The 1,153,433-nt window shown below is 35.4% G+C and overlaps 12 protein-coding genes, 1 long non-coding RNA gene and 1 pseudogene across 23 annotated transcripts; 9 read left to right on the top strand and 5 right to left on the bottom strand.

Moving 5' to 3' along the window:
* Positions 1-17,838: 17,838 nt before the first annotated feature.
* On the bottom strand, positions 17,839-19,932 carry LOC130455966 (probable E3 ubiquitin-protein ligase TRIML1). The gene has a single exon (XM_056808509.1). It carries the CDS (start codon positions 19,213-19,215, stop codon positions 17,839-17,841), a length of 1,377 nt encoding a protein of 458 aa, XP_056664487.1. The 5' UTR covers positions 19,216-19,932.
* A 28,879-nt stretch (positions 19,933-48,811) lies between these two features.
* On the bottom strand, positions 48,812-50,191 carry LOC100024056 (probable E3 ubiquitin-protein ligase TRIML1). The gene has a single exon (XM_056808508.1). It carries the CDS (start codon positions 50,189-50,191, stop codon positions 48,812-48,814), a length of 1,380 nt encoding a protein of 459 aa, XP_056664486.1.
* Positions 50,192-93,138: 42,947 nt separating this feature from the next.
* LOC103092160 (uncharacterized) lies at positions 93,139-97,736 on the bottom strand. 2 transcript variants are annotated; one of them, XR_471349.3, is made up of 3 exons: positions 97,535-97,736; positions 95,235-95,311; positions 93,139-93,376 (listed from the first exon to the last, which is right to left on the bottom strand). It is a non-coding gene; the product is annotated as an uncharacterized LOC103092160 (long non-coding RNA). The 2 variants fall into 2 exon arrangements; XR_471348.2 differs by lacking the exon at positions 97,535-97,736 and adding an exon at positions 96,057-96,228.
* LOC103106332 (probable E3 ubiquitin-protein ligase TRIML1) lies at positions 95,760-129,430 on the top strand. Of its 10 annotated transcripts, XR_008914204.1 has the most exons (5): positions 95,760-96,211; positions 100,913-101,035; positions 118,494-118,540; positions 121,014-121,092; positions 125,402-129,430. XR_008914204.1 is itself a non-coding variant. In XM_056808303.1 (3 exons), exon 3 carries the CDS (start codon positions 106,319-106,321, stop codon positions 107,723-107,725), a length of 1,407 nt encoding a protein of 468 aa, XP_056664281.1. In that variant the 5' UTR covers positions 95,763-96,211; positions 100,913-101,035; positions 106,244-106,318; the 3' UTR covers positions 107,726-113,351. The 10 variants fall into 10 exon arrangements, 6 of the variants coding, with proteins under 6 accessions (XP_056664281.1, XP_056664280.1, XP_056664278.1 ...); XR_008914206.1 differs by lacking the exon at positions 118,494-118,540 and having other exon boundaries at positions 95,761-96,211; XR_008914205.1 differs by lacking the exon at positions 125,402-129,430 and having other exon boundaries at positions 95,761-96,211; positions 121,014-122,688.
* A 42,369-nt stretch (positions 129,431-171,799) lies between these two features.
* LOC130455965 (probable E3 ubiquitin-protein ligase TRIML1) lies at positions 171,800-173,209 on the top strand. The gene has a single exon (XM_056808507.1). The coding sequence runs from the start codon at positions 171,800-171,802 to the stop codon at positions 173,207-173,209; it is 1,410 nt and encodes a 469-aa protein (XP_056664485.1).
* A 3,393-nt stretch (positions 173,210-176,602) lies between these two features.
* LOC130455964 (probable E3 ubiquitin-protein ligase TRIML1) lies at positions 176,603-178,655 on the top strand. Its single transcript, XM_056808506.1, has one exon. The coding sequence runs from the start codon at positions 177,252-177,254 to the stop codon at positions 178,653-178,655; it is 1,404 nt and encodes a 467-aa protein (XP_056664484.1). The 5' UTR covers positions 176,603-177,251.
* Positions 178,656-181,061: 2,406 nt separating this feature from the next.
* LOC100024306 (probable E3 ubiquitin-protein ligase TRIML1) lies at positions 181,062-185,328 on the top strand. Its single transcript, XM_056808505.1, has 2 exons — positions 181,062-182,201; positions 185,002-185,328. Exons 1-2 carry the CDS (start codon positions 181,062-181,064, stop codon positions 185,326-185,328), a joined length of 1,467 nt encoding a protein of 488 aa, XP_056664483.1.
* A 2,640-nt stretch (positions 185,329-187,968) lies between these two features.
* On the top strand, positions 187,969-189,946 carry LOC100024327 (heat shock cognate 71 kDa protein-like). Its single transcript, XM_056807317.1, is given in 4 exon segments — positions 187,969-188,315; positions 188,318-188,375; positions 188,377-189,761; positions 189,764-189,946. Coding segments are annotated over 4 exon segments (1,872 nt in total). The 5' UTR covers positions 187,969-187,996; the 3' UTR covers positions 189,874-189,946.
* Positions 189,947-225,942: 35,996 nt separating this feature from the next.
* On the top strand, positions 225,943-227,337 carry LOC100024381 (probable E3 ubiquitin-protein ligase TRIML1). Its single transcript, XM_056808504.1, has one exon. It carries the CDS (start codon positions 225,943-225,945, stop codon positions 227,335-227,337), a length of 1,395 nt encoding a protein of 464 aa, XP_056664482.1.
* Positions 227,338-234,582: 7,245 nt separating this feature from the next.
* Positions 234,583-254,940, bottom strand: LOC103092523 (probable E3 ubiquitin-protein ligase TRIML1). The gene is made up of 2 exons (XM_056808503.1): positions 254,815-254,940; positions 234,583-238,954 (listed from the first exon to the last, which is right to left on the bottom strand). The coding sequence occupies exon 2, from the start codon at positions 235,975-235,977 to the stop codon at positions 234,583-234,585; it is 1,395 nt and encodes a 464-aa protein (XP_056664481.1). The 5' UTR covers positions 235,978-238,954; positions 254,815-254,940.
* Positions 254,941-295,241: 40,301 nt separating this feature from the next.
* LOC100024442 (probable E3 ubiquitin-protein ligase TRIML1) lies at positions 295,242-296,864 on the top strand. The gene has a single exon (XM_056808502.1). It carries the CDS (start codon positions 295,470-295,472, stop codon positions 296,862-296,864), a length of 1,395 nt encoding a protein of 464 aa, XP_056664480.1. The 5' UTR covers positions 295,242-295,469.
* A 20,182-nt stretch (positions 296,865-317,046) lies between these two features.
* MYO16 (myosin XVI) lies at positions 317,047-1,044,438 on the bottom strand. Its single transcript, XM_001375684.5, has 35 exons — positions 1,043,700-1,044,438; positions 988,480-988,743; positions 927,558-927,628; positions 911,056-911,199; positions 835,802-835,910; positions 827,911-828,035; positions 812,985-813,110; positions 789,808-789,883; positions 784,146-784,299; positions 754,258-754,408; positions 729,838-729,948; positions 723,420-723,485; positions 719,674-719,801; positions 714,090-714,195; positions 696,671-696,788; positions 687,193-687,340; positions 633,551-633,662; positions 630,163-630,280; positions 628,946-629,017; positions 625,062-625,203; positions 600,716-600,788; positions 553,154-553,306; positions 548,232-548,432; positions 520,095-520,170; positions 515,038-515,213; positions 512,482-512,562; positions 511,997-512,202; positions 450,044-450,146; positions 413,117-413,213; positions 402,966-403,212; positions 400,268-400,575; positions 390,882-392,084; positions 354,951-355,109; positions 347,152-347,243; positions 317,047-318,545 (listed from the first exon to the last, which is right to left on the bottom strand). The coding sequence occupies exons 1-35, from the start codon at positions 1,043,725-1,043,727 to the stop codon at positions 318,315-318,317; spliced, it is 5,775 nt and encodes a 1,924-aa protein (XP_001375721.4). The 5' UTR covers positions 1,043,728-1,044,438; the 3' UTR covers positions 317,047-318,314.
* On the top strand, positions 524,103-527,778 carry LOC103098195 (eukaryotic translation initiation factor 3 subunit L-like; annotated as a pseudogene).
* Positions 1,012,809-1,016,435, top strand: LOC130455847 (serine/threonine-protein kinase H2-like). The gene has a single exon (XM_056807534.1). The coding sequence runs from the start codon at positions 1,012,923-1,012,925 to the stop codon at positions 1,013,937-1,013,939; it is 1,017 nt and encodes a 338-aa protein (XP_056663512.1). The 5' UTR covers positions 1,012,809-1,012,922; the 3' UTR covers positions 1,013,940-1,016,435.
* Positions 1,044,439-1,153,433: the final 108,995 nt, after the last annotated feature.

The raw sequence follows: 1,153,433 nt of genomic DNA, 5'->3' as shown, positions 1-1,153,433 counted from the left end.
GAAATAATGAAAAAAAACCACCTATGATGGGGGCCTTGCAGTCCCTGACCTCAAACTATATTACAAAGCAGCAGTCATCAAAACAATTTGGTACTGGCTAAGAAACAGAAAGGAAGATCAGTGGAATAGACTGGGGGAAATCGACCTCAGCAAGACAGTATACGATAAACCCAAAGATCCCAGCTTTTGGGACAAAAATCCACTATTTGACAAAAACTGCTGGGAACATTGGAAGACAGTGTGGGAGAGACTAGGAATAGATCAACACCTCACACCCTACACCAAGATAAATTCAAAATGGGTGAGTGACTTAAACATAAAGAAGGAAACCATAAGTAAATTGGGTAAACACAGAATAGTATACATGTCAGACCTTTGGGAGGGGAAAGGCTTTAAAACCAAGCAAGACATAGAAAGAATCACAAAATGTAAAATAAATAATTTTGACTACATCAAACTAAAAAGCTTTTGTACAAACAAAACCAATGTAACTAAAATCAGAAGGGAAACAACAAATTGGGAAAAAATCTTCATAGAAACCTCTGACAAAGGTTTAATTACTCATATTTATAAAGAGCTAAATCAATTGTACAAAAAAATCAAGCCATTCTCCAATTGATAAATGGGCAAGGGACATGGATAGGCAGTTCTCAGATAAAGAAATCAAAACTATTAACAAGCACATGAATAAGTGTTCTAAATCTCTTATAATCAGAGAGATGCAAATAAAAACAACTCTGAGGTATCACCTCACACCTAGCAGATTGGCTAACATAACAGCAAAGGAAAGTAATGAATGCTGGAGGGGATGTGGCAAAGTAGGGACATTAATTCATTGCTGGTGGAGTTGTGAACTGATCCAACCATTCTGGAGGGCAATTTGGAACTATGCCCAAAGGGCGCTAAAAGAATGTCTACCCTTTGATCCAGCCATAGCACTGCTGGGTTTGTACCCCAAAGAGATAATGGACACAAAGACTTGTACAAAAATATTCATAGCTGTGCTCTTTGTGGTGGCCAAAAACTGGAAAACGAGGGGATGCCCATCAATTGGGGAATGGCTGAGCAAATTGTGGTATATGTTGGTGATGGAATACTATTGTGCTAAAAGGAATAATAAAGTGGAGGAGTTCCATGGAGACTGGAACAACCTCCAGGAAGTAATGCAGAGCGAGAGGAGCAGAACCAGGAGAACATTGTACACAGAGACTAATACACTGTGGTATAATCGAACCTAATGGACATCTCCATTAATGGCGGTGTAATGTCCCTGAACAATTTGCAGGGATCCAGGAGAAAAAAAACACTATTCATAAGCAAAGGATAAACTATGGGAGTGGAAACACCGAGGAAAAGCAACTGCCTGAATACAGCGGTTGAGGGGATATGACAGAGGAGAGACTCTAAATGAACACTCTAATGCAAATATTATCAACAAAGCAATGGGTTCAAATAAAGAAAACATCTAATGCCCAGTGGATTTACGCCTCAGCTATGGGGGGTGGGGGGGAGGAAAAGAAAATGATCTATGTCTTTAACGAATAATGCTTGGAAATGATCAAATAAAATATATTTTTTAAAAAATTAAAAAATAAAGAAGGTATATACTCAACCCTGTTTTTTTCTGGCTTAATCTCCTTTCTAGATTCTTCTTCCAACTCAACAACTTCCTCCTTTCTTTCTTGTTCCCTCTCTGTAATCCCCATAAATGGAATTTTCTATTCCATGACAGAAACATTTGTTTCCTAGATGATGAAGGTCTACTGACCTGTGACCTCAGAGATAGAATACTATTTAGACCCTCTTGAGGACTTTTGCCCTCCCTGAACCACTTTGACCCAATAAGAACATCCTATGGTGCCCCTCAAGGGTCCTGAGCTGCACTGAAGCATAGACCCAGAATTCTTAATGAGAACTTAATGGAGGCATGTACCACGTCTGGGCAATACTTTCATCATGGCCTGTGATTGACTAAAACTATTGTTTCTGAGGCTACCTGGCCAAATTGTCAATCATTCCCTTTCCTTGCCTTGATTAAGAGTATGTTCTGCAGCCCTGTTGATCTGACTCAGCCATGTGGCAGGGGAAAGGGCACATGTTGGCACCCTTCTATGGAAAGGCACTTATATGGAAAAAGACTCATTAATTCTGGTAATGAGGAGGGAGGAGTTGAAGTCTCCAAGACTATCCCTTCAGTAGCCATTTACCCATCAGAAAAGTCTTGGGCTGTCTAGGGGAAGAACTGAATGGTGAGGTCACAAGAGGCATACAGGTACATATTCCAGATGAGTTTGACCTCCTTTTGCCCCACTCACTCTCATTGGCACTATGACATAGACCAGTCAATTAATAAATCCATTTAAAATTATAATGTTAATTAAGAAATGCTGCCTCTTGAGAACTTCAAGCATATTGCCAATGCTGGTTCTAATTCAAGTTTGTTTCTCTTCTGAGAAAGGACAAATTCTTAGGGTAATACTTTAAAAATGGATGATTCTGAGGTCCCTGGTTTAGAAGGTAGAATTTTCTGCAATGTGATCTAGTGATTCTTTAGTAGTCCTAAGTTTTATTTCCATTCTGGGGAAACCCAGATGCATGGAATAGAATGACCCTCTTCAATAAGTATAAGCTACTATTTTGTTTGTTTATTTTGCATGTGTTTTTTCCCAAAGTATAAACTTTCCTGTTTCCAGTATTATGAGAGATGGGTACATGCTTCTAGAACTGTGATTATAAGCCTACACCTATGGCCCTTAGTGCTTTCTTTTCGGGGAGTGGAGTATATTATACTTTATTCTGGAGACAATAGGAAGCTCCCATTGGTTCTTTTTCCCCCCCTCATAGTTTCTTTTTATTTCTTTTTTTTTAATTGTCATGCAAAACACACTTCCCTACTGGTCATTGTGGTAAGAGCACTCTCACCCATAACCAAAACTCCCCCAAATAAAACCCAAGACACACTGATGAGAAAGATAACTCCAGCTTTCCTGTCATGTCTGCTGGGATTGTCTCCAGCCTAAGTACTTTCAGAGACTGTCCAGGAATGAGAATGAATTTTAAGTTAGATGGCGGAGGAAAGGAGAAAAGGTTCCTGGTCCTGGAAATGAAAGCAAAGGTGAGGAGGACAGAATCTTCAGCACAGGGCAAGTCATGAGCAGGGAAGAGCAAATAGGTTTCTTCATTGAACTATTTCTTATTGCCTTTGTTGCAAGTTAAAAAATAAAAGAAGAAAGACTTTAAAACTCAAGTAAAGAGTCTAGATTTGATAGAAGGAATTATAATACTGATTTATTGTGAGTGAAAGTGTTAACTCTTAGTCAGAATGCAAAACCAAGTATCAAAACATCCTATTCCCCAATTCTGCCAATAAAGTTAGATGGCAGCTAGACACTTCCCAGGCTGTTTGTGTGAGGGAATGGGCATACCAGTTTTACATTACCTCCTACATTGAATCAAGGATTTGTCTCCAATGTATGGCCCATGCAGGTTTCTCCTTGTTTTGTTCCTAATCTGCATATGCTTCTTGGTAGAGAAACATACTCAATTTTGGTTAGTGTTTAAATATGCCCCACAGTGGAAATCATTCTCAAGTTAACAATTATCTTTGTACAATGATTATCTTATCAGGAGGAAGTTGGGCTGTTTGCCTGTCTTCCAGTAAGATCTCCTACAGAGCAGAATTTAGCACAGTTGAGATAAATGTTGCCTCTTCAGATATTACTACCAGAACTAGAAAAGAGTGAGGCTTACCGGGGATTTGGACCGCTGTCAGACAGTTTCTACAGGAGTACGCTTTTTTTAGCTTCATCTTTATTTTATTTCATGACAAATTTACACATAAGTTTTCCAAATGTATATGATTCATGTTATCTCTTTCCCTTCTTCCCGGAGTGGACAAGCCATTCAATCTGGGTTGTAGATGCATTATCACTCAAAGCATACTCAGGAGTGTGCTTCTAATCAGATCATTTTAGGCTTGATTTGGAGGGTCTAGAAATATACTTTTTTCTTTTTGGAGGGAAGAAGGATTGAGGGAACTAGAATGATATTTTCATTAAGATAGAGTTCCTTGGTAAGGAAACATCCTTTATCAAGAGCAGAGCTGGACTTGGAGTGTGGACGGAGGTCCATTTCTATAGTTTGGGAAGCTACAAAGGGGACTAAGAGAATAGGGACCTCGCTTGCCCATGTTCATATCTTAGAAGCAGGATTTAAAATCAGGTGTTCCTGATCTTCAAGGCCAGTTCTCTGTCCCAAGGCCTTTATTCCTCAGATACTGATGGGCAGACATCTGTATAGGTCCACATATGTCATATATGTGTTATATATTTATATTTTATGTATAATATTATATATGTGTTATGTGAGATATTATGGTAAACTACCATGATTTTCTCCACTAATTCTCTATGTCCAAAGATCTGGCACTTTTCCTGACTTGACTGGCTTGGCTACTTTTATCAAATGATCTAGGTATTTTCCAAATCTCCACTTCACTTTGAGCTGTATAAACAGAAGCATAGAAATACCCTAGGAACTGAGCAATAATACATTTAATACAAAAGTAACTAAGAGGTCTAACTTTTTGACTTCAGTTCCCAGAAACAAATGTTTATCTTAAAGTAACCACTGCCCATTATATGACTTTTCTTTTATCTAAAAGGAGAAGCTTAAAATAAAAGGGTTGGACTTGGTGGCCTTTCCAGCTCTAAATCTATGATCTTATGAATAGAAAAAAATAAAAAGGAAAAGCAGCTAAATTTAAAGAAAGAACCATGATCTAAAAGGATATGTTGAAATTGGTTCCTGGCTTGGGAACAACTAGAATTGGGTTGGGTTCTATGGAAAATACAAAAGAAATATTCATTTATTAGTCCCTGATGTTGAGCAATATATGATCTCATTGGGTGAAAAAGACTCGAAAGCTAGGAATAATTAAAGAATGACCTATTGTTACTTCTGATTCATTTTTAAGCCAGAGGGCATAGATTCAGATTAGGAAAGAAACATGAAGATTAAACTAAACTTCCATTCCACAGAATTGAAAAACAGATACCCAGAGAAGTCTAGAGACTTGGCCAGGTCCATACAGTAATTACATATTAGAGCTAGGATTTAATCCAGGGATCTCATTTCACCCTTACAACAACCCTATAAGGGGAATATATTTTTCTCAAGAGGTATCTAGATACAGGAAATAGAGTATAACATCTGGACTTGAGTTCAAAAACAGCATTAAATACTTATTGTTTACTCAGTTTCCTCAACTGTAAAATGGGGGTAAAAATAGCACTGATACAAAGTATTGATTCTAAGACTAGAAGTTAGGAGTTTATATATATATATATATATATATATATATATATATATGTATATATATATGTATATAATTATATATATGATAAAAATTATATTTATAATATATGTGACACAAATTGGTGAGATATATCACAAATAGATGAGATCGCAAATACAAGAATTAATATATTTGTCTCTATATATTCATTTATTTGTGATCTCACCTATTTGTGATTTTCAACTGAGATTCATTCACCCTGTTCATCCTCTTTACTCTTTACATACTCTTTATACTCTTCATATCCTCTACAATAGTTAAGTAGAGATAATCCTGTAGGCTGTATATTGACTTGGAAACCCACAAATAAACATAATCTATAATTGTATTGTATTTCTATTTATTTTATTAAATATTTCCCAATTTGATTTTTATTATGGTTGTATAGGGAGTTTTACCTGCCTCCTTTGCTCCACGACAACCAATAGTAGAAGAAAAAAAATATATAAAACAGGGTAAAGAGAGGTTGAAGTAGCCTTATTTATTTTTATTGTAATACCAGATTTGGAATCAGAAGACAAGTTCAATGAATAGCTCTAATACAATTATCCTTCTATCTGCTTGACCTGAGAAAAGTTATTTAACTTCTTTGGGTCTCCATTTGCTTATCTGTAAAATGAATGGTTGGATTAGGTCTCTAAATTCACTTGATGAATTATTTTTATCTTTCTCATTCTAGGTTTTATCATCTGTAAAATGAGTAGGGTTGGACTAAGATGGCCACCAAGATCCCTTCCAGATCTAAATCCATTGTCCTATGGCCTGATGTCTTATACTTTTTCAAAAATCCTCCAAAGGTACTCTAAAAGATATGTGTGTTTTTAGAATGTTGGAGAGGAGTATGACATGAGTACCAGTACAGTAAGTAGTAGGCTCTCCATCTGTTATCACTTGCTCTTATTAGATGGCTTCAAAGTGCATTCTCAAAATGGGACATTCTTTGAGTGCTAATGCTGCATGTGAAGATCTTTTTTTTAAAGATATTTATATAAAAAATAAAGCAAAAACATTAATAGTGTGAAAATGGCACTGATGCAATTAGGTTACAAATCCAACCCAGGAAAAGCATCAAAAGGGAAATTGGAAAGCAGACGTCAATACTATTAACACCTGTCATGGTCAAAAGCATGCCTAAACTTGTCATTTTTCCCTTCTCTATGTAATAATTAAAATAGTTGAGGCCATAAACTGTAGTGATTAAAATAGGGGAAGACCTAAATTGTAGTAAAGAGTGGATGAGTAAATTGTGACCACAGAAATATGTTTTTTATATTAAAAATAAAGTGGCTCCAGGGAAATATTCCCAATTATGAAATATACCCAAGTCAACTGGGTTTTATTGGGATTTTAGTTAATTAATACAATGAGGATTTAAAGAAGGAGAGAGAGAATAAAAGAGGAATAAGTATGAAGGGCCTTAGCCAACATGGCCTAGACCTGAGTCTTAAGAGAGAGATCAGTCAGTCTTTAATCACTCACCACAAGATCTGTCCAAGCAAGGATTCTAGTGATCAGAGAGGCACCAGCTGCAATTCAGACTTCCCAGCTGACTGTCCCGAGAGAGACCCGGGAGAGACAGAGTCTCCTTAGAGGGAGTTCCAGCCAGTCCTCCTCAAAGGGAGTTCCAGCCAGAGACCGTCTCCTTGAGACTGTCCTCAAGAGCCTGTTTCCAGAGCTCTCTCCCAACAGCCTCCTTAGAGACTGTTTTCAAAAGACTATTTTTTCCTTATATAGGGAATTTTCTCCTATGTCACCTCCCCTAAATTCTTATATCTACCAATCACAGTAGATGGTTTTTAAAGGACAGACCATTCTTAGTTCACACCTAAGAAGCTGTAAATTTTTGAGTAATTCACACCAGGAAAGCTCTGAGTAAGTTTCTCACCTCTTTGTTCCTTGTAAAATTCACAAGTTGCTTGACCTTTACAGGTACTTAGCAACCCTTTGTATTATATCTAAAAATAGGCACAGCTTTAGAATTTTTGTCCTACTATAAGTATGGGTTTAAGTATCTTTCATTGTTCATCAAGGAGTTTCTTCCCCTAAAGCAGGCTTAAGTACAGGTGGAGTAGAGGTCTTCCCATTCCTGATCTAAGTAGAGTTCTCACATTCCTGATCTAAGTACCTTCACTGCCCAAATGGGGAGTGGTCCCAATGGGGAGTGGTCCCAATGGGGAATTTTTATGGTTCACAATCCTAACCTTATGAAGTAGGGTCCGAGAATTTTTTAAGGTTCACATCTAACAACAAGACTCCTATGAGAAGCAATGTGATATAGTAAAAAGAACTTAGTACCTGAATGCCTGGATATGAGACCTGCCTCTAACAGCAATATGACCAAGGGTAAGTCATTTCCTCACTTTAGCCTTCATTTCCTCATCTTTACAGTGAGAGGGTTGGACCTCCCCTCTGACATTTGCTACCAGAGTGAACATAGGCAAGCTTTAATCTTCTTTAGCTTAGTTTCTTCAATTTTGAAATAACAGAATTGGACAAGACAGATAGTAAGGCCACCTTTAGATCACTTTAGTGATTCCAAATTAAAGTCTGAAGTTTCTTCCCACCTTAAATTTACACAACCTTTGTGTAAACATATTGTGGATTCTGAGGCCTTTATCTTTACATGTAAAACACCAGCCTTCCTTGCTAGGGTGGCATTGTCTATTTCTCCAGTTTTGTGTAAAGAAAAAACATAGAAAGTGAGAGAATGCCAGAGCTACGTGACAACCAACCATGACTGGAACTCAGTAACATGCCAATAGTTGTGACAAAGCGAAGGCTTCATCCAGTAAGTCGGTTGTTCATTATTTATCCTATCATAAACATTTCATTATTATCCCCCAAGTTCTGGAACTTTTACGAAGATCTAAATATTATTAAATTTATGTATTGCCAATTGAATCATGTATGTTTCTGAAAGAAAGCAAGGATACCTATAATCCAGATCAAGGCACAAAGCCAAAATCTGTTTATGCATCAACTCCATTATTCTTCTGCTGCTTTAACCTCTGTCACACTATGTGTTCTTAATAGATTTTTTTTGTTTTTATTTCCCTATAAGATTTTGGTGACTTTTTATTGATTAGGAAATAAAGTCTAAACTTCTTTACTTAGTATTTATTCAAAGCTCTCCATAACCTGACCCAAGACTACCATTACTACCATATCTTTTCTTTTCTACTGTACCTTGGCTGCCCCCCAAAGGTATCATTTGTGACTATATTCTGACTACTTCAGCTAATTTGGAGGTGAAGGAGAGTCATCCTATCTTATACTAAGTAAAAGGAAAATCAATTAAGAGAAGAGAGGAAAAAAGATGAGATGCATTTGAAAACACCAAGTTGAGAATACATCCAAACAAGTAGCAACATACTGTTTTCAGGGATCCTTATACACGTTAGGTGTTCATCTGCCACCAAGAGCTCCCTTGTGGCTCCAGGAAGCTGTAGCACATGTACAGTGGCCATACATTTGGTAAACCATCTTGGCACATGGACTAAAACAAGTTGCAGGTAACTGACAGCCTTCAAGTATTTTGGTGAATTGGGGGGATTCTACTCCAGGTATTTAAAGGGTAGATGAGAACAATTGGTTTCAATGAAGGTGGTGAAAGCAAGCTTTGAGGAGTGCTTTGAACTTGGTTAGGAAGAGAAAATGCTAAGATAATCCACTGCATCCCAAGCCAGATCTTGACTTTTCTCCCACAAGTGGATGACATACAAGTTCATGCAAATCTCTTTTACTTGGATGCAATCTATGTACAAATCAGAAGACAACACAACAGATGTCATTTTGGTCTTCTTTAAGTACAAAGACAATCATCTCATACCCTTTCCCCAGTACCATGGTACTCTATGCCAACTTTTTTTCTATGTGCAATAAGTATTTGTGGGACAAGGTGCCTCCTCTTTATGAAGGTGTTTTATAACTACTATTCTACTATGTCATTTGAATGAATGATTTTCTAAGAGTAATTTCATCTAGTGGTTGATTGTTAATGGAAAGCATACTAGCACACTGGTAGGGAATCATGAACTGATAGTAGGTAGGAATGAGGACCCATGGAATAAACCCTAGTACCAGAGGGCAGTCAGCCCTCTGAAAGTCCTTCCAATTTAAATTTTAATAATTATAGGGATTTGTGGAATATTGAAGAGGTATCAGGAAATAAGGAATGTTTTGTAACAAGGAATGGAGGAGTTGAAGGGAGAGAGGGAATATGGCTGCTGGTGAGGTAAAAAGAGAGAGATTCCCCCTGCTGAGAGGCTATCTTTGAAAAATCGGGTTCCCAAGAAATGGGCCACCTATGACAGCCTGAGGGGATGTCTTCTCTATTGATTGATGTTGAAGATACTCCAGAGCAGGTAAGCACAGACCCTCCTGAGGGACAAAACTACCCCCAGACCAAGGTTGCCCAGCAGGGGTCCAATAAGGACCATCTATGGTTGAATGGCTGTCCTGAGATTCAGCTCCCTCTATATCCCCTGAAATAATAGTTCTCTTATCTGACTGTGGTTATTTAAATAAAAATGGATTTAATAATTTTGATTGGGAAGTATCAGAGAAGAGGAAATATGGATTTCCCTAGACTGAGTGTGAGTCTCTCTCAGCTTTTGAGCTGAGGCCAGTCCTCACAGGCTGGTGGAGGGTTTCTTTTCTTCCTGTCTATGCTAATCTATGCTAGATTTCATAAATTCAAAGTCTTAGTAGTAGATAGCAAGAGGAAGAAATGGTTCTGACTTTCAGAGCTGGTTGGGCTTGTCTGTTCAGGCTGATGCCCCTAAAGACCGGCCTTACAGTTCAAACCTCTCCCTTTAAATCCTTTTGTCCAATGACACGATCATAGGAATCCAGGTACAGCTCATTTTTGGGAACAATCCAAGAATAGAGGTACTTCTATCCAGAGACAGGGAGAGAGTTCTCCTTCCAGTATGAGGGCCAGGAAGAGAGTCAGGAGACCAACAGCCACTCCCAGAAACCCCTTCCCCCATCAATTGTCTTGTCAATATCTTCTCTCTTAACATTTCAACTGCTGCTTGTTCCACTTGAGTGGCAGAAAGTCCAAAACGGCAATTCTTCCAATTCTTAGTGGAAGAGCATTCTCCTTTAACATAGATAGTAACTATTAAATAAACTTTGTTGTTTTATTATCCTCAAAAAGAATTATAATTGTCTAACTTCATGTGAGATTCAAGTATCTCCCTGAAATGGCAATATTTGCACCAGGTTCTTGAGTAATTCTAATATACAAAGAAAGATATAGAAATATAGATTATAGAAAATGACATATCTTACTATTGATATATTTTAGTATTTCCTGTCATTCAGCCAGTTGCTATTATCTCAGTTTTGATTAAGTAAGCAGAGTTAAAAATATTGGAAAGAACTTGAATCAGTTGGACCAACTGAGAACCTCAAAGGTACCTAGTCTATAGGTAGTAGTCTGACTTTCTCATTTTACAGATATAGAATCTCAGTCCCATAGAAGTGATGTGATTTACCTACAAGTAGGAGCTCAAGAATTTGAATCCAGATCTTCTAATCCAAGTCTATAGTGCCAACTCATCATTATTAATAACTTATTATTAAAAACTATATAATAACATAATATAATGTCATACTATTTATTATAATAATATGTAATAGGTATTAGCAATGATATAATTATATCAATAGTAATAATTATTAACAAGACATTATTAATAGAAATTACTAATGATTTTATAATTATGTGATTAGTATTAATGATTAATAATAACTCATTCACAATAATGAATGGCATTGTTGTACAGTGTTCTAGTCTCTCCTTTGAGTGACTCTTCTTCACTCCAAGCTGCAGAGACTGATCCTCCAATCCAACTCCTATTCAGAGTTCATTGATCTATATTTAGAATCCCTTCAGGCCTCTGTGTTCATCTATTTAAAGATATTTTTCTCTTGTGTCACCTCCCCTGAATTTCATAGCAGACACTCTTCTCCAGGACTGCCCATTATTTAGTTCACTCCTTTTTTGGTTAGATTATACCTTTTTTTTAGATCACATCTTTAGTAGTTAGTTTGCACCTTTTTGTGGTTCAAATAGATCGATCTACTTCCAATACTGAGTTACCACTTTTGGGGATTAAAATCTAAAAATAGACTGGGGATTACAATTTTATCTTCACTATAAAGGAAAAGCTAAGTACCTCCATTGCTACAATCTGGGGGGAGCTAAGTCCAGTCTTCATATTTTGTATGGAGATAGGTTGGACTCTTAGAAAAAAGGCTGAGTGCCATGAATGCCTGGTAAAATAATTTAAACATTATTCTTTAGATGCCAATGAGCTCTAAATGCATTTTGAGCAAAGGAAGCAGTATGGTAAGGTAAAAGGCAGGCTGGAAAGAAGGATGAAAAGAGTGCTAGAGTCAAAAAACCTGAGTTCAAGTGTCAGATATGCTATTCATCTGCTGTGTGAAACTTGGGCAAATAGTTTCATCTCTCTACCTCAGATTTCGCATGAGAGAAAAATGAAGTGGGGAAGGGGGGCAAGATTGCTGAATGGAGAAAATAACCAAATTCTCCCAGAATTCTCCTAAAAACTTTTTAAAATACTGCCTCAAAAAAGAATTAGAATTTGAGGGGATCATTCATTGGGGAATGGCTGAAGAAATCATGGTACGTGTTGGTGGTGGAATACTACTGTGCTATAAGAAATGATGAGCAGGATGATTTCAGAAAAAGCTGGGAAGATCTATAGGAACTTATACAGAAGAAAATAAGTAGATTTGGGAAAGCATTGTACATAGCAATACCAAGATTGTACAGTGATTATCTTTGAAAACTTGGCCACTCTCTGTGAAAGGAAATTATTGGTTCTCTTTGAGTTCACACTTGGGAAAAGGGAATCCTGTATTCTCTTTGCCTAGTTGGTGTTAACATTTATGTTAACACCATCTTTGAATCAACATAAATTTGAACTAGGTGGAAGAACTCACAAACCACTTAGTGAATTCACACCTAGTGCTAGGTGAGAAGTCAGAAAGATACTTGGAGAGCCCCACCCTTTTTTCTAACTTAAACAGTCAGAAACTTGTGAATTCTGTTAAGAGTTCACACCCTCCAGAGGGTGTGAACTAGTTCTCACAAATAGTACATCCTGGGCAGTGCTAGCCAATTTGGAACCTTGATTGGTCCTGAATTTCTGAGCCCAGGGAGAGTGGACTCCAAAAAGAGACTTACTCCAAGAAGGAAGTCAGCTTTGGGAGTCATCTTCAGCTCAAGTCATTGTGTTGTCCTGCCACCAAAAGGGAACTTGGGTGAGTGGATAGCTGGTTTTCCTTTCCTGTCTTCTGGAGATAGTTTAATTCTGGTTGAAGGTTAACAAGTACTGGCTGAGCCAAGAACTGGAACATTTTTTACTTAGATAGATTAATGTCTTCTCTACCCTTTTGTATTCCTCTGCTTGCACTCTTTCCATCTCTTTTGTAAATAAAAGATTTATAATTTTCATATATTTAGCCAAACCACTCATTTTAACACATATCTCAAAAAAGCAATGATCTGGAACAATCCTGAAAGACTTATGACTGGGAATGCTAACCACCTCCAGAAAAAGAACTGTTGGAGATGTCTTCCATATCAGTGTATTTATGGTTTTATTTTGGGAGTTTGGTCATGTATAAGTTTCCTCTTAAAACAGTGACCATATGGAAGTGTATTTTGCATGACAATAAAACCAAAATTTTAAACATAAAATGAGATAATGTCTCAAGCAAAATTCTGGAACCTGAAAGCCAACAAAAGGTCAGGATGAGACATCTTCCCAGTCCAAAACAACTTTGGGGAATGGAAAGGAAGGCAGGGAACCCTATGCTAGCATTGCAGACTGATTGGCAATTCCATTTCCTATATCCACTTTTAAGCCATGATTCTGGTTAGAGAAGAACATTTTTGGTCAAAGGGCAACAGGGACTCTGGGGATTAGGATCCTCTCCTGGTGTTAAGATGAAAAATCTATGGAGATTTTTTCCTTAATTTATAGTTACATATTATATAAAAATTGGGTCAAAGAATGAGTACCAGTCACTTTTGGCCAGTAGTCCCTTAGCAGTCTCTTCCAAGAGCCAGACTGAGAGCTAAGACCCAGGAACCTGACCTGTGTATACTTTCTTCCTTTGGATTCCCAGCTAAAAAGTTGCCTCATCCTTATACTGCTCCAATTTGTGCTCTTAGGGACAACCCTTTCCAAAGTTCTTCTAATGTGAGGACTCTAACCACACTCTGAATGAGAGGCAGGTTTCCTGCATGGCAGGAATCTTGAAACATTTGGCATTGATTGCAGAATATGAATGCCCACCACTATCTTTCCTCTATCCAAGTATCTTAAGAAGCTTGTTTACAGATAAACAACAGGCTTTGTTTGCATTCTTATTCATACAGAGGGTGGGGTAAGAAGCAGAGTTGTCCTTCAGTCATAATATTAAGCCTTTCTCCTTTTAAAAATCCAAAGTTTGTCTGGGAGTGTCAAAGAAAGAGGTATAGGTTTGTGCTAAAATTTCATGTTGGAAAAGACTAGAGCAAAGATGAGGAGAGTTGTGACCACACCTCTCCCTGGATCACTCTACTTTAGAAGCTCTAAAAACTTCCAAGCTCCCAGAATTAACTTTAAAAACAGCAGTGTAAAACACCCTAGCACTTGGGAAAGTAATATCCCTCTCCCACCTGAGAAGAGTCCAACTTTATCATAAATATCAAAGTCAAGAAATAATCTGGGAAAATGAGCAAACAACAGCAGCAACATCAAGAACCTGACCATAAAAATCTACCTTGGTGTCAGGGACAGCAAAATACAAATTAAGAAAAGATAACAATGTCAAAACCATTACAAGAAAGCATCAAAGGAGAAAAGAAAACCCAACATGAATTGAACCCAAAGACAACAATAATTCCTGGAAGAGCTAAACATTTATTTTAAAAATATCACATTCCATGCCTTTTGTTCCTTCAGTGTAGATTCAGCCAGATCCTGTGTTATCCTCACTATGGTTCCATGATAACTGAATGACTTCTTCTTGGCAGCTTATAATATTTTTTCCTTGCTCTGATAGTTCTTGAATTTCACTATAAAATTCCTTGGTATTGCCAGTTGGGAATTAAGTACAGGAGGTGATGTGTGGATTCTTTCAATCTCCACTTTTTCTTCTTTTTCTAGAATACCGGGGCAGTTTTCTTGAATAATTTCCTGTAGTATGACATCCAGGATTTTTCTTTTCTCATAGTCTTCTTATAGACGAATGATTCTTAAGTTGTCTCTCCTGGAACAATTTTCTAAATTTTCTGTTTTGTGAATGAGATGCTTCATATTTTCCTCAATTTTTTATTCTTTTCATTTTGTTTTATAGTTTCTTGCTGCCTTGTGAAGAATCACTTGATTCTAGTTGTTGAATTCTAGTTCATAAAGACTAGAATTCATCCCTGGCTTTTTGGTCATCCTTCTCCTTCTGGTATGATTTTCTTTGGAGATCACCTTTCATTCTCTTTACCTCATCTCTCATCTCCTTTGCCTCACCTTTCCTCTTCTTTGCCTTGTCTTTCATCTCCTTTGCCTCATTTAAAAGCTGGTTGATTTTAGCTTTCAAGACACTTTTTTCTGCTTCCAGATGATATATCTTAGTTTTTAAGTTCTTTCCCCAATTGTCTTCAGCCTCTCTTAATTGTGTTTTGAATTGCACTTTGAGTTCTTCCAAAGCCTGTATCCAATTTGCTGGGATTTCTGTTTTATTCCTTCATGCTCCCTTGATCTCTGTTTTATTTGTTCTTTGTTCATTGCCTGTATAGAATCTGTAGATTGTAATTTTTTTCTTTTTCTCTTGTTTGCTCATATTTATACCCTTCTTTACTTCCTGCAATTGTCTGTGCTCTTGCTCCTTTCATTTTCATTTTTTGGTTTTGGGTTTTTGTGTTAGTCTCCCCTCTTGGAGCTTTTTCAGGAGATTTCTCAGTGCAGTCTTCAGGGGAGAGGGTATTGAAGCTTGAGTTTCCCTGACCTTTGATGGGTTTAAGTCCAGCTGGCTTGGGCTGGATATGCTCTGAGGCCAAAACTTCCTGGAAGGCTGGAGCAATATGGAGGGTCTCTACCACTGTGACCAGGCTGCCTGCTCCATGCTCCCTCTCAAGCTCCTTCCCACAGCCTGTGTTTGATGCTCTGAGCCTGGCATAGCCCTATCCACAAGGTATTCCCTCCAGACCAGCACCTTTGTCTGCCCAGAGATTCCTGCTGCCTCTGGAAGCTTAGTGCTCTAGGTGGGGCCAAGGAGGGTAAGGATCATGGGACCTTACTCCTCCCTTCCCCTTAAACCAGAATGTTCTTGAATTCTGGGTTTTGGGGTTCATACCTTTTGAATTGAGTCCAGCAAGAAGGTTCCTTGGCTCTGTCATGTTGTTAGGTTTGATTTTCAGTCCGCTAGGAGCATTTAGTTTGTAATTGGTAATGAAGGATTTTCAGAGTTCTGAACTTTTCCTCACTCTATACCACCATCTTGACTCCAACTCCAAAAAAATCTTTTAAAAAATTAAGTTCTTTTTAAATAGAAATATAATTCTGATTCCTTTCTTCTCTGATACCCTAATCATCAAAGAAAAGACTAGATCTTTCCTCAGAGTTCTAGTCTAAAAAAGATTTTTTAACTTAGTTCATGCTACCCTTTTGTACAGTTTCACCCTTTAAGTTCTTCCATTTAGTGTTTTCTCCAAACCTGAGAATTTCTAGTTCCCCTCAGTGCTGTTAGTCTCTATAAAAGGACTGAGTTCTCACCTTCTCCCCCCTCCCCTTCTTCTTTTACTATAATGTGCCTGGGCATTCACAATGTTGTTCATATCCAGGCACTTTAAAACAAAGGTATGTACCTTTCAGTCTTTCTAGCCAGTGGAGATTGGGTGGGAAATATCTGTTTTTTTCATTAGAGATATAATGCCAGTGAAATATTTCCAAGGATGTCAAGAGCTCTCTGAGAAGGTGAAAGAGAAGATTTGAAGGGAGAAAACATCAAAACAGAAGTTAGTCATTAAGTTTATTCTGTAAAATATCTTATTTCAGTTTCCTACACTATCCTTATCCTTTGGGAATCTTATTTAATATAATTTTAGATAATACATGGATTTCTTTAGAGATCATATCTATCTTGATTCAGGAGAAGTCCCTTAAGTCTGCTATAATGCTCAATGTGTGTTGTGACTCACTCAAGACCATCACCTTACCATACCAATCTCCCTAGTAATTCATTGAAAGGAATCATTCTCATTCATTCATTTGTTCATTCATTCATTCAACATTCTTTCATCTCTTTCTTCCTCCTTCTCTACTTAAAAATGTTTTACCTCCATTTTTCTTACTTTATTCATTCTTTCCTGTTTTTTTCTGCCTCCCTTTACAGCTGATCTCCAGTTTAAATTCCTCTAAATTATCATAATGGTAATTAGAAAAGAAACCCAGTTTTTTAAAATTATCAAACATAAACAAGATAGACTTTATTTTAATTGGTTTGAATAATCATGCTCAACATTATTGACAATTTCAACATGAATTCAAATGAATATTTATTTATTCATTTAGCATTTTTTCATCTCCCTCATCATCCTGTGCTTGAAACATTTTGCCTCCTTTTTTCTCCCCTCAGTCCTTCTCACCTGTTCCTTTTCTTCCTCCCCTAATGCCCTCTTACTCCTTCAGCTCCCTTCCTGTTCTTCTCCCTCTCCTCCTCTTCTCCCTCCCGCTCCACATGTTCCTCTCATCCCCCTCCTCCTGCTACTTCTCCTCTACTCACCCCAACACCCTTTGCTTCCTCCTTCTTCTGCTACAAGTATAAACAAAATGAATTGTATTCATTTTTAATTATTACTTTTTTATTTTTATATATAACATAAGAATGATATAATACATGATTTGTTATAAATATGTAATAAATATTCTTATCCAAGAGACGACCAGCCTCAAAAATATAGGTAATATGATATAGGCTATTTAAATTATCATAAAGTACATATTTCTTTATTCATCATGTTGTTAAAAAACTTTGTTATTTTTACTGACACACTAAAGATAAATTCAATGAGGTAATAAAGTAAAGAAGGGTATTTTTCAATCTGCATTCAGACTGTATGGATTTCTTCTGTGTTAGTAAAAATCCTTTTTCATCATGACTCCCTTGAAGTTGTCATACTGATAATATTTAAGTCATTCTCAGTTGTTCATGGTACACTCAGTATTGTGTACATTATGCTCCTGGTTCTGCACTTTTCACTTTGTGTTATTTGATATGAATCTTTCCAGGGTTTGGGTGTTTTTTTTTCATCATCTTCATTTTCATTTCTAATGGCACAACAATATCTCATAGGTTCACATTCCACAACTTGTTCAGAAATTATTCTCATAGGTTTTGATAATTTTACATAATTGTATTGTCCATTTTAGCACTAGTTTAAAAGAAGAGAAAGTCATCTTCTTTCACTTCAAAGTAATTTTTCCTTTACCACTGCAAAAAGAGAAGTAAGGGCGAATAGGCCCTTCAAAGGCCATGTCTGAGAAACTACAAATTGAGGATCCATTAATAGCATCATAAAATGCTACATGTCTTTTATCATAATCCAGAAAAATGCCCACTTTCTTTAAAGGCTGGCTCATAAAAAAGCCATCTCGAGAATTCCAGAGGAAACAATCATTACATAATTTGAAGCTTACTAGGATCCAAAAATCCTCAGATAATGAGGAGTGTCTCCCTTTTCTCCTGATTGAATCTTTACAGACTCCCACTACCAACTCTGTCTTATTTCCTACCTTCACCTCCCAATAGTGTTTGCCTGAAGTGAAGGTCTGGGCCCCCAGTACAGCAAGAGCAACATCAAATCTTTCCTTATTGTCAGGAAGGTCCTGTGGAACATCTCCATACTTGACACTCTTCAGATCTTCAGACAGGATGAGATGTGGATTGGCTGATTTAGGATCAAAACTTATATCCCTCTGGAATCTCTTGAGCATCTTGGTCAAGCCAGTGATAGACCTGGTGACCCAGGCAAAGGAAGCAACCTCTGGTTCTTGGAGGAGCAGCTCCTTGTTCCTTGCCAAAGTGTCCTTCATATCCTGGAGCATTTCCAAGGGCTCCTTGTCCAAATTCTCCTCTAGTTCTATTTTCATTTTTTCCAGATTTTGAATTTGTTGTGACAGTTTTACCTTGTTGTGCTCTAGTTTTGCCATGTTGTCTGTGTATTGCTGGTCTAGTCTTTGTCGATAGAGCTCTTCTTCCTCACATAAAAATTCCCGTAATTTCCTGTATTCTAAAGTAACCGATTCATTCAAAGAATGTATATCATTCATACATTGTTCCTCTTTTCTTCTCACTCTGTCCAATGCAGCATTAAATTCTTCTTTTTTTCGTTGTAAGGTATTCAGGGTGTGCTTGATCTTGTCCTTACACTTGTGAGCAGCCATTTCCAGGGGAAGGACTGTGTGATCCTTGTGCCCTGGGGCTAATACACAGGAAGCACAGAGGAGCTTCTGGTCCTCTTCACAGAAGAGCTTCTCTTCTTCCCCATGCTGATCACACACATACAGGTCCACCATGCTCTCAAGCAGATGAGGTCTGAGCCTTTTGCCTGTGGTACACAGATTCTCCAACTTCCTATTAGGCACCACATCACTGTCTTCAATGACTCTTCTGCATTCTGGGCACTTGAATGCTGCATCTGCTTCTTCTCTGCACCTGAGAAGACAGACTCTGCAAAAGTTATGGCCACATTTGACAATCACTGGATCAGTGAAGTAGCCCAGGCAGATAGAGCAAGTCAGATCTGCCTTGAGGTTTTCAATTAAGTCTCTTGCATCCATGTTCCTAGGCTTCTGATTCCTTCCTTCTCAGATATTCCAACAGCCTTTACCCTTGGGGTCTGGCAGCCAAAGATGTCAGGACTGAGCTCTTGGGGTCTCTTTATGTTCCCCTCTAGGGTTGGCCCCTCCCTTGGCTCCACCCACAAAAGGTGAGAACTTTCAAGTTTTGATAGTGCTTCAGCCTCTGCTCCAGGGCTGAGTTCTCACCTTGCTTCTTATCCCATGATTCATCATTACCATCTCCTGAAGAAAACCTCTTGTCATCCTATTACTTTTACCAAAGATCCCCAGTTGAGCCTGCCTTTTTATATATTTATTTATTTTTACACCTTCATTCTTTGAGCTCTTCCCTTTACTCCTCTCTCTAAAGCTGAGAACTCTTGTGTTGGTCACTGCCCCTCTAGTCTGTAAAACAACTGAGACTGAGTTCTCAGCTTTTCCTTTTTTGTTAAACTGCAATAATGGACCTGAAGATTCACACTTGTGTTCACACAGAGGCACTTTACACCAAAGTCCTCTTGCACTTCTAGGCAGTGGGGATTGTGTGGAAATTATGTGGTTTTTATTTGGAAGTATAGGAATAGCATTGATATTGTTTTAAAACTTCTTCTTTGAGGTGATAGTTCTCTAAGAGGATTCAAAGGAAGCTCTACATGAGGAAAAAGATAAGACAACAGAAAGTAGCAATAATTTGTCTGGTGTCTCACTCATGGTCATCTCTTGGTTTGTTTTTTAATTTAATTTAATTTTTATTCCAAATTTTACAAAACCAAAGAAAAGAAGCATTTCTATGTGCAAAAAAGGATTTGGCTGATAACTGAAATCAGAAATCTCTCATATTTTTACTTACTTTCCTTCACATCTACTTAATGAATCCTATCCTCAAGTGTCCAAGCCCCTGCCTACCCTCCCCATATCACAGCTGGGAGACCAACTCATGATGGGACTCTTGTTGAAAAAGGACTTTTACTGACACAGAAGAAACTCATGGGGTCTGAATGCAGATTGAAACATACCCTTCTTCACTTTATTACCTCACTGAATTCTTCTTTAGTTTAATGGGCTTTTCTGATGAGATCAGTGATGAAATTAATGAATGTTATTTTTGAATATTAAATACCAAGATGCATCAATATTTAGAAGGTCTGCATACTTTGGTGAACCAATATTTTCCAAACGTCCATTGCATGATATAACAAAATCATGCATGAGTAAAAAGTCCATTCAAAATTGAAGAGGGACTACAAAGTATATTGATATGGTTTGGGATTTTATGCTACAACTACCATTTTTTTAAAGTTTGACATAGCATTAAAGAAAAATATCAACACTTATATGAAAAACTATTAAAATGCCTACCCTTTATCCAACTACTTCTCTGGGTGAGGCCTGAGTTTCTATATACATATATGTTATATGTATATATATATATATATATATATATATATATATATATATATATTTCTTCATATATAGATAGATACACACACAAAAGCCATATAATAGATTGAATATAGAAGCAGATATGAGAATCCAGCTAAACTAGAAATCATAGATTTGTAAAAAAATTTTTTTAAATGCTAGTCTTTTAATAATTTTTTCTTATGTTTTGGAAAATATAAGCCCCCCCCATAAAAACATATTACTTGGGTTAAAGTTATAATAAGTTCATCTTATTTTAAATAAAATATTTTAAAATTTCATTAATTTTAACTTCTAACATGGAAAATATCAATATCTTTGCCTCTTTCAAACAAAAGCTCTTCGTGCTACTCAAAATTTTTTAAAAGTATAAAGGGATTTCTGACCAAAAAAAATTGAGAACCTCTGATTTAGGCTTTTCAAACTCATCATCATCATCATCATCATCATTATTATTATTATTTTAAACCCTACCTTCCATCTTGGAGTCAATACTGTTTATTGGCTCCAAGTCAGAAGAGTGGAAAGGCTAGGCAATGGGGGTTAAGTGACTTGCCCAGGGTCACACAGCTGGGAAGTGTCTGAGGCCAGATTTGAACCTAGTACCTCCCATCTTTAGGCCTGACTCTCAATCCACTGAGTTACCCAGCTGTCCCCTCAATCCTTATTATTGAATCATCTTATCTAAACATTTTCCTCTGTTTTCATCTTTGCCCACTTTTGCATTATAATCAGCAACAATCCAAGTATAAATTCAAATAGAGGGTCTTACTAGGTTCTCTGTAGAATTTTTTTTTACCTCTTTAACTTCTACAACAACTGTTTACAATTCTTTTCATGTTGTTTTTTTTTTTGCAAGTATCAATCCCAGTTATTGTAATATGTGATGATTAAATTTCCCATGAAATAATATAGATTGTGTCTTAGGGGTGTACTATAATATCTATTCCACCCCTTTGGCTTTAAAAGAGAACTTGTTAAACTATCCTTATTCAAGTTACATTTTCTTTTTTTCCCTTAAGTCTTGTAAAGGATAATTTTAGTGTTTTTACCTAAAATAAGTTAATTTGATCTCCAAGGAATATCCCAAATAAAATACCAAAGTCAGTTTGGAAATTTCCAGTGGATTATTTAATATAGAGGAAAGGAATTAAGGAGAAGAGAGAGGGAGAGGGGGCAGGGTTTCTCCCACCTGGCCTGTGCCAGGGGAAGTTCAAAATCCTCTACCACAAGGACTTTGAAGATTAGACGCTTTCTCTAATAGGATATCATTTGGAAGGTAAAGGAGAAAGGAATCAGCATAAACTCCAAGAGATTTCAGAGAAGAAGCCTCACCAGAACTAAGTTACTTGACTTCCTTCAGTATAGTATCAAGGAAAACTCACCACTAAATGTGACAATAGGAGCTGCCAAGCAGAGATGCAATCCCAGCAAGCTGCTACCATACACTTCTCTGACATCAAAGAGGCCAGACAAGGAAATGCCTTGATATATATTGATGGTTTTACACCACTTCCCTGTGTCTCACATGTACCAATGGTATCTTAGGCTTGACTTAGGACAGTCCAGGGATCTGTCAGTTGTTTCTAATTTGTCATTTGCTAGCACATGTCTGTCATAGGCTATCCTTCTAAATACTTAATCCTTAAGTATGGGTGTAGACATTCCTGATTTTGTTATATTAAGTAGGGTGGAGTAATCTAAAGTTCACCATCCCCCCTGATGAATATTGGGAAACTAGTCTCCTCAATTGATCACTAAACATAATCTTCCTTCACCTCCAAATTTTCTAACTGCCGGTGCATAAATAATTTCACCTTCCAAGAGGAAATTACAATAGTTAGATAGAAGAAGGAAATGGAAGAAAGACAAACAGCCAAACTAATGTTTGCTGGGCACATTGACAAAATCCAATTAGGGGGCAGTCCCCCTTTGGCATAGGAGTATACATTCAAATAAGTATTCAATCAAACTTCAGTTCAATCAACCACATGGAAAGTTTGTTCTGGATCTTCTTGATGTAGTGTATTTTTTCTGGCATCTTTCTGCAACAGTTCATTCTCTGGATTTAAGAGTTAGCAAACTTCTTTCCTTGAAGACCTTTCTCGAAAAAAAATTCAAAATCTTGGATTTTCATTAAAATACTATCCCCCCTCCCCCGAAGTGGGTGTTAAGAAACATATAGTTCAGATCAGGATACAATGTTGAGTTTGGGGGTGTATGAGTAAATTTTCAAATGAAGAGAAAAAAACAAACAAAAAAAAGCAAAAGCAAACATAAAGTAAAAAATGGAAGAAAGTTAATCTTTTGGGAGAAAGAAAAAAAAATTCAAAATCAGAATCAAAATATCAAAATCTATGTATATAAAATGTTGAGTAAGCAAGAATAAATTCATAATAGGCCTTTGTACAGGTCCAATTTAAAGTAATTTCTATCCCACAAGTTTGTAGGCCAGAATGCAGTAATATTTCACTTACCCATTTGTAGCCAAGACTACATGAAGTTGCCATTTTATAAAAAGAAAGAGAACTAGAATTTTATTTTGATAGGGAAGTGTCATTCCCTGGTCTGATAGGATGATAGCCAACATTTGGTACTTGTCTGAGTACTTCATAAAGAGTGTAGATACAAGGAAGTCCTATGACTTAATATATGTCAAGCTTCGCAACATCAAGTCTCACACTAGTTTTTCCTATGTGCTCTTTTTGGCGCTATTCAGTTTATGCCTATGCTCCTTGTTTTTATCCCATTTCCTAGAATCAGACACAAACATTAATCACAGTCCCATAACATTTTATCAATAAATGGCAGGTTCCCACAGTTTAAAGCTTTTGGGTGTGCATTGATATTATAACAAGTATATGTATATGTATATATATTAAACTTGTATTATTGCAGAAAAAAATATTAATTGTATGTACCTTTAGTACAAGAAATGAGAAAAAGGAAAAAAATCAAATATTCTCATCAAAATAAAAGAAAACCAATAATAAATATAAGGGGGGAAAGAGAAAAAAATCAGGAATTCAATGTATTCTTGAAAAAACAGCATCCACTTGTCAACGGATTATTATCTCCAATGCATGTGAAAGGATACAGTCAATCAGTCTCAACAGAAGATGCTCTCTTCACATGTGAGCAATGTATCCAAGAGTCCTTGTCTTCAATCTTTATAGATGTTGGAGTAGTCAACAATATTTGGAATGGCCCTTCCTAGGAAGGCTGAGTTGCTCCAGTATGCTGGAAATTCTTAATATACACCTTGTCTCCTGGGTTCAGGTTACGAGGTGAAAAGTCTAGTGGTCCGGAGTGTACTACAGCTCTGGATTCATGTAGTTCATGCAGTTTGTACTATAATTCCTGTATATAGGAAGCAATAGTAGTATCTCTCCCTTATAGTGATATATATGCTGGGGAGAAAGGCTTATCCTATATAGGTGGTTGTCCACAAAGCATCTCAAATGGTGAGATGTGCAAGTCTCCTCTCGGCCTGCTTCTAAGATAAAATAGTGCCAGAGGGAGAATTTCAGGTCAGTATAAATGTGTCTCAGTGCATAATTTGCCAATTATACTTTTAAGTTCTCTGTTCATTCTTTCAACTTCCCCTGAGCTCTGGGGATGATATGGCACAGGAAATTTGGGAATTATCCCCAAGAATGAATATATTTGAATTAGCACAGAATCAGCAAAATGACTTCCTCTATCTGAATCAATTTGTGCTGGCAGGCCAAAGTAAAGAATAATTTCTTTTAAAAGCACCTTTGCAACAAACTCCACTGTGGCTAGAGTTAGAGGAAATGCTTCTGGCCATCTGGTCAGTTGATCTACTATGACTAGACAAAATTTATAATGTCTGTCCATTCGCATTGTTATGAAATCTCTCTGTAGGTGCTCAAAATGTATCTAAGACAGTGGACGCCCATCAAAGGCTTTTGCCTGACCAAAGACTACCATTATTACTTTATCTTATCTTTATTATTGTACCTTGGCTGCCCCCCAAAGGTATCATTTGTGACTATATTCTGACTACTTTAGCTAATTTGGAGGTGAAGGAGAGTCATCCTATCTTATACTAAGTAAAAGGAAAATCAATTAAGAGAAGGGAGGAAAAAAGATGAGATGCATTTGAAAACACCAAGTTGAGACTACATCCAAACAAGTAGCAACATACTGTTTTCAGGGATCCTTATACACGTTAGGTGTTCATCTGCCACCAAGAGCTCCCTTGTGGCTCCAGGAAGCTGTAGCACATGTACAGTGGCCATACATTTGGTAAACCATCTTGGCACATGGACTAAAACAAGTTGCAGGTAACTGACAGGCTTCAAGTATTTTGGTGAATGTGGGGGGATTCTACCCCAGGTATTTAAAGGGTAGATGAGAACAATTGGTTTCAATGAAGGTGGTGAAAGCAAGCTTTGAGGAGTGCTTGGAACTTGGTTAGGAAGAGAAAATGCTAAGATAATCCACTGCATCCCAAACCAGATCTTGACTTTTGTCATACAAGTGGATGGCATACAAGTTCATGCAAATCTCTTTTACTTCGATCCAATCTATATACAAATCAGAAGACAACACAACAGATGTCATTTTGGTCTTCTTCAAGTACAAAGACAACCATCCCAAACCCTTTCCCCAGTACCATGTTACTCTATGCCAACTTTTTTCCTATGTGCAATAAGAATTTGCAGGACAAGGTGCCTCCTCTTTATGAAGATGTTTTATAACTACTATTCTACTATGTCATTTGAATGAATGATTTTCTAAGAGTAATTTCATCTAGTGGTTGATTGTCAATGAAAAGCATACTAGCACACTGGTGGGGAATCATGAACTGATAGTAGGTAGGAATGAGGACCCACGGAATAAACCCTAGTACCAGAGGGCAGCCAGCTCTCTGAAAGTCCTTCCAATTTAAATTTTAATAATTACAGGGATTTATGGAATATTGAAGGGGTATCAGGAAATAAGGAAGGTTTTGTAACAGGGAATGGAGGAGTTGAAGGGAGAGAGAAAATATGGCTGCCGGTGAGGCAAAAGGAGAGAGAGGCCCCCCTGATAATGGCTATCTTTGAAAAATGGGGTTCCTGACTTCTGGTCAAGATGGTGGCTTAGAGAAAGCTAAAGTTCAGATCTCCGGAAACCTTTCCCTACCGAACTCAAACTATATGCTCCTAAGGCACTGAAATTCAAAACGAACAACAGCATAGACCCCGGGAATCCTCCTCCTGGACCTGGACCTGGATCAAAAGGTACGGCCCCCCCAGAAGCCAGAACACGGGATGACTCAGACCTAAGGGGTAGACAGAAGGAAGGTCCCAGGACCCATCCCCCCAACCCAGAGAGCTGAGTCTGAGGCAGCAGAGGGAACCTCAGAGCCTCAGGGCCGGCTATCCTGAAACCCACACACTGAAAACAACCTGACCCAGTCGAGGGGGCACCCAGACAACAGGGAAACAGAGAGAGACAGGAGGAGCCGGTAACCCCCTGACAAGATCCTTCCATCTGAGTCTCACCAAAGGTCCCTGCCTCACGGCATACTCAGTCTGAGGTTAATCCTATCACCAGCCCTCAGAGCTCTGGGAAGCCACAGCCCCTCCCCCATCAGAGATCAGGATCCTCAGAAACAACAGTAACCTCAGGGCTGGCAATTCTGAAGGCCGCTTCCTGAAAACAACATGACCCAGTCCTGGGGGCACCCAGACAGCAGGGAAACAGAGAGAGAAGAAGGGAGCCTGCAGCCGAGGAAAGGGCTGAGCCAGGCTCAGAGCATGGAAGTAAGGCAACAGAGAAGAATCAGGAGGGAACTGAGGAGGGCAGTAACACAGAAACACCAAAAATTCCTGGCTTCCCTGGGAAGACAGAACAACAACTGCATAGAACAGATAATCTGCCTAGGGCTAAAACCTCTGAACACCAGACAGAGATAAGAAAAGCTAGTCCTCCCCACTCAGATAGAGGTGGCAAACTCCACAGAAGCACAAAAGCCCCCAAATTCCAAGAAAAACAAGAAGAAGGGGGCGACTTTGGACACATTTTATGGAGCAAAAATACAAAATACAGAGGAGATAGAAGAGGAAACACAAGGAAATGCTCCGAAACCTTCCAAAGGAAATGGAAACTCTCCACAAACCCATGAAGAATTTGAATCGGAAAGGATCAAAAAGATGGAAGCCCTCTGGGAGGAAAAGTGGGAAATAATGCAAAAGAAATTCATGCACCTACAAAACCAGTTTGACCAAAGTGAAAAGGAAAACCAGGCTTTAAAAGTCAGAATCAGCCAACTGGAAGACAATGAGCAAGAATTAATAAAGCAAAGCCAAAAGACCAAGAAATTAGAAGAGAACATAAAATATCTCACTGACAAGGTGACAGACTTGGAAAATAGAGGAAGAAGAGATAATTTAAGAATAATTGGACTTCCAGAAAAGGCAGAAATAAACAGCAAACTCGACATTGTAATACAAGATATAATCAAAGAAAATTGCCCAGAGATTCTAGAACAAGGGGGCAATACAGCCACTGACAGAGCTCACAGAACACCCTCTACACTAAACCCCCAAAAGACAACTCCCAGGAATGTAATTGCCAAATTCCAAAGCTTTCAAACAAAAGAAAAATCCTACAAGAAACCAGAAAAAGACAATTTAGACATAAAGGAATGCCAATCAGGGTCACACAAGACCTTGCAAGTTCCACTCTGAATGATCATAAGGCATGGAACATGATTTTCAGAAAGGCAAGAGAGCTGAGTCTTCAACCAAGAATCAGCAATCCAGCAAAACTGACTATAAGACTTCCAAGGGAAAGTATGGGCATTCAACAAAATAGATTTCCAAGTTTTTGCAAAGAAAAGACCAGAGCTCTATGGAAAGTTCGATATTGAAAAACAAAGAGCATGGAATACCTGAAAAGGTAAATATGAAGGAAAGGGAAAAGGAGAAAAATGTTATCTTTTTCTTTTACTCAAACTCTCTTCAATAAGGACTACATTTATATCACTCTATATATACTAACATGTGGGGGAAATGTAATATATAAATAGGGGGAAAAGAAAGACCAAATAGAATAATCTTTCTCACACAAAGATTCACACGGGAAGGGGAGGGGAAGAAAACTCCTATAAGAAGGAGAGGAAGAGAGTTTTTACTTAAACCTTACTCTCAGGGAAATCAACTCTGAGAGGGAAGAACATCCAGATCCATTGGGATCTTGAATTCTATCTTACTCAACAAGGGTAGGGAGAAGGGAAAACCAAGGTGGGTAGGAGGGGAGGGAACATAAAAAGAGAGGGAAGAAGAGGGGGGTGGGGGAGGGGACAAAAAGGGAGGGACAAGAAAGGGAAACATATCAAGGGAGGGGACAAGGGGGACGGATTTAAAGTAAATCACTGGACTAAAAGGAAGACCTGAAGAAGAAAGGTTAGAATTAGGGAAGGATATAAAAATTCCAGGGAGTCCACCAGTGACAGTCATAACATTGAATGTGAATGGGATGAAATCACCCATAAAACGTAGACGAATAGCAGAATGGATTAGAATCCAAAACCCTACCATATGTTGTCTTCAAGAAACACACATGAGGCAGATAGACACCCACAAGGTCAGAATTAAAGGATGGAGTAAGACCTTCTGGGCCTCAACTGACAGAAAGAAGGCAGGAGTGGTAATCATGATATCTGATAAAGCCAAAGCAAAAATAGACCTGATCAAAAGGGATAGGGAAGGTAATTATATTTTGTTAAAAGGGACTTTAGATAATGAGGAAATATCACTAATCAACATGTATGCACCAAATAATATAGCACCCAAATTTCTAATGGAGAAACTAGGAGAATTGAAGGAAGAAATAGACAGTAAAACCATATTAGTGGGAGACTTAAACCAACCATTATCAAATTTAGATAAATGAAACCAAAAAATAAATAAGAAAGAGGTGAAAGAAGTGAATGAAATCTTAGAAAAATTAGAATTAATAGACATATGGAGAAAAATAAATAGGGATAAAAAGGAATACACCTTCTTCTCAGCACCACATGGCACATTCACAAAGATTAACCATACATTAGGTCACAGAAACATGACACATAAATGCAGAAAAGCAGAAATAACAAATGCAGCCTATTCAGATCACACGGCAATAAAAATACTGGTACATGGAAAACCAAATCAAAAACTAATTGGAAATTAAACAATATGATACTCCAAAATTGTTTAGTTAGAGAAGAAATCATAGAAACAATTAATAATTTCATCAAGGAAAATGACAATGGCAAGACATCCTTTCAAACCTTTTGGGATGCAGCCAAAGCGGTAATCAGAGGTAAATTCATATCCCTGAGTGCATATATCAACAAACCAGGGAGAGCAGAGATCAATCAATTGGAAATGCAAATAAAAAAACTCAAAAGCAATCAAATTAAAACAACCCAGCAGAAAACCAAACTACAAATCCTAAAAATTAAAGGAGAAATTAATAATATCGAAAGTGATAGAACTATTGATTTAATAAATAAGACAAGAAGCTGGTACTTTGAAAAAACAAACAAAATAGACAAAGTACTGGTCAATCTAATTAAAAAAAGGAAGGAAGAAAAGCAAATTAACAGCATCAAAGATGAAAAGGGGGACAGCACCTCCGATGAAGAGGAAATTAAGGCAATCATTAAAAATTACTTTGCCCAATTATATGGCAATAAATACACCAATTTAGGTGATATGGATGAATATATACAAAAATACAAACTGCCTAGACTAACAGAAGAAGAAATAGAATTCTTAAATAATCCCATATCAGAAAATGAAATCCAACAAGCCATCAAAGAACTTCCTAAGAAAAAATCCCCAGGGCCTGATGGACTCACCAGTGAATTCTATCAAACATTCAGAGAACAGTTAACCCCAATACTATACAAACTATTTGACATAATAAGCAAAGAGGGAGTTCTACCAAACTCCTTTTATGACACAAACATGGTACTGATTCCAAAACCAGGCAGGTCAAAAACAGAGAAAGCAAACTATAGACCAATCTCCCTAATGAATATAGATGCAAAAATCTTAAATAGGATACTAGCAAAAAGACTCCAGCAAGTGATCAGAAGGATCATCCACCATGATCAAGTAGGATTTATACCAGGGATGCAGGGCTGGTTCAATATTAGGAAAACCGTCCACAAAATTGATCACATCAACAAGCAAACCAACAAGAATCACATGATTATCTCAGTAGATGCAGAGAAAGCTTTTGATAAAATACAACATCCATTCCTATTAAAAACACTAGAAAGCATAGGAATAGAAGGGTCGTTCCTAAAAATAATAAACAGTATATATCTAAAACCATCAGCTAATATCATCTGCAATGGGGATAAACTAGATGCATTCCCAATAAGATCAGGAGTGAAACAAGGATGCCCATTATCACCTCTACTATTTGACATTGTATTAGAATCACTAGCAGTAGCAATTTGAGAAGAAAAAGAAATTGAAGGCATCAAAATAGGCAAGGAGGAGACCAAGTTATAGCTCTTTGCAGATGACATGATGGTCTACTTAAAGAATCCAAGAGATTCAAGCAAAAAGATAGTCGAAATAATCAACAACTTTAGCAAAGTTGCAGGATACAAAATAAACCCACATAAGTCATCAGCATTTCTATATATCTCCAACACAGCTCAGCAGCAAAAACTAGAAAGAGAAATCCCATTCAAAATCACCTTAGACAAAATAAAATACCTAGGAATCTATCTCCCGAGACAAACACAGTAACTATATGAACACAACTACAAAACACTCTCCACACAAGTAAAACTAGACTTGAGCAATTGGAAAAACATTAACTGCTCAGGGATAGGATGAGCCAATATAATAAAAATGACCATCCTACCCAAACTTATTTATCTATTTAGTGCCATACCCATTGAACTACCAAAATACTTCTTCACTGATTTAGAAAAAACCATAACAAAGTTCATTTGGAAGAACAAAAGATCAAGGATATCCAGGGAAATAATGAAAAAAAAAACACATATGATGGGGGCCTTGCAGTCCCAGACCTCAAACTATATTACAAAGCAGCAGTCATCAAAACAATTTGGTACTGGCTAAGAGACAGAAAGGAGGATCAGTGGAATAGACTGGGGGCAAGCGACCTCAGCAAGTCAGTATACGATAAACCCAAAGATCCCAGCTTTTGGGACAAAAATCCACTATTCGATAAAAACTGCTCAGAAAACTGGAAGACAGTGTGGGAGAAATTAGGAATTGATCAGCACCTCACACCCTACACCAAGATAAATTCAAAATGTGTGAGTGACTTAAACATAAAGAAGGAAACCATAAGTAAATTGGGTAAACACAGTATAGTATACATGTCAGACCTTTGGGAGGGGAAAGGCTTTAAAACCAAGCAAGACATAGAGAGAATCACAAAATGTAAAATAAATAATTTCGACTACATCAAATTAAAAAGCTTTTGTACAAACAAAACCAATGTAACTAAAATCAGAAGGGAAACAACAAATTGGGAAAAAATCTTCATAGAAACCTCTGACAAAGATTTAATTACTCAAATTTATAAAGAGCTAAATCAATTGTACAAAAAATCAAGCCATTCTCCAATTGATAAATGGGCAAGGGACATGGATAGGCAGTTCTCAGATAAAGAAATCAAAACTATTAACAAGCACATGAATAAGTGTTCTAAATCTCTTATAATCAGAGAGATGCAAATCAAAAGAACTTTGAGGTATCACCTCACACCTAGCAGATTGGCTAACATAACAGCAAAGGAAAGTAATGAATGCTGGAGGGGATGTGGCAAAGTAGGGACATTAATCCATTGCTGGTGGAGTTGTGAACTGATCCAACCATTCTGGAGGGCAATTTGGAACTATGCCCAAAGGGCGCTAAAAGAATGTCTACCCTTTGATCCAGCCATAGCACTGCTGGGTTTGTACCCCAAAGAGATAATGGGGAAAAAGACTTGTAAAAGAATATCCATAGCTGTGCTCTTTGTGGTGGCCAAAAATTGGAAAACGAGGGGATGCCCATCAATTGGGGAATGGCTAAACAAATTGTGGTATATGTTGGTGATGGAATAATATTGTACTAAAAGGACTAATAAAGTGGAGGAATTCCATGCAGACTGGAACAACCTCCAGGAAGTGATGCAGAGCGAGAGGAGCAGAACCAGGAGAACATTGTACACAGAGACTAATACACTGTGGTATAATCGAATGTAATGGACTTCTCCATTGGTGGTGGTGTAATGTCCCTGGACAATCTGCAGGGATCTAGGAGAAAAAACACTATCCATAAGCAGAGGACAAACTGTGGGAGTAGAAACACCGAGGAAAAGCAACTGCCTGACTACAGCGGTTGAGGCGACATGACAGAGGAGAGACTCTAAATGAACACGCTAATGCAAATACTAACAACATGGCAGTGGGTTCGAATCAAGAACACATGTGATACCCAGTGGAATCACGCATCGGCTATGGGGGGTGGGGTGGGAGGAAAAGAAAATGATCTTTGTCTTTAATGAATAATGCTTGGAAATGATCAAATAAAATATAAAACTAAAAAAAATAGAAATGATAAGCAAGATGATTTCAGAAAAGGCTGGAAAGATCTATAGGAACTGATGAAGGGCTAAATAAACAGAACTGGGAGAACATGGTACACACTAACAGCAATATTGTATAATGATTATCTGTGAAAACTTGCCTACTTTCAGCAATGTAATGATCTGTGACAATCCTGAAAGATTTGTAACAGACAATGCTATCTGCCTCCAGAGAAAAAACTGTTGGAGTCATCTTTCATGCATCAATGTATTTATGGTTTTATTTAGGGGTCTGGGTTAGGAATGAGTGTGCTCTTATAACAATGTCCAATATAGAGGGCAATAAAAATTAAAATTAAAAAAAATGAGGTTCCTAAGAAATGGGCAACCTATGATAGCCTGAGGGGATGTCTTCTCTATTGATAGATGCTGAAGATACCCCAGAGCAGGTAAGCACTGACCCTCCTGAGGGACAAAACTCCACCCAGATCAAGGTTGCCCAGCAGGGGTCCAATAAGGACCATCTATGGCTGAATGGCTGTCCTGAGGTTTAGCTCCCTCTATGTCCCCTGAAATGATACTCCTTTTATCTGACTGTGGTTATTTCAATAAAGATGGATTTAATAACAAGTTTTGATTGGGAACTATCAGGGAAGAGGGAATATGGATTTCCCTAGTTTGAGTTTGAGTCTCTCTCAGCTTTTGAGCTGAGGCCAGGCCTCACTGGCTGGTGGAAGGTTTCTTTTCTTCCTGTCTATGCTAATCTATGCTAGATTTCTTAATATCAAAGTCTTAGCAGTAGACAGCAAGAGGAAGAAAAGGTTCTGACCTTCAGAGCTGGTTGGGCCTGTCTGTTCGGGCTGATGCACCTAAAGATCGGTCTTATAGTTCAAACCGCTCCCCTTAAATCCTTTTGTTCGATGACACAATCATAGGAATCTAGGTAGAACACACAGTTGGGGAAATCTAAGAATAGAGGTACTTCTATCCAGAGACAGGGAGAGAGTTCTCCTTCCAGTATGAGGGCCAGGAAGAGAGTCAGGAGACCAACTGCCACTCCCAGAAGCCCCTCCCTTCACCAACTGTCAATTTTGTCACTATCTTCTCTCTAACATTCCAACTGCTGTTTATTCCACTTGAGAGGCAGAAATTCCAAAACGTGCTTCAGTTTTCCTTTCCACACATTGTAATTTGAGGGAATACCACAGAGGGGTAATTAATTAAATTAAAGAAAACATAATGAAAACTATTTGCTACTTTTTATAACTTTTACCAACTTAAAAATCACTTCTCTTTGAATTGGCTTCCTTTATTGATCCAGGGAAGAATATAGTCATTGAAACTCCTTCATACTAAAAGGCACTTGCTTATTCCCTCCATGATTTCTATATTTGATTTTTTAGAATATCTTCAGTTTTAGGAGGTGCCAGATAGCAAGGGCAAAAGGAATACTACTAATGCTTTCTGGCTGAACAAACTTGTAGTAAGCAATAAGATCCCCTACTGGATAAATGGTAGGTAAAATGTGCTAGGCAAGTCAAAACACTGCCATCACCTGTTCCTCCCCTTAGGTGCAGGTGGAGAAAGCTCAATACCTGGAGCCCAAGAGCCCCCTACCCCATCTCAAGTCTGACATTTAGCACTGCTTCCAACTTAATTTATTGTCACAGCATGGAAACTACTTTAGGTGCTCCAGTACCCATGGAGTCAGTAATCACAGACACTGTAGATGTAGCAAAGAAAGTTCTTGGGACAAAGGTTTTTAGCTCTTTCAAAAATAGATGTGTGTTTTTTAATCAGCTACATTACCTTGTTACTATACTCTAAGTATCATGGGTCCTTTCTATTTAACTTGGAGATGAAACCACCTGTCTGGGTTGTGGGACAGCTAGGTGGTGCAATGGATAGATCACCAAGATGGCAGTCAGAAAGACCCAAGTTCAAATATGGTCTTAGACACTAAATAGCTGTGTGACCTGTAAGGGGGAAGAAGGGTTGATTATAAAAAGTTTGGACTGGATTATTTAAAATAGGGTCAACAGGAATTTAATTCCAAAGAGATTTATTTACAAAACATAGAAAGAGTGAAGTTAGAAAATCAGAGAGTAGATATGGTAAGATATTTAGCCTAAGGACTAAGTATTTTGCTCTCACCCCTGGATCAAAAGCAGGCAGAGGAAATTAGTCCTTAAACGGAGAGGCTTGGCCCGTGTAGCCAAGGACCTGGGGATTCAGGGAACCTTTCTCAGGATAGGTCTCTCCTGAGTCTAGTCGCTTCAGAAAATCCAGGAAAGGAGTCAGCCTTTTTTTCATTTGCCACATGTCAGTCCAAAAGGGAGAAATTGAAGAATGGTCTCATTATGTACAGGGTCCCAGGTCTGTAAAAATGGACTCGAATCCAAGACTTCCATCCCCAGAAGTCCTTGCTCCACTTCCCCAGAGTGCTTTGTAATCTCACTGGGTTCTCACCTGGGCCAAGAGCAAAATCATTATTTAGAGGGTCTCCTCCCATGGCAGGGTCTTCTCTTCCTGGCTCTGCTGGCAAATAGATGCAACTCATGATGTGAGTGAAATTTGGGTGGGCATGTGCTTCTCTTGTTTGTATTTTCTTTAACCCTTGACCTTTAATAAACCTCATAAAAATAATACTCCTTGCAGAGAGAAACTAATTTCTACCTGCCTCAGTTTCCCCAAAAATTTAATCTTTACAGGCCCAGTAAGCAGATTCTTCACCAGCCTCCAACTCAAACTCAGAACTCCAGAAGAAGTAGAAGTTCTTTCCGAAGATCTCTCTGAAGATCTCCCCACAGGAAGTTGTAACTCCTTTTTAAAGACACTTTCTTTTGCATAACTTCCTGTGCCTTCCTCCACTTTTCACGTGGACAAATCATAGTCTAAAGCCTTGCTTAGGACTGCATAGGAGGCATTCAGTCAATTTGGATTCTTTACCCACTATTGCACATGTGAGGCACAGACCTCCCCACTCAACTGTAATTGGGATGTTTACACTTTTCGTGATTAAATTTAAAAATGGGCAGGGGAGGTAATTTTAAACTTCACAGTCAGGGGAGAGACTTAATTTAATCGTCACAGACCTCAGGCAATTCACTTAACCCTCTTTGTCTCAATTTTCTCATTTGTAAAATGAGTTAGAGAAGAAAATGTCAAAACACTTCAGTGTCCTTGCCAAGAAAACTCCAAATGGGGTCATGAAAAGTAGGATATAACTGAACATAAAATCTATGTTGTTCCCCCAATTAGAATGTGAACTCCTTGAAAATATTTGGCCCCTAGCACATTGCTTTTCACATAGTGTCTAATAATTTTTTTTCATTCATTCATTTTTTAAAAATGAATAGGCCCTTACCTTCCATCTTAGAATCAATATTGCATGTTGGTTCTAAGGCAAGAAGAATGGTAAGGGCTAAATAGAGAATGGGTGTTAAGTGATGTGCCCAGGGTGATACAGCTAGAAAATATCTGAGGTCAAATCTGAACCCAGAACTTCCCATCTCTAGGCCTGGCTCTCAATCAACTGAGCCACTTACCTGCTCCCTTCATTTATTCTTCATATAAGTATTCCTTTTAAAATGGAGATAGAACGAGATAGAAATCGGGAGAAAACCAAAAAGACTGGAAAAAATTCAGCTAAAATGAAGAAGTAGATGGGCACTGGGTTCAGTTAATAAACATTGTTTAGGTACCTCCTATATGCAAAGAGCTATAATAAATGGTTGAAAATCCTAAAGAATCTGCTTTCAATAAGTCTAAAATGTAATGGACAGAAAGACTTACATACAAATGACTTTGATTTCAAGATCAATAAAAGGGATCTGGCAGAATGGTATGAGGAATTGAGGAAGGGGAATCACTTTCAGCTATGATGGGGGAGCTTGGGGCAGGATGGGTCAGGATGTATTCATCAGAAATCATCAGAAAGTAATGATCAGGCTGGCATCTTGAAGATGAGAGGGACTTTAACAGGTTCTGGAGATGAGAGACAAGTCTATTCCCAGAGTGAAGAAAGACAGTGAACAAAGAATAGAAAGAACAAGTGACAGAATAGTTCTGTTTAGGAATAATGTAAAGTATATGCAGAAGACTTTCTTAAATTTAATTGTGTTTGGACTTTAATATATTTAATTGGTGGTCACCAGGGTTTTAATTTCTAAATTCCAAAAATGAATTATTAAAGTAAATGGAATTACTGATAGCTTATTTAATAATATAGGGAAGATTTTAAGGAATCAGAGAGATAGAGAGAGACAGAGAGAGAGAGAGAGAGACAGAGAGAGAGAGAGAGAGAGAGAGAGAGAGAGAGAGAGAGAGAGAGAGAGAGAGAGAGAGAGAGAGAGAGAGAGAGAGAGAACTCCCACTTCCTCTGATCCAGGTAGAAATTCTAAGGCCCTAGTCAGGGAAAAGACAATGGGCCTTTCTCAGAGCTTCACACCTCCAGAAAGGCAAGGAAACTAAGTCAGTCTTTCACTCACCACAGTGACCATCTAAAAGGAAAACAGTCTGAGGTCTACTGCACCAGCTCCTCCAGGGGTCCAATTCAACAGTCAAATCCAAGTGTCTGTCTTCCAGTCTCTCTTTCAGTGACTCTTCTTCACTCCAACCTCCAGAGACTGATCCTCCAATCCAACTCCTATTCAGAGTTCATTGATCTATATCTAGAATCCCTTCTGGCCTCTGTGGTCTTCTTTTTAAAGATCTTTTTCTCTTGTGTCACCTCCCCTGAATTTCATAGCATTTGCTCTTCTCCAGGACTGCCCACTATTTAGTTCACTCCTTTTTTGGCTAGATTATACCTTTTTGTTGTTGTTGTTAGATCACAACTTTAGTAGTTAGTTGGCACCTTTTTGTGGTTAAAATGGGTCCATCTACTTCCAGTACTGAGTTATCACTTTTGAGGATTAAAATCTAAAAATAGACTGGGGATTACAATTTTATCTTCACTATAAAGGAAAAGCTAAGTACCTTCATTGTTACAATCAGGGGAGAGCTAAATCCAGTCTTCATATTTTGTATGGAGATAGGTTGGACTCTTAGAAAAAAGGCTGAGTGCCATGAATGTCTGGCAAAATAATTTAAACATTATTCTTTCAATAGCAATGAGCTCTAAATGCATTTTGACCAAAGGAAGCAGTATGATAACATAAAAGTCAGGCGGGAATGATGGATGAAAAGAGTGCTAGAGTCAAAAAACCTGAGTTCAAGTGTCAGATATGCTATTCATCTGCTGTGTGAAACTTGGGCAAATAGTTTCAACTCTCTACCTCAGATTTCGCATGAGAGAAAAATGAGGTGGAGAAGGGGGGCAAGATTGCTGAATGGAGAAAATAACCAAATTCTCCCAGAATTCTCCTAAAAACTTTTTAAAATACTGCCTCAAAAAAGAATTAGAATTTGAGGGGATCATTCATTGGGGAATGGCTGAAGAAATCATGGTACGTGTTGGTGGTGGAATACTACTGTGCTATAAGAAATGATGAGCAGGATGATTTCAGAAAAAGCTGGGAAGATCTATAGGAACTTATACAGAAGAAAATAAGCAGATTTGGGAAAACATTGTACACAGCAATACCAAGATTGTACAGTGATTATCTTTGAAAACTTGGCCACTCTCTGTGAAAGGAAATTATTGGTTCTCTTTGAGTTCACACTTGGGAAAAGGGAATCCTGTATTCTCTTTGCCTAGTTGGTGTTAACATTTATGTTAACACCATCTTTGAATCAACATAAATTTGAACTAGGTGGAAGAACTCACAAACCACTTAGTGAATTCACACCTAGTGCTAGGTGAGAAGTCAGAAAGATACTTGGAGAGCCCCACCCTTTTTTCTAACTTAAACAGTCAGAAACTTGTGAATTCTGTTAAGAGTTCACACCCTCCAGAGGGTGTGAACTAGTTCTCACAAATAGTACATCCTGGGCAGTGCTAGCCAATTTGGAACCTTGATTGGTCCTGAATTTCTGAGCCCAGGGAGAGTGGACTCCAAAAAGAGACTTACTCCAAGAAGGAAGTCAGCTTTGGGAGTCATCTTCAGCTCAAGTCATTGTGTTGTCCTGCCACCAAAAGGGAACTTGGGTGAGTGGATAGCTGGTTTTCCTTTCCTGTCTTCTGGAGATAGTTTAATTCTGGTTGAAGGTTAACAAGTACTGGCTGAGCCAAGAACTGGAACATTTTTTACTTAGATTAATGTCTTCTCTACCCTTTTGTATTCCTCTGCTTGCACTCTTTCCATCTCTTTTGTAAATAAAAGATTTATAATTTTCATATATTTAGCCAAACCACTCATTTTAACACATATCTCAAAAAAGCAATGATCTGGAACAATCCTGAAAGACTTATGACTGGGAATGCTAACCACCTCCAGAAAAAGAACTGTTGGAGATGTCTTCCATATCAGTGTATTTATGGTTTTATTTTGGGAGTTTGGTCATGTATAAGTTTCCTCTTAAAACAGTGACCATATGGAAGTGTATTTTGCATGACAATAAAATCAAAATTTTAAACATAAAATGAGATAATGTCTCAAGCAAAATTCTGGAACCTGAAAGCCAACAAAAGGTCAGGATGAGACATCTTCCCAGTCCAAAACAACTTTGGGGAATGGAAAGGAAGGCAGAGAACCCTATGCTAGCATTGCATACTGATTGGCAATTCTGTTTCCTATATCCACTTTTAAGTCATGATTCTAGGGTAGAGAAGAACATTTTTGGTAAAAGGGCTACAGGGACTCTGGGGTTAGGATCCTCTCCTGGTGTTAAGAGGAAAATTCTCTGGAAATTTTTTCTTAATTTATAATTACATATTAAATAAAAATTGGGTCAAAGAATGAGTACCAGTCACTTTTGGCCAGTAGTCCCTTAGCAGTCTCTTCCAAGAGCCAGACTGAGAGCTAAGACCCAGGAACCCGGCCTGTGAATACTTTCTTCCTCTGGATTGCCAGCTAAAAAGTTGCCTCATCCTTACACTACTCCAATTTGTGCTCTTTAGGGACAAACCTTTCCAAAGTTCTTCTAATGTGAGGACTCTAACCACACTCTGAATGAGAGGCAGGTTTCCTGCATGGCAGGAATCTTGAAACATTTGGCATTGATTGCAGAATATGAATGCCCACCACTATCTTTCCTCTATCCAAGTATCTTAAGAAGCTTGTTTACAGGACTTCCAGTTAAGATGGCGGCTTAGAGAAAGCTAAAGTTCAGATCTCCGGAAAACCCTTCCCGACCGATCTCAAAATATAATCTCCTAAGGCGCCGAAATTCAAAACGATCAACAGCACAGACCCTGGGAACCCTCCTCCTGGACCTAGACCCGGTTCAAAAGGTACGGCTCCCCTCAAAAGCCAGAACCCGAGATCACTCGGACCTCAGGGGTAGGAGCGCAGAGTCCAAGGCTCCCGGAAGCCGCAGCCCGGCCGGGCTCAGAGAGCAGAACCCTCAGGGCCTTCTACCCAAGTCCCAGTGAAAGTTACTGCCTGGGGCTTCCTCTGCAGAGAGCTGGTCGAAACAACAGCAACCCTCAGGGTGGGCAAGACAGCCTCACGGGCTGGATCCTGCTATCCAAGTCTCAGTGAAAGTCCTTGCCCTCAGAGCTTGGGTTAGCTGCAGCCCATCCCCCCGCAGGCCAACGAAACAGCCTCACGGCCAGCAATTCTGAAGGCAACTTCCGGAAAGCGAGCCGGGGGGAGAGTGTGGCCTCGTGGTCCGACCCTTCCATTCCAGTTCCAGTGAGGCATATTCAGTTTAACCCAGGGAAAGCTCATAGAAGGGACAATCTGCCCCGGACTAAAGCCTCGGATCACCAGAGATAAGAAAAGCTAATCCTCCACATTCAGAGATGACAAACTCCACAGAAGCACAGAAGCCCCAAAATACCAAGAAAAATAAGAAGAAAGGGGCGACTTTGGACACATTCTATGGAGCCAAAATACAAAATACAGAGCAGATAGAAGAAGATACACAAGAAAATTCTCCAAAATCTTCCAAAGGAAATAGAAACTCTCCACAAACCCATGAAGAATTTGAATCAGAAATGACCAAAAAGATGGAAGTCCTCTGGGAGGAAAAGTGGGAAATAATGCAAAAGAAATTCATGCATCTACAAAACCAGTTTGACCAAACTGTAAAAGAAAACCAGGCTTTAAAGCAAGAACTAATAAAGCAAAGCCAAAACACCAAGAAATTAGAAGAGAACATAAAATATCTCACCGACAAGGTGATAGATCTGGAAAATAGAGGGAGAAGAGAAAATTTAAGAATAATTGGACTCCCAGAAAAGCCAGAAATAAACACCAAACTGGACATGGTGATACAAGATATAATCAAAGAAAATTGCCCAGAGATTCTAGAACAAGGGGGCAATACAGCCACTGACAGAGCTCACAGAACACCTTCTACACTAAACCCCCAAAAGACAACTCCCAGGAATGTAATTGCCAAATTCCAAAGCTATCAAACAAAAGAAAAAATCCTACAGGAAGCCAGAAAAAGACAATTTAGACATAAAGGAATGCCAATCAGGGTCACACAAGACCTTGCAAGTTCTACTCTGAATGATCGTAAGGCATGGAACATGATCTTCAGAAAGGCAAGAGAGCTGGGTCTCCAACCAAGAATCAGCTACCCAGCAAAACTGACTATATACTTCCAGGGGAAAGTATGGGCATTCAACAAAATAGACGACTTCCAACTTTTTGCAAAGAAAAGACCAGAGCTCTGTGGAAAGTTTGATACCGAAAATCAAAGAGCAAGGAATACCTGAAAAGGTAAATATTAAGGAAAGGGGAAAAATGTTATCTTCTTCTTTTACTCAAACTCTCTTCTATAAGGACCACATTTATATCAATCTATGTATGCTAATATGTGGGGAAAATGTAATGTATAAATAGGGGGTAAAGAAAGACCAAATAGAATAATCGTTCTCACACAAAGATTCACATGGGAAGGGGAGGGGAAGAAAACTCCTATAAGAAGGAGAGGAAGAGAGGGGGGGGGGGGGGTTACTTAAACCTCAATCTCAGGGAAATCAACTCTGAGAGGGAAAAACATCCAGATCCATTGGGATCTTGAATTCTATCTTACCCAACAAGGGTAAGGAGAAGGGAAAACCAAGGGGGGGAGGGGGAGAGGGAGAACAAAAAGGGAGGGAAAGAGAGGGGGGAGGGGGAGGGAAGAAAAAGGGAGGGACTAAAAAGGGAAACATCAAGGGAGGGGACAAGGGGGACTGATTCAAAGTAAATCACTGGACTAAAAGGTAGAGCCGAAGAAGAAAAGGTTAGAATTAGGGAAGGCAATCAAAATGCCAGGGAGTCCACAAATGACAATCATAACTTTGAACGTGAATGGGATGAACTCACCCATAAAACATAGACGAATAGCAGAATGGATTAGAATCCAAAACCCTACCATATGTTGTCTTCAAGAAACACACATGAGGCGGGTTGACACCCACAAGGTCAGAATTAAAGGATGGAGTAAGACCTTCTGGGCCTCAACTGATAGAAAGAAGGCAGGAGTGGTAATCATGATATCTGATAAAGCCAATGCAAAAATAGACCTGATCAAAAGGGATAGGGAAGGTAATTATATTTTGTTAAAAGGGACTCTAGACAACGAGGAAATATCATTAATCAACATGTATGCACCAAATAATATAGCACCCAAATTTCTAATGGAGAAACTAGGCGAATTGAAGGAAGAAATAGACAATAAAACCATACTAGTGGGAGACTTAAACCAACCATTATCAAATTTAGATAAATCAAATCAAAAAATAAATAAGAAAGAGGTAAAAGAAGTGAATGAAATCTTAGAAAAATTAGAATTAATAGACATATGGAGAAAAATAAATAGGGATAAAAAGGAATACACCTTCTTCTCAGCACCACATGGCACATTCACAAAAATTGACCATACATTAGGTCACAGAAACATAGCACACAAATGCAAAAAAGCAGAAATAATGAACGCAGCCTTCTCAGATCACAAGGCAATACAAATAATGATTAGTAATGGTACATGGAAAACCAAATCTAAAACCAATTGGAAATTAAACAATATGATACTCCAAAACCGTTTAGCTAAAGAAGAAATCATAGAAACAATTAATAATTTCATCAAGGAAAATGACAATGGCGAAACATCCTTTCAAACCTTTTGGGATGCAGCCAAAGCGGTAATCAGAGGCAAATTCATATCCCTGAAAGCTTATATTAACAAACAAGGGAGAGCAGAGATCAATCAATTGGAAATGCAATTGAAAAAAACTCGAAAGCGATCAAATTAAAAACCCCCAGCAGAAAACCAAATTAGAAATCCTAAAAATTAAGGGAGAAATTAATAAAATCGAAAGTGATAGAACTATTGATTTAATAAATAAGACAAGAAGCTGGTACTTTGAAAAAACAAACAAAATAGACAAAGTACTGGTCAATCTAATTAAAAAAAGGAAGGAAGAAAAGCAAATTAACAGCATCAAAGATGAAAAGGGGGACATCACCTCCAATGAGGAGGAAATTAAGGCAATCATTAGAAATTACTTTGCCCAATTATATGGCAACAAATACACCAATTTAGGAGAAATGGATGAATATATACAAAAATACAAACTGCCTAGACTAACAGAAGAGGAAATAGAATTCTTAAATAATCCCATATCAGAAATTGAAATCCATCAAGCCATCAAAGAACTTCCTAAGAAAAAATCCCCAGGGCCTGATGGATTCACCTGTGAATTCTATCAAACATTCAGAGAACAGTTAACCCCAATACTATACAAACTATTTGACATAATAAGCAAAGAGGGAGTTCTACCAAACTCCTTTTACGACACAAACATGGTACTGATTCCAAAACCAGGCAGGTTAAAAACAGAGAAAGAAAACTATAGGCCAATCTCCCTAATGAATATAGATGCAAAAATCTTAAATAGGATACTAGCAAAAAGACTCCAGCAAGTGATCAGAAGGATCATTCACCATGATCAAGTAGGATTCATACCAGGGATGCAGGGCTGGTTCAACATTAGGAAAACCATCCACATAATTGACCACATCAACAAGCAAACTAGCAGGAACCACATGATTATCTCAATAGATGCAGAAAAAGCCTTTGATAAAATACAACACCCATTCCTATTAAAAACACTAGAAAGCATAGGAATAGAAGGGTCATTCCTAAAAATAATAAACAGTATATATCTAAAACCAACAGCTAATATCATCTGCAATGGGGATAAACTAGATGCATTCCCAATAAGATCAGGAGTGAAACAAGGATGCCCATTATCACCCCTACTATTTGACATTGTACTAGAAACACTAGCAGTAGCAATTAGAGAAGATAAAGAAATTGAAGGCATCAAAATAGGCAAGGAGGAGACCAAGTTATCACTCTTTGCGGATGACATGATGGTCTACTTAAAGAATCCTAGAGATTCAACCAAAAAGCTAATTGAAATAATCAACAACTTTAGCAAAGTTGCAGGATACAAAATAAACCCACATAAATCATCAGCTTTTCTATATATCTCCAACACAGCTCAGCAGCAAGAACTAGAAAGAGAAATCCCATTCAAAATCACCTTAGACAAAATAAAATACCTAGGAATCTATCTCCCAAGACAAACACAGGAACTATATGAACACAACTACAAAACACTCTCCACACAACTAAAACTAGACCTGAACAAATGGAAAAACATTAACTGCTCATGGATAGGACGAGCCAATATAATAAAAATGACCATCCTACCCAAACTTATTTATCTATTTAGTGCCATAGCCATTGAACTACCAAAATACTTCTTCACTGATTTAGAAAAAACCATAACAAAGTTCATTTGGAATAACAAAAGATCAAGGATATCCAGGGAAATAATGAAAAAAAACACATACGATGGGGGCCTTGCAGTCCCTGACCTAAAACTATATTACAAAGCAGCAGTCATCAAAACAATTTGGTACTGGCTAAGAAACAGAAAGGAAGATCAGTGGAATAGACTGGGGGAAAGCGACCTCAGCAAGACAGTATACGATAAACCCAAAGATCCCAGCTTTTGGGACAAAAATCCACTATTCGATAAAAACTGCTGGGAAAATTGGAAGACAGTGTGGGAGAGACTAGGAATAGATCAACACCTCACACCCTACACCAAGATAAATTCAAAATGGGTGAGTGACTTAAACATAAAGAAGGAAACCATAAGTAAATTGGGTAAACACAGAATAGTATACATGTCAGACCTTTGGGTGGGGAAAGGCTTTAAAACCAAGCAAGATATAGAAAGAATCACAAAATGTAAAATAAATAATTTTGACTACATCAAACTAAAAAGCTTTTGTATAAACAAAACCAATATAACTAAAATCAGAAGGGAAACAACAAATTGGGAAAAAATCTTCATAGAAACCTCTGACAAAGGTTTAATTACTCATATTTATAATGAGCTAAATCAATTGTACAAAAAATCAAGCCATTCTCCAATTGATAAATGGGCAAGGGACATGGATAGGCAGTTCTCAGATAAAGAAATCAAAACTATTAACAAGCACATGAATAAGTGTTCTAAATCTCTTATAATCAGAGAGATGCAAATCAAAACAACTCTGAGGTATCACCTCACACCTAGCAGATTGGCTAACATTACAGCAAAGGAAAGTAATGAATGCTGGAGGGGATGTGGCAAAGTAGGGACATTGATTCATTGCTGGTGGAGTTGTGAACTGATCCAACCATTCTGGAGGGCAATTTGGAGCTATGCCCAAAGGGCGACAAAAGAATATCTACCCTTTGACCCAGCCATAGCACTGCTGGGTCTGTACCCCAAAGAGATAATGGACAAAAAGACTTGTACAAAAATATTCATAGCTGCGCTCTTTGTGGTGGCCCAAAACTGGAAAACGAGGGGATTCCCATCAATTGGGGAATGGCTGAACAAACTGTGGTATATGTTGGTGATGGAGTACTATTGTGCTAAAAGGAATAATAAAGTGGAGAAGTTCCATGGAGACTGGAACAACCTCCAGGAAGTGATGCAGAGCGAGAGGAGCAGAACCAGGAGAACATTGTACACAGAGACTAATACACTGTGGTATAATCGAACGTAATGGACTTCTCCATTAGTGGCGGTGTAATGTCCCTGAACAACTTGCAGGGATCCAGGAGAAAAAAACACTATTCATAAGCAAAGGATAAACTATGGGAGTGGAAACACCGAGGAAAAGCAACTGCCTGAATACAGAGGTTGAGGGGACATGACAGAGGACAGACTCTAAATGAACACTCTAGTGCAAATACTATCAACAAAGCAATGGGTTCAAATCAAGAAAACATCTAATGCCCAGTGGACTTACGCGTCGGCTATGGGGGGTGGGGGGGAGGAAAAGAAAATGATCTTTAACGAATAATGCTTAGAAATGATCAAATAAAATATATTAAAAAAAAATAAAAAAAAGAAGCTTGTTTACAGATAAACAACAGGCTTTGTTTGCATTCTTATTCATACAGAGGGTGGGGTAAGAAGCAGAGTTGTCCTTCAGTCATAATATTAAGCCTTTCTCCTTTTAAAAATCTAAAGTTTGTCTGGGAGTGTCAAAGAAAGAGGTATAGGTTAGTGCTAAAATTTCATGTTGGAAAAGACTAGAGCAAAGATGAGGAGAGTTGTGACTACACCTCTCCCTGGATCACTCTACTTTAGAAGCTCTAAAAACTTCCAAGCTCCCAGAATTAACTTTAAAAACAGCAGTGCAAAACACCCTAGCACTTGGAAAAGTAATATCCCGCTCCCACCTGAGAAGAGTCCAACTTTATCATAAATATCAAAGTCAAGAAGTAATCTGGGGAAATGAGCAAACAACAGCAGCAACATCAAGAACCTGACCATAAAAATCTATCATGGTGACAGGGAGAGCAAAATACAAATTAAGAAAAGATAATAATGACAAAACCATTACAAGGAAAGCATCAAAGGAGAAAAAAAAACCAACATGAATTGAACCGAAAGACAACAATAATTTCTGGGAAATCTAAACATTTATTTTAAAAATATCATATTCCATGCCTTTTGTTCCTTCAGTGTAGATGCAGCCAGATCCTGTGTTACCCTCACTGTTGGAGCTTGAGCTTCTCTGTCCTCTGAAGACTTTTGATGGGATTAAGTCCAGCTGGGTAGGGCTGGATATGCCCTGAGGCCAACACCCCCTGGAAGGAGCAATATGGAGTGTCTCCATCACTGTGACAAGGCTGCCTGCTCTGAGCTCCCTCTCCAGCTCCTTCCCCAAAACCTGTGTTCAACGCTCTGAGCCTTGCACAGCCCTGCCTGAAAGGTACTCCCTCCAGATCAGTGCCTTTGCCTGCTCAGAGCTTCCTGTTCTTGCTGGAGGCTGAGAGCTCTAGGTGTGTGTGGGGGAGGGGTCCTGATACCTTCCTTCTCCCTTTCCTTAAACCAGAGTGTTCTCAAATTCCAGCTTTCAGGGTTTGTACCTTTTGAATTGTGTCCAGCAGGAGGGTTCCTTTGCTTGTCTTGTTCTTAGGTTTGATTTTCAGTGCCCTAGAAGCATTCAGTTTGTAATTGCTAGGGAAGGGTTTTCAGAGGTCTGAACTTTCTCTGCCTCTATTCTGCCATCTTAACACCTCTTCTGAAAAAATCTTTTAAAAAATTAAGTTCTTTTTAAAGAAAAAATTAATTCTGATTCCTTTCTTCTCTGATATCCTAATCAAAGATAAGGCTAGCTCTTTCCTCAAAGTTCTAGTCTAAAAAAGATTTTTGGACTTAGTTCAAGCTACCCTTTTTTTACAGTTTCACCCTTCAAGCTCTTCCCTTTAGTGCTTTCTCCAAACCTGAGAACTCCTAGGTCCCCTCAGTGCTGTTAGTCTCTATAAAAGTACTGAGTCCTCCCCTTCTCCCCCCCCTTCTTTTTTTTACAATAATGTGCCTGGGCCTTCACAATGTTTTTCACATCCATGCACTTTATAACAAAGGCATGTGCCTTTCAGTCTTTCTAGCCAGTGGGCATTGGGTGGGAAATTTCTGTTTTTTCATCAGAGACATAATGCCTATGAAATGTTTCCAAAGATGTCAAGAGCTCTCTGAGAAGATGAAAGAGAAGATTTGAAAGGAGAAAACATAAAAACAGAAGTTACTCATTAAGTTTATTCCATAAAATATCTTATCTCAGTTTCCTACCCTCTCCTTACTTTTTGGGAATCTTATTTAATATAATTTTTGATAATATATTTATTTCTTTAGAGATCTTATCTGTCCTGATTCAGGAGAAGTCCCTTGAGCCTACTATGGTCATCATTGTGTGTTGTGTCTCTCTCAAGACCTTTCAATACCAATCTCCCTAGAAGTTCATTGAAAGGAACCATTCTCTCATTCATCATTCTTTTATTTCTGTCTTCCTCCTTCTCTACTTAAAAATATTTTTACCTCGATTTTTCCTATCTTTATTCTCTTTCCTGTTTTTTCTTCCTCCATTTACAGCTGATATCCAATTTAAATGCTTATAGATTATTATAATAGTAATTAGAAAAAAAACAAGTTTTTGTAAATTATCAAACATAATCAAGATAGACTTTATTTTAATCTGTTTGAATAATCATGCTCAACTTTATTGAAAATTTCAACATGAATTCAAATGAACATTTTTTATTCATTTAGCATTTTTCATCTCCCTCATCATCCTTCTCTGCTTGAAAGATTTTGCCTCCTTTTTTTACCCCTCAGTCCTTCTCACCTGTTCCTTTTCTTCCTCCCTTAACCCCCTCTTACTCTTCTTCTGTTCCTTCTTCAGTACCCTTCACTTTCTTCTCCCTCTCCTCATTTTCTCCCTCCCCTCCACAGTCTCATCTCATCCTTCTAATCCTGCTATTTCTCCTCTACTCATCAGAGCCCCTATTTGCTTCCTCCTCCTTCTGCTCCAAGTATAAACAAAATAAATTGTATTCATTTTTAATTAATTTTTTTATTTTTTATATAACATAAGAATGATGTAATACATGATTTGTTATAAATATGTAATAAATATCCTTACGTAAGAGACTACCACCCTCAAAAATACAGGTAATATGACATAAGCTATTTAAATTATCATAAAGTACATATTTCCTCATCATCATATTGTGAAAAAACTTCGCTATTTCTTATTACACACTAAAGAAGAATTCAATGAGGTAATAAAGTAAAGAATGGTATGCTTCAATCTGCATTCAGACGCCATGGGTTTCTCCTGTGTCAGTAAAATCCTTTTTCATCATGAGTCTTTTGGAACATTTGTCATACTGATAATATTTAAGTCATTCTCAATTGTTAATGGTACAATCAGTATTGTGTATGTTATTCTCCCGGTTCTGCACTTTTCACTTTGTGTCACTTGATACAAATCTTTCCAGGGCTTTGGTGTATTTTTTTTTTATCATCTTCATTCTTATTTCTAATGGCACAATAGTATCTCAGAGGATCACATTCCACAACTGGTTCAGAATTTAATCTCTTAGGGGTTGATAATTTTACATAATTTTATTGTCCATTTTAACACAAGTGTAAAAGAAGAGACAGTCAGTTTCATTTACTTCTCAGTGAGAATCTCCCATATTAATTACCAAAATTGATGCTGGAATTATCTCCTTTACCACTGCAAAAAGAGAAGTAAGGGCGAAGGGGCCCTTCAAAGGCCATATCTGAGAAACTACAAATTAAGGATCCATCTATAGCATCATAAAATGCTACATGTCTTTTATCATAATCCAGAAAAATGCCCACTTTCTCTAAAGGCTGGCTCATAAAAAAGCCATCTCGAGAATTCCAGAGGAAACAATCATTACACAATCTGAAGCTTATCAGGATCCATACATCCTCAGATAATGGGGAGAGTTTCCCTTTTCTCCTGATTGAATCTTTACAGACTCCCATTTCAAACTGATCTGCTACTTTTATTTCCCAATAATGTTTGCCTGAAGTGAAGGTCTGGGCCCCCAGTACAGTAAGAGCAACATCAAATCTTTCCTTATTGTCAGGAAGGTCCTGTGGGACATCTTCATACTTGACACCCCTCATATCTTCAGACAGGATGAGATGTGGATTGGCTGATTTAGGATCAAAACTTATATCCCTCTGGAATCTCTTGAGCATCTTGGTCAAGCCAGTGATGGGGCTGGTGTTCCAGGCAAAGGAAACAACCTCTGGTTCTTGAAGGAGCAGCTCTTCATTCCTTGCCAAAGTGTCCTTCATATCCTGGAGCATTTCCAAGGGCTCCTTGTCCAAATTCTCCTCTAGTTCTATTTTCATTTTTTCCAGATTTTGAATTTGTTGTGACAGTTTTGCTGTGTTGTGCTCCAGTTTTGCCACGTTGTCTGTGTGTTTCTGGTCCAGACTTTGTAGATAGAGCTCTTCTTCCTCACATAAAAATTCCCGTAATTTCCTGTATTCTAAAGTAACCGATTCTTTAAAAGAATGTATACCGTTCCCACAGAGGTTCCCTATCCTTCTCACTCTGTCCAATGCAGCAGTAAATTCTTCTTTTTTTCGTTGTAAGGTATTCAGGGTGTGCTTGATCTTGTCCTCGCACTTGTGAGCAGCCATTTCCAGGGGAAGCACTGTGTGATCCTTGTGCCCTGGGGCTAATACACAGGAAGCACAGAGGAGCCTCTGATCCTCTTCACAGAAGAGCTTCTCTTTTTCCCCATGCTGATCACAGAGGGCCAGAGTGATGCTCTGAAGCAGATGAGGTCTGAGCCTTTTGCCAGTCATAGACAGATTCTCCAACTTCCTATTAGGCACCACATCTCTGTCTTCAATGACTCCTCTGCATTCTGGGCACTTGAATGTTGCATCTGCTTCTTCTCTGCACCTGAGAAGACAGACTCTGCAAAAGTTATGGCCACATTTGACAATCACTGGATCAGTGAAGTAGCCCAGGCAGATAGAGCAAGTCAGATCTGCCTTGAGGTTTTCAATTAAGTCTCTTGTATCCATGTTCCTAGGCTTCTGATTCCTTCCTTCTCAGATATTCCTCCAGCCTTTACCCTTGGGGTCTGGCAGCAAAAGATGTCAGGACTGAGCTCTTGGGGTCTCTTTATGTTCCCCTCTAGGGTTGGCCCCTCCCTTGGCTCCACCCACAAAAGGTGAGAACTTTCAAGTTTTGATAGTGCTTCAGCCTCTGCTCCAGGGCTGAGTTCTCACCTTGCTTCTTATCCCATAATTCATCATTACCATCTTCTGTAGAAAACCTCTAGTCATCCTATTACTTTTGCCAAAGATCCCCAGTTGAGCCTGCCTTTTTATTTATTTATTTATTTTTACACCTTCATTCTTTGAGCTCTTCCCTTTACTCCTCTCTCTAAAGCTGAGAACTCTTGTGTTGGTCACTGCCCCTCTAGTCTGTAAAACAACTGAGACTGAGTTCTCAACTTTTCCTTTTTTGTTAAACTGCAATAATGGACCTGAAGATTCACACTTGTGTTCACACAGAGGCACTTTACACCAAAGTCCTCTTGCACTTCTAGGCAGTGGGGATTGTGTGGAAATTATGTGGTTTTTATTTGGAAGTATAGGAATAGCATTGATATTGTTTTAAAACTTCTTCTTTGAGGTGATAGTTCTCTAAGAAGATTCAAAGGAAGCTCTACATGAGGAAAAAGATAAGACAACAGAAAGTAGCAATAATTTGTCTGGTGTCTCACTCATGGTCATCTCTTGGTTTGTTTTTTAATTTAATTTAATTTTTCCAAATTTTACAAAACCAAAGAAAAGAAGCATTTCTATGTGCAAAAAAGGATTTGGCTGATAACTGAAATCAGAAATCTCTCATATTTTTACTTACTTTCCTTCACATCTACTTAATGAATCCTATCCTCAAGTGTCCAAGCCCCTGCCTACCCTCCCCATATCACAGCTGGGAGACCAACTCATGATGGGACTCTTGTTGAAAAAGGACTTTTACTGACACAGAAGAAACTCATGGGGTCTGAATGCAGATTGAAACATACCCTTCTTCACTTTATTACCTCACTGAATTCTTCTTTAGTTTAATGGGCTTTTCTGATGAGATCAGTGATGAAATTAATGAATGTTATTTTTGAATATTAAATACCGAGATGCATCAATATTTAGAAGGTCTGCATACTTCGGTGAACCAATATTTTCCAAACGTCCATTGCATGATATAACAAAATCATGCATGAGTAAAAAGTCCATTCAAAATTGTAGAGGGACTACAAAGTATATTGATATGGTTTTGGATTTTATGCTACAACTACCATTTTTTTAAAGTTTGACATAGCATTAAAGAAAAATATCAACACTTATATGAAAAACTATTAAAATGCCTACCCTTTATCCAACTACTTCTCTGGGTGAGGCCTGAGTTTCTATATAAATACATATATCATATTTATACATATATGCATTCATATATAGATACATACACACAGAATAACCATCTAATAGATTGAATATAGAAGCAGATATGAGAATCCAGCTAAGCTAGGCATTATAGATTTGTAAAAAAATAAAACAATACTAGTCTTATAAAAATTTTTTCTTATGTTTTAGAAAATATAGGGTCCCCCCATAAAAACATATTACTTGGGTTAAATAGGTTCATCTTATTTTAAATAAAATATTTTAAAATTTCATTAATTTTAACTTCTAACATGGAAAATATCAATATCTGTGCCTCTTTCAAACAAAAGCTCTTTGTGCTACTCAATATTTTTAAAAAGTATAAAGGGATTTCTGACCAAAAAAATTGAGAACCTCTGATTTAGACTTTTCTAAATCTTTATTATTATTATTAATATTTTAAACCCTACCTTCCATCTTGGAGTCAATTCTGTGTATTGGCTCCAAGTCAGAAGAGTGGTAAGGGGTAGGCAATGGGGGTCAAGTGACTTGCTCAGGTTACACAGCTGGGAAGTGCCTGAGTCCAGATTTGAACCTAGAACCTCCCATCTCTAGGCCTGACTCTCAATCCACTGAGTTACCCAGTTTCCCCTTCAATCTTTATTATTGAATCATCTTATCTAAACATTTTCCTCCGTTTTCATCTTTGCCCACTTTTGCATTGTAATCAGCAACAATCCAAGTATAAATTTAAATAGAGGGTCTTAATAGGTTCTCTGTAGAATTTCTTTACTTTTTTATCTTCTCCAGCAACTGTTTGTATATAAGCTACAATTCTTTTCATGTTGTTTTTTTTTTTGCAAGTAGCAATCTCAGTTATTATAACATATGATGATTAAATTTCCCATGAAATAATATAGATTGTGTCTTTGGGGTGTACTATAATATCTATTTGAGTAAATTATCAAAAGAAGAGAAAAAACCAAACAACAAAAACAGAAATAAAGTAAAAAATGGAAGAAAGTTAATCTTTTGGGAGAAAGAAAAAAAATTCAAAATCAGAATCAAAATATCAAAATCTATTTATATAAAATGTTTAGTAAGCAAGAATAAATTCATAATAGGCCTTTGTACAGGTCCAATTTAAAGTAATTTCTATCCCACATGTCTGTAGGACAGAATGCAGTAATATTTCACTTACCCATTTGCAGCCAAGACTACAGGAAGTTGCCATACTATAAGAAGAAAAAGAACTAGAATTTTATTTTGATAGGAAAGTGTCATTTCCTGGTCTGATTGTTGTTGTCCCATAGTGCCAGAAGTATTAGAGGTAGGAAGGGTATGGGAATTAAATTGGGCAGGGTGGGAAGGAGAGGCAAAGGAAGAAGTGTCAGTAGCTGGGGGAAATGATGCAGAAGTTTTAGGGTAGGAGGCATGAGTAGGGTGTGAACTTAAGTGTGAACTTAGGGTAGAGGGGTGGTGTAGGAAGCATGGGAAGGGTGTGAACTTAGATGTGAACTTAGGGTAGAGGGTTTGGGATGGTCAGTATGGGTGGGGGGAGGAATGGGTTGGGTAGTAGTAAGTTGTGTGTGGGAGGGGCATGTTTATGAACTAGGAGCCATATTTTCCAAAGCAGGGTGGGACAGAGATTCTGATAATGAGGAAGTATGGAGATATAAGTCACTCCTTATTCTGGGATGTTCTTAACTTCTTTTAATGCTTTTTATAGAAGCTATGATCTCCCCCAAACTTTCCTCTATAAGCTCATGCCAAGTATTTAGTTCTGCATTTTGTTGAATATTGTAAGAAGCAATCAGTTGGTTCAACTGGGAAATGGTTTTTCATGGAGAGACTGACCTGAATCTTTTATTTGATTCCATATCTTATGCATGGGATTTTTCAGGAATCTCTTAGAGAGATTTAGATACATTATAGCTCCAACAAGTAAAATCTCAACCAGAAACAGTGTGAAGTATAGCTATTGCCATACATAGTCTGGGATTATGAAAAAGACAAAGAACAATATGTACTGTAAAAAGAACAATATATTTACTGAAAAACATGAAAAGCCAGTTGTTAACTAAGTTGGGAACTGGCTGTAAGCCCATATTTCTATAGTCAAACATTAAGTTGCCTTTAAGTTTGCCTTTTGATGGTAGATGGCTTTACTGCCAAGGGTCTTATTTTGTTGTAACTTTTCCTAGGGACTTCACAAAACACATGGGGAGCAGGACAAGGCCAAAACTTTCTCCAGGTTTTGTAGCTAAACAGCTTCCCCAGGCCTGCTGCTTTTTGTTTAAAAAAAAGAAAAAGAAAAACAGCTGTATTCTATCTAAGTTAAGGAGAGAGGGGAAAAAAATCCAAATTTACTTGCCTCTACAGTTGATTAAAATAAGCTATTAAAAGCTGAACTTAGGGATAGTCACAGTGAAGAAAAAATTTAGGAAAGTTAAGAAGATTGAGGGTATTTCATCACAACCGTCATGGTCAGCCAAAACTATAAGGATAATTTTAGCTTTGTGACTGAAAATCTAAATTAATTGGTCACCATGCGACATCCCAAATAATAAAATACCCAAATTAGCTGGAAATTATGGTGATTTTAATTAATATAGAGAGAAGGAATTAGGGAGAAGAGAGAGGGAGAGGAAAGAATTAATTTAAACTGTTCCAGCTCAGGCTGAGTCAGGCAGGAGTTAAAGGCCTTGGTCAAAGGGACCTCCCTGAGCCCAAAGGAAAAGGAAGTCAGTTTTATCACTCACCATGAGACTGTCTCAAGGAAGCTGTCTGAGTGAGCTCCTCCAGGCTGAGTTCCAGGATGGAACTGGTGAAAAGGCTGCTTGCAGGAAGTGATCAGCCAGATCCACCTCTCTAAGGAAAAAGACTGAAGAGAGGAAGTAACATGTCCTATATAGACAGTTTTATGTCACTTTCCTGTGTCTCATCTGTACCAATGGTAGCTTAGTTTGACTTAGAACAGCCCAGGGGTCTGTCAAATGTTTCTGCACATGTCTGTTGAAGGCCATCCTCCTAGTTACTTAATATTTGATTATGAGAGCAGACATTCCTGACCCTGTTAAATTAAGTAGGGTGGAGCAATTGGAAGCAGCTGGGTAGCTCAGTGGATTGAGAGCCAGGCCTAGAGACAGGAGGTCTTAGGTTCAAATTTGACCTCAGACACTTCCCAGCTGTGTGACCCTGGGCAAATCACTTGAACCCCATTGCCTAGCCCTTACCACTCTTCTGCCTCGGAGCCAATACACACAGTATTGACTCCAAGGCGGAAGTTAAGGGTTAAAAAAAAAAAGGAGGCAGCTGGGTGGTTCAGTGGATTGAGAGTCAGGCCTAGAGACAGGAGGTCCTAGGTACTACAAGACATTCCTGATTCTGTAGAATAGAGTGTCTTCATTGTTACAATAAGAAAATAGCTAAAATCAAATCTTCTAAAGTACAGTCTGAGTAGGGTGGAGTAGTTTTGAAATTTACAGTCTATAGTTTACTTTCTCTGTTTTTGACCTGCCTGGCTTTGGAATCAGAACCATATTTGTGTCATAAAAGGAATTTGGTAGAACTCCTACTTTTCTTATTCCATCAAACAGTTTGTATAATATTGGGATTAGTTGTTTTTTGAATGTTTGATAGAATTCATTTGTGAATCCATCTGGATGTGGGGATTTTTTCTTAGGGAGTTAATTGATGGCTTGTTCAATTTCTTTTTCTGATATGGGGTTGTTTAGATGATCTACTTCTTCCTCTGTTAGTCTAGGCAATTTATATTTTTGAAATATTCATCCATATCACCTAGATTCCCATATTTGTTGCCAGATAGTTGGGCATAATAGCTTCTAATGATTGCCTTAATTTCCTCTTCATTAGAGGTCAGGGCTCCCTTTTCATCTTGGATACTGTAAATTTGGTTTTCTTCTTTCCTTTTTTAAATTAGATTGACCAGTACTTTGTTTATTTTATTTGTCTTTTTTTTCAAAGTACCAGCTTCTAGTCTTATTTATTAAATCAATAGTTCTTTGACATTCAATTTTATTAATTTTTCCTTTGATAGTTAGGCTCTAATTTAGTCTTCGTCTGAGGATTTTTAACTTGTTCACTTTCTAGTTTTTTAATTTGCATGTCTAATTCATTGACCTCTGCCCTCTCTAGTTTGTTCATACATGATCCCAAGGATATAAATTTCCCCGTGTGTACTGCTTTGGTTACATCTCATAGATTTTGAAAGGATGCCTCATCATTGTTATTTTCTTCAATGAAGTTATTAATTGTTTCTATGATTTGTTCTTTAACCAGATTTGGAGAATCATATTGTTTATTTTCCAATTAATTTTTTATTTATCTCTCCATGTACCCTTATTGATTATTATTTTCATTGCATTGAGATCTGAGAATGTTGCATTTATTATTTCTGCTCTTTTTGTCCCTATTTATTTTTCCCCACATGTCTACTAACTCTAATTTTTCCAAGATTTCATTCACTTCCCTTACCTCTTCCTTATTTATTTTTTGGTTTGATTTGTCTAGCTCAGATAGAGGAAGGTTCAGTTCTCCCACTAGTATAGTTTTTCTATCTATTTCATCCTTGAGCTCCACTAGTTCCTCCTTTAGAAATTCGGATGCTATGTCATTTGATGCATACATGTTGAGTACGGATATTTCCTCATTGTCTATAGTGCCTTTTATCAGGATGTAATTACCTTCTCTATCTCTTTTAGCTAATTCTCTTTTTACTTTGGTTTTTGTCAGATATCATGATTACAACTCTTGCCTTTTTTATCAGTTGATGCCCAATAGATTTCACTCCATCCTCTTACTTTTACCCTATGCATGTTTACCTTCCTCATCAGTGTTTCTTTTCTTTTGGATTGTCAAGGAACTAACTTTATTTTTACCAAATGTAGATTTGATGCAAATGACAAGGATTTCTTAGTTGTAGGTCCTAGGGGTAAACACAGAGGAAACATTAACAAAAATTAATGTCTCCAGGGAAAGAACACTAAGAAAACTAAGGCCCCAGGTACCTTAAGATGGGGAGCCAGTTTTTAGTTCTAGCCAATAAAAGAATCCAGCTGACTTCCCTTTCTACCTTCCTCCCTTCTTATTCCCTGCCTTATTTTCCCTGTAGTCTTTCTAAAATTACCCCCCTACCCTCTCCCTCCCTTGTACTGATTCCCTCCCCACCAGTCTGCTTGTTACCCTTCTACTCCCCTATAGGGAGAAAATCTATTCTCTGCCCCAATGGATTGGATTGTTCTTCCTTCTTTGGATCAATTTCAAAGCACGTACGAGTTGAATATTTCCTACCTCCAACCTCTTTACCCTTCCAGTGTATTGATGTTCCCCCTCCCACCATGAGCTTTGTGACATATAAATTTACCCCATTTGTTTCTTTTCCCATTTCTTTTAGTATTAATCTCTTTTTTAGCTCTAGTTGTGTGTGTGTATATATATATATGTATATATATATATATACACATGTATGTATTTATACATGTCTATATCTATATACCTATTTATGTCTTGGCATTTCATCCTATACATTTTCTCAGTGTTCCCTCTAAGTGTAATTCTTCTAGCTGGCCTGGTGATCACAACAGTTTTTAAGAGTTAACAATGACCTCTTTTCTTATAGGAATACATAAAATTTTAATTTATTGAGTCTCTTTAAAAGGGGGGGGTTGTTTTTCTTTTTTCCCTTTTTTAATTACCTTTTGATGATTCTCTTGAGTTCTGTGCTTGGGCATTGAATTTTCTGTTCAGGTCTGGTCTTTTCTTTACAAATTATTGTAATTTACAAATTCTATTTTGTTGAATGACATACTTTCCCCTGCAAGAATATAGTCAGTTTTGCTGGGTAGTTGATTCTTGCTGGTAGACCTAGTTTTTTACAGTTAAAAGAGTGGTTGCCTTAAACTGTGACCACAAAAATATGGTTTCAAGACAGTGTCTTTAGTTAATTCAAAAATAAAGTGGTCGCCATGGGAAAATTCCCAAATATTAAATATACCCAAGTCAGATGGGTTTTATGGAGATTTTAATTAATACAAATAAAGGAATTAAGAAAAAGGAGAGAGAGAGTAAGAGGAAATAATGAGAAAAGGGCTAGGCCAGCATAGGCCAGCCTAGGCTTAAGCCTTAAGAGAGAGATCAGTCAGTCTTTAATCCACTCACCACAAGATTTGTCCCAAGCAAGATTTTAGTGTTCAGAGAGACCCACCAGTTCAGCTCCTCAGCTCCACTAAGTTCAGCCACCAAGCCCTCCAATTCAGCTTTGGCAAGCTGCCCCCTTCAGAGGCCTTTCTGACCTCCTTTTAAAGAGAATTTTCTCCTATGTCACCTCCCCTAAGTTTTCACATCTACCAATTACACAGTAGACATTTTCCAAAGGACTGACCATTCTTAATTCACACCTTCTTTAGTTCTCAACTTCTCTGGGTAGACTAAAACTTCTGAATAAGTTCACACCTCTTTGCCCCTTGCAAGTTTGCAAGTTGCCTGACCTTTATAGGTACTTAGAACCTTTTTGTATTAGATCTAAAAACAGACCTAGTTTAAGGGTTTTAGCTTTTACTTTAAGTATGGGTTAAGTACTTTTCATTGTTCAGTAAGGAGTTTACAACTTTATCTTCCCCTAAAGTATGCTTAAGTATGGGTGGAGTAGTTAGAGTTCTCACATTCCTGATCAAGTACCTTCATTGTTTAAAATGGAGAATGGTCTTAACCAAATGTTCTAAGGTAGAGTCTGAGAATTTTTAACATTCACAAGTCTGAGAAATTTTAAGATTCACAAGTTCCCTTGCTCTCTGGAATATCATATTCCATGACTTTTGGTCCTTCAGTGTGGATGCAGCCAGATCCTGTGTTATCCTCACTATGGTTCCATGGTATCTGAATAACTTCTTGGCAGCTTATAATATCTTTTCTTTGGTCTGATAGTTCTTGAATTTGGCTATAACATTCCTAGGTGTTGTCAGTTGGGGATTAAGTATGGGAGGTTATGTGTGGATTCTTTCAATCTCCACTTTTTCTTATTGTTCTAGAATACCAGGGCAGTTTTCTTGGATAATTTCCTGTAGTATGACATCCAGGATTTTTCTTTTCTCATAGTCTTCTGGTAGACCAATGATTCTTAAATTGTCTCTCCTCACATGACTATCTAAATCCTCTGTTTTGTGAATGAGATGCTTCATGTATTCCTCAATTTTTTCATTCTTTTGGTTTTGTTTTAGAGTGTCCTGCTGCCTTGTGAGGTCACTTAATTCTAGTTGTTGCATTCTGGTTCTTAAAGACTGGATTTCATCCCTGGCTTTTTGGTCATCCTTCTCTTTCTGGTCTGATTTTCTATGGAAGTTATCTTTCATACTCTTTACCTCATCTTTCATCTCCTTTGCCTCATTTTCCAGCTGGTTGATTTTAGCTTTCAAGACACTATTTTTTCAACTTTAGTTCAAGTGCCTCTGTTTCCAAATGACTTATTTTAGTTTTTAAGTTCTTTTCCCAATGGTCTTCAGCCTCTCTTAATTGTGTTTTGCATTTCATTTTGAGTTCTTCCAAAGCCTGTATCCAATTTGCTGGGATTTCTGATTTATTGTTTGCTGATTCCCTCCCCCTCTGTTCCATTCGCTGTATGGAAGCTGTCTATTGTAATTTCTTCTTTTTCTGTTGTTTGCTCATATTCACCCCTTCTTTGCTTCCCATATTTGTCTGTGCTCTTGCTCCTCTCATTTTTTTCATTTTCGGGGCTTCTGTCAGCCTCCCCTCTTGGAGTTTTGACAGATCTCTCGGTGCAGTCTGTGGGGGAGGGTTGTTGGGTTTTGAGCTTCCCTGTCCTCTGGAGGCTTTTGATTGGATTCAAGTCCAACAGTCAATGAGGGAAGGGTGTGGAGTCTGGGCTTCCCTGAGTTCTGAAGACTTTTTATGGGATTAAGTTCAGCTGGGTTGGGCTGGGTATGCTCTGAGGCCAAAACCTCCTGGAAGGCTGGAGAAAATATAGAGGATCTCCACAGCTCTGGCCAGGCTGCCAGCTCTATTCTCTCTATCCAGCTCCTTCCCTGCCATCTGTGTTCGATGCTCTGAGCTTGACACAGTCCTTCCTGCAAGGTACATCCTCCAGACCAGCATATTTGCCCACCCAGAGGTTCCCACTGCTCCTGGAAGCTCAGCACTCTAGTTGGGCAGGGATAGGGGTCCTGGGACCTTCCTTCTGCCTTTCCCTTAAACCCGAGTGTTCTTGGATTACAGCTTTGGGGGGGGGGGTGTACCTTTTGAATTGAGTCCAGCAAGAGGGTTCCTTGGCTCTGTCTTATTGTTAGGTTTGATTTTCAGTCCCCTAGGAGCATTCAGTTTGTCATCGGTATGGAAGGGTATTCAGAGGTCTGAACTTCTGCTCTTTCTAGGCCACCATCTTGACTCTGCCTCTCCTCATCAGTGTTTCTTGTAGACAGCATATGGTAAGGTTTTGGATTCTAATCCACTCTGTTATTTTCTTGAGTTTTATGGGTGAGTTCATTCCTTTCTCTTTCAGAGTTATGATTACCAGCTGTGTATTTCCCAGCATTTTGATTTCTACTCTTAGTCCTGCCTTTTCTTCTTTCACTATTTCCTTCTACACCAATGTTTGTTTTTAATCAGTCCCCCTAGTCCCCACCCTTATTTTACTTCCCTTTCTACTCCCCCCTTCTTATTCCCCCATTTATTTTCTCTGCAGTCTTTTTAAACTACCCCTCCACCCTCTCCCTCCCTTGTACTGCTTCCCTCCCGACCAGTCTGTTTGTTACCCTTCTACTCCCCTATAGGGTGCAAATCTATTCTCTGCCCCAATGGATTGGATTGTTCTTCCCTCTTTGGGTCAATTTCAATGCATGTAAGAGTTGAGTATTTCCTGTCTCCAACCTCTTTACCCTTCCAGTGTATTGATGTTCTCCCCCTTCCTGCCATGAGCTTCTTTGTGACATATAAATTTACACCCTTTTGTTTCTTTTCCCATTTCTTTTAATATTAACCTCTTTTTAACCCTAGTTGTGTGTATATATATATACATATATGTATTTATGCATACATATATCTATATACATATTTATGTCTTGGCATTTCATCCTATACAGTTTGTCACTGTTCCCTCTAAATGTAATTCTTCTAGATGCCCAGGTGATGATAAAAATTTTTAAGAGTTACCAATGACCTCTTTTCTTATAGGGATATATATCATTTTACTTTATTAGGTCTCTTAAAAAAAGGTTTTTGTTTGTTTGTTTTTCTTTTTCTTTTTTCCCCTTTCTTAAATACCTTTTGAAGATTCTCTTGGATTGTGTTTGGGCATCAAATTTTCTGTTCAGGTCTGGTCTTTTCTTTACAAATGCTTGGAATTTTTTTTTCATTATATTCAATGACCATACTTTCTCCTGTAAGAATATAGTCAGTTTTGCTGGGTAGTTGATTCTTAATGGTAGACCTAGTTCCCTTGCTTTCCTGATATCATATTCCATGCCTTTCGGTCCTTCAGTGTATATGCAGCCAGATCCTGTGTTATCCTCATTGTAGTTCCATGGTATCTGAATGAATTCTTCTTAGTAGCTTGTAACATTTTTTCCTTGGTCTGATAGTTCTTGAATTTGGCTATAACATTCCTGGGTGTTGTCCATTGGGGATTAAGTACAGGAGGTGATCTGTGGATTCTATCGATCTCCACTTTTTCCTCTTGTTCTAGAGTATCGGTGCAGTTTTCTTAGATAATTTCCTATAGTATTATGTTCAGGCTTTTTCTTTTGTCATGGTCTTCTGGTAGACCAGTGATTCTTAAGTTGTCTCTCCTGGAACGATTTTCTAAATCTTCTATTTTGTGAATGAGATGCTTCATATTTTCTTCAATTTTTTCATCCTTTTGGTTTTGTTTTATAGTCCTCCTGCCTTGTGAAGTCACTTGATTCTAGTTGTTGTATTCTGGTTTTTAAAGACTGGATTTCATCCCTGGCTTTTTGGTCATCCTTCTCTTTCTGGTCTGATTTTCTTAGGAGGTCATCTTTCATTCTCTTTACCTCATCTCTCATCTCCTTTACCTCATCTTTCATCTCTTTTGCCTCATCTTTCATCTTCTTTGCCTCTTCTTTCATCTCCTCTGCCTCATTTTCAATCTGGTTGATTTAGGCTTTCAAGACACTATTTTCTGTTTCCAGATGACTTAGATTTGTTTTAAAGTTTTTTTTTCCCAATTGTCTTCAGCCTCTATTAACTGTGTTATGAATTGTATTTTGAGTTCTTCCAAAGCCTGTATCTAATTCCCTGGGATTTTTGTTTTATTGCTTGATGTTCCTTCCATCTCTGTTCTGTTTGCTCTTTGTTCATTGCCTGTATAGAAGCTGTCGATTATAATTTCTTTTTTTTCTTGTTCTGTTGTTTTCTCATATTTACCCCCTTCTTTACTTCCTGCAGTTGTCTGTGCTCTTGCTCCTCTCATTTTTTTTTATTTTTAGGTTTTCTGTCAGTCTCCCCTCTTGGAGCTTTGTCAGGAGATCTCTCAGTGTAGTATGTGGGGGAGGGGTATTGGAGTTTGATATTCCCTGACCTCTGAAGACTTTTGATGGGATTAAGTCTAGCTGGGTTGGGCTGGATATGCCCTGAGGCCAAAACCTCCTGGAAGACTGGAGCAATATGGAGGGTCTCCACCACTGTGACCAGGCTACCTTCTCTGACTCCCTCTCTAGCTCCTTCTCCACAGCCCGAGTTCAATGCTCTGAGCCTGTCACAGCCCTGCCCACAAGGTACTCCCTCCAGACCAGCACCTTTGCCTGAGCAGAGGTTCTTGCTGCTACTGGAAGCATAGCACTCTAGGTGTGTGTATGGGGGGGGGGGGGAGGTGTCCTGAGACCTTCCTTCTCCCTTTCCTTAATTCAGAATGTTCTCGAATTCTGGCTTCTGGGAGGTGTACCTTTTGAATTGAGTCCAGCAGGAGGGTTCTTTTGCTCTGTCTTGTTGTTAGGTTTGATTTTCAGTCCCTTAGGAACATTTAGTTTATAATTGGTAAGGAAGGGTTTTCAGATGTCTAAACTTTCCCTGCCTCTATGCCGCCATCTTGACTCCACCTCCTATTTTAAAAATAAAATACAAGTGGTGGACAAAAAAATGGGAAAAGAAATAAGAGTGATGGAATAAAACTTTAAAGGCAATAGCTTGGGGGGAAGGAATCACAAAAAATACAGAAGAAAACAATACTTTTAAAAATAAAATTGTCCAAGTGGAGAAAAAAATACAAATTTTGCTCAATAAATGAAATAATTCATTAAAAATTAAAATTTGGCAAATAGAAACTAAAGACTTTAAGAGACATCAAGAAACAATAAATCAAAATCAAATGGAATGGGAAAATAGAAGAAAATTGTAATAAATCCTTGGAAAAACAACTAATCAGAAAAAATAGTTTGAGGAGAGATGATTTAAGAATTATTTGGGGGGGCGGAGTCAAGATGGCGGCTTAGCAGGCAGCAAAAGTTCATACCTCGTGGAAGACCCTTCCTTAACCAATACAGACTGAATGCTCCTAGGGCACAGAAATTCAAGCTGAACAACAGGACAGAAGCGGGGAACCCTCCTTCTGTACTCAAATCAAAAGGTAAGCCCCCCAAAAGCCGGAATCCGAGAATACTCAGGGCTAAGGGGAAGGCAGAGCGAAGGTCCCAGGACCCCTCCCCCACAACCCAGAGGGCTGAGCCCCCAGCATCAGCAGGAACCTCTGAACAGGCAAAGGTGATGGTTTGGAGGGTCTACCTTGTGAGCAGCGGGGTGCCTGGCTCGGAGCATCCAGCTTGGACAGCAGGGAGGAAGCCAGGGATAGAAGGGATCGTGGCTGGGTCCCTCCATCGGGCTCCAGCCTCACCTTTGCCTGGGGCACAACCAGATCAATCCAGCTGAACCCAATTCAATCATAACTCGTCAAAGTTCAGGGAGGCTGTGTAAACCTTAAAATTTCTTAGACTTATAAATGTTGGAAATTTCACCATTGGGAAATTTCATACTTGGAAAATTTCTTAGTGATAGTCTATTGGAATGTGAACCCCATTGGCATGGGAGGTTCCTCCTCCCCCCTTCTTAAGATTACTTTAGGACAGAAACCTTTTGCTGAACAATGGAAAGGACTTTGACCTATGCTTAAGCATAGAACAGGAATTTCTTTGAGTCATGATTGATTTTAGAATTGATACAATGGAGATACTTGGAATGACAGAACCAAGTCTTGGAAATTGCAATCTCCACCCTACTCAGTCCTAACAGGATTTAGGAAGGGCTGCAGCATAGATCAAAATTTAATTATTCCAATCTCTACCCTACTCAGGGTAACAGGATTTAGGAAGGGTTGTAGCAAAAGATCAAGATTGAATTATTTGAGAATATGACCTCCAACAGACATGTGCAAAGCCACAGACCTCTGGGCGGTCCTGGGTTAAGCTAGAGCCACCATTGGCACAGGGAAAATGATGGACAGTGATTGGTAGATGTGAGAACTGAGGGGAGGGAACTTGGATGGTTTCCTTAAAGATAGAGGGGTCTGAAGACTGGGGGGTGGTTGGAGAGTTTTGGCTCTGAGTGGTTGGAGAGGTGCTCTGAGAAGCTTGCTCTGAAGGAAGCTGAAGGTGGGGGCCTCTGAGACTGTTTCTCCATTTTGGTCAAGTGAGTAATAGGGACTGATCTCTTTTCTTTGCCCCAGCTATCTAAGGGCTTGGGCCCTTTGGCCCAGCCTAAACAGAAGTGGTATTTAATCCCTATTCCCTTCTCTCCCCTTTCTCTCTCCCTCTCTCTCTCTATCTCTAATTCCTTTCTTCCTCCTGTCTGTAATTAAATTCTATAAAAGGTTGACGGCTGACTTGAGTTTTCATTTAGGAATTACATAGCTGAATTCCTTGGCGATCTTAAATTAATATATATCAGCCTTTTAAAAGTGATTTCCTTGTCACAGCTGGCAAAGGCACTTACAAACAGCAGAGAAGCAGCTGGAGAGAACTGGAGAGAGCGGGGCATGGCTGGGTCCCTCCATCGGGCTCCAGTCTCACCATTGCCTCGGGGCACATCCAGACCAACCCAGTTGAACCTAATCCCATCAGAACTCCTCAGACTTTAGGGAGGTGGGCAAAGGCACTTGCGGACAGCGGAGAAGCAGCTGGAGAGAACTGGAGATAGCCTGGGCAGCTCAGCCTTCCAGGAGTCTTCAGAGCCTCGGAGCTTCATACCACATACAGCCCGACCCAGTTGAACTCAATCCAATCAAAAGCCTCCAGAGGACAGGGAAGCTAACATTCCTCCCCTAGAGACTGTACCAAGAGATCTGACAAAGCTCCAAGAGGGGAGACTGACAGCCCCAAAACCAAAACAAAATGAGAGGAGCAAGAGCACAGCCAAATACGGGGAGCAAAGAAGGGATAAACTCGAGCAAACAACAGAAAAAGAAGAAAGAAATTACAATAGACAGCTTCTGCACAGGTAATGAGCAAAGAGCAAATGAAACAGAGGGGGAGGGATCAGCAAAGGAAAAATCAGAAATCCCAGCAAATTGGATACAAGCTTTGGAAGAACTCAAAACACAATGGAGAGGCTGAAGACAATTGGGAAAAGAACTTAAAAACTAAGATAAGTCATCTGGAAACAGAAAATAGTGTCTTAAAAGCCAAAATCAACCAGCTGGAAAATGAGGCAAAGGAGATGAAAGATGAGGCAAAGCAGATGAAAGATGAGGTGAAGAAGATGAAAGATGACCTCCAAAGAAAATCCTACCAAAAGGAAAAGGACGACTAAAAACCTAAGGATGACCAGTCTTTAAGAACCAGAATACAATAACTAGAATCAAGTGACCCCACAAGGCAGCAGGACACTATAAAACAAAACCAAAAGAATGAAAAAAATTGAGGAAAATATGAAGCATCTCATTCACAAAACAGAGGATTTAGAAAATTGTTCAAGGAGAGACAATTTAAGAATTATTGGCCTACCAGAAGACCATGACAAAAGAAAAAGCCTGGGCATTATATTACAGGAAATTATTAAAGAAAACTGCCCCAAAATCCTTGAACAAGAGGGAAAAGTGGAGATTGATATAAGCCACAGATCACCTCCTGTACTTAATCCCCAGTGGACAACACCCAGGAATGTTATAGCCAAATTCAAGAACTATCCGACCAAAGAAAAGATATTACATGCTACCAAGAAGAAGTCATTCAGATACCAAGGAACCACAGTGATGATAACTCAGGATCTGGCTGCATCCACACTGAAAAAAAGAAAGGCATGGAATATGATATTCCGGAAAGCAAGGGAACTAGGTCTACAACCAAGAATCAACTACCCAGCAAAACTGACTATATTCTTACAGGGGAAAGTATGGTCATTCAACAAAATAGAAGAATTTCAAGAATTCGTAAAGAAAAGACCAGACCTGAACAGAAAATTTGATGTCCAAGCACAGAACTCAAGAGAATCATCAAAAGGTAATTAAAAAAGAGGGGAAAAAAGAAAAACAAAAAAAAATTTAAGAGACTAAATAAGTTAAAATGATATGTATCCCTATAAGAAAAGAGGTCATTGGTAACTCTTAAAGACTGTTGTGATTACCTGGGCAGCAAAAAGAAGTATACTTAGAGGGAACAGCAACAAACTGTATAGGATGAAAGGACAAAACATAAATAGGTATATAGATATATGCATGCAAAAATACATACACATGAGTATGCATATATATATATATATATATATAACTAGAGCTTAAAATAGGTTAATATTAAAAGAAATGGGAAAAGAAACAAATGGGGGTAAATTTATATGTCATAAAGAAGCTCATGGTGGGAGGGGGGAGAACATCAATACACTGGAAGGGTAAAGAGGTTGGAGACAGGAAATACTCAACTCTTATGTGCTTTGAAAGTGACTCAAAGAGGGAAAAACAATCCAATCCATTGGGGGCAGAGAAGAGATTTTCACCCTATAGGAGAGTAGAAGGGTAACAAATGGTCTGGTGGGGAGGGAAGCAGTACAAGAGAGGGAGGGAGCAGGGGGTTAATTTTAGAAAGACTACAGGGAAAATAAGGGGGGGATAAATAGGGAGGGGGGTAGAAAGGGAAGTAAAATAAGGGTGGGAACAAGGGGGACTGTTCAAAAGTAGTTGGGGAATGTTTAAACAAATTATGGTATCTGATGATGATGAAACAGAGCTATGAGAAATTAGGAAGGGGATAGTATCAGAAAACCTGGGAAGATTTTTTTTTAATTTATGTAAAATGAAGTGAGCAGAACTAGAAGGAGCACCATACATAGTAAAAGCAATATAATAAAGATAATCAACTGTGAAAGACTTAGGTCCTCTGATAAGTACAAAGATCCACAATTCCATATAACTCATGATGAAAAATGCTATCCATCTCCAGGAGAATACTAATAAACTCTGAGTATAGATAAAAAAAAAGAATTATTTGATTGCCTGAAAGGTATGATCAAAGAAATAATATTTTAAGAAACTATAAAAGAAAACTGTTCCTATATCTTAGAAACAGAGAGTAAAATAGAAACTGAAAGAATTAGGGGCAGCTAGGGAGCCAGGTATAAATATAGGAGGTCCTCGTCTGAATCTAGCTTTGGTTACTTCCTAGCTGTGGGACCTTGGGTAAGTCACTTAATTCTCATTGTCTTTCCATTACCACTCTTCTACTTTGGAAGCAATTCAAAATAATGATTCTAAGATGGAAGGTAAGAGTTAAGGGGGAAAAAAAGATTCCATGAAAAGAATCCTAAAATAAATACTCCTAGTAATATTGTAGCCAAATTTCAGAACTCCCCAGTCAGATTTCTCATGAGAAATGAGGAAAATGATATTTGTCTACTTTACAGGATTGTTGTGAGTCAATGCTTTGTAAACTGTGAAAGGTTATTGTGTGTTATTATAAATAGTATATGAACGTTGGTCAGAATATCTATGATCAGTCCATTTCCTGATTCCAACAGTTGATGAATAACAGAAGAAGGTAGCATAGATAAGAATATATTTATATTTTAAACCAAGTACAAAGTTTTTGCTAACCCTTCTTTAAAAAAGCGATCTCTTTCAGAGAATAAGAGTGATGGTTTGCCATTGCCTGGGGGGATATACATATGCATACACACACACACACACACACACACACACATACACACACACACACATATATATATGACCATTCCCCCAGAGAAGCTTATTTAAAAAACAAAAACAACTAACTAGCTAGCTAGCTAGCTTTTGGAAATAGTGAAAGCATCTCATCTCTTCTTACTGGCTTCCCTACTTTCCTTTAAGTGCCAAATAAAATTTTTTTTTTCCTACAGGAAGCCTTTCCCAACCCCTCTCAATTCTAGTACCTTCATTCTGTTAATTATTTCCTGTTTATTCTGTATACAGCTTCTTTGTAAATACAGTGATCTCCCTTCCACATCAGGGCTTTACCCATTATGGTTTGTTGGCGTAAGAAATTAATCAGAATTGGGTGATTTTTTGAAGTCACAAATGATACACAAAGACCAACAAACAGTATAGAAAAAAAATTTGGAGGCTCAGAAATTCATACCTAACCCAAAATTTACAAGAAGGCACTTTAAAAACTCCATAAAAGAAAAAGAAAAAAAAATCCAAACTTCTTCTGAGGTATGAAGAAAGGGCCAAAAGATTTCATGTGGATTTCCAGATTCAGGCAAGGAGAGAACATGGGCCCCTAACCCCTGCAATGTGAAAGGGATAACTATGTTTGTTTCTTCATTAGATTGTGAGCTTCTTTAGGGTAAGGATTATCTTTTGCCTCTTTTTGTATACCCAGCACTTTGCATAATGCCTGTAATATAGTAGGTAATTAATAAGTATTTATTGATTGATTGAAATAGGCCCACAGAACCAAGCTGAACAATCTGTCCATTACAGATGATATACTTAAGAGGAAGATGCAGGAGGGCAGTACATGAGGAGAAAGGACCTTTGGGTCCTACAATTTATATATAATTTATCTATGTATCTATCTATATCTATATGTACATATATATATATAAATATATATATATATATATATATATATGGGGAGAGAGAGAGGTAGAGATAGAGATAGAGAAACAGAGAGAGACCAAAAGAGTAAGAGACAGAGAGAGGAGAGAAAGGGAAAGATAGAGAGACAGACAGATAGTGAGAGACAGAGAGAGGAGACAGAGACAGAGAGGAGAGAGAGAGGAGAGAGGAGAAAAAGGGAAAGACAGACAAAGACAAGAGACAGACACACACTGAAGAGAGAGAGGAGAGAAAGGGAAACAGAGACAGAGATAGAGAAAGAGAGAGAGGAGAGAGACAGAGATGAGAGAGACAGAGAAAGAGAGGCAGAGAAAGACAGACAGAGAAGAGAGAGAGGAGAGAAAGGAACCTAGACAGAGAGTCCCTCTAAGTATATAGCCCACTCCTCACTGATGATGAATTTCAGAGAATGTGCCCTGGGTTTGTGGAAGTGAGGGAAATATTTTGTAGCTATTGTCCTTACCATGATATCTTAGAAAATACCTTTGTTTCAAGCTACTTTTGTTTATTGACCTCTAACAAAGGTAAGGTTGGAGGGCAGGGGGTATTATTGTGAAATATAGTGTTAATAGTCTGGACCCCCACCATTTCTTGAACTTGGGATTCAATTTAAAATCAAGGAATGCCAAGTTAGGGAGGTTGCCCAGAGTGGGTGGTTTCCTATTATTAAGAAATAACATGACTAGGACAGAGTACTTAAAGAAGACTTCCAGGGTAAGAGAGTGGAGGAGAGGTGGTAGGGGGGAGAGACTGAAAATGAGGACTATCAGTGATTATTTTGTGCCTTTATATGCCTAGATCCTTGCATTAGCAGGTATTTAGTAAATGTTAATTGATTGAGAAACAAGAAGAAATGAGAGATTCTGAACTGGGGTGACTATAGGAGAACTGTTAAGGAAAGATGGCCAGTATAGTGACTAGAATGTAGCAAGCACCTAATTAATTTGGGTTGAACTGAATCACATTGAGAATTTAAAGGAAATAGGGGAGGAGAGATATCTATACCAATTGACAACATCTTGATTGGAAGACCTTCCAGCTGGTTCTGCTGCAGCAGTATAATTATTAAGGTCCAGTTCCTCTGAGCCGAGGAGGAATTGTTCTCTAAATGTCCTTCTAAGATTTTTTGGCTCTTTGTTTTTTGCTTCTCCAGCACTGCTCCTCCCTCTCATTGCCTACTGCAATGCCCCATGCCCATAAAAGCCCACATTGTGAGAGAATCACAGAAAACAAAGGATATATTAATTTTGTAAATTATAGGGATGTAGTTACTCATTACTTACTCCAGCCTGACTTGGCTTACAGCATTGCGCAGTCTCTTCTGGGTCCTTTCTGCTTTATCTAGGGCACCTAGTGCCTCCTTGCAACCTAACCATTAGGCATACTCTTGATTTTCTTTGCAATTTTTTTCTTTCTTTTATCACAGAATCACAGACTGTTGTTAGAGAGCCAAAGGACGCTAAAAATCATTTAACTTAGTCCTCTCACTTTGAAAATGAGAAAACTGAGGCCAAAGTTAATGACTAGATTTGTTCCAGCTGAACAAAAGTACCAGAGCCTATACTTGAATCCAGTACTTGGATTTCTATGTTTGGGGCACACTGTGTAGAACATATAAATGACAAAATCCATTTGTGTTCATGATGTCACCTCAGCTGTCACAATAACAAGTGGAGGTACACAGACCAGGTACAACAGGATCTCATAATATGTTTCAAGACCCTTTCTTTGAGTAAGTTAAAATCATATATAATAGCCAACCTCATTATTTAACAAATATTTCTTAGATGCACATACCAAGGTACTTTATGAGTTTTCTCAGGCCGATCAGAGATACTAGCTTCACTATTTTAATATTTAGTTAATTAATTAGCATTTAACTAATTTTAATTATTAAATTTTAATTATTTATATTCAATTATGTAATTATTTATGTTTGGCTATTTAATAATACTTAATTTTAATATTTAGTTAACTAACATTGATCTAATTAATTTGATATTTAATATATTAATAACTAAATAGCATTAATGAAACAAAGAGAAGCCATGATCTGACTTGTTACAAGCCAGAACTCTGGACAAAGACTGATGAAGGGGCTCATGTTTAGCACCAAACAACACAATGACCCACACTAAGGTTTTTCAGACTGAGAATGAATATACCTGGATGAACTTCTGGGAAACATGATGCCTCTTGGGGAAATGATGTAGATTTACCCTTTAATTACACCCTTTTCTGCCTTTTTTTTTTTAATTTCCAGTTGCAGATACCTGAATTCACATATGTTAAAATGAGGTTCTACTATATTCTTGTGCCCATTTTACACATGAGGAAAAGGATGCAGGCCCATTAAGCCAATAGGAAATCAGAGAGCCAGGAATCAAACCCAAGATGTCCCGTTCCAATTCCAAGGTTCCGGTCATCTTATCTCCAACAAATATTAGCACAGAGTGTGAGCACATCTATAGCTTTTTGATTATCTGGCCTTTGCCAGAATTCTCCTTGGGAAGGAATGTTTGTTTTGTTGCAGTTGTTGTTTGCTGTGGAGCATGACTGGGCCTTTGGAAATGGAACTGTTTTGTCTACACAGGGAAGGGATGACATCAGGATGTCTTTTTTCCATTTAAAGGTAATAGTACAGCATGGTAGGAAATCAGGATTAAAAAACTGATAGGTCCACATCACTGAGTTTGGCAACTTGAAAATACAATAGGAGACTTTTTCTGAAGAATAATGTTGAGACTAATTATGTAGCGCTTTTACAACCCTGAGATTATAGACTGTTTTCCAATGATCAGAATCTTTCATTTGTATGAAAATAAGATGAGAGGTTAGGGGAGAAATCCTGTTTTTTTTGTTTGTTTTTGTTTTTTTACTCTACCAAATTGAATATACTAGCTTCTTTAATATTACAATGAGAAGGACTTTAAGATTTAAATATTCTTTCATTTTATGAGATAACTAATTGGCTCAGGGGCTCAAATTAATAGCTCCAGAGTTGGGAAGATATGAATTGATATCCACTGTCAGTTGTGTGTCCCTGAGCAAGTCATTTCATCTCTCTCAACCTCAGCTTCCTCCTTGGTAAAATGAGGATAATAATAACACCTACCTCTCGGAATTGTTGGAAAGATCAAATGATATAGAAGCAAGATTATCATATTGTAAAGTGCATAGTAAACCTTAAAGTATTAAATGAATGCTATTTACTGGTATGATTTAATGTCCTTCATGTAGTGACTTAATAAATGTTTTCAACTTTAATTGAAATTCTGAATTTCCTAATGGCAAAAAAAAGATTTAAAATGTTTCTTCTTGCCTCCTCTACTATAAGTATCATACATGTTGTTAGATTAAAATTAATCTCCAATAAATCCAAGTATTATATTTTATAAGATTTATTAATAATCATTTGAAGTAGAGGAAATGGAAAGAACCTGAGTAAAGAGAAGTTTTCTGGACTGCAGAAGAGGGAGAAGAGAGAGGAGGGAGTTGGATGACAGAAACTTCATCTCCAAAATGTAATGATTTAATGTGAGGATGAAAGTGGAATTCTGGGAAATCGAGTCCTGGGGTACAAAATTCTAATTACACAATGTATCACAAACATGCACTCACACACAAAGACACATATACCTACAATACATTAAATCAAATGAGCTTTGACCATGATTATGGCCATCATTTTCATCAATAAAAAACATTTATCGATCACCCTTTAGGCTTTTTTATTCAAAAATACAATGGATTCTTAGGGCAGCAGGTTCCGGGGATCCAAAGACGCTCAATAGAATCTTATACTTATATAGCACCTTCAGCTTTAGAAAACCCTGTAAGTCAGATATTGAAAGATTTTTCCCAATTTAAAAAGATGAGGAAAGTGAGGCTGAGTAAGTTATAGCTAGTAAATACCAGTAGAATTTGAGCCCATATTTTATTTTTATTTATTTTATTCCAAAAACAAATTAACACATAGTTTTCCCAAAGTGACATGATTGATATTGTCTCCCACCCTTCTTCCTTCCCCTCTCTCAGACTTAACAAGCAATTTCCACTGGTGAATTCATATTTTAGACATGAAATCGTGTGCTTTCGTTACCCATACCACCAGAAATACAAGAAGACAGACTTCTTGCAGTTAGAAATTCTCTCCCCATTCCTATTTTCCTCTGTCTCTCTCTCCCCTTCTGTTAGTCTATCTGTCTTTCTCTGTTCTTTGTCTGTCTATCTCTGTGTCTTCCTGTCTCTGTCTTTCTCTCTGTGTGTAACTGTCTGTCTCTGTCTCTGCCTCTTTATTGGTATTCCCAGTGCCAGGCATGTCATAGATGCTTAATACTTCCACATTGATTGATTGATGTTCTTTAGGGGCTAATGATCTAAGATGTCTTTGCATTAGAAGAAGAATCATATATAATGGGAATTAGGAGACCTAAATTCTAATCTTGACTCTGCCACAAAGTAACTGTGTGGCTTTGGATAAGTCATCTAAACTCTCTGATCCTCATCTTTTTCATCCTATTCTCATCAAGATGATCAGGTTTCTTCTACATCTATTTTAAGGCACATGGATGCAAGATTCTATAATTAGTAACTTGTTTCAATAACATGATACATAATAGAAAGTACATTAGACAAAGAATCAGAATATCTGAATTCTAGTTCTTGCTACATTTTATTAACTATATTACCTTGGGTAAGTTACCTTCCATTTCTAGATAGCAAATATTTTACCTGCACAATGTCAGATTTTGTTTAGGTGGTTTGTAAGGTCCCAAATAGCTCTGGTTGCCCAATAATCATTAAGCAACCATGCTATTTATTCTAGTGACCCAGTAGCAACTCCTTCCTTGAGACAATCATACTATTAAAAGATGAATAGAGGCAGCTAGGTGCCTTAATGGATTGCGAGCCAGATCTAGAGATGGGAGGCCCTGGGTTCAAATGTGACCTATTTGTGTGACCCTGGGCAAGTCGTTTAAACCTTGTTTTTTAAAGGTTATTGATAAACTAGTCCAGAGGACAGTTGTCAAGATGGTAACAGCCCTGGAAATATCAACATACAAAGATCAGTTTTAGAAACTAGGGAAAAGGATAGGGTTGGGATGAGGGTGGTGTTTAATCTGGAGAAGGAAAGACTGGAAGAGGGATCCAATTTGTGATGGCAAACTATATGGTATCTGAAGTTTCCCTCAGTTCTAAGATCTTAACCAGACTTCTGTGAGGTTCTAATGTCAAAACAACATCCAAAAACAATGTACACATTCCTATAGCCATTTTCCAGTGAGGAAGGGGAGGAGAAGGTCAGAAAACTTCCCCTCCTGGAATCCTCTCTGGTCCTTTAAATCTGAAAGTCTGTGATCCCTCTATAAATGGTTTAGCTGCAGAAAGGCTAAACCTGAGCCATACTCAGTTCCGTGGTATATTTCCAGGTCATGACAGGTATTAAGAATGAGAAATCACTTCTGAGCCAACTTCTAGTCCTTTCTACTTATTGAATATGGAACTCCAGGGTCATATTCTTCCTGGAGATAATCATGACTTGCCAGAAGTATTCTGAAGCCTCATTTTGGCCCTACATATTTTTCTAGCACATAAAAACAGAATAATTGCTATGAGGTATACCTATTCCAAAAGGTTTTATGGCTAAAATGTACATGATTCAGTTTGTTAGTCACCTCTTTATTATAGGATGTGTCACTTCTTAATGTTACACATCAGTTCTTGAAATGACTTAGTAGGTTGTCCAAGATTAAAATCAAGGGTGATGCATTTAGAAAAGTATGTAAGTATGATGGACTATTGGATTTTGTTTTCTTTTTCCAGAATCTAAATTTTGCATTTTGTCAGCACAATTTCACTTGGGGTTATAATGCCCCATTACTCCTACATTTACTCTGGCCTTTGTCAGATTAATCACTGCACATTTTAAATATAGTTAGAAGTGGTATGGAGGTAATTTATTTTTAATAGGAAGCAAGCAGATAAGATATTTATAGCAGTTTTGTGTTAAAAATATTATTAACCCTTATTATAAATGCAACAGACCATTCCTGGATATGGATTGGTGGAAAATCAGCCATTAGCTCAACAAAATTACTAATTTCCCAGCACAGCTGTTTAAATTTGCTGTGGCCATAACATTTTAAATAAATAAATAAGATTATTGCTGTTAGAAATCATTGATTATTATTTATTACAAAAATAATTACCTTTAATCAATTATCATGGCTAACAAGTGATTGCCTTGGGATCATTATCTAATTATTATTAAACATCTGAGTGGAGATGACATATGCTATTCATTGTTTATTATTATTTTTACAAGCACAGATGGCTTAGTACAATCAGTAAGACTAATGGACAGTAATCTTTTTCCTTAATGTAATTGCCATATGAACATGTCAAATAATTTTTCTACTTTTGCTAAAGTGATAATGTCATTATAAGTTAGGATGCTGAGTGCAGGAATTTTTCTGCCTTACTGGACCGAAAATGGATGGGAATAATTGCTTCCACATAGAGACACAAAGCATGATTTTGAAAACTATGATGAATTTACTGAATATACCTTGCACTGAAATACTAGTTGTAATAATGAAATGAGCTTTTTACCCACCAACTCAAAACCAAGCAGTACATTTACTCTTCCCTGTCCCCAACCCCAACTCTAACATCTTGCAAAGTCTGCAACAGGCTATTCTAACAGCATGTATCAATACATTAAAATGCAGAGAATAGGGCTGCCAACATGGTAAAAAGGAAAAAAAGAAAGCAAAACATACCCACAAGAATGAGAGCTCTGAGGATCTTCATCAGATCATCAAAGTTTTCAAAAATGAAAATGAAGATTGTGAATCATTCTAATGCATATGTGATGTTGAAAAACAATTCCATATTTGCCTTTGAAAGGTGGAAATTCTCATAAATCTGCTTTCCATCATCAGTGATGAGACCTAATATGAATTATTACTGTGAGCCAGTAAAATTTGTTGTAGGGAAAAAAATTCGTTCATTCATTCAATTATGCCACTATTTTTTTTCAGAAACCATTTTTTAATGTCTATATAATTTGTAATTGACTATACTAGGTCCTTGAGGAGTTATAAATATTATGTAAGACCATGTTTGTGCCTTCAAAGAGCTTCCTGTCCAAATCAGTGCTTGCTCGGAGGCCCATACACACATATGTATACACACACACACACAAAAATATATATATATGTATGTATAAATATATGTGTATATGTAGATATCATATAGCATTGCTAGATGGTATGTATAATTTTTATAGAAAATGAAATCAGTACTCCCCTATACAAACTGAAGAATCTGCCAAAGTCTTTGTGGACCAAAATCAGCAATTTCATTAGTATGATGGCAACAAACAGGTCCTTGGAAGGTGCAAGTATTCAAATATAGGATGTTTAAAGGTGACAAGAAGAAAGGAGGAGGAGGAGGAGGAGAAGTACATAGTTACCATGAAAAATCAAACTGACACATATTCTGTACCATGCCAAAGAGAAGACCCACTTTCAGTCCAGAAAAAAAAAATGAGCTCTGGGATTTATATAGAAATTCCTGTTTAATTAACAGAATCTATTGAGATAGAATTGTCTCTTCAACAAAGGTAGACCATCAATGAGAAGATAAGGAAAAAAAATTTAGGGGAAAAATCAGAATTTCTTTCTCCTTATCTGTATAATAAGAACGTATCCTGACAAGGGATATTGAACCTTTTAGGTTACTGATATCTTTTAACTGATTCCAATTAAGGAATTTTATAACTTACTAAAGAAAATTAAATTAATTGCAATCATAAGCAAAGAAACATTTGTGTAAATATGATCACTATGATGAGAAAAACAAAGTGATCAAATTCTAAGATTTTCATATAATAATAATCTTTTATAGAATTAAGATTATTAAATGTCAGATTTTAAAATTACTAAATTGACTCTCATTCTTGTCCCTGGTTTCCTATCCAGCCTTAGGTTACATTATTCTATTCTTTGGCCTACTCTAACTTGATTAGTATATCTCCTTTACTCTGCTCTTACTTGATTATTAATTGTTCACATCATGAAGAACCACATTCAAATACTACTTCTGATGAGTCCTACCCATAGTATGAATGATAAAGAACTAGACTTAAAATTTGGAAGAATAGTTCACAGCCTCCCTCAGATATGTAATAGCTGTAGAATTCTGGGAAAGTCACTTAAACTCTCCATCTCAGTTTCCTCATCAGTGAAATGGCATAATAATAGGACCTGTCTTAAAGGGTTTTTAAAAATACTAATCAGATGAAATAACAGATATAAATACCTTGCAAAAATTAAGTATTACATTTATAACAGCTCTTATTGTTGCTATTATAGGCAACCCACTAGATCTGCTTGGCTCTCAGTTTCCTCTTATATGAAAATAAGGAGGATGGATTAGATGACCTGTGTACAAGGGACAGTCTAGGATTTAGGATCCTAGTCACCATTCAATTTTCATTCTTGAAGTTTTAAATTCATGAAATAAATGTTTTTAATCTTCATTCTTGTAGTTTTTAATTTTTTTAATTCATGAGTTAAAAACTTCAAGAATGAAATACATATTTAGAATGAATATATATATACATAAATATACATAATAAGTCCTTTGTCTTCCTCCCAGATACCACTTCCTCCTTCTTGATGCCTTCCCTGACCACAACAAAAAATTCTTTCTCCCCATTCACATTTTCTGATAGCCCTTTGGCTGACTCTGTCCATCATCCTTCCATGTTTTATCTTTTATCACATATTTGTACTGATGCCATATTCCAGTGAATAGATGTTAACTCCTTGAAGAAAGTCATGGGATTCTCTTTTTTCTCTTATCTTCGTAGTTTAATAAACTCTTAGTCAATGAAATACATTTAGTAACTCTCGATAAAGTTATGATTGTTGTGTAGCATTTACTTCTTTTCTAGAATGGAGTTTGTCAATTTTTGAGCCGTTAAAAAGTAGAAGGAATATTGAATTGGAGTTAAAAAATCTAGATTCAAATCCTAACCCTGCTACCTGCTATAGATGCAAGCATGGGCAAGATACTTCATCTTCAGGTCTCACTTTCTCCCTCTGTAAAATGAGGGGGTTGGACCAGATGGTTTTAAAGACCCCTTACAACTCACAATCCTATGAGAATAGTAATGTGTGTGTGTGTGTGTGTGTGTGTGTGTGTGTGTTTGGGGGGGGGGATCCCAGCAATTTTATTTTTAATGGAGTGAGTGAATGATAATACAGCATTTTGAATGAATGGAATTTTTATGACACTCTTATTTTATTTTTCAAAACCATAACCCTGGCAGGGAATAGAATCTTGCCTCTTTTTGTTGGAGTTTTGGTTGTTTTTTTTTGTCACTAAAATGCCAGAAAGTATTTTGTAATTCTCATTTACCAAGAACAAAACTACATTTATTTAAATTGTTGAAATGTGGACCTTGTCTTTTCCTGTGTAACTCCCCCTGAAATCCTGTAAATCCCCCAGAGCTCACTGGGAAGTCACACCCTCATAGTAAGTGTAGCAATGCTTACTTGGACTCTAATTCAACTAACTGATAAGAAAGCATACAAACTCAATTTCAGCTTGCTTTCAGATCTAAAATGTAGGCACATATCAGCCTGCTTTCATCTTACCAATGGGAAAAAACAAAAGGCAAAACAAGCATTTGGCCCCATGCAATTTAAAAATGTATACTTTGAAATATTTGAGTGAATGAAATTTCAATTTCATAGATTTACAGGGTAAAACTGCCCAGAAAAAGTGCCAGACATGCTCGTAAACAAAGCCGTCTGTTCTTCAATGGGCAACATAGGCCAAGCCTTACCATCCTGTGTTCATCCTATATATACTCTCTTCCAGCATTTTCCTTATTTCCTTGACTTTAAGTCCAAAGTGATGGCACATAAGCTCCGACTTACCTTTTTCAAATCCTTCCTCTCAGCTTGACTAACTGCCAGGATCAGTTACCAATAAACAGAATAATCAGGTACCCGCATGATGTGATTTAAGGGGTACCAAGAAATCCTTCTTCCCCTCTTCAATTATCTCCCCTATCAGCCTGTCATAGGGAGATTCATTCCTTCTTCAAGGCTTTTGCAGAAAGTCTATGGCTAATTAAAATGAAACTGCTCCTGGAAGAGATGGATAATCCAAGTGCTATTATCGGTTTCTGTTTCACTGGGGAAGAACTGACTCCTAAAAGTAATATTGAGGGTGCTAAGGGAGGGCTGAGTAGGGAAAATTGGGTTGAAAAGGAAAAACGGAGGAGGTCCTAAAACAAACTTCACTTTTTGTATTTTTCTAGAAATTATGAGAGAGTTGGATGGAAGAAGGAAGTTGCCTATTATCTAACCTTGGGAGTGTTTACCTGGCTCACTTTGAAGAAGTCTTCCAGCCCTGACTCAGGCAGTGATGGGGAATGACCCTATAAAGAGTGGGGTGAGGTGGAGCCTTACTGGCATAAATGCTAAAGTGTGAGGGAGTAGAGATCAAAATTTTAAACATAGAGGATTTGATGTAGCTCCTTATCAGTATTGCTCTTCTCCCTATTCTTCCCAGGAGCTCCAGGAATTACTAGTACCTTCTTCACCCCCAAACAACCATCTTTGCTTCCAGACAACACCTCATAGCCATTATACAGATGAGCAGCTCTCATGGAGACGTGACCAACTGCTACTGAAAAGATGTTATACCTCCTTGTCTACTCATTACTCATGACTTCTGAAGACCCAGAAAAGCAAGTTGTCATCATTAAAGTCCTTGCATCATTATGGGGTTCAAGGCATATGGCTTCATCAATGGAAATGACACTAAATAAGATGCACTCTCATATGCCTTGCCTCTGCACCTTAAGGGCCATTGGGCTTTTCTAGATGGTTGTATCACAAACTTTCTGCATTTATTGTCTTATCCTATTAAAATTAAAATTCCTTGAAATCAGAGGTTATTTTGATTCCCTCTTTGTATCCCCAGTTCCTAGTGCATTTCTTTGCACATAGTAAGTACTTAATAAATGTTTTGTCCTAACTTCCTATCTCTATATATTCATCAATTTATTCCAAGGCTGGCTTCCCCATCAGTCCTTTTATTAATTCTGTTGTGAAGATTAAAATTAACTCTCCCCTTATTATAAAAATGAAAATACTTAACTCTCCCCTGATTGTGAAGATTAAATTGTAACCCCTGCCTATTTTTAGAACATGGTACTTAAAGTTGAATAGGAAATCTGCCCATGTTTAGATTTAATCACCAAAGCTACAAACACCCCATTTCACACATTGAGTGGGGGAGGTCTGTGACCCACGTGTGTGATAGTGGGTGGCAAATCAGAATTGACTGACTGCCTTCTGGACAGTCCTAAAACAAAGCATCAACTGTGATTGGTAAACATAAAATTAGGGGAAGACCCAGGAAGTAATGCAAAAGAAGTGCCTTTAAAAGGAGCTGTTACTTCCTGTGAGAAGTCAATTCTTCATGCTTTCAAGTTGAGGCTGGTGAAAAGGGATAGAAGGATCTCCTGACTGGACCTGAGACCCAGTTTTTTTTCCTGGTGAGGCTGACTGGACTGACACTTGGTGAGTAAAAGGCTGACTCTTTTTTTTTTAACCCTTACCTTCTGTCTTGGAGCCAATACTGTTTATTTTTTGATTTGAACCTAGGACCTCCCATCTCTAGGCCCGACTCTCAATCCACTGAGCTACCCAGCTGCCCCCTGAAAGGCTGACTCTTAACTGCTGGTTTTTCTCTGAAGAGACCCACCTCAGGAAAGACCTACTCTTGAGAGAGACTTCCCTGGATCCTCAGCTTTTTTGAGGGTGGCTGAAACTAATTCTCCTTGCCCAGAAGGACCAGGAGTAAATCAGTGCTCAGGCTAGATATCTTACCTTATCCTCTCTCTGCTTTCTTGCTTTACTCTTTCTGCATTTTGTAAATAAATTGTAAATAAAATTTCTTTGGAATTAATTAAATCCCTGGCTACCACACTCTTAAAATATAAAATCCAACCCTTTTAAAATAAACCCAATTTCCCCTTTACACTGTACATCTCTGGTTCCAATTCAAGTTCTTTTTCCATTCTTAGAATTTAAAAGTATTCCTCCACCTTTTTTACCTAAATCAAGTAGGAATGGTTGCTTCTAGGTGCTAATGGGGTCTTTGTGTACACAAAAGAGTGAAATAAGACTCGGCTTCATTTCGGAGGAACAACAAACTCAGCCTTCTCTGAGCATTTAATCAAAGGAACTGGAAAAGGGCTCCTGGGACATTTATTGAACAGTGTTGAAGTAAGAGATAAATTCAGAAGTTTACCCTTCCTCACTCTTTTATCAACTCTAGTCTTGTCGGTACCTGAGACTGCACTTAGGAATGGCACTTGTGTGTTAGGCAGCTAACTGTAAAATGAGGACAGGGCTAAGTCATTCCTTTTTTTCCTCTCTTCCAATTCAAAAATGTCATGATCCAATGATCCTAGGCTTCAGAGAAAGAGCTAGCAGGCAATCTTGGGCAGTACTTGTCAAAAAAGGAGGGGAAAAAGGAAGGTAGGGAATACAAGCAGCAGCAGAGAGTATCACCAGAGGAGCAAGGCATAGGGGAGAAAACACTGGAAATGGGTATCAAAATACTCCATTTGAGTTCTGCTTTTGTTCTCTCATCAGTTGTGTAACCTTGAGCAAGTCAATTGACTCCTCTAAGACTCAGTTTATTCATCTATAAAATTAAGGGTTTGAGTTAGATCAGAAATCTTCAACCTGGAGTTAGTGAAAATATTTAAAAATATTTTGATTATTTTTTCCAACATAATTTTTTATCTCAAGTATTTTATTTTATATATTTAAAAACATTATTCTGAGCACCAGAAAATCAAGAGGCCAATGAAGCAAAAATGGCTAAGAATTCCTTGGCTAAATGATCTCTAAGGTCCCTTCAGACTCTTAATTCTGTAGAAGGTATTATAGTCTGCTGAGACAAATGTGAAAGTCCTAGGTATGTGACCTATATGAGTTAAGAACTAATTGGATTTATTAGTTAATATTTATCAGTTATTTACTAAGAGTATCAGCTAACTTCTAAGACTATGTATGCATTTTAATAAATAGTAAATCAGAAAAGAATACAGATAAAAATGTTTTTGGTATAAGGGAAATATATGTATATGTGGGAGGTGGAGGAGGTACAGATATTGTGGACAGAGATCAATCTTTAGTTTTAAGAATAGCTCATTATAAGTCCCACCTCTGATACACTGGTTGTGTCACTTAACCTACTATTAATAGTTCCAGTCAACTCTAGACATCTATAAGTTGCAGAGAAAGTACCAATCTAGGCTAAAGGGGTTTTTTTGGGGGGGGGTTTCTTTCACCAATAAAATCATAAGTCCACTCAAGTCATATACATAAATAAATAATGTGGAGGCTCCATTCATTGTTCCATTCAAAACTTCTCGCCATTGATCCTTATTTCTTTATCCTCTGAAAATCTTAAAGCACTCAAAAAGAATCATGGTACAAATATATGTCTTGTTTCTGGGAGGTGACGGAGAACAAAAACAGGAACCTATTCTTCAGGTAATACTCATCTTCATTCAGGAAAAAACAAAAACAAAAACAGAAAACACTCAGGAAACCACTTGAGAAACAATAAATAAGTTAAAAATTATCAAGACCTCTCAATGGTTCAAGGTCTTTCTAAGACTGAAAAACAGGGACATTCAGCCAAAATCCTATCACCGGGCTCCACATCAATGGCTTGGCTCCTTTCCAGGACTCCTACACCCCAGAAGAATTGCTGGAGAAATAATATTACAGCATATCATTAAGCCTCTTTCAAAAGTGAATTCTTTCTTTAGCCTATCCAAACAAGTGAAGCCCACAGGTTTTCCTAACAGACTATATAGGTCCTGTGAGTGGCTCAGAAATGCAGCTGAGTAGCTAGATGTTGGCTCTCCATCCCAGCTGAAATTGATTGTCTATTTTCTCATCTCTCCTCCTCCAAAGCATTTTAATTACTCCCAATCAACCCAGGAGAATATTGCATCAAGAATCACATTGGCTCTGAAGACATAGGCTGGAGCTAAATGTAGCAGAAGAACTGTACAATGGAAAAGATATTTCTGTCCATTGTGCCAGTCCATCCAAATTTCCCCTTGATTGATTCAACTGCAGTGCTTCCAGGTGGGAGGGTAGAGGCCTCAAGAATCAAGGCTGGTTGAAACAAGCCTAACCGGCTTATTATATCTTACCGTCCTCTTTTCAATGGCCTCGCTGCTCCTGCAAACTTCTATTCCTGGTGGTGGAAAACCATTTAGTCAGCTGACAAGATTTTGAAAATATCCTCTTAGGAAAAAATTTAAGGTGGTTTACAGTGCTTGTCTATATATTGATTTCTCTTGCAGTGTGGGTACATCCCTACTGGCATTTAATTAAAATATAATTGTTAATGTGTGCTATGAAACAGGAGATCTTAGACACTGGAAGACCCATACCAAATCCACAATGTCATACAAAATCTGAAAATCTTATATTTTGCCTTCATATCCTCTTTTATCCTGAAGCACTGACTCAATCACAATGATTTACTGATATAATTTAATTGCAATTTCTTTTGCAGATTCTGTAGCTCTTTACACTGCCTTTATCACTCTTTTTCAAAGGAAATTTGTTGTTTCATCTGACCCTCCAAAACATTCTATTCTGCCTGCAGATGTTGGTGGCAGGATGTTTGAAAATTCCCGGGCATAGGGACAGGGCTGTCTTTCTAACAAAAATAAACAAATCATTAAATGTTTCAGGGGGAGAAGAAAGTTTGAAAATAACTCTTGACTTAGGGAGAACTGATTTAAATCAGAAATCAGGAATTTCCCCTTTCTTATTGGAGTGAAGTCGTTACTGTTCCATATTTAGATAGGATTAGAAAGCCTTTTTTAACAGTTATGGGTAAGGGAAAAGACCAATTTACCATTGAGGCAAATGGCCTCCAGCTGCCTCTGAGAACTTTGAGAGATCAAATAAACAGAATCTGGAATTTGTTTTGTTTTTGATATTTTTATTTTTACCAATTGCATGTAATATTGATTTTCCACACGTTTTCCTAAGTTATATGATCAACCTTATCTCACTCTGTCACTTCCCTTCTCTCTCCCAGGACTAGCAGCCAATTAGATCTGGATTATACATATATTATCATGCAAAACATCTTTCCATAGTATTCATTTTTGTGAGTGAGTAATCTTCTAAAACCAAGACCCCAAAATATAAACCCAAATAATCATATGCTTTGATCTGTATTCTGACTCCAACAAGTTTTTTCTCTGGAAGCAGATGGCATTTTTTGTCATAAATCCCTCGGAATTATCCTGGATCCTTATATTGCTGACAATAGCAAAGTTTATCACAGTTGGTCAGTGTCACTGTTTACTGTGTAGGAAAGTTTTCCTGGTTCTGCTTATTTCACTCTGCATCAGTCAATTTAGAATCTAGAATTTTTACTCCCAATTTTCTTTTATTCTAATAGCTATTCTATCTGTAATTGTGTTATTGGGGGGGGGGCAGGCATATTGTTGTTTTGTTTTCCCCTTCTCAACTGGTGTTTTTAATCTCAAAAGGAAAGCAAAGAAAAACTAACCCAGAAAAGATTTTGTAAGTGATAGGAAAAAGGCAATGACATCAACCATTCCTGTCCATATCCAAGACAAGAGTAAAAAAACCACAGCCCTTCTATATCTCTGTAGGCAATGATTTAAATATGGAGTAGTAATGTTGTTTAGTCATGTCTAACTGTGACTCCATTTGGGGTTTTCTTAGCAAAGATATTGGATAGTCAGATCCTTCTCCAGGTCATTTTACAGATGAGGAAACCGAGGCAAGCAGGGTTAAGGGACTTCCCCTAGGACTTACAGCTAGGATCTGAGGCTATATTTGAATTCAAATCTTCCTGACTCCAGGCCTGGAACTCTATCCCCAGAATCATTCCTGAAATGGGAGGCCTGCTTTTTTTTAGCCACCTTCACAAAGGAGAGCATCACCTCATAGCACTGGAACACTTTATACCAGGACTCTCACATCTAATGTCTCAGAAAGCCAAGTACACCACTACATGACCTCCATCTCATTGCCACTACGAATTCTTATAGCTGCTCCCTGATTTTTTTCACCATTTCTACCTCTACTATCATTGTTGGTTAAAGATGGCTGAAATTGTGGATTTGGATTATAAGATCAAAGACTTTTATTTTTTTTTTATTATATCATATACTTTTGTGGATCTTAAAGACCAACCTCTCATTTTATAGGAAAGTAATTTCCTTGACTTGCCCAAATTCACATAGGTAGTAAATAGTAGAAATGAGATTCAAATGCAGATCTCCCTAAATTCAAATCCAGTGCTGATTCTATTGTACAGCACCATTTCCAAGTTCTGCCAAACATTAGCTCTGCGACCTCGGTTTGGTTCTGTAAGTTTGGGGGGCTTCCTTTCCTCATTAAAAAAAAATGATAGATCTCAAAGGCTTCTTATAGTTCTTTAATAAAGGTTATCGACTGGGGATGAGAGGATGATCAACATTCAATTTTACCCTTTGGTGGTTCAACCCCAACCCCAACACTATACAATTAAAGCATGTATCCTCAGATTTTGTACAAATTATGATCTGTTAAGGACTAAAGAAAGGCTTTCTTAATGCTTCAAAAAATTAAAATAATGAAAAAATACAATTATATTTTGTTGTTTAAAAAAAAGTTCAGGTCATGGAACCTGGGTACCCTCAGGAAGAGAAAACACAATAGCAATGGACTTTGGATAGCTGGCATCCAGAAGATTGGAGATTTCTTTGAGGAAAAGAACTATATCACCTTTATGTTTATTCAACACCACCCCCTCCCAACTTCCAGCTTCTGTGCTTTGGACGTGCTACTAAATAGGCATTAAATAAATGTTTGTTCAGTTGAATTAAAGCTGAAGGATTAGGATAAAACCCAATTGAGGGAATGGCAAAGGAAAGGAAGGCTCTAACCTAGGTATCCTATTGTCCTTTTCTTATAAAAAACAAAGGGGATTTTATAGTCTGGATTATCTTTAGGAATAATTTGAACTCAAAGACAAGGGAAAGGTTCCTCTCCTCCCTCACCCTCATCCCAACCCAGCTGGCTAGCTCCTGAAATTCTGTTTACTAGTACAAAGCCTTTAATTCTTAAGTAGAGATAGCTCTTAAAATGCAAATGGAACTGGGAGAGTTAGCACATTCATGTGAATACTATTGCTTCAAAATGTAAATGAGGGCATCTGTCCCTTTCTAATTTTGTTTGGTTTTGGAGGCTAGAGACCTGGAAGGCCTGGATCATTCAAGTGGAGCAGGAAATCCCTGTGGGGGATAAGGAAGAAGAGCAAAAGGATGGAGAAAGCAACTAAAGTCTCTGAAAGAAAACGTAAACCTCAGAGCTTTGCTCTAATACCCTCATTGATTCATCAACAGTAGAAGCTGGGGGGCATAATATACTTCAAGTCTTAGGTAGATCTAAAACTAGGAGACCAGCTGATCATTACCTTCTCTCAGTGGTACTGCCAGAACTAAGAATCTCCTAAACTAAACTACCTTGCTTCAGGATTAGTGTGAGTTGGGTCCTAAAGGAGGAAACATACCCAAACAGCAAAGAGAATTTTCTCAGACCTCTGGTCCTGAAGTAGAGTAGAAAAAAGCCCCCTGCCTATCATGGAATCATCTAATTTAGATCTTAAAGGGATCCTAGACACCATCTAGTACAATTCCTTCATTTTAGAGATGACAAAAATGAATACCAAAAAGGCTAAATGACTGCAAAGTTATGATAATATAGGAAGAAAAAGATCTGGGATCCAAACCAGATAATAGTATAACAAATTTGGTAATCTCTCATTTTGTCCTAGTGCTTAAGAGGCAGCTATTAAAAAACAAAAAACCAAAAACTCTCAGTTGTAAAGTGCACCAATAAGAAGGGTGATGGATTTAGAGCAATAGTACAAAATTCAAGCTTGTTATTTCTTACTGACAAGAAGTTATGACCAATAGATTTCAATTCAATAAATAAATGATCATGATTGAAAATGTTAACATTAGCTTACACAATGGATTTGTTTTGGGGTTTTTTTTTTTTTTTGGCTTGGCTATGAGTATTAGTTAGAAAGGTTACTTTCATTAGGAGAGGGAGCTAGTGATAGTATTGCCAGAAAGAAAGAAAAAATGAAAAAAGAAGAGGCACACTGAAACATCCTTTTTTAGTGCACAGACAACAATGGAAAGTGTATTTTAGAAGAAAACAGATTAACCAGTTTTGAAAGTACAATGTTGAAATTAATACTTTTTTTTTTTAAAGCAAGCTATAATACATTAGCAGTAAAATAGGATGATCAGCTGGGAATGACTTAATTGTTCTCAGGAATGCAAGGATTCAGGAACCTTCAAGAGATTCAAGACTAAAAAGGCTGTCCACTCCCGCAGAAGGAACTGATGAAGTCTGAGTGCAGATGGAAGCATGCTGTTCTTCACCTTATTTCCTCCATGAATTTTCCTCTAGTGTAAGCAATATGTGTCTTCTTTTATAACATGATGAATATGGAAATATGTATTATATAATAACACACGTACAACCTATATCATATTCTCTGCTGTCTTGGGGATGGGAGAGCAGTAAGACAGAAAGAACATAGATCACAAAATGTCAGGAAATGACTACTGAAAATTGTACTGACATGTAATCTGGAAAAAAATTAAATTTAAAAGTAATATATAATTAGAACAGCTAGGTAGATGAAGCACCAGGCTGAAGTTGAGAGGACCTGGGTTCAAATCTGTCCTTTCTTGTGTGAAGGAAGTTATTTAGGGAGCCTTGATCATGAGGACAGAGTCTAAACCCTGGCATCTCCTGGTGCCCCCATGAGCCCTGGAGGGAGATGTGAATGGGATTTAAAATGTGATCTCCGGAGGGAGAGGAGCTCCTGACTAGGGGCATGATCTATGTCAAGCTACTGGGCTGCAGGGATTAGGGGAAGGGGGGAGGCAGGTTTTAGTCAGCCAAATCTCTCTCTTCTTTCTCATTTTATTAATAAATGCTTATAACTCTGATCAGACCTCTAAAACAACTGAGGCAGAACATTTTGTAACCAAATACCCTATATTGGATTAATTTATAAACTTAAAGCATGTGTGATTGGATACGGTTACTTAGAGTCAATAGATGGTACGTACCCATTTTACATGAGAACAAATGAGAACAATGAATCCAAGAGTCTTTTTTTTTTTATTTTGATAGCAGTCAGAGTAGTTAGCAATACTTTCCAGTCTGAATTCCTCCAGTGCACTGAAAATTCTTTACATACACCTTGTCTCCTGGGTGTAGATTTGCATTATGATTTTTCACTAAAGGGAAGGGAACAGACTGAAATAATTAGCATCAATAAGACATTGGGGTCTGAAAAAGGAGTAAACTTCAGCTCCGGACTTCTTGAGGTCCTTTTTTCCCCTCCCTGGTGCAACCAGAAATCCTGATTTCTTTGGCCATACCTCTGGCCACTTCCTAGTCATCCCTCTGGGGTCCCCCACAGTGACTACAGGTTCCTTGAGGAACATTATGTTTGGGCTTGTACTTTACCTCATTAGAATTATTACCACTGCCAGAGGTACTATTATCCCTCCGACTTCTGTTCCTATTTTCCTGATTCTTTTCTTCCCCTACAATTCACAGCTATATGGACTTGCTTACTGCAAAAATAGCATTGTTTGACTCTGTCAACTCTCTGCTAAGGTCCTTACCATTTCTCTCAAAAGGGTATATCTTCAATTGCATTTGTTAAGACAGGGCTAAAATAGCTGTCTCATTTTCCTTGTTCTGTCCTTTCTTCTTCAAATCCCCTTTTTCAGCTCTTTCCAAGTCCTCCTCACAGCCTTCAAAAACATACTGCTGTTCTTTTTGATTGCTCTATGTCTATACTGAACCAGTCTGGACAATTCTACTGAAAATATTCTCTAAGTTCTGGGAAAGAGTAGTTTACAAAATGGTTTTTTATAACCTGAGAATCTGTCTGTTTCAAAATATCCTTCCAAGATATCTAGTTCCTAATTCTACAATCCTATCATAAAAATGGGTTGCCCTTTCATTTTTTTCCTGGTTAATATATTCAAATTTTACCTAGTTTTCTGGTCTTGAGGAGCAAACCTTCATATTCCTTAATAAAGTTCCTTGGGATTATCTGCTCCTATAGCTATCTTTAACTCCTTTAGTGCCTTATAGTCAAATGAACCCTATCTAGATGATGAGAAAACTCATTTTGACCAAGATTTATAGAAATTATTTACTTCCTTGTCATCTGTGACTCGAGGGAACATTCTTATCTTCCCATTAAATCAATCATCTATACCTGTGATGGTGAACCTATGGAATGGGTGCCAGAGAGGGCACACAGAATGCTCGATGTAAGCATATGGAATGTACCCACCCTCCAATCCCCCAGTTTGTTACTAGAAAGACAGAGGTACTCAGGTGGAGCTGCTCTCCTCCCTCTCTCCACATTCCCTGATGACATTTTTTTCCCATCCTCTGCCCCTCTGCCCAGAAACCAATGGGAATGCACAGGGGGTAAGGTGAGTAGCTCACCAGTGGCAGAACTGGAGGGGAGCAGAGTGCCTGGGCCACACACCCTTCCCCTGTCTATACTCACTTAGAACATTTCTCACTTCATCCACCCTTCCACCCAGCAGCCCAATGGGAGTGCTTCCTCCTTCCCCTGTGTGGGGTAAGGGCAGGACAAGGCACAACATGTTATCTCTAAAAGGTTTGTCAACACTGCTCTATACAAAAGATATTCTCTTGGAATTCATTTAGGAATCTTTTTTAGGATCCCAGTAGTATTTTTCATTATCTAAAACAAAAATTCCCCATAACGGGAAAAACTAAAAAATCCCAAATTTGGTTTTGTAGGACTCACCCTCTATATGTCACACTCTAAAGACTTAACTTTAAATTCATTTCTAAAGAAAAATCTACCTTCTTCCTCAAACTACCATGTGGTCTCTCTGACAACCCTAAGTACTGGCTAATTTAAAGTAAAAATTATGGAATTAAAAGGGAAAGTTATCATTTATCCTCTCACATCACTCTGATCCCTCCATTTCTGGAGCTGAGCTAAAAAAGCTTTCCACTTGGAGGGAACAGAGTGGGCTGTAATAGGGGACTGAATCTTGACCTAACGTTAGACTATTTTCTCTCCCTCTTTACTAATAATGCTTATAAATCTAGTAATAAGTCTCTAGATGAATTTTTACTTATAACAGAATGCTAGGCCTGAAGTCAGAAAACTCATCACCCTGAGTTCAAATTTAGCATCAGACAAATGTGACCCATAACCAGTCATTTAACCTTCCCTATTTCAGCTTCCTCATCTGTAAAATGAACTGGAGGAGGAAATGGCAAACCACTTTGATATCTTTGTCAAGAAAATGCCAAACAGTGTCACAAAGGCTCAGATACCACTGATCAACAAAACAATAAATCAGAAAATTTCATTATAGAAAAAATATTGGTCTGTGTAATTATTCTGAATAATAATTTTTGAAGTTCTTATTTTTATTTTTGGTAGCACGTTCCAAATAAATACTTGATAAAGAAATATTTCAATTCCATTACCTGAATCTTGAATTCTGCAAATGTCTTATGCATATTGTGCATATTGTCTTATGCATATTGTATATTGTGTAACTAATCTGTTACCCTAAAAACTATGATCCCCTGGCAAAACTACAATTCCCAGAACCCCACTCATTTCCTGTCATTATGTGCTCACTTAGACAGAATATAAATTGGGTGGAGGTCCATCTCTCTCTTTCCTTCCTATTGCAGCTTTGGTGGAGCAGGCTTTTTGAGTTGGTAGAAAAAACTTAGTCATGTGATTCTATTTTGTTAGATAATAAACTTTATCAAAAACAATACCTGAAGTATTGCACATTAATTTAAATCCTATAATATCATTTCTCATAACTTTTAAAAAATATATTAGTCTTCCTGTGACTTACTTTCATGAGTATTGATATTGAATTAAATTTGTGGCTATGAAAAGCAAGAAGATGATTATCTTTATCAGTCATACCTCATCACTCAACAGAAGCTACACCTCTCTAGTTATCAATAATCTTTTGATTGCCAAATCTAATGGGTCTTTCTCAATACTCTTCCTTCTTATATTCTCTGCAGTATTTGAAAATGATGCTTTTTTTCCTTTTACCAGTTTTGGTTTTCCTTCTTCATGTCTGAATACTGGATCATCATCCTTAGCACCCTAACTGTGGATGCACCCCAAGGCTTTATTGTAGTACTACTATGTTTTTCTCTTCTATCTTTCAATCAGTTCATCAGGTCCTGTTGATTCAATGATTCATTTAAAAAGTATTTATTAAGAACTTTACTGTGAGGTGCATATAGGCAGCTCAGTGGATAGAGAACCAGAGATAGTTTAGAGTTGGAAGACTCTGACTTCAAGCTCTCAGATACTTCTTAGCTGTGTGACCCTGGGCAAGTCACATAGCCCTATTTTCCTAGCCCTTACCCTTTCGACTTAGAGTTATTACTAAGACAGAAAGAGTTAAAAAAAACTCATTGAGTAATTTCTGGGTATACAAAGAAAAGGGGGAAAGTCCCCACCCTAAATGAGATAACATTCTAATGTAAATATAACAATGAATATACAAGATACCAAGTAGAAGGAATAGAAGCTTAATGGAAACTCACAGGCAACTAAGTGGGAGGACAGGAAAGGGGGAAGAAAGGACTAGGAAATGTCTTGTGAAGAAAGTAGAATTTGTGCTGCAACTTGAAGCAATTAAAAAATCCAGGGAAGTTAAAGAGTAAAAGATGTGAACATTAAATTTAACTCTCCCTTGATTGTGAAAATGAAAATAATTAACTCTCTCCTGATTGTGAAGATTAAATTGTAACCCCTGCCTATTTTTAGACTTAATCACCAAAAGTGTAAATACCCTACTTAAAAGTTGAGTAGGAAGATCTGCTCATTTTTAGATTTAATCAGCAAAGGTGTAAACACCCCATTCACATTTGAGTGGGGGAGGTGACTCACATGTGCAATATTGGGTGATGAATCAGAATCGACTGACTGCCTCCTGGCCAGTCCTAAAGTAGGGCTTCAACTGTTATTGGTAGATGTAGAATTAGAGGAAGGCACAGGAAGTGACACAAGGGAAAGTGTCTTTAAAAGGGAGTAACAACATCCTGAGTGCAGTTCTACTGGCAGTTCTTTATTCTTTGAAATGGAGGCTAGTGAAGAATGTGCTGACTGGACCTGAGACCCTGTTTCTTGGTGAGACTGTTCTAAAATATCTTCCTTTGAACTGACATGTGGTGGTGAGTAAAAAAGATGACTCAACTGCTGGATTTTTCTGAAGAGACTTCCCCAGGTCCTTGGCTTTGCCAAAGCCTAAGGACCAACTCTCCCTGCTCGGGGCCAGGAGTAAGTTACTTAATGCTTAAGTTAGATATCTTACTCTATCCTCTCTCTGATTTTCTTACTTCACTCTTTCTAAGTTTTATAAATAAATTATAAATAAATCTCTTTGGAATAAATTAAGTTCCTGGCAACCACACTTTTAAATTATCCAGTCCAACCCTTTTAAAAATAACCCCCTTTTCCCCTTACAAAAACAAAGCAAAACAAACAAACCAAGCCTGAAAGGATGCTACATGATGGATACCAAGAGAAAAGAATAGTGTGAATTCTTGAAACCAATTACCCTACACCTCAAAAAACCAACCCCAAACAATATTTACAATGTCCAAAATAGATCTTGCTTTCATTCTCCCACAAACTCATCATCTAAACCTTCTTAGTTTTGTTAAATGCCTCACCATCTTTCTAATCACTCAGGGTGTAACCTCAGTATTTTTCTTAATGTCTCACTTTAGTTGAATTAATTGCTGAATTTCATTGTTCATATTTCTACAAAATCTCATAAATATTTCTTTTTCTCTTCATTTACACAACCAGGATAGTTCAGGCCTATTTTCCCATCTTATCATTACAATTGTAAAGATGTGTTAATATTTATCCCAACATCAAATTCTTCCATATTCTAGTCCATCCTCCAATCAGGAAGCAAAATGACTTTTTGAAAGTGTTTATCTGACCATGCCACTCCTCTATTCAATTAATTTTTATGTTTCCTATACCCTCACTGAATGAGGAATAGCTATTGTTTAAATCAATGAGAGATTTTCAATAATTGTTGATTAGTATGGGTACTACCTAAGACATTCACATTCTCACAATTCATGCATAAAGGACATTATTATAATCTCTAATGAAGTTTCATTCTATCATAAAATGATAGAAATTTTAGGAATCTTAATGAATACAATCTAGCCTTAGACTTATAGTACGGTATAATCTTTTCCAAGTTTCTTATTAATTATACTATAACACAAAATAATGGGAGAAAGGCTGTCAATGATGTGATGAACCAATACTGTCATTATTATATCCAGTGACACTGATTTTCTGCTCTTACAAAATCAGTAGTCTTATTTATCTGCTTGTCAAATGGGGGAGGGGGTGGCTTTGGTCATACTCTTTCCATGTCATACAATGCAATCAATCAAACCATATTCACTTCACCGTTTTGGACACAGTTCAAAAATCAGCATCAGGTATCCACATATGCTTCATAGAAGTCCAGAATTTTAAATCTAAAAAGAATATCAGAGATTATCTATCCAATTTTAGGTGAAACAACTGAGGACCAGAGGTATTACAATTTGGTGAAGAGAGTAGAATTTGTAATTAGCTAGAACTTTAATTTCTGGATCCTAGTTCAATGATCTCGGCCCCACACTCTCTGCAAAGACCTCTGAATTTATCACTTGCCTATGTTGTCTTGTAATTATTCTTAGGTTACCTTTACCTGCATAATATCCCTGAACCCTTTACTCTACTATGGTGGTTCTTACACAGTCTCTCAATAAGAGACACATTTCTTAACTTTGAAATCTCTTGTCTCTAACCATCTAGTTTTTACCTCAAGTCCCTGTAATAGCTCCTTATAAACAAAGGGGACCCTGGTGGGGAGCTGAGTTTTCTGGGCCATCAACAGTGGAGAAAGGAAGAAAAATTTCTAAGATGTGTTCCTTTTCCCTTGTTGGACTCATGGTTCAAAGGAATCAAAGAGTTGGAAATGAACATTTAGTACACATCCATGGAGAAGAGGAAATAAAAAGTGGGGCTAAAACCCAGGAATCAGCACCATAGCTCTACTTTGAGTGACATGCAGGAGTATGTGTTATCTGAGCTGGTTTTGCTTTTCAGCTTAGAATTTTCATTTCTACTGTCTTCTATTCCAATTAACTTTTGCAGACTTATCCATACAGCAACCATGCTCATTGGAGTGCTTAAAAAATACTACTTAGGGATGATGACATTAAATACTTTATTCATATATATATATATATATATATATATATATATATATATATATATATATATATCAACTTGAACACTACATGTGTGTATTAAACTGGCTTACAAAGAAAATGGAAAATGGAATGAAGTTATATTGGAATACTAACTGCTTGACGATTTTAAAATTCATTTCTTTGTCTTTGATGTTTTTGTTTTGTTTTTGCCTTCCAGTTACCATTGGCCTAAAGACATGTATCAAAGAAACCTGGTATGTTACCAGAAATCAATATCTGTAAATGCTTCTTTTAACCTAAATATTTTGTGGCAATATTGAGATAATGAAGTGCTCCACATAAGAAATATCTTTTGAAAAAATGAAATCTCCCCCTCCTTCTAAGTGACAATCATTTAATTTTAACCAAATTTAATGGAAATCTTTGCAAAATGCATAATATGCTTTTTTGCCTTTACAAGCAGAGTGTACTGAATATAATTTAGCACTTTTTTGATGACTCAGAGTCATCATTCAAGATATGTTGGCATACTATATTTCAATATTAACCAAGAAATGTGGTAATGTTTGGGTGGAATAGAAGTAGGGATGGAACAAGCATTATTATATGCCCAGTATGTGCCAGGTTTTGTGTTAAGCACTTTACAAATCATTTCATTTGATCTTCACAGCAACTAAAAGGGAGGTGCAATTATTACTCCAATTTTACAGATGAGGACACTGAGGCAAACAGAGGGGTAAGTGATTTTCCCATGGTTATTCAGCTCATTTCTGAGGGCAGATTTGAAGTTCCCATTCTCTATTCACTGTACCACTTACACTGTTAGTGAAACTAATACTTTGGTAACAGTATAAAAAAATATCTTTCTCCATAAAGAACTTATGATATAGTTGATTATAAACAAGTTTATACATATACTGGGTGTCCAAAATTTCTTAGTGCTACTACACTAATATGTAGTACACTTAGGTGAACTCAGTTGTTAAATTTTCCGAGTGAGTATTTATACTCCGGAAAATGGCAAATGCTACAAATCAGGATTTGAATTGTTATTGTATTAATTGTGTAGGTTTAATGAAGTAAGGGAGGAGCATGTGAATAATTCAGAATAAACTGGAAAGAGTATTATGCTTACCCTTTTTTTGAGAGGCAGTTGTTAAACATTTCCAGTTCACAATTGGTGCACCATAGAGAGGAGAATAATATGAAACACTGGAAAGACAGAATTGAGGCAAGTTTGTAAAGGGCTTCAAAAGCTCAACAGAGGAAATTTATTTGATTCTTGAGGCAATAGAGAATCACTGGTATTTCTTGTTAAGGAAATGATATGGTCAGTCTTTATCATTCTGGCATGTTACAATTGAAATTAAGGTGAACTGTGGCTCAAAATTCCAAGTATAATCAATTTATTAACAAAGCCTTAATTTGCAAAAGAAGTTCTCAAACCAAACAAAACAGTCTCAGCTTCCTCAACTAACTAAGTTTCCAAAAGAGGGAAGAAAGATCATTTTTATAGACAAAAGGAAGAGTATCTAAAAAATGAAAGGAATATCACAAATGAAGAAAACAATATGATTGGTTACAAAGTCAGAAGTATCATAGATATGAGGGACTATATGATTGGCTGGAAATTTGGAATGCAGGGCTAGCAACAATTCCTCCTTCCATTTTGTTTCTATGGTAGTGTCCACCTGGATGATTAGTTAGTGATACCAGACAAGACTTTTCTTGAAGGACAGACAGTATTACAGATAACAGACCAGATTTCTTGGCATCCATTTGCATCTTTGAAGGATAGAAGATTTCTTTGACACAAGAATAGAACAGTGATTATCAGGAAACCATAAACTTAATTGAGAGGAAAAAATGAGTGATTTATAGGAAACCTGAACTTCCAAACTTAACTTAAAAATACATGAAATGTGACTTAGATATTTAAACAAAATGGCATACATACTAAAATCAATTACAGAATAGAATCAATCTGATTTTCTCAATTTTCAGGCAGGACGAAGGAAAGTGGAGGACGAAGTAAAATTAGGCAGCTAGATGGTGAAGCCAGCCTGGAATCAGGAAGACATGAGTTCAAATCCAGCCTTGGACACTTACTAGGTATATGATCTCATTTACTTTACTTCTATTTGCTTCCATTTTCTCATCTGTAAAAGGGAGGTAATAATAGCACCTCCTAAGGTTATTGTGAGGATTAAATGAGATAATAATTGTAAAGTGCTTAGCACATTGCCCAGCACATAGTAGGTGCTGTATAAATGTTAACTATTATTATTATTATAATTGTTATTGTAGTAGGCAGTGACTTGAAGCCATGATAGACCAATTATGAATAAAGTTCATTAATCTGGGTGAGAAGTAATGAAGGGCTGGATATGAGTACTAGGACATGAATGACCACAAAGAGTCTATAGAATAGTGAGCAAAATCACCTGACAAATAAGGAAAATGTGTATTGGACATTATTGGGAAAAAATTAATGAGGTCAAGTGTAATGACATTATAGAGAGCCTTCAAAGCCATTACATTGGCTAAAATACTAACATTTTGGCCTGTTTTGATGCTATTGAAAATAGAGAAGCGATGTGACATTGTGGAAAAAAAAATTGGATTTGGCACCTGATGACCTGAATTCAAATCTTGGCTTTGCCATTATCTACCATTACAACCTTGGTATGTCATTCAATTACCCTAGGCTTTGGTTTCCTCAACAGTAAAATACAGGTATAGTCTATATTATCTTGACATTTCCTTCCATAATTAAATCTATGATCCTATAAGGATCCATTAAATATTTTTGAGTGTAAATGTGACATGAAAAAAATGGTATTTAAGGCAGCAGCATGAAAAATGGATTGAAGGAGAGCAGAAAGTCAAGAAAAGAGGTATGAGACATTTTATAGTAATATATACAGAAATTGACAAGTTCCTGATACAAAAATGAAAAAGGAAGGATTTGAGAGACGTAACAAATCAGGAGCACCGCAGTTCAAATCTGGTTTTAGATACTCACTAGGCAAGTCACTTAACCTCTGTCTTACTTGCTTTCTTGTGTCTATAAATTGGGGATAACAATAGAACCTATCTCTAAAGGTTTTTTTGTGAACTTCTAAAAAGACAGTAAATGTAAGGTATTCTGAAAAAATTTAAAGTTCTATATAAATATCTATTAGTAGTATTAATACTAATTATAGTCCTAGTAGTAGCACCAGTAATTGAACCCTGATCTCTAACTCTAAAATCAATATGCTTCCCAATATATCATGCTGTTCCTTTAATGTTAAGACTTTAAAATAATGACAGCTAATTTATGTTTAAATAAGAATCTTCTGAAAAAATAAAGTGTCCCTGTTGGATACCAAAATAAAAGATAACCGAATAATGGAAATTCATCTAGAACAAAACTGAAATGAACACTTTTACCTTTGAATGGAGAAGTTGGCTGAAAGTCACCCTACTAAATAGAGTCATTGGGTGGGAAACCAACTGAAATCCTATGAGACCAGTTGAGTAATAGTTGACTGTGTTGTTTGTTTTGTCTACAGTCATTTAGAGAGACTTCAAAGCTAGCTTGGCTTCAGTGAGGTATGCCCTGTTAAATTTACTACTTTTCTTAGATTGTTCTGTTGTCCTTCTAAGTTAAAACAAATAGAAACCCTCAGTTCCATTCATCCAAGAATCACTATTGTTAAAGAAAGCAAAACATAACATTTCTAGGCAACCAATTTTAAAAAGAATTTTTAAAATTTCTTGTTAGCCAGACATGTGCCTGACACACTCTTTTGATTTTTGCAAAAGCTACATCTTTTTGTTTGCTTAAAATAGCTTGATACACCTTTCAGTAATACATTGATTTCAGTAATATATTGATGATTGTGGCAAATCCATATGAAATGTAAGCTTTCTTCCCTGGCTGACTACCTTTCTTGCTCTTCTATCTACTTAGTAGCTAAGACCTAAACATCTGGATGGCTATGCTTGCATAACCAAGAAAAGGAGAGTCCCTTGACTCCTATTGAATTCACACTAAGATTATAATATCACCAAGATGAAAACTCCTCTGATCTGTACTCTCTCCTTTTCTACGTATTCTATAGAGATATAGCCCCCATTTCTTTAGCCCAATATTAAAAGGAGGAACAGAAATGATAAAGGACAAATTCCATGTAGATCTTCACAATATCTTTCTCATAAACTTGGTGGTGAAGTGGATAGATCATTGGATTTTGAGTCAGGAAGAATGAATACTATGTGTATAATTCTGAGCAAATCACTCAACCTTTCAGAAACTCAGTTATTTAGTATTCCTCATGCAGTAACATTCCATGTTCAAAACTGTTGCACTGTCTGCCCTTGTGCCTAGAATAGACTTCCTCTTCATCTCTTCCTCTTATCTCCAGCTTCCTTCTAGATTAAGCTCAAGTCCCTGGTGCATGGTAGTGCTTAATAAATGAATACATAATTAATAAATGAATGATCATTTGTTTTTAAGAATCAAGTGATTATCTTTGTTAAGAGAGAATATATGAAGTGTTGCAAAGTGAAATGAGCAGAATCAGGAGAATGGTATACATAGTAACAATAATTTATGATAATCAAATGTGAATTTACTATTATCACTGAGGCAAGGATCTAGGATAACTCTAAGAGACTCTTGATGGAAAAGGATATCTACTACCATAGAAATAGCAGATGGAGTCTGAATGCAGATTGAAACATATCATTCTTCACTTTATTTCCTCCACAAATTTTTCTTTAGTGTAAGCAATATGGATCTTGTTTCACAACATGACTAACAGGCAAATATGTGTTATATGATAATGTATTTACAGCCTATATCATATTACCTGCCTTCTTAGGGATGGGGAAGAGGTAGAAGGAAGGGAGAGAAAATGGATTACAAAGTTTCATAAAACAAATATCAAAAATTATACAGACATGATCTAGAGAAAATAACAATTTAAAATAAACCTATTTCTTGATAAGACTAATCCATACGATTCCAGCGTGAATGGGTCCATACACCTGCTTGAATAAATTTAATCAAATTCATTGTGGGAGAGATTTGGTCAGTGTATGAAAAGGAGGAACTATTTGAACCAAAGAGAGAGATTCTAAGAGCCGTGAGGAGAGGGAAAGGACAGTTTTTCTTGAGACTTCTCTCAGTCCTCGAGTAGGTAGGCATATTAATGGCATCTACCCAAGTCCTCTGCTCTGCCAATAGCTCTCTTCAATAACTGCCTTCTCTGCCATAGCTCAGTTTTGTATGATACACTGTATGTACATAGATAACTTGGAAATGACTCCCATATTTTTAATCAATCATTTTCTGTCCAAATCAATAACATCCATTTCCTCCTTGTTGCCATAATTTGATGTTCAGTATGCACAGCTCCTCAAAGCTCTCTGTTTTTTAGATGAAAGGAGTTTAATAAACCAAAGGTCTAATATACTACTTTAATAATGAGACTTCTATTTCTTTTACAAGTATTTGGCCTCTCTTGTTTCTTAAACATTAAACAGAATAGATGTTTGTTGAATTGAATTGGAAAAGCTTTGTAAAAACAAAACCAATATTTAAATTTTTTTTATTATTCTAAAGGGATGAGAGTTCTAACTCTGAAATTAAATATTCTATCTACTAGCAGCAGCTAGGCAGCACAGTGGTTAAGAGTTCTAGAGTCAGACTTAGAAAGACCTGAGTTCAGTTCCTGCCTCAGACATTTACTACCTATGTGGCACTAGACAAGTCACTTATTATCTGTTTGCCTTAGTTTTCTCATCTATAAAAAGAAGATAATAATGCCATCTATCACAAAGAGTTATTGTGAAGATGAAATGATATATATGCAGTGCTTTGTAAACCTTGGAGCCATATGTAAGTGCTGACTATTTAATTTGCTTCATCTCTACTTAAGGATAGGTCAATACTAATCTCTCTGATGCTTAAAAACTGCCCAAAACTATGTTGCTGTGAGAAAACATCTAGACCCTTGAGTCCCAGGATTGATATTAATGACTCCATTGGCAGTCCTGAGGTAACTGGATACTATTACTTTTTTGCTGACAGGGACATCTACAGGTAGGCTACTGCCAGAATGCCATTGTAGAGTAAGGGCTCAACACAATGATCCAAAACTGTTGTGAAGGACTTGGGAGGAAAAATGCTATCCACATCCAGAGAAAGAACTGATAGAGTCTAACTGCAGATTGAGCCACACTTTTAAAACTTTCTTATTCTTGTTTTTTAATTGTTTTTTCTTTTAAGAAACAGTCAATACATAAATGTTTTACATGTATAATCTATATAAAATTGCTTGCCTTCTCAAGAAGGGAGGTAGAGGAAGGGAGGAATGGTTGAGAATTCACATTTGGAAATTAAATTTTAAAAAAGAATTTTGAAAAATTTTTGTCTACATGTAATTGGGAAAAAACTAAAAGAAAAATTAAATCTAAAAAGAAAAAATGATGCTAAAGTCATAATGTAAATAATTATCATAACTGATAAAGTTGAGGTCTCAGTGAGAAACAAGGCAAAAAGATCACAGTAACTTCCAGTATGAGTGATCAAGACAGATAAGTCATCTACAGAAAGAAATGTATTACCAAAGATTTTATTAAATAGGACCCCAACAGAGGAGTTGAGGGTAGGAAATTGAAGCAAGACATTTTTTAAAATAAACTTTTAAAACATGTTTTTATATCTCCCCACACTGTAGATCTTCTCCATCTTCTCAGAGAACTATCACATAAAAAACTTTTCAAAACAATATTCTCATTGTGTCTCCAATTATAAACTAGATCATTTCTACCCAATCCTTATTGGCTGGAAGGACTGAAGGGCAAACAACTCAGGTCAAAAGCCCTTAGGTGTGAGCACCATTGTGAACCTTGAGGCCCATTTTTGTGAAAACAGAAAAAAAGGTAAGAACTCATTCCCATTGAAGAAACTAGAAGCATTTGGGGACATCGGAATTCTAACCTTTGGAGGGAGGACTAAAGGGGAGAAACGATAAAAAGGACACAAAATAACTCAGCTAAAATTTTTTCCTGGTAGAACTTTGAGCAAAGAGCTAGCCTTATCTTTTTTCTGAGTCAAATCTCTGAAAAGACTGGCATCAGAAGTAAGTTTCTCTTGGAGAAAAAATGAAATCTTTATATTTAAAAAAGGCATCTCAATTCAATTAGTGAATCCTAAGTATGAGAGGGAAGAAAAATGAGAGACTAAGGGGAAAAATATTTGGATTGAATGCACATGTTGTTCTTAAGGGAAGGGAATTTGGAAAACAGAGATTATGACTTGAGTTTTTTTGTTTTGTTTTGTTTTTTGCCCAGTTGACATCACCAAACATCGGTAATGTGATTGTCCTGAGGCTTTGAAATGACTGGGTTGTTCCTAAATGACTCAATAAGGCAGGCAAAACTGGAGATCTTTGGTAATACTGATAGGAAGTAAAGAGGCTTTCTTCAAGAGATGGAAATGCTGAATTGTGGGATAAGAAGAAAGGTGAGAATTCAGCCCTATAGTGGAGTGGAAGCACTGTGAAAATGCAGTTCTCATCTTTTGTGAGTGGAGTCAAGGGAGGGCAAACCAAAGGAAGACACAAAACAATCCCCAATAACTCATTCCTAATAGCTTTTGCTGCCAGAGCTCAAAGGTAAGGGTTAGCATCTTTCCTGAGAGGAATATCTGAAAAGGAAGGAACCAGAGGTTTAGGAACATGGATGTAAGACTTAGGTTGAAAACCTTAAGGCAGATCTGACTTCCTCTATCTGCATTCACTACTCACTGAGCCTGACCCAGTGACCATCAATTGTAACTATAGCTTTTGCAAAGAATATCTTCTCAGTTGGAGGAAGGAATCAGATGCAACATAAAACTGCAGAGTGCAGAAGAGTCATCGAATTCAGCAATTTGGTGCCCAGTAGGGAAACTGCAGAATCTGTCCATCACTAGCAAAATGCTCTGACCTCATATGCTGCAAAGCATGGTGGGCCAGACCACCTGTGATCAACATGGAGGAAAAGAGAAACACTTCTGTCAGGAAGACCAGAAACTCCTCTGACACGCCTATTAACTCCAGAGCACAAGGATCATGGAATCCTTCCCTGGAAAATGGCTGCTAACAAGTCCAAGGACAAACTTTAGGAGATAAGAAATATGCTACATTGAAAAATTTTTTTAAATTAAAATTGTCTTTATTTCTCTCCTCAATTTCCTAATGAAGTACTCCTAGATGATTCATCATCCAGAAATAATCAGAAGAGTGCTGTCCAATATGCTAATTGCTATGAGACACTCTCAGTGACAAATGACTGACAATGGTACTGAAAATCAGCCTTTCTATTCATTTGAACTCTTATTGAAGTGTTCGATAAAGTTATGTATGATTATCAAAACCAATGAGAATAAAATCTATTACATTTGGTAGTAAAAACATACAATTGAAGGCTCCTTTTTAATGGTAGATCTGCAAACACCTAAATTGGAGATGAGCTAGAAGGAAAAGCAGAAAAGGAACTCAGGAGAGGATCAAAAGGAGAAAAAAGGGAGATAAAAAATATCAAGTAAAGAAGGATGAAGGAGATGAAAGAATGCTAAATGAATAAATAAATAAATGAATGAAAGGGAGAATAATTCTAATGAATGGAATACAGGCCAGTTGAGTATGGAAAGTTGATGGTAAAGAGTGAGAGACAAGAAAATTTGAGAACTATAGTAGCCTCAAGGTACTTCCAGTGAATCAGGACAGCTAAGACTTCTATAGAAATACATGTATTATGAAAGATTATTTTTAAAAGAAACTAACAAAAGGAGTAGAGATATGAAACTGAGGAAAGATATTAAACTTTTATTACTACCTTCTATTTTGATACCCTTTTATCCCCATGTAGACTTTTCTTTCCCTCTTCTCAGAGACCTGTGACATCAAAGAAGATATTTTAAAACAATATTGATACTATATGTCTCCAATAAAAAACCAGATCATCTCCTCCCTACTGGATTGAAGGGCAAGATATTTATGGTCTAAAATGCCTAGGTGTGAACACCATTGTGACCCTTGAGGCCCATTATTGTGAAAAAGGAAAAAGGTGACAACTCAGCCCTATAGCACTATCAAAACACAGGAGTTCTCACCTTTTGTGGGTGGATTAAACAGAGGGGCTAACAAAAGAAAGCCAAATAAAAAGACAACTCAATACTAATAGATCTTCCTGCCAGAGTTCAAGGGTAAAAACTAGTATTGTCTCTCCTGAGAGGAATATCTGAGAAGGAAGGATCAGAAGCCTAGGAATATGGATGCAAGAGACTTAATTGAAAGCCTCAAGACAGATCTCACTTGCTCTATCTGCCTGAGCTACTTCACAGACCCAGTGACTATCAATTGTGGCCATAGCTTTTGCACAGACTGTCTTCTCAAGTACAGGGAGGGAACAGATGGAACATTCAATTGCCCAGAATGCAGAGGACTTGTAAAAGACAGTGATTTGGTGCCCAACAGGAACTTGCAGAATCTGTCTATCACTGGTAAAATGCTCAGACCTCATTTGCTTCAGAGCATGGTGGGCCTGACCTTATGTGAACAACATGGAGAAAAACAGAAGTACTACTGTGAAGAAGACGAAGTACTCCTCTGTGATAGCTGCTTTTTAGAGTTAGAGCACAAGAATCATACAGTCCTTCCCTTGGAAATGGCTGCTGACAAATGCAAGGACAAGCTCCAGGACACACTGAATCTCATACAACGAAGAGAAGAAGAATTTAAAATTGCATTGCAAAGAATAACAAATAGAGAGGAACTCTGTAAGGAGGATATATATCCTTTGAAGCAATCAGTTACTTCTGAATATGAGAAAATGCATGGTTTCTTATGGGATGAAGAACAGATGCACCTAAATAGACTGGACCGGGAATACAAAGACAACATGATAAGACTGGAGCGCAATAAGGACAGAATTACATCAAAAATTCGAGATCTGGAAACAATGGTATTAGAAGTAGAGGATATTTTGGACAAGGGGCCCTTGGAAATGCTCCAAGATATGAAAGTCATTTTGGAAAAGAATGAGGAGGTACTACTTCAAGAACCAGAGGTTGCTTCCCCTGCCTGGGCCACCAGTCCCATCACTGGTTTGAGAGAGATGCTCATGAATTTCCATAGGGATATAACTCTTGATCCTGATTCAGCCAATCCACATCTCATCCTGTCTGAAGATCTGAAAAGTGTCAAGTATGGAAATGTCCCACAGGACCTTCCTGACAATAGGGAAAGATTTGATTATGCTCTAATTGTATTGGGGACCCAGACCTTCAGCTCAGGGAAACACTATTGGGAAGTGAAGGTAGGAGAAAAGACAGAGTGGGAAGTGGGCATCAGTAAAGAATCAATTAGGAGAAAAGGGAAACTCTCCTCGTTATCTCAGGATGTATGGATCCTAGTAAGCTTCAAATCTGGAAATGATTGGTTCCTGGGAAATTCTCGAGATGGTCTTCATCTGAGCCAACCTATAGACAAAGTGGGCATTTTTCTAGATTATGATAAGGGGCATATAGCATTTTATGATGTCATAGATAAATCCCTAATCTCTAGTCTCTCACACACAGCCTTTGAAGGGCCTCTTCGCCCTTACTTCTCTCCTTGCCGTCCCAATGAAGAAAGTTCCCCTGGGTCACTCATCATTTGCCACAAAAGTGATAAGTAGAAGGTTATCAATTATGCTAATTACCCTAGGAGACTTTCAATGAGAAGTGACTGACAGTGACTTTCTAGTCATATGAACTGATGTTGAAATGGTCAATAAAATTATGTATGATTATCAAACTAATGAGAATAAATTCTATCTTGTTTATCTTTTGTATAAAAAAATTTGAGGGCTGTTTAAGCATCTAAATTGGAGAACCACTGGCAAAAGAGGCAGAAAAGGAACAGGAGAGAAAGTCTGAGGGTAGGTAAAAGGGAGGTAAAAACTTTAAAGTAGAGAAGGATGAAGAGGGAGGTGAAAGAATGCTGAATGAATGGATGAATAAATGAGAGAATGGTTCCCGTGGATGAAATCCTAGGGAAATGGTCATGGAAAGATGATGGCCCTGAGGGAGACACAAGACAAAATAAGGACCACAGCACCCTCAAGGAACTTCCACTGAAGCAGGACAGATAAGACCTCTCAAGAAGTAAACATATTGGGTAAATAAGGCACCCACAGGAGAATTTGGATATATGTTTCCTCTTCTAGAGCTTCTTCTCCACCATCTCAGAGAAGCTGTCACATCAAAGAAGATATAACAATACTGATACTGTCACTGTCTCCAATTAAAAATCAGATCATTTAAATCCAATCTCCACAATCTAGAAGGACTGACGGGAAAAACAACTCTGGTCAAAAGCACTTAGGAATGAATATCATTGTGCAACTTGAGGCTCATTATTGTAAAAAAAGGGGAAAACTAGAATCAATGAAGGAAATCAGAGTTCTCAGCTCTGGAGGGAGGAATAAAGGGAAGAACTTAAAGAGCAAAGGTGCAAAAAGAAGAAAGCAAGAAACTCAATTGAAAAATCTTTTTTTTTTCCTAGTAGAGGACTGAGAAAAGAGCTGGTCACATCTTTTATGAATGGAATATAAAAGAAAAAAAATGAAAAGTAAATTTTTCTTTTAAAAAAGTTAAATTTATATATATAAAGAAATCTCAGTCTAATCAGGGAATCCTAACTGTGAGAGGTAAGAAAAATAAGAGGTTAAGGAGAAAAATGTCTAAATGTAATACATATATTGGTCATGGGGGGAGGCAGTTTGGAGGACAGAGATAATGAATTGGGGTTTTCCTTGCTCTTTTGCCATTTACAAATATCAGAAACAAGATGGTCCTGAGACATATGAAATGAGATAGATAAGGTTGGTTTAACTGAAGATGTTAAGTAATAATAAAAGGAAATAAAGAGGTTTTCTAAGAGATGGTGGTGTTGAATTATGGGATAAGAAGCAAGGTGAGAACTCAGCCCTATAGCAGAGGCTGAAGCACTATCAAAACCTGAGAGTTCTCACCTTTTGTGGGTGGAGTCAAGGGAGGGGCCAACCCTAGACAGACACATAAAAAGACCACAACAACTCAGTCCTAATATCTTTTGCTGCCAGATCCCAAGGGTAAAGGCTGGCATTATCTCTCCTGAGAGGAATATCTGAGAAGGAAGAAATCAGAAGCTTAGGAACATGGATGCAAGAAACTTAATTGAAAACCTCAAGGCAGATCTCACTTGCTCTATCTGCCTGGGCTACTTCACTGATCCAGTGACTGTCAATTGTGGCCACAGCTTTTGCACAGTCTGTCTTCTCAGGTGCAGAGAAGAAGCAGATGCAACATTCAACTGCCCAGAATGCAGAGGAATCATCAAAGACAGTGATTTGGTGCCTAATAGGAATTTGCAGAATCTGTCTATCACTGGCAAAAGGCTCAGACCTCATCTGCTTCAGAGCATGGTGGACCTGGCAGTGTGTGATCAGCATGGGGAAAAAGAGAAGCTCTTCTGTGAAGAGGACCAGAGGCTCCTCTGTGATTCCTGTTTATTAGCTCCAGGGCACAAGGATCACACAGTCCTTCTCTTGGAAATGGCTGCTGACAAATGCAAAGACAAGCTTCAGCACACCCTGAACACCTTACAACGAAAAAAAGAAGAATTTAAGATTGCATTGGACAGAGTGAGAAGTAGAGAGGCACTCTGTAAGGAGGATATATACTCTTTGAAACAATTAGTTATTTCGGAATACGAGAAAGTACATGATTTCTTATGGGATGAAGAAGAGCGACACCTACAAAAACTGGACGAACAATACACAGACAACCTGGCAAAACTGGAGCTCAACAAGGCAAAACTGTCACAACAAATTCAAAATGTGCAAAGAATGATATTAGAAGTAGAGGAGAATTTGGACAAGGGGCCCTTGGAAATGCTCCAGGATATGAAGGACACTTTGGCAAGGAATGAGGAGCTGCTCCTTCAAGAACCAGAGGTTGCTTCCCTTGCCTGGGCCACCAGCCCCATCACTGGCTTGACAGAGATGCTCATGAGTTTCCAGAGTGATATAAGTCTTGATCCTGAATCAGCCAATCCACACCTCATCCTGTCTGAAGATCTGAAGAGTGTCAAGTATGGAGATGTCCCACAGGAACTTCCTGACAACAAGGAAAGATTTGATTATGCTCTTGCTGTACTGGGGGCCCAGACCTTCAGCTCAGGCAAACACTATTGGGAAGTAAAGGTAGGGGGTAAGACAGAATGGGAAGTGGGCATCTGTAAAGATTCAATCAGGAGAAAAGGGAAACTCTCCTCATTATCTGAGGATGTATGGATCCTAGTAAGCTTCAGATCTGGAAATGATTGGTTCCTGGGAAATTCTCAAGATGGCTTTCATCTGAGCCAACCCATAGACAAAGTGGGCGTTTTTCTGGATTATGACAAAAGACATGTAGCATTTTATGATGTCATAGATGGATCCTTTATTTCTAGTTTCTCAGACATAACCTTTGAAGGGCCTATTCGCCCTTACTTCTCTCCTTGCTGTCCTAATGAAGAAAGTACTCCTGGGTCACTCATCATCTGCCCCAGGAGTAATCGGTAGAAATTTATCAATCATGTTAATTAGTATGTGAGATTCTGAGTGAGAAGTGAATGACAATGACATTAAAATACATTTCTCTTCATTTGAACTCATGTTTGAAATGACCAATAAAATTATATATGATTATTAAATCCAATGAGACTAAAGTCTATTTTGTTTATACTTGGTATCCAAGTAGAAAACTGGGGACATTTTTTTTTAACAATTAGATGATTCAGAGGCACTTAAATTATAGATTAATTGTTAAAGCAGGCATAAAAGAAAGGGGGAAAGAACTGAAGTGAGAAAAAGTGGAGGAAAAACTAGTAAGTAGAGAATGATTAAAAAGGGAGATGAATGAATGAACAAACAAATGAATGGATGAAAGAGAAAATGGCTCTCTTAGATGAAATCCATGGATGATGAGTATGGGAAAATGATAGTCATGAAAAAAGAAAGACAAAATGATGACCATATTAACCTCAAGCAACTTCCACTCTTAGGAACTCTTAGGAAAATATTTTACCGTATTATTTGATTCCCATTATTAATTTGTAATATTCCTTTTTGGGGTCTAAACCTTTGACAAGCTCAGAAAGAGATTTTTCATTAGTCCTATAAATATTCTTTATTTCTTGCCCTTAAAGCATATTCTAAATTTGAAATAATTTGAGAATCTGAGTTCTTCTGTCTATAAACAAGAAGTAATCTGTACCAGATACTATGTAGGGGTGGTGGGTCTGTGTTCTTGATACTCCTACTGAAATGGGGGGCATTTAGTTTGTAGAAAAGAGAGCTTAAGCAGATTGAGCTGGATCTTTCCAACTTGATCACCAAAGGCCATCAGAATTTTATGGTACAGGCTTTGCTTCTCATGATTCCCTCCTCCCCCCCCCCATGAAAAAATTGGAGAAATGTTTGGAAAATATTAGTTCCTCCTCATTTGAGGTCCACTAATTATAGTTGTTTTTGATTTTCAGGGAGGTTGGGTTAAGACCATTCCCCATTGGGACCATTCCCCATTTAAACAATGAAGTAATTTAGATCAGGAATGTGAGAACTCTACTTAGATCAGGAATGTGAGAACTCTACTTCACCATACTTGAGCATGCCTTAGGGGAAGATAAAGTTGTAAACTCTTTGCTGAACAATGAAAAGTAATTAAACCCATACTTAAAATAATACAAAAAGTTCTTAAGCTGTGCCTATTTTTGGATATAATACAAAAGGGTGCTAAGTACCTATAAAGGTCAGGCAACTTGTGAACTTACAAGGAGCAAAGAGGTGAGAACTTACTCAGAGATTCTAGTCTACTCAGGTGTGAATTACTCAAAAGATTAGTCTTCTCAGGTGTGAACTAAGAATGGTCAGTCCTTTGAAAAAACATCTACTGTGATTGGTAGATGGGAGAACTTAGGGGAGTTGACATAGGAGAAAATTCCCTTTATAAGGAGATGAAAATCTGAGAGCAAGAAACAGTCTCTTGAGAATAGTCTCTTGAGACAGTCTCTTGAAGACAGTCTGAGGGAGGCTGACTCTGGCTGGAACTCCCTGTGAGGAGACTCTGTCCCTCTGAATCCTTGCTTGGACAGACCTTGTGATGAGTGATAAAAGACTGACTGATCCCTCTCTTCCTAGGCTGGCTCATGCTGGCCTAGGCTGGTATAGCCCTTTTCTCATTATTTCCTTTTTCTCTCTTTCTCTCTTTCTTAATTCCTCATTTGTATTAATTAAAATCTCTATAAAACCCAGCTGACTTGGATATATTGAATAATTGGGAATTTTTCCCTGGCGACCACCTTATATATTGATTTAAAAACAAGACATTGTAATGAAAACATATTTTCTGCGGTCACAATTTACTCATCCACTCTTTTATCTACTACAATTTATATCTTCCACTATTTTAATCAACTACAGTTTATGACATCACTATTTTAATCATTGCAGTTTATGAAGGCCCAACTATTTTAATTATCACTCTACATACCTTCTGGGAAGTAAAGTACAGGAAGGACAATTGATTAGCTTACAATGGAAATAAATATGTAGGAGGACTATTTGGGAGAGGTCTCTGATACAATGGGAGAAACTTCTAAAACAAAGAGGTACTTGAGACATGATTATAACTAATAATTCTATCTAAGCTGAGATCATTGGGTACTTTAGGCTTTATTGTTCAGTCTAAGACAAGGGCCAGTCTGTGGCAAATTCCCAAGGGACAAAGGCAAATTTGGAGGTTCTATAAAACAAAATTGTCACTTCCCCCTTTTGGTCAGAGTGATTTTCACCATTGACCACAATAAAAGGACAAAGGAGTGTATGTCCAAGAGTGTCTGACACTCTGTTACTAAAGGTAGGAGACAAGGGGCATAAGTATGGACAATTGGCATCTGGGGACATTCCCCATCTACAGAAACAGCATTGACAGTTAGCCAGAAGACAGGCATTCTGCCTTTGGTAAAATCTTAACAATAAGAATGACCCCATTTCCCAAATCTGTCAGGTCTTTCAAGTCTTTTAGGTCATGATGTAGGCTTCAGTGTCCTTCTTTTATGGAAAATAAATAAAAATACAAGCTAATACTAAATAAAATTCAAATTGAGTATCCTATTATAAAACCTAAAGCAATATTAAGAATGCTTGAATGAAAATTTCATTTTCAAAACAATTTTAAAATAAAATTCAAAAACTCTCAAAACTAAAAATTAAATTCAAAAATTAAATTACTTACTTCCCTAAAATTCAACATTCTCACTTCCCCCTTTTGAAGAACGAGATTCTAAGAATCTAAAACAACATTGTTTAATTCACTTTAACTGTTTATTTAACAACCATGCTCAAATGGAGTAGACATTTTACTCATATTGCTATTATTTTTAAAAATTATTTCAGATTCCTTTTATTCTTGTGCACTTTTATGTCATGCTTCTTCTCTATAAATGTTAAATAATACTACATTAAAACACATCCCAGTAAATGGATTTCTGTCTGGGGTAACAATCTCATAGGCCATTAAAAAAATTATTTATCTGTTTAATTTTTTGAATGACTAAAATTCTATATATCTGCCTCTTCAATTCCTTAGCCTAGCTAAGACTATTTTACTCTTAATAATTACAGAAAACTTGTCATAGGAGAAAAGAGGGAAATAACTAAAATAAGGGAGTAATTCTCCCCTAATTTGGAGTATTAATGCCAGGTATAAGTTGTCAATGATACAGAGCCACATATAGAACCTGCCAGGTATAAAACTGTTCTTTCTAGGGACTCTAGCTAAGTATCCTCTCAGTCTTCCCATGATCTGGAACTTTACATTCAGTTACCAGAAGACAGCCAAAGGACAGCTTGCATCACAATGTTCTCCATAGCATTTCTTCCAATTACATTCCCATACAATTTAACCTCAAACAGCAGTTGTCTCCAATCATGTTTAGGGTTAAATATAACCATCTCCTGTTGTTAACAATTATATCCATAAAAATTATCAAGCTCTATTATTCTTTCCTAAAATCTTCTGATATCAGATTGAGAAATAATTACATTCTGCAATTATTTATAGATACTGAACATAGGATAAGTAATGCAAACTTAGAAAAGAACTCTGGAAATTTTGTTTTAAATCTTCAAATTAACAAATATATTAAACCTCAACAAAATAAAACATCACTGAGTTGAAATTTTCCTATTCTGGCTAGATATGGGGATTAGCTTTTTTTCCTTTCTAACTTCTCTACTTCTCATGTTAAAGTAATTGACAATCATAAAAAGGGACCTCAATTAGGGTAGGTACCATTAGAACTCCCAGAGGAATTAAAAATTCCAGCTTCTGGAGAGACTTCCAGGTAAACATGGTGGCAGTGTAAACACAGGAGTCTTCTTCTCCTTATCACCTACCGAGAAATATTACCTCAAAAGGCCAAAAAAAACCCCCAAAATCCACATGAACAAAGGGACTCCACAGCAGGGCACTGCATTGAAGGTATGTAGTATTTGGGCATTTCCACACTAAAAGGGGATGAAATAGCTTCCACCAAAGCACGAGATGATCAGACCTCCCCCACCCCACACACAGTGTGCTAGAATTAGTGAGTGAGCATGGGATATCTCTGAAGCAAGCAAGGGGCACCTCTAGGTCCTCAGTAGCTGACTGAGACCACCAAGGGCCTACCCCTGAGAGCAATTAGACTTGAGACCCCAGTAGGCTGAGGAGCACAGACCTTGGGCACAAAGATAGTGCAGGCAAGGGCAGGCAGCAAACCATAGAAGCTGCAGAGAGTCAAGAGGTGGCCTCAGGCAAAAACCACTCTCCTTAGCTCAATACACAGAGAGCCTGCCCTCCTCACTCAGACTTCTGACTGGAAAGGTAAGGAAAACCAACATACTGATGCAAAAAATGCCCAGGAAAAACACCCCTCCCAACACCAAGAGAAACAAGAAGAAGTCATTGACCCTGAATAATTTTTATTGAGGAAAAATCCAGAATACAGAGGAAATAGCAGAAGTGGACAAACAAATCAATACATCCAAACTTTCCAAAAACATGGAAATTGGCCACAAGCTCTTGAAGAATTTAAATCAGAGCTTATGAGAAAGACGGATGAACTTTGGCAAGAAAAGTGGGAAATAGTTCAAAAAGAAAATAACAGTTTAAAAGGCAGGAATTCACAACTGGAGACCAAAACTAAACAGCTGGAAGCCATGAAAAGCAGGATAGACCAAACCGAAAAGGAAAATCAAAAGATTAAAATGGAAAATCAAAAGATTATAGTGGAAAAATCAGTCTTTAAAGACCAGAATTGGGCAAATGGAAGCCAATGATCTTGCAAAACAGCAAGAATTAATAAAGCAAAGTCAAGAGACTGGCAAAATAGAAGGAAACATAAAATATCTCACTGACAAGATGATAGATCATGAGAACCAGTCTAGAAGAGACAATTTGGAATCACTGGTCTATCTGAAAATCCAGAAATAAACAGAAATCTTGACATCATACTACAAGAAATTATCCAAGAAAACTGCCCTGATGTTCTTGAACAAGAGGGAAAAAGAGACATTGAAAGAGTTTATTGAACACCTTCTACACTAAATCATCAAAAGACAACCCCCAGGATTGTAATTGCCAAATTCAAGAGCTTCCAAGCTAAGGAGAAATTTTTAAAAGAAGCCAAAAAGAGGAAATTCAGATATTAAGTAGCAAGAATCAGGATCACATAAGATCTGGCAAAATTTTCACACTAAAGGACTGCAAGGCTTGGAATATTGATATTCAGAAAGGCAAGAGAATTGGGGCTTCAACCAAGGATCACCTACCCATCAAAACTGACTATATACTTCCAGGAGAAAGTATGGACATTCAACAAAATAGAAGATTTCCAAGTATTTGTAAAGAAAAGACCAGAACTAAGTAGAAAGTTTGATATCCAAACCCAAAAATCAAGAGAAACATAAAAAAGGTAAATAAGAAAGAGAGGGGAAAGGGAAAACATTTTTAAATTTAATTTTTCTTCTTTAAGGGCTTCAATAAGACCAAATTTTTTATATTAATACATGAAAAATGTTATTTGTAAACTCTCAAAAATTATATTCACTACTATAGTAATAAGAATTATTCATAGGTAGAGTTTGGGGTAATAAGTGGTCTGAAGATATGCAAAAAAAAAAGAAAAAGGGAGGGGGGAATAGAAGAGGGCACCAAGAGAAACTTGAAGGAATAAGATAAATAGGATAATCTATATCACACAGAGATGTGCATGGGAAGGGGAGGAGAAGAATACTATTATAAGTAGGAGAGGAAGAGAGTGATAATAGGAAATGCTTAAACTTTACTCTCATTGAAATTAATTCTGAGAGGGAAGAGCATCCAGTTCCATTGGGGTATTGAATTCTATCAGACCCTACAGGAAAAGTGAAAAGGGAAAAACTAAGGGTGGGGTAATGGGGCAAGGAGTTCAAAAAGGGAGCAAAAGAGAGGAGAGAGGGAACTCAATAGACCCTAAAAAATAAGGGAACAAAAAGGGAGGGGGCAGAAAGGGAAGTATAATAATAGTGGGGATTAGGGGGACTGAGTAAAAGCAAACCATTGATTTAAAAGGATATAGCAAAAGAAGAAAGGGCAGAACTAGGAGGGGATATCAAAATGTTGGGGAATATACAAGTGGCAAACATAACTCTAAATGTGAATGGAATAAACTCATATATAAAACTAAAGCAAATAGCAGTGGATTAGAAACCAAAATCCTACCATATGTTGCCTACAAGAAACATATGTGGCAGATAGATACCCATATGGTAAAAATTAACAGTTGGCAAAAAATCTATTGGGCCTCAACTGAGAAAGAGAAGGGGAATTATGTCCTTATAAAATGCAGTATAAACAATGAGAAAATATCAGTAATCAACATGTATGCACCAAATGGTATAGCATCCAAATCTCTAAAGGAGAAACTGGTGGAGTTAAAGGAGGAAATAGATAGTAAAACTATACTAGTGGGAGGCCTGAATCTTCCTCTATCAAATCTAGATAAATCAAACCAAAAAATAAATTAGAAAGAGGTAAGAGAAGTGAATGAAATCGTAGAAAAATTAGAGTTAATAGATATGTGGAGAAAAATAAAAAGGGACAAAAAGAATACACCTTTTCAGCAGTACATGGTACATTCACAAAGATTGACCATATACTAGGGCATAAAAAATGGCAAATGCAAAAAAGCAGAAATAATAAATGCAACCTTTTCAGATCATAATGCAATAGAAATAATAATTAGTAAGGGTACAAGGAGAGCCAAAACAAAAATTAATTGGAAATAAACAATATGGTTAGTTAAAGAACAAATCATAGAAACAATTAATCATTTCATTGAAGAAAATGATAATGATGAGACATTTTTTCAAAATCTATGGGATGCAGCCAAAGCAATACTCAGAGGAAAATTTGTATCCTTCAGTTCATATATTAACAAATTAGGGAGGGCAGAGGTCAACGAATTGGGCATGCAAATCAAAAAACTTGAAAGTGAACAAATTAAAAATCCCCAGATGAAAACTAAATCAGAGATCCTAAAAAATTAAAGGAGAAATTAACAAAATCGAAAGTGAAAGAACTATTGAATTAATAAATAAGACTAGAAGCTGGTATTTTGAAAAAAAACTTAGAATAAAATAGATAAAGTACTGGTCAATCTAATAAAGTAAAGAAGAAAATCAAATTAACAGTATCATAGATGAAAAGGGTGACCTCACCTCTAATGAAGAGGAAATTAAGGTCAACATTTTAAATAGAAGAAGCTATGAAATATCAGAAAAACAAATTACCTAGAAAATAGTTTGAGGAGAGATCATTTAGGAATTTTGGGATTACCTGAAAGCCATGATCCAAAAAAGAATTGTAACACCATATTTCAAGAAATTATAAAGGATAATTGCTTCAATGTCATAGAACCAGATGGCAAAGTAGAAACTGAAATAATGCACTAATGACCTCATGAAAGAAATCCCAAAATGAAAGCTCCCAGGGATATGATAGTCAAAATCCAGAGTTCCTCGTTTAAGGAGAAAACACTCCAAATAGCCAGAAAGAAATAATTCAAATACCATGGAGCCGTAGTCAGGGTCACACAAGATTTAGCAGCTATCGTTTTAAAGGATTGGAGAGATTTAAATATGATATTTCAGAGAGGAAAAGGATCTAGGATTATAACCAAGAATAATGTACCTGGCAAAACCAAGTATAATCCTATAGAGAACTGAAGAAATGCTCATCAATTGAGAAAGGACTGAATAAGTTATGGTGTATTAATGTTATGGAATATTATTGTGCTATAAGAATTGATAAAGGGAATGATTTCAGAAAAATCTAGGAAGATTAACAGGAACTGATACAAAAAAATGAAGTGAACAGAACCAGGGAAAATCTACATTGTAAAGGTCTTCAGTTGTGAAGACAGTAATTCTGGACAATGCAATGATCTACCACAACACCAAAGGAGTCATGATTATAAAATTCTATCCACCTCCTGACAGAGAACTGCTGCACTGTTTTGGTTTTTTCTTTTCTTTTCTTTTCTTTTCTTTTCTTTTCTTTTCTTTTCTTTTCTTTTCTTTTCTTTTCTTTTCTTTTCTTTTCTTTCTTTTCTTTTCTCTTCTCTTTTTTTCTTTTCTTTTCTTTCTTTATCTTTCTTTTTTTTCCTTTTTTTCTTTTTTTTTCTTTTGTCTTTTGGGCAGGGAAGGGAAGCAGAACATGTCTAGTGTGGAAATATATTTTGTGTAACTTAAAAAAAAATCCTGCTTCTGTTATCTGGTTTAGAGAAAATCTAAAAGGTAATGAATGAAAGGGAGAGCAAAAGGGAACCTTAGTCAGTTCAGTAGTCTTCAGAGACTTTGTGAAGTCTTTCCCCTTTTGGCTATAAGCTTCCTTGTAGAGATGTCTTCTATGGCCTCCTTCATGTTCCAGGCTGTAGGGTAGCCTTTGTCTAGGATTTGGCTCCCTAGGAAGTGACTGAAATTATAGAGCTACATGGATTCTGAATGAATTCTCTTTTTACTCCACTCTCACCTGTGGTTCCAAGAAAAGATTACATTTGAATCAGCTACTACTTAAACACCCCTCTTTTGGTCTAAGGCAGAAGCTATTTTGAAAAGAAACTTTGTTTAAAAAAAGCAACACTCAGAGTCTTTTACCATTAATCACAAAATATTTTCTCAACTATTACTTACCCATTTGCAATAACCAATCAGATCTGCAGTTTACTAAACCCAAATTAACTTTCTTATACTCCAGAACACATGCATGTTAATCAGAAAAGTCCTATGTTCATCAGACAAAATAAGTAATAACTCAACAAAAATGTGAAATTATAGCATTCACAAGAGTTAATGCCAACAATAAAAATGTATCTCATTCCTAATATTTTAGATATTAACTGTTCTTGATATATACTATTTTCCACATTCACCATGCCAAAAGCTATAAGGAGAACACTAAAACAAAAAATTATGAATCCTGGACCTTTCTTTTGTGGCTCCTGCTAGAGATGTTGATATCCAGACCACAAGTTTCTGTATTTCCAGTTTTTGGTATAATCAACAATTAGTACAACTTCAAACATTATTGGCTAACATTTAAACTGTAAGCTTTTAAGGTTACTATTAGAGAAACTTCCATCTAAAAAAAATACATTAGAAATACAGTACAGAAAAAAGAACAAATCCAGAACTTTTCTCAAGCTTCTATGAGAAGATTCTTCACAAAAACCTACAACCTCTCTCTCTCTAAAAAAAAAAACAACCTTAAGTTATAGCATTTTATGCCATGAGGAACTTTTCTCCTTTTAAATTGTCCAAACCAGTTACCAGAATTTAAAACACTATTAGTTAAATAACCTAGGCTCCAATACTCTAGCTTTATTTCCATTCAAAGTTTCAGCCAACCATCTAAACAGATTCTTTTGTATTGCTCTTTGTATCTCTCATCTGTACCACATCATCCCTTCCCCTTCTTCCCATGGGGTAAGGATGGGGAGAGATCCAGCTGCCTTGCTTCATTTGCATACACACACAAACAAACAAATACATATGAGTACAGAGGTTGCACAGACAGGTTGAACTGAACCCCATTTTGGACAAAAAAAAATGCTTAGGGTCAGATTTAGCTAAGTTTTGCCAGTTATCTAAACATCTGTAGTCCAAATAATTACAATCCAAAAACCTACAAGCCTGGTCCACAATTTGAGGACATTTCTGGCAGCTGTCCTCTTCACAGAACTTGCTTGGCTAGACACATCTCTGTGATTGCTCATAGTTCAACAAACTTCTAATTAAAGAGTGGCTCAATCTCCCAAATACACAAGTTCATTGTCTGAGAGCTTCACTCACCCAGCCACCCTGCTAAGTTGAGTTTGGACTAGAATTCCATGGGTTCATGTGGACCTCACTCATCTGAGTTGCTCTAGTAAGTGGCTTAGGCAGCAACAACTTTGAATCTCAGTGAGTCCTCTATAAAACAAAGTTGTCACTTAAAAAAAGGATATTATACCTTGCTCCAGATTGTGAAAAGTAAAAGTAAGTAAACAGAAAAGAGAAGGAAGTATGATTTAATTTAGAAAAATGCTTTGTGTTATAGCAGACCTTAAGTGTTCATTGAGTGGTCCAAGTTGTTAAGTAGGCTAGGAGAAGTCAGAATCCCCAGTGTGCTTTGGATCTTCTGAGGATTTTGTAATTATTAAGATCATCTTTTTTAAGATTAAGATTTATTTATATTGTTTGTTACATTAAAATACCCAGCTAACTCTCCTGTCCCATTAAAAAGCCATCATCTGACAAAATAAGATCCCAATGGATACCTGACCTAGGCATAAAGGGAGATATCATTAACAAGTAAGAACAGGAAACATTACCTCTCGGATTTATGAACAGAGAGGAATTTATAAATAAACAAGAGACAGGAAGCACTGTGAGATGTAAAATGGATAATTTTGAATACAGTAAATTTAAAAGGTTTTGTACAAATAAAACCAAGGTCATAGTGGATTTTTGAGAGTTTGTCCTACACACTTCTTTATATATTGGGATTAGAGATCAAGCAGGTAAAAGGAAGTGAAAATAATTTTTTTTAGGAAAATTCGAATTTCCTTAAAATAAGCAAAGAAAAGGAAACAGGAGTAAGGGAATTCAAAGCTATACCTTCTCCCCACACCATACCTCATTCGTCACCCTCAGGCAACTAAGAGTAGGGACAATGTTCTTTGGGTGGTTTCAAAGGAAATACAAATTATTATCATTGTTATTATAGGTAAATGAATGAAAAGGGGTCACTGGATTGGAATTACATTTGGGAAGGTAAATTTTTGTTTGTCTGTTTTTTAAGGTAAAAATTAAAGTAAGTCATTACATTTTTGTTAGGAACAATTATGTTCTAAAATTATAAAAGCAATAGCCAACAAAGTGGACAAGAAGGAAGTAAATAAGATGAATTAAAGGAAGGTTTAAGAGAAGGATAATGAAAAAATAAGATCATTTCAGGGAAGGTACATGTATGTATATATATATATATATATATATATATATATATATATATATATATAAAGAGAGAGAGAGAGAAATTAAGAATTTCTAGCATATACAAGGTCTAAGGAAATGCTTTAAACTGTATGTACTTTGATCCATCAATACCACTCTTAGATTTGTTTCCCAAGGTAATCAGGGAAAAAGGAAAAGAAGCTATATGTTTTAAAATATTTATAGTAGCTCTTCTTTGGGGTGGCAAAAATTGGCAATTGGGGGGATGACCATCATCTGGGGAATAGCTAAACAAGTTATGCTATATGACAGTAATGAAATATTACTGAATCTTAAGAAATGATAAGGTTATTAAAAAAAACATGGAAAGACCTGCATGAAATTATGAAAAGTGAAGTGAATAGAATGAAGAGAATATCACATACAGAAATAGGAATATTGTTTGAAGAATAACTTGTATATGTTTATCTCTAAAGGAAGAAGTGATAAATAGAAACAAGCAAAATATAGTTGTATATATAGATAAGTGTTTTTTTGTCCAATGATGCCTTCTCTACTGCTATAAGGCAGGAAGGAAAAGAAGGAGAGAGATGAATTTCAGAATAACAAATTTTATAAATGAAACAAAAAATAACAGATATGAATTCAAACTGGTAAAGTTATATGTGTATTTCCTAGTACTGTTAACGCAATTTAAATGTGTTTATTTTTTTAGAACACCAGTATAAGTAGGAAGATGACTTTTTTTTTGACAATTTAGTTACTAGTTAAAAAGGTCTTTTTTTAAGTTGCTGTTCTTGGTTCAGTATATTTTTTGAGATTTTAATATTGGTTTCAAAAATTATTTGCTACTTTATTTGATATTTGAAACTTGTTATTGGACATGGGGATATAAGACTGTTTTAGCTTTGCTGATGAAATGGTTTAATTTTTGAAACCTGAGAACTGAGATTCAGGGATGAAAGACCTTGTCCCCCATCTGGCTAGAATGGGGAAGCCTATAAATTAGCTCATATCAAGTCATGTTAAGGAAACAAGTTCCACCTAAATTTTTTTAGCTGTAGTAAAGTTATGTGAGATAGGTTGAATAATTTTCTATGCAAGGTAATTTGGGAATACATCTGACTAAAATAAAGTCATCTGATAAGCACTGTCTTTTTAAAACAGGTTCTCTTTAATCTGCATATTGTTAGATTATGAACTTGATTTTTAAAAGGTGAAATATATATAGACATACATATTTAGAAAGCTATCCTGTTACTTTATCATCCCAGCTATGCTGATCGTGTATTGTAATATTCTGAAGCATTGTAGTCCTGAATTCTAATTCTAGCTCCAAGTCTAATTCTGAAGCATTAAATTTCATTCTGAAATTATTTGACTATTATGAAAATCATGAAACAACTGACAGAGATAATTGTACAAAATTGATTACATGGTAACATTATATAATGTACAATATTTATGAAGTATTTAGTTGACTAAATTTTTTTTTAAAACCCTTACCTTCTGTCTTGGAGTCAACACTATGTATTGGCTCCAAGGCAGAAGAGTGGTAAGGGCTAGGCAATGGGGGTCAAGTGACTTGCCCAGGGTCACCCAGCTAGGAAGTGTCTGAGGCCTGATTTGAACCTAGGACCTCCCGTCTCTAGGCCTGGCTCTCAATCCACTGAGCTACCCAGCTGCCCCCTTAGTTAACTAAATTTTAAAGGTATAAAACTTGTTTGCTTGAAAGTCACAAAGCACATGAAATTCATAACCTGTCCCTCATTATAATTCCTCCTTAACAAAAGAAGAGATAATTAATTACCAGAGGGAGGAGTTATTAGGAAATTGTTTACTTTGTAGAACCCTTTTATTGTGAATATCTGGAGTGAAGTAATAATCTGGATCTGAATATTGAAAATGTATCTTGAATCAACTTAGTCGTAACAGACTTCAGTCTTAGAAACTTAATTTAAGGAGTCAGTCTATGATATACTTGTGAGCTCTAATAACTGAATCTGCCCAAAGCTATGGTTATTGGAATTTTCTGTTCAAGAATTTTATAGGACTGTAATCAATATTATTCTGAGCTTGATTCCAGGTAGGATCATCAAGGGGTGTTATTAAGCTGGTAATTCATGGTGTCAAAATTCCTGTGGAAGTGACATCTGTGAACTGCAGGTGAGAAGTTCTGTCTCAAAGGAAACCTAGGAGAGAGGCTTTTTGCATGGACTGAATTAGAATTCTCCTAACCTGATTTCCTTCTTATGACATTTCCTACTTAATGGAAAATTTTCTCATCTAACAGATTCCAAGTCTAGCTGCAGCATTTTTGTCAATGCATTTGGCTGCCTGTGATTCTTGCCTGGAATTGACATCAGATTCAGGTACCATCTTCTCCTTACTAAAGCCATGTCCCTATTTTACCATTTATAGCAACTTTCTATAATAATGGCAGCTGATGAGTAGATAATATGAATACAATAATAAACCTTTATCTCATAGACTTATGCTGGAACATATCTAAGCTTCAAGTTTGTAAGATTTAAGATGTTCAGTCTCAAACTAAACTCTTTTCCCATACTCTAGAAACAAGTAAATGAGTATTTACCCTTGTCACCCATTTGTAGTTAATTATATATTCATATATAAGATAAGGGCCTTGAAATATATCAGAATGGTATAGGAATAAGTCTACTATTTAGTGGGGTTAAAGCAAAAGCATTTTCTATTCTATAAAAGAATTTCAGGACAATTCGTTATCTTTGAGAAGATCTCTTGTTACTTCACATATATCTAATTCTACTTAGATTTATTATTTAATATGAAACCAACACTTCTATGTAAAGCATGCTCTGAAATGCAAGCAATTTACACAAGACTTGGAAGAGGATCTAACAGCAGTGGTCTATGTGGCTATTTAGTTCATTTGAACAGGGATAGTAACCTAAAATATTTTACTATCAATACTATCAATTTCTTTGATATAATTTGGAGCAATTCACTCCATCTTTCTACATATCCCATCTCAAGTCTGTTGTTAAAATAGTAGTAAATAATAATGTATGAAAACGACCAAATAAAATAATGTTTAAAAAAATAGTAGTAAAATAATCATTGTGGAGTAAATTCATTGGTATGTCCATATAGAAATAACCTATTTTTACAGTATGTGCTCATGTGTAAGATTAGATCCTTAGCAGCAGCTCATCCTCCTGAGAGGTGAATGAAGTTAAACATGAATAACTAAAGTAAAAAATCAGAGTGAATTTTTTTTGAGAAAGTAGTAAAATCATTTTGTTTCTAATGGGATAACAAAGACCTTGAACTATGTTCAACATTTTTAACTAGAAGGATTCATTCTACAAGTTAGATTCTCATGAGTCCTTTTAAATTCTCCCTTTAGTCTGTAGGTGTTTCTAAATCAAATATCTGATTCAGGTAGAGATGAGTGGAAAGGAATATAGGACATTCAAATTCTGTAATGTAGAAGTTCCTAATTTGATGTTCTTTCTATCTTTTTTCCAAATTTTATGTTGGTACAATTTTCAGTAATAATTTTCTGACATTTTTCAATTCATGTTCTCTATTCCCTCCCTAAGACAGCATGTAATGTGATAAAAGCTGTGATGTTATTCTATAGTATATATTTCTGTGTTCATCATATTATATAAGAAAACATATTGTTTACACTAAAGAAAAATTCATGGAGGAAATAAAGAAGGAAAATGTCACGCTTCACTCTACATTCAGACTTTGTCAGTTTCTTCTATAATAGTGGATAACTTTTTCCCTCATGAATTCCTTTGGAATAGTCCTGGATCCTTGCAATGCTGATAATAAATCATTCACAGATGATCATCATACTGCATTGCTGCTACTGTGTACAATATTCTCCTGGTTCTGCTCACTTAATTTTTCATCACTTTATTTAAGTCTTTCCAGGCTTTTTGTGATCATCTTGTTTGTCATTTCTTATGGTGTAATAGTATCCCATTATAATCAATTTGTGAATATATATATATATGTGTATATATATAATCATATATTAAAAAAGCTACCCCTCCTTTTTTAACTTGAGCTGGAACATGGTAGAATCTGTCCCAGCCCTTTACTTTTATGCTGTGCATGTCTCCCAGCTTTAAATGTGTTTCTTATTATATTTTGGCTTTTAATCCACTGCATTTTGTGGGTGAGTTCATCCCATTCACATTCATAGTTATGAATACCATATATATGTTTCCTTCCATCTTACTCTCCCCCTGTTTGTCTTTATCTTCCTCTTCTTTCAGCCTTTCACGGTTTTGTTTCAGACTACCACCTCCCTGAGTTTATCCTGTCTTTTGTCTGTCCCTCCCTCTCTCCTTCTTACTTCCCTATACTGTAAATTAGGCTTCTAATAAGTAACTGCATGTGAATATTACTTCTATCATGCACCAATTCTGATGAGAGTAAGGTTCAAGTATTGCTTGCAACTCCCCCACAACTTCCTTTGACTTTTATGTGCTTCCTACTGTGAGATAACTCACCCCTCTCCATTTTCTCTCCTTTTCTCTTCCTCTTTCTTATCTCTAGATTTTGTTTTGTTTGGGGGTATTTTTAGATGTCCTCCCATCATATTCAACTGTTATAAATAAAAATTAATCTTGGAGACTTCATAACAAATATCTAAGAATTTATTAGTAAAGAGAGAAATATGATTTCCAGTCTTTCTAACTCAATGTCCCTAGCTGAGTTTCTTCTGTTTCTTCAGGTCCTAGATTTTCCATGGGTATAGCTAACCACATGGCCAGGCCAGACAAAATAAGGCCAGTCAAGGAGAGGGCTTGAGTTCAGAATGGGAACAAAATCCAAGAGACTGAGTTCCTGGATTCCCAGTCCAGTATGGTGCCTGCTGGACCAGTCACCTGCCTGAGATGGCTATAAAAGAGGTCCTTTTGCAAGCCAAAAAAAAAGGGGCAGAGAGAGAGGTAATTTCATGTGCTAGTTTTTTAATCTCAGACTAAACCCTCCCCTAAGATATTCTAATTGGTCAAAGCTTTACTTCAGTCCCCACACATCACATCCCCTGACTTCTGCCAACCAAAAAGCTCACCTGCCATGCTCACAAAATAAGACACATGACTCTCTGACCTCTATTATATAAGACTTTTGGGATCTGGGGGTCTCCTAGATATTTAATTCACATACTTACTCCCCACTCTCTTAGATACTTTGAGTATCATAGATATCTTAAGTATCTTAGTTGTCTTACATAGTAATTCAATCAGGTTAACCTCATTGTTTCCCTTGATTACTTTAAGAATCTTAAGTACTTTAAATATCTCTTGTATCACTTATATCTTAAGTATTCTAGTTAACACTTTCCCATGTAGAAATGTGATCAGTTTAACCCCACTAAATCTTGATTTTTTAATTTTTGTTTTACCTTTTAATACTTCTCTTGTCATATTTAAGATTTTCCTTTCATTTCATGCCATTTTGTTATGAATACTAGAAATCTCTATTTCATTAAATGTATGCTTCCTCCCCTACCCTACCCCCATTTTGCTCAATTTTGCTGGGTAGGTGTATTTTGGTTGTAGTCCTAGATCCTTTGCCTTATGAATTATTACACATCATGACTTTCAATGTAGCAGCTGCTAGGTCATGTGTAATCCTGACTGTGGCTACACAATATTTGATTTTTTTCTTATTGTTTGCAATATTTGTTTCTTGGCCTGGGAGTTTTGGAATTTTGCTATCATAGTCCTAGGGTTGTTAACTTTGGGATCTCTTTCAGCCATGATTGTGGATTTTTTCAATTTTTATTTTCCCCTCTTATTCGAGAATATCAAGGCAGTTCTCCTGATAGTTTCTTGCAATATGATGCCCATGTTTTTTGTTTGTTTGTTTGTTTTGTTTTTTATCATTGCTTTCAGATAATCCGTTGATTCTTAGATTATCTCTCTTGGATCTATTTTCTAGGTCAGTTGTTTTTCCAGTGAGATATTTCAGATTTTATTCTATTTTTTCATTCTTCTGAATTGTTTTCTCCTATCTCATAGAGTCATTATGTTCCATTTATTCAATTCTAATTCATAGGAAGGCATTTTCTTCTTTTTAAGCTTTGTACTTCCTTCCTTTTTTAGAGTTATTTTCAGGTGTGAGGCTTTGTATTTCCTTTTTGCCTGTTTTCTTCAGTGAATTTTTGCTCAAACTATTGACTTTTTCTATTGTTTTCTTTTCTAGTTTTTCTTCTAATTTTTTTAATTGTTTTTTTTTTATCTTTCAGAAAATTTCCAAGAGTTCATTTTTGGTCAGATGTGCCTTACAAGGTCCACACATTTCTGTTTTGGCTTTGCTGCTTTCTTCTGACCTTTAATTTTGGTCTTCCCTTTTGCTGAAATAGCTTTTCAGGGTCATGCCTTTTCTTTGTCTCATTTGGTGGGGCTTTTTTCATGATCTTTTCTATATGTTGAGGTTCAGCTCCACTATTTGAGTGGAAGGAGTACTGTCCTTGGGTTCCCTGAGGGCAAAACCTGCAGGGGATTTAGCTGGATTCTACGGCTCTGCTGCCAGCTCCCCCTGGTGTGTTGCTTGATGTTCTTTATATTTAATAAGACAGAAACTGTACGATTTGACCTCATGACCTGGCTATTGGCAACACAAAATTAAAGTGACCATATTAAATTATATTAAGATCTATTTTTCAAGAATTTCAGCAGAAAATGATATCTACCAATGAGCTGGACCAGGAAGCAGAGCTGCAAGAGAAAATGTTCTCAGATCAACCTATTGAAGATAGGAGATAGCAATTGGAGATTTCCTCAGCAATCAAGATACCCAGATGAAATATCTAAATTCTGATATAGTGGCTTGATGACCTGATCAAAGGAAATGTGTTTCACTTCTTCTGCATGCATCTTGTTTTTTTTTTAATTAATTAATTTATTTTTTTTTGTTAGGTCCAATCGACTAAATGGACTGCCCTCAATGATTATAGTCAGTGTTTGAAATGGTCAATAAAATTGTGTGTGATTATCAAAACCAATGAGAATAAAAGCTATCTTGTTAATACTTTGCATCCAAAAGGAAAAAAATACTAGGGGCTCTTTATTTAATGATAGATGATCTGCAAGTACCTAATTAGCAGGTTAGGTAAAAGAGGAGGCAGAAAAGAAACAGGAGAGAAGGATTGTGGGGAGGAAAGGGGAAGACAAAATTTTCAAGCTGAGAAAGAGAAAAGGGAGATGAAAATGCTAAATGAATGAATTAATGAAAAATTTAATTTATCAATGAAAGAAAGTGGTTCTCTTGGATAAAATCATAGGGATTTGGGTATGGAAAGGACATGACCATGAGTGAAATATGTAAAAATGGAAATTTGAACCCTAGACTTCAATCCCCAGAAGTCCTTGGTATTTCCCAGAATTCCCTATAATCTCACTTGAGTTTCCACTTGGGCAAGATCACAATTAGTATTTAACTGGCCTCCTCGCTCCCTCTCTCTCTCTGCTCTTCCATTGCAATGATGTAGTAAGTAAGCTTTGAATGGGCTAATCAACCCTGGGCATGTGGTTTATTATTTTGTATCCTTGATTTCTAATAATCCTTAATAAACCTCATAAAATATAATATTTTATTATTAGAGATAATTTAATTTTAACAAATATAAGACAAAATGAAGACATTATAGCCTTAACTTTCACTGAATCAGGACAGATAAGACCTCTACAAAAATAAATTTATTCAAAATACTGTAATAAGATACCAACAGGCGAGTAAAGGATAAGATATTGTAACAAGATATTTTTAAAAATGTAATGTTATTGCTAATTTGTTTTATATACTTTTTGTTCCCTAGTAGATCTTTCTCTCTCTTTTCTTGAAGATTTATCATATCAAAGAAAACATTTTTAAACAATATTAATGTCATTATCTATTCAATTATAAACCTGATCATTTCTATCCCATTGACTTGAAGGACTGAAGGGCAAAATAACTCTGATCTAATCTGCCTAGGTGTGAACACCATGGGAACCTTGGGACCTTGGGGACCATTATTGTAAAAAAAAAAGGAAAAAATGAGAAATGATTCTTTTTTTGATTAACAGAATTTATTTGCAAGTGATTCAGTCTTTTCCTACACTCTCTTTACCATAAAATGAATCATCCTGGAGACATATATGTATATGTAGATTATGTCTTTAATGCTTCCACCTTTCAGTTCATTCTCTTGTGGTGACATTGACAAGTTATTCTTCAAGTATTAAATCTGTACCTGTATATAATGTTCTCGTGGTTCTACTCATTTCACTGTTAATAATCCCAAGTAGTTCTTTCCAAGTTGTTTTTTTTTAACTAGGCTGCTCATCATTTCTTATGATACAGTGGTATTCCATTGAAATCACATACCACAATTTATTCAGCTATTCCCCAATTGTTGGGCATACCTTCAATTTCCATTTCTTTGCCATCACACAAATATTTGGAACATATAGACTCTTCCCCCCCCCCATATCTTTGGGAAACTAACCCAAGAAAAAAACATTTTTAATGAATAAAACTTAGGACATAGGAATTCTAAACTTGGGAGGGAAGATAAGAGGAGGAAAGAGGAAACTGTAAAAAAAAAAACCCAAAACCCAACAGTTCTAAAATCTGTTCCTGATAGACTTCTGAGGAAAGAGCTAGTCTGATCTTTTCTGAGTAGAATAGTTGAGAAAACAGGAAACTTAAAGTACATTTCTCTTCAAAGACACTTAATCATTATATTAATGAAAGAAAAAAGATTATCTCAGTCCAATTAGGAAATCCTAACTGTGAAAGTGGAGGAAAAATGAGAGCCTGAGGGGAAAAAAGCACCTAGGTTTAATGCATGTGTTGGTCATGGGGCTGTGGGGGTGGCATTTGAAGGATAGAAATAATGACTTGTCATTTTCCTTGGCCTGTTGTCATCTCCAAACATCAGAGATGTAATGGTCCTGAGGATGTGAAATGACAGATATTCCTAAATAACCCAATAACACTGGCTCAACTGGAGATCTTTAGTAGTAATAAAAGGAAGTAAAGATATTTTATTCAAGAAATGGTGCTGAATAATAGAGGTGATAATGGGCATCCTTGTTTCACTCCTGATCTTATTGGGAAGGCTTCTAATTTATCCCCATCACAGATGATGTTTGCTGATGGTTTTAGATATATACTGTTTCTTATTTTTAGAAAGGCCCTTCTATTCCTATGCTTTCTAGTGTTTTCAATAGGAATGAGTGTTGTATTTTATCAAAGGCATTTTTTGCATCTTTTGAGATAATCATGTGATTTTTGTTGGTTTGCTTATTGATATGGTCAATTATGTGGATGGTTTTCCTAATATTGAACCATCCTTGCATTCCTGGTATGAATCCTACCTGGTCATAGTGAATAACTCTCATGATCACTTGCTGGAGTCTTTTTGCTGGTATTCTATTTAAGATTCTTGCATCTATGTTCATTACAGAGATTGGTCTATAGTTTTCTTTCTCTGTTTTTGACCTGCCTGGTTTTGGAATCAGTACTATATGTCATAAAAGGAATTTGCTAGAATTCCTTCTTTGTTTATTATGTCAAATACTTTGTATAGCATCGGAATTAGTTGCTCCTTGAATGTTTGATAGAATTCACTTGTGAATCCATCAGGCCCTGGGTATTTTTTCTTAGGGAGTTCTTTGATGGATTGTTCAATTTCTTTTTCTGATATGGAATTATTTAAGTATTCTATTTCTTCTGTTAATCTAGGCAATTTATATTCTTGTAAATATTCATCCATATCAACTAGATTGCCATATTTATTGCCATGTAATTGGGCAAAATAGTTTTTAATGATTGCCTTCATTTCCTCTTCATTAGAAGTGAGGTCTTCCTTTTCATCTTTGATACTGTTAATTTGGTTTTCTTCTCTCCTTTTTTTATTAGACTGACAAGTACTTTGTCTATTTTATTTGTTTTTTCAAAATACCAGCTTCTAGTCTTATTTATTAATTCAATAGTTCTTTCACTTTTGATTTTATTAATTTCTCCTTTAATTTTAGGATCTCTAATTTAGTTTTCATCTGGGGATTTTTAATTTGTTCACTTTCAAGGTTTTTGATGTGCATGTCCAATTTGTTGACCTCTGCCCTCCCTGATTTGTTAATATATGAACTCAAGGATATAAATTTTCTCCTGAGTACTGTTTTGGCTGCATCCCATAGATTTTGAAAGGATGTCTCATCATTGTTATTTTCTTCAATGAAATTATTAATTGTTTCTATGATTTGGTGATGGAATACTATTGTGCTCAAAGGAATAATGAACTGGAGGAATTCCATGTGAACTGAAATGACCTTCAGCTATTGATGCAGAGTGAAAGGAGCAGGAGAACATTGTACACAGAGACTGATACACTTTGGTACAACAGAATGTAATAGACTTCTCTAGTAGTAAATGATCCAGAACAATTTGGGGGGAATTATGAAAAAGAACACTATCCACATCCAATGGAAGAACTGTGGGACCAGAAACACAGAAGAAAAACAACTACTTGATCACATGGGTCAATGGGGATATGAGTAGGGATATAGACTCTAAATGATCACCCTAGTAAAAACATCAACAATATAGGAATAAGTTTTGATCAAGGACACATGTAAAACCTAATGGAATTGCATGTTGACTATAGGAGGGGTTGAGGGGAGAGGAGGGAAATAGCATGACTATTGTAACCAAGGGAAAATATTCAAAAGTCATTAAATAAAATTTTCAAAAAATGCTCAGATTTTGCAATAAAAGTATGACTATAACAACAACAAAGAAGAAATTATGTTGAAAAATTGTGAAATAAGAAAGGTGAGATTTCAGCCTCATAGCATGAGTAGAAGCACTATTAAAACACAGGAGTTCTCACCTTTTGTGAGTATATTAAACAAAGGGGCTAACAAAAGACATATAAAAAGACCCAGAGGACTCAGTATTAATATTTTTTTAAAACCCTTACCTTCTGTCTTGGAGTCAATACTGTGTATTGGCTCCAAGGCAGAAAGAGTGGTAAGGGCTAGGCAATGGGGGTCAAGTGACTTGCCCAGGGTCACATAGCTGGGAAGTGTCTGAAGCCAGATTTGAACCTAGGACCTCCCGTCTCTAGGCCTGACACTCAATCCACTAAGCTACCCAGCTGCCCCCAGTATTAATATTTTTACTGCCAGAGTTCAAGGTTAAAGATAAGCACTGTTTCTCCTGAGAGGAATATCTGAGAAAGACAGAATCAGAGACCTCATATAGTATGACAACTTCCTTTAGTCTTGGCTGCAAACGGGTAAGTGAAATATTACTGCATTTGTCCTACAGACTTGTGGGTTAGAAATTACTTTAATTGGGCTCTGATTCAAGGACCTGTTATGGGTTTATTTTCCTTTACTTAGAATTTTTTCACATAAGACTGATAATCTATATTTCATCTAGAAGTTATCCTTTCTCTTTTATTTGGATTTTTAAAATGTTTTCTCTTGCCAATTGATTCATATGCCTCATAACTCAGCCATGCATCCCAAAGTGATCACTGTGTTTTTCAATACCCTGAGGGGAAGGGGGGTATAATTATTCTAAAAAACAAAGTTTAAATTTCTTTTTGAGAGGAACTTTAAGTTAAGAAAGATGCTATCACTGAGAATCCAGAAAATGAACTGTTTGGAGAAGGCACTATGAAGATACCTCCACAGACCACACACTGCACCTGAGGATTCAGAGTGAAAATTGGGATGTGGTGATTTGAACTGTGTAGGGTTGAATGAACTTTTTTTTATGTATACTCTTATGCTGAAGGGGAGTGCCCCCTAACTGGCTTTTTGTCAATGTGCCTAGCAAGCAATGATTATTGTAATTTCAAAGTTGGTTATGTTTACAAGATCCAATGGAGGGACTAGTCTTCCATGGATCTTGGGGGGGTGGGGTGGGGATATATAATTGAAAATCTGTTACCCTAAAAAAGAACTACATTTCCTAGAAGCCCACTGACTTCCTGTCATTATATACTTCCTGTAGACAAGAGATATTAGGTGAGGACATGAAAGGTCCACCCTCTTTTACTTGCAACAAGCATGGTGGCAGTGAGGTGGGCATTTGAATTGACTAATCAGCCATGGGCAGGTATTTTTTTATCCCTTTTATTCCTTTATTTCTAATGATAATAAATCTCCTAAAATATAATATTTTCTTCTTGAGGTTAAATTTAACTTTTACACAGGGAAAAAGGAAAAGAACTCATATGTTCCAAATTATTTATAATATCTCCCTTTGTGGTAACCCAAACTTAGAAAGTGAGGGATGGTCCATCAATTGGGGGATGGTTATCAAAATGGTGGTATATAATCATGATGGAATAATCTTGCTCCATGAGAAAAGATGTACAGAATAATTAGGAAAAAAATTGAAAAGAACTATATAGGATAATAAACAGGGAAATGAGCATAACCAAGAGAATATAATATACAGTGAAAGAATGAATACTGGAAGATTAACTTGTGAATGTTACCTTCAGAGAATGAACAGAAAGGAGAAAACATGAAGAAATTAATTTGCATAAACACCTTGGTCTCTCATCTGCAGTGTGGTGAACTTTGGGAGAGGTTTGAACAATTGAGGACAGGATTCATTAAGTAGAAGAGAAGGAAAATAAGTAAATATATAAGAGATTTATTATTTCATTTATCAGTGAAATTCTTATGTACATAAGGAAAAGCTTATTTTCTTTGGTTGTCTACAATTTGGAATAAAATTAAATTAAATTAACAAAAAAAGAAAGTGATGATAGTGAGTGAGACACCAGAAAAAATATTGCTACTTTCTGTTTCCATATTTATTCCCCATGTAGAGCTTCCTTTGAATCTTCTTAGAGAACTATCACATCAAAGAAGTTGTTTTAAAACAATATCAATGCTATCCCTTTACCTCCAAATAAAAAGCTGATAATTTCCATGCAACCCCCACTGCCTAGAAGGATGAATGTGCAAGACAACTTTAGTCTAAAGTACTTATGAGTGAACGAACACAAGTGTGAATTTTCTGGTCCATTATTGTAGTTTAAAACAAAAAAAGGAAAAGTTGAGAACTCTTTTCTTTTACAAAGATAGAAGCACTGACCAACACAGGAGATCTCAGCTTTGGAGAAAGGAGTAAAGGGAAGAATTCAAAGAATGAGGGTGCAGAAAAGTCAAGGTAAATTGTGGAGGGGGAGGTTTGATAATAGTAATAGGAAGAAAAGAGGTCTTCTTGAAGAGACAGTAATGATGAATCATGGGATAAGAAGCAAGGTGAGAACTCAGCCCTGGAGCAGAGGCTGAAGCACTATCAAAACTTGAAAGTTCTCACCTTTTGTGGGTGGAGCCAAGGAAGGGGCCAACCCTAGAGGGGAACATAAAGAGACCCCAAGAGCTCAGTCCTGACATCTTTGGCTGCCAGATCCCAAGGGTAAAGGCTGGAGGAATATCTGAGAAGGAAGGAATCAGAAGCCTAGGAAGATGGATGCAAGAAACTTAATTGAAAACCTCAAGGCAGATCTGACTTGCTCTATCTGCCTGGGCTACTTCACTGATCCAGTGATTGTCAAATGTGGCCACAGCTTTTGCAGAGTCTGTCTTCTCAGGTGCAGAGAAGAAGCAGATGCAACACTGAACTGCCCAGAATGCAGAAGAGTCATTGAAGACAGTGATGTGGTGCCTAATAGGAAGTTGGAGAATCTGTCTATGACTGGCAAAAGGCTCCGACCTCATCTGCTTGAGAGCATGGTGGACCTGGCAGTGTGTGATCAGCATGGGGGAAAAAGAGAAGCTCTTCTGTGAAGAGGACCAGAAGCTCCTCTGTGCTCCCTCTGTATTAGCCCCAGGGCACAAGGATCACACAGTGCTTCCCCTGGAAATGGCTGCTCACAAGTGTAAGGACAAGATCAGGCACACCCCAAATACCTTACAACTAGAAAAAGAAGAATTTAATGTTGCATTGGACAGAGTGGGAAGTAGAGAGGCACTCTGCAAGGAAGATATATACTCTTTGAAACAATCCATTATTTCAGAATACAGGAAAGTCCTCAAATTCTTTTGGGATGAAGAAGAGCTCTATCTACAAAGACTGAACCAGCAACACACAGACAACTTGGCAAAATTGGAGGTCAACAAGACCAAACTTTCACAACAAATTCAAAATGTATAAAGAATGATTTTAGTATAGAGGAGAATTTGGACAAGGAGCCCTTGGAAATGCTCCAAGATATGAAATATGAATAATTACCATCTCCTGAAGAAAACCTGGAAGTGATTGCTTCCTCTGGAATTCTCAAGATGACTTCTTCTGAGCCAGCCTATACTGAAAATGGGCATTTTTCTGGATTATGATGTGTTAATATAAACATCTGTGTGTGAGTTCTCTTTAGATTTATTTTACTTTGATATGTTTTTCCCCTTGCTTTGTAGCTCTTTTTTTAATGTAACCATTGTATTATTCTTCTTCTTTATTCTTCTCTTTTTATCTCTACATGTATTTTTCTTATTTTCTCTATATTTCCAAAATTCATCATTTCTAATAAAGTAATAAAATCTAATCATATTCAAATATCATAGTCTCCGAATCATTGCATCTGTGTTATCTCTCATTATTTTGTTCTTTCAAACAAACCTTCCAAGAGAATTTTATACATACACAACATTTTAATCTCACAATAAAAGCCTCACAGCCTAATCCTGGTAATAGCATCCCTAGCTCAATGAGCAAGAATAACTTCACAGCAATGTAATATTAGGTCAGGTTCTTCATGATTTGATTCCCATTTAATTTGATCAACATAACCTGATTGGTTCTCAGTTAACATACATTCCCAGGGCCATATTTAGCTAGACTGTTCCTTGGGCAGAAGGTATAATCTGTTGTGAGACCCATATTCTTTCCAAAACCAAGTGTTTCCAGCTTGGCCATACTAGTGGTTCTTTTGTTCCAATGCCACATTCCCTCATTAATACAGGATTACCTCCATTGTATGTTGAGTGTTGAAGTAAGACTTCTGGGGGCATCAGAGGGGCTCAGTGGATTGAGAACCAAGCCTAGAGATGGGAGGTCCTAGGTTCAAATCTGGTCTCGGATTCCTTCTAGCTATGTGACCCTGGGCAAGTCACTTAACCCCCATTTCCTAACACATACCACTCTTTTGCCTTGGCACCAATGCACAGTATTGATTCTAAGATGGAAAATAAAGTTTTAAAAATAAAATGAAATAAGTAAGAATTTTGGAGAGTATTTATACTCTCTAAACCACTATTATCTCACCAGAATCAATGTTTGGATTATGTGTATGATCAGGCTTAGATCAACTCCTACCCTCATGCAGATATGTGGGAGATGACCAGATAATCATCATATTCAACTCATCTCAGATACTATTCATTTCCGTAACTCCTTTCTGGAAGCTATAACTCTTGGTGCAGACAGGTCCAATATTGGTAATGCTTCAATATCTATAGTACTTCCTTACATAAAATAGTGATCCTTTTTATTCCTTCCAAATATTCCCATTTTGGCCCCAACTCTGCCAGAGATCAGATCTACTACCCCTACATTCTCTGGATCATCTGAGACAGAATATATTCTTCTCTAGCCCTAATCTTCACTCTATGTGTGTTTCTCACTTTCAGTGAGCTTCTTGTAAACAACTTAATGTAAGGTCCTGGTTTCTAATCCTTTCTGCTATCTGCTTTTTTCCCCCATGATTGAATTCATCCCATTTATACTCAATATCATAGTTAAGATCTGTGCATTTCCATCAAGTCCATTCCTCAACTATTTTCTTTCTTTCTGCTGTATCCTTCCTCAGGTATCCATTTTCCTTTGAACAACACTCTTCAATGCATGCTCTTTCCCCCAAATCCTCCATTACCATCTCCCCTTGTTCTCCTAGTTTTAAATTTGCTCACATTTCCAAAGTTCTCACTCTTGTCTCTTCCCCTTTACCTTTTAATTCTTAATCTATACACCTTTCAAAAAATTCTTTCTTCATCCCTCAACCATGCCCTCCTTGATGTATGAAAATTCCTCCCTTATCTTGTCCTCTAAGACTCTCTTATGCCCTCACCTTACCTCCCTTCCTCTTGATAGGTACTGCCCTTTAAGTCAACTCCCTCTCTTTCATCTCCTTTTTTAACCCCTTGCCCTCCTTTCCCTTTTTTTCTCCACTTTCTTTAGTCCACCAATGGGACACCTATTCTCTCCATTATCCAATCCTTTCTCCCTCCTGTTTCTCTGTATGTAAAGAAGATTTTTACACTCCAAATTATATATGTTGTTCTCTCTTTATCCCAGGCCTAAGTAGGGTTCTAATACTGCCAGTCATCCATCCACTCCTCTCATTCTCTGTGAAAATTCCCTCACTCATTCTTCCTCCAAATGAGATAGTCATCCTATTCTACTTCCGCCTGGTCTATTCTTTTTTTTCATTTCAGCTCATTCCATCACAACCGTATTGACCTGAAGTCTCTGATTCATAAATACCCCCTCAAAATACCCAGATAATAATGTCATTCACAAGGTCTATTGATGACATTTCCCTTCCAGGAATCAAACAATTTGACCTTTAAAACTCCTTATTTTCTTTACTTTCTTACTTCTTACTTTGCTTTCTTATTTTCTTTACCTTCGGATGTTTCTAATGAATAAAATTTTGGATTGACATTGAGTTTTTTTTGTTTTTGTTTTTGTTTTTTTGCTGAAATGATTGAATATCTTTAGTTCTTTAAATACATTAAACTTTTATAAATATGCTTATCTTTTCTGGATGTTATTCTTGGTTGTAAGCCCAATTCTCTCATTCTACAACATACTATATTCATTGTCCTGCATTCTTTGAATGTAGTAGCTGCTATAAATTATGTTATTCTGATTGTAGAGCCACAGGGGTTAAATTGTTTTTTCTCATTCCTTTGTACTATTTTCTCTATGACATGGGAGCTATGGAAGTTACCAATGATGTTCTTGTGCACTTTTATCTTTGGGCTCTTTGAGCTGTTGACTATTGGATTCCTTCCATTTCTATTTTACCTTCTGATTCTAGAATTTTGGAACAACTTTCCTGGATGATTTCTTCGAGTCAAATGCCTATTTTATATTTCATAATGCTTTTCATCTCTTTGGCTTATGAATTCATTTCTTATCCACATGTCTAATAGGTGATATGCTCCCCATTCTTCTAAATTACTTATCATATCTCCTTTTATATCTAGTTCATGTATCCATTTTGATCATATCTTAGTGGAATCAACCAGGTAACCCCAGAGGACAGGATTAGCAATCTCAATTTGTTTGCTGAGCCCCACAATTTATATCCCCAAGGATACCACTAGAATCTACAGACACAGTAGTTGTGTCTGCAACCTGATCTCCAGAGATCCCTCTCTACCCCCCTGCCCCAGTGGGTGATTAAAGGAGTGGACATCACAAAATCTATTGTCACCAGCCCCTAAGGGCAGGAACTCAAGCTTCACTGAGAACAAACTAGGGACTTTGGTGTTTAGAGGAATGTGGACTAGATCCTTACTCTATCCTAGGCTGTGGCAGTAGGAGAGGAAGAATTAGGAAGTAGCACACAGCATTGAATATGGTTCTGAGGAACTGAGGCACCATTAGCTATGTTGTCTCCCATGAGAGTGGACCCTCTGGTTGTTTGCATGAGGTGAGATCAACTATCTGCTTGTAGTTGCAGTGGCAGATCTGCCCAAGGGCTATGATTGGAAACCTAGGGGGCCAAAATGGCTTCTGGCCAGCTTGAGTCAAGAGTTTGTCTTCACATGGTCTGGATCACAAAGACCAGGAAAGAAAGATCTTCTTTGCCTCTTTCTCAATTGGTAGTATCTCTCAAATCACAGTCACACAGTCACTAAATGTTGATATTGGTATTCCCAAAATGGCACTGGAAAATGCCAAGAGGTCCAGAGGGAAAATCTCCTCTTTTGCAAACCTCCACTGGGTCAAAGCACTCAGGAAAGACAGTTAGCCCCCCCAAAACTATGTCAACATTCCACAGAACTATGCCTTGTAACTTCTACTGCCTGCAAATTCCAAAGCAAAAGGCAGTTTTGTGTGACTTAAATTTTTGAACCAAAAACCTAAAATCTTTTCTTAATAGTAGATGTAAAGGAAAGAAAGTAAACCTATAAGAGATTTATGATTTCATTTATCAGCAGAATTCTTTTTTGCATATGGGAATGCTTGTTTGATTTGGTTTTGTAAAATGTGGGATAAAATTAGATTAAATTTTTAAAAAAATGTGATGGCCCTGAATGAGACGCAAAGATAAAATGAGGAGCATAGCAGTCTCAAGGAACATGATATTAAATAAGATATATAATATATATATAATACATATTATTTATAATAATAAATGATATTAAATAAGACCAACAGATGAATAAATGCTAGGAAAGAGACAAAATATATTACAAAATAATTCTTTATTGTTACCTTCTGTTTCCATATTTTTTCCCCATGTAGAGCTTCCTTTGAATCTTCTTAGAGAACTATCACATCAAAGAAGTTGTTTTAAAACAATATCAATGCTATCCCTTTACCTCCAAATAAAAAGCTGATAATTTCCATGCAACCCCCACAGCCTAGAAGGATGAATGTGCAAGACAACTTTAGTCTAAAGTGCCTATGAGTGAACGAACACAAGTGTGAATTTTCTGGTCAATTATTGTAGTTGAAAACAAAAAAAGGAAAAGTTGAGAACTCTTTTCTTTTACAAAGATAGAAGCACTGACCAACACAGGAGTTCTCAGCTTTGGAGAAAGGAGTAAAGGGAAGAATTCAAAGAATGAGGGTGCAGAAAAGTCAGGGTAAATTGTGGAGGGGGAGGTTTGATAATAGTAATAGGAAGAAAAGGGGTCTTCTTGAAGAGACAGTAATGATGAATCATGGGATAAGAAGCAAGGTGAGAACTCAGCCCTGGAGCAGAGGCTGAAGCACTATCAAAACTTGAAAGTTCTCACCTTTTGTGGGTGGAGCCAAGGGAGGGGCCAACCCTAGAGGGGAACATAAAGAGACCCCAAGAGCTCAGTCCTGACATATTTGGCTGCCAGATCCCAAGGGTAAAGGCTGGAGGAATATCTGAGAAGGAAGGAATCAGAAGCTTAGGAAGATGGATGCAAGAGACTTAATTGAAAACCTCAAGGCAGATCTGACTTGCTCTATCTGCCTGGGCTACTTCACTGATCCAGTGATTGTCAAATGTGGCCACAGCTTTTGCAGAGTCTGTCTTCTCAGGTGCAGAGAAGAAGCAGATGCAACACTGAACTGCCCAGAATGCAGAAGAGTCATTGAAGACAGTGATGTGGTGCCTAATAGGAAGTTGGAGAATCTGTCTATGACTGACAAGTCTCAGACCTCATCTGCTTGAGAGCATGGTGGACCTGGCAGTGTGTGATCAGCATGGGGGAAAAAGAGAAGCTCTTCTGTGAAGAGGACCAGAAGCTCCTCTGTGCTCCCTCTGTATTAGCCCCAGGGCACAAGGATCACACAGTGCTTCCCCTGGAAATGGCTGCTCACAAGTGTAAGGACAAGATCAAGCACACCCCAAATACCTTACAACGAGAAAAAGAAGAATTTAATGTTGCATTGGACAGAGTGGGAAGTAGAGAGGCACTCTGCAAGGAAGATATATACTCTTTGAAACAATCCATTATTTCAGAATACAGGAAAGTCCTCAAATTCTTTTGGGATGAAGAAGAGCTCTATCTACAAAGACTGAACAAGCAACACACAGACAACTTGGCAAAATTGGAGGTCAACAAGACCAAACTTTCACAACAAATTCAAAATGTGTAAAGAATGATTTTAGTATAGAGGAGACTTTGGACAAGGAGCCCTTGGAAATGCTCCAAGATATGAAATATGAATAATTACCATCTCCTGAAGAAAACCTGGAAGTGATTGCTTCCTCTGGAATTCTCAAGATGACTTTCTTCTGAGCCAGCCTATAGTGAAAATGGGCATTTTTCTGGATTGTGATGTGTTAATATAAACATCTGTGTTTGAGTTCTCTTTAGATTTATTTTACTTTGATATGTTTTTCCCCTTGCTTTGTAGCTCTTTTTTTAATGTAACCATTGTATTATTCTTATTCTTTATTCTTCTCTTTTTATCTCTACATGTATTTTTCTTATTTTCTCTATATTTCCAAAATTCATCATTTCTAATAAAGTAATAAAATCTAATCATATTCAAATATCATAGTCTCCGAATCATTGCATCTGTGTTATCTCTCATTATTTTGTTCTTTCAAACAAACCTTCCAAGAGAACTTTTATACATACACAACATTTTAGCCTCACAATAAAAGCCTCACAGCCTAATCCTGGTAATAGCATCCCTAGCTCAATGAGCAAGAATAACTTCACAGCAATGTAATATTAGGTCAGGTTGTTCATGCTTTGATTCCCATTTAATTTGATCAACATAACCTGTTTGATTCTCAGTTAACATATATTCCCAGGGCCATATTTAGCTAGACTGTTCCTTGGGCAGAAGGTATGTATAATCTGTTGTGAGTCCCATATTCTTTCCAAAACCAAGTGTTTCCAGCTTGGCCATACTAGTGGTTCTTTTGTTCCAATGCCACATTCCCTCATTAATACAGGATTACCTCCATTGTATGTTGAGTGTTGAAGTAAGACTTCTGGGGGCATCAGAGGGGCTCAGTGGATAGAGAACCAAGCCTAGAGATGGGAGGTCCTAGGTTCAAATCTGGTCTCGGATTCCTTCTAGCTATGTGACCCTGGGCAAGTCACTTAACCCCCATTTCCTAACACATACCACTCTTTTGCCTTGGCACCAATACACAGTATTGATTCTAAGATGGAAAATAAACTTTTAAAAATAAAATGAAATAAGTAAGAATTTTGGAGAGTATTTATACTCTCTAAACCACTATTATCTCACCAGAATCAATGTTTGGATTATGTGTATGATCAGGCTTAGATCAACTGCTACCCTCATACAGATATGTGGGAGATGACCAGATAATCATCATATTCAACTCATCTCAGATACTATTCATTTCCTTAACTCCTTTCTGGAAGCTATAACTCTTGGTGCAGACAGGTCCAATATTGGTAAAGCTTCAATATCTATAGTACTTCCTTACATAAAATAGTGACCCTTTTTATTCCTTCCAAATATTCCCATTTTGGCCCCAACTCTGCCAGAGATCAGATCTACTACCCCTACATTCTCTGGATCATCTGAGACAGAATATATTCTTCTCTAGCCCTAATCTTCACTCTATGTGTGTTTCTCACTTTCAGTGAGCTTCTTGTAAACAACTTAATGTAAGGTCCTGGTTTCTAATACTTTCTGCTATCTGCTTTTTCCCCCCATGATTGAATTCATCCCATTTATACTCAATATCATAGTTAAGATCTGTGCATTTCCATCAATTCCATTCCTCAACTATTTTCTTTCTTTCTGCTGTATCCTTCCTCAGGTATCCATTTTCCTTTGAACAACACTCTTCAATGCATGCTCTTTTCCCCAAATCCTCCCTTACCAACTCCCCTTGTTCTCCTAGTTTTAAATTAGCTCACATTTCCAAAGTTCTCACTCTTGTCTCTTCCCCTTTACCTTTTAATTCTTAATCTATACACCTTTCAAAAAAATCTTTCTTCATCCCTCAACCATGCCCTCCTTGATGTATGAAAATTCCTCCTTTATCTTGTCCTCTAAGACTCTCTTATGCCCTCATCTTACCTCCCTTCCTCTTGATAGGTACTGCCCTTTAAGTCAACTCCCTCTCTTTCATCTCCTTTTTTAACCCCTTGCCCTCCTTTCCCTTTTTTTCTCCACTTTCTTTAGTCCACCAATGGGACACCTATTCTCTCCATTATCCCATCCTTTCTCCCTCCTGTTTCTCTGTATGTAAAGAAGATTTTTACACTCCAAATTATATATGTTGTTCTCTCTTTATCCCAGGCCTAAGTAGGGTTCTAATACTGCCAGTCATCCATCCACTCCTCTCATTCTCTGTGAAAATTCCCTCACTCATTCTTCCTCCAAATGAGATAGTCATCCTATTCTACTTCCTCCTGGTCTATTCTTTTTTTCATTTCAGCTCATTCCATCACAACCTTATTGACCTGAAGTCTCTGATTCATAAATACCCCCTTCAAAATACCCAGATAATAATGTCATTCACAAGGTCTATTGATGGCATTTCCCTTCCAGGAATCAAACAATTTGACCTTTAAAACTCTTTATTTTCTTTACTTTCTTACTTCTTACTTTGCTTTCTTATTTTCTTTACCTTCGGATGTTTCTAATGAATAAAATTTTGGATTGACATTGAGTTTTTTTTGTTTTTGTTTTTGTTTTTGCTGAAATGATTGAATATCTTTAGTTCTTTAAATACATTAAACTTTTATAAATATGCTTATCTTTTCTGGATGTTATTCTTGGTTGTAAACCCAATTCTCTCATTCTACAACATACTATATTCATTGTCCTGCATTCTTGGAATGTTGTAGCTGCTATGACTTATGTTATTCTGATTGTAGAGCCACAGTGGTGAAGTTGTTTTTTCTTATTCCTTTGTACTATTTTCTCTATGACCTGGGAGCTATGGAAGTTACCAATGATGCTCTTGTGCATTTTTATCTTTGGGCTCTTTGAGGTGGTGATTGGTGGATTCCTTCCATTTCTATTTTACCTTCTGATTCTAGGATTTTGGAACAACTTTCCTGGATGATTTCTTCAAGTCAAATGCCTATTTTATATTTCATAATGCTTTTCATCTCTTTGGCTTATGAATTCCTTTCTCATCCACATGTCTAATAGGTGATATGCTCCCCATTCTTCTAAATTACTTATCATATCTCCTTTTATATCTAGTTCATGTATCCATTTTGATCATATCTTAGTGGAATCAACAAGGTAACCCCAGAGACAGGATTAGCAATCTCAATTTGTTTGCTGAGCCCCACAGTTTATATCCCCAAGGATACCACTAGAATCTACAGACACAGTAGCTGTGTCTGCAACCTGATCTCCAGAGATCCCTCTCTACCCCCCTGCCCCCAGTGGGTGATTAAAGGAGTGGACATCACAAAATCTATTGTCACCAGCCCCTAAGGGCAGGAACTCAAGCTTCACTGAGAACAAACTAGGGACTTTGGTGTTTAGAGGAATGTGGACTAGATCCTTACTCTATCCTAGGCTGTGGCAGTAGGAGAGGAAGAATTAGGAAGTAGCACACAGCATTGAATATGCTATTGAGAGGCTGAGGCACCATTAGCTATGTTGTCTCCCATGAGAGTGGACCCTCTGGTTGTTTGCATGAGGTGAGATCAACTATCTGCTTGTAGTTGCAGTGGCAGATCTGCCCAAGGGCTATGATTGGAAACCTAGGGGGCCAAAATGGCTTCTGGCCAGCTTGAGTCAAGAGTTTGTCTTCACATGGTCTGGATCACAAAGACCAGGAAAGAAAGATCTTCTTTGCCTCTTTCTCAATTGGTAGTATCTCTCAAATCACAGTCACACAGTCACTAAATGTTGATATTGGTATTCCCAAAATGGCACTGGAAAATGCCAAGAGGTCCAGAGGGAAAATCTCCTCTTTTGCAAACCTCCACTGGGTCAAAGCACTCAGGAAAGACAGTTAGCCCCCCCAAAACTATGTCAACATTCCACAGAACTATGCCTTGTAACTTCTACTGCCTGCAAATTCCAAAGCAAAAGGCAGTTTTGCGGGACTTAAATTTTTGAACCAAAAACCTAAAATCTTTTCTTAATAGTAGATGTAAAGGAAAGTAAGTAAACATATAAGAGATTTATGATTTCATTTATCAGCAGAATTCTTTTTTGCATATGGGAATGCTTGTTTGATTTGGTTTTGTAAAATGTGGGATAAAATTAGATTACATTTTTTAAAAAATGTGATGGCCCTGAATGAGACTCAAAGATAAAATGAGGAGCATAGCAGTCTCAAGGAACATGATATTAAATATGATATATATATATAACACATAATATTTATAATAATAAATGATATTAAATAAGACCAACAGATGAATAAATGCTAGGAAAGAGACAAAATATATTACAAAATAAGTTTTTATTGTTACCTTCTGTTTCCATATTTTTTCCCCATGTAGAGCTTCCTTTGAATCTTCTTAGAGAACTATCACATCAAAGAAGTTGTTTTAAAACAATATCAATGCTATCCCTTTACCTCCAAATAAAAAGCTGATAATTTCCATGCAAGCCCCACTGCCTAGAAGGATGAATGTGCAAGACAACTTTAGTCTAAAGTGCCTATGAGTGAACGGACACAAGTGTGAATTTTCTGGTCCATTATTGTAGTTTAAAACAAAAAAAGGAAAAGTTGAGAACTCTTTTCTTTTACAAAGATAGAAGCACTGACCAACACAGGAGATCTCAGCTTTGGAGAAAGGAGTAAAGGGAAGAATTCAAAGAATGAGGGTGCAGAAAAGTCAGGGTAAATTGTGGAGGGGGAGGTTTGATAATAGTAATAGGAAGAAAAGGGGTCTTCTTGAAGAGATGGTAATGATGAATTATGGGATAAGAAGCAAGGTGAGAACTCAGCCCTGGAGCAGAGGCTGAAGCACTATCAAAACTTGAAAGTTCTCACCTTTTGTGGGTGGAGCCAAGGGAGGGGCCAACCCTAGAGGGGAACATAAAGAGACCCCAAGAGCTCAGTCCTGCCATCTTTGGCTGCCAGACCCCAAGGGTAAAGGCTGGAGGAATATCTGAGAAGGCAGGAATCAGAAGCCTAGGAACATGGATGCAAGAGACTTAATTGAAAACCTCAAGGCAGATCTGACTTGCTCTATCTGCCTGGGCTACTTCACTGATCCAGTGATTGTCAAATGTGGCCACAGCTTTTGCAGAGTCTGTCTTCTCAGGTGCAGAGAAGAAGCAGATGCAACACTGAACTGCCCAGAATGCAGAAGAGTCATTGAAGACAGTGATGTGGTGCCTAATAGGAAGTTGGAGAATCTGTCTATGACTGGCAAAAGGCTCCGACCTCATCTGCTTGAGAGCATGGTGGACCTGGCAGTGTGTGATCAGCATGGGGGAAAAAGAGAAGCTCTTCTGTGAAGAGGACCAGAGACTCCTCTGTGCTTCCTGTGTATTACCCCAGGGCACAAGGATCACACAGTGCTTCCCCTGGAAATGGCTGCTCACAAGTGTAAGGACAAGATCAGGCACACCCCGAATACCTTACAACGAGAAAAAGAAGAATTTAATGTTGCATTGGACAGAGTGATAAGTAGAGAGGCACTCTGCAAGGAAGAAATATACTCTTTGAAACAATCCATTATTTCAGAATACAGGAAAGTCCTCAAATTCTTTTGGGATGAAGAAGAGCTCTATCTACAAAGACTGAACCAGCAACACACAGACAACTTGGCAAAATTGGAGGTCAACAAGACCAAACTTTCACAACAAATTCAAAATGTGTAAAGAATGATTTTAGTATAGAGGAGAATTTGGACAAGGAGCCCTTGGAAATGCTCCAAGATATGAAATATGAATAATTACCATCTCCTGAAGAAAACCTCGAAGTGATTGCTTCCTCTGGAATTCTCAAGATGACTTTCTTCTGAGCCAGCCTATACTGAAAATGGGCATTTTTCTGGATTGTGATGTGTTAATATAAACATCTGTGTTTGAGTTCTCTTTAGATTTATTTTACTTTGATATGTTTTTCCCCTTGCTTTGTAGCTCTTTTTTTTAATGTAACCATTGTATTATTCTTATTCTTTATTCTTCTCTTTTTATCTCTACATGTATTTTTCTTATTTTCTCTATATTTCCAAAATTCATCATTTCTAATAAAGTAATAAAATCTAATCATATTCAAATATCATAGTCTCCGAATCATTGCATCTGTGTTATCTCTCATTATTTTGTTCTTTCAAACAAACCTTCCAAGAGAATTTTATACATACACAACATTTTAATCTCACAATAAAAGCCTCACAACCTAATCCTGGTAATAGCATCCCTAGCTCAATGAGCAAGAATAACTTCACAGCAATGTAATATTAGGTCAGGTTGTTCATGCTTTTATTCCCATTTAATTTGTTCAACATAACCTGTTTGATTCTCAGTTAACATATATTCCCAGGGCCATATTTAGCTAGACTGTTCCTTGGGCAGAAGGTATAATCTATTGTGAGTCCCATATTCCTTCCAAAACCAAGTGTTTCCAGCTTGGCCATACTAGTGGTTCTTTTGTTCCAATGCCACATTCCCTCATTAATACAGGATTACCTCCATTGTATGTTGAGTGTTGAAGTAAGACTTCTGGGGGCATCAGAGTGGCTCAGTGGATTGAGAACCAAGCCTAGAGATGGGAGGTCCTAGGTTCAAATCTGGTCTCGGATTCCTTCTAGCTATGTGACCCTGGGCAAGTCACTTAACCCCCATTTCCTAACACATACCACTCTTTTGCCTTGGCACCAATGCACAGTATTGATTCTAAGATGGAAAATAAACTTTTAAAAATAAAATGAAAAAAGTAAGAATTTTGGAGAGTATTTATACTCTCTAAACCACTATTATCTCACCAGAATCAATGTTTGGATTATGTGTATGATCAGGCTTAGATCAACTCCTACCCTCATGCAGATATGTGGGAGATGACCAGATATTCATCATATTCAACTCATCTCAGATACTATTCATTTCCTTAACTACTTTCTGGAAGCTATAACTCTTGGTGCAGACAGATCCAATATTGGTAATGCTTCAATATCTATAGTACTTCCTTACATAAAATAGTGACCCTTTTTATTCCTTCCAAATATTCCCATTTTGGCCCCAACTCTGCCAGAGATCAGATCTACTACCCCTACATTCTCTGGATCATCTGAGACAGAATATATTCTTCTCTAGCCCTAATCTTCACTCTATGTGTGTTTCTCACTTTCAGTGAGCTTCTTGTAAACAACTTAATGTAAGGTCCTGGTTTCTAATCCTTTCTGCTATCTGCTTTTTCCCCCATGATTGAATTCATCCCATTTATACTCAATATCACAGTTAAGATCTGTGCAGTTCCATCAAGTCCATTCCTCCTCTCTATTTGTCAACTATTTTCTTTCTTTCTGCTGTATCCTTCCTCAGGTATCCATTTTCCTTTGAACAACACTCTTCAATGCATGCTCTTTTCCCCAAATCCTCCCTTACCAACTCCCCTTGTTCTCCTAGTTTTAAATTAGCTCACATTTCCAAAGTTCTCACTCTTGTCTCTTCCCCTTTACCTTTTAATTCTTAATCTATACACCTTTCAAAAAAATCTTTCTTCATCCCTCAACCATGCCCTCCTTGATGTATGAAAATTCCTCCCTTATCTTGTCCTCTAAGACTCTCTTATGCCCTCACCTTACCTCCCTTCCTCTTGATAGGTACTGCCCTTTAAGTCAACTCCCTCTCTTTCATCTCCTTTTTTAACCCCTTGCCCTCCTTTCCCTTTTTTTCTCCACTTTCTTTAGTCCACCAATGGGACACCTATTCTCTCCATTATCCCATCCTTTCTCCCTCCTGTTTCTCTGTATGTAAAGAAGATTTTTACACTCCAAATTATATATGTTGTTCTCTCTTTATCCCAGGCCTAAGTAGGGTTCTAATACTGCCAGTCATCCATCCACTCCTCTCATTCTCTGTGACAATTCCCTCACTCATTCTTCCTCCAAATGAGATAGTCATCCTATTCTACTTCCTCCTGGTCTATTCTTTTTTTCATTTCAGCTCATTCCATCACAACCTTATTGACCTGAAGTCTCTGATTCATAAATACCCCCTTCAAAATACCCAGATAATAATGTCATTCACAAGGTCTATTGATGGCATTTCCCTTCCAGGAATCAAACAATTTGACCTTTAAAACTCTTTATTTTCTTTACTTTCTTACTTCTTACTTTGCTTTCTTATTTTCTTTACCTTCGGATGTTTCTAATGAATAAAATTTTGGATTGACATTGAGTTTTTTTTGTTTTTGTTTTTGCTGAAATGATTGAATATCTTTAGTTCTTTAAATACATTAAACTTTTATAAATATGCTTATCTTTTCTGGATGTTATTCTTTGTTGTAAGCCCAATTCTCTCATTCTACAACATACTATATTCATTGTCCTTCATTCTTGGAATGTTGTAGCTGCTATGACTTATGTTATTCTGATTGTAGAGCCACAGTGGTGAAGTTGTTTTTTCTTATTCCTTTGTACTATTTTCTCTATGACCTGGGAGCTATGGAAGTTACCAATGATGCTCTTGTGCATTTTTATCTTTGGGCTCTTTGAGGTGGTGATTGGTGGATTCCTTCCATTTCTATTTTACCTTCTGATTCTAGGATTTTGGAACAACTTTCCTGGATGATTTCTTTGAGTCAAATGCCTATTTTATATTTCATAATGCATTTCATCTCTTTGGCTTATGAATTCCTTTCTCATCCACATGTCTAATAGGTGATATGCTCCCCATTCTTCTAAATTACTTATCATATCTCCTTTTATATCTAGTTCATGTATCCATTTTGATCATATCTTAGTGGAATCAACCAGGTAACCCCAGAGGACAGGATTAGCAATCTCAATTTGTTTGCTGAGCCCCACAGTTTATATCCCCAAGGATACCACTAGAATCTACAGACACAGTAGTTGTGTCTGCAACCTGATCTCCAGAGATCCCTCTATACCCCCCTGCCCCAGTGGGTGATTAAAGGAGTGGACATCACAAAATCTATTGTCACCAGCCCCTAAGGGCAGGAACTCAAGCTTCACTGAGAACAAACTAGGGACTTTGGTGTTTAGAGGAATGTGGACTAGATCCTTACTCTATCCTAGGCTGTGGCAGTAGGAGAGGAAGAATTAGGAAGTAGCACACAGCATTGAATATGCTATTGAGAGGCTGAGGCACCATTAGCTATGTTGTCTCCCATGAGAGTGGACCCTCTGGTTGTTTGCATGAGGTGAGATCAACTATCTGCTTGTAGTTGCAGTGGCAGATCTGCCCAAGGGCTATGATTGGAAACCTAGGGGGCCAAAATGGCTTCTGGCCAGCTTGAGTCAAGAGTTTGTCTTCACATGGTCTGGATCACAAAGACCAGGAAAGAAAGATCTTCTTTGCCTCTTTCTCAATTGGTAGTATCTCTCAAATCACAGTCACACAGTCACTAAATGTTGATATTGGTATTCCCAAAATGGCACTGGAAAATGCCAAGAGGTCCAGAGGGAAAATCTCCTCTTTTGCAAACCTCCACTGGGTCAAAGCACTCAGGAAAGACAGTTAGCCCCCCCAAAACTATGTCAACATTCCACAGAACTTTGCCTTGTAACTTCTACTGCCTGCAAATTCCAAAGCAAAAGGCAGTTTTGCGGGACTTAAATTTTTGAACCAAAAACCTAAAATCTTTTCTTAATAGTAGATGTAAAGGAAAGTAAGTAAACATATAAGAGATTTATGATTTCATTTATCAGCAGAATTCTCTTTTGCATATGGGAATGCTTGTTTGATTTGGTTTTGTAAAATGTGGGATAAAATTAGATTAAATTTTTTAAAAAATGTGATGGCCCTGAATGAGACTCAAAGATAAAATGAGGAGCATAGCAAGTCTCAAGGAACATGATATTAAATATGATATATATATATAACACATAATATTTATAATAATAAATGATATTAAATAAGACCAACAGATGAATAAATGCTAGGAAAGAGACAAAATATATTACAAAATAAGTTTTTATTGTTACCTTCTGTTTCCATATTTTTCCCCATGTAGAGCTTCCTTTGAATCTTCTTAGAGAACTATCACATCAAAGAAGTTGTTTTAAAACAATATCAATGCTATCCCTTTACCTCCAAATAAAAAGCTGATAATTTCCATGCAAGCCCCACTGCCTAGAAGGATGAATGTGCAAGACAACTTTAGTCTAAAGTGCCTATGAGTGAACGAACACAAGTGTGAATTTTCTGGTCCATTATTGTTGTTTAAAACAAAAAAAGGAAAAGTTGAGAACTCTTTTCTTTTACAAAGATAGAAGCACTGACCAACACAGGAGATCTCAGCTTTGGAGAAAGGAGTAAAGGGAAGAATTCAAAGAATGAGGGTGCAGAAAAGTCAGGGTAAATTGTGGAGGGGGAGGTTTGATAATAGTAATAGGAAGAAAAGAGGTCTTCTTGAAGAGATGGTAATGATGAATTATGGGATAAGAAGCAAGGTGAGAACTCAGCCCTGGAGCAGAGGCTGAAGCACTATCAAAACTTGAAAGTTCTCACCTTTTGTGGGTGGAGCCAAGGGAGGGGCCAACCCTAGAGGGGAACATAAAGAGACCCCAAGAGCTCAGTCCTGACATCTTTTGCTGCCAGACCCCAAGGGTAAAGGCTGGAGGAATATCTGAGAAGGAAGGAATCAGAAGCCTAGGAGCATGGATGCAAGAAACTTAATTGAAAACCTCAAGGCAGATCTGACTTGCTCTATCTGCCTGGGCTACTTCACTGATCCAGTGATTGTCAAATGTGGCCACAGCTTTTGCAGAGTCTGTCTTCTCAGGTGCAGAGAAGAAGCAGATGCAACATTGAACTGCCCAGAATGCAGAGGAGTCATTGAAGACAGAGATGTGGTGCCTAATAGGAAGTTGGAGAATCTGTCTATGACTGGCAAAAGGCTCAGACCTCATCTGCTTGAGAGCATGGTGGACCTGTAAGTGTGTGATCAGCATGGGGGAAAAAGAGAAGCTCTTCTGTGAAGAGGACCAGAAGCTCCTCTGTGCTCCCTCTGTATTAGCCCCAGGGCACAAGGATCACACAGTGCTTCCCCTGGAAATGGCTGCTCACAAGTGTAAGGACAAGATCAAGCACACCCCGAATACCTTACAACGAGAAAAAGAAGAATTTAGTGTTGCATTGGACAGAGTGAGAAGTAGAGAGGCACTCTGCAAGGAAGATATATACTCTTTGAAACAATCCATTATTTCAGAATACAGGAAAGTCCTCAAATTCTTTTGGGATGAAGAAGAGCTCTATCTACAAAGACTGAACCAGCAACACACAGACAACTTGGCAAAATTGGAGGTCAACAAGACCAAACTTTCACAACAAATTCAAAATGTGTAAAGAATGATTTTAATATAGAGGAGACTTTGGACAAGGAGCCCTTGGAAATGCTCCAAGATATGAAATATGAATAATTACCATCTCCTGAAGAAAACCTGGAAGTGATTGCTTCCTCTGGAATTCTCAAGATGACTTTCTTCTGAGCCAGCCTATAGTGAAAATGGGCATTTTTCTGGATTGTGATGTGTTAATATAAACATCTGTGTTTGAGTTCTCTTTAGATTTATTTTACTTTGATATGTTTTTCCCCTTGCTTTGTAGCTCTTTTTTTAATGTAACCATTGTATTATTCTTATTCTTTATTCTTCTCTTTTTATCTCTACATGTATTTTTCTTATTTTCTCTATATTTCCAAAATTCATCATTTCTAATAAAGTAATAAAATCTAATCATATTCAAATATCATAGTCTCCGAATCATTGCATCTGTGTTATCTCTCATTATTTTGTTCTTTCAAACAAACCTTCCAAGAGAACTTTTATACATACACAACATTTTAGCCTCACAATAAAAGCCTCACAACCTAATCCTGGTAATAGCATCCCTAGCTCAATGAGCAAGAATAACTTCACAGCAATGTAATATTAGGTCAGGTTCTTCATGGTTTGATTCCCATTTAATTTGATCAACATAACCTGTTTGATTCTCAGTTAACATATATTCCCAGGGCCATCTTTTGCTAGACTGTTCCTTGGGCAGAAGGTATAATCTGTTGTGAGTCCCATATTCTTTCCAAAACCAAGTGTTTCCAGCTTGGCCATACTAGTGGTTCTTTTGTTCCAATGCCACATTCCCTCATTAATACAGGATTACCTCCATTGTATGTTGAGTGTTGAAGTAAGACTTCTGGGGGCATCAGAGTGGCTCAGTGGATTGAGAACCAAGCCTAGAGATGGGAGGTCCTAGGTTCAAATCTGGTCTCGGATTCCTTCTAGCTATGTGACCCTGGGCAAGTCACTTAACCCCCATTTCCTAACACATACCACTCTTTTGCCTTGGCACCAATGCACAGTATTGATTCTAAGATGGAAAATAAACTTTTAAAAATAAAATGAAAAAAGTAAGAATTTTGGAGAGTATTTATACTCTCTAAACCACTATTATCTCACCAGAATCAATGTTTGGATTATGTGTATGATCAGGCTTAGATCAACTCCTACCCTCATGCAGATATGTGGGAGATGACCAGATAATCATCATATTCAACTCATCTCAGATACTATTCATTTCCTTAACTCCTTTCTGGAAGCTATAACTCTTGGTGCAGACAGCTCCAATATTGGTAATGCTTCAATATCTATAGTACTTCCTTACATAAAATAGTGACCCTTTTTATTCCTTCCAAATATTCCCATTTTGGCCCCAACTCTGCCAGAGATCAGATCTACTACCCCTACATTCTCTGGATCATCTGAGACAGAATATATTCTTCTCTAGCCCTAATCTTCACTCTATGTGTGTTTCTCACTTTCAGTGAGCTTCTTGTAAACAACTTAATGTAAGGTCCTGGTTTCTAATTCTTTCTGCTATCTGCTTTTTCCCCCCATGATTGAATTCATCCCATTTATACTCAATATCAGAGTTAAGATCTGTGCATTTCCATCAATTCCATTCCTCAACTATTTTCTTTCTTTCTGCTGTATCCTTCCTCAGGTATCCATTTTCCTTTGAACAATACTTTTCAATGCATGCTCTTTCCCCCAAATCCTCCCTTACCATCTCCCCTTGTTCTCCTAGGTTTAAATTAGCTCACATTTCCAAAGGTCTCACTCTTGTCTCTTCCCCTTTACCTTTTAATTCTTAATCTATACACCTTTCAAAAAATTCTTTCTTCATCCCTCAACCATGCCCTCCTTGATGTATGAAAATTCCTCCCTTATCTTGTCCTCTAAGACTCTCTTATGCCCTCATCTTACCTCCCTTCCTCATGATAGGTACTGCCCTTTAAGTCAACTCCCTCTCTTTCATCTCCTTTTTTAACCCCTTGCCCTCCTTTCCCTTTTTTTCTCCACTTTCTTTAGTCCACCAATGGGACACCTATTCTCTCCATTATCCCATCCTTTCTCCCTCCTGTTTCTCTGTATGTAAAGAAGATTTTTACACTCCAAATTATATATGTTGTTCTCTCTTTATCCCAGGCCTAAGTAGGGTTCTAATACTGCCAGTCATCCATCCACTCCTCTCATTCTCTGTGACAATTCCCTCACTCATTCTTCCTCCAAATGAGATAGTCATCCTATTCTACTTCCTCCTGGTCTATTCTTTTTTTCATTTCAGCTCATTCCATCACAACCTTATTGACCTGAAGTCTCTGATTCATAAATACCCCCTCAAAATACCCAGATAATAATGTCATTCACAAGGTCTATTGATGACATTTCCCTTCCAGGAATCACACAATTTGACCTTTAAAACTCCTTATTTTCTTTACTTTCTTACTTCTTACTTTGCTTTCTTATTTTCTTTACCTTTGGATGTTTCTAATGAATAAAATTTTGGATTGACATTGAGTTTTTTTTGTTTTTGTTTTTGTTTTTTTGCTGAAATGATTGAATATCTTTAGTTCTTTAAATACATTAAACTTTTATAAATATGCTTATCTTTTCTGGATGTTATTCTTGGTTGTAAACCCAATTCTCTCATTCTACAACATACTATATTCATTGTCCTGCATTCTTGGAATGTTGTAGCTGCTATGACTTATGTTATTCTGATTGTAGAGCCACAGTGGTGAAGTTGTTTTTTCTTATTCCTTTGTACTATTTTCTCTATGACCTGGGAGCTATGGAAGTTACCAATGATGCTCTTGTGCATTTTTATCTTTGGGCTCTTTGAGGTGGTGATTGGTGGATTCCTTCCATTTCTATTTTACCTTCTGATTCTAGGATTTTGGAACAACTTTCCTGGATGATTTCTTTGAGTCAAATGCCTATTTTATATTTCATAATGCATTTCCTCTCTTTGGCTTATGAATTCCTTTCTCATCCACATGTCTAATAGGTGATATGCTCCCCATTCTTCTAAATTACTTATCATATCTCCTTTTATATCTAGTTCATGTATCCATTTTGATCATATCTTAGTGGAATGAACCAGGTAACCCCAGAGACAGGATTAGCAATCTCAATTTGTTTGCTGAGCCCCACAGTTTATATCCCCAAGGATACCACTAGAATCTACAGACACAGTAGATGTGTCTGCAACCTGATCTCCAGAGATCCCACTCTACCCCTGCCCCAGTGGGTGATTAAAGGAGTGGACATCACAAAATCTATTGTCACCAGCCCCTAAGGGCAGGAACTCAAGCTTCACTGAGAACAAACTAGGGACTTTGGTGTTTAGAGGAATGTGGACTAGATCCTTACTCTATCCTAGGCTGTGGCAGTAGGAGAGGAAGAATTAGGAAGTAGCACACAGCATTGAATATGCTATTGAGAGGCTGAGGCACCATTAGCTATGTTGTCTCCCATGAGAGTGGACCCTCTGGTTGTTTGCATGAGGTGAGATCAACTATCTGCTTGTAGTTGCAGTGGCAGATCTGCCCAAGGGCTATGATTGGAAACCTAGGGGGCCAAAATGGCTTCTGGCCAGCTTGAGTCAAGAGTTTGTCTTCACATGGTCTGGATCACAAAGACCAGGAAAGAAAGATCTTCTTTGCCTCTTTCTCAATTGGTAGTATCTCTCAAATCACAGTCACACAGTCACTAAATGTTGATATTGGTATTCCCAAAATGGCACTGGAAAATGCCAAGAGGTCCAGAGGGAAAATCTCCTCTTTTGCAAACCTCCACTGGGTCAAAGCACTCAGGAAAGACAGTTAGCCCCCCCAAAACTATGTCAACATTCCACAGAACTTTGCCTTGTAACTTCTACTGCCTGCAAATTCCAAAGCAAAAGGCAGTTTTGCGGGACTTAAATTTTTGAACCAAAAACCTAAAATCTTTTCTTAATAGTAGATGTAAAGGAAAGTAAGTAAACATATAAGAGATTTATGATTTCATTTATCAGCAGAATTCTCTTTTGCATATGGGAATGCTTGTTTGATTTGGTTTTGTAAAATGTGGGATAAAAATAGATTAAATTTTTAAAAAAATGTGATGGCCCTGAATGAGACACAAAGATAAAATGAGGAGCATAGCAGTCTCAAGGAACATGATATTAAATAAGATATATAATATATATATATATAACACATAATATTTATAATAATAAATGATATTAAATAAGACCAACAGATGAATAAATGCTAGGAAAGAGACAAAATATATTACAAAATAAGTTTTTCTTTTTACCTTCTGTTTCCATATTTTTTCCCCATGTAGTGCTTCCTTTGAATCTTCTTAGAGAACTATCACATCAAAGAAGTTGTTTTAAAACAATATCAATGCTATCCCTTTACCTCCAAATAAAAAGCTGATAATTTCCATGCAAGCCCCACTGCCTAGAAGGATGAATGTGCAAGACAACTTTAGTCTAAAGTGCCTATGAGTGAACAAACACAAGTGTGAATTTTCTGGTCCATTACTGTAGTTTAAAACAAAAAAAGGAAAAGTTGAGAACTCTTTTCTTTTACAAAGATAGAAGCACTGACCAACACAGGAGTTCTCAGCTTTGGAGAAAGGAGTAAAGGGAAGAATTCAAAGAATGAGGGTGCAGAAAAGTCAGGGTAAATTGTGGAGGGGGAGGTTTGATAATAGTAATAGGAAGAAAAGAGGTCTTCTTGAAGAGATGGTAATGATGAATTATGGGATAAGAAGCAAGGTGAGAACTCAGCCCTGGAGCAGAGGCTGAAGCACTATCAAAACTTGAAAGTTCTCACCTTTTGTGGGTGGAGCCAAGGGAGGGGCCAACCCTAGAGGGGAACATAAAGAGACCCCAAGAGCTCAGTCCTGACATCTTTTGCTGCCAGACCCCAAGGGTAAAGGCTGGAGGAATATCTGAGAAGGAAGGAATCAGAAGCCTAGGAGCATGGATGCAAGAAACTTAATTGAAAACCTCAAGGCAGATCTGACTTGCTCTATCTGCCTGGGCTACTTCACTGATCCAGTGATTGTCAAATGTGGCCACAGCTTTTGCAGAGTCTGTCTTCTCAGGTGCAGAGAAGAAGCAGATGCAACATTGAACTGCCCAGAATGCAGAAGAGTCATTGAAGACAGTGATGTGGTGCCTAATAGGAAGTTGGAGAATCTGTCTATGACTGGCAAAAGGCTCAGACCTCATCTGCTTGAGAGCATGGTGGACCTGTAAGTGTGTGATCAGCATGGGGGAAAAAGAGAAGCTCTTCTGTGAAGAGGACCAGAAGCTCCTCTGTGCTCCCTCTGTATTAGCCCCAGGGCACAAGGATCACACAGTGCTTCCCCTGGAAATGGCTGCTCACAAGTGTAAGGACAAGATCAAGCACACCCCGAATACCTTACAACGAGAAAAAGAAGAATTTAGTGTTGCATTGGACAGAGTGAGAAGTAGAGAGGCACTCTGCAAGGAAGATATATACTCTTTGAAACAATCCATTATTTCAGAATACAGGAAAGTCCTCAAATTCTTTTGGGATGAAGAAGAGCTCTATCTACAAAGACTGAACCAGCAACACACAGACAACTTGGCAAAATTGGAGGTCAACAAGACCAAACTTTCACAACAAATTCAAAATGTGTAAAGAATGATTTTAATATAGAGGAGACTTTGGACAAGGAGCCCTTGGAAATGCTCCAAGATATGAAATATGAATAATTACCATCTCCTGAAGAAAACCTGGAAGTGATTGCTTCCTCTGGAATTCTCAAGATGACTTTCTTCTGAGCCAGCCTATAGTGAAAATGGGCATTTTTCTGGATTGTGATGTGTTAATATAAACATCTGTGTTTGAGTTCTCTTTAGATTTATTTTACTTTGATATGTTTTTCCCCTTGCTTTGTAGCTCTTTTTTTAATGTAACCATTGTATTATTCTTATTCTTTATTCTTCTCTTTTTATCTCTACATGTATTTTTCTTATTTTCTCTATATTTCCAAAATTCATCATTTCTAATAAAGTAATAAAATCTAATCATATTCAAATATCATAGTCTCCGAATCATTGCATCTGTGTTATCTCTCATTATTTTGTTCTTTCAAACAAACCTTCCAAGAGAACTTTTATACATACACAACATTTTAGCCTCACAATAAAAGCCTCACAACCTAATCCTGGTAATAGCATCCCTAGCTCAATGAGCAAGAATAACTTCACAGCAATGTAATATTAGGTCAGGTTCTTCATGGTTTGATTCCCATTTAATTTGATCAACATAACCTGTTTGATTCTCAGTTAACATATATTCCCAGGGCCATCTTTTGCTAGACTGTTCCTTGGGCAGAAGGTATAATCTGTTGTGAGTCCCATATTCTTTCCAAAACCAAGTGTTTCCAGCTTGGCCATACTAGTGGTTCTTTTGTTCCAATGCCACATTCCCTCATTAATACAGGATTACCTCCATTGTATGTTGAGTGTTGAAGTAAGACTTCTGGGGGCATCAGAGTGGCTCAGTGGATTGAGAACCAAGCCTAGAGATGGGAGGTCCTAGGTTCAAATCTGGTCTCGGATTCCTTCTAGCTATGTGACCCTGGGCAAGTCACTTAACCCCCATTTCCTAACACATACCACTCTTTTGCCTTGGCACCAATGCACAGTATTGATTCTAAGATGGAAAATAAACTTTTAAAAATAAAATGAAAAAAGTAAGAATTTTGGAGAGTATTTATACTCTCTAAACCACTATTATCTCACCAGAATCAATGTTTGGATTATGTGTATGATCAGGCTTAGATCAACTCCTACCCTCATGCAGATATGTGGGAGATGACCAGATAATCATCATATTCAACTCATCTCAGATACTATTCATTTCCTTAACTCCTTTCTGGAAGCTATAACTCTTGGTGCAGACAGCTCCAATATTGGTAATGCTTCAATATCTATAGTACTTCCTTACATAAAATAGTGACCCTTTTTATTCCTTCCAAATATTCCCATTTTGGCCCCAACTCTGCCAGAGATCAGATCTACTACCCCTACATTCTCTGGATCATCTGAGACAGAATATATTCTTCTCTAGCCCTAATCTTCACTCTATGTGTGTTTCTCACTTTCAGTGAGCTTCTTGTAAACAACTTAATGTAAGGTCCTGGTTTCTAATTCTTTCTGCTATCTGCTTTTTCCCCCCATGATTGAATTCATCCCATTTATACTCAATATCAGAGTTAAGATCTGTGCATTTCCATCAATTCCATTCCTCAACTATTTTCTTTCTTTCTGCTGTATCCTTCCTCAGGTATCCATTTTCCTTTGAACAATACTTTTCAATGCATGCTCTTTCCCCCAAATCCTCCCTTACCATCTCCCCTTGTTCTCCTAGGTTTAAATTAGCTCACATTTCCAAAGGTCTCACTCTTGTCTCTTCCCCTTTACCTTTTAATTCTTAATCTATACACCTTTCAAAAAATTCTTTCTTCATCCCTCAACCATGCCCTCCTTGATGTATGAAAATTCCTCCCTTATCTTGTCCTCTAAGACTCTCTTATGCCCTCATCTTACCTCCCTTCCTCATGATAGGTACTGCCCTTTAAGTCAACTCCCTCTCTTTCATCTCCTTTTTTAACCCCTTGCCCTCCTTTCCCTTTTTTTCTCCACTTTCTTTAGTCCACCAATGGGACACCTATTCTCTCCATTATCCCATCCTTTCTCCCTCCTGTTTCTCTGTATGTAAAGAAGATTTTTACACTCCAAATTATATATGTTGTTCTCTCTTTATCCCAGGCCTAAGTAGGGTTCTAATACTGCCAGTCATCCATCCACTCCTCTCATTCTCTGTGAAAATTCCCTCACTCATTCTTCCTCCAAATGAGATAGTCATCCTATTCTACTTCCTCCTGGTCTATTCTTTTTTTCATTTCAGCTCATTCCATCACAACCTTATTGACCTGAAGTCTCTGATTCATAAATACCCCCTCAAAATACCCAGATAATAATGTCATTCACAAGGTCTATTGATGACATTTCCCTTCCAGGAATCACACAATTTGACCTTTAAAACTCCTTATTTTCTTTACTTTCTTACTTCTTACTTTGCTTTCTTATTTTCTTTACCTTTGGATGTTTCTAATGAATAAAATTTTGGATTGACATTGAGTTTTTTTTGTTTTTGTTTTTGTTTTTTTGCTGAAATGATTGAATATCTTTAGTTCTTTAAATACATTAAACTTTTATAAATATGCTTATCTTTTCTGGATGTTATTCTTGGTTGTAAACCCAATTCTCTCATTCTACAACATACTATATTCATTGTCCTGCATTCTTGGAATGTTGTAGCTGCTATGACTTATGTTATTCTGATTGTAGAGCCACAGTGGTGAAGTTGTTTTTTCTTATTCCTTTGTACTATTTTCTCTATGACCTGGGAGCTATGGAAGTTACCAATGATGCTCTTGTGCATTTTTATCTTTGGGCTCTTTGAGGTGGTGATTGGTGGATTCCTTCCATTTCTATTTTACCTTCTGATTCTAGGATTTTGGAACAACTTTCCTGGATGATTTCTTTGAGTCAAATGCCTATTTTATATTTCATAATGCATTTCATCTCTTTGGCTTATGAATTCCTTTCTCATCCACATGTCTAATAGGTGATATGCTCCCCATTCTTCTAAATTACTTATCATATCTCCTTTTATATCTAGTTCATGTATCCATTTTGATCATATCTTAGTGGAATCAACCAGGTAACCCCAGAGGACAGGATTAGCAATCTCAATTTGTTTGCTGAGCCCCACAATTTATATCCCCAAGGATACCACTAGAATCTACAGACACAGTAGATGTGTCTGCAACCTGATCTCCAGAGATCCCACTCTACCCCTGCCCCAGTGGGTGATTAAAGGAGTGGACATCACAAAATCTATTGTCACCAGCCCCTAAGGGCAGGAACTCAAGCTTCACTGAGAACAAACTAGGGACTTTGGTGTTTAGAGGAATGTGGACTAGATCCTTACTCTATCCTAGGCTGTGGCAGTAGGAGAGGAAGAATTAGGAAGTAGCACACAGCATTGAATATGCTATTGAGAGGCTGAGGCACCATTAGCTATGTTGTCTCCCATGAGAGTGGACCCTCTGGTTGTTTGCATGAGGTGAGATCAACTATCTGCTTGTAGTTGCAGTGGCAGATCTGCCCAAGGGCTATGATTGGAAACCTAGGGGGCCAAAATGGCTTCTGGCCAGCTTGAGTCAAGAGTTTGTCTTCACATGGTCTGGATCACAAAGACCAGGAAAGAAAGATCTTCTTTGCCTCTTTCTCAATTGGTAGTATCTCTCAAATCACAGTCACACAGTCACTAAATGTTGATATTGGTATTCCCAAAATGGCACTGGAAAATGCCAAGAGGTCCAGAGGGAAAATCTCCTCTTTTGCAAACCTCCACTGGGTCAAAGCACTCAGGAAAGACAGTTAGCCCCCCCAAAACTATGTCAACATTCCACAGAACTTTGCCTTGTAACTTCTACTGCCTGCAAATTCCAAAGCAAAAGGCAGTTTTGCGGGACTTAAATTTTTGAACCAAAAACCTAAAATCTTTTCTTAATAGTAGATGTAAAGGAAAGTAAGTAAACATATAAGAGATTTATGATTTCATTTATCAGCAGAATTCTCTTTTGCATATGGGAATGCTTGTTTGATTTGGTTTTGTAAAATGTGGGATAAAAATAGATTAAATTTTTAAAAAAATGTGATGGCCCTGAATGAGACACAAAGATAAAATGAGGAGCATAGCAGTCTCAAGGAACATGATATTAAATAAGATATATAATATATATATATAACACATAATATTTATAATAATAAATGATATTAAATAAGACCAACAGATGAATAAATGCTAGGAAAGAGACAAAATATATTACAAAATAAGTTTTTATTTTTACCTTCTGTTTCCATATTTTTTCCCCATGTAGAGCTTCCTTTGAATCTTCTTAGAGAACTATCACATCAAAGAAGTTGTTTTAAAACAATATCAATGCTATCCCTTTACCTCCAAATAAAAAGCTGATAATTTCCATGCAAGCCCCACTGCCTAGAAGGATGAATGTGCAAGACAACTTTAGTCTAAAGTGCCTATGAGTGAACAAACACAAGTGTGAATTTTCTGGTCCATTACTGTAGTTTAAAACAAAAAAAAGGAAAAGTTGAGAACTCTTTTCTTTTACAAAGATAGAAGCACTGACCAACACAGGAGTTCTCAGCTTTGGAGAAAGGAGTAAAGGGAAGAATTCAAAGAATGAGGGTGCAGAAAAGTCAGGGTAAATTGTGGAGGGGGAGGTTTGATAATAGTAATAGGAAGAAAAGAGGTCTTCTTGAAGAGATGGTAATGATGAATTATGGGATAAGAAGCAAGGTGAGAACTCAGCCCTGGAGCAGAGGCTGAAGCACTATCAAAACTTGAAAGTTCTCACCTTTTGTGGGTGGAGCCAAGGGAGGGGCCAACCCTAGAGGGGAACATAAAGAGACCCCAAGAGCTCAGTCCTGACATCTTTTGCTGCCAGACCCCAAGGGTAAAGGCTGGAGGAATATCTGAGAAGGAAGGAATCAGAAGCCTAGGAGCATGGATGCAAGAAACTTAATTGAAAACCTCAAGGCAGATCTGACTTGCTCTATCTGCCTGGGCTACTTCACTGATCCAGTGATTGTCAAATGTGGCCACAGCTTTTGCAGAGTCTGTCTTCTCAGGTGCAGAGAAGAAGCAGATGCAACATTGAACTGCCCAGAATGCAGAAGAGTCATTGAAGACAGTGATGTGGTGCCTAATAGGAAGTTGGAGAATCTGTCTATGACTGGCAAAAGGCTCAGACCTCATCTGCTTGAGAGCATGGTGGACCTGTAAGTGTGTGATCAGCATGGGGGAAAAAGAGAAGCTCTTCTGTGAAGAGGACCAGAAGCTCCTCTGTGCTCCCTCTGTATTAGCCCCAGGGCACAAGGATCACACAGTGCTTCCCCTGGAAATGGCTGCTCACAAGTGTAAGGACAAGATCAAGCACACCCCAAATACCTTACAACGAGAAAAAGAAGAATTTAATGTTGCATTGGACAGAGTGAGAAGTAGAGAGGCACTCTGCAAGGAAGATATATACTCTTTGAAACAATCCATTATTTCAGAATACAGGAAAGTCCTCAAATTCTTTTGGGATGAAGAAGAGCTCTATCTACAAAGACTGAACCAGCAACACACAGACAACTTGGCAAAATTGGAGGTCAACAAGACCAAACTTTCACAACAAATTCAAAATGTGTAAAGAATGATTTTAATATAGAGGAGACTTTGGACAAGGAGCCCTTGGAAATGCTCCAAGATATGAAATATGAATAATTACCATCTCCTGAAGAAAACCTGGAAGTGATTGCTTCCTCTGGAATTCTCAAGATGACTTTCTTCTGAGCCAGCCTATAGTGAAAATGGGCATTTTTCTGGATTGTGATGTGTTAATATAAACATCTGTGTTTGAGTTCTCTTTAGATTTATTTTACTTTGATATGTTTTTCCCCTTGCTTTGTAGCTCTTTTTTTAATGTAACCATTGTATTATTCTTATTCTTTATTCTTCTCTTTTTATCTCTACATGTATTTTTCTTATTTTCTCTATATTTCCAAAATTCATCATTTCTAATAAAGTAATAAAATCTAATCATATTCAAATATCATAGTCTCCGAATCATTGCATCTGTGTTATCTCTCATTATTTTGTTCTTTCAAACAAACCTTCCAAGAGAACTTTTATACATACACAACATTTTAGCCTCACAATAAAAGCCTCACAACCTAATCCTGGTAATAGCATCCCTAGCTCAATGAGCAAGAATAACTTCACAGCAATGTAATATTAGGTCAGGTTCTTCATGGTTTGATTCCCATTTAATTTGATCAACATAACCTGTTTGATTCTCAGTTAACATATATTCCCAGGGCCATCTTTTGCTAGACTGTTCCTTGGGCAGAAGGTATAATCTGTTGTGAGTCCCATATTCTTTCCAAAACCAAGTGTTTCCAGCTTGGCCATACTAGTGGTTCTTTTGTTCCAATGCCACATTCCCTCATTAATACAGGATTACCTCCATTGTATGTTGAGTGTTGAAGTAAGACTTCTGGGGGCATCAGAGTGGCTCAGTGGATTGAGAACCAAGCCTAGAGATGGGAGGTCCTAGGTTCAAATCTGGTCTCGGATTCCTTCTAGCTATGTGACCCTGGGCAAGTCACTTAACCCCCATTTCCTAACACATACCACTCTTTTGCCTTGGCACCAATGCACAGTATTGATTCTAAGATGGAAAATAAACTTTTAAAAATAAAATGAAAAAAGTAAGAATTTTGGAGAGTATTTATACTCTCTAAACCACTATTATCTCACCAGAATCAATGTTTGGATTATGTGTATGATCAGGCTTAGATCAACTCCTACCCTCATGCAGATATGTGGGAGATGACCAGATAATCATCATATTCAACTCATCTCAGATACTATTCATTTCCTTAACTCCTTTCTGGAAGCTATAACTCTTGGTGCAGACAGCTCCAATATTGGTAATGCTTCAATATCTATAGTACTTCCTTACATAAAATAGTGACCCTTTTTATTCCTTCCAAATATTCCCATTTTGGCCCCAACTCTGCCAGAGATCAGATCTACTACCCCTACATTCTCTGGATCATCTGAGACAGAATATATTCTTCTCTAGCCCTAATCTTCACTCTATGTGTGTTTCTCACTTTCAGTGAGCTTCTTGTAAACAACTTAATGTAAGGTCCTGGTTTCTAATTCTTTCTGCTATCTGCTTTTTCCCCCCATGATTGAATTCATCCCATTTATACTCAATATCATAGTTAAGATCTGTGCATTTCCATCAATTCCATTCCTCAACTATTTTCTTTCTTTCTGCTGTATCCTTCCTCAGGTATCCATTTTCCTTTGAACAATACTTTTCAATGCATGCTCTTTCCCCCAAATCCTCCCTTACCATCTCCCCTTGTTCTCCTAGGTTTAAATTAGCTCACATTTCCAAAGGTCTCACTCTTGTCTCTTCCCCTTTACCTTTTAATTCTTAATCTATACACCTTTCAAAAAATTCTTTCTTCATCCCTCAACCATGCCCTCCTTGATGTATGAAAATTCCTCCCTTATCTTGTCCTCTAAGACTCTCTTATGCCCTCATCTTACCTCCCTTCCTCATGATAGGTACTGCCCTTTAAGTCAACTCCCTCTCTTTCATCTCCTTTTTTAACCCCTTGCCCTCCTTTCCCTTTTTTTCTCCACTTTCTTTAGTCCACCAATGGGACACCTATTCTCTCCATTATCCCATCCTTTCTCCCTCCTGTTTCTCTGTATGTAAAGAAGATTTTTACACTCCAAATTATATATGTTGTTCTCTCTTTATCCCAGGCCTAAGTAGGGTTCTAATACTGCCAGTCATCCATCCACTCCTCTCATTCTCTGTGACAATTCCCTCACTCATTCTTCCTCCAAATGAGATAGTCATCCTATTCTACTTCCTCCTGGTCTATTCTTTTTTTCATTTCAGCTCATTCCATCACAACCTTATTGACCTGAAGTCTCTGATTCATAAATACCCCCTCAAAATACCCAGATAATAATGTCATTCACAAGGTCTATTGATGACATTTCCCTTCCAGGAATCACACAATTTGACCTTTAAAACTCCTTATTTTCTTTACTTTCTTACTTCTTACTTTGCTTTCTTATTTTCTTTACCTTTGGATGTTTCTAATGAATAAAATTTTGGATTGACATTGAGTTTTTTTTGTTTTTGTTTTTGTTTTTTTGCTGAAATGATTGAATATCTTTAGTTCTTTAAATACATTAAACTTTTATAAATATGCTTATCTTTTCTGGATGTTATTCTTGGTTGTAAACCCAATTCTCTCATTCTACAACATACTATATTCATTGTCCTGCATTCTTGGAATGTTGTAGCTGCTATGACTTATGTTATTCTGATTGTAGAGCCACAGTGGTGAAGTTGTTTTTTCTTATTCCTTTGTACTATTTTCTCTATGACCTGGGAGCTATGGAAGTTACCAATGATGCTCTTGTGCATTTTTATCTTTGGGCTCTTTGAGGTGGTGATTGGTGGATTCCTTCCATTTCTATTTTACCTTCTGATTCTAGGATTTTGGAACAACTTTCCTGGATGATTTCTTTGAGTCAAATGCCTATTTTATATTTCATAATGCATTTCATCTCTTTGGCTTATGAATTCCTTTCTCATCCACATGTCTAATAGGTGATATGCTCCCCATTCTTCTAAATTACTTATCATATCTCCTTTTATATCTAGTTCATGTATCCATTTTGATCATATCTTAGTGGAATCAACCAGGTAACCCCAGAGGACAGGATTAGCAATCTCAATTTGTTTGCTGAGCCCCACAATTTATATCCCCAAGGATACCACTAGAATCTACAGACACAGTAGATGTGTCTGCAACCTGATCTCCAGAGATCCCACTCTACCCCTGCCCCAGTGGGTGATTAAAGGAGTGGACATCACAAAATCTATTGTCACCAGCCCCTAAGGGCAGGAACTCAAGCTTCACTGAGAACAAACTAGGGACTTTGGTGTTTAGAGGAATGTGGACTAGATCCTTACTCTATCCTAGGCTGTGGCAGTAGGAGAGGAAGAATTAGGAAGTAGCACACAGCATTGAATATGCTATTGAGAGGCTGAGGCACCATTAGCTATGTTGTCTCCCATGAGAGTGGACCCTCTGGTTGTTTGCATGAGGTGAGATCAACTATCTGCTTGTAGTTGCAGTGGCAGATCTGCCCAAGGGCTATGATTGGAAACCTAGGGGGCCAAAATGGCTTCTGGCCAGCTTGAGTCAAGAGTTTGTCTTCACATGGTCTGGATCACAAAGACCAGGAAAGAAAGATCTTCTTTGCCTCTTTCTCAATTGGTAGTATCTCTCAAATCACAGTCACACAGTCACTAAATGTTGATATTGGTATTCCCAAAATGGCACTGGAAAATGCCAAGAGGTCCAGAGGGAAAATCTCCTCTTTTGCAAACCTCCACTGGGTCAAAGCACTCAGGAAAGACAGTTAGCCCCCCCAAAACTATGTCAACATTCCACAGAACTTTGCCTTGTAACTTCTACTGCCTGCAAATTCCAAAGCAAAAGGCAGTTTTGCGGGACTTAAATTTTTGAACCAAAAACCTAAAATCTTTTCTTAATAGTAGATGTAAAGGAAAGTAAGTAAACATATAAGAGATTTATGATTTCATTTATCAGCAGAATTCTCTTTTGCATATGGGAATGCTTGTTTGATTTGGTTTTGTAAAATGTGGGATAAAAATAGATTAAATTTTTAAAAAAATGTGATGGCCCTGAATGAGACACAAAGATAAAATGAGGAGCATAGCAGTCTCAAGGAACATGATATTAAATAAGATATATAATATATATATATAACACATAATATTTATAATAATAAATGATATTAAATAAGACCAACAGATGAATAAATGCTAGGAAAGAGACAAAATATATTACAAAATAAGTTTTTATTTTTACCTTCTGTTTCCATATTTTTTCCCCATGTAGAGCTTCCTTTGAATCTTCTTAGAGAACTATCACATCAAAGAAGTTGTTTTAAAACAATATCAATGCTATCCCTTTACCTCCAAATAAAAAGCTGATAATTTCCATGCAAGCCCCACTGCCTAGAAGGATGAATGTGCAAGACAACTTTAGTCTAAAGTGCCTATGAGTGAACAAACACAAGTGTGAATTTTCTGGTCCATTACTGTAGTTTAAAACAAAAAAAAGGAAAAGTTGAGAACTCTTTTCTTTTACAAAGATAGAAGCACTGACCAACACAGGAGTTCTCAGCTTTGGAGAAAGGAGTAAAGGGAAGAATTCAAAGAATGAGGGTGCAGAAAAGTCAGGGTAAATTGTGGAGGGGGAGGTTTGATAATAGTAATAGGAAGAAAAGAGGTCTTCTTGAAGAGATGGTAATGATGAATTATGGGATAAGAAGCAAGGTGAGAACTCAGCCCTGGAGCAGAGGCTGAAGCACTATCAAAACTTGAAAGTTCTCACCTTTTGTGGGTGGAGCCAAGGGAGGGGCCAACCCTAGAGGGGAACATAAAGAGACCCCAAGAGCTCAGTCCTGACATCTTTTGCTGCCAGACCCCAAGGGTAAAGGCTGGAGGAATATCTGAGAAGGAAGGAATCAGAAGCCTAGGAGCATGGATGCAAGAAACTTAATTGAAAACCTCAAGGCAGATCTGACTTGCTCTATCTGCCTGGGCTACTTCACTGATCCAGTGATTGTCAAATGTGGCCACAGCTTTTGCAGAGTCTGTCTTCTCAGGTGCAGAGAAGAAGCAGATGCAACATTGAACTGCCCAGAATGCAGAAGAGTCATTGAAGACAGTGATGTGGTGCCTAATAGGAAGTTGGAGAATCTGTCTATGACTGGCAAAAGGCTCAGACCTCATCTGCTTGAGAGCATGGTGGACCTGTAAGTGTGTGATCAGCATGGGGGAAAAAGAGAAGCTCTTCTGTGAAGAGGACCAGAAGCTCCTCTGTGCTCCCTCTGTATTAGCCCCAGGGCACAAGGATCACACAGTGCTTCCCCTGGAAATGGCTGCTCACAAGTGTAAGGACAAGATCAAGCACACCCCAAATACCTTACAACGAGAAAAAGAAGAATTTAATGTTGCATTGGACAGAGTGAGAAGTAGAGAGGCACTCTGCAAGGAAGATATATACTCTTTGAAACAATCCATTATTTCAGAATACAGGAAAGTCCTCAAATTCTTTTGGGATGAAGAAGAGCTCTATCTACAAAGACTGAACCAGCAACACACAGACAACTTGGCAAAATTGGAGGTCAACAAGACCAAACTTTCACAACAAATTCAAAATGTGTAAAGAATGATTTTAGTATAGAGGAGACTTTGGACAAGGAGCCCTTGGAAATGCTCCAAGATATGAAATATGAATAATTACCATCTCCTGAAGAAAACCTCGAAGTGATTGCTTCCTCTGGAATTCTCAAGATGACTTTCTTCTGAGCCAGCCTATAGTGAAAATGGGCATTTTTCTGGATTATGATGTGTTAATATAAACATCTGTGTTTGAGTTCTCTTTAGATTTATTTTACTTTGATATGTTTTTCCCCTTGCTTTGTAGCTCTTTTTTTAATGTAACCATTGTATTATTCTTATTCTTTATTCTTCTCTTTTTATCTCTACATGTATTTTTCTTATTTTCTCTATATTTCCAAAATTCATCATTTCTAATAAAGTAATAAAATCTAATCATATTCAAATATCATAGTCTCTGAATCATTGCATCTGTGTTATCTCTCATTATTTTGTTCTTTCAAACAAACCTTCCAAGAGAATTTTATACATACACAACATTTTAGCCTCACAATAAAAGCCTCACAACCTAATCCTGGTAATAGCATCCCTAGCTCAATGAGCAAGAATAACTTCACAGCAATGTAATATTAGGTCAGGTTCTTCATGGTTTGATTCCCATTTAATTTGATCAACATAACCTGTTTGATTCTCAGTTAACATATATTCCCAGGGCCATCTTTAGCTAGACTGTTCCTTGGGCAGAAGGTATAATCTGTTGTGAGTCCCATATTCTTTCCAAAACCAAGTGTTTCCAGCTTGGCCATACTAGTGGTTCTTTTGTTCCAATGCCACATTCCCTCATTAATACAGGATTACCTCCATTGTATGTTGAGTGTTGAAGTAAGACTTCTGGGGGCATCAGAGTGGCTCAGTGGATTGAGAACCAAGCCTAGAGATGGGAGGTCCTAGGTTCAAATCTGGTCTCGGATTCCTTCTAGCTATGTGACCCTGGGCAAGTCACTTAACCCCCATTTCCTAACACATACCACTCTTTTGCCTTGGCACCAATGCACAGTATTGATTCTAAGATGGAAAAAAACTTTTAAAAATAAAATGAAAAAAGTAAGAATTTTGGAGAGTATTTATACTCTCTAAACCACTATTATCTCACCAGAATCAATGTTTGGATTATGTGTATGATCAGGCTTAGATCAACTCCTACCCTCATGCAGATATGTGGGAGATGACCAGATAATCATCATATTCAACTCATCTCAGATACTATTCATTTCCTTAACTCCTTTCTGGAAGCTATAACTCTTGGTGCAGACAGCTCCAATATTGGTAATGCTTCAATATCTATAGTACTTCCTTACATAAAATAGTGACCCTTTTTATTCCTTCCAAATATTCCCATTTTGGCCCCAACTCTGCCAGAGATCAGATCTACTACCCCTACATTCTCTGGATCATCTGAGACAGAATATATTCTTCTCTAGCCCTAATCTTCACTCTATGTGTGTTTCTCACTTTCAGTGAGCTTCTTGTAAACAACTTAATGTAAGGTCCTGGTTTCTAATTCTTTCTGCTATCTGCTTTTTTCCCCCATGATTGAATTCATCCCATTTATACTCAATATCATAGTTAAGATCTGTGCATTTCCATCAATTCCATTCCTCAACTATTTTCTTTCTTTCTGCTGTATCCTTCCTCAGGTATCCATTTTCCTTTGAACAATACTTTTCAATGCATGCTCTTTCCCCCAAATCCTCCCTTACCATCTCCCCTTGTTCTCCTAGGTTTAAATTAGCTCACATTTCCAAAGGTCTCACTCTTGTCTCTTCCCCTTTACCTTTTAATTCTTAATCTATACACCTTTCAAAAAATTCTTTCTTCATCCCTCAACCATGCCCTCCTTGATGTATGAAAATTCCTCCCTTATCTTGTCCTCTAAGACTCTCTTATGCCCTCATCTTACCTCCCTTCCTCATGATAGGTACTGCCCTTTAAGTCAACTCCCTCTCTTTCATCTCCTTTTTTAACCCCTTGCCCTCCTTTCCCTTTTTTTCTCCACTTTCTTTAGTCCACCAATGGGACACCTATTCTCTCCATTATCCCATCCTTTCTCCCTCCTGTTTCTCTGTATGTAAAGAAGATTTTTACACTCCAAATTATATATGTTGTTCTCTCTTTATCCCAGGCCTAAGTAGGGTTCTAATACTGCCAGTCATCCATCCACTCCTCTCATTCTCTGTGACACTTCCCTCACTCATTCTTCCTCCAAATGAGATAGTCATCCTATTCTACTTCCTCCTGGTCTATTCTTTTTTTCATTTCAGCTCATTCCATCACAACCTTATTGACCTGAAGTCTCTGATTCATAAATACCCCCTCAAAATACCCAGATAATAATGTCATTCACAAGGTCTATTGATGGCATTTCCCTTCCAGGAATCACACAATTTGACCTTTAAAACTCCTTATTTTCTTTACTTTCTTACTTCTTACTTTGCTTTCTTATTTTCTTTACCTTTGGATGTTTCTAATGAATAAAATTTTGGATTGACATTGAGTTTTTTTTGTTTTTGTTTTTGTTTTTTTGCTGAAATGATTGAATATCTTTAGTTCTTTAAATACATTAAACTTTTATAAATATGCTTATCTTTTCTGGATGTTATTCTTGGTTGTAAGCCCAATTCTCTCATTCTACAACATACTATATTCATTGTCCTGCATTCTTGGAATGTTGTAGCTGCTATGACTTATGTTATTCTGATTGTAGAGCCACAGTGGTGAAGTTGTTTTTTCTTATTCCTTTGTACTATTTTCTCTATGACCTGGGAGCTATGGAAGTTACCAATGATGCTCTTGTGCATTTTTATCTTTGGGCTCTTTGAGGTGGTGATTGGTGGATTCCTTCCATTTCTATTTTACCTTCTGATTCTAGGATTTTGGAACAACTTTCCTGGATGATTTCTTTGAGTCAAATGCCTATTTTATATTTCATAATGCTTTTCATCTCTTTGGCTTATGAATTCCTTTCTCATCCACATGTCTAATAGGTGATATGCTCCCCATTCTTCTAAATTACTTATCATATCTCCTTTTATATCTAGTTCATGTATCCATTTTGATCATATCTTAGTGGAATCAACCAGGTAACCCCAGAGGACAGGATTAGCAATCTCAATTTGTTTGCTGAGCCCCACAGTTTATATCCCCAAGGATACCACTAGAATCTACAGACACAGTAGCTGTGTCTGCAACCTGATCTCCAGAGATCCCTCTCTACCCCTGCCCCAGTGGGTGATTAAAGGAGTGGACATCACAAAATCTATTGTCACCAGCCCCTAAGGGCAGGAACTCAAGCTTCACTGAGAACAAACTAGGGACTTTGGTGTTTAGAGGAATGTGGACTAGATCCTTACTCTATCCTAGGCTGTGGCAGTAGGAGAGGAAGAATTAGGAAGTAGCACACAGCATTGAATATGGTTCTGAGGAACTGAGGCACCATTAGCTATGTTGTCTCCCATGAGAGTGGACCCTCTGGTTGTTTCCAGGAGGTGAGATCAAGTATCTGCTTGTGGTTGCAGTGGCAGATCTGCCCAAGGGCTATGATTGGAAACCTAGGGGGCCAAAATGGCTTCTGGCCAGCTTGAGTCAAGAGTTTGTCTTCACATGGTCTGGATCACAAAGACCAGGAAAGAAAGATCTTCTTTGCCTCTTTCTCAATTGGTAGTATCTCTCAAATCACAGTCACACAGTCATTAAATGTTGATATTGGTATTCCCAAAATGGCACTGGAAAATGCCAAGAGGTCCAGAGGGAAAATCTCCTCTTTTGCAAACCTCCACTGGGTCAAAGCACTCAGGAAAGACAGTTAGCCCCCCCAAAACTATGTCAACATTCCACAGAACTTTGCCTTGTAACTTCTACTGCCTGCAAATTCCAAAGCAAAAGGCAGTTTTGCGGGACTTAAATTTTTGAACCAAAAACCTAAAATCTTTTCTTAATAGTAGATGTAAAGGAAAGTAAGTAAACATATAAGAGATTTATGATTTCATTTATCAGCAGAATTCTTTTTTGCATATGGGAATGCTTGTTTGATTTGGTTTTGTAAAATGTGGGATAAAAATAGATTAAATTTTTTAAAAAATGTGATGGCCCTGAATGAGACTCAAAGATAAAATGAGGAGCATAGCAGTCTCAAGTAACATGATATTAAATATGATATATAATATATATATATAACATATAATATTTATAATAATAAATGATATTAAATAAGACCAACAGATGAATAAATGCTAGGAAAGAGACAAAATATATTACAAAATAAGTTTTTATTTTTACCTTCTGTTTCCATATTTTTTCCCCATGTAGAGCTTCCTTTGAATCTTCTTAGAGAACTATCACATCAAAGAAGTTGTTTTAAAACAATATCAATGCTATCCCTTTACCTCCAAATAAAAAGCTGATAATTTCCATGCAAGCCCCACTGCCTAGAAGGATGAATGTGCAAGACAACTTTAGTCTAAAGTGCCTATGAGTGAACAAACACAAGTGTGAATTTTCTGGTCCATTACTGTAGTTTAAAACAAAAAAAGGAAAAGTTGAGAACTCTTTTCTTTTACAAAGATAGAAGCACTGACCAACACAGGAGATCTCAGCTTTGGAGAAAGGATTCAAGGGAAGAATTCAAAGAATGAGGGTGCAGAAAAGTCAGGGTAAATTGTGGAGGGGGAGGTTTGATAATAGTAATAGGAAGAAAAGAGGTCTTCTTGAAGAGATAGTAATGTTGAATTATGGGATAAGAAGCAAGGTGAGAACTCAGCCCTGGAGCAGAGACTGAAGCACTATCAAAACATGAAAGTTCTCACCTTTTGTGGGTGGAGTCAAAGGAGGGGCCAACCCTAGACAGGAACATAAAAAGACCCCAAGAGCTCAGTCCTGACATCTTTTGCTGCCAGACCCCAAGGGTAAAGGCTGGAGGAATATCTGAGAAGGAAGGAATCAGAAGCCTAGGAACATGGATGCAAGAAACTTAATTGAAAACCTCAAGGCAGATCTGACTTGCTCTATCTGCCTGGGCTACTTCACTGATCCAGTGATTGTCAAATGTGGCCACAGCTTTTGCAGAGTCTGTCTTCTCAGGTGCAGAGAAGAAGCAGATGCAACATTGAACTGCCCAGAATGCAGAAGAGTCATTGAAGACAGTGATGTGGTGCCTAATAGGAAGTTGGAGAATCTGTGTACCACAGGCAAAAGGCTCAGACCTCATCTGCTTGAGAGCATGGTAGACCTGTATGTGTGTGATCATCATGGGGAAAAAGAGAAGCTCTTCTGTGAAGAGGACCAGAGACTCCTCTGTGCTTCCTGTTTATTAGCCCCAGGGCACAAGGATCACACTGTCCTTCCCCTGGAAATGGCTGCTCACAAGTGCAAGGACAAGATCAAGCACACCCTGAATACCTTACAACAAAAAGAAGAGGAATATAATGTTGCACTAGATAGAGTGAGAAGGAGAGGGAGACTCTGTAAGAAGGATCTATACACTTTGAAAGTATCTGTTAAGGTAGAATACCAGAAACTGCATGACTTCTTATGGGAGGAAGAAGAGCTCTATCTAGAAACACTGGACCAGCAATATAAAAACAACTTGGAAAAACTGGAGCTCAACAAGGCCAAACTGTCACAACAAATTCAAAATCTAGAAAGAATGAAATTAGAACTAGAGGAGAATTTGGACAAGGAGCCCTTGGAAATGCTCCTGGATATGAAGGACACTTTGGCAAGGAATGAGGAGCTGCTCCTTCAAGAACCAGAGGTTGCTTCCCTTGCCTGGAACACCAGCTCCATCATTGGCTTGAGAGAGATGCTCATGAGTTTCCAGAGTGATATAAGTCTTGATCCTGAATCATCCAATCCACATCTCATCCTGTCTGAAGATCTGAAGAGTGTCAAGTATGGAGATGTCCCACAGGACCTTCCTGACAATAAGGAAAGATTTGATGTTGCTCTTGCTGTACTGGGGGCCCAGACCTTCTCTTTAGGCCAATACTATTGGGAAGTGAAAGTAGGAGATAAAACAGAGTGGGAAGTGGGAGTCTGTAAAGATTCAGTCAGGAGAAAAGGGCAACTCTCCTCATTATCTGAGGATCTATTGACCCTAGAAAGCTTTAGATCTGGATATAATTGCTTCCTCTGGAATTCTCAATATAGCATTCATCGAAGTCAACCTATTGAAAAATTGGGTATTTTTCTGGATTATGATAAAAGACATATAGCATTTTATGATGCTGTAGATGGATCTTTAATTTCTAATTTCTCAGAAATAGCCTTTGAAGGGCCTCTTCGCCCTTACTTCTCTCTGTGCTGTCGTAAAGGAGAAAGTGCTCCTGGGTCAATTATGCTAATTAATATGGGAGATTCTCAGTGAGAATTGAATTACAAAGACTTGAAAATTATTTTCTCTTTATTCAAACTCCTGATGAAATGGATAATTATGTAAAATTATCAAACCCTATGAACATAAAGTCTGAACAAGTTGTAGTATGAAATATTGTTTTGCCATAAAAAATGAGAATGAAGATGATAAAACCCTGAAAAGATTTGTATAAAGTGATGCAAAGTGAAGAGAATAGAACCAGGAGAATAACAAAACAATAACATTTAATTTACCATGAAAAACTGAGAATGATTTAAATATTAGCAATATGACAAAAGTTCCAGGACAACTCCAAGGGACTCATGACTAAAAAGGATTTTCACTGCTAGAGAGGAAGCCCATGGGGTCTGAATGTACATTGAAACATACCATTCTTCACTTTATTACCTCAGTGAATTCTTCTTTAGTGTGTAAGCAATACGTGTCTTTTTTTCAAACATGATGAACAAGGAAAAATGTACTTCATGATAATTCATGCCTTGTATCATATTATCTCTCTTCTTGGTTAGGATGGTAGAGAGGAGTATTAAAAGAATGAGATAAAGATTTTTGGACAGAGCTAATGTGAGAATTTGTTTCTCTTGGATAAGTGTATACATATTACTTTAATTGCATATTTATAATAAATTATGTATTATATTATTGTTCTATATAAAATAAAACATAACACATATATAAATACATATATAAAAGTGAATCCAGCTTATTTTGTTTATAGTTGGAGTAGAAGAAGGAGGAAGCAAAGGAGGCAGAAGTGAGTGGGGAGAAAAATAGGAGGGGAAGGGTGAGGGGAGGATGTGGAGGGAGAGGGAAAGTATGAGGTAGAGGAGAAGGCAGAGGAGGATATTAAGGAGGGGGAAACTTGAAGGAGGGAGAGGAAGAGAAGGCAGGAGAGGGGACCGGAGGTAAAAGAGGGCAGGAGGAGGGAGATTAGGGGAGGAAAAAAGGCAAAACCTTTCAAACAGAGCATGAAGAGGAGATAAAAAATGCTAAATGAATATTCATTTGAATTCATGTTGAAATTGTCAATAAAGTTGAGCATGATTATCAAAACCACTTAAAATGAAGTTAATCTTGTTTATGTTTGATAACTTTTAAAAACCGGGTTTTTTTTCTCATTACAATCACGTTAATCTGCAATCATTTCAATTGGAGATCAGCTGCAATGGGAGGCAGAAAAGAAACAGGAAAGAAGGAATTAAGGTAGAAAAAAAGGTAAAGAAAAAGAGATATAACTTCAGATTTCAGAATTTGTGTGTGTGTCTGTTTTCACTTCGACTTAGTGAGTTATTTCAGTTTTTAGAGTCCTAGTTCAGATATACTCCTGGTCCCCCACTAAAACCCCAGTCCATAAATGACCTCAGGTGTTCCAACCTTAGTCCTAGGGCAGAGTTGCTATTGCTATTACAAGCAGACAGCTGATCTCCCCCTGTGGCAACAACCAAAGAATCCACTCTCAAAAGACTGACCATAGGTGATGGAGCCTCAGCCCCTCAACAACCACATTCACCATTGTATGCTACTTCCTGAACTCTTCCTCTCCTGCTGCCACAGCCTAGGATAGAGTAAGGATCTAGTCCACATTCCTCTAAACTCCAAAGTCCCTAGTTTGTTCTCAGTGAAGCTTGAGTTCCTGCCCTTAGGGGCTGGTGACATTAGATCCTGTGATGTCCACTCCTTTAGTCACCAGCTGTGGGATAGGGAGCGATCTCTGGTGGACACACAGCTACTGTGTCTGCAGATTCTAGTGGTATCCTTGGGGATATAAACTGTGGGGCTCAGCAAACAAAGTGAAATTGCTAATCCTGCCCTCTGGGGTTACCTTGTTGATTCCACTAAGATATGATCAAAATGGATACCTGAACTAGATATAAAAGGAGATATGATAAGTAATTTAGAAGAATGGGGAGCATATCACCTATTAGACATGTGGATAAGAAAGGAATTTATAAGCCAAAGAGATGAAAAGCATTATGAAATATAAAATGGACAATTCTGAGTACATCAAATTGAGAAAGTTTTGTACAGAAAAAAAAAATCTTGCCAAGATTAGAAAGAAATCAAGTGGGGGAGGGGGGAATTTGATAGAAGGTCCTAGAGGAAGAGGCATTATATCCAAAAGATACTGAGAACTGTGCCAACTTTATAAGAATAAGAGCAATCCTCCAATTTATAATTGAATAGAAACAGACAATTTTTGGATGAAGAAATTGTGGTTGGGAGAAATGGAGGGAAAATATAGGAAAAAGGAAGGTTAGAAGGTAGACTCGATAGAAAGTAAGGTACGTTTATTTGGGATTTTAGGAAAGGGGAGGCTTGGGAAAGTATAGGAAAATTTTATCTCAGGCAGCTATGCATTGACCAAAGCTCTCCACCCAGGTTCAGTTCTGTCTAGAGTAATGCAAACCCAGAGAATTCTGGGACATCACCTCACACCCTCCAGTATAGCTAAAATGGGGGAAAAAAAAGAGCAAAACAACCAATGTTGGAGGGGATGTAGAAAAAAATAGGGCCACTAATACACAGTTAGGGGAGCAGAGAACTGATCCAACCATATTGGAGGGTAATTTGGCATTATACCCACCAAGTTATAAAATTTTGTAGAGCCCTGTTCCCAAGAATAGGTTAAAAGACAAAGAATGCATGCTTTCCAAAATATTCATAGCATCTCTCTTTGTGGTAGCCAAGAATTAGAAAGTGAGGGGATGCCCATCAATTGGAGAATGGTTAACCAAATGGTGGCATATTATCGTGATGGAATATTCCTGACCCATGAGAAACGATGAGCAGTCTCATTAGGGAAAAAATGGAAAGAATTATCCAGGATTATGAACAGTGATAAGAGCATAACCAGGAGAATATTATATACAGTGGAAGAATTAATACTGAAAGAATAACTTGTGAATGTTACCTCCAGAGAGTGAACTGAAAGGTGAAAACATGAAAGATTTAATTTGTATGAATATGTTGGTCTCCCAGCTGTGATGTGGGGAGGGTGGGCAGGGTCTAGGAATATTGAGAATAGAATTAATTAAAGAGATGTGAAGGAAAACAAGTAAACATATAACAGATTTATGATTTCATTCATCAGCAAACTTATTTTTTGCATATGGAAATATATGTTTTCTTGGGTTTTGTAAAATTTGGAATAAAAATTAAATTAAAAAAAGAAAGGTGATAGCCCTGATTGAGATACCAGACAAAATGAGAACCCTAGAAGCCTCAAGGAACTTCTACTGAATTAGAAAAGATATCTAAAGAACGAAATGTAACATGAAAAATATTATTAAAGAAGATCTATAGATAACAGGAAATAGAGAAGATATTTTACAAAATAAATTTTTATTGCTACGTTCTGCTTTTATATCTTTTTTCCCCAGGTGGAGCTTCCTTTGAATCTTCTTAGAGAACTATCACATCAAAGAAGAAACTTAAAACAATATCAATGCTGTTTCTATACCTACAATTAAAAACCTGATAATTTCCATGCAATCCCCACCTACTAGAAAGATGGAAGTGAAGGTCAGCTTTGGTCTAAAGTGCCTCTGTGTGAACACAAGTGTGAATATTCAGGTCCATTACTGTAGTTAAAACAGAAAAAGGGAAAGTTGAGAACTCAGTCTCAGTTGTTTTACAGATTAGAGAGGCACTGACCTACATAGAAGTTCTCAGCTTTAGAGAGAGGAGTAAAGGGAAGAAATCAAAGAATGAAGGTGCAAAAAAAGGCAGGATAAATTGGGGAAGGGGGAGGTTTGGTAAAAGTAATAGGAAGAAAAGAGGTTTTCTACAGAAGATGGTAATGATGAATTATGGGATAAGAAGCAAGGTGAGAACTCAGCCCTGGAGCAGAGGCTGAAGCACTATCAAAACATGAAAGTTCTCACCTTTTGTGGGTGGAGTCAAAGGAGGGGCCAACCCTAGACAGGAACATAAAGAGACCCCAAGAGCTCAGTCCTGACATCTTTTGCTGCCAGACCCCAAGGGTAAAGGCTGGAGGAATATCTGAGAAGGCAGGAATCAGAAGCCTAGGAACATGGATGCAAGAGACTTAATTGAAAACCTCAAGGCAGATCTGACTTGCTCTATCTGCCTGGGCTACTTCACTGATCCAGTGATTGTCAAATGTGGCCATAACTTTTGCAGAGTCTGTCTTCTCAGGTGCAGAGAAGAAGCAGATGCAGCATTCAAGTGCCCAGAATGCAGAGGAGTCATTGAAGACAGTGATGTGGTGCCTAATAGGAAGTTGGAGAATCTGTCTATGACTGGCAAAAGGCTCAGACCTCATCTGCTTCAGAGCATCACTCTGGCCCTCTGTGATCAGCATGGGGAAAAAGAGAAGTTCTTCTGTGAAGAGGACCAGAGACTCCTCTGTGCTTCCTGTGTATTATCCCCAGGGCACAAGGATCACACAGTCCTTCCCCTGGAAATGGCTGCTGGCAAGTGGGAGGACAAGATCAAGCACACCCTGAATACCTTACAACGAAAAAAAGAAGAATTTAATGTTGCATTGGACAGAGTGACAAAGAGAAGGAGACTCTGTAAGAAGGCTATACGCTCTTTAAAAGAATCTGTTATTTCAGAATACAGGAAACTACATGACTTCTTATGGGAGGAAGAAGAGCTCTATCTAGAAACACTGGACCAGCAATATAAAAACAACTTGGAAAAACTGGAGCACAACACAGCAAAACTGTCACAACAAATTCAAAATCTGGAAAGAATGAAAATAGAACTAGAGGAGAATTTGGACAAGGAGCCCTTGGAAATGCTCCTGGATATGAAGGACACTTTGGCAAGGAATGAGGAGCTGCTCCTTCAAGAACCAGAGGTTGCTTCCCTTGCCTGGAACACCAGCCCCATCACTGGCTTGACCAAGATGCTCAAGAGATTCCAGAGTGATATAAGTCTTGATCCTGAATCAGCCAATCCACATCTCATCCTGTCTGAAGATCTGAAGAGTTTCAAGTATGGAGATGTCCCACAGGACCTTCCTGACAACAAGGAAAGATTTGATAATGCTCTTGCTGTACTGGGGGCCCAGACCTTTACTTCAGGCAAACACTATTGGGAAGTAAAGGTAGGAGATAAGACAGAGTGGGTAGTGGGAGTCTGTAAAGATTCAGTCAGGAGAAAAGGGCAACTCTCCTCATCTGAGAATGTATGGACCTTAGTAAGTTTGAGATCTGGATATCTTTGTGTCCTCTGTAATTCTAAATATGGCACTCATTGGAATTACCCTATAGACCAAATAGGTATTTTTTTGGATTATGATAAAAGACATATAGCATTTTATGATGCCATGAATGGATACTTAATTTCTAGTTTCTCAGACATGGACTTTGAAGGGCCTCTTCGCCCTTACTTCTCTCTATGCTGTCCTAATGGAGAAAGTACTCCTGGGTCAATTATGCTAATTAATATGGGAGATTCTCAGTAAAAAGTGAATGACAATGACTTTTTCTTCATTTGAATTCACGTTAAAACTGACAATACAATTATGTAAAATTGTCAAACCCTATGAGAATAAAGTCTGAACAAGTTGTAGTATATGATTATATGAAATATTGTTGTGATGATTAAAAAAAATCCTGGAAAGATTTGTATGAAATGATGCAAAGTGAAGAGAGCTGAACCAGAAGAATATCATACACTGTAACATTTAATGTAATATGAACAGTTGAGAATGAGTTAAATATTATCAACATGACAAAGCTCCAGGACAACTCCAGGGGACTCTTGACTAAAAAGGATTTTTACTTCTAGAGAAGAAGCCCATGGGGTCTGAATGCACATTGAAATATACCTTTATTCACTTCACTGCCTAAATGAATTCTTTAATGTGTAACAAATCAGAGTCTTATTTTTCAGACCATGAAGAACAAGAAAATATATACTTCATGATAATTTATACAACCTATATCATATGACCCATCTTCTTAGGGAAGGATGGTAAAGAGGGAGATTAAAGAAATTAGGCAAAGATTTTTGAACAAAGTTAATGTGAGATTTGTTTCTCTTGGATCAGTATTTATTGCTATTTATTAAATATTTATAACAAATCATGATTTATATTAATAATGTTATACATAAAAATAAAAATAAGTGTTAGTTAAAAATTTCAGTTTATTTTGTTTATAAAAATAAAAGGAGTAAGCAAAATGGAGCAGGGATGTGTAGGGGAGTAGAAGTAGGAGGAGGAGAAGGATGAGGGGAGGATGTGGAGGAGAAGGGAGAGAGGGATGGCGAGGAGTAAGAGAGGGAAAAGAAAGAAGAGAGGGAGGAGAGCTGAAGTTCGGGGAAGAGGGGAGGTGTAGAAGGGAGTTAAGGGAGGCAGAAAAGGAACAGGTGAGAATGACTGAGGGGAGAAAAAAGGAGGCAAAATCTTTCAAGCACAGAAAGATAAAGAGGGAGATGAAAAATGTTAAATGAATAAATAAATATTCAATTGAATTCATGTTGAAATTGTCAATAAAGTTGAGCATAATTTTCAAGACCAATTAAAATAAAGTCTAAATTGTTTATATTTAATAATTTTTTTTAAATGGGAGGGTTTATTTTGTAATTACCTTTATGATGACCAACAAACACTTAAGTTGGGGATCAGGTATAAAGGGAGGTTGAAAAGAAACAGGAAAGAAGGAATGAAGGTAGGGAAAGGGGAGGTAAAATTTTTTTTAAGTAGAGAAGGAGGAAGAGGGAGATGAAAGAATGTTAAATGAATGAATTCCTAGGGAGATTGGTGTGGAAAGGTGATTGTCCTGAGTGAATCACAACACAAAATGAGGGCCATAGCAGACTCAAGGGATTTCTACTGAATCAGGACAGATAAGATCTCTAAAGAAATAAATTTTATTATCAATAATTATATTAAATAAGCTTCCCAAAAGATAAGGAGAGGAGAGGATACTGAAGCAAGATATTTTACAAAAGAAACTTCTGTTTTGATATTTACTCCTTTTAAAGCTTCCCTTTCATCTTTTCAGAGAGCTCTGACATCATAGGACACATATCACAGTCACTATGCTTCTAATGAAAAATCACCTATTTCCCACCCAATCTTCACTGACTAGAAGGACTGAAAGGCACACACCTTTGGTTTGAAGTGCCTGGATGTGAACAACTTTGTGAATGCCCAGGCACGTTAGTGTGAAAAAGAAGGGGAGGGAAGGGCAGGTGAGAACTCCATCCCATTATAGAGACTAGAGGCACTGAAGGGCCCAGGAATTCTCACAGGAGAAAGGAAGAGCTTAAAGGGTGAAACTGTGAAAAAAAAAGCCTGATATAAGTTCAAAAATATTTTTTCTGCTGGAGCAATGAGGAAAGTGCTAGCATTATCTTTGATGAATATGATATCAAAGAAAAAGGAATCAGAATTGCAGGTTCATTACTATAGTTTAAAAAAAATAAAAGGAAAAGCTGAGAACTCAGTCTCAGTTGTTTTACAGAGACAAGAGGGGCAGTGACCAACACAAGAGTTCTCAGCTTTAGAGAGAGGAGTAAAGGGAAGAGCTCAAAGAATGAAGGTGCAAAAAAAGGCAGGGTAAATTGGGGAAGGGGGAGGTTTGGTAAAAGTAATAGGAAGAAAAGAGGTTTTCTACAGAAGATGGTAATGATGAATTATGGGATAAGAAGCAAGGTGAGAACTCAGCCCTGGAGCAGAGGCTGAAGCACTATCAAAACGTGAAAGTTCTCACCTTTTGTGGGTGGAGTCAAAGGAGGGGCCAACCCTAGACAGGAACTTAAAAAGACCCCAAGAGCTCAGTCCTGACATCTTTTGCTGCCAGACCCCAAGGGAAAAGGCTGGAGGAATATCTGAGAAGGAAGGAATCAGAAGCCTAGGAACATGGATGCAAGAGACTTAATTGAAAACCTCAAGGCAGATCTGACTTGCTCTATCTGCCTGGGCTACTTCACTGATCCAGTGATTGTCAAATGTGGCCATAACTTTTGCAGAGTCTGTCTTCTCAGGTGCAGAGAAGAAGCAGATGCAGCATTCAAGTGCCCAGAATGCAGAGGAGTCATTGAAGACAGTGATGTGGTGCCTAATAGGAAGTTGGAGAATCTGTCTATGACTGGCAAAAGGCTCAGACCTCATCTGCTTCAGAGCATCACTCTGGCCCTCTGTGATCAGCATGGGGAAAAAGAGAAGTTCTTCTGTGAAGAGGACCAGAGGCTCCTCTGTGCTTCCTGTGTATTATCCCCAGGGCACAAGGATCACACAGTGCTTCCCCTGGAAATGGCTGCTGGCAAGTGGGAGGACAAGATCAAGCACACCCTGAATACCTTACAACGAAAAAAAGAAGAATTTAATGTTGCATTGGACAGAGTGACAAAGAGAAAGAGACTCTGTAAGAAGGCTATACGCTCTTTAAAAGAATCTGTTATTTCAGAATACAGGAAACTACATGACTTCTTATGGGAGGAAGAAGAGCTCTATCTAGAAACACTGGACCAGCAATATAAAAACAACTTGGAAAAGCTGGAGCACAACACAGCAAAACTGTCACAACAAATTCAAAATCTGGAAAGAATGAAAATAGAACTAGAGGAGAATTTGGACAAGGAGCCCTTGGAAATGCTCCAGGATATGAAGGACACTTTGGCAAGGAATGAGGAGCTGCTCCTTCAAGAACCAGAGGTTGCTTCCCTTGCCTGGAACACCAGCCCCATCACTGGCTCGACCAAGATGCTCAAGAGATTCCAGAGTGATATAAGTCTTGATCCTGAATCAGCCAATCCACATCTCATCCTGTCTGAAGATCTGAAGAGTTTCAAGTATGGAGATGTCCCACAGGACCTTCCTGACAACAAGGAAAGATTTGATAATGCTCTTGCTGTACTGGGGGCCCAGACCTTTACTTCAGGCAAACACTATTGGGAAGTAAAGGTAGGAGATAAGATAGAGTTGGTAGTGGGAGTCTGTAAAGATTCAGTCAGGAGAAAAGGGCAACTCTCCTCATCATCTGAAGATGTATGGATCCTAGTAAGTTTGAGATCTGGATATCTTTGTGTCCTCTGTAATTCTAACTATGGCACTCATTGGAATTACCCTATAGACCAAATAGGTATTTTTTTGGATTATGATAAAAGACATATAGCATTTTATGATGCCATGAATGGATACTTAATTTCTAGTTTCTCAGACATGGACTTTGAAGGGCCTCTTCGCCCTTACTTCTCTCTATGCTGTCCTAATGGAGAAAGTACTCCTGGGTCAATTATGCTAATTAATATGGGAGATTCTCAGTAAAAAGTGAATGACAATGGCTTTTTCTTCATTTGAATTCACGTTAAAACTGACAATACAATTATGTAAAATTGTCAAACCCTATGAGAATAAAGTCTGAACAAGTTGTAGTATATGATTATATGAAATATTGTTGTGATGATTAAAAAAAATCCTGGAAAGATTTGTATGAAATGATGCAAAGTGAAGAGAGCTGAACCAGAAGAATATCATACACTGTAACATTTAATGTAATATGAACAGTTGAGAATGAGTTAAATATTATCAACATGACAAAGCTCCAGGACAACTCCCGGGGACTCTTGACTAAAAAGGATTTTTACTTCTAGAGAAGAAGCCCATGGGGTCTGAATGCACATTGAAATATACCTTTATTCACTTCACTGCCTAAATGAATTCTTTAATGTGTAACAAATCAGAGTCTTATTTTTCAGACCATGAAGAACAAGAAAATATATACTTCATGATAATTTATACAACCTATATCATATGACCCATCTTCTTAGGGAAGGATGGTAAAGAGGGAGATTAAAGAAATTAGGCAAAGATTTTTGAACAAAGTTAATGTGAGATTTGTTTCTCTTGGATCAGTATTTATTGCTATTTATTAAATATTTATAACAAATCATGATTTATATTAATAATGTTATACATAAAAATAAAAATAAGTGTTAGTTAAAAATTTCAGTTTATTTTGTTTATAAAAATAAAAGGAGTAAGCAAAATGGAGCAGGGATGTGTAGGGGAGTAGAAGTAGGAGGAGGAGAAGGATGAGGGGAGGATGTGGAGGAGAAGGGAGAGAGGGATGGTGAGGAGTAAGAGAGGGAAAAGAAAGAAGAGAGGGAGGAGAGCTGAAGTTCGGGGAAGAGGGGAGGTGTAGAAGGGAGTTAAGGGAGGCAGAAAAGGAACAGGTGAGAATGACTGAGGGGAGAAAAAAGGAGGCAAAATCTTTCAAGCACAGAAAGATAAAGAGGGAGATGAAAAATGTTAAATGAATAAATAAATATTCAATTGAATTCATGTTGAAATTGTCAATAAAGTTGAGCATAATTTTCAAGACCAATTAAAATAAAGTCTAAATTGTTTATATTTAATAATTTTTTTAAATGGGAGGGTTTATTTTGTAATTACCTTTATGATGACCAACAAACACTTAAGTTGGGGATCAGGTATAAAGGGAGGTTGAAAAGAAACAGGAAAGAAGGAATGAAGGTAGGGAAAGGGGAGGTAAAATTTTTTTTAAGTAGAGAAGGAGGAAGAGGGAGATGAAAGAATGTTAAATGAATGAATTCCTAGGGAGATTGGTGTGGAAAGGTGATTGTCCTGAGTGAATCACAACACAAAATGAGGGCCATAGCAGACTCAAGAGATTTCTACTGAATCAGGACAGATAAGATCTCTAAAGAAATAAATTTTATTATCAATAATTATATTAAATAAGCTTCCCAAAAGATGAGGAGAGGAGAGGATACTGAAGCAAGATATTTTACAAAAGAAACTTCTGTTTTGATATTTACTCCTTTTAAAGCTTCCCTTTCATCTTTTCAGAGAGCTCTGACATCATAGGACACATATCACAGTCACTATGCTTCTAATGAAAAATCACCTATTTCCCACCCAATCTTCACTGACTAGAAGGACTGAAAGGCACACACCTTTGGTTTGAAGTGCCTGGATGTGAACAACTTTGTGAATGCCCAGGCACGTTAGTGTGAAAAAGAAGGGGAGGGAAGGGCAGGTGAGAACTCCATCCCATTATAGAGACTAGAGGCACTGAAGGGCCCAGGAATTCTCACAGGAGAAAGGAAGAGCTTAAAGGGTGAAACTGTGAAAAAAAAAAAAGCCTGATATAAGTTCAAAAATATTTTTTCTGCTGGAGCAATGAGGAAAGTGCTAGCATTATCTTTGATGAATATGATATCAAAGAAAAAGGAATCAGAATTGCAGGTCCATTACTATAGTTTAAAAAAAATAAAAGGAAAAGCTGAGAACTCAGTCTCAGTTGTTTTACAGAAACTAGAGGGCAGTGACCAACACAAGAGTTCTCAGCTTTAGAGAGAGGAGTAAAGGGAAGAGCTCAAAGAATGAAGGTGCAAAAAAAGGCAGGGTAAATTGGGGAAGGGGGAGGTTTGGTAAAAGTAATAGGAAGAAAAGAGGTTTTCTACAGAAGATGGTAATGATGAATTATGGGATAAGAAGCAAGGTGAGAACTCAGCCCTGGAGCAGAGGCTGAAGCACTATCAAAACCTGAGAGTTCTCACCTTTTGTGGGTGGAGCCAAGGGAGGGGCCAACCCTAGAGAGGAACGTAAAGAGACCCCAAGATCTCAGTCCTGATATCTTTGGCTGCCAGACCCCAAGGGTAAAGGCTGGAGGAATATCTGAGAAGGAAGGAATCAGAAGCCTAGGAGCATGGATGCAAGAGACTTAATTGAAAACCTCAAGGCAGATCTGACTTGCTCTATCTGCCTGGGCTACTTCACTGATCCAGTGACTGTCAGTTGTGGCCATAACTTTTGCACAGTCTGTCTTCTCAAGTACAGGCAGGGAACGTATGGAACATTCAAGTGCCCAGAATGCAGAGGACTTGTAAAAGACAGTGATGTGGTGCCTAATAGGAAGTTGGAGAATCTGTCTATGACTGGCAAAAGGCTCAGACCTCATCTGCTTGAGAGCATGGTGGACCTGTATGTGTGTGATCATCATGGGGAAAAAGAGAATCTCTTCTGTGAAGAGGACCAGAGGCTCCTCTGTGCTTCCTGTTTATTAGCCCCAGGGCACAAGGATCACACAGTCCTTCCCCTGGAAATGGCTTCTGACAAGTTCAAGGACAAGATCAAGCACACCCTGAGTATTATACAATGAAAAAAAGAAGAATTTAATCTTGCATTGGACAGAGTGAGGAGTAGAGAGGAACTCTGTAAGGAGGATATATACTCTTTGAAACAATACATTATTTCAGAATACAGGAAAGTACTCAAATTCTTTTGGGATGAAGAAGAGCTCTATCTACAAAGATTGAGCCAACAATACACAGACAACTTGGCAAAACTGGAGCTCAACAAGTCCAAACTATCACAACAAATTCAAAATCTAGAAAGAATGAAAATAGAACTAGAGGAGAATTTGGACAAGGAGCCCTTGGAAATGTTCCAGGATATGAAGGACACATTGGAAAGGAATGAGGAGCTGCTCCTTCAAGAACCAGAGGTTACTTCTTATACCTGGAACACCAGCCCCATCACTGGCTTGACAGAAATGCTCATGAGTTTCCAGAGTGATATAAGTCTTGATCCTGAATCACCCAATCCACAACTCATCCTGTCTGAAGATGTGAAGAGTGTCAAGTATGGAGATGTCCCACAGGACCTTCCTGACAACCAGGAAAGATTTGATGATGCTCTTGCTGTACTGGGGGCCCAGACCTTTACTTCAGGTGTGAATCTTAAAATTTCTCAGACTTGTGAATCTTAAAAAATTCTCAGACTCTACCTTAGAACATTTGGTTAAGGCTATTCCCCATTTTAAACAATGGAGGTACTTAGTCAGGAATGTATTGAGAACTTTACATTACTCCACCCATACTTAGGCATACTTTAGGGGAAGATAAAGTTGTAAAACTCCTTACTGAACAATGGAAAAAGTACTTAACTCATACTTATAGTGAGGCCAAAACCTTAAGCTAGGTCTATTTTTAGATCTAATACAAAAGGGTGCTAAGTACCTATGAAGGTCAAATTAATCATTAAAAGGTCAAGCAACTTGCAAGGGACAAAGAGGTGTGAACTTACTCAGAAGTTTTAGTCTACCCAGAGAAGTTGAGAACTAAAGAAGATGTGAATTAAGAATGGTAAGTCCTGTGAAAATATCTACTGTGATTGGTAGATGTGAGAACTTAGGGGAGGTGACATAGGAGAAAATTCTCTTTAAAAGAAGGTCAGAAAGGCCTCTGAAAAAGTTCAGCTTGCCAAAGCTGAATTGGAGGTTGGAGGTCAGGAGTCACAGGAGGCTGCTGAGTCTCTGTCTCTGTCTCTGTCTCTGTCTCTCTGTCTCTTTCTCTCTCTCTCTGTCTCTCTCTCTCTCTCTCTCCCCTCTCCCCCCACCCCCCCTTGGAAAAGATCTTATCTTGTGGTGAGTGGATTAAAGACTGACTGGTCTCTCTTAGGGCTTAGGTCTAGGCCATGTTGGCCTAGGCTATTCATACTATATTTCTCTCTCTCTCTCTCTCTCTCTCTCTCCTTTTTCTTAATTCCTTTATTTGTATTAATTAAAATCTCCATAAAACCCAGCTGACTTGGATATTTCATATTTGGGAATTTTTCCCATGGCGACCACCTTATTTTTTATTTAACTCAAGACACTGTCTTGAAACCATATTTTCATGGTCACAGTTTAAGGCAACCATTCTTTTAACTGTTACACAGGCCAACACTTTTAGAAAGTATACCTAGCAGATAAGACAGAATGAGAAGTGGGAGTTTGTAAAGATTCTATCAGGAGAAAAGGGCAACTCTCCTCATCATCTGAGAATGTATGGATCCTAGTAAGCTTCAGATCTGGAAATGATTGCTTCCTCTGGAATTCTCGAGATGGCTTTCTTATGAGCCAGCCTTTATAGAAAATGGGCATTTTTCTGGATTGTGATAAAAGACATGTAGCATTTTATGATGCCATAGACGGATTCTTAATTTCTTATACATGGCCTTTGAAGTGCCTCTTCGCCCTTACTTCTGTCCATGCTGTCCTTATGCATAAAATACTCTTGGGTCAATTTTGCTAATTAATATGGGAGATTCTCAGTGAGAAGTGAATTACAAAGACGTGAAAATTATTCTCTCTTCATTAAAACTCCTGTTAAAATGGACAATTATATAAAATTATCAAACACTATGAACACAAGGTCTGAACAAGTTGTGGTATGAAATATTGTTCTGCCATAAAAAATGAGAATGAAGCTGTTAAAAAGACCCCTGAAAAGATTTTTATGAAGTGATGAAAAGAGAGAAGAACCAGGAGAATAACATACACAATAACATTTAATTCACCATGAAAAACTGAAAATGATTTAAATATTATCAACATGACAAATGTTCTAGGACAACTCCAAGTGACTCCTGATGAAAAAGAATTTTCACTGCCACAGAAGAAACCCATGGGGGTCTGAATGCACATTGAAACATACCATTCTTCACTTTACTACCTCAGTGAATTCTTCTTTAGTGTGTAAACAATAAGTGTCTTTTTTCACTACATGATGAACAAGAAAATATGTACTTTATGATAATTTATACAACCAGTAACAAATTACCTGTCTTGTTGGGGAAGGGTGGTAGGCTGTTGAATAAGCATATTTATTAGATATTTATAACAAATCATGTATTATATTATTGTTATGGTATATACATAAATAAAAAAATATGTGTTAATTAAAAAGAATACAGTTTAGGGTCTACTCAGCACAGCAGCAGCCCTTCTCTTTCCACCGTGGTCATCTACGACCTCTGATGCCCCAGCAAACATATCGAAGGGACTCATGGTTGGCATTGATGTTGGCACCACTTACTCCTATGTAGGAGTCTTCCAACATGGGAAAGTGGAGATCATTGCTAATGACCAAGGAAACAGGACCACCCCCAGCTATGTCACCTCCACCGATACAGAATGTTTAATTGGTGATGCTGCAAAGAATCAAGTTGCAATGAACCCCACCAACAAAGTCTTTGATGCCAAAAAATTAATTGGTCACAGATTTAATGATGCAGTTGGAGAGTCAGACATGAAGCATTGGCCTTTTATGGTGGTGAATGACGAAGGCAGGCCTAAGGTCCAAGTGGAATACAAAGGGGAGACAAAAGTTTCTATCCAGAAGAAGTATCATCTGTGGTCTTGACCAAGATGAAAGAAATTTCTGAAGCTTGGGAAGACTGTCACAAATGCTGTTGTCACAGTACCAGCCTTCTTCAATGATTCCCAACGACAGGCCACCAGAGACACCGGAACCATTGCTGGTCTCAATGTGCTCCAAATCATCAACGAGCCAATTGCTGCTGCTATTGCTTATGGCTTGGACAAAAAAGTTGGTGCCAAGAGAAATGTGTTGATCTTTGACCTTGGAGGTGGTACCTTTGATATCTCCATCCTTACCATTGAAGATGGCATCTTTGAAGTCAAGTCCACAGATGGGAACACCCACTTGGGTGGAAAGGACTTTGACAACTGCATGGTCAATCATTTCATTGCTGAGTTCAAACAAAAGCACAAGAAGGACATCAGTGAGAACAAGAGGGATGTCTGCCAACTGTGTACTGCTTGTGAACATGCAAAGAGAACCCTCCCTTCCAGTATACAGGCCAATATTAAGATTGATTACGACTTCTATACCTCTATTACCTGGACCCGTTTTGAAGAGTTAAATGCTGACCTCTTCCATGGCACACTGGACCCTGTGGAAAAGGCCCTCAGAGATGCCAAGCTAGACAAATTACAGATTCATGACATTGTCTTGGTGGATCATTCCACTCGAATTCCCCAAATCCAGAAGCTTCTGCAGGATTTTTTCAATGGCAAGGAGCTCAACAAGAGTATCAGTTCTGATGAGGCTATTGCCTATGGTGCAGCTGTTCAGGCTGCCATCTTCTCTGGAGATAAATCTGAGAATGTGCAGGACTTGCTGCTGCTAGATGTCATTCCTCTTTCCCTTGGAATTGAAACTGCTGGTGGAATCATGACAGTTCTGATCAAACACAATACCACCATTCCCACCAAGCAGACTCAGATCTTTACTACCTACTCTGACAACCAGCCTGGTGTGCTTATTCAGGTTTATGAAGGTGAGGGAGCAATGACAAAGGATAACAACTTGCTTGGCAAGTTTGAGCTCACAGGAATCCCTCCTGCCCCAAGGAGTATCCCTCAGATTGAAGTTACATTTGACATTGATGCTAATGGCATCCTCAATGTGTCTGCTGTGGATAAGAGCACAGGTAAGGAGAACAAGATCACCATTACCAATGACAAAGGTCATCTGAGCAAAGAAGACATTGAGTGCATGGTCCAGGAGGCTGAAGATGAGCAGAGAGACAAGGTGTCTTCCAAGAATTCTCTTGAGTCTTATGCTTTCAACATGAAGGCAACTGTTGAGGATGAGAAACTACAAAGCAAAATTGGTGATGAAGACAAACAGAAGATCCTTGACAAATGCAATGAAATAATCAACTAGCTGGATAAGAACCAGACTGCTGAAAAGGAAGAATTTGAGCATCAGCAGAAAGAATTGGGAAAAGTCTACAACCCCATCATCACCAGAGTACAAGAGGCATGCCAGGGGGCATGCCTAGTGGGTTCCCAGGAGGTGGAGGGGTCCCATTTGGAGGTGCTTCTTCTGGACCTACCATTGAAGAGGTCAACTAAATGTGCCAGAAGAAAAAGCATTCCACACAGCTTTCCAAAAATTGAAGGACTCAAATTTGAAGCCAAGGCAGTAGCAGTATAAAAAGTTAACATTTAAGCTACTATGTAAATCTGGGCATTCTGAATACTTGAATGTGTGCAGAGGGAGAAGGGAACAACATTGCACTTCATCAGTACTGTATAAAAACAAGTGGAAATACAATTCTTGTCCTGGAGAATAAATATTTTAAATTGGCACCATAAAAAAAAAAGAATACAGTTTATTTTGTTTATACTTTTAGCAGAAGAAGGAGGAAGCAAAGAGGGCAAGGGTGAGTAGGGGAGAAGAAGTAGGAGGAGGAGAAGGATATGAAGGGGGAGTAGTAAGGGAAAATAAAGGAAAGCCTGCAAACTGAGGCCTATGCATAAGAAAAAGCAAAAGGTTTGCAGGAAAGAGCTGGCACATGCACAGAACTGAAAGGGAGTTCCAGAATCACGGAAAGAAATAAAAGATGGAACCTGAAGGAGGAAGGGGTCCATTGGTCCTGGACACTGAGGAGAGTGGAGGGTTACTTCCTATGGCCATCTTGAATATGCCTAAAGGAGATAACTGACCTTTCTCTACAAAAGTCAGAGGTTCCTGACAATTCCTGATATCCAGAGATTATCTTTCCTGTCCTTGTCTCCATTTTCCATCAACTAAGACCCTGAGAGCATCTATATTTCCTGTGAACTCTAGTTTGTGTGTGTGAAACTGCTAAGACCCAATGAGAACAGCCCAGCCAGCTCTGCTCAGGCCTCAAGGGTGAACTCACCAACAATATCTATCTAGTTTAATGAGATAAGCTGCTTAGTAACGACTATTTACTAGTGGACCAGAAGTTAGGTTATTTAGTTAGATTCCCTTGGATGATTGAGAGAGAGAGTAGTACTAGCATAGCCATCAACTTCTAAGAAGAGAGTCCAAGAGGGCTCATAGTGAGATTCGGGTAGAGAAATTAGAATACCTAGTTTAGGGAAACCTCCACCCTGGTCCACCATCCTATTCTGTGAGTTTGAGAAGAATAATAAACCAGAAACTGTTTTATAACAACTTCCAAACAGTCAGATTTTGTTATACCATCAACTATAAGTTAGGCCTCCCCAGGGGGCCTACATCCTGTCTCTAACCAGTTACTTCAACTCCATCAACAATTAGCTCAGCTATTAGTTAATTATTTCAGTTGGTGAGCCAGAAACAGAAAGAATTTGGGATTTTCTGATGAAAACAATCTTTTTCTGAGTCTGGTGGCTATTAAAAAAAAAATTTCCCAATAGTGAAATCTGGCTAGCAACAGAGAGCTGTCAATCAAAGGAGCCAGGGAACGTTCCAGAGGTTACTATGAGGATCAGGAGGGGGTTACAGGAGGCAGAAAAGGAACAAGTGAGAAGGACTGAGGGTAGAAAAAAAAGAGGTAAAAACTTTCAAGCACAGAAGGCTGAAGAGGGAGATGAAAAAATGCTAAATTAATACTCATTTTAATTCTTGTTGAAATTGTCAGTAAATTTGAAACCAATTAAAATAATGTCTATCTTGTTTATATGTAACAATTTTTAAAACTGGGGGCTTTTTTTTCCTAATAGCCATTATGATGATGTACAAGCCCTTAAATTGGAGATCAACTATAAAGGGAGACAGAAAAGAAACAAAAAAGAATGAAAGTAGGAAAAAGGAAGGGATACTTTTTCAAGTAGAGAAGGAAGGCAAAAGAGATAAAAGAATGCTGAATGAATGAATGAACAAATGAATGAATGAATGAGTGAATGATTCCTTTCAGTGAATTGCTAGGGAGATTGGTATGGAAAGTTGATGGTCCTGAGTGAGACTCAACAGAAGATGAGGACCATAGCAGCCTCAAGGGACTTATACTGAATCAGGACAGATAAGATCTCTAAAGAAATAAATTTTATCAAAAATTATATTAAATAAGGTTCTCAAAGATAAGGAGAAGGTAGGAAAATGAGGCAAGATATTTTACAAAAGAAACTTTATTACTACCTTCTGTTTTTATATTTTCTCCTTTTAAATCTTCCCTTTCATCTACTCAAAGTACTCCGACATTGGGACATCATAAGAGACACTTCACTGTCACTGTGTCTCCAATTAAAAATAGATATTTCCCATCCAATCTCCACTGGCTAGAAAGACTGAAAGGCACATACCTTTGTTTTAAAGTGCCTGGATGTAAACAATACTATGAATCCCCAACACATTATTGTAAAAGAAATGGGAAGGAAAGGGAAGGTGAGAGCTCAGTCCTTTTATAGAGACTAGAAGCACTGAGGGAACCTAGGAATTCTCAGGTTTGGAGAAAGCACTAAAGGGAAGAGCTAAAAGATGAAACTGTAAAAAAAAGGTAGCATGAAATAAGTTTAAACATATTTTTTCTGCTAGAGCTCTGAGGAAAGTGCTAGACTCATCTTTGATGAGAAGGATATCAAAGAAAGTAATCAGAATTAAATTTCTCATTTAAAAAAGTTAATTTTTTATATTATATAATTAGTAACCATCATCACCATCAAAAACATTTAAATAAAAGAATGCATGAAAAATTGTCTAAAATCAGAATTTTCACATTGTTCATGATTTGTTTAAAAATTTGTAAATTACATGTGTATGTTAATATAAACATCTGCTTTTGATTTTATTTACATTGAAACTTTTTTTTGTCTTTGTAGTTGTGTGTTATTTTTAATGTAACCATTGTATCATTCTTATTCTTTATTCTTCTCTTTTTATCTCCTCATATATTTTCCTTATTTTCTTTATATTTCCAATATTTATAATTTCTAATAAAGTAATAGAATCTCATTACATTCTGAAAGGGGGGAAATTTGGGTAACATGTGAAAGGGATAAAAATGGATGAAACTTGAAGTGGATGAGGCAATATCTTATGTCCCTATATTGCTGATGCTGGCTTATACACTGATCAAGATTTACTATGCTGGGGAAAAGATTGTAACCATGATTCTAGGAAAGAGGGTTGTGGCTGAGAAGGACAATGAGTTAAAGTTAATGATTTTAGCATTAAAGAAAGCATGCCAAACATGGAGAAAAAGTTGACTGGAGACATTGAGACACTAAGAAATAGTAAGATAGAGAACAAAGAAACTGATAAAGAGGGCAAGGCTGAGGAGCAAGATGCTGCTAATGCTTCCATTATGTATCTTGGCCAGCTTTCAGCCAGAGGCAGGCATCATACATATGAAAATGCATAAGCCCTTTAGTGCAACAGATTTAGAACATTTAAAGAAAAGAATGCCTAAATATTTTGAGCAACCTTTTAGTTGTGTGAAGGAGTTTAAATGATTGTATGATCCCATATTTGAGGATATTAATATTTTATGATCATAGCTTTTTACACAGAGGGAGAAGGAACAACTTATTAAGGAAACTTGTGAAAACCCAAATCTTAGTGGATGGCCACAATCCACAGATCATTTGGAATCATCTAACCTTGAGAATCATAAAATTTTAGACAGAGAAAGAAATTCCCTTGTAGATGCTATGAAGATCCATTGCACTAGACCAGATGCTTAGGGGATATTTGAATGGTTAAAATAAGAACCAGGGGGAAATCCTTCTATATTTTTTGATAGGATTGTAGAAATGGGAGAAGACTTATTGGGATTTCAGGAGTTAAGTGACCAAAATCTACAGCATATAAGAAGACAATTTATCAAAGGGAGTTGTTTGTCAGTTAGAAACTATTTCAAGTTACAGTGTCCAGGGTGGGAATCTTTGAGTTTGAAGGAATTGATTCAGAAGTGCAGTTCATATTGTTTCTGGAGTCAAAAATTAAAAAAAAAAAAAGAGAAAGATGAACAAATTCAGGAATGGAAAAAATCAGTTAAAGAAGGCTAACTATAAATTAACTAACTATAAATTAAATGAAAATGAGATAAACCAAGTGAAAATCATGACCATGTTGCAAACTGTAAGGGAAGCCTTGTTCAGAGAGAAGCTTTGGAATGTTAAGGAGAGAGACTTTGATGGACAGGAGTGGCAGTTGGAAGGAACAGAAAAGAACTCTGGGGAAGAACTGAAGGGGAAGTTGGTTTCCTGAACTCTGAGGAGTGAAATAGAAATAGTAAATTGAGGAAAACTATTACTTGGTGAAATACAAAAGGTAAACTGAGGGAACTGTTTCTTATTGAAATAACTGCTGTTCTCTGGCTTGTGACTAGATAGAGCTGCTAAGGGAACCTAAGGCTGCTTATTTGTAATGGAGGTAGGAATGAGAAATGCTGAGGGATGCTGATACACAGAGATGCTGGTACACAGGGGAACTACTTTGGGGAAAATGCTCTGGGGTCTGCCTACTGATCCCTACTGATGGCTGATGGATCAGTTTATCTTTCTAAACCTCCTCCCCCTTCACTCCCTCCTTTCTCCAACCCTCTTCTTCCTGCCACCCTCTCCTCCCAATTCTTCCCTCCCCCATGAGTGAACTATAAAGATACTCTTTTCTTTTCCTCTTTCAAGTCAAGGGGTTTATTGGGATAATAGGATAGAAAACTGAGGTGAGAGGGATGAGGATGTCCCTAATCTAAATGAGGGATTGAGAAAATAGTGCAGTCACAAGCTGTGACTCTAAGACATTTGGGGTGGGAGGACAACAGCTGTTAAAATCTTCTTTCTTCTTCACAAAATCAGCAAGGTCTCTCAGCTTAATTTCTGAAGTCCCCCCCCCCCCCCCACCTCCAAGGGTCCTTCAGTCTGAGACAACTCTCCAAGAGAGAAAACAAACTTCAAAGTCTCTCAGTTTCTCCTGGCCAGTTTAACTCTCAAATAGACCACCAACTTAAAAGCCAAGTTTCTCCTTCTTGTCAACTTCAACTATCCAAAGCCAGAGAAACCCAAAACCAAGTGAGCCTCACCAGTGTCTTTCAGCCAGGTTCTCAACCTCCAGAGAGAGTGACTCCAAGTCCAGTCCCCTCCCCCTGGTCAGCTCAACTGCCAACTCCTAGGAACATTCTGTTCTGGAAACTCCTTCTTTTGATTGACAGATAGGTCTCCAGGTTAGGCCCCCAGTTTCTTGCATCTTGGTTTAAAAGCTCTCTCTTTCTCCAGCCTCTACCATAGGAGGAAGAAGATGACTCCCTTTCTCAGGATTTGAAACCCTGATCACCTAAGGATTTTTCCAAGCTCTACTTTGAACTTTGAAAACCTAGGACTGTACCTATTTCTCTCAGAATAAACTAACAGGGCTAGCTGAAAATTTACAGTGGCTCGAAGGGCTGAGCCCTGAAAGCCTGCCGAGGCAGCCTGAAACACATTTTACTCTCTAAGGAGCAGCTGAAGAAAGATTTGAATCCATTCACTTAGATTAGGATAGCAAACAGAAAGAAGAAGAGAGGAATCTAGAAATTTGTGACTGGAGCCTTAGCTTTGGCTAGGCTAAAGAGACTCCATATTGCTATTTCATTAGTTTTAGGCTACCTGCTCCTACTCTCCATCCTCAGCCTCTGCCCTGTTCATTAAACCACTGTTAATTTATATTGAACTCAGTCAGAAAAGTCTTTGGAGTATATCAAAGAGAAAGAGGGTGATAGGGTTCAAATAGGGAATCAGTTCTAAGAGATTTCAGTTAAGTCAAACCTGAGGTTGGCCACCATTACTGACTCCCTGTCAGGGTCTGTAACAGAAAGGACAGCTAGTGCTGCCTGCCAGGCATTTTGCTAAACACTAGCAAAATGTATTTACTCTATAGTTGTCTCTTATCTGAATATGAGATCCTGTCTCTCCCTGTACAGAGTTTTCATCACAGGGACACCCCTTTGAGACGCTCTGGTTAAGAAGGAAGACAATCAATCCTGTTAGGATTCAAACCTCATCCAGCCTAGCTAAAATTATCATCATCAAAAGGGTTTTAATTCTCTGTCTCACAAAACTTATCAACCAAGACAACAATATGTACCAAGGTTACAAAGGAATAATCAATTAAGATGTTTCCTTTGTGACAAAGCCAGGACATTTTGTCAAGGAATACAGATTGAAAGCCCAGACAAATAACAGGAGAAGTTCTTATTCTAGCAATAATAATAGAGGTGCAAGGGGAAGTTGGAAAGATAATAGCACAACATACAATAACAACAAACAAGAACATGGCAGTGTTGTTCTTATGCGTGTAGTAACTGTAGTACAAGACTCTAATCTGGCAACAATGCAACAGTTTATTAAGAAAAGTGCAAGACCTAACTACTCTGCAATGGCAGCAGGTGGGTGGGGTGAAGCAAGGAACTCAGTTTTGAAGCCATATTGTGGGGAATGCAGGATTAAAAAACTTTGCCAAGAGAGATAAAGAAAATGGAAATACTACTAGAGAAAGGGAAAATATTACATTGACAAGAGATGTAGCAAATGAGAATAATGGAAATAATGAGGATGGGTTAACAGTACAAGAAAATTTTAGTGCACAAATTTGTGAGCAACTAGGGACTGATAATGAAATGTAAAACAGTGCTAATAAAATGACAGTGCAAGAAGATGTTATAGTAGCTAATGAACATGCAAAAAGTTTACTATTGAATAATACAGCAGCAGTAACATAATATAAGGATATTGAAACAAGGAATAGTGAGCTTGAAAGGAATCTATCAGTGAGCAAGCATGGGTTGGTTACTGAGTCTCCTGGGGAATGGAAAAAAAAATATACTAGGTGGAGAGATAGACAATGAATGGAATCTTGGGAAAATGGACATTGTAGCAACGATGGTAGAAACGTTTGAAACTCCGAATACAAATGAACCTCATGTTGCAATCAAAGTAGGGGATGAAATTTATTCAGTCTTGCTTGATACAGGGTTGAGTAAATATGTGCTGAAAACACCTCTTGGGAATAGCATAGTAGTAAGTTCTATAGAAGGGGTTGCAGCAACAGGGAGACCACAGAGAGTTCCAAAACTACAATCTAAAATTGTGTATTTGGAAAACCAGCAGGAAGTATCATCTGCAATTTGGACAAATTAGAAGCATCCCCAATAAGATGAGGAGTGAAACAAAGTTGTCCATTATCACCACTATTAACTTCGTACTAGAAACACTAGCAGTAGCAATCAGAGAAGAAAAAGAAATTGGCAATTAAAATAGGCAATGAGGAGACCAAGCTATCACTCTTTGCAGATGATATGATGGTCTACTTAAAGAATCCTAGAGAATCAACTAAAAAGCTAGTGGAAATAATCAACAACTTTAGCAAAGTTGCAGGTTACAAAATAAAACCACATAATTTATCAGTATTTCTATGTATTTCCAACACATCTCAATAGCAAGAGTTAGAAAGAGAAATTCCATTTAAAATCACCCTAGACAATATAAAATACCTGGGAATCTATCTGCCATGACAAACAAAGAAACTATTTGAACACAACTACAAAACACTAGTGTTTCACAACTGTGTAATGTGTCTCCTGAAGTTGACAAATCTGGAAGCAAGGTGGCAGAGTTAAGAGTTGTACGGCATTTTAAAGTAATATTTTCATTGCTTAACAGGGTTATTTCATACCTTATAGTTTGCTGATCAGAAAATTCCTGTGTTCTATGCCTTAACAACAATGCTTCTACCTCATGTGGGTACATAATTGTCAATGGGCATTCCAATACTAAATCAACAGTTTTTTGTCACTAGTAAAGCTGTGGCAGCTATGCCTTTAAGACATTGTGGTGTTCCTGAAGCTATTGGGTCTAGTTGGACTAAATAATAAGTAACTGGGTGCTGAGAAGATGCCAAAGTTTAATAAAACACCTAAAGCTACCCTTCTCCACTTATGTACGTACAAAGTAAATGATGTGTTGTAATCTGGGATGCCTAGAGCAGGGAGAGACAAGATAGCCTGTTTTTGATCTGGCAGAGCTGACAGGTGTTTTGACTCTAATTTAAGTGGTTCAAGGACTGAATCCCTTGTTAGTGCTATAAGGGGCTTAGGAATTTCCCCATAGCAAGGAATCCATTGTCTAAAAAACCCTGTTGCTCCTAAAATTGCTCTTAACTGTTTCTTAGTGGTAGGAGCCCTCAATTTTTGAATATTTTCAATTTGCTTGGAAGAAATAGAATGGGCACCAGCAGTTAGAATGAACCCAAAATATTCTACTTAGGGGAGACACCACTGAACCTTATCCTGTGAGATATTATGTCCTCTTTTGTGCAGTTCCAAAAGAAGATGTTTACTATCTTCCTGACATGCTTCACTGTCTGTTGAAGCCAAGAGTAGATCATCTATGTATTTGATTAATTTGCTGATTTTAAATTTTATATTTTCTGTGTCTTGGCTCAAAATTTGTGCGAATAAACTTGGACTTTCCAAGAACCCTTAGGGCAAACATACCCAGGTATATGAGAGCCCTTCTAGGTGAAAACAAAGATATGCCTGGAATCCTCATGTATGGGTATGGAAAAGAAGGCTGAGCACAAGTCCACTACTGTAAAGTATGTAGCTGTGCTAGGAATAGAAAAAATAATAGTATTGATGTTGGAAACTACAGTGTCTCTTGATAACATAATTGTTCACAGCTCTCAAATCCTGTACAAATCTATTGATGTGCTTGCCATCAGGCTCCAATTTTGGTTTTTAATAGGCAGGATGGGAGTATTGTATTCAGATTTACAGGGAATTATGATACCCTGATCGATTAATGAGTTTATTACTGGAGTAATGCCCTCTTTTGCCTCCTTTGAGAGGGTGTTGAGGAATGGAAGGAGGTGTGCTAGATTTAGTTTTAATCTTCACAGGAACAGCTGACTTAAGTAAGCCTACATTGGAATAAGATGTGGCCCAAAGACTCTGGTATATCTGCAAGTATTGCAAAGATGGGAGGCTCTTTCACCTCCTGGCTCTCTGAGACAAGTACAGGGAGTAATTTAAAGATTCCTCAGGAACTTACAATGATAAGGAACCATTTTTAGAGCAAGTTATTGTGGCTCTGAGTTTGCATAGAAGGTCCCTCCCCAGCAAATTTAAAGGGGAGTCAGGCATCAAGAAGAAAGAATGTTGTACTTCTAAGGGTCCTACAGACACCACCCTAGGGGAAAGCTTTTTAACTCTTTGGGGTATCCCCAACAGCCCCATTAAATTCTCTGAGCCAATGGAATTGCAATATAAATCAGGTGTACTCTTTAACACAGAACTGGAAGCTCCAGTGTCCAAAAGACAATCATAATAGATGTTACCTATCTTTAAGGTAACATGGGGCTCATCAGTAGGGGAGGCCATGGATAGGGACAATAGGGAGTGAGACATCAAGGTCCAGAAAATCAAAGGTTGTATCCTTTGATTCCTGCCCCCCCTTCACACACACACACACACACACACACACACACACACACACACACACACACACACACCTTCATAGTATTTGGGAAGTTCTTTGGGCACTCCCCTGAGGGGCATTAGCAACCTGAGTATTTTTTGGATGAGCTCCACTTAAGATATACTGTTGCTGGGTCATCCCAATTTCTATTTCTAGAATTTCCATTCCTAAAATTATGGTTTCTATTATCATTATTATAGTTGTTTCTATAATTATTATTTCTGTAGTTGTTATTAAACTGCGTGTTATTTCTGATTACCTCAAATAAAATTCTACATTCCATCACTTTGTGGCCCTTCTTCTCACAGAATTGGCAGGTAATGGATTGACAGTTAGATTCTTGGAGAAAGGCAAGTGCCATTGGTTGAGTATCATGCACTTTTTCCAGTTTTTCAATCTTATCTCTTAAATATTTCAATTCTTTCCTAATTGTCTCCATGAAATCATTAGCCTCTTCCTCTTTTTCTTTGTTTCCCTTTGGAACATGTACAGCAGTTTTCCTCAAATCATCAAGAGATCAATTTCAGGCCACATTGAGGAATTAGTTTTAAAATAATTTCTGATCACTTTGCAAGAGTTATTAACAAAATATCTTCTAATTTGTCTCATGTAATTTTCTTTAGAAAGATCAAAATCTAAGTATCAATCCCCAAACTCAATGAGCCTATCCATGAATCTGGAGAGTGTCTCATCATCATTTTGCTTAAGTTTTTCAAATTCTGTCCATTTGTCTGTGCTTTCAGAGCACTGTCTCAAAGTAGTTAGGATGACCTCCCTACAACAATATAGTTGTAAATAATCTTCAGAGTCGTTATAGTCCCATTTGGGATCTTGCAATGGCCAATGTGCTACATTGTGCTCCCAGACTTTATTGACATGAGAATCAAGTTCCACCACCAAACTCCTCACAGGAAGTGACACAAAATATAAAGGCAGATCTTTATGTCACTTCCTGTGTTTCACATGTACCAAAGGTGGCTTAAACTTGGCTTTGAACATCCCAGGGGATCAGTCAGTTGTTTCTGATTTGTCACTTGCTAGCACCTGTGGGTCATAGACCTTCCTCCTACATCCTTAAGCCTCAAGTGGGGGTGTATACATTCCTGATTGCTAAAATTCTAAAGACTAAGCAGGCTGGAGTACATCTAAAATTCACATGCAGATGATATGATGGTCTACTTAAAGAATTCTAGATCAGTGATGGGCAACCTTTTGAGCTTTGTATATCAAAATTTGCCAAAAGGGAAAAAAAAAACAAAGCAAAACTTGGTTGGTGTCACTTTGAGAAAAAAAGCCATAATTTCACAATATTTATTGTTCAAATAACAAAAATGTATAATTGTAATATATAACTGTATTTAATAAACCCAAAACTAATTATTTAACTTAATTGCTTAGTGACTTTTTTTCATCTGTCAGTTGATTTCTTTTGTTGATCTTCATATTATTTAACTTGTGTGGGGTGCCATGAACTAAGATAAGTGAGGGGGGTGGGGGGAATTCTATAACTGACCTGACTATTAGTGACTTTTTTGTTGCTGAATTTCATTGGCTAAATCTTCAGTTGAAGGTTGGTATTTTGTACACTCCAAGCCCAAGCAATCGCTACTAATTTCATGTATCAATCAGTTTCTTTTGTTGGTTTTGATATTACTTAACTACCCATGCATATACCTTCTGAATTCTCTCTCCTCTTCCCCGCCCCCTCGGGAGCCCCACTCAGTCCAGCTGCCTCCCTCTACTACTGGCTATAGTACTGGGGAAATGGGATAGGAATGAGGGTAACAAAGGAGAAGGGAAATTTCTTAATCTTATCCCCCAAACTATTTCCCCTTAATACTATCTTATTGGCTAACTTCCTAAACTAAATAAGTTAAGTTTTTCCCCAAACAAACCTCACAAACTAAGTCAAGATATGGGCCAAGATCCCAGAGGTAAAGTCCAAATCAGGTCCAGTAGAGATTGATGGTTCTTTTCTTGGTCTTAAATCTAGCTGCTAGCAGCCTGTCCAAACAATCTCTCTCCTCAAGCTGGTATTTCACAGAGGACCAGATATCTTGTAGATAGGTGGAAATCACAGCTACCTCCAAAATCTTCAGCAAGAAGTCTGTTTTCAGTTGAGACCACACCCCCTTGGAATCTTGACCCAGACTCTCATGTGATTCTGAGTTACATGCTCCTATGAATCATTTTTCAGTCTTTCTTTACTTATTACACTTCTAAGAGACAAGAGGAAGGATCAGTGGAATAGACTTGGGGTAAGTGACCTCAGCAAGATTGTCTATGATGAACCCAAAGATCCCAGCTTTGGGGATAAAAATCCATTATTTGACAAAAACTGCTGGGAAAAATGGAAAACAGTATGAGAGAGATTAGATTTAGATCAACTTCTCACACCCTACAGCAAAATAAACAGAGAATGGGTGAATGACTTGAATATAAAGAAGGAAACTATAAGTAAATTTGTTGAACACAAAATAGCATACTTGTCAGATCATTGGGAAAGGAAAGATTCTAAGACCAAGCAAGAGTTAGAAAAAAATTACAAAATGTAAAATAAATAATTTTGATTATATTAAATTAAAAATTTTTTGTACAAAGAAAACCAATGCAACCAAAATTAGAAGGGAAACAACAAATTGGGAAAAAAATCTTTATAATAAAAACCTCTGGCAAAAGTCTAATTACTCAAAGTTATAAGGAGATAAATCAAATGTAGAAAAAGTCAAGCCATTCCCCAATTGATAATGGGGAAAGGGACATGAATAGGCAATTTTCAGATAAAGAAATCAAAACTATTAATAAGCACATGAAAAGTATCTCTTATAATCAGAGAAATGCAAATCAAAACAACTCTGCATTATCACCTCACACCTAGCAGATTGACTAACATTACAGCAAAGGAAAGTAATAAATGTTGGAGTGGGTGTGGCAAAATTGGGATATTAATACACTGCTGGTGGAGTTATGAATTGATCCAATTATTCTGGAGGGCAATTTGGAACTATGCCCAAAGGGTGCTAAAAGACTGTCTGCCCTTTCATCTAGCCATTGCACTGCTGGGTTTGTACCCCAAGGGGATAATAAAGAAAAAGACTTGTACAAGAATATTCATAGCTGTGCTCTTTGTGGTGGCAAAAAAATTGGAAAATGAGGGTATGCCTTTCAACTAGAGAATGACTGAACAAATTATGGTATATGTTGCTAACGGAATACTATTGTGCTCAAAGGAATAATGAACTGGAGGAATTCCATGAGAAGTGAAATGACCTCCAGGAATTGATGCAGAGTGAAAGGAACAGAACCAGGTGAACATTGTACACAGAGACTGATATACTTTGGTAAAATTGAATGTAATGTACTTCTCCACTAGTAGCAATGCAATGATCCAGAACAATTTGGAGGAACTTATGGGAAAGAACACTATCCACATTCAGAGGAAGAACTTTGGGAGTAGAAACAGAGAAGAAAATCAACTGCTTGATCACATGGGTCTATGGGGATATGATTGGGGATATAGACTCTAAATGATCACCCTAGTGGAAATATCAATAATATGGAAATAGGTCTTGTTCAATGATACGTGTAAAACCCAGTAGAATTGCTTGTCAGCTATGGTTGGGGATAGGGAAAGGAAAGAACTTGAATCTTGTAACCATGGAAAAATATTCTAAATTAAGTAATTAAATAAAATTTTCCCTAAATAAATAAATTAAATGGTGTCTTTGGGTCCCTTGTCTGTAGAGCACACTTTTTTTGCTTATTCTAGAATGCCCAACAAATCTTATGGGTAGAGATTTACTTCATAATCTAGGCTAAAATTTAGGGTGATCCTTCTGGAAAAAAATTATGTTACAACTTCTTTTTTTTTATTTTTTTTTTAAACCCTTACCTTCCGTCTTGGAGTCTTGGAGTCAATACTGTGTATTGGCATGTAAGCCCCCCCCCCAAAAAAAAGAAGCTGGAATCTGAGAACACTCAGGTTTAAGGGGAAGGCAGAAGGAAGGTCCCAGGACCCACACACACACATACACACCCAGAGTGCTGAGCCCCCAGTGGCAGTGGGAACCTCTGGGCAGGCAAAGGTGCTGGTCTAGAGGGTATACCTTGTGGGCAGGGCTGTGCCAGGCTCAGAGCATCCAACACAGGTGGAAGGGAAGCAACCAGAGAGAGATCGAAGAGATGGCAGCCTGGGCAGCTGGGTCCTTCCATTTGGCTCTAGCCTTACCAGAGGTTTTTGCCTCTGGGCACATCTAGCCCAAATCAGCTGAACTTAATCCCATCAGTAGTTCTCAGAGCTCAGGGATGACAGCTCCCCCTGCCCCCCAGGAACAGTGCTGGGACTCCAGTAAGGACAGGAACCTCTGGGTGGGCAAAGGCACTGGACTAGAGGGCGTACCTTGTGGGAAGGGCTGTGCCAGGCTCAGAGCATCAAACACAGGTGGCGGGGAAGCAGCTGGAGAGAACTGGAGAGAGCCTAGGCAGCTGAGACCTTCCATTTGGCTTCAGCCTTCCAGGATGTTTTGGTCTCAGAGCACATACAGTCCAACCCAGCTGAACTTAATGCCATCAAAAGCCTCCAGAGGACAAGGAAACTCAAATTCCTCCCCCAGAGGCTGCATTGAGAGATATGACAAAGTTCCAAGAGGGGAGACTGACAGAAAGCCCCCAAACAAAAAAAAAAAAAAACAAGAGGAGCAAGTGCACAGACAAATATGGGGAGCAAAGAAGGGGAAATATGAGCAAACAACAGAAAAAGAAGAAAGAAATTACAATTGACAGCTTCTACACAGCCAATGGAAAAGAGGGGGAGGGATCAGCAAAAACAAATCAGAAAGCCTAGCAAATTGGATTCAGGCTGTGGAAGAACTCAAAATACAATTCAAAACACAATTGAGAGGCTGAAGACAAATGGGGAAAGAACTTAAAAACTAAGATAAGTCATTTGGAAACAGAAAATAGTGTCCTGAAAGCCAAAATCAACCAGCTGGAAAATAAGGCAAAGGAGATGAAAGATGAGGTGAAGAAGATGAAAGATGAGACAAAGGAGATGAAAGAAGAGGTGAAGAGGATGAATGAAGACCTCCAAAGAAAATCAGACAAGAAGGAAAAGGACAACCAAAAAGTCAGGGATAAAATCCAGTCTTTAAGAACCAGAATACAACAACTGGAATTAAGTGACCTCACAAGGCAGCAGGACACTATAAAACAAAACCAAAAGAATGAAAAAAATTGAGGAAAATATGAAGCATCTCATTCACAAAACAGAGGTTTTAGAAAATCGTTCGAAGAGACACAATTTAAGAATCATTGGTCTACCAGGAGACCATGACAAAAGAAAAAGCCTGGACATAATACTCCAGGAAATTATTCAAGAAGACTGTTCCAATATCCTAGAACAAGAGGGAAAAGTGGAGATTGACGGAATCCACAGATCACCTCCCATAATTAATCCCCAACTGACAACACCCAGGAATGTTATAGCCAAATTCAAGCATCATCAGACCAAAGATAAGATATTACAAGATGCCAAGAATAAGTCATTTAGATACCACAGAACCACAGTGAGGATAATATAGGATCTGGCTGCATCCACACTGAAGGACCGAGAGGCATGAAATATGATATTCTGGAAAGCAAGAGAAGTAGATCTACAACCAAGAATCAACAACGCAGCAAAATTGACTATATTCTTGCAGGGGAAAGTATGGTCATTAAAAAAAAAATAGAAGAATTCCAAGATTTATAAAGAAAAGACCAGACCTGAACAGAAAATCTGATGTCCAAGCACAGAACTCAAGAGAATCATCAAAAGATAATTTAAAAAGAGGGAAAAAAGAAAAACAAAACAAATAATACCAAAAAAATTTTAAGAGACTCAATAAGTTAAAATGATATGTATCCCTATAAGAAAAGTCATTGGTAACTCTAAAAAACTGTTGTTATCAACTGGGTGGTTAGAAGAATTACACTTAGAGGGAACAGTGATAAACTGTATTGCATGAAAGGACAAGACATGAATAGGCATATAGATACATGAATACATAAATACATATATGTGTGCATATATGTGCGTGTATACAACTAGAGCTAAAAAAAGAGGTTAATACTAAAAGAAATGGAAAAAGAAACAAATGGGGGTAAATTTATACATCACAAAGAAGCTCATGGCGGGAGGGCAGAGAACATCAATACACTGGAAGGGTAAAGAGGGGAAATATTCAACTCTTATGTGCATTGAAATTTACCCAAACATGGAAGAACAATCCAATCCATTTGGGGCAGAGAATAGATTTGCATCCTATAGGGGAGTAGAAGGGTAACAAATAGACTGGTAGGGAGTGAAGCACTACAAGGGAGGGAGAGGGTGGGGGGATAATTTTAGGAAGACTACAGGGAAAATAAGGCAGGGAATAAGAAGGGAGCGGGGTAGAAAGGGAAGTAAAATAAGGGTGGGAACTAGGAGGCCTGATTAAAAATAAATATTGATGTAGAAGGAAATAGTGAAAGAAGAAAAGGCAGGACGAGGAGTAGAAAGCAAAATGCTGGGAAATACACAGCTAGTAATCATAATTCTTTTTTCAGCAGCACATGATACATTCACAAAAATTGACCATGTATTAGGGCATAAAAACATTGCAAACAAGTGCAAAAGAGCAGAAATAATAAATGCGACCTTCTCAGACCAAAATGCAATGAAAATAATAATTAGAAAAAAATTGACCATGTATTAGGGCATAAAAACATTGCAAACAAGTGCAAAAGAGCAGAAATAATAAATGCGACCTTCTCAGACCAAAATGCAATGAAAATAATAATTAGGGTACATGGAAAGGTAAATCAAAAATTAATTTGAAATTAAACAATATGATTCTCCAAAACCAGTTAGTTAAAGAACAAATTGTAGAACCAATTTATAACTTCATTGAAGAAAATTACAATGGTGAGACATCCTTTCCAAACCTATGGGATGAAGCCAAAGCAGTACTAAGGGGGAAATTAATATCCTTGAGTTCATATATTAAAAATTAAGAAGGGCAAAGGTCAATGAATTGGGAATGCAAATTAAAAAACTAGAAAGTGAACAAATTAAAAATCCTCAGATGAAGACTAAATTAGGGATTCTAAAAATCAAAGGAGAAATTAATAAAATTGAAAGGCAAAAAACTATTGATTTAATAAATAAGACTAGAAGCTGGTACGTTGAAAAAACAAATAAAATAGACAAAGTACTTGTCAGTCTAATTAAAAAAAGGAGAGAAGAAAATCAAATTAACAGTATCAAAGATGAAAAGGGAGACGTCACTTCTAATGAAGAGGAAATGAAGGCAATCATTAAAAACTACTATGCCTAATTATATGACAACAAATATGGCAGTCTATGTGATATGGATGAATACTTACAAAAATATAAATTGCCTAGACTAAAAGAGGAAGAAATAAATTACCTAAACAACCCCATATCAGAAAAAGAAATTGAACAAGCCATCACAGAACTCCCTAAGAAAAAATCCCCAGGACTAGATGCATTCACAAATGAATTCTATCAAACATTCAAAGAACAACTAATCCCAATATTATACAAACTATATGACAGAATAATTCAAGAAAGAGTTCTACCAAATTCATTCTACGACACAAACATGGTACTGATCCCAAAGCCAGGAAGGTCAAAAACAGAGAAAGAAAACTATAGACCAATCTCCCTAATGAATATAGATGCAAAAATCTTATATAGGATACTAGCAAAAAGTCTCCAGCAAGTCATCACAAGGGTTATCCACTATGACCAGGTAGGATTCATACCAGGAATGCAAGGATGGTTCGATATTAGGAAAACCATTCACATAATTGACCATATTAACAAGCACACTGACAAAAATCACATGATTATCTCAATAGATGCAGAAAAAGCCTTTGATAAAATACAACACCCATTCATATTGAAAACACTATAAAGTATAGGAATAGAAAGGCCTTTCCTAAAAATAACAGACAGTATATATCTAAAACCATGAGTAAACATCATTTGCAATGGGGATATACTAGAAGCCTTCCCAATAAGATCAGGTGTAAAACAAGGATTAGGGTGATATACCCTAGACAATATAAAATACTTAGGAATCTATCTGTCGAGACAAACACAGGAACAATATGAGCACAACTACAAAACACTCTCCACACAATTAAGACTAGATCTACACAATTGGAAAACCATTGATTGCTCATGGGTGGGACGAGCTAACATAATAAAAATGGCAATCCTACCCAAATTAATTAATTTATTTAGTGCCATTCACAGTAAACTACCAAAAAATATCTTTAATGAAATAGAAAAAAACATAACAAAGTTCATTTGGAAGAACAAAAGATCTGGAGAAAAACTAGATGCATTCCCAATAAGATCAGGAGAGAAACAAGGATGCCCATTATCACCTTTATTATTCAACATTGTACTAGAAACACTAAGCAATTAGAGAAGAAAAAGAAATTGAAGGTATTAAAATTGGCAACAAGAAGACCAAGCTGTCACTCTTTGCAGATGACATGATGGGCTACTTAAAGAATCCTAGAGAATCAACCAAAAAGTTAATGGAAATAATCAACAACTTTAGCAAAGTAGCAGGATACAAAATATACTCACATAAGTCATCAGCATTTCTATACATCTCCAACACATCTCAGCAGCAAGAATTAGAAAGAGAAATTCCATTCAAAATCACTTTATACAATATAAAATACTTAGGAATCTATCTGCTGAGACAAACACAGGAACTAAATAAACACAACTACAAAACACTTTCTACACAACTAAAACTAGACTTGAACAATTGGAAAAATATTAACTGCTCATGGGTAGGATGGAGCTAATATAATAAAAACGACCATCCTACCCAAACTTATCTATCTATTTAGTGCCATACCCATTGAACTTCCAAAAAACTATTTTACTGAATTAGAGAAAACCATAACAAAGTTCATTTAATAGAATAAAGGATCAAGGATATCCAGGGAAATAATGAAAAAAAATGCAAAGGAAGGAGGACTTGCAGTCCCATATCTCAAACTATATTATAAAGCAGTGGTTATCAAAACAATTTGGTACTGGCTAAGAGATAGAAAGGAGGATCAGTGGAATAGACTTGGGGTAAATGACCTCAGCAGGACAGTCTATGATAAACCCAAAGATGCCAGTTTTGGGGACCAAAATCCACTTTTTGATAAAAACTGCTGGGAAAATTGGAAGACAATATGGGAGAGATTAGGTTTGGATCAACATCTCACACCCTACACCAAGATAAACTCAGAATGGGTGAACGACCTGAATATAAAGGAGAAAACTATAAGCATATTAGGCAAACACAGAATAATATACTTGTCAGATCTTTGGGAAAGACTTTAAAACCAAGCAAGAGCTAGGAAAAAATCACAAAATGTAAAATCAATAATTTTGTTTACATCAAATTAAAAAGTTTTTGTACAAACAAAACAAATGCATCCAAATTTAGAAAGGAAGCAACAAATTGGGAAACAATCTTCATAACAAAGACCTCTGACAAAGGTATAATTACTCAAATTTATAAAGAGCTAAACCAGTTGTACAAGAAAATCAAGCCATTCACCAATTGAAAAATGGCAAGGGACATGAATAGGCAACTTTCAGTTAAAGAAATCAAAACTATTAATAAGTACATGGAAAAGTGTTCTAAATCTCTTATAATAGAGAAATGCAAATCAAAACAACTCTGAGGTATCACCTTACATCTAGCAGATTGGCTAACATGACAGCTATGGAAAGTAATGGATGTTGGAGGGGATGTGGCAAAGTTGGGACATTAATTCATTGCTGGTGGAGTTGTGAATTGATCCAACCATTCTGGAGAGCACTTTGGAACTATGCCCAAAGGGCACTGAAAGACTGTTTGCCGTTTGATCCAGCCATAGCACTGCTGGGTTTGTACCCCAAAGAGATATGCACAAGAATAATCATAGCTGTGCTCTTTGTTCTGGCAAAAACCTGGAAAATGAGGGGATGTCCTTTAATTGGGGAATGACTGAACAAATTGTGGTATATGATGAAATACTATTGTGCTGAAAGGAATAATAAAGTGGAAGAATTCCATGGGGAATGGAACAACCTCTAGGAATTGATACAGAGTGAGAGGAGCAGAGTCAGGAAAACATTGTACACAGAGACTGATACACTCTGGTACAATTGAATGTAATGGACTTCTCCATTAGTGGCAATGCACTGATCCTGAACAACTAGGAGGAATCTATGAGAAAAAAACACTATCCACATCCAGAGGAAACACTGCAAGAGTAAAAACACTGAAGAAAAACAACTGCTTGAATACATGGGTTGAAGGGATATGGTTAGGGATGTAGACTCTAAATGAACATCCTAGTGTAAACAACAACATGGAAGTAGGTTCTGATCAAGGACACAAGTAGTATCCAATGAAATTAGGCGCTGACTGTGGGAATGGTTGGTTGTGGGGAGGGAGGGAAACAATGTGATTATTGTAACCAAGGAATAATGTTCTAAATTGACTAAATAAATTTATTCAAATGGGGAAAAAAGGAGTATTTAAGAAAAGAGGTTGTGGGGTAGGCCATTTTCATATATTCCACTTGAAAGCATTCAAATAGATTTCATAAACATATCTAAATGTGGGAAGTTCAAATACTGCTTAGTAATAGTAGATAGGTTGACAAGGTGGCCAGAAACATTTCCTGTGAATAAGAACAATACAGAGGTTGTAGTTAAAGCACTATTAAAAGAAATGATACCTTGGTTTGGGATGCCAAGTTTTTTGGATTTGGATAAAGGGACACATTTTTCAGAAGCTGTTTTAAAGAGGGTTTATGAAAATTTGGGAATCAAAGCCAGTTTTCATATTCCTTACCATCCTCAGAGCTCTACACAGGTAGAAAGGGTGAACAAGGGACTTAAGATGATGATCGGCAAGGTCTGTGCTGAGACTCATTTAAAATGGCCTTACATTTTGCCCTTAGTGCTCGTCTATATCTGAATTAGACCAAGTAGAGATTTGCACATCTCTCCATTCTAGCTTGTAACAGGGCATGGTCATACAATATTTCCTTATATGTCATAAGACCAGGAGACAAAGTTTATGTGAAAACTTTAATAGAAAATCTGCTACAGAGGAGAAATAGAAGGGACCTTATGAGGTTTTGTTAACAAGTCCAACAGCAATAAAAGTGGGAAAGACTCTTGGATTCACTGTTCCTATGTAAAAATTAATAAGACTCACAGAAAAAGCAAAGCTCACAGGAATAGATAAAACCAGAGTGAAAATAGTGATCAGAATGATAAGGAAGAAAATATTCAAACAGAAATAGATTCAGCAGAAAGAGATAGAGAAATAGAAGTACCTGAAAGTGATTTAGAAGAAGCAGAAAGCTGAGAATTTAATCTGGCAAGTCTAGACAAACTGCAAAAAGCTCATGAGTGAATGTTGCCAGTGGAAGAATAAGACCAATCCAGAGGAAAACTGAGAAGAAGAAGGGGGGGAGGGGGACTGTATAGCTAAAAAAGCCTATAGAGACTGCAAAGACTGTGAAAATTTGTAAATATGAAGAAGACAGATGGTAAACAGAACATGTTTAAGATGAAGTGCACTGAAAAATAGATACATATTCATATGTTAGGTCATGCAACATATACATACATGGGAGAGAGAAGAGATTTCTATTAGTCAACTTGAGAAGAGGAATTTTGATGATAAGAGTAAGTATTGCATCCAACACTACAAATACAGTAGAGTACATGGTTCACAATCTGATGTATATATGTAGATAAACAGGAGTCTTTTTGTTGAAAAAAATGATGGTAAATAAGTATATAGGTAGTGTCAACTAGAAAAAACACAGAACTATTAAATAGTCAAAATCACTCTTTAATCAAGGGAAAAGGGGTTAGCACTAATAATACGACAACAGAGCTGCTTCCCATGACTGCACAGAGTCAAGATGCCCTGGTCACTAGCCCCTGGGAGTGCCACCGACTCAGGATGGACTCCAGGGAACAAAAGAACTTGGGGAACCTATATACCCTTTGGGAAATCCAGGGGCAGGAAAAGATGATTGACATTACTATGGCTACAAGGAAAATGGGAGTGTTCAATGTAGTGTTCAAACTACACTGACAAGATACAATCAAGCTAGAAGCTAGGGTGAAAGAGAAGAGGCTGCTTGCAATGGATACTAAAGGATGGTTCATGCCCAGGTCTGACCTTCCTGAGAAAGGTTCTAATACAATAGGGGACGCTAGCTAAAACAAAGAATGTCCTTAGCATATGCTTATCTCACCCAACCAGGATTATCATTTCCCTTCAGGGTAGATTCTCATGGGAACAGGGAACAAGTACAAGCTTTTGGGGTCTCCAGTCTACAAGCTAAATCTAAAATTGGGGTTCATTAGATCCCATTAGGCCACAAGTTTGGGATTCCTAAAATCCATGTTGACAGTAGTATTAATTTTATAAGGTATTAAGTAAATAGAAATGCCTATAGATTTTCTATTTGATTAATATCAGGGCATAGATAGGAGTAAAATAATACCTATAATATCATTGTGTGTATATATGTAAATATAGATCTGTACATACTAGTAACATAGAATTCTTGTAATTATGTGCATATATTGTAAGTATGTTATCATATGGATAGAGACTAGGTATAGAATAGGATAAGAAATTTTGTTAGCAAGCTAATGTAACAGTTTAGGTATAGAGTTAAGAGTTAGCATACAGAATAGAATAATAGTGTTTGAATTGTTCAGAGAAGAATTTTTTTAAGCTGCAGTTGGCAAAAGTTTTTTTGTGCTCAATAGGAAGTTACGTGTGAAAGCTGAAGCTAATATTGTGTTGATATAAAAAATTTTTTAAGGTTTCCCATTTTTATAAAAGTTGATTTTGAATTGGGAAATTCTGTAGCAGGGCTAGTAGTATATTCAGATGTTTGTATTGTTTGGACTTTGCAAATGTTGTGTTGAATTGAAACTTTGTAATGATTTGCAAACCCTACCCTAACCCTTCTTTCCTTGGGGACATCCTGAAAATAGCTATAGTTATGATCTAGGAAAAGTATAGAAAGCATAGGGGCGGTTTTTTGTTTGGGGGTTTGATTATAGCACAGGGAGTTAAATTTATAGTAAGGTAAGTATTTAAAAGTTCACATATGGGAAACCCAGCAGGTTTCACAGATGTGAAAGAGGATGAATGAAAGGGGGGGAAATTTGGGTAACATGTGAAATGGATAGAGTAAGGATACAAAAGTGTGCATGGAATGAAAAGTGTCAGAGAATCAAGGAGAGTCAAAGAATGGAATTTTGGAGAGAGGACAGGATGAGAAGCTGACAGTTGGACTTTGGAAGAGGGAAAGAGCTGGGAGAGGGAAAAATGAAAGAGCAAGCTTGAGGAAGGAACTCTTGGACTTTCTTGGTCTCCTCTGAGCCTATCCTTGTTCCTATGAAGATGCCTTCAGTGATTTTATCTTCTGCATTGGCTGAAAGATATTTCTAGCAGTGCCTGATCTATAAAACAACAGTCTGATCTGCCTGAACAAGAGACTCATCTTGATTGGAGTGAAGAGCCTAAAAGACTCCCTCCACAGGCTTGTCTTATATCTGGAGTGACACAACCATTAGGGTCTCCTTTCTTGATCCAGAAACTTAAGTCTTTTCTTAAACTAAGACTGTCTGGAAGTGGCTATAGAGTTAAGAAGCTAGAAGCAGGAAGGGTTGGGATTTTTTAGTTAGCAAGGGAGTAAAAGTACGTTCAACTCTGTTGAACACTGAAGTGGATCTGTGAGGAGCCAGGGGGTTTTGGAGACAGATATCTAATTTTTAGGGAATTTCCTAGCCTTCCTACCTACCCTATCTTTTATTTGACTAAATAAACATCTTAGTATTTGAAATCAAAGTTAGATAGTGTTATTAAGAGATATAGGTCTGGGAGCAGCCATCATGGTCCCAGTGCTTGGGAGGAGTTTCTATAACCAGATTTGAGGTCCACCTACCTCAACCACTGGCTTAAATACCATCTTACAGTTCAAATATCACAATCTATTCAGCCATTTCTCCCAATCATTGCATTGGTGTTATCGCTAGTTATTTTGTCCTTACAAACAAAGCTTCCATGGATATTTTTATACATACACAGTATTTTAGCCTCTCAATAATGCCCTCAAGGACTAATCCAGGTAATAGGATCCTTAGCTCAAAGAGCACGAACAACTTTACAGATTTTAATGGATATTTCCATCCTGTTTTCTAAAAATCAAAATTCACAGTTGATATAGCAATGTAATATTAGATTTCATTCTCCATGGTCTCATATTTAATTTGATCAACTTAACTTGTCTGATTCTAAGTTAACTTACATTCTTAGGGCAATATTTATCAGGATTGGTCAGGCAGAAGGTATGATCTGTTGCCAGGACCGTACTCTTTCCAAAACCAAGTGTTTCCAGCTTAGTCATACCTAGTGGAACTTTTGTTCCAATGCCACAATTCCTCAGAAATATAGGATTACCTCCATTGCATGTTAAGTATTGAAGTAAGACTCTGGGGACAGCTGGGTGGTTCAGCAGATTAAGAGCCAGGCTTAGAGATGGGAGGTCCTAGGTTCAAATCTGGTCTCAGATTCCTCCTAGCTCCGTGACCCTAAATAAGTCACTTAACCCTCATTGCCTAGACCTTGCCATTCTTCTGCCTTGGAACCAAGGCACAGTATTGATTCTAAGATGGAAAATAAAGGTTTAAAAATAAAATGAAATGAAAAAGGAAGACTTTTGGAGAATATTTATGCTCTCTAAACCATTATTATCTCATCAGAAACTATATTTGGATTATGTGTATAATTGGGCTTAGATCTACTCCTAGCCTGGTGAGAGTGTGTGGGAGTTGACCAGATAGCCATCATATTTAACTTGTCTCAAATTCTATTCATTTCCTTAACTTATTTCTTATTTATTTTTTGGTTAGATTTATCTTGTTCTGAGAAGGGAAAATTAAAGTCCCCCACTATGTTTATTTTGTTATCTGCTTCCATCTTTATCTCATTTCATTTTTCCTTAAAAATATCTGGAAGCTATAATCCTTGTTTCAGACAGGTCCAATATTAGTAATACTTTATTATCCATAATACCTCTTTACATTGCATAGTGACCCTTTTGATTCCTTTCAAATATACCCATTTTTCCCCCAACTTTGCCAGAGGTCATATCCACAACCCCTATATTCTCTGGATAATCTGAGATATAATATATTCTACTCCAGTCCCTCATCTCCATTCTATGTGTGCTTTTCATTTTTAGTGAGCTTCTAGTAAACAGTGTATTGTAAAGTCCTGGTTTATAATCCTTTCTGCTATATGCTTTTTTTCCTCATGAGTGAATTTATCCCATTTATACTCAATATCATAATTAAGAGTTGTGCATTTCCAACAATTCCATTCCTCCTCACTATTTGTCATCCTCTTCCTTTCTGCTTTATCCCTTCTCAGTTATTTATTTTCCTTTGACCAATACTCTTCAATTCACACACTTTCCCCCAAATCCTCCCTTATCCTCTTCCCTTGCTCTCCTAGTTTATAATTGGTTCGCATTTCCAAAAGTCTTTTCCTTGTCTCTTTCCCTTTACCTTTTAATACTTATTCTATCTTCCTTTCCATAAATTCTTTCTTTATCCTACAACTATGCCCTCTTTCTTGATGTAAAAATCACTCCCTTATCTTGTCCTATAAGTATCCCTTATCCCCTTATCTTACCTCAATACTTTTGGATATGTATTGCCCTCTAGATAAACAATCTCTCTTTCATCCCCTTTCTTAAACCCTTGCCCCTCTTTCCTTTAACCCACACTTTTTTCTCTAATTCCTTCAGTCCACCAATGGGATACCCATTCTCTCAATTATCTCATCCATCCCCCTTTTGTTCCTCTGTATGTTAAGAAGATTTGTGGGCTCCAAATTATGTATTTTGTTCTCCCTTTATCCCAGGTCTAAACAAAGTGGGTTCTAGTACTACCAATCATCCACCCACTCCTCCCATTCTCTGTGACAATTCCCTCACTCATGGCTCCTCCATATTAGACTGTCATCCTATTCCACCTCCTCCTGGCCTATTCCTTTTTCATTTTGGCTCATTCCTTTACATTCACTTTGACCTGAAGTCTTACATTGCCAACCACCCCTTCAAAATACCCAGACAATAATGTCATTCACAAGGGCTATGGATGATATTTTGCCTTATAGAAATAAAACAATTTGAATTTTAGGACTGCTTATGATTAGTATAAAATTTTTAATTGAGTTTGGGATTTTTTCCCCCAGAGTGGTTGAATATCTTGAGTTCATTAAATACAATTTTTTTTTACCTTTTATAATTATGCTTCTCTTTTGTGGATGTTATTCTCAGTTGTAAGCCCAATTCCTTCACTCTACAAAATGCTGTGTTCATTGTGCTGCATTCTTTGAATTTTGTGGCTGCTAAGCCTTGTGTTATTCTGACTATAGAGTGTAATATTTACAGGAAAATGTAGGGGATTGAAGAACAGGCAATACTGAAGGTTTTGTAAGAGGGAATGGAAGAGTTGATGGGAGAGAGGGAATATGGCTGCCAGTGAGGTAAATGGAGGAAGATGCACCCTTCTGAGAGGCTATCTTTTAAAAATGGGGTTCCTAAGAAATGGACCATTTATGATAGTCTGAGGGGACGTCTTCTCTATTGACTGATGTTGAAGATACCCCAGAGTAGGTAAGCATGGACCCTCCTGAGGTACAAGCCTCCCCCCAGACCAGGGGTGCCCAGCAGGGGTCCAATAAGGACTGTATGGTTGAATGGCTGTCCTGAGGTTCAGCTCCCTCTATGTCCACCTGAAATGCTAATCCTCTTATCTTACTGTGGTTATTTAAATAAAGATGAATTTTAATAACAAGTTTGGATTGGGGAAGAGGGAATCTGGATTTCCCTAGATTGGGTTTGAGTCTCTCTCAACTTTTGAGCTGAGGCCAGGCCTCACAGGCTGGTGGAGGATTTCTTTTATTCTTGTCTATGCTAATCTGTGCTAGTTTTCTTAAGTTCAAAGTCTTTAGCAGTAGACAGAAAGAGGAAGAAAAGCCTCTGACCTCCAGAGCTTGTTGGGCCTGTCTCTTCAGGCTGATGCCCCTAAAGACTGGCCTTTCAGTTCAAACTGCTCCCCTTAAGTCCTTTTATTTGATGACATGATCACACTTATCCAGGTAGAACACACAGTTGGGAATCAGGAATAGAGGTATTTCTATCCTGAGACAGGGAGAGAGGGCTCCTTCCAGTCCCAGGGCCAGGAGAAAGAGAGAGTCAAGAGACCAACTGCCACTCCCAGTTGCCCCTCCCCCAAAAAACTGTCATTCTTGTCAATATCTTCTCTCTAACATTCCAAGTGCTGTTTGTTTTACCTGATTGGCAGAAAGTCCAAAACATGCTTAAGTTTTCCTTTCCACAGTAGTTAAATTGTTTTTTTCTTGTTGCTTTGTAGTATTTTCTCCTTAACCCTAGAGCTATGAAACTTAGCAATGATGTTCTTATGCATGTTCATCTTTGGACTCTTTAAGCTGGTGATTGCTGAATTTCTTCCATTTCTATTTTACCCTCTAATTCTAGGCTTTTGGGGCAACTTTCCTTGATGATTTCTTGGAGTAAAATGCCCAAGTCCTTTTGATCATAACTTTCTGAGAGTCCAAGTATTCTTATATGCTTTCTATCTTGATCTATTTTTCAGGCCAATTGTCTTGGGATGTTTTATATTCTCTCCTAATTATTTGATTCTTTTGTTTTCATTTATTATTTCTTCTTGTTTTAGGAAGTCATTACCTTACTCTTGTCCAACTCTAGTTCTTAAAAAATTATTTTCTTCCATGATTTTCTGGATATATTTTCCATTCAAGTAATCTTTCATAATTTTATTGTACTTTTCCCCCTAATTTTAACTCAACCTCACATTTTGTTTGTAATGTCTTTTTCAAGAACTTTCAAAAACTCTTTTGGAGCTTCTGGCCATTATTGTATTTCTATGCCATTTTAGAAGTAGGTATTTTAAATTCCCTGTCCTCTGAGTTTGAGCCCAGGTCTTCTCTCTTCTCATAATAGCTTTCAATTGCTCCTTTGCTTTCTCATATTTATTTATTTTTCAATTTTAAGGGCCAGGCCAATAGTGTTAATTATTGTTTTGTTGTGTTGTTGTTGTTGTAGTTTCAAGATTCCTAGTGAATGGAGATATTACTTATGGTTTCATCATCTTGTGTGTGTGTGTGTGTGTGTGTGTGTGTGTGTGTGTGTGTGTGTTTATCTTGGACTTACTGAGTTATTTCAGTTTTTAGAGTCCTAGTTCAGATATACTCCTAGTCCCCCACTCAAACCCCAGTCCATAAATGATCTCAGGTGTTCCAACCATAGTCCTTGGGCAGAGCTACCATTGCAATTACAAACAGACAGCTGATCTCCCCCTGTGGCAACAACCAAAGAATCCACTCTCAAAAGACTGACCATAGGTGATGGAGCCTCAGCCCCTCAACAACCACATTCACCGTTGTATGCTACTTCCTGAACTCTTCCTCTCCTGCTGCCACAGCCTAGGATAGAGTAAGGATCTAGTCCACATTCCTCTAAACTCCAAAGTCCCTGGTTTGTTCTCAGTGAAGCTTCCTGCCCTAAGGACATGGTGACATTAGATTCTGTGATGTCCACTTCTTCAATCATCAGCTGGGGAGTAAGGAGGGATCTCTGGAGCCCAGGTTGCATACATAGCTACTTTTCTGCAGATTCTAGTGGTATCCTTGAGGATACAAGCTATAGGGCTCAGCCAACAAAGTGAGATTGCTAATCCTGTCCTCTGGAGTGACCTTTTGATCCCACTAAGATATGACCAAAATGAATTCATGAACTAGACATAAAAGCGGATTTGATAAGTAATTTAGAAGAGTGGGGAGTGGGCTACTGGGTGGCTCATTGGATTAAGATCCAGGCCCAGAGGTGGGAGGTCCTGGATTCAAACCTGGCATCAGACATTTCCTAGTTGTATGACCCTGGGCAAGTCTCTTAACCCCCTTACCTACCCCTACTGCTTTTCTGCCTTAGAATCTATTCTAAGACAGAAGGTAAGGGTTTAAAAAAAGAAGAAGAAAGAGGAGCATATTATCTATCAGATGTATGGATAAATAAGGAATTTATGAGCTGAAGTGATGAAAAAATTATGAAATATTATATGGACAATTCTGAGGACATTAAATTGAAAATTTTTCATATAAATACAATAAATCTTGCCAAGATTAGAAGAAAAGCAGAAAATGGGGGAGGAAACTTCATAGACAGTCCTGAAAATATAGGCCTCATATCCAAAAGATATTGACAACTGTGCCAAATTTACAAGAATAAGAGCAATCCCCCAATTGATAATTGAATAGGAATAGACAATTTTTGGATAAAGAAATCAAAGCCATATTCAGGTACGAGAAAAACTGTACTAACTCACTAATGTCTAGAGAAATGTAAACATGAATGCCGGGAGCCTTCAGGCCATGATGTCTTGACAAAGTTACTTGTGGAAGCCAAAAGGTCACAAAGTGACTCCTTGGCAGGATGGAATTGCCCACTCAGCCCCCTCTGTATGACTTCTCTCATCTACGTCCCTTACTAATGGAATTGACATGATTGTTGTCCTCTCCCTAGTCTCAGAAAAGTAATATAAGAGCAAAATGCTTGCACACTTTCCCCCAAAATATCACCAAAAGATCAGACTCTCAAAACCAAACCCAAGAGACCATCATGGGTTAACCTTTGCTCAGGTATAAAATTCCCAGTGTGACAAGGAAATCACTTTAAAAGACTGATATATATTAATTTAAGGTCGCCAAGGAATCAGCTATGTAATTCCTAAATGAAAACTTAAGTCAGCCGTCAATCTTTTATGGAGTTTAATTACAATAGGAGGAAGTAATTAGAGATAGAGAGAGAGAAAAGGGAGAGAAGGAAATAGGGCTTAAATACCCCTTCTGTTTAGGCTGGTCCAAAAGGCCCAAGCCCTTAGATAGCTGGGGCAAAGAAAAGAGATCAGTCCCTATTACTCACGTGACCAAAATGGAGAAACAGTCTCAGAGGCCCCCACCTTCAGCTTCCTTCAGAGCAAGCTTCTCAGAGCCCACACGAACCACACCGACCAACTCCTCCAAAAATACCTCTGGAGTCTTCAGACCCCCTATCTTTAAGGAAACCATCCAAGTTCCTCCCCTCAGTTCTCCCATCTACCAATCACTGTTCATCAATTTCCCTGTGCCAATGGAGGCTCTAGCTTAACCCAGGACCGCCCAGAGGTTTCTGGCTTTTGCACATGTCTGTTGAAGGTCATATTTTCAAATTATTAAATCTTTGCTCCTTTGCTATAGCCCTTTCTAAATCCTGTTAACCTGAGTAGGGTAGAGATTGGAATAATTAAATTTTGATCTAGGCTGCAGCCCTTACTCAATCCTGTTAGGACTGAATAGGGTGGAGATTTATTCCAAGTATCTCCATTGTATCAATTCTAAAATCAATCATGACTCAAAGAAATTCCTGTTCTATGCTTAAGCATAGGTCAAAGTCCTTTCCATTGTTCAGCAAAGGGTTTCTGTCCTAAAGTAATCTTAAGAAGGGAAGAGAAGGAACCTCCCATGCCAATGGGGTTCCCATTCCAATAGACTATCAGTAAGAAATTTTCCAAGTATGAAATATCCCAATGGTGAAATTTCCAACATTTATAAGTCTAAGGAAATTTGAGGTTTACACCAGCAAAAGCTGTGCCTGCAAGCCAAGCCCAGAAAATCCCCTACTCTCCTGCAAAGGACCTTATTCTCTTAAAGCCAGTACATAAATCAATCAGAAAGACCTGTACAAAATGCTTTGGTACACCATGCTTCATCAAGACTCAGTGACTTGATTCTAGCAACCAAAACCCTCCTTGAAAAACTCCCTAACCCTGAAAAATGATCGGCCTAATATTAAATCTGAATTGTGTTCTTAGTACCCCTTTGAACTCTCAATTTCACTGTTATGATTGTTAATTGTATTTAGGATCTCTGATTGATTATCTATTTTTATTAAAGTAAATAAGTGATTTTCCTTGATTGTCTGGAAGCTCAAAGCTCCTCACAGGTTGATGAGAAAATTAAGCCACCTGTGACAAAATCATTTATGTTTGTGTAGAATCTTTCTGTATCCTGTCAGAATCAATAGTTACCATACAAATGTATAGAATGATCTCAGAATGTTAATCACATGATTTGTTTAAAGTTAATGTATCACTTATCCAATTATCTTTACTTGAACATGTATGTTGAATAATGTAAACCTGGGCATGGCAAAGGAGTCATTTCTTGCAGAGCCTGGCCCCTGGCAGATACACACATACAGATGCCTTCCTTCTCTCATGTCCGCCTAGCTGTACCACCAGCCAAGGACACCCTGCAGCTGTGGGCTCCACTGGATCAGAGACCATGGCACCTAAAAAATTCTGGGACATTACTTCACACCCACCAGTCTGCCTAACTTGACAAAAGAGTAAACTGATCAATGTTTGAGGGGATGTAGAAAAAAATGGGGCCACTAATACACAGTGATCTGGGGAGCTGGGAACTGATCCAAACATATTGGAGTGCAATTTGGAATCATACCCCCAAACTTATAAAACTCTGTATAGCCTTGTTTCCCAAGGAGATCAGAGGAAAAGGAAAAGAACTCATATATTCCAAATTATTTATAATATCACTCTTTGTGGTAGCCAGGAAGTAGAAAGTAAGGGGATGCCCATCTATTGTAAATGGTTTACAAAATGGTGGCATATTATCATAATGGAATAATCCTGCCTCATGAGAAAAGATGAGTAATCTAATTGGGAAAAAATGGAAAGAACAATATAGGCTAATGAATGAGCATAACCAAGAGAATGTAATATACAGTGAAAGAATGAATACTGGAAGAATAACTTGTGAATGTTACCTTCAGAGAGTGAACTGAAAGGTGAAAACATGAAAGATTTAATTTGTATATGTTGGTCTCCCAGCTGTGATGTGGGGAGGGTTGGGAGAGGTGTGGACAATTGAGGATAGAATTCATTAAGATGATGTGAAGGAAAGTAAGTAAACATATAACAGATTTATGATTTCATTTATCAGCAAAATTATTTTTTGCATTTTGAAATGCTTGTTTTCTTTAGATTTGTAAAATTGGGGATAAAAATTAAATTAAAAAGAAAGGTAATAGCCCTGTTTGAGACACCAGACAAAAATATGAATCATAGCGGCCTCAAGGAACTTCTACTGAATTAGAAACAATACTGAAAGAAATGAATGTATTGTGAAAAATGATAACAAATAAGTCCAACAGATCATTAGATGCTAGGAAATAGATAAGATATTTTGCAAAATAAATATTTGTTGCTGCCCTCTATTTTCATATCCTTTCCCCCCCTTATAGAACTTCTTTTGAATCTTCTTAGAGAACTATCACATGAAAGAAGAAATTTTAAAACAATATCAATACTGTTTCTATACCTCCAATAAAAATCTGATCATTTTAATGTAAGCCCCACAAGAGTTCTCACCTTTTGTGGGTGGAGTCAAGGGAAGGGCCAAGCAAAGGCAGAAACATAAAAAGAGCACCTAAAAGTCAGTCCTAATATCTTTTGCTGCCAGATCCCAAGGGCTGACATTGTCTCTCCTGTCAGGAATATCTGCGAAGGAAGGAATCAGAAGCCTAGGAGCATGATACCTACAAAGACAAAGGAATGAGGAGCTGCTACTTCAAGAACAAGAGGTTTCTTCACTTGCCTGGGCCACCAGACCATCACTGGCTTGACAGAGATGCTCATGAATTTCCAGAGTGATATAAGTCTTGATATAAATCTTATAGCTCTTTTGGAGCTTCTGACCATTTATCGTATTTCTTTGCTATTTTTGAAGTAGGTATTTTTACTTTACTGTCCTCTGAGTTTGAGCCCAGGCCTTCTCTGTCCTCATAATAGCTTTCAATAGCAGGGTTCTTTCTCGTTTGCTTTTTCATATTAATTTATTTTTAAATTTTAATGGCTAGGCCAATAGACTTAATTATTGTTTGTTTGTTTGTTTGTTTGCTGGAGTTACAGGATTCCTAGTGTAGTGAGATATATTACTTGAGGTTTCAGGATTTGTGTGTGTGTGTGTGTGTGTGTGTGTGTGTGTGTTTTTACTTGGACTTACCGAGTTATTCCAGTTTTTAGAGTCTAGTGCTATGCACTACTTCCTAACTCTTCACTTCTCTCTTTGCTGTCCTAATGAAGAAAGTTCGCCTGGGTGACTCATCATCTGCCCCAAGAGTAATCAGTAGACATTTATCAATCATGTTAATTAGTAAGTGAGACTCTTGGTGAGAAGTGAATGACAATGGCACTAAAATACCTTTCTCTTCATTTGAACTCATGTTTGAAATGACCAATAAAATTATACATGATTATTAAATCCAATGAGACTATTTGTATATACTTGGTATCCAAGTAGAAGACTGGGGACATTTTTTTTTAACAATTAGATGATTCAGAGGCACTTAAATTATAGATTAATTGTTAAAGCAGGCATAAAAGAAAGGGGGAAAGAACTGAAGTGAGAAAAAGTGGAGGCAAAAACTAGTAAGTAGAGAACGATTAAAAAGGGAGATGAATGAATGGATGAAAGAGAGAATGGCTCTCTTATATAAAATCCATGGAAGATAAGTATGGGGAAATGATAGCTGTGAAAAAAAAAAGACAAAATGATGACCATGTTAACCTCAAGCAACTTCCACTCTTAGGAAAATATTTTCACCAAATCATTTGATTCCCATTATTAATTTGTTCATAATTAATTAATTCCTTTTTGGGGACTAAACCTTTGACAAGCTCATAAAGAGATTTTCCATTAGTCCTAGAAATATCCTTTTTTTCTTGCCCTAAAGCATATTCTAAACATGGAATAATTTGTGAATCTGAGTTCTGCTGTCTCTATAAACAAGAAGTGACCTGAACCAGATACTATGCAGAGGTGGTGGGTCTATGTTCTTGATACTCCTACTGAAATGGGGGCATTTAGTTCATAGAGAAGAAAGCTTAACCAGATTGAGTTGGATATTTCCATCTAGATCTCCAAAGGCCATCAGAATTTTAAGGCACAGGCCTTGCTCCTCATGATTCCCTCCCATCCCCACCATGGAAAAATTAGAGAGGTGTTTGGAAAATATTAGTTCTTCTTCATTTGATGTCCACTAATTAGAGTTATTTTGGATTTTCTGGGAGGGATAGGCTAAATGAGCTGACATGGGAAAATCAAGGCATTGAAAATAATCCAGAAGGCTGCAGAATATCTATCTGTACCCCAAGATTGTTATCAGTACCCCCAGACCCTTATGAGAGATTTCCCTCTCACTTTCCCTACATAAAAAGCTCTCTGTTGAGGTAATCTGTAGTTGTAGTTTGGCTCCCTCCCTGTTCATGACATTCAGATATTTTCCAATAAAAAATATGTTCTGTGTATGTTTTAAGTGTTTTTATGTGCATAACCATAGCTTAAAAATAATTGGCTCTCTCACAATGAGGACCTTGAATAGAAGGTGGTTCTGTTAAAGTTGATCTCTTAAAGTGGACTAAAGAGATTAAAAAGCTCTAATGTTTGATCATTTGGAAATCTGAAATTGCATTGTGGAAATGATCTATAGCATCTATACTACATAAAACTGTACATCAGATTTTCATGATATAGTGCTTTCTCTAGAAGGAACATCTGGGTCATGAATGAATATTAAACAATGACTTCTAAAGAGTATAAATTCTGAGTACATCAAAATGAAAAGTTTTTGTATCAATAAAAGAAATCTCGCAAAGATTAGAAGGAAAGCAGAAAATGGGAGAGGAAATTTTATAGATAGCCCCTCAGATAGAGCCCTCATATCCAAAATATATTGAGAGCTATGCTGAATTTATGAGAATAATAGCAATTGCCTAATCAATATTTGAATAAGAACAAATACTTTTTGGATGAAGTAATCAAAGCCATATTCAGGTATGAGAAAAAATGCTCTAACTCACTACTGTCTAGACCTGCCAACCAAAACAATTCTGATATATCACTTCACACCCACCAGACTAGGTAGAATGAAAATAAGGCAAAATGATTAATGTTGGAGGGGATGTCGAAAAAATGGGGCCACTAATACACAGTTAGGGGATCTGGGAACTAACTGATCCATCCATATTGGAGTGCAACTTGGAATTATACCCCAAAACTTATAAAACTCTATAGACTTGTTTCCCAAGGAGATCAGAGCAAAAGGAAAAGAACTCACATATTCCAAATTATTTATAACATCACTCTTTGTGGTAGGCAAGAATTAGAAAGTGAGGGGATGCCCATCAATTGGAGAATGGATGGATAAGCAAATGGTGACATTTTCATGATGGAATAATCCTGCCCCATGAGAAACGATGAGCAGTCTAACTTGGAAAAAAATGGAAAGAACTTTACAGAATAATAAACAGTGCAATGAGCACAACCAAGAGAATATAATATACAGTGAAAGAATGAATACTGGAAGAATAACTTGTGAATGTTACCTTCAGAGAGTGAATTGAAAGGTGAAAACATGAAAGACTTAATTTGTAAGAACATGTTGGTCTCCCAGCTGTGATGTGGGGAAGGTTAGGATTCATTAAGATGATGTGAAGGAAAATTAGTAAATATGTAAGAGATTTATGATTTCATTTATCAACAAACTTCATTTTTTTATTTAGAAATGTTTATTTTATTTTGTTTTGTAAAATTTGGAATAAAAATATTAAATTAAATTTAAAAAGAAAGGGAGACAAAACAGAAAATGAGGATCATAGCAGCCTCAAAGAACTTCTACTGAATTAGAAACAATAAAGAGATAAATGTATTGTGAAAAATGATATTAAATGAGACCAACAGATGAATAGATGCTAGGAAATAGAGAAGATATTTTGCAAACTAAATATTTGTTGCTACTCTCTGTTTTCATATCCTTTCCCCTCCGTATAGAAATTCTTGAACTATCACATCAAAGAAGAAAATTTAAAACAATACAAATGCTCTGTCTATACCTCCAACTAAAAACCTGATAATTTCCATGCAATCCCCACTGCCTAGAAGGATGGAAATGCAAGACAACTTTGGTTTAAAGTGCCTCTGTGTGAACACCAGTGTGAATTCTCAAGTCCATTATTGTAGTTAAAACAAAAAAAAAGGAAAAGTTGAGAACTCAGTCTCAGTTGTTTTACAGAGACTAGAGGTCAGTGACTAACACAAGAGTTCTCAGCTTTAGAGAGAGGAGTAAAGGGAAGAGCTCAAAGATTGAAGGTGAAAAAAAAAAAGAAAAAGGCAGACTCAACTGGGGATTTTTGGTAAAAGTAATAGGATGACAAGAGGTTTTCTTCAGGAGATGGTAATGAAGAATTATGGAATGAGAAGCAAGGTGAGAACTCAGCCCTGGAGCAGAGGCTGAAGCACTATCAAAACTTGAAAGTTCTCACCTTTTGTGGGTGGAGACAAAGGAGGGGCCAACCCTAGACAGGAACATAAAAAGACCCCAAGAGCTCAGTCCTGACATCTTTTGCTGCCAGACCCCAAGGGTAAAGGCTGGAGGAATATCTGAGAAGGCAGGAATCAGAAGCCTAGGAGCATGGATGCAAGAGACTTAATTGAAAACCTCAAGGCAGATCTGACTTGCTCTATCTGCCTGGGCTACTTCACTGATCCAGTGATTGTCAAATGTGGCCATAACTTTTGCAGAGTTTGTCTTCTCTTGTGCAGAGAAGAAGCAGATGCAACATTCAAGTGCCCAGAATGCAGAGGAGTCATTGAAGACAGAGATGTGGTGCCTAATAGGAAGTTGGAGAATCTGTCTATGACTGGCAAAAGGCTCAGACCTCATCTGCTTCAGAGCATCACTCTGGCCCTCTGTGATCAGCATGGGGAAAAAGAGAAGTTCTTCTGTGAAGAGGACCAGAGGCTCCTCTGTGCTTCCTGTGTATTAGCCCCAGGGCACAAGGATCACACAGTGCTTCCCCTGGAAATGGCTGTTGACAAGTGCAAGGACAAGATCAAGCACACCCTGAATTCCTTACAACAAAAAGAAGAGGAATATAATGTTGCATTGGACAGAGTGAGCAGTAGAAAAGAAATCTGCAAAGAGGATATACACTCTTTGAAAGAATCCATTATTTCAGAATACAAGAAAGTACATGATTTCTTATGGGAGGAAGAAAAGCTCTATCTACAAAGATTAGACCAGCAATACACAGACAACATGGCAGAACTGGAGCTCAACGAGGCCAAACTGAAAAAACAATTTCAAAATCTACAAAGAATGAAATTTGAAGTAGAGGAGAATTTGGAAAAGGAGCCCTTGGAAATGCTTCAAGATATGAAAGACACTTTGGAAAGGAATGAGGAGGCACTACTTCAAGAACCAGAGGTTATTTCCTTTACCTGGGACACCAGCCCCATCACTGGCTTGACAGAGATGCTCATGAGTTTCCAGAGTGATATAAGTCTTGATCCTGAATCAGCCAATCCACATCTCATCCTGTCTGAAGATCTGAAGAGTGTCAAGTATGGAGATGTCCCACAGGACCTTCCTGACAATAAGGAAAGATTTGATGATGCTCTTGCTGTACTGGGGGCTCAGACCTTCACTTCAGGCAAACACTATTGGGAAGTGTCCCTAGGAGATAAGACAGAGTGGGAAGTGGGGGTCTGTAAAGATTCAATCAGGAGAAAGGGGCAACTCTCCTCATCTTCTGAAGATGTATGGATCCTAGTAAGCTTCAGATCTGGAAATGATTGCTTCCTCTGGAATTCTCAAGATGGCTTTCTTCTGAGCCAGCCTATAGAGAAAGTGGGCATTTTTCTGGATTATGATGAAAGACATATAGCATTTTATGATGTCATAGATGGATCCTTAATTTCTAGGTTCTCAGACATGGCCTTTGAAGGGCCCCTTCGCCCTTACTTCTCTCCTTGCTGTCCTTATGCAGAAAATACTCCAGGGTCAATTATGTTAATTAATATGTGAGATTCTCAGTGAGAAGTGAATGACAATGACTTGAAAGTGACACTCTTCATTTAAACCCATGTTAAAAAAATGGACGATATGATTACATAAAATCATCAAACCCTAAGAGAATAAAGTCTGAAAACGTTGTGGCTTTGATTTGTATGAAGTACTATTATGCCCTAAGAAATGAGACTGAAGATAATTTAGAAAAACTCTGGAAAGATTTGTATGAAGTGATGCAAAGTGTAGAGAGCAGAACCAGGAGAATATAGCACAGAATAACATTGAATGTACCATGAACAACTGAGGATTACTTAAATATTATCAATAAGACAAATGCTCCAGGACAATTCCAAGGGACTAATGATGAAAAAGGATTTTCACTGCCACAGAAGAAACACATGGGGTTTGAATGCAGATTAAAGTACACCATTCTTCATTTTATTATCTCAATGAATCATCTTTATTGTGTAAGCAGTAAGTTTCATTTTTTCTCACAACATCATGAGCAAGGAAATATGTAATTTATGATAATTTGTACAACCTATATCATATGACCTATTTGGGGGGGGAAGGGTGCTAAAGAGAGAGATGAACAAAATTAGATGAAGATTTTTGGACAAAGCTAATGCGAGAATTTGTTTCTCTTGGATAAGTATTTATTATTATTTATTAAATATTTATAACAAATTATGATTTATATTAATTTTATACATAAAAATAAAGTTATTTTAAAATAGTTTATTTTGTTTATACATGGAGCATAAGAAGGAGGAAACAAAGGGGTAATGGTAAGTGGAGGAGAAGATGGAGGAGGAGAAGGATGAGGGGAAGATATGGAAGGGGAGAGAGAGAGGTGGAGGAGGAGTGTGGAAAATTTGATGGAGAAGGAAGAGAGTGAGGGAGAGGAGGAAGACAATGAGAGTGAGGAGAAAGAGGGGGAGAAGGAGGAGGAAAAGGGAGGGGGGGAGGAAGAGGTTAGGAAAGGCAGAAAAGGAACAGGTGAGAAGGACTGAGGGGAGAAAAAAGAAGGCAAAATCTTTCAAACACAGAAGGATGAAGACGGAGAAAAAATGCTAAATGAATATATATTCATTTGAAGTCGTGTTGAAATTGTCAATAAAATTTGTGCATAATCATCAAAACCAATTAAAATAAAGTCTATCTTGTTTATATTTGATAGTTTTGAAAATCTGGGAGCTTTTTTCTAATTACCATTTTGATGATCTACAAGCACTTAAACTGGAGATCAGGTTTAAAGGGAGGCAGAAAAGAAACAGGAAAGAAGGAATAAAGGAGGTTAAAAACTTTTTTAAGTAGAGGAGGAAGAGGGAGATGAAAGAATGCTGAATGAATGAATGAATGAATGAATGAGTGAATGATTCCCCTTTAAGTGAACTCATAGGGAGATTGGTGTGGAAAGTTGATGGTCCTGAGTGAGTCACAACATAAAATAAGGATCATAACCAATTCAAGGGACTTCTATTGAATCAGGACAGATAAGATCTCTAAAGAAGTATTTTTTTTAATTTTCTATCAACGATTGTATTAGCTTCTGGTGGTGGAACCAAAGTGTCAGAGAAACTAGAGAGCAGTACCTTTTCCTGACAAAAATTTCTCTGACCAAGAGTAAAATATTACCACAAAACAAAGACAGGAGTGAAGCTATCAACATAGAGTGAAACAACCCTCAAAAGAGGACAAACCTAAAGGTAGGCAGAGAACATCTAGGGAATTGGGGTGAGAGGGGAGCAGAGCTAGCAGGAGGCATAACAATAAGTGAGGAGTAGGCCAATAGCAAACCACAACCCCACCCCCCCCACACATTTGCCATCACAGGTTCTGAGTTTGAGCTTAAAATCTGTCTAACCAGCAGACCCTGACATCCTGCTGGGGCAAGTAGTGGTCCATGCCAACTCACACCTCTTGAAATTTCAAACCTGTGGAGGAGTTTGGAGTCCCATCCTATGGCAATCTAGACTGAAGAGGGCCTATCCACATGAGCCCAGAGCAAAGCCAGGAATCCCAGTCTGGGTTTGGGGTCATGACATAATCCAAGATTTGGTGTGAGGGCACACTTCTCAGGGGAAGCCTCCCCAGAAATATTTTTGCCTAAGGGTAGAACTCTCAGACAGGGCAATCAAGGGTATACCTGATATAATCAAGACCACCTTGAGGCAGGAAAAAAATTGAGCCTAAGCCTGGGGCTAGAATTTGTTTAGCACCTGATCTGATCAAATGCTGAGTGAGATAAAAAGTTTACACCCCAGTCTGAGGGAAGCCTTTTAACTAGCAACATCTCAAGGGTCAATTGAATCAGCACTGGGAAGGGACTATCAGAGCTCTCATCCCTCAGATCATCTGGTAAACTGGTAACAACCCATAAAATCAGTAGAAAATAGCATCAAGGAAGGATTGAATTTCAAAAGGGTTCCCCAACTTCCCAGAAAATAGGCCCTACCTATAATTAAGTAGGAAAAATGACAAACCCCCCCCCAAAAAAAGGACCTAATTCTAAAGACTTTTCATGGAGACAAAGAGCAGGGTGCAGACACAGAAGGGGATAGTGAAAGTAAAGGAAACACACACACACACAAGGTCCAAAAGAAATATGGAATGGACACAGAGTCTGGACAAGTTAAAAACAAAAAACTTCAAAAACCAATTAAGAGAAAAGTGGGGTAGAGAAATGAAAGGGATCCAAGAAGAAATGGACCAATTGAAAAAAGGAGAACCAAAAACTGACAGAGGAAAACCAGATGTTAAAAATCAGAATCCATCATCTAGAAACTAAGTTCACACCCTACCTTTGCCTCCTGCCCCACCCCCTCCACCCTAAGTTCACACCCTGCCCCTGTCTCCTGCCCCACCCTGCACCCACCTCTGAATATTTATGTATGTGGTCACCAGGGATTTAATTTCTAAATCCCAAAGTGAATTACTAAAGTAAATGGAATTTATGGTAGTTTATTTATAATAGAAGGAAGATATTAAGGAATGAGAGAGAGAGAGAAAAAGTCAGTAATTCACTTTTTCTCTTCCTTCTAATATAAATAAACTACCATAAATTCCATTTACTTTAGTAATTCCTACCTATAATTAAGTAGGAAAAATGACCAACCAAAAAAAAAAAGGACCTAATTCTAAAGACTTTTCTTGGAGACAAAGAGCAGGGTGCAGACACAGAAGGGGATAGTGAAAGCAAAGGAAACACACACACACACAAAGTCCAAAAGAAAAATATGGAATGGACACAGAGTCTGGACAAGTTAAAAACAAAAAACTTCAAAAACCAATTAAGAGAAAAGTGGGGTAGAGAAATGAAAGGGATCCAAGAAGAAATGGACCAATTGAAAAAAGGAGAACCAAAAACTGACAGAGGAAAACCAGATGTTAAAAATCAGAATCCATCATCTAGAAACTAAGTTCACACCCTACCTTTGCCTCCTGCCCCACCCCCTCCACCCTAAGTTCACACCCTGCCCATGTCTCCTGCCCCACCCTGCACCCACCTCTGAATATTTATATATGTGGTCACCAGGGATTTAATTTCTAAATCCCAAAGTGAATTAATAAAGTAAATGGAATTTATGGTAGTTTATTTATATTAGAAGGAAGAGAAAAAGTGAATTACTGACTTTTTCTCTCTCTCTCTCATTCCTTAATATCTTCCTTCTATTATAAATAAACTACCATAAATTCCATTTACTTTAGTAATTCCTACCTATAATTAAGTAGGAAAAATGACTAACCCCCCCAAAAAAAAGGACCTAATTCTAAAGACTTTTCATGGAGACAAAGAGCAGGGTGAAGACACAGAAGGGGATAGTGAAAGCAAAGGAAACACACACACACACAAAGTCCAAAAGAAAAATATGGAATGGACACAGAGTCTGGACAAGTTAAAAACAAAAAACTTCAAAAACCAATTAAGAGAAAAGTGGGGTAGAGAAATGAAAGGGATCCAAGAAGAAATGGACCAATTGAAAAAAGGAGAACCAAAAACTGACAGAGGAAAACCAGATGTTAAAAATCAGAATCCATCATCTAGAAACTAAGTTCACACCCTACCTTTGCCTCCTGCCCCACCCCCTCCACCCTAAGTTCACACCCTGCCCCTGTCTCCTGCCCCACCCTGCACCCACCTGTGAATATTTATGTATGTGGTCACCAGGGATTTAATTTCTAAATCCCAAAGTGAATTACTAAAGTAAATGGAATTTATGGTAGTTTATTTCTATTAGAAGGAAGAGAAAAAGTGAATTACTGACTTTTTCTCTCTCTCTCTCATTCCTTAATATCTTCCTTCTATTATAAATAAACTACCATAAATTCCATTTACTTTAGTAATTCACTTTGGGATTTAGAAATTAAATCCCTGGTGACCACATACATAAATATTCACAGGTGGGTGCAGGGTGGGGCAGGAGACAGGGGCAGGGTGTGAACTTAGGGTGGAGGGGGTGGGGCAGGAGGCAAAGGTAGGGTGTGAACTTAGTTTCTAGATGATGGATTCTGATTTTTAACATCTGGTTTTCCTCTGTCAGTTTTTGGTTCTCCTTTTTTCAATTGGTCCATTTCTTCTTGGATCCCTTTCATTTCTCTACCCCACTTTTCTCTTAATTGGTTTTTGAAGTTTTTTGTTTTTAACTTGTCCAGACTCTGTGTCCATTCCATATTTCTTTTGGACTTTGTGTGTGTGTGTTTCCTTTACTTTCACTATCCCCTTCTGTGTCTGCACCCTGCTCTTTGTCTCCATGAAAAGTCTTTAGAATTAGGTCCTTTTTTGGGGGGGGGTTTGTCATTTTTCCTACTTAATTATAGGTAGGGCCTATTTTCTGGGAAGTTGGGGAACCCTTTTGAAATTCAATCCTTCCTTGATGCTATTTTCTACTGATTTTATGGGTTGTTACCAGTTTACCAGATGATCTGAGGGATGAGAGCTCTGATAGTCCCTTCCCAGTGCTGATTCAATTGACCCTTGAGATGTTGCTAGTTAAAAGGCTTCCCTCAGACTGGGGTGTAAACTTTTTATCTCACTCAGCATTTGATCAGATCAGGTGCTAAACAAATTCTAGCCCCAGGCTTAGGCTCAATTTTTTTCCTGCCTCAAGGTGGTCTTGATTATATCAGGTATACCCTTGATTGCCCTGTCTGAGAGTTCTACCCTTAGGCAAAAATATTTCTGGGGAGGCTTCCCCTGAGAAGTGTGCCCTCACACCAAATCTTGGATTATGTCATGACCCCAAACCCAGACTGGGATTCCTGGCTTTGCTCTGGGCTCATGTGGATAGGCCCTCTTCAGTCTAGATTGCCATAGGATGGGACTCCAAACTCCTCCACAGGTTTGAAATTTCAAGAGGTGTGAGTTCGCATGGACCACTACTTGCCCCAGCAGGATGTCAGGGTCTGCTGGTTAGACAGATTTTAAGCTCAAACTCAGAACCTGTGATGGCAAATGTGTGGGGGGGGTGGGGTTGTGGTTTGCTATTGGCCTGCTCCTCACTTATTGTTATGCCTCCTGCTAGCTCTGCTCCCCTCTCACCCCAATTCCCTAGATGTTCTCTGCCTACCTTTAGGTTTGTCCTCTTTTGAGGGTTGTTTCACTCTATGTTGATAGCTTCACTCCTGTCTTTGTTTTGTGGTAATATTTTACTCTTGGTCAGAGAAATTTTTGTCAGGAAAAGGTACTGCTCTCTAGTTTCTCTGACACTTTGGTTCCACCACCAGAAGCTAATACAATCGTTGATAGAAAATTAAAAAAAATACTTCTTTAGAGATCTTATCTGTCCTGATTCAATAGAAGTCCCTTGAATTGGTTATGATCCTTATTTTATGTTGTGACTCACTCAGGACCATCAACTTTCCACACCAATCTCCCTATGAGTTCACTTAAAGGGGAATCATTCACTCATTCATTCATTCATTCATTCATTCAGCATTCTTTCATCTCCCTCTTCCTCCTCTACTTAAAAAAGTTTTTAACCTCCTTTATTCCTTCTTTCCTGTTTCTTTTCTGCCTCCCTTTAAACCTGATCTCCAGTTTAAGTGCTTGTAGATCATCAAAATGGTAATTAGAAAAAAGCTCCCAGATTTTCAAAACTATCAAATATAAACAAGATAGACTTCATTTTAATTGGTTTTGATGATTATGCACAAATTTTATTGACAATTTCAACACGACTTCAAATGAATATATATTCATTTAGCATTTTTTTCTCCGTCTTCATCCTTCTGTGTTTGAAAGATTTTGCCTTCTTTTTTCTCCCCTCAGTCCTTCTCACCTGTTCCTTTTCTGCCTTTCCTAACCTCTTCCTCCCCCCTCCTTTTCCTCCTCCTTCTCCCCCTCTTTCTCCTCACTCTCATTGTCTTCCTCCTCTCCCTCACACTCTTCCTTCTCCATCAAATTTTCCACACTCCTCCCCCCCTCTCTCTCCCCCTCCATATCTTCCCCTCACCCTTCTCCTCCTCCATCTTCTCCTCCACTTACCATTACCCCTTTGTTTCCTCCTTCTTATGCTCCATGTATAAACAAAATAAACTATTTTAAAATAACTTTACTTTTATGTATAAAACTAATATAAATCATGATTTGTTATAAATATTTAATAAATAATAATAAATACTCATCCAAGAGAAACAAATTCTCGCATTAGCTTTGTCCAAAAATCTTCATCTAATTTTGTTCATCTCTCTCTTTAGCACCCTTCCCCCCCCAAATAGGTCATATGATATAGGTTGTACAAATTATCATAAATTACATATTTCCTTGCTCATGATGTTGTGAGAAAAAATGAAACTTACTGCTTACACAATAAAGATGATTCATTGAGATAATAAAATGAAGAATGGTGTACTTTAATCTGCATTCAAACCCCATGTGTTTCTTCTGTGGCAGTGAAAATCCTTTTTCATCATTAGTCCCTTGGAATTGTCCTGGAGCATTTGTCTTATTGATAATATTTAAGTAATCCTCAGTTGTTCATGGTACATTCAATGTTATTCTGTGCTATATTCTCCTGGTTCTGCTCTCTACACTTTGCATCACTTCATACAAATCTTTCCAGAGTTTTTCTAAATTATCTTCAGTCTCATTTCTTAGGGCACAATAGTACTTCATACAAATCAAAGCCACAACGTTTTCAGACTTTATTCTCTTAGGGTTTGATGATTTTATGTAATCATATCGTCCATTTTTTTAACATGGGTTTAAATGAAGAGTGTCACTTTCAAGTCATTGTCATTCACTTCTCACTGAGAATCTCACATATTAATTAACATAGTTGACCCTGGAGTATTTTCTGCATAAGGACAGCAAGGAGAGAAGTAAGGTCGAAGGGGCCCTTCAAAGGCCATGTCTGAGAACCTAAAAATTACAGATCCATCTATGACATCATAAAATACTATATGTCTTTTTTCATAATCCAGAAAAATGCCCACTTTCTTTATAGGCCGGCTCAGAAGAAAGCCATCTCGAGAATTCCAGAGGAAGCAATCATTTCCAGATCTGAAGCTTACTAGGATCCATACATCTTCAGATGATGAGGAGAGTTTCCCTTTTCTCCTGATTGAATCTTTACAGACCCCCACTTCCCACTCTGTCTTATCTCCTAGGGACACTTCCCAATAGTGTTTGCCTGAAGTGAAGGTCTGGGCCCCCAGTACAGCAAGAGCATCATCAAATCTTTCCTTATTGTCAGGAAAGTCCTGTGGGACATCTCCATACTTGACACTCTTCAGATCTTCAGACAGGATGAGATGTGGATTGGCTGATTCAGGATCAAGACTTATATCACTCTGGAAACTCATGAGCATCTCTGTCAAGCCAGTGATGGGGCTGGTGTCCCAGGTAAAGGAAATAACCTCTGGTTCTTGAAGTAGTGCCTCCTCATTCCTTTCCAAAGTGTCTTTCATATCTTGAAGCATTTCCAAGGGCTCCTTTTCCAAATTCTCCTCTACTTCAAATTTCATTCTTTGTAGATTTTGAAATTGTTTTTTCAGTTTGGCCTCGTTGAGCTCCAGTTCTGCCATGTTGTCTGTGTATTGCTGGTCTAATCTTTGTAGATAGAGCTTTTCTTCCTCCCATAAGAAATCATGTACTTTCTTGTATTCTGAAATAATGGATTCTTTCAAAGAGTGTATATCCTCTTTGCAGATTTCTTTTCTACTGCTCACTCTGTCCAATGCAACATTATATTCCTCTTCTTTTTGTTGTAAGGTATTCAGGGTGTGCTTGATCTTGTCCTTGCACTTGTCAACAGCCATTTCCAGGGCAAGCACTGTGTGATCCTTGTGCCCTGGGGCTAATACACAGGAAGCACAGAGGAGCCTCTGGTCCTCTTCACAGAAGAACTTCTCTTTTTCCCCATGCTGATCACAGAGGGCCAGAGTGATGCTCTGAAGCAGATGAGGTCTGAGCCTTTTGCCAGTCATAGACAGATTCTCCAACTTCCTATTAGGCACCACATCTCTGTCTTCAATGACTCCTCTGCATTCTGGGCACTTGAATGTTGCATCTGCTTCTTCTCTGCACCTGAGAAGACAGACTCTGCAAAAGTTATGGCCACATTTGACAATCACTGGATCAGTGAAGTAGCCCAGGCAGATAGAGCAAGTCAGATCTGCCTTGAGGTTTTCAATTAAGTCTCTTGCATCCATGCTCCTAGGCTTCTGATTCCTTCCTTCTCAGATATTCCTCCAGCCTTTACCCTTGGGGTCTGGCAGCAAAAGATGTCAGGACTGAGCTCTTGGGGTCTCTTTATGTTCCCCTCTAGGGTTGGCCCCTCCCTTGGCTCCACCCACAAAAGGTGAGAACTTTCAAGTTTTGATAGTGCTTCAGCCTCTGCTCCAGGGCTGAGTTCTCACCTTGCTTCTCATCCCATAATTCTTCATTACCATCTCCTGAAGAAAACCTCTTGTCATCCTATTACTTTTACCAAAAATCCCCAGTTGAGTCTGCCTTTTTCTTTTTTTTTTTTCACCTTCATTCTTTGAGCTCTTCCCTTTACTCCTCTCTCTAAAGCTGAGAACTCTTGTGTTAGTCACTGCCCCTCTAGTCTGTAAAACAACTGAGACTGAGTTCTCAACTTTTCCTTTTTTTTGTTTTAACTACAATAATGGACTTGAGAATTCACACTGGTGTTCACACAGAGGCACTTTAAACCAAAGTTGTCTTGCATTTCCATCCTTCTAGGCAGTGGGGATTGCATGGAAATTATCAGGTTTTTAGTTGGAGGTATAGACAGAGCATTTGTATTGTTTTAAATTTTCTTGCATTTTTTCTCATACCTGAATATGGCTTTGATTTCTTCATCCAAAAAGTATTTGTTCTTATTCAAATATTGATTAGGCAATTGCTATTATTCTCATAAATTCAGCATAGCTCTCAATATATTTTGGATATGAGGGCTCTATCTGAGGGGCTATCTATAAAATTTCCTCTCCCATTTTCTGCTTTCCTTCTAATCTTTGCGAGATTTCTTTTATTGATACAAAAACTTTTCATTTTGATGTACTCAGAATTTATACTCTTTAGAAGTCATTGTTTAATATTCATTCATGACCCAGATGTTCCTTCTAGAGAAAGCACTATATCATGAAAATCTGATGTACAGTTTTATGTAGTATAGATGCTATAGATCATTTCCACAATGCAATTTCAGATTTCCAAATGATCAAACATTAGAGCTTTTTAATCTCTTTAGTCCACTTTAAGAGATCAACTTTAACAGAACCACCTTCTATTCAAGGTCCTCATTGTGAGAGAGCCAATTATTTTTAAGCTATGGTTATGCACATAAAAACACTTAAAACATACACAGAACATATTTTTTATTGGAAAATATCTGAATGTCATGAACAGGGAGGGAGCCAAACTACAACTACAGATTACCTCAACAGAGAGCTTTTTATGTAGGGAAAATGAGAGGGAAATCTCTCATAAGGGCCTGGGGGTACTGATAACATTCTTGGGGTACAGATAGATATTCTGCAGCCTTCTGGATTATTTTCAATGCCTTGATTTTCCCATGTCAGCTCATTTAGCCTATCTCTCCCAGAAAATTAAAAAAAAAAACTCTAATTAGTGGACATCAAATGAAGAAGAACTAATATTTTCCAAACACCTCTCTAATTTTTCCATGGTGGGGATGGGAGGGAATCATGAGGAGCAAGGCCTGTGCCTTAAAATTCTGATGGCCTTTGGAGATCTAGATGGAAAGATCCAGCTCAATCTGGTTAAGCTTTCTTCTTTATGAACTAAATGCCCCCATTTCAGTAGGAGTATCAAGAACATAGACCCACCACCTCTGCATAGTATCTGGTTCAGGTCACTTCTTGTTTATAGAGACAGCAGAACTCAGATTCACAAATTATTCCATGTTTAGAATATGCTTTAGGGCAAGAAAAAAAGGATATTTCTAGGACTAATGGAAAATCTCTTTATGAGCTTGTCAAAGGTTTAGTCCCCAAAAAGGAATTAATTAATTATGAACAAATTAATAATGGGAATCAAATGATTTGGTGAAAATATTTTCCTAAGAGTGGAAGTTGCTTGAGGTTAACATGGTCATCATTTTGTCCTTTTTTTTTCACAGCTATCATTTCCCCATACTTATCTTCCATGGATTTTATATAAGAGAGCCATTCTCTCTTTCATTCATTCATTCATCTCCCTTTTTAATCGTTCTCTACTTACTAGTTTTTGCCTCCACTTTTTCTCACTTCAGTTCTTTCCCCCTTTCTTTTATGCCTGCTTTAACAATTAATCTATAATTTAAGTGCCTCTGAATCATCTAATTGTTAAAAAAAAAATGTCCCCAGTCTTCTACTTGGATACCAAGTATATACAAATAGTCTCATTGGATTTAATAATCATGTATAATTTTATTGGTCATTTCAAACATTAGTTCAAATGAAGAGAAAGGTATTTTAGTGCCATTGTCATTCACTTCTCACCAAGAGTCTCACTTACTAATTAACATGATTGATAAATGTCTACTGATTACTCTTGGGGCAGATGATGAGTCACCCAGGCGAACTTTCTTCATTAGGACAGCAAAGAGAGAAGTGAAGAGTTAGGAAGTAGTACATAGCACTAGACTCTAAAAACTGGAATAACTCGGTAAGTCCAAGTAAAAACACACACACACACACACACACACACACACACACACAAATCCTGAAACCTCAAGTAATATATCTCACTACACTAGGAATCCTGTAACTCCAGCAAACAAACAAACAAACAAACAATAATTAAGTCTATTGGCCTAGCCATTAAAATTTAAAAATAAATTAATATGAAAAAGCAAACGAGAAAGAACCCTGCTATTGAAAGCTATTATGAGGACAGAGAAGGCCTGGGCTCAAACTCAGAGGACAGTAAAGTAAAAATACCTACTTCAAAAATAGCAAAGAAATACGATAAATGGTCAGAAGCTCCAAAAGAGCTATAAGATTTATATCAAGACTTATATCACTCTGGAAATTCATGAGCATCTCTGTCAAGCCAGTGATGGTCTGGTGGCCCAGGCAAGTGAAGAAACCTCTTGTTCTTGAAGTAGCAGCTCCTCATTCCTTTGTCTTTGTAGGTATCATGCTCCTAGGCTTCTGATTCCTTCCTTCGCAGATATTCCTGACAGGAGAGACAATGTCAGCCCTTGGGATCTGGCAGCAAAAGATATTAGGACTGACTTTTAGGTGCTCTTTTTATGTTTCTGCCTTTGCTTGGCCCTTCCCTTGACTCCACCCACAAAAGGTGAGAACTCTTGTGGGGCTTACATTAAAATGATCAGATTTTTATTGGAGGTATAGAAACAGTATTGATATTGTTTTAAAATTTCTTCTTTCATGTGATAGTTCTCTAAGAAGATTCAAAAGAAGTTCTATAAGGGGGGGAAAGGATATGAAAATAGAGGGCAGCAACAAATATTTATTTTGCAAAATACCTTATCTATTTCCTAGCATCTATTCAATAGTATTCCATCACCAACATATACCACAGTTTGTTCAGCCATTCCCCAATTGAAAGGCATCCCCTCATTTTCCAGTTTTTTGCCACCACAAAGAGAGCAGCTTTGAATATTTTTGTATATGTCTTTTTCCTTATGATCTCTTTGGGGTACAAACCCGGCAGGGCTATGGCTGGATTGAAGGGTTGACAGTCTTTTAGCGCCCTTTGGCCATAGTAACAATTTGCCCTCCAGAATGGTAGGATTGGTTCACAACTCCACCAGCAATGAATTAATATCCCAACTTTGCCACATCCCCTCCAACATTCATTCCTTTCCTTTGCTGTCATGTTAGCCAATCTGCTATGTGTGAGTTGATAGCTCAAAGTTGTTTTGATTTGCATTTCTCTGATTATAAGAGATTTAGAACACTTTTTCATGTGCTTATTAATAGTTTAGATTTCTTTAACTGAAAGTTGCCTCTTCATGTCCCTTGACCATTTTTCAGTTAGAGAATGGCTTGATTTTTTGTACAACTGGGTTAGCTCTTTATAAATTTGAGTAATTAGACCTTTGTCAGAGGTCTTTGTAATGAAGATTGTTTCCCAATTTGTTGTTTCCCTTCTAATTTTGGATGCATTTGTTTGGTTTGTACAAAAACTTTTTAATTTGATGTAATCAAAATTATTGATTTTATATTTTGTGATTTTTTTTCTATCTCTTGCTTGGTTTTAAAGCCTTTCCCAAAGATCTGACAAGTATAATATTCTGTGGTTGCCCAATTTACTTATAGTTTCCTTCTTTATATTCAGGTCATTCACCCATTCTGAGTTTATCTTGGTGTAGGGTGTGAGATGTTGATCCAAACTGAATCTCTCCCATACTGTCTTCCAATTTCCCCAGCAGTTTTTATCAAAAAGTGGATTTTGGTCCCCAAAACTGGCATCTTTGGGTTTATCATAGACTGTCCTGCTGATGTCATTTATCCCAAGTCTATTCCACGATTCCTCTTTCTATCTCTTAGGCAGTACCAAATTGTTTTGATAACCACTGCTTTATATTTATAGTTTGAGTTCTGGGACTGCACGTTCTCCTTCCTTTTCATTTATTTTCATGATTTCCCTGATTTTCCTTGATCTTTTGTTCTTCCAAATGAACTTTGTTATGTTTTTTTTCTATTTCTTTAAAGAAGTTTTTTGGTAGTTCAATGGGGATGGCACTAAATAAGTAAATTAATTTGGGCAGGATTGTCATTTTTATCATGTTACCTCATCCTACCCATGAGCCATAAATGCTTTTCAAATTGTTTAGATCTAGTTTTAATTGTGTGGAGAGTGTTTTGTAGTTGAATTCATACAGTTCCTGTGTTTGTCTTGGCAGATAGATTCCTAAGTATTTTATATTGTCTAGGATGATTTTAAATGGAATTTCTCTTTCTAATTCTTGCTGCTGAAATGGGTTGGAGACATATAGAAATGCTGATGACTTATGTGGGTTTATTTTGTATCCTGCAACTTTGCTCAAGTTGTTGATTATTTAGGCTAGCTTTTTGGTTAATTTTCTAGGATTCTCTAAGTAAATCATCATATCATCTGCAAAGAGTGATAGCTTGGTCTCCTCATTGCCAATTTTAATACCTTCAATTTCTTTTTCTTCTCTAATTGCTACTGCTAGTGTTTCTAGTACAATGTTAAATAATAGAGGTGATAATGGGCATCCTTGTTTTACTCCTGATCTTATTGGGAAGGATTCTAATTTATCACCATTTCAGATGATGTTTGCTCATGGTTTTAGATATATATTGTTTATTATTTTTAGGAAAGGCCCTTCTATTCCTATACTTTCTAGTGTTTTCAATAGGAATGGGTGTTGTATTTTATCAAAGGCTTTTACTGCATCTATTGAGATAATCATGTGATTTTTGTCAGTGTGCTTGTTAATATGGTCAATTATGTGGATGGTTTTCCTACTATTGAACCATCCTTTCATTCCTGGTATGAATCCTACCTGGTCATAGTGGATAACCTTTGTGATGACTTGCTGGAGACTTTTTGCTAATATCCTATTTAAGATTTTGCATCTATATTCATTAGGGAGATTGGTCGATAGTTTTCTTTCTCTGTTTTTGACCTGCCTGGCTTTGGGATCAGTACCATGTTTGCATCTAAAAATTTGGTAGAACTCCTTCTTGGCTTATTCTGTCAAATAGTTTGTATAATATTGGGATTAGTTGTTCTTTGAATGTTTGATAGAACTCATTTGTGAATCCATTAGGCCCTGGGGATTTTTTCTTAGGAAGTTCTTCAATGGCTTGTTCAATTTCTTTCTCTGATAGGTGTTATTAAAGTATTCTATTTCTTCTTCTATTGATCTAGGTAATTTAGATTTTTGTATACATTCATCCATATTACCTAGATTGCCATATTTATTGCCATATAATAGGGCAAAATAGTTTTTAATGACCGGCTTAATTTCCTTTTCATTGATGATGAGGTCTCTATTTTCATCTTCGATACTGTTAATTTGGTTTTCTTCTTTCCTTTTTCTTATTAGATTGACCAATACTTTGTCTATTTTATTTGTTTCTCCAAAGTACCAGCTTCTACTCTTATTTATTAATTCAATAGTTCTTTTGCTTTTGCTTTTATTAATTTCCCCTTTACTTTTTAGGATCTCTAATTTAGTTTTCATTTGGAAATTTTAATTAGTTCCCTTTCAAGTTTTTTTATTTGCATGCCTAATTCTTTGACCTCTTCCCTCCTTAATTTTTTAATATATGAACTCAAAGATATAAATTTCCCCCTGGGTAAGCTTTGGCTGCATCCCATGGAAATTGAAAGGATGTCTCATCATTAGCATTTTCTTCAGTGAAATCATTAATTGTTTCTATGATTTGTTATTTAACTAACTGGTTTTGAAGAATCATATAGTTTACTTTCCAATTAATTTTTGATTTTCCTCTCCATTTACCCTTACTAATTATTATTTTTATTGCATTATGATCTGAAAAGTTTGCACTTATTATTTCTGCTCTTTTGAACTTGTTTTTCATGTTTTTAAGCCCTAGTAAATGGCCAATCTATGTCAATGTACCATGTCCTGCTGAAAAGGTGTGTTCCTTTTTTTCCCTATTCATTTTTCTCCACATATCTATTAAGTAAATTTTCTAAGATTTCATTCACATCTCTTACCACTTTCTTATATATATTTTTTGGTTTGATTTATCTAGATCTGATAATGGAAGGTTCAGGTCTCCCTCTAGTATAGATTTACTATCTATTTCCTCCTTTAACTCTACCAGTTTCTCCTTTATAAATTTGGATGCCATAACCATTTGGTGCATACATGTTGATTACTGATATTTCCTCATTGTGTCTATACTGCCTTTTATGAGGATGTAATTACCTTTCCTATATCTTTTGATCAGATCTATTTTTACTTTGGCTTTGTCAGATATCATGATTGGAACTCCTGGCTTCTTTTTCTCAGTTGAGGCACAATAGATCTTGCTCCAGGGCTCCAGGCTTTGATCCTTATTCTGTGAATATCTACCTACCTCAGGTGTGTTTCTTTTAGACAATATATGGTAGGATTTTGGTTTCTAATCCACTCTGCAATTTGCTTTTGTTTTATGGATGACTTCATTCCATTCACATTTAGAGTTATGATAACCACTTCTGTATTCCCCAAGATTTTGATATCCTCTCCTAGTTCTTCCCTTTCTTCTTTTGCTATATCCTTTTAAACCAGTGGTTTGCTTTTACTCAGACTACCTAATCCCTATCATTATTATACTTCCCTTTCTGCCCTCTCCTTTTTTGTTCCCTTCTTATTTTTTAGGGTCTACTAAGTTCCCTCTCCCCTCTCTTTCCCTCCTTTTTTGAAATTCTTGTCCTATTATCCCCCCTTACATTTTCCCTTTTTAGTTTCCCTGTAAGTTAAGATAGAATTCAATACCCCAATGGATCTAGATGCTCTTCCCTCTCAGAACTAATTTCACTGAGAGTAAGTTCGAAGTATTTCCTATTAGCACTCTCTTCTGCTACTTCTCATAATAGTATTCTTCCCTTCTCCTTCCCATGTGCCTCTTTGTGTGATATATATTATCCTACTTATCTTATTCCTTCAAGTTTCTCTTGGTGCCATCCTCTATTCTTCCTTCTTGTTTCCTTTTTTTTCTTTGCATATCATCTTAGACCACTTATTACCCCAATCTTTACCTGTGAATGATTCTTCTAATTACTATAATAGTGAATATAATTTTTGAGTTACAAATAACATTTTCCATATATTAATATAAACAATTTATATTATTGAAGCCATTAAAGAAGAAAATTTAAATTAAAAAAAACATTTTCCCCACTTTCTACTCCCTTTTTTATTTACTTTTTCATATTTCTCTTGTACTTTGTATTTAGATATCAGGCTTTCTGTTTATTTTTGGGTTTTCGGGTAGACTAATAATTCTCAAATTGTCCATTTTTTGGAAGGTTTAGATGTATTTATTTGTATGTCCTCTTCTGCTCTTTTCTCTGTAGTCTGTATTTTCCCTCCATAAACCGTGGTTTTTGCCTGAGGCCACCTCTTAAATCTCAGGAGCTTCTACTATTTGCAGCCCTTCTCTGAGCTATCTCCTCACCCAAGGTCTGCGCTCTCCTGCCTATTGGGTTCTCAATCCTAGCTCCTCTCAGGGGTAGATCTGTGGTGGTCTTAGTCAGCTGCCAAGGACCTAGAGGTGTCCCTCACTTGCTCACTGATTCTAGCACACACTGGCTCTGAGCCTAACACACTGGCTCTGTGGGTGGGGTGAGGGAGGGTAGATCAACTCATGTTTTGGTGGAAGCTATTTCACCCCCTCATAGTGTGGAAATGCCCAAATCCCATGTACCTTCAATGGTGTGTCCTACTGTGTAGTCTCTTCATTCATATGAATTTGGGTTTTTTTGGCCTTTTGAGGTAGTCTATATTCGTAAACACTGAGGAGAAGTAGATTCCTATGTCTAAAATGCATTCATATTTATCCTGAAGTCTTCCATTAGCTTCCTCTTGTCCATTTCTAGTTCTTAATTATTTTCTTCCATGAGTTTCTGGATATATTTTCCATCAGGTAATCTTTCTTTCATAATTTTCGTAATTTTGGTTTTTAAGATCCTTTTCATTCTCTTTTGGAGATTTGGACCTTTTATTGTATTTCTTTGCTATTTTTGAAGTAGGTATTTTTATTCACTGTCCTCTGAGTTTGAGCCCAGGCTTCTCTGCTTTCAATAGCAGGGTTATTTCTCCTTTGCTTTCTCATATTTATTTATTTTTCCATTTTAATGGCCAGGCCAATAGACTTAATTTTTGTTTTTGTTTTTTTTATTTATTTTTTTGTTTTTGTTGTTGCTTTTGCTGGAGTTGCAGGATTCCTAGTGAATTGAGATATATTACTTCAAGTTTAAGGATATGTGTGTGTGTGTGTGTGTGTGTGTGTGTGTGTGTGTGTGTGTGTGTGTTTGCTTGGAATTACTGAATCATTCCAGTTTTTAGAGTGCTGGTTTGTAAAGGGTGAATAGAGTCCTGGTTTATAAAGGGTGGAATAGGTTTGAAATTCACAGGTTCAGATATACTCCTGGTCCCCCACTCAAAACCCAGTCCATAATTGACCTCAGGTGTTCCAATCACAGCCCTTGGGCAGAGCTGCCATTGCAGCTACAAGCAGATAGTTGATATACTTTGTGGAAACAATCAGAGGGTCCACTCTCATGGGAACCACCATAGTTAATGGTGCCTCAGTTCCTCAGAACCATATTCAATGCTGTATGCTACTTCCTAATTCTTCCTCTCCCACTGCCACAGCCTAGGATAGAGTAAGGATCTAGTCCACATTCCTCTAAACTCCAAAGTCCCTAGTTTGTTCTCAGTGAAGCTTGAGTTCCTGCCCTTAGGGGCTGGTGACAATAGATGCTGCTGTGATGTCCACTCCTTCAGTCACCAACTGTGGATTAGGGAGGGATCTCTGGAGTCCAGGTTGCATACACAGCTACTCTGTCTCTAGATTCTAGTGGTATCCTTGGGGATATAAACTGTAGGGCTCAGCAAACCAATCCTTTCCTCTGGGGTTACCTTGTTGATTTCACTAAGATATGATCAAAATAGATACAAGAACTAGACTTAAAAGGAGATATGATAAGTAATTTAGAATAGGGAGCATATGACCTATTAGATAGATGGATAAGAAAGTAATTTATAAGCTAAAATGATGAAAAGCATTATGAAATATAAAATGGACAATTCTGAGTACATCAAGTTGAAAAGGTTTTGTATAAATAAAACAATTTTTTTTAAGATTAGAAGGAAAGCAGAAAATTGGAGGGGAAATTTTATAAATAGCCCCTCAGATAGAGACATATTGAAAGAGGGAAAGGAAGGGCAAGGTATTAAGCAGAAGGCAGATTCATGGTTTTGCAAAACAAGGTGGCTCATGCATGGAACAGAACAGGAAAAGTTTCCAAAGATTGTGGGGAAAAGATATAAAGAGATGAACAGAGTTCTGAAAGGGAGGGGGGGTGTTCCTGTCTCTTCATGAACTTGGAGAGAGCACTTCCTGCCAGGGAAAAACAGACTTTCTGTTGGAAGCCATTTGCCCTGATTCTGTGATTTCATCTATCAACCATCATGTCTCTGATATAGAGATTTTATCCACCTGCATTCCTATCAAACTTGTTTCTGTCTTCCAGTAGCCTAATAGATTTCATCTCTACTGTAAAGATCTGTCTGTCTGTCAGCAAAGTGAAGCTGTAGCACACCCTTGCCTTATCTATTCAAACCGAACTATAAACTTGTCTGCCTACAATATTGGGGGGGGGCAGTAGGTCAGGTAGATAGATAGGAATTTGGGGTTCAAGGCAGACAGTGTAGGAAAGGCAGCATCAAGATTAGAAGAGAGTTTAGTAAGAAATCTATAGTTTGGTGGGAGGAGAATTATAGAAACTAGGATTAGGGAATCCTACTCCCTGGTCCTCCTTCCTATCTCTGTTTGAAAGACTTAATAAACCCACATATCTTTCTATAACAGCAATAGCAGTCAGATTGCATTCCATCAGTCAAGCAGGTGCTGAGGCATACCAACCTGGCTCACAGCCTGTTACAAACAGAGCAGAGTACTTGATCAGACACCCATCAATCTATGTCAAGTTAGCAACTTATTGGAAGAATAACTCGTGAATGTTACCTTCAGAGATGAACTGAAACATGAAACCGTGAAAGAATTTGTATGAACATAGTGGTGTCCCAGCTGTGATATGGGGAGGGTAGGCAGGGGCTTGGACACTTGAGGATAGGATTCATTAAGTCGATGTGAAGGAAAGTAAGTAAAAATATGAGAGATTTCTGCTTTTATTTATCAGCCAAATCATTTTTTGCATATAGAAATGCTTCTTTTCTTTGGTTTTGTAAAATTTGGAAGAAAAATTAAATTAAATTGAAAAAAGAAAGGTGACAGCCCCGAGTGAGACAAAGCACCAAATGAGAATTATAGGAGCCTCAAGGAACTTCTACTGGATTAGAAGAGATACCTAAAGAATTAAATGTAATGCGTAAAATTATATGAAATAAGATGCACAGATGAATAAATGCTAGGAAATAGACAAAATATTTTACAAAATGAATTTTTATTGCTACCTTCTGTTTCCATATATTTTTTCCTTTGAATCTTCTTAGAGAACTATCACATCAAAGAAGAAATTTTAAAACAATATCAATGCTGTTTCAATGCCTCCAATTACAAACCTGATAATTTCCTTGCAATCTCCACTGACTAGGATGAAAATGCAAGACAACTTGGTCTAAAGTGCCTCTGTGTGAACACCAGTTTCAACCTTCATGTCCATTATTGTAGTTTAAATAAAAAAAGGAAAAGTTGAGAACTCAGTCTCAGTTGTTTTACAGACTAGAGGGGCAGTGACCAATATAGAAGTTCTCAGCTTTAGAGAGAGGAGTAAAGGGAAGAGCTCAAAGAATGAAGGTGCAAAAATAAGGCAGGCTCAACTGGGGATCTTTGGTAATAGTAACAGGAAGAAAAGAGGTTTTCTTCAGGAGATGGTAGTGAAGAATTATGGGATAAGAAAAAGGGTCAGAAATCAGCCTTGTAGCAGAGGCTGAAGCACTATCAAAACAGAAGAGTACTCACCTTTTGTGGGTGGAGTCAATGGAGGGGCCAACCCTAGAGAGGAACGTAAAAAGCCCCCAACAACTCAGTCCTGACATCTTTTGCTGCCAGACCCCAAGGGTAAAGGCTGGAGGAATATCTGAGAAGGCAGGAATCAGAAGCCTAGGAACATGGATGCAAGAGACTTAATTGAAAACCTCAAGGCAGATCTGACTTGCTCTATCTGCCTGGGCTACTTCACTGATCCAGTGATTGTCAAATGTGGCCACAGCTTTTGCAGAGTCTGTCTTCTCAGGTGCAGAGAAGAAGCAGATGCAACATTCAAGTGCCCAGAATGCAGAGGAGTCATCAAAGACAGTGATTTGGTGCCTAATAGGAAGTTGCAGAATCTGTCTATCACTGGCAAAAGGCTCAGACCTCATCTGCCTCAGAACATGGCCTTGGCCCTGTTTGATAATCCTGGGGAAAAAGAGAAGCTCTTCTCTGATGAATATCAGAGGCTCCTCTGTGCTTCCTGTTTATTAGCCCCAGGGCACAAGGATCACACAGTCCTTCTGGAAATGGCTGCTGACAAGTACAAAGCTCAGGGAGATGGGATACCTTATATACCAAAAAGAAGAATTTAATGTCGCATTGGCCTGAGTGAGAAGTAGAGAGTTACTCTGTAAGGAAGATATATTCTCTTTGAAACAACCTGTTATTTCGGAATACAGGAAATTACACGAAGTCTTATGGGAGGAAGAAGAGCTCTATCTACAAAGACTGAACCAGCAATACACAGACAACTTGGCAAAATTGGAGCTCAACAAGGTCAAACTGTTACAACAAATTCAAAATCTACAAAGAATGAAATTAGAACTAGATATTTGGACAAGGGGCCCTTGGAAATGCTCCAGGATATGAAGGACACTTTGGCAAGGAATGAGGAGCTGCTCCTTCAAGAACCAGAGGTTGCTTCCCTTGCCTGGAACACCAGCCCCATCACTGGCTTGACCAAGATGCTCAAGAGATTCCAGAGTGATATAAGTCTTGATCCTGACATCAGCCAATCCACATCTCATCCTGTCTGAAGATCTGAAGAGTGTCAAGTATGGAGATGTTCCACAGGACCTTCCTGACAATAAGGAAAGATTTGATGATGCTCTTGCTGTACTGGGGGCCCAGACCTTCACTTCATTATTGGGAAGTGAAGGTACAAGATAAAAGAGAATGGGAAGTGGGAGTTTGTAAAGATTCAGTCAGAAGAAAAGGGCAACTCTCCTCTTTATCTGAGGATTTATGAATCATAGTAAGTTCAGATCTGGAAATCATTGTTCCCTCTGGAATTCTCAAGATGGCCTTCATCTGTGCCAGACCCTAGAGAAAGAGGGCATTTTTTCTGAAATATGATAAAAGATATATAGTGTTTTATGATGTCATAGATGAAACCTTAATTTCTGTTTTCTCAGTCATAACCTTTGAAGAAGGGCCTCTTTGCCCTTACCTCTCTTCTAACTAATAGAGAAAGTACTCCTTGGTCAATTATGCTAATTAATATGGGAGAGTCTAGGTCAGAAGTGAAAGACAATGACTTTAAAATAACTTTCTCTTTTTCTCTTCATTTAAACACCTCTTAAAATGGACAATATAATTATGTTAAATTATGAGAATTATTCTGAACAAGTTGTGGTATATGATTGTATTAAATACTGTTGTGCCATAAGAAATGAGAATGAAGATGATAAAAAAAAACCCAACAACTCTGGAAAGATTTGTATAAAGTGATGCAAAGTGAAGAGATCAGAACCAGGAGAATAAAGTACACAATAACATTTAATGTGACATGAACAACTGAGAATGACTTAAATATTATCAACATAACAAATGTTCCTGAAGAACTCCAAGGAACTCCTGATGAAAAAGGATTTTCACTGCCACAGAAGAAACCCATTAGATCTGACTGCACATTGAAACTTATGATTATTCACTTCATTACTTCAGGGAATTCTTCTTTAGTGTGTAAGAAATTAGTGTCTTTTTTGCAACATGATGAACAAGGATATATGTACTTTATTATAATTCATACAACCTCTGTCATGTTACCTGTCTTCTTGGGGAAAAGTGGAAGAGAGGGTGATTAAAAGAATGAGATAAAGATTTTTGGACAAAGCTAATGTGAGATTTTGTTTCTCATGGATAAGCATATTTATTACTATTTATTATATATTCATAATAAATCATATATTATTTCATTTTTATGTTATATAGAAAAATAAGTGCTAATTAAAAAGAACACAATTCCTTTTGTTTATACTTAGAGCAGAAGGAGGAGGAAGAGATGGGGCAGGGGTGAGAGGGGGAGAAGTAGAAGGATGAAGGGAGGATGTGGAGGGAGAGGAACAGAGGTAGGGAAGGAGGAGGAGGAAGAGGGGGAAAGAAAGAGGAGGAAGAGGAGGAAAGAAAAGGACAGGGGAAGAAGGGGAAAATTGTAGGAGGAGGGGGAGGGGAGGATGTGAAAGAGGAGGAAGAGAGGGAGGGATAGGAGGAGGAGGAAAAGAGTAAAGATGGGGTGGAGGTGAATGGGGAAGAAGGGGGGAGGAAGAGGTTAGGGGAGGCAGAAAAGGAACTGGTAGAGAAGGACTGAGGGAAGAAAAAAAGAGGCAAAAATTTTAAGCAGAGGAGGATGAAGAGGATGATGAAAGAATGCTCCATGAATGAATGAATGAGAGAATGGTTCTCCTAGATAAGATCCTAGCAATACAGGTCTCGAAAGTTGATGGCAGGATTTGGGAGAGGTTGTAGCCATTTTTAGGACTACTTTTTAGGCTGGTACTTTTATGATTATTTTTGTTTCTCTTTCAGAATTTCTCAGAATGCAGGGGAGGGGAGGTGGGTGTTCTTAAAGCAGCTTCTGATTTCCTTTTGGAAAATTGCTGGGAGCCATCAGATCATGATGCCTTGACAGAGTCAGGAGTGGTAGCTGGGGAGAACACAGAGTGGCCCTTGGCAAGATGTGATTGCCCACCCAACCCCCTTTACATGACCTCTTTCATCAATGCCCCTTACCTATGAATTGGCATGATTGTTATTCCCCCTAGTCTCAAAAGAAATAATGCAAGAGCAAAACACCTGTACCCAAATTCCCCAAAATATCACCAAAAGATCAGACCCTTAAACTCAATCCCCAAAAGACTATCATGGGTTAACTTTTACTTAGGTACATATTTCCCAGCAAAACTGCAGCTACAGGCCAAGCCCAAAACTTTCCCACAGCACACAAGTCAGTCATAGAGGCCCAAGCGATAAGTACAAGTTCATCAAGCTTCAGTATGCCTCAGTGACTCGATTACACAAATCAGTAACTCAGGAACTCCCTAGAAGCCACCAGTCTAAATTTGAGTTGTGTTCCCAGACCCCTTAGTCCCTATGATATGATTGTTGAATTGTCTTCTAAGAACTGCTGATTAATTATTCCATTTTATTAAAAGCAATAAGTAATTTTCCTTGATTGTTCATAAGCTCAAAACTTCTCACAGGGTAATGAGAAAATTAAGCCACCTGTGATGAAATCATTTATCTTGTGTGTAACCTTTATTCTGTCTTAAATCACAATACAAAAATATAGAATGTTAATCAAGTGATTTGTTAAAAGTTAATGTATCACTTTTCTAATTATCTCTCTTTGATTTTGTGTACCTGCATGCCAAGAAAATGGGCATAAAAATAAAGATCAGACATCATGATGGTGGAGAAGCTTGGAGATACAAAGCAATCCCATGGCTGTAATGATTAAGCTATCTTCTATTATTTTTGTTGACTGATTGTTTGCCACCAGTCGGGATACCCTGGAGTCATGGGCAAGGGTGGACTTTGCCCAAAGCAGAAAGTCATCTGTGATGATCAAGAATGTCTCCCTAGGGAGCTTTACATCCTGGGACTATAAAAGGCTTCCTTCAAAACTGGCCTGGATTAGGCCTTAATTGCCTTAAGCCTTGAGAAGTCATCCCCTTTCACTGCTAACAACTAACAATAAGAAATCCATGGCAGACCTTGGCAGGCCAGGGTACTAGTTTGAGACCATAGTGGTGGGTGGAGTGAATGGAGAAGGAAAATATTGTTTTTCTAATGTTTATGGTAATAGTCCTGAGTGATGATTCAGAAGTGTATGTTGGCCTTCCAGAGAGCTGTCATTGGTAGATAGGGAATGCATATTTAGTACACAGAATGTTGTCAGTAGCCAAAAGTCCTCTTTCCCCTTCAGAAATGAATGATTAAGATTCCTTCCCCCTGCCTCAAAAAGTTGAGAATCTATTACAGCTCTGTGTACTTTAAAGCATAATTTCTTACCCTTTTTCATGTCCCTTGGCATAAAGGCAATGCCTACAAACTTTCAGAATGATGTTTTTAAAACCATGAAATAAAATACATAGAATTACAAAGAAAATGCAAAGAAAGTCAGTTATGATTAAATGCAGTTATTAAGTTAAAACAAAAAAAACTTCATTAGTCTGTCATTTGAAAACCCCTTCCGTTTAAAAGGGAAATTATTATTTTGTTCTTAGGACTCTTTAATCTACAGGATAATTCCCCTGTTTTAAGTCTTATAGGAATTCCTTTTGCCAGTCTGTGAAATAGTTGGATCGGACAATAGTTTTTTCCTCTGCCTTCTCAGGTCCTCCTTTCCTCTCCCCTCCCCTTCCTCCTTCATTAATAGCTTGATTTTGTCTGTCTTCCTCCTTATCTTTCCTTTCCCTCTTTGAGGAAAGAATTATTCTGAAATGTAAGTGGCATAGTCCTCTCCTAGGGAGTGTGAATGGTAAGTGGAATATTGCTACTGTTCAGGGCTATATTTAAATTGGCCAGTTGGACCTGTTCATTGATACTGGAGCTGTAGAGCAGCTTCTAATGAATGCAAAAGTGGGACTTGATCACTGAAAAATTATGTAATCAAAAAGAAAGAACACTTTACCTTGGATCTATTTCCAGTTATCTAGAGCCTTCCTACTTTCATTCAATTTTCTTTCCAAAAGGTATTTGTATTTCTTCACCAGAGAGGGAATTTCTTAGCTCTTCTCTTAGTTTTACCCAGTTTTGTATTTATTTGTTTCTTGGGGCTTTTCTGGTGAAAGAATCCTGCTTCAGAAAAATCTGTGATGATGGTATATCTCATTCACATTTGTATATAATCTCACATTTGTTCCTAACATGCCAGACCTAGGCTCCCTTTGGGATCTTCCAACAACTTTTTTGCTGTTGTTTTTTTGTTGGTGGTGGTGGCGGTGGTTTTCTGATTTGAAACTCTATGTTTGAGCATGTGTACATGAGAACATAAATGTGCCTATGTAGGTTTGTGAATATTTCTACTTGAATATGTTCATGCATTCTGGAAAAAAATCTTTCTTAAAGGGATTACTTATAGAGACTCCGACATATTTTCTTTTTCCAGGAATTGTTGATTTTGGTATTGTAATATAGAGGTCAAATGAATTTTGCTTACTTATATATAATAATGTAACACATAATAATGTAATATATTTATATATAATAAAGTAACAGTGATATATTTATATAAAATAATGTAACATTTATATATAATAATGTAACAGTGTGATATTTATATACAGTAACATAACATATAATGTAATCTATGTATAATGATGTAGCAGCAATGTAATATAATTATATATAATAATGTAATCTACATTTATATATAATGTGATCTGTATTTACATATTTAATAATGTAATAATAATATATTATTAGTGTTCCAAATAGTTGCAAGCTTTCTAAGCCATATTTAGATAGTCAGGAAGCATGCTCTGGTGGGGATTGTCACAGAAGAGCCAAATTCTCTTTTCAACTAAAGATGGGCAGGTGTGTTTGCACCTCCTTAGCCAGAGTTTAGGAGTTCAATTGTTCTATTAACCCCTTGTAGCCAGCTACAGATAATGACTTCCTAGTATCAGTCAATTAACAGAGTACTGCCTAAGGAAACCCTTGAGAATGTGTGTCTTGGTGGCCTGGGTCTCTCCTTTGTACTTTGCTAACCCCTTCTATCTGAGCTCAAAGCATTTCCACTTTTCAGTCTGTGAACTGATTAATCACTACAACTATCTCAGGAAGTAGAGAGGGGGTCCATTATCTCCTCTTCCCAGATAAAGAAGATTTAAAAGATTTGTCCCTGGTCACTGGAAAATAAGCTGCAGACCCAGAAAAGAATCCCACACCTCCCCTCCCCTCAAGAAGCCACCCCAGATATCTTATTCCCTGGATAATATTGCTTTCTCCTTATTTGTGTGAAGTTAACAAGAGCAATGGGAAATTATTCAACTGTAATTTGAAGGAATTTAACTTAGCTGCTGAAAGGTTATTTTAAAATGCATGCCTCAAAAAACAATATAATTAAGTACATTTGCATGCTTCTCCTTACTGGGTATATTGACCCGAGAAAAATGAATTTAGCCATTCATGATGTATATCATGGACAAGTCATTTAATATATTCATGTTTCTGAATCATGAAAACAATTATTCCCCCTTTTTGTTAGATTTCTGAAACATTATATGAACACTCTAACTCCCTTGTTTTCACAAAGAAAACTGAAGTGGAGTTAAGTAACCCAGAGAGGCCTAGATGATTCAGCAGCCACTACCAGAATTAGAACCCAGGTGGCCTGCCTCCAAATGTGATGCTCAAGTTATTTTGATTATTGGTTGCAATGCTTATTATGATGCTTCAAAGTCCTAGTTATTAAGAAATATTATTTATGTGGTGGTGGGGATGTCTCTGAAAGGCAGAGTGGTGAAATCTTCCAAGAACCAATAAGGGGGCAACCCTACAAGTTTTATTCAGAATGAAGGTATGCTTTTCCTCTTACTGGACTGTAACCCTAAAAAGACTGCAGATCATTTTTTGTCAGTTCAGTTCTACTTTCACTTCATTTAGCATGATCAGTTTAGAGGGGTTTATCTGAATTCTTGAGTGTTCATTGTCCTTGAATCTCCAGTGTTGCTCCCTGTTTCTCCATACCAGGCCACCCAGGGGACTAGTAAATAGACTCTTAAATGGATGGGGGCGGGGTAGGGTGGAGTTCACAATAAAGAGACCCCAGGGCAAGCCCTTTGTTGAGTAAGAATCCTTTGGAAATGCAAAAGCATTCTTTGAATTCCAGGTTCCACCCTCTGAGGGGCAGAGGTGGCATCAACTTCAGTTAGAGATGAAAGTGATAGTGACTCACATCTGGATCTGGAAGGGACTTCAGGAGCCATAGCCATAAGTCTCATCCCCTGGGTTTATAGACTCAGAAAATAGTTTAAGGGTCAGAGATGAGAATCAGACCCAGTTCCACAAATGCTTTCCACTCTACCACACTGCCCTGACTCCTTCCCTTAATCTGGAAGTCCCATAAGTACTCACCAGCCAGCTATTAACCATGTACCTAGTTTTAGCAGTATACAATAGTACACCAGCCATTTGTCTACAATGCATGTATATGTAGCAAAGGGGTGAATCTGGAGCTCACTTCTTGTTCTGATCCTCAACTATATGTATTTAAAACTGAGAATGTTAACTGCTCAGGGTGATTATGATGCTGAAAGGTAAGAGCCACCCTGGGGAAGGGGGGGGAGATACTCATCATTATTATTGTTGAGTTCTTTTTTGAGTTGATTATTAAAGAAAAAAGTGGACATTTTTTAATTTGGAAAATTGCAATAAATAAATGACATTTTCCATTTATCATGCATTTAACTACTGAAACATAATAAGTAGTTCAACTGATAATTATCAAACTTGAGTGTTCATGGAAGAAACACCCCCTTCATAAATTTTAAAAATTATGACACTTTGAAAGTGAGTCACATCTCATAGTTTGGAAATCATTACAAACATTTATTGACTGTTGGAATTTGACAAATAGAGAATAGAAATGTCACTTCTTTCATTAACATTATGAAAGTTAGACACCCCCACCCAATCCTGTCAAGTTTGCTATTCCTTTTGATGAATTGTGTCCATTATTTCCAATGAAATAGGTGCACAAATAGAGGTAAAAATGAATAATGACAACATGTCATTTCTATGGAATTTCATTCATTCAGTGCTTTGTAGGATCTCTCATCTTTAGGCATGTATTTATGCAACAAAATAATGGGTTTCTCAAAAAAAGATCACATTTCTAGAGGTATCTTTCTCATCCAAAATATAGTTATGTGTAAATTGGAAGACTTCTTTCATCAGCAATCAACCTGTTTCCCATCAAGGAAGAACTCTTTCAGTTGGTGAGATCCTTTATGCACTTGTACTTTGAAGTATGATAATTGTTACCTTATTTCTTGACTCATCTCACCTGAGTCTTGATCCTCTCTACACCAACTGATTGGTATGCTTATTTAAGAAGTTTTTATGTATCAGATATAGATGGGTTGGGGTCTTCTTCATCTAGTCTATACTGCATTTCTACATAAAATAATAGATGACAAGTCTTTTCTCTATTCACTGTGACTAAAAATAACTAATGCTATGCTAAAGGGATTAAGAGTCAAGCATGTAGTCTATAGTGCTTGCTCAGTTTCTTTGCCTCTATCATACTATTCCTTAACCCTGCTATACTGACATTTATAAAGATCTCTAACATTTGTAAAGTGCCTCACAGGATCTTATGCTCTCCTTTAAGCATTCTGCATGCTTTGAGATAGCTATTACATGAATTAGCATTAAAAAGTGAAGTAAATTTACCCGCAGTCACTCAGCTGACAAAAATCCAAATGCAGGATTTCAATTTAAGTCTTCTTGGCTCCTGGTCTGATACTTTCAGACTCTTTAACACATGTCTCCAATTCCTAAGAATGTACTCAAATGGAGAGGAATCCTGTGGGTTTTTTTTTAATCCTAAATTTAAATTCATAATCAATAATGAGTACAATGGGATATGGCATTCTCTATGTCTTTTAGTCAATTATGAGATAGTAAAGATGTGGTCTAGGGCACCTAGGTAGTATAGTGTATAGAGTGCTGACTTTGGAGTCAGGAAGACCTGAGTTCAAATCTAATCTCTAACACTTCCTAGCTATGTGGGCAAGTCACTTAACACTATTTGCCTCAGTTTGTTCATCTATAAAATGAATTGGAGAAGAAAATAATAAACCACTTCAATATCTTTGCCAAGAAAACTCCAAATGTGGTCACTAAATATTAGATACCACTGAAATGACTAAATTACCGCAAGAAAAGGTATGGTAGGCCATCTACATGGCACAGGTGATAGAGCAAAGGCCCTGGAGTCAAGAAGACTCCTCTTCCCATATTCAACTCTGGGTTCCCTCATTAGTTGTGTGACCCTGTGTGATAGAGGCTGGCACTAGAGGAGAAGTGCCAGACTGAAGAGTATATGAAATTGATCACCTCGATGGGGGAGGGGCTCCAGGAGTGAGATCTGGAGGAGAGAAGACTCTGGCTGGAGAACAGTGAGCATCTCTCTGTCTTGAGACATCGAAGAGAGAAGGGATAAAGACTTTCTCCTGAGGGTTACCCATTTTTTCCTGCTGGTAACTGGAAATCTTTCCCCCTAACACTTTCTAATTGAAGGAACTTTCTGAAGAGAAACCTGAGCTGACTTTACTTCAGCTCCTATTGCACAGGGGTGAGTCAACCTGACTTTCTCTCAGGGGGTTCAGGCTGCCCAGGCCTGAGTTCCCCCCAAACTCGAGGAGGGAGGGAAAGGGTTTAGATGGACAGGGACCCCTTTGCCCACTTTCCTTTTCCCATTCTACCCTGCCCCTTATTCCTTTTGTATTACCTGATTGAGTTAATATTAAAAGTTATCTGTTCCCCAAACTGAGTGTGAGTGAACGGATCAAGGGGAGACCTTTTGGTCTCAAATAGTGGAGGGGGACAAGAGGGACAAGAGTGAATTGGGGAGAACAGCTTTAGCTAAGGAGGGAAGACAAAAGGGGGAAAATCTTCAATACCCCCTCTCCTTTCTCTGAGCCAATCTGTTATATATGCTGTCTCCCCTGAACCCCACTTTGTGGAAAGGGGGTTTATTCTCTTTCCCCTTCTCTATACCAAAAGCCCAAGTCTTCTTTGGGGGTACTGCCCTTCCCTTCTGTCTTTTATCTTTTTTAAAGACACCTGGGCAAGTGTCAACCATGTTTATATTAGCTTTTTAATCTGAAAAGCTGGGGATGGATATGACAAACTACTCCAAAATGGACACTAGGAAACCCCAAATAGGGGTTACAAAATGTTGGATGTGACTGAAAAACTATTAAACAACAATAAAACAAAGATGTGTTTTACTACAGATTATCTTTCCTGAAAACTTGATTAATTTTATTTATACCTTCCTTAAGTACTTACAATATAGATATAAGGTATTGTCATAAACATTTGGGAAAGTAAATATATAAGTCATTAGTTTAGTGATAGACTACCGTACAAATTTAAATTTAGGTTTTATACTAAACATGAGAATTCTAAAGTAATATTGTCTTTGCCAATTTAAAAATATCATAGCTTAAGTCAAAATGACTTTTAGCAGCTTTATTTACAAAGAGGTGGAAAGAATGAAAGTGAAAAAATGTAGATAAAGAGACAGAAAGTACTGCCTAGGCAACAATACCTTACATTTAATCCTAATTTTTCCAGACCTCAAATGTGAATCCAAAAGGAAATCTCACCAGAATCCAAAATCCTAATTAGGAAGCCCAAATCCAAAGAACCAGGAAATGCTGAAGAATCTACCAAGAACCTTCAGTGCACATGAGGCTAAGATCTCCAAGAATCTCACCAGAGTTCATGCTGAAGGGAGTATCCCACTGAAGTCAACAAGCAGAGAGGGTCTCCTCACTAAAAAATTCCACCCCAAGATCCAAGGGACGTGTCTATTCAAGCATCTATGCAGGAATGATTCCAAGCCAGAAGATTCAAAGAGAGAAGAAGCCTGGAATCCAGGAAGCCATGACTTTTTTATAGTTCTTTTTTCACATCACTTCCTGTCTCTTCCCCTCTTCACAGGAACAAGTGATAGTTTCCAAACTGTTTAGCCCTACCCAGGTCTGGGCAATCCCCTTTGGAGGTGAGGGTTTTTGACTTGTGAACTCTTCTACCTAGTGACTGGTCAAGTGTTAAGTAGGTGTGTTTTCAGTTTTTGATTGATTAAACTAGTAACTAGCTTATACCTCTAAAGATCCTCTAGCTAAAGATGCACAAAATATTGCATTTTCTAAGAGGAAACAATAATAGTTGGAGATAAGAGGAAAATATAAGAAAGAGAGAAAAACCAGTGTTTGCTAGGTGCATTGACAAAAAGCCAATTGGAGGCAGTCCCCTTTGGCATAAGAGTTTACATTAAGAATAAATATGTTCAACCCCCTTCCATTCAAATGATTACATCCCAAAGTTCATTCTGGATCTTCTGATATAGTGTAGATTTCTTTATGACACTTTCTCCAAACAGATCACTTTCTTGATTCAAGGTGTAGCGAGCTTCTTTTTCTGAAATTTCTCTCAAAAATTTTTAAAACTTGGGATTTTATGAAAATTACACACTATTCTTGGTCACACTCCCCCCTCCCCCCTCTTTAGACATTTGGATCATAGAATATCAAATGATATACCCAGAACTACTAGGAATTTCAGTAACCATTTTTCCAACACCCTCATTTTATAAATGATGATATGACCATTACTGGAGGTTAAGCGACTTTCCTAAAGTCAGAGGCATATTAAGTTTTAGAGGTATCATTTGGACCCAGATCTATTAATTCCAGAGATAGTGTTTTGATGTCTTGATCTCTTTCAGATACCTTGTAAACTGTAATGATTGAAATTCTCAATACAGTATTTCATAATTTTAAGTTAATTTCTTAATTGACCACTAACGACAATATAAAATAGTAAACTCCCATCACAATCCTAATGGGCACTAGAGAAAGTGAGGAGCATGTATTAAGATTAAAATTCTCTGGAGAGTATATCTTATTTTACATGTATTTATTAAATATTTTTTAAAGTAGGTCAGAGAAAGAATAGGCACTAGCAACATTTGACTGGCTATTCCCTTCCCAAGCCTCCTCCCCTAGCCAGTGCTTCTTGGCCCTTTCCTGGATGGCTTCCCCCCAGCCGGCTCTGGAGTCACACTACAGGAATGACCAGGACTCTCCTGGCCACCTCCTCTCTCTGTGCTTCTGAGGCAAAAAAAACAAAGCAAAACAAAACAAAAACAAACAAACAAAAGAGCTACTTTCTTTCCCTGAGTCCCATTTATGCTACTAGTAAAGTTACTTTTCTGAGTCTCTCTAATGTGGAGGACTATGACCTCAGCCTGGATCAGAGGTGAGCAACTTCTTGGCACCAGGGAGCCAAGAGACCTCTGGCATTCCCCCCAGAGTGCGCATGCTGTCTGTCTCCCACTATCTAAAGTAGTTTGTTGCTCTTAATTCAATTGAAAGGTGATTTGAATTGCAAGTTAATTCAGAGAAAGGGCTATTTTCAAACTCAATATGAAACTTTTCCCTTTTAAACTTTAAAATCAGTCTTAGAGTACCAAGAAAAACGGTATAGGCCATTGTTAATTTCTCACACAAGGCAAAAGAGAGCCAGGGCGAAAAAGCCCTAACCATTGGAAGAAAGAGGTCCAGGCAAAAAAGGGCAACTAGGCAAGAAAGCTCCACTTCCTCTCACACACAGTGATATATACCCCTTGTGACTTTATCACTCAGTCCCTCAGGAAGAAGACAACATGCTCCTTCCTCCCTGCCATGGGGCTAGCTCAATCCAACACTGCTGCCCAGTTCACTCTCAGTCAGGGTTCACCATACTTCCCAACATGGTGGCAGAGCTTTCTGACTTCCTCTACCTAACAGAATTCTTGTTTATAAATAAATAAGAGGCACCTGCCTCTCACAAAAGCCAGTTCAGTGAGATACTCTGAGCCATGGGAATAAACTACTTGGAAGCTTGTTGACTTCAAAAGATTCACATACAAATCATAATTATAAATTATAAAGAACTATATAATTTCCTGCAAAAATCAATCCCTCAAAATCTTCATGATTGTATTGTCTCCAGCATGTAATTTTTCTGATACACACTTCTTCTAATCAAACTACTTTCTTATCTTTATCCTCATTAGTGATATTTCTCCATCTTTTTAAAGTATAGCTTCGACTTTGATTTAGTGTCTAACTGTCGGGGCTCTCTGGTCCTTGCTAACAAAATGTATCTTGTAAACACTTTTGCAGATCTTTTCTATTTTCATTTTTTCATTGCCATCCTTGAATACCCTCTGTGATTTTGTTTAATTGAGTCTCATTCTAAGTTTTCTTTAAAATGCTTTTTTTTTCCTCCTGCTTTTTGGTGAAGGTGAGACTTCATACATCACCTAATAAAAAGAACAATGAAAAGGAACAAAACTAAAGTCACTAAAATAAAAAACAACAGATAGAGAAACACAGAGACAGAGGCAGAAAGAAAAAGAGAGTATTTATTAAGTACTTATGTGTTAGGTACTGGCCTAGGCAAAATGAACAAAGAAATATGAACAATATGAACAAAGAAAACAGTCCCTATCCACAAGAAGCTTATATTCTAAGAGGGAAGAGGATACTAAAATTTTTTACAGAGAGTATCTATTGGGCATGGAATAGAGGGTGACAAGACCACAAGCCTTTAAGAAAAAGAAGAGCTAGGAGGCTTAAGGGGAAGTTTAAGTTTCCAGTGAGATAGAAATTGTTGGAGAATAAGATCATGGAGAGGATATATCATGGAGTAACTTAGAGATATGTGCTGGGGTAAGATAAGGTATGATAAACACCTATTAATGATATTCCACTAGTACACTCTCAATATGACGTCAAAGTCCAGAAAACCATCCAATGACTGTATTATAGCACATAGACAAAGGATGACAAACATAGAGTAAGATCTGTACTTATTAAAGGGTGAGTTCAATGAAATCACAGATAAGGACATTTGCATATTTTGAATTAAATAGTGGGAGTTGTCATTTAACTTCCTCACTCTTTTCTGTCTCTATCCAAATATATATTTCTTCTTAAATAGGCCACAGGTGGTAAATCAACATTAAAGAGCCTTTTTTTTTTTTTAATGAAGCAGGTGCTAAGCCTAGATAGACTCAACTAATGTATCTATTGCAAAAATCTAGTTAAATATTTAAAACCCAAAGTATCTACTACAAAGTTTCTGCTACAATGGGATTTTTCCCCACTGGATCATAGCTTGTTGTGTTGCATGGTTAAAACAGATTTTTTTTAGATCACATATTAAAATTATTAATATGTGACAAATAATACTAGTTGGAAGAATTTTTTGTCTACTTGTTCCTATCTCCTCCTCTATCTTCTTCCTTCCTTCTTTGTATCCTTCAATTTTTCCTTCCTTCCTCTTTCTCTCCTCTTTCTCTTTTCCTTCCATACTTCTTCCTCATTCATTTATTCATTTTTGGTTCATTCATCCCTTTTCTTTCCTCTCTTAATATTTCCTTCCTTCCTTCTTTTCTTCCTTCCTTGCTTCCCTACTCCTTTCCTTCTTTCCTTTCTTCTTTCTCTCTCCTATCTAATTCTTTGAGAATGACAGCTTGGGTATTAGAACATATTCTCAGTTTCAGTTACTTATAAGCTAGGGTACTCAAATAAAAGGGGGGAATTGTTCCTGTTATCTCTTTCCCTGAGGAAAGTCTATGAAGAAAGCATTATATATGATTTCGAGTCCATTATTTTAGGTACCTTGTAAATTGTTGCATAGAAGCTTGAAATTGTTTGAGGTAGGGTGAAAAGATGATAAACCTAGTCTCATCTTGAATATCCCAGATTAGAGAATGATCTTTAACAGACAACATGCACTTGCCTTCATTTACAAATATATATCTCTCAGGCAAAAAAAAAAAAGATACCATGATTCTTTATAATGGACCCAAACTTACAAGATTGAATATATGTTGGTAATAGATCTGGAAAGATGTTTTTCTTCCTTATGATTAGATTCAAGAAGTAAAATGTATATATGTATGTGTCTCTGTGTGTGTTTATGTGTATTATGCATGTGTGGTGGGGTTCATTTACTTTGAGATAATGTCTCAAAAGGAAATGTATATCTCCTCAAATTTTCCAGTATGTAAAATGACTCTTCCCTGTTTACATTTTCTAACTTTATTTATTTAATTGATAATATTTTTTCCATAGTTACAGGATTCATGTTCTTTCTCTCCCCCTCCCATCGCCTATGAACAATTCCACTGGGTTTTACATGTGTCATTGATAAAGACCTATTTCCCTATTATTAATATTTGCATTAGGGTGATTGTTTAGAGTCTGCATCCCCAATCATATACCCAATGAACCATATGACCAAGCAAATGTTTTTCTTCTGTGTTTCTATTCCCACAGTTCTTTCTCTGGATGTGGATAGTGTTCTTTCTCAGAAGTTCCTCTGGATTATCCTGGATCATTTCATTGCTGCTAATAGAGAAGTCTTCTACGTTTGATTGGGCTACAGTGTATCAGTCTCTATGTATAAGGTTCTTCTTCTGGTTCTGCTTCTTTTGCTTTGCATCAATTACTGGAGGTCTTTCCAGTTCACATGGAATTTCTACAGTTCATTATTCCTTTCAGCACAATAGTATTCCATCACCATCAGATACCACACTTTGTTTAGCCATTCCCTAGTCGAAGGGCATCTCCCCATTTTACAATTAAAATTTTTTTGAATGCTCCTCTAAGATAAAAATAATTGTGCCTTATAATTTTAAGATGCTGTAGTAATGACAACTAATAGCTAAGGAAATTGATGCCTTCCAATATTATACTGTGAATTCCTTGATCATCAGTCATAGACTTGACTGCCTTAGTATTACTCATACTTTTTAGTTCAGCTATACATGTAGGAGTCGATTTATAAATGTCTTTTGAAGGAAGAAATAAATGAATGAACAGAAATAACAGGATTAATATCTGTCATGCTGGTTTTGTTCCTCCACATCACTGCTATATTATGCCTAGTGTATTTCATTTCTTTTATACCAAGATCAGGAATTCAAAAAGTTGTATACTTTGCATCCATTGAGAATCTCTAGTTCCTATCACAAAAGGACAAGTCTACTTTCCTACCTTCAACCTGGGATACATGCTGGTACCTTTTTAATTATAGTAGGTTTTATTAGGACCATATATGGAAATGGGAACATAGAACTTTTAGGTAAAAGTTTAGCTGTGTAGCAATTCAGCAGTAGAACTAAATGTCTCACAAGTCAGGGTTCCCACAAATATGGGGGCCTGGAATTTATGCATCCTGTTTACCCACAATGTAGGAGCCTGGGGATCTATGGGGATGTCTTTTTGTTCTATTTCAAACATGAATTTAGAAACTGTTAAATCAATGATATAATTGCTTTATAAACTGAAAGCAATTCAGGGTCATGATTATGTCCCCATTTGGGTTCACAGGTTTATAGATTTAGACCTAGAAGGGATCTTAGAAGTGATCTAGTTTAAAATCCTCATTTTATACATGAGAAAAATGAGGTCTGAGACAATAAGTAACTTAACAAGGCATTTATAGAGTGCTTATTTGGGGCCACACATTATGTTGAGCTCTGAGGATACAAAGAAAAAGATCCAAAGAAAGATCCAAAGAAGATCCAAAGAAACTTCCTCAAGGAGTTTAAAGGTAGCATAGGCAGCAAGTGGCAAAGCTCAAATTTGAACCTACATCTTCTGGACAAATGATGAAACTTTAATTTGGCTTCATCCAAAAATGCATTAAACAACAAAATAAAAGAAATCTGACAAAACTCTAATTTTTTGTAATGTTAAAGTCTGGTTTTTATCATAGTCTTCTATTTAATTCCTTTTAAGTTTTCTTCCATAGCCCTGTCCTCCATTTCCATTTGCCTGGGACTAGAAAGACCAAGGGTACAAGCAAAGGTCTAGCTATTTTATTTCTTGCCATGCTGGGATGTATTTTCTAAGGTAAATGTGTGATAACTTCAGTCCCTGAATACTCCAACCTCTACCTTAGAGCGCTCCTTCCCCTTTCACCAACATCCACAATTCACAGCTATTTAGGGAGTCAGTGCTTCATCATTGGGGAGTCAATTTGCATTTGGGGAGTCAATGCTTCATCATTGCCATCATAAATATTTATATAATCCTGGAAAAGAGCTCCAATAGTTGCTATTTATTTTCAGTGAATCTTTCCCTCTTATTCTACTATTCTCAATGATTCAGAATCTTCATCTCCTGGGGTGAAAGCTTTTTTTTCTTTCTCTGTCTACTACTCTTATTCTTAACCAGTTAAATCCTGCCACTCACTAGTCATGCTTCTCCTGTCTTTTCCCTCTCTGAGTTTTCTAGAAATTTTGCCTATATGTTTCTCTGGATTCTTGATCTCTTCTTTCATTCTATTTCTACTTTCTTGGCTTCTCCAAAGGATTCTTGCTCCCCAGTGGTAGTGGTGCCTTTTTAATTTTTTAAAAATTTCTTGTTTATGAGCACAACACTACTATTCAAAGAAAAGAAAGATTACAAATGAATCTGTGAATTTCTATTATATAGTCTTAAAGCATATGTTAACTTAAATACAAACATTTCCCTGCTTATCTATACAGTATTCCTTCCAGCTGTTATCTATGTATTTTTCATACTTCATTGATATTCTTTTCTTTTCTTTTTTTTTATTTTACTCTCACTATCTAACAGCTCCCTTCATAGAAACTTTTCTCTGGTGATAAATAAGTGTAACAAAGCAAAATTAAAATCATTGTTTTGGCCATGTGTCCAAATGAATGTCTTATTTTACATCTTTTGTTTCTCATTTCTCTTCCAACAGTTGGGTTTCTTTCATGTCTCTGAAGAACTGGTCCAGAAGGGAGATTGAGTTTTTTTCTCACTCCCCATTGCCACTTCCAGGCCTTTTCTTTTGCCAAGATCATTCAACAATCTTTACTCCTTTGAGCTTAACTCCACCCATCTCTATCATCTCAGCCCAGATTTTGTTGGTATTATATACTGATTTAGAGTTTAAGTTTTTCCTTTCTCAAGTTCACCATCTGGATGAGTGTAGCCTTTTTCTACAGTTCAGCTCCTTTAAACATCAATACACATGTTCATTCAGCTCAAATATCCTGGCTTTTCAGTCTATCAGCTTCCACATCTCTTAAGTCATAAAGCTTTCTTTAGTCATTTACAGGGATGATCATGCCTTATCATGCACATCCTCTGTGATTATGTACCTCCCTGCTTGTGAGATCTGAAATTCCTCTTTCTCATTATTTCCCCGTCCTATATTTTCTCCTTACTCACTTCTCCTAAATCTATGTTTTTTTTTGTCCTCACCACAATCTCCAATTCCACCATCCCTCCCAATCACTGCTGCTCTGGTCTTGGGATCTTCCCTTCATAGTTGATCTTCTAGTGATCCATTTAAACTATATATCATCATTTTTTACATTCTTACCTCCTTTTACTAAATACTAACTTCATTATCTTTTGATATTTGGAAGCATTCACATTATTCCTAGGGAAATCTACAAGTATGTTTATTACCCACATGGTTCTTAGCACATACCTAACATTAAGGACATATGTTTCTTAGTAACCTAGTTACTAACACAGTAGTAGGGATAAATGGAAACAAAGTCCTTTTGAATACTGAAAGTACTCCTTTTCAGGCAGTGACACAGAGAGAGAGTTTCTTTGAATAATGTCTTTAAATGGAATGAGGAAAATCTACCAGGGGACTCAGACATCACACCAGCATTCCAAAAAATCTGATTGTGCAATGTACTTTTGGCTTACTTCCTACTTAAGCAATTTGTAAATCTATGCTCACATGTCCCCTCAAGGTGCTCTTTGCCAGTGCTGGTACTCAGTATCATCATGGACTAAGCATATTTGCATTTATTAAATCTTATTCAATGCCTTATGGGACATGCCAATGAATTTAGCTTGCAGTATTAGATCCTGTGGCAAGGACTATTATAATTTAGATTTCTTACAATGAGAAATGATTCCTTTTTTGAACCTGTACAAGATATCTTCTATTACAGCAATTAACAACAGCAATAATATATGTATGGGGGGAAAGAAAAGGAAGAGGAGCAGAGACAGAGACTTAGCAAAGTCAGTTGATGTGGGAAATAGGAATAACTAGATAAGTTCTCTGATCTTGGGCAGCTTAGTTAAACTTTGAGGCCCCCCAGGAAACTCTTTAAGATTATAAGTTGCAGAGTAGGTACCCAATTTCACTCATGCAGAGAATTTCCTTACAGAAATAATACTAGATGGATATATTGTCAAAATGTATATCTCTATCTATACTTATATTAATAACATCTATATTTTAATTTATATATCCTTATCATCTACAGCTTTGAACTTATACAATTTAAAGATTGTTTTATACGGAGTATATAATTAATAAATATACTAAGTAATAGTATAGGTCTATTTCAGCTCCAAATCTTCTGATATTCACTATGTCATATTCATAGGTGAGGAGAAAATCTTGTTTTATATGGTTTGTGTCCCTAGTTACGTAGCGGGGAAGTAAAAATTTGAATTCCTTTTCTCCTTTTAATACAGAATTTTTTTTATGTTTTTAGAATCAATCCCCTAACTCCTGTCCTAGAACTGAACCAAAAGGATCAGCCTGGTTGGCCGCCAATTGGCCTTTTCAAAGCTTGCATTAATGCATCCTAAGAGGAATAAACCAAGCTCAGTCATTCTTCAATTAAAAAAAAAAATCAGGACTCCACTCTCTGGAGCTCTTTTCTGGCAGAGTGGACATTATCATTAGTAATCTCGAGACTTGAGGCAAACCCTATTATAAAATAACCTAATAACAGTATGTTAAAAACAAATTATAGCATCCGTTGTGATTGCGAGCCTAACACACATCCATTTTCCTTTTCAGGGCAGTGCCCAGTAATTGCCTAAATCCTATTGTAGATTGTAGATTTGTGTTTCTGAAACAGGAGAAATTTGTTTTATTTTTATAGGCATCAGTGCCCCATCTGTGCTAAATTATTTAATGTTTAAGTAGGGGAACAGATAATCTTTAATGTATGTATTTCTTTGTATGTGTAATAATTATTTTGGTGGCAATGGAACATGATTTCATGACTTTATATCATGCCTATTCTGAAAAAAAAAAGAAATAATCTGTAGATCTGACTCAAAGGTTAGGTGAATGTATGCATGCATTTGTGTGGGTGTGAGAGACAGACAGAAAAAGAGAGGCAGAAAGAGATAAAGAGAGAAACAAAGACAGACAGACAGAGACAAAGAGAGACAGAGTCAGAGAATATGGTTAGTGTCTCATTCTGAATTTATTCTACTAAACTGTCCAAATATGCTCAAATAAAATGATCAAATGAAATAATATGTGTAAAGTACTTAATACATTGCATGGCCCTTAGTAGGTGCTTAATAAATATTTGTTTCTTTTCACCCTTCCTATCTTAATTACAACATTTGGATTATTTTAACTTTAAAATAAACATGTTGATTTTTAGGCCAGTCTTTTCATTCTATAAAAATCTTGTGATACTTTTCACATTGACTCTACCACACTCCAGGGCATGCTTTTTAATGCTTCTCTAATTGAGATGTTCATGTTTTCCTAGCACCATCCCACATGCCCAGTGGGTGCTCAATAAATCCTAATTGATGACAAGCTATGTTTCTTTCGCAAATAGACCCAAACAAGTAGATTTCTATATGTTTCCTGTCACCTTGAAGTAATTAAGTTTAAAAATGGAGCCTAAGGTTAGTGTTGGCAAGTAAATTGGCATCAAAACAAGTTAAGTTGTGTCAACTTATGTTACTTGGAATAAACAGTGCTGATTTCAAAGCACAAAAATATTTACATAGTCTGACTATTGAAAAATCCACTATTCTAGGTCAATTAATCAGAATGTTCATATTTTCCAAGTTAGAATTGGCAATAATATGGTCCCAGAAGATGTCACCAAGCTTTGATCTGGTATTCATTCAGTCATGGTAAAAGTTCTTTGTGACATTGTCTAATAGAAATAAGGAAGCTTATATTTATCCCCAGAGTTCTGTTAAAATCTTTGAGGAAAAGAGTTGCATGTCCACTGATAAAGTTGAAATATATGAGGATATTCATTAAAAGATGCATGCATACTTATTCAACTCAATATAGCCCCAGAACACTCTCCATCATGGCACCAGCAACTACTTAATGTGGGCATCTTGTTCTTTGATCTGTTGCTTTGCCTCTTCTCAACAAGAACAGAATCCTCCCATATCCTGGACCAAATTGTGGGGGAAACCAGATCCCCCACAACCCTATGGAAATCCTTTCAATATCTGAAATTATGCTTTGGAATTAAGCTTCTCTGTTTGGTAGTAAATGGATAAGTGAATGAATGAAAACTCACTACAACCCACTATATTTAGTATCCAAATAACCAAAAGCTATCTTAATATACCACAAAGCCACCTACCATGATATCAAGGCTTACCTACCATAGATTTCTTGCCATCTGTCTTCTTAGCTGTTATTTTTTTATTCCTTTCTTCTTTCCCCTTTTCTCCTCTTACTCCTGGTCTAAAAATAATAATCAACATAAAGGGAGAAAGTAAACATTATATAGTGCCTACTCCATGCTAGACACTGTGCCAAGTTCTTTTTCAAATATTATCTCATCTGATCTTGAACAACTATGTGAGCTAAGTAATATTACTATCTCCATTTTATAGCTGAAGAATCGGAGCTAATTAAAAATTACGTGTCTTGCCTAGGATTGCATAGCTCTTAGGCATCTGAGGCTGGATTTGAGCTCAGATCTTTCTTATTTCAGGCTAATGCTTTACCCACTTTACTCTCAGCTGCTTCTACTATCATTGATACTGGAAAGAAAACAACAATTATACTATCATCATAGTCATAATTCCAATGATTTACCAGACCAAAACCTTCCTCTTTCATATGTGCTATGCCCCACTATTAGAATAGGAACTAGTGGAGGGCAGGGAATGTTTTGGATTTATATCCCCAGCCCCAAGAACAGTACTAGAAAATTTAGTAGGTTTTAAATACTTAGCCAAGAATATTCCAAATGAAGTCATGAAAAGTCAGACACAACTAAAACTTCTGAACAATAAGAAATATAATACTACCATGAGTTGGCTAGTTCATGTATTCAATATTCTTTCCAACTTAAAGCTGAAAAAAATGAGGCTTTGAAAAGTAAGGGGTACTAGTTACTATTCAAAAAGCTATTAAAGTAGTGACTACTACTAGCCAGTATTAGAAAATGCTAAAACAGGGTAATGTCTCCATATAGCTGGCTATTCTGCAGCACCAATAAGGGTCCGTAGTCGGTCCAAAAGTAGAAGTAGAGAGAGAGCAATCTGCTTCTGCCTAGGTTTATCTAACTTTCTCTCCTCCCACTGACTCACAGGTCATGCCTTGTGAGCCCACGGTTGCCCTTCCTCCTTCACTTGTGCAGCCCAGAGGACACTAGCCCAGCCTTGTTGTCCCCTACCTTAATTGCTCACTATTCCACTGACCCCAGGGGGGCACCAGAGTTTAGATTCTATCTATCGTCTTGATCAAGGTCACCTTAACAACTACCACTGGAAAATGTATTATAAATGAAGAGATTATTAAAGGGGTGCTCTGTGCTCTCCAGCTCCCTGAAGCTCTGGCTATAGTCCATTGGCCTGTCCATACAGGGGGCACTGACCCTGAATCTAGAGGAAATCACTGGGCAGATACTGTAGCAAAACTCACTACCTTAGGAAGACCCGAGCTCATTTAAACTAGTAATGAACCAAATTTATCCCTCTCTTATAATGAAGGAGGAAGTGGAGAAAAGACATTTGACAACACCCATTCCTTATAAAAACATGACAAAACGTTTGAATAAATGGAACCTTCCTCAAAGTGATAAATGTAACCAATCTAAAACTATCAGCAAGCATTTTCTGGAATGAAGAAAAAGCAAAACTTTTCTTAATAAAAGAAGGGGTAAAGTCCATCATTATTTCATATTGTAATATAGTAATAGAAACACTTGTTAAAGTATTAAGAGCAGAAAAAAGTAATGGAAGGAATTATAATAGGCATCGAGAAAACAAAGTTATCACTCTTTGCAAATGGTATAATGGTATACATAGAGAATCCCTAAGAACTAACTAAAAAACAATAGAAGTAATTAACAACTTCAACAAAGCCACAAGATACACAATAAGCCCATATCCATCATCAACATTTCATTTCCCATGAACAAAATCTAACAACAAGAGATAAAAAATGAAATTTCATTCTGAATAACTAGACAACAGAGAATATTTGGGGGTATATTTAGCAAACCCAGCAACTAAATGGCACAATCACATAACACTCTTCACACAAAGCAAGTGAAAAAAACACTAATTGCTCATGGAGAGGCCAAGCCAATATAGTAAAAATGACAATTCTGCCCACATTAATATACTTATTCAGTGCCATACCAATCAAACTAACAAAAAATATTTCATAGACCCATTAAAAAATAACAACAAATTTCATATGGAAGAACAAAAGGCCAAAATTATCAAGAAAATTAATGAAAAAGAAAATAGGAAGGAAGGAGGCCTGGGTGTACCAGGCCTCAAACTGCATTATAAAGTGATAATTTTCTAAACCATTGGATAGTGACTTAAGAAATAGTCATAGATGAGTGGAATAGACAGGTAGTCAACACATAGCAGTTAATGTCCATAGCAGCTCAATGTTTGAAAACACAAAGATCAAAGTTTTTGGGAAAAGAACTTACTATTTCACAAAAGCTGCTGGGAAATCTGGAAAGCAGTAAAGCAGACAGTAGTCATGGACCAACATCTCACACCACACACTAGGATAAAGGCAAAATGGGTACTTGATCTAGGTATAAAGGTGACACTATAAACAAATTAGGGAAACATGGAAAAGTTAACCTGTCAGATGTAGGGATAAAGGAAGAATTTATGACCAAACAAGACAGGGAATATTACAAAAAACAAAATAGATAATTTTGATTACTTTAAATTAAAAAGATTTTGTAAAATTAAACCAATCCAAACAAGACTAGAAGGGAAACAACAAATTTAGGGAAAATATTTTTAAGCAAATGTTTCAACAAAAGCATTATTTCTTAAGTATATAAAAAACTGAGCCAATCTATAAGAATACAAGCATGCCCCAATCAAAAATTATTCAAAGAATACAAACAGGCAGTTCTAAGAGGAAGAAGTTAATATGACCTATCGTCATATGACAAGTATACTCCAAATCACTATTGATTAGAGAAAGACAAATTAAAACAACTCTGAGATACCATCTCACACCTACCAGATGGGAGACCATAACCAAAAAGGAAAATGACAAACATTAGAAGGAATGTAGAAAAACTGGGACACTAATTCACTTGGGGAATGGATGAGCAAGTTGTGGTATATGATTGTTATGAAATAGTATTTTGTCATAAGTAATGATGAACAGGAGGAATTCATAAAAATCTGGAAAGACTTATTTGTACTGATGCAAAGTGAAGGGAACAGAACCAGAGAGCAGTGTATACAGTAACAGAAATACTATACGATGATCAAATGTGAAGGATAAATTAGTGAAGCAAGTTTCCAGGATAACCACAAGGAACTCATACTGAAAGTGCTATCTATAGCTAAAGAAGGAACTCTTAGAATCTGAGTGCAGATCAAAGCATGCCATCTTCCACTATATATCCTTCATGAGACTTCTATTATGTGGTAATATGTGTCTTTAATCATGACATGAGCCATATGGAAATATATATTACGTGAAAGTACAGTTTAAGATATCAGATTATTCAGCGCCTCAAGGAGGGAAGAGGATAGGCAGGAAGAAAATTTAAATTTTAAAGTGTCAAAAAATGTCCCAAAGTGTTTCTATATATAATTGAAAAAATATTTTAAAATAAAATAAATTTCTTAGATTTGTAAAGATAATTCTGAAGAGGATCAGTTGCTGAATCTCAGGATATTTAACATGAAGAAGAGATGATTTCAGATATGATTGCTTTTTTGGCTTCAGTGAGCAGTGTTAGATATAATGTATACAATTTACCAAGAAATTACCAGACACAATATAAAGAAAAAACGTATCAATTACAGCTGTAAAAAATAGAATGGACTCCCTGACGAGGTCAAAGAATCATGGAAGATCAGAGTTGGAAAACACCACAAGAGTTTTCAAGTCCAAACTGTTCCTGAGCCTAATTTCCCTCTACAATATCCCTCTAAGGAAGCATCTAACTCATATCTTGAAGGAAATAAATTTTAATGCTGTATCATTTGATTTTTTTTATATTAACCTATAACATTTTTGTCAAGGAAGTTCATTCCCTCCCCCTCCTGAGTAGCTTGATCCATCCATCAACATTCCAGATGTAACACAGTTGCACCAGGTTTGGGTCTGTGAATGGGTTGTATGTAAATAAAAGTCAAGGCTTTGAGCTTGAGGAGAGGGAGAAGCAAGAAGAGAATGAAGAAGAAAGAAGAGGGAACAGAGCAGATAGGGGTAAGAGGGAAGGAGGAAGAGACTGGCAGGCTAGATACCTCATGGTCAGTTTACTTAGAGGAATGATTATCTACGCTTTCTAATAAACTTTATAAAATATATATCTAGGTAGAAATATTATTTCAATTCTTACAGTCTGGCTACTACAAAGGGATTTTTTTTAGGACCTTTAATTTTCTTCTGAGAAGTTCTGAGTGAGTACTTAGATAAACTTAAGAATAGAAATGACTTCAGTTGCACCTGCCTGCATACACAAAACTGGCTATGAAAGAGAAGCAGAACTGTCTGATGCGCCTCCCTGATCGATTGGGGAGACCCTCCTTCCCCCCATTCCTTTAGCATAGATATGGTTGGATAATAGAGACTGAAATCCTGACTTTCCCTGAAACAGAACCAGGGACCCAGACAGGGGAGTGACTGCTTCCCCCCCCCCCCCCATCTTTAAAGATTCTCCCCATGTGGTTATCCACTCCCCACCCCATCTCACCCATTTTGGACAGAGTGGGACGGTAGAGGATGGGGCAGTTTCCCATGTGCCCCCTGACAGTCTGACTTTTCTGGGTGTGAAAAACACAGATTCCTGTTTCTTCCCAGCCTCTGCACTCTTCCCAGGGAGTGATACAGGGCAGGAAACTGACACAGGTTCTTGGATTACTGTTGCCTTGTTCAGCTCAGCACAACCCAGTCACTGGGACTCTTGACCCAAAGCCCTCCCACTGTACTCGGCACAGCATGGCCCTTGCAGACTAGGGAAATGGCACACAGGGATGGCCTCCTAGGAATTGTTGTAAGACTTTTGACTTTGGCAGTGAGGGGCTGGAGCAGGGAACTTGTGCTCAGTAGTCAGACCAAGAGGGTGGAGTTCCTGGGTTAAAAAGAACTCGCACTGATTGAGTGGGTCCCTGACAGTTACCAATGTCCCAAAACTTTTAAAAGAAACATGTGGCTATTTGCTCTGGGGGAGGGGGAGGGATTTAACTCCATTTTTCTTTCCCTTATCCCTCCCCCCCCCCCCCAAACAGTCCTTAGAACTGGGCTAAGAGGAAGTGCTTTTTGGAATTATTTTCTTTCTTCCCTTCCCCCCTCTTCACATTCCTTCAGACTGCATTTTTAAATGTTCTCTCTCCCTCCTCCACCCTCAAACTTTCCTTGCAGAGTGCCTGCCTTCTTTAGCATATCAAAAGCCACATTTTTTCTCAAACTTTCCTTGCAGACTGCCTGCCTTCTTTAGCATATCAAAAGCTACAATCCCCCCCCCCCCCCCCTTTCTCTTCCTTCATCTTAACTGCTTTTAGATAAAGGCCTACTCTCAAGTGCCTTCCACTCTACACATATTTATAGTGCCACCTACTGTCGAGAATTAAAACTCCAGGAAAATAAAAAGAATTCTTTTGCTACTGCTACTAGTGATCTAAAATAATGCTGTTAAATTTAATACATTCAACTAAAAGGATTGTTAATAGTTAAATATCAATAATATTGAATTTTAATTAAAACCAAATTTCTATAATTGAACAAAGCAACATTAAATCAAACTAATTATATGCAATATTAATGAATAATTTTAGAACACAATAATATTAATAACACTATTGATAACAATAATTATTAATTTCCAATAACTATTAGTCACTATTAATTACTAATAGTTATTATTGATGGTTGATACTTGTTTGTGGTTGTTTGTGGTTATTAATTATTAATAGTAACCACAATGCATTCATATTATTAATTAATAATAACAACCATTATAATAAATACATATTATTATTGATTATTAATAAAAATTTTATACTAAATACACATTCATTATTGACACTATTGCTATGAAATAATTACTCTTTCCTTACATTAGCTTTTTTGTTTTAAACCTCCTCTTATTGCCTTCCACAATAACATTGAAGAACTTTGTGTCTCCATTTTTTTTATGTTTTAGGAACTTTTCATTGTTTAAGCTGACCATTTAGCAATACTCAAACTAACTTAAATAGGACATACAGACTAGACAATATGGGAAATACTGCAACAAATCAAGGGAAATCAGGAAATATTCCTCCTGATTCACCCCTGTATACCCTTTTAAATTCTTGAAGTGATCCTAATTTGCCTAAGGATAATTGGATGACAAAGAAAGAAGCTAGAAAGCTTTGTAAGGCATGGATGGGCATATCTTTTACCTGGCCAAAATATGGCTCTTCAAGACTTCAAGATCTTAAAAGATTTGAAGTTAGCAATTAAAAACAAAGATTCCAAAGATAATAAATACTGGTTCTTGTGGGCACATCATGTTGATAAATTGACCATTCCCTACAGTGAGGAAACCATTCTTTCTTTGGAATCAAACCATTCTAGCTTAACTCCTTCAGTCAACTAGCAAGAAACACACTCTATCATCCCAACTGACCTGTGAGGAGGTTTCTCCTCATACTGACCCAAACCAGGATTTGAACCCTTCAGCTGCTCTCCCTGTCAGACCTCACTTATCCCCTACTCTTCTCATCCCTTTTCCCCCAATATGCCTCTCTACCCTCCCTTAACATCCCACTATCCAGTGCCCACCCATCTCCCGTATTCCCACCCTTACCATCCCTACTTCACTCCTTTTCCATGGCTGATAATAATGAGACTTCATAACAAAATCTATGAGATATAGCAAAAGATTAGAGGAAAATTTATATCTCTAAATGCTCATATTAATAAAACAGAGAAGGAAAAGATAAATGAAATGGGAATGCAATTAAAAACTAGTAAAAGAACACATTTAAAATCCCCAATTAAACACAATATTAGAAATCCTAAACATTAAAGATGAGATCAAGAAAATTGAATTTAAGAAAACTATTTAATGAACAAATAAATTTAGGAGTTGGTTTTATGAAAAAATCAACAAAATTGATAAACCACTGCTTAATCTAATAAAAGAGGGAAGAAAACTAGCATTAAAGATGAAAAGGATCAACATAAATAAGGAAGATGAAATTAAAGTAATTATGAGGGATACTTTGCTCAATTATCTGAAAACAAATTTAACAATGAAAGAGAAATAGAATATTTACCAAAAACCTAAATAGACTATCAGAGCAAGAAAGGGAATACCTAAATAAATCTATTTTAAAAGAAGAAATTGAACAAGCCATAAATGAACTTCCTAAGAAAAAAACATCAGACCAGATGGATTTGCATGAGAATTTTACTACACATTTAAAGATACACGAATTCCAATATTAAATCTATTATTTTAAGTAACAGGTAAAGAAGTTTTATAACGAATACCTTTATGAAATAAATACAGTGATGATACCTAAACCAGGAGGAGCAAAAACAGAAAAAGAAAATTATACACCAATCTCATTATTGAATATGTATGCAAAATCTTAAATAAAATACTATCTAGAAGACTATAATATGTCACAAAGATAATATACATTGTGACCAAACAAGATTTATGCCAGGAATACAGAGATGATTTAATATAAAGAAACTGTTGACATAATTATAAATAATTATAAAAATTAGTTTGAACTATTAGTAATTTTAGAAAAGTAACAGAATATAAAATAAATCCACAAAAATCATCAGCATTTCTATATATTACTGACGAAGTTCTACAAGAAAATATAGAAAGAGATAGATCACAGAATAAAATACCTGGGAGTATACCTGCCATAACAAATCCAGGAACTACTTGAATATAATAAAATGCTTTTTACACAAAGAAAATCAGATCTAAATGATTCAAATAATATTAATTGTTCATGGATGAACAGAGTTAATATATTAAAATGGCAGTCCTAAACTAATCTACCTATTTAAAGTCATCCCAATTATATTACCCAAAAATTATTTTATCGAGGTACAAAAATAATAACAAAATTCATTTGAAAGAATAAAAAATCTAGACTATCAAAGGAATTAATAAAAAAAAAGAAATTTAAAGGAAGGAGGTCTAGCAGTCCCAGATTTTAAATTGTTTTATAAAACAGCATTTATCAAAACTATCTGTTACTGGCTAAGAAATAGAAAGGTAGATCAGGTGAACAGAGCAGAGATACAACAAATTGCAGTAAAAGATTATATTAATATGGCATGTAACAAAATAATAGATCTAGGTTATTCCCCAATTGATAAATGGGCAAAAGATATGAATCAACAATTCTCAGATGAAGAAACCAAAGCCATCTACAGGTATATTAAAAAATGTTCCAAATCACTACTGATTAGAGAAATGCAAACCAAAACAATTCCAAGATAACACTTTACACCTATCAGATTAGCTAAAATGACAAAAGGGCAAACTGACAAATGTTGAAGGGAACGTGGAAGAATGAGGACATTAATACACTGTTGGTGAAGCTGTGAACTAATCAAACCATTTTTGAGACCAATTTGGAATGATGCCTAAAAAGTTATAAAATTGTATATACCCTTAGACTCAACAATTACATTGCTGGATCTGATTCCCAAGGAGATAAGGAAAAGAGGAATAGAACCCATGTGTTCCAAAATATTTATAGCAATTCTCTTTGTTGTGGCAAAGAATTGGAAATGGAGGGTTTGCCCATCAATTAAATTGCTCAACAAATTATGGTATATAACTGTGATGATACACTATTGTGCCATAAGAAATGATGAACAGTCTGATTAAAAAAAAACTTGTTAAGAACTGTACAAGGTAATGAACAGTAAAATAAGTAGAACCAGAAGAACATTATACACAGCCATATTATTAATCTCAAAAAAACAAACCATGAATGTTACCTCCACAAAGTGAATAGAAAGGTAAAACATGATAGGCTTAAATTTATATGTACATGTTAACCACCTTGAAGATATATATATATATATTTTTTTTATTTAATTTTATTGATTAAGAAAATTTTTCCATGGTTCCATGATTCATATTCTTTCCCTCCCCTCCTCCACCCCCCTCTTACAGCCAATGCACAATTCCACTAGGTTTTCCATGTGTCATTGATCAAGACCTATTTCCATATTATTGATATTTGCATTAGGGTGATCACTTAGAGTCTACATCCCCAATCATATCCCCATCGACCCATGTGATCAAGCAGTTGTTTTTCTTCCATGTTTCTGCTCTCACAGTTCTTTTTCTGTATGTGGATATTGAGGAGATCTTTCATGATGTGGGGAAGGTGGTGAGGGACTAGGCCACTGGTGGATAAGATTTAATATGAAGATAGGAAGAAAAGTAAGCAAAACATATAGGGGATTTTGATTTCATTTGGGTACTATCTTCTTTTCCTTTATACATGAATGTTTCATTTGGTTTTGTAAAGTTTGGAAGAAAAGATTAAAAAAAGAACATAAAGATGACTTTCATCTTTTTCTTTATGGGAATTATGCTTTAATTAATACAGCCTAAGAATAAATTAGAAAGAAAATGTGGCATGGTGGTTAGAGAGCTCCTCTCAGAATCAGGAAGATATGGGTTCAAGTTTTTGCTTCTGAGGTATATTGTCTATATGATCTGAGCAAATTACTTATGCCTCTGGACAAAGCTTTGTTTAGAAATTTACCTTGCAAGTAGGTGTATTCAACTGTGGATTTTCTGTATTAGATGTTCCTCATAAAAACAGTATCATGACCCAAGACAAGATTATTTTGGTTCTTTGGACTGTCATGTCACACACACATGTACATATGCATGCACACACACATGCATATACCTTGTTGCCTAGCCAATCATCTCTCATTCTTACTTATGAAGCTGATTTTTAAAGAATATAGCTATGAGGTTATACATTTATACCAATTTTACCTATTATTTTCCTCTCAATAATTAATATCAATTACCAATTTTTTTTGAGCAGGAGAAACCTTTTTTTTTGGTTGGAAAAATATAATATGAAAAGTTAACATGAGTTCAGCAAAAGTTTTAAATGAATTTCACTTATATCCCATTAATATATGAATATATTAGAAAATAAGAATATATCTATTTGCATAAGAAATTAATTTACAAAGGGCATTTGCTTATTTATTATACTGAGCCACTTAATGAGAATATGGGTTTATTTTGCAGCTTCCAAAGAGCAGAAGCAAGGTTAAGGTATTGAAATTTCTACCTTTGATCTGGTTCTACAAGTAAATTAATTGAATCCTTGGAATAATTTTATAGACCCTGCACATGTCTATGGCCCATAGATTAACACCAACCACTTTGTCGTAATCTTTGTGGATCTCAATTCTGTCATTTCTCATACTAGTAAAAATTCACAGTGTGGAGTTTTTAGCAAATTCTATAAGCAAGCCATTTACACCACCCTTACTTGTGATCAATCAATCAATAAACATTTGTTAAGCACCTATTATGTATTAGGCACTGGGAAATCAAGGCTAAAATTAAATAATTTTTTTTCCTTGGAGGAGCTTCATTTTGTCCAGAAAAATGTCATGTATGGACAGAGCTTATAGGGATAAAGTGAAGAGAAGGAACTTAAAGGGAGAGATAGTTATAGCTAGGAGGATCAAGAAGACTGTAAGTAGAAGAATTAAATTTTGAAGGAAGCTAGGGATTTTAAGAGATGAAGATGAGAGAAAAAACAACAATGCATGTATAGGGGACAACTGGTAGAAATATGCAGAAATAAGAGATTTTATTCCAGATTCTTTTTCAATATGGAACAACAGGAAGGGCAATTTATTTGGGCTGTAGAGAATGTAAAAAAATAAGGTTTAGCAAGATTGGAAAAGTAGGTTAGTTTGGGATGGCTTTAAATATTAACCAACAGAGTTTATATTTTATCCTACTGGCAATAGGGAATCAGTATGAGAAGAGAAACAACGTGGTCAGAGCTATGTTTTATGAATAACCCTCTGGCAGCTCTGAAGAGGCTGGATGAGAGAGGGGAAAGACTTGAGTGAGGCAAGGAGACCAGTTGGTAGTAAATTGCAGAAATTCAGATGATTGGTGAGTGATACACTCATGAAAATGTTAAAAGAATCAGGCAAGGCCAGATCTATAGGGAATGCCATTAAAAGCCTCTCTCAAAATTGACAATGATTCACTAATCATTAGTTCTGAAACTATCCAACGGAATGATAATCAGACCCATCTCTTCATACTATCCATCATGAGGGAATCTATGAAATATATTGCTTAAAATTGGATATTATATGCCTATAACATTCTCCTTTTCTGCCATGCTAGTAAATATGCCCAAGAAAGAATGAGGTTAGTCTGGCATGGACTTAACAGACCCAAATTTGCCCTTTAGGATCACCATTTCTCCTCCCTTTTTGAAAATTCCTAAAGTTTAATAAAGAATTTTGTCAGGAATCAGTCAATTTCATTTATTTATTGATTAAATGATGAACCATCTTTACTCTTCTTTATCTTCATGATTATCATGATAATTCTTTTCTTTTTCTCCTCCTCCCCTCCATAATTCTCCTCAAATGGTGATCATCTTGGATGACATACATTCTTGTGGCATCTGTTCTATTTGAAAAGGGCACCAGGAACCACATTCATCAATTCTTTTAGTCTGTTGTGATATAATGTATCCAAGTCTCGAGACTTGAACTCATTAAGAATTTAATGATACTTTCTTATCATTTCCCCAGCAATCTTAAATTTAAATTCCTTACTGTTAATTTCTTTTTTAAACTTCACCCAAGTTTAAGGGTCATTCTTTTAAAGTAAACAAAAGCAAAGTAAGACTCCATTATTCTTGTGCATACCACTGTGAACCTTCATCTTCTCTTATTTTTCTCTCTTCCTTCCTTCCTTCCTTCCTTCCTTCCTTCCTTCCTTCCTTCCTTCCTTCCTTCCTTCCTTCCTTCCTTCCTCCCTCCCACTCTCTCTCTATCCCTCCCTTCCTCCCTCCCTCCCTCTCTCTCTCTCTCTCTCTCATCTTCTTTCTTGTATTTTTCTATGGTTACATGATTCATATTCTCTCCCTCCCCTCTTCCCTCCCCCTTTCCAGAACTGACAAGCAATTCCACTGTATTTCCCCCTTTTACTCATCATAACTTAAAAGCTTTTTGGGTTGTCCTCAGAACTGATTAATAACCTCAGATCTTTCAAAGCTTTAAAGGTAGCATAGTTGCCAGGAATAAGGAGGTGATAATATAATTCTACTTTTACTTTTTCAGATCTCATCTGAAGTATCATGTTCCATTTTGGTTGCCTCAGTTTAAGAAGGATATTTTAATTTGAAGAGTTTTTCAAAACGAAACTGGGATAGAAAAAGGTCTTGACTCTGTCATTTAGGAATCAAATGAAGGACTTGATTATTGATAGAATAAATAAAGTATATCATAGTGGATAGAGTATTGGGTCTGGAGTCAGGAAGACTTATTTCAAATCCAGTCATAAACACTTTTAGCTGTGTAACCTGGAGTAATTAATTTAACCTTGGCTTCAGTTTTCTCACCTGTAAAATGGGCATCATAATAACACCTAACTGTGAGAATCAAATGAAATAATATTTATAAAAGGGCTAAGCCAGGACCATAGTATTAATTTATTAAAGATTATACCCTTCCCTTCTTCCTTTCTATCATTGTAGGTTTCCTTTCCTGCTTCTTATAATTTTAGAGAATTGCCTGTAGGATTAAGAAATCAAACAAATAGTCCAGTTAATACATATATTAGATGGGATATGAACCATTTTGATGAGGAGGCTAAATTTTTATTGATTATAGTCATTATATATTTTAGCCTTAATATAAGATCTTTGAGACCTATCTTTCTGCAAGAACTTTAAGTGGAGTGAACTTTCCTTTTTATATTTCTCATCAATTAGACTCACCAAGCAATCTCCTGATGTTTATTTGTTTCCCCAAAGACTTTCCTACTTAGGAGAAAAGGGAGGGAGTGACAGGGCAACGTGTATTTCAGGTCAGAGAATTAAGAAAATGATATTCTGTTCTCTAAATCATGACCTCATCAATTCAGTTAGTCTGTTTCAATGACCCTGGACGTGATCACTCAAGAGTAAACTCATAAACGCGAGCTTTGGAGATACAAATCTAAAGACCAGACCCAGGTCCATGATGGTCCTACTGAGGGGTCTCTAAGGGTCAGCCTCTGTAGCCAGTCAGCCAAACTGCATCAATTTAAATTGAAGAGAAAAACCAAATCCAAATGACGATTTGCTTCCCTCCGTTTTAGTGGCCTGTAGGTTTATTCTTATTCCTAGAAAACCACCTTCATATGGGCTAATGGTAGGAAGAAGATAATGTGCCCTGGACCACTCTTGCCTTCACTTCCCAATATTCTAGGTCTTGGCGGAACTTGTGATGCTGCCATCTTAGACGCCTTCATTCTACGTTCGCAGTATCGAATGCCTACTATGTATAAGACATCCAACACAGTAAAATGAAGATCCTTTTACCGGCAATGCTCTGCTTTTAATTACAGTGATCTCTGTTCTGCTGACTTTGCCAGGCCCCATCTTTCTGCAAATATAATTACTTATCTGTTTCCTTTCTGTCAGATGAATCACTTTTGTATGCTTGAAGATGTTGGTACCTGGGAAGGCTGCTAGCAATTATATGCACGTATGCTTTGGCAGAGACGGCAGAGACAGGAGGATGAAGGTAAAATCATTGTAGGAGTAAAGCTAGAAAAGGGATCTTAGTCACTGTTTGCCATTCATCGCGTCCTTCCTTTCCTTTTCTCCTTTAATGTTTTCTGCTTCCTTGGTATTTGAGGCCCTGAGAAAAATGCTGATCACAGGATGCTGGCTCCACTTGCTCAGACTTGTCATAAGGGCCTCGGAAGGAAAATTCCAGGGAATAGCAGTGCAATAATAGATCTTATTATTCTTTAGCATTTGGAAGCGCCCATAGTGATCGATGCAGAGAATGAAACATGGCGATGTGGACTACGCCTTTGAGTGGATGAAAATCTAAATCTAAATGGCAGTAGAGACTAGACAAGCAGGTACAAGTGGCTGGAGTAAAGGGCCCGAGGGCCTGGAAAGGAATGGCAGGATCCTAAATTTCCTGTATTTTTTTTCTGTTCTCCTTGGGGCCAGTGACCCCATATAACACTAGGGATTCCCCTACTCCCTCTGCCTACATTTAAAATAAAACCATCCTTAATTTAAAAAGTGTTTTTGAAATATTTTTATTCATTATACTACTGATGTTTCCTAATTGCCTTCCCTTCACAAAACAAGAATCCCCACTCTTAAGAAAGGAAACAGTTAAGCAAAACAATCAGTACAACTTCTGTGAAATATATCATATACATTTATTCGTGTCCAGAGTCTATCTCCTCTACAACAAATGAGGGAATTTTTTTTTTCATCCTATCTCTGGAACCAAGATGTGTGTGATCTAAGTTCTGTTGTTTAGCATTATATGTTCTTTTCTTTATGCTACTTCCTTCACTTTGCCTCCATTCACACAAGTCTTCTCATCTACATCTGAATTTATCCCATTGTCATTTCTTAGCACATTCTAGCACAATACTATCCAATTACATTCCGATATCATGATTTGTTCAATCCTTTCCAAATGACAGGCACTCATTTGCTTTTAGGCTTTAGCTTTTCAAGGAGTGCAGTGGATAGAACACCAGACTTGAAATAAGGAAGACTCATCTTCCTGGGTTCAAAGCAGACCTCAAACACTTACTAGCTGTGTGACCCTTGGGCAAATCATTTAACCCTGTTTGCCTCCATTTTCTCTTCTATAAAATGAGCTGGAGAAGGAAATGGGAAACTACTCCAGAATCTTTGCTACGAAACTACCAAATGGGATCATGAAGAGTTGGACATCACTGAGTAATAACAAAACTGCAATTTACCTTTTGGGGGGGTACCTTTATTAGGTTTCTTTTTCTTTTTCTTTTCTTTTTATTGCCATGTAAAACACACTTCCATATTGGTCATTGTTGTAAGATCACTCAAACCTAACCCAAATTCCCAAATAAACTTTTTCTTTTTCTGAAGAATTATGGACCTAAAGATAGAAAGGACTGCAGAGATAATTAGGGCAACCACTCCCCAAATCATGAATCCCTTCTTTAACACCTATAAGAAGTGATTATCCGGTTTCAATCTAAGTGATTGGGCATTCATTACCCTATAAGGGAGCTCTTTTCCTTTTTGTAAATTTCTCATTAGGAATTTTTTTCTTTATGTTGGAACTAAAAGTTGCTTTCCTATAACTTCCACTCACTAATCCTAATTCTCTTTGAAACTGAATAGAGCAGGTCTCTTATATCACCAAATGACCTTTTGAATATTTGAAGACAACTCCTCCCGATATCCTGCCCAATATAGTCTTGTTCTCTTTCTAGTAACCTTTGTATGATATGATATGGTTTCTCGTCCTCTCAATTCTTGTTACTTTTGTTTTCGAACCAAATCTACTTGCCTCTGCCACTAATAAACTATGGCAGCAAGAACTGCACGTATACTCCCAAGTACCATTTCTTTAGAGCAGAATATAGCAAGACTATTATCTTCTTTGCCATGTAGACTTTGAGTTCTTCTATTCATTCGGTTTAAGATATCAGAAGGGTGTAGTGAAGACAGGGCAAGCCTTTGTGTCAGGAAGATTTGGATTCAAATTTCACCTCTGACACATACTGCCTTTATAACTTTGGGCAAGTTAATTAACCTTTAAATGACCCAAGCATTTCTCTAAAACTCTAAGTAGAAGAAAAGTTATTGATCTGCATTAGTAAAGGAATTTTCTTCACTTGAGAGTTCCCTGTGTGGATAAAATTACAAGGCTTTGCTCTTTCTCTCCTTACTTTAAAAAAAATCCTTGCAAAACAAGACTCAATAAGGTAGCTCTGAATTTAAAATTCTTTGTCATGCACAAAAACTTCTGTCTTCCTTCATGTCTTATCACCAGCTAATCTGGGGTTTTGTGTGACTGGAAAATTAAGACCTTCACCTGAAAGGCAAGAGACATAGAGGTTCAATCGTGTAAGGAAAAACATCTCAATATTGATACAATGACTAGGAACAGAATATTCCCCTGCACCCATGTGGTTCTGGACGCCATCCAAGTTATTAATTGCCACGGTGACAGGGCTGTGCTTATATTGTTTCCTCATCAAAGAGAACGGAATGTTTGTTAGGCTGTGGGGATTGTCACATGGAAACTATGTGAGTTGGCTGTGGCATGCTTTATTGGCTCCTTCCTCAGTTTTCTGTACTTTTTGGTTGTGTAGATGCATGTGCTTGAGTGGAGGACCATTGCTCAGTGACAAACTCTTTAGACTAAAGAGGGAGAAATGGTTCTATTACCACATAAAGGAGGGTAATAGCTGGAACTCAGTGTAAATTACTGCTATGTCTCTGAGAGTGACCAATACATGCCTGTGTGTCTGGTAACACGTTACTAGGTCCAACTTATGGAAGTGTCAGTCAATTAGTTAAAAAGCAGAGATTTCTAGGTAGAATATAGGATATAGTGTTAAATCTGGAATGAAGAAGTCCTGAGTTTGAAAACTACCTTAGACATTTACTATATGACCTTGGACAATTCACTAAACTTCTTTCTCTGCTTCATTTTCATAATCTATGAAATCGAATCTATTTTGAATCAGCCTCTAAGCTATCTTTCCAGATGTAAATCTATGATTCGAAGTATTAAATGCCTTCTATGGCACAGGTACTGTTCAAGGTACATGAGATACAAAGACAAAAATTAAACCATCTTTTCCTTCAAGGGACTATAACTTTTCAATTTCATTAAAAATAATATATACTTTATTTTGTATATAATGGTGTAAGTTTTAAAAAGTATATATTTAAAATAACATTTTTCCCAATTACATGCAAAAACAATTTAAAAGATTTTCTGAAATTTTGAGTTCTAAATTCTCTCTTTACCCCTCCCTGAGAGAGTAATCAACATGTAAAATATCTTTATATATTAGTCATTTTGTGGAAGAAATCCCTTCCAAAAGAAGAAAGTGAAATATAGTTCATTTTGCCCTGCCTTCAGGCTCCATCAAGTCCTTCTCTAGAGACAGATGGCATTTTTCATTTTGAGTCCTTGGAATTATTTTGGATCACTGCATTGCTGAAGAGAGCTAGAGCATTCACAGTTGTTCATCAAACAATATTACTATTATTGTGTACAGTGTTCTTTGGGTTCTGCTCACTTCACTGTGGATCAGTTCATGTAACTCCAGGTTTTTCTTCAGTCATCCTGCTCATCATTTCTTATTGCATGATAGTATTAAATTATAATCATATGTTATAATTTGTTCAGTCATTCCCCAATTGATATTTATCCCCTCAGTTTCCAATTCTTTGCTACCACAGAAAGATAAATGTACTTTCTAAATAGATAATTGCTATCAGTGCTTTATTTTTCAGTCTTAAAAAATTGGTCTCATTTAGTTACTTTATTAGTATATTACATAGGGATCATAGGATTCAAGAGTTAAAAGAGACCTTTGTCGTCTAACCCCTTTATTTTTCAGAGGAGGAAAAGAAGTTGCAGAATTTCAGAAGTAGAAGATATCTTAATGATTGCCTTGTCTCATCTTATTTGTTGAACTTGGAGTTAAGAATTCCTGAGTTCCAATCCATCTTCAGGCATGCCTTAGCAATATGATCCCAAGATAAATCACTTCATGTGTCTTGATCCTAGTATCCTTAGCTTTAAAAAGGTGATAGCAATAGCACCTGCTATGCGGGGTTGTTGTGAGGATAAAATGAGATAATATGATCAAAGTGCTTTGGAAACTCAGGTCTTCTGTCTCCTGCTTTCTCTTTAATACCTGAAAGATCCTCTAACATATCCTCTCTTATCTTTGGCAGTTCTTTTAATTAGTATTTTTTTCTCAGTTTAAAGGGACTTAATGATTAATTTTCATGTGTTGTTATAATTGCCTTCGGATTCAAAGAGAGAAAAAGAAACCTGATTTGCCTTCTGTTGACTATCAGATATAGTCAAAAGAACCCTCATATTTATTATTGAATTATTGCTATTATTATTACCATATTATCATCCTTGGAGCCTAGTGGACACAGAACTGACCTTGCAGTAAGGAAGAACTGGATTAAATTCTCCTCTTTGACATTAACTTAACTGATATTAATTTAAGTCACTTAACTCCTCAAGAAATGGTGTATGTTAGGGAAACCTTTACATGTACATGCTGCATTAGAGAAATACAGATTTAAACAACTCTGATATGTGAAGATTGGAGTTAGCTATCTCCTGATTGTAACAGTGAAGATACTTAGCTCTTTCTTTATTGTGAAGATAAATTTGTAATCTCCTGATTAACAATGAAGGTACTTAGCTCTTCCTTTATAGTGAAGCTAGAATTGTAAGCTAAAATCTTTTTTTAGATTTAACTACAAAAGGTGAATTTAATAAAAAGAGGTGTTAAGCAACCCAAAAAGATATAATCTAACCAGAGAAGGTGAGAACTAAGAATGGGTAGTCCTGGAGAAAAGCATCTGTTGTGATTGGTAGATGTGAAATTTAGAGGAGGTGACACAATAGAAAAAGATCTTTAAAAAGAGGACCAAAAGGCAGAAGGAGAGCATTCAGATTCATTCAGATTCGGATTCAGATCATTCATTTGAACTCAGACATTTGGACAGTTGTTCAGAGATTTGGGCATTGACTCAAAGGAGAAGCTGGAAGACAGATCCTTGAGGAGCAACTGGAAGACAGACACCCAGACTTCTTTTAGACTGTCACCGTTGGTGAGTGAAAAGCTTACTTAGTGACCCCACTTTTCTATAGGCGTAAAGCCTCCAGATAAGACCCATCTTCTTGAGATTCTCTTCCCCTTGTTGGGGCTTAGAAATTCTAACTGATATCAGAAGAAGCCAGAGTTTGTTCTCTCTCTCTCTCTCTCTCTCTCTCTCTCTCTCTCATTTCTTAATATCTTCCTTCTATTGTAAATACTGTAAATAAACTACCATAAATTCCATTTACTTTAATAATTAATTTTGGCATTTAGAAATTAAATCCCTGGCAACCACCAAATTAATTAATATATGCAAAGTCCCAACCACAATTAATTTTAACAGATACTACCTCACATCCATCAGATTGGCTAGAGTGACTAAAAACAGAAAATGATCAATCCTGGGGAAGATGTGGGAAAATTGGAACACAAATACACTGTTGGTTGAACTGATACAACAATTCTGAAGAACAATTTGGAATTATGTTCAAAAGACTGTAAAACTATACATTCCACTTGATCCAGTAATACCATAGGTCTATATCCCAAAGAGATCATAAAGAAGAGGAAAGGATCTAGGTATACAAAAATATTTATAGTAGCTTTCTTTGTGAGAGAAAAAAAAATTGGAAACTGAAGGGATATCCATCAATTGGGGAATGGCTTAAGAAGTTGTGATTTGTGGTTGTAATGGAATACTATTGTGTCATAAGAAATTACAAACAGGATGATTTCAGAAGAATTCAGCAAAACTTGTATGTATTGATGTAAAGTGAAGTGAGTAGAATCAAGGGAACACTTTATACAATAATGGAAATATTTTACTATGTTTAGCTGTGGAACAGACTACACTATTATCAGCAAGGACCCAAGTCAACCCCAAGGAGTACTATCCATAGCCTTGGAAGAAAATGTCAGTGTATGAATGAATGCTGAACCATGCGATTTTTTGCCTTATTCCCTTCATGAGTTTTTTATATATACAATATATATATGTATATATATAAATATATATATTTCTTTTTTCACAACATGAGGAATAGGGAAAATTGTTTTTTTTATGACAGCACTAGAATAACTAGTATCAGAATGTTTGCTGATGGGGAGGGGAGGGAAAGAGAGAAAATCTTGAACTGCAGAAGGTCAGAAAGCAATTATTAAAAAATTGTTTCTACATGTTATTGCAAAAAATTAAAAGAATGATTAGGTAAAATAAATAAAAATTCATGTTTCCGATCTCTGTTGCTTAAGAGAGTTTTTTACTCCAAGTGCTCCACAGAGATGAAATTACAGCCCAATTATAAAAAACAAACAAACAAGCAAACAAACATGATCCTTCACTAAAAGTTACCTTGGTGTAATTATAATTCCACCCCATCCTTAAAAATATATTCTTTTTATAAAAGCAATCAGAAAAGTTTCCAGGTATCTGAGGTCAATTTGTTTAAGTGATTTCTTTTTTTTTTCTCTCTCTCTCTGGTCTGGAGATGATAAAGATTATCAATTATTTCATGTTAAACAGTAAGAAGTTCTAGAGTTTTCAGTCAGTTAGCATACATTTGGTTAAGGATACAGTAGAAACATAGAGAAGACCTGAAGATAAAGGACAATGGAGCAGAAAGTTTAGAAGGGATGGAGATGATTGGACAAGAGTGAAGCCCAGTGGGAGACTGAGGAAGATACACTTGTAGTCCAGTTGGCATATGCATGCATTCCCAACATGGTTCAATTATTAATCTCTGCTTTCAGATATAATGGACCTACTATCTTCAAAAGCATTGTCTGGACATGGAATTCTTACTCTTCTTGGTTTTAATCTGATCCCAGCTTCAACAATAACTGTTACCTTCATTTCTTTGGATCCTGGTCATAACTATTTAATTTAATTCAGTTCCCTTCTATTCAAATCAACAAAACTTTATTAAGTACTTACTATTTGCAAGTGAGTAAAGATACAATGTAGGAAGGAAAGACAGTAAGAAAAGGAACATAAATCTTCTTTAGATTGTAATTAGTGGATGATGTGGTAAAATAAAAAGTGGTAGAAAGCGAGTACCATTCCGAACAGAATTTACTACTGGGTTTCTGAAAACAGCATGTCTCCCTCCTCCATCCCCATCTACACATAACTGACAAGCAATCTGTGATTTAATTAGCTTAGGGAGCTCCCTTTTGGAAATTCCCTCCTCTAAGGGTAGATTGCAACCTGTGCCACAGAAAGTTTTAAATGCTCATAATGATAGCAGGTGTCAGAGGTAAGATTTGAATCTAGGTCTTTCTGTGTCCAAACCCAGGACTCTCCAAGACTCTTTATGATCTTTGCATTCTCTTAATATTCAAATCAAATCAAAACAAGTATGGGTTTCAGTCAGTGCTCAAAATCTCCTGCACTTTTTGCTGATGGAATAGAAATTTTACAAGGTCGCCCCAATACACACCTCCAGTCCATTTGGTGTTTGGGCCATTGTCTTCTGTGACAAAGCCTCTTCTTTCAGTTGTCATCACAATTGATTTTGTGCAGCATTACATAATTCAGAAGACATATTAACTCTAAGTCATTCTCTCCAAGGGAACATATACCATGCCACCAATTATCTAGTTTTCAACCTGCAAGTCTGTCTGGAGCCTTTCACAGTGTGAATTAAACTCCACTAATTAGTCACCCCTAGTCATGCTCCCCTTCTCACTCTATTCATTGCTTATTTTAGATTTGGAATGAATAAATTGGACCTAAAGTCCCAGTTTCAGTTCTCTTCCTGCTGAAATTTATCTGACTGGCATTTGATCACTGATATTAAGCTGGGAGGGATATCTTAGAACATCTAGTCCAGTCTTGCCATTTTTCAGATGAAGACACAGAGGCTGAGAGAGGGTAAGTGATTTAGCCAAGGTCACACAGATAGTAAGGATTTAACCCAATGCATCTGATGTCAAAACCAGTACTCTTTCATTGTACCATGCATCTTCTGTGTTTTGTTCTTCATCTGCCCTCAAACCCCAATTCTGGATCCTCAACTCAGTACACTCCTTGGCATTATCATTTTAAATACGTAAGCCTTCAAGGGACAAAATATCACCACATGCTTAAATGTTCTTTGGGTATCTTTGACCTGCATTCCAGGAATTTCAGGCTCTCTTAAGAGTCAGCTTCAATTCTGGGCTTGAATCATCAGACTGAGTTTCTGGTCTAGTGCCAGACTAACTTCTGATATTTAGAGAGATCCAAGCAGAATGGGTTGGTTTTGATTCACCAAGGAAATTAGTGTTTCTGGGTAGCTACAGAATTGATTCAGTCTTCTTAAGTCTGTCAGCTCTGATCCAGCCCAGGATCAGAATGAACTTCCTGTGTTTGTACCAAACAAGTTAAAGAACAAAAATCACAAGATGCCAAGGCACCAGATCATTGCTGCATCTGCAGGGACTTTACTAACTCATTGTTTACTTATGGTTACCCATTGCCAGTAATTCCTCCTTCAACAATATCTTAAAGATAGAATTGCCTTTTGTCCCATGCTTTCAAAATGTCCTTAAGAGCAATCACATCTACTTTTGATGACATTGACGGGTTATTTTTACTTGTCCTACACTTCCCAGTGGTTTCGTAAGTATTAACATATCACGAGAACTTTAGCCATCTAGTTTTATCCTCAATATTTGTTAGGAATTTCTTTTAGGCCTTTTAAAAAATAGGACTTTGATTTTTTAAAAAAATTATCAAATTCACCTTCATCTTTCTTTAAGGAGCTCATTTAAGTTGAGATATAGGCCAGGGGTGGTGGCATAGGTCTGTAATCCCTACATGCTAGATGGGGAGGCTGGGGCTAGTAGACTGCTTGAGTTCTGAGTTACAGTAGGCTAAAGACAATCTTCTGTCTGAACTAATTCAAGCAACAGTAAGAGAAGACCTTGAGATCTGGAAGTCACTAGTCTACCAAGAGAGGTACAAACTGAACTCAGGAGAAAGCAGGTCAAAGCTTCTGTGAAGCTAGATCAGCACTGGTATTGAATCCATGAGGGGTCGTTATACTTTTTTCCCCAAATTTATTTAATTTATTAATTAATTTAGAATATTCTTCCATGGTTCTTTCCATTCCCTCCTCCCTCCCAGAGCCAATGAGCAACTCCACTGGGTTTTCATGTATCTTTTTCAAAACCTATTTCCATATTATTAATATTTGCAATAGAGTGATCATTTAAAGTCAATATCCCCAATCATACCCCTGTTGAACCAGGGGTCACTATACTTCTAACCTGGGAGCAATAGAGAGATCCAGTCTCAAAACAATAACAATAGCAATAAAAATGATTTGTTTCTTTTTAGGATTTCAGGTGATCATTGATTATTGTAAATAAAGCAATTACTAAAATGAAGTTAAAACATAGAAAGGTATTTTTGTTGTTGTTCAGTCATTACTGTTATGTCTGACACTTTGTAGCCCCATTTGGGTTTTCTTGGCAAAGATTCTGGAGTGATTTGTCATTTCCTTTTCCAGTTTATTTTATAGATAAGAAAACTGAGTTAAACAAGGCTAAGTGACTTGCCCAGAGCCACAAAGCTGATAAGCATCTCAGGCTGGATTTGAACTCAAGCAGAAGATTCTTCCTGGCTCCAGGCTGGACACTATCCACCATACCAGCTAGCTGCCCCATAGAGAAATTTATGGTTTTCATGATAATCCTTGAATCAGAAAAGGAAGCTTGATGAATTAATGACAGTTCCCAAGAAGTATCTTAAGTAAAACAATCCCACTGATCACGTATCACCATACTGTACTAGTAGTCCACTGGTTCTCTACTGAGAGAAGGGACATATGCCTGATCATAGTAGAGGATGGCCAAGATCTATCATAGAATCATAGGTTTAGAGCTAGAAAAGACTTCAGAAGTCATCTAATCTTACTCCTTCATTTTACATATGGGGAAACTGAGGTCCAGACCTAAAAAAGTGATTTGTCCTAAGTCACTTAGTAGTAGAACCAACATTTACTCTAGGGTTCTCTTAAATCCCCTACACATTGCATGACAGCTCACTGTCTCTGAGATCAACTTAAAGGGGGTGTCTTGAATTTTGGTTGCATTTATTTAAGTCCTAACTTCTAATCTTATTTTCCTTTACATTATTATGGTCATTTCAAACATTGGTCTCCTAATTTTGCTTACATGACCTTTTACCTGGTCATACTATTCTTGCGACATTTTTTGAATTTCTCATATTTGTCAGTGGTTTTGAGGCAATGACATTCCATTAGAGGTCTAAACCACAATTTCTTCAATCACTCCTAGCTCAGCAGCAATCTAGGTGTGTGTGTGTGTGTGTGTGTGTGTGTGTGTGTGTGTGTGTGTGTGTGTGTTTTTACTTGGACTTACCGAGTTATTCCAGTTTTTAGAGTCTAGTGCTATGTACTACTTCCTAACTCTTCACTTCTCTCTTTGCTGTCCTAATGAAGAAAGTTCGCCTGGGTGACTCATCATCTGCCCCAAGAGTAATCAGTAGACATTTATCAATCATGTTAATTAGTAAGTGAGACTCTTGGTGAGAAGTGAATGACAATGGCACTAAAATACCTTTCTCTTCATTTGAACTCATGTTTGAAATGACCAATAAAATTATACATGATTATTAAATCCAATGAGACTAAAGTCTATTTTGTTTATACTTGGTATCCAAGTAGAAGTATACAATTATATGTATACAATGTATACAAGTATACAATTAGATGATTCAGATGCACTTAAATTATAGATTAATTGTTAAAGCAGGCATAAAAGAAAGGGGGAAAGAACTGAAGTGAGAAAAAGTGGAGGCAAAAACTAGTAAGTAGAGAACGATTAAAAAGGGAGATGAATGAATGGATGAAAGAGAGAATGGCTCTCTTATATAAAATCCATGGAAGATAAGTATGGGGAAATGATAGCTGTGAAAAAAAAAAGACAAAATGATGACTATGTTAACCTCAAGCAACTTCCACTCTTAGGAAAATATTTTTACCAAATCATTTGATTCCCATTATTAATTTGTTCATAATTAATTAATTCCTTTTTGGGGACTAAACCTTTGACAAGCTCATAAAGAGATTTTCCATTAGTCCTAGAAATATCCTTTGTTTCTTGCCCTAAAGCATATTCTAAACATGGAATAATTTGTGAATCTGAGTTCTGCTGTCTCTATAAACAAGAAGTGACCTGAACCAGATACTATGCAGAGGTGTTCTTGATACTCCTACTGAAATGGGGGCATTTAGTTCATAGAGAAGAAAGCTTAACCAGATTGAGCTGGATATTTCCATCTAGATCTCCAAAGGCCATCAGAATTTTAAGGCACAGGCCTTGCTCCTCATGATTCCCTCCCATCCCCACCATGGAAAAATTAGAGAGGTGTTTGGAAAATATTAGTTCTTCTTCATTTGATGTCCACTAATTAGAGTTATTTTGGATTTTCTGGGAGGGATAGGCTAAATGAGCTGACATGGGAAAATCAAGGCATTGAAAATAATCCAGAAGGCTGCAGAATATCTATCTGTACCCCAAGATTGTTATCAGTACCCCCAGACCCTTATGAGAGATTTCCCTCTCACTTTCCCTACATAAAAAGCTCTCTGTTGAGGTAATCTGTAGTTGTAGTTTGGCTCCCTCCCTGTTCATGACATTCAGATATTTTCCAATAAAAAATATGTTCTGTGTATGTTTTAAGTGTTTTTATGTGCATAACCATAGCTTAAAAATAATTGGCTACTCTCACAATGAGGACCTTGAATAGAAGGTGGTTCTGTTAAAGTTGATCTCTTAAAGTGGACTAAAGAGATTAAAAAGCTCTAATGTTTGATCATTTGGAAATCTGAAATTGCATTGTGGAAATGATCTATAGCATCTATACTACATAAAACTGTACATCAGATTTTCATGATATAGTGCTTTCTCTAGAAGGAACATCTGGGTCATGAATGAATATTAAACAATGACTTCTAAAGAGTATAAATTCTGAGTACATCAAAATGAAAAGTTTTTGTATCAATAAAAGAAATCTCGCAAAGATTAGAAGGAAAGCAGAAAATGGGAGAGGAAATTTTATAGATAGCCCCTCAGATAGAGCCCTCATATCCAAAATATATTGAGAGCTATGCTGAATTTATGAGAATAATAGCAATTGCCTAATCAATATTTGAATAAGAACAAATACTTTTTGGATGAAGAAATCAAAGCCATATTCAGGTATGAGAAAAAATGCAAGAAAATTTAAAACAATACAAATGCTCTGTCTATACCTCCAACTAAAAACCTGATAATTTCCATGCAATCCCCACTGCCTAGAAGGATGGAAATGCAAGACAACTTTGGTTTAAAGTGCCTCTGTGTGAACACCAGTGTGAATTCTCAAGTCCATTATTGTAGTTAAAACAAAAAAAAGGAAAAGTTGAGAACTCAGTCTCAGTTGTTTTACAGAGACTAGAGGGGCAGTGACTAACACAAGAGTTCTCAGCTTTAGAGAGAGGAGTAAAGGGAAGAGCTCAAAGATTGAAGGTGCAAAAAAAAAAAAAAGAAAAGAAAAAGGCAGACTCAACTGGGGATTTTTGGTAAAAGTAATAGGATGACAAGAGGTTTTCTTCAGGAGATGGTAATGATGAATTATGGGATAAGAAGCAAGGTGAGAACTCAGCCCTGGAGCAGAGGCTGAAGCACTATCAAAACTTGAAAGTTCTCACCTTTTGTGGGTGGAGTCAAAGGAGGGGCCAACCCTAGACAGGAACATAAAAAGACCCCAAGAGCTCAGTCCTGACATCTTTTGCTGCCAGACCCCAAGGGTAAAGGCTGGAGGAATATCTGAGAAGGAAGGAATCAGAAGCCTAGGAGCATGGATGCAAGAGACTTAATTGAAAACCTCAAGGCAGATCTGACTTGCTCTATCTGCCTGGGCTACTTCACTGATCCAGTGATTGTCAAATGTGGCCATAACTTTTGCAGAGTCTGTCTTCTCAGGTGCAGAGAAGAAGCAGATGCAGCATTCAAGTGCCCAGAATGCAGAGGAGTCATTGAAGACAGAGATGTGGTGCCTAATAGGAAGTTGGAGAATCTGTCTATGACTGGCAAAAGGCTCAGACCTCATCTGCTTCAGAGCATCACTCTGGCCCTCTGTGATCAGCATGGGGAAAAAGAGAAGTTCTTCTGTGAAGAGGACCAGAGGCTCCTCTGTGCTTCCTGTGTATTATCCCCAGGGCACAAGGATCACACAGTGCTTGCCCTGGAAATGGCTGTTGACAAGTGCAAGGACAAGATCAAGCACACCCTGAATACCTTACAACAAAAAGAAGAGGAATATAATGTTGCATTGGACAGAGTGAGCAGTAGAAAAGAAATCTGCAAAGAGGATATATACTCTTTGAAAGAATCCATTATTTCAGAATACAAGAAAGTACATGATTTCTTATGGGAGGAAGAAAAGCTCTATCTACAAAGATTAGACCAGCAATACACAGACAACATGGCAGAACTGGAGCTCAACGAGGCCAAACTGAAAAAACAATTTCAAAATCTACAAAGAATGAAATTTGAAGTAGAGGAGAATTTGGAAAAGGAGCCCTTGGAAATGCTTCAAGATATGAAAGACACTTTGGAAAGGAATGAGGAGGCACTACTTCAAGAACCAGAGGTTATTTCCTTTACCTGGGACACCAGCCCCATCACTGGCTTGACAGAGATGCTCATGAGTTTCCAGAGTGATATAAGTCTTGATCCTGAATCAGCCAATCCACATCTCATCCTGTCTGAAGATCTGAAGAGTGTCAAGTATGGAGATGTCCCACAGGACCTTCCTGACAACAAGGAAAGATTTGATGATGCTCTTGCTGTATTGGGGGCCCAGACCTTCACTTCAGGCAAACACTATTGGGAAGTGTCCCTAGGAGATAAGACAGAGTGGGAAGTGGGGGTCTGTAAAGATTCAATCAGGAGAAAAGGGAAACTCTCCTCATCATCTGAAGATGTATGGATCCTAGTAAGCTTCAGATCTGGAAATGATTGCTTCCTCTGGAATTCTCGAGATGGCTTTCTTCTGAGCCGGCCTATAAAGAAAGTGGGCATTTTTCTGGATTATGAAAAAAGACATATCGTATTTTATGATGTCATAGATGGATCTGTAATTTTTAGGTTCTCAGACATGGCCTTTGAAGGGCCCCTTCGCCCTTACTTCTCTCCTTGCTGTCCTTATGCAGAAAATACTCCAGGGTCAACTATGTTAATTAATATGTGAGATTCTCAGTGAGAAGTGAATGACAATGACTTGAAAGTGACACTCTTCATTTAAACCCATGTTAAAATGGACGATGTGATTACATAAAATCATCAAACCCTAAGAGAATAAAGTCTGAAAACGTTGTGGCTTTGATTTGTATGAAGTACTATTGTGCCCTAAGAAATGAGACTGAAGATAATTTAGAAAAACTCTGGAAAAATTTGTATGAAGTGATGCAAAGTGTAGAGAGCAGAACCAGGAGAATATAGCACAGAATAACATTGAATGTACCATGAACAACTGAGGATTACTTAAATATTATCAATAAGACAAATGCTCCAGGACAATTCCAAGGGACTAATGATGAAAAAGGATTTTCACTGCCACAGAAGAAACACATGGGGTTTGAATGCAGATTACACCATTCTTTCATTACATTTCATTTCATACATTCAAAGTACACCATTCTTCATTTTATTATCTCAATGAATCATCTTTATTGTGTAAGCAGTAAGTTTCATTTTTTTCTCACAACATCATGAGCAAGGAAATATGTAATTTATGATAATTTGTACAACCTATATAATATGACCTATTTGGGGGGGGAAGGGTGCTAAAGAGAGAGATGAACAAAATTAGATGAAGATTTTTGGACAAAGCTAATGCGAGAATTTGTTTCGCTTGGATGAGTATTTATTATTATTTATTAAATATTTATAACAAATCATGATTTATATTAGTTTTATACATAAAAATAAAGTTATTTTAAAATAGTTTATTTTGTTTATACATGGAGCATAAGAAGGAGGAAACAAAGGGGTAATGGTAAGTGGAGGAGAAGATGGAGGAGGAGAAGGGTGAGGGGAAGATATGGAGGGGCAGAGAGAGGGGGGGAGGAGTGTGGAAAATTTGATGGAGAAGGAAGAGAGTGAGGGAGAGGAGGAAGACAATGAGAGTGAGGAGAAAGAGGGGGAGAAGGAGGAGGAAAAGGAGGGGGGAGGAAGAGGTTAGGAAAGGCAGAAAAGGAACAGGTGAGAAGGACTGAGGGGAGAAAAAAGAAGGCAAAATCTTTCAAACACAGAAGGATGAAGACGGAGAAAAAAATGCTAAATGAATATATATTCATTTGAAGTCGTGTTGAAATTGTCAATAAAATTTGTGCATAATCATCAAAACCAATTAAAATAAAGTCTATCTTGTTTATATTTGATAGTTTTGAAAGTCTGAGAGCTTTTATCTAATTACCATTTTGATGATCTACAAGCACTTAAACTGGAGATCAGGTTTAAAGGGAGGCAGAAAAGAAACAGGAAAGAAGGAATAAAGGAGGTTAAAAACTTTTTTAAGTAGAGGAGGAAGAGGTAGATGAAAGAATGCTGAATGAATGAACGAATGAATGAATGAATGAGTGAATGATTCCTTTAAGTGAACTCATAGGGAGATTGGTGTGGAAAGTTGATGGTCCTGAGTGAGTCACAACATAAAATAAGGATCATAACCAATTCAAGGGACTTCTATTGAATCAGGACAGATAAGATCTCTAAAGAAGTATTTTTTTTAATTTTCTATCAAAGATTGTATTAGCTTCTGGTGGTGGAACCAAAGTGACAGAGAAACTAGAGAGCAGTACCTTTTCCTGACAAAAATCTTTCTGACCAAGAGTAAAATATTACCACAAAACAAAGACAGGAGTGAAGCTATCAACATAGAGTGAAACAACCCTCAAAAGAGGACAAACCTAAAGGTAGGCAGAGAACATCTAGGGAATTGGGGTGAGAGGGGAGCAGAGCTAGCAGGAGGCATAACAATAAGTGAGGAGCAGGCCAATAGCAAACCACAACCCCACCACCCCCACACATTTGCCATCACAGGTTCTGAGTTTGAGCTTAAAATCTGTCTAACCAGCAGACCCTGACATCCTGCTGGGGCAAGTAGTGGTCCATGCCAACTCACACCTCTTGAAATTTCAAACCTGTGGAGGAGTTTGGAGTCCCAGCCTATGGCAATCTAGACTGAAGAGGGCCTATCCACATGAGCCCAGAGCAAAGCCAGGAATCCCAGTCTGGGTTTGGGGTCATGACATAATCCAAGATTTGGTGTGAGGGCACACTTCTCAGGGGAAGCCTCCCCAGAAATATTTTTGCCTAAGGGTAGAACTCTCAGACAGGGCAATCAAGGGTATACCTGATATAATCAAGACCACCTTGAGGCAGGAAAAAAATTGAGCCTAAGCCTGGGGCTAGAATTTGTTTAGCACCTGATCTGATCAAATGCTGAGTGAGATAAAAAGTTTACACCCCAGTCTGAGGGAAGCCTTTTAACTAGCAACATCTCAAGGGTCAATTGAATCAGCACTGGGAAGGGACTATCAGAGCTCTCATCCCTCAGATCATCTGGTAAACTGGTAACAACCCATAAAATCAGTAGAAAATAGCATCAAGGAAGGATTGAATTTCAAAAGGGCTCCCCAACTTCCCAGAAAATAGGCCCTACCTATAATTAAGTAGGAAAAATGACCAACCCCCTCCCCCCCCAAAAAAAGGACCTAATTCTAAAGACTTTTCATGAAGACAAAGAGCAGGGTGCAGACACAGAAGGGGATAGTGAAAGCAAAGGAAACACACACACACACAAAGTCCAAAAGAAAAATATGGAATGGACACAGAGTCTGGACAAGTTAAAAACAAAAAACTTCAAAAACCAATTAAGAGAAAAGTGGGGTAGAGAAATGAAAGGGATCCAAGAAGAAATGGACCAATTGAAAAAAGGAGAACCAAAAACTGACAGAGGAAAACCAGATGTTAAAAATCAGAATCCATCATCTAGAAACTAAGTTCACACCCTACCTTTGCCTCCTGCCCCACCCCCTCCACCCTAAGTTCACACCCTGCCCCTGTCTCCTGCCCCACCCTGCACCCACCTCTGAATATTTATATATGTGGTCACCAGGGATTTAATTTCTAAATCCCAAAGTGAATTACTAAAGTAAATGGAATTTATGGTAGTTTATTTATATTAGAAGGAAGAGAAAAAGTGAATTACTGACTTTTTCTCTCTCTCTCTCATTCCTTAATATCTTCCTTCTATTATAAATAAACTACCATAAATTCCATTTACTTTAGTAATTCCTACCTATAATTAAGTAGGAAAAATGACCAACCCCCCAAAAAAAAGGACCTAATTCTAAAGACTTTTCATGGAGACAAAGAGCAGGGTGCAGACACAGAAGGGGATAGTGAAAGCAAAGGAAACACACACGCACACAAAGTCGAAAAGAAATATGGAATGGACACAGAGTCTGGACAAGTTAAAAACAAAAAAACTTCAAAAACCAATTAAGAGAAAAGTGGGGTAGAGAAATGAAAGGGATCCAAGAAGAAATGGACCAATTGAAAAAAGGAGAACCAAAAACTGACAGAGGAAAACCAGATGATAAAAATCAGAATCCATCATCTAGAAACTAAGTTCACACCCTACCTTTGCCTCCTGCCCCACCCCCTCCACCCTAAGTTCACACCCTGCCCCTGTCTCCTGCCCCACCCTGCACCCACCTGTGAATATTTATGTATGTGGTCACCAGGGATTTAATTTCTAAATCCCAAAGTGAATTACTAAAGTAAATGGAATTTATGGTAGTTTATTTATATTAGAAGGAAGAGAAAAAGTGAATTACTGACTTTTTCTCTCTCTCTCTCTCTCATTCCTTAATATCTTCCTTCTATTATAAATAAAATTTATACACAATTTCTTCAATCACTCCTAGCTCAGCAGCAATCTAGGTGTGTGTGTGTGTGTGTGTGTGTGTGTGTGTGTGTGTGCGCGCGCGTGTGCGTGCGCGCGCATGCACGTGCACATGTGCCACAAAAGTCCTGCTGTCAACAATTTAGCATTCCTTCTCTCTTTGACTTCCTGGCAGTAAATGCCCAGTGGTGGTATTTAGATCTAGAAGGGACTTTAGGGATCCTATAGACTAATGTCTTGAGACCAAGTGGGGTTATTTTTTTTTTCAGGTCAATCTGATAGGATATGGGGAATTTGATCTCAGTTTCTGCAGTTCTAAGTTCAGCATTCCTTTCTCTGTGCCAAAATGTCTTCCTTGGGCAAAGTGTATTAGTACATTAGTCACTTTGTTAGAGGATCTCATTTATTAATATGACTATACTACTAGAAATACCACCACTACTACCATTGCAGCTGCTACCACTGTTGCCATTGCTGCCAATACTACCAGTACTACTACTGCTGTTGCTATTGCTGCTTCTATTCCTGCTACTACCTAATTTATATGGCATTTTATGGTTGGTGGATGTTTTACATGTATCCTTTTTATAAGGAATGATGACAAGCTTTTCATTTTCTCTTTATAAATAACATAGTGTGTGTATTATATCTTCTGACATATCATTCACTTTTTTCTTTCACATTTTGTGATCTCATTTGAAATTAAATATGTATTTCAAATTTTCTAAATTTTCTTTCATCTTTTTTGTTGTCATTTAGGATACCTGTAAGCAATATGCCAAGTAAGATTATCTTTTCAGTTGCATTTAGATTTTTAAAAGATAGTCTTTGTGGTATTGATATACTTTGCTTCTTTGTTTTCCTAGAGTTCATTTGTAGTTTTCTCTTTGGATTTCTCAAGGTAAGATTTATGGTTGTAGAATTATCAAAGCATTGGGGATAAGATTCTACTATTTGGCAAAACCATTGCTAAGTCACTGACTGCTTGTGTGATAGAATCTCTTCATTCACAAAAATAAATTCAGTGTCTTGAAAAATGAAAGCCACCATATTACTCTGCCATGGAGATGGGGCTCTTGAGTTTTCCTGGATGGCCAGTGTACTTTGTAAGTCAACTCAGTGTTAGTGAGAATAACATTTCATTTTATATGTTTAGAGTTTTGAATTTTAAGTTTTGTTATTTTAAAAAAAGCCTGTGAGATGGATAATACAAGTATTTTACATTCCACTACATAAGGGCAAACTAAGCTTTAAAGAGTTGAAATAACTTATCCAAAGTCATATTGCTAGCAGATTTTAGAGAAAGGATTAAAATATCAGGGTTATGATACCTTCTTACTCCCATGCTTAGATCCTTTGAAAGACAATGATTTTATCAGGAAAAATACTTCTTCCACCAGTGAAGAACATAACCTTTTCATGTGTCATTAGTAGTTGTTTTTGGAAAAAAAAAATTTTTTTTAAAAAGCAAAGAAATATGGTAGCCAGTTTTTTAGTGATCAGCCTCTCTACATTTAGCTAGAGAGAAACCTAGTCCATTGCCAGATGCAAATTCAAAGTCTTGCCAAGCTCCTAAGAGCTTAACTTCTACTTATATGCCCCTTTGCAAACTATAGCTCTCTTCCACAATAGGAAGAAGGATTACAATAGAACTCTGGAAGGGATTTGGACAAGTTAAATGATCAGCCAAGCTCACACAGTCTGCAACCTCCTATTACTTCTAGGTGGTGCAGTGGATAGAGTGGATAGAGTGTCCTGTCTGGAGTCAGGAAGGCCTGAGTTCAAATCCAGGCACAGACACTAATTAGTTGTGTGTGTCACTCAACCCTGTTTGCCTCCATTTTCTTATCTGTACAATGAGCTTCAAGAAGGAATAGCAAAACACTCTAGTATCTTTGCCAAGGAAACCCCAATGGTGTCACAGCAAGTCAAACATGACAAAAACAACTGAACAGCCCTTTTAGTTCAAATGAATTCCATTCTTTCTTGCAACCTATTTTTTCTTTGAACAATCTCCCCACCTCTATGATTTTCTAATCTCCTTTCTCCTTGGGGATGGTAGTAGCGATTGGCTTTTCTCATCTCATTCAGACAGAGATACTAATTACTCAAATGCCATAAAAAATGTGTGGGATGCAGGTCAAATGACAACGAGCCTTATTTCTCCCAGGTAGGAGTCAAAATTGTTCTAACTATTAAATAATGGTTTAGTAACTCACAGATTTCTGATTTCAGAGCTTATTATTTTTTGCCTTTTTCTTTGCAATGCCAGGAAACTTTGCATGGATTTTTCAATATTTGACTTGATGGGGAACAGATGTGGTGCCAATATAGTATAAAAATTACAGAATGTTCGTTTGCAGGGCCCTTGGAGAGCACCTAGTTAAGTCCACTCATTTGACATCATGAAATGGAGATCCAGAGAAATGAAACGTCTTGCCGAAGGTCAAACAAGGAAATGGAAGAGCCAGGACTAAGAACTTCAGTGCTTAATAATTATAAAGACCCTCATTAGCTTATTAACTATATAAAAATGCTAATGAGGATTCAGAATTGAAAGAGCTTTAGAGGCCATCCAGAAAAACCTATTCATTCTACAGATTAGGCAACTGAGTCCCAGAGCTGGAACTGGCTCTGATTGGCTCAAGCTCACCTAGAAAAGGCAATAGTCAAAGTTAATCACTGAATTTAAGGTGTTCTTACTACTTCTTGATGACACACAGCTTGATGTTCTCATTTATGAGAATAAGAACAGGGGAAGGGGAAATTGATTCTGGACCTTCCTATTCTTCTTTTCCTTTTCTTTCACACAGGTCAGAGGAGAAAAAGAATATAATATTTCTGCCATGTGAAGAGCCTCAAGTCATATGCTTAGGAAGCCAAGCAGTCATCCCAGAGATAATTAGTACACTTTCTAATGCATTTGAGTCTATTCTCACTGATCTGTTTTCAAAGGCTTGTTTCTATCACTGTTTCCATAAATACAATCAAAAGCAGTTAGACACATTTTATTCCAATAGACTAAAAAAAGGCATCCCTGTGAATCTGGCATCAAGGAGGAGTATGCCCTATTTCACAGATGGGGAAAGAGACGCATTTGTTAGCTAACTTGTCCACAGTCTCATTAAATATGCAGAGCAGAAGATGGATTCAGAGCTATCCCTCGCTGAAGAAAAACTGGCATTTAGATCACTTTAAAACTTGCAAAATGCTTTTACATACATAACTATTTTTTAACTGTATGACAACTCTGTGAGGTAAGCGCTGCAGGTCTCTTTATTCCTATTGTGCAGAAGAGGAACTTGAAGCCCAAACGTATTGCTCTCTTCACTCTGCCACAGCATCCTTCTATAGGGCATCATATCCAGCTTTTCTTCGTGTCTTGCTGGAAGGAAGACCTTTCTACCTACCACTGTCCCTTAGTCCTATCTTCGAGACCTTGTTTATTTGTTTTGGCAGATACCATTTTCCATTTTCTTCTCCAACCCATTTTACAGATGAGGAAACTAAGGCCAAAAGGATTAAGCGACTTGCCCACAGCCACACAGATAGGGTCTAAGGCCAAATTTGAACTCAGGAAGATTCATCTTCCTGACTCACGCTATTCACTGCACCACCTCGCTGCCCTAACTGCCCATTGCTATAGCATTCCTAAGTAGTGGAAGCACAAGGCAGGGAAAAGTATGCCACATTAGGAGCCACGAGAATTCCACGATGAGGTAGAAAGAGAAAGTGGTAGAAAGGAAAGACCCCAATTCCTAATCTTACCTTGGATAATGACTGTGTGTCCCTGGACACGTTCTTAAGCGTCTCTGTGTCTCAGTTTCCTCATCTGTCCACTGACTCGAGGTCTCTAAAATCCCTTCCAAAAAAAGGGGGTGGGGTGGGGAGGGAGTAAGGGAGGGAGATGGATTTCTGTCTTAAAGCAGCTCCTCCTCCTCCGGTGTTTCATGTAACAGACATGGTAAAGATTTGTTTCCAGTCTTTGTTCTCATAAACCATGAATTTAAGTTTAAGGGAAAAAAACCCAAAGGAAACAGGTGATTCTGAGATTAAAGTTAGTCTTAAGATGTCAATAAAATGTGTAAAGTATAAAAAATCTACGATTGTGAACCTGCCATTTTATGGCTTGGGTGTTTGGGGAGAAAGCCCTTTGCTTCTTAGGGAATCCATTTTGTTATCGGAAAAATGAAAGCTTAGAATGAGATCCTAGATTGGGGGGGGGAGGGGCGAGACAGGCAGTCTGACCTCCTCGTGTCACGGTGTAGACGAGGAATCAGAGGCCAGAGAAGTTTGAAGAGCTCTCCCAAGTTCCCACACGTAGTCAGTAAGCTGTTGGGATTAGTGCTGGGATTCCAGGTCCGATACTCTGACTCAAGCTCGCTCCACCGGACCCCAGTTCTGCCCAGACTGAATGGTGCCAAGTGCTCTGAAGCCTGCGTCTTCCAAGACTTTGGTCAGGAAACTAGCAAGAGTATGAAGTGAGCAGAGCTGGCTAAACAGATCCTAAGACCAGCTCCATGAAGTGGCCACCTTTGGGGCTGCAAAATGACTTTGTCCTAAAAAGCACACGTTTGGACATTGATGAAGGAAGGATTTAGAGAAGACGTCCTCAGACAAAAGGTGGTCCTTTCCAACAGAGGAGAGCACGTTAACCTGGAAAATGGGACCAAAAGAAGCCAATCTTAATAATTGTTGGTCCCGTGTGAACTTTATCAAGCTCTTCCATTTGCAAAGGGCTCTGGGTAAGGAAAAACTTTTCTGTTTTCTCTCTTCCCAAAGGCTTAGAACATGGGCCAAGTGCATTTACCATGAAAGATTTGTGTGTGCTCTCAGGTGGGCATCAACAGCTCGACTCTTGCTATCAAATCAGGACAACCAATCAACATAGTAAGCATTAAGGACTTCTATGTTGCAGGTATTTACTAAATCCTGGAGATACAAAGGAAGGAAAATGACCCCCCCCCCCAAAAAAAATGTCTCCTGCTCTCAATAGTTTCATGAGAGAGGCAATATGCAAAAGAGATTCCTAGGAAATAATCTTAGAGGAGAGGGACTTGGGGAGGGGCAGCTAGGTGGCTCAGTGGATAGAGAGCCAGACCTAACAACAGGAAGTCTTGGGTTCAAATTTGACCTCAGACACTTCCTAAATGAATGACTCTGGGCAAGTCACTTAATCCCATTTGCCAGCCCTTAACAGCTTTTCTGCCTTGGACTAGATACTTAGTATCACTTCTAAGACAGAAGTTAAGGGCGTGCTTGCTTGTTTGTTTTTTAAGAGAGATTCAGAAAGATGGAAAATAGAGACCATTTGATATTAAGTATAAAAAAGATTTTGAATTAATATTAGGAAAGAACTTGGTTGAAAACATGTTGGGAAGGGACAATGTCTATGAATAACATAAAACAAAAATAGCATTTAAATGTTGATTTTTGAGCTATAAACTGGAAACTATTAAATGATAAAATACATCAGTCCCTTGAGAGTCTTGACATTCAAAATACTTAAGGGTGGGGTGAGGATCAGAACAACAAAACCAGGAGAAATTTGGTCTCCCTTGTAGCCTTATTCAAGAATTTTCTCATGACAAAGAGTAAATCCACTGCCATAGAAGGAGCACAGTCCGGATGCAGAGTGAAATTTATCATTCTTCATTTTATTTCCTCCATAAATTTTTCTCAGTTGTAAGTATTATGTTTCTTGTTTCACAACATGGCAATTAGGGAAATATGTATTAAATGAGAATATGTGTACAATCTATATCATATTACCTGCTTTCTTGGGGAAGGGGGAGGGGTTAGAGGAAGGGAAAAATGTTTCTATCTGTAATTGAAGAAATAAAGAGTTGATTAAAAAAGGAGAAGAATAAAAATGCTTTCTCCCATCTCTTCCGTCCCTTGGAAACTCTGATTTCCTTAGAAACTTAGCTCAAGTGTCATCCTCTGCTAGAAGCTTTTTCTTGTTTTCCCTCTCCTTCCCACCAAAGAGTCTCTCTCCCTCCTACCGCTATCTCCCTCTCTCCCTTCCCTTCCCTCTCCTCTTCCTCTCCCCTGTCTCTCCTCCCTCCTCTCTCTGGTTGCTTCTCTCTGTCTCTGTCTCTGTCTGCATCTCTGTCTCTCCCTCTGCCCCTTGTCTCTCTGTCTCTCCCCCTCATCCCCCCCCCCCCCCCCATCTATTTGTTTCCATTATCTATCTACCTACCACATCACACTGCAGGATTCGGCTCCATTGTACAGGGACTGTTTCACTTCCTGGTTTGTATTACCAGTATTTAACAATGTGGGTAAGTGTTTAAGAAATGGTGGATTAGGATAGAGATAATATCATGGGAGGGGGTCTTTAGAGGCTCTTTATTTCCCCTTCTAGGTATGACCTTCTTGAGACTATCTATAAGATGGGAGTTTGTGTTACGTTTGACCTTCTGAAGAGAAGCTGGCCTTGGAATAAGCTCTTCAAACATAGCACAATCACTCATGGAAACCGAGTAAAATATGTCTTCCCTCTCAAAAGGAAAAGGTCCTCTCTTCATCTTCCTAAAACTTCCTTGATTAATCTGACAGTCTTCTGTCTTCAATTATTTCCTCCCCTTCTCTTATCCTCCATCTTTTAGAAATTTTAACCCTGAGATGCCTCCAAATATGTTTCATTTTTGCCTCGACTTTGGGATTAGGGATTATTCCCTCCCCTCCCATCTCTGCTCCTTTCTTCCCCTCCTTCTTTCCCCTCCCCTCCTCTCTCTTTCCTTCTCCTGTCTTCCTGTCTCCTCTCCTCTCTTCATCTCCTCTCCTTGTCTTTCTTTTCTTGTCTTTCTATATTCCCAGCACCTGGTAGATGCTTGTGGATTGAATATTAATTTTTTTTTTCACACAGGCAGATTTCCCTTGCTGTAAAACTACTCACTTCCTAAAAGGAACAACCTACCATGCTTCTCTGCCTACATTCACTGGTTTACTATTGGGACACAACCTAGACCAAGATGTGTCGGACATTTAATCCACTTGGCATCTCTCTGTGTCAACGTCATGAGCATTTTTCCTGGAAGTTCGCTGGAAAGATTTCTGGTGCTTCTTTACTGTAGTTGCTGTTAAATGGAACTCTGTCTGCTAAGAAAGAATTGGCTGGAGGACTTCAAATCAATATTTATTCACCTTCTTTTGCTATTGCTTTTGTCTATAGACTCTGACATTCTATGGACCATTCAAGGTTTAGCTTCCTGGATCCTACAACCTGCTTCTTCTCAGAAGATTCAGTGTACTTTAGCTGCTACTCCTCCCCTAACATCTCCTTTCTTCCTCCTCCTCCTCCTCTTTCTCCCTGATCCCCAATGGACAGAATGCTAGAATAGTAGTCAGAAAGACCCGAGTTCAAATATGACCCCAATCACTGACTAGCTATGTGACCTTGAACAAGTCACGTAACCTCTCCTTGCCTCGATGTTCTCATCTGCAAAATGGGTATAATAATAGTATCTACCTCCTAGGGTTCATTTATTAGTGCATGAAGAGCCATGGTTTGAGGTTCCACTAGATAAGATCTACCCCTGTAAGGAATTAAGGGTCAATATACACTACCACATTGCCTTTGTCCAAAGGCCTTCCCCCTGGAGTAGAACAGGTAGGAAGAATTTCCCCTATTACTTCTGGCCTTCCTCTTATGAAAACTCTTTAACCTTCACTACTAATAAAAGTGACAACATGTCCTCTTTCTAGCCTTTCACAAGCAATGTGGAGGAATAGCTAGAGCATAGGATCCGGAGTCAGGAGGAGCAGGGTTCACCTTCCATTCTTAGACACTTATTAGCTGTATCGCTTTACGGTAAATTCTTTAGTCTCTTTGTGCCTTCACTTCTTCCTTTACAAAAATGAAGAGGTTCAACTCAATGGTCTCTAGGTCCCTTCCAGTGCTAAACCTATGTTCCTCTGAGTTTACATAGGGTTTTCACAGTCATTATCTCACTCAATATCTTCAAAAGCTGCCATAAAATAGGCTCCTCATTTTATAGATTGTGAAACTAAGACCTTGATAGAGTTGAGTCTGTGAGCTCCTTGAGAGAAGGGACTGTCTTTCACCTTTCTTTCCTTGTGTCCTCAGTGTTTAGCACAGTTCGTGGCACTTAGGAGCTGCTGAGTAAATGCTTGTTGCCTAAGTGGACCAGGCGGTATAAAAATTAAATTATATCTCTAATAATAAAAATATTATATTTTATGAGATTTATTAAGGATCATTAGAAATCAAGGAATAAAGAAAATACAAGATAAAAACCACGTGCCCATGGCTGATTAGCCATTAAAATCCCCACACTTAGCTTACCACTATACTTGCTGCATCATTTGCTAAGGAAGAGCTTGTAGGAGGCATTACTGCCAGTTAAATACCAATTGTGATCTCGCCAACGTGGAGACTCCGGGAATTCTGGGAGACAGGGAATTCTGGGAAATACCAAGGACTTCTGGGAAATGAAGTCTAGGGTTCACAATCTCCATTTATACAGGGGCTAGCTAGTAAATGGTAGAAGTAGCATGGGGTCTTTTGATTTCTAGTTCAGGAGTCTCTGCTACCTAATCTTGGATTCCAAGGACATAGGGCACTCAAAGGGAGACTGGCTCTCCGTAGGAGAGAGAGAGAGAGAGAGAGAGAGAGAGAGAGAAGATGTTATATATAGAAACTTACAGTATAGAAATTTAGAAAGTTTTAGAAAAGCTATATGTGTGTGTGTGTGTGTGTGTGTGTGTGTGTGTGTGTGTGTGTGTGTATAAAAATGTGCTCCAGGTTTTTTGGGATAATGTTTTTTATGAAATACAATATAGCATCTTAGTAAATGTCTTTGCTGAAAGCTAACACATCTTCTAGTTGACGGTTAATGGGAAGCACAAGAGCAGACTCAAAAGCTCCAGTGTTAGAAGAAGTTACTGATAGGGTAACCCCCCCTCCCAAACCTAAGAGAGGAATCAGTTCCTTGTTTGGAGCCCAAGACCTAAGTTTGAGTTGGGGAAGTAGCCCCAGAAGGAATGTGTCTCTGGGAATCACAGATTTAGATCTTTACAGGTCATTTTGTTCACCTGCCTCATTTTAGAGGTAAAGAAAGTGAAGTCCTGAGAGTTTAAAGAGTTAAAAAGGAATGCGTTTATGGCTTTGATAATAGAGTCTTTGGAGTACAACCATGGTAGGAAAGGAGTTCCTGTTAGTGCTAGGCTGGCTGCCTGATATTAGGGCAGATGATGTCATTGGTAATGTAATGAATAGAACTCCATCTCCTCTTCCCCCATCTCCTCTGCCATTTTTCTGTGCTAGGCTAAGACCACATATATTAAGTTACAGAATCAGAATTTTGGACCCAGACCTTCTGGCTCTCTTTGATGCACCACAATGGCCATTGCCTTGCTCATGGAAGGCGTGAAATTTTATTAGGATTAAAACCTGATTCCCTCAAATGATAAAGAAGGTCTAACATTTGGTTGGTCATACTACTAAATGGAAAAATATTCACTAGCAGCTATTCTTCACCATGATTCGGTTAAGCACATGAAGAATCCATGTGTCCTATCTTCACTATAATGTAAGGAAGAGAAAATGTTCAGAGATTTGATACATAAACTTTATGCCTGAAATGTGACAAACATAGATACTCTGAATCTATCAGTTCCATTTCCTCTGAGATATGGAGTTTAGGGGAAAGCCAGTTAGTAGAAGAGAACACATGAGTACACGATGGATATTCTAACAAGCATTTTTGCTCATTGGAAAGAAATTATTTTATACTTCTCTATGTTTAGTGTTAGTGTTACTATTTCTCATTGTTGTAAATGTTCACCAAATAGGTTGAGGAAATCTTGAAAAAAATTTACCTAATACATATATATATATGTATATATATATATAATTACACATAATTATATAGATATAAATAACATAATATATATATATAACATATATAGTAAAAGTTATTGTTTAAAAAGTAGTTATGGAACTAAATATCTCCATTAGTGATAACAGCATATGCTTATTTAGTGCTTTGAAGTTTGGGGGTACATTCACCATCTCATGCAAGCTTCAGAGCACCCAGGATTGGAATCTGGGAGGCTGAAGTTCAAATATTGCCTCAGACACTCACTAGCTATGTGATCATGGGTAAATCACTTGCTCTCTCTAAGCCTCTGTTTCCTCATTTGTAAAGTGAGAGGTTGGAACTTGATGGCTTTTCTAAGGACCTTTTCAGCTCTATAGCTCTGATACCATGCATGATCATGTGAACTGTGTGAGATGCAGGGAACACTAGTATTATTATCATTACCCCCCTTTTATTGATGAGAAATCCACATTTGAATGGAGGGACATTGGGGGGCACTCAAGCTGCAAAGTTTCCATTGTGATTGTGATTGCCTGGAAAATAAGTAGTTTTGCTATTACTTTCATATGCATATAGTATTAGATTGTATATGTGTGTGTGTGTTTATGTGGAAATTAGGCAAATCATGTTTTTGCAATCTTAGAAATGCTATCTAAGGATTTTTTAAAAATAGAATCCGTTTGCTGCCTTAGGGTTGCTGGGTGGGAGCACTCTCCCTCCCATGAACCAGCCTGGTTGAGCTCTTTTAATAACCCCCCAGGACAGTGGGATTCAGTCATTATTTTGGCTTAAATGTCAGCAAAGATCTCGTGTGACAAAATGTATGTATTTTCCAGTCAATTATTTTCTAGAGTCACAGGTCCTGAGCCCTAGCGCTGGTTTTGTTGAAGATCAACAATAACAAGAAGCACACAAACCCCAAACTGAAACTGAATGCAGCGTCATGTCACTTTCCCCCTGTGCTTTGTTGTCCCCGCCCCCTTTGCAACTTTACAATGGCTTCATTCTTTTTCTACCCCTTTCAGATTTTAGAAGCCCAGTACTGACATCAGGAAAATGCCATCTGACACAAGCTTGCAGGCTTTGCCTTTGAAGAAGCCAATTTTCCCCGAGGCTGAAGGAAAAGCAGTGGCCAACACCGAGGTCTGCAACCAGGGGTGCCACTGGCTGATTTCAATAAAGTGAAAGGCAGGCTTGATGACTTTCCATTTTAATATCATGATTTAAATGGAGGGCCAGATGTATTATTTCAGTCAGATTGGGAGGCTGAGGAGAGCTCAAGTTTTCCTAGGAAAGTGAGAAGCTACATTTTCTCTGGCCTTCTTAGTAGCCTGATAAACTATCTAAAATGTTCATTAGACCATCTTGATCTCCAAGAACATGAAAGGAATCCGAGGTAAAGTTTAATATCAGAGCTTATTTCAAATCTCTCCGGGCCAGGGGGAGGGGGGGATGCTGGGAGGAGGCAGATAATTCTGAACAGGATTACTAGAGATCTGAGTTATTCTTTGTAAAGTCCCTTTAAAGTCCCTTCCAGTTCTTCAGAATTTAGAAATACTTACTGGGTCTATGGTGCTTATGGACAGGAAAGTTGAAACCTCAAAGGGAATTACTTCTCTTCTACAACTCAGCATGTTACTCCCTCTTTGCTTCCTAATGTGAATCTCCATAATGCCCAGGGAAGCCTTGCCTTGTGGACACATTTTGGTAGTTTCTTTTTTTTAATGACACTGAATAATAATTAACTGGAGGAAAACATTCTAAAAAATAAGGAATTAGAAAAGATGCATTTAGTTATTTGATGAGTACTAAGCTTGCCTAGAGAACATAGACAACTTACATGTCTACCATTTTTATTTTTCTGGAAATAGCAAACAGTATAAGGAGCTAATTACATCTTAATAGAATGCTAATTGCTTTTACCTTATCAAAATGTTCTTGTGGGGGGCAATTGAAGACAGTTAATAAAAGTAGAGAACTTGCTTCAGAACATACATGTGCCACAACTATATCCAATAACTAAATATGGCTAAATATTGACTTAGGAATATTTTTTATGGGAAATTCCTTTTGGGATATTTACATTTATCCATGTTTGTTTTTGTAGCTTATGATTTCTTTGATATAGAGAACTCTGGGTCAGGAAATTCTCTCTACCAATGTAAATCAATACTTTCTCTACAAACTATGGCCTAGAGAATGACCTGGGATTTAAAGATTAAGTGACTTGCCAACATTTACACAGCCAGTGTGAATAGGAGAAAGGATTTAATTCCATGTATTCCCAGTCTCCTAGGATTGCTTCTGTTCACACCACCACAGTACCTTTTATTCACACATACGTATACACGTGTATTATGAGAATTTATATCTATAAATGGATTTAACTGAATTCACAGCAATGAAATGAATTTCCAAAAGGAGAAACACTGCTTGGTTCTTAAAATTCCAACTTTGCACATTATTTTTACATAAAAATAGGGATCCAAGATATGATTATCTGATAAACCAATCCCTTTATTCTGATGTTAGGTCGATTTGAAGGGTCCCTGGAAATGGACAGTAAATGACCTTTACCAGAAGCTAGTCTGCCCCTTTAAACTTCCGTGCTCACAATGCTCTGCTGATCCAGATTTTCTAATGTCATGGAGTACATTCTATGAGCAAAGCTAATATTTTAATTGGTTGATGCATAGTCTACGGCAGGGGTCCCCAAACTTTCTACACAGGGGGCCAGTTCACTGTTCCTCAGATCATTGGAGGACTGGACTATAAAAACCTAACCCTAACCAGGAAGCAGTATACACCGTGCGGAATCCCCTCCCCCAGATGGCTGCTTACCATGCTGACATCTTCCATTGTGCAGCCCCATAATCCTTTGCACAGTGCCTCCTTCTAAGGCAAAACGCAAAGGATTATGTCATCGGAAGTAGTACTGTACGTGAACGATGCTGTACTTTGAGGCGCCACCACATACAGTGCTCCTCTCACTGACCACCAATAAAAAAGGTGCCCCTTCCAGAAATGTGGTGGGGGCTGGATACATGGCCTTAGGGGGCCACATATGGCCCACAGGCCGTAGTTTGGGGACCCCTGGTCTAAGGGGTAGATTTATTTATATGTTCATTCTTTAGATTATCCACTTGCATTTTAAAACAGTAATTATTTATTTTTTCATCCTATTAAGTACATTTGATCCAATTTGGAAAAAAATGTTAATAGCATTTCTTAACCATTCTGGAAGGCTAAAAAAGCAATAGAATGAGACAGGATTTAAATCACAGACTAATATTTTCCAGCAATTATTACTTAAGTAAAGTAAAATTTTACTTAAATAAAATTTCAAAGGCCAGAGGACCAGAGAACATACTATATGTGAAATATTTTATCATACTGTGCATTTGGGACTCAGAAGCAGAGTTTGAAAAACCTTTTAAAGATGCTTTGCAAATATAAATGATCTTTAAAATATTGGGTGTGAGGAATTCTATCCCTGGTTCTTATTAGCCTAATTGCCTTGGCACAGGGGTATAGACTTGAGCGGAAAGACAAATGTCTACCTTCTTTTTTCTCTTTGGTTTCTTGCCATGGAATTGCCAAGGTTATGTCTATGAACAGAAGCAATATCTCAGCTATCCTCAGAGGGCTCTTCTTGCTGGTAACTTTTAGTTGAATCACTGGGCTCTGGCACTATTTACCTTGGCCCCATAACTGGGGATTTCTAGATCTTTTTTAGTTATTCTATTTTATGAATAATAGACCATCACTGATCCCAGTGGACTAAAGGGACTGTGTTTCTCTAGAGTTTGAAGCAGTAGTTCTAATTCTTTGAGGTCGTGTTGCCTTAATAAGCCTTATTATTTGTTAAAGCATAATTTTTTTCTCAACATTTTTAATATATGATACTACATCTCCAATTCTCCAATTCTACCCCCTATTTTGCATGGTTCATCATCCTTGGATTGAACTCTCTTCTCCTCTCCCTCTTAGAATACCTAGTTTCCTTTAGGGTTCAACTCAAATAGTATTCATTTTTTAAACACTTCCCTTCCATCTTGGAATCAATACTGTGCATTGTTTCCAAGGCAGAAGAGTGGTGAGGGCTAGGCAACTGGGGTTAAGTGACTTGCCCAGGGTCACACAGCTGGTAAGTGTCTGAGATCAGATTTTTACCCAGGATGTCCCATCTCTAAGCTATAGCTCTCAGTCTTACACTGAACCACCTAGACCCCTCAAACACTATTTTTTAACCACCTATTTTTTTTTTTACCAACTATTGGTTCTTTTCCACTAAAATTATCTTGGATTTATTTTGCATATATCTGTGTGTTTTTATATATGTGAGCATTGTCTCTTTTAGAGAGATAACTTTTGCTTTTGTATTTCTCATTTTGGAGACACTAAATAGATATTTGTCAATTGATTGACTGATTCAAATCCCCAAGTCGTTCAATATTTAAGTTCCCAATTTCACTAATACTGAAAAGTGACCGAGCGTTTGTGAGAAAAGGAAAGCATTTACTATTGGGGGCTATCACGCTCTAGCCAGCAAGGCACTGGTAAACACTGGTACTTTGTTCTCACGCATCAGGAGGTGGGATGCTATCGCAGATCAAGTTCTGGATTTGGAATAAGAAAATCTTGGTTCAAATACCAGCTGTTAGTCTGGGTGACCCTTCTGGGCTAGGATATAGCGAGATGTAAAGAGATCTGGCCTTCGTTAAGGTTCTTGCTCTTAGTCTATGGTGTCATGATTGAATTTAAATGAAGTTTATGTGGGTCCTCACCATTTGGTTCAGGAACTTAAATGATTTATACCCTACCCTATCATAAGATTTAGAGCTAGAGTAGTTGTAAACCAAGGTTTTTCTCTTAATATGCTCTGGTGTGAGAATCAAATGTAATAAAGGGAAATGTTAGCTCTCAGATGTACTAGCCGAGTGTTATTAGAGAAGTCTAAATTTGGAGACTCGGAGTCAGGAAGACACGCGTATAATCCTGTTTCAGATACTTCCTAGCTGGGTGACCGTGGGCTCTCCAAGTTTTAGTTTTAGTTTAGTAACCCCATCTGGAAAATGGGGATAATAATAGCAACTACTTCCCAGAGTTGTTGTGAAGATCAGATGAGAAAGTATGTAAAGCTTTCGGCAAATTATCAAGCATTATATAAATGATAGTTATGATGAATTAATGTTAAATTAATTATTGATATTAAGCACTATTAATTATAATGGTACCTGAGTTTATAAAATCAGGGGTTAGGATGAGTTAAACTCATTGGTCTCTTCTACTTTTCAACCTGTGATCTATGACATACATGAGTTTCCTATAACACACTTTCCGTTCAATTCACAAGCATAGTTTAGAGTCAGCACAATTTTCTGTGAAACTTTGAAGTTGATTCATTTTACTGAGATTAGGGAGATTTGGGTGAATGGCTTCTTGTGATCAATGTAGAAGTCTAAGAGTTTTATAGAAATCTTTAGGGAAGACATAGTTCATAATTAGAGGCAAAAATGGAGCCCCTTTCTTTCTCCCCCTATCCCCCAGGCTGTCTTTCTAATGTGAGATTGGCAGTAATTCAGTAAATGGATATACTGTATTGTTTGGGTATTTGACTATTACTTTTAAGAGTTGTTTAGACATAATCATCATTAAGGACACTAGCAAAAGTCAGTCAGACTGGTTTTGCTATTACCACTGCAATTTTTTTTTCTTATGGTAGATTCAGAATAAAACCCACGTCTCCTTGTCTTTTTAATTTGAGGTTTATCTCCCCAGAGAGATGTATGATTCTCTCTGTATATATGTGCATAGGCATCTATATGCAAATGTGCTCATACATGCATATATTTTTAAATTCTTAGTGTGGTGAGTTGAATTTTAAGTTCATTTAGACTTCAAGCATGAGCTTTAAATATTTTGGGTAAAGTAAAAATATCACAATATTATTTTTGTTACAATTGAGGTTTTTTTTTTAACAGTAGAAAGCTGGTATTTTCTATTGCCTTGTTATTTGTGAATAGAGCATCACATAATTGGTGAGAAGATGGGAAGAATAGATGCCTGCAAAATGTAGATTTGAACCCCAGACCTCAATCCACAGAAGTCCTTGGTACTTCCCAGAATTCCCTATAATCTCACCTAAGTCCCCACCTGGGCGAGATCACAATTTGTATTTAAACTGGCTATAACTACTTCGGGCTCTCTCTCTTCCTCCTCGGCGATTGCAACATGTAGTGAGTAAAATGTGAATGGGCTAATCAGTCCTAGGCACGTAGTTTATTATTTTGTATCCTTGATTTCTAATAATCTTTAATAAACATCTTAAAATATAATACTTTTATTACTAGAAACTAAATTTAATTTTAACATACCCACATTGGAACGAAGACCACATTACTGAGCCACCCTGGTTTTCAGGAAGGGATCCCAAGGCAGTTTATGTGCAAAGAAAGGTCAACTGATTTTTTTAAAGTAGTGAAGGCTGCCAAGTCAAGGAGGCACTATGCAAAAGGGTGAGAGAAAGATGGTTGTATTGAAGTATGCTAAAACCAAAAAGTGGTAGTTTGAATTGGGACTCACAACAACAACAGATAGCAAAAGGAAAGTGCTTGTACCCTTTTATTGGCACAGTAATATTTCAAAGGTTGGTATGGCTGGGAAGTTCCAAGTAGCAAATTATTGTTCTCTTAATGCCACGGCTCAAAATTTTCATGACAGCCAACCAGAACACTTCAGTAAGTCAAGGCCATTGCAATACATGGGCTCTGATGATATACAGTAAGTGAATCATGCAGTATACCTCTTTAAGGACATATTCCTCTTATGATGGCTGTACCTTCAGGAAGCCTTATTGCTCAAAGGAGAAAAATCTCGGCAGTTCTTTCTGCACCTGTTACTGGGTGCACTTTTGTACTGACATCTGACCTTTAATATAACCAGATGTGAAAATGAAGCTATACACACTTAACTGAGCACCTCATTATTTCCTGTAACCTATGCTGTCAATTTGAGATGAAGTTTAATTAAAGAAATTCACAATCCACTTATTCCAAAGCATGGCGCATAGAAAAGAAACAATATCTCCTAACTAATGAATGAAATAGAAAGTGTTGGGCACTATACAAAGAAGCTAATTTTGTGAGTGTCACCAAATTTAAGGTTGACATCAATGAAGCTAAAACAACAACATAGTGTTGAGATTCTTAGATACTTCAGGGGAAAACTATGTGGGGCAAAAAGAATCCAAATGGATTTGATACTTTTACTTGTATTTTGAAGGAAGAACAGCACCACCAATTGCATAAATTTATAAAATCCAGTAATAAACATGTAAATAATGCTCAGGTTTGGAATTCTGATAAAACACAGACATCTACAAAGAAATATAATATATGGACTATATATATGCATCATATTAAAACCATTCAAGGTACAATAAACATCATATTGAACTCTATAAAACAGCTGTACAGTGTGCACATCAATCCCACCTGTCATTGGACCCACAACTCTACCATTCTGCTTCCCTCTCCACTCTCTCAGACTCATCTCTCCCCCCCCCTCCCCCAACCCCATATTGAGGCAGATTCCTGGTTTCTAAAGAGAGTGTTCTGTTATTTCAGGGGCCTCCAAAGCACACGCTTGGAAAGATCAGTGCTAATCACCACAGAAAAAAGAAAAGAAAAGAAAGACCAAACACACACACATACATATTGAATCTAGTGTATTGAACTCCAGTTTCCTGTGCTTTTGAGGGTAAATGCCTGGAGAGAGAATCTAGCACATTTTAGGCAGGGCAGCAGGATTCTGTTTGCTGCTACAGTATCCAGTCACTGGGTGGTTTTGATTTCTAGAGTCTGCACGCTGATCCACATCAAATCGTGGTGTCCCATAACTCTGAAGGTAATCTATTGCAAGAAGCCTCTTCTGCCTTCTTCAATAGAGCTGGCTTTTTACAAGGAGGTGGAGGAGGTCCGCTGACCCGAGGTTCTGGGTGGTGCTGGTTTTGTTGCCAATCTCTTTCCTCACAAAGTTTCCGCCTCCAGTCCAGGAGTTCCTGAAGGGCCAAACTTTCATTTTCTGAAAGCCTTAGCTGATGGATTACCTGGTGGGGTGGGGGGAACGGGAATAGAAAAAACAAAACACCAAAAATGTGAAGGGTCAAGAAGTTTGATAACACCTGGATCTAAAAGCCTCTTAATTTATGACTTAGAGATGAAATATAATACACCGACTAAATAAATGCCCAAATAGAATTTACTATTTGCTGAAAATAATATGAAAATGAATGAAAAGTTTGTCCTTCATGGGTAGCTGAACATAAACCTGGAAAATGATGATCAAAAATGTTATTTTCCTATTTCGTTACTGAATTATGATTGACTAATTGATCTAAATTCAGTGGAATGAGTCCCTCCCACTAAGAAAAAATGAGAAGAGGCAACTTTTATTCAGTTGTCGCCCCCTTCACTTCTGTGTGGATACTGCTTAGCCCACAAAGGATGGTATTCTCTTTGTTGTGGTGACTCACATTACACCAAACTTGTAGGGCCAGCAGCATGGACTGGTGTGGAAGTATCAAATGGGATGTGTTGGCATCATCTAGCCCATAATACTTCCTGATGCTGCCTGAACCAGACTAAAATATAATTGGGAAATGTCCAATAAAATAAATAAAAATACAATAAGACAAAGATAGTATCACATTATCCTTACACATGGATTTAGGGACCACTCTATTTGACATCACTGGTCAGTTTGAACAGAGAACTTGCATTGGTTAGGCAAGATCTGCCTTCAAAACCTCGTTTTTACATATACTAGCTTTGTTTTCATGTGTAATTTCTCAGTGTCCCAGACAACATTAGAGCAAGTTATAGCAGAGTTGTAGATGTGCCTTTGTAGATGGAGCTTTCTCTCCATTTTTGTTGGAAATTTCATTTCATTGGGAATTCCCAATGGCATCACCGATCTAAAATTGCTCTCCATACCCAAAAAACACTAGCACATACATATGTGAATGTTATCAATGTATGTATATATGAAATATATATATATAGAGAGCACTCTAATAGATTACCTTAAAAACTTAATGCATTAAATGTGCTATACAGAATTATCTTATTTGATACAATGAAAATCCCAGAAAATATCAAAATTTTGTTTCTGTTAACCCCTTACCTTCTTCAGCTTCTAATCCTTTAATCAGAACAAGCCAACAAACAGGCTTGATAGACTTTCTCATTCTTGCTTTTTTTTCTGTCTGCACCCATTTTTTAAGATTTGTAGCCATACTATGACATAATTCCTTGTTTTAAAATAATGTTTCAAGGTATACAAAGGTGTCCTCACAACAAAAGTTAAATAGAAAAAGTGACTAATGAAGGAGAAAAATATGTAAAAATAGATAGCTAAAGAGAGAAAGGAGCAAAGATTTTCATCAGTGGAGATTAATTTTCAAAATCAGCACCTGAATGGTTAAGAATGGATTGATTTTGACAGAAAACAATAAGAATTGCTGTCATGTAAACAACTGACATTTAGAGGATACCAATGTACTCTATAGGTTTAGGCCAAAATAGAAAGATGAAAACATGATTCAGAGAGTGATAATGATGTCTTTGGAAACTGGAATCTTTCCCTACAGTGATGAAGTTCAAAAGATCAGATGAACTAAAAGCATTTTTTTGGACCTTGATGACACTCAACCATGAAAGATTTGTTATCTGTTGTTATCAGGGAGGTCATCTAGTCTAAGTTAATAATTTTTCAGATGAGGAAATTGAAGCCCACAGTGGTTGTGACTTGCCTAACGTTACATTGTAGGAAGGGGCAGCACTGGGATTTGAACTCAGGATGCATGACTCTAGGTTCATTGCTTCTTTTACTGTGCCACATCAATTTCTTCTAAGGGACTAAATCTGTCAAGAAGTTTTATGTGTCTTTTGTGAATTCATTGGTGTGGAAAGTTCCCAAAGGGAAATTTCATCTATCCAACTTAGAACCTCAGAGTTTCCTAAGACACCGAGGAATCAAGTGACTTGATCAGGGCCACAGAGCTGGCAGTAAATCCAAGTTTCTCTGACTTCAGAAGAAAACTCACTATCACTGATTCTAGGCTCTCCCTATCAAATTTCATATGAATGTAAAAAGGCATAAAGTTAAATGCATCTGTAGAGAGGGCCACATGATGTCATGAATTCCCAACAGAACAATGAAAAAAGCACTTTAATTTTTATTTATCAATCTCCTTATTTATATATTTATGGTTTTATTTTTATATTCGTGTCTCCCAATTGTGTGTTGAATATCTAGTAATTCAAAGCAAAATTATACAATCTTCCAAATATACATAGTTAGAGTCAATTTTAAATAGAGCAGATAATTTTGTTTTTAGCTTCATCAAATCAATGGGCATTATAATTATTGGGATTTTAGATGGAGAAAGTATTTGGCAAGCCACTTCCCAGAAGTTCACTCTGCTTTCATTTCTCCCCTCCCACACAACACTTCATCTATTAAGAAGTACATCTCCAATCATTATCTGGAACTATTATTCATATTTCTGCATCTTTGCGATTCAATTTGCCTCAATTCATACAACAAAAAATTACTAAATCTTTTGTATCCAAGTATGGCCCATGCAGAGGATGGATGAATGAGTTAAAGTAGTTTGCCTCAGCAATTTTGTATGTGGAAGACCAGGAAAATATTTGACCAATCAGGAAACAGTAATGAGTTTGCATTTCCTCTTTGGACCTTAACTCTTTTGGTTAGGCTTTCAGAATCAATAGAAACTTTTACTAGGTGTTGCTCTGTGATAAAACCTTCACAATAGGAAACTGCCTTATGTTTAGTCACTCCATGTGGAGCCCTGGGAATCTTGCTGACAGTGACTTTCTCCAACTGCTGATCCAGAGCTGAACGTGTGCAGAGGGAATTAGACAAAAAAATTTACAAACACCCTGAGTCATTTCTTCTAATTTTCAAATGAAACGCACCCCTCCCAGCTTCTTGTATTTGCTAATAAAAATATTTGAAGACCTAATCACGTTTTAGAAGTTGAAACTGAAACAGAGACCATTAGAAAGCATTTACTTAATGAAGACATTAACTCTTAAATAGTGTGCTGAGTATGGAACCCGGCTTTCTTCTAGTCAACAACCTAGAGATTTCTAGGGTGATAAGCAAAATTTTGACTAATGGTCCCAGTAATCAACTAATATTCAGCATTACTTTTACATGGAAAGGCTCTGGTAGAAGTTCTCAATTATGAAGATTTATGGCTACTGCAAAGACCAGATTGTTACATTTGCTAAGATCGACAAACTTGGAGTACTAAATTGTTAGAGGTCTTAGAGCTCTTGTTTCTATTTTTTAAGGTTTTTGAGCTAATAAACATTTATTAAGCACTTACAAGGTAGCAGGCACAGTGTTAAGGGCAAGACAACCGGGGAGACAAGGAGTTCACACTCTAATGGGGAAGATAATATGCAAACAAGTTTGAATAAGGAAGAATTAATAGGAAATCATCAACAGAAGGCAGGCACTAACATTAAGAAAGGCTGAAGGGCAGCTGAATGGCTCAGTGGATAGAGAGCTTGGCTTAGAGACAGGAGATCCTAGGTTCAAATCTGACCTCAGGTATGTACCAGTTGTGGTACTTACTTAATCCTCAAGCCACTTAATCCTCAGTTGCTTAGCCCTTACCACTCTTCTCCCTTGGAACTAATGCTTAGTATAATTTCTAAGGCAGAAGGAAAATTTCCAAGTTTAAATAGAGTGTAAGTACCACAGAGGAAGAGAGCAAAAGAGAGAAATGAGAGATCAAGAGGGAGGGATTGTAACTGAAAGTGAGAAGAGACATTATAAGCTAGCATATTTGTACCTTAAATTGAGAACACACCATGGGGGCAGAAGGAAAGGGTTAACAAGAGAATGACTGAGAGAGGCTTCCTGTAAAAAAAGGGAGATTTTAGCTTAGCTTTGAAGGAAGCTAGAGAAGCCAGAAATCTCACGCCTTAGCCTTCCCACCTTCCCTCTTCTTTTTTCTCTCCTCCACTTAAATGTTTACAAGAGCAAATATATTATACACTCTCAGATCTTTCAAAGTAATAGAGTTCAGGAAGATTTCAGTTTCATAATTCAGGTAGGTAATACTGTAAGTAGAAATAATACAGCTCTAGAGATGCGTACAGTATGCCCTAAAAGGCTGTCTGAATAATGATGTATAATCTGCTCTATTTAGAGCTGTCAGGTATTGTAATGATGCCTGTCATAGATAATAAGCATGAGATTTATTACCTTCCAATATAAAACACAATACCAACTCCTGACACACAGAGAATGAGAAGCATTTATAAGAATTATTATTTATGGCTGATAAACATCTAAATTGTTCATTTCCTTTGCTGTAAAATATACACACATTTATTCAACAACATATACCTGTATATATTTCTGTGTGTGTGTGTGTGTGTGTGTGTGTGTGTATTATGTTGAAAGAGAGAGATAAGAGTTATATTCTAGACCCTTATTGTTGAAAGGAAACTCTCAAACTATTTTAAGATACAAATGACCCTTAAATAAAATTTCAAATTCAAACTCTCTTCTATCGAACTGGTTAAGATTTAGAGAGCGAGTGAACACTCAGGAAATAAATAAGGATAAGGAGTCAGCATTACTATAATTTAATGTAAGGACCACTTAGGGGAAGCCATAAGCCAATTATTTTAAATACATGAGTAAATGAGTTATTACAACCAAAGCAAATCAAGTACATGTTCATGTACTAATACATTTATCAATGTTTACATGGCCTGGCTAGCTGTTAGTAGCTTTATTTACAAAGCTTAAAAATGTATATGTACTACAGAGGAAGAGAGCAAAAGAGAAAAATGAGAGAATATAGAGATGGAGGGATTGTAATTGAATGTGAGAAGAAAAATTATAAAATATCATATTTGTCCTTAAATTGAGAACACACCATAGGCAAGCCCCCTCACTTCCATAGCTTCAACTTCTTTCTCTGTAAAATGAAGAGGCTGGACTAGACAATATTTGAATAAGCAACCTCCAAGCCTTGACACCATTTGGGAATCATACAGATTTGATCTGACATCCATCCTTGAAGATGCCTTTTACATCTTACATCTTTTCCTTTCAGACAAGCCAACCTTGTTTGAAAGCAAGTTAGGGAATGTTTGGAAAAACTTCAGGCTGTCGATGTGTTGGGGGAAAATATGTTGATTCCACAAGAGTTAATTTTAAGCAGAGGGACCACAAAAGAGAGACAGTTCAGGCTCTCATTTGTGAGCACAACCTTTAGTTGGGCTTACACAATCAATAGTTAAACTTTAATTAGGAATTGTTGAGTAACTCCTATAGTTCAGGGAAGGTCTTAACCTTTTGTTGAGTTGGGAATCTCCTAGGCAGGTTAGTGAAATCTACCAACCATTTTTATGTAAAAAAATACATAGGATCACAAAGGAAACTAATCATTCTTTTAAAAAATATTCACTGTTTATTTGTAACATTTAAAATATTGAGATACTCAGTTAATTCCCTTCCTCCCCTTTTCCATCCAAGAAGTTTCATTTGGCAAAAAGATATATGTAAACTAACAGCTCTTCACACATAGTTATTAAAATATTAAAAACAAGAACAAGTTCATGTTAAGAATTCCTTGCTGTAACCCATTTACATAAAAGAGAAAGAGAATGTTCACTGAATAGCAGGTAGAGAGAGGGAGAAAGCCACCTTCCCTCACTTCACTTTCCCAGAAGACTGCTCAACCCTGAATGGCGATAACAATTCTTGTGTGAATGACTGTCCCCAAGATCTTTCATCAGGACAAACCTGAGAAGAAAGATAATTGATCCAGAGAAGATCTCAAAGAACAGACATCCTCAGAAAGAGCAGAAGCTAAATCCATACTTGTAGTAGATAGCAGACTACTTATTATGATTTAAAAAATAAGAACCCATTTGGTATGTCTCATTTTAAGTCACTAGAAATTCTGTTCCACGTGGAGCACAACTTTTAGTGGATGTATCCTAAAATCTATTTGATAAACATTATTTTATGGTTAATGATGACTGATTAGTTATTAGTTAGGTTGGGTTCAATTTCTAGGCAGCTGTAGTTTATCAGTCAGTCTATTCTCTATTATTCCATGACTTGTAAGAAGCCCAAAGCTGTGAGTAAAGATCATAGGCTACTAGTTAGATTGAGCAGTAAGCAATGATCAGAAGTGTTTGGACTGTGGGGATGTGCTTTTATAGTGAGTCAGTTAAGAAATAAGGCTGGGGACCAGCTCATGAATGAAGCAAAACTTGTTTCTACAATAACCTCACAGGAGATGGCAGAACCTTGTCATATGGACAAAAGCTAGGCTGGGGTGGGGAGGCATGGCAATCAGGACTTTAAAGAAAATCTTTTCCTAAAAAATGAAGATTCTGTGATGTGGTTACTAAACAACACATGGGTATCTGGGCACTGTTCTATGGTCTTTAAGGTTGATACTTCCTCCATTTTTTTGGCAATCTTGTTTCAAAACAACCTGAAAAGTACCTCTGCCTCAGGGGCTATTTTTTGTTTAGTACCTGGAAGGCACAAAGGCAGAGTCTGGAGGGAGATGGGTATCATTTGACTGCTCAAAAAAATTGACAAATGCATACTATTTATAGCAGCTAGACACTAAAGCAGTTTTATTACCTACCGTGTTACCCCTTGTGCGTGCTCTACTTAAGGTTGTGTCAGCATTTCCAATATACATCCTCATGCCAGTTTATAGCAGACATAAAAACTTGGTCTAGGTTACATCTGGGGCACAACATCTTCCTTGGTGTTTTTAGAAAGCACCGTATAAAAACAAATGGCCAAGCCATTTAAATTCAGGGTGTATATGGCCAGGGAGACTGGATTAATAACCTTGCAAATGGGTGGAATAATACCTAAATGGTCATATACCAAACATATTCCTTTATGCATGGACACACCTTCCCAAAGAAGCACTTTTTCCTCTAAGCAGGTATCTGACTGGGAAATGTCATGTTAAGCTGTTAGGATGCCATATACAAGAAATACAATAATCCTTGGCAAATGGTACTACTCCTTGAGATCCTCATGATTATTGACACAGTGGCTTAATATTTGGGATAAAGAGGCAATAAGGCTTCAATTGGTATAGAAAGCTGATCTTATCACAGGAAGCCATGCACTCTCTTTAGCTAGCTAGTCCCTTGTTCCTCTTCTGGATAAGAGCACATCTCATGCTGGCATATTCAATAAGCACAAAATATCAATTAGCTATAAAAATAAATAGTAACCGAAATTGATTTAAAGGACACAGGCTGTTCCGGGTCACACAGGCTCCTTAGTTAAATTAGGAATTATTTTCAAGGTACACAATCACCAAAAATGTCTGCACATTAGAAATAAGAGGTTACTTAAAGAATTTTAATAAGCCTCAATGCTTATGTACTTTTTGTTCATTTAAAGGCTCTTTCTATGTGTTACTGATTAGCATACCTCAACAATATGTGACCTATAAGTCTGCCTAATTTTTTTTATAGAATATAAATTATTTGGCAGAGTTATGGATTTGTACTTCTATGAATTAAGTCCAAAAGTTTCATACAATTATGTTTTCTTTGGTTTTTTTTCTTCATTCTTCTTCCTCCTTCATACTCCCCTCTTAGGATGAATATGGTCTTTGTTAAATTATTCATATGTAAAATCATGTTGTTGGTCATTTGTCATTGTATTGATTTTTCTATTGACTACTCACCCAAAGGTGAAAAGAGGCATTTAATGACATTTATGGAAATTAAAAGAAGCAAGTGCTTCTGACAGATTGAATGATAACATCCCTATATTCTTGAATGCAAATATCATTAGATATAGTGTTAAAGAAATGTTGATTTTTTAAAATACTAAAATGAAGCCTGAAACCTAAAGGGTGTTTTCATTATAAAGAAAACCCCTAGAAAGTCTAAACTTATGGAGTACAATTGTAAATGGAACAGTACTAGCAGATGTAGGATGGTATATCAGAAAGCACATTGAAATTAGAGCCAGAAGGATTCCAGTTAAAATGCTAGCTCTACATTTATAGCTAACTACATGACCTTAGACAAATCACCTAAGCGCTACAGGCTTTGATTTTTTAATCTGTAAAACGAAGAGAATAAATTAGATGATATCTAAGGCCCCTTCAAGATCTAAAGTCTATAGTTTATGAAACTACTTTGATTTTTCTAGCCTTTCATATGGCTCTATACATTGAAGATAATTTGAGAAATTGCTAGAATAATTAAAGACTGTTTTAGATTTACAAAGAATTCTGCGCAAAATGTCACCTTGAGTAAGTCATTTGAGCTCTATAGCCTTGATTTTTAAATCTGTAAAATAAGGAGCATGAATCAGATGATATGCTTCAGGAGCAGTGGTTTGGTGCAATAGGGAGAGGGCTAGGCCTGAGTCAGGAAGACTCATCTTCCTGAGTTCAAATCTGGCCTCAGACACTTACTAAAACTGTGTAGTCCTGGACAAGTTACTCGACTCTTTTTGCCTTAGTTACTTATCTGTAAAATGAACTAGAGAAAAATGGCAAACCACTCCAATATCTTTGCCAAGAAAACCCCAAATGGCATCATGAAGAGTAGGACATGGCTGAACAACAAGGACCTTTCAAGCTCTAAAGACTGGTTTATGTGACCATTTTGACTTTTTGAATCTTTCACATGGGTTTATATATTGAAGATGAATCAGAAAATTGTGGAAATTACTAGAATAATTCAGTGCAAACAAGAACTTCTGTTTTAGATTCACAAAGAATTATGCCCCACAGGTACCTAAGCAATCTAATTAACTTTATGATATAATTCTTAGCCTTATTTCTTGCCCTTTCAGGGTTAAGAAAAGAGAAAATGCACTTTCAAACATATGCTAAAACTTCACAGTGATGGTGGGGATCCCTTTAAACATTCAATAATTAATTTGCATTTGATTGCGTAATTTCCGTTGGGCATTCCAGCTCACAGCTGAAAGAAGAGAGATGAGGTGAGAAAATTATATTTACATACTTCCCAATTCCAAATGAAAACTCTCCAACAAAAATGTTCAACAAAAAATTCAGAAGCAAACCACACTGTACAGTTTTCTTTTGACTTTGGGGGCTTGATTTTTGCAAAAGGCTTTTTCTACTTACTCAAAAAATGGACTGATTCAAGCCTTGATTTATAAAACAATAGAATGTTAGAAGGCTAGAGAGGATCATAGAGAACATCTCATCCGGAGCCTTCATTTTACAGATCAGAAAACTTAAACCAAAGAAATGAAGCATCTTGCCCAAGGCCATGTGGCTAACAAGAGGCACATTAACTAGAACACTGGTCCCTGGACATCATGCCTAATGTTTCTGGCACTACAACCTACTGTTTCACAATCCAGGAATAATTTGTGGGGCATACTCAGTTTGGGAACTCCTCCTACTTATTTAGTTGTAGAATTTAGAATTTGCTAGAATAGAATTTGCTAGTTAAGTATTAAAAAATTGCCTTAGGTATATAGAATTTACTTGATTTTTTCCAGACTTTGATGTGGGTTCCACACTGAAGTCTTCCTCTTTCTAAGTCTATCCCTCTAAGCCCTACAGCACACTTCCGCCATTGGGGTGTGTGTGTGTGTGTGTGTGTGTGTGTGTGTGATCTAGAGCTGTAAGATTTTTCAGAGGCCATGGCCGTCTTCACAGGTAGGTAAGCCTGTCTAAAATAGCCAGGTCTGTTTTAGTTGAACTTAAATTTGAGATCAGAAAAAAAAAAAACCTCATGAAAATCAGCTGATATTAGGGATTTATTAAAAAATAAACAAACTTGATATATGGTATGGTCAATATCCATCCAATCCAATTGTCTACATTGACAGTCCTATGCAAGAAAATTGATATTCATAATTATGACCTTGAGGTGCTGCAAGATCATGACTTATCAAAGGAAGATTTAATTATGTTCCCTTTTCTCTACTTATTAAAGCAGCAAATTTGACTAATACGTTTTAGACAGTTTCATCAAGGATTTAAACAAAAAGGGCCTTGTGCCTATTCAGTTAAATCAGAAGTTCCAGTTAACTGGAACATCATTCCCCATCCCACAGTCCCCAGCCCAAGCATCCTAGTTAAATGAGATTTTATTATATGTAATTACTATCTGGAGCTATAAAAAGATAGCCCAGGAAAATTGTCTTTTTATAAGTTTCTGGTGATGGGGGAGGCATCAAACACAATTAGTGCAAAAGAAGGAATATGCAAAGTAGAATGGATAAATAAATCAGTTGCTTTTTTTCTTAACACTCTAAATTAAACAGTAAAAATATCATGTTAGACTACTACCACTCTAAGTTTCCTTTCTTTCTCTCTCTAGTTCTGGGAATAGTAATCAAATCAATATTATCATTCTGGGAAGGATGTGTCAATCAATTGCCCTATGACTCCAATCACCATTCTCTATGCCTGCCTGTCCTCTTTTTAGCAGCGGATTGCATCCTCAATCATTCCTAGCCCCCAAACCTTGACCCTCTCCATATCAACTGGTTCTTTCCTTTTGCTTTCAAGCATGCCTAATTTTCCCATCTAAAAACCAACAAAAAGCACCCCTTTCCCTAGATCCAACTGCCCCTACGAACTATTGCCCTATTTCTTTCCTCACTTTGTCAAAGTTGTGTACATAAATATTAATAGCATCAATTTTGGTGGGGGGTGTTGAACAACTGGAAACTAAAGAGACATCTGTCAATCAAGGATTGACCAAACAAATTATGCTATAGTAATATAATGAAATACTATTGCAACCAAAGGAACTATCAATGGGATGATTTTGGAGAAATCTGGCAAGACCTAAATAAACTGATATGGAGTGAAATGAGCAGAATCAAGAAATCAGGAAAAATAAATTACATAATAACAACAATGTCATAAAAGACAACTGTTTTCTTTATCTCCTTTCTAATGATGGGAGAGAAAATATATTTTTATCAACTGAAAAAAATTAAGTTAAAAGATAACGTTGTCTTTACTCATTGCCTCTATTTCCTTATTAACCATCTGTAAGCAATCAGACTTCCAACCTGTTTTCTCCAAAGTTACCAATGACCTTTTAATGACCATATCTAATGGTCTTTTCTCAGTCCTAATCATAATTACTTTAGAGGTAGGTGAGTGGTACAGTAGATAGACTGCTGGGCCTGAAGTAAGGGAAATATGGGTTCAAATCCCAACCCAGTCACTAATTAGTTGTGCCCCCTTGGAAAAGTCACTTAACTTTTCTTTGCCTCAGTTTTCACAATTATAAAATAGGGACAACAACACTGACCTCATAGAGTTGTCTTGTGCAAAGTCACTTAAACTTTTCCTGCCTCAGTTTCCTCAACTGTAAAAAAGGAGATAATAGCAACATCTACCACCCACAGTTGTTGTGAAGATCTACTGAGATAATATTTGTGAAACACTTAACAGAAATGCCTGATGGGTGCTTGAAAAATGTTTGTTTCCTTCCAACTTGATCTACCTACTGCATTTGACAATGCTGACTATCCTTTCCTCCTTGGAGTCTCCAAGATTGTATCTCCTATTGTATAGTTATGTCTCCAAGTTGGATCTCTGGATTTCCTGACTCTAGGCAGGCTCAGTGCTTTCTGCATTAATACAGCTTGACAATCTTTTCCTCTCTAGGTGTTCACCTATTGTAAATTTCAAAACTATACCACCCTAATCCGACCATTCTTTAGAAGATCTGATTTAGCTATTTCCTGATCAATAACAATAGAGATACTTGGAATAACAGAATCAGGTCTTGGAAACTATATTTCTCCTCCCTTCTTAGTTTAACAAGATTAGGAAGGGCTGCATCAAATTAAAGATTTAATTATTTGAGAAAATGGCCTTCAACAGACATGTGCAAAAAAAAGGACAGACCTCTGGGAGGTCCTAAGTCAAGCTTGAGCCACCATTGGCATATGTGAGATGCAGGAAGTGAGGTAGAGAAGAGCCTCTGGAGTTCTCGGGACTTCCTGTGAGGAGGAATAGAGTTCAGTTCGATCCTGGAGCTTGAGGTTGGAGGAGCCCCACAGACTGCTTTCCTTCAGATTGGTCACGTGAGTGATAAGGACTGACCCCTTTCCCTGCCTTGTCTCTCCAAGGCCTTAACGCCTGCGTTGGCTCAGCCTGAGCCAGAGTGGTTCTGAGTTAAACTCCTTTCCTTCTCTCCCTCTTTCCTTCTCTCCCTCTTTCTCTCTCCCTCTAATATTTTCTTCCTCCTGTTGTAATTAAATCACCATAAAAATTTGGCACCTGACTTGGATATTTTATTATTTGGGATTTCCCTAGGTGACAATTTGAATTTAGATTTTTTTCAGTCTCAACTATAATTTTAACTTTTACACTATCTATCTCCAACATTCTCTTCCTGAGTTTAACAACCATCACTGTGCAGATACTTTCACACCTATATATCCTGCCCCAGTCTCTCTCTTGTGTTTCAGTTCAATATAATCAATTACTTCCTGAGCATTTCAAACTGGATGTTGGAGACATTTAAATTCAACATATCTGAAAATGAACCCATTATCTTTCCACCAAGTCCTACGCTCTTCTAAATTTTCCTATTTTTGCTGATGGTTCTATCATCCTTCCAGTGTCTCAGATTCATAGTCCTAGTATTATTCTGGAGTCCTCACTCTCCCCTACCCCACATTTGCTGTTTCTACTTTCACATCATCTTTCATCCCATCCCTTCTCTTATTCATTACATTTTATCTGTATTATCACAGTTCCTCTCCCTGCCCCAAATCTCTCTTCATTCCAGTCCATCCTACACACTTTTGCCAAAATAATCATTCTCAAATTGAAATCCAATAATGTGATTTCCCCTACCCATCAACTCTAGTAGTATCCTATTGCATGCAGGATAAAATACAAATACCTCTGATTAGTTTTCAAGGCTTTATATACCTTGGCTCCATACAATCTTTTAAAAAAATTCAATTTTATTTTTTTTCGATCTGAATTTTTTCCCTCTCATCTCTCTTTCCCCACTTTTGCTTACCCTGAGAAATTAAGAAAAATACAAAACATATTATGAACATATATAGTCAAGGCAATGTTCCAAAAAACTGAGTCCAAACAAAACCAAATCATAAACCTCAGTCTTCACTCTATCACCTCTCTAACCAAAGTCTCCCCTCTCTTTTTGAAGCCTCATTAGACATTACTTCCTTTCCCAAAGCATGCTGCCATACTGCCCCAAATGGCCTTCTGTCTGTTCTTCACACATCATGATTGCAATCTGTCTTCCATACCCATGCCTTAGCATGGGTTAATTTCCACTCCTAGAATGCATTCTCTCTTTATTTCAACCTTACAGAGTCACTTTTTCCCTTTAAGATCCAGTTCAAGTACCAAATTTTGCTTGAAGCCTTTCCCAATGTCCACACCTATACTAGTGCAGTTCATCTTAAACAACTTTTTAATTTAATTACATTGTATATATTTTAATTTATTGATCTAATATTTATTCTGTATATGTAATATGTATATATACACCTTTTAATCTCCCATTATAATGTAAGCATCCTGTAGGTATGGATTATTTAATTCTTTGTATTTATACATCCAGTGTCTGGCACATAGTAGGTAGTTAATGAATATGTGCTGATTAATTGACCCATCTACTACACACAACACTTCTCTGTAGCCACCATTTTCTTATATGTATTGCCTTTGCCTATTGGGATATAACTTCCTTAAGGGAAGAGACTATCTCATCTTTTTATAGTTGTATAATCCTGGGGTCATCATAGTCCTTGGCATTTAGTAAGTTCTCAAGAGATGCTTTTTCATTCATTTATTTAATGCTTCTCTCCTTATTTCCATCCAATTTTACTATCCAAACTCATTTCACTTCACTGAAATTTTGGTGAATTTATATGGTTAATTCAGCATGCATTTATCATATGCCTACTGTATTCAATTCACTGTCCCAAGTGCAATGATTAAAAAAAAGATAGGTTTTTCTTCTGTAATGATTAACATTCAATGGGCTTGGAGATAATAATATCCCTGGTACTTATGCCATAACCATACTGCAATGTTCAAATGAGATGATCTATGTAAAGTGTTTTGCAAACTTTAGAGTACCATTTTCATACTTTTCTTTCATTCCTTCAAAAAAACATTTTAAAGGAACTATTAATCTTTCTGATACTGTGTTAGGGACTGGAGGGAGAATGATAAAAATAAGATAATTCCTGCCCACATAGAGACTATACTTTAAGGTAGATCAGGAGGGGAACATTATATACACAATTAAGAAAACAGAAAAAAATATCAATGCAATGTAATATCTAAGTAGGGAAGAGAGAGTATAACATGTTCAAACATTAGGAAACCTACATTTGATAGCTTTTTGGCTTCTTTTGAGAGTGGTTTCTAGAGGCTATAGGCAGAGAATATAAACCCTCATAGATCCAGGAAGATGAGTACCTCATCTGATAAGAAGGATCCAGAATGGAGGAATTCCGGAGTATGAGATAGCATTCTCATCCTAAGCTGGGTCTGTCACTGTGGTGGGTATTGTAATTGGATACCACTATGCAGTCTCTGTCCTGCTATTTTTTACTCAGTAAAGAAAAGTTATCTTCAAGAACATAGCCTAACTCAGTGCCTACCATATAGGAGGTTCTTAATAAATGCTTGTTGATTGATTGAAGGCAAAGGAAATTAAATTGAGTCACTCATGGACTGCATGAAGGCGGAGGTTGCTGAAGGGCAGAAACACATAATCCAAAAAAACTCCAAAATGATATTCTGAATTGTTGTGAGGATCAAATTAGGTGCTGTCTATAGAGTGCTTTGCATCTCATAAGATGCTACATAAATGTTAGTTGTTTGTTGTTGTCAGCAGACATCATGACACTCAATTAGTTTTTGAATTTAGTGGCATAATCTATGTGGGTGCACATGGTAGACATGTGAAGGCGGCAAGGGGAAATTGCTTTGGAGTACCAACTGCCTCTGGCAATGTTCTCTATCCCTTTGAATACCAGACAGCCACTATGTCTAAGCAGACAATTTCATGTGTCTACATCTACTCAGGAAAGGCTTTCTCCATCACTGGGGAAATACAAGAAAACACCCAGATTTCACTGTGATTGGCAGAAACTCCGAAAATCATATAAGCCACCCCGTGTTTTACCATCTGGGCTTTTTCTGTCATTGGCTTCATGGCACTTGTTCCCAGCACTGAAGCTCACCTGGTTTAGGGGCATCCTTAAGAATTGGGGCTGCTGCAGATGCGAATGCAAAAGGATAGGTTCAAATACTAATGGAATCACAGAAATTAGAGAAGGAAGGAGGCCTACCAAGGTCAGAGAAAGCATTCCTCCCCCAGTGTTAACTGATTATTTCACAGTACAGTAAGACTTCTGTACCTTCAGCCCGATTTCTGCCTTCAGAGTTGTCAAAGTATATTGGTACAGAAAGCACAGGGTCTGAAGTCAGGACATCTGGGCTCCTGTTACCTAGGAGAGGTCTAGCATAATCCCTTGTAATTGAATGCATCATAATCCCTTGTAATTGAATGCAAGGGAAACCTCTGTTTCTCTCTTTCTAGAACTCACAATAAAATATTGCTACTACTATATAACTTTGATAAGAGTTCAACTATTGCTACTAAATTTCTGCTGCTTCTCTTCCTCCTCCTCCTCCTCTTCCTCCCACCCCTACTACTACTACCAGTACCCATACCACTACTACTACTACTACTACTACTGCTGCTGCTGCTATTACTACTACCACTATGATTACTATTACTACTAGTGCTAATTCTACTACTATCGCTTGACCTATATTTGGTGCTTTAAAGTTTTCTTTTTTTCAAATTTTTTTATTTTTCCAAATGTTTATAAAACCAAAAATAGAAGTATTTCCATATATAAAGAAAAAGATAGTACATGAATGAAACAAAAACATATCTCCTGTGCTTTAAGGTTTTCAAAGCATTTTACATTTATTTTCTTATTTGATACCATAATCCTGAGCTATGTATTATTATTAACATTGCACAAATTTTTATATTTGGCTCCAATTGAAGAAAATATTCTTATAACCAATACGTTCAGTCAAGGAAAATGGAAATTTGGTGCAATCAAGAAACTAAGTCCAAAAAAAGTTAAATTAATTGCTCAAGGTCACACAGATCATAAACATCTCAGGCAATGTCTGAACTCAACTCTTTCTATTTACTTTCCAGCTCAGGTAAAGTTCCCCTCTCTCCAAGATGATTTTTTTTTTGATTCAGAGGATCAATTAGATACCATTTATAAAGTTTGCAGAATGTTTTTGGAAAAGGTAAGACAAAATATTTACATGCTTTAATTATGATTTGCATTTTGTGATAAATCTTAATTATGATCACTTTTAAATAACTTCATACTTCCTTCAAATATCTAGTCAATATATTTGAAGTTACTCTTCTTCCTTCAATTGATTACTATTACACTTCTCAACTAAAACCAGATTGGGATAATAGAAAGAAGGTGCATCTTTCAAGTTGGCTTCAAGTGTTAGCTGGCTATGGGACCATGAATAAGCCACTTAATTCCTCAGTGACCTGGATAAGTCTATAAAACTACAAATTGTAAAGGAGATAGAAAAATCACTTGGCCTGGAGTAAGGAAAACCTGAACTCTAATATGGTCCAAGATATTTACTCAAGTAAGTAAGTCACTTGATCACTGTCTACTTCTGTTCCTAAACTGTAAAATGGGGATGATAACCTCTCTCTCAAGATCAAATGAGATAATATTTGTAAAGCATTTAGCACCACTCCTGGCACACAGCAAGTGCTTATTAAATGCTTGTTCTCTTTCTTCCCAAGTTCTCTACAGTGATGCTCTATCTATATCATATATCTCAATTTCTATCTCTGCTTCTATCTTTCTGTTCCTCTTGTCATCTCATAAAGAGTGATATCTTTCTTTCATCTCTTTATCTTCTCTATCATCTCTCTCTCTCTGTTTGTGCATATTTTGGAAGTTACAAGCAGTATTTATTTCCTTCCATTTTGTGATTTTCCTTGTAAAATAAGAATTTTATAGGCATTAAAATAAACAGAAATTTACATGACTATTTTTCTAAAAAATATTTAGATTCATTGATGATTAGACAATAGGGCTAAAATAAAATTTTATTTTGTGTGAACATAGTCAAACCAGTCTTACAGAAAAGTTTTTAAAAAAGTAGAATTGGCCAAATAACTTTCTTGGGATTAGAAATGCCAAATACCAGTTGAACTGCATTTTCCCTCAGTGCTGAGTCCTGGCCAAGTCCTGGCCATCACATCAACATTCTAAAAAGGAACTAAGGTTTCCTTTATTAAATTATCTCTACCTGCCCCTTCCCAAAAGCTAAAAAGTAGTTACAGAAACATCTCCCAAATTTCCTATCATGTGGTCACACTGACTAGGCAGTGGCCTATCTTGTTTGCTTTCCTATCCCTTCCCCTCCTACTCTCATTCCTATTCAATTCAGTTTTTTTTTTTTAAACCCTTACCTTCTGTCTTGGAGTCAATACACAGTATTGACTCCAAGGCAGAAGAGTGATAAGGGCTAGGCAAGGGGGGTTAAGTGACTTGCTCAGGGTCACCCAGCTGGGAAGTGTCTGAGGCCAAATTTGAACCTAGGACCCTCCAGTCTCTAGGCCTGGTTCTCAATTCACTGAGCCACCCAGCTGCCCCCTCCACCTCTCCCCTATCACCCCAGCTTTTTCTTCATCAGTCATTTACCTTCCCTGAGCATTCCTTCCCTTTGCCTTTTGGGACTCTCATAATGATGTGGATGTTAATACACTCCCTTCCACCCTTGGACTTTTTCTCTTAGACTCACTTGACTTCCTCATATTAACTGGAATTTGGGTTTCTCCAGGAGCATTCCACAGCCTTGAAAACTTGCTAATGTTGACCACTCATTCCTATCTTGTCTTCCTGTTCTCTAGGATAGGGAGACAAAGTTGATGCATTCTTTGTTGCCTACTGGAATTTCTAGACCTTTGCGCCACCATAGTGGTTTAATCATCACTCATTTGAAGTCCAAGCTAATCTGAAGGTATTGCTGTCTCCTAATCCCTGTTATTGTTAGCAACACAAACCTAGCCTGCTTTCAAAAAATTGTCCATCGCTTTGGCACTGGCACTTGACTGGCAGTATTTCTCTCTATTGCTTCTTCTGCCATCATCTTGAAGGAGTCCAATAACCATGGTTATGGCCATTTGAACACAACATCCTTAAATTTCTTTTAACTTTCCCATTTCTAAGAGCTCCATCTTAACTATCCACCAGAAGAGTCACACTATTGCACCAAGATTCTAGACTTTGATATTCACTTTTCTGAGGGCAGCAAGGTAGCAGAGTGGATAGAGTGCAACGCCTGGAGTCAGGAGGATTCAAATCCGGCCTCAGACACATATTAGCTGTCTGACCCTGGGCCAGTCACTTAATCCCAATTGCCTAGCTCTTACTGCTCTTTTGTCTTGGAACAGATGCTTACTATTGATTCTAAGAGAGAAGGGAAGGGTTAAAAAAAAGAAATTCATTTTTCTGAGCATTTTCATACCTCCTATTTTTCTCATTCTCTTATTCCAATTGTCCTTTGTTCTCATACTGACCTTTTAATTCCTTCTTCCCTTTTCTCTCTATCTGTTAACACTTTTATAGTCTGACTTAACCTCCCATTCAGTATGGATCCAGTGATCATCAATTAAATAATAATCTCTGCTCTGCCATCTCTGACTCTTTAGACTTCTTAATCTTCAAGTGTTCCTACTCTACTTACTTTCTTACTTTTAAATAATTCATTTTATTTCTATCCTGAATTTTAATATGTACCCAAAACAAAAAAATAATTTCCATATATATAATATAACAGAAAAAGAGGATTCTACTTAAACTGTGATTCTGAAATTTACAGCTTACTTTTGAAATAAATAACAAATTTAGCATATGAGTTTTCAAGGTTCTCATTCTTTCTGGTCTTCCTTCAGTAATCTTCTGTCCATGAAAAAATGCTTTAATGACTTTCTCTTTTTTTTGGTTACCAAATCTTTATCCTTCTTACTCCTACTACCATCACAACTGAAGAAAATATCCTTATGACAGATAAGTGTGGTCAAGAAAAATGAATTGTCATATTGGTGGTATGTGAAAATGTATGATTTATTCTGCATCTTGAATCCATCACCTCTCTATCAGAAAGTGGATAGTATGAATCCTAATAGTCTGGGCAAACTCTTTTCTATGGCTGAATATTGCTGGAGGAAATTTGCAAAGTGCCAGCTCAGTTCTATCTACATAAGTTTATGCTATCTTATCAATTGATCTTTCACTAGTGCAAAGCAATCACCTTAATTAATTTTCCACTGAGTTTTTAGGACATCACAAACAACAGTTGTATGCAACCCATTTGTCCCCAAGTCTCCATTATCATATTGCTCTCTTACTCTCTCAATAAATGTCCTTCCCTCCACTTTACTGAAAAGGTTATGGCAATCTGATGTGGACTCCTTCAACTTTCCTCCTATACTCATTTACATCTTTCAAGAAACTTCATTATCAGTCTCAAAACAAATCTCTCCATCTGAGCCCTCAGTCCCATTAATCATCAAGCATTTCATCTAAGTCCTTGCTCCATTAATTATATCCTTACTTATATATCTTAAATATCAAATGATTTCCTCTTTTCCTGGATCCTTACCCTTAGCGTTCAAATATGCTCAAATTTCTTCAATTCTAAATTTTAAAAAATCTTCCTTAACCCTGCTAATATACAAGCTGTCATCCTATTTATCTCTTCTTAACTATTAAACTTCTCCAAAGCAGTCAAGTATTTTCACTTTCTTATCAGCTACTCACTCCTCAAAAATTTTAAAGCAACTTCAGCTTATACACTATCATCTATCTCTTTGAAAAGGATGAAGGGAGAAAAAATTCAGTGAAGAACTTGACAATATTTGCCAAAAGAAGTCAACATGTTCCTTAAAAATTGGTTTTTTATGGTGGAGGATAAACAGTGGCTACTTTGACCTATTTGAGTTAACTTCATACTATTCTCACTTAGTTTTCCTCTCACCTATCTTGACTGAGAGTGGAGAGAGATCAATAAATAATATGCTATAAAAGATAGCATGGGATTAAGAAATGAAGAAGTAAAAGACATGCAGATTACTTGGCAGTCTCACATTTGAATTCTGTGAATATTTGGTTCCAGAAGAAAGTAAAGAAGGATTGGGCCTAGCAAACACCAATCACATACTCACACATAATTAACAAACAGGAAATGAATGGCTATTAGCATGATATTTTTTTGCCCCAAATCTCAATCAATATTTAATTTATTTGTATCTTTATGGATTGAACATTGTAATATTGATAAAATTGAGTTTCTCTTCTTAAATATCTGGACTAGATACTATATTTTATTAATGACCCAAATAATTTCATTTCTTGATGAAAAGGTAAATTGGTATGTTTGACTTAAGCAACTTGTATAAGTCAATGAAAAAATGGAACTTTACCTTATTTCCACTGAGTTTTACATTGGAAATTCAACATTTTAGGAAATTGTCATGAAGTCAACAATCAGAAAAGCAGTAGTTGTGTTTCCTAGATGTTGTCCCAGACCAAGATAAAAGCTTTAACCTAGTCTCAATCATTTAAGGGAAGTAGAGCCATTTATGTTGCTCCTTTCTTTTTATCTCTTTGTAGATAGTCTTATGAGTCAAATTTTGACATGCAATAGAATATATAACTGGTATTGTAATCTTTTCAAATGATTACCCCAGGTGATGAGTTTGCTTCTCTAACTATCTATAACATGTTAGTAAAAATGAAGCCCAAATCTCTCATGGGGAAGTCACTCTGGCTCAAATAATTTACTTTTTTTTTCAACAATAACACTGGATTATACTGAGAGCTCATGCTTATTATTGGCCACCCTGTCTTCACAACCCTTTCCCCCTAACCTCTTGCCATTACATTTAGATACTTTTCATCTGCCTAAAGGCAATTTATTTTTATTTCCTGATCCAGCATGGTTCTAGTGAATTTCATTCTGTTTGTTTCTAATTATTTCTTCAAAGTCAAGGTACAGATTATGCTACCTTTTTAGGTTCTAGCTTTATTCTTTATTTGGTGTCCTTGCAAAATTAATAAATATTCTTCCTGTTTCATTCTGGTCATTGACACCAGTGTTAAATTAACTGGACAAACATCTCATTCTACAGGAAGGACATCATTGATACTTATCCTTTTCATTAGGGTGCATATGATAAATACTCTATTCTATTTTATCACCCCAGTGAAGTGGAATTTGCAAAAAGCTGTTCTTTCTTGATGTCAGGTGTCCCTATAACTGTCTACTAGACAAGAATATTGTAGTGTAATAGCTCTCAAGATATACCATTGAATGAGACCTTTTTTGAATTCTAGTTTTTAACTAGTTATGAACTTATCTACATCATTCCATCTCCCAGGTTTACTAATGCCACGTGGTACTAGAACACATTTTTGATAAATTCAAGAAATATCACTCAATTTGATTTACTTAATTCAGCTTGGTACAATGGGAAGATCAATGGCTTCTAAGCAGAGTCTCAAATCATAACTGTATTATTTATTACCAGTATAGTCTTTTAAAAAGTCATCCTTTCTGGGCCTCATTTTGTGCACCTATAAAATAAGATAAAGTTTGATCTCCTGTCCAGCTCTAATATTCATTGGTTCTGGGAAAATCTACCTGAGCTATTATTTGATATTCCAGGATGCTTTCTTTACAATGGTAAAGTTAATTACTTCTTAGTTGGGTTCATTTGATTCATTTTTTCAGACCAAAACAACTATGAGTAATTGTAACCCAACATACTGTAAATCCCAATTAATTATTCTTATTTTCTCAGCAATTTATTAAGAGCATAGAATGTCAAAGGTGGACGGGAAATTGGAGATAATCTAGTCCAATACCATAATTTTGCGTGTAAGAAAACTGAGGCTAAGAGAGGTAAAGTGATTTGTCCATGGTCCATCCCATAGTTAATATATATCAGAGATGGGTTTTTGAATCCAGGCTTTCCTGAATTCAGAACTAGAAATCTAGCCATTAAGCTACACTGTTTTTTTTTATTTAAAATTTGACATCAATTTATGCTACAATGAGAATGATGTGCAGAATGATGACTCTTAGGAATTGAGAAAATGAATCATCATGAAAAATTATTTTCAATATATTGTAGTTAATATTCATTATCAGTGTATTCATTTAAAGAGAATATTTGAAATACTTTTTATGAGAGTTTGGCCTAAGAACTAGAATCAGAAAGACAAAATGAAAAACAATTTCTGTCTTTAAGGAACCTTACATATGCCTGGAATCAGGTGGAGTGGGTATATAACATATAAACAGTTGAATAAAAACAATACCTTCAGTGAAGAGAAAGCACTAGCAGCTATAGGAGTCAGGACATATTTCCTTTAGGTGTTGATACCTGAGCTGTATTTTAAAGGAAACTAGAAATTCTAAGAGGAACGATTCTGGGCATACAAGTATTTTCACATATACAGAGAAAGGCACTGTAGTTTAAGATATCATAAAAGTGAAACATATATTTTACAATGATTTTCATCAAGAAATGAAATTAAAAGCATATATCTAGTAATTTCTTAGTTAACTCCAAATAGAATGGAACAATTCACCCTCACCCCGAGTAAATCATGTGTAATTGCACTGAGTTTCATCATAGAGAAGTTGTTCAGGGAAATTAATTTTGAAAGATATGTTTTAAAAAAATTTTTAATTCCAGTCTTTGGCCACCTCCTCATTCATCTAATCTTTCCCAAATGATAACTGGTAGCTCTTTCTTTATGATTATCAATTTCTTAAGTCGAATATAAATGACCAAACACTATAAATTTGAATTCAACTAAGATATGTGTAACTAATGTTTTGTGAAAAAATGAAACAAAAGAATTCTAAAAGTCATATTATCTTAAATAGCATGATCACCTTCCATTATAAGTGTTACCATTTAAATAAAATAATCCGCAATTCATTTCATGTCTTAATTTTTTTGTATCTGCTATTAGATTCCATGCTTGTTATGCAAATAAGCCATCGATATTGAACACTGATGCTCTGAAGCTTCTGCCATGTGAAATATATTTTCCATTTCACATTCTCCATATGTTTGCAATTGCATGTTAGAAATATATTTTTTCCTTTGCATGGTTACCTAATTTCTTTTTTCCTGTCATGTACTTTAGAATATTCTTTAATTTTTATCCATTAATAAATGTCTTTGTTGCATCATTTTCTGTAACTTGCTATATGTTTTTCTTTCATTATTAAACTCCAGAAGGTGTTTGAAGTAATATATAGGACGCATATAGAGAAAGAAAGAACGTTTTATGTTATCAAATATCTTGAAATACTTAATTTTGTTGATGTTTGATGTTACAAAAAGCCTTCTTTGATGGTCCAGTAAAACAAATCACAAAACAATTTGCTTCCTAATTCAGATCAATTTTATATTGATTATTTTATGTCTTTCATTGGTGGCTGTATGTTAGAAGGAGTGGAGGGTAGAATTGTATTTTATTACAGCCTTGACTGTTTGATTGCCACTTTTTTCATCAGACTCTCACCAATTGTTTCATTATTAATCTCTGAACATGACATATATTAATAATGAATCCTTATGTCCTTGTAAATGCAAAGTAAGCTTTGCAAAAATTCTCTTTTCACTGGCATTCCATGATGAACAAAACAAAATGAAGAGTCAATGAAAAGAAAGAAGTGTTTGTAAGAAATATGAGAATAAATGCCCAAAGGGGGAAAAGAAAGGAATCATAAGAGAATAGAAGTCTTACTTACTGGGAGGTACAGCCTGCTGAAAGCAATACAATGGCCCAATGGAGGTGTTAGAGCTAAGTTGTAATGAAAATAAAAGTAAGTTGTTCTCAAATGAAAGAAGAAAGCTTCTCATTTTTCATTGTCAAATGTGGGCTGCTAAGCAGATGTGTAACTAGTAATTTTCTGGCCAGGACAAGCTCTCAGAATTGCAGCCATCCCTTCTCCTATTCATAACACCTCATCCTAATTCTCACACACTTTCATTTCATTTCAGCCCCCATGTTCTCCTGAGTTAGGCTACCAGGGTAGAGTGCACTTTTTCTTACTCCTTTGAGTAAAGTGAGGGTCATCAAGGCAAGGAGGTTGGTGTATACAATATTAAGGAACATTTTCAGGGTTGGGAGGTTTGCATTGTATCCTTTTCATGTTGTGATATTAGATACCACTCTTTTTCCCACTCCAATTCTACATTATATCTGCTAAATTTAGATAGAAATCTCCTACTTCCTAATTTCACATCAGTGGATCTTGTGGCATGATCAATATTTAGGATTTGACGGAGTATTGGTTTTATTTATGTCTAGTGTTAAGAACTTTATTATGGTTCAATATATTTTTAAAAATCTCACCCTGTTAGATTTTATGGATAATCAATTTAATTCAATTCAACAATACACACACACACACACACACACACACACACACACACACACACACACACACTGTCCCAGGTGCTGATGATACAGTCAGAGACAAATATGCAAATGTTTCTTCTGCCCTGACAGAGCTTATATTCTTTTTTCTTTTCTTCCTTCCTTCTTTTATTTCTTCCTCTTCCTCTCTCTCCTTCTCTTTCTCTCTTCCTCTCTCTTTGTCTCTCTCTCTTTTTCTCTCCTTTCCCTACCCTCCCTTTCCATTTTTTTAGGCACTTATGTTCTAATGAGGGAAGACAACAAATAAAAGGCAGCTGAAGGGGAAGTACAGAGGAAGAAGGCACTAACTGGAACATGGTGGCAAAATCCAGCAAGGCAATGAATCCTGTCTTTCCCTAAGCCAGAGTCCACAACATGGAACGCATCAGTGGAAGTAGGGGCTGGCAAAGGGGAGGGATGTACAAGGTGAGAAGGCCTTAGAGACTGAGAGATGCTTTAGAGTGAGAAGGCAGCTGAATCACAGGGGAAGAAATACAGAGGGTGAGGGACATAAGGGGGTGTGGAACAAGCAGTGATTAAGAGCCAATAGATGTGATATTGGGGAATCCTACTTCATCTATTGAGAAATGTGTTTTTCTCTAAAAGGACTAATTATGATGAGAGGTAAAGATCAGAGTTTGGATGAAGTCTCCAGCTCCTATGAGCTCAGCCAAGTGATACCTACCGAGTCACTCTATTAGATTTGGAATAAAATGAATTTCACTCTCTGGGTCTGTTGTGGGATGGGCCTCAGATTTAATATTTTATTTATTCCAATACTCCAGGGCATTGGCAGTCTTGCTGGGTAGTTGTCCCCATTAACTAACAGATCACAAGTTGCTAATCTTGCTTATCCTGTGCAACTCTGGAAAATGATGACGAATTCAGAGTAGGAGAGAAAGAGTACCAAACCTAGAGTCAGGGTGGATTTTAGTTCAGATCTGAACTTAGACACTTACTGGCTCCTATGACCCTAGGCAAGTCACTTATCCTCTATATGCTTTAGTTTCTTCCTTTGTAAAATGGGGATAAATACTAGCTCTTGCCTTTCAGAGTTATTGTGAAGTGATATAATATTTGAAAAAGTACTTTGTAAACCTTAAAGTGCTATATAAACATTATTATTGTTACTTCAATTATCATTGCCATTGCTACTGCTATTGCTACAGCTACTACTACTACTACCATAGATCCTCTCAATGTGAAAAGATCTTCCTGGCTTTCTCTTTATATTCCAAAGCAATAAATATGCTTTGTAAGATTTGAATTAATATTTCTACCCAGATATATATTATAAAAGTTTATTAGAATGGGTAGACAATCATCATTTTAAATCTCCTCATTCCTCTAAGTCCTGACCACAAGTTGCCTAGCTTGCCAGTCCCTTCCTCTTTCCCTCTTACCTGCCTGCTCTATTCCTATGTTTGTTCAAAGCCACAAGCAAAAAGCTCCTTAAGGACCCCCGCCACACTTTTATTGATGTACAGTATGTTCACGGACACAAAACCTGGAGTAACTGTGCTATGTGAGGAATGTTGACGGACAGGTCAGGCTACTCAGGAGGGGGAGGGAATGAACTTCCTTGACCAGCTTATATGGAAAAAAGGTATATTAAAGTTTCATAACTCATTTTTATATGATAGAAAAGAAAACAAATAATTATTGTTTTGCATAAAAGACGAGTCAAGAAAATATATATTTAACTTGAAAAAGATGATTTGGGTTAGATGAAAATAATTCAGATTTATGTACTATGTCACAGTTGACAAAGCATGTTTCTTATAAAAATTTACATAGTCTGAGTATGATTACAGAAAAAAGAGGAGATGCTGAGAAGGTAAATGACTTGATCACAGTCACAAGACAAGTAAGTGAAATAACTAGAACTCCAAGCCAGATCTGTTGACTATAAATCCTGTACCTTTTAGTTTAAACCATATTACTTTAAGTCACCAACGTAAATAGAAATTCAGTCAGCACCTATATTATGCTATTGAGATTTATATTACGGTTTATATGCCTGGAAAATTTTATCAATTGGTCACATGTCGGATTGAATGTAGGTAAGGTCATTTTTGAAAACAAGAGACAGGCTACATGACCACATGAGATACCTTCAAATAACATATTCCATAATTTTTGACATGGTGACAAATGACCAAGACTGTTTCTTATTTTCCTTGCCTATAACAAAGTCTATACATTCTTATCTTCCTCCAAAGAATGACATTAAAATCAATGTCTTTATTATTCAAAAGATAAATTTATCTGTGGAGAGATTTAGTTTTGAGTTAACAGAAAGCTTTACTACAAAACAATTTATCCCTCAGGTTTCATGTTTATTTTTCCATAGAGGTTCTGTTTATTTGTGTTGAAGTAAACCAAAGAAGAAAACCTAAAATATAGCCAAAAAGGTCCATATTGGCCCTGCTGAATTGTCACATATGAGATAGATTCTGAAATGCTGGTGGTGATTAAAACCATCATTTCAAATTTCTCCTCCAGCTTTTCAAATGAGGAATATGCCTCATCATGTGCACTTTCGCACTTTGAAGGGACAGAAATAAGCATGGCTTTCCATTTCCTCCAAGCATTATTACTGTAAATGACTGGAGGCCACTGTTTTTTTTTCAGATAATTATATTTGGAAATAAGCCCCCAACTCTGAAACTCTGGTAAGGAAGTTAAATGATCTTTCATTGTGTTATTAAGTGCAACCCTACAAAAATAATCACACCAGTGTTCATTGCAAGTATCCTTGTGAATTTCTCTTACATAAAGCATCCATAACACCTAAAAGATAAAGTACTTGCATCTCTAAGGGACAGAAGAGAGATTAGTGACAATCTGTTACAACCAATCAGCATTTTTTCACTATCTTACTGGTGATATATAAGTGTATGTGATTTCTGAAGATTGCTTGTTGTAAGATTTATATTTTAGGATTAAAATAATTGATTTTTTCTCTTACTCTTTTTGTGTTACTTTGAAAATCTAAAATGGATACCACAGTTAGGTGCACACAATGACAAATATATAGCTACAAACAAACATTTATAAAATAGTTGTATAAATTATTTGAAACATCTGGATAATTAACTTTTTAAAATATAGTCCTAAAAATGATATTGAGGGGCAGAAAGGTGGCTCAGTTGATAAAGACAGGAAGTCCAATACAGAGTATCAATTCTAGGGCTGGAAGATAAGGGTTTATATGTTTTGTTTTATATATGATTTGTTTATATATATAGCATATCTGTATATATAAACAGATTACAAGATATATCATCAATATCATACAAGATATATCAAATATATCATCAATATCTGAATTCACAAACATATGAATATATTCTAAGACAGAAGAATTTAAAAACTATGTTGAACTTTTAAAAAACAATAAAAGATTAAGAAGATATTCCTTATCTAACAATAAAATAGTTTTAAAAATTGCAGTTTGTGGAACTTTATTGTTAAAACAAATACCAGATTTGATTCTAAATTCATATTTCTTCTTTGAAGTTTATTTTTTAAAAGGAGGCTTCTCATCATGTCATATACAAAGAAAATGACTAAAGCTTTACTTGATAGAATTCCTTGTTCTCCAAAAATAACGATTAAACATTTTTCCATGAATATGTTAGTTTTTTTTTGCTAAGATAAAACAGATATTTAAGAACTAAAGTTTTAGGGATTACATGTGAAACTTTTTTGGAATAAAGATAATATATAATGTGAACTATTACCTCATTTAAAACTAATTGTCCAGAAACGATACTCAGTCTCTGAGTAAAGATATATAATATATAGAATCTCTATGTGACTATTAAGATGAAATGATAGTCTATGATAATGTTTTTTCCACGTTGTTTCCATTTTAAATCATATTTTGTTTTATGAAAAGACTATCAGGCAAAAATACCAGCTTCATTATATTACATAAACTAAATAATAATTTTAAGTGATAATTTTTAAATACTGAAAAATCAATTATGTCTAAGAGAAGTCATGATATAATGTCATTTCCAACTCATCAGTTGCTATTTGACAATCTTAGACTGATTTACCTGACTGGTGTGGCTCTCCCTATGTCTCTGGATTGATGAGCTTGCTGTACCACTCACTGACAATTTCGAGTAGCCCTCTTCTTCTGGTACACCTATTGATGATGATACCATTAGTTAGTTAGATAGTTTTTCATTCTCAATAAAAAACAAACTTCTATACACATTCAAATGGATTAAAAGTCATATTTCATTGATATAAAGAATCCTTATTAAGAACAAATATTTACTAAATGATAAAGAGTACTTGGTACTACAAAATGTATCTATGGTTGAGTAAACATGTTTTAACAAGGGCAGAAAGTAGCCAAACACTAAAAAAAAAAACCCACACATAAATGAACAAATGTACATATTTGAACATATAAATGGCAGAGGGAAAAGACAGATTCTTCTAGTAACTGGCATTAGTTTGAAAAATAAAATAAGGGAAAAGGTAGTCCAGTGAATAGAGTAGAATGTCAGACCTGGAATTAGAGGTCAAATCTGGCCTCAAATACTTAGTAATTATGTAATCCTAGTTAAGTAATTTAGCCTCTCTTTGCCTCAGTTTCTTCAGCTGTAAAATGGGGATATTAATTCTACCTACCTCTTCTGGTTGTGGTGAGGATCAAAGCAGGGAAAATTATAAAGTATTTAGCAAAGTTCTTGGTAAAGTGTAGGTACTATATAAGTGTTAGCTGTTATTATTATTGTTGTTATTGTTATTTTACCATGCTCAGTGAACAGTAAGGAAGGGGGAAAATGTTCCTTGGGCAAGAGGAAAATGATAACTGAGTTTACACATCTTCTGTTGGATAGCCTGATCATCCAGCAAATATTCAAGGAAGAGTGATGGAAAAGTGAGAACAGGTTCTTAATAGATTAAGGTGGAGAAGCCTATCTGAAAGAGTAAAAGTGAGAAGAATTTGGAAGTGGGAAACTCTATAGGGAGAATGTCCTGATAACTGTCCATTCATGAGTTAATGATACTATGAAAAGTCATGGAAGGATGATATGAAAGTTAGTATGTAAAAGGAATTGCTACTGAAAGCTTTTATAAAGGAGTGGGTTAAGGGATGAGGCATGATGAGGTGTCACAGACTTTTCGAGTGATGAGGAAAAGATTCCTTGATGAATTAAGAGGAGGGAAAAAAGTAACTGCCACCTAAAAAGTATCTGGCACTGAGGTATACAGGACAGATGAAACTATTTTCATTCCACCTTAAATGCATAGTAAAAAAAAAAAAACAACAGTATAAAATACAAGAAGTCTTTAACTTAGTTTAATGTCCCCAAAATTAATTTGTAAATAAGTTATTTTGAACATGTCACATTTTCTCAATAGGTCTAAAGGAGAACTCATTATCTTTAACCCTAAACTCATCCCTCTTCTCTACTTTTCTATTTCTCTCTAGGACACCACCATTCGCTATCTCCTTTAAACTAACACAGTTGGGGAGTCTAGGTGGTATGGAAGATAAAGCGCTAGCTGTAGTATCAGGAAGTCCTGCACTTAAAATGGGGATAACTAGGACACCTACCTCACATTTCATAAATATATATGTATATTTACTACAGTCATATAAATGGTATTTCTATTACTATTCCTGCGGCTGCTACTGCTACTACTACTATTACTACTACTACTATCACTGCTGCTACTACTACTACCACCACCTTCTCTTATTCTCCTGTTCTGATCTCGATTATGTGGATTTTTCTAGCTCCAAGTTTCCATTTATGCATTTCCTTCCCCCATTTGAATCTAAGCTCCTAGAGAGTAGGGACTGTCTTTTTACTTGTATTTGTATCCCTATTGCTTAGCATAATGCCTGTCACATACTAAGAGCATAATAAAAACTTTATCTATTATTACAAATGAGTACATGTTTGTATATCACTCCAAAAACCTTAACATATTATAGAAATGGCAACAAATTTTAATTCTTGTTTTAACATTAGATCTCATATTATATTTACATTTGTATCTATTTTGTTTCTTCTGGATCACAAATTCCATGAGGAAAAGGACCGTCCATTATTTTATTTTGTATCCACTATGCATCATGGTGCTCTCAGGTATCTGACTTCACCTGACTTTCTTTCAATATCTCTGGTCCCTTTGTCCATATCCTATCCCCAATATTTGTAGCTTTTTCCTGTTTCTGTGTCTTCAGAGACAGACTGAAATAATTAGCCTGGGTAGATCTACCTTGGGTCAGGCATATTCTCAACAACAGAACATGGAATGAGAAACCATCAGACATTGTCTTTAGTCCTATATGGCTTCAGAAGAGTCTGGGCCTTCTTTTCTTTAGTTAAATGAAGGACTTGATCTTTAAGTTCGATTCCTATTTGTCAACTGTGGATTGACTACATGTAATGTGTTTATTCACACTGGGTATCTAGATGTAGCTCACAGGAAGAAATGGATTGATATCTTTGGAATTTTGCTTACCCCTCTCTAAGGGAGACTTTGATTCCTGACTCACAGTGAAAAATATGGCAGCCTGTTTCATGGTCCATTCTTTTCCCTTCCAAGGAGGAATCAAAGGCTCCCTTTAAGAGGAGTGGGCAAGATTCTAGAGATAACTATCCACATTTCCTCATAAACCACATTTAGACATGCCATATGGACACACACCATATGGCAATGGAAAAATCCAAGGTAGATAGGAGTAGATATGCTGTACCATATTAAGATCAATGACTTACATGTGAGAAATGGCATAAAAGTAGGAGTATGAAGATAAATGTTCATTGCCCCTCCCCTCCAGTATTCCTGGGAGGGGGGGGAATGTACACAGAAAACACTTAATTTGCATTATTAACATTTTCTCCATCACTTTAAGTCTAAAAAAATCACCTGACCAATTAAGTAAACTCTGATTTGTAGTATTTGCTGATTTCTGAGGTATAAATGCTTATATTCTCAACTCGACAATTGGCTCTTGAGGGCCAAATTGAGCTAAGTCTAACTTACCCCTGCATAAGAAACATCCTCAAGGATAGATATGATTAGAAAAGAAGGTAGGTCAGATATGTGGAAAGAGAGAATAAAAGCAAACAAACGGAAAGACTGAGTGCTATGTTAGTCTGCCCCAAATAGAAAAAAAAAGATCAGAGGAAGACTGTCAGCATGTTCCAAAGATACTCTGTGGAAGATTTACAGAATGACACAAATGAGAGTCACTCAAAATGAAAATGCATGGAGGGGTTTCAATCTGCACTAGTGAAAGGAATGCCTGTGAAACTAAGATTGCAGATCTATCAAAGGATCAAGCTACATCGAAATATATATCATATCCGCAAAGAGGTGAACATATTTGTAGACGTATATACGCACATATAATGCAAATGAAACTAGTAAATAAGAGTTGCCAAATTCCAGGTACCTAGAATGTACCAATTCTATTAAATATTTAAATAGATGAATAGGTTAAAATGACCTGAATTTTAAGCAAGCATATTTCTTCCAGTATAAGTCAGACTAAAAATCTGAATTCTAGTAAGGATTAGGATCATAGAGAAATCTTATGATCTTAAGTGAAGTGAAGTGTGAATGTGTTCATTTTTAGTCCACACTGGGTGCTTAATAAATGTTTGCTGAATTGAATTCCATGTAACTTAAAATATTTATAATGACATAGTGTTTTTTTCCCTTATTCTTTCCCTTCTGGAATCCAATATGTCAGTACATCAAAAAATACTGTGAATAGAAGATAAGCACCATATATTAAGTAATAGTTTTACAAAGAACACACAACTCTTCATAGATCATATGTAATTAAGTTAACCATAATAACCTCCCAAGTCTTTTTCCTCTCTCCACTGAAACTCAGCAATTAAAAAAAATGTATCCATCAAGCATAAATATTGCAGGATATCATACAGTGCAATTATTACTTGAAATGTTTTATTATCTTTGTATCAACATTGCTCCATAGAGTTAGAAATCTTCACACGAAGAGAATCTATATAATATCTTACAAGAATGTATATTAATACTAATAGTATATTTATACTAAAATGTTTCCTTAACATAATGACACTAAGTCCTTGGAAAAATTAAGTATATAAACTTCAAGCTGGTGTTTTCTCAATATGATTAAAATAAATGATACCCATAATTATCTATATCCAACCATAGTTCAGTAAATAAAAACATAAATATTTTCTTCTGGGAAATAATTTTGACTTTTAAAAGAATGTTTCCTGGAAAATGCTATTCCTGATTCTATTATAACGTTAAATTATTTCCTACATATTTACATTTACAATTTTATTTCTTTTTAAAGTGCATTGCACTTTAAATTGTAAATTAACAATTCATACCAAAAATAACCTTGCAAATTGCCGAATGGACTCTATCCATATTTTAAGGCACTAATGGGTAAAAGGGCTTTTTGAGACAAGATTCAGTTAGGTTTAGTTATTCTGTGTTCAATAGATGTTTACTTATTTTCCTACTAGATATTGTCAAATTAAGGTTGTACATAGAAAGATGTCCACTACATAAACAAAATGTTTGCCCCACCTACAACAAAGGGCCATGGCCAAGAAAGTCTTTTTTTTAACCCTTACCTTCCATCTTTGAATCAATACTGTGTATTGGTTACAAGGAAGAAGAGTGGTAAGGGCTAGGCAATGGGGGGTGGGGGGGAGGGTAAGTGACTTACCCAGGGTCACACAGCTAGGAAGTGTCTGAGGCCATATTTGAACCCAGGACCTCCTATCTTTGAGCCTGGCTCTCAATCCACTGAGCCACCCACCTGTCCCTAAGAAATTCCTTTGTAAGCCATAAATTATTTCAGAACTGTGAGTTGTTACTGTGTATCACTAAACATTTATTCAGGAGCAAGGCAGCATCTACTCTTTTAGAAAGACTATCTATACAGTATATTGTGGATGAGAGAGGTGCAGACTGCTTTGCATCTCAATAGTGGTGGATAGAGACTTTTTCCATTTGTGGAAGATAAGAGACTATCCACCAAAGAAAGTTTTCCAATGATCTCTTCAATAACTGTACATCCCTCTATATCAAGAAAATACAACAGCCCGACTCCACAATCTCAACAGGGACTCTGGTCCCCAGACCTGAGCCCTCAACTCCTGAGGGGAATTTAAGTTAAAATAGAATTAGAGACTTCCTAATTTCCCCTCTTTCCTAAACCTACCATATCACAAGAATAAATAGATCTTATTAATCCAGAAGAAACGGAACACCTTATTCTTCTAATGTACTAAGGGGATCAAGATCAAGGGAAGAAAGCAGAAACCAGAGACTGACGGGGATTTCATTCTTACCTCTCAGCTCTGGATGTTGATCAAATCTCTCACCTTCCCTTGTGTAGCTCTACCCAAGAGAAGAGGTAGTGTTCCCTTTTATCTGTTCCCTCTCTCTCTTAGGCTTTTCAAACTTTGGTTCCTGATCCCCCACTAGTACAATATCCACATATCTATATAGCTTCTATAGAGTTGTGTAGAATATATTTTATTCTAAAATATATCAGAACAAGCTAGATGAATTATATGCAGCTTAAGCTCACACAGATAAAGTAAGCTTTGAACTTTGAAAAGAGTTTAATCAAATTCAGATTGGAGGATAAGGGATGATCCCACCAAATGGACCCCATTTGGGATCCTACAATTCTTCAGAACAGGTAAATACATATCAATAGCATCATGGATAGGATTTCCTATGATTCTGGGAATCTGATGATGGACAGTCTTCACAGGGATGTCTTTGTATCAATGAAATCACTGGTCCAGTAAAAATAATAATAATAACAACATATGCGACTTACTTAACACTTTAAATTTTCTGAAGTGCTTTAAACACATTACTTCATTCTTATAAAAACTCTGTGAAGTGGATGCTATGATTATGCCTATTTTGTAAACAAGCTAACTGAAAATTGGAGTTTAAGTACATTTTCTAGCATCATAGAATTATAGCCAACCAACTAATCAAGAAACATTATTAAATCATTACTATGTACCAAGTCAAAATGATTCACTGTCATAGGGTTGTGGTTTGTAAGGGGTGGTGCGTGTGTGTGTGTGTGTGTGTGTGTGTGTGTGTGTGTGTGCTGTTTATGCATTTCTATTTTATTCTGGGATATTACACATAAGATTGCATGTAGGCAAACTTGGAAGAAAGGCAATAGCACAAAGAGAGAAACTCTTAAGATTTCAATAAGATTTCATACTTCCAGTAGCACTAGGTGGAAACAGTCTCTAACTGTGACATAGCAAAAATCTATTTGGAGGTTAGACTAGCCAGCTTTTTTTGTTGCTTTACTAGTAGTTTTCTAAAGGTTTCATCAGATTTCTTTGTAAATAAGATCAAAACGCCAGCTGAAATAATTTTTTGAACATAACAACTTTTAAGATTTTTCTATACTACTTTATATTTCAATAGAACTCTTATTCATGACAGCAAAAGACAAGACTTATTTTTAAAAATCGCTTCTGTATTTGCTTAAGTGAGTAATGTATAAATTTAGGTTTCTAGGCTTGGATGTAGGCTGCTTAGTAAAAGGCAGGACTTTGTAGTCTGACATTCTGAAGGATCATATTTTTAACAGAATTTCATGCTTAATCTTTCACAAAGTTACCAGAGTTTAATCAGTAGGTTAAGTTTTTTTAAAAGTGAGTCTGTAAATAGGCAACTTTTTAGTCCTTTTTTCAAATGCCACTTTTTCATATCATCTTTTGAACCAAAAGTGAATGCACAAGTCTCTGAGAAGTTAAGAATCTCAAAAATATTAGCACTTTGTCCATTTTCTTTTTTCAGAGGTAATGGGTAAAGATAAAAATGGGCATTAAAAAGATTTTGGAACATATTTGAGTGAAAAAATATACTTAATTCCAACTATCTTTATGTATTTTAATGTCCCCATTTTCAATAACTATTATTATTATTTTTGTTTGTTTCTTGAATCTGTGATTTTATGGGTAGAAAGAACTCCTTCATTGATGTGGATTTGAAATCCATTATAACATAGTCTTTTTTAAATTTTATTTTTATGGTCATGTAAAACATACTTCCATATTGGTTATTATTGTAAGAGCACACTCATACATAACCAAAACTGCAAAATAAAACCATAAGTACACTGACTTGAAAGATGACTCCAACCGTTCTTTCTATGGAGATGGATAGCATTCCTCGTTGTAAGTCTTTCAGGATAGTCCCAAATCATTGCATTGCTGAGAATTGTCAAGTTTTCCATAGATATTCATCCTACAATAGTGGTGTCTAACTTATAGACTTACAGAGTCATTTGGACACAGAAAGAGCTAAGGGACTTTCCAAAGGTCACAGAATGTCAGAGGCAGGTCTCAAACGTAGATCTGACCCCAACACGGGCCCTGTATGCATGCTTTCTCTCAAACATTACTTAACATAATAGCCTCAGAAAGGAAGGACTTCAAGGACAGACACAGAAAATAAACTCAGAAATATCATAAGCAATAACCATTATCTACAAATCTCTTCCACCTATTTTTCAGTGTATGTAAAAAAATGTACATTTTTTGGTTATAGATTCATCTGCCGTATTGCATAATATCCATGGGGTGATGAAAAGCCCACAAAGGATGGTAAATGTTTTGATTGGTAGGTAGCTTCCCCAGCATAGGAAATTCCTATTGATCAGTCTTTGCTCCAGTGAAATCTGTCAACTTACATTGTTTATTTTTAAAGAAGACTTGGAAAAATTAGCATTGCTTCTGTTAAAAGTACATGCAGGCTTAGCAATTCAGTATTAACATTAAAACATCTGAAGGAAAGTTTAGAATCAAGAATTGCTTACCATTTGAGAGTGAATTTCCATTTTCAGAAGTTATGGAACTAGACATTGAATTACATAGTTGAGTTCCATGGTTGTTTGCATTTCTATCTTGGGTTTCCGATCCACTCTCTGCTATACTAGGGTCATCTCTGCTGTTTAAGTTCAGGTTAGTTTCAAAACCTAAAACAAGAAATGGCACATCATCATTTTTTAAAATAAAAGTAAATCACTGAGAGAGAATAAGAATACCCGTTTTCACTTCAAATATTAATTAAAAATGAAAACCCCAGACTAAAAAAAACAGCTACTTATAGATGAGAGACTGCGAGGGAAAATTCAAGGAACCTGAATGCGGAGTCAGATGATCAAGATTCATATTCTACTTCTGATGCTTACTGCATATGACCTTATATGTCCCCCTTAAATCCTGTGGGACTCAATTTTATCATTTATAAAATAAGGGCAGTAGGACTAGGTAACTCTCAAGGTTTTGTTGGAGTCAGTTTGCACCAGTTCATAAAAATCAATTACTTTTCAGTGTAAGCATTTATACCTTGGAAATTGGCAAACACTACAAATCAAAGCTTGATTTCTGGTTTCGTTGATGGTCCAGATTTAAGAAAGCTGAGATGGAGAAATATTGATAATGTAGATTAAACATATACCCACTCATGTATGGATAGATAGATAGATATGAAATCTGGCTGTTAGTCATTCACCAGCACACCTCTGATTCCCTACCTAGAGCCACAATCCATTTCCATTTAATTTTTTTAAACCCTTACCTTCTGCCTTGGAGCCAATACTGTGTATTGGCTCCAAGGCAGAAGAGCAGTAAGGGCTAGGCAATGGGGGTCAAGTGACTTGCCCAGGGTCACCCAGCTGGGAAGTGTCTGAGGCCAGATTTGAACCTAGGACCTCCCATCTCTAGGACTGGTTCTCAATCCACTGAGCTACCCAGCTGCCCCCTCCATTTAATTTTTACACAGTACTTGACATATATTATCTCATTTGCTACTTACCACAATTATGTGAGATAGACTTTAAGGTTGATTATCTTGATTTTAAAAAAGAAGAAACTGATCCAAAAAAGTTGAACTGATTTGTTATGGTCTACCTAATAAGTGCCAAGGTTGGAACTTGAACCTAATTCTTCTGACCTCAAATCCAGTGCTCATTCTATTGCATTATCATTCCTACACCAACATTTATAACTTACAAAAATATTCTTTGTAATTCTGTTAAAACATTGGCTATGTTTAATGCACTCTGATATGCTACTATTCAACTTAGTATTTTATACTTTCAAAGAACTTACATCATTATTTCTGATAAACTAGATCTGATAACTTTTTAGAGGAAATTTTTCCTATCTTGAAAGAAGAATGATATAGAAGAAAATTAGCAGGCTAACTTAAAAGAGTTGTAGAATTTATAGTCAACCTGTATTTAAAAGGTGAAAAAAATCAGGACAAAGATGACCCTGAGACTGAAGAAGTTCATGAGGTAGAATTATGTACAAAAAAATCAAACCATTTTATAAAGTAATAAAAAAATCTTGATGTGGTTAGAAAAACAAAGTGAACAAGATTCTTCAAGCCTTCCTCTTGTGGCCATTAAAAACATGTAGATTGTAAAACTGTAACCAGTTCCACCAAAAGCAAATATTTGAGAACTTCAATACAAAAAAAAAAACCCAAACCTCAGACCAACCAACATATAGGTGGAAATACTCTAAAATCTCATGTAATTATTTAAAGATGAATCTCCCTTCAACCCTTTCTTTTGTAAGTTTTTAAACTATGAATCTTATGTAAGAGGTGTTTTGTGATGTTCAGTGACTTTCCCTAGTATGCTTCATCAAAACAAAGGTAGCCTCTTGACACGAATCCTCTGGTTCTCAAATACCTGTGAATTTTAATTTTTTTCTTTTGTTTTGGCAGAATAATAACTGTTTTCCTCTTTCACTGATCTGAATTGTTTTTAGAATAGGAAAAAATGAAGTTCAGCAGAAGCTAATGAACAAAACATCTCAGCTTTGTAGTAATATTGGATTATAAAATACAAATATATATTGTAGACACAAACTAAATTTTCCTCTAGTGAATGAATCTTCATAGATCTTTAAAAGTTAATGCAGAGAAAATGCTTAAGTCTGCTGTTAGTTATAGAAAGTCCATAAAAGCTCACCAGGGAATATCAAAATCCCTTAGTGCAAAGTTTGATATAAAGAAATTTATTTTTTTTTACTTGCAGTAGAACTGATGTTCATCTTGTTGTAGATGATGATGATGATGATGATGATGATGATGATGATAATGATGATAGTTAAGTCAATTATTTTCTGGGAAAAAATAAACTGTAGTACTTTTTTTCCCACTAGCCACTGAGATATATTTTAGATATGGAAGGCTTTCTTTGATTCAAAGCAGTTCAAAGATGACTGTCTTCCAATCCATTCAATAAAATCTATTTATTAAAAACTTACTAGTTATAGAGGCAGTATAACTTAGTGGATAGAAGTCTGGACTTGGAGTCAAGAAGACCACTGCTCAAATCCTGTTTCTTACAAACACAGCTATGTGGCACTGAGAAAAATAACTTAATTTCTGTATTCCTTATTGATAAATATGATTCATCAATTGAAATTTCCCTCTACTGATAATAGTACCACTCCTTCATGTACTTCTACATTATAGGTTGTACAAATTTATCCCTTCCCTTATTGAATTGGGAGTGATAAAACCTATACATGGAAAAGTAAAAACCTTGAAAAAACTGAATGTCAAAGATCACTGAATTTTAGGAAATTTTGAGTAGGAAGAGTCTATTAACACACTTTGTACCAAAGAATTCATTGATTGGGTTGCAATAGAACCAGATGAAAAGATAATAGACCAATGATGATTAGGATAGGGTCAATTGATAGATTACCCCAATTATAAGAAAGGCTTTTGTGTGGGACAGGTCTTGAACTTTTTCTACTAGTTCCAAAGGGCAGATCTATAAATACAAGTTGTAAAAAGGAAAATTTATGGTTGATAGAAGTTAAAACAAGCTAACAATCAGAGTTGTGCAAAAGTATAATAAGAAATGTCCATAGATATTTCTTCTCACTTGTAATATTCACGTAAAGGATGGCTGATCAGTTTGGGGGATATTAAAGAAGAAATCCTTAGATATAAACTGGATAAGATGGCCTCTGGGGTGCCATTCTAATTCTGAAGTTCTGGAATATGTACAATAGATGGACCACCTGGTTAAAAGAAATCATCTTGAAGGATGGATAACAAATGGTAATTTGGATGGCTGAATAGTTCATGAGTAGGGCCATCGGTTGCTAAATGAATATGGCAACATAAAAAACAACAGATTCCAACTGAAGATGAATATAAATATTAAAATAGCACCAATTGATTATAACACTGTTTTTTGTTATTGCTTTGTTGAAATTTGTAAGAGAAATAACTTAGTCCATCAAATAAATGAGTTTAATCATATTTTAATTTAATTTTATTAATTACTAGTTATCATTTAGTTATCTTTTCTTAAAGTCCATTGTGTGACCAGGTCATTACCATATTCAAAAATTAATTGACTCCCCATTATCTCTAAGATAAAATACAAATTCTTGAGTTTGGAGTTTAAAACCCTTTACAATCTCCCTTTCTAGTTTCATTCCATATTAGTTCCTTTCATGCACTCTATATTCCATTTGAAGTGGTCTTCTTTCTCTCTCTGAACTTTGGTACTGGTTTTCTGCCCGAAACAAGGCATCCTTTCCTCATTTTGTCTCTGAAATCTCTAGTTTCCTTTAAAATTCAGTTTAAGAGAACTTTTTACATGAAGTTTTTTTTTTTCTTCAGATAGATGGATAGGTCTATATATACATAAAATTTAATTTTGCATATCTCAAAGAATTTTGAAAAGAGTTCCCTTTCCAAAACAAAAAATCCACCCAAGTTAACTGTACGGTATAGTACTGTGTTCACTATTTCCCCTCTTGTCCCTAGGCTGGGTACTCTGTAGCCTCCCCTTAACACACACAACACCCCTCCCCCCATCCATCCTGGAGGGACCACAACAGGAGAGGGGACTTGGCTTGAGACCTTCAGCACTGAGAGTGGAGACTTGCCTAGCTCCACCCATGTATCCAGTCCTTCCTGTTTCTCTTCCTTCTGCCTGTCCCCAGTCTTCTCCAGTCTATGTTCCTGTCCAGCCCCCAGTGTTCTTCCTCTCTAGAACTGAGCCTTTCCCTCCAGGGGCACGTGGCTTTCCTGCCTCCCTTCCTGCTGTCCCCCACAAACCCCAGAGATGTGCTTTTTGCAGTGTGCTTTTTTATCAAAATTCTTTAAGTAAAGTCAAGTGTGTGTAATGTGAATTGATAAGGGAGAACTGTGTGTCTGGACTACGTAAGTGGGCTTCCTAGAGGAGGCGACTCACACGGAGTTTCGAAGGAAACTAGTGATTCTCAGAGAAAGCGGGGGGGGGGGGGGGGGGGGGCGCATTCCAGGCACAATAACCAGTACAAAGGTGGTCTGCAAACTACACGCAGACACATGATATGTGCAGCACATTTAGGTTCACGCATGTATTACACGTGTAGGTATATATGAGCACACACGGATACTGTACTTACATTACATGTACGGACACTTCCGAGAACATGCGAACTTCTGGAAGCTACACACTTTTCCGGACTTGGGACTCTTCTATACTCAGATGAAATACTGTGTCTAGCTCCTCCCCCTGGTAGCTAGCACTGAGCCTAGGGTATATAATATTTGCGAATCGAGCCTAAGAGAGCTGCGTTATGGTGGTGGTCATCGACCCGGAGAGGAAGGGCAGATGTGAGAAAAACTGTAGAAGGCGGCAGAGGACTTAGCAACTGAGCAGACCTGCGGCGGAAGCAAAGGCTTAATCAAAGCGGACTCACGTGACGATCACATGGGACATGGAGGACGGCGGGGACCCCAGGACAAAGAGGAACGCTTCCCGGAAGGCACGATGGTTAAAACTGCCTTTTTGAGGGCAGTGGAGAGGCCAGAAGGATAAGCACTATTTTGGACATAATGATATTAAGATGAGAGCAGGACATCTATAAGGAAATATGTAGCAATGTGTAGGTGATGTTCAAGAAAGAGTTGAGGGTTTTCTTCACAAAGCTGAAGCCTGAATGCACAGCCACAGATGAAATCAGTAAAGAGTGTAGAAAGAGAAGACGAACCAGGACAGCTTTCTCTAACTATCCAGCTCACACTGAACACTCCCCAGTCTGAACTCCTAATTGACTTAATAGTTAGTACTGCACAATTAAGCACTTAATTGTTATTTAATTGTGGCATGTGCCTAAGCTCTCTCTAGCTGGTTTGTGGGATAGGGACTTTGTCTTATGCTTCTTTTACATTTTTCATAGTGCCTAGGCTAGTTTTCAGGATATAGCAGGCAATTAGCGGGTACAACTATGATCACATTCTAACCTAAATTAAAAAAAAAATCAATCAATTCCTTTGATCTACCAAATAGAATGGTGATATATTACCTTGACATACAGCTTCCTCTCCCCCATCTCCAAATCTGGAGCCAAATTACTGTTTTTAACTTATCTCCCACCAGTTTTTTATAGTCTAGTCAAACTAAATAAAAGACATTCTGTGAGTATACCGCGTGCTTGCCATATTCCTTTGATCATGTTATACCTTGTGCTTCAATTCAATTCGAATTGTCTTCACAAATATTCATTTTAAACTCTCACTATTGGCAAACCATTAAGGTCAGGGGTAGGCATAGAGGCCAATCACTACCCTTAAAGCAGTTACAATAGGACTGAGGAAAGAAGTAGAATTATTTTCAAGTTGATGGATAAGAGTTTCTCAGACAGCTGTAGAATTCAGGATCCTAAATTAAAAGAGCACCAATTCAAGAATTGGGGACTCTCAGATTGAGTCTTGCTTCTGACACTTATTACTCACATGACCTTGGGCAAGTCACTTATCTTGCCTATGCTTCAGGTGCCTCATCAACTGTTGGACTAGAGGCTCTGTGCTGCCTCCTGGCACTGAGGGCATGATTGTGTGACTTCCTCTAGTTGTAATTTTAACTGTTCTACTAGGACCAACTCAATGCCAATTTTTTCAACCTTCTTTGATTTCTTTCCTATTTTAAATTGAGTCACTTTATCCTTTAGCCCTTTATCACATTACTAGTCATATCTCATCAAATGTTAGACCTGCGCTACTGCTACTATATTCAAATATTGTTGAAGTGCTGGAGAAAGTCATGCAGTTATGACATAGGCATGTCCAGAATAGGCTGGGTGCGCCGGCACACCTCCAAGGGATATTCCCATCGGCTCTTCCTGTGAGAGAAGGCCATGCTCTATGTAGAATTATGAACCCAGCCAACTGGGTTCACTACAAATGTATGTTATCTTCTGTTTCATGTAATAATGCATAGAACCAAGAAATGTCATATACAGTAATAGCAGTATTGTTCAGAGTAATTGTGAAGGAAGGACTAAGCCATTCTGAGCTATATGAACAATGGAATCAACTATGAAGGTCTTATGAAGGGGAAAAAAACACTATCCACTACCAGAGAAAGGCCTGGAATATGAAAGTAGATATTGTTTGGTTCCACATATATATCTATATCTGTATAGTGTGGTTGGGAGGGAGACAACTTGGAACTCAAAATGTAAAAAAGAAAACAAGGGAATGTTATCTTATCTCAACCCAAGTTCTGCTGCTACATGGGGGCTCTTTAACCCTGATTGCTTCTTCGTTATATACTCCATAGCAGCTCTCCCTAACTCTCTCTGTGAACTTCCTTATCACTTCTTTTCCATGCCTTTTGGCAAAGGATGTCAAAAGAAGCCATTCCAAGATCCCTTTGTTCATTTATATTTCTCTTGGAAAACCATCTCTATCACCCTCCATTTCCTCTTCCTTTGCTCCATTCTCTGATGAAGGGAGACCTGATGCACATTTGTCTCATGTAGATGACTGTCTATTCTATCATTCCCTCTTTTGATATTCAACCTTGATCTTTTACTATCTCTCCTTATTCACTGTCTTCTTCCATGGACTAGACATTGACTACAAACATGGAACCATTCTCCAGAATGGTAAAGTGGAAAAAGAATTAGCTATAGTAGCAAAGGAACCAGACTCAAGTCCTGCCCCTGACTGGGGAAACCATTTAATTTCTTTTGGTTTCAATTTTATCATCTGTAAAATAAGGGAGATGGAACCAGATAGCCTCTGAATTTCTGTCCATCTCTAGATCTATGATCCTATGGTCTAGCCTTAAAAATCCTTTACTTAAGACTTAAGCTGTCACCATATGTCTCTTTTCTCTTTTTTTGCCAGACCCCTAAAAAGGTCCATCTGTTCTTGTTTTCTCCATTCCCTTTCTTCTCCTTCATTTCTGTCTCCTTACAATCTATCATAGTGTGTGGATAAACCAAAGCTTTTTTTTTTCAAATTAATGAATGAAAGTCTGTAGCCTTTACAAGTAACCTTAAGAGGATGAATATATGGATGAGGAAATTATAGAGACATAAATATCCTCAACTTACTAAAAGAAAAGTTATTAATTGGTCAACATGTAAATAATGATAGTTACAGAAATGAAATAATAATTTACATTCATCTATTGCTTGAGGGTATGCAAATGTCTAATATATTATTAATATGTACAAATAACATTATATTTAGTTAAATTGATTAAATATTTCCAAATAATGCAGGACCTGGCACCTCTCTCTCTCTCTCTCTCTCTCTCTCTCTGTTTCTCTGTCTCTCTAACTCTGTCTTTGTCTTTGTCTTTCTGGAATGAGACTGTGCAATCTATTTAGCTAGTATTTCTTGAATGCTTATGCACTGAGTACTTACAATAGTTGGGGCATAAAACACACACATACACATGAACAATTGAAATAACAACATAAGAAACTAAAGGACAAAATGAAACTTATAGATGATAAGAACATTTTAGGACAAGGAAAGAAGATGCAAAACTAGGCTTGAGTAATAAAGAAAAGTTGCATCAATGGGATTACACTTAGTCTGAACCTTGAAGAAAAAAGATTTGATTACAAGAAGGATAAATATTTGGGTGGGGAGAAGATAACAATATGAGCAAAGAGGCAGAGATGGAGGAGAGTACACTGAATTTGACAGAAAAAAAGGCTGATCATCATATTGATTCTGTGCCTAAGAAATGTTCATTATTTGACCCCACTTGACCAGGCTCCTTGAGACTGCAAACAAGAAGTAACTGAAAGACAAATTGGCAGTGTAAAGATACTAGACAAAACTCTCTGATGTTCGCTAGCATCTCTCAAGGATAATAGATTTTTTTTTTACTTAACCTCTTGTTTGTTTTAGTTTCCTTAAATATAAGTTAATAATACCTCCCATGGTTATTGTGTGCATTAAATGCGATTGAATTTGAAAAGCACAGTGACTGGAACATCATAGATGCTTATTCCCTTTCCTTCATTAAAGATTTTAAAGTAAAGGTAATTATATAGTAAATGTGCTATTTTAACACAATTAATAACTAGCAGTTGCTAGAAGTGATATTGTGTTCCTGAAGTCTAGATCAACAGTGCACAAACCCAAATTCTGACACAGGTCTGACAAGCTAGAAAAGCATCGTGCACAAAACTATTAACAGACCACATTTCTCATGTGGGGAACAACTTATCTAGGCTCAGATAAGTTCATCAGCATATCAACTGGGAAGTAATTAAATTTTAGCATTGCAAAGCGCATTAGCTAGACTTGGAATCAAAAAGACTTTAATTCAAATCCAGATTCTAACATGCTAGCTATATGATAGTGGGCCCCTTCCTTGAAGCTGCTTCCTTCCAAATAAAATTAAGACAATAACATTTACTGTATCTTTATCACAGAATTCTTGTGAGTTCTATCATGTTTGTAAAATGTTTTGCAAACCTTAAAATACCATGTAAGTAGAAGCTATTAGCATTAATATTTAAAATAATAATGTTTATTATTAATATTATTACTCAGTTGTTGGGTTCTTTAAAATTGGAAAGAGTGCCTGTTCTGATGAAACCAAAAGTTATTGGCATACTGAAGCATTAACTGACTAGTGTACAAAATGGGTTGGAAAAGAATAGATGTTTTTTCAAGGGATAAACTGGAGGGAGAGAGACCAGTTAGAAGTTTGCTGCAATGTTGCTTGTGCCTTCAAAATGCTCTCACCAAAATTACCAAAAATCTCTTAATTGACAAAGTGTCAACTCTGTACATCTGGATGCCCAGATCTACATACCCCACCCATGATATTTCTGATATCACAATCTATTGTATGTTTCCAATTGGATGTCCTTAGTCTTTTTCAAGTCAACATGACCAAAACAGAGCTCATTACCTTTCTGTCAAAATCCAACCCTCTTCCTAAGCTCCCTGAATCTATAAAGGATACCTCCATCCTTCCAATAACCCAAGTGTAAGACTACAGAAACTACCTCCATTCATTATCTATCACCTAACATATCCAAACAGTTTCCCAGGCTTGTTGATTCTACCACAGCAGTTTCTCTTGCATCCATCTTCTTCTTTCTACTCCATTTTAAGTCCTCATACATTTTATAGAATGGACTATTGGAATAACCTCCTAACTGGTCTCTTTCATTCAACTCTTTCCTTTCTTCATCATATGGCTGTCAAAATGGTACTCCTAATACCTACCTATGACAAGGCTTTCTCCTGAAAAAAAATAAATAAAAGAAACAACAATTTTTAGTGGTTCCCAGTGGCCTTTAGGATAAAATACAATCTTCTTTGGGGGCATTTAAAGTCTTTCATAATGTAACTCTAGCCTCAGGGTTACTGCCCACTCTCTATTGGGTTTCCATGTCAGTAAGGCAATTCTTTTACACTTTCCTAATTGATTCACTATTCCACTCATTATGGCAGCTATTACACATTTCTTGATCCACCCTCCCCCCCTTAAACCTCCCACTACACTTTTCTTATCTCTGTCTCAGTTGAGGACCTTACTATATATTCCACAGAAAATATTGCTGCCATTCATTATGAGTTCCCTCTTTTATCTATCTTGTCATCACACATCACTCAGATATCTTTCCCCACTGTTACCTCCTTCACTCCAGTCTCACATGAAGAATTCTATCTTCATCTTAACAAGGAATAACCTAATACATGCATGCTTTATCCCACCTCTCCTACCCTCTTCAGTAGACTGGCTCCACTATCATTTGTGCCCCCTCTCTGATCTTAAATCTTTAATTTTTCACTGATTCATTTCTTGTTGTGATAAATATACAGTAAATATACAGGTGAACTCAATATACCCAAATTCAAGTATATATGATTGGCAATAAGAAGGCAGAAAAATATGTAAAAATAAAACATTTTAATTATCTGCCAAATCCATGCCATTTGCCCAAGTGGCATAAAGTCCTGCTGCAGTTTGCTCAGTCATTTTCATTCTTGCTCTGAGAAGAACTATGTGTTATTACGTTGCTCTTCACCAAACATTAGTCCCCTTGTCAGTTTTTGTCCAGAGTTCTTGCTTGTAACAAGTCCACATTAGAGTAGTGCTTCTCTTTATTTAACACTATAATTGTTAATAATGACCCCAAAATACAAGACTAGTGATGCTGGTAACTCTTGTATGCCTACGTAATGTTATGAAGTGCCTGGGTATGTTAATATATGAAATACTTATTAAATAATGGGGATTGTGTGCTTTTCAAATTATACAAAGTCATTTTTATTATGTCTTTATTTGGGTAATCCAGGCATACTTAAAAAAATTATTAGCCTTAACTCATCATTTGCATTCACAACATATATTTCATGTTTTCAAATTTTTCATCTCTATATTCGTATCTCTTGAATTCATCTTTTTCTCTTCTCAGAGCAAGTATCCTAGGTCAGGCCCTCATAACCTCTGCTAAGATTACTATAATTGTATTTTAATTGTTCCTCATTTTACTCCAATCCATCTTCCACTCAGATCTCCAAATGATTTTCCTAAAGTAAAAGGATGAACATGTGATCCAATTTAAAGATTAAAGTACACCAGAAGTTCTTTATCACCTCCAGGATTAAATACACACTCTTCTGTTTGACACTTATAGACCTTTACCAACTGGCCCTTTTCTCTTTTTTTCAGTCTTATACTAAACTTATCATTATCTTGCATGTCTCCAGCTGGATGTCCTATAACCCCCTTAATTCAATGAGTCCAATACTCATGATCCTTTGCCCCAAACTTTCTCCTCTCTCTAGCTTCACTTTTACTTAAGCTTACAACCTGGGTACATCATCAACTCCTAACTCTCCTTCTCCTCTCATAACCGATCTGTTGCAAGTCCTATCAATTCTAACTTTGCCACATTTCTCCTATATGCCTTTCCCCTTGTCTAACATAGCTGCCTCACCTGTGTAGACCCTAAATCACCTCACACCTACATTGTTTCAATAGCCTTCTGATAGGTCTCCTAGACTAAATAGCCTGCTGAATAGTTCCTACCATTCCAGTCCATCCTCCACTCATATCAGAGTGATCATATCATATCACATATCAGAGTGAGCTTTCTAAAGTTTAGGTCTTCATCATATTACTCTCCTCAATAAATTTTCAGAGGTTATCTATTACTTTCAGAATCAAATATAAATCTGTTTAGTTATTGGAGTCTTCATAAACTGGCCCCTTCTTGCATTTGTAGTCTTAAAATTTGTTCCTCTCTAGGAATTCTACAATTCAGTGATATTGGTCTCTTTGCTATTGCCCAAACAAGACACTCCACCTGCTGACATCATGTCTTTTCTTTTTTAAAAAAATAAACAAATAAATTAGTTTGTTATATTTAAATATCTACTTAATTCTCTCCCTTCCTCTTCTTCCTCCTCATTAGAGAAGATATCATTTGACAAAAAGAGATATGTATATATAAAATTATGTCTCATTTCTATTAATTAGTTCTTTTTTTGGAGGTGGACATAAATTATTTTTCAAACAATATTAATATTGTGTATACTGGTTTCTTGGTTCTGCTTGTTTCACTCAGTAATTTTATGTAGGTCTTTCCAAAATTAACCTGTTCTTATTTCTTGTGGTACAGAATCATTCCATCACAATCATATGCCATAACTTGTTTAGTTGTCCCCCAATTGATGGGCATCTCTTCAATTTTAGTTCTTTGCTACTGCAAAGAAAACTGCTATAAATATTTTAGGACATTTAGTTTCTTTTCCATGTTCCCAGATCACTTATGAAATAAACCTAATAATAGTATTGCTAGGTCAAAAAGGTATATACATTTTTATAACTCTGAGCATAATTCCATATTGCTCTTCAAAATGCTTGGATTATTTCACAGCTCCATCAGCAATGTATTAGTGTTCCTATTTTTCCACATTCCCTCCACCACTTGTCATTTTGCTCTTTATTCTTTTAGCCAATTTGATAGATGTGAGATATCTCAAAGTTGTTTTGATTTGCATTTTTCTCATCAAAAATGATTTAAAGCATTTTCATATGGCTATATAGCTTTGATTTCTTCATCCAAAAATTATCTGTATATATCTCTTGACCATTTATCAACTGGAGAATCATTCATATTCTTACATAGTAGATAAAGTTTTCTATATATTTCCAATGAGTCTCTAATATACCTGCCATTTTCTACTTCCTTGTCTCATCCTCTTGACTTCCTTGGCTTTCTTCTTTTCAGATAAAATCTCAACTTTAAGATATTCTTCTCAATACTGTTTCATACTAGTGCCTTCCTTCAGAGGTTACCTCCAATTTACTCTGGAATATCTTGTTTGCTTATGTTTATTTGTATGTGGTCTTCTCCATTATATTGTGAGCTCATGAAGGGTTGATTGTATTTGTTTTTTCTCTGGCATATCACAAGCACTTAAATATACTAATTAACTAACTATTCACTTTATCTAAATACAATGACCAAATTTGCTCACACAGTACACTTCATCTCCAGAAATCCAAGGGCTTAGCCTATCTTGCATGTGCAAAATATCCTCTCTCTTTACCTCCATTTCCCTAGCTGCCCTTAAGAAAGCTCAAAACCTACATTCTTTTCTTTAGGTGACCTTTCTAAATTCTTCCACTTCCCATATTCCATAACCTAATGTCTTCCCTCGAAGATTATCTACCATTTATCTTATATGTATGTAATTATTTACATATTGTTTCCTCCATTGGGATAGGATCTCCTTCAAGGTGGGAATTGCTTTTCATTTGTTTGTTTTTTGTCAATAGCATGCACATAATGAATGCTAACTGTCTGCTTGTCTCTATAGTCTATTTTTCCCAGAATTATCTGTATTCTAGCTATGTTCCTAGTATGTAACCATATATTTTCCATCTCTATGACTTTGCACAAGTGTCCTTTTTCTCCTATTCTTAGACTATGTAAACTTCATAAGCTTCTTAGCTAAACTTCTGAGAATCCTTATCTTCCTTCAAAATTCAGCTCAAGGGTTGCTTCCTACTTGATGTCATTTTAAATCTCCTAGTTGTTAGTCCCCGCTGCGGACTCCTTGGTATACATTTTACATTTGCTTAGAAATATTATATAACTTCTGTCAGATTATAAGATCCTTAAAGGCAGAAACTGTTTTTTTTTTCTTACATTTTATCTCTAGCATAGGGCTTGTTATATATTCACTTAATCAATAATGGTTTCTGAATGATTGATTAGTAACTTGGAAACTGTTTTAAAGGTAGAAATGATCAGATTGGGTAGCATTGAACCTGAAGGTTCAAAAGGAGAAAGGAGTCAAATATGACTTTGAATATAGAGAACTGGGAAAATGATGGTATCTTTAATAGGAGTAGGAGAATTGAGAAGCTTAACCAGTTTATGAGTAAATGATGGTTTATGGGTAAGTCTGAGTTATGCCACTTGTTATGTGGCCAAATGATACTTAAATAGGAATACTAAGTAACACGATATAAAACTGGATCTTGTTCATGGTTTGAAATACAATTAATAAAGCCAATAAGGCAATTGTAATTAAAGACAAGGGAATAGATAGTGTCTCATATCAACAAAGTATAGAGTTTCGATACAAGTGTTAATATAAGAGGCATGATGTATCAATGAAATTGCTGGAGGATATGGAAAAAGCCACTAACACAGAATGATAAATAATCTAGCACTGCATTAAAAAAGCCACGAAAAGGAGTTTTATAAAGGGAATAGTATTGAATTTCACAAAAATGTCAAGAAGAATGAGCACTGAGTAATATGATATTTTAAGGGGAATTTTAAAAATTCTTCTATGTTTATTTTTCCTAAATTGAGATAATTTTAGACATTATTTTGGAAACATCAGATAAGAATCATTTTACAATAAATCAACAGAAAAACAAAAATGTAATTTGTTGACTGGCAATTCTGGAAGTGCTCTGTAAGGCATAAAAATGTGAAAATACATTTTTGAATTATTACTCATGCTGAGTATAATTCGTTCTTTAACACTATAGGAAAATTCAGTTATGAAAAGGGTATTGAATAGAGGGAATGAGACTGTTTTTCCAACTTGGCATTAAGAAAAAATGCAAATGCAAATGTAGTTGACAGAATTTGTCATCTTAAAATTTTTAGTTTTTACAACCTAACCTATTAGGCTGCAAAGCTAAATGACAATACTTTTGGTTAGGATAATTATAACTTGAAGTTTCTCCTAGTTTGTAAGGATTGAATGTCTTAGGTTTTCATGCTGGTATACATTTTATTCCATAATGGTTCTCTTTAAAACCTTTTGCAATTATTTTTTAATTTGTACTTGAGGATAAAACCAGATCACTCTTAAAATATCCATGTTTTCCAACTGTTGCAAAGCACACAACTCAACTTTCTAAAAAATCTACTTAGTTATCAAATAAATGATTGAGGTTTGATTATTATTGTTTCTCCTCTTTAACTGACTGATATGATTGCATGTTTTAGGATTATAGAGATATAACCATTGATATGTATCTCAGAAAATCATGAAAATTTCACATTTTCTTTATATTGAATTTCTTTACATTGAGTGTTTCCTATAAAGATTAAAATAGCATATATGCTATTTTTGAGAGGCAGTTGCTCATGAAGGAGAGTGATCATTTAAAATGTTCTATAAAGCACTCTAGTTGTATGCATCTCACTATTAAGTGAGCAGTCTAATCCAACCATTACTTATAAGTTTCTACAATGTGCAAGCCATTATACTAGGGAAATAACAATAAAAAGGGGAAAGAAAATCCATGCACTAACAGAGAAGACGACATTTATAGATCTAAGCATATAGATGTGTGTACATATGGATAATAGCTCCATAGATATAGATATATGATGATTTGGAGAGGGAGAGCACACCAAGGAGGGGGGATCAAGGAAGGCTTCCCATAGGAAGGGACATACGAATTGAACCTGAATTAATGTAAAGATTCTAAGAGGCAGACAGGAAGGCAAAGTGCTCTAAGCATGAGATATGACCTGTGTGAAGCTGTACAGGAAATGAAATGGAAAAAGAGCTAAGTAGCACATGAATATGAGGCACAAAATATAATAATCCCAGAAATGTAAGCTGGAGCCAGATATAGCAAGCCGAGTAGTTTATATTTTATCTTGGAGGCAATAGGGCAAACTCTGAGATTCTGAATGAGGGTATGGCATGGTCAGACATGAACATGAATTTATCTTCTCTCAGCAGTGTGAAATAGGTTTTTCATCACTTTGTTAAAAGTTCACATCCATTCACACATATCCACCAAAAATTTTAAGGGTTTGCCTCCAAAATTCACAGAAATAATGATGGAAAAATAGAATCCTGAACTTAAATAACATAGAAGGACCATGTTATACTACTATCATTTCCTAACATGAACAACATAGAGGTATACCCTAGTGAGACTCATCGGCACTAAGGAACATGTGGAGAATTGCCCTCGTGACATCGGAGGGTTGGAGCACATTCCCCTTAACGGCACACTAAGGAGCTATCTGAGAATCTAGCTATTTATGTTCTTAGTTTCTTTGGCCTAATGGGGTGGGGTGCTGGGAAAGTTTATTATGCTAAGTAACCTAGAATCACAGTGTGCCCTTCGAGATCAGCCAGTGACCCTTTCATTTCACAAATACATAAAAACAGGCTTAGAAAGAGCAAGTTAGTAGCAAGCCTGAGGCCAGACCCCAGTTTTTGTGCTTCTGCACTTTAACATTAAATTGTACAGTACTGTTGCAAGTACAGTGGGAGGGTAATACAAAAAACACGCAACACACTCTGCAACTTCCCAAATAGCTGGCAAATCTAATGAAATCGCCTCATTTTAAATGAGAAGTCAATATTCAGATCATTCCTACAGGGATGCTAAAATTATTTTCTGTAGAGACACAGTGAGACAATCGGGACATCAGCCAAACAACTACCCAAAATCGCATCATCCTCTCCAAATGGAGTGCCCCACTTCCGTCAATTGACTAAGAGTAGGATTGAGCTAGAAAATCAACCCAACCAGGAAAAAGAGTCATGTCTTCAACAACATATGTGCTGAGAAAGGGAAGAGCTCGCTGATAGTAAAGTTAAAACATGACTGTCAGTATAAATAATGTTTTCAGTAACCCAAAACTCATTGAAAATTAAGTTGTGCCAGCTCTCATTTAGTTTAAATGAACTCAATCCCTCTCTCATGCACATTGCATGTATTTTTCTCTTGTCATAATGAAATCATTTCAATTCCTCTCTTCCTCTTGCACTCTTGGTAGCCTGCCTTTCCTATAATTAGCTGAGTACGCAACACCTAGACTAGAAGTTTTCCTGGCCGTACGCCCTATACCTCATGTATAGTTTCATAGGTCATGAGGTTATTTATATTGGAGTTATTTTTACATTTTCAAAATGCTGGGGCTGGCCTTGCTTTTTAGACACGCAAACCCAAGAGTTCAGGAACACAATGCCTTGACAAATAGGACTTTTGTCTCACTTAGCTTTTGTGCTTTAAATAAACAATTTCTGTGTCATTTTTCACTGGAAGCAAAAGTGTCTAACAAAGATCAGCCGTGATACTTTTTCCATTAAGCAATAACCATAGAGTTTAAGTAGCTAGGAGTAAGCTTCAATCCTGAATGCCATGCTGCTGAATCTAGTTTGCTAGACATTTATCATCAGAAAAAACACTTGTGCCAGGTTTTGCTAAGTAGTGGAGAGAAAAAGAAAAACAACGTCCCCATTCCCAGCTGTGTATTGGTTCCAGTAAGGACTTGTCAATGGGGGTTAAATGATTTGCTCAAGGTTACACAGCTAGCAAATATATAAGGAGGTCAGACTTGAACCCAAGACATCCTTTCTCTAGGCCTAGCCCCCATTCTACTGAGCTACCTAGCTGTCCCCCATTCTTCTTAATGCAGAAGTCTGATCATATTAGTCTCCTACTATAATATATGGTTCTTCATTCCCTACTGGGTGAAATACAAATTTTTCCACATGGTTCAAGGCTTTGATCTCCTTTCCAGGGTCATTTCATAATATTCTTTTTCTTGTGCTTTGTTTTCTAAATTAGACTACTTGCGACTCCTCAATATATTTGCTGCCTCTCAATATTATCCGTTTATTTGTTTTTCTTGTCTATCATATTTCCTAGAAGAGCTAGATGAGCCACTGCCAATGGCTCTAAATTCATTTTTCCAGGAGGTCCAAGAAAACTGTAGTCCCCACATATCAACAACTCTATGTAGATGTCACTGTATCAATCAGATAGGAATCTCACTTGCACAGAGATTCCATACTTGGATTTCCATTGCATGGTTGCCTATTACAACAGATGGGCTTGAGATCTTTGGCTGCCTACATGACAGAGAAAAGAAGGATGGACTAATAGGACAGAAGCAGTGCCAAGAGCTGCTTTTAATTTAATTTAATTTAAAATCAACCCTTCCTGTTCCGTTGTGCTTTCACTTCCTTAATTGTGGATCAAGGGTCAAGGCATCCTGAAATTGCTAATTATATTTGAACAAAGTAGCCTGGGCAACATCATGGTGGGAACAGTGGAGACCTGGGCGGGGCAGCGTGTGTAACTGATGAAATTCTGCCATTTATACCAGGGTCTATTTCTGTTCCAAGGTCATTGCTGGCCATGTAGATGTTGGCTGCCAATACATTCCAAGCTGCTATTTAATTAAATATTTAGCTTGTTTGTTTGCCTACTTATATTTGGCTGGAGATATAGTCAAGCAATGTAGGAGGATTGCAAATTTTGTCATTTTGTGATACCTTGATTTGGACATAGTCACATTGAAACCTTATGAAGTGGAAGGAAAGCTGAATTTGGAGTCAGAGGACCACAGTTCAAATTAATCAATCAATCATTTCAGTGATTCATTATGTAAGGCTTTGTGTTAAGCATGGTACACAAAAAGAAAAAGTAAAACATTCTTGTGAACTCAGATTTTACATTTTAATAGGAGAAATAATACATGCAATAATTATTCTGCATAATGTAAATTCAAAGTTTATAGGAGGTAGTCTAAGAGGGGAAGGCATAGCAGCTGGGGTGGGGAACCTGGATAGACCTATAGGATTTGTCACAATCTGAATCTTAGAGAAAGCCAGAGACTCTAATAGTCAGACTTTAGGAGGGAGAACATGTTCAGGAATGGCAGGGGCAGAAAAATGAGAAATGTAGCATCGCCTGTAAGGAATAGCAAGTAGGCCAGTATAGGTTAATTGAAGAAAATGAAGATGCAAGTAATATGTAAGAAGACTGGAAAGATTATAAAGAACCATGTTGTCAAGAGTTTGAAGTGCTAACCTCTCTGGTCCTTTGTCCCTCATCAGCAAATTGAAGGGTTTAGACTAGATAACCTTAAAGATTCCTTCCAACTCTATATTTATGATCATTAATATTGCTGAAGCCTCCAGACTTATGAGCCATGCACTCACTCATCCTTTCCAATGATGCCTTCCCTTGGGCACCTAAGAAGCAAAGTGCTGCCTCATTTCCAGTTTTGTTTTATTTCTAATCTAAGTAATAGTAAAAATAATGAGTAATTGCAAGTTTAATATTATAAATTGGTAGAGTTCCTATTCGTCTCCTAACGCTCTTTATAAAACCCTATGCATATCTGAGACAAAAACAGAAGTACAAAATGTTTTTATTCTTTTTAGCCAGCCCCCCACTTCAATGTTCTGAAAAAGGAGCTGCATGTCTCAGTAGGGTATGTCACAGGACTTTTTTTTTTCATTTTTGAAAAATGGAAGTATTCAGTCACATAGTAAACACTGTAGAGGGTCCCTATGATCCCCTAAATCCCCATGGAAATGGGAATGCATCCTGATTAGCAGCTGGACCACATCGTTGAGTTTTCTAATGATCCTCAGATTAAAAAGACATTTTTATGATCCCACATCACCATATATAAAGCATGATGAGCTTTTATTGTGTCACAGTTCCAAGATACATTAAATTAGAAATGATTTCAAGCCTGGATGAGTGAATGGTAGAGACCCCCTGCTCAGTGGCAACTGCATCAGTGAAATTAATGTTAACAATTAGGGAGTTTTACTGTCATATATGACATGTAAGTGATTAAACCAAATGCTTTAGCTTTGTTGTACTTTTAATTAAGTTGTGGTCAGGGGAGGGGAAAAGGAAAAGAAGAATACAAACACCAGAATCTGGGGAACCAAACCTAAACTCTACTTTTCAAAAGATAACAACAAAGCTTTTACAGAGACATAATTAGTATCAAGAAGTCATAAGAGGTACAAATTATTTTTTGGTGACAGCTTGTAGTAGTTACCTTCAGAGCAGTTTATTTGTCGGAAACCTAGAGAGCAAAATGTCTGTGAAACTTTTATCCAAAACAAAAATATAAATAGTTAACTAATGATCATGAAGACACATCTGCAAACCAAATGAAATCAAACAAAAAAAAAGGTTATTTTGTCCTTTATATTTGCAGCTGGGCAGCTACTCTGTTGATGAATAAGGATGTGCAAGTGAATGGTAAGTTTAGAGTCATCCTACAAATCATATTTTTACTGACTATGGAATAAGTTCAGTTTTTCCTTTATCACAGAGCTAAACTGCCTTAAAGTCAGTCTGAGACTGCAAATAGACAGAAGGCCATTATTGTTTTGCTTTGTTTTGTCAGTTTTTATAATTTCATTAGAGTTTTAGAAAGTTACTTGAGGTAGTCAGAGGTGAAGTTACTTGCTCAGTTAGTCTGATGATGTCAGAGGCAGAATCTGAATAAATCAACCAACAAGCATTTATTAAGCCCTTACTAAATGCTAAGTACTATGCTAAGCGGCAGGGATATGAAGAAAAAGTGACAAATCTTCTTTCCTCAAGGAGCTTACTTTTAAATAAAAACAAAACCCTTACCACCTTTCTTAGACTTTAGCAGTAAGGCTCAGGTAACTGGGATTAAGTGACTTGCCCAGAGTCACATATCTGGGAAGTATCTGAGGCCAGATTTGAATGCAGGACTTCCCCATCTCTAGGCCTGGTGTTTTATTCACTGAGTCACCTAGCTGCCCTGAGCTTACTTTCTAAGGTGGGAAACAACAAGAAAGAAATGATTACTTTAGAGGAGAAGGCATTGGAATTGGGATGTCCCAGGAAAGGCCTCTTGAAGAAGATATTAGAAGATACTAAAAAGAAAATATTGATAAGATAGGAAAAGTCAGGTCATAAAGAACTTTAAATTGCAAAACAGAGTGCATATTTGATCTGAGATATAAGAGAGAGCAGTTTAAATTTATTGACTATGAGAGTGACAGGGTCATGATTGTAGGCAAGCCATTTAGGAAGCTGTATGTGTATAATGGCTCAGAGTGAAAAAGATTCTTGAGGCACAGAAACCAATTAGAAGGCTATTTCAATAATCCAGGAAAGATACAATGAGAAACCAAACTCTAGTGGTTTCTGTGTGAATTCAAAGAGTTGAAAGATGTAGAGAAACATAATCTGAAAACTGATTAGATATATTGGGTTGGTGAGAGTAAGAGCTGAAGATGACACTAAGGTTGTAAAATTGGGTAACTAAAAGTAAAAAAAATGCCTTTGATAATAATTGGGAAGTCTGGAAGAAAAGAGTATTTGGGAAGAAAAAATGATAATTTATGTTTTGGACATGTTGAGTTTAAAGCGCCTATGGTGCATTCAGTTCAAGATGTCCCATTGGCATGATGTCCAAATAGGTTCTGGGACTCAGGAAAAAAAATTACAGCTAAAAATATAGATTTGAGAATCATGTACATAGTGATAAAATTGAATCTTTGGGAGATAATGAGATGACAAACTGAAATCAAATGAAGAGAAAAATGAAAAAGGCACGAAAGAGAGTCAATGAAGACATTTAGAGTTAGGGAACAGGACATAGAAGATGATACAACCGAGGAAATTGAGAAGAAGTGGTTGGATAGGAAAACCAAAAGAGATCAGTATCCTGATAACTCCAAAAGAAGATAGTATCTAGAAGAAGATGTTAAGCAATGTAAAATGCTACAGAGAGATTAAGGATGGATGAGCATTGAAAAAACTCTGCTGGCTTTGTCAATTAAATCTTGATAACTGGAGAAAGCAATTTCAGTTCAGCAATGAGGTCTGAATCTAGAATGCAGAGAATTTAGAAACTAGTGAGAAGATAGCATACAAGAGGAAGCTGAAAACAGGGTGGTGGGGAGAAGGGGGAGGCCACTTGACAAGGGTGAATCGTAGTAGTGGAGTCAGATACAAGGCTTGCAGCTGGTGAGAAATTAAAAGTTGGCTGGGCTTCTGAGCAATCTGTAAATGGAGGCTTTGGGAGGAGTTTTTAGTATTGTATTATATTTTAGGAGGAATTATTGTATTGCATTTTATGACAGTGGGGGGCAATCTGTTCAAGAAGATGGGAGGAGATAAGACTGAGAGTATATTTACAAGGGTTTACTTTGATGAGAAGGACCACTTTCATCTGAGTCTGGAATAAAGGGAAAGTGAGATCAAGGGGATGTGAGATGAAGAGAATAGGAGAAGAGGGAGCTCAAAGGGAACAGCTTTGATTTTTTTGGAAAGATTCTCAGTTGAGAGAGTTAGAGGCTTGAGGACAGTGGGAGGTTTGGGGAAGAGAAGAAAATTTGTAACATCTGTTGTGAAGACTGGGCTAGAGAATCAACTAAGAGGGACAAGGATTTGCCTTACTGCAGTGAAGCCTAGCTGCAGAGATAACATCAGTTTCTGGTGGGCCCAGTGAGTAGGTTTGCACTTTCTCAAGCTCTGTTTAGTAGCTTCTAAGAAGGAATAGATCAAGAAGTTGTTGGAATTTGGCAAGGCATGAATGCGTGTAAGACTTTGGATGGAGCAAGGCTGTGAACCTGTCACTGAACTCATTGAGAAAGGAGGGAAGATGTCCTGGAAATCAGTAGATAATGGTCACCAGTGTCTAGATTGGGTATTAAATTTGGGAAAAAAATGAATTTCAAAGGAGAGGTTGATGAACAGATTATGTGAGAGTGTGGATGTTGAAGTGGGAAGCAAAGAATATTCATATTCCTCCAACAGGTCCATGAGTTGGGGAATATCAGAGGAGGTGCAATCAGAGCTGGAAAGAATTCTAGTGGATTCCATATCACCTGGCTCAGCATATAAGAGAGGATGGAGTAAGTATACCTCTATGAGTTTCATATTAGTTAGTGATTTTTAAAAATTTCTGCCAAAGGATATCCCAAGTTTTCTTCCACTATGCTAGCCATTTCACTATTGCTACCATTCTGAATACCCTTTAACAGGGTCTTCACCAGGTAAGCTGGAATCTGGAATCACAAGCAGTGTGGTACAGTGCTAACAACACAAGAATGAGAGTAAGGAAAGCTGGACCTTAGCACTGGCTGTTGCCAGCTAGCTGCTCAACTTTCTATTTCTGACATGAGATGAATGATCCCACCTTCCTTGGCTTAATAGCCTTTACCAGTCATCTTCCTTTGATATAGACACTTTCAAAAACATAAAAATAAATCAAAACAAAACCCAAGAATTTTCTAAGCAAATTCACTCGCCCAAACGAAATTCCATTTCTCTGGCAATTTTCACTGAATATCCCCCATGCCTGGATGTTCTCCCTTCTCATCTCTGCCTTCTGGCTTCCTTGACTTCCTTGAAGTCTTTGCTAAAGTCATCTTCTACAGGAAGTCTTTCCCAGTTCTACTTAATCTTAAGATGCCTATCCTCTGAGACTAGCCTCATCTTGTATATATCTTGTTTGTACATAGTTATTTGCATGGTGTCTTTGACACTGACCCTTTGAGAACTGGAACTTAAAAATCCTTTCTTTTCATCTTCAAAACTTAGCACAGTACCTGAAACATAGAGGGGGCTTAATATATGCTAATTGACTGACTGGCACTAATTGTGGAACTAGCTTCTCTAAACTGGTCCCCAAGGAATGGAAAAAACTCTAGAGGAAGAGTCTACTCCATCCATTGGGTAGGTTCTCTGAAGAAAATATATAGAATATGGAAAAGAATCACATGGGAAGATAAGATTTTTACTGCACCAAAGAGGAATTTACAAATTGATGAGAGAATAGATGCTTTGAAAAATGTAAGTGAACTTGTTCCCAGGTATTTTTAAGAGGTCTGCTTAAGTTGAGATAATAAGATTCATTGGTGTTTCTCTTTAAGAGAGGTAATTTGAGAAATACACACATTTTCTGGTTATTATATCTTACTTTAATAAATGAATGACTTACTTTACACATGGGTCTAGGATCCTGTAAGAGATAATTCTCTTCTCTTACAAATAAGGATTGTTTTGGTCACAATAAATTATGATAATTATCAAAGTAAGGGAAAAAAGAGATACAATCTATATCATGGAGGCCATGCCCATGACTGTGATATCAAGAATCCATCCGATACTAAAGAAGCAACTAAGTGTTTGGCAACTAACTTCAATTCAACAACCATTTCTTAAGCAAATCTTACATGCCAGGCACTGTTCTAAAGGCTAAGGGTCCAAGGACTAACACATCCCTTACCCTCAGGGAACTTACATTCTACCTAAAGTTTACTACATTTTCTGTATGAAAGCCTACCATTCTTCACTGGGCCTTTTCTAGTAATTGCCAGTATACAAGGTTGTCACAAATAAGGAACTTTTCAAAAGGAACTAATAGCTTCCAAGTATGAAAATCAGAGCCAGATTAACAAATGACTAAGAGGACATATTGTACACAGTAGGTGCTCATTTAATGATGACTCATTGACAATAATTTGATAGAAATAAGATAAAACTAGACATTGTGATTATAAGCAACTCTTAGGTAATATGGGTAACTTCCTGGCTTATTTTAGGATTAATCACAAAATAGATCTGAGTCATGCATTAAGGACCTAAGTGCTGTTAGGTAATTAAGAAGTAGGTTTTTCTCCCCAATACTCTTTAGGAAAGAGAGTGCATGGCACAAATCCAACTCATCTTTAGGAAAATATTCTTCACACTATGTCACTTCTGAGCATTTCTTCACAAAAGGAAGAAAACCCCATGATATTGTATTATGTGAGCATAATGAGATGCAGATAGCCAGGAAGGTCTTTATTAACTTGCTTAAGGAGAGAGGCTGAGTGGCTTAGAGGATAAAGCCCTGGATTTCTCTTTTGAAACCCCAGTGGGAGTTTAATTTGCAATCCAGCATAGAGATACACAATACACAATAGCTGCTTGCTTTAACATGTTGATAGTATGAAAAATATTTACTGGTTATGAAGGATAATCCACTTCTGAAAAGGCAGCATTCTTTTCAGGATACCAGGTACAATGCATTCCTCTTCAGCTGATTCATTGGAGAATATCACACTGGTAATGGTCTCTTTGAGCTCATTTCAGAGATGATGAAATACATGAACAAAATCCAAGCCTGGCACTGACTGACAGTCCACAGGCAAATAGAAGGGATGTGCTAAAGCATCTGCCAACAGTAATTCCTAGCAATGGGTTGTTTTCGGTCCGAGATATCAATACTCCACCGGGATCCTCGAAATGTCAGATGAAAGTGAAGAAAACCTCTCGGATGTTAGGCAAAAGCTCTGTGGCAAAGTGACTGAAGGACACGAACAAGAGCTGGACCAACTTGAAAGGGAAAGATGGGCTGCGATTTGTATTGTGAGAGAGAGCATTCCACCTGGCAAGTTCCATCCCTGGTGCACGTAAGCCTCTGGACATCCAGGCACACCGTCGCTTTTGGCCACGGCTACTTTGGTGGCTTCTGGAGGCTCATCCTTGGGGCCACCACTAACGGCCAGCCTGCAGAACTGAGGGGCCAAGGGAGGGCTCCCAAGATGGATGAAGGCGAGCGTGTAGAGCAGGAAGAGACCTTCAAGATCGTCGGGCACATTGCCTTTACTCTTCAGATGAGGAAGTGGAAGCAGATTGTTTGAAAGAGGGGGCCAAACCTACTGAGCAGCAAATCTAGGGCTCTGGCTGCACCCCTACTTGCCTTGATTTAACATCTCTCCATTTCCTCATCTGACGTCTCGCAGGAAGTAGGATGACTCTGTGTCTCCGTCATCATCGGGAGTAGCCCAATCATGTACCACCTGTCTGGGAGCAGAAGCCGAGAGCCCTGCCAAAGGCTCCTGGGACTTTCTCTGTATTACGGGCCAGGAGAGTCAGTGGGTCCTTCTCTGTAATTCAGAGTCTGGGGAAGATATTTTCTGCAACTGTCCCTCACCTCCTTTGGATCAAATTCCAATCCCCTAGGGAATCAGAAGCAGAATGGCAAAATACTGATGTGTTGCTGAATAAAATGAAATACGTTTGTAGCACTGAGCTTCGTCCTTCCTGGGTGAGGGGGCACACAAGGAAGCTCAAGTGGGCAATAGAAAGGCATGATGGAAGTGAGCTGGAGCCTCAGTTTTGTCACCTATAAAACGAAGAGGTTAGACTAAATGACATGGAAGGTCTCTTCTCATGAAGCTGTAGAAAGAGAACTTACTGGTTTTGTAGTCAGAGGACACGAGTTCAGATCCTGCCTCTGAGGCTTACTGCTTTTGTGACCTTGAACAAGTTATGTCTTGCATCTCTATTTCCTCATCTTTAAATGAGGAGCTTAGATTAGTCAGCCTTTAAGGCCCCTTCGAGTTCTCTATTTATGATCTTACAAACTAGAAAGGCACATAGAATGGGGAGGCAGGAGAGTAGCAAAGAAAAACTTGATTTAATACACAATTTGGTTTAGGTTAGTGCTGTGTGTTGGGAATACACCTTCCCAGAACAGAAAAAGAAGAGATGTTTTATCTGACCTCCTTTAACGTCTTGGTGCTAAGCTTGTATTTGGCTTCTTGCTTCCTTTTTGCAACGATCTTGGCTCTCATAGTTTTCTGCATTAGGTTTCTGCAGAGGAAAATGTCATTGCATATTCCTAGGAACTGACACTGAATTTCCATGAGGAGAGGAGGATAGAGGCATTGGGCAGAATTACAGAGCCAGCTTTGCCACAGCATAATAATTATTATAGCGGTATAAGGGATTTTGAGTTGAAAGATGAATGTGGGGATCATTTAATCTCTCCTTTTCATTCTAAAGATGAGGAAATTTAATTCCAAAGAAATCACCTTTGCAGGTTCCCAAAGGCCTTCAGTAGCAGAACCAGAATTTGAACTCACAGCCCCAGACTTCACACCCACTCCTCTTTCTCTTATTTTATACAACCTCTCTTCATCTGACATTCGGAGAGAGCTTTAGCTTACAAGTGCTTTCACAGTTGTTTCATTAGATCATCACAGCTCTATAGACGAGGCAGATATCATCAACCCTGTTTAACGATGAGGAGAGACACCGGAGTGTTTAAGAGTCTTTGGTCATGGGGGAAAAAAGGGCAAGATTGCGCAGATTTCTTACTACTTTATTGTTGTTGTAAGGGGAGAATAACTCCGATGGGGGCTCCTAGGAAGTGAATTGTAGCCTCCTGTCTCGTGGGCTGGGAAATCAGGCCCAGGGCATGCCTTAGCAATGCCTAGCTGTCCACAGAAGGAAGATGCTTTAGATAACAAGGAATGAAGGTCTTCTCCGCAGTGTATCAGGGAAAATAATTTGGGGGTGTTCTGTGTCCTTCAGAGAAGCAGTTTAGATGAAGGCCGGGTTAGTGCTTAATAAACCCCGAGTTAGCTTTCTTCTTACCCACACAGGGTCACCTTGGGGAAGTCTCCGGACCTCTCAGGACTTCAGTTTCCTAATCTTCAGGATGGGGATGGAAAGCAGAAGTTTGCTCTGGATGGCTCTAAGGTCTCCGGTCCTGGGACCCCACATGACTAGATTACCTAAATAACGATCCAGTTTCTATTGGATGGAGTCAGCAAACCTCCAGCCTGGAAGTGCTAACCACTGGCAGTCTCATCAACAGCTACAGACCACAGTTACACTTCTGGGGAAATAGAGGAGGGCCTGGATTTTTCTCTAATGGGACTCCTGCCACCAAAGCAGATCAGTGACCCTCTTATAATCTGTAGACTTGCCAGCTGATTGCAGTCTCCATGAAGAGAGGTGGAGCGTGATCTCAGTCCTCTCTGCTTCCAGGCCAGCTCTCCCGTCACCTCGTACAGGCTAGGGAAGCTGTTTCATGAGTGGCTGTGGAATTGCTGCAGAGAGGCCAAGAACTTAAAATTATTTTCCCGCCTATGTCAGGGTTCAGGTTCATGGGCAGGGTAAGGGAAGAAAGCTTTCCATCTCCGATGCCTGCTGAATAAATGAGGTGCTTCCTTCTCGAGGGATATTAATCTAGCATTCCCCACAGGACTGTTGGGGAAAATGAGAAAAAATCAGCAGTGTCTTCAGCAGAGTGCCAGCATGCAGAGGAAGCCTTCCTTTTTTTTCAGAGACTGGCTGTTATGTTAGTGATAGATGCTAACGGTACTGGATCAATGAGAAGAATCACACATCCGTAAACTGCTGTTTTGTTCATTCTTTTTAGGATTTTCAGGCAACTTCATGACACAAGTCACCGAAAATTAACCACTATATAAACAAAGAATTTTTGAGAAGGGAGGAGAAGAGGAAGTGTTTTCAATTGGGGGGGGGGGCATTGCCAAGATGCCATGGGTTGCTTTATTATAGGACTTGGAGATTTGCATAGGGTGGGTCAATGTCCCAGCCTGCAATCTCAGTAGAGTGCATCAGATATTAAATTGGGGAAGGAGAAGCGTGAGGGAGGGACTTGTAAAAATCTGTTACCAGAATAAGGAAAAGAAAATAGCGACTTCCAGAAACTGTCCTTGAACACATCACGAATTCATGTTTGTATTTCATGGATCTATGGAAATCCGCTCCTCGTCACTAAACAATTTCTAGGTAACAGCATTTAATTTGGTGCAGAAGCTTCTAACCTCATAAAATATTGATTTAAAATGCTATTGTGCATCTTTTTGAACTTTGATCTTTCGTACTTAGTTCTGTTTTGATGAAATATTTAGAAGTCCACACATTTTCCACGTGAAAAGTAAATTTAGAGTGGTTATGAGGAATGGCAGAATGGGTTGATTGCACTAGCTTGCACCCCCTAGAGACATTTGCTGGATACTATATCTAGGATCATGCATAGTGCAATGTTATTTTGTTGGAGACCTATCTCCTGAGAAGTATTTTATTTGAATTATGAAAAATATTCTATGGCTGTCAGAGGCAAGTTGTTTCTGTGTTTCATTGCAATCTACTGTCTTTAAAGATTTAAATGGATTACCCAAGCATTGAGAACAAAATTTCCTAAAGAAAGATTTTTTTTTTTTTTTGGTGAGTCAGGGTGCTGGCAGTGGCATGGGGAAGAGGAGAGATTTTTTGTTTCTCAAGGATCCTCTTATGCTATTCATACAAAAAACAAATATGTCATGTTATTTAAATGATAAGTTGTTTCCTAAGATGATTAGGGAAAAGGTAAAAGAAGCTATATGTTCTAAAATATTTATAGCATCATTCTTTGTGGTGACAAAGAATGGAAATTGAGGGGAGGCTAAACAAGTTGTGGCATATGATTTTGATAGAATACTACTGTGCCATAAGAAATGATGATCAAGTTAATTAAGAAAAAACACAAAAAGACCTACATGAAATTATGAAGAGTGAAAGAGCAGAAAAAAGAGAACATTATATACAGCATCATAAATATTGTTTAAAGAATAACTTGTATGTGACCACCTCTAGAGAAAGAACTGATAATAGAACCATGCAAGACATAGTTATATATATATATATATATATATATATATATATATATATATATATATATATATATACAGACATATTTTTTTTCCCACATGATGCCTTCTCCAGTGTGAGAAGGGGAGAAAAGTGAGGAGATACCTGGGAATTTAAATTTAACATCAAATAAATAGATAAATGTTAAAATAAAAAAGGAAAAATATGTTATGCTTTGAGTCTGCAACTCCCAGAGGATAAAATACTGAGAAGTCACAATTTTGAAAAGAAACATGGACCCATTTGGTATCAAAAGACTTGTGTTTGAGTCATGGTTGTCATTACTAAGCTGGGTGACATGAGACCTGTCACTGCATCTCTCTGGGCTTCAATTTTATCAGTTGTAAATAACATAATGAGCTTGATGATCTATAAGATCCTTGAAAGATGTATCATTCTGTGACTCTGAGATGCATTTTAAATGATAATAAAACTTAGTTCTTTGAAAAATATTTTAAATATTTCTAACTCATTATTTATAATAATTTGGATATGATATGTGGGATATTTATTAAATAAAAATGCCTTCAATACTGGATCCAATAGACAATTCTTGAATGTCAAAATATTATTTTATTTATCTTAAAGAACTTTTAGCATATTTTAAAATGTTCAACAAACCTATATTAAATAGTTGCTGTATTCAGAGCACTATTAGAGATTATAGTTATCATAAATTTACCTTATTTTAATTATTGTTACTTATTCATAAATTGTCATTTAAAATTTATAGTATTTGAAAATAGTAAAATTGAATTTCTTTAAAAGTATTTCGCCATCCATATCTTTTGTAGATTCACACCTAATTTCCCCAACTGATTTTTTCTTAAACAAATTATTATCTCTGCTTATAATTTAGATGGTGTTGAATCCTGCTTTTGCTAGCAAATTTTTCATCTTTCAAAAGAGTTCAGCCAGGTACCAAAATGCCAATTAGTACAATGAGGCACCCTAGTGGCTTCAAAGAGTTAATACATCTCTCTATTAACCAAAAAGAATCATATCCAATGTTAGAAATAAAGAAATCAAGAATAATTTGAAAAGGGGTGTTAAAATTTTTTCAGCACTATATAATTAAATATTTTGAATATTAATGGGATAATGGCATGTGAAAAAGGTATAGAAATTAAGCATTCAGTCATGCTCAGTTTTTAAAAAGTAATTTATCAAGTAACTATTGTATTGGTAGGAATACAGGCAGTACTTTTCCATACAAATCTAGATTGTTTAAAACCTGAGCATAGCCTATAATCATGCTCTTAGTAAAAGGATGATAATTATAATGAGGACAAAGAGAACAGTAATGATAAAATTAATAAAACATTTCTATTTGAATGGAAAGGAACATAAAATGCTTTCATAATAAACATTTTATATAGCTATCTTGTATATTTTTCTCTACAAACACATTTATACATGTTCCCCAACCCTCTCTACCCATATTCTTTTATTCTGTCTTTATCTTTTCCTTCAAAAAATCTGATTTTAGGGGTATGGCATATTTGGTAATGACCTATATTAATGCCTGTATAATCCCTCCCTACATTTTACAATATTTTTACAAGACTTAAAGTATATATTGGCATATGTGAGTTTGGGGAGCACAACTGTCTCTGCGTAAATCATATGGCCCCTCTGCTTTTTTTTTCAAGTTATCAAGTGTTTCTTTTACATGTACCAATCCCAAAGGATACCAAACCTCTAATACAATGAGTCTACCTCTACCATCAATGAAGAACCCTTCCCCCATCACAGCTCCCTAATCTGCATATAGAAATACTGTTTCGCATATGCCCACTACAATTAGAGAATTTGGAAAACCATGTAAGCCTCCAATTGCACACATTAAATCTGATGAAAGCATTTTTTGAAAAATGAATGAACGGCTTTGAACAAAATTCTATTTTTCATTCACTTGTGTTTTCTATTTAGAAACCCATATAATATTGAGATTTGTCTCTGAAAGAATTACATAGAAAATGATAGCTTCTTTAATATAACCTTTATAATTTGTTCAAATTTAGAAAAACATGCACATTTATGTATATATGTTTACATTGTGTATATATGTATATATATATTTCAAGATATATATGTATTTAGAGAGAGAGACATATTGAAAAATAATGGCTATTCTAGGTTGAATTTGGGTAACTTAAGTCTGACTTGCATAAACCCTGAGTACAGACTAGAATAGCTGTTATTTTTCAGAATGACTCTCTCTCTCTCTCTTTCTCTCTCTCTCTCTCTCTCTCTCTCTCTCTCTCTCTCTCTCTCTCTCTCTAATGTATATATGTATGGATGTATATGTGTGTACATATATCCTTTTAAAGAGATTTTATTTTAGGAATTCAATTTCTTTGTAGGCGCAGCATATTTTTGGACTAATATGATTTTATATTTCAATTGGGAATTCTTGCAATTTTAAATTAATGATTCACAACAGGTTAAGAGTTTTATTTGCTCAAGGTCACTAATATAAAGGGACTGAGGGTGATATTCTGTAGATTACTGCAAAATCTACCAAATGATCTTCCCATATCATAACCATGCAAGAAATCGATTTTTTTTCAAAAGGATTTGAATGGTGGGTGGAAAGGATGAATTAGTCACTGACTAAAATTTTATATAAGACAGAACCTTAAGGTAAAAAATTAAAATATAAAAAAGATAAATAGAAGATTTAAATCCAAATAATATTGTTAATTATTTGTAGCAACTATTTTGTTCTTTCAGAAGACATGTAATTGCTAACTTTACAACTTTTAGAAGAATAATGATCATATAAGGAGGTCTCAGAGTCATAACTAAAATTTTTGGAAATGAGTCAAGCAGTACAAATAGTACCCAAGTCAATGAGCATACAAAAACACCATAGCAATTTGGAGGACATAGATTCTGGAATGCTACAAGGCTGCTCGGTCCACTCCTCCCCATGATGCATAAGAAAATGGTCCATCTTTCTTTTTTAATTAATTGTTCCTCACAACTAGGTGCTACAGTAGTTTCTTTTTTATTATTAAATTATTTTTTTCAATTAACAAGCTTTATTTTTTTTTGCTTTTTACCCAAACCATTAAAAGGAAGGAAGGGAGGGAGGGAGAGATGAAGAGGAAGGAAGGATGGAAGGAAGGAAGAGGAATGAATGAAAAAAGGAAGTGAGGGAAAGAGGGAGGAAGGAAGGAAAGAAGGGAGGGAAGGATAGAAGGAAGGATGGAAGGAAGAAAAAGAAACAAAGAAAGAAAGAAAAAATCTTTTATCATATTAAAGCCCAGTAAAACAAATTGTTTGGCATATAAGAATTCGGTTTACTGTATGTGATGATAGAATTGTAACATAGCAAACAGAATGATACTTTTGGAGAGTGGCTTTAATGAAGGCCTGATGCCAATTCTGCCCTGCCCACAATTCTCTAAATTTCCCCACTTTTCAGCAAATCCCAGTCTCTCTCTGTCTGCCTGTCTTTTTATATGTGTACATTATATGTATGTGTATATATATAAACATATATTTAATATGTCTGAGAGGTTTATTAATTAATTCTGTCTTAAAGATTTTCTCTTCCTACACCTAATATTTAACTCCTTTTTCAGGTTACACAAGGAAAAACCAGACCCTCCAATAACCTGTGTTATTTTAGGAGAACACTGCTTGAGAATACATATATATTCCCCATATCACAGACAATCACTAAGTACACAAGTCTCCAGTGGGTAGTTGGAAAACAGAAATCTGTTAGATGAGGATGAGCTTGTTTCATGTTCCTCAATTAGAGATGGGGAAGTTGCCAATTCATGTCTTCATGAGAAAGTCATAAGGAAGCTCAAAGCAATCTTTTCAATTAAACAATGTCTCATAAAAAAGCCCACAAAAGGGAAATATATGTCTTATAATTTCACAGTCAAGATAACAATATTGTACTTGAGATTCTAATATGTGTTACTGAATGCTGGCTAATGTTACAGTGGGGAAAAACAATTAGCAAACTCATGCATCATCCTTACTTTTATACCTTAAAGCTTTATTAAGAGTATTGGCTTTAGAGTTTATGCCATGAGGTTGCCTTATGACACCGTCTTCCTTTTATTTTCCCAATTAAACCTTCTTGGATAGAGCCAATAAGATATTATCAACTTTTGGGACCTAGGCAAAGACTATTCAACTGAGTTTTGTATATACTTAAGTTGTAAAGAATAATTTTCAGTTAATATTAGCTTAAGGTCTACATCTCTGATATTCCAATGTGATATTTGTGACATTCAATCTCTTTTTATTAATGGTTATTGAGAAAGAAACTAAGCAAAGACCAAGATCTCATACTATATCTAAGACAAGTTCATCAGTTTTACATAAAGAGTAGAATAATAAAATATTTGAAGGAAAGGAAGTATTTTTAGTTATAGATAGAGGAACAGTTCATAATCAAATGAGAGAGGATGAAATGGGTCATTTCTGACTATATAAAATTAAGAAATTTTACATAAACAAAACTAATAAAGCTAAAATTAGAGAAGTAGATATATGAGAAGAAAATCTGTGCTTCAAGTTTTGATGATAAAGGCATGATTTCTAGGAAATATAGAAAACTGACTGAAATGTATAAGAACAAAAAACATTCTCCAATGTATAAATGGTCAAAGAACACAGACAGACAGTTTTATAAAGAAGAAATTCAAACTTTCAAGAATCATATAAAATGCTCTAATTCACTAATAATTAGAGATGTACAGATTAAAGTAACTGTTTTTCCTTATACCCATCTAACATCCAAAGATTATTAAAAAAGGAAAACAGCAAATGTTGGGAGGGCAGTAGAAAAATAGGCACATTAATGGTGTAGCTGTGACTTGGAGCAGCCATTCTGGATGGCAATATGGAGCTATGCCTCAAAAGTCACTAAATTGTGTAATCTTTGATCCCAAAGTCTATACTCCAACTTGATCAAAGAAAGAGGAAAATTATTCCAATGGGTAAAAATAAACATTTATTAAATTGAATTGTGAGGAAGATATGTTCCTATTTATCATTTGCCTCTAAAGAAATATTGGTAGAAGTAATGACATTATGGATAAAGAAATGATCATAGTTCTCTCTGGTGAGGTGATAGAAAAGCTTTTCCTTTGACTCATCCTTCCATCAGATCACCCATAATGCATTCAGAGGATCAGGGGGAGAAAACATGATAGGCAATGCTTTGTCCAGTCTTCTTCCTAATATCCCACTCCACATTCTCCCTGCTCACTGAATCTTCTCCTTTCTCATTGTGTACCTTTATGGGAGGAAGCTTAGAAGTGCCATGTCATTCAAGCCCCTCCTGTCAATTCTCCCCTTCTGCTGAGTTGTAGACAACGCTGTTCATACTACTTGACTAAACAGAAAGGTAGCAACTTTAATCCTCATGCAAAGATGAAAGACCTCGTGGCCTCAGCATCTGTACAATCCCTGGAAAACTTCCTCTTGCTTGGCTTTACCAGATTTCTACAGCTACAATCTCTAGACTCCCAAGTGATATATTTTAAGGATCCTGGATCTTGATATCTGCTCCCCCCAGAGCACACTCGAGAACTTCTGGGCTTTCCCATCTATAATTCAGTTTTTTAAAAAATGTATATATACTGTCTCTTACAATTAGAATATAAGCTGTGGGAGAGCAGGGCCTCAGTCTTGCCTTTCTGTTTATTTCCCTAGTGCTTAGCATAATGCTTTGCAAATAGTAAGTACATAATACATATATTTTAAACCATTGTCTATCCATTCAGCTAAAACAAGTTGAAATCCAATAGGGAAAAATTCCAGGTGATTCATGATGATGATGATGATAACAATGATGATGATGATGATGATGATGATGAAAATTCACATTTATATAGCACTTTGAAGCTTTCTTCACAACTTGGCGAGGTAAGTAATGCAAGTGTCATCACATTTTATAGATGAGGAAATTGAAGTCCATAAAGGTGAAGTAACTTGTGCATAATCACCATGCAGCATGGTGAAAGCAGAAAGTAAACTGCTAAAGAGCTTTAAAAGACAAAGCATGGTTCATGAGGGCTGTAGTTCTATGTCCACAAGTTAATGTGACTCAGTAGTGGAACACAATCACTTTGACGACGAATTGCTATAATACAGGCAGTATTAATACGGAAAAACTGAACACTAGACAAAAATGTTTCTACTATATTCAATATTTTCCCCAGATTCTTATTTAGTGTACAGCATACAATTTTATTCTAATACTTTAAAATTTTCCCCTCTTTGAATTTCTCTATCTGAAAAGTAGAAATCCTAATGTTAGCTAATTTCCTATTTTGGCAATGTCTGCTTTCAAAACTTAAAATCTTTTTAGAAGAAATAATAAAAATAGTAATAATAATAATGCTAGCTAGCACTTATATAGAGCACTCTAAACTTCATAAAGCACTTTCTAAGTATCATCTCATTTTTTCCTCACAATAACCCTGAGAGGTAGATACTTTTATTTTATTTTGTTAATTATTTTTCAGTGGAAGAACTTGAGCTAGAGAGAGACTAAGTGACTTGCCCAGAATCACATAGCTAGTCAGTGTTGGAGCCTGAATTTGAACTCGTGTTTTCCTGACTCTGGGTCCGGTGCTTGTACTGTACCATTGAGCACAATTATTCTACTGTAGTTTTTGTTTTTTTTAAATAGGAGCAAAGGGGAAATGGTTCCCAGCTTCTTACCTTCGGGTTCCCTTATTTTCCTTCCTGCTGCAGACTTCCGAAGCACACTCCGTCCAGAGTTGAACAGACTGGTTAACTCATCAAGAGGACTAGTGAGTAGTCTGGAGTTGGGAGGGCTGTATGGTAGAGGAGAAGATGAACTGGAATTGGGTTTCCTGTGCTCAGCTTTTGCCACTTTCCCAGGGGAATAGGGCAGCTGAGGAAAAGAGCTGGTGGTTACTGCACCGTGAGTAGAATTTGGTTTCTGAGGTACTTTGGACAACTCCGAATTCGGTACTGCTTTCCCAGTGGTAGCCAGAAAGGGAGCGTGAGTTTCTGGGGGGAAAGTAAAATGTGTGGAAGCTCTAAAAGCAGCGGGGGGAGGCACTGGAGGAGGTGGGAGGGGAGGAGGAGGTGGAGTGGAAGGAGGAGAAATTTTGCTGGACACATTAAATATTGTTAGGCCCGGGGATGCCGGTCTGTCGCTGTCACCTTTCTGATTTTTGGAGTACTGTGGAGACAAGGGGCTGGACCCATCTGACTGCACAGGATATTTCAGATTGGTTTCTAGGACAGGAAGCTTTTTGACCTCCAGGGGTGTTAAGGGTGACTCATCGGAGGCTGGAGAGCATGTCACTGGGGTTGGAGGAAACACCAGAAGCGGAGGCCTATGAGGAAGCAGATTTGGGAAAGGTGGTGGAATGTCACAAGTATCTCGGAAGGTCCCTACGGTTTGGCTGCTCATGTCCCCATCTTCACCAGCTAGAGGTTTTCGACAGTCAAAAAACAGCGGTGGGGATCCGGTCACCAGGGGAACCATTCCCAAACCACTGTGGCTGCTTTCCTCTGGCAAAAAGTATTTCATTTCTTCATAAACAGACTCTCCTTGATCTGGGCTGTCTGTCTCAATGGAACTATTCTTTATGACGTTCCCTACCATTTCGATGTAGACTGGCTCAGTCTCGTCCTCTTCCTCTTGGGACATATACAAATTGAGGATTCCCTGATGGGGCCCATCTGCAGAAGCAGCTCTCTGCATCAGCATCACGTCCTGTGGACCTACTTTAGTGACAGCACTTAAGTACTTTGCTTCTCCGGGCTTTTGTGCGGATATCTCCTCGTAGGAGCCGCTAAGCTTTGTGTTGGGGCTTCTCTTGGGCTTTCGGGGAGGAATCTTTTTCATGGTGCTGTAGTCATCACTGTGTGGCCTCGGTCGGGTCAACACTGCAAGAGGAACAGAGAGCAATAGAGTTAAAATTCCACAAAGAAGGGACAGCTTGCACTGTGTGTGGATGGAACTCTTCACAGATCTTACTGATTTAAATTCCGATATGTTCCAAACCATATTTCTGTTCTACATTTCAGTTCAATCCCTTTGGTTCCTAAGCAAAACTCGCACGTTATTCTGTGCAAAAGGAGAAGATCGATATTCTCAACATCAAGGCCAATATCACTTAATTGTTAGAGTAGATAAGATTAACAGCTTATCCATGAGAAAGTTGCATAATGCAATATTTGTGTTTGAGGACGAATGACTGTGTCTTTTGCTCAAGGAGAGTTTAGCACATTAGGGTGAGATAAAATGAACAAAAGGACACACAAAATAATCCTACCTATGTTTAACTGTGATTGTCCAGAGAATTTGTCCAAAGTATCTTAGAAACTTAATTCTACTTTTGCTGAAATTTCATTCATTTCATTCTTTGTTACCATATTCTTCTGGAAAGATGGCTAAAGTTGAGCACAGGAAGCCACGTTCACAAAAACTTTCTATGTAACTAAATGTATTTTCATGAGGAAAAAAAAAGTATATAAACTCTTTTGTTTGGTACCAAGGGCCCTTCACAATTTGACCTCAATCTATCTTTTTAGGTTGATTACACATTTCTGTTTCTCTATCTCTGCCTCTGCTTGTCTCTGTCCCTGTCACTCTCTCTCTCTCTCATACCACACAATCTAGTCAGTCTGCTCTGCTTTTCTCTGATATTTCACTTCTCATTCCCATGCCCTTATATTGTTTGTTTTTTTTACCCATTTTTGGAATACACCACTTTACTTTTTCCTTTTGGAATTTCTGGCTCCCTTCAAGGCTTAATTAATTTAAGAGTAAACTTCTTCAGATGCTTTCCCAAATTCTCCAGTTGTTAATTGGGGAATAACTGTGTAATTATTTTGTATATAACAATTAACCATATTAATGGACATATTTTAGCCAAACAAAATGATATAAGCTCATTGAAGGCAGAGACTATCTCAGTTCTCAATTTTGTATGCATACGCTTCATATAGTACTTGGAACAGAAGAAATATTTAATAGACACTTTTTAATAAGTGAGTAATTGCATTATATATTCCATGTTTTTATAAGGCAAGGAAACTTAAGATATCTAGGGGGTAAATTAACTTTTGAGGAGGTCACATAGAACATTACTGACAGGACCAGGGCTAGAGCCCTTCAATAAGTTAACTAGAATGTTCTGATGGGTGAATATAAGTGACTGAAATAGAAGGAAGGGGACATTTTTTAAGAAATTAACTTTGGTGTCCTTTTAATGATAAAAATAAGCAACAAATGATGAGGTATTGATGGGAATAAATAAAATCTAGTACAAATAATCAGAAATCTGAGAATGATTGAAAAGAAGAAAGAGAAAGAAAGAAAATATATGGTAAAGTAGCATTGTGTACTTTAGTAATCAATAAGAAGCGAAATAAGGTGGCAAAAAGGAGTTAAGGGAGCAATGAAGATACCTCTGATGTATAGACAGAACAAACACAATAGGCTTTCTTTTTAGAAGGATGATTTATTTCTCTTATACAATAACTAGTAATATTTTATTGAATAAAGTTACCTTACTAAATAAATATATCATCTATAACAATAATTATTTTCTATAATAACATCATGTTATTGTACAAAATATATTGAATTTTCAAATTCCTGACTTCATTATTCTGGATTATTTAGTTACTGGTGCACATAGAAAATCTGTTTTGTGAATGGACTCCTTAATATTTAGGGTCCTTTAATAGGATCCTAACAAAAAAAAACCCTGTAAATCTCAAGTTAGTAATGGAAACGAAAAGTTAGCTTTAAAGCAATGGAACTCCTGAGAGAGAACCAGTAAAATGTGGGCATGTCCATAGCAAAAAAAAAAAAAGACTTTTTTTACTCTATTGTTACCTGTTTTTTACAACTTCTCTTTGGAAAGTTACTGCTCTGTTATCACCTTCTGACCCGAATGACCAATGTTTAGCAGATGTGCCACAGATTCTATGAAAAGTTTAGCTTATTATGTATTGAAATAAAATGGTCATAAAGCCACACAACACAAATCCTCCCTACATTCAATTCGGCTTAATGATGTATGTTTATTTAGAAATATTGAACTTTACTGATTGATCTGGCTTCAGATGCATTCCAAACCATTCAAGTTCTTCTTTGAAAAAACAGGTTTAGATACCGAGTTTTAAGAAAACAACAACAAAAACAAAAATTCAAAAACTTCATAACCTCACCAAAGAAGCCAGAATGATGTGATTAATATAGTCATATTTGGGTCAAACTTAATTGAGTCCAATTTAAAAATTTTTGAAATGAAGACAATGAAAAAAATGCTAAAACTTTGAAATCATGTTATCATGTTAGCCATCATCCTTGGCTAACTTACCATGAGAAGATATATGTATTTACATCCCTACAAAATGCTACTTATAACTAAAGAATTCTTTCACAAGACTTCTCATTTTTGTTACCCTTTTCCATTTTGGGGAGGAGTTTTGAGATTATTTTTAAATTGCAGAAAGTTATGTTATAAGGTTTTAACCTCTTTGGAGACCAGACATCTAGCATTTAATCTATGAGAATAAAAAATTCCCTTTCAGCCAAAGAGGTGAGTAGAGAGTGATCCTACATGTTCCAATATGACAAGCAGCAGTTTTGACCATATTTTACTCCAGGTGCAAAGACTCGGTTACAATTGGTTGACAAATGGAGGGTCTCTGAAAAATTCAGAAACTTACTGGAACTTCATTTTAACACTATTTTTGGAGATCATGTTCAAGTACACATTTAACTGCCTGTCTGGTACATTCAGTAATACATTTTCCAAGACTCAGGACTCAAGGTTCAGATAAATGATGCCTTTTACCAAATTTTAAAGAAAATATAATGAAACTCCAGTTGAAAATTGGTAAGCTAAACAATCAAATATATTCCTGAAAAAATAATTTCCCTCCAACTCTATAAAAAAGGCCATCATATATGTGTGCATATGTTATGTACATATGTATACACATCATGTGCAAATACATATGGAATGGTATACAATTTAATTATATAATTTATACATAATTTTAATAAAATATAGCAATATAAATTTTATAATTTCTAGCATAACATATACATTTTATATAAATATATAGACTGGAACTATGAATTATATATACATATATGTGCATACATGCCTATATATGTAATAGCTTTAGTGAGTGCTATTCTCTTAATATATTATAAAAATCATACAAAATCTAAATTTTTCAAATAATAATCATTACAACCTCTATTAAAACCCTACTCTGATGTCTCATAATGGTGTGGAGAGTCTTCTAGAAGGTTCATCTTCCTTTAAATATTTTATTGTTGCCTTTTCTCTTGACATACACTATGTATCTCTCCATCGATATTTAAGTGACCTCTAATTTTAATTTTTTTGAGATTATAGTACTCTGTGATTCATTCATTGCATCACTAGATCAAAGTTGATTTCAAAAATTGGGCCTTTATTTCAGGAAGAGGCTTGGGCTTATTAAAAACAATGTGTAATTTCCCCAAACAATCTGCTCAGCTCTCTTGCTCTTATTCATTTTTTGGACCCAGTTAGTTGTCCTTCTCAGTATCTATCCAAGAAAAATGAATTAATGAATTGACTGGCTCAATGGGAGGCCCATTCAACTTTATATCATAATCTCAACAACAGGGCCTCTTTATCCACTTGATTTTTCACATGTAGATAGTTAGCCAAATTCTTTAGTGGTTATGGAACTCATTCAGAGGCTCTGTAATGGTTCCGTGCCTAATATGATCTGTACTGTATCATCTTCAGATAGGAGCATCTGGAGAACCTCATTATCCTGAGGGAATTCCTCTCTCCTTTGGATTTGGCACTGAGAATTCTCTGTGACAATGATGAATACCTTTTTTTATTCCTAATTAGTTACTTATAAACAGAGCTTTACATAAAGTTCTTACAACTCTAACACATTTGTAGAATTGCAAATATTTTCAGCTGGTAGCATCAAAGGAGTATCTTTCTACATTTAGTCTCTATCTCCTATAACAGAAGGCACATTACAAAATTTGTATTACAGAGTTTTCTAGTTTCATTCTATTTTCCTCCCAAGGCTTATTGTATTGGTATTTCTGTCATCTTTAGATTTGTAATGCCATTCATCCCTCTTATCAATACAATCTTTTACAGATTCTATAATTTCAGCATTTACGTCATCTTCATCCTCTTCCTTTTGTTTGACTAGTTCCCCTTTTTAACAAGAATCTAATTCCTCCCATTCATTTATGCAATAGGGCTGGCTGATGCTGTAAAGGAACACATAAAATGCAGAAGCCATTTCTGAGGTTCCCAGGTTCTAACGAAGGCTTGTTTCTTTCTCTGACTTTCCATCTGTTTGGTGAGGATCTGTGATTTCATCAGGGTGAGGTATGGAAACACCTGGCACTGAGAGATTTGCTGGAGCCCTTGAGAAGATAAGTGAGTTGTCCACAGTCGCAAAGCTAACATGCATCTTAGACAGGGCTTGAATACAGCTCTCCTTGACTCCTAGCTCGGTCCTCTATCAACTGCAGGACATTGCTTGCTTCTTGGCAAAAAATCTCTCTAGCCCACTCTTAAACCTCACTTTTGAAAGGGACCTCATTTTGGCATAAGCTGCCTTTTACTTTTTCAGACATTGCACGGAATAAACCTAAACAAAACCATAATTACGTATTATGCCATAATTGAGGCATAAGTTAGCACTAAAAGGATCAGTCATAGTGCCCTGAACAGCTTCTGGCTTTGGGTTGTGTAAGGTGGACGAATGGCTCTAAAGAAACGCAGCTTGTAATAAGTCTGGTGAAACTCACATACCACCTCAAATTGCAACAGAACTAAGCTAACTGGGAAATAATTTTGTATATTTTATTGTGTGCCTTCAGACTCAAAATCTGAAAGCTCTCTGAATGAAAATATGATATCTGGTTTGGGGATATTATTTATTGATGCATTGGTTCATCAGTTTTATATTTTACTTATCTAGTACAAGAGAATATTCTATTATAGCTAATTCAGTGGATAGGCCTGGAGTGAGGAATGCTTAAATTCAGATCCAGCTTCAGACATTTAATAGCTACATGAGCCTGGGCAAGTCACTCCACTTCAATTTCCTCAGACACAAAAGGGAGATAATAAGAGCCCTTTCCTCCCAGGGTTGTTGTGAGGTTCAAATGAGATGATAATAATTGTAAAGCAGTTAGCACAGTACTTGACATCTAGTTAAGTACTACATAAATATTATCTATTATTACACTAAGATGTGTAGGAACTATTTTAATTCTCTGCTTTTAAATTCATTCTCCCTCAGTATACTTATGCTTAACTAGGAAAGTTATTTCACTCGATCATAATCAATTTGCTTAAAATTTGTCTTCAGATTAAAAAGTACTTCTTAAATATATTTTTCTGTCTCCTGATGCCACTTTATCTACATATCAATGGACTCCTTTATTTAAAGAACTTAAAATGTTTTTCTAGAACCTCCTCTATCCTTCCACTCTTTGTGATATCCCTGAATTATGCTTAAAAATTTGATTTCTTTTTCTCATTTCATCAACCACTACCATGTTCTGATTCTCTAATTAGGTTTTTTCTTCCACTTACATGAGGACTTGATATGATTGAGAATATCCATGTCTTTTCCCACTTCTACTTTAGATCTTCCTGTTCTGTAATATTTATTCTAGTTCCTTTAAAATGGACTCTTCCATCTTAAATAAAGCTACCACTAGTGAAATTTTAGCCTCATGTTCCCCCTTTATGATATGTTTTCAGTTCCTAATCCGGACCTTTTTTTTTTTTTTAACATGGCCTAATTCCTATTCTCTAAATTTATGTAAGTATAATGAGAGGAACTACTGATTCTCCACCAGCTCTGTCTAATCCACAATTTGTTTCTTATTTTTGTCATCCCTTTGTTGATCTTTGCTCCACAAACCTACCCTTGCAAGCAACGAAGTTAAAATACCTAGGCAGAAATTAAGGAAAGAATGAGATTTATCCTGACTACTTACGTGTTTATGAATTATTTAGATGTAAATATCATTTAGTAAGCAGTGTGTTTCCTCTGTTTAAGATGATATATTGTTGGGGCTCAATAGTTCTAGTATGTGAATCCCTCCCTTCCTAATTGCTTTCCTCTGATCAAATCTAAATCCTTCCTCTACAAACTCTTTTCCATACTCACTGCATGTTGTTTCTCATATTTGTCTGTTTCTGTATTTACTGTCATCTTTATGTACTACATCCTAGCAAACATAAGATTTTCTTCAGTCTTATCAATTTTTAATCATAGGATCATGTATTCAGAGTTGAAAGGAATTTTAGATGTTATCTAGTTCAATCTCCTCATATTACAGAATACTAAAGAGAAACTTAGAGATGTTAACCTATTTGCCCTGAATCACAGAACCCAGGTCATCATGATTCTTAGGTCCAGCACTCTTCATTATACCAATATTTGTCCTTCTTCTGCCAACATCTTGAAATCTATACATTCCTCTAGCTATGTAGGACAATGGGCTACCTCTCTACTTAAAATATTTTTAAAGAATGATTTCATCTGACTAATCTACATTAATAAATTAATAAAAGTAATTGTACTATGCTTAGCATTACATTTTATTCTAGACTTCTGTAACTTGTCATATATCTTTTCCCAGGAGAATATTTTTATTCTTTCTCAGTGTTTTTATCTTGTTGTCTAGATTTCTTTGGTTATTATTTTTAAAAAGCAATTAAATTTAATTTTATGGTCTCTAATGTGCCTTGTCTACATACAAAAATGCTAAAGATAAATAATTACTAATAAATAATCACAATATAAATCAAGTGCTGGCAAACTGTGGCCCATGGGCCTACTTCTGATATAAATGAGTGGAAGATGACTTAGATTGAGTATGCAATTTACTTTAATCAATTAGATAAAGATGCTGCTAGAATCGCAATATAGAAATTTGTTACCTTACTTTTACAGATACCACTAATTAGAGCTTGCTTTTCATTTAACAGTGAATCATTTCATTCAACAGCATGCTGAAATTATTTGTTTGCCTAGATTTTGATGCAAAGAAAAACTGATGGTATGATTTTTTTGTTTGTTTGTTTTTTTTTCCTAGGGGCCTGGCTTGGATAGAAGGAATTCCCAGTGAGGAAACTTCTGCTATCTATGCCTATCAGCACCTGCTCAACAACTTAGAGATTCAGGTACCGATTGGTTATACAACTTGCTGGGTCACACAGCTAATATATGTCACAGGCAGGACATGTGACCAAGTCTTGATTCTGGTCATATTTCTTTATACTGAAAGCATGGAAAAAATTTCTAATGTTAATAAAGTCCAAATTTGGTTTATTTTATGTGTAGCTTTCTCCCTCTCTCTCTCTCTCTCTCTCTCTCTCTCTCTCTCTTCCTCTCTCTCTCTGTTTCTCTCTCTCTTTCTCACACTCTCTCTCTTACTTTGTTTCTCTTCCTCTCTCTATCTCTTCCTCTCTCCCTCTCTCTTTCTCTCTCTTTCTCTCTGTCTCTGTCTTTCTTTCTCACTCTGTCTCTCTCTGTCTCTCACTGTTTCTCTCTCTCTCTCTCTCTGTCTCTTTCTCACTCTGTCTCTCTGTCTCTGTCTCTCTCTGTCTCTCTCTCTCTTGTCTCTCTCTCTCTGTTTCTCTCTGTCTCTCTCTGTCTCTGTCTCTCTCTTACTCTGTCTCTCTCTCTGTCTCTGTCTCTATCTCTGTCTCTGACTCTCTCTTTCTCTCTCTCTCTCTCTCTCTCTCTCTCTCTCTCTCTCTCTCTCTCTCTCTCTCTCTGTATTGGGGTCGGAGAGGGGACAAGGGGAGGGAGAATTGTCTTTTTCTAAAAGCCTTAACTATTTTAATAAAATGTTATTATGTTTTCTTAGTGATAAAAGAGCCACTGGTAAGTCAGCAAATAGATTTATTTCCATTAAAATAGACTACAGCAACAAGCCTTCTTTGGGGCAGTTGAAGACCAGAGTGAGACCATGAATAAACAGCAATAATGTTGTTGTCTTCCAGTCCCCACCCTGCCCCCCCTCTCCCCGCTTTCCCTTTTAGCCTAACCTTCATTAGCTGTTTCCTTAGCAGCTGCTGACAAGCAGGCACTAACAGCCTCATAGGAAGCACTCAGTCGTGTGTTGGGGTCTCTCTTTGGTTTGGGAGGGGGCTGTTTCCGTGGTGATGGCAGGCCACTGCTGTCATCCATGCTGAACACTGAGTGCAGGGAGGGAGATCTGATGGATGATCCAGCCAGAGACTGTACCAAGCCATCTACTGCCATGGGGACTGGCACGGAGCTGGAATGAAAATGCTTGGGTGCCCGACTGACTGCGAAGTTGTCTTCGGAGACCTTTCCAGCCTTGTCTGAAGCTCTTAAAGGAAAGAAGAAACACACACACACGCGCACGCACACACACACACACAACAGAAGAGATGCCCAGATGCATTATTCAAATGATAACAATGAACCTGTTCATGCAAACGTAATAACAGCCTTTTGGTAAACAATCTCTGACACCCCTGCTGCGCCTCGAGGATGTGTATGCAGCACTCTGACAAACAAATCCAGATGAAGCTGCTAGCATTTTTCCATTTCCTGCTTTATGATCAATCAGATCATTGGGCTCCCCTCCCCCAACAACCACACACATATAAATGCAGCTTTCTTAAGTAGTTTCATATTGTTGATCAGGCATTCACTGAATGAATTGTTCACACTCTGATTATTAAACACAATCAAAACCCAGGAATTCAATCTGAATGATAATTTCTGGGAAATCCATCTTAATAGAAAGTTACTGATGCAGCAAATGCTGGGACTTCATCATGGCTCCCTCTCAAAGGAGCACACTTATGAAAAGCAAAGCATGGAATTATGGGGGTAACCCACACCACTTTCTTATTTCTGTCTCTCCCTCCATGCATCATCAGCTATCATTTAATTATGTAGAGTTATTTTCTCCATCATAATGATTTTCTTTCCCTTTTAGTCTATATGTCTTGTCTGGTGCCAACTGCATTGCTCTGATCCAATAAACAAATTGACAAATCACTTGGTATTTAATTTTACATCTGGGCAAAGTGAGAAATTGAGGTGATTGTTCAGTTCCAGCAGCGAAAATGATAAATATCCTTCTGGAAGTCACATACAATTAATAGTTAGTAAAAATGATATAGTAATAATAATAATATGAGAAACAACAACAACAAAATCCTTCCTTTTGGCTTTATATGCTGGAGTAATCATGTCAGAAAAAGATGTCAATACATTTGTTTTACAAAGAGTTTTTGAAGCATTTATTTTTATAATTATATTTTTAATGGCAGAACAACCGAGTTGGAATTCTTCTAAAAGATATAACCAGATGCCCAGGTAGTAAATGAATTAGCTGCAGATAAAAACTTCATATTCACCGTGTAATTTGTTTCACTGTAATGCTTAATTACTGATTTTTTCTCTACAAAGGGATTTTTTGGTATTTAATCACCAAGATATTTGAAGCTAATTAACCATAGATGACACTGCCATTTTTACTTTAATAAAAATAATCTGACATATGCAGCACAAGCAATAGAAAGCTATTTCCAGTGAGATACAATGTGGCATTGTTGAGTTAGTATGGGAAAATAAATAACTCCCTAACAAGTGAATTCTAGTTATAGAGAAGAGATTACTGCCATTATGTAGACCAATGCTACTATGAACAGGTGTCCTTACAGTTCATAGGAGAGGAAGGATACTCCATTGTCAGCTGAAACAGGTGGTTGTAAAATTTCTATTTCTAGCTAAGCACTCAAAGTAGAATTTCAAATGGAAAGAGAAATGCTTTCTTCACTGGCAAAGAAAATGTGTCACTTTAGATAGTGACCAGAACAGACACATTTCTGTATATCGATTTTATGATGTCTCCTCTCCCCCCAAAGGGCTCCTTATTAATTATCTTGGCAAATTTCCAGAAGGTTCTCTAAGTCAGCATTTACGTTCAGTGTACTTTAATGAAAAAATTAAAAAGCCCAACTAAATCTGTTTGCTAAAAATAGGGCTCTCCTATACTTTAGAATGAAATTTGAGATGGCCTGAGGCATTCAAAAAATGAAACAAATACAGCATGCAAAATTAATAACCTTCCACAGAGATACTATAGAGAGTCTCGTGAGATAGGCATCTGTAATTATGGCTTTACTAACAAAGATATTTAATATATTAGCAAACATATATAAAATACTCACTGAAGTTATAATTAGATATTCATCATCATTATAGTTTTTACCAGACCCACAATTTCTTTACAATAAGAAATTCCCATCAAGGACACTTCCTTTACTAGTTCAGGACCTCACCCGCTCAGCAACTCTCTCAGAGAGTCTCTGGAAGCTACACGATGTTAGGTCAGCATGTATAGGGGCAGAACCTGAGCCCAGGTTTTCTTGGTTCAGAGGGCAGATCTCTACTACTCTATTCGTGTTGCCTCTCTACTAATAATCATAACAGACAAAATGATGACAAAAACAAATGCGCCTCACATTCATAACACCCTGAAGGACTTACAAAGCACTTCACATATGTTATCCTCATTCTACATATCAGGAAACTGAGGCTGAGAGGTTTAAGTGACTTGCCCAGGGTCTCCCAGCTAGGAAGTATCGTGCTTGTTCCTTGCGTCTTCCCCATTGATCATTGTGGGATGACACACTGAGCTGGGAGCTGTTCTGGATTCTTATGGTGATAGCTGGGTGGATCGTGAATGTTTTCTACACATACCTTTTGATGCCTTCTTCGTGCTTGTTCCTGCCCTCTAACTTTTCTCGGTGGTACGCTGTGTTCATTTCATTGCGGACCCGATCGTTTTCTCGAGCTATGTCTGACGCATTCTGTATGACCAAAGCGTCGTACGTTCTCAGGCCCAGGTCTTCTGTGCTCTGGAGGAAGCTCTTGACTGAAGTGACCTCTTGCTGTCTGATGCTCATCTTCTGCAGCAAGTGCTGGCGTGCAAGAAAGCCTCTTATAACTGTCAGAATAGAACAAAATTATGGCTCGATGGGAGTAGCATGAATCCAAAATACAGAAGCAAAGTCGCAATGACATTAAGCTGAATGACTGATAATGGGTTTACGGACTGATAAATATAAGCGCAGAGGAGAAGAAATAATGACATATATCCTAACCACATGAAAATGAGATTTAAAAATTCATTAATCGCTATCATGAATTCAAAGGTTATGTTAAGAATATCATTTACTTGGAGAGGTTACCAGGAATAGTCTTTAGAATGAGGCCTTTTATGTATAGGTACATACACCACGAGCACAGGGCTACGGCAACAGTGTTATCTATAGCTGGGGCTGAAAAAAATATCATCAGCTCAGGACAGAATTTCTGGGGGGGGGAATCCCTCTGAATCTAGAAAAGGCTGCTCCTCTGATAACTATATTTAATTTAAATATCTCTAGCTTAGAAGGATATATCAAGCTTAGAATAGCTAGTCAGTGTCCATGCCATACCACAATGAGGCATTGGTCCAGGGCATAAGTGGAAGATAACATTGTGTGTGTATGTATATATATATATGTATGTATGTACTTGTGTGTATATGTACATTTGTATATGTATATTCATGTATATTTTTTTTAGCCTATGTTTATCTAGACTTAAGTCCTAGGCCAAGGTTTCATTTAAGGCACAGATGAATGAGAGAGAGAGAGAGAGACAAAGACACAGAGAGAAAGTTTCATAGTTCTGGAAAAAATAGAAGGTACAAAGAATGTATAGTTTAAAAGACAAGGGTTTAAAATCTAATTAGGTACAAAACTTTATCAATCTGAGAACAAAATATCACCCCCTTCTCCTCATCCTCATTGTCTAATCATGATTATATCCATCCTCATTTCTGGAAAAAGACTTTTAAATATTTGAGACCTACTGACTTTCTTCATCGCTATTAATGACTTGTTGAAAATAGACAAAAGAAAGGACATTTTTCAAAACTCTTTAATATCAAATAGATGTTATAGTAATAATAGTATTATCAACTCCTAAGAAGCCTAATTTCAAAACCTTCCTAGAAGTGATAATAGTGAGCTGAGAAGATATCTCTGAATTTTAGCAGAAAAGAAGGAAGAGGCAAAAAGAAGGGTTGTATGGAGGCATGGAAGGAAGAGAGAGAGAAAGAAAAATAAATGAATGAGAGAATGAATGGATAAAAGAAAGAAAGAAATTTGTTTTGCAAAATAAAACTCCACCCCAGGTGGTAGGATGCGGAGAGAGGTTGTGATAAAATAAATTTAGAGTATTAAATGCTGAAAAATTTCTATTCCTCTGAAACTAGCATGAACCAGGGGGTTATCTGTATGATCCACTTTGATTACCAGTTGATTACAAGGAGGGAAGTGAATAAATCTACAAGTTTAGGTTCAGAAGAAAAATATGCAGACATTTAAAATTCCCAACATTTTTTTTCAGATGGCAACACTAAATGTTTATAGTTACTTTGGAATGCAGTGGTACTGTATTAAGTTAAACTGCAAAAGAATCATGCTGAACTAATTTGAACAAAAAGTAAACAACAAAAGGTACAATCAAGCTTCCATGAATATAAACTATTATAAAACAAAATGAAGTTAGGTTTAAGAGAACCAGATGAAAAGAAAAGCAGAACAAAACAAATTGATCTTTATTCATCCTTGTTACTGTTGAAAAAGGAAAGTATTTCTTTTGGAAGGATGAAGTTGAGAGTAATTCTATGATGTCTCCTTACTTGAACTAAATCATTAATGTGAACAAAACAGGCTTCTCTATTGCTCCTTCCCCTTCCCCATATGACAACAACATTCACCTAGTGACATCTATTTCAAAGAATTTGAGAGACTCCATTTTCCTGTCATTATTCCCAACTGTCTTTTTTGATCATTTAAGCTATACTATATAGCACAAATTGGCTCCTTTAGCATAAGATTAATTACTTCAAGAAAATGATTTGGCACAAAAGGAAATTAATTTCCCATTTTTCTTCTGACATTTTTATGAGATTTTTTAAGGTGACAGAAAGAGTAGTAGATTTTAGACTCATAAAACTTTTTTTCTTTTGTCTAGAAGGTCATAAATACATATACTCAGAAAGATTATCTCCTTGTAATATAATTTGAAATTCAAATGATTGAATTTATAGCAAAGACAGCCAGCATCCTTTTCAAATCTTCCTAAAGGTATATATGTGGGGATGAGTATGTAGGTGAAGTGAAGACAATAAAGCTCACCCAATAATTAGAAACAACTTAAATTCAAACTACAAAAAGGCTTTATTTTAATAGGCATAAACCTTGAAATAATATTTTATAGAATGAATTTATATATATTTTATAGGTCAAGAATATTGAGGTTATAGACCTATGTCAGGATTATATAAAGTGCTGGGTATGATATACAATGCATAATACAATAGTTTACAAGAGAAAAAAAAGAAATAATTTTCTGGAATACCCAGAGAGATTTTTAAGGTCTTTGTAGTTAAGGGAAAATTGAGTTTGCAATAAAGCTAGAGTGCTGTATCAGTTTCTAAACTATGTATAGTTCTGTCTGAGGTCTATAGAATTGCTTATTGTAATGATCCATCTCCATCCCATAGAGATAAAATACATGCTCAAAGTAGGAGAGTAAAGGCTATTCACAAGGGGAAGTTTCAATAAAGAATATAAAAAAAAAATCTAAGAAGGAAACTTAGAGAATATCACATTAAACAGTTGGGTATGAAAAGGGGACAATGAGAGTTTTAGAGGACCCTGATTAGGGTGGCTCTGAATCTAAGGGAACAGAGAGAGGCTTCATTCAGAGGATCTACAGTGTCAAAAGTTGGTGAGAAGTCAAGAAAGATCAAACCTAGGGGAAGAGGTACCATTTAATTTGGCAATTTGTAACTTTTAAAAGAGGACTTTCTATAAACCATTAGGAGAAGAGCCTAGATTATAGAGGTTGATGATAGTGGAGAATGAAAATTATTTCAAGAAATATGGCAGTACAAGAGGAAGGATAGTGTCTGGATGAGCCAGAAGGGTCAAGGGAAGGCTTTTGCTTTTTAAAAATGACCAAAGAGATCTGGTGGTATTTGTAGGAGCTACTGTAGAGAAAGTGTTTGAAGATATCAAAGAGGGGGGAAATATTTCTAGAGCAAGATTCTGAAGGAAATGGGAGAGAAACAGGTTTAAACATGTAAAAGGACAAGAAGAATGGAAGGAGAAGAGAAGATGATATTGCTAAGAAGTTTTGAGCAATGAAAAACCTGAGTGAGCTTCCAAAGCGTGACCTCAACCTCACTGAAAAAACACAATACCAAAACTGAGATGAGTGAGAGTCTAGTTGACAAATAATGGAGAGAAATAGAAAAAGTGTTGGTTGGGGATAAGCTGAGAAATAGATAAGTGTAGCATAAAATGATTTGGACAAACAGTAAGGGTAAGGAAGTGAGAGAAGAGAGCTGAGATTATACATGATAAATTTGAAATATGGGAGATTAATTTATTTCTGCTCTGGCTTAGGAGAAAACAAATTGTATGGAGACAAGTGTTCCTCAGGATGAAATTTTTCTGTTTTGGAATAGTAAGGAAGGAACAGTAGAATGAAATGAAGGAGGGAGGTGAGATCTATCAGATGGTTCCTAGAATACTTGCCATGGGAGTGTGCTGGGCTTAGCTCTAACGAATTTGTGAGAACTATTTTAAAATTTTCAGTTCAAGCATTTAAGCCTCAAAAATGAACAAACAATAGAGAAAAGGACTTGATTTATCATTCTCTGGATCATCTGAATTTAAAAAGTGATGAAAAAATGTTAATAATGAAAATTAAGGTTAAAGGTGTTTTCTGGGCAGACAATCTGAAATTATACTTAGAAAATCCTAGAGAACCAACTTAAAATAGTTGAAATAATTAACAATTCACCAAAGTTGCGGGATATAAAAATAAACCCAAATAAGTCATCAGCATTTCTATCCATTACAAATAAAGTCAAACAAAAAGAGCTAGAAAGAGAAATTTCATTTAAAATAACTCTACCTCACGAGAACACCAGGTCAACATAATAAAAATAACAATTCTAACAAAAATAATTAATTTATTAATACCATACCAATCAAAATACCAAAAATTACTTTATAGGGCCAGAAACAATCATAACAGAATTCCTCTGGAAGACAAAAGGTCAGAGTATATTAAGAGAACCAGTGGGGGGGAGGATGTGAATGAAATCATCAAAACAATTTGGTACTATCAGAGTAGAGTGGTAGTTCAGTGGAATGGAATGGGTACATAATACACAATAGTAAATGACTATAGCAATCTAATATTTGATAAATGTAAAGATCTAAGCTTTTAGGAAAGGAATTAACTCTATGACAAAAATTCCTGGGAAAATCAGAAAGCAATATGACCAAAGCTAAATATAGGTCAATGTCTCACACCATATAACTGTATAATAAAAAGTGGTCAAAATGGGAGCATGATTTTGGCAAAAAGGGTAATATACTAAGCAAATTAGGGGAGTTTGGAATACTTTATGTGTCAGATCTACAAGTAAGTGAAGAATTTATTACCAAACAAGAGATAGAACATATTAGAGGATACAGAATGGATAAATTTGATTACTTTAAATGTAAAAGGTTTTGCACAAACAAAGCCAATGCAGTCAAGATTAGAAGAAAAGCAGGAAACTGGAGTAGGGAGATTATAACAAATTTCTTTGACAAAGGTTTAATTTCTTAAATAAGTAGAGGATTGAGTCCAATTTATAAGAATACAAATCATTCTGTAATTGATAGTCAAAGGAAATGAATAGGCAGTTTTCAGAAGAAGAAATCAAAACTATCAATAGTCATATAAAAGATGCTTTAAATCACTATTGATTAGAGAAATGCAAATTAAAACAACTCTGAAGTACTACCAATACCTATTAGATGAACTAATATGACAGAAAAGGAAAATAACAAATTCCAGAAAGGTTTTGGGAAAATTGGCACACTAATGCACTACTGGAGTTGTGAACTAATTCAACCATCTGGAAGCCAATTTGGAACTATGCCCAACGGCCTATGAAGCTGTGTATACCCTTACACCAAAAATATCACTACAACAATTACAGGTCAAAGAGGTAAAAGAAAAAGAAATGATCTTATATATTCAAAACTATTTATAGTAGTTCTTTTTACAGTGGTAAATATTTCAGATTTGAAGGGATGCCCATCACCTAAGGAATGATTAAACAAGTTGTGGCATCTTATTGTGATGGAATATTATTGTGCTTTAAGAAATGATGAGCTGGATAGTTTCAGAAAAACCTGGGAAGACATATGAATTAATACAAAGTGGAGAGAGCAGAGCTAGGAAATCATTGTACACAGTAACAGCAATATTGTATAATAATCAACTACAAACAACAGTCATTCTCTATAAAACAATTCTGAAGGATTTATGATGAAAAATACTATCCACCTCCAGAGACAAAACTGATGGAGTCTAAATGAAGACTGAATCATACCTATTTTACTTTCTATATCTTTCCTGTTTGTTTTATGTGTTCTCTTTTGCAATATGGAGAATAAGTAAATGTTTCTGTATGACTACACATGTCTAATCTATATCAAAGCGCTTGCCTTCTCAAGGTGAGTGAGGGCAGGATGGACAGAACTGGGAACTCAAAATTATTTTTAAAATGTCAAAAAAATTTTTACGTGTAATTGAGAAAAAAGAAAATAAAAACATTTTTTTAAAAAAGTGCTCTTCGTGCACTTCCCTGCCCTGAGAACTGATTATTATATATTTCCCAGCACTGCTCCCTAAGTGTTCTTCCAGCCTTTGCTTAAACATCTCCAATGGCACTACCATTATCCTTCACATGCAGGAAGTGAGTATTTAAAAAAAAAAAGATGAAGAGTTTTATAGGCTTTCAGTTTAGAAAGAATTATATATAGAAACACACATATGCATATACATGTATGTACACATACATATATACATACACATATAAACACATTTGTTCCTTCTAACAGTCCTATAAAATGTTATTTTTTCCCCTTTTTAGTTGGTAAAATTAAGGCCACAGAAGTTCAAAACTAATATGTCAAACAAAAATGACTTTTTAACATAGCACTTCTTAATCTAGATCACTCTCCCTTGATGCCCTTTTCTATAATTATTTGCCATTATATATTTCTTCCATCCCAGCTACATGGAACACATCAAAATAACCTCCAAAACCATTAAATACAAAGTTTATCATTGATTTCTCATCTTAGAAGATGAAGTACTAGTTTTCCTTATTGCATATAAGTTCATAAACAACTTTTTACACAATTTATAACATATTGTATGCTTATATTGGGGTCAAAGATTTGTTGCATTCCTTATAAAATTGCCTAAAATTCTAAAACACTACTGCTCTGGGTATTTTTAGAAAATCTTTACCAAAACTCCCAACTTTAAAAAATGATAATAACTCTCCATTTTATGCCTTTCCATATAGTTCAAATTTGTGGCACTTTTAAATTATTTTAATTAAATTGATCTAAGCATATTTTTTCTGTGAAATTGTTTTAAAAATCATCTAAAGATATCTAAATTATATCTATAACAAATACTAATGAAACACATAAAGAAATATGTAAGAAATTGAGTTTTTTGGTCCAAGATACATTACTAAAGAAACCATTTTACATAGCAACAAAATTTCCAAAACATCAAAATAAGTAAAGTATACATATACTTCCCTAGGCAAGTTAAAAATTTTCCTACATCTGTAAAATGGAGAGAATGATAGTGATACAAGGTACACCTCATAATCTTGTTGTGATAATAAAATATATGATACGTTTTGCAAACTTTACATATTAATTATTATGGCATCAGCTTATTTCTCCAATATTTGGAACAGAAGCTGGAGTTTTTAAATTTCCACTTAGGTGCCTCAGTGGATAAACTACAGAGGCCTGGAGCCAAAAAGAAATGAATTCAAATCCAGCCTCAGGCACTTACTAGCTGTGTAACACTGGGCAGCCACTTAACCCTGTTTGTCTCAGTCTCTCCATCTGTGAAATGAACTGGAGAAGGAAATGGCAAACCATTCTAGTAGCTTTGCCAAGAAAATCCCAAATGGGGTCATGAAGAGTCAGACATGACTGAAACCTACAACAACAACATAAATGGCAGAAGTAGTATTTTCTTTCTGTGGCTTTAACAGGGACCCTAAACCAACAGGATCAAGAGCTACAAAATACCTCCAGTGTGACCCAGTCTAGTCCTTTTAAAACACACACACACACACACACACACTCTCTCTCTCTCTCTCTCTCTCTCTCTCTCTCTCTCTCTCTCTCTCTTCCCAGACAGGTCCGATGATGATGGACTACATATTTGTTTAATTTCCTGCCTAGCTAATTTTCAAGGACTACTTACTACTTTGGCAGTAGGGTAATTAATGACTTCTTATTCACAGCAATTCCAAGAGGCTGTCTAAATTATAACAATAACAATACTACTACTACTAGTAGTTAGCCAGATCACCATCTCATGTAGGGTAAGAGGCTTGCTTGAGTACAGGAAGACTCATATTTAAACTTTGCCTCAGAGACTGACACATTTTATGACCCAAGGCAAAACACTTCCCCTCTTGGTCTCACTTTCTTCTTCTGTACAATAAAGATAGTAATATCAACTACATGGGGTGGTGGTGAGGATCAAATGAGACAATCTAGGCAAAGCACTTTTCAAGTCTAAGTATCTAAGGATTAAATTTAATGATTGGACAATAATTTTATGAAATTATGTGGTTGCCAATATTTATCATATCTCAAATCAGAAATTTAATTACAAATGTTTGCAAAATGGAGAGGAAACAATAAAGTAGAGGAATGTGAAGAGGTTAGAGAGGTTATCTATCTTATCAACTGTATGTTTACTCCAGTTCTGCTTAATCCAGGCAGAGATTATTAATTAGTTCTCAACCAGGAATGCTGGTGGTGAGTAACCACATGCGCCTCCTCTAAGATGGAAGCTAGTCTCTTAGGAAACTAGAAAAGTAGTCAGCCTTTCACTCACCCAAAGAAATAGTCCAGGAGTCAGAGTCTAAGTTGAATCTGAGCTCCAAGCCACAGTCTCCAGCAAAGCTCCCTCGAAGACTCTCCCCAGTCAGAAGACTATCTCCAGAAGACAATCTCTTAAGACTATCTTCTTAAAGACCATCTCCTTCTGAGGGAGTTTGGGGCTGGCTTCTATGGTAACTTCTTGTCCCTACCCCTCTTCATAGGGGCCAATTATAGTCTCCATATTGTCTAGCACTACCCAGGGGGAAGTGTCTGTGGGATCAACTTCTCATTCTCTGAAGGTTAAGTTCTCACCTTCTGGAGAGGTGAATACTCATCCTGGCTGATTGAGTTTCTGAGGGTGTGAATTCACTAAGTGGTCTGCAAGCTCTACCACTTAGTTCAAATTTGTGTTGATTCAATCAAAAGGTAGAGAAAGGAGAGTTAATCCTATCTTCACAATCTAGTGAAGTACATAAGTTAGTGTTAACTCAGGATAGACAATAAAGAATTCTCTTTCACAATTACTACACAAATGCTAGCAATTATTATTATTATTATTGTTGTTGTTGTTATTATTATTATTATTATTAGTAGTAGTAGTAGTAGTAATAGTGGTAGTAGTAGTGGTAGTGGAGTTGTGCTGGTGGTGGTGGAGTTGGAAGAGGGGGGAATAATATTCCAATTTAATAGATGATTTTTCAGAATTGCTGTGGCTAAAAATTCATCATCCCACTGCTGTTATAGGGATATTTAGGAAAAGGGGGAAGGGTTTATACAAAGGGAGAAAATCACATTTAAATAATTGAATTTATTAACAGAGAAGGGAGTGATGGGAAAGTAATAAGGGGAAAGGTTTGCATCTGACTATTTGCCCAAGATATTCAACCCACAATAATTAATTTCTAAGCTTAATCCTTTTCTAAACTACACTACACTAAAGATAATTAAGGGTTACTAAAGTTAAGTCCTAACAGGGAGCCCAGATTCTCACTTAGAGTCCTTTGGTGGGTCAGGTAGCAGGAACCCAAGTTATGGTGTCCTTAGATGATCCAGGCAAAGTAGAGATGACTGGAGATTTCTTCTCAACCTCTTTTAGTTGATCCTCACAGGCAATCTGCTTGATAGATGGTTTTTCCAGGGGAGTCTCAGATCCACAGCTTCAGTCTTCACCTCCAGCTCCAGACTGACTGTTGGAAACCTCTTCCTTCAACAGCTTAGAACTTTTGCCCAGCCAGCTCTTAGAGAATTCTAGGCTGTCACTCAATCCCTTGCTACACTGTGAAGATGCTGATGAGCCCTTAAAACTTAGTACCAGAAGTCAGAGCACACACTGACCATCACCGAGCTTTTATCGGAAGCCTTTGTAGCTTGGGATGAACCTAACAGCATTGGTGATCCACTGGCCTAGACTTTGACAACCCAGGGTCAGCTCAGTTTCCCAAGAAAAAATTTTAGTGTTTGTTACCATAATCGTAAAATCTTTGTTGATATTAGTAAAAAAAAAAACCTCAATGTATTGAATTCCTCTTCAGCATGAGAGTTATAAAATTTGCTGTCAACAAATGACCAAGTTAAAGGTTGATTAGCCAAAAGGGAATGTTCTCTAACCTCTGAAAATCTCCATATACAAATACCGAGTCAGATAATGAATGTCATGGCCAACTGAAAAGCAGATTATACATAAATAAAAAGTTGTGTTTTACCAATTAATCGTTACCAAATAAACATGCATAACAACATGGTTCAGAAATCTTGAATGTATAATTGTTACCATTTAGAGATTTAAAAATTCTGTTGCTCTTAGAGGTATGCAAAAAATACAGTTCAGAAATATTCACATGTAATTGTTACCTTTTTGACAGGTTATAATTTTCCTCTGGAGTTGAAGGCACAAATCGTTGAGTTGGTCAGCTTGCCAGTATTTTAGAAACACTTTTCGGACTCCTGTCTAAAACACAAACAGCAGGGAAACATTCAACAACAAGGAAATGCCAAAATGATGATGGATAAATAATCACAGGGCAGAGATTTTTTCCAGGAGAAGGCTGGGATGGAGCACCAAAAGCAGTCACAGTTTGTTTGTGTTTTTCCCCTAGTATGTCTGTTTTCTTAAATTATCGCATATAATATTTGCAAATACATCTTTGAAGGACATTCCTCTTCAGCAGTTCTATACTACACATGGTCATAAACAATGAAGCACCAATGTTTTCATATGAATATTCACATCTTTGGGAAAACGTATCCACAATGTTTGTATGTACGCTTCTTGAAAAAAAAAACGAAGAGAACTGACTATCATTATTGCTTGGAGACAAGAGTTTAAATATGAATGAATTATATTTATTCAGTTTCCAAGTACTTCTTTTTTCTTTTCTTTATAATCCCTTTTTACCTTAAATTTGCCACTAAAAATAAACAAAATGCATAATACATGTAAATAGGAATATTATCATTCTGTGGGACACTTTGGTGAATGTATGGCTGCTTTCTTAAACATAATTTTATGTTCCTTTTTTAAAAAAATCTCATCTTCTGTCATAGAATCAATACTACGTATTGGTTCTAAGTTTGAAGAGCTGTAAGGGCTAGGCAATGGGTGCTAAGTGACTTTCCCACAGGCTAGGAAGTGTCCAAGGTTAAATTTGAAACCAGGACCCCCTTTCTCCAGGCCTGGTTCTCTATCCACTGAGACATCTAGCTGCCCTCAACTTTATTTCTTTTAACGGTACCTCCACAAAGGAAAAGTCATGTCTACTAAATTAATCTCCGCAATGCAGATAATGATTTAAACAGCGTTGTGAGGAAGAATGTTTAAAATCCTTAAGATAACAAACTGCTTTAAATTTTTTTTCAGGCACCCCAGACAGTCTCCATTTTGATATTCTACCAAGATATGCTAATTAGCAATCACTCTTATCTATTTATTAAGCACATCGCCTGGGGATTTCTAGTCCACTGCGAACCACACCTGGAGTACTCATTAAATGTTTGACATGATGATAATGATGATATTCTGTTCTAAGGTCTTCTTTTCTGGGTCTTGGAAATCTGCTTTTGATAAAGGATTATGGTGTTGGGTTTTGGTTATCATCCTCTTTACACCTGGTCCCTCCTTATCATCTATGTAAACACACTGACAAAGAAATAGGCTGTTGCATTAATACTAATGACTGTTAGATCAGATTGTGGGAATTATTATTTTTTTAATTACAAGGTTGGCTTTAGGTGACCTTGTTCCTATTAACATAATGTAGTACTACAACAAGAACATGGCTTTAGCCCTCAGACGGACCTCAAAGATCACTGAGTAGGACCCTTTTTTTTTTTTTTAAATATTATTTTATTTGGTCGTTTTCATACATTATTCACTGGAAACAAAGATTGTTTTCTTTTCCTCCCCTCCCCCCCCCCCCCCCCCCCCCCCCCCCGCCTTTCCCTCTCCCATAGCCGACGCATGATTCCACTGGTTGTCACATGTGTTCTTGACTTGAACCCATTTCCCTGTTGTTGGAGTTTGCATTATAGTGTTCATTTAGAGTCTCTCCTCAGTCTTATCTCCTCCAACCCTGTAGTCAAGCAGTTGCTTTTCAGCGGTGTTTTTACTCCCACAGTTTATCCTCTGCTTGTGGGTAGTATTTTATTTTAGATCCCTGCAGATTGTTCAGGGATTGCATTGATACTAATGGAGAAGTCCATCACCTTCGATTGTACCACAATGTATCAGTCTCTGTGTACAGTGTTTTCCTGGTTCTGCTCCTCTCGCTCTGCATTACTTCCTGGAGGTTGTTCCAGTCTCCATGGAACTTCTCCACTTTATTATTCCTTTTAGCACAATAGTATTCCATCACCAACATATACCACAATTTGTTCAGCCATTCCCCAATTGAAGGGCATCCCCTCATTTTCCAATTTTTGGCCACCACAAAGAGCGCAGCTATGAATATTTTTGTACAAGTCTTTTTGTCCATTATCTCTTTGGGGTACAAGCCCAGCAGTGCTATGGCTGGATCAAAGGGCAGACAGTCTTTTATCGCCCTTTGGACATAGTTCCAAATTGCCCTCCAGAATGGTTGGATCAATTCACAACTCCACCAGCAATGAATCAATGTCCCCACTTTGCCACATCCCCTCCAGCATTCATTACTTTGCATAGCTGTCATGTTAGCCAATCTGCTAGGTGTGAGGTGATACCTCAGAGTTGTTTTGATTTGCATCTCTCTGATTATAAGAGATGTAGAGCACTTTTTCATGTGCTTATTAATAGTTTTGATTTCTTTGGCTGAGAATTGCCTGTTCATGTCCCTTGCCCATTTGTCAATTGGAGAATGGCTTGATTTTTTGTACAATTGATTTAGTTCTTTATAAATTTTAGTAATTAAACCCTTGTCAGAGGTTTTTATGAAGATTGTTTCCCAATTTGTTGCTACCCTTCTGATTTTGGTTACATTGGTTTTGTTTGTACAAAAACTTTTTAATTTGATGTAATCCAGATTATTTATTTTGCATTTTGTAACTCTTTCTAATTCTTGCTTGGTTTGAAGTATTTCCCTTCCCAAAGGTCTGACATGTATACTATTCTGTGTTCGCCTAATTTTCTTATAGTTTCCTTCTTTATGTTCAAGTCATTCATCCATTTTGAATTTATCTTGGTGTAGGGTGTGAGGTGTTGATCTAAGCCTAATCTTTCCCACACTGTCCTCCAATTTTCCCAACAGTTTTTATGAAATAGTGGATTTTTGTCCCAAAAGCTGGGATCTTTGGGTTTGTCATATACTGTCTTGCTGAGGTTGCTTGCCCCCAGTCTATTCCACTGATCCTCCTTTCTGTCTCTTAGCCAGTACCAAATTGTTTTGATGACCGCTGCTTTATAATATAGTCTGAGATCTGGGACTGCAAGACCCCCTTCCTTTGTGTTTTTTTTCATTAATTCCCTGGATATCCTTGATCTTTTGTTCTTCCAAATGAACTTTGTTATGTTTTTTTCTAAATCAGTAAAAAAAATTTTTGGAAGTTCCATGGGTATGGCACTAAATAGATAGATGAGTTTGGGTAGGATGGTCATTTTTATTATATTGGCTCGTCCTACCCATGAGCAGTTAATGTTCTTCCAATTGTTCAAGTCTAGTTTTAGTTGTGTGGAAAGTGTTTTGTAGTTGTGTTCATATAGATCCTGTGTTTGTCTCGGGAGATAGATTCCTAAGTATTTTATTTTGTCTTGGGTAATTTTGAATGGGATTTCTCTTTCTAGTTCTTGCTGCTGAGCTGTGTTGGAATTATATAGAAATGCTGATGACTTATGTGGGTTTATTTTGTATCCTGCAACTTTGCTAAAGTTGTTGATTATTTCAATTAGCTTTTTGGTTGAGTCTCTAGGATTCTTTAAGTAGACCATCATGTCATCTGCAAAGAGTGATAATTTGGTCTCCTCCTTGCCTATTTTGATGCCTTCAATTTCTTTTTCTTCTCTAATTGCTACTGCTAGTGTTTCTAATACAATGTCAAATAATAGAGGTGACAATGGGCATCCTTGTTTCACTCCTGATCTTAATGGGAATGGGTTTAGTTTATCCCCATTGCAGATGATATTAGCTGATGGTTTTAGATATATACTGTTTATTATTTTTAGGAATGACCCTTCTATTCCTATGCTTTCTAGTGTTTTTAGTAGGAATGGGTGTTGTATTTTATCAAAGGCTTTTTCTGCATCTATTGAGATAATCATGTGATTCTTGTTGGTTTGCTTGTTGATGTGGTCAATTATGTGGATAGTTTTCCTAATGTTGAACCAGCCCTGCATCCCTGGTATGAATCCTACTTGATCATGGTGGATGACCCTTCTAATCACTTGCTGGAGTCTTTTTGCTAGTATCCTATTTAAGATTTTTGCATCTATATTCATTAGGGAGATTGGCCTATAGTTTTCTTTCTCTGTTTTTGGCCTGCCTGGCTTTGGAATTAGTACCATGCTTGTGTCATAAAAGGAGTTTGGTAGGACTCCCTCTTTGCTTATTATGTCAAATAGTTTGTGTAATATTGGGGTTAACTGTTCTCTGAATGTTTGATAGAATTCACTGGTGAATCCATCAGGCCCTGGGGATTTTTTCTTAGGCAGTTCTTTGATGGCTTGATGGATTTCAATTTCTGATATGGGATTATTTAAGAAAACTATTTCTTCTTCTGTTAGTCTAGGCAATTTATATTTTTGTAAATATTCATCCATATCACCTAGGTTGGTATATTTATTGCCATATAGTTGGGCAAAGTAGTTTTTAATGATTGCCTTAATTTCCTCTTCATTTGAGGTGAGATCCCCCTTTTCATCCTTGATGCTATTAATTTGCCTTTCTTCTTTCCTTTTTTTAATTAAATTAACCAGTACTTTGTCTATTTTGTCTGTTTTTTCAAAGTAACAGCTTCTAGTCTTGTTTATTAGCTCAATAGTTCTGTCACTTTCTATTTTATTAATTTCTCCCTTAATTTTTAGGATCTCTAGTATGGTTTTCTTCTGGGGGTTTTTAATTTGTTCGTTCTCAAGTTTTTTTATTTGCATTTCCAATTCCTTGGTCTCTGTCCTCCCTAATTTGTTAATATATGCACTCAGGGATATGAATTTTCCTCTAAGTACTGCCTTGGCTGCATCCCATAAGGTTTGAAAGGATGTTTCGCCGTTGTCATTTTCTTCAACGAAATTGTTAATTGTTTCTATGATTTCTTCTCTAACTATCCAATTTTGGAGTATCATGTTATTTAATTTCCAATTAATTTTTGATTTGGGTCTCCATGTACCCTTGCCGATCAATATTTTAATTGCCTTGTGATCTGAAAAGGCTGCAGTTAATATTTCTGCTTTTCTGCATTTAAGTGCCATGTTTCTATGACCTAGTGTATGATCTATTTTTGTGAATGTGCCATGTGGTGCTGAAAAGAAGGTGTATTCTTTTTTGTCCCTATTTATTTTTCTCCATATGTCTATTAATTCTAATTTTTCTAAGATTTCATTCACCTCTTTTACCTCATTCTTATTTATTTTTTGATTTGATTTATCTAAATTTGATAGTGGTTGGTTCAAGTCTCCCACTAATATGGTTTTACTGTCTAATTCCTCCTTCAATTCTCCTAGTTTCTCTATTAAAAATTTGGATGCTATACCATTTGGTGCATACATGTTGATTAGTGATATTTCCTCATTGTCTATATTTCCTTTTAGCAGAATATATTTACCTTCCCTGTCCCTTTTGATCAGGTCTATTTGTACTTTGGCTTTGTCAGATATCATGATTGCAACTCCTGCCTTCTTTCTATCGGTTGAGGCCCAAAAGGTCTTACTCCAACCTTTAATTCTAACCTTGTGAGTGTCAACCCGTCTCATATGTGTTTCTTGAAGACAACATATGGTAGGGTTTTGTGTTCTAATCCAATCTGCTATTTGTCTGCGTTTTATGGGTGAGTTCATCCCATTCACGTTCAAAGTTATGATTGTTATTTGTGGATTCGCTGGCATTTTGATGTCTTCCCCTAGTTATGACCTTTCTTCTTTAGCTTTCTCCTTTTGAACCAGTGATTTACTTTAGGTCAGTCCCCCTAGTCCCCTCCCTTGAGATGCTTCCCTTTCTAGCCCCTCCCTTTTTATGCTCCCTTCCCCTCCCCCCTCTCCTTCCCTCCCTTTTTGTACTCCCTCCCCCCCCCTCCTTGATTTTCCTTTCTTTCTTGCCCTAATGGATAAGATAGAATTTAGGATCCCACTGGATCTAGATGTTCTTCCCTCTCAGATTTGATTTCACTGAGAGTAAGGTTTAAGTAATTCCACTTCACGCTCTCTTCCTCTCCTTCTCATATGAGAGTTCTTCCCCTCCCCTTCCCATGTGTATCTTTATATGGGAAAGTTTATTCTATTGATTCCCCCCCTATTTCTTGAAGTTAATCTTAGTATTATCACGGTTCCCCCCTCCCTTTTCCTTTTTTTGCCCCAACTTTCCCCAAATCTTCTTAATTCCCCAATCTTTCCCTATGCATGTTTCTTCTAACTACTCTTATGATGATACAATTTATAAGAGTTCCACAAAACATTTTCCCCACATATTAATATATATATAATTAGATGTAAATGTAGTCCTTATAGAAGGGAGTTTGACTTAAAGAGAAAGATAAGATTTATCTCCTTTTCCCTTTCTTTCATATTTACCTTTTCATGTTTCTCTTGCTTTCTGTGCTTGGATATCGAACTTTCCACAGAGCTCTGGTCTTTTCTTAGCAAATGCTTGGAAATCTTCTATTTTGTTGAATGCCCATACTTTCCCCTGGAAGTATGTAGTCAGTTTTGCTGGGTAGTTGATTCTTGGTTGGAGACCCAGCTCTCTTGCCTTTCTAAATATCGTGTTCCATGCTTTGCGGTCTCTTAGTGTATTAGCCGCTAAGTCGTGTGTGATCCTTATGGGAGCCCCCTTATATCTGAAGCTCTTCTTCTTGGCTTCTTGTAGGATTTTCTCCTTTACTTGGAAGCTCTTGAATTTGGCAATTACATTCCTAGGCGTTGTCTTTTGGGGATTTAGTATAGAAGGTGTTCTATGAATCCTTTCTATTTCTATTTTGCCCCCTTGCTCCAGAACGTGGGGGCAATTTTCTTTTATAATCTCCTCTAGAATAAAATCCAATTTGTTGTTTACCTCTGGTTTTTCTGGGAGACCGATGATACGGAGATTTTCTCGTCTTCCTCTGTTCTCCAGGTCCGTGACCTTCTCAGTGAGATATTTTCTGTTTTCTTCCAATTCATTAATTATTTGGGTTTGCTTTATTGATTCTTGCTGTTTTATCATCTCACTTTCTTCGAGGTCCTTAATTCTGGTCATTAGGGACTTGATTTGCTTTTCAGCCTTGTCTGCCCTTCTATTGGATGCTTCGAGTTCTTTTTCCAATTGAGCAGTCTTATCTGTCAGACAGCTGATCTCTTTCTCCCATTTTTCTTTCCAGAAGGTTTCAATCTTTTGGATAAGTTCCAGTTTGAGATCTTCCAGAGCTTGTTGATAGTTTCCATTTTGGGAGGCGTGTTCTGAATTTTTTTGGATTTCCTCCTCGTTCTCCTCTTTTCCTTGGGTACTTCCACCATAAAAGTTTTCAATAGTCACTTTTTTCCCTTTCTTCCTGGAGGCTTGATTTTGGGCCATGTGAGCCATCCCTTTGGTGGTTTTATTTCCCTTCCCTTTTTGGTCTGGGGTCTGGGTTATAAGAGCGGTTTTTCTGTGAATTTAGGTTGCTTCAGACTAGTTCTTCCCAGCCTCCGAGCCCAGGTATTCAGCTCCGCCCAGATAATCAGCGCGCGTTGTTCAGCGCAGCCCGCACCGAGTCCAGGTCCGCTGGATTCTCCAGTAAAAGCGCCCTGAGACGTTTTTTTCCTGGCAGTCCCCAGATCCCAAGGACCCTGGAGTGCCCCCCCAGACAGAGACGCTCCCCACTCACTCGCTGTCCCGGTGAGCGCTCAGGTAGCTCACTCTGGTTTAGTGGGGGAGGTGGGGTGGGGGAAGGGCGGCTCAGTTCACTTTTCTGTGCAAGCTTTTCCTTCTTGTTTTAGTGTGGAAATGTTCAAGCCCCACGTACCTTTGCCTCTGTGGGGTACTGGGGAGTCCTTCTGTTCCTCCAAAGGTGATTTTATGCTCCTTTGATGTAGTCTATTTCGTTCGGTGCTGGGGAGAGGAAGCGTGCCGCCTCTAGATTGCAGCCATGATTACCCGGAAGTCAGGACCCTTTTATTTTATAGGTGACAACACTGGAGACTAAAGGGGAGAACCACTTCCTCGAGGTCACATGGGCGATATCAGAACTAGAAATTGATCATAGGTATTCATCGTTATTTTCAACTTCCATAATTTGGAATTTGTGTTCATTGAGATAGGAGCTGTGTTATGTTTACTTTTGCTAATCATACTCTCTTCAAAGATAATGAAAATTAATCATGTAAACTCAATGAATGACAAGGAGTAATGTTTGAAATCCTGAAGACAACAAACCATTTCACTCATCTTCAAGTCTCCTGATAATTTTCCATTCTTCATTCTACCAACTGACATGCTAATTATAAATCACTTGTCTCTACATACTAAGCAGGTGATTTAGGATTGAACTTTTTTGGGGAAAATAATTATTAATTGTAGTTTGAGTTACCAGGTATACTGTGTTGTAAAGTAAAAAAAAAAGCATATTTAAAATATTCTATGATTTAGACTAAGATAATTTGTTTTTTTTTAATGTCATTGATCACTTTACTTTTGTTGTTTTATATTGAGATTAATTTATATTAATGTATAAGTATGGTATCATGAATAAAATATATATATATATATATATATAAATTTCATTTAAAAACATAGTCTACATTTTTGCTTACCCTCTATACTAGTATTATAATTTATAATGCATTTATGAATATTTGAAGAACCTGTGATTTCTTTAGCATAGTTAAAACACATTAGAAGTTAGTAAATAAATCGTAGTGATTTTCCTGAGGCATGTGCAGTTTAAGTAACTTGCCCAAGGTTGCACATGAGAACATCAGAGGTAGAATATGAATTTCGATTTTCTTGACACCAAACCCCACTATACCACCTTTTTATGATATACTATCTTTATTGTAATTAAGGTGTTACATAAGACTTGAATAGTAAATTTGAAAATTTTGCACAGAATATCATTTGAGTGATAATTTTGTTTCCTTATGAAAACATTATGTAATGAACACATTTACTGAGAATATAATTTTCTCCCCAGCTTTCATTTAGTATCACAGAAAGCAGTATGTGGTTCCCTCAAAACAATTTAGCCACATCACTTTTTCTTCTTTGTCTTTGAGCCTACCTGGTTGACCAACCTTGGAATCTGTATATATGTATACATTTGTATAGACATGAATAGATACTTAACATAGTTTGCAAAAGTTCTTTGTCATAACCTAGAAAATATGTGGGATTTCTTTTCTTCACTTAGTTTTGGAACTATGAATTGTTCGATTTATCTCTTTCATATCACAGTGTATTTCAGTAAAGCAGCTTTGCAGTCATTGGGCCTGACAGAATTATTGCAGTGCCATTAGTCAAAATGGACTATGGAGGACTCTGTTCCCTTATCTGTGAGGGAGGATGACTCATCCTGAGCATCTTACATGACTGGCAAACACTTCTCACAGCTTACCACTTCATGGCTAGCAATCAATGCTCTACTATATCACTGAAAAAGTTTGGTCTGTGCTTATATCTGTCATGCAAGCTTGTCTAATTTTGATGTACTGCATAGAGGTACCTTGTCTGAAGAGTGCCTTTAAGGCTCTATTTGCTCAACTATGTCAACTGCATCTTCAAAACAACAAACAAAAGATGGTTTAACTAGGATTTTGTTATAAAATGCTATTCCCTTGCACCATCCCCAGTTATTTTCCACAATTTGTGGTCTTTTTTTCCCAACTACTGACTTATCCTGGCAATCAACAGGAAGAACAGTTGGTACTGTCTGTGAGCAATGCAGAACAAATCTGTGAGACAGGCATTGGAAAGGAGGGGGCATGTCATCTATCTGCTCATCACCAAAGGTGACATGTCATTCATAGTGGTGAACTACATCTCAAAGGCAAAATGTGCTCAAGGCTAAACAGAAAAGCAGAACTCAGAAATAGCAAAAGCAACTAGACTGCTAGGTCACATCTTCCCAGCCTATTAGGCAATAAACTAAGTCATTGATCACCTAATTGGTGCAAGGTGAATATGAATGCCTCAAAGAATATGGCTCAGTCTCTGCCCTCCAATGTCTCTATGGAGTAGTTAGGAAAACAACACATGTACAATTCAATAAAGTAGTTTATTTATTAGTGCCCAATGAATGGTAACAGATAAGACTCACTATATCAATTCAAAGGAGGGGGCATTCATTGTGAGCTGGAATGAATGACTAAAGCTTTGTTTAAAGGTGAAGATACTTGAGTTGGACCTTCAAGAATAACTATGATTCATATGAGCAAAGAAATAAAGACAGATAAAAGAGTGGTTGGAAAGGACTCATTTGGGGACAAAAGGAATATGTGACCATTTCAGGGCAGGAAGGATGGGAACAAGAATAACAAAGGCAAGTTCAAAAAACAATTAGTACAATAGTCAGTCTATGGAGGGAAGCTGAAAGTTTAGTTTGGGGAAACATTAGGAAGGTAGGTTAAAACAAAGTGTCAATGTGAATACCAGGGTAAGGAGTTTGGACTTGTAGGCAATTGGAAAGAAAGAAGGTTGTTCTTTTGGCTGCTGTTTTTAAATCCAAGTGTTGGAATATACAAGCCTGTTTAAAAAAATTATAAGGAAGTGTGTAAGAAAGATTGGAGTGGGGAGAGATTGGAGGTAAAGACTATTAGAAGACCAATAGAATGGCTTTAGTATCAGGTTCTGTGACTGGAAAATGAGATTGACAATAAGGAAAGAAAAGAAGGAAGCCCTATGAAAATCATTATGAAGAAAGAAACATTATGGTCTAGTGGCTTAAGGAAGAAGCAAAGAGGAGATTGACTTGAGAATAGGAGAGTGGCTATACAATTGATAAGATACAATGAGAAAGAAAACATGATAGCAAGGAGTGGAACTGTATAGGATGAATTTGGTTTGAACATACTGCATTTAAGAGAGAAGTTAAATTTTTTTTTTGAGCATCATGATCTCCTTTAGCAGTCTGGTGAAACTGAAGGTTAGTTGTAAAATATTTTTAAAACTCATAAGATAAATATATAGGTCTATAAGGAAACCAAATATACTATAATACAATAATTTAAAAAATAACTCCACCAAATTCGAGGACCCAAGATTAAGAACTCCTGAATTTAAGATAATGATTGAACACACAAATAGAAATGTTCAGAAGGTAATTAAACATATGGTTCTTAATTTTAGGGGAATGTTAGAAATGGATATGTATATTTGAGAGTCATGCACATAGTACTGATGGATAAAGAAGTCTTAGGAATAAACATATTCAGAGAGAAGCAAAGTGCTATGAGTTATATAAGCACTGTAGTTTCAGACTTACCTGGATTACTCATATCTAAGGGGTAGGAGGAGAGAAATTATCCAGCACAGAAAATATAGTAAGGAGTGGCGAAAGAGATGAGGTCAGCCAGAAGAGTGTGGTATCATAAAAGGCAAGAAAGGAAAATTAAAAAATATATAGTTTTCAAAACTATTAAATACTATTAAGATGATAAGAAAAAATGAAGTAACATAATTATCCCAGATTTAGTGTCTAGAAGATCAGTAGTGACATTTGCCAGTATATTTATTTTTCAGTAGAAGAGTAGAGGAAGAGTGAACTTCAAAGGATTAAAGAGTGAGAGGTTGGTATGGAAGTGGAAGTGGTGTGAAGATTAAATTTAACTCTCCCCTGATTGTGAAAATGAAATTAATTAACTCTCACTGATTGTGAAGATTAAATTGTAACCCCTGACCATTTTAAAATTTAATCACAAAAAGTGTAAACACACTACTTACAGTAGTGGGGAGATCTGCCCATTTTTAGATCTAATCATCAAAAGTGTAAACATCCCACTTAATCATTAAGTGGAAGGTCTGTGACCCACATGTGCAATAGCGGGTGTCGAATCAGAATCGACTAACTGCCTCCTGGGCAGTCCTAAGTAAGGATTTAGACTATGATTTGTCCACATAAAAATTTGAGGAAGGCACAGGAAGTGACACAAAAGAAAGTCTTTAAAAGGGAGTGACAATTTCCTGAGTTAAGTTCTACTGGGAGTTCTTCATTCTTTGGAGTGGAGGCTGGTGGAGAATCTGCTGACTGGACCCGAGACCCTGTTCCTGGTGAGGCTGTTCTAAAATCTCTTCCTTTGTAATGACATGTGGTAAGTGAAAAGCTGATCTTAACTGCTGGATTTTCTGAAAAAAACTAGCCTCAGGAGAGAATTACTTCTTGAGAGAGACTTCCCCAGGTCCTTCGCTTTGGTCCAGGGACCGGGAGTAAATTACTTAGTGCTTAAGCTAGATATCTTACCCTAACCTCTCTCTGATTTTCTTACTTCACTCTTTCTATATTTTGTAAATAAATTGTAAATAAATCTCTTTGGAATTAATATAAATTCCTGACAACCCTGTTTTTAAATATAATCCAGCCCAAACCTTTTAATATATAAATCCCCTTTTCCCCTTATAGTGGCAAGTATGGAACTCAAGATTAAATGTAGTTAAATAGAATAGTAGAATGAGGAGATGTTAGGATCTGATGAAAGCTTTTTTGAATTCCAGTAGCCAGTGATAAATTATGGGATAAAGAGTCTTAAAGCGTTAGACCTAGTAAGCAAGTACATTTCCTATCTATGCCTACAGTTATACCTATATCTATGTACTTCAATGTGGAGGGAACTATTTTGAGGTGAAAAAGAAGCTGTCATCATTCAGCCTGATGAGGGAATCTTTCAGCTTCAATTTTCTAAGGAAAGTATGAACCACTTAATATTAAGCATGTATGATGGGATTGAAGATCTGAGGCAAATGGAGATCCAAAGCAGTCATCATTGGGAATGAACTGAGGAATATAAAAGAAATCAATAAATTAAATCCTAAACAATTGTGAAGGGCAGTTGAGGTGACAAAAGATAAATTGGTAATAGTTTTAATTAGCTCTTGAAAAACTTAAATGGAGCTATGATTTCTTTAATGTGGGCATTCCTATTAATAATGCAGATTGCAGCCCAATCAAGCCTACTCATCCTCTGTAACTACTGTACGTATTCTACTATAATTTTTCCACAAAAGGAAAGCCCAACATGCTGGGGTCCTTCCTTGTTATCTCTTAATCTATAATAGAAAAACATGGGAGCTGTACTTTGATTATTCTTGTCTCATAGATTTCTGGGACAGGGACCAAGATGGTGGAGTAGAACAGAGAAGTTCTGAGCCAGCATGAGAATCCTCTCTAACCAGTATATTAAAATATCACCATAAAACGAACACAGGAGGGAAAGAAGCAACAAGAAGAGATAGGGAAACAACTCTCAAGAAAAGAAAAACCCAAAAGGTAGGCACAGAACATCTGGGGCACTGGGGTAAAAAGGGAGCAGAATCAGAAAGACTATAGTAAGGAATGAAGAACAAGCCAAGAGCAAGCCACACATCTCCACCTTATATCTGCTGTCTCATGTTCAGAATCTAAGTCCAAACCAACATGCAGATCCTAAGATCCTGCCTGGGCAAAAAGTGGTTCAAGCCAACCCACACCCCTTGAAATTTCAAACCTGTGGAATAGTCCAGGGTCACAGCTCAGGGCAGTCTGTGTGGGCCCAGAGTGAAGCCAGGAGTCTTAGTGTGGGCTTAGGATGAGGACATAGATCACAGATTGGAGTGGCTAATAGTACTAAAGGGGGCCCAGATCTTTTTGCCTAAAGTTCAGGACAGAGCTCCAGGACAGGGCAATCAAAGGTGTGCCTGATTAGAACAAGTACACAGTTAAGACCAAAATCTTATAACTAAGCCTAAGGTTATAATTTAAGCAGTTCCTGACCTGATCAAGATCAAAGTAAGACCAAAAGCTTTAAGCCTAAGGCAAGTCTTTGAGCTATCAGAATATCAAACTCTCAGAACTCTCAGCTCTCAGGTCATCCTACCATCTTCAAAGTACTGATACTGCTAAACCCCCAGAAAATAAGCTAATAATAGCATCAAGGAAGAGCTAAAGTTTAAGAGGGTACCCCCAAAATCCCAGAAAACCTATAATTAGGTAGGAAAAATGAGCAAACAGCACAAAAAAGCACCTAACTCTAAAGAATTTTTATGGAGACAAAGAGCAAGGTACAGACACAGAAGGGGACAGTGAAAGCAAAGCAAACACATGCAAAGTCCAAAAGAAAAGTATGGATTGGACATCTTGAAAAGCTCGAAAAAGACTTCAAAAAACAATTAAGAGAAGCAGAGGAAAAGTGGGGAAGAGAAATGAAAGCAATGAAAGAAGAAATGGAAAAGGAGAACCAAAAGCTGACAGAGGATAATCAAGCCTTAAAAGTTAGAATTGAATGACTAGAAACTAGTGATTTCATGAGACATCAAGAAATAATAAAGTAGAATCAAAGGAATAAAAAAAGAGGAAAACATGAAATATCTTACTGAAAAAAAAAGACTGGCCTAGAAAAAATAGATCTAGGAGAGACAATTTGAGAATTATTGGACTACCTGAAAGTTATGATCAAGAAATAGCATTGGAAATCATATTACAAGAAAGTATCAAAGAAAACTGCCCAGATAGCTTTGAACAAGAAAATAAAATTGAAATTGAAAGAATTCACAGATCACCTCCAGAAAGAAATCTTCAAATGATTATTCTGGCCTCTTTCCATGCAAACTGCCTATCTATTTTATTGTTTAAACATTTCTTTTACGATATCCTTTAATCAATATTTTCTTTATAATTCATTGTTTGTCATGTGTTGAAGTCTACTAGTGCCTGCTATGTGTGTTCCTGTGCGTGCATTTTAATTTTTGATCTTTAAAATGGCATCATTTATCATTGGGATCTCTACAAACATTCTGGAAAAATATGGATAATGCAAAGGTGAAAACTGTGTTTCAAGAAGAAACTAGAAGTTATTTAAAAAACGTTGCAATTTCATAAAGACACTCTTGGTTTAGTTATGTACAATTGAAAAATCTAGATGCAACTAATGATCCATAATGTCTATCCAAAATATCTATACTTATATATGAATTCTATAGAGTATTCATTCAATTATATATCATCTGAATAATAGGCCTTTTAAAATCCATTTAGTTTTTCCTGTGTGAGTATTTAGTCCACATTACTTGACATGATAATGAATATCCTTTAGGAGGCTCTTATTTAGCATTCTAGGCCTTGATATAAACAGTACAATTGTTATATGAAATAGGACCATCTGAAAGACTTCACTTGCTATAAGGAATCACTCTTTGATATGGATACTGCATCTTTGGAAAAGAGACCTCTTTCCGTTTTATTCCTCATTTGATATTAATGATGTGAAGATCACCGAGTACTAAATTATCTGTTATATCTTTGAAGGAATCTTGTATAATTTTGTCATATGCATGGGCATCCCCTTGTTGGAATAGTTCTTTTAAGAGCACATCCATCTACTGAAGCAAATGCTTTTTTTATAGTCAAAAAACAGTAAGTGCAATGGGACCTTTTATTTGCTATACCTGTAAGATATTGTTTACTACGGAGTATAAGACAAAAACTCATCTAGTCACCTTTGGACACTCTTCCCAAAGATGCTCTTGATGGATACATATATGATTCTCAGAAATTTCATACAAATGCAAAAGTAAACATATGAGTCAGTAGGTTTTTAAAAATATATGTATTTTCTTTATTGCCTTTGAGAAGAAAGCAATGATAAGATCTTAGGTTCCTTTTGATTCTTTTTGTCTCTGTCTTCCCTTTAGATATCTCTCTTATCAGTCTTCAAAACTGTGTGACTTCTAGCACAAAACTTCTCTATAGAGATTTTATTTAATCAAGTGACCTTTCCCATGTTTGCTTTCTTCAGGAACATTATAATTTCCTCTATAAAAAAGTATAATTAAGAATGAAATGCTAGAGGACAAATTCTTCCATTTTCCTCGATGGTGAAAAAAATTTATAATAAAAAAATCTTTGCTATCTTTCATCTTCCTATTGCCAAAATTCCAGTTTCATCCTTAAATGTCTTTGGAATGGCATTGTTTAGTTGGGTTTCTCACTAACATTTATTTAAAATATTTTTTCTTTTACTATTCTCACTGTCTCATTATTTGATGGTTCTCATGTGCTTCCATTTTCTTATAAAAGTGTTGTCTTTGTAGAAGAAGATAGTAAGAAATGTTTAGAGTCAGTGACATTGCCCATAGTGATAGAAAGACAAGAGATCTAGAAGAAAATAGAAGGTGGGTGCTAAAGTCATTGAAGTAGTTAGGGATAGGTCATGAAGTACAATAAACAAAGAAAAAAACTAAAGATGATTTTAAAAAATATCAGAAATATCAACTGTTGTAGGCAAATGGCCTGGGAGTGGACCTAGAGAACAAATAGCTTATTGACCTTATCTCATCTCTTATTGAAGTCAGGGGAATTAGTGATCAGGATATATTTATGGGTTAAACAGTTAAAAGTGTGGCTATTGATTGATTTATTTGGAAAATAGTTTTCAGTTAATGTTAGACTGTCCAGAGAAGAGGTCAGGAAAACTATGAAGATAAATAGGAGTATACTCATGAAAGAAAGAAAGTTTCAAAGAACATATTGGGAAAGCATGAGGCAAAGTCCCTTTTCAAATTTTGAAGCTATCAAAATATCCCTTGAAAATTTTATTTGGGGAGGTCTTTGTGGAGACATTTGGATGTTAAAATGATCAAAAGTTTGAAAGATCATGAATTTCTGTTCTCTATTGGATTTTTTGGCTTACTTTATATTCGCAAAAACAATAAGTCCCTAGTCTATCACTGGGCAAAAATACTTGGAGGAACAGACAAAGCAATGTCTAACACATTTAAATTAGTTAGAGGAACATGAGTGTGAATTCCACCCCTGTGACTTGATATCTGTTTGGGGAAAAGTCATTTAGGCTCTGTGTCTCCATTTTCTCAACTTCCAATGAATACATTGAACTGTGATCTCAAAGGTCCTTCCTAGGTCTAAGTCTATGAACCCATGATCCTCTTCTCACATATACATATATTATTACTGTACTTTTACATTCTAGTTTGGATTATAGTTTTGTGTATGCTTCTCTCTACTAGCATGGTGTAACATGATACTATTCAAAATCACTGTACTAGGAATTAGAATACCTAGATTTACATTCCAGATATATTGTTTACTAGCTTTGTGAGCTTGAACAAGTCATTTATTCTCTCTGGGGCTCAATTCTCTCATCTGCAAAATGAGAATAATGGCAATTGAACTTATGAAGATTAACAAAAATACATTTGGTAAAAAAGATGAATAGTATTCTATTTATTTTGGGGGGTGCAGTGATTGGGTGCTTCCCCTGGGGTCAGGGTGACCTAAATTCAAATCTGGCCTCAGACACTTCCTAGCTTTGTGATCCTGGGCAATTCACTTAACCTTATTTGCTGCAGTTTCCTCATCTGCAAAATGAATTGGAGAAGGAAACTGGCAAACCACTCCGGTATCTCTGCCAAGAAAATCCCAAATGGGGTCACAAAGAGTTGGACAGAACTGAAATGACTGAACAACAACAACAACAGCAACATCTTCTGTACATGAATATGGACTAACAACTAGGATTAGATGAAAGGAAAGATGAAAATCTGATAGAAGACCTGGTCACTGTATGCATGGAGCAGATAGCCTAGTAGATAGATGATGAAAATGAACTGCTTTGCGACCACTCTTTGATATAGAAATGTCACTGATGATCATTACTATTACACATAAATCATTTGAAGGCAGGGGCCATATCTTGCTCATCATTGCCTCTCAGACTTTCACTGTACAGATAAATGAAATGGTATGGGCATAGTTGATGCTTGTTAAATAGTTTAATGTTTGCTTAAAGAACTTCATGTTCCTTTTTTATTTTTTGGTGACCAATGTTATACGCGTGTCAAGTAATTTGTAGTAAGCAAGGAAGCCAGATTTTTACTTGATAGTCTACTGTGTTCATAGAAATTCTGTATAATGTTGTAGAATAAAATTAGCATTACAGAGTACTTCCTAAGAAATCAAGCCAGATAATCCATCTTCACCCACAGAAAGCACATGACTATTATTGATGCTCAGTTTCTAACTGGCAATGCCCATTTAATGAGTTTTCCATGTCATGGAAACAAACAAGATTAGATAATTTCTAAATTTCCAAGGACTTATGCTAACTCTTTGACAAAGAAGGGTTGGCCATTTTGCCTCCTCTCTGTGTAATGTATTTATGTAAAAGTAATTATGGTAAAAGGTATTGAATGCTCTATATCAAATCAAATGGTTCTGAGATAGGATTCTGATATCAAGCCAAATTTCAAGATCATTGCCAGCCTGGATTTGGTTTGTGTTCCCTAATCAAAGGATATTTCTTGCCAGAAGAGAAGAAAGGTTAAAATGTTCTCCTACTGAGCCACTCTCTGCTTAGCACTCCCTGGGCGACACAGTGTTCTTAGCTTAGATTGAAATGTTAATGTCATTCTGACTCCTATAAAAGTAAACCATCTGTGAATTACAGTCATAGCTATTTTTATTAGAAAACCATTAGGGTTTTTTAATGTTTTTTTTTTTACCTCAAAGTGACAGATTTTAAAAGATTAAGAAAAAGTGTCATTGATGACTTCCAAAGCTTCAATTACTGTAACAGTTTTCAGTATTTTTTTTTAATACAAAGGTGTAGGATGTGGAAGTACAGGCATTCCAAATGCTGCAATGGATGTAGAGATGGCGTGTAGGTGGCATGGAGGCTGTATTAGCTCATACTTAGTAGGTGTCAAGGGAATCTGTGAAGCAGTTCTTTAGTTTAGGTTTTTTTCCCCCCCCCAAAGACAATTTGTGGGAGAGCTGTGCGTTTCTGGCAGTTCTTTCAAAATAGCTTCTCACAAAAGAAAAATAAACTTAAATTATATGATATTTTACACAATGATATACATACTTGTTAATTAATGAAATCGATGAAAAGTTAATATTGTAAAATATGCCTTCTTCCATATTGATTTCTCTAGGAAGATTATGACTCCAAAGTTACAGTTATTCTTTTAAAATATATTTGGATTTTTAAAAAATCACCAGACTTTTCTATGTTCCCCAAACACATAGGGATTATTTATATCCTATAAATAAAATATTTGTTCCTTCATTTATTGCCATTAACTAATAATAATGGATAGTTATTTCTCATGCTGATAAATTAAATGAGATTTTAGTCACATGACTCTCCCTTTAAGAAATGACACCCCAATTAAAATGACACAAAGCTCTTCAGTTGCTCATAGGGGATAGAGAAAGAGTTCTCTCTGAAAGGAAAATGACTAAAATTTATTTTGAAATCATAGTAAGGCATCTGTAGGGAAATGTGCCATCATGATATCATGAGAGACTAATGGGATTTATCATCTGTATAAAGGAGAACACCATTTTGCTTAGAATTTTAGAATGAAAAAAGGTCTTACATATTATCTATTTCAAACCCTTCCCCTTCTCTAATGTTATAGATGATAAAAGAGCCAAATGTTTTAAAAATTTTAGTCAAGGACCACACAGCTATTTAGTGACAATGCTAGAACTAGTCTGGATGTCTGACTTTTAATCCAGTATTCCTCATATGCTATCCTTGATTTCTTAGCACAGTACATTGTATACAGTGGGCATTTAAAATATAATTCTTTAGTGATGTCTGTCAGATCATCACAAATTAGATAGTGGCGCTATCTAGGGGAGTATTTATGTGTTTGTGTGTGCAGATGTCCATTAATAAATATTATTCTTGAAAAGTGGTTTGAGGGGGGAAAGAAAGTAATCTTGGAAATAAATTAATTAAAACTAATTTTTACAAATATAATTGGTTCAAGTAAAAACTGTGGAAAAGGAAGAAAGAAGAAAATATATTGGAAGAGCTTGAAATGGATAGCTAAAGTGCTTCACTGGCCTCAAATATGATTTTTATTTTTTTTGGCAAGTAAGATTAATCATTAGCTGAATTAAGATGACTTGGGAATTTGAAACTGATTAGTTCCATAAAAGAAACAGCAACACGCGAGAGGTGAAGAGATTGAGATCACAGAACCAAAAATTTAGAATTTGTGGGGACATCCAATAAAATATGGAAACAGAAAACAATACTGTCTTTTGGTCTGTTAGAATCATAGACTAATAGGACATTGGATGCAGCTGTCTTGTTAGTTTTTCCTTCATAATGTCATCATTTATTCCTTCTTTCCCCTTCTATTACAGCTCAACCAGTCCAAGTCTCATTGCCTCACAATGCAAAACCCTTCTAACTTGACTTCCTGACTTGTCTTTCTCCTCAGTTTCATGGCTAAAGTCATTGAATAAGCTGGCTATTGTCCTCTTTCACTTGATTCTAAACCCTCCACATTCTGGCTTCCAGTTTCTTGGTTCTCCTCCTGACTGCCTGACCAACCCTTCTCAGCTTCCTTTTCTGGATTTTCTTCCAGATCACAACCACTAACCATGTATGTACCCCAAGGTTCTGTTTGTGATCCTCAACTCTCCCTCTACAATAACTCTCTTAGGGATCATCTCTTTGCAGATGATTCTCAGCTCCCTTGAGTGGGACCTAACCTCTTTCCTATTTTCTAATCTTGCTTTAGGCCCTAGCTAATCTGGTCAATTATTACTTTTTCTATTTCCCTGAAATTATTTTTATTTTTATACCTAATTTATTTATTTTTGCAAATGTTTTACATTTATCATGTGATTCCCCCTCAGCAGAATTGAATCTACTAGAACAAAGGGATTTTAAAAATGTCCTAATAATGGCTGTTGTAAAACTGGCACTAAATAAATGCTTGTTGAACTTAATATATGTCATTAAGGATACTTTCTTTAATGAGACCCAAAGTATTTTAAAAGAGATCAGCCTGACAGCTTCTTTGGAGTGTCCAAGTAGATGAATGAGTAAATAAATCATTCAACAAATATGTATCAAGTGTCTTCTTTGTGTCACATACTGTGCAAAGCATGGAAAGTACAAAGAAAAAAGTTAACAATCTGCCCTTGAGGTCCTTATAGTCTAATGGGAGGAAATGATGGGTACACATTTTGTCAATATCCTGTATGTAGGATTAATACAAAATAAATGCAAAGTGGATTTAGGAAAGAGGGAAGTGGTTTCTTTGGGAATCAGGAAAAACTTCATTGAGAAGAAGGAAGGGAGGGAAGAAGGGAAAAAAGGGAAGGAGGAGCAGAAATAAGGGAGGAAAAAAAGGAGTGAAGGGAGAGAAAAAGAAAGAAAGGAAGGAAAGAAGGAAGGGAAAATATAAACATCATATAAGAATAGACAAACAAAATAAATGTCTGTGTTGGCTATGGCCAAAAATGAATTTTCTAATTCTGCAGATTAGTACATCATATACTCCTAATTCTGTTCCTTTGGCCATACTCTATTCCCTGAGTATCTAAATCCTACCTCTTCTTTAAAGGTTACTCCACTTACTTTAAGAATTCTAACAATCCTTAGTCACTTATCATACATTGCCTTGTTACATCCATTTCACTGTTGTCTTGAAGTCATTTAACTGATAGTATTTTAATTTCTACATATGCATGTCTTCTTTATAAGAAAATCGAAGGAATTGAAGGGATTAGGATAGCAAGTAGTTAACTGTGGGAATTGAGTGAATCACACTGACTCCATATTGTAACTCAATTCTGGAGCTAGCTCAGTTCCTAGTCCAAATTCTATCTTGTGAAAAAAAGTTTATTCAAAATTGTGGGAATTGGGAGAAAACCTTATTGCATTGTTTGGACTTTGCCTAAGAAACTGGACCACCTGTATCTGCTGTGCCTTCACCAAGGACCCTTAGCCAAGGACCAAAGTTGTGTTGACGAGAAATGAAGTCAGATCCCAAGATTGATGTAAAGAGTTTTCTCATAATTGCATATCTCAATCAACCTATGTGTCTTATCTTAAAACTGGTTCCATACTGACCAATCAGTTATTGTCTCCATCTTTTATCTGCGTCTGCGTACAGATACATGGGGAGAAGTGGAGATACCTTTAATTACAGCTGTTTATTCTTCCCCTCCAAACTCAGAAAGTCTAATATTTCATCCAATTAGAAATCAAATTATTTAATGGTGTATTATTTCTCTTTAATTAGTTGGTCTTATTTGATTAATTTTTCTTAATGTATAAATGTCTGTCTCCCCTGAATTAGGGATGAAATGGTCCCAATTTGTTAGGCAATTGGCATGCATTGCTTAATAAACTGATGTGCTCAGAAGGGAAAATCTTTGTTTCCTCAGTCATTTCATCTTTTGCTCATTATAGCTCTTGCTAACTAGTATTTAATCAGATTGAAAGCAGAGACCACCTTAATATTCTTCTTTCTTTTCTGTTTTTCAAAATGCCTAATATTTATAATATAGTCACCATTCATACATTTGAATGAAAATGTAAAAATATTGTTTTAGACATTATGTTGCCTTTATAAAGAATCTCACAAGAATGAAAATTTTAGGGTAATAGTGATTGGTGTGATCTACATTCAGTAAAATAAATTTTAATTAGAAACATGTTAATGGGGGGCTTCAAGTAGTTTAAGAGGAAAGAAGCATGTTCTTTATTCCATTATTAATAATGTAGCTCACTTTTGTAAAGACAATGTCCTTGTGATGACTTAGGGTAATTCTTTTATCAATACCTCCCTTTTAAAAGCAGGTCATTCAATGTGATTTTCCTATTGTGGATGGCCAAATGCAAATTCATATTTGTTCAATATAATTTTGACATGAGAAAAATAGGCAAGTTTGTGAAAAATGTCTACCCGTGTCAATCTGTGTCTGGTTAAATAAAACAGTATTTTATAAATCAGGGTATGGATGACAAGCTCATTTTGACTATGTGTTGTTACTCTTTGGTATATACAGAGCTCTTTCCTGCTATATTTGTTTTCTTTCATGCTGATCTGACAATGTCACACTGCTCCTTAAAAACACTTCATTTTCTTTCTTTTGTGAAGAACAAATGCCTATTGCTATCTAGTCTACAAATAGTTTATGCTGCTTGCCAAGGTGGCCTTTTAGATTTTATCTGCAGGTTAATGTATTCTTTATCTTTATCTAGTCCTCCCCTTATGTTTTTCCCCATTCCTCATAACCATTCAGAATTTAGTATAGTACTGGGCACACAGTAGGCCCTTCATTAATGTTTGTTTTATTTGAGATAGCCCACCTCAGCTCTTCTGGAGAAACCTCCATCTGACTTTTTTCTTATTTTTTTTAAAGCAAACATATAGAAAACAATCAATTTACCAAAATTCCCTATCTTACCTACAGAATTATCTTTTCCCCCCTCTTCATTCCTTTTTGACTATAAGTTTGTCAGGGGAAGATGATTATTTTCTAAATATTATGTTGTTTTATATAAATCTTTGTATCAGGTGTCTCAACATCTTGCATTTTCATTGCTTTATTTAATCATTGTGAATATTCTATTTCTTTAACTGAATATTCTTTCTCTAGAATTCTTGAAAGAGAATTGTACTTTAAGCCAGAAGTTCTGTTTCATGTCAATAGTCTAGGCGCTCCTGAAGTGTGAATTCAAAATAGTTAAGATAATTGCATACACAAATGCCTAGTGTAGTATTCAAAGAAAGTGGCTTGTATTAAATTAAATATTATAATTGTGGGCTAAAAAATGAAGCCCTCTTATCTCGAATAGTACGACCAAGGGAGGGAAATTGACAGAGTACTCATGCAGCATGCTACTGGATTCCTCATTTGGTGCCTCTTAGGCCATTGTGGATATTATTTCACTGGACCAAGCATATCTATAAGACAAAGTGAATTTATGAAAAAGAATATGTTCCTCCACAATGAAGTGGAAGCTCCATGAATTAAAAATATAGTTGATCTACCACGGGCTCAAAAGCATATTAAAAACTGCCTTTACTGAAGTTGCTTTTAGAAACATCCTTAATTTCCAATTTCTGATTTTCTGTAACTGGGCAATAATTAAAACCCACCTCAAGGATAGAATGGATGAAGTAAGAACATTAGCATTCCTAATTTGAACTTATGAATAATATGTTAGGCAGTACTATGTACTATGTACAGATGTCTTGAGGCAAGAAGTCAAAGGTTTAATTCCTTTTTTTTTTTAAACCTGTACCAATACTATGTAGTGGTTCCAAGGTAAAAGAGTGGTAAGGGCTAGGCAATGGGGGTTAAGTGACTTGCCCAGGGTCACACAGCTGGGAAGTAACTTGGGTCACATCTGAACCCAGGACCTCCTGTCTCTACCCACTGAGTAACCCAGCTGCCCCCAAAGGTTTAATTCTTGCTTCTGATACAAACTGGATAAGTGGCCCTCATTGCCCTAAACACTCTAATTGTTTATATGCATCCATATGAATAACATAGGCTTTTCTATGGCATGTATGAGCATGAGTAGCCTGAAATAATTTATTGTAATTTATACTGTCAGTGTATTAAAAGTCAGCTTTTCTTTCAAAATGATATCGCTTAAAATTGTACTTTCTGAGCAATTATCTTTTAAAAATACGAGTACTATTTGGTCATTTGTCTCTAGATTTTTTCAATAATTACAAAGTAATTCAATCTCTCTACTTTCCTTATTACTCAAACTGTCAGTCAGTCAACTCCCATTTACTTTAGACTAAGTTATCCCCCAGGCCCTGTGCTAAGCCCTGAGGATAGAAAGAAAGCAAAATGTTCATGCCCTTAAGGGATTTACATTTTAATGCAGGAGACAACATGCAAAAGGAAGGCATATATATTGTGTGTGTGTGTGTGAGTGTGTGTGTGAGCGAGTGTGAGTGTGTGTGTGTGAGTGTGTGCACCAGGGAAGTAATTTCAGAGGGAGGGAGGGAGGGAGTGTGTGTGAGTGAGTGTGTGTGAGTGTGTGAGTGAGTGTGTGTGAGTGTGTGTGAGTGTGTAAGTGAGTGTGTGTGAGTGTGTGCACCAGGGAAGTAATTTCAGAGGGAAGGCGATTAACAATAAACAAGACTAGCCAAGACTTCTTACAGAAGGTGTGATCTGAGCTGAGTCTTGAAGGAAGCCTACTGAGGCTGCCAGGAAACAGAGGTGAGAAGAGAGTGTTCCATTCATGAGGGGACACCGCCCAAAAGGCCCAGCTGGGAGGAGCATCACTTGCACAGAACAGCCAGTTCTGCTCCAGCATGGAATAAGCAGGAGGAAGTAAAGGGCAGGAAGACCACAGTGATAGGAAAAGTCCGGTGTGTGAAAGGCTGTAAATATCAAATGGATGGTTTTCTATTTGATCCTGAATGTAATTAAGGGTCTACTAGAGTTTGCTGCTTGTCTGTGTGTGGGTGAGCCAGGGGTGCTTGTTTTCATTATTTCTGATATCTACTTATTCCCTCGGTGCTGCTTCTTCCTCATCATCAGTTCCATGAAGGGCAATGCCTTTTCCTTTCTTCGGGACTCCATACGTCGCTTAATAAAGTCAGAATATTCCAGAATGATGTTGTAATGCAAAAGTGCTCACTAATTTGCTCCTTGGCGTAGCCAAATTAAGAACTAATTCCATTTGTTCCCAATATTCTCTCAGAGTTGTACCCTGGGAAGGGCCCTGGATTGGCACTGAGACGCTTTGGTTTGAGCCCCATTCTTGGGTGGCGTCTCTTAATCTAGAGAAGGCTATATTTGGAGTAGGGAAAAGCTGGATTCAACTCTTTCATCTAGCACGTACTCTGTAACCCTGGGCCAGGCTCTTAGCTTCTTAGGCCTCCTGCAACTCTGAAAACATTTAAGTTACAGAAAAATTGCTGCTCTGCCTAGGCGAAGGGAACCTCCATGCAGGAGACGGCAACATGAAATCACGAGTCCAGCTCCCTGACCCCTAAACTCTGTCCCCCACAAAGGCATAAAACATTCAATAACTGGTCCTTCCTTTACTCAACTGGGAAATGAGGGGATTACCACCATCATGACCTTCCTAAGCCAAGTGCCTTGTACTATAAATTATATGAATAAACATTTGGATTCTTATTTATTTCACGCAGAACTCTGTTTTCTGGCCGTAGAGCAGTTCTTTGGTGGGGCAAGAATCCTTTAATTTTTGTCTTCGTATCCCCAGAAAATAAGATGACCTGGTGTGCAGGTGCTTAATCAATATTTCTTGAATGAACAGCATTCCAAGGATGGGATCACCATAAGCACAACTAAAAGTGCCTGAATCTAATCAAATCTTTCTTTGCTATTTCGAGAGGTATTTTGGGTCTTCTGGTGCCTCCTGATAGTATCCAGCAGGACAGCTGAGGTCCTCTAAGATCTGACCTCGACTTAGGTCTCCGCGTCGCCTACATGGATCATGGGCTCTTTCCATCCTTCCACAGATGCACACCGGACTCCCCACCTGGCATGTCGCCAAAGCCTGTCTTCCTGTAAAGGCTCAGTTTCTTTCTCTTTTTTTAACATGTTGATACAATTTTTGATAAGCATTTTCTGACATTTGGAGGCAGATCCATGTTTCCTCCTTGCCTCTCCTCTGCCCCCGACAGCTGAAGATCCAGCTTCAGTACTAATTCTTCTAAGATGGCTTTCATGCCTACTCTGGTTCCCAGAAATCATTACCTTCCTCTCAACTCTTGTAACATTCAGTGTCTATTTAAAGGCACCTAAGTAAACATAATGGATGGAGCACTAAACCCTGAGTCAGAAAGACCTATCGTAGGCATGCTACTTAACCTCTTTCAGCCTCAGGTACCTCATTTATACAATGGAGATAATCATAGAACTTACCTTCTGGGGTTACTATGAGGATAAAATGAAATAATACAAATTCTAGCTATTAATATGCTGCCTTTAACTCGCTATATCAGTAACATGTTACTCTATAAATGCTAGCTATTCTCGATGCTGCCCTTATAATATGATTTATCCTTGTGTACGTTGCATTTCCCCAGAATTATTCACAGGCTCTAAAGGGCAGGAGCCATGCCACTCTTCATTTTGTCTCCAGTATATAGGAAAGAGGTTCGCATGTAGCACACTCCATACATTTTTGTAGATAATGATCATTGACTCACCAGAGAAAGTCTTGGAGGGTTACTGAGGGTCTCTATGGTCTAAATTTCTCATTTTGCAGATGAAGAAAAATAGACTGAGTGGGCCAAGGGCTTAAAGGTCACGAAACTGGTAAATAGTGTAACTAGGTTTTGAACCCAATGGCCTCGTGTTGTCTCTCCTCCACAGGGCTGGCTCGCCAGCACCAGCTCTCCTTGCCATGCTTCGTGTGGAAGGGAGAAGGCACTGTGTGGAGTGCTGCACGTTCCTTTAAGCATCTGTTCTAAATAGCCTTGATTACGTATTATCTGTCCCTTTTTCATAAAAGTGGAGTGCAGAAAAATTCTTAAGATTTAACTTCTGGATCTTTGGATGATGCATCAATCGGAGTTTGCTGCATGCTGCATCTGGTGGACCCTTCACTACATTGTTCTTGCTGGCAGGGCTACATTCCATCGCTTGGAGTTCTGACAAGGCTACAATGTGACTGAGAGAAGTGGGATGTGGAAGGAAGCTGATAGGCTGTATGACTGAAGCATCATACCTGACTTTGCTGGTTGACCAAAAAATGTTAGTTGTACAAAAAGAAGCAAAAGGAATGTCATCATTTCTTTTAGGAGTTTCACATGTGTGACTTTCATATACTGAAGTCTCAACATGTTCCTGAATTTTCAAGGAAGACCAAAGTTATATATGCTTCTTTTCTTCTCCAAATAAAACCACTGATTAGAATGTACATTGCATCTCCAGACAATCCTAGATTCCTAATGCTTAAATATTTCCAACATCAGCAGTTGCAGAGAAAGAGAAGAGAATACATGACAGCCAATGATTTTTATAGTCTATTTTCTAGTTTGTAACTTTCATTAATTTATGAAGAAAGGTCGAGGAACAGTCGGGTAGCTCAGTGAATTGAGAGCCAGGCCGAGAGATGGGAGGTCCAGGGTTCAAATCTGGCCTCAGACACTTCCCAGCTCTGTGACCCTGGGCAAGTCACTTGACCCCCATTGCCTAGCCCTTACCACTCTTCTGCCTTGGAGCCAATACACAGTATCGACTCCAAGATGGAAGGTAAGGGTTTAAAAAAAAAAGGTTGAAGTGTTACTTCAGTGATAAAACAAAAGACCATAAACTATTAATTTATTATACTAATAAGAACTAACAGCCCTAAAACAATTGTCTTATCTTGAAAGTGGTAAGAAAAGAACTTTAAAAACTTTTAATATTTTCATTCTCCTTTTCACTCTCTTTTCTATACTACTCTAAGATCTTTGCAATAATAAATCTTTCATCCTACTAGGTTCATTTGTGCATGAGAAATGCTAATCTTGCATTTCTCAGCACTCACCATCAGAGAATATCCCTCAGAAAATATGCCTTTTAGATTTATATAATCCAGAACCCTGAAGTCTCCTTCAAAACTATTTATAAAGGAGATGATGATGATTTTTTAAAATATTTTTTTTTCAGAGATGCATTTGGAGTCAGAGGCCTGAGTTAAAATACTGGCTCTGAGATTTTCTCTGGGGCTGATTTTTAGAAAGTCACTTTGGCCTCTTTAGACCTCAGTTTCCTAACCTTCAAAATGTGCGAGTTTGATTAAATGACCTTTAAGGTCCTTCGCTTTTATAAAATGGTGATCCTTAGTGAGTCTAAGGTCTAGGAAGACTGTATAGCTAGCATTAAGCTGGGTCTTGCTTTTGAAGTGAATTTTTAAAAAACTTTTTTCAATTACTCAGTATTCATTTATTATATGGGTTATAGTTTTAGATTTGTTATCAAGAGATCTAGTTCGAGTTCTGGCTCAAACAATTACTTGATGACCAGAAGAAAGTCAGAACTTCATCTTCTATATCTAAAAACTGAGGGTGTTAATAACCTGCCACAAACAGTTGTTAGGAGGAAACTTTTAAAAAATCTTTAAATAGTAACATTAAGAGTTCTATTTTTTTTTAAGTCAAAGGACTATACATACTAGATTGTCAAACAGAAAACCTGCATTCTAGTGCCAGCTTTAGTCACATGACCTCCTAAATTTAATTTTTAAAAATCCTTAAATTTAATTGTTTGTTACATTAAAATTCCAAGATATAGCCTTCCCTCCTTCAGTTAATGAATGGCTAAACAAGTCATGGCATATGAGAGTGATGGAAAACTGCTGTGTCATAAAAAATGGCAAGGATGTTAATTGAAAAAACATGTTAAGACTTACATAAAATTATTAAGATTGAAACAAGCAGAACCAAGAAAACATTCTACACAGCAATAGAAATACTGTTTGAAGAATAGAATTCACCTCCAGAGAAATAACTGGTAAATAGAAACAAGCAACACAAGTATGTATATGTGTATAAATACATATATATATATAATCCCTTAATCATTTTGCATTAATGAAGGTAAATTATAGTATCTCTAAGGTTACATTCCAAACTCTAAAATTCAAGTCTAGCCTTCAATGACCACATCTTACAATTAGGATAATATAATTTTGAGATACCAGGTTCTAATATTATTCTTCACCAGAGAAAAAGAGAGATCTTATAAATTTCTACTTAAAGGTAAAATAAACTCATCCATTTTTATCTATATTTAAAATGCGGAAAAAAACTTCAAGACCCCTTTTTTCCTTCTTATACTCTAGATATCCCTTTGTTTCCATGTTGGCCACCCAATAATGAGCTAATTCATACCTGATATGTAAAAAAAATCCTACACCTAATTTTCTTGTCTTATATTAACATTATTATATTATATTATATTATATTATATTATATTATATTATATTATATTATATTATATTATATTATATTATATTATATTATATTATATTATATTATATTATATTATATTATATTATATTATATTATATTATATTATATTATATTATATTATATTATATTATATTATATTATATTATATTATATTATATTATATTATATTACATTACATTACATTATATTATATTATATTATATTATATTACATTACATTACATTACATTATATTATATTATATTATATTATAATTAATTACGATTTTCATTTACATAAATGACAATGTTCAAAGCAATATAGGTATAAATGGTAGATGAAGGCAGAATTATTTTTAAGGCTGTTATTCAGGCATAATTACCTTACAGTGGAAGATAATTCATCACCCAAATTAACTGAGAAATGGATTTATTAAAATAGTTGATTCTTTTGAAAACATCTGATTAATAAATACTTATTAGTTAGCAGTTTAACTAAATACACTTGGTCATATTCAATATATCTGACAGTCTGAATTCAACCAGGTTTACACTTATAAAGACAGGGTTATATAATCAATACCAGTAGAATTCTGGCATTCATTAAGTTTTTACATTTGCAGAGGGTTTTTTTCCCCCAGTGTTATTGTTATACAGGTTACTTAGTCTCAGCCACAAGTAGAATTTTAAGTCTGATGAACACCAAAACTTTAAGGAAAAAAAAATATGGATCTCCCTTTCAGAATTACACAATTGAAAAATTAAAAAAAAAAAAAAAACAGGACTGGGAATTTTTTTTTCTCCTTGCTCCTTTTAAAGTATAAATCATTTGCCCATTACCTATTGACAAGAATTATTCACGATCTCTAAACCTTACCATCTCTGACAGTACACAAATATAATTTTCTTTGAATAATGTCATATTTGTCAAAAAGGGCTCCTGAGTCTTTGAATAGACATAGCTATTTTTTTTTTTATTTCTAGTGCAGGTCATCTGGAAGAGAATGGAAGGTTGCTTTAAAAAGTTACAGTTTGGGGTATGGAACATGCAATGTGTTATAACAGTTTTCATGGCAAACCCTTGTTAGTGCTAAAATAATTCAACATAGTTTTAGTGTAGCAATCATTCAATATAATTTTCAGACTTTAAAGCAAACACATATGTTCATTTGGCCTCCATATAAATTAGAGGAATATTTTTTCTCTATATCAATGTGAACATAAGAGAATCAATTCCAAAAGTATCATAAGGATAGGTTGAGACACTTAAAACTAAATAATCAAGATGATTTTTCTTATTAAATACTTATAAAACAAGTTTCATTTCATTCATTCATTCAGAAATTTGTCCTTGAAAAGATACTAGACATCACCTATTCCAAATAACTTTGCCCTACTAGACATCCTCACTCTGGTAATGTTTCTCTCTCTAGTCTCCTACTCTAAGTGATGAGTTCTTCCTTGAATTTCCATTATGGAAGCCTCCATGCCAGCTTAAACTCCAATTTTCACCTCACTTTTATATATTTTCTTTTCTACTCAGCTGTACATTCTTCTTGGGGAAGGGTTGTGCTGCTTTTTGTTTTTATTTGTAATCTAATACCTAACTGAAGGCTTAGTTCAGTGCCTGGCACAAAGCTTAATAAGTGATTTGTTTAATCTAACTCATCACAGATAAAGCAATTGAGGCCCAGAAACATGAAGTGATCTGGTCAACGTCACACGTGGCAGAATCAGGATTTAAGCCCTGGTCCAATGACTTCACATCTGGTACTCTAACTTTCCACACAACCTAAGATGACATTTAAACTTTTAAAAAATCACACTAAATTTGTAAGCATGCATTTCATCTTAGAATGATTTAGCTGGAGACCCAATTGAAGGCTAAAGAAATAGAAGATCTTTGGAGGTTAATTTTAGCTTTATAATTTTAATTCAAATAATAATACATATGCATATACACACAAATCAGCATATTGTAAAATTATATAGTAATGATGAGACCAACAAAATTTTCAAATATTTTTTCTCAAAATGCAAATGATTTTCTTATGAATTTGTAGAAAATTTATATAGGATTTTTAAAAGTAGGATAAATTTCTAAATTAAAATAATTCACTTCAAAAGTGCTATCAAAATCATAGTCTATCTGAAGTATTTTAGTTTAGTAATGAAAAGTACCTTTACTAATCATTCTTTTCCTGAGTTGATCCCTGAAGTGAATGCACAAGAATATCCAATACTCTAGAATTTTATAAAAATGCTTTTGGGGGGTGGAGTGGGTAGGCTGCTGTTAAAGGAAAATAGCATATAGGAAAAGACATACACGAGAGGTTTTTAGTATTTATTATATATTATATATATTAAGTCTGGAATGCACCTTGGAAGCCACCTTGTCTGTTTTGCAGATTAGGATACTGAGATTTAGCAAGGTTTAAGAACTGGCCCAAATTCACACATGTCCAATGAGCTCAAAATTTGTTTAGTACTTGTTAGACCCTAGATCTGTTTTTAAGGTATTAAATAGAAGCCCTGATGTTAAGCCACACATTCCTTTTTTACAAAGAGGAAATGCAGGGTACAAAACGCTTTGACCTAAATGAAGACATTCCTAGGGTGACTACGCCTCCCATTTAGATCTCCATAGTTCTTTTGACTAGATCTCCACTCAGACCCCAGGGGGTGAGCAAGAGGTTCTGAGTTTCATGATGACACCATAGCAAATTACATTGTCTAAAAGCTAATTATGGCTGGATGACTTGATGATGTTAAGTGATAATGATAAGAGAAGCTGACCAATGGTGACCAAACAATTCCAAAAAGGTCTTTGCCATAGTTTCCTCCTGTACCTGTAGGGACATACCGAGTGCAGGGCAAAGTAAACTCAAGTTTGACTCTAATTGACAAAGAATGAAATCTCAATTCCTAGAAGGCCTTTAGCTGTAATCTCCAAGATGATCTTCATAAATGTAGTGTAACTTTTCTGTTTAAAAAGCACTGAATTAATCTGTCAGTTAATATACATTCATTAAGTGTCTGCCATTCAACAGGCAATACACTAAGCTAGGGATACAAATACAAAAAAGGAAAAAATAGTTCTTTTCCTCAAGGAACTTTCAATATAATAAGGGAAAACCACCCACAAAAGGAAGATGAAAATGGAGTAAGGAGAGTGGTCAAAAAGGGCACGATGGAGAAGGCTGAAAAATCCTGAAGGTGGAGTCATCTAATCTGTCCTACCCTCCCCATGCATTTGTTATTGTCACTTGTCCTGGGAATGCTTCTAGGATGCTCTCAGAAAATTCAGTATCCTTCATCCCCTTCATCACAAGAGGTTTTTCGGGCAAAGAAAGTGGGGAATCTGATGGAAGACAACCTGGAGCTGAGGTTGACCTGGGGCTCATCTCTTCCCGCTCCCCACTGGCTATTTCTTCTCAGCATCTAGGTGGGAGGCTTCCCATATTGTGACAGATTCTCTCAACTCCCCACAATACTGCTGAGACATGAAGATACCATCATTCTCTGTCACCAATGGTAAGAAATCCTAAAAACTCAGCAGTCGCCTTCAGGACTGCGAATGTCTAAGGAAGTGAATGAGATTCATGCAGCTCAAACTCCTGTGTCCAGTGAAGGTAGAGATCAAGTTTACAATGCAGTTGAGGGAAGAAGGCTTTTCCATCCACCAAAAGGTTTATTATTTGCTTTCTATGTTTCAGGCACTGTGCCAAAGATACGAAGAAAAGCAAAAATACTCTCCCTGTCCTCCAGGATCTCCTATTCAAAGAGAGCCGACTGTAAGTAAGTAAATGCACGGAAAACAGATTATTTAGGAGGTTGTATCAGAATGGAACATGCAAGCAGGTGAGAGAAGGAGGGAAGGCCTCCATCCAGGGGATTTTGGGACTTGAAGGGAGACAGGATAACTAAAAGGTATTGCTGAGGAGGAAGAGCATTCCAGGCATTTGTGGTGGCTGCTGTTTAGTCGTTTCAGGGGTATTTGACTCTCTGGCGCTCCATCTGGGGTCTTCTTGGCCAAGATACTAGAGTGGTTTGCGATTTCCTTGTCCAGCTCATTTTCTAAATGTGCAACGAAGGCCACCAGGTTTAAGTGACCTGCGGAGGGTCCCACAGTGAGTAAATGTCCCAGGACATATTTGAGCTCAGGCCCTCCTGACCCCAGGCCTGGCACTTGGTCCACAGTGACTTTTGTATGGAAGGAACAAGTTGGCCAATGTCCACATACAAAAAGAGGCAAAAGGGAGCTCCTTTGCACAAGAAGCTATCCATCTAATGGAACCAAAAGAGTAAGGAAAAAGTGCCTGGCAATGGGTTCGTCCCTGCTGGGGTTTTCATGCTTTCCGATGTTCAGAATGAAACTAGCCGGCAAATCAGAAACTGGCAAGGATCAATGAGATGAAGTTGGCATTTTCCGTGTCTGATCTGGAGTCTCTTTTGCAAAGCACTGACTCCAACTTGGATCCAATGCCGGCCTTAGAGGCGATTGATTCCAGGTAAGGGAGTCACCGGCAGAGAGAGATCTAGAATGGTAATGCTATTCTCCGGCCCCTCCAGTTGCACTCTGGCTCTGAGTTCGGCACTTCACAGAATGCTTCCAGAGTGATTCTGTAAGTGCTCCGCCATTGACTATACTGCCTGACATCTTCTCAGAGGAGAAGCTATTTCAGGTTTTCCTGCCTTCTCAATGTCAAACTTCATTTGTGTTGGTTAAAAACTACACCTTTCTGCGAGTATTCTCTCGCCTGGGAATGGGGGCAGGGCCGAGAGAGGCTTGTTTGAAGGGTGAGAGAGCGAGCGTGGAAGGAAGTAGCAAGGAGGCGGTCTCAGCTTTAACTTATTCACGAGTTCCTCTCAAATGACTCTTTTGATTCCAGCAGTGATTCAGTGGAAAGAATCATTGCTAGCTCCCGAGTTGGCGAAAAAGGTTCTTTATTAGAATCCCACCTCTTGATTGTGATTCTGTTCATAGCACTGACATCCTCTTCCTCCACCTCCCCCCGCCCCACCCAGCTTTGTTAGCTGACATCACGCGATGTTAGTAATTCCTCCCTTTGGCTTTCCTTTTTTATACATTCCTCTGGTAGGGCTGTGCATCCATGACAACTACTGACTGTGTGAGCGTCCTCCTTCAGACTGTTATTTAAGGTTCAGATTCCATGATTAGTCACAAAAAGATAACGAAAAAAAGCATTAGGTGGCACAGACAATTAAACTATTACTCATCTGTACTCAAAATCTCCGTTCCTGCTTCTGTGTCACAGAGAGATTAGTGTGTTACTATCAATCTCCTTTCTCCATTTTTGTCTCTATCCAAAGACTCCTTCAGCCTCTTCTGCAGCAATACCGAATGGTATGATCAGTTCACTTCTCAAAGTGTCCTCTTTTTCTTCCTCATCAATTAGCTTTCACTTGTGCTTCTTCTGAGTGTTACCAGCCCTCCAGATTGGAATTGTTTGCATTTATAAACTTCAAGCAAAAACCTTCCTTTGGGGAAGATATCTGATTTGTCTTTTATGCCTATGAAATTATGAGCATCAGATTTCTATCAATAGCATTAGATTTTCTCCAGATATTTGTTTTAATCATTTCATTTTCAATTGTAGTTTAATTTATTTTTGATGTTGATGATTGACATTTTTTCTGCCATCCTTCATCCATTGGTATTACTTTTTCTTAAGTAAAATAATTTTAAAAAATAATTGCTAAAGCAATTTCAGGTTTCAATGCACTTAATTATTATTTCAATTTTTAATTATAAAAGAACTCTGGAAGGTAGACACTATTCCCATTTTAGAGATGAATGAAACTAAAATTGGCAAAGGTTAAATGACCTGCCCAGAGTCACACAGTAAGTACAAGGATGGATTTGAACTTAGGTCTTCCTGATGTCCAGCTTTCTATCAACTGTGCCACCAATCTGCAAAAATTTGCAAATATTCTATTCACTGGACCACCTTGCTAAAATACTTTTACAAAGCTTTTAAAGTATAAATTATTATTAATAATACTTTCAACTATTTAATTAACTACAATAATAATACAATTATTGATTTTGTGTCCAATAATCAAAAAACAAATCATTTTATCTACCTGTAACAGTTCCATAAACACTCCATGAAAGAACAATAGTGGGAGAGCCACTTGTTTCAGAACCATTTCTCACTGAGGTACATCAAACTTAAATGAGAAGAATGTAACTATAATAATTGCATAAATTTCTAAAGGGCATTAGGGTTGACAAAGCACTTTACATATAATATTTCATTTGATCCTTCTAGCAACTGGTGAAGTAGATGTCCCTATAAAGTGCACTTTAGAGATGCGTAAACTAGCAGTATTAAAGCTTATTTCTTCTCTGATTATGCTGAAGGCTCTAATGAAGTCATAAATTTAGGACTATAAGAGAAGTCAGAGTTCATCATGTCTAATCCTTCATTTTTACAGATAAAAGAAATACAGGCAAGAGAAGTTTAGTGACTTCCCCAAAGTCACAGAAATCGTGAATATTACTGGTAGGATTTGACTCTCTGTTCTCTAATTCTGGTTCTCTTTCCATTGTACATACACCAATCTGCTTTTAGTAAACTCATATTTTAATTAATGACATTTTGTTCATTGCTCCTCCCTCTCTCTTTTCTTTCTCAAATAATTTTAATCTTGTACAGCGAAAGTTTTCCACGTTCACTTCCATTTCCCATGCCTTTCCTATTCCTAGGATGCTACATATAGCTTCTTAGCATACCTACCCCAGAATTTAGTTAAACAATTCTTTCCTTAAAACTTTTGCCATCAAGTGAGGCCTAAAGGTCAATGGCCTTCTCAGTCTGAGATAGGTACAAATAAAGTCAGAATCTGAGTACAAAGTCTAGATAAAAGCAATAAGAATGTAGATGCAATTTAAAGGAATATTTGTGAGATTCAGAGTGAATAAATCAAAGCTAATTTTACACGGCCTTTGCTTCTAGCCTCTATGCTAACTTTGTGGTATGCCGAAAAGTGTTTAGCAATAAAGTTAGTAGAACTATGCAGGCTTAATTGTACTCATACAAAAGGGAGTCCTTTCAGTTCCCTTTGCTAGCTACCTGATGACCCTTAGCACTGTACGGTAAGCTAAAATCAGTAAATCAAAGCGACATTTTCATTTCCAAGGAATACATTTAAGGTCTTGCCCATTCCCCACACATCAGAGGGATCTGTTTTTGCCAACAACACCCTGGTGGCTTGCCGCAGTAGAATGACTCAGGTCACTTATTTAAAATCTTAAACTGATATTTTGGTTTCCTGTAGGTCACAAACCTGCCAGCCTTGTAATTTACACTGCTGAAGCACAAGCTGACATTTCTCCTCAGCCGACAGCTTCTTCTTCTCTCCTGGTAATGTATCAGCCAAGGCCTTATACCTGTAAGGAAAAGAAAAACAATCAGGGAAATATCTGATTGATAGAGAAGGAAATCAAATACCAATGATTGAATTTGGAGGGGAAATCGCTCTAGGTTACTAGTTAACAAATATATTTGTTATTCTGGGTTTTTGTTTATTTCTTTGCTCTTTTCCTGTCACCATACACAAAAGATTTCAATTAGGAAAAAGGAATCAATTCCTGGAGTGAGAAGACCTGGGTCCCCTTCTCATCTTTGACATTAACTACTTGTGTGATTTTGGCCAAGTCACGGAACATCTCTGAGCCTCAGTTTCCTGATCTGTAAAATGATGGGATTGTACTAAATGACCACTGAGACCTTTAGCTCTATATCTTATGAACTTTTGATACTACAATAATAGATACATATGAAGGCCTCTTGTTCTTTTTTAAATTGTAAAATTAACCCACTAACTTCTTGAAGCTCTATTGGATCTGTAGAATTTGTGTAGAGAGTTATGAAGAAATGGTTATTTGGAAATCATTTAACATGAAAATGTGAAGACTTTAGGAAAAAAAGCTTCCCTTACTTCCTTTAAATTGACAGTCATATTAATATGAATGAAGATATAAAGAAAACCAAATGCCTAAGTAGCTCCATTTGAAGAAAGGGCTTTTTAACACGACTTCATGTTATATCTTTTTGTCTTCAGAGCCCATTTGGAAGGGATGTGGTCAAAAATCCTACTCAGCATTTTCCTTTTCCTTGTTGGAGTCGATTAAAAACTAAAGAAGTCTTCTGCCCACCTCACAGTGTATATGCTACACTGAAATGTACTAGAATGGATTTTTTGAGACTTGCCCATTTTGCCACGTCCCTTACTTAATTTTACCTTTCCCTGACAAAATTAATGTAAGGTTGAAAATTCCCATCAAGAGAGGAAAAGTGCTTTCACCATGTTGTAGCAGCTCTTTGTGAAGCCTTCCCTCTTTTCCTTCCCCCTCTTTTTGGCATTATACCTGGCATGTAAGCAAATAGTGCATTAAAAAAACACAAGCTTCTGCATTAACTTTCTCCGCTACTACATTATACTGTTTATCAATATCATGTTATACTGCATCGTAAGGCAGGCTGAAGTTCTGCCAAAACTTAAGGGGAAGCACATATCATTATCACATAAGATTTCTACTCTTTTCTGCAGAATGGCTTGTAGTTTTCTATAATGTACTCTGTAGTTAATTGGGTGTCTCCTACAATGAGGTCTTGCAATTCACTTTAGAGGAATTAGGCAAGGAGAAAGAAAGGAAAAACCCCACCACAACAACTGACACCCTTATTTGCCACATTTGCTTAGACTCTAGAATTGCTATTATTGCGGAAACCAATTGGCAGTCATGTAAGACTGATGTATAGCTCTTCATTTTGCAAATACCATCCAGAACAGATTCACTGAATGGGGGTGGAGAGGGTGGGCAGTACTGCAAAGGCTGCAGGTACAGTAAATAATGCATATGGGAGGAAACCACTCTATTCAGCTCTTTAGAGGAGCAGGTTTTCTTATTTTCTTTCTTAACTCTTTAGGTGCTAAGCCTGACCAAAAACCAAAGCAAAAATATTTTTTTTTCCTCTGGGATAAATGCCTCTATCATTTAGTCAGCAAGATAACCACATCAATGCCAGCATGATGCCTTCTTTATAGATAGACTACTCAAGTGTCAAGCTCTGGATAGGAGTGCTTATAAAAATAGAAAAGGTAAGCAATACATAGTGAAGCTGAGATGCCTGAGGCAAGGGAGTGAAAAATTCCAGCTCATCAACTTAATCAGACTAAATGGGCTAAAATGATGGAGGGATGACTGGAGTACCTAGTGTTCTTTATGAAAATAATACTTCCTCTAACTGTCCTGAATCAGTCCTAGCTTCCTGCCCACTCTGGATGTGATCGCTTTTTGGTTAGAGCAGAAGAAAGCCTGGATTTGTCAGAATCAGGGAATGAGCAATGGTTAGGGTATGTGGGACTCCTGAGAACCTTTCAAATCCTGAAAAGGTACTGACATGGATGCATGGCAATAAGAAACAATATGTGTATAATTTAATACTGTTTAATAGCCATTATAATATAGTTATAGAGGAAAGAGAACTGGATTGAGTCAGGATTTAGAAGTTTAGTAGTGTTTAGGTTTAATAGTTTGGGGTTTAGTAATGTCTCTGACACTTATTTGCTAGCTGTGTAGAAAAAGACAAGTTATTTGGTGATGTTATTCTGTCCTTCCTGTTATTCATCTGGGATTAGGCAGAGAAAGTATCTTGTCATCGGCTTTGCTGCTGACAGATTCTCCCTATCAAGAACAGCAATCATGTGGATCCAGATATTCAAAGACCTGGACCTTCTCTTTTAGGCTCCCTTAGCTGTAGCACTTCCTCCAAGATGAATTTATCTGGTTTAGAGGGTGATCCATCACCATCCCTCTCCCCTACACTTTCCTTGCCTCAGATGCCCAGGCTAGGCTTCCTCCCAACCTGACATCTATCAGGACACTAGAACCTATATAGTGAGGGCATCTTGCCATTATACGTATAGCCAACTCCCTGACTTCCCTACCTGGATTCTGCTCTCACTCAAACAACAACAACAACAACAATAATAAAATCAATACTGACAATACTACTGGGATCTGCTGTTTCTATGGAAATTATGGGTAGATGTTAACAGAGTCCAATTTAGACTTGATGTTTGTCAGGAAAGCATTCCTAATAATTTGTATTGTTCAAAAGTGGATCAAACTGCCTTAAAAAGTGATGGTTCCACTTCCGTAGGGGTCTTTCAGTAGAGGTTGGATTACCACTTGTTGTAAGTGTTAAAGCGGCCATTCCTTTGTGTATTCATTGGAATACATGGCCACTGAGGTCCCTTTTCACTCAGATTCTTTGGTAATCTCAGAAAAAAAATAAATCCACTGTCTAGGAAAGACACTTTTTGCAAAGGAGAATATTAAGTAGAAGAGTTGACTTTTCCAAGACTATATAATTTACATTTGTTGAAGTCTGAATCAAGAATGAAATCTAGTTTCACCCTAGGATACTGTAATTTGTTAACATCAACCAAGAAAATAAACTTCACATGTGGACTTCTAACTGAACACTTTGTTAACCTATCAACGTTGAAATCTTCTCAAAGCTTTCTTTCTTCATTTTTGAATTTATTCTTTTGATATTTAAAGATGGTCATATTCTAATTATTATTTATTTTCTATTAGACACTTTAAAAATCATAACTAAAGAGCACTTATTTAGGTTGGGCCACAAAATTAATGGTTAGAATGGGAGATATTGTTAGCAGAGAAAAACTTGTACACATTGTCAGTGACTTTTCTAAATCATGAAACAGACTTTCATCTCATGAGGGACTCCATTGCATATTGGATAGAGAGTTTAACCTTGAAGGCTTGGAATCAAGTCTTGCCTCTGACATATCCAGACTGTGTGATCCTGGTCAATTCATTTAAACTCGCGGTGCTCTAGGCAACTCATTATGAATCTAAGTTTCAGAGGAGTTGCCAACCTGTATAGAAAGAGGAAATATTTTCTCCTAAGAATGCCTTAAGCAAGTGAAATAAAGTTCTAGTCCTTGTCTATCTTCCTATCCTTATCATTAAGCTTAACACTATACTAAATGACTTCATTGTGAGATAAGGCAATTAAAGGCAAAATGATGCCCAGTGGATTCTGATCTATAGGCAATGAGACCAAAGATTTTGGACTTTATGCCACATTTTTACCAAAGAATTTGAGTCTTTTTTTGGTTCAGCCTCAAAGTAAATAGATCAGAAATGGAAAGACTCTTTCGAAATTGAACTTCTAAAGAACCACCCGAAATTGTAAGAGGAAACCACAAATAAGCCATTCATTTAGCATCTCATGGAATGAGGTCTCAAAGTAAATATATTTTTAAAAATTAGTATGTGTTGAGAAAAAGGATTGTTAATTATTCATAGGACTTTTCAAGTACTCATATTCTTATGATCAGCAGTGTGATATCTTTTATTATCAAGAACAACATTAACCGTGGGCAATAAAATGGAAATATTAGAAAAAGAAATATGGAAAGACACTAACATCATTAACACTTCTTCTAGAAGATTAAGAAGCTAGTACTGGTTTAAAATTACTATCACCACCAAAAAAAATCGAGATTGAAGCAATAAACTCAAATCACAGAGTCATATATTTAGATCTGGAAAGAATATTCGATGAAAGTTACATAGGTAGTAAAAATATCAAGAGAGACTCAAATGCTTTTGGAAAATCTAGGTAAACATTCCACTGAGTATTTAGTTTTGTAACTACCAATTTGTACTACCAGTTTTGTAACCATATCAAAAGGAAAATTAATTTAGTGTTGAATAATTGTTCTTGATGAAGCTGTTATGGTCTTTATCTTCATTTCTTCCTCTTCTAGATGTTTACCTCTCATTTTAATAATTTATTCTAGAATTCTGCCAGGAATCAAAGAAAAGTTTACTGGCCCAAAGTTTGAAAGCATCATTCTTTTCCTTTTAGTAGATTTAGTAGATCAATCAAACTGATAAACATGTAGGGACATGAACTTTTCTTTAGGATTTTGGTAACATCTTGGTATGATAGCATCAGCAATAACAAATTTAGATTTAAAAGTTACCTCATAGACTATCCCCTTAATTTTATAGTTCAGGGAACTGAGGTACAGGGAGGCTGAGAGACTTTCTTGGGTCATATGCAATAAATGTCTGAGGTAGATTTTGAACCCAAGTTTTGCTTATTCCAAGTGCAATACCCAATTAACTATGTCACATTCCCTAAACTGACTTGTATTAATTATTGTCAAATGAGTTAATTAGTTAACATGGTGAGATTAATTATCGATGAGATACAAACATATTCTTAAAGGATAATACCCCAAGCATATATAGGAAATAACATATCAATAGATCCAATATAGTTTAGTATATTTATAAATGAGTTGAATAGCTAACATGTCCCATGAGTTTATACATGATGTATAATGTATAATGGGATAATGAAACAATGTCTATGGAGAGAAGACTAGAACCCTGACTAACTCTGACAAATGAAAGAAACCAGTGTCAGATGCTATGTAATAGTATGATGAGGAAGCTTAGTCCTATGGATGATATCAGGAGATACATTTTGCTTCTTTCTTTGAGGAGTTCTAGTTTCTAGTTATTGAATATTGTATATACTGTTAAATTTAGGTAATATGTTGGTCAGTTTTGCTAGACTGCTTTTTTCTCTACCATTTTATTTATTTATTTTGTTAGAAGGGAATATCTTGCTAGGCAAGAGAGGGAAAAGGAATATATTCTGAAATAAAGATGATATAATACAAAAAATAGGTAATGGCAGAAGAAAAGGGAATCAACTACAAGTTAAATATCAGGAATATAGTAGTTCATGAAGCAACTAATTTGATATAAGGATATGCTATATTGTGTAACTAGTACATGAAATTGTATCATGAATTGGACTATTATTTAACCTCTGTGGTGTTGTTGCTTCTTTTAATTTTTAGAAGATGAAATAATAGCCAGAGAATATCAAAATCATGATTAAAGGAGGAGTATTAGAATGTAAAGGAAGAAAAAGTTTTAGTATATATGAGGAAATATGTTTGTGCTATAAGAAATAAGGAAATGGGGAATTTGAGAAGGACATAGAAATGCTTATATGAACTGACAGAAAGTGAAATAAAAATAAGAGGAGGAATTAATACCTTAACTTAAATATTACAAAAATTAAAGACTTATTAACAGATTAAAAAATAAAATTAACAACCAGTAGGGCAATTTATATGACACTGTAAATATAAGCAACTTTGGAAGCTGTAGGTACAAGGATTAGTGAAACAACCACCCATGAGTCCAAGTGACTAATGATAAGACATACCATTCATATCCTGAGAGAGAAATGATAGATTTAATATGCAGAATGATAGAAACATGTTCATAAACTCAATGGGGAAATTTGTTCTGCTTAACTATACATATTTGTTGCCACCTGTTATTCTTTTGCCTTTCTTTCTTTCCCTCCAAAAATAAAGACAGTGAGAGAGAAAAAAATTTCTGTTCATTAAAAAAATTGACAGTTTAACAAAAAAATAACCCATCCAGCAAAGCTCAATATTATCATGCAATAGAAAATGGTAATTTAAAAAATAAAAGACTTTCAGATATTTTAAAATTTTTTAGTCTTAAAAGTTTTATTTAATTAATTGATTTAGAATATTTTTCCATGGTTACATGATTCATGTTCTTTCTCTCTTCTCCTCCTACCCTACTCCTGTAGCCAACACATAATTCCATTGGGTTTTACATGTATCATTGATCAATACCTATTTCCATATTATTAATACTTGCATTAGGGTGATCATTTAGAATCTACATCCCCAATCCTATCCCCATCAAACCATGTGATCAAGCAGTTGTTTTTCTTCTGTGTTTCTACTCCCACAGTTCTTTCTCTGGATGTGGATACTTTTAGATATTCTTAAAGAAAAGATCAAAACTGAATGGAAAATTTGATCTACAAGAATGATAAGACATATGAGAAGATAACTATGAAATTATAGTCATATAAGATTTAATAAGATCAAACAATTTACTTCTCTTATGGGAAAATAGTATATATTATATATAGTATATGTATATAAATATTATATATGATATTATATATATGTATATATAAACATTAAGATTAATATCATTAATTAGGTAGTTTTAAAAAGCACATTTAGATACAAGATTCAAGTTTGAGTTGAATATAATGGAATGAGTCAAAAAATGAAATTGTATGGGGAGGGAGAGAATGGCACCTGGGCAGAAGAGAAAATACATACATGTAGAAGGGTAAATTTTTCTTAACTCAGAAGGAAATAGATGAGTGAAAAACAAAGATAAGAGAAAAACTTTTAAAAAGATATATAGATCAAGAAAAAAAAGGGAAGAGGATAACATAAGGGAGGGAATATTGGACAAAGACAAGGGGATAAGAGATGGAATAATAGAGGAGATTCATACTAACAAATATAAAACTAATGTAGCCAAGGAAAGCAGAAAATCAGAGGGAAAATTATACACAATTTCTTGTATAGTGGTCTCATATCTAAAATCTATAGAAGACTTTGTCAAATTAATAAGAATATGAGCCATACTCCAATTAATAGTCAAAAGATATGAACAGATAGTTTTTGGATGAAGTCCTCTCAAAACTATATATAGTGATATTTTAAAATATCTAGATCATTATTGATTAGAGAAATGCAAGTCAAGACAACTCTGAGATATCATGTCATACCTATCAGATTGGCTAAAATGATAAAAAGGCAAAATGACAATGTTGGAAGGAATATTTAAAAATGGGGACACTAACACACTGTTGGCCAAAATATGAACTGATCCAACCATTTTGGAGAGCAATCTGGAATTATACTTAAGAGTTATAAAACCGATTAGATTTATTTCCTAAGGTGATCAGAGAAAAAGGAAAAAAACCCTTATATACTTGAAAATAGTTATAGCAGTTCTATTTGTGATGACAAAGAACTAGAAGTTGAAGGGATGCCCATCAGCTGGAGAATGGCTAAACAAGTTGTAGCATATGATTGTGATGGAATACTATTGTGCCATAAGAAATGACAAGCAGGTTAAATAAAAAACAACATGAAAGACCTACATGAAATTATAAAGAAAGAGTGAAACAAGCAGAACCAAAAGAACATTATCTATAGCAACAGAAATATTGCTTGAAGAATGTCTTGTGTATATCCACCTCCAGAGAAAGAATTAATGAATACAAATAAAAAAGATATAGTTTGACAAATACACATATCCTTTTCCCCCCATGTAACAAATTAATTAATTAAACTAAAAAATAGTTATATGGATGCTATAGATATGGAATGTGCCATTCATTTGTAGATTAGGTCTCTATGTTGTCATTTTGTTGTTTTTTTTTTCTTAATTATTTTACTATGTTACAAATAAACTCTCAGGGAGATATGTTAATGTAATCTCTGAAGAAACACACATCAATAATACTTTAAAAATAACTAAAAAGAGATGAAAAGAGTATGAGTTATTTTCTCAATGACAGGAAATTATTCTTTCCACTTATAAGAATACTGACCTTCTATTACTTAGCAACTTATGAAGATTAGAAAGATAAAATGGTCTCTCCAAGCATTTTATCTCTCTGCTCTCATGGAATCAAGGGATATTTAGGTCAAACAAAATGCCTCATATGAGTGGAGATCTTCTTTAGGAATATCAAACCATCTTATGAAGCTCTTCCTTGCTAACCTATATCCTGAATGTACTTTTAATTCACATTACTGAGCAAGAGGACTCTAAATAAGAATGCTTTCTCATCATTTCCAAAGGAAAAACCCATTTTTAATGTCTCTTATACCACTAGCCCTTGATTACTCTAGTAAATATTTTACACCTTGGGAAGTATACATTCTAAAGTATTAATTCTTTGTGTCCATAAGTATTTATTGCTTTTATTTATATTTTTATGTTTTCATTGCTGTCACTTCAGTTTCGTGCTATCTTTTCTGTGGGCTAGCTCTTCTTCTCTTTGATTTTAAGCTTTTTCAGGACAATGATATAGATATTTCTATTTCCCTTGCCAACTACTTCCTTTTAAAACTCCCCTTTGGGCATAGTATGGTTGTGTGTATTCAATAAATGTAGTTGCCTGGCTAAGTTCAACTAGAGATTCATTTTATTAGCTTCACAGTACTGTTCCGTTTCCTCTTCATATCATGTTCTCACGGTAAACATGGTGCAGGTGCAGGTGGGTGATTTTCTAGCTATTCAGGGCTAATTTCCAACATTCTGAAGGCTGAGTGGTATGTTGAGCATAACAGCTGCTTAGCAACGGGGCTGACATGCATCATGAAAACAGAGAGAAGTATGAAGGAAAAGGAAGGCTACTGGGCTTGAGAGGGAAATAAAATCTATTTAAGGTGGGTGGAGGGGTGAGAATGAAAAGAGAGACAGAAAAAGAAAGATAAAGGGACTTTTTTTCTTCTTTAGAAAAAAATGAAGTGCTATGGCCATGAATAGCCTATAGTTTAAAAATCATTTGGCTCACAGAAATTCTATTTGGTCCATAAAATGTGCACATTTTCTTCCTTTAACTGTTTTCTACAACGCTCAAGAATCCTAAGTGTGTACGTATCCCTATCATCAATAAAGAATTGCCTCCAAAGACAAGAACAACATACCAAGTAAATCAAAACAGAAAGAAGAGACAGAATGCATGTGTTTTAAGCCAACAGTCTTTATTTTGCTAGCTATAGTTTGTGATTGACTTAGACATTATTCATATATAGAAATATATACTGATAGTGGGTTATTGCAAAGTGAGATAGGGAACAAATACTACTTTAGCATAAAAATAATGATAGCTTATATTTACATGCACTTTAAGCTTTGCTTTATATATCACATTTGACCCTCACAACAACTATGATGGGTGCCATTATTATTTTACAAATGAGAAAACTGCATCTTAGAAGAAGTTAAGTGATTGGCACAAGGTCATTGTCGGAGGTGGTTTTTTGAACCCAGCCTTCCCAACCCCAAGTCCATTGCTCAATTTTCCTACTTTCCTTCCAATATACAAGAATCATAAACTTGCTGCTTGCTTGCTACCTCCACTTACTAAGAAAAATTGCCATTCCTCCTGGCAGTAAGGCACTGGAAGTTAAAATTCTGCCTCTGGTTCTAGTTGTATCATCCTGGACAAGTCACTTTCACTTTCACTTTGTTTTATTCATAATTTTTATGTTTTCATTGCATTTTCATCGTCACTTTAGTTTTGTGCTATCTCTTCATTTTTCTATCCATCATCTATTCTCTTTGATTTTAAGCTTTTTGAGGAGAGGGATGTAGATATTTCTATTTCCCTTTCCAAATACTTTCTTTTGAAATTCCCCTCAGTCTTAGTTGTTTCCTTATCTTCAAAAGAAGGGCATAAGACAAGATGGCCTCTATAAGGGCCTTCCAGTTTAAAATCTGATTCTATGATTATCCATCTCATCCTATGCCTGTCAATTTGTATTTCGTTACATTGTTGTAATGAAACACTTTTTGTTAATACTACTGTTATTTCATAAAGGTTCTTCCTACTCTCATCCCCTTAATAGGGCCCTTCCTCAAAAAAAGGAACAAAAATAATCAGTATTTTAGCCACATATGACCATATATACCTCACACCATACCTACAGTCACCATATCTCTGCCAAAAGGAGGGAGTCATGCTTTATGACTGGTTCATTAAAGAGTTCTGGTATCTTTCAATGTTCTTTTCCTTTATATTATTGCACAAATTGTTCTCCATGTCTGCTCACTTCACTCTGCATCAATTCATACAAATCCTTGTGGATTTCCACGGATTTTTCATATTCTCATTTTTATGACATAAATATTATTCTCTTATATTTATAGATCACATCGGTTTGAGACAGTGTGCAATTGTTGGACACCAATTGTGTTTCCCACTCGTTCCTACCACAACAAGTGCTGCTACAAATACTTTTGCATATATGGGACCTGTAATTCTGTATTTGAAGTCTGTACTGAATAGTGAATTTTCTAGTCCCAGATAATTTTCCATCCTGTTTGGAAAATTTCATGATGTTATAGTTATACTAAAACTTTCTTTCCCTAATGCACCCATTTACACTTTTCATCTTTTTCATTGTCACTGCCACCTTAAAAAGTGTGGCAATAACTGTTCACGTGGTCACTAAAACAGGCAAGATGTTTAATAAGACAGAAGGGAGGTAGAGCTGGTAGTATCAGCAGAACAATGATTCTAGAAGCATTTTAATGGTTACATCACATCTAAAGAAGTGAGTGACATTCCTAGAGAAAATTCAAGTGCATATAGAAATTTTTCTCTATCAAAGGAACATAGTAATAGGAATTAAATAAATGGATTCTTTGGCTTATATATTAACAAGATCACCTGTACTACAACGCTGATCTCTTGCAAATCCAACCCATCCTTTCTGATATTGTCAGATTAATTTCCTAAGGTACAAGTCAATATTATTCCTCTGCTCTAAAACATTCAATGATCCTTTTACCTTTCTATAAAGAAAAGTCAAAACTCTCCAGTCACATTCACATTCCTTCCTAGTAAGGTGCCAATTTATATTTTAAGCTTTCTCACACATTACAACATAGTAGGCAATTAATAAATACTTGTTTACTGATGATTTTTCTTTCAGCTAACCAAATGTACTCACTATTCCTCATAGTGTGCCACACTTTCTTATTTAGTTCAAGGCTGCTGGTTTTGTTTTTACTGCCCTTTTCTACCATCTACCCACCTATATATTTCCACTTACTGAACTTTTGTCTTTCCTTGTAGAAAGATTTCAAGTCATTCCATTAACTCTTCCTTGACGTCTCAAAGTAGATCTGATAATTTTCTTCCTCCATATTTTGCTGTTTGCACTTCTTTTCTGACATTTATATAATTTTTTTGTCATCTGAATACTTATCTTTTTTACTAGAATATAAATTCCTTGTATGCTGAGACAATCTTACTCTTTTTTCCCCCTGTTATACCTATGAAGTCTAACATAGCATGTGTGCATAGTAGATCCCAAATAAAACTGTAGGCTAAATTGAACTAGGATGGGTTATATGCAGAACTATCCCTTCTGGGCCAGGACTTCTTATTGTTGTTTAGTCATTCAGTCATATCTGACTCTTCCTGACCCCATACGGAGTTTTCTTGGCAAAGATACTGGTGTGGTTTACCATTTCCTTTTCCAGTGATTTAAGGCAAAAAGAAGTTAAGTGACTTGCATAAGATCACACAGCTAGTGAGTATCTGAGCTCAGGTCTTCCTGACTCCAGTCCCAGCACTTTATCCACTGAACCACCTACAGGGAAAGTGTTGCCCACATTCTCTTTATACATTATACAAAGGGATCCCAGCTCAGTCACTTACTATGTACTTTTGTATCCTTAGGCAAGTCATTTCACCTCTGTGGGACCTAGTTTCCTCATCTGTAAAATGAGTGGGTTTAATTAGACAAGCTCAAATGATTTTCAGTTCTAAATCTGTTATTTTGAGCTCTATAAATTGCTAACCCTGGTGGCCTTGTCTCATCCTTGATTTCTGTTTTAAAATGTTAATCAACTTCTTTCACTAGATATTTTCTTCTTTCTGGCTTTTCATGATACATCTTCCCCTGGTTTCTTCTCTGCTACTCCTCAGATTCTTTTATATTTTCATAAAAATACCCTTACATTTTGTGTTAGAATCAGTACTATATATTAATTTTAAGGCAGAAGAGCAATAAGGGTTAGGCAATGGGGATTAAGTAACTTGCCCAGGATCACACAGCTGGGACGCGTCTGGTGTCACATTTGAATTCAGCACCATTTGCCTTTCAATCCACTTGTCTTTCAATCCACTGAGCCACCTAGTTGCCTCCCTTTTTCAGACTCTTTTGCTAGATCATCATCTTTGCCTCTGATTATTCCCTAATGCTTTCTCTTTTTTCTCTCAGTGATTTCATCAGTTTCTTTAGATTTAATTTTGTCACTGCCCAGATGACTCCCTAATCTAAATGTGTAGTCTTTCACCTGAGCTCTAGTCCTAAATTACCAACTTTTTTCTTGCAAAGAGTGACTTTACTTCCTGCAACTCATCAGTCAACTAGTCAACTAGCATTTATTAAATATTCGTAGGCTGACTCATTTAAGTAAAATCTCTTTTCTCCTTAAAAATAAACTTCTTCATAATTATCATTTGTTATGATATTTATGTATTTCTGATCCTGTAAAAGGTCTTAAAAATGACAGAGAACTTCTATAAACAACACTGTGCTAGAATCAAAAGCATGTCACTGCTAGAGTAAAGGAACTTAAATTTTGATCCTTTCTTTGTCACCTATTAACTCTATGAACTTGGAAAAATTACTTAATCTCTAAGTACCACATTTTACTTATATTTATTACTTATTTGTAAAATGAGATGGCTGCATTTAGCAGCTATTAAATCCCTTCTAGCACTAAAATTCTGATTTTGTGAGTTTTGTCAAACACATGCATGTATATATATATATATATATATATAAATTATATAGGCATATATGTATATATAGACAAGGTTGTCTCTGAGCTTTGTCTATGTCTATATCTAGCTATCTGTCGCTCTATCTTTCTATTTATCTATAGCAATTTGGTCCTAAGGGCTAATATCTGCTCATTATCATTCACAGCCTTTTGACCATAGGTGGTATGTCAAAATTTGGAATGTTTAACGTGACAGATTTGAATTACCACAGTGTATACAGGTTTCACTTCCATTATAATCACCGTTTCTGAGGCACCTTAATTCAAATCCCTGGAGAAGAGCAAATTGCTAGGAGATATTATCTTAATCCTATGGTATTCATTCATGCACTTCACATAATTAAGCAGGGGTTCCCTCATTCCAGACAATATGGTGGTTGAATAATAAAAAGAATGCTAAATTATACTTCAGCTCTTGGGATTAGCTGATACAGCTATGCAAATAAAAATGAATTCACAGCATCTGCTAAGAATTTACATGACAATGCTCTCGAGTTCCCTTATTTAAAATTGGCATCACCATTTCATTTTGAGTGTGCAATATAACAACATCCTATTTATTCAATAAATGGATTAAAATGAAACACTAAATTAGAAATGTCTTAGCAGGAAATCTGCATTAAGCTCCATTTCCCAAGCAATGGCACTAGCTTGATAGCATTTTGTTTTAATGATGGGTTGCGTTTCTTCCAGGCATCATCTTTAGTTGTTCTTCTAGACACATACTTCCAGCTCTGCCCAAAATCACTCTTGTGCTGTCTACCACAAAGAACATTTAGAACTATTCCCTCACCTGGGGCTGGCTATGTGATGGGGCTGAAATAATGGTTGTGAGCAATGGAGCCAATCATACTCTTCTCTGATCCACTTACACACAGGAGGAAGCTAAGCACGTCCAGTACTTTGCATTTGGAATGATGTGTGTTACTTTATCTATGGTGCATTGCACAATTCGCTTGCTAAACCAGGGGCTTGGATTGATCAGGTACAAGAACAGCTTGTTTTGCTCAACTGGGGAGAACAGATGTTCATTTGTTTTTTAAGTCTAAACAAGAGGACTCTTTAACAACATGATTTAAGAAAATTATTCTATTTCTGTATCAATTTGGTCCTTCATCAGATATTTATTGAGGTCAATTTGACGTATCTTTGAGCAGTTAACATGAAATTAATGCAGGTAGATCTATTTATTTATTTGAAATGTTTCTTCTTTAAACTAACTATATTTCCCTGTTTTTGTTCCCCAAAGTTTTCTCTTTTCATAGACATTGGCTAAAAAAATGGTTTCAATATATAAGGCTTTATATGAAGATTAAAGCTTAAAACTTCCTTTTAATTTATTAGCAGATTCATTCTTATGACATTTAACTGAGTTTTTTAAATCTATGGATATACTATACACACTTACATGTGTAGCATTTTTGAAATTAATACTTTCTTGAAGTAAATCATAGCATAATGCAAAAATTATCTAAGATTTTTAAACATAATAAATATTTTTTGATCTGTACAACTTAGGAAGTTTTCTGATAGAATAGTGGTTAGCTACTTATTCCTCAGAATATTTCAATTTGTTTGCATTTGGCTCTTTATTTAGAAGCATTAACTTGAAAACACCGGCAACAAATAATGCATGAAAATTAGGGCTAAAGTAATATAAATATGACTGGTGCTAAAATAGAAGGAATAGGGACTGTTAATTTCCATTGGCTTATATATGCTATGTTGAACCAAGCTTAAGAAAACATGTAGTAAGAGGAAGCATGGTACAAAAGAAAAATTATAAAATCTGGAATTGATGACTATAGATTCAAGCCCTATATTTACCCCTGAAAGGCATCACTGATCTTTCATATACAAGTGGAGATATTTGTATTAGATACTTCTTGGATTATTGTAAAGATCAAGAGAAATAATATATGGAAAATGCTTTCTTACTGTGAAACTCTATCTTAATGTTAGTTATTATAATTATAAAACCACATAAAGTGAACTACATGTTTTTATTTACTCCCTCTGATTTCATAGATGTATCTATGTTATAATGAAACATGAACTGAATCAGTTTGGCTCAGGGAAGAACAATTAGCAAAATTATGAATCAGCATCCTGTTTACACTTCTGTTATAAAGGATAATAACTTGTTGGCTTAATTAAGGCACTTTGTACTCATTGCCAACTGTCATTATATGAAAATATTGACTAAGCTTAAGTCCCTGCTGGGAAATGCAAGATGTGTGAAATTCTCACATATGTTTGAAATTCAAGCACAGTATTATTAACTGATAGGCAGTAATGAGTAGACACAAAGCCTCAAATGAAAAAAAAATTTAGAATTCATTCATTCATTCATTCATTCATTCAAAAATTTTAAGGGTTTATTTTGTACATAGCACTGCAAGGTTCTGGGAGAAATATACATTTAACTAAATCAATCTCTACTTTCATGAAATTTACATTTTTATATGAGGAAGACAAACTCAGATAGTGATCATCTACAATATTACATGATAAGACTACAAAAGATAGCTAGAACAGCATCAGATCTAGAGTAGAAGATCATTGCTGATCAATGGAATGGAAAGAATTTCTGAGAAAGTAGGATTTGAGATGCATTTTAAAGGATAATTAACAATGCAACCAGTAAGGTAAAAGGAAGGTATTTCTAGTATAAGCAACAAGACATGTAGGATGTACATTAGTGAAAGAAGAAAAGGTATGTTCAAAGGCCAAAGTGTGGTCTAATTTGTCTGAAAGAGATGAAAAGGAGTAATGTGTAATAAATCTGGAAAGATAGGGTGACAACAGCCTGTGAAAATTTGTAAATTCTAGTCAAAGGAGTTTAAACTTTTTTTTTTAACAGTAATAGGATACTGCTAAAGATGTTTGATACTTAAATGATTTATCTATCTCTATTAAGAAAAAGGATAAAAATAAGAAATATAATGGAATCAACAACATAATTTTTGCTACATGTTAACATGATGTTAAAAGGTCTTTATTTCTCTAGATATTAATATTTTCTGATTTAAGTATCAAAATTATGTATGAAAATACAAATCAGTATTGAATATTATCTCCTTGTTGAAGACTCTTTATCAGCAAAATCAGCAAAGGAAATTTTAAAATACCCCATAATTTGAGTTTCAGATTATGTAACTACTATATCCTTTAAAGTATAAATGGTCATGGGTACAAGTGGCCATTTAAAATGAAAAAAATATATAGGTATAGGACTACTAAGATAGTACAAAGCAAGATTCTTTTTTTTTTTGTAAAAGCATATTAAATAAATGTTTACTTTATTGGATCAGTTATTCCTATTTTATTTGTAAATTTTAGGTGTATACATAGATCTCTTTTCCCGTATTATTAAAGGAAAAATACATCTAAGTATACAAAATTTTTAGATTATCTTAAACAAAATAGCTATTCCTTCTAGCATGATAATTGAGCATTACTGAGTTTTACATATAGTATGAATAAATACTGGATTTTTTGTTAAATCTAGTAAAAAGTTATCATATATGAAGCAGTAGTGGGAGGGCCTCAGCCCAGTCATGCTCTGTCTCAGAGAGATTGGGCAGAATTCAACTTAAATCAGTTGAACTAAACAACTGTGAACTTTCACATAACAGGTAAACAAGGGTGCCTCTGCAGAGTGCTCAGTCTGAGACCAAGACAGATGAGTTGACCCCTGGCACAGTACAAACATGAGATAGTATTCCCTCCATCCTAGGAATGAAGGTAAGATTCGGGATATAGACAAAATCAAAGGAAAAAATAACTCCCAAATGAGCAAAAGATAGAAAATGCTGGATGCTAGAAAAATGGCTCAACAAAAGAGATGACTAAAATATATGTTCAGAAGAATACAGTGATACTAAAATGAAAAAGTGTGAAGCCTTAAAGAAAAATGTGAAAGTATGGCAAACCAAGAGAATAACTCCCTAAGAAAGGAAGTCCAAAGCCTCAAAGTAAAAAATAGCTCCCTTTTTTGAAATCTCTTTTGAAATCTCTCACTAGAAAAACAAATGATCTGGAAAATAGATTGAGGAGAGATAGTATTAGAATCATTGGATTGTCTAAAAGCTATTATAAAAAAAGAGCCATGAAACCATATTGAAAGGAATTATCAAGGAAAACTGACTTGATTTTTCTGAGCAAGAAGAGGAAATAGAAATGGAAAGAATTTTTCAATAATCTCAAAGAAATCTCAAATTTTAAAATTCTAGAACTAAGGTTGCCAAATTCTAGAAATCCGAAGTTAAGGAAAAAATACTACTAGTAGCTAGAAAAAAAAAGTTCAAATATTAGGGAACTACAATCAGATTACACAGGACCTAGTAGCTTTTATATTAAAGGATAGAAAGCATGTAATATTATATTCAGTAAAACAAAAGATTTTAGGCTTATAGTAAAAAAAAAATCACCCACCCAGAAAAACTCAGTATAATACAGCAGGGGATGAAATAGACTTTTAATGAGAGTACTTCCAGACATTTCTGATAAAATAACCAGAACTAAAAAGAAAATTTCATTGATCAAAAATGACACTCAAAAGAACATAAAATGGTAAACAGGAAAAAAAAAACCCTAGTGGGAGTAGATGTACCATAACAAATGATGAACAGTATGAGTTAAAAAAACTGGAAAGACTTGTAGGAACTGATGCAAAGTGAAGTAAACAAAACCAGGAGAAGAGTGTCTACAGTAATAGAAATATTATATGATCATCTGTGAAGGATCAAACTATAATCGCAAAAATAAGGTTCCAAAATAACTCCAAGGGATTCATGATTAAAAAAAAAACACTATCCACAGGCAAAGAAGGAAATATTGGAATCTGACGGCAGGTCAGAACATGCCCTCTTTCATTTTCTTTCCTTCATAAGCCGTTTAGCTAGGTGGTTCAGTAGATATCAGTAAGTACGTGGAGTCTAGTGTCAGGAAGATCTGAATTCAAATGTGGCCTCAGATATTCACTAGCTGTATGAATCTGGGCAAGTCAACCTGTTTGTCTAATCCCCTGTAAAAGGAAATAGCAAACTAAGCCAGGGTCTTTGTCAAGATAACCCTATGGATGAGGTCACAAAGAACTGCACATGACTGAACAACAAATTAAGTTGATATATGGTTTCCAAAATATATTTTATAAAAGTCCACCAACTGCAGTCAAGAAGTCCCACTTAGTGCTTTTCAATTCTATTTCCAGAGGGGATTTTTCAGTATTTACTTATTATGAAGCAGCTTCCTCACACAGCATAATGAGAACAAAGTCATTAGATAAATGATAATTCTATTGTTGGTGGTGAATATCTTTACAAAAATACATATAAATGTTCTTAGAATGTTCTGGATTTGATGTGTTACATTAAAATTTTTAAAGATTCATTTCAACTCTTCCACTGCTATCTTGTGATCCAATAACACTTAAAACTGTCCATTACTCCATTGGGTAAATCTGTACAAGTGAATTTGCATTCTACACTGGTACAATCTTAATTGGGATATTATTCCACTAGGCAAGGCAATCTAAAATATGTGCTAAGGGGTATCTAGCTAAGTGGCTTAGGGATTAGTGAGCAATACCTACAGATAGATGGGGAAGTCTTGGATTCAAATGTGACTTAAGACACTTTCTGGCTGTGTGGCCCTGGTGAAGTCACTTAACCCCAATTGCCTAGCCCTTACCACTCTTCTGCCTTGGAACAAATACTTACTATTGATGCTAAGGCAGAAGGTAAGATTTTTAAAAATAAAACAAAATACGTGCTTATTGAGGTGGTTTCTAGCTCTTTTTGTTTTCTTATTGTGGCAACTGATTTATGTTATTTAAACTTCTATAGGAAATGATGAAAATATATGACAATATCATTTCCTTGATCTTTTCCATTTTTTTAAATTAAAAGCTTATCTGAATAAGTTATAATGGAACTGCATAATTATATATAGCATCTTCTCATTTAGATACTTATTTCTAACCTGATATTAATTTCTATTTTTGCTCAAGCTGTAGGAAAGACTGTACACTGACTCTGATACAATGCTGGCATTAGTAATCAGTAGTTTCCTATTTGCTAAACTATTGTCAATTAAATTTTTTATGACACAGTTATCATGCTTACCATATCAAGTATTGTCTGGCTCTGTCCTTAGAGAAAATGACTGAGATATGGGATTAAAGCTTTTGAACAGCCTATAAACTTTTGTCCTCTTCCATCTACTAATTTGAAGCCTATTTTCCTACTTCCTTAAAAAATTTCTCCTTTATGTGTACTTGCATTAAAACCATAGATAAAAGATCAAAAATTTAGATTTGGGAGGAAATAAGAGTTCATCTATGTTAATCTCATTTTTTTGTTTTTAAAAAATTATTTTTATTTGGTCAATTTCAAAAATTATTCATTGGATACAATAATAATTTTCTTTTCCTCCCTCCCCTCCCACCACCCTTCCCATAGCCAATGTGCGATTCCTTGTGTCCAATGTGTCCTTGATCCGAACCCATTTCCATGTTGTTGATATTTGCACTAGGATGTTCATTTAGAGTCTACATCCCCAATCATATCCCCTCGACCCATGTAGTCAAGCAGTTTCCTTTCCTGGGTACTTTTACTCCCACAGTTTGTCCTCTGCTTGTGGATAGTGTTTTTTCTCATAGATCCCTGCAGATTGTTCAGGGACATTACACTGCCACTAATGGAGAAGTCCATTACCTTCGATTATACCACAGTGTAACAGTATCTGTGTACAACGTTTCCCTGGTTCTGCTATTTTCATTCTACATCACTTCCTGGAGGTTGTTCCACTCCCCATGGAATTCCTCCACTTTATTATTCCTTTGAGCACAATAGTATTCCATCACCAACAGATACCACAATTTGTTCAGCCAGTCTCCAATTGAAGGGCATCCCCTCATTTTCCAATTTTTTGCCACCACAAAGAGTGCAGCTATGAATATTTTGGTACAAATCTGAAGCCTGATGGAGGGACCCAGCCACGCCCCGTCTCTCCCTGGCTTCCTCCCCACTGTCCAAGCTGGATGCTCTGAGCCCAGCGCCCTGCTGCTCATAAGGTAGACCCTCCAAACCAGCACCTTTGCCTGCTCAGAGGTTCCCGCTGCTGCTGGGGGCTCAGCCCTCTGGGTTGTGGGGGAGGGGTCCTGGGACCTTCGCTCTGCCTTCCCCTTAGCCCTGAGTATTCTCGGATTCTGGCTTTTGGGGGGCATACCTTTTGATTTGAGTCCAGAAGGAGGATTCCCCGCTTCTGTCCTGTTGTTCAGATTGAATTTTGGTGCCCTAGGAGCATTCAGTCTGTATCGGTAAGGAAGGGTCTTCAACGAGGTCTGAACTTTTGCTGCTTGCTAAGCCGCCATCTTGACTCCCTCCCCCCCCCCCCCCAATGTGTGTTTCTTGTAGACAGCATATGGTAGGATTCTGGATTCTAATCCACTCTCCTATTCATCTGCGTTTTATTGGTGAGTTCATCCCATTCACGCTCAAAGTTATGATTGTCACTTTTGAATTCCCTAACATTTTGATATCCTCTCCTATTTCTGACCTTTTGTTATATCCTTTTTAACCAGTGGTTTACTTTTAGTCAATTCACCTGTTCCCCTCCCTTGATATGCTTCCCTTTCTGGCCCCTGCCTTTTTGTTCCCTTCTTGTTTTTTTAGGGCCTGTTAAATTCCCTCCCCCTCTCCTTCCCTCCCTATTTTTGAACTCCCTTTCCCTATCCCCCTTAGTTTTCCCTTCTTCCTTACCCTGTAGGATAAGATAGACTTTAAGATCCCAATGGATCTAGATGCTCTTCCCTCTCAGAACTGATTTCACTGAGAGTAATATTCAAGTATTACCTCTTAGCACTCTCTTTCTCTTTCTTTTATAAGAGTATTCTTCCCCTCCCCTTCCCATGTGTATCTTTGTGTAACAAAGATTATCTTATTTATTTTATTTCTTCAAGTATCTCTTAGTACCATCATTGATTCCTCCAGCCCCTTTTTTGCATATCATTTTATAGCCTTTAATGCCCCAATCTTTTCCTATGAATAATTCTTCTATTTACTATAATAATGAAAACATTTTTTGAGAATTACAAATAACAATTTTACAAATTTACAAAATTTTACAAATTTACAAAATTACAAATAACAAATTTCCCCCATATGTTAATGTATATAATTTGATCTAATTGTAGCCCTTAAAGAAGAGATTTTGAATAAAAAAATCATTTTTCTCCTTTTCCCTCTTTCATATTTACCTTTTCATGTTTCTCTTGATCTTTGTTTGGATATCAGACTTTCCACTTAGTTCTGGTCTTTTCCTTACAAATACTTGGAAATCTATTTTGTTGAATGCCCATACTTTCCCCTGGAAGTATATAGTCAGTTTTGATGGATAGATGATTCTTGGTTGAAGACCCAGTTCTCTTGTCTTTCTGAATATTGTGTTCCAGGCCTTGTGGTCCTTTAGTGTGGAAGCTGCCAGGTCTTGTGTAATCCTGATTGGTTCTCCTTTGCATCTGAATTGTTTCTTTTTGGCTTCTTGTAGGATTTTCTCCTTAGCTTGATAGCTCTGGAATTTGGCAATTACATTTCTGGGAGTTTTTTTGGGGGGTTTATTGTAGAGGATGTTCTATGAACTCTTTAGGTGTCTATTTTTCCCCCCTTGTTCAAGAACTTCAGGGCAGTTTTCTTGGGTGATCTTTTGTAGTATGGTGTCAATGTTTCTGTTTATTTCTGATTTTTCAGGTAGAGCAATGATTCTCAAATTGTCTCTCCTTCCTCTGTTTTCCTGATCTGTCACCTTGTCAGTGAGATATTTTATGTTTTTTTCTATTTAGTCAGTCTTTTGACTTTGCTTTATTAATTCTTCCTGTTTTGAAAGATCATTGGTTTCTGTTGCTCAATTCTGCTCCTTAAGGCCTGGTTTTCTGTTACAATATTTTGGTTTTCTGCTTTAACCTTTTGGTATTCAGCTATGATTTCTTTCTTTTTTTTTAAACCATTTCCCACTTCTCTTTCCAGAAGGCTTTCATCTTTTTGATAAGCTCCAATTGAGATTCTTCCAGGTCTTGTGGACAATTTCCGTTTTTTTTTTTAGGTTTTGCCTTTGTTTGAATTTCATCCATTATTTCCTCTGTAGGCTGGGTTTTTCCTCTGTAAAAATTCTCGAGGGTCACAGCCTTCTTTTGGGGTTTTTTTGGAAGGATTTTGAGGCTCCTGTGCACAATTAGCCATTTTTCTGGATGTTTTCTCTTCCCTCTTTAGTCAGAAATCTGAGTCAGCTGGGCAGGTTCTCTGTGTATGGAGTTAAGGAGCAAGGATTTTGCCTGAGGCAAGCTCTCAAATCTCCCCAGTCCTTTGTAGTTCTTCTCAGTGCTACTTTCCCAGGGGCACTCAATCTGAGCTCTCCTGTCCACCTGGGTTTCCTGCCTAGCTGCTTTCAGGGGTGGGTCCCCTGTGGTCCTAGTCAGCTCTCAAGGACCCAGAGATGCCCCTTGCTCACTTGTCTTGGCATGCGCTAGCTCTGGCTCTGGCTCTTTAGGTGGGAGTGGGGGATGGTGGATTGCCTCCTGTTTGGGTGGAAGCCCTTTCACCCTTCTTATAGACTAGAAAATCCTCAATTCCCTCATCTTCAATGCTGCACCCTACAGTACAGCTCCTCTGTTCCTCTGAAAATAATTTTTAAGGTCTTTTGAGGTAGTCCTTGTCAGTGTGTGCTGGGGAGAGGAAGGGCCCTGCATTTAGATTGACGCCATGCTTACCCAGAAGTCCTCCTCATTTTACTAACAAGGAAACTGAAGGTCAAATAATTTAAGTTATTTCTGTACAAGAGCTAAGATGTAAACCTTTGTATTGAGATTCCAAAGTAAGCCTTCTTTCCACATCACCTTTCTTTCTCTGTAAGTCATCATGTAATAAGTATATATTATCTTGTTAGTTTGTCATAGGATTTCCCCATGTCTTGATTTTCTGTCTCAGAGATTGGTGGCTGAACTCCAGTTATCTTTGTTATAGTCTTTTTTAGTTACTTCCATTAATGTTTATGATGTTACCAAATAATCCATGATATAATTTTCTTACTGTATATGATTATGCCAAATTGACCAATTCCTTTATTTACCCCATTTAATAAAAATTATGAGACATCTTTCCTTTTATCTGCAACTCCCTTAAGTTATTTTATTTCATTTATATTGAGAATATCAGTATTGATACAATTTAGTTCTTAATGTGATATGTCAACTAGCTATAAGGAGTCAAATATGCTAAGTTAATCTTTATAGATGGTCTAAAACTGCATGAATCTTAAAACTCTGCCTTCCTTTCTTCCATTCTAACACTACCACTAGATAAGTGGAATACATAAAAATTAAGGCCATTTTCAAGTTTTCTTTTTTTTTTCTTGAGTTAACATGGTTAAATAATTCTTGACTTAGAGGCTGGCCTAGTGCTGGTGATGAGACACTGTGTGATCAGCTGGGTTGAATTTTGAATGATGAATCTTCCTCTAGAATTTTACTCAAACTCTTTCTAGTTTGGTCAAAATTGACAAAATTTGTTCTTTGCTAACATGGCCATTGAGAAAAAAGTTTACATTCATTGTAAAATAAAGTATTGAAGGAAAAATTGTGGAGTTCTCCATGTTCTCAAAAATAAAGCCATTAATTAACATAACAAGGTTTATAAAAAAACTTACTTTGTGTTTGATGCTGGGAATACAGGCATTATATACATTAGGTATGAAACAAACTTATCAATTTTGAAGAATGAAAACCATTAGGTGAAAAGAAATGACATTATACATAATGCACATTAGGACTGGCTGAGGAATATAAATCCCATCTGTTGGGGAGGATTGAATCCCATTTTTTTAATTATCCTACCTTAGTAGATTCTCATTTCTAAAAGCTAATTAAGACTTTCTAGCTAATTGATATAAATTGATAATCAAAGGGGGAGCACACTAGTGGGAGCTCATTAGAAATAACATTAGAAAGATAACCACAAACCCTCAGGGTTTGCATTAGAGAATTGAAATGAGAAGGAGCTAGCTGCCCCCTTGAAACCAAGGTTTCCAGTGTAAATAGGCTCCTGGGATAGAAGCTTCAAAGCCTGGGTTGCATTGACATTCAAGGACCCAAAATGTTAGGAGTTTATAAGTTTTCCATTCCTTTTGAATGCTATACCAATGTTTTAAACTGAAGGAAATCAATAAAGTATGAAATTATTTATAAAGTTCATAAACATAGGTGAGTATGATTACTGCATTGTACTATAGATAAGCCAATGATAAACTGAAAAAAAATGAAATCAGCTGAGGAGAAATAAGAAAATAATTTTCTTATTACCATTTGAATGTTTATACAAGTTCTTCCTATATTTTAAATTCACTTTAAACTTGTAATTTTGCATAATGTTACATGAACTATGCTAATTAAATTACTTATCAAAATATTTATTACTGAGAACAATGTCAACAAAAATTTAAATCCTGGAAGGGCATATCATTGTAGTTCCATTTAATTGTTGGTGTTAATGTCCAGAAATAATACTTGAGCTGGAGCTCATTTATGATTCAGCAGTATAAGAATACTTTTTAACCCTTTGGTTGAGATTAGGTATTTAACACTGAGTTCTCCAGATACATATTCTTTACAAGAATGGCTGCACAATCAGTGTATGAAATCTAAATGGAGAAAACAGATCTTTATTGTTAAAAAAGCATAAAATGAAAGACTGAGTTAACACTAAGTATAGATACACACATGAAGGGAGGACAGTAAGGTCTGGCTCCAGAGATGGATAATTGAAGAAGAGGTCAGAGGTTGTACCTTGGTGGATTATAAGTGATAATGGCTCTATTGCTGCTCCCTCTGATAAACCTATATCAGAATCACAGGGAGTATAGAGGGCTGCAGTGCCTGGGAATAAAACTGTTGCTAAGTAATATGTATTTATCTATCACTATTTTTATACCCAGAATCACAAGTTCTATCTATTTTAGTATGCCTATACACATATAAATATGTATATTTACACATATGAAATCCAGGTGAATGGATATACATGTATACGTGCATATATAATGTTTCATTAAATATCAATCACTTAAAGTGAAGCTAGTTCTAAATGGGTTGCCTGAAAAATATTGCCTGAAAAGCTTCATTTAGAAACAATAACCCTGAGGACACAGCATGAAGCATCCAAAGACTATGATAACTTCAAAAAATAAAGCCGCGATTCCCTAGACAAATTAGAGGGTGAGCCAGCTATTAAATAACAATTGTGCTGGACATGGTGGCCTAGAAAAGAGTCAGAGCGAACACTGCTATTTTTTCTCAATAACTGTATCTGGTGTCTTCTTGTACATACAACTCGACAGCAATAATAAAACTGAGAATAGTTTAATGAAGAAAAAACAATAGAGAAAAATGACATAATTTTGACCTTGTTCATGATTAGATATTTTAATTAAGATAAAATTTTTTCCAATATTTTCTAATATAAAGGAAATCTAGAGTGATGGATGATGTTATTGAGGGGAATCAGTGCATGCTGACATGTGTCATATAAAAGCATTTTGTAGTACAGTTTGTACAAGGACTCTTTTGAGCAACCAAGTTTTCCCAAATATATTCAGAAATGAGAAAAGTACCTACATATGTATTAGATGCTTATTCAAATAGTATTTCTTTAAACACAGCAGAATCACAGGTTATAGAATGGTCAAATTGGACTCTGTTTCCTGGATAGATAGATAGATAGGAGGATGATAGATAAATAGATAAATAGATAGAAGGATGGGTGGATAGATAGATTCAACAGGCATTTCCTATCAGCTATGTGATTAAGCATTGTCCTAAGTGCTAGAGATTAAAAAAAAAACACAACTTCAAACAACCTCTTGTCCTCAAGGAGCTTTCACGCGAATAGGTGAGAGAAGATAACATGCAAATAAATAGGTATAGATACAATATACTTATGAACTAGAGGGGAGATTGACTTAAAAGGGAAGATTCTAGCAGTTGGGAAAACTAGGAAAAGACTCTAACAAAAGTTAACACTTCAACTAAGCCTTGAAGAAAATTAGAGATTCTAGGAAGTAACGGTGAAAAGGGAGAGTATTCCAGCCAAGGGCAGTGCCAAAATGGGACAACAGGAGATAGAGACGAGCAAGAAATAGCAAATAGAACCACATAATTGAATCATAGAACACATAGAGAAAAGTACAAAAGCTGTTTAAAAAGGACTTTGGTTGTGAGGGGTTTCAAAAGCCCCCCCCAAAAGGATTTCATATTCAAATTTGTTAGTAATTAGAAGCCACTAGAGTTTGTTGAGTGTGGAGGTACCATGTTTTGACTTAATCTTCATGAAAATTATTTTAGAAACCGAGTAGAAGACGGTTAGAGATGAAGAGAAAGGAGGCAGAGAAATCACTTTGAAGGCTCTCATTGTCCATGAAAGAGGTGATGAGGATCTCAACTAGGCTGGTGACTGTACAAAGAACTGACTGTGTATGAGAGATATTGTAAAGGTGAGGTCTGAGAACCAGCCATTAGGTTTGGTAACTAAGAGATCATTCACCGGTAATCTTGAAGAGAGACAGATTCGGTTGAATGATGAGGTCAAAAGAACAGCCAAATTGCAAAGGTTTAGAAGAGAGAGGATAAGAAGTGTGAGTACAGATGACTTAATCAAGGAACTTGGCTGAGAAGAGAGAGGTTTAGAATGTTAGCTAGTGAGAATGGAAGACTCAAGTGAGGGTTTTTAAATAATAGATGAGACATTGGCATGTTTTGATTTGTTAGGAAAGAATTCGGCAGATTAAATATTAGAAAGAATGAGAACAATCTGCTGAAGAAGACATGGGAAAGGATGATGGGTCCATGTAGAAAAGCTGGTCCTGTTAAGAAGATCCATGTGTTCACCAGTGACTGGAGTAGAGGGAGAAATAGTGAAGGATATTGTGGAAGGGAAAACTGAATTTTTATTTTACATTTAAATTTTAAATATTACAACATCAAAGAGATATGAGATGAGAAAACTGAGTTCTTGACAAATGGTCTGAATTTTATAGTGATATTTAACATATACATGTAAAAATAGATCAATGTGATCAAAAGGAATTTTGATTTCTTGTTAACTGAAGCTTAGCTATTTCCTTAGCACTTCTCCCTTTACTTGTGTGCTTATATACATATGCAAAAGTAGATTTTGATATTTAGACAGATGTAGGGATCTCTGTGGATTAATCTTCCCATAATGTGGACCATAACTCATCATGGGCATAGATACGCATAGAGTGGGAGCCAAATATACTAGTATACCCTGGGGTCAGCATTATCATTAGCCCTTTCCTGATTTTGAGAGCAGAAAAAATCTTTAGTTGAATCTTCCTACATTGTTCTAGGTTTTCTTGAATTTAAATAAGAATGCAATGATTTTTATGCAACATATTTAGAAGTTTCCCTCGGAACCTCCTAAACCATGCTTTATGATCTAGTGTGTGTTTGAGCATATGAGTATGTACACAGAAACACACACACATATATACATACTTATACAAATGCATATATACCTATAAAACACACATGTGCCTACATGTGCATATATGTATATATTAGATACATATACACAGATCATATATTATGAAACTATAAATGGATATACATGAAACTTTATGTATGTTTGTAAAACAAATTTTTTACTGCTGATAAACAAGATTGTTATGTGCTTTATAAAGCAGATTACATAGGGCCATTTCCTATGATTATTTTGAGGGACAAGGTTTGGCCTGTCTTGTCTCTATGTATGCACTAATGATCAGTGACATAAAAGGGATTATATTCTATGATATGACAGTTATAGCTTAAGACTGAAGGTAGACAATTATTAAACTCATTAGAGTCTGATTTATACTCTTGCTTTCAGGTCTAGCTGTTCATGCATCCAGGCTTCTTAGGAGATACAGTTTCTCAGTAAAGGATAGTGTCTTTGAATTTGATATATACATGCCAGATTTAGTCAATATTTTTCATACAAGGATGGCTATAATTAAGAAATACAGAGAAAACTTTCTACACGAAGATGTTCAGGAAGAAAGTAGCTGCTTTCACTCAATAGTTTCAACACACTGTTGAAACTTTTGGGTTGAATTTCAATACTAGGTCGAATGATTGCAGGAAAACACTGGAAGCTAAAATCTAGTTGAAATAAATAAGGACTCATTCTTTCCTTGATTCTTTTTCCGTTCAAGGGCCATCCCCCAAACAGATGAGACTAAATAAAGCATATAACTATGCTGTTTCATCAATATGAATGATGTCCATCATCAACTTTCTGTCTCTGTCTTGTTTTTCTATAAAAATCAAAACATCATTAACAGTTTAGTCAGTTACTGTCTCATTGATGGACTATTATGACAAAATCATATTTTCTGCTGTTGGGGGTTGGCAAACTCCACTCTGCCCAACAGCCTCCTGTTTCTGTTAGGAATTAAGAATTTTTTTGTTTGTTTTACATTTTTAAATAAAAATTTATTGTATTTTAAAAAATGGAAAAGCCATACTTGGCTTGAGGGCCACGGGGAGCATTTTGTTCACATTTTTTATATTATTCTAGTTACATACAGGGGAAGGAGAAATATCCTTATGTGGAAAATTTACATCTTGAAAACATCTTTTTTCTGAGGGAGATATTCTTAGACATGAGAGCATAGAAAAACAAACAAACAAAAATAAAAGGTGCACTTTCACTTCTAATATTTTACATGAATTTGAGAAGCTGCTGAAAAGGAGGCTGGAACTACATTTTAAAATATAATTTATATGATTTACACATAAAGTCACCATACCTCAAAAGCTGATTTATTTCAGGTGCAATGGTGAAATACAGACAGATTAGACTCTTTCACTAATAATATCACCTACTGCCTAGAAAATGGTTTCCACCAGAATCTTCTTTCTCCAAAGAAAGATGGAGAGGAAGACGTTATAATGTTGACCATTTTTGGTCCTCCTTTGCCACTTGGATTAATCTGTTTACACATATAAATTGATGTCTTTAAGCAAGCAGACTAATTTAAGGGTTAATTTTTTAAGAATGATGACAAAAGTTAAAATAGTTACTAAAGAATATCACCTAACATGAAACAAAGGAACTCTCATCATTTTACTAGTGAATCATAATAAACGTCACTACAAATATCAATGAGGCTTTTACCATATTATTTTGCTATATTACCTAATTATATAGACTTATTTAGTCAATTCGGTCAATGAAGCAACACATCACAAAAGCAGTTCCCCTCCTCCACTAGCCATAATAATTTCCATGATTTGGGTACCAAAAAAACTTGAGGATCCAGAGAAATTTTAATTTTTGCATTAAGACAGAACCTTGCACTTGTATATGAAAAGGCTTTGGGTAGAATTTGGTAATTTATCCTAGGAAAAATATTACAAGACATGAAAAGCCACAACAAAAATGCTATAAAAAAGTGCCAGAACAGGAAAACAGGCTAAAGAGAAATATATCCACATGGGGAAATAGGAGCAATTTTCAGTCACCCTATCCCAAGAAGAGTACAATAAAATTTGCTTTTCAAAATATTTGGGGACATAAAATGCATGAAATTTATGGATATCACATGAATAATTTAAACTACGGACAAGCTGCTAAAGAATAGAAAATTCTGCGAATAGACTCAAAAACAGTGATCTATCCATGCTGATATAGGAACCTTGGAGTCTACTTTGTAATTAGTGGTCTACTGCCTAAATTCCAACATACTCTAACTAGAAAACTGGTAATGCTATTTAACAGCAAGTAAAGATAGGACAGACAGTACAGGTGGACAATGAACTGGGCTCTCAGTTATAGGAGGAGGCTGGTGGGCTTGATTGGTTTTAGGAAATGCAAATAATGTTTCATGATCCCATGCCTCTTATAAAAGCAAAGTTCCTTCTTTTCAATAATCATTGGTTTTGTTGCCTTGCAGAAAGATGAGGAAAATATTTTCCTCCAAAGAAATGAAGATGAGTATTACACACAAGGTAATAGTGAAAGCAAGCTAACATGTAACCAGTTTGGATCTACTAAGAACAAGAGTAAAGGATCTCATAAAACAACTGTGTTATAGGAGGAGGAGATGGGCTGGTTACATGACAAGATAGAGGAATGATAAGTGGACAGTGGTACTGCAATGAGATCAGAAAGAAGAAGGCAGGCCTCTAGCATGTTGATAAATCCCCTGGGGTGACCTTTGGAGAAAACATGAGCAAATGTTGCATAGTATAGAAAAACATAACAAAACTGTGATTTTTATCCCTCTAAGGCATTATTGTTTGGATGAGATCACAGATCCAATTGAATATATTTATATAGATACTCATTCAACAAACACATGGAATAAGGATATAAAAATGTATTAAACATGGGCCATGCCTTTAAGAAGATTGCAGTCTAGTTGAAGAAGCCAGAACTATAAATAATAATAGAGAAAACAAAGCTCAACCAAGCAGTCTAATTTTATTAATGACATACGTGATTAAGTGCCAAGTGGGCATGAGACTGATAAAAAAGGGAGTTCAATATATGTATCCCATACATATGAAGTTCTGGTTGCTTAGATCTGATGGTGATGCTCTTAAACTCTTGTGCCCCAAGTCCCTTTGCCAGATGGAACAAAGAAATGACCTAGCTATATAGAACTGGATTCTACAGTAGTATTTACTAAAATATTTGTATTGGTGAACCTATTGCACATGAAACTTGATGACAACTTAAGTGCTGAAATGCCATTTTTAGCCATTTTTAATTATAGTAGAGTAGTGAAGCTGGCCTCAAAGCCAGGAAGACCTGAGTTCATGCCACATACTGGCTGGCTCTGGAATTGAATCAAGTCAAGTGGCTCCTTTGTACTCTAAGCCACTCTCTGAAGCTATAAGTTGGAAAGAAGATACTGAAAGGATAACAAAGAGAGTTCCCTCAACTGGGACTTTTCTATGCCAATAAATTCTTACGTCCAATCCCCGTCTCTATTCATCCTATAAATATTAATTGAGAATTTCTATGTACTCAGAAATGTTCAAGTTGATAGAAAAGGAAAAATGAAGAGTGCTTTCTATGTCCTGGATGCTTATTCTAATGTTGGGAGAACAAGACAAATGCTATTAAACAATTAGGGCTCAAATGAATGATATATACTAATCTGTCTGGTCCAGACTTAAAGGGTTTTAGAAGTTCAACTGGGAGAAAATGATTAAAGTGTTGAAAACTGAAACCAATGTCTTCAGACCAGGCATATATAAAGTATGACATGTTGCATTTTTGTTTTGTAAAGTGTCACTTTAATTAGCATGAAATTTTGCTATGCTTGCTGCTGAGGCACATACCTTTTTGGGACACCATTTTAGCATTCATTTTCTCAGCTTACATAATGAATGTCTTGTTTTCTCTTTCTTGCTGACTCTATAAAAGTCAACCTGAAATAGTATTTGGAAGGTCCCCTGCAGCAAAAGCATGTAGGTAGAGTTTATGCTGGCTTTCTTTTTAAAGTAAGAACCAAGGTATAGTTTGTACTGGCTTTCTTTTAAAACTAAAAGCTAAGAGTTCCATTTCTTATGTTTGCAGAGATAAAATAAAATTATTTTGAGAGAATAAAATATATATATTTTATTTGTGCTATATTTGAGATTCTACTTTGTGAATGGTCTCTGTTTTTTAATGCTATGGAGATCAGAGCTAGAAAGAAGTCACTGTATCTCATCACCTGCCATTCCTCAAGAATACTCATCTCATTTCTACTAATAGCCCTGCCTACTTCTTTCTCAATATGTGTCCAGGTAGTTTTAAGGGCATTCTCAACAGTAAACCTTCTGCAAAATACATTGTTTCGAGTATATAAAAAGAAGTTCTTTTCTATAACAAAACGTACCACACTTATAGCTGTAATACAAGAAGGGATTTAAATTCTATAGTTATAAGTACATTTTCCTGAGAAAGGCAGAAATTTCAGGTGGATTTTCATGTTTTAGCTCTGTCACGTTATAGTCTCTAGATTGATCCTATCATTAATATATTTTAAGAAAGTAATGATGACTCAACTCTATGCATCATTTGACAAGAAAATGGATTAGCTTTGCACTGTAAATATAGACAATGCAATATATCTCAAGGTTGTATTACTGTTTACTATCAGTAGTATTTATTTATTTTAAGGTTTTTTTTAATTTTATTGAATTAAGAGAATTTTTCTATGGTTCCATGATTTATATTCTTTTCCTCCCCTCCTTCCAACCCCAGCCCGTAGCCAATGAGCAATTCCACTGAGTTTTACATGTGTCACTGATCAAGACCTATTTCCATATTATTGATATTTGCACTATGGTGATTGTTTAGAGTCTACATCCCCAATCATATCCCTATCAAACCATGTGATCAAGCAGCTGTTTTTCTTCTGCGTTTCTACTCCCACAGTTCTTCCTCTGAAAGTGGATAATGATCTTTCTTCTAAGTACCTCAGAATTGTTGTGGATTATTGCATTGCTGCTAGTAGAGAAGTCCATTACATTTGATTGTGCCACAGTGTATCCATCTCTGTGTATAAGGTTCTCCTGGTTCTGCTCCTTTCATCAATTCCTGAAGGTTGTTCCAGTTCACATGGAATTCCTCCAATTCATCATTCCTTATAGCATACTAGTATTCCATCATGAACAGATACCATAATTTGTTTAGCCATTCCCCAATCAAAGGGCATCCCCTCATTTTCCGATTTTTTTGCCACAACAAAGAGCACAGCTACAAATATTTTTGTAAAAGATTTTTTCTTATTATCTCTTTGGGATATAAACCCAGCAGTGGTATGATTGGATCAAAGGGCAGGCAGTCTTTTAAAGCCTTTTGGGCATGGTTCCAAATTGCCCTCCAGAATGGTTGGATAAATTCACAACTCTACAAGCTATGCATTAATGTCCTTATTTTGCCTTATCCCCTCCAACATTCATTACTTTCCTTTGTGGTCATTTTAGCCAATCTGCTAGGTGGGAAGTGGTACCTCAGAGTTGTTTTGATTTGTATTTCTCTAATTATAAGATATTTAGAACACGTTTTCATGTTCTTATTGAAAGTTTTGATTTCTTTATCTGAAAACTGCCTATTCATGTCCCTTGCCCATTTATCAATTGGAAAATGGCTTGATTTTTTTATACAATTGATTTAGCTCCTTATATATTTGAGGAATTAGACCTTTGTCAGAGGTTTTTGTTATAAAGATTTTTTCCCAATTTCTTGCTTCCTTTCTAATTTTTATTGCATTGGTTTTGCTTGTACAAAAACTTTTAAATTTAATAATCAAAATTATTTATTTTACATTTTGTAATTTTTTCCAACACTTGTTTGGTTTTAAAATCTTTCCTTTCCCAAAGATCCAACAAGTGAACTATTCTGTGATCACCTAATTTACTTACAGTTTCCTTCTTAATATTCAAGTCATTCACCCATTCTGAGTTTATCTTGCTGTAGGGTGTGAGATGTTGATCTAAACCTAATCTCTCCCATACTGTTTTCCAATTTTCCTAGCAGTTTTTGTAAAATAGTGGATTTTGGTCCCAAAAGCTGGGATCTTTGGGTTTATCATAGACTGTCTTACTAAGGTCACTTACCCCAAGTCTATTCCACTGATCCTCCCTTCTGTCTCTTAACCAATACCATATTTTTTTTAATGACCACTGCTTTATAGTACAGGTTAAAGTCTGGTACCACTAAGCATCCCTCCTTCACATTTTTTTTCAATATTTCCCTTGATATTCTTAATCTTTTGTTCTTCAAAATAAAATTTGTTATACTTTTTCTGACTCAGTAAAAATATTTACTGGTAGTTTGATAGGTATGGCAATGAATAAGTAAATTAATTTGGGTAGCACTGTCATTTTTAATTAAGTTGGCTTGTCCTATGCATGAGCAATTTATGTTTTTCCAATTATTTAGATCTACTTTTAATTGTGTGGAAAGCATTTTGTAGTTGTTTTCATATAATTCCTGTGTCTGTCTTGGCAAATAGATTCTAAAGTATTTTATATTGTCTAGGGTAATTTAAAATGGAATTTCTCTTTCTAACTCTTGCTGCTGGGATGTGTTGCAAATATATGGAAATGATGATGATTTATGTGGGTTTATTTTGTATCCTGCAACTTTGCTAAAGTTACTGATTATTTCCACTAGCTTTTTAATTGATTCTTTAGGATTCTTTAAGTAGATCATCATATCCTCTGCAAAGAGTAATAGTTTAGTCTCCTCATTGCCTACTTTAATCCCTTCAATCTCTTTTTCTTCTCTAATTGTTACATGTAGGGTTTCTAGTACCAAGTTAAATAATAGAGGTGATAATGGGCATCCTTGTTTCACTCCTGATCTTACTGGGAATGCTTCTAATAAATTGCTAATGGTTTCAGATATGTACTGTTTATTATTCTTAGGAAAGCTCTTTCTATTCATATACTTTTTAATGTTTTCAATAGGAATGAGTGTTGTATTTTGTCAAAGGCCTTTTCTGCATATATTGAGATAATCATGTGATTTTTGTTGGTTTGCTTGCTGATATAGTCAATTATGTGAATGATTTTCTTAATACCAAAACATCCTTGCATCCTGGTATAAATCCCACCTGATCATAGTGAATAACCCTCATGATCACTTGCTGGAGTCTTTTTTGCTAGAATTCTATTTAAGATTTTTGCATCTATGTTTATTAAGGAGATTGGTCTGTAGTTTTCTTTCTCTGTTTCTGATCTGCCTGGCTTTGGAAGCAGGACCATATTGGTGTCACAATAGGAATTTCATAGAACTCCTTCTTTGCTTATTCTGTCAAATAGTTTGCATAGTATTGGGATTAGTTGTTCTTTAAATGTTTGATAGAATTCTTTTGTGAATTCATCTGGCCTTGGGGATTTTTTCTTAGGGCTTGTTCAATTTCTTTTTCTGATATGGGATTATTTAAGTATTTTATTTCTTCTTCTGTTAATCTAGGCAATTTATATTTTTATAAGTATTCATTCATATCACAAAATTTCTGTATTTATTACCATATGCTTGGGCAAAATAGTTTTTAATGATTTACTTAATTTCCTCTTCATTAGAAGTGAAGTCATCCTTTTCATCTTTTATACTGTTAATTTTGTTTTCTTATTTCCTTTTTTAAATTAGATTAACCAGTACTTTGTCTATTTTATTTTTTTTTAAAGTAACAGCTTCTCGACTTATTTATTAATTTAATAGTTCTTTTACTTTCAATTTTTAAACTCCTCCTTTGATTTTTAGGATTTCCTATTTGGTCTTTATTTGAGGGGTTTTAATGATTTGTTCTTTTTCTAGTTTCTTTAGTTGCATGCCCAATTCATTGACCTCTGCCCTCCCTAATTTGTTCATATATGCACTCAAGGCTATAAATTTCCCCCTGAGTACTGCTTTGGCTGCGTCCCATAGATTGTGATAGGATGTCTCATCATTGTTATTCTCTTCAATGAAATTATTAATTGTTTCTATGATTTGTTCTTTAACTGATTTTGGAGAATCAAATAATTTAATTTCCAATTAATTTTTATTTCCCTCTTCATGTACACATTGTAATTGTTATTTTTATTGCATTATGATCTGAAAAGGGTGCATTTATTATTTCTCTTCTTTTGAACTTGCTTGCCATGTTTTTATGGCCTAGTAGATGGTCAATCTTTGGGAATGTACAATGTGCAGCTGAAAAGAAGGTGTATTCCTTTTTGTTCCTATTTATTTTTCTCCATATATCTACTAACTCTAATTTTTCTAAGATTTCATTCACATCTCTTACCTCTTTCTTATTTATTTTTTGCTTGATTTGTCTAGATCTAATAGAGGAAAGTTCAGGTCCCCGGCTAGTATAGTTTTACTATCTATTTCCTCCTTAAGCTCCACTAGTTTCTCCTTTATAAATTGGGATGCTATACCATGTGGTGCATACATGCCAAGTACTGATATTTCTTAATTGTCTATACTGCCTTTTATCAGGATGTAATTACCTTCCCTATCTCTTTTAATCAGATCTATTTTACTTCATCTTTGTCAAATACCATGATTGTGACCCCTATCTTCTTCTCAGTTGATGCCCAATAGATTTTATTCAATCCTTTACCTTTACCCTGTGCATGTCTATCTGCCTCATGTGTAGACAACATATGATAGGATTTTGGTTTCTAATCCATTCTGCTATTTGCTTCTATTTTATTGGTGAGTTCATGCCCTTCACATTCAGAGTTATGATTATCACCAACATTTTGATTTTTACTCCTAGTTTTGTCTTTTCTTCATTCACTATTTCCTTCTACACTAATGGTTTACTTTTAATCAGGCCCCCTAATACCCACCCTTATTTTACTTCTCTTTTCACCCCCTCCTTTTTTATTCCCCTCTCATTTTTTAAGTGTCTATTAAATTCCTTCCCCCCTCTCTTTCCCTCCTTTTTTTGTACCTCCTGTCCCACTCCATTCTTGGTTTTCCCCCTCTCAATTTCCCTGTAGGGTAAGACAGAATTCGATACTCAATCTAGTATCTAGATGATCTTCCCTCTCAGAACTGATTTCACTGAGAGTAAGTTTTGAGTTTTCCCTATTATCACTCTATTCCTTTCCTTCTTATAATAGTATCTTTTCCCTCCCCCTCCCATGTGTCTTTTTGTGTGATATAGATTATCCTCTTTTTCTTATTCCTTTAAGTTTCACTTGGTGCTATCTTCTATCCCCCCTTTTCTTTTTTTGCATATCATCTCAAACCACTTAATACCCCAACCTCTGACTATGAATAATTCTTCTAACTACTCTAATAGTGAATACAATTTTTGAGAGTTACAAATAACATTTTTTCCACATAGGAATATAAACAATCTGACCTTATTGAACACCTTAAATTTTTTTTCTTCCCCTTCTCTTTATTATTTACCTTTCCATGTTTCTCTTGATTTTTTTACTTGGATATCAAATTTTCTGCTTTGTTCTGGTCTTTTCTTTACAGATATTTTGAAATCTTCTATTTTGTTGAATGCTCATACATTCCCCTGGAAGTATAGAGTCAATTTTGATGGGTAGGTGATCCATGGTTGTATACCCAATTCTCTTGCCTTTCTGGATATCATATTCTAATCCTTGTGGTCCTTTAGTATGGAGATTGCCAGATCCTATATAATCCTGATTAGTACTCCTTAATATCTGAATTGTCTCCTTCTTGCTTCTTATAATAGTTTCTCCTTACCTTGGAAGCTCTTGAATTTGGCAATTACATTTCTGGGGATTGTCTTTTGAGGATTTAATTTGAGGGTGATCTGTGGATTCTTTCAATGTCTCTTTTTGCTCTTGTTGAAGAACATCAGGGTCGTTTTCTTGGATAATTTCTTTTAGTATTATGTTAATGTTTCTGATTCTTTTGGGGTTTTCAGGTAAGCCAATGATTCTCAAAAATATCTCTTCTGAATTGGGTTCCAGATCTGTCATTTTCTTAGTGAGATATTTCATGTTTCCTTCTATTTTGTCATTCTTTTCACTTTGCTTTATTAATTCTTGCTGTCTTGTGAGATCATTAGCTTCTACTTGCTCAATTTTGGTCTTTAAAGACTGATTTTCATCTATGATTTTTTTTAAATTTTCCTTTTTGGTTTGGTCTATCCTGCTTTTTATGGCTTGCAGTAGGTCATTTCTGGTCTTCAATTTGCATCATTATGTTTCATTTCTAGGCTTCTTTTTTCAAAGTGGGAATTTCTGACTTTTAAACTGTTATTTTCTATTTGAACTATTTCCCATTTTTCTTGTCAAGTTTCTTCTATCTTTCTTACTTGGTTTTTGAACACCCATTTGAGTTCCTGGAGAGATTGTGACCAATTTTCATTTTTTTGAAAGTTTGGACGTGTCTTTTATTTGTTGTCCTCTGCTGTCTCCTCCGTAGTCTGTTGTTTTTCTAAGTAGAAATTATTCAGAGTCAAAGGCTTTTTCTTATTTTTTTTTGGTAGTCAAAGGTTATATTTCTTGGGTGTTATTGCCCATTTTTCTATTGGAATTTCCTTCCCTTCACAGCCAGAAGTCTTAGTGAGGAGGACAGGCTCTCTGTGTATTGAGCTTTGGAGAAGTTTGTTCCCTGAGGCTATTTTTCAAGTCTCTGTGGCATCTGCTGTGTGCTTCCCCCCTTCCCCCATATCTGCACCCAAGTGCACTTTCCTCAGCCTCCTGGAGTCCCAAATCTTGTTGCTCTTAGGGGTAATTCTGGGGTTTCCTCAGCCAGCAACCCCCCCCTCAAAGAACTCTGGTGCTGTAGGTGGGGGAGGGGTGATGAGCTAGCATTTTGGTGGGAGTACATTTTGACCCCCTTTTAGGGTGGAAATGCCCAATCCTCTGCCTACCTTCAGTGCTGTGCCCTACAATGGAGCCCCTTCACTCATATGATTTTGGTTTTGTCCTTTTGAGACCCTTTATATCAGTCAGTGGAGAGGAGAGGAATAGCCTTGCTTCTACTCTGGGACCATCTTAACCCAGAAGTTCCCATCTGTAATATTAAAAAGATAAATTTGTTCATAGTACAACATCCTGATTGGTCTTATATTTACTTAGATATTGGACTATTGAGGAATTTTCAATATATATATTTTGGTCAACACTTTTGCTAAAACTACAGTTACAGAGTAAAACCAATCCATTTTTTTTGTCAAATTATGGTTAAAAATGAATCTCATTTTTAAAAATAAATGCATAGTATTAAAGTAATGTAGTATTTGTAAAAAACAGAATATTGTGCCACCAACGGCAACATTTTGAAATGGCCTGGCTTAACTGTGTGTAGCTCTCAATATTTTTCATTTAAAATAACTGTTCTCCCGATTTAATAAAACATCGTTTTTAATTCTTTGAGTAATTTTTATAGACACTACCTAGTAATAGTATTAATTTCTCATAAAGACCTTCTAAACTTGATTTTTAGATGTTTGTACTAAATAAGAGAATAAGAGACGGAAGGGTAGATTAAGAGAAAGAAGGACAAGGGAATAAGTAAACTGAAAAGGATGGGAGGAAAGCCTAGAGGGGAATACATATCAAGAGGTGGGGATAATAGGGGGAGGGAATGAGGGAAGGAATTTTAGAATTGAACTCATATCAAGAAGCAGGGTCCAGTTGGGGGAATAAAGAAGGTATTTTTGGAAAGGTTGATAGAACAAGAATTAAAAAGGGAAGGAACAAGAGAGGAACCTTTGAAAGCTGGGACAATTTGGAGATAGGAGAGCAAAGGGAGAAAAAAAGGGAGGATTTTGGGGAAGGGGTATGGATTAGAGAGATATCTGTCAAAAAAAATTGGACAGGAAATTGGAGGACAGATATGGTGGAAAGAAAGGAAAAGGGGGACAAACAGTGAAGAAGAATGAAATACATGGAAAGCATAGCTGGTAACTATGACATTGAGTGTAAATTAGATGAATTCATCCATTAGAAGAAAAAAGGTAGCAGAAAGAATAAAAAAAACTAAGATGTAACAATGTGTTGTTTACAAGAAATACATTGAAATTGAGGGACACACATAGTGTAAAGGTGAGTGGCTGATACAGAATATACTATGCATCAGCTGATTCAGAGAAAGCAGGGGTAGTAGTCATGATGTCTGATAGAATTGGGGCTAAAATAGATATAATTGGAAGAGAGGAACAGGGTAATTATATTATGTTTGGGGGGATACTATGGATGATGAAGCATTATAAGTACTGGATCTTTATGAACCAAGAGTTATAGCATAGAAATTTGTAAAGGAAAAAACTAAATAAGAACTATAGTGGAGGATGTTAATTTTTCTTTCAGAACTAGATAAGTCTAACCAAAAAAAATAAGAAAGAATAGATGAATAGATAAGAAAGAATAGATGAATAGAATCTTACATTAAGTATGATGTATCTGGAGAGCACACATATACACACACCTTGATGAGAATAATAGTAGATCTAAGCCTAATCATACTCATAATCTAAACATAGTTTCTAGTGGGAAAATGATGTTTTAGAAAGCATATATATTTAGCAGAAGTCTTAGCTTAACATTCATTATACTATGGAGGGAATCCTACATTCCTAAGGAGTTGAGACATTGGGGAAAAAGTTGCACTGGATATGGCCAAGTTGTAAAGACTTAGTTTTGGAAAGAGTATGGTTCTGGCAACAGATTGTGCCTGAAGCCAAGGGACCAATCTAGTTAAATATGGCCTTGGTAATGTGTTAACTGAGGACCAGACAGATTAAGTTGACCAAATTAAATGCTGACATGAACATGGAAAAACAGGCTGAATATTGCATTGTTAGAGAAGCTGTGAATTGTTCTTTAGAAAATGTAAATCTTGAAATCTCTCAGACTTGTGAATGTTAAAAAATTTCCCATCGGGGAATTCTTAATTGGAACAAATTCCCTACTGAGAAACATTCCCCATTTTGATGTGAGAACTCACCAGGATCAGAAATGGGAGGACCTCTATTCCACCCGTACTTAAGACTGCTTTAGGAAAAAAAAAACTCCTTGCTAAACAAAGAAAGTACTTGGATCCATGCTTATGGTGGGGCAAGGAGTTCTTTGAGCCAGGCCTGTTTTTAGAATTGATACAATGGGATGCTAGGTACCTAAAAGGGTCGGGCAAGTTTTGTCTTAATAAGATTAGTTGACTTAGCTGTGTTTTCACTGGTTCAGACTTACTGAGGAGATTTGTCGACTTAGCAGGAATTCAGATGGGCAGTCCTTTGGAAAGTGTCTACAGTGATTGGTAGATGTAGGGACTTAGGGGAGGTGACATGGGAGAAAAACCCCAGAAAGAAAAGCAGAATCTCTTGAGGAGATAGATATATCCTTTTGGAGAAAGCCTTTTGGAGGATCTCTGATGAGGACCCTCATCAGAGGGAAGAATCTCTTGAGAGAGGCCCTTTGGAACAGTTTCTGGTTGGAAGGCTCTCTGGTGAAGTCAGCTGAGATGGAGCTGGCCTGGTGTTACTAGAATCCTTGTTTAGTCAGACCTTGTGGTGAGTGTTAAAAAAACTGACTGATTTCTCTCTTAAGACTCAGGTCTAGGCCATATTGGCTTGAGGCCCTTTATACTTATTCCTTTCTTACTCTCTCTCTCTTTCTTTGATTACTCATTATATTGTTAATTAAAATCTCTATAAAACCCAATTGACTTGGGTATTTGAATAATTGGGAATATTTCCCTGGCGACCACCTTATATTTGATTTAAAACCCAAGACACTGTAGTGAAACATATTTTCTGCGGTCAAATTTACTCACCCTCCCTTATATCTATCACAATTTATATCTTCCACCATTTTAACTCACTACAGTTTAAGACTTCAACCATTTTAAATCTCACAAAAAACAAGATGAAATTATACATTAATAGCTACAAATCTGTTGATATACATTGACCTAGGGAGCTCATTACTAGAATTTGGCTCTAAGGGCATTATTGAGAAGACAAAAGACTATATATGAATGATATGTGTGTGTGTGTGTATTAGATTTAAAACATTTATTTTCTATCTTAGACTCAATATGGTTTATTGATTTATTGGTTCCAAGGCAGAAGGTTCCTAAGGGCTAGGTAATGGGGGTTAAGTGACTTGCCGAGGGTCACAGGATTAAGACCACATTTAAATTCCGTGTCTCCCATCTGTAGACCTGAATCTCAATCCACTACCTAGCTCCCCACTATGTATGAAAATATTCATGGAAACTTTGTTTGTAATAAGAAAATAACTGGAAACAACACAAATGGAATGATCAGGAGAAATGGCTGAAGAGATTGTGATATTTCAATGTAATGGACTTTATTATGTTTTTAGAAATGGCAAATTGACACACACAGAGTGAAGGTAAGTGGCTAGAAATTAATTTATTATGCATCATCTAATGTAAAAAAACACAGGAGTATCAATTTTGATCTTAGACAAAGTTAAAGCAAAAATAGATCTGATTAAAAGAGATAACTAAGGAAATTACATCTTGCTAAAAGGTGCTATAAGCAATGAAATAATATCAATACTAAACATTTTTGCACCAACTGGTACATCCTTGAAATATTTTTATAGGGGAAATTAAATGAATGACAAGAAGAAAAAGTAACACCTCAATTTTCCCATTTCAGATCTAGATAAATTAAACCAATAAAGAAACAAGAAAGAAGTAAAGGAAATGAATGAAATCTTAGAAATGTTAGAATATATATCTAGAGAGCATTGAATGGCAATAGAAAGGAATATACTTTCTTTTCAGTAGTACATTGTTCCTACACAAAAACTGACCATATATTATGCCATAAAATCTTCAAGCCAAATGCAGAAAAGCATAAATAATGAATGCATCCTTTCAGATTATAGCATAATAAAAATTATAATCAATAAAACTCCATGGAAAGAGAAAAGAAAAAAATTAATTGGAGACTAAATAATCTAATGCTAAAAAGGGGGGGGAGATCAAAGAAAACTTATAGAAACAATAATTTTATTAATGAGAATGACAATGAGGAAACAACATAACAAAATTCATGGAATACAGCCCAGGCAGTACTTAGAGGAAAATTTATGTCTCTAAACACCTTCATCAACAAAATAGAGAAAATGCAGATCAATGAATTGGACATACAACTAAAAAAAAAACTAGAAAAAAGAACATATTAAGACTAAATTCTAAATTCTAAAAATTAAAGGATACATCAATAAAATTGAAAGTAAGAACTTTTGAACTAATAAATAAGACTGAGTTGGTTTTATGAAAAAACATAAATAAAATAGCCATAATATTGGATGATTACATTTAAAAAATGAAGAAAACCAAATAATCGGTATCAAATAAGAAAAGGGTGAAATCACCAACAGTGAAGAGGAAATTAAAGAAATCATTAGGACCTATTTTGCATATTTATCTGCCAATAAGTCTGACAATCTTAGTGAAATAGATGAACATTTACAAAAATACAAATTTCCCAGATTAGCAAAAGGGAAAATAGAATTCCTAAAAAAATTCCATATTAGGAAATAAATTGAACAAACTATCAATGAATTCCCTAAGAAAAACATCATCAGGGCCAGATGAATTCACAAATTATTTCTATCAAACATTTAAAAACCAATTAATCCCAACACTACCTAAATGATTTGGGGAAATAGGCAGAGAAGTAATCCTACCAAGTTTGTTTTATGAAATTAATATGGTACTGTTACCTAAGTTAGGAAGAACAAAAACAGAGAAAAAAAATTATAGGTCAATTTCATTAATGAACAATGCAAAAATTTTAAATGAGATACTACCAAGGAGAATATAGCAATATAGCACAAGAATCATTCACTCTGACCAAGTAGGATTTAGCCAGGAATGCAGGACTTGTTTAATATTAAGAAAACTATCAACATAATTGACCATATTAATAACCAAATGAACAGAAATCACATGATTATCTCAATAGTTGCAGAAAAAGACTTAAACAAAATACAGCCTACAGTAGTATTAAAACCCTAGAAAACATAGAAATAAATGGTTTATTCCTTAAAATGATAAATACTATATACCTAAAACATTCAGCAAGTATCATTTGCAAAGGGGATAAGTTAGAAGCCTCCCTAATAATGTCAGGGATGAAGCAAGAATGCCCATTATCACTATTATTATTTAATATTGTATTAGAAATATGATTAGAAATTAGAATTAAAAATTCCTTTTCTAAAAGGAAAGAAAAAGAAATTGAAGGAATTAAGGTAGGCAATGAGGAAACTAAACTTTTACTCTTCATAGATGATATGAAGGTATACTTAGAGAATTCTAGAAAACTAATAAAAACTAGTTGAAATAACTAATAACTTTAGTAAAGTTGCAGGTTACAAAATAAATCCATATAAATCATCAGCATTTCTATATATTACCAACAAAGTCCAGCAGCAAGAGTTAGAAAGAGAAATTCCATTTAAAATCACTCTCAACAATATAAAATACCTGGTAATCTACTTTCTAAGACTAATACAGGAATTATATAAATACAATTACAAATACTTTTCACACAAATAAAAGTCAGATCTAAACAATTGGAAAATATTAATTGTTCATGGGTGGGCCAAGTTAGTATAATAAAAATGACAATTATATGTAAATTAATTTATTCATTCAGTGTCATACCAATCAAACTACCAAATAATTATGGTATAGAACTAGAAAAATAGTAACAAATATCATCTGAAAGAAAAAAAGGTCAAGAATATCAAGAGAACCAGTGGAAAAAAATATGAAGGAAGGAGGCTTAGTAGTATCAGCTCCCAAACTGTACTATAAAGCAACAATCATCAAAACAATCTGGTGCCAGTTAAGGAATAGAATGGTAGAACAATGGAGCACATTAGATATACAATGTACAGGGGCAAATGACCTTAAGAACCTAGTGCTTGATAAATCCAAAGGTCCCAACTTTTGGAATAAGAACTCATTCTTTAATAAAAACTGCTGGGAAAATTGGAAAACAGCATGGAGAAGCTATGTATACACCAATATCTCACACCCTACATCAAGATAAGGTCAAAATGGGTGTATGGTTTAGATATAAAAAATGATGCCATAAATAAATTAGGCAAACATAGAATAGTTTACCTGGCAGATCTTTGAAGAAGGAAAGAATTTATGAAAAACAAGAGATAAAATATTATAAAATGAATAATTTTGAACATATTAAATTAAAAAGCTTTTGTACAAACAAAACTAATCTAACTAAGATTAGAAGGGAAACAAGAAAGTGGGAAAATTTTTTATAACAAATGTCTCTGATAAAAGTCTAATTTCACAAATTTATAAAGAACTAAAATAAATTTAAAAGAATTTATAAAGCCACTCCCCAATTGACAAATGGTCAAAGGATATGAACAAGCAATTTTCCAGATAAAGAAATCAAAGCCATCAATAATCATTTGAAAAAATATTTCCTAAATCACTCTTGATTAGAGAAATGCAAATTAAAACAATGTTGAGGTACTACCTCATACCTATCAGATAGGCCAATATGGCAGTAAAGTGGCAAATGTTGGAGGGGATGTGGCAAAATTGGGACTCTAATGCATTGTTGATGGAGTTGTGAACTGATCCAAGCATTTTGGAGGGCAATTTGGAACTATGCTCAAAGGGCTATAAAACTGTGCATACCCTTTGATTCAGTAAGGCCACTATTGTGTCTGTATCCCAAAGAGATAATAAAGAAGGGGAAAGGACCTTCTTGTACAAAAATATTTATAGCTTCTCTTTTTGTGGTAGCAAAGAATTGGAAATTGAGGGGACATCAATCAACTGAGGAATGGTTGAACAAATTATGGTGCATATTGGTAATGGAATACTATTGTGCTATAAGAAATGATAAGCAAGATGATTTCAGAAAAATCTGGAAAGATCTGCAGTAACTGAAATAAGCAGAATCAGGAAAACATTGTACACAATATCAGCAATATTGGAGGATGATTATCTGTGAAAACTTGGCTACTCTCATCATTGCAGTGGTCTGTAACAATCCTGAAAGATTTATGACAGAGAATGCTATTCACCTCCAGAGAAAGAACTGTTGGAGTCGTCTTTCACATTATTGTATTTTTATTTTGGGGTTTTAGTTTGGTATGAGTGTACTCTTACAACAATGACCAATATGGAAGTGCTTTGCATTAAAAAATTTTTTAAATGACAAATATTGGAAACAGAGAAAATAAGAAAGAGATGAAAAGAGAATAAAAATAACCTACTATAATGACATTTAAAATAATAGCCATAATATCAAGGGAAAAGTATCAAAACAAATTTAATAGGAACTCAAAAGCAAAGGATGTTTATCTTAGCTCACATATAAAATGTACATATTTTAAACAAATTGTAAACTATGTAATTTGTGGTTTTGAACATAATTTTTTTATGCTTTCATTTATTTAAATGTTTGGTGGTCGTGGTGGTGGTTACTAAGTTCATAATAAAAAATAATAATAAAAAAGAGAAATACTACAATTTAAGGGGGAATTTGGGAAATACGGCATTCTAGGAAAGGAAAGCAGCAATAGCAATTTTAGAAAAATAGGAAGGGTACAAGGCATGTAGAATAATTAAATAATAATGACTGGCTTAAGTACAGATTATGTGGAGGGAAGAAGGATGAGATAAGTCTGGAAAGGTAGGATGATACTAGATTGTGTAGAGCCTTAAATGTCAAGTAAATGAGAACTTTAATTGGTAGGTAATGAATGCTAATAAAGATTTTTTTGGGGTAATACAGGAGTTGAGTGAACAGATCTTTGCCTAAGGAATATTAATTTCTTAAAGCAGTTGTATCAAATTCAAATTGAAAAGGGGGAGCATCCAACCATTATAAAGATTCCTGTGAGCCGTATATTGACTTATAAAAGTACCTATAAATACTATTTGTGTTTCACTGCATTTTAATTCATTTTATTAAATATTTCCCAATCATTCTGGATGACTCTCAGAAGTATGGTAGGCTGCACTGGCCAGTGGGATGGGCGTTTGACACCTCTGTCTTAGAAGTATGAAAGATGACTAGTGTGTGGAAAAAAGTAGAGGAAGTAATATAGACTAGGAAGTTACTCTAACTGTAATAAAATGGTAATGAAGACCTATAAAATGATGGTGGAAATAGATGAGAAATCATGTGGAGGTAGAATTTCCTGGACTTGGTAAGTGAATATGAGAAATAAATAATCAAGGACCATAGAAGTTCTAATTTGGGAGCCTAGATCAACCTTGAAACTGGGCAGAAAGGTAACAAACCCTATCTTGGATATGGTAAATTTGAAATATTGGCATGCTATAAATAGGTAGAGGTTTATAAATAGGTAGGATAGCTGGTTTGTGAGAAAAGAGAATAGGTGAGAGACTGAGACAGACTGGAGAGTTGGCCATTTGTGTAATACCTAATGATGTAATAATGAATGAGACTGCCAAAGGATAATATGTTGAAAGAAAGCAATAAAAGATCTAGAGTGGAACATTGGGGAACTAGGCAGAAGTGGTTAGGAAGAGCATGTCTGTCCATTTGAAGAAAAAAGTCACCAAGCCAGGTGAAAGTGTAATCCATAATCCAAATTCAAGTTGAAAAAGGATTGCCCTAAATGCCTAATAGATCAAGGTTTTCTTCATTATCTCACCCATGTCAATACCATACAGTAAGCATTAACATGAAGCAGTTCATGCTTGTAAGCATCTTAAAATAGAAGCTGGTAGACTGATCTTGGTAAGGAAAAGGTGAGTGAAATTAAAGTAAGGTCAGTGAGAGAAATGTGATCTATTGGAGCTGATTTTACAGAATCCCACATGTTAGAGACATAGCTATTTAGGTTAAGTTCTTGTGTTACTGCCTCTCTTCTCATACTTCTGACCATTAATCAAAGTAAAGTTAAACTTTGGCAATTTTATTATGTGGATTTAAGTTTCTATCTTTTGATCAACAGCTGAGGCAAATATTTCAATGCTGATTATTTTCATTTAATATTTTATTTTGTAATGACATTTTTTCCTCCCTCCTACCTACAAACAAAACCTTTGTAGCAAACGTGCAAAGACAAAAGAATTCCAACATTGGTCATGTCCAAATTATGTCTCAAACTGTACTGTGTGTCCATTGCTTCTTTTTTAAGGAGGTGGGTCAATTGTATGCATGCATGTTTCATCATTTGTTCTCTGACTATCTGAAAATATGATTGGTAATATGAGCTAATTCTGCAGTGATCAGAGTTCCTAAATCTTTCAGTGTTGATGCACACAGAACATATCAGTCAATTGTCCTCATTTTTTAAAAACGAATCTAATGCTATATTAACATGGCATCCTTGTAAAAGGGCTGTGAATTTGGAATCTCATGGAACCTGAGTTCACAGACCAGAAAAACTCCTTACTATGTTGGTGACATTATAGGTAAGTTATTTAACATCTTGGCTTATAGTTCTTAAATCAACTATAAAATGAAACTTTGGAGTTGATAATCCCTAAGGTCTAGTCCAGTTCTCAGTATATGATCACTATATTTCAAAGAGCTTGCAAAAGCACCTCACACAAAAGACTATTTTTTCTAGACCATCAGCATTAAGAAAACTGCAACAATAAAAGATGAGTGAGATTTTTGCCCAAGAGTGATTATGATGTGACATTTTAAACTGGATCTCTTATAGCATTACAAGTAAATGAATGTATGGAAAAAATAATTTCCAACACCTTCCATTTTTGTTTTTTAATCCTGTCAAAGTGAAGTTTAACAAAAGACAAATGATTTCCATGATAGATTTAATAAGGACTTTTTAAGTATGTACTATGCACAAAGCACTATCATAGAGTCTCAGGATACAAAGAATAAAATGAAATGTTCTGTGACCTATAGGATATTCTCCTATATTGATACAAGATATATACAGATAAATAAAATGGACAAAATTACTAATAGAACAGAATTTCCAGGGCAGAGGAAATGTTACCTAGGGAATCAAGATGAAAAAGCCAGTTACTAGACGATAAACGTGTGTGTATTATATATATGTGTGTGCATTGTATACACATGTATATATATACACATGTATGTTTACATAGATGTCCACACACATACATACATACATATATCCTTTGTAACTGAATTATTTTTTGATCGAATAAGGAAAAATGAGCAAATTCATTTCTCACTGTTGGTTTAGCATAAGCCTCTCAATACAGAAAGTGCTTACTCAATAATTTCTTTTTCCTTCGTTATCTATAGCTTTTTAAAAACAGTATATTCTATAAGTGTTCTCCCTAAGTGCTTTTAGCAGTGAATGGCAGTACAAGTTGATGTCATTAATCCTTGACTCCACCTTGGGTCTTCTTTCGATCTCATAACATATTTAAGTATTTCTAATTTAAAACAAGAGAACTTTCACACACTAACAACTGTATGAGTATAATCAACTCGATTACAAAATGAATTGTGTAATTTGGATGTAATGAGACTAGCAATGTGCTGAAGATGATGTAAAAAGAGGATAGCAGTGATTCAGAAGTTATTACTCAATCTATTTAATGAGCCTAAAGACTTAAGCATATTAAGGGGTCAAAAATGCCTTGGAGAAATAATGTAGTAAAGATTAAAATATGGTATGCTGAGAAAGGATTTTCTAAGCAGGAGACTAAATGGATCAAATACTGTGCTGTGGACAGAACACTAAGATTATATACTGGAGGAAGTAGGGTGTGGTGAAACAAGAACATGGTTTCATTTAAGAACCCTGGAGTAGAGCTGTGTGAAAATGGGCAGTCATTTCCCCTCTCTGAAATTCACCTTCTATGGAAAATGAGGATAACAATACTTCTCCGACTTCTCTTACCTAAGAGATTTTGGGGACAATGGTTTGTAAATCTTTAAACATCGAATATACATAGATGATGGTGATGATGATAATGGTAATGGTGATGATGGTAGTGATGACCTCTTTGCTCCTTTTCATCTATATTTTTTTGAAAGCTGTGAACATTTTTTTAGCTAGCAATAAAAAGGTTACAGGATTACTTCATTTGAGAGTTCCAAAAATTTTGGCTATAATGGCTCCTTAATTGGCATTATTTTTACATCAATCATTCTAGCATGAAAGTGTAGTCCTTCGTAAAGAGAGGATTACATGGTTGAGGTGTTCAGCTAAACATATTCTTGTAATTGTTTTTACAACTGTCCATACACACTCCATCACCTAGCTCCTTTGAGACAGATTTGCATGATGGCTAAGCAGAATTAGGGGAATGCTCTGTGACCCTGACCCTAAACAAAGTGAACTGGACTTTTCAGGGATATAGTTTAGTACAATGGAACAATAACTGAATGTGATTCAATGCTTTAACTAATTTTTTTTCCTCCGTTATATTCTGCACTGCTATCTAAGCATTTCAGTGTTCTTCCTTTGTTTTTTTAAAGACTCCAAAAAGCTTCAAGTTGATTACTCAACTCTTAGTGACATTTTGATTGGCTGCCCATTGACAGTAGGGAACATTTCACTTGGCATAGCAGAAATTAGGAAGTATACCAGTCTGGTAAGGCAAATACCAGTTACTTTTTCTTGCCTTGTACCTTTTGACCTCCCATATTATTTTACTAGATTCCATTGGACCTAGAAGAAGAAATCAGGTTAGATGATGGAGAATCTGTGGTCTATAATCAATTGAGCAATATGGAGTCGAGTCATCTTTTGTTTAATTTATAGATGAATTATACAAGTTATTGCTTAGCCTTCTGTTTCCTGTTTCACATTTCATAGAGAAGCTACAGATAGGCTTCCCTCCCACTCTTTCTTAAGTTTCAGAAAATGAGCCAATGCTGCAGGCAGGTTCATCAGAGACACTGCAGTTAGACTTGGCAAATCCTCCTGGAATCACATTTATCTTTTGCCAATTATATCTGGGCTGTCTGTTTTTACAGTATTTAATAGCTTCTGACCTTATTAATTCAAATTTTTATTAAAGATCCATTGACAGTAACTGGCATCACTTCCACATAACAACCCAAACTTCTAGAAGATTTCAACACAAGTCTATGATTCTTGGGGATCGTCTGGTGTACTGGGTAGCTGTTGCCTATTAGTTTTAATCCAAGAAGTAAAATGCATCTTCTTTGCTCCCTCCCCTCACACCCAATTTAATTCCATGGCATGACCTTTTACTAACAATTGTGTCATTTAAAAAGCTAAATGACTCAGACCTATTTCTAATAGGGATTTCATCCAATCACAATCTGAGAAAACTGATCATAATTCCTCCCCATGCCAAGCATAATATTAAAACCTTTAGTACTATTACTGAGTTGTTCCTTTGGTGTTTTTTTCTTTCCCAAACAAGGTCATGTCATTAAACAGTAAGCCTCTCTATTGAGTTATTTTGGTCCCACCCAAAGCATAACCAGGTTATTAAATAAAGGATAGTCATGGGATAAGCCTCAGGATGCATCAGAAATTGTGACGTTAAGGATGGAGAATTAACTCCCAGACTGCTCTTTCCTATATCTAAGAAAGGGTGAAACCTTGCAGGTGTGGGGAAAGGGGGAAAAAGGGATTCTGGACTGCTGGGTAACAATGTGAAAGTACTATTTCTCATATATAACATACCACACACCATTTCTGTTTCTTTGCATAGACTGTGACCCCTGCTAATATTCATTTACTTCCTCATCTCTAGCTTTTAGAACTTTCAGATTCCTTCAAGGTTCATTTCAAATATCATCTCCTTCAAGAGATTCTTCATTATTGATCCTATTTATAAAATGACTTCATATGTTTTGATTGTATATCCTATTTATTTATCATTATAGCATAAACATCTCAAAGGAAAGAGCAGCTGTTTTTGTTGTTCATGTTGTTCTTTGCCTCCCCAGTACCTAGGACTGTTCCTGACATAGAGTAGATAGTTAATACATGCTTGTTGAATGGAATAAAATGGAAATAATTAAAGAACTCACAATAAACATGCTAGAGAAATCTACTGGGGCATATAGCTAGGAACATGGCAGTCCATAAACTCATTTTTATAAGTATTTTTGGTGGATAAATGTCAAGTGTGAGTTAACATGAGTGATTATAGGAAAATAGGAAAAAAAACAACAAAATGAGAATAGAGAATAGTGAATCATACAACTAGTTTGGAATAAAAAGAATACTGTGAAATACTGTTGGGATGGTAAGTTGGAACTCTATTAAAGATAGCCTTGAATACCATAATGAGTTCATCCTTAATTCTTTAGGTAATAAGGAACCATAAAGGTTTTTACATAGATCAATAAATGATCAGATTGTTCAAAGATTTTGGTAACATTAATGTAAAAGGTAGATTGTGAAGTGGGAGTGGGAACAGCACTTAGCCTGATAAGAAGAGAGAGCATCTAAGAGTCTATTACAGCCATCTAGCCTAGATGAGAATGGTTGCAATGAAAGAGGAAAGAGGGGACAGGAACAAATGAAATCTTGATTGTAAGTAACAGATACGATTCTCAATTTCCCCCAAAGTTTTGATAGATTAAAACTGCATGAAGACTTTTGATCTACTTTGAGAGAGTCATTTTCTTTGCACTTGTCACATTCTGCCTTATACTACAGATACTTATATACAGATAACTGGATTCGATTTTTGGCTCTGATATTTATGATGTGTTTCCTTAGGAAAGTCACATAAGTAATTGATATTTAGTTTTCCTCATCTGGGAAAGGGTAATAAAGATAACCAACATTTATAAAACATTGTAAGGCTTCTAAAGACCTGTATATAGATCATCTCATTTGAGCCTTACAACTACTCAATCAGTAAGAATTCAGTAAGTGCCTACTATGTGCCATACTACTCAGCTCTAGGGATATAAAAAAGAGGCAAAAGCCAGTCTCTACCCTTAAACAGTTTACCTAATGAGGTAATTAATGAGATAACAACTTATTGTCCTTATTTAGAGGTGAAAAATAAAGCACAAAGAAGTTACCCAAGTGAATGAAGGGATGAAGTTGAAAAAGTGTGCTTATTATGAATAAAGCATTGTGTTAAGTGCTGAAGATTCAAATAGAACAGTAGAGAATGCTCCTGCTCTCAAGGAGTTCACATTTTAATGGGAGAGAAAATACACAGAGAAGTCAGATAGAAAGGTTCCATGGTCCTTAGGATGCAGTGACAAAGCAGCCACTTTAATGCCATTTTCAATGATCACAAAGATATTGTTAAAAGGCAGAATTTAAGAAAAGCAAAAAAGGAAAGAATAATTTCAGCAGACATTAACGGGATGATTTTGTGGAGTAAGTGGCACATGAGTTGAGCCTTGTAGGAAGAGAAGGATTCAGAAAGTCAGTCACAAGGAAAGAGTGAAATTCAGTCATGGGAGACAGTCTACACAAATGCATCAAGGTAGGCATGTTGAGAATTTTAGGTAACAGTGAGTGGTCCAGCTTGTCTGAAACAAAGTGCTGGAGAAGGAGTAATGTGTAATACCACTGTAAGGTCAGATCAAGATTCTGGAAAGCCTTAAATAAATAGTGGAGGAGTTGGCACTTTATTCTAGAGGCAATAGGGAGCTATTCATATTTTCTGAGTAGGGGTAACTGTCTGACATGTCTAAGGAAGATTGTGTAAGTTGTGCAAGGAGCACCTGCAGTTAATATATTTTAAACAATAATCTTTTGGTTTCTTGGTCTTTCCTACACACAATTCATCCTTTACAGTCTTTTGTATCAGAGGTCACTCTCAGATTCACAAAGCTAGAGAAGAGTAGACATTCTCCTCCTAACTGCTACACCCAGAAGACTCTTCACCCTGCAGCATCCTTTCCACTCTGGAAATCTGTGCAGTCCATTTTACTATTTTCTTCCCCCATTGTTCTGATCTACTGATTTTCACAAACACTGCCCATCGTCTTTCTTTCAGCTCACCTGTCCTGACAACTATAATAGAAACTGAATTATGTAAAGAGAAAAATAACTTCCATCTTAATGGGGCAGGTTCCTGTAAAATACTGATCTCACGATCATTCAACCTCCTTTTCTCCATAATCTCTTTTCTCCATTCATTTCAGTGAAATGCCATTAGGGATACAAAATAAACTTTACTACATTTTGAAATTTTTCATCAAATATGGTACTTAAAATGTGGAAATTCCAATTTTCTGATCAAACTTCCTATTTTTTCACACATTTGCTTTTCTAAATCTCCTCTTAATTCTTTCTGTGACCACCAATCCTTTGATCTAGCTCTATTCTCCCGGTTCATCTTCCTCACTTTGTCTTCATTAGCTTTATACTGGTCCTAAGCTCCCTGGTTCATCACTTCAACATTTCAGTAGTTTATAAAAACTTGCTTTTCATCCTGACCTTCAGCCATTTCCATACTGTGACTCCTAGTCCCCAGGCAACATCTATTATCTGACTTCTATGTTTCTGTTTCAGGGCTGCTGAATATCAACAAAGTAAATCATGAAATTGAGCTGACTTCATTTCCTATAAGAACTGATGTAAAGAGAAGTAAGCAGAAACTAGAACCCAATATACCCAATGGCTACAACAAATTAAATGCAAGGAACTACAACACCAACATAAGAAACTTGTTTTTATGTAATTATAATGATCAAGCTTTATCACAAAGAAGAGAAGAGAAAATAATCCTCATTCCCTTTATTGACAAGAAGTATGGGATTTTGTATATAATATCAGATTTAATTGAATTGTTGTTTGGTTCTGTGGAAATTTTCCCCCTCCATTTCCTTTTTTTTTGGTAGAAAGAAATAAATGGTACAAGAACAAGTATATTTGCAAGTGAAGGTGATTTTAAAACAGTCATCAATAACAATTTTAAAATAATTATGTTTAAATTATTTTTAAAAATCATTTGTCTGGATCAAAGATCTGCAATGGTTCTCTGCTGCCTTCTGAGTAAAGTTCAAAATACTTTGAATACGTATAATTCTCTATACAATCTAGCTATATGTTATCTATCTAACTGTCTACTCCCTTCCTTGCATTTTATGATCCAGACAAAATACAATCATCTGCCTTCTGTAATTTCTTGCTTCTGTGACTACTCACATGAACAGATATCCTGGAAATGGCTTCTACCCTTTTTTCATTTTTGCTGACAATTTTTCACAATTTTTCATTCCTATCCATCCCAAAGGAAATACCATCACCTCCTCCATGAAGATTTTCTTGATCTCCACTAAACTTCTTTTCTTCTTTTAAATCACTTAATTTTCTAATTCACTTATAATATGCTGTGCATTAAAATTATGTTTATCTTATTTTCCACTTAGGCCACATTTACTTGAACTTTGAATTCCCTAGAACCCAGCATAGTGGTCAACATGTCTAGGTCCCTAAAATATGTATAAGTAAATGAGTGAACAAATTCATTTGATGCCTTCTCTTCTCCAACTTAAGTGCCACTAGTAATCTCACACATTTTTTTCAAACTCTTCAACATTTGCATTTTTCTTCCCTACATGTTCTACTGTTTGTAAATATCCATTTTAAAATGAGGTACTCAAAATAAACACAATAATTCATATTTCTCAGGTTAAGTGCTTAATGTGGTGGACTCAATACCTTCATTAGAGTTCAAAATTATACATTTTTTAATGCAGAGCAGACTGCATTATTATTTTTAAAGCACCTGTGTTATTATTATAATTTATATCAAACTTGTCAAATATGACTACATTTTCATCTGAACTGCTACCAAAGTAGAATTTGTTAATTTTGTGCCCTTCAATTGATCTATTAAAATATTAAATGAAGGATTTAATTTTTATCTCTGCGATATTGCACCTTGTTGATTTGGGCCCATTATTCCTGCCACTCAAGATTTTAATCAATTTTGATTCTGTCATGTAACATATTGGCTATTCTTCCCAGCATTGTGTCAAGAGTAAATTTGATAAGTATTTTTTCAATGTTTTATTTAAGTTCTTGGTAAACTAAATCAGTTAAGACTTGTTTATTAAATTTCCCTGACTCAGTGATATTGTTAATCCAAAGTAGCAAAGAACACATGAGTACTTAAGCTATTAAACATATTTGCATGTTTTGAGAAACAAATTTATTTTAATAATAACTTGTTATTTAACAATGAATAGTAATCTATATCATTTTAGGACTTACAAAGTGCTTTCCAAAACAATCCTATGAAGAGAAATTAGAAGTCTTATTATCCCCATTTTACCAATAAGTAAATCAGAAACCCAGGTCATACAGCAAGTAACTTTAAGAGCCATTATTCTTTTGAAATTGAAATTAGAAGCTGAGTGACTAAGCCACATGCAAAGTATTTCCTAAATGTGACGTATCCATAGAAATATTAGGATTAAGGCAGAGTGTGAGTACAGCTCAGGATTCAGGGAACTAATCATCACATTATTCTTTCTTAGGCACCAGTAGTAATTAATTAAAAACAAATAGTCTCAAAACTATACTAGATGTTGGCCCTTCGGGAGTCAGAGGAAGTGAAACCTCGTAGTGTCGCCATGTTTGCTATTAGAGGACTCTAAAGGGTGACCAGCCCTTATGGAATGGCCATTCTTAGCCCCATGGCAAACTTCCATTTCTCACTTCCTTTCACCTTCTGCTCTAGAGTCACCATTAAATAATTGATTGGTGAACAATGAAGGTCATCAAAGACAGCATTGGCGGATAGCCACAAAGGAAAAAATGTCAGTAATAAGCCATAATGCCTTCCTCAAGAACAGGGTATGCCAGACCAAATGTATTTTCTTTGTAGAAATGATAGTTAAACTAGTAAATGAGAGGATTCATAAGTTTTAGTCAAGTTTTTATAGAGTTTTGCTCATCCTATTTTAGTGGAGAAGATGGGGAGATTTGAGTAGATATTAATACAGTTAGATAGACTGAAACTCCCCTGCCATCTTCTATCAGCTCTATTGCCGCCGCATATCTATCATATGGTTACCCTCTTGCCCAACCCCATCCTCTCTCATTTTCCAGTTTGGGAACCATAATAAAATCAATACTGCCATTGCTATTGGAAAGGGCATGTCCATCCTTTGCTCCACGCATCATCCCCTCTAACTTTCTAAAACTAAATACTTCTTTCTGGACATCACTTCCTTATATATGTCTTGCCTCCCTCCCAAATAGAATGTGAGATCCTTGAGGAAAGAAAGTGCAATTTAAAAATTATTTTCGTATTTGCATTTTCAACTCAATACAATTTCATTGTGCCTTTGATTCATTTAAGCCTTGGACTGGATCAATAAAGAATGTTGTCTAGAATTTCCTGGGTGGATTTCTCCTTGGCTGACTGAAGATTTGCGCTTTTTTACACTATATATTTACACGTTTGTATACACACACATATATACAGATATGTGAATGTGCAAATAAAAATAATTTGTATGAGCTCTTTCCAAGATGTATACATACTGGCTATGTATATGAGGAAACTGGTGGAAGGCATTTCCTCCTTTTAGTGGAACAAGGAACTCACAAGGAGGAAACTCCCTCTTAACAGTGCAAATCAGCAATTGCTCCACAACTTCAAGAGTTATCTCGGGGTACTGCGATGTGATTTGACTAGGGTCACCCAGCCAGTATAGCTCAGAGCTGAGATTCAAACCCATGTCTTACTGAATACAAGGCTAACTCTCCATTCACTAGAGTAGGTAAAATATATACATGGCATTTACACATAAACATAGATTACAAAGTACATATATGCCTGGCAAATTATTGTCATACTTAATGTGACTGCAAAGAAGCAACAATAGCTATGGTTGTTCTATCAGTTTTCAGCAATAGCTAGCAATTTGTTTTTCCTTTTAACTCTTCTGAATTTTTAATAGATATTGCTCTTATTTTAATCAGCCACCTATCTTATCATTATCTTTCTTAGATCTTTCTCTTCCTCACTGTATTATTTGTAGCTATTATCTACTTGATGCTTTTTCTTCTATTTTTTCTTTCTTGAATACCTAGAAATAAGTTAATTAACTTCAACAAATAAGTAGAGTGCTCCTCAGAAGAAAATATCCAAATCTTTTAAAGAAACCTAAGATTTAGGATAAATATAGATCTCATAGGATAAACGTATCATTTATATGGAAAGGCTATTTAAGGAATTAAATCTTAACCAGAAGTTCCAAATAACAGGAAAATCTTTGATATCTTTGCTGCATGAAATTTTATAAGAAGATAGAAATAGCTGTAATTTTTTTCCAGTTGTTTCACATTTTATTCTATTTAGCAAGAAGAATGATCTACATTTTAAAAATTGCTACATTGCAAGCCATGGTACATTAAACAGGATTACAATTTGTCTGCATTGGTATCTTAAAGTGTTCCAATTCTCTATCATATGTGTATACGACTTAGGCAATCAATTTAAATTGATTTTATGTGGGGCCTTTCCATGAGACAGAGACAATCTTGTGTTTTCAAAGGCTATGCTAGCACTATGCAAGCTCAGCCAGATTTTCCAAGTGTAAAAAGGGTTTGAGTCTGAGTCAAGAGAATAACTGCCACTATTACCAAGTCTCAGCCTAGCTAAAAATGGAGGAATACATATCTGAAATGCGGAGTACTTAGTGATGATTTTGGTAAAGGTGGAGGGAAGGGGGCTTTGGCAACTCATAAGACAAAAGAACATGCACAATGGCCCTTAGTCCTGCATAGCATAACTCTGTCCCTTCTATCTAAATCAATGATGGTGATAAGACTGGTTGAAATGAGGCCAGAGTATGTAAAGAGTATATATTTCTTCGACTATCAAAAGATATAATACAGCATCACAAGAATGTCTAAATTCCCTTTGGGCATGATTTATAAGATGGCACAAAATTTGGAAGCTCGTGGTCATTGGTCAAAGTAGTTAAAATGCCTCACAAAATGTATAGGATTTTTGAAATATTGCTATAGATTTTGCCCAGGTTAAAAAGTGCACTTTGGAATTCATCCAGTTTCTTAGTGTGTGATTAACCCTCAATCAAATATACTGGACACCAACTCATTGTTCAATAAATACTTCTAAAGTGAATGCTTGTCCTACATGAATATCTTGAAGTGTTGACCAAAATACTGAAGTGTAGTATTCTATTATTCACAATAATTGCATAACATAGTCTTATAGAACTCTTATCTAATACCATCTCATTAATAACCTTAGTGAGAAAAAGAACAAATTAATGTGATGACCTTTTACCTTCTAAATTAATTTAAAACATTATTTATAAAAGGTTCAAGCAAGGTGATAATTTATAAATTTGGTATTTTCTTCAATAGTGAAGAAAGTTACTATCTATTCTATAATTTCAATTCATTCTCCCTATGCAAGTTTCAAATCCTCAAAACTAAACTCCGCTCTCACATATGACTCTTGAGACCAACAAGTCCCATCCTGACTTCTTTGTTTCTAATAAAGGAAGCAACATTTTTCTTTGTCACCCATTTGAAGTACTGAATCAACTTTTTGATTCTTCTGTCTCTTAAATGTAAGTTGCTAATCAGTCACCATTCATACATTTGCAGTATTGCTTACATTCACCTCATCCCTGTCTTTTTGCATTGCAACCAATCATTGCAGGTTCTCTATAACTTTGGACCTGTGTATTTTAAGAGCCTCCCTCTTTGTGGTGGCAAAGAACTGGAAACTGAGGAGACAGTTATCAATTATGGGATGACTAAACAAGTTGTAGCATATGATTGTGATCGAATATGACTTTTCCATAAGAAAAAATGAGCAAGTTAATTTTTTAAGTATTTTTCCAAGCTTACATGATTCATGTTCCCCCCCTCTTTTTTCCTTTTCCCCTCCCAGAACCAACAAGCAATTCCATTGGGTTATACATATAGTATCATTCAATACCAATTTACCATATTATTCATTTTTGTAAGAGTAATCTTTTAAAAACCAAAACCCCACATCCAATACCCATTGTGTGATTAATCAAATGTTTTCCTTCTGTTTCTACTCCCACAGTGCTTTCTCTCGATGTGGATAACATTCCTTCTCATAAGTCCTTTAGGATTGTCCTGGATCCTTGCATTGCTATTAGTAGCAAAGTTAAGTACGTATGATTGTCCCACAATGTTTCAGTTTCTGTGTAAAATGTTCTCCTGGTTCTACTCATTTTGCTCCACATAATTTCATGGAGATCTTTGCAGTTTGTATAGAAATCAAGCAGTTTTTCATTCCTCATTGCACAATAGTATTCCATCACCATCATATGCCACAATTTTTTTAGACATTCCCCAATCGAGGGACATCCACTCATTTTCCAATTTTTTGCCACCACAAAGAGCACAGCTATGAATATTTTTGAATAGACATTTTTATTACTATCTCTTTGGGGTACAAACCTAGTAGTAGTATTGCTGGATCAAAATTTATTCATTCTTTTAAAACCCTTGGGGCATAATTCCAAATTGCCTTCTAGAATGATTGGATCAATTCATAACTCCGCCAATTTTGCCACATCTCCTCCAACATTTATTATTTTCCTTTTCTGTCATATTGGCCGATCTAGGAGTGAGCTGGTATCCTTAGAGGTGTTTTTATTTGCATTTCTCTAATCAGGAAGGATTTAGAACACTTTTTCATGTGGCTATTGTTAGTTTTGATTTCTTCATCTGAAAACTGCCTATTCATATCCTTTGGCCATTTGTCAGTTGGGGAATGGTTTGATTTCTTATACATTTTACTTAGTTCTTCATATATTTGGGAAATTAGACATTGTCACAGAAGTTTTTTTATTATTTTCTCCCCAGTTTGTTGCTTTCCTTCTAAATTTTGTTGCATTAGTTTTGTTTACACAAAAACTATTTGAGCAGGTTAATTAAAAAAAAAACATAGGAAGACCTATATGAAACTATGAAAAGTGAAGTGAGCAGAATGAATAGAACATTATATGGAACAAGATGAATATTGAATGATTTGTGCATATCCACCTCCAGAAAAAGAACTAATAAACAGAAATAAGCAAGATACAGTTTTATATTTTTTTAAAAAGAGCCTCCCACCTCATCTTCCCCCCTTTCATTCTCTCTCTTTTCCAAATCAGCATTCTTATCAATGACTGTATAAATTTTCTGTCACATTGATCATGACATTCTCCTGCTGACAAACCTTCAGTTGCATCTATCTATAGGTATACACAATGCATGGGCAGTGTGTGCTGGAACACCTTGGTTGACACAGTCCAAAATACACGCACATTTATCATTGATGTTCCTCCTCTATTCCCCAACTTTACTTTTTCCTTTCTTGGTCCTTCTTACTGCCACACTTTATATTAGCACGATGGCCTCCTAGCTAATCATACTACATACAATCCACTTCCCCTTCTACTTCATTCTATACACTTTCATATCAACAGATCTTACAAACTCTTTCCCCCTACACTAGGCTGACTCTCCAGCCTGGCATCCATTTTTCAGTGTCTTTATCTTTGTTCTTATTCATCCCTTTATACATCATCTCAGTTGAGCAGAATGTGAGCCAAGAGTCCTGACCCAGACTGGAGAATAACTAAACTCTTGCCCTCAGAGAAGGGGAGCAGCCAGGGGTTGATGCTTGCCTCGGGTGGGATGATTCACCAGGGCTGATGCATACATGTGCAAGTTTCTTAATAACATCCTTCCTTACCTTTGTCTACCTAAATCCTATGTATACATCAAAGAACATTTTGAATGTCTCTTCCTTCGTGGATATTTCCCTGATTCCACACTAGTGTGACTGTCCTTTGAACTACTCAACCACTTGTTTTCTATTCTCTAACTTCTCTTACTCTGCTTTGAACTATGGTCTTTGTGTGTGTTTATCTAGAACTATTTGTGCTACTAGATAGAAAACATCTTTTAGTCAGAAACTATGTATGTGTTAATTACATTCCCTTCAATGCCTAACATAGCATAAATTTTATTAAATACTTATTGAATGAATTTCATTTTTGCCTACTTCCTACAAGTTTTAGGGGTTTTGAAGGGTGAGGAAGAGCTTCAACAACCTATTGCTCTTTGGCTGTGGTTTTCTCGCTTTAAAATCTATGCTCAGTGAAAAAAGTTTTTCTTTAAAGCTGATTTGAGAACTCATCATAAACAATATCACAACACTTTGATAGCCCTTGTATAATATCGCAGCATGCTCTGTGCATAGGTAAAAGAAGCTTTTATCCAGCTCAAAAGACTTTACCTTGACAAGAAATCATTGAAGGAGAGGCGGACTGGGTATCCATAACGAATGATCTTCACCATCTCTAAGACCCCAATATATTGTAGCTGGGCAGACACATAAAAATTATCGAAAGTATCTGGCAGCTTAGAGTTATTGGGCTTGATACAATGAATAAAATGTGGTGTGCCCTTCTGAAGTTTCCCAATGATATCCATGAGGGATTTCTATGGAGAGAAGTAAAATCCAATTGATTCTCAGAGGAACACAATGATTGACAAGAATGCAGTTTATAGTGAAATTTTGCAGCTTCAAATTATCTGATAGTTACAGGGCACTATTTTTGCTTTAAAGGTTAATATAAATATTTAAGTTAATTTTATGAGTCAAATGGGAGGAAAACCATTGATGTGCTAATCAAAGTGCCCGTTTTTAGTATATTTGTATGTGTTATTTTTACAGCATCTAGTCAACTAAACAACAACAACAACAACAAAAACACTTGCCCTGAGTTGTGATGCCACTGTGACTGGACCTCCTCTTTCTAGTCTCTGCAGAAATGTAGAAGTTCCTTTCTTTTTAAACATCTGCCAGGGGGAAAGAAAGAACAAGTGAGAAAAATTTTAACTGAATTTGGAAAAGGTAACACATAAAAATCTGTTGTAGCTACATACAGATTTATAGCATAAATTCTGAAATCAGAACCAGTGCATTTTGGGAAATTTTAATATATGTCGGTGGGGGGAATGACCCAGTGAATACCCAAAGAAATTTTCTTTTTTGGAGCAGTGACTTTTCAAGAAACAGAGTGTTTTCTAAGTCAGATCAACTGATTTATTTTGACAAGAGCACAAATATACATTTGGACCTGAAGTGACTCAAATAATGTTGCAGCTCTATATGTATACTCTATACAAAATCATTCTGATAATTTGGCTAGAATAGTAACACATAGTTTTCATTATAGGTAGCCTTCCAGAGGACAAAAGAGAACTTTGTTTTGTGAAGAAGCATCTTAATATCATTAGATTATATCTGATTATATCTTTAAATTTAGCTCTAGTTAGTGACAAAGTAGATGTACTATTTGATGTCTTTATAGCTGTATATTTTTTTTTACTAATAAAATACATAAGTACTTGCCTTCTGAAGAATGATAACAATTTGGTGCAATGGCATATAACAAATAACGTAATGTTATAGTAATTGAAAAAAAAATTCCCATATGTTGAAATTGAAGGGGTTTGGGAGGAATAAAACTTAGAAAGCATTTTAGGGAAAAAAGATTTTGAAGAAAAAAGGACATAGGGACAATTGATTATATTTCACCCAATAGTATGTTGGTTGTCTAATTTAACATTTTAATTCAGTAAGTTAAACAGGTCTAAAATATTTGGTCTATAATCTGGAGATCTAAAAAGCTCAATCTATAAAAGTAAAAGGATAATTAGCTAAATTGCTCTAGTTAGGGTGAAAGTAGAAATTCAAAACAACTCTTTGCATTAATTAATTTTGAACTATTTCTATTATAAGAAGAGCAGATCAACTTCACTGAGATGAATAAAACAAGTCAAATTGTCCTAATGAATGATAATTTTCAGACAAATGTGGTAAGGTGGTCAGGTTTGAAAACAATCTGTATACAAACAGAACTGTAGGTGTGGTGCCCAATTACAAGACTATGCAAGATACCACTTTTGCACTGTGTCACAAAAGCTGAGACACAGGATTAAAATGTTCCCTAGGAAAGAAATATAAGAATGGAGATAGAGTAAGTTCATGTAAAAGTGTGAGAGAAAGGGAATGCTCCTATTAAGTGAATATTATCTCTTCAAATTAGACCCTTTGGTTTCTTCTTACTGGGCCAAAGCAGCTACTGGCATTGATTTAACTTGAGAAGTATGGGTTAAGAAACTGGATTGCATTTGGATTTGGGAGAAGAATAATGGAAACTATGCCACCACATTTTGTCCTTATAATAAGTAATTTTTAAAAAGTATAATCAAATACATAGTTTGCTGAATTTTCCATTGCTATGTTGATAAAAGATTCAAGAGAGACTAAAAGGCATATAAATATAAACAAAGTAATACATTTTTTATAGAAACTGTCACTTCCCAAGGATGGAATTTACTAAAAATTGTTTGTCAGCATTAAAATATGTACTTTGAAGGAATTTTCATTCTTAAGCTACTATGTGCTGAAAAATTATTTTCCATCCATGACCAAAACTATAAAATGTTTCTGACACAATTCTAAAATTCAACTAAGGTTTTGTTTCAATAAGTATAACAAATGCATTCCAACTAGGCATTTGACATTATTTCTATAATTGGTTGTGCTGGATATCTTCTCAATAAATAGTTCCCTAAATTTTTACAGTTTGGGCAGAGGCAAGAAAGGGGAATGAAGACACATTAAGACACTGAATTCAAAAACTATCCTAGATTGCTTCAACAATACCAGTCAATTCTTAATTCTGCTTATAGTTCCATGTTGTTCTGCCAAATAGGCAGAAGATTCAGACAGATTATATGGAGATATATTCTTGTACAGAACAAATATAAAGTCAAATTTAAGTAGGAGGAAAAGTTAAATACCTTAAAAATAAACTTAAAATATAAAGCTCTAGTCCATGAAAAATACACCATGTCTGAACAAGAAACTACAATTTATTGTTTGGAGACCAAAAACCTCTGAAGTGATTAATGTCAACAGAATGAGGAAGCTGTGTTTATCCCTCTAAGCCAACTGTCCCTGAAGTTACTTCCCATTCATCAAAAAGACAGCCATAGAGATGAAACATAAATAGGATGTTGCACAGACAACCAATAAAATTATTAATATTGTATTTGCTATTGAATTTCCACTATACTGTATTGTCCTGGGAAGAAAGTAAATTTCATAACTTTTTTCTCCAATTTTTTTCAATGACTCTAGATAGTCATTGTCTCCCTCCATTTGCATCACATGGAGGAAGAGAGGGCTGAGAGAAGAACTAAGGCAACTAAGGCAAATGAATGAAGCATCTGATAGGGAAAAAGGTCACAGAGGATTCTTACCTTGCTGAGTTCTAGGTATTTCTTTGTTTCACTGGTAACTGAGGCAGCTGGAGTTTTTTTACTCAACATGATAGATCTGGACCATCGAACTTTGAAGGAAGGATAGGGAGATACAAGGGACCCTGTTTGCGTCAGTTTGGACTGGAACAATTGATTGATCACTATGTTTTCACTTGCTGGAAGATAAATAAGTGTATAGGGTAAGTAGAGATACAAATATTTCATATAACTCTTAAATTTGTTTGCCAATGTATATGCCTAGGTCATGGAAAGAATCTTTGAGGCAGCTTCACCTTGAATTTTCCATGTCAACTGTTGCCTTAGTCTATGATTTTTCATTTCCCTAATACAGACACATAAGCTGATGATCCTTGTCCAAAGCGCCCAACCCTGCTCATGCTCTGAGACTTTTACAGAAAGTCTATAGGAAGCTCCTACCATCTCATGGAGCCTTCATCTAATTATCAAAAACCATTCAGGAGGCTGATATTGTCTTGCAATTTGGGCCCCCTTGACGAAGTCCTATTCTTTTATAACCTAGACTCTTTGACATAGGTTCCTGATCCCTGCTTGGATTCTTGAATTCTGGGCTAGGAACTTTAGTTAGACTAAAGAATCTCTACTTGTTTCTTCTAGTCTTAGGTGACATCTTTGAATTTGGTCACCAGGTCACCTAATATAGTATCTGCCCACAATGATTCTTTCTAGTTAAATCTCAATCCTATTCTTTTTTGTTGAGTCTATCTTTTTGTCATTCAAGAAAAAAATGATATTATCTCTAATGATTTCCAGAGTTAGTTATAGGTAAAGAGAATTGACTCTTTTCTGTAGTAGTGGCAAAAAAAAATATCCTTTCAGAAAATGCCTAGTGCCCCCCCCCTCTTTTTTTTCTTACAAAAAGAGTTAAGGCACATAAATCTTTCTAGCTCTGTGATCACATTGCTACTTCCCTGCTTCTAGGAGGACTTAGAATGTGAATGAATGGTTGTTTATTTTATTTACAAGCTTGAGTATGTTATTTATGTGCATGTTTTCAACAGGAGAACAATTTAATCTCTTATTTTAGGGTAGGGATTTAGTGACACTTCATGGGTGCAAATCACTGCAGCTATAACTTTAAAGTTCCTCTACTTTCTACTTTTAGAGAAAGACAGCACAGAGCTAACACAAATGAATGTGATTGAAACAAACCAAAATAACAATGTTATCTTTTAATCGATATTGTAATTAAATAAAAGGATCAATTCCATATATAGCAATTAAACCTTGTTGACCTAGTCCCTGGGCAGGAAAATGTAAACAAGAGGTGAAAAGTATATGAATCAGTCCTCAAATTAAAAAAAAAATAAGCTTACACAAATATTAAAAAGGGGCAAAAAATTCCTGAATTGGGAATCATTGGATTCTGAATGGGGAAGATTTGGTTTTGAATCATTATTCTAACACTTATTTCCTATGTAGTCTTAGATATACTATTTTACCTCTTTAAGCCTAAATTTCATAATGTACAAAATGATAGAATTGAACAAGATGGTCTTTAAGGTTCCTTCAGCAATAAATCTATGGCCATTCAAAAAAAAGTTCCAAATCACGCAATTGACTGATTCCTCCTTTCCTCTATAAAACATTATCAATTCTGGGGGCAGCTAGGTGGTTCAGTGAATTGAGAGCCAGGCCCAGAGATGGGAGGTCCTGAGTTCAAATTTGGCCTCAGACACTTCCTAGCTGTTTGATGCTGGGCAAGTCACTTGACTCCCATTGTCTAGCCCTTACTCACCAGTCCAACTCCATTTATGGAGGAGTAAATAATGGTCCAAATGGATTACAATGGCAAAAATGGCTTTGAACCTAGATCTGACTCTAAATATTAGTATTTTTTCTAGTTGGTGTAGGTCAGGAAAGGGCCAGTGAATACACACAGGTAAAAAATTCTATCATCATGTTGCCTCAGGAATTTATCCTCCAAACAAAAAAAGTATTATGGGTCAGAAAATAAGGCATCTTTTCTTAGTGTTGAAGAAGACAGTACCACACTGTTTGCTAAGTGCTACCAACCCAAAGAAAAGTAAAAGTAGTCCCTGTTATCTAAAGGCTTACAGACTAATAAAGTTAAATGTTAAGTGACTTGATCACCCTTTTGTGTAGATTATTTAACCAAAATTCTGGCTGCCATGTTTTCTATCAGAGTTAAAATCATTTCTCTATTATATTCACCAATATGTCAATTTATAAAGCAATTCTTTACCAGTATATTAGTGTTGTCTATCTTGTCTGTGAACTGTTATTTGGAAAGAATTATATCTCTGTGATTATCTATACATTTTGTCCTTGTTCACATCTTAATAAAGGGTCTCCCACACTTATGTTTATTGATTTTGACATAACATATGTTTATTATAAAATATTATCCTTTACACGTGAAGCTAATCTACTTGTATGATATAAATATAGATCTTCATATATAAAGTTAAATCTAAATTATCATCTATAAAAAGAGTATGCAGAAGTAGAAATGACTGTGTTTATCAGCCCACATAGTCTCATTGTATCCCTTGCGACTAAATGCAAACATTGGAAAGAAAGCTGCCCATGATTAAGGGGGCTGCCTATGGCTACAAAACACAGAAAAGTTAATTAGACCATCAATATGGAGAAGGAACTTGTAATCTTGGCCTTATTAACATCCTGCTTTATCCAATGGAATTATCTGGCAGCTGACTCAAGTGGCATTTTACCTAATTACGCCCACTCATATTGAATTATTCAATATAATTCAACTCATCAGAACTCACGTTTTATAAAAGTGTGTCTGTACCCATGGCCCAACAGGAAGGGCCACTGAATCGGGAAGAAGCACGATGACCCTGGTTCCTAGCCATGCTAGCACATTAGAACCAGTCGGGGGGATGGAATACAAGTAGTTACAATAAACAGGCTGAAACTTTGGGGATTCATGTTGAGTCAGAGAGAGAACCAGCGCCCTGATGTCTTCTGCACTTTAGCTTCCGGATCTGATACTGACACCCTGGTTCAAAGTCTTTCCTCCAATAATCTGTTTCCATTTACCTCAGCTACTTAAATATTAGCATTCTAAGGATGCCTTATAACAAACTTGGACTGGGCTTTTTTCACTCTACTTTCATAGGACTAACTGGGAACTACTCTGTCCTTTTCCTTCATGGATGCATAATCTAGTAAGGATACATGGCATATATTCCAAATTATATGAAACAAAACAGGATAAGTGAAGAGACTGAACCCTGAGTTATGAGAGGACTTAGAGAGGAAGGAATATGGGAGACTACAGAATGGGAACATATTTGAGTTTTATTCTAAAGTATGGCCAAATCTTGAGATGTCAGATAAAAGTGTAAAGGGCAAGGAAGGGTAGGTTCAGACCATGACTCAGGAGATCGAGCATTTCAACAGCAGAAAGGACAAATAGGATCTATTAGGCATTGGAGGAGGTGGACACATCAACAAATAAGTGAGAAGCCCTGGAATAGCTACTAGTGTACTCTAGGTGCAGTAGAGAATCTGTGGAGCCAGTCATCAACCAATTGGTACATATTAAACACTTATTAGGTACCAGGGAAGTCCTTTGAGATAAGGCAGGAAAGGTAGAGGGATTCCAGGTTGGATACAATGATGGCCTATGGTGTCTAAACTATTCAAAAGGGGTCATTAACAAGTTTTTTAGAGAAGCAAAGACCTCTTTACCTTGTTAAAATCATATTTGTTCAATATTTGCTTATATGACAAAGCCTAAAAAGCTAAGAATGTTTTTCCCTTCTTTCCATTTTTTTCCAAAGGATCAAGAGCTAATTTACAGTAAAAAGAATGTTTTCTTGTTCCTTCGTAAAACTTCATTGTAAGTTCATAGAAAAGAATGGCTCGAAATATTGGACGCTATTAAGATAAGTGGAATTTCATTTTCACTGGAGATTATACTTCTCTACTGAAATTACTTTCTATAGTCATAAGAACACAATGATCAAGAAAAAAATCATTCCAATTCTCTGAAAAACAATGCCTTCAATCTACATTTTACAGATTAGTTCTTCATAAAAAATTATTGCCAAAAGAAAAGAATATTATAAAAGAAAGTTCAAACAAATGAGAACTTGAAGATCTCTAAAGTGATAATCAATAAGAATGTATTCTGGGATCAATTCTTTCATTTCTTTCATAGTACTTTTTATAACAATAGGTTCATATTTTTGTCAATAGTCCCAGTTTTTAAAATGCAGCAATGACTATATTATCTGCCACAGAAAATATCACAGCCCATTTATAAGGGCCAACATATTATTTCTCTAGTGTTGAATCTGAAAGCAAATTGGGTCTCCCTTTTCCTCCTTCCACAACACCGTGTAAGTGTCCTATGTACTAAAACGATTATTAACTGAACTGTGAGGGCTGACCAAAATATCTTCCCATAAAGAAAAACAGCCCCCTCTCACTTATATACAAGAAGAAAATGGTGTTTTTAATTCCATTTAGCTAATTGAAAAAGTTATTAGAAAAAACACGAATCCCTGTAGAATGCCCGTTAATGAGAGAGAGCTACACTCGCGATAGAGTGAGTGATGCATGTGTGCAAGCCTATGAAATGATAGCCCCCTTCCCCTCAGTGAGGCTGGCTCCTGAGTAACTAAAAACTATGTAAGACTAAAACACCATTCCAGTCTACACTCCAGAGTCATCTTAAGTAATGAAATTCAGCCTGCTGCAGCCTAAATAACTTGGGAAGCCTGATTCATCTTCATTAGTCTTCACAGAAAAGCTTCTTTATATTCATACCACTAATGTTATATAAAGGTGTTTTACATTTCTATCCGCTAAAAGCTTAGTTAAATTATGGTTTCTACAGGACTTCAAATTAAATTGTACCCAATGTATAGTGCTGGAAGAGCCAGGCCATTATTATTCAGGGCATTAAAATGCAAACTATGTTTCAATTATTCTTTGGTTGGTGGCATATTTTAGAAAACTGTGTTCAGGGTTAGGGAAATAAGAAATGATGGCATTTTTAACAGTATTTTTAAAAGCCTTACTTTTCATTACAAATAGGAGACTTTGTGAAAGGGAGTCTTTATTTTTTTCAATTGCTCCAACAGCTTCATAAGTTACCTGTAATGAAAGAAAGTGGTATAATTACTAATGATTAAACATGACTGCGAAGATTATTTTCTTTAAAGAATAACTTGACTTTGCGGAAGTTTTAAAATATTCGCCAAAAGAAAACATCTATAAGTTGGAGAGTTCACAATGAATCCGGTTCAAAGCTTCATCATTTCAGTCTCATTTTACATTCCTTCACATTTCGACAACACTCTCCTTTTGCATTTTAACTTGAACAACTTTATTTGGATTCATGAGCTGAATTGCTAATTCCTAGCTAGGTAGTCTTTTTCATGCAGGAGGCCCCAAAACTCCTTGGGAAATTGTATCAAAAAGCAAAGTTTGCCTATATCAAAAAAACTGCAATGGAAATTCTAAAATGATTTAAGGGCATTTCCAGAGTGTTCAAACATGATCATTCCTTTAATTCTTTGGAGTGAAAGCAATATATTAGAAAATACATTATGGGTTATCTGAATTCTAGATCGACTAGATATAACTGATATTCAGAAGCCTGGCTTGGCTTTGCCCTAGCCTTAAATGTGCTCTTCTTCTTTGGATGCCTCACAGAAATTTGGATGTCTCCTAAGTACTCAGTCTAGTTAGTATTTTAAAGATTAGTATCTGCATCTTATATCTACCCTTAGATTTTGTGGTTTAGAACTTCTCATGGCTTAGAACTCTTCTTAGGTTATGTGCTCCCCAAATAAAGAAACTGTTTATTATTCCCAATAGTGTGGTATAGTGGAATAATAATAATAATAATAATAGCAATGGCAACTATAGCAACAATAGCACATAAAATCTTAGAACCAAAGGCCAAGATTTAGTCCTGCTTACATCCGCAATAGCCTGAAGCTAAAAGTAGCATATCACTGATATCCAGAATGGGAGATAATTTTAAAGGTATCAATATCTGGCTTTAAAATGGATTTTTAAATTTGTGTGTGTGTGTGTGTGTGTGTGTGTGTGTGTGTGTGTGTGTGTGTGTGGCATTTGAGGGTTAGGATTATTTCAAATTTGGACATGCGAGGGTCAAATTCTTCAACATGCTCTTGTTTTCTATGACTATAGTCAGTTTCACTGATTGCCCCCATTCTTGGAATGCTCTCCCTCCTCATCTCCACCTTTCTGCAACACTAGATTCCTTCAAGTACAACCTAACCTATCACCTTCTACAGGAAGCTTTTCTGGATCTCCCTCAACTTGAGTTCTTTCTGTTTGTTATTTCCTGAGTGGCTTTTATCTTTCTTTGTATCTCTAGTGGCTGGCATATAAGTACTTAATAAATATTTATCGGATGGTTAATTAATTTAACTATGCCTTTTAATAAGTCAGTATTTTTCATAATTCTCTATTAAAGCTGAAATGTAAATGCCATTATCATCACATACTGAGAAAAACTATTGCACAAATAGTGTTTCCATACTCTCATAAATCTCTTTTGGTAATAGGAGGTCAATATAGTTCTTTTACTTAAATGTTCCAAATAATTTCAAAAGGAAATAATTTGCACATGTTCATGCACATACAATTATAGAGACATATGGTATGTTCATGTTAAAGATATATAAATGAATACATATCCATTTTTTATTTTTGCATATTAATGACTCATTACTAGCAAATTATGTATTTTGAGGCATTTAAATGGTAGGATCCCAGGCATTATATTCATTTTTTATTTTGGATGTGATCAATACCATATATTTGCCATATAATTGCTAGTTTAAAATTGATGGTCAGAGAACAAAAGGAAGCAAAAGTAGCCTATCTGGGAATTCACTGACATAATAGAGGCAGTAAAATTTAGGGGAAAGATTTCTGGATTTGGAGTTAGAAGACTTGATTTAAATCCCAGCTCTATTTTTATTTCTATTTTATTTCATCTTTCCTACTAGGTGATCTTGAGAAATTTTTCTCTACCTTAATTAATTTTTCCAATTATATTGGTTAAAAATTAGGGTCTGGAGAAAGAGTCAGTAAGATAATTTCCAGATCTAAAAAGAAAGTCCTATGTTTTTTTAAAGAGTTAAGCTACTGAGACATCAATAACAAATACATTCTTACCATTATCATAATGCCTCTGAGTGATTAGTAAGTACCTTGTTAAAACCAATGGATGATTACATTGGCAGAACAAAGCCAGGCTATTGGATATTTATTCATCATTGCACACATAACAAAAACAAGGGAGAATATGATTGTTGAATGGCTTTGAAAGAGTTATTTTACTACACTGGCCTTCATTTTTCTCATTAAAAAATTATACAACTTGAACTAAATATTCTCTGAGGACCTTTCCAGCAGGATATTATTGGCAATATTTTCCTTCTACATAGTGTACTTTCTCCATGTTAAAAATAATTTATTTTAAATTTTAAAAATCAAAGCAAATGAAATAAATTAACCAGGATGGTGCAGCAGAGCAAATAGTTTTAACTGTCATTGCAGCATAATTAATATAATTGTGTAATTAATATAATTACATCACATAGTTGTGCATATGTAATTAAGGACTCTTATTACTGATTTGTGAAATTAATTATGTCCATTATGTTTTCAAAGCATATGACATTATATCTCATAAAATGACAATATACACCTGTTTCCAAATAATCTCATCAATTATATTTTAACAGGATGCTATTACATGTTACATGAATAATTCTTAGCATAAATTCTTCTCTCATATCACAGATGTCACAAAAAGCATAAAGTAATGAGCATATGTGAAGTTTATTATGCTAGCATTGGTTTCAATATCAGATACTATATTGATTTTTAATTCTACATGGAAAAATATAATTTTTGCAACTAAAATAAAATCAGCATGACATTAAATTCTGATTAGAGATTATTTTTATAAAAATATCATTTTGTTGCTTTTAAGAATAGGAACACAATTATCATCTGGACTTCTGATTTCATAGATTGTGAGATTCCTCAGTATGGACAATCCTTCCTTCATTTTGAATTGACAATGACTGTTTTATATATATAATTTTAAACGGTTGTGTAGGTCTCTAAGAGGTTAAGGAACTTGTCAATAGTCACACAAAAGGTATATGGTAGATGCAAGAGTCAAGCCCAGGTTTTCCTGACCCTATTGCCATTTCATCTACTATGCTACACTATCTATCAATACCAAGATAAAATGGGAGAACAAAATGGAAAGTAACTAAGTTAATAATCATATTGCAACTTTCAGTATACTTAAATGACACAATATATCCTAAACATAAAAGTCCTTTAGTACACAAAAATTATTTGCTTCACATAGATGCTCAAGTAAATAAACATTGATTAAACACTTGCTAAGGTTCATTGCAATTATTCTTAATTTCTAGAATAACTGATTTGATACAATTTCCTGATTTGGGACTGAACTCTCCTGATTTATGACCCTAAAATGTCAAGGATGAGAAATATTTTTAACTTTCATTGAATAATATTCACGTATGTAAAATTCAGGTTTTTAGGACTTCAAATGTTGTATACTTTAATTTATGTGTGTGCATGTGTGTTTCCACAGGAAACTAATCAAATTCTTTTTTGGACTACTTCAAATAAAAGAATTAAAACAAAATCTCTCTTTAGCACTGTTTAGAACCTATAGGTAAAATTCTGATGGTGGTTATCTGATCTACATTTGTTTCTTAGAGCAGAAACCAGGACTTAGATTTCTTTGTTATAGAAAACTCCCAGTAATGCTATCAGTGAAGATCATCACCTTGCACACACCTTATAACTGTAGAGAGAAGCCTGCAACACTGAATGGTTTAAGTCATTTGCCCAGGGTCCTAGAAGGAGTATGTGTCAGAGGGAATGTCTGTAATGTAGAGCTTCCTAAAATATCATCATCTAGTAGATAAGTGCTCAAAGGATACAAACTGCTTTTAACAAATAGAACAGTAAACTACAAATGACCTTCTGAAAACATGTTTCAAGTAAGTAATAGTTGGAGAAATGCAAATTAGAAAACCCCTGGAGTTTTTACTTCACATCCTGAAAATCAGCAGGGATGCTAAAAATGGAAACAATCAGTGCTAGCAGAGATGTGGCGAGCTGGGCACATAAATGCACAGTTGGGAGAACATCCTAACATTTTGGGTATCAATTTGGAACTACACAGAAAAAGACGAAATTTTTCCTAGGCTTGAGGCAGCACTCACTACTGAACTTATACATAGATGGCAAAGACATAAAAATCTAATATATAGGAAAATATTCATAGTAGCAGTCTTTGTAGAAGTAAAGATCTAGAAGGAAAGTGAGAGCCCATTAATTAGATAATGGATAAAAACAATTATGGTATATGAGTATAATGGAATATTATTGTGCATTAAGACAAAACAATATGAGGAATTCAGAAGCAACATCGTAAGACAAATACAGCAATACCGATTAAAATAAGTATAACCAAAGGAACACCACAATAGCAACACCATTTAAATGAAAAGATCACTAAAAGAAAATTCAGATCTGAGGAAATGAAAAAACAAAAATAGACAACAATATTTGACAGAGAAATAAGTTGTATATACAGTGGCAGAAAGTTTCAGAGTGAAGAGCATTATTTTACTGTTTTTCTTTGTTTCAAAGAAAAATTAAATGTGAATGGTTAATGAGGTATTTAAAAATGTTTCAGAAGTTAAAAACAAAAGACATCTCAAAACTTTTTAAAAAAATACAGAGAAAATTAGAGAAAACATGGATATTTCAGGTTAAATAAACATAGGCCTGAATTTTTTATTAAACTGTTCAAAAGAATGCTCATCCTATTTCTACAAGAGGCCAATAAGCATTCATAAGAAGTTGCTAAACACCTGGTAGCTTTAAAAGAATTGCTATTTATTTTTCTGATCTAGTTTTACAACAAACTTGGGAATATTCAGGAAATATTTCAGTAGGATGAATCTATAAGATAAATCCATGCACACTTAGGGGGAAGTGAGGTTTAGTGAAAAGAAAGTTGGACATAGAGTCAGAAAAGGTATGAGTTTCAGTTTGGCACTTAGCTGGATGATCATAAACTAGCTACTTAAGCTTCCTCTTTTATAAAAATGGGAATAATAACAACTACAAAGTCCAACTCACAGTGTTGTTACAAAGACTGAATGACACAATGCAAGCAAATTGCTTTGTAATCCTTAAAAACTACCATTTTTTAAAACTTTGGCAATATTGAAAATGATCTAGTTTTTTAAAAGTCCATATTATTTTGTTTAAAATTTATTATAATGAAATAAATTATAGTGCTTGAAGCAGTTAGGTCATATGAATCAGATGAATAAATTCCAATTTTAAAAATGAAAGCTCTTCTTCCCACAAATTCTAATCCCTGAAAAATAATCAATGGACATTTTGAGCAAAAAAAAAATAATAACCTGGGCAATTAAAAATCCTTGCATAAGGTCTTCAAGCAAATTACTATTCAGAAATGAAGACATTGTATGAATGTAGTTCAATAGCATCACTATCCTACCACTGAGAAATGGAAAGTCACAATTAGACTTGGATGAAAGGAAACCACAATTACCATTTTACGTGGATTTTGCAATGATGCTTAGGGTCTATTGGCTTGACATATCCTTCTGTCTGTGTAGCCATTTAATACTGAGTAGATACTGATAGAATAGGGTAACAAAAGATATCAGTATAATGTACTGACCAAATTCAATTCTGATCTACAATTTTTTTTCCTTAGGAAAGGTCCCTAAAGGGTAAGAGTAACAGCTCACATTTATATGTTTCTTAATAAAACACAAAAAAGCACTTCCTTTTCAACTTTATGAGGTAGTTTATTGGGACAAAGCTATTATCTCAATTACTGTCATTTTATATGTTCTATTATCTTTTTTATTCATAAGATCTTCAAATCTACATTTCCAAACTCCTTTGTTCTTCTCTTCTCTAGTCTCACATTCCAGCTTCCTGGGAGAATTTAGATTTTCTTCCAGGCCATAAAATTCAACAGGATCAAAATCAAACTAACCGTTGGTTCCACCTAAACCCACCCCTCTTCCTTGCTTTCCTTTGACTATTGATGGCAAAGTCATTTTCCCTTTGATTCTTCCTTCTCTTCTAATACTTCCCAGCTTCATCCAATCAGTCATGTCTGTTCTATGTGTATAATATCTTCTGCTTCAATTTTTATTCTCTTATTATACTACCAAATATTGCTTACTTCCAGCCTAAATTGGCATCATGTCTCTCTACCTCTATGGCTTAACATTTCAGTTTATCCTTCACACAATCATCTAACTAATCTTCCTATTGTACAAAATGGAGCTATACTTCCTTCTGAAGCAAAAATATTCAGTGACTCAACATTATAAGTTATTTAGCCTGTCATTTAAAGCCTTCTAACATCTGGTTCTGACTTACTTTCTAGTCCTTTTTCCTTTAATGTTTCAACCAAACTAGACTAGCTCTTCTTCAATCCATTTTATTTCCTGCATTCAAAAAAGTCTATCTCTTACTGAGGCTGCACACAATCCCTATACCTACCCTGGCAATTATGACATGAGCACAGGAGCCCCAAAGCAGGACCTGGTCCATCAATACCAATATGAGCAGCAGGTCTACCATGTGATTGCAGAAGTGATCAAGAAGTTTATCCAGTATTTCCATAAAATCATCTCCAACCTTATCAAGCAGAAACTTTATGAGCTCCAGGAAGTCAGGTATCCAAGGATGTCATCAACCAAAAGATCTATGAGATCCAGAACAGCTATGAGAACCAGCTGAAACAACTGACTAAAAAGCGCATCAAGATTATCCCCTGGCCAGAATCGGAGACCATCATCTAAAAGTTGGCAACCATGACATCTTCCTGATTCTGTATGAGGAGCTTTATTAGAGATATATTTATGCCAAAGTCAGAGGTGGGCCTTTCTTGGAAGAAAGGTTTGAATCCTATCCTAAGTATTCTACAACTACATTCTCAGTGCTGAGGGTTTGGCTCCCTTTGAGCTGCCCAACCATTGGATGTGGGATATCAGATATCATTGATGAATTCATCTGCCATTTTGAATCATATAGTCAGGACTCATGCAAGACAGACAAAAAATTAGAAAAGGGGATTGACTTTCTTTGTTCCAACACCAAGATCTGGAATATCCATAGCATTCTCAAGGTGTTTCATTTCCTAGTAGACAAATTCAGCATCAGCAGGTAACTAGGGTCTACACAAGAGGAGGTGGTCCTGAGAGTGTGACTAGAGAGTATGGTTGCTTAGCTGTTGATTAACTGTTAGTCTATAGTCTCTTTTGGAAGATTATTACCTGGCTATCAAGTTGCTGAAGAAAATGTAGTTCAGCAAGAAAAGCATGTATTCCCAGGTGCCTGAGTGTTACTACAATACACCACTTATTACTACAAGAGGTTTGCCTTCTTGATGATGTTTTGCGCCAGGATGTCATCCATTTCTTTGCTAACATCCTACTCTACGTCATGAGGATCAATAGAATGTTTTAGAGGGAAAAGTACAAGTTTGAGATAATCAACCAAACAGAATGAGCAAATGCACGCCCTGCTGGCTCTCATACTATGTACTCCATGCACCTTGAGGAGAACATACTCCAGTATATGGAAGTGGGTGGGTGGGACTAGATAAGCTCTGAGATCCCTGTTGGTTTCAAACCCAAATCATTAACTTGTGGGCTGGCTGGCTGGCCCTTTGAGGTAGTAAGAAAAAGGCTACTAGATGTTAGGGTAAGGGGGCAACTCATTGTGTAGTGACACCTTCAGGTGGACCTTCTGGAGATTTCTCATGAATGGTTCCCAAGTGCCATTTGAAGTAGTTTATGTGATGGAGGCAGCATGTTCCGAGCACAGGAGGGGTTTGACCCATCCATTGCCCCCTGCTCTAGTCAAGTCACATCTGGAGGGTTGTAGCCACCTCTGGGTTGTTGCTTTTCCACAACTTGATCTTGATGACTGGAGGTTGACAAGAATGGGGAAAGGCCTATGGTTTGGGTTCCTTGAAGGTCATTTTAGAGAAAGGAGGATGAATATCCAAGAACAGAGAAGAGACAGGGGTCCCCTCAAGTACTTTCAGTCTCTGAATGACTTCCTTTGGAAGAGTTAGCTTTGTTCTGGACCACTGAATAGGCTGAACAGAATGGCTGGTTTCAGCTTGATTAAAAGAAAGAACTGGGGGCAGCCAAGTGGCTCTGTGGATAGCGAGCCAGTCTTAGAGAAGGGAGGTCCTGGGTTCAAATGAAACCTCAGAGATTTCCTAGCTGTGGGACCCTGCCAGTCACTTAACCCCCATTGTTTAGCCCTTACCTTCTGTCATAGAATTGATATTGATTTTAAGATGGAAAGTAAGGGTTAATTTTTTTTTTAAAGGAAGAACCAGTATAGAAAATGGGCCCAAATGAATGACTGGGCTCCCTACGTAGGAGGGAGGCCATCATTGTCCAACTCCTGTAAGATTTTTTCCTTTCCTCTTCAGGGACCTTTCTACTCACCAAAAGATAAACCCCACCTGTTCTGAGACCCTCCTCCCCGCTCTATCTCTGATATTCTATGATTCTGTAAAAAGAAGACTGGGCCTTAAGCGGCAAAGACCCAATATCATCGACTTCACAAGAATCAGAGGGATTAGTGGCTTTTGCAAAATGGGAAAGGTGAAACTTGACTGAGCCTCATTTAATTGTGAGAATTACTATTTTTCAAGAGGAAACTGTTCTTGGGCTTACAGGCAGAGAACCTTCCTCTGCTGTGTGGGCCAGGGGAGTCGATGGAATCCACTGAACTAAAAATCACGTGCATCAGTGTTAATCTGCGATGTCTTTGGCACCTCTCAGGCAACAGCCTCAAGGACCACGGCTGGTCCGCCAATCCAATCAACAGGGCTGTCTGGCTTCCACACAGAGGTGCGCAGCCTCTAGGACCAATCAGAATCTGACATTTCAGAATGGTAGGAACCAATGAGGCAAAGGCCCTGTAGGTGAAGGGATGTGGATTGGTGGTAGGAATCCAACAGGCGGCTTCACAGTCCAATCAGATAGAAAGGCGGTTTATTCGATCGCGAGCCAATGAAATCACTCTGCTTGAGACTCCCCTTTACCCCTTGTGAGCAGAGGAAATTATGATACTTGCACCTCAGCCAATCAGTACAAGATTCCTGCAACCACTAACTAAAGGGATCAAGAGAGAAAAAAAAAATTTAAGTGGAATGTGTATTCTTTCAATAATATACCTTTAAAACAATATCTAACTCAAGATGTGCATTCTTAAGAGTAACCAAACTTCTTTTATATGATAGTGAGGGGACATACCTCACTCCTAAATGCCATCTTCATTTAAGCTGTCCATACTGCTTGCAATTCCAATGTTAAAGCTGCATTTCTAAAGCACATTATTTAAGAATTGATCCCTATTAAAATGGAGATTTCTCTGGGCAAGTTAACACATTATGTTTTAATGACCCCTAAGCATTAATGTATCATATTTTCCCCCAAAGTGACAGGTGAAGTGACTTACTATAGAATTAGAAATAGACATGGAATATTATGAAAGGACATATAATAGTACAATATAATAATAATAATGCAATAATGGTATACAGTAATGTCATAGAGAAGTTAGAAACAGATTATTGCCCATCCATGGGAATGGTTGGACCTCTATGGATTCCATAAGTGTCTCAGATCTGGGCTGGTATGAAATGGAAGAACAACATGGAAAGAAGTCTGGGAGGAAGACACTGGACAATAATACTCAAAGAACAATTTCTTTGGACTGTCTGTGACCCTGAGCCAGGGCCTGAGAAAATTCTGGAGTACTAGGAAGAAAAGAGATATTTTATCTAGGGATAATTGTTAAGGGCATAGTGGAAAGCACTATTTAGGCTTATTTCTGATCAACTGCTCAGATCCCAACACATTCCCTACATCTACCTTCTTTTTCTACTCTGGATATTGTTTATTAGGAAAATAGAAATAATAAAGGCACAAGCTAACTAATGAAAAACATGGGAAATTATAGTTTCATTCTCCTTGGTTTTCCATCTTAAATTCCATAATTGTTTTCTCTTTGGAATTTAGGTGACATTTATTTTTGTTACATTAGCGTCTCCTACGTATATGTATATAAAACACACACACACACACACACACACACACATATATGATATATACTTAATATGTTGTCATTAAGTATTGTAGTAGATTGGGTTCTTAGCTGAGTGACTCTAGGCAAGTCCATTAACGTTTTTCAGTTTTAGTTTCCTCATATATAAAATAGGAATGATAGCAACACCTACCTTCCAGGGTTGTTTTAAGGATCAAATCAAATGGTATATGGAATAATATGTAATAATAATACAAATACTTTACTAAACTTAAAATATTATATAAATGTTAGCGATTATTTTTGTTAGATAATAACTTTCCTTAACTACTAACAATGCTGAATCTTTTTAAGGAAATTTTTCACCTATAAAAATTCATTTAAAAATAACATATTTAAGTTTTAAAATTCCTAAAAGAAAATTATCCTTTTTGCTTGTACCACACTACTTGAAATATTCACTTAGAGATTTCTCAGTGGAAGCCAAATGAAGAGTGCAGTATAAAATATGTAATGATGGTAGTCTTATATTTAGTTTGAAAGAACTTGCTGTGTCACCAAAGAATCACAATAAATAAAATTAAAAAATAAATTATGTCAGCTCTCCAGCAAAGGGAAAGCAGAAAGCTCACACCATTGCTATGAATCACAGTGTTTCCAGCTACAGAGTTGCTGGGATCAACAGAGCTAAAACGGAAAGAAACATCAAGCCCCATAAATTGTCCTCTGAATTGAAGGCTGTCAGGCTCCTGCTTTGGCTAATCATGAAGAGCAGGGGATTTTAGAGCCGAGAGCCTGCCACCAAAAAAGCTTTTACCATCAAGACGAGAATTCATTTCCTAGAAGAGCATTTTGGCTAAATTTATGTACTTGGAGGGAGTAGAGGGAAAACTGCTGGCATTTCAATGCATATGCAAAAAGAACTGGTTTTGATATTTTCCATTCTGATGGATTTGTGACTTGATCATTGTGAGTACTCTGGCCAACAATACAGATTTTGACCAGCCCATTCACATCTGTCCATTCTGGGTGATTGTTCCTACTGTGCTACTAGAATTCAGTCACAGAAGGTCTGCAGAGTGTGCCCAAATCTACTTTTAGTTTTGCATGGGAATGAAGGCTGTCCATTTGTCATCCCTCCATCTAGCTATGGGAATAGTCCATCTTTTTTTGTTCATGAGAGATTCAGAATTTTAATTCTTGAGACAAGGTACTATTCCATGACTTGGAGAAATGCAGTATGATCTGCAGGGCTATGGACCTAATTGATATCAAATACATATACGACTAAGTCCTATATAATAGCTACAATCTATTATTATCACTTTTCACTTTTATGATAGTTCCCAGAGGCAAAAATATGAGATTGAATAAATATTTGGGATCTCCTAGAAAGAAAATAAACAAGGATCTCATTCAATCCATTTTTTTTGGTCCTAAGCCTGATAATTCTCAATCAGAAAAGGAACAAGAGACATCACCTGCCAAGAAAGATGTAGAATGCAGGAATTTAAAACAAAATTTAGCATCAAAGTAACTTGATTCCCTGGTTCTAATATGTGTATAGTATTTAATAGGAATTTTGGAGAAAAAGACACAGTGTGGCAACCTGGTAAAATGAAAACAAAAACATTGTATAGAAAAGTGAGAGGCAAGTTCTAGTTCTCACTCATTTTACAAAGTGCCTTGAAATCTGGGCCTTAGTTTCTTCATCTGTAAAATGAGAAGGCTAGACTTTAGGATTTCCAACATGCAGTTCAATATTCTGAGGATAGGGATACTCTCAGAGGAAAGAATGCTTAATTTATTCACTTACAATTCTTTGAGTGGGTTAAATATGCACATAAATATCCTGAGCTATTTTAACTTCCAAAATGTTTTTTAAAAAAAGTGAAGTTACCACAGGGACTGAAGTGACCTGACACATTTTGTCAGGGCAGGGAACTGGCTTAAGGAACAGGAAGCAAGAATTACAGATGATCTGGCACTCCATCAGATGAAGAATGATAAACAATATGTTTTACCAGGAAGTAGTTCAAATGGCCTCATTTAACTTGAAATCCATTTGTAAACTGAAAAGCACTATACAAGTAGAAAGTGTTATCACAATTATCACCACTAATAATAATATTTTTATAGCTGATCTGCTTGAAGGAAAGAGTATAGAATGAAACTTCCTGATTTCAGGTCACACTGTCTTTTGGGTAGAAAAAAAAATACAAACCATTGAAGACAATACACATTGAGTAAGGCTTTATGGGAAGAGTGGCAAATAAACTTGACTTTCTTTACATGCAAGTAGATGGTGCACTTAGTGGAAAATAATAAAAATTATACTTATAGGTGGCATGAGGGAGATATATCTGAGTTATAAATTTATCTCTAAGGTAATAGTTCAATATACTGCTAATGTCAAAAACTATGCAAACTGCAGTTTGGTAAAGGGGAAGAAGTACTGGATTTGGAGTCAGAAGTCCTAGAATGAAATTCTGACACAGTTCCTTATTCTCTGTTTGACCTTGGGTAATCTTCTTAATCTCACTAGTCCTACACTTATTTTTTTTTCATAAAATGAGTGAATTTGATTATATGGCTTTTAATTCAATCAGGACCAAGAAATTCATAAGAAACAAGAAAAAACACAGAAGCCCATTAGGAAGCTGTGGGAATACTACAGGTATTTCTGGTAACCAAACCAAAAGAAAATCATATGGGGCTAGAAAAATGAAAAAAAAAAAAACCCAACATAGGCCTTAGTGTTTTTGAACCTGAAGTTCAAACATAGCACTCATTACTTCCAAGCACTGATGGCCTAAGTAAGTCAAGAAAAGAATGTACTTGGACCTTTGAGTGCCTGTTTGTCCTTGATGGTTGGCAAGGCAGGCAGATTCAGGATTCCTCCCTTCCATGATTCACCAAACCTAATGGCACTCCAATTTTCATTCAATGTACTGTCTAGGGCCAAGAGGGGTGTGGAAGCATCTTTAGAGGAGCCAGTCAAGGATAATCACCTTGCCATTAACTATGAAGATTCCCAAGTTACTTCTTCAGTGACTAATATGATGGTGATATGGGATCTTTAGAGACCTCTAGATCAAGTCAAGGAATTGTGGTTAGCAATGGAGCAGATTAAAATGGTCCATTTGAAGAATGACCTAGACAAAGTCATTAACCTGAAAAAAAATAACAGAAGAAGCAGCAGCAGCAAGGATCATTTTGAAAAGCTGAGTAACTACCATTCTACCATTTGTGCGCAACACTTACTAATTGTATATATGTGTGTGTATTTGCTTCTATGACGTCAGAATGTAAATGTCAAATATTTCTAATAAAGAAACAACCTGTTCTACAACCAAGTTGAGAGAGAAGCATTTCTAGTTTAAAGAATATAAAATCTGGAGTGAAAAGCTGACTAACCAAAGGACAATTAAGTTTTCCAGACTAAGCTGTAGCCTGTGATATTTTAGAATGCATACATTATGATGAATCACTGAAGGTGTCATAGTGAGAAGGAAAGCACTTTTTTTCCACATTTCTAGCTGATGTGAGAATATAGATTTGAGCTTCTGAAGAACATTTCTACTAACCATGCAATGATTTATCTTTGTATGTTGAGCTTACTTTTGCACGTGTACTTCTGTCCCATCTCACCCCTGACCCCCTAGGAAAGGTAAGCTCCTTAAGGGCAACAATTGCTTTTATCTTGATATCAAAAATGTGTATGGCAGGTAGTTGGCATTCAATCCATATTTGTTGTATGAATGGTATAATGGCAAAGAGAAAGAGGGGATGGAAAAAGGTAAAATCTGTTAAATTATTAGTTATTTACCAAAAAACAGTTTGGTACCATCAGTTTCATGGGGTATGCAATACAAGAGAATTCATCTTTAAAAGCAAGTCCCTCTATAGAGAGGGAGAAGAATCAGTATAGCTTCTCTCCCATTAAAAGCTGACACAGTAAGGAGCAACATGACTCTGCCTTTCGACTTTCCACCTATATTTTGTGAGTATGGTTGCTTTGCTTTTCAGATTAAGATATTTTCAAGTCAACACATTCCCCTGATGGCAAGCCAAGTTGTCTGGGAGATGCTAACTCCATACAGTTGACCAATACAAGCAATGAATGGAAACTCTGGTGGTCTCTATCTCTCTTCTGGTCATTTACTCTGTACAAAATCCTCTAGTGAAAATTGGTGTGTGTGTGGGGGAGGGGGGGGGGAGAGATGGTGAAAGGGATGGATCAAAGCCAGAAGTCAGTAGCAATATCTTAATTGTCATTTGACTCTAGTATATCACAAGAGGAGTCTACAGAAGCTTGGTTATGTCAAGAAGAGTAAATGATCACCTTCTGCAAATACAAACTTCTTCATTAGAGATCCTATTATCCTGTGGGTCATTCCGGTTTATCTGATCTCCTCTCCCTGGGAGATTTCCTGGCTCCTTATATCTTACTGTATTTGTTAAGTCGATCTTTGCTGATTATCAATATTCACATGCAGCTTTGGCCTTTGATCTGCCATTAATTAACTCTATAAATAGCAGACAAGTTGCTTAAATTGTTGGCCTCAGTGTTTTTACATCTAATGTGATTGTAAACAGTATTCTCTCCTATAGGTCTGTTGGGAATATAAAAATACTTCTAAAGCATTTATGCTAAGTAATGGTGCAGTTTGGGAAGTGTAGCACAGGATTTTTTTTTCCATTGCAAAGTGAAACACACTAAATCAATTAACACACTGCTGAAAATGAAACTGCTAATTCATCCTCCACCCAGCCACCAAAGTGATTTCTCTATAGTACAGATATGATCACAATATTCCTGCCACCCCTATCCCATTTGCAATACATTCTAATAACCCCTGATTAATTACATTATCAAATGTAATGTTCTTTTGCTATTAAATTTCTTTGCACTTTTGCTATAGCCTGTATTTTTAGCCTTATTATCCTCAACAGTTTACTTTGCAGTCCAGTGAACTTGACCTTTTTTTTCTCTTCCTTACATGTGACACCTCATGATTCTTCTGTCTCTGCCTTTTTACTGTCTGCTCTCCCTACAAAAAATATATGACTTTCTACCACTTTTTGGAATTTCTCTTTTATTTAGCCTACTTTCGTCTCACTCTTGGTGCTACCTAGTTTTGGCTTTCTATGTTTTTTAAATAAACTTATATATGTACATGCTATATTTTCTCCCCATTAGAATGTGTGCTTTCTTAGGGACTCAGTATTAGACAAAATTTGGAAAACAGAAAAACAATCTGGTAAAAATTAAATACGGAACAACATCTCACACTATATGCCAAGATAGCTCAAAATGGATAAATGACTTAATCACAAAGATCCATGTAATAAATCAGAAGGAAGAATTAATTAGGTTTTAGATTTGTGGATATGGGAAGAAAATCTTAGGACACAAAATCAAACAATTCTGATTACATAAAGTTGAAACGTCTTTGCACAAACAAAAGTAATTTAAATAAAATTAGAAAGAAAATCATAAAATGGAGGAAATCTTTGTAGCAAGTTCCTCTGTAAAAATTCTCATTTGTAAGATATGTGGGGAATTGATTCAAATTTATAAGAATAAAGGCTATTTTCTAATCATTAAGTGGTTAAAAATAGTAACAAGCAGATTTTAGAGGCATAAATTAAGCTATCCAAATCATATGAAATAGTACTACAAATCACTAATAAATGTAAATTGGATAAAATGAAGATGCTGCCTCATCCATCAGATTATCAAAGAAAACAAATAAAAATTACAGTTGTTAGCAGAATTGCAGGTAAAGAGACAAAATGAACTGTTGTTAGAATTATAAATTAACCTAGGTAGTCTAGCAGTTTTAAACTCTACCAGAAAAACGACTAAATTATGCATATACTTTAACTTAGCAATACCACTAGTAGGCCTTTACCCTAAAGATATCAATGAGAAAAAAACCATTCACATATACAAACTTATTTATAGCAGTTTAATCTGTTGTAGTAAAAACCAAAAAAATAAGGAACGGTGCATATTTATTGAATAATTGCCAAAGAAATCATGGTAGATGAATATATAATGGACTATTATTGTACGCTAGAAAATGAAGAAAGTAGCTTTGTAGAAACTGAGAAGACATACAAACTAATGCAAAATGAAATGAGCTGGCCCAGGAGAACAATTTATAGAATATGAACTATTATAAAGAAGAACAATTTAGAAGGATTGAGAATTTGATCAATGAAACGACTAAGTAAAAATCTAGATGATGTGTTGTGAAGCATGATACACATCTCTTACCAGAAAGGTGATGAACTCAGGATACATAATAAGACATACCTTTTCAGACACAATGTGGGTATTTGTTTTGATTTATTATGAATATTTGTTACAAAGCCTTTGGGGTGTGCCACTCCTCCCCAAAGACAGAGAGGTAGGAGGGTAAAGGAAAATAGGAAGGAAGGAAGGAAGGAAGGAAGGAAGGAAGGAAGGAAGGAAGGAAGGAAGGAAGGAAGGAAGGAAGGAAGAAAGGAAGGAGTGAAGGAAGGAAGGAAGGAAGGAAGAGAGGAAGGAAGAGAGGAAGAGAGGGAGGAACAGATGAAAGGAGAAAGAAAAAAGGGAGGAAGGAAAGGATGGTGGTAGGAACAAAAAGATAAAGAAAATTAAATAAATAGAATCATTGATGTATCTTTTGTTTATATGCAGAAAATAGAAGGAAGATAAGCAGGAAACATAGATACATAAGATAGCTTTGAAAGCTCCAGGATGGACTTATTATATACTTAAAAAGAAAAAAAAAAGAATTTCATAACTGAGGCTCCAATTTCATGTAAAATACTTTTTCTTTTCCATTTGGTGTAGAAAAAATGCTTGATTTATTTGGCATTTAATTTCAGGACAATTAAAAAATAAAATGAGAAAAGAAATATATTTTCTTTGAAGGGAGGGATTGTTTCACTTTTATCTTTGTATTCCCGGATTATAGCATTGTGCCTAAAGCATAGTAAGTACCCAGCATTTGATGCTTGATGATTGATTTATTTTCTAGAAAATTAGGGCATGTATCACTATCTGATCTTTATTATATATCAATTTGATGTAGATATATACATACATGTAAATTTGAGTATATAGATGCATGTACTATAAATATATATGTATATGCATATATTCTATGTATGTATATACACATGTGTGTGCACATAGATACTAGCAATATGACCCTGGGGAAGTCACTTAACCCTGCTTCCCTCTTATTTTTCATTTGTAAAATGCACTGGAGAAGGAAACAGCAAACTACTTAAGTATCTCTGCCAAGAAAACTCCAAGGGTCCCTAATAGTCAGACACAACTGAAAATGAATGGACTAAAATTCATACATATCCATTCAGATGCATATAAATATATTCACAGGTATATTTATCTATATGTTACATGTGTATAACACATATAAGTATATATATATAATGTGTGTGTATATATATATGACACCTACATTTGTGTATATGTATAAACCAACAACAAAGGTATCAATATTCTGCAATGTCTATGCTTCCTCATTTTTTATGCCAGTACATAAAAGGAGAAATAACAGAAGCTATTAACTTTCTGATGAAACTGAGCTCACTTGAGCCCTTTTGCATGTTCTCTAACAAAACCCGAGTAAGTGAACATTGATCACACAATCTGTGACAATTTATGCCAATACAATATTTCATTAGAAATGATAGAAGATCACAAGCAGGCTGAGTTAGCAACATGGTCTCTCTGGTTTTAGCTCTTTGAAAAATCTGTGCAAAAGGTGAACAAATGCAGATTTAAGTTAAAAACAAATAGTTCTTTCTGGGAGTGAAAATGTCTTTGTCAAATAACCTTTAATAGCTTCAGCACAGCTTAGACTAGACTGATTTGATTGTTATGTCTGGGGATTCAGCCTGGAGAGAGAAGAAAAAAAGAGAAAATAAAATGAAAGCTTCCCTATTGATTAATCCATCTCCTTTGTCTTTTGATTTAAAGGTTCAGTTTCACAGACTGCCTGGGATACAAGCTGTCTCCCACAAATCTCCCCATGGTGAAGGTGAGTTGACAGCTGAGACAGGTATTTCTGACACATGTAGAGTTGGGAAATTGAACACCTATTGATCCACATTTAAAGGATATTATGTAAACAGGTTTAAGGGCAAAGATGTCCATCTTTTGGCCTCATCCATTTATCTATCAACTTGTAATAGGTTGGAGCAACACCGGATTTCAAGGTAAGACACCCTCTTCAAAATGGTTAGTACATTTGCAAATCTTATAAAATTTCAGCATTTGGAAGGGACTCAGGAGTTCACCTGGTTCAATCTGTATCTACCCAGGAGCTCTTTCTACAATTTCCCAAAACAAACAAACATTAAGCTTTCCATTGACAGGGAACTCATTACTTCTAAAGAAGGGCCATTCTGCTATGGATTATTAGCTTTGATTATTAGCAAATGTTCCCCTTTATTGAGGCAAAATATGTCTTCCATTCTTTGTTCCTGGTTATAATGACTCCTTGGGCTGATTTAGGCAAGTTCTTCCATAGCAGAGCCTTTCTAAAATGAGAACATAACTCTTACCTTTATTTCCTTTCTTTTTCGAGACAATCTCATTAAGTAATTTTCTTATGCCATGGTTTTAAATTCCCTTTACCACCTATCTACCACTTAAATCAATGCCTTTCCCAAATTACAGTATCCAGAACTGAATATAACATTTCAAATGAGTTCTGACCAAAACCAAAGATCACATGAGCTTTTTTGCCTGTTTTTTTTTTCCATACACGTCAATTCATACTAAGTTGATAGTTCAATAGAAGACCACAGTTTCTTTCTCACATGAACTATTGTCTAACAATGCCTTGCTCATGGGAGAGATGGGGATGAGTTTGCTACAGATGAGGAGATTCTTTCCACAATTAAAAATAGGCATCTTTATTGCAACTTATAGTCTTTGAGCATTGCTAGAGGCACTGATAGTAGATATCATAAGCAGAACTTGAATCCAGTTTTTCTTCATTTCAAGGATTACTTCTTAACAATTATAGCACACCACCCTCTGCCCCTCATATAGGGACTTAATAAATGTTTGTTGGATTGCTTTGAATCAATCCGCCTTTCCCTTCTGTGTAGGTGATTTTTTTTGTGCCTATGTGAGGGATTTTAGAATTGTCCCTATTAAATTTCATCTTATTAGATTGTAGCCTTCAAGTGCCTGATGAAAATGCTGAATTCTTAATGCCCAAAGATAGATCCCTGTAGGCGTACTACTTCCCTTAAGTTGACATTAACCAATTAATCCGCACTCTTTGGATCTATCGAATCTTTCAATCACTTCTTGAATCCATCAAACTGTATCATGATGAGCCCACATTTCTTTGCCTTGTTTACAAGAATATTTTGAATTTTTTCAAATGCCATGCTAAAACCATAGTATACTAAGTATATGGCAATGTCCCAATCTATCAGTTAAGTAATTATAAAAATGAAATGAAATAAATGGAATGGTTGGACTGGCTGCCTTGTGAGGGGGCTTACAACACTAAAGGCACTGAGAGTTACATACTTCTTCCCAGATCCCGAAGAGGGGAAACTAATGAGTAATGAAAACTGGAGGGCAAGATGTTTTGCTACAGAGGAGTTTTAGAAGATCTTTTCTTCACCAGAGAAGAGAGGATATACCAAGAAGAGGGGGTGGTTAGTGTCTCAACAGCTACCCCAACCAAGTCACATAGTTTGGCCACAGCTATGGTGATAATCTTCAGCAGTTGACCTTTATGAATCCATGTTTTTTTGTGGAAGATTATAAAACAAGCCTGTTTAAAAAAAAATAAATTGGCACTTAGGGGGCTAGGGACCTGAAAGGAGTTAGGTGAATAGAACAGATACATGGAGGGGAATATGGAAGAACTGATGGTCCTTATCTCTTTGCCAAGTCTTTATTTCCTTTGAGCACTACTGGAATTCTTTTCTAAGTATTCTATGATTATGTTGAAGACTGCATTATTTCTAATAAAGACAGATGGTTATCTCTGTGCTTTTCATTTCCTTGGATTCCTTTCTGTATGTAGGCACAACACACCTCTGGGTGCCAAATTGAAGAAAATGATCTTTCCCAGTTAAGGGCTCAGATCTGAACAACCCTGCTATTATTATAGAGTCTTTTCTCTCCAAGAAAGTACATAATCATGGACAATTGCTGACTTAGGATGATTGTTGTTTCTTTATCTCAGTTACAAGGAATCTTAGACATTTTGATGAATTTTTCAAATCAATCTATCAATAATCATTTACTCTGTTGTGTGTGTGTGTGTGTATATATATATGTATATATATATATATATATGTTATATATATATATATATATATATATATATATGCTAGATGTGGTTTAGGATTACTCTAATAACAAAATGAAAAGATGTCTATTCCTCAGAGATTTGATTGCCAAAAGACTAACAACTAATAAATTTCAGATTCATTTAGCTAGAAAAATAGATCTTCTTTTCAAGAAAAAAAATCAGGTATTTTGCAGTCTAGGAGAGGATGAGCAATAAAACATTCTTTCTTAAAATCACTTCCAAAGCCAGGCTAACTGTTCAGTGATATGATTCATGTGAAAGCATGCAGAAGACAATGAAATGGATTCTAATGTACAGAACTCAAGTGCCTATGATTTCTATTTCATGCCTTGTAGCTCAAGATAAGGGAAGAAAAGAAGGATAAAATAAAAATATATCACAAAGTTACACACACACTCAGAGTATGCAAAATATTAATATATTTTATTCAGTAACAAAAAGCTCAGATATGAATTTATACTGGTTTCATAAGACGCTTTATTTATTTAAATACGATACTGGAAAAAACTCAGAAAGAGAAAATATATACCAAGTGTGGTTGCCTTATGGAAGGAAAATGAGTAAAAATATATAAGCACTAAGAACAAACTCAGTTTTAAAGTAAAAAAAAAAATAGGTTGAATGACTGCAATTAGAAAATACCTAAGCAAAGTCAATGCAATGGAAAAGGCTATCTTTAAAATTAGTGATATAAAAATGTTATTTGACTCATTTTTTATCCAATTAACAAATATGTATTAAGCACTACTATGGATGAGGAATTATGCTATGTGTTGGAAATATAAGTACAAAAGTGAGACCAAAAGTTGCATTATATTATATAGGTTAAAGCTAAATATTTCTAATCAGATTTGACTGTAGTCTTTTGTGTTGACCAAAAAAAGGCTTTTAATACAATGTAATGTTACAGACTGTTCTTTATCTCTTCTATTGTGATACTATCAAGCAATATCTGGGAAAAATCAAAATGTTTTAGATTCCTGAATATTTCATATGAATATGTCTTCAATCTCTCTGCTCTTTTCTAAAGAATGATTAACTGATATGTATTCAGCACAATAATGAACATTATGAGGTGCATAGAAGTGAGAGACATTGTGTGTGTACTTTTTAAGCTTTTTGTCTCATTGGGTAGACATTAAATATACATATAATAAAATAATTGGGGGTAAATTTGTGTTATATGGAATGTTGATTGTCTTTTACAAAGGGGAGTTCAAAGGACGATATGAGGAAGATAGAGAAGTCAAGAGATCTTCATGAAATTAAGGCATGTGACATGAACTTTGAAGGACAGATAGGATTTGAATAGGTGGTATTTAGAAGGGAAGCTAGAATCTTCCCAGGCAAGAAAAAAAAAACTCATCAAGAAAGGTACAGAAGTGGGAGCATTATACATTTTGAGAAATAGATTATGAAGAATATGCTTTGTGATGATAAAAATCAGACTTTGAATTGTGATCAGTGATGAAAACCCTGTGCTCAAAAAGCCCAAATAATGCATTTTCATCACCAACCCCAAGCCCCCACCCTTATGTTCTGAGCATTCAACACTGGTCCTCCCATTGGTTTCCTCTTGCCTTCTGTTTTTAAAATTAATACCAAGTATTGGTTCCTAGGCAGAAGTAGTAAGGATTAGACAACTGGGATTAAATGACTTATTCAGTGTCACATAGGTAGGACATGCCTGAGGCCACATTTGAACCCAGGTCCTCCTGACTCCATGTCTGGTACTCTATATGCCCCACAATTGTTTCTTCCATCAATGTGATCCCTATCTACTCAGCAACTAAAGAAACAAAAAATTATGTTATCTATCAATAAGTCCATGGTACTCTCAAATGGTTCAACATCATAAATGGATATGCTTTTGCTTATAGAGTTACTCTAAGAGATTTAGTTCATGTATTAGTCTTATATACTTCCTGCAGTCCAGTCAAGCTGAATTACTTGTTCACATTTCTGGGCTTCCCTTCTGCCTGAAGCTGAAGTCTCCCATATGTATTGTCTCCCCCTGTGAGTTCTATGAGATCAGACTGTCTTTCTTTGTTATTTGGATGCCCAGCCCTTAGAACAGTAAGGACTAAATAAAATGCTTTTTCATTCATTCATTCATTCATTCATTCATTCATCCATAAATTCATTCATTCATACTAAAATGTTTAGGAAAAGAATACTAACAAAACAGAAAAAAAAAAACATATCACCAATTTGATTTGGAACCAAACATCATAACTGGAAGGTCTGGCATGTCAATTTAACAAATTCAATTCGACAAGTATTTTAAATGCCTTGAAATTTTTTAAAAGTGCAAGACATGAAACTTGTAGATACACAGACTAATAAGCAGTGTCCTAAGGAAATTAATGTAAATTTAATAAAATATCATAAATAATAATTATTCTATTATGAATGCTAAATAAATAATTAAATAATACAATAACTAATTAATAAATTTAATAAAAACAAACTGCCAAAATCATATCACATTCAAAGGAAATTAGTAAACCAAGAAAAATCATTCAAGAAGCCCAGGGTGTTTTCAGCTATTTTTGTTTGGTCAGATTTTCTCAAGAAAATATTTTTGTAAGGAAAATATGAATATACTTTCTAGAAGCACAAGTAATAAAGATGATTACAATGGGATAGACAGAGAAAATGACAAAATTTTTGCCTATTTTCAACTCCATATAATGAGATACCCCTATTGTCACCTCCTGTACATACATTTCTACTTCTTTCTGTGGGTTATTTCTCTCACTAGACTGTAAGCTCCTTGAGGGCAAGGACTGTCTTACTTTTTATTAATTACTTCCCTAGTGTTTAGAATAGTGTTTGGCACTTATTAATATTGGCTTGGCTTGCTTGGAACTGGGCCAGAAGATATAAACTTGCCTAGCACTTAAAAAAGCAAAATTGAATCAGACAACTGGTCATCTTATCTCTTCCCTATCCTAGGGACTAAGGCTAAGGTTGAATGTTAGTTGCAGCCTAGAATCAGAGTTTACAAAAAAGCCATTTATGGTTCTAGAGCCCTTGGAGGCAATCTCTCTGCCCAAAGTATCTTTTCAGTTTTTCAAGGGAGTAAAATAAACACTTCCACTCCCGTTTGGGAGTTTTTCACCACATGAAGAGGTTCTAAACCTTCCCCTAAATTTTAAATTAAATCATTGGATTCAGCAGAGATAACAATGGTGTCTTCATTTGCTAGAGAAGCCTTCTCTTAGAAGGCTCAGGATTTTCTCATAAGCCATGATAAATCACTTGCTCCAGCCCAGAAGTCTCAGTTTAGACCTCTTAGAGGATCAAAGTGATGCCCTCTGATCTTGTATTCCCCAAACTGGGTTTGCTATGAAAGCAGATCCACAGAATATTACTTTAAAAAACAAACCTCTTACTTTTTGTTTTAGTAAGAATAGGAAAGCAGAAGAGCCAGGGCTAGGCAAGTGAGATAAAGTGATTTGTCCAGGGTCACACAGCTAGGAGATGTTTGAGGACAAATTTGAACCTAGCATCTCCTCTCTAGTTCTGCCTCTCAATCCGCTGAGTCACCTGGCTGATTCCAATCCCTCTTCTCTTAAGACTAAAATTTAGAAACCTTGCAATAAAAGAATGCTTTTGATTTCAATTAGTTTCAAAGAACTTTAATAACAATAAAACTATAGTACCAGTCAACATTCTTTGCCAAACTCTACTTTTGCTTCCATGATTCTTATGTTCAATTGCCAATAAAGCTGAACCCAATTATCTAATGCTTGAACCACTCTATAAATCAGTAGCTAGATTTTAAGGGCTACTCTTAAAAGAGGCTATCCCAGGATGTTCTCAATTCACTCCAGAAGACTTCAATTGAAGATTCATTTTCACTAATACCAGACAACTAGTATTTCATGTATACACTCTTGCCACTTAAAAAAGAAATCTTGAATGAAGACCGATTAACCCAATATGCTGCGAAGAAAAGTGAAATGGGTTTAAGAGCATTCCTTAGTTCAACAAACATTTTTTCAGCTTCTATTATGTACAAACCAATTTGTAAGGCAATAGGCAAAAGTTAAAAATTAAATTACACAGCTTCTGACCTCAAAGAACTTAAATTCTTATTAGAGTGGTGGGAACTGTTAAGCATATAATCAAATCATTATTTTATGGGGTAGGGAATGATTAAGTTCACAAGACAAGAGAAATAGAATAACCTGAGAAATCCGAGGAAGTAAAGATCATTTCACACTGTGAGAGGGGGCAGGGAGTACCTGAGCTATGCCTTAATGAAAGAAAAAAAAAACATTTCAAGATAGACATGTTCCTCAATGATACATGTAAAACCTAGAAGAATTGCTCAAGGTTCTGGGAGAGGAGAGGGAAGAGGAAGAGGGAAAGAACCTAAATCATGTAGCCATGGAAAAATATTTTAAATTAATTAAATATAAAAATAAAAACATTTTTAAAAGAGAGACAAGTTCTTACCTTGGCAGTTGACACATATTAAAGAAGGAGATGAAGATAAACAATAAATAATTTTTGGTTTGTCATAAGTGTTCCATACAGACAGGGGAAATAGTTCAAAATAAGGCTTTAAAAGGTACTTTGAAGTTAAATTATGTGTTGAGGGGATGGATGCTAAGGGAGGGGTTTCAATTGTAGCTCAAATACTATTCCTAATTTTATTAACATCTCTTCTTTTTAGTATTATGAAATATATATGTAATATATATCTGTGTGTATATACATATGTGTATGAGTATATATATATATTCATGTACAAAGGTTCTTGCAAAAAGTACATTAACTCAAATCAGTTCATCAATAAGTTTATCCTAGACTTTGGATAAAACATTTACTATTCCTGGTATTACCTATTTTAAGATGAATTAATTTAAAATAAAATTATCTCCTGAAATATTTTAAGACTAGCCATTTAATCTGTTTTAAGATGAATTAATTTAAAATAAAATTATCTCATGAAAATCTTTCAGTATAGCATTCAAAAATAAAAGAGGCACAGATTACATTGAAACGTGGTCTCTAAATATCTAGTTGACATAATGAATTCAGTTTTGAACTTGGAGGTTGGACTATCTGAATTCTTAATTCTCAATACTCAAATTCCCCATTTACAAAATGAGAATAATAATAGGATCCCCTTAACAAGATTATTTTGAAGATCAAGTGAAATTATATACAAAGCACTTTGCAAAACTTAATGTTATGTAAATATTACAATACTATTGTTTCTAACAAGTCAAATTTTCATCACTTTCCTAAAATTTACTAACAGAGTATTTCATTTCATAAACCTATAAATAAAAAAGAAAAACAAAAAATCTGACCCTTATCCTACTCCTTTCACCCTGGTCCTTCTCTTTTTCCTTGTTCTCTACTCTTTGGCTCTCATCTTGAGCTACTAAGAACCATTGTACTGAGACTACAGAAGCCAAATTTGTTAGAGGTAGAAAATTATAATGTTTTACTAATCCGTGGTATATTTTAGGTAAGAAAATCATTCAGTCCAGTGGTGTCAAATTCTAATAAAAATAAGGGGTCAATAAATCATAGGTAAGGATCCCTGTGGGCTGTATATTATAGGATTACTTTTAAATTTTAATCTTATTCATGTTTTATTAATTTTTATTTATTTAAAATATTTTCCAATTCAATTTTAATTTGGTTTTGGCCATACTGGAGGGTGTTGTGGACTACATTCCACCTGCAGTTTATATTTCTGACACCTATGCCCAAGTCCACTCTTCTGGCAATCATGCCTCAAGTCATTGTATCCCCTTTATGAATCTATCTTCAAAAATGTTTTTACTTTATTTAATCTATCTTTAAAAATTCTTTAGGTTAGGGCAAAAGCAATTATTCTAGAAATTTTAGTTTTTAGAAAGCAAACAGTTGGGGATTTTATTTTAATTAATAGTATAAGGGGAAGCTAGGTGACTCAGTAGGTTGAGAGTCAGGCCTAGAGATGAAAGGTCCTGGGTTCAAATTTGGTTTCAGAAACTTCCTGGATATGTATTGTCTATTCCTTACTTCTCTTGTTTCTTGGAACCTATACTTAATATTGATTCTAACATAGAAGGTAAGGATTATTAAAAAAGTAATTAGTAGTACAAAAGATGAAACTATCTAAAAATTTCCAATTTTTTGTTTATTTTTTCATTAACACTCCTTAAATTAGATGTTTTATTTAGTTAGCCATTTCATATCTTATTAATATGCATGTGGGGGGGGGCAGCTAGGTGCCTCAGTGGACTGGAGATGGGAGCTCCTGGATTCAAATATGAACTCGATTCTGCCTAGCTTAACTCCAGACTGCTTCTTACACTCTTCTGCCACAGAACCAATAATTAGACTCTAAGACAAAAGGTAAATGCTTTAAAAAAAGAAAATAGAAAAAAAATGTCTCTCTGTGTGTATGTGCTTTTGTGTGTATGCGTGGCTTTTCTTTCAGGAAATTCTCTCACCTCAGTATGGTATTCAGTGATTATGTGGCCCCTTTTCTTTCCAGTTGTCCAGCTATTATCTTATAACTGTAAAGAATGTAGACCCGAGTTTGGGAGGCGACGCTAGCGTAGTGCCACTTCTAATCAGTCCCAGGGTCCTAAGATGGGCTCAGTAATCGCCCAAAGATGGGCCAAGCTAAACTCAGGGAGACATAGTACTACATAATTGTCTAACTCAAGGAGACCAACTATGTAAATGAGGCTTCGAAGTGATTCTAAGCTGCCCCGTGAATGTTCAGTGATTTCAAGGAAAGGTTAAAAAAAATTGACTTTATTCAATTGGGAAAGGTTAAAAATTTGGATACATAGAAGAAGGTGGTATGAACAAAGTTATGCTGTGGCAGAATGGATGCAGTGCACTAGTGCTCGCTACTGCACATATGAATAACATGGAAATGGGTTTTGAATAATGATACACGGATAACCCAATGGAACTGCTTGTCAGTTTCAGGAGGGGGAGGAAAGAGCAAGGGAGAGAGGATCACGCATCATGTAACTATGGAAAAATATTCTAAAGGCAAGAGCACATTAAGGCTTATAGATACTGAAAAAGACATGTAAACCAATTGAAGAAAAAAGGAGTGCATGTAATAAAATGTCATTTTTATATGCAACTTCATATTTGCTTTCTTTTTCTTTTTAACAAGTATTTGTTTAGAAAATGAAAATAGAATGAACTCAATATTTAAACTCATAAAAATATCATGAAGGGTACACCCACGGCTTCTGGATCAAAGTAAGAACTATTTCTTCCTGGAGCAATGGAAAGTAATGGAGGTAGACATAATATGCTTTGGTTTGCAGCCCAGCTCAGCCACTTATGTAAAATATGTGACCTGGAGCAAATTCCTTCATCTTTCTGGACCTCATTTTCCTCATCCATAAAAAGAAAGGTTGGACTAGATAACTTCAAAGATTCCTTCTAGCTCTGAATCTATAAATATGATCCTAACCTTGGAAGACATTTGAGAATTGGCTGTCTCTAAAATGGATTCTCCAAAGTGACTGATTTATTCTCGATCTTTCCTTTGTCAAAAGGATAGAGTATAAAAGTTGTGATCATCCTAAAATTATCCTTTGCCCATTATCTACAGTTCACTGAACTTACCCTTCCTGCATAGTGCATAATAGTAAAGGTGGTACAATGATCTTTGATTGCCACATTTCCATTCCCATCCTTAATGGCAGAATAAACTGCATTGGAGTTGGAAGATTCCAAGAGAGATTGTAGCCGTTTGGGAAGGTTAGATTCCAGTGACACAAGCCCTTGACTCTCTTCATCCAATAAAGATAGAAATCCAGATGGCTTCTGAAAAGCAAAAGAAATGATAATCAAAAAATATCTTAGGAAATTCTGCTCTAATTGCTTTAATTTGGTACTTTTTGGTAATTAAAATTGTTTAATAGTTTGTGATTAAGAAAGTAAAAATGACCATGATTTTTAAAAATTATACTTTTTCTAAATACTAGGAACTGACTTTTTAGATAGACATTTTTATAAATCGAATTTCAGCCTGACACATTTTGTTAAAAAATGGGATTATAGATTAAAATAATACTTGTGGAAATGAGATTTTTTAAAATTGTTGCTTATGGCAGGAAAGTTACAGTTTATTTTAATATTTGGAAGTTTGGTCTAACCCAAGCTAAGCACTTCATTCTTCAGTTAAAAAAAAAAAGAAATTACCACCAACAAACAGGGGAAAGAAAAGACTAAGTCTCAAGATTATGTGACAAAATCCCACTCAGCAGGAAGTAGGAAATGACTCTATGACATTCCACAGTTCAGATCTAGAAAAAGCAACCAAGCAAAAGAAAGTTATAAATCTCAAATTAGAAGGCTGATCGTTTGTGACTGCCAAAGAAAAGAACCAAAGTACTACAGTATCTGATGTTCTAAAATTAATTCTGCATCACTGGAAAGGGCTGCTTAACAGTACTTCCCAGCCTCCAACATCTCCCCCATATTTAGCATACCATTCTGCCTACATAGTTTGGACATCTGTTGAACAACTTTTTTACCTAGTGCTTTGTATCATTTCCTTCCCCCAGTTTGGTCCCCAGGAAAAATTGTTGGAGTGAAGTTTAAAGTTGCTTTTTAAATTAAGATAATTGGTTGAGTCCATGCTCAGTGATATGTACATTATATATATATGTATTATTCACTGAAAATCAAACTAGATAATTTCTGAGCTCAGTCTCTGAATAATGGCCTCCAAAAATGGATAAATATCTATCAAGGAAAGCTGATGGAAGAATAGGAAGACAGGCAATTTTATTAGTAAAGGGCATACCCATGCTGAGAAACTCAGAGACTTTTTGAAATACTGATATAAGAAATAATAGTAAGTTAGTGAGCAGAAAGATCTAGTATATTTTGTCAGTGTTTATACACCACTGTGTTAGCATGCCAGTTTCCTAGGATGGCTTACAGATAGTGGCTTCATGAATAGATACCTGCTTGAAGGTTCAATATGGGGTCCTCAAACATACCTATACCAGCAAATCTTAGTTTTTGATTTTCCACCTTTATGGAGTAATTCCTTTGGTTCTTGACGACTTTTATGAATTCTAGAGTATCCATATCAGAATGTAAATCTTGATTAGAGGAGTCAGTTTTGACTATTAATCAATTAATATGGAACTAATAGTAATCATTGATACAATATTTACAATATTCCCAATCCTGCCTGATATGTGAAGCAAAGTACTGGATGCAGGGGACAAAGGATCGTTAGGCAAAGGAGAAATCCAGAATATAAAATATAAAAATGATCTGAGAGAGAGAAAGAGAGAGAGAGAGAGAGAGAGAGAGAGAGAGAGAGAGAGAGAGAGAGAGATTGATTGATTGATTGATTGATTTTCAACTAGATGGATAAAAGCCTAGGAAAAATTCATAGAAGAAGGGGCATTCTAGTTCCTTCCTGGAAGGAAGAGCATTTTAGCAGGTGAAAGATGAGAAGGCAGCATATTTCAAGCAATGGTGATGGTCTATATGAATATTCAGAAGCCACAGTTGGGTGAGTGATGGACAAAATTAGGAGTATATATTCCTGGTGGGTTGCTCTTTAGGGGGGCTCCACAGGGAGGCATACTGACCAATGAATATATAATAAACTTTTATTATGATGCATTTTAACTTGCACAAAGGAAGGTTTGTGACTTTATGAGACTATGAGCACATGAAGAGCTAAGGAAGGGAAGAAGGTACAAGGATAAATCTAAATCATTTACTATAGAGACAAAAAATATCACCAGATCTCTGGAGGAGACAATACAGCAGATATTAAGCCAACCAAAAAAGGCATCTAGATTATAAAATGATATTCGGGTCAGGCTAGAAGGAAAATGGATTGATAATCTAGTGAGAGGTCTGAAATTTCTGTAATTCGATGAAATATAGATTGAAGAATGATCTAAGAAGGACTTAAATGTTAGCCTAAGAAGTATGTATTTTATTATTTAAGAAATAAGGGGCCAACAGAGATAATAATTATATATACAATATGTGTGTGTGTGTGTGTGTGTGTGTGTGTGTGTGTGTAAAATCTCATTTGATCAGAATGACCCTATAAAAGAGGTACTTATTATTCTTTTTATTTATAGATGAGGAAACCAAAACCAAGAGACATTTTATGTCTTTTTTTAAACCTTCCTCTTCCATCTTAGAATCAATACTGTGTATTGGTTCCAAGGCAGAAGAGTGATAAGGGCTAAGCAATGGGGGTCAAGTGACTTGCCCAGGGTCACACAGCTGGGAAGTATCTGAGGCCAGATTTGAACCCAGGACCTCCCATCTCTGGGCCTGACTCTCAATCCACTGAGCCATCTAGCTGCCCCCCATCACATTTTCTGATGTCATGAGGAGTATATACCTGTCTGAGGGCAGGAGATGAACTGAAGTTTTGCCAGTTCTGAGCCCAGCACTGTATCTACTCTGCCACTTAGCTGTCTCTAATAATAGCATGCATTCCTAAAGAACTTTAAGTTTTATAAAGTGATTATATATTAGGTTATTTATTCATTACAACTTTATGAGGGAGGTGCTGTTATTATGCCCATTTTACAGATGAGGAAACTAAAAGAGATAAAGTGACTTAATCCGGGGAATACAGATTGCAAGTGACTAGGGCAGAAGCTGAACTCGTCTTCTTCAAATCCAGTACCTTCATCCATTACCCTAAGATCCTTTCCAATAGACATTTTTGGATAGGAGAGTGACATAGTCAAACACATTCTATCAGGGATTTGATTTTGGCAGTTATGTGTAGAACGGATTGGAAAGGGAGGAAATGGAGACATGGTGACCATTAAGGAAGCTGTTACTGGTCTAGTTGGAAGGTGATGAGGTTCTGGCCTTAAATGATGGAAAACAAAGAAGCACCACATAAGTGAAAGAAGTATAAAGTACTGACAATGTTCTGGCCAGATTTTTGGGAAAAAAATTTTCTGAAAGAGATACTGGATAAGAAAAATGAGGTGGAAATGCAGAAGATAAAATTTATGTTCTTAACAATCCTACCTTGGAATACACTCTTGGGCATATTATTGACTCTGGGACAATCTACATGCTGATGAGAGGCAGTAAGATATACTAGAAAGAGTGCTGAATAGGATGTCAAAGGACATCATCTGAAACTTTTTAACTTGCACCATCAACTTATAAATCACATACATGATGACCCAGAGGAAGAGAAGCTGCAGTTACAACTTAAAGTAGGGAAGGTATGATGTATGGAAAGGAATAGGAAAAGTCTTTTTTTTATCCATTTGGGGAAGAAACTTTAAGTGGAAGAATGAGGATTGGATGTAGGAATGTAGTATGGGCTTTGGGATTGCACATGCAAAATGACAGATAAACAGAAATCAGACTGGGGGCGAAGAGGAGATAATGACTATAAACAGCTGTCCTTCATTAATATTAATATTAATAGGGGAGGGGCAGGTAGGTAGTTCTGTGGACTCAGAGCTAAGCCTGGAGATAGAAGGTTCAAATATGTCCTCATAAACTTCCTAGCTGTGTGACCCTGATTAAGTCACTTAACCCCCATTGCCTAATTTTTACCACCCTTTTATCTTGATTCTAAGACATAAGGTAAAGTTTTTTTTTTTAATGTTAAGAGGGGAAGAAATGTTTAGATTGTAATTCTTTAAAAATGGAATACTCTTTTTTTTCTGAGATGGTTCAAGAGTAATTCTGTCTCAAGATAAGGAAAATAGACTAAATGTCTTCTAGAGGTACTTCTAGCACCACAATTTAATGATTTTATGAATCTATATTTATATTAAGAAAGGGTAAAGAATAGTATACTTTGTAAAGTAGCTGAATAGGTTGATATATATATTATATATAGATAGATATATAATAAAATAGCTGAATAATTTTTAAAGAACCATCAAGCACTTTAGATAATCTATAAATACTCATAATAGCTCTAAGTATGGGTGAGTTAATATTGATATCTATCCAAATTAGATGAAGAAACTGAGGCAAAAAGTCATTTACATCTAGCCTGAAGTTCAACAATGATAAATGGAAAATTTTGATTCTGCAATATAAAATGTGTTTTTGACCCTTTCTCCCCATCTCCCCCAGTTCTACAGTCTTGCCTAGCTGTTCTTGATTCAAGTTCATATAACCTTTGGCCATGAGTATTAAGGAAATCTTATGAATGTGTTTTATGATTCCTCTAGACTTAGAGATTATATTATAAATTGTGAACATTAAGAGTTTGCAGCTGTGCCAAAAGATGATTCTTCAGGGATGGAGCCAAAGTTGAGCATTTTTATAATAGGATGATCATATATTTCCTACTACTCATTCAGTAAATTGGTAATCATCCAAGAGCTCTTTCGGGAAAAGGTGGTGTGCTCTTCAACAAATTTGGAAAGGTAATAAATATATTCAAGGGTTTATAGGTAAAGATGTTTCAAAAAAGTTAACTTAAAAGAAAGCAGTTTATCTCTATTATTTTAAGATTTTTAGTGCTTGAAAAATATCCAATTGTACCATGTGGAGTTGCAGGGTACCTGGAAAAAAAAATCCAAAGCTGCTGTCTGGTTACTAGGAGAATATGTTGTTTCCATGGTAACTCCCTCTTGTACACATTCTGTTTGCTCTTGTAGAAAAAGTACTTCATTGATATACTGGTGTATCTTCTCATTGGTCATGTTGACACAGAGCTATTGTGACAAAAAAAAGAAAAGGAAAACATTTACAAGACAATTAGGCAGTGCATTATTAACTCTATTTAAAAAAGAATTGTTTGATGAAATGTAGACATATGAGGATTGCAAGCCAACTAGACCACATAAGTAAAAGTATATTATTGCTCTCATATAAATCAGAATAAATATTTTCATATTTTGATATACCTTATTTTAAAAAACATAATTATGTAAGATTTTTCAAAATTGACACAAAAATCTCAGACTAATGTACATATATAAAATTTGTACCAACCAGCTAGTACAATCATTTAAGATTTTAAAATTATGTTTTGTTCTCAATAAAAATTGGAAATTTCTAGCTGCTTAAATGTCACTGTACCCAAAAGAATATGGAGTTTTTCTTCACTTGGACAATGTCTATTACCTTTGACTATTTGAAGACAGATTTTACAGTTGTCACTAATTTTAAATATATTTGATTTGCTTTCATTTGAGACAAATAAAATAGGTAATTTATTATCATCATTGTAATAATAGCTCATCATATATATTATGTGAAAACATGGGAAGCAATTGTACATGGATAGTTAGTTCAGGAAGGAATTGGAATATCAAGCAATAGTTTGGGTGGAAGATGAGTGACCAGAGGATCCCAGGGTTGCCAGGATTGAGGGTAGAATATAAACTCTCTAGATAGAATCTGGAACAAAATAGAGCTGGTCAGTGCAAGTAGGAATGTGGGATCCAGGAATTTATGCATTTCAAGAGAATGGCATTGATGCTCAGAATATAGAAGTAAATCTAATCCCAAAACAGGGCCGGATTTCTTCAGTAATAATTAACAAATCTTAAATATCATCAAAGCACTCTGCTAGATGCTAGAGTTGCCCCCCCCAAAAAAGTAAGAGTTCCTACTCTCAAGTACACTTTAATTTTCTTTTGAAGGTTTCTCTTGACCTTTTTCAATTGTCTGCCTTGAATGGGATCTCGTGACTGACTATCTGTGAGCTATCTCAATTTCCATGTGCTCTCTGATCTTAAAATGAGGTAGAGATATGAAAACTAGGACAACGCAGAAACTATGCATTTATATTTATCCATCCTCCATCTATGAACACATTAAATCTAAATTCCTCCCCTCTCCCTCCATTGTGTTCATTTTGAGGGAATTCTTTTTTAAGAATAAGACTGAGTGAGATCAATACCTGTATTCTGATATGAAGTTGTAAAACTGGATCTGAGACCCCATTTATTCTCACTCACTCTGATTTATATTTTAGTAAAGTTTGCATGTTAGCTTTGTAGTAGCTGAGCATAAACATAGGCTTGTGTGCACGTACACACAAACAAATACACAAACTCATATATACACCACACCACACCACACCATAATGCTCCCAGTCACTTCTCCCAACTAATCAGCCTCCAGAGGAACAAAAGAAAAGAAAATAAGAAAAATGCAGGAACCCTAGACCACTGGAATCATTGCTCAAAATGGTTTCTACACTCCTTATCAGGTTTCTGCTCCAGTACAGTCTCCAAACAGGTACCTCGGCCACTTTGTTTAAGAAATGCATGAACAGTATTCTCTACCCCTTAATTTTGCATCTTGTTACATTCTTTAATCTTAACTTTGTTTCTTCTGTGGCAGCTAGGTATGGAGAGAGTGCTGGTGAATCATAGAAACCTGAGTTCAAATCTGTCCTCAGTCACTTACTAACTGTGCCATTGTGCTCAACTCATTTAAATTACCTAAAACTTAGTTTCATCATCTGTAAAATGTAGATAATGATAGCACTTACCTTGAAGGGTTGGTGATCAAATTAGATAAAGGTTGCAAAGTATTTACAGTGCTTGGCACAAAAAATTTTATAAATATATTAATTATTATTATTATTATATAGATACTACTCTTTAGTAATTCCTCAGATTTTTGTGGGAGTGTTGAATTCTCTGCTTTTTTTCTAGAAGTTACCTTTCAGTCATTCAGCCATTTGACAAACATTTATTAAATGTCTTTTCTGTGCTAAGCAGTAATCTAAACACAAAGAAAACCAAGAAAAGACCAAAAAACAGCTGGTGACTTCAAGAAGCTCACATTCTAATGGGGGAGATATGTAACATGCAAACAACTGTGTAAGTAGAAATGACACGAGATACCTACATACAGGGAATATACAAAATAGGTAGAAGAATCTCAGGAGGAAGGCGTTTGTGGAATATGTGTTGGGATTGGAGAGGTGAAGCCTGGAAAATGCCTCCTTGACAAGTTCACACCTGAATTAAATCTTAAAATATGCTGGGGAAGTGGAAGGGAGAAATGAGGAGGAAAAGCAAACCAGGTATAGAAGACAGCCACTGAAAAATCACAGATTTGGGAAATGGAGGAGAGGGTATGGAGGAGGAACCAAAGCAAGGGGGATTTTAAAGTCTGAAGAAGAAAGTGAAATGGAAATTCTGGAAGTATTGTGAGGGGCTTTAAATCCAGAGGACAATATTTTTGATCCTGGAAATTATAGGGAACCATTGAAGTATTTTATTATTTGTGGAGAGGGTAACATAATCAGTCCTAAACTTTAGCAAAATAATGTTAGTAGTGATTGGAAGAAAGATTGAAATGAGGAAAGGTTTAAATAAAAGTCTAACCAAGAGGCTATTGTGATAACTCAGGTATGTGTGACTCGAGAGAAGGGAACATATATCAGAGATTTTATGAAGGATAAATGATAAGATTTAGTATCCAAATGCCTATGTGGAATGAATGCAAGAAAGGAGTTAGTTTATGAAAATAGAGGCATTGCCATATTGCTTTTGATTCCTAGAGTTGCTGGGTAGCTTGGGAATGTTGGAGCCATTTAGTAAGGAAAGAAAAAGCTTTTATGGCTTTTAAATTGAGATGTATGGATCACTGGGTAGATTTTGAAAAAGGCCTAACTTGGAGTTGAGATGGGATGAGATTTTTTTCTACAATCTTGAAAAGTCTATGACATTTGTAGTTGAGTTTTACTGAGGGATTCTCACATGGACTGCTTTCCTGAGGCTTTTGTATCAGCCGTGTAGACTGTTTGGTATTATTCAACAAATAAGATTTTTGAAGATTATTTATTCAACTACTGAAATTCAAAGTCAGAGAGGAGATTATTAAGAAGGAAGGAGTTATATTAGCACTGAAGGGTCTAACTAATGTTGAAGGGTTTTAAAAATGTAAATAAAATAATTACAATGGAGGGTAGGAGACTAATCATCTTGATAATAATCCTTAAAGTATTGCATTAATATGAGTTATTATTAAAAGTATCCCAAGAAATTACTTATGTAATTGGTTATTGGCCAATGAACCCACAGCATTTATAAGCATGAGTAGCATGTTTGGCTTCAGACAGTTCCCCAATTGAATGGCTATTTCCTGTCCATATCCTGAGTGATGAAGAAATGAGGCTCTAATTGGCTGTTGAATCGTCATACAAAAGAATCCCACAGAAGCAAATTATTCTTGTTTTTCATGATGTTGAACAAAGGAAAGACTAAGGTAATTCTCTGGATGGTGAGAAAAAACTGGAGCCAGCAGTGTATTCCTAACATCTGAGTTGTCATGAGTACATGGCACTGGTGTTCCTTCTTTCTTTATTGTTTCTATTCTTTTTGCTTTTAGTTGAATTTATATCAGAGATGAAATGAATCAGGATAATAAAAATCCTCAAGAAGAATCTTCCAGCAGAACATACAAGGCAGGGACTATACTTGATCTTAACTCAAATAGTTTAAGAGGTGATATTTGGAGGTAAAAATTGAATACTTATCTTAGAAGGCTGTAATTAATAAAGAATTCTCTAAGGCTGGAAAAAAAGCTTCAAAAGCCTACTCAAAAAGCTTCAAAAGGTCTATAGAACATTAGAGGGTTCAATAGAGTTCTTGCTAGATAGAGTTTGTCAGCAGGCAAGCATCGGTGAGCATGGCCCACATAGTAGTATATCTACAATAGCCAGAAGACATCTATTTTCCATCATCTATGCTGTATTCAGAAAGTCAACCTAGTGGAATTAATGCTATGCAGCAAGTGATTTGAGTTTGAACACACTCTCCCCAGAGACTGAGGAATTAACTGAATTTACTTGCATTTTGTTTCTTGTTATTTCTTTTAAGAAAATAGATGAGGATTCTCAATAGATAAATTGTCAAAAGATATGAACAGGCAGTTCTCAGATGAAGAAATAAAAAAAAATAGCTATAGTCATATGAAAAAATGCTCCAAATCACTGTTGATTAGTGAAATGCAAATTGAAACAACTCTGAGATACCATCCCACACCTCTCAGATTGGCTAATACAATGATAAAAGAAAATATATTTTAAACATTCTGAAGAAAGGTCCATTGACTTCACCTGACTGCCAAACTTTGAAGTTCTACATGGTCTATGCACACATAAGGCTAAGAATCAGTATCCTAAACTCTTCTTGTAAAATATTTTTAGGCATGTGACAGAAATTCTCTGTCAAGGCTGATTTTTGTGCAATGTCAGAATATATTAAAAGAACAAACAAACAGGTATGGGTTCAATCTTGGTTTCAATTAGGTAAATGAATTATATTCTTGATGAAATATAGGGATAAAATATTGGGAGAATAATATATTTCTCTTTTGATGGCACATAATTTAAATATAACAAATCAGCATTTTGCCCTATAGGGATGTGGGGGAGGAGGCAACTGGGTAGTTCAGTGGATTGAGAGCCAGGCCTAGAGATGGGAGGTACTAGGTTCAAATCTGACCTCAGACACTCCCAGCTGTGTGACCCTGGGCAAGTCACTTAACCCCCATTGCCTAGCCCTTACCACTCTTCTGCCTTGTAGCCAATACACAGTATTGATTACAAGACAGAAGGTAAGGGTTTTAAAAAAGATAGGGATGTGGAAGGGATTACTTAAAGCTTGTGTCAACTGCCCATCAACCAGTTTTTCAGTATTGGTTTAAGGATGGTAATTCTATTTGTCATCTCAGGACCAACCTTGCTATGCCCCAAAAGGCTCATTTCTAACACAGTCCAAGGAAATTGATTTTTTTAAAACTTAAGTGATGCTTGAATAGTAGCTATGAAATTATAAATCGGTTACAATCTCTTTCAGAGAGTAAGAGTTCTCATTCAAATGAAACTAAGTATCTCTGAAATAGTAAAAGATTGTAATAACACGGGAATGTCCATACTGAGTACTGAGGCAAAAAACTAGGAACTGTCTTCCACCTAAAAAGGCTGTCAATAGCATTCGTGAATCATTTATTATGTGTCAGACACTATGCTCCTAGGGTACTCTAATGGGAAAATGACATGTAACAAACTATTTACAATCAAGATGAATACATGCACACATGCATATGTGTGCATATATGTGTGTGTGTGTGTGTATGTGTAGTGGAAGAGTGGCAAAAGGCTTCTTGCAGAAGATGGGACTTTATATGAGATTTGAGGAAGCCAGGGAGCCAATGAGCCAGATACGAGGAAGGAGAGAGTTCAAGCTTTGAGAGAGATTCAGTGAAAATGCTCATTGTTTGAATATGGAGTAGCTTATGCTACTACATCGCAGGGTTATATGGACATAAGACTGGAAGTGTAGGAAGAGACCAGAGTATAGAAGAATTTATTAACTAGATTATTTTGTAATTTGACCCTGGAAGCAATAGGAAAATATTGGCATTGATTGAATGGAGGTGGAAGGGGTAACATTGTCAAACCTGTGCTTGAGGAAAAACAATTTGACAGCTGAATGGAAGATAGACTGGTACGAATTTCTCCATGAATTTAAATATGTGTGTAGACAAAGCTGGCAGGACATTCTATGAAAGAAAAATCACTGCTTTATGTTTATCTGGAAGAGGAGAGGATCTTTTTGTGATTCTCACTACAAATCAATCAAAAAAAAAAAAAACATTTATCTAATGCTCACTATGATCCAGGCATAGTGATGAATACCGAGGATACAAAGTAAACCCCCAAAACAGCAAAAACACAACAACAATCACAAGAAAAATAGTTCCTGTCCACAAGGAGCGTATATCTACACTAGTCATGGAGGAGATCACACATATCAATCAAAATATAAAAGAACTGAGAGAAAGTGCCGTCAGAATAGATGACACTACCATTTGGGAGGCTGTGAAAAGCCAGTCTGTTGGAGGAATTGGTGCTTGAGCTGAATCTTATAGAAAGTCAGAGATTCCAGAATGCAGAGGTCAAGAGGGAGAGCCTTCCAGACAAGGAGAAACAAGGATGGGAGACATTATGTACAAAGAGTGAAAATACACCAGTATAACTGGATCATAGAGAGGATGGAAGGGATTAGAAAGTAACATTAGGTAGGAAGGAATCAAATGTGTAAAGAGCTATAACTGTTAAGAAAATAACTTTTTAGCTGATTCTGAAGGTAATAGGGAATTCCTATGGTCAGTCCTATGCATGGGAAAATCACTTTTCGCAGTGGAGTGGAAGAGGGCTTCAAATGAGGAGAAATATGAATTTGGGACATCAGTTGTAGAAGGTTGTAATATTACAGGCAAGTTGTGATGAGAATCTAAACTAAAGTGGTGACCTTTTATTCTTTGGTGTCAGCCATACCTTGGATAAAGATTATGAAGAAACTAGGACACTTCAATATTTTGGTAAATTTATGGTCTCATACATATAGGCATTCCCTCTAATGCAGGAGACTACAACCCCTCCATGACTTCTCTTTTGGGGCAAATCTTGTTCTTATCTTCCTCCAAATATTACAGAGTCCAATCAACCTGCTTTCCAGATCTCTTGACATAGCATATGTACAAGATTATATATGTATATATATATATATATATATATTACAGTTCTCTCAATGTGATTATATCCTTTGCCCATCTCCTTTTACAGTCACACCTTTCTCTGATAAAATCTATTGTCTGCTGCTTTTCCCATACACACCACCAATAACAATACAGTGATCCCTCACCTATCATAGGAGTTAGGGTCCAGAGCCCACTGTGAATCCCTGAAGTAGAGGTATTATATTTATTTTAATATTTAGATAGATAGATAGATAGATAGATAGGCTTTATAACCCTTCCCACTCTTCCTAGAAACCTTTTCCACACTCTTATTAACATTTCCCAGACTTTTATAAACAGTGAGCCAATAAGCACCCAGGATAGAGAACACAATGCTGACGTTGGTCGCCTTTCATTCCATCAGCCAATAGTGTGCCCTCTACAATTTCACAATTGCAAACTTGCACAAATGGTAGTGATGTGTTACATTTACACTGTGTATAGTATGGTATTCATCTGCAAAATCTCATGATAGAGCAAAAACCCAGCAATATAGAATTATATATATATATATATATTTTTTTTAAACCAGTGAAGCTGTAATAAGTGAACTGAGATATAGCAAAGGACGATTATATACTGTTTGCCATATAGTTCTACATTAACCTTTGGGTGACTTAAAATATGAAATCTTCAAAACCTATGTTATCCCATGGACCAGAAAGATTTTGGCACAAAAAAGTGAATTTTTATTTTAAGAGAAAGTTTGTAACAATTAGAAACTATGAATTTTTCCAAATGTATTCCAGTCCATTTTCTTCTCCTATTTATTTACATATATTTGTAAATCTATGTATTCAGTCAATCTATTTTATTTAGATGTATTATGTATGTGTACTTATATTATGCATGTAAATTTATGTACATGCATACATAAATCTATATACATAAACACACTATGTTTGTGTTTATGCATTTAGATTTTTATATATAAATATATCTGCATATCTGCATATGTGTGTATATATATATGTATATACAAACACACAGTATACATGTGTTTCTATATATGAGTATATGGCTATCACAAGAGGCTTTCTATTCTAATGCATATTATTATTATTTGTGAAATAAGCATTCTTCTATATAACCATCTATAAGATCTCATTACCATTATTACCCTGAACTAGGTCTAGAAGATAGTGGACATACCTTTCAGTCTGTCTCAACAATAATAAAATCTGCTAAAAAATTCTTATGAGTTTGATATTTTCATTTCTTTCAGATATCATTATAATCTCTCAACTCAAAATTGTGTCACCTCGAGAATGAATTTCTTCTGAATATAGTTAGCCTAACCCAGCTGTTTTCACATATTTTTTTTCTTTCAGTGCCATTTTTACTTCCCCATATAACACACTAGGAACTGTGAAACTAAAACTAAAATTAAAATTTGTTGATTTTATTGTTAATGATTGAGAAAACAGCTTGTATAGTAGCATTGAAACCCCTTTCCATTGTTTTTCTATTTTCCACCTTTGGTTTTCATCATTAAATACTCTTGAGACAAACTTGTTTTTTTCTGCAAGCTTTCTATAAACTTGAGTTTTTCTCCTCCACTTTTCATTGCTTAATAAGATGATAGTACTACAATCCCTTTTCATCATATTCTGTTTTGCAAGCTAGTTTATATTATAAATGGATATTTCTCTTGGTTTTCATATCTCTTCTCTTAGCAAGGAACTCATGTTTATTGGCTAAGGCAATTTCTGAGCCTTATTGGTCTCCTTATACTTAATGTGCCACAATTAAGTTTCTTTAGAAATAGTAATAAAGATCCTATTACTAGCATAAGAACAAATTATAGCATGTGTCAAAAATGATTCTTGATTAATTTTTCATTTTCACCATCAAAAGATTATTTAAATGGGACATTTTAATTTGTCTTACTTTTGCAAACTCGCTTATTTTTATTCTTTATTCAACTTTTTAAAGGTTTTGATCTTTGATTTGGCAAGTTTATGATCTCTGTGTTCTGGCTTTCTTCTGGTCTCCCTAAGGTACCACTCATGAAAGAAAGACTTTCAAGATATTTCTTAATCTTAGTGCCTTTTCTCTGACTTTATGTTTCTAGCTTTTGTTTTGGTTGTACATAGTTGTTTGCATATCAGCTCCTCCATTAAACTGTGAGGTCCTTGAAAAAAAGGAATGTTTGTTTTTGCCTTTTTTCCAGACTCATTTCAGTGCTTAGATCTTAGTAGATGCATTTTAACATTGATAACTTGACTAAAGTCAGTTGACTGAGAAATTACTCTAATAAAAGTAACCAATCCTTTCATATGAAAGACATAATCAGGTTGTGTTTGTGCGATATTATTTCCTTTTTTTATAATTTCCTTCTTCTGGAAGAAAATATCCAAATGATATAGCAATGGGGCATGTATGTAGTTCTTTTTTATCACTTGAATTCTTTTTATTTTTTGAAAATTTTATTTAATTAGTCAATTTAGAACATTTTTCCTTGGTTACAAGAATCATATTCTTTCCCTGCCCTCCCTCACCCCTTCCCATAGCTGATGAGCAATTCCACTGAGTTTTACTTGTGTCCTTGATAAAAACCTATTTTCATGTTGTTAATGTTTGCACTAGGATGATCATTTAGAGTCTATGTCCCCATTCATATCCACCCATGTGATCAAGCAGTTGTTTTTCTTCTGTATTTCTATTCCCACAGTTCTTCCTCTGAGTGTGGATATCGTTTTTTCTCATAAATCCCTCAAAATTGAACTGGATCATTGCATTGCTACTAATACAGAAATCAATTACATTCAATTGTACCACAGTGTATCAGTCTCTGTGTACATTGTTCTCCTGGCTCTGCCCCTTTCACTCTGCATCAATTCCTGGAGGTTGTTCCAGTTCACATGGGATTCCTCCAATTCATTATTCCTTTGAGCACAATAGTACCTATATGTAGTTTCTAAGTATTTAGCTTCTTTAATTTTTTATAACTTATTCATATTTCCAATATTTTTGACCATATTATCATTTTGCCCATCATTTTATTGGAGGTTCAAGTATTCATTGATTTAATTGGGAGAGCTTTGTGAAGATCTTTGTAGAATTTCTTCATATCTTCATTTCACTGCAACTGCCATAATTGTGTACATTATAATCATTCAATGGTGATTATTTCACAAATGCACAGCAAGAGCTGTGCAGTACAAAATTACCACCAGCTCCATGGAAATAGTGTTTCATATTTTTATAGGCATGGCAAGACTAACCTTAACAACTTTTGAATTTGCTCCTCCAAGGAGGTAAAATATCCTTTTATTTAGATGGAACTTCTTTTTGTACTCTGATTTCATTTAGAGCAAGAATGTCAAGGTGTGATTCACTTACATCAATACATCAGCTCACTAATCACTAAATAATCATTTCTCATTTAGAGAATAAAGCATTAAATTAATGTTTATTATGGTGAAGGAAACTTCTTTGGAAGCTCAGCCCAGTTTTTTTTTCTTGTTACACTTCCACCATCATTTTAGAAAAGTATCTGAACTTAGGACCATTTATTTATTTTACTTTGTTCTTTGGGTTGCTATGGTCTAAGAATTTATCAACTGACCAAGTGACTGGTAATAATCTTCTCTTGACATAGCTTGGTAAGTCCTCAAAAAGTAGAAATATTATGTTGCTAGGACTGCCACAAAATCTTGTTTAGCATAGTAAAGCTTGTGCTCCTTTACCAAAGCCTTTCAAAATTCTGCTTCACCTCCATGACATAACAATGCATCAGAATAGAATGTTAGAGAGATATATGTTAGGGGAGCAATTTTAAGACTGGCCAATAGTCATATTATGTGTATATATGTGAAGATTAAAAAGAACCTTATTTTATATTGATTAACTCTCAATTTATGAATAAATCTTTCCAAAATATATTTGATTTGAGGGTATAACTGTGAGAAAGTAAATATTAATAATAGATTAATTATAGTGTTTTAAAATTTACAAAGCACTTGACATATATCATATATCATAACATTCCTGTTAGGTAGACATTTTGAGCATTATTATCACCCCCAAATTACAAATGAAATCTAGGGTTCAGAAAACGTCACTGATATGCCTATTGTCAAACACTTAGCAAAGCTTAGAATTAGGATTCAAACTTAGTTCTCTTCTACTTTAGATATCAGCATTTTTTTTCTACCATGCCAAATGGCCTCTCTCTAGAATAGAAATCTAACTGTTGGAGCCATGAACTCTAGAAATAAGAGCAAAAATATGAAGGGGATGGAATGAATACCAGAAATTTTAAAAATTATGGAACATCAGCAGTTGTTTTATTTTGTTACTATTAACCTACCAAGACTCACTAACTACCAGAGGGTGATTGGAGCTTTGGTACAGGGCACTAATTGATCTGGTGATTTTGCCTTAATTAGGTGAATACCTCCTTCACTTCCTAATTCATTCTTCTTCTTCAACTAAAGGTGCCTTTTGGGCTACCTGTCCATTAGGACAAACTACCCAAATTATAGTTCGAGAGAGATATTAGTCATTTATGAAAAGGCAATTATTACCTAAAATTTACCTAAGACTCAATGATTTTATTTTGGAATTCATAACTAATAGTAGTAATAATCGCACAACTTGAGGTTCAAATGATATTACATGATTTTTGCATTTTAAAACATTTCTACATAGAAATACATACATATGCACATGTTAAAAAGGTCACCAACCCCACATTAAAGAATATGTCCATTCCTTCAATAGCAGTGACAGAAAACCAGCAAAGACAATAGAGGAAGTTATACAGCTCAGATCTGTTTCACTACCCCAACAAAGACTGATAAAGGGCACCAGACTAAGTTGTGATGGGGAAATCCAAGGAGAATATACTTTTGGCCATATTTCTAGTCTAAGATCAAAAAGTCAACCCATAATAAGATAACCAACATAAGGATTATAACCAGGGGTGGGGATTTCACTTAGCTCTAGAAGGAGAATGGATTCATCCTCTAGTCTTGGGAATATACCTATAGCTAAGTAATAATGGCAGAGACTATCTGAATTTGCAGATCCTCCTAGCAGGGATGAGGGCCAAACACTTCCTAAAGCATGAAATAGTAGTTGTGCAGCCTAGACCAAAATGGGTGAGGGGCCTGAAATCTCAGTCGAGGAGGGTTATGGTTACACTTAGAAGTATCAAATGAAAAGTTTGAACTTGCTGGGGTCCAGAATTATGCCTGAAGTCCTTGAAGAACACAGTGATCCTTGAAGAATATCTGGAAAATCTAGCAAATACACCTCAAACCATCCAGGTCTGAAATTTTTTGGACTGTTGTACATTTTCTCTCCAGAAATGTGAAGAAATTGGCTCCAACATGAAGTCAAAATTCAACAAATAAGACTGGAAGAATGAGAAAACAACTACAAAGTATGGCAAGTATAGAACCAGGGGTGCCCAAGACATCAGGGATGACCACACTAAGAGAATAGCTAGAAAAAAAAGTTAAAAAATATATATCCTGACGATAATGTCAATAAAAATTCATAGGAGAAACAAATTTGTATTTTTAAATTTAAAAATGACATTTGAAAAAGAATTTAAGATAAAAAATAGAAAAAAATGAGATTCTCTCTGGATTAAAGATTTGGAAGGAAAAATAGCAGCTTAGTAGAAGAGGTCAAAACTTTACTCAAGTAAGGGACCAACTAGAAATTAGAAGGGACCAAATATAAAATAAAATTTTAAATGAAAAAAAATGTTGCTTGACATTAACATTTGAAACTATCAAATTATTTGGCAATGGCTACTGGAAACACATAAACAAACCTGTTAGTCTATTGTTCAATAGAGCAAAAGACTCCAAACTTCTGGGTGTAATTACTCACTATTTGGCAAAACTTTTAGGAAAACATGGAAGATAAATCTTGCAAAAATTAAGTATAATCCAATATTTCCTATGACATATCAAGATAAGGTCCAAATGTACACAGTATTTAGATATGAGTTCACATCTTAAGTAAATTTAAAAAGAAAAGAAGAAATTTGTTGAAGAGTTCCTGACAAAAAATATTACTGAAGACAAAATGAGCAGTTTTGATCACATAATATTTTTAAAATTAATATAAAATGAGGAGAGACAGAGTCAAGATGGTGGCTTAGAGACAGCAAAAGTTCATACCTCTGAAAACCCTTCCACACCAAATCAAAAACACAATGCTTTGAGGGAACTGAAAACCAAATCTAACAACTGGACAGAGCTAGGGAACCCTCCTGCTGGACTCAACTTAAAAGTTATACCCCCCCCAAAAGAAACCTGAACTCTAGAACACATGGGTTTAAGGGGAAGGAAAAAGGAAGGTCCCAGGACGCCTCCCTGATCTATAGTTCTGAGCCTCCAGTGTTCACTGGAATTTCTGGGAGGGCAAGGGTGCTAGTCTGGAGGGAGTACCTTGCTGGCAGAGCTATGCCAGGCTCAGGGCCTTGCTGACTAAGCTTCTAGGACAAAAACTGTGACAAAATATAGGCAACAACTTTGATAACAGGGTAGGAAGCCCAGCTCCTTTTCAGCTTCTGCTGTCAGCTGGGGAAGATCTGACAAACCTGATCAATCAGCAGAAAGAAGAAGCATCTTTAGGACAGAACAGCCCAAACCCACAGATACATCACATAATGAGAGGACCAAGAGTATAGGTAACTATGGAGGGAGGGTGGGCCGGGCAGGGAAGGCGAAATATGAGTAAACAACAGAAAAAGAAAAAAAGAAATTACAGTTCATAGCTTCTAACCAGGCAATGAACAAAAAGCAAATGAACAGAGGAAGATCAAGGAACACTGTGCAAAAACACAGAAACTCCAGCTAATTGGACAAATGCTTTGGAAAAACTAAAAATTAAATAAAAAAAAAACAAGAGAGGCTAAAGACAACTGAGAAAATAACTTAAACAGCAAAATAAGTCATCTGGAAACAGAAAACAATGTCTTGAAAGCCAAAATTAACCAGCTTGAAAATGAGGCAAAGGAGATGAAAGATCTGAAGCAGAAGGATGACCCAAAAGCCAGAGATGAAATTCAATCTTTAGCAACTAGAATTCAACAACTAGAAGCAAAATGACTTCACAAGGCAGCAAGAAGCTCTTTAAAAAAAATCAAAAGAATGAAAAAATTGAGGAAAATTTGAAATACCTCATCCACAAAATGGAAGATCTAGAAAACAGGTCGAGGAGGGACAACTTAAGAATCATTGGTCTACCAGAAGATCACGACAAAAGAAAAGGCCTGGACATCAATTCTACAGGAAATTATTTTTAAAAAAAACTACCCCAATATTCTAGAGCAAGAGGGAAAAGTGGAGATTGAAAGAATCCACAGATTACTTCCTGTACTTAATCCCTAACTGACAACACCCAGGAATGTTATAGCCAAATTCAAGTACTACCAGACCAAGGAAAAATATTACAAGCTGCTAAGAAGTCATTCAGACACCTTGGAACCACAATTAGGATAACACAGGATCTGGCTTCATCTACACTAAAGGACCGAAAGACATGGAATATGATATTCTAGAAAGCAAGAGAACTAGGTCGACAACCAGGAATCAACTACCCAGCAAAACTGACTATATTCTTACAGGGTATGGTCATTTAACAAAATAGAAGACTTCGAAGCATTCATAAAAAAAGAGCAGACATGAACAGAAAATTTGATACCCAAACACAGAACTCAAGAGAATCACCAAAAGGTAATTAAGAAAGGGAAAAAGCTAAAAAAAAAACCAAAAACAAAAACAAAAAACACTTTTTTAAAGGGACCTAATAAAAGTTAAAATTATTTGTATCCTTATAAGAAAAGAGGATATTGGTTACTCTTAAAAATTGTTATTACCACCTGGTTAGCTAGAAGAATTATACTTAGAGGGAATAGTGGCAAACTGTATAGGATGAAATGCCAAGACATATCAATATGTATATATAATTAACATATATGTATGTGTGTATATATACATATATACACATATGTATATAAAAACTCAAGGTAAAAAAAGAGGTCAATACTAAGAGAAATGGTAGACAAAATAAAATGGCGTAAATTTATATGTCATAAAGAAGCACATGGCAGGAGTGGGTGAGAACCCCAATACACTGGAAAGGTAAAGAGGTCCAAGACAGAAAATACTTAATTTTTATTTGCATTGAAATTGACTCAAAGAGGGAAGAACAATCAGATCCATTGGGCCAGATATTGATTTGCGCCCTATAGAGAAGTAGAAGGGTAACAAATGGACTGGTGTGGAGGGAAGTAATACAAGGGAAGGAGAGTATGTGTGTGGTAGATTAAAAAGACCCTAAAAAATAATAAGAGGGGAATAAGAGGGAAGGAGGGAGGAGTAAGCAAAATAAGGTTGGGAAATAGGGGGACTGATTTAAAAAAACACTGTTGTAGAAGGAAATAGTGAAAGAAGAAAGGGCAGGACTAGGAGTGGAAATCAAAATGTGGGATATACACAGCTGGTAACCATAACTCTGAATGTGAATGGAATGAACTCACCTATAAAACGGAGACAAATAGCAGAGTGAATGAGAAACCAAAATCCTACCATATACTGTCTACAAGAAACACACATGAGGAAGGTAGACACAGACAGGGTAAAGGTAAGCAGATGTGGCAAAATCTATTGGGCCATCAACTGAGAAAAAGAAGGCAGGAGTCACAATCATGATATCTGACAAAGCCAAAATAAAAATAGATTTAGTTAAAAGAGATAGGGAAGGTAATTACATCCTGATAAAAGGCAGTATAGACAATGAGGAAATGTCAGTACTCAACATGTATGCATCAAATGGCATAGCATCCAAATTTCTAAAGGAGAAACTAGTGGAACTTAAGGATGAAATAGATAGTAAAACTATACTAGTGGGAGACCTCATCCTTCCTCTATAAGATCTAGACAAATCAAATCAAAAAATAAATAAGAGAGAGGTAAGAGACGTGAATAAAATCTTAGAAAAATAAGTTAGTAGATATGTGGAGAAAAATAAATAGGGACCAAAAGGAATACACCTTCTTTTCAGAAACACATTCACATTCATGGTACATTCACAAATATTGACCATATACTAGGGCATAAAACATTGCGAACAAGTGCAAAAGAACAGGAATAATAAATGCAACCTTTGCAGATCATAATGCAATAAAATAGTAATTAGTAAGGGTAGATGGAGAGGAAAATCAAAAATTAATTGGAAATTAAATAATATGATTCTCCAAAATCGGTTAAAGAACAAATCATAGAAAGAAATAATTATTTCCTTGAAGAAAATGGCAATAATGAGACATCCTCTCAAAATCTATGAGATGCAGTCAAAACAGTATTCACAGGAAAATTTATATCCTTGAGTTCATATATTAACAAATTAGGAAGGGCAGATGTCAATGAATTGGGGATGCAAATTAAAAAAAACCACACCAGAAAGTGAACAAATTAAAAAACCCAGATGAAAACTAAATTGTGATCCTAAAATTAAAGGAGAATTAATCAAATAAAAAGTCAAAGAACTATTGAATTAATAAATAATATTAGAAGCTGGTACTTTGAAAAAAACAAATAAAATAGACAGTCTGTTCAATCTAATTTTAAAAAGGAAAGAAGAAAACCAAATTAACAGTATCCAAGATGAAAAGGGAAACCTCACATCTAATGAGGAGGAAATTAAGGCAAGCATTAAAAACTCTTATGCCTAATTATATGGCAATAATTATGAAAATCTACATGATATGTATGAATATTTACAAAAATATAAATCACTTAGATGAACAGAAGGAGAAGTCAAATACTTAAATAATCCCATATCAGAAAAAAAAAATTGAACAAGCCCTAAGAAAAAATCCCCAGGGCCAGATGAATTCACAATTCTATCAAACATTCAAAGAGCAACCAATTCCATTAGTATACAAACTATTTTAAAGAATAAGCAAAGAAGGAGTTCTACCAAATTCCTTTTATGATGCAAACATGGTTCTGATTCCAAAGTCAGGGAGGTAAAAAACAGAGAAAGAAAACTATAGACCAATCTCCCTAGTGAACAAAGATGCATAAATCTTAAATAGAATACTAGCAAAAAGACTCCAGCAAGGGTTATTCAATATGATCAGGTGGGGTTTATACCAGGAATATAAGGATGGTTCAATATAAGGAAAATAATCCACAGAACTGACCATATCAACAAACAAACCAACAAAAATCACATGATTATGTCAATAGATGCAGAAAAAGTCTTTGACAAAATACAACACTCATTCCTATTGAAAATACTAAAAAGTATAGGAATAGAAGGGCCTTTCCTAAAAATAATAAGCAGTATATATCTAAATCCATCAGCAAACATCATCTGCAATGGGGATATACTAGAAACCTTCCCAATAAGATCAGGAGTAAAACAAGGATGTCCATTATCACCTCTATTACTTAACATTGTACTAGAAACACTAGCAGTAGCAATTAGGGAAGAAATAGAAATTGAAGTTATTAAAATAGGCAATGGAGAGACCAAGCTATTACTCTTTGCAGATGATATGATGGTCTATTTAAAAAATTCTAGAGAATCAACTAAAAAGCTAGTGGAAACAATCAACAACTTTAATAAAGTTGAGTGATACAAAATAAACCCGCATAAGTCATCAGCATTTCTATGTATTTCCAACACACTTCAGCAACAAGAGTTAGAAAGAGAATTTCCATTTAAAATCACCCTAGACAATAAAAAATACTTAGGAATCTATCTGCCAAGATAAACACAGGAACTATATGAACACAACTACAAAACACTTTCCACACAATTAAAACTAGATCTAAATAATTGGAAAAACAAATGGCTCATCAGTAGAATGAGCTAACATAATTAAAATGACAACCCTACCCAAACTTATTTACTTATTTAGTGCCATACTCACTGAACTACCAAAAAAAACTTTTTTTACTGAATTAGAAAAAAAAACCATAAAGTTTATTTGGAAGAACAAAAGATTAAGGATATCAAGGGAAATAATGAAAAATGTGTGAAGGAAGGTGGCCTATCAGTACCAGATCCCAAACTATACTTTAAAGCAGTGGTCATCAAAACAATATGGTACTGGCTAAGAGACAGAAGGAAGGATCAGTGGAATAGACTTGAGGTAAGTGACCTCAGCAAGATAGTCTATTATAAGCCCAAAGATCCCAGCTTTTGGGGGAAAAAATCCACTATTTGACAAAAACTCTTGAGAAAATTGGAAGACAAAATAGGAGAGAATGGGTTTGAATCAACATCTCATACCCTACACCAAGATAAACTCAAAATAGGTGAATGACTTAAATATAAAGAAGGAAACTATAAGTAAAGTAGGTGAACACAGAATATTATACTCATCAGATCTTTGGGAAAGGAAAGACTTTAAATCCAAACAAGAGTTAGAAAAAATTAAAAAATGTAAACAAAATAATTTTGATTACATTGAATTAAAAAGTTTTATACAAACAAAACCAATGCAAACAAAATTAGAAGGGGAAACAACAAATTGGGGGAAAATCTTCATAACAAAAATCTCTGGCAAATGTCTAATTACTGAAATTTCTAGAGTTAAGTTACAATTGTACAATTGTACAAAAAAAAAATCAAGCCATTCCCCAATTGATAAATGGGCAAGGGACTAGAATAGACAATTTTCAGATAAAGAAATCAAAACTATTAATAAGTACATGAAAAAGTGTTCTAAATCTCTTAAAATCAGAGAAATGCAAATCAAAAGAACCCTGAGGTACCACCTCACACCTAGCAGATTGGCTAAAATGACAGCAAAGGAAAGTAATGAATTTTGGAGGGGATGTGGCAATATTGGGACAGTAATGCATTGCTGATGGAGTTGTGATTTGATCCAACCATTATGGAGGGCAATGGAACTATGTCCAAAGGACACTAAAAGACTGCCCTTTGATCCAGCCATAGCACTGCTGGGTTTGTACCCCAAAGAGATAATAAGGAAAAAGAACTGTACAAGAATATTCATAGCTGAGCTCTTCGTGGTGGCAAAAAAATTGGAAAATGAGGTGATTCCCTCCAATTGGGGAATGGTTGAACAAATTGTGGTATATGTTGGTGATGGAATACTATTTTTCCCAAAGGAATAATGAATTGAAGGAATTCCATGTGAACTGGAACAACCTCCAGGAATTGATGCAGAGTGAAGGGAGCAGAACCAGGAGAACAGAGATTGATACACTGTGGTACAATTGAATGTAATGGACTTCTGTATTAGTAGCAATGCAATGATCCAATACAATTCTGACAGATTTATGAGAAAGAACACTATCCACACTCAGAGGAAGAACTGTGGGAGTAGAAACAGAAGAAAAAACAACTGCTTGACCACATGGGTGGATGGAGATATGACTGGCGATGTAGACTCTAAATGATCACCCTAGTGCAAACATCAACAACATGGAAATGGTTTTTATCAAGGACACAAGTAAAACTCAGTGGAATTGCGCATCGGCTACTGGAAGGGGTGGCGGGAGGGGAGGGAAAGAATATGATTCTTATAACTAGGAGAAAATGTTTTAAATTGACTAAATAAAATTTAAAAAGAAAAAAGATAGAATGAGAAAGAATACAATTGAGAAAAAATATTTGCATCAGATTATTCTGATACAGGTTTCATATTCAAGATATATAAACAATTGTCTCACACATATAAGAATAAGAACCATTCTCAATATGATAAATAGGTCAAGGAAATAGGCAGCTCTCATAGAAAGAAATTGAAAATATTATTAGCTATAAGAAAAATGTTCCACATAACTAATGATTAGAGAAATGCAAATTAAAGTAACTCTATGGTTCCATCTCACATCCATCAAATTGGCAAAGATGACAAAAAGGAGGATATTAAATATTGGAAGGACTGTGTGAGAACTGATATGTTAATGCAGTTAGTAGAACCATGAAATTTTTAACCATTCTAGATAGCATTTTGTAGCTTTATCCATATTAAACTGTCCTGTGGTGATACTACTAGGCCAATTCTCCAAAGAAATCAAAGAAAGAGGGAAAAGAACTCATTTGTACAAAATATTTATATTTTCTAAAGAGTTGGGAGTCTATAAAATGGCCCTGAATTGATAAATAGTTGAAAACATTATACATTCATTCTAATGATAAATTATGAAATACACAGTTTCAGAGAAAACTAGGAATAACTGTACAAAAAGATGCTTCATGAACTGAGAAGAATCAGAATAACATATATAATGTGTTTCTTCAAAAACAAACATTGAAAAATGTAAGGACTTTATTCAATACTTTGGTCAACCATGATTCCAGAAAAGCAGGAGGGAATTATGTTATACATCCCTTGATAGAGAAATTCTGTATTCAGGGTGCTTAGTGAGTTATATATTTTTTGGATATTGAGAGTGGTGGAATTTTTTTGTTTGCCTATACATATTCATTATAAAGATGTTTCTTTTTTTTTTTTAAGAATGGGGTAGGCAACTTAGGAAAGAAAGTAAAATTTTGTTAACTAATAGTAAAAATTAATTTAATATGAAAGAAGAAACAAAATTAGTTATACAGCATACATTTCTGTAAAGCAAATCTTATTATATATTAATTTCCATTGTAACAAATAATATGTCAAAAGGGTATTAAGGGGAAAAAGAGAAGAGAATAAGCATTTCTATAGTTTCTATGATGTGCCAAGCATTATATAAAGTGCTTTTTACAAATGTTACCTTGTTTGATTCTTATAACAAAACTAAAAAGTAAGTATTACTATTATTCCCATTTTTTCTGTTGAGAAAACAGGGACAAAGAGAGGATAAGACAAAGCTTGTATTTGGGGTTTGTCAAATACTTTGATTACTAAGGTTATATACTACTATGGTTGAGTGCTTAATCTATTCATTGATCCATTACTTTATTTCTTAGCCAGAACCAGATTGTTTTGATGGTTGCCACTTTATAATATAGTTTGAGAGACTCTCACACATTTTATTTTGTCTACAGTTATTTTATTTTTTTAAAATATATTTTATTTGATCATTTCCAAGCATTATTCATTAAAGACATAGATCATTTTCTTTTCCTCCCCCCCCACCCCCCATAGCCGACACGTAAGTCCACTGGGCATTAGATGTTTTCTTGATTTGAACCCATTGCTTTGTTGATAGTATTTGCATTAGAGTGTTCATTTAGAGTCCATCCTCTGTCATGTCCCCTCAACCTCTGTATTCAGGCAGTTGCTTTTTCTCGGTGTTTCCACTCCCATAGTTTATCCTTTGCTTATGAATGGTGTTTTTTTCTCCTGGATCCCTGCAAGTTGTTCAGGGACATTACACCGCCACTAATGGAGAAGTCCATTACGTTCGATTATACCACAGTGTATTAGTCTCTGTCTACAGTTATTTTAAATGGAATTTCTCCTTCTATCTTGTGCTGTTGAGCTTTATTGGTGGTACAGAAAAATGCTGATGATTAATTTTGGTTTATTTTATAACCTACGACATTTTCAAAGTTGTTAATTGTTTTGATCAGTGTTTTGGTTGATACTCTAGGATTTTATAACAATATCATCATATAATTTGCAGAGTGATAGCTCTATTTTGTCATTGCCTATTCTAATTCCTTTAGTTTCTTCTTCTCTTATTGCTAAAGATAGCATTTAAAATACAATATTATATGGTAGTGTTGATAATGGACATCCTTGCTTCACTCCTGATCTAATTGGGAAGGCCAATAGCTTATCTCCATTTTAGATAAGGTGTGTTGATTGTTTTAGATAGATACTATTTATCATTTTTGAGGAACATTACATTTATTCCAATTCACTAGTATTTTAATATGAATGCTATATTTTGTCAAAAACCTTTTTTTCTGTATATATTGCAAAAATTGTAAAAAATTATAAGTTTCTACAAGTTTTGTTTCTTATATAGTCAATTATGCTCATTGTTTTCCTGATATTGAATCATTTCTGCATTCCTGTTATAAAACTGACTTACTAATACTGTATGATCCCTGTGATATATTGCTATAATTTCCTTGTTAATATTTTGTTTAAAATTTTTGCATCAATTTTCGCTAGGAATATTGCTCTATAATTTTCTGTCTCTGTTTTTTTTTTCCTCTAATTTAATATCAACATCATATTTGTGTCATAAAAGGAATCTGGTAAAGTTCCTTCTTCAACTATTTTCCCAAAAAATTTATATAGTAATGAAACTAATTGTTCTTTAAATGTATGGTAGAATTCACTTATAAATCAATTCAACCCAGGGATTTTTTTGCTTAGGGAATTCATTAATGGCTTTTAAAATTCATTTTTCTAAACTGGGGCTGTTTAAGTTTCTTATTTCCTCTTTTTTTCCTGGTTGTGTACAGAATTTCCTCTTTGGCTTGGGTCTCTGGAAGTTGGATGTAATAGTCCTGGAATTTTTGAATTTGGAATTTCTTTCAAGAAGTCATGATTTGATTCTTTCCATTCTCACCCCCCCATTTTGTAAAGAATATCAGTATACTTTTCTATGATAATTTCATGCAGTATTATGCACAGGCTCTTTTTTTATCATTGCTTTCAGGCAATCCAATGATTCTTAGATTATCTCCCTTGGATCTATTTTCCAGGGTCAGTTGTTTTTCCACTGAGATATTTCAGATTTTCTTCTTTTTTCCATTTTTTTGAATTTATTTTATTGTTTCCTTGTGTGAGGTGGAGTCATTAACTTCCATATGTCCAATTAGAAATTTAAGGAGCCATTTTCTTTGAGGCTTTGCATTTCCTTTCTTAGCAAATTATTTTCTTATTTTAGGTATTATATTTCCTTTTTTTAGGTAGCTGTTTTCTTCAGTAAGTTTTTGTTCTAAGCTGTTGTTTTTTTCCTATCATTTTTCTGTCTAATTTTTCTTCTAAGTCTCTTATTATTTGTTTTTTAATCCTTTTTTTGGAGTTTTTCTAGGAGTGCTTTTGGGGGCTTGACATCCCTTCCCAGTTTCTTTTGAGGCTTCACATGTTTTCATTTTTATTTTGTCTTATTCTGAGCTAGAATTTTGGATATCAGTGATACTGAAATGTTTTTCAAGCCTCAGGCTTTTTCTCTGTCTTTTGCTCATTTCCCCCCCTTCACTTTGTCTAAGTGATTAAGCTAACCTTTTGTTTCTGGAGTAGAGGAAATAATGTCCTGCACTTCTACTGTGGTCTATTCTAGTATCTGGCATCATTTCTGCTGTTTAGGTTCCAGATTGAGCACTCAGCAGAGGTGGTCTAATTGGCTTGCTTTTAGGAGTGAGTTCCTCCCACTGCTACTAATGTTGGGTTGTGCTCACCCTCTGTTACTACTTCACTATGAGGGGTCATGTTTTTCCTTTTGCTGAATGTTCTATATTATATTTATTTCTCCTCTTCTCCTTTTGAATCTGGACTGGGCTGACTGGGCTCTTTCCCACACTGCTTGTGCTGTATGACATCCAAATTCTGCTGATGCTTGTTCAGGGCTCTTTCTACCTACTCCAGAGAGATGAGTCTTCCTTGCTGTCTCTCCATGTTATTCTGGGCCAGAACATCTGCTTCGTCCCTTCTTCTACTGTTTCTGCTACTATGGGTTTTGTTTTGAGATCTATTTGCTCTTCTATGGTCATTCAGAGAGTAGTTGGCAGGCTTAAAATGTTTCTTACTCCACCATCTTATCAACCAGAAGTCAACTGGAACTTGCATTTTCCTGAATCCAGGCCAAACATTCTATCCTCTGTATCAACCTTACCAAATATGGTAAGGTGAGTCAGCCAGCACCAGAAGTATTTTTCTAGCAATTTTATAAAATTATAATTCAATAGCACTTACCTCTCTATTGAATTTCATCCTATTTCTTCCTGCTTTTCTCAAAAAAAATGGAGATTTTAAAAAAGCATAATAAACTCCCCAGTCAAGCCTTCACATCTACTTCTATGAAATGAAAGGTTAGATAAAATAACCTCTAAGGTCCCTTTTACCTCAGTATCTAGGACTTCATGCTATTTTTATTGAACTTAAACACTTAAAAAGCATTTTTCTTGAAGTAACTCAGTGATTATTTTAATATAAGTATTGTAATCATTGTACATCACCACTGGTGATACGATGGATAGAGTATTGGGCTTGGAATCAGGATGATAACTGGAGTTTAAATCCACCCTAGACACTTAGCTGCATGATTTTGGGAAAGTAACTTAACCTCTTATTCATTCAATATCTCCTTTGTAAAATGGGGATAATAATGGCACCTACCTCACAGAATCATTATCAAGATCAAATGAAATAAAAAATACATAAAAGTGTTTAGCACAGTCCCTGGTTCATAGTAGGTGCTTAAATGCTATTCCATTATTGCCTCTTTCATATCCCTTTTTTATATATTGGAAATAAATCTAGAGAAAACTGAAGGGGTGGGACAATCAGGATGTTGAAGAACCTAGTTCCCGTGCAAAATCGAGATTAGTTGATTTTCTTTAAGCATAGGGATAATTAAGTTACTTCTCCACCTACTAAAACAGAGGTTTCTTATTTCCACCAGTATTAAAAATAAGATGCTCTGTTAGGCATTTAAAATCCTTCCTTGCCTAACATATTTAATTTTTATGTATTCTATATATTCATGTATCTATAGATTCTCTTCTCTGAGAGAATGTGAGCTCCTTGAGAGGAGGGATGTTTCATATTCTTGGATTCTCAGCACCTAGAATATTGCCAGGCACATAGTAGCTACTTAATACATTTTTCATCAGTTGTTTTTTTTTTTTCAGCCAAAATCCTTGTGAAGCTTCCCAGTAATATTCCATATTTCCTTACAGATATCCAATCACAGCCACAACACCCCTAAAACATCTTCAGATTTTGCTCATTCTTCAAATGTTTCTAAGAGGTGATTCTACTTGTTCAGAGTCAGTACTTAATTCTAGATGAGATAGTGTATCCAGGACTTGGTATTAGCCAGTTAAAACCCAGGGAGAGAATCATCAGGATAATTTGATTTTTTTTTGTATTTTTCTTGCATTAATTTATCTTTAAACATGCTTTCATACTTTCAATAACAGTGTAAGCTCCTTGAATGCACAGATCATCCCACTTTGTATCTCAAGAACATAGTAGGGTACCTGCAATATAGCAGGCACAATAAATGTTTGTCACACTAAATTCAATTGCATTTGCCTAATATCTTTATACATCTACCCAAATACTATGAGGCCTTGGATAATAAACAACACTTTTATATAATCTGTTATCCAATATTTTTTCTTTGTGAGCTTCTGGATTTCCCCTAAGTCCATTGCAGTATATCTCTAATTCTTGTTATTTAGCCTACTTGATTCTCCTTTATCTAAATTTGTATAGATAACGCTAACAAGTCCTTAAGTTTATGGATAGCCTATGAAGTGAATAACTGCCATACATTATCAATTTTCAAATTTAATATTCTCTAAAAATATAGTTATTATAATTAAGCATTCTTATAAAATAAATTTATATTCATATGCCTTTTAAAATTCTTTTAAAGTTAGTTTTTTCAAAGTAATCTTTAAAAAAGTTATAAGTTAGAGGTTATAGAGTAGGAGAGAAACAGGGTGGACAATGATGATTGGGTAATAGCAAATAGTATTTTGGGCAAGCAGTTAGTTGGCTCAGTAGATAAGAGTGCTTGACCAATTGTCAAAAAGAACTGAATTCAAACCTCACCTCAGACACTAATTCTATGATCCTGGGCAGGTCACTTAGCCTCTATTTGCCTTAATTTATTGGAGAAAGAAATGGTAACCCACTCAAATATGTTTGCCAAGAAAACCCCATGGACATGATAGATATGCTATGATCCAAAGGGACATGAGGACTTGGACATGACTACAATTGAACAACAACATTGGTGTTTTCATTAAAAATGGAATGTTTAAGCCAAGTAATACAAAGCAACATGAATATGTCCTCCCACCCTACTATGGTCTATATTCCTTGATTAACTAGTGGTTAAAAATTATTGGTAGCTATGGCAAATTTGTAGTTTGCCTTTAGAAAGAAATTATGCCAATGGAAATATAGAGCTTAACTTACATGCAGACATTAATATAAAAAAAAAAAACTCTTGGATTCTTATGTCAACTCCAGAAGTTACTCAGATCTGAGAAAGACTGGATAATGGATTGTGATATTTTCAATATCTAGAATTCACCCATAAAAATGTTTTCTTGCCCTTGAAACTGTTTTAGTCACTTTTATATAGATTACAGTCAAAAGACACTTTTCATCATTTTTATTCAGTAGCTTCAGAAAGGCATATCCTATATGATGTCAAACATGTGGATGAAAATGGAAAAAATATTCAATCAATCATCTAAATGTTTCATCTATGTGATACTAAACATCTGGATATTTAGAAGCATTTAAGTGATTAAATTAATTCTTCATTTTACATACAGATGTTTGACATTATATACACTCAAACGCTGATAGTTCTTAGGCTATAAATATTATCTTAAGGAAGTATATGGTTTCATGTACTAATGAAAAAATAATATGCATTAACAAAAGTCCTTAAAACTTGTACATAATTATTGCCTAATAAGTGAGCAAGCTAAAGATGAGGTGTTTACAAGTTCTTTGAAAAATAATGGGATTTTTTCATAGCACTGACTAATATACAATAGTTATTTGACTAATATATATAAAATTACTTTATGCCTATACTTTTAATTAAGCTAAAAGAGAAGTATTATAAATGCTGGTTTATATTTAATCCCTTCTTCAGTCAATTGAACATTCCATTATTTGTTTTAAAAGGACAGGTTGTGCTTTGAAAATCTAAACATATATCTAAAGACATGCCTGACCAGAGTCAATATTATACACATATAAATGGTAACCAAAGGTTGTTTAGCTGATAGCTAAAAAAGAATCTAATTATGTGAGACTAAAGTAATATCTGTGAATTTTAAGAACATATGCATACACACACACATATATACTTAAATTCAAGCTATTTTTTGATTTGATAGAATTTATAGGCCATTTAAATAGGTGGTGTTGGAGTTGCTCTAGTAAAACATCATACTTAGTACCTTCTTGTCTTCAGACTTTAAAAAATTTCCAGTGTTTGGCATTAATAAATGGGAAAAAGGTAAAAAGCAAAAACATGAGTCTGACAATCACCAATTATTAGAGAAATTTAATTAATTAAAATTAGTTGCCCCAATAAGGAGACCCAAAATGTCAAAATAACCAATGTAGCTAGAATGTATATAATTAATCTCCTTGTTAAGTAGAAAGATACAGTAGTTAAATATTGCTTTAACATATAAGCTTATTTGTAAATCATTAAGAAAGGTAGGGGAGGATGAAAGAAAAACTAATGTTGAAATCACCTACAAAAGAGTCAAGAGCAGTTAAAAATGAAAGGAATCTTGATCAAGCCAAAATGAAAATTTGAATATTTTAGTGTTTTAAATTGTGTACTGCTTTTCTTACAAAGGCCCTGTGAATTAGGAACTAGAAATATGGGAGACAAGTCTATGAAGAACACTGAATGTCGAATGGAGGCAAGTATGTGAATATATGGAAATAACCACAAACTATTCTTTGATAGCGATTCTGGTAAAAGTTATAGAATTATATTATAACTACTTAAAAAAGGAAAATAAAGCAAATCCCACTAAGGTTTTGAATTATCAATGATTCTAATCACAGTCTTATACTCTAATTTCCCTTCTGAATATTATTTTTTACTATGGTAAGGAAGTTAATATCATGTAAGAATGTGAGTTAAAAGGAAAATGTCATTTAAATAATTTAAAAAATAAATGTTGTTATTGGACAAGCATGAATTCAGGAAAATGAAGAGAGGGAGGTAAGAGATTCCAAGCACAGAGGATAGCTTCAGCTAAGATCCAGAGACAATAATAACTGATCATATATGCTCTGTGGACAGGGAGAAGTCTGATTTAATTGACATTTCAGTAGATAGTAGATAGAAATATTAGATAAAGTTGTAGAGGTAAAAGGGTAACAGATTGGTAAGAGCCTTTAATGTTACAAATGGACTTAAATTTTACTTGATAAACAATCTAAGGTAATTATGACTTTAAAGCAGTAAAAATATGATAGGATTTATATGTAAAGAAGATTGGTTTGGTAGTAGACTGACATAGAATGGATTGGAAATAGAAAATGAAGGAAAGACTTGTTAAAAGCCTTCTATAATAACCAATTCATTTGATAGTGATTCTCCCTATTGAGCTGGTGGTATTTGGAAAAGAAAGGATTGGAGAGATACCAGAGATACCATATAGGTCAAATCGATAAACTTGGCAACCAATTGAAAATAAGAGGTCAAGGATGTCAAGGTCCTGTGACCTGAGAACAGGAAAAACCATGGGAATGGGAATGGGAATGGCTGGAGAGTTTTGATAAGGATACATCCCACATCAGTCTCATAACACAGGGTCAACTGTGCAATCTTTGGACACATAGCAAAGATTAGAGGAAATCTACCAATTAACGAGACTCCCAATACAGTTGCATTTATTTTCCAAAATGAAATTTTGTTTTTCTTTATTGCTCTTGCTTCTTTCAGTAGAACAATTAAGGTCATAACCACTGTTTATGTCTAGATTAAAGAATTCCAGAAAGTAAAATGTATTGTTGAAAGTCCATGAAACAGGAAGAAGTGATGAGTGGGACTTTGTGGTAAAAATGAGAAGCAGAATAAAGAGTCAGAGTAAAATATTGGTACTTTCAAAGTTTTACTAATAGAAAAAGAGGAAGGCCACTAGTCATTTGGTTAAGTATTTGTAGGGAATTGGGGGCAGAGAATTTGGACAAGATACATAGGATAAGAAGTTTTTGAAGACTGATCTATATCAATGAAAAGAATGCCTATGCCAGTGAAATCAGAAGTCCTTCAAATCTATGCTTTGATCAAATGATCAAGGTATTATTTGAATGTCTCAAATAGAATTACATTTTCCCTAGAAAAGTCTCCATTTTGTTAGCTCCAGTGGCAGGTACATTTATATATAAATCTACCGCAGCAGCTCAGTCGAAGGATTGTCTAAGCAGATCTCAATAAAAATCTGCCCAAATCTATCTGTCAGTCTTCAACTGTCTCTATATATCTAACTGGTTGTGACTATTTTGATTTGAACTGAGCAGTTTCTTCCATCCAAAAATGTCATTCAGATGAGCCTGTTTAAACCACCTGGCAGTCTAATTGAATTGGCTGAGTAGTTAACTTATCTATTCCTTAGTCACAGCAAAGCATTCTGAATTCCATTTGGTTACTTTGTAAAATCAGGCAGGTTTGGAACTTCATTCCACTGATTACAAGGTATTTTTTGATAGCCATTCTGTATAGAGTTACTATCAAAAAAATCCCCTCAAAACTCAAAAGCCACTCAGGTTTTTAATCATCAAGAATATCTCCTGTCTTGCAATTTTACTTAGTCACACTATCTTCTCCTAAAGTAGGGGAATTATACTATGTATCAGAATGCAAGTTAACATGAAATTTTTATTGTAGAATTTAGAATACTAAAGGCACTACACAACCTAATCACCCATCAGCAAATTATCAAATTAATTTCATGAGTTAATATACTCTTTATCCACAGGTAGTTACTATATAGGCAGCATTTAATGGGTTATGGAGAGCTTGGTCCTAAAGGACAGATGAATTCTATCTTCTACCTCTTAGGAGACGGAAAACTACAGTATCAGGAGTGATTAAAGAATCAACAGTGGATCAATCCATAAACATTTATTAAACACCAACTGTATTCCAAGAATTATGCTAGATGTTAGTTATATAAAGAATGAAACAATATCTACTCAGAAAAATTTAACATTTTAATGAGACACAACAAATAAATATGCAAATATATATAGAAAAATACCAATAAAAAGTAACTACGTATAAGGCAATTTAAGAGTAAAGTCCCTAGCAGATAAAAGGAATTATCAAAAGCTTCATAAAGAAGGTGGTGCTCATGGTTGAAGAGAGGGATTTTCTGGGATAAAAGTAAGGAAGAAGTGAATTCCAAGCAAGAAAAAACAGTCAGTAGTCCAAAGATACAGAGATAGGAGACGCAGTATTATTTGTGAGGAACAAAAATGGTTAGTTTAGGGGGATTATAGCATGGAGGAAGAGAAGTAATGCCCATTGAATCTAGAAAGATAGTTTCGGGCCAGACTGTGAAGAATCTTTAAAGCTTAATAGAGAAATTCACATGTAAGTCCAGTGATAATAAGGAGCTATTGGAGTTGATCGAGCAGGAAGTAACAGGCTAAGACTTGCAATTAAGGAGAATCATTTTGGCAAAGTTTTCAGGATGGTTTGGAGTAGGAAGAGATATAAAACAAAGAGCCCAATTAGGAGGATGTTCTAATAATCTAGCGAGAAGTAAAGCAGGGCTGAAATAAGGTAGGGTAGCTGTGTGAGCAGAGAGAAAGGGCAAGATGTGAGAAATGTAAAATTAGAAACAGCAAGAACTGGAGACTTCCCGGAAATGTGGGGAGAAGGGGAGTGAGGAGTTGAGGATAACACCATGGTAACAAATAGACAAGACTGGAAGGCTGGTGATAATTGATGGAACCTGGGAAATCTGAAAGATGGGAGGGTTTTAGGATTGAAGGGAAAGATAATAAGTCCAGTTTTGGCTATGTTAAATTTGAGATGGCTCTGAGATATCTAGTTTGAAAGTTCCAAGAAATTATATATATATATATATATATATATGTACATATATATATATATATACATATTTTTTCAAATATAGATGCTATATCAATTAATTTTGGTTGTTTGTTTTTCTTGGTTACAAAGGAAATATGGGGGATGGTGGACATATATGGAAGAATAGCGATTGTAAAGTAAAATACAAAAATTCATTTTTTTAAAACGTAGTTTAGGGTAGGCTGAAGGTTGGTGAAATAATATCTGACTGAATTTCTGGTAGAGCTAATTCTCTCAACCTCATCCTTAATAAGTTAAAAAAAAAACTATGTTCTATCTTAGAATCAATATTGTGTGTATGGGTTCCAAGGGAGAAGGATAACAAGGGCTACACAGTGAGGTTTCAGGAGTATAGGGTTAAGAGACTTTCCCAGGGTCACACAGCTAGGAGGTATTTGAAGAGAGATTTGAACCCAGGACCTTCTGTCTCTAGGCCTGACTCTCAATCCACCAAGCCTAGCTGCCACCCTACTTCGATAACTTTTTACCAGAGTTTTCTCTTCAGAATATACTGTGGTAAAATATTCCAGGTTTTTCTTTTTTACTTTCTCCAGATGAAATAGTACAAAAGTCAACTAACTTCTTAGCTCACTCCAAGCCTTTCTAAATAGCAATGTGCAACAGAGGTTGGTTTGTGTGACAAAGAGGAAATGCTTGCAGTGCATTGGTACCTATTACTGTACATCATGTTCTTTCCTTTCTACAAAATGTCCTTTCTGTAATTTATTAAAATCCTGTAGGGAAAAAATGGCGTGATATGAAATCAAGTAGACTGTGGAGTGATTTTCAGCTTGTAGCCCTTTATTTCAGAAGTGCAGCCTGAAACTAAATATACATTTATATTTCTAACAGGGGAGAGCAGGACTGAGTGTTAAAGTGAATCACTGGGAACACAATTATGTAGTTCAAAGTGATCTGTGTTTCAAAATCATTTTGAAGTAAAGTGTACATCTGAAAAATTCAACTCAAAAGTTTTTTTTTTCATTTTCCTCTTTTAAATTGTTCAAAGGGAAGCTTTCAGTTCTGGCTCTCACTGTTTGACCTACAAAAGTTCTAACATATAAGCAGCATCACGGGATGAACTTTAAAAGTGCAGACTAATGTTAGGAAGAAGACAATTATAGATGAATCTATCCATTGCCCAAATCACTAGTTGAAAAGTAGGGAGGAAATGCCTTCAAGTCAATTAAATAGAAGGCTAGCAAGGCATTGCAATGAGGAATTTTGATTTTGTGTACATGCTTTTTTAAACTATGTGCCTTAATGTTATGCAGCAAACCCCACTAGAAGACAACCAAGAATTTTTGAGAAAATGTGGTTGGGGACATTATGATATTCATATTAAATCTAAAATCAATTAAAGATGCCTTTGCCTTTTGGGGAAAATACTCAAAAAGTATAAAAGTTTTCTTATTGCCATAAATTTCCCCCTCTCCCTTGTGTTTTGAGGTTTTGCAGAACAGATTGCAAGTTCTCCCTATTGGAATCTTTAAAAAAAGAAAAGGTTGAAAATTGATGATTGTGGATGAATAATGATAAAATAATGAGTATTTTATTCAAGCCAAGAGAGAAAGATGAGAAAGTAGAATATTTCCAGGCATGGAAGGGGCATGGAAGTAAATATGTCCAAAGTGTGGAGGTAGAGTATGTTGTTCAAGGCATAGCATGGAGTGCAGTATCACTGAAGCATGGAGTATATTGAATGATGCAAGATGTAAAAAGAAAGGAAAGATTCAGGATGCAGAGCAAGGAAGTTATCAGCTATTGTTGTTATATTATTATTCAAAATAAATACTTATATCTAAAACTATGTAGTTGTAGTTTTTCCACAAGCAGAATTGGCATAAAAGGTTAAAGAATAGCTCAATGGAAATAAATTTGCTCTTGTTTGATGCTATGCTTATAGTCAGAATAGCTACCATCAGACAATCATTAGTGATATTTAAGGTAACTTAAGGTCAACAGTTAAGCCTTCTCTGGCATGAATACTCAGACAGACAGATGTAACAATCTATTAACTTACACTTTTTATACAAAAAACCCAACAATTTATTGAATACCTACTATATGCATTTACTGTGTTAAGTATTAGACATTATTATTATGCTTTGACTTCACATTGGGCTAGTATAATCTCCAAATAATAAAATTGAGTCACATAGCAATTAAGGTCATACAACAAGTAACTGTTTGAGGATAGACTAGATTTGAACTCAGAGTCTCCTAACCCTCAGGAGATTGGTCCATCCACAGCACCAACTATGCCTATAGTAATAGCATTAAAGAAAACCAGTGCCCCATAGTTTATACTTTATTCTCTTTTGATATTTCAGTGAAGCCAAAGCTTACTCCCAATCTATGCTGGTCAAACAAATCTGGAGCATGTCTTTTCCATGGCCTCTCCCAGGCAAGTTGCTATTGATTGTATAATTTGCAGCCATGTAAGATCACAAGATGTTTGATGTTAGAAGACTGGCTTGTGGTAGTAAGGAGTTTGAGGTCACTGTAAGTATTCTACAATTTCCCAAATGTGATACAGCTCTTTTCCACTTGTTATTTAGTTCTAGTCCAGTGTTTTTTTAAACATCTAGAGTTAATGTCCAAGATAAAGATGCTCATGGACTCACTCAACAGGCTTCCTGTAAACTGAATGTCTTATTTTGGGCAATATGAATTTTCCCCCACGCTGACATTTTACTAATTTTTAGAATAATTTCTTTTGAAAGGATATGGGTTTTACTGAAAAGATTATGTGCCATTCTGGGGCTTAACAAAAATCTGTGATTAGGAACATTCAAAGAATCTCAGGATCAAGGGAGAAATATTCTTTTATTTAGACTTTTCTAAGTATAACCTCTGTGACAATAATGAACATATGAAGGAAGCATATGTCTTCCCATTTTATTATACCTTACTTAGTTTTTATACTTAATGGATCATTGAATGAAATGGTTTCCATAGTTATGTGATTTTAATGCACAGCAATAATATATAGCAAAGAGATGGTTTGACTTGGAGTCAGGAGAAGCCTGGGTTTTTGTTATTAACTAGCAGGAGTAAGTCTCTTGGTCAATGGGGGCCATAGTCTCCTCATATATAAAACAGAGAAGCAGCACCAGGAGCATTTACTTCAAAAAATCATTGTGTTCAGAGAAATAATGGTTTTGAAAACTCTAAAATGATATATGGATGTCAGTTATTAATATTACTCTTGCTATGCACAATTCATATTATTTTATATTCTCAACACATCTCAAGAAGTTGTATGACTGTGGTTCATAACAGAAAATCAATTGTGAAAGTCTGTAAGTTGATCAATGGAACTCTCCATGTATGTGCAGATCTTTCTCATAAAGATTTATAGATATGAGAAAACAGGCATATGGTTTAATATTTGCTAATTATATACTTGCTTGATTTATTTTTAGTAACAATAGTGTCTTAATGATTGAGTTCAACTATCACCTTAGCTCAGGCCCTTGTCACCTTTCACCTAGACTATTTTTAAAAATCTCCTAATTTTTTTGTCTTTAATTTCTTCTTCCTCCACTCAATCTTTCTTCACTCAGCTATCAGAATGATTTTCCTTAAATATAGATCCAGTTATTCAGTTATTCTAAAGACTTCCTACTCAGTAATTCCAACAACCCCCCCAATCTCTCTAGAATAAGATATTAATTTTTCTGTAGGACCTTTAAAGTCTTTCACTCTAGCTTACCTCATTATATAGTATTCCTTTCCCCACACTGTTATTGTTTGTCCTTCATGCCTAAAGAAGACCAATGACCAGTACAATGTTTTTGACTGGGCTGATCAATATTAGCTTAGATGGTTCTACAGGTCAGATACAAATAGTATATGAAAACAATTGGGTTGAAGATATCTCTAAATTTGTGCATTTCATGTTTCCTTATAGCTACTGTGATTCTGCTTTGCTCATGGAGAGAAATGCCTTCTTTGATGCAGATAAGCCTTGTAGGATGGTCTTGTGCCAATGTCTCTCATGTCTCACAACCAATGCTAAAGAGAGACCTTGAGAGTATCATTGGACCTCTTTTTTTGACTTCTATCTAAGGGAATGCCTTGTGTGAGTTTGTGTGAGTCTCCATAAAAAGGCCTTTTAGGTGACTATGTGTTTGGCATGCAAAAAATTCAGCCATCTCATTGTAGTTTTGCTCTCTATAGAAGAGTTTGAATCCTTGGCAGTTGAGCTTGAGAGAGCACCTCAGTGCCTAGTGCCTTATCTTGCAAAGTAATGGAGAATATCCCCAAGGTAATTGAAATGGAAGCACCTCATGACCTTCTTATCTCCAACATTCTCTTCTGCTTCCCAAAATGCAAAAAACCCCTCAATAGTAAGGGCTGACATTTAACAAATTGCATCATTGTAAAGAGAAAAGATAGACAGGATGTGAGAATGACAAAAGTGATGAGTGGTGTGGTGAGTGCTGGACCAATCCTAGACTTATCCTCTCCAAACTAAGCATTGGCATTCAACAAAAGTGGAGGTCCTAAGGCAAGACAACTGTAAGGAGAGTCAACATCAACATATTAGAGCATTTCTTCATGTGTGAACAGTTCATTATTGACCTGTTGGAAAAGCTGAGAAAGCACATAGTAACAATAGAGCAGAAAAGGAGTGAGTAGCTTTCAGAGACTTAGTGAACAGCACAGGATTGGTTTGAGGGAAATGATGAGAAAATTCAGAAGCTGCTAAAAGAAAAATGAGAACTCTACAGAATTTATCAGCAGGGCAGTCTGTCTGTCTCTAAGAAGGTAATATTTAATTCCACCAAAAGTAAGGTCCTGCACTGTAGTCTGGACAAATTGGCATTCTCTCTGTTCCTTTCAAATGGTCTTATATCTTCCATCTCTACATGCTTGCACTGACTGTCCTTCATGCTTGAAATTCAATCCTTTGCCTCTTTCTCAAATAATTTTTTATCTTCAATTTAAGCTCTATTTTCTATAGTAAGTCTTTTCTGATTTCCCAAACCGAAATGTTCAACTAATTATTTCTTATTTATTGTGTTTTTTGTATATACTTATATATGTACATGTTATCTCCACTGAGAGAATATAAAATCTTTTTTAATAGGGAGTCTCTCTCTCTCTTTCTCTCTCTCTCTCTCTCTCTCTCTCTCTCTCTCTCTCTCTCTCTCTCTCTCTCTCTCTCTCTCTCTCTCTTTCTCCCCCTCCCCAAAGTCCTGGCACCTAGCACTAAGTCAAGCACATAGTAGGTGCCTAATAAATACTTGTTGATTGGTTGATTTTTTCCATTCTCTTAAAAACTTCTCTTTGAGATATCCTATTTTTTTTTCTCTCTAACATAGCTATCTTCTATATTTGATCTCATATATATAGATCTCTATCTATCTATCTATCTATCTATCTATCTATCTATCTATCTTTCTATATCAGGTCCATTCATTCTCCTGACTTTGTGTATTTCTAGTGCCACTATTAGTCCACAGCATATTGGGAGAAAAAATAGTAAAGTCAAAAAGTAGTAGTTTCATTGTCATCATTAATGAAAATGTATCATTAAATAAATGTTAACAGATCTATTCCATTTCATATCTGTTTGTTTTCTTCTCTTTAATCTAATATGTTCCCCAATAATCCAGTTTAGTTGGGTCACACAGCAGGATAATTTTTCCACAATAAAAAAATGGGCTTCTATTATGAGATTGCATCATGTTAGAAACTATGGATATAAAAATAAAATGAAAATATTTCCTGATCTCAAGGAGCTTGTACCAAGGAGGATAAAATAAGAATAAAAGAAACATATTACATGATAATTTGAAGGAGAATGCATTGATAACTTAGGAGAAGGAGTGAAAGATCATTAAAGGCCTCCTATAAGATGTGGCATATGACTTGAACCTTGAAGTGAGTTCAGGGTTCTAAAATGAAACATTTTGCTGTTCAGTTTGTTGCCCATAATCTTTCATCATCATCCTGCATGACATTTTGAAAATAATACTGTATTCTAGACTGATGTTACCTTTGACATCCATGTTTCTCTGTTTGGTAGGGAACTCAAACACTAGCTAATTGAAACCATTTCAGCCTTCTTTTGGCCTCTTTTTTATAATGAATATATATGCTAATTTACCTTTTCAAGGAAATAGTGATAATAAGTTAAAAAAGTAAAAAAAAAGATAAAAAATCTTTTTTTATCCATGTTGTATTTTTTCAGCCAAAATATGTTTTAAAAGATGAGTTAAATTTGTTGTTAAACGAAGGCAGTATTTTATTTGTACTTTTAAAAATCCCTTGTTTATTATGACCTATTTACCAAACAACCTGAAATCTAAAAAGCTATCACCAACTGATCCTAAAATGATTGCCAGATGGGTAACTAGATGTTGCATATCTGAGAAATAAATCCAAATCCATATTTGTATGTTTTCATGCAATGCTTTTCACATCTACCTTCCCAAACTCTTCTTGAATAAAGAATTTATGATAGTTGTGTTGAACTTCTAATTAAGCTGGGTTTCTTTGGTTTAATTCATCTGTTAAATGAGAAAGTCATTCAGTCATTCATCATTCAGTCAGAAAGCACCTGTTAAACACCTACTATGTGCCAAGGACATATGTTAAATACTAAGGATAAAAACAAACAAACAAAAATTTACCCTGCCTTTAACATCTCAAAATTTTCCAAAATATTTTTTACTATACTTTCTTTTCAAAAACCTTCATGTCAAAGTTATCAGATTGCAAGGTATATATTTCCTCCAAATCTGTAATATTTTGTCAGGGTCTTCATAGAATGTTTCTCATCATTCTTCCTCTGCATCAGATGGTGGTGTATATCATTATCCTCATATATCTGCTTATACTTATAGTAACAATGCGTGGTGAGTACTCCATGAAATGATGTTTCTTATGCTTTTTGGCATATAAAACCTTTATTTTCTTCTTTTGGGAAAAATCATGAATTGTCTTTCTGGTTAGCTACAATTCTTTTTTTCTTTCTTTTTAATATTTTATATATTATGATGCTTAATAGCTCCTTGTCCCCTTCTATGTCATCATCATCATATATGGAAATGAAAGGAAACTGACCAGTCAGAGGGATATATTATACATTTATCCATTGTCACATTAACTCCAAATTAGTTATTAAATCAGCCAAATTTCTGATGACTCAACATCCTTATATTGGTCCATGAAAATCAAACAAAGTGGTTGCTCATGATGTATTTTTTCATCATGGTAGAACCTTTGGGAATTCTTCGTCTCCTGGCACTAGCCTTCAGTCACTTCTGTGCCATTTTGAGGTTTCAGAGGAGAAAATAAATCCAATGGATTTTTTAGTTCTTAAGTTTTAAGTTCCTTAGTTTTTAGATCTTTAAATTAATTTTGAATATTTAGTGTTTATAAAATCTACTTATTTTAGTATTTGCTTTCATATAACTTATCTTTCACTCAGAGTGAGCTCTTGAGCCTTCACATAAGCTCTAGCCATGTATTCCAGCTACTCTTAGCAGGTATGTGGGATAAACTACTATTCAAGGTATATGTTCTTTGAACTTTGCCTTTAAAAACATTTTTTGGTGATCTTCTTTATTTCCTAATCTTTACTTCTTGAGAGAAAGCACACAACTTCTCTAAGCACAGATAATCCTTAGCTTGTTAGCAAGAGCTGTTCTACTCTGCCTATTGGTAAAAATCGGAAAACTGAGCCTGGAATCAAGAAGGTCTAAGTTCAAATCTGGCCTTAGACACTTACTAGCTACCTGTGCAACTCTGGGCAAGTCACTTAACTTCTATATGTCTCAGGTCCCTCAACTGTAAAATGGCAGCCTGGGGTTGTTGTGAAGATCAAATGAGATAATATTTGAAAGTACCTAGCACAATTTCTGGCACATTGTAGGTGCTATAGAAATGTTTACTCCTCCAGCTGCTGTGTTTTAAAATGCAACGATGAAAAAAAAGTCTTGCCTCACCTATTTCTCTTTTGATTTTGTTCCTGAACATGATTTAATAGCTTGCTTCCCAATTTTCTCCAAAAGTCAGATATTCCATTCTTCATCTCCCACTACCTTCTCCCTGCTCCTTTCTTCATCATTTGAAAATTTTCAAGTGAAACAGAAATTGTTTTAAACGGAGAGTAGGTAGCATAATAAATAGGATGCTGGATCCAGAATTCAGAAGTTTGGAATGCAAATCTTGTTTCAGGCACTTAGTAGCTATGTGATAAACAAGTTACTTAATGTATTTCAGACTCAGTTTAGTCATTATATAATGAGGATAATGATAGTACCTACCTTACAGGTTTGCTACGAGATGAGAAGCAAATAAAATAATGTGTAATTTGATTTGTCAAAATCAGAATGGTATAAAAATACTGTTATTTTTGTTTTTAGAATAAAATCATAATGAGATTTTCATATTTAACAATGAAATATGACAAAAGACTTATGCTCTATTTTTAAAGAAGAATTTAAACATTTAAATGTTAGTTAGATATAAATAGGAAACCAAAATTTCACAATATATTTCTAAACGAACCTTGACATTATAATGGAAATTTAAAATATCAACATCAATTATGTATGCATTTATCCCTACAATCACCACTTTTAGCTCTACTATTCAGAATATCATAGACTCACAAAATCAATCCAGTATTTTCATGGATCTAATTCATTTTTAAAATTCTCCTATTAAATAGATAAATGAGACTTTGGGATTTAAGAGATTGACTGGAAAGTCCAGCCAACAGCAAACTAATAGCATTGGTGATGAATAAACAAAATCTTAGCAGAAAGAAATTTTCAAAAGATTTTCTACAATTCATTATATATATATATATACATAATATATAAATGTATAAAATACATATATATGTGCATATAATATATATATTAAACATCTTTATTTGTAATATTAATTTTTTCTGAATGCTTCATGGGTGTATATCACATTTCCCACCACTTTTTTCTTACAAGAAAAATGAAATTAAGCCAGCATACTGATTAACATAAAGTCTATTAACATGGCTTTATAAAATATTATTTAAGGTGTAGTTTCTACTAAAAATAAGAATAATTATACATGATATAAATTAAAGACACTTTTATGGAAGCATCCATCTTAAGAGTTCATGTATGTTTCATACATCAAAGTCTGGTACTGGTCCTAGCTCTACATTTAAACATCAATTCCTTTTGTTAAGCTTCTTTATTACATATACAACTAGTCACTACTTGTGGCAAATTCATTCATGGGGAAAGGAATGGATGTGTGAAGGAGAACGATGGAAGGATGTGCTAATAGGAAATAGCTTGCCTTGGGCCAGTGCCACCATGATGACAGAACCTTGATGGTTTCAGTTTATTGTCCTACATTGAGGTAGAAGGCATTATATAGTACCAAGATGGAAGTGAATTGTGTAGGCTCGAAATATGTCCTTCTTCCCTCAACCCTTGGACTTGGGACTTGGGACAATGCTCTAATTACTAGTTATAAAATTCCCTATCAGAAGACAATCAGGAGGCAGAGAAGGGAATGAAATGCCTGTTACAATTAGGTTATGGCTAGACAATAGATTTTTTGTGAGAAAAGTTGAGATTCAGTGAATTGTAAGCTCAAAATAACATTAAAGAAAATGATGTTGTTTTAGGTTTCATGAAAAGAGATATAATATTTTGAATATGTAATTCCACAAAATTCTTTTCTATTTAGACAAGGCCTATTCACTTTGGAGAAACTATATTTTAGTAAAACATTAACAAGATGGAGAGAATCCATTGGTTGATCATTTGAGGGGGCTGGATAAGTTGAAGGACATATAATATAAAATAAATGTAAGGAATTAGAGTAATCTAATATTTGAAAGGCTGTCATCTGAAGAAAGTATTAATATTTTTCCTCTAGACTCCAGAGGGCAGAACCATCAATAAGGAATAGATATGGCAAAAAGGGATATTTAGGTTAAATATAAAAGAAAATGTTCTTACAATTAATGGTACTCAAGAATAAAAAGGACTCCAAAGGAAGTATTGTGTTTCCTCTCAACTGATGTCTTCAACTGAAATCTAGATGCCTACTTATTTTGAGAATGTGCTATAAAGGATTTCTGATTAGGTAGGTGAACTCAATGACATCCAAAATTCTTTTCTATTCTGAAATTCAGTACTTTTTCACAATTAAATAGTATATTTTCACAAATAATCCCTGGTGTTACATAAATTAGTGTCATAATAAATATCACCCCAATCTAAAAGTTAACTTTTTCTAGAAATAAGCTTCCTTCTATTGGTAGGTGGTACAGTGGATATATTTCTGGGCCAAAAGTCAGGAAGACTCCTTTTCCTGAGTTCAAATCTGGCCTTGCTCACTGGTTATGTGATCCTGGGCAAGTTATTTAACTCATTTAACTCAGTTTCCTTATCTGAAAATGAGCTGGAGAAGGAAATGAAAAACCACTCTGGCACCTTTGCCAAGATAACCTCAAATGGTATCATGAAGAGTTAGAGACATATGAACAGCAATAGCATAGAATTGGATAAGGATTGGGAAAACATATTTTCCACTCTAGTTAATTTTTCCTACTTTTTAACAACAACAACAAAATAAAACTGATTCAATATTACTATGAAACATAGTTCCATAGCATTTTATAATGATTTAAAAATTTTCCACTTATATTAAATTATATTATTTAAGCATTAACAGTTTCTTTTTCAATAGAAAATAAATCCACAATAGGAAACTGCCTCTTCAGAAAGGAATGAAATGATTCTAAGAAGATGTTAGCATATTGTGGCTATTATTAAAATATATGAAAAGTAAATTTAATAAATTTGTAGAAAAACTATGTATTCCATGGACTTCCATTTTATTTCTCAAATGCATAGCTGCAATGTTTTAAATATATACATTTAAGTCTTTAGTTAACTTGTGATTTTATAAAATATACATGAAATTTGAAGTGAAAATCCAATGGCTGGAAGACATTTTGGACTTATACTGAAAGGACTTTAAAATAATGCATGCCCAGCAATACCACTACTAGGTTTGTACTCCAAAGAGATCATAAAAAAGGGTTGTACAAAAATATTCATATCTGTATCTTTGTGGTGGCAAAAATTTGGAAAATGAAGGCTTTCCCTTGATTGGGGAATGGCTGAATAAACTGTAGCATATGATGGTGATGGAATACTATTGTGCTGTAAGGAATGATGAACTGGAGGATTTCTACATGAATTGGAAGAACCTACATGAACTGATGCAGAGTGAAATGAGCAGGACCAAGAGAACATTGTACACAGAAAGTGAAACATTTTGGAACGATAGAATGTAATGGACTTTGTTACTAGTGGCAATACAATGATCCAGGACAATTTCAAGGAACTTATGAGAAAGAATTCTATACACATCAAGAGAATGAACTGTGGGAGTAGAAACACAGAAAAAAAATATGAATTATTACTTGTTTATATGGGTACATGATTTGGGGTTTTGGTTTCCAAAGATTGGTCTATTGAAAAAATAAGTAACATGAAAATAGGTATCAAACAATAACATTTGAATAATCCAGTGGAACTGCTTGTTTTCTCTGGGAAGGGAGAAAGAAGAGAGGAGGGAAAGAAAATGTATCATGTAACAATGGAAAATATTTTTAAAAAGAAAAAGAAAGAAAATCCAATGGGAAATATTCCCTTATTGTTATATGTTTTTTTGTCCAAATGTGCAAGCAGAGCAGAGCTTTATTTAATCTTCAAATTCCCAGAGAATGGATTACAACTACATTAAGCATTTCATGTAACCACAAGTTATTTTAATACATTACAAGCAAAATGAGTCCTCTCTGTAAACTCCTAGTAGGCACAGACTTAAAGTTTACCCTTTTTGGACAGTGTGCCAAGGTTAGCATTTGTGTAATTAGATACTTAATGAATGCTTTTTGATGACATGGACAATGGAGATGTTTTATTATATCATTATAAAATCAGCTCAAACAGGTCAAGCAGACATCATTTTTCAGTCTCTTGGTTCCTTTGCTCTCCTTCCTCCAAACCACTCTCCTTTCCCATGTCTAGGCTCAGTCTAAGTTTAACTAAGCTGTTTTTTGACCTACAGTTCCAGTAATTTTTTTTTTAGAAAACAACCTGTAAAGCAGGGAAATTCTCCAAGTCCTTGTCAACTCTCCTGAAACCAGTTTGGAGGAAGCCTGGGTCAGCAATGATGAATCATAGTTTTAACTTCTGAGGCACAAGCTTTTGTTCTGACAAACCTTTGATTTTCTCTCTCATTTCCTCTTCCTCCTTTCTTTTTTTTTTTAACTTCATTTCATCCCAACAAATGCCCTTTTTCATAAAGTAAGAAATTTGGGGATTATTAGTATGCTTATACACCATAAATATTGTCTACTGTGATATTATTGATGTCTTGTGTGGCACATTTTAAAAAAATATTCTGTGAAAATATGTCTTGGAATTATAAGTTCTCACAACTATTTAAAGGAATAAAGCATTTATATGTTTACTATAGGAACCAAGGATGATAACTCAGAGATGTATTATCTTCCCTTCTATCACAGAAACAAAATCAAGAACATTATTATTTGAAGCACATGAATGGCAATAGAGGATAGAACATGGGATCTAAAGTCAGGAAGACCTAAGTAAGTTTGAATCAAAGACTATAGACACTGGCTGTGTGATCCTGGCTAAGTTATTTAACTTCTCTCTGACTCAGTTTCCCTACCTCCAAAATAGTGATAATAGCACTTAGCTCTCAGGTGAGGATTGAATGAGTTAAAAAAGGAAAAGTGTTTTTTTTTTGTAAACTTTAAGAACTATATAAATTCTAGATATCATTATTATTACTTGAGGAGGATGTTATGGCAGGGGTCACTCACCAGCGACAGCAGTAAATTCAATGCTTGACCACTAGGGTCTTCTATAATTTCAACATCTACAAACCCAGGTGATAGTTGAATTAGCTATTTGGGTAGAGTTGGAGGTTTATTGACAATGACTTATGAAATATTTTTAAGGTTCCTGGTACACCACCATTTCCTCATAAAGGAGCTGACAGCAACTCTATAGCTACTTGAAAATGAAGTGAAAATTTGACAGTTATTTTGGTTAATTTAATCAATGAAGGGTGCCAAAATCAGGCCAAAATAATCTACTCTGCTTCATAAATTACCTGGTATGACTCTTTCCATTGATTAATCAAATAGCTGTCAAACATCTACTTCGTTTGACATTCATTCTGAGAATTGTTTTAAATCTTCTGAGAGTGAGGAGTAAGAGGAAGCAGAGAGATGCACCAGTGAGAGAAGGGCGGCTTTGATTAGTATTTTCATTTAGTTGAACCAAATTAACTTTTTCTATTAGCACTAGTGGGCAGATAATGTGATAGAATTACTTAAGGGTGATGAGATTTGAGGTGGTGTTCTGGAGTAATAGTACTTACTGTCTACTTAAATCTGATCCTATTTTAGCCTTTTGATAGACTTCTCAATGGGAATAATTACAGAAGAAAAACATATTGAGCTAATTTTCTAAATAGTAAAAATAAGGAAAGGCCATCAATTATTCCTTTTTTGCTTTTGGATATTTTTGTTGAGCTCTATTTATGTGGTTAATTTAATCAATAAGCAATGCCACAATCAAGCAAAAATAATTCATTCTGGATTCAAAAAGAATAAAATGTTTTAAATTTTGGTTGATTGTCAGAAGAATAATGTTAGATTGAAACGAAAAAAAGTGATTAGGCATGAGTTAAGGAATGGGGATACCCTCCCGTATGTTAGCAACTTCATCTTCTAAATATATATTACTATATAAATGAAAATATTTTAATGGATTCACATGCAAATATAGGGATTTGCTAAATCCAGTATGAGTGAGATGGGATTTGGATATTGCTCAAAAAAAGGAATTTTGTTCTGCTAAATTACTACTGCAAACTATTGTGTAAAACAGCAAAGGAAAACTGCTAAGAGCAAGAATTTTTTTTTCAAAAAAAGGTTTTCTTTCCATTTCATAATTTATATGCAACCAGGGCTACACTTTAGAATTACTCATAGTTTTATGAAAGTGACATTCAGGTTTTGCTCAGGATGTATTATTTATTCATTTTTCAGATGAACAAATTATACCTTCTGCTATATAAAATCTCAAACCTCAGCGATAATAAAATTGTGGTTAATTAAAATATTTTAGCAGCAAGCAAGATTAATAAAGCAATATGAAAACAGCAATAAAATCATCTTATTCCAACACCAAAATAGAATAATCTACCTTAAAGGGACAGGTTTAGTTCTAGGCATTTGAAATCTTTGAATGAATTCCGTGATACCATGGTCAACAGGAAAGCCTAAAGATTTTCACCAAGCATAAGGCTAACTTTGTCTTTTGTACAAACACCTAGTGATTTCTGCTCTGTTGAGAGTACAGAGAAAGTACTGGAAGAAAACTTAGTTCCAGTATAAATCTGATAAGTAGATAAGAAAGAGGGAATGGCAAATAGAATTTAAAAGTGAACATTTAAAATAATTTTAAAAAATAACAAAGAGATTTATGAAATATTTTAAGTTTTAAAAATACAGAACTCATATGATCTTTACAATACATAAGATACAGCTATTATTATTTATTATTTTTATTTTTTTTTTATGAAAACTTAAGGTTCAGAGAGGTTTAGAAATGACTAGCTTGTGGTCCTATAGCTCACAAAATAAAATTTGAATTCAGGTCCTTCCAGATTCCAAGCACAGTGACCTTTCCATTGCATCGTGTTGTCTCTACAAATCTCCCTAAAAAGTATAATTTATCCAGAAGGAGAATTTATCCAGAGGGAGAATACTACTTTTCATTTGCTTTCTACTTCTGCATTTGTGGTTCTATAATGATATTCGCATGAACAGTCATATGATTCGCAAGATATTTTGAAAGGGGTACAACTCCCAGTAAAGTGATATAAGAATAAGCTTTTTTAAAGCACCTACTATGTGCCAGACACTATGTAGAACACCTTACAAATATTATCTCATTTGATTATCTGGTGAAAACGATTTGAATATCTGAGAGTAACAAATAGACATTTAATTTCTCTTGTCGATAGAGCAGTCGGTAGATCTTAAAATATAAGTGCTTTTATTTTCCATTTAGTTCTCCCTGACTGTCTCTTTTTCGTGCCAGCTGTGATGTTGCTAATGATAGGACCTAATACTTCTGGATCATTAAATGGAAGAAGAGACGTAGATGCTGAGAAGGAAAAATAAGCTTAATCTATCCTTTATCAAACTATATCCTGTTTCATGTTATAGGATTTAAATGGAAGCTTATGAACTGACTTGGTTAAAGGGTAAGAGGTACATTGAGCCATTCAACAGATACACAATAAGTGAAAAAGCAAAGGGGTGTAGTGTAAAAAGGCTTTAGACCTGGGGAATAAAGACTTTTATTTGAATACCAAGTCTGTCACTTATAATGTGTGTGATTTGGGGTAAAGTATTTCACCAATCTGACTTCAGTTTATCATCTATAAAATGAAAAGTATGAAATAAATGAGCATTCCTAATTCTGAAATCCTATTAATATCACCTTGGAGCTACTCTGATAGCAACACATGACAACGCGTACTATTTTAATTTTTTGTGTAGTCTGAGGCATCCGAATGTTTCTGATCAAATTTCATTTCTATTCAATATTTCCACTCCCTGACCTAACTGAAAGATTTCAATAAGCATAAAACAGGTAGCATTAAATATATCTATATTTTAAAGCAGGCATGATGGTCTTCTCTTGGTTGATTGTGTCTGTTATTTGTAAAAAACAATTTTGAAATGATGAAAATGCCAACGAAGTTTTACTATTTATTGCATTGGGTTCAGATTAGATGATGTGTGCAAAAGACTTTGCAAATTTTAATTAGCTAAATGAAATAGAGAAATATTAGCTAGTAGTACTTCATTCCCTGTGTCCCCAGTCCCAATGAGAATATGAAATTGAAGACTTCAGAATCCTGCCACTGTGTCTCATAGAGCAAGTTCCCTCAACATCTGGGGTCTTCTGGCCCTGGAATATTCTAAAACCCTGTAGTCTGTTAGCCAGGAATATTCTTCTGCAAGGTTTGTCCCTTCCATCCATTGGTGAGTTCTTCCTGTAGCCTCCATTTTGTTAAGAGACACTATTGGACTTGTCTTTATTCCCCTCCCAGGCTTCTTTTTGAGTTCATAATCCTCACACCCACAGTCTTGAATCTAGGACTTTAATTTCTTCTCACTCAACCCTTCCACTCTTTCAGCTACCTCTAATGTGTTACCTTGCTTCATGAGAATATAATCTAATGAAAGGCAAGAATGTTCCTATTTTTGCTTTTATTTGTACCCCTACTGCTGAGCACAATGACTGGTATGTAGTAAACATACTTTTTTACAATTTCCTTCCTTCCTTCCTTCCTTCCTTCCTTCCTTCCTTCCTTCCTTCCTTCCTTCCTTCCTTCCTTCCTTCCTTCCTTCCTTCCTTCCTTCCTTCCTTCCTTCCTTCCTTCCTTCCTTCCTTCCTTCCTTCCTTCCTTCCTTCCCTCCCCCTTCCCTTCCTCCCTCCCTCCCTCCCTCCCTCTTTCCTTCCTTCCTTTCTTTGAATAGTAGTTCTAGTAATAGCAGCAGCAGCAGCAGCAGCAGCAGCAGCAGCAGCAGCAACAACAACAGTTTTTAAAAAACATCCTGGTAAAATATTTTAAACATTTTTTCTCATCCAAAGATTATATGACTTCCTTTCCTGAACCAAAATCAAATTGCCTAAAACATTGTTCAGGTGAGTATGCCTTTCAAATAATTCTACTTACTTGTTCAAATTCATTCTTCTGAAATTCCTCAAAACCGAAGATGTCCAGTATTCCAATTTCCAGTGTCTGAAAACTGAAACAAAAAAAAATGAATGAATGAGTATAATTTCTTAAGTCTTTTATTTCTCCTTGCCTCTCCCCCTTTCATGAGTACTTTAGTCATTTATCTTATCACTATGATCTCAAAATGAATGTTAATTCTAAAAGAGATAGCCAAAATAAGAAACAAAAAAAAAGTCAGTAGTGATTAAATATTTCATATCTTTTTTTTAAATTTTTTAAATTAGTTAATTTATTTTTTAGAATATTTTTCCATGGTTACATGATTCATGTTCTTTCCCTTCTCTCTTGACCCTTCCCCTCCCCCCAGAGTTGACAAGCAATTCCACCAGGTTTTACATGTATCCTTGTTCAAAACCTATTTCCATATTATTCATATTTGTAATAGAGTGATCACCTCAAGCCAAAATCCCTAATCATGTCCCCATCAAACCATGTGATCAGTCATATGTTGTTGTTTTTCCTGCATTTCTACTCCCACAGTTCTTTCTCTATATGTGGATAGTGTTCTTTCTCCTAGGTCCCTCAGGATTTTCCTGGATCATTGCTTTTCTATTAGTAAAGAGGCCCATTACATTTGATTGTGCCACAATGTATAAGTCTCTGTGTATGTGCATTGTTCTCCTGATTCTGCCCCTTTAGATCTGCATTAGATCCTGGAGTTCTTTCCAGTTCACATGGAATTCCTCTAGCTCATCATTCCTTTCAACACAATAATATTCCATCACCATCAGATACTAAAATTTGCTCAGCCATTCCCCAACTGATGGATTCCTCCTCATTTTCTAATATTTTGCCAATATAGTGATGTTTTTGAAATGGAAATAAGGTTGAAATGGCTAACCTTATTCTTTTGGAGATCTTGATTTAAAGATATTTTGTAATGTTAAGTTAGAAATTTGCTCACAGATGAAAAGGGTGATATTTTTATGTTTAATAGATCACAATGCCTATATAGCATGAAAAATGATAAATAATTCCCTTGGCTGCTCTCTTTGATATTTCATCATTAACTTATTACTAATTTAATAGAAAATTATTTTTAAAAAGAATAATTAAGAATTACACTTTGGAACAAATCTAAATAAATTTTATTGTTGTAAGAAGCACCATGATATAGTAATGGGTTAGAGGAATAGTCATAAAGTTCACTCTCTTTTTTGCTCCTCTCTTATACTTTGCCCTATTGAATGTCTTCTACTCAAAATAAAAATTTCAAAACCAAAACTTAAAATATATAACACTACAAATTTACTATTTTGTGAAGAACTTAAAAGAACATATTTATTAAGAAAATATTAAAGTTAAAAGAATATATTCTGTTTTTAAAATCTGGACTCTCCCACAAAATATCCAAAATATGGCACCATGTGGATGAAATACATCAATGGAAATAATTTTAGCCCTAACTCTGCCATTAACTTGCCCATATAGCCTTGGGCAAATTATATTCTTCTACCTCAGTTTCTTCTTATATAAAATGAAAGGCTTGAATTAGAAGCTTTATAAGTCTCTTTCAGATTTAGAGATATTATTTTGTGTTTTTATGAAATAAAATTTAAAAAAGAAAATGAAATTTCTTCACTACATAAAGCGCCAATAAACTTAATATTTCTGTTGTAATTAGTGCTTTGATTTTCCAGTATCCACCTCCTCCCACCCTTTTCTTCATAGCAATTCCAGTTTTGTTCTCCTTCTTCTATGGTTATAATGAGTAAAATTAAAAAAAAAAACTTCCTTCTCTAATACTGGACCTTTGAAGTCATCCCTTGCCTCAATGATTCATTTTTCTTTTTTTCTTATTTCCTCAGTCACATTCTCTGAGATTTGAACATTGCCACAAATCTGACATATTTCCCTTATAAGTCAATCTTACCAGCACGCATAAAGATTTTCTTAAAATAAGGACCATCTAAAAGCTTTTTTTCTGAATCTAATTTTTTAACAAGATGCATTTTAAGAGGTTAAACTTTTTTAACATTAAATTTTTTTAATTTGCAGAACAACAAGCACAAATATCTAAATATACAGAAATACGAATATACTCACACACAGCAATTTAGCAAATAAAGTTAATATATAGATAGTAAAGAAAACTATAATGCCCTCAAAAAGTTGGATACATCTTATCAGTTTGAGATTGTGATTTGTTTATTATCAAAGCTGTATATTGAGACAAAGATTTTGGCATGAATGGTGAATTTTTAGTTTGTGGTGGATATACGAAAAGCGAAGTATTAATGAAACAGGTTTAAAAATGCTATCCATCAATTGAGGAATGGTTGACTAAATTACAATATTGAATAGAATGATTATAATAGGAAATGAACAGAGTTTCAGAAAGAGCTGAAAAGATTTTTGTGAACTGATGCAGAGTGAACAAAATAAGAAGTAGTTTCAGTGTTGGAAATCATAATTTGTTTGATTCTTTCCTTCCCTCCCTCCTTTCCTTCCTTCCCTCCTTTTCCTTCCTTCCTTCCTTCCTTCCTTCCTTCCTTCCTTCCTTCCTTCCTTCCTTCCTAGTGAAGGGAGAAAACTTATTGGTTCATAATTTTTAAATCTATAAAAATTTCCAAATAATACAAAAAGAAAGGGGGCATAAACAGGGCAATTTTATTACTGTGTCATAAAATTCAATAACATTTTTAAAAAATAATAGTTCTAAAAACAAACTATTTAAAATATAAGTTCATTATTTCATATCTTAGACTTCTTTTAAGATTGACATGTTTCTTTTCATTGATGATTATTAATTTCTCAATAAGAAAAAATTTTTAAAGGTGAATAAAGAATGAAGTCAAATTCAGCAGACATAACGAATGATGAATTAGCACTTCCATAATGTTCTTCAGAGACTATTTCAGTGATTCAGGACCCATATGGATAATGAGAAAGAATCCTCTTAAAGGCTCAATCTCAACTTTAAAAACTATAATTGGATGCAAAATAGAAATTATAGTTTGGTCAAACTAGTAACAATGAAAAACAAAAGAACCTGACCCTTAGGATATGGAAGATAAAAAAAGAGGATAGAAAAAAATATATGTTATGTACTTTAAAGAGCTTGCAACTGCTGGCATAGATTTAATATATTCGTTTTTCTCTATTTCATCATTTATGATTGAATGAAATATGTTTCTGTGACTACAGCAGCAATCTTGGTGGACCAGTTATAGAAACTTTTAGGCAGTGGATGCCCAGTCTGTTGAGTAGTCAGCATTACTGTTATTTCTATTTATTGATATCCAGACTTCTATCATATAGACATTTAACTTAACATTCAAGTTTTGGCAAAAAGATTCAGAGGTCTTTTAGTCATCTAGATTTCAATCCTATAAGCAAAATTAACTTTATTAATGTGATAATCTGCTTCAGGCTACTTTCCCGTTTAAAATTCTCCTGAGAGATTCTCTGAGAGTTAACAATTTCTAATTAGCATTCACTTGTTAGGAAAATAGAATGACTTTTTATTTAGGTGTCAGAAAAAGTGTGGCACCTGACCCAAAAAATAGCAACCTGATTCCATCACTATATAAGTGGTCCTGTCTTCATTCCGGAAGTAAAGATCCAAATTTTATTGCACTTGCATTAAAACCATTAACAATTTTGATTTAAAGTGGGTCCTTTACTCCACAAGTCTGCTTGGGCACTATGTTATCCTCAGTCTATGACCCTATGAGAATGGATTTGGTGTTAACCACATCCCTGAACAGGTGATTCAAGTGACAGAACCTGAGCCTGAAACCAGGAAGCTCTGAGTTCAAATTTGAACTCAGATACTTACTAGGCCAGGCAAGTCATGTAACTGCTTTCTGTCTACTTTTCTCAACTGGAAAATGAGGATAATAAAACCACTGATCTCCTAGGGTTTTATTTGGACCAAATGAGATATTTTTGTGAAGTTCTTTGAAAAATACAAAGTGCCAAATAAATGCTGCTTTTCATGTTTAGCTTTCATCATTTCTTAGTTAATATTAACCTATTCAATATAAGCTATATTAATGACATTAAAATAAACATATGTATTACTGCCAGCAAAACCATAAATAATTTTAGCCAGATAAATCTACAGAAAAAAGAGAAGGGAAAGTAGGAAGGAAGGAAGAAGGGAAGGAAGAAACGAAGGAAAGAAAGGAGGAGGGAGAGAAGAAAAAAAGGAGGAAGAAAACTTTAAGTGACCTGGGACACTAGAATTAAGGGGCTCCACTTTTAGGATCTGCATTTCCTCATTTGCAACATGATGGCATTAAGCTCAAAGATCTCTAAAGTAATTTCCGACTCTAGAACTATGATCCTCTGTTGTTATCTATGATCTCAAAGCAACTTGAACTTTCTAAGAACAAAGAACTCTGACGGTACAGAAAAGACTCTTGCAACATTCATGTTAATTCTAACTGTTGGAAGTTTTTCTTAGTAAATAATCAAATGTATAAAAGGTTCACCAATAAAAATAAAAAAACAATAAAATTATATTTTGTAATTGACGGCAGAAGAAATCATTCTTGCATGACTTGAGTTATGCCAATATGCTTTGGTAACATCTAAGTGAATCTAAGTCAAAGCCTAGGACTAGGGCTAGGAATGATTGGGCAAGTATTTTAAACAGTGAGATAAGTCAAATAAATTTCCTACAAAATCTGCCTTGTTAATTATAAAAGGTCGCATAAATGATATACAAGCATTGTCGCTACTTTGAAATAAATATCCCAAAGTACCAAAATCTCTGTCTAATAAGGTGCATTATATATATATATGTATATATATATATATATATATGAATGTATACACACACATACATATACACAATTGACCAGGGAAATTCATGCCAACCTATTCCTTTAATGCAGAGTTCAGTGAAGAAGGTACAGTTTCCAGTAAAGTATACAACATTGAAGTAATGTTTAGAAAGATGTCAGTACTAAAAAAAGGGTTTTTTAAAATTCTTGAGTAGCCCAAAGTCCTTGAATAATAAAATAAAAACAGACTTGAAGAAAGCCTTCAGAATACTGAGCAAGATTTGTTGTTAATGCTATCATATTAGTATAGTAGAGCCTTTTTCACCTAGGATTGTGGCTCTCAGATTTCCTCCAACTACAGCTTCCCTACTTATTAGGACACCATCTACTGCCCCTGAATGCAGGACAAAATCTCCTTGGATGTTTTTAATTGAAATATATTTATTTTTGATTCATTTTGTTTGTTTTTCAACCATCTATGTTTTTAGTCTTACCAATTAAAAAACACAAGAAATAATTTTATTTCATTCTCCTTGCCCCTCCACAAAAACCACCTGGACATATGAGTAAGAAAGAGAAGCAGGAGGGAAGAGAGTTGTCAATATCCTGTGCTGTACAAGGAATGATGTTTGGCTGCCAGAGTACACATTCAAAAATAAATGACCCTGGGCATGAATGTCTTGTGCAAAATTAAAATCTCCCCAAGTTCCGATCTCTAGAGGAAATGTAGTATCTGTGCCTGTCTGCATCAGATTTATATTGCCCATCACAAAGCAAGTGATTCATTGTTATTCAACACATCATGTAATAAAGGACAGGAGCTACATATATGCTGCTAAGTTTAGTATATTGCAAAATCTTATTTTGACTATCAATTCCTAAGTGGCAAATATGAACAGTTAAAAGTAGCATATTTTGATCCCATCTTTCAAGGTAATTTTAACATCAAACTGGTTTGGGGAAGCAATGGCTGCACTTTTGGATGGGATATGCCCTGGAGATCTGTCTTGGCCTGGAGATCTGTCTTGGCTTGAACCCCTAAGCAGCTGGGACTCATTGAAAGTCTCATTTTTAAAAGGGCAATGGAAGTAGTGGGAACTTAAGAGAAGCCAAGTTTGAGAGTAAGCTCCTTGAGGACAATGAATGCATTTTGGTTATCTCTGAGTCTGAACTTTTGGAGGATTTCGTTTGAATTATCTGGGGAAAAGCAATCATTTGAATATGATTTCATTTTGTGACAACAAACTTCTACTGACAATAGGCTGAATTGGAAATGCTTGACTTGGGCTGGATAAATTGTTTCCTCACAGTTCCCTGTAAGCAAGGTACCCCATCCTGTGCTATACACATTTCATTACTCTCCTTTTTTGTATTTTTAATTCTGTAGTTGTTAAGAATGGTTATTACTTTTAGGAAACATGAAAAAGTGGCAGCTCTTTAAAAGAATACTTAAATATCTATTAGAGACACTGTAACCTTTGCTAAGACAAATGCAAACATTTCAAGGATCAGTCAAGCCCATGATGAAATAGGACCAGGCTGAAGTGAAGTGAAAACAATAAAAAATGAAAAAAACCCTAAAAACTGACAAATTCTTGGTGCTAAACAACCTAATTAGTCTGAAAAAGAGAAGCAGAGATGTACAAAAGGACCTGACACCTAAAGGGTAAGTTACTGTTCCTTCCTTTATATTGTGGTACTGTTTCTTCCCTTAACGACTGAAGAAGATTTTAAAATCAAAGAAACAACAATGCCCCCCCCCCCAAAAAAAAACTGTCTCTCTATTACCACAAAGAAAAGAAATGTTTTGGGAAAGATCGTGTCTATAAAACTGAACTTTGGAGAAAAGGTAATTTTTATTTGATGGAATTCATTTTTTTCTTTCAAGGCTACACTAAAACTATTACTCAAGTTCAAGTAACCATATAAGTCACGAGCATCTTCATAAGACTATAAAGTACAAACCAAAACAGTATTTGGGGTATTTTTTAAACTTTCAGTAGGCAGAGAGCTACTTAAAATTGCTTTATCTACAACTACAATAAATACATATTAGTTATATTTTTAGACCTGTATTGTTATGGATTTTTTTATTCTATTCCTGGGTGGAAAAGAGGCATTTAAAATTTCTAGGCACACCAATCCTTGATTTTGACAGACTCATATAATTGAGATTTTTTTTCACATTTGTTTAGGGTTTAAATGGCACTTTAAAAAATTTTAATGAGTGTTAATTAAAAAAAATTATTTCTGGCAAAAAAAAAAAAACCTTTCAGTAGGTTTGAAAGTCTTGTCATCATTAAGAGAATAATGAACTCTGATGATTCTATTGAAATACTGAGAAATAGAATTATTACAGAACTGCAGAAATTCTCAAAATAAAATAGATTACAACATAACTTTACACCACAATACATATTACAAAAGATTAATAAAATTATTAGAACTGCAGAAAAATAATGGCCTGATAACATACTGTATTGAATGTATTGAAAAGGCAAGATTATACTTAGAAAAATGAACTGTTCACCAAAAAGTCTGCTTAATATCCAAAGTGATTATTATAAGTGTGGTTTAAAAATGGAGAATTCTTTTTAACTAAATTTTCATTTTTTTCAATTAACAAGCATTTATTCCTCTCTTAACCTTCACTACATAGAAAAAATGAGATAGAGAGACAGAGACAAAGACAGAGAATGGCCCCGAAGAAGAGACATGAACCTATACCTCCCTCTCCTTTTTGAAGAGATAAGGAATATGGATGTGGAATATTGAACATATTTGCTATATGGAATTGTTAGTTCTATTGAGATTATTTTCTCCTATTTGTTTTTGTTCATTGTTATAAAAAAATATGACTCTCAGGAAGAAGAGTGATAAAGAGGGAAAATATGGCCACAAAATTTATCAGTAAAAAATTTTAAAACAATTTATAATGTATAGTCTAAATTTATAGTAGGGTTAAATATATTTGATTGGAAAAACCAAATGTCATAGAATAGCACTTATGATCACTAATTTTTTGAGAACTAGAGTGTCATGGTATCATGGTTAGCTCAGTACAACATTTTTTAATTGTTTACAAATGTAAGGTTTTTTTTAACTGTTTAAGTCAATTCAGTCTGCCTATATATCGTTTAAGGCATGAAGAGAAAGGAAGCTTATAAAGAAGAACTCTTCTTATTTGTGATTTTTATGGGTAATCATGATTGTATTCAGTTGACTCAAATAATTTTTAAAAGTCCAAGAAGAAAGTTCCAAAGTCAATAAAAAGATATTAGCCTTTTCAATAGCTTAGTCAAAGCAGATTTATTGCTAAGCCCTCACTTAGAATGGGCCACTATTGTTAATGGAAGAGAAAGAATCAGCAAGTTCAGTCCTCTGAACCTACAAATATGTGTAATAAATAGCCATGGTAACATACTAAAAACAGTGAAAAGAATTATGTCTATGCTTTATCACCGCATCAACTTAGGAGATAGAACATCACCAACGAAGTATCTCAGCTAGACTTTGCTATTTGAATCCCATGACAGATATGAAGGAACAGAATTTTGGTTATCAAAAATAAATTATGACTTACACTATGTTGAAAAAATGTCATGTAATCAAGCCAATTACTTGTTTACTAGGCCTTTCCCCCCTCATATCTGCTTCATATTGAAAGTCTTTGACGATACAGTGTATATCAAACTTCTTAGTAAAGTTGTAAGCTATTGAAGCTGGAAATTGCACTAAGGCTTTTGGGATATCTATTATATCTACACAGACAACAGAGAGAAGATAGAAGAATTTAAACTTTTATTAGCATCTAAAAGAAAGGACTTGGAAGTGAAGAAGATTGGAACTGAGGACTAACAAAAGTTGATGTATTCTATCTATAGTTCATTTTTATATACAATTCCTGAATTGGGGGCCAACAATTCAATCTCTTTGGGACTCAGTTTCTTTGTCTATAAATGCAAAGAGATGGGTAAAATAGATATTTTTGGGTCCTTCAAGGTCTTAAACTTTGATCATTCTAATTTCATAAAGAATTTTTAAAATAACCATTTTATTACAGAATATATAAAGTATACCCTTAAGCTCCCAAATTCAAAAGGAATTGCTTTTCTTCCCCTGTAGAAAATATAAAAAATACAAGTGTGCAGGCATAATGATGTAATCAATTTAGAACTGTAAGTAATCTTAAGTGACAGTGAGTCCAAACACTTCATCTTATAGTTAACTACTGTTGAATCCAGAGAGGGGTCCAGAGTCAGTATATGAATGACTAGGCTATGGTAATACAATGAGTAAGTGTGAGAGCTGAGATACGGTCTCTGATCTGACGTCCTCAGATTTTAAATCCAGCATTCTTTCCATTGGGAAATACAATCCCCAAGATGCTACGGGAATCAGCTCTTTGGTATCAAGTGCTACAGAAACAAAAGTTGTACAAAGTCAGAAGTAAAAAAAAAAAGTATCAACCAAAATAGGATTATCCATAATTTTAAGAGGAATCTGCTTTTAAGTAGGCAGAGACTACTGTCGTGAAAATGATCCTATTAATGTTTATGAAATAGTCTGAGACACTTCTCTGGCATCTTCAGCTTTATGACTTTTGGGCTTCTCTGGTTTCTACAATTACATTTATTTTGAACTTCTGTCTGCTCCATCATGTATGTCCTTTCCCTTTCAATTCTATTTTTGGGGAGTTTGGGGGTTGAGATATCATTTTCCATCATTAGATTTTTTAATTCCTGGAAGGCAGGGACTATCTTTTTCATATTGGTAGACCCAGAGTTTAGCACAATTCCTGGCACATAATCTGGATTTTACAAATATTTATTAACTGACCTTTTAGATTATTCTTAAGAATTAGACTAAAACAGAACTGATCTCTCTCTCTCTCTCTCTCTCTCTCTCTCTCTCTCTCTCTCTCTCTCTCTCTCTCTCTTTACATATATATATATATATATATATATATGTGGGTTGCATGTGTATTTGTGTGTGTATGTGTATATGTGTTTCAACTTGAAGAAACGGGAAGGTAGTTAACTTATGGATTCACACTTATACTGAGGCAGAGAAGTAACTATTTGGTTTAAGAACATTTCTCCTCTATTTTTGTTTTTTTTTTAATTTAGATATGAAACAGCACAAAACAAATTCCATAATAATGTCAATGATAAATTAATGGAAAAAAATGAAAATAATCTGCCTATGAATATCTGAGATATAACTGTATTCACCCTGACCTACCAAAACAAGCTACTACACTCAGTAGTTTTGAAATAGAATAAATGAAGGATGAGATGAATTCCCAAAATTTAAATCTCTCTGACATTTTTTAAAAATCCCTTTTATACTTTACACAGAAACATCCATTTCCCAAAATATTATGATAATTTTCTGTAATCAGAAATTTGAAGCTCCTTAAAATAATATTGCAGAGTCCACCCTCCCCCACCAAGACCCAACCTAAAATGGTTGCCACTATACAATAGTCTTCAACTTTTTCCACAAAAGTATGTGTTTCCAGATAAAGCAGAAAGTACTAGCTTTTCAGTCAGAGGATCTGAGTTGCTGATACTACCTCTACCATATTGGCCAAATCACTTATATTCCCCAAGTCTTTTTCTCCTCATCTGCAAAATGAATTTAAACTAGAAGTTTTTTGAAGTCCCTTCCACTTCAAAATTTATAATGCTCTGATTTGTTGCAATAAATAGTTAACAATAAAGTTATTTAATATAGATTCAGATTTGAACTTGAATGGATTTTTTTAAAAGTATATTTTCACAAGATGTAAATTTTGTACCAAATTTAGAATAACCAAGGACCCTTGGTCACGACCCATAATCCCAAGAACATATTTATATAATGACTATTATGACATATATAGCAAGTGTTAAAATTCAGAATATGCATAATTAATCACACTCATTTATTTATTGATAATATTTATTTATCAAGATACCTGCTCATTTTGGGATCAAATGAAAGCACACTTCTTATACATTTGAAAACCATTTAAAAGTGAAATTGTATATTATTATGGGAAATAAATGAAAGGAAATTGGAAATAAATGTTTAAGAAGAAATTACGTAAATACCCTGACAAAAGAAAAAAAAATCATTGTCCCTAAGGTAACCTTGTTGGCTTGTCTGCAGTGAAACATAAAATGGATTGTCATTAGCTCCATCTTCAGGCTACTAGCAACAAGCATTCTGCAATATGATTTTATCTGTTCCATATTCAGAGTCTGGGCCTATAATCAGTCATAGCAGACTTTTTTCTTAGGTCTTAGGTCTATTCTTCAAGGAGACCTTTATGTAGTTAAAGTAACCATGTGTTTTTTTCAATGATTTTTATATATGTCAATTTGCATGTAATTTTTAGCAACCTAATCCTGTTAATCACTGAATGAAGGCATAAATAGGAGGGAGTTAAATTGCTTAAAAAGGTAATATTAATATAGCAAAAAGGTCTATTTTCTAATCAAACATAAAAATTGTAGAAATCCAGAAGATTAATGCATAGACCACTTATGACCTTTTTGATCTTGGGCAACTCACTTAAACTCTGGCAGCTTCTTCAGCCCTAATCAAAGATGTGGGGATTGGGGAAGGCAAGAACTCAATGACTTGAAAATTCCTTTCAACTTTAAATGTGGGCTCCCATGAGCCTACATATTCAAAAGCAACAATGATAATTATGGATGACAATTTTCTGCAGAGAGAAAAAAAAAGCTTTTCTTGCAAATGGAATTTTCAGGGAAACATAATGTGTGAGACCCAATTAACAAAGAGAACCTTGAATTCTAAAGGTTCTTAACATCACTTTCCTCCAACTCCTGAGCCTCAAGACCAGAAGTCAATTTCCCATACTCGGTTCTGAAACAAACATCCAATGACACACATAATAGACAAACCCACAGGCAAGGCAGCTCTTAAAAACAGAACAGTTAATACAGGTATTCAGGGCTATGAGTTTTGTGCTTAATAGAAAACATTTGGACTCCCTAATTACAAAAGAATAGCAAATCTTTCCTAATGAAGGAGTGCAATTTTCCTGAAGATGAATAATAAATTTCTCATTACATTCTCATTAGTGTAGCTTCACTATATTGATTTGGAAGATATTATTCAGAAAAGATTCATCAGATGCTGGCCAAGCTTTTATCCACTTTCATAGTTAGAGTCCAAGATTTATCATCCTCATTGGATGCTTTCTTTTTCCTGCGCAGATGAGATAGTGAATCATCAGTTTTGACAAACCTGTAAGTTGTTCCCCACTGCTAGCAGAGTAGACTTTTACAGATTAGTTTGTTTCAAATGTGCTGATCCAAATATTTCTGGACTTTTAGAACAATAGATATTGACTTGCAATATTATTTTTCCTGATAATCACATAATATGAGCTTAAAAAACTAGATAATATATAATTTTAGTGAGTTTAAAAGCTAGATAATATATAATTTTAGTGAGACATTATTGGACTATGTGGCCAGATCTTAGTTGAAATCACAAAGCACTAATTCAATCACTTATATTTCATTACATTTCTTTGTAACAACGATCCATTTTTGAAACTATTAATTTGATTATTTACCTCCTTCCTTCCTTTTTCTTATTATTCAGTGCTATAATTAAATGGAACTGAGTTGACAATTAGATGCACCAAAAAATATAGGTAAGTCTTTTGACTTATTCTAAATTATTTTCCTGTGATTATTTAAATAATGTGATTTACATTTTAGAAATTTATTATAGTGATGTTGAAGAAATAGTTTGGGTGGCCTTTCTTCATTCAGCTATCCTTGGTATTATTTTTATTTTTAAAAATGATATCCAGTAAACTTCTATTTGTTGTTTGCAAGTGGAGGGGAGAATGAAATTCAAAAACACTCAACTCTCTTTTACTTGGTTAGAACCTGGTCCCCATTTAATCATGCATGAATTGTTAGAGTAGCTTTCCATAAGTGGTGAAGGATACCTGAGTTTTGTTTCCAAAATCTGAAATGCTCATTGATATTCACATCTAGAAGCATTTGGAAATAATGAGAAGATAATGTCTTACACTAGAGAAGGAATTGTGGAACCAAGCAAGAAGAGAGATTTTGACTAAGGCTTCAAGACATAGGTTTGCTTAGATTTTTCTCTTGACTTTGCTAATTCTCTCCCCTTTCAATTAGCCATAAGAGAGATACCTTGTTTCTTCTCTAGCATCTATAAAAACCAATGTGTGTCCTGTTTCTCTTTTCTTTTGATTCAATTGGAGAGCAAAATTTTTTCTCTCCCCTTCCTTCCTTTTGTAGATGGGCAAAGGAACATTGCTTAGCACAAGACTCTTCCTATACAATAGGAGGATTAGGTAGAATCCCATGTATGTACCAATTGCCACCCTCTTTCTAGTTTCCTTCAGGAATATTTGTATGACATGTTTCTGGGTTTGTTAAAATTCCATTTTCATAACAAAAGAGTTTTGTTTGATATACTCACATGTTTATACTAGCTAGGAGTTTCTCCAGATAATCTATGTACTTAATGGTTCTTAGTAAAGTTCCCCTGTGCACTCAATCTCTCTCTAGGAAAATTATGTATTTATTTGGTGGATTCCACTTTCCAAGTACTCTAATGACCAGTTGTCTACAAGATCCAAAGAGTACTGATCCCCAAAAGCTTTAGGGTAAGAAAGATCCTATGAGGGATGTCAAAGAATGAGGAAATAGGTTTTATTAAATATTTTCCACTCTTTCAGTGGATTAGAGGACCATGTCTTTGAATCCAGAAAAATGACAATATCCCTTATTTTGTATTTTTTTGCAAGCTCATAACATTTCAGTTTTCAAAGTTTTCAGCTGATTCTTGGCATTTCTTTACCCAGATCCTCCTAAGTAAACTAACAGTGCCCACATTTTTAATATAAATGCTACTTTACAGTCCCATTTTCCTACAATATTAATTTATTCTTTTCCTCTATGCTAATCCAATATTTTGTACAGTTACAACTTAACTATCTAATATACTTTTAGGGTCTAATGGAGAGAGAGACATAAATCAAAGAAAGAGAGAATGTTTAAGAGAGAGAAAGGGGAAGGAAGAGAAAAAGAAAATGAATGAATGAAAAAATGAATAGGAAAGATGAAAGGAATGAAGGAAGGAAGATACAAAGAAAGAAACAAAGAAGGAAAACAAAAAAGAAAGCAAAGAAAAGAAAAGGAAAGAAAGATCTTATCATTTTTAGCATTGAAACTACATGGAAATGTCTGAAATGAATTTCTTTGGTTAGTGAGAAATTGGGTCCTATTCACTCATAGGTTTACCTTGTTCAACTTAATGCTTCTGTAGCCAGTAGAACTGAAGCCAGTTCACTTTTCTCTGTTCTCTGATTCCTGTCTACATGCCTATTCAAGGTCATCCAAAATATTACAAAGACATACCACTGATCACAATGTGGGGAAGAAAGAATTTAGGGTGTTGCAAATTGTGGAAACAAGAACATGGATGAAATATTGAAAATGCATTATTGCCACTGGGAAAATAAGTTAACATATCCTAGTCAACACAAGTAGGCTAGTGTCATTTTCACTTATAATGACAATAACCAAAAATTTGGACTTACTTAGGAATTTTCATCTATAGAGTAAATTGGATTATGGGATATCTTTGGTTCCCTTCAACATTAAAATCCTATGATTCTTTTATTTTCTTAGCATGTGGTGGATTTAAAAGTGGGGATTTCTCACTTTCCAAGGATATATGTTAATTAAGTCATGTTTCTCACATTGTTGTATTTTAAAATAATTCTTTACTTATAAGTCAAAATTATGCTCAAAAATTAAAACTGAGCTTTAAAAAATTAATAGAAGGTACTTGAAAAAATAACTTCTCTAAGTGGGTCCAATCTTAACCCTAAAACAAAAATAGGGTTTGGTGACTTGCCCAGTTACACAACTAATTGTCTAAGGCAGGTATTGAATTCAGGTTTTCACTACTCCTGACCCTGTGTTTTATCCACTGTACCATCTAGCTGCCCTTTCTGGAGATACTCTAAGCTAAAATAACTTAACCAGGGGAAAATAGTTAGGAAGTATCAGAGGTAGAACTTGATGCCAGATGTTATGACATACTCTCTGGTCATATATATTTTATTCATTTGTATTATTCAATTTAATTATCTCTTTTCTTTACTGCATGATGGAGAAATACCCTGAGTTCTCTGTGTCTCAGTTTCCTTACCTCTAAAATTAGCAGATTGTATTAGACCATCTTGGAAATCGCTTCTCCAAATCAATGATTGTATGAATAATCTTGTCCTTACCTAACCCCTGTGTAGGCTAGCATCAATGTGTTCTAGTACTTCTCATCCTAGAGTAAACAAATATGCTAAGTAAAACGATTAAGTAATATGCCAATACTCTCATGTCCTATGAATGGGGTAAATGGATAGAAAGAAGAAAATGTAATTTTCTGTTAATAAGCAAATGTGTACCTATATAAATCAAGTATGTAAATCTTCTATAATTATATGGCATTAACATTTTTATTTTAACTTTCAAGTTGTTAAGTATTATTATGATCATTTTGTCTCTGATTTGTAAATGAAATTAAAAGGCAATTAGTATAATATTTTCATTGGATCATATATTTAAAGCCAGAAGATGCCATTTTATAGTTGAGGAAAATGAGGCTCTGATAGGTTATATGAGATACTCATACCATGGAGCTAGTAAGTGTCTATGGTAGTATTTGACTCAGTTATTTCTGAATCCAAGTCATGCATTCTGTCCACTATTTCACCTAGATGACTTCAAAATGTCTGTGATTTTTTTCCTCTGGAACTATCTATTTGGTACCTCAGGATTTGTTGTTACAAAACTCCTTTATTACCTGGTAATCAATTCTGATACAAGCTTCTCTCTGCTTGGTTAAGTTAGTTTTTAGAATTAATACATACAATCTATTAACCAGTCCTTGCACTTAAAGCCTTCAAGTCATACATGGGAAGGGAAGAGTACAATTGGAATACCCTACCACAAGCATTGATATGACATTGGGGCGCTTGTTAGTACAAAGAATATAGATTAATAGCAATTAAAAAGAGTTAAGTACCTACATCAGAGAGTAGCCTAATGTAATTAAGAAGTAAAATACGAAATTATGGTTCAGAAATTAAGAAAGAAGTACCTGTTTCTAATGTAAAATTAGTACATTTAAAATTTCTTAATAAGAAGAGAGTCATTTACAACCAACATGGACACTACCAATTAATTAGATATTATACTTTGGTTCTACCCACTTAAATGATACATTACCTCTTATCTATCTGTATGAATTAAAGTAGGCTTCTATCTGTCTTTCATTCCATCATTTCTTACATCCTGAAGACCCTTTCCATTAGGATTCACCTCTTGTTACTTTCACCATTATACATGTGTGTAGTTATGGTTTGAAGACCATCTATTATGATATATTCCACTTTTCAAATTTGCTTTCAATAAGGGGGGGGATAATTTGCTTGAAATATGAGAAGCCTCAGGGTCAGTGCCAATAAAGATATCGAGGGCATGTAGTTCACATATTCTTCATAAAATACAAGTTCTTAACTACAGTTTGGGAGGAAAGAACCCATTAGAGTTTTTGCTTACCAGATAGAAGCTATTAGGTATTAAATATAATAAAATAAGGAGGAAGATGGATTTCAAATGTGAAGATTTTAGTTTGATTTGAAATGTCACTTCTCAGTTGATTAGTCATAAAATTAAAGGCATCTGAAAAATTTTCTAAAATGAGTTCAAATATTGATACTATGCACTCTAGAACAATTAAAAATTCAAATAGTCACAATGGTTGAACCACTACTAGTAGGAATCCATATCTGAAGCCTGTGGGTAAGTGCTAATCCTGCTTTTATTAAAAAGAAAATCAGATCATATACCTTTTAAAACATTTGGTCTAGGTCTATTGTAATGTTATGGGTAGCTCCTGGTACACAGACTCCTTCCATCAAAGCTAATCTGTAATTCATCTGTATTTTAGAGTCTAAGAGATTTTCCTAGGATGCCTTGTTAGTTAGCATTGAACTCAAGTTTTTCCCAGTTCCAGTGCTGGTCAATGCTCCCTTTGTATTTCATATTCCCCAGAAAATCAGATATCAACCTTACTCTTCAGAATATCAGAATGAAGGAAAACTAAAAAAACAAACAAACAAACAAAAAACCTAGGTGCTAGAGAGGCTTTTTGTTTATTTGTTGATTTTATTTTCCCTCTGGGCATTAATAAGGTTGTTAATATTAAATAGGAAGTCAGTAATTTAGAAATTACAAAATAGAATTTAAAGTAAAAATCTTCCACAGCACAAAGTGATAATAAAAACAAAAACAAAAACTTTATGAACTATAAAGGAAAGAAGTGACACAAAAGGAAGTTGGAGAATTGCAGAAAATTAAGACTGGAAAATTATCCTTCTGTTGGGGAGAAATCTCATAAGGTTCGTTCATGAAAGGAAGTTGAGTCTGTACATACAAGATCTGCAAAGGATTTTACCCAAGAGCTACAGATAGGTGATCTACCAGGAAAAGCTAAAGAAGTTGACAGTTCTGCCATTTTCTGTTCTCACACCTGCCATAACTGAGGGAGATGGGCAATTGAGCACAGTCAGGAAACAAGACAATCTATTTAAAGGTCATAAGATCCTCTTATTTCCTGATCTAAATCTAGCAACTCATTGCAGGAAAGGCAACCCTGGCAATCATTAAAAAGCTTTCCTGAAAAGAATTAGCAAGACTATAACTCTGTCTGGCCATAATGAACAAAACCTAAAAGGTAAGATGATATTCCTTGGGGAGATAAATCCTTTATCAGTGCTAATCTGCTAGATAGTAAATTTTGACTCAAAATAAATAATGAAATTTATTTTCATTTTGTGCAGCTAATAAAAAAATCTCAGTAGAGAGGCCACATTTGAGTATTTCATCATAGTTTCTATTTTCTACATATAAAACTATTGCTATGTTACAGTTTTCAGTGGGCTTAATTAGGGTTCTTGCTTATTTTTTAATGGATGTGTTTACTAAACAGAACATTTGTAAAACACCCTGAAAACCTTAAGACCCTATATAAACTTATTATTGTTATTTTCTTTAACTTCTCTGTGTTAAAATAAGTTACATTCTGTATCCAGAGAAAACAGTTACCTTCATAGCTCATATAGGATATGGCGAAGCTTTTGCTAATATGTGTATCTATATAAATTTTTATCTATTTAGCTAGCTAGCTATATGTATCTATTTAGCATCATCTGCTAACTAATGAATCCATAAAAGAACCCTGGAATTAGATGAAAGAGTAACAATTTGAACTCAGGACACAGGATTATATTTTCTTACTATACCACAATGCCACTTACAGCTCACAATAATGATACTTTACCACTGGAAAAAAGGTCAGTTTATGTTAAATAGTATCTATTTGGGAAAGTAAAGAAGAGAATTATGTATATAAGATGATAAATTTCAAAAAGTTACAGTAAATGATGTGTTAGAGTATGAAGAAGCTAATTAGACTAGGAATTTAAAAAGCTGTTTTGGTCTCGACTCCACCATGAACCTTTGTTAAATCTCATAAACTTTCTGAGTGATAGAATTTTGGCAATGAAGGCCTTTATCTTTAGATTAATAAAATGAGGAACCAAAGAGAAAAAAATAATTTGTGTAAAGACACACAGCTAATAATAGTTAATAGCAGAAACTAGAACTCTGATCCCCTGATTTTCTAGTCGGGTGCTCTATTCATTATGTTAGCTTCGAAATATGATGGTTCCTCCTCTGCATAATGGGGATAATAACGCCTGCTACACCTGATTTATAGGGTTTTCATGAGTATCAAATAAAACAATGTATTTGAAAGTATTTTTAAAACTCTAAAGCACTCTACAAATGTAAGATGGTATTGTCTTAACTTCAAAAGAGCTGTGATTTAATCAGTGTGGGCATTTCCTCCACCGGCTTTCAACCCTTTCATGACTTAATCACTGGTCTGTGTGGCTGAGACCAGGATGATTCATCACCTGCTGATGAAAATCTCTGAGTTTTGCTGGGCAAGTCTTCAGACAACAGACATATAGTCCATTGCCGACCACACTCAAAGGCTTTCTGGCTTGGCAGGATTTGGCAGAGGCTGAGCTCTGCTGGCGTATTCATAAAATCTCAAGGTCACCACCCTGCCAAGATGAGGCATCAGACTAGATTTTCAGTAGAAGGGTATTATTACTATTATTCATGACTAATCATAATGATTTGTGTGAAATACCTCACTCTAATAATGCTAGACAAATTAGATGCTACTCTATTCAGAGTTATGACTATAGAAGTTTCTTTTAAAATGATTTTGGTCATCTTTTTGTTATTACATAGGCTCAATTCCTCCCTGCTTCCTTCCCCTCATAGAAATTAAAATCTATCTATCTATCTATCTATCTATCTATCTATCTATCTATCTACTTCAAATTCTTCATTTTATTGCAAATATATTTCATTTCTCCATTAAAATTATATTTATTGATTGTTTATTCAGGTTCTTCAAAATTAATACTTTGTTAAAAAAAACTCAACCTCATTGGTAAGGATAAATACAGATTGCTACATTTATAGTTAGCTATAACTTAGAGTAAAAATAATTTGGTTGTTTCTGATACTGTGTATGTTTTGTTTCCAGATTTTAATTTGAGACAAAGGGCAGTAGAACAGTTTTGAACATTTCAAATATTATTTGTAGTAAATTATTTGATTATTCACATAGAATTTCTTAAGCATCTATTATGTGCAATACATTCCTCTAGATGGTGAGAATTTAACCATGGAAAATAATAGAATCCTCATCCTCAATCACAGGTGTAAAATAAGTGATTCATAGATGACTATTTTATGCTATGTCCAACATTTGTTTTCCATTATTTTTATCAAGATTGATGGGAAATAATTTTTAAATGAATTTAATTTACATCAAATCTTATTGGTGTGACTATATTCCATAAAGTCAACAAGTATTGACAAAACTATCAGTTTGGAAGCAGCTAAGTGACTCAGTGGATTGAGAACCAAGCCTGGTGATAAGAGGTCCTGGGTTCAAATTTGATATTGGGCACTTCCTTTGGTGTGTAACCTTGGGCAAGTCACTTAACTCTCCATTGCCTAGCCCTTAACACCCTTTTGCCTGGGAATTGGTACACAGTGTTGATACTAAGACAGAGGGTAAATATTAAAAAAATATTTTAAGCTATGAGTGCCCAAAATGTAGGCATTGTACTTTAGAAAAGATACTGATAAACTGAGGAGTCTGGAAGAGAAGAACTAATGTGATAAAAATCCTTGAGTTCATGCTCTGAAGAATGGATCAAATACCTATGTTTATTCTCAAATTTATAAGGGGCTATCATGTGGAAGAGAAATTAAACTTATTCTTCTTGGTCTCAAAGGGTAGAACAATGGTCTACAGATAGAAATTGAAAAGAAGCAAATTGATTTAGGTTAGATAAAGAAAGACATATGCTAGTGGCAGATAAGTAGCTCAGGGGATGGAGAGACACGCTTGGAGACAAGAGGTCCAGGATTCAAATTTGGCCTGAGACACTTCCTAGCTGTGTGACCCTGGGAAAGTCCCATAACCCCAATTGCCTAGCCCTTATTGCTCTTCTGCCTTGGAACCAATAGTATCAATTCTAAGACAGGAGGTAAAGGTTGGTTTTTATTTTTTTAATGCTACCTAAAAGTAAAAAGACTGGAATGTGCTGGTAGGTAGTGGTTTCATTCATAACTAAGGGTTATAAGCAAAGATTAGCTGACTGCTCATTGGAAAGATTGTATAAGAGATCTTATTTAGTTATTATTTGTACCACTGAGGCTCCTTCTCACTCTGATAGTCTGTTTCTTATACAAAGCTACACTAGTGCAGCCTTTTGCATAGTGGTTACATTTATTTTATCAATCCAGTTGTTAAGTTGGTACATGAATGTCTGGCATTATACTAACTCCTGTTCATAAAGTGTTTTCTAAATTTCTTTTCTCATCTAAACCCTACAAAATAGGTTTAGCAAGTATGATTAGATTCATTTTATCGATGAAGAAACTGAGTGCTGGAGAGTTAAGTGGCATTTCCCAAGTCTTAGTTAGGAAGTATAAGAGAGAGGATTTGATCCTGGATCTTTCAGTTCCATGATTTCTCCTACATGCACAACCCTGTGTCTCTGGGCCAGATGGTTAGATTAGTCTGTGACTGTACATGGGCAATATTTTTAGTGGAAATAAAAAAAAAACAAAAGAACTATACTTTAGGTGCATTTGGTAGACTGTTCATCTTCTTAATAGATCACTGATATTTGCTTTTCTCCCTTCTTTCCACTGACATGGCTATTCTCTTATCACCTCTAGCCTGGACTGTTACATTTTCAAGAGGCTCTGCTTCAAATTTCTTCTCTTTCCAATTTATATTATGCTGCTTTGTCAAAATGATATTCCTAAAAGAAAGGACTGACCATGGTAGTATTCTGTGCAAAGAGGTCCAGTGGCTCCATCTTATGGCTAGGAGAAAATGCAAACTCCCATGTTTGCATCACAGTACTTAGGGCATAGAAAATGCTTAATAAATGCTTGTCTATTCCACTCCTTTTGAAGCCCTTTATTATATGGTTCAGGACTACCTGTCCAGGCTTATGCTCATAATGCATATTATTCCTCCTTCATGAACTTTGCTCCAACCTGTAAGTGCTACTCACTCTTTTTCATATATCTCACTCCATTTTCCATTTCTGTGCTTTTGGAAAGCCTGTCTGCCCCTTTCATCTGTAACAAATTCCCTCCTTATTTCTTCTCAGGCTATCTTCAATACTGAGTTCAACCACCATCTAGTATGGATTTCAATTTTTTAAAAACAGTAATCAACAAACATTTATTATATATTAGATACCATGCTTAGTCTAGTTATTCAAAGCAAAAATGAAATCATATTTGCCTCAAAGAACTTACATTGTAAAGTTTAAATTTTGTAATTTTGTATTTAAGTGGGAAATTTTAAATGTAATTTTGATTCCTTCAGCTGCAAATGCCTTGCCCTCCTGTCAGTCATTTGTATTTACTTTATGGAAATTGTTTTTTTTTTATTTGTGTATCTGTCATATTCTCCCCAGTTGAATATTAACTCACTTGAAGGTAAGAACTATATTATTTTTGCCTTTGTATCCATATAATCTAACCCAGGACACACTGTAGCCACTCAATACTATAAATTATTGTTAAGTGAATGACGGATTTTTATTCTGAGAAGATTTGATGCTATAATTTAGATTAAGACTGACAAATTCAGGAAGAAAGAGGTGAGCCTTTCCCCTCAGACCTGAAGGCGTTTTCTCATGTTTAAAATATATATTTCTAATTGTATATCTTTTCTACTATCTTTTTGTGGTAGCCACAGTATTCAGGACAGAAATGTTCTGCTTGTTTTGATATGCATATTTTAAAAGAATGTTATTCTATTTCAATGTCCCTTAATCTGTCAATAGTTTACAGAATTAGAATCATAGTGTTGGCATGGGGAAAACAGAGACAAAAACTCTTATATCAAGATAGTGGACTAAAACCAAAGCTGCAAATATTTTTCATGGCATTTTCTGGAGATTAGGGCTATGTCTTACATTTTTATCACTCTGTCCCTTTCCCTTGTGTATTTCACACAAAATGGCATCTAATAAATATTTTTGGAATTAAATTGAAGATTTCTCAAAGGTTAGTTTTTTTAGTTATGTGTAAAGAAAATAAATACTACAATTTTAAAGTTATGTAGACTATATGAGACATACATTGGTCTCTGAGGTTTCAAGACTCTACCTTAATTACAACAAATGGAAATACTTGCAGTTTACACATTTAAAAAATAAAATGGGATAACTAGATGATCTCAAAGATGACTCCTTGGAATTCAGAGAGCTTATGAAACCACAAGAACCAATTTTTTTTCTTTAGAATTATTTTGAAATTTTGGTACTATCTTTTCATCAGACAAAAAATAGGAAAGTTAGAGGACAAAAATGAAAGTTACAATGTGCTCATGTTCTCTCTTTCTGTCTCTCTCCTAGATCTCTGTTTCTTTATCTATATAACTATACTAATGTAGCCTATATATTAGCATTACAATAAAGTATTAGCTCCATATTTTATAGTGGATAAACTTTGGTAAAAATGTATGCAAACATGAAATAGAATAGAAGATAATATATTGAAGGGGTTATACAAATCATTTTCTGATCCTATTTATGTAATTCTAAAAGCAAATAAGGGAAGAAAAAAGAAAAAGAATTAAAACTTTTAAAATAAAGGCATTTGGGGAATTAATGGAATGGTTGCTCTACTACTTTTCTTAGCATCAACTTTATAATAATTGGTGAAATTTCAAAATAAGATGCATTTTTTATGACTGACTTGCTATTACATTGTTCCAAAGACTCTATTTAGATATAAATAGAATTAATTGACACAATAGACATTAAAATATATAGCATTTCAGTTTGAAGTCAATTTTCACTTAACTGTGTCTAGTACCATCTTTAATATTAACATGTAAACTGATAATCTTTAATTTGAAAATAAATATCCATTCTCAGAGAAAAAATAATGTACATTTTAACTATGATTTTAGATCATATTTATATCTGGGGTTCACTTGAAATAAAATGTTATTTCAAGGGAATTCATGAAAACTTTAGTTAATATTTATATTTTTAAAAACACTAGAGTTTTCTAGCTAGCTTCTGAGCCAGTTAGTTATTTATTTGTAATGATTTGTAAGATATGATGAATGACGATATGATGAAAATACAGAACTTCTCTGACGGCGTTATTTTTTCAAAGGCAAGGACACTTAAAATATGCATTTGATGGCCCCCAAATACATTTTGTTTTCAATGACCTGCTCTAATGTCATAATTACTGACAAGAATATAAACGAATCTGTGAATTGACTAAGTGCCAAAGACATATAATTTTTATATCATTAAATAACCCTGTAAAAACCTATTGCTTAAAGATGATTAAGCTTAGAGCCAATAGAGACTCTTTGTCAAATAGTCCACAAATTATGTGGAAAAAAATAAGAGGAAGCATTACTAATCTCAAATATATTGTCAAATGAGAGCTGCAAAGAGTCATAGAATATGCACTAAACTTGAGTGCTCTTGGTTTGTATTCAGACCTCCATCCAGACTCATAAATTTTTGATACTGCTTGATGCACAAATGGCCATATATATCTTGGGTCCAAATAGAATATATTTGCATATTTGCACATGACAAATGATTTGATTCATCCATCAACAGCAGAGCTAAAGCCCTGGAAGAATGATCAAGAAGAAGCTCTTAAGTAAAATCAACTTGTGATAATGAAATGTTTTAATGATGGCTCAACCATCAGGTTCCATTGCAGTTTGAAGCATTGTTATTTTTTTTAAAGTCAAGCTCTTAAATTGAATGTCACATGAATATCTGTAGGGGCTGGACTATGGCAGTAGAATTTTACCTGTTGTGCTCATCTTGACTGTGGAGGTAGCAGTTCATTGTGTTCACTAAAAAGCTAAACAGGCGGCTATATATTGACTTGGCCAAGAGGTCACGATAAAATTCAGCAGTTTCTGGAGAATGCCGTCTTGTTATTGTTTCCCCTATAAAAATAAAGAGAAAGAAAAATAAACTAAAATCATTAGGGTTTTCTTACCTCCAAATTGTACTTTTAACAACCTATTTAGCCTGATACAAAACATTACAATTCAAGTGAATATATACTTTATCAGAGGAACTTAGTATGTCTGGTGTTTAAAGGAAAACCTTATTCAATTAAGCGACTGAAGAGTTGAAGAAATGCCGATGTCAGTCTAAGAATAACCTGTAAGGATACATCAACTTATAAATGTATTACAATATCTGCTTTAATAGATATCTAATAGGGACATTTCAAATACCTCTGTGTATGGTGTAATTAACCTTCATGAAATATGTTGTTTTTTTCATGACAAGGAACTACCCTTTGACAGATTTTATTCTTCACGACTTTCTTGATAACAGATGATGATTTATTGGGGATTTACAATTTATCAATTAAGTAGAGGTGAAGGCTTTCTATAGATGCCTACTGAGGCCAATTAAAAAAAAATCAAATGAACACATTTTTACTGATCACTGGCAAGAGGAAAGCACCCTGACAGATGTTATAATGCTAAAAAGATTTCGTTATTGCCTTCAAGAATGTTATCATCTATTTAGGCAACATTACAAAAGACGTGTAGAAATCTAAATAGTGATAAAAAGTCAAATGGTAGTAGTTGAAAGCAACAACAGGCAGTCCATGATTAATTACTAAAAGAATTACATGGATAATAATTATTATAGTTCCTTACTGGGAAGAGAGATCACTTCAGGATAGAATAATCTATCCAGGCTTTATTGAGGCAATAGGATCTATGCTCAGGCTTAAAAAATAGGCTGGCTTTTGATAGGTAAAGAGAAAAATGCCAGAGAGGCTGAATGATAGATAGAAAATCACAGCCACATAAGTAGGAGGGAAATTCATTGGATACTAGCTAAACCAGCCTGCAAAGTGTAATTAGTTCTTTTAGTGAAGCAGTGAGCAATAAAACAAGAAAGAGAAGTTGCAGCGATCTTATGGAGTGATTTAAAGGCTTGGTTGAGTAATATGGAGTTCACCTTGCAGACAACAGGGGACTACTTAATGTTTTTCATGTGAATTATAATACAAGCTGTGTGAGAGAATAAATTCTCTAATAGGAACATGGTGGAAAATTTGGAAATAAGGATCTGGGGTCATGGAGATGTTAGGAGCTTCTCACCATGCAGGCATGAAGTGACAAGGTCTAGAGCTGATATTGTGGCAATGAGAATGGAAAGGAAACTGGAGGTATGAGAACTATTGCAAATGAAGAATCAGGAGAAATTGAATAAAAGCTCTGTGAGAGTCCAGTTGAAATTAGATTGAATACAACTGAAGAGGATCCCCCCATACATTGGTCAACCATGAAGTATTTTATTAAGCACCTGTTACATGGCAGACACTGTGCAAGGTGTTAGAGATGTGTGATTTCAAAAAAATGAATATTCTGATATGGATAAGGGAGCATACAGAGTATTTTGGTATATATGTATGTATGTAGGGGAATAAAACTACCAAAATTCAGGAACAGGACTCCTACAAGAAATCATATTTGAATCTAGACGAAGGGAAATATAGAATTTAAAAAATGAAGGAAGTCAACAACTGGTTCTTCTCATTGGGGAAATGCGTGGGCTACCTGAAAATGACACTCAGAGAGGTTGGGTAAATAAAAATCAGAAGCGGGTTAATGGGGGGGGGGCAGCTAGGTGGCTCAGTGGATTGAGAGAAAGGCCCAGAGATACAAGGTCCTGGGTTCAAATCTGGCCTCAGACACTTCCCAGCTGTGTGACCCTGGGCAAATCACTTAGCCATCATTGCCTAGACTTTATGGCTCTTCTGCCTTGGAAGCAATACAGAGTAGTGATTCTAAGATGGAAAGTAAGGGCTTAAAAGAAAAGAAGTGGTTTGATGATGAATTGGGAGAGAAATTGGAGATTTAGATAAGAAAGAAAAATTAGATCCATGGATGGAGAAGAGTGAACACAAGAGAAGGCAAGGAAATTGTGTTTAAAAAGAAGATGTTATAATATCAGGTCAGAATGGTAGCTCATGATATCAGTGTGTGGGCTGATGCAATGTGCAATGAACTTGGTGTCAGAAGACCTGGGTTCACCTTCCAGCTTAGATAGTTTTCACCAGATACTACTCTTGGATTTTATTTGATAAATGCTGCTTCACTGGCTACAATTTTTCATTTAAATGTAATTTCTGAGCATCTCTTCTCCAATGTAAGGGTGTGGGCACTAACATATTCTTTCAGGTTAAAAGCCCTTTCTGTACAAATATTTTAGAAAAAGTCAGAAGCCTCTTCAAGTTCTTCTATCTTATTTCCTTTAGAGTCTTGAATTGACTACAAACTAATGGTTCTCAGCCCTACATAACAAGTTCTTCAGAAAGAAAAAAAAAAGAAAAATGGTGTCCTGATAGCTATCTAATGACTTCAGGCTTAAAATTTATTTAGATTTTTATTCCTGGTCAATGAGTTAGAGTTAACCTCTCAGAGGTATCACCCTACTGGATGCACATTTCATCTCTCTCTCTCTTTTTAAACCCTTACCTTCCATCTTAGAACCAATATTATGTATAAGAGGAGTAAGAGCTAGGCAATGGGGGTTAAATGACTTGCCCAGGGTCACCCAGCTAGGAAGTATCTGATGACTGATTTAAACCCAGAACCTCATTTCTCTAGTCTTGGCTCTCAAGCCACTGAGCCACCTAACTGCCCTGCTACATCTCAATTTTAATTTCTGAAGGCTAACCTAAATGGTAGATAAAGGATATGAGCCCAGGAACCAGCAAAGAGCTCTTAAAATAAAACAACCCTAATTCTCTTCTATGGATGTTCAGGTTGGGGGAAAGAGTGCAGACAAATTAAACCCTGTGAGTAAGGACTTGGTTTCTTCTTATACTGTCCCATCACAGCCCTCTGCTTCTTAGCTAGATTCCCAAACCTTTAAAATATAGATTCAATCAGCCTAAATCTCATTGAGGTTTTAAATCAAATTCATATATCAAAGCACTATATCATTTCCATGCTCAAATATATTGAATAGATTGCTGTTTCCTTCTAGGTTAAAACAAAAGCTCTTCACTTTGTCATTGAAAGCCTTCCACAATTTAACACCAAGTAACCTTTCTGTCCCATTTCATACTACTCCTTTTCATACACTCTGCTTCAAACAAACTAGACTTCTAAGCATTCCCCATACTTGGCATTCCTTCTCCTATCTCAATATCTTCGTACAATTCTAATACTTTCCCCTTTCACCCAGAATCTTCATTCTATTCAAAACTGAGCCCAGGCACTACTTTACATGAGCTGATGCTTTGCCTTTCTTCTTAAATCAGCTTGTATTTATTTATCCTGTACATGTTCTATCCCCCAGTGGGATGACAGAATTTTTAAAAAATCGACTTATCACCGACATCTAATACAATGCCTGTCAAGTGGTATAGGGTTAGTAAGTAATTAGTGAATACAATTGCTGAACTGATTTGAAAAGACTTATTGGATAAACAGTGGTTAATTAGTGAAATTTTTCCATTAAAAGTATACATAAAGTTCTGAAATAGCAACTCAGTAAAAATGAGGGATGGGACCAAATACATTCATCCTGACTGCTGAAAAGAGGAATAGAGATGGAGAAAGGAGCAGGCAGACAGAAAAAGACAGCTGGACAAGAGTTCCCTGATTCACCGAATTCTAAATTATATCACAGAGTATAAAAATAAAGTACCTTTGAAATATTGGATATCAGTTGTTAAGGCAGACACTAGTTCATCTGGGGACACCTGCAGCATGGCAGCCACTAAAAGGAGAAAAGTTCATTGATACGAAAGTTAAGCCGGTGATTTACTACATCAGTGTATATATGCTAGCGCACCGCTAAGAGATTTGGAAACCTGTAGAAGCTCGGTGAAAACTTCCTATTGATTACACCTGAGCTAACATCATCATCATCACCATCAGTAAAAGGAGCAGTCAGTAGGTCACAGTAATCAGACCCACGACTGGTCCCTGCTCTTCTGTATTTTCCATTATAACGCGGCTCTCCCTTTTCTTACACACTTCAAGAATGTTTCCCCATTGCTTGTCTTGATCATCTGGGAATCAGACCTTGGGTATGTTATGAATTGGCAATCTGTGCTCACGAGCCATATAAGAAAGATTTGTAAGTGACCAGCCAGGCAGCTTCGAAGGAAGAAGCGCTTTTTGGCAAGACTTTCTGAGAGTAATGAATTCTAATGGGACTAAAATTGGTTAAGATATGACAATACTATATAAGTGTATAGTGCTTTGGGGGGATGGGAATAGATGATAAAATTTCAAGCTCAAATGTCATATAATGAGCTTCAATATTGTTATACAATTTTCTAAACTGTCATTGCCTTCTTACATGCATATTTAAAATTATAAGTTCATAATTTATATATATATATATAATTTTATATATAAATATATAAAAATAAAATTATAACCATTTAATACAATATAAAATTATATAATATTATATAGCATATAATAGAGTAATATATAAAAGTATAGATGTATATAAAATATATACATTATATTATATAGCATATAACAGAATAATATATAAAAGTATAGATGTATATAAGAGATATACATTCTATTATATAGCATATAACAGAATAATATATAAAAGTATAGATGTATATAAAAGATATACATTATATTATATAGCATATAACAGAATAATATATAAAAGTATAGATGTATATAAAAGATATACATTATATTATATAGCATATAACAGAAAAATATATAAAAGTATAGATGTATATAAAATAGGCGTTACATCCACATTTGCTTTCCCTGTTAACAGATGGAGCCCTGCCTTCTCTGTATTATGTCTCCATCTACTGGCCAGTCTCTGGAATTGCTTTTCAATGGCGCTAAGGAAGAGATGTCAGAAGGTCATGATGCACTGACCTTGTTCCAGCAGCTGGAGGTCAGACACGAATGCTGTGTCAGCGTCTGTCAAAGCAGTAAACCGAATGTCTCCAATATGTAAAACTGCTGCTATAATCACAAACAGATTCTCCACCTCCTACACAGTTTATAAATAAAGAATATGAACAGTGCTGCTCAGCATACAGATTAAATGAGAATTTTTTTTTTTAGTAAAGGGCATACAAGAAAAATGTCACCATAACCCTAGCCCACCTCGAAAGATGTTTTTTTACAGAATAGCATGAATGCTAGAGAGATCAATTGTTTACCTTTTAGTGTAAAATGAAAAATAATTGGTAAGTGTACATCTTGGGAGTCAGAGGACCTGGATTAAGTCTCACCTATAAGGCTAATTACTTGTGTGAAGTTGAGCAATTCCCTTAGCCTCCACGAGATTTCTCATCTATAAAATGGGTGGGATGGATCTCATGGCCTCTGAGGGTCCTCCTTGCTCTAGTTCTAAGGTTTTTTTTTCCCCAAAAAAACTAATAATAAAAAAGAAAGAAAAGGTGTCTGCAGCAAAGTGGCTGTATTTCCACATAAAATAAATTGTATTTAGGTGGATAAGATAATGAAAATAATAGTTATCCAGATGATGACGACAGTGAGTGGGATAAGAGCTCCATTAGCTAAAACCTCTATGAATCCTAAAACCTATGAAAAAAATTGGAAAACAGTATTCCCAAAGATGTCCAATGATACAGGAAATCAGCTAAGAGAGTATTAAGGTGACGATTTGCCTAAATACTACACATACATCAGTGACAGAAGGGGAATTGGCACTGGCAATTTTTCCTATTTCTGAAGTGCTTTGGACACTATTTCTGTACTTCATTCATAGAGAATTTCAGTTGAATTGCTTAGGACATCAAAGACATATTATCATCCATGTTTTTTAATTCACAAAATTCTGTTTTGAGAGAAAAATTAGCTCACTAGATCCCTCTGCTTAAATAAACAAAAGGGAATTTGATAAAAATGCCCCTATAAAATGCTTTGTATTTTAAATACATCCCAGCAAAAAGGACAGTTTGGAAAAAGTTGTTTGGCAATAAGATGCTGAAAAAAAATTAGATACATTTCCCCCAAATCAACCACCACTAAAAATTTGGGTATTCAACTTTGATTCTGGGGATTCATTCTACACCCATAGTTCAAAATCATAGCAGGCACGTCCTATATAGCCTTGTCCTCATTTATCAACAATGACTATTTTGTATTTTCTATTAAAAGTGAATATTTTATAGTCAGGTATTTTTCCCACCAAATTTTCTTTAATTATTTTCTTTCGAGATATCCTCAGAGGCTTTTAATTCATAAAGAAAGAAATATTGGAAATTTTATTCATTTTTACTTGATATGTTTGGTCAGATGACAGCCTCCTTTGCTCCCTGCTGACTTCTCAATATGTATCTCAATCGGAGGAGACAGAAAATAACATTAAGGAAAGGTCAACATCAGTTGTGACAAGTGAATTTCCCCATTGCCCATCAGTTATATAAACTGAATTGACATAGGCTCATCACCACTGGGGCACAGGGAGCACCTGGGCCCAGTTAGAAGTCTCTTGACACACTTGCCTCCTTCCCACCCCTCAACTTTCTCACATGGTGTGAAGTGACTAGAAAAAGAACTTCTATTATGTGCCCTTGCTGTGGGTTTCCAAAGCAGCAGCACCCACTTTACAGATTTAAACTACTTGCCCAGTTCTTTCTTCTCTTGACTCAGCAGAGGAAAGGGATGAAATAGTCCCCCAGCTCTGGGAACCTGATAGCCTTTACTCCCTGCTGCCTCGGGAGGTCAGCCACTCTGGTAGGACAACCAAATGAAAGATATCTCCCCCAACTCTTTCCTGCCTCCAGCACCATTCAAAGGGGAAAGTGTATACAAGAAAGGATCTATTCCCACTTATTTTGTAAGACAAAAACCCAGAATGTAGTCTTAGAAAATGGCATAAATTCAATGGGAAATTACCTAAAGGATTTAATCAAAGGAAAGCAAAAAAAATCCCTCTAAAAGGAGCTTCTCCATGGCATCACAGTCTTCTATTAGCTAGGCAAGGGTTCAATACTTCCCAGGAAGTTCCCAGGATGATTGCTTTGGAGCTGGAAGGAACCTTAGGGGCCAAGAAATCCAATCTCCACACTGTTCAGTCCTCCTTTGGGTTTGAGTAGGGGATTGGTCTCTTGAAGAGACAACTTAGGGCAAGTAGGTGGATCAATGGAAACAGACAAGTCTATAAACCAGAAATCCTGGGTTCCAATTTGACCTCAAAGACTTCCTAGCTATGTGTCCGTGGACAAAAGTTAATTAATCCCAACTGCCATGCTCTTCTTGCCTTGGAACTGATACTTAGTAAAGCCTCTAAAATAAAAGGTAAAGTTTTAAAAAAAGAGAGACTACTGGAACAATTACTAAACATGATCTTAGTCTCTAATTAACTGAGCTACTACTACTACTACTACTACTACTACTACTACTACTACTACTACTACTACTACTACTACTACAGGTTTTCAAAGTGCTTTACACATATTAACTCATTTTGTCCTCACAAGAACCCTGAGGTAGTAACTATTATTGTGCCCATTTTATAGATAAGGAAGCAAAATGAGAAAAGCAGAGAGAAGACATGGCAGTGAAAGAATGATCTCCAAGAAAGCTGTTTTCTCTATTAATTGACAATCTTTCTTAACAGAAGTCAAATATTGGAACCAGGCTACCCTCTAGACTTTCCATCTTCATTACTACACACTCACATACAAAATGACACTCACACTCACCCTAATAAACATTGTTCTATTTAATTAGAGGAAAGAAAAGGGAATTTAAAGTGTCAGCTTTTCTCCTTTTGAGAAATTTGGCAAAAGGGAACAAAGTTGAACTTTGTGGCTGAAATGAAGTTTGCATATGAACCTGTATATATAAGTAATATGTGCCAACCTACATCATTATCAGAGCTAATAAATAGCTGTATTTCTGGCAATTATTATTTGGATTGCCAAAAAAAAAGAGGTAATCTGGAAAAGAAATACAGCTTTATGGGTTTTCAGAGGTTTCCGTCTATAGAATTTGATTGTTTTTCTGTTATCTATGCATTCTTTAATATGAATGTTCAGCTTGGGCATCTATTCTAGATATTGATGTATATTTAAGAATTAAAAATATAATTGAATGTCTATTTGTGATTAAAAGCAATTGCATAATTTCCCAATGTATATGGTTTTTATTTCATTAGTATTTTTTCTCTATAAATAGAAAGCTAGAACCATTGTTATTCTTGTATGCTTGTTGATGTAAATGTCTTATAACTTCTATTTTAAACATAGGATTTCTCAGTGAAATATGTATGGTGGGTACAACTTACCAAATTGCTAAATCCAATAGCAGTCAAAGCTTGTTTCAGAGCGGCCAGTTTCTCTCTGTTAACATTGTTTGCTGCTATGGTTATGTCTTCCAGTATGGACCGGTTCAGATACCTGTAGAGGAGGAGGAAAACACACACACACACATACACACACACACAAATGAATAACATTATGGCTTGGCATACTGTCAAGCTCCTGTGGTTATAAACCATTTCAGCCAACTTTGGTCTCCCAGTGCAAAGGAAATCACACACAAACACCTGAACATAATGTACTTACTGGTATGCTTACAGGAATGTCAACACAGAATACTTGCTCAGCCCTCTGAAAGAAGAACACTTGTGGTACCAGAGCTTATTTACATCACCAGTTTCTCAAGGCTTCTTTAACTATTCATACTCAAGTGGAAGGACAAGATTGCTTGCAAATATTTTGGATGGATGACAAAAAGCCCATTTGTAGCTTATTATTATTATTATTATTATTATTATTATTATTATTATTATGACAGCTTTCTTTAGCTTTCCTCTTGCAACTATGGAATTGCAAAGAAAGTAAATATAAAAAACCATTTTCCTATCTAATTGTTTCAGGTGTTCATAAATAATTAATGGAGAACCAAAGTTCCAGGGCAGATCATGGTTGCCATGAGAATACTAAAACAAAGAGTAATGGCAAAGTACACCATGAAATTAACTCTCAATTTCATTTTAGTGAAATTAAGCTGACCACTAAGGATCAACATGACTACCTTTATGAACTGTAAAAACTTTCTTTGCTTTAAAGAATTTTAGATGTAGAAAAGAATATAAATAGCACTACAAATAATTAGGGAAAAGACCTTCGATACAACAATAATATTATTGATCAATAGAATAGCTTTCTAAAATATTTTAGTTTGGATTTTTTGCTTAAAATATCCCTTCTTTTAACTTTTTGAAATGTTAGTCCCTTTGAAAAATGGCGCTCATAAGGGCTTATTGATGATTCTCAAAGTAGATTCCTGGGCACTTGGTGATATTACCTTTAGTTCTCCATTCAGTTGTGGATCATTCCACATGTTAGCAGAACTCTATTACTAGCATGTCATCTTACAAAATGAGACTAACATCTTAGTTACTATTAACACGGTAATATGCAGTAGCCAATTCATCCTTTGAAATAATTCCTTGTGTTTTCTCATTTTGAAATATTAAAACTCTTACAGATATTCTCTTTATGTGTGTTACATAAAAAGAGACAAGAAAATTCATTGTTTCTTTTAATTTCTTTTTACAAGTTCCATATTCTCTTTGATTAATCTATTAATACTAGGCTCCAAAATAGCCAATGGCCAGGATCTAAAAGGAACTAAATTAGACATGAGGAAAATTAAAGAAAGGATGTAAGAGAAATGTAAATATTTCTATTTGTCCTTTCCTATTAAATCACACAACTGGAAGTATCATTAGAAACTAACTAGTCCTTGTCTGCCCTTTGATCCAGCCATAACACTGCTGGGTTTGTACCCCAAAGAGATAATAAGGAAAAATTCGTATACAAGAATATTCATAGCTGCGCTCTTTGTGGTGGCAAAAAATTGGAAAATGAGGAGATGCCCTTCAATTGGGGAATGGCTGAACAAATTGTGGTATATGTTGGTGATGGAATACTATTGTGCTCAAAGGAATAATGAACTGGAGGAATTCCATGTGAACTTCAACGACCTGAGAGGTGCAGAACCAGGAGAACATTGTACACAGAGAGAGATACACTGTGGTACAATCAAATGGAATGGACTTCTCCATTAGTGGCAATGCAGTGACCTTGAACAACCTGGAGGGATCTAAGAGAAAAATTACTATCTACATTCAGAGGAAAAACTGTGGGAGTAGAAACACCAAAGGAAAACTGCTTGAATACGTGGGTCGAGGGGATGTGGCTGGGCATGTAGACTCTAAATGAACATCTTAGTGCAAACACCAACATGGAAATGGGTTCTGATCAAAGACACAAGTAATACCCAATGGAATTGTGTGTCAGCTATGGGAAGGGGGGTGGGGAGAGGGAAATAATGTGATTCTTGTAACCAAGGAATAATGTTCTAAATTGACTAAATAAATTAATTCAAAAGAAAGGGAAAAAAAGAGAAACTAACTAGTTCCATCCCTCATATTTCAAATGAGGAAATCAAAGTTTAGGAAAGTGAAGTGATTTGCCCAAGGAAACTATAGGTACAAGTGATGGGATTAGTACTCTTTCTGCTCTCCCAGATGATAGATAGAAACCTTATGCATATGCAGTCTAACATACTCCTTTCAGAAATAAGGAAACTGAGGGGTGTATTCTAGGGGTTGTTTATTTGTATAAAGAAAAAGTACCAGACTCTGTCACAGGGGGCAGAAATAATTTACTCAGAATTCTGAATTTTGATTTTGAGGGTCTAGGTTCAAATCCATCCTCAGCTACTTCCTACATGTATGACTTTAACTTTCATCTCATCTGAAAAATAATGGGTTTGGACAAGATAACCTCTGGGATTTCTTTTAGTTCTAGATCTTGGAATGTCTATGAATGTCTAGACCTAAAGTTCCACTCCTTTTCTCTCATAAACTTTATGGACATACATAGTTACTGCATATCAAGGTCCCTTAATTTCTATTTAACTCACCAATTCCTGTTTTTTGTTCAGTATCAGGTCCATAATCCATTTTTGATTCCTCTCTCTTTGGAGATAATGAAATGATCAAGGCAAGTCAAGAATGTATCTATTTTTTTGTTTGCTGTTAGTAGATAAAGATCTTATCTGTAGTTTCCTAGGTCTCTTTAGATACTTTCTATAACTTCTTGAGTCTTATTTTCCTTAAAATTAGAGTGTGGTCTAAATGATCATAAAAGTTCTTTCCATTTCCAAAGTTATAATTCTATGACTTAGCTATTTAATGACTCTGACAACAAACCCAGATCACCTAGTCCTCTTCCAATTAATTTATATAGTCGGTAACCTTCTCATTGGGTTTCAAGATTACACTTGTTTTCAGGAAGGCACTTACACTTGTTTAGCCAAATGCTGAAAATATTAGGCATTGGAAATAATTTAAATTTTGAAGGATTTCATTAAATCCCTGAGTAGTGCTGTCCACCAGAAGTTCTTAGTCCCCTGACTTGTCACAAAATAAATACCTGTAACAAATGGAAGGCAGGTTTCATTTAGGTCAAGGATTAAAGGTGGCAGAAAATCATGGGAGTTTATTATAGATAGGCTGTCTGGAAAGAGGAAATGTGTCAAGTTCCTAATAGTAATACATATGAGTTATGTGAATTCCCACATAATTAAAATTTTTTCTATGCTGGATTCGCTATTCTATTAACTAGACTAATAAAATACAAATTGTCTTCCTGGAGATAAGCATATATTCCTATGCAACTTAAAAGATCAATCACAAAAGTGACATGATAGAAGGTATGATTTGCAATGTTGAACTACAGCATTCCATGGATGATGCAGGAGATCTTTATCCACTAAATATAAAGAAGTAGATAAATTCCTGACTGGTCTTGCTCATAATTTTATCTCTCAGAAGGGAGAGGAATCAATGAAAAATACTATTATGGTATTGATTATGAAGCAATATTCACATATTCAACCAATTACTAACTTTCAAAAGAGGAAAACAATTGTAAATATTTAACAAGCAGATCTTTTGGGGGAGTGGGAATGTATGCATTATATACCTTTAAGCTAATTCTGCATTATTAACATATTTTATCACTTTCTTAAGACTAGACAACCAACAAAATAATAAAGCAAGCTATTAATTGTAACACTTTTCTATTTCCCAGTTATAAATGTTCACACTATGTATTTAACCATAAGTCAAGCCAGTTCAAGATAGCTCTAGCATTCCCCTGGCTTCTTCAAGAATTTCAGAGATAGGATACATGAGATTCAATGGCCTGAATCCATTGGAAAGCAAGTTGACATCAGAAAATGAGAAACTTACGAGCAAAGATTCTGGAAGTTCATCACATTTGTCTCTAAAGAGAAATAAATCAGGGTAGTACTCATGAGACCTAGGATGTTACACATAGAGATCACCAAAGAATTTAGATTTTAAAGGGTAGCTTCAAAAGATGGAATTGTTTTTAATGTGCATAACTTAATAAATGAAATATAAATATTAACTAAATCAAAATAAATATAAATTTAAATTTAAAAGGTGGCAAAGTTGTCTAAGAAACAGCTGAGGATTTTGATAATTTCTTAAAAGATTATAAGATTTTGTTTATCTGGTAGTAGAGATTTTAAACCTCTACTGGAGGTAAGAAGAATTGGAGATAAGAAGGAAGGGCAGCCTTGTTGGTAGTGAATGCCACAACCCCAACTACTCCCATTGAGAAACTTTCTATTCACTAGAGATCATAGGTCTTTTAGGTCCTTTCAGTATACATAAGGATGGTGAAAGAGGAAAGGAAAGAAAAGAACAAGTTGCTGTCTGACTATTTAGGGCCATTACAAGTATGTTAAGAGTAGAGGAAACACTCTTCCTTTCTCTCTGAAACCTGAGGTCTTTTCTTATCTTTTTAAATGTCTACCAGCAAAAACAAAAACAAAATAACAAACAAAAAAACACAACCCTCCAGCAAGAAGCTATCTCTCCTTCTGCCAAATGTGGCATCCTAATTCATTAGCTTTTCTGGTTCAACATCCAATAAGAAGGATTCAGCCCAGAAAACAGATAGGAAATACCTTCTCCTATTCTGAAAATGGAATCCATGTACTTTCCTTGAAAACTGGCTGATTATGTTGTATGGAAAGGGGATGACTCAAGAAGACATTATACCAGTAACATTGTCTTTAAAGGAAGTGAAATTAATTTGGCATGACTTGTTTTAGTGAAAAATGTTAGAGAGAAGTAATCACTTTTTCATCAATAATTATTCTTATAGCTTGCCTGGAATTAAAATTAAGTTCATTAACCTATATATGCCTTTAAAAAATAGCTGAGGCATTTCCCCATTGTCAGTCTCTCCATATCTCTCCCATTTGCCATCATTGTTCACAGTTTACTAAAAGCTGTTCATCAATCATGTTTGAATGTTTCCTACTATGTAATTAATCTGGGCCACATGACTTGAGTTACCATTTCCACATTTGTCTTGGGTTTCAGTGTTCCTATTGCATATTTACCTCTTCTTCTTCCCAGTCAGAAAATAAGTCTTGTTGATAGGCGGAAAAAAAGCAGATGAGGAATTGAGTGCCTTTTCTCCATTGTCCAATATCTCCTTCCCATTTATTCCAAACAAGGTCCTTACCCTTCCTAATTCTTCTTACCACCAATAACATTTAGAAGTTATACTAAGAGACAAATAAAATCTAATGTTTTACTTCTTATTCATTTTTTAATTTTATTTATCTAGATCTGATAGAGGAAGGTTGAGGTCTCCCACTAGTATAGTTTTGCTATCTATTTCCTCCTGAAGCTCTAAGAGTTTCTCCTTTAAAAATCTGGATCCTATACCATTTGGTGCATACATGTCAAGTACTGATATTACTTCATTCTCTATACTGCCTTTTATCAGGATATAATTACCTTCCTTATTTCTTCTAATCAGATCTATTTTTACTTTGGCTTTGTCAGATATTATGATTATGATTCCTGCCTTCTTTTTCTCAGTTGATGCCCAATAAATTTTGCTCCAGCCTCTTACCATTACCCTGTATGAATCTACCTGCTTCATGTGTTTTTTTTGTAGACAACATATGATAGGATTTTGGTTTCTAATCTTCTGCTATCTGCTTTTATTTTATGAATGAGTTTACTCCATTCATATTCAGAGTTTGATTAACACCTTTATATTCCCCATCATTTTGATTTCCTCTTTTAGTCATGCCCTTTCTTCTTTCACTATTTCCTTCTACACCAGTGTTTTGCTTTTAATCAGTCCCCCTTTGCTTCACCATTCTTTTACTTTCCTTTCCACTCCCTCCCTTCTTATTTCCCTCTTATTTTTCTTTAAGGTCTATTAATTGCCCATCCCCCAACTTTCCTTCTCTTTTAGTACTCCTCAACCTACTTCCCTACATCCCCATCGTTATTCCCTCTCAACTTCCCTATAGGTTAAGATAGAATTCTATACTCCAATAGATCTGGCCACTCTTCTATCTCATAACTGATTCCACTGATAGTAAGGTTTAAGTATTACCATTTACTACTCTCTCCCTCCCCCCCCTCTTTTTTCCCCAATTGCCCAGCCACCATGTGCCTCTTTATGTGGTACAATTTATCCTATTTTTCTTCTTCCTTCATGTTTCTCTTAGTACCATCCTCTATTCTTCAACACCACACATATTTTACATATCATTTTTAATAACATAGTACCACAACCTCTATCTATGCATAATTCTTTTATCTACTATGATAATGAAAACAATTTTTCAGAGTTACAGATATCATTTTCCATATAAAAATATTATCAATTTAACCTTACTGCAGCCCTTAATTTCTTTTCTCTTTCTTGTTTCTCTTTTTTATGGTTCTCTTGAATTTTGTATTTGGACATCAAATTTCCCATTTAGTTGTGGTCTTTTCTTTAGGAACACTTGGAAATCTTCTGTTTTTGCTAAATGCCCATACTTTCCCCTGAAAGTATATAGTCCGTTTTGATGGGTAGGTGATTCTTGGTTGTAGGCCCAATACTCTTGCCTTACTGAATATCATATTCCAAGCCTTGTGGTTCATTAGTGTGGAGGCTGCCAGATCCTGTGCAATTCTAACTGGGACTTCTTGATATCTAAATTGTTTCTTTCTGGCTATTTGCAATATTTTCTCTTTGGTCTGGAAGATCTTGAATTTGGCTATTACATTCCTAGGGGTTGTCTTTTGAGGATTTAATGTAGAGGATGATCTATGGACTTCATCAATGTCTATTTTTCCCTCTTGTTCAAAACTATCAGGGCAGTTTTCTTGGGTAATTTCTTATAATATGATGTCAAAGCTTTACTTTTTTTCCCAGGGCTTTTGGGTAGACCAATAATTCTCAAATTGTCTCTCCTGGACCTATTTTCTAGGTCAGTTGTCTTTTCAATGAGATATTTCATGTTTCCTTCTATTCTGCCATTCTTTTGATTTTGTTTTATTAAATATTACTGTCTTATGAGATCATTAGCTTCTATTTTCCCCTTTAAAGTTCTTGTCTTTAAAGACTGATTTTCAGCTATTAACTTTTGATTTTCCTTTTTGGTTTGGTCTAGCCTGCTTTTCACGGCTTCTGGCAGGTCAATTCTGGTCTCCAATTTGCTTATTATTTCATTTGATTTCGATACCTCTTTCTTCCATATGGGCAATTTTGTCTTTTAAACTGTTATTTTCTTTTTGAATTATTTTCATTTTGTCCCACTTTTCTTCCCATCTTTTTTCTATCTTTCTTACTTGGTTCTTGAACACCTTTTTGAGTTCCTCGACAGCTTGTGACTAATTTCTATTTTTTTTGAAAGTTTGAATATATTTGCTTATTTGTCACTCTCTTCTGTTGTTTCTGTATTTTACCTTTTTTCGAAATAGAAATTATCCAGGGTTAAAAGCTTTTTCTGCTACTGCTTATTTCTTTTGGTACCTGTTGACTAGGGATCCTGCATGTTGGTGGACATTGCTTTCTTAGCTTTTCTCTCACAGGGATGTGCCTTGGTAGCATCTTCCAGGCAGTTCTTTGTGCAGCTTACATTGAAGTGTTTTGCCCCGAGGCTATTTCTCTAGTCCCTGTTGCCTCTGCTGTGGCCAGCCCCATTTCTGCCCAATCTCCACATCCTGCTGCCCAGACTCTGCATTCTTCAGGATCAGGTACCAATTCTTGCTGCCAAGCCCTTGCACTGTCCTCAGGGGTAAGTCTGTGGTCAGCCAGTCCCTGAGAATGTATTGCTGGCCCTCATTCTGACCCTGGCACAGTAGGTGGTGTGGGGGAGGGGTGATCAGCTCTCACTTTGATAAGTGCAATTTCACCCCCTTCTAATGTGGGTGTGGTAATCCTCAAACACTGCCTACCTTTAAGGCTTTGTCCAATGGGAGAGCCCCTTTACTCATCTGATTTTGATTTCTGTATTTCTGAGACTCTTTGTAGTGATTGGAAGGAGATTCAGGAATTTCCTGCTACTCTGTGGCCATCTTAGCTCCAAACCCCCCCCCCCCCCCCCCCATCTAATGATTTAAGAAAGTATCACTCAACTCATCAAAGTGATTTAAAGGAACTGACACTCATTTAGAGGAAGATAACCTTTATGGTAATGGGTTTCATTTCACAAAGATTGGCTGAAGTAACTGAAGAAGTCGATGAAAAAGAAGCTATAATGGAAAAATGAAAGAAGTGTGGGTTGTCATCTAGAAGAAAGACTAGTTTGTTTGTTTGTTTGTTTGTTTTTTCTGTTTAACCCTGGAAGTAAGAATTAGGGCTCTGTCTGTCCCTCTCTATCATTCTGTGTGTTTAAGTATATAATAAGAAGGCAGATTATTTGGGGTCAAAATAAATTTTAAAAAATCAATTAGAACCTAATAATGAAATGAGGTTTCTCATGGGAGTAGTGAATTCATCATTATTAAAGTTCTTCAAGTAGAGTTCAGATGACTACTTGTCAAGGATCCTGTAGAATAAATTTTAGTTTAAGAAGTAGAGATCTCTGAAGCCTCTTGAAAATATTTTGTCTATTAATTCCCAAAGAGGGGAATTTTTTGAATTAAAATGTATATATCTTAATGAATACTTTTTTTCAATTTTTTCCCTTGTAGTGTCCCTTTCATTGTCACAACTTGGGTATCTAACTTCTTTTCCTTCCTCTAGTATTGATCATGGCTTAAAAATAAGATCATAGAAAAGAGTTCATCAAGAAAACAACAACAAAATTCATACCCCACTAACAAAATTTTGCCAAAATGTTTTTTTTTAAACAAAATACTGCTTTTGTTAATGGCTTTTTTAGATTTTATGTTGTTCAAGTTTTCTTCTATAGCCTAGAATCTGGCGAAAAGATGACTCAGCAAAGAACATGATGTTTCCTGCAGCTAATTTTGGATTCCAGATACCATTATCCACCTCGTTGGTGTCATTAATGTGTTCTTCTTCTACAAATAGATCTATCATGAACTATGAACAGAACTATACCTCAAAATTGGAGGACCACATAAATGAGGGGAAATGGCAATATGATTTTTTAACAGGAAATGGAAAATGTCCATTTAACTACAGTTAGACATAGCTTATGTGCTCAAGAATAACTAAGTATACCAAAGCATATCACTATACTTCATAAAGATATTTTACTTATGTGCTCTTAAGAGAAAATTGTAAATATGTGAATTTTAACATTTTAAAATATTTATTAATTTAGAGAATTTTAAAGTTGAAAGGACCCTTAGAGATTTTCTCATCCAACTTCCCCCTTTTTAAGGAAGAATGGACTTTATGCCAGTGACATAAATGATTTGGCCATGGTAATATTGCTGGTTGATGGCAAATTCAAGAGTCAGATTTAATACATCTGCCTTTGAATCCTGTGTAGATTAAAAGACTTGGATTCATATTTTTCTTAAGTTTCTGGAGGATTTAATTTCTTTAATTATTGAAAAGAACAGAGGGTACTTGGTTATCTGAAGGTGAATATAATTCTCATAATGGAAGTTTTGGGTTTAGTGCTTCATAGTGTTTATGACAAGTAAATAAGAAAAAAATTAAGGAACATGTTGAAGAATTGTAGCAAATGTTAACTGAGAGGAATTTTTTTCTATAAGTAATTGTTTCAAATAAGAAACTTATTTTTCAACATATTTGTAGAAAATTTGTGATTTTCATTCTCTTTAATATATAAAAATGGAGGGATAGAGATACATATAGATATAAATAAGTATATGTCTATAGTTAATAGCCATCTAGACAGCACTTCTTAAGAACTACTTTATAAGGATAATAATAGTACCTACCTCTCAGGGTTATTGTGAGAATAAAATCAGATAATGTTTGTCAAGTGTTTTGTAAACAATAATCATTTTATTAATGATAATTATTATGATCTAATGATCATCAGAGGCAAATTCCTTCCTATTCTTCTTATTCATTACCACTGTTCTGGTTTCACTTCCCTTCATTTAGTTTTGACCTATACCTAATCAAATCTCTCCCACTTTTATTTCTTTTTCTTTCCTTTTATTTCTGTGATTTTTACTTTTCTAATTCTTAACTTTAGATCACCTCTTCTGTAGCTATTCTCCATTTATCTTTCAGTACTGTGGCTTCCCTAAATTTACTAAATCTTCAATGAATTTTGACTAATATCATTTGGCTTATCACTATAGCGTGGACATCCTCTCAACAGTTTTACAGAGAGAGGAGGCAGAATCAAGATGGTGGCTTAGGAGCAGCAATAGTTCAGACCTCTGAAAACCCTTCCTTAATGATCACAAACTAAATGCTCTTAGGGGACTAAACATCAAACCTAACAACAAGACAGAGCTGGGGAACCCTCCTTCTGGACTCAATTCAAAAGGTATGCCCCCCAAAAGCTGGAATCCGAGAACACTCGGGCTTAGGGGAAAGGCAGAGGGAAGGTCCCAGGACCCCTCCCACCCCCACCCCCACCTAGAGTGCTAAGCCTCCAGTGGCAGTGGGAACCTTCATTATCCTGATCACCACTCACTGAGTATTTTCTATTTTGTCAACATTCCTTTTAAAGTGAAGTACCAAGACCTGAAATCAATCTATTAGATGTGGTCTAGTCAGAGATGTTTGTGTTCAAGTCTTTAGTAAAAGCAGTGTTTAATTGCACTTTGTTACTTCATTTGATGACTAAAATAATATTAGAATATTAAAAACATCATAAGCAGTCACATCTATTTCATTGGGTTATAGATTTAGAGTTGAAGGGAAATGGAAAGATCATTTCATCCAACATTCTCATTCTACAGCTGAAGAAACTGAGGTCCAGAAACAAATGTCTTGCCAATCTTCACATAGGCAATAAAATTCAGGGCCAGGATTAAAACCCTAGTCCTATGAAACTAAATGGAATTGTCCATCCATTATTCCACAATAAAAATTGTTAAAATCATGGATATTTTCAAGGGCAGAACCAGTTGTACAAAAGGAAATTAAATTATATGGGTTATGAAATGCATTTTAAATTGTTCTCTATGTTCATGGCACCTATCTTTTACCACTCTGCAAATTATTCACTGTATAGATTCTTTCCATCTGCAACAGGTGATAGGATAAGCTAGTTAAGTAGGTCAATTCCAGATTGGTTATCCAAATGGATTGTTTACAAAATTGCTCTCATTTCTGGATAGTAGAAAATTTCCATCAAAATAAAGCATCTCGTCACTGTTGTCCTGTGATAAAAATTTCTAAGTTTTTTTCTTCTTTTGGCTATTTGAAAACATCAAAAATTCTTAAATATTCCTCATCTTTCCAGTAAAATGGTAAAAATTACTTTGAGATCATGATAAATACATGTCCAGATTTGGGAATGTGTGGGAAATTGCCATAAACATCATATTCATATTATACACTGAAGAGAAGATTGTATCTTTTTTATCTTGTATCTTTTATTAAATATGGGAATGGAATAAAGGGATTATTTAGATTATATTTCAGATGAACTACTATTATTTTTAACACTTAACAAAAATCTGATTCTCCATAAATGTTATTATTTCAACACTGGCATAAGATTACTATGGAGCAGGATGAAATAAAACTTCGTTTTCACATGTCTTAGGAAATTTGTATTTGGACTTCAATAGCTACAGTGGTCTCAACTCATTAGCCAATACAATTTATCTAGACAAGACTTCCTTCTACTTCGTCATAATCCCTCTCTGAGTCAGTTCAAATTACCGAGATTTTTGAAATTTTCCTATACTCAAAAGTTCATTCACAGAGACCCAAGAAAACCAAACCCAAGCAGTGAAAAAGAACCAGAGTACAACAGAGGGTTTCTTCTTAGGTCCACTGGCTGATGTGAATGAGGTCCTCCCTGATTGCTTAGGTCCCAAGAGCATGGCCCAGTGTTTACTTTCATGCTGTTATGATTCTGGAATTTGAGTTGGTTTAGTTCTGTTATTCAAAAAAACTGTGCCTTGTAACTTTTGAAGGTCTTTAAGAAGGAATTTTCTGAAAATGTCATGTGCCTTTCTCCCAAGTGGGAGTGTGCTCTTCCCTAAGTTATGAATGTTACAACATACACAGCAGTGGACTGACCCCATGGTCATGTACCATCCACCAAGTGGATTTACATGAGTATGATGGATTGTGAAGACTTGGGTTCAAATGCTACCTTTTACAAGCCACTTAACCTCATCCTTTGACTCTGTAGTCTGATCCAGTCTAAGCCTTGCTTTTTAGATTACAATTAATTAACAGCATATCTATATAGCACCTAGTAAGTGCCATGTACTGTGCTAAGTACTTTAAGATTATTATCTCATTTGACTCTCACAACAAACCTGGAAAGTTGCTGCTATTATTATCCCTATTTTGCAGATGAGGAAACTGAGACTAATGGGTTATCTGACTTTGCCCAGGGTCACATGAGTGCCTGAGGCTGAATTTGAACTTAAATCTTCCTGATTCTAGTCCCAGATCTCTGTCCACTAAGTGTTGTTCATTATGTCCGAATCCTGGTAACCTCAAGGACCACAGAAAGCCAGTATTATCCGAGGTGTTTTCTTGGCAAGGATGCTCGAGTGGTTTACCATTTCTTTCTCCAGGGACTAAAGCAAACAGAGGCAACCTCTTGCCCAGGGTCACATGAATGAAACCAAGTTTAAATTTAGGTTTTTCCAGAGTCCAGATATAGCACTCGATCCACAGAACTGTCTAGTTGCCTCAATTTTTTTAGGTGTAGGCGTGATTCTTTAATAAGGTTCTATCCATTTCTATTGAATTTACAGCAAATGAGACTTCTGAGGAAGCAGCTTTTACCTATGCAAAGTGATGTCAAATTTCCCATCATCATTGTCTTACCATGATTTTAGAAACTTCACCTGAATATACTTAAATACTTTCTAATTTCTTTTATGCGCAAATGTTTTTAATAACTATTAGCAGAAATATATATACATATATATATATAATTCTCTATATTTAATATATACAGCACATATGTATTTCAATCAGCTAATTAGTTCCTCTGTCTGACCCAGTTTGCAAACCTTTTTTTTTTTTAAACAGGTCATCCAAGGGAAAGCACACCTGCATTCACATAACACCATCCTGCTTTCATTTACAAAGAAAGCAGCTTATCAAATCAGAAGCACGAGTTCAGTTAAGCCAATGCAAAACACTGCTTGTCCTGTGGAGGAGAAAGCATTTTAGCCGCCATTGAACTTTCCTTAAAATGGGTCAGTTACAAACAGACGTGGTCAATCTGTGCTTTTGTTCCCTTCCGTGAAACGTTGCGTTTCTTTCCACCGATTGCCCTAGAAAGAGACACTGGCTGCTTGTGAAGACATAACTTCCAGGTTAGATCATCGTTTCAGGTCTTTACCCTCCTGAAAGCTTTCCTTTTTTTTTTTTTTTTTTTTTTTTGAGAAGAGAAGAGATTCTTCCACTCGGGAGAATCCAGGGAACGCTAGCCGGCAGCATTGCATTTAATGAAAGTTTTTATTTGCTAACAGAAGCATCCACGCAGGAATCTCTCATTTCTCTACACACAGGCACCTTTCCAGCTGTCCAGAGCAGGTTATGCCGCCTCCTTGGCAGAATGACTGCAGGTGTATCAGGGCCCTGATTTGAATAGCAAATCTAAACAGCAGCCATCTTTTGCTAAAAAAGCAGTCTGAAGCTTCCAAGGACTGGCGTTCTTCTTCTCCTTCCTGCCCTAACCTGCTGTGTCTTGCTGCTGCCTTACACATTCAATGAGCTGGCAGTGCCCAGGCTCAGCAGGGAGTGCATCCCAGTGTACAAGAACTGATCCTTTTGTGTGCCTGCCTCTGTGTACATAAAGTGCTCTGGGAACCAAAGATCAAATATAAATAGGAGATATTACTAGTTAAAAACAAACAAGCACACCACATTCACAGAGTCAGAGGATTATAGACTCCAAACACCATATTATTGTGTTTAGTCTTTAATCTGCCATGTGAATACAAAGGAACAATGTATTCTGTATTGTGCGGAAAAGCTGCCTTTCACTTAGGACTGTTTAATATGTAAACAGAAACCAGATAAGGCAAAACATAACAGTTGACATCCATAAAGACAACACCATTTACAGAGGAAGATAGTGAACTGTTCTGGCTTGACCTCCATCGTCTCTCACAGAAAGGAAAAGAAGTCTCTGTCTCTGTCTCTTCCTCCTTCTGTCTTTTTTCCTCTTTTCTCTCTCTCTCTCTCTCTTTCCTTCTCTCTCTTTCTCAATCTCTCTCCCCCTCTCCTCTCAATCTCTCTGTCTCTTTGTCTCTGTTTATCTCTCAATCTCTCCCTCTCCCTCTCTTTTAATCTCTCCCTTTCTCTCTGTCTCTCAGTCTCTCCCTTTCTCTCTGTCTCTTTCAATCTCTCTCCCCCTCCTCTCTCTGTCTCTCTTAATCTCTTCCTTTCTCTCGGTCTCTCTCTCAATCTCTCCCTCTCTCTCTTTTTCAGTCTCTCCCCCTCTCTCTTTCTCAACCTCTCCCTCTCCTCTCAATCTGTCTCACTTTGTCTCTTATTTATCTCTGTCTCTCAATCTCTCCCTCTCCTTCTCTCTCTCTTTTTCAGTCTCTCCCTTTCTCTCTGTCTCAGTCTCTCCCTTTCTCTCTCTGTCTCTCTCTCAATCTCTCCCTTTCTCTCTGTCTCAGTCTCTCAGTCTCTCCCCTTCTCTCTGTCTCTCTTTCAATCTCTCCCCCTCCCTCTCAATCTCTGTATTTCAACCTTTCTTTCTTTCTTTCTTTCTTTCTTTCTTTCTTTCTTTCTTTCTTTCTTTCTTTCTTTCTTTCTTTCTTTCTTTCTTTCTTTCTTTCTTTCTTTCTTTCTTTCTTTCTTTCTTTCTTTCTTTCTTTCTTTCTTTCTTTCTTTCTTTCTTTCTTTCTTTCCCTCCCTCTCTCTCTCTCTCTCTCTCTCTCTCTCTCTCTCTCTCTCTCTCTCTCTCTCTCTCTCTCTCTCTCTCTTTCTTTCTTTCTGTCTCTATCTCCGAATCTCTCCCTCTCTCTCTCTCTCTCTGTCCCTCAGTCTCTCTTTTTCTGTCTCCCAATCTCTCTCTCTCTCCCTCTCTCTGTCTCTGTCTCTCTCCCTCTTCCCCTCTCTTCATCTCTTTCTCCCTCTATTTTTCTCTCCCATCTTTTCAAGTTAATTATAACATGCTATTGATATTAAATTTCTTGATATAAATGCTTCCCCATATTTAGATGAGATTATCACCAAAATTTCTTGTTATATAAAATCTACACGCAAGAAAAAAATAATAGTCTTTGGCCCAAATTGCTCTTTGTAGATTAAAAAGAGCCCTGTCAATGGAAATTTTTGATGCCTTGTGATACTCCCAGAATAGCTTGTTTGGGTTTTTCTGATCCGACAGGATCTTAGAGCAAGACATCTGCTTTTGGTAAAGTTTGTACTAAGAGAAGTATCTTCTCAACTGCACAGATTCCAAAGTAGTTAATGTCTTCTTTGAGAGGGAGAGGGAGAGATCGAGAGACAGACAGACAGACAGACAGAGACAAAGAGAAAGAGAGACAGAAAGAGAAAGAGAGAGAGACAGAGGGAGAGACAGAGAGAGAGAAAGAAAGAGAGAGTGTGTGTGTTGATTCATAAGATTCAGAGTAAAAATGGACCTTAGAGCTCTCTCCAAACATCAGGAATAGAGGAATGCTATGTTTATTACATTGTGCATTCACACATACGTATGTTCTAGATAAAGGTTGGATGGTGCTAACCTTCTCAATAAGGCAGAACAAACAAATCAATTAGTCAGATTTCTGCTCCTAATTTTCATATGAAGGATGATACTCTGGCCTAAATATATTACCAATTTTACCTAAGTATATTATATAAATAATATGCTCAGTATACCACTGTTATTACCAATATTATCATCCTGTGAAATAAATAACTGTTCTAATTTTTATATTTTCAAAATTCAAATGTGAAATTAAAAATATAGGAAATCAACCACATCATTAATAACTTTATTCCAGTTTTCCAATATTTTCAGACTATATCAGTTAGCTCATAGCATGAGAGGGTTAGATATGCTAGTGATTTTCTGGATTGGCTGTCTTCCCATCTATGTCTCTTCTTTATCAGCCAGACAGCTAGAAAAAGTCATTTAAACTCTATCCATACTTTCTACTTTGACTGCCCACTAAATTCTTTACAATCTGGCTTAGGACCTATCTCTCATTCAATCAGTCAGCAATATGCCAGGTATTGTACTATGTGCTGGGGTCACAAAGACAAAGAAGAAACAGTCTCTGCACTCAATGAGCTTGCACTCCAGATGGAGAGACAACACTTTCATATCTAAGTATATACAGAATAAATACAAAGTAGTTTGCTAAGATGGAGCTCTCAGTTGTAGTTGGGGGGGTAGTTAAGGTGAAGCTTTCTGTAGAATGGAATTCTTGAGCTAAGGACTTTTTGTCAATCTTTATTCTTTCTGATCTCTGGGCAGCTTTTCATAGTGTTAACCATCAGTTCTTCCAGGATATTGCCAAAACTTTTTCTTTTCTTTTCTTTTTTTTTTTGGTGGCTTATTCTTTCCTGGTTTTCCTGTCACATACTGGACTTTTAAAATTGTATGTTCTGTAAACATCCTAAACTCTGAATGTCAAAACAGAAATCATTCCCTTTCCCTCAGTCCACCCTCTTTTAAATGTGTTACACCACAAGGGCACCATCCAGTCACCCTGGCTCACAATCTCTGGGTCATCCTTTGCCCTTAGCTCTTATTCACCCCACATAGCCAATCATTTGCTAAATTCTGTTCTTTCTGTCTCCAGGACATCTCTTACAATGATCCCTGTTTCTTAACTAACTCAACCACCACTCTATTTCAAATTCTTCTCCGTTGTTGTCTATACTATTGCAAACGACTCCACCTCATGTCTCTCCCCACTCCAATTCATCCTAGATGTGGCTACCATTATGATTTTCCTAAAGTGCAAATCTGACGATGTTACATCCTTTCTGAACCCCAGTGGCTTCTTATTGCCCCTAGGGTCAATTATGAACTCCGCGTAGATCCAAGGGGTCTAATTAAGGTGCTAAAGGTTCTCGTCTTTGGTATTTTCTTACCCTTACCCTGGGAACCCCAGTGTATTGGGATTTGGTGGCAGAAAAGAAACTGAAAGATGGCTGAGAACCGAGTTGGTTAGTCAGACAAATACCCACACCAAGCCACACTAGCCCCTTCCCTAGTTTAGGCAATAGCTCAGGTAATCCAAATGTTGTCCCTGTTCCCTTCGGGTAAGGGTCAATTGAAGCAGAGGATCTCAAGCTTTTTATGCTTGTTTCATGCATCTCGATGTTAGTTAGTCTGGCACAGCCTACAGACCCCTTCTCTGCCAATTGTCACAGAAAATTTCTGGAGTCAGGATATGGAGGATTTTTAGAAAAAAACAGAAACCATTACCAGTGGGCTGCAGAGAATGTGGGAGCATGTAAGGGTAAGAATACCAGAAGTGTGTGTGTGTGTGTGTGTGTGTGTGTGTGTGTGTGTGTGTGTGTGTGTGTGTTAAGGTGAAGATTATGAAAGGATTTTATGTTTGATCCGGGCGGAGTTTACTGGAGGTAAAGGGAGGCATTGGAATTTATTGAATAGGATAACATGGTCAGACATCACTTTGGGAAGAGAACTCGGACAGATGAGTGGAAGATGGACTGGTCTGGAGAGACACATCCACACACATCCCCATATACATATTTAAGTAAAGATAACTATGTGCATAATTTTTTCGCTTTTGCATTCATCTCTAAATCTTTCCTATGCGTATACACACAACCTGTATACATATAGGTATAGAAGTTAACAAACAACTTTTACATACTTTGCTATATCTTGTTTGCCCTCAAGAGAATGTAAACTTCTTGAGGGAAGAGATTATTATAGCTTTGGTCTTTATTTCTGCACAACATCTAACTTGATAACGCAGTAGACACAATAAATGGAGGAGTTTCCTAGATAGATGAAATCACAAATTTGACTGTGACTGGCCAAGCAGCCTCTCCAATGAAGAAAAACAAAAACATGCTGTTTTGTGATATCTCTAATTGTTAGTATTGTCCCCCTTCCTATCAAATTTAAATTTGCCTCCTTGTCAAATTATTCCATCATTTCTTTTTCTGCCTTAAGAGGCCAGATAGCACAAATCTGATCCCTTTTCTAGATGACAGACTGTCAGTTATTTTAAGAAAGATATTATGTTTCCCTCCAATATTCACCAGGATAAACATCCCCACTTCCATTAAGTGACCTAGGCAGCTTTCACCAAGTAAATTTACTGTTTTCTTCAGCTTCTCCAGGCTATTGATCCTTTTTTCCCTATGCTGTGGTGCCTCAAATTAAATATAGTACTCCAAATATAGTACTCCAAAAGGACAAAGTACAACATGATTATCGCATCTTAAAGTCTTAGAAGTATGATTCTAGTATTTTACCCAAAGACTGTATTAGTGTTACTGACCTTTAAGGGAGAATGTTGTTTGTATTGTGCTTGCATTATATTAAGGCTCCAAATCTTTGTTTTTTCATACAAATAGTTGTCTAGGCAAGTCTCTCTATTTTGTAATTTTGCTATTATTTCTTTGAACCTGGCTATAATATAGATTTCTACCATTATTACTGAGCAGCTGGGAGGCACAGTACATAGAGTACCAGGCCTAGAGTCAGGAAGACTTGAATTCAAAACCAGCCTTAGACACTTACTAGTTGTATGACTGAGCAAATTACTTAACACTATTGGTCTCAGTTTCCTCATCTGTAAAATAAACTGGATAAAGAAATAGCAAACCACTCCAGTCTCTTTGCTAAGAAAACCCTCCAATGAAACAACAACAAGCCATTATTTTTATTAGATTCCATTTTTATTAAATGTAGCCTATCAAAAAAACTTTTTAGCCCTATCATCTAGTGTGTTAAATAGCCTGCTAAGCTTTATGTCATCCAGAAATCTAGATATTCCATTTATGCATCCCAAGTTAATGGTCGCAACATTCAGCAACATATAGATAGAAATCCCTGGGTCACTCATTGCAGTGGAGAACTTTTAAAAATAATATTCAACCATTCCTCCTTGTGGCTAGTTACTTAGTCACCTCTAAATCCATCTCATCATGCTGTATTCTATACAACACTTCCTTTTTACCCCTCAGAAAACCAGCTTAAAAGACTTTATTAAATCCTTTATTTAAATCTATAAACGATGTGAATAACATTCTAATGATCACTATGGTTTATTAGTTACCCTTCCTCCTTAATATTTTAAACTAAATTCTTAAATACTATCCCTTTTCCAATTAGTTCCTAACCCTAATAATGACATTCTACCAATTTAGGATATTTAATTTTATGTTTTCTAAGCTAAAAACACTGGAATCATTATTACTTTTTCCTTCTCTATCTCCATGCCCAATACCTCTATGTTCTCTGGTTTTTGTTTTGCTTTGTTTTGGTAAAAAAAAACCCTCTTTACTTTCCAATGCATTTATTTTTAGAGTACAATGGACATTTAAAACATGGCTTTACATCTTGACTCCCTTCTTGTATATTTTGTCCATTAATCTCTTTTATTCTATTTTTTCTTCCACAAAAGTAGGACATTTAGTTAAATTTATTTAAAAGTTCAAAATAGAGGAGGCTTGCCTAGACAAATATTTATGTGAAAAGTTAAGTGAAAAAAATTTCTTTAACTTATTTAATTAAATATATTTTATTAAATTAAATTTATATATTTATTGCAGAGTATATAGAGGGAAGACCTTGAATTCAAGAAGAAAAAAATATGCATTTATTAAGTACCTCCAGTGTATCAGGCACTATGCTAAATGTTTTATAAATATCTCATTTGATTCTCAAATCAGTCCTCTGAGGTAGGTACTATTTTTATATCCAAATTGCTGCTCAGAACACTGAAACAAATTAGGTTAACTGACCTACCCTGGTTTAAACAGCTAGTAAGTATATGTAATTGAATTTGAACTCAGGTCTTTCTAATTCCACAGCCTGTACTCTATCCATTACAACACCTCACTGCCCCACATTCAAGTGACCATACTCTATATGCTCTTTGTGACTGAATCAGTTATTTATTCTATGGCTTCAGGCACTATAAAATTGTAAATTCCAGATGAGTTACCAACTTGCATTGGAAAGTGCATTTCATATACAGATGAGATCACAGGTCTGATTTTTTAAAAGGTCCTCATATCCTTGCAAAGGCAGTTTATAAAAATAAGAAGAAAATAAAATAATGCAATTAAGTATTAAAACAGAACAGAGACTATATAAGAGGAAACTTGGGAATACAAATTTTCAGGCATTTGAGATGAGCTAATTACAACTGTTGAGAATTAAATCTGGCTTTAAATTTCCAAGAAGGGATATTGCTCTGAGACAGAGTGTACTATTTAACTAGTATTCCTACATTTGGAATTCCCACCCTTGTAAAACAAAAATTCAATCTTTCAAAAAATAACACCTATTTTTTAATAACATCCTCAAACGAAATCAGACATTATGCGTCCCCATGAAGCCCAGGTCTTTCATTTTTTTTTTCCTAAACAGGGAAACACTTTACTCTGTCATAGAACACAGCCCAGTATGTAGTTTGAAGGTCATCACATCTTTCTGCTTACTGACCACCTAATTGTCAATGAATCTGGAATTGACAGCCTTCATTAAAGAGCATAGCGACATTCTTAGGCTAAATATGTAAAAGAATTTTTATCTTGATATGTTAATATGACAGTCCCAAGATAGACACAAGAGCTTCAGGAAGTAATTAAGATATACAGAGAAGAATTAGATCAAGAGAAAATGCCGAAAACAACTCTTTCAAATGATTACTGGTAGCATTTTCAAAACTAGTTAGTTTTGATCATGCTGGGGCTTAATATGTTTGCAGGCTATTAGAAATAAATAAAATTGCCATTTCTATTGTACCAAATACTCTCAAGAGATAGCATTTTCATCCACTGAGCTTTGTCTCAGTTTTTTTGAAGCAACAGGCTGACTATCTGGTTGTTCATTTATTCTACTTTAATCAAAGTAATCTTGACTTCTAAATGTAAACTAATATTTATTTTTAAATAACATACAAAATTAAACTCATATAAGTTTGAAAATACATAAAATAATCTCTCCTAGTTTCTAATTGTGTGGTTTTTAATGATAAACAGGATAACCTAAAAAATATCTAAGAAGAGAGAGTTTCAATACCTCTTGTGCTTTCTAATTTACACAATGCAGTATAAAGAGAAGAGACCTGGACTTAGAGGTATAGGACTTGGCTTCCAGTCTCTGGTGTTTTTTATTTATGTGCTACATCCTTGCTGAATCATTTAATGATCTGGACCTATGTTTCCTCACATATGTCATGATAGCGCTGGACAATATGACGCTGGATTCCACTTTCAGCTCAAAATTTGTGAGGCAGTGTTCCTCTTACCTTAGGCATTAACTAGCTCTGTGGCCTTGGGCAAATCCATTTCTTTGTGCCTTAATATCCTCATCTATAAAATGAGTAACTTGATCTAGGTATGTTCCATTTTTGTTTTTGCTCTAACTTTCTGATTCTACATTACTTCAAAATGGCAATTTCATTGATGTTTGTAGACAAAGATTGGAGAAATTTCCAAAGTTACCAAGACTAACTCCTTTGATTTAAAAAAAAATTCTGGCATATAAGGAAAAATCAAATGGGACATTGGAAGGATAAATGGTGGGAAGCCAAAAATAATTTTTAAAAATTCATTCTTCTTATTTTCATTTCTTTCTTTTCTTCCCCACTGATTTAAACAAGTCCTAACCTCAGCAAACTTGTGTCTGAGTGGAAATTGGACTATGCTTCCTCTCTGGGTTCTTTCATCTCTACGCACAGCATGTTTTTTCTATCACAGACACTGCTGAAACTGCAATAAGGTTAAGAGAAGAGGAAGCATGGATGATATGCATACCAGGGATCAAAACAAGCTATCAGGGTCCTGGGAATTCAAGGACAGAATGGAAGAAAACATGACACCCAGGCACATGGGATACACAGCAACAATGGCACCTGCAGTCCAACAATGTACAATTTGTTTTTTGTCTTTTTTTTCTTTTGCAGCCTGAAAATCTTGGTTGGCTGGTCTGTCTATACCAGAAATAAAATCGTCTCAGATATGATCATAGAATGGCGAGGTACTCTTTCACTATTGAAACATATAATTTGTGAGTGTAGGCATTACTGTAAATACAATGCAGGTACAGTTATCTCATTTATTCATTTATTTTTTAATTTCCTACATGGACTTCAGATTCTATCTCTGAGGGAACTAACTTCCTGTGTAGAAATGCTCTTCACAAATGCAGATCAGAGAGAAGGTTAGAATACCACCTTTTTTTTGGATGCTTATTTTTTTTCTTTTTGTCCTTTCTTTTCCTTCTAGACTTTTCTTTAGTGTAGGAAAGTAGGACTTAATCCCAGTAAAGAAATTCCATCTACCAATGTATATCTGCAACTTCTACTTAACTTTTAATTGTAGACATTTGTCAAGAGCACTGAGAAGGTAAGAGAATTCATCAGATTTACACAGGAAGAATGTATCAGGGTGTGTGTGGGGAGAAATGCTACAATCTAGATCATCCTGACTCCAAGACAGTCTCTATATGCACTATGTCATGTTCAATTCAAAATAATGAAATATGGAAATATGGATAATATTTTTAAAATAAAAAAATTAATTCAAAATAATGCTATGAAAATTCTCAACATGGAAGACTAAATTTGCAGTGAAGCAAAAGTTTAAAAGAAATATCTTCTTGGGGCAGCTAGAGAGTGGATAGACCATCAAGCCTAAAATCAGGAGGACCTGGGTTCAGATATGGCCTTGGATAGTTCCCAGTTGTGTGTGTGGCCCACCAAGTCATTTAACCCTGTTTGTCTAACCTACTCTTCTGCCTCAAGGCAGAAATCAAGGTTTTTTTAAAAAAGTAATGTATTTTTGACTGAGTAGTATAATAACATGCTTGTGACCACCATAGCTTATCATAACATATCTTCATGAAGGTTTTCTTGATCTCAAGCAAATGCAATCTCTTTCTCTTCTGAACAAACTCTGTATTTTCCTTACACCATTCACCAAATTCTATTTAATTTAGATTCACAAAATTTTAGAGCTGGACCCTTAGATGTCTTCTTGTTTAACCTCTCATTTTATCTGTGTTCTTGTCTTTGGGGTATCTTCTTTAAGCATCTTGCAGTTGCAGGGGGAAACCCCCATCTCCAATAGCACCTGGAGCAGTAATGGATTTTCTAAAGTAGAAACTTAGCAAATATTTTTTAGATCAAAGACTTTTAACCTTTTTTATGTCATGAACCCCTTGAAAGTCTGGTGAAGTTCATGAATCCCTTCTACGAATAATGTTTTTAAAGGAATAATATAAAATGTACCAGGTTATCAAGAAACCAATTATATTGAAATAGAGATGTCATTTTCCCCCTGTTCATATTCATGGACCCAGTAAAATGTTTCCATGGATCACTTTATTTAGAATCCCTGCTTTAGATAAATGAATTTCCTCTAACTTCTGTATTTGAATATATTTCCATTTTCTTTTCTAACTCAAACTTGACCTTATCAGCAGAACCAGTCACCATGAACTTTTTTAAAAATGGAGGATTCTCTAAAATAAATAAACTTTGTAGCAAATAATATAATCTCTCAAAATAAATAGGTTTATCTGATAGTAATTTGGGGGGGTTCATTTTGATGATTTAAAACATAACAAACAACACTGTATTGTGATCTGCAGTCACTATACAAATTTCTGAATGGATTAGGCAATTGCTGTGTAGTTGAATGATATATTTCAAAACCATTTTGCTTTTCAGAGACCACCAGACAGTGATTTCATCATGTATAAAAATATTAAAGGAGAAATCAAAAAGAATCTTTACTTGTCTTTAACTATAAATTAGATTCTTAGTTTGGGATACTCTAAGAACAGTAACTGTATTTGGACAAATGGCACTGGCTTTAACATAGTCCTGCTCAATGCATAATCTGTCTAGTTTACGTGGGACAATTTACAGTCCAATTCAGTTTATATCAGTTTCCTCATTTGGCATATTCATTTGGTCAGATATAAATATAGTGATCTTTTCTAAGGTTATGTAAATGTTCCCAGTATCTCTTTGGACCATTACTGGAGACAGACAGCATTCTTTGTGATTTAACTTTTATAATCCTGAAATGCTAAGGCACAGAATATATAGGATATTTTAAGGCATACAAAGAACTTCACAAATATTATTTTATCTGATATGATAACCTTGGGGGGAACTTGCTATTATTATCCCCATTTTACAAATGAGGAAACTGAAGGGTTAAGTGCCATACCCAGGGTCACAGAGTTTTGGAGTATCTGGAACCTGAAGTGAACTCAGGTCTTCTTGACTCCAGATTCAATTACTCTAACCACTGCACCACCTAGCTCTGGATATGGATATGTATATCAAATATATATATACATACATATATACATATATATTTCAATTGCCAACAACAGAGGTAAAACTTTATATTCTTTTATAAAAGAAATGCTATTTGTGTATTTATTCAGAGACAATGCTGGGGGCCATCAAGCCACAATGTTTTGACATCATCACTTGTAGAAATCAGGTCACAAAGTGGCTCCTAAGAAGGATGGAAACACCCACTGAAACCCCTCCTAAGTGACTTTCCTTATTAATATCCCCTTATTATTGGAATTGCTATGATTATTCCCCAGGAAAAGTAGATGAGAGCAACATGCTTGCATGGTTAATATGGATCTCTCCCTCTTCCCCCCCTCCCCCACAGAATATTAATGAAATTTTACTCACAAAATTAAACTTAAGGATTCTTATGTATTCACTTAGATAGGACTCTCTTTTCTAGGCATACAAATTCTGGCAAATCTGTGCTCAGAATTCCCCAACCTAAATCTGGGTCATGTTGATTCTACCCTCTGAACCCACACTTAGCAATGTTTTGTTGACTATCTCCTTAGGCTTTGAGTCTGTTGTTAGGATCTATGGAAACATGCATGTTGAGAATGAAACTGTGCCAAGTAGATGTGTGACCACAAGGGTATAAAATAAAGCCAAGCCTCAGCCAAGGTGGAACAGCTTTTCCTGTGAAACCTGTGTTGTGGGTTGAATACGAAAACTGCATCCCATTCATCATTCTGCCCATCTCCAAGACCCCATCTCCTGAGGGAGGCAGGACCACTCCGCAGCAAGACAAGTTCAGAGAACAAATAGAATTATTGTTGTATCTTAGGGAGGAAGGAGAATGTTATATATTCATAATATGACTTTTAAATAGTGAGAAAAATATAAGATGAGCAATGAATATTTTAAGATATGTAATAGTCAAAGGGATTGTAGAGGATTGAAGAGGTACAAGGGATTAGGAAGGTTTTTGTACCAGGGAATGGAGGAGTTGAAGGGAGAAAGGGAATATGGCTGCTGGTGAGGTAAAAGGAGAGAGATATCCTCTGCTGAGAGGCTGTCTTTGAAAAAATGGGGTTCCTGAGAAATGGGTCAAGTATGATAGCCTGAGGGAATGTCTTCTCTATTAATGTTGAAGATATCCCAGGGCAGGTAAGCATGGACTGAGCCTCCTGAGGGACAAGACTCCCCCTGGAGCAAGGTTGCCCAGCAAGGGTCCGATAAGGACTGTTTATGGTTGATTGGCTGTTCTTAGGTTCTTCTACCTCTATCTTCCCATGAAATGATAGTCCTCTTATCTGATTGCGGGTTACTTAACCCAAGATGAATTTAATAACAAGTTTGGATTGGGAAAGTATCAGGGTAGAGGAAAGAGGGGTTCCCTATACTTTTCCCCAGATTGGGTTTGAGTCTCAGCTTTTGAGCTGAGGCCAGGCCTCACAGGCTGGTGGAGGGTTTCTTTTATTCTTCTTTTATTCCTGTCTATGCTAATCTATGCTAGCTTTCTTATGTTTAAGATTTAGCTTAGCTTTTGCAGTAGACAGCAAGAGGAAGAAAAGGTTCTGACTTTCACAGCTGATTGGGCCTGTCTCTTCAGGCTAGCGTCCTAAAGACTGGCCTTAAGTGCAAACTGCTCCCCTTAAATCCTTTTGTTTGATGACACAAACACAGGAATCCAGTTAGAGCACTCATTTGGGAAAAATCCAGGAATAGAGGTACTTCTATTCAGAGACAGGAAGAAAGCACTCCTTCCAGTCTGAGGGCCAGGAAAGAGAGCATCCTTGAGAACAACTGTCACTCTCCAATACCCCTCGCCCCCACTAACTGTCATCGTTGTCAATATCTTTACTCCAACATTCCAACTGATGTCTGTTCCACCTGAGTGGCAGAAAGGCCCAAAGTTTGATTCAGTTTTCCTTTCCTCAAATGATTAAAAATGGCATTTCTCATATATAATATCAATGCAAGAAAAGTAGGGTTTTAAAAATACTATTGATCCCAAACAGGCAGGAACCACTCAAATTTTGTAGTAAGATGGAAGGAAACTTTTACCTCCAGTATCATTACTTACAAGAATTTCTAAAAATCTACCACCATAGGATTGCATTTCAGTTGGAGAATGCTGCATATCTTATATATGTACTCCCACAAATTCATTTCAAGTCAATTCAACTTAATGCAATCAATTGTTATGTAGTAGAAATAAGGATAGTGCGGGAGTAAAAGAAAGGGAGTTCAAATCCTGATTTTGACTGTTGCTTGCTGTGTAACCTTGAGCAAATCACCTTGGGCATCAGTTTTCTCATCTGAAGCTATGTGTCTATTCCAGACAATGGAGGAAGGTGGGAGGAGATGAAGATAAGATGTGATTCCTCTCCTCATAGAGTTTAGAGCTTTGTAAGTAAATAAAACACAAAAACATCTACAAATGATGATGAAGTAAAAGAATGTCCATTTGTTTCAGTTATGTCCAACTCTTTGGGATTCCACTTGGGATTTTCTTGGTAGAGAAACTACTGCTTTGCCATTTCTTTCTCCATTTCATTCACCAATGAGGAAGCAAACGGTTAATTGACTTGCCAAAGGTTCACACCACAATTTTCTGAGATCATATTTGAATTCAGTTCAATGAATCTTTTTTACTCCAGGCTCAGCCCTCTATCCATTGTGTCACCTTTGGGTTACTTCAATGAAGAAAAGGGTGTTTGGGGTGGGAGCAATGAAAATGTGTGCAAAAGATAGTATCTGAGCTAGGTTTTCAAAAGAAGGCAGGAATTCAGTAAGTAATAAAAGAGGAGGATTTTTGTAACATAGTAAAGAGTATGATGAAAGTAAAGGAGAATAAAGGGCAGGTTATGCAATTGAGAATGTGGAAGGTAGTATGAAATATGGTTGGATGGCACTGAAAGCCACAAGTGTCATCAGGTTTTGGAGGACCTCAAATCTGGGTAATACAATTCTGCAAACGATTAATAAACCTCAAACATGTGCAAAGCATTTGCTAGGGGCTACAGATAGCAAGGCAAAAATGAAAAGTCCTTGTCCTCAAGGAAATTACATTCTATTGGGCACATAACAGGAACACAGATAAGAAAATACTAGGTCATTTAAGTAGGAAGTTAGCTCTAAAAGGGAAATTAGGAAAGCTTTAAGGCAAATAGCTGAATTCTACTTACTAATCAATAGAGAACCACTTAAGATTTTTGAGCAGAGATAAATGAATGGAGCTGTTCACAAGATTTATCTGACAGCAATATAGTGGATGGATTGCAGGGAGGAGGGGATGGATGCAGTTAGATGTATTAGGAGACTATCACAATAGTTCATGTAGGGAGTGTCTAAGAATAAAATCAGGCTGTTCAACAAATTGTAGGGTCCAGATAGTGAGACTAGCAGTAGGTATCTCACAGGATTCAGTCCTGATTCCTCCTATTTTCTCCTTCTACATATTAGTTCATGTGGTGATCTCATTAACTCTTATGGATTTAATTACCATCTCTATGCCAACCATCCTCAAATCTACCTATTATGCCCCAACCTTTCTGCTGACCTCAAATCTCCCATCTCCAATTGCCTTTCAAGACATCTCAAAACCAGAACTCATTATCTTTCTCCCTAAAGCCTCCTTACTCCCACATCTTGCCTGTTACTTTAGAGGGCGACAGCACCCACCCAATCCCTCATGTTCACTACAGGAGTCATATTCACCTTATTCTGTCTCATCTCCTCTTGTTGCTCAGATTTATTGAATTTGCCTTTACATATCTCCACTATACCCCTTCTCTCTTCTGACACTGTCAGCACTCATGTGTAAGCCTTCATTACCTCATGTTTGGATCATTGTAATAGCCTGTCCATGAATCTACTTTTCTCAACTTCTCCTCACTCTATTTTATCTTCCATTCCATAATTGAAGTGATTGTCCTAAAGTCTACATCTTACCATGTCCCTTTTCATGACCCTTCTTAGTCAATGAACTCTACAGGTTTCCTTTTGCCTCCATTATTAAATATAAAATGCTGACTGGCATTCAGAAAACGTCATAACTGCTCCAACCTTACCAGTCTTCTTATACTTCACTCCCAATCACACACTAATCTTTCACTCAGTGATCAAAAGCCTCCCTACTATTCTATGAACAAGAAACTCCATTTATTGGCTATGGGCATTTTTTTTCTGGCTGCTCAGAATACTCTTTACTCATCTCCACCTAATGGCTTCCTTCTAAGCCCAACTAAACTCCATCTTTTAGAGGAAGCCTTTCCCAACTTCACTTCATCCAAGTGCCTTTTGTCTCTTCTAATTATTTCCTATTTATCTTCTATTGCTTGGGTGTGTGTTTGCCTACAGTTTGCTTATTTGTTTGTTGTTTCCTCTATTAAATTGGTAGCTCCTAGAGATTAAGGAATATTTTTTGTCTCTATAATCCAAGCACTAAGAACAGTTCCTGGCTCATAGTAAGTGCTAAAAAAATGTTGATTGATTAATTGATTGGCTATAGTGGTGAATTTGTAGACGGATTTTATGACTTCTGTGATTCTTTAACTTTATTGATACTTTCTAAAATGTACATAATAAAATCCACAAAATAAAATTTCCCTATATATTTGCATTTCAAAATGCCTCTCTAATATGTCTGAGAAAAATCTAATAATGCCCATTAAAATAAAGCAAGATATTATTTTGAGTTAAATAGGATTGCATATTCTTGCAAAGTCAGAATCTAATTACATATAAGGATTTGTGTATCTGTGTGAGGGAACAACCAATCAATCAACTCTTCAAGTTATCTTACTAAATCTCTTTATGCTTTTTTAAAGCAAACTCTTAGGGGGAAAAAAAAGCTATCTGTACTCATTATCCACCTCCTACTCATGTCTCAACACCTTGAAATTTGTCCCTGCTATTTAAACTGAAACTGCTTTAGGATTACCAGTAAAGGCTTACAGTAAACAGAACATTGACTTTGGAGTCAGAGTCCCTCAGTACAAATCCCACCTCTGGTACAGTAAACACTACTTTGTGATCATAGACAAGTCTTTTAACTTCCAGGAGCACCAGTTTTGTCATCTATGAAATGTCGTAGTGGGAAGAGATGGCCTTTGAGCTCTACTGTAGTTCTATGATCTTGTCAGTTTTTATTGTCCTTGGCACCTTTTGAAATTGAATGCTATCTCCTCCCAATCTTAGTGACACTATAGCATCTGTTTATGGTTCTCTTCCTACCCATTCATTCCCATCCAAATGTTCAGGACAGAGTCCACAGCATTCTCCCTTTTTGTCTGTACTTTTCCCCTTGGTAATCTCATTATCTTCCATGGACTCATCTATTATCTCTATGTAATTAACTCTTTAGCCAACATATGGAGCCCTCTTCTATCTTCAGAGCTCGAATCCACTATTATAATCTAAACTGGACTAGATTATTTTTAAAATCACTAATAGTTTTAGATCTATCATCATATCATAAGCCATTTACTTTGTCTTTGTTTCACTTTTATAATTTCTGTGTGTCCACAGTAGAATTCATTGGATTTCTTTCAAATCTAGTACCTTTCCAATTACTCTATTTCAAACAAGAGCATCGCTATTCTCTTAGAAGAAGTTTACAATAAACCATTCCTCCAAGTCAATTGCCAAGTTTTGTTTTTTTTTAGGTCTAACATTTCAAATTTTCTCATCATCCATTTCCTTTTTTTTTCCCACCCCACTGAGCAGCCAAAATACTAATTCAAGCCCTTATTGCCTTTAACTTGAACTACTGTATGATTCTTTTAATTAATCTTTTTTTTTCCAATTTGTCCCCTCTCCACAAAGCTGTCAAATTTGACATTACTTTAGGAATATCATCTGTAGAAATTGGTAAAGGATCTTGAAAGAAGTAGCACTTGACCCAAGTTTTGATAAGTGCTAAGGGTTCTAGAACACACAGGTCTGACCACAGAAGACTCAACAGTCTTCAATATTTCTTTCTTGCATGAAGATAAAAATACATATTCTTCTATTTAGCATTTAAAGTCTCTCACTTTTGGCTTCGGCCCTTTTTTCCTTTTTTCCTTTTTCCTGAATAGCTTCTATTCAGGCTTTTTCCCTTGAAAGGGGCCAAGTTGAAGACAGGTAGTGAAAGGCATGGAAGCTAATCAGAGGAATTTATATTTTTGCCTAGAAAAAAACAGGAACCACTAGAGTTGGGTAGCCAGATCTGTATTTAAGGGAAATCACTTTAGCAGCAGCAGATAATATAGGGTGAAATAGGGAGAAACCTTGGTAGAAAGAGCAACAAGGAGGTATTGTCATAGTTTAGCAAACAGATGATGAGTGCCTGAATTAAAGTGATAGATGTGAGAGTAGATAGAAGGCAACATATGTAATAGATATTGAAGTAAGTCGTGTCATTGATTGGATCTATGGAGTGACAAAGTGTCAAGAATGTGGATAATGCTATTAACTTAGACAACCAAAAGAATGGTGGCAGCTCCAACATAAGCAGGAATAGGTTGGAGGAAAAGACACTGAGTCCATTTTTGGATATCTGGAACTTCTTGTGTCTATAACACCTAGTCTGAAATATTCAATATACAATTGATGACAAAGGACATATAAGTTCAAGGAAGAAATACATGCAAACATATTAATATATTTTGCATAGGGTTAATAATTAAGACCAAGGGATTAGAGGCAATCAAAATAGATAATTTTGATTATGAATTGAAAAGCTGTATGTTGAATTATTATATAAATAAAATGAAAAGTATACATAATACATTTGTAGTTTCATGGAAAATCTACTTTCTTTGTTCTACCAAGTGTAAATTCTCAATTTGGGGGGGGGTGGTATTTGTTAAGTATAGAATTTTTTAAAAGTAAGATGTGAAGTCAGCAGGTTAAAGAAGAAAGAAAGAAAATTCTGGGAAGCTTGAGAAGGGAAGAAAAAGTTTCGAATAACTTTTCTGCAGTATGAGCTAAGCATTCAATAAGAGAAGAATAAAAGAATTGCCTTGCCACAGTGAAGGACCAGGTGGAGCTGGCTAATTTGAATTTAATATGAATTCAATCAACATGATTCTAAAACTTCCTTCAGCTCTGTTCAACAGCCTGTGAGAAGAAATGGGAAGGGCAGAAAATAGGTTGAAGTTTTGCAGTTGTTGACTGGAATATGATATGGGGATGTAGGATTTGAAAGCAGTGGACAGTAAAGAATTGAAATGTCAGAATTAGGAAATTAGAGGAAAAATCAGTGCAAATATTAAAGTTTCCTACTTGGAGTTGGGGAACAGAGGAAGACGGTGAGCCAGATGTTCAATGCCTTATCAAGGAGAGAGTATAGTCTGGGGGCCAGTATACAAGAATCATCTTGATTTCCAGTGGGTGGAAATTTTTGATTGAGTGACTTTGAAGGAGAAGTGGTAGTGAAGGACAGGTATAAAGAGAGTCTTGATGTGGTAGTGAGAAGTAAGGAGTATTTTGACTCCACTTCAGAGTTGTAACTAATTATTAAGTGTTGACCATGTCCTAAGCCTTTAGGGTACCAAAAAAACAAAATCAAAAAATACCCTGATATCAAGAAGTATACATTCCCTTGAGAGAATGCAACAGGTTCACAATTAAATAAATATGAAGTATTTAGAATTAAGTAATACAAAGTAATTTCAAGGGGAAAGGAAGTCAGAATATTAAGAATTCTTAATCAAGGGATCAAGGGTGGTCTACTTTAGGAGATGGTCCCTAATCTATGCAGGAAGCTAGGATTTTCATAAGAGGCATTACTGCTGCAGTGTTCTTGAGAAATGAAGGATACCTATGTAAAGGCAGTCATGTTCAGCAGAAAAATTCATGACCATATGCAAGTTAATCTCTCTGACCCACAGTTTTCTCATTTGGAAAATAAAGAGAATAGTACCTGTTGTAAATATAATAGTATCTAAGAGCTGAGAATACTCATAAAACACAATAGTATTTCCAGATTTGACTGTTTCCTCTGGACTATCTATTAAACAAGAAAAAAAGTTACTTCTTTAAAGCAGATCAATAATTGATGCCAGGCATCTTACTAACCACAAAAACTAAGAAGGAAATGTACTTGCACAAAATTTCCTCGTGTTATCCTTCTCTTTTGTATTTCTTTATTCCCAGGTTTTTAGACCTGGAAGCAAAATAAGTGATAATCTTAAAATAGATTGTCTTTTCTGAATTTTTTATGTCCCCCATGGGCTAGCTCAGCAGAATGCACAGAATAGATACTTATATATTTGAAGAATGATTCTCTAGTCACACATTTGACAGAAAAAGTGCAGATATTACAAAATTGCAATATGTCTGCTATTTGATAACTATAAAAAAAGCATTTGATTCAATTGAGGAAAATGTTACCTTAAAGGCTCTCTCCTAGCAAAGTAGCTTCCACAAATATATTAATATCATACAAGATTCTTTAACAGACCTAATAAAGGAAATATTTTAATATGTCCTGATTACTAATATTGAACATATCATGAAAAGGGAATAATATAGTCTTGTAATAGAGGAAGTCCAACACAGAATCCAAATGGAAGAGGGATATGCTCTAGATGAATAGGTTCTCCAGATACCGTTTTTTTTTGGAAATAACAGTGCGACTGACTATACCAAGCTCTAGAAAACTGCAGAGCCTTTTTAATGAGATTTGCAATGGATGAAAAGAGTTTATTCTGATAACTGGTAGTTGGGTTGTGTAGTGGTTAGAACAATGGGTCTGGAATCAGGATTCCAATTTAGATACTATCTGTGTGACCTTGGGAAAGTCACCTACTCTCCACATGGTTCAGTTTCCTCCTATTTAAAACAGGAATAATGATATCAACCCTTATCTATCAGGGCTGCTGTGAGGATTAAGTGAGTTAATTATAAAACCTTAAAAAGCACAGTGCCTGGTACATACTATGTCTTTTATAAATATTTTTATTACTGTTATTAATAAAACTGGACCAGAAGTAAAGAGAGAGCAAATTTCACTGAATTTAGGAAATTGCATGAGTATTTCAAGTCTCTCTCTCTCTCTCTCTCTCTCTCTCTCTCTCTCTCTCTTTACACACACACACACACACACATACACACACACATATATATATATATATATAATTTTTTTTTCTAAAACCCTTACCATCCATCTTAATATCAATTCTAAGAAGAGTGGCAAAGACTAGACAATGGGGGTAAGTAATTTGCTTAGAATCACACAGCCAGGAAGTGTCTAAGGCTAGATTTGAACCTAGGATTTCCTGACTCTCAGCCTTGTACTATACTAAACTACCTAGCTCCTAAAAATAGTTTTAATAACCAGTATTCTTTCATTTCTATGGTTATAATTCACAGAATATCAGAATTCTCAAATGAAAACAACTTGCAAGTTGTCAAAAAGACCATGGTGGACACAAACAAGTGATTCCATCCAAACTGTATACTAGGATATTTCATCTCAAATCTCTACCCTTTGCCTAAGTTTTCATCACCTATTACTGGGGGCACTCATTCCTCCTTCAGAAAATCTCAAGTTTCCATTTAGGCTCATTTCAAGTTCTAATCTCCTATAGATGGAATGCCAGCTCTTGTCCAGTTTTGCTCATATCCTTTCTTTTAGAAATTACTTTGAATCTTTTTAATTATGTAAATGTTCCTCCACAAAATAAGTTTTCTGAAGGCAATTTTTTCCCCTATTTGTCTTGGTACACCAAATACATAGCACAATGCCAATCAATTAGGGATTATGAAGGAGTGGATAGAGTGTGGAGCTTGACATGAAGAAGTCCAGAATTCAAAATCTGATTCCAACACTTAGAAACTGTGTAATTGATAAAAAAAAAAAAGAACCCCTCAGCTCTAGTTCCTCAGCTCTAGTTTTCTCTTCTCTAGAATGAGGATAATAATAGTACCTATCTCACAGTGATATTGTAAAAATCACACATTTTGTAAAGTTGGAAAAGTACTATATAAATGATATTAGAAATAGTAGACTGAGAAAGATTATTGAATGAATCAATAGTAACAAAATAGTGCTATAAAAGATATAAAAAAAGATGTGTTCCTGGAAAAGTTATTGAAGTAGGCTAGCCATGTTGAAGGCCTTTGTACTTGAAGAGGACCAAAATAGCATCACTGGTGTAGAAAAGAGAGAAATTATAAGGCACGCAGCAAGACAAAAAGCAATGGCTGGAGGTTGATCAGCTGTCACTCAAAGGAAGATTCCATTTGGAATATTACCAGGAAACGGTTGAAGGCAAGAGCCAACTGCTGACTGATTTCTGGGCTCTTTGGCTGATTGTGTAGAGTTTGAAAGAGGAAGCTGGGTTTATCTCTGAGACTTGGGATAATCAAGCTGGAGGAGGCCTGGCTGATTTGAAGACAGAAGAAGAAGAAGAAGGACAATAGTCCATATATCTCTCTGACTTGATCTGTTTCATGTTTGTGACTGAATTGCCATTTCTCTCAATATCCTCCAACCTAAGATTCACTGTAGATAATAGGGAAACCTCCAACCCTCTTACCTCTACTTTCTACCTTTTTCTTGTCTTCCCCAATAAACCCCTTACTTGAGATAAAAGAAGATAAAGACTATATCATTTGATACATCATTAAATCACCCTGAGTGACTTAGGAGGCTGAAGAAGAAGGGGGGAAGGGAAGTAGAGGGGAGGAAGGGAAATTGGAAAAGGGAGGAAGAGAGGTTTAGAGGGAGGAGGGTAAGACAAAAGAAAGATAGCTGTCTGATCTATTAGTTGTCAAGTACCCATCAAATATACCCCTTCAATATTATTATTACACTGGTGATGTCTTTTGACACAGGCATGAATTGATTCCATGTGGGAAATAACTGCACAGCGTCGTCAGTCTTGTCCTCTTTTCTAGAATCATCAAAGTCCAGTGGTGAGACAAAAATCTGGGATGTAGTGAATGCCTTTAACTTCTTCCATGTCTAACCAAGTTCTCAGCTCTCCAGAGTGTTTACTTCCGCCACCTTCGTGGCCATTGGAACAAATTGTTCCCACTGACCCCTTCCTTTGGGGGAAGTCTACTATGCCTGGGCTACACACCCCTTTAATTCACTGATGGGCTTGATGCCTGTTGGTAACACTCAGCCTGGTTTAGTTTGAGATGGTTTCTTAAGGTATGGCTACTGTATATACTACAGCTTCTTGGAATCACAGGTGAGAGCAGGATGGCAGGTGGACACTAGAGGAGGAAAGGTGCTTCGAAAAGAGTTTAGCAAGCCCTCACACCAGAGGTACTAGTCTTCCAATACATACCCATATCTCCCCACTGATCAAGAACAAGAGAGAATTGGTACATCTGGAAGGTAGCTCTTCAACCCAAGAAATTTTGAGACATTATATAAAAGTGCCCAGCATAGTGTGTGCATCCCTCAAAGTGGATTTGTGGGAGGATGATCTAGAGGAATATATCTAGAGGATGGCAATCAGATGGTGAAAGTCATGAAGACCATTTTAGATATGGATTAGTTGAAGGCCTGGAGAAGAGAAGACTGGGTGGCTGTGGGGGATATGCATAATAGCTGTCCTCAATTGTTTGAAGAGATGTTCTTTGGAAGAGGGATTAGACTTATCTGACTCCAAAGGAAAGGCAGAGCAAACAGGGATGGGTGGAAGTTGCAAAGAGGTAAATTAAAGCTCAATGTCAAGAAAAACTTTGAAACAATTAAAATGTCAAAAACTGAAATGGATTGCCTAAAGAAGCAGTAACCCCACCTTCTCCACACCCCTCCAGCCCTGAGATTTTCTAGCACAAGTTGGGTCCTCACATATAAAGAATATTCTAATGAAGATTCCTTTAAAAACTAAGTTAGATTAGCTGGCTGCTTCTAGCTCTCAGATTCTGTAATTCTGTGAACAGCCACATCTTTGTGGTTCCAGATTCATTGGCATACTGAGCAACCAAATTTATTTTATGTGTAAGTAACATAGGTGAAATAATGTCCAGAGCCATAACGCTAGTTAGTAACAAAAGTAGTGTTCTTGTTCCCTTCCAGGTTGAAAAGGCTACAAAGAAAATATATAGAATTATTATCAATCCCTTTCCCACCATCCCTTAATCCCCCATTAACTCCCTGGAGTCTCCCACCTCCCTCTTCTTTGCTGCATCTCTTCACTTGACTTGGATATGTCCTGCATACGAGGAAGAAAAGTCAGAATCTACCAACACCATCCATCAGGAAAAAAAAAAAAGACAGACAGACAGAGCTCTTTGTCTGGACACTGTTTTCGCTGGCAGGCCTTATATCACTGTGCATTGTCCAAGATCAGGGATAAACGGAGGGGTTCCTTTTCAGAGCAGGGCATGGGGGAGTTTCCAGTCAAAGAATAATGACAGGAAGTTTATACAGGTTTCTGAAAGCACCACCACAAGCAAGTCTCTTTAAGGAAGAGTCTAATCTGTTTTGCCACACTGAACAAAACACCTGTATTTTTAAGATACCTAATGATGAACCACATCTAGGATTTGAGTCTGCTCACTATGTAGTTCTACAGAGGTTTTATGAACGTATATTCATTAGCTAAACTTAGAGTCTTCTTTGGTATTTTTAATTTATTACTTTTAAGACCATACTTGCCTATTTATTTTTTTCTTGAAAAAAAACACAACTATATATTATCTGGTGAGCAAGCAAAGATTTCATGATACAGATTTACAGGTAATGTTTCTGGATTACTTCATCTTCTCCTCTTAACCCACTGGATTTTCTGTACAAGACAATTAACAAACATGTTCTGTTATAATTGCATGATGTTCTGTTTACCATGAAGTGTTTAAACAGGTGAGATGTCGCAAGACAGTAGGACAAAATGTTCTGTGCCTGGATAATATTTTCTGTGGGTGGGTCCATTACAGATAACAGTCACATCGTGCGTAATGTTACTAAGTTTATTTTCATTGATATTGACATTTTAAGTAAATGTGGTTCTGATGAAAGGCACTTGATTAACCTAGTTGGAAACCAAGCTGCTTTGTTATACCTCTATAGGCTAATAACTATGTCCCCAACCAGCTACAGGTCAGTTAAGAGTCACCCAGTCCACTTTGATATGCTTTGCCTCAGTGTGCTGGAGTAACATGGGACTTGTTATAATTTCTAATATTTAGACTTAATGGTCCCTACAGAAAAAATAAAGGTATAACTCCTGTTTTCTGCTGCTCTACAAAGAAAATGAATTCATTACATTTAAAAGCAAATAAATAAAAATATACATGATTCCTAGTTTTATGACTGTATTTGTATGCATATGTATGTGTGTCTATACATTTCTGTCTATCTTTCTATCTATCTTTCTATCTAGTGCACATATGCCTCCTACCTTAGGTTTTTGAGGAAGGAGTGAGTGAAGATATCAGTGGATTAAATTTTGTGTCACCCAGATATTTTTTGGAAATTATTTGAATAGGAAGTTATTAAACTGGGTTTTAAAAATAATTTACAATAAACCACAAAATATATTTCTTCTTAGGACCTCAGTGGAAACAAGTAAAAGGAAGAACTCTGAAGTTAATGTATTCATATTTTGGATTTTGCCTGACCCAGGGTAGTCTTTGGATAGTTTAGGTTTAATTTTATTATAAAAAAAAAGATATTTCTAGGTCATTCAAGAGTTAACAAAAGGAATTTTATTTAGCAATAATAGTGGAAGGATATTCAACATGGGTATGTATCAATGACATCTTAAGTTGATCCAATTGAATGAAGCTTTTCTGCCACAGGATTGCCATAGTGGTCTGCCAAGCAAACGTTAGAGAGAGGGAATAGAGATATTCATGTCTGCTTTGTATTTGTGTAACTAGAATGTGGTATTAGTAAGTGAAGGCTTTAGATCATGAACAAATTATGTCTTAAGGATAGTTTCAGTGCCTGTTAAGTAAACAATGTGTTAACTCATCTTTGGAGGGAAAAAGGTTAATATGTTGCCTCCCACCATAACTTGACACAAAGGAATAGCTATTTTTAAAGAATATTGATTTATATTTACCTTAAGCCTAATGATTAGTTTGAATGCTAGAGAAGGCATCATTCTCTCCATCTACACCAATAGCACCAGGTCTCTGAGACCATCTCCCATAATAGACACTCACTCCCTAGCATCGTTTTATTCTCCTTCCATATAAACTAGTGCACTTCTTTTTTCCTGAGCATCCCAGACAGTGCCCTTTCAGAAAACAAGCTTTCTTCTCTTTCTTTCTCTACTGAGCAGATTAATGGTGTGGATCAGTTTATAATGCCACTCCTCTATCTCACGGTAGCAACTTTCCATCAAGCAGCCTCACCTCAATAAACTTTTTTCCTCTACCTTCCCCTCCCTTTTTCCCCCTTCTCTTTTCCCTCCACAACTCGCTTATCTCCTTCTTTTACTTTATCTCTAGCTCTCTATACTTTTCAATTCTCCCTCCCCAACACTTCATCCCTGCTCTCTCTCCATACCATCCCCAGCATCCCTACCCAGCTCCCTCTGACAGTTGTCCGCTCTCTGCTCTAAGATACCATCAGTACTTTAGCTTTCTTAAAACTCTATGATTTGTCATGACTATTTCTAAGAAATATAATTATAGATTCATCTTACAGTCCCTAAAAAGGCATTCCAGGAAACTATCTGAATTCTATCCTCCCTCTTCTGGATTTCTTATTTTATTCCACTGTCATAGGTTAATATTCACTTTTTGCATCTTTTCATCTTACCACTTATATAATATTATGAAGCAACTCACTCCATTCCCCTTCAGTAGAAATTTCATTTGTATTATAATATTTCTTCTTTTGTCTGGATAACAAAATTCTTAATTGTCTCCTCAAATACTAAAAATGTGTAAGGTAGCATTTTGCTTCTCAAAACTCCAGAGAAATAAGTTTAGGCACCTATATTTAGACAATGACTTAATATTATGAGTTTAAAGATTTTCAAAATATATAAGATTAATTAAATATTGCCATTAACATTTCCTAATTTAAGAAAATTTACATAATCCATTAAGCAGCTAACTTGTTGATAGGCACTTTACTTGGAGCTGGGTATGGCATGCAAAGAGTTTATGTTTTGCTGAGGAAAAATAACATGTCCTCATATATGCAAGTATAAACCTATATATGCAAAGTTATAGAGGGATGGGAGACAGACACACAAAAAGAGGGAGAGAGAGACAGAGACAGAGACAGAGACAGAGACAGAGAGAGAATAATTTATAGGGAGGGAAAGAATAAGAAAAGGTGTCATGTAAGAGGTGGCACCAGAATTGTGTTCTAAAGGAAGTGAGGGCAAAGGTGGAATGGAAATAAAAGTGTGGTTCTGCAGAACTCCATAAGCAAGGGCATAGAGGTAGGGGATAGAATTTTATAATAAGGGAAAAAGCAAGTAGGCAAATTAGACTGTAAAGGAAAATGAATAAAGGATAGTAAAATGAAATCAAATTTGGAAAGTGAGAAGCCACATTATGATGAATTTTAAATACAAGCTAAGAATTTTATATTTTTTTAGGATTATAAATTCATCACCAATGCAGAGAATTGTTTGGATAAGGGAACATTTCACAGAAATATTTCGTCCCTTTAGTTTTTCCACAAATCTCTCATGAACTGTCATTTATTGTCAATATAATGTTACTTTCCCAAACTCTTTCCTTTAGGCTAATTTCCATATGATTCTCTTTATTTCCAAATTTCACTTGCAAAAACATTTCATAACTTTCCATTCTTTTTTTTTTCTAATTTGAGATAAATAGGACATGGAATGAATATTTTTAAACCAAGTCTAGTAGTAACATTGTGATGGTAGTGTCAAACGTACTTGGGAAACATGGCTACATGCTCTTACTGACTGATGGTTCTAGATTCCAGCTATGCAGCTCAGATTTTTCTCTTAAGCTCTACTCCCTATTCCCTTATGCTATACTCACCTCCTGTGTATCTTTGCTTGGATATCCTGTCAGCACCTTCAATTCAATATTTCCAAACTGAGCTATTCATTTTCTCCCCCACATCTCTTTTTCTTCCCAATTTCCTTATTTCCATCAATAATACTATTGTCCACCAGGCCAGGCAGCCTCCAAAATGTAAAATAATTTTTTATTCTCTCTCTCTCATTCTCTATATTGAATTAAGCACTGTTATGACTACTTTCAAAATATCCCCTAAATCTATTTTGACTTAGAAAGTTAGAGATGGAAGTCCAATCTTCTTATTTTACAGATGAGAAAACTGGGGTCCACAAAATTTAACTGACCCGCTCAGAATCACGTAGTTAATTAAAAGTTGATCCAGGATTAAAATCTCAGTGTCTAGTCTGATGCTCCTGCTCCTGATTTAGCAAGGACTATAATGTGAGTTCTTATTACCTCTTGTCTATTTTAATGGCATCCTAACTGGTCTGTTTTGCCTTTAGTTTCTCCCCTCAACAATATGTCCTTTACATAATTGCAAAATAGCCCTTCAAATGTTTAGGTCTGACTATGTTGCTTTTAGGATTAACCATCTCAGGCTGGGACTTAAGGTTAATGACAATTTGATTTCCAATTATCTTTCCAATGTTACTTAACTTTACTCTCTTCACTTTACATTCCACTTAAAATAGACTGTTATTCCTCAACATGACCTGGTTGCTTTCTTATGTCTCTCTGTTCACAAAGGCCACTCTCCCCTACTACACTACTGACCCAGCTATACCTATTGAAATCCTCCTCATTCTACCTTTAATACATGCATGAAGACTTCACAGATTTCCCCTAAATATAAATAAACTCTCCGAACTGGCCCCCTCTCTTTTGTCATAATAATGTATAAACATAGTGGTCCAACCCACACTTGATTATTAACTAATTGAGAGCAAAGTTTAAAATCTAAATTGTTTTTCTTATTCTTTTTTCATCCCCAGTCATACACTGTGCCTTAGACAAAGGAGGTAATTAATAAAGGATTTTTTAAATGAAGGAAAATCTACTTCAAGGCATCAGATCAGAATGTTTAGTCACCCAGCAGCTGGCAACTGGAAATTAAACATTTTAAGAACAACTGAATAAAATCATGACCTGAATTTATTTTTAACCTTCCATCACTGAGGTTAATGGTTTATTTTTTTAAACTAGGGCATCTGCCTTCATTAAAACTAACAGGTCATGAAAATAAATTTGTTGACCCCAAACCCTGCTATGAAAGGTGAATCATGAAAGCTCTAAAATATTGACAAAATATAAATACAATTTTATTCATGAGAAATTACATTCAAGAGTTAAGCTCTTATTTAATGAACAAAAACCTTAGAAATTGAGGCTTACATTGAACCAAATCATAGCCTAAGTAGTATATTTTAACTTCTTAAATATTCTTCCTTTACTTTATTTCTTCTACTAAAGTTCAATTCAATTTCATCTTGCCTCTGAGATCTCCTTGGGTTCAGAGTGAGAGCTCTAAAAAATCTGCTCTCCAAAGATCAGTCTTGCCAAAATTAGAAAGGCTAGAAAGACTTCAAGTTACAACTATTTCAAACACAGAAACTCTCAAAAACCATCTACCAAGTTAGGGAGTATTTGTGATTTCTGTCAGTAGAAGGAATACTCATGTTGATGATAATAGATATTCCTGTAGTACTGAAATCTCTTCCTTTCCAAAAACAAACAAGCTTATGGATGCTTATTCTTTAACTATACAATTTCTATTTCACCTCATTATAGGGAATGCTCTTAGTAGTCGTTTATGTTTCTTAAAATTAAAAAGAACCCACTCCGAAGCTAAGGACTTAGATTTAATTAGATAAATTTGCTCCATTTTTCAATTTTATTCTCTTGAGGTAGGCACTACTTCATTTGTAATCTCATTACTTGTGGTCATTAGTTCATTGACATTGCTCTTGATTGTCCTTAGGAATGATACTGAGGGATAATTCACTTGTCTTGTTCCAAGGTACTAGTCAGCTGATCATGGATTACTATGGTCTTTTCTATCTCTGATTACCAGCCTCAGGAACTCATTCATTCCAGCTGATCTTTGTATGTTCATAGTCGGTATTCTATGTTTAGGCTATTATTTTTACCATGATGTTCCAATTTTCATATACTGTGAGTTTATTAATAATTAATTGTATTTTTTCAATTTCTATTTGCCTGACTTTCTTTATCTGCCTCCCCAAGTGAGCTTAATGTTACGTGATAATCAAAAAATATTTGCCAACCACTCTGAAATTCCTTCCTGAACACTGTTACATAAATCGGAATCATGAGTGTAGAGTAAAATGCAAACTTGTACACAAGAACTTCATTGGCTTTATAAGAGGCAAGCAAAATACCTGAAGATTTGCCAACAGAAAATGTTGGTGGAAGCAGGAGCATTGTCGTTTTTGGAACAGTTTAACCAAGAAGGAATTAGTTAGTATGTTTATATGAGATGGCTTTGGCTGATCCCTCAGCTAAATTCCAAAGTGGTCACTATTGCTTTAATTCCTCATATCCCAGACAAACAAAGGCATAAACAAAGCAATCCACGTGCTTTCCTCAATCTTAGAACTTCTCTACCAGAAAGTCATGAGACCATGTCCAGGCTCATGATGCTCTGGGCACAAGAGAATGAGACAAGTACTAAGATGTCAATCTCAGCAACACAGTTGAGAAAAACCTTCATTAGTTGATGTGAATAGGCAAGGTCAGGTTCAGATGAAAGCCTCAATACTCAAACGAAATATAAAAAACAGTAAAGTGCTGAATACAAACCCAGCCTCTGATGCAGAGCTTTTTAATCTTTTTTTTTTTTTAATGTCATGGACCCTTTTGGCAATCTTGTGAAGTCTCTTGGCTTCTTTTCAGAATAATTGTTTTTACTGCATAAATAAAATACATAGGATTGCAAAGGAAATGACCCTAAAATTAATTATAATTAAATAATTATAATATGTATTATATGCATTTTAAAATTACATTCTCAGACCCCAAGTTAAAGACTCTTGTGAGTCTAAGAAATTCAAAACTATATGAAAGTATCATCTCACTAAAGAAAAACAAACATTTCAAATTTGCTTATTTTCATTGACTTAGAAAGGAACTGAGAGGCTCATTAGTCCAGCACAATAATATAGATAAAGAAAATGAGGTTCAGAGAATGCAACGAGTTGGCCTCAGATGATAAAGCTCATTGGATTTGATCTGAGATTCACTGGGTACAAAGATGTTGTTCTCAACACTCTTCCTTTGGCCAAGGATGTTCCATTTTTATTCCTGTAGCCAAGAACTGAGTAACGCCTTAGCTTAATAAATCCAACTATTAAGAAAGCAATTGGAACAACTATGACTTTAAGCATCTATTTCAAAAGGGGAGCTTAGTTATATAATTATGTATTTTAAAACCAAGTCCAGTAACATTGTGGTGGTGGTATCAAAGGTGATAAGGAAACAAAGCTACATGATCTTGCTGGTGGCCTTAAGCCAGATTAGAGAAAAAGCAATAAATTTTAAATGGAATCTCAAATTCTAGCTATTTATTGCTTTTTCTCTAATCTAAGGCAATGGAGACCCAAAGAAGGCTATGGAGCAGGAGGAGAACATAATCATTAGGAAAATTATTTTTGAAACTATAAAAAGGATATATCGTTAAGGGGGAGAGACTAGAAGCAAAATAGATGAGTTAAGGTGCCATTAAAATAGACAAGAGGTATGAAAACATACTCCAAAGGGACTCCTGGGCTCAGGTAGCTTAAGTGTTTTGCTCATATAAAATAGGGGTTAAAGATGAGATAAGCCTCTAAGTTTAGCACTCTATGGACTTTGCTTAGATCCTTCTTAGTCTTTAGGACAAATCTTATTAATCAATACATAGGTACTGGTTTATATTTGCAAAAAGGCTGACTGGCATGGGTAGGATTAAAATTGGGAATGTGTCACCAGTGACCTTTTCATGACTGGAATAAGCATTTCACAATGGAGGATGATTTTCTTGCTCCAGAGTTGTACTTTGATTTTCGTAACCAAAAAATGTTTGGGCTGGTCAAATGCAATGAGTTAGACTTTTCTAAAAGGGGAGAGAGGATATTAGGCTCATGCTGCTGGGAGTTTTCAGATCATGTTGGGGGTCTGGCTGGGCAGGTTTTGAATGCTGGATAGCATTCGTATTTAAATGTGTATTTCTATTATCATCAGCCTGGAGACCTCCTGGAATTTTTCAATTCCACAACTAAACTGGTTCCAGGTTGGTAATGATCATAGTTACTAACAAGTCAAGCACAAAATGTTGCACAATAATCAGGAAAATATCTCCTGCTACCTTTCTGTACAAAAAGAGAACAAAAAGCTTTTAAGATAGCTGGCATCCTAAATAAGAAATGTTTGATAATTTTAGTCAAGCAAAGAGGCTCATCAAACACAACTTATTTGTTGTGCCACCGATAGCACTTAGATACCACAGTGTGGTTATTTCCCCCTGTCTGAAAAGGGCAAATGGCATATTAGCCACTTGGGGAGAAAGATGACCTTTCATTGCTGCTACAAATTCTGTAAAGGGATAGAGCTTCTTAGGCTCTTTACATTTTTGCGTGAGCCATGGTTTCTTTTCCCTATTTGGGTAAACCTTTGTACTCCTTTGCAGAATACTTTTTTTAAATTTATAAAATAAAATACTATGTGTAAAATTTTTTGGCATCTTCTACATAAGATCACAAAGGAAACCAATTATAGAATATATTCATACATATAGACACACATACACACTTAAAATTCATAGATTATAAAAATCTTGGATTTCTCAGGGACTGAGGGAACTATTCTGTGCTCCCACCCTGGGAACCAGGGACCAGAAGTGTCATCTCTGAGTGCTTCCTGATTTTTTGTTTTGCCTTCCTTCTTTCTTATGCCAAGACTAGTCCTGAATTAATTAATCAATGATCACTTATTAAGCATTTATTATACTACTATGATTAAGCACAGTGGTAGTTGCGGAGGATACAAAGATGAAAATGAAATAGCCCCTGTCCTCAAGGAGTTCACATTCTGTGGAGGAAAAGCAGCAATAGAAATCAAAGATAAACGATTATTGTTGGAATCAACAAATAATGGCACGATTAGTTATTTAGGTAGAGTAATGAATAATGTTAGACACTGAGTCAAGAAGACCTGAGTTTGAATCCTCCCTCAGACACTCATAGGTGGGGAAATCAGGACTGGTCACTTTATCTCTCAGCCTTGGTTCCCTTATGTGTAAACTCCACTTAACAGCAATGACAGAGATGTGAGGATGAAACAAGATAATACAAGCAAAGCATGCTGTATTACTTTATTATCACTGAGCACACAACAATGCGATGTTTTATTCTAGCCATTGGTCAAGTATTTGGGGGACTTTGGGTCCTGATTATACTTGACCATTTGAGGTTTGATTGTTTTGCTTCCCCAGGAGAGCTGGCATCACAGTCCAGTAAAATAGAACCTCACACTGGGTAGGAGTAAGGAGTTTTGGCTCTTCTATTTATTCTTGCTGAGATCTTGAGGAAGTCAATCAACTCCTCTGTTTCTCAGTATCTTCATTTATATGTGCTTGGATCGGATCATATTTAAGACCCCTTTCAGGTCTAACAAGAAAAGAGATTATCTAGCAAAAGTCATTCAAAGCTGCCCAGGTGTGAGTAGATTCACCATGAGGTCTGTTATTAAAATTGAAGCTCTCTGAATTTTGCCTCCATTTGGACCTGAAAAAATCTATATGGACTGAGTGGAGAGAGTGAGGGACTTAAGAGTCAGAGAAAGCTGAGTGAAGAAGGGAGACAGGATTCACACAATGAATGAGGAAGATGATCTTGGTTGGCAGATGAAGGGAGGAAGATGGAAAATTACAGGTAGTGAGGGAGAAAACCATCAGAGCACAGTCAACAACTTTGGCATCTGAAACAGGTTTCTCTCTCTCTTGTGGTGACTTAGACAATATCAACAAGGAGGCAGGAATCATGGACACTCCATGTGTGGCTGCTCTAAGGAGGGATATTGATGCTGTTTGCTTTTTTAAGGCACAGTCATCTCCGAGTACACTGACCTCTCCCAACGACAGTGAATCCTTCCCCACCACCTCCAAAGAAAAATGGTTAAGCAAAACAATCAGACACATTCCTCATCTCTTCCAAAGGCTAGGTTCCCCTCCTCCCATTCTGCTTCTTCTACACTTAAGGGAGGCATATTTCAGCATCTGTCCTGTGGAACGTTAATTGGTCACTGACTGCAATCAGATTGTAGCTGTGTTTAACTGGATTTATATTATTGGCATCATAGTGCTTATTCTGAAGATACTTAAAAGCACAGAGTAATTTAAAAGTACAGAGTATAGTGTATTTTCAATAGAATTTGGATTTTTCTCAAACAGATACTCAGCAATGGGAAGAAAGAGCAGATCCTATCACATCCAGCAAAGGATCATTTTATTCAGAGCTAGAAGGAACATCAAAATTCATTTTTTCTAATCTCTGTATTTTAAAGACCATTAACTTGAGTTTCACTTGCCAAAGGCCATGAAGTATTAATCGGTACAGCCAGGTTTCAAATTCAGATTCAGTGATTCTATGTTGAACTCTGTTTTTATTACATTATATTGCCTATTATCATCTGACTGAAAAAACATTTTATGTTGAAAAGCACCATAATATAGTAAAATAAACATATAGTAGAGAACTAAGAGATAGAGTTTTGAATCCTGAATTTGACATTTGCCATCAATCAGACTATAGGAAAGTCATTTAGTTTCTTTAAAGTCATTTTCTATTCTGTAAAATAGGCATAATAGTTGAACTGGCTATCTCACATAATCTTGGGTGTGGAATGTTGAGCATGCCAATAAGCTCCTTACAGATTTTTTGTTTTGTTTTGTCTGATGATAATGATTTTGCTTTTTAAAACCTGTTTCAATGGAAGGATCATTTTGGGATGATAAGAGACGTGTATTTAGAAATGAATGTGATATGAAAATGAAAGTTATCAAAAAATAAAATAAGCTGTCACATTCTTCATCCTAAATAAGAGAAAGAAAACAAAATCAAAACAAAAAGAGAGAAAAAGATTATTGGAGGTTAGTTAGTGAATAATTTCAGATGAAATTTTGGACTAGAAGTCAAATTGTAAAGGTTTGAAAACAAATAGATGGGTAGTGAAGAAAGGAGAAGGTTGTGAGAGTAGATGACTAATTCTAAGCATTTAGCAATGAGAGAGACAGAAGCAATAGGATGATGGTTTGAACAGATAGAGTCAAGGAAAGACTGTGTGTGTGTGTGTGTGTGTGTGTGTGTGTGTGTGTGTGTGTGTGATACAGACAAGGAGAACAGAGAAGGCTCCAGAATATTTAGAGTTTCTCTAGATTTCAGTTCCACAGACAATGGTCTTTATCTTACATTGAAATGCAGTGCTATGACTATTAATCATGTTTTCATACATCCTTATACCAGAGTTCGACCCAGGTTCCTGCATCACAGCCTGTGATGTAAATGTCAGTTTCTCAGGACTCTGTACTTAAAGAGTGAGAGCAGAGTACCAGTGGTCCATCACCACCCCTATCACTGAAATATGCCTAAAGGACCAAGTAGTGGTCATCCAATCCTTTTTTGGAACTACAATGTATTAAACTTCAGCAGAGTTATGAGTAATTAAAACTCTGTTAGGTCCCAAATTGTCATCACAGCATGGGGTGGAAACCTGATGGGATAGGTTATATCATAAGAATGTGGTTCAGAAATTGCTCCTTAATAAAGTGATAAATCAAAATACTCAAGAATCAATTTATCCTATTCTTGATTAAAACAACAACTTTGTGAACTCAAAGATTTTGTGAACTTCAATTATTCAATTTTATTCTAAGTATTGCTTAATAGCATGTCCATAATAGATGACTATTTTTCAAATTTACTGCAATCTTATCCTTCAAGAATATTCATTCATCTGCTGGTTGTCTTTCAGATTTAACTGGTTAAAATGCAAAGTAAAAAAGCAACGTATTATGTATAAAATAGGAAACTACAAGCAAAAAAGCCTGGGAAACAAGAAAATACAATGTCTTGACCTAATATTTATATTATAATACTTAATTTATATTACTAAACTAAATAATATGTTAAGATGTGCCCTTACTAATTTATTGTATGAAACATTTTTCCTATTCAACATAACATTCACATAGGAAATACTCTATTAAAATCCTAACTCATAATGGCACAAATGACTCAACATTCCCAAAGGTTATGCCAGTGGAACACAAGCTCTGGCTGGTCCTATTAAGTTTCAAAGTCATTGGACTATGGGTCTGGACAAAGCCTATGTCTTTTGTGCAAGAACCGGGTGTATAGGTTCATGACAAAAAGACTGATCAGCAGATCATAAACAGATTTAGATTATAAGACTGATAAATAGAATATAGTACTATAGTACAGTACCTCATAATTTGCTATTGTCAAATGTCTTTATCTACCTATCTTTGTCTATATACATACATTTTGTATATTTGTGATATGTTATACATATGTAAGTCTATATTAGTGTACATATAATTTTATACACATTATGACATATCTTGAAAATTTTGAAAAATGACATTTTATTCAGAAGAATATAGACATCTTTGTCCAACACCTAGAACATATACACACACATTTTTCAGAATTGTAGAAGAATTATTACACATATTGGCTGAGTGAATATTCTATCTGAATAAAATTACAGATCACTGGAGACTAAGTATTCAAAACTTAATAAAGAATCAGCTCTCACTAAATTCAAACTCTAGTTAGCTTCTGCTGTGATAGGTATTCTTTTAGGCAGCAATCATGAGTGCAAATAACTAGTGACTCAGAGTTTCCTTTTATCATCACAGAGGGTGAGACATAGTTCACACAAAGAAAATCAATCTGAAGCTGACTTTCAGTTTATTTTTAAAAATATGAAAAATTGAAATAGTGCATTTTTCACAGCTAATATGTCAGTTCTATGATGAGAGATTACAAGGGTGAATGAATCATTTCCTTGGACTTCAGTGATCACTTGTCTCAGACTAAAGGTCCATAGACCCCCGGATCTGTTTAGAAAAAGACATAGTGGAAAGCATTCTGCATTTGTAATTAGAAGATATAGGATCAAATTCTCTCTGTATCATTTAGAACCTGTGTGATGTAACTGTGTGATCCAGGGCAAGTCACTTAATCCCAATTGCTTAGCCCTTGTTGCTCTTCTGCTTTGGAATTGATTCTTGGTTTGATTCTAAGACAGAAAGTAAGGTTGTTGGGTATTTTTAAAGAACCCATACGACCTTGAGAAGGTCCATTCTCTGGGTCTCAGTTTCCTCATTTGTAAAATATATATACAATATATACATATATAAAAAATATATACATATATATATGTAATTTGTAAAATGTACAAATTTTAAAATTTGTACAAAAGTATAAAATACCTGTGAGAGGTGGTCTTTAGGGTATCTTTCAGCTCTATTTATCAATGATCTTAAGATGGAAAAAGGAAAGAATGAGTTACATTTCCAGTAATTCCTGGTTTCTGGGGACAAAGTCTAATTATTTATACATATTTCTCAAAAAAATGTATGTATCTCCTCTATTCACTCATAGGAACACAGTGACTGAAAAATAAACTTTGAGAAAAATGAAATAGAAATTGAGAACTGAGAACAGAAGTATCTGAAGTGAATGGTATTCATGGTCCCTAACCTTGACTTTGTGGAGATGAAGGACACCTAGTGGAAGTCTAGTCTAGGAGCAGTAGTACCAGTTTTTACTTAAAATTATATAGGTAAGGTCACTGGATGGAAGGATTGAGAAGGAACTTTACAAACCATCTAATCCTATCCAGGACTTTAACAAAAGGGAAAACTGAGGGAACAGCTAGAGCAAGAGATTTCCTCAAAGTGGATGATTCGTAAATTACCCTTTTGTGAATGCCAATCCTGTAGCTGGTCAAGGAATTGCCCCACCTGACATGGGAACTCCACATACTTTTGGGGAAGTATAAGTAATAGGCTAAAGTTTATCACAAATCACAGGATTAGAATATATAAATTGTTCTAGCTAATTATCCCAATACCGCAGATATTGCTGTTACAAGAAGAAAGATTCATGAGTATGTTTAAAAAACCCACAAAGACAATATATTGAATACAAGCTAAAATAAATCAATTCCAAAACAGTAAAAAATACTAAGCAGGAATGGTTTTCTTTTGTATAACTATTAAAAACAAATATTATCTCTTGAAAACCGCCTCTAATCTTTGTAAAGTTAGAGAAAAAAACCCTGTATATTTTGTGAGTATTGGGACTCTAGGAAAAAGATTTTATTTACAGATGGGGGGGGGGACTGCTAAGTTATGTGGTTTCTTTTCATTTGTCTTTATAAACTAAGATATACATTGGATACATTGAATAAAGCACAAAAAGTTAATTTTTTTAAAAAAGGAATTAGTCCTTTATTCTTATTTTTGCCTTCAACATAGCATGTATATCATAAATGCTTGCCAACTGAATAGGTGATGTACTTCAAAAGAATCATGACCTGAGCAAGCATATGTTCATCTACAAATTTTTCAGCTCTTAAAAGTAATGAGGAACAGAATAGAGAGATCAGTGAAATGAGAGGTTAAGTGTTTTAATATCTAGAATGCATCTGGCTGAGCACAAAATATTTTCAAGGAAGGATCTCATTTAACATGTTTGATTTGCAAACCAAAAAGAGATCCCTGGACAAATTAAAGTCCCAGTGCTCTGTGATTTTGTCAAATCTCATCTATGTTATCTAAGTAATTACCAATACAAGATCTCATTCGGTGCAATTGATCCCGGTAAGACTTGCTGAGAAAAGCATTATTTTCCAAATGTTGAGGTATAAATTACTTCTGAAGCTGAAGATGGGGTATATAGATCTGCTGAGGAATAGGACTTTGTCCGTTTTGGATGCTTGTGAGATTTTTGATGAGATAACAGCTTTGTTCATGGGGACTGAATTATTCAAGATTTTGCTGAGGTTTTTCCTGTGGGGACTCTTGGCAGAGCATCTCCTACTGTTACACTTTTTGAATATGCTTAGTAATTCCAAACTATGTTGAGGAAGAGAAATAAAAGGAATGACCAGAGATAAATAAATTAATAATTGTGCTTCCCCCACAGAGAATGTGAAAAAGAAATCTAGCTGAGTATCAAACTAGATTGGAATTCTTTTGGAGATGGATAGATTTTATTTTTAAGATGTTATGTACATCCATCTATTTATGTAGAAATATGGACATTAGTTATACAAAAACAAAATATAAACAACAAAAACATTAATATCATTGGGTTTTGCCTAGTAAAATATTAGGAAGCCATAAATGAAAAAAATGTTTTTTGTAGAGTTCTTTTAAGTTCTGTGCTCCACTCTGCCCCATGCACACTCTGTGTAAGAACTGATATTTATACTTTCTCTCTTAAGGTGGGAAATACTGTGGAGTTGGGGTTGGGGAAAGAAATATTTGAGTCAATTGTATATAAAACTGTATACTGAAAGGTAAAGCCATGATTCTTGAGCAAGTAGATCCTTTCAGTCTATTTAGCACTATGCATAAATTTTTAACCTTAATTTAAATATCTTAACTATTCTGGAGCTCAGTTTCATAGGGCAATAATACTAAGCAGTCACAATAAATAGTCTTTCAAAGATGTATGTGTAGGGGTGAAGGGTTAGAAGGATGAAAAGGGATGAAGAGAGAAGAATAAGGAAATAGCCAGAAGGAAGACTTGAGAAGTTGTGTTCTATGGTGGGAAAAGCACCAGACTTGAAGGTAGAAGATCTTGGTTCCAATCTTTTCTCTGGAATATCTAAATCAAGCGATCTTAGATAAATCAATTTACTTCTATGGGACTTGTGTTTCTATTCTGTAAAATAAGATTTTGGGCTACATAGTTGCTAAGGTCTCTTCAAGTTTAATGAAATGACTAGACCCATCAATCAAATATGAACATTTATCAAGACATAGTATATGACAGACACTCCTTCAAGTTCTGAGAATATCAAGAAAAAGATGTCTCCAAAGAGCTTATATTCTACTGGGGAGGGAACAAAGCATATAAAAAGGAATTTACAAGATCCATACAAAATATATGAAAAGTAACCTTAGTGGAGAGAGTACTAGAATGGGGTAGGTGTATAAACCTGGGAGTACCATTGTGTAAAGGTTTGGAAGGAATGCAAAAAAACCTTTTTCTTCTCTCCTATCATATTCCATCCCCCCCGTGAAATCCTGAAGAAAGTTATTCCAGCAAAATTACAGCAACATGTGGTTTACCTTCCCAATGAAAATCAATTTCTTAACTTTGATGTTGATTCAAGTTCTAATCAGCTATGAAATTCATATTCACTCTTATTAGTAAGGCTCATGTCTATGATGTTCCTTCATCCTGATCTTACTCTACTTTGGATTACATGTAATTTTGTCAAGAACTCATTCTCTTCTGCCCCAGCATTGAGTAGAAGTTTTCAGAGGCTAGATTCTGAGTCATTAAAAAAATTGTATTCCCAGTGCCTATCTTGTAAGGTATCTACCTCTATATATTATATGAAAGAGAAGTACATGCTGAATTGAGATGAATTCTTCCTCAATAAGGACACACCATCCCATTGAAGAACTATCAAAACTTTGAGATTGATCATCAGTAGTTAATAACAATAATCAAAGGAAACACACCTGGAAATTTCCTCTTAGTCTGATCTGTATAATGATGAGATAAACTTTTTGACTTGCCAGATATAAAATTCTATTGTTGAGTCTTAAAACCCACAAACACTATCATTTTACCTGCAGTCTTGAAACTTAGAAAAATATGAATATACACCAGGGAGTGAAGTTTGAAGGAGCTCAGATTTTAAATTTATAGTAAAAATAACTTATTTCTGTTCTTATGAGCCATTCTATCTCTCTCTTTATGAAATCTAAGCTATTTGTAGAAAAATACAATTTTTAATTAAGATCTCATTATTAATTACCTTAGAAATGCTTAGTCACTTACCTGTGGGAAGATAAGTTATTAAGGTGCAGAGCATATTTTTCTTCAGCAGTCAGCCCATCCATCAACAAGTAGAAAATAAGAAAATTGCTTTGGCTGAGAGGTTGAGAAACAAGCCGGGTCTTCTCTAGCATGTAAGTATAAATCCTGCCTGGTTTGAAAAAAAAAGAGATACAGTTAAATAATTTACAGTTCACTTATTTTTCATGAATTTTATTTATTCTTGTAATGCTTTGTAACATGGGCTCATTTTATTTTACTATATAGTCCATTAAGATAAAACATAGCAGAAAATTTAAATCTGAGAGGATGTTGCCACTACAGCACTACCACTATATGCAGAAATAAAAGGATTTTTTCTTATTTCACATATTATTTTTTAAAGTATTGAAGTATTCTCTGTATTATAGAGGGATACATTCTCTAGAAAATACCCTGGAAAGTAAAAACTCACAAATGAAATGGAAGCTATTGTTCCTTTGCTATTCTGGATACTTAGAGAAAATGCAGAAATAGGTTGGATTTCATAAGTTATCCTAAACATAAAAAGATATATAGTTGGAGGTTTCCAACATCTCTGTTGAAACCATTCCAAGAAGTGAATTTTGTAAAAAATATACTGATATCATGGCAACTAATTAAACAATCAATCAATTCTGATGATGATAATGAAGTATGGAGCTCAAATACCAAGGAGTTTGACTAGAAGAAATGTGACATAAAATACTATAAATTGAGAAAGGGAATCTATGAAAGTATTCTTCTAAGTTGTTCCCCCACACCCTAGTTAAAATTACCATGGAGAAAACTCCCCATATTGAGGCAGATCAACAGATATAATCTTAGAGACCTACCTGGGAGCACTTAAGAATTCCAGGGATTTGGGTAGTTCACACAGTTAACATGTATTAAGAGATTTGACTTGATCCAAAGTCTTCTTGACTTTAATGCAGGTTCTTTAACTACAAAACATCATCTCTTGAGTTCTAACTGCCCCTAATATTTAATTCAAAATATTCAGAAAGGTAGTCAGCACTAATCACAATAGAGCTAAAAGTGAAAATGAGGGGACACTGATATAAATTACTTTCAACTCAGCAGGTTGGTAAACCAAAACAAAATTTGGTTACATAGAGATCCTGTTTCACAATACAGTTATTGAACAAGTTATAGTCCAAGAAATTCCAAAATGGGAGTACAAGTCTATTTGATCTTCAGAGATTTGTTAGACCTCAGTGCCTGACCAGATGGCTATATGTTTGCACTTCTGTTGGCAACAATTGTTATTATATTTCTTCAAATAACTGTCTCTTCATCTTTTTTTTTCTAATAAGGATAAGCAGTAAAGAGCTAATATGCTTGAATGAATACATATATGCAAATAATAGAGGTCTTCTGATACACAGCCAGGATTCCACCAACAGTCAATATTTTTAGAAGATGACAGTTTTCAGGAATGGCAGATGGCCTTAATTATCCATCACAACTGAACTATAAACAGGACCCTACTTAAATTATTTACTAATTGTTACTTACATTTAGAGCCATTAACTCATTTGTTATTTAGGCATAAAATACAGGGTAAGAACAGGTCCCATCATGTAGAATGAATTTGCTGTCAGGAAGTACTCAGTTCAAGCAAAATGGCAAGCAGAGTTTAAGGATGTTGAATCAAGTCCATATAAGAGGAACCTGTACCCATAGCTTCTTTTTTATGCGCAAGGAGAAAAGGTCCTTGAAAACACAACTCCGGATGTCACCACAATAAGGTGACTTCTCTCTCTACTTCTTTTAAAAATATGCCACTATTAGTAAAAATAACCATTATTAAGATATTATAGTTGCATTAAAATTTTAAAAAGTGAGTGAAAAGCAAAGAATAAGGGAGTGATGTATTTTAAAAGCATTCCTTTTTTCCATTTTGTAATTTGCCTTTTATCTGAGGGGATTTTCAAATAGAATATCAAATCTTAAGTTTTATTTTCTTTTTGATTTTTGAACCAACCCATTGCTGAATCTATTTCCCTTCCATTATACTTTTTCTGTTATATTAATGATATTAATTCTTTAGATAAACCAGAATACAGAAGTATAAGAATCTTTTCCTATTAACCTCAGACACATATGCAATGAGGTTCCTTAATTGAGTCATTTTCCCCTCTTGCCATCAACGAAAGGAACAGAGAGGCGAGAGTGGAGGGCTTAGTGGGGTAGCTCTCATGATTATCACACTTCTACACTCAGGGATACAAATGACACTTCCACATGCTGACTCTATAATATGTGTAAGCTTTATTTAAAGCAGCATTCAAAATTAATCAAACTCCACCCCATAGAGCTACTTCAAAATCTTCCATTTGAATTAGAAAAAAAAAATGTAATTAGTAATCATCCTTGTTAGCTCATCTCCAGCAGGGAGAAAAATTGCTGAGGATTAACAGCTTTCTGATCAGTAGGGTTTCAAAAACTATCTTAATGGACATTTTACTTTCTAAAAATGTAAAATAAAATAAACTGCCAGGGGAACCAAATACTCTTGCAGAAGGAAATGTCTCTTTTTTCCCCTATATGACTGAAGTGAAACTGTAATAATTGAGGGAAGGTAATTGGTTTCTAAGCCAAATAGGCACCTGGGATTTTTCAATTCTAAGTGTTTCCATTGACAGAATGAACATTGCTTTTTACTAATAACTTGACCTGGAGGACTTTGAATTAAAAAAAAAAAAGAAGGCTTTCAACATAATTCTTCTAAATATACTTTTTGGGGTGTGAGCAAACATATGTGTTATGAATGGCATATTGCATAGAAAGACACATATATATGTATGTGTATATATATATACATATCATGGAACTTTAAAAAATTAAATTTCAATATTTTTCAGTTTAAACTGAAAGGAAAGAATTATATGCACATACACACAAACACACAAATATATATATGTATATATATATGTATATATATAAATAACTTTAAAAGTGTTTACAACTTTATCCTAATACCTCCAGAATTAGCTGTAGCCCTCTCCCAACATCCACTGTGCTGCCATGAGCTACCATGACTTCAGACCCCTCATGAAAGCATAACTTGGACATTTTATCTCTCCTCATAATAGAAATTCAATAAAATTGTGTTAATTGATTAATAGTGACTCAGTTTCTTATTTCTATAATCTCTCCTCTAATTCCCCTGCCTCATTCATGAGTGAGGTAGTTGGGTATAGTTGAAACTGCATTGGCTTTGGAATCAGTTTTCCAATGAAAATGGTCCCTTCCAACCCTAACTTTCTATGACCCTTTGATTCTGGTCTTACTTCTCCTACCTACTTACTCTAAATACCTTCTGTAAGTTATTTACCTTACCTAAAACTCAATTTCTTCTCCTTAAAATGTGTAGGATGAGAACATTCTTGTGGTTCCTCATCTCAGGACTGATAATGAGAAGTGCAGCACCACTCTCACTGCCTCACCTCTTCCTTGTGGTCTTGTGATGCTTGCTAAGGATACCCTATGGCAGTGTGGGCAAAGGTACTACTATAACAGTAAGATTTGGGAGAGCAGTATGAAAACTCTCTTACCATGGCAAAAAATGCTTTTTGTGATAATGACATAATCTTGCTACACAGATCTAAACACAGCCTTAGCAATAACAGTTATTTTATTATTATTTTTAATTATTTTCAATAAAAATAGCCAAGCAACAATTACATCATAAATACATAAATTACATTATAAGATAATAAATTATAAAATAAATAATAAAAATATAATGTATATATTTTACAAATAAAATATTTAATACACATATAAATACATCAATTATATATCTAAAATCACTATACTTGCTTGGCATTCTCCAATATTTAAAAATATAACCTTAAATAAATCTATGTAATAATCTACTTAACTACTCAAAAAAGCTTTTTTGTGGCTAAATGTCCCCAATGGTGGGTCCATAGAGAAGCTGTCCTACTAGAAGAAGGACCAAGTGAGTGGTGAGAAATTTAAAGGGTTCAAAAAGTAAAATTATGTAGTTTTTTTAAAAAATGCAATGTTTAATTTTTTTGTGCCTGTTGACAGCACGTATCTTCCTTCAGTCAGTTAGAAACAAGCTAGCTTAGTATCTGATTAGCAAGAAGATTTAATTAAACTAGAAAGCTATTTTAATATTTTAATAACACCCACCTGTGAGACATTATAGTAACTAATTCTCCCTCTTGCCCAATCTAATTTGCTTTAATTACTTTTTCAAATGCATTTTTTAATGACTTGGTCTTCCTATTTCACTGAGGCTGGAAGTACAGGGTCTACTCATAGACCTAGTTCCACTACAGACTGGCAGAGTAATTATGATCTGTTCCATTTCCAACCTGAGCTGAACTGCTCCTTCTCTAACAACTAGTTAGTCTCTTCCTCCCATTGCTAGAAGAGAAACAGGATTGACTTATCTCACTGAAACTCTGAACTCCAAAACTTCACTTCAGAAATATGCCAACCTCAGTCTCCTTGGTAGCCAGAATTTTTGGGACAAAACACCAATACTCAGCCTCTAATTCCCCTTTTGTATTATTTTCATGCCTGTATAATGGAAAGAATCTTAGATACCCAAGCAAGTGGCTTTGGTTCAAATCTTGCTTCTAACACTATCAACTTGTGTGACTCTCATCAAGTCATTGAAAATCTTTGGACCGTTGCTCCTCATCAGTAAAATGAGGGGGGTTCCCTTCATAAGCCCTCAGAGTCTATAATCTCTAAATCCATGATATTATGGCAATTACACAGGTTTTATGATTCTTGTCCCAGACACCAAAATGGCTGATTACAGCTTTCTCCCAAATTAAAATGAGTTGTATGCCACCATATTTGTAAATTGACATAAACACTGGGTTGGCTATTAATACCCTGTCTGTATAATCTGATGGTAATGAATTAAAACAAAGATTTAGGGTAACTTTATTTTTCTTTAAATCATTCAGACAGAAAGCACCCAAAGCTTCTGAATTTGAATCTTGACCTCACAGAGGGCTGATAATATTACCATTCTTGCTGATATATAGAATGTGCATTGTTGTTATACAGAGAATATGGTGATATACATGTGGAGAAGTTGCTTCTAATTAATGTATTTTACTTAATTCTCATAAAATTCCTTAATTTCTATCTTAGAAATAACTAAGACACAAAGCATATATGTGTGTGTATATGTATATATAGTTAAATAAATTTAACAAAAACCAATATATTTTGATTTTGAGAAAAGGAAAAGGTGAAAAGTGAGGAGTTTGCTGAATATAGGGAAAGAATGGGACAAAAATTGAACCTGTGCTTTCATTGATGTTGAGGACTTTCAGATAAAGAAACTCTTTACCTTTGCTATTGTCACTGAGAGGTCAAGTGCTTGGCCTATACCCACACAGCCAGTATATGTTGGAATTGGAACTTGAACCCATGTTTTACTGGCTCAAAGATCAAGCCCATCTACTATGGCAATTAGGAAAAAAAAGAAAAGATGTGACAAAGTACTTGTGAATAAGAAAGAACAAAATTATAGATAGGAGAAATCATTGCCCACCCCCAGAGATTTGTCAGGTCTATAACTTCATCTATCTATCTATCTATCTATCTATCTATCTATCTATCTATCTATCTATCTATCTATCTATCTATCTATCTATCTATGTATCTATCTATGTATCTATGTATCTATGTATCTATGTATCTATCTATCTATCTATCTATCCATCTATCTATCCATCTATCCATCCATCCATCCATCCATCCATCCATCTATCTATCTATCTATCTATCTATCTATCTATCTATCTATCTATCTATCTATCTATCTATCTATCTATAGATATATTTAAATAATTTTACTTAACCTGTGAAACATGTTTTGAATAACTGTCTTTCTTAAATGAAGTTTTAGAGATTAGTTTTATTCATATATTTATAATATGACCTCCAAAAATTATATAATAGTTACATTGAATGAAAAAATGCAAAATAAAAAGCTGATTTTAGAGGCATAGTTTGAAATGATACCATTTATTATCTATTCAACAGAATTTTTCTCTTTACATCAAGGAAGAGAATTCTAAAATCACTCCGTTTATCTTGGAGCTGACAAGAAGTATGATAGCTGCTAAATGTGTTTATTGTTGGTGATAGTTCAAAAATTCCACAATGATTCATTAAGTGCCTACTACAGGCAAAAGACATTTTGCTAGGGGGGTACTAAAATTTTTAAAATCACTGAGTCTTTGCAGTGATGGAATTTGCATTCTTATGCATTCTTTTGTAGGTAGACTGGGAGATGGCAGATATATTTATTTAGACAACTTGATAAGATAATTATTATGTCTCTTTTTTTGTATAAAGAATCAGCTCATTTCCTCCCATTATATCTTCGATTATAACAGTTTAGGTCAGTACTGTAATTGTATCTATCCATTGTCATAGCAAATAAAGGCTATCAGGGATAAAAAAGTATTATTGAATACTATATGGCAATATTTTGCTGGCTATTAGAGCACATCAGTATAGAATTCATAAAATATTAAAAATTTAAAGGACTTTTGAAATTATCTAGTGCTGGGTGGCTCAGTGGATTGAGAGTCAGGCCTAGAGATGAGAGGTTTTAAGTTCAAATCTTGCCTTAGACACTTCCTAGCTGTGTGACCCTGGGCAAGTCACTTAACCCCCATTGCCTAGCCCTTACCACTCTTCTACCTTAGAACCAATACCCAGTATTGATTCTAAGATGGAAGGTAAGGGTTTTTATTTTTTTTTAATATCTAATCCATCCTTTCTCCCCCAAATCCCTATTAATCTTTTTTACATCAACCCTGGAAGGGGGTCACCAAGTATCTGCTTGAATAGTTTTAGAGATGGGGAAATAAATTGTCTCTATCTATCTATCTATCTATCTATCTATCTATCTATCTATCTATCTATCTATCTATCTATCTATCTGTCTGTCTATCTCTCTATCTGTCTGTCTGTCTGTCTATCTCTCTATCTGTCTGTCCTATCTATCTATCTATCTATCTATCTATCTATCTATCTATCTATCTATCTATCTATCTATCTCTCTATCTATGTCTATCTCTATCTCTCTATCTGTCTGTCTGTCTATCTCTCTGTCTATCTCTCTGTCTATCTATCTATCTATCTATCTATCTATCTATCTATCTATCTATCTATCTATCTGTCTGTCTGTCTGTCTATCTCTCTATCTGTCTGTCCTATCTATCTATCTATCTATCTATCTATCTATCTATCTATCTATCTATCTATCTATCTATCTATCTCTCTCTCTCTCTCTATCTATCTCTCTATCTCTCTATCTCTCTATCTGTCTATCTCTCTATCTATCTGTCTGTCTATCTATCTATCTATCTATCTATCTATCTGTCTGTCTATCTATCTCTATCTATCTGTCTGTGTGTCTGTCTGTCTATCTATCTATCTATCTATCTATCTATCTATCTATCTATCTATCTATGTGTCTATCTGCTTGTCTGTCTATAGATTGATATATGTTTAATTTCTAAATATACAAATATATTGATACTTTATGTCTATGAGCGGTTGTGTGGAGTAGGAACACTTGGTTTCCAGTCTTGTTTGCTCCATACTGACTGGATCACGTTTAGTCACTGGATTTCTCCGTAGCCCAGGCATTATACATTGCAAAGAAGATACCAACACTCCCTGCATTATGCTCCCAATATTCATTTTTATAGACATATGTTTCTTTTCTTGATAAATTTGATTTTGGAAAGAAAAACAAATTATGAATGCTCTTCTTGGGGGGAAAGGAATCATTTCATTCAGGAAAATTAAAACAGCATGAGACTAGAGAAGACTTCCACTGCCTAATGCCTTCGCCTAGAAGCCGTCAGAGGTGGTAATGGCCAGTACAAAATGGCCCTGATGAGGACCAGATGTTCTCAATTTGGAATGATATGCCTTGCTGGAGGATGGAAGGGATTCTCTCGGAAGCCACAGGGCATCCTACAGCACATTGTTAGTCTAACAAAAGCCAAAGAGTCATTAAAAAATCAGAGAGGTGGTGAATAAGAATTGAAAGCCAGAAAGAAGCTCAGCCTATATGCCTCCTTTACTTGAAGTAGAATCATTCTTAATGTCAGGGTCTCATGACTTATCCCTACCATGAATCATTTAGGAATAAAGATTATAGAATTTTCCTTTGGAACTCATTAGAAGAGATTGTTCATTTTCATGGTTTTTTCCCATCCAGTTTTTCAAATGTTTTTTTTTTTATAACGATAACATTCAGAGCATGAATCTAGTGATTTCTCAATGTTCTTTCCTGTAACAAGTGGCATATTGTGAAAAGCACTAGAATTTGAGTGTAAAGTCCCCTTCATACTGAAAGAAAGAGACTCAGTAATTGGACTTTATTTTAGTAGTCATTCTTCACAAATTACATTTTATGGCAGTAATAAGCATTTGTAATTAGGACATGGTTTATATGCAAATAAGCAGCCCAAGTTACTCTAAATAGGCTTACTTAGTAGAGTACATTGTATATTTCTTCCTTATATTGTCATTTTCCTATCATATATAGGTTTAGAAAAAAACCTTTTAATAAAGAAATTCAAAAATAATCACAAAGCTGAATTGTCTTTAGTATTACATAGAGGCAATACTGTTAGAGTGGGAGAACAAAACAGGAACCAGAAGTGTGGCATTATGAATTATTGACATCTCCCAACCTCAGTTTCTCAGAAAAGAATGATTGCAACGCCTCTTCACAAGGTCAGTAGTAAGATAGCATTTTATAAATCAGCTTATTATATAAATGTGAAATAATAATAGTCAAAATAATGAACTTTACAATATTCTCATTAAAGAATAGGACTAAATTGATTGACTCAATTTTATTTTGGTGAATACCTTAATATGCTGATTTTATTCAAATTGTTTTTGAAAAAGGCTTCACTTGAGCTCAAGTTTTAGAAAATTAATGTGGTTTCTTTCAATTTGGGATTGCCAGTATGGTTGACTACATATCATCATAAAACTTAATGATCTTATAAGGCATTTTGAAAAAGCTCCCCTCAAGGTTTCAGTTATTACAACCCAAGGTTGTAGCTGTGTTTAAAATCCCACGTCTCAGTTATTAGTATCTGTAAGCAAAAATATTTTCTGAGTCTTGGTCCCTGTTACAAAAGGCAAGATGTGAAAGGAAAGTAAAAAGGCTTATTTCAAACAAGCCAATATTTGAATTGACAGCAAAAAGCATAAACAGGACCCTAATTAAGCCATTTGCTAATCTGTTTTCCCTGTAGCTGTCAAATTTGGTCTTTAGCCATGATAAATCTAGTAAAATAGAACTGAAATGCTGAGGACCTGCTTTTCCTGTAACTCCTAGACCTTTTCTTTGGGTGTCTCTGCCATCTTGTGGCTCAAAACGGGATCTATCGGGATTTCCCACAAAATGTGTACTTACCTCCCGTTAAACATTTTTGCTGCTCACAGAACTGTAGTTCAAAATATTTTATAAAACAACTGGACAAGTCATTCAGTGTTGTCTTAGCATGTCCAAAGGCTTCTAAAATACAGTTGACCTGCACGAAAATAAAGCAGTTTGTTAGGGAATTTGATTTTTAAAATGAAAACAAGGCATTTTCGAGTTCTTAATGTTTGTTCTCTTGCTGTTTGCAATACAAGGATTTAGATCGAATGAGTCATCTGAATAATAAGGTGCTCTTTGGAGCTTTGCAGATTCTTTTCTCTAGAGGTGACCTAGCTTAAAACAGGCATTTAACCCTGAAGCATGTTAAATACTAAGTCACTGCAAAGCAACTCATTGCTCCTCCCATCATTTTATAATAGGAAAAAAAAAGTTTTTTCCTTATATTACTCCAGGCATACTGCCTGGGGAAATTCCATTAATTGAGGCTGTTTCTCTCTACTGGAATTCAATTGATAAATGTATGGACAGTCCTTAAGAGGATGTGTCTAACACTCTTAGAAAAGCCTCTTCTGAGTCTTGCACCCAAGGGTGTAGCAGTGAGGGTGATTAAGTAGTTCTCCAAAGAATGACAGAACCAGGGAATGGCTCGGAGTATTTTCTATCCCCCATATTTCAGAAAGGATTTTCTCACTCCCGGAAAGAAACACAGTCAAAGATGACTTTCACAGAAAGGAACTGAGTTTTTCTTGTATGAATAAATCTTTACGCTATTTATCTCCCCAAAGAAAGAATGATTCTTCTTTAAGAATGACATTTTAGTTTATATTTTCTGGGTTTAAAAAACAAATCTTCCTGTGGCTACTGCATAAAAACACCTCATTCACCCAAAGGAGTTTTAGTTATTTTCTTTGTTACCTAACAAACAGAAAGTGATATGAGTTATTGTTTAGGGTTGTAAATAGAATGTATTAAAATCCTTTCATTGGCTGTTTTTATAATGTGAGCTCCTTGAAATCAGGAAATGTTTGATTCTTTTTATCTCTAGCACTTGGCACAGTGCCTGGCACCTAGTAAGTTCACTAAAAATGACTCTGAGTTGGAGTCATTTCAAAGACATTAAAATATGGCTAATTTTTAAACCATTAAAATTAAATCATTTTCTTCCTAGTAAAAAAAGTGGACTATAATAGAAACTTAACGTAACCATTTTTATTTTTAAAGAAAGCAGTACTAAGAGGCAAATGTTCAAGTTTTATTGGCAGAAATATAACTAAAAGTAATTTGGAAGACATTTAATTACATCACTGTTCACAAGTAATATCCTATTTTTACCTTCTTCTCCAATCCTGTTCTTAATATTTTAAAATGATATTTTAATAAAGAAAACAGAAGATAATACCTTGACCACATGTGAAATTGTTTCATAGGAGTTATTTACTAAAAATAAAAGTTGCATACCTAAGAAATCATGTCTATATTCTTTTGACTTATTCATATTTTACTTCTTATGACTGATCAGATTATGCTAATGATTGCATAATGAAAATATATAAAAGTATTGCCAGCTAAATAAATATATGAGGTAATAGGGTTACTTTGAACTATAAAATATTAGGAAGTGTAAAAGAACATTGCATTTTTAAACATGTTCTTTTCATAGATGTATATATATGTAATATATATGTATATATTTTTTCCTCTATTTCATTCTGATATATTACATTCCTTATCCTTGGCTAATCGCCCTCAAACACTTTGTTCTTTCCTATTCTTTTGCCACTGGGGAATTTAGCTGATTTCACTAATTTCAGGATTATAGAAAATATAGTTTGTTTAATAATACATTTTGATTTTTTTAACATTACCTCTCTCAACTTCTCTCCTACATTTCTCAAAAGCTCTCAGTATCAAAGCTCATTTCCTCCTTTCTTCTAGTCACCAGAAAGAACTAGCTTCTCGCTCAGACTAATCACTTCCCCTAGACCCTACAATTTCCTCCCTCATTCTACAAAATTAGGATCTAGCAATAATTTCCTCTGCCATCTTTAATTGCTCTTTCTGTACTGGTTCCTTCCCATGTGTCAACAAAAGTTTTAAAATCCTTAATTTAAAATGAAAAGTTTTACTAAAGATAATGGGGGGGAGTGGGCAGAATCTTTGTAGCACGGTTCTCAATTAAATAAACCAATTCCATGAAGTATAATGCATATATTAAAATGCATAAGAATTAAAAACCAATTCTCCAATGATATATTACCAAACAATATAAATAGGCAATTTTCTTAGGAAGAAATTCAAATAATAAATAACTTGATTTTTGAATGCTCCAAAATTATGAATAATTAGGGAAACAGTTTTATTAATTCAATTTTTGTTTAGTTTTTAATTTTGCTAATTTCTGATTTTTATGATTTCCATTTTCATTTTTTTAAAAATTGATGTTTTTTCTATGATTTTTAGTTGCAATCTCAATTCATTGATCTGTTCTTTTCCTTTATAATTAATTAAAAAATTAAAAACATAAAATTGCCTCTAAATACTGCTTTGTCCACATTAAGTTATTTTTGAAATGTCTTCTCATTGATTTTTTATTATCTTTAATGGAATAATCTATTATTTCTATGCTATGATTTTTTTTGTGAACAATTCTTTAAGATTAAGTTATTTAGTTTCCAGTTGATTTTTAGTATTTCTTTCAATTTACTAAATATGTTATTTATTTCATATTGTACTTATTGCATTGTGATCAGTAATAGATGGGTATAATATGTCTAGTTTTCCTTATTTTTGTGAGATTTTTGTCATAAGAAATGTTCAGTTTTTGTAAAGGTGACATATACAAGTAAATTGTATATTCCTTTTTAAATTTTGATTCAATAATTTCCAGAGGTCCATTACATCCTTTTTTTTTTTCTAAAAGTCTATTCAGGGTCCTGAACGTCTGATTATTTTTAACATTCATCTAGGGCTGATATATAAATTGATGTTTACCACTATATTATCTATTTCTCTTTGTATTTTCATTTAATTTGTCCTTAAAGTATTGAGAAACTTTTATGCAATGAAAAAGGTTGAAATATGTGGAACACTGAAGACAATTCATTGTTATATTGCCTTTTAGCAAAAATAGCTTTTCTTTTTATCTCTTTAAACTAATAGTTTTTGCTCTTGCATTGTCTGAAATAGATTTGTTAATTGAAAAATAGAGAGAAGAAAGGATGCTACATATGTGGAATAGTACATTACCGATGTGAAATATCACATTACTTTCAATGAGGTCTTTAATATGAGTTTTATTAACTGTTTTAGTTTGTCATAAGAAACATCTCATGATGTGGGAGTTATCTATAAATGGTCAAAATGTGAATATTAACATCAATAAATTTAAGTTAAAAATCAAAACAATATTGAGGTTCTATTTCACAAAAATATTTGGCAAAGTCAATGCAAAAGGAAAATGACAAAGGTTTTGAAGGCTGTGGTGAGAAAAGCAAATTAATGCACTTTAGTTTTTAGGGTGAGTTGGTCTAGCTATTCTAGAAAGTAATTTAGTACAATGCCTGTGAAATTCCTCATCTGTGAATAGTCTTAGATCCACCAATACCACTATGACATCTATAACCTAAAGAGTTCAAAGAAGAAAAGAACTCATATGTACAAAACATAGCAAATTTTGTTAGTTACAAAAACAATCATATTAAGGGAATGGCCATCAATAAGGGAACAATGAATTTATAATACATATATACATATACATATGTATATATATATATATGAATGTAATAGAATACTATTGTGTAGTAAAATATGTTGGAAGAGACTATTTTAGAGAAATGTAAAGACTTATGTTCATATATGCAGAAAAGTGAGTAGAACTACAAGAAACAATTGAGCAATAACATTGCAAAGAACATTGACCTATAGCATTATAAAGGCAAAAAACTTTGAAAAACATGAAAATTCTTATCAACACAACGGATGAACCATGATTCCAAAGGACAACTAATGAAGCATGCCATCTATTTCCTGCTAGAGAGGCAATGAACTTGGAATAAAGAATAACATATGTTGGAGATTGTCAGTGTAGTAATTTGTTATAGTTGGGTATGTTACGCTTGGTTTTAAGGGTTTGGGTTTTTCCTTTTTTTCCCCTAGTAGTCAAGGAAGAAGAAAAATAGATTTTTTTCATTAAAAATGAAATAAAGATGCAAAAAAGAAAAGAACTCAGGGGACCAAATAAAAAGTCTTCCCTTTACTTTTCTATTTTATCCAGTTTCTTGGGAAAATATATCTGAGATAGATACATATTTTGTTCTCAATATTTTGCCAATGCCCTTTAAAATCAATAATGTCCTCCTGATTTTAAGATTAAATGACCTTTTCAATATTCATTGTCCTTGATCTGTCTTCATATTTAAATAGTCTTTCTTCAAAGTTTTATATTTTTGGATTTCTCTCTTTTTAGCTTTTTCTTCCTCTTTCTGAGTAAACAAAATTCATTTGTTGTCTTCGACTGTTCTCTTTTCTTTCTATCCACACTCTAATAGATTCATCTACAATCTCTCACTGACACCTCTCTAGACTTATCTATCTAATCAAACTATGATTTATTAAGCCTATTTTATGCTGTGTGCTGAGGATGAAAAAGTCAAAAAGGAACCTGACCATGGAGAGCCTTACTGGGCCAAAAGACACAAACACAGAAAAGTCAATGTAACATGAATACAACAAAAATACAAAATGCAACATAAATACAAAAAAATAAATACAAACACAGAAAAGTCAATGCAACATAAATACATAAATACAAAATAAAACATAGCTTATTCAAAGGGAATGTTAGGCTAACTATGAGTATCAAAAAATGTTTTTTGAAGGAAGTTGTACTTAAGCAGAATCTTGAAGTCTGGGAATGGATCAAAAAGTAGAAGTGAGAAAGGAGATCATCCCAAACATGAAGGACAGCCTGCACAAGGCATGGGGCAGGAGAAGGAATGCCAATTAGACCAGATTGGATGAAACATTTAGTACTCTATGGGGGAATATGTAATCAAAGACATTAAGAAGAGTAAACAGAAAGAGCCTTAAACAACAACAACAACAACAACAACAACAACAAAACACCTTTCCTTCTGTCTCAGAATTGATACTAAGTACGGATTGTAAGGCAGAGGAGCCATAAGGGCAAGGCAAATGTGTTTAAGTGAAGTAAAAGTCTGAGGCTAGATTTGAATTCAAGAATTTCCATCTCCAGACCTGGTACTCTATCCACCAAGCCACCTCGCTGCCCCAGAAGTAATGTCTTACTATTATTTCTACCTCCTTTTCAAACAGTCTTTCACCTTTTGTTAGTCTAATTCTTCTTAGGCTTAAATCATCAGGTCAATCTCCTGTGCATAAACTTTAGGTTCATTGGATTTAGAGCTGGACTGGACCATTGATCAATTAATTAAGCACCTAATCCAACTTCTTCCTTTTCAGATAAGGAATGAGGCACCAAGAATTGAAATGACCAAAGTCCATGAGGACTACTAAGCAGAGCTCGTTCTTCCCAGCTATGTCTACTGTCACATCTTCATCCTGCAAACTGACCATCAGAGGCTATATTTGGGGGGAAATAAACCACTCATTTGTGCTCTCCCTGGGACTACGGTCCTCAATTTCACTCTAGTCATTTTCTACTCTGGTGCTGGGATTATCTTTCCCGCACCCCACACACAAACACAAAGCACACCCTGTTTCCTGAAAATTACAATCAAATTACCACTACCACAGCTACTGGAAAGGGTGTGTTCATGAACTGTATTATTTACTCACTTATGAACTTTGTCACTTTTAAGACCATAGTTCCTTCCTTGAACACCATTCTCTAATATTACCTCCCTCATTTGAAAGTATGTTCCTTGAGGTAGAAAATGTTATATTTTTGAATTTGTCCTAGTTTTTGACATATAGTAAGGGCTAAATAAATAATGCTATTTATTCATTCATTCATTCATTCATTTGTATTTAAATTCAATCCTCTAACACTATGAAGTGCTATTCTCATTAATTTTCTATTTAATTTTCCAACCAACTAATCAAAAACCAAGAATTTATGAAGCACTAATTATGTGCTTGATACTTTAGATACAAAGACAAAAATGAAATAATTTCTATTTGCAAAGAGCTAAGGCATGTAGAAATATATTCAGTATATTTTTAAGGAGATTAAAGACAAAGTAGGTAACTATAAGATAATTTAAGAGATAGGCATTAACAATTGAGAGAATTAGGAAATTTTCCCTGTAGAAGATGTTGCTTTTAGCTTCATCCTGAAAAAAATAAACAATGATTTTAAGAGGTGGAGATTGAGAAGAAAGCATATTCCAGGCAGGGGACTGGCTCTTAGAAATGCACAGAAGAAGAAAGAAGGTCAGACTATTATAAAATGTGGGCGTGAGTAATGTATGAGGAGGTTGAAAACATGGGTTAGTACAAGATTAAAAAGTGCTTTAAAAGCTAAATGGGAAAGTTTTATTTGATTCTAGAGGCAAGAGTGAGTCAAGGAAGTTTGAGTAGGGGAATGGCACTATCAGATCTGTGATTAATAAAATCACTTTGGTAGAGTGGACTAGAGTTGGAATAGATTACCCAATGAGACCAATTAGGAAACCATTAAAATAATCCAGCTAAAGGGTGAAAAGGGCTTGAATTAAAATGCTAGCTATGGGATTAGAAAGAAAAAAAATAAGAGGAGAGATGTTAAACAGTAAAAATGGCAAGATTTTTGGATCTGTGATGTGAGAAAATAAGGATGTGAAGGATGATAGATGCTGAAATAATAAACCTAGCAGACAAGGGAGAAAGGTAATGCCTTCAACAGTATTAGGGTGGTTTTGAAGAAAGGGGGGGGGTTGGGAAGAAAGACCAAGAGTTCAGCTTTGTTCGTATTGAGTTTGAGAAGTCTCCAAAAATTTAATTTGAAATCAATAGGCCATTGATGTTTCATAATTGAAGCTTTGTGGAGAAAATGGGGATAGATCTTTAGATCTAGGAATTATCCACATTGGGATGATAATTAACTACCTTAAGAGTTGATATCTCAAGATCACTGTTAAGCTAATGGAGAGAGAGAGAGAGAGAGAGAGAGAGAGAGAGAGAGAGAGAGAGAGAGAGAGAGAGAGAGAGAGAGAGAGAGAGAGAGAGAGGAGTAAGGAATCAGGCTCAAAGCCTTGGGAAACACCCATTGTTCAAAGTCCTGAAAATCTGCCTTTAAATCTATATCTCCCCTCCCCTCCACATATTCCTTGTGTCATTCATACTGGTTACTGTAGTCATATCTAGATGCTACAGTTATACACAGATGATCCAGGAATCCTCCCTTCTTTCTCCAAATATCCAATGTGAATTTAGCTAGTTCTGTTTTCTATCCTTGGAATGTCTTTCCATTATTTTTCTTCAGCTGCTCAATACTCAATTATTTTTTTAAGAGAACTCATTCTCCTTGAAGACTTCCTTCATTACTTCTGTCTCCAATTATTTTTTAAGTATCTTGATTTGCAACTTTTAAATGACTTTTGCATAGGTTGTCTGCATTGCAGTTTTTTATGTCTATGCCTTACACTTACTAGACTTTAGCTCCATGAGAGCAGGGACCCCATTTTATTTAAATTTTCATCTCTCCTTATATCTAGCCCAATCCTTGGCATATAGCATATGTTTAACAAGCACTGATTATTGAATGTAAATCTAAATGCCTCTGGTCCATAGTTTGTTCTTCTCCCAAAGGAAGGTATGGAGCTATACGACATCCAAGATATTTTTCTACAATTTCATCACTTTATTATTCTATGCCATAATACACTCATGTTTAGCCACTTATCTTTCAAGTAAAGACATTGGAATACTAATGGAATTTGAAGCTTCCCGATCCAGCGAGAAGCCTCAAGGTAGGAAGATAGAGGAAGGATAGAAGTTCTGGATGCCTGGAGGGGGATGGTGGAGCCAAGTTAGAGATATGAGGTGGCAGGAATGAGTCAGAAATCCAGGCCTTATTAATTATCAAGGAGCCACAGCAAAAACTCCGATCAGTGGACTACTCAGAAGGCTTATACCCATCCAAAGATCCAAATTTAGGCCAAGCTCCAGCAAGGACAGGCATCAGTGAGAGCTGAGATCCAAGAGAAAGAGAAGGTGGAGCTTGCTGTGGCCCTGTATTTAATCTCTTTGATATGCAAATATACACAATACATAGGGATGATTATCATTGGTTAATGACAAGGTATAGGTGTGGTTTCTCTTAGCCCGGTGAGCACAAAGAAACCTGTTTTCCCTCCTAACCTGGGGGAAGCTGGGGTCAAGGGTCAGGCTTTCCCAGCCATGCGCAAGACTGAGCATGCTCTCTTCTAAGCCACTCTGTACATACTAACTGTTTCCCTTGCCCATAGCTAGGGGTGGACTGCTACAGAATTTGAATTAGTCAGTCAGCAAGCATTTATTAAAGACCACTATGTGCTAGGCTCTTTCCAAGGCAAAGATAGAAATGAAACTCCTTGACATACCTACAGTAGCATTCTATCACAAGTACATGCACACACACTTTATACTAGTAAACATATATTGGTGATTATGTACACCTGCACAATCTGTATATGTTTCACATGCATTTCTATATACATTACATGTATATATATTTATACACACAATAGTGTGTATGTGATGGTCTACTGTATTGACATATATATAAACTATAACAGCAGATACAATTGGGTATATAAGTATAGTCTATTGGAGAAACATGTGAACATCTGATCTATTACTATTAGACATAATAATATATGTATACATGTAAGCTATATTATTATGTTTGTACCATTATTTATCCTTATTTATTATACTATGAATGCACAATCATAAATGATAATAGTTGATATATATTTTGGAAAAAGAATGTTCAAAGATATATCTATATGTAATGTTCATTGATATATGTAAGCACATGCATATAACATATATGCACACAAGCAACTGTCCATTCTATGCATTTATATCAAGAGACTACAAGATGATGTTTAAAAAGAATGCTGATTCAAATAGTCTTAGTTTACATTTTGCATTAGCCATTTGTCCATTAGATGGCAGTAAAGAAATGTGTTTTGGCTAAGTTAGCGACTCAAAGAGAATGAAGTTTTTCTTCTTTTTTTGCTAAGTTTTTCTTTAGTGTAAAAAATGAGAAAGATGTTCTTTAATGATTTCATTTCTCTTAAAACTCTGGAAGAAAATATGCACGGCTTCTATTAATACTATTTCAGAATGTGAATTGAATTACTTTGTCTATGAAAGAGAATGTGATAAAGTGAAAAGAAAACTGGATGAGATATCAAGAGATCTGGTCCTATTCTTGGCTCTGCTACTTGGCAAGTCACAGCATATCTTGGGGCCAATTCTAAGTCATGTGATCCTTTTGTGTGGGTATATTATTAAGAAACTTCAATTAAATTACTTAAATAGAACAGTTTCCCTAATTGGTGTAATTTTAGGACTTCCAAAAGTATATAGGTATAGCAATAAAATATCTTTTCTCTGGAATTTTCTAGAGATAAATGCAGAAGATTCTTCAGCAAAGAATACTAGATCAATGATGGAATACTTCCTAGAACTAGTGGCTAAAATAACCTCTACATCTAGTAACCCTCAGATAATTTATTTCCTAGCAATTATAATATTAATTCCTGGCACAATTCTTTCATAGAAATTTTATTGCCACTAATTTTAAAAAATTCAAATTTGAGATAGTTTGGCGTTAGCATTTCTATTGATTATAGTACTATCTTAGAAGAACAACAATATCTATGATGATAAAATGATTCTAAATTCTTTTTCTTTGAGGATAGATATTTATTGATTTTAATACTTCATCTGTTGGAAATTTGTTATTCATAAGAACACTTCTTGCTTCTTGACCCTAACTGAAAGTGATCTCTCTTTTTTAAATTATTCTAAATGTTTACAAATCCACACAAAACAAGCATTGCCATATATGAACAAAAAGAAGATATTATACAAATGAAATCATGTCTCCTTTATGTTTAACTTACTTTCCTTCATGTCTACATAATGGAAACCATCCACTAGTGTCTCAATACCTTCCCACCTTCCCTGAATCACAACGGATATTGACTTGGAAGCTAACATGGTCATATAAAATAAGTCTTTCATGTTGATCTTTTTGTTCACTTTCTGGAGGTAACCTCAGTTTATTCTTCTAGTATTAGTTCTGTGGTGGTATATAATGTTCTACTTCTACTCATTTCACTGTTCATTATCTCATACAGATATTTCAGGTTTTAAAAATCAGTTTGTTCATCATTTCTTATGGAGCAACAATTTTTCATCACAGCCATTTATCACAATTTGTTTATCCATTGCTCAAATGTTGGCCATCTCCTCAGTTTTCATGTCTTTGCCACCATAAAGAGAACCGCTAGAAATATTCTGGAATATATGGGTTCTTTTCCTCTTTCCCTAATCTACTTGAGAAACAGACCCAGAAATAATAATATTGCTGCACTTAAGGATATAAAATGTTTTATTACTCTCTCAGTGTAATTCAAAATTGCCCTCCAAACATAGCTTCACCAACACTGCATTAATATTCTCAGTCTTCCACATCTCCTCCAAAACTTCTCATTTTATCCTTTTGTCATTTTAGCCATCCTACAGTGTATGAGATGGTATCTAAGAATGGTTTTGGTTTGCATTTCTCTAATTGGTAGTAATTTGAAGCATTTTAATATAATTATATATGGCTTTGATTTCTTCATCTGAAAATTTTCTGTTCATATATTTTGCCCACCTATTACCTGGGGGATGATCCTTATAAATTTGACTGTATAAAAGTTCACTGTGTATTTTAGATATGAGACAGAAGAGTTGACTATAAAAATTTCTCACCTTCCCCCATTTTCTGCTTTCTTTCTAATCTTGGCAGTGTTTTATTTCATTTGTATGAAACCTTTTCAATTTAATGTATTCAGTTATCCATTTTACATTTCACAATGCTCTCCATCTCTTGTTGACTCATAAATTCCTCTCCTGTCTATAAATCTGATAGGTAGAATGTTCCCTGTTCTAAATTATTTGTGGTAACTCTTTTAATACCTAAATCAAGTATCCATTTTGATTGTATCTTTGTGAATCATGTAAGATACTGTCTAAAGCTAGTTTCTTTAAAACTAATTTCCAGGTATCCCAGAATTCCAAATTCCTGAATTTTGGGTTTTTATTAAATACCAGATTACTATACTCTTTTATGGCTGTTTTTTGTATGTCTGTTCTGTTCCATGGGTCTACCTATCCGTTTTCATTCCTTATTAATATACTATGCTGATTATAGCCACCATGTAAGCTTCTGACATCCAAGTCTTTCTTAGGTCCTTTTATACTTGTCTTCTATGCACACCACTCCAGTAAACTTGATTGAAGTGAAATGGTCTCAACCTCAAGCTCAACATGCCCCCAAATAGAATTCATTGGCTTTCCCTAACTTTATCTTCTCTTCCCAACTACTACTATTGAGAGCACTGCCCTCCCAGTCAAGCATGTTCATAATCTCAGTGTTATTCTACTTACTCAAACTCATCCTACATATCCAATTTGCTGTCAAGTCAGGTTGTTTTTACCTTTGCAACAATTGTCACACATTTTGATTCTCTTCACACATAGTCACCAAGCTTGTTCAAACTTTCATTGCCTCTCACCCGCACTATTTAAAATATCCTTCTACTTGTTCTTCTTTCCTTAAACTCTCTCCCATTCCAACCCATTATCTTCTAAACTGCAAATGGGAATTCACTAAGGGGCATGTCTGTCTCTGTCTCATACCTCTACCGTATCCCAACTCTACTAATTCTTTATTATCTCCAGGATTAAACATAAACCCTCTATTCAGCACCTTCACAGTGAAATTCCTTCTAACATTCCAGTCTTCTAAAGTTTTAATGTCCCCCACAAATCTGCAATCCAGCTACAATGTACAATGATTTAACTCCATTTTCTGATTTTCTGTATTTGTACTGGCTGTCCCCCTCTTGTTAGAAATGTCCTCTCTCCTCATTTCTGACTCCTAACTTCCCTTTCAATGCTCAGTTTAAATGCCATCCAATGTCAAAGTGATTTCTTGGCCCTTCATGTCCCTTTCTATTTATTTTTCCTATGGACCTTCCATCTTCCTCTCTCTCATACATAGACACACACATACACACATATAATGTTATTTCCCAGGACAGAAAATTTTGGATCATGGAAACCATCACTCTTCCTTAAAAAAAAAACCAAGCCATAACAGTAAACAGTTTCAAACCCATACAAATTCTTTTTGTATAACATATTTCTCCACAGATTTACAAGAGATATCTGAAGTACAGCAATGGCATTTTAAAATCTTCAAAGACTTTATTTAAAATATGGGAAGGGAAAATGATTTAAATACAGTAATGCATAGTAAATTATGGAAATTAAAAGCACTTCTTGTTTAGAGATTATTCTAATAATTTGTTGAAAATAGCTTAAATTTTATCTTTACTTTTATCAGCAAGTCATTTTTTTAAAATTTTCACTAATTAACTGTAATATATTTTATCATAATGTATAAAACTTTGGAACATGACCAGCAACCAAAGAAAGTGATATCCTTCACTCTTTTCATTTGGAACCAGATATTTAAAATATATTGAATTTCTATGAACAAAGGCTGCCTGGAAAACATAAGCTATGTTATACATACATAAGTAATTAATTTTAATCTCTTCAAATTAAGACATAACCAGTGCCCCTAAATCCATTTGTATAGGACACTTCTGATTAGTGAGATGGATTCCTTGTATTGCCTGAGGTGGTGGAGAATTCATAAAAAAGAAGAGAGGAGAACTTCAGTGTCTGCATTGCAACAGTCCCTTCTAGTCTCTTCACACTCTTTTGGAATCTCCCAAGGTTCTTATACTTCCTCTGCTTCATGAGAAAAAGATCCTTCTTAATGTTGCTAAAGGAAAACACTTTGGGAAGAAGTCAACAAGAGAGTGAAGAGGAAGGTCTTTCTCCTGCTCTCTAACTCCACCTGCTCTTTGGGGAGTTGATTACTACTGAGGAGAGAGTTCTACAGCATTAGGTTTTGGCACCCTTGTCACAAAGGAAAGGACCTCAAGCCAGTCAAAGAAAAGTGGGTCAATTATAGCACATCTCATTGACTTTAAAGGCATTCAAATACAAAAACTAAAGGCTATCAATGTATCACATCAAGTTTGAAATGTTCACAAGACAGTTAACGATGCGTTTTTTCTTCATGTAAATTGCCCACAATGTCTAAAGACCTGCCTTCAGTACTATAAAGGGAGTCTTCAAAGTAGATAGGGTTAGAATGATGTTATCTCCTCCTCTCTAAGCAACTACATGAGGAGGCAGGATTTCATAGTATAGGGAACATCCGAAACTCAATCTGTTATCCTATAATATTGATCTGGAAGTTTTGCTGTTAGAATGTTCTCTGGGCTCTTATTTTGATAAATGAGTCCTGGAATAAATGCAGCTGTGTTTATCACAATGTAATCAGATGTACTTGAATGCATAATCATTGAATTGCAGGTGTATTTCCCTCTCTGTGTGTGTGTGTGTGTGTGTGTGTGTGTGTATACATGCACACCCCCCAGAAATCTCTGAATTAATGGGAGTTGGATCCCCTCTCCTGCTTATTACTAGTCTGTGTCAGTACATTTGTCCTTTCTCATGGCGAAGTGATTACCCGGGTGGAGCTGGTATGTTTGCTACTCTTTTGAAACCACTTGAAATGTATTCCTTTGAACAAAAATAATTTAACCTATTGCTGACCAACTGCTTGTTTCTTGAGTCTAAACTATGAGTTTATTTTTAGCAAAACTCAAATGCAGTGCTTTTCAGGAGCAAAAACCCACATTTTCCAGTTATGTAAAATTAATGGTTTCCTGATCAAATAATTGAAATTGGCCCGAGTGAGTGATAATTATAGTTTCTAAATACATTTATCTTTCCTTGGGCAATGCTATGAACATTCATTACAATGAGAAGAAAGGAAATATCTGAGTAAAACAGTTGAAATGGATCAGAGATAATGATAGAGGCAATGCCTTAAACTTAGCTTAGATATAACAAGAAAATAAATGCGTATTACGGAGCATTAATGATTTGCAGTTTTAGAAACAACTCATTTAACTGATGCAAATAAGATGTTTTATATAAATGAATTTTTCAGGTAACTGAATCTTACAACTATGTGCCAACATTTTCATTTTAACCATTTTGATGGAAATCTTATATAAAATAGATTAAACATTTTCCCTGTTCTGTCAAAGCACAGTGAATAGTAATTCACATTTTTCCCTCAACGACTCACAATCATTATTATGAATATCAATTACAACTCTGAATTAAAGAAGTGAGACCTCTAAGAGTTATTGAGGAGGCTGGGATGCTTCCTTCAACATTAAATGGCCTCAAATCATTATGCTTTTTGAATCTAAGTTTCAAATATAAATACCTGTATATAAATAGTTGTAATAAATATTACAGATTTTTAAAAAAATCTACACTCCCTCAGTGTTTAACTTGATTTTTCTTTTTTCTTTTAAACCCTTACCTTCTATCTTGGAGTGAATACTGGGTTCTAAGGCAGAAGAGTGGTATGAGGTAGGCAATGGGGGTTAAGTGACTTGCCCAGGGTCACACAGCTGGGAAGTGTCTGAGGTCACATTTGAACCCAGGACCTCCCATCTCTGGGGCTGACTCTCAATCCCCTGAGCCACCCAGCTGCCCCCAGATTTTTCTTTTTTTTAAATGTGATAGCTTCTTTACTTTCTAATTTGCTGTTTCTAATGTAATAGTGGTTAAGAAAATGAATAACAAAGCATAATTATATCTTAAACATAAGCACATATACTTTGAGTAAAGTACTGGATTGCTCTTTTATTAATTAGTTCATTATAAGAATTCTTTTACATATTTTATGGGTTAAGAGGTTATTTCTTTATCTTTTTTTTTCCTCCTAGAGTCTTGGTATATTTTCTCTAACTGAAGTTTAAAAATAAAATTAGAGCAAGGGAATAAAATTTTATTATTTATATATTAAACTTTATTATTAAACATCCTTTAGATATTCTATTTATGATAGAGATTTTACTCCTCTGGGGGGAAAAAAGTTCTGAGAGGAGTATGTGATTAGACCTTTCTGCTGTGAGCTCTTTCAAGGGTAGGGATAGCAGCCATCTGTTTTTTTAAAAGTGTCAGTATTTCATATGCTTTCATTCTCATAAAGAAAAAATTGTTTTGATCTTGGTAAGAATAAAAGAACAATTTATCTCTTTATTAAATGTAACTCTAAAGAAAAATTAATTATATTATTCATGAATACTTTGTCTCTAGTTTAATATAGTTCTTTGTAAAGATGGGTCATATTTTATAGAAACTCTTACTTCCTTTACTAATACTTCAGCCACAGTACTAGGGTCACAGTAGATACTCAGTAAATATTTTTCATTTTATGGAAATGACTTGAGTCATATTAAAATTTTTTTACAGATAATCTGAAAGTGTGGCTATTCCAAAATGGTATTCTTCACTCCCTTTCACATATTTAGCAAATGATCCATATCTTGGATTACTGAGAGGATGGATGTTATTTTTCAATGATTATTCTTAGTTCCCCATTTACTTTATTTCCCTGTCTTGATCTATACTTCCATCTTTTCTTGCTTTTTTTAAATGGAAAAATGGTTTTCCTTTCCAAAGCTAACTTTTCCACTCATATTCCATTTAGATTATATTCCATGGCCCCTGCAAGATATTACATTATCCATGATTTCAGCTGTCTTTCTTGAATCATCAGTTCATTCTCCACTATATGTCCTTCCCATTTGCCCACAAACATTCTGGTATCTCTTGTCCTTAAAAAGAAAACAAACAAAGCAGAACAACAACAATAAAAAATTACTTTTCTTCTTTCTCAACTGCTAAGTCATCCATCCCTCTTTTCCTTTTTACTGCTGAAGGGGTGGAAATGGTATTACAATTCATTTTTGCATTCCTACTGTTGCTTCATCTCCCTAGACAATGGCTTCTATTGTCCCTTCCCACTCTATTGAAACTTTTACTAAAGTCAACAGAAACCCAATTATTCAGTAGAATGATATTTTTAAAGTATTCATCTTCTTATCATTTCTATAACATCTGACATCAAATAAACTTTCTTTTTTTGGAAACCTTGTATCCCATTGATTTTTGGAACTCTTCTCTTTGCATTATACCTATTTCTTTAAAATACTGTTCTGCCTACCCCTCTACTTTTGCATTCCCCATGAAATTCCTATATTCTTCTCCCTTCCATTTTTTTTGTCTCCTTTCTTCCTTGGCAATATAAGCCATGTACACTGCTTCAATTCAACCTTGTGGTAAACTCGAAATTTTATACCTCCAAGTCCCAACGAACTCTAGATTTATCTTTGTAGATGACAGCTGTACATCCTCAGCTTACATTTTAGCCGACACATCAGGCCCAACATATCTTAAATCAAGTTTATTACCTTTTCTCCAAATCTTGAAGTCTCCTGATGCCTCTATATTTACAATGGCCCCTGCCATTTTGAGCTATCTATATTAAAAGAATCTGCCATCTTTGACTCTCATTTCTTTTGTCTGTCACATCAAAAAACTATTTCCCAAATATTTCTTGCATTTTATTTTCTCCATCTCCACCCCCATCTAAGTTATATTATTCTTGCTACATTTACCACAATAGTCTACTAATCTGCCCTTCCCTCTGCTCTCCATGCCTCCTTATTCAATCCTACCATATAACTTTCAGGATAATCTTGTTAATGCACAGATATGATTTAAACCATATTTTGCTCCCTCTATCTTTGCCAAATATATTTAAATTAAATGAAAATTTAACTTCCTATGCTTATCTCACTATCTTTGTTTCTGAAGGAGAAAACTAAGCAAATTAAAACATAGTACCTGACTTCAAGGAGTTGGACTAATAGTCATATATTTTAAAATATACATAATAAAAAATAAAATACATCAGATACATGATAGGTATCAAACACTATGAGAAATGCTTTTTCAAAAATCTGGAAATTGAATGTATATTTATGTATGTGAATAGGTCAGTTCTACTGTACAACCAATATGCACCTTTTTGGAAGAAAAGAAGAATAGAGCAGATAGTTTTGTTTGGTGAAAGGACTACTAGGACTAGATTTAAGTTCATTTCCATCACTTATATTACCTGTGTGATCTTTAAATCAACTAATCTCTCCCGGCTTCATTTTCCTCAGGTGCAACCTGAATCACCTCTTAGGTCTGTTTTCAGTTTGGAGTTCAGTGATTATATTTTTGACCTGGACTCATATAATTTTTTAAGCAAACCAATCCTGTTACTTACATTTTTAATTTTGCAGTCAAATAAACATTTGCTGGAGGTGGATCGACATGTGAGATGCCTCACTATTTGCTTGCTGGCTTCAGACTTCCCAGAACCACTTTCACCACTAAGGAGAGAGAGAGAGAGAGAGAGAGAGAGAGAGAGAGAGAGAGAGAGACTGAGATTTGACATTCATTGGTCATGATTATTGGACATCATGCAGCAAAGCAGAAATAATTCTTAAAAACAAAGGAAAAGAGGGAATGAGATATTTAGGATTTGGAAATATTAATTAGTCTTTTGTTTATTATTGTTGGCTTTTATTTTTATTTTATTTTATGATATTAATAATTCAGAATTACAAAGCACTTTAATTTTTGCAAAATGCTTTTGGAAGGATATAAGTATTTATTATGTACCTGTTGTATTCCAAGAACTTTACAAATAAGACCTCATTTGATCCTAATAATGACCTGATGAAATAGGTGATATTATACCCATTTTATAGTTGAATAAACTGACCAATGAGGCTATATAACTTGGCCAGAGTCTCACAGCAAGTAAATGTCTGAGGCCACATATGAACTCAAGTCTTCTCGACTTCAGTCCTAGTACTTTATCCACTGTGTCACACAGTTGCCTTTAATATAGTTTCCATTATCATAGAATTAAGCATAATCAAAAGTTAAAGTTTCCATTCGAAAAGATGGGATACATGCAATTTCCCCTAACATAATTAAAAATTTAGTATTTCATAGGAAGTAAAATACAAATTGAAGAAATAGAACAAGTTATATACTATAAGGAATGTAATTCTATAATCCTGAAGTATAATGGGTTTCTTATTACAGATTAAAAACATATTGCAAGAAAGTATTATAAAACAACATTCCATATAATGAATATTTCTACATTCATATGAAAGCAACCTAAAACATCTTTTAAAATCTTGTTATAATTCATTGTACTCAACAAATAATTCCTCACGTGTGCTTTCACTGATAATTTTCCACATATTAGCAATACGCCATAATGAAACATTTTGGTGATGGGTTATTTGTAAGAAATGATGAGGTTACAATTGATATCTTTACAAATATCTCCATTAACTAGAAAAAAAGAGAACATTCCCATGTCTTACCATAAAAAATACATAAAGTTTAGCTTCAAAGGCTCTTCCTTTCCTTAAGGATTTGCTTTTTATCCAACATTGATATTGGATATACAATTTTGGATCCAATGAGGTAATTTCTGTACGTATCTCATTTATATTTGCTTATTATCCAATAATGGTATTTTATTTCACAAAAGTAAGCCCTTATAACTAATATAAGAAGTAGTAGTATGAATGCAATGAGAATATCAGTGCCTTTAGCTGTAGGTTTGATCTTATACAAGTTTTACAAATAAAGGAGAAAAATCTGATCAATGAAATGAATCTGATAAATCTTTCTATATAAGGTCTCAAGTTTTCATGAACATTTAATGATCATTAATATGGAATAGAAGTTACACTCATTTGAATACAGAAAAAGGAAACTAGAGGAATCAGGTAATGATTTTGAAGATTTTACAGTTAAAGAGTTTAGAAAACAGAAGGATTAATTAGGTAGATAGATGCCAGAGACACAAAGAATAGTGGCAATGGATCCAGTCTTAGACATCACCTTGTCAAACATTCTCACTTTATAGAAAACAAAATAAGACACAGAAAAGGCATAGCCTAAAACTATAGAATCTGAGACTAGAATTTAGGTGTGTGTTTTTTTTTAACTACTTGACTTCCCTAAGACAGAGGCCTCATAAAAATGGTCAGAAAAATAATTAATTATGATGCATGGATTTTCTTTCAGATAGTATGACATTTTGTAAAGTAAGTCAGCCTCAGAGTCTGGAAGCCTCGACTTCAAATCTCTACAACATACACCATCACATGTAAGACCTTGTGGAATACATTTAATTTCCCAATGCCCTGGATAATTCCTTACAATGATGAGTTATAGAATAGGTGATAATTTGTACTGGTTGATGGAGTTTCTTCAGTGGAAGTTACTTTTATCAGTGAAGTCACAGGTTCAGATTTATTTTTCAAAGTATTTATAGATCCTAAGATGAAATGCTAGAAACCTTTTTGGTTTCAGTATTTGCTCAACAACCGAACCACTCACTACTTTCCTACAGGTAAGAATGGTTTTCATTTGCATCTTCACACTCCTAATCACTTGCCCTTTACATTGGAAAAAGGAAAGGAAAAACGGCCCTATTAATAAGAAATAAGAGACAGACATACCCAAATTAACCATTGTTTTTGCCCTTAAAATTTGATCATCTACAGTTTGTATCTATATTTTTAGGTGTTCTGGTCAGGAAAAGGCTCCTATGCTTCATCTGCTTCTCTTGATCCTACACATTCATATTCATTCTCTTCTGTCTATCTCTCTGTCCCTGTCTTCTTCTCTGTGTGTTTGTCTCTGTTTCTATCAGTGTTGGTCTCTCTGTCTCTCTCTCTCTCCATCTCTCTGTCTCTCTCTCTCTGTCTCTGTCTCTGTCTCTGTCTCTGTCTCTGTCTCTGTCTCTCTCTCTCTCTCTCTCTGTCTCTCTCTCTCTCTGTCTCTCTCCCTCTCTCTCTCTCTGTCTCTGTCTCTGTCTCTCTTTCTCTTTGTCTTTCTCTCTGTCTGTCTGTCTGTCTGTCTCTGTCTTTGTCTCTCTCTTTGTCTTTCTCTCTCTCTGTCTCTGTCTGTCTGTCTGTCTGTCTGTCTCTGTCTGTCTGTCTCTGTCTCGGTCTCGGTCTCTCTCTCTTTTTTTCTTTGATTTCTGGCTGATTGAAATTCAAAAATAGAAAAGGGGATATTCTTTTCAGTGCCTCCTACTTTTCAATGAATCACCCACATGACTAGAGAGTAGTTTTGAGGGGGCAAAATATTCCATTAAGTTAATTTACACTTATTTATTAACAGTCTCACAAGTATTAAGCATATAAGTTGTTCTCCCCTTTTGCTCTTTGTGACTCAGAAAAAAAACACATTATCTTAGCTTTTAATTTGTTTATAAGCTATTTTAAAATTATTATTTGCACAGAGGAGGAACATATTTGGAGATTTACTCCATTTAGTTGATTATCCATTCATTAGCAGTTATCAGTTTTAAGTTTATGACAATAAAAAGTTACATAATTCATATCTTCTATTCCCCTGCTAGATTGTGGAGTCTATGGAGACAGGGACTATGTCCTATTTATCTTTACATCCCCAAAGGCCCTGCAAGATGCTCTATACAAAGTAAATGGATAATATATGACTGTTAAATTGAATTCTGTAATCAATAAGGAGAAAAAATAGCTCTCTTAAGTGTGTCATAGAAATAATATATAGGGTTCACTTTTGGGAACCCAGTTAGCTGGAAATATTCAGCATTTAATTAAATCTTCAGAGTACTGAAATTATATTACAGCAATGATCTCCCTCCTGTATCTATATATCATCCTTAATGTTGTATTTCTGACAAGAGGAAGCCAAATAGGCATGACTAGCCATGCTGCTGAGAAATTCTAATTGTTTTCTGGTTTAAGCACACCAGTGACTGTGGGATAATTCTGAGACAATCTAAGGTTTTCATTGTCCTTTAAACCAAAACTTTCTATTCAAACTGGAAATACATTTTGAATTCTGATTTGTGCCACTCGTAGGCAAGTGAAAATTCTTCACTCTGAGTCTTATCTTCTATGTAGTAAAGGTTGACTAGACAGTCCAATCCTTCCTTCCCCAAACAATTACTTAAATGTGTTTTATTATTAAAGAAGATTGCTTTTTAATGCAATTTTATTTTTCTCCAACTTCATTTTTCTCAGAACTTTGAGTTTCAAATTCTTTCCCTCCTTCTCTACCCCATAATGAAGAATCTAACAGCAATATCCTCGGGCTTCAGCAGCTTCTTTAATAATACCCAGGAAAAGGTTCTATTTTCTTGTAGTTGAAGGTGCTACTCTTTTCCCTGGAACAATGACTAGGGTTCCTGATCCCTTGCAACTGCAAATGTTCCTCTTCCAACTGAAGCAGTTTATGGGCAATAAAACTGCAAAACATTGCCTAATCTTGGCACCTGGGCAAGCACAGGGGTGGCCTGTAATTTTCAGAGCTCCCCCTAAAGCCCACAGCTGATGCTGTTGACACCTGCACTCTTGACTAACCCTTGAACCCAGTGTCACAGACCTCTTCTGCCCACCTAAATTGCCTTAAGTCAGAAAAAATATATTACTCCCACCTTTTTTTTTTTGGCTGTGCCACTCAAGAATTTTTTTGAAGCACATTATTTAAAAGTTCTTTTGGGGGGATATTGGAAGAACTGGATTGTAGCCCTTCCCTACTCCCCCACCTTGTGCTTTCAGGGACATCACAGTCTAATAGGGAATACAACACGAACCTTAATGTGCAATATCAGTGCTATTAAAAAGGTTTTGTGAATGAATTATCTAAACTATGAAATGTCAGGGAGTAAAATTTTGCTTGTGATCCAAAAAGAAAATCCCTGGCCTCTTTCCTTGCTATATTTTAAAAAATTTCAGACTTTAAATTTAAAGTGAAACCAAGTGATTTGCTCAAGAGCAAAGAACTAGTCAGTGGCAAAGCAAGGAAGGTATCCAGGTATTCCAGTCTAAATATAATATTCTTTTCACTATGTATCATCCCTAGATATATTTCAGATTTCATTTTATTGTCAAAATATTCCAACCACTTTTAATGACATATTAAAACTCCCATGATCCTTGCTGTTATCCAAACGTTTTGACATAAAAAATTAATGCAATATCTTTTGCTAAATATTATAAGTTAATGTAATATGCATGAATGAACAGATAAGTTTATCATAGTGAAAAAACTACATTTAAAAAAATCTAGATTTCATTTCTGCTTGTGTTACTTCTTGTGTAAACTTGGATGGTTACTTTGTTGAGCCTCAGAATGAGGAGCTTAGACTAAATAATATAAATATTTTTTCCAGATTTAAATTCTATGATTGAATACATATCAAAATCATAATCATGTGTGGCTTAAACCTAAATATTATTAGAATATCTAGAGATATTTAAAATATTTTATTCAAATCAGTTAGCACTGTGTATGAGAAAATATTCTCAATACTTAAACTGCACAAAATCTAAAAGATACATTTCCATCTTTAACTAAACAATTATCCCAAAATACATAAAACATCAATTAATTCTTTTTGGACACCCCAACTATGAATGTCTGTTAATTTTTAACTGCCAAAGTTAATTTTATACATTTTAGATTTTAATTAATTAATTTTCTTTTCATGGCAATTAAAACAAAAGGGTAGGGGAAATCGACTTGAAATTTGTAAAATGAAATATGTATTGAATTTGGTTAATGTTGATACAGTTTTGCTTTGCAGGATATTTTAACTAATTTAAATGAGTAGTAGTTGATGGAAATACAATATATTTGTTGTGTAGTTGGATTCCAACTTTAATTGCCAATAAGGTGAATGAAAAGAAAACCACAAAAAATGAATATGCTAAGTTCTTTACAGGAAAAAAAGTATATCAGACAATGTATTTATTACTCAATGATAAAAAGAACTCTACCTGAGGATGAAGCATTGAGGTCTCTGTTCTTGGAAAAGCATGTGATAAGCTCTCTCAGCACAGGAAAAAATATGTGGGGGCAAAGAGGAACATAGTCTTCCAGTATTGCTCAAGTAAAGCTGCATGACCTGAAAAAGTGCGGCATTTAAACTCTTTACTTATATGTATATAGAATAGATGAGGATTGCAATTTCTTGAAATGTTGATGACATTGCAAGATCCTGAATGAGCAAACTCCTCCCAGCACAAATCTTACCTTCCTGTATTCTTAAGTGATTGGCTCAGAGTCACACAACATTTTGAGTCAGAAGCAGGACTTGAATCAGATCTTCCCAACTCCAAGGTTAGCTTTCTATTTTTTCTACTCTGCCTCTCTTGAAGAACATGACACATTTTATACTCAATGTGTGCTTAAAAAATAAACATTATCCAAAGTAGAGATAGTGTTTCTATGTGGAATACATTTGTAAAACCTCTAATAAAGGTCACTTGCTTTGAGTCACAGAATTAGCAGGTGTTAAGGGGCAATTCTTGAATCAATTTCTTCCCATCTCCAAGGGTGATCCTCTATTGTTTAAGCCATCCATGCCTTTCATATTATATCATTCTTCAGTTGTAATTTTATAACTATTACATTTGCAAATAGAGGGATATCATTGGAATATGTTAAGCAATCATAATGAAAAAATATAGCACTCAATCTTAAACTTCTTAATGAGCATGTATATGAATATGCATAGATGAATAATTAAATATTAAGTTGTAATATGATTATAAATATGAATAATTCTATGATTTTTCTTAACCAAAGAACTTGCAAATGTGCTTTTAGTAGTTATTATGCACTAGATATATAATGGGAAAATTTAAGATTATGGTTGATTCTTCTTAGTTCATTCACATATTTTAATTATCTTCTTCTGCCTTTTTAACCAGATCATGCAATTTCTATTTGTGAAAGGAAAATACATAATTATATGAAATAGTTTGAAGGACAGTTAATTACTTAAAATCTGGTATCAGTCAGTGATATTCAGTTTCTATAAGATGAGTTCAATGAGATTTCTTATATGGAATGTGAGACATAGAACTAATTATAACATGAATTTATCCATTGCTAACTTTCATAACTCATAGAATAGAATTTCATATCAATTTCAGTATAATAGACTTTATTTTACTTTTGTATTTTTACTTAAAAATCACTTGCTACTCTTAAAAAAATTTTAAGCTCCTGAATGAATTCAGATAATGTTGCGTACTTCAATACATGTGAAATATAATTCTGAACACAAGAGGGCCCCAACAGTATGTATCTGCCTACAAAGCAATACAATAACTTTTCTTTCTTATTCAGCCCATTCTTGAGAAAATATGCTCTTTAGGCAAATATTTTTCAAAAGAATAGATAGTTTAGTTGGCAGAATAATAAAGAAAGCCCTTTTAAGATATTTTCCTGATTTTCCCATAAATATCTTCCTAGTTATGCCTACTTGAAGGCAATAGAGTCATAAGAATTTGGGATATAATGAACAATTAAAAGGATACTATCTGTTTCAGATATGCCACGATACACCCATATTATCATAAAGAAAGCAATATGTTCAATGCCAAATGTGGAAGAATCCTCAGAAATTCAACAAATGCAAATTGGCTTATTTCAGAGAAATTCATAAAGGAGATTAAAAAACACTGATATTTTAAAAACATATGTATAGAATTAGAACAGTGAAAAATTCCTCAATAAAGTCAATGAAAGCATTTTTAAGGTTTTCATTATTTTATTAATGTTTAAAAATTTAAATAACTTGGTAAAAGTAATTTTATTGTTTAAGAAAACTGAACTAATTTTTTTTCTTTTTATGTGAGCTTACTTAGGCAGGCCCTATCCTGCAAAATTCTGAGAAATCATTCAGCTCATAATTGGGTAGGTATCCTTACTTTTGTTTGATTATAATGTGAAAATATTAAATAGAATATATAATGGAAGTTAGCTCAAAATAAGGGAATTACTCACTAAAGATTTATTTTAAAAATGTCTTTTTGAAAATTATGCTTCCTAGGTATACTAGAATTTATATTTATATCCTTCTATGATAACAATATATTCTAAGCAAAGAAAAAGGAGGAAATAATACAGAATAGACACAATGAGAGTGAGAGAACATTGAGAGAATTACAAGCAATCATCTCATGTCTAATAGAATATTGCAGGAGGAAAACATTACTTCACTTGTTTTGAGTTTTTAAAATATATCTTAATTTATCAACCTATGTGTTTATTCAGAGCTTTTTGTCAGAAATTGTGCTAATTTCCAGTGGACAAAAGAAAGACAACTCCTCCCCACAGTCTTTGCTCTTAAGAAGTTTACCTTCTCATAGAGGAAAAGAAACATTTAACATTCCATGCTTTATAAATGAATATTAGTGTGTCTTTCCTCCATTTATCTGACAGATATAGAAGACTACACTAATACCTCAAAAATATCCATAAAACAATTCCTTATTTTCGGTCAAGGATAAATTGTGTGCATATTATGTGTCAAACTAAGAGGAAAAGATAAGAGATAGCTTGTTACTGATCCTGTGTAGACATTATCATGTCAAATATCCTTTCTTTTTCATTACTTTTTAGTACATTTGACATCAATAACCATACTCACCTTTTTGAAACTTTCTCAACCAATAGTGAACTTTTATATAATATTTACTCTGTTGGTTGTCCTACTTCTCTCACCTCTCTACTTTGTTGTTGTTTCTCCAAATAGCATCTAAGTTCCTTGGGGTTTCTGGGTTGTGTGATCAATAAGATGAAATCTAGGTTTATTTTCCTAATCATTCCTCTCAAAAAATAAAAGGTTGAAATATGTAAGGGAGAGAGAACAATTACATAGGAATCCTTAGGAACAAAAGTTCAACAAAGTGGCAGCCTATTATATTAGCATTGGATTATGCCAATTCCAAAAGCACTCATTAGGCTTTGATATTCACTCAAGTATTTCCCTTGTGCTGCAGAAGCCCAGCAGTTACACACCATCTCTGTACCAGAGTCCTGTTTCTAAAAACAGAAAACATGAATTCTACCTAGCTACATAAAGAGAAGGGTATGATATAGAGGGGAAGGTAGGGTCTACTTCTTTCTGCTTTTGGTGGCCCCTATGTTGGGAAATTTCAAGATGGCAGAAACACTATCAAAACATTTACATCTACCTCTCTCAATTCCACAGCTCAGAGCCAGAGAATTAAAGAAAACTAAGTTGCAAAAACTAGGACAAGTAACCAAGGTACGTGGCTGACCTGCATTTGAAAGAAAGGTGGCTGAAATTCACCTGGGGTTTTTCTTGTACTCTCAGAAGCTGCTTTTGTCAAGAAACCAGGCTGGTAAAATATTGATTGCCCCTGATGGAGACTGAAACTTTCTTGTGGTCCAACTCCAGCAAAGGAATAATGCAAGGTTAAAAGTACTGAATATTTCAAGAAGAAAAATATTCAGTTAAGAATTTAAGCTTTTTAAGGTCATTTTTGCATGTCTATATTTGTAGGTATATGCTTAGAACAGTGTTTAGCACATAGAAAATGTTTACTAATTTTTCCATTTATTCACAAATGATTTCATGAATGAAAATTCCCTAAGTGATATCTCTGATAAATGTGACTTCTTTTTACTTACTTATATAATAACAATGTAGGTGCTTTAGTGGGAGTGAATTCATATTAATAATCCTGAGTATGAAGTAAATACTCACCATATTGGAATAAATTGGAAGCTCTTTGAATGGATTAACAAGCAGAAGTATGTCCCCAATATAAGTCTGTTAGAGAGGAGGAAAAAAGCTTTAAATATCATGAATAAGTAGGTACTTTAGAGAGAATAATGATTTGATTTTTAGAAATAATAAAGAGCAATTAAGAGACTAACTGAAAATTCACAACATAACTATTTATAAATGATTTAGGCAGTCATCATTCTTTCATCATTAAAATGACATTTCTAAAGCATTGATATGACCTTGTGAGTCCCCTGGTCAAAGGGTGTCAATGACTCTCCATTGCCTCTAGAATAGAATAAAACTTCTATCTGGCATTTAAAACCTTTCACAATATGATTGCAATTTTTTGTTCTAGTCATATTATATTACTTTCTATATATTTCAGGCAAACTTACCCTTTTGCTGTTACTCCTAAAAACATTCATAAGATCACAGATATAGAAATAGCTTAGTTAATCATACCCTTTCATTTCAGAGGCCCAAGGAAGAAAATTGACTTGCCCAAAGTCAAATAAGTAGGAAGTATGAGAGGTAGACTTGAATCCAGGTCCTCTGATTCTAGAGCTAATGTATTTTCCTCTGTACTATATCCCAAACACTTTCTATCTTCCCATCTATATCTTTGCTCTCACTAGTCTCCATACTGCATCTCCTTCCTAATTTCCTTCTAAGACAATAATTATGCTAAGCTTTTCCCAATTAGCCCAGTTGTATTATCCCGTCTTGAACACCAGAATTACTCTGCCTTTAATCTATACGTATTTAGTATATGTTTGTGTGTACATTGTTTCCTCTGTAGAATTTAAACTCTAGGCTTCATTTTTCTCTGACTCTAATACCTACCCTAGCCCATGATAAGAAATCTAAATACATTTGTTAATTGAAAATTTACTTGAATTTGGAATAGTTAAGTTTAAGGAGAATAATCAACACTTTGGGGGGATTATAACTAGGATTAGTGTCAGTTTTTCAACTGAGAGCAGATGGCCTTTATTCTGTTTCTGCTCCTTCCTTAATAATTTCCTCCTCTAACTATTATTATCTCAATCTATAATATGGCTGCTCACTCTGTTAAGAATAAATACAATTTTCCTGGTCGAGGTTTGTAGGAATACTATTTCAGATTCCAAGTCACGATTCTCTACTAATGGTTTATAATGTAGTAAATAGTGTTTATTAAATTTGTTTCATATGTAAAAAAGCCCTAGTTTAACACTGCAACTGAACAGCCTCTATATGTTTAGGCAACATGCTGGTGTGAAAAGAGAAATGGAATTAAAGATCAGAACACTTAGATTCTAGTTTTTGTTCAGGCATTTACTAGCTATATGTACTTTGGATATTGTTAGACACTCCAAAGGACAGAGAAATCATTTCTTACATATGCCTAATACAAAAGAATGCCATGATGGGAAGAAAATTATATAAGATCAAGATATCTTTCATCATCTTCAGTATCTCCTGCCTTTTTGGTAATTCCTCAATTAAAAACAGGAGTGGTAATGCAGTATGATGGAAAGTGCACTGGATTCTCTCTTTTCCTAGAGATCTTTATGTATACACACATGACATAGAGGATCTTCTACTTCTGATAGAAAAGCAGACAATGTAATTAGATGGCACCAACTGCTACATTTCAGGGTTTCCAAATCAAAAAGATTGGATAGATTTTGCTTTGTAGCAATGACTACTTAGGAACATCAAGAACCTGTTCATTTATCTTCATCTCTCTGAAACCTTCAATAATCCCTGAAGCAATAAGACAACTGTAAATGATCTTTTTATGTTAGACTATGGGAATATTTTGAAATCAGGACCAAGACCTCAATACTTTATTTTCTTGTGGCAATGGCCAGAGTTTCTTGAAAACTATGACAGCAGTAAATTAGTCTTTGATGAAGGCAAGTTCAACTAATGTAGCAACAACTCGTGTTGGAGAAGATGAAGAATTTGAATGAAAAGCTGAAGAAGAATCAGATACATAATGAGACACTTCATATTCAGCCAGTATGGTTTTTATAGTCAAGTGATTTCACTTCAAAGGTTGGCACAGAGGGGAATGATAACTATATAAAATGTATTTTAGGGTCAAGAAATGATAAAAGGCCAAAAATGTATGAGATACTCAAAAGTTTCATTCCTATACAATATGGATATTTTATACTTTCTCCTATTTTTTTCAAACAAGATATTTACATTAGTTCTTCATATACCATCCAGCAGGAAGGTGAGGAAAGGAGAAAGACTTGCACAAATGATATTCTAAGGCAGGCTACATCTCCACAGTTATATGCTTGCTGATCTAAAAGCAGGGATAATCTAAGATCCTACTGTTTGCTGACTTAAGATGGGCAGCCAGGAGAGAAAACCTTTAGTCAGTAATCACCATTAACATAACCCTTCTCAAATATGTTAAAATCATAGAATTATTGAATCACCCATTTAGACCTGTAATGTACCTTTGAGGCCATACAACCCAACCTCTTCAGTTTACAAATGCGGAAAATGAAGCATAGAGAAGTTAAATGACTTGCCCAATGTCACCTAGATAATAATTTTCAAACACAGATTTAAACCCAGGTTCACTGACCTCAAAGTCAGTGTTTCTTTCACTCTCATTAAGTTCCACGAAAGATGTGAAATGGAAATGACTTTCTAATCACCCAAAGAGATGCACCAAATTCAAATGGAAAATAGGTTCCATATGATGGTGATCTTCTGCTGATGTTCCTTTTTTAGCAGACAGCATGATGTTAATTGTGGCTAACAGTGAACTACTTCAAAGACTCCTTAACAAAAGCCATAGACCCTTGACAGATAAACTGCCTATTTGTCTTTAAAAATCCATAAATCAAAATAAAAAACAAAGAAAAATCATAAATACCTATTTCCCAGATTACAACATACAGTTGAATGAAAAACACATTGAGTTATTCCACTAATCTAGCACATTATTTGTTGATTGATTAATCACCATGTATATATTGGGAAGCCACTGAAGATAGACAGTGATTAGTGATTCAGAACAGAACAGGAGTTATCCAGATGACATTTGTGAAATTAACTATTTTTAATAGTCCTACTTTCCCTCAAAGCTCAGCTCAGATGTCATTGGCTATCCTTTACTGATTACCTCTCCAATTGCTACTACAACCTTCTAAAATTAACTTGCATTTAATTTGAATATACTTCTTTTAAAATTAAGTCTTTGATTCTATGATACTTAGTAAGGTGTATGGAATATAATCTATGCTAAAATAAAAACAAAACAAAACTCTTATTGATAAATGGATCATCTTAAGATTCATTTTGCTTCAAAATAATATTAAATAATCAATATTATCCTAAGAATACTAAAGAGCTACAAAAAATAGAGGGCCAGTTTATAAAAAAGAATAAAAATTTCAGGTGACATAAAGAGCAAGAGAAAGACATATTCCAAATGTAAGTCTTCTATGTACCACCAATGATCATTTCTCTGCAAAGTGGTCTATTTTGGAAGGCAATTTGCAACTATGGCCAAAGGGCACTAAAAGACTGTCTGCCCTTTGATCCAGCCTTACCACTGCTGGGTTTGTACCCCAAAGAGATAATAAGGAAAAAGACTTGTACAAGAATATTCATAGTCAAGTTCTTTGTGGTGTCAAAAAATTGGAAAATGAGGGGATGCCCTTCAATTGGAGAATGCCTGAATAAATTGTGGTATCTGTTGCTGATGGAATACTATTGTGCTAAAAGGAATAATGATCTGCAGGAATTCCATGTGAACTGGAACAATCTCCAGGAAGTGATGCAGAGCGAGAGGAGCAGAACCAGGAGAACAATGTACACAGAGACATACACTGTGTTACAATCGAACGTAATGGACTTCTCTACTAGCAGCAATGCAATGATCCAGAACAATTCTGAGGGACTTATGAGAAAAAACGCTCTCCACATCCAGAGAAAGAACTGTGGGAGTAGAAATGCAGAAGAAAAACAACTGCTTGATCACATGGATTGATGGGGATATGATTGGGGATGTAGACTCTATATGATTACCCTAGTGCAAATACTAATAATATTGAAATAGCTCTTGATAAATGACACATGTAAAATGTAGTGGAATTGAGTGTTGGCTAAAGAATGGGGTTGGGAGGAGAGGAAGGAAAGAAAATGATTCTTGTAATCATGGAAAAATATTCTAAATTAACTAATTAAATAAAATTTTCCAAAAAAAAGACATCTACAGGACATAAAAGACTTGCCACTTAACTCCAATTGCCTAGAACTTTCTGCACTTCAGCCTTGGAACTGATACTATTGAATTTAAAGAAGAAGATAAAGGTTAAAAAAAAGGAGAATTTTGTGATTTGGAGGACAGTTAGTAAATTGAAAACTAGACCTAGAAAGAAAAATTCCTCAGTCCAAATCTTACCTCAGACACTTCCTACCTCTATCACCCTGGGCAAGTTACTTAACCTCCATTGTGCTCTTCTACCTTGGAATCAATACATCATATTGACTCTAAGATGGAAAGTAAGGGCTTAGAAAAAGAAAAGAGAAAGAATGGAAGTTTATCCTGTATCAAAAGTGATACATAAACAGTAACTAATGAAAATATTTTTACTGAAATTTAATGACAAAGTACAAATAATTAATATATTTTCCTTAATCAGGTCTAATATTCTCCTTGTTATTGCTTATACTTGAAACTAATGATATTCCATGCTTTAAAACAGTTGAATTATCCTGCTTTGTAGCTAATTTGAATGATTCATTATGGATTGAAAATCAAGATGACAGAAATGCTAGAAAGGATTTCCAATTCAGCTCCCAATTCACTTTGTCCAGAGTTTTACTATGAATGAATACTGAAGATAAGTTATTATGTCTTAAGAATAGTGCTGGGCACATTGCAGATGTTTAATAAATGTTTGTTGGTGTATGAAATACAAAAAGAAAATTAGACTGAATGATAAAACTAGCCAATAAAATACAAGTTTAGAAGCTATATTTTTCACCATGTTCCCAAAATAAAGTAAAGATTGTCAGGTATAAGTTCAACAAAATCCCAATTCGGGATGTTTCACATAGATTTATCAAACTTTTGCCTCAACTACCTCAAATTCTATCCAACTTGGTTGATGTATTTACATTTAAACACATTTATACCAGCACAAATTTTATTTTAGAAACTGGATTGCTAAAATGCATTTCCCTTAACTAATCAGCAGCTAATAATTTATTAGTCCAAAGGAGGTTTGCATGCTTTGAATTTGCATGAAAATGATCTAATCAAGTTCTTAGCAAACTGGGAAGCAAATAATGAAGTTATAAAAAGGAATTTAAGGAATGTTCAGACTGCAATGTCACTAAAGAAATTATCTGCTCTTGGCTAAATAACTCTATGTTTAATAAGCATCCTGAAAAACACAGACTCACTCTCACACATATATTCACACATTCTCAACTGAATTTTCTTACCAAATGTCTGAATTATTATCAAATATTTAAAAAAGTAATTTGTGAAAATTTTAAGATTTAAAACATATCAAAACTTCCATGTAATTTTTAATCAAAATTTTTTTCATGATTCCTGTTACCATGTCTATTTATAAATTGCTGTATGCACTGTAATCTCAAACAAAATGGAATTTCATAATGATTTAGAGGACATTTCCAACCCAAGCAAATACAGAACACCACATTCATATTCAACTAAATCTTCTTAGTTTGAATTTCCAGACTTCATAAGCTAAAGTAGTCAAGAGGACATATTTATAATTTATTTGTAGAATATGGGAGTTTTAAGTTGTGAAAAGAAGCATTTCCACAGAACTAATGCATGTTATCAAAGTCTGAAATGATGTACATCAAACCATGGGGTTCCAGGCTAGGAGTATCTACTTTGAACTTTGGGTCTGTACTAAACCCAATCTCTTCAGAAACTCTCTTTTACAGCCAGGACCAAAGAGTAGACACACTGGGGTCTGACATAGAGATGTCAAATGTCATTCATATTATACAGTTATATATGACTTTTTTTTGAAATTTTTATTTATTTAGTCAATTTAGAACTTTTTTTCTTGGTTACAAGAATCATATTCTTTCCTTTCCCTCCTCCCATCCCTTCCTGTAGGGGACGTGCACAATTCCACTGGGTATTACATGTGTCCTTCATCAAAACCTATTTCCATGTTGTTGATGTTTGGGCTAGGATGTTAATTTAGAGTCTACATCCCCATTCATGTCCCTATTCACCCATGTAATCAAGCAGCTATGTATGTCTTTTTGGAATATCAGTATAAAATAGGCTTTGCTTTTTGAAATCTTTTCGTCTCTGCAACATTGGTGAGATCAAGATATCCAGCAAGATGAAAGCTCTACAACTAAAAATTTCAAAACTACTTACATATATCTGATTGTTGCCAAAGCGCTTCTGGATTTCATAAAGAAGACTGCCATCATTTAGTTCACTCAGTGTTGCTAGGTCATCATTGGGAGCTGGTGGCATCAGCTTGACCTGAAAAAAAAATAAACTTACACATATAATTTCATTTTAATGTAATCATTTCACAATATTATATCCCAGTTTTAATTGCATGTCACATAAAAAATAATACTTCACTATCCTTTCATAAAACTAAAAATATCTATTTGAAGGAAAAGTTCATAATCACCATTAGGCAAAATTAAAGTTTTCTCCTAATAAAAGAATTTCTGTCCCCTATGAAGTATGCTTGTTATCGAATTATCATTTACAACCATAAAATCTACAAAGATAATTTCAGAAAGTGGATTCTTTCTTTTCTCTCTGTGTGGTATAAAGAGAATCAGCTTTAACTCCAAGTGACATGGGATTGGGGGAAGGAAAAGAGGAATAAAGGGCCAAAGCAGAAAGTCAGTATCTCTGTAACATTATCATCACTAAAGTTGGAATTGAAAGAAGTTGTATAGAATTCAGTTTCTGAATATAAATGCATGGGATTTAGCAAACATTTAGATTTTGAATCCTTGATCTTTATATTCTTGTTTATTTGTGCTTTTCTTAGATTCAAGGATAAATCTACTTTTAGGCTACTACATCAGGTCGCACGGGACAAACTCAAGAGAGTCCTATTCATCAGAAAACCATTCCAAATACTTCACTAACTTATTACTAAAGAAAGATTCAGGTTCAATTGTTCCCCTGAGTCAGAAGCCTTTAATTTCATTGCTAAAATGTTGACAGAAATATGTAAATCTCATTATTCTCTTTTGCTACAACCAAGTACATTTCTCCACAAATACTACATGACTTCTTTAATAATTCAATATCTTTAATTTCTTATTGACACATAAAGAAAAAGAACACAAATTATCAACAAATGATAACAATATTTGGATTTATTGATGCTTTTACTTTAACAAAGATGTCATTTGGTAACTATGTATAGTGGTTTTAGTCATTTCAGTCTTGACTGACTCTGGTCCCCTTTTGTGTGTGTGGGGGGGGTTCCCTTGGCCAAGATACTAGAGTGCTCTGGAATTTCTTTCTCCATCCTTTTTTATAGAAGAGGAAACTGAAGTAAACAGGGTTAAGTGACTTGTCAAGGGTCACATAGCTAGTAAGAGTCCGAGGCCATAGTTAAATTCAGGAAGTTGAGTCTTGTAATTTAGTACTGACTTGTGGTTTCAGGTACAGCATTCTATCCATAGTATCACCTAACTGAAACTGTACAGTTTCAATGTAATTTGCATTGACTAACAATGGTAAAGGAGAGAGTAGAACCCCAGAAAATACCCGAAGATTGACACTAGGAGATGAATCCTTTGGCCATAATGATCCATGAAACAGATTTAAATACAAAATTCTCTGTATTTCTTTTTAGTACCCTCTGCTTCTTCCATCACTGTAGAAGAATTTAAAGACAGCAAATTTTGGTTCTATTTTTTTAAAATTAGGTCAACCGTATGTAAGTACCAATTTAACCACATATGCACAATGGACAATCTTAGTCCAATGAATGGCAAGTCATTGCTCTGCATGGGGCACTGAACTACAGCTTTCATGATGTTCTCATTATCAATGAAACCAGAAGAAACAAAGAAGTTGCCAGCAAGTTTAAGTTTAGCATATTTGTTCCCCACAAGGAAACACAGTGTTAAGAGATTTGATTTTACTGTTTATCCAAAGGCAACAAGAAAAATAATTTCTTGGCATATTTGACTTTTCACCTTGCAGGGTTTATAATGAGCATAAGAAACAATTTGATCATGAGATAATTGTAGATTATGTACTTGTATCTGTTGTATATGAAGAGTTTTAAAGTTGATAAAGAATTTGACTAATTGCTCCAGATAAAAACAATTCATATCTTATATTATAATTAACTTCATTATGAAGGTAGGCAAATAGAAGATGTGAAAAAAATATGTTGGGAAGTAAATTTCAAGACAAAAAATAAGACACCAAAAGAGCAGATTACTCAGAAACATTAAACTATATTTTTAAAATACTTTAATCAAGAAGAGTTGAAAAGCACTAGATATGGTCAGCACCTAATGAAAGATCCTCAGTTATTCAGTTTTCCCCTAATGAAAGAGACTATATCATAATGGATAGCCAATGGCCATTTATTGAAATGAGAATCATTTCAGAAGCTAACTGTTTAAAACCAAACCACTAATAGATTAGGAAGGGGAAAATAAAAATCAACACCAAAAAATGATAAAAAATAAAGACAAAGATGAGATGATGAGTAATTGAGGAATGTTCAAACTGATCTAGTTAAACAAAATATTTATTTGAAAAATGAGAAATAGATAGAAGTACAGAACTTGACTCTATTTTAATTTCTTAGAAGTACTTAAACAATGTAAAATAGTTGAAATGAAAAAAAAAAAGAATAAAAGAGCCCAGAAACTATTTCAGGTGAAAAACACTTACTTTCTTTGCCAAATAGAAAGACATGACAACAATTTACATTGGTTTAGAACACAATCTCATTTGGAAAATATTGCAAAGGAAGTCAGAATATAGGATCACATCAAAAAAACCACGGAAAGTTTTGAAGACAGTATGGGAGTCAAATAAATAATATCACTCAAAGAGTATTTCTAGGCAAATTTGAACAGAGAAAAAAAATAACATGAATGAGATAAATTTCCCAACACTTCTATAGTGATCCATTATCTACAAGTGAAAATGGCACCATAACATGCTCTCAGGAAAAACAACTGGCCTTGATAAAATTCATATAGAAGAAATATGTGCTGAAGGAAACACACTTTTAAAGTTATTCAGGTTCGCTAAGTGTTTAAAAATGGGGAGCTATTGTAACAGAGGATAGAGCACTGAGCCTGGAGTCAGATCTGAGTTCAAATGTGACCTCAGATAATTATTAACTTTGTGACCTTAGTTAAGTTATTTAACTTGTTTTTGTCTCTGTTTTCTCACCTATAAAATAGAGAAAATATTAGCATATACCTCCCAGTACTGTTGTGGGGATCAAATAGGAAAATATCATGAAGTAATTGGCATAGTATCTGGCACATAGCTTCTATATAAATGGTAGTTATTACTGTGATTAATAATACTTGCTTTTTGATTCAATAATTCACATATACATATATATCTGGAAGAAGGAAAGGTTTTAAAATAAAAAATACTGCATCCACATGCAAAAAAAGGTTCTGTCTCAATCTCATCTAAGGAAGAAAAACTTGTGGACAACAGCAAAAAGCAATCCATATATCTAATTTCTACTCTACATAAAATCTCCTTATGAATAAAAGTATTCTTTATGAAAATATGAAAGAAGAAATAGAATTCTTTTGGATATTTTCCTTTATTACAGAAACATCTAAGGCATTCACCCAAGTGACATAATTGGAGAGACCACAAGAGAGTGCTGCATTTATTTCTTGAGCCAAAGATATCTGACTCTGTAAAAGAAAATCCAGAATAAAGCTTTCAATGAGACATACTATCCCTATTTTTAGATCAAAAAAGGCTCCTTGGAGAGAAGCAACTACATAGACACTGTTGTTCAGGAACCCTCTAAATATTAATATTGATTGAAGCATGAAAAAAGATGTTAAAATTTGTGTAAAAAGTATAGTCCACTGTGACAAAACTATTTTGTTAAAAAAGGAGTTTCCCTAATAATGGTGGAAGTCAACAAATGCTTCTGTTTGTGGGTGAAACTATATTAATTGCATTATATCCCCATGGTTTCTCTGAAGAAATCCATGACCACTCAAGAGATTGGATTTATACTCTACCTAGGAAAAAAATGTAAAACAGAGATATTATGAATGTATTTTTCTTGTATTATTACATGCCTGTGACTGGGAAGTCCATTGATTTAGTCTTAAATAAGATGGATGAATACCTACAAAAATGTAAAAGTCTAAGATTAACAAAAAAGAAATAGAGTATATAAACAAAATAATTTCAGAAAAAAATTATTAAAAAAGCCATAAATGAGCTCCCAAAGGAGGGAAGAAAGTTGGAATCAGAATAATTGACAAATTATTTCAATAACTTTTATTTTATTTTATTTTTGTTTTTTTTTAATTTTATAGTATTTTATTTGATCATTTCCATGCATTTTTCATTAAAGACAAAGATCATTTTCTTTTCCTCCCTCCCACCCCCCGTGGCCGACGTGTGATTCCACTGGTATCATATGTGTTCTTGACTTGAACCCATTGCCATGTTGTTAGTATTTGCATCAGAGTGTTCGCTCCGAGTCTTTCCTCTGTCAAGTCCCCTCAGCCATTGTAGTCAGGCAGTTGCTTTTCCTTGGTGTTTCTATTCCCTCAGTTTGTCCTCTGCTTTTGGATAGTGTTTTTTTCTCCTTGATCCCTGCAGATTGTGCAGGGACATTACACCACCACTAATGGAGAAGTCCATTACGTTCGATGATACCACAGTGTGTTTGTCTCTGTGTACAATGTTCTCCTGGTTCTGCTCCTCTCGCTCTGCATCACTTCCTGGAGGTTGTTCCAGTTCACATGGAAATCCTCCACTTTATTATTCCTTTGAGCACAATAGTATTCCATCACCAACATATACCACAATTTGTTCAGCCATTCCCCAATTGATGGGCATCCCCTCATTTTCCAATTTTTGGCCACCACAAAGAGCGCAGCTATGAATATTTTTGTACAAGTCTTTTTGTCTTGGAATTCCTCTGTTGTGTTAAATGACCATACTTTCCCCTGTAAGAATATAGTCAGTTTTGATGGGTATTTTATTCTTGGCTGTAGCCCTAGTTCCCTTGCTTTCCGGAATATCATATTCCATGCCTTTCGGTCCTTCAGTGTGGATGCAGAAAGATCCTGTGTTATCCTCACCATGTTTCCATGGTATCTGAATGGTTTCTTTTTGGCAGCTTGTAATACCTGTTCTTTTATCTGATTGTTTTTGAATTTGGCTATAACATTTCTTGGTGTTGTCAGTTGGGGATTAAAAACAGGGGGTGATCTGTGGATTCTTTCAATCTCCACTTTCCCCTCTTGTTCTAGGATTTCGGGACAGTTTTCCTGGATAATTTCCTCTAGTATTATGTCCAGGCTTTTTCTTTTGTCGTGGTCTTCTGGTAGTCCAATTATTCTTAAATTGTCTCTTCTTGAACGATTTTCTAAATCGTCTGTTTTGTGAATGAGATGCTTCACATTTTCCTCAATTTTTTCATTCTTTTTGTTTTGTCTTATAGTGTCCTGCTGCCTTGTGAGGTCACTTGATTCTAGTTGTTTTACTCGGGTTCTTAAAGATTGGATTTCATCTTTGGCTTTTTGGTCGTCTTTTTCCTTCTGGTCTGAGTTTCTTTGAAGATTGTCTTTCATCCTCTTTATCTCGTCTTTCATCTCCTTTGCTTCATCTTTCATCTCCTTTGCCTCATTTTCCAGCTGGATGATTTTGGCTTTCAGGACACTATTTTCTTGTTTTAGTTCAAGTGCCTCTGTTTCCAGATGGCTTATCTTAATTTTTAAGTTCTTTTCCCAATTGTCTTCAGCCTCTCTTAGCTGTGTTTTGAGTTCTTCCACAGCCTGTATCCAATTCGCTGGGATTTCTGGTTTATCGTTTGCTGATCTCTCCCCCTCTGTTCCATTTGGTGAGTAGTAGCTGTCTATTGTAGTTTCTTTCTTCTGTTTCTGTTGTTTGTTCAAATTCACCCCTTCTTTCCTCCCTGTATTTGTCTGTGCTCTTGTTCCTCTCATTTTTTTGTTTTTTAGGGACTTCTATCAGTCTCCCCTCTTGGAGCTTTAACAGAGGATCTCTTGGTGTAATCTCTGAGGGAGGGTTGTTGGGGGTTTGAGCTTTCCTGTCCTCTGGAGGCTTTTGATTGGCTTAAAGTTCAGCAGTCAGTGAGGATGGATGGGGAGCCTGGGCTTCCCTGTGTTCTGGAGACTTTTGATGGGATTGAGTTCAGCTTATTTGGGATGGGTTTATTCTGAGTTTTAAACTTCCTGGACGGCTGGAGCAGATATGGAGGATCTCTAAAGCTCTAGCCAGGCTGCCAGGTCTATGCTCCTTCTAGGCTGCCATCTTGACTTCGCCTCTAGGTTTCTGTTTTTTCAGAAGACCCAGCTCTCTAAGGGGGGAGGGGTTGTGGCTTGCCTGGACTCTGAGGGCTCCTGATGAGATTAGGTTCAGGTGGTGTGGGCCGAAAGATCCCAGAGCCAAAAAAGGGAAGGGAAAAAAAAAAGCAGCCACCTCCTCTTCCACAGCCTGTGTTGAGTGCCCAGAGACTGGCCGAGTTACTTTCAAGGAAAGCTCTTTGGAGCAACCCCTTTGCCAGCCCTGAGCCCTCTGTCCTTTCAGTAGCTCTGAGGGCTCCCGATGGGATTGGGCTCAGCTGGTGCCCCGAAGCTGGGACCTCCCCCGAGACCCAGAGGGAAGAACCCAGCCAGGAGGCCACAGGCTTCCCCCTTCTCTCTATGCTTCCCTGCTGTCTGTGTTGGGCACTCCGGAGACTGGCTCGGGTTGCTTTCAAGGTGAGTCCTCAGAGCCCTGAGGTTCCCGCTGCTGCCTTGGGCTCAGCACTCTGGGTTGGGGGGGATGGGTCCTGGGACCTTCTTTCTGTCTACCCCTTAGATCTGAGTGATCTAGGGTTCTGGCTTTTGGGGTGCGGTACCTTTTGATCCAGGTCCAGGAGGAGGTTTCCCCAGGTCTATCCTGTTGTTCAGCTTGAATTTCGGTGGCCTAGGAGCACTTTGTTTGCGATTGGTAGGGAAGGGTTTCGGAGGTCTGAACTTTCACTGCTTCTACACCTTGACCGGAAGTCATCAATAACTTTTTGAATGAAGAATTAATTCCAATATTATACAGATTATTTGCATAAATAGGAAATAGAAAGGATCCTATTGAATTCTTTATTTCATACTAATGTAGTCTTCATATCTGAACCAGAGAAAGTGAAAGTAGAAAAATAAAACTACAGGAATAAATACTGATTCAAAAATTTTAAATAAGGTTTTATCTAAGGATATTCACTAATATATTATTACCAGGTTGAAATTTTATCAATAATGCATTTTCTCCAATATTATGAAATTATTAATATTATTTGCCACACCAATCACAATAGAAAAAAATAATTTTTAAACATGTAAAAAGTTGGAAAAAAATACCCCACCAACAAAGAAAATACTAAAAACAATGGGAATAAATCAACCTTTCGTTAAGGTCATAAGTAGTAAGTATCTAAAACTAAAAATCAGAATCATATGTAATGCAAAAGAATTAGAGACTATTCCAGCAAAATCAGGAGTGAAACAAGGATATACATTTTCATCAGGGTTATTTGAAATAATGCTACTGATAGAAAAAAGGAGAAAAGAAATTAAGGTAATGAAGGTAAAGAAGAAACTAAATAATTGGGTTTTTTCAGATGAGATGCTTATACTTAGAGAACACAAACTGAATACTGCAGAAGAAACAATATGAACATTTCTGTATATTACTAAACAAAAGCAGCAGGAAGAGATAAATTACCTTGAAAATATCCACAGAATTAAAAAAAAAACCTTAGGAATCTATCTTCAAAGACACACAAATTATAGGAATTTAACTACAAGGTTAGATTTAAATAACTGATAAAAATAAAATTAAAAAAATTACAAGTTCTCATCTCTTAGCCCTCCATTCGTATACATTACAAGTCTCTCAGGCAATGATTTTATTTCATAAATTTAACTATCAGGAGGTTAGGGTGGAGCCATTCTAGGCAGGAAATTACCATTTGTTCTGCTGCCACCACACACAACCCCTTTCCTCCACAAAAAAAAAAATATATATATATATATATATATATATATATATATATACTAATCTCTTTTTCATGAGAAGGAAAATAATGACCAAATAAATGTTTCTATTGCTCTTCAAAATGCTAGGAAAATCTACTGCTCAATGTTTTCAGCCAGAATTTCTTTCACTGCTTAGATTGCCTATTCTTTGGATAACACTTTCAGATATATGACTCTCCTAAAAAAGTAACCTCCCTGAGGACAAAAACTGCCTCAATTTTATATCAGTGTCCACAACTCCTAGCACTTGGCATATTTCAAGTGTTTTAAAAATTATAGTTGACTGAGAGAGAGGTTGATCAATCATAAAGTAAAAGCGATGAATGATAGGAGAAAGTTCTGTGGGCTGTAATTTTAAAATTCACATTTTTTTTTTAAATTAGAAATTCTCTAATGCATTTGAGATAGTCTCCATGGAGGATTTATGAAAAGATGTGGGAAATAAATACAAATATGTACAATACAATATGTGCAATAAATACAAATATGGATGACCAGATTCTTTATGAGTCAAAATAATATATGTCCAATTGATCTTGGATCATTTAAAGTCTTGAGTAAGGACAAAGAGTATTTTAAAAATCTGCTAAAATGTGGCTGAGCAAATTGTGGTATATGTTGGTGATGGAATACTATTGTGCTAAAAGGAATAATAAAGTGGAGGAATTCCATGGAGACTGGAACGACCTCCAGGAAGTGATGCAGAGCGAGAGGAGCAGAACCAGGAGAACATTGTACACAGAGACTAATACACTGTGGTATAATCGAACGTAATGGACTTCTCCATTAGTGGTGGTGTAATGTCCCTGTACAATCTGCAGGGATCTAGGAGAAAAAAAAAAACACCATTCATAAGCAAAGGATAAACTATGGGAGTGGAAACACTGAGGAAAAGCAACTGCCTGAATACAGCAGTTGAGGGGACATGACAGAGGAGAGACTCTAAATGAACACTCTAATGCAAATATTATCAACATGGCAATGGGTTCAAATCAAGAAAACATGTAATGCCCAGTGGATTTGCACGTCGGCTATGGGGGGTGGAGGGGTAAGGGGGAGGAAAAGAAAATGATCTATGTCTTTAATGAATAATGCTTGGAAATGATCAAATAAAATATAACTTAAAAAAATCTGCTAAAATGGGAGAAAGTAAAATTAGATCTAAACTATTTTTCCAATGAGCTAAACTTTTCAAAATTCATAGAATTCCTATTCATTCCTATGAGACATCTATGAAGCAAGCACATTTTACCTCCTCGAATTTTCCCTTGTCTATTGTAATATTATGACCTTAAATTTGACTAAATTGGGACTTTTAGAGTTTCAGAATAGCTGTCAATTATATATACTAGTTTAGATGATTTTTTCTTGAAGTGTGTCAGCTGTTAGATATTAGTGATAGAGGGAAAATAAAGTTTTTGGAAAGCCATTATATGAAAATAAAATAACATGAACATAGGAAATATGAAGGTCACCATGTTTGGTCTGGGGACCTTAAAAAAAGGCTTTGTGATTTGTTTTTAAATCATTTTAGTTGTGATGAATGAAATTAATATAAGAGAACATTTTAAATGAGGAAGAATATAAAGGAACTTTTAAAATAAAAATACTTGAAAAGAACACTGTGATATATATCAGAAAGGACACAGATCCACAGGATAATTAAATGTAGCCAGCTTTTATCTCTGTGCCAGAAACACACTTGTTGTGATGCTAAGGCTGGGAAACAACATTCTGCTGGGGATTCCTTACTTAAATATTTCATCAGTGTCATTCAAAGATGATGTTTGCTGGGTTGATAAAAATTGAAGTTACAGGGATTCAACTCTTCTCTCATCTCATAGGCTGTCAAAAACAATTTTCGTATTGTTCAATATCAATTATTTAACATTTTACACTTCATTTCATTCTGAAGAGTCTCAGAGATTTGAGATGTTGTCCAAACTCTTACCTCCAAAGGTTAGAGTTTAAAAAAAAGTAGTGGTAGTTCTCTTTCTTCCACAGTAAGAACCTGTCCTAGGATAACTCTTTATTCTTTATTCCATATTACTTCACTTCTGACCTAACTTAAGAGCCTTATAATTTGTTTTAGGTGTCATTCTTTAAATGTCAGAAAATTTCACCTTTTACAACTATAGATTTTTATTTTAGAATGACTTGCCCTGTATATAGCAAAATTAATTAGATTCTGTGATATGAATAAATCACTTTGATATAGCATTTGGTAGCTTACAATATTTTTCTACTGAAACTTCAGCACCACTCGTGATGAGTAATTTACTAGTAATTTTATATTTTACAATACATGGAATTTTTATACTAAAAAAAATCCCTTTTGAGATCGTGTCCTAAGAAAGAATGCTGGATTATAAATCAGGAAACGTATGTGCTAGTAAGGCACTCATTTATTTGAGTAGCTAGCTCCCTTTAATCTATCCCAGTCTCAGTTACCTAACCTGTCTCAGTGTGTGTGAGAGAGAGAGAGACAGGCAGACAGACAAAAAGACAGACAGAAAGAAAGTGAGACAGTTTTTCTAAATAGGGCCCTTTCCAGGTCTAATTTTCATGATTTACTGATTATTCATAATTGTCTTATTCAGTCTATTCATTTTACCTAGAGGCTTTTGGAAATTAAATGAATGAGATAAGATCTTTACTAATTACTAATTAGTGGAATTATTATTTAGTGGCAAAGTCAAGTAAATAATAAGTGTGATGGTGCTATAATAATTGCTTATATCCATTCCAGCCACCATAGCAATTGTCCAAAAGAACTCCTATATCTCCCATACCTGACAATGGCCACTTCAGGTACTGTAGCTACTAATTCTTCGAGAGCAATATCCATTTCTTTCTTTTTTAAATTAAAAATAAAAAATTAATATTTTATTAAATTATAAATTTATAAAAATACAAACAATACATATTATTTATTAATAAAATTCAATATTTATTAATATGAATAATATATATTATATAAATATAAATTTTATAAAAATAAAGTATTTTTTATTATTATTAATAAAATTAACAATTCCTTACTTTCCTTTTTATAATCAATATTAAGTATGAGACCCAAGGTAGAAAGAAGAGTGGTAAGAGCTAAGTCACTAGGGTTAAATGATTTTCCCATACTCACACAGTTAATCAAGTATCTGAGGCCAGATTTCAACCCAGGACATCCCATCTCCAGGCTTTGCTTTCTATCACTGTCTCCTAGCTGCCTCTACGTTTAAAAAAAAATGTAACATCTATTTCTTAATACCAAAGTCCTTAATATTGTTAAACGGTGTCAACAACATGAATTTACATGGTTTTATCAGTACAAAGGATACTAATAAAGATTTTTAGTCAATTGTCTTGCTCCATTTCCTTAAGGATCAATGAATTTTTCCAGCTTTCCTATAGATGAATATTCCTGAGTGGGATATCTCCTCCTGTTTAAGGGGTGCTCCTGAGATCGGAGACTTTCTCACCTTTCTGTCTATTTCTCCAATATTGAGCACAATCCTTAACCCCTGCTAAATACCTTTGTTGCAGTATCATCCTAGAACGACTTCACCTTGGAACATTTATCAGACATTCTGGTACCCTTCTGCTACTTGTGAATTCCTTCTGGGCTTCCATTTTGGATAGGTGATTAGGTCAACCAGTCTTCATTCTCATCCTGCTGGTGTGAATTTGAGTTTCCAGACTTCAACACCCTTACTCAAAACTTTTTAGCTGTCCTCGGCATGGCATCTTCTTCCAGTAGCCCAGTAACTGTGGTTGTTTTTTTTTTTTACTTATCAGTTTCCCCAGTATAAAACACAATAACTATCATGCATTAAGTGCCTAATAAATGGAAGTTGCCTTGCTTAAAATCATGAGTTCTTTAAATTAGTTTCTTACTATAAAATATCCAAGAAAATGACATATATTTGTGGTGCCTTTTAATACAGATAAAAATAGTACTGATTTGACCAAAATTATATTTGTTCTTTTTTTGGGAGAAGAAAAAGTGTTATTCTGTTCCAAGATCACAAAGATATTACCCCTAAACATGCGTGTTGCTGTTGTTGTTCAGTCATTTATTCATGTCTTCATGCGCCACCGACCGTAGCTATCCATCAGATTTTCTTGGCAAGGATATGCAGTGGTTTGCCTTTTCTTTCCCAAGTGGATTTAATGGCTCCTTTTACCAAGCAATCAGAGGTTAAGTTATTTGCCTCGGGTTACATAACTATGACACATTTGAAGCCAGATTTGAAGTATACTTTTCCTGACTTTAGTCCCAATTCTCTAAACAATTAAGTATTATTTTCTAGAATTGGGAAAGCAGTATTTTTAAAATTTATTTCTGGAAAGCCTTTAAATGAAAATAAAATAACATGGACTTAGGAAACACAAAGGCCATCGTGTTTGGTCTACAAAACTTAAAAACAGTTTAGCTATTTATCTTTTCAGTCTTTTTTAGTTATGGTGAATGAGGAAGAATATAAGAGAATATTTTTTAAAAAGCAAGAATATAGGGGAATCTTTTAAATGAAAATACTTGAAAAAAATACTTGAAAAAAATTTTTATTTCATACCACAAAGGGCACAGATGCACAGGATAGTTAAATCTAGACAGCTTTCATTCCTGTGCCAGAAAACACACATGTTGCAATGGTAAAGCAACCTGGGTCTCCATCTTCATATATCTGCCTCGGACCAAGAGAAAACAGAAAAGAACATGGATGAAACATTGCAAATCTACAATCAGCATAAGAGAAAAAAGATGAAAATGTTTTCCCAATTGTTATTGGGTTACCGCTTTCCTCTTCACTTATGAAAGATACAAATATAAAAATGTATGGGTGGATATATGATTATAGTTTATTTAGTGATGGTTGTATATATTTTTCATTTCTTAGAATCTTAGTGTTTTCCCAAAGCAACAATAAGAAAAATATTTATAGGCCATTAGTATCATGTGAAATAAATAGTATAAATTAAAAAAAATAATGTGGGGAAAAGGGAGATAACACTAGCAAGCCAAAATGCATATTCAATTCTCAAAGGAGACATTTAAGGGGGCAATCAAAACACAACTCCAATTCCCAAGGAATTCTGTGCTGAATTTTTTTTTTAGTTCAAAATAACTATTTACACAAAATATAATAAAATCTGTCCTGAAAGTAAAACTCCAACTATCCGCATGCAAATTTTATGTATAAATGTCCTTAAAAGCAGCTCAACATTTGTTCTTCCAAGCCTGAAAGGGATATCATAGACATCTCATTGGTATTCTTAGAAATTCTGATCAGTGGTACAGCTGTTACCCCAGAGAAAGCATATATGTTGTTCCTATTAGCATCTAGTATACAACCAGAACAGTCAATCCATAGTTTACAAGAGAGAACAGCAAGCTATCACTTCAAGGCAAAATCTGTCTCACCACTAGTTTCTGTATAACCAATGAGCTAAGAAAGTCCATGCAAAAATAGGTAGTGGGATGGATTTGTCATTATGGCAGTGATTTGCTAAAGAGACATTAGAAAGTGGGGAGATGAGGATAAATAGATATGGGAGCTGAGACACAGGAAAAGCAGCAAAGGAGAATAGTAAAGTAACAGAAAGGAATGAAGGAAGAATCATTGGAGAAATAGAGATAGAGGATCTAGGGTAGGAAGAAGAGGATATACAAAGTATAAAAGGTGATAATTACACTGAACCTATCTTTTGGTCTTTTCTTAGAGATTAGTAAAACTTAAAACTCCTAGCAGGCTTATTTAGTTTTTAGTCTGGAACACTGCATATATATTTATAGACTAAATAGAAGGCATCATTAGCTTTGTCATTTGCATCCCTAAATGGGGGAGAGAAACTTTGTATCTCACGTCAATTAATAGCATTAATTAATATCTGTTACAAACATTATTAAGGGCATTGAGTGACTCAATAATATTAAATATATATTATCATATATTATTAACCTAATTAGGGGCAACCTTCCAAAATACATAATCAAATACAATCTATCTATCTATCTATCTATCTATCTATCTATCTATCTATCTATCTATCTCTCTATCCATCTATCTTGTGTGTACATATTAGGCTTGAACAATTACAGTTTTTCAAAACCCACAGTTTTTAAAAATCTGCTTAATAACTCCTATTAAAATGCATGCATTCAATCCACTTGCTGGAAAGCCCAGTACTCGCTCTGAGAGAGCTTCATCTACATAGTACATTGAGTATGAATACATGATCTATTTGAAAAACACCATGTGAAATATTCTAATGATCTCTGTTAATAATATATGAACATAAATCTGAATAATGGCTCTTCCTACCTTAATGAAAAATTAAATAACCCATGATCCCTTCTAATACAGACTGGATGGAATATCACTGATGATAACTCAAAGCAGCACAGAGACGCTGCTTATGCTCAGAAGTTTTTGCTTTTTAATGTAAAATATCTATTAAAATTTCTGCTAATTGCTAAGAAGTCAGTCAATCTGTTTATGAATATTCCAAGGTTTAGCTCTTATCTTCTTAAAGATGAATATACAAATATTATTTGATTTGAAAGGATTAACCTTGACCCAGCAGATCATAATTGAAATTATCCAACCAAATGAAGTAATTGGCTTTTTGTAATACTGGTGGCTTCAATCAAACAAATATTATTAGAGGCAAATTGCCAAAACATATAATCAATAGTGGCTATGACAAAAATAGTCTTATTGGGAAAATGAAATAATATGTGCCTCAATATTAGGAGAAAGGTCCAAAGTGCTGTTAACCAGAAAAATAATGCCTTTGGAAATTCACTATAAAACTAACACACCACCAATCTCCATTCTAAGAATATTAATTCTCCAAATGTTTTTTCATATTCTAACAATAAATTGGTACCTGGATTATTGTCATAGACAAGATTGTTCTTGGTATTTATTGATCAATAAAAGAGATGTCAGTACATCAAATATACATAATTTTTGAAAAAGGTGTAATGAAAAGTTTCCAAAATATGCAGAATAAAATCAAATGATGTGAAAAAGGATGATGCACACGTTGTCCGTATTGTCTTGCTATTTCTTGAGCATAACTGTCCTTCTGTCTACCAAAAATGGGTTTCTTCCTGAATATTTAATGCAATTTCAAAAAGTAGTTATTTAATACACTCATTAAATGATCTAAATCAGTTATCAAACTCATGCTTTCTACCTGTGAAACACTCAAATACAGCTGAATAACATTAACAATGAGAAATGTTTAACAAAATAAAATTAAAATATAATACAATACTGATTGTTAATTTGTGGTTGTCTAAATTAGTATGGATCCATTTCAATTTGAGTTTGACAATAATAGTCTCTACTTTTGATCATTAGTTTAGTCACTAGTCTTGAAATCATTTCAACATGAAATATATTTAAAAGGAAATAAAAGCAAGGTGGATCATGATGGGGTTGTTAATGCTGATAATGTTAATAGTAATAATATCAATAATATATCAGGGAAGAATAGACTTTGAGCTCGAGTCTCTATAACAAACTGAACAAATAAGTGAAGGAATTACCTAAAAGTACCTTTGTCTTTTGCAAGAAAGACAAACCAAGCTATTCAGAAGTAAGCTAAATACACTTCCAGGTAAGCATGGCAGCAGTCTAGACACGGGACACTTCCTCTCCCCAGCACACACCAACAAAGACTACCTCAAAAGATCTTAAAAATCATTTTCAGAATAATGGAGGAACTGTACAGTAGGGCATAGCATTGAAGGTACCTGGGATTTGCGCATTTCCACACTATAAGAGGGTGAAAAAGCTTCCACCCAAACACAAGCAGATCCACCCTCCCCCACCCCACCTACAGAGCCAGAACCAGAGCCAGCGCATACCAGAACCAGCAAGCAAGCGAGGGGCACCTCCAGAGTGAGTAAGGGGCACCTCTAGGTTCTTGGGAGCTGACTAGGACCCCTGGGGACCTAGCCCTGAAAGCAGCTAGACTGGAAACCCAGGTGGGCAGGGGAGGGCAGACCTTGTCACAATGAGTGCTCATGATAAATGCTAGCTGACTGTCTGACTGCTAGTTGGGGGACAATGAGCCTAAAGAGAATTAGCTTATGTTTCAATGTTTTTAATTACATTTGGGGGGAAAGGGAAGGAATAAGCATTATTATGTTGTTTACTATGTGCTGAACACTTTTCAAAATGTATCTCAATTGAGCCTCACAACAATCCTGTGGGGCAGGTGGTGTTATTTATCCCCATTTACAAATGGAGGCTAAGTAATTTGCCCAGGATCACTCAGATGGCAATTCAAACAGTTAGGGAGGTCAGTACTTTAAGCAGTTTATTGTTCAGGCAAAGAAGTAATTATTGGTGAGATTTTGTTTTTGTTATATTTGTTTTCTTTTCCTTCTATCCCTTCATTCATGCAGTGCTGGGATTGGGCTTGAGTCTAAATCTGCCCTCTTTCATCCCAAAACATCTGGCTTCAGTCAGTCAGGTTTATGATCTTGGGCAAATTAAATAAGCACTGCCTGCCTCAGTTTCCACATTAGTAAAATGAAGATAATAATAGCACTTTTATCTTAGGGTTGTTAGGAGGGTAAAATGAGGCAATATTTGTAAAGTACTTTGTAATCCTTAAAGCATTTGATAGGTAGAAAGATAGATGTTAGTGATGATGATGAGCATCATTATGATGTACTCTAGTGAGCTAAAATAAATTTAATGTTCCATTGAAATTCTTTAAACAAAAATTCATTCAAGACTGGGAAATATCTATATCCACTGTTATGTGACAGAAGATTTTTAGAAGGGAAAAGCACATCACTTCCATTCCTATCAAAGAAATAAAAAGGATATGGAATTCCTTGTCTATGCCCGGAAAGTTAAAATTCAGTCAGTGATACCCAGGAACTTCCAGGCATGGTACCCGAGGTCTCAGAAATTCCTAGGAGGGCTAAAAGAGGACATAAATCAGGTAAACTAATAAAACTACTCAAACTACAAGACCTAGAGGATCATTGAATTTTATTTTAAAGTTTATAGATTGTCTGCCACAAACTATTCATTTCCTATGTGAAAGAAAATGAAGCTCATAGATTTTAATTTACTTTATACAAGATCACAATAGGTTGGTAGGGGCAAAGGAAAACAGTTAGTACTTCTATAATGATAGGAGAATGATAGCCCTATCATCATAGAAGTACTAACGAGCCCTAAAAGGAGAAAGGGAAGTTGAGACAAACCAGCTACATTTGCTGAATAGGTATAATAATGTTGATGTAATAGATGGCCAGATAACTCCTAAATACAAGTAGAAGCATTAATAACAGAATCTAAACATTCTCTTTTCCTACTCAGTTTTTTTACATTTTTATTTTTTAAAGCCATCTTGCCCATTAAAAAAAATGGACATAGGAAATGATTAAGAAGATGCATTAAAGTAAAAATGAAGTAAGTTTCTATTCATTTTGGCATACCTCTTAAAATGCTATCCTGTAAGTTTTCATTTTTTGATTCAATGAACTTTTTTAGTGTTTTTCTAATAATAAAGTCATATGCATGTAGTGATAGCTAGTCATTACGTCTTTGGATGCCTGGAAGCCAAATAGATAATTTCAGACCAATTTACAGGTTTTGCACAAATATTCACTACCACTTGGTGGCAGCAAATATATATTTCATGAAAGGTGATTGGAGGGAATTCTATACTTTTTAAAAGTCAAATTAATGGCACAGATAGTTTCAGAATATGTGTCATTAACATATTTTTTCTCAAAATGATCTGTGATTTCATCCCCATGGGATGTTTTTCCTTCCCAAAGCCACTGTTCTACAAGTGCACTTGGTCCCAAATCCTCCTGTCTTCTCCAGAAAATTGCAACTATAGTCATCCATTTTGCGTTTAACTTCTATCTTTCCCTAACTATTCTTTCTTTACTTGCTTCTTCCAAACATGGCCAAATTACTCCTATACTTAAAAAAAGGAGGAAAAAACTTCACTAGATGCTACCCATCTTCTCAAGCTATTGTCCTGCAGTTCTCCCTATATCTACCAATGTGAGTGAAAAAGCTCTCAACATCCCTTCTTTCTTTTCTTAACCCTTTACTACCTAGCTGCTGACCTCATCACTCAGTTGGAAAAGTTCTCTCTGTAGTACTCAATTTTATCTTAATGGATAAATTTTTTTCTCCCCAACAGTTATCATCCTTCTTGACCCATCTGCTGAAATTAGTACTGTAGAACTCCATTTCCTCTTCTATACAATATTCTCTCTTTTCTAGGTTGTTAATAACTCTCTTTTGATTTCTCCCTCTTCCTGTATCCTTTTCTGCCTCTTTTGCTTGCTCATTATCTTAACTTTGGATTATCCCGAAGGTTATGTCATAAATGCTCTTCTCTTACTCTCTGTATTATTTTTCTTGGCAATTTCTTGTTCTATTATGAGTTTAATATTACCTCTATATATGTGCCTCACAGCTCTATATAAATATGTGCAGTCTCTTCCCTGAGCTTCGGTTCTGAATCATCAATTACTTATTGAACAGTTCAAACTGGATGTTCTGGAGATATCTAAAATTCTATATGTCAAAAACTGAACTAATTTTTCTTGCAAAATTCTCCTTCTTCTAAACTTTCCTATTTTTGGTTGAATGTACCACTATTTCTCCAGATTTCTAGGCTTATGACCTTAGTACTTTTGATTACTCAATATTCCTTCACCTGACAGCACAAACCAGTTTTCAAATCTTGGTGTTTACAATATCTCTCATATCCATATCCTCTACCATCTTAGATCGGTTCCTCATTATGCCTCACTTAAATAACTGCAACAGCCTTCTAGGTGTTTTTATTGGATGACGTTTTTCCACCATTCCAATCCAATTCATCATACAAATTATTTGCCAAAGTGTTTTCCTTAAGGATGGATTAATTACCTTTTCTAATCAACTTTAATAGACCTCTGTTGTTTCCATGAGGAAATATTTTAATTTTTCAATGTTTAGCTATCAATGCCTTTTACTATCTGTCCCAAACTTTTATTTATAGCCTTATTGAACATTATATCCCAACATCATCTTAATATGATCCAAAACAACTGGTCCCCTCTCACTCTTGTTTCCATGCCTTTGTACTGGCATATATGCAATCCTCAACTCAACTTAATTGAATTCCTCCCTTCCTTCAAGATGTAGCTAAAATATAACCTGCTACAATGAAATCTTTCTTGATTTCTCCAACAACTCTCTGCCTCTCTTCAGTAGCTCCTTTCCAGGAAAAGGTTCAGGACCATCTTTCTGAGTTAGTTCAATGAGAGTTTTAATAATCTCTTCAAAAACAAGTTTTGAAGTTCTACAAAATTTAAAATCATTATATTTGATTATTTTATACTCATTCTTTTTGTGATTATTCTGTAGATACGTGTACTTATTGATTCTTCCATTAGTATATAAGATCCTTGTGAAAAGGTATTGTTTTATTTTTTGTATTTGTATTCCTCATGAACAGCATAGATACTAGCATGTACTAAATGCTTTAAAATGCTCATTGTTTAATTAACCAAAGATCACAAACCCTTTATGACTTAGCAACCATAATGACAAAGTGACATTCATTTATTGATTTTGTTGACAATATATTTTAAATTGTCTCATTTGGGAGACAAATGAATTGATGGTATCTGAGAGTTGCTGTGGCAAAAATAAACAAATAAATGAACAAAAAATAAACAAAAATACATAAATTGTTATAAGAAATTATATTTATCTTATTCTGACTCTTTAAGAGCAGAAGTCTTCTCAATAGAACTGTCTCTTTAAGAGAAAACCATAAAAGAGTGGAAGACAGTCATTTAGGATCTCCATTTTGCTCTGGCTTTGTCTGAGAAGAGTTGGAAGGCATAACATGTAAATATATATATGTGAATGTATCTGTGTATATACACACACTGAAAACATTCACACCACAATGCATTCACATAAATGCATATAAATATACATATATGTGCTTAGATATGTGCATATATATATATCTCAACATGATGTGGAAATGTCTTTACATTATATGTGCATGGGAGGGTGAATACAAATATGTACTTATGCATATTTGTACCGTATATTTACATGTGTATATGTTTATATTTGCATATCTGTAAGTCATTCACATATCTTCTTCTGTGTCTATCCCATTACCCTGTAGCCAATTTGGTGACCATCTTTTTTCAGTTCTAGTAGAACTGTTGGTATTCAGATAACAAATATTATTGGGTTCTGGTAATTATTCTGGTCAGAAAAAAAATCTTACAAATATTAATGAAATTTAGGTAAACCAGATAATTAACTGTCAAATTATATATTCTCTCTTTTCTCTACTTTTCCATTATTTTACTTTTAAAATGAGATAGTGTGTTAGTAGGACTGGACTTGGAGCCATGGAATGGCTCCAATTGAATTCTTCAATTCCATTTCACTATGTAACAGTGAATAATTCAATAAGCAAAGATTTATTAAGCAAGTGATATATAATAGAAATAGATATAAAATAAAAGCTCTATAAACTGTAACTTAAGAAAGGTACATTCTACTGGAAGGGAGATAAATGCTAGAACATAATATGCATACAAATACCACCTGCATAATACAAGGTAAAGAGACATTGGGATAAATGTGATAACAGGTGAAGAACAAGAGGAAATAAAAGAGTTGAAAAGAGAGGGTATGGGGTCAAGGAATACTATACTGAAAATGAAGTATGAGCTAAACACTGAAAGACTACAATGATTCTACAAAGCTAAAAAGAGCAGATACTGAATTCCAGGAATGGGAAACATGTTAGGCAAAAGCCTTTGACAAGAGAGCACATGTTGAGTCCTGGGAAAAGTCCAGAAAGCTAAAAGTTGGAAGTAGAGTTCATGAAAGAAATATGAAATCTAATTGATATAGTTAAGTAGGACATATAACAATAGCTAATATTTCTGTATAATTGTACTTTAATATTATAAATATGTATATATACTATAATTACATATATATTTAATATAAGAAAGTGCAAAGCACTTTATATTATCTTATGCAATCCTCACAGAAACCTTAGGAGTTGTGCTAATATTATTTCCTTTTTTACAAATGAGGCAACTGAGGCTGAAAGAAGTTAAGAAATTTGTCCAGTGTCACTGATCTAGTGGAAGTCTGAAGTGGGATTTGAACTCAGATATTCCCAAGAACAAAATCCAGCAGTGAGCCCACTATGGTGTCTGCTGTGGAAATTCTTAAATACTAAGTGGAGGAATTGGAAATTTTTCCTGGGTACAACATGGAAAAACTCAAGGGTTTTGAACAAGGAAATGACATAAAAAGATATGTGCCTTGTGTAGATTATTTTGACACCCATGTAAAGGATGGAATTGGAACAAAGAGAGACTGCAAATATGGAAACCAGTTAAAGACTATGGTAATAGTTCAAGTAAGAAGTGAAAATAACACATGGACCATTATAGAACTAGTGTTAGTGTGTAGCAGTTAGTGCTATAATGAAGCGACGTGTGAGAAATTATTTAGAGAGTGAATTGACAAGACTTGGGCACCAGCAAAGGAAGAAGAGAGAAGGGAAACTCAGTGATGACTTAGTCTTTGAACCTGGATGACTAGCTAAGAGAGAAGAGCTAGAGAGCTTTGTTGAGGTTGCCCTTAACAAAACTAGTTAAATTGTGAGGGGCAAATTGGTTTATGTGGGAAAACAACGAGTTCAGTACAAGACAATTTGATTTTGAGATTTCATTGGAATGCTTAAACAAAATTATCCATAATGCAAAGGGAAAAATAGAAGTAAAGTTTAAGGAGACTTTTAGAATGGAGGGCAGTTACTGGCATAGTACATAGTGGCTTGGAGTCAGGAAGACTCATCTCCCCGAGTTCAAATCCAGACTCAGATGTGTATTTAAGCCTGTTTGTCTCAGTTTCTCAACTCTAAAATGAGCTAGAAAAGGAACTGGCAAACTGCTCCAGTATGTTTGCCAAGAAAACTCTAAATAGGGTCAGGAAGAGTTGGACATAACTGTAAAATAAGACAAGAACAATAAAAAGGGGTGCATAGGTTCTAGAATCATCTGGGTTGAGGTAATAATGACACACATGGGAGCAGATGAAATCATGTAGGGAGAGAATATAGAGAAAGGAGGTGGAGATCCAGAATATTGAGTATTAACAGCCTAATAGGACAGTCATGAAGAAAGCACTTGGTAAACTATAACCAGGAGTGTGCTAGAGCCAGTTCTTGTTTCATGAGAACTAACTGTTGTAGTTTTAAGTGTGAGCATTTATAGCTAGAAAACTGGCAAACATTACACATCAAGACTTGATTTATTCTTTTGTTGATTTCTAAACTTAAGAAAATGATGAAAAATGTTAATAAAGCAAATTAAACTTCAAAGTATGACCTCAGCTTTCAGAAATTGTTCTTGGGCATTTTACTATAACAGATGGAAAAAGTTTTTTATTATTATTAATATACAAACATATTTAGTATTATATATTTCCTACAAATGTTTTTGAAAGTCTACATGTAGTATTTATGTGATAAATCAGTAAAGGAAAAATGTTTATATAGATTTAATACACATAGATTTTCCATATCGATACCAAAAACATTTCCAAAAGTTTAGAAAGTTAGGTAAAAGTGAAATCATAGCACATTATAAAAATTATACATATGTAGACACACATACAATATGTATAAACACATCTGGAAAAAACCTAATTACAAATGAAAATAAAACCCTAACAACAAAAATAAATGTATTTGTTCTGAGAATGAATAAAATAACATTATTCTCTTAATGTTAAAGGATCAATCCAGGGGAGCATGAAGGGGGGCTGTCTTCTTTTTGAACATGCAGACAGACAGAATTTTATTCTCAGGACATTGTTGCTTAATGTCTTCATACCTCAGCTCACCATAGGGATAATGATAACTTAAAATTAGATGTAGCAATAGAGCAGTGAGGGTACTCTCAACAAATTATCTCTGTGCCTTTTCAAATTTGGGTTAGGCCATTAGGTTGAAGATAGACCAAGGTTAATGATCCATAATCTAAGGTATGTTGTAGAACTAAATTGCTTTCTACACATTTTTTTAAATCAGGCTTGGACAGGACCTCCTGAGGCTTTCTCTAGACTAGAGCGGTATCTCCACCTCCTGTAAAACCAAGCCTAGGTATGAACAGAATTGACCTCTTGATCTAGAGGAGAAATCAGGTGAAGAATTTATCTTACATATCAAATAGCCCAATTAATACAAGACCAGAGGCGAAGTATTACTGGGCTCTCCATTATGAATGGAGTTATGAAACAAGAATGTGATTGATGAAGAGAGGATAGTGTTTTCTAAAACTCAAAAAGATAGCAATAGCAGTATCATTAAACCTGAAATAGTTAGGTTGTTAGATAGTACGGTTCTGCATTTATTTCATTAATATGAATCCAAATGAAACCATATAAATATGTAGGTTTCCAAATGTGAGTGGTGTAACAATTTTTTTTCAATTTTTAAAAAAATATCTTACATTCCATCTTAGAATCAATATTGTGTATTGGTTCCAAGGCAGAAGAGTAGAAAGGACTAGGCAATGGGGGTTTAATGACTTGCTCAGGGTCACACAGCTAGGAAGTATCTGAGGACAGATTTCAACCCAGGATCTCCCAAATCCAGATCTGGTTCTCAATCCACAGAGCAACTCAGCTGCCCCCCCAGGGTAACATGATTTTTAAAAGCATGCACACACAAACATAAATATAAAGGGAATCATCTCAATGTTTCCAACTCAGCAAGAATTATATCAGAGAAATACAAAAAGTAAAAAACTTTTCTCATCTTCCAAGACTCTGAAAACACTGCTCATATCGAAAGAGCACCAGTTCAGAGATTTATTCAATTCAGCTTCTGGAAGAGAAATTCCATTCTCTATTCATTCATTCATTCATTCATTCATTCATTCTTTCTTTCTCTCTTTATTTCTCTCTTTCTCTCTCTCTTTCTCTCTTTTTCTTTCTTTCTCTCTCTCTTTCTTTCTCTCTATCTCTCTTTCTCTCTCTCTTTCTCTTTCTTTTTCTCTTTCTTTCTCTCTTTCTTTCTTTCTCTCTCTCTTCCTTCCTTCCTTCCTTCCTTCCTTCCTTCCTTCCTTCCTTCCTTCCTTCCTTCCTTCCCTCCCTCCGTCCCTCCTTCCTCCCTCCCTCCCTCCCTCCGTCCCTCCTTCCTTCCTTCCTTCCTTCCTTCCTTCCTTCCTTCCTTCCTTCCTTCCTTCCTTCCTTCCTTCCTTCCCTTCCTTCCTTCCTTCCTTCCTTCCTTCCTTCCTTCCTTCCTTCCTTCCTTCCTTCCTTCCTTCCTTCCTTCCTTCCTTCCTTCCTTCCTTCCTTCCTTCCTTCCTTCCTTCCTTCCTTCCTTCCTTCCTTCCTTCCTTCCTCTATTCATCTATACCCCTCCGTCTCTATAGTTAAAAATCTTTGGAAAGGCTTCACTACTGGTCTTAGAAAAGCAAAGACAATACCTGTTCAAGTTTGGCAGGTACATTTGCTGTAATGTTTTCAGGAGTGTTGTCTTGAGATTGTTGTTTATTTAAGCCTTTTGCAGCATCTTTGAACATGATGTCTTTTTCTAGCAAACTGTCTTGCTTGGCAATTGGTAACACCAGTGGGCTGCTATAAAAAAAGAATGAAAAATACAATTAGTCATCTTTAATTTTTCCAATAGACCCAAACCTTTATGACTATTAACTAGTCTGTATAACTGCAATTCTATACAGAGGAAAAAAGTGGCTCTTTACATTCTAAAATGAGACATCTGCTGGAGAACTAAAGACTATTGTTGCTACAGAAGTTGAGTTACTATTGAAAGGAGAATGTTAAATAGAAATTCATATTTTCATTTTGGTTTTAAAAGTTAAACAGCTAAAATTATCTTAATGAATTTATATTTGACTATGGTAAATAGGTAAATAAATAAATATGTAAACAAATGACTAAGCTGAGCAAGATTTTCAAATATGATAATACATTACAAACACTTCAATAAAGGAAAGGTCATAAATCTACTAAAAACAGAATGCATCTCTTAAAATATCTATTTATATTAAGTAAATGGAATAATTTTGGATTCTTTAGCATATTATATAATAAAGTTTAGTATTAAAAATGTTGCTGTGTTCCACAATGGGAGTAAATGAAAAATGTTATGACTTCATTTAGACAATAATGTAAATTGGATAGAGTCCATTATTTCCATCCAACATGAATTCAAGCAAGAAACCTACTCATATTTCTTGGAAGTTCTAATAAGTGTTATTGCCAGATTGTATGATTCTGCAATGGTTATTTTTCCAAGGATAAATAAACACTACATAAATGTCTAACACATAAGGGAATACTTCATTAATAAAATATCTTGGAATTTATTTTTACTAAATTTCGCAATAACAAAATAACCAATGGTAATACATATATATTTAACTAACTAATAAATGTACATATTTATTGTGCATAGTCCACTGCTTTTGTATCAGTCTTCTGATTTAAAATTGAAGTGGCTTCTCTTTCAAACACAACATTAACTACACTTGCAACAAGATGCAACTGATTGCTTAGTTTTGCTTTCTTAAAACATGAAGTACATTTTTGGACGTTTTAAAGAACTGAACAATATGTAGATCATTATTTGAATTTAATTAGTGAAATCTTCCTTTTCATATGACATATACAATAATAACAAATTTCATTTTTAGTAAAAATCAGATAATTAATTTTTCTTGCATGCCTTGTGTGAAGTATAAAAATAACAGTTGCACTGAAAAACTTAATTGTTTTAATAGTTATTAAATATTGAGGATTATAGACTGATAGCTGGAAAGGTGCTTTAGAAATCATAAGGTTAAATGCCCTTATTTTATGATTGAGAAAAGTTGAAATCGAGTGACTTGGCCAAGGTTACTGTGCATTTTAAAATGGCTCTAAACCTTGGGAGATGTAATCTCTACCTCAACTTCCTCAGCCATGTTCCACTTCCTTTGTGGGAGGTGTCTGAGAAAGTATAAAAGAAGAGGAAAGTGTGAGTTTTGGCAACTTTTCCCAAGAAGAGCCTTTTGCCCTGGAGACCCTTTTTGCCCCAGAGAACCTTTTTCCCTGGAGGGCCTTTTCTCCAGAAAGAGCCTTTTGCTTCTGCGTAGTTGCAGGAGATCTAATTTTCTCTTGCTTTTCCAAACTTTTCTTTTCCTAGCACAAATAAAACTATCTAACCATCCCTAGAATCTGGCTTGGTTTAATTTAATTCCCTAGCCTAGTTATAGTTAAAAAAGAAAACCTGGTCAATTTTCCTACCAGAGAAGGGTACCTACCAGCTACCTTCCTTTCCCTACCTTTTTCCTCCTTTTTACCAATCCACATTAGTCAGATAATAGCTTGCAAAGACAGAATTTGAATCCAATATATCTAACCAAATCCAGGACTCTTTCCATAGTACCATAATACCTACTTTTAAATTTCAAAAAATTCTTTATTGTGATGGTAAAAAACAAAACAAAACTATCTACTAACGAAGGAACCATCAGTTGAAAATGGATGGACAAATTAATGTCATATAAATGTAATGGAAAACAATTATACTGTAATAAATTGATGAAGACAGTAGTTTCAGGGATTCCTGGAAGAACTTTAACCAAGGGATGCATATTAAAGCAAACAGGAATGGATGTATTTTGTTAAAGGCCTTTTCTGCATCTATTGATATGATCTTGTGATTTCTGTTGATTTGATTATGACTGATATGGTCAATTATGTGAATAATTTTCCTAATATTAAACCATCCTTGCATTACTGGTATTAATCCTACCTGGATCATTGTGAATAATCTTTGTTACCACACTGGAGTCTTTTTACTAATATTCTATTTAAGATTTTGGCATCTATATTCATTAAGGAGATTAGTCTGTAGTTTTCTTTCTCAGGTTTTGGTCTGCCTGGCTTTGGAATCAGTACCATATTTGTGTCATGAAAGGAATTTGGTAAAACTCTTTGGCTTATTTTGTCAAATAATTTGTATTGTATTGGGATTAGTTGTTTTTTAAATGTTTGATAGAATTCGCTTGTGAATCCATCTGGTCTTGGGGGTTTTTTTCTTAGGGAGTTCTTTGATGGCATGCTCAATTTCTTTTTCTGAGATGGGATTGTGTAAGAATTCTATTTCCTCTTATGATCTGGGCAATTTATATTTTTGTAAATATTCACTCATTTCACCTAGATTGTCACATTTATTGCCATATAATTGAGCAAAGTAGTTCTTAATAATTGTCTTAATTTCCTCTTCATTAGAGGTGTGATTGTCCTTTTCAACTTTGATACTGTTAATTTGATTTTCTTCTTTCTTTTCTTTAATTAGATGAGTAGTATTTTATCAATGTTTGTTGTGTTTTTTTTTCAAAATACCAGCTTCTACTCTAATTTATTAGTTTAATAGTACTTTTACTTTCAATTTGATTATTTTCTCCTTTATTTTTTAGGATTTCCAAATTAGTTTTTATTTGGATATTTTTAATTTGTTATTTTTCTAATTTTTTATGTTGCATGCCCAATTCATTGATCTCTGCCCTCTCTATTTTATTGATATAGACATTCAGTGATATAAATTTTCCCCTGAGTACTGCTTTGGCTGCATCCCATAGGTTTTGATATGATGTGTCTGTGAATTTTAGTTTTACTCCACCCTGCTTAGTCTTTAAAGTTCTAGCAACTAGGAATGTATATACCCCCACTTAAGGATTAACTGGAGGGGAGGATGACCTATGACCAGCATGTGCTATCAAGTGACAAATCAGAAACAACTGACTAACCCCCTGGGCTGTCCTAAACCAAGCTTAAGCCACCACTGGCAGATGTGAGACACAGGAAGTGATGTAAAGAATTGCCTATATACTTCACATCAGGTCTTGTGAGCTCTCTCTCTTGGTGACATTGGGAGACTTTGGCAGGTTTTGGCATGCTTGCAGCTTTGGTGGACTTGGCTTTGGAGGTCACTGGGAGGAGCTCTGTATCATGGTTAGGGTGAGACAATTTCCCTGAAGGACCTTGGTGAGTGAGAAGGTTGACTCTCCTTTTCCTTGACCTTCTGAAAGCACTATCCTCTGAGGAGGCCCCTCATCTTGGAGGAGGCCTCTTGGCTGGAAGAGAACTAGATTTAATCTTCTGAGAAGGCCCCTTGACTGAGGCCTCTGAACTCCACTTGGTTTAGGCCAGGCCCAGAGCAGATCTTCTACCCTTTCCCTCTTCTCCTTCTCCTCACTTTCTTCCTTCTACTGTAAATAAACCACCATAAAAGCCCATATTGACTTGAGCATTTCATTGGGATGGAATTTAAATCCCTGGAGACCACTAATATAATATATTCAGTCATAACCCCTAATTTTATTCCTAATATCTCCTCATTGTCATTCTCTTTAATGAAGTCAGTAATTGTTTCTATTATTTCCTTTCTTGGCCCACCTGTTTTGGAGAATTTGATTATTTAGTCTCCATTTAACTTTAAATTTGCCTTTCTATGTGTAGGAAATATGTAGGATTCTAGCCATGTACAAATCTTGAAAGTACTATAGAGGTACTCAAAAACCTCTTATGAGCAATGTGCTCATTTACCAGACTAATTTCTTGAGTTACCAGACTAATGCCCTTGAGTTCAATTAGGACTTTAACCTTGTGAAATTCTCCCCTCCCCACATCTATACTTCAGAAGACTGACTAGCTATTAGAGTCTCTTTGTATTGCCAATAACACTCATTTGCATTTGTATCAGATAAGACTAATATGCTATAGGTCAAATGAAATCCTGATCTAGGCATTAGCTATACCAATTGTATTAAGGTCCAGCTCTTGAATCTTGTGACAATTACCTCATAATGTTAATTTATCTGTCAGACCACCCTTTGATTATCAATTGCCCTTCCACCTCTTCTTGTAACCTCAATAAAAATCAGTATGCCAGGCTAAGAGGAAGCTCTCACAACATCAGAGCTAACTCCCTGTCAGACTTATGCTATGCTAGAACACTCTGTGTCTTTGTTCATTCTTTATGTTTTTCCACCTTAAGTTCTATTATCTTCAACCCATATTCTCTGTCCTCAATTTCCCTTTTAAGATTCTACCCACTAAAAAAACACCATGTTGCTGTAGGTAGCTACACCATGGGCCCTTGTTAATTTTAATTTTTACTGCTTTATGATCTGAAAAAGTCACATTTATTATTTCTGCTCTTTTGGATTTGTCTGCAAATTTTCTATGCCCTAGTAAAAGGTTGATCTTTGTGTATGTACCATGTACTATTTAGAAGAAGTTAAATTCAAATGTAATGGACTTTTCTACTAGTAGCAATGTAATGATCCAGAACTATTTGGAGGGACATATGAGAAAAAACACTATCCACATCCAGAGGAAGAACTGTGGGAAAAGAAACACAGAGAGAAAACAACCACTTGGTCACATGGGTTGGTGGGGCTATGACTGGGAAAGTGGACTCTAAAAGATCACCTTAGTGCAAATACTAATAGTAAGGAAAGGGGTCTTAATAAATGGCATATGTTACACCCATCCACCCATCAGAATTGTGTATCATATATGGGAGTGAGGTTGGGGGAGGGGAAGGGAGGAACATGAGTCTTGTAACCATGGAAGATTATTCTAAATCATCTAATGAAATAAAACATTTCATAAAAAAAAATGAAAAAAACAACAAAAAAAGAAGGAATATTCCTTTTTATCCTGGGTCAATTTTTCTCTAGATATCTATTAACTCTAATTTTTCGAGCATTTCATTTACTTCCCTTCTTTTTTACTTATTTTTTTGAATAGATTTATCTAGTTCTGAGAGGGGAAGGTTAATATCCCCCTATGGTATTACTCTTTCCTCATTCAGTTTCTTCATTTTTTTCCTTTAGAAATCTAAATGCTATACCATTTGGTGCATAGATGTTAAGTAATGACATTATTTCATTGTTTATAATACCTTTTAGCAAAATGTAATTTCCTTCCTTATCTCTTTTAATCAGATCAATTTCTATTTGGGCTTTGTCTGGTATCATGATTACTACTCCTGCTTTTTTTTTTTTTACTTTAGATGATGCATAATATGTTCTGCTCCAGCCTTTTACCTTGAATCTCTGTATGTGTCACCTTGCCTCAAATGTGTTTCTTGTAAACAACATATAGTAGCATTCTGGTTTATAATCCACTCTGCTATCTGCTTCTGTTTAATGGGTGAGTTCATCCCATTCACATTGAGTGTTATGATTACTAACTGTGTATTGCCATCCATTATATTATCCCCCTTAGAGTCAGCTCTATTCCCCTTCACTCTATTCCATTTTGTAAAGATAATTTTAGGGTTGTGACTTAAAATCTAAGTTAATTGGACGCCAGGGAAAAAATCCCAAATAAAATACCCAAGTCAGTCTGGAAATTTATTGAAATTTTAATTAATATAGAGGGAAAGATTTTAAGGAGAAAGAGGGAAGAGGGTTTAGGATTTCTCCCGCCTGGCCTGTGCCAGGGGGAGTTCAAGTTCTCTTACACTAAGGTCTCTTAAGAAGATTAAAGGCTTCTAAGAGGATAAAGTTAAAGTTTGGAAAGTAAAGGAGGGAAACTCAGCCAGAAACTCACCACCGAACCGGACAATAGCTGCCACCAGCCACCTCTTCACCTCCAAAGGTAACAGAGAGAGGAAGTGACATGAATATATAGACCTTTTACTCATGAATCCCCTCCTCTAAATTCTCACATCTACCAATCACATCAGACACTTTTCTCCAGGACTGCCCATTCTTTAGTTCTCATCTTCTTTGGTTTGATTATATCTTTTTGAGTTACTTAACACTTCTTTGTTAAGTTCACTTTTTGTTAATTACTTAACCTTTTTTGTGATTAATTTACCCTTTATAGTTACTTAACACCTTTTTGTAGTAAGATCTAAAAGTAGATTGTAGCTTAAAGTTCTAGCTTCACTATAAAGTAAAAGCTAAGTACCTTCATTGTTCAATCAGGAGATCATAATTTTATCTTCCCCATAATGTAAGATCTAAGTAGGGTGGAGTAACCTAAAGGTCACACATCACTAGTATTTTGCTTTTTGTCACTCCCCCCATCTTTCTCCCTTCCGTCAATTACCCCCTGCTTCCCTTCTCTTATCCCCCTTCTACTTTTCTGTAGGGTCAGATAGAATTCTATGCCCCACTGAGTATACTGTTTTTTCTCTCTCTGAGCCAGTTAAAAAGAGAGTAAATTTAAGCATTGCTTGGTACCACCCTAATCCTCCCTTCTCTGTGTTGATTTTTCTCACCTCTTTATGTTAAATAATTTACCCCATTCTACCTCTCCCTTCCTTTTTCTCTCAGTGCAACCCTCTCTTTCAGCCCTTAATTGATTTTTACATGACATTCATATGCATACATACATAGCACATTTATATTTCCCATATCTTCACATTTACATATATATCATATATATCATGGTATCATAATCGGCTTACTTTCCCACCCTCTTTCTGAGTAAATTCCTTCTATCTTCTCTACTACTGAGAGTAATTTTTGAGAATTTTAGAAATCCTCTTTCCATATAAACATATAAACAATTTAACCTTAATGAGTTCCTTTAATTTTCTCTCTCTTATTTACCTTTCTGGGCTTCTCGTGTCTGGTATTTGGCCTTCAAATTGTTTAGGTCTGGCTTATTCCTAAGGAATGCTTGGAAATTTTCTATCTTATTGAATGACTATTTCCCCCTTGAATGAATATACTCAGTTTTGCTGGATAGGTGACTCTAGGTTGTAAACCCAAATCTTTCACCTTTCTGAATATCATATTCCATGCTGTGAATTTTAGATTTACTCCACCCTGCTTAGTCTAACAAAACAGGAATATCTACAACACTACTTAAGGATTAAGTGTTGAGAAGGATGGTCTATGACAGACATGTGCTAGTAAATGGCAAATCAGAAACAACTTAAAGACCCCCTGGGCTGTCATGTCAAGCTTAAGCTACCATTGGTATATGTGAGACACAGGAAGTGATATAAAAATGGTCTATATATTTTGTGTCACTTCCTCTCTCCAGGCTCTCTTTTAGTGGAGAGGTGGCTCTGGCTCTTGAGGTGGATAAGTGGCTGGTGGTAGTGTGCTGAGCATCTTGGTATCTTGGCGTGGCTGCAGCTATTGTCCGGGTTTGGCAGTGAGCTTCCTTGGTATGGTAACTGGGAGAATCTTAATATCTTAGGTCAGGTGAGTTGTCTTCTCTTGGAGTTTAGGCTGATTCCTTTTTCCTTTACCTTCCAAAACACTATCCTCTTAGGAAGCCCCAAATCTTCTGAGGAGGCCTCATAGCAGAGGTCTTTGAACTCCCCCTGGCACAGGCTGGGCTGGAGAAATCCTATATCCTTTTCCCTCTCTCCTCTTCTTGATTCCTTCCCTCTATATTAATTAAACCACCATAAAATTTCCAAACTGACTTAAGCATTTTATTTTGGATTTTAATTAATCCTTGGTGACCAAATACATTTAAGTTAGTCTCAACCCCTAAATTTACCCCTATAATACCTTACGGTCCTTTATTGTAGAAGTTGCTAGGTTCTGAGTGATCCTGATTGTAGCTCTATTGTATTTGAATGATTTCTTTCTGGATTCTTGAAGTATTTTTCCCTTGTCTTGGTGGCTCTTGAATTTGTCTGTTACATTCCTAGAAGTTGTCAATTGAGGATTTCTTTCTGGAGGGGATCTGGGAATTCATTCTATTTTTATTTTATTTTCTTGTTCAAGGATCTCTGGGCTGTTATCTTTGATAATTTCTTATAATATGATATCCAAGGTTTTTTCTGCATCTTGGCTTTCAGGTAATCCAATAATTCTCAGATTATCTCTCCTAGAACTGTTTTCTATGTCAGTTGTTTGTTTCCAAAAGATGTTACATGTTTTCCTCTGTTTTTTTTTTCATTCCTTTGATTCTCCTTTATTGTTCCTTGATTTCTCATGAAAGCATTAGTTTCTAGATGGTCAATTCTGATTTTTATGGCCTAGTATTCCTCTGTCAGTTTTTTGGTTCTTCTTTTTTAATTGGCCCATTTCTTCTTGCATCACTTTCATTTCTATTCCTCACTTTTCCTCTACCTCTAATAATTGGTTTTTGTAGTCTTTTTCAGTTCTTCCAGAATCTGTGTTCAATCAATGTTTTCAAAATATAACAATTGGAAGTCCCCTTCATCCCCATTCCCAATCAGTTTTTTCAACATACAAAGCTGATAGTAGTTGCATTCTGGGAACTAAGATAGTGGAGTAAAGGATGCTCTGCTCCCCTAATCCCTCCATAAATACACACACAAAAATAAAATAAATCATCTCACAACAAAGGAAAACTGGAGGAACATGTCTTACTGGGATAAGAGTAGAGTGACCCAAGCAGCAGAGCATTTGTGAGACAAGCAGAAATTGGAGCAGCCCAAAACCCTGCAACTATTCCAGAGGCAATGAAGCTGCAAGTGGGAAAGAGACTGGCTTGAGCCATTCCACACAGGTATAGAAGGCAGAGAAAGCATGGAATCTATAAACTGTGACCTGACAACAGAACCTTGAGGCCACAAGAGAGGAGAGGAAACTGGAATTTCCAGACCCTACTCACTCTCATGGTGCAGCAGAGCCTTATGATTAAAGGGCAGCAAAGAGGGGCAACTGAAATCAGAGTAACCTATTAACTCTCATGTGGTAGCAGAACCCTGAGGCTACCAGGGGTCAGAGAAAGGGAACTGGAACTACCATAACTTGCTTACTCCCATCTGGCTGCAAAGTACCCGAGGTAAAGGAAAACAAAGCAGGGTACTTGCCCAGTCTAGGCCACTTGGCAGGGGTAGGAAATTAGCCGAACAAGAACTAGCCCAGCTCAAGAAACAATGGAGGAACTAGCACAGGGTGCTGAATATTGCTGGATCAAGGAGTTGCAAAACTCCCCAGAACAAACCAGTAAGTTTATATCCTCACCAGACACACTATGAGAAACAAGGTCAGCTGGGCCTACCCAGTTAATACCACACAATAGGGTGAGCAATATGAAAATCTGTATTACATGTGCATATAAGTACAGCCTATGCCAAACTATTAATTGGCTCAGGGAGGTGGGGGAGAAGGTAGAGAGAAAGAAAATTTAAATTTTACAGTGTCAACAAAAAATTGTCAAAAAGTGTTTCTACATGTAAATGAAAAAAATTAAAAACATTAAAAAGGACAGCAAGTAGAGGAGGAATTAAGATGTAGGTGTAGAGGCAGCGAAAGTTCAGACCTCTGAAAATCCTTCCTTACTGATTACAAACTAAATGCTCCTAGGTGACTGAAAATCAAACCCAACAAAAAGACAGAGTCAAGGAACCCTCCTCCTGGACTCAAATTAAAAGGTAATCTCCCCAAATCCTGGATTTGAGAACAGTAAGGGGAAGGAAGAAGGAAGGTCCTGGGACCCCTCCCCCATCTAGAGCACTAACCCTACAGTGGCAACTGTAAAACCTATGGGCAGGCAAAGGCTTTGGTCTGGCAGGAGTACCTTGTAGGCAAAGCAGTGCAAGACTTAGAGCGTCAAACAGGCAGTGGGAAAGCAGTTAGAGGAAGAAGCACAGAGTGCAGAGCTGGCAGACTAGTGTCAGCAGTAGCAACACTCCATATTGCACCCCCCCCATTCCTGAGGTTTTGGCCTCAGGGCATATCCTGCTCTGCCACTCAGCTGGACTTAATCTCATCAAAGATTTCAGAGGGCAGTGAAACTCCAGCTCCAACACCTCTCCCCCAGAGACTGCTCTGAGAGATTTACTGACAAAACTCCAGGGATGAAGGCTGAGAGAAAAGCCAAAACCCCCCAAAAATGAGAGGAGCAAAAGTGCAGGCAACTGCAGGGAGTAAAGAAGGGGTAAATATGAACAAATAACAGGAAAAAGAAAAAATAAATTATAATCAACAGCTTCTATACATGCAATGAACAAAGAGCAAATGGAACAGAGAAGGATGAAGGAACAACAAAACACAGAAGTCTCCAGCGAATTGGATACAGGCTTTGGAAGAACTCAAAATACAATGCAAAACACAATTAAGACAGGCTGAAGACAACTGGGAAAAGAATTTAAAAAGTAAGATAAGTCATCTGGAAACAGAAAACAGTGTCTTAAAAGCCAAATTTAATCAGCTTGAAAATGAGGCAAGGGAGAAGACAGATGAGGCAAAGAAAATGAAAGATGAGGCAGAGAAGATGAAAGATGAAAGAAAATCAGACCAGAAGGAGAAGGATGACCAAAAAGCCAGGGAAGAAATCCTGTCTTTAATACCCAGAATGCAACATCTAGAAGCAAGCGACTTCACAAAGCAGCAGGATACTAAAAAACAAAACCAAAAGAATGAAAAAATTGAGGAAAATATGAAGCACCTCATTCACAAAACAGAAGATTTAGAAAATATTTCCAGGAGAGACAACTTAAGAAGGCCATGACAAAAGAAAAAGCCTGCATACCATACTACAGGTAATTTTCTAAGAAAACTGCCCCAATATTCTAGAACAAGAGGGAAAAGAGGAGATAGAAAAAATCCACCCAGAACCTCCTGTGTTGGTTGTCTCTCAAACCGAGGATGACGATTGTCTTTGTGCTTTTTTGTGCACAAAGACACCTGTGCACGAAGATTTAAGTGGAAAAGTCAATGCACAGAGACAGTCCCACTCTCTCGGCATTGGAAGCCTGGGTCCATTGGCACGAAAAGTTGTTATACTTGGAGACTTCTTCAGCTGCATTGGATGGCCGTGTTGTCTTTTGGGTTCCATCACGCCCTAAGCACTCCACAGTGCCTTGCTGCATCGCCATCTCAGCCGTTGAACCTTCTTGTTGGTTTCTTCCGCCTGTTCCACCAAAGCAGTCTTCACATGCTGGGTGAGCAAAGCCCTAGTTGACCAGGGGTCAACGTCGAACCGATGGCTACCCTCACAAGGTTTAGCCGGCCTGTCGAAGCCGTTGCCCTCCTGTACTTAATCCCCAAATGACAACACCCGGGAAAGTCATAGTCAAATTCAAGAACTATCAGACTGAGGAAAAAATATTACAAGCTGCTAAGAAGAAGTCATTCAGATACCATGGAACCACAGTGTGGATAACACAGGATCTGGCTGCATCTACACTGAAGGACTGAAAGGCAGGGAATATGATATTCTGGAAAGCAAGGGAACTAGGTCTACACCAAGAATCAATTACCCAGCAAAATTGTTCATATTCTTACAGGGGAAAGTATGGACATTTAACAAAAAAGAAGAATTCCAAGAATTTGTAAATAAAAGACCAGACCTGAACAGAAAATTTGATGCCCAAGCACAGAACTCAAGAGAGTCATGAAAAGGTAATTAAGAAAGAGGGAACAAAGAAAAACAAAACCAAAAAAATCCCCAACCTTTTTTTAAGAGAACCAATAAGTTAAATTAATATGTATCCCTATAAGAAAAGAGGCCATTGGTAACTCTTAAAAAATGTTATTATCACCTGGGCAGCTAGAAGAATTACACTTAGAGGGCACAGTGACAAAATGTATAGGATGAAATGCCAAGACATAAATATGTAAATAAATATATGTATGCATACATACATACATATGTGTATATATATAGATATGTGCACATATATACATATATATATATATATACACAACTAGAGCTAAAAAAGATGTTAATACTAAAAGAAATGGGCAAAGAAACAAAAGGGGGTAAGATTATCTGTCACAAAGATGCTCATGGCAGGAGGGGGGGAGAACATCAATACACTGGAAGGGTAAAGAGGTTGGAGATAGGAAATACTCAACTCTTATGTGCTTTGAAATTGACCTAAAGAGGAAAGAACAATCCAATCCATTGGGGCAGAGAATTGATTTGTACCCAATAGCGAAGTAGAAGGGTAACAAACAGACTGGTGGGGAGAGAAGCAGTACAAAGGAGGGAGAGGGTGGTGTGTAGTATAAAAAGACTGTAAAGAGAAAATAAGAAGAGAATAAGAAGGGCGGGGGGAGAAAGGGAAATAAAATAAGGGTGGGAATTAGAGGGACTGATTTAAAAAAAACATTGGTGTAGAAGGTAATAATGAAAGAAGAAAAGGCAGGAACAGAAGCAGAAATCAAAATGCTAGTAATCATAACTCTGAATGCGAATCAAATGAACTCACCCATTAAACGCAAGGGAAGAGCAGAGTGGATTAGAATCCAAAACCCTACCATATGCTGTCTACAAGAAATACACATGAGGAAGGTAGACACTCATAAGGTCAAAGTAAGAGGATGCAGCCAAATCTATTGGGCATCAACTGATAAAAAGAAGGCAGGAGTCGTAATCATGATATCTGACAAAGCCAAAGTAAAAATAGATCTAGTTAAGAAAGATATAGAAGTTAATTACATCCTGATAAATGTTAGAATAGACAATGAGGAAATATCAGTACTCAACATGTATGCATTCAATGGCATAGCATCTAAATTTCTAAAGGAGAAACTAGTGGAGCTCAAGGATGCAATAGATAGAAAAACTATACTAGTGGAGAACCTTAACCTTCCTCTATCAGAACTAGATGAATCAAACCAAAAAATAAGTAAGAAAGAGGTAAGAGAAGTAAATGAAATCTTAGAAAAAATTGAGTTAGTAGATATGTGGAGAAAATTAAATAGGGACAAAAAGGAATACACCTTCTTCTCAGTAGCACATGTTACATTCACAAAGATCAACCATATACTAGGGCATAAAACATTGCCAATAAGTATAAAAGAGCAGAAATAATAAATGCATCCTTCTCAGATCACAATGCAATGAAAATAATATTTAGTAAGTCTACATGGAGAAGCAAACCAAAAATTAATTGGAAATTAAACAATATGATTCTCTAGAATCAGTTAGTTAAAGAACAAATCATAGAAACAATTAATAATTTTATTGAAGAAAATGACAATGATGAGACATGCTTTCAAATATCTATGGGATGTAGCCAAAGCAATACTCTGGGGGAAATTTATATCCTTGAGTTCATATATTAACACATTAAGAAGGGCAGAGGTCAATTAATTGGGGAAGCAAATTAAATAACTAGAAAGTGAACAAATTAAAAATGTTCAAATGAAGACTAAATTAGAGATCCTAAAAATCAAAGGTGAAATTAATAAAATTCAAAGTTAAAGAACTATTGATTTAATAAATAAGAATAGAAGCTGTTACTTTGAAAAAAAGAAATAAAATAGGCAAAGTACTGGTCAATCTAATTAAAAAAAGGAAAGATGTAAACTGAATTGACAGTATCCAAAATGAAACAGGAGACATCACTTCTAATGAAGAGGAAATTAAGGCAATAATTAAAAACTATTATGCCCAATTATATGGCAACAAATATGGCAATCTAGGTGATATTGATGAATATTTACAAAAAATATAAATTGCCTAACTAACAGAGGAAGAAATAGACTACCTAAACAACCCTATATCAGAAAAAGAAATTGAAAAAGCCATCAAAGAACTCCCTAAGAAAAAATCCTCAGGTCTAGAAGGATTCACAAATGAATTCTATCAAACATTTAAAGGACAACTAATTCCAGTATTATACAAACTATTTGACAGAATAAGCAAAGAAGGAGTTATACCAAATTCATTTTACGACACAAATATGGTACTGATCCCAAAGCCAGGCAGGTCAAAATCTGAGAAAGAAAACTATAGACCAATCTCCCTAATGAATATAGATACAAAAATCTTAAATAAAATACTAGCAAAAAGACTCCAGCAAGTGATCACCAGGGTTATTCACTATGACCAGATAGGAATCATAACAGGAATTCAAGAATGGTTCAATATTAGGAAAACCATCCACATAATTGACCATATTAACAAGCAGACTAACAAAAATCACACGCTTATCTCAATAGATGTAGAAAAAGCCTTTGACAAAATGGAACACCCATTACTATTGAAAACACTAGAAAGTATAGGAATAGAAGGGCCTTTCCTAAAAATAATAAAGAGTATATATCTAAAACCATCAACAAACATCATCTCTAATGGGAATAAACTAGAAGCCTTTTAATAAGATCAAGAGTGAAACAAGGGTGCCCATTATCATCTCTACTATTTAACATTGTACTAAAAACACTAGCTGTAGCAGTTAGAGCAGAAAAAGTAATCGAAGGTATTAAAATAGGCAATGAGGAGACCAAGCTTTCACTCTTTGTAGATGATATGATGGTCAACTTAAAGAATCCTTGAGAGTCAACCAAAAACCTAATCAAAATAATCAACAATTTTAGCAAAGTTGCAGGATGCAAAATAAACCCACATAAGTCATCAGCATTTCTTTTTTTTTTTAAACATTATTTTATTTGGTCATTTTCATACATTGTTCATTAGAATCAGATCATTTTCTTTTCCTCTCCCCTAATCCCCCACCACCCCTTCCCTAGCCAACACTCGATTCGTCTGGGTATCACATGTGTCCTTGCTCTGAACCCATTTCCTTGTTGTTGGTATTTGCGTTAGGGTGCTCATTTAGCGTCTCTCCTCGATCATGTCCCCTCAACCTCTGTAGTCAAGCAGTTGCTTTTCCTCGGTGTTTTTACTCCCTCAGTTTGTCCTCTGCTTGAGGATAGTTGTTTTTTCTCTTGTACCACAATGTGTCAGTCTCTGTGTACAATGTTCTCCTGGTTCTGCTCCTCTCACTCTGCATCCCTTCCTGGAGGTTGTTCCAGTCTCCATGGAATTCATTCTCTTTATTATTCCTTTTAGCACTATAGTATTCCATAACCAACATATACCACAATTTGTTCAGTCATTCTCCAATTGAAGGGCATTCCCTCATTTTCCAATTTTTGGCCACCACAAAGAGCGCAGCTATGAATATTCTTGTATAAGTCTTTCCCTTATCTCTTTGGGGTACAAACCCAGCAATGCTATATGACTGGATCAAAGGGCAGACAGTCTTTTATCACCCTTTGGGCATAATTCGAAATTCCCCTCCAGAATGGTTGGATCAATTCACAATTCCACCAGCAATGAATTAATGTCCCTCCTTTGCCACATCCCCTCCAGCATTCATTACTTTCCTTTGCTGTTGTGTTGAACAATCTGTTAGGTGTGAGGTGATACCTCAAAGTTCTTTTGATTTGCATCTCTCTGATTATTAGAGATCTAAAATACTTTTTCATGTGCTTACTAATAGTCTTGATTTCTTTAACTGAAAATTGCCTATTCATGTCACTTGCCCATTTTTCAATTGGAGAATGGCTTGATTTTTTTGTACAATTGGTTTAGCTCTTTATAGATTTGAGTAATTAGACCTTTGTCAGAGGTATTTGTAATGAAGATTGTTTCCCAATTTGTTGCTTTCCTTCTAATTTTAGTTACAATGGTTTTGTTTGTACAAAACCTTTTTAATTTGATGTAGTCAAAATTATTTATTTTGCATTTTGTGACTCTTTCTAAGTCTTGCTTGGTTTTAAAATCTTTCCCTTCCCAAAGGTCTGACATGTATACTATTCTGTGTTCACCTAATTTGCTTACAGTTTCCTTCTTTATATTCAAGTCATTCGCCCATTCTGAGTTTATCTTGGTGTAGGGTGTGAGGTGTTGATCCAAACCTAATCTCTCGCACACTGTCTTCCAATTTTCCCAGCAGTTTTTATCAAATACTGGATTTTTGTCCCAAAAGCTGGGGTCTTTGGGTTTGTCAAAGACTGTCTTACTGAGGTCATTTACCCCAAGTCTATTCCACTGATCCTCCTTTCTGTCTCTTAGCCAGGACCAAATTGTTTTGATGACCACTGCTTTGTAATATAGTTTGAGATCTGGGACTGAAAGGCCACCTTCCTTTGGCTTTTTTTTTTCATTATTTCCCTGGATATCCTTGATCCTTTGTTCTTCCAAATGAACTTTGTTATGGTTATGTTATGAGCTAACATAATAAAAATGACAATGCTACCCAAATTAATTTACCTATTTAGTGCCATACCCATTGAACTACAAAAAAAAAACCTTTTTTTACTGAATTAGAAAAAAAAAAACATAACAACGTTCATTTGGAAGAACAAAAGATCAAGGCTATCCAGGGAAATCATGAAAAAAAAATGTGAAGGAAGGAAGCCTTGCAGTCCCAGAGTTAAAACTATGCTATAAAGCAGTGGTCATCAAAATAATTTGGTACTAGCTAAGAGACAGAAATGAGGATCAGAGGAATAGGCTTGGGATAAGTGACCTCAGCAAGACAGTCTATGATGAGCCAAAAGATCCCAGCTTTTGGGACCAAAATGCACTATTTGATGAAAACTGCTGGGAAAATTGGAAGACAGTATGTTTTGGAAGACATTAGGTTTGGATCAACATATCATACCCTACACCAAGATAAACTCGGAATGGGTGAGTGACCTGAATATAAAGAAAGAAATATAAGCAAATTAGGTGAACACAGAATAGTATACATGTCAGATCTTTGGGAAATGAAAGACTTTAAAACCAAGCAAGAGCTAGAAAAATCATAAAATATAAAATCAATAATTTTGATTACATCATATTAAAAAGGTTTTGTACAAACAAAACCAATGCAACCAATATCAGAAGGGAAGCCATAAATTGGGAAACAATCTTCATAACACAAACCTTTAACAAAGGTCTAATTACTAAAATTTATAAAGAAATAAACCAATTGTACAAAACATCAAGCCATTCTCCAATTGATAAATGGGCAAGGGACATGAATAGGCAATTTTCAGTTAAAGAAATAAAAATTATTAATAAGCACATGAAAAAGTGTTCTAAATCTCTTATAATTAAAGAGATACAAATCAAAACAACTCTGAGGTATCACCTCACACCTAGCAGATTAGCTAGCATGACAGCAATGGAAAGTAATGAATGCTGGAGGGGATGTGGTAAAGTGGGGTGGTGGAGATGTGAATTGATCCAACCATTCTGGAGGGGAATTTCAAATTATGCCCAAAGGGTGATAAAAGACTGTCTGCCCTTTGATCCAGTCATAGCATGCTGGGTTTGTATCCCAAGGAGATAATAAGAAAAAATACATGTACAAGTATATTCATAGCTGTGCTCTTTGCGGTTGCAACAAATTGGAAAATGAGGGGATGCCCTCCAAATGTGTAATGGGTGAACAAATTGTGGTATATATTGGTGATTGAATACTATTGTGCTCAAAGGAATAATGAACATGGAAATTCCATGTGCACTGGAATGACCTCCAGGAATTGATGCCGATTGAAAGGAGCAGAAGCAGTGGAACATTATGCACAGAGACTGATACACTGTGGTACAATCGAATATAATGGAATTCAGCATTAGTGGTAATGCAGGGATCCTGAACAACTTGGAGGAATGTATGAGAAAACACACTATCCATATTCAGAGGAAAAACTGTGGGAGTAGAAACATAGAAGAAAAACAACTGCTTGAATACATGTGTCAAGGGGATATGGTTGGGGATGGTTACCCTAAATGGTTACCCTAGTGCAAGCATCAACAACATGGAAATAGGTTTTGATCAAGGACATGTCTAATATCCATTGGAATTGCGAGTCAGCTATGGGAAGAGAAGGGCAGGGAGGGAAATAATATGATTCTTTTAACCAAGAAATAATGTTATAAATTGTCTAAATAAATTAATTTTTAAAAAGGACATCAAGTACATAAATTATGATGTTGAAAATTATAGTATATAAGAATTGAAAGGTTAACTAACACCCTTTTGAGAATTTATATCCATAGAACAAATATTTATTTTGGGCTGAATGTTATTGTAAATATTATATGAGCTGGAAAATTAAAGATCTGTCTTCAAGATACTTGTCTTCAAGCAGTTTATAATGTTTCTCTAGCTCACAATGTACTTAACTAACAAAGCCAAAACACCTTTAAAAAGTTAGTAAACAGATAATTTTAAATAGGCATCTTCCGGGCAAGTCACTTAATCCTATTTGCTTCTATTTCCTCAATATAAAACTAGCTATATAAGGAAATGGCAAACCATTTTGGTATCTTTGTTCAGAAAACCACAAATAGGGCCAAGAAGAGTCAGACACACCTGAAAAACTACTGGAGGACAATAATAACTTAATCAACAAACCCATGATACTGTAAAAAAAAGAAATTAATAGATAATTCAAAATAATCTATAATCAAGTGTTTATATATTACATACAAGTAGTATAATTATTAAATATTAACTGTCATATATTCAGACAAGTAGATTACAGATTCCTCATAGTCTATAAAATTAGATCATCTGGGATGATAAGTTGTAGGAAATACTGCATAGAGAATGTGAAATTAAAAGGATTGAGAATGTGCATTTCATAGAGTAATCAGAAACAATTGCTATATATTCAGCAGCTATGGAAAATAAAATTTTAGACAGGTTAGGATAAATTATACAAGAGTTTGACCAGGAAGAATTTAGATTCCACATGATCAAAACAGGGAAATAAAATAAAAAGTAGAATTAAATATAGCACTTATTTTAATTGAGAAGATACTAGAAATTTTAAAGTATGAAAAATAGCCTTAGTTATGTGAAAAAGGTAGGGGAGACAGGAGCATATATATGTGGGGGCATTAAAATTTCAAACTCTATTTAAGTTATTCAATACTTATTTTTCTCTAACAATAATAGATAGAGCATGCTGAGTAAATGTATCTATAAGTGCTAGGATTTTTCTTCTGAGAAGGAAATCAGACATGCAATAAAATGTAATTAACAAAAACAGCAATCATTGCTCATCATGACTAAGGTACAGAAATGGAATATCGTAAAAAGGAAAGGTAAAAGTAAGTCTTAGAAAAAGAAAATGAAAAGAACAGAAATATGGACTCAACTGTTACCTGCAGTATGGCTAGTAGGGGAGTTAAATCAATGAGAAGAAAGAATAGTTCTGAATTCTAATCCTCAAGGGAATACCCTACCACATATATACTAAAAGGAATTCAATTGGTTTTTTGTGCCTTTCTACAACTGGAAAAAAAAAAACAGGGTCAGAATAGCTGGCCCAATGAGATTCAAGAATGACTGAAAAACTTTATGCGATATTGTTAGCAAGCTTTAACTCAAAAATTAAATGGAAAGAATAAAAAGGGAAAATGTTCTTTTAGAAAAAACAAATACTAATTTCAATGTGTAAACTGGTAACTAAATAGGAAATGTAGACAAAAATTCTTTCATCATAAGAAAAAAAATTCAAGCATCATGAGAAGTACCCTTAGAAAGCTGTAAATTGCCTTTAAAAATAGGTTTGCAATTGTTAACTAATTCAAGGCAATGTCAAAATGTAGGAGATATATATATGTTTTCTGGGAAAGCACAAGATATAGGACTGTTATATAGCCAATCTAAAGAAAAAATATTAGTGAACACAGTCCCAGAGACAGAGCAAAATCTTAAACAGCTTTCATAAGCAGCAATAGTTTAGAATCTGTTTATTTTGGGAGAAATAAAGACACAATTTAGGGAGATTTGAGCAATTGGCCTATCCACTATTTCAAAGGATTGTAGGATCATAAGGTTTATGAGACTATAAAGGGCACTGAAGTCAAACTCCTCAGCTTAGAGAAGAAAATTTAAGACAAGTAATAAGAGACAAAGATCAGATACTCTGAATTCTAAGCCAGCAGAAGTTCTACTCAATCAAACTGTTAGAGTAAGATGGCACCAAGATGAATAAAATATTTCAGGTCAAGAATTTGTGCCAAATGAGCAGATACAGGTCTAAATTCATATGGTATGGATTCTGATCCTCAAGTAAGTAACCTGATACCCGTAAGTGAAACATAAAATTACCTACATTATGCTTTTTTTCAGAGAAAGAACTGGGTGAGGCACAAATTTTCCATTGTTATAAATAAGTCTCCTATATTTAACCTGCTCCGTCTGTCCCCAGTGAACATATGGATTACTTGTGAAAGTAAATAGGTCTCTAGAATAAGAATCTAATACTCTATTAGCAAGAAAAAAATCTCTAAACTCTGATTCACACATTTTCATTTTGATTTGGATGAACGATAGTATTGTATGTATTTAGAAGAAGCAGCTGCAGTTTAGTAACTTTTTAGTGACCAAGACATCCCTGGACCAAACAAAAAAAAATCTGTCTGGATTGTAGGCAGGGTAGAGCGGAAAGGAAACAATTCCAGAAAAAAATGTCTTTTTTTGCTTCATAATCCAGATATGGAGCCCCCAAAGAAACAAGGAGAACAGAGACCACTTACAGAAGAGAATTTTGATGACCCTCCATACAACACTACCCTACCTGGATAACACAGGATGATAGCCAATACACAGGCTAACTGACAAGAGGGCAGAAAAATGGGATATAAGTGGTTCTTATTGACATAGAGTTGTAAGTGTCCTTTTGGGTTGGATATAATATACATATAAATATACATATATTGAGTAAGCATATTCATATAAGGCAAAACTTTTCTATTGTTCCACTATACAATGTTACATAGTGTATACTTAAATTGGATTACTGTATAACATGTGACTTACGTATTTGGTCTTCTCTATGCAACTCTATTATGTGTGGATATACTATGTCTGCTTCTCTGTATCATAGCTAATTTGTATCTAATTATGCTATAAAAATGTGATGCAACTTGGACTCTGAGCTAACATCACTTGCAAGCTATATAACTGTATTAAATAAGATAAGAATTTATTAAGCATATACAAGAGCCTATGGTTGTAGATGTCTTTCTTCATTTTTCTGCCCATATATACATATATAATGTTTTATATTAGTTTAATTTATATATTTAATAATAAAATATATCTTATATACATATGTAATTTATATATATATATATATATATATCCTTAGAATTTATACTGAGTATTGATTCCAAGGCAGAAAAGCAGTTAAGGGCTAGGCAATTTGGGGTTAAGTAACTTGCTCTGGAACCCATAGCTAGAAAGTGTCTGAGGCAAGATTTGAACTCAGATACTCCTAATTCCAGGCCTGGAGCTAGCCATTGTGCTACTTAGCTGCCACATTTCCCTCTCTTTTTAAGGATGTGGAAAGATTGAAGAAGAAACGTATTTGTGCCACTTTGTTATATTCAACAATAAGCCAGTTGGGAAGGAATATATTTCCCAGAATGTTGAGAGCTAAAGAAATATGGTCCAAAAGTCACAAGCAAGGAATGCTCAGATAAGAAGCAAGAAGGAAAAGAAAAAGTCCAATGTTTTGACAGACCTGTGATGCCTAATACTGATAAGAAAAAGCCAAATGGCCAGAAGCAAGCTGAAAGGTATAAAAATATGTGATGGGGGAGGTAGGTTATAAGGAAGGGGCATGGATACCTATCTGGGCTATGCATGTAAGCAACTGATATATAACATAAAAAAAAAGCACAATAGTATATTCAGTCTGTTGGTACTTTTCCAAGATTTTTTTAGTTTATATAGTAAGGTATTGGCAAACTAACTCCTTTTAATTTATTACTATGCTAAATTCTTTGCTTAAATATTGTTCAGGTACAGTGAGTTATTTGTTAGAAGTAGAGTATAATACTCATAGTCAAAACCTAAAGTGAAGCAGATTATGATTTTCCTAGAGGAAGAATCTGGGTAGGGAAAAAGCTATGATAATGTGATGGTTAAGCATCCAGGATATAACTTGGTCGGTTTTAAAGAATACTCATTAATGCACTAATTCAACAGAAAAATGTGGTTTGAGTATTATTTCTTATCTAGAACTTACAGGAAATAATTCATTTTTACAATGTTTTTATATAGTTCAATTACAAAAATGTGTGGGACTCTAGGTCAGTTTTTTATTTATTTAAATTATATCTATTTATTTGCTTTACGCTGAGATGATGAAATGATGTTTTTTTAATTATTTAAATTTTTAATTATTTAATTTTATTATTCCCTCCCTCCCCTCGACTCTCAAAGAAGGCATCACTTGACAAAAAGATATGTTAATATAAAAATGATGTCTTACTTATTTGTATTTATCATTTTTTAAAAATCCTTCCCTTCTGTCTTAGAATCAATGCTCGGTATTGGTTCCAAGGCAAAAAGGTGGTAAGGGCTAGGCAATGGGGGGCATGCAACTTGCACTGGATCACAGAGCTGAGAAGTATCTGAGGGCAAATTTGCATTTAGGACCTCCCATCTCTAGATCTGGCTCTCAATCCACTGAGCCACCCAGCTGCCTCCCATTTATCAGTTTTTTAAAACCTGTACTTTGAAGAAAAATCTCAGGGCTAATCAATATGCTGCCAGACATTCTGGAAATAGGTATCCGAACAATATTCACCTCGGCTTTGAGAAGGGGTCACTATCACAGATCAGGGGACTCTTAGTTGAATTTCATGTAGTTCATGATTGTCTTTTACAGCTCAGCACTAACCAGCATTCTCATTAGTTCCTTTGAGTGGCTTAGATATTAGTGTCGCCTTTAAAATCCACATCTTCTTAATTCTCTGTTTCTATTGGTCTGTCTCTCCACCTCTCTTCTCTGTCTCACTCTCTCTCTCTCTGTCTCCCTGTTGATTTTTTCACTTCAGTCTTCATTTTGAAGTGTTATTGTAAGGTTAATTGAAGGAGATTCTCAGAGTGGTTTCAGTTTCCTTCTCTTCTATTCCATCCCCATCTTGTCTCTCTACTTCAAAGGCAAACAACTTTTCCAAATTGTTTGAATCAACACAGGTCCTTGTAAGCAAAGGCAAGGACATAAACAATGTTCTTTGACCTTGGCGTCAAAAAGAACACCCTTGGGCTCAACATGTGTAGCTTTTGGGTTCTAACCAGACTTCGGGGTTTACCTGGTACTATTTTGGGATAACTCAAACAGAACTGAAATTTTCCTCAGTCCCAACCCTACTCTTGAGGGGAAATTGTTTTAATTTGTTTTTAATTATAAGAACTCATGATTATTTACAAGTGCTTCTTAGGAAATTTGTTTCCCTTGTGATTGGTGCTTCTTAATAGAAGAGTTCCTGAAGAGTTGTCTGTTAAACAATAGACGTATGCATAAGGAGTATAATAGAAGTGTGTCTGGTTATTTACATGATGACACTTAGTTCCCTAAATCCCTCTGGACATAGTAAGAAACTCCAAAGCTTGCATTCAGTTGCAGTTTCTGTAACCATTGTGAAGATAGCACAATAGTTTTCAAAGAAGCATGTAGACTCCAGGGTTGCGAGCTGGCTATCTCAGCTGATACCACTGGAGTGCAATTGAGTCCACTGAAGTTGTGTTGATTTTGAAAAACGGTAGGTCATTCTAGGTCAATGCTACATTGAGAAAAACACCTTTCATACAACTATCAAGAATTGCTTATAACAAGTTGAAAGCAACAAGGAAAACAACTGCCAGAGCACAATTGTGTCTGATTTTACCAAGAATTTTTCTTCTATATATGCTGATTCCAGTCTCACTTAGGGCAACATAGCACAGTAGAAAGAGCAAGGGAGTTAGAATTAGGAAAGACCTGAGTTTGAATCCCATCTCTGCCCAGTGGGGCAAATCAGCTGCATTATCATGGGCATACTAACTTTTCTGACTCTTAGTTTGTTTTTAAATCTATAAAATGAGATAATAATACCCAAGGAGAATCAAATATGATAATACAGTGAATATTTTCTATAAAAAGCCAGGTTATTGTCATTATTGTTATTATTTAAACAGCTCTGTATAAATTCACAGAGAAGGGATGAATGAAAGTATTCAAGTTCAATATTTAAACACATATTGATTTCGCTTGGGAATTTTGAAGGCATTGGGATATAGAAGGCAGCCAAACTAAAACCATTATCTCTTCAAAGAGTCTGTATAGTTGGCAGTCGGGATTTTGTCTAAGCATTTTTGAACCAGTGATAAAGTTGGGTTTCTGATGATGACTGCCTTCATTTTCTGAGATATGTGTGTGTGTGTGTGTGTGTGTGTGTGTGTGTGTGTGTGTGTGTGTGTGTGTAATAGTTACAGAAGATCAGCATTGGAATACAGTGTAGAAAGGGATGGAATATTTGAAGGAAGGAGACTGGCCAGAAAGAGAGCCATCTAAGATGAAACATCCTTCAGCTAGGCCAAGGTTAATTTCTCCAAAATGTAGCCCTGAAAATTAAGCACAAATGATTCCTAGAATATTTGAGTCTGATTTGAGAAATCTATAAGAGAAAAAGGGGATTACTTGACCATAAGTCTGTCTTTCTACCCTCTAACAATATATTTGTGTTCATTTTATTTATTTTTTTGTTCACCTTTGAGTATTTCTTTCTTTTTTTTTTGCCTTTATATGATTCTTGAGTTTTCTGAATTTGGGAAACCTATTTGGAAGTATAAATTGCTCTTAAGATACATAGCATTTCATCATCTCAGGATATTGGTATTTTCGTATTTTTTCCCCTGGTCAAAGGGATGAGGACTTAGAGGAGGGAGGTTGGACTCTATAACCTAACTAAACTATCTTTCTTGCTCTTTCACTCACACTGTATGTCTAATGTCTATGCCTCTGTACCAGATGTTCCCAAAGTCTGGAATGTACTCCTTCCTCATCTCTACACTTTGGATTTACCATCACCTTTTCTCCTTTATGACTCAACTAAATCAATGTCCTCCATGAAACTTTTTTCTGATCCCCTCTCTAATTCTTGGTGCCTCTCCTCCCAAAAGTACTTTGGATTTACTTCTATATATTTTGTGCATATTTACACATGTGTATATTTTCTCCTCTAATGGATTGTAAGCTTATTGAAGAAAGGGGCAATGCCATTTTTGCTATTGTATTACCTGCACCTACCACAGCATCTGGCACAGCACAGGTGCTTAATTAATGCTTTTGAATTGAGATATACAATATGCAAAATGAATGCATTTGTCAGTCCTGAAATAATTTATATTGCTTTTCAGGATTTTAATATGATTTTAAAACTACTTAAATATAATTATTATGGAATCAATAATTCATTTTTCTTATCTCTATAATCAAATAAACTTTTCAGCAGTGTGGGAACAAGGAACAAGATATATTGCAATGTGTCATTTATTTGAAAAATTAAAGCCCTTGTCAGCTCAATATAATTATTGTATAAAAATCGACATTTGAGAGGCAGCATAGTATAATACATTAGACTAGGAGTCAGAAAATATCAGCTTCAAGTACTCCTTCAAATATTATCTACAGTGACCATGTGAAAGTCACCTAGTCTTCTGAGCCTTAGGCATCTCTCTAATATGTTGTTAAGGATAAAGTTTAATTTGTGTTGATTATTTTCACATTGGTGAAATATTAAGGGCTTGACAGAATGGCTCAGTTGATAAAGTACTGCACATGGAATGAGGAAGACTTGAGTTCAAAGTTGGCCTTATATACTTACAATCTGTGTGGTCCCAGGGCAAATCACTTTGTTTGCTTTAATTCATTAGAGAAAGAAATGGCAAACCACACCACTTTGTTGCCAAGAAAACTCAATGGAAAGTATTGAAATTCTATGATTCATGGTATCCTAAAGAGTCAGACGGAATGACCCAACAACAGCAATAATATTGACTAAATACAATGTTTCCTCATGAGGTCAACAAAATAGAGAAGTAAACCTTCACATTAATTGAGCAAATCATATAGTTATTGACTGCTTGTTCTTATCTTACTCCCACTAATCAATACAGTTATTGAAGAAAAGATATGCCAGAACATATTTTATTAATAAATCAAAAAGAACAAATTGAATACTTGATAATTCACTAAAGACCCAAGCAAAGCTAAAGAGGCATTTATTCTGAAAAAAATCTTCATTTTAAAACTAGCATTTAAGATAAATAGGAATTTTCTTTGCAGTTATAAATTCCATATCTGTGGAAACCCATCTTACAAATCCAAAAGAAACATGTCCTTATTGATTTTAATCATTACTTCAAAATTTGCTTTTCATAGTTATTATTGTAATTACTGGTTTTGTTCTTTCATCCAATTATTATTTATATGTATTTATATTTTCAAGGTCAAAGATCATGGAACTCTATTTTTCCAAACCTTCTCTAAATCTTCCATATTTTTTCCATTTTCCTTTCCTGCTCCTCCTCCTCCTTTCCTTTTCCCCTCTCTATTCTCTAACTTACAAATAGGGTGGAAGTTTGTATATACCTTCATGTGGGAGTTCTTTACCAAGGGAGACCCTTGGTTATCTCATTTTTCCCTATGTAAAAATAAATCAAAGGGCATCTCTGAATTAAAAATTACACTATCTCAACATACAGGCAAACATTTTGAATTTATGTATGAGTAAAGAATAGGCATCAAAGATAGTTTTAAGACTTTGTTTCTTTTACATTTTTAGATGAGAAAGAGTATCACAATTAAAAAAGAAATTCCATCATATTTTATATTTAAATTTCACTACTTTAAAAATAGTTTGTAATTAGGTATCTTTGTCAAGAAAACCCCCAATCGGGTTACAAAGCATTGGACACAACCTACTGAAACAACTGAGCAATAATCTCATGTACATTGCAAAGTCAATCTCTTATTTATCCAGACTAATTTTTTGTTGTTGGAAGTCAGAGAGGAAAGGGGACAAAAGTATTCAATTGAATGAAAAAAGACAGGAATTATCATTGTATATGATTTTTAAGGAGAATAAAACCATGGAAGTAGGTAGGGGCCAGATTATAAAAGAATTGAGAGGTTATATTAATAAGTTGGTGGGAAACTGGCAGAGGTACTAAAACACAAAGATACCTCTTACAGCAACATGAAGGATGGGCAGACATAAAACATAGAGAATACTTAGGGCACTACCATAGTAATACAGAAAAAATGGTAAAGACAGCCTTAATTATGAAGGTACCAGTTATGGAAATATGGGGACAGATTCAAGGAATTTTGGACATGTTGATTTTTATGAGGTTTCACTTTCAAAGTTCTGTTTTTTCCTTCTTTGACCAAGTGTACCTACTCTAGCTTATTTGCCAATTAATAATAGTTGGCTATTATTGTTTAGTCATGTCCAACTCTTCATGCCATGTGGAATATTATATACCAGTATATAATACACCAGCCATGGGGTTTTCTTGGCAAAGATGCTAAAGTAGTTTGCCATTTCCTTCTGGATTAAGGCAGAGATTAAGTGATTTGCCTAGGGTCATAGGGTTAGTGTCTGAGGCTGGATTTGAACTCAGGTCTTCCTAACTCCAAGAACAATGCTTTATTTACTTAGCCACCAAATTGGCCCTCTATGCACTGGACACCCAGTTAACTCCCCCGCCCCCCCCACTGTACCTTCTTGCTTACTTGCTGACACATTCTCCTACCCCTCCTTAAATCTGGCTATCACCCAGGGTTTTTTCCTTGTTCTTCTTTTCTCTTTCTACCACAGCAAGTTCAACAAGAATCACTCTGCAGAAAATTATAGCTTTCTTAATATTTTTCTGTAACTCTAGTCTCATTTTTCAGTATCATGCTAGATTTCCCTAGGTATTCAAACATCTTACATTAACGTGTAGGAAAGTGAATTTGATGTCTCTTCTAAACTGAATCACTGCGCCCTTAATGTTTCCCTATTTGACAGCTTCATCATTGTTTCTAAACAACACCATGATCTTACATAGCTTCTTTTCTTTTATTAATTTCCCCTATTAGTTGCCAACTGTTATTAAGGAAATATTAATGTAAATTAATAAATATTTATAGAAATAAAATTTTCATAAGTAAAATTAGAGAAATATTCATATATATGCATACATATATATAGCACATTAATGCCATTAAAGTATTTTTTCATGAACTTACAAAAGTAGGTAGCCTGTTATCATCTCTGTTTTAAAGATAATGAAACTAAGGATTAATGAATTAAATGATTTGTTCAAGATGACCGTATATAATAGTCATTATTTGAACATAGATATAATTCCTAGTAACCACAAGGTTAATTCAAAATTACAATCTCATTGGTTTCAACTATTTCACTCCAATTGCAAGCATCATAGTTCTTGTTCTTGTGTAGGTGATTAAAGTGGAAAGATTCTAGTTTTGGAGTTAGAACACTCAAGTTCAAATCTTGCCTCTGTGACTTCTTCCTTGGGTGACTTTAGTCATTATTTTCATCATCTATAAAATAAGAGATTTGTACTAAATGGTCTCTGAGGTACCATTTCACCTCTTTATCTCTGATTCTACTATTTCACATTTATCTATATTACATTCATTTTATTAGATTCTCAACTTTGTTCTAGGTTATTGAAATCTTCTTGTATTTTGATTCTAGTGAGGAACATGTCATTCACTTCTCTCAGACAAATATCATGTATACAGGTAATAAGCATGGCACCTATTTATTTAAGACATTGATAAAAGTGCCCAAGGGTAGATTCCTAGGGCACTGAATTAGAGGCTTCCCTCTGAGTTGATATCTGATACAATTTTAAGAGAGTATCTATTCATCTCCAGATGAAGAGTACCCATATTAATATATTACCACGTAGGCTGCAAAAGAGTGATATTAATATTTTCTTGTACTGGTAAGCAAGGCATATTGCTTTTTTACAAAGTTATTTTATTAGTTACATTTTTAAAAAATCTGAGGTCATTCACTGAGAGCTCCCCAGTCTTTCTTTTTACATTGTAACTATCCAACTACCCTGTTTAATGTAGACCCTCATCATCTCACTTACAAACTACTACAATAGTTTTTGGATTAATCTCCTTGCTGAATTCTCTCCTAATCCATCCTCTACTCAGCTTTCAAATTGATATTCCTAAAACATTTGAGTGCCAATATCACTGCTTCTCCAATTAAGAAACTCACATGGTTCTTTATTACTTCCAAAATAAAACATAAAATCCTCTGACTTTCAAAGTCCTTTTGACACACACATACTTTCTGTATTCTTATGCTTTATTTCCTTTCATATAATTTATAATCTGGGGAAATTAATGAGATTAAGATTGATCCTATATCATTTCTTTATTTACTCTATTTATAGTTAATTGATTTTGTCCTGTAACTACTTTTATCTTGTAAGTGTTTAAGTCATAGGTTAACTTGGTTCAGAATACAGATGTTCTGTAATGGGTTGTTTAAAAATCCAACTTTCCAGCTAATCACTGATATAATTATTTATTTAATTCTGCTAATCACACACACAGGTGTGTGTGTGTGTGTGTTTGTATCACTGATAATAAAGGTTATATTTAATAGAGAATTGCCTCAGTTTCCCCTTTTATTAAAGTTCACTTGTGACATTGGTTTCCTTGTTATTTCTTAAACACAACACACCCCTGAGTCTGTGAATCTATGAGATTGGTACACATTAGGCTCTTTCCCTTTTTGGCAAGGATATTATCATTACATTCTATCCTTTAAAAATGAAGGCACTTACAGTTTATTGGAAAGTGTTGGTAGATCATGGATGATCTCTTCATATGGCTCCTCTTGAGATAAGGAAGAAACAGATAAGGGCTCTTTCATTTTCTCCTCCCAGATGGTTTCTGCTTTTAGTAACATCTCTTCAATAAATTCAGAAGCTGCAATATCTATGATACCATATAAAGAAATCAGAGAAAGAGGGAAAATACTCTCTAAATCTGTGGACCCACACTTGTTTAGATGAACTTAAGATGCTTAAGTTTTATAAAATTTAAAGCACTTCCACCCCCTAAAAAAGCCTTAAAAGTTTATCATTGCTGTGAAATAAAATTGTTGCATTAGGAAAAAATCCATCTTGTTCTCAACCCATAATACATTTAATTACAGTGAAAAGCAGAGGGATTTTATTCTGAGATAACCTCACAAAATAAAAATCAATGAAATGAAAATCATTTTTGAATGTTTCAAGTGAGGCTTGAAAGAATTTGAGGTGATTTCATTTTCACTAAAGTATCCCTCCATTGTAAATTGCATATTGATTCACGTGACTCAAATGAATGGTAGTAGCATTTCCTGCACAAAAGCCAAGTAGTGAAACAACCACCTATAGATGAGATACTCAACTGAGAAAAATTTCAACCAAGATTTTTAATGTAAAAGTATAGGCTTTTTCTTTTCATGTTTTTAAAAATCAGTTGGAGATATCAATAGAAATATATATATATACATTAGAGAGAGAGAGAGAGATTATTAGCAGATTAGAAATTTCAAAAGACCCATATACAATGCAAAATTTATTGTGGACATGAAATGTGCACAGATTTTGTTTCAAAAATATAGTAGGCACAGCAGGGATCAACTGGCTTCAGATTTAGCATGAAATAAAAATGAACTAACAGGTTGTTCAGAAGAAAGATTCACAATACATGGTAACTAAACTAAAACTGTAATGAATGTGACACTCAGTTTTTGTGAGCAAAGTATAACAGAACCAATGCAAATCAGCAAATTTAAGTTATGTGCATTTGTCAACTTGGCTAGCAAATTTAGCAGTCACCAAGAGAACATTTTTTGTTCCATTTTTCATAATTGCTCACTTTAGGATGAAGAAATTGAGCATGTTAAGAAATAAGCATATCCTGGCAGACATAGTATTACAGATACCTGATAACTAGGTGTTAAGATTTTGAAGAGGAAATGTCTAATTCTACTTTTTAAAGTACTTTTTATGTGCTAAGCTGTAGGAAAGAGACAGGATTTACATGTTACAGTTCCTGCAAACTCCCATAAAGTATATAGTCTCCTAAGAGGATATGGCCTATACTAATGTTTGTAATAAAACAAGTACAATAAAAACACCTAAATACTATGTTGTTGTTCAGTCATGCATCTGACCCTTGGCAAAGATCTTGGAGAGTTCTGCCATTTCCTTTTCGAACTCATTTTACAGATGAGGAAACTGGGGCAAACTGATGAAATAAGAAAAGGCCGGTTACATCTGAGCTGGGATTTATACACAAGCTATGAAAGAATATGAAACTAGCAAAACAATCCCATCCAAAATAATGGCCATGTTAGTACCCTCTTCTTTTCAAGAGCCAACCTGGCCTTCAACTGATCTAGATCTCCTCCAGGTAACAATGCTTATCATAGGACCTGCTCTACATCCTATGAAGGAGCCATCCTAAATGTGTTGTCTCTTCCAATTAGAGTGTGAGCTACTCCTTTAAGATGAACACAAATGAGCAATATAAAGTATTCTTAGAAAACCTAAGCCATTCTCTTAACATAAAAGAAATCAAGAAGAGGCATAGAAAAAAGTATCCTTTAACTGAGCTTTGAAGTAAAGAAAGAGTGAGCTTCATCAAGAAAAGATGAAATGAAATTATACTCCAGGTGTAAAGGAGAGCCAGTGAATTAAAAAATGCAAGGAAAAATCAAGGATGAGTTACAAGGCCAGTTTGGTTGGAACATAAAATGAATAAAGAAGAAAATCAGAAAAGAGTAGATCCAGAAAGCCACTGAAGGAGAGTATCCAGAAAAGTGATGGGTAGTGAACACTTTCTAGTGATTCAGCATGGTAAAAGAGGATTAAAAACTAAGAAAAGAATAATGAATTTGGCAAGTCAACAGGCATAATTAAAGCCTTATGATGTTCCAGTCTCTGTGCTAAATGTTGGGCATATAAGGAAAGGCAAAGAACTAAAAACACCAACTTCTAAAATTTCACAATTTAATAAGGTAAACCAATTACAAACAAATACATATAAACAAGTTTTTAAAATGGGTTCTGACCTTTTGTATTTTGATAAGATTTTAAAAGAATTTAAGTCAGGGCTGGTTATGTTGAATTTTGGCATATTTGAAAGTATGGTAGGATAGGCATATGGCTGAGGAAAGCATATGCTGGTGTTTTCCTTATTTAGACAAAGACCCAACTCTCCTATGATGAAGAAATAAGGAAGGAGTTGAAATCTCTAGGTTCATCTTTTCTTCTGAAATATCTACCAGTGTGAACATCCAGAAGAGGTCCAAGGGATGAATTATCAGGCCAGTCGGAAAGAGGACATATTTCCCTTTAAAGGAGAGAGTCAAGGCTCCCTTGGGTTCTTTTTTTTTGGGGGGGGGAGACTGGTGAAAATGCATTTTTTTTGTTAGGAGACACCTGCATCTGTCAATAAACCATGTTTCTCCTCAAGGAAATGGTCTCACATTCTTTATTAGTTAAAATCTGGACATTGCAACCCTTTTCAAGTGATACAGAGAAGCAAGGCCCCATGATGGACTTTTGAGAAGACATGGAAAAGAGCTGCTTAAGATCAATAGTCAAAGATGGTTTGGATTCTGTATCCTTGGAACCACTAATATTCATACAGCGATGGTGCCGTAGATACATCAAAACTGTGACATTCTATGATTTTAGTCATAATACATCACCAGGAAAATATTGTTCTTTACAAGGTGAGGGTTTGGGAGACGGATTAGATTGAGAGAATTGGCAGTACTGTGTATTATTCCAAATATGATCTAGGCCATTCTCTGCTTACTATTTAATTCTGGATATTCATTTTTTGGCAATGAAACCTTGTGATAAATATAATGATGAATTAACTCAATGGGTTGCCCAGATGTATGTTTTAATCTTGCAACAAGGAATAATATGTTCTTCATTCATCACTTTTTTCTTTGTTGATTTCTAGGTCAATTTCTTTTAGTGACTCTGGATTGCTCAATGCAAACAGAGCAATAAAATATTGCAAATAACATCAAGAGAGCCATGGAAAGTATATGAATTGCTTTTTCTCTTTCACATGCTCCATGACACTGTCAACATCAACATTAAGGAAACACTTCTTTTTTAATGTTAGCCATTAAGTTAAAGAAGGAAAAAAAGAGGTTTTTCTGGGTTTAGAAAGGGCGTTACAATTTGCAATGACATTTAGTTGGACTCAAAAGGTCATAATTTATTAATAACTGTTTTGAAATTCTATTTTTTAAATTTTACCAATTTAGCCAAAAATTAATTTTAAATATTTTGTAGTTTGTGATTATATGAGCCACAGTTTGGATTTTAGTGGTAACTAATTAATCTTTAGTACACTTGCAATTATCACAAAATTAGAAGCTATGACTAATTAATTTTCATTTAGTAGAGTAGCAATAATCACTGTTAACAAATAAAGTAGGTTAGAAAAATAAAAACTTCATCCCAGCTAAACTACAAACAAGGTAGAAATAAACAACCTATCAAAAAGTTTGTCCCCAAAGTGAAGGGAATAAAGTTGCCTCAAGCATATTAAGTCTTAGATTAGAGCTTCATGAAAGTGCAGAAGGATTCCAAAGAAGAATTCATAAATTATTCACTTCCTTTACTGCCTATGAGACTTCCATGTCGATGTAGTAACTATGTTAGACATTTCTTTTAATTTTGAATTTAGTTAAATTTTTTAATTTCAACTTTTGAGGTCTAGTCAATTAAACTACCCATTCTTCAGTGTCAAAATGATTTAAATGAAATTTAATGAGGCAAATCTTCATTGATTATTGAAAGAGATTTATGAAGATGGAGGCAGGATAGTGATGAAAGGGAGTTATAAAAAATTGCTCTACTTTAAAAAAAGGAGATTTATTAAGGTAATCCGACAGTTTACCATTTGATAAAGTTTTTGAAAAAAAAATTAGCTTATCATTTTCCTGTGGACCCATGTTTTAAAATACCATAGCAGAAGTAATAAACAAAATTGGGGCAAGAAAAAATCTTTCAATTTAAAATATATTTAGTAAGAATAAAAAAAATCCATTTTATAATTTTCATTGAAACATTTCATAGATAATGACATTACAAAATACTGTTGCATTGGCATGAATAAAGAAGCAAATTGGAACAGTGTGTAACCAGAGCCCATAAATGTAACTGTTCCCTGATGCCTGGTTAGTTAAATGAATCTTTAAAATGAAAGTGACTTTTTTGTTTATGAATTATGCTCTCATAATGCTGGTGACATTTTACATAACAAACATATAATTTTTTCATATGGAAGTGGAGGGAAAAAGGGAGGGGGGAGAGAGAGAGAGAGGGAAAAGGAGAGAGAGAGGAAGAGGGTGAAAGGGAGAGGGAGAGGAAGAGAGGGAAAGAGGGAGAGAGGAGAGAGGAGAGAGGAGAGGGAGGCGGGGGGAGTTTGTGGCAAAATGGATAGTGCTGAGCCTGGAATCAGGAAGACAGACCTAGATTCCAAACTGGCCTTGGACACTTACCAGCTACAGGACTCTAGTTAAGTCACTTAATTTCTCAACTGTAAAACAAGGACAATTAAAGCATTTTTCCTCACAGGGTTGTTGTGAAGAGCAAATGAAATGATATTTATAAAGCATTTAGCACAGTGCCCTACATAGTGAGTACCCTACAGAGTCCTCCTCTGTCTGGAACAGTCTTTAGAGCAGCATGGTGTAATGCAGAGACTCTCCAAATGTAGTCATGGGAACCTTAAAAGGGTCTTCAATACCCTTTCAGGGGATCTAGAAGGTCAAAACTCTTTTGATAATGACAATAATGATGGCATGTTAATTACAGATTGATATAAACAAAGGCTTTTGTGCGGTTCTTAATTGCTTTTCCAAAGTATAAAGGAGTCATGAGATCACAATTGTGAGAACTACTGCTGTAAAAGGTGTTAAGTGTAGGGGCAGTGAGGTGACTCACTGGATTGTCAGGTTCAGAGATGAGAGATCTTAAATTCTAATCTGGCCTGAGACCCTCCTAGTTGGGTGTCTCTGGGCAAGTCACTGCACCCCCATTGCCTAGTCCTTACCTGGCTTCTGCTTTGGAACCAATACATACAATGGATTCTAAGACAGAAGGTAAGGGTTTTAAAAATAAATATCAGCCCTGTCTTTAAGCAATGAAAATCGGGATTCAAGTTCTTCACGGGGTACATATTGGTTCTGAGACCTTGAATATGCCATTTAGTCTCTTAGTTCTGCTGGAAACTATCAGTTGTAGAATAGTGCCTGATTTCCATTGGTAGAGGGTGTTTTCTCACTAGAAGTTTCCTATATTTATAAAATCATAACTCCACTATTAAAGAATGGAATCATAAGCAAAATAATACCAATCTCTCCTCTTGAATAAACACATACTTCTCTACTGTATAATAAGACAATGTTCATGAACCCACCTGAAGGTCTTTCTTCATTGCAGTTAAGAAGATTTGGGTTGGCCTGATACATCAAAAGAAGTTTGACAAGGTTTGTCTGAAATATGAAAAATAATATATTTAGGAAATAAGGTCATAAGTAGCAACTTTAACTAATCTTTCTGTTGCCATTAAAATACAAAGTCATAACACTGAAGAGTTGGATGGAAGCAAAGACAATGTTTCCTCACAATGACACCTTGGCCAGCTAAATTATTACACTTCATTCACAAGCTCAATCTTCCTTCTCAAACCTTTTCTGTCATTTTTGAGAATATGAGTTGCTTTTATTCATATGATTCCTTAAATGCTTACACTTCCACTTTTTGCATTTCGTAAAACAATTATAATAATAGAAAATATTCTTGGAAATAAAGATAAACATTTTAGAATATTCTTCAAATCTCCATTTTTATTCATTTATCTTATATTTTTAAAACCAAATTAATTGCCTTACATAGGTCTTCTCAGATATTGATCTTCCATAATCTTTTTTTTTAATTTCCAGATCATCACCTGGATTTAAGGGGAGTTATTTTAAATCAACCACTGGCCACAACCTACTGTTCTCTTGCCTTATTATTTGAGTGGACAAGCTAAGCAATTTCCTCCAGTTTAACATTGGGCCAAAAGCCTTCATGCCAGTCATATAAAGAGGACAGATTCTTCTATTTCACAATTAGATAATTTTTACTTAAGAGGCATGCCCTGAGATTTTGATTCAAGGCTATGAGTAAAGGATATCAACTTTTCACAACCTTTGATTAATTAGGAATAATAACATTTTTACCACCACCAAAATCAACAATAATAATAACTTGAATTCATAGCATTTTGAGGTTTGCAAGGTACTTTACATATTTTATAAGTTAAATCCACATGTTTTTATTATTGAGTAAGCTTGACAAGTTCTTATGATTTAAGCAAAAGAATTAAGAGAATTGACTTCAATTTTTTTAGAACAAATTTTAATGGCTTTCCAAAAATGTGAGAATGGCAAGTTCTGCTCCCTTAAGATTTTCCTATCACCAACACTGTCTGTAACAGATTAAAAGGTCTGAAGTGAGTAGACTTTAGAAATATCACAAGTTAAAAAGATGAGGGGAAATCTGGGTCTACTTGTGCTGAGCGAGAGAAAGTCTGAAGACCTAGTTAAGGTTGAAAGATAAAGCAGGTAGGATGGTATCAAAAGGAATCACTGAATGAATGGAAAAAGGATGATAAAAATAACTTTTCAGGCCAAGAAGAAAATTGTTTGGCAGGAGATATCAGAATAGGCATGTCAGCAGCATTGATATAAACTTGTAAAAGGTCTAAAGCAGAAAAATGATGGGTTGAAAAAAATAGCAGAGATATAAAAGAATGGATTTCTTTTAATATTTTCATGGAACTCTTGAAGCTACACAGCATGTTGTGAGCAGAAAAATCAAGAATTTTCTATTATTTTATTTTAAAAACTTCAAGAACTACTTATTACTAAGCCTAAAAATATGCTCTTGAAATTAGCATTTATACAATTGCTTTGACAAAGCAACAGTAGACTATAAACGAGCACAGGAATTTAAGGAAACAACTATAGGAAGGATCAATCATAATGAAATCTTAAATCTCATTTTTTTTTACTAAATAAAACAACAGTAGTAGTTATTTAGACTTTCTCCCTAATACTTTTTATCCCTACTCCACCTTAATTTTACCCTAACTATTTCAAATCTCAGCATGTAAGGTTTAAAGGTGACATGCTTTCCTGGATAAGATTTTCTGAACTTGTCACCTTTTGCAGCTTATAAAAATAAGCATTTCCCATAGGGATGAAGAAACTAGGTCTTCATGTTTAAATGTATTCACATACCACTTTTTCCACACAAGAAAATCACTGCTTCTAATTCATTTCCAATTGGAAGGCACTGATGCAATCACTAAGACTGAGATATTCAGGTCAGTGCTAATTTCAATACTTCCTATTTTCTGTCCATGGCCATATTGAGGCTGTAGAGCCGATTTAATTCAAACTCATTTTCTCTTCATGTTTTTGAAACAAGAGGATGAAATCCACTTAATAGGGTCCTTAGCCTAACTTAGATTCACTTTCACTCTTAACAAGATTTTCTAATAAACAGAGGATTCCCAGTTCCAGGGGACCAATATTCACAGCATGATAAATATATATCAAACTTATATATGTAGTCTGTTTTTCTAAAGGGAATATTAAAAGACTAGTATAAAAGTTAATTAAGTTGAAATTTAAATTCACTTAGGCCTTGTTTATGTGCTTCCTTATTATTTTGAATAATAAACACTATTAAAATTTATCTGAAGTTTATGGTGCTGATGCCTTAAAAATCATTTTTAAAGAAAAAAAGTCATTTAAGTCTCAATTCTTGCTTAACTTTCAGGGTTTAACCTAAAAAAAGAGACAACCAGAGTTATACAACTCCATTTCAAAGGTATAATATTATTCTTGTCTAAGATATGCCATTTGAATTATATACAGAAATAAATAAAAGTGTTCCTTGACCATTTATTTACATGGCCATTCAATAATATGCTTGGGTATGCTATGATGGCATGCTAGGAGATACAGATGTTATGTGAGGCATATATATACACATAAAACTATATAAACATATATATGCACATATATGTATGTGCATGTGTGTATATGTCTTCCCTTCCTGAGGCACTCACAGTATAATGAGAAATAATACATTATAGGTAAGTATGGTAAGCATAATCAAAAGGATATATGGGTTTATGAACTGGAAGGTTGCCTTGAGAGAGAAGGATGAGGTCTGCTCAGGAAGGCAATACATGTTTTCTATTTTATTTATATAGTTAAATATGTGTGTGTATATGTGTGGCATGGGAGCATGGTAAACCAGTTCAGAAAGGCTTCCTGAAAAACTGGGTAAACTTAGCTTTAAAAATAAAGTGAGAGTTCAATGGATGAGTGTGTGAAGGAAGGGAACTCCTGATATAGGGAAAAAGTTTGAGCAAAAGTATGGAGGAGAAAAATATATAATGTATTCTCCAGGGACAAATAGTGCTTCAGTTTAGAGTGGAGCACTGAGTGTATAGAAAGAAGTTACAGGATCATGGCATTAAAGGATTCATAGTCCACAATAAAGACAAAGAGCAGAACTAATGAGAACCAAAAAAGTGGGAAAGGATGTGGAAGGGAAAACTGAATCAAACTCAGGACTTTTTGCTACTGAGGTGGAGCAAACAGCAATTGGAAGGTTAGAGTGAAATGAATGAACAGGGATGACAGTTGGTGGGGGGAGGGGTGACTGGGAGAGTGAAAGTTGCTCTTGAAGGTCTTTCTTTCCTGGCCCTCCAACTGGAAGAACTCTCTCCTGTATCTAGATAGAAGTACTTCTATTCCTTATTTTCCCAACTGTGTACTCTACCTGGATTCCTGTGATTGTGTCATTGAATAAAAGGATTTAAGGAGAACAGTTTGAACTGTAAGGCCGGTCTTTAGGGGAGCTAGCCCAAAGAGACAGGCCCAATCAGCTCTGAAATTCAGAATCTTTTTTTTTCCTTTTGCTGTGTATGGCTAAAGACTTTGAATGTAAGAAAACTAGCACAGATTAGCTTAGACAGGAATAAAAGAAACCCTCCACCAGCCTGTGAGGCCTGGTCTCAGCTCAAAAGCTGAGAGAGACTCAAACCCAATCTAGGGAAATCCCAATTCCCTCTTCCTTGATACCTCCCCAAACCAAACTTGTTATTAAAATTCATCTTTATCTAAATAGACTGCAGTCAGATAAGAGGACTGTCATTGCAAGGGGACATAGAGGGAGCTGAACCTAAAGACAGCCATTCAACCATAAACAATCCTTATAGGACCCCTGGTGGGCCTTGGTCTGGGGGGAGGCTTGTCCCTCAGGAGGGTTTGTGCTTACCTCCTTTGGGGTATCTTCAACATCAATCAATAGAGAAGACATCGCCTCAGGCTATCATAGTTGGCCCATTTCTCAGGAACCCCATTTTTCAAAGATAGCCTCTCAGCAGGGAGTATCTCTCTCCTTTTACCTCACCAGTATCCATGTCCCTTCAACTCCTCCATTCTGTATTACAAAACCTTCCATATCCCCTGTACCTCTTCAATCCTCTACAATTAAATTCCTTTGATTATTACAAAGATGAAGTATAAGAGTTTGTTGTTGGAGAACTGTATTTAAAAGTCAGAGGGTATTATTTCCAAGAGTGTGAGGTATAAATTAGGGTGGAGAAATAATTTCTTGAAGTAGGGGAAATTTGGGGATTCTGTGTAGGAGAATGCTCAAAATTACTTGGTGGCAGGGAGATGGGCTTGATTCTGCATGCTCCTAATTATGTGAGCTTGTGAACAACTTAATTTTTTTAATTTTCATATCTTTACTATGAAGTGATTGGACTAGATGCCTTTTAAGATGAAACTCATAACTATGTTCCAATAAATGTTGTTTCTTGTTGTCTTCAAGTACAGATTAAACCATTGTATTAATTTCTTTTCTCCTGTCTGGGAAGAACCAATAATTCTTTGATTAAGCTACTATTTCTTCACATTCTGGTTTATTTATGATGAGAAATTCAATATATACTATAATAAATTCTCCATTAAACAATCACCATAATCTTTCTAAGATATGTCTATCCACATTACTCTTAAAATTTTTTTAACCCTTACCTTCTAGCTTGGAATCTAAACTATAGATTGGTTCTATGGCAGAAGAATGGTAAGGGCTAGGCAATGGGGGTTAAGTGACTTGCCCTGGGTCACACAGCTAGGAAGTGTCTGAGGCGTTTTGAATCCAAGGTCTCCCATCACTGGAACTGACTCTCAGTCAACTGAGCCTTTGAGCTGCCTCCTCCACATTACTCTCTTGCTCATCAACATGTTCATTTGTTCTATATTTCATCAATTATAATATACAAACACTTCAACCTGCTTTTAAAGCCCTGTAGTCTGGGCCCTGGATCTAGAAATTTAATTTTTTTATTTTTTATTTTAATCTAAATCTCTATCAACTTTTATTTCATACTTATCTCCTTCAATAATTCTATATTCTACTTAAACACAATTCTCTAATCCAGCTCAGCTCGTGATTTTTCGGATCTTTCCAATTTGGCCTCAAAAGCTTTCTTATGCTGGAGATACCTCCACACTTGGCCATAATCTGTCTTCTATGATATTCCCATGTCACTCATGCTTGCTTCTGGCCAGCTCAGCATAAGACTTTCTTGACTTTCCCATTCACCCTTAACATAAGTATTTTCCTTCCCCTCCTTTTCAGTTCCCTTTTATTTGTTATCTTCCCAGATTAGAATGTAACATCCTACTAGGATTTGTAGCAATGTTTCTAGTGAAAAAATACCACTGAGAGTTCCAGATAGACATACTAGGACTCTTGTCAGAATCATAGAAGTGGGAATAGTAGCAACTCTCCTATTCCACAATCATCTACCTTCTAGACAGTGAGTCCAATATCATTCCGTCTAAGCTGATCATATTTTCAGTGTCTTCAGGAAGGGTATACCTTGTATTGATAAGGAATAATGTTATCATGTAAAGAATCCTGGGTTTGATATCATGGGATCTGGACTTACATCCTGACCCTGTAATTCACTATCTGTGTAACCATTAACAAGTTATTTATCCTCTCTTGGTCTCGGTTCCCTCAACTGTAAGATGAAAGGGTTGGACTAGATGACTTCAAAGGACCTTTCCAAAACTAACTTTGTGGTCCTGTGAACTAAGACTTGAGATAAAGAGAACATTGTGGGGGGAAAATCTGGGCCAAGGGAGAGAGTAAAAGAAAAAAAGGAGAAGAGAGATGGTGTTTGGATATCATAGGAGTGAAGGAAAAGATAGGAATGGAAGAGGGTAAGAGTGGCAGCCACAGGATATGATTTTCCTTTTCTTCATTTTTCTCATTCTTCTTTATCTCTTCTAGGTTAGTGGTAAGGAACAGAGTAAGGATAATATGAGGAGTAGAGGCTGAAGGTGATTTTCCTCCAACTGATTTCACCTTTTTTACCCCCTTGAGCTTAGTAAGTTCTAGAGTATAATAAGGAACAGGAGTAGGCTAAGTTTTAGAGATGGGAAACAGAGGGAGAAAGATAGTTTTCATTCCCCAACTCCCTCAATTTCTCTCTATACAAAATCTGAACCCTCACTGCAGACTGAATCATCAGTATCAGCATTGATACCTAGCACTAAGTCTACCCAGGAAAAGGAGAAAAAAGTACCTCAAGTTCAGATGTAAAGACAATTCAGATCTACACGAACCAGGAATTTTCCATGTTATAACTGTATACAAGTAAAGAAGCTTGGTATGGAGAAGATAAATGTAGATCTAGTGATGAACTCCAATTCCTCTCTCATGTTTAAAGTCACAAAGCATCCTATTCCACTATTTTCAAAACTAAAGTATGCCATAATATTTTGCTCTTTAGTGTAGATGAGAAAACAATTTGTTTTTAAAATAGCTCCCTGACTAATTATAATCCAAGGAATAAAAGAGGGGAATTTAGCGGTAAGACTTCAAAAGGAAGAGAAAAGGAAACTCACAGCACATAATCTTCAAAGTACATATTTAATACTATGAGTAGAAGGAGCGACTAGTATTTATAAAAGGGTTTATGGTTTGCAATGAGACTTGCAAATATCCCATTTGAAACCACAGTCTGGAGAGTTGGATGCTATTATCTCCATTTTACAGATGAGGAGACTACTGAGGTGGAGGTTAAGTGACTTGTGCAGGGTCACATAACCTGGAAGTATCTGATACCAGAATTGAACTCAAGTCTTACTGACTTCATAAATTTTGGTTGAAATGAAGTGATTAATTTTTACCTCCCACACATACTGGACTCCTTAATAATACAGACTTAGAGTTGGTTTCTTCTGTGTAATGGAGTGTTTATATGCAACTGTAATTCAAAAAGAGTGATGGATGATTTTTCAGTATTTCATGATAATGCAGTCCCTTTCTGCAGGAAGCTATAAAATTAGTGCAGATAGACTAAAAATGAATGATGATCTACATTCTAATGGGGGAAATTTATTTTAGATTCTGCTGATGATAGTGATAGTAAAAGTAACCGAATTGCAAAATAAATTTAAAAATAAAATATGAGAAGAAATAGAAATAAATTTCATCCTGAACTCAGGAGAAGAAAGACTAGAGAATATTATTCTCTTACTCTGTTTCAAAATGACAAAGGATTAAGTGAAAATAATACAAGAAGGCAACAGGAAACAATGCCTTAGGAAAAGAAAAGATATTCTTGTCAAGCTTTCATCTTAGATAAGCAAAATTGTGTAATAGAATTATATTTGGTACATTTAGAATTGTTACATGATAAAGAAAGAGGATATAATAGATACAAACATCTGCAGAATAAATCAGTGTAATCTCCATTTCAGAACTAAAATAATACAACTATATGAATTCTGAAGGTTGCTTTCTCTGAATACTATATCATCCCAAACATACTTATTTAATGATTTCTGGCTCTCATTGTTGCAATACATTGGCTTATATTATGGGGAATATGTATAGAGGGATCAATGTATTGCTAACATTTGAGTTGGTGTGGTCTACTTTAACAAACATGGCATTTGATTAAAGAAGCCCTGGGCTCTTCTATGAACCCCCTGTATGACATTTGGTAAGTCACTTCACTGCTGAAGGTACTTCCTTCTTTACAAAAGGAGGGGATTGAACTAAGTGATCTCTAAAGTTTTTCATAGCTATAACTCTATCTCTCCTACAATCCTTCCACCAATATGTTGACAAAGTCTAATGGAAATGAATTATTTGCAGCATGCTTGGAACAACTTCCCCTCTATCATTTGTTCTATATTCTCAGAGTATTTTAAATTTCATCACCTTTGAATAGGCCTTATCTTTACATTTGAGAGGGAAGTATAATTTTCTACTTGGCAATGAATCTCTACCTATTACTAGATAACAAAGAACTTCATAGTAAAGATATCTATATGACATCAACTCTTGCACATCTATCCATTTCAGTTGTAAAAGCCCTCCTTTTCATCTTTTCAGGTATCATTCTTTGGGCTTGTCTTCTGCTCAATAAAATGTAATGGCCTTGAGGGTAGAGACCAGTCATTTTTTTTCATCTTTAGCATCTATGTGCTGGGAATATAATGAGTTGTTTATTGTTTGTTTGGTTTCTTTTTTTTTGGGGGGGTGAGATAAATTGAGGAGTCTCTGGCCATTAAAACAATCTTGGAATTGTAGTTTATTTATTTAATATAATAACAAAGGGAGTTAACAATGACATTGTGTAGAGTTTAAGGAATGAAGCAGGTAAGAGATAGAGTAGAATATCTTTATTATACTTAATTGTTCATTTTTACTTAAAGTGAAACAGAAAATTCTATTTGAGGAAAAAAGAATAATCTACTTATATAAATAAGTTATTCCTCTCCCCTACTTCTAAAAAAAGTCTATAGAAGTCCCAAGATTTTGTAGGAGAAGAAAAAGGATTGTCAGTTTCTACTAAATTGGAAAAGATTCAAGCACAGTTTCAGTGACAGCCAGGGACATTTTATGTACAAATGAAATAGTGTGGGAAATTTTGGTAATGATAATTAATTATAAGGAATATCTTCTCTTTTGGTACATTTTCAGTACAAGTAATTTAGAGATGTTAAAAGCAGGTTTTTTTTTTCAAGAAGGCAAAAATAACAGCAATGGTTCAGATTGCCTTCACCCTATTTATGGCTCAATACAAAGAAAATTTTCTTAAAAACTTATAGTAGTGAAAAAGAGTGTTTGGAGACTTTCTAAGATCCTCATTTCTTAAAATCTTCAAAATTGTTTTGGTGATTGTCTAGAATTCAAAAAGCGGTGATGGGGAAAAATTAATAGTGTAGATTAGACTTAAGAATTTATAATGTATACATTTTTGAGAGCTTGTTAAACAATTACCAAGACACTATTGGTTGCATGATACTGCACAATATAGAAATGAGAAAAGTTTAAATTATATGTTCTTCAAAAATTATTTTATCATCCTCTACTATGACATTTATTCTCATACTGTAAATACTAATGGCAATATACATATTTCAGGCTCAACACAAATTTCTGTGTATTTACAACTAGGAAAAGAGTTATGCAGTAAAATATGTATATATTGCTCATGTGATTTATTTAGCTCCTATTTTTCAGGCTAAGAACAACAAAAACAAGTATATTTTTTTCTTATTGGGAAAAACGTATATATAGAAAGAATAATGACAAATTTATGGAATTCTTTCCTGTAAGGGAAATTAATTAATCCTGTTATAAGTCATGTACTACTTTACCTATAAAATTATTTTCATTTTGGAACCATTGTTTGAAAAATGTCTTCTGTGTACAAGTCTCTAAACATATACATTCATCTCCTTAAAATAATAGTATTCATATGACATTTTTTCAAACAAAAACAGATTTACCACAAATCACTGAGAAATAAATTTAAATTATAATACATCTAAATTGATGATTAAAGTAAATGAAAACTAAAATACAACAAAACATGGAAAATTTAAAGGTATATAGTAGTGGTAGTCTCTTGGTGATCGAGAATGACTATTGTCTTTGTGCATTATCATCTATTGATGTACCCTTATGTGGCTTTGGAGTCCAAAGGCTGAGGCACAGAGTTTGTGGCACAAGGGGCATGGGACGCCAGTTGTTATAGGAGGTGCGGTTGTGGCCTGGTGTCGGCGTTCATGCGCAGCGGCAAGACATCGACGTCGCTCATCTTCAAAGGTGGCGGCGGCATGGTTAATGTGGGTTCGCCAGCTGCTTCTGACAGAGGCAGTGAGTTCTAGTTGCTTTGGTGTCATGCCAGCCCACTTCAAGTTGGACTTTAGCTGATCCTTGAATCTTTTCTTTGTTCGGCCTTGTTTCCTGAGTCCAGCTGACAGCTCACCATAGAATACCTGTCTTGGTATTCGCTGTGGGTCCATGCGGATGACGTGTCCAGACCATCATAGCTGGGTGTTGAGGACCAGGACTTCGATGCTGGTGGAGTTGGCTCTGTCGAGGACTTCCTGGTTGGTGATTCGGTCCTGCCATCGGATCCTCATGATTGACAGGAGGGAGTGTTGGTGGAATTGCTCCAGCTGTTTCATGTGCTTCCTGTACAGTGTCCATGTCTCACAGCCGTACAGGAGCGAGCTGAGGACCTCTGCGTTGTACACTTTGAGCTTCATTGCAGTGCTTACACCTCTGTGTTGGAGGACTTTGCAGCCCAGCCGCCCGAGTGCCTGGCTGGCCTTTTGGATCCTGGCATTAATCTCATGGTCTAGAGACCCATCGTTGGCGATGGTGCTGCCCAGGTACTTGAAAGTGTTGACATTAGAAAGCTGCGCGCCGTCGATTGTAATGCACGGCTGATTAGTTGGCCTCCCTGGTGAAGGTTGGAACAGCACCTCTGTTTTGCTGAGGCTGATAGTAAGGTCAAACAGTTTTGTTGTGGTGGAGAACCTGTCCACAATGGTTTGGAGATGATTTTCTTGGTGGGCCATGAGAGCACAGTCATCTGCAAAGAGAGCTTCCAGGATGAGTCTCTCTGTTGTCTTTGTTTTTGTAGTCAGGCGGCGAAAGTCGAATGGTGAGCCATCCAGTCGGTATTTGATGTAGACGCCCAGGTCTAGATCCATCACAACATGTTGTAATACTTGGGTGAAAAATAGGTTGAATAGTACCGGAGTGAGGACACACTTGTTTCACGCCATTGGAGATGTTGAAGCGATCGGAAGTCTCTCCACCAGATAGGACTTCCCCTGCCATGTCGACATGAAAGAGTTGGATCAGTTTGACGAATTTTGCTGGGCAACCAAGCTTGCTGAGGATCACCCAGAATGCATCCCTGTTCACTGTGTCGAACGCCTTTGTCAGGTCTATGAAGACAATGTAGAGACTCAAGTTCTGCTCAAGGCATTTTTCCTGCATTTGCCTCACTGTGAAGACCATGTCAATGGTGCTGCGATCTGGTCGGAAGCCACATTGTGATTCAGGCAGGCTCTGCTCTGAAACAGATGACAGGAGTCTGTTGAGTATAACATGGGCGAGGATGTTTCCATCAGTAGAGAGTAGTGAGATGCCTCTGTAGTTGTCACAGGCTGCTTGTGAGCCTTTGTTCTTGTATAGGGCTACGATGGAGGCATCTCTGAGTTCTGGGGGCATGTCTTCCTCTTCCCATATGCTGGTCAGCACTATGTGGAATGCCTGGAGTGCCTTTCCATTTAAGGCCTTGTACACCTCGGTTGGGATCCCGTCTTTACCGGGTGCCTTGCCTGCACTCATTTGTTTAATGGCTTTTTGGACTTCCTCTATTGAAGGAGGGATGTCAAGTTGTTCAATGGTGCGGTTTTGAGGGATCTGGTCAAGGGCTCTTTGGTCAACTGAAGGGGGTCGGTTGAGAAGCTGACTGAAGTGTTCTTTCTACCTGTTGCTGATGCCTTTTTGATCTTTTATGAGAATGTCACTGTCAGAGGATAGCAAGGTAGTGGTGGTGGGTTTTAGTGGCCCATAGACAGACTGAAGGGCACTGAAAAATTGTTTGTAGTTTTTCGTATCAGCAAACCACTGGATTTCTTCTGCCTTTTTTTCCCACCATCTGTCTTGCATCTTCCTGATCTCACACTGCGCCATGGCTTGGAGAGACTTGAATCTGTCCTTTTTAGGAGCAGAGTTTGGGTTATTTTGCCACTCCATAAAGGCTTTGTTCTTCTTGCTCAATAGGTCTTCAATAGCAGTGTTGTTCTCGTCGAACCAGTCCTGGTGGTTGCGTTGTTTGGGGCCTAGGACTGCCTTTGATGTTTCCTTCACTGCATCTCTGAACTGGTTCCATTTCTCGGTTGAGCTTCCAGTGAGTTGTCCCTTGGCAGACAGCTTGTCATCCAGGCAGGACTGGAATGTTTGCAAATAAGATGGATCTCTAAGATGACTCACGTTGTAAAATGCGCGAACTGTCTGGGCGTGTTTTGGATGGCGAGGCACAATGCGCATTTGAAGAGCCACTCTAACCAATCGGTGGTCTGTCCAGCATTCAGCTCCTCTCATGGCTCTGGTGATCTTTACATCCTGGATGTCTCGCCGGCGTACAATGATGTAGTCAATGAGATGCCACTGTTTTGATCTTGGGTGCATCCACGTTGTTTTATATTTGTTCGCCATTCTGAACACAGTGTTCGTGATGGTGAGTTCAAACTCTGAGCATTTGCAGGAGGCCGTTGTTGTTCATTTTGCCCACACCGTGTTTGCTGAGCATTCCTTTCCATCTTTCATGGTCCTGGCCAACGCGGGCATTGAAGTCTCCCAGTAGTATCAGCTTGTCATTTGTGGGCACTGAGTGCAGGACGGCACTCAGGTCAGAGTAGAACTACTCGATTGTCTCCTCTGTGCTGGTCAATGTTGGGACCTATGAGCTGATGATTGTGGCATACCGGTCTTTGCTGAGAGGCAAATAGATCTTCATGAGCTTCTCGCTGATGCCCACAGGCAAATCTGGCAGCTGTTTGAGCAAACTGGTCTTGATAGGCAGGCCAACACCATGGATTCTGTCTTCATTTGAGGCTCTACCTTTCCAGAAGAAGGTGTATCCAGTGGTGGGTTCGCTGAGTGATCCCTTTCTGGTAAGCGTGTTTCGCTTAAGGCTGCGATGTCGATTTTATTTCGTGCCAGTTCTTTACCGATTAGAGCTGTTCTTCTCTCAGGTCTTGGGGTATCCTCTCTATCAAGTAATGTCATGATGTTCCATGCTCCTAGTAGGAGTTTCTTTGTATTTTTTCTTTGATTTCGACCTCTTAAAGGGATGACCCGCCAGCCGCGGTGTGCTGACCGGGTGTTTGTAGGGCAGGCAATGTTTGGGACACCTTTTCTAGTTCCCTCCCTTGATTAGGGTGAGCAGTGCTGTCCTAGAGAGGGCTGTTCAGTTGCCCAGGATGCTGCCAAATGTCCCTGATGCCCACAGGGCCAAGCGACCACTGGTCCGTGGGCTGCCTACATGCAGGATCATGACTACAACTGCCAGTGGTCACCTCCACCTGTTGCGTCGCCACTCCCCCATTGCCGCAGGACTTGAAGAGGATGGACGGGGTTAGGATAGATGAGTGTGCACAAAGATACCTGTGCGTGAAGGAGATTTAAGTGGAAAAGACGAAGCACAGAGACAGTCCCATATTCTTGGCATTGGAAGCCTGGGTCCAGTGGCATGGAAAATTGTTATGCCTGGAGACTTCCTCAGATGCATTGGGTGGCCATGTTGTCCTTTGTACTCCAACACGCCCTAAGCACTCCACAGTGCTTTGCTGCATCGCCCTCTCAGCCATTGAACCTTCTTATTGTTTTCTTCCGTTGTTCAGCCGAAGCAGTCCTCACATGCTGGGTGAGCAAAGCCCTGGTTCACCAGGGGTTGACGTCGACCCGATGGCTACCCTCACAAGGTTTAGCCGGCCTGTCGAAGTGGTTGCCTGGGGTGTGGCCGCTGCCACATGCTAGCAGCTACTGGGAGCCACAAGTGAGAGCTGGGTGTCAGGTGGGGGTCAGAGGCTGGAGAGCTGCCCTAGGGGGGGCACGACAAGCCCTCCATACCAGAGATACTATCCATATAGCTAATTTGTAAATTTAATTTAGTAAAATATTTTTAGTGTCTAATGAAATTTGCTTAGAAAAATAATTTGGGGGTGATTTATTCATAGTCCCTGATTAATAGAACATTTAAAGTCCATGTCTCCCTTTCAATCAAAGACATATATTCTCTTAGGTTTATGAGACACTTCAGTCTTGTGTTATATTGCTTTGTAGCTCTTGCAAGAACTCCTTTTCTCCTTCCCATTATTAGTAAGAGAGAATGCAGTAATTCTCTTTTGTTTTGTTGTATTTTATCATGACAGAGAAAAATAATGAAAAAGACACACTTAAGATAATTAAGCCTTTTAAAGTAGTTCTCAAAAATAATAAGGAAAAAGACTTGTACAAGAATATTCATAGCTGCGCTCTTTGTGGTGGCAAAAATTTGGAAAATGAGGGGATGCCCCCCAATTGGGGAATGACTGAACAAATTGTGATATCTGTTGGTGATGGAATACTATTGTGCTCAAAGGAACAATAAACTGGAGTAATTCCATGTGAAATGGAACAACCTCCAGGAAGTGATGCAGAGTGAAAAAGAGCAGAACCAGGAAAACATTGTACACAGAGACTGATACACTGTGGTACAATCAAATGTAATGGACTTCTCTATCAATAGCAATGCAACGATCCAGGACAATTCAAAAGGACTTATGAGAAAGAACACTATCCACATTCAGAGGAAAAACTGTGAGAACAGAAACAGAAGAAAAAACAACTGCTTGGTCACATGGGTCTATGGGGATATGATTGGGGATATAGACTCTAAATGATCACCCTATTGCAAATATTAATAATATGGAAATGGGTCTTGATCAAGGACACATGTAAAACCCAGTGGAATTGCATATTGGCTATGGGAAGGGGTGGGGGAGGTGAGGGAAAGAACATGATTCTTATAACCAGGGAAAATATTCTAAATTGACTAATTAAATAAAATTTTCCAAAAAAAGTAGTTCTCAAAGAAAGATTTTAGATTTCCAGAGACCCCTGTGATAAGTGAAAATCCAAAAATGGGAAGCATTATCTATCTATCTATCTATCTATCTATCTATCTATCTATCTATCTATCTATCTATCTATCTGTCTATCTATCTATCTATCTATCTATAGATAGATATAGATATAGGCTTTATAAACGCTTCCCACTCTCCTATTAACCTTTCCCTCACTCTTATAAATCCTGAGCCAAACAGCACCGGGGATACAGAACAGTGCTGGGGTTGGTCCACAGCAATATGGTGAAAATTCCACAATACAGAATTAGAGATATATTTTCTTTTAAAACCTATAATACAGTGAAGCCATGATAAGTGAACCACGATATAGTGAGGGACGACTGTACTATAGTTCATGAAATGACTCAGATGAAAACAATGATTCATACACTTGCAAAGTGAAGTGGGAAGAAAGCCCTATTATACTAAAGTTATACCACTGCTTTGGTTGTACTTTACTGACTGGAAATTATTAGAAGCTAAGATTTGTACACAGTGTATTAATTATGTATACACACATGCATAAATATTATATGTGTATTATATATACCAGGGGTGTATGGGGTGCTCAGGGACTCAGGGAGGAGGAGTATCTCTGGTATGGAGGGCTTGTCGTGCCCTTCTAGGGCAGCTCTCCAGCCACTGACCCTCACCTGACACCCAGCTCTCACTTGTGGCTCCTAGTAGCTGCTAGCATGCGGCAGTGGCCACACCCTGGGCAACGGCTTCCACAGGCCGGCTAAACCTTGTGAGGGTAGCCATCGGGTTGTTGTCGACCCCTGGTGAACCAGGGCTTTGCTCACCCAGCATGTGAAGACTGCTTTGGCGGAACAGGCGGAAGAAATCAACAAGAAGGTTCAATGGCTGAGAGGGTGACGCAGCAAGGCACTGTGGAGTGCTTAGGGCATGTTGGAGCACAAAGGACAACACGGCCATCCAATGCAGCTGAGGAAGTCTCCAGATGTAACGACTTTTCGTGCCACTGGACCCAGGCTTCCAATGCCGAGAGAGTGGGACTGTCTCTGTGCATCGACTCTTACACTTAAATCTTCATGCACAGATGTCTTTGTGCACAAAAACGCACAAAGACAATCGTCATCCTCGGTTCGAGAGACTACCAACAACGATTATATATACCTACATATATGTATACACACATATAAAAATACATATTCCACAGGTAGAAAAGTGTTTTATCAAAATCAACCAGCATCTATAAGCCTCCACATATTTTAAAAGAAACATCAAAGTAAAATTATTGTTCTAAAAAGATTTCTATTAAGCAGAAAACGTCATCTTTGAATCTGTGATTTTATTATTGTACATACTTTTTCTATTGATGTTGTCCATAATCCATCTATATCTTCTCATCTTGTACAACAGCTTTTGCTTTTTCCATAAACATGCAATCTAGATGTTGTTTCTAAAACATTGATGGCCTTCCTATTGATGGCCTTAAGAACACTTATGTGACACTTGACCTATTCATCTCTTATCGTTTATTCTTATTACATGATTGTCATATAAATATTTGATTCTATTTATATATCTTTAGCTCTACTTCCCTTATATTAGTTGATGAGAAGCTATAGTTTTTCATATCCACCATATATATGTATTTCATTGCCCTTGGACTTATTTTACATCTTCTTAAGTAGAGATATTCCATAATTCTTGGTGATAAAGTACCAACAGAAAAATATTGATATTAATTAGATTGTTTTTAGGAAAATGAGCAATTTGAGATATGTGACATTTTCCAAATGCAATCCAAACCATCATCTTTCTACTACTTTACTCGGTTCCTGTCTCAGTATCAAATGAAGTGGTTGTCCAAGGCATACTTGGTTTGGCTTATTCAATTGTTTATCAAAATCTGCACAATTTTTTATGCATTTTATTTTGCCAATATGATTGTTATGTTCATTTATTTTTGATGTGGGCTGACAGCAGGCAGTAAGGGGCAGTAATATGAATGGAACCCTCATACTCTGAAATCTTGCATTTTTCTCTAGTTAACTCTAGTTAAAAATCAACTGCAAAATATATAGTTTCTGCAATAGTCAAACATGAATTGTAGATTGTTCAACTATCCTTTCTGTGTACTAGATCTGTAACATTCCCTACTAGGCATCAGCTTTGTGTTCTTAGAAATAATTAATTACCTATAGTGGTCCTGCAGTGTACTACATCCCCTCCCATATTCCCACTCAAGAAGGGGAGCAAGACCTCTCCCACATTGACAAATGATGACAAGGTGCACAAATGGAAGAAAATGGAACCTGTCCACTGGGGATTCTGGCATTCCAGAAGAACTTCCCAATCTTGAGCATGTTCCTTATTCCCCGTGGCAACAAACCCCAAAACATACCTCCATCTGAGTTTGGAAAGGGAGATGCTAAGCTACTAGACCCCAATAAATATGTCAAGCCTGATTCACACAGTATGGAAGCTGCCACTCCATGGTGGAGGCTGTCACTCCATAATGGAAGCTGCCACTCTACAAAGAAGCTGGTACTATCCGCTCCAAAGAGGCTACTCTATTAGGCCCTGGGTTTGTCCATCAGCCCTAAGGCTATCTGAATAGTCTGCAGACTATTTCACAAGCTATTAGGCTATTATAGCACCAAAAAGCACTTCTATTTTGAATAAAATTCTTTTCTTAATTTTGGATTAAATGGAGTTTGAGTCTCTCATTCTTGGGGCGAGACCTTGCTACAGACTTGGGTGTGTTTATCCCACATCATTTTGATTACTCTGGCTGTCACTAGTAAAATTTTGTATTTTTTTAAGTTTCAATACATTCTCCATTCTACTTAAACTAGTAATGGTCTCCCAATCACCAAATCTAATAACTTTTTTCACTCATTAACTTTCTTGATAATTTCAAAACTTTTAACATTGTTGACCATTTTCTTTTCCTTGAAGTTCTCTTTGGCTTCCAATGTTTCTCTTTCCCTTTCTTTCTCTCAAACCCTTATGTTCTCTCATAGAATCATTGTTTCTAAGACAGAAAAATGGCAAAGACTAGGCAATTAAGGTCAGGTGACATGACAAGAATCCCACAACTAGGAAGTGTCTGAGGACAGATTTGATACCAGGACTTCCTGTCTTCAAAATTGACTCTCTATTCACAGAGCTAACTAGCTGCTCTTCTACAATTTCATTAGCTGCCTCCCTTGAAATGAATATTCCCTCCTTACTTCCAACTCCAAGCTTTATTTGTTTCCTTAGAGACTCGATGGATTACTTTATCCTTTGAACAAGCTCTATATATGGATAGATCAGTAATGGTCTCCTGATCATCAAATCTAATAACTTTTTTTTTCATTTCTTAACTTCCTTGATCATTTTTGAACATTTTCTCTTCCTTGAAGTTCTTTTTGGCTTCTAATATTTCTCTTTATCCCTGTCTCTGTCTCTGTCTCTCCCTAACCTTTAATTATGTTTAATAAACAATGTCGCCATTACATATTGTAAGAGAGAAGAAATCCAATTTGTGCAAGGAGCAATTTCTGACAGAAATCAGATGCAGGGAAAGAGTGGGGGAGTTTCAAGAAGAAAAAAACCCTGAAGTTTCCAGGATGGAATCTGGAGGGAGAGAATTCCAACTGATCACACCTCACTTCCAGCTAGGGAACAGAAAGAGAAGAGGCAGGTATCTTAGCCAAGGAAAAAGCTTGGGTTTCTGGAGAGCAATTGTTTCCCTGTGGACCTCTATACATCTCTCATTCTCAAAAACAGAACAGAGTCATCAGTGAATATTGTGGATAGGGACCTGACAAAAGCAGTTCAATGAGATCCTCTTTACAAGGATCTCATTCTCCATCTCTCTCCCTAAATTGTTCCTGTACTCCAGCACTCAAGCTAGTTAGCTCAGGAGTAGGGACCAAGCAAGTAGTTTGCCAGGAGAGGGGTCAAGACCAAGAGCCTTGAACTTAGAGACCTTGGGGCATAGCCAGTCTGTCAGAGGGGACAAGTTAATAGGGCTTCCTACTCACCCATTTTTCTTACCTGACCCCTTACTTCTCCTTCTGTGTGAAAACCCAAATAAATTTTCTACTACTTAGAATTAGGTCTGGCTAGTTTCTGATACTAGGAAAGGGGGCTGAAGATTTGGGGAGAACCATACTTCTCCCCAAAAAGAAGGGTTAGTCCAGGATCCTGATCCAAGCAACCAGACCCAAGGAGCAACCATCTCTCCTGGGCTGTGGAGTAATCCAAGGTTTGGGGGGGAGTGGCAGTTGGTGTACCTGAAGGATACATAGGCAGAAGAGTCCATCCTACCTCTCAAGAATAGCTGGGACTAAAAGAGGGGCAGTGTGTCATCTTACCAAAGCTTTTCCCTCTAATTCTTATCCCCTATCTCCCAGAACCATTCTCTGAGGAGACATACTCCTTTCCTCAGGGAGACAAGTCTGGGTTACCTTCCCCCAAAAGGAAGAGAGGGGAAGGTCAATATCTTCCCCCCTTTCCATTCTCTCAACTCTTTCTCTCTTTCCCTCCATTTCCCCTTTGTGTTCCCTTTCAGGCCATACATTAAGTATCAGGATCTTGGTGTGTATGTGTGTTTGTATATGTTTGTGTGTGTGTATGTGTACACAACTGAGACCAGATTTGAACTAAAGAAAATGAGTCTTTCTGACTGAAAGCCTGGCACTGTATCTATTGTGTATTATATCTTCTTTTCATTAATCTCCATTCCTATAGCCCTGGCACCTTACTGAGAAAAAGTGATTTTTCTTATTTAACATTTTGGTTTATGTTGTAGATCTCATCTTTTATATCTCTTTCTAATTCTGTCATGTTCCATTTCTCATGAACTTTAGTCCCTTCTTCTCCAGCTAAAATTATACTTGGGCATATGCTAGCCCTATTAAGCTTTTGTTTTAGCCTTGCTAGTCCCTCAAGTAATTGTCTTATAATTATTTTTCTTTTAATAAGCAAATTCATAAAAATCTCTTTATAGCATGGTTGCTTTTTTTTTGCGTATAATGGATCCCCTTTTCAATCTTATTAGACCTATGGAGCTCTTCTCATAATAATAATTTTAAATGCTTAAAAACAGAAGAATAAAAGAAAATCATGTTGAAATAATTTTATCTATCTATCTATCATCTATTAGTCTATCATCTGTATATTTATTGCTCCCATGTTAAGAAGTCTTTCTGGCTTTCTGTGCATTATTTGCATTCTTTACCTGCAACTTCCCTTTTAATTCTTCATAATTTTGGCTTCTGACTTCACTAATAAATGGAAATTGCTTTCTCCAAAGTTATTAATGAACTCTCTTTATCAATAAATACTTTAGCATTTTTTTTTGGTTCTAGTTTTATTTAACACCTTTGATTATTATCCTTCTTCTAGGATATTTTCCCCCTTGTGCTCCATGACATTGATCTTTTAGTTCTTCACCTACAAGTATGGCATATAGCTCTCAATTTTCATAAGTTGATCATCATTCTTTTATACACCAATTATTGGAGTACAGTTGTTTCAGATATATCTGACTCTATGATCTCATTTGGGATTTTCTAGTTCTCTCTCTCCTTTTCCTCCCCAAACCATGAGGTATCAAACAGCAAAATATATAAATGTTGTTTTTCAAGTTTCCCCTTCTCAGTGCATTCTCTGAAAGTGAGCGTTCACAAGCTATTCTTCAAATATTAAATCTGTAGCTGTATATAATGTTCTCTTGGTTCTACTCATTTTATTCTTCATTATCTCATATAGTCCTTTCAAAGCTTTTAAAAATTAATCTGCTTATTGTTTCTTATGGTGGACATTTGGGGTTTTCTTGTCAAGGACACTAGAATGCTTTGCCATGTTCTTCTCTAGCACCTTTTACACATGAGGAAATTAGGTAAATAGGGTTAAGTGATTGACCCAGAATAACACATTTAGGAAGTGTCTGAGGCCAGATCTGTACATGGGAAGATTATTCTTCCTGACTCCAGGTCAGGCACTCTATCCATTTGGCACCAAAGTGCTATCCTGAGAATTTTCTATCCCTATACTTTCTCCTTTGATGATCTTATAAGCTATCATGATTTTAAAATTAAATTAAATGTAGATGAATTGCAATTCTACACACGTGAGCACACATTCATCTTCTAAAGAACTGTCTCATAGTATTAATTGGCTATTAAAATCCTCCAAATTCTTGTATCATAGATAGCTGAACTCAATATGTTAAAAATGCAACTCACCTCACACTAATCCCTCAACCCTCTCTTTCCTTCAAAATCCTGTATTTCTCTTATGTATTTCCATTTTTCTCTCTGTAATATCAAAATCATCATTAACTTTTCCTTTTTCTTTAGCCCCTTTCTTCATATGTACTTAATCGGAAAGTCATATCAATTCTATCTCTACAATATCTTTTTTAGTGTCCTCTGTTTCTCCTATTCATATATCAACAATCACAATTAACAACTTCATCACCTTTCAGGTCACCATTTTCATTGTCTACTAATTTAACTTCTAGGCTTCTATAATTCTTCTCCTCTTTCTCCAGTCTATTTTCTATTCAGTTTCCATATAAATTTTCATTAAAATATAACTCAGTCATCTTACTCCACTATTCAAAATTTTTCAGTTGTTCTGGATTGCTTTTAGGATAAAATCCAATGTCCTTAGCCTGGCATTTAATACCTTTTGCAATATGGCTTCTTTCCACCTGCCCTCCCAAACATATGTTCCCCTTCACATACTCTATTTCTGACAAACCTCCCTGCTGAATGTTCCCCAGACATGACCCTCCTTCTACTGCTTTTATGTCTTTGCACCTGTTGCCCATCCATGACTGGAATGTATATCTTCTTAATTTCTTCTCTTAACATCTCTACCTTCATCCAAAGACCAAGTCAGGTACCATCTCTTACACAAAGCTTACTTCAGTCTTGTACATATCAATCTTATCTTCCTCTGCATAGTTTATTTCTGCTGTCTATACCTTTTTTACACTTGTTTGTGCACCTGCATCTTCAAAATAGAATCAAAATTTCTTGAGAGCAGAGACTATTTTAATTTGTCCTTCCATCCCTAGAGCCTTGCACAGCAGTCTTTACCTTGTGTTTAATAAGTAAGAGATCTAGAGTTAGAAGGAACCTCAGAGACTAACTAGTCCAATCCCCTAATTTAAGAGATGATGAAGCTAATAGAAAGTGAAGTCTAGTAACTTGCCCAGACTCGCACAATTAGAAATTTGGACTCAGAGTTGGAAATTCTGGGGTTTAAGCTCCACCTCAAACACTGATATCTGTGTAAACCAATTGAAGTAACTTCTGTGACTTAGTTTACTGATATGTAAAATGAGTGGGTTAGATAAGAAGATCTGTAAAGTGCTTTCCTCTCTAAATCCACGATGGGAACCAAATCCTCTAACTGGGACCAATGTTCTTTCCAGTTTGACAAAACCCTCCACCATAGTGAAGCAGATGGTGTCATTGTCATTATGATCACCATCCTTCACACTCAAAGAGGACCAAAATGACACCACCATGTCAGAGTCAAGGTATAGTGTGTTCGATATTAGCAGAAAGTCTATGGATATCTCATATTTCTTTTAAGCTACTGAAGTTTGCTTTTTTTCTTACAGCACAGAATGTTTTAAAGAAGCACTGGAGTTGGAGACAGAACAATTGGATTTATACTTAGTAGCTAAGTAATAAGTAATTAATATTTCTGGGACTCAGGTTCCTTATATGTAAAATGGAGCAACAGGTACCTTCACACAATATTATTTTAAAGAGGAAGTGAGTTAATACAAATACTTTGTAAGCTGTAAAGTACCATGCAAATGTAAAGTGTGTTAATACACTTATAAATTTGATACAATCATATCTAGAACCTACAGTTTATTGAAGGGGGCAGCCGAGTGACTCAGTAGATTGAGAACCAGGTCTACAGTCTATTTGAAAACACATTCAATAAAATGTAATTGCTACAAGTAATAGGATTCAAAACAGTAAATTATTGCCCATATTTTGTCCATTAAAATAAAAATTAAAATACATTAGATGCCTTGAAGAGAAAAAGAACATATAAAATATAATTTAGCTTTCAGGAACCTAACCATATAAAACAAAGAGAATTACTATTGACTTGTAAAATTACAAGCTTGTAAAAGCAATACAATGTTCAACAGACATCATTGCACAATTCATTTTATAAAGTATATTATAAATTCATGAGATAATTTCCCTTTCAGGAGGTCTTGACTTGCATATCAAGGATTATATTAAAAATATCTACATCTGTATGTGTATTTCTCATGATAGATTTTTTCCCTCCTTGGGTCATAAGCATATTTGCTTACTAAGCTTCTTCCTTAATAATCCCTAAAAGCAAAAAAAAAAAAAACAATTTGTGGAGTCTGCTGCCCAGATCATGAGTAATTTATACAAGATTTAGAGCCAAGAAAAAGCATAAATTGGAAAATGAAAAAGTATTCTCAAATGCTTCAGAATCCAAAATCAACTATTATGAACAAATAGCAATATTACTTTACCTGACCATATTTTGCTGCCAAATGGAGAGGTGTCCAATACTGATTATCCACCGCATTGAGATCTGCACCATGGTCTAGGATAAGGGAAGCTACATCCTTGTAGCCACTTGCACAGGCCATATGTAACTGGGATTAAGAAAGACTCACATTAATCCTCCCTCTGACCCCACCCCAAAATGGCAAATATTCATTTTCATCATCAATATATTTCATTAATATTGAATTAACAGCATACTGAAATTAAAGCTTAAGATAAATGTGAAGCAAAGCAGAATAATCTCTGTGATTTTATATCAATCTGATATATCTGTAGATTATTTGTATTTTATATTAAAAATATCTAAGCAATTCTCATTTTTTCTTCTTACTTCCATCAGCATCCTCTCTTACTGCTGCTACTTATCTGTGAAATATATTTTATTCAGAGACTATGGCATCTTCTAACATATGTTGTGAATCAATAAGCATTTATTAATTAAAAATAGCAATTACATCCAAGTGTTGATGTTAGAGTCAAAGAAAACATTTGTGTGTAAACACACATAATTATATTTATATAGATATAGATATATGATAGACATATAAATCAATAGCTAGACAGATAGCACAGTGCCTCTCACATAAATGCTATGTAAACATTAGTTATGATGATGATGATGATGATGATGATGATGATGATGATGATGATGCACCAACTATGTGTATTAGACCTAACATTCAATAGTATGGTTTTTTATTCTATCCTTTCTTGACATTTTAAGCTCTGGGATATCTATAGTTCTTTTGACTTATTTTTCTAGTTTGATCATTGTAGTAAAATAAAATACTAATAGTTAACAAAAGTTTATAAGGTACTTACTTTGTGTGAGGTATAAATGAAATAAGCTTCTGGGGAAAGATGAGGCAAGAAGAGTTGAGGAAAAAATCCTTTTGAGTTAAAATGTAACTTGTTTTAACAAGTTGTTAGAACTAAATAATGTATGTGAAGGTGTTTTTCAAATTACAAAAATTATCATTTATTCTTACTTCTAGGGCAATTACCTTCTTGTTTAAGAACACTGATAAAATTAGTGTATTTAATTTAATATTAAATTTTGTGAGGGTGTGTATATGTGCACATTTGTGTGAGAAAGACAAAAACAGAGAGAGATTGAGACAGGGCAGGGACAGAAAAAAAACAACAACAGAAAAAGAGGCTATCTCCTATCTCCAAATTGTCTGACTGTCTCCAAAGGTGTAAATAATAAAAGGATTTTTTTGAAGTTCATTTCAACTGTGACTTAACTTGACCACTGCAATTTTCAAAAAATAAAGTATAAAATTAATTTTGTTTAAAAAAAAGTCAGGCAGAAAGAGATAGAGGAAGAGAGACAGAGAGACAGAGAGATTAAAGGAGAGAAACATTGGAAAACTGGGAGGTATAGGAGCAAAGCAAAATTTTATGAGTAGTAATGATGCTCATTTTGACAAAGAAACAATAAATTTAATGTAGAATGTAGTAAAATTAGCAGAGGGAAAGGAACCAGAGAAAAAGTAAACCAACAATCAGGATTTTTCACACTACTATTTTACCTTGTGATGTTATTACAGTCATTTCATTTCCTTGCACAGTGAAAGGTAGTTATGCTATTTGATTCAAAATGTCTATACTATATATATGTGTGTGTGTGTGTGTGTGTGTGTGTGTTTGTATACATATAAATATAGATATTTTATTTTATTTTACCAGGAAGATCATAGCTGACTAAGGTATAATATAAATATTAATGCCCAGTAAAATTCTATTCTCTCCATTAAATACTTTATTCCATGGGAAAAATCATTTTATTATTATATCTACTTGGAGCCTTTTGCAAGAACTTTATCATCCAGAAATGGTTAACTGAATATAATGATTAAAAATTAGTTATCCTAAAAAAGTCTTTCACATCTTATCTAAAAGAACACCAAAATGACTGGACTGATTGGCAGATGAATCTATCCAGTACATTCTAAATACAGTCATCAAAAAATAAAGATCTAGGAGGGGCATTTATTTTAAAGAGATGCACAGGCAATGTCTATTAGCATAGCTGATTAGGGCAAAATATTAATGAGTTTATGGGACTAATTCCTGTATAACCTAGTTTAACTTCATAGATCAAAAAAAAAATGAAATCCACAAATCTGTTCTTCAGTGACAAATCGAATCCATAATCACAGTTAGGCATCTTCTCACATTACTTTACAAGGGGCAGGGAAAGACAGTGACTGAATTGTTTAGTACAGTCCTATCATCATTTATTGGAAAATGAATTCAGAGCAGGTCCTGGCAGTGCTGTGTATATGATGACAAATGTAATTATAGGTCATTATATTACCTACAGCTCTGCAGCTGCTGATCTACATTCATCCCTAGAAAAAAATCTGGGGAGAAGTTACTTAAACAGGTCTAAGTTAAAAGAATAAAAGGAAACTCTACCCTTTAGAAATTCAAGAATTTTAGCATTTTCATTTTAAATCTTTTATCATTAGAAGATCATTAACTGAAAGGAAATTATTTTGACTTATTTGTATAGAAGAACTGACAGACCACATCTCTTCTCTGCTACCACTTCCTTTTTAAAGTTGGGGGAGTCATCTTCAAATATACTGTAACATAGTCTTCTCCATTGCACAATGTGGAGCATTTTACCCTTTATGGCCCCTTGTGCCCTGCTCATATTGTTTTATCTCTAACTCATATGCCACATCTCCATTCTAGCTAACAATCACTCCTTTTAAAATCTTAACGAACTTTCAAGGACCTCTTCAAGGTCACACCCTTGCTTTCTTGATCTACCAATTATATCGGGTGTCCCAGAGACGCTAGTGTAGTTTTTAGCTTTCAAGCTTTAACAATACTCTATGTTTTTGAAATGAATAAAGGTAAAAATAAAACTTTCTCTTTTATTTAACTCAAACTTTAATAATGCAAAAAGCCTGAAACTGACTAGAGAGCCTCTAAAACCTTCGAATCTATTCTGATTCAAAGACCCCTCCTTGGCATGGGATTGGTCCTTATATAGACCAATCCCACACCTAGAAGTAGGGAAGCATGGTCCTGCCCTAGCATGTGATTGGTCCATTCAAGACCAATCCCACGCCAGGAAGTAGGGGGGAAAGGACCCCAGGAGCACCTTAGGGTCACAATATTTTAAAGCCCACCTTATTAAAGTTTAGAAGGTCACTAGGACATTTTGGACAGCCTATTTATTTCCCTTCCTCCTCTGAACTTCCATTAGTCTTATATTTTTCTTTAGAGAAATATATTTTGCTTTATTTTATAGCAATTCGTATACTTGTCTTATAACCCCTCCACTAGAATGTAAAATCCTCAAAATATTATCTGACATGTTTGTATAATTCCCTGTACCAACGACAATACTTGGCAATGTGTTCTGATTATTAATTTTAGCTGAATATGTTATAGTAGAATGTAGAATATAGAAACTGATTCTTAAAAATTATAACACTTCTTAACCTATTCTCTGATCCAAAATACTCCACCAAAGGGCACACCCATTGTTTCAGTCTTTCAGTTATCTTCTTGTACTTGGCAGTTCTGAGTGGTTTTCTAAGATTTGTGGGAGGGAGTTATGATCATGGCTTCAATAATTCCTCTTCCAGGAGCTTCAGAGCTCCTACAAAAGCTCATCAGGAACTAATGTCCCCAAATATCTTCAGTTCCAGCCTAATAGTATGATAGTATTCATTATCCATTGAATGAAAGTGAGTGGAGGAATGAGTGAAAATATGCATTGCTTTGTGCATGCCAGAAATTTTTGCTAAGCTCTAGGGACACAAACAAGCAAATAAAAATAATCTCTGTACTAAAGGAACTCATATTCCAATAAAGGAAGACAATGCCAGGCAAAATAAGGTAAAATAGCTTTAATCAGAGCCCAGATCCCAATATTAGGAATCAGAAATATCTGAATGATGAGTCAACTTAGTGCTAAACTGTGTTAATGAATAGTCGTTTCTCATTCCTCATCTTCCCCAAAGTCTTTAGTATTTGACACTGTTAGCCTCACTATCCTCCTGGCTATTTTCTTCTCTCCCTTTTTACTTTGTGACAGAATCCTTTTCTTGTTCTCTTCTTCCATGTATGACTTAGTCTTTTGCCACTTTATCATCCATAATCTGCTCAACCCTCCAATGAAAATGTTTCTCTAAAACTTTATCTGGGCATTGCTCTTTTTTTTCTCCCCTCTTTGTTGCATTAATTTTTATATCTTTGCAGATTCATATATCAGTCCCAGTCTCTCACCTGAGTTTCAGTTCCACATGAGAAATTGCCTTTTGAACACTTTAAGTTAGACATCCTTTGAACATTTCAAAATTAGCATGCTCAAAGGAGAATTTCTTATCTTTTATCCCAAACATAGATCTCTTTCAAATTCCCTTTTTCTATAGAAGATACCAATATTCTTACATTCTCTCAAGTTCACAACCACTTTGTCCTTTCTTCATTCATTACTCTTTCTCAATCTCCATATCCAATTAGTGGCTAAAGCTTGACATTTATAATTCTACAATATCTCTTTCATACCTTCCCTTCTCTCTACTTACATATCTATTACCTCAGTCCAATCCTCCCTTATCTCTAGTCTAGACTACAGCATTAATTTCAGTCACTCTATAAAAAAATTAGTAAGGACCTACTGTGTGCTAAACCCTGGGATATAAAGAAAGGAAAAAGATCTTTATTTTTCACTTTTCAATCTTGATTGAAATCAAGAATTTCACACTCCAAATGAGGGGAGGTAACATGAAAATAACTACATATAAATAAACCTTATACAGGATAATTTTGAAATTATCGATAGAGGGAGTCCCTAAAATTAAGTGTATAGAAGGTCAAATTTGAATTATTCTACCACCCATAAGCCTCTCTCTATTTCATCCTCCAGGCAATTGCCAAAATGATTTTTCTTAAAATTAGATCTGTCTCCACCTTTCTTAAATACTAGTGGTTCCTTATTGCCTCTAAGATAAAGCAAAAATTCCTTTAAAACAATTAAAGCCTTTGCAACCTGGGTCTAATCAATCTTCCCAGCCTCACTATAAGTTATTCCCTTTGCTCTACTCTATGGTACTATCAATGACCTCTCAATACTCATATAAGACTTCAGTTCCTTTCTCTGTAGCTCTTGAACTGTATATCCACCATAACCCAAATTCACTCTTGCCCCAGGTCAGTGGCATTTAATCCTTCTTTGTCAAGATAAACCCCAATCACCCTCTTCAATATGAAGCTTTTCCCAATTATGTTTATGGAAATGTTTTACTTCTTTTATTTATTTTATGTAAATAATCTTTCCTCTCTCATCATATATATATATACATATATATATACTTATTTTATAAAATGTAATATTCTTAGAGTAATTACTACTTCATAATATAAGAAATATATTTATTATAATATAAAATATAGTATATATAATAATATATATTACACTTATATTATAGTTAAATAATAGTATAATGCATAATATAATTATATATAACATATATCAATATATTAACATTATATATAATATATAAACATAAACTTTGTGTTTATAGTTACAACATCTATTATAGTACTAAGCACAAAATATGTGCTTAAAAAATTCTTATTGATTGATTAGTTAAAGTAAACAAAATTACCAACTGCAAGTAGTTTATGAGACACCATTTAATATGAACAAGCTAATTTATATGTTTCTATTCCTTTTGGCATGAGGAAAGACTAAACCAGTGAGTTATGAAATTTTGAATTCAAACTTCACTGGTAGTAAATTGGGAATTAAATAATTAAGAATTAAATTATATAGAAAGATTAGGATTTAAATTATCTTTGAAATTTTACTAGTCATGCTAGGATGAGGGTCTTCCCTTTCCTACACAGAGCTATGGTATTAGTAGAAGGAGGATGGAACTTCATGTTCAAATTCCAAATATGTCATTTAACTATGTGACTTTGGAAAAATTACCTAGCTTTAGTTTTCCCATCTGTAAAAGTAGGGAAGCACTGTGATGATGATAGTCATTATAGTAAAGAGAATCATCAGTTCTAAAATTAAAAATTAAGATGAGCTATTGCTTTCTCCACCTCCTCAGCCTTTAGTACTTTGTAGCTATTATATTAAAGAGTACTCAAAATGATATCTAACATAAGTGTTAGGTTTTGCTGTGTAATTATCAGGAACATTTATGCTATTTGTTAAAAATTTAAGAAGTTTGGAAAATTGAAGCATTTATTTTTCTTTTCTAGTATCTACTTTAAAAATAGCAGATTTTTCAACTAAATAATTACAATGTTTTGCTCTAGAAAATAAAAAGCTGAAATACTTTATTGAGATCTTCATACAATATGTATATAAATTAAAAATAATATTAACTATCAGTGAACAACTCATTTCTTCCTAGTTTGATGACAGTGTTAAATGTTACTTGATACTCTACAAGGAGCTTTCTTTGTTTTTTAAACCTATAGCCTCCTCATCTAGCAATATATTGCTCACCATGTTGGTCTTTCTCCAACTCTAATTCAAAATCCATTCTTGAGACTATGAGATCCTCGCAAGGGGAAATTTAATAGTTTAAGGATTGGTAGTAATTATTAATTCTACTCAGTATAAGAGTAATCCTCCTGAAGACAACTCACTTATGTCTTTCTACCATAAGTTATAGGTATTCCACAAGCCATGCACACACACACAAAAAAATCATCTTAACGTCTTCTATAGTTACATATAGCATGTAGAAAACAGTGCTTGTGTCTCTTTGGGGAGATTTCTACTCTTCAGAAATTCACTTTGTTCCATTAATCTCATCACCAAATTACCTCCTCTAAGACCTTACAGTAGTTTTCATTTTCTCTTGGTCTGAATCTTCAAAGAATCTCAGAATTGCAAGGGATTCTAGATTCATCTAGTCTAGCCCACATTTCATCATGATTCTATAAATATACCAACAAAATCTTTCCTTTACCATTGACTTTTTAATATGTCTACAAACATACATTTATTCTCGCTGTCTTAAATGTGTCTTCCCTTAGCTCTTAAAAAAAAACAACAGAAAAAAAGAACACCCTTACTTTTTCTCTTGAAATCGATATCAAGTCTTGATTGCAAGACAGAAGAGCAGTAAGGGCTAGGCAATGAGGATTAAGCGACTTGCCCAGGTTCACATAGGTAACTGTCTGAGGTTCAAATTTGAATCAGCACCTCCCATATCTAGACTTGGCTCTATTTGCTGAGCCACCTAGATGTCCCTTTTTTTAACTCTTCTAATTCATTGCAACTTTTTGACCCCTTTAACTTACTAAAACTGTCTATAACTTCATTCGCTGGACTTTTTAAAAACTAAGTCTCAGCTTCCTTCTCCGTACAACTCTCAGTAAAATTCCCCTATTCTTACATTGGTCAATTGTTTTCAGAACTGGCATTTTAAAAAAATATTATTTTATTTGGTCATTTCCAAACATTATTCATTAGAAACAAAAATCATGTTCTTTTTCTCCCCCCCCCCCCAGCTCCCAATGGCGATGCGTGACTGCTCTGGGTATCACATGTGTCCTCAGTCTGAACTCTTTTACATGTTGTTGGTATTTTCATTAAGGTGTTCATTTAGAGTCCCTCCTTAGTCATATCCCCTCCACCCCTGTAGCCAAGCTATTGCCTTTCCTCGGTGTTTTTACTCTCCCTGTTTGTCCTCTGCTTGAGGGTAGTGTTTTTATTTTCTCCTTGATGCCAGCTGATTGCTCAGGGACATTGCATTGCCATTAAAGGATAAGTCCATTATGTTCGATTGTGCCACAGTGTATCAGTCTCTGTGTCCAATGTTCTCCTGGTTCTGCTTCTTTTGCTCTGCATCACTTCCTGGAGGTCGTTCCAGTCTCCATGGAATTCCTCCACTTTATTATTCCTTTTAGCACAATAGTATTCCATCACCAACATATACCACAATTTGTTCAGCCGTTCCCCAATTGAAGGGCATCCCCTCATTTTCCAATTTTTGGCCACCACAAAGAGCGCAGCTATGAATATTCTTGTACAAGTCTTTTTCCTTATTATCTCTTTGGGGTACAAACCCAGCAGTGCTATGGCTGGATCAAAGGGCAGACAGTCTTTTATCGCCCTTTGGGCATAGTTCCAAATTGCCCTCCAGAATGGTTGGATCAATTCACAACTCCACCAGCAATGCATTAATGTCCCTACTTTGCCACATCCCCTCCAGCATTTATTACTTTCCTTTGCTGTCATGTTGGCCAAACTGGTAGGTGTGAGGTGATACCTCAGAGTTGTTTTGATTTGCATCTCTCTGATTATAAGAGATTTAGAACACTTTTTCATGTGCTTATTAATAGTTTTGATTTCTTTAACTGAAAACTGCCTATTCATGTCCCTTGCCCATTTTTCAATTGGAGAATGGCTTGATTTTTTATACAATTGATTTAGCTCTTTATAAATTTGAGTAATTAGATCTTTGTCAGAGGTTTTTGTTATGAAGATTTGTTTCCCAATTTGTTTATTCCCTTCTCGTTTTGGTTACTTTGGTTTTGTTTGTAGAAAAACTTTTTAATTTGATATAATCAAAATTGTTTATTTACATTTTGTGACTCTTTCTATGTCTTGCTTAGTTTTAAAGCTTTCCCTTCCCACAGATCTGACATGTATACTATTGTGTTCACCTAGTTTACTTATAGTTTCCTTCTTTATGTTCAAGTCATTCACCCATTCTGAGTTTATTTTGGTGGAGAGTGTGAAGTGTTGATCCAAACCTAATCTCTCCCACACTGTCTTCTAGTTTTCCAAGGAGTTTTTGTCAAATAGTGGATTTTTGTCCCCAAAGCTGGGGTGTTTGGGTTTGTCATTGACTGTCTTGCTGAGGTCACTTACGCCAATTCTATTCCACTGATCCTCCTTTCTGTCTCTTAGCCAGGACCAAATTGTTTTGATGATGTTTGGATTTCTTTTTCTGACATGGGATTATTTAAGAATTCTATTTCTTCTTCTATTACTCTAGGCAATTTGTATTTTTGTAAGTATTCGTCCATATCGCCTAGATTGGCATATTTATTGCCATATAATTGGGCAAAGAAGTTTTTAATGATTGCCTTAATTTCCTCTTCATTGGAGGTAAGTTCCACCTTTTCATCTGAGATACTGCTAATTTGCTTGTCTTCTCTCCTTTTTTAAAATTAGATTGACCAGTACTTTGCCTATTTTGTTTGTTTTTTCAAAGTACCAGCTTCTTGTCTTATTTATTTCTTCAATAATTCTATCACTTTCAATTTTATTAATTTCTCCCTTAACTTTTATGATTTCTAATTTGATTTTCTTCTGGGTGTTTTTAAGTTGTTCACTTTCAAGTTTTTTGATTTGCATGTCCAATTCATTGATCTCTGCCCTCCCTAATTTGTTAATATATGCACTCAAAGATAGGAATTTTCCTAGAGTACTGCTTTGGCTGCATCCCATAAGGTTGGGAAGGATGTTTCTCCATTGTCATTTTCTTTAATGAAATTATTAATTGTTTCTATGATTTGTTCTCTAACTAACTGATTTTAGAGCATCATATTATCTAATTACCAATTGATTTTTGGTTTTGCTCTCCATGTACCCTTACTGATCATTATTTTTATTGCCTTATGATCTGAAAAGTTTGCATTCATTATTTCTGCTTTTCTGCATTTGTATGCCATATTTTTATGACCTAGTATAAAGTCAGTCTTTGTGAATGTGCCATGTGCTGCTGAAAAGAAGGTGTATTTCTTTTTTTCCCTATTTATTTTTATCCATATATCTATTAACTCTAATTTTTCTAGGATTTCATTCACCTCTTTTACCTCTTTTTAATTTATTTTTTAATTTGATTTGTCCAAATTTGATAGTGGTTGGTTCAGATCTCCCACTAGTATAGTTTTACTATCTTTTCCTCCTTCAATTCTCCTAGTTTCCCCATTAGAAATTTGGATGCTATACCATTTTGTGCATACATGTTGATTAGTGATATTTCCTCATTGTCTATACTCCCTTTTATCAGGATGTTTTTACCTTCCCTATCCAGAACTGGCAATTTGAAGAAAGGCTCAGACTAGCTATCTTTCATTCCCAAGACTTTTCCAAAATGCCCTCACTCTTCATTTTCAGAACTGCTTTATGTGTTATCTTCCCCTATCAGAATGTAGGCTCATTTAGGAAAGGAGCTTTGTTTCTTTTTGCATGTTTTATATTCCCAGAATCTGGTCTGGGGAATATAGTAAGTAATTAATAAGTGATTACTGACTTGACTATATCTTTTTCACTGTCACCTTAACCACTTTCATTTTATTGAATTTTGAAATTTGAATTTGAATAGGGAAACTATTTTTTTTTCCAAAAGATGCCGAGATGACTTTAGGTATCAATGATTTTTGGCAGCTTGAGATACCATGAGGAGCATATGGGAGTTACTTTTAATCATATCAGAGTAATTGATTGTTAAATTTTCATCATCAAGATTTATTCTTCAGAAATTGGAAATGCTACAATTAGAACTTTATTTGCTTTTTTAAATTTTCTATGTTTAAGAAAGTTATGGAGATTAAACTTATAAGTATGGCACATCCCTTCCCTCAATTCTTTCCCTCATCCTCCAAACCAGTGTTAAGTATTTACTAGTATACCAATATGTTCTTTTAACAGGTCGCCACTACTAGACATCTTCTTTTGCTTCTGAGTTAGTATATTCTCACTGGTCTCTTTCTGCTTCTCTAACTCTGTGTGCGTGTGTGTGTGTGTGTGTGTGTGTGTGTGTGTGTATTCTTTACTCTCTCTCTCAATTATTTTTGACCCTTTAAGGTGACTTGCCCTTAAGGTTCTTCCTAGTTGCATCTTCTTCCATTATACTATTTTCTTTTGCAAGATGGCTCACTTTGATGACTTCAGACTCCTCCAAAGCATATGATTCCCAAATTTATAGTTCCAGAAGTATATTTTCTATGGCCTTTAAGAAATTTCTGTCAGGATACATGCATTTCTATCTGGATTTGACAGGTTCAGAAGTGATCTTGTTGTCATTTTACGTTATATTTACATCATCCAAATACTCCATTCTTTCTGTCTCTGGTGCAAACTATCTCCAAGTCTATCATATTTGGGACTCTGAACTTGACGTTGGCTTTCCCATGTCATATGAGCAATCAGTTATATAGGCCTGTAAATTCTATCTCTTCCATTCACTTTCTCAATTTCTATTAGCACCACATGGCCCTCATTACCACTTGCATGATCTATTGCCTCTCAATAGTCTAGATGCTTCTGCTTGCTCTTTATTTCAAACTATCTTTTATACTGCTGCTAGACTGACCTTTCTCATGGATAGATCTGTTCTCTCTTCAAAAATGGACAGTGGGTCTTTATTGTATATTCAGTAAAGTCTGAAGTTTTTAGTCTAAAATTCAAAGTCTTCAGATATTTTGGTACCAATTTAACTTTTCAAAAGAGCAAGCATTATTCAACCACATACTTTTCACATAAAAGTCAAATTGGACCACTCTCCAACTTTGAAAAGCACACTTTACTTCAGCGGTTTTGCTCATACTATTCTCTTGGTCTAGAATTCTAGAGACTTTTTGACCCAAATTAGGATTTTATGTTCATTTCATTAAATCCAACCCATTGTTTTGGTCTCTTAAACCTTTTTGGGGGCTCTCAACTCTGTAATATATCTTTTTAGGTATCCCAAAAATTTTGTGTCATTTAAAATATATCTACTTTTTCAAAAACATTCAAGGATCCAAGGCCAATTATGTATGCTAAGGGCATAATTTTCAAGACTTTCTCCTATGCTAACCAGTTAATAATCATTTACTTCTATCACTCAACCAGTTCAAAATCTTAACTGTAACATCTAGGTACATATTTCTCAATATTCACCACGAGTCTATCATCTATCTCAGGAAGTTGGTCTTACTTACATTTTATACAAGGAAAGATTGATTTTTATCAATGATTTGACTAAAGCCATACAGTGTATGATTGTCAAATTTCCATGTTAATCAAAGCTGGGAGGGAGATCTAAATGGAAATGATAGCCAGAATTCAAATGAAACTTGATAGGTTGGAGTATTGGGTTGAATTTAAGGTGATGAAATTTAGTAAGGACAAATGTAAAGTCTTATACCTGGATACTTAAAATGCAATGCCATGGATATAAGATGTAGATGTATGGAAAGAAAGCAGTTCTGAATATTTTTGAATTATCAAATTTTGAATTTGAACATAAATATGAATTATCAGATGCTTTCATTGGACTAAAAGTTTAATATGTGTCCAAAGTATGATGAAGCAGCCAGAAGGGTTTAATGTGATCTTAGGCTGCTGAAAGAGAGGCAGAGATCCCAAGAATAGTGAAATGGTAGTCTCATTGTCCATGTTAAATTTCATCTGGAGTGCCATGTTTAATTCTCAGCCCTACCAATAGAGAGTATTGTGAGGCAGGCAATTAGGATGATGAATTGAGAACATATCATATGAGAATCAACTGAACTACCTGGCATGTTTAGCCTTGAGCAGAGAAGAATTGGGGACAGGGAGGGAAGTATTATAGCTGTGTTCAGGTAATTGAAGGGCTCTCATGTGGAAGAAGCTTATACATATTCTGTTTGGTCCAAAAAGTTAAAACAAAGAAGAATGAATTGAAAGAGTGAAGGAAACAAATTTGGGCTTGAATTTAAAAAGGGAGGAATAGTCTAATAATTAGAATAGTCCCAAAATGGAATGGCTGGCCTCAAGAACTGACACACTTAATTTCTTTGGAGATGTTTTGGAAAAAATCTGAATGAGAACTTCTGGTTATTTTATGATGGAGATTCTGCTAATATATGGGCTATAATCAATAACTACTGAGTTCCCTCTCATTCTCACACAAGTTGATTTATAATCATAAATAACATTGATCTATTTAGTATAAATCAAAGGAGATTTTATAGTAGTTTATAGCCCTTATTTATTCATAGATCAAACAATATAAAATTATACACTGTTATTACTGGAAAGGAACTATTTAATTTAAGGCTCAAAGTGAGAAAGTGACCTACTCAACATAATAAAAATATAAAGTGGCATGATATTTCAGTTCAAGACTTTTTATTTCCTGTTCAATGTCATTTCTACTATACTATAGGTTTTGTGGAGCTTAAAATATTATCAATTCATCTCTAATTTTGAAATATGCCTAATTTTTTCAGGTGTGACATATACCAATTTTAATAATTCGATACTACTCTTGCCACACTTTCTCTTTCTTTTTATAATTCTATGGTTTACTGTTAAGTTTCATCTTTTACCATTGATGAAAGAGGGAAGGATGATGAATGTGTAACATCATGTAGGCACCAGTGCCTCAAGCTTGTACTTGTACTTTGTCAAAAGACAACAAGACAAGCATCTCTTAACATTCTGCAGACCCAAGCAGTGGCCAAATGTTCTATACCCTATTGTCAAGAGGAAGACTATAAGAAGTCTTCCTGGCTGTTTTATGGTCTAGAATCACACCTTACTATACAATATGCTTAGTGGAGACCTTGTATTCTATTTTGTAAAGTTCTTTGGAGATTCTATAACAAAGGTCATATGTAATGCTGGAACATAATTTGTTGAATAAATGAATCTTCATAGTTGTACTACAAAGTGGGGGATAAGAGCCAGCAAACATCTTGTGTTAGAAATTTGAGGAAAACAAGAAAATTCTGGCTCTTAAAGAGCTCACCTTCCACTAGAGGGAGACACATATATAAAGTTTCAGCTGTAAGCTCCAAAACAAGCCACCAATCATTTACACTAGTTTTAAAAAAAGGTATCCTTCTGTCAAATAGTTTAGCAGTTCAGTCTCTCTCTCATGCATGTAATTTCTTTTGGACATAAACAAGGGAAAAGTATCTTTTACCATGCATAAAGGTTGACTGAAAATATTATGCTGTAACACCCAATTAAAAAAAAAACAACACTAATTGCTTAGTGTTTCTCAGCTTATTGCATGAGGTACAGAGGAAAGTTGTAAAACTTGTAAATACTGACACAAACTTTGAAGACAAAGTAGTAGTCAATAACATCATATGCTGACTTGAATAATCATTAGATATATTGAGGTATTTAAAAATCACAGCCATAAGTACAAAACTGACAACAAAAATTTGTTTTCACATGAGGAATAGTTCTGGCTTTGACCTCTACAAATATACTACTCTGCACAGAGAAAGATTTCTTATTATTAACTAACATCTAATTTACAAATTATGTGATAACATATGTATACTTCATGTCAAATGAGTCTGTTCAGAACATTCTTCTGAATAAAAATATTCAATAGCTTCCGGTTGCTGCAGGATAAAAGAAGAACTCCTTATTTTAACAGTTTAGGTTCTATAAAATCTGATCCCAACATAATTATGAATTCTTGTATAGCCTTTCCTTTTACAGATTCACATTTCAGATAGCTGTATTTACTGAAGTTGTTCCTTGATCTTGTCCTGCACTCTTCTGATTCCATGAATTTAGAATCCATACTTCAGCCTAGAATACTTTTCCTCATGTTGAGATTTTTTAGTTTAAGATCTAACTACCTCTTCCATGAAATTTATTTCTACCCTTTCTAATTTCTTATAGCACATTTTCTAATCCTTTTGTTTGACTCTATATTATATTACCATATATCATTATTAGGTAATTGCTTATCTTACACACTCTATTAAACCATAAATTCCTTGAAGATATCAGTTTAGTATATGGTATAGTATAGTCTCTTTTGTTTGTTGGGTTTTTTCTCCACAGAACCTATCAGTGCTTTGAGTATATTAGGCATTTGATTAATGTCTGCTGAATTAAATTGTTCTTCAAAAAATATATGAGAGTTAAGAATTTCAACTTACAAGTGTAACACCGTCATCATTTTTCTCATTTACATTTCCTCCTGATGATAAAAGCTGTTTTATATCATTCAACATACTCATTGGTCTCTGAAGTTTTATCTGGCGAAGTGAGGTCAGATCCACCCCTGTTTAGGAGAAAATAAGAGTCAAAAAGAGCTAGAAATATCTTTCAAGCAGCAGGAAAACAATAAACTTCTCTGACCACTGATTATAAGAATTCTACCAAGTATCAATTAAATAACTTCCGTGTTATAACATCTCTACTATTGTTATTAATACAATGCTATAAATTAATCAAGTCAGTCAATAATAAAATAATAATATGAAGAGTTACATGTGTTGCCTATGTTTACTTAAAAATATTGTCAAATATGTTGCACTTCCCCAAGTGGACTGTAAGTTTTTGTAAAGTTGACTGTCATCTTTGTATTATTTTTAGTACTTAGCACAGTATTAGAGCTAATAGTTGCTTAATACATATTTGTTGATTTCATTTTAAATTGATTATATAGAATAATGTAATAAAGAGAGAGCTGTCCTTTAATGGAAGAAGATCTGTGTTCTATTTCCACCTCTGAGAGTCTGTGTAACCATGGGCAAAAGACTTAATACTTCAGTGATTTATGCAATTCTCTAAGACTAAAAATTGCAGAAAACCATTTGACCTGCATTGATAGAGAAAATTGTATCATCTTGTAGAAGTCTGTATCATTGAAACAAAATTCTAGAACTCGTAGTTATTTCTATTTTAAATTGTTAGCATAAGTTAAATAATAGAATAATTTCATAAAAAACCCTAGATAGAACACAGTATAAAGATAGTCTCTCCCCGCTACAATCTTATATAAGAGAATTGCTATCATAAATGTAAGAAGTAAACTTTTAAAATACATATTTGTTTACACTATGTATAAGCAATAACCTACATGCAAGAAAGGATAACAAAATAACCATCAAAGTTATACCTAAAGAAAAAACTCCATACTTTGTTCAAATAATCATGGCAACCTTTTAATAAATGTATGTGTAGGAGAGAACCAGGGCTGAAAATAGGAGGTCCTGGGTTCAAATTTTACCTCAGACACTTCCTAGCTGTGCAAACCTTGGGAAGTCACTTAACCCTAATTGCCTAGCACTTACCACTCTTTGTCCTAGAACTAATACTTATCATTGATTCTAAGAAAAAGGTAAAGGTTCAAAAAATGGATCTGTATACTACAATGAGGGGATTTAAAATTCCTTTCCTTTTAACAATATGGAGAAAAGTAGTGAAAAATAAAATAAAAGATATACATAGGTGTTTAAATGGTTTCATTATTGAATATAGTCCATTTTTTCTTTTGGGGGGAATAAGAGAATATAAAACTCCTTTATATGTATCAGGACTAGACAAGACCATTTGTCATTTCAAAAAATAGATAGCTTAATGAATAATATGGAAATAAGTATCAAGTGATAACACATGTATAAACCAGTAGAATTACTTGTCAGCTCCAGGAGGGGGGAGGTAAGAGGGGAGGGAAAGAACATGAATCATGCAACCATGGAAACATATTTTTAAATAAATAAAAAAATCAAAGACATTAAATAGAGAGGTTATTTAATGGACATTTATGAAATATATTAAAATAAAACCAAAACCAAAACCATAATCTTCAAATTTAAGAGTTTAAATAGTGATCTAAAGGTTTGATGCATATTTCTTCTTGATTCATGCAGATTTTTCTCACACATTTTAAATGGATTCTAAGTAGATGAATGTAATCCATTTTCTACTTCAAAGTTTATTCATTTTTGTGATTTTTCTAATGTCATGAAATACATTATTCAATAGTTCATGGGCTTGTCAAGAACATAGTTCTCATTTACCACCTAGGACATCATTTTAAAATGTATTCAAAACTTACTTTAAAATAAACAGATTGACAAGGTAAAATAAGAAATTATGAAAAAGGTATAATTTTAAAATAGAATTCCTCTATTTGCAAAATTGACTACAAGTAGTCCAGGAGCCAGTCCAGAGGAAATGGAAATATAAAGGAAGAGACACAAGGGAAGTTTGGTTAGAAAGAAGAATTTAGGAGGGCAATGGCATCTAATAAGGCTGGAAAGATAGGCTAGGGCCAACTTGGGTAGAGCTTTAGTATCAACATAGCTTATATTTCATACTAGAGGTAATAGAGAGCCCCTGGAGTTGGTCTGCAAGCATGTTATATCACCAGAATGATAGTGTGAAAGGACATTTGGTACATGCTCAGAGTGCCACATGTTCATGTGGAATAATACACTAGGAAAATTAAAATGATACATAAGGGAAATAAAAACGGTGGAATATGGAGCATGCACTGACAGTCTCTAACTAGTTCTACTCAATGAATCATATGTTAAAGAAGAGGCTCTTTTATTAATTATGAAGGCATCAAAAATATTGTCATTTTACCTCATTTATTCCTATGAGATTATGGTGATGGCGACTCATGATGCTGAGTGAAGGGAATGAGGTTCCACTTACTACTTGCTCAAAGGAACACATTCTGCAACATAAATTCCATTCACAGGATAATAGATCTGGGGCTTTAAAGGACCACAGAAGTTGTATAATCCAAACTCCTCATTTTACTTTCAATTAAATTAAGGCGCAAGGAAATTAAGTGATAATCCCAGAGATGGGATTGAAGTCTACATTCTCTGACTGCAGAGCCAATGTTTTTTTATTGTATTATTGCAGCCAGGTTATCCTTTCCATTTCTCCCACCTCCCCTGGCATAGACCATGCTCATTCCTCTTTCTGTACCTGGAATATTTCTTTGCTTGATTAAGCACTAACTACAAGGTTCAATAGCATGTCTTCTGATAGGAATTTTTCTCCAAGTATTCTATGCCACAATGGTCTCAGCCTCCTCTAATAACTTTAGTGCTTATCCTTTGTATGAATTAAACCAAAACTGAAACAAAATCCCAAATTCTTCTCTTAGTAATTCCAACTGTGGAAATCTGTCTCCCAATTCAATGTAAGGTCCTAAGTAAGTGGCTTCATCTTCTAACTACTGTATAGTATTTCATATTAGCAACAGATTACGTAATATGACAATTTTAAAATTAAGATATCAGAACCAGTTTTAACATATTTATCTAGTCCTACTGCAAGGAAACCCAAGTTTTCTATTATTTTTATTTATCATTTTATCTGCTACAAAACAAAAAAAAAAGGTACAAGTATTTAAAATTTGTATTTATTTATTTGAAAAACCCCTATCTTCTTTCTTAGAACTGACATTAAGTATTGGTTCCAAGGCAGAAAAGTAGTAAGGGTTAGGCAATTGAGGAAGTATCTGATGCCCAATTTGAACCCCAGACCTCCTGTCTCTAGGCTTGGCTCTTTATCCACAGAGCGAACTTGTTGTCCCTAAAACAAACTTTTGATCTTCAGAATTCAGACTTGGGAAGTCCATTTCGCTTTTTTCATGCCCCACAACAGGATGATTCTCTATCTCTGGTAACTGTCTATTGTAACTAATTGCTTTCTTCAGAGGTTTTGTGCTTTGTCTTGCATCTGAAATGTAATATCCATCAAATGTTGAGCCAGGCCTCCTTGGTTGTCTCATATTTCTGATTAGGACACGCTGGAGATAAGCTATGGTTAATTGATCAATGCATGTTCATTCAGTCAACCAGTTGTAACCATACACTTAACCAATCTATTTTCCATGTTACCAACCTTTCCACTGATCTCCTGCCACATTTATCTGAGATATGACAGCAAAATAAAATTTTCTGAAACTAGAACAATAATTTATCACAGAAAAGTAAGAGGAAAATCAAAATTGAAAGATAAAAATAATGTGATTACATAACTTTTATGCAGTGAAAACAAAATAAAAATCTTCTCTAAGGTCATTAGTTCTAAGTGTCCTCAACCCAAACAGGTCCAAACAGACAAGCATCCACTAAAAGAGCACCAATGAGAAGGCCAGACCATGAATCAAATTACACAGAATTTGCAAAAAGCAATTCCAGATGATGCAGATAAGTGGGAAAAGAGCTGACATAAACAGAACACAGATTGTGGATTAGGTGGGGGAGAGAAACAGATGGATGGTATCAGCAGAGACCATTACTACAATAGTGACAAATGGTATAAACAAAATTAAAAATTAAAGATATATGAGGATGAATTTGTTCCTGGCAAATGTTTATTTTAAAAATTGATTGTGACAGCTGAAGTTGTGACTTACTTTCTCCTAATCATTTATCTTCAGCACCTCCCTCTCATTTATACCTTCATTAGTCTTTCTCCCAAACTGAAAATGTAATGCCACGTACTTTTCATTATTTGGCAAATATATTAGGTAAATATATAATAGTTTTACTATAGTAAAATACTATGATGTCTTACTAAATATTATCTTCCAAATAACTAGGAAACTAAGATGTCCATATGATCAAACCCACATGAGATTATATCAGTCATGTTAATAAATTATCTTTAATCAATTGACAAGTAATGGCTTTCTTTTTTCAAAGAATAATTAATTAACAGTAGCTGCTAAAAAAGACAGAAGGGAAGCAAAGGGTCAAGAAAAAACTATGGAACTAGCACTGTGAAATTAAAAGTACTAAACTTTTTGCAAATTTACCACTAAAATTCATGAAAAGTGTGCAAATTGCCAAATTTCAAGATCCAAATAGCAAAATGTGTATAATTTCAAACTTCATTACCATTACCATGAATGTAATCTGTCTGCAAAAGGGCAGCATATAAAGAGAGCAAGTGATTTCTTATCACAATGGAAGAAAAAATAATGAATTATGGAAAGAGGACCATATGGATTTGGTACAAGGTTCAGCTAAAGATTCTTGATTACTTATTCTTTTAATAATTGACTGAATGACTTCCAAAAGGGACACTTCATCAATCTGTTTTCTCATTTTTTAAACAAAGATAATAATAATTACCTCCCTCTTAAGACTTAATTGGGCTATATTTTAAGTGTTTTAAGTACAAATTATTATTATCCTAATCAATGCTGAGAATAAACCTTTTAAAAATGTGTAGGAGGGGGAAATCTAGGTGAGCAATGAGGTAGATTTGTTGCTTTGTTTCCAAGTGCTATACTTCATTGACCTCGTGTTATCACAAGAAATACACGGTAGTTAAAAATCTTATTGTAAGCAGCTAAATTTGTAGGGAATTGATCTGTCAATGACATTACTTTGCAGTTGCTGCTCTGCCTAGTTTCATCTTCAGAGAACAAGATTCCCCTCCCATGATAAGCTCATCACATTTTTTAACCACACTTTTTTATTCCAAATTTTACAAAATCAAACAAAGCAAGCATTTCCACATACAAAGAAAAAATTGTACAAAAATGAAATCACAAATCTATAGTTTAGTTTATTTTTCTTCATATCTACATAATAAATCCTCTCCATAAATTTCCTAGTCAATTTCCATCCTCTCTGCAACATAGAATATATGAACATGGAGGTTAACATGTATGTATAAATCAAGTCTTTCATGTTTCGCTTTTATATTTATTTTCTGGAGATAACATACATAGTTTATTTATCCAGCATTAATTGTGTGATTACATGTAACATTCTCCTGTTTCTACTCCTTTCACTATTCATCATTTTGTGTAGTACTTTCTAAGTTCAAAACCTCAGTCTGCTTATCATTTCTTATGGTGCAGCATTCTATCACAATCATATACCACAATTTGTTTAGCCATCCCCCAATTAATGGGCAACCTATTAATTTGTAATTCTTTGCCAACATAAGGAAAAATTGCAAAAACTATTTTGTAACATATGGGCCCTTTTCCTTTTTCTCTGATTTCCTTGGGAAACAGACTCAGCAATGGGTCTAAGTGTATACACAGTTTTATGACTCTCTTCGTGCAATTCCAAATTTATTGCCAAAATGTTTGGGTGAGTTCAAAGCTCCATCATCAGTGTATTACTGTCTCAATTTGTCTATATCCTCTCCAAAATTTGTCATTTTGCCTTTTATCATTTTAGCCAGATAGATGGGTATGAGATAATATCTCAGAGTTGTTTTCATGTGAATTTCTCTAATCAGTAGTGATTTAGAGCATTTTATATACCTACATATTACTTTCATTTCTTCATCTGAAATTTGTTTATATATTTTGCCCATTTATCAATTGAAAGAATGGTTCTTATTGGTATAGGTTTGACAAAGTTCTCTCTATATTTTAGACATAAAACCTCTATCTGAAAGGAAGCTCATCACTTCTCAATTCAAGCCTCCTCTCTGCTGTGACTGTAAAGTTGTAGGGCACAGTACCAAATTCCTCCTAATTTCTTCCTTTATAAGAAGGCAGAAATTGGACTCACTTCACTTTGCCTCTGTCTCTCTGCCTGGTTTCAACTCCACAAGACAAGATATGAGGTACCTTGTGGTCCTGCCTCACCTGCTTTCCTAACTTCTTTTGTTAGCTACCCCCTACTTTAGACTGTAATCTCCTCGAGAGTGTAAAAATGGAGATTTGAATCCCAGACTTCAAATCCCCAGAAGTCCTTGGCACTTCCCAGAATGCCCTATAATCTCACCAGAAATACCCACCTGGGACAAGAACAAAATGGGTAATTAAAATGACTGTACCACCTACTTGGGCTCTCTACTTCCACTTCTAAACACACGCGTCTCTCAAGATGTAGAGTAAGTGGCTATGAATGGGCTTTTCAGCCCTCCTAAACACGTGCTTTTCTTATTCTATATTTTCTTATTTCCTTGATTTCTAATAATCTTTAATAAAACTCTAAAATATAATATTTTTGGTAGAGAAACTAATTTACCTGTTACAAGAGAAAGAATTATTTTTCTTTTTATTAATTATATCCTTTTTCCCGTTTCCCTCCCAATGGAAAAGCATTGTATATACAAACTTAGTCCCAACAATTATGGACTGAAAAAGCTTGTTAAAATATCCTTCCATTGTTGGTGTTTTGGGAGACTATTGCTTTGTTCAGCTTGAGTCTTCACACATGAACATATTCCTAATAAATTACAATGAGAGCAAAAAATGCAATGATTAAGAAGGGTTCTCTTATTTGCATAAACCAATGAGATAGGAAAAAGGTATTGTAAAGGATGATTTTAGTGTTGGGACCTAAACTATATTAATTATTTGGTCACCATGATATCCCAAATATAAAAAAAATCCAAGTCAGCTGGAAATTTATGGTGATTAAATTAATATAGTGGAAAGAAATTAAGAAGGAAGAAGGAAAGGGTATAGGATTGGAAGACCAGAGGCTCTAGGAAGGTAAAGTTTTGGAGAATAAAGGAGGAAGGAATCAGCCTGAACTCCAAGAGGGCTCAGCCAAGATGCCTGAACCTGAATCAGCTCAAGGGCAAACTCACTACCAAAACCCAGACAAATAACTGCCACCCTACCAAGATGTCAGAACACTTAGCACGCTGCCAGCCAGAACCGCTACTCCAAGGAAAGAGGGCAAAGAGAGGAAGTGATGTGCCCTATATATACGGTTTCACGTCACTTTCCTGCGTCTCATCTGTACGAATGATAGCTTAGCTTGACTTAGGACAGCCCAGGGGTCTGTCAGCTGTTTCTGCACATGTCTATTGAAGGCCATCTTCTTAGATACTTAATCCTTGAGTATGGGTGCAGACATCCCTGACCTTGTTAATCTAGGAAAGGTGGAGCAATGTAGAGTTCCTAAGACCTGATTCTGTTAGACCAAATATCTCCATTCTTACATATCAGGAAATAGCTAAATCAAATCTTCTAAAGTACGGTCTCAGTAGGGTGGAGTAGTTTTAAAATTCACAGTATCCATACTGAAAATTTTCTGACAGAGATAAAAGCACCATTGTATTATTTAAGTGAAAAAGGGAACCTACCATTTTCATCTAGATAGGTCAAAAGGATACAGCTTGACTCTGTCCCTTCCACAGCATAATCTAGGGGTATATTCCCATTGACATCCTGCAACAGGACATTGGCTCCAGCCTGGAGAGAGGGAAAGAGAAATAGTTTTAAATGACATTGATTTTTTTCTAAAATAAATAACTTTCACTTTAGAGAGATAAATCTATTACTAGTGAAATGTCATTGAAAATAATTTGTTTGCTATGTACAGATTTTAAAAACTAAGTTTCTGTTTATACCAGAGAATCATAAATATAGACCAGGAAGGAAACTCAGGAACAATCTAATCTAGTCATATCATTTTTCAAATGAGGAAATTGAGACCCCAGTTGGTTAAATGGCTTGTCTAAAGTCACAAAGGTCAGATTTAAATAAAGTTTCTTTAGCTAAATAGCCAGTGATTTCTCTACTTTTATCCAGAGTAAATAAAGGAAATGTAATCTCATGACTTTGGGGAAGTCATTGAACCTTTCTGAGCCTCAGTTTCCTCTTTAATAAAATGAAGAAATTCAACCAGGTAAATTCTAAAGTCCCTTTGGTGTCTAAAACTATGAATCTTTGAACTATTAGAATAACTACAAAGCAGTTGGTTTTCATATCTAGAAAATGGGAACATAATCAACCTTCCTCAAATGGTCACATTGACAAAGTATTTTAAAGTACTATATAAGCAGGAAGTATTTTTATTATTGTAATTTTTATTACATCAGTTAATTCTATGATTACTAATATATTCTACTAACTCCTAATTCAATATCCCATCCTGGCAAAATTGACACTGGGTTCTAAAAGGCCTTTTCTGAAATACAAGGACATCATATATAAACCAGATAGAATTGTTTGCTAGCTCTTGAAAGAAGGAGGGAAAGGAAGAAGGGAGACAATTTTGATCATATAACTTCAGAAAAATTATGTGGAAATGCATTATTACATGTAATTTGTAAATAAATAAATAAAAATATAAGGACTTATGGCAAGTTCTATCAAGCTAAAATGACTTTGTATACTAGGCAAGTGGCCAACTATCCTTCTGAAGGCAGCCTACTGAACTTTGAATTGTCTTACCTAGAGAAGGTTAGATTTTTTGTTCATGGAATCAAAGATTTAGAGCTCAATAGGACATTAAAGCTTATTGAGCCCAATCCATTAATTTAAAAGATGAGAGAGATAAGTTACTCATGCAGGACCATATGACTTAGTAAGGGCTTATCTTCCTGACTCCAAGTCCAACTCTATAAGTACTATGACTAGCAGCTCCATGTTTTGTTTACAGCCACTCATACAATTGTCAAATCACAGAGCAGCTGTAATTTGCAAAGACAAAGAGAAACCCCACACCAACAAAATATTACAAATCAAAAAGACAATCAGTTTATTACATTGTTATATTGTTTTTACTGCTCAATTTTACATTTCTTTGCAGGTAGCTCCTATACTCCAAATTTTCCTTAATGATTTACCTGACATGACCTTCAGCAATACGGTATCTATATTGACTCTTTGGTTCTCTCTATCCCAAAATAGAAAACAACAACAACAACAACAACAACAACACTGTAATCAAGCTTCTGTGTATGCCCAAATTATGTTTCATATTTGTTTCATGTGTTCTTTATTACAAATCTTTCATCCAGTATCTCCCAATCCCAACAAATCTGCATCAAAGACTTGCTCAGAATATTACAAATCCCTTTTTCTTCTGGAATTAGATAATATTTATCCTATGTCCTAATCAATTGAATAGCCTTTGCTAATACATACTCCTACAGAATAAGAACAGTTCCTATGATGTTCAAATGTGGACATCTGGAACTTATGTGGATTTTTTTTTAAAGACAAATTCATTAAACTCTTACAAATTCATTAACTGATGTAGTGTAGTTGTATTCTTAGCTTTTAGTCTGCTTCTGCACTTGACATATTCTACTTTTTTGTGTCATTAGGTCTTCCAAAATTCTCCATATCTGCTACCATAAACAAAAGGCCTCCTTGGTCAAAATTTTTAATACATTTATAAAATGTTTTTAAAATTTATTTTGAATATTTGGGCCTCAAAATAAGCAATAATTTGGGGACATCTGAACCATTTAAGGGCAGACTTTCAATAGTTTTATAGGGTTGTAGCTAGAGGAAAACTTAGGTAATTCCTTCCAACTTCCTTGTTTTAAAGATTAGGGAAATGATGTCAGATAATGTAAATGACTTGCCTAACACACAGGTAATATATGGAAAATATCAAATTTAAATCCTTGGTTCCCAAAGCAGACTTCTTTTTCATTGTAATATACTTTGTAACCTCCATCTATTAATGCATCTAATGTGCTTAAAATGTCCATGAACATTTTCCTTAATCTCTTTTGCATATTTCAACATTTTATTTTTTCCACAACTAGAACAAAATTAAAATGAAATCTTTATGTGTCCTCCAGCAAAATTTGATAACTGATTGCTTTATCCCCTTTATGCTCAAATTAAAAAATTAAATTTTCTACCATTTAACAAGGGTTCAATTATTCAAGGACCCAATAAAGCAGGGAAGAGAACATGTGGTTTCAGTAACTATTTCAATGTATATAGAGTGGAACCAACATAAATATAACACCCTGCTGTGAAGATTGGATTTGGCTATCTCCTGATTATAACAATAAAGGTACTTAGTTCTTCCTTTATTGTGAAGATTAAATTATAATCCCCTGTCTATTTTTAAATTTTAATCCACAGAAGTGTTAACTCAGTATTTAAAGTAGATCTACCCATTTTAACTATAAAAAGCTGTTAACTAACTACAAAAAATGTTAACTAACCACAAAAGGTGTTAACTAACTACAAAAGGTGTGATACCTATTTCATACATTGAGTGGGCAGTCCTGGAGAGGAGCATCTGCTATGATTGGTAGATGTAAAATTTAGGGGAGGTGACAAAAGAGAAAAAGGTCTTTAAATAGAGGAAACAGAGATACACAGGATCAATTCAATGGATCAAAAATCTTTAGTCACTCATAGTTGGACTGGATAGAACAGTCACTCGAACTTGGAGTGAAGAAGAGTCACATGGAGGAGAGTCTGGAAAACAGATACTTGAGGAGAGACTAGAAGACAGACACTCAGACTTTGAGTGAAGACACTTGGCTGTGGAATTGGACCCCTGGAGGAGCTCATGCAGGAGATCTCAGACTGCTTTCTTTTTAGATGGTCACCATGGTGAATGTCAAGGCTGACTTAGTTCCTTGCCCTTTCTGGAGGTGTTAACTTGATTGGTGCCTTAGAATTTCTACCTGGCTCAGAGGAAGCCAGAAGCCAGAGCTTTCTCCCTCTCTCTCTCCCTTTTTCTCTATTCCTTAATATCTTCCCTCTATTATAAAATAAACTACCATAATTCCATTTACATGAGTAATTCATTTTGGGATTTATAAATTAAGTCCCTGGCAACCACCAACTTAAATATTCAAGTCCAAACACAATAAAAATTTAACACTGCATAAATAGATGAAGGATAGCCAAATTTGTCCTTTTCCACTTCATAAGTATTTCAAGTGACCCTACATCTGTGCCTAAATAGCTGGAAACAAAAGACCAGTGCATTTAATCAAAAGTCTTGAATGTCAACTAAAAGGAAACAGAATTAATATAATCTCTTTTAGTATTTCAGGCAACTTTAGTAAAGCAACTATTCCCTTGGGGTAATGCAATTCTGTCAAGTATAAAGCAAAAAAAATGTTATTCCATTGGGAGTGTAGATAGTATCATGATAATTTCATCCCATTTATCCACAAAATCATAACTGGAACTTGATTATATGAAATTTCAAACACAAAATAATTTCTTTTTCTCTGACCAACTTTACTGAATTGTATTCCACAAATGTTGAAGAGAAATCTATAAGCACTTCTATATTTTCTATATTTGTATCAGTTTTTCTCATTAAAAAATTGAGATGTATAACATTTCTGGCAGTCTGACTCAGATAGCAGAATAGCAGAAATTCTGACTCAACTGGTTAGTTATCTTATAAGACAGTCATACTATGTCAGTGGTTTAATGAATAATTTACCTGAAGCCTTATAAAATCATTACAATAAACTACCACTTCTGATAAATTAATTTTTAAAAATCCTCACTATAGTTGTCAAGTCACCTAACAAAATAAAATTCCATATTTCCTAAGAGATTTTAGGAGAAAGAAGAAAGTTATTCATTATATTACCTGAAGCAGAATGATCAATGTTGAAGTTCATTTGAGACCACTTGAAGGTTTATTTAAACATAGCATTTTTATTTTTTGAGAGACAAGTGGTCAAGTTATGGTGTCATCATATACAATGTTTTACCAATGAAAATCCAAAAATGCTGATGCTTATAAACATAGCTATATACATATGCAACTTTATTTTCATGGGTAAAACCAAGCAAAAACTATACCATCTGGAAAATATTCCTCTTCTGCCCTTAGGAACATTTCATGCTTCTGTAATTCTATGGTCTGGAAAGGTACCATGTGATAAAATATTGCTCAGATTCTCTTCCATGCTCACAGGAGATGAAGTGGCCCTTTTCTACAATGTGGCTAAGCCTTTCACTTGTATCCTTTCCTTTCTCATCATTTCCATGATCTTGTTACATGGACTACTTTTTCTCTTGCTCTTGCCATAATATTTAAAGATCTTCAAAGGATGGTTATGATGAAATAATTTCATAAATCTAAATATTTTATGTAAACTTGACATTATTATTATCTCAGTCTCTCAAGCAGTGAAGGAAAATTCCAAAGTACAAATATGGTAAAAGAAATACCTTATCATGAAATCATTTTTAGTTAGCAATTAAAGAGAAAGGAATAGGGCCAAATGAGGATACATTTTTGCAGGGGCAGTGATTTTGGAAAGTATCAGAGGATGAAATATTGTTGGAAGTGTCAGGATACTAAGGAAGAAGTTTTAAGAGTGAGAATTCCAGGTTCTATGGCAAGTTGATATGGTTGCTGTTTGGGTAAGTGAACATTCCAGTGTACAAAGGAATTTAAATTTTACTGGGAAGAAAACAGAGACAATAATGATTGTTGAGCAACAAAAAGGCATAACTAGATTTAAAAGTAAGAAATGGTATTCTGATAGTGGGATAATGGATGAATTGAATGCGAAGCTCCAGGGCCAAAGTGGCTTCTATCTTCACATGTAGAAAATGCCTTTAAACAAAAATGCATCAGAGTTCATATAATCCTACCAGAAAACTCTAGTTTTTTTTTTAAAATAAGGTTCACTGATAATTAATTTCAATAGGACATTCTTTACTATTCCATAGAAATTTCTAGGTACTGGATGTTTCTTTTACCCCTCCACATGCTGTGACTACTCACATTGGAATTAGCTTACATCCCTGTGGTCTCATCTTCTCATCGGCTCCTTATAACCAACCCCCACACCCTTGCCAGAATTTTCAATTTAAGAAGGTTCAGACCAACTATGTCTTCATTCATCTCTAGGCTATACTCATCTCTTCAAGATTTTCTCTACCAGGCCATTCCTCATCTCTAATTCAACCTACCTTTTATGTGTTCTCCCATGAGATTGTAAAGTCCTTGAAGGCCAACATTGTCTTTCGGTTATTATTATTATTTCAAGCAGTTAGCAAATTGCCAGAAACATCATAAGGATTTAACAAATATGTGTTAAATTGTCTAAAAATGTAATATATTAGAAAATAAGTAACCTATAGGAAAATTTTAGGAATTATCTTAAATGTGAGCCTGATGAATCAATCACAAATACCAGGTCAGTTTGATGAAACCTGCAATCAACCTTTTGACAACAGTGATAAGTTCTCCAATCATTCCAAACCATGTTCTAAAATAATAATTTGTGTCTTTCCTATGCACCTTTTCTAAATCATATCCTTTTTAAAAGCCCACCACTGGGCTTCAGAGACATATGCTGCTTTGATGCAATAGCTTATTTGTATTGTTTAATGTGTGCAAAGAGAAAATTCTATTGAAATAATCAGTTATTGTTTCCTTGGTTATAAGACATATTTTTACTTCATGTACATGAAGTCAGTAAGTAAAAATAGTTTTATAAGGATCCTTGGGGAATCCCCTTTATTCAAATTCAATTTTAATCTAATACACTAAAAACAGCTGATAGTGGAAATTATTTTAAATTATGGGTTACATGGCTTTATCAAACTGAATTGTATTTTAAGTAAGATATGTAAATGTTAAATAAGTGATACAGGACAAGAAAAAGACTAGAAATTAGAAGAAAAAATTAATGGATTTTGTGGGAAGTAAGTTGAAAGTAATATACTATTGAAAATTCTGAAGAAATGTGGCTACACTTGGAATCTTCGGTATGCCTCCAGGTATAGCAGAAATAGCAGAAGCATTTTCCTGATGTAACATTTCCCACCTGATCACCACATTTTTTATTTTTTTTTTATTGCCAGTAGTAATGTGTGTTATCTTCTTAGGAAAATAAATTGCAAATTCGTAAAATTCTGAGATAAGAATAGCTACATATTGCCTTCTTTTAGCTTTTATGCGTCATAGGCTGAAGTGTAAGCCCTTCAATTCTGAGCCAAGAAAATGAATCAATTACATAATGATTAGTTTTCATCAAGGAACTAAAATTAATCAATATTATACATTCAAAATCAGCTGCAACCCATCAACTTAGTCCCACAAGTGATGACTGAAGAGCACTCATTATCAGACTCTAAGTGTCTATTCTATATCATCATTTAAATGGGGCAAGACTTGCTATTTCCAACATAGTTTAAATAATGTTTCTAGGGTATTGGAAATGGAATTCACTATTGCTTCCTCCATAGTATAATGTTATTTATTTCTGTCCTGGGTGAACTGAGCAAAAATATATAGATCTGATGAAAACTGCAAGCATTATCAAACTAAACTGAATATTATTACTGTAGATATTTAATCTCAATTGTTAGTTAATTTATTTAAAATAAATATATCTTTTCATCTCTCCCCACACTTCCCTGTTCTGAAACTTGTCTGAACTTACCTTGACCTCCAGTCAAGTGACCTATGTTTACTTTGTTTGACTATCACCCATTCTATGGTCTCAATTTCCATTATTCAAAATCTTGGACCAATATTTGACCAATCTGACTTACATCACCTCCTATCCTTGTATCCCTTGACCCCCTTGTTGAAGCACTACTCATTCCTTTACTAACTTCAACTCTTGATTATTCCCATATATTCTTTCCTTCTTACTTGTTGCTGAATTCTAACAACAGTGTTAACTATTCATTATAAGAATTTATGTCCTTGACTGCTATATTTTACTCCTTCTACTATTTCTTAATTCCAAATTTTCTCTTCTCTATTCAAGTGACCTACACCATCATCACTCTTTCCCCCTTAGAAAACCTTAATTCATGCTGTATTGAAAAAAATGATAGTTACAATTTATATATTACTTACTATATGCCAAATACTGTTAAACACTTTATAAATATTATTTCATTTAACATAATGTCACAATCTCTCTTTTCTACCCAGTTTTAGAATTCAAATTATTTTAATAGCATCATGCAAACAACCCTCACTTTTCTTTTGTTCCAGACTCAGTGTAAGAAGTAAACCCCCTTGCTAAGGCCAATACCTCTATTTCTGTCTACATTACACCTTTACTGCATTTGCTCTTTTTCCCTAGGGAACTTGCCTCTTTGATCATAATCACCCATTCTCTCCCAAATGTTCAATTTTTTGCTTTTACTGCTTTTTTTTCCTTTACAAACATGCCTCTCTCTATCACATATATTACATTATATCTTGATTATATATATATATGTACATATATATAATATTTATATGTTATATAGTATATCTACATATAATATATTTATAAAGTTGGAAATATTATTTTGTATTATAAGTAATAAATAAATATATATATATATATATATTACACAATCAGGATAATTTGGGGGATACCACAGAGGAATGAGGGAAGACATCACAAAAAAAGGTTGCATTGATTTGTTCTAAGCTTTGAAGTTACCTACATATTCGAAGATGGTAGTGATGAGGGAAGTGAAGGACCCTCTAGGAAAGTGAAATAACTTGAGTAACTCAGGGAGGTGGGAAATGGAATTTTTTATGTGAGGAATAGCAATAAGACCAATTTGGCTAGACCAAAGGATATCTAAAGGGGTATAATGTACATTTAATAAGACTGTAAAAGTAAGCTAGAGCCAGGTTATAAAAGACAAGATTGAAAACAAAGGAATTTGCATTTGATCCTACTGGTAATAGAGAACCTTTCATATTTTATTGAGTTGGGGAGGGAAATGGTCAAATTTGTTTTTATTAGCACATATGAAGAGTAGATTGGAGAAAGGAGAAACTTGTGACAGGAATATGAAGTAGGATATTATTCCTATAATCCAGATGAAAGTTAATGAGTGATTAAGCTGTGTGGGCTGAGAGATCAAGGATACTTCCAAGGTTGCAACCTATGTAACTGGAAGGATATTGATGCTATCAATAGAAATAGGGAAGTTCAAAGAGTTTGTGGAAGAAAGATAACTTTTAAAAACAAATGTTGAAATGTATGTACAAATGATATGCCTATATGGCAACAACTTCAAAATGTCCAGTAGTAACTGGTATTGGGGAAATGGATCTCATAAAAATAGATTTGACATAAAATTTGGGACTCATCTGCATTATGTGAAAATGTCCAGTAATTAATTGTTGTTTGGACACTAAATTCCAGAAAAGGGATAATGTTTGGAGATATAGTTCTGGAATTCATCCACAAAGAGATGATTAATGGAGCAATAGGAGCAGAATAGATCACTAAGAGTGCAAGAGAAAAGAGGCTTGAGATAAGATTTTTCATGTTTACCTATAGTTAGGAGATAAAAAATACATGATGACTCATTCTTAGTGTGAGGAATAGCAATAAGACCAGTTTGATTGTATTAAAGGGAGGGTCCTGCAGACAAGGAAAGATCCTGTGGACCAGAAGAAAATGAAGAATGAACAAAGTCACAGAAACATAGATAGAAAAACTTATCTTTAATAAAAAGATGGGCAAATAGAACAAAGAGGACAATGGTGATAACTGAGAAAAGTCCATTAGGTTATCGAAAAAAGCCTCCTAATTGGTGTCACTATCTCTAGTCATTTCCTTTTCCAATCCATTCTTCATACAATTTTCAAACTGATATTCTTAAAGTGAAGTCCAACCAGATTATATTCTCAATTAAAAACTTCCATCTTATCCATCCATATAAAATACAAACTTTTTCACCTTCTGGTCTTAACCAAGATTTCTGGGTTTAATATACTCTGTCCTTCATATAATCTACTTTCTAGATAAATATACCTACTTGCCATACTAGGTGCCAGACCCTGTACCTCTTGTTCTAAGACTTCTCCCATGCTAGATATTTTACATATGTACTACATTTCTTTCTCACTTTTACATTAAGAAACCCTGGATTCCTCCAAGGAAATAAATTGCCACTTCCTGGTGATCTAATTACTTCCCTTTTATCTATTATTGCATCACTCCCCTCCCTCCATCAACCAGAAGTTATTTTGTATTTACTTTATCTTTGCATTTATTTGTCTACATTTATGGCATTTCCTCAAAATTGAATTTAAATTTTTTGAGAGCAGGAAACAAAATACTTTTATCTTTGTGTCCCCAGTACCTGTTGCAGCAATTGGCAAATAGGCGTTTATGAAAGCTCACTGTAAAGATAATATACCCAATGAATTGATTATAGATAAAAACTGATTAGATATTCTGCTTGCTGTGCTTACAAAGTATCTTCAGTTTATATAACTGAAGTGAAGCTCTTAAGTGAACTTCTCTTCGGGGCCAGATGCAAGTATTCTAAGGAGACTCTTGTTATACAAAAATAAACTACTTATTGAGAATATAAGGATATAAAAAGGATTTCTAACTCTAAGGGATTCTAACTCCACCCAAATAAAATTACTTTGTTCCACAAGGAATTGATTCTCTTATTTCCACAGGCTACACTGATCCTTCCTGATCTGATTAACCCAAATTTTTCCTATTTTACAATAAACTAACACTATTATCCTTATAAGAAGTATATAATTCTTAAATTTGTCTCCAAGTTATAAAAACAAAGGCCAGCTGGCTGAGCCTCAGCAAGAACCAAGTTAGGACTCTGAGCTTTAGCAGATCAGGTCTTTCTTTGGTCTTCTCAGAGATAAAACAATTTATGAAATAGCAATAGACAGTCACTAGTGTTTCCCAAGTTGGAAAAGAAAATCACTTGGCTCATTCAGGTTTTTCCCTTCTTTCCTTTTACCTAAGACAGTGAGGAGAGAGAGAGAGAAAAGATGTCACTTGCTCCCAGCACTTGAAGAACGAGAGAAACTGCCATTCCCAGAGACTAACTGCCAACCCCCCTCAAAGCAACAGCCATACCCAGAAAGACTTAAGTGCCACAGAAAAACTGTTACACCTCATACACACACTGTCAACATTTGAAACTGACACTCTGTCTCAGATCTGTTTCAAACTCCAATTCTTTCTCAAGTCAGTTTCTTCACTTCTTATCTCTAAACTAAGTAACATGACTTAATTTCTAATATCATTCTTATATCGCTTAAGTTAACTGTTTATATTTAAAGGACCAAACACATCAATTAAGGCAAAAATAATTATAATTTCACATTTAAATAACATTTACATCTTATATCAATTTTCTTTGTCTTGTTGATAAAAAATATATACTGTTTCAATTGACACAGCTTGGCCCTTCAAGATGTTCTTAAATTCTGGCCCTTCTAACTGTGAGGTTACATGATATAACAATATAATGCAATTACAGACAAGATAAAACTTCATAGGTCAAGCAATCCAAGCACTTCATTTTCTAGATAATTTAAATGGATTCTAGATCTGTTAAATGGCTTTTCTCAAATTATATTAGTGAGTGTTATAATCTGGTCTTCCGACCCACATTCCAGCTATCAATTTATTACATATAATATCTTTGACAAATATTATATTTATTTTTCTTTAAAGATAATCTGTGATAAAAAGATACTCTGGACAATACAATTATGTGAAGATATATAATTTCCTGTTCCTATATGTATATGCTCTTCTCTTCTATTTATAGTCAATTATTACTTAATTTTCCAGGATAAACAATAAATGGCCTAGATACTTTAGAACAGAAGACTATACTATTAAAACTAAGTCTGATTTGGAATGTATGATAGCATAATCTTTCAATCTTTCTCAAGTTATTCCACACTACTACACTAAGACAGACTGAGACAGGAATATAATTAGCTCCAAATAGGCTAGTATGTTATAAAAATCTTTTCTGATGATGATTATATCTCCTTTAGAAATTTAAAGATAATTTTTTAAAAATCACATTTAGATGAGTTTTGTTTCCTTAGGTGTTCTCTGACTAATACACTTCCTCCTATTTATTTGTGATTCCTTTTTCAAAGGGAATTCAGAATGTTTTGCTTAATAGCTTCATTTTTGCATCTGACAAGCATTCAGTCACTAATACAAAATGTCACAAGGGAAGAGAGGTAGCCTTGAGAAATGAAGAAACTTAAAGAAGGTTTGACTCAAAGATCACTGGAAGGAAAAATACAGGAGAAGATTTAAGTAGGGAAGAGAAGACAGAGTATAAAGTTAAAGCAAGTTGGATTCTGTTTATATTGAAATTGTTAAATGTATAGGGTATGGAATTTTGGAAAGATGTTTAAGAAAAGTTTTTATTTCATTGAAATTAGAAGGATTTGAGAAACTTTCTAGAGAAGTGTCTGTTATCAATTTCAGGTAGAACTCTAGCAAATTATAACACTTACCAAATGGAAACTATAGAAATAAGTTTGTAGCACAGAATTATTTATACATAGCACACTAAAATTCTGTTCTTGAAGGACTGAAGGGCATGCTCCAATAATTATAGCCTAATAGTTTCCAAAAAGAGGATGGGAATTTGAGGCTGCTACTAAGCTTTTCTGAGAGTATTTTCATTATGTTGTAAAGTTCAAAGGTAACACTTTGGGGGAAATTAGCACCACTCCTAGGCAAATTGGGAGGACTTAAAAGTTTGCTTTTAATAAAGAGGAAGTTTTATCTGATGCATTGTTCATTTATCACTCATGAACATTATTAAATTATACCTGGTTTTATTTTATTTTGTTATTAAAACCCTTACCTTCTGTCTTAGAATCAGTACTGTGTTATTGGTTCTAACCAGAAAAGTGGTAAGGGTTAGGCGATGGGGGTTAAGTGACTTGCCCAAGGTCACATAGCTAGGAAGTATTTGAAGGCAGATTTGAACACAGGACCACCTATATCTGGGCCTGACTCTTAATCCACTGAGCCACCTAGCTGCCCCCTATACCTGTTAATAGTATGTATTTGAGTTACATCTTTGAGCCAACTTACTAAAAAGAGACTTTTACAGTAAAAGATTTTTATATTAGGGGAAAATAGGAATTATAGATTGGAGGCTTAGCATAGTAAATATTTTTCTGGGGATTTTTATTTTCACTATATGTATGAAATTCAGGAATCTGACTATTCTTAATTTGTAAATGAAGATAAATGATAAAATAAGATGTTTGTATATGTGCTATTGTTTATTATTATTATTAACATTTTGTTCACTTGTTTCAGTCCTGTCCAACTCTACATGAATTCATTTGGGGTTTTCTTAACAAAGATATTGGAGTGGTTTCCCATTTCCTTCTTAAGGTTGTATAAGACTATGATTCTATTTAACTAAGTATATTTAACTTTTTTGGCATTGAAGGTGTCAGGGTCATACAGTTTCCTATGGTTCTGTTTTGTTTAAAATTGTCTTAATTTCTAGATCTTGATGAAGAGCATATGGGTTAGCCTGATAAAACAATGGCACACACCCTGAAGGTAAGTCTGTAGACAATCTTGCACAGTAAAGGTTCAGATCATCCCTGAGAGGTTCCCTTAATCCAGTCAGATAACTCCAAGGCTGTTCCCAGTTATCATTGTCTTGAACAGAAAGTACTCTCAACTTTCTAAGCTTCAGACAAACTCTAGTTAGTGGGCAGAAGCTTCCATCTTTGTTGACCAATCATGAAACTCCTCTCCCTTACTAGAACACTATAAAACTTGTAACCTCCTCTTCTTCCCTGGCTTGGTTTTCTTCCAAGCCCCCCATACATATGTCTTGTTTTCCCCCTCTAAAAGGAAATAAACAATTTTGCTGAGCACAGCATGGACTAGAGAAGGAAATGGCACTCCATTCCATATGATCTCTAGTAAAGCCAACCTATTTCTCTCAGTTTCCCTGAATCTTGCGTTTTCCAGATTTCTTAGTAAGGCATGTTGGTATTCTAAATTTTCCTAAGCCTGCATTAGGGAAGTATCCCCTCAAAGATTTGAGAATTCTCTTCTCTTTAAGTTCCTATAAAATTCTACAAAAGAATCATTTTATTTTTCAAATACTCAGCAGGAATATTTCATCTGAAAACCAAAACCTGTTTGCAAATATGTACTGAGTTCTTATTTTCTGAGAGGGAAACAGATGATTTGCTGATCTCCTACTTCTGCATTTTTTGTTATTTAATTTTGCTAATTATCTGAAATTGTAGTATGGAGTTCCCTTTCCTTCTTACCAGTGGGAACAAAAAGATTTGGAAGATTGTATGGCATCTTTGAGCACAGGCTCTTGAGGGTTCTTAAAATGCTAAACTAAATAGGGCAGAAAATAGCAGACAGATTTTATACTATGCCAACAAAGCTTTAAGTGTCCTCAGAAGATGAAACCCAAAATCAGTGGAGGAAAAAACAGAACTCCATATGCTTCTTCAAAAGGATAACTAAAAGTATTCAGGATTATCAGACCCATAAGCTATTCCTTATTAAATTTTCTTCTTGTAAAAAGTTGTAAACTTAACAATCATCAACAATATCTACTCATTTCACTATGAAAGGAAAAACAAAAATAATGTTTGTCTAAGAAACTAAATTTGTCATATTGACTTACCCAGTCATAATTCTTTTATTTTCACAGTGCCTATTACTATTGGATGTGGTTACTTTGCCAAAAAATGATGTAGATAGTAAGTAGAAAACAATAGTAAAAAATTCTGAGCTCTTCCACATCAGGAAGTAGCCATGTCTAACCTTGTCTTCAATTTCCTTTGTTATACATTCCTCCATTAAAAAGATTCTTCTCCAATGAACACACACAAGGCAAAAACTCACAAGGAAGTGAGAAGAAGTGATAAAAGGACACTTTCAAGGTCTTTTTGAACAACTTTAGAATTGATAATGAGACATGGGAAAAACTAGTACAGGACCATCCAAAATGGCATCTCCACATTAAATTAGAAATTGGTAAATTTTTTTTTTTTAAATTCAAATGTTTTCCCCAAAAAAACCCTCTTACCTCCATTACTAAAATTTGTACTGAGATGATAAGATCTAGAATTTGGATACATCTAGGCTAATCTCCTCAAGAGATTTCAGCAATGGAAGTATCATGTCCAAAGACCCATAGGTAGTAAATATCAGATGCAAAGTTACACCTTTCTCTTGATTTTTCTCTATTCCCCTCCCATTAAAATATGCTACCACTCACTATGCTAGACAACAAGCAGAGGACAGTCAGGCATCCATCATACTAAATATTCATTAACATGAATTGGATGAAACAAAGCTAAGCACAGAATTATAGGGCTCCTTGTAGCTGTGTTCAAAACCATCTGACATGACATTCCCAAGCCACTGGAGAGGGCATATGGTGTTCTTACCAGACACTATCGGCTAGCAGTGTATAAGAATTATGAAGAAAGAATAAGCCAGTCTCTTGGCACACACTAGTCTCTCTTTTGTACTTGAGTCAGTCACAAGCAATGTTGTTGTGATTCCATCTGCCTACCCTCATTAGAGCCCTAGGCACTGGAACAGTAGATTCCTGTATTTCAAGGAGAGTATCCTTCTGCTCCCTTGCCTGGTGGCTACTAACAATTGGCTGAGGAGAGAAAAATAAAGACTGCATCGTTTTTTAACTTTTTCATTGCTTGGCAGATAAGTAACAGAAGATTAGAGAAATTTGATTTTAGTTGTTAGTGATTATAAAATTTGAAATATGGATAATTTTTTAATTTTGATTTATTAATAGTGAATGATTATATAACCAAATAGATGTGCAAAGAACAGTGAAAGAAGGGTAAATGACTTTTCTTTGTAGTGTTGAATACACAACTCAATTTGCCAACTGCTCATCTTCACCTGAATGTCTCAGCAATATTTCTACCTCAGCATGTCAATAATGGAGCTCACTGATTTTCATCTAAAAGTATTCCTCTAACCTCACCTTTTCCATCAGTGATGGCACCAATCACTACTTTGTCCATTTTTCAAAACCTTGGTGATATGCATTTTTAATCCTGTGTTGATCATATACATTTAGCTATTAAATCTGTTACTTATTCACAATTCTCTTGCTCAAGAAAAAGACATTAACTATCATTTGTTAGAGACAAACGTTAAAAATTAATTGAATCAAAGACTTATAGAGCTAAAACTGAAAGGAATCTCATAGGCTACTGGGACCACTCCCTTCCAATTTTATAGAAACTGAATCCTATTGAAATAAAGTGACTTACCTAAGATCACACATAATAAAGCATCAGCAGCAGAATTTGAACCTCCATCCTCTAATTCTGGAACTTCTGATCGTTTTACTGTACCTATTCTTCATCAATATTTCAGACATTTGCCCCTTCATTTTTATTTCTACTTTGACTATATTATTTTTGGTCCTCAATCCTACCTGCCTAGATGACCGTAATAGCCTATTAATGTTTTGAAACCTCTAAATTATCATCCCTCCAGTCAGTCAATAAACATATAAAGTGCCTATTATGTGCCAGATAGGCTAAGAATTGGGGATACCAAAAAAGACAGCCCTTGACCTCAACAGGAACATGATATATTTTTCACACATATTCTGGAAATGTCGCATATTGTTTTGAAGAGTTTGGGACATGAATGCAAAAGAGAACCTAGTTTGAACCCTATCACCAAGAGTTATAGTTCTGTGATCAAATGCCAGTCATTAAACCTCTCTCAGTGTCAATGTACTTATCTATAAAATGAAAACAGTAATATGTATAGTACCTACTTCATCAGATTATGCAAGATTATAAATGGCTTTATAAATTTAAAAATCTTTTACTGTACTAATATCAAGTATTACTATTCTAGAATAACTCCCTACCATTCTGGTTATGCCTTTCTTTTGTTCAAACATTTTCTATATCCTCCAAAGAATCAGATAGTATAGTTCAGATCAGTGTTGTAAAACTCAAATAGAAAAGGACCCATGAAGACATTGAAAATAACAAATTAATTTGATCTAGATTTTATTTTATTTTTATTTATTTTGTTAAAATTTTCCAATTGGATTTTAATCTGGTGCTGCCCACTGGAGTTTAATCTCTGTGGTTTCAGACTCTGGTTTGACTTTCACAGTTGTCCATATTTTGAAGCCACATTACTTTTATTTTAGCCTTATCTCATATCACTCTATCCTAGCCCCATGCTATCTTTGTTTCCCCCTTCAAATAAGCTGTGCTTTCTCACCTCTTTAATATTGCTCACACTGTTCCCTAAATTGTCTAAATTGCCTTCCCTCTCCTCTGTTCATTTTTAATTTAGTTCAATTGACTACAATTCAATTTAATGCAATTCTGTTCAGTTAAATTTAAAATGTATTAAGACACTATGTTAAGAACTAGGGACCTAAATGTAATTAATATGTCAATTATTATCAGGTAAACTGAGTTCAACCTTGAAGACTTATTAATAATTTAAAACTCAGTACAGTTTGTATTGTCATGTAAGTATGTCAATATGGAACTGAGCTCTTTTCTGGGGCATTTGAATAAGCTTAACTGCAACCAATCAATGCAGCCAATAAACATTTTGAATAAAAATATACATTATAAAAACAAACAAACACTTAAATGGTACTTATGGTCAAGTTGAATATTGAGCTATCTGGAGGAAAGCCTTTCTTTGCCCTCTTTGCTCATGTTTCATTTTCCAACTCTTTACCCAACTAACCATGTTGAACATGTTCTTCTATGCATAGACTTTTGGTTTTTCACACTAAATGAAATAATAGCTTAGGAGAAATAATGTATGGGAAGTAGTGAGCAAAGACTCAGTACATAGATAATTATGCCATAAGAAAGTTAATTAAACTATTTAAAGAATTTTGTCTATTTCAACTATGATACTTGCTAGCCTTTGGAGCATGCCTAGATTGACTACCATATCTTAGGGTAACTTGTCTGGATAGGCTCATATCTAACAGGAAGGTTCTGTTTCCCTAATCACAAAAGTCAGAGTTTATTTGGCTGCTGAAAAATGCTTTTCACTTATTCATTCATTCATTATTTCATCTCTTTACACAACTGTGATAGTGATTAGTAAACTTGTAGATGGTATAAAATTGAGGGACAGTGATATGATTTAAAGTAATTTTCAATACATTGAAATGATGTGGTTAAAAACAAGATTACCAATGTTTATTGAATATAATAAAAAATGAATGAGGATATAAGTGGAGACATAGAAAGCCCTATAATTCATTTAAAAATTCCAAGTATAAATTAGGGGAAATGTGTTTTGACAGTTGAGTGTGAACAAGACAAAAGCTTTAAGTAGCTAAGTAACCTAGGCGATAGTGTTACATATGGAGTCATGAGATTTTTTACTTTTATGTCAAGCTTTAGGAATGATTTATGTAGCTTTATGTAGCTATCCAAATATGCTGGTATTAAAAATGTTCTCATAGCAATGAAAAAGTAAAGCAGCAAATTTCAAATTAAGTCAAGTAAACTAATATTTCTTAGATGCCTACTAAATGTCAGGTACTGGTAAAAAAAAAGGCAGAAAGAAAAGAAAAGAGAAAAACAGTCCCTGACCTCAAAAAGCTCCCAATATGATGGAAGAGACAACATGCAAAGAATTTTGAATAGAAAAGAAACATAAAGGGTAATCGAAGTTTATCTCTAAAAGAAGCATTAGTCTTGAGTGGGACTAAAAAAATCCTCTAACCAAAAAAACTTGAAATTGAGCTGAGTCATGAAGAAAGCCAGAAAAACTAGAATCTGAGAAGAGGAGAGAAAGGATGTCAGGTAGTAGGTAAAGCCATTGAAAAGCATAGAGTTGAGAAAAAGATGAAAAATTTTATCACTGAGATAACAGAGGGAAGGCTATTGCAATGACACAGAAATGAAGTAATAATAGCCTTCATCAGTGTTATAAGAGGGAAGGGGGAATAGATATAAAGAATATTGTGAAGGAATAATACGAGAGACTTGGCAACATATTGGACAGAGATTAAACTCAAGGATGAACTCTAGTTTGGGAGCCTGGGCAACTGGGAGGATGGTGGTATCATTCTTGGTAATAGGAAAGCTGAAAAATTTGGGAGAGAAGTTTTTTGGAAAATATGATGAATTTACTTTTGAAGATGAAGATGGAATATTCAGTTCAATATGTCTAATATGTAGTTTGAGATAAATGACTGAAAGTTAAGAGGTTAGGGTTTTGTATGTATATATATATATATATATATATATATATATATATATATCCAAGAATCATGCATGGAGATGATAATTGAATCTATGAAAACTGATATCACTAAGGAAAATAGAAGACATTGGAGAAAGGATATAGGGCATGTGAGAAGAGAAAAGAGAGAAGACTGCACATTTACCAAAAAAATAATAGCATCCACCCAGGCTTGACTTCTATACATTCAAATATTGCCTCCACTTTTTTATATTTATTCTCAACGAAACACCACATGAGAATTATCAGAATTTAAAGGACTATATAAATGTTATCTCTTATTAGTATTATTATCTTAGTTTTTCAGGATGACTATGATCACATTGAGCAATGGTATTAGACTCAAATAGAAATTCCTGTAGGGTGCATATTGAAATTAAAGACTACAAGTTAATATTGTCTGTTGTGTTGTGTTTTTATTTATTTTGTTAAACAATTACATTTTGTTATGGTTCAGACTGTACTTGCCTGGGGCCGTGAGTTTAACAACTCTCTTGGAGTATTCAATTTGCACAGAGAAAAATGACTTATTTTCTATATGTGCATAAAATAGTTTTATATGCTACATAAATTATTACTGAAACCCAGGAATTGAAGAGAGGAACATAATATTACATGCAGACCATGTACCAATAGTTGACCCAAATAGACAACTATACAGACATATTTTATAGTTTGTTGGGTACCAAAATGCTCAACTACTTAAAAATATTTCCATCGTATTCATACTAAAAAGGTTAGAGTTATTTCTATGGATTAAGATATGTCTCTTGCTGGCATCTGTTGTAATGGAAATATTCCCAAAGGGCAGCATACTATTAGAACTCTGTCTACAGCCATCCAATTAGAACCAGATAAATTTTTCATATTAATAGATTAGAAATAAAAAATCTGAAAGGATTTGGACATTTTATAAATATTATCGTCACCGCTATTATTTTGTCAGTGTGTGAACATGAAAAGTGATATGTATAATAAAAATACATATTTATATAATATTACAGAAATCTCTGTGTATGTGTGTGTACACACAGACACACACACACACACAGACATACTCTTCTTGAAAATAGATGGGAAGGTGGGAAATGGAGTCTAAGTAGAACAAGTTTATTATATATATGCTTGGAAACCACTTAAGTGAACTGTGTACTTTTTTCATAATTTTTTTCCTATAAAGAGTTCAGTGTATGCTGACTGACCATACCACAAAATGCTGGTGATCTGCATAGCACTGAGGTTTGTTGGAAAGTGAAGTATATAATACCTGGCAGTCAAGAAAGACTTCTGCTCAAATCCTACTTTTACCATTTAATAGGGTCATGAAGTCAGCAAGTCAATCAATCATTTTGAGACATTTCTCATTAATAAAATGCAGATATCAAGATTTTCACCACCTATCTCATGATTTTTATAAGTTTACAATCAAATGTATTCATATCTTTCTACATAAGTTATACTGAACTAAAAACTGGTGTTTGTTCTTATTATTTTTTAATTCAACCCAAGGTAAGAAATAGAGGGCAAAGGCTGTATGACACAGTGGATAGAGTTTCCTGCTTAGAAGCAGGAAGACATACCTGTGTGTTGATAGAATTTAATGAAGTTAATTATGTTAAAGTAAAGAATTTTGAGCTTTTATCAATTTATTAGCAGAATGTGAATATGTTAACAAAAAAGGAGGTTAAATGACTGTCTCGGTATAGGCCAAAAGACCAAGAGAAGGAGGCACAGCTCATTTTGATAAGCATAGGATTAAGAAAGGTAGGTGAGGAAAATAATACAACTGATCATAAGGATGGCAGCACCAGGGCGATACGACATAATTAGTTACATTAAGAAAAATAGGCTAATGCTCATGTGGGGCCAAAAACTACCCACTCTCTGTCTTAGAGGAATGCTTGATCAATTTATGGGACTCATCTGCATCCTGAGTGGGTAGGGTAGACTCCCTGGCTCCTAACGGGCCGATAAAATCCTCTTTAATTGGGCAAAGATAGGAGAGGATGGATAGTATGTCTCCTGAAAATCCCAGGTCAACTTGTAGGTCTTCAATGATAGCAAATAGATGTCACGGAGTTTTTCAGGGGTTAAAGTTATAAGGAATACAAAGTTGTTGTTTTTTTAACTAACTCAGAAGGGAAACTGAACTCTTGTGACTGAGAAATGTTTATTGTTTGAGGCCACCTGAAAGATTAGAAATAGTGGATTTGGTGTCTGTCTCCCTGACTCCCTGGTGTCTACTTGTATCCTTCAGTGTGAGTGCTGTCCCCTACCTTCAATCTCCTCCCAGGCTTCGCCTTTACTTTCTGGATTCTGAAACCTTGCTATCTCCACCTCCCAACTCCTGCCATCTACACCCCCTTTTCTGTGTATGGTCTTTATCCTTTAGAATTGGATCTCCTTGAAAGCAAGGACTGACTTTTTTTTTCCCACTTGGTTTTACCAGGTATGGTTGCTACACATGCAACAGCTTCCTAGAGCTTCCTCACATGAGAGTTGGATGATAGATGGACACCAAAGGTGGATGAGCAGTCTTGAAAAAACCATGGCAAGTTTTCACTTGCACCAGAGGTACTAGTCCTCCCTGAATACCCCATACACCCCAAAGCACTTTATATTCCCAGCACTCAGCAACTCCTTAACCTATGGTTTTCTTTTTTCCTTCCTCTTCATCCACCTTCTCTAAATCTTCCTTAAGGAATTTAGTGTGATCGGGTTTCAAACCTTGTGTCAGATGTTTACTAATGGTGGAACCCAGGGCAAACCCCTGAACTTCCTGGAACTTGTTCCTGATCAGTAAAATGCCTAAATAATGATTTCTATATTACAAGATAATAGGCAGTGGCAGAAATGAAATACCATATGTAAAGTATTTTTGTAAACCTAAATATATATATATATATATATATCCTTTATTATTATCATTTTATACCAGAAACTATTATTATTATCATTTTATACCAGAATCTATTATTATTATCATTTTATACCAGAAATTATTATCTTGCAGAATTTTTCCCCAGTGACCTTACTACTATAGTTGGTGTCTGCTGCCTCAGAACAGAAGTTCAGTAAAAGTCTGGTGAAGATTCATTTCATCTCCCACTCTTTTGCTTCCTTCTCCATAGATTCTTTGCCACTTGACTTTCACTCTCAGATTATCAGATCAATTCTGCCATTTTTCCTGGATGGAATATGTTAACCTAATCCTCTACTGTTCCAAATGACAACTCAGTAACTTTCCATATCAAAGTGTCCCACTTTGGCCATTATTCCCCATGTTTATCCATTATCTATGAGAATTTAAGATCCACTGAAAACAGCTATCAGAGAGTCTGCCTGACCATAACCCCACAGGCTTATGGCTTTTCTGGAAATTGCCCATTGCTAAACCCACTGTTGTGACCAGATGTTATCACTTCTTGAGCCTTCAGCTATTTTGTAAAACAACTTCATTCTCCCTGTTGATGCCCCTCATGAGCACTACTCCATAATGAAGAGTAATTAAACACTGCTCCTTAAGCCCCTTATGAGTACTTCTGTACGTTGGGGCTGTGTCATGTCCAGGAATGAAATCCTCTTTCCTAGATTACCGACTCTTGTTGTTACTACTTTGGTAGCCCTCTTTATTTCAAGTTGACAGATCCTTGAAAGCAGAGACTGTCTTTGTTTTTGTACTTGTATATGGGTTATAATAATCACATATGAAAGATTTCCCCCTCGTTTCATTTATCCACTCATGATCATTTGATCTATAACCCTATAACATTCTCATTTCATCATTATAAATATTGCATATTTATACATTTAACAAGGCTATTGTGGAAAGTTTTCATTAGTGAACCAAGTCCTTGAAGATGCCAATATGCCAAAAATTATTATATTATGATCGATAAAATGAAAACGATCATCTTCATAAAACCTGCACTTTTACTGATATAGTGCCACACCAAACAACTACGGTCTTGCTTTGTAGAACTAGAGAAAGTAGTAGATTTTTCATTAGAGGAATAGAATACTAGGAATCTGAGGTGAAATAATGAAAAGACTGAAGACTAGCTTTAACAGAATTGAAAAAAATTATTACAAAACCATAATCATTAAAATTATTTGATATTGAAGGTGGTGGCTTAGAGGCAGTGAAAATTCATAACTCTGTAGGCCCTTTCCATACTGATTAATAACTAAATGCCCCAGGGTAGTGAAAAGCAGACCTAACAACAGGACAGAGCCATGGAACCTTCCTACTGGACTCAACTTAAAAGGTACATCCCCAAAAAGCTTGAATTAGAGAACACTCGAGTTTAAGGAGAAGGAAAAAGGAAAGCCCCAGGACCCGTCCCCCACCTAGAGCACTAAGCCTCCAGCAGTGGCTGGAACCTCTGGGTGGGCAAGGGTGCTGGTCTGGAAGGGAGTACAAAGCTGTGCCAGGCTCAGAGTGTCGAACACAGGCAGTGGGGAAGCATTTGAAGAAGAAGCTCAGAATGGGCAGCCTAGTTGCAGCAGCAGAGACACTCCATATTGCACCCCCCCCCTTCCCGAGGTTTTAACCTTAGGGCACATCCAGCTCTGCAAGGTCAACTCAGCTGGACTTAATCTCTTCTAGCCCTCAAAGGGCCAGGAAGCTCAAGCTCCAACACCCCTCCCCCCCTCAGACTGTGCTGAGAGATTTGCTGACAAAGCTCCAAGAGTGAAGGCTGTCAGAAAAGCCTCAAACCACAGACCAACACAAAATGAGAGGAGCAAGAGTGCAGGCAACTACAAGGAGTAAAGAAGGGATAACTATGAGCAAACAACAGAAAAAGAAAAAAAATTACAATCCACAGGTTCCTCCAGGCAATGAACAAAGAGCAAATGGAACTGAGAAGGATGAAGGAACATGTAAAGATCAGATTTGGCTATCTCCTGATTGTAACAATGAAGATACTTAGCTCTTCTTTTATTGTGAAGATTAAATTGTAATCCCCTGATTGTAACAATGAAAGTACTTAGCTCTTCCTTTATTGGGAAGATTGAATTATAAAACACAATCTATTTTTAGATTTTCATCCCCAAAAGGTGGTAACTCAGTATTTGAAGTAGAACTACCTATTTTAACTACTAAAGGTACAAACTAACTACTAAAGGTGTGATCTAACTACAAAGGTGTGATCTAACCAAAAATGGTATAATCTAACCAAAGAAGGTGTGAACTAAAGAGTGGGCAGTCCTGGAGAGGAGTGTCTTCCTTAACTGGTAGACATAAATTTAGGGGAGGTGACACAAGAGAAAAAAATTTTTAAAAAGAGGACCACAGAGGCCAGAAGGGTGATTTGAGATTCTATATATATTCAATGATTAAAGCATTCGAGATTTGTGATAGAGTGAAGAAGAGTCACTTGAAGGAGAAACTGGAAGATGGACCCTTGGACTTGGCTGTGGAACTGGACCCCTGGAGGAGCTCCTGCAGGAGATCTCAGACTGCTTTCCTTTTAGATGGTCATCATTGGTGAGTGAAAGGCTGACTTAATGACCCTGTCTTTCTGGAGGTGTAAACCTCTGAGAAAGGCCCATCGTCTTGAACCTTTTTTCCCTGAATAGAGCCTTAGAATTTCTACCTGGTTCAGAGGAAGCTGGAGTTTTTTCTCTCTCTCTCATTCCTTAATATTTTCTTTCTATTGTAAAACTACCAGAAATTCCAATTTTATTTTAGGCATTCATGGGATTTAGAAATTAAATCCCTGGTGAAATAGAGAAGTAAACTGATGGGAAACTACTACTGATTGAAATATAGAAGGTAAACTGAGGGGAACTGTTTCTTCTAGCAACGACTGCTGTTCTCTGGCTTTGACTAGAGTGAGCTGCTAAGGGAACCTGAGACTGCTTATTTGTAATGGAGGTAGGAATGAGAAATTCTGAGGGATGCTAGTACAGGGATACTGCCACACAGAGATGCTGATACATGCTGATACACAGGGAAACTGCTCTGGGGAATGCTCTGGGGTTTGCCTACTGGTTCCTACTGATGGCTGATGCATCAGTATATCTTTCTAATCTCCTCCTCCCTTTCACTCCCTCCCTTCTTCAACCCTCTTCTTCCTGCCACCCTCTCCTCCCAATTCTTCTTAAAGCCTTTGATTTCTCCCCTCCCCCCTGAGTGAACTATAAAGATACCCTTTTCTTTTCCTTTTTTCAAGTCAACCCAAGGGCTTATTGGGATAACAGGATGGAAAACTGAGGTTAAAGGGATGAGGATGTCCCTAATCTAAATGAGGGTTTGAGAAAGTAGTCCAGTCACAAACTGTGACTCTAAGACATTTAGAGAGATAGAGGAAAACAACTTTTTAAATCATCTTTCTTCTTCTTCACAATATCTGCAAGGTCTCTCAGCTTAAACACAAAGAGAAACAAAGTTCAAAAATGTCTCCTTCAGCCTGGCTTGTCTCCTTTCTCAGCTTCAACCCCAGAAAGAAAGACAGTTCAAAGTCTCTCCTTTAGCCTGGATTTCCTCCAACTCTTGATCAGTCAAAATCTCATAAAGAACAGAGAACCCCAAAACCAAGTCAGCCCCACAAAGGTCTTTCAGCCAGGTTCAACCTCCAGAAGCAGTGACTTCAAGTCCCCTCCCACTGGTCAGCTCAACTGCAAACTCCTGGGAACATTCCATTTGGAACCTTTTTCTTGATTGATAGGCAGGTCCACAGCCTTAATTTTTGCATTTTGGCTTACAAGTCTCTCTCTCTCTCTCTCTCTCTCTCTCTCTCTCTCTCTCTCTCTCTCTCTCTCTCTCTCTCTCTCTCTCTCTCTCTCTCTCTCTCTCTGTCTCTCTCTCCTTCTCCCCTCTCTCTCTACCCACACATACACTGGTGATGACCAATTTTAATATTCAGAGTCCAACCACAATAAAATTTAACAAACACCAAGCCATAAAACAGAAACTCCAGCAAATTGGACACAGGCTGTGGAAGAACTCAAAATACAATGCAAAACACAATTAAGAGAGGCTGAAGCCAACTGGGAAAAGAACTTAAAAAGCAAGATAAGTCATCTGTAAACAGAAAACAGTGTCTTGAAATCCAAAATTAATCAGCTTGAACATGAGGTAAAGGAGAAAAAAGTTGAGGCAAAGAAGATGAAAGGTGACCTCCAAAGAAAATCAGACCAGAATGAGAAGGATGACCAAAAAGCCAGGGATGAAATCCAGTCTTTAAAAACCAGAATACATCAATTAGAAGCAAGTGACTTCACAAGGCAGCAGGACACTATAAAACAAAATCAAAAGAATGAAAAAATTGAGGAAAATATAAAGAACCTCATTCAAAAAACAGAAGATTTAGAATATCATTCCAGGAGAGACAACTTAAGAATCATTGGTCTACCAGAAGACCATGACAAAAGAAAAGTGCACATCCTACTACAGGAAATTATCCAAGAAATCTGCCCTGATATTCTAGAACAAAAGGGGAAAATGGAGATTGAAAGAATCCACAGATCACCTCCTGTACTTAATCCCCAACTGAAAACACCCAGGAATGTTATAACCAAATTCAAGAACAATCAGACCAAGGAGAAACTATTACAAGCTGCTAAAAAGAAGTCATTCAGATACCACGGAACTACAGTGAGGATAACCCAGGATCTGGCTGCATCTACAATGAATGACCAAAAGACATGGAATATGATACTCCAGAAAGCAAGGGAACTAGGTGTACAACCTGGAATAGAAAAGGATAATCTGTGTATGAACTATTTCTTGTTGTAATAACTGGGTACACTGGCTTACTAGAGGGCTGCTACTAGTAAGAGGACACTTGAGGCTGCTTAGTTAAAATGGGGATAGATGAGAGAGTCTGCTTAAGATAGAGGGATGCTGCTACAGGGGAATGCTCTGGAGTTTGCCTATTGATCATTATTTGGTGGCTAATGGATCAATATGTTTCCTAATCTCCTCCTCCCCTCACTCCCTCCCTTCTTCCACCCTCTCTCTCCCAATTTCTTCTGAAGCTTGTGACTTCACCCCTCCCCCTGAGTGGACTATGATATTTATGAGGAAAAACTTTTCTTTTCTTTTCTCAGGTAAGGGGTTTATTAGGGATAACAGGATAAGGAAACTGAGGTGAGAGGGATGAGGGTTTCCCTAAACCATAAGGAGAATTTGAGGGTTTGGAAAGTCATCCCAGTCACAGCTTTGACTCAAGGACATTCAGAGAGATGGAGGACAACTGTTATTCTTCTTTTCTTCTTTCAATTCACAAAACCATCAAGGTCTCTCAGCTTAACTTCAGAATCCCCCCTCAAGCGTCCTTCAGCCTGGGACAAAATCTAACAAGATCAGTTCAGCTTCTTCCCCCTACAGCCAGGCTTGCCTCCCTTAGTCAGAAAAACCCAGAGAGAACCTAAGTCTCCTTTCTTGGTCAGTCACCTCCAAACAGAGAGAGACAGAAGCAGTTTCTCTCCCCTTGGCCAGCTTCAACTGCCTCCTCCTGGGAAAATTCCATTTGGAATCTTCAACTTGATTTTGCAGATCAGGTCCTTCACCTTGGTCTGCATGCTAGGATTGTCCTGCAAAACCTCTCTCTGTTCATTTCTCTTCCACACAACCAAGAATAAACTAACCAGAAAAACTGACTATTCTTACAGGGGAAGGTATGGTCATTTAACAAAATAGAAGAATTTCAAGTATTTGTAAGGAAAAGACCAGACCTGAACAGAAAATTTGATGCCCAAGCAGAGAACTCAAGAGAATCAAAAGGTAATTAAGAAAGAGGGGAAAAAAAGAAAAACAAAACAAAACAACAACTTTTTATTAAGAGACCTGAGTTAAAATGACAACTAGGTGGCACAGGGGATTGAGTGTCAGGTTTGAAGTAAAAAAGACCCAACTCCATGAATTTAAATCTAGCCTCAAAAATGCACAAGCTGTGTGATCCTGGGCAAATTACTTAAATATGTTAGTTTCAATTTCCTCATCTGTAAAATGAGCTGGAGAAGTGAACTTGCAAACTACTTCAATCTTTGCCAAGAAAGCTGTAAATGGGGTAAAAAGAGTTGGGCACAAAAACATCAACAACACGGATATCGGTTTTTATCAAGAACACACGTAAAACCCAGGGGAATTGAACATTGGATGAGGTGGGGAGGGGGGGGGAACATGATTCTTATAACCAGGGGAAAATATTCAAAATTGACTAATTAAATTAAATTTTCAAAATTAAAAAGAATTAGGCATAAGTGAACAGCAACAAATACACACACAAATCCAATTTGAAAATTAGAGTTGAATTCAATGAATTTATTTATGTAGCAATATGGTAAAATGAATATTTCTTTCTAAGAAAGTATAGTGGTAAATTGGTTGGACTAGAAATTAGGGAAATGGATTGTAGAATGACCTTTGGGAACCCATTCTGCACCTCAGATTATATCATTTGTAAAATGACAGTGTTGGATTAGATGATATTGAAGATTTTTCCAAACTCTAAAATACTATGAATCAAGTTTCACATAGGAAAAATTTGTCTAGATGTAAGGAAAAGCTTCTTAATAATTCTAGCTGTCCAAGAGGAAGAATTGGCTGTGTTAGAGAGTACTAGTCACTATACTGATGTGGGTAGTTGGTACAGTAGATAGATCTCAGGTCTTGGGGTCAGGAGGAGCTGTGTTCAAATATGAACTCAAATATTTACTAGTTTTGTGAGCCTAGCTAAATCATTTAACCCTGTTGTCCTCACTTTCCTCACCTATAAAATGACCTAGCAAAGGAAATGGCAAACTATTCCAGTATAATCACCAAGAAAACCCCAAAATGAGCTCACAAAGAATTAAGACATAGCTGAAATAATGACTGAAGAGTCACCATGTCACAAAAAGTATTCATGTAAATTTGGGGGTGGCTATCAATCAAAATGATTGATAACAGTCCTCTTCAGCATGAGTTGGGCAAGTTAGCTTCAGACATCCACCAACATGGAGATCTAGCTTTAGAAGATGAGGCCATGTAGAAATAAAGCGGGAAAAATGAATGTCCTGCCCTTGAAATAACTAATAACTTTCTAAGCTCTTTTGCTGAACGATGCAATTCTGTTAAAGCATCTGCTGCAATTCTGCATCTCTTAAAGTAGAAATCTTCAGAAGTGTTATATGATTCTATAAATTTCATTCAACAGATGACAATCTTTCAGAGAATATAGTTTGCAAAATCTGTCATATATGTGTGACTTTCATCTGGCAAGTCTTGACTCAAGGTCACTAGAATTTAAGTGACAAAATCGAAAGGGCAAGTTTTTTTTTTTTTTAATCCCTTGATTCAGTGCTATGATGGAGTAACTTTAAAGGAAATCATTAATGTTTAAGCATCTAGAGGTGGCTATTTCAATGGAGAAAGAAAATATGTCAAGAATATTAAATAAAAAGAAATCCATTGCATTATCATAAAGCAAGAGTACTTGAGCTGGCATTTAGGAATTCCAGAAATAGCAGACTAAACTTTGAAATTTTCCAATGGAATTAAGTGACCCCCCCCCCACATACACATACACTAGAACTGATTTTGCCATTGAGAGTGTTCCTTTTATTTATGTGCAAAGGAATTTCTGGTTTTTGTGGAATTCAACTTAATATACAACATTACATTCTAAAGGATGAATTTTGAGCAGCTTTTTTTTTAATATGCTGTCATCCACATCTAACAACTAGTTTGACAGGCATGATCTGTTTTAGTAATGGAATCAGAAGATAAAAGAATTAGCACTGGTGAGTGGAATTTAAGACTAACATTCTTCCATCTGCTCACACACATGGGAGTAACTCTTCCTCTCTTCCCTTGCCATGAGCAGAAAGGATTGTGTAAAAATCAAACAATTCCAGGACTGAACATTCCTGATAACACTGCAAAGCCATATAATATTTTCAAGAAAAATCACTGGAAATAAATATTTAACTCAATCAATCAATCAATGAACATATATATATATATATATATACACATTTATATATATATAATAATTATGCTTTGGGGAAATACTTAGAGATGGAAAAACTAAGTGGAAAGAGATATATTATTTATTCAAAATAATGAAAAGGAAGAAAAATACAGGTTTAAAGGCTCAGTGTTCCTATGAACAGCTGCATCCACAGGAATCTAGTATTTGACATCTCTATCACATTAATTACTTAACTATACAGATGTGTATGTTGGGGGGAGGAGGAGGAGTGCCGTCCTAAGTACCACTATGTTAAACATAATTATACTTAATAAGTACATTTCATATTGAACACAGACTTAAAATGTAATTTCATAATGTTGGATGACTGTGATTTTGACTTATTGAAACCTTCAAACCATTAATAATGTCTTAGTAAGGCCCTATTAGACATTGTTTTCCCTCATAATGAGTACCAATGTTCAACAGATATAGCCAAGCAGGTGAAAATTTCAAATCCATTAAGGGAATTTATCATAGTAATAAAATATAATGTATGGGCTTTACATGTTTCCCCACTATAATCAGTTTGTAATAAATGACTGCATTAAATCATGTTTATTTGATGAGACATGTTACTAAAACAAAAATATCATTTTTCCAACAAGGGAAAATTTATTTTTAATCTCAATCCCATACTTATTTATAAAGTAAATCTAGGATAGCCATTTCTTTTAGGCCATCAGAAGAACAACTTCTTACACTATTGGCAGTAATGTCTATCATAGGCACTCAGCAAATGGATTATTATTTTTTATTAGTAATGCCACAATGAATATTCAAGTGGTTAGATTTCATGAAAGGAAGAAGATTGGAAATTTTTTTTTGTTTGGGTCATTGAACTAGCAAAATTCAGTTATGGTAATTTTTTCTGAAATAGTACCACTTGATCATTAACTAGTGGCATCCTTGACCAAGTTGAATAATGGTACAATATATCATAGTAAATCTTCTTAACTATACATACAATTTATAAATGCTATTCTTTTGTCCTCAGCCAGGGGTAATTTATATTGCAAGAAGAAAATAAAAGGACAGTATCCAAGGACAGACATAAATTATACTAAAAAAGAAAAAAATTTGACTTTATTTTCTTAAGTTATTGTGATCAGGACACATAGTTATACTATGATATATCAATGTCAAAAATCTATGTTCAGTAACAGTTAAGAAGAATTTATAGTTCCCGGAATTTTTACCATTCTCAGTGCTTTATGAAATGTGACCAAATACTTAATTTCTCTTCATAGAGCAGCTGGTATTGGTGTGGGGAGTTTTCTAGAAATCTTTATAGTTGGGGATGAGGAGGGAAGCAATAAACAGAATCATTTTTATTTGTCATGAACAATTAATTACTATAAATGCCACATTAATCACACTGTTTCACTAAACAACTAGAGCCACAATAGGGTTAGAATCATGGCAACAATACCTGAGCTTAGACATGTAATAAAATAGGAATTCTTACCTTAATATGGTAATATTGACACAATAAAAATTACTTTATCAGAAAATTTTCTGCAAATCAAGATCTTTTCATTATTTTAGGATAAAAATGTCAATCACAAATTATTATCAGGTTATTTGAAAAGACTCATAGGATATAAGAATAGAGATTCAGAACTGGAAGAATTAGAATTAAGGTCAATTCGTGGAAAACCTTTGTTTTCTTGATGAGCAAATTCAGGTGCAGATAGATTAAATGTTTCAAGGAAACAAGCATTAGAGTAGTTATTTCAAATGAGGCCCTCTGAATCCAAAACCAGTGATCTTTTTTTGATATATCAATGAAATTATTATGGTGGGCAAAGGCCAGTTGGCCCAGAATAGAAAATAAATCAATTTTTTCACTAATTTCAAATAAGAATAGTTTCTTACTAATTTTATATCATAATATCAGAGAAAAGGAAAATGTTGAATTACATTTTTTTATTTAAAAATTAATCATTCTTCTGGATTAACATGACTGTAGTCTAGATGCAAGATTCTTCCTTTCCTCATCACCTACTAATATAGACTACCTCAAAAGTTAAAAAAAAAATTCATATGAACAAAGGGACTCCACAGTAGGGCACAGCACTGAAGGTAGGTGGGATTTGGGCATTTCCACACCATAAGGGGGTGAAATAGCTTCCACCAAAACTTGAGCTTATCAATCCTCCCCCCACCTACAGAGTCAGAGTCAGAGCCAGGGAGTGCTAGAATCAGGGAGTGAGTGGAGGGTACCTGTAGGTCCTTGGCAGCTGACTAAGACCACCAAGGACCTACCCCTGAGAACAGGTAGACTTGAAACCCCAGCAGGTTGAAGATCACAGACCTTGGGCACAGAGATAGCACAGAGAAGAATGGCCACACAGTAGAAGCTTGTGAGATTCTAGAGGTGGCCTCAGGCAAAAATCATACTCCTTAGTTCCAAACACAGAGAGCCTGCCTTCCTATAAATATGATCATCTATATCACACAAAGAGGTGCATGGGAAGGGGAGGGGAAGAATACTATTAAAGAAGGAGAAGTAGAAAGTGCTAATAAGTAATACTTAAATCTAACTCAGTGGACTCAATTCTGAGAGAAAAGCATCTAGATTCATTGGGGTATCAAATTCTATATTACACTATGGAGAAAGTGAGAAGGAGAAAATTAAGGGGGAGGGTGAGGTGACCCGGAAAGTACAAAAAGGGAGGGAAAGAAATGGGTGGAGGATACTTAATAGATCCTAAAAAAATAGTAAGAAGGGAACAAAAAGGGAGGGGATTGGAAAGGGAAGTATAATAAGGGTGGGGATTAGGGGGACTGATTAAGAGCAAATCACTGGTTTAAAAGGATATAGCAAAAGAAGAAAGGGTAGAACTAAGAAAGGATATCAAAATGCTGGGGAATACTGGGGGGGCAATCATCACTTTGAATGTGAATGGGATATACTCATCCATAAAATGAAAGCAAATAGCAAAGTGGATAAGAAACCAAAATCCTACCATATATTGTTTACAAGAAACACACATGGGGACTTCCGGTTAAGATGGCGGCTTAGAGAAAGCTGAAGTTCAGATCTCCGGAAAACCCTTCCCGACCGATCTCAAACTAGAAGCTCCTAAGGCGCCGAAATTCAAAACGATCAACAGCACAGACCCTGGGAACCCTCCTCCTGGACCTGGACCCGGTTCAAAAGGTACGGCTCCCCTTAAAAGCCAGAACCCGAGATCCCTCGGACCTCAGGGGTAGGAGCGCAGAGTCCAAGGCTCCCGGAAGCGGCAGCCGTGCCGGGCTCAGAGAGCAGGGTCTGAGGAACAACAACCCTCAGGGTCTTCTACCCAAGTCCCAGTCCGGGTGAAAGTTACTGCCTGGGGCTTCCTCTGCAAAGAGCCGGTCGGTCAAAGAGCCGGTTGGTCCGGGTGAAAGTTACTGCCTGGGGCCTCCGCTGCAAAGAGCCTGTCGGTCCGGGTGAAAGTTACTGCCTGGGGCCTCCGCTGCAGAGAGCTGGTCAAAACAACAGCAACCCTCAGGGCGGGCAAGACAGCCTCACGGGCTGGATCCTGCTATCCAAGTCTCAGTGAAAGTCTGTGCTCTCGGAGCTTGGGGAAGCGGCAGCCCATCCCCCCGCAGGCCGACGAAACAGCCTCACGGCCAGGGATTCTGAAGGCAACTTCCGGAAATCGAGCCAGGGGGAGAGTGTGGCCTCGTGGTCCGACCCTTCCATTCCAGTTCCAGTGAGGCATATTCAGTTCAACCCAGGGAACGCTCATAGAACCAATATCTGCCCAGGACTAAAGCCTCTGATCACCAGACAGAGATAAGAAAAGCTAATCCTCCACATTCAGAGATGGCAGCAAACTCCACAGAAGCACAGAAGCCCCAAAATACTAAGAAAAATAAGAAGAAAGGGGCGACTCTGGACACATTCTATGGAGCCAAAATACAAAATACAGAGCAGATAGAAGAAGATATACAAGAAAATTCTCCAAAATCTTCCAAAGGAAATAGAAACTCTCCACAAACCCATGAAGAATTTGAATCAGAAAGGACCAAAAAGATGGAAGCCCTCTGGGAGGAAAAGTGGGAAATGATGCAAAAGAAATTCACGCATCTACAAAACCAGTTTGACCAAACTGTAAAAGAAAACCAGGCTTTAAAGCAAGAACTAATAAAGCAAAGCCAAAACACCAAGAAATTAGAAGAGAACATAAAATATCTCACCGACAAGGTGATAGATCTGGAAAACAGGGGGAGAAGAGAAAATTTAAGAATAATTGGACTCCCAGAAAAGCCAGAAATAAACACCAAACTGGACATGGTGATACAAGATATAATCAAAGAAAATTGCCCAGAGATTCTAGAACAAGGGGGCAATACATCCACTGACAGAGCTCACAGAACACCTTCTACACTAAACCCCCAAAAGATAACTCCCAGGAATGTAATTGCCAAATTCCAAAGCTATCAAACAAAAGAAAAAATCCTACAGGAAGCCAGAAAAAGACAATTTAGATATAAAGGAATGCCAATCAGGGTCACACAAGACCTTGCAAGTTCTACGCTGAATGATCGTAAGGCATGGAACATGATCTTCAGAAAGGCAAGAGAGCTGGATCTCCAACCAAGAATCAGCTACCCAGCAAAACTGACTATATACTTCCAAGGGAAAGTATGGGCATTCAACAAAATAGAAGACTTCCAACTTTTTGCAAAGAAAAGACCAGAGCTCTGTGGAAAGTTTGATACCGAAAATCAAAGAGCAAGGAATACCTGAAAAGGTAAATATTAAGGAAAGGGGAAAAATGTTATCTTCTTTTACTCAAACTCTCTTCTATAAGGACTACATTTATATCAACCTATGTATACTAATATGTGGGGAAAATGTAATGTATAAATAGGGGGTAAAGAAAGACCAAATAGAATAATGGTTCTCACACAAAGATTCACAGGGGAAGGGGAGGGGAAGAAAACTCCTATAAGAAGGAGAGGAAGAGAGGGGGGGGGTTACTTAAACCTCAATCTCAGGGAAATCAACTCTGAGAGGGAAAAACATCCAGATCCATTGGGATCTTGAATTCTATCTTACCCAACAAGGGTAAGGAGAAGGGAAAACCAAGGGGGGGAGGGGGAGAGGGAGAACAAAAAGGGAGGGAAAGAGAGGGGGGAGGGGGAGGGAACAAAAAGGGAGGGACTAAAAAGGGAAACATCAAGGGAGGGGACAAGGGGGACTGATTCAAAGTAAATCACTGGACTAAAAGGTAGAGCCGAAGAAGAAAAGGTTAGAATTAGGGAAGGCAATCAAAATGCCAGGGAGTCCACAAATGACAATCATAACTTTGAACGTGAATGGGATGAACTCACCCATAAAACGTAGACGAATAGCTGAATGGATTAGAATCCAAAACCCTACCATATGTTGTCTTCAAGAAACACACATGAGGCGGGTTGACACCCACAAGGTCAGAATTAAAGGATGGAGTAAGACCTTCTGGGCCTCAACTGATAGAAAGAAGGCAGGAGTGGTAATCATGATATCTGATAAAGCCAATGCAAAAATAGACCTGATCAAAAGGGATAGGGAAGGTAATTATATTTTGTTAAAAGGGACTCTAGACAATGAGGAAATATCATTAATCAACATGTATGCACCAAATAATATAGCACCCAAATTTCTAATGGAGAAACTAGGAGAATTGAAGGAAGAAATAGACAATAAAACCATACTAGTGGGAGACTTAAACCAACCATTATCAAATTTAGATAAATCAAATCAAAAAATAAATAAGAAAGAGGTAAAAGAAGTGAATGAAATCTTAGAAAAATTAGAATTAATAGACATATGGAGAAAAATAAATAGGGATAAAAAGGAATACACCTTCTTCTCAGCACCACATGGCACATTCACAAAAATTGACCATACATTAGGTCACAGAAACATAGCACACAAATGCAAAAAAGCAGAAATAATGAATGCAGCCTTCTCAGATCACAAGGCAATAAAAATAATGATTAGTAATGGTACATGGAAAACCAAATCTAAAACCAATTGGAAATTAAACAATATGATACTCCAAAACCGTTTAGCTAAAGAAGAAATCATAGAAACAATTAATAATTTCATCAAGGAAAATGACAATGGCGAAACATCCTTTCAAACCTTTTGGGATGCAGCCAAAGCGGTAATCAGAGGCAAATTCATATCCCTGAAAGCTCATATTAACAAACAAGGGAGAGCAGAGATCAATCAATTGGAAATGCAATTGAAAAAACTCGAAAGCGATCAAATTAAAAACCCCCAGCAGAAAACCAAATTAGAAATCCTAAAAATTAAGGGAGAAATTAATAAAATCGAAAGTGATAGAACTATTGATTTAATAAATAAGACAAGAAGCTGGTACTTTGAAAAAACAAACAAAATAGACAAAGTACTGGTCAATCTAATTAAAAAAAGGAAGGAAGAAAAGCAAATTCACAGCATTAAAGATGAAAAGGGGGACAGCACCTCCAATGAGGAGGAAATTAAGGCAATCATTAGAAATTACTTTGCCCAATTATATGGCAATAAATACACCAATTTAGGAGAAATGGATGAATATATACAAAAATACAAACTGCCTAGACTAACAGAAGAGGAAATAGAATTCTTAAATAATCCCATATCAGAAATTGAAATCCATCAAGCCATCAAAGAACTTCCTAAGAAAAAATCCCCAGGGCCTGATGGATTCACCTGTGAATTCTATCAAACATTCAGAGAACAGTTAACCCCAATACTATACAAACTATTTGACATAATAAGCAAAGAGGGAGTTCTACCAAACTCCTTTTACGACACAAACATGGTACTGATTCCAAAACCAGGCAGGTCAAAAACAGAGAAAGAAAACTATAGACCAATCTCCCTAATGAATATAGATGCAAAAATTTTAAATAGGATACTAGCAAAAAGACTCCAGCAAGTGATCAGAAGGATCATTCACCATGATCAAGTAGGATTCATACCAGGGATGCAGGGCTGGTTCAACATTAGGAAAACCATCCACATAATTGACCACATCAACAAGCAAACTAGCAAGAACCACATGATTATCTCAATAGATGCAGAAAAAGCCTTTGACAAAATACAACACCCATTCCTATTAAAAACACTAGAAAGCATAGGAATAGAAGGGTCATTCCTAAAAATAATAAACAGTATATATCTAAAACCAACAGCTAATATCATCTGCAATGGGGATAAACTAGATGCATTCCCAATAAGATCAGGAGTGAAACAAGGATGCCCATTATCACCTCTACTATTTGACATTGTACTAGAAACACTAGCAGTAGCAATTAGAGAAGATAAAGAAATTGAAGGCATCAGAATAGGCAAGGAGGAGACCAAGTTATCACTCTTTGCGGATGACATGATGGTCTACTTAAAGAATCCTAGAGATTCAACCAAAAAGCTAATTGAAATAATCAACAACTTTAGCAAAGTTGCAGGATACAAAATAAACCCACATAAATCATCAGCTTTTCTATATATCTCCAACACAGCTCAGCAGCAAGAACTAGAAAGAGAAATCCCATTCAAAATCACCTTAGACAAAATAAAATACCTAGGAATCTATCTCCCAAGACAAACACAGGAACTATATGAACACAACTACAAAACACTCGCCACACAACTAAAACTAGACTTGAACAATTGGAAAAACATTAACTGCTCATGGATAGGACGAGCCAATATAATAAAAATGACCATCCTACCCAAACTTATTTATCTATTTAGTGCCATACCCATTGAACTACCAAAATACTTCTTCACTGATTTAGAAAAAACCATAACAAAGTTCATTTGGAAGAACAAAAGATCAAGGATATCCAGGGAAATAATGAAAAAAAACACATATGATGGGGGCCTTGCAGTCCCAGACCTCAAACTATATTACAAAGCAGCAGTCATCAAAACAATTTGGTACTGGCTAGGAAACAGAAAGGAAGATCAGTGGAATAGACTGGGGGAAAACGACCTCAGCAAGACAGTATACGATAAACCCAAAGATCCCAGCTTTTGGGACAAAAATCCACTATTCGATAGAAACTGCTGGGAAAATTGGAAGACAGTGTGGGAGAGACTAGGAATAGATCAACACCTCACACCCTACACCAAGATAAATTCAAAATGGGTGAGTGACTTAAACATAAAGAAGGAAACCATAAGTAAATTGGGTAAACACAGAATAGTATACATGTCAGACCTTTGGGAGGGGAAAGGCTTTAAAACCAAGCAAGATATAGAAAGAATCACAAAATGTAAAATAAATAATTTTGACTACATCAAACTAAAAAGCTTTTGTACAAACAAAACCAATATAACTAAAATCAGAAGGGAAACAACAAATTGGGAAAAAATCTTCATAGAAACCTCTGACAAAGGTTTAATTACTCATATTTATAATGAGCTAAATCAATTATACAAAAAATCAAGCCATTCTCCAATTGATAAATGGGCAAGGGAAATGGATAGGCAGTTCTCAGATAAAGAAATCAAAACTATTAACAAGCACATGAAGAAGTGTTCTACATCTCTTATAATCAGAGAGATGCAAATCAAAACAACTCTGAGGTATCACCTCACACCTAGCAGATTGGCTAACATAACAGCAAAGGAAAGTAATGAATGCTGGAGGGGATGTGGCAAAGTAGGGACATTAATTCATTGCTGGTGGAGTTGTGAACTGATCCAACCATTCTGGAGGGCAATTTGGAACTATGCCCAAAGGGCGACAAAAGAATATCTACCCTTTGACCCAGCCATAGCACTGCTGGGTCTGTACCCCAAAGAGATAATGGACACAAAGACTTGTACAAAAATATTCATAGCTGCGCTCTTTGTGGTGGCCCAAAACTGGAAAACGAGGGGATGCCCATCAATTGAGGAATGGCTGAACAAACTGTGGTATATGTTGGTGATGGAATACTATTGTGCTCAAAGGAATAATAAAGTGGAGAAGTTCCATGGAGACTGGAACAACCTCCAGGAAGTGATGCAGAGCGAGAGGAGCAGAACCAGGAGAACATTGTACACAGAGACTAATACACTGTGGTATAATCGAACGTAATGGACTTCTCCATTAGTGACGGTGTAATGTCCCTGAACAACTTTCAGGGATCCAGGAGAAAAAAAACACCATTCATAAGCAAAGGATAAACTATGGGAGTGGAAACACCGAGAAAAAGCAACTGCCTGAATACAGAGGTTGAGGGGACATGACAGAGGATAGACTTTAAATGAACACTCTAATGCAAATACTATCAACAAAGCAATGGGTTCAAATCAAGAAAACATCTAATGCCCAGTGGACTTACGCGTCGGCTATGGGGGGTGGGGGGGAGGAAAAGAAAATGATCTATGTCTTTAACGAATAATGCTTGGAAATGATCAAATAAAATATATATTTTAAAAAAAAGAAATAAAAAAAAAGAAACACACATGATGCAGGTAGACACTCATAGGGTTAGAATTAAATGTTGGAGCAAAATCTAGTGGGACTCAACTGAGGAAAAGAGGGCATGAGTTGCAATTTTGATATCTGACAAAGCCGAAGTAAAAATAGATCTGATTAAAAGAGATAGGTAAGGTAATTACATCCCGATAAAAGGCAGTATAAGACAATAAGAAAATATCAGTACTCAACTGTATGCACAAAATTGCATAGCCACCAAATTTCTAAAGGAGAAACAAGTGGAGTAGAAAGAGGAAATAGATAGTAAAATTATACTAGTGGGAAAACTGAACTTTCCTCTATCAAATCTAGATAAATCAAACCAAAAAAATAAATGAGAAAGAGGTAATGAATGAAATCTTAGAAAAATTAGAGTTAATAGCTATATGGAGAAAAATAAATAGTGACAAAAAGGAATACACCTTCTTTTAAGCAGCACATGGTATATTCACAAAAATTGACCAATGTACTGGGGCATAAAAAAGAAATGACAATGAGATATCCATTCAAAATCTATGGGATACAGCCAAAACAGTACTGAGGGGTAAATTAATATCCTTGAGTTCATATATTAATAAATTAGAAAGGGCAGAGGTCAACAAATTGGACATGAAAATCAAAAAACTTGAAAGTGAACAAATTAAAAATCCCCAGATAAAACTAAATTAGAGATCCTAAAAATTAAAGGAGGAATTAATAAAAATCAAAAGTGAAAGAACCATTGAATTATAGTAAATAAAACTAGAAGGTGGTACTAAAAAAAAAAAGAAATAACATAGACAAAGAACTGGTAAATCTAATATTAAAAAAAAGGAAAGAAGAAAACCAAATTAACAGTATCAAAGATGAAAAGGAAGATCTTACCTCTAATGAAGAGGAAATTAAGACAATCATTAAAAACTATTTTGCCCAATAATATAGCAATATCTATGGCAATCTAGGTGATATAGATGAATATTTTCAAAAACATAAATTGCCTAGACTAACAGAGGAAGAAATTGAATACTTAATCTCATATCAGAAAAAGAAATTGAACAAGTCATCAAAGAACTCCCTAAGAAAATATCACCATGGCCTGATGTATTCATAAGTTAATTCTATCAAATATTCAAAGAATAATAAATCCCAATACTATACAAACCATTTGACAGAATAAGCAAAGAAGGAGTTCTACCAAATTCCTTTAATGACATAAATATGCTACTGATTCCAAAGCCAGGCAAGTCAAAAACAGAGAAAGAAAACTACAGACCAATTTCCTTAATGAACATAGATGCAAAAATCTTAAATAGAATACTAGCAAAAAGACTCCAACAAGAGATCACAAAAGTTATTCATTATGTTCATGTGGGATTTATACCAGGAATGGAAACATGGTACAATATTAGGAAAACCATCCACATAATTGATCATATCACAAGCAATCCAACAAAAACCACATGTTTATCTCAACAGATGCAGAAAAAGCCTTTGACAAAATACAACACTCATTCTTATTGAAAATACTAGAAAGTAAAGGAATAGAAGGGCCTTTCCTAAGAATAATAAACAGTATTTATTTAAAACCAACAAGTATCATCTCTAATGAGGAATAATGAGAAGTCTTCCCAATAAGATCAGGAGTGAAACAAGAATACCCATTTTCACTACTCTATTATTTAATATTGTACTAGAAACACTAATAGTAGCAATTAGAGAAGAAAAAGAAATTGAAGGTATTAAAATAGGCAATGAGGAGACCAAGCTATCAGTCTTTGCAGATGATAAGATGGTCTACTTAAAGAATCCTAGAAAATCAACTAAAAAGCTAGTGGAAATAATGAACAACTTTAGCAAAGTTGCAGGAAAAAAATAAACACAGGTAAGTAATCAGCATTTCTATGTATTTCCAACACATCTCAGAAAAAATTAGAAAGAGAAATTCCATTTAAAATTACCCTAGGCAATATAAAATATTTAGGAATCTATTTGCCAAGACAAACACAGGAACTATAGGAACACAACTACAAAACACTTTCCACACAATTAAAACTATATCTAAATAATGGGAAAAACATGAATTGCTCATGGGTAGGATGAGCTAACATAAGAAAAATGACAATCCTACCCAAATTTATTTACTTATTTAGTGCCATACCCATCAAAATACCAAGAAACTTTTTTACTGAATTAGAAAAAAACAACATAACAATGTTCATTTGGAAGAACAAAAGATCAAGACTATTGAGAGAAATAATGAAAACAAAATGTGAAGGAAGGTGGACTAGCAATACCAGATCTCAAACTATACTATAAAGCAGTGGTCATCAAATAAATATGGTACTGTTTAAGAGAAAGAAGGATCAGTGGAAGTGACTTGGGGTAAATGGCCTCAGCAAAACAGTCTATGATAAAAACCAAAGACCCCAGCTTTGGGGCCAAAAATCCTCTATTTGACAAAAACTGGTAGGAAAATTGGAAAACAGTATGGAAGAGATTAGGTCTAGATCAACATCTCATACCCTACACCAAGATAAGCTCAGAATGGGTGAATGACTTGAATATAAAGAAGGAATCTATAAGTATATTAGGCGAACACAGAATAGTATACCTGTCACATCGTTGGGAAAGTAAAGATTTTAAGACCAAGCAAGAGTTAGAAAAAATTATAAAATGTAAAATAAATAATTTTGATTACATTAAATTAAAAAGGTTTTATACAAACAAAAACAATGCAACCAAAATTAGAAGAGAAGCAACAAATTGGGAAAAAATCTTCATAAGTAAAAACTCTGACAAAGGGATAAAGGTCTAGTTACTCAAATTTATAGGAAGCTAAATCAACCGTACAAAAAAACCCCAACCATTCCCCAATTCATAAATGGGCAAGGGACATTGTGAATTTCAAAACTACTCAACCCTGTTCAAACCATTCTTTAGAGGATGGGATTTGTCTATTTCCTGATCAATAACAATAGAGATACTTGGAATGACAGAATCAGGTCTTGGAAACTACAATCTCCACCCTACTCAGGGTAACAGGATTTAGGAAGGGCTGCAGCAAAGCTCAAGATTTAATTATTTGAGAATATGACCTTCAACAGACATGTGCAAAGGGGACAGGCATCTGGGCGGTCCTGGGTGAAGCTAGAGCCACCATTGGCACAGGTGAGACACAGGAAGTGAGGTAAAGGACAGCTGAGGAGTCTGGGGACTTCCTGTGTGGGGGAAAGTTGGTAGTTGGAGCCTGGTGCTTGAGGTGAAGGCCCTGAGACTGTTTCTCCATTTTGGTCACGTGAGTGATAGGGACTGATCTCTTTTCTTTGCCTCGGCTATCTAAGGCCTTGGGCATTTGGCCAAGCCTAAGCAGAGGGGGTATTTAAGCCCTATTCCCTTCTCTCCCCTTTCTCTTTCTCTCTCCCTCCATCTCTCTCTCTCTCTCAAATACCTTTCTTCCTCCTGTTAGCAATTAAAAACTCCATAAAAGGTTGACTGCTGACTTGAGTTTTCATTTAGGAATTACATAGCTGAATTCCTTGGCGACCTTAAATATATATATATATATATATATATAAGTCTTTTAATGTGATTTCCATATCACAACATGAATAGGCAATTTTCAGAAAAAGAAATCAAAACTATTAATAAGCACATGAAAAAGTGTTCTAAATCCCTTATAATCAGAGAAATGCACATCAAAACAACTCTGAGGTACCACCTCACACCTAGCAGATTAGCTAACATGACACAAAAGAAAGTAATGAATGTTGGAAGGGATGTGGCAAAATTGGAACATTAATACATTGCCAGTGGAGTTGTGAACTGATCTAGTCATTCTGTAAGGCAATTTGGAACTATGCCCAAAGGGCGCTAAAAGACTGCTTACCCTTTGATACAGCCATAGCACTGCTAGGTTTGTACCCTAACCAGATCATAAGGAAAAAGACTTGTACAAAAATATTCATAGCTGCACTCTTTGTGGTGGAAAAAAATTGGAAAATGAGGGGATGCCCTTCAATGGTTGAACAAATTATGGTACCTATTGGTGATAGAATATGCTATTGTATTCAAAGGAATAATGAACTAGAGGAATTCCATGTGAACTGGAACTACCTCCAGGAATTGATGCAAAATGAAAGGAGCTGAAAGAGAACAACATTGTACACAGAGACTGATACTCTGTGCTACAATCGAAACTAATGGACTTCTCTACTAGCAGCCATGCAATGATCAAGGACAATTTGAAAGGACTTATGAGAAAGAATGCTATATACAGTCAGAGGAAGAACTGTGGGAGTAGAAACATTGAAGAAAAACAACTACTCAATCACAAAGGTCGAGGAGGATATGATTGGGAATATACAATCTAAATGATCACCCTAGGGCAAATATTAATGGTATAGAAATGGGTCTTGATCAATGACACTCGTAAAACCCAGAGTAAGTGCACGTTTGTTACTGGATGTGGTTTGGGTGAGGGCAGGGAAAGAACATAAATCTTGTAACCATGGAAAAATACTCTAAATTAATAAAATAAAATTTTTCAAAAAAATTAATTATAAAATGAAGGAAATACATCCTATGAACATATAAAAATCATACTTCTTAAACACTTTCACTAAGCCATGGCTTTGCAATTCCTTTCTTTTTGTCTCTCTCTCTCACTAACCCCAGCCCTTCTTCTTCCTTGCTTCCTTCCCTTCCTTCCTTCCTTTTTTCCCCCTTAACCTTCTCTCATATAATCAACATTAAGTATTGGTTCCATGGCAGAAAAGCAGTAAGGGGTAGGTAATTCAAGCTAAGTGACTTGCCCAGTGTCACACACCTAGGAAATGTCAGAGGTCAGATTTGAATCCAGAAACTCCCATATCTAGACTTTCGGTTTAATTCACGGATTTACCTAGTTTTCCTCTGCAGTTGCTTCCATTAGGATTTGTGATGATTTTAAACTACAATCAAGATAATTCATCCCAATACTCTTATTAAATTAATTCCAAAACAACAGGATCTTAATTTTTTACCCATAAAGGTTAATGAAGGAAATAGTAGTTGTGATGAGCACTTATCAATAAAAAATTGTACAGGAGAAGAAACACAAAGATGTGTAACTGAAAAAAAGAGGTGCCTTGATCATGAAATAAGACTGTAGGATAATCACCATATAAGCCACATATTCAATTATTATTCATACAATATTAAGAAATTTGGAGGATAGCTCCCAGCATGTTCAGTGGAACCCTTGGGGAGAAATTATGGGATGATAAGAACAACAGTTACCTAGGATGGGAAGTTCTAGGAATGAGTTGATATATGGAACATAGACTATATTCATATCACTGAGCTCACTAATGAGGTCTATACAAGTACTATAGTATAAGAAAAAAAGAAGGAAAAATGAATTCCCCAAAATTAAGAACTGTTTGAAAGTGAAGTATGTAGATGGAGATGTTGCAGAAGGAATTCTTGATTATATCAGGATTAGATTTAATTTTCTCTCGTTTCTTTCTGTTTTTAGATTCTATGATTCTAATTGTGGTAATTATTTTTATTTTTCAAGTAACAAAAGTTAGTTTTATTAATTGAACCATCCTATTACCACCTACTAAGCAATTTTTAAAAACAGAAAACATAAAAATAAATCCTTTGATTGATCCATATTTAGAGAGTCCAGCAAATCACATTCCCACACTTAACCATTTGAGAAAGTATATTATGTCTCTTTCTGAATCTTAAGTTCATTATCTCTCTGTCTGGTGGTGAGTAATATGTTTCACTTTCATTCTTTTGGACTCATGGATTATCATTATGTTTATCAGAATTTTAAAGTTTTTGAAAGTTATTTTTCTCTCTAACAACATCTGTACAAATGGTTCTCAGTTCTACTCACTTTGCTCTGCTTCAGTTCAGAAAGATCTTTAAAGTTTCTTCTGAAATGCTCCATTTCATAATTTCTTATTGCATAATATTAGTATTAGTATTCATATTCCATGATTTCTTTAGTAATTTCTAAATAGAACACTCTATGAGTTTCCAAGTTTCTTGATTATCATAAAAAGAGTTTTTACAAATATTGTGTACAGAGAGACATGTGTCAACTGATACGCAGAGTTCGGTAACTTTCTGGATATAGTATGAAATTTCTTTCTACCTTGCTTAGACTAATTCAGAGTTCTACCAATGTTGAGCTACTGTATCTATTTTCCCATAGCCTCTCCAACATTTGTCATTTTCTTTTTTTGATATCATTGCTAGTCTGATAAGTATGAATTAGAAACTCAAAGTTCCTCTTATTTGCACTTTATTATGACAAAGTATTTTTTCACATGAATGTTAATTATCTTTGGAGAATGGTTCTTAGTGTTATAAATTTCAATTGGTTTCCTGTTTATCTTGAAAAATGCCTTTATCAGAGAACTATAATTCTGAAACTAGTAATATAAGTTAGCAAATCAAAGGATACCATGAATATAATATGAAATTATCTATTTTAATGAAGACAAATACATAAAGGAAATGAATTTCTTCTTTTGGATTCCTGATACATCTCATCCTGAAATAAAAACAATCAAACAAAGAAAAAGCTAAAACAAATTAAAGTATGTGTTTGTGTGTGTGTACATATGTATAAATGTGTTTATTTCTGGAGAGAACAACAAAGTCAAATTGTATTGCATAGTGGATAAGCCACTAGACTTGGAGACAGGAAGCCCCCAAAATAAATTCTGCCTCATAGAGTTAATAACTGTGTGAATTTAGTCAGTTTACTTAACCACTCAGTTTCCTCATTTGTAAAATAAGGGAACTGATCTACTTTGACTCTATGATACCCTTCCAAATCTATACCCATGATCTTATGAATTGTGAGGTATAGGAATTCAATTCTATTTTAAATCAAAATTAAGAGAATTCTTTGTAAATAAAATACTCAGATGAGAAAAGACATCTTTCAAAGAATGTAGACATATTTCCTAATATGTTAAATAATATTTGATATCAGGAATTTTTATTTATCTTACTTAGTGAATATGGTCTTTTTTACTTACTTACTTTACCTTAGGTTAATTTCAATGCTTTTCTCATTTTTCTCTCTAATCCCCCATGAATTGGGAAAAGGACAAACACATTTCTTAGCTCCTGTTACATATAACCATTTTCAAAATTTGCCTTGCTTTTGAATTAGCCAAGCAGTCTAAAATAGAATTTTCCTTCCCATGAACAAAGTCATACCATCAAAACAGTTTCTAAATTGGCTTTAAAAAGTCATTTGAATACTGCATTCACTGTAGAGTCCAGAATTACAAGTCGTTATATTAGGTTTTGGAAATTGGGTTCTGTAGTTTTAAAGTATAGCTGCCCCACCATGTCCTGTTGAGCACCATTATGTCCACATGAATGACTGCATTCTAAGTTCAGGGAGGCCAAGATGTGTATCTCCTTTACATTTTCTAGTTTGTACCACATAGAGCCCAGTATGGTGCCTCACACCCTGTGACTACTTAATAAATGTTAATTTAATTGAATTGCATATACTCTAATGGACTTCATGTTGCAGAGATTCAGGCGGAGGAAAATGCTCAGTGATAATAATGTCATCAACTATATAAAGTAAATTTGCTCTTTGGGGATCTAGTTTATTGATACAAAAATGATACCTTCAGCCCTTTCCTTCAACACTTCCTTCCCTTCCTCCTTCCCAATCTACTGAATAGTTCCCTGGAGCTCTGGAAAAATTCATTCACCTAACATGAGTGAGTGGTTTATTCACTTGTGCTTACCACAAGATAAGTCAAATAGATTCCACAGGGAGACACACACTTAAGTGAACACAATTCCCTAAGCATTGCTACAAACCTTATATGTGCATCCCAGGAATTATCTTTGTCCATGTATATAGTTCAAGGTCATTATCCCTAAATAATTCCACATTTCTATGGTGTTTTCATTGTGGAGTCTATTGCCTAAGCTTCAGTTTACTCCCTAGTCTTATTAGAATCTATTGTTCTCAAAATGAACTGAATTAGCTAGCTCCACATGCTAAACTAACCACATCTGTACTAATTGTTCTACAATGGGAGGATTATTTTCAATTGCATTTTTTTCTCTTTTCTAGACATTACTAGCAAACAAAGTGAACCAAAGATTTGAGAATGTTTTACACAGTATTTGCAATTATAGGAATATTCTCTGGCATTCTTATTACTATATTATCTTTTTTGAAAAAATCAGTGTTGCTCTCTTCACCTGCACTCTTTTCTTCAGGACTCTCAAAGCTCTCTTTGCTTCAATAATTTTTCCTTTAATGCTTTACATAATAATCTATGGGTTAATACACTGTGACAAGCTATTTTTGACTTGCTAATAAATCTGTCTTCAGTAATGTATGTGAGAATTAAAATAGATTCCTTTGACAACAGTGTTTCATGAACCCATGCTCCCTACTGTTCTCCTTGGTTGTCAAAATATTCTGAGATCTATCCAATTTCATTTCTAACCAACCACTTCTGTTGAAAATTGGATTTGTGAAATTACACAGTCCTTTTCCCTTAAAACATAGTTTCTTATTTTTTACTTTCTAAAATGCATTATTATTTATTGAAGAAAAGGTCATATTTCTAAGGGGGCACATCATTTGCATTTAGTCAAATATTTAAGACAGCAACAAATTATGTTTTAGAAAATACAAATAGTTGGAATTGGGGATGCGCCCCATTTAAAATTAAATAATCATTCACTAAATAGGCACTAGAACATGTTAGATTTTTCCCTCACTGATTTTAATCCTTATAAGTAAACTGTAAACCACTTTTACATATAAGACTATTTTATCTTTTTCACTTAGACACAGTATTGACCTGATCACATATGATTTTAGTAATATTATATACAGAAGAATATAACTTCAGCAACAGAATTGTTGCCTTACATATTTATGTTCTATTCTACATGATCACACTGAAGTGTTCTTGGCAAAGATACTGGAGTAGATTGTTATTTCCTCTTCCCGTTAGTTTTACATATGAGGAAACCGAGGCAAACAGCTAAGTGAGTTGCCCAGAGTCACATAGCTAGTAAGATTCTGAGGCCAGATTTGAATGCAGGAAGATGAGTCTTTTTCACTACAATTCTGGCACTTTGTTTACTGTTCCACTGAGCTGACCTCAGCAACAGTTAATGCAGTCATATGTTTGTTTATTGTTGTACATCTAACTGCTTTTAATCATTTCTAATTGAATAGGCAGGTATAGTAGGAATCTGGGTGATCGTGAAAATAGTTGTTCTTGGTTCTCTTATAGTTGGAATTATTAAGATGTGGTCCATGAATACACAAGGGGTCTATCAATAGAATTCAAGGAGTCTATGAACTTGGATAGATAAAAAATAATAGTTCTTTTATTTTCACTAACCACTTCTTTCTTTGCAATCCTATGGACTTATGAGAAGGGGTTCAAAAGGACAGAAAAAGGTTAAGAATTTCTGCTTTATAGGTGTTAATTATATATTTTTTTTCCATACAACCACTTCGTACCATTCTTTATGCCTTCCGCTCTTATTCTTTCTTCTCATCCCTAACCTTTTCCTTTTTTTCTTTTTCTTCTAGCTTCCTCATATGGGTAGTGGAGAGCATGTTGGGATTTATATGCACTACAATCTTGGATATAAATCCTATCTTGGAAATTCTTTGCTATATATTCCTGGAATCAAAATCCTTCCATGATTCCTGGTTTTCTCAAATGAAAAATGGGACAATAAATGATAGTTGTAAGAATTCCTTAGGAAAATACTCTTTAAAATCTATAATGATATATGATGAGGAGTAGGTAGTATTATCTTTTCATTCATGTCTTTTTCTGAAAGGATTCAGATAGGAATTCTCTTTCATAATCCCAATATTATTCTTTTTTCATTAAAGTTTAAAATTTTTTCCAGATTAAATGCCAATAACATTTATTAATACTGATTTTCTAGGATTTGTAATCCATGTTCACTCTCTCACTTACACCCCTCTCTCCTCCCCAAAGCGAGCAGTTAATATGATATAAGTTGTGCATCTATTAAGATATAATACATATTTCCATGTTTATAATGTTGTGAAAGAAAACAAATTGCTTTCACTAGGCAAACATTCATAGAAAAGATAAAGTAAAGAATGTTATATTTCAGTTTGTGTCCTGACTCCATCTCTTCCTTATATGGAGGTAGGTGTCTTTTTTTTTGTTCATGAGACACTTGGAGTTGTCAGAGTTGATCATTATATATTATCATTGTTACTGTTTACAGTGTTCACCTTATTCTGCTCACTTCACTATACATCATTTCATATGAGTTTCTCCAGGTGTCTTTTTGATCATCTTTGTTATTTCTTATGGCAAAACAATATTCCTATACATGCATATACCACAACTTATTAAGCCATTCCTTCATTGATGGATGTTCTTTCAGTTTATAGTTCTTTGTCACCACAAAAAAGGCTCCTAAAAGTATTTTTGTATAGTTAGGTTCCTTTCACCTATATTTAATCTCTTTGGGATACATACATAGTAGTGATATTGCTGGTTAAAGGGTATGCACAGGTTGATGGCCTTTTAAACATGGTTCTAGAATGTTCTTCAGAATAGTTGTATCAGTTTGTAGTTCTATCAGCAATGTATTAGTGTCTGATATTTCTACACTCCCTCCAGCATTTTCCCTTTTTTTGTCATGTTAGCTAGTCTGATGGGTGTAAGAAGGTAGCCCAGAGATATTTTGATTTCCATTTCTCTAATCAATACTGATTTGGAGGTTTTTTTTCATATGAATTAAGATAATTTAAGTATCTTCATCACAGACTGTATATATCCTATTCATGTCCTTTCACAATTCGGAAATAGTCTGCATCTACACTGAAGGACCCGAAAGGCATGGAATATGATATTCCAGAAAGAAAGGAACTAGATCTACAACCAAGAATCAACTACCCAGCAAAACTGACTATATTCTTACAGGGGAATAATATGGTTACTCCACGAAATAGAAGAATTCCAAGCATTTGTAAAGAAAAGACCAGACCTGAAGAGAAAATTTGATGCCCAAGCACAGAACTCAAGAGAATCATCAAAAGTTAATTAAAAAAAGAGGGAAAAACAAAACAAAAAAGCAAAAAAAACCCTGTTTTTTTTAAGAGACCTAAGAAGTTAAAATTATTTGTATCCCTATAAGAAAAGAGGTCATTGGTAACTCTTAAAAATTGTTATTATCACCTGGGCAGCTAAAAGAATTACACTTAGAGGAAACAGTAACAAAGTGTATAGGATGAAATGATAAGACATAAATATGTATATAGATATATGTATGCATAAATACATATACATGTGTATATATACATATATATATATATATTCACAACTAGAGCTAAACAACTAGAGCTAAAAGAAACAAAAGGGGGTAAATTTACACATCACAAAAAAGCTCATGGCAGGAGGGGGTAGAATATCAATACACTGGAAGGGTAAAGAGGTTTGAGACAGGAAATACTCAACTCTTACATGCATTGAAATTGACCCAAAGAGGGAAGAGCAATCCAATCCATTTGGGCAGAGAATAGATTTACACCCTTTAGGGGAGTAGAAGGGTAACAAATGGACTGGTGGGGAGGGAAACAATAAAAGGGAGGGAGAGGGTGGGGAGGTAGTTTTAAAAAGACTGCAAAGAAAATAAGGGGGGGGAATAAGAAGGGAGGGGGGGAGAAAGGAAAGTAAAATAAGGGTGGGAACTAGGGGCACTGATTAAAAACAAACATTGGAGTAGAAGGAAATAGTGAAAGAAGAAAAGGCAGGACTAGGAGTAGAAATCAAAATGCTGGGAAATACACATCTGGTAATCATAACTCTGAATGTGAATGGAATGAACTCACCCATAAAACACAAGTGAATACCAGAGTGGATTAGAATTCAAAACCCTACCATATGCTGTCTGCAAGAAACACACATGAGGAAGGAAGGTACGCATAGCATGAAAGTAGGAGGATGGAGCCAAATCTCTTGGGCATCAACTGATAAAAAGAAGGCAGGAGTCACAATCATAATATCTGACAAAGTCAAAGTAAAAATAAATCTAGTTAAAAGAGATAGGAAAGGTAATTACATCCTGATAAAAGGCAGTATAGACAATGAGGAAATATCAGGACTCAACATGTATGTATCAAATGGCATAGCATCCAAACTTCTAAAGGAGAAACTAGTGGAATTCAAGGATGAAATAGCTAGAAAAACTATATTAGTGGGAGACCTGAACTTTCCTCTATCTGAACTAGATAAATCAAACCAAAACAATAAATAAGAAAGAGGTAAGAAAAGTGAATGAAATATTAGAAAATTAGAGTTAGTAGATATGTGGAGAAAAATAAATAGGGACAAAAAGGAACACACCTTCTTTTCAGCAGCACATGGCACATTCACAAAAATTGACCACATATTATGGCATAAAAACATTGTAAACAAGTGCAAAAGAGCAGAAATAATAAATGCAAACTTCTCAGATCACAATGCAATGAAAATAATAATTAGTAAGGGTGCATGGAGAAGTAAATCAAAAATTAATTGGAAATTAAACAATATGATTCTCCAAAATGGGTTAAAGAACAAATCATAGAAACAATTTATAATTTCATTGGGAAAAAAAGACAATGATGAGACATCCTTTCCAAACCTATGGGATGCAGCCAAAGAAGTACTCAGGGGGAAATTTATATCCTTGAGTTTATATGTTAAGAAATTAAGAAGGACAGAGGTCAATGAATTGGGCATGCAAGTTAAAAAACTAGAAAGTGAACCAATTAAAAATCCTCAAATGAAGACTAAATTAGAGATCCTAAAAACCAAAGGAGAAATTGATAAAATTGAAAGTCAAAGAATTATTGATTTAATAAATAAGACTAGAAGCTGGTCCTTTGAAAAAACCAATAAAAAGACAAAGTACTGGTCAATCTAATTTAAAAAAGGGAAGGAGAAAATCAAATTGACAGTATACAAAATGAAAAGGGAGACCTCACCTCTAATAAAGAGGAAATTAAGGCAATCATTAAAAACTACTATGCCCAATTATATGGTAACAAATATGGCAATCTAGATGATATGGATGAATACTTACAAAAATATAAATTGCCTTGACTAACAGAGGAAGAAATAGATTACCTAAACAACCCCATATCAGAAAAAGAAATTGAACAAGTCATCAACGAACTTCCTAAGAAAAAATCCCCAGGTCCAGATGGATTCAGAAATAAATTCTATCAAACATTCAAAGAACAACTAATCCAAATATTATACAAACTATTTGACAGAATAAGCAAAGAAGGGGTACTACCAAATTCATTTTACGACACAAATATGTTACTGATCCCAAAGTGAGGCGGGTCAAAACAGAGAAAGAAAACTACAGACTAATGTCATTAATGAATATAGATGCAAAAATCTTAAATAGGATACTAGAAAAAGACTCCAGCAAGTCATCACAAGGGTTATTCACTTTGACCAGGTAGGATTCATACCAGTAATGCAAGGATGGTTCAATATTAGGAAAACCATCCACATAATAGACCATATTAACAAGAAAACTGACAAAAATCACATGATTATCTCAATAGATGCAGAAAAATCCTTTGACAAAATACAATACTCATTCCTATTGAAAACACTAGAATGTATAGGAATAGAAGGGCCTGTCCTAACAATAATAAACACTAAATATCTAAAACCATCAGCAAATATCTTCTGTAATGGGGATAAACTAGAAGCCTTCCCAATAAGACCAGGAGTGAAACAACGATGACCATTATCACCTCTATTATTTAACATTGTACTATAAACACTAGCTGTAGTGATTAAAGAAGAAAAAGAAATTGATGATATTAAAACAGGAAATGAGGAGACCAAGCTATCACTCTTTGTGCATGATATGATTCTACTTAAAGAATCCTAGAGAATCAACCAAAAAGCTAGTGGAAATAATCAACAACTTTAGCAAAGATGCAGGATACAAAATAAAGCCACATAAGTCATCAGCATTTCTATATATCTCTAACCCAGTTCAGCAGCAAGAATTAGAAAGAGAAATTCCATTTTAAATTACCCTAGACAATATAAAATGCTTAGGAATCTATCTGCCAAGACAAACACAGGAACTATATGAGCACAACTATAAAATACTCACCACACATTTAGAACTAGATCTAAACAATTGGAAAAGCATTGCTTGCTCATTGGGTAGGATGAGCTAACATAATAAAAATGACAAAACTACCCAAAATCATTTACTTATTTAGTGCCATACCCATTGAACTACCAAAAAAAAACATTTTTTTTTACTGGATTGGGAAAAAAAACATAACGAAGTTCATTTGGAAGAACAAAAGATCAAGGATATCCAGGAAACTCATGGAAAAAAATGGGAAGGAAGGAGGACTTGCAATCCCAGATCTCAAACTATACTATAAAGCAGTGGTCATCAAAACAATTTGGTACTGGCTAAGAGACAGAAAGGAGAATCAGTGGAATAGACTTGGGGTAAATGGCCTCAGCAAGACAGTATATGATATACCCAAAGATCCCAATTTTGGGGACCAAAACCCACTATTTGATAAAAAACTGCTGGGAAAATAGGAAGACAGTATTGTAGAGGTTAGGTTTGGATCAACATCTCACACCCTACACCAAGATAAACTCAGAATGGGTGAATGACGTGAAAATAAAGTAGGAAACTATAAGCAAATTAGATGAACACAGAATAGTATATGTGTCAGATCTTTTGGAAAGGAAAGACTTTAAAACCAAGCAAGAGCTAGAAGAAATCACAATATTCATTACAAAAACCTCTGACAAAAGTCTAATTACTCAAATTTATAAAGAGCTAAACCAGTTGTACAAAAAATCAAGCCATTACCCAATTGATAAATGGACAAGAGACCTAGGGTCATGAATAGTCAATTTTCAGTTAAAGAAATCAAAATTATTAATAAGCACATGAAAAAGTATTCTAGATCTCTTATAATCAGAGAGATGCACATCAAAACAACTCTGAGGTATCACCTCACACCTAGCAGTTTGGCCAGCATGACAGCAAAGGAAAATAAAGAATGCTGGAGAGAATGTGGCAAAGTTCAGACATTAATTCATTGCTGGTGGAGTTGTGAATTGATTCAGCCATTCTGGAGGGCAATTTGTAACTATGCCCAAAGGGTGATAAAAGACTGTTTGCCCTTTGATCCAGCTGTAGCACTTCTGGGTTTGTATCCCAAAGAGATAACAAGGAAAAAGACTTGTACAAGAATATTCATAGCTGAGCTCTTTGTGGTGGCAAAAAGTGGAAAATGAGGGGATGCCCTTCCATTAGGGAATGGCGGAACAAATTGTGGTATATGTTGGTGATGGAATACTATTGTGTTCAAAGGAATAATAAACTGGAGGAATTCCATGTGCACTGGAATGACTTCCATGAATTGATGCAAAGTGAAAGAGCAGAACCAGACTGTTACACTGTGGTACAATCGAATGTAATGGACTTCTCCATTAGTTGCAATGCAGTGATCCTGAACAACCTGGAAGGATGTATTAGGAAGAACACTACACACATTCAGAGGAAAAACTGTGGGAGTAAAAAACACTGAAGAAAAATACCTGCTTGAATACATGGGTCGAGGGGATATGGTTGGGGATGTAGACTCTAAATGAACATTCTAGTGCAAACACCATCAACACGGAAATAGGTTCTGATCAAGGACACAAGTAATATCCAATGAAATTTTGTGTTGCCTGAGAGAAGGGTGGGTCGAGGGGAGGGAGAGAAGTAATCTGATTATTGTAACCAAGGAATAATGTTCTAAATTGACTAAATAAATTAATTCAAATGGAAGAATAAAAAACATTATAAAATGGTCATCTGATTTGATAGAGGAATTTGCTCACTGATAGGAATTTATACTATTGAATCCAGAGGCTTCATCTTAAAAAGTAACTGGAACTTATAAGTTTATGATTTTATGTCATTATTTCACAGTACCAAATAAAGCTTTCTGCATCATTGGTTACCATTACTGACTAACTCAAGAACATTCTCTTTAAATTTATAATAGAACCCTTCACTTACCCTCCTCCCAGGCCCTCGAGCCTCAAAGGCTATGGACAATGGAGAAAATATTAAGACTATGAAATGAGAACAGGTCCCATAAAAGACTGTCAACCAAAGGTCAGTCAAACTTATATTGCAGAGATGTTCATCACCAGGAGGCTAACTCTATCATAAAACAGTCTGCTTAGATATCTGAGTTTTGATTTATACCAGTGAAGAGTATTCACACTATTCACTCATAAAGCACCAAAATATATGTTGACTGCTTTTGTAATACTAAGACTACAAGATTGGACCCCTTTATTTCCAGCCTTTAAAATTACTCCTGGAAAATGATCCTATGATGAGTAAAATAACAGAAATCTACAATTTCCAACTGGAAAGAAAAATAAATGTATCTATTCCTCCTTTCTCCTCCCAAGCATATAATTACTTTTACAATCACGATAAAGTTTCTTTATAAGAAAAGCCTAATTGTGAATCAGAGTTGAAATTCTGTATCCTAATTTCCTACAAAATAAAAACTTCAAGCTATGAATAATGAAAAGTTCTCCTTTTTTGTTGAATGCTTAAAAAATACTCATGATGTTCTAACTACAGTACCTATAAGAAGTGACACATGCAGAATGGGAAGGTGATGGTAAAAATTGAGAACAAGAAATGAAAATCCTGATTCAAGGATTCAAAGAGAGAATCTTCATTGGATTATCATTTTATAGTACCAAAGAAATCTTCTCTGGATTAGACACTTTGTTTACACATCTATAATCCTTAGTTTCGAGGAACCATTTAGAAGAAAACTCTCTGTTTATAAAATCCAATGATTCCTATATACAACTTTTATCTTTAGATACTTGTGGACACTGAAGGAGTAAATTACTTGTTCATGGTCAAATGCCTCATATGAGTCAGAATTCGGGTGTAAAACCAGATTTTCCTGACTTCAAAGTTAGTCCTGTATCCAGAATTCCATATCATATCTCAACATTATGATATATTAGAAAGAGAAGTGAATATGGATGAAAAAGAAAAAAAATCGCATAATTTAAATGATTCCATGGATACAGGAGGCTTCTATTTAAAATGAAATGTAGAGAAATAAAATAGTTGCTTTTAGCAACCAGATGTGATATATGGCTTCTTTTGGAAATATTCCCTTGAGTGTCTTAGACTATAAGTAACTTCTGGTGTTCACATCTGTACAGTTTATAAGAGATACAAATAAAGAGGCAGAAATAATCATAGGAATAGAGAGAGACTCACACACAAAGATACACAAAGATAGAGAAACAGACCCACAGAAAGAGACCAAGGGAGACATAGAAACAGAGAAATGAAGGAGAGGAGAGAAACAGATAGAGGAGATATTGGATATACTGGTGATTTATTAAACAAAGAAAGTGGAATTAGTATATACAAATATATATATATATATATATATATATATATATATATATATACTGTCTTATGAAATCCAGTTTTGAGTCATTCAACTCATTTATTTTGTCTCTGTTGTATGCATTTTACTCAAAATGAGACATCCATTAGCAAGAATTAAGAAATATGTGAAAGAAGTTTTCCAAACTAAAACAATTTAATAAAATTCAGTTTATCAGGGAGCATTAATTTTTTTCCCAATTAAGTTCTATTTTTTAAGGTATTTTTTACCAAGTATAAACTAGGCTTAGGAAAGATTTCATTATATACTATGAATTCAAGTAATTTGATAAAGTCTAAATGTTGTGTTTATAAAATATTGTTTACTATTTTAGCAATGATGGAATTTATGATATGAGGAGTTGCCTGCAAGCACCCATTCAATTTATTTAATCCCACATTACCGATTAGATACAGCCCATGAAACATTTGAGCCTCAAGGCAAAGTAATTATTAATATCAGATGTTCACAGTCAAAGAGCTAGAGGTGGAGGCAAACTTCACTCCAATTTCTTACAAACATTCCATTGTTACTGGAATGAAACCCTGATAACAACATTAAACTGCTGCACTTCAGAAAATGCCATTCTGTCTTCCATCTTTCCAACCACGTGAGATTTTCTTTCTAATTTCAAAAAGCAAGAACATATTTACCATTTCCAAGCTATTCCACCAATGGAAAATATAGCCTTCAAACAACGATAGTATTTACATTGAAATTCACACTAGCAATTCTTTAAAACTCTCTATATATTGTCACAACTGTGTACTCTAAATGGCACTATGGATTCCTAATAAGGTGTATCCTATATATTTGGGAGTGTGGTAAAAAAAAACACACACAAAAACTTTTCCACTGTGAATAAGCAATTTTGGAAGTTATGAGAGGTAAAATCAAGACAATTTCTCCAACTTAGCAACATCCATGATTATTATAGATAATGATTGATGAAGCATATATATGCATGCATGTTTATATGTATATATGTATGTATATATATATGCACACACATACATACACATATATAAATGAACACATATATGCATGCCTAGGAATTTGCCAAAGAGGGAATTTGTTTTGACAATGATTTTTTTTTTCCTTTTTCCAATGCATAGAAGTGTATGAGACATTTAATTTATCTTAATTAGAAAAATAAAATTTAGACTTCCAGGTAAACATGGCTGCAATCTAGATGCCACACGCTTCCTCTCCCAGGCACTGAACGAAACAGACTACATCAAAGGAGCATAAAAATCACCTTTGGAGGAACAGAAGGACTCCCCAGTATCCCACAGAGGTGAAGGTATGTGGGGTTTGAACATTTCTACACTATAATAAGAAGGAGGAAAAGCTTGCACAGAAACGTGAACTGAGCTGCCCTTCCCCCTCCCTCTGCCCCCACCTCCCTGACAAAACCAGAGTGAGCTACCGGAGAGCTCCCTGGGACAGCAAGTGAGTGGGGAACGTCTCTGTCTGGGGGGGGCACTCCAGGGTCCTTGGGATCCAGGGACTGCCAGGAAACAACATCTCAGGGTGGTTCCTTGGGAGAATCCTGCGCTGAGCACAGGGGGCCCACGGAGCTGTACTCGGGGCGGTTGCGCTGAGCATCTGGGCTGAGCTAAACACCAGGGGAGGACCATGTGCTGATTATCTGGGGGGAGCTGAACACCTGGGCAGTTGGACTGTGATCAGGGGCCGTGCCCTCTAAGAAACCTTGGAGGCTGGGAAGAACTAGTATGAGGCAACCTAAATTCACAGAAAACCCACCCATATCACCCAGACCCCAGACCAAAAAGAAAAGGGGAATAAAACCACCAAAGGGATGGCTCACATTGCCCAAAATCAAGCCTCCAGGAAGAAAGGGAAAAAGGTGACTATTGAAAACTTTTATGGTGGGAGTACCCAAGGAAAAGAAGAGAATGAGGATGAAATCCAAAAAAAATCAGAACATGCCTCCCAAAATGGAAACTATCAACAAGCTCTGGAAGATCTCAAACTGGAGCTTACCCAAAAGATGGAAACTTTCTGGAAAGAAAAATGGGAGAAAGAGATCAGCAGTCTGATAGATAAGACTGCTCAATTGGAAAAAGAGCTGGAAACATCCAATAGAAGGGCAGACAAAGCTGAAAAGCAAAACCAGTCCCTAACGACCAGAATTAAGCAACTTGAAGAAAGTGAGATCATAAAACAGCAAGAATCAATAAAGCAAAGTCAAACAATTAATGAATTAGAAGAAAACATAAAATATCTCACTGAAAAGGTCACAGACTTGGAAAACAGAGGAAGAAGAGACAACCTCCGAATTATCTGTCTCCCAGAAAAACCAGACATAAACAGAAAAAACAGAGATAAACCAGAGATAACCTCGATGTTATTCTACAGGAGATTATAGAAGAAAATTGCCCACACGTTCTGGAGCAAGGGGGCAAAATAGAAATAGAAAGAGTTCATAGAACACCCTCTATACTAAATCCCCAAAAGACAACCTCCAGGAATGTAATTGCCAAATTCAAGAGCTTCCAAGAAAAGGAGAAAATCCTACAAGAAGCCAAGAAGAGGAGCTTCAGATATAGGGGGGCTCCCATAAGGATCTCACAAGACTTAGCGGCCAACACACTAGGAGACCGCAAAGCATGGAACACAATATTTAGAAAGGCAAGAGAGCTGGGTCTCCAACCAAGAATCAACTACCCAGCAAAACTGACTATATACTTCCAAGGTAAAGTATGGGCATTCAACAAAATAGAAGATTTCCAAGCATTTGCTAAAGAAAAGAACAGAACTTAGTGGAAAATTTTATATCCACGCACAGAAAGCAAGAGAAACGTGAAAAGGTAAATATGAAAGAAAGGGAAAAGGAGATAAATCTTATCTTTTTTCTTTAAGTCAAACTCTCTTCTATAAGGACTACATTTACATCAAATTATATATATATATTAATATGTGGGGGAAATGTTTTGTGTAACTCTCAAAAATTGTATGCATCATAAGAGTAGTTAGAAGAAACATGCATAGGGAAAGATTGGGGCATTAAGAAGATTTGGTGAAAGTGGGGGCAAAGAAAGGAAAAGGGAGGGGAGGAGCCGTCGATAATACTAAGATTTACTTCAAGAAATGGGGGGGGACTTAATAGAATAATCTTTCCCATATAAAGAGACACATGGGAAGGGGATAGGAAGAACTCTCATATGAGAAGGAGAGGAAGAGAGCGTGAAGTGGAATTACTTAAACCTTACTCTCAGTGAAATCAAACCTAAGAGGGAAGAACATCTAGATCCAGTGGGATCCTGAATTCTATCTTATCCATTAGGGCAAGAAAGAAAGGAAAATTAAGGAGGGTATGGGGGAGGGAGTATAAAAAGGGAGGGAAGGAGAGGGAGAAGGGGAAGGGAGCATAAAAAGGGCGGGGCTAGAAAGGGAAGCATATCAAGGGACGGGACTGGGGGGACCCACCTAAAGTAAATCACTGGTTCAAAAGGAGATAGCTAAAGAAGAAAGGTCAGAACTAGGGGAAGATATCAAAATGCCAGCAAATCCACAAATGACAATCATAACTTTGAACGTGAATGAGGTGAACTCACCCATAAAACGTAGACAAATAGCAGATTGGATTAGAACCCAAAGCCCTACCATTTGTTGTCTTCAAGAAACACATATGAGACGGGTTGATACTCACAAGGTTAGAATTAAAGGTTGGAGTAAGACCTTTTGGGCCTCAACTGATAGAAAGAAGGCAGGAGTTGCAATCATGATATCTGATAAAGCCAAAGCAAAAATAGACCTAATCAAAAGGGATAGGGAAGGTAAAAATATTCTGTTAAAAGGGAGTATAGACAATGAGGAAATATCACTAATCAACATGTATGCACCAAATGGTATAGCATCTAAATTTTTAATAGAGAAACTAGGAGAATTGAAGGAGGAAATAGACAGTAAAACCATATTAGTGGGAGACTTGAGCCAACCACTATCAAATTTAGATAAATCAAACCAAAAAATAAACAAGAAAGAGGTAAAAGAGGTGAATGAAATCTTAGAATAATTAGAGTTAATAGACATATGGAGAAAAATAAATAGGGACAAAAAGGAATACACCTTCTTTTCAGCACCACATGGCACATTCACAAAAATAGATCATACACTAGGTCACAGAAACATGGCAATCAAATGCAGAAAAGCAGAAATAATAAATGCAGCCTTTTCAGATCACAAGACAATAAAAATATTGATCGGTAAGGGTACATGGAGAGCCAAATCAAAAATTAATTGGAAATTAAATAATATGATACTCCAAAATCAGATAGTTACAGAAGAAATCATAGAAACAATTAATAATTTCGTTGAAGAAAATGACAACGGCGAGACATCCTTTCAAACCTTATGGGATGCAGCCAAAGCAGTACTCTAAGGTAAATTCCTGTCTTTGAGTGCATATATTAACAAATTAGGGAGGACAGAGATTAAGGAATTGGAAATGCAAATCAAAAAACTTGAGAACAAACAAATTAAAAACCCCCATAAGAAAACCAAACTAGAGATCCTAAAAATTAAGGGAGAAATTAATAAAATAGAAAGTGAAAGAACTATTGAGCTAATAAACAAGACTAGAAGCTGGTACTTTGAAAAAAACAGACAAAATAAACAAAGTACTGGTCAATCTAATTAAAAAAAGGAAAGAAGAAAGGCAAATTAATAGCATCAAAGATGAAAGGGGGGACCTCACCTCCAATGAAAAGGAAATTAAGGCAATAATTAAAAACTACTTTGCCCAACTATATGGCAATAAATATACCAACCTAGGTGATATGGATGAATATTTACAAAAATATAAATTGCCTAGACTAACAGAAGAAGAAATAGGTTTCTTAAATAATCCCATATCAGAAAAAGAAATCCAACAGGCCATCAAAGAACTTCCTAAGAAAAAATCCCCAGGGCCTGACGGATTCACCAGTGAATTCTATCAAACATTCAAAGAACAGCTAACTCCAATACTATACAAACTATTTGACATAGTAAGCAAAGAGGGAGTTCTACCAAACTCCTTTTATGACACAAACATGGTACTAATTCCAAAGCCAGGCAGGCCAAAAACAGAGAAAGAAAATTATAGACCAATCTCCCTAATGAATATAGATGCAAAAATCTTAAATAGGATACTAGCAAAAAGACTCCAGCAAGTGATCAGAAGAATCATCCACTATGATCAAGTAGGATTTATGCCAGGGATGCAGGGCTGGTTCAATATTAGGAAAACCATCCACATAATTGACCACATCAACAAGCAAACCAACAAAAATCACATGATTATTTCAATAGATGCAGAAAAAGCCTTTGATAAAATACAACACCCATTCCTGTTAAAAACACTGGAAAGCATAGGAATAGAAGGGCCGTTCCTAAAAATAATAAACAGTATATATCTAAAACCATGAGCTAATATCATCTGCAATGGGGATAAACTAAATCCATTCCCATTAAGATCAGGAGTGAAACAAGGATGCCCATTATCACCTCTGTTATTTGACATTGTATTAGAAACACTAGCAGTAGCAATTAGAGAAGAAAGAGAAATTGAAGGCATCAAAATAGGCAAGGAGGAGACCAAATTATCACTCTTTGCAGATGACATGATGGTCTACTTAAAGAATCCTAGAGATTCAACCAAAAAGCCAGTTGAAATAATCAACAACTTTAGCAAAGTTGCAGGATACAAAATAAACCCACATAAGTCATCAGAATTTCTATATAATTCCAACACAGCTCAACAGCAAGAACTAGAAAGAGAAATCCCATTCAAAATCACCTTAGACAAAATAAAATACTTAGGAATCTATCTCCCGAGACAAACACAGGAACTATATGAACACAACTACAAAACACTCTCCACACAACTAAAACTAGACTTGAACAATTGGAAAAACAATAACTGTTCATGGGTAGGACGAGCCAATATAATAAAAATGACCATCCTACCCAAACTTATTTATCTATTTAGTGCCATACCCATGGAACTTCCAAAAAAATTTTTTTTCTGATTTTGAAAAAACCATAACAAAGTTCATTTGGAATAACAAAAGATCAAGGATATCCAGGGAAATAATGAAAAAAAAATACAAAGGAAGAGGGCCTTGCAGTCCCAGATCTCAGACTATATTATAAAGCAGCAGTCACCAAAACAATCTGGTACTGGCTAAGAGACAGAAAGGAGGATCACTGGAATAGACTCAGGATAAGTGACCTCAGCAAGACAGCATATGACAAACCCAAAGATCCCAGCTTTTGGGACAAAAATTCACTATATCATAAAAACTGCTGGGAAAATTGGAGGACAGTGTGGGAAAGATTAGGTTTAGATCAATACCTCACAAACTACACCAATATAAATTCAAAATGGGTGAATGACTTGAACATAAAGAAGGAAACTATAAGTAAACTAGGTGAACACAGAATAGTATACATGTAAGACCTTTGGGAAGGGAAAGACTTCAAAACCAAGCAAGACTTAGAAAGAGTTACAAAATGCAAAATAAATAATCTGGAATACATCAAATTAAAAAGTTTTTGTACAAACAAAACCAATGTAACTAAAATCAGAAGGTAAGCAACAAATTGGGAAACAATCTTTATAAAAACCTCTGACAAAGGTTTAATTACTCAAATTTACAAAGAACTAAATCAATTGTACAAAAAAATCAAGCCATTCTCCAATTGATAAATAGGCAAGGGACATGAACAGGCAGTTCTTAGCCAAAGAAATCAAAACTATTAATAAGCACATGAAAAATTGCTCTACATCTCTTATAATCAGAAAGATGCAAATCAAAACAACTCTGAGGTATCACCTCACACCTAGCAGATTGGCTAACATGACAGCTATAGAAAGTAATGAATGCTGGAGGGGATGTGGCAAAGTAGGGACACTAATTCATTGCTGGTGGAGTTGTGAATTGATCCAACCATTCTGGAGGGAAATTTGGAACTATGCCCAAAGGGTGATAAAAGACTGCCCTTTGATCCAGCTATAGCACTGCTGGGTTTGTACCCCAAAGAGATAATAAGGAAAAACACTTGTACAAGAATATTCATAGCTGCACTCTTTGTGGTGGCCAAAAAGTGGAAAATTAGGGGATGCCCATCAATTGGGGAATGGCTGAACAAATTGTGGTATATGTTGGTGATGGGATACTATTGTGCTAAAAGGAATAATAAAGTAGAGGAATTCCATGGAGACTGGAACAACCTCCAAGAAGTGATGCAGAGTGAGAGGAGCAGAACCAGGAAAACATTGTACACAGATACTGATACACTGTGGTACAATCTAAGGTAATGGACTTCTCTATTAGTGTCAATGCAATGTCCCTGAACAATCCGCTGGGATCTAAAAAAAAACTATCCACAAGCAGAGGATAAACTGTGGGAGTAAAAACAACGAGGAAAAGCAACTGCCTGACTACAGGGGTGGAGGGGATATGACTGAGGAGAGACTCTAAATGAACACTCTAATGCAAATACCAACAACATGGAAATGGGTTAGAAACAGGAACACATGTGATAACCAGTGGAATCGTGCGTAGGCTATGGGAGAGGGAAAACTGGGGGGGTGGGGGAGGAAAAGAAAATGATCTTTGTTTCCAGTGAATAATGTTTGGAAATGACCAAATAAAATAATGTTAAAAAAAAGAAAAAGAAAATTTAATTAAAGTAAATTGAAGTTACTAAAATTAACTTAAAATGGGTGAGTCTTGCCCCTTACAACATTACTTCATTCTGTGAAATTGTCTCTAAATGTTACTGATAAGACTAGGTAGCTTTTTATTCTTTCCAAGAATCCCGAGAGACTTTTCTAAAAAGGAAGAAATAACTTAAACTATAAAATGTTAAATTATAAATCTGAACATTTAGATACCTGACTAAAATTACCCAGAATATAGAGGTTGTTTATTTTGTGGCACAAAGTCATCTATATCCAAAGCTATATGTTTATCGTGTCCAAGACCTCAGGCAGAATAATGTACAATTTAATACATGAATGTCTCTCAGGGACATGTAAGACAGAGGAACAGGGATATGTAGGAAATGACAATAATAACAAATTCATGAAGCTATGTTGTACCCCTGGAAAGAAATCTTGCCTTGCTCACTATATATTTTTTTTATTTTTGAAAAAAAAAAGCACCTTTACAACAGGACAAGAATGTTTGGACAATAGTCCAACTGTTCTCCTTCTCCCTGATTTTATCTGCTGTTTTCATACAATCTGGAAGCAGGAGAAAAGTGGTTTCTGTCCAGACCTATTATCCACAGATATTTCTAGCTGTCATCATAGCTTAGTTTTTCTGGCTTCCTAAATGTGATGAATGTGGCAATCTGATCACTGTTGTGCTTCTTCCTTGAAGAGGCTCAAAATGACAGTTGATATCTTTTGACTCATAATCATAAGCTTCATTCTCTCCCACAGTCTTTGAAGTCCAGTGGTAGGACAAAAGTCAAAATGACCAGAGCTGGCTTAGGTTATAGTGGATGACCTTGGCATCTTTGATATCTATCCAAACTATAAGCTTTCTACAGTTTCTATTTTCACAACCTTTATTGCCATTGGAACAAATTATTCTCATTTGCCCCTTCCTCCTGGGAAAGTCTTCACATGCCTGGGATAGATACTCCCAACTCACCAACTGTTTGGAAACCCATTTGTTTCCTTCAAGTTGGTTTAGTCCATTTACCAAGATGGTTTGCTGGGGGTGTGACTATTGCATATGCTAAAAGCTTCTTCGAGCCACAGGGGAAAGCTGGAGGACAAGTGGACAATGAAGGAAGAAGCAGCCATGAAAAGGGCTCAAGGTACAGCATGTTCTGGGTTGACTAGTACCTCTGGAATGAGGTAATTTGATATGGTGAGCAATATAACAACTATAGTTTGGGCAATTTCTATGGAATTTTCAACATGTCCTTATCACTTTTTGGAGAAGAAGGAGTATTTTATTAGATAATATGAACACTTGGATTGCTTTGATCATATATAGAATTATATATATATGTATATATATATACATATATATATATATATATATAGTATCATAAGAAAAGAGGATTTTTTTAAACTATTGTTAAAGGTAAGGACAGACTATCCCTCGAAATCATCTAATTCCCTTTACTCTGACTGCAAAATAAACAACAGATTTCCTAACTAGATTTAGAAAAATTGCATGGATTGGACTAAAAGGTCACTGAAGCTATGAAGTTTCCCACCAGTATGATTGAATGTCCTTTTTCATCTCCTATACCCCATCTGAATCTTCTCCCTGACTTCAGCTTGGTTATTCCCACGTAGTAATTTAGAATCTCATTTCCCTTTTTCTACAGACATTCTCAGATAGCCTTTATAACAATAAAGTATAATTTTTCCTTCATCCGACTATCCAGTAAAGCTATCAAGTTCATCCATCCATCCTTCCTTCCTCCCTCCTTTCCTCCCCTTCTTTCTTCCCTCCTTTCTTTCTTTCTTCCTTTATCTTTCTTTTCTTCCTTTCATCTTTCCATTTCTCCCTTCTTCCTTCCTTCCTCCCTCCATTCTTTCTTCCTTCCTTCCTTTCTCCCTTCCTTTCTTTCTCTTTCTTTTTCTTTCCTTCCTTCCTTCCTTCTTTCCTCTCCCTTACCTCACATATAAAAACATTTATAAAATCTGGTCTTTTTACCTACCTACCTCAAAATCTTTCATACCACCAGTGCTTCCTACTTTACTCTTTCACAAGATTCTTTATCTCTATCAATATTAGATGTAACTTAGCATATTATAAACTGCATTCAAACAAGGGTTAAAGTATTTTAAGTTAGAGTTTTACTTCTAATTGGTTAAATCACAGTCTTTGTGCCTCAGATTTCCCATCTGCAAAGTAGAAATAACATTATCCCTTCCTATTTCACAAAGTTGTTATGAGAATGGATTAAGTATTTTGAGAATGGTAAAGCAGTGTAGTTTAAAATGTAAAAATAATAAGACAATAGTTACTAGGCTGACAAGTTGAAAGCAAATTGAAATAATCTTTAATATTTTAAATCTTTAATTTTTAAATTCTCCTTGCTGACAAAAAAGAGTCAATGGATAGAGTGATAGGCCTCATCAGGAAGACTTGCATTCAAATCTAACAGACACTAGCTGTGTGGTCTTAAACAAGTCACTTAATCCCTGTTTGCTTTAATCTAGCAGAGAAGGAAATGTCAAACCCCTTTAGTATCTTTGCCAAAAAAATCCCATGGACAATAAGGTCCATAGAGTCACAAAGAATAAATTATTGAACAACAAATGATTTCATTATTTTTACCCTGAATGAACAACATTGTGGCTGGATTGCCAAAAATTCCCAAATGAAAGATATTTAAATAAGTAAGATTTTATCTGTTGTAAGAACTGTATGATTTTACAAGTAGGTATAAAATTGGTGAGTATTTAGCAGAAGAGTAGTGCCATCTGCTAGAGTAATTCATTTGGCAAAAAGACTACCAGTGTTTACAGTATCTAACTCCTACTCTAGGAAGTGTGATTTAAAGGCAACATCAAACCTCTAATAGTATAAAGCTCACAAAGTCAGTATAGCAGAAAATGTACTTGTCCTTATGATAGACTCACGTTAAATATATTGATTGGATAATTCCATGTAACTCTTACAGATGAAATCTACTAATGCTTTAAGGAAGGACATTTTCAGAACCGTATAGAAAAATACATTACATAAAGATCATGAGACTTTGCCTGTAGGGGTTGGCTAAATCAAATTTTATATTTATATAAGGTCTGATCCTCTCATCAACACCCCTTTCCTTTAGAATTTGTTGGCAAAAATGAAGAACTGTATTTACAAAGTCAGAGTTTTAAAAGTGACTTGTCTTACCAAGTTTTATGCATCATTCAGTTATGGCTGTGGAAGAATCTTCAAGTTAGCTACAGACATTGCTAAAGAATATGCTATCCAAGGACTAAAGAGTTAGCTTCTCGATGGCCACAAAATGAAATTCTAATCCTAATCATTCATTCCAAGGAAATGTGTTCACAAGAAACACTAAACAATTGAGTGGGACTATTTGAATATAAATCCAACCTTATTAGTAGAGGAAAAAAACACTTCAGAGTCCATGCTCCTCTAAGCATGGGTTGATGGCATCATTTTCATGTTCGAAGGACAGTACAGTCTTATTTCAATTGCTGAATAGCATGCTACTTAGATACTGCAAACCTTTCCATCCTTTATCACAATACTAATTTTTTAAAAGTTATTCTGAGAGTTGTCAGGCTCTGAGTGCATATAGTGGAGTGTGATGAATTTCTGACACTAATATGGGAAGTCTGTAACATTGGTGTTATACCTTTTCTGTGAAAACAGTATCAACATCACCTTTTATATATATTTTAGTGAAGCTTTAGCACTGTTCAAAAACAAGGATGACACTATCCAGTTAAATGAATAATTCAAATGAAATATTCTGTCCCAGTCAAGACACATCTAAAGTACCATGTTACTTTTGGGTACCATATTTTTAGGAAGGATGAGTTAGAGAACATCCCAAAGAATGGTCTTATAATCATGCTGCATGACAAACAACTAAAGGAATTAGAAATATTTAGGTTGGAGAAGAAAACAAGAGCCGGGCTATCTTCATGTGAAATCAGAATTGATTTTTTTCTTCTTGGTTCCAAAGAAAAAAACTACAAAGAATGTTGGAAATTGTAGTATCCAATCTTGGCTCAATGCAAGGAAATTTTCTTGACATTTAGAGGTATCCAAAATCTATAATGAGCTACCTTAGCAGGTTGATCTTATTCGCTTTGGACTAGCAGTCAAAAGACCCTGATTCAAATCTTGTCTTTGATATTTGCAATCTTGTGGGCAAATGCAAGTCACTTAACCTTTTTCAGACTCAGTTTCACCATCTTTAAGATATGAATTATAATATTTAAAATTGGCAGGTAGATAGTGACTTCAAGTGAGGAAGTCCGGAGTTCAAATTTAGCCTCAGGCACTCAGTAGTGTAAGGGTTAATTTAAGTAGTCCAACAAGGTGAGGAGAGCAGTTGAACAGAAACTTTGTTTAAGAAAGAATTACAGATAGGAAGATAGATAAGAGGAAAGAAATATTATTAATCTTATACCTTATAAATATACTTAAAATTCCTAATACTACCTAAAATTTCCTAAAACTATCCCTATCTGTCTTCTGAGGACAGGTTCTTCTGCCTGGCACATCAGGTCTACCTCACCTACTCTATCTATAAATTATTCACTAGCCAACTAACTCCCTAAAATAATAAACAGCCACCAGTCACTCACTCCTTCAATCAGTTTTCTATAGCAGCCTAACTGTTAGTAGACAACTGCCAGTAGCCCCTTGCTTCAGAGACAGAGCTCCTGGTCTCTAGAGATCCCAGAGGCAAAAGATCCCCAACTGTCAGTGGCTGCTTCCTTTCTTCTCCTCACTGACCAGATCTCCCCCTTAACTTCCTATCAGAGGGCAAGCTACTTCCTCTCCTCAGTCCTGCTCTTCCTGGTAATGGGATCTTCAGCTTTGGCTCACTGACTCCTATTAGTTCTGATCTACTTAGAAATCCTGCTCTCTACCCTCTTACAGAGAGAGAGGGAGAGATTAAGAAAATCCTTTTAACACATCCCCCTGAGATCTTTTGGGAGACTAGTCTCCCCAATGGATCTTTCAAATATAACTCTCTTATTCTTATACTCATGTTTCTAGTCAAAGTTGCCTACACTATTAATTCTTTCTAATAGAAAACTATATTAATATGAGAAACAGGGATAAGGAAAGAGAGAAGTAAAGAAAGCAAAACAGATCTTGATTTACAAACCTCAAATTACAAACAATTACAAATAATTATAGTGATAAAATTATAAATAATTACAGTTACAATTATTTCTAAAGTTATTGAATACTTGAGTATAGCTTCTGCAGTTTAACAACAAGTGTCCCCTTTTTCCACATAAGTAACATATTGGTGTTTGGTTTGTAGATTCTCACAAAAGAGCCATAACTACCCCATAATTTGTATCTCTTTTTTCAAATTTTCCCTTTAGTACTTCTATCTCCTTTCTTAATGCCTCCACTAATTTACTATCACCTTCATCTTTCTTTTCATGCCCATTATACACATATACTGCCACTCTCCTTAATTCATCAAGGTCAATATTTGGCCAGGTTGGATGGCTGGTTTGGAAATAGTCCTTGACCACCCTGCAACAATTTTTCACAAACTGCCTTCTCAATTGTCCAAAATCTCTTTCTCAGGCCAAACCTAGGTCTATGTATTTTCCTTCCAATTCTATAAGTCTGTCCATGAACTGGGAAAGATTTTCATCAGTCTCTTGTCTGAGCTTGTCAAACTCTTCCCAGCTACTTGGTCTGTCAGAACATGCCCTCATAGCTTTGAGTACTGATAACCTAGCCTGATACAATCTAGTATAATCAGCTTCATTGGTAAAATCCCATTTGGGGTCTTTTAGTGGCCAGTGAACTGTTCCTCTTCCCCAAGTCTCATTAGTAAGCAAGATAACCTTATCTTTCTCCTTTTTTGTTAACAGCTCCTCTAACAAATGTTCAAAATCAATCCAGGTTGGATAAAATTATTGATGTAGGCTTTCCAGCCTTTTGATAACAGCTATGGGCTCATCCTCAAAAGAAGGGGTGCTTTGTTTAAATTCCTCAATATCCTGAGATGTAAATGATTTTTGATGTCTTATGGTAACCAAATCTTCTTTAGTATTAAAGGTTGTTACCTCTCTTAAGGGACATAGGTATCAATCTTGATTTTTTTCTTGTTATTTCTTTCTCTTGGGTCTCTGTTTGAACTGCAATGGAGTTGGTGGAGGAAGTAGGAACAGTAGGAGAGACAGGCTGATTAGAGTGAGAGGTAGTTTCAGTAAGTTGAACAATAATTTGGGTCATTTGAGAGATAGTCTTTAATGTATGCAAATCAAGCCTTGAAGCATGCTAATTGAGTCTCAATTAAGCTATCATTCTATTGTTTCTTCTTCTTAGAAAGAACTAAATTATTTGGTAAATTTGGTATATTTGAAATAATCCTATCAGAAGAAATATCCCCCAAAATAACAGCCTGAAAAAACCAGAAACTGGGAGCTGTGCCAACTCATTAATGCTCTCAGCAAACAGGGGTTATTTGAAATAGGCTGGAAACTCCTCCTTCACTATGTGTGCCATAATTTCTAGCTCCATATTGAATTGCATATAACAATTTCCTGCACTTCTATTTTTTGCCTATGTATTCTTTTTTTAACCCATATCTTCCATCTTAGTATCAATACTGTGTGTTGGTTCTAAGGTAGAAGGGTGATAAGGGCTAGGCAATGGGGGTCAAGTGGCTTGGCCAGGGACACAGAGCTAGGAAGGGTCTGAGGCAAGATTTAAACCCAGGACCTCCCATCTCTGGGCCTGACTCTCAATCCACCAAGCTACCCAGCTACCCACCTTGCCTGTGTATACTTAAAAAGAGAAAGGGATGAGACTTGGTGAGCAGCTAGGAATTTGATTAACCTGTTAATCTTCTGTTCCTCACTTTTTACTATATTATCCCTTTAATAGTAGCTATGTGACCCTGAGCAAGTCACTTAACTCTTCATTTCCTCATCTAACTGAGGTCCTAAATATAGTCATGAAGAGACAGACATTACTGAAATTACTGAACAACAACAAAAATATTTATATCTTTCCTCATGGGGTTAGTGTGACCGGCTCATGAGATAATGCATGAAAACACTTTACAAAATTTGAAAAATTATATAACTGAAAATCATCATTATCATTTATCAATCTTTGCTGTCATTTTCTTAGACAATTAAATATAACTTCAATACAATACTATTATACCACCATATGACTCACAATATGACACTGATTAATTAATTCCACAAATACTCCTTAAGTACTTACTCTGTACTATTAAATGTATAAGCATGCAGTAGATTTAATAAATGATTTTGGAATTAAGTTGAAATGAAGACACAATCTCAAGATCTTTGATATCAGGGACTATATCTCATCTATCTTTATATAACCTAAGATGCCTAGTCACATGTGTTCTTTAAACTATATAAATATTTAATGAGTTTTATCACATAAATTAATTTAGATTATACTTACTATTTGTTTTACCCCATAAAAAGAATAGTAAGTTTCTTAAAACGTATAACTCAGATTGCTCCCAAACCCAATGAATTCAGTGAAGTAGACATTTTTATTTCTGAAATTGAATTCATTCTTTGTCATCCCCATCATATTCTAATAATTTTCCATAATCTTTCATTCAGATATTTAATTTTAATTCCTAAATGAGTCAATAGGAAAAAAGGAGGAAAGTATAAATACTGTGGGTAAAAAAAAGGAAAAAAATAACATGGCCAACAGAATCCATAGGTTTTGTCAGAATTTATTTTTCACATACTGTATAAATTCCTATGTCAGAGTTCTGGATTAGAGAGGCCCCACTTAATTCCTGTGTCAGGGCCCTAGATAAGGGGTCCTATCTAGTGTACTGATTTTTACATATTCTTTGTTCTTAGTAATCCTAAGGAATATTTTCCTTTTAATAAAATCTGGTTGATGGGCAAAAGAGAGGATAATTCTCTTCCTACCAGCATGACTTCCATCACCTAACGAGTGGGGAAGGATTGAGTTTGATGTTCTGCCCCCTACTTAGCTATTTACCAGTCAGATATGTCTTGGGATATTCAAGGGATCAGCTAAATAATAAGCTCCCAAGGCTGTATTTAGGTACCCAGGCCAAAAGGGGTCAGAAACTTTGACTGTTGAGGTAATCATTTAACCAGAGTAGGGTGCCTTGACTGGTCAATTAATAATTTAATTAAAAATCCTCTCTCTTGAGAATTTCAATCATGAAGTGATTGTTTCTAATGAAGTGAAGTGAAGGTTTCTAAGTGGGAGAGCAGTAATTTGGGTTAGATTTAATCTGTATTCACAATTCATATTTATCTCCTGACCTACCAACTTTCACCTTACCTAATGTTAACCTGTTTTTTTGTTTGCCTTTGTTATCTCAAACTCAGAAATCCAAAACCGAACTCTATCTTTTCCCCTAAACCTACTCTTATACTAATTTTTCTGTTTCTAGAAATGGTGTTACCATTGTTCTAATTACCAAGTCTCAAGACCAACATACTTCTCAATCCTTTATGCTCTCTTACCTCCTTTTTACAGTTAGTTTTCAAAGCTTATCAATGCTACTTTCATTATTGCTCCTCTATTTGTCCCCATTTCCCTCCCAGTTTATACTTAGGTGACCACCACATTATATAAGCTCCTTCCTCTGTTAGGCATTCAATCACCAATACTCTATATCCAATTATCTTTCTAATCTGATTTCCCATTTCAATCCTTTATATACTCTTTTGTCAAGTACAACTCATCTGATTACTATCTCTCGTTCATGGCATGCCACCCCATTTCAGGATTCCTTGCCTTGGCACAAGTTGTTCCCCATGCCTAGAATACTTCCCTCACCTCCACTTTCTGGAATCCCTAAGTATCTTCAAGGCTCAATTCAGTTTGATTCCAATAGTTGCTACTATGCCTCTCCACCATTTTATTTTTTAAATTTCATGTATATATATATATATATATACATACATATATATGTATGTATTTTATATGATGTGTATATATATATGTGTGTGTGTGTGTGTATGAATATACATAATACCTGGTATTTTCCTCCAGTGGAAAAGAAATTCCTTGCAGGTAGGGACATATGTGTGTGTGTGTTTGTATCCCCAGCTTTTAGTATAGTGTCTGACACACAATAGGCCTATAGTAAATGTTTTTTGAGTGGGTTAGAATTCAATTAATAAGGAAATAATGTACTTTTTAACTGTTTGCATAGAATATTAGTAGCAAATCAGGGATATAACATTTAGCTTTGGAATAGATATTATTAAAAAGGTGATTTGCTCTGGAGGTTAAGAAGTATTGTCAGTTAACAAGGCACCCATTTAAATCTCTTGGGAGTTTTGTATTATTTGAGGATACAGCTACTGCAGAGGAAACACAAATAGACTATCATTGCTATGAATTTTAAAAATCAATCTTACAATGCTACTGAAAAATTCATAGAGGAATAACTTCTAGTTGGAGATGCTAATTCCAGTCCATTATTCTGAAATCACATGTGTAATTACAAACAGATTTAACCAAATTAGATGTAACAATGACATTTTTATTCTATTCAACAAAAATCTCTTAGGTAATTTAAATATACAAATATTCTTAAAACTGCTTCAAAACAGTTAAGGGCCTTGCTACAGAATTTATTAAAAATGAATTAAGAAACTATGTAATTACTGGAAAAGATCTAAATGAATCTTAATCCATTCCCAAGTCTCTCACATTAAGAGAAGATCTCATTCTTGGAAGCCATTTTTAAAACTTCCCAATTTCTAGTGTTCACATTTTCTCTCAAGAAAAATCAGTATTTTTTTTCTGCTGACTAGACTAATCTCTGACTTTTGTTGTTTTAGAAATTAGAAGACATGGGAATGATCCATTGGCTCTTCTTCATTCTAAAAAATGCAATTATTTTCCTGTTTAATATACTACTGAATTATTGTAGCCTCTCTCCTCCATTTGTACGCAAAAGAACATTTTAGGGCATGTATATTTCCTCTATACAAAGCATATACCCACACATTCACCCACTCACCCATGACCACACACATATATATTACACACACATATACCCTCAAGTACTATCTACACAGGTATGTCTGTACACATTCATAGTTATATAAACTTCTAAGGGATCTTAAGAGAAAGTCAAAAGAAATCTATAGCAAGTTCTGAGAATTTCCATTCAGTGGACTAGTTTTCATTTCTATGATGCTTTTGTCAAACCATCAAAAAGAAAAGGAAGATCCCCTTTATTCCTCCTCCTACATTTCTACTTCTTTCTCAAACTCTTTTATATGTATTCTAATGCTTTGCTAAAAATAAATCAAGCTGAAACACCCAGCGCCAACTTTAGCACGACAAAGATACTCAGATAAAAGTCCAAAGACTCAGAAACAAAAAAGCCTATTAAAGAAAAAAGAAAATAACTTTCAATTGCAACGTGATTTTTGTTCTTTGCATGCCTGTCTATCTATCATTGAAGGCTTTAATTTTCATGCAGCTGAAATTAGCTTAAACAATTTGAAATAATTTCTTTTTTATTATACTTTGGGATACTTTACTTGACATAATGAAAAACCATGGAGTTAATATTTTTTTCCTCAGATTCCCAGTTAAGTTGAAAGAAAGAAAGTAATGGGGAGAATTAAAAAAGCTATTAACTGACTGTCCTATTTGGAAACAATTCATTGGTTTTAAGGACATTTCACTCTCCAGGAATAGTTTCTGACAACACCTCTAAATATTTCAATTTATGATATATACAATCAGTAGCTTCAGCACTCTTATTATACTGGTTTCAGGCAAGGTAGCAAGACAGGTAAACTACCAGATTGTGCATATTTATTGAAATGATTTAGCGTATGTTTTTATGATGTCATCAGTTACGTATATAAACTTGTTAATATGACCTGTTTCGAATAAGCTCATAAGAAATCATTTCACTTACTAGAAGCAGTAGGAGAACAATGTCAGGGTGATCACATGCACAGGCAATGTGCATTGGTGTCCAAAAGTCTTCATCCTGATGATTTACATTCACTCCTTGTTCAATTAGTATTTCTGCAGCGAAGGCATTGTCATAGCGGGCACACTGGAATTGAGAGAGAGAAAAAAATACAACCTATAAAATGTGAAAAAAAATGATCATAATTTTTTTTTTCCAAATGAACAGGACTCAATGAAACTTCAGCTTCAACTACTCAGAAGCTCTGCAAAGTACACCTTTTCCTCAGACTTTCCCAAAAGGAACATATTAGACATAGCATCTAAAAGGGACACCGATGTTGTGAGAAGTGGAACTGGAGAAAAGTCAACATGAAAACAACAAATATGGGGAATGAGGTAAAGATTATCCATTCTAAAGAAAAGAAGGCTAAACTTTGATTCCAGTTCAATACAACAAATAGCAATGTAGGGTCTATGATTTGAAGTATATGTTATTCTCACATGCTATATTTTGGCCAAACTTATTGATTTGCTGTTTTTCATAGATGACAATTCTACCTCAACTACCTCAACACTGTGCCTTTGCTCAGGCTGTCCCTAATACTTGGAGCACATTCTCTTCTTAGTTCTGCTTTGTAGGATTTCAAATTTCCTTCAAAGGTCTTCATAGCTGTTGTCTCTTATAATATGAGGCTTTTCCAGTTCTAGTGATTCTGCAACATAATGAAAATGTATTTCTTTGGTAAATACTACATATTTACTTATGTGTGTACAAGTTGCTTCCTCCAACAGAAGAGCAGTTCCTTGTAGGCTGGGAAGTTTTGAGATTGGTTTTATTATGTAGATCCACAATAGTTACCACAATTCTTGACACAAAGGAAACACATAATCTATGATTTTGATTTATCAATCAATGAGAGAGGAAGAAAACATAACAAATGAATATTCCTTACTGTCTAAACTCCCCTCAAATCTTATTGTTTCATTAGAGAAAGTAAAGAGTCATTAGTCAGTGAATAAGCATTTATTTATTTTAGAATTGTTACTTTCTGTCTTAGAATCAATGCTTTCAATTTTAAGGCATAAGAGGAGTAAGGGTTAGGCTGCTAGAGTTGTGGCTTGTCTGGTGTGATGCATGTAGGAAGTGTCTAAGGTCTTATTTGAATGCAGGACCTCTCATTTCCAGGTTTGGTTCTCTATCCATTGAGCCATTTAGCTTTCCTTCACCAAGCATTTATTAATATAATAATATAATATAATATAATATAATGATCCTAGTAGTGAATAGTATACACACTGGTAAAGTGCAAAACAAAGTGTTATGTGAGTTCCTTACCAACCACTAGTCAAATCAGGGAAATATTTTATAGAAAATGCAATGTTTAGATTCTGTATTGAAAAAAAGGGTAGAAATTCAAAAGGATAAGTCTATTCTAAATATAGCAGAAGTAGAAACACAGAAGAAAAACAACTGCTTGAATACATGCATTGAGTGGATATAGCTGGGGATGTAGACTCTAAATGAACATCCTAATGCTAACACCAACAACATGGAAATGGGTTCTGATCAAGGACACATGTAATACCCAGTGGAATTGCACATCAGCTACAGGAAGGTTGTGGGAAGGGAAGGAGAGAAAGGAATATGATTCTTGTAACCAAGGAATAATGTTCTAAATAGACTAAATAAAATTTTTTAAAAAATAAATAAATATAACAGAGAGTAAAGGCACAGATATGGGAAGCAAAGTAAGTATTCCAACGATAGAGAACCAATTCAGTAAATAAGCTAGGGGCAGTTAATTAGCACTGTGGATAGAACATTTGACCCAAATCAGGAAGATAAGTGCAAATCCAGCTTCAGATATTTACTAGCTGTGTAATCCTAGGAAAAGTCAGCTGGGTGGTGTAGTGGACAGAATCAGGAAGATTTCTCTTCCTTAATTCAAATCCAGACTTGGGGCAAATCACTTTACCTTGCTTGTCCCGCTTTCTTCATCTGTAAAATGAACTGAAGAAAGAAATTACAAGCCCTTCCAGTATTTTTGCCAAGAAAACTGCAAATGGAATCATGAAGAGTCTGACACAACTAAAACAACTCAGCAACAACAATTGTAGGCAAGCCTTTTAATCTCTGTCTCTGCTCCCTGAACTATAAAATGCATATAACACTAGAACCAACCTCCTTGGGTTGTTGTGGGGATGACATGAGATAATATTGGTTAACCACAACATCTTGCCCAAAGTGGGCACTTAATAAATACTTGCTTTCTTCCCTTTCTCTACCTACGATTTTCTAAAGAAAGAAAAAAAAGGATCCTGACTTCAAGAAAATAATATTATACTTAGAGGACCTAAGGATGAGAATGACAAAAATAAGTAAATGCAAAGAATATATACATAATATAATTTCTGGAGGTAGACTGTGTCCATAATTGTAAAGATCAGAAAAGATCTCATGTTCAAGTTAGGAAATAGTACATGAATTATGTTTTGAAAAATGTTGGGCATTCTATGGGGTAGTAATGAAGATATCATCCATTCAAGGAAATGATACTTCTTTTACCTTCTGGTTGCACAATAAATCCAGTTCTACAATTCTTCTTTGACTGTTCAAAGAAAAATTGTAAGCCATTCTTCCATTTAGCTAAAACTTTCTTTTGTCTTCTGGTTTCATTTATAACAATAGTTCCAGATTAAATCAAATCATTTCTTCTTGTAAATGGTCAATGTTCAGTCACAAGACAAGAACCTTGTATTTAGAGTAGCACCATCTATAGTAATGTTTTGCAGGATCTGAAAACCATTGTTTTTATCTTTTGGGCTCCTTTCCTACCACTATCATTACAGAAATAGGAGACAGAAAAACCTGAGGACCATTTTGAATTTTTCTTTATCTCATAGGCCAAAAAATTCAATTCTAAGTGACCATCTTTTCTGTATTAATACTTTACATACTTTGCTCACCAAGCGAGCAGAGCCTGTCATCAAGACCGTAATCGAGGCCAATCCCAAATGATAAAGACTCCCAAATCATGTACTCTTCATGCAAAAAGTATAAAATGAGAGAAATCGCACAGAAAAAGCAAGACGTTTTGGGGAACAACAACAACAAAACAAGTGTAAAGGAAGAGAAGTAATTAAAAAAAAAAACATGCCAAGGACATACAAGGATGAAACTGAAAAGAGAATGACTATAGTCAAACAAAGAGAGAAACAAAGCTCCTAAAAACTTTCATTTCATTCAATTAACATCAATTACAGTGGAGAAATCTCATTGGGACAACTCTTAACAGACTGTGCTGCAGAACGAAATGGAAATGATAATAAGGGAAATATCCTTACTGCCACACAGCTCTCATAAACACTAGCATGTCTTAGTGTTGTTACTTCAAGCTAAAATATTACAAACTGAAAGCTACTGGATTGGGAAGTAGCCATATATTATCAGATTAGGTGAAGCCAGTACTAAGGAGAATCAAGTGTTGACTAATTTTTAGTTCTAAACTCCCTGGCTCTTTTCATCTCTTCTTCATGAAGTTATCAGTTAGAGGATGCATAAATATTGCTCATAAGAAGCCTAGTGTTGTCATGTATTTCTATTTGAGGGAAAAAAAGAAAAAGAAATGGACTTCAAAAAGATGACCTGTAGTTTGTTATAAGGAAAAATTTCCAGATTTGACAAAAACAAGAAGTACAGGAGGAGACACAAATAGAGTATTTTGTTACTCTTTTCATTAAATTTAATAAGCATATACTTTTAAAAAGCTACAGAGCAGATATTCATAATTTTGTACGATAGTGTTGTTCTGTTTTGGGCTATGTTAATGTTGGAATTTATTAATTTCACAATACAAAAAAATTAATTTGGGATTATGAGTTCCTGATCTTTAGATAATAGCAAATTTATTTCCATTATTTTAAATATTTTGCTTTTTGGCATAAAATTAAAATACAAGTCAGTCTCAAAACAAACTAGATGATTAAAGGAAGATAAAAGCCCTTCAGTGATGATGAATCTAGTGTTTGCTGAGGCAGCCCATTGAAATTTTGTTGACTGTTAGGAAGGGTTTTTTTCTTATATCAAGCCAAAATATTCATCGTTTTAATTTCTACTACTTGATTCTAGATTTATTATAAGGATTCAAGACAAACATATCGAACTACTCTTCCACACCAATTCAACCCATTCTTTGGTCTTCCCCTGTGCCATAGAATAGTTTTTTACAAGATCTTTATTTTTTCTTTAGCATAATACATTTATTGAGAGGAATCCTTGCATGAAAATTTCATTCTGATAATTTAATTTTTATGCAAGCATTTAAAGGATGCTATTGCCAACCTGACACGATGGTATGAGCCTATAATCCCTGACACTGAAGAGGGAGAAGTTGGTGAATATCTTGGAGTCCTGGACTAATGTGAGTTAAATTGATTGGGTGTCTACTCTAAGTTGTGTAATAATATGAAGAGTTCCTGGAACTGGACACCACACAGTCAAAGAGAAGTCAGCAAGCCCAGGTCAGAAATGGAGATGATCAAAACTTCAGTGCTGATCTTCAGTGGGATTGAACCACAGAGGCCAATGCACTTCTAGCCCAGGTAAGATTGGGAGTCTCAGATACTAATCTTAAAAATACCTGTCTCAAATGCAATACTATTCACAAAAACAGGGAATCTCAATACAGTCTCAAAAATGAACAAAAATATAATTTTCTATTACTAAAATCATATACAATATTGCAAGATTTAATTGTGAACTATTTGTCAAAGGATAGTCTAGGTCCAGGGAAATAACTAACTGTACCTTAACCTACTGCCTTTGCCTCATTAGTTCGACACTCTAAATGTGGTCTCTTCCAATCATTTCCATTCCATGACACAACTGTATTTCCCATAGCATGAAGGATACAATAGAAAGGAAGGATATGGTTATCTCTAAGTGCCAGAACAGCCCAATAACCCAAATAAGCAGCTTTGGGTAATGAGATTTTTTTTTTTTTTTGCTAAGGGAAACCTGAATGCTAAAGTTGACACACTTAAATGTATATTTACTGACCCATCACTTTTGGAATAAGTAGCAAATTTAGATGAAGAGGAGCTCATTCACAATATATGCAACATTGTCCATTTTTCTATTAATAGAAAATGGTTTCTCTTCAAAGTTAAGTCTTATGAGTTTAAAAGTAAACTTATTTTCATCTGCTTTTGTTCAGGAATTATTTATGTGGAGTTTGATATGTTTTTTTACATTTTTCTCAAAATAATTCCACTGTTATGCATGGATTCTGCAACGAAATGAGTTATGAGATTTTAGTATTTAGTATTTAGCTGTAGGATGCACCCTGAGAATTAAATATAGCAACTTCTTGAATTTGGCAATGCAACAGGGAAAAATTTCCTGGGTTCACAAAAACCAAGAATACTTAATATATTGTATACATATTATAATATCACAAATACATTATGAAAAACTAATACTGATAAAAAAGTAATGCTCTAATCAAGTTCTGCAGAGAAGCCATTGCTGCTCATAATGCTTAGATGAAATGGAAGTCATTAATTATAAATTTGCTAGTAAAATAGACTATTATGTCCAGGTATAAGTATCTCTCTTGCTCCTGAATCAAAAAATCTTTCAGGATTTATTATTTGCTTTGCTATTTAACGCTTATGACTTGCAGGTCTAATTCACAATTTTCCACTTAGGAAACATCTATTTTATTTCCATCTCTTTATTGCCAAAAATAGCATTTTTCTAGAAATATTTTGATACATATTCCTTTTACTAGTGATATCCTTAGAGTTCTATTCTTAGGAGTAGAACATGTATGTCAAAGGATTGATGCAGGGAACTACCTATATATTTTAACTTTAGGAAAACAATTTAATGAGTGAGAAATTATTAAGCAATATATACTTTGTTCTAGGTACTGTGCTAAATGCTGGGGATACAAAAACAAGACAAAATCTCTCTCAAATTTCTAACAGCCACAGAATAGAGACAGCATACAAAAAATGTACACACTAAATATAAATAGGATAAAAATTGGTAAGCAAAAATTAAATGTTTTTTTCAAAATGATTTTATTGTTTTACTAACTAAATATTAGTGTGTCATCTTTGCATAAGCTCTCAAACTTTTACTATTTCCATCTTTTGTTATCTTTGTCAATTTGCTGGATGCTGAATGTTGACTTAATTGTTTGCAGATCTTTGTGAAATATTTGTTTCTTTCTTTTGACCATTTTTATTTTGGGGAAATAGCTTTCTGTAGTTGTCTATATATTTTGGATTCTAAACTCTTACCTCATCCAAAATATTTTATATAAATATTTCTTCTCCCCACAATTGGCTATGACTGTTAAAATACATTGTCCTTCATCGCTAGAAGTCACTGGATCTTTTCAGTTCAGATTCTGCTTTCTCTTATTACTCTAGTTATTAGTACTCTTTCCTTTCTGAAATTATCTTATATTTGATTGCCTATATGTACAATATATCCTCTCCTCCCCAAGAAGAGCTGCTTGAGGGCAAAGGGTATTTGTTTACCTTTGTACCTTCAAAGTCTAGCACCATCATTTGGATGCAGTAAAATAAAATTTGCTAAATTGAATTGATTATTTCTTTTCCAAATTTTAACTTTTTAAATCACTCACAAGTACAATAAATAATCCTTTTGTCCAAACTACTTAACAAGATACTAAAAGTACCAAGAAAACATTTAAAGCTTTAAAACAGAATCATCTTTCCTGTGAATTTTTGCATAAAGTAATACTTAACAGCCACATGCCCCTTAGTTCATTAATCAGGTTTCCTATAGAAATTCTTTAATACGTATATTTCCCTCAGTTCACTAACTAGTGTTCCTTTAAAATTTTTGTTAATCTAACTTAATCTGTTGGAGTTATAGGGGAAAACAAAACAAAAATTGCAAGTATCTTAATTCATTCATTTATTCTTTTGTCAAGCCTTTATTTAACACCTATCAGATAAAATGCATTGTGCTTAGTAGTGAGAGTAAAAACACAAAGAAAAATTGTGTCTGACATGAAGGAGGTCATGTTCAGCTGCCTCTATTGAAATCCAGGGTCATTGTATTTTTCATGCTTCTTTCTGCCAAATCACAAGTATAGACTTTCAATCTTTCTTTGGGAGATATTTCTAGAGTATTCACAGTTGATATTTAAGTTATTTAAAAAATAATTTTAATGCATTTTCCAAAATGCATTATAGCATAATATAAAAATCTAATGCTACTTTTATAGGCATGTAAACATTAAGTAAGCTCCATAGCATGCTTTAAGATATGTCTTAAGACATTTCTCATAAACTTTTTACTTATGGTGCCCATTTGTCTCTAATATATCTGTATCAGTACTTATATCTATTTAAATCAGTATCTCCTTATCTATCCACCTATATATCTATATATTTGTAGAAAGAACTGCGTTGGAGGAGACCTGCCTTTCCCTGAAGTACAGAGATCAATTTTTCAGAGATCAACTTGTCAGAGATCAGCCTATCAGAAACAACTTGGTTCATGGTAAATCCAAGGGTTTCATCACCTGGGACCTTGGGTTTACCTAGGAAATGAAATAGAATAGGTAAACTGTGGAAATTATTTCTTGTTGCTGTAAATGACTATGCTCTGGCTGGCTGTGACTAGAGAGAACTTCTAGAGGGGAATCTGAAGCTGCTTGGTTGTAATGGAGGTAGGAATGAGAAATGCTGAGGAATGCTAGTACAGGGATGCTGGCACACGGGAACTGCTCTGGGGAGTGCTCTGGGGTTTTCCTACTGATCCCTACTGATGGCTGATGGATCATTATATCTTTCTAACTTCCTCCTCCCTTCACTCCCTCCCTTCTCCAAACCTCCCCTTCCTGCCTCCCTCACCTCCCAGTTCTTCTTGAAGCCTTTGACTTCTTCCCTCCCCCCTTGAGCAAACTATATATTCTTTTCTTTTCCTTTTTCAAGTCAAGGGATTTATTGGGATAACAGGATAGGAAACTGAGGTAAGAGGGATGAGGATGTCCCTAATCTAAAATGAGGGAGAATTTGAGGGTTTGAGAAAGTAGCCCAGTCACAAATTGTGACTATAAGACAGTTAGAGAGATGGAGGACAACAGCCTTTTAAAATATTCTTTCTTCTTCTTCACAAAGTCAGCAAGTTCTCTCAGTTTAACCCCAGAGAGAAACAAAGTCCAAAGTCTTTCAGTTTCTCTTGGCCAGCTCAACTATCAGAGAGACAATCCACTCAAAAGCCAAGTTTCTGCTTCTTCTCCTCTGTGGCCAGAAACCCCCAACTGCCACTCCTGGGAACATTCCATTTGGAACCTTCCTCTTGATTGACAGGCAGTTTAGGACCCCAGCTTGTTTCTTGCATCTTGGCTTACAAGTCCTCTCTCTCTCCATGCCTCTACCACAGAAGCCAACCCAGGCTTTGGGCAAGGACTCAGTACATCTGTGATTCCTGCATCGTCAGCCTTTTAAAGACAATCTATAGTATATAGATAATCAGATAGCTTTTGCATCTAGATAAGATCAGGGAATGAAGAAGGGCTTGAGAAGACCAGAAGAGCAAACCCTAAAAGGGGGAATGTAGATTGGTGGGAGGAGTTAGAGTTGTGTAGTTTTAAGACCTTATTTATCATTTCCCTACTTTTTAAAATAATTACAAGGGTTGTGCTTCATTGGCCCTGGGAGGTTCCTAGCTGGGCTTTTTTAATTTCCCATCCATCTAGGTCCTTATCATTAAAAATATCGCCTTTTGGAGGTAATTTTCACTTCCAAAGCTCTTGGTTCTTTTTATTACCATAAATGTGGCAAACAATGAGACTGCTTCATTAATTTTGGTTAAAGCAATTCATATTCATTGTTAAGATTACTAGGATATGAAGAAAAGTCTGTTTTATAGTCATGCTTAAACATGACATTAATTGGATAAAGTCTCATCCTTCACATTACAAAAATAAGATATTTTGGAATTTGATGGAATATGTCCATATTCCATCCTTGGGATCTATTTGGTCTTATAGAAATCAGAGACTTCTGAACTAGTTTTTAATATAATAGAAACTAAAAATCTCTAGAGTTGGAATGGATTCCTTAAAGGCTATCAATTGTAATTTTCTATCTAATCCAGTACATCCCTTCCGAAACATCTCTGATAGACATACATCTAGTTTCTTTAAGATTATTTCTAAATTTCATTACTTACTACCTACATCTTCATCTACACAAAATTGCACTGAATTTTTTGCCACTATATCATATTGTAAGATCATATATTTTATGTATCATGGCCCTAGGATAATGTAAGTCATTTCTATTATGTAACTATCTCCTGCCTATTGAATATTTATGTTTCAGATTATGTTTCCACAGATGTATTAGCTTGCATTTTCTAACATGAATTGAATTCATTGTTTCAATCCATATTTCAAATATTAATACCTAATTTCCTATTGAAGTGGAAACTCACTATAACATATCTTTTAACTACTAAGAATCAATTACATTCCTGGTTAGAGCATATACCTCAAATGTAACACCTCATAGAATCAAAATCTGATGATATCTTGGTGAGTCTATCAAATAAATGCTAATTATTTTTCTCTCAAAATAAGCATTATATTTATACTATTTTTTCTATTTAATTCGTTAGAAGACACATTTAAGCAGCACCTTTGAAATAAGCCTCATTTTACATGATATACTTGCTTTTCAATATAGTTTTTACTAAAAAATATTTTCTATAGTCATGTATTGTTTTGAGCCAATTTATTGTAGAGAAAATATCAGTGAACTTAGAATAATAAATGTGTGAATTCTAAATGATATATGATATAATAAACGATATCTATCTAAATGATAGAATTATCAAATGATAATTCTAAATCAATTTATTTCTCTGCACTCTCAAATTTCTTATCTATACAATAATATGAACTTCCAGAAGAAGGTGAATCCAGGTCCTAAATAGTGCATATAACAAATTCCCTGAAGTTATTACATTATTTGAGTTGCCATTGTATATTTCCATTAGGCTGAAACCAATTATCATGTTTTATATAAACATTACTTCAAATAGTGAGCATTTTGATACATTACAATACTGTGGGAATTAATTTTTACATTAATTGAGCAGCTAGGTTGGGCAGTGTATAGAGTGCCTAATTTGGAATAAGAAAGGCTCATATTCCTGAGTTCAAAACTGGCCTCAGACACTTAATGGCTATGTGATTCTTGACAAATCATTTAACCTTGTTTACCTCAGATTTCTCATCTGTAAAATGAGCTGGAGAAGGAAATGGCAAATCATTGTAATATTTTCCCAAGAAAATTCTATATGGGGCCAAAAAGGATTGGACATGATTGAAAAACAACTGAACAATAAGAAACCATGGGGCAACTAGTTGGTATATTAGATAGAGTACTGATCTTGGAATCATGAATACTCATCTTGATGAGTTCAAATTTGGCCTCAGACACTTCCTAGCTATGTGAACCCGGGCAACTCACTTCACTCCATTTCCTTCAGTTTTCTCATCTGTAAAATGAACTGAAGAAAAAAATTCAGACCCTTCCAGTATCATCACCAAGAAAAACTGAAATGGGCTCATGGAGAATCAGATATGAAGAAAAGCCTCAACAACAGTCTGTAAATAGTTTAATGAATTGCTTTGAATACAGGTCATATAAGTATCAGTTAAAGTAAGTGGTAGTCCTTTGATATGTCAGAAGGTTCTAGGTCTATGATGGTGAACCTATGGCATCTGTGCCAAAGAGGGCATGCAGAGACCTCTCTGTGAGCACCATGCTGCTGTCAGTCAATGTGGATTAATAGAAAGGCAGAGGGATTGGGCAGAGCTTCTCCCTTCCATGTTTCCACTGTGTCTGGGGCCATTTTTTTTTCATTTTACCTGTCCCTCTGCCCAGCAACCCAATGGGAATGCTTACTCTCTCCCCTGTCTGTAATAAGGTGGGTAGCTCATAGGTTGTAGAGCTGTAGGTGTACAGAGTGCTGGGTTCACTCCCTTCCCCCTCTCCATGTGTGCCAGTGGACATTCATGGCAGGTGGTCAGGGGATGGGCATAGTACTTGGTCTATAAAATGCTCACCATCACTGCTATAGGTTGTTAGGGGTAACTGGGGGAGATGATGGAGAATGTTGAGTAATTGAAAGACTATAACATGGAAGAGGGATTGGAAATTTTTTCCCCCTCAGCTGGGAGAATAGGTGTCAAAGAGGGGAAGTTTTAGACTGTTAAATTAAGGCTTGATGTCAGGAAAAACTTCTCAACAATTAAAGTTGTGCTAAAATAAGATTGGCTGCCTTGAAAAGTGATGGTTTCTCCCTCTTATAAATATTCAATAATATTTTGGATGACTATTAGTCAACTGATTTCGATTAGAAATTCATTTTATATGGGCGCTGTATAAAATATCTACTGAGATCCTTTCAACTATCAAATTCTGTGATGCTATATCATGATAATCAGTAAGATGCTTTTCATGTCTAATTTCTATGACATCATGAATAAATGTTGTTAAGATTTCAAAGAATTTTTCATCTAGTATGTGGCTTACGATAAAAATCCCTCTCAAAAAGACTATGGATACTGGCATTATATTTTTAGAGGGAATATCATTTTTGGGTGAGAGGGAGTTAAAAGGTGATTCTGGTATAAATAAGTTGCCATTGCTGGAGTTACTCCACAAAAGAGTTTGTGTGAAAACACTGAAAAAAAAAGTATGAAGACAATGTTACTTTTTAACCCTGCTAGAAATACATCCTGAGAGAAGTGAATTTAACTCCTACTCTGGGGAGAAGATATGCAATCAAGGAGGTAACTTTATGAGATTTCTTGAGAGTTTATGAATCATTATTTTGAAAGAATTGTGTTGCTCAAGTTGTGAAAAAAAATAGTAATTACAGTTAAACATGAGAAGTAATTTTGGCTCTTATTTTCTCCCATTTTACACAATGTTGAAATATTTAAAGGTGTCTTTGTATTATTTGTTACCCTATTAATAAAGAACATAATTAATAAAATTGGTATATTTTGAGCCTGTAATAGCAGAGTTTGAGACTATAGGAGGTGAAACAAAAGCTTGGTAAAAGAAATTTCTCTGCTTTATTTATAAACTGTATTAGGGGCTTTGGAAAAGTCATTGGAGAAGAAGTTTTTTGGATAATTCATAAGATGGGATAGGATTTATTAATAAGAAAAACTGGTCATTTTTATTACTTTATAATATAATATCCGAATATGCCTTCTGATTGTCTTGGAATTCAAGGAGAAAATGAATAAGTATATAGGCCAGTAGTTATTAAGGAAAAAGGGGACAACTTTACCTTTATTAAACATAATTCAATGTTGACTCAAAAGTCTGCTACAGAAGGAGATTTAATTTAAAATAAAATATGATAAATTTCAGTTATATGGTGTTAAATTCAAAGGAAGAGAGAGTTTTTAATGGGGGGGGGAGGATTGTAAAGGAAGATCTCATGAAAAAGGTAGTATTTCAAATGGCCTTCAACTAACAACAAAAGATTGAATGAAAAGTTAGGAAGTTAGGAAGAACTTTTCTATAACAGCAATATGAACTGTATCTTTGTTGGTATTCAGTGACAGCCAAGAACAGAAGTCTTGAGATAACCAGCCCACGACTTCAGATAGTCACATCACATAGCACCATTTCCTTATTACAGGATGTAAGAGTCTTTATCTGATTACTTTTATCTTTAATTGAAGGATATTCTTATCTAAGGTGGAATGTTTCTGATTTTCTGAGATGACAATATTTGCCTGCTCTACAACATGTTTCTCTCATTTTCTTTTTTCTCTCATTTTCTGAGACTTTAAGGAAAATAAGAACCCCTATGAAATCTTGTTTATTTCTAGCAAGAAAAATTTCTCCCTCCCCAACAAAACTTTATTCTAGAAATTGACTAATTTAAGCATTTAGCAATAAAGATAAATTGATGAAGAGCTTCACAATAAAGATATTTTCATTATAACAATATTATAAAATATTTTTTAACTCTGATCTTCCATCTTAGAATCAATACTGTGTATTTTTTCCATGGCATAATAATGGTAAGAGCTAGACAATGGAGGTTAAGTAACTTATGCAGGGTCACACAGATGGAAATGTCTGAGGCCAGATTTTAATCTAGGCCCTCCACCTAGCTGCTCCCTTAAAAAGTGTTTTTATTATCCTATTTTAATATCTAGATAATTTACAGACCCCAAAAAAGTATATTCTTATAACACTTGTGAAAGAAGTTTTTTAACCCTTACCTTCTCTCCTGTAATCAATACTAAATAATAGTTTCAAGGCAAAAGAGAGGTATGGGTTAGGCGATTGTGGTTAAGTGACTTGTCTAGGAGCACACAACTAGAAAGTATCTGTGTCCAGATTTGTACTTTCCATTTCAAGTCTAGATCTCAATCACTGAACCACCTAGGTGCCCCTGAAGAAATTCTCAATGTTACTAATTTTCATTTTTGGGAAACAGAGCAATTTGATCTTTGAAATACAGTGATAGGCTCAGTTTCCTTAAAAGAATTTGAAGAACTCTATTTCCAAAAAGATCTTCTTTTGGTACTAAAATGATCAAATACAGTAAGTATATTTATAATTTTATGTTGATAACTTTTGAGAGAAAAACACAATTAGAATGAATATTTCATCTAAGTGAACCCCCATTCACAAAGTGGAATTTCAGGGTTCAATAAAACTCATTTTGGATAAGAATCCCTTAATTTTATGAGAAAATTGCATTTAAACGTATGAATCAAATGAATAAATATTAAATAAAATATGTGCTTATATTCAAACCAGGCTAGGTCAGTAATTGTTCTGTCTTTTCTCCCATACCCACACATGGCTGCCTTTTCCTCACTGACATTAAGGGAGGAATGTGTAATTATAGACTCAGTGCTGATAATGTGTTGGGTTTCCAAGTTCAGAGTGCCCAGAAGGATGCATAAACAAGAAAAACAAAGTTGACACTTTAGATGGCTAAATTGCCTTCTTTACTACCTGAGGCATTTTGAAACACTGCAATTTTGAATTGTTGGCAACATGCTATTTTTCATTTGTTTCTTATGGTAACCCAAATATATTTAAGAATATTATTTCACAGAGATAAACTCCATATCTTTTGCTCTACACAAATCTATGCCATAATCCTTTGATGCTCATCTCCTAATTCTCAGATTATATTTCAATAAATTCTTTTCACTTCCTTCATCTTATTTTCCTAGTCCACACTCAGTTCCTGCATCCTGAATTATTTCCATTTTCAATCTCCTGGGTTCAATTCAGAGGACCAAATCCCTTTTAAACATCTATAGCCATCATCATCATCATCAATGAATATTATCTCACTAATAAAATTAAAGTACTGATTTTGAGCCCCAGCCATGTTATAATAATGACTATATATATGCATACATATGCATATATATATATATCTTAACACCAAGCTATAAAGCTTAGATATTAAGCAAAAGGAATAAAAAAATCTATAGAGCCCACCTTCAGTTCTAAAAACAAGTTGTTATTTTGGTATTAGATTATATGTTATAGTTTATGGTACACTAAATCCTTTGTGATCTAGTAGTTAGGATTTTGTCTCACTGACAGTTCAGGTTCAATTTCCAGTCAGAGAAGAAACTTTTAGGTAGGAGCTAGGTTGTACAGTGGATAAAGTATTGCCCTGGAGTCAGGAAAACCTGAGCTCAAATCTAGCCTCAGATATTTACTACCTATGTAACTCTCAGCAATTTGCTTAACTCTGATTGCCTCAGTTTCTTCATCTGTAAAATGAGCTAAAGAAGGAAATGGAAGAATGGAAGAAGACCACTTCAGCATATTTACCAAGAAAGCTCTATAAGGGATCATGAAGAGTCAAACACCACTGAAAAGTTACTGAATAACAATACTAATTTCTAAAGTGTTATGGAAATAATAACAACAGTTGTCATGAAGCCAAATAACTCATCTCAAATTGCAGGTAACATCACTATCCTGGTTCCAATAATTAGTCCTCAATTACAATCCACTAAGAAAATCAGTATTTCTAGTAAGAACTCGAAATGTTTTAGATGACCTCTAAGACACCCAGAAAACACTTTAAGATAAATACCCCGATGCAAAAACTAGTGAATAGGCTAGTGGCAATGAGATGAGGCTAAAAAAGAGAGAGAAAGCATTAAATAAGGAAAAACTTGGAGTAAATAAACAAGTTTCATGTAGTCACTTATAATGGAAAAGGAAAGAGCTAGCCTTAGCTAAAATGTTATTATAGCCTGATATAGTTTGTAAATTACTAAAGCACTTTAGAGGATTATTGAGAGTACTTCATAAAATACTGAAAAGAGCTGTTGGGAATGCTGCACTTAAGAGAACTGTGAAAAACATTTAAGCAACCTATTGAAAACACAATAGAGCTGCTGAGAGCACTTAAGAGAGCTTCTGGGAGCATTGCACTTAAGAGATCTGCTGGGAACATTGAACTTAAGAGATCTGAAAGCACTTAAGAGAACTTAAGAGAGCTGTGGAGAACTTGAGAGAACTAAAAACAATATTTCAGGTTTTTCACCAAAGCACAATGCAAATAGATTATTATCTCCCATCATCCCTATTCTGGACTCTTTTCAGTATTATCTGTTATTTCAGAGATATTTGCAATTACTACAAGCTTTCATGGACCTGATCAAGAAGAACGTCTTCAATAGTTGTTAATCTATCTGAAATACCAGATAGTTTCTGGTTATCTCAAATCATAAAGATTCACCATGGCTTCATTTTCCCTTTCTCCTGGCCAGTCTTCTTTCCTACATTCTCCTCCCTTCCTCTCTTCCTTTCATTCTGTCTCTGTCTCTCACCCTCTCCTTCTCCCCTTCTCTCTCTCACTTTCTCTCTCTTAGAAGAAGTAGTGATTTCCTTCTCTTTGAAAAACTTCAAGCTTGGCAACTTGTCAAGTATGGCATAGTGGAGATTCATTTAGTATATGAATTGGACAAGTGGACTGCTAATGTCCCTTCCAGTTCTCAGATTTAGTGATTTTGTCTTTGTATGAAAGTTGCCTAGAGGAATGAGAGAATAAGTCAACTAGGATGGGTCTGAGGCTTGACTTGAACCCACTGGAAGCTCACTTTTTCAACATTGTGCTCTGACTGTCTTTTATTCCTGTTCAGAAACCATGAAATGTACTTTGAAGTGGAATTAGTTTACATGTATGCCAGGGGTGAGTGTTGATTAAAAAACAACAACATTGATTTCTCTTTTGATAGATAGATATATAGGCAGATAGATAGATGGATGGATGGATGGATGGATGGATAGATAGACAGACAGACAGACCAATTGACAGATAGATAGATAGATAGATAGATAGATAGATAGATAGATAGATAGATAGATCGCTAATATGCTCCTTATCATCTTTATGAAATCCCAAGTAATTATCATAGTTCTTACCAGGTGGAGTAAAGATCCTCCTGAGGAAAGAATTGTGTGAGGGTCAGCACCATCCTTCAGTAGGCGAAGTACTGAAATATGAAAGGAAGGAAGTTAATACATTGCTTGATTCCACCCCTCTTCTTGCTTACTTGTTTTATTATTGTAATTAATTGATAAAACAAACATCATGTAAAAAACAGAGCATTTGAAAATATACAGAATGAGCCAAACGTTATCTACTTAGTGAGTCAACAAGCATTTATTAAACGATTACAATTTGCAGGCACTGTGCTATGTGTTAGGATTACAAAATAGGGCTAAAACACACAATCCTTTCTTTCAAGGATCATCCTTTCGAATGGAAAGATATCAAGTAAATAAATAGGTACATAAGACATGTACATATATGTATGTATGTATATATGTCCAGGGGCATGGGTGTATATGAAAATATATGATTATAAACAAAAATAGTTTACATAACATTTTAAAGATGGCTTCTCATTTCAATATAAGAGTTTGTACTAAATGGTGTCTAGGTTTACTCTCAGTTCAAAATCTACACTATTGATAAAAATCACTTATTGGTAATGGGGCTAATGGGAATTACAGTTGGGTTATTTTTTCAGATGAAAGGAGAGATAGAAGGGTCGTAGGAGATATGTGAAAAAGAGAGGAAATGAAGCAGGTTCTTTGATTCCAATTTCAATGTTTCTTCCACTATGCTATGCTAAAATCTCTACAATCCCTTCTAAATTAATGAGTAAGCTCAGGATAAAGGACACAATGTAATAACATAGAGGATGGTTGTCAACACCAAGGGGATGACATCAGGGTAATTTTAATTGTCAACAATCTTTCAATGAAATTTCATTGAATAATCTCAAACAGAGAAAGAACTACAAAGAAAAAAGAATAGACTCTCCAGATAAGCAGAGTTTAGGAACTGTATGATTTAACCAGGTTTATGGTAAGCATCATTGGACTATAAATCTCTAGAAAGCCTAATTATTCATAAGAAAATAAAAGTGCTTAACTCGTATTATTCTGATGCTCTTAAGGATTTCTAGAGACAGATGAGACTGATTTATATTTGAAAAGGTGTCAAACCTTGGAATTAATAGAAGAATATGTGATTTAAACAAAATCTCAGTGCCAGACCCTAATTTTTTCCTCAGACATAACTACAAAATGATTGTTACTAAATAATCCTATAAGTACCATGCCAAAAAGAATGATAGCAATAGTAATATGATGAATTATGAGTTTGCAAACTAAGATACATTTTTATAAAACTATATGAATATAGTATTTGTCTAAGAAGTCCATTAAAATTTTATCTCATCAATATGTTAGCCAGGAAAGGAGGTAACAACGTAGAGTGTTTATGTTCAATGCCACTGTCAAAAATTTTAAAGTGCTTTTGTATGTATAACTGTTCTGTCTGTGTATTTGTATGGAATTTGTTTTAGTTCACTACAAAGATTATTGATAACAAACAACAAAAGATACGCAAAAATATTTTAATAATGAGAAAAAAGGATGAGATAGATTAAAGTTAATTCTTTTTTTTTTTTTTAGGAAATTCTTAACCTTCATCTTAGAATTAATTCTAAGTATTGGTCCCAATGCAGAAAAGCAGTAAGAGCTAGGCAACTGGGGTTAAGTGACTTATCTAGGGTCACACAGTTAGGAAGTATCTGAGGCCAAATCAGAACCTAGGACCATCTGTGTCTAGGGTTAATGAGTCAAATAGCTGCCCCAGTCAGAGTCAGTTCTAACCACTAACTACTAACTAGAATGACTGACTCCTGAACATTTAGGAAACCATTCTTTCAAGATGACAATTACAAATTTTACAATTCCCCTCAGGTTATCATCTTGATAGCTTTCTCTACACAATAAGGGTCTAACTCAGTTCTCTCAGGTAATCTCTCTTCTAACTCTTCTTGACAATTAACTCATTCAGTTTCTCAAGAAAGAATGTCTCACAACTTTTATAAAGGCTAAACAAACCATTTAATTATTTCATGTTTATTTAAATGCCAAGAGGTTAATCTGTGTGAAGGAAGTTCATTCCCTCCCCCTCCTGAGTAGCTTGACCTGTCCATCAACAATCCTCACATTGTTAACACAGTTACACCAGGTTTGTGTCCATGGAAATGTTGTATGTCAATAAAAGTCAAGGCTTTGGGCTTGAGATGGGGAAGAAGTGAGAAAAGAATGAAGAAGGGATGCAGGAAGAGAGCAGATAAGTAAGGGTAAAGAGGAAGAGGCTTGCAGGCTAGGCACCTCATGGTCAGGTTAAACTATGATTGTCTACCCTTTCTAATAAACTTTATAAAATATATATCTGGGTAGAAATATTAATTCAATTCTTACAGTTGGCAACCATTAGTCAGGGAATTTTTTTTACCTTTAATTTTCTTCTGAGAAGTTCTGAGTGAGTGCTTAGGTAAAGCACAGGTTAATAGAAATGACCTCAGTTGCTCACCTGCCTACATATACGAAACACACTTTGGCTGAGAAAGAGAAACAGAGCTGTCTAACACGCCTCCCCAGATGGATTAGTGAGAAAACTCCTTCCCATTTGTTTCCCCAACCCCCATTCTTTTACCTTCACCAAGGATGGGTCAGTAGAGTCCCGGAGCACAGGAACCCAGTCTAACCTCTAAATTCCCCAGGCACACAAAACCTCAGGCTCCTACTACTACTTTGCTCAGCCAGGTGCTGTACTGAGCACAAAGACACCCCTTAAATTAATCCTGGGGGTCCTTCTAGGCTGTGGATTAGAGTTAGGGCATCCCTGGGGCAGTCAGAGAAGGGGAAGAACACTTTTTGCACAGACAGAATCCTGGACTGAATTTTCTAGCCCAGCCTCTGCTACTCTTGACCCAAAGCCCTCCCATGGTACTTGGCACAGCATGGCATTTGCAGACAGGAGGAAGAACACACAGGGGTGGCCCTATAGGAATTGGTGTAACCCCACACCCACACAATTTTGACTCTGGCAGTGAGGGGTTGGAGCAGAGAACTTGATTGTTCCCATTTGCTGCTGAAACTTGATCCTTTCTTTCTTATAGTTTGGCAATTTTCTGTAGTCCTGACTGTAAATGGGTAAAGTGCTGTATTGCTACTATTGTCCTACAGGCTTGTGGGACATAAGTCACTTTAATAGAGCCTTGCTGTGATTCAAGAACCTGTTATATGTTTATTTTTTTATTCAGAATTTTATACATGTAAGAGTTTTATTTTATTTTTTATCATTTCTGTACTTCTTATTTTTATACAGAATTTAATTTTTACTCTTTAATTTGTGATTTTTTTTGGATGATTTGTTTTTGTTTTTCTTTTGACAAGTGTTTCATATACCTCACAACTCAGTCATATATCCCAGTGTGATTCTGATGTTGGTCAACATCCTCTTCAGGGTGGGATTGTGTAATTATCCTAATATGCAAGATTTAAAAAATTTTGGATAAATTTCAGGAAAATACACTTGCCAACACCTTGAATCAAGAAAGGGGATCCTTTTGGAGAAAGTGTTGTAAATATTCCTGAAGAAGCCACACACAGTATCAAAAGATCCAGAATGAAGCTTGGGATATAATGAACTGAATTTTAGGAAGTTGAACATTCTGAATATAAACTCTTATACCAAAGGGGACTGCCCCCTAATTGGCATTTTGTCAATGAATATATCAATCAGCATTGTTTTTTTTTATTTTACTCTCATCTCTAACAATTGTAACTTCCTCTTAGAAAGAGGCAATATTGTATGTACTTTTAGCTAGAAGGTATTTGGAGTTATAAGATAGTTATAAAAATGATCCATTGGGGAGACCAGTCTCCCAAAGTATCACAGGGCGGTTGTGTCAAGGAAGTTCATTCCCTCCCCCCTCCTGAGTAGCTTGACCATTCCATCAACATTCCTCACATAACAGTTACACAAGGTTTGTGTCCATGTATGTGTTGTACGTCAATAAAAGTCAAGGCTTTGGGCTTGAAATGGGGGAAGAATCAAGAATAGAACGAAGAAGGAACACTGGAAGCGAGCAGGCAAGTAAGGAGAAAGAGGAAGAGGCTTGCAGGCTAGGCATCTTGTGGTCAGATTAAACTATGATTGTCTACCCTTTCTAATAAACTTAATGAAATATATATATATATATATTCATATATATATATATGGGTAGAAATATTAATTCAATTCTTACAAATCCTTGATTTATTTTTCAAGTGGGAACAAATCTCCACTGCTTGGGTAGGTGTGGAGAAGGTCTGGCAGGTCTTCAGAGATATTTCAATAAAATTTGACAAGAAGTCATAAGTAGTTATCAGCTTACCTTTGACAAATTCTTGTTTTTAAATTTATTTTCTTCATTGAGTTTTACCCAAAATCTTTTATTGCTTTTTTTCTTACACTGTTTTAATTTGTTTTCTAATTTTTCCTCAACCTCACTCATTTGGTTTTTAAAGATTTTTTAAACATTATGACTAAGCATTCTTCTGGGACTTGAGTCCATTTTATATTTCTCTTTTAAATTTGGAAAGTGGATGCTTTAATTTCACTCTTTTCTAAATGTGAAACCTGATCTTCTCTATTTCTAAAGTAGTTATCTATGGATGGATTGTTGCTTTTTTGTTTACTCATTAATTTTTAGTAGTTTATTTCTTAATTGTCAATTTTATGCTATCATTGGGTTCTTCTTCCTGTGTGTGGGAGATAATGTCTCAGGGAGTCACATTTCTATTGTTGGTGTTATTTCCTGAGCTCTCTGAAGAACTTGACACACCTGAATAAATAATAATAAAAAAGAAACTAGTTAAGAAGCATGGAGAGATAGATATCTAGAATACAGCAGTAAAGTGGATCAGACAGAGACCTGGAGATCTAAAAAAATTTAGCAGCACAGGGACAGTGAGCTAAAGAACTAAGATGTGACAGAGGAGAGCAATGGAAAAGGGCCATCATTGCTAGATGGATCTCAAAACAGAAGGCCTGTCTGAAACCACCAGGTGGTTTCTAAGAAATTCTAAGAAAGTAGTCTATTTTCCCCTTAACTTCCCTTTCCTAGTGTCCTACTACCAGAACTTGTAATATCTTCTTTACTCAAACATTTCTGGTAATATTTATTTTGACTCAATGGTAAAAAGGGAGTGAGAAAATGATAAATGTAAATTAAAGAAGAAAGCCAAATATTCAATTGAATATTGGGTGTTATCAGTTAAGAGAAATCATGATAGTGTTCTTATTTTAAAAAATAATATGTTTTCCCTAGAGTAGTAGAGGAATGAACAAAGTGTGCCTTAGGGGTTATTATATTGCCCTTAAACTTAACTCTTGTTACAGGATGTTGTTGCCTCACACGTTCTTACTCCAACAATAACAGTAACTTATTCCATAAAAACAGTTAAAATATTTCCTATAAGTTGTCTCAATGACTAAAGTTTAGGTAGCAGGTCAAACATATGGAATAATTTGACAGATGTAGCATTTAAAAGCACTTTTTCCTTACTCCAAAGAAGGTCCTTTATCCTATATACCACATTGTTTTTTATGATACTATTAAACTCATATATTCCCTCCACTCTAGAATGTGATAATTAATGATAAAGTGAGAAGCCCAAAAACAGAGCCAATAGAGAGGCAGGAAGACCATTGTTTAAGACCTGTTTCTGACATACACTGGCTTTATGACCTTGAGCCAGTTGTTTTAAACCTTCCTACTGCTCTTGGGAACTCTAAATCTATAAAAGAAAATTCAGTCCTCCAATGATAAAGGCAATCTTTTACATAGGATTTCCCTATAGCAATGAAATCTCAAGTCTGTTACAAGTCCTAGGTGAAAATCACAAACAACAGCATCTATCTTTATGGAGCAAATACATTTTCCTGAAAATAATTCTGTCTTTGGTAGTTCAAGTTGTTAGTCACAATTTATAGATAAGAAGTTTTATAGGTGAGAGATGAAGTTCAGAGAGAATAAGTGACTTGGTCACCATTTGACATAGAAAATATCACAATGGAACTCTTAAGTTAGGACTCCAAAGACAGCTATTCTCATGTTCTTTTATTTGTTCTTTCCCATGCACACAATTGTCATGAGTTATGGTCACAGAATAACTCATTAGTAGACCTAACAGCGACCCATTCTCTACAATATGATTACAAATTATTTGATAGAAGAAATAAAGTTTAATTCTATTTTCTCTTGTGTGTTATCTAGCTATATACATTGACACATTCAATACTGGCCTCATGCAAAGTGCTTTATAAATACATTTTAAAATGTATATTAAATGGGACATTTGGAGGCCAAAATGATGAAATTGATAGGGTGCAAAACTTAGAGTCAGGGATAGCAGGGTAGGAAACCTGCCCCAGACACTGGATAGATGTATGATCCTAGGCAAGTTAATTAATTCTCTGTGCATCATATTCCTGGTTTGAAAAATAAGAGGGTGAGACTATGTTGTTTCTAAAATCCCTACTAGTTTCAAATCAGTGATCCCAAGTTTAGAAAGTGGAGCTGAGCTGGATAGTAACAAGAAGGTTGAGTTTGGAGTAAAAAAGACAACTTGATTTGACATATAGATGTTTAACTTACTAACCTGGAACAGCTAGGTGGATCATTGAATAGAGTGCTGGGCCAGGAATCATCTTCCTGATTTAAAATCTATACTCAAGACACTTATTAGCTCTGTGATCCTTGACAAGTCATTTAATCCTTTTTGCCTTATCTGTAAAGTGTTCAGGAAAAGGAAATGTATCTTTGCCAAGAAAACCCCAAATGAGGTTACAAAGTCAGACAAAGCTGAAAAAAAGATTGAATGTCAAACTTACTAACCATACATGCTGAGGTGCTGAGGTCACCTAGTCCCATTGACTTTCCATTTTTTACCAGAAAAATGAATTCTCTGAAAAAGAATTTTCTCTAAGACTTTTCCCAGCTTTAAATTGAATGAGGCTATGAATCCAAACCTTTGTACCCTGACTATTGGAACCCATCTGATTTTCTACAGCTACAAAGTTACAAGAAAAACAACCAATAAAAAATAATTGCTTGCAACATTTAGAAACTTTGGTAGCAAATCTCACCATTCCCTATTTAACTTAGAAAAAACAGCTTAGTTTTCTATTGATCTGAGATCTCTTTTTATGAACAAAATTATGTGATCAAACACTGAAGCATTGTATTTTTCAGGAATAATTTTTAAAAAAAATTTTCATCAAACATCAGTTTGGGTGTTTATTATATGGCATAACATAGAGAAATATAATTATAGCATACTATAAAAATTTAGTAAAATATGTTTTTTCTCTGAGATTTCTAAACCCTACTAGAGGGGAAAAGTCCCAATTATATTCAGACTCTGAAGGTTCTGCACTATCAATGCCTAAATCTGTAGTAAATCTTCAGTGCCTTGAGTTTCACATGGTAGATCATAAATGACCATTTTATTGTATCATAAATTCAATGGTAGCATCCTTCTTCAGGCCTTAATACAAAAATAGTAAATCTGTACTGTGCTCAATAAAAATACATGTCCCATTTTTCTTTTCCTTCCATTAAGCTCCATGCCCAATTATTTTTACATGACTTTAAAAGTGCTTTAATACCTGGTTAATCAAAGCTTGGGGGGTGGGGGGGAAGTATTAGTTAACTCCTTGAAATCAATTTTACAGAAAGACTGAGGTAGAAAATTCAAATTACTGATGAATTCCTTTGAATAAATCTAGTGCCTTAGGATACTAAAAATCACACATGAAGTAGAAATATGAACTTAGTGATTGAATGAGATAATGAATGGAAAATACTTTGCAAAACTTATAAAAAAAATTATCATTATTATTTAGAACATTTTTGTCATATTATGCAACTGAAGCATACACAGTTGAGACTTTAGCAAAAGGTAACTACAAAGACCAAAAGAGAGAAACATTGAAATGTAAACAGGAAAGGCTTCAGCAACAAAGCCTAAAAAGGGTAGGAAACGTGAATATTTTAATTGCAGGTGAAGAGGCAAGTAAAGTAAAAGAACCTACTTCTAGGTCACAAATGACCTTTTACTTCTTTTATCCTTCGCCATTCATTCATCTAAATTTGATTTAAAAATATATTACCTTATTCCCCAACTACATGGAAAAGCAATTTTAACAAGTTTTTTTTTTTTGAGTCATCAGTTTGCTCCCTCCTTCCTTTCTCTACCTCTTCACTGAGGTGGTAAACAATCTGTGCAATCAAATAAAAATATTAGTCCTCTTTTGGAAAAAAATAAACCAAAAAAATGAAGAAAGAGGGTGAAATCTAGTATTCTTTGGTCTGGACTCAGACTCCTTATTTCTCTAGAGGCAGATGGCATTTTTCATCATGAGTCTTAGATTATTGTCCTATTGAGAATAGCTGTCATTCACAGTTAATTTATCATTTCTTATTGCTGTTGTAAAAATTAAATTATATTTCTAATAATAAAATATTATATTTTATGAGGTTTATTAAGGATCATTAGAAATCAAGGAATAAAGAAGATACAAAATAAAAACCATGTCCCCCTGACTGATTAGCCCATTTAAAATCCCTGCACTTAGCTTACCACTATCCTTGTTACATCACTGCAAAGGAAGAGAATGTGGGAAGCGTTACTCCCACTTAAATACCAATTGTGATCTTGCCAATGTGGAGACTCAGGAGATATTATAGGGAATTCTGGGAAATACCAAAGACTTTTGGGGAATGAAGTCTAGGGTTCAAAATCTCCATTTTTATACTGTTATTGTGTATAATGATTTCCTGGTTCTACTCACTTCATTCTGTTTCAGTTCATGTAAGCCTTTCCAGATTTTTCTGGAATCGTCCTGCGCATCATTTTTAATAACACAATAGTATTCCTTTTCAATAAAATGTCACAATACATGCGTCCATTCTCCAAATGATGGACAACAGCTCATTTTCCAATTCTTTGCCACAACAAAAAGAGCTGCTATAAATACTCTGTACATATATGTCTTGTGAAAAGGAAACTAAAACAAGTTCTGGACTTTCTGCCACTGTGTTGGAACAAGAAACAGTGGGACTATTAAAGAGAGAAGAAATTGACAAGACTGACAGTTGGTGTGGGAAGGTGCTACTGGGAGTGGCAGTTGGTCTTGTGATGAGCACTTCCTTCATGGTGTGGGAAGTGTGTGAGTTTTTCTTCCCATTTTCTGGATAGAAGTGCCTCTATTTTCTTCAGCCCGAAGAGACAGACCCAACCAGCTCTGAAAGTCAAAACTGTCTTGTTGCTTGCTGTCTACTGCTAAGATTTGAAATTAAGTAAACTAGCATAGATATAGCATAGACAGGGATAAGAGAAACCCTTCACCAGCCTGTGAGGTCCTGCCTCAGCTCCAAAGCTGAGAGAGATTCCAACCTTATCTAGGGAGATCCCTTTTCCCTCTTCCCTGATACCTCTCCAATCCAAACTTATTATTAAAATTTATCTTATTTGAATATCTCAGTCAGATAAGAAGACTATTCTTTCAGGGGGCATAGAGGGAGCTGAGCATCTGGACAGTCATTCAACTAAAAATGGTCCTTATGGGACCCTTGCTAAGCGACTAAAGTTTGGGGAAAGGCTTGTCCCTCAGGAGGGTCTGTGTTTACTTGCTCTGGGGCATCTTCAGCATCAATCCATAGAAAAGACATCCCCGCAGGCTATCATAAATGGCCCATTTCTTAGACACCCCATTTTGTTCAGAAATAGTCTCTTGGCAGGGGGCATCTCTCTCCTTTTGCCTCACTGGCAGCCATATTCCCTCTCTCCCTTCAACTCTTCCATTCCCTGCTACAAACCTTCCATATCCCCTGTTCTTCTTATCCATCCATCTTTCCCTATAAATATTGCACATTTTTCCTTTTTTAAAGAATCTGTTTCGGATACAGACCTAGTAATGGTATTTCTAAGTCAAGGTATGCATGCTTTTACAACCTTTTGGGAATAATTCCAAATTGCTCTCTGGATTGTTTGAAATTCATTTCCCAAACAGTTCCTTAGTGTCTCAATTTTCTAACATCTCCAAGTTTTATCATTTTCCTTCTCTTTCACAATAGCCAATCTGATAGGTATAAGTTGGCATCTCAGAGGTGTTTTCACTTGCATTTCTTTAATTAATAGTGATTAAAGAATTGTTACATAGTTAGCTTTAATTACTTCATATGAAAACTACCTGTTCATAACCTTTGTTTTTTATCAGTTGGGGAATAGCTGGTATTCTGATACAGTTGACTCATTTATCTATGTAGAAATGAGATCTTTAATAGAGAAACTTGCAGTTTTTTATCCTCATGATATTGCATATAACACTCAATCCTATTTTCCCCTTGTTTCGATCCTATTCTTTCTATCCTTCCACACTGTTCATCCTCAAAAATGTTTGCCTTCTGGCCAGGTCTTCTCCCAATTTGTCTATTTTCCCAGTTCTCTTGTCCCTTTCCTCTTCTTCTTTACTGTAGATACATATGATTTACAGAGCAATAAAGGAGGTGAAAATGACTGAGCCAAAACTATCACTAGAAGGCAACATTTGTTGAAAACAGAGGCAAATCTTTTTTTCACCAAGAATGATGTCAAAACATCACAGGTGGGGCTCTGAGCTAAGGTAGTGGGAATTCAAAGAAAAAAAACCTGACAATTGATCTTAATCTAAGGTCCCTTACTTAGATGAAAGACCACAGTAGCAATATATTTAAAGATAAAAATGGAACCCCTGAGTCTAGCCATTGGCCAAAAGAGGAAAAAGGCTGAACCACTGCTATCCAATGAAGAACATGACCAAGACAGCAGCAGAAAAAGCATCTAGCAAAGCTGAAACACCCTAAGGAATCCAGTAGCTGAGCAATTTGCCCAGTAGCTGAGCAATAGTATAACAGCTGACCAATGATAGATTGTCCTGCCTGGTCCCGTCTAGCATCTACCGCCCAAAACTGGACCATTCGGCCTGGTTCTACCCAGAAGGCACTGGTGCAGCTGCTTGGTGGACTTCCCAGTCCTATCTAGAAATCATTCTCTACTACTAGACTAGCCCTGGCAGCAACTGCTTAGTGGCACAGGGGGCTGTTAGGTCTTATTCAGTAGCCATTCCTTGGTGGAAAACTGACAATAGGTGCTGATTATTAGCTCAGATATCTTACACCAGGAGAAGAAAACCCAGCTGTGATATGATAACTTCTCATGAACTATCTCACTGAACCAGAAATGTAACTAATAGAGAACTTCATAAGGACTTGCTAGAGAAAGAAATGTTTTACAGTTCTGACATTGTGAATTTCCTCTTTCACAAGTATTTTCTGCAAATGAATCTCATTACTAGTATACTTTAAATTTGAACCTAGTCATTCTACATCTTATACCATTGGTTCATTTGAGGGAGAGAATGCTCATTTTAATAGAGGAAATTATTTCTAACTACTGGACTTGTTGGGTCATTTAAGCAAATACTTTTGCAAAAAAAAAGTGAATTTACTGGCTAATTGTTTGGAGGAGGAACACTGGTGGGAGGTCATTAATTAAATGTTTTAGAAATAATGAACTTGGCTCATAAAATCCTGACAAAGAAGTAAATATACCATTATTCATGAATAAGCATATTATCTGCCATATTTCATAATCTTAAAATAATTTAAAATAGAAATTTTAAAAAATAAGAAAAATAAAGTTAATAAAGATCATAAATTGTAATATTTAAAATGAAATACAAAATGAATATCAAAAAGAAATGAGAGTTGTAAGCAGTTTTTCATTCATAAAAGAGTCAATTTTTCCCTCACAAATTAGCATTGATCTAATTATTTTATTTCACAGAAAGCAAATTTTCTTAAGTGATTTGTAAATTAGTTAAATTAGGACATTAGGACATTTGTACTAACCTAAGTTCTTTTATCACATTGCAAATAATCTATGATTTAAAGTTACTTCTTTTTTCCATATTACTAAAAATTCACGGCTGATTTTACTTGCAAAAGAAATATAGGTGTTGCCATAACTATAGGATTCTTACTGTCTTCTCTTCAAAGAAGGCTAAGCAAGTAGGTGAGGTTGAGAATATTTCATGTCACATATCAGTTTTTTCCTCAGTGGGGTTTCAAAAAGACTTCAACTGGATATTTCTCTTCATGGAAGAGTCAGAAGCAGCACAGGAACAGAGTTTATAGTTAGTAGCTAGGGAATAAGTGGACTGAACAGATTGGTAAAGGCATAATGATAAGTCAAGATCAAAAGGAGAGTTGATGTGAAGACTAAAAACAGATCATAGGTCCAAGGGTCCAGAGTCAATTTTTGGATCTTTGGATCTTTGGATAAAAATGATAAGAAATTTCTTTAAATATTTCCTTTAGTTTTTGCTCTTTATTTTTAATGGTATGTTCTTTTCTTTGTTTTTATTTTCTAACATTCAATAACCTGAGTATGGTCCCATTCTCTAGTTCTTTATCTGTTAGCAGGATCTTTTTCCTCCTAATATCAAAATAATCAGCAACAAATATTGATAATAGTCTTCAGATATTTAATGAGATACCATTCTCATTAGATAAGGCATACTGCAGAACTAGGGCCAGAGATTGGAAGTTACAGGTGGACAGATATTAGTTTCACTTAAAGAAATTTCCAACAGTTAATGAAATCTAAAAAATGGAATGTCTACTTCCTAGGATGAGGATCATGAGGTACTTACTGATATAAATGCTGAGGACGAATATTGTTCACCCCTTCTCAAGTAAATTGTTGACATTCAGATGTATCATAGATAATGGACAAAAGTCAAGTATCTATTGAGAAACAAACAACCCTCCTCTCACCGGAGCAGGGGAAAATCTTTGGGTGGCAAGGGACATGTGTGTGAATAACAAAAGGAGAGCACACAAAAAGGAGGGTAATGATGGTAAAAAAAAATTTCAAATACTTCTCAGTTTTCCCTTCAGGTCTAGGACATACATCTGCCTCCCTTTTTCCTCTGAGAAATCATAGAATTTTGATCTGGATGGTAGCTTAGAGATAGCCTCCCTCATTTTAAAGATAAGATAACTAAGACCCAACAATGCTAACAATGGGAGACCACTTAAATTACCCAATTACCTGACCATAAGGCAAGTGAAAATTCATATGGATTAGTTCTAGAGGCAAGATAATGAGTGAATTTCTACAGTGTCACAAATTATCTTTATTGTCAACTACTTTAAGACAGGGAAAAAGGTTATATTACTGCTGTTGGAATAATAACTAATTTCTAGATTTTTTAATTTTTGTTTTTAAGTAAAAACTTTCCCTTTTGTAAGTTCACCTTTAGCTATCAGTAATTTTAAAATATCAAGTTTTCTACTAGAAATTTCCTTTTCTTTTTAGTAAACTAGTCTGGGGAAGTAACCTATCCAAGTTGTTTGCTATGAGATAGGTAGAAGTTCAAAGTTATTCTTAAAACGTTTTAGTTTGAAAGCTCCTTGAGAACTTGCTTCATTTTTTACTTTGTATCAGCATTGCCTAATAAAATGGTGCTTAATTTTTATTTAATAAAATGATGCTATATTTCTTATACTTGAGGTAGTAATAATTACAAATTACATGAGTATAAATATAGTTTTCAAGGTATTTTTGCATATTCCCTATTTAATTGTAATAATACTCCTTGCAGACGTGAAAGATAGGGCTATTATATTAATATAATGGGTATTGCTATATATTTTTGATATTAATTTAAGCTTCTTTTCCAATATGATAAAATACATTTATTGAAATAAACTTTTAAAATGTCATTTTAAAAAATAGTTGCCATTTTAGATTATATAAAAAAGGGTTCCAAGAAGTTCAAAAAACTTGAACCCTATTAGCCCTGTTGGAATTGGTCAGTTGTAGTGATCTTTAATTCTCTGTCAAATCAACTTCAAACCTTTAAGTAATAATTTTACCCTGTTACTGCACCAGGTTCCTATTTTAACCACTAACTTCCTTTTCTTCTCATTAATAAAGACCATTTTTCTTTCATATACAGACATATAACCCATTAAGCATTCATAACTGTTGTCTCTAGAGATCTCCATGCAGAGAAATAGGTACCTTGTGGCACTATAATGCAGAGAGATAAATGAATCTCCCCCTGGAAATTATCAATTCCAAATTTATGCTGCCAGAGATATTAGCATTTAGTGCAGAGTGGCTAGGTAACTCTGTTCAGTGGCTGATCATGTACCACACCCCAACCTACCCAGGAGAAAGACATCAATCTAGAAATTAGCTTTAATTTCTTAAATGGAAGAATACCATTTAGTCTGGAATGATCAGCATCACTTATAAATTCCATATGTTTCCCATTTTTTAATGGGCTCATTTTCACCTTGTATCTTCACCAACTGCCTTTAAAATAAATCCTCCATTCTGACAGCTGAATTAAGTGTGCGGATGAATAGCAAACCCTTCAATTATCTCAGGAGATCACAAGTTATTTCAGCTTTGAGCAGAAAAAAAAAACAACCACAACCAGAACCTAGTTTCAACCTCCATTATTCCAGCACTCTGAAATTCTTCTACCTGAACACTACATCTATCCTTCCATTCTTCTGAGAACATAAGTTGCTTTCAAACATGTTTATCCTCATCATAACTTCCAGTCATGCCATGCCACACCATGCCATCTGTGCCTGCTTTCTATATACATAGCATGTACTCTGGTTTTACTTCCTCTCTTCAATATCTTGAACCTATATTGGTCAACTTTCTGTTGACCTTGCTTCTGCAATCTTCTTGTTCTTCCATTGTTCCACTCAGTCCTTTACAAAAGCTGGCTTTGGATTACTTCCACCACTGAGCTTCTCTTTCCCTACTCTTTCAAAACCCCTGGAATAAATCAAAATATTATACTGACTAAGGGACCAATATAAATTAATGGAATATAATCTTAACTGGGCCTTCAGTGCTACATAGAAATTTGTCTTGTTTCCTGAGTGATTTCCTTTTTGATTCAATATAGCATCTTCAAAATTTTCCATTATCCACAAATACTCTAAATCAAGCCTACTTTCACTAAATAAATGAAACTTCATGGTATATAAAATCTCTATAAAGATGTTTAACATTTCTACACATCTAGATATCTAAGGCTGAAATCCTTCTTGAGCTCCCATCCTATATCACATATTACTAAATATATGCTAAACATGTCTACTTGGATACTGCATAGGTATCTCACTCTCAACATATCCAGAGGCAAATTCATCATCATTCTACCAATTCCCACTTTTCTCCCTGTATTCCCTATTTTTCTAAAGGGCACTGGATACTCAGGTTCACAAATTCAGTGATCTTTCACTTTGTCTTCTTCAACATCTATTACCACGTCAAGTATTAGAAATATAGCATAGTTTAATTAAATAAAAAATTATTAAGCACCATTTTATTAGGCAATGCTGATACAAAGTAAATCTAATGCTTTCTAATGATGGCATTGTGTGCTTCCTGTCCTGAAGTGATATGATCACCAGTACCAGTTGATAATATATAAGGAGAAAGAGAGAATTAAAAAGTGAAACAGACAGGCAGCAAAACATGTGTAACAATTAATGGGGTTCACAACTCCACCAATAATGTATTAGTGCTCCAATTTTCCTACATCCACTACAACATTTATCACCTTCCTTTACTGTCACATTAGCCAATATAATAGATGTGAGGTGGTACCTCAGAATTGTTTGCATTTTCATCAATAATGATTTAGAACAGTTTTTTTCATATGGATATTGATAGATTTGTGGGGTTTTTTATCTGAGAACTGCCTGGCCAATTGAGGAATAACTTTTATTTAGATAAATTTGACTCAATTCTCAGTTCTTAATCTAAGGGTTAAATATAATGTAGTTAGTGGTATCTGACAAGACAGCATCTTTAAAGTGTTTAATATATTGGAAGTAATAGTTTCTATTGCAGTTAGAAGCTTGTGAGGAGATTAAGGGATCAGAAAGTAAGTTGAATGAAAACAGAACTATGTCATCTTCATGGGATTAAAAGACTAAGATTAAATAGGGCAATGAAATATAGAGATAAAGAACAGTACAAAGTTTGAAGTGACATGAGTGAAAGAGCCCAAAGATAAAACCTCAGCATTACATTGCTTATAAAATGAAATAAGTTATGTTTCTACCAAGAAGAGAAAAAGAGGAAAAGAATAAAAATAAAAAGAATTAACAAAACACAGGACCATAAACTTACTATTTTACAATCTTTATCTCACCCATGGGAATATTTGATTGTTAGTTACATTTTCATAATATCAATGGTCAGAAATATTTCCTCATGGAGAAATTAGTTTTCAAAAATGTTAGTGACAAATTTAGAACAAGTCTATATAAAAATTTCCATCTGAGGATAAATTCATTCTATTATGGATTTATGAACTTCCCCATCACATGTTATATAATAAATCAATATAAATTCATTTTTTGCATCTATATCATACTCTATTCCTAACTAGATTGTTTTTCCCATCAAAAAATTACCACTCCCCAAGTTTATTATCCACAGGCTCAATTTATTCTTGCTTGTATTCTGCATTCAACTGCTAGCTATAATCAAGACAAACACTACATTTGCATGGCTACTTCCAAGTCATAATCATAGTCCCATTTAGTTGTTCCTAAAAATTGCTTTAGTATGGGCGGTCTTTATCTTTCATATAAAAAAGCAATTTATGATAAAAGTCTATGTACTAGATATCTAAAATATACTTCTAAATTTGCAATATGAACCAATGAATGAATAAAACAATCCAAAGCATGTTGTAAATCCCATGTGATATTGTTAATGGTGGACCATTGATCAGGATGCACCATTTATCATTGGATAGATAATGCATTACCTTGCCTAATGTCCTTCTCCCTTCCATTGATATATTATTGTTAGAAGAGAGAAAAAGACATTATGCAGCAATTTTGCACCAACTGTAATAAACTCTGACAGCAATATAGGCAAAAAAATAATTTTACCTGGGTGGGCTTTTTCAGTTATAGCAGCAGTAACTTCCTATAGAACAGACACTCTGAAGACTTAATGAGAACAATTTAAGACCTATAAACAGTGGTTGGCCTATTTATTTCTAAATATTTCCTTACTGAGAATTTTCTGTTTGTTTTCCACTATAACATAGCTTATATTATGACCCTAACTTGGCAAAATACATGATGAAGCTTTGCTTTACTCAGGAACAACATTCTCTTCACCACCATAGAACACAATTAACCCCAAACATGTCTCATTAACTCATGTAATTCTTGTGTATATCCTTCTATAGATTCTCAATAGAGGATCTACTCAAAGTTTTTGAGGCTTTTCTCTAGATATTTCAGTACAGTATTTAATATAGATTGACAATTCAGCCAATTATCTGTTCTCATTCATTCTCAAAAAAAATTGTGATCTTTTGTTCTCAATATATGATTAGCCCACCTTCTTTACAAGTTGTAACTGGTGCCCTTTAAATCAATTCTTTTTAAAATATTTATTTCTTTATTTGGAATATTTTCCCATGGTTACATCCACCCTCCCAGAGATGACAAGCAGTTTCACTGGGTTATACATGTATCATTGTTCAAAACCTATTTCTGTGTTATACATATTTGTAATAGAATGATCATTTAAAGTTATAATACTAATCATATCCCATCAAACCACATGATTAATCAAATGTTTTTCTTCTGTGTTTCTGCTCCCACAGTTCTTTCTTTGGATGTGGATAACGTTTTTTTTTTCCCTAATAAATTCCTCTGTATTGTCCTGAGTTATTGCATTACTACTAGTAGAAAAGTCCATTACATTTGATTGTACCACAGTGTATCAGTCTCTGTGTACAATGTTCTCCTGGTTCTGCTCCTTTTGCTCTGCATCACTTCCTGTAGGATTTTCTAGTTCATGTGGAATTCCTCCAGTTTATTATTCCTTTCAGCACAACAGTATTCCAACTCTATGAGACACCACAATTTTTTTCAGCCATTCCCCAACTGATGGCCTCCAGAAAGAGCATGGCTATAATATTTTTGTACATGTATTTTTCTTTATTATTTCTTTGAGGGTACAAACCCAGCAGTGGTATGACTGGGTTGAAGGGCATTCATTCTTTGAAAGCCCTTTGCACATATTCCAAATTTCCCTCTAGAAAGGTTGGACCAATTCACAAATCCACCAGCAGTGTATTAGTGTCCCAATTTTTCCTCATCCCCTCCAACATTTATCACTTTCCTTTGCTGTCATGTTGATCAATCTACTAGGTGTGAGGTGTTACCTCAGTGTTGTTTTGATTTTCATTTCTCTAATCAGGAGGGATTTAGAACATTTTTTCATGTGATTATTGATAATTTTGATTTCTTCATCTGAAAACGACCTATTCATATCTATTCATATCCCTCCTTAAGTCAATTCTTTCATGTACTATTTATTGCTAATAAGAATTTATGGGTTATTTACACTTTGCAATTTTGATGTTTTTTTTGAAATCATGGTCATGATTCTCAGTTATATATAAACACAGAGATTATTGGTGTCAAAAAGGAACGGACATCTTGAGATCACTGAAATGCTGCAGAATTCATGAAATGTAATAAACCTCACTCACTTTCTGAGTCTTAATCATGGTGAAATTGTATTCATTGTTAAAAACAAATTATATTTAAGCACAAATTTAACATGCTGTCCATAAAACTCCATGTCATAATTTTTACAATATATTTATGCATGGACTATTGGACTTTGAACAATCATATATGTCAATGAGGAGGTTTTGTAGCATTCTGGAACTTGATCATATCACAATGTGTTTAGCAAATAGCAGAATCTGGCAAGTCTTGTTAACCATAGGAAATAACATTCCCTTCTGAATTCTGTGTAGGATATCTTCCCAAAGATTTCAGTGATTACCTTTTAGTATGCACATTCCTGCTCATTTTATATCTCTCTTCAAGTCTCTACCACAGTCGTGATGATACATAGACACAATTATATCATTGTAACAAATACATAACAAAATGCATTAAGAAGAATTCTTAAGGTTGCATTCTACTTAGTTAAATGCCTAAAAAAATTTAGTCAGAAACTAATAAACATAGTAAGATTTTCTGTTTTACAATTTTAATTTGATTATGTGATGGTATGACATTCAAATTATATGCAAAATGGTATCCATTCCATTTTTATGCTTGATGAGGGTTATATATGGTTTGATGAAAATTTTATTAAAATGGTAATTTATGTCTTTTAGGCATCTTTTGGAAGTAAACATTTTTTTTTACATTTTAGGATTTGTTATGCTTCTAGGATATTTTGGGGGGGATATTGTCAAATGACTATTTTTCCTTCAGACTTCAATTTCTAATGTGTCATTTCTACTTCTTTCTCTATCACACTACATACTGAGGGATCAGTTCAAATATGGTGCTTACACTGTCATCGACAATAAGAAGAGGTTAGAAATGTTGGAAAATCCATTTCATTACACATCCAACATCTGTTTGTCTTCAACTTTTATCTAAGCACTTCCATTCAAATGCTCTTGGGATAACTCATGCTATTTGCATTTTAATACAAACTTTCTTAAGTCTTCTTTTTTCCTCTACTTCACTATTCCATTTTATTAGGAAATACTACTTATAATGTCCCATTCTCCTCTGTTACAGGATTTAGTATTTATGTTTAAAATGTATGATAAATCAGAGTTACATTGACCTTATTGACATATCACTCTAATTAGCAAGGATTTCCAATGTTTGCTTGCTGAGGAATTGAATTTCTCTATGAAATAATGATGATCAAAAAATCATATAATCACTTTTACTGACTGATGTGTTGGGTGTATATATATATATATATATATATATATATATATATGTGTGTGTGTGTGTGTGTATACACACACACACACACACACACACACATACAAATGGTATACAAATAGCTCCACATGGAAAAAATATTCACCTGGAATAGTTTTATGTTGAATCCATACTATTAACATCTTCTTAAATTTTTACATTCAACAAAACAATAGACTAAGTACTAACTTTAGTATTTGCCAATTGCCAAAACATAAATGCTTAGATTGAAAATTTAACAATTACCTTTCATGAATCCATTCAAATTGGCTCCAGGAAAGCCTCAGATTATAACCAATTCTATTTTTTCAGGTTATATGGCTTATTAACATCGGTTAAGATGTAGCTATTTTAATTTTATAACCTGCCTTCCAAATTTTGTCATCTTTAAAAATTTGGTGATAATATTAGCCTTTTAAATATAGTTTCACAAAAATCCCATTGTAAACAAACACCTGGTTCAGAAATAACTACTACTTCTATAACCTGTTAGGTCTTTTTTATTAACATAATTGATATTTTGTTTTGGTGGTTGATGCTCATTATGTAATGGTTTCCAAATCCTTGGAAAAGTATTAATGAAATATATATATATATATATATATATATATATATATATAACTCTCTATTCTTTAACATTTTGACCTATTTCATTTCTTAACAAATATATTTTTTCACAGTATAACTTGAGCCCACATTCATGTTTAAGTTTTTATGTATCAAGCTATATATGTAAACCTTGTTTGGCGGATTGTGTCAAATTCTTTATAACATTATTCTTTCAAATGAATTTTGCTGTAGAATCTGTAATTTTCTTCATGGTATCTCTTTACTTATGATGATAAGTTTTATAAGGCAAGATAGCCAAATATCCCCATCAAACAGTTTTGTTATTGTCTTTAAGTCTACAAAACTAATTCTTTCCATTTTTTAATGTTAAATCTGTGAGTCTATTTAGTTATTTTGTCTATTTAGCTTTTGAATTCAGTTGTAATGAGATCATTATGGAATTACGTAAGTTCTTTTAGAAGTGTATTAGTCATAGGACCAAAGACCTTGAATTTAGATTACCCAAAGCTGAATTAAAGTTTGCTGAATGGTCTGAAAATTATGTGATGCTTTGCACCTTTATCTCCACTTTTTTTACCTTCCCATCATCCTCATTGATGAAGTTGAAGACAGCAAAAGAGTACTAAGGATCATTTTGTACTTTCATTTGAAGCATCTTAAAAAAAAAAAGAAATAACATGGGCCTTATCATGAATATACCTTCTAAGCATTGAACTATAATTACTAACAGTTTCTTGTTTGTACATGTATAATTATGTTTTCAGAAGTGCATGGAGAAGACAGAGAAGAATGACTCAATAATGTTAGAAATAGTCTTTGAAAAGAAGGTGTGTTAAATATGTATTGAGAACATGACTCAATAATTTTACAAACCACCAACAAAAATAAGATGAACTGCTAGCTTTTAACACCAAACAACCACATACATTTATTAAGTGGCTACTATGTCTTAGGTTTGAGGATATGTTAACTCAATTTCTACTTACATGGTGCTTATATTCAAACTTCTTCTCAATAGTTGTGGTAATGACTACATATCTAAAATTCCCAAGCCATAACTTCATAAATCTTACAAGCAGAAAACTAAAAAAAAAACTATTTGTTCATTATTATTTGACTTGTGATTATTGTTTTTGAAGATTGATGTCTATGAGCACATTTTTTTCAAAATGAAAGTTTCCAAATAAAACAAATCTATGATGTTTCTTGGGGATGATGGAAATCAAAGAGGAAAAAAATTATTTCTATAAAAGTAAATACTTAAATATAATGTTGCATACATAAAATGACTTAAAAATAATCCCTAATGATTTTTTTTGTTTTGTTTTGTTTTTTACATCACCAACATTTCCCAGTATATCCCTTCCTCTCTTATACCTAGAAATCTATCTGGGGAAGTTCTCTAACCCTAATCCTGCTTTTTCATAGAAGTAGGGGATTATGAATGTGGAACACCAGATATAAGACCAGACATTTTGCATTTTTGATAGATAAGTTTTACTGTACTTAAAGTGAAGATTTAATTCATACCTCTCTTTCTTTGTCCCTCTGTGTATGTATGTATTTATGTATATATATATGTATATATATACACACACAGAACCTTTTCTGAGTATAAATGCATGCCTATAGATAACATATATGCCTAACATTGAGTTGGGCATTATGACCAGAATAGCATATAAGGAAAGTGAGATTCACTAATCACTCAGCTTGGAGCCAGAAGAATTGGTACAGCTGTCATCACTGAGTCAGGAGGCAGACAAAAGTTGTATACACTTACAGATGCCAGTCTTACCAGGACTGCTGAGGGACTTAGTTTAGATTTTTCTTCCTTCCCCTTCCCACCTCCCAACACAGAATGGGCAACTGCTTCCCTAAACTCTGCTGCTACTTTAAGTTGGGTCATATAATATCTTCTCATTAGAGTTTCCTTGAGTTTGAGGACTGTTTCACTTTTGTTTTGTTTTTCTATCTCCAGGGACAAGCACTGTCTGGTAGAGTAGGTGTCAAATGAATGCATTTTGGTTGACTGAGGCAATGATGCACCTATTCATTGTTACCATTGTCCAAACAGGTGAGAGTATCCAATGTCACCAATTCCTTTGCAGCATCCTTTCCTCCCTGGATTCTGTGCTGAACCAGGAGGGGAAGTTCTTATCCTAACCTCACTCAAGCAATCAAATTAATGGCATCTTGCTTCAGGATCTGTCACTCTAATCCACCTCCTTTGATTGGAAACTATTCTTTCTTCCATCAACAAGGCAATCTTTCAGCCTTCCATTTATTACCAAATATCCAAGTATTAAAGGATGTCATTAATACCAACACTCTTGCTCCAATATTTGCTCTTCTCAGCTATACTATAATTCTAAGAGAATGGGATTACAATCTACTTCCACCTCAAGGATGGGATCCAGAGGTCACTGCAACCATTCGTGTATATTCAATGGCTATGAAAAATACGTCTTTTCCATGAATGACTCATTTTTGGAAGTCTGAATTTATTGCCATACTAGGAGGCTTTTACCATTCTGTCTTATTTTATTTAAACATATGGGAAAAGAAAAATATAGCAAGGTTCAAACCATATTTTTTTTCATGAACTGTACTCTGGGAGTTCTCATTCTTGACTGGAAATCATGGAAAGCTGTTTCAAGTCATATTTGATTAATTTCTGAGGGCACTATACTATGAGAAAATACAAAGTTCTCATCATTTGAATAGCTAATAATAAAGTGAATATACAAAATGGCACTCCTCCACTACTCCCACCCAGGCATTTTTCCTTTAATTTCTGACTCTGTAGCACTATTTTGATCTGCCCACTAAAAACAAGTAAGGTGAGAAGGATAGGGTTTTACTTGATGCTTCCTAATGAAATATATTTAAATATGCAATTGTTGTCTTAAATTTCTTGAGTCCTGAACCACCTGATGAGCCTACTCTGTGGTGCTACCCTTAACTTGAGGAGATAGAGAAATTATCCAATCTGTGCTAAAATCACCTTAAGAATCCATTTGTTCCATGTCATCCCCTTTTGATCTTTCCATCCTCTGTATATTAACCACTCAGAAAAGATGGTTTTCTAGTCTCTTGTTAGATATTATCAGTATGGAGACTCTATAGCCAAGAATGCTAGTAAAGTGAGTGGAGTAGTGGGCATGGAAAATGTCATTTCATCACTGCTATTCCTAAAAGCAGGCAAAAACCTAAAAAACCACTGGTTCATTATTAGACTTGCTTGGTTCTGTTGTTTTTAAGTCATGATTTCTATTGCTTACTTTAGTGTGTATTTTCCTACTTGCTTCTATAAGCTTCACTTTCTGTTGTAAGTTTTTCTAACTACCTTTTTCTTAAGTCTGACCTAACTGCCCTTTTCTATGCCAGACATTGAACATATTTCTACCAGTTTGACCTGGTTAACTTAGTAGCAACAGAATAGTTATTTTGAATTTATCATGACTCTAATCCTCATTATTTATCCTTTCTAGGGCCATTACAGAGTTTTACAACAGATTCTCTCTTCTGTTTCAAGTCTTGAATTTAAGATTTATTTCAATTCTCTAGCAGAAACTCAAGTAAGATAAATTTCTATTTGTTTATATTCACACAAATTTTAAGTTTACAGAATTTGTTCCATTGGCAACTTGGTCATCGGAGTAGTAACTAGGGCAGAGTGAAATACAATTTGCTTCAAGTTACCGAAATTTAGACAATACTAATATCACTCTTGATTTCAGTAGCATAGAAACAATTCAGCCTAACACCTTATTTAAAAACTGGGGGCAAGGGCAGGGAAGTAAATTAAAAAGTCATCAGACATTTTTATTCCTTTTCTGTGTAGTCGTAACTTCTTTTTTATATATGGCAAATGTTTTAATTTTTTATTTTGAAAAATTTTTTAATTAATTTACAATATTTTCCCCTAGTTACATGATTCATGTTTTTCCCTCCTCTCCTCCAAACACCTTCCATAATTTCACTAGGTTTTACATGTGTCATTGGTTAAGACCTATTTCATATTATTGATAATTGCTCCAGGGTGATCATTTAGAGTTTACATTCCCAAGCATATCCCCATCAACCCATGTGATCAGGCATTTGTTTTTCTTCTGTGTTTCTACTCCCACAGTTCTTTCTCTGAATTTGGATAGTGTTCTTTCTCATAAGTCCCTCAGAATTGTTCAGGATCACTGCATTGCCACTAATGAAGAAGTCCATTACATTTGATTGTATCACAGTGTATCAGTGTCTGTGTACAATGTTCTCCTGGTTCTGCTCCTCTCATTCTGCATCACTTCCTGGAGGTTGTTCCAGTCTCCATGGAATTCCTCCACTTTATTATTCCTTTTAGCACAATAGTATTCCATCACCAACATGTACCACAATTTATTCAGCTATTCCCCAACTGAAGGGCATCCCCTCATTTTCCAATTTTTGGCTACCACAAAGAGTGCAGCTATGAATATTCTTGTACAAGTCTTTCCCCTTATTATCTCTTTGGGGTACAAACCCAGCAGTGCTATGGCTGGATCAAAGGGCAGACAGTCTTTTAGGCCCTTTGGGCATAGCTGAACTTCTCCTTTACCTAGCCAATCCTTAATGACTCAGTAGTAATGTTAAATCCCCAGCAATGGCTTCTTCCCAACTTTGACTTGTGTCTGAATTTCGCTACCACCATCATCATGCAGCTGAATCTATCATCAAAAGGTGATATAAGGCACATTTCATGATGCTTGCCTCACATACATTTTGTACTTCTTCTCCCAGGGGAAAAAAAAGTTGCTATTCATGGCTCAATCAACTAATTTATTATTCTTCTCAAGATCCCATTCTAGTAGTCATATAAGCATAAAAGTCCTGAATTTTTATGTTCAACTCTGATTTTTTACTTTCCTAAGTAAAATATTTGGGATTTTCATTTTATTAGAACAAGAATATGATCTTTTTTGTTATAAAAATCATTTTTCAATTTAAGAGAAAACACATAAGTGATTGTCAATTCTACATAACCCTAGAGGTATTCAGGAAATAATGCCTAGAAATATACAGCTGTGTTTACTTGGAATTATGTCCCATTATTCCATGTAAACAATCTACACAAAGAGGCTCATTCTTTTAGTCACAGATTGCTTATTTGTGGATTCCCCCTCCCCTGAGAGTATTGTAAAAAATCAGAAGGATTGTAAAACAAGAATTCTTTGCGTTGTTTAAATTCTCTCTGAACTGCTGACTCAGCTCTCTTCTTCCTGGCACTCCATCTGATTTAGAGTTTGTGAGAAGTCATTCTATCTATCTATCTATCTATCTATCTATCTATCTATCTATCTATCTATTCATCCATCCATCTATCTATCTATCTATCTATCTATCTATCTATCTATCTATCTATCTATCTATCTATCTGTATGTCTGTCTGTCTATCTATCTATCTAACTATTGTTTAAGGTTCAAAAAAGTTAAATATATATGTAAAAATATATATATATATGTATATATATATATTCCCATTTCATCCTTCCAGAAACATATTTAATATGATTTCTACAAGTATTTCCCTCCACATTTTTCTGAGGAAACTTAGATGCAGAAGAGGTAAGTCATTTGCCTAAGGTCACACAATTATTAAATGTAAGAAGCACAGGTCAAACCCATAGTCTTTCTGACTCCATCTCCAGTGACTTTTCCATTACATCACACTTAACTTTAAATCACTTTACACACTTAACATTACACCACACTTTTAAAATCGTAGGTTATACTCACTTGTTTTGCTTAAGATCTGAAGTAAGAGAAAAAATAGCTAGATGGATTCTGGGTCCCTTATAATGAAATGTGTTGTCATCCTACATCATCTCACCCTATGTGAAGTTCAATAATCACTTTAGAACAATATATAATTAAGGCTAAAGAAAGATAAAAGTCCATCATCTTCTATCCTAAGAAAGTAACCGAAGACTTGTATCCAAAGAAAAAATCTGAGATTCATTTATGTGAAAAGATATGAATGAAAGCTCACCTCCAAGAGATCCTGTGGGACATCTGCTCTAAGTTGAATTGTGATTGTGTTTTGAAGAAAAATGTTGCTGATGTGTCTTTCCAGCATTAATCAGGTTTGCCTCTGGTTGGAAGGTGTGTATATTTCTTTTTGATTCATTTTAAAATGGGGGTTTGTTATCAATTCTTTTCTTTTTCTGTGGAATAAATATGAACTACCAAAGTTGAAGTTCTTTATTTTAAAATGTTGTTTTCTTATTATATAAAGAAATTATATAGAAAAAAGCAAATGTCTCACAAAGAGCAAAATTTTCAAACAGGGACTTTACAGTGCTGCCATATCCTCTACCATTCCAGGCATTGTGGCATATTGATTGTCTTATCTCGGCAGGAATTGGAAACAATAAAATGGTGCAGAGCCTACAACTAAGAAATAGTAGACCAGTAGTCCACTCATGGCTCTATAACTAAAAAAATATATAATTGTGCGACCTTCAGCCATTCACATAATCTCTCTGTTGCTTCATTCCTTCATCTGCCAAATTCAGAATGATAACATGCACCTATTTAACCTCATAGAACTCTAAGAATGAATTGATGGAACTACATAATAGATGCAAAATTTCCTTGAAAAGTTAAAAACCTTGCATGATTTGGTGGGAAAAATTCCTAAACATGGAAATGCACTAGAATTTAAATTCCAGTATTATTACTAGCTATGTATAATCTGGGGGATACCAATTCACTTCTCTGAGTCTCAGTTTACATACTTATTGAATGCAGAATTTGGAATAACTGATGGCTAAATTCTCTTCCAGCTCTAAAACTCAATGAATCTGAGTTAAATGTGGACCATAATATTCACTTGGCAGTTTATTTTTTTATAGTACTATAATATCCTCCCTGCTTTTAATCATTCAATAGAATCTCAAAAACAACTGGGATTTCTTGAAAATCTAAGGATGCTTCAATTTCATATTCATAATTTCCTTAAATTTTATGTAACATTTATTAACTAAAATTATATAACATGTATATAATTGATGGGTTCTGATATACAATATGAGTAGTCTATATGACTTCTCTCCTGCCTTATATTTTCATAGAACTGACCTCTGTTACCACAGTCATCAGTGTTTCTCAGGTTGTGAATCTTGACTCTGACATTTAGTAGTTGTGTAACTCTGAGCAATTTACTTAAACTTTTTGAGTCTTAATTTCATCATATGTAATATTTGGTTAATAATACTTGAAGTATGTATAGTATATGGATTAAGAAGCAATACATATTCCTTATTATTATCATCATCATCATTCTACATGATATTCCACAATCTGCAATTATAAAGTATCAGAGGAAGAGAAGTGGTATTAAAAAAAGATGAATTTGAATGCCTGGAAGTAGTGTATAATAATTAAAAAACTCTTTGCAATTTCCTTAGTAAAATATTGCCAATTGTCTTCCTCTTATCAATTATGGAGCCAGCTCACTGTGCCTTTTCAGGGCCTGTCAAGTCATCCAATATTGATGGAGTAATTCGAGAAATTACCAATTTAGTTGCATGTCATAGCCTACTCAACGGGCTATGTCCATTTTTTTTTGTTTTATTCTTTTTTACTAAGTGAATTGTTGGATCAATTTCTTTGAATGGCCATGGAGCTTTTTTGAGTAAGCTATGCACTACTGAGGGGCTTGATACATTCAACACAATAACCATTGCAAAGAGGATCCCCCAAATGAACTATAAAAACTGCATCTTCCATGAGAGTGCCAAGCATTTTCGAGTAATACTATTTGACTATGAACGATAGTTCACTACAACATGAGCAAAGTTAAGATTACAGCAGACCCACAGGGTGGTGACATGCAAGGTGGGCTCAATAGATGGCATTTATGATCAAGGATGGCTTCCATGTAAAAACTGAGGTAACATACTAAAGAGAAGTGGTATCAGAAAAGAACGTGGGTCATTCATGGAATGGGAGTGAGTAATAACATGATAAGTGCTTATACATTTTTGATGGTACTCTTATATATCGAACAATATGCAGGGGAGATACTACAGCATGCCAAGGAGATATAAACAAGAATGGTTTAAAATGAAAACTTGTGGCTGGAATATGATGTGCTCCACTGGAATACCTACCTACCTGAATGAATGAATGTATCCATTAAGTAATCAAAATACAAATATCCCTTCCCCATTATGACCTTCCTCTTAGTGGTTTCAATATATTGGGGTTTGGCATAAGAAATTCAATGGGAGTTTTTGGAGAGTTTTGCAGAAGCCAAAGATGACACAAAAAAGTTTATAAATTCAGATATACAGTATTGAATAACATCAGCATATTTTCTTTTAATACCATAAATATGCACAATTTATTTTTATGTTAAAATAAATAAAAAGTTAAAGTTTGTGGAAAAAAACATGAAAGCTAGCAGACAATACACAAAGTCCAGGAATGTAGAGAAATCTTAAGAAGTTTAATAACTCATAAATGCTTAAAATATACATATTATTATACATAGTATTACCTTACAGCATATTCAATAGTATTAACTTCAAATGTATTTCATTTAAAATTTTTATATATTTATATTTTTTCAAAAAATACTTTAATTAACATTGACCTCCATATAGCCTATGACTAGATACCTAATCCAGATTTTACCACAAGGTACTATAAAGACCACGTAAAAGAAAAGAAAAAATTCAGAGTATTATGGTATTAAGGGAGGGCCAAAAATGTTTTAAACAGATTTTCTAGATTGCAGGAATTGTGCAGCCCTAACTCCTATGATGCTGAAATTATTAGTATAAACACAATCCTTTAGAATTTAACGAAAACCTCAAATGCTACTCACAAGGGTGTTAAGGACAACATGAATCCATAAATCTTCATAATCCATAAAAACTTAATATTTTAAGAGATATTATCATTTGAAATGCCATACCATAATACTCAGATCCTGGCAGAGACAGTCTAGAACACAGAATCCAAGAGCCCTGGGACTAGACCCAAGATCTAAGAATTCTGGGAAGAGCAATACTTCCAGGTCAATGCTCTCAGCTTATATATATCTTATGAAGATGTCTACTGCTCATTCAGCTGTTACAACCACCTACAAATTCCCTAGAATTGCTGAAGTTCTAGAAAAGATAGTTCTTCCAATTAAGACCTTGGCACTGTTAAATGGTTCAACATAAGAAACAGATATGATTTTATCAGTGGAGAATTAAAGAAAAGGTTTTATCATTTACTTAACACACCAAGGACCAGGGGACCTTTGCATCTGACTTGTTGCTGAAATGTTCCATATGCATTGTCTCGCCCATTAGAATGTGTGCTCCTTGAGAGCAGAGATTGTCTTATTTTCCTATTTGTATCTTCAGTACTTCGTATATAGTAAACATTTAACTAATCCTTCATTCATATATTTGTAATTACTATCCATATGCTAAACAATTTCCAAATATAAATACATAAGAGAGGAAATAAAAATTATGTGAGAGTAGGATGATTTTCTTATTATTTCTATCATTCTGTGTGCAGCTTTTGTGATTTTTTTACCTCCCATCTTATTTTTTGGGGTAGTTTCTTCCTCCTATTATATTACAAGGTCCTTAGTTCAAAGGAGCTGTATATATATTTTTTTCATCTTTTTATCCCCAGCACAATAGTTTACACTTAACAAATGGATGATCAGAAGATCCTTATACTCTCACCCATTTACTTACATATTGATTTAAAAGGTCTCTCCTGAGACTGAGTTGCCAGCCATTAATATATCCTTTGGACTGACAGATATGTGATCTTCATGATACCAACATGGTCATTCGAGGGTTCCTGAAGTCTGGAGTTTATATGAGCAAGAATTGGAATCTGATATGCTTGGAGGGAATCACAATTGTGGAGTTCTTTTCCAGAAGAAGTTTTGGACCCAGTTCATTGTCTTAAGTTCTAACAAAAGCTCTACAAATAGGGAGTAAGGGTGACTTGTGGGAGAGGTTGTGAACGTAGAATCAAAAAGCGTTTGAGAGTAAATGGATGCGTAAATAAGAAAGAGAAAAAAAATGAAAACTAAATGTGAAGTTCAAGGCTAGGTGATTAAAGGCTTCAGTAGAAAAACTAGTTTTGGATAAAAGATCATGAGTTTACTTCTTAGATAAATTGAATGTAAGTACTGGTAGGAAAGGAAGATGGAAATATTTAGCAGACCTAGACATTTGGGACTAGGAGAAAAGGAGAGAGAAGGCAGGAGAAAATATGGGACTCAACATTTCTAAAAAAGGGAATGTTAAAATTGTTTTTAGATGTAACTAAATTTTTTCTTATATGTAACTAAATTTTTTGAAAAGAAATTTGGGACTATATCATATGGGAGATGTTCATCCTGGGAATATACATTTGGCAATCACTAAGACAGAGGGTCTATCAGTGTTCATGGGACAATATAGGGAAGTATTTGGTGCAGAAGTGGAAGGGCCATTAGCATCCAACACCCTCATTTTACATATGAAAAAACTAAGGAAAACCAAGGCCCAGTGAGTTGAAGTGCCTTGCCCAGGGTCAACAATGTCAGAAGTATTAGAGATAAGATTTTAATGTAGGATTAGTGCTCATACTACTCTACCATGCTGTTAACTGACAGTAATATCTATCACTAAAAATTTCCATACACTATGGAATTGGTTGAAAATGCCATTGATTTTTTTAAATGAAACTACAATTCTATATTTCATGAGAAGTAGCCCTGTTATATAAAATATCTCTTGGGAATAATCATATTAAATTCTATAGTAATAATTGAAACTAACTTTTTTCCTATACAAAATGAATATTTTTTCCTAAAATCATTTGCCAATACTGCAATGATGAAACACTAAAAATGGAATCAGTATAGTACAGTTTTGACATTTGTGAAGCCATTAATTTTTAATTTCTTATGAGCCAAGGAATATAAAAATATGTTGTTTTATAGCTTGTAAAAGTTAATTATATAAGTCTGAGGGGAAGCATAAAAAGGATGTAAATTTTAACTGTACTTTACACAAGACACCATCCCAATACTGACTTTCAAATGGCTACCACTTCTATTGATGAAATAAATTAATAGTAGGGGGAGGTATGAGAGACATTTTATAACAAACTCAAGGGAAAAAAAAAGTTTTACCTAACTTTTGAAGATATATGTTTCTTCCTTCTGCATGTTTGAAGTGGAAATGGGTATGAACTTAGAACCTGGAGACTTGTGCTTTTATTGTGCTTCAGACACTTAAATACACCATCCTCAAAAGAGCCCTGTCAGATGCCTGCTGAGATTCTAAGATGTACCAAGGTGCTCAGAGGCAGTGTGTTCTAGTCAAACATCATCAATGGAGCTACTGGAATCTCTTACTACTCTAATTTGCCTCATTACATCTACATTACAATTCAACATTACAACCTACTGAGACTAAAGCAAAACTATTGGATTATACACATCAGCAATGCTCACATATCTCAAATTTCATCTCCAAGATTCAAGTCCTGAGTTTCACTGATGGTCCTCAGATCAGATTTTTTAGATTAAGTCTTAACCTTCTGTATCAATCTCACTTCCTGTGCCTCAGTTGTTAAGCCCTTCATCTCTGGAACCCAAATTGCTGGCATTAGTCATCTTACTTACATAATCAGAACCTCTAGTAATTTCCCAGAAAAGGACCTTGATGTTGGGCCACCATATAGCAAGGAAATGCTGTCATTCCTCCCTAATGATTCTCTAGCACAGTAGCGATTCCAAACTTTTTTTTTATTTTCTTTTTAAGCCTCTTAGACCACCCTCTCCTACTACTTCGACCTTCTATGTTAAATTACTCAACTCATTTTTATTACTAAGAAAACAGAGGATGCTAATTGTGAGTCCTATTTTCTATCACATTCCACATCTCAAAACACTTTAGTATTATCCTCTACGTTCTCCTTTTCTCCAGTTTCAGATGAAGAGTTAGCACCCTTCAACAAGTCCAGTCCTACTGCTTATACCACTGATGCAAATTTCTCGAACAGACTTCTCCCACAATCACCATCTCCACTCTTTAATTTTTAGCTTCTTCCTATATATTCCTTAAGGTTCAAATTCTTATTCATATGTCTCTTCTCCTTAAAAACCCTCCCTTCAACCTCCTACTCCTTTAAGCAATCATCCATCCTCTGTCTTTCCTAGCAAAACAATTCCCTTGAAAGCACTATCTGTAATCCTTGCCTCCACTTTCCTATCTTCTCTGCAGTACTTGAAACCATGGATTACCCATTCTTCCTGAATACTTTCTTGCTTTTCCCATCCTGCTCTTTATTCTCTTTCTACCTGTATGACCACTCATTCTCCTTTGTTGCACCATGATCTATATTATTCCTGCTAATGAAAAACATAGTAAAAGAAACCATTTTGTTTCCTTTTTTCTTTGCTCACTTTATTTTCTCTTATGTTAACTTGATTAACTCTCTTGAGTTCAATTTATGAAACAACAGAAAAAACTATAAGCTTTAGAGTTAGAGAATTACACTTTGAATCTACTTCCTTCTGAATACTTACTACCTATTTGAAATTGAGCAAATTTTTTTACCTTTCTGGGCAACAGGATTTTTTAAAAATAATTTTAAATCTAGAATGTCTTATGAATTAACTTCTATAACAAAAGAGATATAAGAGACAGAGAAAGAGAGTGAGAGAAGAGGGGAGAGGAAGAGGGTGAAAGACAGAGAGTATATTAAGTCTAAATGTATCTTGCCCTAAACTCATTTCTCATTTCAAGCAAACAAGCATAAACAGTCCCTGGTCTAAAGGAATTCTCAAAATCTAGTGGGCATGACAATATGAAAACAACTGTCTACAAACAAGAAATGGCTAGGATAGGCAGGAAAGGTTTGTTGCTGAAGCTAGGATTTACTTGAAGCCAGTCAGGGAAGTTGAGTCACAGATGAGGAGTAAGAGAACTGCAGACAGGAGAAATGGCCAGTAAAAATGCCAGAAACCTGAAGGTTGAGTGCTTTATATGAAGACCATTGAGGAGTCTAGTTTCAATGGATCACAGAGTACATGGAGAGTAGTAAATGTATAAGAAGCCTAGAAAGGTAGGAAGGAGTCAGCTTATTAAGGGTTTCAAAACTAACATGAGATTGTGAAGAGTGAAATGAGCAGAACCAAGAGAACATACAGCAACAGAAGTATTGTTTGAAGAATGATTTATGTCCATCTCTAGAGAAATATGTGATGAATAGAAATAAGCAAGACATAGCTCATACATGTAATCTCTTTTTGTTAAATGTTATTGGAGGAAGGGAATTAACTGGATATTTTAATGTAACAAATAAATTAAAACAAACACCAAAAAAGTTTTTAAAGGATTTTATAGTTTCATCTTGGCAGTAATAGGGAGCCTGTGGGGTTTATTAAAGGGAAGTAATGTGGTCAGATGTGCTTTTAGATTAAAGGGATATATTAGAGTAGTCTGAATACTAGTTCACCCACTGTCTATTGCAGACTTTGAAGTGGATATTCTGTAGTCATCTTAAATCATCTTAAACTCAAGGTGTCCTAAACAGATATCATTCTTTTTCCCCAAAACTCTCCCTTCTTTTGAATTTCCTTTTTTCCAATCACCCAAGTAATACTGGTATCATTCTCAGTACACCACATTCTTTCATTCTGCATATTCAATGCATTTCAGGTTTTCTCAATTTGGTCTCTACAATATCTCTTGTATCTATCTCTTTCTTTTCTCCACCCACACAACTACTCACCATTCTAGTTCAATCTCCTATCACTTCTATTTTTTCTAAGTCTTGTCGTTTGTTTTAAAACTAAATATTAGTTCCAAGGCAGAAGAGTGAGTTGTCCAGGGTCATGCTACTAACAGAAAATATCCGAGGCAAAATTTGAATCTAGGACCTCCCATCTCCAGTCCTGACTTTCTAATCAATGAACCTCCTACGTGCCCCAATCCAGTTTATTCTCTACACAGTTGCCTAGGAAATATCCCTACATTTCTGATTATGTCATTCCTCTATTCCTCTCTCTCTATTGAGGCTTCCTATTACCTACAGGATCAAATACAATATCCTCTCCATAGCAGTTAAGAACATCACAACCTGACTTTAAATTTCTTTTGCTGTCTCATTATATATTACTTTACATTCTTTGTATATAACCAAACTAGTATTCTTACTGATTTTTACATATCACATTCCACCTCTCATTTAAAAGCCTTTTATCAAACTGTCCATCACATGTAGAATTTGCTTCTTCCAAATGTCATCATTTTAGAATACCTAGTTTTCTTTAAGGGCTACATCGTGTATCCTTGCCAGATGCCAGTGCCTCCTTTTCAGAGAAAAATATCTTTTTGAGCATATCTGCTTTGTTTATTCATATTGTGCTCATGTTGTCTCCACCAATAGAATATAAGTTCTTTGAAGGTATGGACTATTCTGTCTTTTTATTCTTGACACTTAGCCTGGTGGTTGAGCCAAAGAAAGTAATTGGTCAGTGCTTTCTGACTATTGATTAGTAAGTGTGCAACAAGTTTATTCTTCATTCAGATATTCTGTAAAATGGGAAAATAATGCCTAGTATACCTCATAGAGCTCTTGTGAATATAATATTAAGTAACCCTTAAAGTCCAATTAAAGCATAAATGATGATTATATGACAATAATGCTGACAATTAGATTCATCCAAAAAGTCAAATGCATACCATTCCTTTTTGGAGGATAGAATATAGGTCATCTTTTACTTTCTATTATTTGTTGATTCAACACAAGGCAGTATACCAGGAGGAAGAGAGATATACAGTAGACTTGTGTAAAGGAAATTTACTCTCCCTCCTTTCTTAACTTGACCTGGAGACAAGGATTGTGTGAAGGAAATCATTGATTAGGTCACAAAAAAGAATGGCAGACTGAGGCAGGAGAAGATTTTGCTCTTTTCTCTTCTGTGTTTGCTGCTGGCTGTACTTCCCTGTGAGTGTGACTAGGATGCCCTAAATAGCAAGCTAAATGGAGCAATAAGGAAAGTAATCTATATATCTCTCCTATTTTTCTATCTTTTCCCTAGTACTTTTGATATTAATTATGGCCAGTCTCATAACTTTCCCTCTTATAGACTATACCAACCAATCAGTCAATCAATCATCAACTACCTACTGTGTGTCACACACTCTGTTAGGTGCTATTATTCAAACAGAAAAATGAACCTCTACCTTCACAAATATTTCACTACTAATTGCAAACATTAGGTAGGGACTTATTGTTCAGTTACAGAGTATATAAGTGATGGACTCATGAAGTTGAAAATTTAGCATTCAATAAGTCTAAGTGTTGTTTCCAGGAACCTCCTAAATATTCTCCATGGTGATGAATGATTATCCTATCAATGTGGATTTATGTTTTGGATTAAATTGAAAGTTGTTGGACACCAAGACTTGGGAATGTGATTTTTGATTGAAAGTAGGTGTTGCTAGCAGATTGGTCAATATGGAAGCAAAGGAAAGTAATAAATGTTGGAGGGGATGTGGCAAAGTAGGGACATTAATTCATTGCTGGTGGAGTTGTGAATTGGTCCAACCATTCTAGAGGGCAATTTGGAACTATGCCCAAAGGGCGCTAAAAGACTGTCTGCCCTTTGATCCAGCCATAGCACTCCTGGGTTTGTACCCCAAAGAGATAATAAGGAAAAAGACTTGTACAAGAATATTCACAGCTGCACTCTTTGTGGTGGCAAAAAATTGGAAAATGAGGGGATGCCCATCAATTGGGGAATGGCTGAACAAATTGTGGTATTGGATGGTGATGGGATATTATTGCACTGAAAGGAATAATGCACTGGCAAAATTTCATGTGAACTGGAAAGACCTCCAAGAATCAGTACAAAGTGAAAGGAGCAGAACCAGGAGAACATTGTACACAGAGACTGATACACTGTACTACGATCAAATGTATTGGACTTTTCTACTAGCAACAATGCAATGACCCAGGACAATCCAGAGAAACTGATAAGAAAAAAATTATACACATCCAAAGAAAGAACTGTGTGAGCAGAAACACAGAAGAAAAACATTTGATTGATCATGTGGTTTGATGGGGATATGATTAGGATCTTAACTTTAAATGACCATTCTCTTGCAACTATGAATAGCATGGAAATAGGTTTTGAACAATGATACATGAATAACCCAGTGGAACTGCTTTTCAGCTCCAGGGGGAAAGATGAAGAGGGGAGGGGAAAAAAAAAACATGAATCAAGTAACCATGTAAAAATATTCTAAATTTTAAAAACAGGACAAAAAAGAAAGTAAGGTGTTGCTATAAAGAATTAGATAAAGAAATAAATTTCCAAAAAGTAGTTCCAAAAATGTCTTGGCCAGTGCCATACATATTATTGTCAAAAAACTATATGGCTTTCTGGGTGGCTATGTTGAATTTTTTTAAAACATGCCTTATTAAAGATAATATTATTTAATTTCTAATTCCACCCTGTATATTTTGGCTGATTAATTGACAAATTATTTTTGTTTTGCTTATTTATTATTGTTGCATGATGCTATTGCCAGCATGATATTATTTCAAAGAGTCTTCTAATTATTACTCAGGTATAGTTTTAATATATGCTGATAGACAGCCATATATTCTAAAATTTCTTATCTTCCAATGTTCATGACTTTTGATTAAACTTAGACTCAGAATGCAAGCTTTTGGGTTCATTGAGTTAATGCTGCAGCTAAATCCTCTGATCCATCAAACCATAAAATGTGATGCTTTGAGGATTTAAACATGAGGTTCATGATTCATTGTGTTCACAGCAGAGTTTGGAAAAGGGAAAATGGTTTGCAATTTTCATAGAAACACAGAACAGTCTGTCAGCAGCATGAACTGCTGGGTAGAGCATCACCATAGCAGGGAAACAATTTGTAAACCATGTTTGCCTTTGGCAATACAATTGTAGTACTTTTAGAAATAAAGTATTTTTAGGATAAAAATTCAGACTTCCTATTTATTTATGGGATCACAATTCTTTTTCACCAGATACAAGAATTGGCAGAACACATGACCACAATGTATTATGATATTTTGCCAATGTTAAGGAAATTTCAACAAAGGCATTAAAAAGTAGTGATTATGAAAGAAAATTATTCACAGCACAGTGAATGTAGAGTTGGAAAGAGATCTTATAGATCAAATGTTTTGCTCTAAATTTAAGGAAAATAATGCCTGGAAAGTTTCAGTCACTTGACTGGTCTAGATCAATTGGACAGTAAGTGTCAGAAGGAGAATTTGAATTCAAGAAGTCTGATTGCACATTCATTAGTTCTTTCAATAGCACTATACTATCTCCTTCTTCTTAGGTAACTCACCGGGGGCCTATGAATTTTAGGAATTAAAAGCATAACGACATTTGAAAATATTTATTTTAATTTTAGACTAGAATCTTTTATTAATCGTTTTTTTTTTAATTCCCAGGTGTTTTCCTGGATATTTGAATCCTGTGTCAGGGACTAAGTACCTCTGAGACCTTGGGTAAGCCACAATTTCTGTTTGCATTAGTTTACTCATCAGTGAAATGGGAATAACAATATCACCCTGATAAGGTTGTTGTGAGAATCAATAAGATAATATTTGTAAAAAGCACCTAGCAGTGTGCCTGGTACATAATGGGCCCTATATAAATTCCTATTCCCTTCCCTTCCCTCATCCCCATTAGCTAAGTGACATTTAAGTTTCCTGAGCAGAGATGAGATTTAGCTGTAATATGGTAATGCCATTATTTAAAATAATGTGGGTTGATACAGTGTTTTCTTGCCTATGAATATATTCTCATTAACTCTTCCACAAATTTAAATTTCTATGAAAGATTTTCAAGTATTTAGAGAGGAAGCCAATGACATAGCACTGGAAATAAAGGCCCCCACTTTCAAGTCCAAGAGGTACTTTTCCTCACTTTTTTTTAATTTCTTAAGATCTGACTGGGAAATGAAGACTGATAGAATTCATAACGACTTTGCTGCCAAAGAACTAAAAGGAAAAGATTAACTGCCAGAAAATAGAGTTGTATGGAGGAAGCTTAGAGACTTGTAAAGATATTGTATTTTCTGAAATCTAAACGCTCAGAAATGCAACCTCTACTTAGTAAATGCCAGTTGGGCAGAGCCAATGGCACAGATGTATTGCCCGCCCCCATAATGACATTTTCCTACTTGTGTCTTGTATTATTAGATGGATTTTACTTGGGATTGTCGTGTTTGCTCAATTTGTATCCTGGAAACTTAACAATGCCCCTGGCACCTAGAGAGTACTTAATAAATATTTTATCTATATATTAGAATCTGATGGGAAGAGTCAGCATTGTCTAGTAGACAAAATAGCATCCCTTTGGAACTAAATGATTTGCATTCAAGTTCTTGACCCAAGCCACATCCTCTGAGACAAGCAACTCCCTAAGCCTATAATTGAAGAGAAGATGCTGATCCACTCTGCTAAAAGGAGTTTCCTCCAAGTCCAGTTCTCCAATAACTGTTCACTGTTAGATTACCCCAATAAACTCATAGAACTGTTTAAAATTCTTGATTATGGCTTCTGTGATAGGCTCAGACAAAAGTGTTTCCTCTTAAAATCTTCCTAATCCTAGTCTTATTATCGCCTTGGCTCACATTATATTCTACCAATTCTATATTATAGGCAGTTTGAAGGCAAAATGTGTGTCCTTTTTTGGTATCTGTGTCCCCTTCACCTAGCATAGTGCTTTGCACGGAGTTCATTTTTAAAAATGTTTGCTTAATTTAATGAATTACAAAAACACTGCAGCTAGGATTATTTATTCAATTTTATTTTATATGCTGAAGAAGACAGGGCTAATAGCTAGATTAATAATTATGTCAAAATGTTCAAGGGTTCTTGAATGATAATGTGCTTCATCTGATTATACTAATATGATGAGATGCCAACAGGTCTTATTCTTGGCTTTTCCATTGTAGGCTGTCATTGGTTCACCCCAAACACATCCCCTGAGGCAGACACAAATCATGTAACAGGTGGAAAACAAGCCCATGGCTAGTTAGGGAAAACCATATGCTTTAGGCAAGGACATCCAATAGAGACAGCTGTCAAAACATGGCTGCATATCCTTGTGGAAAGCTATGCCCCTCACACAAGATGCACAGCAAAGCCAGCTGTCACAATGCTGACACAGAGGAAGTGGGTCTTAAAGAGGTTGATTGGTAAAGGAGATACAAAGCAGTTATGCAGCTCAGATGGGTGATATATCAATTGATGCTTCCTCGGTTTGTGACAGCTGAAAGCCAGGGAAGTTGCACCAAACTGCTGATGGCAGTGATCTGTTCCTATCACTTGTTTCTTCTTCAGCAGGTCAAATTACATTTGATTCAGATGGCATACTCCACAGCTGAAATGCTCATAATACCACGGAGACCAGGGAGTTTCCTGACTGTAGTGTTAAGCAACTGTTCTGATTTGTTTATTTGGCTAAAACAGTGCCATTCCAGAGGAGCCTACCCATTTGGGTTTGGATCTGAAGACACGTATTATATCTGTTTCTCTAAGAGAATGAGAATCTTTCTGGAATTGGTAAACTGTTGACAGTAGGAGAATAAGTGAATTATAGATAAATGCAAAAAGTGCTGATCTCAAAGTTCCATTTGCAATATAAGTGGTAGAAAGGGAGATCTATCCTTCGAATTTGCGCATCAGGCTTTGCCTTAATCCTCCCTTTCTTCAAACTAATCATAATGATTTTTGTCACTGCCTTGGGGCTAACAGGTTCTGTAAAGAAAGTGAAAATGGGCCCCAACTCCATATAAAAATCAGAAAATGTATAAATGTGTTAAGAAAGAAATAGAGAAATGCTTGAGTGAATACATCTCTTTCTTCTCACCCTTGACCACTGGTGAGTCATTTGTTTGACAAGCACCTTCAAGTTATTTCTTAGACCGATATTACATTTATTTCAGTTCCCTAAAAGGTGATAGATTATGTAAAAATAAGGAATATTACATAAAGCAGAGAAGTTTGGTTGGAACCAGAGTGAATGAAATCTAAAATGGTAGTCTGAGAAGTTTGCAGTTTATCTTAAAGTAAATAGATAGCCACTGATGGTTTAGGAGTAGCCAAGTATCATGTTCAGATCTATCCCATTTATAAGGTTATTTTAGCAGATGTTTAGAGGATGAATTGAGGAGTGAGATAGGAAATAAGTATATTAATTACTTTATAAATTATCAATCAAATATCAATTAGAAAGCTGGACAATAGGGGTAGTGATGGTGGTAGTATGAGATGACAGGCTTAGTCTAGGGTTATTGCTATATGAATGTAGAGAAAGGTGCTATTTACGTAGAATCAATGAGAATTAGAAACAAAGTAAAGGGGGCAGGCAGAGTATTGTTAGATGACTTTGAAAGTATTAGTCTGGGAGATTTGAAGTAGAGTGGCAACTTCAAAAAGAATAAGAAATTTTAATGGCAGGTCAGATTTGTTTGTTTGTTCTTTGGGGGAAGGCAAGGCATTTTGGACATACTAGATTTGAGCTGTTGATAGGAAATTCAGATGGAAACGTCTAGCAGTCAGTTGACAATATGAAACTATAATTCAGGACAGGGATTAGGAATGGATACTAGATTTGAGAGTTATTGACATATAGATTATATAATTATATAATCACATATCTGGAGCTGGAAAGGAAATTAGAGACTATCTAGTTTAACAACCCTATTTAACAAAATAAGAAAATGACCAGTAAGATAAAGAGACCTACCCAAGGTTACATAATTTATTTGAAAGAAATAGAAGTTTTTTGAAAAATTTATTTAATTACTCAATTTAGAACATTTTTTCCTTGGTTACAAGCATCATATTTATTCCCTCCTTTCCCCCACCCATTCCCAAAGCCAAAGCAAAATTCCACTGGGTTTTACATGTGTCCTTAATCAAAACCCATTTTTATGTTGTTGATATTTGCTCTAGGGTGATCATTTAGATGAATCTACATCCCCAATCATATCCCCATTGACCCAGGTGATCAAGCAGTTGTTTTTTTCTTCTTTTTTTCTGTTTCTACTCCCACAGTTTTCCTCTGAATATGGATAGTGTTATTTCTCATAAATCTCTAAGAATTGTTCAGGATCACTGCAATGCTAATAATGGAGAAGTCCATCACATTCGATTGTATCATGGTGTATTAATCTCTGTATATAATATTCTCATGGTTCTGCTCCTTTCACTCTACATAAATTCCTGGGGGTAGTTCCAGTTCACATGGAATTCCTCCAGGTCATTATTTCTTTGGGCACAATAGTATTCCATCACCAACATGTACCACAATTTGTTCAGCCATCCCCAATTAGAGGACATCTCCTTATTTTCCAAATTTTTGCCACCACAAAGACCTCAGCTATGAATATTCTTGTACAGGTCTTTTTCCTTATCTCTTGGGGCACAAACCCAGCAGTGCTATGGCTGGATCAAAGGGCAGACAGTCTTTTAGCGCCCTTTGGGCATAGTTCCAAATTGCCCTTCAGAATGGTTGGATGAATTCACAACTCCATCATTAATGCATTAATGTCCCAATTTTGCCACATACCCTCCAACATTTATTACTTTCCATTACTGTCATGTTAGCCAATCTGCTAGGTATGAGGTGATACCTCAGAGTTTTTTGATTTGCATTTCTGTGATTATAAGAGATTTAGAACATTTTTCATGTGCTTATTAATAGTTTTGATTTCTTTATCTGAAAATTGCCTATTTCTGTCTCTTGCCCATTTATCAATGGCTTAAATTTTTGTACAATTGTTTTAGCTCTTTATAAATTTGAGTAATTAGATCTTTGTCAGAGGTTTTTGTTATGAATATTTTCCCCCAATTTGTTGCTTCCCATCTAATTTTGGTTTGTACAAAAATTTTTAAATTTAATTTAATGTATTATAATAAAAATTATTTATTTTACATTTTGTAATTTTTCTAACTCTTGCTTGGTCTTAAAACCTTTCATTTCCCAAAGATCATACAAGTATACTATTCTGTGTTCACCTAATTTACTTATCGTTTCCTTCTTTATATTCAAGTCATTCACTCATTCTGAGTTTATCTTGGTGTATGATGTGAGATGTTAATCCAAATGCAATCTCTCCCATACTGTTTTCCAATTTTCCCAGCAGTTTTTTTTAATCAAATAGTGGATTTTTAATCTCAAAAGATGGGATCTTTGTGTTTACTATATACTGTCTTGGTGAGGTCACTGACCCCAAGTCTATTCAACTGATCCTCCTTTCTGTCTCTTTGATGACCACTGCTTTATAGCATAGTTTGAGATCTGGTACTGCTACGTCACCTTCTTTCACATTTTTTTCCATTATTTCCATGGATATCCTTGATCTTTTGTTCTTCCTAATGAACTTTATTATACTTTATTCTAATTCAGTGAAAAAACCTTTTTGGTAGTTCAATCGGTATGGAAGTAAATAGTTTGGGTGGGATTGTCAATTTTTTGTTAGCTCATCCTACCCATGAGCAAATTAATATTTTTCCAGTTATTTGGATCTAGTTTAAATTGTGTGGAAAGTGTTTTTTAGTTTGTTCATACAGTTCCTGTGTTTGTCTTGGCAGATAGATTCCTAAGTATTTTATTTTGTCTAAGGTGATTTTAAATGGAATTTCTATTTCTAATTCTTGCTGCTGAGATGTGTTGAAAATATACAGAAATGCTGATGACTTATAAGGGTTTATTTTGTATCCTGCAACTTTGCTAAAGTTGTTGATTATCTCGACTAGAGTTTTGGTTGATTCTCTGGGGGGTTTTAAGTAGACCATCATATCATCTGCAAAGAGTGATGGCTTGGTCTCCTCATTGCCTATTTTAATACCTTAATTTCTTTTTCTTCTCTAAATGCTACTGCTAGTGTTTCTAGTACAATGTTAAATAATAGAGGTGTTCCTTGTTTCACTCCTGATTTTATTGAGAATGCTTCTACTTTATCCCCATTACAGATGATATTTGCTGATGGTTTTAGATATATACCATTTATTGTTTTTAGGAAATACCCTTATATTCCTATACTTTCTAGTGTTTTCAATAGGAATGAGTGTTGTATTTTGTCAGAGGCTTTTTCTGCATTTATTGAGGTAATCATGTGATGTTTGTTGGTTTGCTTTTTAATATGGTCAATTATGTAGATGGTTTTCCTAATATTGAACCATCCTTGCATGCCTGGTATAAATCTTAATTGGTCATGATGAATAACCCTCGTGATTACTTGCTGTTGTCTTTTTCCTAGTATTATATTCAAGATTTTTGCATCAATATTCATTAGGGAGATTTGCCTATAGTTTTCTTTCTCCTCTTTTGACCTGGCTGGCTTTAGAATCAGTACCATATTTGTGTCATAAAAGGAATTTGGTAGAACTACTTTGATTATTCTGTCAAATACTTTGTATAATATTGGGATTAGTTGTTCTTTGAATGTTTGATAGAATTAATTTGTGAATCCATCTAGTCCTGTGGACTTTTGTTTAGTGAGTTCTCTGATGGCTTGTTCAATTTCTTTTTCTGATATGGGGTTATTTAAGTATTCTATTTCTTCTTCTGTTAATGTAGGCAATTCATAGTTTTGTAAATAGTCATACATATCACTTAGACTGCCATATTTATTGCCATATAATTGGGCATAATAATTTTTAATGATTGCCTTAATTTCCTCTTCATTAGAGGTGAGGTCTCCCTTTTCATCTTGGATACTATCAATTTGGTTTTCTTCTTTCCTTTTTTTAATTAGACTGACCAGTATTTTGTCTATTTTATTTGTTTTTTTTTTTCAAAGTACCAGCTTCTAGTCTGATTTATTAAAACAATAGTACTTTGACTTTTGATTTTATTAATTTCTGCTTTAAGTTTTAGGATCTCTAATTCAGTTTTCATCTGAGAATTTTTAATTTGTTCACTTTCTAGTTTTTTTTAATCTGCATGCCCAATTCATTGACCTCTGCCCTTCCTAATTTCTAAATACATGGACTCAAGTATATAAATTTCCCCCTAAATACTACTTTGGCTGCATTCCATAGACTTTGAAAAGATGTCTCATCATTGTAATTTTCTTCAATGAAATTATTGATCATTTCTATGATTTGTTTTTGAACTAATTGATTTTAGAGAATTGTATTATTTCATTTCCAATGAATTTTTTATTTGCCTCTCTATGTACTCTTGCTAATTATTATTTTTATTGCATGGTGATCTGAAAAGTTTGCATTTATTATTTCTGCTGTTTTGCATTTTTTGCAATGTTTTTAATGTTTCAATCTTTGTGACTGTACCATGTGCTACTGGAAAGGAGGTGTATTCGTTATTGTCACTATTTATTTTTCTCCACATATCTATTAACTCTAATTTTTCTAAGATTTCATTCACTTCTCTTACCTCTTTCTTAATTTTTTTGTTTGATTTATCTAGATCTCATAGAGAAAGGTTCAGTTCTCCCAATACTATAGTTTTTCTATTGTTTCATCCTTGAGCTCCACTAGTTTCTCCTTTAGAAATTTGGATGCTATGCCATTTGGTGCATACATGTTGAGTACTGATATTTCCTCATTGTCTATACTTTCTTTTATCAGGATACAATTATCTTCCTTGTCTCTTTTAACTGGATCTATTTTTACTTTGGCTTTGTCAGATATCATGACTGAGACTCCTGTCTATTTTCTCAGTTGATGCCCAATAGGTTTTGCTCCATCTCCTTACCTTTATCCTGTGTGTGTCTACCTTCCTCCTGTGTGTTTCAGCATATGGTAAGATTTTGGTTTCTAATCCACTCTGTTATTTGCTTGCATTTTATGGGTGAGGTCATTCCATTCACATTCAGAATTATGATTACCAGCTGTGTATTCTGCAAAATTTTGATTTCTACTCCTAGTTCTGCCCTTTCTTCTTTCACTATTTCCTTCTATACCAGTGTTTTGTTTCTAATCAGTCCTCCTATTTTCCACCCTTATTTTGTTTCCCTTCCCTCCCCCCTCTTCTTATTCCCTTCTTATTTTTCTTTAGGGTCTTTTAAATCTACCTCCCATGCTCTTCCTCCCTTGTATTGCTTCCCTCCCACCAGTATGTTTATTACCCTTCTACTTCTCTATAGGGAGTGAATCAATTCGCTGCCCCAAATGGATCTGATTGCTCTTCCCTCTTTGAGTCAATTTCAATGCACATAAGAATGAAGTATTTCCTGTCTCCAACCTCTTTACCCTTCCAGTGTACTGGTATTCTTCCCCACTCCTGCCATCTAAATTTACCCAATTTTGTTTCTTTTCCCATTTCTCTTAGTATTAACCTCTTTTTTTAGCTCTAGTTTTATATATTTATATATATATATATATATATGTGTATATATATATATATGTAATATCCTATACAGTTTGTCAGTGTTCCCTCTAAGTATAGTTCTTCTAGGCACCCAGGTTATAATAACAATTTCTTAAGAGTTACCAATATACTCTTTTCTTGTAGGGATACAAATCATTTTAACTTCTTGGGTCCCTTAAAAGAAGTTTTTTTTTGTTTGTTTTTGTTGTTGGTGGTGGTGGTGGTTTTCTCCTTTCTTAATTACCTTCTGGTGATTCTCTTGAGTTCTATGTTTGGTCATCAAATTATCTGTTCAAGTCCTATCTTTTCTTCATGAATGCTTGGAAATCTTCTATTTTATTAAATGACCATACTGTCCCTGGAAGAATATAGTCAGCTTTGCTGGGGAGTTGATTCTTGGTTGTAGACATAGTTCCCTTGCTTTCCAAAATATCATACTCCATGCCTTTTAGTCCTTCAGTGTAGATGCAGCCAGATCCTGTGTTATTCTCACTGTGGTTCTAATGTATCTGAATGACTTATTCTTAGCAGGTTGTAATATTTTTTCTTTGGTCTGGTAGTTCTTGGCTATAACATTCCTGGGTGTTATCAATTGAGGATTAAGTACAGGAGGTGATCTGTGGATTCTTTCCATCTCTACTTTTCCCTCTTTCTCTAGAATGTTGGGGCAATTTTCTGGGACAATTTCCTGTAGGATGTTGTCTAGACTTTTTCTTTTGTCATTGTCTTTTGGTAGTTCAATGATTCTTAAATTGTCTCTTCTGGACCTATTTTCTAGATCTTCCATTTTGTGAATGAGGTGTTTTCCTCAATTTTTTCCATTCTTTTGATTTTGTTTCATAGTTTCCTGCTGTCTTGTTTGCTTCTAGTTTTTGGATTCTAGATTTTAAAGAATGAATTTCATACCTGGATTTTTGGTCATCCTTCTCCTTCTGGTCTGATTTTCTTTTGATCCCATCTTCCATCTCCTTTACCTCGTTTTCAAGCTAATTAATTTTGGTTCTCAAGACACTGTTTTCTATTTCCAGATGATTTATTTTGCTTTTTAAATTCTTTTCCCAGTTGTCTTCAGCTGCTATTAATTATTTTTTATTATATTATGAGTTCTTGCAAAGTCTATGTCTAATTCACTGGAATTTCTGTGTTTTGGCTGGTGTTCTTTGTCCTTTTCTCTTCCATTTGTTCTTTGTTCATTGCCTGAATAGAAGTTGTTGATTGTAATTTCTTTTTTTTTTCTTTTTCTGTTGTTTACTCATATTTTCCCCTTTCCATCACCCCTGTAGTTGCCTGTAGTCTTGATACTCTCATTATGTGATGGTTCAGTGCTTTTGGGCTTTTTTGTCCTGAAGGAGCTTCTTCTCTGTTCTCCTGATTGATCAGGTTAGTCAGATCTCCCCCAGATGACAGGAGAAGCTGAAAAGGTGCTGGGCTTCTGGTCCAGTTAATAATAATATATATTATTTATATATATATTATATATACATATATAATATATATATAAAAGATAACCTTCCAGTTATCAAGGTTGTTACCTGTGGTTTGTTGCAGTTTTTCCCTAGGAGCTTAGTTAGCAAGGCTTTCAGATCAGTTTTTTGGGGAGTAGTGTTGGAGCTTAAGCTTCCCTTTCCTCTGAAGGCTTCTTATCAGCACTATTGATGAGATTGAGCCAAGGCTGTGTTGATCTGCAAAGCTGGCTGTGCCCTGAAGCCAAAACCTTGTGAAGGGGTGGGGGGCAAGATGAAATGAATTAGCTGTGACTAGGCTATCTGCTTTACTCTTCTCCTCCAGCTGCCTCTAAGCCACCTGTGTTCAACACCCTGATGCTTGCACAGCTATCCCAGAAATGTACTCCCTCTGGACTAGAGGCCTTGCCCACCCAGAAATTCCAGTCACTGCTGGAGGCTCAGCACTGTAGGTGGATGAGGAGTCCTGGGACCTTCTTTCTCCCTTCCCCTTAAACCTGCATGTTTTAGATTTCAGGCTTTTTTGAGGGGGCATACCTTTTTAGTTGAGTCCAGTAGGAAGGCTTCCTACCTCTGTCCTATTCTTAGATTTCATTTTCAATCCCCTCAAAGCACTGTGTCTTTGATTCGGTGAGGAAAGGTTCACGAGGTCTGAATTGTTGCTGTCTCTAAGCCACCATCTTGGAAGGAAGCATTTATTAAGTCCAGAAATGGAATTTAAAATGTCTTGTAATCACATATCTAGTGTCTTCTCTACTTTACCATGCTGATTATAGTTTAATCTATGACTGCTAAAGTGTTTGCTAAAGGAATGAGAAAGCAGTAAGAACCTAGAACAAAACTCAAACTTAGAGAGCTTAAGCAATGGATTATGATACAACACAGAGCTTACTTAGAATTAAAAGACAGGTAGGAAGGATGAGATTGTGAGATTTAAAACAGTGAAGCCCATAAACTGTAGTGAGTTAAAATGGTGGAAGATATAAATTGTGATAGATATAAGAGAGGATGAGTAAATTTTGACCACAGAAATATGTTTCACTACAGTGTCTTGGGTTTTAAATCAAATATAAGGTGGTCGCCAGGGAAATATTCCCAATTATTCAAATACCCAAGTCAATTGGGTTTTATAGAGATTTTAATTAACAATACAATGAGTAATCAAAGAAAAGAGAGAGAAAGTAAGAAAGGAATAAGTATGAAGGGCCTCAAGCCAATATGGCCTAGACCTGAGTCTTAAGAGAGAAATCAGTCAGTTGTTTTTACACTCACCACAAGGTCTGACTAAACAAGGATTCTAGTAACACCAGACCAGCTCCATCTCAGCTGACTTCACCAGAGAGCCTTCCAGCCAGAGATTGTTCCAAAGGGCCTTTCTCCAGAACCTCTCTCAAGAGATTCTTCCCAAGCGATCCTCATCAGAGATCCTCCAAAAGGATTTCTCCAAAAGGATATCTATATCCTCAAGAGATTCTGCTTTTTCTTATATAGGGGTTTTTCTCCCATGTCACCTCCCCTAAGTCCCTACATCTACCAATCACTGTAGACGCTTTCCAAAGGACTGCCCATCTGAATTCCTGCTAAGTTGACAAATCTCCTCAGTAAGTCTGAACCAGTGAAAACACAGCTGAGTCAACTAATCTCATTAAGACAAAACTTGCCCGACCCTTTTAGGTACCTAGCATCTCATGTATCAATTCTAAAAACAGGCCTGGCTCAAAGAACTCCTTGCCCCACCATAAGCATGGATCCAAGTACTTTCTTTGTTTAGCAAGGAGTTTTCTGCCCTAAAGCAGTCTTATGTACCGGTGGAATAGAGGTCCTCCCATTTCTGATCCTGGCGAGTTCTCACATCAAAATGGGGAATGTTTCTCAGTAGGGAATTTGTTCCAATTAAGAATTCCCCGATGGGAAATTTTTTAACATTCACAAGTCTGAGAAACTTCAAGATTTACAAGATCCAGGAAAAAACAATGTCATAAAAACCAACGTGGGATTGATAAAAGAATAATAAGATTTTTTCTTTAATAGAAAGTGACTAAGGGAATGGCTGAACAAATTATGGCTTGTGATTATGATGGCATTATGATTTTATAGATAGTTTTTTGGATAAAAGTTTCATATGTAAAATATTGAGAACTTTGTCAAACATAAAAATATAAGCAATTCTCCAATGAATAAATGGTCAAAAGATATGAACAGGCAGTTTTAGGATAAAGAAATCAAAGATTTGTATAACTATATGAAAAATTGTTCTAAATGATTATTGATTAGAGAAATACAATTTTGAGATATCATCTCATTCCCAGCAGATTGACTAAAATGATTAAAGAGCAAAACAACAAATCTTCTAGGTGATGTGGAAAAAAGGACAGTAATAGATTGTTCATGAAATGGTGAACTGGTCCAACGATTTTTGAGAGCAATTTGGAATTATACTAAGAGTTATGAAACTGTGCATACTGTTTTAACCCAGTATTGCCACCATTAGATTTATTTCCTAAAGTGATCAAGGAAAAGAAGAAGAGAAATGATTTTGTGGTAGCAAAGAACTAGAAACTGAAGGGATGTGCATCAATTGGGGAATGGCTGGACAAGCTGTGGTATGTGATTATAATATAATAACATTATGCCATGAGAAATCATAAAAAGTTGATCACAAAAAACCTGGAAAGACTTATATGAAGTGATATAATGTGAATTGAACAAGATGAGGAGAACATTGTACACAGTAACAACAATAATGCATGTTGATCCAACTGAGAATGATTTAACTATTAGCAACAAGGCAACTCCAGGACAACTCCAAGAAACACATTACAAAAAAGGATATCCGCAGCTGGAGTAGGAACAAAGTCTGAATGCAGATTGAAACATTATTCTTCATTTTATTTCCTCTATGAGTTTTTCTATAGGGTAAGCTATATATATCTATAGCTATATATCTATATATCTATATCTATATCTATATCTATATCTATATCTATATCTATATCTATATATCTTGTTTCACATAATGATGAACAGGGAAATATGTGTTCATTATTAATAACACATGTACAACATGTCATATTACCTGCCTTCTTGGGGAGTGGGGGATGGAGAGAGGTAAATTAGAATTAGACTTTTTTGGAAATAGCTAATATGAAATTTTATATATCTTGGAAAAGCATATTGATTATAAATTATTATATATTTATAATATGTTATGCATTGCATTATGTTATACATAAAAATAATAATGAAAAATAAGTATCAACTCTGAAAGACTTGGAGACTCAGAAGAATACAATGATTCAAGACAATTCCAAAGGTCTCAAGATGAAAGATGCTATCTACCTCTAGGACGAGAACTAATGAATTCTGAATGCAAACTGAAGTATAATTTTCTCACTTTATTTTTATTTTGCTTTTTATAATATGGATATTATAGAAATGTGTTTTGCAGGACTTCCAAAGTTTAACTGATAGTTTTTGCTTGCTTCTCAGTGAGGAGGGGATGAAGAGGATTTTAATCTCAAATTTTAAAAAAATGAATGTTAAAAAATAAATAACTAATAAAAATTATACATACAAGGTGAAAATCGTGGGGATTAAGTAGAAAAGTTGGAAGTGGAGTTCACTGACCACAAGACAATGTAGTAGGACTCCTCCCTACCCCTCATCACTGATGATGGAGGGCAGAGTTAATGGAGAATTGATTATTAGTACATTCATCATGCTCTCCCTAAAAAATAGAGGGGAGGTAGGAGCCTCCAAGCCTGGTATGTGGATCACTCACTTCCTAGCCACTGTCTTCCTAGGAGTTGGGCTGCGATAATATTCTGGTCCAAATCTTTCATTTCATGTAGGTAAGAAGAATACAACAAAGACAGGTCATTAAAGTCTTTGTTTTACTTGGGTATTTTCACCTTCCTCTTTCTTTATTATGTGCATCATTCACCAGACAATTTCCACAGATAACAATTTGGATCCAAGTATTTCATCCTTTTCTCACTTCAATCTTACCAAGAACTTATTTATAACCCATTAAAGCTGTTAAGTGACTCAATTGCCATGGCAATGACACCTTTCCTATGACCTAACATTTGGACTGGTGTGTTGGTCTCCAAGAAAGGTTAAATCTTTGCCCTCTCTTCTTTTCTGCACTTCTTGCCTCAGTTAATAGCAATGACTACATTGGAGGAGGTTCATGGTGTCTATGTTGCTTTTAGGTCCTATCTATGCTTTAAAAGAACTCTGAGTAGCAGAGATCTAAGGACCTGGTCTTGGAAAAGGTGGTACTAAACCTGGATCACATTCACTGTGAGAATGAAGCTGCACATCATCTTATTACTATTCTCCATATTCCAAATGATAACAGGGAGAGAACTGTAGACTCTCACATTCATATTTGCTCTAATCCAGATGATTTGTGTACAATGACTTACATGAAAGAAGTGTGGCTTATGTGTGAGGGCTTAGAATGCAGCATTTATTAATTACCAGAGAGAGTACGGAAAATGGAAATAGTTTATACTGAAGAGATTATTTTTTTAGTTAATGGCAAGAACGTCTTAACCTCAAATTTCTATTACTAAAGAGTTTTACAAACAGGACAGGCAATCATATGTTTTTAATACTTTCAATGCAGCTTTGCCAGAGACAGGTGCCCAAACTGGAATACTAATGGAATTAATGTCCTATTGTGGAAAGATAATCTAGAGCAATTATATAGGACTGCTAATATTTTTTCTCACATGCTTTGATGATTTCTATATTTATGACTTAATCTAAGCCATTTTTCATGAGGAAAACACATTTTCCTTCCTCTATGATAATTACTTATAATTCTTTTAACGTTCACCTTCCTTAGGTCTTTAAATATCCCAAATAATTAATAAGATAATTTGTTCTGTATAATTCAATGAATAATCCAGAATTAACAGCCCAGTACAGTACTTAATATTGAGTAAATGTTCAGGTCTTCCCTGAAATCTTTCCTTACCATAATTTTTCTCCATTTTAAATCCCCTCAGCACTTTTGCATGTGTTTTATATAGTACAATGTCACATCCTTCAAAATATACTACTCTAGAATTTATTTCTATATAGTTCTGTATAGATTGAGATTCTCTTTCCTGTGAGCCTCTCTTAGCAGAGAATATGCCCTTTCTGGGTTGTTGTTTTTTTGCAACTTACACTTTACCTAGTATAGGCAATTCTTTTATATATGAGGCACATGGAGTTTAATGGATGAATTAAAAATTGACTAAATATTAAGCCATTCATTAAACCAATTCAGAAGCCTCTCCATGTATGAAATGCATTTTCAATTCTTTATCATTTTATAACTTTTTCTTAATGGATAGCTGTAATTACTTGCCAGCTGTTACTCAATAACTGAAGACATCATGGTTGACTAATCATAACAATATGACCATGAAAAATACCCAGTTTTGCTTAATTCAGCATCTGTCATGAGCTACACAAGTTTAACATTCTAAATCTATAGAGTAGACATCTGTCCAGTCTTGATATTTCCCCTTCCATTCTGATACTTGGAAATAGTTTTTATTTTCAAAGGGATGCCCAGGATATTTGGTTTGGCTGTATTTTTGCAAATATGGAACTGATTAATTATTTAACAGCTTGTCTCTGTGTCAGTTAGCTGCTCCCATTGTACACAGCAGTTATAATTGTATTGCTACACAATGCAAAGGGAATTTATTAGGAGAGAATTAATGCTTTCCCTCATCCTAATCTTGATAATTACTTGAGTATACTGTGCTTGTGGTTATATTCTAATGCTATTCTTTAGGTCATTTTATGTGTATATGTTATTTCTTCAGTTATATTTACCAACTATAATGTAGACACTTAAAGAAGGGATTTAATAAATGACTTTTTATGCACATTAAATCAAACAGTCACAGTATGAAGAAGTTAAAAAATTTAAGACTGATCAACAAAAAAGCTGTCAGTAAGGTCATAAACAAAATAAAAGTAAATCAGTAACATCATCTCTATTTAGGAAAATAGCATTCATGGGCTGAGCTGCTGAGAAATTATCTACTTACCTACATTTTTCTGCATTTGCTCATCTGCAAAAAAAAAAAAAAGACTTTTCTGGGTAATTTTAAAAATCCTAACCTACTGTCCTAAAATTAATACGAAGTATCAGTTCCATGGCAGAAGAGTGGTAAGATTGGGCAAATGAGATTAAGTGACTTGCCTAGCATCAGAGTTCAGGTCAAGTTTGTACCCAAGACCTGGATTTCTAGTCCTGGCTTTCTAACCACTAAGCCATCAATTGTTTCTTTTTCTATGTATTTGTTAGCTTATTGCTATAATAATAGAAAGAAAGAGGCCATGGCAATTTTATGGCATTTATTCTGTGATGCTACTTATTTTCTAAAAAGTTTAAAGTAATGAGCTAGAGAACAGTCTCAATCAAAAGATTATGCAGTATTAGATCATTTCTCTCCAATCATAACAAAATAACTGGAATCATTCTTTCATCTAATGACAAAATACTCTAGAAACAATAACTGTCTAGATGATTTGCTAATCACATTCCAGAAAATGGAGTGAAAACAACAATGCATGGGGCTAATTAAATGATGAATCAATCAATAATTATTGAACATTTATTCAACATGAAGTGCTGTGTTGGGATGTTAATTCTGGATTCTTCATTCAGATTACAAAGAGCAGATTATCCTGTTAATTATTCAGGATACTTAACTGATCAAACCAGACATTTGAAGGGTTTTTTTTATTCTTATTCAGTCATGTCTGACTCTTCCTGCCCCTGCGGACTATTGCACATCAATCAGTCCATAGGGTTTTCTTGGCAAAGATATTGAAGTGGTTTGCCATTTTCCTTCTGCATCAGATCTATGGCCAACAGAGGTTAAGTGATTTGCCTAGAGTCACACTGCTAGTAGGTATCTGAGGCTACATTTAAACTCATGTGTTCCTGACTCCAGGCACAGGGTCCTATCCACCCAGCTACCCCACTGTCTATGGGAAATATTATTAATTGGTTCCAAATCTGGTTCTTTTGTTCCTGTGTCTCCTCACAGGAAGCTGGGTTTGGGATTCAATTTTTCCTCCCTTGCTCTGTATTCATCTTTACTATTTCCAAAAGAATTTGATTTAATGTTCAATTCCCTTTCTCAAGCCAAAATGGGAGAAAAAGAGGAGAGGAAGAAAACTGTGTGGCTAGTAAGGGATAACGCAAGGAGAGGAGGCACCTGTGACTCACAGATAACATATTTTTGCCTCTGGCAGTTTCATTTTACAGTGGGGGGTGGAATACAGGAAACCAACTAGGCAATGGAGAGAGAAGGGCTCCAGGTGGAGACAGGAATTACCTATCCTGTGGAGACCTCAAAACAGTTAATTCTGTCACTGTTAATCAAACTACATCCTACCCTAAGTTAGGATGAGAGAATGTTATAACTACAGAAAACCCACAAATCTAAAATACATACTCCAACTTGAAATTCATCTCTGCTTTGCCTGTCTTTTTCTTTTCCTTGATGCAACAGAATTATGTCTGAAGTCAGAGCCTTTCTCATAGAATGGCACAGAATAGTTCATAAGGGGAAAAATGAATTATAGAGCCCACTTCAGAATGTCACTGTGCATTAAAATGACAAGTTGCTGACAATAAAATATTGCCAGCAATCACACTATAACAATGGTGTGCCAACGATAATAACTAGTTCCAGTCTAAGAAAAACAAATATGATGGTTATCAAATCAAACAACTAAAAAAATCTTTGATTCTTCAGTCGTATGCTATAAAAATATTAACATAGGTAAAAAGCAACTTGGTTTCCTTGAGGGAAGATTTTTGTTTTTATTTAGCCTGAATCAGCAAATAAGAAACAAAATTCAGAGTTGGTACAGACCTAAATTTACATATATACATTCACCGAACAATAACAGTAGAGAAGAATGAACAAATTTGGGCAGGACAATGACCTTAAAATCAATTCTGATGTATTTCTTTTCCAGAATTTTGGAATTTCCCCACCAGGAGGAATGATTGTATTGTAGAAACATTCATCAAAACAACTTGGCTTTCTACATATTAGCTCAAAAACAAATGGATACTTCCACACAAACCACAAACCAATATTTCTCCTTTGATTTTTTTTTCCTAATGCCATATACTTACTCTGAAAAGTTATGCATGGATAGTTTTATATTGCTAATAAAAAGAATGCTAGCCTCAGTAAAATCTATTACTGTCATTGAATGGATAACCAACTGCTGTTCTTTGTATCCAGCTGTGTAGGATATTCATGTTCAAATGTTAAGCATCTTAAAGTGGGAGAAATTCCCATAAAGAATGCTTCTGATAGAATACTGACTTCTCTTTTGATTTGGGCTTAAAAGGTGAATGGAAACAAACTTATCTTAAAAAAATAATTTCTAATTATCATGCTCAAGTGAAGAGAGGATATCAGCAAAGTTTGTAAAAGGAAATGGTATTTCTATTCCAAAGAAAGATGTATTTATGTACCCCAGGATACCTTTAGTATCCAGGTTTTTTTTTCTGTCTTCAACTATTAGCCAATAGCACAAATGAGGGTCAGTTATTGCTGAAAAATCAAACATTTTTGAAGAATAACTATCTTATTTGTTCTGCTTTAGGGGACTATCCTATGTCTGAGAATAAGAAAAAGATTCAGAATTCATCAAATTCAACCCATTTATTTTATAATACTATGGCTAAAATTTCACCCCAAATCCTTTGCTCCAAAGCCAGTTTGAGTAGACTCGAGGTTCCTTTGTGAGTGAATGAATGAATGAATGAATGAATAAGCATTTAAAGGCTTACTGAGTGTAAATAAAATAAAAAAAAAGTTTAATATTCAGGGAGTTTAGTTCTAGTAAGAGAGGTACAAGGTATATGGAAAGAGCCAGTGGTCCCTACAGGACAGTGACAAGTTAGATGGTGTCTTTTTAAATGTCCTTTCCAATGATAAAATCACATGCATTTCTAACACTGAATAATTTGACAATGCTTGGACTTTCATGAAAAGTACTTTCCCCTCATTGTAGTTTCAGTAAATAGGGTTTTTACCTCGATGTGTCCTCTGCTACTTTAGTTCAAAGAGAGAAGTCACAAATTTCTTCTAGAGCAACTAAACCTAATTTCAGGAAAACCTAAGTTCTACTCCAACCTCAGAAATTTGCTATCTGTGTGACCCTGAGCCAGTAAATTAACTTCTTCCTTCAGTTTTTTTTTTAATCCAGAAATGGATATAATAATTGGACCTACCTCCAGGTGTTTTTAAGGATAAAAGAACATATTTGTAAAATTCTTTACAAACATTAAATTTGTATATATTTGATTTATATATATATATATGTGTGTGTATACATATATATGTATATATACATATATGTAGTGATTATTCTCAATGTTTCTAAAATATAGTCCATTCGTTTTGTTTTCCATATCACTGTTATATTGTACTTCTCAACAACTTTCATCACCTCTATGCTATTTTTGCATTGAATAAAAGGTAGGAAGTTCTTGTTTTTGACTCCATCAAGATATATTTTCTATTTATGCATATAAATATAATTCAGTGGTTACATATTGACTGTTCAAACAGCACTGGAGAGTTTCCCATGTTGTCTTATGACTTTTATCATTCATAACTACCTGTCATGATTTGAGACTTTCAGCAACCTAGATTCAACTTAATTCCTTACAATTATTGTGATCACATCAAGCTTTAATTAATTTGAATTAATTCCTCAATTATATTAAATACTATACTATAGAAATTTACAAAATTAAACAGAAGTCATTATTTGTGAATATATGAGAGATAATTTTTGCAGAGCCAAATTTTATCAAAAGCATATATACTACTCATATAAGTATAAAGATTTAGGACATAAACTCATACAACTATACATTACTGAAAATAAAAATAGAGAACTTCCTTACTTTGTCTAAAAAGAGATTATTTATGTCTATGGTATAAGCATACTTTTAGATGCTCTGGTGTGTAATCCGTGGGGTCATCTTTTATCATTTTTTTCTCTTTCAGTCCTAGGGTCATAGAATGAAAACTGAAAGGGGCCCTAAACACCATTGAAACTAATATTCTTGTTTTACAGATAAGGATCCTGAAAGCCAGGATGGCTGTGTCACACGCTGAGTCATAAAACTAGTAAAAATACAGTCAGGTTCAATCCTCAGATCTGTCTTCTTCCCAATTCCAATGTTCTATCTTTATATCACACTGTCATTTTTCTTCATATCTAATACATCAATAAGTCCTAACATTTCTTCATAAAGGATCTTCTATCTTAGTCTCTTATTCTGTGTTTATATTGTAGTTAAGGAAACAAAATAAATACACAAGAAATAGCAGCTCAACAATGGAACATTCATATCTAGTTAAACTGATATCTATCTTGACCTGCTTAAGCAGAAACAATTGGTCAGAACATATCACCAATATCAAGGCTTTGCTGTTACTAACGAAGAATAGTTTTCAGCAACAACAAAGGGAGAAAGTGTCACAACTACAGTGACTTCCTCTTTTCTGATCAGTGTACAAATATTTTTCTCCTTCTTTCCCAGCATTTCTTATGCAATGGTACCACACATCTTGCACTCTAGGTTGGCATTCCCCAGAGAGCAGATGGTATTATTTTGACAGCTGTTTTGTTAGGTATCCTTCAACAAGTGGGGTGGTTCTCCTTGGGGCCATTTGGTCTTATGTTGACAGCCAGCTCCCCTGGGTATCCTCTCTTGGGGAGTGGGGTGAATTTTTTTCTACAATAGCTGCTGTCTTTCTGTCAATCATTCTCTTCAATGGATTAGATTGTACAATAGCAATTTATTGCTGACACTGGGACTAAGAGATGATAAGCATTTTGCCCAAGTTTATACTACTATTTAAGTGCATAGTTATTGAATGGTATCATGATCCAGGGGATAGAGTACTTAACATGGAGTGAAAAAACAAATGAGTTTAAATCCCATTTCTGATACTTTCCAAATATGCCTATATTCCCAAAGAGTTATAATCTCATAAGCCTCCTTTTCTTCATGTATAAAATGGGAAAAATGATGCCTATAGTATCCCTGTTAGATAATTATTTTAAGAATCAAATGAAATAATTCAGGAAAAATGCTTTGTAAACCTTAAAGCACTAAACAATTAATGACTTATTGCCAGGATGAAGTCTTAGGTCTATGAAGAGCTAAAACTGATACTAACAACAGAAGACTAAATGTATGAAGTTATACAAACAATGGAAAAAAAACATGAAACTTGATTTGTTCAGTCATATCTGACTTTTTGTGACCCCATTTGCAGTTTTTCTTAACAAAAATATTTGCCATTTAAAGAACTCATTTTTCAGTTGAGAAAATGGAGTCAAATAGGGTTTAGTGACTTTCCATGATCAAATGGTTATTAAGTGCCTGAGGCCAGATTTAAACTCAAAAAAATATGTCTTCCTTACATCATGTCTAAAATGCTATCCACAACACCATCAATACATTCAAACATGAATTTTTTAGTTTCCTTAAAATTTTGTATATCTGAATTTGAAAGTGGTACAGTGAGCACAAACTAGTTTACATGGAAGACCTTCTAATAAGGGAAGTATTGGGATCAAAACAAGACCATTAAGACCATTAAGAGAACATTATGGGGGGCAGCTGGGTAGCTCAGTGGATTAAGAGTCAGCCCTAGAGACAGGAGGTCCTAGGTTCAAATCTGGCCTCAGCCACTTCCTAGCTGTGTGACCCTGGGCAAGTCACTTGACCCCCATTTCCTAGCCCTTACCACTCTTCTGCCTTGGAGCCAATACACAGTATTGACTCCAAGATGGAAGGTAAGGGTTTAAAAAAAAAAGAGAGAACATTATGAGATACAAAACAGAGAACTGTAACTACGTTAAATTTTAAAAGCTTCTACACAAACAAAAGCAATGAACCTAAGATCAAAAGATAAACAATGAAGTGGGAAAAAATCTTTATACCAACTCTCTCTGACAATGGCTTCATTTCTCAAATACTGAGAGAATAGAATCAAATCTACAAGAGTACAAAATAATTCTCAGTTGACAAATAGTCAAAGAATATGAACAAGCCATTCTCAGAAAAAGAAATTTAAACTATCTTTAGTCATATGAAAAAATGCTCCTAATCACTATAGATTAGAGAAGTGTAAATTAAAACATTTATGAGGTATCACCTCATATCCATAAGACTGGTTAAAGTGATGAAAAAGGAAAATGATAAATGTTATAGAGGATGTGGAAAACTCAGAACCATAATACATTCCTGGTAAAGATGTGAACTGAAATAAACATTCTGGAGAATGATCTGGAACTATGCCAAAGGGCCATCAAACTGCATACCTTTTGATCCAGTACTACCACTACTAGGTCTGTATCCCAAAGAAGATTAAAGATAGGAGGAAAGAACATACCTATTAAAATATTTATAGCAGGTTTTTTTTTTTGAAAACTGAAGGTTTGTTTATCACTTGGGGGAAAGGCTAAACAAGTTGTGTTATATGTTTGTAATAGAATACTATTGTACCATTAAAAATGACAACCAATATGATCCCCAAAAGATTGGAAAGACTTATATGAAGTGATGCAAAGCAAAGTGAGCAGAACCAGGAGAACATTGCACTTAGTAACAACAATAATGTAGCATGATCAACTATGAATGACTTAGCTATTATCAACACTGCAAAGATCCAGAACAATTCCAAGAGATACATGACAAATAAAGGATATTCACCACCAAAGAAGGAGTCTGGATACAAACTGAAACATTCCATTCTTTATTTTAGTTCACCCATGAATTTTTGTCTAGTGTAAGAAATGTGCCTTCTTTCACAACATGATAAAGATGGAAACATTGAAACACTTATTATATTATAATATATGCACAATCTATATCATATTATCTGCCTTCTTCAAGAGGGGGGAGGGGTGGCAGGGGGAGAGAACATGAAATTCAAAATGTCAGAAAATGAATATTAAGAAATTGTGTTGACATATAACCTGGAAAAATATATACAGAGAGAGAGAGAGAGAGAGAGAGAGAGAGAGAGAGAGAGAGAGAGAGAGAGAGAGAAAGAGAGTGGTAGTGTGAACCATCATTAGACTAGAAGTCGGAGACCTAGGTTCTAGTCTGTTTTCTGCCATGAATTACCTCCTTTACATCTCCAAGCCACAGTTTTCTCATCTGACAAATGAAAGGATTTGATTAGATAAATATTCTAATCCCTCAAAATAATGTTTGTATTACAGGTGAGCCAATTTTACTACGATTTAGAGCAGGATAGAACATTGAAGAACACCTATTCCAACCTTCTCATTTAAAGATAACAAAACTGTGATGTTAAATGATTTTTCCAAACCCTAAATCACCCAAATACATCACAGTCCCATGAATTAACTAAAGACACTGAACCTGATTAAAATGAACTTGGGAAAAGTAATTCTTTTCATCAGATAATTTAGATATTTCAAGTAGTTTAATGAAAATGGAGGCTACTTTTAAAATAAAATATTCAAAAACAGTCATTAAAAAGGTAAATGTGTATGCTACACAAAATTTATTTTTCTGTTAAATCTACCTTCTTTATCGTTGTGGTGGATGATTGCATCCTGTATCATATCAGCAAGGTTGAAATGAACTTTGTGATTCTTTCCATGTTTCAGTTTCTTCACAAATCCTTCCTGCTTCTGAAAGGTTTTCTCTCGTTCATAGTAAGCCTTTATTTGATCACAGCGCATCCGCTTTACCAGCCTCTGTCGCTGGCCTAATGGTAGGGACTCCAGCAAGCACTGGTCAATTTCCATTTCATGGGATCGAAAAACATTACATAGCTGGAAGCAACCTAATAGAATGAAAAAAAAAAAACCAAAGTTAGGAAATGTTTTTTTCCATAAATCTTTCCTGTAATTCAGATGAAAAATAAAGATGCTTAAAGAATCAATTAGAAATGTCCATTTTTCTTGAAACTATACAACTCACAGATTTCTTTATTTCTTGAAATTAATATAAACTGCCAAAATGACTAGGCACTAGATAAATGAGGTAGTAGATATTATACAAGAACATTATTTAATGTTAATTACTTTTTAAACTTTTTAGACATTCTTGCCATCTGAGAATCAATACTGAGAATCAGTTCCAAAGCAAAAGAGTGGTAAGGCAATGGGGGGTGAGGGACTTTCCCAGATTTGCACAGCCAGAAAGTGTATGAGGCTAGTTGTGAGCCCAAGATCTCATGTCTCCAGGCCTTGCTCTCTATCCACTGAGACATTTAGCTACCCCAATACCATTTACTTTTAAAGTGATAATTATTTAATATTAACAGCAAATTTTCTGGGTTATTTTTACATAACAAATGCACACCAGCATTAGAAAGGTAATCATAGGGGGGAAATTGGATTAATTTATTTCAGTTGATTTCACATGACAAAATGATTACTTGGTGGGAGTCATAGGAAAGCAGATTTTGGTTGAGCACAAAAAAAATTGAGCATTGAAGATATAAAAAAATGCTACAGAGTGTTCTATTTTGCATAATGAATTTACTGTAACTGGGGTCTTTCATGTGGAGGCTGGATGAACAATTCTCAGTGACTGTAGCTGTGATTCTTGATCTAAAGAGGTATTGGACTAGATGATCTCTACAGTGTTCCCAGTGTATATTTGGACCTATGAGGTCCCTTCATATCAGAAAATCTATGATGTAATAGAGAGTATCAATCCAAAAACAACCAAAAATACATTCTGAAAGCTAATATGAATTCACTAAGTTAATGTTGGTGGGATGTTCACTTTAAATTTATTTTATTGCATGATTTAGCAATATACTTCTATATACTTCTTTATGAATGGTGGCATTCATTTATAAAGTAGCTAGCTAAAGATAGAAAGTAAGTCTTTGGTTACAAAATAAATGTGTGCTCCAAGTTAATCTAGTTGGCTAATAAATATGGGTCCCAGTCCCAAAAGCATACTAGTTTTCTTTCAAATCATGCTTTTCTATATAAAATAAGTAGTCTAGAAATAAAAAGATAATGATAGTTATTGCATCTTTGGACTATTGACAATAGTACAATTAGACAGAATGAACCCTGACAAATCTTTCATATACACACATACACACACACGCACACACACTCTTCTCATCAAAAATGTAAACATTTATAGCATATAAGTACCAAAATAGGCATTAATTACTTATAAAAATCTTTTTTACTTAGAAAAGTATATCACTGTACCAACATACATTGAGTCTAATTTTAAATCTCCTCACAATTCACTCACAAAATATGAAAAGAATATAGACTCACAAATGTAACCTTGTATTTATAGAATTTTCCAAACAATTAAGTATTAATTTTAGAAGGGAAATTAGTAGCCATCTTATTCAACCCATATTTGAAAAGAAATTCTCATTAAGACATACTTGACAAAGATGATTCAGTCTTCTCTTGAAAGGCCCCTATTGACAAGGAAAACATTACCTCTGTTTGAAAGCCATTCCATTTTTTGATAGCTATAATTTTTTAAAAGTTTTTTTCCTATACATGTAAATCCAGATCAAAAAGCTTACCTCCCTGAGGAGGAGGGAAAGGTAGGAAGGAGACAATCTGGATCTTAAAATTTCAGAAAATCTGCTTTGGACATTATTTTATGTCATTGGGAAAATAAAATATAAAATTAAATTTTAAAAAGAAAGGTTTTTTTTCCTCACGCCAAGTTCAAATTCTTTTAACAATGTTTCTTCATTGCTCCAGCCCTCTAGGAGCAAAAAGAATGTTAATCCTTTTTTCACATAACAATCCATCAATACTTCTCTTTATTAGACTAAACATTCCCAGTTTCTTTAGCCCATCCTCATAAAACAAAGAATCTCAGCTCTAGCTCCTCTGAATATTTTCTAGCTTATTTATATCATTCCTAAACTCTGGTACTCCAATGATATCTGAGCAAGGCATAGTTGTTTGTCCTTCATTTCCAAAGAGGACAAATGACATCACAGGGCATCTTGACTTGTACATGAATTGTATTTAAGTGAGGCAGTTATACAAGTAATTAACCTCACTCTCTCATCTTTACTCATGGAAGTTCAGTGACAAGACAAAAGTCAGAATGTCTGATGGTCCAGAATGCATTGGATGACCTTGGCATGTTCAATGTCTAACCAAGCTCTGAGCATTCCAACAAGCCTGCTTCAGTCTCCTTGATGATCATTGGAACAAATTATTATCATCTGCCCATTCCACTGGAGGAAGTCTTCCCATGCTTAGAGTAGATACCTAACAAACTCACTGACAGATTTGTGACCAGGTTAATGTCCTGGTTTAATCCATTTGCTAAGATATTTCTTGTTTTTTTTTCCAACTATATATTATTTGTATTATAATTCTAGCAGAACTTCTGGACAATTCCTTCATTTTATATCCCCATATTAATTGTGGGTTCCTAGAGGGCATCACTACTCTTTAGGTACACTCACTCTTTAGATGTAGCCTTTATAAGTCTGAACTCTTATGACTATCTCAAGAGCTCCCTGATTTTTCTTTAATGGTTAGGCTTCTCGTTGGTGAGTCATTTCCATCCTGTCTAACTTTTTGTGATCCCATCTGGGGTTTTCTTGACAAAGATATTGGAATGGTTTGCTCTTTCTTTCTCCAGTTCATTTCATAAATGAGAAACTGAAGCCCACAGAGTTAAATAACTTGCCCAGGGTTATTGCGTGTCCAAGGCCAGATTTGAACTTAGCAAGATGAGTTATCCTGAATCCAGATTGGGCACTCTATCCACTTCTCTACCTACATGTCCAATTGCCAGATAATTAGACACAATTAGCTCAGAGGAACCTCATTTACTAAGATGTCCAAATATAAGCAGTATAACTTTAGAATATTCCTCCCTAAACCTGAAGCACACGCTCCCACGAAAATGCACAATATCAAAGATAAGAGTGGTACAAATTTAGAAATCAAGGGCAATGAAGTCAAATGTAGTAGCCCAGAGCATCTCATGCTTCCAGTTTTACAGGGCTATCGGGTTATTTTGGAGTGGATGAAAGATGTCCCTCTAACCCTACCCCTCCAAGCACAGTGTCTCTGCTGAGAGGGTCACAACTGGATTTTCTGGAACACAGCTCATCTGTCAATTGTCAAGAAAGTTACCTCTTGATACCTAGGAACTCTGCTCTGTGCTGCTAGAGGTCTCACTACACAAAACTGCTCTCTGCATAGAATATGTATCTTCTTCATATCAGAATCTCAGATTCTGAGTGCCTTTGCTCCTTGCTGGGTGACTCAAAATCTCTTGCTCTAAAAACTCAAGGTTATCCAACTAAGTGAGTAGTTATATTGCAAAGCTCCATCATCAATGAATGTGGTGGGAAGAGAAGAGAGAAATGAAGTGAGACTCCTTTGTTCGCCCTAAACTCTTCCTTAACTTTAGGCTTCAACCTGGACTACCTGCAGAATTAGCAAGATATAGCTTTAAGTCCCATGGAGGTGAAGTGGCCAATTATTTTTTCTCGTAGATGGCTAAATTTCCCTCATAATTAATTTAAAATCCTTTCACAAAAGGAGGATACATTATAGCTAAAGCTTTGTACCTAACTTAATGCATTATTATATGCCTCTTTGCTCAGCTCATATTCTGACTGACTAAGGGTGGTGGTGATGATCATGGAAAAATTTTTCAGATATTTATTTATATATGTTCCAATTACCTATTAGTATGGGAACAGTGTCATATTAAAGTGGACATTTTGAAAGAGAAGATGTCATTGTTAAAATAAATTTTATACATTGGGAATGATTTCTTTTAGTATATAACTAGATACTGGGGGAAATTTTATTTTATTTTTTGTCAAAATTATTTATCAATTAAAACTATGTCAGAAGACAGGATGTTGTAGTCCATGTTATTGAGAGATCAAACTAGGTTCATCTTAAGTCACTGTTAGGCCTGGCTTTAAAGTATATTCATAAATTTAATGATGAATATAAATACATGTGGTTTACATAAAGCTTTTAACGTGTTGATAGTCTCTCAAGTCTTTTAGAGCTCTAAAATTTTATGAGTGCCATGAGTCTCTATAGATGTCAGTAAAGTTTTCTGTAGAGACACTTTAAATTTAAATGATATGTACTTTAGTGGGGTGAAGCATAAACATAGTAGGAAGTAAAGAATAAATATTTACTGAAGTTTTTATAAGACAAATTTCTGATTTGAAACTATGTCTCCAAATGTCCCCCAGCAGCTATGTAATTGTTCTTCACCTAGCAAGTGCTCAATAAAGTTTTGGTGCATTGGACCATTATTTTGGATTTCACAAAAAATAGAACTATTTAATAACTGGTACTTTCATCATTTATATCAGTATAATTGATAGATATGATAACCATTGGATATCACATGAGCTCAAAGTATCATCTGAATTACATAAAAAAGACTGAATTGGATTGGTTTCAAAATGTGCATTAAGCACATAAATAACACTTATAACTGGCATAAAAGATTATTAATATTCAAGACTTTTCAAATCTAAAACCTCCTATCATAATATTCTTCTGGTAAAGCTAGGGCTGTCTAATGCAAGTGGGATATGGTATTAAAGATTGGCAATTTTATTTCCACCCAGTGGGAAAAGAGAAGGGATTGACCTGAGATAAGAGGATTGGTAATTCTTGCTTCATTGGGAATTTTCAAGGATTTCTGGAGAGGGAGAGGAAAAAGGACAGAAGGAGAAAAGGGAGGTTGTGGGGCTTTCTCAAGACACATTGAGCAGCAGTGCTACCAGCTTTGCTAATGGTGGCAATATATGCAGTCAGTTCCTTGTCTCAAATTGAAACCTCCAAAAGAGATCATGAGTGATGAAAGCTAAATGAAAAACAGCAAAATACATAATAATTTTGTTGTTGTTGTTTTATTGTGATTACTAGTTCCATTGGCTAGAATGCTGAGGGAGAAAAACAGAAATGGAAGACGGAGTATTCCTTATCCTCTTATTTCTTGTCTTCATTTTCCTGCCTTTTTACTCTCCTTCTGGAAAGAAATCTCTAAACTCTTATGTTAGGGTGAGAATCCTACCCTTCATTCATTATCCTTTTTACTTCCTTTCTTCCCAAGTTGTGAAGGAAAATAATTCTTAATAGTCTTTCATTAACCTTGCAAGATGACTTACTAGAAGTGTGTTACCACAATTCTAAGGATTGTCCATATGGGAACTTTTCATTGATTAAAATATTAGATTAGAATGTTGACTAGAATATTGATAATTTGAATATTTAAATCAGAAACATTAATTCAAATCAAACAGTAAATGAGTAGGAATAAATATAATATTCACTGATAGTAAAGTCTGTGTTCTTGAGACTTTGAACATTCTAACTACAGTCTGTTACCAATATGCTTCATTAAATTAGTCATCAAAATTTATGCATAACAATAGGCAGATATCCTATTGTCATTTGTGTTATTACTGCATTCTCTTTGAGCTTCAAAATTACAATAACCATATCCACTCAAATATTCACCTGGATTCTTGACCATATAGAAAACCTGTAATAAGACTAGCATCTATCTGGAATAGACATATCGTGTTGGCAATCATTAATAATTTTCTATTCAAAGAACATCAATATATCTCTTTTACACTTATGATCAAGGATGTTTTGGCTAAGCAGTAGCATAGTCCTTTTGTTTTTTGTGATCTTTTGATGACAATATGTTCCTGCAATATCATTTCCTTTTCTGAACTAGGCACTTTAATATACTTTTGTTCTCATTCTAAAAGCAAATAAGGACACATGACATGTAAATAAATATTTATTAGAAAAATTGGAGAGAACATTTTCCATGATTACCATTCCTCACACCCAGTCACTCAAGATACAAGCAAAACAAATAAGAGGAATGTAATGAGCATAAATGAAGATTACAGATTGGTGTATACTGAGTAAAATAGAACAGGATGGGAAACATAGAAAAAAGAGCACTGATTACTCGGGACACCCAGCTCTCAATTGTGGTTCCTAGTAGCTGCTAGCATGTGGCAGCAGCCACACCCTGGGCAAAGGCTTCGACAGGCTGGCTAAACCTTGTGAGGGTAGCCATCGGGTCGTCGACCCCTGGTGAACCAGAGCTTTGCTCACCCAGCATGTGAAGACTGCTTTGGCGGAACAGATGGAAGAAACCAACAAGAAGGTTCAACGGCTGAGATGGCGACGCAGCAAGGCACTGTGGAGTGCTCAAGGCATGTTGGAGCACAAAAGACAACATGGCCATCCAATGCAGCTGAGGAAGTCTCCAGATGTAACGACTTTTCGTGCCACTGGACCCAGGCTTCCAGTGCCGAGCGAGTGGGACTGTCTCTGTGCATCGACTTTTCCACTTAACTCTTCATGCACAAGTGTCTTTGTGCACAAAAACGCACAAAGACAATAGTCATCCTCGGTTACCGAGAGACTACTACTACTATGTGGGGTAAGAATAGAATACTCAAACTTTCCTCCATGGGTATCAGTGTAGGGGCTGAATTCATCTTCTCAGTTATATGTAGGGTAGGAACAAATGCATCAATCTACTATATTCTCAATCACTTCTACACACTCTAAGTGGGGGTTCAACCGAGGGATACCCAAATATGCAGGGGACTGCTTCCAATAACCTAAAACACATTCTCATTACCCAAGGATCTACACTCCCACATTGCAGCCCCATAACAATATAGATTCACACTTCCCCAACTTCTATAGTTTGCATTTCCTCATCACTGTATCAAGTTCCACGAAGTCACTGAAATTAAGTCTCTACCCGCCAGCCACTCAATGCCTGTATTATATTTTATGACAAACAACTAGGAATATTCTTCCAACCACATCTACTCCACTTTTTAGCAGTATCAGGAAATAGTCATGACACCCTCTTATAGCTTTAGGTAAATTCATGACAATAGGTAGTAATTTAGATTTAATGGATCTTAGAAATTATCCTAATGCATTCATTTTACAGACAAAAAAATTAAAGGAAGAAGAGAAAGGGATTTACTAAGGTAATAAAAGAAGTAAATAAAAGAACTGGGATGCTTTCAAATTTAGGTCCTCTAACTCCAAATTCAGTCTTTTCTATTATATTATGTTATATTGGCAGTAAGTCAGGGAAAATTTTTGCATTTTTAACTGCTACATCTGTTTGATTAAAAGGTAAAGGCTCAAGATTTTACTCATTTTGGGGGATGACTGCAACATGGACTAAACAGAATATATCCAACATTCAGAAAGATAGAGTAATTTTCTCCTCAATGTTTTCTACTCCTATAAAAATCTAACATGTATTGAACTTCAGTGGTAAAAAAAGAAGATTTTGATTCTTGAGAAGTAATATTTGAATTTTATACACATCATTATGAGGGGTAAAAAGAGAAGGCATGGAGCAGAAGGAACAAAGATAAGAGAGAGGGGGAGATGATGGAGAAAGAAGGTAAAGAGAGAGACACACACAGAGACCAAGAAAGAGAAAGAAAGTTTTGTCTTTAGAGAAAACGTATTCTTTTTATAGTGAATAACACAGTATAATAGTGTTTCATCACAAAGTCATTCAGAATTGGTAGTCAAAGTGATGTGTGGGAAGGACAAATATCGACTATCCAAAGTAATTCCTTCTCCATGTCCTAAAACACAACTAGACAAGGAAAACATCTGAAGTAATGACAAATTGCTATGGAGGACAAAAGCTTGATAATGCCATTATCACTGCCACAAACAGATTGCTAAAGAAAGCTCATTAATAATGCAATAGCAATATCTCTTGCTATCAAAACCTATTAGAAAACTGTATTATGTGTGATTTATTGACTCTGATGCACTATACAGAAATAAGTTAACTCCACCATGACTCTGACAACCCACCAGATTCGTAAATGTGTCCCCTCAGAATGTTTAGGACCACTGGAAAAGATTAAGAGGCCAAAGAAACAAAGAAATATGTTGCTATGTGATGTTTGCCATGCATTTGAGGTTTGAGTATGATCATGATCAAAGCATTGATATAAATTCCAATGAAGCCAACAACTATCCTCAAGGCAGAGAATAGCTGTGAGGTTATTAATATATTAGCTCACTGGCATATGATACAATAATGACCCATCCTTCCACTATAATTAGGAAAGCTGATAAGGTAGGCTGAATTCAATGCAATTCTCAGTTTAAATTCTTGAGGAAACCTGATCCATATTATTAAAATCTAACAGTTTTTTCCCCTTATAGATGTTTTCTTAGAAATATGATGCTAAATACTGTTTTGAAAAATATACTTCATAGTAGTATTGTTGTTAGAAACCAAAGGACTAAGGTCTAGACCTAAAATTTCATTGTCTAGGGAACTCCTAGTTAAAGAAATTCCTTCTACTAATGCAGGTAGTCAACATCTCTCTCTCTCCTTCCTTCCCTCCCTCTCTCTGTCTCCTCACTCCCTTCTTCCCTCCCTCCTTCATTATCTCCACTTCCTCCTTCCCTCTCTCCTCACTTCCTACCTCTGTCTCTCCCTCTATGCTTCTCTCTCCTTTCTTCCCTCCCTCCCTCTCTCTCCTCACTCCCTCCTCCACTCTCTCTCTCACTCTCTCTATTTCTCTCTCTCTTTCTCACTCTCTCTCTCTAATTCTCTCTCTCCTCCTCCTCCTCCCCCCACCCCAGTCTCTCTCTAATTAGTAGTCTCAGAGAACTGCCCAAAGCACTGAGAGTTTAAGTGACTTGCCAAGAGCCACACAGCCAGCAGGTATCAAAGACAAGAATAAAATTCAAATCTTTCTGACTCCAAGACCAGCTCTCAATCCACTATACCAAGTTTCCTCTCAAAAAGGGGGGGGGGAGTAGATAAATACATAACTGGTGGCCAGAAGTATTTGCTTCTTTCTATCATATCTATGGCCATCAGCGGGAATTTCCCTTTCCCCTACTTTTTCTCTCCATTGCAATCCACTCCCTTCATTTCAAAGTCTCATCCCTTTTTTTGTGGATTACTATAATAGCTTTCTAGTTAATGTTTACAAATTGGCCTTAACTTTCTTTTCCAGCCTTATTCTCCTGCTGGCATTCTACATTCCAGTCAAACTGGCTTTCTTACATACATACACATCATTCCATCTGCCAGGTAAAATCCTATCCAATTTCCAGACCACGCTTCAAATGCTCCCTCCTTAGTGAAACTTCTGATTTCCACAACAATAAGGACTCTCTTTTGAAACTTAATCTATCTTTCTTTATGTCAATATCATTCAGGTATCATATTCTCCTTTTAAATTATATTTTAGATATAAAGCTAATCCCCATTATAAGACTGCAAGCTCTCTGAAAGTAGGACAATTCTTTACTTATCATTGTATCACCCTTAATTCCTAACACAGTGCATACCCATGGATAATAATGGACAACTAGTTAGTAAGTAAATAAATGGTATCAGACCTGAATTAAATGCCAAGGGGTTACTAGAACTCTTAAACTTATGCATGTTGTTGTGTCATGCATGTTTCATTATGGCATATGATGCCATTCTGTTTCAAGATTCAAAATCATAGATAGTAAGTAATGAATTGTCCCAGTGCCAAAAGTTTTTGTTCAGAAAATCTGGCCCTCCTGGGGACATGTTAAATGCCAGCAAACAGACAAACAACTAGATTCAGAAACACATGGGCAATGTTTGTTAAGACAAGTGGCACAACAAAAGAGCTAGCACATCCTAACGACTGGGTCAAGGCACTGAGACTTAATACCAAAGCCAGCTATACATATGTGCCCTATTTACACTTCTTGTGGTAACTCCAATCCTTAATTCTAGTTATCATCAAGAGAGCAAAATAGCCATTTCAATATCACTCTGGTATTTTTTCCTGGAGAACAAGGAAAGAAAGGGTGAATTTAATTTTCACTTTGAAAAAGATTCTTAAAAGATTAAAGATAAAACTCTTCACATTATATCTTTTTTTGTTTTGTGTGAAACAGTTTGTGCTCATTTCTCTAGCCTGGAAAAATGTAAGAATAGAAATATAGAATGATTAGAGATAAGAAAATCCTACCTCCAACATTTAAATAATTCAATAATTTCATTTGCACTATATTTTATAGTTAGAAAGGCTATTTAGTCTTTCACACACATAAAAAGTCATCTACAAGGTAACTTACTTCTAAAATTATATTTGGCATATTTAGAAATATTTATCTTATCCACTTTTAGAAAAAAGTTAATTTTCCAAAGCTTTATTGAAGGAACAGTGGACCTGGGTTTCTTAACAGATATTCCACAATGGCACAATTTGTGTCACACAAGTTTCAAAGATTTTTGGTATAGTTTTTATGATACACTGTTTTTGCTCTCTGAGGACCAATGTAACTAAAACAAAAATATTCATCACCAATGGGTTGGCTCCTTGGAGATGGATTTTTTGTCCATAGCAACCCACAAAACAAAATTTTAAGAAAAGACTTCAGTTCCACTTAAGGACCTGCCATTTCTCCAGTGGTAATAGATGAAAAAAAAACACTACAAATAACACAATTTTAGACCTTCAGGAAACAATTTAATATTAATGCTTAAATGTACACTCCTTTGTCAATGATTAGTCAATAGTTAGCCTTTTGAAGAAACTCAATCTTTTAAAAAATTAAATCGGAAGCAATAGAAAATTACAGTTAAGTCAGACAATAGTTCATATTTTCTCCTTATTGAATCTGATAAATGAGTTTACAGATTGGTTCTATTATATATTCGAAGGTAATAAGACATTACTTGAGATGCTTGATATTTTAAACAAAAATGGGGTGTTCAAAGAAGACTAGTACTCCTGATAAAGCACTTTTCAGGATTGCTGTCCTCTTTTGGTGTATATTTTGCCTTGCAGCTCTCACCTGTGGCTTCAAAAATCTGGTGCATGAACAGCACTTATACTGCAGTAAATCATCGCAGTAAGTGAGGCTAAACCAGGCTTAGGGTAACTGACAAACTTCATATCCTTGGTGAATTGGGGTGGGGGGAGGAAGTATTTACCCCAGGCATATGAGTCACTGAAAGGGGAAGATGAGAACAATTTGTTTCAACAGCCACTGATTGGCAGAAGCAGACACCATGGAACCTTTGACCTTGGTTAGATATCAAGGAAGTCAAGGTCATCCACTATATCCTGGATCATCACCAGTTGTCCTGATTTTTGTCTTACCACTTGACTTCAATGACTCCAGAGAATGAGATTAATGGCTTTGTCCAACTCTGCCTCATTTAAAGCCAATTCATGTGCAAGTCAAAAGACATCACCACTGATGTCATTTTGGTCCTCTTTAAGTATAAAAGACAACAAGTTTCCTTCATTGATGATGACTAAAAGCAAAAAGAAAACAATCCAAGACAAATAGACCATGGAGATAAATTCACCTTATGTATTAAGATCTTGGCAGGCGATAAAGGGGCAGAAATTGTCCTTAAAAAGTTTTCAAAACAAGTTAAAATGTGACTTTAGTAAGTAGGTAATGATAGGAGAAAACTTCATATTTAGTTAATATAATATAAGGATTATGCAACTTAAAAAGCCAAATATTGTAGATTACTAGTAACATATGCTGAAAATGGTAATCAACAAAAATATCATGAAAAGAAGAGGGTTAAAGACAGACCCTTGGGGGACACAATTGGTGGGTGTGCCTTGGATGAAAATACAGCAAAGGAGACAGAATGATTGCTGAGAAGATCCAAGAGAGAGCAGTGTGTTGAAAATCTAGTTAGAAGATATAATCAAGAAGTATGATTGACAGTGTCAAAGACTCCAGAATGGTCAAGAAGAATGGCGATTGAGAAAAGACCTTTAGATAATGTTCAAAGTCAGACAAGGACTTATGGAATGATATGAATAACAGGAAAATAAAATTAAAATTTTATCACCATTTAATAATAGATCATTAATTCATTTAATGAGAATTTATTATCAGGATGCTGTCTAAGGTGATTAACAAAGTAAAGATGTTTCTTTAATTTACAATAGGAAAACAAAATTATTTTTTTCCTTTTCTATAGACTATGAATGTAGAATATGTATGTGTTTGTATACACAGAGATGAATTTGAAACCTATTTTAGAAATATGAAGTAAACATTCATATAATTCTCCCAATTCCTCAACTAAAAGTCTTAGGAAAGCTGGACTTAACTTTTGATAATATTTTATTCATATTTTTAATTTCAAATCAAGACAGACAAGAATTAATAAAGCAGAATCAAAAGACTGACAAAATAGAAGAAAACATAAAATATCTCATTGAGAAGACGACAGATCAAGAAAACAGCAAGGAAAGGCAATTTGAGAATGATTGGTCTATCTGAAAATCCAGAAATAAACAGAAATATTGACATCATACTACAAGAAATTATCCAAGAAAACTGCCCTGAGGTTCTTGAACAAGGAGGCAAAATAGACATTGAAAGAGTTCATAGAACACCCTCTATACTAAATCCCCAAAAGACAACTCCCAGGAATGTAACTGACAAATTCCAAAGCTTTCAAGCTAAGGAGAAAATTCTACAAGAAGCCAAAAAGACACAATTCAGATACCAAGTATCAGCAATCAGGATCACACAAGACCTGGCAGCTTCCACACTAAAGGACTGCAAGGCATAGAACATGATACTCAGAAAGGCAAGAGAACTGGGTCTTCAACCAAGAATCACTTATCCATCAAAACTGACTATATACTTCCAGGGGAAAGTATGGGCATTCAACAAAATAGAATATTTCTAAAGTATTTGTAAAGAAAAGACCAGAACTAAGGGGAAAGTTTGATATCTAAACACAAAAATCAAGAGATACATGAAAAGGTAAATAAGAAAGAGAGGGGAAAGGGGAAAAAGTTTTTTTATTCAAACTTTCTTCTTTAAGGACTACAATTAGATCAAATTATATATATTAATATATAGGGAAAATGTTATTTGTAACTCAAATCAGGACTTAGGACCTATGAACATTAGCCCAGTATTGTTCTCTATAGGATAAATTGTCATTCTCCAAATAATTTCTAGAAATAGGTTGATTTTTATATAAATAATTTTATTAAAATTCAAAAGCATTGAAGTTACAGAGTATAACATGATTTTGAAAACAAACATCTGGCTATATTTCTGACTCCATGAAAGCAATACCACTTTCATTAGACATGGATAAAGGTTTCAGATATTTCTTTCTTTGTGGGCTTCCTCATGACACCTTTTGATCTAAAGGTTGGTAAATATGATCTTATCTTTCTAAGTAGGCCCATAAGACTGCAAGTTCAATGGCATGGCAGCAATATTTATTTATTCATTCCAGTAAGATTAGAGATGACAGATTTACTGTCCTGCCTGTTTAAAGAGAATAAGAAAATGTCAAAGGGTTTGGAGTTAGAAGGGAATTTAATCTTAGTTCCTCTTGGTCTTATAGCCATTAAATACACAAAAGACTTATTTACTGAAAGATAAGTTCACTGATTTTGCATGTACACTCCTGCCTCATTCTTTCAAAGAAAGGCAGACTATATATTTTCTTGTAGATCTGGGGTACCTTCAGGGGTTTGGGGCTATCACTTCTATCTCCTGTCATTAGCTAAATTCCTCACCACCTGTGTTCTCTTTGCACCTGTATTTCTCTTAATTATTAAGGGCTAGTGACTAGCATCAACAGTTTTATTTAATCACTTAACATCAGATTTCCTTTCCAAGGTGAAATTTACATGAAAAGACATAGCAAGAACATATATACAAATATTTTACTTACCACATTCCAAGCTATCTCTCTCCCCTGTAATCCTACCCTTTGGGGGACTAGGCTCAAAACCTTGCTAAGGTCCTCTATAGTATTGGTCCCACCAAGTTCACATATGGATATGGCACAACTTCTGGATCAACCTCTGTCTCAGGTACCATTGGGCTAGAGTATCAAAGGTCAATCTGAAAGGTTGCTCCTTACTCCATAGAGCATCAAGGTTGCAGTATTTGAAACTCTAGAATAAGAAGATGAAAAGGAGCCCTCTAGATATTTTGAAATTTCTAGGGCTGGACACTCCATAACATTAACTGCATGCCATAAGCAAAAAGTGGTCACTGAGATTCTCTATAACCAAATATAGCAAAGATAGTAGTTGAAGCAGTCAGACCTTTTAGCCTCCAGAGCCAAAGAGCTTCAACATATGGTGAGACAACTAGAACCAGTTATAAAATGTCTATACTCTTTCCAAGGTACTTCCCTTACATGTCGTCGCAATTTTCCCAGAAGCAGTTTATCATCATATTATACTAAACCATATTAAATTCTACCTTAGGTGAACTAAGATATTTATGTAACTTAGGTTACTATGTAAAGAATAAATGGCTATTTTACGATATCTTATATATTTCAATTCCCTTAATAATTTTCAAGAAGTGTGTTTGTGTGTGTGTATGTGTATATGGGGGTGGGTTGGTGAGTTCAGGAGCAAGAAGAAATACTTTATAAAATGTATATATTGGCTGTATCTAGTTTCAACATGTACTATCTTAATAAAAGTGAAAAATACTATCGATGCAAAGGACAACAAAAATTACTGGCTTGGAAATCAATATTGCAGAGAATTTGTAAATATGCATAGTTGAATCTGAATCATGAAAAATTCAATCTCTCTTTTCTCACAGTGGCCAAAATATTTGCTAAGAACTCTGAAGGCAAGAAAAATAGATGTAGAGGGAAAAGCTGGACAAAATATACCATAAATATTGATAGTAGAGATTCACAATCATATATATTAGAGATAAATTGTAACTGTTGAAAATCAGTTTAAATTTTTATGTGGGTTCATGATTATTATACACAGATACCTTATAGCTTCCATTATCATAGTAATAATTTGCTGCTACCTAAAATGGAAAAACTGATTTAAAGGTCATGTCATTTCTGCTTCTTAGAATAGAAAAGTATCTTAGATATTAAAGGTCTAATAAAGTTATTGTGCCTACATTATAAAAACAAATATTTCATTACAAAAGTCTTCTTTAAGCCAAAAGCTATTATTATATTCAAAATGTTCAACTCTATGCCTTCTTTAAGGACATATTTGTAAACAACTGTGTAGCAGGATCAATTCAAAACTAGCTAAAATTTCAATTTGGAAATGCAGTACTTGTATTTACAATATCCTATATCTAATATTGTATGAAATTGTGTAGTCCTTACAAACACTCCTTACATCTTTAAGGGATTCCAATGATTCTGAAAATCTAACATCAATAGCTAGAGTATTGTGGTTAGATTAGCAACTTTGTAAAGAATTTTTACAATGGTTTTGTTTATTTTCAAAGCTGTAGAGCAGAGAGGTGAGCTGAATATAGATTTATTTAATTTCACTTAATGAAATCTATTAATTGAAAATCTTCAAAAGAAAACAACAAAACTACTGGATTGATAGGTTCTTAGACTACTTGATCTATCACAGGCTGAGATGATTAGAAAATACATCTCGTAAATGGATGAAAGTTTAAAACATATTCCCAACACTTTCCCCCACCCATTTCTGTTGAACAGGAATTCTGAGCATGTTTCAATAACCATCCTCATATAAACTCTACTCCGGCACACTGTTCTTCAAAAGCCCTTAGATGTGACTGGACTGGTAAGCAGAAACTACAGTCAATTTCCAGTCAGATACCAAGGGAACAGTTACACTTTGGGGATGTTATTAATCAAATGTACTAGCTGTATAATAGACTGAATTAAATATCTCCTGCTGATTGAGTCATCCTATAAAACTTAAAATTTTTATAGCAATGATATTCTAAATCTATATTTATAAATATGGGAAAATATTCTAGTGATAGAATAAAAACAGTTAACCTGCCAGACTCAAATCAGGGAGAAACTTTTTTGCCTTCATAAGTCACTTCAAAGTCATGGATTCTACCATGAGAGGGGAATTCATTTTTCCTCACAGAAACACTTTTTTCATATGCACACACACATATATACACACATTAATAAGGAAATCAATAAAGTTATTTAAAAAGTTTAGAAAGTCCATCCTAAAAACATGAACATATGTTTCAACATAGACATATATGTGTATTATAGATCTATATGTATCCATACATATGTTTCTGTGTGTATCACAACAAAGATTTATTTGCTATTAATGTAGCCAAACATATAACCCTATCTTAAAAGCCCCACAGAGTATCCTTGAATTTCTAGCATAACAGCCTCTTTAAGTTGGTTAGTATAAGAGAAGTAAAGAAAATAATGATAAAAAACAATTATATTCATATTTCACTCTCATACTATGGCAACCGTCTGACAGTATATTTCAAACGATACTTTGTGATGGATTCAACCACAATGGAGTCTGAATCTCCAGGATGGGTGAGATGAGGGATTTAATTATGGACCAGTCTATATAACAGGGGATTCAAATAGTCTGCAAAAGTTTATGGAATTTGGAATGGGGGTGAGGAAGAGCAATTTTCAACTAATGATGAAAATGAGTGCGTTTATAAGATATGGGAGAGATAGGTTGAAAACCAGACTGGACACAATACTGCCTACTGCAGCGAGAAGGTGAAGACATTAACAAGCCATCTACAGTGCACTTGTAGCTACTTCCCACGCCTGGAGGGCGCAACTACTTCAATTTCACTTCTTAGGATTTCTAGCTTATTTTGAAATGAAGCTAAACCACTTCCCTCTCCAAAGAGCTTTTCCTGGTGTCCTCCACCCCAACTTGGAGTTTCTTTCCCAATTTATGCATTTTTTCTTGTATTAGCTATGAATTTGTCTGTGTATACATTTTCTTCCTCAAAAGAATCCAAGTTCTATGGAGGCAAGGATTAGTTCACTTAGTGTTCACTTTTTATATATTGACTACATACAAGTATATACTTTTTGTATACCTAGTGGCCAGCTCATGGTCTTGTATACCTTATATACTTAATAAATAATGTTTTATTTATGATATTCATTTAACATGCATTTGTCAATTAAGAGGTGAACCAAAAAAGGCAATACCATGATGGAGCTACAATATTCATTCAGTCACACAGTTTTGATCAATTTAATGGAGTCTCTGTTTATTTTGGCTTTATGTGTGTACATGTGGGTGAATTTAATGTTATAGGAGAAAACTTATAATTTGTTTTTATAGCATAAGAGAAGAAGAGATATCTTGGGTTCCTCCTTGCTTGTGGGAAAATTGAAATTAATTAAAGAGATAAGTCTCATAAGATAACCAAGATTCAGTCCCTCTCCTCTTCCTCCCTAGCATCAAAATCCAGGGATATATGCTTCCACATAGGTTGAAAGGATAGTGGGGCAGTGACTCCAGAGATTAGCCTACCCCATCTTCCACATTCTCAGGAAAAATGAAGGGGAGGAGAAGTCACGGAACAGACTATGGAGGTACAAATCTTTGAGGGATTTCCTGACCTCGCACAATTGCACCTATAGTAGACAGTCCTGTGTTGCCTCATTACCCTCCAACTTAATTTTTCCAAAAAACAAGAATTCCCCGTTCTGGCTTTCCAGTAAGCAAGCAAAAGCATATCTGAATGTAACATATTTCAGTAGCATATTTTTGCATGGCCTTGTAAAAGAGAAGTTTTTGACATGGTTGATGACAAGAACACAAATAACTATAATTCCCTAGACCTCAAGGTTTTTACATTCCAGCAGAGTAAGAAGCTTAGCCTAATTGGAACTCTGTGAGTAGACCAGTGTATTCACCAAGAAATAAATTCCACTGGGGTAGGGCAAATTTACTAGGTGAAATCGTCCTATGCCAGCACTCAGGGCATAATAGAAATTACATTTTCTTAGGGCAGCAATAACCTTTATTGGCTTATATGTCCTTCTGACAGTCTGGTGAAGGCTACAGGCCTCTTCTTATAATGTTTATATGTACATAAAATAATAAATGCATAGGATTAAAGGGAAAAACAATTATGAAAAAATGCTTTTATCAAAATAAGATTCAGTAAAAGATTTATAGATTTCCAATAACAAACAAACAAACAGACAAAAAGAGTCAGATGGGTGGCTCAATGGATTGAGAGCCAGGTCTAGAGATAGGAGGTCCTGGGTTCATATTTGCTCTCAGACACTTCCTAGCTATATGACCCTGGGCAAGTCATTTAAACCCCACTGCCTAGTCCTTACGACTCTTCTGCCTTATAATCAATAAACAGTATTGATTCTAAGACAGAAGGTAAGTGTTTAAAAATAAATAATAAAAACTTTTAATTAAAAAATTTTTTAAAAAAGACAAAAATAAACCAAAAAATTAGGAAGAAATAATTGAGAACACCAAGTATATTATTTAATTTGTGGTCTGTCCTTTAGGAATTAAATGTCTATTATTCAATAAGGTCTTCTGTCTGGGAAGATCATCCTTCACTATAATGATCATCCCTAAGACAAATATATATGGATATAGTTTAAATACTGTTTAAACAAACTACATGGCAAGTACATAGGTGAGTCTATGTATATGCAACACCCACACTTGCAGAAAACTGAGTCACAGCCCAACTTGAGATATCATTTGTCTGTAAGAAGAAGCTGCAGTTCATAGGTAGCAAGTTACCTCTATTAAAGCAAGAGGCAGGTCTGATTTGCTTACACCATTTCTTAGAAAAAACAACAGCAACATGTCAGCATCTTTTCGCGTGCTTTTATTATTGCCAGCTCAAAGTTAATGACATCAGGGCAAAACAAGGACCTTCCAAAGCTGATATATATGTATGTATATATCAGCATAGACTCCCAGGGACATCAAATGCCCTGAGCTGCCTTTTCAAAAGACTAAATGGATTGGATACCCCAGATTTTGAATGCCTTGGAATTCTTTTTTTCCTTAAAAAACAAATTTTTGTTTTTTATATTTATTTTTATTTTTAAATTCTCTTCTCCCCTGCGATCCTCTCCTATCCATTGAAAAGGTAAAAAAAAAAGTCATTACAAATATGTATAGTCATTCCAAGGAACTTTCCATATTATCTGTCTTTATGAAAAAAGAAAGAAAAAGGAAAAAAATGTGCTTCCGTGTTCATGCTTAAGCCCATCACGCATCTATCTGGAAGTGGATAATATGTTTTATGATGACTCTTTAGAATTGGTGGATCTGGGGGCAGCTGGGTAACTCAGTGGATTGAGAGCCAGGCATAGAGATGGAAGGTGCTAGGTTCAAATCTGACCTCAAACACTTCCCAGTCGTGTGACCCTGGGCAAGTCACTGAACCCCCTTGCCTAGCCCTTACCACTCTTCTGCCTTGGAACCAATACATAATATTTTTTCTAAGACAGAAGGTAAAAATATCTTAAGGGAGGAGAGGGATAAATACAGATAAGAGTTTAAAAAAAAAAAAGAATTGGTGGATCTTTATGATAAGTGTTTACCGAATCTTTCAAACTTGATTATTTTTATAATGGTTAAAATATACAGTAATGCTGATTAAAAATATATATTCTGAAAGTTTGTCAAAGTTGATTTGCACTGGAATTCTTAAAATTAACTATACTCAAAAAACTTCAATCAATTACAGGTTAAAGGCAATAATGGATAACTTAAAAATAGAACTTAAAATTTGGAAGACATGAATATCACCTCTGCCATGTGAATTAATTTATTGTGCCTGCATTTATTCCTCTCCTTCCTTAAAATATTTTTAAAATCATTTATTAGCCATTTAATATAGGTAGCTTCCTACTCTACCAACCTAGTAACATTGATTACTGAATAGTCATGAACTTTCTCTATTGGGATTCATTGGCTTTTTCTCTGCTATCAGCCTACTTAATCTTTCTGTAGCATTAAATTCTGTTGACCCTTCTATTTTTTTTCTTGATATTTCTGTCTTGGATTAAAAAAAATAAACTTTCCTGATTCTTTTCATATTTATCATCTTATTTTCCTTTTATACGTAATTAATATCTTCCCCTTCTTATGATACCTTCTTAATTAATTATTCCTCAATATTCTAAAATTTGAAATATCTCTAGCTTATACTTCCTCTATTAACATTTGATCCAATCTAACTGCTTTCCCAATCTTATTTTTTCAGTGTCATTTTTCTCCTTTATATCCACTTCTTGGAATACAGTGAGAGAGTCCAAGTTTGATAATGCTTCAGCTCCTGATTTTTTGAAAGAGAGTTTAACTAAAATAACCTTCATAGATATTTTCTATTTTTCTTTTGTTTGTTGTTGTGGGGTTTGTTTTTTTCTTATTATTTTAAGCTTTATAAACATCAGATGAGTTTGCTTTTTCTTTGCCTGGGTATTTTACCAAGTTCTCTTTAAGATAGTTTCCACCTTAATTATGGGCAATGGGGCAATTCTGTTCATAATCTTACATCTTATTTCACATGTTTTTATGGATTCTAAACAAGTGTTTCTTTTGGTTGCCATCTCTCTGTCCTTGACAAGCAAGCCAAATGTTTGCCAACTAATATACTTACCTTCTTTTGTTGTGGCAGTTGATTGACACTGGTTAAAATTCAGCATGAAATGGTTACATATTGTGTATATTCCCGTTTTTATATCCATTATCCATTTTTCATTTGAAGAAGGAATGATAAAGTTGTTTCAGTTCCATGTCATAACTTTTTCTAATTTTCATCAGTGGCCTGACTCTCCACAGAAAGCTGATTCAGCAAAGAATTCTGAATCAGTAATAAGAGATTCATTGTATATAAAAAATAATTTATTTTATTCATTGCTCTACATGCTTATAAATTATTATTAAATTAATATTAATTTAAATAATACTGTGGTGTTAGCATGTGTATTTACAAACTCATGTAGTCCTGGAAAATTAAGTTAACAATTTTTTTAAATGAGAAAAATTAATATTAAATGTTATAGTTCTTTCAACTAAATCATAAAAACATAATAGTTACTCAGTTTGAGGTCATTGCATTGTTTTTTATTCTTGGTTTTTATTAATTTCTATTATAAAATTATTTTTATTAAAGATTTTTTTGTTTTTTATTCACTTTTTCCCACATATCAATCCTTCTTGACAAAATGAAGGTGACAGGAAACTCTTCAAAAAGACAATGTACCAATTTTGTGAGTGTCAATTTTTTAAAAAGACATACAAATAATGAAAGAGAAAACTTTAATAAATACGAGTACATGAGAGAGGTTGAGTCAAGATGGTGGCATAGAGGCAGCAAAAGTTCAGACCTCTGAAAACCCTTCAATACCAATTACAAACTAAATGCTCCTAGAGGACTGAAAATTAAACCTAACAGCAAGACAGAGCCAAGGAACTCTCCTGCTGGAATAAACTTAAAAGGTACAACCCCAAAAGCCAGAATTCGAAAACACTCAGGTCTAAGGGGAAGAAAGAAGGAAGGTTCCAGGACCCCTACCCCACCTAGAGCACTAAGCCTCCAACAGCAGCTGGAACCTCTGGGCCGGCAAGGGTACTGGTCAGGAAGTAGTGCCTCATGGACAAAGCTGTGTCAGGCCCAGAGAGTCAAACACAAAGGTTGGGGAAGCAGTTAGAGAAGTACAGAGTACAGAGAGGACAGCCAAGTTTCAGCAGTGGATACACTCCATATCCCTCCCCTCCTTCTTGAGGTTTTGGCCTCAGGGCACATCCAGCTCAACCCAGATGGAATTAATCCCATTAAACCCTTCAGAGGGCAGGGAAGCTCAAACTCCAACACCCCTTCCACACAGACAGAGCTGAGAGATATCCTGACAAAGCTGCAAGTTGGGAGACTGACAGAAACCCCCCCAAAAAACTGAGAGGAGCAAGAGCACAGACAACTGAAGGGAGCAAAGAAGGAGTAAATATGAGCGAACAACAAAAAAAGAAAAAAGAAATTACAATCCACAGCTTCTAAACAGGCAGTGAACAAAGAGCAAATAGAACAGAGAAGGATGAGGGAACACCAAGCAAAAAAAAAAAAGCCTCAGCAAATTGGATTCAGGCTCTGGAACAATTCAAAACACAATTAAGAGAGGATGAAGGCAACTGGGAAAAGAACTTTAAAAGTAAGATAACTCATCTGGAAACAGAAGCACTTGTTCTAAAACAAGAAAAATAGTGTCTTGAAACCCAAAATTAACCAACTGGAAAATGAAGCAAAGGAAATGAAAGATGACCGCCAAAGAAAATCAGACCAGAAGGTGAAGGATGACCAAAAAGCCAGGGATGAAATCCAGTATTTAAAATCCAGGATACAACAACTAGAAACAAGGAACTTCACAAGGCATCAGGTCACTATAAAACAAAATCAAAAGAATGAAAAAATTGAGGAAAACAAGAAGCACCTCATTCACAAAGCAGAAGATTTAGAAAATTGTTCTGGGAGAGACAACTTAAGAATCATTGGTATACCAAAAGACCATGACAAAATAAAAATCCCGGACATCATACTACTTGAAATTATCCAAGAAAACTGCTGCAATATTATAGAGTAAGAGGGAAAAGTGGAGATTGAAAAAATCCACAGATTGCCTTCTGTACTTAATCCCCAACTGACAACACCTAGGAATGTTATAGACAAATTCAAGAACTATCAGACCAAGGAAAAAAATATTACAAGCTGCTAAGAAGAAGTCATTCAGATACCATGGAACCAAAGTGGGAATAACACAGAATCTGGCTGCATCTACACTGAAGGACCAAAAGGCGTGGAATATGATATTCCAGAAAGCAAGGGAACTAGTTCTACAACCAAGAATCAATTACACAGCAAAACTGACTATATTCTTACAGGGGAAAGTATGGTCATTTAACAAAATAGAAGAATTCCAAACATCTGTAAAGACAAGACCAGAGCTGAACAGAAAATTTGATGCCCAAGCACAGAACTCAAGAGAATCATCAAAAGGCAATTAGGAAAGAGGGAAAAAAGAAAAAACAAACAAACAAAAAAAACTTTTTCAAGAGACCCAATAAGTTAAAATTATATGTATCCCTATAAGAAAAGAGGTCATTGTTAACTCTTAAAAATTGTTATTATCACCTGGGCAGCTAGAAGAATTACACTTAGAGGGAATAGTGACAAACTTTATAGGATGAAATGCCAAGACATAAATATATATATTTAGCTATATGTATACAAAAATACATGTGTGTGTGTGCATATATATACATATATATATTATATAGATATATAAAACTAGAGCTAAAATAGAGGTTAACACTAAAAGAAATGGGAAAAGAAACAATACAGTGTAAATTTATATGTCACAAAGAAGTTCATGGCAAGAGTAGGGAGAACATATATACAGTGGAAAGGTAAAGAGGTTGAAGGTAGGAAATACTCAATTCTTACATGCATTGAAATTGACCCAAAGAGGGAAGAGCAATCCAATCCATTGGGGCAGAGAATTGATTTGCACCCTAGAGGGAAGTTGAAGGGTAACAAACAGACCAGTGGGGAGGGAAGCAGTACAAGGGAAGGAGAGGGTAGGGGGTAGTTTTAAAAAGACTTCAAAGAAAATAAGGGGGGAATAAGAAGGGAGGAGGTATAAAGGGAAATAAAATAATGTTGGGAACTAGAGGGACTGATTAAAAACAAAACATTGGCATAGAAGGAAATAGTAAAAGAAGAAAAGGCAGGACTAGAAATAGAAATCAAAATGCTGGGAAATACACAGCTGGAAATTATAACTCAGAAGTTGAATGGAATGAACTCACCCATAAAACTCAAGTGAATACTACAGTGGATTAGATTTCAGAACCCTACCATACATTGTCTACAAGAAACACACATATGGAAGGTAGATACAAATAGGGTGAAAGTAAGAGGATGGAGCCAAATATATTGGGCATCAACTGATAAAAAGAAGGCAGGAGCCACAGTCATGATATCTGAAAAAGCCAAAATAAAAATAGATCTCATTAAAAGAGATAGGGGCTTCCACCTGAGCTGGGGCAAGGGAGTGGGGAAAGGAAGCTATGGTCCGCTGCAGGCAGAACAGTGGGAGACTGGGCACAGGGGGCAGCAGGTACCTCCCGAAGCGGCGGTAGAGGCGGTTCAGAAAATGCAGGTGGCCAGATACCGGGCCAAGTTCGACCCCCGGGTCACAGCCAGATATACCATCCAGGCTCTCATTGGAAGAGGCCGTTTCAGCAAGGTTGTGAGAGTGGAACAGAGAGTCACAAAGAAGCCCTTTGCCATCAAAATGGTAGAGACCAGCCTGAAAGAAGGCAGAGAAGCTTGTGAATCTGAACTGAGCATCCTCCGGCGAGTCAGCCACTGCAATATTGTCCAGCTTATTGAGATCTTTGAAGCCCAGGATCGAGTTTACATAGTGATGGAATTGGCTACAGGAGGAGAACTCTTTGATCGAATTATTGCCCAGGGAACATTCACAGAGAGGGATGCCGTCATCATCCTCAAGATGGTTGTTGATGGGGTGAGGTATCTGCACAGTCTACAAATAACTCACCGAGACCTGAAACCCGAAAATCTCTTGTACTATCACCCAGGGGCAGAATCGAAGATCTTAATCACAGATTTTGGATTGTCCAGCTCCGGTCACAAAAATGGCAACTGGTCCATGAGTACTCTGTGCGGCACGCCAGAGTACATCGCCCCAGAAATTCTATCCAGGAAACCATACACAAATGCAGTGGATATGTGGGCTCTTGGAGTAATAGCATACGTTTTACTGAGTGGATCCCTGCCATTTGAGGATGAAAATCCCATGAGACTTTATAAGAAGATTCTAAAGGGGAAATACAGCTACAAGGGAGAACCTTGGCCAAATGTTTCCAACTTAGCAAAGGACTTTATAGATAGACTATTGACATTGGATTCCGGTCATTGCATGTCAGCTGGGCAGGCTCTGAATCACCCTTGGGTAATGACCATGGCTATAACCTCTCCCATGAAGAATCTTCAAAGATCCATCTCCTGGAACTTGATGCTTAGGACATCACCCCATTCTCAGGGCTCCAGATCATCACGGACCTCTGAGTCTTGTCATTCGAATGGATCAAAACACACGTGGAGAAAGAAACGGGTGAATAAGTCTGGAACAATGAGCCTTGGATGAACAAGGACCTCCGTTAGACATATTTTCTCACATATTAGTTCATATTTTAACTCTACACTTGGGGCTCATTTGGAGTATTATAATGAGTAGCCATTACATGGGCTTAGTTTAAATAAGACTTACTCTGCCCTCTTCCCTCTAGTGTTAGTATTAAAATTCTCTGGAGACTGTATATTAATTTATAACTATTTATTAGATGGTGAAAGCAGGTTATCGAGAGGAAAGGCTCATAATCACATGGCCAGTTGCTTAGCTAACCTGAACTCAGGCCACTTACTACATGCCACATTCACTCCCACTGCTTCCTAGCCAAAAGAGCACAAACTTCCTTCATTCATAACTTATAACCACAGTGACATCGCTTTTTCTGGGTCTCCCTGGTTGGACAGACTTGACCTCCTTCCTGGTAAGAGGCCAGTCTTCCAGACACTAGACGTCATGTGGGACAAAAGGCAAGCATCTTCCAAAACACCAGGAATCAAGAGGCTTTTTTCTTGTACAGATAGATATTCCTCAGACCTCAAGTTCCCAACCTAATCAAGAGGAGGGGTAAGACCAAAATGGATTTTCAAAACTTTCCTTTTAGAAAAGAAAGAAGGGCTATAGATTTATGCTAAAATCACACAGCAGAGAAATGGAAGATGACTAGGATTGAATCAATCAGTAGCTGGCAGGAAGGATTGAAGTGAATGATGTCATTACAAAAGGTATAAATAAAACATATTTAAAAAGAAACAAACTGAGGGTCAGATAGGTAGCACAGTAGTTAGGGAACCAGGCCTAGAGTTGGGAGGACCTGGATTCAAAACTGATCTCTGACACTTCCTAGCTGTCCAACCCTGGGAAAATCAATTAACCCTGATTTCCTAGCCCTTGCCATTCTTCTGTTTTCAGATTGGTACTAAAATAGAAGGTAAGAGTTTGGGTTTTTAAAAAAAAAATAGACTTTTAGTCACTCATTAAACTTCTCACTCATTCCTCTTTTATCCATCCTTTTCCTCAAAGTAAGTGCTATGTATTACCATAGAAGGAACAGACAGTCTGAATGCAGATTGAAATGTACCATTCTTCATTTTATTTCCTCCATGAATTTTTTTTAGTATAAGCAATATATCTTATTTCACATGACAAATATGGAAATACATATTATATGATAATATATGTACAACTATATATCATCTGCTTTCTTGAGGAAGGAGGGGAAGGAGAGGGAGAAACAGAACATGGATTAGGAAGTGTCAGAAAACAAATATTAAAATTTGTTTCAACATATTAAAAAAATCCATTGTTTCGCACCAAAAAAGAGAAAGAAATCAGATTAACAACAAAAGATATAGTGAGTGCTATGAAGGCATTTATATGTATATGTGTATGTATATATATACATACATATACCCACCCAAACACAAACACACACACACACACATAAAGGCACCCTAATAAAATGACTTTTTATATGATCTATCTTACTGAATAGAGAGAATAAGGCTGATTATTAGATAATATAGACATTCACCCTTCTTGGAGCTGATTTCTTTCATATCTGAAAAATATTTATTTTTTTAAAGTACTGCTATAAAAGATTTACTCAAATAAGTGGAAACTATATTCAGATGATATATAACATGAATTGGATTGATTAAATAGAATAATGTGGTTTTCGGGATAATAAACAAGGGAGGAGTCAATGGAATGTAATCTTTTTAATCCAGTAACACTGACTTCCTTGTGTTTACTTAACAAGATATTCATCTCTGCCCTGAGCATTTTCTATGGTTGTCCTCCATGCCTGGAATATTCTCCCTCCTCATCTTCACCTCTGGCTTGCCTGTTTCCTTTAAGTCCCAGCCAAAATCCTACCTTCTTGCCAAACCCTCTTAATTCTAGTGTCTTCTTGTTTTTGAATATTTGTACACATAGATTGTTTGTGTGTATTTGTTTGCATGACTTCTCTCTTTAGATTGTGAGCTCTGATGGGACAGAGATTGTCTTTTGTCTCTCTTTGTGACCTCAGGGCTTTGCACAATGCCTGATACATAGTAGGTTCTTAACAAATTTTAATAAGTAGATAGAATAACAACCTCTCAGAGTTTAAATCAATGTCGTAAGGTTATAAAATTATAGACAGTTTGCAATTTGCTTTAGTAGGAGTTTCTATTTCAAGTGAGATTTCTCACACCAATAGACTCATGAAAACAAAAAAAATTACATATTTCATAACTATTAGCAACAATAAAAACATTTAGAAAAATGCAAAAAATTATGTGCAAAACCACAAATAACATTGTTTACAATTAATTTAGAAATATGTGAATTACATGTGTACTAATATAAACATCCTCTGCTTTTGAGTTCCCTTTTGATTTGTTTTGACATTTTTTTCTCCTGATTTTGTGGCTGTTATTTTTTAATATAGTCATAATATATATTATTCCTATTCTCTTTTCTTTTTGCCTCTACATATATTTTCCAATTATTTGTCATTTAAAAAATTTTTAAATAAACATTATTTTTATTTGGTCAATTTCAAACATTAAAAAAAAAGAGATAGGGAATGTAATTACATCCTGATAAAAGGCAGTATGGACAATGAGGAAATATCAGTACTCAACATATATGCACCAAATGCCATAGCATTCAAATTTATAAAGGAGAAACTAGTGGAGCTCAAGGATAAAATAGATAGAAAAACTATACTAGTGTGAGATCTGAAACTTTCTCTATCAGAACTAGATAAATCAAACCAAAAAATAAATAAGAAAGAGGTAAGAGAAGTGAATGAAATCTTAGAGAAATTAGACTTAGTAGAAATGTGAAGAAAAAAATAGGGACAAAAAGGAATACACCTTTTTTTCAGCAGCACATGGTATATTCACAAATATTGACCATGTATTAGGACATAAAAACATTGCAAACAAATTCAAAAGAGCAGAAATAATAAATGCAACCTTCTTAGATCACAATGCAATGAAAATAATAGTTAGTAAGGGTACATGGGGAGGTAAGTTCGAAATTAATTGAAAATTCAATAATATGATTCTCCAAAACTGGTTAGTTAAAGAACAAATCATAGAAACAATTAATAATTTCATTGAAGAAAATGACAATGATGAGGAGTCCTTTCAAAACAAATGGGATGCAGCCAAAGCAGTACTCAGGGGGAAATTTACATCCTTGAGTTCAAATAGTAACAAACTAGAGAGGGCAGAGGTCAATGAATTGGGCATGCAAATAAAAAACTAGAAAGTGGACAAATTAAAAATCCTCAGATGAAGACTAAATTAGAGATCCTAAAAATCAAAGGAGAAATTAATAAAATTGAAAGTCAAAGAAAGACTGATTTAATGAATAAGATTAGAATCTTGCACTTTGAAAAAACAAATAAAATAGACAAAGTACTGGTCAATCTAATTAAAAAAATGGAAAGAAGAAAACCAAATTGACTGTATCCAAGATGAAAAGCGAGACCTCATCTTTACTGAACAGGATATTAAGGCAATCATTAAAAACTATTATGTCCAACTATATGGCAATAAATATCGCAATCTAGGTGATATAGATGAAAACTTACAGAAATATAAATTGCCTAGCCTAACAGAGGAAAGAATAGATTACCTAAATAACCACATATCAGAAAAAGAAATTGAACAAACCATCAAAGAACTCCCTAAGAAAAAATCCCCAGGTCCAGACGGATTCACAAATGAATTCTATCAAACATTCAAAGAACAGCTAACCCCAATATTATACAAACTAATTGACTGAATAAACAAAGAAGGAGTTCTACGGAATTCATTTTATGACACAAATATGGTACTGATTCCAAAGCCAGGCAAGTCAAAAACAGAGAAAGAAAACTACAGACAAATTTCCTTAATGAATATAAATGGAAAAATCTTAAATAGGATACTAGCAAAAAGACACCAGCAAGTCCTCACAAGGATTATTCACTATGACCAGGTAGGATTCATGCCAGGAATGCAAGCATGGTTCAATATTAAGAAAACCATCCACATAATTGACCATATTAAAAAGCAAACCAACAAACATCACATGATTATCTCAATACATGCAGAAAAAGCCTTTGACAAAATACAACACTCATTCCTATTGAAAACACTAGAAAATATAGGAATAGAAGGGTATTTCCTAAAAATAATAAACAGTATATATCTAAAACCATCAGCAAACATCATCTGTAATGGGGATGAACTCGAAGCCTTCCCAGTAAGATCAGGAGTGAAAGAAGGATGCCCATTATCACCTCTATTATTTAACATTGTACTAGAAATACTAGCAGTAGCAATTAGAGAAGAAAAAGAAATTGAAGGTATTAGAATAGGCAATGAGGAGACCAAGCTATCACTCTTTGTGGATGATATAATGATCTACTTAAAGAATCCTAGAGAATCAACCAAAAAGGTAGTAGAAATAATCAACAACTTTAGAAAACTTGCAGGATACAAAATAAACCATTATAACTCATCAGCATTTCTATATATCTCCAACACCTCTCAGCAGCAAGAATTAGATAGAGAAATTCCTCTATCTGCTGAGACAAACACAGGAACTATATGAACACAACTACAAAACACTCTCCATACAATTAAAACTAGATCTAAACAAATGGAAAAAACATTGATTGCTCATGGGTAGGATGAGCTAACATAATAAAAATGACCATCCTACCCAAAATAATCTACTTATTTAGTGCTATAGACATTGAACTATCAAAAAACTTTTTCACTGAATTATAAAATAACATAACAAAGTTCATTTGGAAGAACAAAACATCAAGGATATCCAGGGAAATCATGAAAAAATAATGTGAAGGAAGGAGCACTTGGAGTCCCAGAACTCAAACTATATTATAAAGTAGTGGTCATCAAAACAATTTGGTACTGGCTAAGAGACAGAAAGGAGGGTGAGTGGAATACACCTGGGGTAAATGACCTCAGAAAGACACTCTATGATAAGCCACAAAATCCAGTATTGTAAACCTCAAAATTCCTTAGACTTATAAATGTTGGAAATTTCACCATTGGGATATTTCATACTTGGAAAATTTCTTACTGATAGTCTATTGGAATGGGAACCCCATTGGCATGGGAGGTTTTTTCTCTTCCCTTCTTAAGATTACTTTAGGACAGAGACCCTTTGCTGAACAATGGAAAGGACTTTGACCTATGCTTAAGCATAGAACAGGAATTTCTTTGAGTCTTGATTGATTTTAGAATTGATACAATGGAGATACTCCACCCTATTCAGTCCTAATAAGATTGAGTAAGGGCTGCAGCCTAGATCAAAATTTAATTATTCCAATCTCTACCATACTCAAGTTAACAGGATTTAGAAAGGGCTGGAACAAAGGAGTAAAGATTTAATCATTTGAAAAATATGACCTTCAACAGACATGTGCAAAATCCAGAAACCTCTGGGCGGTCCTGGGTTAAGCGAGAGCCTCCATTGACAGGGAAATTGATGAAGAGTGATTGGTAGATGTGAGGACTGAGGGGAGGCAACTTGGATGGTGTCCTTAAAGATAGGAGGGTCTGGAGACTCGAGAGAGGGGATTGAGTTTTTGGTCGGTGTGGTTCCTGGGCTCTGAGGAAGCTTGCTCTGAAGGAAGCTGAAGGTGGGGGCCTCTGAGACTGTTTCTCCATTTTGGACACGTGAGTAATAGGGACTGATCTCTTTTCTTTGCCCCAGCTATCTAAGGGCTTGGGCCTTTTGGCCCAGCCTAAACAGAAGGGGTATTTAAGCCCTATTCCCTTCTCTCCCCTTTCTCTCTCTATATATATCTCTAATTCCTTTCTTGCTCCTATTGTAATTAAACTCCAAAAAAGGCTGACGGCTGACTTGAGTTTTTCATTTAGGAATTACATAGCTGATTCCTTGGTGACCTTAAATTAATATATATCAGTCTTTTAAAGTGATTCCCTTGTAACATTGTGGCTGACCACACGGGAGTCTAAAGAATCCTCTCAATAAAACTTTTTACTATACTGTTTCACCACTTAGTCCTTTTTTTTTTAAAAAAAAAAAAAAACTTGGCTTAAAGACACAGCTGCTAGAACACGTGAGTATAAAAAACTTTTTCTCTTTTCTCCTTAAGTTAAATTGGAATCAGCAGTTTTTTCTTTTTCTTCCCTTTAATCTTAAGGGACAGCTGGGTAGCTCAGCGGATTGAGAGCCAGCCCTAGAGGCAGAAGGTCCTGGGTTCAAATCGGACCTCAGATACTTCCCAGCTGTGTGACTCTGATAGACAGAAAACAGCTGTTTTTAAATCTCAGCAACAGGACTCTAAAGTCCTGGCTGGAAGAACTGTTTCTAAATATCCTTTCCCTTAAGGAACAACTTCCTGGATTAAAAAAAAAAAAAAACCCTGTGGAAAGTTTGTTGCTTTGCCCTGCTCCCCACGTGTTTTGTGAAATTACAAAATATACATATAAAAATGAGTACTACATTCTTTGACAATTATATGGCAGCTGAAGAAGTAGGGGCATTGAGGAATGAAGGATACCTCCAAATTTTTATATTAATAGGTACTGTCATTTTTGTACTCCTCAATACTATATTTAGAGATGAAAAAATAAAAAATATTGAGGATAAAATAAAACAAAATGAGGATAAAATAAAACAAAATGAGGATAAAATAAAACAAAATGAGGATAAAATAGAAAATATTGAGGATAAAATAGAAAATGTTGAGGATAAAATAGAAAAAAATGAGGATAAAATAGAAAATATTGAGGATAAAATAGAAAATATTGAGGATAAAATAGAAAAAATTGAGGATACAATAGAAAAAATTGAGGATAAAATAGGAAATATTGAGAATAAAATAGAAAAACTTGAGGATAAAATAGGAAATATTGAGAATAAAATAGGAAATATTGAGGATAAAATGGGAGATATGGAAGATAAAATAGGAAAAATTGAGGAAAAAATGCAAGCCCAATTAGAAGATCTAAAATGTTTCTTACAGGATCAATGGGCAAACACCCACTCTACCAGAAACAGACCTGTTTCTGAACCTTTGAATGAGGAAATTTCCTTCCCTGAAATAGAGATGGAAAACACCTTCCCTATAGCCCAGTTAACAGACTGCTTCTCTCGTGCAGTGCAAATCTTGTCTGAATTTAATCCCCAAAACCCTTCCCCTGCAATCCCAGCTTCTCATGTTCCTTCTCCTACAGAAAACCAAATTCCAATGCAAGGGAGATCTTGTCCTCCTAGAGAAACCTGTCCTTGTCAAACTGACCCACAGGTGCAAAATTCAACTAGAGGCCTGTTTCCTCTAAGAGAAGTACCTGAAATAGGACGAAATGGGGATGTGGTGACTTTAAGACATAGGATACCGTTTACTCCCCAAGAAATAAATGAATTTACACGAAATATCCCCACATATGAACAAGATCCTTTTCTAGTAACAAAAAAGATGGGAGACATATTTTTTCAATATAATCCGTCTTACAAGGACGTTGAGAGCTTACTACAGGCTTTTTTAAGTGAACGTGAAAAAAATAAAATAATTGCTCATGTCAACAAAACCCGGGGGCGTAATGCAGCACATTGGCCATCTCAGGATCCCGAATGGGACTATAATAATCCTGAGGACTATCTACAACTATACCGTTGTAGAGAGGCCATCCTCACGGCCATGAAGGAATGTGCGGACAGTACAGATATGTGGATGGAACTGGAAAAAATTAAGCAAAAGGAAAACGAAACACCCTCCAGATTTATGGACAGAATTATCGAGTTTGGGGACAGATACTTAGATTGGGACTTAAATAAAGAGAATAGTTTAAGACAAGTTAGAAGAATCTTTGTAAATAATTCTTGCAAAGTAATTAAAAATTATTTTAAAACACAATGCCCAAGATGGTCAGATATGGACCTTGAAGAATTGCGAAAAACAGCTATATATGTTTTTAAGGGAAACGAAGAAAAGGAGAAAGAAAATAATGATGACATGGAGGAAATGAAGAAAAAAATGAGATGTGTAATAGATAGGATAACTAAATTAGAAAGTGGGCATGATAATGAACCAACGACAATTGCCCCTCTCCAGAAATCCAATTATCAATCCATTACTTGCCACTTCTGTGAGAAGAAGGGCCACAAAATGATGGAATGTAGAACCTTTCTTAAGATGTTTGGAAGGAATACACAGTTTAATAATGGTTTTAGAAATAATAACTATAGAAATTATGATAATGGTTATAGAAACCAAAATTCTAGAAATTATAATAATGACTATGGAAATAACTATAATGAATATAGAAATAAGAGCTTTAGAAACCAGAATTATAGAAATAGGAATTGGGAATTTAATGACAATGCTCAAATTGAAGAAAATTTTAATGATAATACTCAACAATATATGAGAAATGGCGCTCGTCCAAAAATTACTCGAGGTACTAATGACCCTCAGAGAGGTGCCCTTCAGGGGGGTGCCCAAGGAATATCCCAAACACAATGATGGTGCCCGGGGGGGGCTGGGGCACAGGAATCAGAGGATACAACCTTTGATTTCCCAGACCCTGATGTCCTACTACCCGTTGTCCCTATCCACTGCCCTCCCCATACTAATGAACCCCATGTTACTTTAAAGGTGGCTAACACCTATTATGATTGTCTATTAGACACCGGAGCTTCCTGGTCTGTATTAAAGAGAACACCTGATTTACAATGTTATTCTATTGGCTCAGAGAATGTAATGGGAGTATCAGGAATAACCCAAAGAGGTAAAAGACTTCCTCCTAGAATGGTGTCTGTAGGACCCCTAGAGGTACAACACTCCTTCCTTTTGATGCCTGACTCCCCTTTAAATTTGCTGGGGAGGGACCTTCTATGCAAACTCAGAGCCACAATAACCTGCTCCCCAGATGGCTCATTATCATTAGAAGTACCAGAGGAATCTTTAAATTTACTCCCTGTACTTCTCTCTGAAAACCAGGAGGCAAAAGAACCTTCCATTTTTGAAATACCTAAAGATATACCGGAGTCTCTTTGGGCCACATCTTCTTCTGATGTAGGCTTACTTAAATCTGCTGTTCCTGTGCAGATAAAAACTAAATCTAGCCCACCTCCTTCTATCCCTCAGTATCCCCTCTCAAAGGAGGCAATTGAGGGTATTACACCAGTTATTAACTCATTAATAGAACAGGGAATAATAATCCCTTGCAAATCTGAATACAACACGCCCATCCTGCCAATTAAAAAACCAAAAAAAGGACCCGATGGCAAACACATCTATAGATTCGTACAGGATCTAAGGGCAGTGAATAATCATGTTATAAAGAGACACTCCGTAGTTTCTAACATACATACTATTATTTCATCTATTCCTAGCACAGCTACATACTTTACAGTAGTAGACTTGTGTTCAGCTTTCTTTTCCATACCAATACATGAAAACTCCAGGCATATTTTTGCTTTCACCTGGAAGGGCTCACAATATACCTGGTGTCGGCTGCCACAGGGTTATGTCGAAAGTCCGAGCTTATTTGAGCAAATTTTGAGCCAAGACACAGACAATATAACATTTAAAAATAGCAAATTAATCAAATATGTAGATGATCTACTCTTGGCTTCAACAGATGCAGAAACATGTCAAGAAGATAGCAAACACCTTCTTTTGGAATTGCACAAAAGAGGACATAAAATCTCTAAGGATAAAGTTCAATGGTGTCTCCAAAAAGTAGAATATTTGGGATTCATCTTGACTGCGGGTGCTCGTTATATTTCTCCAAAACGAATTGAGAACATTCAAAAATTGAGTGCTCCTACCACTAAGAAACAGCTGAGAGCAATTTTAGGAGCAACAGGGTTTTGTAGACAATGGATTCCTTGCTATGGGGAAATCACTAAACCCCTTATAGCATTAACAAAGGATTCAGTTCCTGAACCCCTCAAATTAGAGCCTGAACACTTGTCAGCTCTAACAGATCTGAAAAAGGCTATCATGTCTGCCCCTGCTCTAGGCATCCCAGATTACAACAAGCCATTTACTTTATATGTGCATGAGCGAAGAGGAGTAGCCTCTGGTGTGTTAACTCAGACTTTGGGACCTTCTCAGCGCCTAATTGCTTATTATTCTGCCCAACTAGACCCAGTAGCAGCAGGAGCACCACCATGCCTTAGAGGAGTAGCTGCTACAGCCTTACTAGTAACAAAAACCGTTGATTTAGTATTGGGATGTCCATTAACAATAATGTGCCCACATGAGATTGAAGCATTATTGGTAAAACATAGAACACAGGCATTCTCGGATCAGAGAATTACAAGGTATGAAATAACCTTATTAAATAGTGAAAATATTACCTTGAAACGCTGTTCAACTCTTAACCCTGCCACCTTGCTTCCAGATTTACCTACTTCAGGAGAACCACTACATAACTGTGAAACATTAGTGTCCATGGCAGAAAAGCCTCGAGATAATCTCTTGGACACTCCCTTAGACAATGCAGATCTGATTTTATTTACCGATGGTTCCTCTTTTATGAGGGATGGCATACGTTACACTGGAGCTGCCGTAGTCTCAGAATTTGCCACTGAATGGTCAGCTTCACTACCTTCTAACATTAGCGCTCAAGGAGCAGAACTCATAGCTCTAAAACAAGCTTGTATAATTGCCAAGGATAAAAAGGCAACAATTTATACAGATTCTAGATATGCTTTCGGCATTTGTCACTCAGTCGGGATGCTATGGCTCCAAAGAGGATTTTTAACCTCAGCTGGAAAATCCATAGCTAATGAAGAAATTATTAATGAAGTTCTTTCTGCTCTCAAACTGCCTAAAGCCCTAGCTGTAGTTCATTGCTCTGCCCATACAGGTGGCTCTGACCCTGTCTCTAGAGGAAATGACCGAGCAGATGCCGCTGCAAAACTAGCAGCCATAGAAGGACCTGGATTAATTTTAACATTAACAACCACTGATAATTTAAATTTATCACTCTCCTATAATGAAAAGGAAGTGGAAAAATGGAAACAAAAATTTAAAGCAAAACAAATTAATGGAGTATGGGTGTCACCTGAAGGAAAACCCCTGCTCCCTAGAAGTTTCTATAACCAAATTTGCCAATCTATTCATAAAAATGGTCATTTTGGCACCCAGGGCATCGTGGACTCTGTCAAGAGAGTATGGATAGCCCCTGGTAGAACTACTGTAGCCTCTAAAGTATGTTCATCCTGCCCTATTTGCCAGGCATATAACCAACATGCATATCGTGGAAAAGCCTTTGGGGGACGTCCTCTGGCTTACACACCTTTTGAACACCTACAGATAGATTTCATAACAATGCCAAAGGCTGGACGTTATAAATTTTGTCTAGTAATTGTAGATCAACTAACCAGATGGCCGGAAGCATTTCCTATGACCCGAGCCACAGCAGATTTTGTTGCAAAGATACTTTTAAAAGAAATTATTCCTCGTTTTGGCCTACCAGCACGTATTGACTCCGATAGAGGGAGTCATTTTACCGATTCTGTCTTAAATCAAATATATTCTTGCTTGGGGATAACTCCAAAATTCCATGTTCCATATCACCCCCAGAGCTCAGGCCAAGTGGAGAGGATGAATAAAGAACTTAAGACTATGATTGGAAAATTATGCACTGAGACCCATTTAAAATGGCCTGAAATTCTCCCTCTGGCCCTATTTTATCTTAGAAGCAGGCCTAGAGGAGACTTACATATTTCACCATTTGAGATGCTTTTTGGACATCCGCCTATACAGGCTAAGCCTTTCTCCCCGGCTTATACATCGCTATTAGGGGGAGATATTACTATTGCTTCCTATATACAGGAGTTACAGCACAAATTACGTGAACTTCATGAATCTGGAGCTGCAGTACAAGCTGGACCATTAGACTTTTCTCTGCATGACCTGAACCCAGGAGATAAAGTTTATATCAAGAATTTCAAGCGAACTGGAGCAACTGAACCTTCATGGGAAGGACCATTCCAAATATTATTAACTACTCCAACATCTATAAAGATTGGAGAAAGAGACTCTTGGATTCACTGCTCACATGTGAAGAAAGCATCTTCTGCTGAGACTGATTAACTCTATCTTATCATATGAATTGTGACTCTATCTTATCATAAGAATTGGAGATAATAATCCATAGACAAATGGATGCTTTTTTTCTTTCAAGAATATATTGAATTACTGATTTTTTTTCTTATTTTTTCTTATTTCTTTTCTTTTATTTTTTGATCAGAATATTTGATTTTTTTTTCTCATTTTTGTACTGAAGGTACACATAATTAATATTAATATTTTTCCCTGCAGTAATACAAGTTAATATATATACTCTTGCTATAATATCAATATATGCCTAAAAGCTTTAAACTATGGGAACCTGCCATTTATTGATAAAATATTATAGGACTGTGATTAATGTTTGTGTCTGATTCCAGGAAAAGGGATAAAAACAAGGAGCACAGACTAAACCTGAATAGTGCCAATAGAGCACACATGAAATATTAAAGTGAGACTCAAGGTTGCGACGCTTAACTTATGTTTAAGTCGTAGGACTTCCTTGTATCTACACTCCTTTTGAAGTACTCAAACAAGTACAAAGCTTGACTATCATGCTGGCTCCCTATATCTCTGAAGGAAAAAAATCAGACAAGGGAATGACATTTCCCCATCAAAATAGAATTCTAATTCTTTCCTTCTTATATTATGGCAACTTCCTGTAGTCTTGGCTACAAATGGCTAAATGAAATATTACTGCATTCTGTCCTACATGCTTGTGGGATAGAAATTACTTTAAATTGGACCTATACAAGGTCTATTTTGAATTTTTCTTATGTTTTTGATTATTTTTCTATTCTTTTGATAATTGACACATATACCCCCATAACTGAACATTGCATTCTGAGCTAAACTTGATATTTTTTTTTAAATACTTACTTCAGGGGGGATTGTATTTTAATTTAAAATCTAAGAATTTTTGAATTTTTTTTGTTTGAGATTTTATTTTTATAAAAATCCAAGACTTTTGTTTAAGATTTTACTTTTATAAAAAATTCAAAGATTTTGATTTTGTTCAAGAAAAGATCTTCAAGAAAGAAGCTTGAAACTTTTATATCCAGAGAATGAACTGTTGCAGAAAGATGCCGAAAACCTACACTTCATCAAGAAGATCAAGAATGAACTTTGGATGTGATTGATTGGACTGAACTTTTGATTGAACATTTATTGTAACATTTATGCCAAAAGGGACTGCCCCTAATTTGGCTTTCTGTCAATGCGCCTAGCAAACATTGGTTTTGCTTTCTTTTCTTTTCTATTTCCTCTCTCACTATTCTAATTTCTCCTAGAAAATTGAATATTGTGTATATCTTTAGTTAGAAGTGAATTTAGAACTACAAAATGATTATGTTAAATGATCAATGGGGAGACTAGTCTCCCAATGATCATCAGGGGGGATTGTAAACCTCAAAATTCCTTAGACTTATAAATGTTGGAAATTTCACCATTGGGATATTTCATACTTGGAAAATTTCTTACTGATAGTCTATTGGAATGGGAACCCCATTGGCATGGGAGGTTTTTTCTCTTCCCTTCTTAAGATTACTTTAGGACAGAGACCCTTTGCTGAACAATGGAAAGGACTTTGACCTATGCTTAAGCATAGAACAGGAATTTCTTTGAGTCTTGATTGATTTTAGAATTGATACAATGGAGATACTCTACCCTATTCAGTCCTAATAAGATTGAGTAAGGGCTGCAGCCTAGATCAAAATTTAATTATTCCAATCTCTACCATACTCAAGTTAACAGGATTTAGAAAGGGCTGGAACAAAGGAGTAAAGATTTAATCATTTGAAAAATATGACCTTCAACAGACATGTGCAAAAGCCAGAAACCTCTGGGCAGTCCTGGGTTAAGCGAGAGCCTCCATTGACAGGGAAATTGATGAAGAGTGATTGGTAGATGTGAGGACTGAGGGGAGGCAACTTGGATGGTGTCCTTAAAGATAGGAGGGTCTGGAGACTCGAGAGAGGGGATTGAGTTTTTGGTCGGTGTGGTTCCTGGGCTCTGAGGAAGCTTGCTCTGAAGGAAGCTGAAGGTGGGGGCCTCTGAGACTGTTTCTCCATTTTGGACACGTGAGTAATAGGGACTGATCTCTTTTCTTTGCCCCAGCTATCTAAGGGCTTGGGCCTTTTGGCCCAGCCTAAACAGAAGGGGTATTTAAGCCCTATTCCCTTCTCTCCCCTTTCTCTCTCTATATATATCTCTAATTCCTTTCTTGCTCCTATTGTAATTAAACTCCAAAAAAGGCTGACGGCTGACTTGAGTTTTTCATTTAGGAATTACATAGCTGATTCCTTGGCGACCTTAAATTAATATATATCAGTCTTTTAAAGTGATTCCCTTGTAACAGTATTTGATAAAAACTGCTGGGAAAATTGGAAGACAGTATGGGAGAGATTACGTTTGGATCAACATCTCACACCCTACACCAAGAAAAAATCAGAATGGATGAATGACTTGAATATAAAGATGGAAACTATAAGCAAATTAGGTGAATGCAGAATAGTATTCATGTTAGATCTTTGGGAAAGGAAAGACTTCAAAACTAAGTAAGAGCTAGAAAAAAATTACTAAATTTAAAATCAATAATTTTGATTACATCAAATTAAAAAGGTTTTGTACTAACAAAACTAATGAATCCAAAATTAGAAGGGAAGTAACAAATTGGGAAAGAATTTTCATAACAAAAACTCCTGAAAAAAGGTCTAATTGTACAAATTTATAAAGAACTAAACCAATTGTACAAAAATTCAAGCCATTCTCCAACTGATAAATGGGCAAGGGACATGAATAGGAAATTTTCAGTTAAAGAAATCAAGACTATTAATAAGCACATGAAAAAGTATTCTAAATCTTGTATAATCAGAGAAATGCAAATCAACACAACTCTGAAGTATCAGCTCACACCTAGCAAATTGGCTAACATGACAGCAAAGGAAAGTAATGAATGCTGGAGGGGATGTGACAAAATTAGGACATTAATGCATTGCTGGTGGAGTTGTGAATTGATCCAACCATTCTGGAGGACAATTTGGAACTATGCCCAAAGGGTGCTAAAAGACTGTTTGGCCTTTGAACCAGCCATAGCACTGCTGGGTTTGTACCCCAAAGAGATAATAAGGAAAAAGACATGTACAAGAATATTCATATCTGTGCTCTTTGTGGTGTCAAAAAAATGGAAAATGAGGGGCTTCCCTTCAATTGGGGAATGGCTGAACACATTGTGGTATATGATGGTGATGGAATACTATTGTGCTGAAAGAAATAATAAAGTGGAGGAATTCCATTGGAACTGGAATGATCTCCAGGAATTGATGCAGAGTGAAAGGATCAGAACTAGGAGAACACTGTACAGAGACTTATACACTGTGGTACAATCAAATGTAATGGACTTCTCCATTAATGGCAATGCAGGGATCCTGACCAACTTGGAGGGATCTATGAGAAAAAACCACTATCTACATTCAGAGGAAAAGCTGTTGGAGTAGAAACACAGAAGAAAAATAAGTGCTTTAATACATGGGTCGAGGGTATATGGTTGGAGATGTAGACTATAAATGAACATCCTAATGTAAACACCAATGATATGGAAACAGGTTCTGATCAAGGACACATGCAATACCCAGTGAAACTGAGCATCAGCTACAGGTAGGGTGAGTAGATGGGAGGGAAGGAAATAATATGATTCTTGTAACCAAGAAATAATGTTCTAAATTGACTAAATAAATTAAATTTTTTAAAAAGACAAGGTATAAGGGAAAAAAATAAATACGAGTAAGTGACATACAATTTAATGTGATGAGATACTATAGACAAATTTTCTCATCCTGTAGTTTGAAAGTCATTCTTATCTATATGAACTCAAGTTCTAAGGTTTGGTATTTATTTTATGAGGAGACTTGGATAATTGGTATATAATCATTATAAGCGAATGTATTCATTGGTTCATTGCTTAATAGTTTTTATAGTCCAAGATTTCCTTTCAGAACTTGAAAGAGAAATAAAAAGTATCTGTAGTCTGCCCTCCCACAAGTCAATATTCTAGTTTCATTATCTGAGTAGATCTGGATTTGTGACCAAAGCTAGACTGAGAAACAAAAAGCATATTGCCACAGAAAAAGGGAGGGGTCTTACAGTTCTTGAGCTTCTATTATAGCCAGATTTCTAATTAAATATTATGCTATATATAACAGTCTACAGTAAAGGTAAGGGAATCAGCATTTATATATACTTAATATGTGCCAGGCACTATGCTAAACACCTTAAAAACATTATCTAATTTCATCCTCAAAAAAACCTTTGAGGCAGGCATTAATACTGATCCTACATTACAGTTTTGTCAAAGGAGCCAACTAGAAATTATACGATTCACCAAGGTCACACAGTATTTATCTGAAGACAGATTTTAATTGAGGTATTCCTAAAAGCAGTCACAATGCCCTTTTCACTATTTCAACTAGATGCCTCAAGGAACAACCATAGGTTTTAGAGCTATGTCATTATCCAAGAAGTTCACTGAATCATGAAAGGGACTGATTCTAAGAATGACAGCATCTCCAACAAAATCAGGACCTCAACTTCAAGAAGGCAAGAAGGAAAAGAGAAAGTTAGGGATGAAGACAAGAATAAAGGAAGGTAAATGGGAAGAGAGGGAAGGAAGAAAGGAAAGAAGTGAGACAGGAAGGGAGGGAGGAAAAAATAAATAAGAAACAGGATTAGGAAAAATTGTAATGGAGGTCTAAACAAGCAGAAGAAAACAAAACATTGGAGAAGAAATTGATTGTATTAAATATAGAAAGCATTGATGCTGAGTGAATTTCTTTAAACTGACCCTTTCCTATCTAGATAGGGGATAGGTAGGAAAGAGAAGAAAAAATCTGAATGAATAGAATGAATGGAAACAAATTATGATCATATGCTCAACTATTATAATTGGAAATATTAATTGAATGACTTCAACCAAAAAATAGATGATAGGTAAATATATTTGAAAGTATAAGACAACAGTGTATTTGTTTATTTTTTAATAAGAAATACATGAATGTAAAGATTTATTGATATTGAAAATAAGGTGCAGTTCTACTTGGAATTGAACTTCCTGTGAGACACAGTTCTTCATTCTTTGGAGTTGAGACTGAAGAAGAATCTGCTGTCTGGACCTGAGACCCTGTTCCTGGTGAGGCTGTTCTTAAATCTCTTCCTTTTTACTGACATGTGGTGAGTGAAAAGGCTGATTCCTTTCCTGGTTATATTTTCTGGAAAAAAAAAAAAAAACCTAGCCTCAGGATGAGACTTCCCCACGTCCTTGGTTTTGTTGAAGCCAACTAAGTACTAACTCTCCCTTCCCTGGGTTAAGCCAGGGGCTGGAAGTAAATTACTTAGTGCTTAGGCTAGATATCTTACCCTATCCTTTATCTGATTATCTGATAAAGTGAAGTGATACTTTACTCTATATTTTGTAAATAAATTGCAAATAAATCTCTTTAGAATAAATTAAATTCCTGGAAACCTTATTTGAAATATAATCCAGTCTAACTTTTTTATATAATTAACCCCTTTTTTGCCTTTACAGGAAGAAAAAAACAAAGTTGTTAGAAAAGTTACTAGTAATTGAAAGAATCAGAAAAGGTTTCATGTGGATGGTTATAGTCGAGTTGTGTCTTAAAAGAAAGGAGAAATTCTCTGAAATAGAGGTATGAAGGAGTTCATTTTAGGCATGGTAGAAAGCCAGCACTGAGGCAAACAGATGGGAAGAATGGCATATTTAGGGCAGGGAAACCATTCAATAGACTGATATAAAACTCTAGACCAATCTTATACCAAGATAAATTCAAAATGGGTAAATGACTTAAATATAAAAAGTGAAATCATAACTAAATTAGGTGAACATAGAATAGTATACCTGTCAGATCTGTGGGAAAGGAAGGAATTTAGGGCCAAACAAGAGATAGAGAACTATACAAAATGTAAAATGAATGACTTTGACTATATCAAATTGTTTTAAATTTCATAGAAAAAAACCCAATGCAACCAAAATTAGAAGGAAAGCAACAAACAGGGAGAATATTTTATAACAAAACTCCCTTACAAAAGTTTAATGCCCCAAATATATAAGGAAGTAAGTCAAATTTTCAAAAAATCAAGCCACCAAGCAACAAATTCTCAAGGGACATGAATAGTAATAAACAGTAATAAACATGAACAGTAATAAAAGTTCGAGGTATAAGGGACTGCCCTAGAGTGTTGGTAGAGTAAGAGAAGAGGAAGTGGTATATTTAAGAGAACAACTGACTGGAACCATCTATATGAGAGTTGGAAGGAAAAATAGGACATAAAGAAGTATTTTTTTTTCTCTTCAGGAAAGCGGACACTTGGGTATATTCCAATGAAGTAGATAATGAAGGGTTGGAGATTAACAATGAGAATTATTGAGTAGGAAGTAAGCTGGAGAAGTAGAAGGGGAAAGGATGATAATCTTTGCAAGGAGAAGGGATCTTTCATTTTAAGAGAGAAGAAGAAAGGAGGAGATAGTAGGAGATCAGCTATACCAAGCCCTTGATTTTATAGTTTAGAAAACTGAAGTCTAGAGGCAAGGTGACTTGTACAAGGTGAAAATGTAACCAATCAAAAGTTAAGATTTGAATTTAGACTTTCAGGTTGGAGTTCAATTCTTCTTTCACAATGTTTCAAAATGTGTTTGGGGAGGGGCAGCTGGGTGGCTCAGTGGATTGAGTCAGGCCTAGAGACAGGAGGTCCTAGGTTCAAATCTGGCCTCAGATACTTCCTAGTTGTGTGACCCTGGGCAAGTCACTTGACCCCCATTGCCTAGCCCTTACCACTCTTCTGCCTTGGAACCAATACACAGTATTGACTCCAAGACGGAAGGTAAAGTTTTAAAAAAAAATGCATTCAGGGAGCTTACAATTATTATAGACGACCTTTTAAAGTGATTGATTAGGTTGAGGGAAACTTTGCTGCTAGTGGTAGTCCCACAATATCAGGAAGTAAAGAATAATAATGGTAATGATAAAATATTGTATTATTAATAACAAAAATTAGCATTTCTATAGGGCCTATTATATGCTAGGCACTGTAGTGAGTACTTCAGAAACACTGTTTCATTAATCCATTGAAAAATGAAAAAGCAAGCAAAACATTAACTTCATTACATCAGAAGCAGCTGGTCACCGTTAGAAACAACGTTAAAAGGAATGATCATATTGAACTGACTATAATTGTGTAATATTTCAGATGAGTAAATGATTTCGTCATCTGTTTTGTTAAACATAACTAACAATATGCTACTATTGTATATTCAGTTTGAACATGAGAAAGCTAAGGTAGATGGGATAAGGCTTATTTAAGGTCAAAGATCTTAAAATCAAATATAAGGGCAAGTGCAGTTCAAAAGCCATATCTGCAGTCATGATCAGTGGGTGAAGAAGGGTGTGGATAAGGACTAAAACTTGTACTCATTGGCATGAAATTTTGCCTAGAACATTCAACATAAGAGCAATGAAATAAAAAAAAAAAGACACAACCCACACTGGTTAAACAGTTCTTTAGACTTTTAAATTTCTGAACACTATACCAGAAAGCTATTCCATGACAATAACTCACAGACTTACAGTATGAAGAATAAAGATGTATCTCTATCTAAAATCTGCTGTCATTCGATTTCACTGTCTTCCTGTTCTCTTATTAAGAGATTCAATGAAGAAGAATGACCGAATGATTTCTCCAAAACTCTCATGCCACTCCTCATTTCTATCCTTTAATTATTGTTCATTCATAGGGCCTTGAAGCTTTTAGGCTCCAAGCTGTCCTTTCTTTTAACCTCTTCCTACTTAGCAAAGATCATTTTTAAGTTGAGACAAACAAAACTGGACACAGATTTATCATATTGTATTGTGAGTTTTACTATTATGTTTTAAAACATGGCACAGCATAGAATTAGCCTTTTTAACTGCCACTATTCATGGCAACAACAACAACATCAATCATCCATCAAAAGACCTCTAGATCATTTTCCTGAATGTTCAAGTCATTTTAAAGCTCAATAGTTTAAGAACTTTTAAAATTATTTCTCTTGATGGGCACTATTTTAACCTAATATAGGGAAAAAACTCATTTGCTGCCCCATACAATAGTTTTCAAAATACAGGGCTTAAAGGTCTTCCTGGAGTGCCAAATGACTTTTCTTACATTATTATTGTTTCTAATAATGCAATATTCATACTGTTTGTCTAGAATTAATTAATAACTTAGTTGTGATATTTAATGGCATAAATGTTATTTCGTTGTTGCTTTATCAAAATTAGTATCATCATTCTAGAGCAATGGAATAATTTTGTAGAAGCAGAGAGTAAAACAGTTTCAAAGCAAATACTGAATATTCTTGGAGTTCTTTGTTGTGTCAGAGACCCTAACATTTAGAAAGAGAAATTCCATGCTAAAGTAGTTATTTACTTATTAAATTATGTTAAAAGCTTCTGCAACTTATTACTTGATTTTTTTCCTTCTCTGATAATTTAATACTCAAGTGCATCAGAGATCTCAGCAGTTTTGGAAATGTATTCAAGCCTCTCTGTTTCATCCGTGAGTTTGCCAAAAGGAGATCAGTCAACATATTTAGAAGCCTTCCTTTGCTTTCTCTGGAACACCTAAGTCATGACTTCCTCATCCTTGCCTATTGACCACACTTTTAAATCTTCTTTTCATATATTTCCTTGAAGATATCTTTTACTCCTATTTTCCAAGTTTTCTCTTTAGTTACATTCAGCATGAACATTGCCCTAAATCTCTAGATGATATTAATTTTAAATTGCTTGGGGAATTTTGCATTCTATATGTTACTCCATGTAAAAATAGTAGCAGTAGAGTATGCTAATATTCTATTTCATTTGCCTTTGTTTCAGTGGAAAATTGGAGGCTCCTTAAAGTTGCTCTCACATTTGCCAAAGGCAATTCTACAAACTCTCATTCTCCTATTCAACTCCAGGTCTGATTGGTCCACTGCATTTCCTGGGCCAAAGAGGTATCTATTAAGGTTTATATGCTTACATGCACATACAGATGTACATATGTGAATTATATATCTATAAATGTATACATATGAACAAATATATATTATCCATCCAAATATGTGTCATGTTCTGAGCAATACATATTTCTAATCAATTTGATCTTTCTCATATAGACATATAGAGTCACTACCTATGAGTATAGTTACATATTTCTTTCAGTAGTTTTCCCAACAATTTAGAGATTGATGAAACCAAGGCAATCAATTATCTGGAGTACTTCACTAATCCAAAGAGGAACACTACTTAACTTGGACTCTACACCTCTTCCATCACATGTGATTAACACCTTTGGTGAAAAAAATACATACTTCCTAATTTTATACTTCACCTAATATTTATGATAATGCTCTTAAAGAGGATTACTGTTATTTATAGGTCTTCAAGGAATTTATTGATTTATTCTGATGCTTCTATTGGAGCTAATTTTTTGGAAAGTCATTAACGGTACATTTTGCTCAAGCAAATGAAAAGTTTTTGTTTTAATAATAAAATTAAGCATTAAAACCATATACGAGTTCTCTATTCCTTAAATTTCAACCAACTGTAAAACAGCATCCATTGCTGAATGGTGCTTGGAATAATATTCTGGTTGCCTAGTATTTTTTTCATTACTGATGTTCTAAATTTGTGAATAGATAACTAATGTAAAATAAGTTATTGACAAAAGAATGGACATAAAGATTTGCAGTTGATTTTTTCTGAATACAGCATTTATTTTTGTTTTTTGCATTGATAAAGTCTGAAAATTTTCCCACAATGCCTTCTGAATGCCCCCTTCTCCTTCACATACATTGAATTGAGAATATTTAGTATTCTCACAAGTATATTCCTTCTGGCATTAAACTTCTTTATATAAACTTTGATTAACCTATCTACTTTTCCTTTCTTTGTCCTCATTATTGTGATTTCAACCTTCTCCTTAAACTATACCCTGTACATCCTATGTCAGGTCCTTTATGTAATGGTCCTTGATGATAAAAAAGTTTCTAATAATCCTCACATTTTTAAAATTTTTCTTTTATTTATTATCTTATATTTCCCCCTTAAAATTAGGATGCTTTGCTTAGTTAGAAGTCTTGTCAATATTTCTTTAAATTGATTTTATACTTTATAATATATCTTGTTTATGATGTGATATTCTATTTTACAAACAAGTTGGTGTTGTCTTTGGCTGCCATAAATTTCTACTTCTCAATTTAGTTAAATGTGTGCCAACTAAGGGAATTTCTGGATATTTTAGGGCATCTAAGTGGGAGGCAATGGATTTAGAGTACTGAATTTTCATATAATATTATTAAAATGAATGCTTATATTATTTGTGGAGTCAATTTCCCATTTGTGGTTGCAGATTACTTGTTAAGATAGTTCAGGATCAAGTTGGTTCAATTGTTCACCACATCATTTTCTTAATTATTTTGCCTTATCATTACATGTCATCTACACTAAACTTTTTGTTTAAGAAAATAATTGGAAGACAGTGGAGATAATGACTATTAAATAACATTAAAAAAGAAATAGATTTAGTAAAAGATTTGGCCAACGGTTCTTGGTCATAGGAAGATGATAGACTCAAAATTATCCTGTGAACCCCTAAAGAATACCAATCAAGAACCCAATATGAAGAAATTTCAGAAATGAAAGAAAGAAGAAACTTGAAGGAATTCACCGTAAGAAAATTCTCATAGCATTATCAGAAGCTGTAGCCATTACTTATGTAGTGCTTTGAGGTTTGCAAAGTACTTTACTTATATGATTACATTTGATTCTCACAATATTATAAGGTAGCTGCTATTCATATATGATCATATATATCCTTATAACTCTATAAGTTAGGTGCAATTCATTATCTCTATCTTATAGATGAAGAAATTGATCTTAAGGAAGATTAAAAGATTTGTTCAGGGCAATTAAAAGTTAGTAAGTACCTCAGGAACACCTCAAACTCATCTTAAATCAAATCCAGTGTTCTATAAATCAATTAGAAGTAGATTGACAGATGAGAGATAAAGAGAAAGACAAATAGATGATAGATGAATAAATATTATTTAAATATACTCATTAATTCAGCACTTTGGAATTTGTATAGTTTTCAAGCCTCTGAATTTTCTCCACATCTTATAACTTGTCCTCCCGAGTGGCAATGAAACCCTGTGTCTAATGAAACTAATGGCTATTTTAAGTAATCTCCTTTGCAAAGTCCATAAATTCAACTCCTCAAACAGTTCAAGAACAAAGATTCCAGAGAACTCTGAAGGGTGGGCAAATAAGAGAGAGATAGAAGTTATCAGAAGTCTTACCATGGTACAACTCTGTAATACAACATATGTGGGAAAACTAGCCATTAGGTATTGTGAGAGAACTGGGAAAAACACACAACAGCAAAGACTTCTGTCAGTATGCTGTTTATTATGTCCTAGTGAGTCCTTCTCTGATAAGTCCACAGGAAAGAAAGTTGCATAGAAGAGAGTAGATCACAGAGTAATGGAACTAGTAAAAATGGAAAACAGTACCAGTTTCAATGGACGCTTACAGTCTAGCTATAGTAATATCTCAATTGGTCTTCCCAAACCTGAAGATTCTGGTTAGGTAGATTTTTTATAACTCTGGTGGTCAGAAAGGACAACGAATAGGAAGCAACGCCTGAGAAAAGGGTGTTATAATATTGGGATTCCATCAGAGAAAAAATTGGCTCTAAGAAGCATATTTTCAGTTCATCAAGCAATGTCTAAAGATAGACAAGCTTCCTGAGAAAGAGGTATGGGGAAAAAGCATGCATAGAAGAATAAAATTTTAGGCAACAGGTATTTCACAGAAAATAAAGTTGGTTAAAAATCTCCTGGGCAAGTTGAAGATGTTGCCAAAAAAATTCTCCAAACACCCTTGAAATTATGATGGAGTAACTCCAAGAATCCCCAAAGATAGTTCAGAATAAGAATCAAAGAGAAATGAAAAGAAACAAAAAGAATTAATGAAAAAGTGGAACTGACAGAGACATTCTCCTTAATCATATATTGGGGGGGAGAATGACTGAATTATAAAATAAAAATAAAAAAGCAGAAGAAAAATAACTAATTTTTTTAGTTTAGAAGAAAACATGAGACCCCAGCAAAATAAGAATACTGAATATGGAGAAAAATAGAAATTAATCATTTCAAAATTATAGACCTTCCAGAAAAAGAAAATTTAAAGTCTTGATTTGATTTTATGAAAAAAAATGGCAAAAGAAATGCCCAGAAACACTAATGAAAACAAGAGAATTAAGATTAAGAGGACTCACAGGACTATCAGAAAAAAAAACCCCTCCAAATTTAACTTACTAAGGAACAATGTAGTCAGATTTCAGAAAATGCAGCAATAAAGAACCATTGTGGGCAACAAGGGAGGAAAATCACTTTCAAATTCTAAGGAGATTCAAGAAGAAAAACATTAGTTGTAAACAATCAGAGGAAAAATTGAAATGAGTATTCTGAAGAGAGAAGATTTCACTATAAAAAGAATATCTTTTAAATCTAAACCCCAAAATCAAAGGAAATAATTGGATATTCAGTAAAAGAAAGAATTCAAATCATTCCTCAAAAGATTCCAGATGTGAGGTAGACATTCAATATGCAAACTGATTAAACAGCAAGCAGCTAAATAAATACTTGCATGTAGTAATGAAAAACTAAGAAATGAAATGTTCATCTTCACACGAGTAGGTCTGGACAATCATGATTGTGGAATGGAGTCTATTTTTCTTTCACTTTAAAAAATTATTTATACAATGTATGGAAGACAGTAAAAAGGTGAAGAAACGCTTGATGGCACAAAGAATTTAAGGAATAAAAAATATAATTCTAAAACTATTAGGTAGAAGAAGTGATTAACATTTCAATGGAAAAGCACATTTCTTGATTGCTATCAATATTTTATCTTGTGAGATAATGGAGACTAATGCTTTTCAGAGGAAAAAAAGGAGAAGCCAAGGCAAATAATAACAGTTCAGGACTCAAGAAGAAAAGTTGATGAGAGATTATCAATTTTGTTCCATATCTTCATGGTTGGGAGGGATTAAAGATACAATATGGGAGAAAAGATCACAGAGATAGAGTTGTGACTGTGGACAGCAAGCAGAAAGGATACTTTTTTATATCATTAGGCTTCCCCACAGAGAAATAAAGAAGAAAGACAATAAAGGACAATTAACATTTGGTAGCTCCTGTCACTTAATTACACAAGGTTCTACATTAGTGTGTTTTAATACTAACTGCTGATACGTGATAGGAACTATTATTTGAGAATCCATAGACACAATTCAGGAAAGGTTTTTTAGTGGGTCCAAAGGAAGAGTTTCATATAATCAACTGGACATCAGTGGAGGAAAATATAAACAAACACACACAAAAATAAGTACCAAGAACCAGAGTTACAGAATATCGCCCCCTGGAACATTTGCCCCCATCAAGGACTAGCATTTCTAGAAAAAGAATACAGAGTGTATCACTGATGAAGGGATTGAGAAAGGGGTAAAATCAAAACAAAACTTTGTGGAAAAGGATATTATGCTAAAGCAAACAAAAGATAATGAGAACAGTAATAGGAGGGGAAAATCACTGGAAGAGAGAACCAAGTTCAGGTTCATCAAAGAAAGATGTTCATTTCTCTTGTTTTATTTACTCCCTACCCTCTACTGAAATGCAAGTTGCATGTAAACAGCCACAAATATATACATTACGCACATGTATTACATGGAAGAAAATACAATATTTTCCATTTATAACCCTAAATATAGTTTACATTCTCTACCTACAAAAAGTATAGTGTAATGTATACAAAGCAACAATAATTTGTTACATATAAGAAATGCATTCAAAACATATAGCTATATACATAGTGTGGAAAGGAATTTAGACTGACAGTTTGTGGGGGAAGGGCCCAACTGGGAGAGGCAGTTGGGTCTTGTGACTAGCACTTCCTTCCTGCCGGGTGGGACTGGCTTCCGGGTGTTGAAGAAGAGAGGAGCTTGTTCAGCCCAGTCTAGAGTGGCATGCTCTTCTTGGTTCAGCTGGAAGATTCAGGCCCAGTTGCTTCTGAAGATTAGACCTGTTCTTGTTTGCTTTCTAGCTACTGCTAAGATTCTGAAGTATACAAAACTGGACTGATATAGAGGAGATGGAAGTGGGAAAACCCTCCACCAGCCTCTAGGGCCTGGCCCTATACTCTGAAGCTAAGGAAAAACTCCAATTCCAACTGGAGGATTAAACTTTATTTATTTATTTGAATTCGCAGTCAGATAAGTGGACTATATTTTCTGGTCATAGAGGGAGCTGAAAATCAGTTCAGTCATCTAGGCAATAAAAGACCTTATCGGTCCCCTGCTGTTTCCTCTCAGCAAGGGGCATCTCCCTCCCTTGCCTCACCAAGCAATATACCCTCTCTCCCTCACCTCCTCCATACCCCTGCTATAAACCTCCCATTAATTCCCATTTTTTCAATCCCATTTCCTTTCCCAATAAATATTAAAATAGTATCAATGAAGTGGCAGAACAAAATTTATTGTGTTTAAGTGACTCAAAAAAGCAGAAGTTATAATCCTAATATGAGATAAGAGGATAATAAAAACTGTGAGAGTTAAGAAAGATATTCTAGGAAACTATTCTTATGGTTACTATGGTCTATTTAAAAATATATTAACTATATATTTATGTGGACCAAAGTACAGAATAGCCAACTCTTAAAATAAAAATTAATCAAATTATAAGAAGATATTGAAAGTAATATATTAAAAAGAGTTAAGTGAGATCTAGTGTAACATAACAGATAATTATCTGAGGCAACATTTGATTTGGGGTCTTCTTGCCTCAGAGTTCAGTTCTCTACTACCCATACTACATCTAATGCAAGTTTACATACATGCACATACAAACACACACATATACACATAGGCATATATTCATATTTGTATATGCACATCATATATTGACAGAGTAATAAATGACATTTATATTGTACATTCTATATATCATCTCAATATTATTAAGCAAGTATCACCACTGAAGATCTTAAAAAAAAAAAACTTACCTTCCATCTTGGAATCAATACTATGTATTGGTTCCAAGGCAGAAGAATAGTAAGGGCTAGGCAATGGGAGTTAAGTGATTTGCCCAGGATCACACGGGTAGGAAGTGTCTGAGGTCATATTTGAACCCAGGACCTCCCATCTCTAGGCTTCTCAATCCACTGAGCCACCTAGCTGCCCCCCATGGTCATATATGCAATATATCAGTTCCAGAACTTGAATCCATGGTTTCCTGAGTACATACACAGTTTACTTTATACTATGTCAAATAGTTTCTCCATCTTTACACATACTAGTTCTAAAAATCCTTTCAGATCAACTTTAAGACTTCTTTGAATGTTCCAGTCCATTGTGATCTCTCTCTGATGAAATCTTAGAGAACGTATTGGTTATAGAACAGAATTTTGAACCTGACAATATAATGCCTAATATTGTTATCTACTTGTCTCTTCTGCATCAGTCTTGTCTTCTGAATATTGTGTATTATAAATTTCACATAGGAAGAACACATGCCTTATGCTTTTTGTATGTCCCTCATAATATTTAATAAAGTGCTGGAAGCTCAAAATATTTAACTAATTTGGAATATTGTTTTAACTGTCTTTAGCTACTCTGACCTATTTAAAATTTCACTAAATTTAGCTCCCACCTTTAATCAGAGCATCCTCTCTATATATGTTTGTTACATACATATATACATGTATGTACATACACACATACACATGTGATAGAATACTGTGGGTACGTGTGTATACTGCTGTTCATATTTTTGCATACACATGTGATATATACCGTGTGTGTGTGTGTGTGTGTGTGTGTGTGTGTGTGTGTGTGTGTGTGTACTACTGTTCACTCAGCATAACTGTCATTCTCACTTCCCAAGCCTCTACATTCAACTGCAAAACAGTACAGGAAACAAAGAATCTACTTTGGTGAAAAGCACTTCAGTGTTCTATTTGGGTACCAAATTGCTCATTGAAAAATCCCAATATAGCATCATTTGATCTCCCAGTGCTCATATTGAACCTCTCTCTGTTCTTGTCCTCTAGCAGGAAGAATGCTCAATCTGCTTAGCTAGTACCTTGGCAAGGTGGGGAGGGGGTTGGGTGCACACTGGTCTGCAGAAGGATTGCAGCTAGAAGAATTGACTTTGCAAACTCACAGTTGAGGAAGAAATATAGTTCTGATAGGGGACTAGCACATTTAAAGCTGGCTTCACTAGTCTCTGGCATCAGAGAAATCACCCTAAACTGGAAAAGGGAAAAAACTCCTCAGTAAAAATGCCAAGCTTTTTCATATCTTTTCAGTCAAAGTTCCAATTTCAGTTCATGAAGGCTTCATGTCCAATTTGACAGATGAATCTACTAGTGGCTTTTATTAGTGCTGAAAATGTAAGTGCATTTATTGGAGCTGCAAATGTAAAATGTCAGGGTCTCTTTTCACATGGCTATGCCTACTAGTCACCTCATTAACATTAATAGAGGTTACAGGGTATACCCGCATGTGCCACAGTAGACAGGAGAAAGCCAAATATTTCCTCCCTGGGCATCAGCAATATTTGTTCAGTTCTATTTACTGCACAATTACAGATTTACCAGGAATATCCTTCACTTAATAATATGCTGTTCATTTTCATAGTTGTAAATTTAGCCTTTAAAGCATTTCATGCTGAGTAGCCATAATTCCAAAAGAAAACCACTTTCAACATTATATTGGCAACTATGGCATAAATATGATCGAAGTTTTTTGAAGTACTATAGGAAACAATGCATATGTTTGGCAAGCCATTTTCTGTTCCTTCGAGGGTACAAAACCCTTGAAAACACTGCCCTAATATGTCTTCCACTTCGCTGTTATTTTTCATAAATGATTTAAGATGCAGCAATTATGTAGTTTTCAAAACATCTAAAATGTAGCAGTTTCACAAAGCATCTTAGCTCACAACATATCAGATAACCCCTTCGACTTTCTCCTCCCCTCCCCCTACTACATGAATCAATGTGCAGAATTTGGCAGAGATACAACTTTGAGTGTTGTTTGGTTTTTTTTTGTTTGTTTGTTTGTTTGTTTTTAACACTGCAAGAGGAATGGTGCAAGGGTAAAAGTTGAGACTCAAGGAGAACTGTAAGGATCCAACTTGTAAGCCTAGGCAGTCTAGTAAGCTAGTGTGTCACCCCCAAAGTGTCAGCCAATCAAACTCACAATACTAAGATGACCTTCAGGCTGATGAATGAATTCTACTCTGTCTTGTCTGATATTATTTATTACTCACAACCCTCCTGTACAATCGTTTCCCAGAGGTCATTCCTTTTTCTTTCTTTCTGCCAGGATAGAAAGTTTGAAAGTGTTAATCGGGTATTTAACCACTTTCAAATGATTTGGGAGCGTGGGAGAAAGCCTAGAGCATGCCTATGTCTCCATACCTGTATACCAAGTACCAGATTTTTTTCCCTCATCTCAGTTTTTCATCCCATCCCACCTCCCTCAATTTTTCTCTTTGCAGAAGATCAAATAAAAATGGAAGGCAGCTCGATAAGCAGAATAGCAAGGTTACTTACAGCACTTGATAAAATGATAGTGAGACATGTTTCCATCTCAGACAGTAATCTTGCTACATGTTCCAGCATTCTCTCCTGCTACAATAGTCGTCCTTACAAACTGCATAATTTAGAGCCCTTCCTCAGGTAACCAGTTTGCCTCAGGATCCATTATTGAATGCAGCTCCTAGTCCATGATCTTGCAAAAAGAAGCTTCAAACTCATTCTCATGCAGCAGCTGGAGTAAGGAGAAGCCTCTCTAGGAGCCCTGAGCCCTGGAAGCCGCACCGCACGTGCTATTGTAGCCTCGCTGATTGACACAGCTCCTAATCCCAGAGCCCCAGGAATAGTACGATTTAATTGGCGTGCACTCGCAGCCACATTGTTCAGGCGCTGAGGTGTGCTGCTGCACTGCGGCGCCCACCGTCCTGCCGGTTAATGGCTTTTCAATAGCTTCCAAATGGCAGCAAACTAAGCTTGATGAGTGGGCTGAAGCGAAGTCACAGAAGAGGGGATCTGAAAGCTTGTCCCTGCAGATTGTCTGTGAGCCAAATGTGACCGGATTCTTCGCTGGTGGTAAAAGCGGAGTATTTTTAGTTGCCACCAGTTGCTGTGTGAATAGGAAACTGATAGCAGACTCTCAAAATAACTACCTTTTAGCATCCGAGATCATTTCATTTGTCTGCTGTAACGAAGGAATTAAGAAATAGCTCACAGTCATCTCCACACTCTCTCGGGTACCCAGGCAGAATTAAAAAAAAAAAAAAGATACCCACAAAGCAGAGAGTTTGCATATTCTAAATAATTACAGACTTACTGTCTGGGTGGAAAAGCTGTGCATTTAAGCACAGATCTGTGTGAAGTCTTTCTAACCGGATTGGAATTCAAAAGCAAAGAACTGTAAGATTTACATAAATTCAATCTCAAAATAAAAATAATGTGCAGTCATAGTGTAAAAGCTATATTAGCTATAAAATATGGCAGAGGATCTATTCCATTTACATATGTAAATTGGAAACCAGTAAATTCATTTTCTTTCTGCTCTTCATGGAAAACAAGTTGATATGTTCCAGAAATCATGCTTCAGATTTTAAGGGCATTGGAAAGGCAAACCTGCAGTGGATTTTAAACACTGACACCACCACTGTAGAAACTCACGTCGTGCATTTCCTTACTAAGCAAAAGAAAAAGAAGGGATTGGCTGTAGATTTCACAGCAAAACTCAAAAGGGAATGAACTCTGATAAAGAGTTCTGGAATACATTACAAGTTTACACAACCTTGACTTATTAAAACAGAACTGAAGGACCAATGTACTGTTCTTCATTTGATTAGAAGATGGATCTCTTCCCTATTGACCTGAATAAGCATCCTTAGCAAGAAGTGCTGATTAGTCACACACCAAATGACTGACTAAAACAGTATCTTTAGGTTATCTGCTGCTATCTTTCACACATCTAGGCTTCTTCCATCACACATTCCCTGCCGCCCAGGCATGTCAAAAAAAAAAAAAGGGAATCTAGTCAATCCTAACAATTATTCATTTATAAATCAAATATTTATTATCTACTAGGTATGAGGCACTGATGTTAGATATTGTTAGGGATACATAGTTAAAGAAGCCTCCCTTTAAATAGTCTCATAATTAGACTTCCTGCATTTTGTCTCCAATCTATCCACACAGCTGTCGAAGTGATTTTCCTAAAGGAAAGTCTGATCATGTTGCTCCATCACCAATAGTTCTCTTTTACCTCCAGGTAATAACTAAATGGATAGTGAATATAACATTAGCCTGAAGTCAGTAAGACTCATCTTACCAAGTTCAAATCCAGCCTCAGACATTTACTAGCTTTGTGACTCTGAGCAAGTCATTTAACCCTCTTTGCCTTGGTTTCCTCATTTGTAAAATGATCCTGAGAAGGAAATCACAAGCCACTCTGGGATCTTTGTTTTTATTTTATTTTTCTTTTAACCCTTACCTTCTATCTTAGGATCAGGTCCAAAGCAGAAGAAGATCAGTAAGAACTAGGCAACTGAGGCTAAGTGACTTCCCCAGGTCACACAGCTAGGAAGTATCTGAGGTCATATTTGACCTCATCTCCAGGACATCCCATCTCCAGGACTGGCACTCTATCTCCCAAGCAATCTAGTTGTCCTTCCAATATCTTTTCTATGAAAATCCAAATAGAGTAATCAAGAGTGAGACACAAATGAAATAATGAACCATAACCTCTAGGAACAGATATTAATTCTCTTGACATTTAAAGTGCTTTACAACTTGGCATTGACATACTTTGGAACCTTGTTTCAAATTTTTTCCTTACACACACTCCAGTGAAGACAAAAATCCTTCTTCTTGTTCTTCCTACAGCATTCTCCCATCATTTCCCATCTCCTTGGATTTGAATTACTTGAAATTCACTTCTTATTCATTGCTGTTTCTTAGAGTCCACCAAAATACAGCTCAAATTATTCCTAACTTAATTCCTATTCATCTAGGGGCCCTTTCCAACCATATAAAGAGAAAGTGTCAAATATTTGGTGTGCAGGCTGCATGTTGTCCACAAGTTTCCCCAGTATGACCCAAATCAGAATAAAATGTAATAGGGTAACTTAACAAAATAAAAACAAATAAAAATATTGTTAATGGTAAAATGTGGTTTTCTAAGTTAAACTGAGGCCTTTGGGGATCCTTAAGTAGAAATTATTTGCATTTGACACCAGTGATATAGATCAGGAATGGATCTGAATTTACAGACTGGTTTGAGATCCAATTTCACCACTCAGAAACTGTGACTCTAAACAAGTTACTTCACATATTTTAACTTCAATTGGCTTTTTTAATACATCAGAAAAATACATTTGTAAAATCTTTTTTCAAAGAGTTATAAGGATAAAATATGAAACAGTTCATAAAGTAAAGAGAAAAATAGTTCATAACTATAAAAATTCACAATGTCTTGGATAGAAGACTGCCCTTAAAATCATGAAGAGATAGCTTCAAATTGTATCTCTGATAGACATTAGCTAAGGAACTACAGGGAACTCAGTTTGCTTCCCAGTGTCCCAGTTAAGTATCTAAGTCAAAAATTACACATTATCATACACAGCTGGTATAATCTTCATTGGCAAAATCACATATATAAACCAAAATAAATTTAAAAATCAGTACTGAAAAACAATATAAATGTAAGGGAACTATTATTATTCATCCATCGGCTAGACCAGGGATATCTTGCATATACAGTGTCTTGCTCATTTTTTATCTCTCCCAATGCTGCCAAGCCCAAGTGCTTGTTTATAATAAATGCTTAAATATCTATTTCTTTTTTTTACTGAGTAATCAATTGAATTAATGGCAATTGCCCTACACACAGTATATATTCAATGTTTGATAAAGATATCTGTTATTGTCTATGAAATGAGGAGAGTGTAAGACTATGCAAATGATAACCCAGGTTCTTCTCTATGGTATCCTCTGTTTCCACAATGCTTAGTAACAAGAGAAGTGAAAGACATTCTTTAGCCTACAAAGCTGTGCATGAGCTCTATGAGATGGATGATAATTTCTAGTCCAGATAGAATTGTCTGTAGAGTGGTACTAGAGTAGTAGTGTGGAGGAGTGTGAGATCAGGGTCTGTTTGGTTTTTTAGGTTAAGTGGTATTTGGAGAAACGGGGTTGTAGCAACAGAAAGGCAAGGCAAAAGAGGCCAGAAACACTGAGTTGTAGATGGAAAGTTGGCCAAAGAATCTGGAAATAATTTCAGAGGAATGGACAACTGAGAGCAAGAGGCAAAAGAACCAGAGCCTAGGTGATAAGCTGTATAAGCAGAGGCACTAGTCATATGATGAAATGATAGTGCTTATTTCCTGCATTATGTACTCCAGGACAGCCAATATTAAGAGGAACAGGAAGTGCTTAAACTTTACATCACTGTATTCTACTCTTAATGGGTGAAAATGGAGAGCTGGATTGATTGTTTCTACTGAGAAGTATGGAGGGAAACGTCCATTTTCTATGGACACCACGAATATTACCAATTAATTGGATGTTTGATTTATTTCTTTATTGTTATGATGTTTTCTTTGAATATATTTATTGCCATGATTTCATGTGTTTCACTTTCTTTTGTAGCAGATCTATAACGGTGTGGTAAATGAGTCAAAGATAGTGTTGTGAGAATCTCCTGTCCCCTTTCCCACCAATTTGTGAGCTTACTGTCAACTAACTGAGAGTTGAGATTCTGTGTTAAGCTCTATTTAACACAGGCCAGAGAGAGTAAATGAATTAATATTTCTTAGACTTTTAACATAAAAATGTTTACAATTTGGCATTAAGGAATAGAAAATATATGTTTTCTAGTCTTCCTCACCTTTGCTACAACACAGGTCAGTTTCTAGTGCCTTTCCAGGCTTTGTTATCCATGTATAAAATGAAAACAATGGTGATTTAGGAATGAGTAGAATTTCCTAGCAAATTCCACTCCCCTAATTAACTCTGCCCTGAACCCTGCCATCATAGGAATTTGCTTAGCTTTCTGACACATATAACCCTACACTGTCAACATCTTAGATTTAAAAGTTGAGGCACAGCCTATGTTCTCAATAAATAAATGATGAAGAAAGAAAGAGAAAAAAGAAAAATTGGAGGTGTGAGAAAGTAAAATAATGATCCCCTTATCCCTCACAATACTATTTTCAAAATCAATGAACTCAAATCTATGACTTTAAATCAAGTACTTTCTTTACCTACTTAGACAAGTAATTAATATAAAGGAAATATTTTATTAGAACAAATAATCTTTCCAAAAAACTATTGTTTTTTATTCTTTTGCCTTGACTGTGCTATAGACAAAATCACTATTTCAAGAGCAATTTGAATAATCAAGATACCACATTTTCTCCTTTACAAACTAGGCAGATGCTCACTGTTCACACTGTTTCTGTTAACAACACTTTACTGTTTTTTTCTTTTAAAGTAAGAATTATAATGAATCATTTTAAAATATGAAGTTAAATTGTTCTGTAGACAACAAAATAATTAAAAATTAATTTGCTGGAGGTAAATCATATTTTAAGAAATTATATTTTATCATTAAGAAATAACTTTGGAAATGCTTTTCATCTTATAAGATTCCTTAAATATGATCTTTAATAACAAAAATTTTTCACTAAGCCCCCATGTTATTAATGATTGCAAGGAAAGAAAAACTATAATGTTGGGGATCAGAAAGGAACTTTGAGGAGTTTGCCAATCCTTGGTTTTGGGAAATATCAGGTATTTGGTTAGCTTTGTATTTTCTGTGTGTGTGTGTGTCTGTGTGTGTGTGTGCGCATGTGTGTGTGTGCGCATGTGTGTGTGTGCACATGTGTGTGTGTGTGTAAATTGAAAAATGAATGACTAGTTAAAACTAGAGGGAATTATAATTTCCTCAGTAGTATTGTGTGTTCCTTCCCTAGGTGTACAGACTTCAAGGACAATCAAGAGATCATAAAATACATATATGTCTACTTGAGGGTTTTATATTTTCCATATGTAGACTCTTCTTCTCCAAAGCCAGAACAATGACTAAAGAAGAGATATAAGTGGTGAAGTCACATAGACCTCCTTTACTGACTTTAGCTTCCTATTACTATGAAAGATTTCATCTTTGTGGCATAGTTTTCTACACTTTATAGCTCTTAAAATGAGTTAGATACAGTTGTAGTCACATAGATAAAAGAGTATTATTTATGATCATTAACCCTGTTTCTATACAACTGAACCAGAGATGCAATATTCATGGTACTTTCCCCAATTTATGCAGTGATACTTCATAGTTTAGAAAGAAATTGCTCACCAGCTTGAATTTTCCAGAATTTGATTGCTTCAAAAACCCATCTTTTTCTATAATATTCCCTCAATGACATTATGTGACCATATATTATGAATTATGTCCTTAAAACAATCAAAATTTCAGATGACCATAAGGGCAGCAGAAAGTTATACTATTAGTTTAAATAGTTTCTGACATACTATCAGAGGTGGTTTGTACATATGCAGTAACATAAAGAAACACTCAAAGACATAAAAAATTGGGAAAAGGTTAATCACAAAGTGATAGTGAGAATTAACAGTAAATGGCCAGGAACTGCACTGCTATAAGAGAAATATTTTTTTAAATGAAGTTCAGGAGAAGTCTTCCATCTTATAGAAAGAACCAATTTTAACATGAAGTCTCAAGTCACAAAATAATTTGGGAAAAATTAACAAATGATAAAATAAAAACTAGACAATAAAACGCAGTATGATACCAGGAAGGACCATGGCACAAACTAAGAAACATGAAAATAGCTGAAGTCAAAGACTCAAATAAAAGTGCTAATTGGACACAATCCAAACAAAAAGTCCAAGGATATTTTGATAAAGAGATAAATATGGCAGAAGAAAAATAGTTCAAAAAATGAAAATAATTCAAGAAGCTAATGAAAAGAGAATTGATGGTTTAGTAAAAGAGACACACACAACTTGAAGAACATAACACCTTAAAAATAGAATTGATAAAAGGTAAGAAAGAAAGAAAAACTCACTAAAAGAAAAAAACCCTAAAATTACAATTAGGCAAGTGGCAAGTAACAGATGAATGAGATATCAAGAAATAAAAAAAAGAATGAAAAAAAATAGAGAAAATTGGAAATATTTCATTGAATTAACAATTCATCTGGAAAATTGATTGAGGAGAAATTATTTAAGAATAATTAGATTCTCTGAAAATACTGAACAAAAAATAAAGAATCTTGACATCAAGTTTCAAGAAATTATAAAGGAAAACTGCCCTGATATCTTAGATCCATAGAGTAAAGAAGAAATTGAAAGAATCTACCAATCACCTCCTAAAAAATCCCCAAAAGAAAACTCCCAGGAATAGTATAATCAAATTTCAAAGCTTCAAGGAGAAAAAAAAACTGTAAGCAGTTATAAAAAAAGATATAAATATCTCAAAGACAATATCAGAATCAAACAAGATTGAGTAGCTTCCATTTTTAAAAACAATATTTAATTTTCCCCCAATGACAAATAAAAACATTTCTAACATTAATTTTTTTTAAAGTTGGAATTCCAAATTGTCATTCCTTCCTACCCTCTCCCTCATTACCCTAACTTACCCCATCTTTGAAATACTAAGCAATCTGATATAGATTTTATATGTACAATTATGTAAAATATTTTTCCATTTTAATCATTTTATGGAAAAGATATTTAAAACAGAAGAAGAAAGTGAAATATATGTTTTGGTCTGTCTTCAGCCTCTAACATTTCTTTCTCTGAAGGCAGAAAAAATTTTTCACCATGGGTCTCTAGGATTTTCTTGGATCACTGGGTTGCTGAGAATAACTGGGTCATTCATTGTAGTCCATAAAAAAAAAATATTGCTGTTTCCATGTAAAGTGTTTATCTACTTCCTTCACTTTGCACCAGTTTATATAAATTTTGCAGGTTTTTCTAAAATCATCCTAGCAGCTTTTTTCTTTTTTTTAACATTATTTTTTTTGGTCAACTTCCAACATTATTCTTTGGTTACAAAAATAATTTTCTATTCCTCCCTCCCATGCCCCAACCCATCCAATAGGTATTACATGTGTCCTTGATCAGAACCCATTTCCATGTTGGTGGTGTTTACACTAGAATGTTCATTTATAGTCTACCTCTCCAACCATATCCCCTCGACCCATGTAATCAAGCAGTTGTTTTTCTTCTGTCTTTCTACTCCCACAGTTCTTCCTCTGAATGTAGATAGTGTTTTTTCTAATACATCACTCCAGGTTGTTCAGAATCACTGCATTGCTACTAATGGAGAAGTCCATTACATTCAATTGTACCACAGTGTATTCGCCTCTCTGTATAATGTTCTCCTGGTTCTGCTCCTCTCACTCTGCATCACGTCCTGGAGGTTGTTCCAGTCCCTATGGAATTCCTCCACTTCATTATTCCTTTCAGCACAAGAGTATTCCATCACCACAATGTACCACAATTTGTTCAGCCATTCCCCAATTGAAGGGCATCCCCTCATTTTCCAATTTTTTACCACCACAAAGAGCACAGATATGAACATTCTTATACAAGTCTTTTTCCTTATTATCTCTTTGGGGTACAAACCCAGAAGTGCTATGGTTGGATCAAAGAGCTGACAGTTTTTTAGTGCCCTTTGGGCATAGCTCCAAATTGCCCTCCAGAATGGAGGGATCAATTCATAATTCCACCAGCAAGGCATTAATGTCCTGACTTTGCCACATACCCTCCAGCATTCATTACTTTCCTTTGCTGTCATGTTAGCCATTCTGCTAGGTGTGAGGTGATACCTCAGAGTTATTTTGATTTGCATTTCTCTGATGATAAGAGATGTAGAACTCTATTTCATGTGCTTATTAATAGTTTTGATTTCTTTAACTGAAAATTGCCTATTCATGTGCATTGCCAATTTATCAATTGGAGAATGCCTTGATTTTTTAAAAAATTGATTTAGCTCTGTAAATTTGAGTAAGTAGACCTTTGTCAGAGGTTTTTGTTATGAAGATTGTTTCCCAGTTTGTTATTTCCCTTCTGATTTTGGTTACATTGGCTTTGTTTGTAAAAAACCTTTTTAATTTGATGTAGTCAAAATTATTTATTTTACATTTTGTGACTTTTTCTAAGTCTTGCTTGGTTTTAAAATCTTTCCCTTCCCAAGGGGCTGAAAGGAATGCTATTCTGTGTTCATATGATTTACTTATAGTTTCCTTCTTTATGTTCAAGTCATTCACCCATTCTGATTTTATCTTGGTGTAGGGTGTGAGGTGTTGATCCAAGCCTAATCTATCCCATACTGTCTTCCAAATTTCCCAGCAGTTTTTATCAAATAGTGGATTTTTTGTCCCAAAAGCTGGGATATTTGGGCTTGTCATAGACTGTCTTGCTGAGGTCACTTACCCCAAGTCTATTCTACTGATCCTCTTTTCTGTCTTTTAACCAATACCAAATTGTTTTGATGACCACTGTTTTATACTATACTTTGATATCTGGTACTGCAAGGCACCTTCCTTTGCATTTTTTTTTTCATTATTTCCCAAGATATCCTTGATCTGCTGTTCTTCCAAATGAAATTTGTTATTTTTTTTCTAATTCAGTAAAAAAGTTTTTTGGAAGTTCGATGGGTTATGGCACTAAATAAACAGATAATTTTGGGTTGGATGGTCATTTTTTATTGTGTTAGCTCATCCTACCAATGAGCAGTTAATGTTTTTCCAATTACTCAGATTTAGTTTTAGTTATATGGAAAGTGTTTTATAGTTGCATTCATGTAGTTCCTTTTTCCTTGGCAGATAGATTCCCAAGTACTTTATATTGTCTAGGATGATTTTGAATGGAATTTCTCTTTCTAATTCTTGTTGCTGAGATGTGTTGGAGATATATAGAAATGCTGATGTTTATGTGGGGTTTTTTTGTATCCTGCAACTTTGCTAAAGTTGTTCATTATTTCTACTAGCTTTTTAGTTGATTCTCTAGGATTGGTTAAGAAGACCATCATATTATCCGCAAAGGGTGATAACTTTGTCTCTTCATTGCCTATTTTAAAACCTTCAATTTCTTTTTCTTCTGTAATTGCTACAGTTAGCGTTTCTAGTACAATTTTAAATAATAGAAGTGATAACGGGCATCCTTGTTTCACTCCTGATCATATTGGAAATTCATGTAGTTTATACCCATTGTATATGATGTTGGCTGATGATTTTAGATAGATACTGTTTATTATTTTTAGGAAAGTCCCTTCTATTCCTATGCTTTCTAGTGTTATCAATAGGAATGGGTGTGTAGTTTATCAAAGGCTTTTTCTTCTTCTATTGAGATAATCATGTGATGTTTGTCAGTTTGCTTGTTAATATGGTCAATTATGTGGATGATTTCCTAATATTGAGCCATCCTTGCATTCCTGGTATGAATGCCACCTGGTCATAGTAAATAACCCTCGTGATCACTTGCTAGAGTCTTAAATAGTATCCTATTTAAGATTTTTCCATCTATGTTCATTAAGAAGATTGCTCAGTAGTTTTCTTTCTCCATTTTTTACCTGCCTAGCTTTGGAATCAGTACCATATTTGTGTCATAAAAGGAATTTGGTGGAACTCCCTCTTTTCTTATTATGTCAAATAGTTTGTGTAGTACTGGGATTAGCTGTTCTTTGAATGTTTGATAGAATTCACTTGTGAATCCATCAGGCCCTGGGAATTTTTTCTAAGGGAATTCTTTGATGGCCTGCACAATTTCTTTTTTCTGATATGGGATTATTTAAAAATTCTATTTCTCCTTCTATTAAGCTAGGCAGTTTATATTTTTGTAAATATTCATTCATATCACATATATTCCATATTTGCTCCATTCTTACATGAGGTGTTGACCTCAGAGCACACCCTGTCCAACCAAGATAAATTTAATCCCATCAAAAGTCTTCAGAACTCAGGAAAGCCCAGGCTTCATACCCCTCCCTCTGACTTCTGGACTTTAATCCAATCAAAAGCCTCCAGAGGACAGGGAAGCTCAAATCCCCAACAACATTCACCCAGAGACTGCACCAAGAGATCCTTTGTCAAAGCTCTAAGAAGGGAGACTGACAGAAGCCACCCAAACCAAAAAAAAATTAGAGGAGCAAGAGCACAGACAAATACAGGGAGCAAAGAAGGGGTGAATATGAACAAACAACAGGAAAAAAAGAAAGAAATTACAATAGATAGCTTCTATACAGCAAATAGAACAAAAGGGGAGGGATCAGCAAATGATAAATCAGAAATACCAGTGAATTGGATACAGGCTGTGGAAGAACTCAAAATGCAATACAAAGCATGAATAAAAGTGGTTGAAGACAACTTTAACAGCAAGATAAGTCATCTGGAAACAGAAAACAGTGTCTTGAAAGCCAAAATCAATCAGCTGGAAAATGAGGCAAAGGAGATGAAAGATGAGGCAAAGGAGATGAAAGACAAGGTAAAGACGATGAAGGTTGACCTCCATAGAAAAATCAGACCAGAAAGAGAAGGATGATCAAAAAGCCAGGGATGGAATTCAGTTTTTAAGAACCAGAATACAATTAGAATTAAGTGACCTCACAAGGCAGTAGGACACTATAAAACAAAAACAAAAGAATGAAAAAATTGAGGAAAACATGAAGCATCTCATTCACAAAATAGAGGATTTAGAAAATCATTTGAGGAGAGACAATTTAAGAATCATTGGTCTACCAGAAAACCAGGACAAAAGAAAAAGTCTGGATACAATACTACAGGAAATTATCCAAGAAAACTGTCCCAATATTCTAGAACAAGAGGGAAAAGTGGAGATTGAAAGAATCCACAGATCACCTCCTGTATTTAATCCCCAACTGACAACACCCAGGAATGTGATAGACAAATTGCAGAACTATCAGACCAAGGAAAAAAATATTACAAGCTGTTAAGAAGAAGTCATTCAGATGCCATGGAACTACATTGAGTATAATACAGGATCTGGCTGCATCTACCCTGAAGGACCAAAAGGCATGGAATATGATATTCCAGAAAGTAAGGGAACTAGGTCTACAAGCAAGAATCAACTACCCAACAAAACTGACTATATTCTTAGAGGGGGAAATATGGTCACTTAATAAAATGGAAGATTTCCAAGCATTTGTAAAGAAAAGATCAGACCTGAACAGAAAATTTGATAACCAAACAGAGAACCCAAGAGAACCATCAAAATGCAATTAAGAAAGAGGGAAAAAAGAAAAACAAAACAAGTCCCCTCAAATAAACTTTTTTTTAGAGACCCATTAAGTAAAAATATCATTTATCCCTATAATAAAAGAGGATTTTGGTAACTCCTGAAAATTGCTATTTATCACCTGGGTAGCTAGAAGAATTATACTTGGAGGGAACAGTGACAAATTATATAGGATGAAATGTCAAGACATAAATATGTATATAAATATATGTATGCATAAATATATATGCAAAGATTTTAAAAGAGGTTAATACTAAGAGAAATGGGAAAAGAAAAAATGGGGTAAATTTATATCTCACAAAGAAGCTCTTGGCAGGAGGGTTATGAACATCAATATGGTGGAAGTGTAAAGAGATTGGAGATAGGAATTACTCAATTCTTATTCATTGAAATTGACTCAAAGAGGGAAGAACAATCCAATCCATTGTGGCAGAGAATTGATTTGTGCCCTATGGGGAAGTAGAAGGGTAACAAACAGGCTGGTAGGGAGGGTAGTAATACAATGGATGGAGAAGGTGGTGGGCTAGTTTTAAAAGACTGTAAAGAAAATAAGAGGGGAATAATAAGGGAGGGAAGGTAGAAAGGAAAGGAAAGTAAGGGTATGAATTAAGGGGACTGATTAAAAACAAAACACTGGTGTAGAAGGAAACAGTGAACGAAAAAAAGGCAGGACCAAGAGTGGAAATCAAAATTCTGGGAAATACATAGCTGGTAATCATAACTCTGAATGTGAATGGAATGAACTCACCAAAAAGCACAAACTAATAGGAGAGTCTATTAAAAATCAAAACCCTACCATACGCTGTCTACAAGAAACACAGACAAGGAAGGTAGACACTCATAGCTTAAAACTAAGATGATGGAGCCAAGTTTAAAGGGAATCAATAGATAAAAAGAAGGCAGTAGTCACAATCATGATATCTGACAATGCCAAAATAAAAGTAGATCTAGTCAAAAGTGATAGGGAAGGAAATTACATCCTGATAAAAATCAGTACATACAATAAGGATATATCAGTACTCAGAATGTATGCACCAAATGACATTGCATCCAAATTTCTAAAGTAGAAACTAGTGGATCTCAAGGATGAAATTGATAGGAAAAACTCTACTAGTGGGAGACCTGAACCTTCCTCTCTTAAAACTAGATAAATCAAACCAAGAAATGAATAAGAGGTAAGAGAAATGAATGATATCTTAGAAAAATTAGACTTAGTAGATATGTGGAGAAAAAAATCAATGAGAACAAAAAAAGAAATAAACCTTCTTTTCAGTAGCACATGGTACATTCACAAAGGTGGACCATATATTAGGGTATAAAAACATTGTAAAGAAGAGCAAAAGAGCAGAAATAATAACTGCAACCTTCTCAGACCACAATAAGATGAAAATAATAATTAGTAAGGGTATATGAAGAGGCAAATTAAAAATTAATTGGAAATTAAAAATGTAATTCTCCAAAATCGGTTAGTTAAAGAACAAATCATAGAAACAATTTCATAATCTCATTGAAGAAAATGACAGTGATGAGACATCCTTACAAAATCTATGGGATCCAGCCAAAGCAATACTCAGGGGAAAATTTATACCTTTGAGTTTATATATTAACAAATTAGAGAGGGCAGAGGTCAATGAATTGGGCATGCAAATTGAAAAACTAGAAAGTGAACAAATTAAAAATCCTCAGATGAAGACTAAATTAGAGATCCTAAAAATCAAAGGAGAAATTAATAAAATTGAAAGTCAAAGAACTATTGATTTAATGAATAAGACTAGAAGCTGGTACTTTAAAAAAATGAAGTATAAAAAAATACTGGTCAATCTAACTAAAAAAAAAAATAAAGAAGAAACCCAAATTGACAGTATCCAAGATGAAAAGGGAGACCTCACCTCTAATGAATAGGAAATTGGGCCAATAATTAAAAGTTTTTATGCCAAATTATATGGCAATAAATATGGCAATCTAGGTGATATGGATGAATATTTATAAAAATAGAAATGTCCTAGACTAACAGAGGAAGAAACAGAATACCTAAACAACCCTATATCAGGAAAAAAAAATTGAACAAGCCATCAATGGACTGCCTAAAAAAAATCCCAGGACCAACCAAGTGAATTCACAAGTGAATTATATCAAACATTCAAAGAACAACTAATCCCAATATTATACAAACTATTTGATAGAATAAGTAAAGAAGGAGTTCTACCAAATTCCTTTTAAGACGCAAATATGGTACTGATTCCAAAGCCAGGCAGGTCAAAAACAGAGAAAGAGAATGCAAACCAATTTCTATAATGAACATAGATGCAAAAATCTTAAATAGTATACTAGCAAAAAGATTACAGCAAGTCATCACGAGGGTTATTCATTATGACAAGGTAGAATGAATACCAGGAATGCAAGGATGGTTCAATATTAGGAAAACCATTCACATAATTGACCATATTAATAAGCAAACCAATAAAAATCACATGATTATCTCTATAGATACAGAAAAAACCTTTGACAAAATAGAATGCTCATTCCTATTGAAAACACTAGAAAGCAGAGGAGTAGAAGGGCCTTTCCTGAAAATAATGAACACTATATATCTAAAACCATCCGCAAACGTCATCTGCAATGGGGATAAACCAGAAGCCTTCCCAATTAGATCAGGAATGAAACAAGAATGCCCCTTGTCACTTCAATTATTTAACATTGTACTAGAAACATTAGCAGTAGCAATTAGAGAAGAAAAAAAAATTGAAGGTTTTAAAATAGGCAATGAGGAGACCAAGCTATCACTCTTTGCAGATGGTCTACTTAAAGAATCCTAGAGAATCAACCAAAAAGCTAGTGGAAATAATCGACAACTTTAGAAAAGTTGCAGAATAAAAAATAAACCTGCATAAGTCATCAGCATCTCTATAAATCTCCAACATATCTAAGCAGCAAGAATTAGAAAGAGAAATTACATTTAAAGTCACCCTAGAAAATATAAAATACTTAGGAATCTATCTGCCAAGACAAACCCAGGAACACAACTACACAACTACAAAATACTCTCCACACAATTAAAACTAGATCTAAACAATTGGGAAAACATCAATTGCTCATGGGTAGGATGAGCTAACATAATAAAAATGACCATCCTGCCCAAATTAATTTACTTATTTAGTTCCATACCAATTGAATTACCAAAAAAACTACTGAATTAGAAAAAACAGTAACAAAGTTCATTTGAAAGAACAAAAGATCAAGGATATTGAGGGAAATAATGAAAAAAATGCAAAAGAAAGTGGCCTTGCAATACCAGATCTCAAACTATACTATAAAGCAGTGGTCATAAAAACAATATGGTACTGGCTAATAGACAGAAAGGAGAATCAGTGGAATAGACTTGGGGTAAGTGACCTCAGCAAGACAGTCTACAATTAGCCCAAAGACACCAGCTTTTGGGACCAAAACCCACTATTTGATAAAAATTGCTAGGAAAATTGGAAGACAGTATGAGAGAGATTAGATTTGGATCAACATCTCACACCCTATGCCAAGATAAACTAAGAATGAGTGAATGATTTGAATATAAAAAAGGAAATTATAAGTAAATTAGGTGAACACAGAATAGCATACCTGACAATCATTGGGAAAGGAAAGATTTTAAAACCAAGCAAGAATTATAGAAAATCACAAAATGTAAAATAAATAATTATAACTTCATCAAGTTAAAAATGTTTTGTACAAACAAAACCAATGCAACCAAAATTAGAAGGGAAGCAACAATTTGGGAAACAATCTTAATAACAAAAACCTATGACAAAGTTCAAATTACTCAAATTTATAAAGAGCTAAATCAATTATACAAAAAATTAAGCCATTCTCCAATTGATAAATGGGCAATGGACATGAATAGGCAATTTTCAGATAAAGAAATCAAAACTATTAATAAGCACATGAAAAAGTATTCTAAATCTCTTATAAATAGAGAAATGAAAATCAAAACAACTCTGAGGTATCACCTCATACCTAGCAGATTGTCTAACATGACAGCAAAGGAAAGTTATAAATGCTGGAGGGGATGTGGCAAAATTGGGACATTAATGCATTGCTGATGGAGTTGTGAATTGATCTAACCATTTTAGAAGGCACTTTGGAACTATGTCCAAAGGGCACTAAAAGACTGTCTGCCCTTTGTTTCAGACATAACACTCCTGGGTTTGTACCCCAAAGAGATAATAAGGAAAAAGATTTGTACAAGCATATTCATAGCCTCACTGTTTATATTAGCCAAAAATTGGAAAATGTGAGGATTCCCTCCAATTGGGAAATGGCTGAACAATTGCGGTATGTGGTGGTGATGGGATACTATTGTGCTCATAGGATTAATAAACTGGAGGAATTCCATGTGAACTGGAACAACCTCCAGGAATTGATGCAGAGTGAAAGGAGCAGAACCAAGATAATATTGCACACAGAGACTGATACACTGTGGTAAAATATAATGTAATGGACTTCTCTATTAGTAGCAATGCAATGATCCAGAATTATTTGGAGAAACTTATAAGAAAGAGCACTATCCAAATCCAGAGAAAAAACTGTGGGAAAAGAAACACAGAAGAAAAACAACTGCTTGATCACATGGGTTGATGGGGATATGACTGGGTATGTAGACTCTAAAAGATAACCCTAGTACAAATACTAATAATATGGAAATAGGTCTTGAGCAATGATACATGTTAAACCCAGTGGAATTGTGTGTTAGATACAGGAAAAAGTTGGGGGTTTGAGGGGGAAGGGAAAGAACATGAGTCTTGTAACCATGGAAAAAATATTTTAAATAATGTAATTAAATAAAATTTTCAAAAATTAAAAAAGGAAGAACTAGCAATCATGATCTTAGATGAAACAAAAGCAAAAATAGGCCTAATTAAAAGAGATAATCAGGGAAACTGTTTTTGCTAAAAAGGAATCATAGATAAAGAAGAATTTTTTTAGTTACTGTAAATTTCCCAGATAAAGTTCTCATTTCCCAAATATATAAGGAACTGTATCAAATTTATAAAAATTAAGAAGGATTCCCCAATTGATTAATGGTCAAAATATATGAAATAGGCGCTTTTCAGAAGAAGGAATCAACATTATTTATATTTATATTTAAATACTCCAAATCACAACTGATTTTTTAAATGAAAATTAAAAAAAAAATTTGAAGTACCACCAAACAACTATAAGAAATATCAAATGTTGGAGGGGATATAGGAAAATAGGTTCACTAATTAACAATTGGTAGAGTTGTGATCCAGCCATTCTGGAGAACAATTTGGAACTCTGCCCAAAGAGCTATAAAACTGTGCATATCTTTTGACTCCAAAATATCACTATTAAGTAGAAATTATTTGCACAATAATAATAACAGCTCCTTTGTGGTGACAAAAATTGGAAATAAAGGAAATGCACATCAGTTGGGAAATGGATGAATAAGTGGTAGTATATGATTTTAAAGAAATACTATTGTAGTAAAAGAAAGAACCAGATGAATAGTTTTGGAAAAACCTGGGAAGACCCATGTGAACTGATGAAAAGTGAAGTAGAATATCAATGTATACAGTAACAGCAATAATAATGATCAACTCTGAAAAACTTAGTTATTCTGAATAACACAGTCATCCAAGACAAATCCAAAGGATACATAATGAAAATGCAGAGAGATAACTGATGAAATTTTTTTACTTTATTTTTCTTACCTTTTTTGACCTGGCTAAAATAAAAATTTGTTTTGCATTATTTCACATGTATAATTGTTATAATATTGCCTGCCTCCTTAGTGGATGGGGAAGGGAAGAAGAGAGAGAGAATTTGGAACTCAAAATGTTTTTTAAAGAATGTTAAAAATAATCATATAGAAAATTAAATTAAATTAAATTAAATTAAAGTCTTCACTTTTAGAACCTCTGCCCCTATACTTGGAAAAGTCTGGACCTCAAAGAACAATAACTGTTGAGAAACTTAAGAATTAGATCCAGAAATATTAGAAACCAAAATACCTTGTCTGAAACCTCAATTCCATCGACAATAAATTACAGACCTTAAGGGATCATAACTAAATGAGAACTTTGTCTGAGTGCCTGAGAACCATGTTGCTCTAATGGTTTTAACACTTTAAGAACGTAGAAAACAAAAGCTGTCAGGTATAAAAGGGTTGTGTTATCTGAGTCCTCAATTTATTTAACAAGGCTATTTGAGATACTATAACCAAACTCAAGACCTATTATCTAACTGAGCTTCATTAAGGTTGGCTCTTACCTAAGCAGATCTACAAGAGTGACTGTCTTATTTCCAACCCCACTGACCAGTTTTTTAACTACCATGTTTTCTGTTTGCTGTAAAATCAAGCATATCATCTCCTTATATAAAGCAGAAAAATAAGTTCAGTGTAGATAGATGGGTAGACTTTAAAAAGATATTTATAATCAAAACTCTACATGACAGAAAACTTAGTAGGGTGTGTGGTGGGTTAGTAACTGAACAGAAATTTTGCTTATTCATTGACAGTGCTAAAAGATCAAGTAAATGTTTAAATGTGTGAAGAGAAGTCTGGCACATTGGAACTGAAAAATATACACACACCTCAAATTGGATTACTAGCACTAAAAACAGATTTGTATTAAAGGCATGGTACTAACAAGTAATTTCCAAGACCCTACACGGTGATGTGGAAGACTGATGTAAACATGTACTTATAAAAAAATGATAGTTTTTGTCTGTGTGTGTGTGTCTGTTTTAGAAAGCATCCAGATTCACAACTGGTTATTGAACAAGATTTGGGTACACTCTAATTAGAATGTTTCTAAACTTAAAGACTTAAAATTCCTATCTATGTTAAATTAACTTTGGTCTCTCTTTGAAAACATTGCTTATTGGCATTCCAGAGACTGACTTGCTAGTACTAGGATTTCAGTGAACAATACTTCAGTCCAAGGTTTTCATAGAGATTGAGCTATCATCTCTATGATATATAGAGTATACATATTTATGTACCAAAGTCCGAGCACAGTACCTGGCATAGTAAGTATTGAGTAAATGCTTTTTACTCATTTGTTAATTCATTGATGTGTCACTTCATTCTAGAAAACTTGGGAAACTGCTTCTGGAAAAAAAAACTATTTTGTACAATTTTTAATATGGGTAATAGGAAAAAGACAAGAAGATATATATAGTATATAGTATATAGAAGACAAGGTAGCTGTTTGTTTTTTTTTTTTTACAAGAGGAAATCATGGCTACAGAAATACTTTGGGTTCCTTGAGAGATTAAAGCTGTGTGTACATGGGATTATTGGTAGATATAATTTATTCAGACATAACACTTCAAGGACTTCATTATTTAATTGTTTTCAGCTCTTTCATTAATAAAATAGTAATCAAAGCTCTCCCCATCTAATGATTAAAATCACTCTATGCCAGGTTAACTATACCTTTGAATTCCTGTACCCATTCCTCTCCGGTCACTTTATCCCCCATTTAAAATAAAATCACTGGGTGGCCAATCCTTTGGTGATAAGACTTTCTAGATTTAGCTAGGATAGCCCTCAGATAACAGACTACATTCCTGAACTTTTGCTCAGTCTTCCCAACCTCATAGGTTACTGAGGCACAAAATCTTTTGGTATAGCCTTTGAAAGGTTCCACATGATATGGAAACATTTTTGACATTTGAAGAGAGTTTTATCAATTTTGACATCTATTGAGTTTTCAACAAATCATTTAAAATATTCCAAAAATTATTAGACAAAAGAGTAGACCTAATAGTCATGGCAAAATTTCATCATGGGTTATTTCCTTATCCCAATGAGAGTGCTTTAACAGCAAACATTTTTCTCTTCATGAAAAAGTAGAACTAATATTCACCTTTCTTTCTCTATTCATCCTGACATCAGTCAGTGGTTGCAATGGCTTTATTCAGTATTTGGACAAGTAATTTAAAGAAAGAAAGGTCAAGCAAAATTTCCAAGTTTGGAGATAACATCAAGATATTCTTGATGGTGAAGGAAGGATTAAAGGTATAAGGATCAATCTTACTGTCAGATGATCTCACAAGTCTATGTAAAGAGTCTTAAATAAGAGAAAGTTAAGAGGGGCATGCAAATGTCAGAGGAAAAAGACAATTGCACCTGTAGACACTGAAAAGGAGTTTTAATAGTGATCCATACATTTAAAACATGAATGTGAAGTAGCCAAGAATACAGTCAGAGATCTATAGCTGGAAGAGATTTTAGAAATTATCTAGGTAAATCCTTTCATTTTACAAATTAGGAAATTTAAGACTAAGGAGCTTAAGTAATAGTTACAAGGTCATAAAGTAGTAAATGATGGTCAGGATTTAAATCTATATCCTTTAAATTGAGTGAGTACATTTTTCCACTATACTACACTGCATAAGGAACAAAAGGATTGCCTTAGAATAAAAAAAAAAAGAGGTGGTTTCAAGTTCGGTCCCTGGCTCATTATAGTTATATGACTCTAAGGAAGTCATTTAATGTCTTTGTGCCCCTAGACAAATCTCTAATGCATAGGAGTTGCTGATCTGCATTGGTAGAGTTTCCTTCTAGAGCCAAAATTCTTTATAATGAGGAAATTACAGATCTGGCTTACCACAAACAAAATGCATAAATGTCTTGATTAAAGCAGTCACCCCTGTCAAAAAGGCAAAGCAGCTGGGGGTTTTCTTCTTGATTCTGGATATTAGGACATTATAGTATATGTCAGATATATTACAATAGGGATTCTTTTTGTGTTCTGCTGTTGCACTGGATCACTACTGAGATACCATCCCAATCTCAAATTCTATTCCTCTGAAATAAATCAACGTATTGTTTCACAACTTTTTCCCTTCCACAGAACTGCTGTTATTTGTTTTAAATCAGTTCCACCCATACAAAACTGTGTATGTGTCTGTGTAAAGTAAGAAAGACAAAATTGTGTATTTAATTGCTTTGGGTATTACACACTCAAGGGTAAGAAACTCCTTGGGATAATCCTGTATTTGAGAATAGACCAAAAAGAAATCAATGAACATTAGTGTGGAAAAGTACAAAGTAATACTCAAAATAAATCATTTTGGGCTACAATCTCTAATTAAGAAGAAAGACCTTCACTTTATCATTGACTTTTTCATGAAGAAGTTTGCAGAATGTGTTACTAGGATCAAAGGGATAAACAGGCATTCAAAAAGAGGGCATTATAAATAAAACAACAAATTCTACCCTTAACTTAAAGAAATTATAAACTATTGATACCTGGTTTGTTTGTTGTTGTTTTTTTCAGAGTAGTGGGAGGGATATGGTCCTGTGATTCCATTACTATAGGGGAAACTCCAGGTAAATGAACTCAATTCACCAATGCAGGGTAATAACTAATTTGCAAATTCAGTCAAATCAATATCTATTTTCTATAACAAAGTTGCCATGAGGCATTATGAGGTCAAGTGGTTTAATTAGGGCCACACAACCCATGGTTCTTTACTCCTAGGCCAAACTATATATTGTTGTTTTAATATACTTAAATTACAAATCTTATTATCATATACAAAGTAATAAATGAACAAATAAAAAGTGAAGATAAAACAAGTAAGAATACAAATAATAGATAAAGAAATTTTTGACAGATGAGGAAATAAAATAATATGTATTCTTCAGTTTACAAAAATAAACATGGAAATATAATTAAAATAAACAAAACTGGAGGCAGAGTCAAGATGGCAGCATAGAGGCACCGAAAGTTCAGTCCTCTGAAAAATTTTCCTTACCGATTACAAACTAAATGCTCCTAGGGAATGGAAAATCAAACCTAACAAAAGGACAGAACCAAGGAACTCTCCTGCTGGACTCAATTTAAAAGGTATGCCCTGAAAAAGCCTGAATTTGAGAACACTCAGGTTTAAGGGGAAGGAAGAAGGAAGGTCCTAGGATGTCTCCCACATCTAGAGCACTTAGCCTCCAGCAGTAGCTGGAACCTCTGGGCAGGCAAGGGTGCTGGTCTGGAGGGAGTACCTTGTAGGCAAAGCTGTGCCAAGTTCAGTGTTGAACACAGATGGTAGGAAAGCAATTGGAGAAAAAGCTCAGAGCAGGTAGCCTAGTTAGAGCAGCAGAGGCACTCCATATTGCCCCCCCCTTTCTGAGATTTTGGACTCAGGGCACATCCAGCTCTGCAACTCAGCTGGACCTAATCTTATCAAAGCCTTCAGAGGGCCAGAAAACTCAAGCTCCAACACCCCTCCCCTACAGACTGTGATGAGAAATTTGCTGCCTAAGCTCCAAGGGTGAAGGCTGACAGAAAAGCCCAAAACAAGAGATCCAACACAAAGTGAGAAAAGCAAAACCTCAGGCAATTACGGAAAATAAAGAAGAGGTAAATAGGAACAAACAACAGTAAAAAGAAAAAGAAATTATAATCAACAGTTTCTATGTAGGCAATGAATAAAGATCAAAGGGAACAGAGAATGATGAAGGAACAGCAAGCAAAATAAAAAAAGAGAAAAAACTCCAGTGAATTGGATACAAGCTTTGGAAGAACTCAAAATACAATTTAAAACACAATTAAGAGAGGCTAAAGACAACTGGAAAAATAATGTAAAAAGCAAGATAAGTCATCTGGAAACAGAAAGCAGTGTCTTGAAAGCCAAAATTATTCAGCTTGAAAATGAGCCAAAGGAGATAAAAGATAAGGAAAAGAAAATGAAAGATGAGGCAAAGAAGATGAAAGATGAGCTCCAAAGAAAATCAGACAAGAATGTGAAGGATGACCAAAAAGCCAGGAAAGAAATTCATACTTTGAAAACTAGAATACAACAATTAGAAGCAAGCAACTTCAAAGGCAGCAGGACGCTATAAAACAAAATCAAAAGAATGAAAAAATTGAAAAAAATATGAAACACCTCATTCACAAAACAGAAGATTTAGAAAATCGTTCCAGGAGAGACAACTTAAGAATCATTGGTCTACTGGAAAACCATGACAAAATAAAAAGCCTGGACTTCATACTACAGGAAATTTTCCAAGAAAACTGCCCCAATATTCTAGAACAAGAGTGAAAAGTGGAGATTGAAAGAATGCACACATCACCTCCTGTACTTAATTTCCAACTGACAACACCCAGGAATATTATAGCCAAATTCAAGAACTATCCAACCAAGGAAAAAATATTACAAGCTGCTAAGAAGAAGTCATTAAGATACCATGGAACTACAGTGAGTATAACACAGGTTCTGGCTGCATCTACACTGAAGGACCGAAAGGCATGAGATATGATATTCCAGAAAGCAAGGGAACTAGGTCTACAACCAAGAATCAACTATCCAGCAAAACTGACTTTATTCTTAAAGGGGAAAGTATGGTAATTTAATAAAATAGAAGAATTCCAAGCATTTGTAAAGTAAAGACCAGGCCTGAACAAAAAATTTGAAGTTCAAGCACTGAACTCAACAGAATTGTCAAAAGGTAATTAAGAAACAGGGGAAAAGAAAAACAAAACAATAAAAAAACAACAACCACCTTTTTTTAGGAGACGAAATGAGTTAAAATTATATGTATTCCTATGAGAAAAGAGGTCATTGCTAACTTTTAAAAATTGTTATTATCAGCTGAGTAGCTAGAAGAATTATACTTCGAGGGAACAGTGACAAACTGTATAGAATAAAATGACAAGACATAAATAGACAGACAGATAGATAGATAGATAGATAGATAGATAGATAGATAGATATGTATGCATACACACATACATATATACACATATACATATATACATATATATGTGTATATATATATATATATATATATATATATAACTAGAGCTAAAAACAAGAGGTAAATACTAAAAGAAATGGGAAAAGAAACAAAAAGGGGTAAATTTATATGTCACAAAGAAGCCCATTGTGGGAGGGGGGAGAACATCAATACACTAGACAGGTAAAGAGGTTGGAGATAGGAAATACTCAATTCTTATGTGCATTGAAATTGACTCAAAGAGAGAAGAACAATCAAATACATTGATTTGGGCCCTATGGGTAAGTAGACTGCTGGGGAGGGAAGCAATAAAAGGGAGGGAGAGGGTGGGGGTAGTTTTAAAAGACTGTAAAGAAATGAGGGGAATAAGAAGGGAGGGAGTATAGAAAGGGAAGTAAAATAAGGGTGGAAATTAGAGGGACTGATTAAAAACAAAACATTGGTGTAAAAAGAAACAGTGAAAGAAAAAAAGGAAGGACCAAGAGTGGAAATCAAAATGCTGGGAAATACACAGCTGGTAATCATAACTCTGAAAGTGAATGGAATGAACTCACCCATAAAATGCAAGCAAATAGCAGATTGGATCAGAAACCAAAACCCTATCATATGCTGTCTACAAGAAACACACATGAGGAAGGTAAACACATAGGGTGAAAGTAAGAGGATGGAGCCAAATCTATTGGGCATCAACTGATAAAAAGAAGATAGGAGTCGCAAGCATGATATTTGAAAAAGCCAAAGTAAAAATACATCTAGTCAAAAGAGATAGGGAAGGGAATTATATCCTGATAAAAGGCCATATAGACAATGAGGAAATATCAGTACTCAACATGTATGCAACAAATTTCATAGCATCCAACATTGTTAAGGAGAAACTAGTGGAGCTCAAGGATGAAAGAAATAGAAAAATTCTACTAGTGGGAGAACTGAACCTTCTTCCATCAGAACTAGATAAATTAAATGAAAAAATAAATCAGGAAGAGGTAAGAAAGTGAATGAAATCATAGAAAAATTAGAATTAGTAGATATGTGGAGAAAAATAAATAGGGATAAAAAGAAATACACCTTTTCAGCAGTACATGGCACATTCACAAAGATTGACCATCTACTAGGGCATAAAAAGATTGCAAATAAGTGTAAAAGAGTAGAAATAATAAATGCAATTTTCTCATATCACAACCCAATAAAAATATTAATTAGAACATGGAGAGGCAAATCAATTGGAATTTAATTAATTGGAAATTAAATGATATGATTCTCCACAATTTTTAAAGCACAAATCATAGAAACAATTAATAATTTCATTGAAGAAAATGACAATGATGAGACATTCTTTCAAAATCTATGGGATTCAGCCAAAGTAGTACTCAGGGGGAAATACAAGGCAGAGGTCAATAAATTGGCCATGCAAACCAAAAAAAAAATACTAGAAATTGAGCAAATTGAAAATCCTCAGGTGAGGACTAAATTAGAGATCCTAAAACTCAAAGGAGAAATTAATAAAATTGAATGTCAAAGAACTATTGAACTAATAAATAACACTAGAAGCTGGTACTTTGAAAAAACAAATAAAATAGACAAAGTAATGGCCAATCTAATTTAAAAAAAGGAAAGAAGAAAACCAAATTGACAGTATCCAAGATGAACAGGGAGACCTCCCCTGTAATCAGGAGGAAATTAAGACCATCATTAAAAATTATTATGCCCAATTATATGGCAATAAATATGGCAGTCTAGGTGATATGGATGAATATTTATATAAATACAAATTGCAAAACTAAAAGAAGAAAAAATAGACTACCTAAACAACCCCATATCAGGAAAAGAAATTGAAAAAGCCATCAAAGAACTCCCTAAGAAAAAATTCCCAAGTTCATATGGATTCACAAATGAATTCTAACAAAAACTAATCCCAACATTATATAAACTATTTGACAGAATAAGTAAAGAAGGAGTTCTACCAAATTCCTTTTATTACACAAATATGGTACTGATTCCAAAGCCAGGCAGGTCAAAAACAGAGAAAGAAAAGTACAGACCAATCTCGTTTATGAACATAGAGGAGAAAATCTTAAATAGAATACAAGCAAAAAAAAAAATCCAGCAAGTCATCAAAAGGGTTATTCATTATGACCAGTTGGGATGCATACAAGGAATGCAAGGATAGTTCAATATTGGGAAAACCATCCACATATTGACATAATTGACAAGCAAACTGATAAAAATCACATGATTATCTCAATAGATGTAGAAAAAGTCCTTGACAAAATACAACACTCATTCCTATTGAAAACACTAGAAAGCAAAGGAATAGAAGGGCCTTTCCTAAAAATAATATAAAGTATATATTGTACTAGAAACACTAGCTGTAGCAATTACAAAAGAAAGAGAAATTGAAGGTATTGAAAATGGCAATGAGTAGACCAAGCTATCACTCTTTACAGATGATATGATGTTCTACTTAAACAATCCTTGAGAATCAATTAAAAAGCTAGTGGAAATAATCAACAACTTTAGCAAAGTTGTAGGATGCAAAATACACCCACATAAACATCAGCATTTCTGTATATCTCCTACACATCTTAGCAGCAAGAATTAGAAAGAGAAATTCCATTTAAAATCACCCTGGACAATATAAACAACTTAGGAATCTATCTGCCAAGACAAACACAGGAACTATATGAACACAACTACAAAACACTTTCCACATAACTAAAATTAGATCTGAGCAATTGGAAAAATATTAACTGCTCATGGGTAGGACGAGTTAACATAATAAAAATTATTATCCTATCCAAATTTATTTATTTAGTGCCATGGTCATCGAACTTCCAAAAATTTTTATTACTGAAATAGAAAAAAAAAAACATAACAAAATTCATTTGGAAGATAAAAGATCAGGGATATTGAGAAAAATAATGAAAAAAAATGCAAAGGAATGCAAACTATATTATAAGGCAGTGGTTATCAAAACAATTTGGTACTGGCTAAGAGACAGAAAGGAGGATCAGTGGAATAGACTTGGGGTAAGTGACCTCAGCAAGACAGTGTATGATAAACCCAAAGTTCCCAGCTTTGGGGACAAAAATGTAGTATTTGATAAAAACTGCTGGGAAAATTGGAAGACAGTGTTGATGAGATTAGGTTTGGATTAACATCTCACACCCCACACCAAGATAAACTCAGAATGGGTGAATGACTTGAATATAAAGAAGGAAACTATAAGTAAATTAGGTGAACACTGAATAGTATACATATCAGACCTTTGGGAAAGGAAAGATTTTAAAACCTAACAAGACTTAGAAAAAATCTCAAAATGTAAAATAAATAATTTTTATTACATCAAATTAAAAAGTTTTTATACTAACAAAATCAATGTAACCAAAATTAGAAGGGAAGCAACAATTTGGGAAACTATCTTCATAACAAAAACCTCTGACAAAGGTCTAAATACTCTAATTTAAAAAGAATTAAATCAATTGTACAAAATATCAAGCCATTCTCCAATTAATAAATGGTCAAGGGACAAGAACAGGCAATTTTCAGTCAACGAAATCAAAACTATTAATAAGCACATGAAAAAGTGTTCTAAATTTCTTATAATCAGAAAGATGCAAATCAAAACAACTCTGAGGTATCAGCTCACACCTAGCAGATTGGCTAACATGACAGCAACAGGAAGTAATGAATGCAGGAGGGGATGTGGCAAAATTGGGACATTAATGCATTGCTGGTGGAGTTGTGAATTGATCCAACCATTCTGGAGGGCAATTTGGAACTATGCCCAAAGGGTGATAAAAGACTGTCTGCCCTTTGATCCAGCCATAGCACTGCTGGGTTTGTACACCAAAGAGATAATAAGGAAAAATACCCGTACAAGAATATTCATAGTTGTGCTCTTTGCGGTATCAAAAAATTGGAAAATGAGGGGATGCCCTTCAATTGGGAAATGGCTGAACAAATTGTGGTATATGTTATGGCTGGAATACTATTGTGCTCAAAGTAATATTAAAGTGGAAGAATACCATGGGAACTGAAACAAGCTCCAGGAAGTGATGCAGAGCAAAAAGAGCAGAACGAGAGGAACATTGTACACAGAGACTCATACACTGTAGTACAATTGAATGTAATAGACTTCTCCAATAATGGCAATGCAATGATCTTAAACAACTTGGAGGGATCTATGAGATATAATACTGTCCACATTCAGAGGAAAAACTGTGGGAGTAGAAACACCAAAGAAAAACAACTGCTTGATTACATGGGTCGAGGGGGATATGATTGGGGATATAGACCTTAATTGAACATCCTAGTGCAAACATAACAACATGGAAATAGTTTCTGATCAAGGTCACATGTAATAATATCTAGTGGAATTGGGCATCGGCTAGGGGAAGGGAGGGGTGATGGGAGGGAGGAATGGAACATGATTTTTGTAACCAAGGAATAGTTTGAAATTGACCAAATAAAAATAAATTAAAATATTTTTTAAAAGAAACTTAATGATGGAATAGCCCAGTACAAAGAACATCAGGTCTAGTGTCACAACTTGAGGTCAAATCTGGCCTCAGAAATGTACTAGTTTCATGTCCCTGGAGCAAGCCCAATTGCCTATTTCTTATTGCTATTCTGCCTTACAATCAGTATTCATTTTAAGATGGCCGATACACATTTTTTTTAAGTTTATGATAAGCTGGGTTGAGTCAAGATGGCAGAGTAGAAGCAGGGAAAGCTCTAAATCATGATGAGAATCTTTTCCAAACAACCTTAAAATAATGCCACAAAATGAACACTGGAGTGAAAGAATCAATAAGGAGACAGAATGAAGCAACCTTCTTGCAGAAAACAACTTGAAAGGTATTCCTGGGTCAATGGGGTAAGAGGGGAGCATTGGCAGCCACAGGTTAATACAAGAAATAAGGAGCAATGCAATAGTAAGTCCTCCAACCCCAAATTTATTCAGGGTTCTGAACCTTGACCTAAGTCAATATCCATACCCTGAGACACTGTCTAAGCTAATAGCTGTGTAACACAATATACATCCCATAAAATTCAATGCAAACTTAAAGAGTGGGGTCCAGAATTCTAGCCCTAGGCAGTCTATGCTGCTGGCCTGATTTCTGTAGACCCAGAGTAAAACCAGGAGCCTAGCCCAAGCTTGTGGGTACCAGTTTCTGGCAGTCTGTGTAGCATTCCCAGGAGGTATGAGTCCAGAGCTGGACTCTTGATATCCCCAGTGACAATAGTGTCCAAGGTGCTGACCTGTGAGAACCCAGACCTAGTCAGCCTTAGCCAAAGCTCAAAGTGGAGCAAGTAGTCCACAGTGTGCCTGACCTTATCAAGTCCAGAATCAGACAACCCCCCCACCCAAGACTGAGGCTAGAATTTAAGCCATCAGCAGTCTCATGGGGTGATTGAATAAGAAGTGGGAAGTGACTCTCAGAGCCTCCTGACTACAGGTCATCATACCATCCTGGAGGAATTGAAACTTGCAGAAACACAGAAATATGGCTAAGATTATAGCATCAAGGAGGAACTGAAATTTAAGTGATTGCCCTGTCTTCCCTGAGTCCATAGACTACCTTTAACATAAATGTGAAAGTCTAGAAAAAGGCTAGGAAAATGAGCAAACATCCAAAACCCACCAAAACACAGAAAATTTTTGTGAAGACAAAGAGCAAGGCATAGACACAGAAGGGGAAAATGAAAGCAAAGTAAACACATACAAAACTCCAAGAAAAAAATGTGAATTGGATGAAGATTCTAGAAGAGCTCAAAAAAGGATTTTAAAAATCAGTTAAGAAAGGTAGAAGAAAAATGGGGAGAAGTAATGAAAGCAATGGAGGAAGAAATGGGCCAAATGAAAAAGGAGGCACAAAAGCTCTTAGAATTAAAATGATTCTCTAAAAATTAGAATTTGACAACTAGAAGCTAATGAATTCATGATGCATCAAGAAATAATAAAACAAAATCAAAAGAATGAATGAATAGAAAAAAATGAAATACTTTATTGAAGAAACAACTTACCTGGAAAATAGATCTAGTAGAGACAATTTAAGAATTTTTGAACTACCTGAAAACCTTGATCAAAAAAAAAAAGGCCTAGACATCATAATACAAGAAATTGTCAAAAGAAATCTGCTTTATATTCTTAAACAAGAAAGGAGAATAGAAATTGAAAGATTCCACGGATTACCACAAGAAAGAAATCCCAAAATAACAACTCCCAGGAATATAATAGCCAGATACGAGAGTCCCGAAGTCAAGAGAAAATACTGCAAGCAGCCAGAAAGAAACAATTCAAATAACTTGGATCTATAGTCAGGATTACACAGGATTTATCAGCCTCTACCCTAAAGGAGCAGAAGATGTGGAATATGATATTCTAGAAGGCTAAATATCTATGTTTATGACCCAGAATCACCTGTCCAGAAAAACTTAGTACATTCTTTCAAGGAGGAAATGGTTATTCAATAAAATAGAAAATTTTTCAGATATTCCTGATGAAGAGACCAGATCTAAACAGAAAATCTGATGTTCAAACAGAAGACCTAAGAAAAGTCTAAAAAGATAAATAAGAAAAACAACATTTAAGGGAATCAAAAGTTCCAATTATATGTATTTCTACATGGAAAAAGGATGTTGATAATTCTTAAAAAAATGTTTATCAGGAGTAGAGCAGTTAGAAAACATATACATAGACAAAGGTACGGAAGTAGGATAATTAGGAAGATAGATGGGAGGATGAGGGTGGTGATAGACAATGCTTAAATTTCACTGTCATCATAATTGGCTCAGAGAGGGAATAACAATTATACTCACTGGAGTATAGATTCTATAGAGAAATAGGAGACGAATAAGACAAAAGTAGTGGGGTAGTAATAGTAGGCAGAGGAAATAGGGGTTGATAGAAAGCAAAACACCAGTGAAGAGGGACAAATTGAAAGGATAAAGAATAGGATAAAACAGCGAAAATAAGATGGAGGGGAATAGGCAGTTGGAACTCACCCATAAAATGAAAGCAGATAGCAGAGTGCATTAAAAACCAGAATCCACTATATATTGTTTACGAGAAACACATTTGAGGCAAGATGACACACACCAAGAAAGGTAATTTGCTGGAGCAGAATTTATTAGGCATCATCTGAGGTAATAAAATAATACAAATTATAAAATGCAAGTCATTCCACAATTGACAAATGGTCAAAGAACATTAACAAGCAAATTTCAGATGAAGAAATCAAAGACATCAATAATCATATGAAAAAATGTTCTAAATCACTCTTGATTAGAGAAATGCAAACTAAAACACCTCACACCTATCAGATTGGCTAATATGGCAGTAAAGGAAATGGAGGGGGTGTAGCAAAATTGGGACTCTAATACTTTGATGGTGGGATTGTCAATTGATCTCACCATTTTTGAGGGCAAGTAGGAACTATGCCCAAAGGTCTATAAAACTGTACATACATTTTGATCTGGTAATACCACTACTGTGTATGAAGCCCAAAGAGATAATAAAAAAGGTAAAGGTCCTACTTGTAGAAAAAATATTTATACAACTCATTTTTGTAATGCCAAATTATAGGGATGTCCATCAATTGGGGAATGGATGAATAAATTGTCATACATATTGGTGATGGGATACTATTGTGCAACCAAAAATGATAAGCAATATGATTTCAGAAATATCTGGAAAAAACTGTAGGAACTGAAGGAGAATAAAATAAGCAGAACTGGGAGAACATTGTACACAATAACCATAATAATGTATGATGATCATCTCTGAAAACTTGGCCACTCTCAGCAATTTGATGATCTGGGAAAATCCTAAAAGACTTATGATGGGGAATCCTATCCAACTCCTGAGAAAGAATTGTTGGAGTCATTTTTCACAGCAATATAGCAATGGTTTTATTTTGAGGTTTTGATTATGTATGAGTTTGCTCTTATAACAATGACCAATATGGAAGTATGTTTTGAAACACAATGAAAATATTTTTTAATTCAATATAAAAGTTTCCTTTTAACACCCCAAAACTAATTTTTGGGTACCAAGAAAAGAGTTGCAAACTCATGTTCAATTTTCACACATATCATTTTGATCAATAAAATAATTCATTTAAAGGCAAAAAGAATTTTAAAAAATAAAGTTAATGAGAACTTCTTAATGGGAAAATGGTGGAGTAGGATGTGAAACATTCTGGACCTCCTAATACCTCACACAAAGAATCAAAAATAACTCCACATAATCAAAAATGGTAATAGCAAAAACAGACAGGAATCAGGATTGAAGATGTACAGCCATGGATAACTAGAGAGGAGAATTTATGGCTTCACTGTCTTCAGTCCCACTTCCATAAGCCCTAAGGATGTGAACAGAGCAAACAGAATGAATCAGCAAGATAGACCCTTGGGGGAAGGATTGGCAATGTCACCTTGTTTATGGAGTCCCAGAGCTTTCATCCTGGAGGATGCCACTTGAATCCTAAAACTGTGGGTGCTGGAAGTAGCTGTGTCTGCCGTAGTGTAAACTTTGGAAACCCATACTGGTCCATATTGAGGATTGAAGGGGAGAACACTACAGAGTCTATAGGGACCAGGCCCTAAGGGCAAGAATTTAAGCCTCACTGCTAACAGACAAGGGACTTTGATGGCAATGGGAATGTGGATCAGATGCCTGCTCAACCATGAGTTGTGGTGATGGAAGGAGCACTCATCATTGAGTATGGTTGCTGAGAGACTACAACCTTGACAGTACAGGTACTACTACCAGTAGAGAGGAGTCCTTGACTATTGCAGGAGGTGATGGACTATCTGCTTCTGGCTGTAGTGTCAGAATTGTCCAGAGGCTATGGTTTGGAGAATTTAGGGTTAATCATGATGGGGGATTAAGTGGGCGACCAGGCACACATCTGAGGCTGGATTATAAAAACTGGAATCACTAAATAGGATGCGGGAAAAAACAAGTAGAAAAAAAATTGTAAAACCTGAGGTAACATTTTCCAATAAAATAGGAACCCTAGGATTTCAACAAAAAGACAGTAATTAAGTCTATTAGCCTGGCAGCTAAAATTAAAAATTAATTAATTAATTAATTGAAATGAGAAAGCAAAGGAGAAAGAACCCAACTGTTTATAGCTATTAAAAGGACAGAGAAGAAATTATCTCACACTGAGAGGACAGTGAAGTAAAGACATCTACTCAAAATCAGCAATGAATTACAATAAAAGAGGCTTTAAAAAGATATAGAAAACAAAGAAAGAGGTTGAGGAAAAATTATAAATAAATCAGAGCATTGCAAGAAAGTCAAGAAAAGTTATGAAAGATTATACAATAGAAAAAAAAGATCCAGAAACACAAGGAAGAAAATACTTTAAGAACAAGAATTGTGCAAGGGGAAAGTAATATTTACTAAGATCTTATTTGGAAAACAACTGATCTGGAAAATATATAAAGAGAGACATTCTTAGAATTGTGGGATTCTCAGAATGTGATGGGATAAAAAAAGAGTTTAGACATCATACTTCAAGAAAATATCAAGGAAAACAGCCCAGGAGTTCTAGAATCAGAGGGTAAAATAGAAATAGAAATAATCCACTTATCACATCAAAAAGATCAAAGGTGAAAATGTACAGGCATAGCATTGCTAAGTTTCATAACTCCCAAGTAAAGGTGAGAATACTACAAACAACATGATTAAAAAAATGAGAACCAAGGTCAGAATAACACATGACTTAGCAGCTGCAACATCAAAAGAATGGACAATGTGGAACATAGCATTTCATACAGCAAAAGAATTGGGCTTACAATGAAGAATAATATATCCAGCAAAAATTGGTGAAATTAAAAGTTAAAAAATTATTTAAAGAACTGAATGAGTTTCAAATATTCTTGGGGGAAATCTCAGAACTCAGCAGAAAATTTGATCTGTAAGAAATATAAAAAGGTTATGAAAGACATTATAATCATAAGGAACTGAAAAGGAAAAATTATTTGAATCCTGTATGGGAAAATGTCATCTATGGAGTCTGGGAATGGCATCATTGCCTAGGCTATTTTTAAGAGTCATGTATGGATATAAGAAGTGAGGTCAAGGTGAAGGTAATGAAATGAGACAAACTGGTAATAGAATAGACCAAGAGGAGTCAGGGTGGAATGGCTATCTCAAGTGGAGGAGGAACTTCCATGGAGAAGGGGAGGAGGGGCTAGAGGGCTGGCATTACTAAAAAAAACCATAGTATCATTAAATGTGGGATAAAGAGAGAACAACATACACAATTAGAAAGGTAAAATTTTTCTTAAGGAATAGAGAAACAAGAGGAAAGGGGGGAACTAAGGAAGTAAGAGAAGGAAGGGTGGGTTAAGAGAAAGGATGGTACAAGGATAAGTAAAAGGAGGGAAGGGAGCAATAACCAGAGGGAAGTTTATATCAAGAGGTATGGGAGATAATGTAAAGGGATAAGGGAGAAACTCTTAGGACAAGACAGGAGAGGATTCTTAGAATCAAATTCATATCAAGAAGTAGGAGGACATGGTTGAGGAAATAAAGAAGACATTTTTACAGGGTAGTTAGAATAAGAATTAAAAAATAAAGGGGAAGGGACAAAGAAGGGATTTTGGAATTAAAAGGGCAATTTTTTTATAATGGGTGTGAATTGGAGAGGTATTTATTAAAGGAAATTGAATATCAAAAGAGGAATAAGGCAGAAAGACAGGAAGAGGGGGATATAAAGTGAGGGGGATGGAATAAATGGAAACACATAACTAATAATTATTAAATGAGTACAAATGGGATGAATTCACCCATGGGAAGAAAATAAAACCAGAACCTAACAAGGTGTTGTTTATAAGAAATACACTAAAAAATGAGAGATACACATAGAGTGATATATAACAAAGGGTTGGATCAGAGAATACTTTGCCTCAGCAGGTCTAGAAAAGGCAGGGGTATATTCATGATCTCTAACAGAGCTGGGGTTAAAATGGATATGATAAGACGAGATAAACAGGGTAACTATATTATGTTGGTGATAGATAATGAAGTATTATCAGCATTCGACCTATGTACACTAAGAGTCATATGATCCAGATATTTTTGGAAAAACTAAATGAAATAGAGATGGAAATAGATAACAAAATAATACTTGCAGGGGAATTTAATTTTCCCCTCTCTGAACTAGAAAAATCTAAATAAAAAATAAATAAGGAAGAAGTTAATGAAATTAACAGAATCTTAGTGCTCATGCTCAGTGATTTAAGGATTCCATTACTAGGATTATGCTTTAAGGGTGTTATTAAAGAGCATAAAAACCTGTGTATGTTTGAAAAATATTCATTTTGCTTCATTTATAATGACAAAATATCTGGAAATAACTCAAATGGAATAATTGGGAGAAATGCCTGAATGCACCATGATATAAATATTACAAATATGAATAAGGGAAATATATGAAAAGATAAAAATAGTATATGCTATTATTACATTAAAAGAATTTTAAAATAGCCACAAAATCAAGAGAATAAAATATCAAAATAAAACAAATCTAAAGGAAACTCAAAAACAGATATTTATATTATTACACATATATATTGTATATTTAAACAAATTTTAACAAAATGGACTTTGTGGTTTTGTCCATATTTTATGTATTTGTTAATTTAAATTTTTTGGTAATAGTGGTGGCTACTAAGAATATAATAAAAAAGTTAAAATAGAAAATTAATATAATTTGACATCCTCATGAAATGGGAGTCACAGGCTAAATATTATTAGGTTACCAAGGAATTTATATAAATTAATATAAAAGCAACATTGTATTGTGGATAAATAGAAGTCCAGATAACTTTGATTTAAGTCTTGCCTCTCATATACAGTGTCTCTATAACTCTGGGTAAGTCATCTAAGCTTTCAGTGCTCCAGGCAAATCTCCCTTGGTATGTATAAGACATCATGCCAACCTGCATTAGCAAAAAGAGTTGCCTCATTTGAGAGTGCCTGGGATCAATGTAATAGCAGATCTAGTATCTAGTCAATCATTATCCTGTCAGTCATTCATTCAGTCAGTCAATAAATATTTATTAAATTGCTACTATCCTAATAGATGATCACTCTCTAACAAATTATCTTCAAAGGTTGTCATGTGTGACATACTTCTAAAATCTTTTGATGCCATTATCAAAGAAGGCATCCTCAGAAAGTCTGGCTTGGTCTGCTCTATTATAGCATTTTTTATATTCTTAAGATGTTATTAATCTCTGAAATTTTTACTCCTAGAATTCTGTTCCTTGGAAGCTCCACCCAAGTTCCTGGAATCATAAGAATGGGTCTTCATGCTTGACAAGATAATTCCACACTGACTAGGATCAAAGTTTTTCATCAACTCCCACAGCATTTTTTTTCTATCTTGACTATGCCTTCTGACAGTCAAGAAATACTAAACCACAGGCAATTTGGAAACCCAGGGTTTTTCCTTTTATTATTTTTGAGCAAAACACTCAAAATACTCAGTGAAGAAATTATAGAAACATTATTATAAACAAGATTCAGAGTTAAGAGCTGTAGAAAGTAACCCTGTGTTATTTCAAACAACAAAAACTTCCCCAAAGCTATAATGTTCTGTTAAAGAAAAGTTACTTTAATCATATAACTTACGAAAACTTGGGTAGAAATTTGTTATTACAAATTTATGTAATTGTTATTACAAATTATTCAATTGTTGAAAAAGAAAAATAAGTTACATTATTTGCTGGATTTTCTATTGTCTTCTTTTTGTAGTCCAATGGGCATGAAAATGGTTCTGTTGTGTATTCGAGAGAAAGTTAAGTCTAGTATAGAGAGAGAGAGAAAAAGAGTGGAGACCGACCTCCCTTCTCAAAGTGTGAATCAAGGGAAACAGCTGATATAAAGGAGAAAAGGTTTGGGAATGGTAAAGGGAACAGAATCTAGGAAAGGCAACTGATGTATAGGGTTTGCTCAGAGAGAGGAGAGGGTTATGAAGATTTTCCCCCTTCTGCCTTTTTTCCTTAGCTATGGATGCTCTCCCAGATTTGCTCTTGTCCTGCTTGTCTCCTCTCCACTACTAGAGACCAAAAGGTTTCTTCCTAGGAAGATGTCTCTCCCCTTGATCTATTTACTCACACTTGATTCAAAGCTTGAGAAAAAAATAGCTACGTTAATGTCAATTAAATCAAGGTAATACAAAGGAATAACTGGCAGGGAAAGAATGGGAAAGGAAATGGGGTAAAGGGGGTCCCTGTCTCTATCTAAAACCCCTTTCCCTCCCTCCTCAAGTTTGGGAGGAACTCGGGCTTTGGCAGCCTGAGCCCCCTGAGAGATAATCAGTTTGGCTGACTGTGGGTTTGGCCCCTTTACCACAGTTCAGACTCAAGGCAACAGAAGCTGAAGTAAAGGATAGGGCAACAGAAGCTGAGGTGACAGAGATTCAAAATGCCTTTTCTCAGGTTTCTCTTCTCTGGATCCTTTCAACTGGGAAGTGTTGGGGGTAAAGATTTCCAGTCATAAGCAGGAAAAAGTGAGTAACCCTCAGGAGAAAGTCTTATTCAACTTTTTCTCTTGAGCTTCTCCCAACTGAGAGACCAACTCCTCTACCAGCCAGAATCTTCTGCTCCTCAAGATTCCCAATCTCTTGGGGTCCCTACCCTGTTGAGGTGATCATTTTCACACACTCTTCATCCTGGCACTTTTTATTTATGTTCCAACCTCCATCACAATGGTCTCAAAAACTGTCACCCCCAAAATCACAAGTTCTGACAAATCTGACAAAATGAAAGTCTTTGAATATTTGTTGTGCACATAAGGCATATTTATATGTGTACATGTATACATTCATAGATATACACATACAGATGCACATGAAATTCAGGGCAAAATAAATAAAAATTTGGAAACTACCACTTCATCTCCCCTCTCTTTTTTTCTTTTCCTTTTCTTAGTTTCCTGTCGAAACTTGCCTCCATCATTCCCTCCAAAATTACATAAAAAGTAATGTAAGTGGTCTATGACTGTGATTTCATTGGTTTAGTATCAAGAAAACTCCTTCTTCCAATGCCAATTTGAAATTATAGTCTAGAAGGGTTTCTTGGCACTCTGAGCAGTTAAACAACTCTTCCAGGGTATCATAGATATCTTATATCAGAGGAATGATTTGAATTTAAGTTTTCATCCCTCCAAATCTCAAACAATTACTCTATACCAGCATTGGTGAAGTACTGGCAGAATGGGGAACTTCTCCACTGCCTTTCTTCCAAGCACCCAAGGAAATTTTTGCATGCCCCAAACCTCTGTTCATCCACCCAAAGCAAGCATTTCTTCCCTCTGCTCTCATGGGTACTGCAGGGGCTCACAGACAGCTTGAAGTTGCCCTATGGGCACATGAACTCAAAAACCTTTACCAATGCTGTTCTATACTGTCTTATTTTAACATCACATTGTATTTGTAAACCTAATTCTTGATATAGTGCCTCATGTGGAGTCAATTCTTAAAAATGCCTTTCTATAAAAAGCTAAATCAACTGTACAAAAAATCAAGCCATTCTCCAATTGAAAAATGGGGAAGGGACATGAATAGGCAATTTTCAGATAAAGAAATCAAAACTATTAATAAGCACATGAAAAAGTGCTCTAAATCTCTTATAATCAGAGAGATGCAAATCAAAACAACTCTGAGGTATCACCTCACACCTAGCAGATTGACTAACATGACAGCAAAGGAAAGTAATGAATGCTGGAGGGGATGTGGCAAAGTTGGGATAGTAATGCATTACTGGTGGTGTTATGAATTGATCCAACCATTCTGGAGGGCAATTTGGAACTATGCCCAAAGGGCGCTAAAAGACTGTCTGTCCTTTGATCCAGCCATAGCACTGCTGGGTTTGTACCCCAAAGAGATAATAAGGAAAAAGACATGTACAAGAATACTCATAGCTGCGCTCTTTGAAGTGGCAAAAAATTGGAAAATAAGGGGATGCCCTTAAATTGGGGAATGGCTGAACAAATTGTGGTATCTGTTGGTGATGGAACACTGTTGTGTTCAAAGGAATAATAAAGTGGAGGAATTCCATGGAGACTGGAACAACCTCCAGGAAGTGATGCAGAGTGAGAGGAGCAGAACCAGGAGAACATTGTACACAGAAACTGACACTCTGTGGTACAAAAGAACGTAATGGACTTCTCCATTAGTGTCAATGCAATGTCCCTAAACAATCTGCAGGGATCTACGAGAAAAAAAAAACAACACTATCCACAAGCAGAGGACAAACGGTGGGAGTAAAAACACCTAGGAAAGGCAACAGCTTGACTACAGAGGTTGAGGGGATATGACTGAGGAGAGACTCTAAATGAACTCTCTAATGCAGATACCAACAACATGGAAATGGGTTTGAATCAAGGACACATGTGATACCCAGTGGAATTGTTCACTGACTATGGGAGGGGTGGCGGGAGGGGGAGAGGAGGAAAAGAAAATTATCTTTGTTTCTAATGAATGATGTTTGAAAATGACCAAATAAAATAATGTTTAAAAAAATGCTTTTATATAGAGACTCACATATGCTTGTAAAACACTCATCCTGCTTCTCACAGACATATTATGCTAGTGAAATCTCAGGTCCACACTGTATAGTATGCATACTTTTCTGTTATCACAGAGGGAATGGAGAAGAAAAAAGAACACAAAGAGGAAAAGAAAGAAATAAGGAAGTAGGTAAAGTGAGAGAGACTAAGAAATATTATGCAATTTTAAGTGTTGTCCCTCCATTTCCCTTTCCTGCTGCCCTTACTCATTCAAAGTGAGGTGCCATATGCTATATTGTAAACCTTAAAATTTCTTAGACTTATGAATGTTAGAAATTTCCCCATTGGGAAATTTCATACTTGAAAAATTTCCTACTGATAGTAAGAACTCTATTGGAATGTAAAAACCCTTGGAATGGGAGGGTCCTTCTCCCTACTTAAGACTACTTTAGGACAGAAACCTTTTGCTAAACAATTGAAAGGGCTTTGACCTATGCTTAAGCATAGAACAGGAAGTTCTTTGAGTCATGATTGATTTTAGAATTGATACAATAGAGATACTTGGAATGACAGAACCAGGTCTTGGAACTTAAAATCTCCACCCTACTCAGTCTAACAGGATTTAGGAAGGGCTGCAGCAAAGATCAAGATTTAATTATTTGAGAATATGACCTTCAACAGACATGTGCAAAGGAAACAAACCTCTGGGCGGTCCTGGGTTAAGCTAGAGCCACCATTGGCACAGGGGAGACATCGACAGTGATTGGTAGATGTGAGAACTGAGAGGAGGGTTTTGCACTGGGAGGTTTTGCTCTGAGAGGTTTTGCTCTGAGAGGTTTTGCTCTGAGAGGTTTTGCTCTGGCAGGTTTTGCTCTGAGAGGTTTTGCTCTGAAGGAGTCTGAGAGGAGAGAGGTCCTGGAGGGAGAGCTCCTGGAGAGATCTGAGAGGAGGGCTTGCTCTGAAGGAAGCTGGAGGTGGAGGGCCCTGAGACTGTTTCTCCATTTTGGTCACATGAGTGTTAGGGATTGATCTCTTTTCTTTGTCTCAGCTATCTAAGGGCTTGGGCCTTTGGCCCAGCCTAAGCAGAGGGGGTATTTAAGCCCTATTCCCTTCTCTCCCCTCTCTCTCTCTCTCTCTCTCTCTCTCTCTCTCTCTCTCTCACTTTTCTTCCTCCTGTTTGTAATTAAAAACTCCATAAAAGGTTGACTGCTGACTTGAGTTTTCATTTAGGAATTACATAGCTGAATTCCTTGGCAACCTTAAATTAATATATATCAGTCTTTTAAAGTGATTTCCATGTCACAATATATACAAGAAATATTATTATGCAATTGATAGATTTGATGTTGGGGTCAGAAAGATCAAGTCCTGTGCTTAACACCTCCTGGCTGGGTTAACTTAGTCAAGTCATTTAATCTCTCACTGTCCTCAGGTAACTATGCCTATGAGTTGCACAAAATTTGCATTATCAGCATGGCTGACATGAGTTTCCATTATCCATTGCTAATTAAATCATATGTCTAGTACTTTTCTTGGATATACTTTTATGCAATTATAGATAGAATGAATAAAAGAAAGTAAAAGAGATAAGAGAGGTAAATAAAATGAGAAAAACTAAGGGAAAGAAATGTTCAGTAGCATTTAGTTGTTCCTTTATCCCCTGTTCCTGCTATCCTGTCTCATACAGCGTCTTTCTTATTATCTTAATTTAGCTGAATTGATTTATTTCTTGGATGTGTAATGATTCAGCATCTTATTAAGTCTTATTTATGTTCAATGTAAGCTGCCCTTCAAAATGCTAATCTAATGCTAATACTAAGATGTTTACTTTTACATAATGCAGGATTCATCACAGCAAACATTGAAAAATGCAGTTAGAAAACCATACCTATAAATAAGAGAGAGGTTTTAAGGAAAAAATAAGGGCAGGAATTTAGATGAGTATAAATATATCAATAAAAAAGTTAACAATGATTCAATTTTAAAGTCTTAGAAAAGTATTGAATTGGAAAGGGAGATTTTAATTTTTTTTCATATTTTTCTTCAACATATTTATTCCTTATTACTATCTGAATAGAAGCATTAAGAAAGTTATTATAATAAGACCGCAGTTAGGTATACCTCTTGTTAGGACAAAATGGAAACAGGATAGGAATCTATAAACTTAAATAATGAGGTGATTATTAAGTAGTTAAGAATTATTATGTGAAAATACATATTCATAAAGATAATGGAAATAGAAATGTTATCTGAATTTGATTAGGGTCCTCATTAAATCAAAAAAGAAAGTATCTTGTACATTTTTAACAGAAGTATAAGAATTTGCCACAACCTGCAAATGTTCAACAAGGCCAATATATGAAAGAAAAGAATAATGTATGTAACAAGAATCATGCTATAATAAAGATACATAAATGGGAAATAAAAATACTTCCTGTCAAAAGTCAGGAAGTTTCCACTGGATTATATTTTCAATGAGGATTCAGAGATATTTAGTGGTAAACATGATTTACCTATTTTATTCTAGTCAGCATGATATGACACCATGATATGCCATTTAATTAATACATTATTAAGGAGTTAATAAAAATTTTAATTGTTATTAATAGAAGTCATTCAGAACCATGTTAGATTTTCTAAATTTTATTTTACTTTCCAGATCTTACTAAGATAGAAATTGAAAAGGGCATAAGCATTTTCTCTTTTTTTCTTCCTACCTTGATATTTCCCATGAAGTGTTAGTAATTTGTTTTGTTGAGATACCCCTTATTCTTCATTCCAGTTGATGCTTCCAATTATAACATGTCTTTCAATCTAACTAAAACTAGAAAAGGAGAGGGTCCAAAACACTCAACAAGACTGAGGCTAAGGAGGTACAAGATAAGAATCTCTAACTTAACTTACTGAAAGATTGATTTACACATGAACAAGGGAAAAATAGACTGCTCTTCATGGTTCATTGCACATCATTATAAAAGCAATATGCATCACCCAACTCCCATGTTTTAGTTAAAATGGAAAGCAAAGTTTAAGTTTTCCATTGCTTTTTCAAAATAAAAAAAAAATGCTCCCTCTACTGCAATTGTAAATTAACTAGAAGTCCTATGAAATACTTAATCAGAAATAACAAGTCAAGTTTCATCATGTATCTGAAAAAAAAGTTTTCTAGGACACCTAGAACTTTTCTAGGGTACTTCAAAAGAAAAAGGGAAAAAATATACATATACATATAGTTTCTCTTTTCTAAGACTATTACTTCTGAAATAAAATTTAATTAAAAAACTTTATTGTAATTTCATGCATATTACTTGCAAATTCAGAACTAAAGGCACATCTTCTTGTGCTGACCTATATGAGCAGATCTCAACATGGTCTCAAGCAAATTATCCTGTCAGACAGTTGATTTGCCTGTATGAATGAATGCAAAAGGCAAATTGGAAGAGAAAGGCTTTCACACTGATGCCAGTTTGATAAAGTTTTTACTTTGCCTGTGTATTTTGCTGTAACAAATACTTTATTGTAAAACAAACTCTTATGTATGAAAAAGATATTTTTGAGCATGACTAAATATTTTAACTGTTGCTGATATATGCTTTTAGAAATGAACTATAACCTTTTAAATGCAATAGAGCCTGCTATTAAATTCTGAGACTAGCCTGTAAATTTTCAGTATCTGTTTCAAGATGTCCATATTGTTAGATCAACTACATGAGCTATCAATCAACTATACTTAATAGTGAAGCTAATTCTTCATCTGCTTGCTTTACTCTGTGGTGATAAGCTAAACTCTTTCAAGTGAGTATAGATCTCATTTAAACAGCTTTACAATGTACTGGGTCTCAAAATAATTAGCAATATGTAATTCACAAAGCATGTAGAAGACTTTACCAGTTAATGGGAATTCCTCTTCTACTTGGATTTTTGATCAAACATCTTCTTTGACAGTAACAAAGAGTTTGTTTAGCACATACCTCTTTAATTTATCCCTAAATTGCTTTTCTTTTCTTTTAATTTTTTTTCCAGATTAACATGTGGTTTAAATTTTCAGTATTTGTATTTTGACATTAAGTAATCCATGTTCTTTCCCTTCTTCTTGCTCTTCTTCTGCCTCCCCCAGGAAGACGAATAACATGACATAGATTGTACATCTATTTTCACACAATATACATTTCTATGCTCATTGTGTTGTGAAAGAAGACACATATTGCTTATATTAGAGAAAAATTAATGGAGGAAATAAAGTGAAGAATGGTATATTTCAATAAGATTCCATCTGTTCCTTCTATGGTAGTAGATTTTCTAAGTGGTCAATCAAACAAAGCTATCTCTACTGCTGAATTCTTCAAGGGATCATGTATTATTTAACATAGGTAATAGAGACCTTCTTACAGGTGGCTTTTGGCTTCACTGAATCAAATCTAATCTACAATCAACAAACCTTAAGCATAACAGGATCTAGTATATTCCACTTCTTTCAGTTTATTGCATGACTATCAATTGTGATCTGTTCTATTCTAAAATATCATTTATGAAGCTAATTTTTTTCACAGTTCCATTAAATATGTTCTTAAATAAATATATAATTCTAATATGTTCAACCAATTTAAGGACTTATTTAGTACAATATTTAAAGAATCCCTCTTGAACATACTTGTTCGTATTAATGGTGACCATGATTTGATGTATCCCAGACTTCTTTCAATTACTTTGTTAATGAATTCTTCAAAATTCTCAAAACTGCATGGTTCCCAAAATATACTTTTTGGTTGTATGTTTGGCCTAGTTCAGCTATGCATTACCTTCTGTTTTCTTTAACATCATTTCTATTTTTTCTTGTAATACATCAGTTATCAGAGTTCACATGTGGAAGCTATTATGTCATCATTTTTGAAATATTAATTTCCATTGTTTATGCATTCTGTAAAAAGTCTTTACCTCCAATATTTTCCAGAGTTTTTGTCAGTAAGAGAGATCATGAATTGCAGTTTTCATGAAGGATGTTTCTCTCCACTTGGCAAGAACAAAATGTATTCATTACTGCTTTGGTTTCTAGTCTCTACTGGTTTCCTCACAAGGCAATTGCTCCTACAACAATGATTTTATTTCCTGATTAACTAAATTAGTCCCTGAAATGAGAAAGTTAGTTTAAGTCTAGGTTCTGCCATTTAATGCCTTTGACCAAAGGCAAGTTAATCTTTCTCCATGATCTAAAATTCATTATCTGTAAAATGAAGAGAGTAGATATTTTTATGACAAATCACTATTAATTAAATAAATACAAATTAAAATAATTCTGAGATTCTGCCTCACAACAATTGGAGTGATAAAGACAACAAAAATGATATTACTGAAATTAAAATAAATAAATAAAAATAAGCAACCAAAGAAGATAAAACCCAACTATAAGTATCCATTATGGGGACAGAGAAGACTTGGCTCAAATTCAGAGAACAGTGAAGTAAAAACTATTATTTCTAAGACAGCAATACAATAAGATAATAAAAATAAATACAATAAATGACCACAAGTCAAAAAAGAGCTTTTGCAAAAGCTTTAAAAAGACCTCAAGATTGACTTCTGGTCAAGATGGTGGCTTAGAGAAAGCTAAAGTTCAGATCTCCAGAAACCCTTCCCTACCGAACTCAAACTATATGCTCCTAGGGCACCGAAATTCAAAACAAACAACAGCATAGACCCCGGGAATCCTCCTCCTGGACCTGGACCTGGATCAAAAGGTATGGCCCCCCAAAAGCCAGAACCCGAGATCACTCTGACCTAAGGAGTAGGCAGAAGGAAGATCCCAGGACCCATCCCCCCAACCCAGAGCGCTGAGTCCAAGGCAGCAGAGGGAACCTCAGAGCCTCAGGGCCGGCTATCCTGAAGGCCTCTTCCTGAAAACAACCTGACCCAGTCGCGGGGGCACCCAGACAACAGGGAAACAGAGAGAAACAGGAGGAGCCTGTAGCCCCCTGACCAGATCCTTCCATCTGAGTCTCACCGAAGGTCCCTGCCTCAGGGCATACTCAGTCCGATGTTAATCCTATCACCAGCCCTCAGAGCTCCTGGAAGCCATGACCCCTCCCCCTCAGAGTGCAGGGACATCTGAAACAACAGTAGCCCTTGGAACTGGCAAAAGGGCCTCAGGAGCCAGCTCTTCTGAAGGCCCCTTCCTGAAAACAACCTGACCCAGTCAAGGGGACACCCAGACAGCAGGGAAACAGAGAGAGAGGGGGGAGCTTGTAACCCCCTGGCTGGATCCTTCCATCAGAGTCTCACAAAAAAAGTCCCTGCCTCAAGGCATACTAAATTCAACCCAGGGAAAGCTAATCTCATTAGGAACCCTCTGAGATCCAGGAAGCCATGGCCCCTCCCCCCGCAGAGTGCAGGAGCTGGCTGGCTAAGGCACAGGAATAAGGGCTAAGCTAGGCTTAGAGCGTGGAAGTAAGGCAATGGAGAAGCATCAGGAGGGTGCCAAGGAGAGTAGGGCAGTAACAGGGACACACCAGCAACTCCTGGCTTCCCGGGAAGACAGAACAACAACTGCATAGAACGGACAATCTGCCTGAACGCTAGACAGAGATAAGAAAAGCTAGTCCCCCCCCCCCACTCAGATAGAGATGGCAAACTCCACAGAAGCACAAAAGTCCCAAAATTCAAAAAGAAACAAGAAGAAGGGGGCGACTTTGGACACATTTTATGGAGCAAAAATATAAAATACAGAGGAGATAGAAGAGGAAACACAAGCAAATGCTCAGAAACCTCCCAAAAGAAATGGAAACTCTCCACAAACCCATGAAGAATTTGAATCAGAAATGATAAAAAAGATGGAAGCCTGCTGGGAGGAAAAGTGGGAAATAATGCAAAAGAAATTCATGCATCTACAAAACCAGTTTGACCAAAGTGAAAAGTAAAACCAGGCTTTAAAGGTCAGAATTAGGCAACTCGAAGACAACGAGCAAGAATTAATAAAGCAAAGCCAAAAGACCAAGAAATTAGAAGAGAACATAAAATATCTCACTGACAAGGTCATAGACTTGGAAAATAGAGGGAAAAGAGACAATTTAAGAATAATTGGACTTCCAGAAAATCCATAAATAAACAGCAAACTTGACACCTTAATACAAGATATAATCAAAGAAAATTGCCCAGAGATTCTAGAACAAGGGGGCAATACAACCACTGACAGAGCTCACAGAACACCCTCTACCCTAAATCCCCAAAAGACAACTCCAAGGAATGTAATTGCCAAATTCCAAGGCTTTCAAACAAAAGAAAAAATCCTACAGGAAGCCAGAAAATGACAATTTAGATATAAACGAATGCCAATCAGGGTCACACAAGACCTTGCAAGTTCCACTCTGAATGATCATAAGGCATGGAACATGATTTTCAGAAAGGCAAGAGCCAAGAATCAGCTATCCTTCAAAACTGACTATATACTTCCAAGGGAAAGTATGGGCATTCAACAAAATAGAAGACTTCCAACTTTTTGTAAAGAAAAGACCAGAGCTCTGTGGAAAGTTCAATATCGAAAAAAAAAAAAGAGCATAGAATACCTGAAAAGGATATTTACCTTATGAAGGAAAGGGAAAAGGAGAAAAATGTTATCCTTTTCTTTCACTCAAACTCTCTTCTATAAGGACTACATTTATATCAATCTATGTATATTAACATGTGGGGAAAACGTAATGTGTAAATAGGGGGAAAAGAAAAACCAAATAGAATAATCTTTCTCACACAAAGATTCACATGGGAAGGGGAGGGGAAGAAAACTCCTATAAGAAGGAGAGGAAGAGAGTTTTTACCTTACTCTCAGGTAAATCAACTCTGAGAGGGAAGAACATCCAGATCCATTGGGATCTTGAATTCTATCTTACTCAACAAGGGAAGGGAGAAGGGAAAACCAAGGGGGGTATGGGAGAGGGAACACAAAAAAGGGAGGGAAGAGGAGGGGGGAGGGGGAAGGAACAAAAAGGGAGGTACTAGAAAGGGAAACATATCAAGGGAGGGGACAAGGGGGACTGATTTAAAGTAAATCACTGGACTAAAAAGTAGAGCTGAAGAAGAAAAGGTTAGAATTAGGGAAGAATATCAAAATGCCAGGGAGTCCACAAGTGACAGTCAAAACTCTGAACGTGAATGGGATGAACTCACCCATAAAACGTAGACGAATAGCAGAATGGATTAGAATCCAAAACCCTACCATATGTTGTCTTCAAGAAACACACATGAGGTGGGTAGACACCCACAAGGTCAGAATTAACAAATGGAGTAAGACCTTCTGGGCCTCAACTGACAGAAAGAAGGCAGGAGTGGCAATCATGATATCTGATAAAGCCAAAGCAAAAATAGACCTGATCAAAAGGGATAGGGAAGGTAATTATATTTTGTTAAAAGGGACTTTAGATAATGAGGAAATATCTCTAATCAACATGTATGCACCAAATAACATAGCACCCAATTTCTAATGGAGAAACTAGGAGAATTGAAGGAAGAAATAAACAGTAAAAGCATATTAGTGGGAGACTTAAACCAACCATTATCAAATTTAGATAAATCAAATCAAAAAATAAATAAGAAAGAGGTAAAAGAAGTGAATGAAATCTTAGAAAAATTAGAATTAATAGGCATATGGAGAAAAATAAATAGGGATAAAAAGGAATACACCTTCTTCTCAGCACCACATGGCACATTCACAAAGATTGACCATACATTAGGTCACAGAAACATGGCACACAAATGCAGAAAGGCAGAAATAATAAATGCAGCCTTTTCAAATCACAAGGCAATAAAAATAATGATCAGTTATGGTACATGGAAAATCAAATCAAAAACTAATTGGAAATTAAACAATATGACACTCCAAAATCGTTTAGTTAGAGAAGAAATCATAAAAACAATTAATAATTTCACCAAGGAAAATGACAATGGCGAGACATCCTTTCAAACCTTTTGGGATGCAGCCAAACTGGTAATCAGAGTTAAATTCATATCCCTGAGTGCATATATTAACAAACTAGGGAGAGCAGAGATCAATCAATTGGAAATGCAAATAAAAAAACTCAAAAGCGATCAAATTAAAAACCCCCAGCAGAAAACCAAACTAGAAATACTAAAAATTAAGGGAGAAATTAATAAAATTGAAAATGATAGAACTACTGATTTAATAAATAAGACAAGAAGCTGGTACTTTGAAAAAACAGACAAAATAGACAAAGTACTGGTAAATCTAATTAAAAAAAAGGAAGGAAGAAAAGCAAATTAACAGCATCAAAGATGAAAAGGGGACATCACATCCAATGAAGAGGAAATTAAGGAAATCATTAAAAATTACTTTGCCCAATTATATGGCAATAAATACACCAATTTAGGTGATATGGATGAATATATACAAAAATACAAACTGCCTAGACTAACAGAAGAAGAAATAGAATTCTTAAATAATCCCATATCAGAAAATGAAATGCAACAGCCATCAGAGAACTTCCTAAGAAAAAATCCCCAGGGCCTGATGGATTCACCAGTGAATTCTATCAAACATTCAGAGAGCAGTTAACCCCAATACTATACAAACTATTTGACATAATAAGCAAAGAGGGAGTTCTACCAAACTCCTTTTATGACACAAGCATGGTACTGATTCCAAAACCAGGCAGGCCAAAAACAGAGAAAGAAAATTATAGACCAATCTCCCTAATGAATATAGATGCAAAAATCTTAAATAGGATACTAGCAAAAAGACTCCAGCAAGTGATCAGAAGGGTCATCCACCATGATCAAGTAGGATTCATACCAGGGATGTAGGGCTGGTTCAATATTAGGAAAACCATCCACATAATAGACCACATCAACAAGCAAACCAACAAGAACCACATGATTATCTCAGTAGATGCAGAAAAAGCCTTTGATAAAATACAACACCCATTCCTACTAAAAACACTAGAAAGCATAGGAATAGAAGGGTAGTTCCTAAAAATAATAAACAGTATATATCTAAAACCATCAGCTAATATCATCTGCAATGGGGATAAACTAGATGCATTCCCAATAAGATCTGGAGTGAAACAAGGATGCCCATTATCACCTCTACTATTTGACATTGTACTAGAAACTCTAACAGTAGCAATTAGAGAAGAAAAAGAAATTGAAGGCATCAAAATAGGCAAGGAGGAGACCAAGTTTTCACTCTTTGCAGATGACATGATGGTCTACTTAAAGAATCCTAGAGATTCAACCAAAAACCTAATTAAAATAATCAACAACTTTAGCAAAGTTGTAGGATACAAAATAAACCCACATAAGTCATCAGCATTTCTATATATCTCCAACACAGCTCAGCAGCAAAAACTAGAAAGAGAAATCCCATTCAAAATCACCTTAGACAAAATAAAATACCTAGGAATCTATCTCCCGAGACAAACACAGGAACTATATGAACACAACTATAAAACACTCTCCACACAACTAAAACTAGACTTGAGCAATTGGAAAAACATTAACTACTCATGGATAGGACGAGCCAATATAATAAAAATGACCATCCTACCCAAACTTATTCATCTATTTAGTGCCATACCCATTGAACTCCCAAACATTTCTTTACTGATTTAGAAAAAACCATAACAAAGTTCATTTGGAATAACAAAAGATCAAGGATATCCAGGGAAATACTGAAAAAAAAAACACAAATGATGGGGGCCTTTCAGTCCCAGATCTTAAACTATATTACAAAGCAGCAGTCATCAAAACAATTTGGTACTGGCTAAGAGATAGAAAGGAGTATCAGTGGAATAGACTCGGGGCAAGCGACCTCAGCAAGACAGTATACGATAAACCCAAAGATCCCAGCTTTTGGTACAAAAATCCACTATTCGATAAAAACTGCTGGGAAAATTGGAAGACAGTGTGGGAGAGATTAGGAACTGATCAACACCTCACACCCTACACCAAGATAAATTCAAAATGGGTGAATGACTTAAACATAAAGAAGGAAACCATAAGTAAATTGGGTAAACACAGAATGCTATACATGTCAGACCTTTGGGAGGGGAAAGATTTTAAAACCAAGCAAGACATAGAAAGAGTCACAAAATGTAAAATAAATAATTTTGACTACATCAAATTAAAAAGCTTTTGTACAAACAAAACCAATGTAACTAAAATCAGAGGGAAAACAACAAATTGGGAAAAAATCTTTATAGAAACCTCTGACAAAGGTTTAATTACTCAAATTTATAAAGAGCTAAATCAATTGTACAGAAATTCAAGCCATTCTCCAATTGATAAATGGGTAAGGGACATGAATAGGCAATTTTCAGATAAAGAAATCAAAACTATTAATAAGCACCTGAAGAAGTATTCTAAATCTCTTATAATCAGAGAGATGCAAATCAAAACAACTCTGAGGTATCACCTCACACCTAGCAGATTGGCTAACATGATAGCAAAGGAAAGGCAAAGTAGGGACATTAATTCATTGCTGGTGGAGTTGTAAACTGATCCAACCATTCTGGAGGGCAATTTGGAACTATGCCCAAAGGGCGATAAAAGAATGTCTACCCTTTGATCCAGCCATAGCACTGCTGGGTCTGTACCTCAAAGAGATAATGGAAAAAAAGACATGTACAAGAATATTCATAGTTGGGCTCTTTGTGGTGGCCAAAAATTGGAAAACGAGGGGGTGACCATCAATTGGGTAATGGCTGAACAAATTGTGCTATATGTTGGTGATGGAATACTATTGTGTTCAAAGGAATAATAAAGTGGAGGAATTCCATGGAGACTGGAACGAACTCCAGGAAGTGATGCAAAGCGAGAGGAGCAGAACCAGGAGAACATTGTACACAGAGACTAATACACTGTGGTATAATTGAACATAATGGACTTCTCCATTAGTAGCGGTGTAATGTCCCTGAACAATCTGCAGGGATCTAGGAGAAACAACACTATTCATAAGCAGGGGGACAAACTGTGGGAGTAGAAACACCGAGGAAAAGCAACTGCCTGACTACAGAGGCTGAGGGGACATGACAGAGGAGAGACTCTAAACGAACACTCCAATGCAAATACTAACAATATGACAATGGGTTTGAATCAAGAACACATGTGAACAAGAACCCAGTGGAATCACATGTTGGCTATGGGGGTGAGGAAAAGAAAATGATCTTTGTCTTTAATGAATAATGCTTGGAAATGATCAAATAAAATATTATAAAATTTAATAAAAAAGACCTCAAACAATGAATGCTGGTGGTTGAGAAAAATTAGGAAAAAAGGGGGGAAAACAAGAAAATCAAGAATATTATGAAAGAAAGATCACCCAAATGGAAGGAAAGATATCCATAAAGTCACTGAAGAAAATTTATTTAAGAACTAGAATTATACAAAGGGAATCTTATTACTTCCTCAGAGAAAAATAAATAGCAAAATTAAAATCAAAATCAAAAATAATAAAATAAAAGAAGAGAATATGAAATGTCTTATCACAAAAACAATTGACCTGGAAAATAAATCAAGTTAAAAGAACTGCTGGACTCCCAGAATGTGATTAAAAAAAAAAAAAAGTTTAGACACTATAGTCCAAGAAATCATGAAAAAAAATTGCTCAGAAGTTTCAGAATCAGAGGGTAAAATAGAAATTAGAAGAATCAACCAATCACTATTTCAAAGAGCCTCTAAAATGAAAATGCACATGAACATCATTGCTAAGTTCCATAGTTCCCAAGTTAAGGAGAAAATACCACAAGCAACAAGATAAAGTAAGAAGAACTTAAAGTTGTGGAGCTACAGTCTGAATAACAAAAGACTTAGTAGACACAACCTTAAAAAGAATATAGGACATGGAGCACAGCATTTTGTAGAGCAAAATAAGTATGCTTACAACCAAGAATAATATATCCAGCAAAACAGGCATAATTACAAAATGTAAAAAGTGGACACTTTGAGAACTAAAAGCATTTCTACTATTCCTGGGGTAAAAATCCAGAACTCAGCAGAAAATTTGATATAACAGAAACACAAAAAGGTAATGAAAGACTAATAATCTTAAGCAACCCAAAGGTCAATGGTTTAATTCCTGTATTAGAAAATCTCATGTATGGACCCTGTAAATAGCATCATTGCCTGGGTACTTTGAAGTTGTGTTTATAGATGAAGACTCAAGGTAGAAGTGAATATAATTGAATGATCCAAAATGGTAATGGAATAGAACAGAAGGAGGTAGAGTGGAATGACTATTTCATATAGAGAAGGAATGAGTAAAGGATCTGCCATGGAGAAGGGGAGGAAGGGGTAGAGGGCTGGTAGAGCTAGAATCCTACTCTCATCAGACCTACGACGAAGAGAAAACAATATACACAATTATAAAGGTAAAAATCGTAGTGTATAGAGAAGCAAAAGTATAGGGCAGTGATGGCAAACCTTTTAGACCAAGTGCCCAAACTATAACCCTCAGCTCCATGTGAGCCCCATGCCTTACTCCAGACAGAAGAGGGAGGAAGTGTTCCCATTGGCAGACTAGGTGAGAAATATCCTCAGGCACATGTGGAGAGGGGGAAGGGAGCAACCCCCTCCAGTAGGTGTGTCATAGGTTCACCAACATGGGTGTAGGGGAATGAGATAGGGGAGGAACTAGGAGTCCCCTTAGGGTACTGAAGGAATAAGAGAAGCAAGTGTGGCTTAAGAGAAAGGATATAAAGGAGATAAGTAAAGGGAGGAAAGGGAAAGATATCTAGAGTAGAGAGGATATCAAGAGGTAGGGGATTACTCATATCAAGAATTAGAGGATATGGTTGGGGAAATAAGGAGGGGTTTTTATGGAGGTAGATAGAATAAGAATTAAAAGCTAAGGGGGAAGAGCCTTTAAGGTAGATCAGTTTGGAAGGAGGAAGGAAAAGGGGGGATGATAAAAGAGGATTTTAGGGAAGGAAGTGGTGTGAATCAGAGAAGTATTGGTCAAAAGAAATTGGACATAAAGAGGGGGAACACAAAGTGAAAAAGAATGGAGTAGATGGAAATGCATAGCTCATAACCATGATATTGAGTATAAATGGGATAAATTCACCCATGGGAAGAAAATAGATGGCAGAAAAGATGAATAACCAGGACCTGACAATGTGTTGTTTATAAGAAACACACTGACAATGAAAGATACACATAGAGTGAAGGTGCAGGTTTCGAATAGAATATACTTTTCCTTAGCAGGTCCAGAGAAGGCAGGGGTATAGTTATGATCTCTGACAGAGTTAGGACTAAGATGGATATAATTGGAAGGGATGAACAAGGTATGAGAGTACTATGGATAATGAAGTATTATCAATATTGGATATGTGTGCATCTACAGTAATAGCATCCATATTTTTATGAAAAAACAAAATTATATATACATATATATATATACATGTGTGTGTGTGTGTGTGTGTGTGTGTGTGTGTGTGTGTGTGTGTATAAACAGAAAACATTATACTACTAGCAGGGGACTTCAATTTTTCCCTCACAAAACTAGATAAATATAAAAAAATGATAAAAAGTTAAGGAGATGAGTAGAACCTTAGATAACTTAAATATGATAGATTTCTGGAGAATACACACACACAGACACACACAAACAACAACAACAACACACATACCTGCATAAGACTATTAGTAGATCTAAGCCGGACTATGGACAATATCCAAATATAGTATTTGGAGAGACAACACTGGTTTAGAGAGCATAAATATTTTGCAAAAGTCTTACTTTAATATTCATCACAATATGGATGTAATAATCCTGTATTCCCAAGGAGCCATGGCATTGGAACAACAGTTCTACTAGATATAGCCAAATTAGAACATTTTGGTTTTGGAAAGGGTATGGTCCTGGCAACAAATTGTGTCTGCTGCCTCAGTACAAATACTGTCCTAGTAATATATGTTAACTGAGAACTAGATGGGTTGAGGTTGATCAAATTACATGTTGTTAAGAACATGGAGAAACAGGAATAACATTATACTACTAGAATTGCTATGAATATTTTATTTTTAAAAGAAAATGCAAATAAACACCAACACTCATAAAGTGTTCATTTTAATTGATCTAGGGATCCCATAGATAGGATTAGGACCTGAGGACATTACTGAGAGTTTAAAAAGCTATGCATATATGTGAAAAAATTCATGGAAGCTTCTTTTGTAATGAAAACATAACTGGAAACAAAACAAATCCAAACATTGAGTGAAATGACTGAATAGAATCTGGCATTTGAATGAAATGGATTGTGTTATTAGAAATAACAAATATTTTAAATTTAAATAATTAAGCTAAATATCTGAAAAAGATGAAAAGAGAATAGTAATAATACATACTATGATTACATTAAAAAATAACAGCCACAAAAGCAAAAGAAAAAAGTATCAAAGTAAATCAAATCCAAAAGGAATTCAAAAGCAGAGGATGTTCATATTAGTATACATACATAATTTACATATTTTAAACAAATTATAAACAATGTGGAGTTTCTAGTTTTGCACATCATTTGTTTAATGTATTGATTACTTAAAGGTATTTTAATTGTGGTGGTTACTATGCATTGTGGAAAGGAAACAAGACTGACAGTTTGTGGTGGAAGGGGAAACTTGGAGTGGCAGTCGGGTCTTGTGACTAGCACTTCCTTCCTACCAGGCTTTACTTCCTTCCTGGTATTAGAGGACAGAGGAGCTCATTTAGCTCAGTCTGGAGTGGAGTATTTCTACTCTGTTCAGCCTGAAGACACAGGCTTCTGAAGGTTAGAACTGTTCTTGTTTGCTTTCTGTCTATTGCTAAGATTCTGAATTAGACAAAGAAAGGACTGATATAGAGTAGACAGGAGTGGGAGAAACCCGCCACCAGCCTATGAGGCCTGGCCTCAGCTCTGTAGCTGAGGAAAAACTCCAATCCCAACTGGTTATTAAACTTTATATTATGTGAATTCGCAGTCAGATAAGTGGACTATCTTTTCTGGGGCATAGAGGGAGCTGAACATCAGTTCAGTCATTCAACACAAACAGCCCTTATCAGACCCCTGCTGCTTCCTCTCGGCAGGGGGCATCTCTCTCCTTTGCGTCACCAAGCAATATTCCCTCTCTCCCCTTAAACTCCTCCATACCCTACTACAGATCTCCCTTTATCCCCTGGTTTTTCATATCCTCCCCATCTCTCCAAATAAATATTACAATTTGTGTAATTCCTGTGTGTGTCTTGGCAGATAGATTCTAAATATTTTACATTGTCTAGAGTGATTGTAAATGGAGTTTCTCTTTCTAATTCTTGCTGCTGAGTTTTGTTGGAAATATATAGAAATGCTAATGATTTATGTAGGTTTATCTTGTACCCTGCAACTTTGCTAAAGTTGTTCATTATTTTAAGTAGACCATAATATCATCTGCAAAAAATGATAGTTTAATTTCCTCACTGCCTACTTTAATACTTTCAATTGCTTTTTCTTTTCTGATTGCTATTGCTAGTGTTTCTAGAATAGCATTAAATATCCTTGATTCACTCCTGATCTTATTGAAAGGCTTCTAATTTGTCCCCACTGCATATAATACTAGCTGATGGTTTTCATTATATACCCTTTATTATTTGGAAAAAAATCCAATGTATATTGTTGTATTATATGTAAATAATTTCTATAAATAATGTATTAGTTTTAGTTAACTTAGAAAAAAAGTACTATTAGCACTAAAATTCAAATTTCTTGTAATAGTTTTGTTCAGATATTTATTGTACTGAATTTATTGTAAAACCCCAAAACTACCCTTACCCATTTCATTGATGAAACAAGAAACAATCCAAATTTAACATCATGGCCAGAGGAAGGAACAGACTTAAGATTTATCTAATAATGAAAATCTACATTATCTAAGAAATGCCAGAGAAGATTTATTAGAGGCAATGAAAAATTTTTCAAAAAGACCAGATACTTGGGGACAATTTGAGAAATTGAGACAGAAAAGTGGGGAGCATCCATCAAAGTTCCTTGATAGAGTTATTGAAGTAGCGGAGGATGTGCTTGGATTCGAAAATTTAGCTGAACAAAATCTCCAACATTAGACAAAAGATAGTGCTGAGAAATGAAAACAAAAGCTGATTGACATAAAAAAATACAATAAAAAAATAATAAGTGCTAGTCACAAGAACCAACTGCCACACACAGCAGGAAGGAAATGCTAGTCACAAGACCCAACTGCCACTCTCAGTTGTCCATTCCCCCACCAACTGTCAGTCTTGTTTCCTTTCTACAATATACAATTTTAGAAATGAATAAAAAGAAAGTCATAAGGTCTATAATTAATCAATATAATTTATAATTTCGAAGTACTGATTCTCAGATATGCTATCCAATACAGATAGCTGATGGCTTTAGGGTATGGTATAAGAAACATAATTTTGTATACAGTCACTAAGGGAATTTTTTTTTACTATGACTATTTTAAAAAACAATCAATATTCCTTCACTTTTCCTTGAGTGGATGGAAATATAAGAGGGTGAGAAAAATAATTTATATTCATCAAAAAATAAAGAAGATGGGGAGCTATATAGCTACAGAGTGGAATGCTATATCTACTTTTGATGAGGATATTTTATTAGTACTTTTATTTGCACATTAACTTTGCTATATTTATGGTAATGATTAAACAATGAGATCTAACACTGAATTTTCTTGATTACAAGACTTAAGGTTGATCCTCAGTGTTTTGGGACAGGACCAAACTACCTGATTTGCCATGTTAGTATTTTCTACAAGTTTTCCAGAACCCTGACTTATAGCAGGACTTAGCAAGAGATATACTCCCAACAAGCATGATACTATGTCCCCAGGTGTTTAGGGGTAAGTATGAAAGTATTATGACTTTCATGACATTCCAGAATCCTGACGAGGAGGCAGAAATTGGGAATTGTATTCTATCTTGGGCTAGCAGGGAATAATGGAGTAAGGACACACAGATTCTATGTGACCAAGGTGACCAAGAAAGGATCTGAAACAGTTCTTTGTAAATGCAAAGCTGGCCCTCTATTCCCTCTGCTATGTTTCTTCTTATTGATATGATTATGATTTCTAATTATAAAGAACATACTCATAGCCAACATCTTAATCCTTACTCAGTAAATTACATGTAATAAAGGTAATAAAATGTATCAGAATGTGTTCTTTTAAATTTATCTTAGATAAATTCTGATTTCTTAATATTACCTGGCAGCATCTAAAAGAGTTTCAGTTAAAGTTGTACATGGTTTAATAGAACAACTGGTTGTCTTTTTTACACTAGTAGAAATATTTAACTAAAAAAAAACAACAACCTTTGGCTATTGGATTAGCTATAGTAGTTAAAATCCTAATACAATCTGCTATTAGACCTAGTCAGTATAATCATATTGGGAGACATCTTTACCCTTTCTTATCTAAAATCTTGAATTCTGATACTAAAAGTCTAACTTCTTTGTCCAACTCTAACTCCTAAACTTGACTCTAAATCATAATAACAGAAACCTCAAAACTCATATCATCAGCGAATAGAGATTTTTTGTTCTCTTTGCCTCCTTTTCATTTTTAATTAAATTCTATTGTCTTAAAGGTATTACTTGAATTTCTAGAGTTGTATTAAGTTATACTAGGGAAATGGATCATTTTATTAAAACCACAATTGAGAAAATGAATAGCATTTATCAATTGCACATAATGTTAACTTTTCTTATTAGGTACTCCATTTTTGTCATATCAAAAACAATATCCTCAGTGCAAATGCTTTGTAGCATTTTTGATAGAAAAAGATTTTTGGTTTTTATCAAAAGTTATTTCCAACATGCACTGAAATAGTCCTTTAATTTTAACGATTGATTCTAGGGTTTTCATAATGATAAATCATCCTTTCATCCATGATATAAATTTATTTTAAACAGTGATTTTAAAATAGGCTAGTATTCTCTTTCCCCAAAGATTTTATTTAAGATTTTATAATACTGATTAATTCTTCAAGTCTATATTTATTTTCCACTCATTTAATTTTTAGGACAATAAGTCCACAAAATGTAAAATGCTTTCTTTCACAATTTTTAAGAATGATCTATGTAACATAATTATTTATTGATCTTAAGAGTTTGATATAATTTTCCTGAAAATTTATCTAGATGAGACTTATCCCTTTGTTCTTTCTTCTTCACCCACCTAACATTGTAGTTTCTCTATATCTAATATAATATCTTTTTAAAAAATTTGGATTACTTAACATCTCTATTTGTTGTGTCTATTAATTGAACAATTTATATTTTAAGATAATCTTCTATCTTATAATTCCTAGTTTTGAGACATTCAACCTTATATAATAAGTTGTGAAAGTTATTTTTATTTTTCATCACTTTTTAAATTTGATTATATTACATTTTCATTTTAATTATTCTATCAGCTTTGTTGATTTTTTTCAAATAACCACATTTAGTTTTGTTTAGCAGTTCATTATCAATTTATTAATATAAAATATTTTAATTTATAATTTATTTATTTTATGCTAATTTTCATGATTTTCTTTTTGATTATATATATTGCTATTTTGTTTTATATTTGCTATTTGGCTTATATTACTGTTATTTGTTGATTTTCTAATTTTAAAAATGAGATAAATCATCCATTAATTGACTCGCTATTTTGTGAATGAATGTTTTAGGGATCTAAACATCTCTCTGAAGTTAACTTTAGCTGCATATGAGGAAAGTTGTACTTATCATTATATGACTGGTTCTTTCAGACATAAGTTTTTCTTGATTTCCTTAATAATTTCTATTCACATCTGCTCTTTTGCTTTTGTTCCTTTATGTTTATGCCTATTTTTGATGTAAGTGCCCTACAAGGAGTAAATTTAATAATCATTTTGGTATATTAACTTTTTCATTTATTACCGTTTTTTTCTAGTCCTATGGTATATCCCATTTTTGAACAGTACAATGTGATCCTAAGAAATATATATCTACTTTGTGGTACCCATTAAGAAGATGAAATCAATTTTTTTAATTATTCAAAAGTAAATGCTTTCCCTCACACCCTTTTATTTAGCTTTCTTTTAAGTTTTCCCAGCTCTGAGGGGGGAACATTAAAATCTCCTACTACTAATCTATCACTATAAGACTCTATGACATGATCTATTGGTATCACTGACAATTAGATAATACACTCCTGTCAGGTAGCATTTTTTAAAATTAAACTCTATTGACCCTAGTACAGCAAAATGATAGATCAATAAGTGCATATTGATAATGATAATGATACAGAAACATTAAGTAAGATGAGAATTTAATATTTCCAGATAATACAATTGGAAAATTAATTCTAAATCATGCCTTCATATCACTGAACCTCCACACATTAAAACAATTTTAAAATCTGCATAAAAGTCATTTAAATAGAATAATTTTAAGTGAAGACAAAAGTAAATCATGTGACTTCTTAGTCATATTTGTACCTATTATTTCATCTCAACACAAATGGAAAAAGATATTTCTAGTTAAAAGTTGTTTAGACAATGGCTTAAACAATGTATTTGTATATGTAATTTTTTTTAAAAAAGTTTTTCTATCTCAATTTTCATTAAGCTCTGAATAAGGCAGATGGGAGAAGACAAAAAAGTTGTTCATATTTTAATAGGCACTAAATCTAAAAGTGTGTCATTATTCTATTCTAAATTAATTCCTTGCTCATTTGTTTCAGCATGACTTGCAACTTGAGATTTAATATAATGATTAATTGTATTCACTGAAAAGGTCTTTTGTATTCTCACTATTATTTAATACAAGGGAAAATAATAGGGAAATGTACCAATTTTTAAAAATTGAAATTATTGCCAAATCCATTTATTCTTTAAGTGTGTAAAATAAAAAGGAAACAAGAAAAAGAGAAAGATAGGAAGGAAAGAAGGAAGGAAGGAAGGAAGGAAGGAAGGAAGGAAGGAAGGAAGGAAGGAAGGAAGGAAGGAAGGAAGGAAGGAAGGAAGGAAGGAAGGGAGGGAGGGAGGGAGGGAGGGAGGGAGGGAGGGAGGGAGGGAGGGAGGAAGGAAGGAAGGAAGGAAGGAAGGAAGGAAGGAAGGAAGGAAGGAAGGAAGGAAGGAAGGAAGGAAGGAAGGAAGGAAGGAAGGAAGGAAGGAAGGAAGGAAGGAAGGAAGAAGGAAGGAAGGAAGGAAGGAAGGAAGGAAGGAAGGAAGGAAGGAAGGAAGGAAGGAAGGAAGGAAGGAAGGAAGGAAGGAAGGAAGGAAGGAAGGAAGGAAGGAAGGAAGGAAGGAAGGAAGAAAAGGAAATGAAGGAGACAGAAAGAAATGAAGGAGACAGAAAGAAATGAAAGATGGAAGGAAGAAAAAAGGAAGTGAAGAAGGAAAGGAAAGGAAAGGAAAGGAAAGGAAAGGAAAGGAAAGGAAAGGAAAGGAAAGGAAAGGAAAGGAAAGGAAAGGAAAGGAAAGGAAAGGAAAGGAAAGGAAAGGAAAGGAAAGGAAAGGAAAGGAAAGGAAAGGAAAGGAAAGGAAAGGAAAGGAAAGGAAAGGAAAGGAGTGGGAGGGAAAGGAAAGGAAAGGAGTGGGAGGGAAAGGAAAGGAAAGGAGTGGGAGGGAAAGGAAAGGAAAGGAGTGGGAGAGAAAAGGAAGAGAGAAAGAAAATGAAAAACAGAAAAAGGAAGAAGGTATCCATTTTTGTTGGAATTGCATGAAATCTTAAACTTTTGCTATATTAAATTAATGAAAGTTGAAAACTTCCTCATAAAGCTCAATGACATAATTAAAAGAAGACTCATGAGGCAACTAATAGATGTTTTTTAATCCACATTAAAATTCACATTTCAAAACATTATAGCTTTTGTGTTCAACAAGGGACTTTCAACTCATAACTCTGCTCATTCAAACTACTTAATTCAACTTTACCTTTTCATCTTCAAAGATATTTCCAATGCATACTTTATCATGTGGCTGAAAGGCATTCTCTATATCCCCTGACAAAGAAAAATGATGTCAGGCCTAGTCATGCCACGATCCACTATTCCTGCCCTCTTTATCTCTGTCCCTCATCCAAATTCACAGGCACAAAAATGTATCTTGGTTCTTTCAGGCAACTGAGAGGTACCACAATATTATATGTCTATCAGCTTAAAACTTAACAATATGACTATGTCGATTCTATGTGCTACTATATATGATCATAAAATTGTTTATCCTTAAGCAATAAAATCATGCTGTCATTACTTAAGTGGTATATATAAATCCATGAGAAGTATTAATGATAGTTAATAATATTATATAGCAGTATCTTCCAGAGCTAGCATTAATTCATTAAGAGCAGTTCTTGAGCCATATTCTTATCTGAGTTGCACAAGGACATTTAGGAGAGGAAAGGGGGAAGAAAGGAGATAGTAAAAACAAAACTTACTCATATAAAAAGTAAGCATGGAACTCCATCATGACAGGAAGACAGGATAATTTAAGAGATTCAGTAGCGTGTGGGAGGGAATAAATATTCAAGGTAAATCAATTAATATCCATTAAGTGCTTACTGTGTGCCAGGAACCCTGTTAAATGATAACAATTCAATGAATCAGAAGATAGTCTCAGTCCACAAGAAGCTCATGACCTTCTAGGGAAGGCACAAGGAAACAGATAGGTACAAATAAGGTAAATACAGGATAAATGGGAAATAATTAAAAGTACATTTAAGAGGAAGATGGAAATTAACTGGGACTTAAAGAAAGCTAGAAAAGTTCGTAGGTAGAGATGAGAAAGAGGGGCATTCCAGGCAAGGGAAACCACCAGAGAAAATGTCTGGAGCTGAAAGAGGGAGTATTGTTGGAAAAGAAAGGAGGCTACTGTTACTAGAGCAAAGAGTATGTAGATCAAAGTGTAAAAAGATGGAAAAAAGTAAGTTAGATTATGAAAGTCTTTGAATGTCAGAGAATTATTCATCTGATTGCAGAGGTGATAGGTATCTATAGAGGTTTGCTGAGTAAGAGGAGTAACTGGTCAAACCTACTCTTAAAGAAAATAATTTTGGTGACTGAGTGAAGGATACTCTTGAAAAATGAAAGCTAGTGAGATGGCCAACTGAAATTATATAGGAGAACAGAAAAGGTGCAGGATAAAACACTGTGGGAAAGCTTTGACTATAGAGAAAAGTTTGTCTGGCTCGATAGTCAGCAAAGGAAACTGAGAAGTAATCTGATAGGTAGTAAAAGAATCAGTAGAAAGAGGTGTCCTGAAAACCTAAAGAAAAGGGAGTGTCCGGGGAGATCAATGGTATTGAAGATTGCAGAGAGGTTGATTTTTAAGCAAGATAGTACAAATTTAAGAAGAGAGTGAGAGTTTGAGACAGTGGAGACATTTATTGAATGGGACTTTTTTGAGGAGCCTCATCAGAAAGCTAGAACTAATGACGCAAAGTCAAGATTAATTATCTTTATCTTATGAAATAGCATCTAAGTACTTAAAGGTTAATGTAACTAAAGAAAAAGGGAAAATGAGAAAAAAATAATCTTGAAAGATTACATGTGTTCCTTTCAGACTTAGACAAATTTAAAAGAAAGACAATTTTAAAAAATAGGATCGGAATATTAGGAAAAATTTAAAAAAGAACTAATGATAATATTGAGAAATTTTAAAAAACAAACAAAAGATTGACTAATTTGATCTACATAAGAAAAGAAGATCAAATTGTTAAAATCTAAAATTAAAAAGGTAAAAGCACAAATAAAGAAAAAAATAATTAAAAATTTTAGAAACATATAATAATGCGCTAAAATTAAATATTTACCTGAAATATTATACAGACATATACCCAACACATATTTTATTTTATATGTAATATGTGTATATTGTAAGGAAATGTTTTAATTTTGGTCAAGAAAACCTCAGCTTTTTGCAGCAAAAATTGTTTAACCTAAAAGTTTATAGTAGAAGTCTGGCTGACCTCAGGAGAAGTCCTAAGACTGCAGGAAATGCTTATATCTTACCTAGGGTTTGGGTATAACCAATGCTCCTGTTCTGAATTTCCCAAATTTAAATATTTGGTATGGAATGAGATGATATACATCTCAATGGGCTTTTCTTGAAAACTGCTCTCTTTTCAAAATTGCTTAACTGATATACTGTGTTTCTTGTGTTGGAACCCTGTTCTCAACTCAATAGAATGTAAACCTTTAGAATAATGTAAATGACTAATGAATGAATGACTAATGAGAATAATGTAATATAATATAAACCTGCACAGGAAGTCACATCTTTTGGCTCCCCTTTACCAAAGAATCAAATTAAATTCTTTCTGAAATTATTTCAGATTTCTGATATTCTAGAAATGTGAGTTATATCAATAGAAAGGATGGGGGAAAAAAAGGAACCATTTATTACATGCCTAATATGTATCACACACTGTGCTAAGTGCTTTACAAATACAATTTTGTTGGATTTTAACAGCAACCCAGAGAGGTAGGTACTATCCCCACCTTTTTACAGTGGAAGAAACAAAGGCAGAGAAAGGCTAAGTGATTTACCCTAGGTCATACACCTAGTAATTGTCTGAGGTGAATTTGAATTCAGTGTCCCTGACTCCAGACAGAATGCTCTATCTACTACACCACTTAGGTAGCTCAAGGAGACATAGAAAGAGTGGAGAAAATCAATATACATGGCTGGAAAGGGAATCTACATGTAGTGTAATGAAATGATCCAGGCAGGAATTATCACAACAACATGAAAATTAAACCATCGCTATAAAAGGATCAATGTATCATGATGACAAAATGTCTAAAAGTGAATATAAGGAATAAAAATTTGCAAATTCTTTCTTCTAGCCTTATATGTTACAGGACTTGAAGGCAGTAGCTAGTATCTGTGAAGATGGTAGTACCATTAGGAGAAAAGTTTAGCTTTATTCAAAGTAGAAGATAGATGAAGATTTGCAATTAATTAAGCAAAAAATTATTAAATGGCTACTTTAAGCCTGGCACCATGCTGAGCACAGGGAAAAACAAACAAAAACAGTCCTTACTTTAAAAGTATATCAGGAAAAAATAATCAAAATAAGCATATAAAAAACAAATATAAGACAGGTAGTTAGGGAGGGAGGAGAATATTAGCTGAGGTATCAAGAAAGGATTTGAGTAGAATGTAAGTGTTTGAGATGTGTCTTGAAGGAAGAGGTGGATTTGAACTGAAGAACAGCCAGGGCTAAGTATGGAGACTAGAACAGGAGTATAGTGTGTGAAGAACAGCATGTCTGGACCACAGATTGTATGGGGAAGAAGAATAGGTAACAAGGCAGAAAGGAATGATGAAGCCAGGTTTGAAATAGCAAACAGAGGTCCAAATAATTGATTCTAGAGGTAATAGGGAGCAAGAAGAGTTTAATGAATGGAGGAATGACAGATTTGCTTGAAATGGAGTGTTGACTGCATAAGTAGAAAGAAATGTATACATTCAAGATATTGGGTAGACATTAAAATATTTGGCAATTAAGTGGATTTAGAGGGAAAGTGAAATTGAGAAGGTGGAGAATTTATTTATTTTTATTTTATTTTTTAAGTTTATTTAGTCAATTTAGAACATTATTCCTGGGTTCTAAGAATCATATTCTATCCCTCCCTCCCCTACTCCCACCCTTCCCATAGCTGATGCACAATTCTACTGGGTTTTACATGTGTCCTTGATCAGAACCTATTTCCATGCTGTTGATGTCTACACTAGGATGTTCATTTAGAGTCTACACCCCCAATCATATCCCCCTTGACCCATGTAATCAAGCAGTTGTTTTTCTTCAGTGTTTTTACTCCCACATTTTTTCCTCTGGATGTGGATAGTGTTCTTTCTCCTAGATCCCTACAGATTGTTCAGGGACATTGCATTGACACTAATGGAGAATTCCATTATGTTCAATTGTACCACAGTGTATCAGTCTCTGTGTACAATGTTTTCCTGGTTCTGCTCCTTTCACTCTGCATCACTTCCTGGAGGTTGTTCCAGTCTCCATGGAATTCCTCCACTTTATTATTCCTTTTAGTACAATAGTATTCCATCACCAACAGATACCACAATTTGTTCAGCCATTCCCCAACTGAAGGGTGTGCTAGGTGTTTCGACATCTTGGAGTGTTGGTGGTGAGTTTTGCCCTTGAGCTGATTCAGGTTCAGGCATCTTAGCTGAGCCCCTTTGGTGGTCAGGCTGATTCTTTCCTCCTACACACTCAAAACCTTACTTTCTAGATCTCCTAATCTTCCCGCCCTGGTACTAGTCCCTTCCTTCTTCCTTCTTCTTAATCTCCTCCACTATATCAATTAAATCACCATAAAATTTCCAGCTGAGTTTGGGTGTTTCATTAGGATTTTATAAATAAAATCCTTGGTGACCAAATATAATTATTACATTCAGTCTCAAACATAATTTTAACCTTTACAAGGGCATCCCCTCATTTCCCAATTTTTTGACACCAGAAAGGGTGCAGCTATGAATATTCTGTACATGTATTTTCCTTATTATCTCTTTGGGGTACAAACCCAGCAGTGCTATGGCTGGATCAAAGGGCAGACAGTAATTTAGTGCCCTTTGGGCATAGTTCCAAATTGCCCTCCAGAAAGAAGTTGGAGAATTTAAAGTCCACTAAGAAGAGTGGTCAGATGTGTAGGAAGATAACAAGTAACATAAAAAAGAGAAACTCAAAAATTATCATAAAAGTGTCAGTAGTATCATTAAAAAAGATGAAGAAAGCAAAGTCCAAAGAAGTCAAGTGACTTGATTAAGATCACATATATGCACTTTTTTAGAGTATCATAAAAAAGAAAATCATAAAAATCTTATTATCATAAAAAAGAGAAATTCAAAGAGGAATGTATTTCCAGGAGCAGAGGAAAGTCAGCTGTATCAAACCCAATAGAGAAATTTAAAAGGATTCATAGTGTCGGTTAGGTAACTAAGAAATCATTGGAAATCAGGATTTTATGAGTGTGAGCTCAGAAAGCAGATTGCTAAAAGTTGAGGATTGAGATGAAACCATTTGTCAGTTTAAGAAGCATATAAAATAGATGACATAGGGATCTTATTTATTAAAATTCATGCTAATAAACTTTCCATTTAAAAATAGCAAGAGAATACAGTGTAGTAAGAGACCTGAATTTAGGGTGTGAGTCAAATCTTACAGAATTTCATTATACAAGATAAATTTTATATCAGGTTATGTTAGGTTAAAAAATAATTAAAATTAATAGTTTCAGAAATTGCCTGAAAGCAAAACTTGAATGAATGAATGAATGAATGAATGAAATGAAAAATCTTAGTCACCCAAGAGTTTAATGAAATTTTTGTTATTAATATAAAGAAATCTCATACAGCACCGTACCAAAAGGGTAGGCTAGAAGATTTAGATTAGTGAAAGGCAAAAGTGAACTAAGCTGGATAGGAATCGGAATGTTGTATTAAGATGAAGGATAAAGTCACCAAAGTTGAATATATTTGGTAATCATAGGACAAAGAGGAACTGGAAGTAGAAATATGCTAACCATAGGTAGGGACAGGGAGAAGTTTGTTGAATCACTTTGACCCAAGATTTTAAACAGAATTTTAATGGAGCTCTGCAGATCTTCCTTGAAGACAGAGCTCCTTTATTTGACTTCAGAAGTGAGGGAGAGAGAGTGAAATTTAAGACTTACATTCCACACAATTCCTTATGTTAACTGTAGTTATTTTCCTCAGAATTACTTTAATCTTTTAATACAATTATTTTTTCATGGCACTTCATAGGCACTGAAATTGTATTACAGAACATTTGACAACATTCTTTACTTTTTTGCACCAATTTATAACAAAGAAATTGATTTGATTATATTGTATTCAAATACCACATTTCTTTTTTCTTTATTTTTTTAATTAAAAGAAGATATCATTTTTAAGCTTTATATTCTGGTTTTATTCCTTCTCTCAACTCCCTCTAGTGTCCCTATATTAATACTACATAACAGAGAGTTACTTTAATGAGTCAAGTGAAGTTAAACTTTCATCAAGAAAACATAATTCTCAGAGTTGTGAGCTGATACAACCAGTCTGGAGAGCAATCTGGAACCATGCCCAAAGGACCACTAAATTGTGCTTACTATTTGACCCAGAAATACCACTACTAGGTCTGTATCCCAAAGAGATTATAGATAAAGAAAAAGAATCTACCTGATCAAAAATATTTACAACAGCTCCTTATGTGGTGGCAAAGACCTGGACACTGAAGGGATGCCCATCAAATGGGAAATGAATGGATGAACAAGTTGTGGAATACGTTTGTAATGGAATTGTGCCCTAAGAAATGACAAATCAGATGACCACAAAAAGTCCTCAAAAAACTACCCTCACATCCTGAAACCTGAAAAGACTTACATGAAGTTATCTAAAGTGAAGTTTGGATAACCAGGGGAAAACTGTACACAGTTAACAACAATAATGCATGATGGTCAACTAAGAATGACAACTATTATCAACAAGGCAAAGCCCCAGAACAACTCCAAGAGTCTCGGGACAAAAAAAGAATTTCCACTGCCATAGAAGGAACAGACAAAGTCCAAAAGCACATTGAAACATACCATGCTTTACTTTATTTCCTCCATGAATTTTTGTCTAGTATAAGCAATATGTGTCTTACAATATGATGAATAGAGAGATATTTTTATATGATGATATATGTACATCTTGTAATATATTACCTATCTTCTTGGGGAGGAGTGAGAGGAGGCAGGGAGAAAGAACATGGATTTCAAATATCAGAAAATGAATATTAAGAAATGATATTGACATGTAATCTAGAAAAAATAAAATTTATTTAAAAATTTAAAAAATCTCACTATAAGTTACTTAATAGCACATGCTCAGATGCATTTTCAGTAATGAACAAATTACATTAAAAATAGCCCAAAGTTATTTTACATGAAGATATGCTATGCTAATATTTGTCCACTCAGCCTTGTGAAACAAATTAAAATGAGCTAGAGAAAGAAATGAGTTTTTTCAGAAACCTGTTCAGAAAAAGTCATTCTGGAACACCTTTTTTGGTGTGTTTCTGGCAAACTGACTTGATATAAATAATTTAAGTACAAAATATAATGATTAGGACAAGTGTTATCTTTTATTTTGGAGTGGACAGTATTTTTTTAATCTCATCTTATTTACCATTCAAAAATGGAATCAGACCTAATAATGTCTAGAATGTATTACTTCTTCATCTGTATCTCTTTGTACTTGCAATTTACTACATGAAGTCTTTGTAATGGTACAGTCATTTGTAGAAGAGTCCAGGGTTCAAACTCTCTCTACCAAATGGCATCTACATGATCTTGAGCAAGTAATTTGACTTTTTAGGGTTTCCATTTCCTCACCTTTGAAACAAGAGAGTTAAACCAGAAATATCCAAATAACCCTATAATATATATGTACATATATATATATAATATATGTATATATATATAATATATATAAAATTTGAATTGATATTTTATAATTTGTTTTCCCCAAGAAGAATATAAAGTCCTTGAGGGAAAGTACATTTCCAGTATGTAGTTGAGTCAACTGAAATATAATATATGCGTAATAAATTCTTTTTAAATGGATGAATTTTATATAAATGTAGCACTTAAAGGCATCTTCCATATCTAGTAAAACTGTTTTATTTTATAGATGAGGAAATTGAAACCAGGAGAAGTTTAAATGACTTGTCCTAGTTTGCACAGGTAGAAAATAGAGGTCTAATTGAAAGCCAAAACATCTAATTGCAAGCTAGCTATCATTCTTCTATACTATGATGATTCATGCATCACAAAATGGAATTGTTTAAGGTGAACTTTAACAAACAAGATCTCTATTTTCCATTGCACATTCTATTTATATTAATAACTCCAGAGAATAAAGAATAATCAACCTTGTTGTTGAGTCATTTTAGTTGTGCCTGACTCTTCATGACCCCATTTGAGGTTTTCTTCACAAAGATACTGGAATGGTTTGCCATTTTTTTCCCCTCTGGCTTATTTGAGCTATGAAAAGATTTAGGTAAACCGTGACTTGCCCAGGGTCACACAGCTAGCAAGACCAGATTTGAACTCAGGAATATGAGTCTTCCTGACTCTAGACCTAGTACTTAGTCCACTGCACCACTTAGTTGCCCCATAATCAACCTACTCAGCAACAAAAGGCCTTGGAAGATTCTGAACCTGGATGAAGAAGAATCATCAGAAGGGGAAAAAATTATTTTTATATGAATACTCTTTTTATTGTACAAATAGAAGTCATTTAATAAGATGTGGGGTGAATTATCTCCTAAAATTTATGAATATCTTTGAAAACATCATTCCTACAACTAATTTTTGCCATTTTTAAAGAGTAAAAACACATAAATTTAGAGTTGACTTAGGTTTTTCACTTTATGCAAAGTTAAGTTCTGAAGAGATGAATTATATGAGTTTTTCTACCTTAACTCAATAAACATTAGAGCTACAAATTCTTATGAAATTTGGCTGAAAATCCTTTTAATTATAAATTCCCAGGAAAATAACATTTCCCATTTCTGGCCTTCACTAATGAGTAAAGGCAAATATTCAGGAATCAATCCACCAGAAGTGTCGAAGAGAGTCAGCCACTTCTGTGTTATCCCTTGAAAAATTTTCACACAGATTGCCAGGCAAAAATTCTATTGTCCTCTAGAATAGATGAAAACTGACACTTAAAGACTGAAAGGGATTTGAGAACTTATCTACTTCAAATCCCTCATTATATAAGTGAGGAGGTTGAAAGTCAAAATGGTAAAACTGTGAAACTAAGCTTAAAAACAAAAAGGAGGGGGCATAGCTGGGTGACTCAGTGGATTGAGAGCCAGGCCTAGAGATGGGAGGTCCTAGGTTCAAATCTGGCCTCACTCACTTCCTAACTGTGTGACCCTGGGCAAGTCACTTATGCCCCATTGTCTAGCCCTTATTATTCTTATACTTTAGGAACAATACACAGTATTATTTCTAAGGCAGAAGGTAAGGGTTTTTAGTTTTATAAAAAAGAATACTGGGTATTTTATATGTAATTGGAAAATATTTAATGACAAAATATATTTTAAATTAATAATTAATTAATAAAAAATTTAAAATAGTATTATAAAAGTACTAAATGACAGAGCCAAAGCTTGACCCTTATTTTCTTTTGTCCTCTTTCTGTTCTAATGTTATTCCTTTTCTAAGACTAAAACTTTAAAAATTAAACATCCAGAGCTAGACATAGAAAATTCTAAAATTAGACTTTCTGTCAGTCATTGGAATTTTTTTTAAATGATTGAATTTTCATGGAATTTTGCACTTCTTTTGGAGAAAATATATTAAAAACCTACACACACACAGGTTATTCTGTTCTAGATTCATACACTAATTTTAATAGGTAAAGCTTTATTCTATCTACTATTAATATATGCATGCAGCTGTTTTTAGTTCATTACAAGAAGCCTACAGAGAGTGGCACTGTTTTGCAGAGAATATTTAGTCTTCAACAAGAAAACTGGCATATGTATATCACTTTGTTTACTTTATACAACAAAGAATATAAATTATAGAAAAATAAACTCCTTGAAATAAAATGGCTAAAATATTTTAGCTGCTTTCTACAAAGTAACCTCTGTAAAACTAGGCAATAATTAGGTTGCCAGCACATGTTAATACAAGACTCTCACATGATGGTCTATATATACCGTACAACTGTGAGTCAATGAATGCCTCAGGAAAAAGGATTTACAGATTTGTGTTGGAAAATTAGTTTTGAAACATGCAATCCACTGGTACATAGACGGCTACTAACAAGACATTGTGACAATATTCAAGCATTTGCTGTGGACCCAGGACAGATATATAGAATAGGTGTTTAAAAATTTTTTTTTCATCTCACTAGAAATAACATGAAGGTTATTTGATTTCTTTTGATTTCTTTACCTCAGCCAGACTAGGTGGACTGCTCTAAAAATCATGGGCATCCAGGCAAAGTGAAGTAAAGAATGGGCAGGGAAACAAGGAGGAAGAATGAGAGAAGAAAGTTGAATATATCACTGATTCGTATCTTTCTTATGGAGCTTAAAACATTCTATCTCATACAGTAATTATTGGTTCATTTCCATTTTAAGAGATCCGCCAGTTGTAAAGTCCTTGAGAACAGAGACAGTATTTTTTGTTGTCCCTAACAGTTGCCTACCCCTGTGCCTGGATATAGAAGATCGTGATATGTGTAGGAGGACATAGACCCATAATTTCTATGTTTAATTGTAACCTCTTGGGATACAAAACATCCCTCAACTAATGCAGATCAGTCACTTCTTTGTAACTTAAGATCTGAGCACTGAGAGGCTTAGTAATGTATCTTCATCAATTATCAGAGACTGCTAAAAGGACAAGGTATGAAAAGAGAATTTCTAATGTAAGGTAAATCTTTAGAAAAATCATTATTTCATTTTAGAATTTCCTTATAAAATAGAAATTAGGAACAAACGCAGTTAAATATTTTTTGATGCATACAAATAAAACTTATGAATTCTAAATATGGAAGAACAGCTTAAAAATAAAATTGACTAACAATTCCAAACACTATGTTTAAGTCTGCATTTTAATGGTCTGCCATGTGTTGCTTAATATTCATAATTGAAGAATCTTACTATTCCCATGCCACTATCTTCACAATCTCCTTTTTCAACAATTTCTTAAATGCTGACTTGATTTTTAAGTTTCATTCCACTCTTATTTTTATGGACTTTTATTTATACCAGCCCCCTTTCATAGAAAGTTGGGCACAATATATGAAATTTAATTGACTTATCACCTCAATTATGAAAATCATGTTGGGTGGTGCATAGTGCTTATGTAAATATGGAGTATTTAAATTCTTTAACTGGGAGTATAAGTGGATAAATTATAGAAGATATAGATTAAAAGTTAATTTCCAGAGTTCCTTTGAACACCATGTAATGATTTAATAAAACAAAAAACAATGAGAAAATATCCAGAGGTGTTTTTCTGCATGTTTAGCAATAAAGGGAATAACCACAAAATGAAACTAAACATTCTTGAAATATTTATTTATGTATATGGGCTAGAAAAATAGAGAGGCAATGAAAATACAAGGCTGACTAAAGTTATTGATTAATTAAAAATTTATTTTCTCCTTCTATTTAGTAAAATTCAGAGTCATAATGTTACTAATATGTTTAATAATGTGTCAGATCAACCATTCAACTGTACCTACTGGGAAATAAGGTAAATAGGTTGATAAGGAAGAAGCTAATGGCATAGTTGAGAAAAGCAGAATAAGTATCTTCAAATGGTAGTTTAATGATACTGACCAATTAAAAATATCCATGGTAGGTCTCATATCTAGCTCATTTGGGAAATGTCTAATAAAAATGTCAAATATATATCATGCAAATTTAAAACAACATTAATAGATCAAAATGCAACCGCACATATAAAAGAGGTAATAAAGTATAAGGCCAAGAATTTTCACCACTTTCTTCTTTTACCAATCTGGAATCAAAGCACTGCTATTCCCAAAGCCAATTAGCAATTCCAATGCTTATACTACTCTTATTAAGGAAGTCTAGAATTTAATGCTTTCTAATTTGATTAAAGCAATTCATTTGAGGACAATGCAAGTATATTATTAAGATTCTTTATTATCAAGAAAATTCTTATTAGAAGTTTGACTTAATTATAATCATGAGTAAAGTTAAGCATCTATGAAGGTTCTGCTTAAAGTTCATTCTATTCTCACTCTCCATTCACCCTCTCAGTAACCTCTCCTACACATATGAATCTCAGATCAATATTTCCATCAATAATTTCTCTTCAAAATTCTAGTCGCACGTTGCCAAATGTACACTGGACATCTCTATTAGTTTGCTCAGTGGCATCTCAAATTCACCATATATAAAGTTGATGTAAAAGATGGAATATTTCTGTCTGCATTAAGAATTTTAAAGATAGCAAATAGGTATGCATAGATTTGTTTGAAGGGTTTGTGAATTTGTTTTAGGTTGGAGAAAAGGCATGATCTCTCCACTGAGGAGTACAAGTGATTACTCATGTCAGAGAAAAGACAGACTGTTCAATTATCATTTTGGTTTGGAATAAAAAGACAGAAGAAAAAATAAGTTCATACCCAAGATAAAAAAGGAGAGAGTTAAAGAGTTCTTAACTTATTTATGAGGTGTTCAAGTCACCAAATTCAGATAAACTACATTCTTGAGTCCTGAAGAAACTGTCAGACATGTTTGCCAAATCATTACAAATGATCTCCAAATGATAAAGGAGAATAGAAGAGATATTCCAAGATTGAGGAAAGGCAAATAACCTAATTTTCAAAATAGGCAAAAAAAGAGAATGAAATCTGCAAATTATGGTTTAGTGAATTAGATTTTGATCCCTGGATTATTAAAAAGATGGTTAATAAACATCAAGAGAAGGAAATAATGATTTCCAAGAGCTAGCCTGGGTTATTCAAGAATAGTTCCTATTAGATAACCATAATCCTTTTTGACAGTGAGAGTAGACTGGTAGATCAGGGGAATGCTAAAGATGTTTATCTGGTTTTTACAAGATATCTAATAATGCATCTCCTGAAATGGAAAAAAGAAAAGATATAGGCAACCACTAATGAATTTGAAATGTCTAACAATGGCTGACTCTAAATAATAGAAAATTAATTAATGCTTCATTATCAGCATGAAAGAGGGTTTCCAGTGAGTTTTAGTTCCAAGATGTTTCATTTGGTTGTATTATATATAATATTTTTATGGATAAGTTCAATAAGACAAACATGGAAAGATAATCAAATCTACAAAATGATATAAAGGCAATGAGGGAATCCCATAAATAATAATAATACTATATAATAATCTAAGGATTTAAAAATAACATGACAGGATATTAGAAACCACGAAGAACTTGGGGTCATAGGATGTGAGTTTAAATCTCAACTTCTACACTCACTATTTATAAGATATTGATTAAATTATTTAGCACCTCGTGGTCTAAGACTCTTCATTTGTATAATGGACATGGTAAATTAGATGATCTACAAGGTCCTTTCCAGTTCTAGATCTATGATCCTACATGTTCTCATCAGGTCAAATCAAATAACAGTTAATCGACTATTAACAAACATTTACTATTTCATTATTACTTGCTTAAACTGCATTTTCAATGAAAAAGTAAAGTTGCTTCCATCAAATTCATATTCTAATGAGAGAGAAAACTGGCAAATAACTAGGTAGAAACTAGATAAACAAGTTTCCTCATTTGTTAAATGTGTTTAATAATAATGTGTCTCAGAGTAGTTTTGAGAATCAAATGACAAAATAATTGGAATTCATTTAATATAGTATCTGGCACATATTAGTTGCAATGTAAATATTAGTTTTAATGATGATGATAATATATATGGGGGTAAATTAAAGTTAATTTCATAAGGAAGACACTAATATTAATGGAGATTGGGAAAGGTTTATTGCAAAATGGTAAGATTTTGGCTGACCTTTGATGAAAGTCAAGAGCATAAAGTGAGTGCGAAGAACATTCCAAGCATGGGGAAATGCAAAAGTTAAAAGGCAGTGTATCATGTTTGAGGAAAAGTGTATTCACTTGACTGAGAATTTGGAGAGGAGTAAAATGTAAGATTGGAAAAGTAGGAAGGAGCTAATATAAGGACTTGAAGTCAAAAAAGGGATTTTATATTTGATCCTGAACATAATAAAGAGCTATTCGAGTAACATTTTAGGAACATCACCTGATGGGAGAGAAGTAAAGTAAGCAGGGCACAAAGAAGGAAATTACAATAGTCCAAGTATGAGGTGATGAGGGCTTGCATGAAGGTGGTAGAATTGTCAGAGGTGAGAAAAGGACATAGACAAACAATGATAAACATAAATTCTTAATTTGTCTTTATAAGTGAACTTCACAAGTTTGAAAAGGATGTAGCTTTCAGCAATCAGTTTTTAAAAGATTTAGGGATTTTAATGGGCTGTAACTTGGCAAAAAACTGAGTATCATTCCATATTGTAGGTCTTCTTAAAGAGGGGTCTATAAAATTTTTAAATTGATAATTATATTTCATGATCATTGTAATCCTATGTATTTTATTTTATGCATTTAAAATGTTATTGTGAAAAGGGGTCCATAGACTTCACAAAATTGTCAAAGGGGTCCTTCACACAAAAATGATTTTGATCTCTTGCCAAATTGGTATAAACCTGAAGAAGATCTGAGGGGTGTCTATGTGGAGGTGAGGGAATGAAGCAGCAGGCTAGTTTTCTTCAGATATTTGAAAGATTCTCATGAGGAGAGGTAATAGGATATTTTGTGCTTGGGCTTAGAGGGTAGACCTAGGCACAATAAGCAGAGTTTTCAAAGACAAATTTAGGAAGATGTATGGAAAAACCTTCCAGTTTGTCTTAGGTGTTTCTTTTTTTTAAAAAAAAACATTATTTTATTTGGTCATTTTCATACATTGTTCATTGGAAACAGATCATTTTCTTTTCCTCCTCCCCAAACCCTGCCCCCTTCCCTAGCCGACATGCGATTCATCTGGGTATCACATGTGTCCTTGCTCTGAACCCATTTCCTTGTTGTTGGTATTTGCATTAGGGCTCTCATTTAGCGTCTCTCCTCGATCATGTCCCCTCAACCTCTGTAATCAAGCAGTTGCTTTTCCTCCTTGTTTTTACTCCCTCAGTTTGTCCTCTGCTTGAGGATAGTTTTTTTTTTTTTCTCGTAGATCGCTGCAGGTTGTTCAGGGACATTGTAAAGCCATTACTGGAGAAGTCCATTACATTCGATTGTACCACAGAGTCTCAGTCTCTGTGTACAATGTTTTCCTGGTTCTGCTCCTCTCACTCTGCATCACTTCCTGAAGGTTGTTCCAGTCTCCATGGAATTCTTCCACTTTATTATTCCTTTTAGCACAATAGTATTCCATCACCAACATATACCACTATTTGTTCAGCCATTCTCCAATTGAAGGACATCCCCTCATTTTCCAATTTTTGGCTATTACAAAGAGCGCAGCTCTGAATATTCTTGAACAAGTCTTTTTCCTTATTATCTCTTTGGGGTACAAACCCAGCAGTGCTATGGCTGGATCAAAGGGCAGACAGTCTTTAATCGCCCTTTGGGCATAGTTCCAAATTGCCCTCCAGAATGGTTGGATCAATTCACAACTCCACCAGCAATGCATTAATGTCCCTACTTTGCCACATCCCCTCCAGCATTCATTACTTCCCTTTGCTGTCATGTTGAACAATCTGCTAGGTGTGAGGTGATACCTCAAAGTTGTTTTGATTTGCATCTCTCTGATTATAAGAGATCTAGAACACTTTTTCATGTGCTTATTAATAGTCTTGATTTCTTTAACTGAAAATTGCCTATTCATGTCCCTCGCCCATTTTTCAATTGGAGAATGGCTTGATTTTTTGTACAACTGGTATAGCTCTTTATATATTTGAGTAATTAGAACTTTGTCAGAGGTTTTTGTTATGAAGATTGTTTCCCAATTTGTTGCTTTCCTTCTAATTTTAGTTACATTGCTTTTGTTTGTACAAAAACATTTTAATTTGATGTAGTCAAAATTATTTATTTTGCATTTTGTGAGTCTTTCGAAGTCTTGCTTGGTTTTAAAATCTTTCCCTTCCCAAAGTTCTGACATGTATACTATTCTGTGTTCACCTAATTTACTTATATTTTCCATCTTTATATTCAAGTCATTCATCCATTCTGAGTTTTCTTGGTATAGGGTGTGAGGTGTTGATCCAAACCTAATCTCTCCCACACTGTCTTCCAATTTTCCTAGCAGCTTTTATCAAATACTGGATTTTTGTCCCAAAAGCTGGGGTCTTTGGGTTTGTCAAAGACTGTTTTACTGATGTCATTTACCCCACGTCTATTCTACTGATCCTCCTTCTTGTCTCTTAGCCAGTACCAAATTGTTTTGATGACCGCTGCTTTGTAATATAGTTTGAGATCTGGGACTGCAAGGCCACCTTCCTTTGTATTTTTTTTTCATTATTTCCCTGGATATCCTTGATCCTTTATTTTTCCAAATGAACTTTGTTATGGTTTTCTCTAATTCAGTAAAATAGTTTTTTGGTAGTTCAATGGGTATGGCACTAAATAGATAGATAAGTTTGGGTAGGATGGTCATTTTTATTATGTTAGCTTGTCCCACCCATGAGCAATCAATGTTTTTCCAATTGTTTAGATCTGGTTTTAATTTTGTGGAGAGTGTTTTGTAGTTGTATTCATATAGTTCCTGTGTTTGTCTCGGCAGATAGATTCCTAAGTATTTTATATTGTCTCGGGTGACTTTAAATGGAGTTTCTCTTTCTAATTCTTGATGCTGAACTGGGTTGGAGATATATAGAAATGCTGATGACTTATGTGGGTTTATTTTGTATCCTGCAACTTTGCTAAAGTTGTTGATTATTTCAATTAGCTTTTTGCTTGATTCCCTGGGATTCTTTAATTAATCATCATATCATCTGCAAAGAGTGACAGCTTGGTCTCCTCATTGCCAATTTTAATACCTTCAATTTCTTTTTCTTCTGTAATTGCTACTGCTAGTGTTTCTAGTACAATATTAAATAATAAAGGTGATAATGGGCATCCTTGTTTGACTCCTGATCTTATTGGGAAGGCTTTGAGTTTTTCCCCATTGCAGATGATATTTGCTGATGGTTTTAGGTATCTACTGTTTATTATTTTTAGGAAATGCCCTTCTATTTCTATACTTTCTAGTGTTTTCAATAGGTATGGATGTTGTATATTGTCAAAGGCTTTTTCTGCATCTATTGAAATAATCATGTGATTTTTGTCGGTTTGCTTGTTTATATGGTCAATTATGTGCATGGTTTTCCTAATATTGAACCATCCTTGCATTCCTGGAATGAATCCTGCCTGATCATAGTGGATAACCCTTGTGATAATTTGCTGGAGTCTTTTTGCTAGTATCCTATTTAAGATTTTTGCATCTATATTCATTAGGGAGATTGGCCTATAGTTTTCTTTCTCTGTTTTTAACCTGCCTGGCTTTGGGATCAGTACCATGTTTGTGTCGTAAAAAGAATTTGGTAGAACCCCTTCTTGGCTTATTCTGTCAAATAGTTTGTATAGTATTGGGGTTAGCTGTTCTTTGAATGTTTGATAGAATTCATTTGTGAATCCATCTGGGCCTGGGGATTTTTTCTTAGGGAGTTCTTTGATGGTTGGTTCAATTTCTTTTTCTGATATGGGGTTGTTTAGGTAATTTATTTCTTCTTCTTTTAGTCTAGGCAATTTATATTTTTGTAAGTATTCATCCATATCACTTAGATTGCCATATTTTTTGCCATATAATTGGGCATAGTAGTTTTTAATGATTGCCTTGATTTCCTCTTCATTAGAGGTGAGGTCTCCCTTTTCATCTTGGATACTGTCAATTTGGTTTATTTCTTTCCTTTTTTTTAAGTAGACAGACTAGTACTTTGTCAATTTTATTTGTTTTTTCAAAGTACCAGCTTATAATCTTATTTATTAAATCAATAGTTCTTTGACTTTCAATTTTATTAATTTCTCCTTTGATTTTTAGGATCTTTAATTTAGTCTTCATCTGAGGATTTTTAATTCGTTCACTTTCTAGTTTTTTAATTTGCATGCCCAATTCATTGACCTCTGCCCTTCCTAATTTGTTTATATATGAGCTCAAGGATATAAATTTCTCCAAGTACTGCTTTGGCTGCATCCCATAGGTTTTGAAAGGATGTCTCACCATTGTCATTTTCTTCAATGAATTGTTTCTATGATTTGTTCTTTAACTAGCCGGTTTTGGAGAATCATATTGTTTAATTTCCAATTAATTTTTGATTTATCTCTCCATGTACCCTTACTAATTATTATTTTTATTGCATTTGGTCTGAGAAGGTTGCATTTATTATTTCTGCCCTTTTGCACTTGTTTGCAATGATTTTGTGCCCTAGTACATGGTCAATTTTTGCGAATGTACCATGTACTGCTGAAAAGAAGGGGTATTCCTTTTTGTCCCTATTTATTTTTCTCCATATGTCTACTAACTCTGATTTTTCTAAGATTTCATTTGCTTCTCTCACCTCTTTCCTATTTATTTTTTGATTTGATTTATCTAGTTCAGATAGGGGAAGGTTCAGATCTCCCACTAGTATAGTTTTTTATCTATTTCATCCTTGAGCTCCTCTAGTTTCTCCTTAAAAATTTGGATGCTCTGCCATTTGGTGCATACATATTGAGTACAAATATTTCCTCATTGTCTATACTGCCTTTTATCAGGATGTAATCACCTTCCCTATCTCTTTTAACTAGATTTATTTTTACTTTGGCTATGTCTGATATCATGATTGCTACTCCTGCCTTCTTTTTATCATTTGATGCCCAATAGGTTTGGCTCCATCCTCTTACTTTCACCCTATGCCTGTCTACCTTCCTCATGTGTGTTTCTTGCAGACAGCATATGGTAGGGTTTTGGATTCCAATCCTCTCTGCTATTCGCTTGCGTTTTATGGGTGAGTTCATTCCATTCACATTCAGAGTTGTGATTACTAGCTGTGTATTTCCCAGCATTTTGATTTCTACTCCTGGTCCTGCCTTTTCTTCTTTCACTATTTCCTTCTATACCAATGTTTGTTTATAGTCAGCCCCTCCCCCCCACCCCTTCCCTCACTTATTTTACTTCCCTTTCTACCCCCCTCCCTTCTTATTCCCTCCCTTATTTCCCCCTGTAATCTTTTTAAAATTTCCCCCCACCCTCTCCCTCCCTTGTACTACTTCCCTCCCCACCAGTCCGTTTTTTACCCTTCTACTCCCCTATAGGGCGCAAATCTATTCTCTTCCCCAATGGATTGGGTTGTTCTTCCCTCTTTGGGTCAGTTTCAAAGTATGTAGGAGTTGAGTATTTCCTGTCTCCAACCTCTTTACCCTTCCAGTGTATCAGTGTTCTCCACCCTCCCGCCATGAGATTCTTTGTGACATATAAATTTACCCCCATTTGTTTCTTTTCCCATTTCTTTTAGTCATAACCTCTTTTCTTTTTTAGCTCTAGTTAAGTATATATATGTATATATATATATATATATATACATATATATATATATACATACCCATGTATATGTATTTATGTATGCATGTATCTCTATACCTATTTATATCTTGTGCTTTCATCCTATACAGTTTGTCACTGTTCCCTCTGAGTGTAATTCTTCTAGCTGCTCAGGTGATAGCAACAGTTTTTAAGAGTTACCAATGACCTCTTTTCTTATAGGGATACATATCATTTTAACTTATTGAGTCTGTTGTTGTTTTGTTTGTTTTTTTCCTCTCTTTTTTAATTGTCTTTTGATGATTCTCTTGAGTTCTGTGGTTGGACATCAAATCTTCTGTTCAGGTCTGGTCTTTTATTTATGAATGCTTGGAACTCTTCTGTTGTGTTGAATGACCATACTTTCTCCTGTAAGAATATAGTCAGTTTTGATGGGTATTTTATTCTTGGTTGTAGACCTAGTTCCCTTGATTTCCGGAATATCGTATTCCATGCCTTTTGGTCCTTCAGTGTGGATGCAGACAGATCCTGTGTTAACCTCACCATGTTTCCATGGTATCTGAATGGCTTCTTCTTGGCAGCTTGTAATACCTTTTCTTTCATCTGATTGTTTTTGAATTTGGCTATAACATTTCTTGGTGTTGTCAGTTGGGGATTAAATACAGGGGGTGATCTGTGGATTCTTTCAATCTCCACTTTCCCCTCTTGTTCTAGGATCTCGGGACAGTTTTCCTGGATAATTTCCTCTAGTATTATGTCCAGGCTTTTTCTTTTGTCGTGGTCTTCTGGTAGTCCAATTATTCTTAAATTGTCTCTTCTTGAACGATTTTTTAAATCGTCTGTTTTGTGAATGAGATGCTTCACATTTTCCTCAATGTTTTCATTCTTTCTGTTTTGTTTTATAGTGTCCTACTGCCTTGTGAGGTCACTTGATTCTAGTTGTTGTATTCTGGTTCTTAAAGATTGGATTTCATCTCTGGCTTTTTGGTCGTCTTTTTCCTTCTGGTCTGATTTTCTTTGAAGCTTGTCTTTCACCCTCTTTACCTCATCTTTCATCTCCTTTGCCTCATTTTCCAGCTGGTTGATTTTGGCTTTCAAGGCACTATTTTCTTGTTTTAGTTCAAGTGCCTCTGTTTCCAGATGACTTATCTTAATTTTTAAGTTATTTTCCCAATTGTCTTCAGCTGCTCTAGTTGTGTTTTGAGTTCTTCCACAGCCTGTATCCAATTCACTGGGATTTCTGGTTTATTGTTTGCTGATCTCTCCCCCTCTGTTCCATTTGCTGAGTAGTAGCTGTCTATTGTAGTTACTTTCTTCTTTTTCTGTTGTTTGCTCAAATTCACCCCTTCTTTACTCCCCTTTTGTCTGTGCTCTTGTTCCTCTCACTTTCTTTGTTTTTTTGGTGACTTCTATCAGTCTCCCCTCTTGGAGCTTTAATAGAAGATCTCTTGGTGTAGTCTCTGGAGGAGAGTTGTTGGGGGTTTGAGCTTCGCTGTCCTCTGGAGGCTTTTGATTTGCTTGAAGTCCAGCAGTCAATGAGGATGGGTGGGGAGCCTGGGCTCCCCTGTGTTCTGGAGACTTTTGATGGGATTAGATTCAGCTGGTTCTTTCAGAAGACTCTGCTCTGGGAGGGGGGGTAGTGGCCTCCCTGGACTCTGAGGGCTCTTGATGGAATTAGGTTCAGCTGGTTCTTCCAGAAGACTCTGCTCTCTAAGGGGGGAGGGGTTGTGGCCTCCCTGGGCTCTGAGGGGCCCTGATGGGATTAGTTTCAGCTTGTTTGTACTGAATGAGCCCTAAAGCAAAAAACCTCCTCCTCCACAATCTATGTTGAATGCCCGGAGACTGGCCCAGGTTGCTTTAAAGGTAAGCCCTTCACAGGCCCTGTTTCTGTTCTTTCAGAAGCTCTGAGGGCTCCTGATGGGATTAGGATCAGCTGGTGTGGGCCGAATAATCCCAGAGACAAAAAAAAAAGAAAAGAAAAAAAAACCAACCTCCTCCTCCACAATCTGTGTTGAATGACCAGAGACTGGCCCAGGTTACTTTCAAGGTAAGCTCTTAGGAGCAACCCCTTTGCTGGCCCCAAGATTTCTCTCCTTTCAGTAGCTCTGAGGGCTCCTGATCGGATTGGGTTCAGCTGGTGCCCTAAAGCTGGGACCTCCCTTGAGACTCAGTTGGAAGGACCCAGCCAGGGGTCTACAGGCTTCCCCCTTCCCTCTATGTTTCCCTGCCATCTGTGTTGGGTGTCCCAGAGACTGGCTCAGGTTGCTCTCAAGGTGAGTCCTTCAAAATAGCTAGCCCTGGGGCCCTTTTGCTGACCCTGAAGTTCTCGCTGCCGTGGGCTTAGCACTCTGGGTTGGGGGGAATGGGTCCTGGGACCTTCCTTCTGACTGCCCCTTAGATCTGAGTGATCTAGGGTTTTGGCTTTTGGGGGGCCTTACCTTTTGATCCAGGTCTGGGAGGAGGGTTCCCTGGGTCTGTCCTATTGCTCAGCTTGAATTTCGGTGTCCTAGGAGCTGTCAGTTTGCTATCGGTAAGGAAGGGTTCCTGAGGTCTGAACTTTCACAGCTTCTAAGTCGCCATCTTGACTGGAAGTCTCTTAGGTGTTTCTTAAATGCTAAAGAGAGGCCATTTTGCATAGTGGGTAGAGAGCTATCTTCAGAGTTAAGGAGACCTGGATCTAAATCTTGCCTCATCTACACTGACTGAATGATCCTGGGCAAGCCTTGTATTATCTTAGTGCTATAGGACACTTCAATACTATAAGATTTGGGACAGGTACTGCTGATTGGCAATGATGGTTGAAGCTTCTTTATCAGGAATCCCCTACACTAATAAAATTACAGGTCTGGGAAAAATGAATGTTTAATGGATTTATTGGTTTAATTTCTTCCTTTTGATTCAATTCTATCAATAAATTTTAAAATAATTTTAACTGGCATAAGGACTTTTTCCCATAAACACAAAAATGCTTTGTTTTTCTTTTCCAATTCTGAGATTCAAGTTTCCCATTTTGATAAAAGCAACTAGCATTTATTACTATAAAATGTTCTGCAAATTGCTATATCCCTCCAAGTTGAATGACTGAATTATCACAGTACTTTTTTATTCCCTCTACAAAGAAATTCCTTAGTATCAATGTGGCTTCCAATTAATCATGGCTTTGAAGACAAATGTTCAGTTTGGTTTTTTTTTTTTTATCCTTGCAAGGTCATTAACAAAGGGTTTACATTGTTATATCTCACTTCCAGTACAAGTCCAACATATAGGATTATATTCTTTCAAATAAAATTTCCTGCATTCTGAGAATAAGAATGTAATAAAATAAAGCATGTAGAGAGTAGAGGGAAGCATTGCAGGATGTTATTCAGAAATATATAACAGATTTATTTCTGGGTTATGCTCAGTTGCCTCTAAGTGAGTATTTCACTTAAAACTATGAATAATTTAATGAATGAATTTTCCATTTAAGGAGGATATAACTGTTGTCTTCTGCAGAGAACTACAGAGGCACCACAAGATTTTTCCAGTATAGAATTCACTATACAAATCATAACAAATTTGAAGGGCAAAGGGAAGCTGGTATGAATCAAATGGCATCTGGCTATCATATTTGCTGCATCAGCTTGTTCACAAAATCATTTGGCTTAATGTTTTGCTCAAGTTTCATGCTCAGACTACAAAATACCTGTTGGGAAAGGTTATGGCAAGGGCTTTAATGAAAATGCTCTTCAATACCTTTGTAATTTTCTATCACATAGCTGAAAAATTATTTAAGGGTGAGATGGAAAATAGGAGGTTATTTTCTAACTTTTGCCACTGCCAGCCATTACAACTTAAATAAGACACATACCCCTAAGCCTTATTTTCTCTTCTGTAAGATATGTATAATAATCTCTGCACTGGTTACATAGTTACTAAAAATGATCAATTAGATTATGCATGTGAAAACTCTTTGTGAGCTATAAAACATCACCCACACATACCCATACACATGATGTACATAGAAATTTTGGTTCCTATTAATTAAAGTATTTATTTGTATATATTTTCATCAATTAATAAAATGTGTCATGTTTTACTAGAAGATTTTACATTGGGAAATATTCATAAAGCAAATGTTCAAGAAATATTGTGGTCTGTTTTAGCAGCATGTTTCCTCATCTTTAAAAGTGGTTCTGTCACAACAGATCCAACATTCCTTCCTCCTTAACAAAATTTCCTAAATATTTCAATATATAAACTATAACTTCCATTAAGAAGTGCTTAAGAAGTAAGCCTTAAAGAAAAATGCAAATAAATCTAAAGGTTTATTAAAATATAATGAAGAGATAAAGAAATGTGTCTTGGTTTATGAAAATTATCCCATTTGTACATACAAGCCTTGGCATGGAAGAAGAGAAGAAAGTCCCTTGGGCTGCATAGTTTCCCAAAAGTGGGAACTACTTCATTGGAAATTATTGTTATTTAAATAGACTTTAGTCAAGAAATATATATGCCTTAACAAAATCACTCACTTTTTATGGTTCACAAAGCTTTGTTCTCGGTAGCCTTGAATTATAGACAGAACTAAGGACTAAATTGTGATTTCAGTGGCATAGGATATTCCTGGGCAACTAACATAAACTGGCATATCCTTTGCAATAATCTCAGAGAATGGCTAGAGTGCTGAAAAATAAAGTGACTTGTTCTGGTTCACACTCATAGTACATCTTAGATGCAATACTTGTACCAAAAATCCCTGTATTTAAGGTCAACTCTTTAACCAGTATACTACATTGCTTTGTTGTGAGGTAGATAGCTAACACTGACACAGTACTTTAAGGAACCTAGGAAGAGACCTTAGAAGTTATCCAGTTCTGCCTTTTGGGGGGATTTAATTCATTGGTTCATTTTTTTAAAAATTTAGAATATTTTTCCATATTTTCATGGTTCATGATTTTCTCCAGCCCTCTTACTTCCCCCCTCCCAGAGCTAACAAGCAGTTCCACTGGGTTTTACATTCAAAACTTATTTCCATGTTATTCATATTTGCAGTAGAATGATCTTTTAACATCAAAACTCTAACCATATCCCCACTGAACCACGTGATCAATCATATGTTTTTCTTCTATGTTTCTGCTCCCACAGTTCTTTCTCTGGGTGTGAATAACATTTTTTTTCCATAAGTTCCTCTGGTTTGTCCTGGATCACTGCATTGCTGCTAGTATAGGAGTCCATCACGTTCGATTGTACCAGAGTGTATTCATCTCTGTGTACAATATTCTCCTGGTTCTGCTCCTTTTTCTCTGTCTCAATTCCTGGAGGTTGTTCCAGTTCACATGGAATTCCTCCAGTTCATTATTCCTTTTAGCACAATAGTATTCCATCACCATCAGATACCACAATTTGTTCAACCATTCCCCAATCAATGAACCTCCCTCATTTTCCAATTTTTTGCCAATACAAAAAGCACAGCTATAAATATTGTGCAAGTATTTTTCCTTATTTTCTCTTTGGGGTACAAAGTCAGAAGTAGTATGGCTGGGTCAAAGAAATTCTGCCTTCTTTTATAGCCACCCAAATAGGAAAAGGTATAGGAAGTACCAGCGATAACTCACCTATTGTGGGAATTATGTTCTAGAGACCCCTCCATAGGTGAAAATCCATGAAATAGCCATGTTATATTTATTTTATTATTTATATATATTTTAAGGCTTTATAAACCCTTCCCACTCTCATATAAACTTTTTTTCGACACTCATTAACTTACAGCAACTGAGCCAATCATTGTCCAAGTTACAGACCACAGGATTGTGGTTGGTTGCCTTTGTGCTGTGATAACTGTAACTCCAAGATACAGAATTTACATATATATATATATATATATATATATATTAAACCCTCAATACAGTGAAGCCATCATAAGTGAACCACAATATAGCGAGAGATAACTGTATTCAAAATTAGGTCCTCTGGCAGCAGATTCAAAGCTTTCTCAGTATACCACACTACATTCAAAGATTTATATATGTATTACATCATTTTAAGGGGCAACTAAGTGGTGCAGTGGTTTGAGCACTGGGTCTACAGTAAGAAAGATCAGAGTTCAAATATGAGTTCAAATACCTCCCTCTTGTCCTGGGCAAAAAAGAAACTATGCCAAGTCTAGTTTCCCTTCTCCCTCTCACATCTAAGAAGAGTCTTTTCCTTATTTCTCCAATTCTTATTTCTCTTTGAACCTTTCCCACTCCTGAAAAAACCCTTTAAAAGTTTTCCTTTGTTTATATTTCTGTATTTATTTACTTGCTTATATATTGTCTCTGCTCAGTATAATGGAAGTTCACTCAGAGCAGAAAGTATTTCTTTTCTGTCTATATTCTCATTTTTAGCCCAGAACTTTATACACAGAATGTGTTCAAGAAGTGATTGTTGACTAACTATATATAAGTGCCAAGACTTGTTGTGTATATTACATATATTATGACAATTTGAAAAAAAGGATTTATTATTGGCTGACTGTCAATGGATTTGTGGTGGTGATTGGGGTGGGAAGTAGGGGGTGGGGATGCAAATGTTATTTCAGTTTAATTACTTCCATGGTAGAATACTTTGGATACTGATTAAGTATTGAATTAATCATAAAATTAGGCTAGTAAGCCATAATCCTACACTTTCTGAATTTGTATAGTATATTTCCTAAGAGTTAATATGATGGCAGGTATATGATCAAATACTCAAATGGATCTGTGACATGATTCAGGAATTACCACCGGTGTTACAGTTGGCAACTCCTCAATGTCTGCTTATTCTGTGATTATTGCCCATATATTCTCTCAAATTCAAGATAGGAATTCTATATAAAATTGGGTAGAATGAAGAGAGCATGCTAAGCTACTTGCAAGAAGCTCTTTTGTTGAACCCAAGCTTTATCTGGAAGCAAAGATTTATCTTTTCAATTTGTAAAATATTTTTTCATGTTGCTATAAGGCAGAGAAACATGAAGCATCATTGCCACTGAAGAACTAAAGGTGAGTATGATGCAGGGGATAATGAAAAGGCACATAATGGGTGTGAACAGGTTTTAATACATAAATAATGAGCTCCATAGAACTGAGACAAAGGGAGGACATTAAAGAATTAATTTACAAAAAATGAAGATAGGTTGGTCATGTGACAAGGATGAGGGATGAGAGGTGAATAGCCAGAATGATCCACTGGTACTTATATGTCAGGAAAAAGGGAGGAAGAGCATAAATATTTATATTAGATAAATAAGTTTTCTTCATAGAATTTAAAAAAAAAAGACGGAGATGGGATGACCACTTTTCAGAGATGCCATTGAGAAAATTCTAGCAATAGGTTGAGAATTGGAATATGTCATCTTTAAGGTACCTTTCATTACTAAGATTCTATAACTCTGTAATTCATTCAGTAACAGAGTACCATATGTTATTAAAAAGAGAATTGGTTCAGAAACTTCTCTCCAGTGATTCTTTAGGCTCTAGAAATAGAAATTCTGGCTTAGGTATTGACTTCTTCTGTGATTATGAATAGAAAAAAAAAGTTATCATCTTTTGTCCTTTAGGCTGTTTCCACTTATAGAAAGTAAATTAATAATATCACTGATAAAAGAATTGCAAAAGAAACACAACATGAAAACAAATATTTTTACAAGTAGAATGTTTCCATTTCCTTTTGCAATAGCCTTCTGGTTTATGCCCCTTTCTAGAGGATAAGGCACTTTATTCATTATTGTTTGTGACCAAGGGAAGCATTACTGTTATGTTGACATGCCCCCATTAAGGTTTCATAGAATGGTTCAAGGTGAAAATAATCCACCAAGGATGACTATTTGCAGTATGTGAAGAGCATAAACTACATCTATCACCACTTTTTCCTTCCTTTCCCAGTCTCCAATAATTTTAGAACATCAATGGCTTCTTATCCTCACTGTTCTTTGTCCTTTGTTCTCCAAGAGAACCAATGATATCACAGAATAATGTGTTAATATGCATATGAATTAGATTAAAAGGAGGCAGAGTTATACAAAGTCATCAGTTTCACTCTCTTCTAAAGTCATTCAAGTCCAGTGGCAAGATAAAAATCAAGAGGAGTGATGATGACCCAGGGGCAGAGGACAACCTTGGAACTTTTGATTTCTCACTAGGGTCTAAGCACTCAACAGCCCCTGCTTTAGCTGCCTTAATAGCCTATTGGAATAAATTATTCTAATCTGCCTGTTCCACTAGAGGAAGCCTTTGCATTCCTGGAGTAGATATTCCCCTATGTCATCAACAGATTTGAATTTTGTTAGTTATCCTCAACCTGCTTTAGCCGGCCCTCTGAGATGGTTTTACTACAGCTTCTTTGCCCCACAGGAGAGAGTTGGATGACAAGTGGACACCAAAGGTGGATAAGCAGAACTTAAAAGGGTTTGGCAAACCCTTACCCCATAGGTGCTAGTCCTCCCTGAGCACCACCACAACTACTATCACCGTCACCAGAGCAACAACTTGCTTTGCATTCTGAAGTGAAGCAGAATAAGTTTATTCCGTCTTCAGTGTTAGAGACTTCAAATACTTCAAGACCACTATCATATACCCCATGCTAACCTTGTCAGTATTTTCATATAGAGACATCTTAAAAGAGAAAAATCAGCGTCACAATAGATTCCGTGTTTTTGACTCTCTGGACTTTTCCATCACTATCCCAACTCCCTTCCTTCTTATCCTAGAAATGCCTCCACCTCCAAACACCTTCCTCTTAGTGGTAAGTTACTGCCCAGAATCTCTATATTGGAAGATATCTAGTCCAACCATGCAACCCTTCCTATTTAAACTCTTTATTCATCAAACCTTTATATCTTGCCCTAGCAAGATATAAACCTAACCGCTCCTCCTCCACCTTGGTTTTCAGCTCCCTCTTATGAGTTCATCACTCCTATTAGAATATAAACTCTTCAGATATCATATGGCATGCTAGAAGCTTAGATGGTAGAGTAAGGGATGCTTAGCTTACACAAACCCTCCACAAAACAAAAAGAAAACATAACATCTCAAAAAAAGGGAAATCAGGGAAGATGTGCTTCATTGTCATGAGAAGCGATAGTAGCTCAGGGAGTATGGTGGGAGTATGGCATACAGGAGACCAGCAGAACTCAGATAAGTTCTAGCTCTACCAAATAGCCTGAGGCAAAGAAATGGCAGATGGGGAGCAGCTCAACAAGGAAATGAGCAGAGAGAGCAGGAAAGAGCCCAGTGTAGAAAACGACAGAGAAACCAATAGCAAGGGTAGTAGAATCCAGTTGGACAAAACAGCTACAAGCCTCCCCATAAGATAGCTGAGTCATCCTCTTGAAGTGCATGCTGAGGGACCCAAAAACAAATGGGTCTACCCTAAGCTAAAGAGAAGCTATACAGAAATCTTGGAACAGCACTCCCTCTACACCAGGAGCAGAGCAGAAACTCAACAGAGAGACAAGGTATCAATGGAGGAAATAACTAGAAAAATGAGCAAGAGACAAAGAAAAAAAACTCAACTTTAGAAAGTTACTTTAGTCAGACCAAAATAAAAAACAAGAAGAGGACAACAGTGGCAAAAAAGAAATATGTGAAATCCTAGAGGAAAGCATGAAAGGACATCAGGCCTCAAAAGAACTCTTGTAAGAATTTAAAAAGAAGTTAAAAATTAAACAATAAAAGAAATTATTGAAAACTTGGGATTTAGAATGAGCCAAAGAGAAATGGATGAGGGGGTAAAAAGAAATAAAGAAAAGAAACACTGACAAAAATAACTCCCTAAAGTCCAGAATGAGTCAAATGGAGATAGAGGGGTAAAAAACCTCCTGAAGAAAATGGCTCCCTAAAGACAAGAACAAGTCAAATGGAAAAGGAAAAAAAAAGCACAAGGAAAATAATGCCTCCCTAAAAATTAGTATTGAGAAAATGGAGGCTAATGACTCTATGAACCATAAAAATACATTAAGACAACATCACAAGAATGGAAAAAAAAATAGAAGAAAATCTGTAATACCCCACTGGAAAAACAACTGAAATGGAAAGTAGATTCAGGAAAGACAGTCTAGGAATTATTGTAATACCTGAAAATTTTTTCTAAAAAAAAATAGCCCGGACATCATGTTACCAGAAACTATCAAGGAGAGCTACTCATATCCTCAAACAGGAGGGGGAAATAGAAGCTGAAAGAATTTTCTAATTATCCCCTGAAAAGAGACCCTGAGGTAAAATATTCCAGGACTATTACAGCAAAATTTGAAAACTAATAGGCCAAGGAAAAATTCCTGCAAGCATTGAGAAGGAAATAATTCAAATAATGTGGAGCCAGAGTCAGGATTATACAAGGCCTAGCCATTTCTACATTAAAGGACTAGAAAGAATGGAATATGATATTTTAAAAGGCAAAACATATAGATCTACAAACAAGAATCATATACCTAGAAAAAGTAAGAATAATCCTTTAGGGGGGGAAAGTGATATTTATATGAAATAGAGGACTTCCAGGCATTCCTGATTAAAAAATATACAAATAAAACACCACTACTGAAAAAAAAAACTCAATGAGCTCAAGAGAAGCATTAGAAGGTAGAAAGAAAACCTCAGTACTTAAGGGTTTCAACAAGGTCAAATTAAGTGCATTCACAGAAAGGTGATAAGGTACTTAAGATATCTATGCTACTTGGGGTTCTTAAGGTAGTTAAAGTATTCAAGATACTCAAGAATTGTATCACTATCAAAACAATAAGAAAGAATATACATAAAAGAAAGAAAGGAGCAAGCATAATAGGATGGATTATTACTCTCATCTCACCCAGGAAAATATCAAGGGATGGGAAGAGGAACACATAGGGAGAAGAAAAAAGAAGAGACAGAAGGGGACAAATTATATTACGTTAAGTGGTGTCTAAGAGTCAATATCATGGAGGAGATGGGGGATATGGCAGGAAATGCTTGAATTCTATTCTCATCACAATTAGCTCAAAGTGAGAATAACACTCACACTCAGTCAGCTATAGAAATCTACTTTACCCTATACAAAAGTAGGAGGGAAAGTGAAATAAAAGAAAGGTAGGGTGATAGACAAAAAGGAAGGTAAACTGAGGGATGCAGTAGTCAGAAGTAAAACATTTATGAACAGGGAAAGGAAGAAAGTAAGGAAAAAGAGAGAGAAACAGAGAGAGAAGGTTGAATGGGGGGAAATAAGGAAGAAATACTCGGTATTCATAACTGTGAAAGTGAATAGGATGAACGCATTCATAAAATGTTAAAGGAGAGCAGACTGGACTAAGACCCTAAATCCCACAATATGCTGTCTACAAGAAACACATGTAAAGCAGGGAAAGACACTGAGAGTAAAGAAGGGCTGGAGCAGAATCCATCATATGTCAACTAAAGTGAAAAAAGCAGGGAAAGCAAACATGATCTCAGACAAAAGCAAAAGTAAAAATTGATCTAATCAAGAGAGATAAGGAAATTGCATCTTGAAAAAGGAACAATAGGTAATGAAACAATATCATTATTAAACATATATTCATCAAATGTTATTGCATACAAATTCCTAAAGAAGTTACATGAATTACAGGATAAAATAGACAGTAAAACTATAAAAGTGGGGGACCTCAACCTTCCCCTCTCAGAAGTAAATAAATCCATTCAAAAAATAAGTAAGAAAGAAGTTAAGGAGGTAAAGTTAGGTCGGTTTGAAAAGTTGGATATGATAGAACTCTGGACAAAACTGAGTATAATAGAGCACTAAAATCTCACAATTAAATATATAAAAATAGTAAATGCATATTTTTCAGACCTGAATCCAATGAAATTATATTCAACAAAGGTAGAAAAAGACTAAAAATTAATTGGAAACTAAATAATCATCTCCTAAAGAATGAATGGGCAAAAGAACAAAATCATAGAAACAATTCATAATTTCTTTAAGGAGAATGACAATGAGGGGACAACATCCCAAAATTCATGCAATGCAGCAAAGTTGTATTTTGGGAAAATATTACATTTCTTAATGCTTACATCAATAAAATAGAGAAAGACCAGATCCATGAATTGGGCATGCAATTAAAGAAGCTAGAAAAAGGACAAATTAAAAATTTCCAATTAAACACCAAACTGGAAATCCTACAAATTAAAGGACAGATAAATAAAACTGAAAGTAAGACCATTGAACTAATAAATAAGACAAGGAATTATTTTATGGGAAAATTAATAAAATAGATAAACAATTTATTAATTTGATTTTTAAAAGAAAAAGGGAAACTAAATTACCAATATCAAAAATGAAAAAGGCAAATTCACAACCAATGAAAAAGAAATTAAAGCAACAATTTCGAGCTATTTAATCCAACTATATGTCAATTAATCCATCCATTTGAGTGAAATAAGTGAATATGTACAAACATATAAATTGCCCAAATTAACAAAAGAGAAAATACAATAAACAACCCCATCATAGATAAAGAAATTAAGGTGCTAATAATTTTATTACATTGTTTTATGTTTTTAAATTATTTTTAGAACCTTACCTTCCATCTTGGAATCAATACTGTGTATTGGTTCCAAGAGAGAAGAATGGTAAAGGCTAGACAATGAGGGTTAAGTGACTTGCCCAGGGTCACACAGCTGGAAAGTGTCTGAGGCCAGATTTGAACCTAGGACCTCCCATCTCTATGCCTGGCTATCAATCCATTGAGCTACCCAGCTGCCCCCACATTATTTTATTATACTACAAAATATCTTGGTTTCTCCTAATAATCCCTTATGAATTCATGATCAAGATTTAAATCTTTTAAAACATTCTTATGTGTCCATTCACTTATACTTTGAAAGACTTCATTTTTTCATTTTATAGAACAGCCCCCCAAAAGGTTCATAATCACATAATTAGTAAAGTCTCTTGATTTCAAATTCAGCTTTCTCTTTGCCTTATCCTCCCCACATTCTAGTATCTGGTGAAGTCTAGATTTACATGATTGTAATTTTAATTATTAAAAAATCTTCAAATTATAATCAATAGAATTTGTCATTAAGGTGATTCCTGATTATATCTGTATTGATTGGCAGCTCTACTCGTCCCCTCATAAGAGTTAACTTTTTATGAAGCTCCTATAATTCTGAAAAATCTTTAATAGGATAGGACAAACAAACCTTTGAATTTTCCAAGATCAAATACACCATAGTTTTACATAAGAATAGGATAACATTTTCCTTTCCAGTTTCTAGGAAATACAGTATTGTCATAAAGTCTTTCAAGAAGAAATAGAAGGTACAGACAGAATCACTGGCTAAAGAGAATAATGAATGAGGTGCTAAATTTCTTTCCTGGGCCATAGTTAGTTTTGTTTTATTCTGAAATAGGTTCTTTCTATATATTATTATTGAAGCATATCTGGTATTTAACATTTTTTTTGATGGCATCTTCCAAATTTATCACACAAATTGGGAAAATATGGCTCATTCTATGCCTCTTGTCCAACACCTCTATGCTAAGAAGTGGGAAGCACAGTTCACCTCTAATCTTGGTCATCATCCTGATCGATGTTATGAAGCCTTGCAAAAGTGTTTTCATTTACATTGCTAGAATTATCCATGGCATTATTAATTTTGTGTAGTGCTTAGTCATCAAGATTATTTATAAAACTATTAAATTAGTCTTAGGCCAAAATTGATCCTAGAAGGACATCGTTGTCTATAATTCTCCATTCATAGAATCTCTTTTGCTCCTAACTCTCAGCTAAGTTTTTGCAGAAAAGCATTTCCTTCAGCTCCATGGTGATCCATTTTTGGAAAGACCTTTGATATGAAGTCCTGTAAAAGGCTTTTGGAAAGCTCAAATAAATTAAATAGCTGAACCTGCAATACTGCTATTACAAATAACACAGGGCAGAGAACAGGTCAAGATAGACTAGCCACTCACTTTATTTTTGGAATGCTTTCTTTCTAAGTCAGTTTCTGATTTTTTAAATGAAAGGAACCACACAAATTCATCATCAAATGTCAGATCTAAAAGATTAGAATTCTGTTATAGTGCTTTGTGGACTCCAGTGTACTGTATAAACCTCCAAAAAGAAGAAAAGTCAGAATGGAACTCAGCATCTACTGTTGCTCACTCAACCAGCAAAAAAAATGATCCTTTATGATATTTTTAGGTAGTTCAAAGAAAACTACACTAAGCTCATGCTTGCATGAGATACAGCAAAATAAAAAGATTGGTTTGTCTGTATATATATATATGTGTGTGTGTGTGTGTGTGTATAAAAACATATATATTTACACATATGCATGCATGTATGTTTTATTTTTGAAGCTTTAACCTAATCTGTTTTTAATATCTATTATAATTTCTTTTAAAAAGCAATTATTGATATTAAAGGTTTTTAGAAAGTATATGGAGTTTGTACTTTGAATGGAGTGGGAAAACATAAGTTTTATTCACAAAAGCAATTATGGAGTATAATGATGATGATAAAGTAAATAGTTTACCTTCAAAGAACATATGATTAAAAGAATAATGGAAGATTAAGCATCTAAGTGGCTAACAAACTAATTTCCATCTGACAGACTGAAGCATAGTCTGACTTGCCAAACAGCTAGGCAGTCAATCAATAAGAATTCATTTGTGCTAAGCACAGGACATATAAAGACAGGCAATAATATCCCCTGCCTTCAAGAGTCTTAACTTGTTCATAACAAATATTCAAAACTGATTTTTTAATATTTTGTGGTTGTACTTTCCATCTAGATTTTTGTACTAATTGTGTATACTGTTTTTATTATCCTGCTTTCTTCAATTTGAATAAGTTAATATCCATCTTTGTTTTAATTCTAGTAATTTTTTAGTTAAGGATTATTCTCAGGCAAAGCTATAAATGATATCCATTTTCTTTCTAATTTGTTTATATGGCTTTTTTATATGGAGGCCATTTATCCACTGAAAGCTTATTATGGTGTGTGGTATGAATTGTTGGTTGGAACCTTAAATGTTGCCAGATTGCTTTCCAGTGTCCTGCTGTCCTTTTTGTTTCTTTTTTTCCCCAAATAGAGTATCTTTATGTCAATAGGTAGAGTTCTTATGTTTATCAAATACTATGCTACTGTTTGAATCCTCCCAGGTCTCAATTATCCAAATGGTTCCATTGATCAGCTTTTCAGTCTTTTTGAACTTGTACCTAATAAGTTTGCTGATAATTGCTTTCAGTATAGCTTTAAATTTGGGACTGACAAGGTCTTGCCACTCTTCTCTATAAAACTCCCTTGAGATTTTTTAATTCTTCCAGAAGAATGTTATTTTGTCCTTGTTTTGGCTAATTAAACAAACAATCCTTTGGCAGTTTGATTGGTAGAGCACTACTAAATACCACTTCCAAGTGGTACTTACTAACCATGCCCACACTTCCAGAGCACTGTGCTGACTGGAACTCACACACACCAGACATCCTGAAGGGAAACAAAAACAAAAACCACTCTCTTGGCTTCCTCTTCCAGAAGGTCAGTTCACTGGCAAAACACAGAAAATCACACAGAGAATGGAAGACTCCCAAGGAGTTAAGATGTTGGCAGTCGCAATGCCTTTCAGGAGCCAGAATCCTACCTGTCTCCTATTTCTCAAATTTTCCTTCCTCGTTGTGTGTACAGACTAGCATACGGACCAAAATATTATAGCTTCCTTCTCTCAGAATTCACCTAGATTTATAAAGACTATAGATTTCATCAAGGCAAAATGCTACAGGCTTACTTTCTGCCCCTGGGACTCAGTTTTGTTATCTTCCCCACTGTGGTAAACCAAAGAAAACCCAATAATGAATGTGTAGCTACAGTTTCACTGACAGAGTCTATTATTTGATTCCTTTGCAAGAATTAAGACTGATTAATAGCTTTAGTAGATGGTTTCCGGATAGGAATAGATGGCAATGCAAATCTTGGGAGATGCGAAAGCATTGCCAACGTATAGAAGGGTCACCCCCTCACCAAAAAATAAATTACTTATTTACCTTTGGAAACTTTTTTTGTTTTTTCTAAACAAGTTAATACCATTGAAATGTTGAAAAACTTTAAGGCAGTTACATTGTGTAGGCATGGTCTCTGGTCATTTCCTAATCATTTATTCTAAGTGAAATCTTAACTAGGAGGCTCATTTTGTAATTTGTGTTTGAAACTGCAATGTTCTAGATATATCTGGGGGATAATTTTAAAGAAGCTTCGAGGTGGACCAAACTTAACTATTGTTTAAGTTCCAAGTGGGAGATAGGGAGGTTAAAATAGTGAATGGAAATGACATGCCTCCTGTGATTTGGGACTCTTTTAGGTTATCTAGATCAATTTGCAAATTTACAGTTTAGAAAAAATGAAGCATAAAGAGATTAAATCTGGTTCCTGGCAGATTTAGGGATTGAATACAAGTCTACTGATTTCAAATCTAGCATATTTTCCACTGAACTCTACTACCAAATAAAATGGCATATCAAAGAGAAACCTAAAATTTATATGTAATACACACAGTATATAGTGTGTGTGCAAATGTGTGTTATATATACACGTGTATATAGGAAAATATATGTACATACATACATATATATGCTTACACACATGTGTATGTGGCTGAAGCTAAATTTCCCTCAGAGCCCAATTCCAATGGTGATTGGTTTAAAAGCTTTAACCTGCTCCAGTTTTTGAACTTTGACCAGTTTAATCCTCCTTAGGTAGTCTCGTGCATCTGGGATTAAGCAATCATTCTTTCCACACTAGACTTTGAGTGGACATTCAATCTGCTTTAATCCTTTTGGAGCTCCAAATATCCAACTTCAAATTCACCAGTTTTTGTTTCCCCTAGCAGAGATTACAGGAATACAAGTATCTACCATTTGAACTTTCATATTCATTACAGGAAAGAGGAATATTATTTTTTTAAGTTTCTTAGAAGAACTAGTAACCAGAGTAACAGGAAATGAGCAAATTTTTCTAACTCAACCAGAGCTTCGAAACTTTTAGTATAATATTTAAGTCATCTTTTATTTGCTATAGAAGTAACCAATTTTAGATATAAAATAATCCCTTCAACTGTTTGAAACAAGTAGAAGATACCCCTTGAAGAGCATTTACTTGGTTTTATTATGTGTATTTTCTAAATTTGAGGGGTTTTTTTAAATGAATCAATTATTAAAAGGATTCAGACTAAAAAAACCAGCTTCAATATTTCTCCATTGGAAAATTTATCATCCCAATTTGATTGAGGAAAAAACTGATGCTCTAGTACTATCAACTAATTTCTAAATAATCATAATAAATATTTAATCAGCTAAGATAACCTCTATAACCTGGGTGGGGTGGTTAACTTTCCACAGTTTCTAGAAATCAGACCCCCAGAGGGGACAAACAGAAGCATTACCTTGGCTATACAAATATTCCAATTGCTGTTTATGTAGAGTTAAATCCATATGGCAAAAATAATACTGGTATTGATCCCTGTCTCTCAATCTCAACTTATTCAAGGGCTTCTCTCAAATGTGAATATCTCAAAAATGTCAATAACTTGCCTTGTCTCAATTGACAGCAGCACCGAATAAAAGCAATTTCAAGGATCCATCAGCAACGTTCCTGTCGAGTGGCCAAGCACAGTAACTGTATCTCTTCACAGCTTCTATTGTTTAGTCACAGCTGAAAAAGAAAAAGAGTGGACCATTGGCAAAGGGTTCTCAACTTTTCCCTTTTGCCTCAAACCCCTCCTCCCTTAGTACCATCTCAATCTTTTATCTGAAATTTTACTTTCCTAAATCAAAGCAGAAAACCAGGATTAGTCATTTACAAACATTTACTTATTGACTACAATTCACTGAAAAATGAGTGTCATTCAAGATATTTTCAATTCAGGCTACTTACTGCTCAATGTGAGATGAAAGGCTTTATTCTGTTAAAGATTTTCCAAGTACATGAAAGTAAGTATACGGTATATATTTGTAAGGAGTCAGAAAGATCTTTCTTTATCATAAAATCACACCGTAAGATAAACTTGATTGAGTCTCATTAAGTCTTTAGTATCTGTCTAAGATAGCTGAATATTTATGGGAGAAGCCAGGGATAGGTGTTGAAAACAAAAAAGAATGTATCCTTTTTTTATCTGGCAGGGAATCCAGAGACAGAGTATCAAGGACAAATAATTTCATGAAGGCAAGAGTTACTGTATTATGAGTACTCAGAGAAGAATAAAGTATAAGAAGACTGAAAAGGTAGAAAATAAGGAATTGTGAAGGGTTTTAAAAGACAGAAGATTTTATATTAAATCCTAGAGGTGATGGAGTTATTAAAATTCATTGACTAGGAAGTGACCTCTTTGAGCTTTCAATTCAGAAAGATCATTTTTAGAGCTGAGAACAGGTTGTATTGGAATGGGGAGAGAACTGAGGCACAGAAACCAAACAGATTATTTCTATAATAATGTATGCATGAGAAAATGAAGAACCTGAACTACAGTGGTGACTGGTATAGGAGGCAAAGAGATATATCCAGGAGTTGTTATGAAAGTGGAAATGGCAAGAATAGACAAAAGATTGAATATGTGGAGTGAGATTTCAAGACAAATTATCCTCCAAATCTGAAAATTGCCTCTCTCCAGTTTAGCCAAAAAATATCCAATCTCTTTCAATATGATAATTCTTGAAATACGTGAAGAGAACTATGAGGAAGCTATATGATGAGCAAAAACCATGGGTCATAATGCTGACTGAAGATGCTGAAGAGATAACAACTTGGAAAAAATAGTTTATGTTGTTTGTTCATTTAGATTAATTGCAAACACTTTATGTTTAATTATCATGTGGCTCTATAACAGTTAGAACTGACATTTATATAGTGCTTCAAAGTTTAAGACTAGCTTTGCATACAAACATTATCTTCCAAAGATTACATGATACAAAGGAACATAGTTTTCCAGGTATCAGAAGACTATTTCTAACCCTTGATCTCACACTAACTGGGTGACCTTTTGCAAATTACAACCTCCCTGGGAATCAATTTCTTTAAATTAATGAAAATTAATGATTGGCATACATCATCTCTAAAGGCTTTTTAAGTTAAAAATTCCACGAGTTGTTGTTTCTCTGATACACAGTTTAACTGGTAGGTATTTCATGAATCATTATGGGTAGTAGTAATGTTTACTCATCTATGAAGCAATTTGTGTTTTACAGTTATTAATTCTGCTTAGGCACACCTGATCTTTCTAGCGTGTTGCTTATACAGTATAGTTATCTGCTTGACACTTAAAAATAGAAAAAAAATTGTTCCTCAGTAATGCTGATATAAACATTCTCTAGACATTTAGGCCCTAACCTCTACCCTTCAGAGGCTATAAAAAGGCTTTATCCATTATTTTTGGTATTTCGGCTTATAGAAGCACATTCTTTAAATATGTATGCATATATGTAGATATACACATTTGGCTTTCTATGGCTTTATTCTTCGTTAAATAAAGTGAAAATATAACAGATAACATTGTAGATTCTCTGGTGAGGGAAGATATAAAATATTGGTGTTTCTTCTGAAAATAATGATATTCTTGATTTTCAAAATAATAATAATAATAATAATAATAATGGTTTATTTTGTTTTACACACCATGTGTCACAAATACCAACATTTCTTTTGTATAATTTTATTTAGCCAAGTATAAAAAATAAATTCAATGGTAAAATATTAATGGAGTAAAAAATACAATAAAAGGTATTTTAAGCACAATTGATATTTTAACCTCTAAAGGAATGAATAAAAATTCCAGTAATCAGTGCAGTATTTCAATATTGAACTACAGATAGAATATTAGAGTCTTTCACTATATACTTATCTTCTCATATCACAGACTCTTTTTTAAAAAAGGCTAAAGAAGCACTTTTGCTTGAGCTTAAAAATGAACCAAATATTAAGTGGCATAGTATATAACTTTCCTTTTATACTTTTGTTGGGATCGAGTGTTTTTTTTTTAATCCTTTGCTTCTGTCTTAGAAAGAGCATCAAGTTTAGGCAATGGGGGTTCAGTGACTTGCCCAGGGTCACACAGCAAGGAAATGTCTGAGGCCAGATGTAAATCTTGGACCTCTCATCTTAACCCTCTTTGTCTACCCTTTACTACTCTTCTACCTTGGAACTAATTCACAGTATCAATTCTAAGATAGCAAAGATGATGTCTTGTTTTGTTTTTTTATAGAAATATGAGTAGGTTGCTTTAGCTACAGATATCCCAACTAGTTTATAAAAAGTCCCATGATCATTCTTCTCATTAAGTATAATAAATCGCAAGAAGTTTTTTTTAGGTTCAAAACTTTATTTTGACCTATTTAAAATTTAGCTTCACTAACCCTTTCTTTGACCTGAGTCCACTGAAGCTGCCTTTTTCTGCTGCCTCAGACTCCTCTGCCTTTTGGTTGGCTACATTACCATGATACCCAAGGAGGTCTCTGGCTTTGGCTGGTGATATACTATGACAGCTAGGTTGTTCATCCTATCTACTGAGTGAACAGCCTGTCTCTTCCTCTTATCCCTCATCCTATCAGCATATTCCACTACTGATCTACTTTTCCAAGTGGATATAATCCTCACAATTTGCTCACAAAATACAGTACATAGGAATCTGAATTTGGAGTCAGCCACCAAATCAGGAAGCATTTAGTAACTCTGGATTCTGTGCCAAGGTCTGTGCTAAGCCCTGGGAATGCAAAGAAAGGTAAAAAATAGCTCATTCTCTCAAGAAACTCAGTTTAATGGGAGAGACAATATAGAAACTAGGCATAAAGCAGATATAGAAAGGAGAAAATGGAGATAAAATTGGATAGAAGGCCTCAAAGGTGACAGGAAAGGCTTCTGGAAGACTGAATCCTGCCCCTGCCATTTAGTACTTGTGTCACTTAAATCAGCCACTTAACCTATATGGGCTTCAATTTTTTCACCTCTAAAATTAGGAGATTGGGTTAGGTTACCTCTACGATCCTTTCCAGCTCTAAATCTATGGTCGTGTAATCCTATGAAATATTGCACTATAATAATAATATAGTAAGAAAAATGTTGTTATAGCAAAAATATGAGGGAGAGCATTGAACCTGGAGTTTCCTAAATGAAGGCTAGCTGTTATTTCTGCTACCCTACACTGCCTCTCCTTTGTTATGCTGTGGGAAATTAATTTTATGATAGAACTTTATAAAACTTATAGGAATTAGCACTTAATCTGACTATGGATATATTTTGATAATTTAAATTCCAAATTTTTAATGAAAATTTGATATTATTGTTCTATGGTTCTTATACCTAAAAATTAAATGTATTCCCCTCCTCATATTAATTAGCAACTTTGTTACCTTAATTCTACTTAATGAAGGTTATATTGTGCTTTCGGCTTTTTTTGGTAAAGATAAAGTCTCAAAATCCTGAAACAAATTCTCCATGAAAACCGATGTACTAAAGAACAATCTACTGACATACCCAATAGAAACTCTTTTCTAGTCCTATATTCAATAAGGAAGACATTTGATTCAGAGATCAATTCCCTAAATCACAGTCTAACAAACTAAAATAGCTGCACATTTCATATGTAAAAACACATTACTGGTCCCTGATTTTCAATAATGACTATTTACGATCTGGCTCTAGTAAACTATTTCCAGGACAAAAATCCCTGAATGGCTATAAAATGAATGTGTAGTCAGATAATAAAAATTAACAGCCTAACATTAAACCCCTGAAGCAGAATGCTGGCTAAAAAGCCAACCAGGTCTGACAGATGTAGGTTAAAGTGCTAAGAAATCATGAGTTCTTTCTTTCACTTTTCTTTAATAGAAACATACTCTTTTGTATATTTTCTTTAAAAACTATTTAAAAACTTTTCATTTTTTAAAAACAATCAAAAGCATAGACATTGTTCACTTTATTTTAGCGTGAGCCTTTATTTATCTCATAGTTGTCATCTCTTAACAAGAAAGGTGGGACAGACTATTGATGCCTGTTATACCTCCATACAAGTCATTAAACTTTGCATTTTTCATTCCCTCATCTTTAAATTGTGGTGTAGAGAAGCCAATAAAACTACTCCCAGGATGCCATAAAAATCATGAAGATCAGATCTGTTTTAAGGATGCCCTCAAAGAGTAAACATCTGCAGACCTTGGTCCCTGTCCTATGTCATTTTCCTCATTTCCCCAAAGCTTATTGTTTCTCCTTTCCAGGTTGTGAAGAAACCAATGACTTCTTTCCTTCCACTTAATTGACCATTTTAAATTTAACATGACCTCTTGCTGTCCCTGTAGCATGGTTTCGAAATCAATGGCTTGGCTCCCCCTGAAGCAGCAAGCATTCTGTCTTTCCCCCTGGCTTTCACGGACTTCTTTTCCTGGAAGCACCTTTGGCTGAGGCTGCTGGGCTTGCTCAAGCAGTCAGGGGAAATCTGGACTGTTAACAGGAATCTTTTGGAGTAGAAAGACCAAACTGGACAGTTGCCAGAAAATATGTGCAAATACACGGAAGAGTCTCTCCTGCTTCCAGAAACATGCTTCTCTCCCCATGTGAGTCTGTGCTTCCTCCCTTTCTGAAAACATGAAAGAAAGCTTCACAGCTGAAGAATGGCTGCTGCTCCAGGTGACAAAAGGTGAGATCAGAGTGCCCCAGCACTTAGATTCCAAATAGATCAGAAGAAAATAGGCTACCGTGAAGGCTGAAAGACTGAAAAGCAAAATAGTTGAGTAAAGGAAACTCCTGGAAGCTTCAGCTGACCACAAAGCTCAGTGTGAACAAGAGCTGTGAAAGGGGCTGCTAAAAATAATTTTTTAAGCAATACAATTTTCAATTCCATTAACAGAAGATCTGTGGAAAGATAAAAATGGATAATATCTCTACTACATTCTCATTTGGTAATGTATTAGAGGGTTGGTCCTTCAAAGTCTCTGGATCATTCCTCTATCACAATAATTTCAATCCAATTACAACTCATATTTAGTGTAGTAGAAAGAACACTGGAGGTATAGTCAAAAGTGCTGAGTTCAAATTCTGTCTTTGCTTATTACCTACATGAATATAAACAACTCTCTTCAATCTGGTCCAAATAAATCATGCATTTATTTAGGATCTGCTTCATGCAGAGGACTGTACCAAGCCTTGGGGATAGAAAGAAAGAAAAGAAATAAACAGCTTCTGCCTCCAAGATTCTATATTCTACCAGGGAAACATGTAAGTAGATATGTATTTACCTGATGATTTAAGGAGGAAAAGGGAGAACGTGCAATTATCAAGACTTTTAAAATCTGAAATCAGTTCATTTGTTTATTTTTAATATAATTTGAGTGTATTTGAATATAATTGGTTTCCTTTTAACCTTGTATGTTTTATTTTGTATATATGCAAGCATTTATCAAGTCAGCTAGGTGGTGAAGTAGATAGATTACTGGGTCTGAAATCATGAAGACACATCTTCCTGAATTCAAATCTGTCCTCAGATATTTACTTGCTATCTGGCCTTGGGAAAGTCACTTTATGCTTTTTGTTTCAATTCACTCAGATGCAAATTGAGCTGGAGAAGGAAATGGCAAAAACAAATTAACAAACAAACAAAACTCCAGTGTTTCTGCTAAAAACAAAACAACTGGGTCATGAAGAATCATACAGGTCTGAAATGACCAAATGACAAACCAACAAGCATTTATTCTGAAATGTGATCCATCAGTTTCACCAGTCTTCCATGTTTGTCCATGAGACAAAACATTTAAACTCTAGTGGCTAGGAGAAAAGAAAAAGGGTATAGTAAAGGACTGCATTTCAGGCAGGAGACACAGCCTGGACAAGATCAGGGAGATCCGAGAGAAAGTGACAATACTCTCTTCACTTCTCTGCACCTCTGTTTCTTCATCTGTAAAATGAGCCCTTGGCGGCTCTAAACCCTGGGTCTAAGGAACTCCAAAATGCATAGCATGATATGTAAAAAGTACTCCACCAAGCTCCAGTTAAATCACATTTTTGAGTATTGTGTTCAGCTCCACATCTGCCTTTTCAGAGGAATATTATCAAATTGGACTGTAACCAGAGAGCAACTGGGGTGCAGAGGGATCCCAGAACCATCTCATACAATGACTGGTTAAAACACGTGAATTGTTTAACCTAGAGAAAAGGGGGACATAAAAATGTTATGCCAACTGTCTTCAAGTGTTTGAAGGTCTGTCCTATGGAAACAGGGGTTAGATTTATTGTCTCCTTGGCTTCAGAGGGCAGAAAGAAGACCAGTTGTTGGAAGTTATAAGGAAGCAGATTTGGATGCATAAAATAATAAGGAAAACATCTGAAAAAATACAGCTGTTCAAAAATGGAATAAGCTACCTCAAAAAACAGGAAACTCCCTGGCAGAATTTAAGCAGTCAACAAGCATTTAAGAAGTGACTCTTCTGTGCCAGGCATTATGCATGATACAAAGAAAGGGGAGAAAAAACACTCCCTGCCGTCAAGCAGCTTACAGTCTAATGGTGGAGACAATATGAAAATAACTATGTACAAACAAGCTATTGATAGGATAAAATGAAAATAACCAACAGAGAAAAAGTACTAGCATTGAAGGGGTTCAGAAGGAAAGATTTCCACTGAGATTAAGAGAAAACTAGGAAAGGAGGAAGACATGATAAGGGAAAGAATTGGGACAACTAGAGAAAATAGAGTCTGTAAATGGATAGTCTAGAATGAGACAGAAGGTAGTAAATTTCTATTAGGTCTGGGATATGATATAGGGGATTCTTGCATTGGGTAAGGGTTTGGCCTAGATATTCTTTAAAGTCTTTCCGAAGATTCTGGGTCTCTAAAATCAGCTTTTGATCTTGACACTGCTTAAACCCTTGCAACTAAGCTCTCCAGCTAATTTTGAAAAAAAGCAAGTAAAAAAATAAAACAAATTCTAAAATTTGCTTAAATGTATGGATTATTTTATTTCTTGGGAGGGAAAGAGTATAAAAGGAGGGAAATGATAAAATAAAGACACATGCGAAAAGCAGGGGATCAAAAATCCCATGTAGGTAAAGAATGATATCCTCATTAAATGATGGTAGTTATTAAGGATATCCGTGGGCAGGATTTCCTTCCCCTTGGCTGAGGAAATTAAAGCCTCCTTCTGATGACAGTCAGAGTTCTAAAGCTACATTCTAAGACTCCTCTGTAATTCTACAAACCTTTGCCCCCTGGAGTGAAGAGAATAGGTTATAATTACCAGCATTTTTAACAAAGAAAAAAGTCATGAATGCAAGCATGCTGTCCAAAGCCTGTATTTATAGCAGGCCTTATTGTTCAGTTTTTTTTTTTCTGTCAGTTCCATAATCTAGCATTATCATTTACTTACTATGTGACCTTGGGCAGCTCCCTTAACTTCCTAATTCTTTCTTTTCCTTCTGCCCATCAAAGGCAAAAATGCTCTTAACATTTACCTAAAAAGGTTCACAATTTATTTTTTCAAATACATTTTGGAAGAAAACCAAAATATTTATGTTTTCAGATTTTGAATGCAAATAAAGTATTTCTTGATGATAACATATGCATCTATAAATCCAAACTCTGGAAACAAAGTAGACAAATTATAAATTTAGACCTTTCTAAGGCAGTCTGGTAAAGGTAGATAAAAGCAGTTCACATGTATATATCATTTTATGGCTTATAAAGTACTTTCCCTATAACATTGTGAAGAGGTAAACAATGCAGGTGTTACTACCTCTATTTTACAGATGAGGAAAGTAAGCCACACAGTGTTCTCTCTCTCAGAGAATCTCTGGACATCTCTCAGAGTTGAAGACAGAACTTGAATACAGATCTTCAGCCTCTAAGACTTTCTGTTATATATCACACAGGTTACCCAATGCCCTACTATTATGGAGCTTGGTTATTATTGGAGTATGTATGAAATTTATTTTCTGTATCTGTCAGATTCTGACTAGCTACCTAAGTTATATCTTAAGCCGAATCCAGAGTTTATGTTTTCTTCATATTTTGCCATTTCTTAAACTAAACATTATTTAGAGATGCCAAACCTCAACTCCTGAGAGAGAAACCTTGTGGGAAGCCTTGTTTTTTGAAGTATTAATTGTACCATGATGACTATAAGTGCATCACATTAGAAGGAGACTCAGGTTCAATTCTGCCTTTGATGGTTGTGTAACCCCATGAGTCAGTCAATCAGTCATCAAAGTTCTAGAAGTCACAATTTTCCCTCCTATAAAATGGAGATGAATGAAAGAAGATATTTTGAAACTTACTATTCTGCCAAAAAGCATTGTGCCAAGCATTGCTAATACAAATATTAAAACAAAGAAAATCCCTGTCTGACAGAATTTACATGTTAAGGAAAGAAAAGATATAAGAAAAAAGGAAATATAGAAAGATATAGAAATATAGAAAGAAAGAAATATGGAAAGAAAAGATATAGGAAAAAAGGATATAGAAAAAAAAAAGATATATAGGAAAGAAAAGTATAGGAAAGTGGTGGCCAGATAGGGACACTTTTAAAAAAATTCATGAAAGGCAAGCAGGACCATAGAGGATGCACTGACAAACCCCATCCAGGAACAATGATAGAGTTCATTTTGATCCTGGTTCGTGGTTCCATAAAGAGGGTAGCATGTAGGAAGGAAAGGATAAGAGTGCTCTGGGAAAGGCATCCCTTCAGGGTTTGGTCTCTTGTAGAGGTGAAATTGGTGAACAGGTGGAAAGAAGTTAAGTGAAGTTTCTAGAGGTTTGCTAAGATGTTAGTCTGAGAAAGAAAGCCACCTATCAGATAAAGAAGACCCTTAGACAGAAATTCCTTCAAGAATATCCTCTAGTGTTGGAGACAAGTTGTTGAGGAGGCCATGGAGGAAGTGGCTTAAGAAGTGGGAGTGGAAGATGGGGACAGCTGGGGCTTTCCTGAAATTATGATCCTAAAAAAGCAATACCAATCAGGAAAATGGAGCTGAAGGCAGAAAAATACTGATGGTAAATATGTTACAAGGCTGTTCTATAGATCAAATGAGATGAACTACATATATACATTTCCTGAATATCAGATATCATTTTAATATCTATATACATTTTAATGATTTCATATTTAAACTTCTTTGTCATTAGTATGATATTCTTATGAATAAAAGTATTATCTATCATGTCCAAGTGTTGTCACTGATTACAAAATAAGTAAACCAGAAATTATGACAATGTAGAGGAAAAAATGATAGCACAGACCATCTGTATCCCATTGGTACACTAGATAAAAATATCCGAAGCTTGCATTTTCAAATTTTAAGTATGTGTGTCTATGCATGTGTGTTAATATGTGTGAACTTCAACAAAGTCATGAGGCATTATAGTATATATGTAGATAGATAGATAGATAGATAGATAGATAGATAGATAGATAGATAGACAGAATGACAGACAGACATAGATAGATAGATAGATAGATAGATAGATAGATAGATAGATAGATAGATAGATAGACAGACGGGTAGACAGACGGGTAGACAGACGGGTAGATGGATGGATGGATGGATGGATGGATGGATGGATGGATGGATGGATGGATGGACATACACACAAGTGCTTAATGTAAATGAAAATAATGATTAAAAAGACGGATCCCAAAACACAAGAGGAACTTTCCTTAGAAATTTTTCTTTTTTTTCTATTGGCACATCAAACAGAATAGTCACTTAAGAATGCCATTATGAACATAACTTGATATCAGAATAAAACAAAGTTGAGAACTTTTGCATTTTTATAGACAAATAATTTGTCACAACAGTCATAGATATAAATTGAATGCAACTTACTCTGACTTCATATAAATGAGAATTCAAAAATTTATCCCCTAAAATACTAAAATAGGATTTGTGGGAGAAAGAAGTCATGGAAAGAACCCCGGGTATTGAGTCAGGAGTCCTAACTTTGAATGCTGGCACTTAATACTTGGGCTAAGGGATGTCATATGTGTTATCTATGTAATTTCAGAGATTCCACTTTGCTTATATGGGGACTTGAGTTTTCTCATCTTCAAAATGAAGGGGTAGGACAAGATAAAATAATCTCTAGGTTCCTTTCTAGCTCCAAATTCGAAATTTAGAAGACTAAATATGTTTAGCTAATATCATTATTACTTAACTTCTCATAAAGCTCTCTTTATATATACATTCACCCATTTTCTTTATGTGATTATTTCCATTTCCCCCCTAAAACTTAGCCCTGCTATGCCTCTGTCTCTGTCAGTTTCTATCTGTATTTTTTTGTCTGTATCTCTACCCTTTCACCCCTCTAGCTTCTTCACTTACTCTCCTTTTTACTTTTTCTTCTATTTCATTCTTTCCTACTTCCTTTTAACCTTACTGATCCCTCATATAAGGATAAGGGACCATATCCTAAAGGAAGATTTAATTAATAAAAATAATGGTGGTTAAACTTCAGATCCCTAATTTGCAAAAGGCAGGAGGTGCAGAGGTAACCCAGTGCCATGGAACTCACAAAACCATGTTGACTTTGATTCTGTATTGCCAGATAAGTGACTGATGAATTTCCTTGTGAAGATCCAAGATGCACTTGAAGAGTTGGACATTATAACATTATTTAAGATTTTTCGTTTAGTCTAAATCTCCAAACTGTCCTAGAAGCATAGAAAGAACTGCTTCTGTGGGATATGCTGATTTTTCTTAATTTGGGTGGGGGGAAAACCCTATATGTAAAATTAGAAAATAATTATAGATATAATCGAGAAACATTGAAAAGTCATATGCTGATGCCTCATTGTTAAATGGAAGCAACCTTGGGCATTTAACAGCTCTGCTAGAAACCTGTTAACCTTGACAAGCCCTAGGAAATGCAAATCCTTGAAATATGGTCCTTAATTACACAGTGTCTGCTGTCAAAGACTAGCTTAGCTAATTGTGAAGAGTTTTATCACCAATAATTTGTGAATTTGGGGCAATGGTATTCTATCACTAATGTAAAACAAATAAATGGAAATATCAAGAGACTAAAGATAACTTACTAGAGCATAATCCTCTATTTTGGAGAGTTAACATAGACTTGGGAGATACCAATGGACTTCCACTCAGTGCTTCATTTCATTTGCAGTTGTTTAGTGATTTTCTTAGTGTTGTGTCTTACTCTTTGTGACCCCTTTTGGTAACTTCTTGGCAAAGATACTGGAGTGGTTTTCCATTTCTTTCTCCAGCTCATTTTACAGATAAAGAAACTGAGGAAAACACCGTTAAGTGACTTGTCCAAGGTCACACAAAGTATCTGAGGCTGGACTTGGACTCAATTCTTCCTGACTCCAGTTCTGGTTCTCTATGGACTATTAATTTATGTAGAACTTAAGAAAAACAGTTTCATCTAAATGCTCAAGTCCTACCAAACTGGAAAGGCTTTGAACAAAGTACTTTAGACTAATCCTCCCTAAGTCTGCAGAGGCTCAGAGCTATCCATTAATGACTATTTTTGGCTACAGCCACACATAAACATAATGAAAACATAAAGTGGAGGGTAATCTATAAAAGTAGTGAGAGTGACCACTCAATAAAATCATAGATTCCTAAAATATGCAGTAAAATTAAAGGAAGCT

Source organism: Monodelphis domestica, chromosome 8 (genome assembly GCF_027887165.1).
Source record: "Monodelphis domestica isolate mMonDom1 chromosome 8, mMonDom1.pri, whole genome shotgun sequence".
NCBI lineage: Eukaryota > Metazoa > Chordata > Mammalia > Didelphimorphia > Didelphidae > Monodelphis > Monodelphis domestica.
This window is presented reverse-complemented; position numbering and strand designations above follow the sequence as displayed.

Coding starts and splice junctions, on each gene's coding strand:
- LOC130455966 (XM_056808509.1), bottom strand. CDS start 19,215: ATGGATGCAAGAGACTTAATTGAAAACCTCAAGGCAGATCTGACTTGC.
- LOC100024056 (XM_056808508.1), bottom strand. CDS start 50,191: ATGGATACAAGAGACTTAATTGAAAACCTCAAGGCAGATCTGACTTGC.
- LOC103106332 (XM_056808303.1), top strand. CDS start 106,319: ATGGATGCAAGAAACTTAATTGAAAACCTCAAGGCAGATCTCACTTGC.
- LOC130455965 (XM_056808507.1), top strand. CDS start 171,800: ATGGATGCAAGAAACTTAATTGAAAACCTCAAGGCAGATCTGACTTGC.
- LOC130455964 (XM_056808506.1), top strand. CDS start 177,252: ATGGATGCAAGAGACTTAATTGAAAACCTCAAGGCAGATCTGACTTGC.
- LOC100024306 (XM_056808505.1), top strand. CDS start 181,062: ATGGATGCAAGAGACTTAATTGAAAACCTCAAGGCAGATCTGACTTGC. Junction 182,202..185,001: donor CTGAAGATGTATGGATCCTA/GTAAGTTTGAGA, acceptor TGTCTTCTCAAG/TACAGGCAGGGAACGTATGG.
- LOC100024381 (XM_056808504.1), top strand. CDS start 225,943: ATGGATGCAAGAGACTTAATTGAAAACCTCAAGGCAGATCTGACTTGC.
- LOC103092523 (XM_056808503.1), bottom strand. CDS start 235,977: ATGGATGCAAGAGACTTAATTGAAAACCTCAAGGCAGATCTGACTTGC.
- LOC100024442 (XM_056808502.1), top strand. CDS start 295,470: ATGGATGCAAGAGACTTAATTGAAAACCTCAAGGCAGATCTGACTTGC.
- LOC130455847 (XM_056807534.1), top strand. CDS start 1,012,923: ATGCAGGTGGCCAGATACCGGGCCAAGTTCGACCCCCGGGTCACAGCC.
- MYO16 (XM_001375684.5), bottom strand. CDS start 1,043,727: ATGTCTCACTATCATTTTATCAAGTGCT. Junction 828,036..835,801: donor GACCTATCTAGATGAAAATG/GTAGGTTCCCTT, acceptor TCTCCTAAACAG/GGGTGGATCTGACCTCACTT. Junction 318,546..347,151: donor GGGAGAGCCACACCAGTCAG/GTAAATCAGTCT, acceptor CCACCCCACCAG/GTAATCCATCAGCTAAGGCT.